This window comes from Cuculus canorus, chromosome 3 (assembly GCF_017976375.1).
Source record: "Cuculus canorus isolate bCucCan1 chromosome 3, bCucCan1.pri, whole genome shotgun sequence".
In the NCBI taxonomy this organism is placed as follows: Eukaryota; Metazoa; Chordata; class Aves; order Cuculiformes; family Cuculidae; genus Cuculus; species Cuculus canorus.
This window is the reverse complement of record NC_071403.1, coordinates 51858577-53012009: the sequence shown is the minus strand read 5'-3', so window position 1 is coordinate 53012009 and position 1153433 is coordinate 51858577. Positions and strand designations below refer to the sequence as shown.

The following is a 1153433-nucleotide window of genomic DNA, read 5'->3' as shown; positions in this document are numbered from 1 at the left end:
GTGTGAGTTTATTTTTGTGGTACTGCAAGCACAACCAAAAGACTTTCAGGCTCCTACTAAAAACTGCCACTCTGCAGAAACAAAAAGCTTCATTGAGGTAGGGTAATGTACAAGACAACTAGCACTGTTGATCTTCTGCATACCTTGCCTGAAGAGATCACATTGCAATCTTTTAACATCCTAATTGCAGTATTGCAGCAGTTTGGGACTTTATCATAGAATGTGAATTAAGAAAAAGGTCAGAAAAAAACATTAGCAATAAGACCAGGAAGTTGCCCGGAGTGATGGAGGGTAGTAGCTTACTTCTGTGAAAGCTGCTTTTGTAAAAAATACCATGATTTCTAAGACTACATTTGTGAATAAATTCTGGTTCCCTATGGGAAGCTTTAATTTTATTTAATAAAAGTAGCCCCTTCCATTCAATTTTTATTCTAACCTGTATCTAGAATAAGAGAGAAAGAAATGGTGTACATTTTTCCATAGGCAGACATCAGAATAACAAGATTTCAGTATTTTCAGTATATGCAAAAAGTCTCAGCCATCATCTTCAAGTAAATTATTCTAATTGCTCTAAAAGCAGTCTGGCAACCTTTGAGGCTTGCAGAAAACAAAACCACTTATTTTAGTATTGAGTTAAAAATCAAGACTTAGAATAGACAGTGAATAATAAGATGCTTGCAAAGTGACCTTTTTGTCAGCAGTTATAAGAGCTTACTCTGCTTGACTGAGCAGACTGGACAGTCAGAATACTCTTTCACTGTAGAAAACTGGAATGAAAAATTTAATGGAAGAGGAAAAAGACTGCATTCCTGTATAGAGTATGTGCATAAGAATAAAACTCCAAAGGAGTGTCATCAGAGCTTCTGTTGAAAGACAATCGAGTAAGTTAGAAATATTTTGTGGGGATGTATGGAAAATGTTTTTTCTATTGTGTGATAAAATGGGTACTTGGCTTATTCTAATCCACAACACCTCAGAAGGCACCCTGCTGATATCAGATCTCTTTTGTGTGCTACAACAAACAGAAGCTCTAGTAGAAATATTGTTATCTCAGCTTTCAAGAGGCATTGAGCATTTTAGTCTGTACTTTGTTTTCAGGACCTAACATGAAAATCTCAAAAACTTGCATCAAAACTCAGCCCTGGCAGCCAATTCTTCTCAGTCATAAATGGTAGCCATTCCTGGAAGCACGTTGCAGGAAACGTGGCCAAGGTTCTTTGAAACTTAGCCCAATCCTTATCATAAAGCTGCAGCTCCTAGTAAATCATAGCTGAATTGTGGAGCTCTGCTGGGATTTTCAGGCAGAGTCTAGGGAGCTTTAGAGGTGTTATGTTTTTTTCTGAGTGTTACTGAGCATGTGCTGCAATGAACTCTAAAAATTAATTGCAAAATTTTCTTTTCCAAATGGGCTAAAGAGTGCTAACTCAAAAGCAACTATGAATAAAGTTAGGAGAGATCTGTGAAAATCTTTGTCCCAAGCAGTCCCATTGGGGATCAGAAGTGGAGTGGGTTTTGCAAGACCTCAGCAAATGCAGATGGCAGTTCAGTCATGAATGAAGAACTGCTGTTTTCACTGAGCCCCTGTTTGAGAATTAGTTGGAAAGGGATGTAAATGTAAGTGCTTCTTATATCGGGCATATAAAGGCAGATTTTCACATCTATGGAGACATAAAATATCTGGCTTAACTTTCACAGTGGAATTAAGACTGGATCTGTTACCTTGACTTTCGGTAGCCCATGTGTGCAAAGTGAGTGAGCATGCACAGAAGCAATATAACACTGTGTGTATAGATGCAGGAGACGTGGCTTCTGGCTATGCAATTCAGTTTATGAGTGCTTGAGGAGGAAGATAATATTTGTTATTCCCTTTTGCACATGTTGCTTATGAGGCTGTGCATTTAAAAAGAGACATGCCATTTTGCTGTGCTGTCTGTGAATTGCTCAGTGTCATGGGCATGTCTATAGACCTTGCATTAAAATGACGTCTCTTCTATCTCCAACTATTTGTATCTGCAAAAAGCACATTGGCCCTAACGTGTTGCTGTTTCCAAAAGCCTGATACAGAGATATTTTCATAAATATTGAGTTTCATAAAATTAAATATTCCTCTTGACAATGTTAGCATTTCAGAAACCCTCTTTTTTCATTCAGTACAAACCAGAAGCATAGCTTTGTTGTTAAAGCCATATAATAATCGACCTATATTTCACATTCCTTTATTTCTAAAAGTTAACAAGGGCAATTTGCTCTTGAAGCTGATGAGAACTTGTACTGGAACCAGGTTTAAACTTTTTGTGGTGGCCTTCTTTGCATAGGTGTTGAAGCTCAAATAACACTGATAAAATCTGCTGTACATTGAAACAGTGTGATGAGCCGCAGTTTTAGAGAGGAAGAACAAATCCTGGTTTTGATTCCTGATGAGTTATGGGATGCTGTCCTAGTTAACCGCCACAAGGAAACAAGACAGAAAGAAAGACTACTGCTCTTGTCTTTCCTCAGCTAAAAAACGGTCTACCTTAAATGACGGGGAACACATAAGATTTCTGAAGTTTTTCTTGGCAGCAAGAGGAGAGACAGAAAAATCAGAAGTTTCCAGTGAATTGAAATAAGCTGAACCCCTCCCCTCCCAAAAAAAAAACAGTTTAACAGTAGTCCAGAAATTAATTTAATTTTCCTTCATGGCTTTAGAGCTCATATTTTAACCTGATGTAAGGCTGCACAAGAAAAATGGTAATTCTAATTCATGTAAGAAGATCAGACAACCAAGTCTCTCTTTATTTATAGAGGGAGTTAAAAATGAGCATAATGAATTTTAAAATTCTTGGATATGTGAACAAATACTTTCAAGCCTATTCCAAACATAAGTTTGGTTTCAGACTTTTCATTCTTACCATGCTCTTCTGCACTTCTGCTTCAGTCTAACTTAGGTTTTTTTTATAAGAATAATTGTTCCCATCCCTTAAAAATATCACATTTCCTTAAAAATGCCATTGGTTTCAGGTGTTCTTGTCGTCTTGAGACTGGTGAACTGCATATATAATTAAAGCATAATGGAGTACGGAAGATGATGTGCATCGTGAACAAAGTCTGTGATCTCCAGATAATGAGTCTGGCTGCAGAGCTGAACCAAGCATATGTGAGAACGGGCACTTGCAAGGTCAGTGTTTCTTGATATCCTGGGGAAAAGAAAAACTGCAGAATCACATGCACTAAGAAACAGCATAGGTGAGGAAACAGGACCCTGATATGCCAGTTGGGAGAAAATGACTTGTTTAAAAGAGTAAATCAGACCTCTGCTGTATTGCTGGTGAGCTGGTGAGTTCCCTCTCTCAAGGTGGCACAGTCTGTACGTGGTGTATGAGCTGCTTATACGTGTAAATTAGATTTGGAAGTGAAGTCTCTGAAAACACATAAATTGAATTAGGGCTTCTACAGCCTTACAAGCACTTATAGGTGGGAACTCGAGAAATGTCAAAAGCAAGGAATAATAGATACAACATGCCTCACTGAGTCACATCCTACACGTTGTTTTTTTTCTATCTAGTGTAATTGTGCTAAGCCATGAATTTGAGCTCGTGCTGTGCAAATGGAAATATCTAGCGGGCTGTTGTTGTCATTATAGAAAATTTGGATTCATTTTTAATAGCTTTGCCTTCAAATGAAAGTTTTATGGAAACTGTAAGTCTTGTGATTTGAAAATTCTTTTCACGTTTCATTAAAACTCTGTATCCAACAAAATCCAATTTTGTTTGGATTTATTGAGATTTTCCAGCCCGATTTAGTAACTAAATAAAAATTAGTTAAAAAAAAATTAAAAATCAGCTTTTTAATTAGTCTGGATTTATTTCCTAAAGCTTTCTTCTCCTATCCCACTTCAACTCCCATGGACTGCCGTAATCATATTACTGCTAGTCACATAAGGGACACTAGCATTTCATAGAAGAAGTAATGACAGTAGAGCCAACCTGATGGTGCTATAGGAAGGGAACAATCAATTCCCTAAAGCAAAATTAATGCTGAAGTTGCATTTTGCAGGTTGTCTGATGCCTCTGACCCCTCTCACTTACATGGAGCCCCAAATTCCTCACACACAAGTGAAGCCTCTTCTAAATGGCCATGTTATTTTCTTTAGCAGTTTTCTGCCAAAATGTTTTGTGGTTTGGAGTTGTTACTGTTGGGCTTTTTCTGTTATTTGTTTTTTGATTAAATTTAAATGAAATGTTCCCAAGCTGGCAGAGAAAATAGGATGCATGAAAGAAAAAGAGAAGGCTGTACTTAATGTGGCACATTTTATCAGAAGATTTTTTTTTTGATTTGTTAAATTAAAAACAAAACTCTTCCTCCCCCTACTAAGTACTGCAGCCTAAGAATAAAATACAGATCCTTTAATTAAATAAAGTAATAAATAAGGAAGAACAAAGATAAAATGCCATTGAGGGATAGAAATTTAATGTAATTTTCAGACACAAGTTTGTATTGAAATAAAGTGTGTAGGTAAAACCTGCTGGCAGCTTGAGGCTGGGATGCAAATTCTCCAAGAGTATGATTTGCAAGCCGCCGTCTCCTCATTAGGTGTGTTCTGCTTAAAAATGGAACAACTCTTATTCATCAAAAGAATACTGTTATATACTTTGCTTAGGAGTATGCATTATTTCTGATACCGTGATGAGGTCTCTTTCTTTGTGAATACTTCAAAACATTATTTATTTATTTATTTATTTATTTATTTATTTATTTATTTATTTATTTTTAAAATGTGACTTATGGACCTTGGTTTATTACCAGGGAAAGTCTTCCAGGTTATTTTCCATTTCAAACAAAAGGGGAAGAATTTTATATTCAGAATTTACTGTAATTGACTGTTCTCTAGCAAACTTTCTGAGTAAATCCACAGACATTCATTAGATTGACATTATACGTAAAGAAAAGAAAAAAAGGAAGTTGGGAATTTAAAGTAGATCCATTTCAGAATGCACATGTAAATATATTTGAACACTTGGAAAATTTTTGTACTTTGGTTGGAACAGGCAAATTGCTAGTTAAATGTGATCAAAGCCTTGGATGGGCATCCAGTACTGAAAGCACGAATAAGACCAATTATTGACATTATTAAACTGTGGCCCAAAGGACCCTTAGTCATAGCTGTAATCTGCTTTGTATTCAGGGATTCAGGGCTAGAGGGATGACAGCTGATGCAGGCACCCATCGCCACACTAGGAGCATTGCCGTGTGCTGCTCCCTGGTGAGGGCTTCTCCTGCTTTGTGTTGAGGTGGCATCACACAGATGAGCTGGAGGAAAGTGGCCTTTTTTCCACTTCAAGTGCCATGTCACAGGCATTACCACTATAAATCAGTAAAAGCAGGACATAACCAGAAGCAGATCACAAACACTACATCTGGTGAAAAGACTGGATTTCCTGTCAAGAATTTTCTCACCCTTGAAAAAAACAAATTCCGTAAGAAAAATTTAAACCTTTTCTCAGGAAAAAAATCTAGTATTGTTTTTGCATTGTCTCCCTAGGTCCAGTAACACCCCAGCTCTATCTCACTTTCAGTTCCATTTTAGTGCTTTTAAGAATAATAGTCTTTGTTCCCTTAGAACACGCTTCCCAAATAACAAGAACATCAGAATAAAACATAGAAAAGAGGCTATCTTCAAGCCATTCTGGGTAACTAGTGTCACCAGTTCCTTTGTAACAGACAACTTATTTTCTGAGGCAGGACAACCAGCTGTGTCTCTGAGGTTTTACCTCTCTACTCTGCAGCTCACATAAATTTAAATGAGAGAGAGAATGTTTCTTAAGGGAATCTAAACTGAACTAATCCTCTCCAATCTCATGATGAGTTGTGTTTTTTGTAAGATTACCTCAGAGGAAAGAAGTTTTTTTCTTCCTCCAGATTCAGTGGGAAAATTCCACTCAGTTTTGGGTTGTCTTAAGTCTTTGAGTGCTCCCTGGAAAGAGAAAGCATGACTGACTTAGATACTAGATTTTCTTCAAACAGGTGCCACATCTTCCTTCTCACTGGCACCTGGGGATTTCTCTGTGTCTCGGCAAGTACAGGTGACCTATCCCTTCATCCTCCTGGGGGTTTAGTGGCCACCACAAAGCTGCTCTGTACAAGCAGGCTGATGATGGGAGTAAATGACACAATGGTTTCTCTGACACTGTGAATTGTGAAAAAATCTTTGCACAGGAAGGGTAGTGGGGATTTCTCCTCTGGTCCCTGAACTCTTATGAGGCCATTTATAGCATGTCTGTGCTCAGGTGCCTGCAGTAATGTGGCAGGTCCCTGCCCACAATGTTGAGCCACCAAGATGTGATCCTCTTCTGGCAAGTTATGCCAACAGCGTTTTTCTGTTTAGAGAGGGATGGTAGTGGTGCAGGTACTGCCACACATGCCAGTGCAGACCTGGAAGTGGACCTACTGAGCCAGAGGTTGAGCTGAGCCCTTCCCTGCAGTGCAGCTTGTGCTGCTCTGCCTGACCTTTGGCTATGGAGCAGTGCAGCCAAGAGCATTCACTGGGAAGAGGTCAGCTAGCTCTGCACCTCATTAAGAGCCACTTTCTTAAATTTAAGTTGCTTGTTTGAAGGAAGTGTTGCTGCACTCTTAGCTATGCTGGCACTTGCAGACAGGAATGGCCTCGTGAGCTCTGGCTTCTCTAATACTCTACTGCTGTCTAACACTGTGCTGGGGGGGGCTCTTGCACTTCCCCTACCTGACATTCGCAAGAGGGCTTGCAGGTGACAAACACCCAGCAAAGGCTCGACAATATTTGTCTCACAACATTAGTGAGGGGAAAGGATTTCTGCTGTCTCATGCTCATGGGTCATGCCCTATCTCCAGAAAACTGCCAAGAGGAAAAACTGTGAAGATTTTGAGGGAGATGGAGAGAAGTAATGAGATTTGAGTCAGGTATAAATCTCTGAAGAGGTACAGGCTTCCTCTAAGTGATCTTCTCTAGGTACTATTGTATTCTGTCTTATTTTTTGCATGATTCATCTTCAAAAGCTTCCAAGGACTTCAGAAATTCTCTTGCAGTAAATGTTTCTACTACTTCTGGACCACTGGCTCCTTGCCCCCTGTTCAGTTGAGTCAACTCTGCAGAAAAAAAGCACTTCTCCGGGCAGTAACTGACAACATGCTACCCCAGCAGCAGTGGAGCCTCAGAGCTGGTTAATGGCAGTTGACAGGGGATGTCACACCTTCCAGGTCCTGCTGTTCCTCCACACGTACAGGTAGCACAGCTGAAGAAGAAACCTGCTCAATGTCTCAATGCACAGGCAGCACAGGAGGCCAAATTAACAGGTCTGGGTGTCAGCATTACTAAAGAAACTGTCAAAGGAATAGCGTTTAAAAATGAGCCACTGATCCCGTAAAGAAAATCTGTCAAAAAGCCTGTTTGTGTAATCCTGTAAAACATGCATACAGTGCATACAGTTCTATTTGACACCTCTTACAGTGAAAGCTTTGTCTCTGTAGCTGGGGTGAAGTTTTGGGGGCTGGATTGCTGTAATATTGCAGATAGCGCCAGCATGTCTAGTGAAGCTACGGCACATTCACATAGATGGCAGGAGAGAAAGGAGTGGTACCGTGGAAAAGCCAGCTGGCTGCTCACTGACACTGTTGTCAGTCACTTGCAGCACCACACAAACGCTTTACTAGGGATTAACATAAGGAACTGTGCTACATAACCCTATCTATGTAGAGCAGGCTGAGGAAACAAATTTGGAGGAAGAATAATTCACCTTCTTGGAGTTTGTATTTGCTCCAGCTGGTAGTTCTTCTGCCAAAATCTGAGTTCACCTGCAATGTCAGAGCTGTGCCTTCAGCACTGACTCCTGCAGCAGGGTGCTGGTATTTGGGATGGTACAATGAAGGCTGGATATAGGCACAACCAAGATCATTATTTCCATTCCTATGTCCTTTTTACAGCCACAGCATTCAGTGTGCGCTCTGGACAGCGTGGGACTATGCAAAGACAGGTCCTGTGCCAGAGACCTTAAAATCATTACAGATCCAGAAAGTGGAGGAGGATAAGAAAAACAGGCTTAGTATCTGATGTTGGCTAAAATGAAAGGGAGATCTGACAAATAACCGCAGGACTGTAATCTTAATGCAAACAAGTTTTAAATTGTCAAAATGTATTTAGGGGGTTTCTGGATGCCTAGCTTCTCAAGACATGCTGACTGTTTATGCTGGGGAAAGCTAAGCTTCCTTAATGTGACAAGTCATGAACGCAGAATTAGAGGCACCCAAAATCATAGCTTTTTTCATGAAGTTTCACTTATGTTACGAAGATCCACATTAAAATACAACATATGTTGTAAAATATATAAGCAGCGTTTAAAAACATCTCTCGCTGGTTTTAGCAACGGGTTGTAGACTTCTTAAATAAAGAGATAGCACACTGACAAGAAGTCATTTCATGAATATCATGAAGGAGAATATTTCAGACTTGACAAACAACAACAAAATGCCTGAAACTTAAATCCACAGGACCTGAACTTTAAACTCGAATCAGACCCAAAACGGTAAATCAAACGAGACGTAGGATGTAAGCCAAGCCAGTAGTCTACTGAGCTGATGCACTGCCTGGAGGGGAGGCCAGTGGTCCTCCATGTCGTGTATAATACAGGACAAACAGGCTACAGACTTCAAAACAGGAAGAATGCGCTAACCTGGAGCAAGTCAGGCCACAGCACTTTACACCAGTCTGAACTGTCAAAGTCTTACTGGAGTCTTCCTATAGAGTACCAGAAGCAGGTTAGCTCCCAGGCCACAAACTCACAGACTTGCATGGTAAAAGGACCTTTGGCTGCACAAGTGATAGGGAAGCAGTAGAGCAAGAACCTATTTCGATAAAAGAGCTCAATAAAAGATTAATTGAAGATGAAAGTTTAAGATATATATGCAAAAAAGGGTGGTGCACTGAAGCCACAATCCAGGTCCATGACTGTTAGAACAGAGCTTTCTCCTCTGTAGTTACACAGGAACAAGTTTGATCCTTGTGCACTGAAGAAGTGTGTGGAAAGGGGCCAGCAACCAGTAAGGAGAAATTACCCTTAATGTTAATTACACCTTAAAGGTGTCAGCCCACATGGGAGCTAGACCTATGCCTTACAGCCATGCCCACTTCTGACTCTGGTATTCTGTTCTTTTAGGTCAGATCAGTGTCAGGGTAGCAGCCACCGCTGTAGGGCAGCCCCTATAGCCTGCGTATCTACAGGATGTCTACGGATGCCCAGCAGCAAGCATGATCCGTGGGCCTCAGTGTGTATGTGCAAAGGGACAGAAGACTTCTCCCAGAAGTAAAACACAGGATTAGTTAGATGCAAACTTGGATACAGTTATATAGGTACACTAATTGCTCCTGAGAGTTATCATCCTGGGCTGTTCTAGATGCTGTGTTACAGACAATATTTACTTTACTTATGCCTCCTGCAGGGATTTTTCTCTTTCAGAATTCCTGTTCTCAGTGCTAATGGGTTTTGAAAGTCTGGATCTTTGCAACAGTTGTAACTGAGCCCAAAATAACCCAGCTAACCAATACTGGGTCTCAAATGAAATGGCTAGAAACATGTTCATGGCAAAAGCCCTGTCTTAAGCCTACCCTTCATTTTGTATATGGTTTTTTTCCTCCAAAATCTGCAGCACCAGTACTGCTGTGTTGTTCAAGGTTACACTAATAACTTCACCTTTATACTATGCTTTTCTTTCTGTGCTCCAGTGGTTACAGATAAGCCAGAGCTCCCTGAAAGCAGAGAAACAGAAGCAGTCTAAAAGAAGAACAAGTTAAGGTTTAAAATTCAGCATTTACCACTTTCAGTAATTGCAGAAATTTGCTATTTAATTTAGACAGAGACATCATGGCACAACTGCAGCTGCAGAGTGCCTCTTAACAGAGTACTTTTAAGGTAACAGCTTCTCTTTTCCCCTTCTTTACAAAGAGAGGCCACACACAAAACATGAAAAAAAATGGTATCCAAGTTTCTTGATATTTTTCTCTAGGTGTTCAATGCTTTCAAAAGGTCGTGGTAGGCCATTACTTGCTAGATGTACAAATCACTGCAAACTTTTAAAACTAGATTACATCCTGTGCAGGCCTTTAAAATTTCTGCTCAAGTGCTTTTGATGTTTTGCAATATTTCATGGACTACAAATACCTGAGAAAATGTTAGAATTCCCATACTTACTGGCTGATACATTCTGCTGCAGCAGGGATGTTTTAAGACAGAATGGTGAAAGGTTTTCATTTGGAAAATACTTGTACAGAAAACAAGTCACAAAGGTGACACTGAACAGACAGTATTAAAGGGCATGCAGGATTGCTCAGAAACACTATTTGAAACACAGTGATAACAGACTAATTAGAAAAGCAGCAAAGCGTTAAAGATTACGTAATCTAAAGCTAAAAATAATAATAATTCTTGAGAAAATAGGGGGAGAAAGAAAAAAAATCCCTACTTCTTGTACAGCAGGAGAAGGCTCTTATAGCAACCAAATAATTATCCTTTCTATTTTGCCATATGGATATGCTTGTTGACCACCAACACTGTGCCCCTTCTCCTCTGCACCATTCCCATCTTTCCGACTTGGGCAAATATGGATCCTGGTTACTCTTCCTGGAAGAATTAATAACCTTATGTAGCCAGGCCACTACTTACTCTCCCTATCCAATTCCCACTCTTTTCCCACCTGCTCTATCTCATGGTGTGTGTATATAGGGTTCCTAATTCTCACTTAAATGCATTAACCTTAAGTTCTGGAAAAATGATAATTCTTACCAAATGTAGAGGAAAATGGGACTTCAGTATTTGTTTTTAAAACGGCTGTGAAGCTGAACATGTACAGCCCTCAGAGTGCCGGCTGGTACTTGAGTTGATGAGATTTTTAACAATCTAATAACAGTTTATTCTTTGTAAAAGAAGAGTCAATGTTCTTTTTAAGGCCAAGCCAAATCATGTCTTCTTAACTGCTGTCTATTCAAAAGAGAAAATGACAGATTATGGATCATTTCACTTTCCCAGGATTTCTATCCTCATCTCCCTTGATGGCACTGGTTTTTCCAGCTCCTTCCTATTCAAAATTGAATTATTTCCTTTGCTTATGGACTGCACTTTCCAACATCCCTACTATTTCTTCGGTACAATTTCCCTCAGGAGTCCAGCTCCAAAATCAAGCTTTGTTAGAAATAAAGGATCTTTACTTGATATTGACTTTTCTTAAGAAACTCACCTATGAAAAATTCCAGCAATAACTTTAGACTTTCAATATTTCTTCTCTTTCTGTCTGGCTCAAAAAAATTTATAAAGAAAAATCATCACTTGAAATGTAAATCCATGAACATTTATCTTGTAAGTTAGAAGAGCTCAAAGAAATGGAGAAAACTTAGCTTATTTCAAAAAAAGAAGAAAAATCAGAAAATTTGTCCTAAAATAAGTACCACTGTGAAAAATATAAAATTAATTTTTAAAACTAAAACCAGAGTCCTTCTGTAAATGCAAATTTAAAAGCAGACTTAATTTGGCACAAAGCTGATACTTTGTATGGTTGAGTAGCTGGCAATGACTAGCTGGCAATGTAACAGAGCCTATTTCTTGGATGCTTCATACCTCGGGGAACTACTTACAAGAAAAGCAGACCCTTGTTTTCTACTTGCAGCAAGTGTCTACAAATGACTGACAGGTGCTCAGCAATAGCAAAAGTGCAGGTCTTCCCTCAGTAGCTCGATTTCAGACAACCTGAGTGCTTGAAAAGAGAAATCAATGACTGTGTATGTATATTTATGTGAAGTGAGAGTACGTTCCTCAGCTGTACGGCCAAAAGACACTTGAACTTACCATATAACATCCCTATGGTGTCCACACCAAACCAGATACTTTCCTTATGAAAACTTTGAGTTTTCTGTGCTCTCTAGCAGAGGATGAATATACCAACCTTCCTATGAACTATGCAGCCTCAGAGTTTCTTTTAGGTCAAATTTATGATTAGTTATAAACTGCAGTCCATACTATACTGGTCTAGGGGGCAAATAAAAAAAATATTTCTTCAAATAGCAAAAAAACCTGCTACATATTCACATAAGTTTATTTAAAGGGTGGAAAAAAATCCTAGCTTCCTCGCTAGCTAGTTATTTCATGGCTCACTTTATCATGTTGCATAGGCAGAGGAAATGACAAGATTCGCATGCTTCATCTGAAGTTATAGCAGAGTACCCCAGGGTGCCCTGGCCAGCTGTTCTACTTGCCGTGTCTCACTGATTTGCACAGCAGGGGCAGAAACAGTGGCACACAGAAGGGAAGGTGGTGTGAGTCCTGTGCAGGAGGGCTGTTTGCTTCCCTTTCTAACTCACAGAGCCAGTTACCTAGATGTAATTAAGACATAGATACTTTATAATAGCCAGGAAAATGAGGACCCTGATCTAGAGCTATCCTGAGTACCTTCCCTGGATGCAGTTGCATGAACAGCATAGGCTTTTTTTTTTTTAGGTCTTCAGGACAGGATAAGACTTTCTGATATGTTCGCTCATGTTGGTATGCCACTGCACAGTTCAGCATCAGCTTTTAGCTTTGCCAAGTTAAGAGGAAGCTTAAATCTGACATTTTGTTTCAGGTGCACGGTGAGAAAGGAAGTCAGAAGATTTTGAATGTAAGAGCACTCCAGCCAGCTACAGTAGTGCTGGCTGCTCAGATATTAGTACTTGTCATTTCCATATGCTCCGAGTTTCAGTCAGATACTGAAAAGTCAAACGAGGCTGTTTCCTGTGTGCCACACAAGTATAGATCTGGGTGCAGGCTGGTTCTCTTTAGACCTAATCCAGTTACCTAAGGCCACTATGCCCAAAGCCTTGTAGCAGAAATGGTAAATAAGAAAAAAAAAAAACCCAAACATTTTCCGCAAGCCTTCATTCCTTTCCTCTTGTTTTCTGTTCACCAGGACTTCACAATAGGACTAAAAGGTTGACATCACTCGACTAGATAAATTAATTTAGATTCTCACCAGAAAGCTGGCAGTCGGTGCCAGGGAAGAGAAAGGACCGCAGGAGGAGTGGGAAAGCCACCATCTGCACAGTGAGGTGGCTGGTGCCAACTGGGCCCAGGGCTAAAGGATGGAGAAAAGAAGAGGATGACCACTATGCTGTGTGCATGGCTGTCTGCATTTGTTGTTTTTCTAGCAACAGATGGGACTTGCCCAGCATTTGGAATATGCTGAGACTGCTAGGAAACAAGAAAGGTGGGGAACCTGGTGCTGGGAGCATGTAGCTGGAATTTGTCTGGGGTACAATTTGTAATAGCTAAACATGCATGGTGCAGTGAATTACATCAGTCTTGTCTTTGTAACCGCGTTTATTTTGGAGAGTTGAAGGGTTTAATGTTGCAAAAAGATCAAAGAAAGTTACTTCCTTGCTTAACTTTCATCAATTTGTTATCTGTCACTTTAATCAAAGCAATATTTTCCTAGTCTGTACATTTCAAGACTGTGGTGATGGGTAGGAAATATCAGGATCTTTTCTTTGCATAACCCCATTCAGTCACTAGGAATCTGGTATCAGCTGGAGACTGCTACCATCGCATCTTCAGTTCAGACACAGGCTGTTGCAGAGGAGATGCAGACTGTGTTCTTCTACAGAGTATTTACTTTCAGCATCTTTTGTTGTTCCCATTTATGCAAAATAAGTACTTTTGAATGCAAATGTAAGATTAGGACTTGTATATGTAAAATGTTATTAGTGAGTGTGTGCCTACCAGCATGCATATTATTTTCATTAATCAATGCTGACAGTCATTTTGTTTTCATGGGTTTTGGCAATCCATTTGCTCTATTGTGAGAGACCGAGTATCTAAGGAGTTTGCTGGAAGAAAGAATTTTGCAAGAAGACACTGGAAAAACACATTCTTTCAACCAGCTAAATGCTGTCATTGACAGTTATCCTCATGTTATATGCAAACCACGTGTGAATGCGTACCCACTCCTCTTATGTCTGGTGAAGGTTCATGGGGGTGTATTGCATGTGCTTTGAGATTAGGGGTTTTAAATACGCTCTTTAGCTCCCTAGAGCAGGTTTCTGACTTTTATCGAAAAAGCATTTGTATGTCATCAAATAAAAAAATAATCAGTGAGATTTCAGCTGCGGGTGCTATTACCTAACCTATCACTGCTTCTAAACTAAGACTATTTTCTTGCTAGGGAGATATCTCTGACTTTATGGCCATGCCATTTGGCTAAATAAGCATATGTATGACTGAAGCATCAATGGCAGATTTCTTGATAAAAACCAGGTGTTTAACAGTATTGCCTTAGCATCTCCTCTTGATAAGGTTACTCCCAAAGAGATGGGATCTGTCTTTTCTAGCTGTAGCCATCAAAATGATATTCTAGGTCGTTCCTCTAGGCTCTTACCGTAAACTATGCAGGCGCTTCTTCAGAATAATTTTTTCAGCCTTAATCTCTTCCAACCAGTTAAGGAGATATGTACATGACAACAGCAGATATCTAACTTTAAAATGTATAACAATAATTTAGATGGTTCTTCCTTAGTGTGAATGATCCAGCTCTGTCTTAAAGTAGACACTTATGTAGCCTCTCATTCAGTTCCCTACTCAGCTGGGACAGTTGAAAATCACATAGGGTTAAAGATGCAAAAGGACTTACATTCTGGGTTTCCATCACCCAGTTCACAACTTGAACACGCGGCCTTGAGTATGGTGTTTAAACAGTAACAGCCTTGTATTCCCTCTTGCACTGAGGAAGCTGGCGCTTTGGTGGAATCTTTCCAATAGCCTGAGCACTGGATTTATAAATAGGAAACGCTTCAGACACAAGTTTCCATTTTTGATCTTACACTTTTTTCTGAATCAGATACAGCATCACCTGATATAGGACTGTGGGAATAAATCTTAATGTGGGAATGGGGCTGCATATGGGGAAAAATGGGACTGGGTGCCCCCCGCTCCCCATGGGCTGAGTACAAAAGCAGTCCATGGAGCTGCAACACCTATCAGAAGGGAATGCATCAAGGGCATCTCACTATCTGAATGTTGGGGATGAGACATGTGGGAGCAGGCATAGTGAGCTTCTGTTAATCAGCAAAGCCCTTGCAAGGACAGAAGCCCAATTATTCTTCCAAGATGTATTTCAGCTGTTGCTCTGAAAATCCAGTCTACCTGTAACATCATTGTAATATCATTATAATACCAAAACACACCCCCACACCTAGGACTACCTGCCTCCTCCCTGTCTCTGAGGAAAACCACTCCTAAAAACATGCATGCTCATTTAAGTTTTGGCTTGTGAAGCAAGAATTCTTTCTCTACCAGTCACCAGGGTCTGATGTAGTAACTTCAGTCATTCAAACTCCACCTAAAACACCACCCCAAAGGTGCAAGTTACTATAAAAAATTCAAACAAAGGGAAAAGTGGGGAGGGGAAAATGCCATCAGAACTTTCAGGATCAGCTGACAGGCTGGACTCTATCTCCTCCAACTCCCCACCCCCGATTCCATTAGGGTAATATCAAGCCAATTATTAGTACCATTCTGCACTTGAATCTTAACTACGTATCTTCGATCTACGTGTTGGTTTTACTCACATCTGGATGTTATTGTTATGCATATATCATTGTTTGTTCTGTTCTTGTATGTGTTTGGGTGTTGGGTCTTCTGTAGAGTTGCTCAATGTATTTTTGCAAAGAGTACCTTTACCTGCAGCCACTGCTGAACCCTATTAAGTCACGAGCCATTATAATAAATTATTTTTAATAAAATCAACTTCTTGGTACAAGTCACAGCAGTCTCTCATAGCTGTTGTGAGAGATTTAAAGGGAGCCTCTGATTCAAACTCAGCAAGCTAGACAAGATTGATTTTCTTTGCGAAATTGTTGATAAGAATCTAAAGGAAACTGTTTAGGCCAAGCTGGATAATGTTGCTTATCCTTGCATCATTGCTCAGTGTACCAGATTCTGGCTCTCCTTTCTGAAGCCTCTCATATATTTCCAAATATACCCCCTCGTGATATCATGCAACAAGGACTCCAGATGTTACTTAAGACTCCTTAGCCTAGTGGCCCAGAGTACCAAATAAATTCCCAGAGCTTGGAGACTAAAAGACTCAGGAGGCATAGATTTTTTTTTTTATTTAAAACATCTAGACCTGAGAGAGTCCTACTAGTATTAACTAACTTCAGCCAGGCATGTATTTGATGACAAATAATTAAGGAATGAAAAGTATTAACAGGTCTTAGGGGACTGGACTAGAGTTTGTGCTTTGAGCTCTGAAAGTTAGTTGTGTTCTTGCTCCCCAGTATTTTCACATCTGTAGAATGGAAGGTCACGTTCAAGAGACAGGATGGGAATACTACACAGCTCAGGCCTAGTGGCTGAGGGGTTTTATGTATCCCAAGGCTAGATACAGCAAATCCAGTGGGCATTAACTGCTACTACTGGAGGGATTAAGTGTGCACGTGTTCATATGATGATGAAGGGATACTCAATGTCATTCTCTTTCTTTTGCTATACCTTTGAATGAATACCTCTTTCAGCACTGTTTTAACTAGGAATCAAATCTACTTAAGAATATGTTTTTCCAAAGAGTGCACTGAGGAAGACTGCTAGCTCTGGTTCACTATGGCCAAGAAGCAATTAAATTGAAGAGTTAGTCCAATTTTGGGAATTAAATAGATTAAATAGATTTGAGCCTATGAGGTGGAGAACTTTCTCTGGAGTTAAACAGAAGCAGAACTTCAAGAAACTTATCAGTGAAATGCAAAATATCAGTTTCTTTTAAATTTTTTCAAAGAACGAAGCAGAAAACTGAAGATGAACCATCAGGACTCTAGTACTCTAGAGTACTTCTCTAGAGAAGTCCACTTCTCATGGACTTGCTCCTTCATGTCTCTAATAACACCTAAGTGTAAATTTTTAAAGTCGTGAGTTTAAGATTCTGTGGCAATGGGAGCCCCATAAACACTCAAGAAACAAACAAAAAAAAGGTACCTGGAGTTCTCAGCTCCCGGAACTGCTTTATAGTTTTAAGTACATAATTTATGACAGTTTTTGAATAACCGTTCTCCTGTAATGGGAGAATATTAATTCTAAATCCAAAATGTATTTTGGCATCACACACACATATTGAGGTCTTCTTGCACTTTAGATGAGGAACAATAAAAGTGGTATGAGACAATATAGCAAAAAGAATAAATAAACCAATCTCTTATTATTTGCCCCTTGTCGTATTATCCTTTCATTCCACCTGTAATACACTTACAAAGTTTGAGAGGGAGGAATACTACTCTATTGCAGTTTATAGGAGTAGTGGTCAATCTATTTTCTTTTCCAACTGTATTTTTACCTCATACTATTCCACCCAGCTACCATGTCACAAGCCCAGTTATTTTATTGCAGTCATATGTTACAGTCTCTCTCTCCCTTTTTATTTTGTGACTTTGTACTAAATGTCAGTGGATACTGCCAAAGTCAGATACAGTTTTCTCAGTGGTCTGGCTTTAAATTTTCCCTATCCAAACCTGCATTTAATTATCATGGTTCAGGGACTGAAGCTGTGACCTTCCTAGTTGCTTTCCAGGTTTTCTTCAGCCTTTTAAGATCACAGGAGAGTCTTATAGAACAACTTTATTTGGAAAATATACAATATATTCATATTCATAAAAGTGAACAAAACCCATTTCATCAGCAGAATGAGCCACAATACCAATCTTGATATCTGCTTGGCTTATTGAGGGTCTAAAGTTAATGCATGAAACATTCTTTGTGCATTGCAGGTTCCCTCATGAAATCGGTTAGGCTCAGTCAGATTGGCTCTTTGTTCTCCTCTGTGCTCATATCCTCTCCAGTCCAACACAACCCAAGTCTCTGGAGTCCACCCAGCCTTGCAACACCCACCTTGCTCTTGTTTAATAAGGCCGACCTTGCCTAATTTCTCTGTCCTTACCAAGGCTACCAGTAGAAGGAAACTGAACAAAAAACCCTTCTCAAACATCTTGTCTTTCAGAGACAGCCCTGTTATTGAGTGGAATTTTTCTGCAACAGGAGTCTAAGTTTGTCTGACCTTTAACATAAAAAGCACTGTTGCTGCAAAGTAATTCAAATGAGCATTTCTCTCAAACGCCAGCTCTGAAATAGTACAGTTTTTTGAATGAGTTCATGCCAAGTGCTCTGGGCATGTAGATAATGGCTGCATCTCTCTGGATTGCTGCCCTTACCCTCTGTCTTTTTAATTCCTCCTGCCATCAATGATTTTCCCTCACGTTCCCAATGCAGATACAAAAAGAACAATTCCAAACCCACTAGTAAGCTAAATGTTCAGATGCAAGTACCATGGAATCTATAGTGATTCTGTCCTTCCTCCTTGTAGGCAGGACCAAATTCACCTTTGGTGTAATTTTATCGTGGACAATGAACTTCCGCAAGACATGACTTGCAGATAATTCCCAGTGAACAGTCCAGCAGGAGATGTTTAATTTGATGCTGATTTGCAGAGGTGACCCTAGAATTTTTAGGAGAGAGGCTGGAAAGAGGAGTTTTGATTTTTCAGTATGATGTTTCCAGTGAGTATTTCCCTTCTAAGCAGAAAATAAAATGAATTTAAAATGTACAAAAAGTGACTTAAAACTATACACAATGTCTTTTATTGGACTAAATATAAATAACAGGCTAGATTCTATTACTATTGGGAAGCTGTAAAAGACTGGGGTTGTGATTTAGTTTATAATGTTATTGAGCTTCTCTGACAAAGGTACACCCATCAATAACTTCTGTTATTATGCTTTTATGGTCTCTAAAACTGGCTGCTTATTGGCTTTACATCTTTTTCTTCTCAGAAACAGTGTGTGGGACCACCCCCTTCAAAGAATAATTAATTTTAGCTTATAAACCTCAAGATTCCTTGACATTTCCCTAAATAAGTTAGAAGACATCATAAGTCATCCTTTCCCCACTTCCTAGTCATATTTTTGTATTATATTGCCTATGGAAAAGGAGAAAACTCCCATGCTAGTGTGGAACTAAGCCACATTAAGGGAATGTGGGGTTGGCCCATGGGCCAGAAGTTAGCAGTGCTGCAGAGCAACAGCCAGTTACCATCTGCAAAGATTTCCAGGCTTTTGATAGAGCATTTAGAGGAGATTTAGGATCCCTATGGCACTCTCCAACAAAGAGAAAGGAATCACCATCAAATTCATAACACAAGTGACAACAAACAGGTAGACATAAATAAAAAAAATACAGCCTCACCTCATTTCAAACAGCAACACCAGCCTCTAACAGGAATGTTCTCTGGGGATTAATATCTGTTAGCAGTTAATGAGCCAAAGTACAAGGTGGGCCATTAACTCCTCCCAGCTGGTTATCGGTTCCCTAGGAAATGTTCTACACCTCAATCATTATTGTTCAATTACAGCTCCACCGCTGGATGCAACATCACATTTCTAACAGCTGTGTTTGGCCAGACGCTAAATATAAGGTTGCATCCCAATCTGAAAATCAGTGGAGGGAGAAGGATGTGAGGGATGGTTGATGAGCAACAGTGGTCAGTTCTGCATCTCCCTGGCTTTCTAGCAGAGCAGGGTGTACTGAGAGTAGATTCAAGGGGAGGGGAAAGAAAGCTGTAGTCATACTGGCAATGATCAAGCCCATAGAAATCAGGGTCCTCCTCCAAGTGTCTGCCCTGCAGAACTCGACACCTTTGGTCAGTGTTTCCCATGCAGAGGTGTTCAGAAACCGGGCTACCTGGCATAGGCAAACCCAATTTCTCATTTTGTTTTGTAAAGCCTCACCTTTCACACTCCCTGTGAATGGCCATTGTGGAAAATGCAACATGAATCTGATATTAAAATGTTTGCTTTTGATACTGTGAAGCCTTTTTCATAAAGTTAAATCACCAGGTCACTTTAATGTCACAATATATCTATCAATTTTACATGTATATGACAGCTTTTTGAGTATTTAAATGCACAGTAAATCAAAGTAGTAAAAGTTGAGATGAGCTGTTTTCATAGGATAGGATTGAAACAAGAAGGCTCATATTTCAAATGGGAAGAGGCCAAATGAATCAATGCTGTCATCTTTCTGTGAAATGTGTCAATTTTAATAAAACTTCCTCTTTAATGGAAACATTATTCTGTCAGAAATTTTCCAACCAGTTGTATACCCAGCAGCAACCAGTAAAAATGCCAGCACTGGCTTTGAAGGCTGTCCTGCTAGCCCAGGGCAGTCTGGTCAGTGAGCCAGCCAGCAACATCCTTTGCCTAAGAGGGGATGATGCTGCTTCCATGTGAGCGTGTGAGCAGATTCACCCTTCCGGCCCTAGTGGTGACACCTGTTCCCACCACATGGCTGCTCGCTAAGTCCTCAGTTTTCCTCTTTTTCTGCCATCTTGCAGCAAAGTATTATCTCCTGTAGTATAACATACCACACTACCTGTACAATTTTTCCAAGCAGAATGGCAAACTATGACATCCAAATGGTTCACGTGCCACCTGTCATGGTTTAGCCCTAGCCAGCAACTAAGTATCAAGTAGCCAGTCCCTCACACATTTCCCCTCCTGGTGGGATGGGGAAGAGAATCAGAACGAAAAAGGTAAAAGTCTTGGGTTGGGATGAAGACAGTTTAATAAAACAGCAAAGAAAGAGGAAAATAATATCAATAATAATAATAAAAGAATATACAAACTGAGTAATGCACCGTACAATCAGACACCACCCAGAATCCAATGCCTAGCCCACCCCCAAGCAGTGATCCCCTCCCACTCAGTCAACTCCTCCAATTTATATGCTGAGCATGGCATCATATGGTAACAAATACCACTTTGGCCAGCTTGGGTCAGCTGTCCTGGTCTTTTCCAGCCCCTTGTGAACTCGTTGCCTTCTTGACAGCAGGCCAGAATGAGAAGCTGAAGATAATTAGCTCTGTCCCAGCTGAATGCAGGACACCGCCCAAATGTTCAGGTCCTGAAAGGCAACTAGGGAGGCACCTTCCAGTCCCTCAGAAAGTATTTTATTTGCATTTTATGTGAAGGTGACGTTTGCAGACCTTGGTGGAGGTGGCAATGGTGATGTAGTTGGCATCTGCACAGCATCTGCCTGGAAGAAGGGCAACTGGGACGGCATTCAGGCAAATTCTTCTTAACATATTTCAGATGCCAAACACCTCTAACTTCCCATCAGAAGATGCTGTTTCTACTGGCTTTTTTTTTATTTTATTTTTTGCTTTCTCTTTCCAGGATTTGCCCTGAACTGACCTTGCAGTTTTCTTTCCCTTCTTTTTTCCCTCAGGACAAGTTTGACTCCCTAGAGGGTAGCAGTGCTCTCAGGATGGAGTGGAGCTCAGAAAAACCCTCACCTCCAAGCATTACCCAGCAGATCTCTGTGTCTGCATTATTTTTGCTATTATTCTGTTAGCAGTTTATTTTTTGTAGGTACCTCAAATGCTGCTTACATGAACTGCAGTTGCATCTTTAACAGGAGTGGCTAAGAAAGCTCCATTGCCTTCTGAATGGCAATGCTTTTCAAATAGAAAAAAAAAATGAACACACCAAACAATGCCTAAATGGTGGTCCATTGGCTCATTCAGCAGTGACAGGATCGGATCAGCTTTCTTCTACAATCCTGTCCATAAGCATTTGCTCCTGTAAAAGACAAGAAGCTTCTGCCATCCTTGCACTTGTAACCTGTGCTTGTAACTGCTACACTAAAAACTGTGCTCCACTGCTACACTTTGCAGGCTCCAGCAGCAAGGCTCCCAGAAGAAGAGCCAAAACAATTCCCCACAAATGCTAATAAGGGTCATGTGGATAATTCTTTATTTGCTGCACATTAAACTTACCCTCAAGGACAACATCCAAGACTTCAAAACTTCAGTGAGATGGGGAGAGAAGAGTGGAATATTAAGATTCTCTTCTAATGCCAGTGCCTGCTGGCCAGTTTCATTGCTTTCATTTTATTCTTTGCCACAGATCCCTAAATAGAATTTATGGCTCTCCATTTTGCACTCACTTTTCTCACAGGGTCACAAATGTATCCATGCAGAATGATTATTATCATGCAGCTAGAGGAAATAAATGCTCCAGGAAAAGAGCTCCAGGGAAGAAAGGAGGATAAAATCTCTTGAACTGTAGAAAAGACTCAAAAGGGACAGAGTAACTGCATCTTTGCATACATAATGGCAGCAGCTTTGAGTTAGTCTCACGACATCTACCATTATCCTTAGTAAGAACACAGATTTACAGGAAGAATCCAAAGTCCATAGAAGAGAAGTTATGCTTGTCAGCATACTGGCAAAAAAATTTCTCCTGTTTACTTGCAAGGATCACATCTTCTCATGCCATAAGAGATACTATGCAGTCCTCGTAAGCACCATGCATAGAGCGAGGCAACAAATATACACACTGTCCTAGTAATGTCTTTGACAAAACTGCCACAATTATAGTTATACTTCACCCTGCTGTTGTTACTCCTTTATGTGCCACTTTCTTGGCAGTGTCCTATCACAGGAGCACGTTGTTATGTCGGATTGGTTTGGTATCTCAGATGGAGTGCAGTACCATCTTTGATGCATCATTTCAGTGACCCCTCCTTACTTGGGTCAGGGGTCTGTTTTCTCTCTTGAGGTTCCCTGCGTGCAATGCTGTTCCAATATGTGCATATGTGAAAGCCAGCACGTCACCATCTAACCTGATGAGCGGAGGAAACATTGCTGACAGGATGAGGTGCTCTGAATGTACTTTCTGTAAAGAGATTATTTAGTGTCTACAGTGCCATCTGCAAAGAAAAACCTACATAAACCAACAAAGAAACACAGAAATGGAGATAATCCTACTGGTTTCACTGGGGTTTTAAGGATTCAGAACAAGGCCATCAATAATTTCATTCAAATTAGCTGCACAAGATTTCAAAAATTTTCAGAACTTCAGCCTTCAAAATGAAAGATAACATAGTAATTACTCAAGAAGAATAACACTGCAAAACTGTCATACTCAACAGAAAAGTAATTCTTGCCCAATCTCTGTTAACTTCTGGCATTGTTTTATTATGAGAGATTGACTGCAGTATGACACTAGCCATGTTACATACTTATAACCACAAAATAGTTTACCATCAAAGGGGAGAAAAGTTTAAAAAGTTTACCATCTACTTTTGAAGAAGTATATAAAAGGATCTTATTAGACTGCTCTTGAATTTTGAGAAATAAAATCTCTTTTTTTTTGTCTTTCCTCCCTTAACCCCTCTGTATCTTCTCACCTGGTAATTCTTGGGACTAGAATTAGAAATGCCAGTAAAACCATCAGAAAGAAGTTAATGACTTGGATCCTGTTTCAGCTGGAGTTGAGCACTGAAGTACAAGGGGACCCTTTGAAAATCGCAGTTTTCGATGTTATTTACTAGCTACAGGGGATCCTAAAACATTGTAAGTAATGAAGAAGACAGGGGATACACTTTAAAAGATGCCCCCTCTACCTTAGGTAAGGTTACTGATGTGAAAAACCCAGCCTCCTCAGAAGAAAGAATTATACAAAATCTCACAAACATTTGTCCTTATGAAAATTTTTACTTTATTTTTTTTTTAAATAACTCAAGAACTCGTAGATCTGAAACACCCATATTTGGTAGTGCTTAAAGCAAGGGTACGAGAACCTTATGGAAGTTTTTAACACTTCTTTCACAGTCATCAGAGGGTTGCAAAGTGAAAGGTTGACATATGGGTCACTTTTGCTGACACACTTGCTAGATCGCAAGCAGCTGCCAGACAATTTGTTTCAAGGCCACAGAAATCATTGAGCTACAGTAAGAGAACTGCACACATCTTAATTGATAGGTCCTTTGCGGAAATGTAAACCTAAGTTTGAAAGTTGCCTCCTTCTCTAACTAGAGAATATACAGAAGAAAAAACATTTAGTAGGTCTTTTAGAAGAATTGATTTGCTAATTGCAAGATATTTTGATTCATTCCCTCTTTCAAAGCATGGCAGTCGGACCAAAACTGAAGTGCATAAAATACTTCTACAGAAACATACTTCCTACAGACAATCAAAAGATATTTTCCTGACTAACAGAATTTCTTCTGAAATAAAATGATACTTCCTTTTCTTCCTGTTCAGGTAGTGGAATTAGTGTGGCATTTGGAGTCCGTTATGGCAGAAGTCTCCATGTAAGGTCCAGACTTTCTCTTTTTTTGTGTGTTTGCACTGATCATGTGTACTGCAAACAGTCTTGTTTATAGTCCCAAAAGCAATTGGTACTATTTCTGTGTGATACTTGCTGAATGAGTTTTCTCCATCAGCATATTTTTTCGGCCTAAAAAGCTCTTACTAACATTCTCATTTGTAAAACCAAGACATGATGGGAAAGTGAGTTGAGCTATGCTGTGATTCATGGATAAGAGTTAAATTTTTACTATCTTCACTGCTGCAGAGTGCACAACTGACCATCTTACTTTGCACTTGAGTTGAAGTTTTCTGGGCTGACAGAACACATTCAAACAGAATTCACTGGGAGACTATAAAGTCAAAACCTTCACTAACGTGAAAAAGTAAACAAAATCTTCCTGAAAAATGTAAAACATACAGCACGTAAAAAAAACTTAATCTGTTGTATGTATTCACTGACTAGAATTTTTTTCCTCTCACAGTCTACACACTCTAAGAGACGAAGTTGTTAATGATTAATTAATCTTTTCCTGCTGCATATTCCTCATATACACCTCAATCTGTAATGCTAAAGTCATTTGCTGTGGAGGTTGTTATAATGACGTAGAGAGTTATGACTGTAGTTGACAAATTAGGCAGGGAACAGGCTAACTGCAGCAGTGTTCTTGTTTATGTCACCTCAAATCACTTGCAGCCTTAAAACCGAGAACATAGCTATTTTTTCCTGCTTATATTGGTTAAACTAATCCTTATTTCATCATGTCTTAATGTTGGTCTGAGTGTGAGTTTATTCATGAATATCCTGCCACCACAGGCACAACGACAGTTCCCAACATTCCATTGACAAGTCTAATTGTTTTTGTTTTGCTGAAACTGCTCCATCTTCCTTGCCAGTTTGTTCTTTACAATAGTTCTCTACTTGACCCTAAAACCATATCAAAGCTAAAGGTTTCCCTTTATTTCCTCCGTATCCTTCAGAAAATCTGCTACTTCTCCTCTTCACCCTCACTATTAAATTTCTCATTCCCTTTCTATGACAGAAGGCTGCTGCAACAATCCTTTTCCTGGCTTGTTAGTAGTGTCTTGAGGAGGGTGGAGAGGTTGCATTCACTGGTAGAATGAACTATTCATCTTAAAAAAAAAATTATCATAACATTACTTGTCACTTCAGCTATGAACTTTTCTCTCTCTTTCTCTGCTGTGAAATACCTCCTTAGACTATGCCCTTGTTTCTGCTTTTGATCTCTCCCTCAGCTTTGTTAATGACACCAATTTTCTTGTGTTTTTCCCACATGTATGAAGAGGCCTCCAAAAGTTTGCCTTCTGCAAAACTGTCTCGTCTTAATGTTGACAAAAAGCACATGCTTGTTAAAATTCAGGCAACAGATAAGCTAGGATTACTTTGTTTCAAGCTAACTAGTATTGAGTCATCGTTATCTCTCTGTTCCCCCTCCTGGTTCAGAAGATATTGTTCATTACTTACATTTTAAATTCCTACATACTCTACCTCGTAGGATGAAGCCCACATGCTGGATTAGTTTCTGACAGCTGCCTCAATACGATAACAGAAATAATATGTTAGTACCTAAGTTGTGGAGAGCGAGATCTATATTTCTAGGCTTGTTAGTTTAATTGACACCATTGACAGTCACTATTATTTGCATTAAAATAGCTGACATCATGGAACCAATTCCTGTTTTATATCAAAACATCTAACAAACATAGACATGAAGGGCAGCCCTGGTGGAGAGAGTCATAGGAAAGCTGTTAATGAAGGAGTACTTCATAATGTTTAGCATGTCTAGTGTTACACAATGTAAGCACTGTGTTTGTTTGGGATGGGGTGGAAGACTGGGAGATGTATAGATACCCTTGAGATAATAGCTGTACATCAAGGAGTGTTTCTAGTTGGAAAGGGAAAGCAAAAAGCAAATGAACAAACACTATCTAGAAGATGGTTGCCTTTAAAAAAAACCTTTCATAAATTAAAAGGCAGTCTTTCTTCCACAGCCTACTGAAGCCTGTAAGACCAGTTGCAAGAGCATTATGGAAGAGTTTTAATCCCTCCCTAACAGGGAGGGTACTGCCCTCTAACATTGCGGGTACTGCCAGAAGAGGTTCCACCTCTCAGCAGCATTGATTGCCATTGAGCACACCCTCAAGTCATGGCTGAGGTCCCTCAGCAGACTCGTTTTCCTTAGGCTCTCATACAAGAAACAATAGATCTGCCTGAGTTGCTGCTTTACACATCGCTATGAAGCATTGATAGCTTTGGAAATATATTTTAAATCTAAGTTTTCCATGATGTTGCATGACCTCAGAGCTAGGTGAAAGCTTGCCATTCAAAAAAACATTTTGGAAAGGGAAAGCATATTCATAAGCATACAAGGAGTGCTTTCTATTTAAAAAGAAGCCCATAAGCGAAAGAGGTGATGCCACAAAAATGAGCTCTATAATGTGGGGCTATAAACTCAATATACTACCAGCACTTGCACATTACTTGGCATTGATGTGTTGGATTTTTTGGTAATGTGAAGAAACCACCTTATTTATGTCCTACTAATCCAGTGTTATCATCTGCCACCATCACCATTACAAGTCAGATCAAACAGCATAACTCATTCTGTCTCCATAGGCTAATCTGCATTGTCCTCATCTTGCACTTCACAGGTGTTTAATGCTCTTCCTACAAATACACAGGTGCAGCTGACACTTGGCATCACCTCACAATTAATATCCCCTTCTCAACCAACTTTACAGTGACCTCACCAGAAATCTTTATTTCAAACACATTCTGGGTCCCTGCTCTTCTGCCCAACAATCATTTTTTTGTGCATCAGTGCAGATTTTCCATTCCTCTGCTTTGGTGTAACTCAGTTATGCTTAATTGAGTTACCTCTGACATCCTACAGTGGCAGAGAAGAGACCTGCCCGATTGTCTTTGTTTTGTCAAATATAATTGTCAGTTGCAGTTTTCTTAAGACTATCATCTCCAATTCACTGCTTATTTCAGAGCAGGGATGGACAGAGCTCAATTTGCATGGCGAGTTGTAACTAAGTGCATTATTAGACCAGTCCCTGGAGTCTCTTGGGTATCATCAGCCCCCATCAAGCTGGAAGCTGCTCAAATGCCCAAGAAAGCCTCTGTACTGAAGAGTTTCCAGTTAAAATAGACAAGAAGGATGGCTGGAGGGAAAGTATTACCATTACAAAGAAGTGGAGCTGAGGAAATGCTGATTTGCTAGGCTTTTATAGAAGAAAACTGAACAGATATCATTAAATTTTGACTCAGTAATTGTAGCACAATTTTCCTCTTCCTAACCACAAGCACATTTAAAAAATATATTCCTTATGCATTCTTTCCATTATTTTTTTTCTGCCTAAGCAGGGATAGAGTTGGCCAGTTCATTACCCAGTCCAAAGCTTATTCTCCCAACCGGACAGCAAGGGCATGTTGCTACACATACCTCACACATGTTGAGGCTGATGACTTCTACTTCCAGGAAATACAGTGCTGCAGAAAGTGTCTGTAAGGATTTTTTCACAGAATTTCTCAAGCTTTTATAGACACTTCAGGTGGCATTTGCTGACTTTGTATTTTCTGAGGACAATATGACTGCCATCAGAGAAAGAGCATAGGAAAGACAAAAGCAGTTAGTGTTTTGCTTCTTAAAGATTTCAAAATGAAATTATTGAATGGATGTATCAAATATGGATTTGTATATGAGCTTGCTCTGAGAAATGAAAATGGGTGGTACCTTTTTTTATGCAGACGATATAGAAAATGAGCCATGTCAGAACAATAATATTTCACTCTCATAGCTCCTGTTTAGAAACATCATTGATTCTTTGTCACATGGCTCAGTATTTCAGAAAATTGTTTTGTGCATACATGCATATTTAAAATTAGTAAGGTTCTTGCTTCTTAATGCAAGCAAATAGAAAAAATACTATGTAGTTTATTACATTATCATTACTCATTGTGTTTTATTCATATGTTCCCTTTATTTTATTAGTACTTCATACTAAAAGCTTTGAGCTTGTTATGCTTTCTGAAAGGAAAGATTAAACTGCTTACTCTTTTTACAATATACAGATGTAAAATAGAGGCAGCAATAAAATCACCTGGACATGATATGAGGATCAGATAGTCAGGCTAAATAATTTTTCTATTTTGAATGACAGCTGAAAAATACTCCTTAAAAAAAGTCAGTTCTAAATCTGTTGAAATGTATATCAAAACATATATCTTAAGAACCATTGTATAATAAAAGAAAACTGCTATACCCAAATTTCTTAAGCCTGCATTTCCCTGATATGTTACGAAAACATTGCTAAAAATGAAGCCGATGAGAAACACCACTGAAAATGGAAAATTCCAGTTTTCTTACATTCCTGCAATTTCATTGTAGGGAATGCTGTGCTCTCTTTCACTCTTATGCTGCCATTGGGTTTGCATATATTTAACTCCACTCCTCTGAGTAGTCTCATCTAATTCTCTAAAACCAATCGTAATTTAACAGTGGAGATGAGAGCTTGCAGGATCTGGAGTGTACATTACCTTTCCAGTCTTAAATTACAGCTAAACATTTTCTAACTTTTACCTTTATCAGATTTCTAGTCCCTACCAACACCCTGGAATGTCTAGAAATGAAAGAATAGTTTGCAGATTTGGAACTATATTTTCTTAATTATCAAATTTCAGAGCCCTTATTAAGTCTAGCATAATGCGTAATTGAAGTTGGAAACTATCTTCCTCCTCTAAATTTGTCTCTGTGGACTTCTAGACCTCGGTATCCCATGCCAAATCATAGAACTGATTGGTATGAAAAGACCTTTGAGATCATCAAGTCCAACTGTACCTGATCAGTACTAAAACATATTCCTGAGTAGATCATCATTTACCCATCTTTTAAATACTTCCAGGGAGAGTGACTCAACCACCTCCCTGGGCAGCCTGTTGCGGTGCCTGAACAGTACACTTCTTTCAGTGAAGAAATTTTTCCTGATATCTAATCTGACCCTCCTGGTGCCACTTGAGGCCATTTCCTCTCATCCTAGTGCCAGTCACTTGGAAGAAGAGACCAACACCCACCTCGCTACTACCTCATTTCAGGTAGCTGTAGATAGTGTTAAGGTCACCACTCAGCCTCCTTTTCTCCAGGCTAATCAACCCCAGTTCCTTCAGCCACCCCTCATAAGGCTTGTGCTCCAACCCCTTCATCAGCTTTGTTGCCCTTCTCTGGAGAAGTTCCAGCTCCTCAGTGTCCTTCTTGTAGCGAGGGACTCAAAACTGAACACAGTATTCGAGGTGTGGCCTCACCAATGCCAAGTACAGGGGCAGAATCACTTTCCTGGTCCTGCTGGTCACTCTGTTTCTGATAAAAGCCAAGACGCCATTTGGCCACTTGGTCACACTCATGTCCAGTTAGCTGTCACCCAATACCCCCAGGTCCTTCTCTGCCAGGCAGCTTTCCAGCCACCCTTCCCCAATCCTGTAACACTGCATGGGGTTGTTGTGTCCCAAGTGCAGGACTTGGCACTTAGCCTTGTTAAACCTCATACTGTTGGTTGCAGTCCATCAATCCAGGCTATTCAGATCCATCTGCAGAGCCTCCCTACCATCAAACAGATCAACACTTCCTCCCAGGTTAATGTCATCCACAAACGTACTAAGAGTACACTCCGCCCCTTCATGCAGATCATTGCTAAAGATATTGAACAGAACTGGACCCAACACTAAGTCCTGGGGAACACCACTCATGACTGGCCTCCAACTGGGTTTAATTCAGTTTCCCACCACTCTTTGGGCCCGGCCATCCAGACAGTTTTTAACCCAGCAGAGGGTAAGTCTGTACAGGCCCCAATGACAGATGGTTTCTCAAGAAACTGTGAGAAACTGTGAGAAACTGTCAAAGCCTTTACTAAAGTCCAGGTACACTATATCAATAGCCTTTCCCTCATCCATTAAGTGGGTAACCTTGTCTTAGAAGGAGATCAGATTAGTTTGGCAGGACCTGTGCTTCATAAACCCATGCTGACTGGGCCTCATCACCTGATTGTCTTGATGACTCAGGATGACTTGGTCCATTACCCTTCCCAGCACTGAGGTCAGACTAACAGGCCTGTAGTTGCCTGGATCCTGCCTCCTACCCATCTTGTAAATAGGCATAACATTTGCCAACCTCCAATCAAGTGGAACCTCCTGAGTCAGCCAGGACTGCTGGTAGATGATGGAAAGGGGTATCGGTGAACACCTCCCTTAATATACTTGGGAGGATCCCATCCAATCCCATAGATTTGTGAATGTCTAACTGGTTAAGCAGGTCTCTAACCCTTTCCTCTTGGATCATTGGAGCTTTGTGCTGCTCACCCTCCCTGTCTTCTGGCTCAGCAGTTGAGTAGAGAACACCTTACCTCGCCATTAAAGACTGAGGCATTGAGAAGGCATTAAGTATATCAACCTTAACCTCATCATTTGTCACTATTGTACCTCCTGCATCCAGTAAAGGATGGAGATTCTCCTTGGCGCTCCTTTTATTGTTAATACATTTGTAGAAGTATTTTTTATTATCTTTCACAGAATTGTCTGATTTAAGTTTTAGTCAGGCTTCAGTACTTCTGATTTTCTCTCTGCGTGATCTCATTTCTTCCTTGTAGTCCATCTGAGATGCCTGCCCCTTCTTCCAAAGTGCATATACTTCTTTTTTTCCAAGATCCTTCCAAAGCTCTCTGCTGAGCCAAGCAGGTTTTCTTCACCACCGACTCATTTTTTTTGGCATGTGGGGACCGTCTTCTCTTGCACTGCCAGGATTCCCTTCTTGAAGAGCGTCCAAGAAGATATTCTTGGGCTCCTTTGCCCTTTAGGACTGCCTCCCAAGGAAATTTATCAACCAGCCTTCTGAACAGTCCAAAGTTTGCCCTCTGAAAGTTTAGTGTGGCCATTCTGCTAACCCCCCCTCCTAAGCTCACCTAGAACTGAGAATTCTACCATCTCATGATCGCTTTGCCCCAGGCATCCTCCAACGGTCACATCTCCCACAAGGCCTTCTTTGTTCACAAATAACATGTCTAGCAGAGTGCCTTCCCTAATCAGTTCAGTCACCATTTGTGTCAGGGAGTTGTCTTCCACATAATTCAGGAAACTCCTAGACTGTTTCATTTCTGCTGGTGTTTTAGTTAATAAAAAATGAGAAAGATTTTTTTTCTTTGAGTATGAAAATAAGTCCTTTCTGTTGCTCCATTTACAAAATACTAAAAAAAAAACCCAACCATTCTCTGAAGTGAAAAATCAAATTCAATGCTGATACATTTAGTTAATCATCAGTCCTGAAAACTGGTACTATTTTATGGTATATTACACCCTTCTATTAAAAAAAAGCATGTCATGCCAGTAAATGCTGCTCATTAAGTCTTTTTTTCCTCTTTTAAGTTTTTTTTATATCTTCTATTATTGCCTAGGAGGAAATACTATATATTTCATTTATAATAACATTTTATGCAGAACACAGTATATGAAGCATTTTGATTTGTTATTTATCCTTTGAGTAGATGTACCTTCAAATATTTACAAAGAAAAACCCCATTTTTTATCTCTTTGTTTGTCTTATATAAAAAATAAGTAAGCAGGGAGAATCAGAAAATCTATTACATCAATAAAGTTGTCTTATTTCACAAGTATGAAAATGGGACCATTTCACAGAAACATCTGCTTTTTTATTAAAAACTTCCCTGATCTTCTTCCTGTATCTGTACAGTCACCAGAGTCTGTCATTCATCGACCGTTGCATTTGCATAAATGGAAATATTTGAGGTAGCATTTTGTTATAAGTCTGTACTCACATACTAATATTGCATCATAACTCTTAAGACCTGATGAGCAAAATGCAGTTTATACACAGCACAGATGTACTCTAGAGTGGGAACCCCTAACATGCATTTGTTCACATACTTTCACTTAGATACTATTAAAAACTTTTATAAATATATATATTCTTGTATCTGTTCTGACAGCATTAGCAGTATGCAGATAAAGTACATACTGGCATGATACATTCTCAATTTAGGCAGTGTTACTGACTAATGCCTATTCATAAGGAGACAGCTATTTAATATAACACTCTAACAACAAAAAGATATGTTATGTTAATACAATTAATGTGGCAGCACTGATGGGAAGATCTATCTAACACTGGCTATAAGGCACCAAAACAATTAAATTTGTGCATAGATAATAATCTCTGGAACACTTCTTCCTATGAAGTGTGCTCCTTAAAGAATAGATTATCAATTCTTTGTCTTTAGCTCACATTATGCTCATATAATTTGCATTATAGAAAATAATAAAATAAGCCAAACCATGCAAGAAAAGTTCATGTTAATATAAAAGGTCATGATATAGAATTGCCTTTTCTTGCTTAAATATTTTAGTATGGCTAAAGCCCCGTTCCAGTCTAAAGGCCTGAGAAGGGTATGTCATCTTCAACTTGTCTCTCTCAATATTTTCACTTCTTTGCATGAAAATTTTAGAAATCCTTCTTACATTGCATTCCTAAGAAAATGCCTTTCTCATCCTCCCCACAATGGCAGCCTCATCTCACATGTCAGTTACTGCAACATCCTTTTCTCTATATTTGTGAAATGCAGTCTCAAACCTTACTCCTACCAACCCTGGCCACTTCAAAGATCTTTTCCCTAATGTGCCACATTGACTGTCAAGATTTGTCAGTGGACCCCATCCCTGGGCTTCCATTCTCTGTTTTATTGACCGAGCTGCTTGATTTTCTTCTGCAAAAGTGGTGGTGCCCATTCTGGGCATATGCACTTATCCTCAGTTCTTAGAAAAATCCTGATATCTGGCCATCTGTAATATCAGCCTCCTCTTCTCTTGCTGACCTTCAAGCACGTTGTCTTCGTGTTTCTCTCAGGCATTCTTCATACTCTAAAAGAAAGGTCCATGACAACTCACAGAGCTACTTCATTATTTTTCTTCCCTAGCTATCTCCCTTATAATATTCCTTTTCTCTGATGTCTATGAACTTTTGACAATAGCATGCTCAGAGCATACGTTAAACAATAAAAACTATTTCTTTACTCATTTATTAGTCTTCTTACTTAGGCTAAGTTCTCCAAGAGTAAGAGGATATGTTGTGGTCCCTGTTTTCACAGTACCAAAGACAATGGGGTTTCATCCATGAATAAGGAAGTACCTAAATGGTACGATATTCTGGATAGTAATTTGCATTCTCTATGAGCAGGTCTTTACCCATGAAACAGATAAATAAACAGAATTTTAGAAGCTTAAGAGGTAAAGTGTTCTAGGGCATTTTCATGCTAAAGCCTTAAGGAAACAGCAGGACTGACTTTTGTTTTGGGATTTCCCATTATAAATTTCTATTCTATACTCCCAATGAAAACCTCCTCCACATCAAACTTCAGTTTGTCTTGTGCTGTAAGAACTGCTGGCTGCTTCAGGGGAAGATTAGAAAAACTCTGCAGAGGAAAATTATGTATGATAGAAAGTTTGTTTAATCCTGTCAGTTCATCACTGGCTTATATCCTGAAGCATGAAAGTCTAAAAGCACTCATTTTCTCAAAGAAAACTCAATACTTTCTATAAATTATTGTATGTCTGTATGTATATACTCTTTTTTTTATACAACTCATCATTTTTCTGCATCTCCTTTCACTAGCAAAAAGCAAAGAACAGAAATAGTCTGTTAATTTGGAAGAGAGACTAGGAAATAAAATGGACATTAATTACCAACAAAGTAGTAGGAGTAATGGCAAAAAGTCAGTGGTATTAACCTGGATAAGCTCAAGAAGTTAAAGATAAAACTGTAATCATGACATGAATAGTCATTTATGAGTAGTCATTTCTAGTTACTGCAGAAAAGGAGAACAGTCCCTAAGGCGATGATGTCTTAGACACTCTTGTAAAAATGAAGATTTTACCTTCTTTTCTGTAGTGAATAGAATGCTACAGGGAGAAGTATGATAGAAAAGCCTGAGAATGTATAGCAATAAAAAGAAATGGCTATATGAATGAACTCTGTGGCACTAGGAAGCAAATAAACTACTAGGTCTGAGGGACGACAAATGCAAAATGTCATTGTGTGTGGGGACATTCTTGAAAGAAAAGGACATAATGAAATGACAAATAAAAGATAAGTTTGCTATGAAAAGAGCATTCTAAGTCAAAGCAGAAAACCTACATTTAAAGACAGTAGTAGTAGTAGAATAAAAGTATGTTCCATCTCTTAATCCACTCATGGTAGTATCAATTAGAAGAAACTACATATATATAAAACATTAGGTGTAACGTTACTCCCTTTTAAAGGGACTCAAGCATGAAAACACATCTTCGCATATAACAATGAAAGCAAAGTAAAAGCAAATAATTGAAAAATAAATAAATCTACAAAGGCTAGTTTCCTTAGCAGTACTTTCAGAAGTGCTGAGGTCTCTTGAACTTTCTCATGTCAATAATCTGCCTTACATTGGTTTTATTTTAGGTTTCCTAACATGAAGTTTTTAACCTGGTTTGACTAATACCTGTGTGTAAACTAGCCGTGCATGATGTCATTGGAAGGGTTACACCATTAAGAGCTTAGGGACTTCCCGGGCTAGAGGTTTTGTCTTCGACTATACCAAATAGTTTATCTGATAACCTGTTGTGAAGAAATGGTAATTTAAACCCTTCCATACTGAAGTAAATTTCTGTGGCCACTGTTATTTATATTCCAGGTAATTGCAATACCAGCACATTTTGCTTTTGGGATTCCTGACACTGTAAGATGGCATTCAGACATACAACACCTAAAGACTCTAGGCTGCGTCTGCTTACCACGGCAAACTCTGGCACTGAACTCAACTCAGGTAAATGCAGTGTCCCTCCTCAGGGAAATACAAGACTTCAGACATGCTGTTTCCTGCATTGTCATACTGCATAATAGCCACTATAAGGAAAAGGCCTCTGAGCTCTCTTTTAAAGAAACCGTATCTGAACAGAGAATATCTGAGTCCCAAAACCATTGTTCATAAAGAGAAGATAAGCTCCCACTTGAAGGAATAGGATTATTCCTGTTAATATTTTGTACCGGGGTAGTATGCGAATCTCTAGTTATAAAATAGGTCCCTGGATCTTCTGAGTATCTTGCAAATACAGAAGGAAAACATGCACCAAGGTTGTGTCAAAGATGAGTGGGGCTACCTGTATGCCAGCAATTTGTTCTAATTCATGCACATTGCTGTACACCTAGACACTCTCATTACCTGTTGGCAAAAATATCAGTTTTTTAATCCCACTAAAGGCTGTCATCACCTTCCACCAGCACCTGGAGGCCTAACTATGTATTTGTGTTGGACACTCAATTGAAGGAAATAATGTTAGCAAGGAAGAAATTGTCATGGGATTAAGTCATTCCTTACAAATAAGTGTCCTAGACAACTCCTGAATAAAAACTTAAAGACACTGAGTTAATAGTTAATATTAATACAATTTATATTTCTAGCCTGCTGGAAGAGAACTTAATCATCACATATCCAAATGCTGTGTTCCAGACAGATAAATGCATGTTTACACTGGGTTTAGCTTGACAAATTTGATTTGATAATTTACATTAATGTTGTAGCTTATTGACAGTTTAGCTAATGCCTCTTGCATCATCTGTGCAATTGTTTGACAACATTGCTTTATGACTTTCCTGAGCTGTCAAACACATTGAATCTACATCTCCACATGAGCATGCATGAATGGTTCAGTAGTTTCTGTGTACATGAAAGCCAGAATGATGAAACACAGAAATACAGTTAAAGGCATAGATAACCAAACCCAATTACTCTACATAGTTTGCACTCTGTTGACTCTGGTAATTTTAATTGTTTAGAATCACAAACGAGACAAAGGTCAACATGAATGTGAATGTTGTGGTTCTTGCAGACTTACAAACAGGTTTATCAGCATTTCTGGCATACAACAGCTGCGTAATGGTACCAAATGTTTTATGTCTAAAGCTCACTAGTTTTTTCTTTTCTTTACAAAACCAGAAATCTGTTCCTACTCTGAAATCGGAAGCTCTGAACTCAAACTGTACATCACATTCAGTTATCTTTTCTTGAAATGACTGCCTCAGGTAAGGCCTTTAACATATTTATACTGATGCATTTTCATTATAGAATGAAGAAGTAGGTTAGTTAAAGAAAATAGATCTTTTCCTCACAGCAAGAATCAGTCTGATGGTTTATTTGTAAATGTGATGAAGCAATAGGGAGGGAAGATACACAAAAGTACACAAGCTAGGAGCAAATCTTTCATGTGCTTCCTATATCATTGCTCCTGCTTTTAAATGCACTTTGCACTTAAATGTACCTATACTAAATATTTTCTTTTCTTAAAGTCAGTCTATAAGAAATGTTCTAAGGAATGAATGAGATAAACAGCAAAAAGAGAGGTCAGATACACTGGATAAAAAGAAATTGCTATTTGAAACAAATTGTAAGGGTAATCTCTGTGCTTCTTTAACTTTCTGTATTTGCTTATTACAGAAATAATTCAGTTGTTGACACATACAAGGCTTTGTCAGGCCTCACCATTTTTAAACCACTAGACCTTTTTTTCCCTGTGACATTAATTGTACACAGTGTAGCTAGAATGACTAAAAGCTAATGTATGCTCTTCTAAAATATTTTGTTTGGGTAACAAATATATCTTAGGCCTAATTTGTTTAAAACCTGCATTCATGAATAGATCAACGACACAGGATCCTAAATGATGAAACACTGGAAATTCAGCCAAAAGGCCAAGGGAGTGTTCACTTTCTGGCTTTCTCATGATAGAACCAGAATGGCCTGGAGGCAGGGCAATGCAATAATTAAATGGGCATTGCCAGCTAGGAATGGACACAGCCAAACTGGCCACAGGATGTCCTTATTCAGAGGTTTATAAGCTGCTGAAATAATATACAAATAAAAAGATTAGCCAACTGTAAGCCAGTGATAACTCACTTTTGGCTAGCAGAAAAGAAAGGGAATTCTTGATGTGACTGTAGCCATGCAGACTTTCATGGCTGGAAAAAGTGGGGGAGGATTTTTTCTCTCCACTCCCCTCACTAAGAAAGCGACAAGCAAACAAACAAAACCAACCCCAAAACCAGAAGAAAATGATAATGTTCATCAGGGCTCAGATTTTACCAAGATACCATCTCTTCAGTGGTCTGGTTTTCAATAGGCAAAACCAAAGGATAAACATTCCTGTGCCTATCTCCTTGGACACCAGGAGGGTATGTATTCATTTGCTTGGGCAGTCTTCTGCAATTGATTGATTTGACACAATTTTGATGCTGCTTGTGTGAAAAATCCCCTCAGGGTACCAGTAGGAGGTGGTGTATGATATCCATGCAATATCCATTACCTCTATCTCAGATCCTCAAGAGCTTTAACACAATTACTCTCTTACTGTGCTGTGACAACATATAAAGCTGTTACTTTTATTTATTAGTGGAGAAAATGAGGTATTGGAGGGCTAAGATCTTCATATTTAGATACTTAATTCCAAGTAACCCCATATGAAATGTATTGAATCAGTAGGATAGCAACAGCTTTATTTCTCCCCATCCAAAAAAAAAGATTTTGTTAAAACATTTTTTACAGGGCAACCACTGGGGCTTACGGGATCAGAGGAACTGGACCCAGTTGTGTTCTCTAACAACAGATCCAGTCTGTCTGCCTGTCTGCCTAGTCAGTTATTTCCAGTATTTCAGTATTCATGTCCTTATAGAGGAGCATATATTTAGTGTCAGGAGCAGAGATGAGTTTATTTACTGACTGTAAACTCAGGACACCATCTAGCCTGGGAGAATTTATAAGAAGCTATTATTAATCTAGGTGTGTAATTATATGCTTATTGTTTGTTCTTGGGTACGTGTGTCCTAGCATGTTCTTGTGCTACTTTACCTCTATTCATTTCAAAGCCTATGAACTGGAATGAAACTAAGGATGTGTTTGAATGACTCTTCAGGGCTGAAGTGTAGCTCAGTAACGTAGAGAAACTTTTTTTGGCAAATGCAAAGCCTGCTGTTAATGTGCTTGGCCTTCGGGCACCAGGAACTCCACAAAGGTTTATTCACATTTGACTGCTGCGTAAAAGGTTCATGCAGATGAATGGGAATGTTTCATCAGAAACTGAAGTAGATTCTGGCTATTAGATTTTTCTTTCAGCTTCTGAGTTGCCTCCAATGTAGCTCATATTCTTTCTTTTGTATTCAGTGTTGCTCACGAGACCGTTCAGGGAGAATTAATCTGTTATTTCTACGGGTTTTCTTCACTTGGACTGCTCATGACCTTATCCAAATGCCTCAAAATCCATCAGTAATATTAAATGAATATTTACTAGCTAGAAACAGGAATGGCATCTTCCCTTTTATTCATTGTATGTTGTCCTGGGCACACCTGAATGGCTTTCTCCTGCTCCGCCAGCAATTTTAATACGTACTTTATTGTAAGAAAAATTTGCTACTCGGACAACATCACCTTTCAGTGCAAGGAAAGGCTAATTATACATTTGAGAGCAACAACGGCTTTCTTTCCACATACACAAATTTTCAGATAAGCTCAGTCTGTAGTGTGCAGCTCTAGACTATGCTGAAGTTTAGCCCCCAGGCCTTCGCCAGATCATCATCAAAATAGAAGCCATCTGTAAAGTCTGGATCTCTGTACAAACTTCCTTAAGACTGGAACCATTCAGATCTCAGGCTTTGATTTGCATGACACACTTCTGAATATTGACATTTCACTGTGCCGAAAAACACAAGTTAAGCCAGCCCAGGGCTTTCCACCTGTTTGTACAAAGCTGCCAAGCAGAAAAATCAAATGCTTATATTGCTCAATGGGAAAGCCTGTAAAAACTCCTGAGCTGTCGTTATCTGCAGCTAGTTTTTCTTTACTTGTTCCTATAAAGGCATGGCTAGCATCTCTTACCAAAGCTGGGTATCTGTAGAACAGAAAATCCCAGCAAGTCTGACTTTTCCTTTGGGATACAGACTCAAAGAATGGCAGAGGCTGGAAGGCACCCCTGGAGATCATCTAGACCTTTTGCTGCAGCTCTGTAGGGGGGTCATGTCTAGCTATCAGAAACTCCTGTCAGTGCAGACAAGGGGTTTCTGTACTGTCATAACAGTGTTGTTGCTTGTATCAAAAGTCTTGTGACATGGCTTGCTTATTTACCACCACTACACAGCCCTGGAAGACTTGTTCAGAGCTGATTCTTCTATGTCAGAACTATGGGGCAGGCTGCACCTCTCTTGTTTGCCTAATTTCAGAACATCTACTTCACAATCCACAAAAAGAATGGCACACAGGAATTTAATGCAGTAGCAATTGGAAATATAAGGCAGGAGAAAGAGGGCAATGACTCTAGCTCTGAACAGAAGAAACCAATTACAGTCAGCAGATGGGGAAACATCTCTGTCCACCTCTTTCTCTTTCTCTGGAACAGTGCAGGGTGACACTGACCTCCCTCTCCCCTATCACTGCCTGAAAACATGTCTAACAGCTGATGTCCAAGCAGACAACCAAAGCGATCAAACACCTCCCAATATGTGCTAAACAGTAGGCATAGCTGTGTGTTTGTCACCAGACTGCTTCCTCTGCACAGAAAATGAGATCACATTTGTTCAGTTCTAACTGGGCTGATATTTCGCATCTTGCTTTTGACTCCTTTTGATCTCCAATGTGTTGACTGCATTTCCCTCCACAATAACGAGGGAGCCTGCTGAGGAGACACAAAACACATGAGAGCCAAGAGACAGAACAGCACAGCCCAAGGTTCATTGTAACGGCAATTTAATGAGACCTCCAGGAACCTGTATTTTAAGTGGTTGGGGCTGTCTTATAGTGTAAATTCTTATTTCCCTTGAAAAAGCCACACTATATAACATTAAGAGAGTTATGGGAACTTACTTTATACTATGCCTGCTCAGTCATTACTTCACAGATGGGTTTTTTTGTATCAAGCACCAAATTATGGTGCAAGTCAAGGCTTTGTCACTAAGAAGCAGAATTTGGCAGTTTGTCATTGGAAAACTCCTTTTTTGAAAGGAAAAAAGCAAATCTTTGTCAATGCTTCCTAAGAGAGGTGGTTCGTTTCAGCTGGCCCAGGTCTTTTTTTTTTAAATAACGCTTCTCTTAAACCGTACCCATTCAAACACCTTCTCTTCCCCCTTAGAAGTTAAGCTGCATACTGCCCATAACACATTACACTTGGTCTCAGAAATGTTAAACTCAGGGTCTCGGTTCTCAAGACTAGGTGGCACAAGGTCAGTGTAAATTCATTCCTGCAGTGGATCTCTCTTTAGCTTAAAGAGTAGCAAGTCCTGCTAAAAAAAATTGTTAAAAGCAATGTAACATTTGGAAGCAGGAGAGCCTGTGAAGAGGACAGCAGCACTGCCCTCCGTATGATATTCGTATATCACAATGGAAATGTGCCATATTCTGAAACTAATTTGCTGTTAGGGATTAGAGAGAAATAAATGGATGGAGAAGTTGGAAGGAATCAGCTGAAGATTATATATTTCTAATGAGAAGGGAATCCTGGAAACAAGAACTTTTTCAATGCTTGTAAGGAAGAACCTGTAGGGGCAAAGGTAAGGCGGAAAGCTCTTGCAAGGAACACATGTCAGTAATCAATGGGAGCATTTTGCAGGTGTCATAACAGCATACTGGGGAGGAAACAGTTTTCTTAACTTGAAGCAAAAAACACAGCCCAGAAAATAAACCAGCTGTTCCTGATGTATCCCCATCCCACTCAACACTGCCACCAGTACCCTGCAAGTTGTCTAGTCCTGCCCTTTTCATCAGACTTATGCAAATCCTGGGTCCAAGCAGAATTTAGCTCTTATTTTCCCACTACAAGGACCTGACAGATATTTCGGCTTTTTCCAACCACTTTGTAGCCTCTAGATTTAATTTCAGAGCTACTTATCCATTCAGGCTTAGTTCTCTGTATTCCATCTATAAATCAACATTGATCTCCACCTTCTGATTCTTGTAATTAATGCTTCTTCACTGAGCAGTGTATTGAGAGAAGTTTTATCAAAGACTGATGCTGCATGTCAAATGAAGCTGGGGGGCAGTGGTGGGAAGGGTTGGAAGCAAACAAGAAGATACTGTCTTCTTTTTTTTATTACATTTCATATCTCATGTTTGCTGTAAAAGACAGTAGTGTTGTGTTGAAGCCAGTCTTAGAGAAAAGGAAACAAGAGCCAGAAATAGAGCAATACTGTCCCTAAGTAGACAAATAGCCACAGCATACATAGAAAATAAACTTATTTGTTCAGGATAGCTTAGCTACAGGCTGTTTCCAGCAGTCCTTTTCCTTCTGGATGCACAGCTTTGATGCTCTCAGCAAGGAGCGCCTGGAGAAAAAACTTGCTTATGTCAGGTTAGAAGAGAAGGGAAATAAGAGAAGAGAAGGGAAATAAGAGAAGAGGAGGCTGGGGAGAGAGCCCAAGCTCACCTCCACTTTGTGATTACCTCTGTCTCTGCTCTTAGCTCGCAGTCACTGGTTCCTGATTTGCCATCCCTTAAAATATTTTCATTCATGATGGTTGCCACCCATCCAGTAACCACCTTTCTTTCCCTAACTGCCACCCAAGGCCTCAGTAGCAGTATCTCACAGGACGCTGTTGCCTGTGGAGCTTACAAATCACCAGACTCCTTTGGGGTGGCTTCTACCTTCCACTCTTCACTGTAAGTCCCAAATACTACCATTGCACTCCAACTCCCATTCCAGAGACTATCAACAGCCACAGCCAGTGTCCCGTTCTTGTCCTGGTGCTGCTGATTGTATCATGTGGATGAGAAAGCCAACTTTTGCACGTGTCCTGTCACCGAAGGTTGAAATAGCAGAGAGAGACTAAGTCTCAGCTCAATAAGTTCCATCATAAGAAGATCCATGCTTGTGAAACATGAACCTTGAAGGGGTCTAACAAGCAGTTAAATATCTTTCACAGTGCCATGTCTCAGAAGGCCTGGCAGGCCAGCTGCAGAAAGTCACATTGAGATAAAAAGAAGATTTCCTGCTGAGGACTAGTAATAAATGCTGATCTATGATGTGAGTTTTGCTCAGGCTGAGATCTGGAGAAGCAGTGCATGGGACAACAGGTTCTTCCCTCTGGCAAAGGAGGAGCATGGCTCTAGGGGCAGAAAAGGGGCTCTAGCTTGAGCCCCAGAAGGTCTTGTCTTCCCAGACGCTGGGGAGGTTGTTTCCTGTTTCTGCACATCAAGAGGAAAAGAAAGCCAGCCCAAACTTACAGAAACTGTGAGTTCATACCAAAATCTGAGGTGTAATAAAGCGCTAGGGGCATAGGTCAGTGGACCATAGCTCTGCTAAGCATGGGCAAACAGCCTGCGTTTTAGTAATGTCACATGCAAAGTTGTTCAATCAGAAATGAAAAATAAAAGCCGTGATTACCGAAGGGATGTCCCAGGATCCATTGATTCTGAAAAGAAGTCAGAGCACCAATGAACTGGACATGAGGACTCAGCATACCTGTATGGCCACTGTAGATCTACGCAGAGTAAATGGGGAATATTGGGATGGCACTGGTAATGTCATGTTTGCGCTGTACTCCTCTTTTGCACAGCCACTACTAGAATACTTAGTCCAGATTTGGTATTACAGGTCGAAAACTACACAGTTAAACTGGAGACAGATCAGAGCAACGAAGATCATGCAGAAATAGCTCCTGGAGAGAAGGAGTGAAGAAACTCAATATATTTAGCTTACAGAGATAAACAGCGACTTGGTCAGAGTCTGTAGCTAGGAGAATAAAGAACAGAAATGTGGTAATAAGGTCTCTGAAGTCTAGCAGACGAATAACAAAATCCTGAGCGAGTGTTGAATCCAGATAAGTTCCTGAACTTTAAAGAACAAAGTCTATATTTAGTAGAAAAGATAATTAACTGTTAAAACAAAATTTTGTATTTTGTAATGGAACCTCTATCACTGGATAATTTCTAGTCATTTTCAGATGCTTTTCTAATAATGGCTTCAGTGCACAAAGGAATTAATTCAGCCCTTAGCTTCTGTTACAGCAGAGGTCATGAAGGGACATTTATCAATTTTAACACCAGGATTAATATACATGTATTCATCCCATAGTCTCAGGAACAGGCTTTTAACATCTGGACTTAAAAGACAAAACCACCCATCCATTCTACCATAAAACTCTCCAACAACTCAGGGAGATGTCCTCTAGGGGAGTTTGTGCCATACTATCAGGTGATTTTAGGAAGGATAAAACATTACTCAGAAAACCAAATTTTCCTCAAAACCTCCAGTGGAGAAAAGACAGAGAGCTATTTAAGGCTGTTCTGCTGCCACATGTCACACGTTGTGACGCACTCTGTCAGCGTGGTTACACAACATTGCCACCTCCTCAGATACAGGCGCCTTTCCAAGCAGGCCCTGCACCCCCCTGCCACCTCCTGGCCCCCCACCATGCTCAACACAAAGTAGTAAGAGTCTGCTGATAGCTAACAAACCCATCAATTCTGAAGCAAGGATGCATTCTTCTCTTCCTAGAGACTTCTTATCTCTCTTCCTAGTACACAAACCCCTTGCTGTGATCAAAATGCTATTGCTATTTATTTTTATTAATTATTTACTGGCATTAAGTTTGTTGTTCTATAGAAGTATTAAAGGATGCTGGCATTGCATATGAGAGAATCAATCTGACAGTCTTTCCACCTCCAGACACCAGAGCATTAGGCTGTACAGTAGAGGTACATAAGCTGCACAGCTATTGTAGTTTCACCTACAACCATTCTGCAGCCTCACACCCATGAGCAGCCCAGGTGAATCATTTGGTCTGGTCATGTGATAGAAACACTGGAGGGCCCTGAAATACTGTTTTGCAGTAGTGTTTTGGTCAATATGAAAAAAACCAACAAAAATTAAATTACAACTACGATAGCCATCAGAAATCAGATAAAAACGTGGAAGTAATTTAACATGAGTATTCTGCCCTTTTTTTGAATGAATTAAGAGCAGTAAGCTGAAATTTCGTACTGCTCCAGTTACTATTTCTTTTAAAAAATGTTTCCAGGCTTTAGAGATAAGCATGTGTTTACGTAATAATCTACTGGCATGATATCTAAATATAACAAATAAGGCTACCAGTAATCTCAATATGAAGGTTGCCCATTACTTTCCAGATCAGGACTGTGCCTTAAAACATTTGCAGACATGCCAATTTTTTTTTCCTTTGAAGTACAGTATTATGGTGTAAGTGTCTTCTTTTGAATTAATGTTTAGTGAGAGGTGAGAGGAAGAAAAAGATCAGGTATTTCTGATCTTGAGACTAAAGGCAAGTATCCTGCTCCACCATTTTAAAACTACAATTTCAAACATTTATTTAAGTAACTCGGACACCGCTGCGTTTCTTTGACAAGGGAGCCAACTTAGGAGCAAAGGAGCTATCCCTTGGGAAAACTTTACTCAAACAGAAATCAGAAGTCTTTCAAAATGTGCATGTTCAATGGAAATATGTTTGAGAGTTCCAGCTAAACACCCCCACCACTCTGTCACAGAGAATAATCCAGCTTGGGACTCCCCAGCAAAGGGAAATTGCCTGCATTTTCTCTTTTTCTGTCATGCATGGCTCTGGCCTGAGCCATGGGAATACAAAGAGCTGAAAGCAGCTGTGTCTGCTTTTGTGTTCTGGCAATACAGAGAAAAACAATGTGACCTGACCCAAGTTCATAGGAAGGGAGAGTAAATGAAGGATAAGAGTAAGTTCATAGGTGACTGGATAAAAGTCATCTTGAGTTGAGAATGACAGTAACTGTGAGGACTAAGTTAATGTTTCACAAGTGACATTAGCGATAAAGCTGGGCTTGCAAATTTACCATTCTCTGGATGAAGAGCAAAGACTGAATTTGAAAGGTTTATGCATAATAGAAGAGTCAAACACTCTTGAAAAACATCCTATCTTTATTTTTTGTATTAAGAATTTTTATTTTTTGCCTGCAGAAACCAAAGGGAGGGGCAAAATCCACTATTATTTTGATAATTCTGACCCATGAATGTCTTCCGAGGCAAGCCAAGTTTTCTTTTTAAAACAGCTTCACATAAATTATTCTCCTTACAAATACAAATACAGCAAGCTTTTCCAGAATCAACAATCAAATGTGGTACTCAGACCTGTACCCTCTGGCATTAATTTTGTTTTCAGAAGCTGCTAACAGCTTTCCACCCTTCTAAGCTGGCAGGAGCCCAAAGCACACAGGAACCTGCAGGAAGTTCCCAGCTGCTTATTGAATAATCACCACCCACCCCCTGGGCCTGGTCATTCAGACAGTTTTCAACCCACTTCACTGTCTGCTCATCCAGCCCATACATTAACAGCTTGTTTATGAGGATCTTATGGGAGACAGGGTCAAAGGTCTGGGTATACAGTATCCACTGCTCTCCCTTCATCTACCAGGTCAGCCACTTGATCACGGAAGCTTATCACATTAGTCAAGCATGACTTCTGCTTGAAAAAGCCACACTGACTACTCCTGATGATTTTCTTTTTCCTTAATTGGCCTGGAAATATTTTCCAGGATTAGCTGTTCCATCATCTTCTCAGGGATTGAAGTGAAGCTTACTGACTTGTAGTTCCCTAGGTCCTCCTCTTCTTTCTTGAAGATGTGCTGACACTTGCCTTCTTCCAACCTTAGGGAACTTCTCCCAGTCCCCAGAAATGATTACAGATCATCAAGAGTTGCCTTGCTATGATTATCTGCCAGGTCCTTCAGCATGTGTGAGTGCATCTCATCAGGGCCCATGGATTTATGTGTATCCAGTTTCCCTGAGTACTTCCTGCCCTGATCCTTTTACATCAAGGGTATATCCTCCTTGCAGCAGCCTTTCCTCCTGATCTCTGGGATCTGGGATTTCTAAAGGCCAGTCTTGCTATTAAAGTCTGAGGCAAAGAAGGATTTCGGTACTTCAGTGTTCCCCATGTCCTGCATAAATAGGTCCCTCATCTCATTGAGTAATATACCCACATTTTCTCTAGTCTTTCTTTTGTCACCTAAGTGCTTATAGAAGCCCTTCTTGTTGTCTTTGACATCCCTGGCCAGATTCAGTTCCATTTGGGCTTTAACTTTCGTGACTTCATCATAAGTGACCTTACAGCATGACAGAAACACTGACTTTCTGGCATTCAGCTGATTCTCACCAGCACCATAGTCTGGCAACAGGTTTTGTGAAAACAGTTCCAAATTATTGATGTCTTATTCTCATGGAAGAGATGTGAGTGTTTAATAGAAAAAGTCACATCCATCCACATGGTTTCACTGCACTATTTGAAAACTGTCTATATGTTAATGAATTTTGTAGCATTCCAAAGAAGTTCAGACCATGGGACTCTCCCTTTTGAGAAATGCAAAGTATCTGATTTTTGAAAAACTTATTTCTCCAACAGTCTTTTCACAGTGAAGCAGAGGTAATCATAAGTGGTCATACAAGCCAACTCAGCAAGTCTGGGGGTTTTTTTAACCTCTTTTTCTTTCAAAAGAAAGCAAAATCATGTTAAAAGGACACTTTTTATTATGCTGTGAGCCATTGTGTCATCCACATAATTTTGGAGATGGTTAGCACACAGATAATAAGTAGATCTGGTCAAATAGCATTTGCTGACAAGTGGATGAATTATATTAGACTTATGACACTAACAATATTTGCAAAGCCATCCAATTGTTTCAAATTTTTTGGTGGCTAAAAACACCCTTTACATATTACTGGCAGACAAATAGCAGACTGGGGTAATAGCTATAATATCTAAATATTTCGTGTTTGCAATTAGTAAGGTAAGTTTAGGTTTGGAAAGCCAAACCCTTTGCTACTTAAAAATTCTATGTCTCTGTCTACTGGAGGGTCTGCATCAATCTACAGACTAAAGTATTGAGAGATGCATTTGTTTAACATAGAAGATACATTCTGACATACTTGGAAAATTTTTCAGTTCAATAACGAGTTGAGGTTCAGTTCAGCTGAACAAGACTTGCATCAAGCAAAATTTCAAAAATATTGCCTGTGTGTTTCTGATCAGCTCTAATATTGCTTGCTTTTCCCAAAACATTTTTTTTCTTTGCTCTTCTCCAAAACAGTGATTTTATTGATTTAAGGATTTGTTCAGCTAGCCCTGTGCATGTTATTAGAGTGAGCAAGCAGACTGGGATCTCTGGGATCTTGGAACCAATGAAAAGAAAGGTCTAGCTGAAAAAGGGAAAGAAACAAATAGTGAGCTTGTGGGAGAGCATGTACCAATGACATACCACTACTAACATTTAGCTTTTCTCCGTCTATTTTCATAAACTTTGAATCCTGAAGTCACTTGAGTAGGGAGTCATTAGAGTAGGGAGAGAAAGAGGTGGGCTGTTTCTGTCTGCAGGTAATTATATGAACCTAGAAGTGTACACCTTCCTGGTCCAGACCTTTGCTCAAGATTTTTACTTGATGGAGATCCAGGATTATGCACTTTGGCTACCATGCCAGCTGTACTTCAGACAGAAAAAGTACTGAGGTGATAAATTAGAGGCCAAGGAGAAGATATCATGGCATTGGCCTTAAGAATATAGCAGCTGGAAGTGCTAGTATCCTGCTGGCAATACAAGGGCATAAATTAAACCAAATTAAATATCCAAAATCTTCATAGTGATGAAATAAAAGAAGGGATAAAAGCTGGTGTCAGTATGAGGGCAGGCAAAAGGGTGGAGAGGGCTGCTAAAACCAGCAACACATTCTGGCTGAACCTCTCAGCAAGGGGAAAAGCAGCCTTCAAATCCCCCCTTCCTGTTACAAAGGTATAAAATTACCAGGAAACACATTCTGTCCCCTTTTGGGAATATGACATATCCTTAGTGTTTAGGCACTGAAATCTACAAGAACACAGTGTGGGTCTCTGCAGATATTACACAAATGTACAAAAATCCATGTTATTCAACCTGGCAGTACTGGCATGCACATACAAAATAAAAAATGCATATAAAAGGAAACACTCTAGTAAAACTCACCAGATTTAAAAACAAAAGCCACACAGCTACACAGGTGTGGGGAATAATGTAAATGACAAGACAAGATGGGAGAAGAATATGTTTTTCATCTGAAGGGACAAAACTTGCTAATCAGTAAATCAGACAGTTTCTTTTTTTCCCATTGTCCCACCAGCTTACAAGCAACACAAGGAATTGGCTGAGTAATATGGTAATGAAAATAATCCATATCAACAATAAAAATCCATGCCAACAGATCTAGCACTCAACTCCATTAAATAGTCATTTATTTGCATGTGTTGTGTAGTATATACATCGGAACACAACTCTTTGACACATTTAACTTGTAAGCACAATCAATTAATCATAATTCGTAAACTCATTGCAAAGCCTCTGTTCAGCAATGACAGATCTGTATTATAAGAAGAAGCAGTGGCTCAAGTCAGCCGTAAGAAGAGAGCAGGAGAAACAAACAGGATTTAGGTGTCGTCTCATCAGAAATTGGAAGGGCTTTTATAAAAGGCTGCTGATGCCTTGGAAAAATCTTTGAAGAATGTCAGTAGTGTTAGACTACATCTAAATCATGTTCCAGACCTTATGGTTGGACATCACCAGATCACACGTGCAGCAGTAACCATGTCACCAGGTAGCTAATGCAGACTAGTTAATCTCAAACTTTGGTGGGATTAGCAGGTTTATGTTAAATCCTGTTTTAATTATGATTTCAACAAATTGTGTGTGGAGCTGGAAGAACGAGAAGGATGGAGAAATGGCTGGCTCACCATACCTGCTTTCAACTCTAGCAGCTGTAGATTCACAAGAGGGAATTCCTCTTGTGTCAGTCAGTATATGAATTCAGAATAACAATGAATTTGGAAACTTCCTGTTATTCTCCATGACTACATCTTGACTTTATTACAAATTTACCTCCTTTTTTTATTGCTTACATCTGTATTTTACACACAGAGTGTCTAATACATTGGCTAATACAGGAGCTAATGCAGTTATTATTATCCAGGACATGTAACTAAATACATAAGTATAAATCAGTTACAGCTCTGGATTCAAAAAAGGAAACAATATGGTAATATTTTTCTCTACAACAATGTAATGCCCTCAATGAGAGCAAAATTCATCCAAGATCAAAGACCTTTTATATGTCTTTTCAAGGGGAAGATCAGTTTCTATGGTTTAGCCTTAAAAGCTGACAAACTTAGCAAAGCCCAGAAACTGTTACGGGCTTTAGGGCACCGCAGTTGCAGGGAATGAGGTAACTGGAAAACTCCTCTTAACTCCTGATCTTGCACAGTAAATTGCAGATCACCATGGCACACAGGTCTTTAAGTTACCTTCATACTTGTACCTACCCAGCAATAATGCTCCAAGTCTTTATTCACGGTGAGAATCTTGCAAAGATGCAGGTGTAAAGGTTCCTATGAAATTCAGTGGCGTACTGCACAGGCAGAAAAATTGATACCTAGTGGTTCATCAGCACATGTAAAGCTGCTTTTTGGGTTGCTTGGGTTTTTTTTTTCAGTAGTTTGGGGAAGTTCATTGTTTCCTTTCCTTTACATCAGTGGAGTAAACATGAGCTTCAGCATGTTAGTAATGATGCAGGTTACTTTGGAGAATGTCCCACTTCCAGAATGGCCAATTAAGATAAGCTGAATATATTGCAGCAATCTGTTCCTGTTTGTATAGTATTTTTCCTAATGTGAGAAAAATAATAAAGCCTGAAGTAAAAAGGAGCAAATTAAACATTCATAAAGCAGCCGTGCATTTCTAAAGGAGGTGAGGGGAATTTCAGAATTCCAATAAATATTCACATCCAGTTGTGATTTTGGACCTGATTTCGTTTCATACCTGTAAATCCAACAGTGTAAATGATCCTTCAGCCATATTTCTTTAAATTATGAGTATGATTTGTACATGATTGGGAGGATTAATCTTCTGGGAGTTTATTTACTCTACAGAGTAATTAGAAGAACAATACTCTTATATAAAGGCTTTTTTTGGCTTTATAGAACTGCTACCTGAATATTAATAGATATTTACTGCATTTGTAATGCAAATGGATTAATCTACAGCCTTTAGATTTTCTTAAAGATGTATGGTGAGGAACCATATGTACAGCTTAAGATTAAGTTGATTGCAATAGACATGAAATGGCCATTGTCAAACATGCCCACTTAAAGTTGAAACATTTATTTGGTGTAATTAGGAACATAAAGAAATTTGAATAAGCAGCCTAAGATACTGAAATAAGAATGTACCACATTACAGATAAACCTGAGATGACTTAATACATAAGTGAAGCCATTGTGTTTTATCTTCACATGGAATATTTAGTTCTTAGAAACATCCATAAATAAACAATTCATGACCCTGCTTTTATTCTCTCTTTTGACCAGCCCTAAATTTCCCTACCAAAGTCCCCTCTATCATTTTGGAAGTTTCTGACCCCCTTCCTTGTCATTCTTCTACTTCCAGAAGTGCTGAGTTTTAAATAAAGGAACAGAACTCTCACACACTGAGCATCTAAGCAATTAAAGGCCCTGTGGATGGAGGGTAACAGCTCACTTTTCTTCTGAGTTAGAAGGTGTTCTTGTGAGAGCTACAGTGCTGAACATTAAGTAGCTGTATCTAAAAATATTGGTGGAAAAAGCAAAGGTCTTTCAGGCAAATAATGAATAGTTTATTTTGATTTTAATGAAGGAAGTAATCTCACCATCTGCCACACAGAAATTCCTTTACTGAAGTATGAGATACCATGACTCAGAGAGGCAAAATAACTCCATTATTATCAGACAGTCATTTATATTAAAAAGTAAATAAGAAATAAATAGCAGTGACACAATATAACATGCTGGGATCTGCAAAGAAGTGAAATAGTTATGTTGCAAGAAGTGAATATATTATTATGGGAAGAAATGTTATGGGATTAACAAAAGAGCAAATTTTAACTGGTCTTTATTATCACAGTAAAGGTTCAGATCTGTAAAAGGACCCAGAAACTTATCAAAGTTCCAATATAAGAACTCATTTGATTCAGCAGATTTTCAACAATGCATTACTAATCAATGGAAATAGTCATCCATTTACAATTAAACAAATGATAAACTTACTCAAAATGGAATGCATAGAAGATCCACTAACATCATCCTATAATCAGGTCCATCACCCCTGCAGATTTTCTTTTTTTTTTTTTTTTGCAGTATATCCAGCAAAAGAAGTTACTCTTGATAGTTTTACAGAGGCCAAAAGCTAAGGAAAAACAAACTCGATAAAACAAAGTTTTAAAGTTTTCCTTTGGGTGCCATGTTAGCTTGAAACTGATGAGAGTCAGTATTTTATTTTTTTTTTTAATTAGTCTCTGAATATTTTTCAAATAATGACAAGCTCTCAGATTTACTTCAGAGAGCTGTTGACAAGTTTAATGTTCTTTTACTGATAGTATCAACAGTTATCTCCCATCAAGCCCTTCATAGCAAAATGTTGGTATTTTGTTATATCCTTCCATGCATAAAACCTTGTTAATGAATTTTATTTGAGTGCAGTCAGACATCAATACACATCATACTACAGAATGCTGACTTCTCCAACTATGATTATTTCTGCTAAATATATTTTTACTGTGTTCTTCTATTTGCTTTTCAGATTTATGTCCTATCTACATCTTAACCATTTTGCATACTGTTAGCAATGCCTAAACCTTATTGGCTTTACAAATAAGTGACTTCAAGTTACAGCAACTGAAGTCAGCACTGAGAGCAACATTATTTATTCATATTATTCATATAACTGTACTTTGCAGATTACTCATTAAAACTCCAGATATCAAAACAATTGCGTTATCCAGTTTGTATATGGTGATCAAAATTTTCATCTTATGCTGTATTCTCCTAATCAACTCTGCCTTCTATAGAATAAAATTAATTTACTTCTGCCAAGCTACATGTTATACCCTATGTGTTTTGTTGCAAGGCAAACATCTCAATAAATTCAGTAGAAGTAGTGGAGATAGATACAAACTTTTAAAAGCACACCTTTGGGCATAACCTGAAGTTACCTGGGTCCACAATAATTTTACTGGGATGCTTCTTACCTGCCCAGTCCAGTGGTGGTTTTCCTACCCTGTCTGAAAGACAGAGGTTTGCGTGAGAAACACCTCAGTACCACCAAGCCCATGTTCCTAAAGAGCAGCCATATAGCTGTGTACACCTTTTGTAATCAGAAAGAATTGATTGTAGGTAACACTACAGCTTCTTGGACTCCTGGAATATTATGAATAGCACAGAATTCCCGTTCGATTTTGAAGGTGTTTTTTCTTCTCTTAGTAGTAGTTTAGAAGTTTGCAAAAAAAAAAAAAAAATCAAAAACCAAACTCCAAAACCAGTGGTTTTTTTTTCAAGATTCAAAACATCTGCAGTTGGATTTGTTTATTTCAATGAATATTTTCAGTGAAGGGCAAATCATTTTTGTTGAAAGCCATTTCCCATTTTGCAGAGGGGTTTTGGTCAGCTTTAGCTGAAAAGGCACAGAAATGCTCTCTCAGCCCCTGGCTCCTTAGCATATTAGCCACAAAAGCATCACAGAATTCAATGTTAGTGAAAAAAAAATTGCTTTGACCAAGTGCAGAATTCTCTTTTCAAAACCCCATATCTCAAGCAAAGCAAAACAATTTTTCACTCAATTTCAGCTTTTAACATTTCTCCATTACAGTTCTACAGATGTTCCAAATAAAACCAACGCCTTTTTTATAATGAGAAATATCTGACTATTTTCCCATGCTCATACTCTGAAATTAATTCCTGATCAAACATTTTAAAAATTCTTTTTGGGTACAAATCAAGCATGGAGTACTCCAGCCAAAAGCTGACTTTTTTTCCTGAGTTTGAGAATAACTGATTAAAAAGGAAAATCATTATGCTGCCTCAACCAAAGCTTACTTGGCAGTATAATCAAATAACAGGCTGATACAGCAAAGCAAGATTATCTGCAGTATATACTCACTGGAAAAAGAGCTAGAATTAAATGTAAACTTTATCAAAGTATAATTGTAACTTAGTGTTAAAAGTTATTTAATTCCTTGTCAAGGAGGGTTACTCATGCTGCAGACACCTGCACAAAACATTCCTGAAGTTGAAGTACTTGCCATTCAACTTTTATCTGCAGACACTGAGCCAAAATGCATAAAAGCATAAAAATTCTCCTTTAGTCTTTGTGAAAAGTTAAACAAGGCAAAATTATTTTGATATGTATCCAGTAGTATTTTATTTTCAAATAAATATTTGGCTTTTGTATGCCCCTTTGGGGTTAAAGATGAGGTAAAAGCTGAGAGGTGACGGCTGAGGAATGTTCTGACTCTTGTGCTAATTAGGATCACTTGTGCTGGCTTTTTCTTCCTGTCACTTTTACAGATCAGCTAAAATAGAGTCTCCATTGAAGTCCAGCACTTTGAAATGAAGTCAAATTAAAAAATTCTGCATGAACTTTGATCCAGAAAGCACAAATATACTTCTCAACAGACCTACACGGCCACGTTGCTCACATAGACATATAACCTTAGTGGACCCACACTTACTCTGAAGTGCTATGAACTTTATGCCAAGGTAAGGTTAATGTTCAAGATTGGAAAAAAAAGAGAGTCAAAAGTTAAAAAAAAAAGCCAAACAAAACCCCAACATCCCCAGTATTAGTAGATAAGGCTTGTGTGCTTCCAGGTGATGATACAGGATTTTGAACACTTCTAGTCCCACTCACACTATACTGCCTGGTAGAAGGACTATATCATGTACAAATGGTGACTAATAGAATATTTCTGCTCCAAATTCAGACTAGATTAAGGTTAGTACGTTGCAAGCTTGCTCGCACCAGTGCTGAATTTAGCTTTTCGTGACGTCAGAACTTATGACTTCGAGTCTTACTTTGAGTCTTTCCTTCTTACTGTGCATACTCCCATAGAGAAGAATTTTAGTTGAATCACTTAAGGCTGAGTAAGTATGACATCCATGTAGAGAAAACTCTTGAAAGCAAGAAAATGTCAGAACACGGAACTCCTCTTAAAGGCACCTCAGTGCCCACACAGCACATTTCCATTGACATGAGTAGACTTCACACCTCCCCACAGAACTTCCTTCTTCCTCCCAAATATAAAAGATCCCACCCAGCTCATTAATTTCACACTGTAGAACCCCCACACTATAAGCCTAGCTCAACATTGATTATTTCATAAAGTTAGTAAGGTCAAGATGATGTGTATGTGTGAGATTTTTAAATAAAGAGGAGATGGGGGTGGTTGAATTTTATTTATGCTTCAAATTTGTAGTTCAGAGCTGTCCAACTGAGAAATTTTTTTAAAATATTTTTTTAAATAGAATAACATGCAGGATCTGTTTCTAATCCTATATTTCAGATCACCAGCTTGGAGAAAATGTACTGCATTCGTGTAACAGGTGAGGTAGCATAGCAGTTGGTCCAAAGATTTTATGACAATAGCTGCAACTGAAAAGAGTTATCAGGCTAAAAATATGAATTGAAACATGCTGGATAAACATATGATCAGTTTCTAAGTTGGATAAAGATACTACTTGGTTTCTATTGAGCTCCTTTTGAAAAAAATCTACTGCCGTACGAGAAAAAAATTAGCATAATTTTCCAAGGCAGTCAGTTCCTGTGTCTTTCATGCACTACCCTATAGTACTACTACCTCTTCTAATTGCTGTTACCTGATGTCTAGATATGGGGCAATCCAGAGTACATGCTTTGTAACAGCCTTTGCTCATGTGTCTTCTGCCTAGAGTAGGTAGCTCATATTAATACTGAATTAAAATGTAAACTTAATGAGATATAAAAATGGTACAAAGATGATCAGAGGGCTGGAGAACCCCCCATATGAGGACAAGCTGAGAGAGTTGGGCTTTTTCAGACTGGAGAAGAGAAGGGTCCAAGGAGATCTTAAAGTGACCTTCCTGTATCTGAAGGGGCTACAAGAAAGCTGGGGAGCGACTGTTCACAAAAACTTGTAGCGATAGAATGAGGGGGAACAGGTATAAACTGGAAAGGGTCAGATTTAGACTAGACATAAGGAAGAATTTCTTCACCATGAGAGTGGTGAGGCACTGGCACAGGTTGGCCAGTAAAGCAGTGGCTGCCCCATCCCTGGAGGTGTTCAAGGCCAGGTTGGATTGGCCTTGGGCAGCCTGATCTAGTGGGAGGTGTCCCTGCCCATGGCAGGGGGGTTGGAACTCCATGATCTTTAAGGTCCCTTCCAACCCAAACTATTCTATGATTCTAAAGTAAGCGGTAATGAAATTTTAATCACACGATCACCTGAATGTTGCTATTGCTTAATAGGCAAACTGGTTCCTTAGATTCATATTAGCAAAGCTATTTACGATTTTATGGATACAGAGAGGCACCAGGGAAATCTGCAAGATTACATACTCAGTCAGACACTTTTGTAAATCCCCCTCATCTGCATGCTTAAATAGCTTTGGAATTCTGGGTTTCTTCCTTTTTGTCTGGATTGGAATGGCATGTTGGGTTGATGAAGGCTGAAGGGACAAAGGAGAAGTTCTAGGTAAAACTCTCTTGAAAATTATTTCTTTGGCAAGCTTGAACTACCAGTAACAGTTCAAAGAGTAGTTTTGACAATACTCTGAAGTGCAGCCAATTTCTACATCAGCTGCCACTTGTTAGAATGCAGGTATGCTGGTCCAATCCCTACCAAATCTTTCATGGGAGAACTACGGAAGTGTGAATCAGAAGGCATCAATAGCACCTTCACATCACTTGACTAAAGTGATGGAAAAGTGAAGGGAAGGTCTGAACTCCTAGTAAAACGAGATATCTTATTTTTCCTTTTGTGATTGGAGTGATGCAAATCAGACTCAAAATGGAGTTGAACCTGAATTCACAACAGTTTTTAAATCCTATTGATTGATTCAGGAACATTTGACTGTAGGTGTATGAGAGAGCGTGGTAGCAGAATTACAGGGGAGTGGCAAAATAAGCATTAGATTTGAGGAAAAAGAATAGAAATTCAGATAGCATAATGAGGGGACAATAAAAATATTCAATGTGCTTTTCCCATTGCTGGAAACAGTCACAATATTTTCCTGTGGGAAAGGATGGGGAAAAAAAAGCCTTTTCATCATTCATTTTTCCTTCTAATGAAATACATTCCTGTGATCCTCTTAAATACCCTTGATCACAAAGCAGCAGTATTTCATTTTCAGAAATCCATCATACTTCAGAGAATGCTAGAACTAGTTCGGGAAAAACAAATGTATAAACCTTTAAACAACTATTTCTATGCTAACACCGCATTTGAATCACTCTCTTTAAAAAAATTGCACCTGAACTCGGGGCATATAGTGTTAGGCAAAGTGGAGCTGAAATGGTATTTTGAAGAGAAATTGCATACAGAGGCTGGTAAGCAGAAATAAGTCATTTGCAAATGGGTTTTTGAAAATAGGGAATGTGTTCCTCCCTCATAAAAAGCATAAGTAAGTAGGTAGCAGAAATTCATCTTTAAAGGAGAGCTTTGGTAGTTCCAGGGCTTGGTTGGCTTTAAATGAATATGGCTTACAGAGTGAGAAATGTATTTGCCACTAGAAACCTCTTTAAAATGCTAGACAAGCTAAAATGTTATGTAAAGGTATCATGTTCTGCTATCGCACAGGCCTTCAAAACTTTTCTGAAATTATTTAAAAGCTTTCTGTATTTCATTTGAATGCTTCTCTATACATATGCTATGATCATACTATGAAGAACTTTTTCCTTGCAGAGATTTATAATTCTCTATTTTTTTTTCCTTTAATTGAGTCAGGTTTTCCCTTGTTCTGACTTGGGTGCATTCATTCTTGTCCTTCCACTTTGTACTTCCAAAAGAGTCAACTTCTGGCTTTGGACAGCAGAAAGTTCTCCCCTGAGGCTTTTATTCTTAAGCTGAACAAGCCCAGCTCTATCAGCTTCTCCTTTGTACAATGTGTGCTCAAGCCCCCTTATCATCTCAGCAGGCATCCCTGGGATCGCTCCAGTGTGTTGATGTACTCCTTAGCCTGGGCAGACTTGTTAGATTGGGCATGGAACTGCACAGATAAACCAGTCTGAGACTGGTACATTCTAATAGCTGAGTGATACTGGAGAAGCGTTCTTATCTGGAACTAGCTCGGGCATCTTTCCACTGGATGTTACTTCTCCTGTGGTCTCAGCAGAGAGGAATTCATAGACTCAGTGGTAATAAAGTAATCTCTTTCCTCTGTTCAGATAGTTTAAATTCCTGGGTTTTTTTTTCAAGAAATCAGACTCTAATAATTTCCATGGATTTAACTGCATGCAATCCAATTAGATTTAGGTCTCACAAGGGAAAATGTGAAGTCTGACACTAAATTAGGACCAAGCTCTGTCTCAGAAACTCATGAGGAAAATAACGCATTGCTGCTATCCTAGTCAGTGCCACAGTGAGTTACTCTGAGATAATGCTCTTAAACATTAGGAAGAAAACAAAACAATCTCAGGCATGGTTTATGAAAATCTGAGGTGGCTATGAATGGGAATAATTAAGGCAAAGCTTCTATTTAAAATTTAATAATATTTTTGTTTCAAAAACTTTCACACCATGATCACAGTAAATTTCTGTTGATTTTACTTAAAAAAACTAATCAGCACAGCAAACCAAATATTGCTTGCAGACCCCTGGAAAAAAAATTGGCTTTGAGGAAGACCTGAGTAAAAGAAGAATGAGGTATGTTCAGCATTTCTCATTTTAATCTGTAATATTTCTACATCAATCCCTATATAAGACATGTAATTGTAAGATTTACCCCTTTATCAACCAAAACTGGTTCCTCCTTATTTTATCTCTATTACCCCCAGACTAAGAATGCATAAGCTTGTAAAAAAAAAAAAAAAGAAAAAAAACACCTTTACTTTTCCCCATAAAGCATCTGTATTAGTTCACAAAACAATGACTTTGTCCCACTTCTGCATCCACAGATATCTAGGTGAAAAAGGCCCTGATCACAATTGGTAAATACAAAGTTAGACCTTCTCATTGTATTTTGTATACCGTAAGAAGAACTGCCTTCTTTTAAAATGTCAAGTGTTGAAAAAAATGCATTTAAAAAACTTTCAGACTTCTAAGAGTATCAGAAGATTTTAATTCTTCTCATCATTAAAAAAAGTATCTGTTGTGACACATGGGATATTTGATGCATAGGTGATTTTCCATTGTTTCCAAATTTTCCTTGATTTTCAGCTGCCTGGTCTCACCTTTGTATTTGAAGGGGCTCTTGCCATTTGGATGCCTTGGTCTTGAAATTTTACATCTTGGTACTTTTGTGACCTAAGATTCCAAATAAGCAGTTCAGTCTTTAGTGTACATTTCATTGCTTGCCAGCCACTGACTCTCTGGTGGTGAGTATAAGGCTGTGCTGAAGATAGCGGCAGCATTGGCAGATCTTAGCTTCACACTTCACTCTGCTCTGAATGTTCTAGACACATCACTGCAACTAATCCATGCATTCTTTCCTTTGGGGATAGCAGCACATCCTCCTTCAGCAGGAGATGCTGTAAGCCATTCCCTGTTGTTCGCAGTATGTTCAGACAATGCGGCACTTTAAACAACCGCTTCCACAGCGACCTAAACATTTATTTGCTTATCACCTCCTGAAATCTTCACTCATCAGTGAAAGTCTGAAATCTTAAAACATATTAAGATTTGAAGATACTCAGCTTTTAAATGAGAGGTCCTAAGTAGTTAAAATTCAGAAGGGAAATTACTCTTGAGAAATCATGCTGAGAATACTGCTTCTTTTGCTCAGAATGGCCACGTAATTAGCCACTAAAAATGATTTGTATACAGTGAGGTTTTCTATTCTGAAAATGCGAGTCTGTTTAGTCATTTATACAGAATCTATAGAGGTCCTTCACTCACAATTAGCACTCAGCAGCATCCAGAGCACAATAGATCTCCTATGCCAGCAGTTTCAGGAGCAGGACTGGAAAACAACATCTACAACTGAAACTGTAGAGGACGATAGACCATGGGCTTGAAAATGGAATTAAATACAGTTACTCAAAAGCAAAGCAGTGAAATGATGCATGCTTGGGCTATTCTTGACCGCTTCCACAAGTGCCCAATCACAGTTGTTGCTACATACATGAGGAGAGGGTTGAAGTTACTCCTGTACTTCCAGTGGAATCTCCTCTGTATGTGGAAGTTAATTACTCTTGAACACACTCTTGAATTTTAGGAATTTATTGTTCATACTCATGAAGAAAAAGAATATGCTTTTATTTTATTGTCTGATATTGTATCTCCCCCCAAGATGGCATTAAAATGCATTTTTAAAGAGTCTTGTGGACTTCTGCATAAGATGACATATCTATCAAGGTTTTCTAAGAAGCATAGATCTCAGAAGTTATATTCTGACCACTGTACGGCTCCACTAATTCTCTTTCTATAGTTTTCTGTGTATTAACATAAATTTCTTCACTAACACATATATTCTACACTACGTTTATAGTAACTTTTAGATATTATATTAACGGAATTTACTGATTTATCTTATTTTTAGTGTTATTAATGTTATGAATAACGTATGAATAATACATTTATGTCTATGTGATTTTATATCTGTATATTTATTATCATTCAATTCATTTATTTGCATACACATATATTAGGGTCCAAAAGAGAGGCTAAATAAGGAGAACCCAATCCTCTAGGGCCTTTTTAAACAGAGGTGACAGCATAGGCCTATTTCAGAAAGGAGGAGAGCTCTAAACCAAAAAAAAAAGAAACCTAAATATAAGTTGCCAGATAAAGAACTGGAAACTCTTCACAACAGTGAAAAAGTACAGAGAACATGTTGCATATATTTTATTCTGAGATCCGCTTTCCTGTAGAGGCAGAGTCCATCTGTGTGTAGCTCTGATGTGGAGGAAGAACAGCACCATCCATGGAGCTTGGGGGAGCAGATTGTTTTTCCAGGCTGGAAAACAGAGGCTTTTCCTCCTCCATGCCTACACAGCTGCCACAGGCATTCAGATGACAGGCTTTTTCACATCTGCCTTAATCCTGCAGTAGGAAAAGCAACAGAGCAGACAGAAACCTCACGTAGGCTAGACTGGATTCAGCAATTGGTCACTACTTAGATCATCCTCTAACAATAACATTTTGAAAAAAAACAGTTATCTTGATTATGTATTTTTCTTACTAGACTTGATCCAATTTTTGTAAGTCTATGTAAATATGTCTGTAGGTAGCAGTGAGTAAGGAAATGAACACTGATGTCTGATATTAGTTCTTCTCCTGAGAAACTCTACTACTATTGACACAATATTTTAAGGTTGGACAAATATGGTAAACCAAGCCTGTTTGTTCATTACAGGTACAATTAGGATTGTTTTTAAGGAGTGCCTGTTTAAATATGGATGCCACACCCTCCTTATCAAGGCAGAGACTTTGCTCAACTATGTTGGCTAATCCCTCTAATGTTTTAACGATAACGTTACTTGTTCCAAAGGACTCAAGGCGTTCTAGTTTGCTCAGAACAATGTATAAGTTTCATAGTACCTACAATATACACTTGACTATTCCATCACCATACATGCATCCATTAACATCAATTCAATCATCTCTGTGATATATTTCATTCTCAATGGTCTCAGATCTGAAATTCCCACCAAAATAAAAACTACTCCTGTAATTTTGGAGACTTTTGCTAAAATAAGTGTACCAAAAATTAACAGACAATCATTCTTACCACAGAATCAGTCTGGAGAATGGCAAGGTTGATTTTTGAGCTTAATAATACAGTATTAGAGTGCTTAAATCTTAATATTCTGCTGGTAGTGTTTACCGGTGGTACTTGCACATTGTCTACAATCTTTATAGCTTCAAATGCTAAGGAGATGAAAATATTAACTGGCATCTGGTCTGTTGTACTTACCCTGGTCGAGCACACAGATATGAGTATTCAAACAACTTCCCTGCCCCTATCTGCAATGCAGAGGCAACTTCCTTCCCCCATCCGGAAATTCATAGTTTTATCATAAGTCTCGTAGTGCCCGGTGTTTCTTTTACATCCAAATCACCTGGTGTTACCAACTAAAATGTGCACCTCTTTTTATTTTAACAAATGAAAATCTAACTAACCCTTGCATTGGGAAAAACCACCCACCTCTCAAGGGCTGACAAAAGCATATTTCAAGGTTCAAAACATAGACTGCAAGTACAAAGAATCAAATTTATCCTCATCTATTCATAAGAAGGTGGGGAAAAATGATACGTTAGAATTCCATTTATGAAAATACTGAAACACATGCATTAAGCTTGTGAGTGTCACATAACCTTGGGTGCTTAAATCTAGGCCCATGATTTTATATTTTGCTAGTCAACATTATCATATTCATTTAATGAGAGGACACTTACTTTCAAATAAAAATTTTTGATTAAGAAAATAATTTCCACAGTATTCCACTTTGCCACTCACTTGAAGGGGAATATACTAGTTCAGGGGGCTTAATATATGGTTTTGAAAAAACATAAGTTACTACCACACTGAACAGCTGTTTCTGACAACAGGGAATCTACTTAAGCCATTTATGTTTGCAGTGTTGTTTACATATGGGAACAATACTCCAGAGCACAGTATGTGATCTACAGAAAGTAAACATACGCCCATTTGTAAAGTTTTACTACATTTGCTTTACTATAAAAATAGACTTGTAATTAGTTCCCAGGAGGTTTGGTACGGTAAGATGAATTCTAATTTCATACAAGATGAACAGAAGATTGTTGCTTCAGCTGAGACTTAGAAAAACATGCCAAGACCGATAAGATGAATGAGAGTCTTCCTACATGTTTAAATGACTTTACATCAGAATAAATAGCATGCAATTGAAACTGCTGATGGACAATGCTAAATAAGGTATAGCATTATGTCACTAGACCAGAGGATTTTTCTTTTCTTGTCTTCAGTATCTGAGGTTGTTGTGTAAACGTAAACACAGTTTATGTTTTGAGCATTTAAACAAGAGCATTAAACAAGACAGATTGACTGTTTTGAGAGGGAGAAGGAGAGAAAGAAATCCTAAAAAGTATCAAAGTTCTAGATTCAAAAGCATTATGGTATAAAATGTTCTTTGATTTCAAACTAAAGAGCCAATACTGTAAAGATTTATTCATGAGAGTAATGAATTACACTCATCCCCACGTGACTGCTAATATAAATAAAATACAAAGAAAGCAGACTTGTAAAATTAGATCCAAATCATAACACAATAAGGCTCTGCACACATAAAATACATGTAACACACAAAAAATACATGTAACACACAAAACATACATTTAAATGTTTAAAGCAATTTTAACAACTCAAAAACCAAGGTAGAACAAGAAACTGCAGCTTTCCCAAGTGTATTTTTTTATAATAAAATCAAATGTGTATGTGCAAAAGCTTGAAGGCTTTTCTAATGAAGTCTTAGTTACAGATTTGGGTGTTATGTTTAATTTAGGTGATGCTAAATTGTCTTTTTCAGCAGTATGATCATGGTCTCATTACATTCTTTTCCATCTCTTTAACAACTTCGGAGACCTAGATGCAGATTTGAGCAACTTGAAGAAAAACTTAAAGGCTTTTATTATTTTGTGGTATTTGTAATGACCTCTTAAAAGATGCTACATGGATAAGGCCACTTCAGTAAACTTCCTTGGGAAAATATCCCAATGTGCCCTTTATATTTATGGATATGGTCAAAAAGTAATTAATAACATGTTCCTATTTCAAAATATATCTGATTTCTGTTCCTGCAGTGTTCAATACAAAATCAGAAGACCCTTTCTGTTCCCACAAAATATCATGCAGACTTTCTGTGTAAATTACTTGCTTTCAGTTTCTCTGTGAAAAGTCATTACATTATTATCAGTACTGTAATATATACCTCTCTTCCTGTTGCTTTCCTTTTAAAGAATTATTTTGGTGTATATTGCTACTCCTTAACCTGTCTTTCAAATTAATAACATGGATATAAGCTCCAGAACTAATAAATCCTGTTTGCTACTTTACCTGATCTGATAACAAACTCTTCCCACCACATCGACGGTCAAGAGTTTCCCAAACATGACCGCAGTATTCTTTACAAGGTTTCTAGCTCTATCATGTCTATCTCATTTGTGGTGTTTTATTTCAGAATGGATGGGTTTTTTCTTGCTTGTTATTTCGTTGGTGAGAAGAGAATATCTTGTACTAGTTTAATCAAGGAAGATTATTATATAACATCTGTCAGATTGACTTGTACCATATGGGCCCTGGGCCATCTTCTGTAAGAGAACTTACAGAGACATCTCAAAATGTCTGTGAAAATAGAACATATTTTTGGAATTGTAGAATATCCTCCTACACTGCCAAATGAACCTGTCAAAAGCGCATCTTGATTTGTTCAGCTCCTACAATTCACACTTGTTTGCAGTAACGATATTTATTGACCAAAGGTGGGCGGTAGAGGATTTTCGTATCTGCTTTTGCAGATGTGAAATTAACAGCATGGAAGGATTTTTATGGTGGGCTTTTTCTGCAAAGTTTTTTAAAAGTTCTGAAGCAATCTGTTTGTTTTTTTTTTTTAATTTTACACGAGAGGATGGAAAATAAAAGAGACCAAATAATGAGAACAAAAGCAGAATACAAAAGGTAATGAAATAAATGAAAAGCAAGTACGTGGTCCGGTATTGTGGTTATGGTCCAAAGGCAACAATGACGTATACCTGACCCTATTCATGATCCAAAACTCTAGCAGTAAGTAGTAAAACTCTAGCAGTAAGAAGTAAAATTTTGAAATAAGGCTCAGTTTGGGAGTGGAAAAATGGTGTCACCTGAGGTGCATGGAGCTATTGGAGTTGGTTTGAGGAGAATGGGGGAAATAGGCAGTAGGAGTACAACTTCCCTGGCTGAAGTAGAAAGGCTTTGAGAGGGCAGAGAAGAACTGGAAGGAGAGAATTCGGGAAATGTTGGAAAGCATCTAGTGGTTCAGTATGTGCCTTTTTTACTCTATGTATTTCATTTACTTGGCTAGTGGTCCTTGAGGAATAACACACTGCCAGGCTACTTACTATGGTAGAAAGAGAATCTGCCATTGTTAGACAGGCAGGTCTTCCAGCTAGTTCCTAAGATGAAAGTCAAAAAGCAGATGGCTGCTAAAGTCGTAGCTGCTAGGGTATGGATTTCTAAGCTGTGGTGTCTAACAATTGAAGAAACCTGACCATAAGATGGAAAGGAAAGGGAAGGGAAGGGAAGGGAAGGGAAGGGAAGGGAAGGGAAGGGAAGGGAAGGGAAGGGAAGGGAAGGGAAGGGAAGGGAAGGGAAGGGAAGGGAAGGGAAGGGAAGGGAAGGGAAGGGAAGGGAAGGGAAGGGAAGGGAAGGGAAGGGAAGGGAAGGGAAGGGAAGGGAAGGGAAGGGAAGGGAAGGGAAGGGAAGGGAAGGGAAGGGAAGGGAAGGGAAGGGAAGGGAAGGGAAGGGAAGGGAAGGGAAGGGAAGGGAAGGGAAGGGAAGGGAAGGGAAGGGAAGGGAAGGGAAGGGAAGGGAAGGGAAGGGAAGGGAAGGGATGTATGCATTCACACCCTTCTATCGACAGCATCTATGTGAGATGGGAAAGTATGATTCATGCCTTGTAAAGGAAGCTATACCAGTGGGCCACAAAATTGTGTCTTGTACCATAGAAAGTGATTATTCCTGCAGTTAGTAGGCTATTACCAGCTATGTATCAACTCTGGAAACCTACATACATCTAGGGCTACATTTTTAAACACGGTAAAGGCAAGATCATCGATGCTTATCAGCATCATGCAAAGATGAGTCTCAAATCCCTCAGCTCACTTATTACTTCCCCTCCCAGGCACCTAGAGTAGAGCTACAGTGCACAAGAAGAGTGCATAGCTGTCTGAACTTCTGTTGAATGAGCTGGTATGACAATATGGTGAAGCACATGTGCCAGCATGCCAGTCTAGCCTCAGGAAACAGCCTGGCTGTTAAAGGAAGCCAATGTGCACGAAATAATAAGCTTTACATCTCAGCAAGCCTAATGAGCTTGCGATGACATGGTGCTGATATGACTATAGGATGGACCTTGCTTCTCTTTGCACTACGAACATATCCTTTTTCTCCATCTGCTGGTATCTGCTAGCAGACTAAATTCTGCTTCCACCTCCCGGTATGCAAGCTGCTCAGAGCCTTAGCTCAAGTCACAGCCCTGAAAATGCTAAAGGATTTTAAGTTAGTAGAGAGAACATCTCGGAACATTTTTCAGGGCATACCTGATACCCATGGCGTGTCCCATATATTCATATTCTGGCACAAAGCCTCATTCTGAGGCCTGACACTTGGCACAAACATGACAGCACTCCAGTGCCATGTAGCTCCAAGCAGGAATATGGGCGTATGCTATTAATAAGCAGATATACCAACACTTAACCCAAAAAATGCATATCTTGACATGTCACTGCTGAAAGAGAGGGATAAGACTGTAAACTGGTGAAGTGCAACCAGGGGTTCTTTAGAATTATGATTCTCACTGCCTCTCTGTTTACCATTCCTCTCCACATTGCTGTCCAAATAATCCTTTCTCTTAAAGGTAAAGTCAGTCTCAGAGACCAGAAATACTTGCATTATTTTTTATCAGTTCTCACTCAGGAACAAGTAACTAACAGTTGAGCAGCTTCTTGAATTGCCTCTTCATGCAACAGGCCATATTTGCTTGAGGGTTGCGCCTTCCAAGGCTGGCCTTGAATCACCAGCCCTTTGCAAAGAAATGCAGTGAGGGAAAAACATTCACAATTCAGGCAGCAGCCCCATCTGGGAGGCCACAGCAAAAAGCTGAAGGGTGGTCCTTGTACCCTCCAGGAAATGTCATTTCCTGCCTGGTGAAGTGCTTGTTGCTTTCTGTTCTAGGGAAAATATAGAGGAGCAACATAATTAAACGCTTGCAGTAAGGAAGAGACTTCAGCTAAGAGTTTAGACAGCTAAGGCTATTGCTTATTTTGAGAATAACCTGGGCAGAAGCAGCTGTGAAAGACCATTGACGCAGTCGAGAACATCTGAGAGTTAAAGATGCTACTGCATCAAAGCTATTATTGCCTGAAAGAACAGGTTAACTTAGCATATGCTAAATACATATTTGGCTGTAAATAACATTGACATGACCTCTACATTGCTGGATAAGCTGATAATATTTTAAGATGCTTTTGGAAAAGGTCTGAGTCCAGCTGCCAGAGGGTGAAAGAGCAGTATGGCTCTCATCAAAACACAGCTGAGAGGCACATTTAGCACAGTGCACCTCTATGAGGCATCACACGTAAAGCAAGAGGAATTAAATTGCTTGTCACAGACTACTAAGGGCTCAGAGACACCATCAAAATTTACCACAACATAACAAATTACCCCACTGTAACGGTTTCTGCATTTGTTCCTCATGCACGTTACTGTCTGGTTAAAATTCATTTCAACTTTATTCTTTGAGGCTCAGGCTGAGGTACTCCACCACTGTTTCTCACTGCTCTGACTGATGCATAACCCACCCCCTCAAAGTCAATGACATTTATGAGTTCTACACGTCCCCTAGCTTTTTTACCTAATGTAGATTTTTAGATTTAAGATCAGTAGGGAATTACCGATTGATTAATATGAAATGCATGTAATGCAACCATGGCTTCCCATTTGGCAAATTAGGCAAGTAACCCATCCTGTGCACTGCATGGGAGTCTAACCAGCATGGTACTTGCTAAAACCCATCAGGAATAAGGCAGCTTAGTGGACAAATGCTGCCCTACTCAAACAAGCAGATTTTCAAAAAATCTCCTAAAAACCTGACCCCACGCTTCTAGCCTCCTAAAGAACATATGTAGTGCAGGCAGCCATTTCTAAGACTTGTTTTTTTAAAGGTACTTGATATATAAAGAACTGGCATAACTGGTTGCCTGTATGCAAGAGCAGAATATGCATGCACTTCCACTGTAGATAGGCTTGGTATTAAGCAGTGCAACAGTACCTAACTGAGACTGTTGAAGTGAAAGTTACTGTCAATATGGAACAGTTAAGAATCAGACCTGATTCCAATATTGCATGTCATTTACCTTCAGAGAAGGAAGAGAGATCAGCAGGAGGTCTACACCGCTCCCAGAAGGCTGAATGTGGATCAGATGCGGATCAGAAGGAGTATCACAATGTTAACATGCAACGTGTGCTCAGGATAATGTATGCTTCTTTTTAGCAGCTTGGGTGCAATGTCACGCTACCATGGCTCTGTGATTTCCAGAGAACTTGGAATACAGGCAAAAGTCATTTAAGTACATCTGTCTATACCTGCCACATAACCACACAGATGAAAATGCATCTAAATTTACTTTTAAAATTTTCATTGCAGTTATATAAAATTACAGTCCATCTGCATTGTTTCATTAAAGAGAAAGACAGCATCTGCTTTGAACAGAGCAGGAAGAAAGCATTGCTGGCTAGACTAACTCTGAACACCTGAAAGTGGCTTTTGAAGCCTGTTCTTGCCTTTGAGGTAGACATATGCATTCCAAAATGCAGGTAATTGTCTGATAGGCAATTACATGGTTTTGATTTTTTCGTTTTCAGAAGGGAAAAGATTTGAATACAAATATAAATATTGCCAGAGCAGATTGCATAAATGGTATTTATCTTATGTAACTCTGGGTATGTGTCACAGGCAAGCATTTACAGAAATTCAGTAAGTTTTCTTCATTAAGTATAGATTAATTCTAGCTGATCTCTAGCTTCAGCTGCTTCAGGTCCAACTGAAAATGAGTCTGCAAAAATGTTTATTTTCTCATGTCAGTTTGAAAGCTTCTGAACCACTGATCAAACAAATTTGGAAGATTCTTGAAACATTCAGCAAAGGGAAAACAATCACGTGTATTTCTTGAGCATAAATTGGCAAGAGGGAAAGGTCATTCTATTGACAGGCTGCAAACAAAGGGCACTTTTTCTGGCAGCTGCAAACAAAAGTCATCAGTCCTTCAGAAGTGTAATATTTGAAATCTTGAAATGTATTTTCACAACAGGCAAAAGTCAAGAAGTGGTTCAGCCTGTCCAGTACATATAAGATGTCCCCTGTGCCTACTGTCCCCACTTTTCTTGCCTCAACATCTCCCACAAGGACACTGCAGCACCTGCTAAGTAAAATTAAGAGACAGAAAACACCAATTCAGGCAGCTGAATTGGCTTCTGCTGTCTAACTGCTATGGTAATCAACCACATAAGGTAAGAATTGGAGTCTACTAACAAAGTTGTCAATATTAGTAGTCTGAAACAATAATATTTACACATAAGACATAGTTTGAATAAATGGAGTTAATAATACATCTTACAGATATTTTGTTTTAGGCTAAAGCACTGACAAATGCAACACTATATCCATTGGTATTTAGACTATTTTCCTGACAGCCACATACATAACAAAAAAAAAATGACATCTTAAATTCTGCTCAAGATGAACAACCTGTTAGTTTGACAATGAGAATGTTTTTGGTGCCTATAATTTGGTGTATAGCAATCATATGATGCTGGCTGGTGTCTTTAGGGTTCTTAGTAGGCTTGGCAGTGGCCTGTGGCAAGGTTGAGCCTACATATACTGAGATCATCTCTGCTTTTACATTGCCTAAGCTGAAACCAAACTTCATATTTTCTACGCAGTAGCATTAGAAAAAAAAAACTATTGGGAAGGATTGGCTTTTGCTATTTTAGAGGTTAATAAAAACACGCTCGTATTCTTTCCTTTAAGTGTAACAGACACTTGAACATTCAGGTTTTGCAACAGCCTTATACTAATATTTATTTGCCAGGTTCAGAGTTTGGTCTTCCATTTAATGTGTAGTTGTCTATTCTGGTATGAAACATGGGGCATCATTTCAACTGTCACATCACATCAATTTTTGTACAATACACATTTTATTGCTATAGTTTTGTCACAGATCCAACAAGACAATGGGGAAGTGAACCAAATTCTATACTGCCAATAATCAATACATTTATTCCGTCTTCCTTATGTACGATGTGATTACAACAGTGTAACTAGAGGCAAGCTATTTCTAATATGCTTAGGGTGGTCCATTTAAATGATAGGTGAGTTAGTAAAATGCCAGTCTTGGCTTTCACTTCTCATGCTTTGCTGCCAATTAAGAAAATATTTTTTGTCTACAAACTTGGCAAATTTTGGAAAAAAAAGCCCATACAGTCAATATACCTGGAATTCTAATTTTCAGAATGGAATCAATAAACTTTTACAAAAGCCCAGCAAATGCATTATTTAAAAAATGTAATTTATCACATGAGAAATATGATATATAGACACCACTTCTGTAAAGTTCATGCTGTATGCTTAAGTTCATCCTCCTAACATTTCGTGTAAGGAAAGCAAGTTTCCTTAGGCAAAGAAGTTTCCTTTTAGTATTATTCTCAATTGAATGTTACATGAACTTCAGTGCAGAGACTGCAACAGCTACTCTGGTCTCGTGTTATATTTGGAAAAGTAAAACATATATACACAAATCTGCAAGACTGTTTACACCTCCAAATGAACTACTTTTCATACCAGTTTCAAAACCAGATGCAAAACTGAGGAAACTCTGAAGACTAAGTTATCTTTTCATATTATGAGAATGTTGGCTGTAAAATTGGTCATGCACATAAGATTCCTCATATTCTTCCACCAGGCAGGATATTAAAGACCCAGTCCAACCTAAAGTTAATACATCATTTGTCACACAGAGAATTTCTATTAAAAATTTCAGGCCTACATCATTATGCACCATCTCACCATCATTAAGCACGTTCTTCATGGCTGACTAAAGTTAGCGGAGTCACACTAATAATCAGAGAGATATTACCGTTGAGAATTGTTAATGCCTCCTTTCGTAAGGACAAGCTGCTGACCATACTCAAGCATGAAATTATTATATCTTTTTTCCAGCTATCTTTTGATACCAACAGCTTCATAAATTATTGTTCTTCCTGGCACCTATTCTCTTTAGCGAGCTTCTCCAGCGGTGCTAGGTGCCTGAGTATAGACATAGAGACTTAATTTTATTTTGTCTTAACCAGACTTCACAGACTACTAGAATATTAAGCTTGATGGAAGGTCTTCTCACAGCAAGAATCAGAAGTAATTGTCCTGATCATTTAAGTCTTCCCATCATTGACCACAGTGTATTTCTGGCCTATATAGATGTGTTTCAGGGATTTCACTTTGATAGGGGATTCCAGACTGCTAAAGGATTGATTTGTTCCTTGAATTCCTTCCAGAAGAACTGACTGTACTCTCTTTTGAACCTTCTCCTGTTTTGGTGAGTTATACAAAAAAAACCTCAAGAGGATTCCTACTTTTACAGTGAGTTTAACATCTCCAATGCTTTTTCATTAAACACAAATTCTGAATTTCTTATTCCTTTGTCATATCTGACAGCATAGGACAACACAGTGAAGGAATGAAGTTTGGTGGTAGAAAGGCATTTGAGGGGGCAAATAGAATTTTTTCTGACCTGTTCTTTGACAGCATATTAGTTTTTACCTCCACACTGAATTTTACTTGCAGGTGAAGAGAGAAGCTGCTTAAGATGTTGACGTCTAAAATAACTGAAGAACAGCTGTAGAACAGCTATAGTGTAGTCAGAGGGCTCCCCACCACAACTCCTGGTGAACTGTTCAGAGCCAGCTGCAGATGTAAGTCAACACATGTACCAAACACCAAGCGTTCTATCTCTTTAATTAGGGATTTTATAAAATTCCTGCCACTCTAGAATCTGAGCAATTACAGAGTTACTCCTACTTCATATCATTGTTGAATTCAGTCATATTCAGTGGCAGGAATTTTTCACTTGAGTGATCCTACCGTTGGGATGTGCTGCCCTTAAAGGCCTGAATTTCACACTCTCCAGGGCGTCATGCCCTGATTTTTCAGATTAGCATTTGATTCATTTTTTTCCTTCTTGTTTTCATTTTTTATCTCCACAATTAAGGCATTCATCAAAACCAATGCTCATAAATTACATTTTAAAAACAGAGAGAGAGAGAAAGAGAGAACAAATAATTCAAGAATTAATTTCATTGCAGTGTTTTGGGGTAAAAAAGCATCGTGATAATATGAAACCTTGTAAGAAAAATAAGTCCAGTATTCACTCTCAAAGTTTGACACAACTGAAGAAAAGACACACAGTATTAAAATTATGTATGTGAATGGCTATGTTAGGTCTATAACACAGTAAAAAATATTTAAAGAGCTATATGTATATGCAGCATTCTTTTAAGAGGCTCTTTTGAGTTAGAAGTGCAAGTCTTCTGTAACTTCCTTCAATACTGAAACAATGTGAATGTTTCACAGAAGTAGTTTCTTTGTACACAGTGAAAATTTCCTGCAGATATCTAGGTATATTTGCTGCCTGAATTTCAAGTGTCTTCCAGGATTCTTGTCCAAATATTATTAGTAAGTTTTTAAATGTCAGTAACTGTGTTTGCCAAACACATATAAAGTTGAGCATGGTTTCTCAAATATATACAAAGAATACAGGGATTTTTTTCTTATTTACATTACATCCAAAGTGATGAATCTTCCCCTTAACATTGTTTAGAGGGTGGGAAATGCTTGTTCCAAGACATTAAGGGAAATTGCAGAATTCAGAGAATAATTTCAGGAACAGAAAGACTCCTCCAGAGAGGTTCAGTCTCTGCTAATAGTAAAGAAGATGAGATGCTTAAAAATATTTTAAGCAGAAAGAAACTCATTCATAGCTAAAAACCTATCACAACAGAAATAAATGGTGCCTCAGTTGGGAGGAGAAGAGCAGTTTAGCAATGCAATTAAATTAGTGGTCCATATAAACCTGTTTCTCACAGTGGACAATGCTTAATACCTCCAGGAAGTTAGAAAAACTCCAAACTGAAGAAATATCACTGACCTTTCTGCAGAGGAAATTCCTTCCTTACTCCAACTAAATTCTGATTAATTTAGCCATGAATATCTACGTGCAGTTTTTTTTCAAAGTTGTTAGATATTTAACACTGGATGTTCTTATCAATCATCCAAATATCTTCTTTTAAAAACTTTCAGACCTCTTGGCTGACTAATACTTTTGCATTGAATTCCAACATTTCACTTTTTGTAGTATAAAAATTCCCTGTTGTCAATTTTTAATTTTTTAACTCTTTGTTAAATATTTGCCTTTTTTTCTTGGATAAATAGGTATTAAGAAGACTCACACCCTTCTCATAACCTTTTTTTTTTCACTATTCTTTGTAAATAACTGATGTCTGTTTAATTCATCGCTTTTCACAATGATGTAGAAGTACTCTCCAACATCTTCTTAAAGTTTTCCTAGACAGGTCAGACTCTCCTTATTTATTTTCATTTTACATTAATGTTTAGAGTGACAAAATTCAGTCTCAATTCAATATGTCATTAGTATCTGTTTAGAAATAAATTTCATTGATTGTAGCAGTAATCATTTATCTGTTTGCTATTATCAAGCACACGTTCTCCCTGAGCATCAGAAATTAATTTACATCTGTAGGGAGGAACAGGGCCTTATACAACTTGAACATGCTGACAAAATTATTGAAGCTGAGGTGATGACAGATGAACAGTAAGCAGGGGTAAAAAGAAAGAATAATATAATGGTAGATGATGGGCAAGGATGATAACTTGTGTTGCTGTATTTTGGGAAAAAAAAATGTGAAAAAATTACTTTAAAGAAACCAGACAGACATTGCATCTCTTGCTATGGGATGAGGATCTGTGAAAGGAAAACACCCCTGGGGAGAGAAATGTTTGTGACACTTGAGAAAGAAGATGAAGTAAAATTGGAGGTAGCATTGTGGTGAGGGAGTGGGAGGAGAATTCAAACACACTACTTCTCGTGCTGGTAATGTGAGCTGTTTTGGATATGTGAATGTTATAGGAGGAAGACCAAGGGGTCTATTTCTCTGTGTGCAACTGTAGACAAACAAGGGGGTACCCAAGGCGTAGTCAAGAGAGGGTCCGGGTCTTTGGTGAAGGTCAAGAGACAGTAGCTATAACTGCAATGAGATAGCTCACATGAAACATTATCTTCAAAATTCTTCAGGATGTGCCAGAATAAACTATGAAGGACAATGGACCACATGGGGATGCAGCCAGGATGGAGAAAATCCAAGAGTACATAACTTCTGACACTGCTCCTGATGATTACCTGACATCTGGTGGTATAGAAAGCAAATCTGTTTTAATCTTTCATTACCCTGTCACTGGAAAGTTCCCAAATTTTATGCAAATCAACACAATAGATTATCTCAGTTAAATCTTTTCTCATTCAAAGATTTTCATAAAATAGAAAGTAATATTTTTAAAACTTTTCCCTTGGATTTCCAAGTATCATATACCTTTACATTAGAGTAATGAAGGATCAGTTGAGGGGTATGAATGTTGAAGGAAAACAATTCTAAAAGAAAAGTACACAAAAATGTGGGGGCAAAGGGAGTTATGTTGTCCTTCGCACAGTTCTCATTCACATAATACTGTGACCAGCTGAAGCACTCATACTCACAATTTTACATTCAATCACAAAGGAGCCAAAGAAAGAGACCTCCACATAAGGATCTGCAGTCTTGGGGTGTGTTTCTCTGTTAATCCACTGGTGCCAGAAGCCATTGACCTTCAGGTCACTCTACTTTTTTACCCAATTGCATACTTTGTATTACATAAAAGAAATGTCCAGCTTATTCTGACTGGGGAGGATGTTGTATCTAAACATTGATTCAAGTTGTAGTTCACAAGCACTAGATAGTCCACATAATTACTTCAGAAATTAGATAGTAGGCAGAGGTAGATTATGATCTTTTTCAAAACATGAAAAGCAAAGCAGATTTTTTCTTTTCCCCAGTTATGCTCTTCCTTTAATTTGTTTAATTTTGGTGTTTTCCAGCAAGTAAATCCACGAGCACATTTTGCCTCTTATAAATTTTATCATGTTTTACCTCTACTATGCATGAGTTTCTCTGGTTGAACTATCCTACAGTTTTTGGGTAGCAAGAGCTTTGTGGGGAATGTTTTTTTAAAAAACATCCCCATTTTTTAAGTGTTTACTTACTCTGTGCTCTTAGAAGAAACAGTTCTCTCTGCTTTCACCTCTATGAAAGCTTTTTCTTTCTTGTTTAAGCAAAGTTCTATTTTTTCACTAAATTTAATTTAGAGTTTTGGATTGTCACAAACATTATCATTTCCTGCTTGATGCGTAAGGCACATTTCTTTGATCATACTTTCTCTCACATAAAAACGCAGCAGTGTGTATGTGCAACCAAATCTGTATCTCAACGAAGACTACCAAGGGGAAACATTATATTGGTCACGTAATTCTCCTTAGAGACTAGAGAAAACAAGCTGCAAACGACAGATGAGAGTTACAATGCTGCATGCAGAACCAGCGTTCATTCAACAGCTACAGTGATGATAGTAGTCATAAAAACTTATGCAGAACAGAATAGGAAGACAATAAACTTATTTCACTTAATCATTTACTTAGCTCAAAGATACCATGCTTTCAAAAGATGTGAAGAAGAAAGCATCATTCTTCCTCGCATTTTATTATGTATTATGTGAACAGTGTCATGTACAAGGTTTTTTGAGGCAATGTTTCTTAATGATTATATGTTGCGTGTGGGGAGAGATGAAGTTTTACCATACAATAACTCCAACATGCTTTTTTTTCTAGGAAGATGCCTTTTCAATACATCTGTGCAGACCTGAAAGGTCCAAAGTCACATGCATTATGAATCTAGCTGTTAGAGATATACTTTATCAAATTTCTGCTTAAATTAGAATAATTCCTTGAAAATACTACTCAATGGCCTAAATTCTTTAATCTAAAAAACTGCAGTTAGTGCAGGATCAGCGAAATAGACAAAGGTATGTCAAAGCACCTAAACAAAGACAGAACAACCTCATGACTCTTGTAAGTATGTGGTGGCTTCTAGTATGTGGCGACCCTAGGGAATTCCTGAAATACAGTGTGTCTATGAGTGCCTCCAAACCGGAATGGAATAGGCAGGAGGAGTCTATAGACATGGACATAGTATCTCATATATGAAGAATTCCCAAATACCTAGTTAGGAGTTGAGAACATGGAAGTGGTGGAAAATAAGTGATCTGATGTCTTATCTAGCCTAGCTATTGGTAATCCCTAATGGATTTTCTCAATTTCAAGGGAACAAACTGTACTAAAAGCTGGTGCTAGGGACTACATACTTTTTCTTGTAAGACTTGGGACGATGGAACATGGAGAGCAAAATGGGTTTAGGAAATCTTTCTTAATCACTGCTTAAAAAGCAGCATTCCTTTAAGATGCACACAGATAGTTCTCCAAATCCACGTTACACCTACAATGCACAATAAGTAGCAACTACAGATAACTCCTTTTCTGCACTTATTTGTGATGACTCATTACAAGTTCCATTTCCTTTCACAACCATTTGTGAAGTCTCTATGTAGTTTTGGAAATAAACAGGAAGCAAAAATTATGCAGTCAATACAATACAGGCAACAAGTGAAACAGACACTGATCAGAGAAGCCTGGGTTTTATTTATTCTTAAATCAGCTCACACAAAAACAACATACTCCATTGATCGGGAGTTAGAAAAGTAAGAGTGAAAAGATCTTTCCGTTTACTTTTGTAATAGGAAGCAAGTGGCTGCACACGATACAAATCTTGAACTCATTTTCACATTTAAAAAATAAAATAAACAGCTTTAATAACATCACTCACTTTGCATGAGTGTAGCCAGATTTCCCAACTTTAAATTTGTGAATGGAGCAACTTAATACAATTTTCCCTAAAAAACCCTTCTAGGACTATGAATCCATGTCTACAGCAAATACAGAGCAAGGGAATAATTCACAGAAATTTGGTATAAAGGTTATTTATAAGACACACTTTTCTCTTTAAAAATTTTTGCTTTTGCTGAACTTCTAGATATAAATATCACAACATAGAAAAGGATTTCCATGAGATATAAATTAAGACTGACCTTCAGATATAAATTGCTATTTCAGATGTCAGCCTGCAAACATCGGGGGCCCTTAATGTTCCTGCCCAGCCACCAGGGCTCCCCACGCCATCCCTGGGGCCATCAGCAACCCCCAGTGACACCACCGCAGGGCCAGTCTCCAGCTGCCCGCAGCCCTGCCCAGCCACAGGCCACCCATAGGTCCAGCACCAAGCCCAGCCTCGCTGGTTCCCATGGAGATTTGTGGCACCTGGGGCTGCCCCAGCACCCCATGGCTTCTGGCTGGACATGGGATAGTCTCAGCAAACCTCCATGGGCAGCCCATGATGAACCAGGGAGTCACAGGCTCTCACAGCACCCTAACAGAATGAAACACAATGAAATCTTCATATCCCAGAGTCAGTGCAGTTTAGTATTTATTAGGTAGGTTGGAGCACTCTTCAAAAGTTTAGCTGCCATTTTTGCCTTAAAAACTTCACAATGTAACTGAGGTTACATTTCTCCAGGAGGAGCATTTCTGCTGCGTGCTGAGGGAAAGGACTGAGGGAATGGGGCTGGCCAGAGATAGGGAAGAGGAAAACAGATCTTCCCAACCTAGCAGGGACTTAGAGCTGCTGGTATCCTGAGGCTACATCTGCAGCTTTGGCCATACCTCTGGACATGCCTCAACGTTGGTACAGGAAAACTATTTGCCTTATGGGTAAGTAGAAAAATGCAAATCTAATGCAAATTAAACAGCTTCCACTACAGATTTGAATTTAAGCGTAGCTCTATGAAACAGTACAAATCATACCAGATATTTGCACAGCTAAACTGGTACAGCTTTACTTTGTGTATGTGTCCCAATTTCCAGTTGTTAAATAAAGATAATGTAATTTTTCCCATTATTCTGTATGTTTTGCCTAAAGAGGTGGGCCTTTGCACCAACAGTCTTTCTCCCACTGTTTCTCACAGTCTTTTTGGCCTGAGCATCTATATGGTAATCCACCATAATGCACTATAAAATATAAGTATCATAAATAGATGTTGGCTACTCTTAATTGGTGGTGTAACCAGCCCTAAGTGGGCAGCTGCTGCAGATGGGATGGTGACTCATGGGGAGATCCAAAACAGCAGATATTAATAACTTGTTACACACCTTTCCTGAAGTAAAGCTCAAAACTGTGATAATACATCAAGTTGTTGAACCTAATCCCAGCAATATGTCTAAATTCTGCCATGCACTATAGTGCTTGCTGAGTTAAACTAATTAACTCTTACAATTTCCTCTAGGCTTCAATTCAATCAATTACTACATGCCAAAATTCAATTGTCTCAGCTAGGGTTTCAAAAAGTCTTAGATTGTCATCATTTGGACCTAACACCTCCTCAAGAAGCTCACTCACTAGTGTCTTGAGATAGAATCTAAAGAAAAAGAAAGAATGGGAGAAATGAGAATTGTCAAACTTCAAACGTTCTGTCCTGCGTATGCTAGGCTTCTCCTACCCGTTTGCTTTGTTACCCATTTGCATTCTCCCAAACAACTATTTGCTTTAATTTCAAATTACGTTCTTCTTAAATTGGAGGGCTCTACTGTTTTCTTTAGATAGTCTCAACAGACCGAGCATTTCACCTTTCACCTGCTGGAAGGCAGGGGGGAAGATGCAAGAAGTACTGCTTAAAGTTACAACCATACTCTTTATGTCTATGGGAAATCTTTTAATTGCCCTGAAATAAGCATTTTCCTGCCAAAACTGAGCTAATCAGAAAATTTAAATATGCATCTGTTATTATTATTTCTGAAACAGTGTTACAAGAAAGGTTTACATTTAAAGAAAAATGGTAACATGAATCAAAATAAATGTACTAAAACAAAAAAAAGCCTAAAATTAAATGAAGCATAGATGCATTTTGGATCTTCTAGCTTCAGCATCATTAAAGGGATTGTCCACTTGCTTGCTTGCATGCTTTGCCTTGCAGTTCATGTAATTCACTGCTTTTAATTTAGAGTAAGAAGAAAAAAAATATCAATTAAATAGTAGTAATTTTTTAAAAAGGCGAATGTTTCTTTCGTCTAAATGAGTACTTCTCTAGATTGTTAAGCTACTGTACAACAGGAATTCCCTTCCAACTAATTCATTGTAATCGCAATGACAGTAACAAAATTTTTTCTACTTGTAGTGGGCAGCCACTTAAAATGACTCATTGATGACAGATCCTATCTGAAACACTACACTTAGTACAAAATACTGCCTACAAACAGATCACTACATTTGAAAGACGTTTTAAAACTGCAGCACCATAATTATGTTTTAAGAATAGATAAATTAGTTTTGTCCATTATATTATAGCTTTAATTAATTTAGTCCAAGAAAACACTTTTCACTTGGCAGACACTCGTATTCCATCTTAATTTGGCTATTTTATAAAGCTAGTGTTGATTTCACTGGTAATATCCTGCTGCCTTTTAATGAAGGCAGATTGTATTTCATATTTATTTCACTCTTTTACACAGGACTTAAAAGTGGTACCGTAGTAAGAAGAACTTGTATTATACTTGACCACATACCATAAAATGTGTATGATAAATAGGTATAAAACAATATTCATTACTCCATAAAGTACTAGACCATATTTTTCTAGATGGTTAAAAGACTTAGCTTGTTTAAAACCTTGTTCTGACTGTACTAGCATTGTATGTCTGAGGTTTTAATCTTTGCTTAGCCCTACTATGAAAGTAAAACTGAAAAAATAGAAAGGCAGCACACAGAATATTAAAGTGTAATTTTATTTTGTAATAATGCAGAAAGAGGAGGTTACAGAATCTCCACCTTTGGAGATATGCATAAATTAGACAACAATTTGAACAACATGATCTGACAGTGAAGACAGATCCAACTTACGACTGAGTGGATCATTGGACCAGATGACTACCAGAGATCCCTTCTCACCTCACTTACTCTGTGCTTAAATGATTCTGCATTTATATGTTCCAAGTACCAACCAGAAGAGATCAAATTGCAGAAACAGTACGATATAAGGAAAGTAATTATATAGGTTTTATACTGCTGACAAGTATTTCGTATTATCAGTTGAGAAAAAGAACATTGATTGCACTGAAGGAAACATAAGGTTAATTACATGCTGAAGCAATTGCATAGATTGGGTTAAAATCAGAAATTCCTTAGTGTCATTAATTGTAAATTTGCTGTGGCATCTAAAGAACAACTGCAACATATTAATTGAGGCAAAAGAGGATAGTAAAGTAGATGCTAGGGTTGAAATACTTCTGTTCTTAACACAGGTCTGGCCCAGGCTCAAGTAAAATGTGGTATAGAAAGCAGAAGAAACCAACAGACTGCATGAACAAAAGACTGAATTTTTAGTACAACATAAGAACAAAATTAATTAAATGCCTGCACTGGCCAAAGAAGATTTGGATAAGCAGGAAAATACATTACTCCTTCAGAGAGTGGTAAAAGGAAAGGATTGGCTAGAGCCAAATCAATCAGACTATTCTGATAGGATGACTTAACCATAGGCAGTGAAGACACAGCTGAAAATGATGAAAGTAAATTTGAAACCAAAAAATGTGGTGTTTAACAACATCCTTAAATATTTCTTTGGTGTGTTTATTTTTTACATGAAGAGCCTCTGTCTCACGAAAAAAGACGGATGGATGCTTAAGTACAATATTTTTTGAAGGGACTATGTATCATCAGTGAAGATAATAATAATACATAAATAGGTCGATAGATAATAAGCAATAAACATTGTGCTTATAGTTTAAGAGCTGACGCTGCTTTTGTCTGGTCCAAGATGACAGTGGTGGGACAAAAGTGCAAATAGGCATGTGAGTTACTAAGGACAGCGCACAACTTCTTTCACAAGTCTCATGTTTCTATATCGCATAGTGCTGCTGTCATGCATTACTTTTGCCTTGTGTACTCTCCGTTGCTAGTGCTATGCAACTATTCACCTCTTGTCACACAGCACTGGTAGGGGCCAGCAGTCTGAGAGGTAACAATACCTCGAATTCTTCCTAAGACAACCATGCTTCTTTGTTTTGCCATGCTCTAGCTCAACACACAACAGATACATGGGCACTTGTGTATTATTACCTATACCAGTTGTGTAGATCAATGCTGCAGAGCCCTTCCAATTCATACTTCACCAACCAATGTATGAGCTTCTCATTATGACTGCTGACCTGAGCTGAACATGCAAGAATCTTGGCGCAGTCTCCGCAGCACTAGGATGTGCCCTGTCTTTGCCATGCACATCCATACAGCCTATTGGCATCCATACATAGGGTGCTAGCCATGCTGTTCTGTAGGCCTTTAGTAAAAGATGCCCATGACCCGTGAGACAGCCAAAGATCACATAGGCTTCCAGATGAAGTAATTAATTGTATCAATACAGGCATGGTCAGTCAGGACACTTCTGAAATGGGTAAATTTACAAAACAGTAGACAGTTCATCTCCATTTACTGTTAAAGAATGTACTAGCATGTGTTTTGTTTTTTTTTTTTCCAGAAGCTGACCAGCTAATTGACAGATGCTCTTCATTTCCTTCTTGTTTACAGCTTATTCAAATTAAGCTGCAGAAATATGAATAAGTTCACCTGAAACTGGAAGTTCGCCTTAGGATTTGTCACCAATGCAGATTATTGGAGGACAAAAATAATTCACAGATGTTTGTTTGGCAACAGCTCTGAGTCTAGAAAGCTTGAGCAGTTTCCCAGCAGCCAGGAAAGATTCCAAAACTTACTTGCAGTTGTGGTTACACTGCCCTGTCCAATACATTGGAGTAGAACAACCTGAATAAGATTAGTTTAGAAATTTTTCCCAGCTTCTTTCTATTTATGGCAAGAAAATGTTTGGCTAGGGCTCAGTTGATCCTGACTCTGCAGTGTGAGTGACTAAGCACCATTTAGAAGTCCTCGGAAAAGCTAAGCACCTTAGTTAATCTTCAAAGCCTGGATTGACAGACTGTCAAAAACTTGATTACAGCTAGAGGCCAAGCAGAGATCTTGAGGTCATTTTTGATGGTCCTTTTCACGACTGTGCTGAGTAGTGCAATAATTACGATGGTGTGCAAATCAGCTGGAGTACAGTGCCTTCTCTAGATATAACCAGTAACACTTTCGGGGCTTGTGTACAGATCAATGACAAACACCTTGAGCAGACATGTCACTCACTGTCTACCCATTGCTCTGGGCTTACTCCATCAAATTTTAGCATACATCATAACTAGGTGGCCTTTTACTCATTCTGGCTCATGTGGGGCTGCCACCATTCCCTTTCTTCTTCAGGCTAACACTGGTTGTACAGTACCCACAAAAAAAAAAAAAAAGGAGAAAAGCCTGTCAGCAAAGTGATGACTGCATTCTGCAACTATCCATAAGGTTATTGTGATTACCTTGAGGCAAAAGACCAAAGTCTGCCCTGCACTAACTAATGGTCTGTGGGATCATAGTGATATGTAGGCCAACACTACATGCTCCATTGCCTCAAATGCCTATTAGTAATAGTGGTTGCTAATGTGGTATCTGTATATACTGATCAAAAAATGAGCAGGTGACCTGCTCATGAGTCTATGAGCATGAGACCTGCTTTCCTTTTCTACGACGCTAAACAACAGGATCAGTAAGAAAAAACAGGCAAAGAAGACCAAAGTCATGAGGATTAATTTGGTGGCAGGAATTTGTGTAGCCAATGAAGGAGCACTGCTAGGGGCTAAGTGACTTTCGAACATTCAACAGTGGTTCTGTCACAGCAGGACTCTGTCACAGTTGAGTACAGAGATGTTGCAAACTAGCTGGGTCTGATTTGCCCAGCTATGCAAGATACTTGGGATTTGGACTGAATTATAAAACACTGGCAAGATCTCAGACATCTGAGGTCAGAAGGTCTGATGGGGCAACACGAAGTAAGGAGATTAAGCAGAATTGGTCTCATTTCTAAACAGGATGTGGTTATTGGTCAAAAACTAGAGGCCCCAAAGAACCTTTAAAATATGGCAGCTAAATCCTGAGAGATAATGGGGATGTTCATCGAACTATTAAAATAAAAGGCCTACCGCTTTTCCCACTGACATCTCAGTGAGACAGAAGCTTTCCACTAATTTTTCACAGGAAGAGTTGAAGTTCGAGAAAACATTTATTTGTTGAATGGCATCCACTGGAAAGTGTGAGGAAGAGAACTACTGCTGCCTTAACTTTGTGTATATTATGCCATTTGCCTTAATGCTGGCAAGCATTGCTACAATGTTACACTAATGAATGAGGTTCTCCTTCTATTAGGTGCTAATGTAAACAGAAAATGAAATCCAATCTCTCCTTTAAAATGTAGTCCAGTTAAAAAATGGATTCGGGTACCAAGTACATAGAGCGCAAGAAAAGGAAAGTGACTATAATATGCAAAAAGAGTTTTGAAAGTCCTTTAATCCTTCATCATGTTTTGAGCTTTTTACATCGTTGTTAGAGATTTTTTTCTGTAATTAATATTACTATAGATAATGATGCTAGCTGTGCTATGTAAGTTATGACTAGGAGTGTTTGCAGGGCCTGGCCTAACATATACTGACAACAGGACACCAATAGACTACAACTTACACTCTTAAATGTATACATGTACACATCTTTAGCTGTAAGAGTTTGTTTCCCATTCAGTCAAACATGGCCAGTTTCTACAAGTTTTGTTCCCAGCTTAATGCGTTCTAAAAAGCACACTAACAAAATGAAAAAATAAATCATTTCTGTTAGCTAAAATATGAAACAGATAATTAAAGACATACTGAAAATATGTATTTTTCTCTAAAAATTAAGCTGATTATTTACCCCAGATATTTACTAAAACTTATTTAAGTCTGCTTATTTCTAGGACTTTTGCCATCTCTGGAAGCATTGTTTCACATTTTACCAAGATGATTTAAGGAAGTGTTCAGCAGTTGTGGTAACACAGGGTAACAGCTCTAAGTTAGTAACTCGGTTACTTTGTAAGAATATGTACACTGTCTTGGTTTCTTTCAAATACTTTCTTTCATCATACCTGCTGGCAATATGTGAATTGACATGGGGTTACAGGTCTAAGAAAAGTTTGTGAGATTTTACTTTTGAGGTCATGATGATGTCTGCATCATAGCTATTTTGCTGAATTCCGATTCCGCTGATCCCTCTCTGCACCATCACATTTACTGCGCTAAAAAAGCATGCGGGCTATCAGGCTGAAAACACCACCTAAAAGGACCATTTTACTGCGGAGCCTTTGGCTGCAAAGGCATTCATCTGAAGCTAGGAGACGCAAGCCAATCTCTTGAATTGCATCTCTAGTATTCCCTCCAAAAGGAATGACTGATCACCCAGTTCATTTTACTTGAAAGTTCAGGGACAAATACTAAGTACCTTCAGCAAGACAACTGAACAATATATGACAGTGGAGAGGCACTGGCACAGGTTGCCCAGGGAAGCTGTGGCTGCCCCACCCCTGGAGGTGTTCAAGGCCAGGTTGGATGGGGCCTTGGGCAGCCTGATCCAGTGGGAGGTGTCGCTGCCCATGGCAGGGGGGTTGGAACTGGATGATCTTTAAGGTCCCTTCCAACTCAAACTATTCTATGATTCTATATAACGTTGACTGACTAATAACTATTACCTGACCATCGAAACGATAACAAAAAACTGTAATCTCCTAAGGAAATAAAAGCATAACACAGGCAATGCCACCCAAGGTCACCTACACCACAGCGCTTAGCAGGAAAGAAACCTTCCACTCTGTGCCAGCTGCACCTTTAAATCCACTAGCTTTGCTCTCCTAGGGATGAATGGAGGCACCTTTCCAATCCGAGCAGCGCCACCGCGGCTCAGGTGAGGGCCCGGGTGTCACCCCCCTCCCTTCGCCTCTGCTTCTGCCTCCCGGGCTGCCCCGACCCCCCCTCCTCCCCCCGCGCCCTCCGCTCCCGCCCCGCAGCCCCACGCGCAGCCCCTCCACCCGCACGCGCGGCGCGGGCAGCGCCACATCCGGGTGCGGCGCTCGAAGCGCGCACGCGCGGCCGCCTCGCCCGCGGCGCCAAGGCTGGGCGCGCCGCGGTGGCCGCCGCTCCGCCCCGGGGCGCTGCGCTTCCGCGTTGTCAGGCGAAGGCGGAGCGGTGGCGGGGGGCAGGAGGGAGGATGGTTGTGAGGGCGGGCGGCGGCGGTGGTTGCAGCCGGGAGAAGCCCCGCTGGTGACTGGCTGGCGGCACACGCAGCTCGGAGGGAGGCGGAGGGTGCTTGAGCGGAGCCGCCAAGGGGGGAAGAGACTGCGGCGGCGGGGCACGCGCACACACTCACGCACGTACAGACCGACGACAGCGGCGGGTGCCACGATGTGAGGGTGGAAGGGGAAGGGGGGAGACGCGGAGAGGGAGACGAGAGGAGGAGCAGCCCGAACGCCCCCGGCGCCGGGAGGGGCGAGCCGCGCTCCCCCGCGGGCAGGGAGCGGAGCCCGGGGCCGGCGGTGGAGGCGCTGCTGGGCTGACCGGCTCCTCTTCGCTTTTTTGGCTCCGCTCTCCCGTCTCCGAGCCCGCGGGCCCCCATGCGGAGCGCCCCCGAGCTGCCGGACTGACCCCCTCCCGCCATCCCCGAGGAGCAGCAGCCGCGCTGTCCCCGCGGGGGCTCCTCTGCCGGGCTGGGGAAGCGCCGCCGCCGAGGATCATGAGGAAATTTAACATCAGGAAGGTGCTGGACGGCCTGACGGCGGTCTCAGCCGTGGCGTCGGCGGCGTCGTCCGCCGCGCAGCAGCAGCAGGCGGGGAACCGGGAGAGCGAAATCCAGGAGACGCTCCAGTCCGAGCACTTCCAGCTCTGCAAGGTGAATGACCGCTGCAGCCCCGAGCCCGGGAAGGGGCGGGGGGGGGGGGGGGGGCTCTGCGGGCTTTGCCAAGCCCGCTCCCCTTGGCTTGTTTGGATTTATGATGTTTGGGAGCTTGGGGGGAGAAAAGAAGGAAGCGGTGGGTGTAGCTGTACGGGTCTCGTTGGATTCCCGTAGTCATCTTTCCTGAAGAGTTTCGGCGCTTGTCGCCTTCGACGCTGTTTGCTGCGCGTGGCTTTGCCTGTGTTGCTGAAGGCTTCGTAGAAAGAGTGGGATGGATGGATGGGTGGATAGATGGATGGATGGGGGAAGGAGGATGCCCAGCTGTAGTGCAGAACTGATTATCGCGGCGTTTGAGTAGAAGCCTCTTCTCATGGGCCCGAAGGACGAGGATCCGTCGCGCTGCGTTATTTGGAAATGCATTTATTCTGTTCCTTTGCGCCTGGGGAGGGAAAAAAAAAAAAGGCTGTAGACGTTTTGTGGTGGTTTGGCTGCAGTGTGTTGTCGAGTTGCTGATGCTGCTGTTGTGAATCTTCTCCAGAGACGGAAGAAAAGTTCCTGTTATTTGCTGGTGCGTGATCCATAACTGCAGTTCATGTTCAGAAAATGGTGCAGCGAATTAATCCACCAGCTGTACCAAGAGGGATAAAAACTGATTTGAATATCAATACCCGTTTTTATCTTTACAGCGCACCCGTGGCCTAGCTTGATATGGATGAGGTTGTTTGTGGATTCTCCTCCTTGTTTTATCTAGTATTGCAGGTGTTTCTGCCGCTTCCACAAGTTGTTCACGAAAGACGTGGGAAAAAGCAGAGCTGTTACCAGTTAGATTTTTCACTGTGAAATATTGAGAGTTGCAGGATATGTCTGCAACTTCAGTGAGGAAAAAGGAGTATATCAGAAGTTTGTTATGCACTTGTGAGGTTCTAAAATAACTCTGCTTTGAAGTAAAGGTTTTGAAATGGAAAAGCTAGCATTTGTGTGGCTTACATTGTGTGTGTTTATAATGGAAATAAGACTAGATGGCACTTTTATTGTGTGCTTGATTCTCATTAATTGCAGCCTGAGATGTTATTGCTTGGTCAATTACCAAATTAGCCTTGGCTAACTAAAAAGTGAAATGTGCCAGTAGCTTCCTATTGGTAGGAAGCCCATGGCTGAGGTACTTCTGCTTCATTTAGGGGGTGTTTTTCAGTTTTGTCTCTTTTGGGTACTGTTTTTTCTCCTTAGGGAAGACAGAGGATGAGAGATTGTGGTTTGTTTTTTTTTTTCTTAACGGGCTGAGAGGTTGCACTGTCATATGGGGACTGTTGGACTGAAATAAAGTGATTCTCAGAAAAGCAGGTCTAGTAATTTGTAATAGTTATAGTGACAAGTCTGGCTTTGTTGCCAAATTTCCTAGAAATAGTTAAGATTTTAATAGTTCAGTGCCTTTGCTGGACCTGAAAATAAAGATTACTCTGAGAATGCTGTAGATAAAAAAAATTAAAAAGCTACATTGATGCAGTGTTTGTACAGAATAAATGTAAGATTTGAAGTAAGTTTCAGTAGGTCTTACTTTCGCTTGATGATAATAAATGAATAATTGTCACAAAAAAATTCTTTTATAATTGATTCATGTAAGATAACTGACTTTCTCAGTCTGCTAAAATGCCTTGTAGTTACTTTCTCTGTTGTGGTTAATGCTGAATACTTCCTGTTCCTAATGTTTGATATTGATTCTGTTTGTTTTCGTTCTGCTGCCTGACCCATCATTACTGCGATGTTCTGACTTGTTAGACTGTACGCCATGGTTTCCCCTATCAACCTTCAGCCTTGGCATTTGATCCTGTTCAGAAAATACTGGCTATCGGGACTCAGACTGGAGCACTGAGGCTGTATCCTTTTATATTCTGAAGCCGATTTAGTGCATCCCACGCAAGTAATGTTTTGATTCAGCTGCTGGATCCACTTGGAAGTCTGGTGGGAACCAGGTCCAGGTATGCAGGAAGGGAGGAAAAAACCCTCTGTATTCTGTTGTGGGGGGCCTGGTTCTTGTGGTTGTTCTTTGTATCAATTCAACTTGTGTTAATGATGTGAGGTATGGCAGCTCAGTCTCTATTGTCTCAAGTTATTAAATACATTTTGTAGAGAGTAACTAGTGTGCTGGCAGTTTACAGCAGCTGACTACAAATCTAAAGAGGCCTGGGCTAAACTCTGTTTTGTTGTTCTGCTGTATCGTTTGGGATCGAAAAATTCCATGCTGCTTGGTGTTAGTATTTTTTTCTTGGTCTTGTGCTTGGGATAAGCTTTGTAACACCGTAGTTACCTACCTGGCTGCTGTGTTGCTAGAAGATGGTTTCAAGTGGGAGTGCTAGGGAGTACTAGAATTCTGTGTCATTAATAGTTTCGAAGTGACTGAGATGAGCAGGATGAGTTTGTAGAATAAAGCACCAGTAACCGTGCTTCTTTTTGTTCACTAAAAAGTGAACTACCCATATGTTCATAGTCATATGGTACTATCCAAGTCATGTAGCAACATATGTGTTTAAAATTTTACATTTGAAGGAAGATGCCCTCTAGATTCTTTAACCCACTCTGCCATTGCCTGAACCTTACTTATCAGCAGAAGGGAAGAAACTGAATTCTCTGTCCTGAAATTGACTGAACTTTCTCCTTTTTGGGAAGGGCCATCTTGCTAGAAAAATTGACTTAATCCTCTGTAGGTAGATCTCATCTTTTCCTTTGCTGCTTATATGAGTCTGCTAGTAGTCCTTTTTTATTGTTTTTGTTTACTTCTGTAACATCAGTAATCTGCCTGTAAGGTTAATTATCTTAAGAGGGTTCTCCTTTACAAGTTGAAAAATTAGAACCTCGGCTAATCTGAGGTTTTAAGGCTGAAGTGAAGTAGCTTGTATGGTATCTCTAATGATATCTATTATGAACTCCTAAGATCTCTTAATTCAAAGTGTAAGTAACAGTAATAACCATGCAGTGCTCTTAATGCCATATTTGAAACTACCCATTACTCCATGCATTTTGGTTTTAAAAAGATGATACAATTGATTTAAATGTTAAAAGAATAGAGTGTGGACAGTGCTGTTAATTACTTTCATATTGGTAGAACAGAAGAGAAAATAGAGACCTAAATGTAAGGATTTGGATTGAAGGAGAAGAGAGAGCTCAAAATCCCCCTATTTAGAGCTTACTCACCTTTAATCTTGGGCAATGTGGTGTTGCAGTTTGGGTAATACCTGTTTACTGGCACTTATCCATGACTACACCTGTGGGTTCTCCAAGTGTGAGTTGCTTTCTAAATAATTAAGAGAGGTATTGCAAGATTGTGGGGGAAGAAACAGTTACTGTGGGAGGAAGCAGTAATATTTGACTGAAAACGTATTTCCTAAGGGAAGGGAGAAAGTTTCATGCAGAGGCTGAAATGCTCCCCTAACTTGATAAAGATGAATATGCTTCTTGGTACCTTGATACAGATCTTGAGTCTTGAAAGAACTGGTTAAAAAATGTCAATCTCAGTTGGTAGGTTGGCCTTGTAACACAACAATTCTGCTGAAGTTTCATTTCCCATGTTTACTTGCTCTGGGATGGAGGAGCTCAGGCAGGAGGAATAGATGTAGACACGTTGCCAGTGTAAAACCAGCCTCTTGCTTTCTGCCTCGTGAAACAGGTTTGAAAAGCCTGGGAAAGGAGCGAATTTTGCAAGAAGTGCTTATTTCACTTTATTGCTCAAAGATTAAAAGCATAACTGAAAAGTGCCTGTTGACCTACAGGATGCTTTACCTCCTAAGGTTTTTATGAACAATATGTTATGTGCAAGGATTCATTAAAGTGAAAGCCATTTGCTCTTTAGAGCTGCAAAAGTTTTTAATTGAAATCAAGTGAGGACTAGAAAGTCTGAGAGTCAGTAAGGAGTTATTCATTGAGAAGTAAATCCTAAAAATGAGAGAAGAGTCGCTCATTTTCTTCTGCATTCAAGTTGTGAGAGAATAGAAGTAAAGGAATGATAATGCTTCTTTCATTGCCTACCAGCAGATGGGAGCTGGATAATAGTGTTTTCCTTGCATCTTGAAGTACGGGTGTATCTTCTCAAGCTTTCTCTTCCTTCCTAATGCAAGTGAGTGATCTGAGGAATCGTGATTCCTAAATTGATGAATGAGCCAACCTGCTTTAGATTACACTAAAATGTGAAGAAATTGATATTACAGTCCTGATTGCCTTTGGGCCATTTATCAGCTAACCCCCTTACAGAACATATTCTCTGCATCTGAGCAGTCTACAGTTCTGATATTTTAACTTCAAAACCAGTACTGATTAGAACATGAGCAGGAATTTTCTTAACCACACTCCTGTCTCATTTTTCTTTATGGAGACTTTGTAACTGCTAATGGAGGAGCAAAGAAAATTCTAGTACACAAATACTAAATGTTGTCTCTAGTGTTGGTACAGTGATGTGTCAAAATAGAACTAAAGCTATTTCTGGAGAATCAAGATCTATGAATACAAATATACTAGGAGTTTACTGGCATGGTATATTTCTCAATTAGAGATAAATAAAGACAAAATAACAGCACCACTGTATTGAATTCTCTGAATCCAAAGTAATTATGAAAACGGAAATACCTAAACTATAGGTGGTGTGTTTCTAATTGGCTTAGAAGGAGAATTACTCTGTTAATATTCTTTGTCCTCAACTAGGTTTGATGGGTTAAAATCAGGGGAGAGCATTGTGAAGTTGCTGACATAGTATGCCAGAGGCAGGACTTTGCCATTTTGTGCCCATAATCAGCAGCTAGTTCTGGATCTTACAATTTTAAGAGTAAGAGAAGTCCATTAAAAAAAAAAAAAACAAATTGAGACTTCTCTTATTGTAAAACAACCCTTAAGAATTATGGAAGTTCCAGTTTGGAATTATTCACTAGCTTAACTTGAGCAGTTTGTGTTCCTTGCATTCTTTTTTTTTTTCTTTTTTTTAAAAAAAACCCTTCATTCTATTTCCTGAGTTACTTAGAAATATTTCTAACTCTGATTTAGCTAGGAGACTTAAAAGCAAGTGTTTCTGAAGCAGATTGATATTGCTCAGGTATTATCCTTAATTGGAGAAGTATTTTGTGCTCTCCATAGAGAGGAACGTTTTTAGCAATTGATAACAAAGGCTGTGTTCTGTTTTCTGCTATGGATAACAACCTGCTTCCTTTACTGCATATTACTTCCTTTACGAAGTGTATAGCTTGGTAGATACAAACCTTGGAGAGGGGTCAGATGCCGAACCCACTACTCTTGACTATAGAACAACCAGTTGATGTGACCCTCTCCCTGACATTAGGATCTATGACAAATAGTTAAGCCGTTTGAGTGTTTTCTGTGTTGCAGGGAAAAGTCACAGTGCTGAATGACAAAATCTTAAATCTGTTTCTTGCATACACTCAGACTCATCTGCTCCCACTGATCCAGTTGTTCCTCTGAGTTTGTGGTGCTGATCTGAGGACACTTGTTCGAGCTGCTTGAGTCTTGGCTGGTGGTGTGGCTCTTCCGTTGGCAGTTCTCCTTCAGGCTCACCGTATTGCACAGTGCTGGTAGCTGGAGTATGTGTTCCACATAAGGAACAGCTATGCTCAGTATTGATTTTAAAATGCAATGGTCAGCGTAAGCTGCCTGTGGGCTCGTTTGTAACTGCAAGCCAATGTCTTTAAATTTCTCCATACTTAAAGGGATTTGGCTATTACTAGGATGGCTTTCACCTTTTGATCTCCTGTCCCAAATGTGTTAGATACCTAAGCAGTTAAAAATTCATCTATGCTTTGCTGTTTTCCTGTGCATACCTGAACCATTACAGTAGGACATGTAGTCCATAGTCTTTGAGAAATTTTGTGCATAATTGGCTATCGTTTGTTTTCCCAGCAGATATCAAAACTTTCTAATGAGTTATTGAGTATATGTACTCAATGTTTAATTTACCTGAGTAGTGTAATTGGGTAGACTTCACCTTCTGACATCCTGGCAGCATTGTGTCATAGGTAACAGTCTTGCTTCTGTGCTCTCTGTTGTTCTCGCTGTGCTGCTTAGAAGCATCTTTAGAAGTCAAAAGTGGTCTGCACTGGGTAGCATTTAAACTGTAAAGAGGTTTGAGAAAGGTGAAATGGACTTTTTCAGGATTTGTCTGTCTTCAGGATGTTATTTTGTCAGGATTTTATATTACTAATTTTGCAGGGCTCTGGACTTAATAGTTGGCTGAACTTTTGTTGTGTACTTTTATAGGAGGTAGAATAAGCTTTCAAGGTAATGCAGAAAAATTGAAGGAGTTCTCCTGCTACCTGCTGTTTAACTGTTCCATCTTGTAAAAGTTTCTTCAGTTTTCTGTGCTTTAATTTATCAATAGCAGAACTAGGACAGTATATGAAATGAGACATACTTTGATTGTCTGCCAACATGAATGCAATATCTTTATTGCTGCTTCATGCCTTAAAAATATTCATTTGCAGCTTGAAGCTCAGTTTCTCTCTCAATAGAGGGATTCTGAAGAGGAAGACCATTTCCACTAGAAGTTCTTGAGAATAAAGGGTATACCTGTGGAAAAGAATAAGTGTTGTGCCTTCCACAGAGACCAAATTGTGCCTAGGACTCTTTATTCCCAACCAGAATAGGTTCTTGAAAGTTTGGGCTTTTTTGATGTTGCAAATCCAGTTCACAGGAACGAGAAAAATTAGATTGTTCGCCATTCTGTCATTAAATATCTGAGGATTCTAATCATTCTGGATGTCAGCATCTGTTCATCCTTCCCCCCCTCCCCCCCTTATTTTCAGCAGTACAAGATAACATTTATGTAAGCAAATGGCTGAATTTTTCATGTATTTGAGGTATATGAAACTTTCTTTCTGTCCATTCTCTGGCGTTTCTGAGAAAAACTTACAACTGTTATTCTTTGATCGAAGTAGCTCAAAGCCTGGATGTGTGGTTCCACACAGTTTCTGATGGAAAGTTTATGTTGCAGCGTCTGGATAGTTTTGGTGTAGATGTATACCAAAAAAATCAAGGCATTTTGAGAATTCTCTGAAACTCTAACAAAACTCTGTTTCAAACTTGTGATGTGATTATATCCATTAAATAATTTTCCTTTGTAGCATTCAGACTATGCAAGAGAGTCTGGCAGTCTGACTGGTTTGTTTTGTTTGGGATTTTTTGTTTGGTTTTTGGGTTGGTTTTTTTTTTTTTTTTGGAGAAAGGGCAGTAGGGCAGTGGCTGGAGTTGTGTTTACAGTATTCACAGCAAAGATTTTGGTTTTTCAAACCAAGCATCTAACCATGAAGTTGGCACAGCTTGAAGTGGGAGACTGGACTAGATGAACTTGGGAGGTCCTTTCCAAACTAAATTATTCTGTGATTGTCTGTTATGCCAATATACCAAAGCCAAATTGACCTGCTATTTTATGGATTGTCAGGGTTTTTTTGGCATTTGTACACAGAAGAGAATGGTCTCAACCCTTTCCAATGTTCTTCTGGAGTTTGAACAAATCTTGTTTTGGGAAAAGTATATCAGCAAAGCTACTAAAAATATCGCCACAGTGTCATGCCAGAGAGGGACTCCATGATTATTTGTTAATAAGATGATGTTTATTGGCTTCCTTGCCACTCAATTCACATAGAGTAGTTTAAACAAGAAAACTACTTTGCTTAAAATGTACATTAATCTTATTACATTCTTCTGTTTCTTCTGATCGTATCTTCCAGCACTTAGTTCACACGAGTATCATTAGATCTTCTATATCTTTTTTCAATGATAAATTCCCATCCCCTAGATGAAGAAAAACACTTCTGGATATTCTGAAATCAAATAAGGCCAAAATGCCATGATGAGACTTGTAACTTTTAAAAAATGTATGGAATTATAAGAAGTTAGTCCTACATAGAGAGAACGATGACTGCATTCGTTATAATATATAGGGTAGTGTACTTTTTGAATCCATGGTTGCACTTGTTGGGAGACGTGGTGTGCTGTTTTTGGCTGGGATAGAGTTAATTTTCTTCATAGTAACTTGTATGGGCATGTTTTGGGATTCTAATGGAAATGGTGTTGATAATACAGGAATATTTTGGTTACTGCTGAGCAGTGCTTGCACAGTGCCAAGGACTTTTCTGCTTCTCACTCTGCACTGCCAGTGTGTAGGCTAGGTGTGCACAAGTTGTGGGTACGCAAAGAAGGTGGGTACACAGCTGACCCTAACTGACCAAAGTGATATTCCATACCATGTGTTTTCATGCTCAGCATTTAAAAACTGTGGGAAGAAGGAGAAAAAGGTGTATGTTTGAAGTGATAGCATTTGTCTTTGCAAGTAACTAAAAGGTGATGGAGCCCTGCTTTTCTGGAGATGACTGAACACTTATCTGGCAGTTGGAAGTACTGAAAGAATTCCTTGTTTAGCTTTGCTTGCATGTGTGACTTTTGTGTTACCTATTAAACTATCTTTATCTCAGCCCATGAGTTCTCTCACTGTTACTCTTCTCATTCTCTCCTCCATCTCACTGGAGAGAGTGAGCGAGCGGACATGCAGGGCTTAGTTGCTGGCTAGGTTTAAACCATTAGAGTAATTTTTGGCACCCAGTGTGGGGCTTGCAGAGTTTGAGATAATGACAGATTTGATTGGAATGTGCTAGGTGGAATTCATAGCTGTTATTGCTGTTTAGCTGTTGATCAGCAGGCTTCTGTACTTGCATGGGATTTGCTTGTTTCACTGTATATTAGAGACTGGTGCTCGTTAGCGGCTGCTTTTTGCTTTTGCTGTTTGCTATACTGCTTATCGTCTTACTCTCCTGTGCCTGGGAACACTTTAATAACAGTGGTGATGTGCCTGGGCTGGCAGATGGCCAGGGCATCAGTGCTGTGTCTGTGCTGCTGTGCTGGATAGGCTAGAACTCTAGTGGGAACTTGAGGTGAAGGGACTGTGACCTGTGAATGAGTCCTTGTGGGAACAGGATGCCCAAAGCACTTGTGGCTGTGGATTAGTCCACACCAGAGCAGGCCTATCTTGAAGCATCTGTGGTTGCGGTTATGTCTGTGCTACAGCAGGTATAGCTCTGAAGAGATCATGGCCCAATGTCCACACTGGAGAAGGGACACATTGAAGCACCCGTGGCTGTGCGTGAGGTCATGCCAGAGCACCTCAAAGCATGTGGGCACAGATAAGCCCATGACAGAGCAGGTACATATCCCTCGAAGGACTGCAGCCATGGATGAGGCCATATTGGAGCAGGTTTACTTTTGTGGCTGTGGGGAAGGCCATGCTGGAGCAGGTGCACCTCAAAGCAACCATGGCTGTAGATAAGTCTATCCCACAGCAGGTGTTTGATTTTGCAGTGTTATTGCATATACTGTAATTCTGCTAAAGGGCTTTGATAGTAATTGCTTTTGTTCAAAAATACCTGTAGTATAACTGTATTAAGTATTGTACTGTAATTTACAAAAACGAACTTTAGGATGATTTTTTCTTTTGCCCTGTAGGTATATTACTGACTGAATAGAGGCCTTATGGATGTAACGTTGCAACTTCAAACTTGCTGGGTCATGGTGAGCTTGGGGAAGGAAACATCTTGGGGAAGCATACAAATTTTGCCAAGCTGTGGGTGTTACTGTGGCTCTAGCATAGGTGGTTTTGTTGTATCTTTTAGCTGTTTGTGAAACACTGAGGTAGTGAGATTGTGTGATCTGATGATGATGTTACAATAGAGTATAACAAGGAATTAAGCAGCTGGGATCTAGCTTAGGCTTTCAGACTTCTGGTGCACTGCTTAATTCACCAGGGTCTTTATGTGACATTTTACTGAATTTTCTTTCTCAGTCACTGTGGAAGGGCATTTAGAACTGAAGCAGATTTATTGCTGCAGGAGAAGAAATGAGCAGTTTCAGTTAAGTCATGTCTGGAAAATTAGAGGAAGCTCACAGTTTGAGATGTGATAAAGAAAGCTTGAAAGAACAAATCAAGATTGCAAATCCTTCCTAATAAAACTTCTTGTTTGGCAGAAATTTTGTAACTGCATTAGGCGTGTAAGTGTCAAGGTCTCTGCTTTGTGAAACCATTGTAAAAATCAAGAGAAGCGTTCTTGCACATTACATTTAAGGTGACTAGAAGTGCCTTCAGTTATTTTTTTGTTTCCCGCTGCTTTACTAGAACTGGTTTTTGTTTTCTCAGTTTAATGAACAGTAAAAGCCTGCATTATTCATCAGGTTTCCCATAGCACATCTGTTTTTTTTCAGGGTTATCTATGTAGAAACTCTGAAAAAAATAGAATAAAACTTGTGAATTATTACAGTCTATGTGAAGTTAAAACTGGAGGACATGGATTTGGGGAATGGTTCACTTTGCCCTTAATCTTAGCTAACTGGTAATGGTTTCACATTTTGAAAAAATAGTGTACTTGGCAGTTTTGAGAGAGTTAATACTGCAGTAGGTCTTATCTTTAATCTCTTGTCTTTTCCTCTTGCTGCTCTTGATGTGGCCCATCCTGGAGTCTGTCATTAAACTGATCTTTATAATTTTTTTTGAAAAATGCAGATTTTTAATCCTGCAAAGTACATCTGGTTAGGAAGACAAGACTACTTTTCCAGAGATCTAAATCTTTGTCAGGAAGTGTATTTATTTGTTTGCTGGCCTGAAGAAGTTTGTGGTACTTCTGAACCACAACAGCATATGAGAGTGTATTGCTTATCCACTGCCAGTATGCTATATTTCAGCAGCTTTTGAAACTACCTTATTTGCTGAACCAGAAGTTTAAATTGTGATATCGTAATTGGTACTTGAATGCCAGTCAAGCATAGCCTCTTGCTATTCAACTGGTGGTAACTTGAGTAATCTGTTTCATGTCAACGCTTCTATCATTGGCACTTTGTAGTAATGCAGCTTACATGTTTATCAAAGAAAGCTTTAAGTTACTATCTTTGCCTTTCCATGCAAATAGAGGTGAAGATCTAATTGCATAATTTAAATCCCTGGCAGTAATATTTGTATCACCGAACTTAAGCACAGATTAAAATAATCAAGGTCTTGGTTATAGCTAAAACTGAAATATTTTACTAGTGAGGACTGTGGTAGAGTGGTATAATTTCTTATTTAATAGATTGCTAAAATATGTAGCAATTCTGCAGCCTCTGGAGACTCATTCTAAATCCTGATTCATCTTGATTTTTACAATGTTTTCATGAAATCATTTTTCCTGTGACTATCATTTAACCTGATCTGACAGGTTAATGCTCAGTTTAAGGCACTCTGCCACAAATGAGAACCATTTTGTTTTACAGTTAAAATCTCTTATTGTTAAGAGATTCCAAAGCTGCTTTTATGTCCAAGATATGTATGAACTGATGACAGCCTTGTTCTAACTTAATCACTTTCTGCAAAGACACAATCTATTTTACATCACAAAGCGTCTCTTAAAAAAATGGTTCTAGTTATTGATAGTGCTTGTATTGAGGCAGCTATGCCAATCATCAGTTGGTGAAGATTGATTTTAATACAGTATTAGTAAAGATTTTTTTCTGAAGTGCATGACTAGGACTTACCTAGTAATTGGTCCACAGTTCTACTCTGTATCAGTGGTTCTGTACTTACTGATTTTTCATTTGCTTTGAATTTTAAGTGTCAAGGTGAAACTTGATATGCGTGTCTGCTAGTGTAGGAAACGTAGTACAAGATTAAATGCTAAGGTGCAGTCTGAAGAGTTGCAGTTTGCAAAATCAGCTATGGAATCACTGTTCTACAGACAGAAGTTTATAGCTTGCTAGAAATATGTAAAGGCTACTTCATTTATTCCTTTTACTGAAGATTGTGATTTCTGCTTCATATGTGCCTTAAAGTTAGGAAGAAAACCTGATTTTTGTTTGGGCAACTTGAAGCTGAATTTCCTTCTAAAATTGAGATAATATAACTGCAGTGAAGACTGTTTCCATGTCCAGAATAAGTCTTAGCCTAGCCCACTCAAACTAGACAGTGTTTGTAAAGGTAATACTAGTGCAGAGGGATGTTTAGGTTCTCCACCTAGAAAGCTGTAGACCAAACTCAACCTTTTATGAAGCATCTCCCATAGATTCCCCAAGGACTAGTTGTCTCCTTCTGCTCCTGTATTGTTGTGAAAAGTTGTAACAGGAGCTGTTTTAACTTTGGAAACCAGGGAACTAAAGAAAGGATGCGGAACCGAAGGAAGTAGGGCCTTTGTACTTCTGCTTAGTGAGCTACTACTATTTTGAGTGATTCATAGCGTTTCAAGCAGGGGGGTTGCATTGCATAGCTTCTTTGAAGCTGCTGCCAGGCTTGTTTTCTGTATGTGTTCGATGAACATTATTAGATCTTTGGTTCACATAAAATGATACATTTAACACTTCAAAATTAGCCAGCTAGAAAGGTAATCTAGCTGGTATCCAATGCTTTTGGTAACCTGTTCTATTAAAGGTCCTGCCTTTTCTACTTCATAACACCAATATGTAGTCAGCAGCAGCAGATGGACAAAAGCAATTCACGTTTTTCTACTTGCTCATTAAGGAAAAATAATAGAATGCTAATTTTTTGTGATCACTTAATGTTAAATTGATAGGATTAGCATGCCTGTATTTTTTCTAGCATATGCTCTATCCAGTCTTACTACCTTGTTAAACAGAGCAGATGTTCATCTTCACAGTTGAAAAACATTCTTGACTGAACTTTGTAGTGTTGATATTAGAAGTACAGTTACTAAGCTTTAGTGATGCTTATTAATATGCAGAATGGGCTGCAGAGCAGTAACTTGCCTAGCATTCCATTTTATATGTGTTCCAAATTTATGCAGTAAAGTGGTGTAGTAAGATTAGCTTAACAGCACCATTAAACATCAGATAAAGTCACAAAAAATCCCAAATCAAACTTGTTTAAGTGACCAAAAAATAATGAGATTTCTTGCTGTCTGTGCTGGTTTTGGCTGGGATAGAGTTAATTTTCCTCATAGTAGCTGACATAGAGCAATGATTTGGATTTATGCTGGAAGCAGGATTGATAGTACAGGGATATTTTGGTCATTGTGGAGCTGTACTTGCTCAGAGTCAAGGCCTTTTCTGCTTCTCACACTGCCCCATGAGTCAGTAGACTGGGAGTGCACAAGAAGCTGAGAGGGGACACAGCTGGGATAGCTGATGTTCCACACCATATGATGTCATGCTCAGCATATAAAGCTGGGGAAAGAAGGAGGAGGTTGGAGAGGTTGTTTGGAGTGATGGCATTTTTCTTTGCAAGTAACTGTAATGTGTGATAGAGCCGTGCTTTTCTGGAGATGGCTGAACACCTGCCTGACAGTGAGAAATAGTGAATGAATTCTTTGTTTTGCTTTGCTTGTGCGCATGGCTTTTGCTTTACCTACTAAACTGTCTTTATCTCAACCCATGAGTTTTAGCACTTTCACTCTTCTAATTCTCTCCCCATCTTGATGGAGAGCGAGCAGCTGTGTGAGGCTTAGTTGCTGGCTGCTGAATATCTCCTCATTATTTAATTAGGTGGAAAACATAACCTGGTGAGTTACTAACCTGGAAAAACAGAGATTGGGTAACTTACCTCTTTGAAGAACACAGCCTTATTAGTGATGTCCTCAGAGCAACGAAGCTGATGAGGGGGCTGGAGAACAAGTCCTGTGAGAAGCAGCTGAGAGAGCGGGGGTTGTTTAGCCGGGAGAAGAGGAGGCTGAGGGGAGACCTTATTGCTCTCTACAACTGCCTGAAAGGAGATTGTGGAGAGGAGAGAGTTGGCCTCTTCTCCCAAGTGATAGTGAACAGGACAAGGGGGAATGGTCTCAAGCTCTGCCAGGGGAGGTTCAGGCTGGACATCATGAAAAAATTTTTCACAGAAAGGGTCATTGGGCACTGGAACAGGGTGCCCAGGGGAGGTGGTCGAGTCACCTTCCCTGGAGGTGTTTAAGGGATGGGTAGATGAGGTGCTGAGGGGCATGGTTTAGTGGTTGTTAGGAATGGTTGGAGTCGATGATCCAGTGGGTCCTTTCCAACCTAGTGATTCTATGATTCTGTGTTTACAGCACTTTGCAAATACAGCTCTGCAGAAATAATAACTTATCTACAGATCTTCAAGTTACATAGACATCACAACTGGGTCATAGCTATAATTGGAGAGGACCAATCTGTTGTATCTGTTTGGTCCTCTACTTTGCAGCAGAACTGAATTGTATTTGCAGCAGACTTGATTTAATCTAGCTGTGTTTTAGTACCAGTGATCGTTTGGTTTAAATGTAAGTAAATGGTAAAACTGTCTTGATTTGTTTTCAAACTGCAAAAAATGAGGCTGTTGCTACTTTCACACCTGAAAGTAAGGTCATCTGCCTTGGCAGAATGAGCACTAGGTGATCACTGTCACCAGCACTTCTGACAAAGGGGAGATGCTTGCATTTCATTTCAGTAGACAGAAGTTGTAAAGATCCTTGCTGTTTTGTTAAGGCCTTCTCCCTTAAGTGCTCAAAAGTGACCTTAACTTGTTTGTGTCTAGTGCATCCTGGCCTGGGCAGAATACTTACAGACTTCAGCTGTTGCCTTGGTGAAACTATTTTAAAGAAGGGTAGTTTCTAAAACCATGAAGAGGGAAATACTTGGTTGTTACCTGCCCACAGGCTTTTATTACTCAAAGTTGGGTTCTCCGTTACAAATGCAGTCTCCCTGTATTTTCAAGATTGACCCAGGGGAAAAAGAAAAATCAATTCCTAGTCAGGCTGCAGCAACTTGGAAGACACTACTTCAATACCAAGAGTACTGCTTAAATGTTTAGTTTGTACATTTTGTGTACAATTTCATAGTAATTAATCTGTTTGAATTCAAGATGCTATTTACTTGAGATATATTCAATATTTAGTCTATTATCATTTTAGACATGTATGTAAGGTACTCCATAACATACACAGTGTACTAAAGAAAAATAGGATTGGCTTAAACTAGGTGTTTGGGATGCAGATCACAGCAAAGTAAAAAGCATCAGATTGGTGGATGAGTGTGTACGGATTTTCTCTGAAAAAGTACTAAAACTTGGCTTTTTGATTTGTTGTTACCAAATCTGCCCAACAAACTCGTGAACAAAAAAAGCATCATTTTGCTGTCACATAGAACAACGGTGTGTCTACATTTTTAGTCCTATGTATTCCTGGTTTCTGCATTTTAAGTGGCATGGATTTAAAGGAGGGAAACTTGAGAACAAAGTGGCTGCCTTACAAGAGGTTTAACAGTGCTTGATCTCCTCAGTTAAGAGGGGAAAGAGGTAAATATGAGGGGTTGTAAAATTTAGAGGATGCTGGTTAAAACACATGCTGAGCCATCATTTAGCAAGTTTGCAGTGCAAAAACTAGGAGGCATTCATTAAAGTACTATAAGACTTTTCAAAAAGAGATAAAAGGCAATTTTTAGTTTGAATATAGTAAGTAGGGAAAGTCTGTAGTTTGTAGGTGTGGGAGATGGTGTTGGCAGATGATAACTGCATTCAGGAGGGGAATGGACAAACTTGCAGATAAGGGCTCTATAAGCAAATGCTAAATTGAACTAGGCTGAGATTTGTCTTGTAACTTACCTGCTAGGTGAGATTGTTTTGGGAGCAGAAAGACGATAGGCTGGAAAAATTGGCCAGGCTTTAGTCCTTTTCTTAAATACCATTGATGGCTGTTGTAGGAGACAGTGCTGGGCTGCATGGACCTCTGGCTTGAGTCACTGTGGTGGCTCCTATGCTCTGACCAACTCATTTCAGAAGAAAGAATTCCTTAACTGTGATGTTGTTCAACAGTGTGGTTGCACAGGCTTCTTTATTTCAACTCGGCACTTCAAATTGTAGTCATTTTTATAAATGCAACTTAAAATTTTATCAGCTTCTATGGCTTGTTAGCAAGGAAATAATCTTTGCTGCTTAAGCAAAATTTAACAGGTGTCTGAGTTGTTGATGAAACAGTTTCTCTGGTGGGATAAAACATAAAACACCAGGAATGTTGGTGTGGTTTAGCAGTGAGTTTTAAGGGATGTAGTAAGCTGGTATGAAAACTTATGTGATCTGATAGCGTTCTCTTTTTGCCCGCAGTGGAGGTCGCTGTTGCAATTAGAACAGAGTGCTGGCCAAGTTCAGAAAACAATGCTCTTGAATAAGTTTTAAAGGTTTGTGCCATTCTTCAAATGTCATAGTGTGCTATTATTGTAGTTGTGTCCAGTTTGACAAGGAAGACTCTACTAATGCTTGCTGTTATAATCTACAGAATAATGGATTGGCATTTTTAGGGCCATAATCTCACATGTTGTAGAAAAGCTCTTCCAAAATATTCCTGAAATTATACTTGGTGTCAAACTTAAAATTAGCAGATTTCAGTTACAAAACAGGTAAAGTACATAAAAGCATAGTTTGGACACTTTGTCCATATACTTTGTTCTACAACCGCTCCCCAAAAGTAGAGAATCCTCTGTTTGATATAGTACATTAGAAGTTTATAATTGTATATTATACAAAAGTACTTAATTTGGAGGGAGTTCACTGCTGATGAAATTAAACTCAGTTGGGGATATCTGTCATTAGTGTTGTCTTACGTATTAATAGAGAATCTTTAGAGATGATCAGTGTAAGTGCATTCTGCGTGAACGATACTGAATCCCTGTAAATATTGCTGTCAGCTTTCAGAACTTTAAACAAAATATTTAGTACTCCAAAGTATCTTAGTAACTTAGTGCTGGTCACAACTATTTGGTTTGCTACTTCTCTAGTTGTTTGTTTGTTTTTTTAAAGGACTACTAATAAATGCCTTTCAGCATATTGGTTTTGTTGGTGTCTGACTGGAATGCATCAGTACATTGTGGTGGTTTTTAATGAAACGGACTTCATCCTGCTTTTGCACAATAGGCCACTAGTTTATGTTCCTTTTTTTCCCCTTGTATTTGAGGAGATTATTCCTTTTATAGTTGCTATTTTAAATTATTGGAAATTATTGGTTAATAGAAATAACCTCAGCTTCTCTGTTGAAACTTAGATAGTCTGTCTTTGTCTAAAACATGCACTTTTTGGTGTCTGTACACAACTGATTTCTTTTTCTTGTTAAATGATTTGTCAAAAAATACTATTTTACAGTTTTCAGGTAAGCGTTAGTACAGTGCTGCTTCTGGTAGAGTTAAGCTCTTGTTCTTGAGTAGTTCCCAAAAATGTGTTCATCTTGGGTGAGGTCATCTTGGGTGGCTGGGGTGAATTTTTCAGTTCTTTCCTCTTTTTTCTCTCTTTCAAGCGAATCAAATTTGTGAGAAGGGATAAGACTTGAATCTGTTGTAACGTTTCTTTCCTGACTGTGCAGTCTTGTTACTGCATGGTAAATTTAAAGCCCACCTGTTCTCTGCCAGCTAACTGAGTTTAGAGAGTTGAGCAAACTCAGAATGTGTGTTTGGACTTGTACACGATTCTTGATTAAACAGCTTCTTTCTGTCTTTTCTGGAGGCTGAAGTTGGGAACATGGGCATTCATAGGGAGAAATGAGTAGTAATCAAACTTATGGTTGCTGTGCTAGCATATCAGTCAAGATTTTTTGTAGTCCATTTTTGCAAAAGAAGTTGGGATACTTTGCAAGACAAACACTCAAACTTGTAGCACTTAAAAGAATTAAAGTGAATCGGCATGCAGTTGGCTGGTAAAGATTCTCTTTTTGTAAGCAAAAATAGATGTAATTTTTTCTCTTAATACAAATGTGACTTGAATTTAGCTCTGGTGGAATTTACTATCAGGAAGTCTAATGCCTTTCTTAATGTTGGGGTTTTTTTTTTTTCAGTTCACACAGAGGAGCTATTGACCACTGTAAATATACAGTGGGATTATTTGTTCCTGTTTAAGATTTTTCATTTGGCTATGCTAATATTTGGAAGAAAAAATAAACTTTGAATGTACCTTGTAAAGATGGTTTTTATTATCTTAACTTTTCTAGCTGAATCTTGGAAACAATAGCTTTCTGCTGTGTTTTTATTTTTTTCTGGTTAGTAAATGTTTAAGGAACGTGGCACATGATTTAGTATAATAGCTATCAATTTAAAGGCTTTCTACTCCAGCTTATATCTGAGCCTCCTGTGGTTTTACTCCCCGCTATGCAGAGCATGTGTAAAACTTCCACGTGTTGTGACTTCTAGTGAGTTGCAGTAGCTGGCTGAGAGTTAACATCGGGGGTTTCCTCTTGTATTTTTTAATGGAAGGCTTACAGAAGTGAACTTCCAAAGCTAATTGATTTCATTTTGTCTGTTGCTGAGTAGAAAAAGCTGACACTCAAAAACCTTAAAACAAATGTTTTAATCAAAACACTCTAAGCAGTGAATTACACTGTATCTATGTAGATTCTCCGGACTCAAAGCAGATCTGAACTGACTAGACTAGGATGCTACATTAATTTTGATGGACTGGATTTGCTGCTTAGAAGCCATCTTGAGGGTGGCTGAAGAGTCCTGTTCTAGACAATACTTTTCTTTTATCTGAGCCCCTGGATATTTTCATGTTATAACATTTCTGAAGTGCTGTTTTCCACAGACAGAAATTTCCCTAGAGAAGGTGGGAAACCCTGTTTGACATCTGTAACTACAGGCTTTGACATTAAAACCTTAGTAAAACTCTGGACTGTGGTGATAGTCTACCTCAAACAATGAGTATATGTTTGGGGTTTCTTTAATGTCTTCTTAAAATTTTATTTGCTGTGGTAGTGCTATGAGTAGTGATGATGATAGTCGTTACTCTCTTGGGAAGATGTGCGATTGTTAGGTTTTTAAATACTTTTAACTGAGCAGCAGCCATTTTACTTTCTTGGAGTGATTCTTGCGTGTAAATAAGTGGTTGAGGATTCCAGTAGAAACAAAACTGCTTTAAAAAAAATAATTCCTAACTTCTTTTGGTTTGTACTTTAACAACTGTCATTTTGAAGGTGGTAATTTTCTGAGAAGTCTAGCTGTATTTCTCTTCAAGCACTTCTTCATTCAGACTTGCTCTTTACTTTGCCTTCTTTTTACCATTTTAAAAAAGGGGGGAGGAACAGTGGAAATGTGAATGTTTCTCTTGGCATTTAGGGAGCAGGGTAATAGTGAAGGAGACAGCAGCATTGTGTGGAAAGGAAAACCTCTTAAGTTTCTGCAGCCTTTCCTTGCCTATGCTGCAAGTGTAGATAAATGCTCAGCTTTCTTTACTCCCTGACCCTTTCCTTAGTCCTAATAAATCAGAGGTCAAGCTATTAAATTTCAGTGTGTGTGGTTTTTTGAGACAATCTCATTCTTGAAGAATTATTGCTGGGTATTTCAGTTAAGCTACAGCACTGTGGAAGAACCTTGGAGATACTGAGCAGCCTAAACAGGTACAGCTCTTTATCTTTGAAGGGCTCAAACCCACAGTTTGCCGTACATAACATTTGCATCACATAAAGAGAATGGGGTTTTCCCTTCCTTTGGAACTGGAACAGTTTCAGTTATAGGAATCGAGTTGTAATATATGGGTATTCATTATTTTGCATACTTCTGTGTAGACGGAAGAAACAGATATTTTATCTTTGAAACTTACTATCCTATGGCTCTATCTTGTAGTAGAATTACCTATACATAGTAACTTTTGAAATGTTCTCTGTTATTGCAGCATTTTGTAAGGAGATGCTATTTTCAGATGTTGAGGTAATGCTGCCACCTTTCTCCTTTTGATGGGATGTGGGCCTTATCTGAATTTCTCCCCTCTTGTCAGTTTCCTGTTTTCATAAAACTTGCAGCAAAATGTTATCTGCAACACTTCTTCCCCTCTATTTAAGTTGATCAAAATAGCTCTTCAGCCTGAGAAATTACTGCCAGATGACAAACGAGTAAAACAAATGTTCTATTAATAGCAGGGCAAATAAGCACTGCCCGAAGTATCAGACATTCCTTGGTTTCTGACTGGAAATGGAAGTGTGTAAGGCTAAAAGATGAGCAGATTCTCAAAAATGTGTGTGTGTATAAATAAATCTCGCTGAAGTTAGATTTGCAAGGTAATACCTTCCCTCCATCTAGTAGGCAAAGTGTCTACTAGAAAAGCTACAGGAAAAATGTACATGAAAACTAACGTGAACTGTGCTTTTCTGTTGATGGTCTGCTTTCCAACCTTTTGCGTTCTTAAACTGGGCTGTTGGTACTTGGAAATCTCGTAATACAGTCTGAATTATCCCCTTCCCAGTGCTAATAAAAGCTATTTGTTTTTTGACATCTACATCCTGTAGAAAACAGTAGCTCTGTTTGTACTCTCATGGGAGCTATTTAGCACTGTGGAGTGTGCACTTCTTGGGGAAAGAAAGGACCCATCTGAAGTCCTCAAGTAGACTGAGAAAGATTAAACTACAGGATCTAAGTAAGGTCGCATCTGTAAGAACTTCAGAAAGAAGAATTGAGATGGCATGGGTAGTGCTGTTTTTAATGCCGTGCTTCGTATTTTCATAATATTGAAGAAATTAATGTTTTTATGCCTTTTTTTTTTTAATCTGACAGTTTAGGGTTTTCTAATAACTGTTTGTCTTTTTTTGTGACATTACTTTAAGCTGAAATTTAGGCTAAATAATGTTTATGGTCTAACATGACATCAGTAGTAAACTTTTAAAAATAGGTGACTAATACATTTGAGAAGATACCAATTATGGTTGCATAAGCAACTTCTAGGCATAATGTCAACCTTCTAATAGTCCATCTTAAGTTGGATTTCTGGTAAACACAAGCCACATAAATATCACTTCCTTCAGCACTGATATGCAACTTTTGTGTGTGTGAAATAGAACTATATGTAATAGCAGAAAAATTTGGAGAAAATACCTGAGTAAAATTACAGATACTTCAACAAAACATAGTAATCTCTCTTAATAATTTGGCATTTAATAAACTGTTTTTCCAAGTCCTATGAAAAGTACAAAAAATTTAAACACTTATGAGTAGAAACTGTTTCACATAGTAAAAATAAGAATTCCAGCTTCAAGGTACCCCCTGTTTAAGTGAGGACATGGCTTCCTCTTGATTTTGGTGGAAGAGTGCCATCTACTGAATTGCTTGAATGGTACCTTTGCTTTTAATTTCTGGTGGTGATTTTGAGCAAACCTTCTATAAGATTGTCACTACTGTTTCAATAGTAGTGAAACAGTAATTTTCTCAGTTCCTTTGGTGATATGCCAAAACTAAAAATTATGCTATAGTGAAACTTGGAGAGGCTTAAAAGAAAATTGAAAACACTGTTCTTGGACTATATTGCAAAATACTTATAGAATCGGTTTTGGTGGCTTATATATGTTTAAGTCTCATTTTTAAAATCTGAAGTGGTATTTTGAATGGAGATTTAAGTCTTGCCTATTTCCGCCTTTGAGCAGACTTCAGGGAAACTGTCTCCTGAGACCTGTGTATTGCATTATGTTTGTTTTAGAATTCAGACATTACTAGCTGAAATATTCAAAAAGCAGTAGCAGCAGGTCTGTTTGTGAACATCACTTTGGGTGTCTGGAAGACCATCCAGCTTGTGACCATTCCCACTATGAGTCTGGGGACAGACTGTCATGGGAAGTTGGTGCAGACAGAGAGGTAAACTTGTATCTACCAGGTTGATTTGGGGGCAGCCTCTACTTTTTGTCCATAGACTGCAAGTGTTGGTACTTCTAATCTGTGATCCTCTTGGTAAGTCACTTCAAAAGGCTGCATAAGCAAAAAATGTGTTATATCTGCATCACTGAATTGATAAAATTCCTAGTGATAAACTAAATTTTCTCTGAAAGGATATTTGGATGAGGCAGTTACTTCCATCACTGGTACAAGGCAAAATGATGTGGGAAGTGGAAGGGTAGATTTAAGCCTCATCTACAAGTTAAGGATTGAAGAATTGTGTTCAAAAGAAAGAGTTAATTTTGGTACTGAGAGATCACAGCAAAATCTGGAGGAGAAATTTATACAAGTGACCAACTTCAGATTTAACTTTAAGGTGTTCTTTAAGATTCTGATAATGTTTTTAGTTCTGTCTGCTTTAGTCACTTGTTTTTTATACCTTCTTTCTCAAAGCAAGTGAGTAGAAGTGGGTATATGAAGTCTGATAAATTTGTTAGCAAAGATGCAGATTGGGGCAAAACCTTGTTTGGGATAAAAGAAGAGTTAAAAAGGGTTAGTAGTAAATTTGAGAAATAAGGCATTGGTGCCAAAAGGAAAAATGATGTGAGAATAACAGTTTCTGTAAAAGGAGAGAAAATATTAACTGAGTGATAGCAGAGATGCAGGAGGAACCCTAAAGTATAGTGTATGTAAGTTGTAATCGTACATGTGGTCTTATTCTGTATAGCCCCAAAGTAATGTAAAGGGTTAATGAGATAGGAATGAAACTGGGACTCAGCAGACTAGACTAGTAGAAACTCAGTTTGTAGGGAGGGGATTGAAGAATAGGGTTGTATTTGAACAAAGCTGGGATGGTATGATTAGTGATTACAGTTACCGTCTTGCATATCCAGTAGTCAGTGACTTAAAAATAACTGAAGAGTGTATTTGGCATGCAAGAGTTAAGGGAAATATTTTAGATTATGCTGTTGATGTGAAGAGAGACTTCTGGACCTAGCAAAGAATTGATTTACAGTTAGAAATTAGTGGTGACAGGCAATAATTGACTGCGCAAGGATTGGCTATATTCTTTGAAAATGTTAAATTGTCCTTATTAGATAATATCTTTGGTTCCTTATGCTTTCCTCAGTTGAACTTATGACTAAATTATGTATAAATTCATTTAACATCTAGTTCAGAACATTACATTTGTTGATGCTGCTGTTGACAATGTCTGTATGAAATACTTGGACACTGGGAAGAGATATCGTTTGTACTCCAAGTGTTCCTCAGTTCTCGGAGCACAGAATGGCTCTGCTTTTAGTCTTGGCTAAGAAACAATGGATGTAAGAGGAAAAGCCTGGTTGATTATTACTATTATGATATGGCATATGCTACTAAAAGGATGGATATGCTAGATTATTTGTAATAACATGTTAAAATTTGACATTAAAATTAAACTGATTAAGTGGATGACAAATGAGCAGAATTTGGAAGCATGCAACAGAATACAGAGATTTTGCCTCTGAATTATAGTGAAGATTTTTCAAAATATGTAATTATTTCCTGGGTTTACTATTTTGTATATAGCCTTCAGAAAAACTTCTTCAGTGAGTTGGCAGTTACCACCCATTTCACTGCATGTTGTGTAGTCAGAGAAACCATTATGCAGATGTATTTGTAGCAATTTCCTACTTTTTCTCCTTGTGATCTACCTTTCTTCTTCCCTTCCTTCCCACCTGAAAAAAATACCAGATTAGTCACCTTTTATTGCATTGTTAGTGCTGAAATACAGCTTTTAGACTAAAACAGTAGAACCTGTCAGTAATAGAACCTGGATCAGAAAACGAAGTGAGTAAAATCAATGAAAGCATGTAGCCTTGTTAATTTTTTTTTGAAAATACTATTTTGTTTAGTCTGAATTGATGTTTTTATCTCTTCATTTAACACCATGCTTTGCTATCTGTGTATTGTGCTCATGGAAACATCATTAAGAACAGTTTCGTATCTCGTTTGATTCCAAATCACAGATTTATGATCTTGTTTCTATTAGTCCTACTTAATTACATCTTGTTTTAATGATTGCCTCTCACTGGCAGTTTATGAGAAAGTTCTACCAAATATAGCCTTTGCAGAAAATTTGCTGGCATTTTTTATAGCTGTTTGGGAAATATTGTACTTGTGCATATTTATATAAGCAGCTCTGAAGTTTAAGATGTATTGAATTCTATCTATTATCAATGTTAGGAAATGGTTCAGATATTAGTAACTGCTCGCTATCTACTCCCTGTCAGTTTCTATGCAAACTAATTCAATAATTGTTTAATTTTTGAAATGTATAACTGATAATTTAAGGGGGAAAAAATGTGGTTTTAAGCTTTAAAATTGCTGCAGATTCCTGGTACAGAAGCTATTTAATGAACTTGTACTGAGGTTTATGTACTTTGGTATTTCTCAAAACAGGGCTTCTTTTTAAACCATATCAATGTAGGGTGGTTTTTTTTAAGTTAACATTGCATGCGTTGGCTTTTGGTATGTAAAGGACCTGAACATTGTTTTGTAAACAAAAATAATAATTAGGGAAATTTATCTCTGTTTATGCTGGAACTGATGGTATTGGTAGCTGATTTCCAAAAGTTCAGCTTCCAGGCAGTTGTGTAGTCACCACTTCACTGGAATTTCTAAATCTGCAGTAGCAAATGGCAACAGTAGTTTGCTGTAATCTGTTAACCTAATAGGATATCTGTAATGAGATCTAACATCAGCTGTTTAAATACCATACCTGTTGTTGCCCTCTTCCCCCAATAGAAGGACAAATAATATGCTTTTCCGCTCCCTAGAAAAGCATCAACTCTTATGAGTGTCAGGAGACGTAAAAACTGCTGAACTCAAATGGTATTTAATTTCATGATAATGCATCTCAAATACCTTTTTAGGCTGACGAACTATATGAATGCAGTTTCTCAGCCTTCATTGTTGTTTAAAATAAAAAATCCCCGCTGAACGGTCAATACCGTTCCATGCTCAAAAAAACTGGGAACTTTGTGTAACGTTAAGATTCCTAGAAAATCATAAAAATAATGTATTTTCCAGTATTTTGGTATGTAAATGGTTTCTTCCAATTTATCTTCCTGTCTCCCTCCCTCCTTCAATAGAAGACTTTTGGGAAAAACCTTTTGGTAACCTTCTAGGACTGAGATCCTAGCCTCTTAATCTGAGGTGCCTTGTGTTATTTTCATCCTTATGACTAGCCAGAATGAAGCTGAATGTAGGTTTTGGGGTTTTTTTTTTTTTGTTGCCTGGAACCTATAGTTCTTTGATCTCTAGAGACACTTGGTCTCCAAGTATAATATGTGACATTGACTTTCCTGTCCAAGAAACCAAGTCAAACTCTTATCTAGATACTGGCTGACTCATGTGTGCTGTATTTGCATGGAATCTGCAGCCAGTGTCTATATCTGACTGACTATATATGACATCTCCCTTATCCTTATCGTTTCCTTACATCATTTTTTTTTTGCCTTCTCAGTCTCCTTAGCTGGCAGAAGAAGAATGCGTTAAAATTGTCTGGCTGGGATTCCCATAGTAAATTGTTACCAATAATTTCATAGTATTTGTACCTGACTGTACTCGGTTTTAAAGCCCTGGTTTGTTTTTGCTTGGTGCTGTTATTTACCTATAGGAAAGTGCATCTAAAATGTTAAAAAATGTTGTTGTTAATATACTTTTGCAGACGTATATACTGAGAAGGAATCACTCAGCGAAGTGGGTCTTTATATGAACACAGCAGGATGTTAGGCAGGCCTGAAGCTTTAGAAAGAAAGTCTGTAGTCCTAAAGTTGAAAAATAGTGATATGATACCATTGCAGGATTGATACGAAGTCTAAAACTCTCCCAGAAGCATTTTTTTGATTTTTATTTTATCTTGTTTGGTCATACCTGGATGTGAAAGGTCAAAGTTAGTTTTGGAGACGGTGTTGGTGGTAGTATTTTCTGACTTTTTTTAATAACTCTCTTGCTAAATAGCTGTGTGTCCTGATAGATTGTGATTTATGAGATTGTTTCCATGAGAGATCTTGCTTTCCTATGTTCGAGTAATAGTAGCAATGAGGTCTAGGTGCAGGTAAGATTGGCCAACAGGAAAGTTGTGTGAAGCTGCTCTTCGACAGCTTTAGTCTTGCTTAGATGTATCACTATGTATCGCTTACATGTAGTACTATGTAACTTGATGTAAATTAACTTTATATCCGTTGCTGGCTTGTGTCCAGCTTTGTTAAGGTTATAGTCTTTATGTGTTTTAAATACTATTTGGACGTCTCACCATTGTTGTGTTTTTTCTATGATACAACAATTCTTGGGGACCACAATTGAAGCACACACAAAAATGTGTGCAGAATAAGTAGTGCTTTGCCTATGGAAATAATTCAAGGTCTGGTTAAGTAAAGTGGAAAACTGCTATGTAGCAGTAACTGTAGTAAAACGTGCAGGTGTAATGTGCAATCCTGGAGAGCTTTATGTTAAAGACTGATGCATAAGAATACTGTGATTAGCCTGCTGTCCTTAATGTTTTGTATGCAATTCAGATTAGTGATGTGTTTTCCTCTAGTTAGAGATCAATTTTTTGTGTAAAATTGTCAAATATTTAAATACTGCAAGCTATTGCACCTGCAGTTTTGAGAAGTATTGAGGAATGAATTTTAAATAGTGCTACAGTTTCAGATTTGTCTGAAAAATCTCAAGCTATCCTAACAGTTGCAAATCCAGTAGAGGAACATGGTCCGTATTTTTTTTTTTTTTCATAGCAGTGTAACGACGTGAAGATGCAAATAACTGCATGGTGACAGTTCGGAAAGTAATTTATATTATTAATGTATACATAACTGACTTATGCTGGAGGTTGAATTGGAAGCTACAGTTTTTGCAACTGTCTCCTATGTCAGATGTATCAGCCACAGGTGAAGAACAGTCCAGTATTCCTGAGGTCTACTTTGAATGACTTAAAAAAAATTTTTAAAATGGACTACTCTTCTGAGGCTTTCATTAATATTCTGGAATTAGATTTCTCTTTTGGAATGAATTCTAAGGACTCTTAGAATAGCAGCACTGAGTTGCTGCTGTGTAGATAAGCTGTAAATAGTAGTAACTTTTAAAAAGAATGTTTTGCAGAGAGAACTTCAATATCAGTTACTGACATGCTTTAATTTTGCTTGGAAGAAAAAAAGTGTAAGCTTCAGTCTGAAGCTTGATTGGAAAAAAAATATCTTTTGGAACAATTTCCTTTTTCTCACAAATCAAAGTAGAATCAATGTCACTATGTGATATTAGTGTAATACTGTGCTTTTCGTGCATGACCTGCACTTTTAGCAGTTAGGAGAATGAACCGTGTTGTTAGAACATAAGTATGTTATGTCTTACGTCTCTCAGCCAAAGCTTTTGTCTCTTACTTTTTCTGTAAACATACAGTGAGAGTGATGAAATGCTTGTGTTTTCTATGAGTAATTTCCTAATAGCAGTCGGGAACACAGGAGTACTATTCAATGGTATTGCTGAGAAGCTATTAATTCATCCAATTTGTTACTATTAGGAATAGAGGGTGAAGTAGGAATAGTAGAAATAATGCATGGAAGTGGAGGAGGAAGGATGGGTTGTTGATTAGAAAAGTGCTCAGAGCAGACTATTTCCTCTAGAGCTACCCCAGGTCTTTGGCAGGGAGTTCTTTCCTGTCTACACAATTAGAATGCTTTGCCTATCTTGTCATTATTCGTTATGATTTTTGCCTGTTTTGGGGACTACTATGTGGTATATGATCACTGCTTATTACAGTGAGCTCTCTTGCCTTAAGCACACATAACGCAAGCGTAGAGGATTCGGATAAACTGCATTCCCTAGGATGCTGCCTGTTTTTTATGGTTGAGAAATGCTTAACATGTACTGAAATAGGCATATATTATTTTCTTTCTGCAGTCAATATTTAAGTGACTTGCTTTTTCAACTCAACATACCCCGCAAAACTTGGGAGGCTTTGCATTGCTTTAGAAAAGATTCATGCTGGTTAGGAGGATGATATTAATTTAAGATGAGAAGATTAATTATAGCTACTAGGTGAAAAAGTGAAGATGACATAATTCTTGGATAAAGGGAGTAAGTGGGACTAGCTGCAAAGACTACTTTTTTTTTTAGTGACTGTAAGCACTATGAAAGAGGCCAGATTCTATTTTTAAACCTGCATATGAGGCTTCCACTACTTTGTCAAAAAAAAGAAACTTGGTCTGAATGCTTAAAGCTTGTGTGAACTTACTCCCGGTACTGCCTACTTACTGATTTCTGGAGACAGAACTGGTTCAGGTGTCTGCAAAAAATGCAAAAATGGATGTTTTGGGTTTTTTTTAAAGAAATGTTAAAGTATTCTTAATATTGAAATTCTTATTGGCTGCTTATAACAATATTTCCAGAAATATTTGCATCAGAAGTGCTTTGAGAAAACATTTGAGGGATAGAATTTGAAGGTTGGAGTACCTTGAGGAATCCATGGGCTTCTCTGCTTTTTTTTTGGGTCCTACTCCTCTTGTTTCGAGGAGGGTAAAGCCTTGATTCCAAATAAAGGGTGGGTGGGTAAACATACATGGGAGTTACTTATCGCCATGAAATATGAAAATTATGTATAAAATGGACCATTTAACTTCTTTGTGTTACTTTGTCTGATATATAAATGAGGTGTTTTGGTGATCACTGAGATCTGCATGGTTAAATGTATTGAATCCACTAGCTAGAAGTTGGATCTTACCTTGTTTACATGTGATGTTAGTGATAGTTACAGTGTTGTTTATGGTGGTGGGGTATTTTTCCTGCATTACATACAATTTCCTTAATAGTACCAATTCCAGCTTTGGTCGGCCAGGAGTTGAATGCTACTGCCAACACGACAGTGGAGCTGCAGTGATCCAGCTTCAGTTCCTGATTAATGAGGTTAGTAAAATGATGTGCATGTTTCATAGTTCAGAGAAGACAGTGTATTTTCTTCAATTTCCCATTAAGCATCAAAGTCAGCTGACATAAGTGACTCTTAACAACAGTAATAACAATTATAAATTACCTTTTTTAATTTTAGGAGATGCTTAACTAACTGCTGAAAATACCTTTGTCTCTAGAGTACCTTTTGCAATAAGCAAGAACTTTTTGCCAAGGAGTACTTATTCATGTAAAATTGAAATGTTGCAACTTATCTCTTGAAGTAGTAAAGTATATTTTTGATAGTACAGACAGTTTCAGTAGGTAGTTAATTTTATTTTGATAGAGTTAGTATTTTGGATGTGAGCTGAGCAATGATCTCTAAACTGATCCCTCAGTAACTTTAGGTATGTTTTTTCTAGGGATGTAGCAGGTGAGATCTGACAGCAGTGCTGTTTTTGAGCTAGCTGGAGCCAGGTTTGTAGAGGGGCCTCTTGCTCAGAGGAATGGTGATGTCCAAACCTCACTTACTTTGTCAGCACGTAGATACTAGCAATTGAGTTCATTGCTTAATTTCTCTAGAGAGGTGGGTATGGGGGAACTGACATGCACACATGGGAAAGAACTCCTTCCCCATCACCCTTCAGCACAGCACTGAAGTTAAAGTGAGTGAGCTGTATGATGTGATCACATCAGTTATCTCATTACTCCTGCTTAGGACTTACCAGTGCTGTGGTGTTGATGCACATGCTTACAAGTATTTTTCATCCTAGTAGCAAATATGTAGTATATTTCCAGGATTATGATGATATACTCTTACTAGGATTATGAAAGCAAGTTGACTAAACTTTTTTTATTTTCATAGGGAGCTCTTGTGAGTGCCTTGGCTGATGATACCTTACACCTGTGGAACTTACGTCAGAAGAGACCTGCTATACTTCATTCACTCAAATTTAACCGAGAACGGTAGGGTTTGGATTATTCTTGCTTTGCCCCTTACCGTTGCAGTATGTGCTATTGCAAAATCAGATTTGTTAATGCAGTCCAATTTGCAGCTTGTTAAATAATATAGATTTACATTGAGTTTGAGTTGCAGGCTGTTAGGGCTGAAAGTACTTGTAAGTAGACACACTAGTGACCTAAACTGTGGTGACTTTTTTACTACTTTACGTATTGCATTGCTGAACATTAGTTTTCCCAACTTTGAAATGTGAAGAGATAGAAGACTTTCAATGTATGTTTCCAAAGGAATTCAGGAACAAAAGAATGTGTGCGCACCAACAAGACAACAGGAAAACTAGTTCAGTTTTTTTAATTGGAAGTTTTTCTCCCTTTGACAAATCAGAATTCTGCAGTGTTAGAGCTCCTATGTGTATCAGAAAAGCTGAAAACGAGCATGCATTTTAACTAACAGTTTTGAGACTCAAGTAACAACATAGTAAGTAAGTTAGGGAGACATTTAAGGTTGCATTTCTAGAGGTCAGTTGATTAAATTTCTGCCAAAGCAATCTGTGGTTTTTTGTTTTTTTTTTTTCCCCACCCCAATAATAATTAATCCTTCCCTTTTGGGTAGCAACCTTTTTCCCTCTGTGGGTGAAGTCTCAACTGGAGTGCTATATCTACATTTGAGCAGTGTACTTCAGAGACTAACTGCTTGGAATGCTGAGAGGATACTAGCAAGAACACAGAATAATCTGATTTGTACCCATGTTGAATAGGGCAGGAAGTAATAAGCTTTAAGTAGTGGGTAGCAATAGAAAGAGCTAAGTTAAATATTTGTGTAAAACCTTCTAATGTAATGTTGTATAAAGTGCTAAACAGACTGTTGGATGGCTTACGGAGTAACCTTGTGGTTTTAAAGAGTGGGTTATAAACAAATCTGTCAGGAATAACATAAATGCGCCTTACTGAGTTTTTGGGGGGTAGAGGACTAAGTGATGCTAATCTCCTTTTGAGGCTGTTTCTATAATCGCTGTGCGTATAATTTTTACAGTGGTATGTTGTGATAAGGCAAGAGGTAATGATTTTAAGCTGAAGGAGGGTAGATTTATATTAGATATGAGGAAGAAGCTCTTTACTGTGAGGGTGGTGATTCACTGGAACAGCGTTGCCCAGCGCAGTTATGTATGCCTGTCCCTGGAAGTGTTCAAGGCCAAGCTGGATGGGGCTTTGAGCAACATGATCTAGTGCAAGATTTCTCTGATAGAGAAATGATGACATGAGTGATGAAGGTATAGTTTGAGACAAGGGCTTATTCTTCTGGTAATTTTAATCTTAAATGTCCATTATAATAGCATATAGGCGTAGCATATAGACACTTAGTCCCAGAACCATACACTGTCGTAGCCCCTTCAGTCGTGCTGGATGACTTAACTGTTTTCAAATATTTTGGGTTTTTTTAACTAGTTTCTGAAATAAAACTTTATAAAATAAATTGTAATCTCATTATTAGAGAATTAGTTTGATTTTGACCTTTAGGAAATTGTATAAATTCACCATTGAATAGTTCTAAATAGATGCCTTTGTAAAACTAAGAGTTCTTGGTAGTTAAATATACTTATGGACTCTGCTTAGGTAGTTTAATGACATATGTTAGCTACCAAATTTGAGAAGAGTGTTCATGAATAAAACTAGGCCTTCTGAATTCGTAAGCACCAAGTTGTTAGGTACCTAATTAACAAAATCTTTTAAATTTATTTTGTGGGATTAAGATTTGCTCAGAAGGATAACTAACTTCTCAAATAGGAATTATTTAAAATATTAAAAACTACAACAGAGCCTTGTGGCAATATGTTCTCTGATGATACTTTAATTTGCCAGCTTGTATAGGGAACTTTAGTACCTTGGAAATTATTTTGGGTAAAATTTAACAAACCAGGGAAAAAGTCTTTGGAGGGATAACTAAGGCCAAGTCTTAGGATGTGACTGGAGCAGCTACTCTAGTTGTATCAGTATTTGCTCTAGGACTCGGTCAATGCTAAGGTTTAAAATTATATACCTAATTGGGAGTACCTGGAAGTGTGTTGACACTACAGAAATGTAGTATTGTGTCCTTTTGAATAGGGGTTGAGCTTAACATGTCACAGGCCAATTTTTTTTCTTACCTTCTTTATAAATCAGAGTTTAGTGTGTAAGGATTAGATGTGAACTAAGTGGTTGTTTCTAGCATAGAAACCTAACTGAGTTAGGTACTCAGATTAAAAGGTATTCTAGTCTTGATAGTTATTCTTGAACTATGATTAAAAAATAAATAGATTTTAAAAAGGATATTGTTAATTAATAGTTGTTAATGAATTTTATATTCTCCTGGTAGAACCTTTTGCCAACTCTGACTAATTCCTGCATTTAGCCATATGGAAGAATTACCACCCAGCATTTAACAACTTAATTTCTAGATCCCATATTTGTTTCTCTTGTTGATAATCTCATTTGGCTAGCTTGCTTTCAGGCCTGTTTTGAACATCTATCAGGTAAGGAATAGAACCCAGATAGAGCTTGTTTGCAAATGCTTGTTTCATGTGTTAAGTATTTTGTATAGTTGCCTGAAAATTGAATTAGACTACTAAAATACCTGTAAATTAATTCAGAATGCAGTTTTTATTATGATGGAAAATGTGAATTTTTGCTCTTCTACTCATGGATTTCAAGAACAAAGTCATGAGAAAGTCTCTTCCTTCTGAGCTGTAAAAAAATGTCTGTTTAGTAGACTCATAGCTGCTGACTGCCTTTTTTTTTACCAGTGATGTTTAGTAATTTGAAGCAAGTTTTCTGAACTGGTGATTGATGAAGTTTTTGCATAGTAACAGATCTGTTAGTTGGAATTACCGGCAGATGTCAAAAGCACAGTATAAAACAAGCTAGTTTTGCAAGTTTTCTAGCCTTTTGTTCCTGTTGCATTTGTGTGGGTTTTGCAGCTGCTTCATGTTCTAGTTATCAAACCAAAGCTAGAAGATATTAAACCAATGTTATCCTAAGCTTAGCCACTGTTCCTTGACTGTGGGAAGAGGTATCTAGAGGCCAGGAAAAAAATGCATAGTGATACTTAAATAGGGGGTTGCTTGCATGAATTGGCATGCAAGTTAAAAGTGTATAATTATTACCTCTTTGCATAATACACGGTTCCTTGTGTGAATGTCAGTAACCTAGGTTTTGTACTTCTCAAAGATTTCTTCAGTGAATCAAAATGTAGTTTCTTTGTAATCTTACATACCTATATATGTGTATTATACACATAAAATTGTTGAGTGTTCTTATACAATGTAAGTCTCATGTCAAATTCGCTTTCACTTAATAGCAAATGTTAATGTTAGGCTATATTACCTCTGAAATAAGCATTGTTAACACTTATTAGACTAAAAATTGAAAGCATGTTGTGAGATAGATATTCAATCTGGCTTTAGTTTTCTTGCTGTGCAGGAACTACTAATCTTTATGCTGATATAAGGTGTGGAAGGTTAAACACACATCACTAGTGAGCCAGGGACTTTCAGAGGACCAGTTTGAGAGGGTGAAGTGGCAGACTAACTATATTAAAAAAAACCAGACAGAACTGGTATGGGATGACAAAATTGAGTCTCATTTGCTATAAAGCAAACCGAAATCCCAAACCAGTCAGCTTTATGTACAAGAATGAAAAATTTATTTAGTTATATAAGACTTGCATCCTTCCTGAGCTGCGATTCCCTGTGGTAATGCCAAAAGAAATAGTTTATTTGCTTTGTGACTTAGCATAAGAACAAGAATAGCATGAAAATAGAACTGAGTGTTCAGTGTGAGAGTGGTTTGCATATTGACCACTGAACATATTGATAGAAGTTTAATATATCAACTTTTGTGCTGTGGCATTTAAATAATTTTCCTCAGCCTGAAGTTGCACAATTCAGAGTTGCAAAATAGTGCTCTAAGTATTGCTGGGTTTGTATCCTGCTGTAAAAGGCAACTTTAGTGTTTAAATCAAAAATTCTGTATACAGTGAGTGAAAAATTCCTTGTTTTTTTACTTTATTAATAAACAAGGCTTTTAACATTTATTATGACACATACCTGACTTCATTGGATGCTGTACCCAGCCCTTACATTAGCAGACATCAGTGTGAGAGAACTTTTCCTTCTACCTCGCTGAATTTATAAACTGACCAATTCTGCCACTTTGTGGCTAGCAGAAAGACATACACTATTTCTTGCCTGTGAGAGCAGGTGATGATAGACATTGTTTGGGGGGATTGGCTGTGGTTTTTTTTCTTCCCCTTTCTGTGTATCAATATCACTGTTTCACTTACAGCCTTTCTTTGAAGGCTGGCTTTTTCTCCTTTGCCAAATGTGTTTTGGGGTATGATTATAGTATAACAGAGGGATTACAGATACATATCCAAACAATGCTCTGAGAAGTTAAGTATTTGGAGTCTTTGCAGAGTCAATGATATGCCAAGTACAAGTTTCATAGATGACACAACTAAGTTTTTCACCTATAACTAAGTTTTTTTACACTTTTAAAACTTGCTTTCTTCTTAAGAATGAAAGGAAACTGTCACCAGGTCTGCTTGCCTTTATGGTGTTATATAAAGTCTTCTTTTACCCAGTGGGCTTAATGTTGCTCAGAGGTGATTCCCTAAATTTAGAAGTAGATTTATTTTTTTTCAAGAGGTTAGTAGGAGAAAATTAAATTTTTGACTGGATTTACTGCAGATGTGAATGTCTCTTTCATACATGATCAGATTTGTTTGAAAAAATGTTTTCTTGAGGCTGCATGTGAACGAAATCCCACGTGTCAGTGTGGTTGATGGAACTGCTTGCCTTCTGCTGCCTTTGGCACTGAGGCAGAACCAAAGTTCTGAGTTTTCACATTTCTAAAAAACAGTTTTTAAAAACTGTCTCCATTTTCCTGTTAGCTGTTTTCCTTGCACGCTGACTTTCACAGTGGTATGAGGTTCATAATTGCCAACTGCCATCTTCCTGGACAGAATTTGTCCTCTAGTCTGTAAGCCTTGCCTGTCTTGACAGACTTCTCCCCATCAACGATGGGCATAATTCCCTGGCATGGGAAAGCTGCATCTCTGGCATAGGCATTTTTTTAAGTAGTAATATGTGACTTCCCAGGTGAGATGTTCAGCCTGAACTGCATGTGTTAGAGCAAACTACCCATGATGTCAAAAGTCTGCTTGCTTTTTGAGACATTTCAGGTATACCAACAGGAACTCATAATTGCATGGTGTAGGAGATTTTATTAGAGGTAAGAGATTCTCAGATCTTTTGGAGATTTGGTGTTAGTTCCTTCAACACTGAAAAAGAATATAGTTCTTGAATCACTTGCCTCAGAGGCCATGTGTGCGTTTGTCTTTTGTCAGTATTGCAAGCAGTGAAGCAGCCCTTTTCTATTTGTGTATAAATAAAAATGTCGAGACCCCTTTTAGTGAAAAACAACTGAAGCTTGAAAAGCCATCTTAAAACAGAGAGGTGAAATGGGACTCCATTATAACATAGAAGCCATGAAATATGAGGAACTTTATATCATAAAGATACAAATACCTGCAGCAACCGAAAAACCACTCTAAAATTGAGACTTTTTGTAGAATATTATATAAATGGCCCTAGTATCGATAACATCAGTGCCGACAATTCAATTTCTGTTCTTGGCTCTTGCTTCCCCTTTACTCCATCTTCACACCACTAGTGTACACGACTCAGATACTTGACGTTGGTACTTCTCAACTGCCTTTAGAGGCAGCCTTTGAGATGAATGTACTTGGAGAAGCATAATTTGGATTACTGTTATCGGGTATAAATGGAATTGAAGTGCCTGGCCCAGTTTCTATGATAATACTACATCCATATGATCCTTCGAGGAGACAGTTTTGGGATGCATTGAAGAGGAATTCTTCCTTTGCATGCATCTTCTACCCCTTCAGGCCTTTTTGTACAGGCAGATATTTTAGGCTTATTGCAATTACCAGATCGGGGAAATAGACCTCTTCTCACAGTCTGTCAGAATCACAGCCACTCCTTGTTTCCATCAGTATGTCATTCTGACACTGGCTCTTGACTTTTTATGCCCATTGAAGACTTGACAAGAGCCCATGGACATTGGCTAATCTAACATAAGAATTAAACTTTTGAACTACCATGTTAAATTCAGAAGCTATCTCGTGCATACAAGGTTGAAGATAGAGGCGTGCAGGATACAACTTAAGTATTTTTAACTTTTCTTGTTAGAAAAATTATATTTTACATGTACAATAGTGATCTGAGTAGCTAGTATAGTTACAGTAACTGCAGATCTATCATAGCCTGAGGTTCTAGAAATAGTTTTAGCGACTTTAAAAGTAAAACCTGTTATCAGTGTTTGTCACTCATCAAGGTATTTGTCACTGCGCTTTGTTAAAGCAGTGGAAAATTCTGGAGAACATATAATGCTTCATAATGCAGTAGACTAAGGAAAGGTGAAGATTAATTTAGAAGGATTTCTTCTGTCATAATAATACATTCAAGATAACAGCTTGTCATTTCTACTTAATATTTCCCTTAAAAACCTAATTCTTCTACTTACCTAGTAATTTCATAATTGTATTCTTTGATATTTCTGTAATTAAATTCCTCTAGTGAATACTGCCACTTTATCATTTGCCATAATAACTGTTTTGATATATCTTGTGAAACAACCACAGTTAAGGCTTTTCTTAAGACATGTGGTCTGCAGTTAAGAAAGGAAATCTTTTCAGTAGGTTTACAAATGGTTTCTTAAAGACTCTACCGTCACTGCTAATACTCTCTCATAAGCAATAGCACAAATTATATGTTAAGTACGGTAAGAACAAGAAATGTTTTCGGAGGGGGGAGGAGGTTCTTTTATCACTGTCTTCCATACTGTGTCACTGGGGTTTCTGTATATAATTTTCTATCTTGAACTATTGGTTCAATTTTTACAAATTCATTTCACAGCAAAGTGAAATTTCTTGTGGTTTTTTTTTTTTTTTTTTGGAGGAGGGGGGACGGGAGAGAGTAGCTTTACAAATATGTATGCAGTGAGAAGGGATATTATTATGCGTGGGAGGAAAAGTACAGCTATAGTAAAGTTTAGAACTACCCCAGCTGTTTTGGGGTTGCATAACAGTACCTAATTTTAGCAGTGATGTTAGCATATATTAAAATCGTACTGTAGATTTCAGATTTAAAAAAAAAAAAAATCTCTTCAAGCATTACCTTTTTCTATAAAGGGATCTTCTTCTTTGTATTGGTATGGGGAAGCAAAATATTTGGAATAAAGTGCTGTGCATGATACTTGCATTATGCTAGAAGTTCAATCTGTTTCACAGAATGTACTAGCTGAAGTAGCTGAAATTTCCTTGGACATAACGTGAGGAATCTGTTGTGCCATGGAAGAGCTGCGTGTGAAAAAAACCTGTTTTCTATGATCACTGGCTCAGACAGTTCCAGGCGGTCTCTTTTTTATTAGGTGCTGGTCTATTTTTTTTATTAGATGCTTCTGCCCTAGTACTTTTGGCCAGAATGGCTTGATGCAGAAGAGTATGATATTTCCTTGCTTTTGACAGATAGATTGTTTTCGTGCAGTTGGGGTTTATGTGCAAGAAAGACTTGCAAAACATTTTTCACTTGGATTGAGTATATCTGTAGTCCTTTCAAAATGTTCCAAACGATCGATTATATTTTCTGCATTTATCTACATATCTATTTGTGTGAAGGGAGAGATGGGGAATAGTGCCTGGGTTGTAGAAATTGCCAGAGCATTATATGGCAACTTCCACTGCTCTTGATCTTAAAATGTTAGGGATGGAATGTATTATTCTAATCTTGTGGTGGCAGGAAGCTAGGTTTCTGAAAGAGAAATCAGCATTTCGCAGAAAAGCATGTATACTGTCCTTGGCCAAGTGTTAAACAAGCAAGTATTGCCTCACCTCTAAGAAGACCCTGACCTTTTGTTTCCATGCTCCAAAACAAGTCTGAATCCCTTTAATCCTTGGTCCAATTTTGAACAGAGCAAGCCAGGCCATCAAATGTAACCTGTATGTTGACATTCTAATATGTGGTCACTGGCTCTTCAGGTGCTCATAGCTTTACTGAATTTTAGTTTTTAGGAAGGCTGTAACATTTCCAATGTTGTTTAAAAACTACATAGTTTAAGGTGAAACCTTAATTACTGCAGAGAGATAAGGTGAATACATAGACTTTGAAGTTGGAAATGTTACTCTGTAAATTGCTAAAATAAATACAGTTCTCAAATGAATCACTTTATATGAAAATATAATTAACTTTATGAAAGTTGGAAGAAGCTTTTTCTATTAAGAAATAAGGAAATAGCAAATAAAAAAACGTATATTTGTGAGTGGAGTAACACTTACCACATTTAAGGTCAAATGGTGATTCTTTTATGATAGAATCAGCATGAGAAATTTCTTTTGGACTTAACTAGTCATCAGTCGTTCTGTGAAACGTAGCATCTCTAAGAACATTCTTAGGTTATATAAATCATACAAGCCGCCTGATTGTGAAAGACCATTAAAAGCACACTTTGAAGGCAAGGTTAAGAACCTTGTTCTATGTGTGCATTTAGTTAAAAATTTTAAGTTTTCAATCTCTTCACCCTTAGAGAGTTTCTAAGCACTTTGTGAAGTTACTTGTTGAACTCTAATTTGTTCTTAATGTAGAATCATTGCATTACTTGCTAACTCTTGCCAAGATTAATCTCACTTGCACAGAGGAGACAGTAAATTGAATATGGCTTTATATTCAAGAGGAGTATCAAGAGTCTTGAGAAGTTGATACTTATTTAAGTGTTGCTCTTTTGCCAGAGCAATCAAAGTTGCAGCCTCAACTTATATTTTTGCCCATCTTTAAATGACATGAAATAGAATGGGTGTGTAGTTAGTGTTGGACAAGGGTAACTGACAATATTAAATCACAGATCAAAACAAATACTCGATGACCCTGCTCCTGAGTACTATTTCTGGCTCCTAGGCCATGTTTTTAGATCCAACTGATCTGGCTGCCAGCTACTTCTGGCACATGGAATTCTGACACAAAAAAGAAGTTGTGGTGTTGCAGAGTGCTGAGAGTTTGTTTTCATGCTGTGTCTCCTCCCCCTTCCTCATGACCTGCTTTTACTGGCAGTGCATGTACAGATGTATGTGATTTAGCTTCCAATAAAATATTTTTTCAAGGATGTTAGGAAAATGCGAGTCTTTAACCTGTGGTGTTTACAGGTTACTGTTGGTAAAAATTTTACAAGCTCTGAGTTCAATGAATTGAAAGAGCATTTTAAATCTTGTGTATAGTTGTTTTTTCTGTGAAACATCAATGAAAAAAGTTAGTACTGTCTTTCGACTTGGCTATTCAAGCAAAAAGAATTGAGGAAGTTAGAAAATAGATAAAGATTTGCTTGAGCAAACTGCATTCCCTAACTAGAAAGAAATTAGGGGTATAAAAAATAAGGTGGTACAGTTTTTGATACAGGTAGTATTACTACAGAAGCCTTAACTTTTGAAACCTGTAATACAAATTAAGTTTTCAGCCATTAACAGTTTTTTTTCATTGTTGCTGTTAGCCTTCACACTTTGTGCTGAAATGTGTATGTAGAGCATCTAATGCAAAGGATCTGAAGCTGTGCTTTGCATAAATTATTTTTAACAGTCTTATGAAGTGATGCATGGTTTTGGCAAGAAGGCAGGCCAACAGGGAGAAAACAAGAGCAAAAAAAAGTCTGTGAAGCTAAGAATTAGGGCTGAACAAATTTCTGTTGAATAATTATTTTACTTTATCACTGAAACATTTCTGAAAGACCAAGGTTGGTATAGTCCAAGTAGTTTGGCAATTTCTTTAATTATTGGAACCTGTCAGATTAAAATGATTTAGAATTTACAGCTTTCCAGAAAGTTTCTAGACTGTAATTTCAAGTTACTTTTTTTATTGTGTAGAAAAATCAGATACTTGAGTTCCTACAGACATGATTTCCTTAGCAATTTTGAAGAAATAGTAAACAATAAGCAGGACCCAAGAATTGGGAAATCGCCACTTTTTCAAATACTAATATTTGAACTGGAGCTAAAAGAGGAGTTCCTCGCCAAAGAGGAGTTCTCTTCTGGTACAAACAGTTGTTTAGGATTTGTTCAGGTACTTCCTTCTGGCAGAAGAGAAAACTATAAAGCATAAAATTAAAACGTGTAAGTAAAATTAAGTAAAATAATAACCCCAAATTCTGACTACTGTTAAAATGACTTTATAATTGTTTAGGATTGGTTTTAGGTTTTTAGGAGATACTTTGGGTTACATGTAAACATATTTCTCATGTTTTATTTTCTGCCTTTGTCTCCTCACTTGAAACCATCTTCATCTGCATAAGGCTGCTTCTAAAAATCCTTTGTTCTTTAGAACTTGAAATTAGGTAGATTTCAAAGGGAGATTCATATATAGGACTATTGTATTCTAAGTTTAAAATGACAGCAATCTTGAGCAAACACATTCAGTATGATGATTTTCAGAGATGGCTGTGTGATTTTTATCTGAATGACTTAGTTTTAGAATACCCTGGTTTCTATTTCTTGTTTACCCTAAGTTTTTACATTGTCTGTGCATCTCCTACATTTGTCATGTACTGGCTTTGATAATTTTCTCTACCTCTAACTTCTCTTATTTCTTCCTGTTTGCTTATTGCCTTTCTTCTATCTTTGTCAATGTAGATCTTGAAGTGTAGGATTTCTAATAGACTTCTCTTTAATTCCTTTTTTGGTGGCTTTTTCTTTCAGGATAACATTTTGTCATCTGCCTTTCCAAAGTAAATGGCTATATGTGGGCACCGAAAGAGGAAACATTCACATTGTCAATGTGGAATCATTTACTCTCTCAGGCTATGTCATCATGTGGAATAAAGCCATTGAACTGTGAGTTTAATGAAGTGTTGTCTGTTGAGGGGAGGAAGCAGAAGTGTCACAGTTGTTACTAGCAGCAGTTGCAGAAATGTCATTGTTACTACCATTGTCATGTAAATAATTTTATTCTCATAAATGTGAAATATTAATATACAGAAATATACAAATTTCTGTGTGTAACCCTATTTCATTATAGTGCTGGAATTGACCTAAAAATAGACAAAATAGACAGTATGCATAGACATAAAAATCACTATCTGTGGTTATGAAGAACTAGAAAAAATAATATATGTTAATATGATGTGGCTGATACTTGGGCAGGCATGTCACTTCTACCGTTTTGGGGTTAAAGCCTGAAGTATAAAGATATACGTTGTAAGAGACTGATGTTTGCCGAGGTTAACAGCTAACATTTGCTGAGGTTACTGTCTAACAACGTAAATTTTAGTAAGCCTATTCCAAGACTCAAGTATATTTTTACAGCTATTGTGTCGCTCCTCCTTTTTTAATAGATTTCTGTATGCAAATGTAGCATTTTGTGAGTGAAAACATACTTAAGTGCTGCTACTATTTGTTTTGTTTTCAGAATGTTATGTTTGTCTTCAAAACATACCTGAAGTCTGTCACTTGCCAAAGGCTATTTAAGCACAGCTCTTCATTAGTCCATCTTCTTCAACAGCAAGAAGACATAATATCTTAACTCTGTATTTTGACAATGCCCAGCTTGGGCAGTTTATGAATAATGGCAAGAACTTTTTTCCAGCATAAAAATAAACATTTTTATCCAACTGTGTCAATTCTGTAACATCAAACAATTAAGACAAAGATTGTAAAGCTAATGGTTTTTTTGTGTGTTGTGAATAAGTCAGTCTTTCCTTCTTATAAAAAGATAAACTAACTGCCTAAAAATAGACAAATTATTTATGGACTTGAAGATAAAAGTGACCCCAGTATTAACTATGTCAATAGCTTGCTTATATGGAGTCTATATTTGCAGAGTCTGTATTACTTGCAATCATTTTGAGATGCAGTATTGGGCAGCCAATTTTTTTTTTTTTTAATTAAATGGAAATATTTCTTGTTTAGGTCATCCAAATCTCACCCAGGACCTATTGTCCACATCAGTGACAATCCAATGGATGAAGGCAAGGTAGGATATGTTTAAATGCTATGCAATACATCATTTTTCAAACAAGCCTTTTTTTTAAAGTATAAATTCCACTGCTTTTAAAGAAAAGATTAATTAAATGAGGACAATGTTGAAAGCATAAAGGAAGGCTAAAATGAGGTTTTAGGCTCTGAAAATAATTTGAAGCAAAATACAGGCATGACTGTAGAACATGTTACTGGACTAATTGAATGCATCTTGTAATTCTTGAAAACAAAATGTAAGGACTTATTTATGATGGTGAGAATTAAGATGTTACAAAAAAACCCCTAATCATAACTTGAGTGCAGAAATAGTGGGATGGAAATTAAATAGCCATTATAGTGTTCTTAAGCATGACTGTTTCCCAACTTTAAACTACTTATTTATATAGTATATTTATATAGAATACAGTGTACTTTGTCTTCATTTTGCCTAATCCAAGGCAGCAGTCTTTGTGGAATTTGAAGTCTGTCTGACATACTCTCATTTAGCAGACAGCCTCTGGTGATTAGAATGAATTGCTTAAAACCTAACTGGCCTTTAGTGCAACTAGATACTTCAGAAAAGTCAACTCAACTAAAATATATGAGAAGGAGCTGTGTTAGACTTACCCTTTCTTTCTTTTGAGATAGTAATAATGTTCATCTTTTATCTTTACATAAGTTTTACATTCTTGAAGCCCTTGCAAGATAACTATTTTTATGTCCTGTGATATGGCAGCCACAAAGAACAAGTTGATCTATGAACTCAATGGTCAAAAATTCTTTATTATTAATGTAAATCTGCAGGCAGTACACTTTGCTTTGGGACATCTGTTATGAGGTGCATGCAAAACCAGCATAGAACTCATAACCTAGGTTCACAGTCAAGAAATCATGAATCACTAGGAAGTAAGTAGTTAAAATGTCAGTATGTCTTCTCTAGGTGACAGCAATCCCCACTTAAGACACAATTGCAAGACTAAGTAAGGTAACAGACCTAAATCTACAACAGATTTGTTCCACATATGCAGGAGAAATGTTATGTTTTGGTTTCCTTGCTTTTGATTTGACATGTTATGGGTGGATAAAACTGAAGAGAGAGGGAATGATACCGTTGTCTTAGCAGTGGTTTGAATGTTTTAATAGCATGCTAGTTATAAGCTTGTATGCTAGACACCTGAGGTTTCAGTCTAACAAGGAGAATCTAATGATAGGGGTTTGGTTTTTTTCCATTGGGATGAAGCTCACTACAATAAGTGCATAACTAATGGGTTTCTCTGTAGAATTATATTTGAGTCCTGTTACAGAATCATGGCCCTAAAATGTGAATGCAATGAAGCTAAGGTAACTTCAGAAAAAATAAACTATTTATTTATTCAGGTGTGTTGCACCCCCACACCACATCTTATTAGTGTAAATTAAAGTTTAGGAATTACTAGTTTTATCAATTAAGCTGTCAGTCAGTGTCTTGGAAACTGACCTTGCACTCTTCTCCTTTCTCATAAGAAAAATATTGCTGAAAAAAAACATGTGGTTGAAGAACCTCCTGTGTACTCACTTTTAAAAATTGTTCATGCTCTTAGCCTTCTGATCACTGATTTTTCTAATGTTTAAAGTTAAAAGAGAAAAATTATAAACCACAGTTTATGATAAACAAGATCACTTAATAGTATATGTGACATTGTAGTGAGGAAAAAATTAATTCAGTTGTACCAGAAGAAATGTGTCTACTATCTTTAGAATATTTAAGTGCTATATAGAACTGAAATAGATTAGGTATTTTATCTGTAAGCTGGTAAGAGATCTTCTGTTCTTTTTCATATTGGAAAGAGCTGTACACTGAAAATCTTAATATGTTGAAAATATCATCCTGGCAAAAACTACAGATACAGCAACAGACTATGCTGATTTTGAATAGTATCCTTGACTACAATGGCATGTGTGTGATTGCAGTGATTTCTATGCTTGTTGTATGAAGCACGCACCTCGGGGCACTTGTTTCCTTAATGGAAATATGCTGTTTCAACAGTGAGTAAATCGAGCAGCCAATTACTCCTTTTTTGTATGTCCATGCTGGGAAAAAGAAGTGGAGATGAAGACATGCTACTTAATGCTGGGAGCTGCTTCCCGTGTAGCAACATTGCTAAAAGGAATAATGTCGCTGTGGATCCAGCAGCTATGAAAAATGAAGCTGTGTTGCCGCCTTCTATATAATAAATGCCAAGACTATTACTACTGCCTTATGTTGGCCTTGGTTTTTTTAATTAAGGGAAGTATCACTTAAGATAGGAGAGCAAAACACTTAATTTGTCAGTGCATTGTTGAGTGTCTATTATGAGCAATTCGAATCTTCACTCCCTGCAGGAATGGCTTAATCTTGCTTATAGAAGAAGGATTATTTGGAAAATTATCTTGTTTAATTTCTACCTTTCCTTTTCTTAATAACTAATGTTTTTTAGCTTTCTTTAGCCTCATGTGTGATGAATATCTGGAGAAAGCTTGTATTGCTTAGTTTCTTTGTTGACAATGAACCATTATCTAGAACTTCAGGAAGGATAGTGTTTTGTTCCAGCAAATCTAAGCAGGACAAATTCCAGTGAGGAAAATGCATAATGGAGAGTTTTCTTTTCCAATTCCCCCATTTTTACTCGGGAAGGATACACTTAAAAAGACTTCTCTGGAACTCCAAGGGATTTCTAAGGGTCCTTCAGTAAAATGCATTTTTTTTTTTTTCTAATTTTGCATGAACGTCAGTTGTATTAGCTGGAATTTTAGGATAATGACAAGTACAAAGTAAACCTCTCTAAGATTGACGTCCTCACCACTTCTCACTAATTTTTGTCTTCATAACTTGTGGTTAATATGTGTCATATTTTGCATCTTTTTGGAGCAAGTAGTACAGGCATTGCAAATGGTATTATTTTTGCTTATGCTTATAAAGACGTAATATATCTGCTTATTATTGCAGCTTCTGATTGGCTTTGAGTCTGGAACAGTGGTATTATGGGATCTGAAGTCAAAGAAGGCAGATTACAGATACACACATGACGAGGTAACATTTTTTTACCTGTACTACTATGAGGAGATCATTCTCCATCTAATAGTGCTTTTTTTTTTTTTTGATGCTTATGTCACCAGTAGATCAATAAATAGGACTCTGAAATTGCAGGTACTTGAAGTTTTCTCTAAAAAAGGCATAGAATTTGAATAATAGAATTCAGACTGAATAAGTGTTCACAGAGTTGAAGTTTGTGAAGTGTTGAATGATGACATGGGTTGGATTTCTTTACCAATTTGGGGAGCTAAGGATGGAAGCTTCCAGATTTTTTTTTGTTCTTGAGTAGTGTAACCTCCACCTGTTAAAAGCTTTAGTCTTAAGTTGAAACAAGGTGGTTTGCCTACTTCTGTAATTTGGAATCTCTTACATATTCTGAAAAGTTGGGGGTGAAAGTGGGAGAAACCACTAAATAGTCTCATTGGGACACTTCTATAAACCTTTTTTTTTTTTTTGATAGGATAAGATCAAGGTTTGAAATAAAATTAGGAGTTTTAAAAAAGATGGCACTGAATGGCATTTATTTCTTTAGAACTCGATTCTCTCAAGAATGTAGGCTTTTTGAAGATAATTAAAAAAAATTCAACATAATATACAAGTTGATGTAGTTTATTTGAAGTAGCAAAATTAGTCTCTATTATGTTTCATTGATTGTAAAATGTCTGTATCATTCAATACCAGCTAGGCCAGTTTCTTGTATCACAGCAGATGTGTTTTCCTTGAACTCTTCATAAGACAGGATTTGGATTTTTTTCCTGTGGTTCTGGCTCAATACCCATGCTTGTGTGTTAGCTCTATCAATTAAATGTTTATTTGAAGGGGACAGTCTCTGAAGTTGTCTTAGATCATCAGAGTATTAGAACATCAGAGCTGAATGAGGTTTCTTTGTGTGTTCAGAAATGTCTGTATATATAAATGTCGCAAAGTATGTTATATGAAGAGTGATTTTTCTAACCTCCAGTTTCATTGCATGCACCTAATTAATTCCCTCTGTTGCTTTGTCTCAGACTTACTCATGTCTTCATCACCTTTTTCTAGTCTTAATCAAATTCTTCCTATACTTCTTATTTCTTTTGCTCTTCTCTAACTTTCTTTAACCTTTATATTTTATCTTTGTTTTATAAAAGAGAAACATAACGTATTCAAAATGTGGACATGCTAGATTTATGATGTGTAATAATTGTTTGCTTTTATTTTTTTTCTCTCAATCTTGATATTGGCTTAGGCTTTTGATGCTGCAAGTATTAAGAAGATACTTCCTTGGAATGACCTGCTATAGAACTAGAGTCTCATTCTTCAGGGTTAATTATCACCTCAAAGTCCATTATACACAAAGTACTTGTGTATAGCTTTGCATTTACATAGTTGGACAATGAAAATTTTAAGTCTTTCTGCAATTTGTCTCCGGAATCCTGATTTGTACCTTGAATATGCTTTGGTACTGACAGCAGACTTATCACCTTAATATGTTTGTTCTAATTTTCCAATTTATGTATGAATAAATTGAGCAGCACACATCCCTGAGGGTCTCTACCAATTACTTTACTTCATGAACTAATCGATTACTGCCAGCCTGTCTTTATTCTAGCTTACTTTACTTCCTGATACCATAGCCAATTATTTGTCTGTTGAAGATTCTCTAGTCTGTTTGGTTTTAGTTTCCTTTCAGAGATGTTGTTAAAGACTTTGAAAATCATGTAGACAGCTTAATTGGTGTTTCCATTAGTCACATGCTTTCATTTCAGAAGTTTGTTGGATCTGATTTCCTTTTACAAAAAGCATATTGACTTCTCGTACCTCTTATATTCTACTCATCTGTATGTTGATTGTGGGGGTGTCCCTGCCTGTGTCAGTGGGGCTGGAACTAGATGATCTTTAAGGTCCTTTCCAACCCAAACTATTCTATGATTAACTCTGTTCTTTAGTAAAATTTTTTTGCAGTTTCTAGAAACTTATCCAGGATATACACTATGGTGCTTATTCTGTTTTTCTTTGAATTTTGTGGCCCGTTTGTTTACAAAATTGATTTCATACGTATCATCTTCTTGAACCAACTTTGATTTGAGAGACTGCAAATTGCAGCGAATAGTTCAGCCATTCAGTCTTTGATTTCCTTTAGGATTTAGAAGTGAATACATCTAGCTGTTCAGTTTGGGTTTCTTGATTGCAGAAGAGTTAATGAAATACTTTAGGCTAGATCCTTTGGTAAAGAAATGTGTACTATCATAACTCGGGAATCAATAGGAAGAGGAGTGAAAACAATGACGATCTATAGAGTGAACTTGATGAGTTTCCCTGCTTTCATTAGTGACTATCAACATACGGGCGAGTTCCTTCAAAAAATATTGACTGTTCAAGTCTTAGAAGTTGAAGTTTGTTTACTCTGTGAGTTCAGATTGCCTTTTAAGGAATATAGATATCTATCTTCATTCTCTTTCAAAAATGAATTAACTATATGCAGTAACTTGTTGGTTCTCATCCATTTAACATTATATGACAGAGAATTTCTTCTTCAATGGGCAAGTTATTTTGATCTAATAGTCTTAAGCGTGAATGCAGAATAGAATAATGTCCATTTTTTAATTTGGCTTTGATACAGTTAGGCAGTTTCAAGTTCTGGATTATGGCCTGAATGGCATAGAAATATCATGATTGATTTTGTCTAACAGAATTGAAAAATGCGTTTCTTGAAAAGTGCTGTTGCAAGAGAGTGCTGTAATTGTTTCTGGACTGATGGCCTTGAGAGAAGATCCTATCAGATACAGAAAAGATAATGAATAGAAGGCTGCAGAAAGTGGATTATTGTTTGTGTGCTATATAAAATGGAGAATGTCCCTCAATTTGTCAGTTGAAGGAATATTCAACTCCAGAATGTTATCTTTCTAATCACATCATGATCAGTGCTGGCTAACTAGTGGCCTATATAAACACACTGTTCTTTCTGGTTTTTAGCTAGCACGGTTTCGAGTAAGTGTATATAGATGTTAAAAGATGCAGAAGAAACAGGTTTTTTATTGCATTTTGCAAGAATAAAATTATATTGCAAATGGTAAAAGCCTTGCTGGTTTTTGAGCAGCTTCCTTAAGAGAAAAGCATTCTCGCTTGCTTAATGCTGGAGGAGGTTACTGTGAAAAGATAGGTAACTTTTTGAGTTTCAGAGAAATAACACCATGACTGATACTGTGAAAAACCCTGACCGACATTGTTGGCATACTGATAAGATGTTCATTCTAGTTGAATAACCTAGTAATTCAAATACTTAGCCAAAAATGAAATGTCTAGATATATATAATACACAAGTAATTCTTTTTAGTGGCAGGCTAATACAGTTGTGTGGGCTTTAAAGTAGAATGGAATATCGGAAACCAGGGAAATGGACTGAATTGAGCAAGACACAGGGTTTTCAGTAAGGCAGTAACTAGGCGACATTTTTAGTCAGAAATAATTTAACGTGTCCACTCTAAATTTGCCTCATGCACTTTTTTTTCCCCACATTTGAGACTGATATTAATTTTTTTCTCTTAGTATGTTGTACTGACTTCAGAGATGAAAAACTTTGGTCAAGGAGGTGCAATACGATTTTATTTTTAAGACGTAGTAGAGGTAACAATTGTTTTTACAGGGATGTTGTGGCCAGGATGTAACATAATTCATAGCTATGTTCCATCCATGAATGTGTTTCACCTCTTTTCCCCACAGAGTTTAAGGCATGTGATGTTCTACCCTGTAGCAGGAGCAAGATTTTAAACCTCAGGATTTATATTCTTGTTTCTCTACTTGTTCTTGGTGACAGCTCTTCTGAGTGTGGAGTTGACAACCAGTAAGAAGAGATCAACTTACTTCAATCTTGTCATACTTGAGATCTGGTGCAGAGCTGCTCATCAGACACAGGCAATGCTCTCTGGTCTCCCTTTTTCCGCCCTGTCTGTGCCATCTCAGACTGCTGACATGTATCAGGGAACCGTTGCAGAGGGTCTTGTTTGGTCTGCTTATTAGCACGGGAAATGTTGCCTGGCTTTAACCCTGTTGAAAACAAATAATTCTTCTGGTGCTGGTTAATTGTGAGGTCCCATCAGTCTCATAAAATCAATCACCAGTCATTGAAAAGGTGATGGCTGATTCTGTGCCTAGTTATAAACTGCAGTGCTCTGCCTGGGGTGTGAGCTTTGTTTTTGCTGGGAGTTACAGGATTGACATCAGCAGAGCTTGGTGCTACAGCATGCTCAGCTGCAGTTCTGCATGGTAGCAAGGCATGAGATGTAGCTGCCAGGACCCTAGATCATTTTGCAGTGGTGCAGTCTTTTTCCTGTAGCAGTGCTGTGAAACACAGATCTCTATTTTGATTGAGTGATGGTGGCTGTTAAATTGGTGACTTGGCTTCCTGAGGTGTCATGAACAGGATGGCCAGGGACATCAATACCATAAAGACTGATTGCTGGAAACTTTGCCATTGAATTAGTCTCTTCCTCTCCTATCACTTTGTAATTGGCATTTGCCTTAAAACATGTAACTTGAGGGACTGTGCAGTCTATCACCATCATTTGATGCAACTGTTTTTGACTCGAAACTTCAGGTGCGTCAAGGGTCCAAATGCCATCCTTTATGATCTTCCTCTGCTGAAGAACAATTAGGGTCAAACTCCCTGTATAATCAGAGTTTTGTGGAAAGGTACTGTGTGATTTCTTCAGGGAGGAAGATGAATCCTATTATATTTTTTGGTCACTTCCTGCTTGGTTTCATTCCAAATTACCTGACCTTTGGGAGGCTTTCCTGAAGAAAAATCCCATGTTAAGGTGGGGCAGTCTTGCTTGATGCCAGAAACCTAGGTCAACAAACACTACCCCTGCTTTCTTCCTGTCTGAACACATATGCCTGCCTAGCACCCTGCTCTGATAGTTACAGCGCAAGAACACTAGGAGCGCTCATTCCAAGGGTAGGAATGCTTATAAGGGAGACAGCATCACCACCGCTGACAACTTTGTAATCATATTTCTGCTTAGCAATAAGTGGGGAGAGACAGCTCTAGGTCATGAGTAGTATTAGTGCTGATTGCGAGAACTTTTTTCCCTCAAAAAAAAAAAATCTAGTTTGTAATGGCAAATTTAGTTAGAGATCTCAACTTGCAGTACTGTATACTACTTAATGTAACAGCAATATGTGGAATCTTTAGGATTAGTTAGAAGAATGCACAAATGTAACGTTCCTTTTGTCAGAGAATTTGGAGGAAATTATCTGTGGCATAATGGAACTGCTGTTATGAATGAACGTTTCTTTAGAAAGTTCCTCTGAAGCTCTTTCCTCAAAACGTCCTTTTTGTCATGGGCAGGGTCAGTGGAAAAATAAGGTTGTAAATTCTTTTTGTGTCATTCTTAAGCATTTTCTGTTCAAGCATTGGGGATTTTAAAAGGAAGTTTTGAATTTCTCATGTAGAATAGAGTTTGTAGTGCAAATGTTTCCCATACTGTGTTTTCAGCCATGAAAGGAATAAAAAAATTCTCAGCTATTAGTTTTGTTTCTAAAAGAATGAAGTGCAGCTTCTGAAAACTAAAACTATTTTTTTTATTGAAGTCTATTCCATTTTGCTTGTTCTGATGTAGAGTAAACTTTGACAGAATTAACTCAGCGCAGGCATTATAGGTTATTATTTTTAGGCTCTGTTCTGTTACATTAAAAACATGTCAAAGTAGCCTGTTGGGAGTAAGAGGAGGAGGGAAAAGCAACCCTGCTATGTGATTTACCAGAAACCAAAGCCTGTAAATGCTGTCATTAGGCATTTTACACATTCCATTGCATCAAAATGATCTGCACGATATATAACCATTTAAGTCTCAAGAATTAGCATACATACTTCCAAGTTACTATTCTTGCTTTGCATATTTTGATAAATCTGTATAAAAGTGTCGTTATTTATACAAGTTTACCAGAAAATACTGTCCATGTCCCCAGAAATGGAGGACTATCGGAATAAGACAGTGAAGTTTGAATAGGCTGTTGTAAACAGTCTTGTTTGCAGAATAACTAATCCCATATCATGGAGCTTAAATCATGCACCATATATTTCAAGGTCAATTAATGGCACGAGAGTAAAGGATTATAGTCAAATCCAAAGATTGATGGAAGGACTTGATGATTCTGGTCTATTCTTGTAGGGAAGTAGACAGAAACATTTTACCAAAGATTGTATTATACTTAAAAGTAAGGAGATGCATATTATGAAAACTTACTTGAGTGTTCTTTTTTATTTTCTGAGTTGCAGAAACTGTATCTGATGTAGTCTAAACTTTGGTATTAGAAAAATTGGTTTTAGAAAGTCTCTCAAAGAGGGGAAGCTATTGAAATTAATAGCATTTTTTTGTATTCACAGCAAATTATCAATAAATTTCTGCATGAATCTTGTCTTGCAGCAAGTTAGGATGCAAACAGCATTCTCAAACTGTTCTAAAATGGTATGCGTATAATCAGCTGTAGGGTTAAAATAAGTCTATAGGAACTGAAAATAAAGGCATTTTTTATATATATTTTATGAATTAGTTGGAAAAGAGAATAAAATCTTGAGTATTATGAACTCTTCTCTTAACCCGAAGGGCTATATTTAGAATTATTAATTTTTGTGCCTCTTAAAAAACATTAAAAAAAAAAAAAAACAGACAAGAAATAATAGTGATTTCTAGGGATATTGACAAGCGTTTACAGCAGTAAAACTGAATGTTCTAAAATATTTTTAAGAATGCATTAATTTCTTTAAAAGCTAGTGATCTGCCTGAGGTATTTCTTTGGAAGTGTTACATACAAATGCCTCATATGTTTTCAGTTTATTTGGGATTGCACTTCACAGCTCTACAGTCTCCCTCAGTTAACTGTTGCAGTCATTGCAAGAATGTTTCCTTCTGTAACCTTCTTTGTAGGTGTATAGCAGCCATTTTTACACTAGATAATCCTTTGGGATAAGTGGTGGAAGTGAGGCTTCCTTTGTGCACAGCCTGCCTCCCCATAATAATCCAGCATGGTTAGTTACTACATTCCTGGTTAAGTTTTGGTGTATGTAGGACAGTGTGGTCAATCATGCTGGGTTTGTTTTTCAAAAAGTAAGATTTATTTTTTTTAGTTTTGAAATGAACTTCCATATACTCCAGATCAGATACCTTAACTTCAAATCAAACGGAGGGAGGTAGTTGGAATACTTTTAGTAAGAAACTTTTAATTTACAAGTACATAAATGTAAAGATTTATTTAAATTTTTTTTACAGAGCATTCTCTCCACAAGTTCCTTAAAGATTTCCTATATTTGGTACATGTTTGTAAATGGGAGGATTCAGAACTTGAGTGAGGTCAGGACTAGGGTTACCTGGGTAAATGACTCCTCTTAAGGATACAAATGTCTTACCCCTTAAATACACCAAGGGTCCTCTGTGGAACTAATGCATGATCTTGTCACAAGGGATTATATATGGGATCCATTTGGCCAGTGGTATATTCCACAAAAATATTTGAGACATAATTGAATCAGCTGCCTTAAGCATACTGCTGCATTATTGTGCCAAAAGGGTACCAGATGAAGTTTTAAATAAATTATGATTAAAACTGAGAATTTTATTCTGGATCAGTAAGTTTTATACAAAAAAAAAAAATATTGGAAAAAGTATAGTACTCCTAGGGGCTTTTTAGAGCCTAGGAAGCTATGTATAGATTTTCAGTCTCAGTGGATTCTGCTTGATCTGCATTAGCCATGGAAAAAATGTCATAGCTTCTACTGTTGAGTATTGGGATAGTTTTTCAGTTCTCAGTTTTGTTTTGGTGATTGAGGATATTGGTATCAACCAACTAGTGCCACTTAGTTACTGTAATATTTTCTTTGTAACTGACTTGTTAATGTAGATATACTATTCTGTTGTATACCTGGAGATTATGCTACAGCTACTTACAGGTCTGGTTTTATTTTTCAGGCTTACAGAAAGTTGTGTACTAGGAAGGCATAGAGCTCTGTAATAAAGCTTATCATACTCAGCCCACAGAATTGTTAGTTGGATTATTTTAAAAATACATAAACCCTACATTGCTGTTATGCTTTAAGTAATATTTAGCTGCATTGCTAAATGTAACCAGATGCTCTACAGAAAGACAATAAATAGCCATAAAGCTAAAGGCCTTATTTTCTTTCAGTGTTTTTTCTATCCCATCAGGTTCCTTGCTGAAATTAAATGATAGCAGTCATCCCTCTTCTTTGTGCTCAGTTTATCAGATGTTCATAGGCATTAATGCCATTTCAACAGTAATGGGTTGTTGTGTTTCCTTCCTCTTGACCTTCTTTATCAAGAAAAGGAAAAAAGTGTTCATTTCTAAGATTTATCCTTTCTTCTATAAATCTTATTTTCTTACTGATTCTTAAGACCTATTTCTACATGACTGTGTATCAAAAGCTGTTCCTTTACTCTATGGGGTTCCTGCTATTGTCAGGGTTAGACTTCATATGGGAGAGTATTTGAAACATACTTATCACGTTGCTATTTATTGGTAGTTATAGCATGGATTATTTCATTTCTTTGAGAAAAGAGCTTTTTGAAATGCAGTCTTTGCTTTACTGAGTCTCCACTTTCAAACTTGCTGATCTGACTGTTTCATACTATATCAGTAAATAAAACCAAATCTTCAGTATTTATACAAAATTTCTTTTATAACACTCACTGTTATTTGCTAAATAAAAATTTATCTTGCAGCCAGTATGCGCAAGACTATTTCACTTTGACTCTAGGAGACCTCGTGCAAGATGTCTAGATTTCTGAGCTACGTATTTGTAGATGTGATATTGGTACACTGAATCTGTCTTCTAACAAAATCTGTAGTGATTCCATGCTACATAGGGAACAAGATTAAATTTCACTAAGAAATACTGAACTTAGTTGATCTGTAGTTTACAAATAGCCAGATTTTCTACTACTTTATGTTGGAGAAGCTATTACTGGAGACTACATTCAGATAATGCAGTCATTTTCCCCTGTCATTTAATCTCTGGATTCTCCTGATGATATTGCTGGAAAGTTACTTTCCTGTACCTGAAAACTGCTATTGCAACACTAGAGTGCTTATTTAAGCCAATATATTTTCTTTATAATCATTCATCGTCTTTTCCAAAAATCCAGTTCTCATTTTACTTGTGTTCTCATCCCAAGCTTGCCTCCACCTAGACATCTCAAAATGGCATTTTAAAGCTTTGACTTAATAATCCTATCAAGTAGATATTTTTTGTATGGGCAGTTTATTTTTCCCAATAACAAAAGACTGTGGTTAGCAAAGCTCAAATAAGTGCTTGCAGTTATTCTCTGCATGCTACTCATTGTTGAAAAATACCTTAGTACTACACTCTGAGGAGGAGCTCATGTCACTACAATGAAGAGAGTATTTTTGATGGATGAAATATGTCTGAAAGAAGTACTTACAAACAGAAAATTTACCATGAGTAAACTAAATGGTACTGTTCTTAGTATGTCCTAATTAGTATTTCCTCTGTTTTTCCTTTGCTGTCTAATGTTGTCGGGGAGGGAATAAGAATGATATTAAGATACTCAACTTGTAGGTTTCTTTTTTCTTTTCTTGCATAGGCAATCCACTCTGTGGCTTGGCATCATGAAGGGAAACAATTTATTTGTAGTCACTCAGATGGTACCTTGACCATATGGAATGTAAAATCTCCTACCAAACCATTCCAGACAATCACTCCACATGGTAAGGTGAAAAAGGATACCCACTGTGTTTGACAGCTCTTAAAACATGACAGTGTGTTTAATAGAAGTGTGTTTTGCAAAACCAAGTATTAAAAATGCACCTGCAGTATGAGTAAAAAACTTTCTCTCTCATACCAACTTCTGATAGATTTCATTAAAAAAAAAAAAAAAAGCCCAGTGTTTACAAAATAAAATCCAAATCAGTCAGGTTTTTTTTCAATCTTTGAACTTTAAGTTGGACTTTAACACAGTGGCATTGATCTCAAAATTAATTAATGCTTATTTGCCAGGCTTGCTTTTTTCTTGACATTCAAATCCCATATGTTGTTTAAAGTACATATAAGCAAGCATCTGTTTCATGTATAAATGTGCAGATTACCATATAAATTCTTGGAAAGATTTGTAACAGAGGAAGACTGGCATCTGCTAAGATGTTCCCACTTCTCGGAAGTCTTTGCATTAATGTTAAACTAGGAAATTAACATTGCATGTTGCTCTTCTGTGAAATATACTGCTCCTTTTTCAACGAAGTTGTATAGAAATGCCGGATTTACATGTTGTTCATGCATCTAAGTTGTGCCTTATCTGAAGTAAATGAGTTGATTCTCAAGTGTGAATTTAACAGTGAAGATAATCTGAGTTTACGGTCATAGCACAAGATGCTATAGCAAAGCAATCCTGGCTTACCTAGATAAGCTTTCAGCAAGTCCATGTTTACTTTGCAGGCTGTGCACTAGAGTGGAAGGAGGAAGCTGTGGATTTTTATATGATTCTGTAGCAGTCAAAAAATAAACTGACAGCTACTGTAATAATAAAACTAGTTAGACAAGACTAACTTCATGTTAGCATGTTTTAGCCTCTTTTAATTTTTATTTTAAACTTGGGCTACAAATTAAATTTTCTACAGAACATTACAGTTGTAACAGACTTTCTCTTCAGATAGAGGAGAGGCATATCTACACCTTACTCTTAATTTATACTGATTCCATGGGACAATTATATCTGTAGAAGCTTTAGTTGCTAGTAGTACTGAAACTAGCACTCTCTACTGTTACAGTAGAGAGGTAACAGGCCTTCATATTGAAATTCAAGTCTTGAGGTTTATTCTGAGTGTTATCCTTATTTTACTTGTAAACTGATCAAAGGTTTACTTGTAAACTGATTGAATATATGTGGTATGAATGTTTACTTTGCAAGTTGTGTATTGAATTTCATAATTTGTCATCATGCTATGGAACTGTAAGATTAATATAAGAAAATTCATTTTAGGAAAGCAGCTGAAAGATGGAAAGAAGCCAGAACCATGCAAACCTATCCTTAAGGTGGAATACAAAACAACTAGAGCTGGGTAAGACTTTTTCTGTATGCAAAATTAACATGTATAATGTAAATTCAGCTCTCTGGGCATGTATATTGCTTCCCAGTTGTTGGGATACATATCGTGATGCCACTGAGCTATGGTGAAACAGCTGCAATAGTTTTGGTAAATCAGATATTGCTGGATATAATACAAAAACGTATGGGGGCAAATTGCAATGTACAAACCTTAACTTAGGTAGATGCTGGTAATGCGTTGTCTGCATGCTTCTTCCATGCCACTAAACTCGTGTATTTTTGCACAATCTATTGAGAATATTCAAGGAACAAAAGACTGATAAAGCACAGAAGACACTGAAGCACAGACCTGAAAAACTGAACTTTGACAAATAGTAGCCTGATGTGAATATTCTAAATTCTAAGCACATGTTCCTTCCACAAAAATGTTACTGACAGAAGCTTTTCTGGTAGAGTGCAGTAATTTATGCACTGAATTGTGCCTAATTATGCATGTTAAGAATGTAGCAAAGCAGTAATTGCAACAAGAAGCTCAGATGGAATTACAGTATCTTGAGTAGCTTGTTTTGTTACCAAGACTGTAATTAGGATTGAAGGATTTCATGAATTGTACAGAATTTCTTTTACTTATGGTTCTAAAGTGCTTTAAAGTATCTGAGTAAGAAGTGCGATCTGAAGATACAATATTCATGGAAACCTGTTCAGCTATTTACAAACAATTTTTTTTTTTTTTCTTTTGAGGAGGTTTATGTATTGTTTTTAATTCCTCTCTGAGCATTCAGATCTATAGAGGATCATTACTTAATCGATGTAATATAGGTTTTTACTAGGTTTTGGTGTACCTATACATATAATGTAGTGGCTTTTTGTATTTTTGTTTGCTAAAAGTGAGATAAATAGAGATTTAAGACTGGATAATTCACAGATGTATAAATAACTGTGACCAGTTGAAAAGCCATTTTTTACTTGCAGTAGTTTACATCTGTGTGCATATTCTTTTCTCAACTGAAATATCAAAAGCTGATCTAAAGAAAGATACAGAAAAGTAGTCTCAGCAAGTTACAATTTCTGCAATCACAGCCTTCTGTTGTGAATAGTCATTCTGAAGAAAAAGATTTGTTTGAAGCTTGTTCTATGGAATTATAATCTTCTGATGTGAAAACTAGTTGACTTTTCACACAGTTTAAAGGGGAGCTTATTCTAGTATAATTTCTAAGAATATTTAGCTCTTTGGGAAGACTGCTTTTTCCTAGTATGGACTTTTTCCTGTTACACGTCTCATTTTCCAGTGTTCATCCAAACTGAATGTTTTAATGCATTCAAAATTAATATTTTCTGTCTTCAGTGTACTTCTAAATCTATAACTGTTGTGGTACTCTTCCAGAACTTTAATTAAAAACAAGCAAACAAAACCCCCCAAAACGTCCCATGCCAAAATAACAAAAAATACCATTTACACTGTGGTGGTGAAGCAGTGCACTGAATCTCCGTTTACTGCTATATGTACTTCAGCTCACACTTGAATTTTTTGTTTCCCCTGTAATCTTATTACAAGAATATTAAGGCAATACTACCTTTCAATGCTTAAAATTTTGAAATAGATTATTGAAAATACAATTCTGGCTTTTAGCTAAAGCACTGTCATTTATTGTTTATCATTTAATGTCTGTAGCACAGAGGAGAATCTTTGTTCGACAGGATCAAAGTTTTTTCAGCTACTGAAATTAAATAAGAAACAAAATAAACTGCTTCTGTAGCAGTCTGCTCTTAGTGTTATTGGGGAAAAAAAACAAACTCACAAAAGAAAACAAAACCAAAAAGCTTACAAGAAGCTCTTTCTGGTTCTTACAGGCTGCCTATTTACTTAAGTTTGTGGGATTTCTGAATTTGTGTGTTTGCGGATTTTTTTAAGTCTGCTGCAGATAGTGCTTGTGAAGTCTCCAAAGCCAGAGTTGTTTACCCTACAACAGTAGTATACCTGGAGCTTTATTTCTGGGACAATATAGGTAGCTTACCATTGACAGTTGTCCTGTACATGCACTAGGGGGTCACAAGGCAAGTTCTTAGTGTACTCTTTGAGCAAACAGGCATAATTTTCCAATCCCAAAGCATCTCTTTATTAGGTGACTAGTTCCAAGGTAATTTACCCTTTGAGCTTGCTGAATTGTTTTCCACATTGCCTTTTATGCATACTTTTCTGTCTTAAGTGAATCTAGAGAAGCTCTTGAGCTCCCTAATGCTACTTGCCATCCCTCCACATTCAGATCCTTACAGTTTTTACTCTCATTATTAGCATTATGTTAAAATTGCTCAAGCTTATTCTTTGCTACCAGAGCCCAGTATAAAAGAAATTATAGCTCAAAAGTCTCCCCATAAAACATAATCAAGAATGGTATTGGTAGGTTAGCTAACGCAGCTGTCCTTGACTACCTGTATAACAGTATCTCTTAGCAAGATGGATGTATATAGTTGGCACCCAAAGTTTATAATAATAATGATGTCTCCAAATAACTAAAAGTTTTTGATATGTTAAAATTTTGTTTGAACAGTACTGTTTTGTTTGAGCTACTTGGTTCAAAAGCACACTTCCCAAAATGAATTTGTAGTTTATCTTCACTGTTACTTTAAGATTTCCAGTCTTAAGCTGAATTAACTCTTGAAGCCTTTTGCACCTTTATTACTAGCGATTGACTTCTTGAAAATTCACCCATGGTTTGAAAAGTAAGCCAACTCGTGCCAATGGCCTGACTTTTTTATATGCTGTTCTCTCTTAGATCTAGACTGCCAGAAACTGCCTGACCTTTGACAGTTCAGTTTTAAAATTGAGAAGAAACATCCTCTGTGTTTGTGAGCTGATTAGCTCTGTTATGATATGTTTTCATACACTGCAGGACCTAATCTTCTGTTTCCTGGAGTTTTTCAATGAAACATTGCCCCCTCATTGTAATGAGTTGTTTATAGTGTTCCCCAAGTAATTTTACAGATTTAACTGATGAGGAAATTAATTTAAAGGGATTGCTTCTGTATCTGCAGAAGCAGAACTGTTTCAAAGAAAAGTCTCTGTATTAACAGCTGCTAAAAACGCTGTACAGTAGTTCTCTAGGAGCTGAGCACTGATTTTTGTTAAAAGTTTTCCATTGCTTCAGGTAGGTAAAATGTAACTCAAAATTATATCAAGCTCATCTATTATGTAAAGTACGATTTTTTTTTTTTCTTTTAGATTATGCATTTCTTTTTAACATTCATGTCCACTAGACTTTTAATATGTGTTGTCATTGAAGAACAACACTATGTATTTTTAACTGTTTTAACTAGAAAACGCACAGCTTGTGTTCGTGGTAAATCCATGATTTCATGAGAATATGAAAAGCCCATACACAAACCTGTACTATTCTTTCTGTCAAACTGAAGTCAACTTTAATATTTGACTCATCTGTGGAAAATCCATGTGTCAGATCCATTTAATCTATTTTTAGCTCTTCTATTCTTTGCTTCATAAGGCTACAGAGTGGCAAGTCTGCCCAAAGTAACCTGATGACCTTGAGATATGAAACCAGCATGCAGTTTTCACTGTGATGTATGAAACTTAGGAACTGAAATGCGTCACTCTTCTATTGTCAGTTGATCTTGCTGAACCTTCAAGTCTAATGGTTACTGCAAGTTGTCCTGGCAGCATTATTGTTTTCAAAAAATACTTATGACTTTGAGAAGAAAACTGCAATTAATCATTCCAGTACAATGAGAAGTAATCACACCAGTGTTTTTTCTCTTCACTGACATCCTGAAAAACGTTAAGTTAAATCAAAATTTGTCCTTTTCCTGAAATAACTTCATGACCCTACCCATAACAGATTGTGTGAAGTTCTAATGTAAAGAATTGAAGTTAAATGAAAAAAAAAAAAAAATCACCTCTTTTCTAGAAATACACTTTGGGCTACTTTTGGAGGCAGAATATTGAATTCTGTGGACCAGTGATCTAGGTTAGCCATTTCCTTGAGGTTTCTTCCTCAGCCAGTGAACTTTTTGATCCTATCAAGTCTTCAGTCGTGGGGCTTTCTGAAGGATCAGGCAGATTGTGACATAATTGTAGAAACTGAAAGCTTATCTCAGTGTACTTTGCCTTCAATGCTACAAACACAGAGCACATTGCAGACAAGCCTTAAAATGATGGGAGGCAGCATGTGCATAAAATAAACCCTTGACACACAGTTTTCAAGAAGATGAATCTAATCTGTCATTTTTGTGTTTTGAATGCTAACTAGTGAAAGCCGTTTAGACAGAAGAGGAAAGACTGTATTATAGGAAAAGACAAAATAAAAGTTCTCTTCAGCCTTGTTTTCAAAATATGTGAGGATTGCATTTTCCCTGCAATTTTTTTTCCAGATACTGATGTATTAGCTGCTTTCAAGGTAAACATAAGGGTAGGATTCCTACCTAAAGTGAGCATAAAAGCAGATCAGGTGAATTCCACACTAAGTGCCTTTTAAATCTAGAAATATAACTATGGCTTTAAATTTCAGGTTAGTAATGGGTGAAATTTCTTGAGCTGTGTACTTATAAATGGGTCTTTAAAAGGTATTATGCTGGTTTTTAAGCATAAACACTATTAAAATGTGTGATGACTTTTGATAATTGAGAAAGAAGAAAATACCTAGTAAAAATATATTTAGTTATCTTGTTTTTCAGTGACTGAAATACTAAAATGTATATCATGTGCATGTTGGAAAAAAACCCATTGTTGTATTTAAAAATGTTTCTGTAAAGACAAAAATTTTTTGAAGGGAAGCCTCTAATCTCTCTTCTTGAGGCTAGAAAAAGTATTTTTGCTTTGCTGTAGTCAGCCATTTAATTATGCAGTAAGAATAGTCTGTGACATAATATTTACTTGAAATTTGTGCATGATGGGGGGGGTGGGAAATGGATAAAAAGTCTAGAGTAGATGTATCAGGAGAGGATGTGTACTTAGATCCTTGTTTCCTAAAAAATGTAAGGGCTTTGAAGCTTATCAAGCACCAGGTTGCCTTTCCAACACAATCAGATTATTGTGACTGCAAAATTATATTGCTTGCAAAATTGTTCATCCTCTACAAATTCAGATAATTCTGTACAGAAAGAAAATGGGACTATTTCTTCCTGATCCTGCTGGAGTATTTTATTTTCAGGATAAGTGGGGCTGTTGGCAAATATGAATCTGCAGTACAGTAGAAAAGAACCAATTCTAAAACTTAACAAAATAAAACATCTCATATGGCAAGCAGTTGTAAAGATCGATTATATAATCAGTAGAGGACAAAAGGTTTGTAAGGGATGTCTCACTTGGGTTGTTGTGTTCTGACTCAAGGGTTTTAAGTTCTGAAACACAAACCCAAGCAACACATGGCACGGCGAGCTGGTTTGCGTTATTCTTAATGTATCTCTGCTTAATGATATCTCATTGAACTTTATGATAAGGTTACAAAAACTGTCCAGTCTCTTTTATTGTATTTTCTTTGCTTTTTACATATTATCTTGACTTGATCCTAAATGCTTCTGCTTTATTTCAGGGAGCCTTTCATCATTCTCTCGGGGGGCTTGTCATATGACACCGTAGGAAGAAGACCTTGTTTAACAGTTATGCATGGGAAAAGTACTGCTGTGCTAGAAATGGATTATTCTATTGTTGATTTTCTAACCCTCTGTGAAACACCATATCCTAACGGTAGGCTCTGTAAAGATTTTTCTCAGTATTTTCACCTCTTCTCTCTGGAGTTTTATCCCATTAGAATATTCTTTACTATTGTCTTTCTGTCTTTTCTTTGGGGATGAGACTATAGCAGCACCATCTGTTATCCCTATTATCTGAATACTGTTTTGTTTCCCAAAGCCTCAGAATAGAATAGTTTATTCTTAAACCTGTTTTGCTTCAAGAAGAATGCTGATTACTGGTTGCATGTTTTTTTCCTTTTATAATCCTGAAAACATGTGCAGACAACAAGTAGCATTACAATTTTAAGCTGTAGTTACTGCAGCAGATGTGTTCATCAATATTTATTTGAGCACATAAGACTCTTCCAATCAATGCTAAATCTTGATTAGGATTTGTGTAGTTCTTCTAACTTTTAGCAAGTTTATTCATTCCAATACTTATGTGAAGTTAGTTAATCACTAACCTGTAATCTCTCTTCTGCAGGAGGGAATATTTTTTTCCTAGTTTATGTAGTTGTACCAGATTAATAGCGCTATATTTCTGATGACTGCAATGTTTTTAGCTGTCAACTTCCATCAGAATATATGAAACTGCTTAGCTCAGAATTTGAGGTGTGCCTGAAAAGAAGCAAGATAAAGTTTGGAATTTCTTTCAGTTTTCTTTTTTTAGAGTCAAGTCGGCTATCTTTCAATCAATTTTTTAAGCAATTGGAATTTACACCTCACTGAATATCAGGAAAAGCAGTATAAGGGTGGGCAGATGCTATTGTTCAGTAATTGGCTCTTTCTCAAAAATCCTTCTTATACAAGTTCCTCTGCATGTTCCTTTTCCTGTTGTTTGAGCTGTTTAAATGATTCTAGCAAATTGGAAGACGGTTGAGAATATTGAATAGAAGGGAGAGGGTGTCTTTTGCAAACATAGCTTGGAGTATTCAGGGGGGTAAGCATACAAAATATCTTCAGAAACTGTGTAGTTGTCTAAGTGGCTTTTCTATTCTCAACTGATAAAGTGCAAGGAGCGATCACGTTCCTGAGGCTGTACATGCAAGAACTGCAGTTACCAGTAAGTAATTCTTTTCTTTCTTGTTTTCAGACTTTCAGGAGCCATATGCCGTAGTTGTTCTCCTAGAAAAGGACTTAGTACTGATTGACCTTGCACAAAATGGGTAAGAATCTTGTGTAGTCTTTTTAATGGTTGGCTGCAGTGATCAGCCTATTGTTTTGCTCTGTAGTCTTTTTTAATCTACCATAATACCTCCCTGTCAAGAACGTAAAATTTTGAATGTTAAATGTAAGGTTTAGTCAGTGTAAATCAGTTTTTCTCAAGTTAATATGTAGTAGAGTAGGATATTACATGACTTCTTCAAGCTTTATTGACTGACAGAAATTACTTATAGATCACTACTGCTTTTTAATTGTCACACTTTATTTTGAAGTTGATTCCTCAGTGCTATGAGGAGAACTCGGGATTTTGAGGGAGGGAGCAGAAGGAACAACTGTTCAAATAAGCCAGGTAGCTTTGGCTCAGACTGAGTGTTGTTGTCATCACAAATATTTTATTTTATTGCCAAATTAATTGCTACTTGTATTGTTTAAAGTAACATAATACCAATGCAATAAATGTCATATACATAAAATCAGAATGGTAACTTCTGTTCCTTGGTTTGCTGCTGTGGTAAGACTGTTTAAAAGTAGTATCCTACTACAGTTTTCACAACTAATACATGCCTAACACAGTGTGAGTTACTTATTACTTTGTCCATGGAACAGTCCATATACCTCTGTTAGGTGGTGATTAAAAATTCTGGATGCTGCAATTTTTTTATGAAGGGTTTAGAAATTAGTGTGAGCTGTAACAACTATTAAGGGATTAGTAACAGAAGAACCTAGTAGATATGATCCTTGTTCCTGATTAAAAGTCACCAATGGTCAATGAAAAAAAACAATCCTTGTGAAGAAGGTCTTTCTAGGGCACAACAAGAACATGTAAGTATGCATCCTCAAAGTTAGTATTAACCTTAGATAATGAAGACTATCAAATTTGGAAGAAGGTCAAGTTTAGTCCTTATCTCTGCAGCTATTTCACTTAGATTTTTCCCAATGTTACATGGCCGTATGCTGTATCCAAAACTTGTTTCTGATATATTAATGGTATTAAGCTTCCAGCATTCACATGGTAATTAAAAAGAAGTTTAAATGAACTTGAAATAAAAAGGTTTGTACAAGGTGCTTTTCTTACGTGAAATAGTTTACAGCACCTGAAATTTGAAGTTATGTTAATATTTGTTCCATTTCATGTGAGAAAAACTTCAGCAGTGATGTTTTTAGAAGACTTGTAATGGTCTTTATTGCAATTGACTTGCAAACTATTAATTGTTTCACATCTGAAAAAAGGCAATGAAGCTAATAGTTTTTTGTTGCAGGAGGTTTACTTTTGCCCTGTATTGTCATGTGGATTTAACATTTTTTTGAAATTAAGCGTCAATTTAATTTAATTTTTAGAACATAGTTTTAGCTTTCCAGATAACTGTATGAAGTTACTGGTACGCAGAATGTTTTCTTCTGTTGTTGCTAGTTTTTTCTTTAGATGGATTGAGAAGCTCACCTGGTTTTGCCTCTCAAAAAAAAAAGGATTTAAAAAGCATATGCATACTATGCATTCTCTGAAAATAAATGCTTTTCAAACACAGATACATTTTTGGTTTTATTATTATTATTGGCTTTTTTCATCATTAAGGCTCTGTTACTTTTCTGTTGGAGGTGGTGTTGGGGGAGGGGGTGACCTAGTCTTGCTATCTACCTTTTAGAAAGTGATCTTGGAGTCGCAAGTTGGTTATGAAAAGTGCTGTACGTCTTTCTGCCTAAGAACAGTGTAATAATACAAGAGGTGAATTGAAGTTTCCCTGTCTTTCTTCCTGTAAGGAAGAATAGGCTGAAGAGTTAGAAATAAATTTGTAGCTCCACATTACTACAGTTAGGACTTCTCAGTTTTTCCACAGGCCATTAAAATAGTAAGCTTTTAAAAATATAAAACTATAGGGAATAGCGGTGTTCCAGAAATACTCTACAAACAGTACAAACTTTAGGCTCAGTTTAGGGTACCAGAGTAAGTTGGTAGTGTACTGGATTAGTGGTAATTTGGTATGCACTTATTTTCCTCTTTATGAAGAGACTGCAAATTTAGTTTTCTGTTTTACTTGTGTTCTGTATTTAAAAAAAATCTATTTTCCTAGATTAACAAGTTTTCTGCTTTGATTCATTAAAGGTACCCTATATTTGAGAATCCATATCCTCTGACTATACATGAATCTCCAGTTACCTGTTGTGAATATTTTGCCGATTGTCCTGTGGACCTTATACCTGCACTCTATTCAGTTGGTGCTCGACAGAAACGTCAAGGTTACAGTAAAAAGGTACAATGCCTAGTACATACATGTGCATTTGAAAATACTGAAAATCAGCAACTCTAAACCTAAAAGTGACCATACTGTGACCAAAGCTCCATCTGACTTGTTATCATGTCTTTGACAGTGGCTAATAGCAAGTGTCTGGACAGGATATAGCGTATGTCAAACCTATAGTCATGCTTTCCTGATGCATTCCCATTGATCACCATGTCACTGGAAGCTAAGGGACTTACTAAAGAAAGGGTGTTATTTATAGCAAGGGTGGTGATTTTTATTTTTCTTTCTTCTGTGTAGTAGATGTGTTTAATTACTTTTTGAAATCATTTGCAGTACTGGAATCTGCAGTATCTGCATTAATTTCAGTGCCTTAATTTTTCCACTGTATATTTTCGTCCTCATTGTATTTGTTAATCTTCCAGGAATGGCCTATCAGTGGAGGCAACTGGGGTTTGATCACTCAGAGCTATCCAGAGATTATTATTACAGGGTAAGTGACACCGAGGAGTAGTAATAACTTTCCTAGCTGATTAAGTAGAAGTGAGGTTTCTCTTATAGAAAAACAATGCTCTAAGAGTGGTTTGAATGATTCAAGATGTGTTCACCAGGCAAGTAGTTTGCATAATCTTCTTGAAGTGTTAACAACGAAGTAAAGTAAAATGTGGAAGTGAAGATAGGAACAAAACGAGAGCAGGTGTTTTACGGGGATTACTATGGTGTGGTATTGTGACTGTCTGCTTGCTGTCAGTATATACCGGATGAAACTTAACTTCTGTTCTTCAGCTTTTTAGGAAATATTTGCATAGTCTTAAAGCATAGGGATCCATTACTTACTGACTTTAGTTCTCAAAAGGAAGACAAGTTTTTTGTTACAAAAAGTACAACCAAATACTTAAATCTGTTTGGTTTAATATCTTTTGAGACTGATCTATCTAATACCACTCTAAGGACTGTAAATAAAATTTAATTTATAGCTGTGGAGTGCAGCGCAGGAAATGAGTTTTATTAAACATGTTTGTAAAATATCAACTTCCAACAAATTGTGAAAATAGTGTCACTAAGAATACTAATAAAAATAGAATGTTAGCCATACATTTTCTAATCAGTAGCAAAGAGGTCTAACACTCCGACTAACCATTTTACTATGTAATTAATTTTTTAATATTTCATAGGCATGCTGATGGGTCAATCAAGTTTTGGGATGCCTCAGCAAGTAAGTGTTTTGAGAAGAGATTTTCTCCTATTGCAGTAAGAGTCTTCTAAACTTACTGATTTCTCTAATGGAATGTAATTGCAGACTAGTCAACCTCATTATTTCCTACCTCATGTAGTGAGTAACTCTGTAGGAAACTTTGATTTAAAATTAAATAAAATTAACATTACTTCTTAGTTAATTGGTTTACTGTTTTTACTGCCTCAGTGAAAATGAACTGGTAGTCCAAGGGCCAGCTAGAATGCAAGAGCTCTAAAATATTTTAGAAGCACATTGTTGAGCATAGAGATGCATGACAGGCAAATGCATTCCTTTTTAGTACAATTGAATTTCATGAAGTTATTTCTGTCTTTTTAGACAGGAGAGAGGCATGTGTTTATAAGGCATCATCTCCCCATAAATTACAGTATCTAAAAATGAGAACTGGAACCAGTAGTAGTTTGTGCTAATAAAATGATATAGGCATTAGTGGAGAAAGGCAGGAAAACAGTAAAATAAAGACACTTTTCTTTGGTGGAACACTGAACAGTCCTGAAGAGTCTGATACCATCTTACATTTCCCTTCACTTAAAGAATCAATTGCATTTTCTGGTCTACACAGCTAGCAGTGAGAATTGCAATAAGAATGCAGATTAGAGTGGACTATGGAAAGTTAGATGTTTTAATTAAACTGTTTCTAATTGACCTTAACTCTTGGTACTTAAAAGATATCTGAAGCAAACTTGGAATCTTTCAGTTGTATTTGAAAATCTGTGGAAGACTGAGATTCCAAAATGCTAAGAGGTGTGTGGGTGTGTGAGAGAACAGATGCAATGTATGTTTAAAAACTGGGAGGAGGAGTATTTGAAGTGTTACAGATTTTTAATTTCAGTGGGGTGGGGGTGGAACTTGGGAGAAAGAGCGGGGCGGGCAACTGATTGATTCTATGTGATTAAAACTTCTATTCAGTCTGTATCTGTCAAATGAAGATACTCTTAAAGATATTTAGTTTCTTTATAAAACAAGTAAGAAAACCTGTTAAGGGAGAAGCTGCAGATATCCGGTATCTTGATTTTAAAACTTTTAAATCTCTGTAATAGCTGAGTCTTACAGATGAACTAGGGAAGTGCAATTCGGGTAAATCCTCTGAAATATGGAATAGGAAAAAGGATGCTAAAAATTCAGTTTTCCTAATGATGTATTTGTAGCAGTGATTTGGGCTGTTGACTAGCAACGCCAAGACAGATGGAAGAAAATGTAAGAGAGGATTAGAATTGCAATTGAGAATTATATTGCTAATTCTTGAATAGCATCCAGGAGCATTTATTTGAAGTGATTTATATTCAAACTTGTTTTGGAGGAAAAAAATTCAGAGGTCTAGTGGATTGCAGTGTTAGCGTTACCCAAAAAAATCATTTGGATAAATAAGCAGGAATAGCTCTAAAACCACAGTGGAGTAATTCTTTCACAATTTTCAGCTGTGGCAAGGTCTCTATAAAACAGTTCTAAGAAATGGGTATTGAGAAAAATGTGGACTGATCAGACAGCAGCACTTCCGATGAGAAAGGACAAAACAAAAATTGGAGGAACTGCAGCTGTTAAGTCTAAGAATATAGGTGGATTTGGAATACTGTAAGGAGAAAGGAAAGGAGCTTCACTTTCTCTACCATAGGTAGGCTTAAGTTATTGATGTGGAATATGAAAGTAGATGTTATAAAGAGATCCCCAAGTATAGTTAAGCCTTGAGATGCTGTGAGGGCTTAGTTAATAACTGAAGCTTAGTATGTATTTCTCGGGGAAAGCGTTGGGTTTGGTGTGGTTTTTTTTTTACACTAACTCATCCTGCATTGGGCAAGTGCTGCACTGTATGGGCAGAGAGAACACAGCCATTCAGTGCTTCTACTCTGCCCGCCTTTGTTAATATAGTGGCTCTATCTATGAAGAGAGGTTCTGAATAAGAAAAATTAACAAGAGAAAAATATCTGCTTAGATCAAACTAATTTTTGTCTCTTTTGGTTTGTTCCTAGTAACGCTGCAAGTACTTTATAAGCTAAAAACAGCCAAAGTATTTGAAAAGTCACGGAATAAAGATGACAGACCAAACACAGATATAGTAGATGAAGATCCATATGCTATTCAGATCATCTCATGGTGTCCAGAAAGTAGAATGTTGTGCATAGCTGGAGTTTCTGCACACGTCATTATTTACAGGTTCAGCAAGCAGGAAGTCACAACAGAAGTCATTCCGGTAATTAGTATAACCATTTCTTAACTTTGTAGGATTTACCTTTAAGGCCGTTGCAGCAATTTAATTCTTCATTGTGTTTAATTTCATCAGTGAAATGGACAAAAACAATTACCTCAAAATGAGGAGATTTGTTTTTGTGGAGGAGTTACAAAATTCAGCAAAAGTGAAAATTGCACGTCTAGATTTTAGTTTTCATTGGCTTTTTCAGGTTTGGCAGTCAATAGTACTTCTTTGTCCTATCTAACAAAATAAATAGAGGGTCAAAACGTGGCTGTATCAAAGGTAAAATAAAAACAGGAGTGAATGAAATGTGGGGTTCATTTTAAATGCTTTTAGGGAGTTGAATCCATTTTTTTGTCCTTGATTCCTGATAAATACTGTCTGTCTTGGCAAAACTTCTGCAGTATGCATAGCTAGAAGAGCAGAAGCGTGTCAGACATGCCCTAAGGTCTGTTCAGGACTTTGCTGTGTTGCTGTTGTCATTGTGTCTTGTACAGAACAAGGGTTCTATTACAAGAGTTTGAGAATTGCTTTGTTAAATAAAACACACGTACAACTTTACTTACCTGAATGTATAAGCTGAAAGCTAACACAAAGCTGTTTATTTATAAAATATTGTATGTTCTGAGTGAAGTATTAATCATAATGTAGTTGGTTCCTCGTGCCATTCTGCCTGAAGGTAAGCCAGTTTAAGGAGATTGGGCATGTTTTTTGCCTTCTGGTGTTTACTTATGTCTAAGTACACTCCCTTCTGAGGGAATAGTTTTTCTAAATGTTTTTTACAAATCGAACCCTAGCAAACTATTCATCACTGCTAGAAATGCTTTAAAAAATACTGTATAACTCTTTGTTTCAGTCTTTGAGTTACTTTCTACTTTGCTTTCTACTTTTATCCTTGATGAGGATAAAACAGTGGAAAACTTTCTCTACATTTCACTACAATTAATACTAATATTGTTATAGACCCAGCAGAAGGAAATCTGAAATCACGATGAAATTAGTGCTTTAAAACATGTTGTCTAGTTCAGTGCAACATAAGCATTGAACTAAGTCCAGTGTGTACAGTGCTGCAACAGAATAGAATGCTGCTGCCTTCATGCCTTCAGCTCTTCTTAGTTTTAGTCTTCCTTAACTGTATAGAACAAGTCGTCTTTATAATGAAGGATTTATTATGTGTATGGAATTAAGTAATTAAATGCGTCTATCCGCTATTTAATTTCTTTCCATTATTAAGCAGCAAACTTTGAAATATTGGGAAATAGGTTAGATTTTCAAGTTTTAATAATCTTCAGATATTCAGGCTCTATTTCTGAAGACGACATGTGTGTTTAGGTTGTACTGTTTATTAAACAATTATTGCCATTTAAAAGATGGAAAAGTCCTGGATGTCACTTTATCGCTACTGTCTTCAGATGTGCTTTGTTTATTTCATACATAATTTTTTGAGAGGCAGGATTTACTGATAATATTTTTACTTTCTTTTACAGATGCTGGAAGTACGTCTATTATATGAAATAAATGATATCGAAACTCCAGATGGGGAGCAGGTGCCACCTTTACCAACTCCAGGCACAGGTTCCAATCCTCAGTCCATTGTTCCCCAGTCTCATCCATCTACTAGTAGCAGTTCATCAGATGGACTTCGTGATAACGTCCCGTGTTTGAAGTAAGTATATTCTGTTATGCTTTTGTTGAGTGTGAAACTTTACAAGAATATGTGATGATGTTATTACTGAAATATCATGGTTGGTGAAAAAGTTTTGTGTATTAGGACAATGTTTTCCAAATATCTGAAAGCTTTGTTTTAAGAAACTAATATTGTAATATTATTTGCTTTAAACTTCATAAATTCTTCAATTGTGACCTGTACCATTCTCATGGGTCTTAATTTCACATGATGCATCAGGTCTTTGACCAGTTTTCAGATGTTTTCAATTGGGATTTTTTCCCTTAAGGCAGTTGTGTGTGAAACTTTACTCATTTGAGAAGTGAAGGTTAGAAGAAGACAATATTTTTTAGTCTTCTACATGCATTATAAGGCCTCTAGACCAGCACCTTTTCTATACAGAATGCACATTGAACTTCATTTTGAAATGTAAAGTTAAGATACGTATGTATTTCCTGTTTTCTGAAGATTTAAGGTCTCAGCTTGGATTTTACTTCTGAGTGCATCCATCCAGAAAGTAACTAATTTTCTCTGGGTCAGCATTTTCATATTTCATTGGTTGTACCGAATTGCAGAAGTGTCTTTCTATAGAAAATTGGACTGAATAGAAAATCTGGAAAATTCTGAATTTTTGTAAAATATTGGCAAAGCAGAATATGAATTAATGAGAATGAAAGGGTAAAATAAAGGGAATTGAGGAACTGGAGGACCTTATGTTCTATGTGAATTTTTACACCTTAAAAGATGAAAGATCTAATCCTCTCTGCAGGATATTCCTAAATTTGTTCATCAGCATGCATGCAAAACCTTTCCTGGAGTTTCAATGCACCCATTCCCAGGGTTAATTCCATACAACTGGTCTACCATTATAATAGTTTTACCTGCTTTTGTTGTTTTCTACCATATCATTGGTTCCTTGTTTACATTTGTGTCAACAGATTGTCCCTCCGGTTCTTTTTTTCAGTACACTTCTTCCCCATGCACCCCGTGCCCCCTTCGTCCTCTAAATAGTTTTGAGCACTCTGAAAAGAATTGCTAACACTTTCCTTCTAGACACTAAATGCCTTTATTCAAGTCAATATAGCTTTGTAACACTGTTATGTCTTGCTCTGAAGAGCGTAGGAATTAAATATTTCATCATTGCTCAATTAATTTGCAGTTACTTAATAAATCAAAAAGCCCCTTAAAGAAGCAAATGACCAGTTCCAATGTGGATGTTTTCTGGTAGCTGTTATGTGTTTGTGTTCTTTGTAATTTTTCAATTTTCTGAAATTCAGTGTGGTGTAGAATTTAATGAATTCTGAGCCCATAAGGAAAAAAAAGGAGACTGTGGAGAACCATAAAAAGATATCATGTTTTGTTTACTTTGCAGAGTTAAAAATTCTCCTCTCAAGCAGTCACCAGGCTACCAAACTGAGCTAGTTATCCAGCTAGTGTGGGTGAGTGGAGAACCTCCTCAACAGATAACCAGCTTAGCAGTCAACTCAGCATACGGACTGTAAGTATATTCTACACAGTGTTCTCATTATTCGGTTAAAGTTGTTTAATGTTATCTATGTCAAATGTCATGATTGCAGAGAAGAATTGCAGTAAAATTGCAGAGAAGCTATCAGTCTCCTGTGCTTAGAGGTTAATTCCTTTTGGGTCATAGCAGATGCTGATTGTGCTAAGATCAGAAATGAATGAGCATCACGCTGGCACTGTACAGCAGAGAATAAATGTCATTTAAGGCTCTGTCAGCTAGGTTGGCAAGTACAGTGATGGTGGTTTGTTCTACTCAGTGTCACATTTATTTACAAGAGGACAATTTAAGCAATGCTGCATTCTAAAATAGTAATTTGTAAATATGCATACTTTAGGGTAATTCATAGAAACTCAGAGGTCTTAAATTTCTTAATAGCAACAAATACAGATATAAAACTTTATGAACAATTAGCACTATCTTTCCTTCCACGTATCTTTTTCCAGAGTAGTTTTTGGAAACTGTAATGGCATTGCCATGGTTGATTACCTCCAGAAGACAGTGCTTTTGAATCTAGGCACTATTGAATTGTATGGTTCCAATGATCCTTATCGCAGGGAGCCACGATCTCCCCGAAAAACTCGTCAACCGTCTGGAGGTGAGTAACACAAAACTTGTTTTAACCAACTGTGCCTTTCTTCTGAGCTTATCTGGGCTATTAGTATATACTCTTTGAATATAAGCATATTTCTCTCTTATCTTTCCTTCTTGATCTGTCTGTCCCTAACATCGCTATTGCATGTTTATTACTTTGTGTTTCTTTCAAAACTGTTGCTTAGTGGAATCTACTGATCCTTGATATAATTCTTTATTTTTCAGTATAATGCGTGTTTTAAGAAAAAACAGGTGGGAAAACCTTATCCGTGTGAATAGGTACAAGTATAAATGCACGATGGGTTTATGCAGTTTACAAGATTTTAACTTAACACAGGATGAAGAAGCGGAAGTATTCTAGTGTTTTTTGATAAACATAGTATTCATTATCACATGCCTGTATAAAGCCATTAATGTCTGCAGATAGCCAGTGTGTCTGCTGGGATCTTTTGGCTTCCTGTTTTAAATTTTTGACTAGAAATGTCCCAGATAAGCCAAAGCATGTTATGTTGTGTATGCTGTTATGTTGTACTTGAGAGAAAGCCTGCGATTTAAATGAAACAATAAACTTCAAAATAGAAACTGTTAATATAAATCTTTGATTTCAAAATATACTGAAGAGAAGGGTGTTCCTGTGCAGCTGAGGAAAAAGAGACTTTTCAGTCAAAGTGCCAAGATTTATGTTTCAAAAGGAGAAAAATTCAGTATTTTTAAATTATTTTCTCTTTTAAGTTAATTTGGAAAACAGCTTAAGACAGAATGATAAACAGTCACTGCTACCCCAAATGCTTATTTTGCAATAGGACATTAATAAACTGTTCAAAAAAATTCTTCAAAACTCTAGTGGTGGTTGCTTTATTTTAAGAGGTCCAGAATAAAGTCCAGGTAAGTTCTTTACCTAATATTTTATTCAAATTGAAATGGATGCTCTAAGATGTGTTTCAGTAAATCATTATTTTGAGGAAGATCCATTTTGCACCAGTCAGCTTACTTCAACTGACAAAACTAGTCTAAAAATCATTAACATAGAACAAAATGTACATGTATCTTGTCAGATAAAATATTTTTGTCTAACAAATAAAAAACTTTAAAATCACCTTTTAAGAGAGAAATAATTTTACCGATTGACTGTGTTCATTCCTCCTAGGAGTAAAGGGCTTAAATTATGCTTCATACATTTAGATTATAAACTACTTTTTGGAGTGTTAAATAATACTTCCTTTTTTCCTTGGCTTTTGTTTTTTTAATGTGTTGGATCTGTGTATCTTAGTCAACTGTCTCTCTGAGATGTTCATGAATGAAGTCCATTTTGCTCATAAATATAACTTACATGAAATCATTTTTTTCTTTTTTTTTTTACATCTTTATAATACTAATGATCTGCATGGCAAGAGCATTTTATAAGCCTGGTTTATACAAGTTACTCTGCTGTCTTTTCTGTCTCAAATGTACTGTTAGTGTCTCCGTCTTTCCTTTTCTCATTGCTTCATAAAGGTATGCTGACTGTGGCTTCTTGCATGTGCGGCCTTTCTAACTTATATTCAGAGTCTGTGAAAAAGCTTCGCACCTCTTATATAAGTAAGTCATCTCATGGCAATAAAATATTTTTGAACATCTGAATTTATTTTTTTTATTTGTTTGCTCATCATAAATATTTGTTATTCACTTTGAAGAAATTGTTTTACTTCTAGAAACTGATTTTTATCCGTGACACATCTATTATATTTCTTGTTCATGGCATCTTTAATGAAACTTAAAGGACAAACAAAAGCAACCATAATAGTATCTGTATTTTGTGCTTTTAAATAACTAAATACCAAAATCAAAAAGAAATCCTGGATTCTGTCTCAAGCAAATGAAATCTGTAGTCCCAAGATCTTACCGAACTTAGTGTTGTTTTGAGGCCTGAGGCTTGAAGCTTCCCGTGCTTCCTTGGTCCCCTTTCTGGTAGAGAAAGTTTCAGAACTCTATTGTTAGATTTTTACTATTGCTATTTTTAATAGTAGTAATAATATTTCACATTGTTATTGATGGTGATTTGTCTACTACAGATTTACTGCTACAAAGATGATGTTCACGTGGATTGGGACTGGAGATGTTTGTGTATTGCACAGCCCTGTGGGGTTTTCAAGTGGTTTCAAAGTTCACCCATGCAAGGGAGTTAGCCCATCAGAATCATGATTTACTTAAAGGCTTCTCTGACTTATTCCATAATTCACAGCATGCAAGAATTTGGAGAGCATATGGCCAACTTTTAAGAGAATAACATTGTTCCTTTCTCTAGGATGCCAATTTTCTCCAGCCCTGGAAGCAGATAGCCTCCAGGCCTAGCCTGATATTTTTTTTTATATTATACCCTCCTAGCCTCGCCTGATATTTTTTTTTTTAATAAGGGAGAGTAGGATATAACTGAGCTAAAGGAAAAAAAGGCTTGATCATAGTCCAATTCTGTTAGTTCTGCTATTTTTTTTTCCCAAAAAGAAAAAAGAACTATATTTCAGAGAAGATAGGTCCAATAACCAAATAACTGCTTTCTGAGTACTCTTCCATCCTGTGCTGCCAAAGGAGAAAGGGAGCAAGGCATAATAAAATGCTTTCACAGTGAGATGATGCATTACTGAAAATCCAGGATCTGCCACTGATTTATTATTGTAAAGGGAAGCAAAAGACAGGCAGAAGTCCCAAAACTGGTTTCTGAAGCCAACTGAATTTACCTGGACTATTTAATTTAGGAATAAGTTATAACAGGTTTTGTACAAAAGAGTTAATTTCTTAATAATGTAGATAATTCTCTTTGTCTCCACCATCCTGCCAATATCTTGGTTAGCTGGTGTTGCAGTCTTGTTAAAAACTGCAAAAAAAAAAGTTCTCTAGAGTTATTAAATATTTCTCATTTGTAGTTCTTTCAATATGTGTTGCCAAGACTTCAATAGCTTAAATAATAAAGCATTATTGCCATGTAATTTTTGACAAATAACTCTATTATGTTAAAGAACTATCCTTTGCTATATTTATAGGATTGGAATTAATGAAAGTTAAATTGAACTCGTCTGGATTTTGCATTCTCCCTCTTTTGGACACTAATACCTCTCTTTAATGTGTTCAAAAACGAAAGCAACCTATGCTTCCTTGGTTTAGTTTTGAAAGATATGCCTTTGTTGAATTCTTTCCTTAAAACATTTGTATTTTAATACTTATAAGTTTATTTTTCTGTAAATAAGACATTTTCAACTACAGTGGTATTAACCTTCAAGGGCGTATTAGTACTTAATGTTTAAACCTGAAAAATTGCTTCTGTATTTAATATGGTTATTTTAAAGAACCTGAGTATATTTCCCGTTCTCCTTTAGATAACATATTTTTTTAAAAAATCATGCATTCGGACAATTTCTTAATTAGTTATATTAAATTCAGGTTCAGACAGCATGCGACAGAGTAGTATGTTATTGTACATTGCATCCCAAGATTGACAAAACCAAAAGTTAAATCACTTCAGTACAGAGGGGAGTAAGAAACCAGCATTATTTGTTATTCAGCCTCTTCCATAGGCTTTGCCAAAAAGACAGCAAGAATTGGCTCATCCTCATTGTCTGTTTTGTAAATCATCAATATCTGCTTACTTATTCCCAAGTCAAGCAATAGAAAGCTTATAAAGCCTTTTTAGAAAAAGTTTGTAGCGTAAGAATTATGTATCTTCTAAAATATGAATGGAAATGCAGGATTTTCCCTTCACTTCTGTTGCAAGAATATGATGTATGTTTCTGTCGTCTTGTTTTTTTTCTACTTAGAAAAAGAAATTCTGATTCCCGTCCTAAAGCAGCATCTATTTAGAGACAAAGCACTCTACACTAGCTAGACTGTAGACTGTCATTTCAGGCTAGCTCAACAGATACAAGCTCCCAGTTGGGACCATGTTTTGGAATATGTCAGTGATTCATACCAGGTATATTACTCACATGTTTCGGGTGGCAATTTATAATTTGTGAAGCATGCAGTATTTGTTTGTGGAGGCCTACTAGACAGCGTCATCAGGTGCTTGTCAAGGATAAAAACAAAGTCAGCCTTTGACTTCAGGTTGTAATAAAGGGGTGAAAGAACCAACTTTAACCGTGTGATGAAAGACATGAAGTGTGTAAATAAAAGCTTTGTAGTGTGATGAAAACTATACACAGTGAAGGTTAGTTGACCTGTTTAGTTGACCTTTGCTTGGCATACAGTTTGCTAAATATGACAGAAGCCTTTAAGGAAGTCAATAGTGGTACCAAATAATCAAACAAATTGTAATGTTATGACTAAACACCAAAACTTGCAGGCAGCTGTTACTTCTCCTTGTTTAGTCACATAATTAAGTTCATACAGGACACTCTTTTGCAACACACTAGTGGTGGGAGTGACAAAATTTTATATTCAACTAGTACAATATATACAATACAACTTTTTGCATTAGAATTTCTTAGTTCTACCAGAAGCATATTCAAATTCTAACAAAATAGAACCAGTTCTTGCATGCATGTGACTTTTTAAATTTTTATTATACAACAGAAAGCCTTTTCTGAACGTGATCTACAAGGGATTCAGAATTGGGGTTGAATCAAAACTGAAGAAAATATATGCCTAGAATTATTCTGGGCTTCCTTATTCTAGTTGTTTTCCCTATCTCCTTCCTCCTTGAACTGGATCTGGATGTGAACTATTTGTTTTTTTAACTTAAATATCAGCTAAACCAGACAAACAGTAACTAAAACCAGATTAACATCAACTGTGGTGAAGTCATGTCCAGAACTGAATCAGAAAGTTTGATTGTTGGGTTTCAGAAATTTTTACTCTCTTTTCAGGTTAATGTTTTTAATTCTAACTTTTATATCTTTGTATCAAGCTAATTCTAGTTGTTTTTCTTAATTAGGCTGGTTTCCAGTGCAGTTGTAGTTTCTTCAAGAATACATTTGCCTAAAGCTTATGTGAAAAACTGAAAAATGCCTCATGGATCTCACTTTATACATCAGTTAATTTCAGGTGTAATTCTAGGGAATTTTTAATGCAGCATGATAATTTTTATTACTTTAATGGCATTATTTTATATTTAATTCATTTTGGAGGTTTTCAAATTTCTTTTCACAAGAGTTGATATATAAGCTAAAAACTCTGAGTCACTTTTCCATATATTTGTGTTCTAGCAGGTTGTAGTCTTTACAGTTCTGAAAAGGAAGCTTCTGGAACAGTTTTGGGTTTGTAACCCATAGCAGTTTGCGCGTGCCTGAAACCTGAGAACTTTTCCAGGAGAGCTTCTTACTGTCAGTGTGCACACTGCTCCTATCAGGAAACCTGGAGTTTTAAGATGAACAGCCATAATGATTGTTACACCAGTTTCTTCTGCTTATTGGTCTTGGACAGACCCTCATAGTTCAGACTTAACTCGGATCATTCTTGTTATTCTCGGCTTAATTTAATTACTAATACAGTCATACGTAAAATTACTTTTTATGTATTCCTGTCTCTCCTTCTCTCTCTTTAATGGTAGTGATGGCTGTTTCCAGGGTTTAGCTGCCCTAAGTGATTGTCATAATGCACACTTACTCTTTAGTGGGATAAATCTTATCTAATTTTAATTAGTGCATAGGTTTATGATGAGAGAATGATTTTGATTTTTCTATTGAATCAGTTGATCAGTGTTATTAAGATGTATATTAATTAAATCATAACCTCAAGACTTCTTACAAAGAAATCAAGTGTGCAAGTGTGTGACTTCATTCTTGGCTGAAGAGTATTTCTCTCAATGCAGTTATTTTCACAGGAAAACTAGCGTGGAAGGTTATTTATCCTCTTCTAGGATATGTTTATCAAATCTTAAAGATTTGAAACATTTATGGGTTGAAGGAAATTAAGTTCCCTAACTGTATGTTTGGATTGGATCAGTTTGGGTCCCAAAGGAGCAGGATTTAGGAACTCAACTTTATTTCTAAAAGCTTAAGTTTGTCTTCCCAGAACTGCAATTATCTCAAGCTTGTGTTGTTTGTTGGGAGAGCAGCATCAGGTTTTTTGAAAATCTTCTTACATAATGCTGTCTGTTTAAGACTCCTATGCATGCTTAAAACTTTGGTGCTTTCAGTGGCAAATCATGCTTTATTAGAGAATACGTACCACAATTACCTTTTAGTTCTCATTGATTTATTGATAGATAAATAAATAGGGTTGGGGGGGTTTTCTGCTGTGTAGTAGAAAGTTACAGCGTCTACCTAAGATTTCACCATACCTTTTTAGAATTTAAATCAGTTCCTGAACTGTTGTTAAGTGTAGGCTTAACTAACCAAGTGTACATCATTTTACTAATTCACGTCAATCCTAGTCATTGAGTTTTGAGGTTCAAGCTGTATGTGCTCTTAATAATCTTAAAGACTACTTTGCATGAATAAAACTGTGCGAATGCAGCATACTTGCAGTGTCTTCCACATTAATACAATATTTTAGGAGAATCCTTTTTTCCTTTAAAAGATTAAGTTCTGGCTTAGTATTTGGAAATTTTGAAGCTTTGATAGAAGAGTAGTGCTGATCTTTTTATTTGTAGTCTGTTAAGGGACATATACAGATGTGCTAGTGAAATGTGTAGCATAGAGGTGTGTAGACAGACTGCATGTGCAAGCCCTTGTTGCCTTAGCCGTTACTAGTACACCTCTGAAGCTTTTTGACTGTGGAAATATTTGTGACATGCAAAAATCTTTCATTTTAATGAATATTTATGAGCTGTTATTCTTAAGTATTTCATACTTGTTTGCATTAGTATCACGTTTCTAAAGGAAAACTTTATTATATAAGCCTAAAGGTGCATTATTAGTTTTAAATATAAATAAAAATCATTTCTCTTAATCATGGGCGTTATCGACAGCAATTTCTTGTCAAAAAGGAAAATAAAAAAATTCTTTGTACATTTCTAGTTAATACTATGAAATAGTATTTAGAACCTTTATAAGGCAACATACATCTTCAGCAGTTGATTGTGGACTCCTGTGCTTTTCCTTCACTGCAATGGAAGGAATGAGCCTTTAGGTAATAACATATTGTAGTTATTCAAACAAGCAGATCTGACAATGTAAGAATTCAGTAAAATTACTCCACTCAAAGTAGAATGCTTTTGTAAGCACCCTAGAACCTGAATTCCTCGAGTGACATCAATAAGGAGTTTTGCTGGAAAATGAACTTGGCAATGCAACAGCATGTACAAAGTGTATCACTGTAACAGTGGGAAAATAATTTGAAAGAAAGGCACTGTAGTTTTACACATCATACTGCACATGTGGTTGTAATCTTAAAGATCATCTTTCATCTCAATTTCTTTTACAGTTACATTTTGAAAACGAGGTTTTTTTTCAAAACAAATTATATTTCCACTTATCACTAGCGTATAAATAATCAACTGTTCTGATAAAGTAGTCTTGTTGAAAATATGGTGTTTTCTTTGAAATTTAATTAAGTGCATTTTATAAGGTAAGCTACAGTAGGAAGAAGTAAATATCTCTCCAGTGATGTGGGTAATGTCCACATATTAAAAAAAAAAAAAAAAAAAAAAAAATTTAACAAGTTCTGTCACAACTGGCTGGTTTGTAGCTAATAAGAACTGAAGTTCCTAACTGCAGTGGAAGAAAGTGCAAAATAGCAGCTGTATTTATTTACACACTGGTTTTGTGTTCCAGCAGGTCTTTGTGATATTAATGAGGGTACAGTGGTGCCAGAAGATCGCTGCAAATCACCCACTTCAGGTAATCATATCTTTCTCTGATCTTCAGCATCTTATTTGCCCAGGAGATAGCATGCTTTAAGTCAACATTTACTAGTTAGGTGATTGTGTAAAGCCTGTTATCATCTCACAAACTGTTTGAGCTGTCATAATTTTTGCTGTGTTACACAACTGCATTTTTAAAATAAGGCTGATTTGAGATGCGGTAAGAATATGTCATAATATGCATGAAGAGAAATATAATCAAGTATTTATGCTTTAGGGAACATAATGTATAATTGAATTTTGAAACATTAAAGAGATGCACAAATTCCTGCGATAGTTTATGTGATTAAAGGGCAAAATTTCAGATTAACTCAGGTACCTAAAGCAGTATGTGCACTTTTTAGAATAAAGCGCAAAATGGTACTCAGTATAGGAATCTGAAGATAGATTCTTTTTCTGTTATGGCCTGTACCTTTCAAAGACATGTTGAAAGCATAACAAAACGAAGTATCCTGTTGGTAGTTCTAGTAGAAGTTTTAACATCAATTTTGATTTCTGATAGCTTCTTTTTTCTGATGTTCATTTTAAATTGTGCAGAAGTCTCAACTAGATCAATCAATGTTATTTTCTTTTTTGCTAATCATTTCTTAGATTAAATTAGATTTATTTATAATTAAACCAAAATTTGGCTGGAAATTGTATTTAAAAAATCTTAACTGACTATGTGATTTCAGGACAACTGTGCGTAATGCTAAGTGTTGGCATGCTGAAGCTGTTAACCTCAGCATTGCTTTGTAATGCAAGTATTTTTTGTGGTCTTTAGAATAAGTGTCTCTTTACTGTTTAATTTTTAAACATCAAGACCTATGTCTGTAAAGAATTTCCTGTACAGTGCTGCAGTTGCAGTAAGTCACGTTCTCTGTCAAGATTGAGAAGAATTATCATTCTTACTGACGTATTTGAATTTGACCTGCTTAGGAAGTCCAGACAAAGTCTGGTTACTGGTAGATTGCTATATAGTGCCTAGAATGAACAGCTAGTGAGTTGTAACCCTTAAGCTGTATTTTTTGCACCTTGCTTCACCATCACTCACATGTCAATCTAAAACTTGTCCAGCTGGTACTGCTAAAACTTAAAGCACTATTTAATTTTTATTAGAAGATTGGTGCAAAAATAATTGATGTTTTTAAGCATCAACTTTAAAGTGGTATATCTCAGGTTAGAATAAAATTTATTAATCAAAATAAGAGACATTAGAATCTATGCAGTTTTGCCAAAAAGAAGCAAGTCTGTCTATACCAGTAGCATACAATCCTGGAGTCCTGAAATTACCTATCAACTGATGAATTTTCCTAAAGTGTTTTGAGCTGCTGTTTGGTTGTGGAATACGTTCTCTTACAGGAAGTTGTGAAAATGCTTGAAAATGAGGTAATAGGTGGGAGAGAGGTCTGGTGAGTAAGTTGGGTTTTGTGGACCAGTTCATGTAGCTTCTGCAGAGAGTCACTTGCAAGGCATGCGATTGGGTGTTGTCATGGAGAAGAACCGGTCCTTTTCAGTTGATCAGTGTTGGATGTAAACGTTGCAGTTCTTGGAGCATTTTCTTGATTTCGTGGCAACACTTTCCTGCTGAGATGGTTTTGACAGGATTTAAGAAGTTGTAGCTGATGAGTCCACTTTCTGATTCTCAGTGACCATCACCTTTGTGTTTTGGTACTTCACCTTGCTCTAGCCACTGTGTGGAATGCTATACATTGTCTTAGAATACATTTTCCATCACATGTGACAATGTGATAAAGAAATGGATTTTGGTTTTGTTACGCTAAAGAAGCACAGAGCAAACCTCATAACACTTTTTTTTTAATATGTTTACCTTGTCTAGCACCCATTTGTTGAGCACTTTTGATTTTCCAGTTTGATGCAAATCTTGAACAACTGTTGAATGGTCAACGTTTAGTAGTTCTGCAACCTCTCGTTCTTTTGTGTGGCTCTGCTTCAATAAAGGCCCTCAACTAGTCGTCATCTATTGCAGAAGGATGCCTTTGACCCTCCTCCTGAAATTTTTTGAACTGATGTTGAGCTGGGCACTTGTTGGGAGTCCCTTGGCCGAATGCTTGATTGATATTGCTAGCAGTGTCTACTGCTTTACATCCCATTTTGAACTTGCATGGCAAAATTGCTTGAATTTGCTTTTTTCCATCTTTAATTTGACCATGTAGTAATGTAAAAAAAAAAATAAAAAATTAAACAGTGAAACCAAAACCATTAGCATAAATAAGTAGAGCAAATTTTACGTGTTAAAATGGTATGCTACATGAACACAGTTAAATAGAAGTTTAATCCAAAATGAGGATCGTAATTTACAATGACAAAACCAGCAATTATTTTGGCACCAACCTAATAATTTGCAGTTAAAGTAGAGTAAAACTCAATTCACCGTTTCCACTAGCAGTGCAATGAAAGCAAACCTACAGATAAAAATAAGGTTTATATGGAAAAATCTTGAATTTAATGATTTGCCTCCCCCTCCCTCACTGTTTACCTTCCTCCCTCCTGTCTGAGTTGTGCTAGCTGAAGTAAGTTAAAAATTTATGCAATTTGTTGACTTCTTTAGGAGGATAATAAAGGAGGCAATTTAGAATAGAGGGATTCAGATGTCCTGAAAGGAAGTAGAATTATGGGGGAATTCTTAATCCTGCAGAGGTAGAAATCAATCTTCAATTCTAGTTGACTATGAGAAGGCTATTTTGAAGCTAGTTTACATTAGACTAAAATGTAGAAGTTTGGAGAACTGAGTGTTCTGTGGAGGGAAAAAAAAAAACAGTATATGATGTCTTAGGGACACACACAATACTGAAGAGAAATAAAGTACTAAAGTACTGAAAATAGTGAACAGCTAAAAGATGGAGGGGGAAAGCTACTGTTGCATTGCCCTGTAGAATAGAATCTTGAAGTAGTAAGGTTGGGCTGTGCCTTTCTTCCTGTGGTTCTGTCCTCTTCTGCCAGCTCTCAGTGATTTGGGCAAGGTTCATGGCAAGTTTCTGCAGTTTTCCTTTGAGAAAGGTAGTCGGGGTGGAACGTCTCTGATATAAAAGTCATTTGAGGGTGTTAGCGAAGAGAGAAGAGCTGCAGTTCCCTAGGTTTTGTTTAAGTTTTGCATCTTTTCTAGGCAAGAGCACTAGAGTGAAAAGAAGCTTCAAAATGGTGTTCTGTTTTCAGACAGATAATGTCATTTTGTTGAAATGGGCTGCACAGTGCTGGTGAGGTTTAGATGTGGGAAAGAGGCCAGATTTAAATGAACTTCTTCCAATCTAGAGGCTCTCTAGTTAAGAGGAAAATACAGTAGCACAAAAAGTTTGCTTATTACTAGCTTTAAGATTGGATGATGGGATTGGCAATTGAGTTTGATATTGCATGTGACAGTAGTATGGTCTCTAAAACAGTTTAGCCAATGCTTAGGCTGGAGTCTGCATTTACTTAAGTAAATCTTCCACCTCTTCTGCCTTTCCGTGCCCAGGTGAAGAGAAGTGGAAGCTAACTTCCAGTAGACTTCCTCCAGTCTTTATACAGTCGAGAGGATTGTGAAAGGGACCACCTACCTATGCAAGTTAGGAGAGTATCCTACAGTTTTAGTAACACGGAACTATGAAAAACTGTGAAAATGCATACAAAATTATAACTTTTATCTCCAGTTTTTCTACAGAAGTTAAATGGTAATAAGCTTAGGCTCCAAGGGTGTTTGACCCTTGTATAGCATTGTAAGCTGTCGAGTTTTTGTGTCCATGAATGTCAGAATGTTTGCATTCCATTATTTTTTTTTACTTCCACAGTATATAATCTAATGAAATTCGACATTTTTTAGTTGAACAGTGTTTTAATTTCATTACAGTGATAAGCTTCAATTTGTGATCTTTAGCCACCACTTTTTTCAGTATTAACACTTTGGAAAAATTGTGGTAGCATTGACTCCAAGTTGTCTGCAGGATAGTTGAGGAACTGTGGCTTACTGCATTGGAAAAAAAACCAACAGATTTTCAAAACTTGAGTTCATTGTTATGACAGTGTTCTGTGAATCATAATTTAGGTTAATCTGTGTGTCTGGAAACATATCATTCCATGTGGGATATATTTCTAGCAAAAAAACTTGCTGCGCTATGCAACATTTTGTACCTTGCGTTATAATTTTTGTGGCTAAACTCAATATGATAGAATTCATGTCACATCAAAATAATAGACTATCTTAATACATCTTTGTATTTTCTTTAAACTCACACCTTGTATTATACATTGGTTTTGTGTCAGTTATGTGTTTGTATATCCATTTCATTCTGTCTTCACTCATAGGTTCTGGTTCACCAAACAATTCTGATGATGATCAGAAAATGAATAATTTTATAGAAAAGGGTACAGTATTTTTCTTTTCTATAGTCTTTTTTTTCAGCTAATACTTTGATACATTTAGATTGATCATTTTTATTAAAATATTATTTACAGTGAAGACCAAAAGCAGAAAGTTTTCCAAGATGGTAGCCAATGACATAGGTAGGAACCAGAAAAATTTTGCTCTATTCTTAATGCAGTGCCTTAATCTATGCAACACTAACCCAGCAGCAAGAAAAAAAAAAAGACAAAATTTAAATTCAAGGCATTAAGTTATTAATTTTTCATTCTCTGCGCTAATTGGTAAATCTGTGGGCTGCTTCTATAATAAATACACTGGGCACAATAACTTTTTTTTTAAGAAAAAATCAAAAATATTGATGGTTTAAATTATCTTGTTTTACAAATGCACTTCTCTGTTTTCTGGATGGGTGAAATTCTAATCCATATTAAGAGTTCAGTCTATGCAAGTCACAACATGATTCCACTACTTTTGCAAAGGTACACTCTCTTTGAGAATGTGTAGCTGATCTAATTCCTTTTTGTGTTGCATTTGTAGCCATATCGCCAGCTTTCCATATGATTGTGGTCAAGCTAGAGGTAGTGTCATGTTTTCATTTAATCATCCGGAAGAGAACGTGGTCATAGATCCCTAGAGCCCATTACTGTTCCAGAATTGTATTTACTTCTCTGCATCCAACAGTGACACAATACCCTACCAGCTCCAGACTTGTGTTTAAACAATCTGGCGAAAAAATTACCTTGGAATATGTTGTATGCAGGTAGATTGAACCCTTTTATGATTGGAATGGAAATAACCTCTGCTTCTGACAACTGTCGTATTAAATAAATTAAGGGAAGAGGCTGTATGATTTAATTTTGGGAAAAAGACTCTTCTGTAACTGAGATATGATTATTTTCTTTTCAGAATCACTGTTAGTGGTTTATTTTGTTTTTGTTTAGTACGTTAGTGTATCATTGTGGAAGGATTTCATTTTATCTCTTCAGTCAGATCAAAAGGTTGAAGCTACATAATAAAACTGTTTGCTGTACTACTATTTCATAGGTTGGGTTGAACCCTATGTTAAGACTAGGAAGAGATGTCTTTTCCTGTAGTCCCCCATTGATTTGCTGTTTGGCAATTTGACTTTTATCCAAAACCATTAATCCCCTTCATTGCAATTCACTAATTGAGAAGAAGAAACATTTAAAATTCAGTTAGATGAATGATGAACTTGTCTTTGGAATCTGAAGACCAGAATTAGAAACAGCAAGAATATGCCCTTTGCTCAGGGCTGTATTGAGCCCTGCTTGACAGTGTTAACACAAATGTTAAGGAAGATGAGCTCTGAGACAGTGGAAGTCTAAATATAATTTAAGCAAGGAAATGACTGCCAATAATACATTATGTCAATTCTGCTGTAATTAAAAAAATTGAGTGTCATGTACATGAGAATTGATTAATGTGTCCTCATAGAGGAAATTCAGCCTAACTAGAAACTTAGGTTCAATTCTTCTAGTGAGAAAAACACTTAATCTTGTGCATGCTATATCAATGCCTCTTGTAATTCACAAGCATCTTCCAGTCAGCCCATTCTGTGATTTGTGTAATTTGCAATTTATTGGGAATTGAAGGAAACAATTATTTTATCTGTGTTCGATTAAGAGATTTGAGTGGTTTGATGCCATGCAGTGAATGTGTACCTTCACTGCCATGTTTTCTATACCTCATCTGGCATGTTTATTCTGCATGACTCTTTTTAAACTTACTTTTTAAACTCTTCTGTGTAAGTAAAACACCTCTTCTTCAGTGTTAATGATTGCATGTTTTTGCGTTTCATTGTTTCAAGCTAACTTGCACAACTAAATGTGAATGGACAATGAGTGTTGTAAAATGTGAGTGTCCCTGACTGTCATTTTCACCATGTTGTATGAGACAAATTGTTTACCATCAATTGTGTTCACATGGATGAATTCGATCTACAGAGAATGGTTGTAGCTCTTTGCATTGACATACACTGCAGTCAGTTCAAGTCATTTCCATTCCTTGTCAATGTGTGAAATATAATCTGTCAAATGGTTTGCGAAACAGAAGAATTATTTAAATTGATAATTTCAATTGTTGTTAATCAATGTTAACCACTCCTGTGGCTTTTGTCACATGGGAAGAGAGAGCAAAGGAATACCGGTTGCAAAGTGAGAAGTAATTTAATTTCAGTTATAGGGCTGCAAGATGGTAACATAGTAAACACGCGTTTGGAGCTACAAAGCCATTGTCAATTTAATCACTTCATTGAAACTTAGATACATCTTCATTTCTACAGATTTCTATCATTAGTGACAGTATCAGACCAGGATTCCTGCTTCATTAAAGGAATCAAAGACCATCTAAGACTGCAATGATAGTATAAGTAAAACAAAATGTAAATGCTTCATGTACCAGCACTTCAGCTTTGCCACATATACAGTGAAGATCAGTTGGTCTTCTGTTCTTTTTCAAAATACTCAGTTGTGAATGCTCTGTGCTAAGAAATGGATAGTAACTCAAGTTAAAAACCTGTTGTGAATATATTGCTTTTAAGTCATATTTCCCTTTTATTTGCATCAGAAGTGAGCTTTGGAATAGTTGCAACTACCTTGGGTATATGGAGATACTTGGTTTAACCATTTCTAGAAGTTATAGGAAATACTGTGGAAATTATTAAATCAGCCATTTCTCTTAGGTACCACAGATATTTGAAAGTAAGTTGGTGTGAAGTAGTACAGAGAAGGGTACCAAATGTAGATGAATTTACAGGAAGAAGAATTGGTAGGAAGTATTTAATTTTCAAGGCCATGTAATTTTTATAGAAAGGTGTTGTGATCTAGCTTAAATGGGAGCAAAGTCTTAAGCTGATTTACTCATACTTCAATCAGTTAATTATTTGGCATGAAGTGATATATGTGATTAAATATGTAGTGATGAATCAGGTCAGAAGTAAGAGGTATTGTAATGCCCGTTTCCGGAAGAAGCTTTGCTATTAGAAAAAGATACGTGAATAACATTGTAGATCTTCATAACCCTTCCAGTAGGCTGTGTGTCAATTAATTTTGAGGAAACAATGGTTTTATTTATTTTCTGCAGTTTATAACTTCAGAAACAATTGCAAACAATATTAGTAAGCAAATCTAAACACAGTAGGTTTAATTCAAACTTCTGTAATCCCCACTGTCACTGTTGACCTAAGGTTTTGCACGTTTGTTACTTTCTAAATGTACACTTGTATTTTTCAAACAGTGCTAAATTCATTGACTATTAATATTGTTTTCACAGAATCAAATCTTAAGATGCTAATAGTTCTCACTTGCCCTAATGCCAGCATAAGACTGTTTCTTCCAATGTGTTTTTAACACTTGGATCTAATTTTGGTGATATCAGCAGCATCTTTTACCTTCTCTTGTAAAATGGTTTTCCTATACTTATCAAGTTTAGACATTTCAGCACAGATAATCTGTCTTCCTATTGTGCTGTCAGCAGTACAATATTTAATTCTTTAATCATCTTGAAATTGGTGATGTAAATCTTTCACTTCTGTCTAGTTGTCAAATATAGAATAATTTTGGAACTTTGCTATGTCTAAGAAATTCTAAGCTGCTTAGTTATTTCTCAATAAATGTTAAATGAAATAGGCTTTATGTAGGATGTTCTCATCTGTCAAAATACAAAGACACTTGTGCCCTTTAAAATATTTAGAATTTTTTTAAAGTTTAGACTGTTCTCTAAATTGGTAATGTATGTGAAATCACTTTATAGCTTACGAACTGATTTGCTGTGCATTGTAAGGTACCAGCTCAGAATGAAGCACTGCAAATAAAATATAACTATTACTTTTAAGGTACAGCTTCCTATTGCTAGTTCAGTCATGTTTCAGCCTTCAGATTTTCTTTGTTGAATTGATTGAACCTGCTATATTGAAATATAACATGATATACCAAAGTAACCTTACCCCCTCAAGCCTGACCTATGAGAAATCTCCAAGAATCCTGGATGTTCTTTTTGGACAGTTCTCTGATGCCGTACATTTATTTTATATGATGCTTTTTTAAATTGTATATATTAGCATCAGCAAGTATGTGCCTGTGCCTGCTTATGACTCAAGGTTTTCTAATTTAGAGGAGTATTAAATGAAGATTAAAACACAGGCAAAGAAAGTCTTTGTTGCCTTGAGCAAGTGTGCCAGGAGGAGCTTCACAGTCTGTCTCCTCTCACACCAGCTGCAGAAGGGTGTTCTTGGCTGTAAGTACTGCAGCAATCACCACCACCAAGAGGTATTAAACGCTGGTGAGAGAGCTACTACTTGGGGTCAGCCATGCCCAGCAGGAGTGGTCACCATCACCTTTGTCCTGTTGTACAGCCGGAGTAAGAAGTCTGACACTGAGCACTCTGTACTTCTCAATCCCATCTTTTCCGTTTCTCTACTGTGTACGTCTTGTGTTATAGAAGTTGTCTAGCATGTTGCTTGTTTTCACCTGAATGTCCCAAGAATATTGTAAACCAAAAGCCATATATGAATATAAGTGTGAGTGTGTGGGGAGAGGGTGGTTATATTAAGTAATGTTTGTTAAAAATGGCTTGACTGGCAAAATAGTCTTATCTTATTGCTTCTTTAGACACTTTTTTCTTTAAACACAAGATGGCGCTACTGCTATTTAAATAGGTTCTTGTTTCCTATTTACATTTGAAGTATTGATGTTTTTGACACATTGTTTTGAAGTGTATTTTTTTCACTTAGCACATTAATTCATTATTTCTAGCGATCCTTTTTCACAGTTAATGTCTTCTTGTCCTATTAATGAGGCATAGTTCACTGTAGAAAATGTCTTGACGAATTTGTTTCACTTTATCAGCCTAGTTCAAACAGCTGGCCTTTCACTAATGAACAAAAAGCTAAACCTATGGATTGACTCTTAGAATCCAACACACTTACCTGTACTTGTTATTACCTACTATATTACCTGTTAGTATCATTTTATTTGTCAGTTTTCTCCAAGCTGATGAAATTGTTAAACATTTCTGTTTGAAAAGCGAAAAGTGACTGCTCTGGCCTTCAAAGTGACTAAGTTGATTAACGGTTGCTAGTATTCACACATGGTAAAAGCTATGAAAATCCAAAAATAACTCAAATTGTCTTCTGCATGCATACTTGAGGTGTTGTTCAGTGTCTCGGCTTTTATGATTTACATGTCTAAGACAGAGAACAAGTCTTACTGTGAGCAACAATTATCTTTAATTCACAGTTCCAGATGAGGTTTCATAATCCCTATTCAAACTAACTTAAATTCAAGCTGACAGCAAAAAGATGGGCTCGCGGTCACTAGTGTTGTTTTGTACCATGGTTTTCTGCTTATATAGTTGAGTCTGATGTGAAAAGGGAGTTGATCTTGTTGCAAACATCCCTTAGCAGAAACTTCATAGAGATAAGTTTTGGCCTCGCCATTAAGCTAGGCAGAAGCTAGTGCCAATGCAATGCCAATGATGGGGGTGGAAAATACATAACTGAACTGCCCTTTTCAGTTTCAGCCTGCGCTAAGATAAGTTAGTGACTAGGATTTCAGTCTGAGAGTAAGTAATTTCATTTTAATTTGAATAGGCATACTTTGTAACATTGACACATGAAGGAAATTAGAATATTATATCTGGAGTCTTATTCTCTAATTTTTATAATGTATGACAGGAATAAAACTGTTCAGCTATTCAGATAACTAGCATTTGCAATATTGATAAGCATAGTTGATGATGCAATGAAGAATTTCACTTTTTGAAGAAGCAGAAGTAACTTTAAATCATATGCTGTTTTTCAGGATACGTAGGAAACAGAATTATTTCTGTTTAAATTATAATTAGGATGAGTTAACTCCACTTTTAGCTCGGAGAAGCAGCTAGATTTATGCTGCTTTATGACTGGTATCCATTACAACATACTCTTAAAATTATGAGGCTATTCTTAACATCTCCTTTAGACAGAGAACTATTACCCTTACAAGATAGTCAAGAGTTAAGTGATATATCAAAATCCAAGCATGTGACTGGGAAATAAATTCAGAGTTGAGCCCTGGCCTAGTAATTAGGCTATATCAAGATTATTCCCTCTCCAGTACTTGTTGAAAGAAAGATGGAAGAGGGATGTGTGGCTACTAATTTACTAGTGACTTCTACTATAGCAGCATTTGCTAGTATTGTATGGCATTATGAATGGACCACAAGATTTCCATTCCTATGAAGAAAGTCTTCCAAATCTGGGATGGGTTCCAGTGTTTTCTTTTTTTACTTCAGCAATACTATCAAAATTATACTGTCTTCTGTTTGACAGTGTTGCAAGGGTTTGTAAGCTGCTGATTTCATAATTCTCAGCAGTGTCTTCATTTTGCGAAGTTTGTAGATTGCAACTCGGATTACTGGCTTTGTACAAATGTGCATTAACATTTTAGCATAATTAAAAGTTTTCTTTATTTTAAATATGTTTTCTTTATTTTAAATATCTCTGGTTTGATCAGGATGTAGGGCAGGCGAGGAGGGAATGGGATGTTAAATTTGTGTAAACTTCAGTGCACATTCTTGCAATAGCCAAGGCTCGATTCTGCCTGAAGCCTGAGGAGAAATGAAGCTTGGCAAAAGTCATAAAATGCTATACTTGGGGATTTTGGTATCTTCCATGTTTTACTTTGCATCCCTTCCTTGTGGAAGTAAGGCTGTGCTTTAGTACAAATCCTGTTAAGTACTGCAGTTAATGTAACAATGATATATTAAATATTGGGAAGAGGCAAATGAAGGCCATCAGAATCATGTTTATTCTTTTTAAAAAAAGGATATACTTCACTTTTCAGCAAAGATGTCCAGGAAGCTAAGTTTGCCAACTGAGTTAAAGCCTGAATTAGGTAAGTTTACATAGTTGGTTTTATTTCTACTAAAACTGTTTTACAGAATGGGAGTACGTTAGAGTCCTAAAATATGTAAACTATTATAACTTTATATTGTCTTTATCTGAAGTGTAGAACTAAAATTTTTATTCCGATATTTTGAGGGGGTTTTAAGGAACAAAATGTCATTGCTGTCATCGTAAGGTAAGCCTGCCAATCTTGTACATGGCTTATCACACTTTCGTCATAATTTTTAGGCATCTGTAACTCACTTTATCAGTAGTGCTGTGATAACAAAAGCATGAATAAGCAGGTAGTGTAAGGAAAATCGCTGACTGTTTGGAACCATCTGATACATTTAAAATTGAAAAATACCTTAATAATAACAGGGTATGTTGACATCTACTCAACAAATTGTTGGACAGTTTTAAAATGTTGTCCTGTGACCACTCTCTCTAAATAAAAATAATATACAGCTTTTTGGACAGATAACCAATCTCAATTTAATTTTTCTTGAAAAAGTGTAGTACCTTTTTATATAGGAATCAGTTAAGTTGGGAAGTCTGTAGTACTACACAAATGTAGTACTTGTAGTACTACAAGTCATTATATTGCCTAACTAAAACAGTGTTCAAATGAGTAGATTTATTAGTTTGGGGTTTTTTTGGTACTCTGCCAGCTTGTCAATTAGATCCAACTCCTATGCCATGTTCTCTAAAGATGATGGGGTCAGCTGTAGGACCCCATCTACAGTAGGTGCAGCCTGAATGTGAAAGCTGCCTTCTGCCTGCAGCAGCTTGCTCTCTCTATCTTGCAGAAAAATTGCTATCACAACCCCAGCAGAAAACAGGCCAGGATCCCACTGGCAGCTGCAGAGCTATGTATTTGTCAGCTGCTGCTGCTGTCAGTAAGAGTCCATGGTACAGGATATCCTGAATCTGAGCTGGATCACTCTGATGTACAACTTGCAGTTATACAGCTTACTCTGCTCAGAGAAATGTAAAGTTAGAAGGAACCCTTGGAGATCCTTTAATCCATTACTATGGCAAACGTCCAGATCTCTGACAACTTAACTTCTTGTCTATTCATGAGTCTCCAATAAATAAGTTGTCAGAAAAATCACAGAAAGTTTTAGTATTTTACAGTCAGTTAGACAAACTTCCTGTTACTTAATCTTCTGTGCTTCCATATTAACTTTTTCTTGTCTTCTCCACAAGAAACAGGGAAAACAAGTGCTTCCTATCTCTTTGCTTGCCCTCTTTAATGCTGTTGAAAGCCATGATTGTAACTTTAATCTTCATTTTTTTTCAGATAATTTTTTTTACAAAGTTCAGTTTCTTTTCCGTTTTTAGGTTATGATCTCTAAGTCTGGAACGGGTTCAGTTAATCTCCTCTGGACTGGAAGTTTTCCTCCTCTTTTTAAAACTCTTGTGCCCAGAGCTAGAGATCTAAGTGTGGCATTGTTGGCAAGAAAGTGCAGAAAAAAATTGATTTCTCTTTTCAATCAGTGTCTGTTCTTCCTTATTATGTTTACTAATGGCTATGAGAGAACTTCATTTTAGGGTGAATTTTATCATACTTTGCAAACTGGACCACATTTTTACTTAAATGGTATCTGATTAATTCTAAATCTACTATTATTTTCCTTCCAAAACTTAGAAAATATTTTTTTTTTATGAGGTCTGGAGAAAGGAGGATGCTGAAATTGTTTCCGTATTTTCCTATATCACTTAACGTTTAGTGTTAGCCTTTGACTGGTTTTGGTTGGCTTTGCACATGTGTGGATGTCTGCACTTCGATGCCTCATTTTGTTCTGTGTAAAATTCTTCTAGGTTTTCAGATTTGTAAAACAACTTCCTTGGGCAATTTTCTTTTTTGTTTTTGTATTTTACTTCTGTCTTTTCTCCTAGCAGGATAGCTTTTGCCTAGTGTTCTTCAGAGACTGTCAGCTTGCTTGTATATTTTTGTCACTTATGTGACCATATCTACTGGCTCTAGGAGACGGCTGAAATGCCTTTCTCATGAGTTCATTATCCTTATCATTTTCTCTGTTCTTCCCATGGCTTCTTGAAACCTACTCTTTCATGAACTCATTCTTTCAGATTACTTTTCTGTCTTTAGATCTTTAACCTATCCCTCTTCCTCCCCTAAATAGCTGTAACAAAGGCTAAAGGATGCGCTTCTGTATTTATCCTCCACTTTCTAAAACAGCGGTTATTTTGAACATATTCTAGTCTGCATTTATACCATTGCTTTTCAGTGTTGTAATCCAGATGGTTAAAGTACTGTTGCCACTAAGTCCTGTCCTTTTGGCATAGTGGCTCAAGAGCCTCATCTTTCTATCCTAATGCAGTGGTGTGTATATGGGTCATCGCACTGTCCCTACATCTGAAACTAATCTACTAACAAGCCGTAGATTCTTCCTTGACTTTAAGATTAATATGTGCTAATGCAGTTAAACTCTTTACCCCCAGTTCTCTTTCCTGAATGAATTGTCCACTGTCTACAATGCCTGTATTGCCTGGCAAGTTATTTTTACATTTGTCTATTCCAGTGCTTCTGGAATTTATGCACATACTCTTCAAATATTCAACTAGATGCAACGCAATAAATGCATATTTAATTTTATGCCTCTTGCAGTTGATGCAGGATTAGATTCAGACTGATTAATCAGTGCTAGAGTTGAAAAAACATAAGTTAGTAAATATTCAGTCTTGAAGAAACAAGCATCTTAAGAGGTTGTGGTCATCAGAAGAATTAGAAAAACAATAGTTTTCATTGTTTTACTCTGAATTTGATTTTTAAAATATGAAAACTTACGGTGTCAATATATGAGTGGGTGATGTAGTTTCTTTTTATAAACCATGTTTTATCTGACTTAGCTAAAACTCATCAAGAACAATAATTTTTCTATCCTTGTTGGGATAAGAAAAGTATCTCTTGAGAAGACTCACTGTGTTGTAGATGTCTATTTTGTCAGTTGAAATCTAGTTGTGGGTGTTTTCACATGCATGTTAGGTGTACTTTGTAGAAAATTTTGCAAGAACTCAATGAAATTAGCGTAGTGATAATTCCAAAAAGTATTTTGTTAAATGTTGCTCTTTAGGTCTTAGTACTGTTTTCAAGATGCCCATTGTATCTATACACTACCCAACAGTCCAATGGAGTAACTTAATTTTTTAAGTCACAATAAAAAATGCATCAGACTTTTACTACTAAGGCTTGTCTTGTGCTAAAATTTTGGATTGATGGGTTAAAGTAAGGCATTGATTTGTGAATGCATGCATAAATTCAGACATGCTGATGTGTTACATATCACCATATGTAGGGAGAGCACTCGTCTAGAATGGAGCAGCACATCTACTGGACTGAGGCTTTTTTTAATATTAGATTTCACTCTCTGTTGAGAACTTTATTTGCTAAGCAATGTACAATTCATCCTGAGTAGTTTTAGTGCCATTTTCTACAGTATTCAAAACAAAAATCTTCAGATTTACATTCCAGTGCCAAGTGGCATATGGTAGCATTTGATGTTTCTCCTAATAGAAGTTCAGTTGTGTAGCTTGTTAGAGCTTCTTCATACGGTTTCCTATAGTCAGATAATATTGCTGTGAATCATTACAGGTTACTTGTTATCACGCTGTCTGGATGTCACTACAGTTCTTAAACTAGAACAATTTCATCCTCGTAAGATTATTAAATCATGTTCCATGGAGGCCAATATTCTTTAATCGATGAACTAATTAGCAGAGAGGTTTATAATTCAAGTTTTTGAACTGTTATGCTCTGTCCAAAGAAGACAGAAATACACATAACTATTATTCTTGTCAATTATCTAATGGCAACCTCTGCAAAAAAAAAATAGGCATTTTGTTCAGGTTATGGTGTTGAAAATTGGGCTGAAAGGAAATATGAAAAAGGAGGAATACAGGAGTAGCAGTCAATAGAATGATAGTATGTACTTCATGCTAAAGAACAAAAAAGAAAATCTAACTTCTTTTAATGCTTACATTTTTCTATTCTTTTTAATTAATACTGATTTATTTTCAGATGTCAAAGACAACTCTTTCAGTCGATCCCGGAGTTCTAGCGTAACTAGCATTGATAAAGAGTCACGTGAAGCAATTTCAGCTCTTCATTTTTGTGAGACTTTCACAAGAAAGGCTGATACATCACCTTCCCCATGCCTGTGGGTCGGGACCACACTGGGTACAGTGCTTGTCATTGTACTGAACTTACCCCCAGGAGGAGAGCAAAGACTTCTTCAGCCAGTAATTGTTTCTCCTAGTGGTATGTACGAAGCAGATGGGTAAAGTACGCTTTGATAAAGTGCTGTTCATATTTTAAAGAAACTAGTTTTCTCTGTTATAGATTAACTGGCAATTAATATATACTTCATTGGTCTAGTTACTAAGGTTAATAATCTAGTTTGGTTACTTCATTACCAGGACTTTAAAGTTGCAGAGTTTAAAATATGATGTCATCAAATATAAAAATGCACTTTAATGTATACTCACTAAGGAAAGTACACTTTCTATCCTTAATGCAATACATGGCAATTGTTAAGGCGGAGACAGCAGAAGAGACAATTATTTCAAATATTCAATTTTATTTTTTTTTGTTATGAGGTAGGAAATTTTCAGTTTTCCTGCATCATAAAGCAGGAATATGAATTAAGAGTTGTATATTGAACAGCTACCTTTAAATATTAGTGATAAAATATTCCTTTTTATTGATGTGAGAGGTCTTGTTTCATGTTTTTCTGATACACAGCAAATGATTTTGTTGTAGTCATCTATTTATAGTTTGAATATGCTGTTAGGTATACACTTAGCTTTCCTGCTACCACCATCTCACTCAGACCATGCTGTTCTGCTCCACTTTGCTCACACAGATGATATCAGGGCATGCAAATTAAAATGCTATTCGATTGAAATTGTGATTAGAAACAGTATGACCCTAAAAAATATTTGATTTGTACTTCTTGAATATGGTATTGGCAGCAGTAAGCAGATTTGGTAATGTGATTGTAAAGGTAAGGCTACAGACTGGCCAGTATGTTTAGTCAGTGGATCTGCAGTATGAACCTTAACAGATACCACAATATCTATGATGTTTTTTTTGTATGTGTGTGTACTTAGCAAATGTTCATGCTTCTACTTGCATGTGAATGAATATAAGAAATGCATTAGCCTAAGATCTGGCATACAGAGACAGTTATGTAAAGAGTATGAAGGGAAAAATTTCCAACTTTGTTTTATATTACAGAGAAGTGGATTCAAGTGTGAACTTCAGTGGGAAAAAAAGCAAACAAAAAAAAAAAACTAGATTGCTTGTTTCTGAACCTGTCTGTATTGAAGAAGGGGGAAGTGGATATTAAGCACACAGTGTATTCCTCAGGATAGAGTGAAATTAGTTTGGTGGCACTGAACTTGAATGCAAATATGGTTTCCAGCTTAGCTCTCTTAAGTGTATAAGCTTCCATTGAAGTTAATGGAAAAGTATGCATACATTTAACCCTTGAAAACTAGTTTCACGTTTTCTTGAATACGTGTGCTCTTCCATGTTCTTCATTGGCTTTCAGATTAATGTATAAGTATTTTTGTAAGTTTATTTTGCTACACAGACATGCCTAAATTCTTGTTTAGTTTTGATTTTACTAGCTTCTTAAAGGAATATTTTGTAGCTTTAAAGACAATTTAGAACTGTTGTAGAAATGTGTTCGACTTCTTTCCTAGGAACCATCCTGAGGCTAAAAGGGGCAATCTTGAGAATGGCTTTTCTGGATACCACAGGATCTTTGGTCCCACCAGCACATGAACCCTGGAGGGAACACAATGTTACTGAAGATAAAGATGAAAAAGATAAATCAAAAAAGCGACGACCTGTCTCAGTGTCCCCATCTTCCTCTCAGGAAATCAGTGAAAACCAATACGCAGTGATATGTTCAGAAAAGCAAGCAAAAGTTATCTCACTGCCATCCCAGAACTGTATTTATAAGCAAAACATAACAGAGACTTCTTTTGTTCTTCGTGGAGACATAGTGTCATTGAGTAACAGTATCTGCCTTGCATGTTTCTGTGCCAATGGACATATTATGACTTTTAGGTAAGACGCGTTTGATAGTAGCTTAAATATAAAAAGAGCAAATAATTTTCTGCAACATAAGTTTAGTTTTTCATGAGAATATAAATTTTTAAAAAATCTACATTCACTTAGTTTTGATGAACTTCTAACACTTAGGCCTGAGTGATTTTGATTATGGTTTCCTATTAGTTGCACTTTTAATACATGAAAAAGTTTGCCAGTTTAGCACAAGCTACCCTGATTCAACAAATAGTAACAAACGTGTGGTGTGTGTAGGTCCTTGAGCTGAAGATTCTCAAATGTGAATTTATTTCCCGATGGAGAAAACTGCCTTCAGTCAAACCTTCAGCTGATACCTGACCACAACTCTGCATATTTTCATGCAGCTGTGCATGACATTCATGCCCCAAGCTTGTATTATTTTGTAACTTGCTTTTAACTCAAAGCTATGAAGAGAAGATTAATTGATAGCAGTTGTAGTATAGAATTAAGTAACCTAAAGTAAGGTTTTTAAGTTATGAATTTAAACGTGTAAAAGTAATGCTTGAATGTGCTTACATGTCACCTATGTAATTTTAGTATGTCCTTTTTCTTGATTATTTCCAAATGCTACTTATTCTGAACAACAGTGTGTACGTATCCATATGCTTGCACCTATATTTTATTTCTGGCTAATGCCAAGATGAATGTGGAACATGGCATTGTAAAATTGTGCAAGTAAAATTCCTAAAGGGTTATTTTTAAGATTGCGAAAACAAACTCTCAGCTTGGTAAATTCTCTAAAAAGATACTTCTTCAGGAAGTGGTTAGGAATAAAACTAAAGCTGATTTGGTGCATACTACAATTAAAAAATAAGTTTTGATTGTTAAGTCTGTTAACTCGATTGATCTATATCCCAACATATATTCTAAACATCTCTAGAAAATGCTGCTTACCTTGTAAGGCAAGCACTCTTTTCCCTAGTTGAAACTGAGCTTATGAGCTTAGTAATGTTCAGATACCACCTATTCAAAGAAATTCCGTTTTCCTCAGGATTCATTCTGTTTTCTAGAGAACTTTACATAGAGGTAGGTGTTAAACTACAAATATTGGGTTGTTACATTCCATAGGAAAGTTGAACTCCCAAGTATCAGCTCCATTTCGTAAGCATGAATTGCTATTGGGAAATGGACTTAACGTGCTGTTTGTGTAAAGAAGTCAGAGCACTGCAGCATACTCAAGGTGCCCAATACATATCTATTTATATAAATTTAAATAGGACTTACGATTCTGTTAAATTTGTTTTAATACTCTGAAAAAAGCTGTTATGGATGTCATGTTTATCCTATCTGGTGTAATGCTTTTATGTTGAAGTTGTAAGGATGTTTTATCCTTCCATTAGTCTGAAGCAAAGAACTTCCCTGTTACTAATTCACTCTTGGGAATATTCTTATTTTAGATATGTGCATGGCAGAAGTGTCATTTTTGGGTGATATACTTACAACAGAATACTGGTTTTTATTTCTTACCTGTAGAACTTGGCACCGAAGTCATATTACCTGTTCTCCTTCCTTTTTTTTGTCATAGATGAAGTTTCTTGCTAAGAGACAATGTTCAATCTGTGAAACACAAGCTTAATATGTAGAAATTTGTGTCATAGGAGAAAAAAAACCGCAACACTTACTGTTGCCATTACTGTATCTTTCTTTTTTGTGGCTTTTGGCTTCACTTTGCCCCTTTGCTGCTTTTTTAGTTCCTGTACATAATAGTCTTACACAGAAGGCATCTGCAGCAGAAGCTGCTTATGGTACTGTTGGTACATTTGCAGCTAACATCTTGTGTTAATTATTTTACAAAAAATTCACAGGGGATGTTTTTGAGACAGCAGTTTATTTTGGGTTCTCTTTATCAAGACATCAGGTGTTCAGTCACTACTTACATTATTATTTTGAGGAAAAGGAATGTTTGGTAGCAAGGACATTGTTGCAGCCTGAGTGTTGCATCTGTTTTTCAGTAGCTTTATGCAGTTAGTACTGCAGTTACATGTGCAGAATCAGAAAATACAAGGTAAGCAAGCTTTTCCTGGGAGAACTTACTCTTAAATATGCAATCAGACAAAAAAAAAGTGGACATAATTAATAAGATTGCTGTTTGAGGCACTGAATTCAGTTTTCCTTTGAAAACACACTCCTGTGTATTTCCAGGTGTTCTTGAAGAGACCTCTTTTAGACTTGTATTTTTAGTCATGGAGAAATTCTTCAACTGAGAGAAGAGTCAAGATGCTTAATTGTAACCTTTCGGTAGATACTTGCCAAAATACTTTGTTAGTAATTACTATATAATGCTCTAAGTGAAGACATGGTTTACATACTCGGAGTATCATTTAAATGATGCTTTTAAATCCATCTCTGATGCAGATATTTAAATTTCACTTTTGAGGTGCGGCCTTGAAAAACCTCATATTTATGTTTTGATATTTTGCAATTGCATTAAATGATACCCTGCTTATGTGATGTTTATGCAGACAGTAGAAGGAAAAATAACATATTGCAGTTTAAAAATGAGACATTTGATCACTAATAGAAAATCCTGCTATATTTAATGGTGGGGTTTCTAAATTCTTTTTTTAAGTTTGCCAAGTTTAAGGCCGTTGTTGGATGTATATTATCTGCCACTCACCAATATGCGGATAGCCAGAACATTCTGCTTCACCAATAATGGGCAAGCACTCTATCTTGTCTCGCCAACTGAAATACAGAGGCTCACCTACAGTCAAGAAACATGTGAAAATCTTCAGGTAATTTATTTTTAAATAATGCTATTTTCTTGTATATACTCTGAGACTTTCAGTTCTAGATTCACAATGTTGACAGTAATTGTCTCATAAAGCCAAGCACTTCGGCTTTCATGCTTTGATTTTTCTCACTGTAGAGTCTGATTCAGGATAAATCACTTTACTCTTAAATTTTACTGTTTCATCCATACTCTTGTGTTTGAAACAGTTTCTTACTTCATTTCCTTTTTGATTGATAGAAAATTTCCTTGTTTAACATGTGCAATTAACAAAACCCCCTTGTTCAACTGATGCTTGTGGAGCTGCCCACTGGCATAAGCGGGGAGTGCTAACTTGGGATACATGAAGGAAGCTGTTCTGCTTCAGGAGTATTAATACCTCGAAAATATTCTCAGCCATGCTTCGCCTTTGAAGTTGTATGGAGTACTGAAATAGCAGAGATGCAGGCTATGTGCTCTGCTTCCATGCCATCCATCCATGGAGTATTTGTAGATATAGGTTCAACAGAATAAGGTCAGGTATGTTGCTCAAGTTGTTGAGGGACAAATACAGCTTTACTCAAAACTAATTCTTTGCTACTAAATTTTAAGATCTATAAGGTTGTAACTGTCAGAATTGATGGTTGGACAAATTTCCTAATATGTTTTAATTTATATTTCTTAAGTTACCTTGCAAAGGCAGATGCCTGTTAAAGCATATTCAGTTTGGAATTCAAATCCATGAAATAAATCCTTAAAGTGAAGAGTATTTCATTAATTTTTTTGTGATATAATGTATGCCTTGTTTTGTCTCTTCTTCATTGCAAAGGAAATGTTGGGTGAGCTCTTCACTCCTGTAGAAACACCAGAAGCACCGAACAGGGGGTTCTTTAAAGGCCTCTTTGGAGGGGGAGCACAGTCACTTGACAGGGAAGAACTCTGTAAGTTTTTAGTATTCATTATTTTTCAGGTATTTCTACTCAAAGAAGCCAGTGATTCTTGAGAAATGTGTTACCTATGTTAATTACGTTTGACTATTACGTTTGGAAAGAGGAAAGGGAAAAAAGGGAAATACTTTTTGATAGCTTTTTTACGCACTTTACCAGCAAGATCAGAAAAGCTTAGTACTGTTTTCTTACAGGCTCCTTTACCTCATGTATTCAGGGCTGGTGTATAAAGCAACAAATGGAACAACTGATCTTTATTTTTATTCATCTTTGAAGTGTATAGTATGGAGCATGATCTTCTTTATGCTTGTAAACTGAAAGGGGCTGGTTCAGGCGAACACTATTCCGGACAGTGAGAAAATTAGAACTCCATTCTATTTCATTTGCTAGATTCTTTTTCCTCACTTGACCTGTGTTGAGATGTCTTGGGAATTAGAGCAGGGACAGAACTATATGATAGGTCAATTCGGTTCTCTGTTCATAAGACAGTGAAATTCAGATTTTACAAAGTTTTTGTTGCGTTATCACTTTCTCTTTGTTTTTTGATTACAGCTTTATTTTTTACTGTGATGGCTGATGGCATGCAGCGTTTTATATATATATCCAAGGAAAATAACTTCGATTTATTCAGATATTTTGCTAGATGGAAACACCACATTGTGCAGTTTATTTATAAGAACTACTGTTTACTTTAGTGTGAAACATAGGTATTAAAATAGGCAAGGCTCCCTGGCAACTCTTTCTTTTTTATTGGTTCTTTTGATCTCTTCAATAAAAATTAAATTGGTATTTACTACTTGTGCTTCTACATTCTGAACAAACACCAAAAATTTAGAGGTCACTTTCTGCATTAAAAATTCCATTTGTATTTGTGTAATACTTAGAATATTTAATCAATCTTTCAGTTAGAGAAATTTGTATGCACAAATTATATGTCTAATTAGTATGACTAGGACAGGGAAAAACTTGTAACTTTAGAGGCTGTCTCTTTACATAATTATATGTTTCTGCCATCAAGTTGTTACTCATCTCTTTAGAAGGAAAATAGTATAGAATGGGAGAAGAAAATCTAATGAATTGGAGCCTGAAAGTAAATTCAATGACAATTATAAAGACATCTGAAAATATCTCTAAAATTCTTATTTAACATGAGGGGTTAAGCAGAATTTGTAGTAAGTAAAATGGTTACTCTTTCTTCATTCTTGGAAATTCAGAGATGTTTATGATGTTAGTTGAAATTTAAATCATTTTTCCCAGAAGCATAAAACCAAATCAGAAAAATGCTACAACAAAAGTTGTTAAATAAATTAATATTACTTTCTCCAGAAGTGAAAAAATGTTTAAACCATAATTTCAGTTTTAAAAAAAATATATTTTTTGGATGTTGAAGTCAAATCAAATGTGTTTTGGCCTTCATTCAAATTTTTGTATACAATTCAGCATGTGATTGATATGTTAGTTAAGCATTTAGACTGAACCAGGCAGCTGATGTCCCATGATTAGCAAAGGAGATGTACTCAGTGCAGTGCGGTCCCCGGAGTTGAGAGCTGTTCACCTGACCATTCATGGGTGCATACTTTAGGATGAGCTGCTTTGTTCTTACAGCTGTAATGCCTTTTCATAATTTACATCACTTTTTTTCTTTTTACGAGATTTTTACAATAAGGAGAGCATAGATACCTAATCTTCAGGTGTCTGCTTCTGAAACTGAACTTCCATCAAAGGAAACTTCTGCTGATGGAATCATACTGGCTGGCTACACCAGCAAAGCACTTCCAGAACTGATCACAGCTTATAATTGCAAAATTCTCCTGCTTTGTCTGCTGAACTCCCAACACCTTCCCTGTGAAGTAAGCTATATTGTTAAAAACCACTTCACCAGCACAAATCTGTTGATGACCATGATGCCAGCACTGTCAATTTCACACTCCAGTTGTGAAAAGGTTATAATTTTATAATGTCCCTGGGAACTCAGAAATATGTTTGAAAAATCTAAATTTTATTAATAGTAACATCTAGTAACATTGATTAGAGAGTATTACTTGTAGTCATGCATCTGATTAGGTATTTGGTGTCCATGCAAAGAAATGACACCTTTATAAACTAGTTAGATTGGTATTTGTGTAACAATGGTAGAAAACCTTACTATTCTGTTTTTGCTGTTTTGCACATGCCTCCAGTTGGAGAATCAGCATCAGGGAAGGCATCAAGAAGTCTGGCCCAGCATATTCCAGGGCCTGGGGGTATTGAAGGTGTCAAAGGAGCAGCATCTGGTGTAGTTGGTGAACTAGCACGAGCCCGGTTGGCACTAGATGAAAGAGGACAGAAACTAGGAGAACTGGAAGAAAAAACTGCAGCTATGCTTTACAGCGCTGATTCTTTCTCTAAACATGCTCATGAGGTGAGTCTGTCACATGTTAAACTGAACATTAAACTGATTCTCTAGCAAATAAATGCAAGTTTTGCAAGTAACTGACCTGCAGAGACATGTTAGAGGTATGTAAAGGGAATGCAATACCATTGATATAGGATGCTTCCCTTTTACTTACCAATCGTTACTCTTAATAAGGAAGTATTAATGTAAACAGCTTTGTCTTGTGGCCTGTTGGTCTGAGGCAGAGGGGTGTGCTCAAGTGGCATTTAGACTTTCAAAAGTTCAGCTCAGTTCCCATTACGTAAAGAATTTGTCACTGAATTAGGTAGAAGTAACGTTCTATGTGGGGCTCCTGTGGTTCTTAAGAAAGATTCAATTGTTGTACGCAAGCCCCATGGGTCCAAGTTAATTTTTTTTTGTCAGTAACTTCCTAAGATGGATATTCTCTTCCATATTCACATTGATCTCTTTCCATCCCCTGTGCAACCTTCCTGTTCTATCAAAAGTGTCTTTTTCTGTCTTAAGTCCAGATCATCAGCAGTGATGCTACCATTAGAAAATACATCATGCTAAACTATCCTCTTTCTCTTGCTGCTTTGCAAGTATATGATTTTCTTGTATCATTATACTTTTTGGTACCTTATAGAAACAGTAATTATAAATTGTGTTTTGTTTTTTTAGATGATGTTGAAGTACAAAGACAAGAAGTGGTACCAATTCTGATGAAGCTCATCAATTACATCTGTTCAATTTTGTCCTGATGAAAAAATCTTGATTTTTTTCATTAATTTTGGCAGGACCATTGAAATTTAAAGGAGTTTTCACCATTGGACACTGTTGTTTCCTAGCACAAATCACACACTGTTTAACCTCAGTTGTGGCTTTTACTGAGGAGCTTTATATTTAAAAGAAACACACACTAAAAACCAAACTTGAGTGTTTCTTTGCTGTTGGTTAGCTGAGAGTTGGAAAAGAGAAGGTAACTAGAACATATGGAAAAAGAGAGTAAAGAGAAAACCTAATGTGAGATGGGCAGGGGCAATGCAGGATCAATCCTGTGTTTAATATTTCATATGCCAAAAGTTTTTGTGCTATTGTAATTGCTGCCAGTGTTATACCCTCCTGTGAGGAGAGGCAATAAATCAGGGGTCCAAGAGCTGGAATAAAGTTCTTTGTCTTGCTGGACAGTAGCTGACTTAAACTCCGCCTCTCTAGGACTTACTATATTTACAATTATTGTTGAAGAAAAGTTGAAGTTTGCTGTCACTTCTTTCATCAGAAAAGCTGGAAGCTTGGAAGATTTCATGTTGAAAATTGTATACATAGTTAACCTGTGCATAGTCTTTTCTTGGACCCCTGATCTAATATTCTTGTATTCACATCATATTCTGTGAAGTGCAAAACAAGAGAATATACATTTTTTGCATTAAAAAAGTCAAGTGAATAATATGACTGGAATGTGTCATGCTGGGATTTTTCATTTGTGTTATGGCTGTGCAATGTGGTAACATCTTCATTGTGGTAAGAATACTTCCACTGCTGTTCAGTTAATTATTTTTTGCCAAAAATAGTTATTAGTTCAGTTTGTATAACACTTAGAATTGGCTGTGGGTTCCACTCATGCTGTGAAATTTTATAAACGTGTAACAGAATGTATCTTTACAGCCATTAAAATAGCTGAGATAGTTTTGCTCAAAACTTAAATTCTAGATGCCCCTTTAGTCTTTTACTATGAAATCAGATAACCTTGGACTCAGGTTTTCAAACAGTTTTACACTCCGTGGAGGTGCTGATGCATGAATAACGGCAAGCATCTAATATTTAATTATTGTCAGTATGTTGTTTAGCAAATTTCTAGATAATGCTAGTAGAGCTATTTGCAAGTACCTCTCACAGCCCCACCCAGCACTAAACCAGTTGGTCTAAAGTTTGGATTTAGTCTGTAAAGCGGTTTATCAATGTGGGCAGTGGCAAGTGTCTGCTGAAACAGGAATTGCTGAAGTAATGTTCAGTTTGGGTAAGGTAAATAATATAGCTGAGCTAACTTGTTAATGGCTGCTGCATTAAAGCTGTAACAGTGGGAATAACCAGAGCTCTTTTAAAAAGAGAGTATTCCTTAAAATAAATGTTTGCATTTCAAAAATTAATTTAGATTTTTCTCCTCAAAGCAGGAATAGTTACTGACTGGATTCATTTTATGAAAGGGAGTACTTAGAAGCTGATAGATCTACATTGTCTGAAGAAATATTTGGGTTTGCTTCTCCAGGCATCACATTCCGTGTGGTTTTTTTGCACACTTTTCAAATGTTTCCAAAGCAAAACCTTGGTTATATTTGTATTGTGAAGTGGTGTTGAAGGTGCATAGATCAGGCAACCTTACAAAGCACTTAAAGGGTGTAAAATATAAAGGTTACTAATGGTTCTTAATTCCTTTTTCAAATGAAAGGTAAATATGTTTGGGTTTTGCAGCACAATTTGATAAATTATCTAGTTTTATTTATAGTAGCATTTTAAATTTAAAAGATAAATTAGTTCTGTTGCTAGTACAAGGGCATGCCATACTATGTCCACTTTTCAAAGAACTTAACAAATGAGAACATGACGGTTTGAACAAGCAGTGTTGTTATTTCTTGGTCGATTTGTTTCATACCTAACCTTTTTTTAGTGTCTAATTAATGCCTACTTAAAACCATACCATTTAAAATCCAGGTAGACAAAAACTAGATAAACTAGTAGCCATACAACTTCCAAAAACAAACCACCCAAGCTGACACTTGTCCCTTTGTCTCACATTTTAAATTGAGATGACTGATTACGATTTGACCTTATGAAGATGAACTATATTTCAGAGCAAAAGAATCCTGGAATTTTAGTCTAGTTGGGTTCTTGGGGAGACAATGACAAAAATACTCTTCTGTCGGTCATGGTAACAGTTTAATGGAAGATGATCTTGGCTTGAAAAGAAAACATCCTTAACTTCCCCATCAAGAAACATCTAACCACTAGCAATCAAAAAAATAAGAGGCGATGAGAGACCATCTATCAGTACAAGAAGAGTAGTGGCTTACTTGGTATTATTGAATTTATCATAACTGAATCTTTATTTTTCTGTTGCATATGTTTTGGAGCATGCTTCTAGATTTGAAAACTAATGAAATGATTGCTCATGAGATGAATACACAAATGGTTCTTGGTGAATAAAAGGGGCTATGTACAATTTTAGTCTAAAATGTTCTTTTTTCCTTCTCTGTGGAAAGAAGTTGATCGTACACGCATTGTTGCATCTTATTCTGCTATTGGTGGTGCACCTTTTGTACAGCAAAGTATATTGAAATCCTTGGGGGGGAAGCACCCCTGGTTTTTTTGCTAGCATTTTAGTTATGTGAAACTTTTTTTAGAGTGTCTGGAAAACTATAAAATATAATTGAACTATTACTTTTTTTTTTTTGACAGAAGTGTAAGAAACTGCTGCTACCTATCTGTTTATATGTAGTGTATCTTATTAGGAACTGTAAACTGAAGATGCTTTTCTTCACCCTAGTCCTGCCAAATTGTAACTTTTGAATGTTGATATGTGTAAATATGTGTGTGTTCCAAATAAGTCTGAAAGTGTTACACCATGGGCATTTCCAGTGATTTGTTCTTCAGCAAAAGTCAGTTATAAAATATAGTAATATATAGCTGTGTTCTTTGTTTGTCTTTATGCAAAGATTTTTGCCTGAGGTAGTACTTGCATGGCAGGTGATGTTGGAAAGCTACATCCAAAGGAGGATTTTTGGAAGCAAGTTTAATTTCCTTTTTTTCCCTTCTGATTTCCTTTTCTCTTCTGTTTGTTGTTTTGTTGGTTTTTTTTTAATTAATGGCACTGATCTTACCTGAACTTTTAAACTTGAATTTTTCCTGCACTTTAATTCAATCATGGTATTTTATTCCTTTATTTTGTTTCTTCATTTGTGCAGTTCAGGTTCATTTATTGTATATAACCACACACATTCAAAAGACTTTAGAACAGATTACTTTGGGGCATATTTTCTAATTATGTGACTATCATTTAGAATGTGTGTTTTCTTAGCAAAATATGTATATACAAGTATATACAATATAGTATCTAATGAAAGGCACTTATCCTGTGTCAGCATTCAGTTTATAAATTACTGCAACACTTTCAGATTTGTTACTAGATAATACAATAAAATCTGTTATATTTATACATACTGCTTAAGAATATACTTTTAGTTTTAAATAATTTTTATATGTACACTTCTACCTTTAATTTTAAGAAGACTTATGTTTAATTTTTAAGTCAAAGTACTTAAAGTATGTATATTATCCATAGAAGAAGTTGTTTTAAGCTTATGAATACATTCATATCTCATATGGAGATGATACAATTACTAAGCAATGAAAAAAGAATAGCCCATTTTGCTTTGCAGAAAATAATCGTTCTTATTTTTACCTCCCCTTTTGAACATTTTTATAACAGTGCCCTAAGTATGGAGAGGGAAGGTAGTGCTTTCAGATTATTAACCTGAGCTATGAATTTTCTTGATAGCTGCAGTCTGTGGCTGACTGCTTTTCTACGATTTTAATTTTTTTATGTATGCACATGAAAGATTTTCCAGCTTTCCACCTTGAACTTTTAAAATTGCCCAAAATTCAAGTGAGATTTGCCCGATAAATATTTTGAATAGTGTATGACTCTTGATTATACATCAGCTCTTTACATGTAAGCTTGGGGGGAGCGTATACCAAATATGTGTTGGAAAACTGGCAGCCTGTGGTTGAAGTACTCTCTTCTTTCTCATCATGGTTTAACATACCCAGATGGGCATAGATAGCACCTGAAGTTCAGTGGGAGTGGGAAGGAGTGCAAAGCCTTGCCTCCCTCTCCGAGTTACAGTATAACTCTTAAGTTGAACCTTTTCTTCATTCTGGCCAATTTCCTGTGTAATTTATGTGAATCTTTTTGGGTGGATATTGATAACTTTGCTACTACTACAAAATCTGCAAATACTTTGTAGACAAAAATTAATGATAGTTGAGGGGAAGAAGTAAGAAAAGCAGAAAAAAGATACGTCAAGTAGTCGAATCAGCTAAACCAATTTTATTTTGCTTTTCATTGAAAAGCTAAGTTAAGCTAGGCTAATTTCTTCTTACACATTACAGAGATGTGCTGTCTGTCGTCTGCTTTATTACTGTTTCAGGCCAGATGAGTGTACTGTGTTTCTGGGTTCTTTGCTACTTTAAAAGAGAAGGGTGGGGGGAAAGGAAAAAGGAACAAAACAGAAATATAGAACAATCAAATGAAAGGTTTCAATCAGTATTCCTTTTAGTTTTCCATGTAAAGTGCCTAGAAATGCTTAAGTCATACAGCTGTAGGTTTCTTTGTCACTTTTGTTTTTGTTAGTACCTAAGTTACATGTTACCAGGCAAATAATAACTAGAAGTTAAACTGTTTCAGTTGAAAACATGTAAGGAGTTGTATGTGGATTACCACTACCATTCAGTAATAGGTGATGCAAAGGGAGAGGGGTGGGAACATGTTTTAAATATTCCCTTTTAAAAAAAGAATTGTAAATAAGCAGTACTGTGTTATTTTAGACCTGAGCTCTGCTATCTGTAGTGGTTAGAACTAGGAAAACATGCTGCTTTCTAGTTATGCTACTGTTTTATTGTACCAGCGCCATGGGGGAAAAATATAAAAAAATGAGTAAATTTTTCTAACACTTCCCACTTGTGGGTAAGCATGCTTGATGTGTAGCAGTTCTTGTTTCTGTATATCTTAGTGTGTACATGTGTGTTTTTCTTTTTGTTCATTGCAAGTTATTCTTCAGTTAGGTCTTGCTGAGCCCCACCAGCTCTTCTGAGGGTGATTACTGGAATATGCATTTTAGGTAGGGTTGCAAATCCATCTGTCTACAAATATAGTTTCATATGAACTGCAAACTGTACTGTTACAAACACAACTATGTTAGATTGCATAGAGTTATTTTACTTACATGTACTTGAACTGAACTATGTCATCATAGCAAAGTTAAAAAAAATTAGGTATGGAATATTTTTGTAAATAAAAATACCTGTGCAGCTGGTATTTTAAATTTAAAATGTATTATACATTAATGTTTAAAAAAATTGTTCATATATGTGTATATGAATGTGTCATTATGCTGAAGGGCTCTGATTGGGCAAAATAAACTATTCAAATCTCTCCTGATATGAGTGGAGCTTACTCCTTTTCTTCTCAAGCAGTTCTTTTCCCACTGGCTGGAGCATGCAGTTACTGCACGCCAAAACCAGCTCATTAATTTTGCTTAAGTTTAAGTTTGGTAGATGCACTCTATAATGAGCGGAGCGGTGTTTGCTTGAAGCCCTAGCAGCCAGACTGACAGTGAGTAGCTCCTAAGGAACACAAAAGGCAAAATGGTTTCTGTGGTGATGTTCCCAACCAGGTCTAAAAACATTCTGAAATGTATGTCTTGATGGTGATGTGAAGTCCTGTTATCCTTTTAAGCTATCGGAAAAGTTAAGGTCATTCATATTACAAAGACACAGTAAAGCGAAGTGTTTCCTGTAGCCGCATTTTCAGTGTTTATTAATTTAAAGAATCCAAGGTGTGGGAGAAGAAAGTTGATTTTGTTTTTTCTTTGCTGTGTTTATGGCTCAGCAGATGTGTTATTTTCTTTGGTTGAGGCCCACCTTTGCGACAGACTGATCTTGCAGTCTAAATTTTCAGTCTTCTGCTGTAGTGGGAATAAAGCAAAAACCAATTTTCTAAACATGCTTTGAATGGTGCAGAAATATTTAATCTGAAGAGAGGCTGGGACAGTAATTCTGGGAAGTGAAATTGCTGCGCCTCTGAAATTTTTTGGAACCTCATGAGGTCAAATAGAAAAATATTTTACTGCTTTTTGTTTTACTATGTGATTGATGTAGTGAGGATGCAGTTTCGTCTGTGGGAATAGTCTGCTGGCTCCAGACCTCTCCTGCCTTCCTGTTTTTTTCTTTAATATCCAATAGTTATGTATTCTGAACTTCAAGATCTGCAGCACATGGAGTTATAAATAGGATGATGCACTGGAATAAAAAGTTGTTTTTACTTCAACTACATCGAAGGCATTCAGACCTGTCACACTGCCTGCAGTCTGTCACTAGCTCTGGTACTTTCTGCCATCACCAGTAAGAGTAGCTCCCTTCCGATGGCGACTGCAGGGCTGCACAGACAGTGTCAGTGGACTGACAAGAGGAAGGGATTGTCAGACTAAGGTGGCAAAGTGAAGCACTTTGATTTATTGAAAGCCAGGATTTGATGACACCTATGTGGAACTTGGTCCCTTTGCACGTCATGTGTTCTGACAGTTCCAGTGCCAAAGTTCAGTAAATTAAATGCATCAAAGACCTACAGAGACACAATGGTATGCCCATTAGCATTAAGCCGTGCCTCCCCCCAAAAGTTTTGTTTACCCAAATTCTCTAATGGGAATGGTCCCTGGCCAGCTCTACCTGGAAGAAGGCTGGGAAGTCTTGTAACCACATGGCAGTGGGCAGCTGAGGTCCAGGGCAGAACAACTGTCAACTGGGCAGTGCTAAGGACTGCATGCAGACATGGAGACCAGGCTTATGTCCCAGCTTTCAGAGGTAGTCTCTTCATCCAGACTGAGTCACCAAACCAGCTCTTTCTTGTTGCCCATGGAATTGCGGTGGTGCTGGCATCCCAGCCCTGATCTCACCTACTCCCTCCTCCTGCCCTGGTGTACTGGGGGTGCTCGCTTGGCTATGGGTCTGCAGAGCAAGAGTACTGCTCATCATGAGGAAAAGAAGCAGCCTTACTGGAGGCATCCCTGTTTGGCTTAAGGAAATAGGATGTTTTTCCCCACAGTCCTGCACTGAGGTAAACCTAGAAGAGCAGAATGTCAGCAGACGAAAGTTTCTTACCTTCTAGTTTGCTGGCTAACTTCTTACAGTATGTAATGAATGCTGCCTTGGTTAGGAGTTGCACATGTAATTCATTATAAAAACAGAGTTCTGCTCAGTTGTTCGTAGCAAACAGTTTTCTGCATTTTTCAGCCACAGGACTGAGGCTTGTGCTGAGTGGCACAAGCCACTGAGCTGCGGCTTGTGCACAGAGTGCTCAGGAGAGCGGGTGAGAGCTGTACCTCCTGGCTGGCTGAGACCTGGGGAGCACTACTTTAGCCTTGAACACTCATTTAGAGCTCTTTGACTCCAAAGCTGATCAGAAGCGGTGATGAAAGACTGCCACAGTCACGAGGAAAATGGGAAGACTGATGTTCTAGTTTGGAGCAGATAACGTTTCTACATCTTGCTGCAGTCACAGTGTGAGCAGGGCTTCACAGGGAGTTGATTGTTTGAAGGGGCTTGCAATCAAAATGTCAGACTGTGCTTATGTTTTGATAAGTTTAACAACTCCTCTGTCTAATTAAGCAGACATAATCAGAAATTTTATATACTGTGATTTCTGTGACACAAGAGACTCCTGGGAAGAAAAGTGTGGAGTGCAGTTTCCTGTGTGGGAGTGAACAGAAAGCAGTTTTGGGCTCGTATTTCCTAATTCTCTTGGGCACCCATGAGCCTCTTAGCACCATCTCAGTAAGTCTTTTTTATCTGCATGTCAGTGTCACCTACCACATACAGTGCTTTTCCTTCGGGGATCTTGAAGCACATGGCACAATGGGCCAGATCTTCATGAGGCTGCTCTTCATTACAGTTAATGTCTTTAGACTGAGTATGCACATGCCTGTCATTCAAGATGTAGATCACAACTTAATACTAATTAATGTAAGGAAGGACTGGCGCCTTAAATTCCATACCCCCTGAAAGGGGTAGATGAACACTTAGTGGTTTTAAAAAGGACTAATCAAGGTCATCATATCATGTTTTCTCTTTAATATGTTTAAATTCACAGTCAAGTCTAGCTGTGAACTTAGTAGATGAATATTGGGATCTCTTTCCTATTTTGTCTTTGAGTACAGCAGTTTCTGGTTGGTTTTTAGACTTTCCAGGATCCGTTGAAAGAAATCTGTGAAGCACCTGAGAAGATAGAAATAATTTCCTTTATTCTGCTGTGCCAGTCAGCTCCCTTTATAAAAAATTCTTTGTTTACATATTTTTAAACATAAATTGTTACCAGGGCAGGATTTATGCAAGCTGCATTGAACTGTTCATTCTTGTTGGAATTCTGCTGGAAGCTGCTGCTTTCTCTTCTTGTGGGTAAAGTGGAACTGGAAATTATCTAAATATTGCTGGTTAGGAAGCTCTGGTACCATTATCACAACTACTTGAATATATTTAGCAGACTATGCCCTAAGAGACAACCAAAAATCTCTCCCTGTGCACTCTGTGGAGCTCATTGCAATGCCTTGGAACTCGTACCATGTCAGAAACAGGGAGCAATCCAACTGAGACTTTTTACTAGCTCTTTGTATTTCAATACTGGGAATATGAGTGTCTGTCAGTCTGAAGTAAGTGCATAGGTTGTTGAGGGCTTTAATACAGAGCTTTAAGCAAAGAATAGATGTGATCTTCCATAATATAAACAGTGGTAGGGATTGGCCACGTACCACATCCTGCAGATTCAATAACAAGCCTGAAAACTCTGCTTCTTGTGATTTAACCTGGGGAAAAAGCAAAGCTGATGTGGACTGTTTGCCATAGTCCTCCGTTGGTCTGATGACAACTGATAACTTAAAATTTCTTCTATAGCTGTTGAAAGGCATTTCTTTACATTTGCATTATAAACTATGAGGTCGTGATATGTTCTCAGTCAGAGCATGAGCTGAGTGTATTGCTCTATCATGGACAGCCCCAGTCATAATCTTCTACTTTATTATTACAGGTATTGTAAAAATGTGGAAAAAATAGTGTTAGTCAAAGGCTGGCCTGTGGGCTTTAACCTGGTAAAGGAACAACTGTTGTAGGTCAGAGAGACAAGGAGGCAGAAGGATGGCAACGAGGTTCGGCCAAGTTGGTTGGCACAACACTAGGTCTTTTCTTGCCGTATTTTTGCAAAGAAAAGCTTTAAGAATGTATTTAAAATGAGAAAAGGTTGCTGGTTTGGTAGTTACAGGGAGCTGCTCCCTGACATGAGTAACAGCACGGGAAAAGTGAGGTTGGACTGTTTGAAAATTCTCACCAGTGTTGATAGTATTTGGCTTAGTTCACCAGTCATGAGAGATCTGGCATCCCATGAAAGAAGCAATGATAGCTCTGGAGGGGACAGAGGCCTAGAAAGAAATAAACACGAAAGGCAAACGGCTTGCGTTTGCTGCTGTCAAGAAGAGGGGAGCAAAGGGAAGGCAGTACAGGAGGAGGCAACAAGCATAATGCAGCAGGCTTTGAAATTACCTTTGCAGCCGTGTTGTGCAGGATGGCATTTGTCAGAACTGGAGGAAAGGATCTAAACGAGTGCTGGTGTGAAGCTTTGTCACGTCGACACATACAAAAGGCTTTGCTTTAGAAGTGATGCACAAAAAAAGGGCCTGTGAGGCAGCAGGCAGCCGGCAGCCCTGTTGTCAGCTCCTGGGAAGGGTAGCTGTAAAGAGTGCGTGAGGAAACACCTGCTCGATGTTACCCCAGGCATCACTTCACATACAGGCAATACCAGATATGGGCTATGTATTTCCAAACACAGTCATACCAGGAGCAGCACTCTGACTTGTGACAGCACAGAGCTGGCAGCCCTCAAATCTGCCTGGCAGACAGGTGGGGAGAGCACTGACCCTCCGTCTACTGGCAGTGGGGAAATTGAGAGCGAGAGTCTGACATTGCTGCCTCCTCCCCAGCATCCAGATCAGGATCTCAGTCCTCCTCAAAGTGATATAAGTGGGATTCTTGCCCTTCACAGTTGGAAGGAGGTGACTGAGGGACTCCTCCTTGTGTGGTCCTGCTGGCTGCTCTGACACCAGGGCTTTGATTTCGGAGGTCACTCTGAATGGAACATAAAATGACAAGTTTTGTTTTAATGTTTCTTTAGCAGGGGAGGTGAAAATTAATAAGCTTTTGTTTTATAGATGTTTTTCTTTAAGAGAAAAACAAAAACATTCCTCTAGGACCAACACACTGGCAATGTTGCTTAATGTAACTAAGGCACAATGTGTGCGGCTTCCTTCAGTGCGCAGATGTGTGGCCACATCTGTCCATAGGGCATTGCAGATGCAAACACCCTCTTGTGTGAAGAAATTGTTAGTTGTAGGGTACCCTTTGAGTAGCTTTTGGCTTTGCAGTTGCTGTTGTGCAGGTCTGCCCCAACTTGGGACTCTTGCTCCCTGAAAGTAATGCACATGACAGGAGCATGTTTTTCTATTTATTCACAAAGTTTACAGTGAAGTGTCATATTCTGGCTGAAGATTCATGAGATGGAACTTTACGGGCCTGACAAATTCCTGAGCTTCCACTGCCAGGTCGCTGTGAGCATGATCTGCAGCAACAACACAGGCTCAGCTGTGAATATGCCCTGTAAGTACTAAGCCCTGTGGCTGTCAGGTATCAGATGGATATTCACGGAAGGAGTACCAGTAATATTGTGAATTAATAAGTAAAGAGCCATCTTCTCATTGTTACCACTCATCCTGCTCTGGAGTGAAATAAAACCCCTTTCTGCTCCATAGTTTTAATTAAAAGCTGTGCTGGTACATCATAAGGCATTAAGGATGACTGAAATTGCAAACTCATCTTTCTCTCCACTGAAAGATTTACTGTGTAGGCAATTGAGTTGTATGTCTTCCTAATAGCGTTATCCTTTAGTCCTTTGCATACCTGAGTAATCCAGTAATTGGTATATATTCTAGTAAAACTTGGCATTAAAAGTTCCTGTATTAATAAAATATGGGCTTTTTCTTTTTTTTCATGGATCTCTTCCTACCTGTGTGTGAACTACAGCAAAAACTCTCCCAAAACCTGTGCTCTATTTTTTTGTGGATCAGCACAGCAGCTTCTTGTGGAGGGCTTTTCCTTGCTCCTCATGCCAGGCAAATAAATGTAGCTGGGCCACAGGAGTGGAGGCATGGCAGACATACCTTGTGGAAAACTGCAGTATTTTCTCTCTTTATAAACAACTGCCCTTTTCCAATTAGGTTGAAGAACACGGTGTTTACACTGGGAGGAGGAAAGATAAGGTGCTGCAAGACAGGATGGGGAAGGTTTTATGCATCTCATGCTGGGCAGGCTCCCTCTATGTCCGCCTCCCGGGTGCAGAAGGGGGCATCTCAAGTGGGGCAGGATGCTGACATGTCCATGAGGTGCTGGGGTGTGCAGGAAGGGAATAGCTGGAAAGACTCGGGCTCGGAAGTGGTGGTGTTTCCAGGTCAGATGGGTCTGAGCAGCATCCTGACTAGATCTGCAAGATTCCAGGCAGGTCACAGCTGGGTTTTGGACAGGTGAGAGACTGGGAGAAGAAAACAAGCCTGCAGACCACCAACACGGGGGCAGGTGGCTGGCAAGTTGGGAGATAGAGGAGATGATGCCAGCCAAGAGGTCTGTGTGGGGAGCATCACTGCTCTGACTGCACAGCAGAACTAAGCTTTGCTTGCTGGTACCCAACATAGTTGTGCAGACATTGGGCATCACTGGAGACCTGTGAGAAGCTGCTCTGGCTCTTCCAACTCATTCTATTAGTTTTCAATTTACGTCATCCTCTAACCAAGGGAGTATAACACAGGGAGCAGCTATGCACACAGCTTTTTTCCTCTCTCAGGCTTTGAGAAAATCCCCCAAGGACATGAACAGAAGTACCAACATGTAGGTCACCCAAAATCTGACTGAATCAAGCACTTAGAAACACTTCACCCTGTATAATCCTACTTACCTTTAACTTGTTTTTGGTGAGAAATGTGTTCCTCAAAAGATACTCTACCCAGGCTGGTGATTACTGCCTATCTGTTGTGTCTGGGGCGGGGCTGAGAATCAGAATAAGGGGAAAGATTTGCCTCAAAATACATAATCAAGGCAACAGTGTAGATTTTTACCTAAGTCTGATTGTAATGAAGTGTGTCCTGGGTCATTTAGCAATTGTAATGGTTGATCGATAATAAGCACTTCATGTATTAATGTACCCAGCTCCTATATAAGATGAACATTGTACAGATAGCGACCTTTGCCATAATGCAAAAACTCTGACACAATCATCCCAGCCCTTTCTAGTACTGAACAAATTAACTTTTCTCAAAAGCACAATGAGACATTAGGCTCCTGGTCTGGGTTCAGATACTCAACTCTGTGGTTTCTCAGGAGTTTTTAAAAATAAAACCAAAATGCCTTTACTTAGCATAGGTTTCTATTATAAAATGTCATTGTGTGTAAATTACAGATTTGCTAGATTATAACAGTCAATCTTTTCCATATAAGCACATGCTTTTGGCTGGGAAAACTATTATCTGAATATAATGGCTCTCTCTTCAAGCCAAAAACTAAGTATGGAAGGCACATCCAACTGAAATGAGAAATGCTGCGTTATTTCAGTTTTTGTAAAACTGCTCTTATTTCTGACAGTGGTTTTGCTGAAGACAGTGGTTTCATAGAAAAGATGCAATCTTTCTTAAATAGACTAAATAATAGCTAAAAACTCAATTGGAAGCATAATAGAGACAATTAATTCAACTGGAAAAGGCTAATTTTCATTCTGATTGCCCACGCCTGTACACAATCATCACTTAATGCAACTAGGAGACTGCAGGATGAGGAACAAATCATAGAATTCAATTGATAAAATAAATAGTACAATGCACAGGCTGTTCGCTTCAATCCATTGGTAATTATTCTGTGCTGTGTTACACAAAAATATTCCCTTCCAGTTTGAACACAGTTTCGAGACTCTCATTAGAAATTTCAAGACATATGAACATATGTAGATGATGTGGGTGATGCTCGGTCATCAGTTCTTCAGTGTCATATGTGCCTTTCTGCCTCCATTTCCAACTACGTACTCAAATACAACCCTTCTCGATTGTCCAGTATGCTCATGCATCCACTTCATTTTCTAAAATATTTCACTGAGGTTCTTCCTCTAATTTCAGACAAACCTTTCTGCTTCCCCTCAGCCAGCTAATTTCTTAAGCGAGCCCACAGTTAATTAATTTTTTGTTGTCCTACTGTGCTGGACATGTTTCATTCGTACCACCAGATGCCAACTGAAGTTCCCTATAAGTGGCAGCTGTCATCCCAAATTGGATCTGGAGAAAAGCCCGTGCTGCTCTCTGCTAGGAGGACCCAAAGGTACGTGCAGTATTTGATGCCTGTTAGTTTATCACTTCAATGCCAATATCCCCTGGAAACGCATTGCAAGAGTGGCTTTTGAACAAAATTCCAAAATTTTATTGGTGCAGTCTTAACTTTCAGTTTAAAAGCATCACTGTCTAAAAGCCTTGATTTACCGTATTGACTTTCCTCACCCTCACTTATTTTTGTATTTTTGCTGATAGGACAGGTCAGACCGTCCACAACCTGTCCACACCTCAGCACTTCTGCCATGGGGTGAGGTGCAGTAGTACTAGCACATCTGCTCTTCTCGTTCTAACCGTTGAGGACCAGAGAACGAACCAAAATTTGGAGGGACTTACATTTAGCATTATGTGAAAATTAAGTAAAATTGTAAATCAAAGTTTACGTTCAAAACCAATTTGCTTGGCATAGGCAGCTAGAATACATAAGCACATAAAACTTGTTTTCCTGAGAAACTAGGCTGAAGATCCAGTTTGAAACCCTCAGTAGGCTGAGATTAAACAATATTGAGAAATCAATTCAAGAAATCATATAAACAACTCTACCTTAAAAATATAATTTTAAACATCAATTTCTAACTGGTGCAGTAATGTACTCCCTAAGAAAAATTCTGCTGTTAGCTGGCTGAAAACTTTTCTAAGCCTATCTTTCAGCTTATCTCTCATCTTTATAGACTCTTGGAAGGCATGTTAGTCTCTAGGCAATAAATATGATTTGTTTACTCAAAGAGCTTCCTGAAATCACAATGCAGCACTACTGTATGTTATTAAAAGATAAAAAATGTATTACTGTCAGGTGAAGGGACAATGTCAAATCCTTGTTATATCCCTTAAATTCAGATTTAAAGCTGAAGCAGCCTTGAAGATGCTCAAGCATCGTATTCAGCAAAAATACCTTATGATACCGCATTGTTTCCTATGTCTGTGTCTATCTAGTGTTGTCAGGAGAGAAATATCACCCCAGCATACAGCTGCCTGTCAGCTTACCTCTCTGGTTACTTCCAATAAATTATAAGTTTTACAACAACAAAAAAAAAAGAGGAAATTGGAGAAAGTCTATCTTTATAGCTGTGTGCTGGGGCAGGGGGAGGGGAGAGCCAGCTGGTTGAAAAGGGCTTGCTGAAAACCTGTCTATTTCCGAATGCAAGGTGTGGTTCTGCACTGAAACGAAACTGTTAAAATGGCATTGGTACATCCTGCATCTCAAGGAGAGCAGGCAAGAAAAGTCACTTGTGTCAAACAACTGGATAATATAAGGATCTATTCAGTCAGAAATCAGAAGTAATTTCTACATAAGTGCACTCCAGAAGAAACACTGTACTTTTGTACTGCAGCAATCAGTTAAGTCTTGTGTACTTCTCTTTTTATTTGGTTTTACGTGGATACCCTCTTCATAAGGGTTACCGTAAAGTGTTTTGTAGAAACCGTGATTATAATCATAGAATCATAGAATTGTTTGGGTTGGAAAGGACCTTAAAGATCATTTAGTTCCAACCTCCCTGCCATGGGCAGGGACACCTCCCACCAGACCAGGCTGCCCAAGGCCCCATCCAACCTGGCCTTGAACGCCTCCCGGGATGGGGCATCCATAAATTCCCTGGGCAAACTGTTCCAGTGCCTCGCCACTCTCATAGTGAAGAAATTCTTCCTAATGTCCAGTATAAATCTGCCCCTCTCCAGTTTATACCCATTCCCCCCTCATCCTATCACCACAAGCCTTTATGAATAGTCCCTTTCCAGCTTTCATATAATCATATAATCTGCATAATTGGGAAATTATTAGAAAATATAGAAAGTTTACTTGAACTGCTTATCATCACCTCGCTGTGATGAAGGTGAAGTAGCACAACTGTTGCTTTTTATTTAGAAACTAAATCAAACTGTTTGTTAGTAGGGTGGGAAGCAGAGCAGTGTGTTAGGACCACAAAGCAATCTGTTCTTCCAGCTAAATTGTAGGAATCCATCATGCTGCAATGAGGTTCTCGGAGGCAATTTGGCTAACTTTGTTTGATATACATCTCAAAACAGTAATGGTAACAATAAACCACAGACAAAACAATTTATCCTGGTTCTGACAGTAATTCTTTCAATATTGTGCTGATCCCATTAACCAGCCATATGCTTTAGCAAAATCCAGCATTTCAGCTAAGAATATGGCAAAGAATAACAGTTTAGCTGCGTTCATTCTAAATCTAATAGCCAGTTGAAAAACCTATAAAATTTTTATCAGGCATATAGAGCCACTATTTAGGGCAACATTCTTACTTATTTTTCCACTACAGAAAAAACCCAAGATCCTTAAATCCGCAACCTTTTCGACAAAGGACTTGAATTTCTGTTGCAAGTCCTAGCTACTGGAAACCGCTTTTGTACTGACATTTTTCTGACAGCAGAAAATTAGATATTTAAAATGCGCAATTTATTATTTCTCACATGCAAACACTTTCTCTCTTTCAGAATGAACAAGTGTAAATAATTACTTATGCATTCCTGATAAAGGAGGCACATGAAATTTTCCCCCCACGTTGCAAGGCCGTCTACGCATCAGGTATGTCTCCTGCGGTTATTCTGAAGAAAAAAAAATTAATGTCTTGCAGTGCCCTGATATGATAGTGTATAACACCAGTGGTTTATGATAAACCGTATTCTCAAATTATTTTGCTGAGACAGGAGTTCTGCTGACTTTCCATACAAACAATACTCATCGACATATTTCTGCCACCATGTATTAATGCTGTGTGTTACCAAATTGCAATTGGGCAATGAGAACCCAATGGAGTTTGCATCATATCTCATCCTGTCTTCAGTCTACTCAGGCATTTCACTTGGGCTGCAGTTCCCATGTGCTAACACATGTGGCTTGTTTTCATCCCTGGTGTGGTATAATCCTCACTATTATAAGCAGACAAAAAATAATTTTTAAAAATGCAATAACTTAATTGAAGGCCATTACTGAAAAGCAAAACTGGGATCAGGAACTTCTTTCAGTAGCAAATTCCAGAAATCGTGGAATCATAGAATCCCTGAGTTGGAAAATCACCTTTGAGATTGTCAAGTCCAACTGTACCTGTCCACTACTTAATGATATCCCTAAGCACTTCCTCTACCTGTCTTTTAATTTCCTCCAGGAATGGGGACTCAATCACTCCCCTGGGCACCCCATGCCAGTACTTGATAACCCTTTCAGCGAAGTTTTTCCTGATGTCCAATCTGAACCTCCTCTGGTGCAGCTTGAGGCCATTTCCTCTCATCCTGTCACTTGGGCAAAGAGACCAACACCCACTTCTCTACAACCTCCTTTCCTCCACTGCTTAGCTTCCCTTTCTTTCTCTGGATTTGAGGCACTACATTAAGTCTTCATGTCAAGCAAAGCCATTATTTGTGACCCTGGGAAAATGACTGTACTGACATTTTATGTTTCATTTGAGCTTACCCTGCAATTCAAAGTAAGACCTCTGTGGCATCACGGCTTAAATGCCGTACTCTGTGCTGCAGCGTGCATCGCTGAACGGACCAACTCTGAAAATAAATCAGTTTTCCCAAGGGTAAGTAAAGTTCATCAACCTGTGGTGGTGTGCAGACTTTCATAGAGTTATTTTGCACTTGGTATTTATGAGCAACAATCTGAGAGTTGAATGTGTTGGTTGTATGAGGAGAGAATTTTTTTCCTTAGGGTTGTCTTCAAAGGATTGTGATCGTGCTGTCTCATAACAGTTTGCATCTGACTAGTTACTTCAGATTCCTTCAAAACAGAGACGGGCAGTCTGGTTCTGATTCCTTCACTCACGACCCTTCTTGTCACATTCATCAGCAAAGTCTCTTCGGCATCAAGCTGAAGGCTTTGCAGTCCTTTTCTGTTTGTGTTGCCATGACCTGGTTGCTGTACCCAAGCTTGCGTACTGTTTATTTTACTTACAATTACTCATTCAGCTGTTAGAAGTGTGCACCTCTAGTTGGGACCTTCACAAAAGGAAATTGTGATAACCAATGTGTAACAGAGTTTGTGCTGAATTAAAAGCCATGGAAGGAAAATCCTATGTTGATAGAGAAACTGCACCCACTGTGCATTTTCCATCAAACTTACCCCCAAAAACTGTTAATCCAAGACAAGAGCTTGGAGATTTCCTACTTGCCATAAAATTTTCTAGGAAATTTAATACATGCTGGCGTAATGGCAGGTAGAAAGTTAATCCACTTCAGGCCACAGAGATCAGTGGGCAGATGGTTCAGCATAGCTTATTCTGAAGGAAATCCTTGGAGAGAAAACAGACTGGCTTAGAACAGAGAGTGATTTTTTTTTTTTCCCCTCCTTTCAAATCTAGAAAAGAAATAGGTAGCTATGATAGAAAATTGAACTATAGATCTTAAATTATGCTAATCCTTTATTTTTTATGCATAAAATATTTACATATTTTTATGCTAATCTGAAACATAGCAAAGAGGTCAGAACAGATTGCATTTCTATTTTGGACAGTGAGAAATTAAGCCCCTCAAGACAAAATAGGTTTGCTTTGTTACATATGCTGTAGGAGCAATTTTGTTTACAAGGTAGACATTTTCTCCTTTTCCCTGATACCACACACCAGGTTTTCTGCCCATCCCCACCACTTCTGTTTGTTGCCTGGGTACTGCTGGGGACCACGGGCACCTGCCAGAGCAGCAGTTTGTCCCCACCATACCCATCCTTTTGCTCCTTCTGCCCTGCAGCTTACCTCAACAGCTACCCCTGCAGCACCTCACCCCTTACAGCTATGCCCTTCTCTCTCCTGCCTTCACTCTAGGAGGAACCTAGAAGGTCCAGATAGAATCCTATTAACCCTGCTTTGATGAATAGCCCAAAAATCTCTGGTTTCTGTATCCTCGCCAGGCCTTACCTCTTCCTCCATGGCAGTCTGCTCCCTCCCTAGCATCCTGCCCTGTCACTCCTGTGTAATTCCTGCCAACCTGACTTTCTTCTGCTGTATTGAGGTTTTGTCTCCAGTTCCATAGTCTGGTGTTGGCTTCCAAGACCCAGCTAACCCTTCTTCAAGCCTTTTAGGGCTGAACTAGTAATTTTCTGCCTGAAAAACCACAAATCTTAATACACCATTTGCTGAATTGAATATACCAAGTTTAGCAAATTATTTCATTTTCACCGAGTCCCTCAGCATACCCCGCCTTTGAACACCAAGAAGAGTGACTGAGGCTTGTTCCAAAGTTCAGGAGACCCTTTTTCACCAGTGAGCCTGCTGCCAGGTGTAAAATGTTCTGTCCCCTCCTCCACTCCACAGCTTTTTGCAGCCCTAGTGATGAGTCGAAGATGCAAAATATGCAAAACCCGTGCAAAAATGTGGGTTTTGTACACTTTAATAATTGCTCTGTACAGCCATGTTCTTCCAGTCACCAAGCTGTAAAATTGCTTTTGTTATTTATGTTATAAAAGCAACCTGAGTGCAGCCTCAGCAGAGCTTCTGTGCTAACTTTGTCTTGCAATTTGCCTTTGCCATAGCCTTGCAATTTATTGATTGGGGTCCTTATAGAAATGATTAACATCCCGGCACATCCAGGACTGCTGAGCATGGAAAAGGTGTGTTTGCCTTTCTCCAGACAGGAAGTTAAAGAAGTTACTCATGTATTTAGTCCTGAAAATGGCATATGTTTTGATCATCTCAGGACCATTTTGTACCAAGTTACAAGCCTCAGACTCCTGAGCCGGCTGATAAGGAAGTGAAAAAATGCACAGGAACTCCCCTGGGTCACTGCTGCAAAGGTGAGCACTTGTTGGTCTGATCTAGTTATAACTCCCAGTTCTGTAGTCCATTGGACAATACAAATTACAATTTGTTAACGAAACAAAGATGAATCAAACCTTTCCTTTGATTTGTTGTTAGATACAGAATTGCTAAAGACAGCAGGGCTGGAGTGATATAATTTTCATAACCTGTGCTGACTACCACACGTGCTTTAGCCGGAAATGTTTTCCTTGATGCAAACAAGCGTTTATCATACAGCAGTCTGAACTCAGCAAGAAAATTGCTGCTACCTTTTCAGCTGTCAGTCAGTTCTGAAGAGCATCACTCCTTTCTAGTAAACTCTCCCATGAGACTCTTTCAAAGCCTGAAGAGTATCATAAGAATTTTGCTGGACAAGTAATGCAGAAATGCCATTTCTTTTCCTGTCACATATTTACCAAATATTGTAGAAACATGTCTTATTTACAATTAAGCATTTAAAATTCCTATCGCAAACAATGAGTCTTTTCAGAAAGAAAAAAAAATTAGAATATTTACTTTCTGCTACTGAATTTCACCCTCCTGAGAGCAGGGTATCCACAAAAATGAAATTTTTTTATTTGTTGCTTAAAAGTCTTTTGACAGTTCAAGTACCTCCAGTGTCTTCTACCAAAGACAAAACACGCCTGGAGGCTTAGATGTTAAGATTTTTAAACTGCCCCTAAGTGAGGAGGTTGGTAGCATTAATTGAAGAGAGTTTTAAGGTATTTAGAACACCAAAATATGTGACTGCAAGTGTGATTATTGGTTTGTACTGCACGGTTAGCATCCATTACTATCTTCTAGATTTGTTTTCCTATGACACACAGAAATTCTCAGCTACCTGTAAACCTCTGTGCTTAACCTTCCCTGAAGGTTTCAGACGTTCCATTTTTTGGGGTTAGGAGGTGTTTTTTTCTTGTGAATGCCATTCTGTTTGCAGAAGTTCTTCTCCTAAACCTCAGTGCTTGCTCTCTCAAAAGCATTTGAAGGGCTTTTTGTACGCTTTTTGAAGTTTGGTGACCTTGTGCCATTCCTAGTCTTCAAAGCAATATGAATTGATGGCCAGTGAAAAAGCCATACTTCGTGCCTGTGATTTAGTTTCAGAGATCTGTTATTACTGCAGTAAGCTAAGCGACACTGAAGTCTCCCTCCACAGCACCAGATATTATTTCAAGTCGGAGGATTTTCATTTAAACTAATTACATGATCAATGTTCCAGGGTACTGTCTACATTTCTGAGCCTCATACATTTAACTTCTTCATTTTCAGCACTAATCATCAGCAGGTGACATGCAGACCTAGCAGAAGGCTTGTTGCTCCAGTTGTTTCTATTTAATCAATCATGGAAACAAGCCTTGGAGTAAAGTCTTCAACATTTCTCATCGCGTCAGCTTGAACTAGCTCTTCATCATTTCCCCTCTAGCATCAACAAAGATTCTACAGAAAAAAAAAAAAAAAAAAAAAAAGGATTGTATTACCTTACCTGAGAAAACAAAGAATAGTTGATGGAGAAGGGCATGCCACCAGTGGCATGACTTTCCTCTGCTCCAAGTGAAATACTGACATTGTTGGTCTCCAGAGACTTCATTGTTGCTGGCACTGAAGGAAAATAAAACCTCTAAGTACTATGAAAATACACCTGGAAATTCAGTAATTATTTCTCACTCTGATTTTTTTTTTTTCTGTGCAAATAATTATGGCTGACAGCATATATTACAATAGAAATGGTCTAACAGGTTGCAAATGATAGAGGGGAAGTTCGCAAGATACAATGACCTTGCTAAGTTGTGGTCACTGTTGTGAAAGCCACTTTTCCATGGCTTCGGGCACCCTGGCCCTTCTTCCTTTTGCTGGCTTTCAAAATGTAGACTTGGTGTTTAAATTGTTGTTGGGATTGATTTGTTTGCTTCTTTGTTTGTTTCTTTGTTTGTTTAATCAACTGCACAGATTAAAGATGATGTCACTGCTGCTGATATTCTAATTCTCTGGACTGGGATCTTTGAAAGAGCTTGTGTACCCAACCACTTAAGGCTGTTTCTATCCACTGCTAGGGCTCGTCTAAAGATCTCCCAGCTGCAACTTCTACTCTTGTTTTGACAGTACAGTCCTGTCAAGTCACTGTACTTAAAAGACTTCACAGAAATTAGTAGATTTTGCTCATGTATATAACAAATCGCTCTTAAAAGAAAAACAGAACATAAGATATAACTCTGCTTCATCACTATCCAAAGACTATAAGAGCTCTTAAGCCTGAAACCAAATCCTCCCTCCTTGTGACCACGTAAGCTTCCCATGAACAATAAATGCTTTATAATGACTACAGTAAATGCAAGATAAAATTTGGTGTACTTATAACTATGATGGATCCCCTAAAATAATTAAAATTACATGAATTTGTACTTTTTAAGGAATTATTGTTTGTTGTTTTGTTACTTAGTTCTGTGACAGTAGCACCAAGGTGCTGTATGACATTCACAAAACTCCAGATGGAAGATATCTTTCTTGTAGCTCATGTTTCATTCATTTAGCCACTCATGAGAGCCTTCACTGCTTTGCTGTTCTTCATTGTATTGAATGCGAGCTTCTAAGCCTGTTTCTCAAATCTTCTGTGGCTGAGCTCTGACCAAGCTACCTCTGGCTCAGATGTTGGGAGAAGTGGGTGTGGCTGACTGCTATTATAGCTTTCTTTTTATGCAAATGTGCAAATGACCTTCAGTTTGTCATCCTTCAAGTGCCTTTAACAAAAGCACTAATTTTCCCTAATATTTAGACTATTAAAATCACCCCTTCTCCAAATCTCTAATTAGTATTTGCTTCTGTGTTGGTGCCTGCTGGAATTAATTGATATTTGTTTGATGCTGAAGGGTAGGAACATATGGTTCCACCTTGTGTGCTGTGCTGATCTGTATAAAACCTTGCTGCCGTAACTGCTGAGTCAGTTCTTCCCTTTCCTCTGTGATGACAGTAACTCGAAGACCGACAATTAGCGAAGGTAAAAACATTTAACCCAGTGTCGGAGCACTGTGGGTACTGTTGCATCAAAGGATAGCATGGCCCGATAGAAAGATATTTGTATAGAAAAAACACTCAGTGTTAAAGACCTGACTTTCAGACTATACCCAAGACTTTGGAGTAGGTTGATTCTGGTCCCCTGGGCTGAACCCCAATATGCAGATGAAGCACATTGCATGTGTTGCTGAAGCATGTTTTTTTTATTTAGTTTTGAACAGAAGGAAACCAGCTCCTGCTCTCCAAGGCTGCTCTGTGATGCCCACCAAGATTTGCTAAGCTCTACCAAGTTTATTAAGTGGTAAGCAGGAAAAGATCCACTCTGCAAAGGGATCTGAACAGGCTGGACCGCTGGGCTGAGGCCAATGGCATGAGGTTCAACAAGGCCAAATGCCGGGTCCTGCACTTGGGGCACAACAACCCTATGCAGTGCTACAGACTGGGGGAAGAGTGGCTGGAAAGCTATACAGAGGAGAAGGACCTGGGGGTGCTGGTTGACAGCCGACTGAACATGAGCCAGCAGTGTGCCCAGGTGGCCAAGAAGGCCAATGGCATCTTGGCTTGTATCAGAAACAGCGTGACCAGCAGGTCCAGGGAGGTTATTCTCCCTTTGTATTTGGCACTGGTGAAACTACACCTTGAGTACTGTGTTCAGTTCAGGGCCCCTCACCACAAGAAGGATGTTGAGGCTCTGGAGCGTGTCCAGAGAAGAGCAACAAAGCTGGTGAGGGGGCTGGAGAACAAGTCTTATGAGGAGCGGCTGAGAGAGCTGGGGTTGTTTAGCCTGGAGAAGAGGAGGCTGAGGGGAGACCTTATTAATCTCTACAACTACCTGAAAGGAGGTTGTGGAGAGGAGGGAGCTGGCCTCTTCTCCCAAGTGACTGAGGACAGGACAAGGGGGAATGGCCTGAAGCTCCGCCAGGGGAGATTCAGGCTGGATATCAGAAAAAAATTCTTCATAGAAAGAGTCATTGGGCACTGGCACAGGCTGCCCAGGGAGGTGGTCGAGTCACCTTCGCTGGAGGTATTTAAGGAACAAGTTGATGAAGTACTTAGGGACATGGTTTAAGGGAGTGTTAGGAATGGTTGGACTTGATAATCCAGCGGGTCCTTTCCAACCTGGTGGTTCTATGATTCTATGATAATAAAAGTAAGCACACACTACATATGCCAAACTTCTCATCTGTAGCAGCAATGTCCTGTATGTCATCTATTTGGTTCATGTCTCTGCAGATGTCCAAACTGTGAATTGTTAATATATGCCCTGGCTTTTAAGTGAGTTTGAACTAACCACTTCCTTTGGCAAGAAAACATGGATGTGATGAGTGGGCTGCTAATGCCAAGCTCCATGCCCGTAGATGCAGTGCAGATGTAAGCAAAACTGTTTGACTTTCTAAGACTGATGTAATCTTCCTAAAACTTCCCAGCAACCTTTGTGGTCTCTTTCACCGGTAAGCGACATACAAGTCTCCATATGACATACATGGACACAGTGCTGTAAAAAGTTGCCTGTGGTGGGCTGTGAAGCCGCCAGTCGTTTCTGTACCAATGGCCAAAGCACACAGGGGTTCAGTAGCTTCAGTGCTGTAGTTTGCTGTTGTTATGACTTGGATGTTGCTTCAAGAAGGCAGCTCAGCAACTGCTCGATGTTGGCTTTCACTTTAACAGTGCAGGATGCCAATCCAAATACAAAAAGGCAGCCTACCTGAAGCCCATGAAGAGAAACACAGCCATAGCACAGAAGAACATATTGCCCTTGTTTTTTCATGGAGACCTTTGGCATGGAGCCCATATCAGAGGATCTGGTCATACATGACTTGCTGGGATTGGGACCTAGGCTCCATGTAAGCTCGTGTAAGGCTGCAATTCCAAACTCCCCTGTGAGTTTCTCAGCAACAGCGGACTATAAGCAAGACCCATCCAGCAAACCTTGGCCATAACTTACTGGGGCCTCCCCCAAAGAGCAGGCCTTCCCGCTGCACAGGCATCCAGCCCTGGAGAATATCTTGTTCTGGTTTCCATGTTTTGAGGAGAAAGAAGGGTCTATATCTAGGAAGCAAACACTTCCTGACACTGTATACGGGCAGTGCGATGTGAGGAGATAGGCCACAGGGCTTTGAAGCAGGGGAGAGGCTTCTAGAACCACTGGACCATTTTTATTCCTGCCCCATGATAGCTAAACATAAAGTCTGAGCTGCTGAAGCTACAGGGACCAGGCACCACTTCCACATTGCATCAACCCATAGCACAGCTACGCTCCCCAGCAGCCAGCTGCAGAGCACTGGGCACACATCCCTCCTCAGGAAGCTCTGCCCTTGTAGGCATCCTTGCCCTACTACACATCAGGAGATAGGAACACTGCACATCATTACACAAATGTTATTTCTTAGAAAGCAAAGGCTGGATTCTACGTTCACTAATATGTTGCTGCTGTAGGATTAAGGCATCTCTGTGTGCTTAAAAACAAGATCAAACAAAAAAAAAAAATCACTCCTATTCAGGGACTAGTGGTGGTAGCGTATACCTACAATGTGTTACCAGCCTCCTAAATTCATTGTTCACCTCCTTTCCTTCAGAATAAATAAATTGAAAACACAGTGAAAGGTGATACAAGAAAAAAAAACAAACCAAGAGCCCCGCCAAACCAAAATTTGAAACCAAAATTAACTCCTCATTGCAAATAAAGGTGGTGCCTGGGAAGCAGAGTTGCTGAAAAACTAATTTGGCCATGGGTTTTAGCTCTCATTTGGTCTCAGGTCTTCAGCAGATGACAGGACCAAGGAGTTAGTGCAGAGCTGGGGGTACAAACCAGATTTTGTTACTCCTAAATTATTCATCTTTTTCTTTTCTTAGAGAGGACACATACATTGAACAAAAGGTTATTGTTTTACAGCTACATTGTAAACCCATCTCTTCGGTTGGGTTTTTTTAAGGTTATGGACTTAACTACATAGTCATAGTACATAAAGTTGCATGTACATTTTTCTTAGCCAAGGAAAACCATAAATTGGCTGCATTTACTGACAGAAGAAGGTGCTGCTAAGGCAAACATTCTATTTCCTGCTGAGAGGCCCTGAATCATAGTGCACAAAGCAACACAAAGAGAGGGGTTTTTCCATTGTAAGAAATACTGGGGTGAATTTGTTGCCTGAAAGAAATGAAATGTACTGAGATAGTGTGAAATACCTTAATCTGTTGCTTACCAACACAATGTGTTTTGGATAGCTTTCCAACAGCTATCCAAACAGCTGGACATTGGAGTTGATCAGATTTTATCAATTTTTCATAATTAGTATAGGTTTTCTGAGGCAATGATATTTCTAGTACAGCAAAAGGTTATTTTATTTTCCTTATTTTACTCTCATTAATCTTCACATCTCTCTCGCTGACTTTTTATTTCAGCACCTTTTGCTTTTCATGGGTCTTTAGTTCCATTAAACATCCAGCGCTAATTAGACTCTGTTGTCTAAACAGCAGCAAACACTTCACTCAAAATCAAAGAGCATTTAATTAGTTAGTCTACAGGTTACACCCTATCTTGCAACATTAACGCAAATGAACAGTTGAAATGCTTGTTACAGCCTAACAAAAACGTAAAAAAAAGCTTCTTTAATGGCAATCAAGATTTCCATTTCACTATTGATGAAGGAAAGCATGACAAGCCCTTGCCACTCAGATGACTGCTGGGCTGTTTGTGGTGGAGGGAAAACAGCGTATCAGTAACGCTTATTTCTATCCTTTCTCAGGAACAACTATGCAGGCAAAACCTATGCCAGTGCAGAGTGCCTGTAGGGTCAGACTCAAGCAATGGATTGGTACACCCTAAGCCACAGGGTACCCTTGGCTTAGCATGGCCAGCCACCACCATGGGCTAGATCAAATTTCCAGAGAGTTCTACTTCTGCAGATTTTTGGGGTCTTCCAGTGTTTATTCTGGCATTCAGATGAGAAGAAAGGGAGTCCAGAAACAATCGCTAATCTCATAATATCTAACCGCTACTAATTAATACAGCAATAGGATGCTGTTTACCTTAGTTATCAGTTTATCTGTGCTTAATATCTGTTTTGATATCTCTGGGTGTGCCACCACCATGCTACCAAGCTCTTCTGATTACCACATATTTTACTCAAGTTAGGAAAGGGAGGGAGTGCATGCCAGGTTTGGGGCACATCGCCTGTAGTGGCAGTTCACTGTCAGTGTATCTCTCCATATCCTCTTACCATTCACAGGCAGAGGAGGAAATATTAAGCTGGAACAGACATGTCAGACCAAACCAAACTAAGCTAAACAAATATTTAAGGTCTTGTCCTTCTTTTCCAGTTTGGATGCGGACATGACGACTTTGATACAATTAGCTACATGTAGGCCATGTAGGAGGTATTCAGCTATCATGTGCTATCAGAGAGATCGTATTTCTTTCCAGATCACAGTACCCATAAGGGTGAACTGGATCTTCACTGGATGCTCGACAAAGCAGCCAGTGCAAAGTTTCAAAGTTTACTGAACCCCAAATCCCCAGACTAAGTGATTATGTGAAAATCACGTCTTTCTTTCTGAAAAAAAGAAGTCAATCCTTATCACACACTCTCAGTTTCCCTCCAAAAAGCAGCTGTCATGAAAAGGAAATTCATAATGTCAAACATCAGGCCTAGTTCATTATTTCTGAATATTCTGAATTGAAAACATACTGCTTGTTACAGAAGCAAAGAATATTAGGCAATTCACTTAAAGAGTTAAATCTATTAAGTAATTACTCTTCAACTTGTCAAGACCATGAATAATAATTAGTTGTGGTGTCTAGTAAATCTGTACATAGGTGCATGAATGTTATGTTGAGAAAACTGAAATAGTGAAACAGAGCCAAAAACTGGATCTGAAAGTGCTTTAAACCTGTATGATTTCTGGAAAAAGATCTACTCAAATAAGTGAAAAAAATTCTTCTCAAAGCAGTTCAGACCAATGAGCAGCAGTAAAGTTTTCCAAGTATGCTTTACTCCATAATCCTTCTCTCCTCAGAAATAATCATCCAGCACCATTTTAAAAGAAAATTCCTTCTTTTCAGAGTTCAGAGTCTGCCTCTATTTTGTGAGACATTTAAGCGTCTGTTAAAGTAATATTCCCCAAATAAGCCTCTTCTTGTAGATAGAGCTTTCTAAGTAATCTTTTCAAACAAAACTTGTGCTGAAATATGCAGAATTGCTCAAGATGTGCTTGAGATAATTTAATGATGTTGGGTTAGGCAGCTCAGTCTGCAAGAATAAGTTCTGCAACTTAACAGAGAAAGTAAAATTAACTAAACTGCTAGATGCCACCTTTTAAAACTGGAAAAATACTTCTGATAGACAAAAGCAAATTATTTGAAGCAAAACAGAATCTGATTTATAATGCTTAAATCAATTAATTTCAGTGATCTTCAGAATGTTACACTTTTCAGTCACTACTTCAGTCCACTACTCTATTAATTTTAATACTGATGAAAGCAGATGTTTTCAGTGTTCCTATTGTTAATTGCAAAACCAATACTGTCACTACCAGTTTCTAAATACTATTATTATTTTTACAGTGCCATTCCTGAGTCCAGCTCCCTCCTACCTGTGGACCCATTCCCTCGTGTTTTCTCCATGGCATTTGTGGTGATGTATAGCCATCGAGGGATGTGATGGGGGTGTGATCTCATATATTTGTATGTTTTATTGCTTTTTAATTATTTTCATTATTGCTGCTGTTGTTATTTCATTAAAGCTGTAGTTTTAGTTTCCAACCCACAAGTCTTTCTCCTCTCATTTCCCTCTCCCCTTTCCCTGCAGGGTCTGTGTGGGGAAGGGATTTTGGAGGCTCAACTGCGCAGTTTTAGCTGCCGAAACTTGGCTGCATGCAGCTAAATTGTGACACACTACTTGATAGGAAGTTAAGCAAATAAAGCAGTATGTCCTCCTTTATATTTTTTTAGTATATAAAACAGTCCTTTAAACAACAATCAGAATTAGCACTTTATAAACCACATATTTGACTGATGCCTGCTGCAATGTTTTAGGGGTGCTACATCTCAAGGGAACTGCAGAAAATGTTGGAGCATGGGTCAGACCAGCCAATATTAAAATAGCAGCATTAAATTTCTTCAGTTAGCTGTGAAAAAAGACACAATTTTCAATTTGTGCTTCAAGCAGAGGTAAAATGAAGATAATATGGCATTCCATCCTTACTCTTCAGAGCTCTGAAATCCCTAACATCCTTGGCCTGCATCTAGAAATAGTGTTCATTGTTGTACATCACAATTAGGTGTCAGATAGTGTTCTAATTCAGGCTATTCTAGAAGTTCAGTGAAGTCTTCTAGCATAGGAAATGTTTATGCACATGCTTTGTACAAAATGCCTTCAAAATTTAGTTTAATATTATTCATAAATTAATTATTCATTAAAAATTACATTCACGTGTGTTAAGGTTAAATTGCTAGACAGACCAGCAGAGACATATCTGCTTCAGTTCTACAGTTTTCTTTCATCTCATTGATAGGAACTTCCATTTTGTATTCCTTACCTAATTCACAAAAAATCTCTAGCATTTCTCTTGCTCTTACTCTGCTTCTACAACATGTCACTTCCAATGATCCTTCCTACAATTACAGTAGACATGTAGTGTGTACCTCAGCATAGCAGTGGATAAGGGAGGAAACCTCTCTGAAATAGGGACTTTAGAAGTTTTGAAGCTTTTATTGAACTCATCCACAGAGGACTATCTTTTACTGAAAGTAAAAGAGCGCGTTTGGGTGAGATGGAATTTTGTCAAAAGCTTGTAACACAAAACCCATGAGCCCTGCACTGCAGTTAGAGCACTTGTATAGGCTGGAGTTCATGAAGATACGTTTGGTTTGATTTTTTGCTGTCATAAGAAAGGTGAGATTTTACTATAAAAAACAGAGCATGTATGTAACAGTAGCTTATACATCTGCTAATGGAAATGTAAACTACAGATTGCCTCATAAGTCTACTGACTGTCATCACTAGGAGTTGGCTTTTTATGTTATCTGTAGAGGGGAAATAATAACTCATTACAGCACATCACTGCAGAATAATTCTAACACTTCAACTGACCATTCTGAACCAAAGCTAGTTTTATGAGGCTAAGACTGGTCAGAGATAAAGTACAATAGTCTTCTGCCTGGGTCTTCAATTTGATTTGAGTGAAACAAGAATTGCCCTCATATTTGACTAATCCAAATTAATTCATCGTTATTTTATTAATATTAGATGTTGATCAAACCTTGGATCTTAATTCCAAATCAGTCTCAAACTTTATGAGGACATGATTTAATCTATCTCAAAACATTAGTAAGACTGAAAACTAGAGGCTGCAATTAGATGGAAAGGTGAATGTGCTTCATGCCACACTTCTGAGTCCTGGTCTCTCAACTATCTTAATCAAGGCTTTGGTTGATATGAGCAATAGCTGTCTTCCAGGCTGTGACTGCTTTTTTTACCATATGTGTTAATGCAAAGATAACTGTCTGGACCCTCAAATTCTACTCTGGTAACAGGTTGTGACATAGCTAAAGAATTCACTTGGACACCTGGGAGCTCAGAAATGTCTTTGGTCCACCAAGATAAGATATAGCCATTCTCCAATGCTCAAAAGGCAGAGCCATAGACTTACAATCTTCTGAATCTTGCAACCTGAAACAGTAACAAGAATCAGGATGTTGACAAATGACAAGGTGTTGTCGATGAGTCTGCTTCTGGACTAGTTTTGACCCATGCCTAGATCAGGATTTGTGTCACAGCTTGGATCATCTCATATGTGCAGCACCGTTTCATCTACACAATAGTCCAGTCCCACATTACATACACAGGTGAAGTGGGTGAGACATGAAAGCTTACAGAAGCCTACAAGGGAAGAAAACATTTCTTCTTCCCCTTACCAAACACTTCCAGGGTTAAGAAGCATCAGCTCTCTGCACAGATGGTCTGTACCCTTCAGCAATCTCCCCAGATTCACTTCAAATACAAGCTGATAATTAAAGATGGATGAGCATTCACCCACATGAAAGTGTTTGTAAATGAATGGCAACTGCATGCATGCTATAGAGAAATGAAGATTCAACAATACAAAGATAAAAAGCTTCTGTTGAGCTACTGGTTGATGAAAAAGGAATTAAAATAGAAATATATCAAAAAAATGAAATCGGATGTGTTCCTTGGACATAAAAACAATCATCCTGATTTTGCATCTACGGAAAAACTCAGGGTTCTTTCAACTGTCATGACTCTTATAACAAGGAAAAAATTTCTCAGAAGGACAGCAAACATGTTAATTCCTCCTTTTTCTTCCTTGTACTTCTAATTATGCTGTTATCAACTTAAGCAAAATATGTGCGGTGTAAATGTATTCATATGATTGTGAGAACTTCTGTTTGTTAATTCCCTGACCTTATTATAATCTGCTAGTCTTGTGTTTATCCATCTAAACAGTTAAAACTCCACAGATGAACCGGCCGTGACTGCCTGTGTCAGGAAAATACTGGGTATCAGCTGCAGGAAGACTGGAATCAACACAGACTTAATGAAGAGTTGGTGCTGCATGACGGTGTGGCAGTCAGTGGAGGCAAGGTGAGCATGATGGGCTGGGCTCCTGTGACGCGTGATTGACTCCTGACATGCCAAGGGATGGTGCAATGGGTCCCAGCTGGAAAAAAAATACCACACAAAAGGCTGGAGCTGGGATGCAGTGCTATCTTTTGGGAGACCTAGTTGAATGACTGACAAAAATCTATTATGGGGAAAGGGACAAGCATGACTAAAAGGTCTCACAGCATTTATTCTGACAGGATGATTAATTTCTCATTACTCATCCAGAATGGGACAGTCTGAGGGGAATTCACGGAAGTATTTGATTTTTTCAAAGATTGATTATTTGGAGAGAAGCTTTTTGCATAAATCCAAATACTTTACCTTGTCTTTGTTTTGAAACAGCACAACGGGAGCTTTCTGATTTCTTGGTGAAGGTTATTCAGAGTCTCAGCACTATCAAGTCTCCTTAGTTTAAAGCTAGGAGCCAAATCCTTAGCTGCTTCAGAGTGTCTAACTTACTTGGGCCATGCTATAACTTTTTGTGACAGCTAGTTCCTTTTCCTCGGAAAACTAGAGGTCCTACTGATGTTTTGGGATCAAGCCCATAAGAAGAAAAACCACGTCTGCTAACCTGCAGTTCAGCTTGGCTCCGGGAATTTTTACCTAATAGCCACCTCAATAACAATTTTTCCTTTTTCTGTGCAAGAATGACTTTCGATGACCCTCAAGACGTATTATAGAATAAGTATTTGCTTTACTCTTGCTGCCTTTTATCTTGCATTGCTCCTGGTTTATGCCTTGAGTCTCAAATGGTATTCAGGGACCTCTGTGTGTTTATACCACTTACAGCAGCTGAGCTCAAGAGAGCAATGGCCATGCTGAATCAGATGAGAAGTTCCTCAGGCTTAGTATCCTGTCTAGGCTGAGCAAAAAATTAAGCATATGAACAGGACAAGGAAGTTTTCCATCTTGACTGGTTTTGTTGGAGGATCGGGAGGAAAGAATCAGATGTGGATATAACAACAGAAAGAGAAAATAACTGAAAGTGATGAGTGTTAACGAAAAGGCCGTTCAGCAGAGAAGTCAAGAAGGAAAAGAGGAAGAATTGTGGGAACAGGAGATTGTGAAAAACACAGACCATGAGGTAAACAGAGATGCAGGAAATTCGTTGGGACAATAGACATGGAGGAAGGATGGATGAATGGAGCAGTTAGAGAAAGAGCCCACGGAATAAGGAAACCGAGTATATGCCAGCAGGTAAGAAGAACAGCCAACCTCTACTGTCAGTTCTGTACATAACAGAAAGGAGTTTAAGAACATGGTTTTAATGCATATGTGCTTAAGAGAGTGCTTTTGAGTAATTTTGAAAATTTCATTACTTCCTATCTGTCTTCCCCTGAATAGCTTATGGATCTGGGCCTTTGGCTATGAGCCTCTGAAAAGAGGCTGAGCAAAAACAAGCATGGGAGAAACTAGAACCTAGTTGTCATAAGGCAGCTCTTCTGATAGCTCTCTAAAACAGATGGGTGACACTGGTCCAGGAGTGCACAGAAGCCTCAGCTGTTTTCAACTGAATAGCAAGGGTTTTACCCTAATTTCCCCTGGGGTGAGGATGCTACCTTGCAGTCCTAGGTCACTGGAGGACCCTTTTGGAAAAGCGACGATAATTTCTGAAGGGCTGAAGGTTTCTTCCCTCCCCTGACATAAAATTTCTGTCCCACAATAATTACAGCTGGTAATTACAGCTAGTGCCACAATTTTTTGGCCAAGATGCACAGGCTAGTTAGAAATGATGGATCTACTATTGCCCATTTTATTAATTCTTTTTTTTTTTCCATCCACAAAATGCTTTGGAGTCCTGGAAACCTGATGTTTGCATATTTTCACAAAGTATTTGTTTAAGACATATGACTTTGCTGGCTGTAAGTGATTTCCATTTTATTAGGCAGTAACTGTACGCTCTAAATTCAATTTCTCACTGGAAAGAAAACCCAAACAACTTGAAAGCTACATAAAGATTATTCTTTAATGGTTTGTGCATGTGTTTGAAGAAGATTTTCTTGATGAATAGGAGCATGTGGAAGTTCATAGGAGACAAAAGCTCACAGTAAATGTCCAAGTGGGCAAATCTTTCAGCCTTTGCTGTTTATTATGATTCAAAGACTGCATCACATGTAAATGCTAGATTGTAAATTGTAAGGGCGTAAATGGACACGGACAGTGAGATTGAGTGTACTTTCAGCAAGTTTACTGATGACACCAAGCTGTGTGGTGCAGACAACACACTTGACAGAAGAGATGCCATCCAGAGGGACCTTCGCAGGCTTGAGAGGGTAGCCTGTGTGGACCTCATGGAGTGCAACAAGGCCAAGTGCAAGATCCTGCACCTGGGTCAGAGCAATCCCAAGCACAAATACAGGCTGGGCAATGAATGGATTGAGAGTAGCCCTGAGGAGAAGGATTTGGGTGGTTTTGATTGATGAGAAGCTCAGCGTGGCCCAGCAGCGTGCACTTGCAGCCTAAAAAGCCAACCATATCCTGGGCTGCACCAAAAGCATGGCCAGCAGATTGACGGAGGTGGTTCTGCCCCTCTACTCTGCTCTTGTGAGAGCCCACCCAGCGTACTGCATCCGGCTTTGGGGCCCTCAACATAAAAAGGGTGTGGACCTGTTGGAGCAAGTCCAGAGGAGGGCCAGAAAGATGATCAGAGGGCTGGAGCACCTCTCCTACAAAGACAGCCTGAGAGAGTTAGGTTTGTCTAGCCGAGAGAAGAGAAGGCTCTGGGAAGACCTTATAGCAGCCTTCCAGTACTTAAGGGGGCCTACAAGTAATTTGGGGTGGGACTCTTTATCGGGGATGGCAGTGACAGGAGAAAAGGTAATGGGTTTAAACTGAAAGACAGTAGATTTAGATTAGATATAAAGAAGAAATTCTTCACCTTGAAAAATTCTTCACCTTCACCTTCCTTGAGGCACTGGAAAAGGTTGCCCAGAGAAGTCGTGAATATCCCACCCCTGGAAGTGTTAAAGGCCAGGTTAGACGGGGCTTTGAGCAACCTGATCTAGTGGAAGGTGTTCTTGCTCAAGGAAAGGCGGCTGGAACTAGATGAGCCTCAAGGTCCCTCCCAACCCAAGCCATTCTATGATTCTATGAAATATTAGTTTCTACCCACTGAGCTGATACTCAGTTGCTATTTCTAGGGACTTCCACAACTTAACAGAAGCAAGAACACTACTGTTAGTAATAATTTAGGATTTCTTCTTATATTTTCCTGAAAAAAAATAGTTCATTTAAAATGCACTAAGTATGAAGCAAAATGTTTCGAGTACAGGTAAAATTCAGCAGCACACAGACTATGTAGGTGTTATTTTCTGGCTCAAAGCCAATGGAAATGTTGGTCAGTATTTTAAGTTTTTAAAGACAAACCTAACCTGAATTATTGTAGGAAACCATTTCTTTATGAAAACAGGTGTCTGCCAGCAGATGGTAAAATGGCAATTACAATATATTTCTAGAGATAAAGTGTATTTTTGTTTCTCTTTAGAATGATCCTGTTTTCTTTCAGGATGGAGTCTTTGTCACAAAAGGCCAAGAAGCTAGTACTTGTGCCAACCCTTTCTGGCTGCTCAGTGACAGTGCCACACAGAAAAAAAATGTTAGAAGTTGACTGGTTAATAGAGAATTGGCTACTCTGTGGAAGAAGCTTAGCTCTTCTGCTTTCTCCTTCTGTTACTGCGGAAAAAGAGGCCAAATTTTTAGACTGAATTCTGGTTACAGAACTTGATCTGAGAAAAACAACAGCCTTGATTTGGATATTTATTCGCATTTCTATTCAGTTTGCTTCTCTATTGCATTCAGAAAGTGACCTTCTAGTTATCACAGAATTGATCTTAATTTAATGCCTGCAAATTTTAATGAGCAAAAAGCACCACAGTAAATCAAGTAGCTACTCTGTTTCAAATGCAGTCTCAAATCTAAAATAATTTTATCTTCATAACAGAAAAAAAGGGATGTTTCATCAGCTAGATCTCTTACATCCGCAGTTCAATGGTCTCAATGAGCATTAAATTATTGCAAACATAAATATAGTGAGTAAATATAGGGCACGAGGTCATGTTTCTGTATATTTTAGTGTTTCCTTTAAAATTAAAACATTGTTTTGTTTATGTAAAGCACTCAGTGATAAATTTGGTTTTGTAAACAATTCTATTTTTACACTTAAATTCCATATAAATTCCTTATTGCAATGTTCTCATTAGTCTCCTTGTCTCATTTTTTCTTTTCTGTTGACAGAGCTTTTGCTTAAATAACCCTTCATACCTCACAGGCAGCATCTTTTCAAATTTTTGTCAGCTGACAAAATATCAGGAAATGTTAGGAGAACTTGGTTTGTTCAGCCCAGAGAATAGAAGTTAAAGGGAACTAAACTGAAGTCTTTATTTATCTAAGGGAAAAGCTGTAGAGAAGATAGAGCAAAATCCTTCTTAGAAGTGCTCAGCAAAAGGACATGAGACAGAGGTCATAACTGCTTTGACCAGCCAGGAAGAAAAATTTCTTACTGTTGAGAGTGGATCACTGCCGGATGAGACTGCCCAGAGAGGCTGTGGAATGCCTATCCCTGCAGATGTTCAGAAGTCAGCTGGGCAAACCTGCAACCTGATCAGAGTTGGTGGTTAGCTCTGCTCTGAGCAGAGTATGGGACTGGGTGATTCCTAAGGGTGCTTTCCAGCCTAAATTTTCCTATTCTTCTATGAAAGAGTACTTAAAATAATGGTAATCTGATATATTTATGAGGAAAGGTTAATCTATAGAATACTTAACAGCGAGTACTATTCATTGGAGTTAGTATAGCTTATGGGAGCTGGCAGAATGTGTACTGATTTTTGATGTTTTAAGCATTATACATAAGCTTATTTCTCTGAAGAGTTTACATTAGTAAATCTTCCTTTGGATACTGAGTTTTGTTGCTATAAATTCTTTAGGATTAACACTTCAGATAAGACAATGTGTATTTTCAAACCTTTTCACACCATTGCCGTTGCTTTCCTGTGGACTCTTTGCCACTGTGCTCTCGGTACAGTCAAATAGTTGCAACATTTTACACAGAAATAGAAATAGCTCTATTTACCTGAACTAATAGCCCGGTTCTGCAAATATTTGCCATTGTGTATGAGCATTTCCATTCAATCTAGTGAATTATTCACCTCATGCCCCTGTGGAAACCCTAGAAAATTATTTGAGAACCTGCTTCTGTTGTTTTAGAAAGGTACAGAAGTATTAGCTTGCGCTCATTTGTTGCACATTATCCAATGTAACATAATTATGTGGTACTGCCTCTCCCTGTGAATCTGTGTCCTTTTCTAGCTGAACAACTTCACAAATACCTTAACAGTACTGTATTCTTTTCAGCGTCTTCCTTTCATTCATCCGCTATATTATTATTCCTCTAGGTATTTGTGTTCTTGCCTACCTTTGTTTCAACCACAAAATTCATTTATGTATGGTTCAAAACACTAAAATGTATTTAAGAATCCAGAGCAAAGGCCCACACTGCTTCCTTAATGTGTCAAAAATCGAGTGAGCATTGATAAACATAGCAAAAAAATAAACAGGACAAAGGAATCCTGAGTCTATTTAGTACTTTTTCCTTTCTTGGTACACCGTAAATATAGGTTGCCTTCTATCTAAAGGATACCTAAATCAATGATTAAGTTAAAATATCCTTTACATTTGCTAAACAAATCTGACGTTGTTGTGCTGTATCTTTTTTGGCAATATGAAACATGTTATGTTGTATTACATGAATATTATAATGTGACATGGTGAAATCTCACAGGATTCTTAGTTTTTCTTCATAATGGGCCTGCAAAGCTTACAAAGCAGAAACAAATCCTCAGGAAAAACATATTTTTTTTCTGCCACACATATCATCTGGACTTGATTCTTCTGAATACAAGTCAGAAATAACTTCTAACCATTTTGCTGGAAGCTATGCTTTAAATGCCAAAATCTGGTCTTTACTTCCCCTACCAAACTGCTTACATGTGAAAACTCTACCAGCAACTTCATAGGAAACATTTCTGTATTTCCTCTCCATATGTGTGTGAATATATGGGTGGCTGTGACATAGCAATCCTTTATCTTTGGTGCAATTTCTAATCATCTTCCCATCATTATTATCTGCTGAATTTGAAAGACAAAGTCAAGACTGAACTTGGAAATATTGGAAACAACCCAGTCATATGGAGCACTTCAGAAATTAAGCCCATCATGTCAAATATTCAAGAACCCACACAATGCAAATAAATTCCAATCAAACCGTAGACTGATTAACTTAAGCTCAGAAAAGCTTGGAAAGATGCAGTCTTTATTTGAATGACAAAGTATGGAAATTGGGAGAAATTTCCTTTCCTCATCTGTTTATAACAGTACAGTTCCTAGTACGGACAGCACAGTTCAGGTTTCCTCTGGGAATTTCATCCTTTCTGAATTAGTCCACTGGCAAGGTCAGAGACAACAAGCCATTACATAGTCTGTACACAGGCCTAAGTAATCCTAGGAGAGAGGGTGATTATTTGCGTGATGAGAGTAGGATATAACACTAAATGAAGGAAGCCAGGATGTGTGGCACTAAAAGTAAAATATTTACTTTTTAACTCATCATAGCTTCTCTCCGCCATTTATCACAGAACTTGAAGGCAGACTTACCTGTACGTACTTCATCTCACTCTTACTAGTTGTCTGCTTGTGCTCCAGCTCTTAGTGGAGTTCAGGCACAACCAATTTCCAGCATATATCAAGAAACTCCAAGGATTCAAGGAAAGATTCTCACATCTTGTAAAACATAAACACCTTAATTAGCATGTGTATATAACACAAGTATAAATACTGTACTGCAGAGATTAAGCTAAGTTTACAGTGAAATATAGTGTCTATATTCCACCACTGAAATTAATCTGCAAATACTGTAAGAAATACTCTTTATAGTGACACTACTGTATTGATTTAATAGTTCTATGTATACAGTATATATGAGAGGTGAAGTCTTACAATAAGCAAGCAGAAATTAACAATTTTTGCATTTAATCATTTTAATAAAAATTTTGCATTTAATAAAAAGCTCAGAAAGGAGGATTTCAAACTGAGTTTGCTGTTATCACTCAAACCATGTCTCCATTTCCTGCTCCACCACTCTGTGACCTTTTTCACTCTCAAATTAATTTTGTCATATATTGACTACCTCTCCCACTGTGGTGTTATCTGGGAACTTGCTGAGGCTGCACTCCACCTTGTCACCGAGGGCATCAGTGTAGATCTTGCACAGTGCTGGCCCCAATATTGACTCCTAAGGCACGCCCATTCTAACTACCCACCAAAACTTAACGTGTGTCTTCATGAAGACTTGCCCCAGAGCTTCCCCAGGGACTGAGGTAAGGTGGGCTGGTCTTTGGTTACCTGGACTTCTGATTCTCTTTTTTGAAGGTAGACATAACATTTGCTTTTTAATTGCTTTTTATTTTTATATTTCAAAGTCATGTAAATCTTTGCTGTATTTGCTACCATGGGAACTAGTTTTGTGAAACCAAAGCTAATGCCAAACACTACCAGGGAGAGTTTCCCAATGTTGTAACCTGCTGCCAAACTCCATGCTTCCATCGGGGCGCATCACTTCTCCTGATGCTGTCCCCTCAGAAGCTAAGATCCCTCCCCTTTACAGGTGGGAGACCTGCAGTTCACCAAGCACACCCGAATCATAACATTTGCAATACCTTAAAAGCCTTTCAAGACCCTTCTAAAATGCACACATAAATCCAACATAACCCTGCATGTACTGTCAATAAGCCAAATGAATATGGGCTGTTCCAGTCAGTTCTTCCTCTCTTTCACACCATCAATTCCAGGTTCGGTTCACAGAACCTCCTTGCTAATTTGTCTGTTGTTGTCAGTCTTTCACCAGCTCTGTGAAGAGAACATAATTGCTGCTTCAATCTGTTTCTCGCCTGAGAAGAGGGTTTGAAATATTATGTGGCCTGGAAGTAAAATAAGATACAGTAAAATAAGAAGGATGGAAGGAGATTTTAAAAGGAATAAAATGCTGTTCCTCCCTTTCTTCCTTTTTAGTACATGAATCTGTGATCTCTAGGCTTTATACCCAGAGGCTGCGCTTTAACCAACCACTTTTAAGTCACCTTTTCAAAACACCTTGTAAGAGAATGGTTTTTGTGAGAACGCTGCTATGCTACATAATCCTGCGGTGAACTGCCATGAAGTCTCGATGTGGGCCTATCTGCTAAAAACGGTCCTTCAGGAAACCTGTTACAAATAAACCTCACAAAATCACAGAAGGGAGGGTGTTCCTCCTCTGGCACCCCTGCTCCTGGCCCCACTGTGCTGCGGGGAGGCATGGTGGGTGCCCCCACCATTGGTCCCCTGCTCCCCCCAGCCCAAGCAGGGATGTCCCTGAGCCTACCCCTACCCCTGCCTTTACCCCTGTCCCTGCCGGTGCCCCTGTCTCTATTCCTGTGCCTGTCTGTGCCCCGTCCCTGCCCATGTCCCTGTCCCTATCCCTGTTCCTGCTCCAGCCCCTGCCTCTGTCTCTGCCCCTACCCCTGCCCCTGTCTCTGTCCCTATCCCTGTCTCTGCCCCTATTCCTGTGCCTACCTGTGCTCCTGTCCCTGCCTCTATCCCTGTCCCTATTCCTGCCCCTCTCCCTGTCCTTGTCCCTGTCTCTATTCCTTTCCCTGGCCCCTATCCCTGTCCCTCTCCCTGTTTCTGTCCCTGTCCCTCTACCTGCCCCTGCTCCTGTCCTTGTCCCTATCTCTGCCTCTATCCCTGTCCCTTCCCCTGCCCCTATCTCTATCCCTACCCCTCGTCCTTGTCCCTATCCCTATCCCTATCCCTATCCCTATCCCTATCCCTTCCCCTGTCCCTGCTCCTGTCCGTGTCCCTATCCCTGTCCCTATCCCCGCCCCAGTCCTTATCCTTGTCCCTATCCCTGCCCCAGTCCCTATCCCTATCCCTGCCCCTGCTCCTGTCCCTGTCCCTTCTCCTTCTGACGGGAGCGGGCAAGCAGGTGCCAGCCCGAAACGCGCCCACTCCCTCCTTACCCCATGCTGGAGGGTCTGCTGAGGTACTGGGAATTTCGGAAGGAAACACATTATACGCCATTCTATGTCACACCGGCACGGGGGACCACGACTCCCCTCACGGGCGCTCGCCCCCCGCTCCGGGTTGGGCAGAGGGACCGCCCTGGGCGGCGCTTCCCGCGGCGGCCTGGCGGTGGCGCTGCGAGCCCGGCGTTGCGGGCGAACGTTGCGGGCAGAGTGCGGCGCCCCCGCCGGCTCCGGGCAGCCCGCGGCGGCGGGGAGAGCGGGGCCAGCGCCTCCTGCCTTTCCTCGCCGCTCCCGGAGACGCCGGGGGACGCTAGCCCGCCGCCCTCTCCCTTCGACCGGGAAAGGCGTCTGTGCCCCTTCTTCCTCCCCGCCGTCGGTCGCGCCATCCCAAGGGCGCCGGGGTCAGCTCCACGTGCCGTGCACCCCTCGGTGCGGTGCCTCTCCCTTGCCGGCGAAAACGGGGACGGGCGAGCCGGCAGGAGAGCCTGCGGAGCGGGGCAGCCCCCTGCCTTTGCCCCCGGGCAGGGGGGCGGCCAGCGGGGAAAGTTGGGAAAGCCTCGGGGAGAGTGCGGCGGAGGAGCGGGGAGAAGCCGCGCCGCGAAGAGCCGGAGGAAATCTGCTCGGCGGCGTGTCGGGGGTAGGGGAGGAAGGGGGAGCGCCGCTCCGAGGGGCCGCTGGCAGGGAGGGGAAACCCGCTCCAGCAGCGCGGGGAGAAGGAGAAGCGGCACTGACCCTGCCGCAGCTCGCCCAGCCCGGGGGATGCGCGGAGCCTCCCGAGCGCGGCTGCGGGCAGGGAGAAGGGAGAGCGGGCAAAGTTGTGCGGGCAGGGAGAGGGGAGAGCGGGCAAAGTGGTGCGGGCAGGGAGACGGGAGAGCGGGCAAAGTTGTGCGGGCAGGGAGAGGGGAGAGCGGGCAAAGTGGTGCGGGCGCAGCGCTGCGTGCTCTGGCGGGGCAGGAGGGCACCGCCGAGGTGAAAGTGGTGTTGGAAAGCAGTTTCTGGGCTCGCTGCCGACGAAGCGCGTTGAAGCATCATCCCAAGGGTGAAGGGGAACTGGGAAAGTAACTCGAGAAAGCGAGTGGGCTTCTTATCTTCTTTTTCTTTCTTTCTTTCCTTCTTTTTTTTTTTTTTTTTTTTTTTTTTCCTTTTTCCTCTTAATCCGAAAGGACCTCTTTAAAAGGAAAGCAGAAGCCGCCGTGTGCAGCCGCTGCCGGCAGAGCTACGGGAAAGGAGGGCACTGCCCGCTGTTATCCCTGCCTGGGCTTGGGCGAGGGATCCCGAGCTCGGTTTTCCCTCAACGTGATCGTGTAGCAAAGCAGCCACACATAGTAAACAGATTCATCATGCATCAGAGCGCAGGAAGGTGAGACAGGAGCAGAAACAGAAACTAATCCTGAAAGGAAGACGGGGAGAAAAAAACACCGCGACTGCGAATTACTTCCAGAGAAAGTGGGTGGATGTTGTGCAGCGGCGACTTGGGATCTTAGGGGATGCACCCTCACATTTTGCTTTTCTTTAGCCCGAGCCTTCCATCTCTGGCGGCAGAAAGCGGCTGTAGGAGAACAGGAGGAGAAATAAACACGAGGTGTGCTTTCGCGCTGGAGATGCCCTACTGATCTGCTTTAAGGATTTCTGTTTGGATTTGGTTTTTTTGGTTTTTCTTTTCCCCCCCCCCCCCCCCGGTGGATGTTGATTTTGAGTCCTTTTAGTTGCATCGCAGTTTTTGTTTCGTGTTTTTTATTTCCTTTCGTCGCGGAGCGGCAAGGGGGAGGCCGGCCCCGGCGCCCAAAGTTGCCATCCTCACTGTTTCGGAGGCAGCATGTGCACCAACATCGTCTACGAGTGGCTGAAGACCCTGCAGCTGCCTCAGTACGCGCAGTCCTTCGTCGACAATGGCTACGACGACCTGGAGGTCTGCAAGCAGATCGGGGACCCGGACCTGGATGCCATCGGCGTGGCCGTACCCCAGCACAGGCGCCGGCTGCACCGAGCCGTGCGGCGGCTGAAGGAGGCGGACGAGGCGGCGGCGGGGCTGTACTTCACCTTGGAGCCGCCAACGCCGCCGCCGCCGCCGCCCGCCGGGCGCTGCCCCCGCCGCCCGCCGGGGCAGGAGGAGGCACGGCGGGGAGCAGCCCCCTCGCGGCGCCCCGGCGGCGGCGGGGGGCTGACCGCCTACCCCAGGCTGAAGCTGAAGATCATGATCCGGGACAAGCTCATCCGCGACGGCATCAACTTGAGCAAACCCCCCTACTCCAACAAGGTAAGAGGGTGCCCGGGTGAGGTGGGGAGGTGGTGGCACCCGGGAGAGTCCTCCCGCAGGCAGCAGGTGGGTGACCTCCAGCTGGAAGTGAGGGGCGGCAGCAGGAGACCGTCCCACCTCAGCTGTGCGCTGGTGCTGAGTCTCGCAGATGTGCCAGCAGTGTTTTGGGAGGGAGGCGTAGAATCGTAGACTGCCCTGAGTTGGTCCCGCGAGGATCATCAAGTCCAACTCCTGTCCCTACATAGGACAACCTCAAAATTGGTCCAAAACGTGGTCAGGACGTTGCATGAGCCAGGTGTGAACAGGAACGGGCCAATGCAGGTCGGATCCACGGATGCTCGTTGGCCTGATGTGGGCTTACAGGCTAAACAACCCCGGTTCGCTCAGCTGCTCCTCATAAGGGGCTGGAGAACAAGTCTTACGAGGAGCGGCTGAGGGAACTGTGGTTGTTTAGCCTGGAGAAGTGGAGGCTGAGGGAGACCTTATTGCTTTCTACAACTACCTTAAAGGAGGTTGTAGAGAGATGGGTGCTGGCCTCTTCTCCCAAGTGACAGGTGACAGGACAAGGGGGAATGGCCTCAAACTGTGCCAGGGGAGGTTCAGGTTGGATATCAGGAAAAATTTTTTCACAGACAGGGTCATTGGGCACCGGCAGAGGCTGCGCAGGGAGGTGGTTGTCACCATCCCTGGAGGTATTCAAAAGACGGGTAGATGAGGTGCTCAGGGACACAGTTTAGTGGTTGTATCAACCAGTAGTTGGACTCAATGGTCAAAAAGGTGTTTTCCAACCTGGTGATTATTATTCTGTGATTCTGTGGTGTAGCATCGGGCTGCGTTTTGGTGTCACCTCTAGTTTTCATTAACTGGTGGTTTTAGTCCAGTTTCGTTTGGGGCAGGAATTGACAGGACCTTCTTAATGGTTTGGGGGTTTGTTTGTTTTTCTTTTCTGTGAAAGTTTTCCATTGTGTTGGAAAGTGATGGCTTCTCTCATTTTCTGTTAAAGGTCATATTTTAGCGTCAGTTTCTGTTGGTGAAATGGCTTGTGAAGGAAGTGGTAATCTGGCTGGAGGAACAACTCTTCTGTTGCCTGGATTTATTTACTGGAGAGTGATAGTAACTGGTGAATGTCAAAACTATTCATCAGCCACTCCAGGTCTATCTCCCGAACACATGATGTGCTGAAAGGCCAGAGAAGTGCATGTCTCGGAAGAGTACATTCCAGTGTGATGAAACCCCAATATTTACCTAATTCTTACCTTTTGAAAAGGTTAAAATATAAGATTAATGTGGTTTGGAAGATAGAAATCATTGAGTCTAAAGCTTTCTGTGTGTTTTCTGTTGAAAATGAGTAATACTGTGGAGGAGAAAATGACATGTGAAAGAAAATAAGGTATTTTAATGCATGGTTGCTTCAGAGTTCAGAATGAGGTGCTTCAAAGTAGTTTGATAACCCAAGTTACCTTTATTTTCTTTAGTGATATGAAATCTGATTTTTTTGAAGACTGCAATTTCAGCTGACTTTCAACTTGTTGGTACTTTTTACCTCTGAAAAGCTTATGAAACAAGGTGATGGGGAGGTGTGCAGAGGTGGGTTTATAGAAATGCGAGGAATTAAAATTGAGAACGAATTCTCTGCTGTGGAGGACCTGGGCGTGAGCATGATGAGTAAAATTCAACTCGGATAGCAATGTGGATATGCAGATAATAAGACTGGTAGGACAGTAAGTTTCAGGACTCCAGTTTTTTATGGCTTGGGGATATAGGACCACTAGTCACTTCTCAAGTACAGCACAGTTGACTGGTGTGAGATATTTATTTGTTTTCTTCTCCTGAAACGTGTGGCTGATGACATTGTCAGAGATAGTGTATCAAATCCGATTGGACAGTAGCCGTATCTGACAAAACATCCACTAACATCTAGACAGCATCTTCTAAAACTTACTGTATCATTTCAGAGAGATTATTTTCCCCTCCCTTTGAAGTGACACATCATTGGACTGACACCCTTCTCAAATTGCCATTGCATGTCTTCTGTAAAAGAACTTCTGTGAAAGTTCTTGCCTATCAGTGTAGCTGCAGCACATTAGCTACCTCCATGGCTATATTTCAGTTCCTCCTTTTGACTTTATGTCTATATGTTCACAGTCACCAATTCCATCTTACTGAGTGGATCCTCTGCCTTCTGTCTTCTATACCTCCTCTTTAGGAACTGTAAAATTTCTAAGATGCCAGCATAGGACAGCAAGGAAATGAAAATCTTTAGTGTCGATTCCTTCTTTAGCTCACCTGATTTTAGTTTGATGAGTGTGATAATAGTATGGATTAAGCGTAAGAGCCAGCTTATTTTACATAGAAAGCATCACTCAGCTTGAATTGGCTTAAATCTAAATGCAATATTTTGAAATAAGAGAGGAGCCAAGTTTACTTTCCTAGTTTCATTTCATTCTGTGGTGTCAATGTGTTTATTTTGGATGATAAATGCATATAACTTCTTTTTTTTTACAGTAATAGAAAAACTTTCTTCATCTCCTCAGTGTGAATCACTTCACATTGTAGCATGTTGTAATAAAGCATAAAGCTGGCAAGATTTGAGCATGTATTGCTCAACACATTATACTGAATGCCACCCACTGCAGCGATCCATCTCCAAAACAGCTTAAAGGGAATAGGAAAAGATCACGTCATTGTACATTATTCATTGGATGTTGTTTAGAGCAAGAAAAATGAAATACTGTATTCTTTCATTTTGTAAAGAGCCACATTATAACTGTATCTTTAAAGAACAAAACAAAACTAAAACTTTAGAAAATCATAGATATAATTTAAGCAGCATGTATTGTACTTTTTATATGGAATATGCAGTGTATAGCATTCCATTGTCAAAAGAAACTGGATGTATTCTCTGCTGTGCACAGGATTAAAGAATCAGCTTGAGGTTTGTGTCAAGCTTTTTGTCTACATTTATGATGAGTCCATCTACAGATGGATGTTCTGGAGCAAGGCACTAGACGCTGACCTTTTTGATATCTGTTTGCATTTCTGGTGCCATTAACTAGTTGCTGACTAGCTTTCTCCTTCCCTCTATAGCTTACATGGAGAATGCCATCATCTTTTCCTCTTAATATCTATGAATGGCAAGTAGTATCTATGAATGGAGGAGCGTGTATGTGTGTACACACATATGTATATGTATTTGACTTGTTTCTTGAAGAATACTTCATGTTTTCAGTTATGTAGTTCCCAGACAATTTTGGAGTTTTATTTGAAAATGTCCTTGACAACTGAAAGTACTGCTCCTCTGCCTTGTTCATAGTCTTTTGCTAGCTGCCTGAGCTGCAGAAGTGTCAGAAGATCAAAAATGATTATCGGCTGTGGATGTGGAGATGATAAAAGCATCCTTTTGCTGTCCTTCCGGTGTTATTGCTGTATTTTCGGATGAAGAGTGAAACAATAGAATGGGAAGTACAGTCAGCAGAAATGACTAACAACTACTTAGCAGAGCTTAATATAAATCTCTTAAAGATGTGCAGACTTTGGACTGAAACCATGTGTGTGGGAGACTTCAGACACAGAGAATTACCACAAGCCATCTTGATTATTTCCATGGAGAATTTGAACAAGGTCTCATCTCGTCAAACTGCATCTTATATATTTTTCAGGTCTAAATCAAGGAATATGCTGTAACGGAGGAGAACTCTGCAAAAGTCAGTTTTTGTTCCATGTTGGTAATGCACCTTAATATGCAGAGCCTTCTGTTTTCTTTTCATGCCTGCTGCTGCTAGCTGATTTTGCATATCTAAGAAACTTCTTGTGGCAGCGATGGGCTTGAATGCCCTTTGAACAAGAACTTGTGGTACCTCTCTGAGTCAAATGAGACATCTGTGTCATCTCAAAATGTCTGTCTGCTTTTAAAAATTATCCTTGGTGGTTGTAATTCTGTCCTTAATTAGGAACTAAATTATGCCTAGCATAGGAATAATATTAATATTCTTCTGCCCTGTCGAAGTTTTGGGAGATGGAGGAAACCAAAATGAACGGCCCTCCTGGGTTCCAGGAAAAATGAATATAAGAAAGCTCAGCACTGACCTGAATCAGCCAGGTCAGAAGAACTAGAGGTTTACCTCTGTATGGAGACGCTTCTTTCCTCAGTGGGTTTGTTGCAAGATGCATTATGTCCATTCTGATTTTGAGCAGGAGTAACGTTAGTAAGTATCACTGTGGTAGGGAAAGCTGAGGATCACCAGTTTTGTCAATACGAAGACAAGCAGGGTACCTTGTTGGGGAATATGTCAAGAGAAATTAAGCATTCTATTTGTCTCAAATATAGATTAGGTGACATTTAATAGTTTACAAGAATTTCATTACTATTTCTAATTGAAATAAATTGCCTGACCTGTTTCCTGGAGGAACTTTATTCCGTTCTTCATCTGCAGAGAACTGCAAATACGTTAAAAATCACTAAAAACTTACATCATTTAGAAGCTCCTACACCAACTAGTGTAGCCTCAGTAAAGTCATATTCATATAGATTTCAATATTTAATATAGAGAATAAAACTGTAGTGTGACATATATACGTACACATCCTCACTGTCACTCATTGTGCTGCTCATGATTATCAGCATGCTTGGAAAGCAAGCACTAAAAATTCAACTGCATTGGAGGTCATAATCTCAGGAGTTCAAGCAGATGTAGAATAGCAAGAAGTTGAATCCCAGTAAGTGTCTGCTTAAACATCGAACGACATTTTTTTTTAAGTTCTGTGCTGATGATATAGCACAGATTTGTGATTCTGATTAAATCCTTGTTTAATCTTTGCCACTACAAAATGGGGAGTATTCACATAAGTTAAATGTTAAGAGGTAAAGATGCCAGCAATACTACTTTGAAATACTTTGGTTCAAGCTGAGTCTGGGCCTGGATAATATAGTCAGCACTTTAGATATCTACAGAAGTGAATTCAGTGAATTAAAAATATTGTGCTTTGAAGAAGTAGCAACAGTCACTCTTACTGAAATTAAACATGAACCTTCTTCTAAAGACCTGGCTGCTTTGGAATAACTATCAACTCTGATTAGCAGAGCGTTCTCAAATATGCCTTTGGGAAAGCTGCCTATTGACAAAAGTACCAGTGCATTAAGTAGTAACAATATTTTCTTGGCAATAAATTAGCAAAGCTACAGACAATGTTCAGGAAGTAAAAAGGTGTTTTATGTAAGAAACCACTGAATTTGCCTTTGACTTCCTAAGTCTGTTTTCTTTTAAAGAAAATGTGGCACCTCATGTATTGGGCAGTTGTTTCAAAGTCCTGGTTTATTAAACTCACAGAAAACAAACTGGAAAAGATCTGCTTCCAATCAGACCATTAAGGCAAAATGTTGCAGAATATGAATAATACAGTACTGTGCCATATTTGCATTTGAATTGTTTCTGAATATTTTAAAGTGTATTCAATCTCATCTGGAAATATTGAATGTAAATCTTCCTGGGTTTCGTTATCTCTCAGTTTTGAGGGGAGGAAGATCCCATTAGGGTGTACTAAAGGTGGAGTCCTGGGAGAGAGTAATATCAACTCCACAGCCTTCTCACTCCCTTTCTACCATTACGTGCAGGGTATTTTCTCAGCCCTGGTCGCAGCAGGGGCTGGCAGAGGAGAAGGGAAAAGGAGACTTCCAGCTCCGCGGAATGGTGTGGGGTTGAGCAGCCTGCCACTGTGAGCAGCAGCAGCTGCCCCGTAAGGGGGACCCTTCCTTCTTTCTCCACACAGCTCTAAGCCTGAAGGAAAAGCTAAACTTACAGGTCCCTGGCAGAAGAGAAATGTCTCTTAGACTCATAGAATCGGTTAGGTTGGAAAAGACCTTTAAGATCATCAAGTCCAACCATGAGCCTAACACCACAAAGTTCACCACTAAACCATATCCCTAAGCAGTACATCTACAACTCATTTAAATACCTCCGGGGATGGTGACTCAACCACCTCCCTGGACGGCCTGTTCCAGAGCCTAACAGCCCTTTGAAGTGAAGTAGTATTTCCTAATATCCAGTCTGAACCTCCCCTGGTGTAACTTGAGGCCATTTCCTTTCGTTCTATCACTTGTCACTTGAGAGAAGAGACCAACAGCCACTTCACTACAGCCTCGTTTCAGGTAGTTGTAGACAGTGATGAGGTCTCTCCTCAGCCTCCTTTTCTCCTGGACTGAACAACCCCAGTTCCCTCAGCCACTCCTCACAAGACTTGTGCTCTTGTAGTTCCTTGAAAGCTTTTTCTTCCCTCAAAGGACATGGTTCAGTCAGACCTCTGTGGTGCAGAGCTGAACTAAGTTTTCTCATGCAGTGTGGGGGTTTGTGTGTATACTGCACCTTGACAGGCACACTACCAGTGGTGTGGCAGAAGTCTAACTACCAGTTTCACTTCTCCACACAGATAAACCTGTCTTGTTTTAAAGAAGTTTGGTGATCATCAGTCTTTCTGAGGAGAAAGTACATTTTAAGAAAAATATTTCTGTTAATATCCCCACCTCTACAGCTTTTGTCTCTGTCGTATGTAGGATAATGAAGCTAATAAACACAACCATGTGTGAGGACTACCAAGAAACCAAGATAGTTTCTCACCAATGAAGTAATTTTGTGAACCATGTCTCTGGTCTTGTTTATGACTGCTATTACTATCTCACATATACCATAGTAAATAGGACAGCCGTGTCCCTGATTTCAGATGTGAAATTGAAGAATTTGCTTAAAGTCACGGAAAATTTTAGACAGACAAAGCTTTGGGACCCACTACTGCAATATCTTTATCCATTGCCTTAAAAGCAAATTTCCTTACATGTAATTAACAGAAAAGCCATCAAGGAGTAACCAGTAACATGGCTATATGGCAATTAGTTATGTGTGTTAAATTTGCCTGTTAGTGCTACCCTGTATGCATATGTCACTATGCAGAGGACCTATAAGGTATATAGATCCATATGTGTAATCTGAAATGTACTCACAGGTACTACAGAATTTTTTCAAAGTACAGCAGAGGGCTTTGAAGTGACGGGAATATTGTTATTGCAGATTAGGTATGAATTTATTATATCACTTACAGGAGCTTACTTACTCGTTTGAGACTTTTCCAAGGCAGGAGAGGATGGAATGAGTTAAGACTAGATTGGTAGGTTCAACTTTTAAATTTCTTGCTTTGTCAGTTTGAATGAGCCTCTTTGCTTGGTGTTTGACAAAGCTATCTGCTTCAATCTCTCTGTCTATGCTAATATGACATCTCATATTGATGTGCTTATCTTGACAAATGTGGTGGCTTGCACACGCTGCAGGAATCGTCATTTATTAGAAGAGCACAGTGGCGCTATGTTTAGCCCTGCTGCATTATTTTGGGACTGGCTGTGCAGCAGGAAGGGGAGAATCGAGTGAACCTTCTCTGACTCTGGCAGACTGTGAGCTGAGCTGGCCCAAAACCATCTCCGATGACCTATCCAGCCTCTTTGGTTTGTTACTTACAGATAGTAAAAAACTTCTCTTATGATTTTGCAAAACAAAGGATAAGCAGTGTGTCACATGAAACACAAGTAGAAGGGTCTTCAAATAGTGTCTTGTCCTGGTTCTCACAAACTCAGCAGGATGTGAATGACAGTGATGCATGGCTCTCACGGGAGCCTTGCTCTTCCAGTTGGTCTCATTCCCCATGAAGTCAGTGGGGATTTTGCCAGTGACTTCAGTTGTTACTGGGTTTGGCATAAAACGTTTAAATTTAAATCAGCTAACAAGCACACTCTCACTGACTGTAATTCTTGTGGTGGGTGAGAACAGGATGACATGAGATGAGAACGATAAATACAACAGTAGCATGCAAAAAAAAAAGTCAGAACTTTTCAGGGCTTTAAATATCACTGATGCCAGCTTGAAAAGCAGCAAGGCAGGCTTCTGAATACAGATCGTACAGGTTTGTGCTAGAATAAATGTTTGGTAAATATTCTCTGGGATCTCCACTAACGTATTTTGCTGGAATTATGTGCACATTGTTGTTTATGGTGTCCTGTCAGTAACTTTAAAATCAGGGAGAAATGGCAATAATGCATAGCAAATAAAACTTACGACTGGGTAAAAGTGTACATCTTCCATAAGTTCTTTTTTCCTTATAAGAATTGTGTTGAGGACCCACACCCTAAAGCAGGGTTGTAGTGTTATCACTGCATATGATGTCAGGCACAACTTTATGGGGAAATTAACTCAGGTGCTGATTTCTGTGCCTCAGAAATCACATGGCATATTTGGCATGGTAAAGGAAAGAGTTAAAAAGCTGGGAAACTGTCCCTTTCATACAGGAACTAAGAAAAACTTGTACTGTTTTTTTTCCCAGAGTTAGTTAAGTGACCACTTGGCCATGCTCTCACATGCACAGAAGGAAGTATTTTTATTAGCAGAAAAAGGCATTGAGAATTTAAGTGGCTCAGAGCTGGAGCTAAGCTATTCATGCTGTGACAAAGGCCAAAAGCCAGGATAAACCAAAACCTTAATAAATCAATATTCTGTAGAGAAAAAAATACCCTCTAAAAACAAAACTGGGAGAGGGTGCCAGTTCTGCATCTGCGCCCTTTGTCTGTGAATATTGATGTTTGCTAGGAGTGACTCTTCTGCAGTAGCAGGCTCTTTTCCCTTGGACTCCACATCTCCTATTCATGCTGTCCCAGAGCCCTAAGCATATCCCAAAGCTACCCATTTCCTGACTTCTCCCAAATGGTCTTCCCTAATTCACTTCATGACACATTGCCTTCTTTCCTAAGAGCAATCTCTTTCCCACCCAAGAATGTACATTCTTTGCCTTAGGTCTCCCTAACCTTTTTCTCCCTAACCTTTTTCTCCCTAAGCTACATTCACTCAACAAAGCTGAGTGTTTATCATGAACTGTTTGGATAAGATAGAATTGATGCATCAATACCATCCTGCACAGCTTGAGACAATGCTCTGTCTGTCTTGCTTGATCCCATCCCACTCCATCCCATCCTGTACGAGTACGTTTCATTGCATCTCTCTCCCCCGCTGGCCCAGAGTCTGAGGCTGTAACATCTCTCTCCTCCCCATGCTCTGATGAGAAAAGAAGCTTTCTCTCCCATTCAGGAGAGTCAGGACGTTACATCTCTCTCTCTGTTGTGCTCGGTGTCCCCAGCTGCCTTCCCATTGACCAGTGCAAGTGGCTGAGCCGAAGTTGTTCTGATAATACCAAAGCTCTGGATTTTAGTCTTAAAAAATTCAGTTTTAAAACTGCCTCAAGCTGCAGTTATCCAAAGTCCTTCCAGCCTCCGTTCTGTGGCAGAAAGGAAGGCTCAGTCTAGGAAAAGGAGGATGAATCATAGCTTTTGAGTACATATATGGGACTGACTTGGTCTTTTTGAAGCACGACAGAATGTATTCTTAAAAAAATAAGTTGTAACTTCATCGAAAGTTATGAGTTCAATGCAAAACTGTTGAAAGATTTTTTTTTAGCATGATTTTTTAGTGCTAATTGTGGTCATGATAATTGCTTCTAATTGCAGCATCTCTGACTTGTCCAGTTGTTTAGTAGTTGCCAAAATGGTTTTTCTTCAAATTTTGTTTAAACCTGTGCTACTAATAACTGCGTGTGCTGTACTTCATTGAGAATGCTTATGCAAATGCATCTCTAATTTTTGTATTCCTCATAGTTAATGTTTCTCCTTAAATATCCATGTGTTGGTTTAGAAGAGGTTTTTCCATAGCTAGGGAATGAGAAGTACAAAAATAAAAATATCAAGAATTAAATTTTCCCTTGAGAAGGTCTGTCACAGATCTTCATGTGGTAGTTCGAAGGGTAAAAGTTTCAACCTAAAGAAAAGGAGTGACTCTTTAAGCCTCTGAGTTTACATTCTCTTTCATATCAGACCAAACATCACCAAGAAATCTCATTTTAAAACACTAACCTGAAGAAAGCAAGGGTTAATAAAGAGAACTGTTGAAATTACTGATCAAGAAGATTTGTTAATCTTAAGGTGTTGTCATTCAAAAAAAGGAGAAAACCAGAAAATAAGGAAATGTGACTGACATTATACCAAGAAATCTGGAAAAAGAATAATTATTATTTCACCTGCTGTTGTTATTTTCATATGAAAAAAATTCATTGGACTTTCCTATGATAACTTCTAAATGAGATTTTGCCAAGGTACTATTTCAGAGAGAGGATTTTCACATACCCTTGGTATTTACACAGAGGTAAAAATAACGTTCTGTAGCTTGTGGAGTAGGATGGAGCAAGAGGAAGTTTGACAGGAATATCACTAGCTGGTTTCTGTCCAGCTCTAAAAATTATATACAGTAAGGATGTACTTCATGCAGCCAGTGACTAGAAGTAATAAAATGTGTGTGTGTGTCATTGCCAATAATGTCAAAACCAAACAAAAAAATCCCCAGTCACTCATTTTGTATCTCTTTAAGAAGTAACATTAGTATTCCTAGCTAAGTTAATGTCGAAATTCTCCTAAAAAGTTGACTTTACTTCCCAGATTTGTGGTCTAAAAACTCAGCGTTTTAAGCAATGTTGAAAAATTCTTCTTTCAGTAGTACCTTGGGTCCTGATGCAATAATTCTACACAGAAAGGATTTTATTATTGATAGGAAGGCATGTGTGTGCTGCAAAGTGAAAGGAAAGGAACTAACGTAATTGCTATCAGGTAGCAATAGAATTCACCTGAGACAGGCTTGCTCCTGGGTACACCCAGGCTAGTGGCCTCAGTGCTCATTTACTTCTACAAGTATGAGCAGCGCTGCATGGGATCGAATCAGTTTGGGATATTTTTCCAATGGAGTTCAGATAGTTTTCCATACCGCTTGTCATAGGTAAGTTTTATGCATATTAATGAAAGCAGAGATTATTGTAATTAGAGAGAGTCTGAATTTCTTGTTAAACTTGACTTGTAATGATACTGTAGCATGTATGTGATAGTGTGATTGTTCTGTATTTTGTAAAATATTACAGCACTTACAGAACTGAGTGGTTTTCATGAGCCTTCAGTAGTGGGTATTAATTCACCTATATAGGAAGTTGTAAAGGACTGAGGTGTCTCCATAAGGAATTATCTTATGTTAGGGATGGAAACGTACTTAAAAGAGAATTTATATTCTAAACTTACATCTATTAAAAAGAACTGCTTATGCAACCACTGGAGTAATTAATTCCTATGGTGTCTGACAGGAAATAAGTCATTCCAGTATATCCTTCCTGTGTGTGTGATGGTTTTGGAAGGAACACAGATTTTTCCAGGATAGCTAATTTTTTTCATAGAACTCATTTTATAGATCTTTCAGTGGCTGAAATTGATGTAATATTTAATAGTATTGATTTAGATTTGGATAATAAGGCAGAAATTCCTTTGTGCTGAGCACACTTCTTCTTACAGGGATAGGGGAATGAGCATGATCTTCTTAGTAAGAAATAGCTTCATACTTACAATGAATATTAATTAAATTCAAGGCAAAGATAGTGAAGGAATTTCAAGAGCTTACTTTTCTTTGCCTCGCTTGTCTTAATTACCAAGGAAAAACATCTTTCTTTAATTTGAATTTGCTATATAACTGGACAAAAGCAATTTTGTCCTTTTGCTTAGCACATTCTAACTTCATTATCTTGCTTTTTTTCTTGTTTTCCCTGGTAGTTTTGCAGTATGACTGTACACTTCATGTACTTGTGAGTTTTTTGATCTAATTTTAAATCTCCAGCATGGGACATTGTAAGTGGAATGGTAGCATTGTTTTTCCTTCAAATTAAACGTAGTATTTAAATTTTATTATGAACTTTCAGAGGTGATGTCTTAAGAATGACTTCAAGAATGATTCAGGTGTTGTCACTGAATCACTAATACTTTGCTTCTTTAGACTTCCCTCTTGGAACTTATCTTTCGTAATATAAGTTTGCTCTTATTTTATTTTCAGCATCTTTCCCCTCTGCCTTACTATTTGATGATATATTGTTTTAATTCTCTGTTGACAAGAGGTAAATAATTCCATTCTAAGTGGCATTGCTTTGACCAGTACAGCTTTGTTTTAGTGTGGGTTTGTCTTGTGAAGTGTTGCATTTACAAAATTGCACACCACACTTTTCTGTGGACTATCAGATAGTTACTTGAATTGAATTATCTATTAGTGATTGTGTGTATCACATAGACAGGAATAATCTGTTAACAAAGCAATATTTATATTATTTATATTACATCGTTTTAGGGGCATGCATGAATATTTAGGTTTTAATTTTAAGGATTTTGTAATGCTTTGTAAAAAAAGTGCAACGCTGAGTTTTTGTCTTTGTGTACTTTCCTGCAGTCCGTTCGCTAGCTGCTATGAGACATGTAGAATATGTAACTGAAACACGTAGGGAAATAGTTCTTGGATATAAGAGGAAACTTCTGCAGTTTATGCAGCAAGTGTTATCAGTTGCCTTTTCTGTAGTAAGATTTTTGAAAGTAGAAGTGTATTTACAAGAGGTTCTGTCAGGTAGTAGGCTCTAACCCTGTTATGCCCTATCGTGAAAGTTGATGGAAATTTTGCTATAGATTTTATTGGTAAGAGACTGAGGTTTTTACTGTTCTGCTTTCCAAATACTAAATAAAAAAAAAATATGGTATCTGGTTGAAACCTTGCTTTGATCTAAATGGTTTATAAATATATTTCTATTAGCTCCTATTTTCATGAGCTGGTCAAAGTCCTTTCTCTTTGGAATGAGCTGCTGAGATTGTGCCCCTTCCCAGTTAATGTTGCTATCCCAATACCACTAAATTGATTTGTACCTCTTTTTTCTCTTAGTTTTTTTTTTTTTTTTTTTTTTTTTATCGCTTTCTTCTTTTTCCCCCTCCTTTTCTTTTTTCAGTTTAGAGACTTGTGAAGTAAGTACTAGTCTGCCCAAGTGTGGTGGAATTCTGGATGTTCTACTATTTTTCAGCTAGAAATAAGGAAATAGAAAACATAATCAGTAAGAATTGGATGCTTTTTGGTACATGAAAAGTATTTAGTAGCCAAGAAATGGAAAAAGTTGATAATTGTGCCGTAATTATTTACTGAGGCTATATGGCCCTTTCAAAAACATTTTTAGACTATTTAAGAAGAGTGTTAATGATTGGTGCTTTACTGGGCTTAAACTGCCTGGGAGAAGCTAAACATGGAAAGGAGGTTTGAGCTGTAGTAAAGAAATTCCAAGAGCAGTGAGGCTGAAAAAGTTTTTAGGCTACAAGTTTGTATCACGTTGCTTTGGAACTATATGCCTGAAGGAGGAGATCACTTTGGTGGGATTTGGTTTACTTATGTGTTCAGTGAGTCCTAAAGGTGGAAATTGGCAAGCATAGTTACTAATTTGGGGGGGGGTTGTTTTATTTTTTTTTTTTAAGTGATGTGCTCAGAGGAGTTGCTGACTGTCTGCCCATATGCTCCCTCACTTCTTCAGAATCTCTGGGTTCTGCTCCCTTTCCTGATAAACATGCATTTTTAGACCAGTTAGCCCATTGCTTGTGCTTACTTAGGCTATTTTTGTCAGCCTGGAACAAAAGAAAAAAAGGCCTAAAAAGGTGTATGAATAACACTCTAAGGATGTTTTCTTTCTGTGTTCCCAAAAGGATACGTAAAGACTAATTAAACCTTGGGTTTCCAAATACAGTCAGTGTCTTTTAAATACAAGAAAAAGTTGGAAAAGTAAAGTTGTTTTTTTTTCCCCATAGGTTCATGTTTAAATGGTAGCCTTGGATATTGTTTAGATAGTTTGCAGCTGAAGAATATGTTTAGAAAAAGACTCTTGCAGTTTTATGCAAGCTTCTTTCCCACTGTGGAAATAAGGGGTAGTGCTGAATGGAGCTGAAGTAACTGCATATCTCTAAAGACCAGAAAAAGCAGTGAAATTGGCACTGTTTTCCATGTGCTCCCTTTCAGTATATCTAAGATTTGACTAAATGGATGTTGCCAAAATTGTAAAAATAATTCTGTTTACGTGACATCAGATCCACACTGGTAGTTCAAAATCCTTCTGCTGTTTGGCTGCTAGGTAGTACCAGCCCTTAGTAATTTTTGAGATTGAAATACTTGTCCAAAACCTCTGAATAGAGGTGACATAGTGGCATTTTCCTCAGATGTGAGCTGGATTTTTAAACTACTGATTGACAGGAGGTTGTCTAACTTTACAGAGGGTGCGTTACTGGTGTTCTTAATCTTGGCTGTCAGTCTTTTAGCAATGCTAAGCTGTCTTTGCCATTAGATTTTTTTTACCTCAGTCTCAACGATTTTAGCTTGTTATTTCTTTCCATGTCTGCCAGGGGTATGGAGAATAGAGGATTTGTTTCTTTTCCTCTGGTGGCAAGCTTTAACTAGCTGGGGTTTCTATTAAGTCCTACCTAAATGTGTCTGCTAGAATAAAGATGGTTTATTAATCCTTCTTTTAGGTTACACTTGCTAGACCAATTCTCTTTCTTTGAAGCTGGTCGCTTCTGTACTCTTTCCCTTATTGCTTTGAAGGGATCTGGCACTGGTATCCTGATGGGGCCTTGCTGTGTTGGACGGATTGAAAGTTTCTCTTTACAGTTGATAATTTGGTTTGCTTACCCTCATATGGCTGTTACCCTTTTTCTAACCTTACAATATTGCTGACTCATGCCTTGGATCCACGGGAAGCCCTGATACCTTTAGGCAGCAGAGCAACCATTTGTTTGCTGTCATTGGTATGTGTAATGTTTCATAATCAGGTAAACTTTCTTGTCATTGTCCCTGATGAATAACATCCCTGTATTTACCAGGCTCTCCCTCCACTTTAAGGCCATTTTGGAGTCTAAGCTTGGCCTCCTGTCCAGTAATGCTCTCATCAGTTGAATGTGGCCTGATGATATTAAAAAAAGTTCTGTTTCTATGCCCGAATCAGTATTAAAACCAATGATTATTGCTGTACTGAGGATAGCCCCATGCAAAACTTCTCTTGACACCTAATCAAATTTTGGCATAGACAGCTTGTAAATATGATTTTCCTCATATTTTCTAATTGTTTGTTATTTTCATTTAGGCTGTGCTTCCCTAGTTTTGTAGTACAGAGTCTTGTGAAATAGTATCAGAAGATGTAATAAAGGCAAGATTTTTGGCGTCTACTTATTTCCTTTTTTCCTGGAGGTTTATTGTGTGATATACAATGAGGTGAGGCTGATTTGCCATAATTAGTTTTTAACAAGTCTATGTTTAATGTTAAACATCTTGTCACTTTTTGATTCATGAAACCAATAGCATTTTTATGTGGGAGGATCAATAAGGTGTTCTTCCTATGCAGCATAATAGTCTTATTCCAGCAATAAGGTCTCTTTCATGCATATGTCCTCTCCATGCTACTAGTCTAGTTGTGATCATAAACCCAATCTAGTAGGTGAACTCTTTTGTAGAGCTGTTTGCCCCTACATATACAATGTCTGTCGGGCTCAGTCACCTGTGTCCTCCGCTCCTGGTAGTTTTCTAGTGGCTAGAGGAAACTGAGGACAACTCTGTGCTGCACTTCAGTACTTTGCGCTCAAGGAGAGTTCGTCCATGGGCAATACAGCAATCTGCATGTGCAAAGTCAGGGCCTACAAAGGCCTTGAGACACATCTCCTAGGGAGTGCTCTGTGCATTTTGGCTGATGGCATTCATTCTGTTGTTCAGGTTGTAGCCAAAGAAAACAATAACAGGTCTTGATTGCACGCGAATCATGATTAAATTTCTCAACCTGCAGACGTATCTTTATTCTTTTAGTCTGACTCAAAAGCATGAAGTGTAGGAAACGCTTTTCCTGCTGGACATGTCATATAAAAAATAAATGTGTCTGTTATGCATCTCCCTGCAGACATATTGTCCCAATTCAGGGTCACTGGGGTAGGACTAATGTGGTTATTAATCACAGACCTTTACTATTTTAGTATGCATTTGTAAGAATATGTCTCTCCCTTCCTCTCTGGATAACCTAGTGAAATGGTCCTTCCCAAGAAGTCTCTGCTATTCTACATTTTCTCTCTTGCATCAAGACCTCAGAAAGTTTCATAGACTTTTTGTAGGTCTGACAATGGGCAGACAGTGTCCTGCAGTTTGTATGTTTTTGTTTGTTTGTTTTGGTTATCTTGTTTGGGAGGATAGACTACAAACCAACCAAACAAACCTAGAAACTGTTGATTAGTTTGCTCCAGTTTACACAACGTGCCAGGGACAAAGGCCTGGGAGTAGCCTACTGTACAAGTGTGAGCAATTGAATGACTGACAGAGGAATGGACTTCGCAGGGCATACCACAACTTTCCTTCGTTCTGTTCAGAGAAAGGTGCCTTCTGCCTTCTGTTCTCGTTGTGCATCTTGCTGTTGTTTTGCCAGGAATTCATGATTCATGCTTCTAATCCCCAGAATCCTCATCCCTTTTGAAACCCACCTATCCTGTCCCTTACACGGGAGAGTCAGAGTGGGATTATTGTAAATCTCTTCTGTCAAAAATGGTCCAGTAATGAAATCTATGATACCATTATTTCTGAAGAAGGGCTCTACCTCTATTAGTTCCACTGCATGATGGCTATACATTATGGAGATCTTCCTGCTGTGATGCTGCAAAAGGCAGAAACAAGAGTAGTTGACTATCATACATTAGGCATTTGGCCTAATGAGAAGAAATCCTTTACTGACTCTAAAACAAGTGCTCAGTCATATGTACAGAAGCCTGAAACATAGCACAGTACTATAACCACGAGGAGGGATGTGCTGCTAAAAGGAGTCAGGGTTATGGAGAAGCCCTGGAGAGTTCGAATGCACAGGCAAGAGAGAACCAGAGCTAAATGACTCTTGTGTTTCCTTAAGCCTTAGCAATGGCCAGTAAAGGAGGAAAAGGAGCACTTTCATCCTAAAATCTGCTTTGCTTTTCTCTTCTCTCCCCTTGTCTTCTGTTCTCTTACTTGTTATTTGTACAATCAGCAGATCTTCCGTTAATGCAGTGGCAACCTATTTAGAGTCTTAAAGTGTTGTTGGCGTTATTGTTCTAATGGATAGAGTATGTTTTGATTCACAACTGCTGATCTTAATGTGAAGTGGCCAAGCTGCAGCCTACTGGAGATTATACTTAATTACTGAACCACACATTGCTGTACGCATACTTACGAGAAGCTGGCATTTACAACAGTTTATTTTTAAGTAGTTGAAAACATCCTTAAATAATTCTGAAGTTACCCACTTTAAGCACCCTGTTCCTGAAAACAAACAGTTCAATATATTGCTTTTAGGGAAAGTATTTTTCATGGTTGCTTCTAGCCTGGAGCTTTGGGAAATTAGGTTATAATTGAGGGGAAATTATAAATAGTTGAAAAGGGGTTTTTAGATTAAAGGATGCTTCTTCAGCCATGACTGAGGCTCATAATAGGGTGTGATAATCTGGTCATGTAGAAATCTCCATGTTAAAGCTGGAAGTGGGGTTGGGGAGGAAAGGAAGAAGCGTACTTTTTAGCTTGCTCTGTTTAAATTCTTTCCCTGGAGGTTCTGCAGGGTGAATCTGCAAATTGTCTCTTACGATTTTTTTTTTTTAAGTGCCTTTAATTTAGGAAACCCCACTAGAATAGAAAACAATCGCTAACTCCACTAAAATAAACTTTGGTGACCAGTGGAAGCAGACAATGACATCAATATGTAAGTATGGAAGAATCTTGTTGATTTAGGAGACTGGTTCATTCATATCATTCATCCTAATACAGGCACTTCAGGATCCTCCAAACTGTGGGTTTGATTCTTGTTTCTGTTCTTTTTAAATAGAATCTGTCTTCTGTTTTCCAATCCACATTTTATTAGCGGTTTGTTATTGCTTTTTTAAAAAAAATAGTAATGAATTTTAGTTTAAGTAGGTTACCATGTCAAAAGAAAAACACCACAGTGCCAGTCCAACTGTGCATAATTTCCAGTATGGTTGTATCTCTTTGCATGTAGAGATTATTTTGCAATAGTTGTTTCTATTCAAGGAATACCACAGATTCATCAGCATGAAAGCAGTCATCTCTCTTAAATGTCTTCATTCTGGTAGATGAAACAAGGAAAGCTCTTCCACTTTCTCTTTGACATTTGGGCTATCCAAATCCATGAACATTACTGTATCCTTTTTCTGCACCCATCGAAGTCTTTATTATCCCTGGGTTTTTTTGAAAGTGGATTTATTCCAGATGAATTTTTATTATAGTATTCAATGAGATGTCCAGCTAGCACACACTTTGATATATCTAGAAACACTAAAGCCTTTTCCTATTATGAGGCATTCAATTTTTCTGATTTCCTTTCCACTCCTCCTAGAAAACATATATTTCCAGAAGCCAGTTTTCTTTATTTTCTTTTTATTACCAAAGAAATGCAGTAGATTGCCCTAGTAGTGTGTAGGATTTTATTTTTTTTAAATAAATTCAAATACAGTGTTTTACTACTCTGTGTATAGTTCGTGGGCAGTGCTGTGGTGGTAAGTCATGTCAAGTGTTATCAGCTGTGTCTTGAAGTTTTTAAGTACAGGTCCAAACTGCCTGTATGTCGCTACTGGCCTTTTCAGTTTTCACTTATAGCACTTCAGGCAGATTTTTTTTTTTTCATTGGCGACTTTGATAGCCACATGTATTACATAAACAAGTGTTACTGCCAAATTTCATCTTTGACATTTTAATTTTTTTTTTTTTTAAAATACCCCAAAGCAACTACTACTGTCCCTTCCACTACCACTCTCTTAGATAAAGTAAATGTTTTTAAAGTCAGTTCTGCAGGGTTGCAATTCTTGGCAGCAAAATAATTCTGAACACTAGAAAGGAAATTTATGGTTTTCAATTATGGCTTGTAGTGTATCATAATTCTAGTTTTATACCCTGTGCAGTTCAGTGTTTTGGATTTTTAATGGGTATAGAGCAGTAATCATAAAAGTGATTCAAAATATGCCCAGTAATTACAGAGACTTGTTGTTGCTTTTGCATTAAAAATGATAATGATTTACAGTCAACAAAATTGCAGCCTCTGGTTTTACTTCAGATACTCATGGTATTACACTACTTATTAGTTACGATCATTGATTTAGAGCTTAGGAGCTACGTGTTACAAAGCTGTAAAATTAGTTATTCTTTACTAGATGATAACAGTAAATTTAAAACAGAAGTGTTAATTATAGTCTTGTACATTAAAGAATACATATGTAGCCCTTTGTATCTTCTTTTGTTGCTGGAAATTAATTACAAGTGAAATGAAGTAGTTGGACTACAACAGTCATTTACACACATATTTTTTTTTTCTGTAGTTTCTCTTACAGTCCAAGAACTTTGTTGGTTACCAAACTCACTTCTGTCTATCAAGTAACGTAAATAACTCCTTTTCTTCATCCTAAACAGGTAGCTAATGTACTGAAATGGTGAGCGTTTTAAGTAGTATAGAAAGAAGGAGGACGTTTTGACTGTGAATTATTTTTAAATATCTTTGGAATAGTGTAAGAATATGGAGGGGATTTGCTTACATTCCTCCTTTCTGTCCATTTTCTTCCTCTCCTGAATATTTTCTCTTTATCCTGGTACCTTTGTGCATCAAAACTCAACGAGAAGAGATTACTGCCTGTAAGAAGTATTGTTTCCAAATTGGACTATGTGGTTGGGAACTGTAAGAGTTAAAGCTTTTTTGACAATACGTGTCTCTTCAGAACATTTGGGAGCATTAGCATAAGCAGCATTTTTCCCTTCTTATTAAACCTGGATTTTAACGAAGATGAGATAGTAATCAGGTGCATTAGCAGTCAAGTCATGTGCAAAACATACTGTGTAGTTACTGATTATATAGCTGTTTGTTAGACATACTGCCTGAAAAACTCAAAACTAGAGAAGTTTCTGAACATTTAGGTAGCAATGGTTTGTTTCTACAAGATCTCATGGAAAGAGTGCCCCTATTAATTTTGACCAAGAGTGTTATTAGATTATAGTACTTTAGCCTAGCTTGTGTTTTACATGGAATCTGTAGCTAGCTAAGTTTTCAAACACTGTCTTGCATTAATAGTTGTATTCATCTTCCTGTTTGTGAAATATCCTAAAATGCTGGCCTTTAGAAATTCTTCACCTGAAAAAGTGTTTTGAAATGCAGCAAAGACTGCCTCAGTACTAGTTGCTTTAGGGTTTTGCACATTCTGGCAGATTCTTTCCATCTTAATACCTTGTTATGATACCGTGAGACAGGGTGCATTGGAAAATTAGAATAACAAGATTTTATCTTCATTTTATCATAGTTAAAGACTTAGGCATTTGTAGATGCAAGCAGGAGAGATGAAACCCAAATACTCACCTGAAAAGTTTGCTGTTTTTTTTTTTTTCACTATGGTGTACTCAGGTCTAGAGATTGTTGAATATTTTTTGATTAAAATTAAGGGTTTTAAATGTTTCATTTTGATTCTTCCAGGTTGAGTAAACTTTTAGTTTCTCATGAAACTAGGTCCAGGCTTCCAGCAGAATCTCTGGTCTATAAAACATCATTGCTCATTTCTCCTTCTCTTCCTCTTGTCGCTGGAAGACCTGAGAATCCCTAGCTGATATTTGGGCCCAATTTCTACAACAGTTTCTTATACGGGGCCTTGAGCAACCTGGTCTGGCAGGAGGTGTCCCTGCCAATACAGGGGGGTTGGAACTATTTCATCTTCAAGGTTCCTTCCAACCCGAACCATTCTATGGTTCTATAATTGTGAAGCCCAGGTGGGTTTCTGTTATGTAGCCAACACTCCAGCAGTTAAAGTCCAAGTATTGATTGTCAAGGTGAGGAAGTTTGCCCGAAGCCATATATCCTGCTTGCCCTCCCAGCTGCTGAGTCAGACTCAGCCTTTTGTCAGGTTAGGTTTTAACTACTGTACTTTCACTGTATTAGCTGAAATAGTCTGTACAAGAATTAGGCCCTGATTCTACAAGCAGTTCAAACTGTTTGAGTTAAAAAACAAAAAAAAAGGGTTTTTAGGCAGTTAATTTTAAATCTGTGCTGCTTTTCTCTTCTACGAGCGTACATACACACAAAACCTCTGCTTTGTATGAGAAGGATTAGTTTTGATTTGGATTTGTCCTGTGATATAAGCAAGTCCACAGTCATTTGAGGATATAAGGAGCTTTAGGAGACAGAGTAGAGGTAGACAGAAGGCTGTGAGGGATGGGGGAAGTTCATGACCGCTTCTTGAGAGCAAGAATTTCCCTCTGCTTCTTTAAAATATGTGGCCTTTTATCCTGTGCACTGTAGATTCATGTTTTGTCAGCAGGATTATTTCATCCAAGTATTAACTGGTAGGGGTAGTGAGTGGTGGATGAGTACCAAACAGATCTAACACAATCCTTTGCTCAAACTAGCTTTTCTTCCCTTTGTCAGAAGAGTTCAAGCATGCATGTTTCAAAATAGTTCTGGGTTTGAAGAAATAAAATTTTTTGGGAGAGCTTTTTTTTGTCAATTTCTGTAGTGGATTGTGCTGGATGGGTTAATACTTGTTGCTAATAATTCAGTGGTTTCTCTGTTTAAGCTGTTTTCCATGTAATACAGGAAGGATAGAAAAAGACAGACCTAAAGTTCCCAATAAATCTGTAAAGCATGAACGTGTGCTGGAGTCATGAACTGCGTATTGACTGTGTTTGGTAGCAGGGCAAAGGCAGCTAATCGTGATTGCCCTTAGTTACTTTGTCAAATGTCACTACAGTTCTGTATAGGGAAAAGAGGTATTTCCTTAATGACAAGGAAATAAGATAAACAGCAAGCAAAAATGGGAGACAGTGCCAGTAGTTTTATTTAATCATAACTGTCATTTGTCATGTTGAATTTTTTCTTACTAAGATCTCAGTACCTTTTTTCTACCAAAATATGTGGTCTCAAGTTCCAGTTTTAAAGGCTTTTGGCCTTTCATTTTTCTAGTAATACAAGTCAGAGTTTCAGTTTGGATGTGCTTTCTGCCACTTTCATTTTCACTGGCTTTATGCTCATCCACCCTAATATTGATACTTTTTTTTGTCTTCTTAATGAATGCTTTTATGCAGCAAGATGAGGAGTAGGTATATTTTGCAAATCTGAATGGCTTACCAGAATGTAAAATGGAAAGACTTCAAATGAATCTATTAATTGAAGCTCAGCCTAACAATAGAAATTACATTTGAGGCCTTTGGACCTTCAAGGGACTGTAGCGATCCATACATAATCTTTGTTAGCACAATCAAAGACGTGTTAATACATTTTTAACACTGAAGCTCTTAGAATATTCTACTTCAAAAGGGATTGAATATGTAAGCCAAAAGTGTATTATATCGTGCTAATTCCATGTTGATCGTTTAGCTTGTGAAGCTTGAATAGAGTATTTGTGGCCTGTAAGGCAAGACAGACCCATGACCCTGTTACAATCATAACCTCTACCTGCGCAAAGGCAAAATCAGGCATTTTCAGATTAAAGCTAGGAGGGTGATGGCAGTAATATTACAGTTCAGACTTCAGTGTCAACTGAAATTCTGCTGGGAATTTTTTGGACAGCAAGGCACGTAGGTAGGTAGCTAGGCAAGTTACGCTTTCAGTGTTGTGGAGCTTAGCTCAGTCTTTTTGATTTGTTAAGTACTGCCGAATCCCCCGAGCATTTCTCTCTGTGGGAGTATGACAGCAACAGTTCCTGGTGCAAAACAACAAGCTACAGCTGTTTGTTAACACTTACTATAAAAGTGACTGTTTGTCTTCAGTCATGCTGAATTGTGTTAGCCTTTTAAGATGAAATATTCTTGAACCAACTGCATTTACATGCATTAGCTGAAGCTGCCTAATTAATTTAATTAATTAGCATAATTAGCTAAAACTTCATTGTTCTGCAGCTAAACCGCTGGGTAAGCCTTTGGGCTCAAAAAGGGTATTTGAAGTACCTGGACTAAACCAGTGTAGACAGGGATGAACTGACTAGTGATGTGTTAATCTCGGAAGTAATAAAAGATGATATGGAATTTACTGAAGGCACTGGTGAGGTTAGTCTTCATAAAGGAGATCTTTAAGTCTGTTAGGATGTGGAGTCTTCTCATATGAAGTCTTACATGAATTTTATTTGAACAGTTTTTCTCGTGGCAAATATATTAAACATGAGTTTGAGCAATGTTACAGTAACTGCATATGAGATCGGAGCGTTACTTGTTTGGATAGTTTAATATAGTTTATCAACAAAAAGTCTAGTCACTTGTATGAACTGTTTACATTATAAATTCCATATACGTTACTTGAGAGCGTTGTTAGGTACCTGTGAATGGCAGTCAGGGCACCGTTTGGGCAGACTCAGTTTGCTGATGGTGGAGCAGCATCTTTTCTCTAATATCTTCTAGCAGCAAACCTGACGCAGTCGGAGTGCTTTGATATCCTACTCCCCGTACCGTGCTGGGCTCTGTGCCCTTTCACAGCAAGTGCATGTGCAAAACAAGCATGCAGTGGGTTACTGTGACCATGTGCAGGTGCGTGGTAACTGTCTCAGAATGTCCAAGGGCTTGGTGCTTTTTTCCTAGGTTGGATTCCTTCTGTGTAGGTGTAGATGTATTCTATCTGTGTGCCTGTGTGGCTGACAGTATATTGGGTTGCTTGACTGCTCACAACACTTCAGGGGCAGGATTTGTCCCTTAAGTACTGTACTAAACTTTTGTGGCGTCGCTGCAGAGTTGAATATGGTATGTTTTGTACTGTTTATCTTTTCAAACTAAAACAGTAGTAGCAGGATGAACAATAGTCATTAAAATAAATGCAGGTTTATATTTTAGGTACTGTAAATTCTAGGGCATGATTTTTGGTATATAATATTGTCACAAGATAGATTTAGAGGGACTTAAAGAAAATAGAAGCATGACTTTATTTACTTTTGGGCTAATCCTGTAATTATTCTGGATATAGTTATACAACTGCACCACAGCAATCCTTTCTGTTTCTTATTTAATCAGAATTTTCATTTCTTTGTCCTATTATGACTTCTGTAAAAGATATTAGTACTTTTCTATTCATTTATGTAATGGTCTGCAGAACCATGAGAAAGAGGATGGGGCACACTGCTTTTTCCCTCTTGATACATTGCAAGTGATCTATTTGTACATTGTATAAGTTTCTATGGTATGTTTCTCCATAAGCATGCAGTACCAAAACATGCAATACAGTACACCAGCAACCCAAGTATTGAGGCTTATGTGGCAGAGATGTGAAAGGGAGGGAAGGGGTTGTGTTATACTTCTGTTTACTTACAAGTTCTAAAAAATTATTAAAATAGGGAAATAGAGCAGTAACAAGTACATGTGTGAAATGGCAGCAGCTGGCATGGGCTTGCATAATTTCGAGTGTGAAATTGAAATTGTCTTGTGCTCATAGTAAGTGTCTAGATTGTTAATGCCTGGTGCATTGGTTCCTACAGCGGTAATGCTGCCACTTGTCTGAATATGTCGTAGACACTTTATTTCAATGATTAGCCTAAAATTAATTTCAAAAGGTGCATTTTTAGAGGTTAAGTTGGAACTAGACACTTGTGACTGCTCAGTCTTAGGACACAGGTATTGAAGCTTAGCATGAATGCTTCTTATTCATTCAAAATTTTGCCTCTTGTAAATAAACAGAAATGTTATTTTACTGTGTGAGCATTGTTTCAGAAAACCTTGTAGATAAATGATGAGTGTATACTAGGGGCCATATGGATGGGAAAGGAGCATTGAAAGCTAGAGTAATTTATTACAATCGGCTTGTTCCTGGAACAGGTGAGGTAAATCATTAGTTGCCAAGGTCATCTTATGAGTGTGTATTGAGGCAATACATTAACTGAAGAAAAAGCAGATTGCAACTTTAATATTGTCTTGTCCCAAATATAAATGAGGAATAGGAGAGGGGTACAGACAGGATACTCTGCCTCACAAGGACTAGGGAAGACATTGTGTTGGGGGGTTTCTTGTTGTGGCAAATGTATATTGCTGTGAGCAGCTATGTTTTATTTGTCCTGCTAGTTGTCAGCAATACACAGATGAGCTATTGGGAGTTTGAATCCCTTGTTTGTTCTTTAAACAGAATTTTCTAATTAAAAAACAAAAACTTCAAAAGCCTGTGTCTTCCCCTGCCCAAATTTTAAAACGAGTTGTTATTATACTTAAATGGATGGTAGGAGCTGGTTTAATTTTTTTTTTCTGACAATATTTTAGTGAAGCAGTATTTTTTTACTTAGTATGTGGGGTTTGATATGACAGCATTTTTTAACGTTTTCATTTTTCACGAGAAACAGTAACATTCATTGTAGTTTTTTAAAAGGATTTTAAATGGTCAATTCAGAATGGAGTTCTTAATTTTCTTTAAATAAATAAATCTGAACATCAATCGACTGTGTTATGTTTTAGGGTTTGTTTTATTTTGATTTACCTCCTATGGAAATGAAGGGATCCTCTTCTGGAAAATGGAAGTGGCAGTTTTTATCCTTGAAATAAAAGTAGTTGGGTGCAAGACTTGCAAGCTAAGGAGTGTGGGAAACAGAATTAAGGGATGTGACAGAGTGGGGCCACCCAGGAGTGTCCTTACAAGTTCATTCTTTCTCTTTTGGAAACAGAGAAGGAAATGCTTGCAGTGTAAAGGTAATGCAAAAAAGACTGAGGTAGAAGTGTAGGTTAGCATAGCTGTCCTGTGCCAAAGTACCAAACTAGAGTGTGCCTTCTTATGGTTGCTTCTTGGGAGAGTTTGTTTCATATTATAGGAATTAAATAAAGCTGTGACCTGCCATGTAAACTGATACCATTATATTTGCTGCATGTTTGAATAGTAATGCCTGAATGCTGTCAGATTTGAAAGTGACTACTTGACTTGCTTTAGGTAACTGAAATCTTCTGAAGCACATCTACATGCTCTGTGTGGTGTTTTTTCTACATTTAAGGTTTGCACATCAGTATTCCAAAATAAGCTTGGGTCTTGGCATTGCATGACTGGTTGTTTCTCTGCTGACAACCTAAACCTCTTTTAATCATGATTTTTTGCAACTGATAGGTTCCAGATCCTCTTACAATTTGCGATGAATGATAGCAAGGGTTTTTTTTCCCCTATTGTCTATCTTCCTTTGTACATGCCAAACTAGGTCTCTGCTGCAGCTAGCACATACAACCATATCACACAGTTTGCACAGAACTGTTCTTGTTACATTCTTACAACTCCGAAATGAAATCAGACCTTGACTTGAGATTTCCATCCTAATCAAATTACTCTAGATATAGCAACATTTCAAGTTACACTGCTAAATTTGGTGTTCTTTATACCGTCAAGCTGACTTCTGTAGGTGATGTGCAGAGACTCTCAACATATTGTTCCTCTTAGTCTCTATTGTTTCAGGAATGAGATTCTACCATTTTATAAATACCAATTTTGATGATTTGTTGCACATTGTTGTTGACAGCTGTGAAGAAGTGCAGCTCAACCTAAGAGTGGTGCCTCTCAAGATTTCAATTTATCCAGAAAAGATAATAGACCTTTTCTTTTTCTGGAGGTAATTTGGCTGAGGGTCTCAGGCCTCATCTTTCAGCCTTTGGCCTTTCTATGTAGGATGGCATACTTGGGAAGGGAGCAGATTGTTCAGTTCTCCTGTACCTCTAAGAAAACCCATGTTGAGATAAGACAGCAGAAGAGTTGTATCATTAGTCTAAGAGCACTGATATGTGAATAACTGTGCCAATCAATGTAGCCTTTATCATAGGAGAAGGCTGTTTTTTCTTTCTAACACAATTTTTATCATATTCTGTCTCCTTTGCATCCTCTCGAGTTGTTTAATAAGGCACTCAGATGATTGAGTTAATCAATTAACTTACATCTTCTTCCAGCTCTGCGTACTAATCCAGTTCTTTGTCACCACTGTGTCCAGCAGGCAGTTGTGATTGGCTCTGCGTTTGTTTTCTAAGTTACTTCGATCTCCTCTGAACTGCTCAGCTGGTGCTTTCGTGCTGCAGTGTAAGGCAGGAAATGTAATCTCTGATTGGTGTCGAGGAGATGCACTGTCCTGCTGAGGGCTCTGTCATTAGTCTCCCTCTGTGTCTTGAAATCAGAAGATTCTTTTCCTAGTGGTAAAATATCAGTGATTGGAATGCATGTACAGTAGCATAGAAAGGTGACATATGAAACATGTCATCTCCTGATGATGGAAACCAAGAAATATAATATGTCACAGATGGCAGAAGATCTGTAACAGAGATAAATGGATGCAGTTAAATTCTATACTAAGACAGATAAAATCTCAATAGCAGACTTGGTTAAACTGCTAATTGCCATATATGTGAAAAACAAGGCATTTGGGCTTGAAGATTGTTCTTGAGTCTTAAAACCTGACACTAGGAATGTTTATGGAACTAGGCATTGCTTTTTTAAAAATTATTACCCTTTGTTTTTTAAGTAAAAGGTTTTATTAGCAAATTAAAAGGCACTGCAGTGTTCTATTTTTAAACAACTGAAAGAGTAATTATAACTGTCTTGGAGTCAGGAAAATAGATCATTACAATTGAATGGCAAGTATTTTTGTGTAAAGTGGGTTTATACGCATTTTGTTAATTTCTTTAGCACTACTTCAGTTCCAGGATTTCACAGAGTTAATCAGTGCACAGATTTTGTGCTATCATCTACACAAGATTGTTCTGCACACCATGTGTTCGTTTTCCAACTAGAAGCAGCTGCTCTTAGAAGATAAGAAACTTTTGAGGATGGTAGAAGAAGGAATTGGAGGTTAAAGTGTAGACCAGCCATTCGTGGGAAACTTTCTGGGGAGCGATCAATATGAGAAGGAGTCAAGTACCATTAACTGCACACCCCTGCCCCCAGCCAATAAAAATCCCCACCAACAAAAAAATCACAAACACACACCTCTCCCTCCCCCACAAAATAAAGCCCTGACAACCCAGTGTTAGTCAAGGCAGCATTCTTGCAGGTGGGTGCTTTTGGCAGTAAATCTTACATAGCTCCTGTATTCTTTATAATTGAAATATACCAAGTTCAGCAAACAATGAATGATCTGGGAGACTACAGGTAAAGAACTTACCTACAAGCTAATGGAGATTTGCTGAATTTATAATTAGGTAGCTGGGTATCTCCGAGAGCCCAGCTTAGCCTACAGAATCTATGACTTGGTGTGGCAGGCTGAAAAATCTCTGGCTTGGCAATGAGTGTTGTGGTATTTGTTAATAAGAATTATATTTGTACCAGGTTGGCACTTGCTGCCATGCTGCTTTATGAATTTGTTGAGGTGATTGTTGCTTGGCCTTCCCATATGAATTGGCAAGATGAACTACAAAATGGAAAAAAATGTGAAGGGTAGACCTGAATAGAAAAACTGGAACTGATTTTTCAGATTATCAGCTTTGCTGGCTCTTGGCAAAGGGAAATGGGGACCATTTTCCTAGCTACCCCAGTCCTTGGTTCAGCAGCCCTGCTGTTTTCCTCTGAAAATCTTTTTTGTTGGATTCTCAATGTATGAAGCCTGATGGATTGTCATGGGATATAGTCTGCATTTGCTGATCTGGTGCTGCCATTGTTCCAGGTGACATAATTTTTTATCTTGCCTGGAGTATACAGAAACAACACGAGACTTTTCCTGGTTCCCCCTTCAGGTAGGTAGCAATGATCACTGCATGAGCTGTCTGGCAGCCTCCCAGTTCCTGTCTGCTTCTCCTTCTCATCCCTCAAACACTGTCATTTTGCTTCATGTTTCTAACTCCCTCAATGACAAAGCTGTTTTTCCTACTTAGCAAATGTAAAGATTTTGAGTGTTATACACAGTATTTTCAGTGATACAATAACATGATCATAAATGCCATAGTGTAGTTGGCAAAAAATGCCTTATGTTTGTTATCAGGTAAGCAAAGACTTAGTAGTATCTATCCAGAGATGGGAAGACAGTGGTTCTATAAAGCAAACTGCTTTCGTCTGTGCTGCTTTTGGCTTTTGTTTCTGATAAACAGTGTTGGTTTGAGGTTTGGGGTTTTTTTTGTTTGTGGGTTTTGGTTTTTTTGTCGCTGTTATTGTTTATAAAAACCACTGTTGCTCAGTATCAATGGTCTCAAGTTAGTGTTTACTGCTCCAGCAGTTTGGGTTTCATGGGAATTGAAAAGGGGCCAGTTCATAGTTAATGAGTTGCTTGGTTTTCAAGCCAGTGCAGTAATATTTCTGAAGTACAAAAATATGTACATTATATACAAATCTAAATTAATATTTAGTTTAGAATAATTGAGAGATTTGTTTTCTTTTCAAGAAAACTAAGTAGTTTTTTGAATAAAATAATCACCTTCCGACAAAATGCTTTTCTTACAAAGTGGGAACAAGTATATTAGTAGGGCTTTGGATTTTTTTTTAATCTGTGTTATCTCAGCAGTGGTACTCTCAAGGCTGTGGGAATACTTAATATTGCAAGTGATAATTTTTCTTGTTCTTTTAATCTCTAGATTCTGTAGTCTCTTTATTTAGATGCCTACTTAGTGAACTGAAAAATAAAAGTACTTGATTATGTAGAGGTCTTCATCAGTAGATTTCAAGTGTTTTACCATGGAAATAATTACCATTTGACAGGTAATGAAACTTCTGAATAGTAGCAAAATAAATCACCTGAATGTGCTCGTTCAAGATCTGGGATTAAATATTTTTTTTCCTGGGCCACTCTGTTTTTCTTCCAGAAAAAAATGCATCCTTATGCAGCCATTTTCTTCCTGAAATTTTTTTTTTTTTTTTTTTTCTTCAAAAGAAGCTGGCAGTTACTGAAAATAGTAACAGGTAGCATATCTGTGCACATATAGTGCTAAATATACTGCTTGCCTGCTCATTACTCTTTGCAAACACTAATTATTCTAATTATCTACAAGGTTAATATACTTATTGGCAAGGTTATTTTTTATTATACATTATAAGTATCATTAATATTCCTAATTATCTACAAAGTTTATATAATTTTTAAATTCAGTCAGACAAAGCTGTCTCTTCTCCAATGACAACATCCATCTTTTTGGTTTGAAAGCATGTAAAAAAAAAAAACCAACAAAAAAAAATGAAAAGAAGAGGGGATTTGGTTTATTACATAAAGTGAGATTTATCTCTTTTTCTATAAAGGTTGTTTGGTTTATGTGGTTGGGGTTTGGCTTGGGTTATTTAAGATTGAGTAGGGGACTCAGTATTGGCTTTTGGAAAAAGCTGATCTTAGCCTCCAGCACAGATCAAAGGAATTCATTCTGGATCGGTATTAAGCTCTTATTTCTATCTTAACAGAAGAGCCCTGTATGCATAAATTGGACCTATAATTGGATCTATTTGAGCTGAAATGGCGTATTTCCATTGTATATACCTTGTTGATCCATCACCAGATTGTATTTGCTTTTCCTGTGGGAGGTGCTGTCCTGCTGACACTCACAGTTAAATTTAATGTATATTGTCAGGTCTTTCCTCCTCTAATGTTTTGATATAAACTGACCTTGCGCTCTGAAATATTATAGCTGTCCCTTTTCCGTACATTAATCCTTGAGATTGTTCAGTCCTGTGTGAGAGTGACCCTCCTGTGTGTTGCTAAACTTCCCCTGTTTTGTGATGTTCAGAAATTTGACTTGCTCCTTTTTACATGCTAAGGAAAACGCTAAATAAGATCAGTCATTGGAGATGATTACATTGTGTAGTTCCCTTTTGATTATAACCTAGCTATACCTCTGACTGATTTCAAGTTCGTGTACTAATCAGCCTGCTGTCCCTGTAGGAAACGAGATGGATTTGATGTAAATATGGAGAAAATGTGAGGCTGAACAGATGAGGTGTTAACAGTTCGCCAGGGCCAGATGATGTTCACCAAAGGGTTCTGAAGGGACTTGACTACAATATGCAAAATTGCTGAGCTGCTGGCCATATTGAGTAATATCCCATTTTGCCTTGCCGCTCTACAGATTGCCAGCGTGGTTCCCATCTACAGAAAGGGCTTAAGTGGCTGTCTTGGAAAGGAGAGATCGCTAAGTCTGACCTGCATCCAAAATACAATGTTAGAGCCTATGGTAAAGAATATGATCATTGAGAAGATGGCTAAATGCTTTTGGGAGAAGGCGAGCACGGCTTCAGTAAAGGGAAATCCTGCAAGAATTTTCAATGTGTGTATGATGTGTGAAGGGGATCCCCATGGACATAAGTTTATTTGATTTTCAGAAAGGCTCTCTGGTTCTACACATACTACTGGAAGCTGAATTGTTGTGGGATTAGAAGAAAGGTACTTTCATGGGTTAAGAGGCAGGAAGAAAAGAGTTGGCGGCAATGAACGTTCAGGTTAGAGAAGAGTCATAGGGATTCCTTCTGGAATTTATGCTGGGAGAAGGTTTGATCGTTATCTTCTTCAGTGACGTGAAGAAGAGGTGACACAGTAAAATCCCTAATTTTATGGATGATTATAAGCTATGGCGATGTTGGGGAGCTGCAGAAGGAGCTTCACAAAACCAAGTAGGCAAAATGGAAGCAGATAGTTATAGTGTAGAGAAACATATCCATAAGTAGTACGTTGAGGGGAAGAGTAGTGCTAACCAGGCCTACATGTTTCTGAACTTGGAAATACCAGTTACAACTGGGAACATTACAGCATGACAGAACGGGTTTATTATTTGCCAAATCTTGTCATGTGAAAACTACAATGGACTCAAAACTTGTAGGTTATGGGTGTAAAATGGATAAAGACAGCATTACTGACAAAGCAAGTAAGGAAGTTCTAAGACTGCCTATCTTCACAACAATCTTCATATCACTGATCAAGTAATCTTTTTCCAATTTCGCGTGTGCCTCTATTCTTGTAAGTCTTTAGCAGAGGATGTGCTTACGCTGTCTCCCCTGGAACAGCAGGTTGAGGCAGAGACTTGATGTTCTATTTAAACTCTACATAAGCCTATTAGTAAGATTTTTATTGGTGCCTGGGAGGCTGTGTGATATGCTACAGCAAGGTGAGTGTAGTTGTTCAGTTAAAGCTTGCAGGGAGCACTGGGGGTCCCCTTCTTCTCCTTGCACTGACTCTCCATGTGCATCTCCTCTGATTCCTCTGGGAGAGATTTGCCATGACACATGTTTCTGAAGGGCTGACTTTCTGCCTAGACAGATGGGTGGTAAATTGTAAATTCTGCTCACATTCAGTTTTGCAGGGGCCGTCATGCCAATGAAGGCAGTTAAAACTGTCAACACCCAACAGTGCTTGAAGATAATGAATGTAATGTAAACCTGAGAAGTCCGTGAACAGTGCTGTCTTCCCACATAGTAGATGAAATCCACTGGGTCTCTGCATTTCAAGAAAGCCTCTTAATCGTATTCACACATTCATAATAATTAAGTGCTTATGTAAAAAAAATCTTTGTTCTCAAAGAAGCATGCTAACAAAAAGAAGTTAAAAGTATTTAAGCATCCTATGTTTAACGTGTTCCAAACCAACTCCAGGATGTTGGCAGCTGGTTAATTGCAGTGCCATGGATGAATATGCCACAATAATACAGCCCATAATTTCATGTAACTTATATACATATTTTCCAGTGCATGCTCAGTATTACCTTCATGGGTTTCAGTGATAAAATATGATATATTGGATTTTTGTGTTCTTCTTTGTGGCTGCTTTTAGTTGAGTGCAATGTATAAGTGAATTTCATTACCAATTAGTAATGTTTGTGATACTTTCTTGTTTTTCTAGAAGAAAATATATTTTCTTTTTTTTTTGGAAGGAAGGTAGGAGGAATGAGGCCTTGGTAAGACTCTTCTTGGTAGGGCATCTGAGTGATGGATGAGGCCTGGCTTTCAAAATCCTTCTTTGAAATGAAATAGAATACTAAGTATTCTAGTATGAAGTAATCCCCAAGGAAAGTAATTAGACAGAGCAATGATCATGAAATGTGTGAAGTAATTGCTGAGAATCATGCATACAGAAATAGTTTTCTGTCTGTGTGTGTGTCTCTGTAACTGGAATATTGTTTGAAGACATTTAGGACTGACACTAGGTATTGTGTATTCTGTGTGATTTCTCGTTTGACTGTTGCAGTTTAAGTGGCTTGAGCTTTTTAATTGCATGACCCTATACAAAAAGGAGGAACTTAGAGTGAGAACATGTGATTTTTGTTGTAGAAATCAAATGCTCTAGAAGTTCTCAGTAAATATTACGAACACTGGTCCATACTCATCTCCCCACACGCAGATGATATTTAAAGAACCAAAAGATGACAGTTTCTACCAAGAATCAATTTTACTGTAATAAATGGCTTCTCTGTTTTATCCTCAAACATCTTCATCTCTTTCAGAAAGTTGTACGTCTTGTTGTCCATCCGCAAGCTGTAGAGTATTTAGAGTGTTATTAGTTAGAACACTAGAGACAAATTTGAAAATGTGATGCAAACCGAAATTAATCGGTAGCCCATGTCCACCCACTTCCTGAGCTTGTAATGCTCTTGGTAAATCACGTTGTTGTGGGAACATATTAAAAGGAACAAATTAAGCTGGGGAGAATTTACACCAGCTATGAGGGCAATAAACCATTTTATGCTTTTCCTTGAAGGTGCAATTCAGAAAATAATTCTGCTTTCAACTTTGACATAGCAAGAGTGTCTAAAATAAATCTAGATGGGTGAGAAGAACTTGGCTCCATTCTCCCCAGATTACTCTGTGGACAGAAAAGGCGATAGTTACTGTGCCCTGAATAGTTATACATCTTACAACAATCTGACTGGTATTTTCCCATAGTCTGTCTGTAGAAGCTCGTCGTTGCTGCTTCTATTTTTCTCTTTAATACTTTTTCTACGGAAAGAAATGACAGCTGGTTTTACACAAACTGCAGGTATTTAATTCAAAATAAGCAAATGACAACTTTGTATGATGAAGCTGTACAGTAGAGCTCTGGCTTAATTTTGAATTAATGCCGAAGTATGTCCTTAGAATTGGAGTTCCTTGTGTTAAATGGTCCCAAGAAGTGCTGCAGAACCTTCATGTAAAACTCTGCAAATCCTAGGTGCATTTCAGCTATTACTTGTATGCAAAATGGCTTTTTCTCCCAGTTTATATTACTTACTTCTTTATAATGTAGAAAGAACAGCTGGTCAGGAGGGATACATTGGCTTTTGGAAATTTGTAAACTGCTTATGATTAAATACACCACTGTGGGAATGAATGTAGTTAGTGAAAGATACAGATAAAGTTGTTGTGTGCTACTAAAATGGATACATGGAGCAATTAACTGGCTTTGTAGGATAAGAGCCTATAAACACTAATGACCTTAACTTAGTTTTATACAAGTGAGCTGTTCCACTCAAATTAAAAAATGCTTCTCACATGTCTAAAGTTAAGGAAATATTCAGATGTTTGAAGTGTTAACCCCATGGAGGTTGTTTTGTGGATTGGGAGTTAGTTTAAGACTTTGTTTATTACACTTTGGCACATCCCACAGGAAAGACGATGCTTTTCTGAAGAGAAGTAACTTTTGACCAAGAGTTTGGGTAGGCTTGGGTCTTTTCTCTTGGTTTTTTTTGGTTTTTTTTTTTTTAAATTTTAATTTTTTTTGGTGTGAGGAGAGGGAGATTGTGAGCAGGTTAGGTTTGGGTTCAGGGTTTTTTTGGCTTCTGCTTTGTTTTTATAATTTTCTTGTAAACATCTCTGTTTAACATGTTGCACATGCATTACTGACATTTCTTTTTCACTCAAGCCTCAAGCATCTTCCCTTTTGTTATTAAGTGTGGTACCTAACTGAAAAATATTAGTTAATCTCATTTTTTCCACTTGGGGCTTGGGCCGATAGCTGCGTGTCATAGTCAGTGATCAGCTTAAATTATGGAATGGAGTATATTTTACATGAGTGTTTGATAAATGCATATATTTAACTCCAACTCCTCTTTCTGCAGTTCTTAAAGCACTACAGGGCTGCAGTGGATAGTGCACATTCATGTGCACCACAGAATCAGACTAGTAGTAATTTTTCCCACTGGAAAGTACTGTTGAGAGTCATAGAAAGAAGCAAGTCAATGAGTTGAAGAAAAAAAAGAAAAGTTAAACTTCTCAGTTAGTTTCTCAGGTAATCTCCCCTTAATAAGGAGAATAAATATTTAAAAGCAAATTAGATAAATAATCCTTTTTTAATTCACTTTATCTAACTTACAGCTTTGGGAAGTTTCCAAAACTTTATAAATATTAGTATTAATTTCAGATCAGAAATAAATGAGTTAAAATCTGCATTTAGATCTGGTTTCTACTTTCCAGCTAGTTCTGCCAAGAAGTCATTCCACTGGAACAATAGGAAGGAAATAAACTTTTAAACATAATTTAAGACCGGAAAAATCCTTTATAGCTGTATTTTGTATGATGACTTTTATAAATATGACAACATTTACTATTTAAAAAATATAACAATCTTTCAAATATGTACAGGATAAAATAGCACATCCCTGTGACCAGGTGTCATGCATCTCACTGTTTTCTGTATTTACTTTAATGGTTTTTAGTGTTTAACATTCTTAGCACCTAGTTCAAATACTAATAGCTTAATTCGGTAAAATCCTTCAAGAATGCTGAGATCTGCCCAGCCCCTGAAAAATGATTTTGGGGCTTGTTCAGCAATGCAAGTGCTTATATAAGAGTGTGTGGGGTCTTCAGTTTTATTTAAATACTATCCTAAAAGTATTTCCCTGTTGTTTTTCCTTTTTGAGTGACCTGTAACTCTGAAGCCATTCGTTTATGCTTTTCAGGCAGCATAAATGCTCTTTTCCCCTCCCTTTCTGTTGTTTAACTTACATGCTTGATGGCGTTATCTCCATTGAATAACATCTTATCCTTGAAGTACTTCCCAATTCCATGTATAAGCTGCTACATGTAAGAATAAGGATCTTGAAACTTGGCCCTTCTAGAGAAACCAAGACAAGTAAGAAGCACAATTTTTCATAGAGTTTGAATAACTGTTTAGATTTATTTTGACTTGCAGAATTCCGGATTTTATTGTTTTTATTTTTTGCAAGATCAACAAATTAGTCCAATGGTGGCAGCAGTTCTCCCCTGCTATTTCTTAGAAAGAACGTGTATGCTTTGGGCGGCTCCTAGACCTTCTGTATATTCAGTGAAGGGGAAGAGGTATATAGAAATTTAGTATCCAAATTTTGGACAATGAGGGCATATTCTGAAAGAAAAAAAATCTTTGGTGATTGTTACTGTTTTGTCTTTGAATATTCTTTGGATTCCCTTTGAAAGCAGATCATGTTTGTGACTAAATGGTGAGCTAAGCAGGTGTAGACTGGTGGGAATGGTCTTGTAACTATATGCCAGCTCCAGCCAGCAGTGGCGTGTGAGGGCTTATGTTTATTAACAAAAAAGGTATGATTTGTGAAATGTTGAAATTAACATTTAAAATGCTGACCAGACAAAATGAACCACAAGCATATATATGGTTGAGTTCTATCCTTCTAGAGTCAAAGATAAGTGATTGAGGCCTTGGTGCATTCTGAAACTAAACAAAAAACAAAAAATTAAACTGTTTTTTTTAAATTAGCTCGTTTTCATGTGCAGGGAGGTGATCACCTGGAATGTATGAAGAGGGTAAAAACACAATTCATAATCTTACAACTGAAACAATTTTCCAAAAATTCTACTGAGTATCATGAATTATATTATAACTTAAGGTAAACTAAAGTGTACTCAGCAAAAATGGTAATTTAAAAAAAAAAAGGAGTTAATAAAACTGTCACTTGAGCTATTAGCACAGTCAGTCTCATGATAACACTTGAATGATAGAACCATCCTTAATTCTTATAATTAGGAAAGAGAAATAGTCTGTCTATCTTGCTTTCACGCACCTGACTTCGTAGTGGTTTCCTCATTGTATTTTATTCAAGATGATGCAGTTTCAGCTACTTTTGTATGTCTCTAAGTGGTTACAGTTTTGTTTTAAAAGCCATCCTGAGGTGATACGTTACCAGGCTTTCATTTCCATGTATATTTTCATGCCACATTTTAGGAAAGCATGTGTATCTGTGGATTTTTCCCTCCCAGTCTGGTGCCAGAAGCGTCACTCAATTGAAAACCAGAAAGTAGCAAAATCTAAACCCCAAACCCATCAAAATTTAAAAATAAAATCTAAGTATTTTCAATAACCTGAAGAATCAGTGCCCCTGGAAACATGGCTGGCAAATGTATTCTGTCAGCTTTCTGAATGGAACAGGTATAGGAGTGGGAAGGGAGGGAGAACGACTTGGAAACTTGCGTTTACCAGCCCCTGAGCTGAAAAGTATTGAAAGCTATAAGCAAAATAACAAGAAATAAAGTAATCTCCATATTGAGTATGTTAAGTAAGGGGAGAAAATAGCTATGCATTCAATACATTTGAACAACTGCTGTACAATATATGAATTTGTTTTGCTATCTAGTCAAATTGTCGTTAATCGGAGTAGAAAATAATAGTAACTTAGAAATAAATTGTCTTGTTCAAATATTTGCTTCACATGATACTTTCCCCATCCCTTTTCAATGTACAAAACAGATGAGAGGAGAAAATCCAGCTGTACAAATAACTTGAAGCGTTCTATTAGAAATTGTAAAGAGTGCATGTTCCTTAGTTTGAGATGAGAACTTATACAAAAAGATCTGAAACTTTGCATAGTGGGTTTTGCATGAGTTTAAATTGCTAATGTTTGCATCTTTACACCCTTCCACTCCCATCCTGAAAGGTCTTCCGCTAGACTGGATGCTCTAATTTTAGATAATCTAGATTTATCTTGCTTGCTCTGTATTAGCCTTATTAAGTATGTCCTTTACTAGGTAGATGAAAGTCAAGTTTTTCAATTAAATATATTAATTCAGTCATATATGAAAACTAATCACTTCCATGGATACCAAATTCTAATGACTGAGTGATACGAGTTGATCAGAATTCGACTATTTTGTGAATTGAAAGCATATAAAACTAGAACAACTTCTAAAATTTCACATCTCTCTGTGGAAGTAGTTATTATCCTGATGATCGCTAATATTTATAAATCACGTTGCTTAATAGATTTTTTAAAAAAATATTTCAGAGAAAACCAACGTTTTGCAGAATGCACTGGTTTACATAATCTTTGTGAGATAATTTAAGGTCTGGCCTCATACAAGTCAAGAAACAGTCAAATATGCTGCTATGTATCTGGTGTATACTCTACTCACTCTAAGACAGTTAATTATAAGGAGAAGCCCTGAACAAATTGTATATGTGACTATCAATAAATTTTTAGGTTGTCCAGGGCAGTGTATATTTCTGTAACTAACGATGTGCATTTAACCAGCACGAATGTGGGGAAAAAAGAATCAATGTCTTAAATACCATGTTTGTGTAGTTGTGTTTCTTCCTTTACTGAACTGTAGACTACACATATGAAGCTTATGGTATCAAAATAAAATAACAAATGATCATTGCTTACATTATTTTCAGTGGCTTTAGTAAAAAAGCTTTTAAGATAATGGAAAAATTATATTTTTACAAAAAAAAGTTTAGTTGTAATGCCTTCTATAAATACCAGGTAGAAGTTTCAGGTGATGTTCAGAAACTAGGTCTTTGCTTTATGGAGGTACAAATGTTACTTTTCTTCAGATGTGAGCACACTGAAAGAAACGTTTAAAAATGGGATGATGACTGTTATTTGCCGTGCTGGCTCAGTCCTTGCATCTCTCTAAAAGTTGTGTTAGATTTGTATGTCTTGACTTGATATGGTCTGATTTTGATCAATCTAGGGTCAACCTAGGGCAGAACCCTCCTAGGCTGGTGCTGAGGACAGTTCTGCAAAGGGCGTTGAAGGTACCTCTTTGCTATTCCATTTATACCTTTCTGTGCTGTGTTTTCTCTCTTACATAAAGTGACTTCATCTGTTGGCTTTTTCCTTCTATGTTATTCATGGTGTGCATAATTCAGTAATGTAAAAAAAAAGAAGGAAAAAGTGAATGACTGTGAATTTGAAACAAGAGTTTGTGAAAAACAAAAAAAAACCCCCAAAAATATTTCGTTTAATGGGGTTTTACCTTCTGAAGATCTTTGTCCTCTTGATTTAGAAAAGAAACTTTTGTGTGTTGGAGGTTCATCATCCTAGCATCCAGTGTTTATCATGAGACACCAGCTCTTCCAAACCAATTGTGTTTGGCTCCTAGTGTATGTTAAGAACAGTTAAATTGGATTGTCTTGTGTTACTGTAGATCATCCATGTGTCTCATTGGTCAATTTATGTGGCATGGATATTACACGCTTTCCTTTTCCATCATTTTATCTTGCCTTTTTAGGTCCTCTAATTATTGTTACATTGTTAATTGCGTGTTTTCTCTCTGTTCATCCAGAAGTTCATCCAGAAGTTGTTTGTTTCTGTACTTCGTGTCTCTGAAGATTTTATTCAGGATCATAAGTTTTAATACCAAGTCACGTCTGCTTCAATGGAAGTAACATGCGACCATTTCACTCAGTGTTTCCACTGAGCTGTGATACTGCAAATATATTCAGGAGCAGTCTACTGTGTAGCTAACATTACATTGCTCAGAATAAGCTCATCATACTTATTTGTTTTCTTTTAGCTTAAAAATAAGAACAAATTTAGTAGAAGATTGAAAACAAAATTGTGTGGTTAAATTTACATCTATCCCAAAAAGCAGGATGCAGTTGAATGTGACAACTGCAGTTGCCTACAGTGTCCTTCTGAATAATATTAAAGGCAGAGGCTGAATATTCTCAACTTAAGCAGATAAAAATAAGCAAGTCTTTCTTCAATTTTTTCCCCCTTGTGTGTACAGACAAAATACATTAAGTGAAGAAAACCTAGTTGAACAATCACTTGGACTCTTTGTGGAGCCTGTATTTCACTGGTTTTTGAACTGTATACTTCATTAAAAATCAAGGCAACAACTTTGATAAAAGGGCCTTTTTATGTAATAATTACAGCAAACAAATGCAATGTCATGTCAAGCTGTGACGTGAAACAAATATAAAATGCATAGATGGATATTTAAAAGGATATGTTTAGAACAGAAGTTAATTTAAAATTCTTGTATGCTATGTACAAATACCTCAGAACAGAGGGACCCTAGAGATCTGTAGAGCAATATTAAGTAAGTTACTGCAAAAATAAAATGCATCAAACTAATAGATCTATTAAATAGATGGTATTTCAAGACGTAGTCTGTGCATTTGACAGCCTTTTACTTTGTAAAGAGTTCTGAAATGCAACTATTTACAAGGCAGTTTACGTCCTCTTTTGTTTCTCACAGTATTTCAAAATGTTCTTCTTCCAGTCTATCACTTGTCAAAATGTATTAGTTGGCATTTGCCTTTGTTAAAGATTTCAGAATCCTGCCAAATCAGTTTAAGGGTTTGTTGCAAATAATTTTTTAGGGAAACTTGCAATATAAATAGTAGTTTACTTCATGCTGCAGTACAGTATGATGCTTTACACATTGTGTTGCTTACTAGTTAAACCTGAAATTTTCTTTAAGAAAAAAATGTTTGTTTCAGTGAAGTTAAAGAAAAATGTTAATATAGGAAATGAAGAGCTGTGTTAAATGGTTTTAATATCGTAGTCCCATTATTTTCTTGAAATCAACAGTTGATTTGGAATGGAACAGCTACTTAACGCCTCCATCAGTTTAGTATAGGTAGATACATTAGAAATCAGGTACTGCTCATCAAGTTTTACTCCAAAATTTTTCTGCCAACAGAACTTGAACACTTCCCTACCCCGCAAGTGTTTGAGACCAGGTTGGATGAGGCCTTAAGTAGTCTGGTCTAGTGGGAGGTGTCCCTGTCCATGGCGGGGGGGTTGGAATTATATTATCTTTAAGGTCCCTACAGCCAAAACCATTCTATGATTCTATGAACTTGAAAAATAACAGAATTACTTCTACTTTTTTTTCCTTGATCCTCACTGTTGAAATCAGTATGCTTTATAGTAGGAAATACTGTTTTAGAGGCAAGATCTAGCACTTGCAAAGAGGTTTCATTGGGAGTTTGGGGATAAAAATGCATATGAATGCATTTACAAGGATGGCATAGTACGTAGTTTTATGCTTATGATTAACTTCCTTATGCTGATCATAGCTTGCTCTTCCTAACAAAAAAATAAAAAAAAAAAAGGCTTGTTTTCAAAATCAGGAGAAGAGGTATAACATTGGCTAAGTTTTAAAATAGAAGCAATTTTTGCTGTTATAAAAAGGCCAAGATTTCCCAGCAGATCTTGTTGCTTGCTTTTCTTGTTATTTAAATTTCCTTTATATGATTATCAGCCTGGAGAAGAAGTCCACCTTACACCCTTTGTGTTGAACCATCTGATCCTTGAAAACAGTGTTACGGGAGGATGAAGGGTTTGAAATGCTGACTAGTCAAGTAATACGAACTAAATGAGATGATGCAAAGGAATAGACTTGCTGGATCTGTGCGAACCCACATCCAAATAGCACCAGGCTATGTCTCATGCTGTAAGCTGTAGCCTGGGAAGCCTGACATGTGGTCTGTACCAGAGTTGTTTTGCTCAGTGCCTAGAAATCCTTAGGCTGTTTCGAATTGCAACTGCTTAGGTAGCTAGAGTATTTGGAGCGTGTCCCGTGGTGTCATGTCTTCAGAAAGGTCTGTGTTCAGGTGATGCAAGTGCAGCACATGTGGGTTTTTAGTGGATTGTATTTCCTTTGGGTACCTGAAAAGCTTCCTGAAACCTGTGTGGTCCAGCTCAAACCTGGTGGTTTGGCAGGTCTAGAAAAGTTAGAGTGGAATTTGAAGAACAGTATAAAAACATGTTTAGCTGCAGGAGGCATTGTTTTCCGAAGCTCCACTGTGCTATACCTCACTTGAACAATGTTGCCTTAAGAGTAATTTTGAAAATCTCTATTCTTAAAGCATTTCTTTGTTTTACTGAGAAGCTGTTTCTTCATCTAACCCTCTTATGTGAGATTACAGTGTTCCTGTTTTCCCTTTATGTTCACGTGTGGATCAAGGTATTGTCAACAATAAGATGGAAAGGTTTTTTTTAAGCTCTAGGTCACAATTTCAACTTTTTCCCATGTTAGTAATGGTAGATAGGGTCACATTTGAGGAACTGTATGACATAGATGTGGGATCACAGTCACATTTTTAGTAGCCTTCATCCTATACAGTAAAAAAAAAAAACCCTAATCTCATTTCTCTTCACAGCCTAGGCATGATCCTAAAACATGCGTAGTTTATCTACATTCTCTTTTTCCCCCTGGTAAACGACTGCAAAACCCACATCTTTTTTAAGATCTAAATTCATTATTATAAAAGATTTTTTTAATAAGAACAAGAACAAACCCTTTACTTTCTCAGTTGTGAAACTTACTTATGACTCTTACATTAAAATATATCGGTAGATCTGATTTCCATCAGTGCATTACTTCAGCAATTTCAGGAATAATTTTTAAAGTGTTTTGTAAATGTATAAGAAGCATAGTGATTGGTTTGATTTTATTTCTTGGGCTAAAGCAGACCACAGAAAGCTACAGACCTTTGCTGAAAAAATCTTGAGTTCTTGTCCTTGTGTGTGCTAAAGAAATAAGGACGAGTGAAGGAAGTAAGTTGGGATATGATGAAAGAAGTAGTGTTTGGTTACCCTTGATTATGTTTAGTTTGGCTGTGTTGCAGATGTAGACTCACGATGAGATATAAGTTTTTCCACATTCTGTTGCATAGTGTGTATGTACATGTTTTTTTTGGAACCGATAGAGAAAAGTAAATGTCATAGGATACACTGGGCATGGGGGTGTTTAAGTACACCACCTTCTCCCTGTAAAACATGTTACTATGTTACTCAAAATGAGAACAAGTTGTTGGAAGTTCTGAAGTTCTGCAAATGCTGTGTGCTTTTGCTATGCTTTGAGTTAAAAAAAATGCAAATACTTTTTTTGTGGGTTGTTTTCTTGATTACTTTTTTAATAGATATTTTGCAGAATAGAAAACTGAGCAGATGTTCCAACAGATGTCATGAGAGACCTCTGAGGGGAATGGCTGTTCCATGCACCAGAAGCATTAGAAAACTACTGAAAGGGGATGGGAAGTGTGGGATGGGGGAATCTAAAGTTGTGTAGCCTGAGATCCAGTGAGCTAAAACTCAAAGGCTTTGAGATTGAAGGGATTAAGAGTGGTTCTGCTTTAGTTCTTGTGTCAGGGCACAAATTCTGAAACCTTCACCACAAACAGTATTTCTTCTCCCTTGGCAGCTATGAAACTGTCTGCAAAGATTTCAGTGGCCCTCCGGAAGCTCATGTGCAAAGTGTTTCATCTCTAAGAGAAGTCTCAGAGGCGATTCTCATGCCTTGTTAGAAAAAAACCTTTACGCCGGCCACCACAGAGATGTGCGCAGTGGAGGAGCTGCCAGAAGGAAATTGGGTCTGCCCATCTGGAAACTTATTTTCTGGGCTAGAGGAAACTACTGAAGTGAGGGAAGGAGGAAGAATAGAAATTAAAAGCAACTATACAAAAGGTAGAGTGGGATATGAACTTTAGACTCTTGCCACACAGCTAAGCGGTACCAGTTGCAGCATTTAATCAGCTCTAAATTGAGACTAATTTAATTTCACAGCAAGGAAGAAGTGCAGTAACCTCCACATCCTGTCTCCCAGTGCCTTACTCAGGAAACAGCTCTCCTATCATCCCTCTTTTTTTTTTTTTTTCTAAATCAAAATGCCTTTCCAAGCTCTAATAGTCTTAATAAGAAAAAGAAAAGTTGGAGTTAAAACTAGATGATAGGCAACTCGGATATTTTTATTCCATAATGTGCTAAGGTGTTTTTTACATACTATGTGAATAGCGGCTCCAGCAGCCTTGAGTGAGCATGATTATTTGTAGGGTGTTCATGCCATCAGTGTGATATACTCCATTCTGTAGACGCAATTTTGTGGGAAAATGTCATCTTGCTAATGGATATAAAAATATATTAGGAAGACCCCGTTTCATTTGGGAATAAAAGCTTTTGTCAGCGAGGCCTTGTAGCTTCCAAACATACCTCAATCTTCTGTCTGAATGACACAAAGCTACAAGGAAGATAAAGTGATAGGTGTTAGGAGTCAAGAAAACCTTTAGAAATGCAAACCAAGCCTTTGTCTTTTTAATTACCCAGAGTGGACTGTTGAAAGGAGTGGCATGATGGTGAGGGCAAAGGTAAGGAAAGCAGCTCGTAATTCCTCATACAGCTGAATTTGCTCAAATCTGCAGAGCCAGGAAATATAGAGTTTTCCAGTTCATTGAAGGCAGCAAGCTGTCAGTCAGATGCTTATGAGCCAGCTCAGTTGAGAGAGGGCACATGCCGTGGTTGTTTACACAGAAATCCTATGACTGCTGTGTGAACGCTTTTGCAGCTACTGTTGGCAGCACTTAACACAGTGGCACATTGCTTTGATTTTAGACACGTTTCCCAGTTTGGACCTACTTTCCCATGCCATCATAAATGAGCTCAGAAGGATACAGAGCGCCCTAGATTTTTAAGTATTTCAGAACTAAAATTTACATGCTGTGTTTTTACCTGGGATTGACTGTGTGTATATACTTATTTAACCTGAGTTTCTGCTTCTGAGGATCAATTATTGCAGTAAGTTATACAATGGGAATCTGTAGCAGGAATAGAATGATTTCTCTGTAAATCTTATCCTTTCCCTTCCTGCATGCTGCAATACGAAGAATGACCATCATTGTATTTCAGTGGGGAAAAGTATTACCAGGGCAGGGGGAAGAGAAAGATTAAAATTTTAAGAGGATTTCAGAATTCCTGACAAAATAGTTTTTGCCTTGTGATTTTCCAAAACATAAGCACAAAATGAAGGGGAGAGAAAATAAACAGAACTAAAGAGTAAAATAAAACTTAGAAACATAGAGCTTTTAAGAATTTATAAGGTTGGGATTTTGGGTTCGTGTTTTTTTTGTCTGGGATTGAACAAGTATCTTTTGACTCTGGGCAGTGAAGAGCTGCATGAGCAGCACTGTGTGTATGGGTGTAGAAAACACTAAAGAGCTCCAAGGAGAGGAGTGAAGCAGAACCTGGAACTGTCTTGGGCTACCATTCCCAGAGAGGTGTGATGTTCCACAGAGACAGGCTGAAATGGGAAACAACTGTTTACTGAGAGGGAGAAAAATATTTTAAGGTGGCAACACTTACCAATCCCTTACCATCCAGCAAATTATCATGGCTTGAGTGTCACAGCATTTGGAGTATAATATTTCAGTGCAAGTATTGTGGAAGGTTTACGTGTATTATCTGCTACCCAAATGGAAAGAAATGTTCTGCCAAATACTTAGTTGTGGAAACGTAAATGGCTGGAATTATACTCAGAAGAATGTCTTCCATTCCTTTTCATTACATCATTTAGTAGCTCCTGGAAAAAAAAAAAAGAGAATAGTTTTTCTGATTCAGGGTCCTTGGAAGTGTTTGTTGCTACTTTCCCATGTACGATAAATCTCATTATTTGTACTTCCAGCCGCAAGCTGATTTGCAGATGTTGAGACTGAAATTTATGGCAAGATGTAGAGGACTCCAGTGGGTTTAATACTGTCCACAGCTGAATTGAAATAAATCCATAGCAACTGCATTTAAATGAAGTAGTTGCTTCAGAACTTTCTTTATTTCAATACCTTTTCTCTCCAATGTGATTTTTTCCCTTTATTTTTATTACCGCTTATTTATCAAGTATCGTGGAAATTGAGACTACAAAAAAGGGAGTTGAGAATCAAATGATAGATATTTGTGACCCTCATTTGAACATCTGCTTTATTTCTAAAAGCCAGCCTGTTGTGGTGGCAGGTTTTTTGGTGGATTTTTTTCCTTTGTTTTGTTGTTTGTTTTGTTGTTTGTTTTAAGTAATGCTCAGTGAAAATATGTAAAGATAGTCTCTTACGTGGTAGATATTAATCCAAAAGGAGTTGTATACAACAGTGTTACTTAGAGATTATTTTCTTTATTTGATTTATAAATTCTAGTATAAGATACTCCATAATACAGCATACTGCAGAGCCATGAAAAATACTGCTCTGTTTCAGGAAAGTGCCAATGCAGGCTGCCCTACCCCTTGAAAATCAGAAATGCATGCATTAAAGAATCATAACTATTGCTTTTTATGATAGTTTTAGATATTTTCATGCGTTTGTGATCTGAAGATGGAGCAGGTGGTGAAAGTGTAGTTATCCTTGATGTGTACATTAAATGAACCCCCTGCCCCGTGGAGATGTAAATGTGTGTGTTTATTGTGCAGTTTTATTTATTTTCTATTGACATACTGTGAGAGAAAGTCTCATGGAAAGACATGGGACTTCTGAGACAAGAATCCATTGTAATGTAGTGATATGATTTCTAATATGTGGATATGTGTAATACTTCCTGTCAGGGCCAAGTTTGTTGCCCAGAACACAGTTAATGAACTCATGCCATGAGGAGGATGAGGATGTGAATGGGGGAGAAAGGTTGTTATACTTGAGACTTATGGTCTGTGTTTAAATTCCGCTCTCCGTGGGATCTTTGGAAACCAAGAGCTATGTAATACCAGTGAGGACAATTACATTCATTTAAAAAAAGAAGAAAAAAATAGTATCACATTTGTATGTGCAGTAGGTTGGTAATAGGTATGAGTCTGCTTCTAAAAGGTTCTGAATAACAGTATTGCTGAATCGTCACATGCTCATGCCAGAAAATCTTAGTTGTTTACTAAGGCATAGGAGTGCTGTTCCAGCAGTGGGCATAATTTAACCGAGCTCTGAGCAGTGGAAGGTATTTGCTGCAGAGACCTACTAAGATATCTGCACAAAACCTTGACTTGGATTGTTACCCTTGTTCTTACCTGCAAAGGACATAAATAATGGATTCTGCAGTAAATGTGTCTTTTGTGCTGGGTGGGGTGAGGAGCTGTGCTTTTATTCCATCTTCTTGGGAGATATGTACTGAAGAGTTTGATGCCATGTTTACCTTGGTGGTACATGTCCTCTTGGTGGTGCCTCTTAATTACTTCAACTCCTTCCTGACTAGGTTTAGGCCACTGTCATCCACAGACGTTACTGAAAGTGCAGCAGCTCTTTGTTTCATCTTCCAGATCATCACAAATATGTTACCACTTAAAAAGGAAATAAATTGATTGAAAATCATGAGATCTATTCAGGTTCTTTCAGTTCTTCTGAGATTTATTTTTGTCTGCTGTTTTCGCTTTTGTGCTTTTTAAGCTTTTCACCCAGGCACAAAGAAAACATTATTAAAGAGCTGATGCTCATTGGATTGTCACTTAACCATATGCCGCAGGGGGGGGGGGGGAAAAAGCACAGATAGCACTTCCAACAGTGTTGTAGAAGTTGGCAACATGCTCAATACTGTATGTTCTTGACAGGGAGGGCAGACTTGAAACTTATATTTTGACACACTAAATTATTTGGCTGACATGCATATTAGAAACAAACCAAGGCAAAAACCAACCCCCTGTCTTTTCCACTACCAATTATCTAAACAAAGAGGTGAGAATCGCATTTAAATGTACTGATGCCATGTTTGCTATGGTCAAGCACAGGTTATAAACACAACAGTGTCTCAGATTTCTTTCTTCCCACACAGTAGAACTCCAGTCCTCACTTCTGTGTTTCTAAATTGTTCAGTCTTCTAAAATTTTTATGTGACCATCGTTCCCCCATATAAACTTCCTTTACTTTCCTGTATATTCTGTCATCATAAAAATTAGCCTCTCAAAACAAATATATATTTGTTGTATTGGTGAGTTGGGTTTTATTGCACTTTCCTATTCTCAATACAGCATAATAAAGCAAGCAATTTAAGGACAGAGTGTTTTAATAATAATTAGCTCAGCTACAACAGGTATTCCAATAACTTCAACTGTAATGATAACAATATTTTCTATATATGTTTAAAAAACCAAGCTTTACCTTAATCTACTGGCTGACATCACCTGTCACCTACTGATGCTGGTCAGTTAGTAAAAACTGAATGCAGTTACATCTCAGCATAGCTAAAAGTTCAAGTTTTCTCTCCCGATACTTCAATTGGAAAGAAAAAAAGTCACATGATTTACTTAATCTTTTCTACCCTAAATCATTTGAATAATCTATTTATAAAATGGCAAAAAAATAGAAGGGAAAAGGGGAAGCTTTTTGTTTCATTCCAGTAGTTTGGTTCAATGTATTCTGCTTTAAATTACTTTTCTGTTCAGTTGGACTCTTCTATGCTCAGAAAACAATCTACCTTCAGCTGATGTTTGCAATTCAAATGTAAGATTTGGTAACTGTTATGTTAGGGTTCTGTGTGTCAGATAAACAGAATCATTAACTGTATGTGATACATTCTTAACTAGGCATCAGGAGGAAACTGTGTCAAATGCAGAAGAAAAAGTAATATGAAAAGTATCAACGTACATTCTAGACAAAGTTTAGTTTTAAAAATGTAATATTGATGATTTATTTTTAACTAGTTGATCCCACTTGATCCATCTTTCTCCAGACACTTCAGTTATTAGTTTAATGCAAACAATAAGTCATTTGATTTCTCTTAGTTCTGTTTATGCTTGTCAAACACATTTCTGTATGAACTATTTTGGAAGCAACAGTGATGAAATACATTTATTGACTGCAGTCACAGCAATCTAAGTAGATATTTGTCTTTCCTTAACACTCTGTAATAGGAATTTGTGGGTTTTATCCCTGACATAAATCTACTTTAATTTTTTTCCTACTATAGGTTTTAATGTTTGGTTTTGTCTAGAGTGTTTTTGTTAACTTTTGGAATACATACAGATCCAGGAAGATGGCTTCCTGTAACAGTGTTCCTTTGAACATATTTTGCTATGTTTTGTACTTGTTTCCTATAAGTCATATAAAATTTTGTTCTTATTCTAGCAGTATAAAAAATCATTTAGTGTTTTCTGTAAATGTGATATAAAATAAACCTGAAATAATGTTTCCCCCCTCCTTCATTCTAGTGCATGACACATTTTATTTTCCTCTATTAATTTTTCTTCTTCCCAGGTTATCCAGAGGACTTTTTCAACTTGTTGTTCTGAGAATTGTGCAATAGAATTAAAGCAATTTGCTAAAACAAGTAGATGATTAATTTTAATGAGGAAGTCCTTGGTGTTATGGTCTCTGTTCTGCTACCCGTATACCTATTTTGTGTGAAATGGCAATTGAATAAAACAAATAATTGTTTTAGGAAAAAGTATTAGTTGATAGAACAGTAGATGGTTGCCCTTGTCACAGACTGTATGTAGAGTGAATTACTTTTTTTTTTCCTCCTCCGTGCTTTTTTTGGAAGCCTAAGGAATTGTGTCATTGTACAGACAAGCATTGCAGAGCTCAACGGGGCACAGAAAGTACTCTTAACTCAGTGTGGCCTATAACTTTATTATTATCACAAACCAAGGTTTTCATCACTAGATAAAAATTGAGGAGTCTTAAGAGACCCAGGATGGGAATAAATTAAGAGAAGATAGACTATGTATTATGCATGAGTGTCAGGCAAGGGTGTAGGTTCTGTGTGTGTGTGTGTGTGTGTGATCTCAGATGTCACAGGTCATCTGTTGCCCACTCTACACTCTAATTTTGCAACGATACCAGTGTATTGACCTTAATTTCTCACCAAACCCACACTTTCCTATCAACCTCAATTTGAAAACAAGTAGCACTACAAGTAATGTGCAAAACCTGAAAAATACCCTTGTGCTCCACCTTCACACAGGTGGTCTGTGAAGGCTTCTTAAAGCACTACAGCCATCATCTACTGATTTTCTGCAGATTGTGTTCTTGGTGAGACACAATGTGTTTTGGACTTACACTGCATGCACAACAGTGTGCAGCTGCTTGATGGGACTGAAGTCAATGGCAGGCGTCAGATGAACTCGATCGACAGGAATCAAAGTTAGGGAACTTTGACTTTATCCTACAACTGCAGATTTTTTTGACATTTGCGAGCAGGACTTTTGGCTTTAATAGTAATACCCAAACATTGCATTGCAGGTAAAATAAACGCCCTAAAAAAATGAACAATTACAAGTATCCTATGTATTTTTTTAAATGATAGTTTCACTTGAGCTATAAATTAGATGTTGGTCCTGTTGTCACATAGTCTATAATAGTGGTATGGCTCATAGTAATGAAAAATTTTCTTTGACTTCCTGGGCCAAGGGGAGTTGGGTATAAAGGGATACAGTAGGATTTAATAAAAAAAATCCTTGGTAGTGCTTAACCATTGAGAGTCTACCAGGCACCTTTGTAAATTTTTACTTCGTTTTTAGATTCTAATGTGGAGTAGTTTCTTTTAGTCTTGGTCTTTGGCAATACAACTAGTTTTCAAAAAAATAATAGTATGCAAAGATTTAATAAGCAAAAGAATTCAGAAATGCAGAATACTACGACTAGAGAAACAAGCACTCAGAATGGAGGAAATACCACATTGTGGCTACCTGTGCAATTTCAACTTTACTCATTCTCCTCTCCTTCCATGTGTATGCTGATTCATAGATCTCGAAGTTCTTTTTAACTGGTCACAAAGTTAATGAATTTGTTTTCATAATATCTCTTGATGTACTACCTCTGTTATACATTTGGATAACTTAGACACAGAAGTGGAAAACCGGTATCGGAATTTTTAGATTAACAGCGTATGGACATACTCTCAGATCCAACAATAGTGACAGTAACATCCTGCAGTGAGATCTTTAGCTCGTTATTAGTCAGCACTCTAAGATGGCTGTCACACAATGTAGATGATTGTGGTTCATATTAAATACCTAATATAATTACAGTATTTCATTTGTGGAAAGGGATATGTTCATCTTCTTAGGTGAGACATGACAATTAATAAGGTTACTCACAAAAACTGTGGCCCTGTAATGGCATTGTATAGGCTTCTCTTTGGTGTTTTGTATCGCTTGCATACCTTGATTTTAAATTAAGTAATATTCATAGGCTGCCTCATGATTTATGTATCCTTCACAGGCTTGGTATTCATAACCGTTTTTCTCTTTCCTACGTTGGTGTCGTACTTCAGAATCAAGAAGTAAGTAAATTATTTTTAATAGCGCTTGTCTACAGTGGTATATATTCTAGTGACCAGAAATATCACTGCTTTTATAGTTGCTTTGGATGTTCCACTGAGTCAGTCAGTAGTTAGCTAACATGCTCTAGAAACATGAAGTTAATCATGCAGATGGGCATTTAGGAACTCGGCGTTTTCTCAACTCTGCGGGTTGATGATGATTTTCCCTAAGACTAATTAGTAGGGTTATTGATCCAAACAATTAAATTCTCTACTAACAGTACAACCACCTAATTAATGAATCTATTAATTAATCAGTAGGTTCTCCAGATGTCTACTAAGATACTGTCCCTTGAGCAGCAGTATTAGTTGTTGAATTTTTGTAAACCAAGAGCTGGAATCTTTCATTTGTTTAGTTGCGTATTAAATAGCAGCTGGATTTGTTAAAGTACAAGAGTTGTATGTTTTCCTCTTTTCCTCTGAGTAGAAGTGTAATTTCAATTTTTGTTGGTTGTTTTTCCTATTCAGCCACCTGACATACTTGTGAATGGATAATGTGTGATTAAAGTCTAAGGAATTGTTATTCAAATTGCTCCTTTCCAGCAACCTAGAAAAAGCCCTTGCAAAATGAATATTACCATATAAACATGCAAATAACTTAATTGTTTTCAGTTCCGAAAACCTGCTTAGCTTCTGTCAGTTAGTAATGTTCTTGCCACAATACCGCTGTTGCTGAACGCTTGTATGTACTTAGATATGTTTGCTATTTTCCTTACTACTGAATGCGAACACTTGCTTGCCCAAGGTCACTACTTTGTTCAACTTTTGGATAATAGGCCATTACTAGAGGTCTGGCAAACCTGCCTGCTGCCCTCCCACATGCTTATCTCTTCCCTTTTTTCAAAGTGTGTATGTAAGGGCAGGAAAAATTATTACACCTGCTTTCACCTAGCGATTACGTGTTGCCCTTCTTGCTCTTTGGTACAGGGAGACCAACCTGTGTGAAGGAGGTGTGCTGTGTAATTCCCAAAGGTGTGTTCTTATCTCTAGTATTCTGCCTGCTACTGCAGCTTGACGACAGGCTGTTGCTGTTCCTTGGGTCAAGTCTGGCAAAGTCATTCTGTCGGGTTTAATTTGACTGATACTATTTATCCCGCAGGAATTGAAAGTAATTTGACCACACACTATGCATATATTTATGTGCATGGGTATGACAAAAGTAAAGTTTCTCTGCCTGCTGAAATAGATAGGGTATGCTCCACAATCTTGTGCTGTTCTGCTCCATTTGTAGTTTGATTTTGAAAAAGTTGGAGTTTCCAAAACTAAACATTACATCTTGGTATTTAGATACTTTTGTTTCAGGACTAAAACAGTTCTCAGTTTATTCAGCAATGAGATCTTAGTCATTTAAAAGAAATGAAACTGGTGATCATGCTTCCCTCTCTGTTCTGTAGAAGCCAAGATAGAAATTACCTTATCAGTTCTACTTATGGTACAGCAGGCTACAATGTAACTGCTAAGCTACCATGGCTGCGTTTTTCATCTCCCTCAGAGACAAGGACAATTTCTCTTCTCACTGCTTTTTCTTGAAATTTTTCCCTTTCATTTATTAGGTAAGACGCTAAGGAGGAGGAATTTAAGCCTTAAGGAAATTTTATCCGTTTTATCTAAAATCCTAGAATGTAGTCCACACCTCTTTTATCACTGTGTCCGTGTGCGTGAGACTCCAAAACTTGCCAGTCCACTGCTGCCAATGTTATTGTATTATTGGAACATATGTGGAGTTGGCTGCTTTTCCTGGTGTCACACGTACTTGATGAGAAAGGTGCCATGGTGAGAAAGGGCAGTGTCAGAGGAGGCGAGGGCACATATTATCAATAGGAGTTTGTCCCTAGTCAGGTTTTGCGGGAGGCTGGTGCTGTTTGGGAAGGCAGTTTTACTGAGGTGACAGGCTGGGTGTAGCAAGCTGGCATTGAACTTATGCAAGCAATTGGCACCAAGAAACAAGTACTTAAAGTAAAACTTTGTAAGAACCCGGATCATAGTGAAACTGTCTTTATTCAGGACACATCTTTTTTAGGTCTCTTCAACTTCTGTCCATCCACTTTAGTGTTAACATGGGTATTTTAGGGAACTCTGAGATTACATTGGCTCTCTTTCCTACTGAGTTCTGGGAACTGGAGACTGTGTAGTGGTACGATTCTGTTTCTAGGTATAGACTAAGCTAGAGATAATTGTTAAGTGTTTATTGTCTGGATTGTGTTGTGTAGACACCTATCGTTGTACTATATCAATAGCTGTCTGCATGTGGCTAACCAAGCAAAGATGACTAAGCAGAAAATAGAAAGAATGCTGAGCAGCTGAGGATATAAATCCTGAATCTATTAAAAGGAGAACATACAAAATCTAGCTCTATAAAACTCTCTTGAACTAGGAAAAGCCTCAATGTGCTTCAAGGCCAAAAGATCTGTTTAGCTAATCTTAAAAAAAAATTCTAGTATTCCTGTTACTCTAAATTCCTTCACTGAGACATAAAACCCAAATCTGATTTATCATTAATTGAAAACCTTTCAGAGGCAGCTGAACAGGTAGCATTTTTGGGGGGTTGTTTTGTTTCATTTTGGTTTTTTTTCTTGTACTTTACATAATATGTTTATATTCCAGTAACTGTGAAAATCATTAATTGTTTATTTTTTAATGAATGTTCTAAAAAAAACCCAAACAAATCAACCCCTTGCTCCCTCCTACCCCCCAAAAAACCAATAGCCCCAACAACAGAACCTTAACTACGTAACCATTTAGGAAAGAGTAACTACATGTAAAACAAATGATAGTGGTGTTGGAGAGGTTTATATAGTCATATCTTAAATATATCCTTTGACTAAAGAATCTTTGGAATCTGTCTAAAAAAAAACCAAACCAGTTTCTGTGTCTCTCACACACAGCCACGCCCCCACATCCTTCCTTGCTGTCATCCTTTTTTTCTTCCTTATCCTAAGCTAAATTAATTACCTAGTTTTAGAATTTTACAGTCCTTTGCTATAATATTAAACCTTGCATATTCTGTAGATTTAAGACAGCAGTGCTAAGAATTGTTTTGAGTAGTAAAGTGAAATGAGCTAAACTCGCTGTTTTCCTACTTTTATCTTGACTTTCCACTGTTTCATAGAGATTTTCACTCTGGTTCACCAGTTATGGGTGCTCTAGGAAGTATATGTCAAGTATTTGATCCTTAGAGAGCTAGCTAATTGTATGGTTTTAAATGTTGTCTTCATTTTCAATTTTAAAATTGCATTAAAAGGCAGACAAAACCACATTGTCCATATTCCTCTCTTATGTAAGCAATTTACTTAGTCATTGAAAAGATAGTCTATGACTTATGAACGAAAAAGTTTTCTGTGCCTTTGAAAGGAAGGATCTCTGTTTAAGAAATGTAAGACTATGTTAAAACATAATCTGCAGTATGAAAGCATTTGTGAAATCCTGGTATCCAACCTCAGCCTCTGTGTTTTCATGGATTCAAATTCAAAGCAATGTGGTCGAAAATAAAGATCTAGAAGTTTTGTAAGGCAGACTTAAGACATGCCCAAGTTCTGCGACTCCAGAAGACCGTTTGGAGCATGTCATTGTATTTTGTGCCTTTGAAATGGTCACCTCGCAGTGAAATCTGAAGGTCTGTATTTCAGTCTTGGTTCTGTTACTGTCGTGATTTCTCCTTTTTGTGACCAAACTAAAGCTATATTTGTAATATTTACTCCAATCTCTTAAGCCTGCTTAGAAAAAAAGCACCACATAACTATTGGTTATGCTGTATTATTCTGCATTTTACACCAGTGCTCATAAAAACTACCTTAAGACAGATTGTCTTCCCTGTCTTGTTTATAGCTATTCTCTGTTATAGATTTCCACATTAAGTGTTAAGAAGTATGGTTTTACGATCTCTACAGCTTAATGGGAAACTTCCTTCTAGGGTGGTTAATGTAGGTAACTCCACTTTCAGCTAGGGTTGAGAACCCCCCAAAGAGCATAAGTTAAAAGCATGCCTGAAAAGTAAGACTATTTCAAGAAATCATAGTCTTTACCTCCCCGCCAAACTTTTCTGTGCGCTTGAGTTTCTTACTACTCTACTTTCATTCCTTTGGCACTAGCTATTTGTAGTGTTCAGAATAACTTTTACTTCCTCAGAATGGTCTCAAGTACAGTAGATTCTTGCTATGCAAATATCAAGATCCTTTTGAAAGCTGGAAGACAGTGACATACTAGCCAGCATTCCACATAGGTATAAATAAATTCCAAAGCAGATTTCACAGAAATAGATTTGTACCTTTGTCCCTGCTTATTCAGAGAGAACAGCAGCATGGAGGCAACACTGTGTTTGGTTTTTAAAGGCACCTTAACTTGAACCTTCTGTCTTTTGATGTAGGTGGTAAGGATCCTTGAAATAGGAACATCTTTTTGTTCTTCCAGCCCACCTAAACACAGCTCCTGGAGTGTCAAATCAGTTTTGAAATGAAGTGGAAGGGCCCTTTACTATCCTGTTCAGGCAGACTCTTTCGGCAGACTCTTTCAGCATACGGTGTGTAATACTTCAGCACTTTAAATAAACATGCTGTGTCAGGCATACTTGATCAAAGGTAGCCTTCTACTTCTGATTAGGGCAGGTGTGCTTAGAGCCTGGCTTTTCAGAAGTGCTGAGCATCTACAAAGCTCTGAGTCACTTGGGTTTGCAAAGACTCAGCATCTTTGGAAGTCAGAGCAGTAGCAATGACAAAGTTGGGGTATCCAATTAGGTGATCTCATTATAAGTCCAGTTAAATTACAGTTGTTTGTATATTTACAGATGCAGGTAATCATGTGAATGCTTACCTAAACTGGAATCAATAAATGTTAAATTACTTAGTGTTTTTGAAAATCCCATTACTCATTGAGTTTCTGGAATAACTTTAGAAATCTGATGTATGGGAACATTATTTTATATGTATCACATCCATTATATTAGGAGATAGCGCAAGAAAGCTGAGCTTTTTAGGGAGAGTAAAAAAAGAATTAAATGCCTAGCCAATGGGGCGTCCAGTTGCTAACTGTCATGAGCTGCTTTAAAGGCCCAGATTGCTGCCTCTACTTCCAGAGGTTTATGGCCCATATGTGGGAAGAGAACAACTTGGCATATGGCGACACTGAATTTCAGCTGAATATTTATAATATTCAACACTCTGTTGCCCTTGGCAAAGAAGTCTAAATATTGACCCACTGCCATACTTTCTAACCACTCTTAGCCAAATTCTGTTCTCAGATACATTCACGCGATGCTGAGTTCAGTAAATGGAATTGAATATAAACATCAACATTGGCAATATGTGGAAAAGCAGGAATTCTTTGAAGTTGATTTTTTTTTTAATATCAAGTTATTTCACTGGATTTTCTTTTTCTCCTAATCTTTGAAATTTAATAAAATAACATTTTCTAGCTTGAAAAGTTTGTGTCTAAGAAAGGGTTATAATCTCTTACAGGAGAAGGGGGGAGTTATGGATGATAATCAGAAAGCTTGAGTGGTAGAATTTCAGTTTTAGTGTTAGTGAGGAAAAGAGTAAATGCTTAGCCAATATGAGTCAGATCAGACAATGTGAAGATATGCAATTTTACTCATCTGACAGATGTTCAAAATCTTATTTCAAAGGCATGCCTAGAAGCCTTCAGTGAATATGAATGTATTAATAAAGTTACTCTTTTTAAAAATGTTTCAAAAAATAAAATACTTTAAAGCTACCACTTGGCTGTCAACTCCCACATGAACATTCCCAAATGCAAGCCACAGATAACAACCAGAAAGTTTGTTTCATTGTTATCAGAAAAGTCAAATTATGTCTTGGTTGAACTTTATTGAAACAAGTAGTATGTAGCAAAGAATGGAAAACTGTATTTGAAATTTCCTTCAAAATGGTCTTTCTTTACCTGGATGTCTTTTTGAAAACAATTTTTTAATATCTTAAAATGTTAAGAGACTTTTATAATGAACACTTTACATTGTGGTCAGATAATCCATTTAGAAATCATTTAAAAGCATGTTTTCATGAAATGCATTTTCTTGGTTAAACTTTTGAATACAGAAAATGCTAAAATTAATGCTTGAATAACAATTTTATGGTCCGAATACATTTATGCTCTCATTTAATGGTAGCAGTGGTAATAAAGCTGTAAATTTTGACCTAAAAAACGTGTGGTGAAATGCAAAACATTAGTGTGTTTTCCTGTAATGCTATTCTATGTTGTTGGGGCAGAGGGGAAGTTAGGAGGGATAGGTTTGGGGGCTTTATGAGGGGTGCTTTTTTGATGGGGAGGGACATTGGGACAAATCTTGAGTGTAGACATTTAGTAGAGCTTTCAGCCTTCACATCATTTAGTTTCCTTTCTGAAGATAAGGACCTGGGTCAAAAAATATGTATGTTTAGTGATGATAATATTTAGTAGTGCTGCAATCTGACCTCCGTGAAGGGATTGTTCTGCACGACTCCTCCCTGTTGCATGATGTTATAATTTACTGATCAATAATCCTCAGTAAATCCTTGCCATTTTCTTCTGAATGTGACATGTATTTGGAGGTGTGGTACGCTAATGTTGTTTGACTTGAGACAATTTTGTACCTCACCAGAACAACATAATATTTTTGATGGGACTGAGCGCTACATTTGTATAAATGTTTTAAATTTTTGATTATAGTAGGAGTTCTATTTTTACTATTTTCTAAAAGTTTTTTTACAAACTGATTGCATAGTTTCTGGAAATGAGATGGGGAGAAAAAAATATTTTACCTTTAAAAGAATTCCAGCAGCTTTTATTATTTACTTTATCTACCAAGTTCCATAACTCAGCCTTGACATTTAGGAGCAGATGTCCCTCTTTGTCAGGGGTATGTCTTAAATTATTCATTTGCTAAATTGTAAACTTGGAAGGTCTTCTTGCATGGGTTCAATAGAGACAACAGAGAAGTATTGGAAAAAAATCTCATCTTCTCTGTAGTTAATGGCAGACAAGTTCTTCCAGGGCTGATTTCAAGGATCAAAGTTAAGTTCCTGCTGAGTTGCTCTCTTCTTTCATTACTTTTGAAAGAAGTGAAGGGAGAGAAAACACAGATGACTGAAGTTAGCCCTAGTGAATACTCCTTTTAATGTTTCCTGAATTCTCTGAAGTTGTGTGTGAGCATTTTTGCTGCACCTTTTAGTTCTGTTAGTGCTGACCAGTCTGTGCACATACCAACCCCCCTGAGATACTTAACACGGTTTAGCCTGGAGCTACATTATTAAAGTTGGATTCATTTTGCTGCAGTTGATGCTCCTGGCTGAAGAACTAGCACTGAAACTGAAATCATAGTCCCTATCTTGCTGTGCTTTTGGTGAACCCTCTGCTGGCCCTGAGGCAACACTGAGAAAGGAGCTGTCAGACAGGAGTATGCGAAGCAGGAGGGCGGGAGTAGGACTGAAGCATTTAGGTGGCAGAGGAACAACAGCAGTGGGAGAAAAAAGAAATAGTAATTCTGACAGTTCATATCTTTTTGTGACACAGGGGAAGACAGAGATTGGAGGAAAACCAAAACAAAACCCCAGCGAACAAAACCAACCCCCCTTGGTGGTTCTTCACATCACTAAACCCCTTGCTTTTATATATTTTCTTTTACTCTTTTCCTGTATTGTTGCCCACTGCTTTTTAATTTCAGATTTCCATAATAAACCCATTTATACTCAAATGTATGAGAGAATGATGCTTTTGTGTGTTGAATGTGCTTTGACATAATTTGTCTAGAACTTGACAGGGATGTCGTCCTTGATGATTAAAAAGGCATTAATGAGATGGGTACTTGTCAAGACTGGATTATGGCCATCTCTGTGTTAGTTAAATGGCAACTGAATGACTACTGGAAACAAATGTGAAGCACACATTTTTGCAATGAATTATTGATTGTCTTGATAGAAGAAATAAGAGATTAGAATGACTGGACACCAATGTATATACACACCTTGATATTTTCTTTGGGCATATTATAACATAGTCTATGTAAGATAAAAAGCTGCAGATACGTCATTTCTCTTCAAATAAATTTAATTCAATTTTGGTAGGAAAAAATGAATGTGTGGTTTTCTTTTTTGATTAAGCTATAAGGCAGTATTGTTTATGCAATATGCAAATAGTTACATTTCTTCAACGTGTACATGGGAATTCTTAATTGCCATTAGATAAACTGATAGTAATTCAGCTAGGTACTAAGCATATGACTGACATTACATCTATAATGATTCTCGGAGCTTAAAAAAAAAATAAGCATATACTAGTGCTGATTTAATTTCTTAGCTATTTAGTTCTCTAGTTTTTATTTGACACACTGAAATAGGTGGCATCTTGAGGAACCAGACAAAAATCTGATGTGTAAAGATGACTTATCTTTACAGAATGCTTTACAGACACCGTTTTGCTGTGAAAGTCTCTTCACAGATTTTTATCTTGTGATGTCAAAACAATTAATGGAAAAATAACCATTTCAGGATGGTTCATCTTACTTGTCTTCAGTTAGTTAACAAGCTCATCTCTCTATATCTGGAAGTTTTGGATATGTAAATGTGAGGAAAGATGTACTGCAGTGCTGCTGCTGCTTTATGGACCAGTTTCAAGAAAATTATAACCGTGAATGACTATTCTTTCATGCCTCCTGGTCAAATCTCAGAAGTATGTGATGTGAGATACAGTAAACGTTTCCAGCTTACCGTAAATTTGTGACTTCCACCAGGGGTAAGAAAAATAGTGTGTTTTTTGTGGTTTTTTTTTTGCAGAATTTTGACTAAATATGTGGAGATATTTTAAGGGTATATTGATCTCTAGAGTTGGCAAAATAATTATTTCTTTTCAAACCTTATTTTTTGGTATTCTCATCATGCAGTTGAAGAAAAATGCGGAACAGATTTAATAAATTTTAATTCTGCAATACAAATTTCACTGTTTCTGTTGTGTACATCAAATTGGTAGTCTTTACCCACTTCCTTGTTTGTTACTGTACGAGTGTACTCTCTTATTCGGAATCCCATAAAAAATAGTAGCTTTAATTTGAAGACCTGATGAATGAGTGTGTCTGGGTTTTTAACACTGACATGTTAACACGATAATTTTAAAAAAGCATTTATTTTCACATCTATTTTCAAACATGATATTAGTAGTAAACTGCAACAAAATAGTAGTTAGGATGTTCCAGCACTGACATCAATATGTCTAGTCTTGTGAAAAGCCAAGTGGTCCTCCATTCTGAGTTAGTTGCTTTGATTTTGGGTGGCAGCACAGGGAATTAAAGGATTACACTGTCCACTAGGTTAGTAAATTGCCTGATTGCAAGGCAAGCATGTTGCATGGCATACCTAAATTTTAGCTTTCCTTTTAACATTTTTGTTTTCTAGGGGTAATAACTTGGAAAACTGCTCCACATCCCTTCAGTTCTTTCTAGCTCTCTGTGTTTTTTCGAGATGTCAGGTAATTTCTCTAACAAATATCTAAGCATAGTTGCCTTGTATCAGATTTATGGATATAAACATGCCAAAATACCCTAATTAGTTCACTAGGAAGTGTGATCATCATGTGTACAAACATTATCAGGCACATGATCACTTGTTGTGACTTTAACTTCCCCCATTTGGCAAGAACATGAGATAATCTGCCTCCTCTTAAGCAGCTTGAAGAGAACTAAATGTTTCCTGCACCCTGGCCAAGCACTAACACTGGCAGAGGGATCTGCTTTGCTTCTCCTGCAATAGGATTACACCAGGAAGAATTTCCAAGCAAAACCAGCTATCACGTGGAAGGGAAAAGTGGTGTGGATGTGGCTATATGTGTGTAGGAGGGGGAATAAGGGCCGTTTCACCAAGCATTAAGTTTGGTCTGCTGACTTTTTCAGTTAAATTTGCACTCAAGCTGATTGGAAGCAACTTAAATACCTGCTTAAGCTATAAAATAACTCTTGGCAGAACAGCAAAGCACAGACGTTTTCCTGGCTGCTTGGGTTGTGCCAAGATGCAAACGGCTACATTTTCAATGTAATGCGTAGAGTAAAACCTATTCAGGTTTGTAGTGCACATTAGCTTTTTCATTGTAAATGGTAATTTTCAGTGTGTTTGGCTTTTAAAGAATTGTTTCTGTGAAGGTAAGGTTTCTGCATTTAGAGAGTGAGAAACTCCTTTTTTTCCCCCCCCAGTTTTATGATGCTTGGGTGGTTTGCCTTTATGAGCTTTTTAAAATAATGTGAGTATTGTGGGATTAACATTCTCCTCTCACTGAAATCAGTAGGAAAAACTCATGAACCTGACTGCGAAGAGTATCAGACCAATAATGGGTAGGAAAAACTGAACTGTGCTCTGACACCAAGCTGGTTCCACTAGTGGCCATGCCTACAGCATGTTCTCATATGATGACTGCATGGGTCAACTGCATGCTGGAAGCCCAGGGCTAGCTGGAACTGCTCCAAACAGACATAAATACACAAGATACCTAGGAGTCTTTCGAGTGTTCCCATTGTTTCCTGACCATAAGAAGCAACTCAGAAGTAGAATGTAGGCAGGTATAAAAGACTGATTATCTTTAGGTTAGGTTGTGATGACAGTTTTACCAGATCTACCACAAACTCATAATTCGGAGACGATGGTATGTCATAGCCAAACCTGTTATAGCTTGGTGTAATTTTGTCGCTGGAATTTAGCAAAGCTAGCGAGTTGTAATGCTTTATGTCAGCATTTTGCAGCTGAATCAACACAAAAAATTAGACTCAAGAATTGTTCTTAGCACAAGTCCAAGCATACATTGAAAATTAAGTTTCTGATAGAAACTCAGAATATGAACTGTGATTCCACCACTTTAAGTTGCTAGATCCCACTAAGTTGAAGAATATAATGGGCATATAAGTAAAAATGTAGAGAGAGCTTTGAGAGAAAACAGGTTCTTTCTCCATCTGGTAGGTTTAAAAGAAAAATTTCATTAAATTAGAGGTTTATGTTATCATTTATTGATGGTATTTTTATGCTTCCATAACATCTAAAATCTGAAAATGTCATTGCCTCGGGAAGCTGTCTCATTTCTATGTAGGTGCTAAAATTTCCAGAAACGTAGGGTGTGATAGATATTATTTTCTCACTGAATTGAGATGTAACAGAGGCTCTATTAACTTGTTATAATCTCTCTGCTAAATTGGGTTCTGCATATTTTCTTACTGTTTAGTTTCATTATGCATTGTACATATTATGAATATGTAACTCTGCAACTGACTGGGGATAGTAGTGAAGAGGTTGTTATGGTCTTTCTTGCGTAAGTAATACATCTTTAGAAAATAGAATTAGGTCATTGGCACACACATTTAACAGTGATTTGACTCAAACAGAAGAACTGGAACTGTTTCTTTGCCCCCCTGAGGAAAAGAGCAGTTCTCTGTGTACTAAAGTCCTTCTGACTTCTCATCATAAGCTATATGTTAGCATCACTGTCCTTCTTTTGAAGGACAATTAGACCTTTTTGTACCAGAGAATACTTCTCCCCTTCCTACCAGACGCACTGTTTGGCCAGGATAATTGCTATGGCAGGGAACACTCAAGGAGCTGAGCTCACGCTCTTAAGTTAAAGCTTGTGACTATTCACTTTGAAACATTTTTACAGTAAAAAATTCTGGAATGAAACTCAAAGTATGCAGTATATTTCTTTTGCAGTGGTCAGAAATGTACAAACTGGAATTTGCAGTTCCACAGAATCTTTCAATAAGACTGACAAGTCATTCTGCAAATGTTAATTAAGCATTTCACTTTGGGGAGTGGTTTACCTTTTCTCCTGGTAACTGAAACACCAGCAAGCTCTAGAGAATTGCTGTAACTGTGCACTAAAAGACTAATACAAAGAGCTAAGACATTCAGAAGTCCAGACTGGCATATGTTACTATTAAACTACTATTTCCTCCAGTACATCTAATTAAATAACATGTAGAGGTTAGCTATACATCCAAAACTAGTAAGCAGTTTTGCCAGCTTGTATGAGAACAAGTGATAGAAGTCTTAGTTTTCAAAGAATCTTGTGTTATGAAATTAGTTGGGAGAATGAGGTGTGTTGCTGACACAGGATGTTGGTTGGCTGGAGTGGCGCTCGTCCACACAAGTTCCTCAGTGAAGGCTTGAGTTGCTCAGTCTCTGCGTGTGGTTGTGCCTCTGCTCTGTGGGACGCACCGCATCAGTGTAGCTGTGGAAAGCCACATGCATAAAACTCAAAGTTCTTTCTCCTCTCCACTCCTTGTATGGCTTGAGTGTAAAATGGCTGTGCAGGATGTTATATTTAAATCTCCTTTCTTTCATCTATGTGAGACCCTGTTAAGGCTGTTTCTTACTCAGGGATGGTTTTATACCACTTTCACAATTTAAAGACAACTTGACACAGCCTCAGGTTACATCCCCCTCCAGTGGGATGTGCCTCACTAGTAAGCTGGAAATACTGTAAGCTGCGATACTGTGAGCTGAAAAACTGTAAGCTGCAATGCAAAATGAGGGCAGATGAGTGTTGCCAGACCTGTACTGGTTTTCTGCATGGTCAGTTTGTTATTTCGGTCCCTAAATCTTGGGGTGGGAATTTTGTAGCCATGAGTTGTGACTATGAAAAGGTTAGGAACAGTTATTCTTTATTGCTCTGCAGTGTGAAAGAATGTACTGGAGAATGTGTTTCCAAGTGTTAAAATCTCTGCTGGTCAAAACAAAGTAGCTTTATTAAAGTTGGTGTATATAATCTGGGCTGATAATCAGTCAGTACAGTAAATTATCACTTTACTGCTTGAAAGTTTTGTTTCATGTTTAATATATTGTCCTTGCCAGAGTAAAAGTGTCTTTGTATAAAAAAACCCCAAATACCCTAGACTGTTGTAGTAGGTTGCATAAGGATCTCTGCGTACTTTAAAAATAAATATATGAAGTAATGCTATATGTAGCAACCATCATATGGTTGAATCATAGTTTAATACAGCCAAGTTCAGCCTGAGTCCAAGAGATAGTTATCGTATTAAAATCCATTGTGATTACAGGGCTGTTTTCAGGAAAGTGGGGGAAAAGAGCTTGTCAGCTTCTGGCAGAGCTGAGGTGTTTGACTTTGATCAGAAACTTTGATTCCTGTGGCTTCTATTACACAGGAAAGGAACTAGTCTTGGCACATCTTCTAACAGGTTGTGAAAAATCTGTTGCTTATGCCCATTGGAAGAACTTTCTTGACTATCAGACATCTTGGTTTCATTAAATACTTTCAGAGAACTCTTGAATTAGAACTTAAGCATTCACAAAAGTGGTTTGAATAATGATTTTCCATGCACCATGTTTATGAAGCATGGGAGAATAGCACTTGTCTGCTTGCCAGATATCTCGAAAGAAAACTTATTGAAGGTTATGAGGTGCTGTACTTAACTGGAGATTGAAATATTGTAAGGGAATAGAGGGTGAAAAGTAACTTGTAAATATTGGTATGAAAACTAGAAGCTACTGTATATGATTTATTTTAATAATCCTATTAAATTATATAAATGATATATTTTATATATTTTTTAGGGTTTACATTTTCTGTTACATTTATGGTTTGTATGATTTCATTCCCCTCTTAAAGTCAATGTTGTGCTGTAAATGGTCAGGATTTTCTGTGTTTACACCTCAAAAGCCACTGAAGGACTTGAAATAGGGACTTACACAACTCCAAACAGCATCAGTAAGAGTGAAAAGATACTCACTGAATCCATCTTACTTCTATCTCTTTGATAAAGCCGAGCAGTGCAAGCACTACCCAGAACTCCACAGATGAGGAAAGACCTCTGCAGAAATCCATGTGCCTGTTTTGGAAAGCCTTTAGGCAGATATGGATTTTTTTTAGAAGTGGACAAGTGTTGCTGCTTCCCCAACCCTGCCTGCTGCAGAACGTCTTGCCCCTGTGAGATGGGAAAGGCTGTGTATGTACTCCACTTGCTGACCAGCCAGCCCACTTCCATGTCTGCAGATGCAGCTGGCTACCTACTGCAGTTTTCAGAGCTGTTGAACTCCTGCTGGCTAATCTCAGTCATATCCTGGTTTGTCAGCCACACGAGGACTCAATACTTACGCAAATTCAACCCAAACTCCCCTTCCAAATGTTTCTTATTATAGCAGGGTGGAAATTTAGAGTGTAATAGCAGTCTAATGAGCTCCATATCCAGAACCTAGCAATAGGGGTGCCTACACATGGAGTTAAGCAGAAACAGTTTAATATACAGATAGCTAAACTGGTTCATCCAAGGTGATGGAGACTGGGAAACAGATTTTGGGTATGTGTAGTATGTATTTCAGCTATAGTATATATTGCTATGGCTGTGTATTCAGTGTAGTGACAGGACAAAGGGTAGTTGTTTTAAGCTGAAAGGTTTAGATTAGATATTAGCAAGAATGTTTCTACTGTAGGGGTGGTGAAGCACTGGCACAGTTTGCCCAGAGAAGTTGTGGCTGCCCCATCCCTGAAGATGTTCAAGGCCAGGTTGGACGGAGCCTTGGGCACCTTGGTTTAGTGGAAGATGTACCTGCCCATGGCAGGGGGTTTGGAACTAGATGATCTTTAAGGTCCCTTCCAACCCAAACCATTCTATGATTCTGTGGCTCTGTGATTCTACTGTAAGTCCAAACTTGAAACCTTAATATTTAGTTTACCTTTTTCTTTAAAGTTAGCTCTTGTACTGGTTGAGGAACAGTGTAGACTGAGTACATATCTGCAAGTATGTCCTATGGACCTGAGGTGCCCTAAGGATGTCCTAAGATGCTCTAAGCCAGATGTGGAAAACTAGCCTTTTTTATGGGGAAACTGGGACAGCAGGAGGGACACTGGAGGATTCTAGATGTTATTTTATTTGTATTCTCTCTGCAAAATGGGCAAGCACTAACTCAATTGTAACTAGATCCTGGGCTCTAAGCCACATGGCCATCTGTGCTAGCTAGTCAGGATTCAAGATATCCAGACTCAAGTTAACCTTTTGTCTCTGTGGTAGTAAGGAGATTTCAGCCAAGGTTCAGGAAAAACATAAAGCTATTAACAATACAAAAAGGATAGGGCTTATTTTATTTTTCATTAATTTTCTGGACTGAAATGGTTTGTTCTTGTATCTGTAGTTGAAGATAATACAAAAACAGATTGCAGTCTTTAAAAGATGCTTGGTAATTCTAAGTTTCCATACAAAATAATAATATTATAAAAAAACACCCAAACTTAAGACATGACAGGAATCAGTGGTTTTGTTTGTGTTCTTACTATTCCAAGGAAGAATTCTACAGTTCAGCTCTGGGCTTCATGTTCACGGATGATACTACTCTTGGTTTAACTGAATAGCTAAGTCTGTCATGATATTGTAATAGTTATTTAAGCCAAAGATGTTATATACGTTTTTTAAAAATCATCCATGGTTCAGAAACAAAAAGGGAGAGTAAATTAAAAACATAAGTTTTTTTCCTCCAAAATATATCCTTCTATGTTCTGTATACCATAATTTCATGTTTAAACTTTCAACCAAAATCCAGCATACTTAGTCAAGTACAGTATGCGGATCAGTGGTTTCTAGTTTTCTGGTGTTGTGAATCCAGTTCCAGCATCACAGCCATTTTTCCAGTTGCTCCTTTGGTCTGTGAACCCTGATTTATTTGAGAATCACTGACTTTGCAGAACCATGGCTATGGGAAACTTCAGAGATGAGGAATGAATCCTTTGTTTGCAGGAATACTAATTCCCAGTGCAGCCTTGGCTGGTGTCCTGGCTGTGTCAGTGCATTTAACAGCATCAGATAACTGAAGTTGTAAACATGGTGCAGTAGGCAGACAATTTCATCTTCACAACTGTATTCACCCTCATTACAGATATTTAAAGACAGGTTTAAAACCATAAAACATGAGACTTTAATAGCCTTTCAAGATTTTATATTGGTTTCACAAAATCCAAGTGTCCTTGACAGCTGTGCAATTTATGTATGGCTGTCAAAACTTTAGCTCTTTTTTTTTTTTTTTTTTCTTCTTCCTTTAAGACAGCACTGGTCACTTTTTTATTTCTGAATTTCTCTGTCTTCAGTTTCATTGCACGACTCCTTGTTCTTGTATTGTGAGATCAGGGATTCTAATTTCTCTACGCACTGTGCTATTTTACTTCTATATCCTACCTACTCCTATGTTAGTGGATGGACCATGGCAGATCATTGCATGTTTCCCTCTGTGTGTGACCTCTCCCTTTTCCCCTTCAAATTATTCACAGCTGCGTATGCCTCTTGTTTGCCTCTGTGATATCCTCTCTGTTTTAAAATATCCCAAACGTTTGGCCTTGTCTGGGCAAGAGGCAAACCATACGTGTGGATGAGCATATGCTGTGACTGGACAGGTTATGGAGATGTCTGGAAACTGCTGGCCAGTTGACCTCTGTCTCTTGCATGTAAAATATCTGTGGCAATTTGTTTCATGGTGTACTCATTTTAATAGCACTGATATGATATGGGGGTGAGGAATTTAAACCGCTGTTTGGTGAGCCTGGATTGCATAAATATGTCTGTTGGTATATTGTTGATATATTTACTATTTGCATATGCAACTTGAGTTTAGTAGTAATGTTTAGCAGTAGTAGAAAAATAAGTAGTAATGAAAATAAGTATCAGAAAGTGAACTTTGTACAGATGTCTGAGAACTGTTATTGGAGAGTGACAGGACAGGGACAGGCAGAAATGCGATGAAGAGCTGAGGGAAGGACCCTCTTTAGGAGAGAATATGACTTTCCTTGGTGAGGGAAAGTGACAATGAAGCTAGGATGGGGTTGGGATTTGTCTGAGGCCTTTCCTAGTTACCTGCAGACAACAGTCAGTCTTTGCTTTATCAACAGTTTGACACAGAAGTGCTTTTTTTATTCTAGAGAATGTGAATGCTACTTGTATTTTAAGAAGGCTTTCTAGTTGGTTTCTTGTCCCAAATGGCTGGAAGCTCAGCCTGATAGACCCAGCTGTACTGTGGCCTGTTGGACATGTGGTGGTGAGGCTGGGAAGTGGTGGGGACAGTGATGTGGAGGGCTTGCCAGGTTCTGCTGTAGGGCCTGCAAAGGCCACTGATCCAACTGGAATATCCCTCCAAGCAAAACCAAATTGTTCTCCCCGAAAGTTGAGGGGAGGTGCTGGAGAGACAAAGAGCTGGGGTAGACCAGCTGGCCAGGAGGGCAGGACTGGTTCTTTCTACCCCTGGCAGGAGTCACTGCCATGCCTTGTGCCCTTTGTTGGCATGACAGTCAACCGTCTGGCTCCTCAGAGATCTGGAACAGGAAAGCTGGCAGCAGAGACAGGACAATTTTGATGCCTCTAGCAATTTGCTGCTGTAGGCAATCTGCTTCAGCTGCATGCATTAGAGGATCTCTTCTGAGAAGTCCAAAGAAGCAGCCTTGTGCTGTGGCAGCAAGTGAGTAGTGGATGTGTGTCGGTATGTATATTTATATATATAACATCATAATTAAGCTAAAGGGAAAAGCTGCACAGAAAGATGCTGTGACTGTCAGTTCACAGACTGAAGCAGATAGAAGGACTGTACCCCTTAGAAGAAGATGCAGAGGTTTTTTTTTTGCAATATTTTCTTCCCTGTGTTGGAATAGATGTCATTTTCTGAAGTTGTTAATTTCATTTGCTGTTCTGGGTGTGGCATTTCTTTAATAACGGGAAGAAAACCAAGAGGAAGACTTTCTGAACTTACTAGTGATAAGGGTGTTTAACACCAATCTTTTGAAGGGATGGGAAGTTATTTTGCAATGTATAAATCCCTTCTGTTCAGCTGGTATTTGTGCCTCGTCCCATAATTTTTGATGAGAGCTGTGTTATGTTCCATCTACACTTGTGATAGACCACAGAAATCATCAAACTAAACTTTCTTGCAGGGTTGCAATGTACATTTCTGTAAGCTTCTTTATAGTAAAGACTGTGATAAAAGATCTGCTTTGATAGAATATACATGGTTTTCCAAGTGCTTTCCTCAGATTAATTTTTTATTCCCAGCGAGTCCAGTAGCAACTTATAACAGGAGTTTTTTCATTAAGTTGTTGGAAATAACTGTACTACAGTGAATGATAAATACGCTGGTTTATTCTGAAAATTCTGCACTGTAAAGCATGAACGTAATTATCTTACTTATAAGATACTTTACATGCTGTGCACAAATCTTTTATTGTGTGTCTTGTGTTGTGGTTGCCCTTATTTTCAGATAAATTTATTGCAGTGCTTTGTCTGAAGAAAATATTTTGATTGGTTAGTAAACATTCCACAGGGGGTAAGTAATTTACATGAACCGGCAATTCCATTGAAATTGCTGTTCAGCAGTTTAAGCTACCTAATATCATCCTTGCTGTAGGTAAATGAGAGGAAACAGCTCACTGAAACACAATCTAGCAAAAAACCCACAAACAAACAAACAGACAAACCAACCCTACCAGTTCTCATAATATGGAAAAGGTGGTTTCTTTGTTTCTTTATTTGTTTTTACTAAGGGAATAACTTTCTGGGAAAACAGTCAGGGCATGATGTGTTAGTCTCTAAATGCACCAGCAATGTGTTTTTATTGCAGTAAATTCCTTTAGCCATCAATGCTGCTCCTATCCTGCTATAAAACTAGTTGGGAATGAAGTTCATTACTAGTAGCTTGAGATAACTAAAGTTAATTTCTCAACTGCCCCAAGTAGCAGAAAGGTGCCTACGAAGTATCTGTTTCATTGGCGAGATGAAGCCAATGAAATCCAATGTCAGAGATCTGTCAAGTATGAAGAATACTGTTTCTTCCAGAATATGAAGTTTCTTAAAAAGTTGTTGTTTACTCTTGTTGTGGTTGTAATAAATCTGCTACATATTTATTAACTAAGGCATTATGAATTCTGTAAAACCACCTAATAACTTAGGCATCACCTGAGGACTGTTAAAGAAGGTATAAGCTGTGAAGGGCCTCCCATTTCTGCTACAGGTGAAAACATTTGTGTTTGGGAACAACTGAAGCATTGCACTTTAAATATGTAAAAGTGAAAAACATGATGTGAGAGAAAATATCCTTCATTACTGTTGGACATCATGGAGCATCTTGCACTCTGTAAATACTTGTGAAGTGTTCACTGACAAACTGCTTCTTCCCACCTGTGTCCTTTTATTTCCATTTTCCTTTATTCCAGTGAAGTACTGAGACCCAAGCCTGAGTAGGCCCAAAACTAGATGGAAATTTAGAAGCCTAAATATGTTCTCAAGATTTATTTAACCACACACATGTCTCAAGTCAATTAGTGCTCAGATTTTCATTATTAAAATTTTCCAGGACCTGGAAGCTCTGTTTCTGCCTAAGCATTAAAGTGTCTGCTGTATCCACATGAGGGTTCCTGTCATTTTGCTACACTGAAAAGTCACAATGGGGCTGCAAAACAGGGTAAAAAAACCCACTCCAAAACATGAAGAAGGGGGCAGCTTTGTCATGTTTGTTTTAGAGAGCTTAGCAAGCATATGAGAGTTTGAAGTTTGTTTCTCTCTTCCATCTGGAAATGTGCTAGTCCAGACTCAGGAAAGTATTCTGCCCTACAGATGATGCTCATCTGGGCTGAGGGAGAGTCCTCAGCTGAAACTGCTTATTGCTAACAAAAAGATGTGAGACTTCTCTGAAGACAATAAACAAGAATTTAGATTTTTTTGAATGTTCATGCATCTAACTCTTGGACTACTTTCAAAGCTATTTAAATGGGCGCATTGCTGCTTGTGCTACAGGGGAAGTTGGTTTGAAGATGCACCATTAGGTTTCCTTCTAGCATTTATGGTTCCCATTGGTTAACTTCATTATGTCCTTAGCCAGGCTGCTGGTTTCTGGGGGCACCCTGTGAGGCATGTTCTTTCCATGTTAATGCAGTGCACTGTGTGTGGTTACTCAGCTGAAGACTGTAAGGACAGTGCGTGGAAATTTAACAATAACATCTAGGCAGGAGGTAGCTCATCTGTGCAGGGGCTGCACCTTTCTCTGTCAAAGAGGAATAACCTGTAAACTTCTTTTGTAAGTCAGGATTTGGAGCCTACTTAAAGACTTCAACTTCATGATAAACATTAGCCCAAGCCATTTCCCCATTTGAAAATAGCAAAAAGTTTGTACCAGGACAAAGGAGGCAGCATATGCTAAGCATGTCCACTGTTACATGGTGGTTGCGCAGCCAAAGATTTTACTAGATAGTCTTCTCTAAAGCTTAGGAACACTTCTAAATCCTATACATCTGAGGAATTAACAGTAAATCTTGAGACCAGCTGTAACACATCTGAAGATTAAATGCGGTGGTCTAGGGACAGAGTAATTCATTTAATGCTCAGCCACAGGTCTGTGTCCCCCTTCCTGTTGTATTTCATGATGCCTGTGGATGGTTCAGTGTGTGAGATTGACTCTGTTGAGAGTATAAAGCAGAAGATCATTAACTTTTCACTCATTTTTCAAATACTTTTTGCACCAATAAATGCAATGAATTAAAAATTGAAGCGTAAGATACTGTAATATTTCTTCTTGTAGCTACCTGCAGACAGCTTCTGTTTTTTTCTTTTATTTCTTGTTTATGCTGTTCTGATTCTGTGACGATTCATTTATATAACTATAATTTGATAAAATGTACCTCACAGTTCATTCCTGTTTTGAGAATGGTTGAGTTCGGAATGCTATCTCTTTACTGCAGCTCTATAGTAGAAATAATTCATGTCATGCACACGAAGCCCAGGCTAAGCAGCAAGCTACACCAGAATTTTCCTGGCTTCAGCCTTAATAGAAAATGGTCAGGAATTTCCTGCTTTAAATGGTTTTGATGGAGTTTTGAAATTGTTGTGACGTTCTAATTTAATGCTACTTAAATGAAATAGTTCTGCTTTGCTCTTTGGTGTTTATTTCAAAAGCTATAGTAATTTACAGTAAAACAAAAAATTGCAGCCACAAAAATAAAATATTCAGATTGATTTAGGATTACTTTTGGCTTGAGACCATGTTTGGATTTAGGATGTTTTATTCATAGCTAGAAAAGAGTATGAAATTTTGTGTGACTACAAAACTGCTTCCATTTCAGTCTAGCATTAGTATTATATTAACCCAGCTTTTCCTGCTGGAAATAGTGAAAGGAAGAAAAAAAGATGGTAAAGCTATTGCTTAGACATAAGAAGAAATTATTATGACTGACATGAAAAATACTGTTAACCTTCAACTGACAAAGTCAGTGTCATAAATGTAAGTTTATGTATGCTGTTGCCTTAAAGTATTTTTAAATATTTTGAACGCAACAGCCACCACTCCACATCAACATCTTCTCATAGCTTAAGTTTGTTGAGTATCTCCTTTTTTTTTTCTTTTGCTCCTTTTGTGGTACCTCACTGATGTGGCTGGGTTTAGTACTTTGGTACAGATACTCTTACTGCCCTGAAGTGTGCAAAATCTCAGTAATTGACAAATATACAGTATCATGATGATAATGAAGAATAATTTATTACTCATTTATTATTTACTACTGGAGTATTGTGTCCAGTTCTGGGATCCCCCACAGAAGAAGCATATAGAACTGTTGGAGCGGGTCCAGAGGAGGGCTATGAAGATGATCAGAGGGCTGGAGCACCTCCTATATGAGGACAGGCTGAGAGAGTTGGAGTTGTTCAGCCTGGAGAAGAGAAGGCTCCAGGGAGACATTATATCGACCTTCCAGATCCTGAAGGGGGCTACAAGAAAGCTGGAGAGGGACTTTTTACAAAGGCTTGTAGTGATAGGATGAGAGGGAATGGCTTTAAATTGGAGAGGGGCAGATTTAGATTAGTCATTAGGAAGAAATGATTCATGATGAGGGTGGTGAGGCACTGAACAGGTTCCCCGGGGAAGTTGTGGATGCTCCATCCCTGGATGTGTTTCGAGGCCAGGTTGTATGGGGCATGGAGCAGCCTGATCTAGTGGGAAGTGTCCCTGGCAGAGGTGTTGGAACTAGATGATCTTTAATATCCTTTCAAACTTTAACCATTCTATGATTCTGTTCTCTGTCCAAAGCCTAATCTGATGCAGTTGTTAATTTCAGATGCCTGGGAAGTTGTTCTTTCCATAGTACCAAGTTAGGGAGCAAATTGAGGGCTTGCAAAAAAAATTATGGGAACATTTTTATTCATAAATTAATTTCAACCTTTGTGAAATACCTGTTGCTATTTGACCTTTTGGGGTTATTTCTGTGAAGTTAGGTTGTCACTGAAGTGCAGAAGGTGAACGACTGTCTACCTCAGAAACTATACTATTGTTTCGAAATCTGGCATAGATTCTGGATGTGTGTATGATTTTATGGGAGTTAGTATGAGTCAGTGTAGCCAACAGAGTGGTAGGAAGTCTATCAACCACTTTCTAGCTATATGCTAATATACTTTGAGGCATCTGTTTTCGGGAACAGCACTTCCCAAACAATAACTTCTTTCTGGCCAGAACCCCTAACGTTTTTTTTCTCCTTGTTTGCCTGTGGAGGAATTCAAAGCCAAGATTGGAAGTAGGCAACAGCAGAACTCTTTAGAAATTGCAGCTTTGCCTAAGTATGATGTGGTTATCACAAAGAACTAATGCTGTTGATTATTTTACAACCAAAAAAATGAGTAATAAGGCAAAATTTGGGGATAGGGATGGAGGGAAAAGGAAGCATACAAAGCCTGTGAGAGAGAAATCAGTTTTTTGTTGAGCCAGCTTAAGATATTCAAGTTAGGCTCCAAGGTCACTTGTGTGTGGGTTATTTGTCCACCTAAGAAGCAGAAATGCTTCTGGTGGGGAAATACCCATGATGGAAACATTGACAATAATACCTCATTCTTAACTGTGATCATTTTAAGTGACTTAGAAATAGTAACATTTAAAAAGTGAAGATATTTCAAGGTGATTTGGAATCAGAATAATTTAGGTTGGAAAGTACTTCTGGAGACCAAAGTCCAACCCTTCACTCCAAGAAGGACCAACTACAGCAGGTTGCCCAGGGCCTCATCCAACCCAGTTTTGAGTAGCTCTAAAGATAAGTATTGACTGGGCCCCTTTCCAGTGCTCAACTATTTTGTTGTGAAAATTCTTTTCTTAAAACCTCACTGGAATTTCCTGTATGACAGCCCATGTCAATGTTGCTCATCCTGTCCATGTCAGCTTCTGAGAAATTTCCCTCCCCCCATTTAGCTACCTTATGCTGCTGTGTAACCATGCTGACAGTCATGGAAAGAAAGAAAGAATAAGCAGCCTTCTTTCCAAGATGAGATGCACATTCCAGCTCAGTTTTGCAGGGACCTAGAACAAGAAATTAGGAATATAAATCCAACATCTGAAGTGCAGTGTTTTGCTTGTGTGACATATTGCTCTGTTGCTACTGATACAATAGTTTTCCATCTGAATTTTTTTTCCAATTTAAAAAATGCGTACCTTAATATTATATTTGAATTATAATGCACATGCAGATAGACTCTAATATTATTACTGATAGGAGTAATTTTTCCTTTCTACAGTTTCCAGTCTAATTGTGTGTGGATACTAGTTAATTAGATTTAATAATGGCATCTTCAATTCAAACATAACTTTGTCTTCACATTGTCTTTGATAGGTAACGTAACAGAAAGAAGTGCCGTTTCTTGATCATCCTTTTGGGCAGTCCTTTTCCTGCCCCACTTCACTGCTGAGAAGCTGCTGTAATTTATAGGGTAGTTTCTGTGCCAGTTATACAAGGTGTGGGGTGGCAAGTACATGATTGACAATGAATATGTACAGGTGATCACAGTAAAAATTGATTATGCTAAATGTGATAAAAATACAGTACAATGTTGGAGCCAGTGGGGTTCTTTGAGCCAAGCAGAATTGCTAGACATGTTTTTCATATACATATAGTTTTGCTTTATTTTTATGCCTAGAGTAAGTTTTGGTTCACCTAACTCTGGCTGTCTGGACAGGCACGAGGCTGGAGCGTCTCCGTGTTGTGATATTTCTTACCTACCTCCAAAGGTGCTCTCTACCCTTTGTTGGAATAAAAGAGTACAGGCTTGTATTTTTTTTTTTTTTTTTAAGCTGGCCAAAACTAGATAGATAAATCCTGCCCCTAAGCAGTATCCATCCCTTGTGTGATCCCCAACTTCATTTTCATAATAGCATAGTTCTTTTCATATATTCTGCTTCTCTTTTGTGGATTTCAAAACACAGTGGAGACCAGTAGCAATATAACAGTTTCTGGGTGGGAGACTGAAGCATCATGAGGTGAGAGTGGAAGCAGATAACAAGAAAGCCGTAATTGGAATTTGTATTTTCTAATTCCTATTATACTGCCCTTACCTCTGGGATAAACTGTAATGTGAGTCCTTTAGGGCAATTTTATCTTTTGTCCAGAAATGCTATAGCTTGCAATTAGATTAGGATGTGATAAATTCCATTTCCTTTTTCAATTTTAATTAAACACCTAGCTTGAACATATAAGACTTAAAACTCTAAACGTGTAAAGAAAATAAAGGGCTTTACCTACTGTCTCTAAAGGAAAGCCTACTTTAAAACATAAACTCCTGAGCTTTGAAGAGGGCCATAGTGATGGTTCACCTCTTCCCAAATGCCTAAGATTTCATTTTTTTCCCCATTTCACTGTCTTTTCTTATGTGTATACATTTAGTCAGCATAATTGCTCTGTTTATGCAGTGATGGTGGTAAATAGTACTTAATATATTGCAGAGTAGCTGGTCTTTGTACAGAGAGCTGTGCTAGTAGTCTAATCTGTCTAGTGCAAAGATGATTCAGTATTGAAAATCTGGGTGGTCTTGAAAAGGAAAGATACAATAGCCTGTTTTAAGTAGCTATATTTCAAGCAGACCACCTCCTTGCTTTTTTTTTGGCGGGGGGTGGGGGTTGGGTGTAGGGAGTAAAAGTGAAATAATTCCAGCCAAGCAAGGCTGGAAGGGCTGCTTTTTGGAATCCATTACATTGTTTTCCATTTGAAAACAAAAAGAAGATAATCCTGTTGAAATTAATATTTTATTGCTTTTCTTTTTTTTATATAAGAGCGCTGCTTAGATACAATGGTGGGAGTGTCTCCTTCCAGATCAATGGCAATTTACAGTAAGGGTCTGGATCTCTTGGTGTTGAGTAATTAACAATGTGGAGCAGTGCAGATGCTTACCCCTGAACTGAAGTCAATGAGACCTTTTGTGATTTTAGAGCTAATTGCAGTAAGTCTGCATAGCAAGGCATTCTCCTGTAAGAAATATCTCTTAAACATTATGGTTTAGTCCAATCTGAAAGAATTTAGCAGCAAGGTTAGGATTAATGAATTTTGTGGGTCAAAATTATTGTATTTCTCTGGGTGATTATCTGAGACTAAAGGTAGTATAATTTTGCTAGTGGTTTTCAGTCGCCTGCAAGTAGATAGATGCTGGCTTTATGCCTAGTATACTACATGATATTTCAGTATAGTGTTAAATAATGCTAATTTTCCTAAACTTATATTTATTAAATACAGTGAATATGAAAAATGCATAAATTTTGGTAACATAAATGGTGTTAAAAGGACATAGAAGGGAGTTCAAAGAGGTAAATTTTTGTTCTGTGTGTGGTGTTCTAGGGGAAAAACATCTAGAGAGGAAAACATAACTACTTCAGTGTGTGGTGATAATATACTAAGATAAGTTGTCATCACTTCAGCATACGTATTATATACATGCTTCATTTCAGTACAGTGAACACAGTACTCGTAATGCTGCAAAAGAAATCACCATTGAGGGTTATTTCAGAGCGTATTTTAATTAAGTTTAAGCCTTTAAACAATGAATTTAATTAATGGGTTGTGTTCCTTACTGTCTTCTAAATAAAAAAGAACTTGTTTTCTGTTGAAGAAGAAATGGTTTCATGCAAAATAAGCTGCTTCAGAACTTTTCCTTTCTAAACCTTTCAAAGCTGATTTGGTCTTTACAGAAGAAAATTCAATTGCAACTTGCACTTGTGTCGCCCTCCTGCCAACATACCTAGGGAATGATTAAGATGGTACTGCATGTTACTGTACAAGTTGAAGAAAACATAATGTATTTTCAATACTACTCACTATTTTACATGTGCACATATGCAAATGTTATATGGCTAAAAACTAAACACTAAGATTTCTAGACTGAGCTGTTTGTAAGTGTTTAATAGCTACCTCCCCCCCCCCAAATATATGGCTATATCATTGTGTATATTTGAAGTCTTTTTAGATACTGTTATTTATTTCCCTCCAGTAAGTGTTGGCTGTCTGCCTTACTTCATTTCTTTACATCTGTGCCTGTGATAAGTTTCTGGATAAATGGTGCTATACTTCAGAATCATGCTGTTGTAGCTCAGACATTGTTTAGCAGAGAATTGAAAGTAGTATATTTACTACTGTTTTAACTAAGCTGTAGCCTTTCCTAATTGACAATATAGTATACTTTACTTTGCAATGTTACATTTATGACATCAATTTTTAAAATGTCTTTTTTTCTACCTTTTTTTTTATTTGGCAGTCTCTGTAAAATACCTGGAACCATAACTATTCCTGTTTATTCCCTGCTTTTATATTTATTTCTTCTGTTTCCTTTCCTCAAGGTTTGCTTGCTCTTTTTTAGCTGCAATCTTTAGATTCACTCCTTTGCTTGAAGTACAATCCCTAAATTTTATGGTATCATAGTAAGCAAACTGAGCTTGTTACACAGCCCTTGTTATGTACTCTGCATGGCTCAGATTTGGTTTTTGAGACAATGTAAACAAGCCGCAGAAGTGGAGAATGGTTTTGTGTCCTTTTATACCCGACTGTCACTTACTTGACTTGCTGGTAGGAAAACAAGAATAGAAACTGCACCTCCTAGAAAGGAGCCCTCCACCTAAGGAATTCAATAATATGGCACATATTTTTACACAATTTTATGCTGTACTCCCCTCAATGCAGTGCAGCAGAGGGGTGTTGGGGGACATATATTGCAACAATACAAGGAGTCAGTCTCCCTCTAGGACTGTTTCTGAGGCTGCACATCTGTCCTATTTGCTTGTGACCTGCATTGACTGCAGATATAAAAAGAAATGCCTTTTTAGGCACTTAACAGATATCAGAGTGGTTTTATTTGCTGAACTCTCCTGCCCAATGCTATATTTTAGTACCAAGTACTAAAGTTTCTGTGGCTCAAAGCGTGTGCCAAACTACTAATTGCAACAACACCCAGCTCGCAGAATTTGTAATGCTTGTCCTGAGGAAATCTGAAAGCTCTTTAGATAGGTTACTGCCATTGGCCTTCATTTTGAACATTGAGAAATTGAGGCACCAAGTGACAAAGTGATATGTGTAGGGCAGTGAGGTGTTGGCAGGTCTTAGTCTCCTGAGTGTCAGCCCAGCACACCGTACAATAAGCCATTAATTTTTGTTTGGCCCATTTGTTGTTAGTGAAATTGTGATTGATAACATAATAGGAACAAACACACAATTCACACAGTGCTCATATATCCAATATATACAACTTGAATCAAAGTATTTTTTCCCCTTTAATGCTGTTAAATATATATCTGTAATCTGAAACCAGTTGTCTTGTACTTTTAGTTTTCCATTTTCATATTGTACTGGATACATCTCTGTTTCTTCCTTATCTGTTAGTTTAACTTGAAAACTTTTTAAATTGACAAAGGTTGATGGATTTCCATAATAATCTTTATGCTTATTCACTCTTAATCTAAAATAAGTTTTCAATAATAAGGATATAAAAGCTTTATTTTAAGAGGTGGAATAGAAGTTTCTATGTATTGTGTGATTTTAAGCTATGGATAGCAATGACAAGCATATTTACTGCAGCTCAGACGAGAGAAGGTGTTTGCCATGCAACACTGCTCATGGAGGGCAATCCAAGGATCTAATATTACCCCCCATTACAACCCACATGAAATAATGGCAGTACTTGAACAAGATTTTGAGAGATACTTCAAATGGGCATTTAGATTCATATGGCGTTGAAGGCAGGTGACATGCAGTTGTTCTGAAACCGAATTGAAGTGCATGATCTATGTGGGGATGGATTTCCCTTAGAAATTATGAGAACAAATGAAGCATAAGAGATTTTGTCCCAAAGGATGACCTTCCTAAGAAAATGTATGCAAATGCCTGACATAAGGACTCTAGGATAAAAATGACTTTTCAGGCATAGTTATGACATCGCCCCTCTAATCCTTAAGTCTATGTATTGGATGTGGATTTTGTTTGGTTGTGGCAATACATTTCTGCCATTACTGCTAATCTTTCATGCAGCTTGTTTGAGCAGTTATTCTGTTGTTCTGCCACAGCATTAATTTAGCTCTCTGGTATGCTTCCTGCATACCTGCAAATTCCCAGTTAGAATGGATGCAGCATATTGTGCTTTTAACACAAAAGTTATCTTCATATTGTCAAGTAATTGGCAAACCTTTACATGCTAGGATTGTCTTCAACATTGCTAAAAATGAAATCGATACTGTGCCAAATTCATTCATGCTGTGATATCATTGACTTCAATGGTATTACACCAGATCTGAGTTTGATCTATTTTACTTTTGTTGTTTGGTTTTTCCAGGCACAGATACAGGAAGGAACAGGGTGGGTATAGAATACTTGATATCTTCTTTTCCTTTCCCATAATTCATTTTCCTTGAAAATTAGTTTCATTGAAGGAAATTATATAACTTAGCAGATCCCTGGCACAGTTCTTTACACAAACAAAACACATTATGGAAAAAAAAAATCATTGTCCATTATAGACTGACAGCATTGTGTTCACTAACTATGTCTGACATCTGAAAACATAATGGGGTCACTCCATCTGAAGCAAGGAAGGAGGAAAAAAAAGCATTTTGAATAGGATCGCAGTGATCAAATAACTTTCCACAATGTGGGTTTTTGTTTGCGTTCTTTTAGATATTTTCTAACATTGTGGTAAACTTTACAAAGCTCAACCAAACCAAAGAGCTTACACAATAGTTTTTTTTGGAGTAATGTCAGTTTAAGTAGAATACAAAGTAGAAAATAGGCAAATTTAGTCTATGCTGCAAATTTGATCTAACCTGATGATTGTTACCGTCGTGCCTTATGGTAAGAAATCTAAGAAGAGGGAAAACAGTCTTGTCCTGGGTTCTACCCTGCGGGCAGACATTGAAGTGAGAATTGTGAATCTGAAAACAACATTTTGGGGAATACCTCTTCATATTTTGCTTATTTGTTTTCCATTCATCATTTCTTCAACAGCTGTTGGAGCTAACAGAAAAAAGGAGGACAGACAGTGTTCCTTCTGTCTTTTCTAGAGGCACTCATCCTTCTTTTTGCCTCTGTAAATGAAACTTCCTTGTCTTGCCTCGTTTCAGGTTGCTGCATGGTCTGTCCTTTTCCTAGCCTGTTGCATTCACTGTGCTACTCTGTCTGGAAACTTGCTCCTCCTTTTTTACTACATAGATGCTTGTCTTTTCTTGGTACTGGTAAACTGTTTCCTTTTTGCAGTAACCTGCTCTTGCACTGGATAGGTCTAACATAAAACTGCTCTTGGGAACATCATCTTCTCCCTTGCATCAATGATCTCCATCTCCATTGCCTACTAAAGAGATTCTCGTATACATATGCAGCTTTCCGTACTTGGTTGGAGCTCGTTATGAGGATTTGCAAAACTACTTCATTGCTTCCCTTCACAACACTCCTTTTAACTGTCCTTCATTATGAGGCCTGTGGTAAACAGACTTTGTAGGTAGCTGTTGGACTTACCTATGCTAGTGCCACTTCTTGTTTTATTGGATTTCCATCTCTCCAAATCTGTCTCCTCCCTCCTTCCCTGTGGATAATATTTTACTAAAAGGAAGGACTGTCCTTTTGTTCTTCATTCTTTTCTGCAACAGTGATACCTTGATCCATGGCTAAGGCACAAAGTAAGTCATCTTATATGTATTTGTTAGCATGTTGCATTAAGGAACGACACAATGAAAGGATAAGGAGAATAGCACTCAAAAATTACTGAATTAGAAAAGGGACCGAAGTATGAGGACCAGTCCTTTTAGAGCCAATGCCACATGGTGCTGTGCCTTGCAATAGGATTTATTTCATGACTGCTATTCTTAATTGCTCTTTCAATTTCAGTGTCAGCACCCTGAAGTATCTATCTCCAGTGCTTGTGAGAAAAAATACTTTTGTGGTTTAGAGCTGGCATGCAAATGTTAAAATTAAAATAGGCTGGTATTTAAGCAGCTCTTGAAGGCAGCACTGCTTTGAAGGAAAAAATCTGTTCTTGCAGCTCCCTTAATTTGCCGCACAAGGACAGGTTTGTGCACAGGAGAGACTAGTTGTGATATATGGCAATACAGAAAGGTTTAGGGGAGGGAGGGTGTCTTAGGGTGGGAGAGATGGGGGAAAAGCGGCAGTGGGAGAAATTTTAATTATCGATTTGATTATGCTCACTCTCTCACTTAACTGATCTGGTTGACAGGAAGCTGGTGGATCTCCCTTGAAAACTGTGTTTTGGGGATGGGGCACCCCATGTCCTTCTGAGGTTTCACAAAATCCTTCACTATTATTTCTCCACTGGTCCCTTGACAAGAACTTCTCATTCCTGCTGATTGCTGTTGTACTCTGAAGTGACCATACATCTTATTTCTTGTGAGATATGTACCCCTGGTTTTGGTTTTCTTTCACTTTTTCCTTGGTGTTGTCTATATATGAATTTACATAATTATAGTGGTAGGTTCTTCCTTTATAGAATGTCATTATGCACTCTGAACCTAATGTTACAATCATATATTAATTTTTAGGTGCAGTATTTAGGTGCATTGCTCTTTAAGTCCACTGGTAAATTTCAGAGCCCAATTAAGTTGTACAAGTGCCTAGGAACAATTTGAACTATTCCAGCAAATGCCGTAAGCTGGATCCTGTTCTGTTTTATACCAATGTAACATGGAAGTTAAAGATTTGCTAGTCTAGTTTGGATTTACACTAGTGTCGTGGGTGCCTTCAGTTCTTTGGACTGTGAAAATTTAGGCATACTAATAAAATGGAGCACAAAGCAGAAATAAAATCTCTCAGTATTATTTTTTACATTCTTTTCTAATAAGTGCAGATAATAACAATGGGCCTGCTTTATGAAAAAAAAAGGAAGAGTCACATGAAAACAATTAATGCATTTTCTTATTTTTTTAATCAAAATGACTTTTCATAAAGCTTCATTGTGCTGACAATGCTTTAAAAGGGAGGGGAAAAGCCCTAAGAAATACAGAATGCATCCTGTAGCTTATTTGTTATTACTGCCTTTGAAAATCAGGGATTAGACTTTTTTTTTTTGTAATGGAGATAGTACTTAGTGGTGCGTGTGAATTTGTGGTTTACAGGAGCATAATTGTCAGAGAGATGATCTGTTGCTCTTTAGTGTTGAGCAATGGGGCATTTGTTTAGTAACAGGAGAGAATCCAGTGTAGCATCAGCTATGTCTTCCCCAACAGGTGAGCAGCTGAGAGGGCTGCTGAGTTTGCTTTTGGACTGTGACAGGTGAAAAGTGCTATTTAATGAGTTTTCTTCCCAGTCAATTAGCAGGAGGAGGGAGCTTTCCCATCTGTGCCTGATACAACCAGGGCATGCCAGTTGCCTCATTTCCTTTGTGAGATTGATGGGCAATTCATAGAATGGGGTAGTGATGAGGACTTAGCTGGCTGTAGTCACTCTCACTAACTGCTCTGATATGTTTAATCTCAGGGTTTTTTAATGAAATGTTTCCTGCTAGTGAAAAAGAGTTACGTGAAAGAATGGTTCTCACTAGGACAGTACACTGCTGTACATGGGCCACAGATGTCTTGCAGTAAAATGAAGAGGAAAAAAAAAAACCCAGCAACTCTCAGGCTATACTTAACATTCTCATCTATATATATAATGTTGCAATTAGAGATGCATGATTGGATTGCTTACTAGCTGCAGAAGCTACTGGCTTTCTTAAAGAAATATATTATACCCACATCAGTAAAATATACATAAATCTTTCAGAAGTCTTTATTAATCCTTTCCCACCCTTTTCAGGGTACGCTACTAAAGAAAATTTCAGCCTGACACCAGAAGGCACAAAAAAACCAGTAGATTACCATTCACATGAATTTAATGTACCTTCCTCTCTGCAAATTATCTTCTTAATTTAAACAGAATTTTCTAATTGTGTATTTTATTCATTCATAGACTCTATTAATCCATCTAATGCACTGGCTTTAAATTTCTTCACACATCAGTTCTGCTGAAGTAATGGAAATTAGAGCACATTAACATATCACATTCTACTGCTGATACATTATATATACTTGCAGTGATACATAGAATTTTCACAGAGGAAAGGGAAGATGGGTAGCTATGCTTTCTGTACATAGAATAAAAATCTCTTTGCAGGTTTTCCTGGAAAGTTAGGTCTTACAAATTCCTAGCTGGATGCTATACACTTATATATTGGATGGCATACAGTTACCTAGTGACAGTATTATTCCTGTTACCTACGCTCTTAGTATTTATTTTTCACTTTCCAAAAACTATTTTTGTCTTAAAATCAACTTGAGCAATTTTATTTCATATGTTTTATTGTGGTTTTATAAACTAGCATAAATACAGTTTCGAGCGGAGGGAGCTGCTTTGTTTTTCTTTTTCTTTTCTTTTAAATCTTCAATTCTGTGAAATATAGTCGCCTTGGGGATTCCTTTGAAAAACCTGATAATGAATGTAAGATGTGAGTGACTGGTGTGTGATTGTGTTGATGTTTTCCCTTCTCTTGAGCCCAGTTTGAAATTCAGCTCTGCACAGCAGGGATTGTCCTCAGTCACATATGACTATTTTGAGGATTGTGTGCTTGAGTAGCTGTGCAGGCTTTGGGCAACTGGCAGCAGTTTGTCATGGCTGCCTTTAGGCTAATAAACCTCGGGGATTTTAATCCCTGTCCCTCTCTGTCAATCAAGTCTGTTTCACTTTTTAATGTAGTAATATATATTTTCAAACAAATGGTGTTCATTCTACAGTAGGTGAAAAAATAAGAAAAGGCAAAATGCATCATATATGATAGGGTTAGCTATTTTCCCCTGGCTATGTCACTGAAAATGATTTGCTCTGTGATATAATTGTTCATATTTAAATCATCAAGCCTGCTTGCCTGTTTTTTCATTTTGATTGAATACTTTGATGCTGAGAATCCTGCATCCTGGCTGCATTTAATTCATTATACTCCTGTGAAACTAAACCCTGAATGGCTTCCAAATGAATATTATTTAATTTTCTTTGGCAATCACACAAGCAGCTTCTTTGCTAGCTAAGCAGTAAGTATAGACACATTTTCCAGTTCTGTGTGACATGGTCAGGTTTTATGGCTGTTCTCTTTTCTATTTCCGAAGTCCTGAATTAAGAGAGTCTTTTCAGTGCTTATAAGATTAAAAATGAGTTTCCATACAATAGCCAAGTGCTGTGCAAAGATGATCGGATAGACTGAACATCCAGGAAGAATAGCTTAATGTTTGTGACATATTTTATAATATTATTATAAACAGTAGTTATATGGACTTATGTGTAGCCTTGCTATTCGATTGCAAAATCTCACGTTGTAATGTTGACAGGACTTCCAACACTCCAAAGTGAATTAGTTTTGATTTTCGGTTCTTTTTATCCTTTCTTCCTTTTCAGGCAAGTCATTGTGATTCACAGTTTCTATAAGCAACTTGTACTAAAATGTTGTAATTTTGATTTTAAAAAGTTAGTCATAGAAAACAAATCAGAAACAAATTATGGTTCAGTAGAAGTGATTTCAGAAAGAGGCTGAGAGCTGAGGTATCATCTTTTGTTGCCTGATGTGGTAAAGGTATCAGTGTGCCTTTCAGAGGCGTATTTGATCGGTGAAATCATATAAATTATTGCATGTCTAAAAGGAGCAGGCAGTCAAAAGTCAAAGTTTGCTCACAGCAAACTGATGGAGCTGCACTGCTGACTCTGGTGTGTTAGAAGCAAACCAACAAAATCCATCCTTTCCTGGCTTCTCCAGTGGAAATAGCCACAGAGTGTAAACTGTGGGCCTTTGCAGTGTTATTTTTTTCTGCAAAGAAAGGGCAATGTAGTCCCTGCTCCGTGGAACTCCCATTGTTTTCATGACCCATGAAGCTCACGGGGTTAGGCACGTTTCCACCCCACATTTTGAGGGTTGTTACCTTGTTGTAAAAAGATGTTTGGTTTTTTTTTTTCTCCAATGAAACGCAGGTCATCAATTAAGGGACTTGCCTCTCCTACAGCAGATTATATGACAAGCAACAGCTTTCATTATATGATGACTGTGTAATGCTAGGTTACCTTCCTCCTGCCTTCCTGTTGAGTCTGAGGATGGGTAAGTCCCTAAGGCCAATGCTTAAAAGAGGGAAATGGTTAAAACCCTTCATAATGGACTCCACATATCCAGAGACTTTATTCAGAACCTAGAGGGTCATCCTGTAATGATGGCCACCATCAGCCCTCTGGTCACCACAGGGCATGTGTTCCTGTGGGAGAATGATTTCTACTCGCATAGTTTGCTTTTTCTTATAGGGTTTGAATAAATGACAGCTGCAGGCTGTGCTGTGTTTGAGTGGTACGAACATCAGCCTAAAACAGGAATCACATGGGAATCCAAAAAGGAACAGGAAAGGCTTAAATCTCTTGAGCTGTTGGAAACAACTCTTGTCACAGTTCAGTATGACAGTACAGATGTATGTTAAATACAACACACCATTCTTGTCCTTTTTTTCTCTGTGAATCTGAACAGACATTTAATTTTTTAGAACTCCTGGTGTTCTAAAAAAAACAGGAGCCCAAGACCTGGTTTTCCTGAGGGACATGCTTAAAAGTGTCTACATTTTCTGTAGTAATATTTGTATAAATGATACTGACAGTGAGATTGAGTGCACCCTCAGCAAGTCTGCGGATAACACCAAGCTGAGTGGTGTAGTTGCCACACCGGAAGGACGGGATGTCATCCAGAGGGACCTGGACAGGCTGGAGAAGTGGGCCTGTGAGAACCTCATGAGGTTCAATAAGGCCAAGTGTAAGGAGGTCCTGCACCTGGGTTGGGGCAATCCCCATTTTCAGTACACGATGGGGGATGACGTGCTTGAGAGCAGCCCTGCAGAGAAGGACTTGGGGGTGCTGGTTGGTGAGAAGCTCAACATGAGCCGGCAACATGCGCTCACAGCCCAGCCCGGAAGGCCAACCATATCCTGGGCTGCATCAAAAGAGTGTGGCCAGCAGGTAGAGGGAAGTTATTCTGCCCCTCTGTTCCTCTCTTGTGACACCTCATCTGGAATACTGTGTCCAGTTCTGGAATCCTCAATGTAACTCTGTCCAGTTCTGGAATCCTCCCCCAGAGGAGGGCTACAAAGATGATTGGAGGGCTGGAGCACCTCCCATAGCAGGACAGGCTGGGAGAGTTGGGCTTGTTCAGCCTGGAGAAGAGAAAGCTCAGAGGAGATCTTATGGTGACCTTCCAGTACCTGAAGGGGGTCTACAGGAAAGCTGGGGAGGGGTTATTCATAAAGGCTTGTGGGGATAGGACCAGGGGGAACAGGTATAAACTGGAGAGGGGCAGATTTAGACTGGACATTAGGAAGAATCTCTTTACCATGAGAGTGGTGAGACACTGGCACAGGTTGCCCAGGGAGGTTGTGGCTGCCCCATCCCTGGAGGTGTTCAAGGCCAGGTTGGATGGGGCTTTGGGCAGCCTCATCTAGTGGGATGTCCTTGCCCATGGCAGGGAGGTTGGAACTGGATGGGCTTTAAGGTCCCTTCCAACCCTAACTATACTATGATATTATGGGGTTTTTTTGAAGCCTTTTTTCCCTTGGAATTTCCGTGCTGTTATTATTCTGTTACCTATTCAGTCACCTAAACACTACGCGTTCTGCAAAACTTTGACCTAGTAGTATTCATCAGGCTGTCAGGCTCCCACAATACAATTACAGAATGCATGAGGGAGGTTTAAAAATTATTTGGTCCCCTAGTTTTTAACAGCTTTACATAAGATTAGCTACTAACAGTCTCAAAATGCTGCTGTAAGCACCATCTTTATATTCCACCAGAGATATGTTTTCCAGGAGAACAATGAGACATTTATGGTGTTTGGGTGGGAGGGAGATTAGAAAGCATAAAATAATTTCATATTCATAAACTCCCAGTAAATTATCTTTTCATTTTGTAGTAAAACACTTAGTTTCAATGAAGATATACATTACTAGATTGCCAGGAAATGGCACTGTATTTCTAGTCCTTACTGAAGGATAACAGTGAAATAATCAGATGGTTTTGGAAACTGTTTCTCACAAATCTTTGCATCTTTATTTGTAGGAATTCTAGTACTGAGCCCTTTAATTTATATTCCCCTCTCTCTTCACCTCGCTTTCATTAATTCAGAAACTCAAGTTACAGGAATGCAAAGGCTGCTTTTGTTTTAATTTAAATTGTAGAATGTTGATATGTTGTACTCAGATGGCAGTGCCATTTTTCTCCTGAAAATAGAAGACATAGAGCCTGAGACCCAGACCTTCCTCTGCCAGAAAAGAATAGACGGTTCCACAGGAAGACAGGGCTCAGCCCTGGCCACCTGCTTCTTTTCTTTGCGTCATTTTTTGTACTACCTGCTCCTTGACATGCTTTTCTAAAGAGCTCTCTATCTGGATTAATTTTAGGTATGGATAAATAAGGAAAGTGATGGATGTTATGGAAGTATTAAAGACCTCTTTCTATCTCTGAAATTTTACCTTTTCATACATAAAGCTACATGGAGATGATATTACTTGGGCATAAGGCTACAGCATCACATTTACACAAATCTTGCCTTATAATTTCTTGGTTTGAAATTCTTCAGGCTGAACCCTAGGAACGGAGAGAGAACTGCCTTTATAAATGACATCAAAGACACAAGGTGGAGTCCAAAGATCATGTCCTTGGTTATGGAGGTAATTCTGACTAAATTCCCATCTGTATACCATGCTTATATTATGGATCTTATTCTTACAACGTCACCTTTGTAAAACAGGCCTGCAGTGCATCTACTAACTATTGGTTAGAGATCTTCAATATCTATAAATCCTGCTTTTGATATAGCTCTGTATGGTTGGATAATGTCTAGTAGATCAACTGAGGTACAGGTAATAGTCTCAATAAAAAAAGAAACTCTTCAATTCATTATAATCCTTTTTTTAAATTGTTCTCTCTGTTTTTAATCCATTTTTATGTCATTTAATTCTGCACTAAAGCACAATGTTAGTAAGTTAGTTTTCTAGATGGCTAGTCTTTGGCTTCAGACTTTTCCTACCTTTCTCGTTGATTCATTTATCTGATGTTTTCACTTACATCTAGGATTCAACAGCCTAAACTAATGGGCCTCTGTGTGTCTCTTCCAACAGCTGACATCAGTACTCAGTCAGCTGCGTGTTGAGGAGCTGGGGATGACAATGCCTAGCATTTTTTGAGGAGTATGTGGTTGCTGATTGATCTGTGGATATCTTTCTAAATTGGGAACATTTTAGGGGCACAGAATAGACTTGGCAAAGTAAATACATACTTTTTCTAACGGAAGTTCAGCTAGCTATTTTTTTTCTCTTGTATTTATGAATTTCTAAGTACATGGCCAGACTTCAAATAACCTATCAAACAAGCTGATAGGAAGAACTTGCATAAAATTATAGTCATGTTTCTGCACTTGCATCTTTCACTGCAATAGAAAATGAGAGAAGCTGTATGTGAATGGCACGCTTAAAGCAATACCTTCAGGAAATGGTCACAACTGAGCAGTGCTGCATTTACCAGCTTTAAAAATAAATCAAGATGTGACATGTTGTGGGCTTACATGAGAATTGTAGCTGCATGGATGAATCCAAAATCCTATCTTCCTTTCTTCTCTGAACAAGCCGGACAGCTTATTCTGCTTCCTTTAACTTGCAGTAGTGCCTCAGTTTGCTAATCACAGAACAAAAACAAGAAAACCAAACCAAACCAAAATAAAAACCCCAAAGCCACAGATGTTACATTCAAATAGAAAGAACTAGAAACTTTTGCTATGCTGTCTTTCAATGCTTACATGAAAAGTAATTCTCTGTGGAATTACGTAATTATTTTTTAAAATTATTTTTAAATATAGGATCGTACCAATTATGAGGTTTTCTATTCAGTTGTTTTCTTCATTTATAATACAGTACATATTTATAAACCAGTAATACATATTTATGCATTGCTTCTATGACAGCGAGTATTCCTCAGTTTGTATGGAAAATGGTTCACGGAGGTCTATGTAATTTTTAGAGCTTGCAGAAAAATTACAGTATCTGTAACCTTTTTTTGAACAGATACAATCTCAGCAGATTTCACTGTTAAATCAAAAAGAAAAAAATAGAGCACGACTGTATAGTTTTCTATAGACTGTATAGACTAAGGCTTTGCTTTTGAAACATGGCAGGAATTAAATTGCCCCAAAATGTATTTATTTGTGTATTTGTTCATTTGTTTGTTTATTTTTCCTTTTTCCACGGCTTCCTCAAAACATGAGAAATGGAGGAGGAGCAAAATGATGTAGATAATTTGTAGCTTTTTCACTAAAAACTCCTAATAGGATCTGCTGTGTTTGGCAGGGAACACGTGAACCGAACAGAAACATTGCTCTGGCTGTTTTAGGGTAAGAAGCTGTCCCCTGGTAGTTGAAGGAAGGAGCTGACATGAGTTATGGAGCATCATCTAAGCAGTTTAATACATCTAGGGGACATAAAGGTGACTTTTGCTTTTTAATTCTCCTGTACTGAACCTACTTTGCTGTACTTCTTAGTTCACCAAGCATAGGATATAGCTTTTGATTTTTGTGGTCCCAATTAAACAGAACTAACCTTGTAAATCAGAACAAATCACTTTTGATACATGTCTCTGTGACTGCTTTCTTAAAATTAGTATATTTTAGAAAGAGTTGCACCAAAACCAACTGGATAACAAATTTGGAAGTCTCTAGGACGTTGTTAGAAGAAGGAGTTGTATCTGCTTTTTAAAAGCAAATAGCCATGAGAAGGAGTCATTTCCTAGACTTAAAATGTTCTGCCTTCATAGCATAATATTAATGATCACTGTAACTTTTGTGTTTCACTTAGATAAGGTGAAAACTGGGGTTGTCTGATTCATGCTTGTAGCGTGATCATCTCTGCCTCAGGGCTCAGTTCAGCAGCCAGCAGCATGTCTCCCACATACACAGGAGTTAATCAAAGATTTGGATTACCATGGGTCTTAGTTGCTCAGGATACACATCTTCTGTCAAATGAATTTAAGTACACACAGCACTTTAAAAACAGCTTTTCCTCTTGCAGGATGAGGAATATATTGCATCCATAATTTGAGGGAACTGGGCACTTGTGTTTGTGCTGAAGCTTACACGGAAGGAATGGAGAAAGTGAGAAAGATGAAAGCTTGTTTCTTTGCCTCTGCTCATCTCTAAATTATGAGTCTTGTAATATCTCAGCTTCATGTTGGGACATGTCTAAACCACACACTAATTCCTCCTACTCATGTTGCCCTCTTTTTATCTTTTCGCTGCACCCACGTACACACAGGTTTGGTGCCCAGCAGTTCAGACACAATTTTTGTGACTAACCGGCCCCAGTACTGATGAGAATCTCCAGCTGCCTTGTTGCTGCAGCTCCAAAGGATTTAACCATAGGGCTACAAAGCAAGTTTTGTTACATATAGAGTGATTTTTGTATTATGAAACCCTGCATATCTGCTACATCTTGAAAATTTTACATTTTAAACTCTATTTTCGTGATTTTTCTATTTTTTTTTCCTTATTACTTTAATGATAAGTGCTTATATTAGCTTTGTGGAGGCTTTGCTGCATCACTGCAAAAATGTTACAAGTCCAAAGAGAAATGCTTTAAGCAAGATCTGAAATTTACAGTTGCTCAGAACCTTTTTAGTAAAATAATTTCTGTCCAGCTTTATCAGGGTCCAAACTAGTGGGTTTGTGAGATCTTCCAGGCTTGAACTTTCTTAGCAGCATTGGACATTTAAAATTTTGGAGGCTGCTGGTATCTTAAACTGTTTCATTAAAAGTCATATGTGGATATCATTTTGCTAATTTAGGAGGATAACTGAAGATACCATTGCAGTTTTGTCTTTGCTTGTTATCTGGAAATGAGCAAGGACCTTCATGCTAAGGGGAAGAAGAAAGGAGCTTTCTAATGAAAATTCCAGAGAAACACTATCATTTTACTTTGTTCAGAGGACATAAGCAGAGATAATATTTCTTCCCAAAATTTACATCCTGTCTTATGTGGCTGATGGCTGTAGAAAAAAGTAGGAAACCACACAACAAACTAAAACTACATAATTTAATATCCTTGACTGCAGCAGTACCAATTTGATGGATCTGAAAATAGAATTTCCTTCCTCAGAGCTTGGCACAGAGTCTGGAAGCGTGATGTCTGATACTTAAACCATGGCTACTAAACTGCATAAGGTAAAGTATGCTATGATTCAAAACAGTGTTTCAGGGATCGGCATCTAAAAAGGCAGAGTGCTGAGGGCTATCTTGAAGTGAGCGTGTATACCTGTGTGGTGGCTTGGCCTTAACCAGCAGCTTAGTATCACACAGCTGCTCACTCACTTCCCAGTGGGATTGGGAAGAGAACTGGGAAGTCAAGTAAAAGTAATGTGCTGAGATAAAGACAGTCTAATAAAACAACAAATGAAGAGAGATTATTAATATTAAAGAACATATAAAACAAGTGATGCAAAATTCAATGCAGTTCTCACTAGATGACAACCTGATGACCGATTGTCCAGCCTGTCCCCAGCAGTGATTGCTGATCAGTGAGCTTTGGCCCCCAGGCAACATCCCGTTTATGTATTGAACATGACATTATATGGTATCAAATAACTATTTGGCCAGCTTGAGTCAGCTGCCTGGCTGTGCTCCTTGCAGCTTCCTGTGCACCTGTACACTAGCAAAATATGGGAAACGGAAAAAGTCCTTGATTTCTTAGCAGCAACTAAAATCATCAGTTATTATAAACATTCTTCTCATACTAAATCTAAAACACAGTGGCTGCTGGAAGGAAAATTTCTGTCATAGCCGAATGTAAACATTACCGGACAACAACTAAAACTATGTGTTACGAACAGTAATCTCGCGCTAACTCCAAAACACAGCAGTTACTGAGAAGAAAACTATCCCAGCTGAAACGAGGACAGCCTGCCAGTCAGGAAGGCAATTCATACCAAGGTCGAGGCATTAAAGAGAAATATAGGTGGCAGATAGATACTTTCTGTTTCCTGTCACTTTCAAGGTGAAAAATACTCTTTTGTGTCTCAAATGGGTCTGTACACAAGCTTAGCAGGTTTTTATATGCTGTAATTTCTTACAAATTGTAATAAGGGATTTCTGCTCTTTGTCTCTCTCTTTCACTTTCTTAACTTAATCTGTTGCATGTAGCAAGAATGAAGAGTTTTCTAGCGCTAGGAAATCCACAATAAGTTTATGGTGCCAGTGCGCTCTAGCTAACCAACCAATACAGTTCTCTGGAGAGTGATACTCTGGTTGCCACTGTGCTTTCTCAAGGCTTTGTGACTCTATCATAGTAGCAGTGCTACATGGAACTCATTTCCATTTTAAATGATTCACCTTACTGTTAGTAATTCAGCAAGGTTAGTTAGTCTTAATAATCATAATATTATATGCTCTCCCTTTCCCCTCCAACCCCCGCGATTTAAATGCGCTAATGCTGTCAAGTATATTTTTGCTTAGTGTGTTCTGTTCATGTTTTTGGGTGGGGATCCTGTGACCTAATCATCTGCGGTGTACACCTCCAGCTGTGAATTCAGCTGCCTTTGCAGTTCATAGAAGTGGCGCTTGGAGAAAATTATTCATGCATTCATCCTGTGACAGATGTCTAGAGCTGGTCAGGTGAATCACAGCCTAGAAATGCCCTTCTCTCATGGTGAGTCTAGGCAGCTAGCCAAAATGTGAATGCCTGTGTTGCAGAATTCTGAAGATGTGTCTTAAAATAAAATACCATTGCTTTCATTTCCTGAGCAATGCAAACTGTGGTGTTCTGGGCTATTAGGCTATTTAGATAATTGCATAAAAAAAAGGTTTACTTTCAGCATCTGAACTTTAAGATAAAGTCATTTAAAATGATGATGGAAGAAGTTAAGTAGAAGAGAATGTGCATTTGTTTAAAATCCTGGTTAAGTAATATTGATATTTCTTTTATTTGATTGTTTTTTGTGAGAAAAGTAGAAGTTCTACCTTATATATAATATGCAAAATAATTTTTGCTTATTATATAGAATATGTTGCTATGTTTGCACATAGCAAATTTTGTTCAGTGACTGTAAAGGCAGATGCTCCCTCTAGTGCCTAAGACTATTTTCTTGTAATAGCAACAGCTTTGTTGGGCTTTCTGCCATGTTTTACTATCCAGTTGGTTGAGTAGTATCAATCTTAAATGGGTGGTATGAAAAGTGGATAAAAACTTCAGTATTGCATCCCTCCTGCGTCTTTCCACTTGTGTATAGCTGAGAGAGTCAGACAATGTATTAGGATAAAACATGGGAAAGTTAATCTTAATATACTCTTTTATTAATGTAAAGTTCTTTATAGCCTATCAAGTCAGTAGACTGATCCTTCAAATTAAATATCACCTGGGAAAACTGTCACTTGTGAGCATTTCTGAACTTAAGGAGAGTTCATTGTGTCCATGAAACGTAAGGGACTCTGAAAGTACCTGGACAGTAATCTCAAATTCAAGTTCCCTATTTGGTATTTTTGTTAACTGATGTTTTTAATATGGCTATCGAAGGTAGCAGACTAAAGTCGTATGAGGTGTTCTAAACCAGTATGTAATATCAATATGTAGAAAGAAGAAATGCCTGAACTATCTAGACAGACATATACGTTGTTTCGTAAGAGAGTGTAAGCTGTAAGCATCTAGGCTAGCATCTGGGAGAAGGAGAGGAGAAAAAAAGAGTGTATTTGTGTGCCATGTGGGGTGCCTGAAGATACGTGTCCTCCGTGTTTGTAGGCTATGTCGCTGCATTCATCCCAGTACAGAGTCCTTTCTGAAGGCAGCTTTTTTATGCTGTGTGCTTTCTAAAGATTTAAATGTTATTTTTAAAAATATGCATTCTGCAGTTTTGTGTGTATCTGTGAACTATGCATAAAAATAAATTCTGTTAGAAATAGTGTGTGTAGGGAAAAAATATGTGAGAATCAAGGTATATTCCTAGCAGCATTCCATGATAAATTGTAAAATCCAAGGTTATGAATAGTACTGCTGTAATGCATTGCCTATGCCATTATCATGCTCTGGTAGGTGTGACAGCAGAGGGTTTTAAGGGTATTTGAGAAAAGAGAATAGGTAGGGGTTTCTAAAGAAATTTCTCCCAAGTGTCATGGTGAGTGAATATGCTTATCTTTTGTATTTATCCTGTCTAAAAATTGTCTGAAATGGTGAAATTTTAGTTTGGGGGGTTTTCTTTTATTTCTGTAGATAGTCTGTGTGTCCCTTCTTCCTCCTTCCCCTTCCCCCACTCTTTCTCCCCATGAGGAAAAAAACTGGAAAATCTATTATAAAGGCTTTGTGGACACCAGCATTCAAACCCAAGAAAAACACATACAAGTAAAATGCATGTTCTACTTAGGTGCACTGGGAATATCAGTAATAATTTTCATTCTCTAGCTTTCATTTATACAGTTGAATGGAAGAGTGATACAGTGCAATTTGAAGTAGCGGTCAGTAGCAACCTCTGTTCTTTCCTAGATCCTTGAATCTTCCTCTTTCCTAGGCGGAAGGAGTGAGCATGTGTCCACGTACTTTAGCAGTCTTTCTTTTCAACGTGTACCAATATGCGGTGTAAAAAAAAGTAACTGGAAGTAATTAACTATGCTTGATTACATTTTAAAGTAGAAAGTAGAGCTGAGTACAGGAAAAAAATTCCAGTAACTTGTTACAATTATAACTGATTGTCTATTAAAAGTTATTTTCTCAGCATTGCCATTGGCTGTAAAGATTCATTTTCTGCTTGTGGTGGCATTTTATCAGCATTAGTGGGCATGGCAGTAAATGGAAAAATCATGTTGCTTAAGAGCTAGACTCCACTACAGATAACCTCTCCAGGAAAAGGATGCTTCTTAGGTTACCTCTCTTAAATTCAGACAAGATATTTTTATATCCTATTTGATGTCTCCATATGCCTTTAAACACTTGGAACTTTAAATGATGTGCATTTACTTTTTCGTTTCCAGCTGTGCATTGTAGATTTTGTGCAGTAAAATGTTTCACTTATCTGCTTCAAAATTACTAGGTTGGCTAAACTCTTAGCCAACCGAGTCTACATTTTATCGTGTTTTTTTGGGTGGTCAGTGGCCTTTTCAAGAAGGCCACATCTTTCCTAGGAGAGGAACTTAGCCCCTAACTTTTTATTGTGGGGTACATGATTACTTTTGCTCAAGTTCTCTCTAAAGAAATGCTGTTTCTTGCCAATTGCAGTATAATGTCAGTAGAGATAAATGTGGTTCAGCAGAGTCATATTCAGGAGTTATAAAGACCAGGTAACCTATCAACATCCTGAAATATAGTATGGAAATGATCATTCGTGAGGATGCTGTTTGCAAGCAAATATCACATTTCTTTTCTAAGAGGAAATGGGAAGGAATTTATCCATCATGAGCATTTGCATTCCTGCTTCAAATAAAGGGCTTTTTCTTCAAGCTGTGTTAAGTCAGCAGGACGTGTCCCATCCCTACAGTTCCCTCCTTTCTGCTTCTTCTGAATAAGACTATAGCCATTACCTGATAACCTGTTGGAATACCAAATGATTACTTCCTCTTTTGTTGGCTCTGCCTATGGAGGGAAAAAAGAAGGCCAAGATTTTGGATATGAAATGGTGAATTATCTTCTTTTTTTTTTTTTTATTTGATGATCAGCCCTTGTGTATTCAAACCAAAGATATAGGTGCTATTTCAGAAATATTTAATGAAGTACTAGTAGTAATCCATCCTTAGCACTGTCTTATAAACATTCCTGTTGCTGAACAAAGATGCTCAGGCCTGTTTCTGCTCCAATGCATGTGATTAACTTTGTACTTCTTAGTTAAACTCGTGGTGATCATTTAGAAATGACTAAGAACAGAAGTGCACAACATGATGCTGCACTGATGCAGTCAGTATAGTATTTTCTGTCTAAAAATCAATGGCTATGGGATTCAAACTTTAACAAGGTTTTTAGATTTATAGTTTTGGTTCTATTAGTAAATGGTAACATCTGTCCCACAACTGAAAAAATGCATTGCCTTTTGGTTTATACTATATAGCAGTTTATTAGGTATGGGTAGGAGATTTTCATGTAGCTGAGTATATAATTTAAAAAATGCCTGTTTCAGTATTTATTCCTCGGAGCTATTTTATTTTTGCTTCCACAGTCCTGGAAATGTCTAAGCAGTAAGGCGCTAACCTGACCTGTAATTCTATCATTAATTCAGGCTCCATCACAGATATTCTGATTTATATTGCTGCTGAAGTTCAGCCAAGACCTTGACCATTTGTATGTCATTTAGTGGTTTTCTTCATGTAGTTTTTCTTATGTTCAAAAAGGTGACTTATGACTTTCTTTGAATTGTATAATTCTTCGTTTTCTACTAGTCCTGTTGGTTCCGAGTTACATTCTTCCTCTGTCCACTGTGTGAAAGCTGATTTTTTTCTATGATACAACATGAGGGAGGAACATAGCTTGATTTCATTTCATTGTAATAGTGACCTATTTGACACAGTCTGCAGTTTGCCTTTTTGTAGATATAAATTCATACCTCACATCTTCTATGTCTGCATTTCATATGGATTTTCTGAGGACAGACCTTGTGGAAAATGCTGTCTTTGACAAAAAAAGCTTTTAAGATGCTAAAGCTTCTGCCTTTATCAGACCTATATTTGCTCCGGAATGAGGCAGCCATAATAATGAAACAAAACCCCATCAAACCTTCAGCTTTAGCTGACATTCCTAACTGAAAACTGTAAAGCTGTTTCTACTTATCTTAATTCTCTTATGTAAGAGTTTATAATATTAATGATCTCGTTTACACCATTCATCTGACCTGTGCTACCAGGGGTCATCTTTTAAGTGTAAATCAAGCTTTTGGAAATAGTCCAGAGTATGTCACAGTGTGATATGTTTTTGTATAAACATGTTGGCCTTGCTTACCTCACTGTAGATTAAATGTATTAGTGTCAAATGAAGTATGAACCACCGTGTTCGTTTATTTCCAGTAGCTATTGTTCCTTTTTGCACTTTTGTGGTAGTTGACCTGCTTATGTTATATTCTTTTCTTCGATTTGTATGGTCTTTCTCATTTTCCATCCGAGTGCTATAGTTCTGTATGCATTTCCTGACAGCCAGTTAATTGGCCAGCTCTTCGTGCAGCCAAGAATAGAGGTAGCGGTTCTACATGGACCCCTCATATCCATTGATGTGTAGAGCAGACATCCTAAGAATGGGGACACATTTCCCTGGTCTTGTGGCTGCATGCTGTTCACATCGATTTCCCATTAAAAGGTAATTTAAAGGTATAGCCCCAGGCAGACTCAGGAGAGAGTTATAAAAAGAGTTTAATTAACAGTTCAGAGTAATATAATCTAAGGTTGAATAGTCTGTAACCAGCTCATTTTTTTTGTTCGCATTTGTCATTTCCTTTACTTGCAGATTAGAGGAGATTTCCTTGTTTGGTAAAGAATGCAGTGAAGTAAGTCTTTGAAGAAGCTTTGTTATATGTGTCTTGGAGCTAGATCACTGCGTTATCACAAGCTTTAAACCTGCCACAGCTTTTTTTTCCTCTGCATTAGCTCACTTCTTCTGGTCAATGCATTTTAAGGGAAGAGATTCAAATTATTGCGGAGTTGGGCCTTCATGCTTATTGAAAGCTTTACTGCCATTTAAAAATGCATTTAACCCAACTTGTTCCAAAATACTCTAAAGAAATAGCTATTTTCATGTGGAAAAAACAGTAGAAGATAGACCTAGAAGATATATAGGGGGCTTTATATTCAAAAGCAAGTACTGTTGTCTGTCTTTCCTCCCTTGGTTGCCTGTCTTTTTGATAAAACTTTCTTTGCAGGGATTTTGTTTCTCAACCCTCCACTCTTTTATTTTGTTTTGTGCGGTTTCCTGCATGCATCCAGCCAGGCTGAATATAGTAGGATGTGTTACTTTTGTGATTCCTAGCAGCCTTCAAATCAGAATTACTTTCTGTCACACTGGCCTGGAAAAATGTATTACCTAAATGAAGAAAAAAAAAAAGATGTATAAGGGTATCTGAAGTACTCTCTTCCTTGAGGGCGAAAGATATACAGTACTTGTTGTCATTTAACCATCCACCCACCTAATTCATTCTAAAATGCCAGCTACAAGTGCAACAATTTGTGGACATGACGTATCTTGCGTGCTTGGTGCATTAGGGCTACAAGCCTGACAATTTTATTCACCCACAGAAATCTGTCTTGCTTTCATAGTTCTGCCTTTTTTTCTCTTCCAGTGGAAAATATGTAGGTTTCTTAAAAACTTCTGATTTTTACATAGATTGCCTCCGAGGAATAGAGTGGAAGCAGTGACTGAACTCTTGTTTTGCCCTGTGGCCTAGTATGTTTAAGTCACTCCACAATTAAATACGGCTATGCTGGGATATATACTGCACAAGTTAAATAAGCCTGACTTGTCACGTATTGAGTTTGTTTTGATTGCAGAGAAAATTAGATGAGGCGTAGTTTGATCTTTATTCTTTTGTGTGCCGAGTTTTTAAGTATGTTATGACAGTTAGGGAAAAAAAAAAAAGAAGCGAAACTGGAATCTTTTCATATGATTGACAGAAAGGCCCCTTAAGATGTGCTTGAAGTGACTACCTCAGTGAAAATTGTTGGGAAGCTAAATCTGCTTTTGCAGTGTTTAATTAACGTTGCCACAACATCCAGATAGTTTGTTAATTACTGTTCTGCTTCTCCCTCCAGTTGCTCTGTCAGGTAGGCACAGAAGTTAACATGTACATCCATGGGATACATCAAAACCATTAATTTTCATCATGCTCTCACAATGGAAAGCTATAGAGGTGATCAACATAAAGTTTAACTATAGCCATTCTGAAGGCTTAGTAAGCTTATGAGGCCAATGTTAATTTACATATGTCTATTCCAAGCATATGGTGGGTTTATAATTATAGGTGTGGAATAGTTGGGGTGGGTCTGTCTTGTAGTGTTCAGACTAAAAGCAACGTTTTTCAAGCAAGTCTGATTAAACTCCCATGGTGCTGACAACAGGGATTTTCCAAAGTGAGCAAAACCCAAGCGGGCTTGATGTTCAGTGCCAGGAAACTTTGACTTCAGGGGTCTCTAGCGTTCATGAGTTCCAGGGAGTGGATGAAGGAAATTAAAAGTAATTTAAAAATAGAGCTGTGTTTCTCAGCTGTGGTGTAGACATGCTGTCTCATGAAAACAGTCAGTATTACACTTCTCCCCTCAATGTCGTAATGCCACATTTCTGATCTGTGTCTCTGTCCTATACAACAGCCCCTGCATATACAAAGCTATGATGTTTCCATGTCGAGGTGATAAGACTACAGTGCAAATGGAGTTTACCGTCCTGGGTGCATACACAGCATTTCATTGCAGGCATGAGCAGTGCTGTGGAAGAGGTCTAGTGCTTGACTTGCACCATTGCTGAAGGATGCCAGAGGTGATGTGGGAGGGAGCAGACACATTAATAGCTGTATTTTATTCTTAGCTTTCTGCTTGACGTAGTTGCTGACCTATACAAACAGCAGATACGCTACTCACTAAGCAAGTCTATCTAGTATGTACAGCTGTCTGGAAACAAAGTTCTGCTTATCTGCAGTAACCATCTACTCTGAGAGGAATGAGGAGAAAGCAGTCCAGGTTTCTCCTGTGATGTGGGCTTGAGGACTCGGTAGCCCAGTTAAAGATTAAAAGGAAGAGATGGGAAGCCTCTCACTGGGTTGTACAGTGGAAATCGCTCTCTAACTGTAACTCACATAGGCTTGAAACTACCAGTTTCAAAGTATTGTAACAGTGAGATACATGTGTCAAACTGCTGCTCCATCTTATATTAGGATCTCCATCTTGTCTTACAGCAAGAACACATCTAGCCTTACCCAAGGCAGTGTGTGGCAGACAGATTATTGCCAAGAGGGGTGCTTGACAGCTTGTCCCTGAGAGCCATCGCAAGGTGATCCTGGACAGCAGTTTGTCTTGTCTCTCAAAACTTGGCCCAGCTAGTAGGGACAGTGAATTTTCTGTGGAAGCATTACTGAATACCTAATAACATCTGACACTTTTTGGCCTTCCTGAGGCTGAGGACAGCACAGTCAAGGGTTTGTTGACCATCCTTGTGTAAAGGTGGCTGGAGAAAAAACAAGAAAACAAGAGACACTCTGTCTGCCCCAGAACATTAGAAATTTTCAGACTTGGGAAACAGTGAGATTAGACAAGAGTGGGCAAGCTCAGTACCTTTAGATAATAATAATTCCAGAATTTGTAGAACTAGGAACAAGGAGAGCCTGCAGTCAGGGTAAGGACTGAGGAAGAGTGAGTCCAAGATGACACCAAAATATTCAGAGGATGTATATGTTAGACTGGAGAAACTTGGATCTGTTAAGACCCAGCGGGTCTGCAGATGCTCTAACTGTTCAGTGGTGCAGTGGGCCAAACTGTCGCATTGAACACCTTGTGATGGGCATCATTAACTGCCACAAATGCAATCAAGAGAAATTGAGCACATTGCAGTTTTAAAATCTATTTGTACTGTTCTTTCATTTCACCAGCTGTTCTGTCCTTACTTTGAAGTAGCTTCCGAAGTTTTAATTATTCTTGCCCATAGTTAAAATTATGCTTGTGTGGGTAAATGCAAGTGTGTTGTATCTAATGTCAGAGATAATTGCTGGCTGCCTCAAGAGACTTGATAGATTCATTACCTCTACATATGGTAGGAAGAAAACTGTCAGATTTTATTTAAGCTTTGAAGAGCCTTTAAAAAGGGTTAGAAATCATCACAGAAAGAGCATCCGTTTGCTAAACAGGGTGCCATATATTCCTACATTAGTGCAGTATATTTAAGGTGATACAGCTTTCCTACTTGTCTTACAAAAAATAGTTTTAAAAAAAAAATAAAACATCATCGCTCTGTTTCTGATGCCCAGAGATCTTCCAAACTGAAAGCACTTCGTGTTGGGCTTGTATAATATTGAATGTCGGTAGGAGGTCTGTCAAATATACTGAAGTTTTTTCCAAGCAAAATCTGTGATGCATCAGATGCTATCACGTACTAAGTATGTGGCCGGTTCAGCAAACATCACAGGTGGGATTTTCATTTTGACATCTTATATTGTCTATTTGATTGTGGTGTTTTGTGCAGTGCGATTGTACTTAATGGTCTCTTTGAGTTTGAAGTTGTATTTCATCAATGCAGATGAGGCAAACTCCAGTCTTGGAGAAGTAACTGAGGTTCTTGTAAGCTGTGAATGGGAATTTCAGTTGATCTCACTGCTGGCTGCATAGTCCCACTCTCCTCCCTTCTTTGCTGCCAGTTATGGTAGTCATCAAACCTGCGTTGCACCACAACAAGCCAGTAAACCACTGGTCTAAGTAGCGAGTAGCTGGTCTGTTCAGCCTGCTGCTGAGCCTCAGCCTGGAGATACAGATGTGTGTTACATCAAGAGGTGTAGAGAATAGTCCTTCCTTGCTTCTCCTGTCTGCTGCTAACCACACGGTCCTACGTATCTCCTTTGCCATAGTTTTGGCTCTCACCAACTTTTAATTTAATTTGTTTAACTTGGTAGTTCAGCAGGAAGATATTCAGTTCCTTTTCTCAGACTTTTTTTCTGGTTAATGATTCTACCCGATGCAAAGTTAGACAACCACTTGATGTAGTGCAAAGGAGGATAAAGGGCAGATCAAATGGCTGCGACCAAGGGAGAAATGGCAGAAGAGCTGGCCACACTGAGAGCTCCTTCTTCAACAGTAGCATACTTCAGATATGCTGGGGGCACCAAGTGTCACTTCTCCCCAGCACCATAACTGAAGGAGCAGTCAAAGGCAAGGCCAGGAAACAGATGTGTAGAGAAGCCAGTAGCAGCAGAGAGCTGGAAATTAGCTTAGGAACCTTGACCCACCAAGCTGTTCTGTCATTGTGAACTTGTCATCTCTGTGAACTTGTGGCAGTGTTTTGAATATTACAGCTGCTGAAGTAAAAAGGTATAATGGATTTTATTATGGGATGTTTTCCAATTTGAATCTCTCTGCCTTCCCTGAAGTATTTACTTGAGCGTAACATATACTGATAAGGTTTATGCATTTGGGTTTTTTTAATGCACTACTAACGTTACAGGCTGATTTCAGTCTGTGAATAAAATATTTAAGTAATAGAAGGAGAGGAATGTGTGGTGGTAAGAACAACAGGTACTTTGACTGACACAGAGGAAATGTGAAGGCTGTAGGGCATGTGGTGGCCTAAGGAGGTTTCCCAGTGGTACTTGCTGGAATTATCAAAAGCTTGAATCATCCCTTTATGCTGAGCTGCCATGGCTATTTAAATCTGTCATGAGCAAGCAGGGAACTCATCAAAATACATTTGACATAATAGCAGCTACCGAAAAGGATGAAACCTGTCACAGGTGTTGATATATTGTAGTTCGATAAAGTGGAAATCTAGCTTGTCTTATTTAGCACACAGGAAGCTGGAATACATACGAAAAGGAAAGTTCTTTGGAGTAGGTATGGGCTTTTCCAGCTTGTTAGCCAGCTTGCTCTCATCTCAAATTCATAATGACTCCATTGGACAGAAGAGTTGGATAATGAAGCATAATTCTCTTATTTTTCAGCATTTAAGGCTAAGAAATCTGGTTATCTATAAAAAGCTTATTTGCAAAGAAGTTGTTGTACCTAACAGATGGAGCAAACTCTTGGGAAACTGTGGAAATCAAAACTGTTGAAGAAACAGCAAGGAGATTCACAACATTTCCAGTGTTGAAGTCTTTCCTTCTGATCAGCCAAGCACCACACAAGTGTGCTACTACCATATATGGATTACTCAGATATAAATTTTGTATTGAAGTAGATGAGAAAGCACATAAGGTAGCTATATTACTCTGTAGAATAGTCTCATAAAGAAGTGAAAGCAGGTGTGAAATTTTCTTCCATGTTTGACATACCTGAGAAACAGCGGGATACTCTACAGAGCGACATATAGGAAAGCAATTAGTTCATAGTGTGATGTAATGTGCATAGAGTCATAAAACCTTTTTGTAGGGGTTTATTTAGAGGTAAAAGAGGATTTGTTTGTTGTTGTGCAAATCTCTTTTAAGAGGAATTTATATTGGTTCTTTTGCCCTCAATTTTGTCAGTGAAAAAATTTCTGTGCATTCTGCATATTTCTCTGTTCCTATCTCGACACTGCAATTTTCTCTATTACTCTGGGGAAGAGAATTTTTGAGGCCAATAATTTAAAATTTTGCACATGTCACCCGGAAAGCGAAATTTATCTCACTATTGTCTGAGCTATAAGAATTAGCTTCTGAGGTTAACAGTGAAATAAAAAATGAGGCTTTCTGCGATCTTTATTGTTCATGATTTATTTGTGGTAATAGCCTCTGTCATACAACTAATCACTTTACAAGTGTTCAAGGAGGATGTTCTTTGCTCTAGGGAACTGGCAGCATAAGGAAAACTGGTCAAAGGAACTGGAGGACAGTGACAGGCAATTTAAAGCTTTGAAGGTGGTGACAAGAAACTTAAATTTGATGTGATAGAAGTGGAAGGCTTCAAAGAGAGAATGACTTGATGTGATCAAATTGACAGATGAAGAAGGTGGCTGTTGCAGCTGTGTTTTGCATGGAATGAGGGGAGTTGTTTGGCAAGCCAAGGAAAATGACCAGTGAACAAGGTGGGAGAAAATGAGGGTCTGAGTAAGAGACTTGTATATTAGAAACACCAGCAGAATCTCGCAGATGTTAAGAATGACGTTGCACTAGCATTGGAATGTGACTAAGCTGCTGCCTAGAGGAAAGATCAAAGTGAAAATTAACTCTGTGATTTTAAGTACAAGCAATGGTGAAATCAGTTGAGTTGTCAACATTCATAAAGAAGTGGAAAAGCTAACCCAAAGCATTTGTAAGGAAAGATGTGCATACTGTTGTGGCAGCATTATATAGTATCAACTTTCTTTCTTAGTGGACATGGGAAAATAAAGCTGGAACTGCAGTGTCTTTCACTTCACTTTTTCAGGCTGTAGGACAAAGACACAAGGCAAAACTTCCACTATGTGCAAGTCATCAACAGTGCAGAGCAGAGCTGTGTATGAAGAACAGGAGCAGTTTAGAGGAAGGAAATGTAATTCACCATGAACTTGTTTAAAAACTTGGTTTTGCTTCTCAGAGCAAAGCCAAATGAATTTTACTGATGGCAAAAAATTAATTTCAAGTCTTAGAAGTCAGAGATAGAGGGACACTGTGTTCAAGTAAAGTCTAGGCTCTCTGGCTGAAGAAAGGTCTATAGCATATGCAAAGTCAAGCAAAACCATTTGAGTACCTCATGTCAAGTTTAAAAATATTTCAGCTGTCCTCCATGTGCAGCCTGAAGCAGCCTAGTCTGAGGAGCAAAGGCCTAACCAAACACAAAAAGGTAGCACAAATCACAGCAGCATAGTAATTATCAGTTATTTTTTCTTGTTGGTTGTATTTTATGTATGTTTTTTAGAGGAATTTTTGTTTTGTGTGTGTATGGATTAAGTCTTAAGGAGATTGTTTTGAAGCATGCTAATGGAATACTGGGATTCAGAGCCACAATTCTCTGTTATCAAGAAAGTTTTCTACCTAAATTACTCCAGAAGGCTGTCTGTGAGTGGTCATCTATTAATGAGGCAGTACCTATACAGAAGATGCCAATTTCATGTCTGTATGTCACCTCTTAGCTTCTGTGAAGTTTGAGGGACTATTTCTTCTTGGCTGTTGTCAGAGGACTATTTGAAAATTATGAAGTATGTGTTTTTTTCTTGATTTGTCCACACACCTTTTTTCTGCTTGCTTAACTTAGAGAATATGCAAAAATTATTCTGTTGCATGATGTTACAGAAAAAAAAAAAGAAAATAATTCTATAACTATCAAATGGAACGATCAGATAGCACTTAAAGCTACTCTAAAATTGTTGACAATATAAGAATATATGGAAAGCCAGACAGATTATTTTAACCAGTCTCACTGCATAACAAAAATTATTATCTGTCAGCTTGTCTTTTTCGTGATTCTTTTCTTAGCCTTGAGTTTTATGAAACACATTTATTTTAATTTTATTTTATATTACCATCCAAATAACATGGTGGCTGAATGTCAGACGGGAGTGAAATATGCTCTATCAGGCTTTTAATTCCCTCTATTATTGCAGAATATATCCTCTCTGAGCTCTCATAGTGGAATGTGCTGCAATTCTCTCTGGCTATCTTGGGCGTTTATGGATTGTTGCTTTAAGAAGTAGAGAAGCTCGCGTTACTTCACAAACACAACCCTTAAGGTAGGGCAATGGAAGAAACAAATATCTACTGTAATGGCACAAGTAGGAAGAGAGAAAACTTATCATCATTGTCATGACAGAAGTCACAGAATGACCTGAGTTGGAAGGGACTCACAAGGATCACTGAATCCAACTCCTATCCCTGCATAGGACCACCCCAAAATTTACATCATGTATCCGAGTGCATTGTCCAAATGCTTCTTTAATATTGTTAAGCTTGGTGCTGTGACTACTTCCTTCAGGAGCCTGTTCCAGTGCTCCACCACCCTCTGAGTGAAGAACCTTTTCCTAATACCCAACCCAAACCTCCCCGGCACGTCTTCCTGCCATTCCCATGGGTCCTATCATTGATCATCAGAGTGAAGAGGTCAGGTCCTCTTCCTTCCTTTGTGAGGAAGCAGTAAACTGCTATGAGGTCTTCCCTCAGTCTCCTCCAGGCTGGACAGACCAAGTGACTTCAGCTGCTCCTCTTTCAGCTTCTGCTCTAGACCCTTCACCAACTTCGCGGCTCACATCTGGACACTCTCCAGTGAATCACAGGCTGCTTGATAGTCAGGGGCATTTACTGCAGATAAAATTAGTGGGCAGGAACTGTACTGACTTATGACCAGTCTGAATTTGAACATTTTCAGTTGCGTTTTTATTTTGATAAGATAGGCTGCCAGCATCCATTGACTATGTTTTAAGGGGAACTTAAAGCATTTACACAGATACCCTGTGTGTTTTCGTTGCAAGAACAATTTAGTTTTGCAGGTGCTTCCTTGTGATGGTGATTTTTTTGCTTTCAAACTTGCACAGTGGGGATTTCTAAGTAATATTAGTTCACTTATTTTTTTTCTTGTCTCTCAGTGTAGCTACCTGATTACATAATCCATCTTTCAGTTTACAAAGACATGCTATTCAGTGACGATGTCTTTGTGGGGTTTATATTCCCTTTCCATGGAGTATCCTGGAAAGAACAACATTGGAAGGGAAACCTCACAAGAAGACTGTATGTTCAGAATAAAATAAGTATCTGTCTGTCATACTCAGTCATATATTTTTTTTAACTTGTATTTTATTTGCATTTTTCTACAAAGTAAATTTAGTATGCAGGGGTTACAACCTTTGAGAAGATGATGTTTAAAATGTAGACAGACCGAAACAGCAGTATATGAAGTAAAGGCTCTTCTGCAACAGTAAAGATCAGATATTATTACAATTCGAGAAAAAAAAAAACCTTGGTATTTTAACTTCTCTGCAAGAGTTACTGCTGTTAAGAGTGTGGGTGACCAACTGCAGATGTTCACCACATACGCGGAAGGCAATTTTTTTGTTATCTATCTCTTTCAGTGGCTGTACAGATATAGACATAAATATGTAAATGTTACTGGATAATAAGATAGCTAAATATTGTATGTATAGGAATTGTAATTTTTCTTTTTTTAAAAAAAGAAGCACAAAGGATAGAAAACATGAGGTCATATATCAGAAAAGACTTCAGAGATTTGGAAAACAGAAACCCAATCTATACAATGACTAGATAATCCATACAAGACCGTTTGTCTCCCCAATTTCCCATGTTAAATTCTAAAATGACCAACTGTTTGTATATTTGGGTAAACACTGGACAATTCCTCCTCTGTGCCCAAACTGGTACTATTTGAGTGAACCTAAGAAAGAGGCTGTAATAAAGAGAGAGATTGAAAGAGAAATGAATTTTACTTGCAATTATTCTGTTCCATCTTTTAATTATTAGTAGTCCACAGATCTACAAAAAAAAAGAAGGAATAGCAGATATGTGACCTGGAAAAAAAGAACACTTGTATATAATAAACTGCAATATAGTAGTAATTGGTAACTTCTTAAGGCCACTGCTTTTAAAGTTTTAACAAAAACATTATGTATAAAAACAGACATTCAAGCAAAATTGTATACCATATTTCATCTGATATATATGTTTTTTTTCCAAATTGTTTATATGTTCTTGGAAGAGGAATTAAGCTGTATGTTTCAGGGAGATACTGTTCAGAAGGCTATGTTTAAGATACATGGTATTGTGCTACACTTCAAGTATTAGAACTGATTGCTGAGTACTGAGAACAGTAGTAAAGGATTAGCCATTTATGGGCTTCTAAAGTTGAAAAGAAAACTGGTTAGATATTTTAAATTATTATTATTATTATTATTATTTCCATTTCATGTTTCCATTTCATGTTTCCATTTCACATGAGATAAATGTTAACAAAGTCTTTGTTAATTAAAAAAAAGAAACCCCCAGATTCTTTATTCAGAGGCAGAAAGAAAAGGCATATGGCTATGTTGGTAAAGCATATGGAGACCCTTATGTAAAGACAAAACAAAAGCAAGATAAAGTTACTGGACGAAACCCTGAGGTGCAACACATAAGTGAGTTTGGTGGAATGTTGCAGTTCTTTTTTCTTCTGAAGAACAAAAGTTCCTTTATATCCTAAACAAGTAAAAATAAATAATACAGTATACATCTGGTAGCAGTGCAGAGTTGCGCAGTACTTGAATCTCTGTTTTTATACTGGTTATTTTCACTCAGTGCTCAGAAAGTAGACACCTTAAAAAATTCATGGCTTTTTTCTCAGGTTGTGTGTCAACAATATAATAAGATTGCTACTGTAGGAACCCCTTCTTTCTGTTAACAGTGATCTTTATCCTGAAGTGATATTTTCCCACTGTAGTAACTTAATTACATTGCAACTAAAACTTCACTGGCTGAGCCCAGAAACATAGCCTAATACACTTACTGTTTCTCTAAATTCTATGCAATTTTTTTTGATAATTTTTACTTTAGTAATAGTTCATGTCTATTCTTTTCATTTATGGCAGCCCTTTAGACACAATATCTGTGCAAAGGCAAACACATACTTTAAAAAGTTAAAAGATTTATCTGTTGCTGAACATAGTATCTATTAATAGCTTGCTATGAACATTATTTGAATCAGCTTCTGGGATCTGCTATAACTGATATACACTGTCATTATTAAACAAATCATGCCAAGAACTGTTATGGCATATCCATACACTCATAATACATTTTCACACTTTTTTCGTGTCCTCCAAAGCAGAAGCAGCATGTCTGTAGGCAGACTTCCTATTAGGAACAGTTTAAAGTATATACTAACCTCTGAACTGTGGCAGGAAATTGGTAGGGAGCACATTGGTCATCACAGCCCAAAAGCATGTTTTAGTGTTTTTAGTGATTTAATAGTAGAGACAATTAAGGTTCGGTAACCAGGAACATTCCTAGACAGAGTACAATTTACTCTTGTAGGTGTAACCAAGGAATGCTTCCAATAAGTCATCTTCTAGGCTGCTGCTGTCTCTCTAATTCTGAGTTATTTTTAGGGAATATTGCTTGGAAAAAGAGACTGAGCTGTACCCCTTTTCACAATACACACAGAGACTAGAACTGATATATCATTGTGCACATTGTTTTAAAAAAAAGTCGTTCTCTTTGAGATTTTTGAGATTATGAGAACTTTACAACATTACTGTCTAGTAGATGGTTAATGAATTTTGTGGATTTTTTTATAAGGACTCAGAGTTGAATACACAGCAGAAAGCAATAAAGATGACTTGACAACTTCAGATTCTTTTGACAATAATGATCTTTATTTTTATGCTATCATTTTATGACGTCCTTAAAATTATTAAGTAAAAATGCCTTAATAATTAATTGCAAATTAATAAAATTTCTTTCTTTTAAAGGACTTGAAACTATACCCCAGCTCCCAATGAGGAGGTATGACTGAGGTTCAGTTGTGAAATGTGAAGAATGTTTTTGGGAAAGATGTATAGTTCCCATATTCCTCTGCACTCAGATATTATGTCCTATAGTATATCTTTAAACTACAGACTGCAGTGGAGTAGGAGCATGCACCAACATGAGGAGATAGAGAGGCTGTTAGACCCCCAAGGGGAACTGCATACCAGAAGCAACATCACTCGGAACTGTAGCCAAGACACGTATGTGTCTGCATGGGCACTGTCACAAGATGTCTGCAGCACCATTTCTGCTGCAGACTGTTTTAAATATAGAGTTTCTTTCTAGTCCTGCCCAACGTAGTACATGTGAGACACGCTTCTGTGTCCAGCTTCTCCCAAACTAGATGATATCCTGCAGGTTTGAAGGATGGCCCTGGCCTTCCTTTCGGTCTGTGACCCCACATACCAGAAAGAGAAGCTCATACATCTGACTTTTGTCTTGGAGTCTGCTGCACTGTACTGCAGCTGTGTGTGCTTCCTCCTGTAGCCTCTTGCTGAAGAAGGTCCTGCTGGGAGGCTTTTTGAGTTCTCTCCCCACATTTGGAGAGGAATGGCACAGCCTGTCTTCTCTTATGTGGCCAGAAATACTGACTGTGTGTACTTCCATTGTGTTGGACCCTTGTAAGAAGAGAAAGTAAGTCTTTGCCTGTAAGGCATCTCAAGTTCACATAGTTGTCTCCATTTGGTTTTGGAGATCTATAAATTATGTTGTTAAATGTAATTCATTAGGAAGGCAGTTTACCATGAATAAATATGTCCAGCTGTTAGTGTGAGACAAATAGACAAGCAATGCTTGGCCCCAAACCGTGACTGAAAAGCAATTGGGCAACGCGTGCTACATGTCACAATTTGTTTTGCCATTTGTTGGATGTAGTTCCTCTGATATGAAGAATTCACCTTCTACTCTATGCAAGCAGGGTATTCGCTATCAATTTTACTGAAGTAGAACATCTTAGTTACAAATTTTTTGTCCTCTTTCACTAACCCGTATTACGATTTTTTTTTGTATTTTTTATTATTGACAGCAATGATAATTACAGCTAAATTAAGGTATGACTGCAACATAGTTCTACAGGTGTACTGAGATAAAGGGGAAATACTATTTTAGATCATATACGCTTTTTTTTTTCTTCTCCCTTCTTTAAATCAAAAAGGTCATAACTTACATTGTTGAATTGCTTTTGTTGTATTAAGTAATTTTAAAGTGTGCTTTAAGAATATCTATAGATCTGGAAAATTTAATTAGTAATTTGAATGATGGTAATAGTAACAGAAATGCACGTTTGGGATAGTAGGCTTACCTTCAAAATCAAAGGCTCGATTTTAACCAGAATTAAAATCAGAAAACTTCCTGAAAGGGAGTGGTGATACATTGTGATTGGTATACATGTGGAGAGCCTGCTGATATCAGTGGTTCATGAACGGTGGATGATCCCATGGGTTCTGATAACTTGGGATCATCATCTCCCAGAGCGGTATCTTTAATTTCTGTTATTGGGTGCCTAAGTGTGTGCAGAGAGACGAGGGACTAAATATTCAGTGAACAATTTCCTCCTCCTTTCAAGGAAATTGGTCTCTTTACCACCAAGTGGTTTCTGAATTTCTCTTTCTGTTAATCAAGATAGCAAATAATTTTTGCCTTTCAGAAAAACTAAGGCTTGTATACCCTTATTTTTTTTTATTTTGTATTTTTTTTACATTGTTTTTGAGGATCGAAGTTGCATTTAGCATCTCGAGTTTTCCTACACAGCACATTAAGAAGAGACTTGTATATGTTTAGCAAAATGTACAATGTCATTCACAAATATTAATCCTAGCCTATCAAAATTATTTTTGACAGCCAGAATTGCAAATGGTTTAACATTCAGAAACACCAAATTTCTAAGAGAGAAAATAAATGTTAAAAAAGAAAAAGAAACATGAGATTAATTTTATTCAAGCTAAGACAAACTAGAACTTAAATCACGCTAAATGCCCTTTAAAAGCTGACGACTAGAGCTATCTCCCTTCCTTCAGCCTCCCCATAGATGCTGTCTGGGTATTATAAAGCATTTACTTATAACTAAAAAGTTGTCACATCCTCCAGCCATGCACTACTCCCATTGATTAGGTTGATGCAAAAGTAGTTGCTGCTTTTGTCACTGTAGACAGTGATGTTTATATATAAAGCTTCAGCAGTATGAAGAAGATTCACTAACTTTGTTAGATTACTAATAAAATTAATTAAGATATTTATAGCTCCTTCTTACCACTAACATGTTTGCATTTTATGCCTCTGATGTTGCAGCTTTAGAACCATCTGATAAACCACATATTCATACACAAGTATTTTTATAAGTATTCGTATTTGCAAAAAAGAAATTAGAGTGCATGATTTAAAATCAAAGCAATTCATTTTACATACAAAAAAGTTATTATCAAAGAGATGAGCATTATAGTTGGTTGTCAGTATGCTGAAAATTTTTAAAGAAATTATAATAATCTAAACCATATGGAAATTTATAACCTTCTGCTATAAAACAGTTGCAGTTTTCATAACTAGTAAAATTATGCGTATTTTATATTTGTCAGATTAACTGCTGTTACAAGATAAGACGTATTAAGTTCATCTTCTTAGAGCTCACTCCATTATTGGTACTGTTGTTCATCTTCCCACCTTTTCCACTCTGTTAACTCACTGTAATCATTCCCATCCCATCTCCAAAGATCTTTTTTTCAAACAAGCTTAAGTCTGTTGTCAAAATTGGTGTGATCACATTATTAAGAATAGAGCACACTATTAAGATAGAGCAATGCTCCTGAGCCTTTGTATGGAGCAAAGTTATGAAAGAGTAAATGATATGGAAGAGTAAGTGGTTTAATTCTCATTTTTCTTAATATTTCCCTGAATCCTTACCTTTCAGAGCTTATGTTGTCTACTCATTTTTGTGTCTGCTGTGTTATAAACTGTGAAATAGGAGTGACGTTACTTATCTGATTGCTTACTGTTCTGTAACCAGTGGTGTTTCCCAAACACAAGAACAAGATTATCATGATTCATGATTGGATGCTGATTTCAGAGAACAATCTTTTGTATAGCTCTTTCAAGGAAACAAAGTTTGCCCCTTAATTATTCAAAGAGCAGAGCAAAAGGGATCTCACCAGGCTAGACTGAATCCCTGTGACCTCAGCCTCCCAGGTCCTCCAGCTAGACTAATGTGCTGAGTGTCTGCACAGAGTATTAACTCTAGATCTTATCCAGGAGCTTTGTGTGTTGTATCATCCTATGAAAAGCATGTAGCTGATGCTGAGTAATAAACACCTCATTCCTGCTTCGCAAGGGAGAGGTGGAAGTTTTCTCTTCCCTTCTCTCTCCACAGCTGCTCCCCTTCTCCTCCATATCACCCTTGAAGATATATCTCTTGAAGTGCTGATATTAGAATACTTGGCCAGAGGTTTCAGGTTGTTTCTATTTGTCTCTATTGATGTAGATGAAATTCATTTTGAATGACGAGTTATTTCAATTGCTCAGCCTTTTTTGCCTGCTTGTCTTTATGAAGAATCCTTAACTGTCTTAACTATACATACTGTAATTACTGTTTTCTACAAGCTTATTATTAATTGACTTAAAATAGAAAATGCATTACTAAGGGAAGAAGAAACACAATATGTCTACTGTTAATCTGGATATTCTTTTCCCATCTGGTTTCCTAATAATGATAGGTTGTGAAAAAAGGATGCTTATATTTACAGCTGTAAAGAACTGTATAATCACATGAAGAAGTGGTAGGGGCCTGCTGGGGATAATTCGGGAAGGAAGAAGTGAGACGTAGAACATAAGTGCCAAATGCAGTGTGTAACGAGAAAATCTGTAGCACATTCTTACGAACTGTGGCCACTCATCTGTGCTGCATATTTGTCCTCAAAAGGACTGATCCTGTGTTGCTTGCAGGTTGTGGTTATATGTCACCTTGCACGAACATACGCTTGGAGAGGTAACATCAGTTATCTCCCACCATGTGAGTGCCAGCTTTGATCCATCACAGTGCAGTTTCCCAGATATGTCCTATGTCAGATCTCTGTGCTCAGCCAGCATTTTTCACCTAGAGGGTGAGTGTCTGATATCACTTCTGTACACCTTCTTGTACCTGGGAGCCTATCTGAGCCAGCACAGCTCAGTTACTGCAGTGACAGCCCCCAGGGTTTTGTGGGTGGATGGATCTCTGTATGTGAGTGGTGGTGGAGTGTTTACTTTTAAAAAAGAAGAAAACTGGTCAGAGGAAGAAAATACAAAGCTTAAATCTCCTTCTGGAGGAACTGGAGGCTGATGGACTGTTTTATTTGAGTCTGTTAAAAGTGCTTAAAGTGTACTTACACCACCTCACGGATTATCATGACAAAAATAAACAGGAGGAATTTTGCTAGAGGCAGAGACAGCACCAGAATGTCTGGCAATTATATCACTGCTTAAAAACATGATCTTAAACACTGCTTTTAATCGCATCTTTAGCAAAGTTATTTGTTGAGGGGGTGGGTGTGTTTGTGTCTGTCTCTTCCTTCCCCTTCACTTTCCACATTGTAATGGAAATGCTGGATGCCTGTGTACAATCTTTCACCTCTGACAGCATGTGCTGCATTCTGTACACAGCTGTCATGGTAATGACAAGTCTGGTGCACCAGGATAATTGGGTAGTTGAAGAAGATTCATAAGGCAATATGCTACACGGTACTGTGTTGTGCCCTGGGGCAAGGGGAAAAAGAGAGAGGGTACCAAGCAGACCAGGGAGTATATTTGTGAGAAATTATAATCAAGTAATATGATTTTGTTTGTTGTTTTCCCTCATGCCTATCTTCCCCACAGAATTACGTTAAGGGTTTGAAAGTTGGTTTGTGCTATGTAGGAAGTTGGGTTTCATTTTATAACAAATGGAATTGAAATATTCCAGTGGAGTGAAGGGGATGAGTGTCTTCACAATGCTGTGGCTTTCCATGAGTAGTTTGGTGTCAAACCACACTATAATCCTGCCATCTGACAGCTCATTATTAAGAAACAACAAGAACTGACTTTATTACTGTAGACTATAGTTGGCTTATCTGCAAATTAGCATCTTTTGTTCCCTTGTGACAGATTCTGTCTGCTTTTCTGGCATCTGTCATGAGGTGTTAAAGGGGAGCATATTTTTAGAGTTTAATGTGATAACAATTAACCTCTGATCTCTCTTTCTGATAACGTCTCCCTTTTCATTATTGTTGAAGTTATTTGTCTTGGAGTGGAGATTAAGTGCTTGAAGATCACATATTTATGCACACTGATACTGATAGTCTGTGTAATGCACTATTAGATGTTTGGCAGATTAGTTATTAAAATTTTTATGATAGCTTCACTCCAACAAAAGGAGGGGAAGTGTTGGTCACCATTAAAAGCAGAAATCTAGGGTTCAAGCCTTCCATCTGAATGTCTGATTAATTTCTGTATCCTTGAACAGGTCATTTAATCTCTTGGAAATAAAACCTATAGTATTTACCAACATGTTGAGAAATCTAATTAATTACAGTTTATCTAGCTCATCTGTACCAGTAAATGACTTGTGGCAGATATACGAAGGTTGAAAATAATAGGTTGGAAAAATTAAAAAGTGTCAGTGTTATTTTGCCTGGAGAATTTTTTGCAGAATTTTCGTCCAAAATCTAAGTCATTAAAAACTGAGATCTATAATGCAATTTATGCTGCGGATAATATAGATAATGATAAAACGCACCACCAGCACTCATAAATAGGAGTCGACTTGCAGTTATGTAGATGAAGGTCATGTGCCTGAAAGCTTTTCCAGGATCACCAGTTTTGACTAGTGTGGAAAATGAAACATGTACGAAGGCATCTTTATTAAGAATAATGAGGTTGATATAGACTGCAGAAGAGTGCTGGAAGAAGCACTGCTTAACTGCCTAAATGGTTAATAAGGCTAAGCTTCCTTTTCATACATCTTTACAAAGAGCTTCTTACAAAGAATATTTATTATTTTGTAGATCTCACACTTTGAGCCCAAGTTTTTGGATACCCTTCAAGGAAATTAATTTTCTGAATTTTTAATTTTGCAGTGACACGTTCAAAAAGTGATCTAGAAGCCAGTGTGCTGTCTTTGTATATCTTCTATTTCTGGCAGACTGAAACTATGTACTTCGACTGTGTCTGGCCTTTGTCTGAACAGGTGCTTCCCTTCATTCCATCTCATGAAAAACGGATCAGCTTTTTCCACTGAGTCCCTATCCAAATGTCTTTGTATTTTAACCATCCAAGGAGGACTGTCTCAGGATGGTACAGTTCCCATTGGCTTTAAATCAAAGTTCTAGGTGTGATACTGCAAGGTGCAGAGCACAACCATCTCACAGTGTCCTCAGTATGTGATGAGAGCTGTTCATGCCCTCAGAACATTTGTTCTCCCTTGCAATGTATTGTTATTATAATAATTATATTAGAAATTGATAAGTTAAAATGTAGCATACAGGTGGACGTCATGAACTGTTTAGCTGTTGAGTCACTGTTTTTGCTTAGCACTTTGGTGACTTCTGATTAGATAATTTTCATTTTTTAAGTATCAGAGTGGATAACCATATACTACTCCATGCTTTATTGGCCTGACTAGCATTGTATGCAACTCCCTCCAGTAATTCATAATGTATATGCAAGCCCTAAACAGGACTTTTGATCAACAATGTACTCCCTTGGCCAAATTTTCTTGAGAATGGAATGTAACTTGTTTTCACTTCTCTGAGAATTGCAGACCTAAATTAAGTCTTTGGATGTTATTTTCAGTCTAGTGATTTTCAGTGTGTATAGAAGCACAAAGGTTTTTTTTTAGTGATGATACTTCTGAAATCTCTAATCTCCAATCTTTATTATTCATTAGCTATACTGTGTAAAAGAATGACTGTCTTCTGATTTTGAAGGGCACATAGTGCAGGGAAATTTCACTGCCCAAAAGATAGTCCCATGTGGATAACTGGAAAGCTCTGAGGATGGGGTATTTTGTTGTTTGCTTGTTTTAATTCAGTGTCCCTTCTTAAAAAACAGCAAGATTCAACCTTAGGTTCACCTAGTAATAAATTATAGTTTTTCAATAGGAAGTTCAGTGCTACCACAAATTAAATATTTTGTAAAGAACTTTATTCTTTTTCTGTTACAGATGAAAGAAAAGGTCAAGTAAGGAATTAAATTCCTACTAAATCAGTCACAAGTTCTTATCACTATTTTGTGTGCTGTGAGCTAAGGAGTTTCAGAAAGCATCGTGGTTTATCCTCTGAGGGCTTGTAAGGTTTTTTGTTCATATCCCATTGGTTTTAATTCCACAAGATTGTATCCATGCAACTAAAAGGTCATTTTAGTCTATTATTGCACAGAATGATAACCTGGGACCATGATTAATTTTGTGAATATGCTGCAGCTTGGTGATAACAGTAGGAAGATAACCAAAGCCACTTCCAAAACTAAGTAAACTGACTGTGGCCTGATTTTCTAGTGGCCAAGAAAAGCTTGGTTGCAATTCCTGATTATGATGAAAGTCTGTGCCGCTGTGTGCCTCGTACAGTGTTTTTTAGAGTCTGTTCTCTATATAAATTTACTACAATACTTAGTAAAACAGAGTTTCGACCATATTATGTTATTTTCTTTAACATATTTGTTATAGTTGGTGATAGAGTGATAACAGTTAGATATGTCAGATGGGATGATCTACCTACAATCTGTCCCTATCGAGCTGCCAAAATGTCAGCTTGTTGCATCTAAGGAGTTAGCCTGGGTTATTTAAAGTAATAAGACTGAGTCCTGTGAAACTATGGGGTTATGAGTGCCTGTACTTGAAAAGGTGGAGACCTGCAGTAGGTGGGGAACTTTTCATGTTTCAACATGCATGGTCCCAAATGAATTTAAACATCTGCCTCTTTAGTTTAATAGAACTGGATTCTTCATCCTCACCTATTTGTGCCATGTTAAGAAGCCTTTTGAATCTCAGGAAAAAAATATTTTATGTAATGATACCTAAGGAGTTATACTTTCTTTGCTTTCCATAATTCTTGTTAATTATAAATGTGAATGTGAAGAACTAAATTGTAGAAGAAGTAAAGAGTAATACTTAAAAATATTTTCACTCATTGAGTTTACTGATGCTCTCAGCAGTCTTTACTCATAAAAAATATGGTTATACTTTATTCACAGAGGTTTATTTCTCATATGAGACTTTTCTGACCCATTAACCATATCAGCTAGAAATGTTAAGGTAGTCCATGTTGTCTAATATTGAATGAAAAAAAGGTAACTTTTAACCCTAAGCATAGTACATAAAACTACAGTAAAAATTATGTTTGCACGACACAACTAATAAATCAGAAAATACCGTTCAGTAACACTCTGGTGTTTGACATCTGAATTATAGAGTTTATACACATACCACATTCTCTAGAAAAAATAATCTGTAATTAGTGGTTTCATTTCAATATCAACTAAAGAGAATCATGAACAGTTAGAATGAGGGAACCTATTTTTAATAAGTGAATACATCTTTTAAGTGATAATTGATTCATTGCTTTTTCCCCTTTCACCATTCATGTCTTTTTTTTCTTACTTTTCTTTTGAAGACCATTGTTACAGAACCTTTTTGCTCAGTGCCTTGAGCTTATATGTAAAACTGTCAGATATGCAGATTGGCCTGCATTTTAAAAATTATAAATATCACATTTATTTGGAGGAAGCTCTTCAGTCTTCCCTTGGTTTTTATTTATTTATTTATGTATTAAAAAAAAACATCATCATGGTCCTTATTTTCCTGCTCCACAGAAAAGCAATTATCAAAAGAATTTAGGCCTGAAAGAAGGCAAGGAATTACCCTTAAGCGACAATTATAGGCCAGTTTCTGAGGAATTCAGAATATAAGACAGTTTCTGAGGAATTCTGTTTCCATTTTTACAGAGCCTATGGGACCCCTAGTAGAGACCTCTTTTGTTGTGACTTTAGGGTCTTTCTGAACTTCTGCAGACTGTTCCCCATAGCTGTCTCTTGGCAGCTTCAGTAGGTGGGAGCATCACAGTCTTTCCTGCTGCAGCTACTATATAAGCCACTTGGGGGGCTCTACAGAAGATCCATGGAATGCATAATCAGCTGGGAGATCCATGGAAATCAGATGGCGTTATTATAGTAACTGCTTCTCAGTTGTATCAGCTCCTGTCCTAGACATGCCCATGATTGGAATGGTAATATCCCAAAGTAATGATAAAAGGTGTCTGAGGAAGAGCTCAGACAGAGTAGCAACTCCTTTACTTTTTGTCACTTTTACCCTACTCACACAGCTTTAGTTGACCTGGTGACTTGCTTTCTCGAGTTATTTTATTGAGACTTTTGGGATTAGCGTCTAGAAAGTAATAGCACTTGTAACTGAGGTATGAAAATCATTTGATCATCAGTGCACATACGATGCTCTGATTCAATCATTTGTATCTTAGAGGCTTTTAGGATATGCAGGAAAAGGTACACAAGTAGCAGTCCTGAGGCATTAGTGTAAATCTTCATGATATTTTTGACATGTGTGGTATGCTGTGTAAGAATAGATCTGCTCCTCAGGGAAACTAGCACATTCTTTTAAGCAGGTTGAGGCTTAATGTGACCAGATTGACAATACTGAAGACACTATTTTAAAATAGACACAACAAAGCACAACATCGTTTAAAAACAATATTATTGGAAATGATGATGAATGTGATGTGCTGGTGGTAAATTGAAATCGCTGATTAAATTACATCTTTGGCTAATAAATTCACTGGAGAAACAGTGCACAGCAAGTGCCAACACAGCACAGCCCTAAGGCATAAATAAAAGTTATCTAATTGATGGCAAAGATAAATCAGAATAGAGGCAAGTGACTTGTTAATGTGCTTACACAGAATCCATTACAGCAGGCTGAAAAAGCCCCACCTCTCTGCATGCTTCAGTGCCCAAGGCAACCCTCGTGTCTGTCATTTTTACCCACCTTAATTTGTTACCTTGAAGTTTGTCATGCATATGAGGTTTCTTTGAGAGGATACAACAGGTATCTGTGAGATATACCAGTCTTACTAGACACCGTTATGGTCAAAATGACACTTGAGTGGTCTTTAATTGCTTTCATAATTTTTCTGTCTTGCTCAGGAAACCCTGAATAATTTACCGGGAGTAAATTGTCTTTGCTTTAGTTAGTGGAGTGAGTCAGGATCCCAGGCTGATTTCAAACCTCTCTCAATGCAATGTATGAAATCCCAAACCAGCTCTGGTGGGGAGATGGTTGTTTCTAGTCAGTATAGGTACCTGTAAAGAAGGAAGGGATGCATTCTGTAAAAATGCTCTCCCCGGAGTAGACATCAGATTGAAGACAAGTTTCAGGCTGATGACTGAGCAGCCATTAAATGTCACTCAAAAAAACATGGTATGGAAATTATTCTTTCTTTGTCAAATACTTTGTAGTATCCTTGATTGCTGCTTTGGGCTACCTGATCAAGTGGTTAGCAAATGAATGCTTAAAAAAATCCATTTATTGCATAAAAAAAGTGAATCTGATTCTGTAGTCTTTGAAATTTATCTCCACGAGAAGTGAGTAGGAAATAGGATATCATATTTCTTCACACTTAGTTCTTCATTTCTGTACTGATACATCTTTTAGATCAGAGTCAACTCCAGCACAAAGAGGTACGCATCACTGCATATTGTGTGCTGTCTATCTGCTGCTATCTATGGTTGAATTCTGCTTTCAGTGTCACTGAGTAAAATTTTTGGATAACTCTGCTGCATCTGAGGGTTTATTATTCCTCTACACATAGCTGAACAGAACTTGTCCTGCCATCTCAAGCTGACAAATAGTAAATATCTAGTCACTTCACAGAGGTTATACTGCGCTGCTTCTTTGAGATGGGAATTTTGTGATTGATATTCACAGTGTTTCTGCAGACTAAAGCTTAAACATAAATATGGATGTTTAAATAACAGCTGCAGACTTAAACTTCTGTAGAAATCCCAGAAGCTTTTTCAGTTGTGTAGTTAATAGCAACCATGTGTTCCACATGGGACAAACTGTAAAAGAATATGTGTTACAAATACAAGTAACTACTGCATTAAAAAAAAAATACAGTTCAGACCTAACAGTTATAAACACTGAAGTCCTCCTCTGCTAGCATCAGCAGTCTGGCTTTTCATTCTTCATTGAAAGTTTGGAGCTGAGCAGCAGTTTAGTGGGGAAACCAAGTCATTTTCTGTCTTTGAGGGAGAAAGGGTAATGGCTCAACTTTTCTTATCTCATTCAGTGAAGAAAAGAAGCAAAAAATGCCGTACTTGAAATGATTGTGTAGTTCTCCAGAGACAGAATGACTCAGCAATCATGATAACCTTATTGAATTATTTTATCTTCCTTCAGTAGTAGGCAGGTATGGTTGGAGTCAATGATCTCTTAAGGTCTTTTTCCAAGCTATTGAGTCTCTGAAACTGACTCTGTGTTTAAAAAACCCCACATTTTAAACATAATAAGATAAGTGATATAGCCTACGTTAGCATCTCCAGATGCAAAATTTTCTTTGCTGTTGCAGTATATTTTTCTCTAACCTAGCTCATAGATATGTGCATCTACAGACTGTAGTAAATAAGATTCAATTCTGAGGAAAAAGAGTAAAATTATATTGGAACACCTAAAGTAGAATCATACAGTAGTAGAATGGCTTGGGTTGGAAGGGACCTTAAAGATCATCCAGTTCCAACCCTCCTGCCATTGGCAGGGATGCCTCCCACTAGATCAAGCTGCTCAAGGCCCCATCCAACCTGGCTTTGAACACGTCCAGGGAAGGGGCATCCACAACTTCCCTGGGCAACCTGTGCCAGTGCCTCACCAACCTCATCATGAAGAATTTCTTCTTTATGTCTAATCTAAATCTTCCCCCTTCCAATTTAAAGTCACTCCCCCTATTTCTGTCACTACACACCCTTGTAAAAAGTACCTCCCCAGCTTTCTCGTGACCCCCTTCAGGTACTGGAAGGTCGCTATAGGGTTTCCTAGGAGCCTTCTCTTCTCCAGGCTGAACAACTCCAATTCTCTCAGCCTGTACTTGCATGGGAGGTGCTCCAGCCCTCTGATCGTCTTCGTCACTCTCCTCTGGACCTGTTCCATCAGCTCCATATCCTTCTTATGTTGAGGGTTCCAGAACTGGACACAGTACTTCAGGTGGGGTCTCAGTAGGGCAAAGTAAAAGGGGAGAATCACCTCCCTCAACCTGCTGGCCAAAATAGGTTCGTCCTGATTGAAGTTTCAGCAGCCTTTGCTGGAGCCATGACTTAACACCTCTAAACAGAGTTTCTTTTGCAGGGGTGACTAATTGAAGGCGCTCAATTCTAAGATAAAAATGGGCACGGTTTTTGTGCATACAGACATTCACTCAGAGTTTAATGCTATATATACTACGTGTATTTATATGCTGAAAGTTATCCGTAACTGGATATGGAAGAGCTTTTTCCTGCTTGGTCCCATAGTGCTCATACACAGTGGCAGAGTAGAGTGGTTGTTCCATGGCAACCTCTGAATGTGGTATAACTGAAAGATGCTCTTGAGCTAAACTGAGTAAGAGGTAGCTATCATTTTGTCCTTAGTCTAGGAGCTGAAGAAAAAGAGGTGATGGGGTGGCAGGGCCTTTGTGGAAGGCTACAGAGCCAGCTCCTACTTTGAAAAATAGGGTCTGTACCTTGAGGGCCCACATAATTCCTTGCTCAAAGCCAGCTGCTGCTCTCATGCATGGGGAGGAGTATATTTCTACTGTAATGAGTATAGCTGTCTCTTTAGCACTAAAATGTATTACTTATTACAAATGGCAGCGATGGAAACCTCCTGAGATTATTGTCATGGCTATGTGCTGTCACATGCCTTGACATCCCCATTTAAGGGATTAGAGGTACAAAGAGAATGCTCACTGAGATGATTAAATCAAATAAACAGATTTTTAATTTTCATTAAAAGACATTAAAAAGCTACTGCTTTTACCAACACGGATTAAAAAAGTCTAATAAGAAATCTTCAGAAAAATTAAGACAGTATTTATATTAGAAGTATTGGATAAATATAAGTGTATCTTGCTGAATGTTGCAAACTTTTGCATTATAAGCAGCAGAAATGCCAAGGTACATTTTGTATTAATCAGTCAAAATGCAGAAAGTAAAATCTAAAACCTTGTTGAGCAGCAGAGTATATTCCCGAGGGACTGTTTTTGTGGAATTGCCTGACTTTTGCCACTGCACAACCCAGATATCCAGCTATTGATTTAAGTCTAATTATATGCTTTTTAGTAATGGTTTACGTGTGTATTAGAACAGGATAAATTCAGAAAAGTCTTTTAATTGTTGTGAAACAATTTTGTGCTTAGGTGTTAGCAGAATGATATAATCAGAAAGCCATTTTATTGTAGGCATAAACACATGTATTGTTTAGCATTTTTGCTATTATAAATGAACAGTTATTTTGGTCACTATTTGGAGCCCTGTGAAAGCAGAATAAATATGTTCATTTATTTTGCTTGTAAATTCGTAAAATGTCCTGAAGAAGGGCATCTGATTTTCAGACTGGAACAGACAGAGGCACAGAAGGTAGGAAACAGGAAAAAATGAACCAGGAAGAATTAGATTAATATCATCTTTGCTTGTCCGTCTGGTTCCTTCTTTCCTTCATCCATCTTCTTTTCATCTTCCTCTCGACCATCTGCTTTGGTAGCAGCTCCCACACATGCTTGGAAGTTAAGCACATATAGCAGATAGTTTCTGTTTACTGGAATTGAGAGTTGCTCTCTCAGTGTAAAAATGCCAACCACTTTTGAGCACCTTCTGAACCAAATACTTCATTAAAAGTTCTGTGGGAATTTAGGAAAAGAAAGTCTCCCAGTTCAAGCATAATGTAGACACCTGGTGGTTGGGAGCTTTTCTGTAGTCAGCTGTGGAATTGAAGTTGCTGCATTTGAGAAGCTCTTTATTAAATAAGAGCAACAAAACAAAGCAAAAAAAAAAATCAAAAGTAAACAAAGCTCTTTTGAGGCTCTAGTATATTACTAAATATGCAAAACCAAAACGAAAGTAGTAGTCAAATGAATAAAAGTTAATGCACCTAGAATATATGTACAGCAAGAATGAAGACATGCTGCATGCTTCATAGAACGCTTATGTTTAGTAAGAACAATTAGAAATTTATTTTGATAATACTTGATAATCGATACTTGAAGATAAGCTTTTACAAGAAGGATAAGTAGGGAACTGCAAGAAATAGATCATACATCAATTCCTATCCTGTGATTACTACAATAACAAAAAGAACACTTTTTCTCTTTTTGATCAGATTCCTAGAGATTTTCCTTAGTGCATTGATTGTTTCTTCATTTTCTTCTCATTCAGAGCATGATTCGTCACAAAAAAAAATATAGAAAATTAATTTTAAAAATCCTTGACTTCAGCAGTAGTCTGAAGTAGAAAGAGGTTGTATTTTTAAGATTTGCTATCAAAGTTAGTAATTCTGAGAAGGTCTGGAGAGGCCTGTCTTGTAGCCCAAAGACCCTGACAGTTCTGATTGTGACTTGTTTTGGAAAACAGTGCAGTTTGAAACTGGAGGCTAAATTGCATACTGTAAACAAGAATTTATTCACTAGGGTGACTATTTTAAGCATATCCCTACTCAGCACAATGAATTGTATCAAAACCTTTGCATACAAACAACTTCTTCATCTTTTCTGAGCTTGTGCAAGACAGGAGCTGAATAGCTGTTGTAGTTAATAAAGCCTTTACGTTGTGTGGACATCTGACCTTTTTCCTAGATAACTTGATTGTACTTTTTCCCCAAGTTATTATGCCCATTGAATTTAGACAGTCCCAAAGTATTCGGAAATGAGTAATGGAATGATGCTATAGACTTCCTTAAGTCACAAATGAGTCATGCCATTCCATTTACAACTGGGGTGATAGCCTTATCAAATTCTTCTTTTCTGAATCATCTGGTTAATTCATTGTGTTTATTGTTCCTTATGGAAGAACACTACAAGGTATTGCTCGGAAAAGCCAGTGTGGACAGAGGTGATATAGGAACTCTTAAATAAATATTAACAGAACTTTCTTTCTGCCGTAATGTTTGTAAAATTTCTCTTTTATCTTTTTTATTTTCCCTTTTCAGTCTTGCTCTAATTCTGCAGTCTGTTTGGGTGGGGGAAAAAAGGATAAGCTACATTTAAATTACTGCATTGAATTAAGATGCAACTAAAAATATGTATGCTTTTCTGACTCTGCTTTTCCTGTTGCCTCCTAAATGATTAACTTCTGTTTATTTCTAGTTCGGAAAGCCACATCAGGCTAAGGCAGAAAGCATGTCAAAGAGTATGCAAATAATGCAGAGTACTTGAAAACCTAGGGCACTTTGCCTTTAAATGCCCTGCATGGTTTATTAAACTGTAATTGCACACTCTGAAATGTCGTATTGCAATTATATGCTGAGTTATTAATTAAAAGAAAAGAAACTATAAATGGTAAAAGATAATTTTGCCTGTGAAAAGCTTTATTGAGATTTTAGAGAAGGGCATTCAGGCAAAAAGTCATTTGTGAGAAAGCCTCCCACTGAAAGAAAATTAGATGTTTTCATCACCTTCTGGGGAAGTGAACCTGCATCCATTCTCAGCAGACTGGGAGCTGTGGTGCTTAGGGTCATGGTTTAGTAGTAGACTTGGCAGTTTTAGGTTTACAGTTGGACATGATGATCTTAAAGGTCTTTTCCAACTTAGACAATTCTGTGAAATACAGTAAACCACAGAGGAAGAACTGTAAGTGATAACAATAGTTACTTATGCAAATTCATTAACACTAACCTATACATGGAAGTTGTCATTTTCTCCAGTCATATCTTTGAGAAATAAAATATTATGGGTTTTTTTTTTTTTAAATGTTTACTTGCTGGAGTTACCATAGCTTAGAATTTGTTAACATTCTTTACAAATAAATGCTGATAATGAAACTTAGGAGAGTATCACCAGAATTGCCACTGCCTCTACTAGAAGTGGAGGTTACATACAAATCTTTACTATTTAGGAACAGCACTTCAAATAGGATTTTACTTTCCATTTTCTATAGAATATTATCAGTTTTTTAAAAAAATGGAATTTAATTTTATGATATATGGAGCAGACCTAAAATGGCTATCTGCTATGGTAGGAAAGAAATCTATAAGCCACGATTCACTCTTGTATGACTTCTCTCTAGGAGTTCATTTATGATGTAATCCTTGCTGATAAAAAAAAAAAAAAAAAAGACATTTCAGTTTGGTCAGAGTTTGTTTTTTTTTTTTAAAAAAGGAGCAGTTTCCTGAGTCCTTTTGTGTGAGAATGTAGTTGTACATCTCAGAAATCATTGTTGGACTGTATGGCTGAGACAGAAAATGTTGAAGCATTTGTTGGTTCTTCTTTTCTATTAAAGTGTTCCTCCTGCATAAGCTGCACACTCACACTTTATTGCTTTGCATCTGACATCAGAAAATTAATCTGGCAAAGTGCAGTATGTGTTTCTGTCTACATGGATATTCTCAGTAAAGCCATAAACAGACCATGGTTTTACCTCTCTGTGCATAAATGTAGGAATATTTTTCAGTTCTTCTGAAGAATCTTACAATTAGCCAGTTTTGGAAAAGCAGAGGAACATCCATCAGATTACTTGGTAGATTTGTTTCCAAAACCATTTATTCTTTGCTTCTATGTAGTAGTTGTAGGTCAGGATGTGTGCACCGCTTCTGAAAAGATGGTACACGACAGTAGCTGTTTTTTCCTCTGCACATTGTTCTGTCAGTGTAAGTCATAAGATTCTTAACAGAGTGTTCGAGTTACATGTTTTTAGCATATGGCTTTCGTTTAATTTCAGAGAGACGGCAAAGGAGGGACCAAGAAAAACTTTTAAAAGTTGGGTTTTGTTAGTCTTGCAGGTGTAAGTAATTCTTACAGTCAAAGGGGCTGCTGGAATAGATGGAAGAGTGTACAAATAATAAACTGCACCTTAGACTACACAGAAAGACAGCTCTTTATGATAAAAAGTCTCTAGCTCCTTTTTGTTTCAGCTGTTGAGAGGAGAATAAGCTCAAATGGTTGGTTATTTTGTGGAATACTAATCAGAGTATGCTTTTTGTTATACTATGTCTTTTAACTAAGAGAACAAGAGGTGAACAGAGGAAAATAATTCTTAGAGGGATTTTTATACATATCAATGAATGAAGAAAAAGCAAATCCTTTCCTTCTGTTAGGAAAGAAAAAACTGAGAGCCCAACCATACAAAGAACTTTTTATGGTCTCTTTCAGATTGTAAGGCACAAATGCATTTAGGATAGTTAGAAAGTTTCACTGAATCTATTGTCACAGTTTGAGAGTTGCTGGAGGAGAGAAGCACTTCTTGGAGACATATCACTGTTAAACCAATTCCACTCATAGGAAACATATCTGATTTTTTTTTTGCACAAAGCAAATAACTGAAAAAAAAATAACCTGTATGAACTGCCAGAAAAATGAGAACATCCTGGAATGAATCAGGAGCTCACCATTTCATTGTAGCCAGTGATCTTTGGCAAGCTTGCAGACACAAAATAGTAAAACATTTCTATAAGTAGATGACCTTATATGCTCTCTCCCATTGACAGAGGCTATATTTCACTTTCAGTTTCTTTAAACGTCAAATTTAGGAGCTTTTTGAAATAGCTGGGGAGAATAGCTCAGATTTGTTTTGAAGTAGAAAGCTTGGTGAAAACAAATACTGTAATCATCTAATTGTTCAAAACCTAAGTGATGGAAAGAAAATACTGTCTTTAAGCAACAGGCTGTAAAGAATTTATAGAACGAAGTTTGATACCACTTTTAAGGGAGAGAACACTTCTAATCAAATAAAGAATTCTTAAACCTAAGTACTTTCTTGCTACTGGATGTTACAGCTGTTTCATTAAAGCCTGCTTAAAATAATATCTATATATATGTAAAGTTAAAGTGGAAGTCAGCTTTTCTTATTATTTTAACAGTACAATTTGGGCTCATTAGCAGCTTACCAGTAGCATCAGGATTTGAAAATCTCAGAAAGTTTCATGTATTAATTGCTGTGAACCTACATTACCACTATTGGGAGGTTCTGAACCAAAGCATACATTTAATAACTATTTAGTTGGAAGAGTGTAAAACAGCACTGAAGAGACCCTACCATGAAGGTGTATTAAAAATGAAGTCATAGTACTGTAAAAGACATATTATGGCACTTTTACGCTACTTTTATATCCTTATAAAACTTTAGAAATAATTTTTTCAGCTCTGTATGCAAAGGCATAATGAAGAATTGGATTTTCTAGAGTGTGAGACTGCATTGAGCTCAAGCACAGGGAGCTGTGGAGTGCATGTGTGACAATGGGAATTACTGTGTCTCAATTTCCAGACATTAATGTGCTCAGTTTTGGAGAACTGCATATTTTATACCCTAGATTCATGAGGAAGTTTGCAAATAAGTTTTTCAGTTTGGAATTAAGAATTTTGAAGGAATCTGCAATCACAGGAACAACATTGAAGCATAGCAAATTATTTTTAGAGAGGAATAACAAAACTTTATGAAACTGAGGAAGATGGGACTTAGTATGTGAAATATTAGGAACTAACAGAGCTGGCTAACAAGACATGATAGTGGATTGTACTGAAAAAGAAAATACTGGCTTGAGGGAGTAAGAAACAGTGGAATTTCCCCCAAATTAAGATGTTAATGGAGTTAGTTGTATTTTCAATATTAATATCGTAGCAAGTTGTAGTGCTCTGCAGTTGCAGTTGACACAAATTTAGGACGGACTGTCAGCAGAGAAGGGGAATTGAGATAGTGGGATGGGAAGAACCAGATGAATTTGAAGATTACAGTAACAGAAATATAATGAAATTCAGTTTCAGAAAATGCAGGATTATTCCTGTAGATGACATGTAGACTGCTAAATAAAATAAAATGGAGATAAGTCATGTGATTTGGCAATGACTACAAATTGTACCGATTGACTTTTAGCATGGTCCCTAATTTTTAGCATGCTCCCTGATGTAGTTTTAGGCCATGCGAACTAGCCCTCTTCAAGTCAGTGGTCAAGTATGGCTTAGAGAATAGTGTGCTCCAAACTCCATTCCTGATGGTCGCTTTGGGCAAGATAACATCAGAGCTGGCACCACTTGCTTCTTACAGGCTTTGCACTTTCAAACATATCTATATGATTTTGTACTGCACACTTGGGCGGCACATTATGCATAACCTCTGTCTTGTAGCATAAAAATACTACTGTAGTGGGCTGCAACGTGGAGTTCTCATTATTTCAGATACTTCTGAAAAAAAACCAAAACCAAACAACAATAGTAATAATACTGAGAATGATAGTCATTATAGTTTACAAATCCAAGAGTTAGAGGGGCAGATTGAGGCTCCCGTGATCCAAGAGGAGGCGGTTAGAGACTTGCTTGCCCAGCTAGACGTCCACAAGTCTATGGGGCCGGATGGGATCCACCCAAGAGTATTGAAGGAACTGGCGGATGTCCTTTCCAAACCCCTATCCATCATCTTCCAGAGGTCCTGGCTGACTGGGGAAGTTCCACTAGACTGGAGGCTGGCTGATGTTGTGCCCATATACAAGAAGGGTTGCAGAGAGGATCCGGGGAACTACAGGCCTGTCAGTCTCACCTCAGTGCCAGGGAAAGTCATGGAACAGGTAATCTTGAGTGCTATCATGAAGCACACGCAAGAGAACCGGGTGATCAGGCCCAGTCAACATGGGTTTACAAAAGGCAGATCTTGCCAAACTAACCTGATCACCTTCTATGACAAAATCACTCAACTGCTGGATGGGGGAAAGGCTGTGGATGTAGTCTTCTTGGACTTCAGTAAAGCCTTTGACACAGTTTCTCACAGCATTCTGCTTCAGAAACTGTCAGCCTCTGGCCTGGACAGGCGCACACTCTCCTGGGTTGAAAACTGGTTGGATGGCCGGGCCCAGAGAGTGGTGGTCAATGGAGTTAACTCCAGCTGGAGGCCAGTCACAAGTGGAGTTCCTCAGGGCTCAGTACTGGGTCCAGCTCTGTTCAATGTCTTTATCAATGACCTGGATGAAGGCATTGAGTGCACCCTCAGCAAGTTTGCAGATGACACTAAGCTGGGAGGAAGTGTCGACCTGCTGGAGGGTAGGGAGGCTCTGCAAAGGGATCTGAACAGGCTGGACTGCTGGGCCGAGACCAATGGGATGAGGTTTAACAAGACCAAATGCCGGGTCCTGCACTTGGGGCACAACAACCCTATGCAGCGCTACAGACTGGGGGAAGAATGGCTGGAGAGCTGCACAGAAGAGAAGGACCTGGGGGTGCTGGTTGACAGCCGACTGAACATGAGCCAGCAGTGTGCCCAGGTGGCCAAGAAGGCCAATGGCATCTTGGCTTGTATCAGAAATGGGGTCACCAGCAGGTCCAGGGAGGTTATTCTCCCTCTGTACTCGGCACTGGTGAGACCGCACCTCGAATACTGTGTTCAGTTCTGGGCCCCTCACCACAAGAAGGATGTTGAGGCTCTGGAGCGTGTCCAGAGAAGAGCAACAAAGCTGGTGAGGGGGCTGGAGAACAAGTCTTATGAGGAGCGGCTGAGAGAGCTGGGGTTGTTTAGCCTTGAGAAGAGGAGGCTGAGGGGAGACCTTATTACTCTCTACAACTACCTGAAAGGAGGTTGTGGAGAGGAGGGAGCTGGCCTCTTCTCCCAAGTGACAGGGGACAGGACTAGAGGGAATGGCCTGAAGCTCCGTCAGGGGAGGTTCAGGTTGGATATCAGAAAAAAATTCTTCACAGTAAGAGTCATTGGGTACTGGAACAGGCTGCCCAGGGAGGTGGTCGAGTCGCCTTCCCTGGAGGTGTTTAAGGAACGGGTGGATGAAGTACTTAGGGACATGGTTTAGGGAGTGTTAGGAACGGTTGGACTCGATGATCCAATGGGTCCTTTCCAACCTTGTGTGTGTGTGTGATTATGATCATCGTCATCATTGTGTCCTTAGGCCAAATAAGTGCCAGATATGCCCAGATGTTAGTATTTAGTGCTTTGTAGTGTGTACCTGGCCTTAGGGATGGAGAATTCCTGGGACTTGTTTTCCTTATCCTTACAGGCTACCAGTTTCTGCAGATGGCCCTTTCAATCACAAATTAACAAGAACAAAAAGAGACCTGCTAGGACTCTGTGTACCAGTGGCGCTTCCATGCTGGGTCCCTAAATCAGGCTATGCTATTAGCCAGTGGGATACAGTGCATTTTGGTAGAGACAGGAGAGCATTCGTGACGTTGTATAGGACAGTGGTGAGACCTCACCTGACAATTTTGTTTAGTCACATTGTTAAAAATGAATTTGAACTGAGACAGCTGGAGTTCAAGCAATTAAGGAAATGGAAAGCTTGCCATGTGGAGGGGACAAAAGGAGCTTGGCTTGTTAAATGTAGTACAATTAAGGCTGTGAAGTGTGATTACTCCTTCAAGAACAGGCACTAGAGAGGGAAGTGAAACAGCGGTTTCAGCTAAAGGGCAGTAGTAGCACAAGAGCCAAATGGATGTAACTGTCCCTGAATATTTTTGACTTGGGTAAAGATTTCTCACCAAGAGATGGACAGGGGTCTGGAGTAACCCGCTGAGTGCAGCAGAGGGAGCAGAAAATCTGATTAGTTTTACAACGGATCAGTGGCAACTTGTGAAAGGAGTAGTGTTCACTGTAAAAGTTTAAAAGATGAAATTGCTGGCACTCCCTGGGCTGTACCATCCACATTTATATTCTTATTTTTGTCTAGCAGAATGAGCAAAACTCTTTGGCTGTTCAAAGAGAAATAAACTTAACCATCAAACACATTAAGGACAATTCTGACAGTAGTCTTTAGTTTTCTTGGGTTAAGTTGTACTCAGAAGCATCTGCAAACACTCAGTGATTCTCCAGCCCTAAAGAATAAAAACTCTGCGTACAGCAGGTTGAACACATTTTGTGAAAACAGTGCAAAGAACCATTTTTTACATTTTACTTATTAATTAAATCTTTGTTCGAGTGACAGAAAGTACCTTCTATAAAATGCCAGTGTTTTCCCGCTTTTATCATCAACCTTTTTCAAAGAAAATATGTAGTTTGGAAAAAAATCTAGGCTTATTTGTTTTCCTGTCATGGGCACCCAGTAGTATCCTCAAGGTCTTATGTCCATACTATATAGCATAAGCTTATGTTCCTGAAGAAAAATACAAATTCTGTGTGTGTTCACAGTGAACTTAATTGCATAAATCCTGTATGCTCTTAATTATAACTATGACTTCATAATATTTCTATAGAATGTATGAGAGCTATGACATATATGGACTGCAATTTTCCAGTTTATTTTTTTAAGTTGGTTAACATTTTACATATTTGTAATTAGACTGTTCTTTTAAGAGAGACTATTTGATACATAATCATATTTAATGCTGTATTTTCCACTTCACCCTTTTATTTAATCTTCCAGTAGTTCTGGGGAAGGTGATTTCTGAAGTTCATCCAGGTATCTAAAGAACATTATTGGAATAGCAAAAGTTTACCAAATAAAAGTGTTTCCCGGCTTTTAGTAACGAAATAATACTTTACACCACAATTAATTTGACAGTCTTATTTGGGGTGCTAATACCTTTTGTAGCTCTTGGAGATATTGTTTGGGAAGGGAGAGTTTAGGAAGAAAGTCAGTAATAGTGTAAAAAATGTATTGCTCCTCAAGAGAAAAAAAAGTTGCTATTATTTTAGTGAGAGACTTAAGAGTTTTCAGGGTAGCACCTGCAGTTTGGGGCTGTACATCCAATGTTACCAGTTGTGGAAATGTTGATTCATTAGGGACCATGTCTGGATATCTACCAACTTGAGCTGTTATTTGTAGGATATGCTGCTATAATCTCAGTTCTTCATGTACCCCTGTTTTTTAACATGACAGCCTAGTCTTGTTGGAATTTCTTTTTGTTCTATTTTAAAAATCTCCTTTCCAAGCATTGTTGGCGGGCGGTGGTGGGGAAAGGCTAGTTTAAATGTATTATACACTTATTTTTATATATTGGCATTCTCAAACAGTGTCTAATAAATTTTCCCCTGAATAAAAAGACCAAATATATGCAAATGTATGAGGAGGCATCCATTGTCTGGCTGTTTTATGCCTGAGGGCACTTTATGAACTGTCAGTGATTACAGGTGCTTTTGTTTCGAACAGCATTTTCCCTAAAATAGCAACAATCACCAGTAAGAGGAAAACAAAGCCTTGCCAATATCAGCAACATAAATGAACTCAAGGGTGCTCAAGGGCCCTTCTGGCAAAGGTAGCTGGTAGGGAGATGGTCTCCTCCTGGTATATTAGATGTGTTTTATTGGGGTTTTTTTTTTTGTGAAAGCGGAGAATTATACCTCTCAGAAACCCAGTGGGAGTGGCACTGCAGTGTAATGAGTCTAACTTTTTATGCCTACATGTTAAGTACCTCATCACAGTATTGAGAGATTCAGGGAATGCGACCTTCTAACTACTGCTTGCGTGCAGACCCCACTGTGTGAAGAAGCTGGAAAAAACGAATATATTGCAAAGAAATGTAAATAACCTAAAAGGCTCCCTTAGGAAAAATATTACTGTATTTTTACAACCGCAGGGGTTTATGCATGCTTAGTCCTTGCTCGCTAAGGACTCTGACTGAGGCTGGTTGTTGGAAGGTGTTTTGTTCTGAATAATGCCTTGAGTTATCTGTTGCTGTATCAGCCACTGCAGCTCTGTGCAAGAGCCCTCCCACCCTGCCTCCTGCTTTTGACTACTGTAATTTGATGTTGGCTATTTTGATAGCTGTTGAGTCCCCCACTAACCATAGCTACAGGTATGGAAGGATGAAAAAAAACATCCTTAATGAAAGGTGAATGTTCTCATAAGATTAAAATGTTAATACTTAGACCATGGTAAATATACTATTAACACCTCTATTTGAATTTGAGCTGGCAAAATACAGGAAAACTCAAGCACATATCTTCCTATTCTTGTGATTAACTCAGAAATATTTTTCTTTCTGTTACATTTTATTTCAAGTTGTCGGGACACTTCCATTACATCACAGCTGGGATACAGTCCTAATACTGACTTTTTTCTAGCTTTTTTACCTAAGTAGAGCCCTGATTTGAACATGCAGGTTTTGTTCTGTGCCCAAACCTGCCTAGAATGCTGAGGGTGCTGTTGCATTCTCTTCCTTCCATTGTTTTTCTGTGGAAGAGGAAGAGAGTAATTCAGAATGCCTTAATGATATCACTCAAGGACTAGTGAATGCAGTGTCTAACTTCTAGAAATGCAGACCTGGATGTGCTATCAAGCTATAATCTTATATCCAGGCAGGGGAAAGAGTTTGTAACCAACTCACAACATTTTAGCAATGCCTTGTATCAGTGTTAGCCTGTTCTGGTGTAAACCCTTCTATCTGATTCACAGGCAGTGGCTCACAGCTCAGGTTTTTCATGCTCTGAGAGCTACATTTTCTGTACAAATGTAGAAAAATTCTTTATGCAAGCCTGCATTTAAATGAGAAAAAATGCATCTGACTCATTACTAGCTCTTGAATGAAACTGGACTTCAGATAGCCATTCTGAGGAGAGAGCATGTTTAGAAGAAATATTTTGAAAGAACATTTTTTTCTATCGTCTGTATGTTGTTGCAGCAGCAGCATTTTGTTGGATACTGCTGCAAGTGTGAAATAGGGAAATGGGAAAGAAATGAGTATGTTCCCCTTGACATGAATCAAAATATTCTAGACTTACTTAAAACAGTCCTGAGTAGATTTTTAGATTCTAATTTTTAATTAAGATTTACCTACCTTTGTAAGAAAAAGGGTTGAGGTGAAAGTAAAGTTAAAAATTATTGATAGATTTCACAGGTGGAAATGATGCAGATTTGCACACTGTGAGATGAATGACTATATAATGCAAAATCTAAATAGCAGAGAGCAAAAGAAATAGCAGCATTTCAATGTGCCAGGCTACTGTGAGCTAAAATGTATGATTGCTCCAAAATCAATAAAAAAATCCATTTTGGGGAAACAAAGGATGAAAAAATTGTGGAAAATATGTTGTATCTCCAATAGACTCTTTAAAAAGCCATTTTCAATTTCTGGTGATGCAGCAAAAAGAAGATAACATCATTTTCTATAGTGCTGCTCTTCTAAGGCAGAGCACATGAAGAGTTTCTACGATGAAATAGATGAAAGATCAGATGCAATTAACTTGCATCTAATTCCTTAATTTTGCATAGCAGTAAATGCCATTAGCAAGTCTGATCTTTTCTTTATGATAGAGTGCATCAGGTTCTTTGTCTCATGTTTGAGTCTGTGTGGAGACCAATTAATTTCAGACTATTTTTTTCAAGATTCTCACTGAACCAATTTCTATTATAATGTGTATGACTTGCCAGAGATAAAAGGTCATATGGTTTTCAGTAGCAGCCAAACTCGATAGACTGTAGTAAGTAATAGAGGTCCCAGTTGTCAAAGACTGATCCAAAAAAAGAAAGTCCAGTTTATGTATACAGTCTCCTTTGAACTGCATAAAAGGTGGTGAGCTGAACGGTAGACATGGAGAGGCCTTGCAGTATAAGTTATGTGCAATACATGGAATAAATTAATTTGGAAAAATATATATATTTTACCAATAACCAAGTACCTGCCAGGTGTTTCTAGAAGGTCTTTTGGCTTATGATTTCATTAAATTTAAGTTGTATAAATGTTCTACAAGCAGTTTCATACTGTATACCATTTTAAAATAAACGAAGAAAAGTACTATAAAGTAATCATTATTAAATAAAGGCAACTAATACTAAAGCATGAAATTCCTCATATAAGCTATGAGTATTTAAGAAGGCTTTGCAATTTTAGGTTATTGAAACAGTTATGGAGCGCACACAGTCTGTTTGCTTTGTAATTGAAATTTCCTGGGCATCTGAGCAGTCATATGACCCTTAAGAAGAGAATTAGTGATTGCAATCATATCCAGCTAATCAAGGCTTCTGCAGTGAGCCATATTTGAAAATTCTCCACGTACACAGGATGTTTCAATCGACTTCTAAATTTTTCTCACACATTTTCATAACAGTCCAGTGTTGCATATTTCCTAACACTCCCTAATCTCTTAAAACAGAACATGGAAGATGAAGAGTTTGTAGGGCAGGAGAATAACATCAGAGAATTCTGTGAGCAGAAGTTCAGCTGCTGTGGCTGCTTTTAGGAACTTCTGTTCTGTTTGTTGTTCTGAGGTGAGAATTGAGAAAAGTCCAAGGTGTAAAACCAACACTGCTTTTCAGCGAAGAACGATGCCTTGATCCCCTAGAGAAATTCCCAGGCTGGTTTTTTCTCAATTGATTTTTCATTTAATGAAAACCATGACAATGTGCTAGATACCTCCAAATAATAATCTCATAAATAATGTTCTTTCTTTATAGGCAGCATTCTTTATGAGACATCATTTTGAGACATCTTAGCTCCAGCCTACAAAATCACATTTTCTTCCATATCTACATTATCACTCATGTTCATGTAGCAAATGAATATTTTCTGCAGGTTATGCCATAAAGTAACAGGGTTAAAAAAATTATTTAAGACAATGGAAGAAAAGCAACCAACCAACCAAACTAACCCTGAATTATTCAAAGTATGACAGAGATCTCTCTCCTGATTGGCTCCAAGCAGTAATTTAATGAGGTAATTTCTGTACGCACTTAATATAAGCTAGCTCTCTTTCCCGTTTAAATTGTCTCACTGGAGGAAGAGAGATTTTGTATGCTGGCTGAGATACAGCTAAGATAGCAGCACAGGGCAAGACTCTTATTTGCAGTAAAACACTGGCTTCAAGGCCAATTTTCTATGCTTAGTTCTATAAATTAATAGGGAATTGAGTTTGAGTTTTGAAAGCTTGGATTCCTGCATCACAACAGTAGTTATCGATTCTCACTGTCCAGCCTTCTAAAGAGATGGTGGGAAATGTAACGTCAGATTAGATGATCATAATGTCCTTTTCTGCTCTTAAAGATCTATGGATAAAGCAGTTCAACCTCCCTGTTCCTGTCTTTCAATTCTTGCACACATAGGTCATGGTATTATTTAGTGTTTGTGCCTACAATGAAAATAAAAAGGCCTATTTTTCTTTTAAATAGAAATACTCAGATTCTGTTAGAGATTTTCTTTGAACGCTTATCAAACATTTTTCATCTGTCAGAGTTAATCTAATATGATTAATAATTATATGATTGTGATAGGCAATGGAGACATTTCAATACATGTTTGCGAGGGATTGCTTCTCATTAATTTGTATGGTAATCCACAGGCATTTATTCCACTTCGTGCCTGCTTGTATGGGATGGTTATAGTCTGTGTTAAGGTGTTTGCAAGCTGGATAGCCAGCTGGATTCATGCTCATTAAGCCTCAAAGCCTTTCACTTTCTCCCCTGCTAGCAGTGTTCAACGTGCTGTGGTTTTGTGATTTGGAAGTACAGCACTGGGGGAACCGAGCTGAAACTACCAGTCCAATTTCACTTTGGTCTTTTTTTCACTTGACTGATCAGAATGATTTTCAGTCACTGCAGTGAGAGCTGGATTCCCAGAGGTGAAAAGTCAGCAAGTAATCCATTTAGCCACCAGGTCCTCCAGGTGGAGCTTAGCAAACTATAACAATTACTGTATTCTCTTCTCTCTTATCATGGCATGGCTATTGCTAATGTTGTGTTGGAGCTTCCATTTTAAACCATGATTTGCAGGAGGTGTAGAATTTACTGTAAAAATTCCTGATGTGATGAATCCAGACACGAAAGGTGGCAATGCAAGAATCATTTTTAGCACCAATGTAAAGATGAGCTTCAGTGACTTTTAATGAAGAATTAACTTCTTAATCCAGAATATTCTCCCCCAAAATCCATACACAGAAGAAACCTTCTGTGAGGGAAAATGATCTATTTAGTAGGATATGTGTCACCATTTCTCTGCAGCTGCTGCATAAGTTGTAGAGGGTCCTTCACTTCAGTATTGTAAGAAACATGGAATACCAAAGGAATTCCTATAGACTGACTCATTAGTTAAACATGGTGGAATATATTTTTTTATTTATTTGACCAGTAAAACCTCATTTTGTTTTACAAAAAGTAGTGTTTAACCATAGTAATTACTTTTCATTATTTATGATTTGGTTAAGTCCTGTCACTCCTTTCAGGTTGGAGAGTATGAATCTGAGAAGTCAGCTGTGTAAAGAGGCAGTTTCAGTTATTAGGTTCCCTGTACTTCAACATCAGGGAAATAAATATAACAAAATTGTTTGGTTTAGTATGAGATTGTAGAATCAGGACTTTTTAAAAAATGGATGTATTTCTTAAATTCCTGTTGTAGAAAAAACACAATTTTATGACAAATTAATATTAAATTAAATCAGTATCCATCCCCTTCAAAATTTTCTTGGCAAATTACATGTGTATACATATATGTCACACATATGTATACTTACATGTGAATTTTAAACTTATAAAGAAAGTAACCTGTCTCGAAAATGTGAGATTTATGGGGAAAATCAAATGGAGGATGGTAAGGTCATTGTTATTTTAAAAGCAACTGCTTTATAATCAGTTTTATGTTTTGCGAAGTCTTACTATTAAGGACTACAGACATTTGAAACTTAGGGAACTCATGGAGAGTTAAAAACACTCAAAGGAGATATTTCTAAACAGTATTCCTTTTACTGTCATTTCTCCAGTTTGGGCTTGGTTTTTGGTCTCATAGCCTTATATTCCTCTCACTCTCAAGAAGAAAATATTTGAAGATTGATGGACTTTCTGATCCCAGACATGGAACAGGATAATGCCCTTAACTCATTACTTTTGTTAGCCATGCAGATACATTTCCAGATATTATTCTTTCAGTTTATCTCAAGTGCTGACATTTCTGAGGATGTGATGGCTCCATGGAATTGCATAAAAGCTTTTGTTACATGCAAAATTTGTAATTTAGCCATATTTTCGAAAAGTCAGCCTCCAAAAAAAAAAAATGGGTAGAGGAGGAACCAACAGAAAAAAACCTTCTGTTTTACATTACTGACCTTTTGTGACTGCTGTACAAGCCTTATCATTTTATTCTCAATTTCCAGTAGATGAAGTAACATTTAGCAGTATCACCAGGTCTAACTTCTTTTAAATCCCTTATACTTGGATCTAGTTTTATACATGGGACCAAGATGGTTAAGTATGAATTTTATGCGCTCATTATATCCGAAGTGGTTTTTTTTTGGCAACTGAAAAATAGGGAAAATTATCAAGTAGGGAGAAATATTTTGAATGCATCTAGCAGTATATAGAACACAAAAGGAAAGCTGACAAAGCACTCCTGAATTGAAGATCTTTTTTTTTCATTACAAATCTTTATCAGTCTCTTGGCTGTTAGAAGTGAGATAGATTCAATTATTTTAAAAGTGACAAACTCTAATCAATATTCAATTATTGGTGTGTTAATTGGTAGATGATGCCTTGTCAGTATTATTAGCATAGGCAATTTGCTGCTGAAGGTTTGACAGCTCAGTCTCCAGGTTAGAGTATCACTAAGAAAGCGTATGCAGCATAATGGTTGCTTTCTTGGAGCTTTAGGTTAACATTTGGCCAATTGACATTCTCAAGAAATTTGAAATTTCTGTGAAGAAATATTTCTGTGGGATTACGTTGTATAGAACATTTTGAAGAACTATTCATTAACGAAGGTAAAACTGCAAGAGATGTTACAATAAGTGTATGTGCTTTATTGTAAAGAGCTAGTGGAGTCAGCTGCAAAATGTTCCTTGATTCAGTGCAAGCTTGCTTGGATTATTTCTGTGCATTACAATTTGGCTGGTCTTTGTACAAAGCTAGTTAGATACATATTGAATTTGCATATATACACTTGCATATATTGAAGGTACATTTCAATTCAGGGATCAGAGTGGGGAAAAACAAGAGTTGGAAATATTTCTCACAGTTTTAAAGGCCTAGAAATTTATATCCTATCAAATGGTTCAGTAGCTACTTACAAAATTAATCTTTAAAAATGCCATTAAATTTAGGATGCTTAATCTGTTGACTGCTTCTGAAAGTTCATTTATTTAGGGCAGTAAAACATTAATGCAAAATGAAATGGTCCAAGTCAAGGATTATTAGTAGAGAGACAAATCTGAATTCAAGCTCATTTTAATTTGTGAGCTGTCAGTAAGTATCAAAGCACTGTGACAACATGCTTTTGGTGAAATTGCTTGTTCCTACACAAGCTGCACTCCTAAAAAATGAAAGGTAACAGTAAAGACTTTCCAAATTAGAATACATTGCTTTTTACTTTAGTGGGCATTTAATACTCCTCTTGGATATTAATTGTGATACCTAAGGAAAACAGTGTACATGTTAGATTTTAGCATCGTGCCAATCCTGATTTAGAACACCCAATAATTCTGCAAAAAAATGTTTTAGTATTATTAGATTCCAACCACAGTGTAACACTGGCAGCTTTTCTCTCTGGTCCCATCTGCATTTATGTTTTTGATTTTTTTCTCCAGGACATTTTTTCTTTTTTGCTGGGCTAATAATGCATATTGCACCATAGCTTTGTATTTTTTTAAGTATTAAATATGAATCAGAACACATGCAGTTCAACCTTACTCATTTTTCCTTGTTTTATGATACTGCTTTTCAGCCTTTGTGTACAAGGGGGGCAAAACTGATGCTGTGTGTTTAAAGGGACTATGCAGAGAGGAGTGAGAATGGGTGATTTTGCTCACTAGAAACTGCCTATGTGTAACCCACTCTTAGCTTCAGCATGTTTTCAGATGCAGCCTTTTGCCTGAGCACTCTGTATTACCACCTCTGTGCAGGAGCTGAAGTTCTCAGTACTCTTCCTACCTCCCTATGCTTTTCTCGGTGTGATTTAGCTGGGCAACACTTAATTAAACTCCATTTCCTCTCTTTACGCTTCAGGTATTATTATGCAGCTCCCTTCAAGAGGTAATTTGTGGGCTGTTTATCAAAGCTGTGAATTTAATAATATCTAAGCCGTGCTATTGGGCTGTCGCTGTAATGAGATGTATTGACATTTCTTACAAACAGAATTTTTTCTCCATATATGTGTGTTCCTCTAGTGACTACTGTGGGCTTTCAAAATAAAAAAAAACCCAAACCCAAAACAATCCACATCACCTATGTTATTTAGTCATATAATTTCACTGCCCTCAACTCCTTTTTAATTAGATATTGCCATCTGCAAAATAGAACTTCAACACCGTGGTACTTTGGCTGCAACAGGAAAACCATCATGTGTTTTATTTAACAGTGTTAGCTGTAGCACTCAACTACTATTTCTGATATGACACGTGAAGGGAACAACAGCAGTGCACTTTCATACTGTTGGAGATACAGGTAGTCTCTGCTGTGCTTCAAGAGCAGCATTGATTACATAATTCTAGAACTGTTCAAAACCACAGATTTTTGTTTTCTGTGGAAATTGTGTGTGATTTGTTAAAAACTTGCGGGTTTTTTTGAGATTGAATTCTTATAAAAAATCATAATTATTGTATAGAAAATAGATGCTTTATTTGATATGATGGAAAATTACGTGGTGAATTTTTTCATGTGTAGTTTCACAGTAACATGTAATATGACTACAATAGTTTTTCTTTCCTTCACTGTTGTGTTTAGCTCTGCATTTTATGTAATTTGCCCTCCTTTCCATGACTTCTTCCTCTGTATTCAGGAGGTCTGCTGAGATTCTAAATATCTAAAATGTCCAAAGTGCAAATACTAAAAAAATGAACATGGAAGGAAGTATGGAAAAAACAAATAGCAAACAAAATTGCTAAGTCTAACTCCCGCTCTCCCTTTTTTTTGTTTTTTCTTTACTTTAAGTTTCAAGAAATTAGTAGTAGGATGGTAAAAGGAGCACCTTGTAGACTTTATACAATCTGCAGTGATTTAGGTTGTCTATATTTAAAGGTCAGAGTATGCACTAATGCTAATATCTGTGACAGTGTTGTGGGAGGCCTGTGGTATTTTTGAATGAAAAATTAGTGTTGAATATTCAATCCAATTTTTTTTTAGCTTTTTATTTTAAATTTCTGGATTTTGTTGTTCCAATTCTATGTTTTGGGGCTATTTTTAATATTTTTTTTCAGAAAGTATGAAATAATTCATTTCTTAGCATGAAGCACCAATTACTGATGTTTCTGATCCTCTATTTATACCCAACTATTGTTTGTTCTTTGAATTAATGTCTACAAAGATTAGATATTGGGTTCACATGTGATTCATGTACATGAGACTAGATTTATTTGGAGTACTACTGTAAATATTGTGGCCAATGGATGCTACTATTGCTGAAAATTCCTGGCAGAAGATTACTTTTGCTTATCTAAAAACTTGCTTCCTGTTGACAAAGTACCTCCTCAGAGCAAATGCAGTTATGTGCTGACTGCAGAATTGTTGATAAGATAGTCCTAGCTATGCATTTTTGATGGAAGGTACAGCATCTTGGAAGTTCCTTAAAAAATGATCTGTACTCATCTGCACTGTCCTGTAATCCCATCTGCTACCACAGTGACTGGGTACTGGCATAATAACATGGTTAAATTCAGCTTTCTCATCAGCAGTCTTCTCTTCCTTTTCCTCTTTCCTTCTTCGTGATGCTTCCTGCAACCTTCTCAGGCTTTGAAAAAGGAATGTATGCTGGTCATTGTGGATGTGGACATGAAGCAAGTATAAATCCAGAGGTGATATTAGTTGTTGGAGATCATGCAATTCCTGCATACTCTACAAAAAAAATGTACAGCATATCTTCAACCACTCATTAGCATTGTCCGATGACTTCAATCTCATGGTCAAAGAAGCTGAAGGGATATTTTAGCCTTCCCCAGGTCAACCTTCCCAACACAAGTTAACAGAAAAAAGATCAAAACGGTCCCCAGCTTTATCTGTGTTGGTTGCACTCTTCTCAGATCAGCAGCAAACAACAGTGCAATCTGTCTTCTCACTTTCAGAGAGAATTTATCTTTTAGTAGAGGAAAAAATACAGATGTGATTTTTCACTTAAGTACAATGATACTGTAATTTTTCATTTATCCCTGAGTCCTGGATTCTGTGCAGTCACCATATTCCACACCTTGAGCAGTTGGAGTAGCACAGTCTTGTGTTGAATTCTGGAGTTTCACTGTCATAACCAACACCTCAAATGCTGAAGGCATGCTGAGGTGTTCTTCGGTACTAGGTGTAATCTAGGGCTTCATTTGCATTGGGCTAAGTACAATACAGAAGAAGGAAGTCTAGGATTCTCAAATGGGACTTTTGCTGCCAGTTACCTAAGCAACAAAAGAGGAGCTGGAGGTATTTGATCAGTCTAGGAGAGGAAGTTATGCAGACACTGCATAATTAAAAGTAGTCCTGCAGGGGAAACTACAAAATATTTTAAGATTCTAAAATGCTCCCTTGAATTAAGGCTGTTAAATTAGTCTTACTACGTAGTAATCAGAGACTTTGAGCTGAGAAAGCAAGTCAGTTATGAAAATAATAGTTAGTGGTGAAGTCTACATTCAGAAGAGGGAAGAACTTCAAAGAAAATTAGTCACCACCTTTCAGTTTTGTTAATTTGCTTAGTTGACTTGTAACTGTGTTTTTCCCTCAAATATCTGTATGTTCTCAAATGAATATTCGCATAGACTCTGAGAGTACACCACAGTAAATAAATGGCTGTTGACCACAACAAAAGACCAGCAATTTAAGCTTAGTGTGAGACCAAATACTGGCCATGTGCTGTGTCTTTTCTATGACAGAATTCACTTATATAAGGAACAGTTGCATTCTCATTTTGTGATTAAGTTTTATTTCTTCTGTTCTTTGACCTTCAATAATTTTTTTCTTTGGAAGGAAAAAAGTAACTGTTCATTTATCTGTACGCCTAGTTTCTCCCTACGGACTACTATTTTAAAGAGGCTACTTTAGTAATTCTGGCAGATCCCTAGGCTGCTGGCTTTTAGACCTGCCTGCCCTGTTCTTCATTGTGCAAATGCTAGTGTGGCTTCATCAGGTCTGGAGACAGTTGAACAATTAAGCTGTTGTTGTTAGAGGCTGCAAACTGTCTCTGAGAACCGAGGAAAAACTTCAAAGTTGGTACTTTTGAGGACTGTTACTGTAGATCGTGCTCATTATTCCAAGACCTGTACCTTTAAGCATGAATGTTTTATTTGTCTCAAAGAACTATAATGCCTCTTGTATTCTCACCTCTACAGCATCTCAGACACAGACATACCTGTGATTTCCACAGGTTTCATGTTATCACCAGTCAACTCTCATCAGGCCACGTAGCTCAGCACTGAGTATCTTATCACTGAAGCTGCTCAGGATGTTGGCCAAGCTTAGGAGTTAGTTCCGTGTTGAAAACTGTACTGCTAAATCACATGAAAGATATGGTATTCAGGTCGTTGTCAGCTCCAATTCTATATAAAACAGCATGAGGTAAAGTTAGCACTCTGTAGATCCAGGCCATCAGTGGATGATTCCTTATCTGTTTCATCTGTCTCTTTGAAAAGAAGCCAGGGCGCTCTCTCTAGTCACTTCCCCATCACAGATCTCATAGAGGAAGACAATATATTGAGCTATTTTCAGAAGATGAAAAAGAGGACATTTTCCTTACATCAACAGATCATTTATTCTCAGTGGCCCGTGTTCTTCAGGAGCCCTGTAGGCCTTGGATGTCTTAAGTCTCGCTGGAATGTGAATTTCATTCAAAGAAAATTCTTTTAAATGATCCTATTGTTCCAAGGTCTCTCTCAGAGGAGTTTGAGTACATGGTTGCCTTTTGTACCTGTATTTTTTCGGTCACTAGAAGGCAAGGATTACTTCAGGAAGATCTCTTTTAATAGTGCTCCCTTTCCAAATTTATGAGGCACTCCTTGTTAGGTGCTTTCCACACTTACTACACCTTCTAAGATATGATTTAAGAACATATCAAAGAATAAGTTGCGAAGATAGGTAATCATGGATAACTTGGGAGAGGTATCACAACACTTACAGTAACAACTTATCTGTTGCCAAAGAGTACTGTAAGCACAATCTCACTTCCCCAGAAAAACGAGTAGAAGTCTTGGATGGTAAAATCTAAGGAATTACTCATACAGTTGGGGCGGGTTAAGGGTGGTATCATTCAGCTGACCCTGTGGCTAGTGGCTAATAAAGTAACAGGCTCCTTGCTTTTCTATCCCAACATCATGTTCCCTCTTCTCTACTTTGTGTTGGATCAAGTGATTTTATCAGTAGAAAATGAATTGATATATCTTGTTGATCTATCAGAAAACTTTCCTTCTATTTTCATGTGTTAGCAGCATTAGTTTTGCAGAGGATAAGCCAGTTGAACTAACTCGCCATGTAGTTGCATGATCTACTAAATCTGACACAAGACAGAGAGACAAGAATCCTTGACACAAGAATGTAGAGAAACTTATTGTTTTGGCTGTAAGATCTATTCAAAGTCTAATATCCAAAGTGAGGTGGTCAGTGCTCAAGGTCTCAAAATTTAAATTCAGCTTTCTCTCCCTTTAAAAAAGTTGAATTTGTAAAATAAATCTTATTAGTATTTTATGCAAATAATGTGATTGATAAAAAAATAAGTATTTAAGTTGACTATGCAACACGTTATATAATGAACATTTTACACTTTGTGTATATGAATGTTATTGCAAGTGCTTACTAGGGTGTAGTTCTTTTCTTATTGTCTTGGATACCCATCTTTTCTTTTTTGCATGCCTGTTTTCTGCCAAGCATGCACACATAGACTGTATCACAGATCAGCTGTGTTTTGAGCAAGAAATAAGGTCCAAAAGCAAATAATCCTGATGCTTTTCTGATGCCACTGTGTATTATATATAGCCTCTTGTGGTGGTGGTAGTTACTCAAAAATGAGAATATAAATTCATGATAAGGAAAGACTTATGAGAGGAACAAAGATGAGTGAAAATGGCCTCAAGTTGCACCAGAGGAGGTTTGGAGTAGATGTCAGGAAAAATTTCTTTACGGAAGGGGTTATTGAGCACTGGAACAGGTTGTCCGGGGAAGTGGTTGAGTCCCTATCCCTGGAGGTATTTAAAAGACAGTTAGATGAGGTGCGCAGGGACATAGGTTAGTAGTGGACAGGTATGGTTGGACTCGATAACCTCTAAGATCTTTTTCAACAATTACATGATTCTATGATTTTTAGACCTCACTTTAGAAGCTGAAGGCCTGTCTTTGAATGTGCTGTGCTGCAGCTGTTCTATGATCTCCTGAATCAAATGCTAGATTGCTGAAAATAAAAAATCTTCTTTGGTGATGTTGTCACCATGTGAATCATGTAAGGAAGAGAGTTAAATTCTAGCACATGGTAAGGACGGGTATAAGTACAAGCAAGACATTCTGGGATTATTTTAAAGTTTGCTAGAAATTATTATTTTAGATTTGGGAGAACCATAAAGTAGGAAAAATACATGATCATCTGAAAGTGTGATCATATTTTCAAAGTTTTAGGAAGAAATATAATGGAAAAAAGGAAAGACTTGCATCATACACATGCTGGGTAAGGGAAGAGGGATGTTCAGGAAAGACAGGGAGATTGAAATGGGTTTAGTGATAGATGCAGCAATTGCAGCGTAAGGAGATGATGGTAGTTGGAAGCAATGTAGGATTGCATAACAAAGGAAAATAATAAGAAAAGGAAACTGTGTGTCTAAAGTGGAGAAAGATTTCTAATGAGATAGACATGAAAAAGAAAAATAAATGGAATATGCAGAAAATTAAATACACCTTTTTTGCCACATTTTGTGTAAAACTAGATTAATGAATAGCTCAACTGTAATGGTTCTTAAGAAAAAAAAAAGATTGCATCAAGTTGAATTGGAATGCGTGGATACACATAAAGACAATAAGAGCAGTGGTGGTATTTGGAGGAGGAGGAGCAGCTGTTCTGCACTGTCCAATTTTAATTTCTATTCTGAACAAATTCTTCTACCTGTCTGGTGATCAAGTTTATCCATTACAAATTGCATTTATGGTCAAATCCTGTGTGGAATAAGTGTGGTTATCTTATCCAAAGCCACATTTTGAATGGTTTGGTAGAATAGCACAAGAGCTTGTGCTATTGACCAGAAAAAGTCAAAGTAGAGAAAGGGCATAACATGGACGAGGAACACAATAATAGTAGGAAGCAGGTATCGCTCTGTGCATATACCAGATATCATGATGTAGTGTCCTTTTCAGGAGCAAGCGAGTGTGTTGCTTACTCTATGTTTGGTTCTTTCCATGTGGTCATAGATTGGATTGTGTCAGTAGCAAAATGATTAGTTGTACCGAGAACTTATCGTTTGGCCAGGATTTTAATTAAGCCTGGACAAGGTTCGTATCTTCCATTGTATTTTTAGTATTGCACTGAGTAAAAAAAAAAAAAAAAAAAGGTGTTGGGATGGAAGTCCATTCTCAAATAAAATCTTACAAGCAAAATAGATACTTCAACATTCATCTGCATATTTTAAAGACTGATCTTTCAGAAAGTTTTCATTAATTTGGAACCTCTCTGTGATATGACATACTTACAGTTTCGCCCATTGTCAACCCAAAGGTTTTGATTGAGAGGAACCATTAAAAAGATATTTATTACCAGTATAAGTAGCCTTGATACTCCCCTAAAAATACCCCTTAGCGTATGATTTTTGTCTTTTGTTATGGTTTTTAGTTTTTAATTTTTACTACTGAGACATATTGAAATGTAATATCATCTATGTCTTTTTCAGGGCTTTTAGCATGTTTCCTTTGTAAAATCTTAAGCTGCAGGCACGATTGGTTAGTTTGCTTATGCCTTTGTAGCTGTTCAAGTTATCAGGTCTTTCAGAATTGGCCTCTAGTGATGCTTTCCCATGAAATCTTAGTTGGATGGTAAAAGCAATAATTACAATACTTTAAAATGACAGTCTTTGAATTTTTAGTGAAAGCATGCATAATTATGGTTCAGAGTTGATTACTTTATAATAGCCTTTAATTAAATTATTGTTTTCAAAAACATGGCAGTGCTTATACTTGCAGCAGTTTGAAAACTACAATTTTCCTACATAATAGCCTTGTTGGACTACAACAAAATTGACCCAAGCAAAGCGTCTAGCTTAGGGTAACTCCAGCATAGCACCTTTGAATAAAGGAGAAGAGGAAGGGGAGGGTGTGTTCAGCTGCAGGCTGAGGCATGCCAAGGTTTGTTTGGAACTTACGAGTTCTCTTTTCAGTGATACTCAGTGTGTACTTAAGGTAGGAGCTTGTTCATCCTGGTCAATTTGAGATTTACTACAATTTTCTTTTACTATGCTGCTCCATACCTGGTAAATTGCTTAAGAGTACAAAAATAGTTTAACACAATGTCTTTGTCACTTCCAGGAAAACTTTCAGTCCCTGAAAAACATGACAGACTGGCACTGAATGAATCCCTCGATATTGCTAAAAGGACAATGCTAAAAAATAGTAACTTGTCTCTCTTTACAGCATCTGTTGAATTCTTGTTCTTGTTAAATTCGACTAACACAATAATGCTTTTAAGAGCTTGTCTGAGAAGCACTTACGTTTTTGAAGGATAATATTTTTGTACACTGGCCTATAGACTAAGAGTCCTCTTCTTTTCACAACCCTTTCTCTGTCATCTTTTCCAGGGCTGTTAATATTCAGCTGCATATTCACGTACAAGGTCTCTACTGTATTGTGTATTGTCCTAGAAGAGCTGTTTGGCAGAAACTTGTTAGTGGGGTTTTTTTGATAAACCACAAAATCTCGTACACACAAAAAATGGTAGATGTTAGCATGAATAGAAGTGATATAAGGTTTCTTGGATAGAAAGACTAGGGAGATTTTAATCACCTGTATAATACAGCTATCCAAGTATGGTATGATGAAGTGACTGTGTCAATGTCCTTGTATCTTCCATAGCTCCTGTTGTGTCTGTGCAGCTAGAAAGGATAGCTGCAGTACAAATAAATTATGATCCTGCCTTCAAGCATTTATAAATACAATGCTTGTGATTATATGCATTACTGAAATATTGAATTCCAGTAAAATACACAACAAAGAACAGCTGTTGAGTTTCTGAAGAACTTTTCTTTAATCCCCTCTGTGGTCTTGTCAAATGCCCAAACAGACGTTGTTCTCAGCAGATAATATTTGACACGATATTTCAAAAGAGTGGATTTCTGTTCAACAAATCTTTCTCTCAGGCCTATGTTCACCATGGGAAATCATCTTGACCTTTATTAACCCCAAAATTTGGACAGTAATTTTCTGTAAGGTACAGTAAAATCAAATATAAGCCTATGGATACTAACATTGGATGAAATATCAGCAAATTTTTACTGCTGCCAAGTAATTGCTGGAGGATATAGTGGTTTACACATGAATGAAATGATGGAACCAGACTGTTAGCTTCTTTCATAAGAAGTCTGATTATACATCTGTATTATGACTCGGGCTCATAACTGCGTAGTAATACTTCCCGTAGCTTCTTCAAAGCTACTTGGGCATGCCTACAGATACCATAGGACCAAATAATTTTCTAAATATTGAGAGGATTTTAATCATGTATGACATTTGGTACTACACAAGAAAATGTCCCAGTATTCTAATGTGGACCTCAACTTTAAAGAAGGAACCCGTGGAAGCAAGGATAATGTTTTCACAAGCTTGCTTTAAGTATGGAGAGTCAGTTTATCAGTAATTTTTGCAATTTCATCCAAATTTGTATATGTTTGATTATATTTTTGCCTAAGGAAGGACCAGAGGTTGAGAAATTCATAGATATGAGGAAAGTTCTGCTCTTACATGTCCTGTTAGCCACTGCACCATTGTACTCCACAGGCAATTTTCCAGTGGTTTGTCTGCTTTTAAAAACCCAAAACAAATTGTGCTTTTGCCATTCCCTATCGGGAATGTATGATCTCATCAGAACTTTATCATGCAGGTAAAACTCAAGCAGGAAAAAAAAAATTATTTACATTTGTTCCAACAACTTCTGGCATTGTGCTGATATGTTCTTTTTCAGAGTATAAATTTTATGCTGCCTATACTGCTGTGTTCTACAGGAGACTTCCAAGGAAGCAGATTTATATAATAGAGTCATAATTTACAGTCATTAATGTGAAGATGTTTTATCAATTACCTAAGCAAAAATACCCTGCAGAATTCATATCTTTTAGTTATTAAAAAAGTGGTGACTACCTTAAATTAGTTATTGGAAATAAAGAATTCAGCAACAGAAATTAATCACTGTCACATCCTTGTGCATGTCTCCTTGTGCCTTATGCTAGGCTGTGTAGAACATTTGTTTGGAAAAGCAAAAAATATTATTATGATACCCTTAATAGAAACAGACAATCAAACAAATCGTAATTTGAAAAGGTTTTTGCAGTCATAAATCATAATGGCACTATGCTCTAACGGAGGAAAAACATCTTCATAACTCTATGACCTTGGTGCAGAGTACCACATTCTGGGAGAGATATGCTCTCATGAGACATTTTTATTTTTCCATTTCAAAGACAGATGACATTTTTTTGCCAAAATACAAAGTTGAAGACATGCATTGTAGGTCCTGGTAAAATTATATTGTATTTATCCTTACATTTTATAGCAATTAAATGTGTATTTCACCAGTGTGCTAATAGATATTTCATGGTCATTTGCAATGCCATTGAATCTAGCACAAATTAAAGGTCAGTATATATATTTAACATGGATATGAAGGCCAGTGTGTTGGTGGTAACTCTTTATTGTAAGGGCTATGAGTGCTTGTACTGAATAGAATGCAGGAAAAAAAAAAATCCAAGCCTCCAAAAGGAAAAATGTAAAATATGGAACTTAGGCTGCACAATCATTAGTCGGGGGATGTAATGTAGCTTAGCTGCCATTTAAGCAATCTGCCCATACCATCAAGAGAGGATTTATTTTTACGTACATATGTATATTAAAGATTGTAATCACATTTTCATTCCAACTGAAGGGTGAAGATAGTAAAATATTGAGCAAATTATCGGCTGAAATTATGGAGATATTTATCTTCAGCCTAAGAAGAGATTAGTATGAATTTAAACGAATGAAGTGCTGGATAACAAATTAATGTAGATAAATTGTAGTTATTTATGTACTTTACTGTCATCTTTATTTACAAAAGCTACTGTCATCTCACCTAATAGAGCAGTTAGAGGTGACTAGCATAGTTAAAAAGATGAGGGAGATGTTTTGTGAATTAATAGAGTTGAGATAACTTGTAGAGCTGACACAATTTATATGATCAAGGCACCTACTGTTGGCCTATAAGGCCTTTTTATCTCCCTGCATATCCCTGAGATGCACTGAGAATTGTGCTTCAATGCTTATATAGAGTACTCATGTTTAGAAAAACATGATCTTCCTCCTAAAGAGCACGGTAAGGGTGTAAAGGGCCTGTGAGGTAAAGACAAGAGAGGGAAAAGTTAGTGAAGTGGACTGTGGAACTGAACCTTTATCTGCCGAGCCCAGCTCTGATGCTTGAACCACATCTAGAGTCATTCAGCATTCTGAGCTGGTTGTATTTTGAGATACGGTGAATGTAGGGAAGAAAATAAAAAGGTATCATCTATGTCTTCTGAAAAGGAAATAAAAATGTGTCACTACTGAAGGAATGCAGGGCATAGCAGAAGATAAGTGATGTTGTTCCCTGGTAAATGTTTGTCATCTATTAGAGTGTGGACTTGTGCTGCGTCTAGCTTACATCATTATTATGCATGTCTGCAGACGCTCTGTACTGGGATGCACTTCCTGCAGGTTTTCTTAAACAAGGATTTTTGGAGTAATATTTTGGAGTAATTTTGGAGTGTGACTGCTGTAAAATGAACAGACCCCATAATAAACAGCTCAGCTGTTTCACGTATTTTTTTTTCAGGTCACCTTTAAAGACAGACATGATGTTCCTATGGTGCTACATGCCCCCAACAGACTGCTTCCTTAGCAGGATATCTGTTGTTTTATTGATAGCACAACTAACTATAGATAAATCCTCTGATTTGGTAATTCCCCTGTTACTCCTCTGAAAGAAGGCATCTCATGCTGTGTTTCCTAACTATCAGATGATCAAAGAACTGAACTGTGAAAACAACAGTAACTGTGAATCTTCCTTTCAGAAACCAGTTTTTGAAATAGAAATCTTAAATTAGTAGATGAATGAAATATATCTCATTAATATACGTTATAACAGTGTGAGAGAGCAGATTTTGTGCTAATTAAAGAACTACAGTAAGCTCGAGAGTTCAGCTTTGCTTTTTCACTAATGAGCTATATGGTGTGGACAGTTAGCCATTTAAAGTACAGTATGGTATGTGATTCAGATGCCACCTACAACTGCAGATCCATAAAGTAGAAAAATAATAGTTGTGTGTAAGATGGTGCGTTATCCAGCTTATCTGTATACATGATCATGCTGTGATCCTGGAGTATTTTACTGTTTTTCTTACTGAAGAAGGAATTTGCAAGGTTTCAAGTACCCCCTCTAGAAGGAGAATCCAGAAAAGTTGCTGACTGGTTTATGTATATGAGCTATATGTCAAAGCTTTACAACTTTGCCTTGGTGAATCTCTCTTTTGGGACGTAGTTCAGTCACATGGTTTCTCATGAAATCTCACTGCCTAAAGCATACTGAATGTGTCTGGTATCCCATCCACATCTTTTGTGTCGGTGTCAAAAACTGTTTAAGACTGTTGTCATAAATTAACAACTTCCTATACTACACATCTAGGAACTGTTAGCTGAGGTGCAGCATTTGCTCAGTAGCCGTAGGAACTAGATTTTTAGACATATCCTATAGAAATCAAGGGGGCTTTGATTCAGTCATGGTAATATTCTTGGAATATATTAAAAAGTCTGGTTAAGTCTCTGGAACAGCTGCTTTATTGTAAGAAAAGTGGTTAGTAGTGGGGGCTGTGGATTTGTATAAAGCTGGTCTTGATGCTCTTCATGGGTTTTATGTGGAGCGGTTAGCTAATAAAAGTAGCGCTTAGTAGAATGCAAGTTTTGCCTTTCCTAGTATTAATTCTGGAAGAATCTCTAACTATTTGACTGTTTCCAGCAATCTAGAGGATTGTTCCGTCACTGAACACATTGGCTTTACAACCCAGTCCAGGACAACTGAAAAGAAACTGCTTCTCTGCTTCTCATCAGTCACAAGGGCTGCATTTTTTCTGATATTCAGATGATCTGGAAATCATAGAAAAAGAAAATCCTGATGGAAAAAAAATAGCAGAGTTTTTCAGAGCTCAAAAAATACTCAGTTTGACTGTGATTTGGATTTTGGATAAAGAGGCAGTGGAAAGAGAACATAGTTTTTACTGTCAAGACTGGTTTTGCTGCTTATCTGATTTCATGTTATTTCTGGATGTTACATGTTATGAAGATCTAAAGAGCAATGGTTTATACTTCTGTGTTTATTTCAACCTCTGTTTTTTTTCTTTACGCTTCTATATTTATTTAAAGAAATACGTTAATATTCCTTGATTGTAGCTGTGATTAGAGAACCAAGATTCTGTTTCAGAAGCAGAAATGTGCCCAGTCTTGAAATATGGGACAAAAACTCATGGGTTAGTGTATTTGGTGTGTTTTCTATACACTGAGAATAAAGATGAAGAGGTACAAGAAAGAAATGCATAGAAAAGTAACGTAAATGAAGAGGCAAACGAAGTTTTAAAAATGCAGCAATAGTGTAATGAGCACCTAAGCACTATCTTGTGGGTACTGAATTCCAGGATTTAGGACAGGGACAGGAGAGCCTGCCCTAGATTTTTCTCTAGTTGGGGAAAATCCTTTCCTGCTTTTTATTAATGAGGAGCTCTGGTGAAGCATGGAAGGATACAAGCGGCACTTCGATTACTTTGTGATAGTAAAGGCCTCAACATAAAAGGGTGGCAAAATGCTAAAGTTTTTAGTATCTCACTTGATAAATGATCTTATGAAAGAGTGCAGTCTCTGGAAATACAGGACCACACTGTCATTAGTTGGATGCTGTCATTGTAATCATTTTACCTTTTCACTACAAAACAGTAACATCGATGGTTTAGGATCCAAACCCATAAAATATCAAAATTAAAATGGATTTTGTGCTCTCAGAAAACTTAAAAGACACTTTCCAACTGTGTGGTATTCAAAACTGAACTTGTCTTGTGCCTCTGAAGAAGAGGGCCACAAAGGTAGCTTTCATTTCATTATGCACTGATCTAAAAGTCTTTTCCCCTGAATTCCACAAGTTTATATTATGATGAAACAAGTTTATTATGTTTTGATTAGAGATAAGAAGCATATGGATAGCATATGATAGACAGGACTGCAAAGCAGAAAATTAGCAAATGTATATCCAGTTCACAGTGTGTCTGAGGTTATTGCATCCTGGAGTTCAATATACGCTGGAAACAGACAACATCCAAAACAGATGCACATCCAGTGAAGACATCCACATTGAACACATATATTTGAAATTTTCAAGAGTTTTGGCTGTAACTATAAAGATGTCTTTGATTCACAATAATACACCAATCTTAGAGACACAATGTATAGGCTGCCTGAAAGTGACTTGTCATTTTATAAATGCAGTGAAGATTGTTAATCGTTTGTACAAGGTATTACTTATAATAATAATAATTTCTGAACCAGGCAATGATCTTATACAGTTTGTGTAACAGTTTGGATAGTATATCATGCTTCAATGCATTTGAACTTATTACCAAGTCATTACAACAAGAGTAAAGTTTCCATAATTTATAGAAGTGATTATGATGTGTGATGTAGAAGCTGACCAAATAAATAATTGAAGATAGCATTTTTTACTCAGATCCCCTGCCACTAGCACTTTTCTCCAATCTATTAGAAAACTTGTGTCCTGAGCTACTATTCAGACAATACAGAACATCTTCATATCCGTCAGTCTGATTGTGATACATGCTTAATTCAGTCATGTAAGTTTTGTATACTGATAGTATTGTATTGATAACTTCTTATGTAGAGAATGGAATTTTATTTTTTTTGCTTTTCAGATGCTTGATGATTTCACTTGTCACTTATTTTTATGGTTTCATGTGTTGTACACATTGTCACAGCTTTAGTTTTGCAACCCACATCTCCTTAGGCCTTTAGCAAACCATAAATTCCAAATTCCTTTGTTTAAAATAGCTTACTTAGAGTGTGTAGCATGAAGAAAATGAGTAATAAATTCCATATCCTGACTGCGTTTAAAAAACCCACTTTGTTCTTATAGAGAGATCTGAACCTGTGTATTCATCTTGAGCTAGTTGAAGAAAGGTCTGAAGCATAATTCTAGACTTGTGAGCAGTCCTACTTGCAAACCAGACCAAAAAAAAATGCTTCAGAGAGCAGTCTGGCTTCTGAAGGAGCAAATTAGGGGTACAAATTGTAAGCTTGTATTTAATTCTCAGCTTTTCACAATCAAAATCTTAAGTGAATGTCATATGGCAATCAGTTGCAAAAGCTTAAGAACAACCTACTAATTGCCTGCTCCTGCTGGACACCTGCATCAACAGGCAGTGTGAAAATTCCTCAGCTGGTGCAAAATTAAGTGTTTTTATTTTTTGTTGTCATGGAAATGAGGCATGGGCTAAGCTGCTGGATTTCACACTAAGTGGCTGAAGAATGCAGGTCAATGCAGTAACATCAAGCACTAACGCAGTAAACCAGAATTCCCTGTTACAACAATAGTTCCCCATTTATTAATCACTCTTTACAGAAAATAAGAGGGAGTGTGTATGTATGGCAAAATAAAAGGGAATGGGGCTGGGTGGGGGTGGGTGTTTGAAGGAGTGGACTATGAAGAAGCAAAGCCCCGAAATTTTCCAATGAGAAGTAATCAGATTTAGCTAGGTCCACGTAGGCAGGCTTAGCTGCACAGCCCAATGAAACTCCTTAGCAAAGGGAACAGTGCCACATAAGGACTATACCTTTTCATGGCTCTTTGTCAGTCTGATAACTCTCCAATATATTTGGTTCGGGGGTGTTATAAAGTTAAGAAACTTCATTGCTACGACAAGCTTCTTTGCCCTCTTGCCATATGTTTCTCCAGGAGGTTTAGCGCATTTGCAGAGTAGATTATGCTGGAGCCTGTTCCCAGCAAAATTATCCACACACTTTGAGGTAATGTACCTAAATAGCTGAAGTCACAAAGTAGAGGATACTCTGGCTGAACTTGAAAAGATGATTGATCCCCCTCATTTCTGGGATGACGGAAATGATAGTGCATTAGAGAGCTTCAAGACTACAAGATGTCATTAGTCATTAGACTCAGCAAGCTTTAGATCACGTGGGAGGCAACAGGTATGGTCATGTGTTAGAGATATTTCCATCCAAGAGAAGACTGAGTAGGTAATTCCTATGTTTTTATGGTAAGTTGCTTAAAAGCGTACTTAAGTACAAAAGTTGCAGATGAAAGCTGAGAAGAAAGCCTTGTTGAAGAAAGAGGTATGCTGAAGCTGCTGCAGTGTCACTTCTTATTCATGTTCACATAATGAAAGCAGCAGGTGTACTCTTGCTTATGTAATGCTCCGAAATGCTCTAAAATTGTGCTGACAGTTCTTTCAGTCAGTCTAGTCTTCAATTGCGAATGACTGTGATGTAAAATAGAACAAACCAACTAGGTCATACAATTACTGTAAGGGTATGTTTGAAAGTTTTCAAAGGATTCAAAGTTGTTATACACCCTCTGAGTAGTCTTTATGATGCAAAATGTAAGATATGTACATGTATGTCTGCATATAGGGTACCTTTGAGTTTCTAATGAATGCTTGATTGTAGGGATTCTAATCTGAGAGCAATTTTCATCTTCACTTCCTTATTTCTGGCACGGAATGCAGTATTAAAAAAAAAAATAGACTGTGTTCCTTTCAAGTATATTCACAATAACTGTAGGGAGATGTATTTTGTGATTTTACAATAGGGCTTCAGACTTCACAAAGCAGCTGTATTGTTTTTTTATGCATCCTTTCAGCATCTAAGTAACTTTATTCAGTAGTAATCACCAGTAAAAAGCATAGCACTCTCTTGAGATGTGAAGACATTGATTGTAAATCATAATTTTGTAGTGGTTCTCTACAGGAACTAGGAATATCAAACTATTATTTTTATTTAAGTGCCTGGAAGTAACCAGTATCTTTCAAGTAAATCACAAATAACCTGATGTAGCAGCAATGACTTTTGTTTAGGTTAGTGCGTCAAGACTTGGTCTAGTGAAAAATCTTTCTCCCCCTTCAAAATCTGTAGGCGATTGCCCGAGACCTGAGGCTGGCTGAGGGGTGGAAGTTAGAAACACTAAGCAGAGAGTGCAGGGAGGAGAGAAACTGCCATCTTCAGAGTCGGCACGGACTTAGATCAGTTTAAGAAAGTGCTGAGACCACAAGTGACATAGAGCAGGATGCTGATTGCAAGCGTGGGCTGTTCTGGTCAGCTGCCTGCATGTTCTTATTCTGATTCTTCTCCTTGCTTCCTGGACTATGTAGGGATTTTACACAAACCAGCCAGTTCTCTTTTATTGATGTTCTTCCTCTAGTTTTTCTAGTCTCTCAAGCTGGGTCATAACTACTGTTACATCTGTTTTCCTTTTTTCTCCAGGAGTTGTAGTACCTTTGCAAAAATTATGTGCTGCCTCAAGGGAGGAAGAGGAAACAGGAATGCAGATGTGTGGGGAAGGCAGGAGCACTTCTTTGGGTGGCAGAGGAGAATTACCCTGGCATGGGTCATGAAGCTAAAACTGAGTACCTGTCTCCTCTTCGTCTTGTCAGAGTTTAGGACAAAGCTTAGTTGAGGTACAGGCTTAATTAAAAGCCTGGCCAAAAAAATGTTTTAATGCTTTTTATTTTTTTTACTGAGTAGAACTGTCCTTTGTGTTCTCTATAGATACATCTATATAGATAATAAAGAGGCCCAGGACACTATCTCAGCTAAGGGCCTCCACACTACTCCTAGGAGCAGCCACAGGGGTAATTTTGGCCTCTCCAGCTAGCTCTGCCCCAGACACAGCTGTGGTGAAGGGTCCTAAGCAAAAGGGACATGAATAGAGCAGATTCTGGCCATCTTTTGTTTCAGTATCATGGAGGGAACCCGTGTTTCCAACTCATCCAACTCCAAAGGATTCTGGCCATCCTTTGTTTCAGTATCATGGAGGGAACCCGTGTTTCCAACTCATCTGGTTCCTGTTCTAAGTCAGGATCCAGAAATGTGGCCATCCTCTCCCTCGATATTCAGAGGGACCTGATCGACTGAGTGCCTCAGAAGATCTCAAAGAGGTGACAGCCAGCGGAGCTCCTCATGGAGCTTGGCTGAGCTACCACATGCTGCTGGGGGAGAATGGGCTGCAGATCTGTCTTCTTCTGCATTTCTACTGATTGCCTTAGCCTTAGGAACCCATCCAGGAGTTGTGGGTCCAGGCTGACTCCCTTCTCAACATTCAGGTAGAGCTGTTCAACAACACCTTCCTTATCAATTCTCATTTTCATAAGCTGTAATTGGTCAAACATCAGTTTAAAACATTCTTGCCTGCTTCTGCCCCACCAGCAGTGGGATTTTCCTGAGCTCTGAGGAACCGTGCTAGGGGTGAGTTTGCCCAGCTGTAGGGGTGAGCAGCTGCTTTTGGTTGCAACAGAGACTTGGGGAGAAGCAGCCAAAGCTAGTACAGAAGAGTGTTCCCCTTCTCACTGTCTTCTCTTCCCACTGGAAATATGTGCCTGTCAGTTGTAATTTGTGGTTAATGCCCAATCAAGTGCCGTTTCTAAACTTCTGATTCAACTGCTATCTGTGGAGACAGAAATCTCTGCCTGAGAGAAGGGGAAGGGAAACAGCAATTAGGATTTTTGTAGGTTTTATTTACTATTGGCCTTTTTTTCTAGTTGTAACTTTTAAACTATTGGCTCTCTGGGTTTTAAACTTACCCTGGGAAGGCCTGGGGGTGAGTATTGTGATCTTTGCAGAGTTCAAGGAGGCTCTGAAGGCTGTCCACAGGAATGCTTGCTGGTGCTTTTGAGCTGAGCTCCAAGCTGTTTCCTTTATTCTGCTTAGAGCCAGCATTGATTTTTATGAATTGCGATGGTGAGTAGACATATTTTTTTTCTGTGATTTTAGGTTTCAACATAACTTAGGTTTTTTCCTCCTTCATTATTTTCTCTACAAGGATTAGGCATGTTAAAAAGATCGTGGATAAATGATTCCAATCCAAATGTGGAGACGGAGTTCTGACCCCTGCTCCCCTCCCCTCACAACCCTCCATACCCAACTGTTTTGAAGGAGACCTCCTGTGGGTTCTGTTTTGTGCCTAGTATTAGCAACTAGTGTTCTGTGAGACTCACCTGTCTTAATTTTGGAGCAGTATTTCTTATCCCATGGGGTAGTTTTGGTTTTATGTAGCTATATAAGACACAAATTACAATATTTGTGAAGGAGAAGGGTACAAAGACTTTATTTTAAAGTGCTGTTTCAGATGTAAATTATTTTAGGCAGTCGAACAAAGCAGCATGTGAAAGCATATGTTATATTCATATTTGTGAGGTACATGACTGCATACTGTTCTTATAATACACACAAATGTGTTTATGCTTAGACTTGCAGTTTGGAGCAAAAGCTTATGTAATAGGAATGATATGTCAAGATTTAACTCCTCTATGGATTGTAATACAACAAAGCAGTAATCTGTCTCCTCTGTGATTGTTCTAATTCTTTGTTCAGCTGTGACATTCCATACCATACTGTTTATCTTGTACTTTCATTCACTCATGCATCTGATAGTTGTGAAATTGGCAGATGGTTTGTGATGTTTTGCTAGGAATGGTTGTATCAATCCCAGTGATTACAAGGCTTGGTGATTTGCTTACCCAACAGGATTAATGGCAGGCAGTGAGGACTTTGTTTGAAAAATCCGTGCTCCATAATTCAACAAGGGGACAAAAAATAGGCTGGAAGTAATCTAGTATTAGAGCTGCTTTGTGGAAAAGCTTTTCAAAAAAAACTTACTGACTCAGAAACTGGACATTTGCTGATGAGATCTGAAGTATCAAGGAAAATGCGGTTTCATACTGTTCTCTCAGTCATTCCATGAGAATAATGTTCAAGTTTATAAACAGGTCAGCAGCACAACTGAATGACATGTAAAACTTCGGAGAGCCACCCTGCATATTTTGCTTCTGTTTAAAATCAGAAATACAAAGTACAGAAATATGACCTCCACCCATTCTCTCCTACCTATGTAATTTAAGCATTCATAAATTGCTGGGGTTTTGTTGATATAGTCAACTATTACAGCGGACCAGACTATAAGCACTTTAATCTGCTGCTTAGGCTTTGTAAGTTATTATGATTGTTTCCTAGGAAATTGTATTGCAAATTGCAAACTGTAGTCTACTGTAATAGTAGGCTACTAAATTTGAAGTTAAATGTCAAGTACACAATGCATACAAACACCTCTGGGAGTTCAGGATGCTGATCCCTGTTCTCAAAACCATTTTTAAGGTACATGCAATGATCCTTGAATGGGAATAGAGCTACTTTATCAGCCTTTCTCACGCTCATTCTATCTTCAGCCTTTTGCCTCTTCCATTCTCGATTTCCCATCTCTGATTGGAGGCAGCTCCCTCTCACGCCTTCCTCTTGATGGATGAGCAGGGCACTCCTGAGTGATGGGATTTAAAAACTCTTAGACTGGGAATGTCTGGGTCCTGCCTCTGTCAGTATCTGCACTAACTATTGAATACCCCACAGAGGTAGGTTTGGCTTACTCCACCCCGTATGAGCTTCCCATTTCAGTCCACATAGGTTGCCTTAGTTGTTTGTGAACCTTTCTCAAGGCTTAATTTATCTTCTGTCCTCAAAATTAAAACATTCATGTTTTAAAAGAAATGTGTAAGTCTTACATGAGGTATGACTCTCTGCAGGTATATGCAATGCACTTACACATTTAGCTCCCTCTGCATCACTGCCAAAAAACATATCAGGAACACAGGAATCTGCTGTTATCAGACTATTTTCTGTTTTTCTTTTCACCAACATCCATTCCTTAAAATACAGAATGAAGTTTAGATCTCTTGCAGTTGCTTTCCATATATGCAGATGTTTCCATCTTTCCTGCTCAGATTATTTTCTGGAATTTAACTTCCTTCCTAGTGCTAGCTTCAGAAACCACTTTGGACCACAGTGCTTGAGAGAGATCTTTATTTAGGGGTGCATTTTCAGTCGCTTCTCCTGAGAAGGGAATATGCTTATTCATGAGACCTTCTTGGGTCTTCCAAAGAAGGAGCAGAATTACATAAAGCTCCAGTTCTTCTATCACATAATATTTGTAATGATATCAACTAGGTTACTTATCTGGAGAATTGTCCTCAGAATCTGAGACCCAGTTGGAAAACTTGTCTTATATATCAAAGATAAAATTGTCAAATGTGCCCAAACAGCCTAAGATCCTACCTGCCAGAGAGAAAAAAAAAAATAATTAGGGCTCTAAACTTAGTTGAAAGTACTCCTTCTACATGCTTTTCCATTCTTTGCTCTGCTAGATTTAAATACAGGGATTCTAAATGTGCATGTTTTCTATATTGTCTCAGCATACTCTGGAGACTCTATATGAAAGCTAATTTTAATTAGATTTGTATTAAAGAGAGACTGCCTTTATCCTTATTGAGCAACTAGACATATGTTGAATATTTTTAACGGCAGTCTCATCCTGCTCTAATTGTATGTGTGATTATTTATTACCTTTTCACAAGTTCTAAAAGGGCAACCAAAATTAGCTTCAAGCAACAGAGGCATGACACTGATGTGATTCTGATCTCACAGGTAGTAGCTGGGAATAAACAACTGCCCCCAGAAACACCTGAAGAGTGAATGAACTTAAGATACCCATTTACATAAAACTCAATAACACAGGCTAGCTTCACCAATCAAATAATTTTCTTTTCAGTTAATTTCTCCGTATGTTAATGGAGCACTTTTTAGAAGACGTTTGGTTTAGGCAAAATTTTTCCATAGCTTTTGTTTTGACTACAAAGAATTAGCATAATGGGCAAACAAAGTCCTGCACATGAGTAGGATGTGTTGCCATGAGAAAGTGTGAGTAACTAAAGACATGTAAGGACAGCAAATTCTTTTATATTTACATTCTCAGTGTATGTAGAAGGTTTTCAAGCAATCCCTTTTAGCTTCTACTCCACAAGTACCTAAAAAATGCCAGCATTTTATTAAACTTCTTCGAAGGTGATTTGTCCAGCCAGAACAGCTTAGGTTATATCACCATTCTCCTGTCTCCAGGAACTGTTGATTAGCCTGAGCACATGTGAACTTCTGTGTATCTCTGATTAAGCACTTGGGCATATCCCAGTTCTATAGAGTGGTTTCAGAAAAAAGAACTTGAACTGTATTGTGGCAGAGACTTGTATTCTTTCTGTACAGATTTCTGGCACACAATCCGGTCATTTTATAAATACAGTATTTGCTGCGGTGAACAGAAATGCAGTGTAAATGTGGTTTTGCATCATTAGTGGTACGTTTTCTATCTAAATCACTGTTACAAGGACTTCACCCCTCACTTTGACCAACTTCTGTCAGTGCTATTTTCTCACTAGTGCCATACAAAGACACATCTCACACTAAAAAAAAAAAATACTAAGTCTCTCTCCTAGGGAAATTCTGTTATACCTCAGGTTAAGGAACAGTAAATTTGCTGACTTTGGAGTTGCATAGATTTTTGTTCAGTCCATTGATTATTTTTTTTTCATTTTTTTGCATAGCAAAAGTAATGTGGCATTTAACCTGTGGAATCCACTGTTTCCTATTTGAAAACTGTACCTAAAATAAGTTGGAACAAGAGTAAGCTCATTCTACTTTGCAAATCCTTATGTGAACATAGGATACAAACATTAATAACATAATTTTCAAGCTTTTTTTTAAAGTAAAATATGTTCCTTTTCCTTCCTTATTTGATTGCTAGGTAGAATCTGTAGAACCTGTAGACTCATAGAATAGAATCATAGAATGGCTTGAGTAGGGAGGGACCTTAAAGATCATTTAATTCCACCACTCATGCCATGGGCAGGGACACGTCCCACTAGAAAACTTTAAAAAATATGTGTGTGCACAAATGCGTATGTATGTGAAGCTGACAATTTTATATTAGTCTATACTCAGGACATTGTATGATTCTATACTCAAATCCGAGACTTCAAAACTCGGTATTAATAATAATTACATACTGTGTTTTCTACCATTTCAAGGTAAGTACTGTTCAGTATAAGTTTACATGTACCTGATAAGACAGAGGTTCACTTAAGATACAGTGAAATTATCTTTGCCCAGTATATTTCTTTCAAAAAATAAGCAAACATCAATATTGAAAAAACATCCTAAAATGAATAAAAAATTGAATATTTAGAAGTACCAGAAGGAAAAAATATCCTAGTTATATTAGTAATAATTATCCTACTGTATCATTCAAAGATTTCAGTGAAGAAAAGATCACAATGAGGAATATAGATAGGCAAAAGAACAGTTCACAGTCTAAAGATTAAAAACAGATTAGGGCTAGAAAAAGAATAAAAAATCATATGAAGAAATTAATTTTGGCAAAAATAACTCAAACATCCTGGCTTCTTAAACTGTGTGTCTACTTATCGTATTTCCTGATGGTAATTAAGTGCTGGACATATTGTTATGTGTTGTGGGGTTTACATTTATTTTACTTGGGTAAAAGAATGGATAGATCTTGCCACCTGCTTTGTTTGAGAGTCATTTGAGCACATAGTTCAAAACAGGTCAGCATACCCTAGCACACAGATGTGGTTTTCCATTTGCGCAGTATCGCTTTCCCAGATGAAAGTTTCGCTGTGCCTTGCTGAGTTGCTTGTGAGTTTGCCAATACTGGCTTTGGACCATGATCTATCTAGTATCTCTCTTTAGATCTGTGTAATGTAATGATGAAAGAGAGAGAGGAATTGTTTCTTAGCATTGACCTAATTCACTCTGTTTGTTTAATGACATGATAGCTTAATATGATGTCCATAATGAATCTAGTCTGTGATGACTTCATTTGGGATGGAACAAGCCTTAGGCTAGAAAAGGAGGCCAGACAGATAATATATTTTTAATACCTTCAGAAAATCTTGTGAGCTATCTTTAGCACCCTCCTGCCTAACCTTTTCTCTGTGCCTGACTATGTAACATGAAAAAAACCCTGAACCCTCAAAAGCCCTAGAGTTAATTCTCTGAATTGCATATTCAGAAATCGGACATCTACCCTAAGGAAAAAAAAAGTATTTTGAGTGTATTTCAAGAGATTATTTTTCAATACCTGGTGGAAATCAAAACCTAGAATACCATACTACTTAACAGTGAGAGAGCAAGTATGTAGGTTTTTTGAGAGATCTTCCAAATAGAGACTGAAGGTTAGTCTAAGAAAACAAGACATAAGAAAAATTCCACTCCCTCCCTTCCCCCATGAGGTTCTGATTACAGATTTGATTAACTCTGCTTTGGGAAAAGCTAGCTGTAAATTTTTGCCACTGTTTGGAATACATTTATACGAGAAAAGTGATTCGTACTGCAGATGAAGACCAAAGACCTGGTGAAGCATGGGAATGACAAGTGCATCAACTTCAGCTGAACACAGTATGAATCTTTGTGTCTTTCGCTATGTTCATGAAAAGGATGTAATTTTGTCCTGTTTCTAGAATTTTAGTGTTGCTCTTCATTGCAGGGATAGGTATATCATTTGCAGTAACTAGTTAGACAAAAATAGACCTGTAGTTTGTGGTTCTTGTTTTTTACTGTTGTTGTGCAACATTTGCAAGTCCAGCAAGTCATATATTTTCAAAATAATAGTTCTGTACACTATTCAAGTAATTTTTTAAAGCAGTTATGGCTTTAGTCTGATTTGGAGTCAGTGATCATAAGACTGAAAGTGAATTTATTTTTTTCTTAAAAACTACCATATAATAGTTGAATTTCAAACAAACCAACAAACCCATTAAACAAAGATGTGGGCACAGATGGTAGCTGTTTTCTGTGAAACATCCACAAAGAAAGGGACATAAGTCATTACAACATAATACGGAATAGGCTGCCCTGTGTGATTCCTTTGTGAAGGAGGCAGGCGAACATCTTTGTAATACCATTGAAGAAGAGCTTACATCTCTTCACTTGAATTGCTGGCTGTCATAAGGTTTTCTAAAAAGTACTACATAAATCTTACTTTTTGATGATTTCTGAGATTGAATTCAGTTGAGCTGAAGCCTTTATTGCATTCAATCACAATGTGAGTCAAGGACCAATGGACATGAATAAGAATTAAAGAGATGCAAGAAAATAGCCCTAATAAAAAAGCACAACACTTGGATGCCACAGTTAGATTGAGTCCTGAATTGTCTTTGATGAGTTTCTCAATCTGGTCAGTAATGATGGTCTCCCATGGTGCCAGCAAACTGCAACCAATTTTCTGCAGTAGCTGCTGTGACTAGCTTGTATTAAGATGAAATGTTGTCATGCGACAAATACACCAAACCTTCTACTTGCTTGTGCCTGATGCAAGGGAGAAGCCCCACTTCCTCTGCTTGGTGAAGCACAGAGAACCCTCCTTGAATCAAGACTGGAAGAATATGCATTGGTGTTTCAGTCATGTGCCATTTATTATGTCTTTATTAGACACAATGTTTGTAACTGCAATAAAATGAGATTGTGTATGTACAGTCTATTTTCAACATATTAAGTACCATTTGGTCATTTATGTGGATATGTTATCTACCTTCATGTTTTTCTCATTTATGGGGTAGAAGAACAAATGTTCTCTGCACTCAGAGTAACCTAAGCTAGTATCAACATTTGTAGATAATATTGCTTTATGACTAATAAATGTTTTCTGTACATAATTTGAATTTGTATTTCTTAGAAGTAATGCAGGGTAGCAGCAGTTGCTGGTGAGACAGAAGAACAAAATTGTTTAAATGTTTTTGTTGAGAAGCACTGACGTAATGACAGGTATCTACATCAGAGATACTTCATTCTGTTTATCTGTTACAGTCTTTCGATTGAGGTCTTTATGGTGAAAAAAGTTCACAACTAAACAGCTCTCTCATGGATATTTAGCTATTTTAAGTTATAATTAAATATTAACTTAATTACGCCAAAGTCTTGAAACAACATGTAGTCATCATATCCAACTATCATAGAATAGTTTGGGTTGGAAGGGACCTTAAAGATCATCTAATTCCAGCACACCTGCCATGGGCAGGGACATCTCCCACTAAACCAGGCTGCTCAAGGCCCCATCCAACTTGGCCTTGAACACCTCCAGGGATGGGGCAGCCACAGCTTCCCTGGGCAACCTGTGCCAGTGCCTCACCACCCTCACCATGATAAATTTCTTCCTAATATCTAGTCCAAATCTTCCCCTCTCCAATTTGTAGCCATTCCCCCTTGTCCTGTCACTACATGCCTTTGTAAAAAGTGCCTCCTCAGTTTTCTTGTAGGCCTCCTTCAGGTACTGGAAGGTCTCTATAAAGTCTGTAAGGTCTCCTTGGAGCCTTCTCTTCTCCAGGCTGAACCACACCAACTCTCTTAGCCTGTCCTCATATGGGAGGTGCTCCAGCCCTCTGATCATCTTTGTAGCCCTCCTCTGGACCCATTCCAACAGCTCTATATCCTTCTTATGATTCTTCAAACTGGAATAGAGTTGACAAATGGGAATGTGACAACAGTCTCATCACTTCTTCATCTACAAGTAAGACGAGGCTGAACTGAAGCTAACATAAGGCAGGTTTGGAACAGTAAAAGGGGGCAATTTTTCACCAGTCGTGGAGCTTCATGACACAGAACAAAACTTTGCTCTGTCCCAAGCTCTTATGTGTTAAAGCCAAAAAGCTAAAATGGCTCTAAAAAGTATTTCAAGGATAGTTCTCTCTCTGGTAGTCCCAAAACATGGCTTATATCGGTACAAGGAAATGATAACAAATAATAACCTTCTTTGGTTGGCAGGCAGATCTTCTGAACTATGCTACTGCCAGCATCTTTCACAATCAGCTATATCATAATGCTGACAAATCTGTGATGTGTTGCTTCATTGGTACTGTTTTCAGTCTTGTGAAGATTCGAAAGAAGAATGCAACAGGTACTGTGCTGTTCTGAATGAGAAAAAAAACCTAAACCACTAAGGTGTTATAGATGATGCACTCATAGGGGATCAGGACAGCTGAACAGGATGCAGCTGAACAGGATGCTTTTGAAGTGATGAAAAGAGAAGAAATTGCATTTCTGAACTCCTAGTCCCAAAAGCTGAGATAGAAAGGATAAAGTGAAATGAAGGAGTTCAAAATATGATAAATACACCAGCAAAGGTGATTGAGGTTGATGGATACCTGCTGACAAAGTGCAATAATAACTCCCTTCTAGAGAATCACAGAAGCTGCCTGACTTATTGGGAGTAACACTATCTCAGTTTCTGATTCTTAGACAAGTGAGACTTGAGTAACTTTTCAGACCTCTGCCAAAATGTGTACTTTCAAATATATTTTCACATGTATTTGATTAAGTAGGTAGAAAAAATTTCTTCTAAAAACTTTGGTTTTTTCCTTCTGATCATGACAAGGTGTGACATTTTTGTAAGTGCACATCCAGAAGGGGAAAAAGAACATAGTGCCTTTTCTTCCTTTTACTTTGTCAAGTTATTTCCTGTTAATGCAGCTGATCTTTTCATAACAATATCACAGTATGTGTCTACATGTCTACTCTGTGTCAGGGCTTAAGACAATAATAAGTGCTTGTTGCGTAATATTTCTTATCATCATCTTCTAAGATTGTTTTGAGTCCTTCAGTCATTTAAGTTGCAGCTTAGATAGGCAGTAAATATATACTCCAGTAATCAATTTGAGATGAGTATTTGGAGAAAGCCATCCTTAAGTGCTGTTAATGTATCTTTTAGTCTGCAGGTGTACAGTATATGAAAAAAAAAAAAAAAGAATATAGCAGGTGGATATACTAAAGACCTCTGGAAGTTGATGAAACTCCTGGTTGTTCATCCTGAACATATGTGGTTTCAACTACTTGTAAATATTATTTCTCCATATGTTACTTTGATTGATTACTGGCTTATTTAGGCTGCTTAGAATGGTTAATGCTCGTTCTACCATTTGCCATGAATATAGGGAGTCTTTGTGTCTCTGGTTGCCAACACTCATTTGCTTCTCTCTGCTTACTGCATCTTTGGTTTAGCTTCTGATATTTCTTGAGTTCCACTCAAATTATCCATCAGTATCTTGTGTACCTTGGGCATCTCTCTTGAGTAGTTGGTCAGCCTTTTGAAGTGGAAAAATCCCATCCCAATTCCCTGAATTTTCTTCCTTAAACTGCTCATATTTTCATAGAATTGTAGAATCATCAAATAGTTTGGGTTGGAAAGGACCTTAAAGATCATTTATTTCCAACCCCCCTGACATGGACGGGGACACCTCCCACTAGATCAGGCTGCCAAACGCCCCATCCAACCTGGCCTTGAACACCTCCACTACCATCTTTCTATCAATGACCCTTTCTCTTTATTAACCATTAAAATGTTTTCTTCAGATTAAAACGAGACTGCTATTTTCTCATTCTCATTTGTGGCTTTTGTATTCTCTATTGCTGGCATAGAATGACATTCCTGATCCTCTCTAGAAGGAGTAAGTGCCTTTTTAGGGCCTCGCTATAACCAGAACTGCACTTCGGAAAACTCAGCACTGCCAGTGCTGCAGTAAGTGCCCAGAAGGTTAATATTGACCATTTCTTGCTCTAGGATGAGTTCTTTGGATGTTGGCTAACCTCATTTATAACTTGAAGCAAAGTAATCTTTGTGAACTTTAATAAATAAGGCCTTTACAACAAAAAATTGCCATAGAAATGTTCAAACCAGCCTGATACTGCTTTACTTCTTCCAACAGTACACAACTGGAATGCTGACTCAGTAGGTCTGGGAGACATAAAAATGATTGGCCAAGTGGTTAAACTTCTCTACCACATGCTCAAATGTTGGGTTCCTAACATCTAAAATATCAGCTGTCAAAACCCTTAAAATCCTGCTTCTTGAGCAGTATGAGCTGGGGCAGGAGGAAAGGTTATCACATACAGGGGTCTGAGGTGAATGTGTATTGTGCCTGTTTCTTTCCGTTCCTCCAACTCTTACTAAGCGTTTTGTGGGTAAAAGGAGAAACAGGTTCAAGTGAAAGACAGACTTTTAAATGGATGTTACCTCAGAATTTAATTCAATTTTTAAACAGAGTTCATTCCTCACCAACCCATCTGCGCTTACCTCCTCTGGAACTTTAACCAAACTGCTCCTGGTCTGGTGAGGTTTGGCGCCTTTGCAAGGCAGCGGTGCCTTTCAGGCATGGGATGGGATAGAGCTGCTGGGGAGTATAAGGGAAAAAAGAAAACAAAACAAAAAGCAGCTTATCTGTTTGTCTTGCACCATTTTTCTTGATATATGATATGTATGGATCTGTTCCGAATATTTTACATAGAGATATCTTAAATCAAATTATTTTTAAAAGTTGTGCCTGAAATTTCTTCAGTTTTTGAAAATCATTTTAGGAATTATGGATGTCCAATACATGTGAAATGCTGTCATGTCAATTTAGCACTGTGGTGAAGTCTGTTTCTGCTTAATTCTCCTTGCTCGTGCCCAAGGATTTCATTAGTACTTCTTGTCATAACATGATCCTGGGAGTTCCCTCTGAATCTTTTTCATCTTCACCATTTTCCGGAGTTCACACCTCCTGTTCTGTAACTGTGTCCTGTTTTCTCAGTTTCTAAACATCTTTACCTTCCCAGTAATTCGTTGCTGTCCACTACTTCCTTCTTCATATCAGAATCTACAAGCAAACTTTGTGTGATCTGAAAAATCAGCCATGTTTTCTGGTATTTACTCCTAGGTCATTTTTAATGTTGAATGGTATTGTCTCTTGTACTGCACATTGCAAAAAGCACACTTTCAGCATTTTGAGAATGATTCCATATTAGATAATTTTAGATTACTTAGTATTCTGAATTTATGTTTTACTAGTATTGTCCACTGTTGCACTATTTTCTAATTAGTAGTTAATGTGGTTCCAACTGAACCAATACAAAATCCTAAGACCATCCCAACTTCCTAGTTAGCAAATTTATAACCTCCTAACAGAGAGGAACTAGGTATGGCTGCCAAGACTTTCATAATTAACCTCCAATGTAGTGTTTATTTGTATTTCCATCCTCTAGAGAACAGGTCTTTAACAATCTTTTCTTTTATCATGCATGGCATTCATACTTCTTTGTTTGCCCTTGTTGTATACTAAAATGTTAGCATGCTTCAGAATTTCTGAAATTTCCTGACTATTACAAAATTTATATGAAAAATGGTAGTGGGGGCTGAAATCTCTCTCCAACCATCTCAGTAGAACTTTGGGAAGTCATTATAAAAGAGAAGCTGATTTAGTAATCCTTATCCCTAGTCCATGTTAGGTATTTATTCATTTATGTTGTTCACATGATGAAAAAGTCTTTCATTGCTCTTATTTGATGAGTACCACATTTTGCTTTTTGCAAATACAAGAATCATTTGAATATTTGAGCCTCATTGACCTGTTGTGAAGTTTTATCATTTCCATCTGTAACTGAAGTTTTTACTATTGTTTAAGTCTTCTCCTGTTACTATGTTTTAAAGCCTTTTTGTAATGGCTTTGTATGTGTTCTGGTTGAGACTCATACCTATGTTTCTAATAACATCCATCACACTGGTAATGATAGCTAAATAATTTTCCCTGTATTTTACCATTCTCCAAGTGAAAATATCTGATAAGGATTTGGCAATAGCTAAAGCCCTTGGGAATATAGGGATAGAAAGGAAGAAATATCAACCAGTTGAATCCTATGATTCATTCCAGTTCAATCCCTGTGTAGTTGTGCTTGGACAAAGATCATCCTTGCTTATTTTTAGGTTTACCAAAGCGGTGACATATTTAATATTTTGTCGTTTGCATAGAATTCTCTAAATAGTTTTAAATGAGCTCCTAAAAACCATGAGGGAAGCAGCTTCAATTAATAATCCTGAAGTCAAGGATTTTTAAATGTCAAAAATAGATATAAATTATATTTAGTAAAGCAAATGTCTTTATCACTTTAGCTGAAGGATTCATGCATTGTTTTTTGCAGATATTTAAGGTCTGACATAGAAATTGCATGTATCTTTTGAAACAAGGTTTTATTACCTGAAACTTCAGTGTAGTTAAATTGCTTCCATGTGCAGATCGTTTTCTGAATACGTCTGTATCTGTAGGCTAGACGCCACATTGTGAATCAAAAATCATATTGCTTTTTGCACCCTCTGGAACTCAGGTGTTGATATTTTCTGAGAAGCTGTTTGCTGTGTAGTTACTGTGCTGGGACAAGTCTGAAGACATATTACCATGCAGTCTGCGGTTTTTCAAACATAAGTGGAATACCCCTGCAGCCTGCTGTGACGAATTTCCTGCACAGTCATGTTGCTGAATCATAAGCCATCAGTGAAGTAGAGTTGCAGGAGATGATTTGGGGAAAGAAACATCCAGGATAACTACCTTTTAGAGGGACAAATGTAAGCAATAACACCATAGCTCTGATACTACAATCAATTCCAGGTTAATTCTTGAAATTGTGTATATTGAACCTGCCTCAGGATCTAGGTCTTGAAAAGGAACAAGTCTGTAGTAATGATTTTAATCTCAAATGATACAAGAATTGTCTTACTGAATTAGAAAGTCTTCTATCTTTAACAGACATTGAATAAGCACTTACCTTTAGGTATTTTAAAAGGTGGTGAATGCCTTCTGAGACAGCTGTTTGTTAATCATGCCAAAAAGCTAAACCTTTTAGATATTATAGTATAGATTTGGGAGTCTATCTTATAAAGAAAATTCTGAATGCTTTTTCAGGGCAAAAATCTTTGTTCCCTCCTACTGAATAAACGGAACTTAAGAAATCCTGATAAAACAGGTAGGGAAAGTAGAGTTAACATCCTAGGTACAAAAATGCTGTTGCATACGTTTTTGTTAAGCTCCTCAAAATAATTTTTTTTATGAATACAGCAACTGATTGGATATTTTCTTGTTCCTGTTTTCTTGAAATACCAGGAAACTTGATTAAGAGGTTTATTTCAGCACTCATTCCCAACAAATGTCCATTTTTATATGGATTCTTTACAGACTCCCATTGGAAAAAGAAAAATGGAAAGTCAGCTTTTAATATATTGGAAATAATGTGGCTTATAAGAAAAAAGCAAATCTCAGAAAGATAGACACTGCAGAAAATAAAATATTAACTATTGAAGTACAAGACTGCCATATCTTTTTTTAGAATAGTTTGTTTGGGATAGAAGGCTCTTGAGGAAAGTAACTTTAATATAGTGCAATCTAACCTGAAGTGCTGATACAATCTTTCTGTAACCCAAGCTGAAGTCTCTCAAATGCTCCTTTATTTTTGTGTTTCTCAAAAAAAATATTTGCCCAGTAGGCCATAAGATCTTTTTAAGTGACTTTGTGGCTTATTACTGTCCTAAATATTGTTAATTATTAAAGCAGCTGTTTTGTCTTCTTTAAAGTCGTTATCTGTCTGAATAATTGATAACATAATTGCTTGTGCTCCTTCCTATTACCTAAGGGCTTGTCTATTTGCTGCTTTAACATAGCTATCTGGAAGGAGGCTACTTGGTAGTATTTAAAACATTTTTAGTGCTTATTCAATAGAATAAAAGGGTATTATGCTGATTTTTGGTGAAGAATTGCTGCATATTTATATAAAATCTGTGCTATATTGGTGTCTTAGGGAGGAAATGTCACTACGGTTCACTTTGGAAGGTTATAACGTACAGTAGGTAGTCAGTACATTTTTGCTTTCCTGTCATTTTCTTTCAGCCAAACAGTTGCTGAACTCTTTCCCTAACACAGTAGCTTTGTTTAATAGCAACTGTAATCTCCTAGCACTCTATGTTTCGCACAGCTCAGATCAGACAGCAGCACACAAAGCAGATTAAAACATGCACTCAGGGGATCAGAGTGGCAAACTGGCACTCCCCACTCTGGAGGGGAGGAAGGGTGAAGAGGAACATGGACTGATCTCGTGATCATATGTGGCACGTGGCAGCCATGCTTCTGTCCTTGAGACTTCACAGATTTTTTTTCAATGTAAGAAAATTATAAGTTGTGAATAGGATTTGTATGGGCATTGTGTAAAGTATTTGTTGGTTGTCCAGGAGGACTGCCTTTTAAACACCGGGGGAGTGAGCTGCTCCACGGTTGCTGGGCCTCCAGTCCATACTGCAAAGTGGACTTTCTGTTAGGACAGAGCTGCACGGAAGAGAAGGACCTGGGGGTGCTGGTTGACAGCCGACTGAACATGAGCCAGCAGTGTGCCCAGGTGGCCAAGAAGGCCAGCGGCATCTTGGCTTGTATCAGAAATGGGGTCACCAGCAGGTCCAGAGAGGTTATTCTCCCTCTCTACTCGGCACTGGTGAGACTGCACCTCAAATACTGTGTTCAGTTCTGGACCCCTCACCACAAGAAGGATGTTGAGGCTCTGGAGCGTGTCCAGAGGAGAGCAATGAAGCTGGTGAAGGGGCTGGAGAACAAGTCGTACGAGGAGCGACTGAGAGAGCTGGGGTTGTTTAGGCTGGAGAAGAGGAGGCTGAGGGGAGACCTTATTACTCTCTACAACTACCTGAAAGGAGGTTGTGGAGAGGAGGGAGCTGGCCTCTTCTCCCAAGTGACAGGGGACAGGACAAGAGGGAATGGCCTCAAGCTCTGCCAGGGGAGGTTCAGGTTGGATATCAGAAAGAAATTCTTCACAGAAAGAGTCATTGGGTACTGGAACAGGCTGCCCAGGGAGGTGGTCGAGTCGCCTTCCCTGGAGGTGTTTAAGGAACGGGTGGATGAAGTGCTGAGGGACATGGTTTAGGGAGTGTTAGGAATGGTTGGACTCGATGATCCAGTGGGTCCTTTCCAACCTGGTGATTCTGTGATTGCATTAGACACCTGCAGAAGGTGAGACCGGTGTTGATTAATATCTTTGTCGCAGACAGGCACAGTGGATTGAGGGCCCTCTCAGCAAGTCTGCTGACATCAAGTTGTGTGGGCGTGGTTGACACACTGGAGGGAGTGGACACTACTCGGAGAGACCTTGATGGGCTTGAGGGATGGCCAGTGCTAACCTCATGAAGTTCAACAAGACCAAGTGCAATGTCCTGTACCTGGGTTGGGGTAATCGGAAGCACAAATACCAGCTGGACAGAGAATGGATTGAGGGTAGCCCTGAAGAGAAGGACTAGGGAGTGTTGGTGGATGAGAAGCTTAATGTGAGCGAGCAATGTGTGCTTGCAGCCCAGAAAGCCAACTGTATCCTGGGCTGCATCAAAAAAAGTGTGACTGGTAGGTTGAGGGAGGTGAATCTCCTCTTCCTCTACTCTGTTCTCATGTGACCTCACCTGGTGTACTGTGTTTAATTCTGGAGTCCTCAGCACAAGAAGGACATACATCTGTTAAGAGTAAGTCCCAAGGAGGGCCACAAAGATGCTCAGAGGTCTGGAGCACCTTCCGTATGAGGATGGGCTGAGAAAGTTGGGCTTGTTTAGCCTGGAGAAGAGAAGGCTCCACAGAGACCTTATAGCTGCTTTACAGTATTTAAAGGGGACCTACAGGAAAGCTGGGGAGGCGCTCTTTATCAGTGAATGCAGGGATAGGATGAGGGGGAATGTTTTACAGCTGAAAGAGGGGAGATTTACGTGAGATCTTAGGAGGAAAGATCCCCTGTGAGGGTGGTGAGGCACTGGCACAGGCTGTCCAGAGAAGTCATGGAAACCCCATCCCTGGAGGTGTTCAAGGCCAGGTTGGATGAGGCTTTGAGCAGCCTGATGCAGTGGAAGATGTCTCTGCCCATGGCAAGGGGCGTGGAACTGAGTGGGCTTTAATGTCCCTTCCAACCCAAACCATTCTATGATTCTATGAGATGTGGGTTTTTTTCACCTGCTACTATGAACAGAAAGAAAAGCAGCCACTCCAGTTATGTTCAGCTCCACTAACAGTTGTAGATGTAGAAAAAGTGATAAATGGTTCATGATTCATTCTTTGGCTTACAGGGTCTTTGACTTGGGAATGTGTGGTATGCAAAGGAAAGAAGCTCTTTGCCCCGTCATAAAAATTAAAAACATGACTGTAAAAAAATACTAAGAATATGATTAAGTGAGCTGTAATTTCTGTGGAAAAAGAGTGGTTTAATTGTGATGCTTTAGTAAGGGAGTAGTTGTACCAACAGTTTGAGGACTTTCACAGTTTCTATAATAGATTACACAAAAGGGATAGAATATTATAGATTCTAGTTATGGGATTAGTTTCATGCTACAAAAGTATAAAGAGCTAAAGACCACAACCTCTGGAGAAATTCTAGGTGGTTATTGCTATGTAAAGCACTAGAGAACCTATTACAAAAATTTTACAAATGTAGATGCTTGCCTTCTTTTACATGTTAACAAAAAGCTGCTACAACTTCTTCTCAGTTAGCGTCACAATAAGAATTGACAAGTTTGCTCGCAAAACTTTGCTTTAAGCAATTGTCATGCTGCATGTATTACAATATGTAATTGTGTGTTGGGCACCTCCCTGCTTTGTGACAGCAAAACAAGAACCTCTTCCATTCTTTGCCACAGCAGTAGAAAATAAACATCTGGCTATGTGTCTCTCCAGAAAATATAAAATGCAGTTTCTGAGAGAGTGCGTATACCAGAGCATTGCTTTTTCAGAAAAATAAGAAATTCTTCTTTATCTAAGAAAAAAAAAACCCTAAAACTTTAAAATCATAGTGTACAGCATTAACATCTGGTTTGAAGTGGATTAAGAGTCAACAACTCAATGTCAATTTGGTTTGACTTTACGGTATTACTTGCTTGATTATTGCTCTCGCTGGGGGAGCTTAGCATTTCGATATCATCCAAGGCCCCTGAGAACAATTCAAACCAGCTGGTATTCTCTATATTACATAATTACGAAGCGCACGGTGCCATTTGGCATACTGAAGAGGCACTGGGGGCCCACTTCTCAAAATATTTACAGCCTTTTATTCTTCTCTAAACAATCATTTGCATAGTAAAAGTGATATACAGCACACTAACAGGCAGGTTTGCTTTATTTTCACTTTCTCAAACTTACCTGGAAGTGGCTGTGTTTAGCAGTGAGTGGGTAGAAGGAAGATGGAGCTGGCAGAGATAAAGGCTGTAGTATTTCTAGAAGAAGCTTTATGTTGACTCTATTAGTGAAAGATGAGGAATTTTTTAAAGAAAATCTGAAAGACACATAAAGTTCTTTAGCTTCTGTGGAAGCATAGCATGAAACACCTACTCTGCAAGTGGAGAAGCTAGAAGCCAGGAGAAGCTGGAAGTGAGCAAGCTGATTATGATAGGGTTGTTGGTGTGTAGATGAGATGCAGTGGCTGCATCTTGATGACAGGGGGTGTGTGTGTAGATGTGTATGTCTTTATTTTGAATAACATTGTGGGATCAGCTTCTTTCTAAGGCAAAATTTGGTTAAAAAAAAAGAAAAAGGTAAAACTGTATTTTATGTAAAATGAACAAAAAGCCATGGAAGTAGCTGAGATGCCAGAAAAAAAAAGAGGATAAGAAAAACCTCTTGGAGTTTCTATCGTCATATTTTAGCCTGAGAGAATTAAATTTATAGACAAAGAGATAGTTGAATGCTTAATGGTCTCTTTTCTGCCTACCATACCAAAGAAATAAATGCATTTCTTGTACACACACAACTCTTGAACTACAAACTTCTCTCTGATCTTAGCTCCCACAAATTACCATCATGCTGTGTGTTGGAGGCATTGTATCTAAAATCCTTCAAACTCTCAGATTCTTCTCAAGTTTTCTCTTAAGTTCATGTTTGTCAAAAGGAATCACATTCAGCATAACTAAATAATAGATTAATGACTTTTTAAAGTCTTTCGTGCTGTGTAGTACAGGTTTTCTCTCTGTTTTGTTCTGTTTTAACTAGAAGATCATTTAAAGTACTTAGTTACGTTGTGTTTATGGCTAAACCCCAAATACTCTGTCTTTTTATCCACAAAGCTTCAAATCTGATTTGAATAAAACCTGTACACCTTATAAAATTCTTTTGGGAGAGAAAATTTAATAGCTGAAAGTAAGCATAGGCAAATTATTAGATACACCATAGGGAGCCTGGTATTTACATATTGTCCAGGATCTGGATGGTTGGTATGAACAGATATGATTACTTGGAAATCTCTGCACCCCTGTGGGGGGTGTTGTTATTCAATTTCCACACAGCAAGGGTTACTGAAACTAATTTTTGGTGCCTGTTTGCTTCCCTCTTTCAAGATATTTTAATGTATTGCATAATTTGGACTGTAAGTGAAGGTATTGTAAGTGCAGAGTCAAAGCTAGAAATGTAATGGCAGTCTGAAAGGACTGTTATAAGTGGTTTGCTGAGCACAATGACACAGTACGGCAGGTGCCACTGTGTAGTTAAACCTTAAGACTACAAAACTTACTGAATTCTTAACTATTTTTTTGCTATCTGGTCCAAGACAGTATTTGAGTGAGTGGCAGTGGGTTTCACAGGCAACTTCCTAAACCTGGGCAGGAGACCGGGCACAGAAGGGATGCTCCTATCATATGGAACAAGGAGATAAATACCTTCACCATGGAATGTCATGTTAAAATATCAGTTCTAAGCAGACTATTGGATCTCCCCTTGCACTATTTCTTAATTTAGGCATATCACCAGAGTACCTGCCATCGGAGATTCTTAAGCCTGCTGGACAGCTGGAGATGACCTTGTCTGTTGCCTTAGTTTCTCAAAAAAAATACTTGACTGCATTTTAATGTATGCTGTTTCTGTAAAAGCTGCATGAATGTTTTAAGTAGGAAACCATACCATCGAGTGTTGCTTTATAATTCATCTTGTCCTCTGGTTCTCATTCTTTATTATTCTGTTAGTTTTGCATTGCAAGCTCTCCTGGGCAGAGACATCATGAAGGAAAAAGGGGTTAATTGAAGGAAAAAAGAGATTAGTTTATGACACAGGTGATCAATGAGTCAGCAAAGGAAAACGTGCTGTTAGACCATATAGTTATAAACAAGGAAGAATTGGTTTGGGATTTAAAGGCCAGAGCAGTCTTCTGCTGCAGTGATCATGAAATGGAGAAGTTCAGGATCCAGCAATGAGGTAACAAGGCTAAACAGCAGGATCACAGGGCTTCAGGAAAACAGACTGTTGCCTGTTGATGGACCTGCTTGGAAGGATCCCATGGGATATGGCTCTCAAGCAAAGAGGGGTCAGGAGATCTGGTTGATTTTCAAAGATCTCCTCTTCCAAGCTCACCAACAGTCCAACAGCACTAGCAGGAAGACTGCATGGATAAACAAGAACGTCACAGCAGTACCGAAGAATAAAAAAGGTAGCAGATGAGGTGTCTCAGGAGGTATATAGAGACACTGTCCAAGTGCATAGGAATGGTTTTAGGAAATCCAAAGTCATGAGCAAAAGGCCATGTGCAAAATAGTGCAAGTATAAGCTGGGAAGAGCACGGCCAGGACAGCTGACCCAGTCTGGCCAACAGAAGTATTCCATACCATAAACATCATGATCCCTAAGTAAGTGAGAACCTTTCTTGGGATGGCCCTCTTCCCCAATGGCTGTTGTACTTAAAGGGTGCTGCTTGTTCTTCTGCTCCTGGTGCCTCATTTCCCACTTGTTGTGACTGTGCTGTTTCTCTGGAACTGCTGTGCTCGCTGCATCCACTGCCTGGTAGTCATTGCTGGGAGCGTGGAGTCTGCAACCACTATATGAGCTGAGTATAGCTTTGTTTGTAGTATCATTATTATTAGTGGTAGTAGTAGTTCTTATTGTTTTATTAAAACTGTTTCTGTTTCAACCCACAAGTCTAGTGGGATATCTAGTTACTCAATATAGTGGTAAAACCTCGTTCTATCTTGTGTGACTGCTATACGTTTTAGATGTGACAGGAAAGGAGACTGCAATGCAGGGCAGTAAATACTCCTGCACTTTTCATAATTTATTCAGAAATAGCAGAAACCTCCTCACTGAACTCACGATGATACCATTCTCCCTTCTAATCCAGACACAGTGCTCGTAGTCTGTAATATACACTTGAGAAGCACAGCAGAAAGGTGGATGATTGTGTCCATCTGGCCTCACTACAGAAAGAGGACAATCAAGATAGTAACGTATCTGGTGAAGTTTATGTTCTTTCAGCACCACCAGTTTTAACACTATGCAAACTTTTTCAAAAGCCACGCAGGGAAGCATCCAATTAACGTGTGATTTTTTTAACATAAAAATGCCCTTTAAGTTTGTATTTTGAGGTTGAATTTGGTAGTCTGCAGAGACAGAAGCTTGGAGATTGCAGCTATATACTCCTTTCCATATACACTTTGCTCGTTCTGTCCATGAAATCAAAGGAGAGGAAGAAGGGGCAAGAGAGATTATGTTAATTAACATAATCAAATCTGGTAAAACAGGTGATGAATTTATTGGAATTCGCCTGGAGCCTCAAGGAGAAATCCATAAATCAGCTATGTATAAATCACCAAAAGTTTACCTACATGGGTTTCGGATTTGTTGCCGTAGCACACAACCTAATGCTGTGACTGGATGGATATTGTGAATTGAACACTCACTTCCCGAATGGTGTCTCATCTGCACACCAAAGAGATAGAGGATCTGTCTTCCAGCCTGACACTTCAAACACACGGGCATATAGATGAAAAGAAGATGTTCGACAGGAGTCAAATTTAAAATAGATTTTTGTCTCCTTGCTTGTAGGTTTTGCTTAACAGTTAATGCAGTTTTCAAACAGACTTTTTCTCTGTCACATCTCCAAAATAGTATTCTTTTGCATTCCAGCATCTTTTAGCACCCATCTTAGATCTTCAGCTGCTTTAATGTGGTGGTGGTACCTGATTCCATCCTGTGTGATTTTTGTTGGTTTTTATAGATACTGGAAATAGCAGTTGTGGCTGGAAGCTGGTCTGCCTAAACCTTACTAGTAGTTACTGAAGGCTGACTGAAAAGTTAATTAATTACATGTGAGTATTCTTCTCTTCACAAACCTAAGATATTTTACAGTCTGTTCTGTGTTCTAATCTGATTCTAAAGCAGAAACCTCAATGTAAAGTAGCCATAATCCTCTTAATTGATATAGGCAGAGCAGATAGTGAATTGCATCTAGAATAGACAACATACTTCTCCAAACCTGTGTAAAGTAGTGTAGCTACTTAGTTCTGTGCTAAGTTTAGATCCATTGTTAGCTAGCAGATTCAACAGTCTGTGTGGTGCTACAACACAATTTAATGATACTTAATGATTGCATTCAATACTATTATTAATAAAGTACAATTGAAAGAACAATGTTGTGGAAAATCAATTATATCCCTTATGACAGTTCAGATAAGGAAAAAAACTATTATTCTGTTGAATATGTGCCATATCCTGATGAGATTAACTTTAATTCATGTTGAAAAGACTTTTCACCTGTTACAAAAGAATAGGCTTTTCACAGATGGTTCAATCTTTTTTACCGGCTTAAATAATTACATTTATCTGGTACTGTTTTTTTCTTCTTTGCAAAAATGTGCTTGGTAATTTTTTTATGGATCTATATTAACTTGAATCACCTAATTTCTTAACTCTGTAAAGCTGCGCTTTAAAAGTTCGTACATCTTGCAACAGGAAAAGGACCTCTATTGTGCACAATTAGTGTCAAGATATTCAAGGTGGATAATGCAGTCTGTGTTCTTATGAATAATATTTGTGCATCTTTTAAAATATTGATCTTTATGACGTCATTATAAAATGTAATCAAATCCTTTTTTTTGCAGAAAGGTTCTAAGAATTGTTCCTTAAAATGTTCGGTTGAAAGTGATAGCTTTTTAAAATTCATGGCAGCTAGCATTTTGCTACTTGAAAACATAAAAACCCTGAAGGTTAATGAAGCAAATGCATGAATTAGGTAATTATCTTAAAAAGCAAAAGGGAATTTCATGTCACTTTTACTTACTAAACCTTAGGATGTTGTACTCATTTACACGTTAGGTTTTTCTCATAAAGTGGTCAGTAGATTGTGTGCTTATAATTTCATTTACATAGGTGGTAATATTAGCAGACCTAGAAAAGGAAATTTGTAAAACTTTAAGAATGATGCCTACTATGGAAGAGTAGTTTGCTCTAAAATAAGTCTCAGCCTATGAAATTAAAATGCTGAGTAATAAAATCATGCTTTGATTTCTTTAATTCAGTTGCAGGAAGAACTTAAATAAGAACAGTGTGCAGCGAGAATATTATGATTTGAACACTAAGTGGTGTACTGGTCATTACCCTTACACCAGAACATTTTAGTTTCCCTCTGTTAGAAGGTGATTATGTCTCCTGGGGAGGCAGAGTTTCCAAACTTTCTTTCTCTGCTGCTAATTTATGGGATCCAAATGTAAATTTCCTGTGACAATTTATCTTTGCTTATTTGAACACCTACAGGTGTATATCCTCCACATTGTGTTGCAAATGCCAGATTAGGCAAGTGAGAAGAAAAGATTCTTGAAACTGTGTCCTAATTTGTAAGGTGGTATGACATCCTTTAAAACAGCCAATATTCCATATCCATTTCAAAAAAGCACCTAATATCTCTCCCCTCCTATGAATTATGTCTGCTGATTTTTTGATGGGTGAGGGCTGTTCTTTTTATACACGTACTATTTTTCAGCTGAAGTATTCTGAGAACCTCATGCAAGGCTTCAGTGCAAATGCAACAGATAACGTTTTCTCTTCTGTCTGCTTCATAGTACTGATATGTAACTGATGAAGGCCCAAAGAAAGGGACATCAGTATAATAGCTTTTAAAATAATTAAATTACTGAGACATACTTCATATCTTTATAACACATTCTTGCGGGTTTTTTATATAACCCTTAATTACCATCTATTCTTAAATATAAAGTTCCCTGCATGAGGATTTTATACTCAAGTGTCATATGAGTGCCAATTCAGTTCTTGATGCTGTCATCAGAAACTTCTTTCAAATCACACTTCAGTCATTTATAGATTTGTTATTGCTTTCTTACATCAATTAATATCCAAGGAAAATAGCTAATGAAAGAGAGTCTATCTACTTATAACCCTGACCTCGAATTCTGACATCTTATCTTTGCATGCAATATCTGCTCTTGGAGACTAGTTGACAACTGACTTTCCTTGAACCCATACCGATTTTTCTAAGGAAGGGATTTGCAGAGGCTCACCTAATTCTTCAAGGTTCCATGAAAATCCTAGATTAATTCTTGATTCATTTGGCTATTGACTGCACAGCTCTTTTTTTCCATTATACTATTAGGCTCTATCTTCAAATAAATAGTATTTAACTGGATTTTATGGGTATCTTTCTTAGAGACACTTGTAAAGGCTTTTAAAACTTAATTTATAACTATTCTATAAAGCATAACTCTAACTCAAAATTGCTAATTCCTCAGACTGACCCAAAAAACTTAGTCACACCTACAGAGGAAAAGCTTACCATCAGGCTGTTCTGTAAATTAGCTTTCTGTACGTAAGCTGCCATCCTGGCTGTGTTCGTAATATATCTGTATGGCCACTATACACCAGCTGAGTGTTTTTGTACTTCAGCAGAGAAACAATAGAAATGCAAGAATTTCTTTGCTTGTATCAAGTTTCTGTGTGAACTCCTGTAACCTAGTTGCAACCGAAACACAATTTTCATCAATAAATTGTTATAAAATAGAGCAATGTGCTTCAAAAGTCAATTTGTATTTCCCTGTATCATGAGACAGTGAGCTTGGATCAAGGTCACTCAGATGCGATCCGTTTATCTCAGTTCTCCTTTGGTTTCTCCTCTTCTCCTTCCTTAATTTTCTACCTCATGGTTTGACTGCAGTCCAGAAAGCTCTAGCATGGTTTTTGAGCCTGCACGGCTGCTATTTGGCTTCTCTTCTGCTTAGGCACCGTCTCGTCTCCATACCTGCTTTTATTGCCATTGCCTATACTGCCAGTCTGCATAGGCCAACAGGTGCAAAAGTAACTGGAATATGCTTGAAGAGGTACAAATAAGCTTTTTGCCTTCCTTCCTTGTTCCTTCCTTCCTTGCTTCCTTTCTTTCTTCCTTCCCATTTTCTCTTTATTTCTGCCAGATTGGCTTAGCCTGCAATCTTACTACACTTAGCAATGGCTTTTTATCTAAGCACCATTGTCTAATTTCTCACAGCATTGGCCTGCCAGCTCCAGTGGACTGGCTAAATGGTTGTGAACCTATCAGCACTAAAAGACAAGAGGGCAATATTTTGTTCCACAGCTATAAAACCACTTCAGCAAAGCCATAAGGATTGCATAACGTTATTGTACTAGAATGCATAATACCATCTGAACCTTTCACAATATTGATATGAAAAAGTAAGAATCATGATACTGCAAAATATGTGGTGCTATGGAACTGTTTCATTTATGTTTTAAGAGTCTGGAGGTCTCTTTCTTTCCTCACTAACACTGTCTTCCAGCAGGTCTTGGTTTTATGGATGTTTTGTGGATGTGAGGACATTTCTGTGGGAGACTTTGCCTCATCAGCTCTTGTGCTGCAGCTTGTGAGGTGTCTCCCTCATTAGTGGCCTCCTTCTTCCCTGCAGGTCTCTCCATCAGCCCCTGACTGCATACATGGCATTTTGCTGGCCAAAGTCCCTTTTGTCATTTTGCTTATGTGCACGAACCATGCCTGCAGTGCTGTCTCCATGCTTGGGCCAGGCAGCGATGAGGCATAACAAAATGTAGCGGCTTAGCAAAGGGTCAGACCATGTGTGGAACTGCAGAATGAGGCACAGGTCTGGTACCACCAACACCACAGTAACATTAATATGTAATACCTTTGATAATACTAACAGATTTCAGTTTATTATTGTTCTAGGAAGAGGCTCCAAGAAATTTTCATTCCTGATCCTTTGTCTATTACATGTATGCTCCTTATCTATCCGGGATGATCGGTTATCTTGAAAGTGGAAGTATTTCAGGGAAAAAGGATATTAGAGGAGCTCATCAAGTGAACAATCTTATTTAATATTCTTCTTAATGACCTTGACTCACGAATGAAATTTGCCAATAAAGCAGAGATGGGGTCAATCTCCGCGCAGAGGAGGAGTTGAATAACAAGTAGGATGAAGTAAGTAATATTGAGAGCTGAAATGAATAAAAAAAAAGATGGATTTTGATAGTAGGAAAGACAAAGCCACGCATCAGAAGCAAGTAATAATTTCTGCTATATTCTGAGTTCTCATCAGTTAGAATAAAAAAGAAAGTCTTAGGTGTATTAGGCAGTCGTAGGATGTTTATGAAATACTGATGAGATCTGACTGTACAAAACACATGATAGCAAGAGGCATATGATATTTCTAACCCTTATACTAAATAGTATGAACTATTTAATTGTTGATGGGTCTCCTTCTGAAATGTCATGGGCATGTTTGTCTTCAAGAAGGATGAATATGATGTTGAAATCACTGCAAATAAGGCCTCCTAACATTGCAGGTTATCAGGAAAAGGACATGTTTGTTTAAGAAAAAATAAATGTCAGCCTGTTGTGTGTGCCTCTTACCTAGAAAATTTCTGCACGTACTGAAACAATCACTACACTAGCTTTCCAGTAGGAATAAGAAATCTAACCAGATTTAAGATGACACTTGATAAGGTTATAAACAGCATTATGTGACACAACAGCTTGTCTAGTATAGCAGGGAACTAGATTTGGTTGCGTGCAATTGCTTCAAGTATACATTTTCTCTTTGAGGAGAGCTCTTACGTTTTCAAGCATTGAAAATAAAATTTAATAATCCACATCAGAGAGATGCATTCCCATGACTATTTAACCTCTGCAAAAGAGGCAGTGAGGGATAGAGCTGTGAATTGCTTTTGCCAGAATTATTTACCTTTTTTTTTTTCTATAAGAGATACTGGAGGGCTGTGTTCAAGTTTCTTTGTAACAGAAGGAGAGTTTTGCACAGTATTGACTCTTTTGATGGTGTTGATGGGAAGAATATTTTCTTCACAGAATCTGGGCTTCCCTGTTTTGGAAATAATAATATTTATGTCCTGGAGTTTCATGATTTTTCATCATTCTAAAAGCTTGCCCTTCTGTGTTAGTTTCTCTGAGTCACCATCCTTCTTGAATGTTGTGATAGTGCAAACGGATTCCAAGCAATGCCTTTTGTCCTGTTGGAGTTTTTTTCTGTCTGCAGCGTGTGTTTGGATTGTGACAAGAAGTGCACAAGCAATTGCTGATAATGAAAACGTCTTTCAGCTGAAGACGCTTTGTGGCTTTTTCATTGTATTTCCGGAAGAGACACTTTATTCTTAGCCCAGGTTTGGCTATTCTAAAAAATATTCCTAGTTTTAGCTCAGGTACTAAAGAAAAAATTCCCATTGCTTTTTTTTTCCTAAGAATTTCTAAGTATTTGTTCTCAAGGAACTCCAATTACATTGACAGTGACCAGATATAATGCTGGTTACTTTCCAAGTTCTCATTAAAGATCATTTCAGAGACCTCAGAAAACACGCATCTAATTATTACAAGTGCTTACATCTGAACAAAAGAGGTCAGCAGTTTTGCCAGATCCAATACAATTCATGAGAATGACAATAACAAAGTCCTTAGACAGTTCACAGAAAGGTAATAATTCAGTTACTATCAGAGGTTTAACAGATATCAATTCAGGATCCACAAGTAGTTTTCTCTCAGAATCCTAGACATTTGTATCTTAGCCTTCAGGGCAAGAAACTGAGAGATTTGCCTTCCAGACAATAAACATCATTGCATTCTCAGTCAGCCTTAGAAAATTTACATAGTTTTTGGCTTAGACGTTCATTAAAGTACTTGACATTTATTGTGCTCCAGAAAGGACAAGATTTCAAAATTCAGCTGAGGAGTGCGTTAATGTTTCTATGCCATTAATTATACTGATATCCTAGTTTTCTGAAGTTTTCGATTTTAGTGGAAGAATTCTTTAATTTTCCTTCCATTTCTGAATCTTTTTCCCAGCGCATTCTGATTTCCCAAATTTTTAAACTAAGTCTGCAAGGATAAGTATAGAGAATGCCAGCAGGAAAATTTTGGACTTAATAATTTCACTCTAATTATTGCCCAAACACTTGATAATTTTACAGATTGGCATTTCTTTTATAAAACAGAAATTTCTATTAAAACATTTCCTATTAACAGTTATACTAGGCCCATGGAGTTAGTACGTATTCACAGCTTATGCATCTGGAATGTTTGTGTGTGTATTTTTCCTTTTTATGCTGTGGCTTTCAGGCCAAAAGCAGCATTTTCTATCTTCCAAAAAAGTTTGGTTGGAATTCAAAAAAGACTGTCTCACTGTCACTGTTCTAGGATTTTCACAACTGAACTAGTTGACTGCAACTTCAATCAAATTTAATGCAACAGTTATAACAGAAAAGAAAAATTATGACTAGTAGGTACTACTAACAACTGTCCACTACTTTCAGTCTATATACATAAAACATTTCTGAGCGTGTGTAACGCTTCATAAAATGTTGCCCTTGCTCAGTGCTGCTTCTTGGGCAAAGAAGGGCAATATTTCAGTTGTATCAGTTTGCTGCTTGACTTGGGATTTTTCAGTGCATTTCCACATTTAGCACTTATAATAAAAGGAAATAGAATAGGGAAAATACAAGTTGTTCAAAGAATGGCATGATTGGGGAATTTTGAGACCCTCTTCTAACTTTAAAAACGTAAAGCCCTCATAAAGCCACTCACTGAGAGTGTTTCAAATTATTCACTGCTATTTTAATCAATACTACTTTTCTTCTTTATTTTTCCATTGCTTTCTTTTCCCACTCACACTTGGTTTTTAACTCAAAATACCATCTGTAGCTATTCCTCTTTCTGGTAGGTGCCTTGATTATCAACTATGATTACCAGTTCTAGTGGAAAAAATATTGGATGGCTTGTTTTTTCTTTTTCTTCTTTCTCCTGTATTCCACTCCAGAAGACACTGACACATGGTACTTCAGCCTTTGGACACAACAGTTGCCATGGGAATCTGAATGCTTACCCCTAGTCTTTTGCAAAAGTACACCTTCCATGTGGCAAAGGCGTTTCTATGGTAACATTTTACTGGAGGCCATAGAACTTACACGGGATGTGCCATAAGGCTTCTTTTGCACATTATCTGTCTTAAATATGTCAATATAGGCTTAGCTATATTAAGGCAGGTAATAGTGAGAAGAAATGCTTCCCTTGGTGACTAGACTCTCTAGGAGTTATTGAACACAATTCATCAGAATTTTACTTTATTCCAGGTTTCTATTCTGTGCTCTTTTATTATTTCTGATGGGGTGCCCTATTTTTCACTGGTAGTCATTCTCTGAATAATATTGGCTGATGGTATTATCTTCAAAGAAAGGATTGTATCAGCATCACTTCTGGTCTTTCTTTAATAAGTGCAATACGACTTTTGATGTCCAAGAAGGTGTTATTAGTGTTTTTCAACTTCCTAAGATGTCATTTTGGTGTTTGTAAAGAAGTTGCTATCTGTAGAAAATGTAGTGGACTGAGGGCTTAAATATGGGATTTTGGTTTTTCTTTTGATTCACTATAGATCATTGTCACCTCTGATAATGGCTTTCACCTTAAAAAATGAGATGACACTTCCCAAATTAAAATGGGCCGTGTTTTCTCACTGAGAGTCATCCATTGATGTCAGATTCCATTTACAGCAGAGCCTGAGAAGGCAGCAGTGTTCTTGCCTTGTAATAAATAATTTTGGGTTATCATCATTGTTTTATTACTGTGCTATCAGCCTTTATATTTATTCCCATCCATCAGTGAAGGTATTCTTTGCTGCCAGGTATGCGGGCCCATTTTTTTTTTCCCCTGCCTGTTTCAAAATGCTGGTCCTGGCTTTGCAACAGTCATTGCTTTGCTTTCACTATTGTGACTAGCTACAATATAGGTTATTATTAATATCAAACACTGCTGGCAAGGGTACAAAAGAAGACTTCAGCCAACACTGTGCTACTTTTAACAGGAGTCTTAATCAGATCATCTTCCTTGGGCAGGGAAACATGTAGAAGAGAAAATGAGATAAGCTAAAAGAATTAGGACAAATGAAGGCGTTTTGTGAATGTATTTGTGACATATTAGCTCAGACTGCAAATAGAGATTGATTTGTTTGACTGAAATGAGTTGTTTCTCAGGAATGCAAGGATCAGACTCTTCAAATTAAGGTGAGGGAAGGTGTATTTAGAACCAACATTAGCTTTTCTTCTCGCATTAACCCTAAACTGAAAATAGTCTGAAGTTAACACTGTGGAAGCATCTTGTACGTACAGTCTTCTTGGGTGAGGAGCTGCTGTTCTCACACACAAGGTGAATAAAATGCAAATTCAGAAAGTGAGAAACAAACTTGAACCACACTTGATAGAATTAATACTGCATGTCAACTTACACATACTATCCCTGTAGAGGTGGGTGCCAGCATCCCTTGTGCTCACTTGCCGGTAAGGTTGCAGAGACTGCTGGTCCACTTAGATTCAAACCCACTTGAGATAAGTCCCATAAGTCTGCTCAAACTAAGTACTCGGGCCACTTGCCAGTGTATGATTGATGCTAATTTTTATCTTTGCCATGTAAAAGCACGAAGATGAAAGAGGAAATTATTTCCTTCCAACCTGTTGGCATTTGGAGCATTTCATTCAAGACAGCACCTCTTTATTCTGTTTTGTAACACAGATGCCCTGATATTAAAAGCTTTACATGTGAAAAATTCACTAACACATGACTTTAATCTGGCATTAAATCTTCTACTTGGAAAAATAAGCAATTCAATAAAATAGGGAAGTCATATTTTCAGAAGGGTCTCAGTGAGGCATCTGAAATTATTCGAGTACATTTTAACAAGCATTCATTGCCACGCATAAGTTAAGTGGCTCTGCATGCAATTGTTTGTTCCTTGTGTGTACCATTTGGTTTACAATGTCAGACTCTCAAAATTGGAACATTTGTTTATTTAGCTGGATTGTTTAGAAATTTGTTTTGCCAAGAATTTAAGCATGCCAAATATTTATAGATGCTGTTTGCTAAGGATTCTTCCTAGGGGCAAATCTCTCAGATTCTTAAGAGTTTAAGCATTAAGGTGGTTTACCAGAAAGGGGGTGAGAAATGCTCTGTGATGCTACCTGTTCCCCCTTCAGCATTTCTTAGATTAACTTTTATCCATATATCCTTACTTCTCTGAAATAAATAATATCTGTGTTCAAAATAATCAGTTTAACCCTTCTGCAATTGAATTGTGCCCGGCCAAATGAAGTCAGTTAATTCTAGTACCTTAGCCAAATCAAATTAATTAATGCTCCTCCCCTCCTTCCTCAGGTCTTCTCTGCTGTTACAGTGTGAAACTGTACCCTGGATAAGTAGCAGGCCTTCAGGGCACTGCACCATTTATTTTTCTTCACTTAAGCCTGCTGCCTCCACTTCTTAGCTGTTCAGAAACTATTTGATACTGCCTTTCCATGCCCAGGAAGAAGAACGAGGCGCAAAGATTGCTATAAACCTTGTTCTCTGTGAGAATATAGCTTCTTCTTCATTTTGACCTTCTTATCTTCCTTTAACTTCTGTCTCTAGCAGCATATGAATTGCTTTTTTTTGTACCTTGATTCTCTCTTCCTACCCATACCTGTTGCTCTTGGAGTGCAGCCCATCAATGGAAGATAGAGATTATGTGAAAGGATAGCAAAGCATTTTACATTTTTCACCCATCACAGGAAAAAGAAGATTCTGAGTTCTAGTGCTTAGTACTGTAATACTGATGTCTTTATGTAAAGACATATGGGGTGGGTTGACTGTAACCTACTAAGGAATAAGCAGTTCTTTTAGAATTGCAGAGCTTGGAAATGTTCTCTTGGCTTTCTAATTTTTCAGGAGCAGAGGCTGAATAAATTAGAAAGGAATCATATTACCAAACTTCAGATTGCAATTCAGTGTCTTCGGTCTTTATGTGCTGGGGTCACTCCAGTGCTATTAACTTTGATTTTGCATGAATTCCATGTGCCTCAGGAGCCTGCTAGCTTGGACAGAGATTAGCTAGTAACTGCTAACATTGGCTGTGTTACTATTGATTCTGTCTTTCAGGCACAGTTAAAAAGACAACTTACTAAATAAAAATGGTGTCACAGTCCATTGCAAAGTGTTTACCAAAGCAAAAGTAAAAACTATCTAAAATATACCCTTCTGTCTCCTCCTTAAATGGTGGGATTATTTTTAAGTAAATGCAAATGCTTTACATGTGCCCTATGATTAATAACCTAAATGGATATAGGGTTCTCTGATAAGCAGTAGAACTTTCTGAAGGTTTGCTCATATTTATTGCTTAAATATTGAATTTTAAATCATTGAGGAAAGACAGGAGGGAGGGATGATGGATCTCCCTTTGACCCGATTCCTTGGGTTTAGCTTTCTAGAGAGGATGCTGGAGAAGGATTCACTTTCCAAAGAGCCATCGTGCTTCCACTTTTGTCACTCACAGCAGAGCAGAGCAGGTCAGCTAGCGGGAGCCTTCACCTGCAACACAACCAGGGAGACTTGTGGCAAGCTGGAAGCTTGATGTGCACTGAGAAGCTCAGTCTCTGAGCTGACGAAAAGAAATGGAGCTTTCCCATGCCCTCTGATTCATTGGCAAAGAGTTTAAACCTAGACAGTGAGAGTCGCTGAGCTGAAGACAACACAATAGTTTGTCTTCAAGCCGTTTTGTTTATTTTTGTCACTCATCAGCTCTGAATTTCTTTAGCTGCAATTATCTTTTTCTAGTAATTCTTACAGCTTAAAAAAACCCCTAACTCTTAGAAATTCAAATTTCTTTAAATTTTCTTGAAAGAAAGAGGGAGTATCCCAGGGCTCCAGCTGACTTGAAATTATGTCTGGCTTTTCTTCTGCTGCTTTCTGGTTTGCACCATTAACCTGAAATTCAAAGCATCCTGATAGAAAAGGGTAGGGGAGTCAGGCAGGGAGACAGTAATGATCTAATGTGTCCCTTACCCATCCAGTTTAGAGTTGCTCTTTAAATCATGCATGCTGTAGTGTATTGTGTCACTGTCAAGTCTACTGTTACGAATCCCAAATGAAAATTTCCTTCCTATGATCTCTTGTCCTTAATGTCATCGTATTTTCACTTTTGTATTTTCTTTAAAACATTTTAAGTAGTCTAGTCAGTCTGCAAGATGCTTTTATACCTTTTCAAATAATTTTAATAGAGTTTGTTTTGCTGAAGGAGTTGGGTCTATTGTAAATAATAAAAATTTCATCCCAGTCTTGAAGTGTTTATTGGTGATACTGTAAAATCATAGCACCATTAAATGAATGTATCAAGATAGAACTTGGCCAGCTGTAACCATTTGTGTGACATTCCCCACAAGTCATAAAGTGGTAAATGAAATCCTGTGGCCCAGTGTCCACCAGCACTTAACCACCTGACTACTTGCATTTTATTTACATAGTCAAGTGGTTTACTGTGAGAAGCCCTTCTTTTTACCCATTTCTGGAGAGAGTAGTAGGAGGAAAGAGGTTATGCTCTGAGTGAGTCCCAAGATCTTTGGCAGTGAGCTTTGCCTCACAAACGAACTAGTTGCAGCACTCAAAATAAGCATTCTGAATGTTCTGTAATAGCAAGTAGTGAAGTTAAAGTGTTTCTATAAGTTACTTCATAATAATTTAATCACACATTATAGTTTCTGTTCTGCATCTTTCTCAGCTGTGTAGTAAGAACAATATGCGTCGAGAGGCTTGGGCAACAGCATTATGGGAGAAATGGGATGGAGAAAGCTCAAGTGAATCAGTACATCATCTTTCTATATGAAAATGTTGTCGCAGTAGTAGTGATATCATTCTTACTGAAAGCCATTCTAAATAAATGAAATATTCCACTAGAGGAAATAGAAAGCAAATTTGTTTTGACTCATAACATACCAATAAATATTGTGTTTCTAGTGCCGTGAAAGGAAGCTTTTGCTGCAGCCAAAGAAACAACATATTTCTATTGTAAGGAGCAGCCTTAAAAGGCAGAATGAACGATGCAATACTTTTCTTTTTCTTTAAACAAACAAAATGTCTTTAATGAGGAAATGGAGGAAGAAAGTAATTATTTCTACTCGACAACTAATCATTATACCCATGCATTGGTAAACATCTATTTCTCTCAGTTTAGCTGCATTACATAATAAAATATTCTGGTTTCAGCAAGTGAGTTTTCTGCTGAGTGTTGTGAAATTTAATAGAGAAGTAATGTCTTATTGATGCTTAGTTTTTGTGACCTTTTCCATCTTGTATTAGTGACATATTGGTCCTCTGTCTCCAGTACTACGGGATTCTAATGGATAGTGTAGAATGGGTCAGATAATGAAAGTCTCTGGTACATTAACTTTCAATTTCATGAATGTCTGAATACTGCCTGGAAGATGAATAACAGGCATTTCCTTCCTTTTGCATTTTAACATTTATGACCTGGTTATGATTTTTTTGGACTGTGTTACCTCACAACAGGCCCTATATTATTATATTAAACTGTGTACTTCTGCTTTTGGCAAAGATCAAATATTTTAATTTGCAGAGGAAGGCAGATAATGCCCAAATTTTGCCTAATGAGATAGTCTAATGCCCATTTTTTGTTAGCAAATGCGATTTTTTTGCCCAAAGTCATGTTCTTTTTTTAATAAGGTCTCACTCATCTGTTGTAGTAAAGCAGCTATACTTTGTTAGTGGTTGATTGGTGACTGAAAAAAAAATCGTAATTACTCTTATAAGCAGTATTTGAGCCTCATGAGGCTTTAACAGTAGGCATGACAAATGGAAAATAGTCAAGGATAGGGATTCAGCAGTATTTATAGGATGTATGTAAGGGTACATAGGATACAATGTTACATATATAATATACGTATTACATTGTGTATACAGTCTAATGGGAAGCTGAAAGTAGATTTGATATTGCCAAGAATGAAGTGTTAATGATATGACTGAGGGTACAGCGAGGTGGAAAGTATTCCACCTCTTCATAATATATTACTATATAGAGCAGTTAGTCTTTTTGCAAAGTTCATAAGAACTGACCTACAGCTTTCTAGGCAGGACTTTTAGATGACAATTCGGAAGATGTTACCGTGCAGGTCAGAACAGCCTCTTCTGCCTGACTTCAGGAACCCTGTGCAGTGTCAATTCGTATAAAAATGGATATCAGAAAATTTCTGAGAACACAGGTGATAATAATGCTGAATGTTAAATAACATCAGTGCGGCATATTCAGAAACTTCTGTCAAAAACAGTGAGATATTTTCAGGGGGGAAGAACAGGATAAAGCCCACATTCTGTAGAAGAGTTCAGCTTCATTTACTGTCTTTGCATTCAGCAGCACTGAGAAACTGGAAGTAAAGTTAGTAGTGTGAGTACATATTTCATCCCTTGAGATTGATGGATATAGAGGAATATGGTGGTTAACAAGATTGGAACATAGCCAGTGCACTATGTCTAAATAGGAATTGGACTAGATTTCCTCATTAAAGTGAGGTCTGTGGCTGCTGTTCCAAATTTTAAACTGATTTGAGGTTGGGACTAGTGGGAAAAAGGATGTTTCACTCACGTCAGAAAGGAAGAAAATCTACAAACATCTTAGATCTAAGTGGTATTTTCTAGAGGGAGGTATGAAACATGATGCCAAAAGCAGAGTAGGTTACATCAGAATGTTTTATTGTTTTGTAGCTGCAACAGCTGAGTCAGTTAACAATGCATCTTGGAGACAAATTATATGTCAACGATTTTTCAATTCCCACCATCAACTTTATTTATGATCCCAAAAGAAGAATTAAAAACATTCTGAAGCTGGATTGAATCTGCTGCCTAGGACCCCATTCTTTCTCTGAAACCATTTTATGTTGGAGTATTTCAGAAAAAAACAATGTCTGACACTGCATTTTACAGAGGTTCTGTGGAACCAGTCATAACACTCTTGTGGTTGTGTAGGTACTTTATAACTAAATAATAGTTTGACATTCTTATTTTACATTCAAAATTGTAAAAGAACAACAACAAGAAAGTAGTAGCTTTTTATGAAACAGCCCGTGTTGATATTTTTGCTTTCTTCAAAGATGCAATTTAAAAGCCAACTGTAATTTAATAATGGAGTATGGATACGGAAAGTTTTATATCTTTTACTAAAAGAGGAAAAATAAAAGTTTTCTTGGGCAAGCTTTAGTGGCAAAGTAAGAATCACAAAGTAACTTCTATTTCAATTTGAAAAGTCTAAAGGATGCCTTTTTTAAATATGTAAATTTTTGGAGAAGCGATTCCTCACCTTGGGTCATGCTCAATGTCATTAGCAGTCCCATCTGCTGGAAGAGCACAGACTTCTTTGTGAACAGCCGCTGATTATGCAGATGCTGCCTCTTTTACAGAGGTTCCTTCATGAGTTAAAATATGAGTGTATAGGCACATGGGGCATCTTTCACCTGGATTTAGAGAATTGTTTCATCTTTGGTGAAAAACATAGTTAGAAAGACTGTGCCTGAAGCCTTGTTTAGCATTTGAGAGACGCTACCTGACAGGCCATAAAAGCTTGTTCAAGTACTTGGCATGTGTAAAAATAGTCTGCCTTGTACAATAGCCTATTATAAATACCCAGCTAACTGTTTTTCAATTCTGCTCTGGTTCCAGCATCAAATGGTAACACTGGTGTTTGGAGAGATGGTGCATGTGCCGGTGTACAAAATAATTCATGTCTCAAGTTGCCCTCCTTGCATCTAGGTCTAATTGCCTTCTGAAGATCACAGCTGGGGTTGTGGAGTTGCTGCCATCCCTTTCTGGACAGACCTTTGACTGTCAATGTAGTTGATGACATTGCCAAAAGCAGGTGTGATGGTATTTGGCCAGAGGTAAATTCCACAAAGATGTCATTTTCTTCCCTATTTAAAAAGGATAGCCTACTATATTCAGTGTGAAGCAGGGCAAAACTGTGATACAAAGGAGAGACAAAGGAGAGTGAACCAGGCTGCCATTTGGAATTAACTTGATTTACTTGCATTTTAAAATGAACTGTATTGCATCAATCGGTTTTGGTCTTCTGTTAAAATTTCATTTATTTTAATGCATAGACAAAAAGGTGTTGGAAGTCATCATGAAAGACATGCAGACATAAAACATTACACAACAGGGTTTTCCCAGATTTAAGAATGAATCAATAGAATAAAAAAGAGATAATCTGCAGTCTAATTTTATTACTTGTAGAGCACATACAATACAGCCAAATAAGTGGTACTCATTGTAGCAGAGATTAGTGTGCAGTTCTTTAAAATGAACAAAATTAACCTGGTAAAATTAATTTAATATGCAGTCTGAAAATGTATTTTAAACTGAGGCATGTGACTTTGTATGCATTACATAGGACATTCATGATTCAGATTAAGACAAATATTAGAGGTCCCATTTTCAGTGTAAAGGCTCTTGTCTGCCTGGTCATTGCATGAGTTAAAGAGAAAGTGTAAATTGTTTGTGGTACACATGGATCTGAGTGATTTTAAGATGACTGAGACTGCATTACTCTCCAGCATCCTACGAAGGCAGAGGTCATTATAGCTTTCTTGCAACAATGAAGAGAATGACCTCTCTCTTTTTGGGGTGAACACTGGTTAACAGCCTCAGAGGAAAAATTAGTGAGGAAGGACAAGGGGCTATCCCTCTACCAGCACATCCTTAAGTATAAGACCTCTGTCCTTGAGGAAGGGGGAGTTTGCAAATAATTTTTTGTAAATAAGCATGTTGTAGTAAGAAAATGGCCCAGGATCAGGATCTCTTTACGTGAGAAGTGGCTCTGGAAGGCCCCTGGGTCTGACCCTACTAAACAAAGCATGTAAAATAGTGAAATTTCAGTTATCAGCAGTTTGATTCTCTATTAGGTCTACTCAAAAGTACATCCTGCTGCGGGGGTCCTGCTGCACCCTTGCAAAGAAGTACTGCTGTGAAACTAGTGTTGTGTAGAAATGGATGGTGTTGTGCAGAAATGTGTGTGCCTGACCTAGGGCCGAGGCTGGAACAGTGATAGCATGAATACAGCTGGTGTTTCTTAGAAAAGGCTAAGAAATCCTCTAAGACCAGAGAATTCTCATTAGGAAAAGAGAGTTGGTGGTATTTGCAGACACAAAATGTAAATACATGTTTTCAAGGTGAGAATCCAGGGGACCAGTGTGCTTGGGGAAAGCAAGCTCAGGGGATGTGCTCTAACAGGGAAAAACTGATTTCACTTTCCAGTGATTACAGCTACAGCTTGATGGATTATTGGTAATAAATTCATCAACTTCCATTTGAAAACTAATTAGAACAGTTGCCTCCCCTGCTTATACAGGCTAGTAGTTTCTTCTAATTCCCAGGCCAAATTAATTTCTACTTAGCTTATATTCAGGTTTCTTTTTGACATCATGACCAGTTCACTTTGATGTCTTTTGCTCTTCCCTAGTGGCAGTGCGCCCAAGTGTCCCTCTGATGTCTTATATTATTTGTATGTCCACTCTAGCTTCTACCTTCCTCATCTAGCAGAATTTTCCTTGACTTAAACATATGTCCATAATTCACAAAAAAAAACCAATTAGAATTAATTACTGCACTCTTATCAAGTCCTCCTTTTTTCCATTTAACCACATTTAAGCTTTCTGAAATTATACTGCCCAATGGTAGCAGCTCAGGCTAAAAACCTCTCCTGTCATGAAGCAATATGAAATGCTGATCTTTGAACATATTCCTCCTACCCAACTCTATCAAAGCAGAAGACATTAAAGGTGGAGATGACATTTAATTCCATTCACTAGAACTGGGAAAAGTGCAACCAGAAAACCCTTTAACAGTCATCAGATTTCTTTCATTTTGTTGGAAAGTTCACTTTAACTTTAAAGTATTATCATCTTAAACTAGTTGAGAAAGAGGTAATAAATTTCTGCATGAATCGTTCAAAGTCTGAAGATGCAGTGATATACAGAGGTTTTCATTGAAGAGTCATTAGCCAATTATTTAATCTTTGCCAGAGCCTGAAATTCTGTATTTATTTCTAGGCTTTTTTGGAAGAATTCAGTGAAAGATGTGATGGTCATATACAAGAGATATGGTGCCAGCAAATTAACAGTGAATGTATATTCAATATTTCCAGCATCTATTGATTTATGTCAGTAATTACTCATGAAGCCATAATGCTGATTTGTGTTGAAATAGCCTGCCCGTTGTGGTGTAAAATACTAGTTGTGCCAAGGGATTCCTTATTTATCTCAATAAATTAAGTATAATAGTGATAACTCTAAGCAAGTAGTTATGTTATACGGCACCTTTGACATGGGCCAGAGAGTAATTCACTCAGAAGGTTTCTAGCCATGAGTTAGCAAAGAAAATAGTCATTCCAGTCAGTGTCACACAGCAAAATTCTTGATTTGGGTTAGCCTGGGCAATGCTGGTGTAAAATATAGTTGAAATGCAACAAGCCAGCTTTCCTGAAATCTCACACAGATTCTGTTTTGACACTTGCATTTGATGTTTTTGAAACTAAGAAGCCACAGTCTAAATTGTATTGCTGGGAAACTCTCATTGGACAATAAATTACAGCTTATGGAAACTGAAATATAATGCTGGATTTCTCTAGGTTCATAACTAGTTCTGAAAAAGGAGGCCTGCAAGTTTACCAGTTATTTGCAGTTCTGTCACTGATGCTTTGTAATAAGTACTTCTGAAAACGGGAGCTTTAACGTGCCAACTACATAATGCTTTTTCAAGGTGTAAGGTGTTCCCAGGTTCATCATAATTCACTGCAGGGAGCTGCAGAGAACTGTATTGTCAGTAGTTTATGTGTATACTCAGCTCCTTTTAAAAACAAACGCAGAGAAACTGGGGCTGTGTGTTCTGGTAATTGAGGGGCAATATTGCGGAGCAGTAGTTGGTACAATCACAATTCAGTTCAGTCCATCTTAGAAGATGTTCAGAGTGGCCTCAGCTTTATACCTCGCTTGGTTGCAATGATGTCAATTACCACAGTAGTAATTCATGTCTTGAACCTCTTAATTATTTGAGTGTTCACCTGTTGCCTAAGTATGTTTTGTTCGTGATAACCCTCCTTTCCTGGCTTCTTATTTTTGTGTTAAAATCACCAAGATTTCAAAGGAAAAGATACCATGAACCTTCTTCATTTAAAGCTGAAAAAACACTAAGAACATGGGCTCTGATTAATTTAGACATGATGGCAAAAGCTGTATGTTAGTGATAACATACTGCAGTATCCTAGAGCTTAAAATGCTTAATGGAAGTTGTTAAACTTCTTTTTCTACCATTATTTAATAGTGACAGAAGATTTTTGCTGATCCATACTGCTTTAAGATCAATTGTTCAAATTAGAAGGGTAGTATGCTTAGTGTCAGCTGTGCACAAGTGTATAAAAGGTCTTTTACCACAAAAGTCACCAAAGATATAAAAAAAAATATAGAGAAGAAATCCTCTGGATGAAAAATGCTTGTCCCTTACATATTTCCCCCATTTTTCTGAGTTAACAAATGCTATAAAAAGGTTTGGGTTTCTATTATCTATGTTTAATATTCCATTATATCTTACTGATCATTACATGACTTGGTTGAGTAACAATTATACAGTGACACACACTAAATCTGTTAAATTAAAAGTTCAAGTGTAAAGCTATGGTGAATTAGAACAGTAGAAGACTTGCAGACCGGTTTGTATTACAGCTTCTCTTTAATAATTTCGTTTAAGACTAAAACATCTGAAATGAGAATCTAAAATATCTAGAAAGAAACTGTTGATAAGACTATGAGTAGTCTACGTTACTGAAAATCAAAAGAAATAGAACAGAGATTAAAAGTTCTCATAATGAGTAGGGCAACTAAAGGCAAAGAAAATATAAGAGGACATCTGAGAAAATTAACAAGATGGATAAAAAGTATGTGCTGAATGTTTTACAGGCATGCTGGATACTCAAATTTAAGAGAAATTATAGGTTTTTAAAAAAATTATTACCTATAAACATCTGATTTTTTTATTAAACTGTTTTACAAATTAAATGGCAAGAGTATATGTTGTATAGAGCAATACAATTGATAAACTTTCAAACTCATGAGGAGATCATGAAGAAGGTGAAATCTGGAAATAGAGGAGAAACAAAACAAATTTCTGCTGTTCCCATGTGAAATCTTCAACCTGCCACCTTGACTTGACTGGAGCAGAAATCAATCCTCCTTTATGCTGCCAAAGTCTACGTGCCAAAGTGAGCCTTGGGGTGTGGGAACATGCCTGCTTGTGCAACCCCCAGAGCTGAGAGCTGCAGACATCAGTCCTCCACTCTGGAGTTACCCTGTTTATTCCCTATGGGACATAGCTAAAGCCATGTTCTGCCGATATCCAGCTATCATGCTGATCTTAAAGGAGAGGTAATTAAACTTAAGCATAGTAGAATAGCAATTTATAGTCTATTGGAAACCACAGTGGAGGACTCACCTATAATGTAGCTATATCAAGAACACTAAAAAGTAACAGCTCTTGGCAGCAGGACTACACATCTCTTGGTTTTGCTGGGTTTATGCTTAAGTAAATATTCAAACTCTTGTGAGTTTACAAAGATAGCATGAATGAAAATTGTTGTTTGCCTAATCTGGAATACACAGATATATCAGAAATTAAATTGTCCTAGACAAGTTATCACTGTAATTAAGTTTATCTGTAATTCAACACTACTTACCCACTCGGAGGAGTAGGGGTACAGTTCCTCCAAGCTGGAGAGGCAGGGCAATGTTGGGGAATTCCCTGCTTCACTCAGCTCTAGTCCCCTCTCCAGAGACCAATGGAGCCTGGAGTGTTTCATCCTTTATCTAGATATGGTGTATGGGTCTTGTTGTGATGCTTCTGTGTTTTGTCTTGAAGAGGTTAACTTCTTTTCCACACATAACAGTTTGTGGCTGAGTATTATCTCTGACACACTCAAGATTTCAACAGGACAGATAATTCACAGGCGAGATCTCCAGTGGATTTAACAGGAGGTTTCAGTCTTCCTCATCTTTGAGCACAGGGATGCTCAGCCTTGCTTTACAACATTTCAGATTTCCTCTGTTCAAATCAAGTAAAGAATGACACATTGCTTCCTAATTTTGAGTTCACTAGATTTGTGGAAACAAAAAAAAAAAAAAAAAGAAAAAAGATAAATACATAAAGAAAGCAAGAAATCTACCCTGATAAAACTATAGTCTTTGAAGAACAGATTTGGATGTTTCCTTGAGAATGAGGAAACCTGAAGCAATATCCCTTGATGGGTATTGGCTGAATTTAATAAGAGGAAATGTATGTTAAGAAGTGAGTTATTGTTATGCAGCATTTCATTTGCGATTGGTAATGGCAATTCTACAGTCAAGGACTTAATTTATAGCTTTTACATTAACTTATATTATTAATATTTCAAAAAGTCAACTAGCAAAATTAAAAAGTGATGATAAAAGGGTTTTTTCTGAGTTACATTATAAAAGCATTGAACCTTCCTTTTTTGTCAGATGTGGGTGTTAAGATTTTACTTACTACGAACCTGTGGCTTCACCTGAGAGGAGCAGGACTGTGAAGTTAGCAAATAAAGAAGAGAGATAACATTGCAACCTAATTTTAGATTTTTTTTCATTCTATTTTTATAGATATTAACTATTCATTATAGAAAAAAAATCCAGCAAGTCCCGCAAAACCAAAACAGCTCTAAGAAAGGTTCAACCTATCAGCCTCACTGCCCCTTTTCTATGGTGCTTCAGTTTGTGACAGACATAGCTTTTAACAACCTTTCCATCACTGTCAGAAGCATTGCTGTGAAGGCTACAGCTAGATGAATATTGCAGCTACAGCTGTGATCAACAGATTCTGCTGCCACAGCTATTATGTAAGTAAGACTCTTTTTCAAAGAGAAGAGCATATTTTTTGATGACGCTCTCTGTAGACACATGAAGTCCCAGTTGCCTATGGAAAGATTGAGTTGGTAACTCCCAAGAAGAGCCTGAATTCCCATCTGGTCCAGACAAAAAAGAAGCAAGAAATTTAACATTCATGTGTCTGCCTTTACACCAAAGTTTCCATTCAGGCTAGAGATGTATTTATATTTTGGAGGGATACAATGTCCTTTACTGTCAGGTTTTTCCCTCTCGGTGGCTATATAATATATCCCTGTTTCTAAAACTGTGGGCTACACAATAATGTTTGTTTCGGTCTGGAGGAAAAGCCGTGGTGACGGCTGTTCCTCTGTGTTTTCTTCTGTTGTAATTCTTAGAAGTTAGCACTTCCAGTATTAGCAACTACATTGAAGTGTTTCTTTCAACATAACTGATTTCTGAGTGTAGAATATATCTAAATTATATATATAACTTCAAGTTTTACACCTATTTTTTATCACCTTGGGTATGGCAAGTCCAGGGGCATTCTCTTTAGTTAGTGTAAGAGTTTTTAGTGCCTACGAAATCTTCTGGGTTATGAGAACCAGAAGCAGAAAATACAAAATTAGAAGGTTTTGTTGACAATCCAGACAGGATTACGGAAGGATTACATCTTGTAGGGAAGGAAATTTGATTTTAAGACAATGTGCTAATAGCTGAAATTGTTATGGTGAGTGTAGAGTGAAGTATGTAGCTAGCTGAACAGCTCATAAAAATAAGCTGCTGTTACTAAGACTGAATGACAGGCCAAATTTAACCTTTGCCAACGCAGTAAAGATGTCTAGCTATTGCCTTGTACTCCATCAAAGGAGTCCTAGCAAATGAGCGCAAGGCAGCATACACATACTGTTTTTCTCAACTGAAACTGCAAAGCTCTAACTAGCATTGCTGCTGACTTTATCGAAGGTGTTAGCTAACTTGACAGCTTGACCTTTCTCTTCTGATGACAAACACTTGGGAATATATACTAGAAGTTAGCTTGACTTGACTTTTTGTGCTTTGTTTGGTACTACTGCTGCTACCTTTTGGCTTTTGTGAGGGAAATTGCCCTTTTTTTTCAAGTCTCAGGTCTAGCTGTAAAGACTGCAATGAACAAACTTCTACCCTGGAAGCCTTGTATATCAGATCTGCTTCCCATCATTTTGCTGGCTGCTATTAAGCACAAAATCAGTGTCTTGGGGTATGATCAGGTTTTTGCCTTAGCTTTATAAATATTCATTGTCTTACATTTTCACTAATTGCTCTAGAGCAAGAGAAAATGTTAATTTTTAATCAATAATACAGCATCCTTGAGAACATTTTACAAATTAGGAGTTCATTTAAGTCTCAGCGTATGTTGTTAATGTTGGTTGTTACATGCTAATTAGTTTGGATGTTTTTAATCAGGAGTAGCACTGGAAATGCAAGCTGTGGAACTGGCATTGAGCAGAATTTTTCCAAGCAGAGGTCAAGCAAGAGCTCCTGTGTAGAAGGAGGATGTAGTTTCTTGCTGTTAGACTTTCCTCCATGAAATCAGTTGATAAGGAAATTAACTCCTTTTCCCAGTATAGGTTAACCAACTGTATGTGTAAGGTTCAGGAATTTCTTCTGATTAGTGATTTCACCATTTTAAGGTGCCATGATTATAAATTGATGGTTTTTTTGAAGGTTAAGTATTTTAAAGCACACGTTTATTCATGCAGGCTATCAATTACTTTGATACCCTTTGAATTAGCATTGAAGTTAAGGATCTTTGAACTGAAAGGATTTCTTTAATTGCAGGCAAAAGATAGGGAGTCCATAATTCCTTTGGATGTAACTGTCATGAATCTTGAAATGTGGCAGGAAGAGTCATTAGCAGAATGCCATTCACATTGGCTTATCAGAAAGGGAGTTTGATGTGTTTGCCTCAAGCAGAGTATAGAAGGTCAGCGCGGGCCAATACCCTCAGCTAACAGAAATGTAGAAAGTTCACAGAGCTTCATGACAGCTAGCTCCAGTAATCCTGACTCCTCTGTATAGATGATTTGTGGCTCTGGGAGAAAGCTATTGTCAGCTGCTCAAGGCTCTTGCCATTTAAATTCTTAAAGAGATTTTCTTTTTGTTAAGTGATATTTCTATAATATTCTACATGACTTAACATTATTTTTAAGGGTACTAGTAAGGTTCAATTAGAGAGTAAGGATCAGGATGATGACCCGCTCCCTATTTCTATGTGTTTTACTTTGAATTTTTCTCTCTGTCCGATGTTCCCCTACTGTCTCTCTTGTGAAATTTCACATACTATTAAATACAAAAAGAAGATCTTGAATCCTTGCAGACTGAAAAGATATGTGACAGGTTGGGAAGGGCCATTTATCTGCTTCATTTGGCTGATCTCGGGCACAAAAAAAAAATGTGTGAGAGAGAAAGCACAACAGTCCTCAGTTCTTTCTTGCTTTAGCTTATCCTGATGGCATAGAACCAGGAGACGAGGCACACTTGAATGACTTGAGGCATTTACCCTTCTCCCCTTTGCACCAGAATACAGGCAGAATTCTGAGAGTGAATGAGGAGGTGCAGGCTGGCAGAGCCACTAGAGGCAATGAAACATCAGAGGTGTCCAGAGAGTCTTTATGCAACATAATGCATTTAAAATTATGCTTGTAGGAAGGAGAATATTCCTCTAAACTTCTGCTATTCATCTTATGCAGCATCAAAAATAGGAGATCTGGAGCAGTTTGCCATTCCTTCAGTTGATTTCAGTTACAAAAATATAAATTTTAACCAGTTCTGTAGTGCACAATGACTACTTTTCTCTTAATGCTGAAATGCTGTTGAAATTATATGTATGGTTTCATGACTCCTAGTTGACTCTCAGAAGTCATTGGAAGGCATATCTGCCTCAGTCTGTCTTGCTTCTTAATCTCACCCCAATGTTTCATATCAATGTTAAAGCATGAGATGCTGAGGTAAGAAATCGACCCTGCTGGCCTGGCTTTCTGGCTGACACACACTGTGCATGACTTCATGCCTACAGAGAAGTAAAGGGAGGAGATTAATTTTTGTGAAACTCAGTGTTCTTTTGCTTCTGCAGAACAGATAAAATTTCTTAACTTGACAGGTACTGGTCTCAGCCTCTGCAAGAAGGTTATTTCAGACTGGGAGTGACTGAACAAACTACTTGATTCATAAACTTTTCAAATTACTAACCTGATAAATCTAGAAGGACAGAAGAAAGGAGGAGAAAGGCTTGGATCTGACTGATTGGTAGCAAAAATTAGTCTCATGTGAAGATTATAGTGCAGAATAAGGTTCATTTTTTTGCTTGGGGAGCGAGAGGTTTTCTGTGGTCGTTTTTACTGTGGTCGTTACTTATCTTTTTATACAACTGCCTTGTGGAAGTGTGTGAGATGCACTCACTTCTGGTTGCATGAAAGTTCACACTTAGCCTCTGGGGCTGTTAAAAGGTTCAACTGATAGTTAAAATAAAAGGTAGGTCACTTACTGCTAGTCATATTTTAAATCTGGTGATACTATTAGGGAACTCCTTTCAAGGTCATTATGAGTAAAGGCACTTTTCCCCCTTTTAATTGGCATTTCAGATTGTAGCTATTTTCTGTCATATTCAGGTCTTGAGCTTTTATGTCTTCTGTTGAAGTCTCACACCATTATACTGTTTATCTGTCTTATTTAGTAATACCTTTCATCTCTAATAGTCAATGGCTCTTAAACTTTGACCAGTTTAGGAGTGTTCTTCTTTAATATTAAATTAAATATATTATGCCTGTGCCCCGTCACAGCACCTGCTTTGCTTCAGTCAGATTCATAAGTTTTGGTGCCATGTGTACTCTCAGACTCAAGTCTGCCATGCAAATTCCAGCCCTGCTAGTCACATCTAAGTGAACAGTAGTCAGAAATGTTGGACTCTGGAAAAATCATGAAGTCACAAATATTTGTATTTAAAGTAACAGTTTCCCAGATCTTCCATGTTCTTCCTGTTATATATTTTCTCCCCTTGCATGTGAGCTACATAATTTTGACTCAGCTATAAGTACATGCAGTTATCCTGGTAGTAAATGCCATGGCTTAAAAATGTGCTAATTTGTGGCACTTCTGCCAAACAATGGAGCTCAATTATTTATTGGTCTTTTGCATCCAGATTCAAATGCATGCAGTATGTGGAAACAGAACGGTGCTGTATGAGTTCTCTACCGCTTCTTATATGCTTTTTCTGGCAAAATACATTGCTTTTGTAAAAAAGCCATGTACATTTTGTAACTGGTGATAGTGACCTGGCCAGTGATAATACAGCTTTCCCATATGACTTCATTGCAGTCCAACAAGGAAGATGCAATAGCCACTGTGGGACCCAGAGATGATAGCACCACCATGAGAGAAGAAAGAGTGAATGATGAGTTGGAGGGTTTATATAACCATGTCTCCACATGTATGTATATGTTTAAAGGGTAGACAAATCTGCTAAGACCAACGAGTGGTTTAATGTGGTCTGATTTTCTGGTTATCCCAGAAATCCATTCAGCAACATTTCTTCAGATATGGATTAAACCTAAACATAAATCCAAAGCAAAGTGCATATCCATCTGTTCCACACAAGAGAAGAAAATGCACAAATAAGCATAGAAGCAGCTTATAATTTTTTAATGTTCACTTCATTACACATATCCCCTGATAGTTATTTAATTTCAAATGGTTTGTGGTTTGAGTCATAGATTTTGAGCATGTACCTATTCAAAGAGATTATCAGTGCTTTGGCATTCCAAAGTAAACTATGATATAAATAAAACAAAGGAAAAATGCTTCCGTAGCAAAATTTAAATATACTTAATGCTGTAGCTCACAAATCTCAGCTAATTTTAAACATCATTCCTTTATTTTCTAAGTGTTTTCTTCACTTTTTCATTTTTAAAAATGTAATAAATAAGTAGGATACAAATTATAAATGTAAGTATGCACAGTGCATTTAATAAAAATGTAATAAAATATTGCCTACACTATATACATATTTTCATTTACTGTAAGCTGATTGAAAAAACTGCAAGTCAAATTCAAATAAAATTCCCAATATTCAGACCACATTACCTACTAATATGGAGTGTGCTTTGATCCAGACCTGTATAATTTGGTCTCAAATGGGTTAAGAAGAAACAGCTTTCGTGTTAGTATATGATTATATGAAGAAAAACATCCAACAGAGGTGATGCTATAGATGGAAATATTTCAATACTGTAACTATAATAGGGTAACATTTGCTTGTGTTTTATTTTGTTTTGTTTTGTTTTTAACTTAGTCTTCGAAGGATGAAAATCGGTCAGGACTTTCTTTAAAATACATATTGCAGAACGAAAAAAAAAGAGAAAAAGACACACACACACGGAGACATACAGGAAAACAGAGACACTAAACATATTAGAGCTTTAAACATTTCTCTTGCACAACCTGGGGTGGCCCTCCACCTTTCCCTCATAATTCTTCAAGTACCCTTATTAGGACTTGGAGATCACACAGCATTCCTAGGAAGAGCCTTATTGGTGAAAAAAGAAACTAGCATGGAAGCACTCAGAGTAGTTAGAAATGTCACTGCCTGACATTAATTTTAAAGTAAAGATCTCAGCAACATTGATTTTTTTCAAATATTTCAACATTTTCAAAGCCACAAAATGATCTCTCTCAGGCTATCAGAGGCTGCTTTAAGATTATGTGAGCTCTTTGTAAGAAGATTCCTCAAGGATTCCCTGCCATTTTTGATCCAAATACATAGCTTTCATGTTGATTGAATTGAAATTTCTATGAGAAGACATCTCCTTGTAGCATCTTTCTTTTATACCTCTTAGTAAAGCCATGCTCCCCAGATCTCAATTAAATCAGCATTGACCTTGCAGCTCCCAGGGGAAAACACAAGACTTTGTCTTGTTGCTTTTTTCCCCTGCTGTTTTCAATAAGTTTTCGTGCCTTCCAGAATTGTTGAAACAAACCTTCAAAAATACATTGAAAACATACCATGGAAGCATTTAAAATGCAATCTCTATATTAAAGATAACCTGTTAACAACCCGATGTGCTCCTTCTGGGAATGGTTAAAGTAATGCAGAAGTCCATCAAAATAACTTCTTCAGTCCTCGTTTGCACCATTTGCTAACCTCAGGTCTCCCTAAATCTCTGTGTAGGAAAGTACTGTGCCATGTGCCAAGCTTGGTAGTGGGGATTACTAGGATAGGCCAGAAGCAGTATAGATAGAGCAGGGTATATCACAAGTAGGTTTTAACTGCCAGCTGAGGAAGCAGTTAAGCATTTTACCAGTGGGCTCAGCCAAACTGAACAGCACCCAGGTCAGCCACTAGGTCTTATAACAGCTGGCTGCTATAGAGAGTAGCTGTGTAAGAGATATGTAAAGACTGGGACCCTGAGAAAAGTGAATCCTGCAAAACTGATTTTTTTTTTCTTCAACTCAGCAGAAGCACTTGTGTGCATATGTAACTTAAGTAAAACACAGAATATAGACCTACAGTGAAGCTATTACTTCCTGAATTCTAAAGATGGAATGATATTCCTATAGAAGCATTGACATTCCTAAATAGGGAATGGATAATACAAAGATAGTTGTAATTGATTTGAAGGCACTGTATTTTCTGTTTTATTCTCTACATATTACTGAACATTATTTCAAAGAGAAATTTGAGCATATTTTGCATTGTAATAATTCTGACTTTTAAAAATAGACTTCTCCAGTAGTTTAACAGCCTGTAATACTTTCTCATATGTCTAGGATATAGTACAGGCATTTGATTTTTCTTCTCTTCCTTTTTTCATACAGGAATTTTGAAAAATCTTAGTGTGTTGGAAGTTATGCCATTCTCTATTCCAAGAGTACGACAAACCAAACCCTAAAGACCATTCTGTAAGGTTTGCTAACATTTATGCATTTTAAGTATTGCCCAATTTTCAGAGACATCTGTTCTATAGCCCGAAGGTTTTTTTCCTCCCAAGAATCAATTTTTGTAAGGTTAGGTAATTCAGAGACTTGTTAAACCTTTGGTCAGGAAGGACTGTTTGTTCACTCTGGTTTGGATTTTTTCTCTATTTTACTTGTGGGTTTGGATGAGTACTAAAGTCATGTTTGTTATGGATTTGAGGAATTTGCTAGCTTTCCCTGCTATGGGTTCTTCAGTAAAACGTGTTTCTTTGTGTGCTCTTCCCAAAGCTATGGAAGTCAGCTCCTGACTAATTTGTCCCTTTCTATTTACAAACCAAGTAAGAAGTTCTGACTGGCTATTTTTCATCTTTATTGTGGGCATCTGGTGCATATATGAGTGCAGCCTTTTTGTGCTCAGCATTGTCTGTTACAATTACGTGTATTATAGTAAAGTTTGCGGGATCAAAGACAGAGAGACCTAAAAATTCTCTTCTCTATGTACTCTAAGCACTTATCTGTCTCCAGTCAGGCTGCAATACGTATGTTGATTGTAATTTCTTCTTCAGATGCTAAATGTAGACAAGAGTTGACATTTGGTTTTCATTTTATGAAAAATTTTGAGGGAGAGCTGTGGCCTGGTAAAAGCAGGATGGAAAGAAACCAAAAGTAAGGTGTAATTTGGCTTAGGGTCTGAAAATCTGGGACTAAGAAGTTGTCCAGGCATAACCTGATCTGCTGTGTTGAACAGAAGTAGGTCATGTTTTCAAGGAAGTAATATAAGTCGCAGGCATTTTTGCCAGTTTGGATCAGTTTGTTCAGGTGTCATTAGCCAGTACAAAAAGATGTAGGATACAGGGTATAGTCAGCATAAAGAATAAAGCAATTTTTGTCTAACTAACACTCAGAAGATAGGAAGGATGAAATGAGCTATTAGGCTATGCATCAGTCCATAAGTATTAGCACTAGCTATTAGCCTAAGCATGCAGCACCTCCGGCCAGCATGAGCCCCATGGGGAAGGGTCAGCCTCTGCAGCCCCCAGCACTGGCTCCATAGCACTGCTGAGTTGCCGTCTGCCACCAGCTCTGTCACCACTGCTGTCACCAGCAGTTCAGACCTGTGACCTGATAATTCCCAACTCGCTTGATCAGCACTAGTGGCTTTTCCCTGTAGGCTTTTTTACCTTTCCATTTTCACTCACCTTTCCCTCTTGAAAGTTGGCTTATCCTTCCCTCTTGAATCCTCAGGCTACTAACAAGCCCCTACTCCAGAACCGTACCCCATTTGTAATTTTTTTTTTCTCACCTTTCTGCTGTTTTACAGACCTCTTTTCTCCCAACTTACTAATTCTCTCTGAAACCAGAGGTATAGTTATACAGTGGGGCTGGATCAGAGCTGGATCTCCAGTCCTGGAACTACAGGCAGCCAGGGCCTTAGGAGATGGAGGGGTGCTTATAAAGCAGCACTGTCTGGTTTTACTAGAGCCTTTTTTTTTATTTTACTATTAATATTTTCCTTTATCAATTTTTTGCAACTAAACAGTCCTGAACGTTTTGTTTGTGGAAGCAAGTTTGTGGTAGCATTGCATCCTGCTTTCCTCCTTACATCAAATAGACAGTTGTTCTATATCGACCCAATATTTAATTTTTCTGCATTGACCTATGTTTATGTACTGACCTATTTAATCTTTCACTACCTTTTAAAATCATTTATATCATTTTCATTTCACAACCACTTTCAGGTGTGTAGTATATGCTGCAAGTTTATGATACATATTCTATAGCCAGGAAATGTATGTGTTGTGTGTATTACAGAGGAATATAGGTCATATTTCCATGAGGGCACCTGTGCTTTCACTTCACAGCATGACTATATTATCTTGCTGTATACATAGAAGCAGTCCTTATAAACTGGTATTTATGTAAATGATGAAAAAACAGGCATTCAGTGAAATTTTTTTTCCAGTATAGATTTATATTTGGTCCAAATTCCTTTCTTGAGTGCAGATGGAAAATCTATGTTTTGAATGTCAAGGGAGAATATTCTCTATTTCAATGGATTTTGTATACTTATGCAAATAACTACTCAAGTTATATAAATTTAGTTTGAGGTCATTATATGGGTGATTTGTTACTTAGTAAGTTTGTCAGGTTATGAGACATTAATCCTCCGATAGGTCTTTAATTAGGAGAGATGAACTAAATAATTCATAGCAAGACTTGGCCTGAAAACATTTGTACTACTCGATTATACTGTTTTACATGCAATGACAAATTGTTTTGGTGTAGTCTAGAAATAGCAGGACTTAATTAATTTCTTCCAAGGTTTAAGACATCTGTGATAGGTTTTTTAAATGTGTTAGATAGGAAATTCATACAAAGGCTAAAATTAGAGTTCAAATCCTTGAGGTTAAAAAGCTGAGATGAAAAGAAAGCATTCTGCTTGCAGAAAAGAGCAGGAAGCAGCTGAAACTGGAAAGGAATAGCAGCTAAATAGTGTGTCCAATTCCTCAAATATTATTTATGGAAAAACTGAGCTGGAAATCATTAGATACTAAAAGTGACATGGCTTTAAATTTGAATAAAAGGAATGCATTAATTACTTAAGCTCCTTTTACTCATCTGGCCAATTAGATGTAAGAGGTGGATGAGAAAAGAGCCCTGAATAACGTAAAGAGCATACAAACAAATGAAAAAAGAGTGAAATGTTTTTCTATTCTGAAATCACCTTGCAGATAAAATCAGCTAAATTAGTATAATTTACTAGACTGGAAGAAGAGATTCTTTCTTCAATAAACCAAGCTGGATGTTGTAGTAACCGTGGGTTAGTGTATGTCATTAGGTGGTACCTTCAAATGATGCAGTGGTGAATCATGCTGCTATTGCACTTAGAGCTAGTTCGAAGAGAAAATAGCAGAGGTTTATAGTCATATGATCATATGAATCTGAGAAAAAAATCATTTTCAGGAGAATATTTACCAATTTATGCTATGGAGTAGGGTGTATTTTACAAATTAGATTCCACCTTGAACACTTGAGTTAGGAATTCTACAAGATCAAAATTCATAGCTGCAAATCTGGAATTAATCCCTGAAAAATGGTCCTTTCGAGTATGGGCGAATACCTGATTTTTCTTTTACACAGTCAAGTTCCTGATCTTTATGTGTATCCTCACAGCTGGAGCACTCATCCAGTGATCTCAGTGTCAGGCTTCAGTTTCGTCTGTGTCTTGGGAAGAATCAAATGCATATTATTGCCTTGCAAGAGGCCATCTAGGTTTGGTAGAAGGAGCTGCACCATTGTGTTGAATGCAGCTGTGGGAGAGCAGAGGATGAGCAATCAAAGGTGAGAGTGATGGAAAAGATAAGTTATTTGCAGACTACGTGATGAGAAACGGCAGGCTGAAAAGGGCAGTTCATCTATGACTATTTTCTGACTTTTTGGTATCAATAACTACTACATAACTACCAACAAACTTCATGTTATGCCTGCTTAATTTATTGGTATGGTTATGGCTTGTGGGGACTGCTGGAAGTGAAATATCCTCCGTGTATCCCGAGCCACTATATCCACTTAATCTGGGTGTTACAGGCCTCACTGTTTGTGCTGGTTTAGACCATTGTCACTTGAGTTTCAGATTATCTGTTTGTGAAAGTACTGAATTGAAAACCTCCTCTGACCAAAGCACTAGTATTAGAAACAGTGGCACTGAGGACAGCAACAGGTCTAAATAGAAATAAGGGAAATAGCAGTAGCCACCCGGTAGCCGCTACTGCTAGAGTGCACATACCTAGGTTCATGCATAATAGATTTTACTACTAGTTCTTTCTAGTGATCCTAGAAAGCCTGAGAATATTTGCCACCTTTGTGATGATTCTAGACATCGTAGAAAAGTTCAGACAGGTCCATATTTAATGAAGAAAGAGTCTGATATCCACCTCAGAAGCAAAATCCCGCGACATTTTATAAAGAGGTACTGATAAGAGAGATGGAATGAGCAGAAGGAGGATGTGTAGAGTCTCAGCAAACCAATGTAGTTATATAAAGAAGGGTAAATAGCTAAAGAGTAGACTTACTGATTGTGTTTGTGGGTTATGTGGGTTAGGTTGATGCTGAATTTTATGGGTTACATGTGAGTAAAGAAACCACATTTCACAGCTTCAAAGCAGTTGCTGTATTTCGTAACCACCCAAAATCAGATGAATTTTTCTTATTCCATTTTCAGACAGAAATACATTTTTATAGAACTCACTTTTTTTTTTTAGCAGGTCAGGGCACTTAGCAGGAGCTGCAGCAAACTCTTTCAATTCATTTATCAAAGCATTTGCAGCACTCATTATAAAACAACAATAGATGTTAACAAAAGGAAGTTAATCTATATTCTATAAATAAAAAGCTAGAGAACATCAAAGCTACTTGCAAAATCTTACATTTCTTTTAAGTTCCATTCAATTTCCCCTTTTTGCATCCATGTGATGAAAGTGTATTTAAGGAGCCCAGGTAAAATATTCAACATTGTAGAAAAAAAAACAAAATAGCTTACATAAAGAGAAGTAAGGAAAGTGCAGCTGAATGAGAAAAGTGTCAGAAAATATCTTAGCTGTCAGTAGCTGTCATATACTGCTGAAGCAAAGCCCTGCGGACAGGCTTTAGTTGGCTGCTGCCCTCCTCAGCATGACAGGTCAGTGCCTTGAACAGCTCCAACAGCATCACTGGAATGAATCACAGGACCACACTCTCTCTCTCCAGCATCCGTAGGAGCCTGAGTTTTGAATTAGCTGATGCTGCCGTCGTGGTTCCTCAGACTCCAACAAAACATAAGCTGTTGACCTTGCAGGGGCTGTTCTGCTTACTGTATGAAGCTTTGCAACCCTGCTACAGCCCACTCTGCTGTTTTGACTTTGTCCTGAAGGAATTGATTGATAGAAGTGATGGTTGCTCCTATGCCTCTGGCAGTGGGAGTAGCAGTAGTGACTGTGGCATTAAAGCACACATGCCAAGACAACAATGAAATAGTTTCTGCCAAAAGTCTTAAAATCAACAAGAAAAAAACTAGTAAAGAAAGTCTCTCAAAACAAATTGAAAGGTCAGTGGAGGAGTTTGAATATGGAGTCTAGCAGAACAACATTCTCTGCCAAGATGACCCATTATATGTGATGGATCCAGGACAGAGGCAGCGGTCCTAGTAGAAGTCAGCTTGATCTATCTCACTGGAGCCTGGCTGCTGACAGCCAACATCAGGCAGTGACAGATGCAGTGCAAGTTCCCTTCCCTACTATAGTCCATAAAACCTGAGACAGGTGCCCTTCCAGGGCTAGATTGCCTCTGTCATTTTCTGAAAAGCTTTTCATTATAAAGATTGTTGTACGTTAGCCTGATGTTAATGCATCTCAGTTTGCCTCAGATTTTGGGGGTTAAAAAAGGTGTTTGGTTTGCCTGGCTTGGAGAAGCTTCCAAGGCAACTCATTGTAAAATCCTGTACTGATGCCACTCAAAGAGGTTAATCTCTGCTTATATGGTAGGTGACTTCAACCTGTGAAATTCTTTGCAAGTAAGTTAAGCTGACTTGCATGATTTATGGTTTTTCAGAGCAATTCTTACAACTGGGTAAAATAGAAAGCATTCAGTTCCTTTATTATGTGTTTGGGAAAATAAAAAAGCAGTACCCAAACCAAAACCACAAGAGCCATCTTCAAAACATTACTCTTTGTTGTCATATACTTCTTAGTCATTTTCACTATGAATGTTACTAAAATGAAGAATGATGACCTTTTCTCAAGCTACTTAAATAATATTATGCATTTCTCTTCTTTTTCAAATCATTACTCACATGCATACAACTGTCCTAAGTGTAAGCTGCAGTTGTGAAATGGATCTTAAGGAGATTTTATATAACTCCAAGCAGGGTTTGTATGTTTGACTGTTTGGAAAAACAGCTATTGAGTGCTGGGAGGTGCAAGAAATGTAGCATCTGGCAATGAGAGGAAAAAAAGAAAAAGAGAGAGGCCGTGACATGCAGGAGCAGTCACGTTGAAGTGTGCACACTGTGCCAGCTCTCAGGTGTGGCATTTCAAATATGGGGGGATGTTTGTGCAGTTTATGACTTTGTTGGTGTTTGGTAACAGTAAAATCTTTCTTTCCCACAACAAGACAGATTGGAGGCTTCCATTTACTGCTGGTTGTCTAGGGCAAGAGATACTATTTAAAATACCTGCATAATAAAGTAATCTGGAAAACTAATGGTCATATTCAGGAGACACACTCAGATTACTCTTCTTTTCACATCATTAGGTGGCATATTATAGCTCCTTGACTCTGGATATGTACTGAATTTGCTCACCAATATTCGGTCTTATAAAAGCTTCATTAGAGTGGAAAACAGCTAATTTTTAAGCTGCCTTCTGGTGCACTTGCAGAAATGTTTCAAAAGTGAAGTAGAGCTTTCGAAGCCTGCTTGTACTCAGCCCCTCGAGGTGATGTTTCTTAATGGCTCCTGACAGACTTCTGCACAGCCAGATCATCTGGTGGATTAAACCTGGTCTGTAATTGGGCACAGTTACGTGCCTGGTCTCTGCTACATGATGGCAGTCATCCAGTAGTGAATTTAACCTTTGCAAAGCTTCCTGAACTTTGTTTAAAAAATGCAGGTGTAAACAAACAAATAATGATGTCTCTCCCCTTTAACCAAATGTTAGTATCTTTGATCACCTTATCTGTACTGAGAGGAGTTCTTCAGTGCTGTTAGTGTGTTCAAACTGCAAATCTATGAGATGGTGTCATCCATACAGACCTTCGTGAGAATTCCCAAGACAATGAGTAAGGAATATTGGAAAAATATACAAGAAAATCTTAATGGGAAGTCTTCTGTGCAATCTATGCCCCCTGTCCACCAAAAAAACAGTTACCTTATTCATGACCTTACCTGGATGTGCTGTCACTATAATTCTTCAGCCAGTAATGTTTCTTTCCACAATATTTGTTTATAACTTCGCGCAGGGATCTTTTCTCCTTCTTTGGCCTTTCTCCTTCTTTCTCCTCCATTAAATACACTGGGAAGCACTACAGGAAGAAGCTCCATGAAAATATTAATTGGAAATGAGGGGAGAGGGAGATGAAATTTGCTTCAGTCTACAGAAAACCTCCCTGACTGTCTTATAAAACTAAATTTTATTCAAAATGCAATTAACAAAAAATTACTTTGAAATTTCTGTGAACAGGAATATATGAAACATTCAGTGGTCTCTGGTTTGAATTACATCTGCAACTCTCTTCAGACCTGTATTGTTTGAGCTTCGTCTGTGAAAGTGGTGTGTCCCCGCTCCTAGTTTTGGTGCAGAAAGCTTTCCCTGTCCCTTGGTGTAAGCATAACTCTGTGAAATATAGATTGAATTTGTCCCATGATAACAGTAATCATGGGACGTTACAGATCATTTTGTAACTTCTTTAATAGCATATTCTCCTGTAGTAGTCAAGTAATCAATCCCTCTAAAATAACTTGTTATTACTTAGGCTGCAAGTCTACTTATATAAATGTTTCTTATACTGATGTATTTATTTTTATGCCTCACTGTTAGTTCAATGGTATTGGATGTTGGTGTGGTCTGAACCAAAAGGCAGAGGTCCAGTATGGCCTAGGATCCCTCACACGTGAGTAGGGCAGGGACTTCTGCACAAAAGTCTCAAAGAGAACCACACATGAAACCTGTATGGGAGAAAAAAAAGGAGTATGGGCAAGGAGCTGGGTTTGTAAAAGACAGTCTTTAGTAGGTGACTTGGAAAACTGGCTGTGGTGTTGGCTGGAACCAAAAGTTTTTAGGTCAAAACCTAAAGAATATGCTGAATTTGGTTTGGTAGCATTTTAATGGGTTTTTTTATGTATTACAGGCTTTTCTTTTTACAGGGTGAATGGAAATAGTTGTATTATATACTACACTGTGCTATTTTAAATATGCTTAAAAGGTGATATATTTGTGGGAAAGGGAAGAGAACTGGTGAGATATGTTATATAATATATCACTTCCAAGTATTTCAGACAGTAAACCCAGCTAAAATTTAGAATGTTTCCTTAGGTTTAATTCCTTGTCAGTCAAAGCTCTGCCATATCCTTCATGGAGGCAGGAAAAAAAACATGCTGGATTGCTTCCTTTAATATAATTAATAATGGAATACTTTAATAATGGATACTTCAGTTCCATAAATGGTCCTTTGCTTATGACATCTTAGTAATAAAAAGAAGCATATTCACAAGTTGATTAGATAATTCTTACTATCAAAATGCTGTTTTCAATCAAAAATGACCTTTTCTTACATTTATTGGGAAGCCAGCTTTACAGCACATTATGCTAGATCTTTTGTGCTGGCTCTGAAAAGCTTTCTGTTCCACAAAGATGTTCTTCAGTTTGTTCTCAACATTACTTATTACAGACAGCTGGTTGCTTGATAAGATTTAGGGGGTGGGAAGGTTGTTCTTACATGTTTGCCTCGGTCTTTCAGTTTGTGCTGCGTGTTATTAAGTCAGCTTTATAAAGCCTTTGCTCTGCTTAAATATTGGGCATTAAGAAGGATGTATGAGAGGGCTTTTTAGGTAAAAGACTGCCCCCTGAAGATTATGCAGCAGCTTTATTACATGGGGTACTGCGTCAATATTATCTTCAGATGATTATTATTTTGTTCTAATTCAGTTATTTTAAAGAATGTACACTTGCTAATTTGAAGCTTCATTCTTATATCCTGTTTTCTAGTAACAGAATTTTAATATGAAATAAACTTGTGGCTCCTTCCTGAGCCTTTCTCACCCTGCTAAACAACATGGGGAGTACAAATAAGGATCTGATTTATGCTGGCTTTTGAAAGAGGGAGAAAGAAGTTGTAGGAGTTAGGTGCTACTTGAGAGAACAACGTTTTCACCTGGCATCTTTCATGTTTCTTCTGTCTGCTTAGCAATTTGTTTTTCAGAGCAGAATGATTATGCTTATCTAACATTACTTTTTGTTGAGTTTTTGTGAGTGATCGTAGTGAGGAGTTACTATCTCAGAATATTGGATTTTACTACAAACCATTTAATATTTGATATTTTCCTCTGGCATTCAAAAGTACTTAAGCATCTGTTTTTTTCTGTAGATCAGTTTATGCTTTATGTGTGAAAGTGGAAATAACACTCTCATTGAAGATATTGGCTTTGTTTTTTTCAAGCTGTATTTTTTTGATAATCAGTCATTGCAAGACTTCCTTCCAGACACACTGAGTGAGATGTTTTGTATGTCACAGCCAAGGTATGTGAATGATATTCCTCTGTGTGTTGCCACACAAAGCTCTTATTCTTAATTTTTCTATACATTCTTCTCTGTTGTGTAACCTAGAGCAATGTTAAGCAGGACAGGGCTGCGTCATTGTTTTACACTGAGGGTATGGCACACCTTGCTTAACTTGAAACATTCCCAACATAGGCATCTTCATGTGAACTGGTGGTTTCTGCCTCCCTATATAGTCAGTGTAGAGCAAAAAGCCTTTCTAGGGGGTGGTCAATACCATCCTAAGATTAGGGCCAAAAGTACAACAGAAATGTCTGTTTCTCTCCACTGACAATATTAACCTCATCTAGAAGTTTTCGTTCTTTAGAGAAGTAAAGCAACATTTCTTTCAACCACTCCCTCAGCTGTGGAAAGTGCACAGGAAGATGAAAGTTTGAGAGCATTGCTTACTGGGAGTCAGTAACACTTCCATGTGTTCAAGTTATTCACTGGGTGGTTTTTAAGTTCTTTCAGAAGAAAAATGCTGAGTTTTGAGAAAACAATGTTTTCCTTTTAGATGAGCGATAATCTTAAAATAACAGCTGTGCCTTACAGTTTAATACCTAGGGATGTCAGAAATACTAGACTGAGAGAATGATGGATTTGTGGGCAGAGGGCAGGTGAAGATGGTCAGAGATTCACAGCGAAAGCAATTTATCAAGTAGTTTTACTGCACAAAAAATTCAATTTATTCCGTAGGTAGTTACCACATAACATTTTTTGCTGTGATTCATCATGAGCTGTGCCTCTCTCATGCCACTACAGGGAGCAAAAAGTAAATGATGACTTTTGTCCTGTTCCTATGCAGGACACTAGCAGAGGCTCATGATTTTCCACACTGCTTCTCATGAAGCTTTTTGGAGGCTCTGATTTGTGTCACACATTACCTAAGTTTTTGTTGTATATCTCTGTCTGCAGTTTCAAGGAATTAGAATATAGTTGGATAAAGCTTGTCTTTTATGCCCTAACTGCTTACTGAACTGACAAAAGAATGCAACCTTTATGCTTCTTGGGATTATAAAAGACAAGCTTCTGTGTTTGTTTAACAGGACAAAGTATCAAAGGAAAGAAACTCCTTTTTTCTTTTCTTTAAAAAGCTTTTTTAAATTGGGGTTTGTGCTGATAAAAATCTCCAAGGCACAGAAAATCTTTTTAATAAAGAAAGAATTCTGGTATGCATGTATCGGACAAACAGGCGTAACACCTCCGCAGGTGAAAGTTTATATCATTTGAGGGGTAAATATAGTACAAACTTTGAACTACCTATACTTTTCTGCCATATAACGATACCCATTTAATATATAAATGTAAAAGAAGACTGACATTCAGGCAGTACCTCTCATTTTTTCTACATGAGGAAATTTTTTCTGTGCTGTATAATGAGCCACAGCATCCTAAAATTAAAAGAGATCTTTTTGTCTGAGAGGCTGATGTGTTCTATGGTGTTTGTGATACGGCTTTTACGAGATTACCTCTCACATAAAACACTGAATTTTAGCCCATGTTACCACTACAGATACTACTGAAGTCCCAAATACCTCATTTAGGAAAGCTTTGACAGAAACATGACAGAATCTAAAGCATTTATTTACTTCAAGTAATTAATGTTGTGCAAGCTCTAGAGTAAAAACTACTGCAGTTTTTACTTATGCCTTAAAAAAATAAACAAAACAAACAAAACCAAAACCAAAAAAAAAAAACCCAGACAACAAAGAAAAATTTTCATCAAAGTAATTCTGCTGAACAAGAGTGAGCTATTAATGTTTGTGTGCAGTGTTGTGTTATAAACTATGTGAGAGCTAATGAGACCAGGATTTACTACTGGTGTTTGTAACCTCCTAGGGCATCATTTGAAGATTCCAGGTGGCTCTCAACTTGAACATCACTGTGTGCACATAGAATTAATATAGTTCAAATTATAATATCAGTGAATGGTGTGAAGGAAGAGCAGTTACTGTAACGTAAATCTGGGAAAACAAGTACAAAAGTCAGAAGACAGCTGTTTTTCTCCTTCAAATGCAAAGACGAAAGCAAAAACTTCAATTTGTTCTTAACATATTCTGATATGTGATTCTGTGAATGAATGGGATAATTTGGTTATTTAGGTGAATTTCTGACTTTATGCAGATGAAAATTAAATGAGGCAGAAAATTGAAACTCTATGCTAAATAGAGTCTGTTCTCTGCTCACAGTTAACTGATTGGAACAAGTGGAAATTAAAAGCAAGCCTGGAATTTAGTGACCCACTGATAAGATGCCTCATTTCAAGTAACACAAGGGTGGGAGAAAAATTCATTAGGTTCAGGAAATAACATGGAAGAGTACTGTTACCAGACAAAGAAGAACGGTCAATTTGCAAACTGTATAAACTTCATCAAGAGTTTCTCTCAGATTTGCAACTATATTGTGTATATATATATAATTTACATATGTAATATAAATATTACAATGTATATTTTATATGTAACTTTTGTCTTTTAAGGGAAGTTAGTTTTCAAATGGTTTATTAATCTACAATCCTTCTTTTAATCCCTCAGTAGTTCTTAATAAAAAAGGTTATTAATATTACATTATTGGCTCCTTTAAGGTTTATGTGGACAAGTTGTAATCTCCAAAATTGCATTCTTTGGGCATTACAAGACATGTGAAGGAGCACATCTTTCTTACACAGTCGTTGCAGCAGAAGCACTGAAGTCATGGTTAAATACTTCCAGTATCTCTGGTGTGCAAAAGCTTTTTAAAACTCAGTTCTGATCTGCTGAACGTTTTTTTTAATTTATATATTTTATGATTCTGTAAATGCATCTCTAGAGAGGAGCTTTAAAGTGAACAATTATTTGAGCTTTTTGCTCACTTTTTGGTATACTTCTTTTTTCTCAGTTCTCTTTATAATATTATTTCCCTTAAGTAATTATATAGCTGAGCAGGCTAACCTTCGTTTAGTCTCTGCTGATCTTTCGCAACCTAGAAACAGCTATAGAGGGATGGTGAAATTTCTGTCTGACAGCAAAGGTCTCAGCTGAAGTCCTAAAATCTGCACTACAGCCTAGATTTTGAGATTTTTTTTCTGTGTCTCATTTCTTAGTAGTGAAGCTACCAAACCGCTAAGGAGAGAACAGATTTTTAAAAGTGGCAATCATGACACTTCCACACTTCCCCCTTCTCTTAGAATTAGCACTTTGTAAAGTGACAAAGAAATTTAAAGGCTCTGTGATTTGAAGCAGGCTTGTTGGTTTGTTTCAAGTTTGGTTTATACCTAATGCTGAAATACTGGATCCATGTTTAAAAAGAGAGAGCATGCATTTGAAAATAGTTATGGACAGAGTTTGTAGTAACTTCAGGTCTACAGTTGTAACTGGAAGAACTGAAAAAAAAAAATAATTATTTTTAGATACATTATAGATACATTTTAAGATACATTTAGGTCTATTTTAGATACATTTAGATACATTTTAGCTACATTATACATACATTTAAGCTACATTTTAGGTACGTTTTCGACCCACAGCTTTCAAAAACTTCCTCCCTGTCTTTGGAGTTGAGTGGCCAGGAGAGATCTGTGTTCTCCTTGTTGGCTACATAATGGCCACAGTCCTTAACTTGGGCAATTACTGGAAACTTAATTCACTTTCAAGATATTGATAATGCTAAAATGGCACTGATATCACTTATAATTGAGTTATATGAACCCTTACCTGCTAATTATCTATTAAAAAAAAATAATTCAAATTTAGGTTTTTCTCCTCTATGCTTCTGTCTCTAACTTTCATTTAGTTTAGAAGGGAAATTTAAAAGACAAGTGTCACTTGCTTATAATGTGTGCAATCCATGAGATGATAATATCCATGACCCAGAGGGCTGGGAGGGATATTTTTGTTTTTATTCATATTTTCATTTCTCATATTTTCTCATAGAATGCTTCCGCCAACTGTGAAATCTTCTATAGCTTTTCTAAGGTGGTAGGCAGAGAAGAGATGCTCTGCAATTAAAGAAAGTATTCGTGGAGTCTAGTTGATGAAAATCAGCATGATACTTTTCCTTTCTTCACACAAATCTCCTGAGAGGTCTTGTCCTTCCAGTGTTCTGTCTTTGAGCTTTCTCTTTGACACGCAGGCACGAGGCCCTGGTAAAGGTTTGATGGTTGCACTTTGCTTTCTGTTGTATTCAGTACAACTTTTCAAGGAAATAGAATCAAATCCCTGTGAGTTTTCAGGGAAATATAATTTTGATGTTGAAGTATAGAAATCTTCTCTGACCTAAATTTTCAGAAGTGATTGATGCTTTGGGGAATTGCGTTTTCTAATGCTTGAGCTATGGTTATGTAAGGAGACCTTTTGTGGAGAATAAGTGCTAACAATTGGGGAGTTGACAATTCTTAAGTGATCTAAACCAGTTATCTGAATATCCATGCTTTTAAAATGTACGGAATATGTTTCCTTCCCTCTAAATGTATAACATAAATTTTTTTTTCAGTATTGCAAAACCTACTCAATTATTAACTGGTGCACAAATATGTGTTAACATGAATCAAAACAGGATTTTATCTTCTGTTCTGATAGAAATATTCCTCATATCTTTTCCTCTCTCTTTCTGATTCATTTTATGACAGCTACGTTAAAGGGAGCTGCTGGAAAAAAAACTATATTGTCTTCTGATTTTTATGAATTTTTTGTGGGTTTTTTAACAGGAGTTTTTCAAACTTTGTTTGTTTATTTTTCTCATTAATTGCATTAAATTCCATTTGACCTTGGCAAATAATGTGAATAGAAAGATACTTCATTTGCAATATGGATAGAGAGAGATAGATTTAAGGTTTCTGTTTGATGGAATAAAATTTTCAGGCTTGCCCTCACACTGACTGAGTGGCTTTGAGTGGTGGTCCAGCAGATGCAAATTGGGCTTGTTGTTGGCAGTTTTTTATGGTGATCTTTAGAACTTCAAAGAAATATATTCCAAGAAAAACTGTGTTCTCTTACATAGATAAACCAGTATGAAATTGCACGTCTTTAAGGGTGGTCCAATGTCTTCATAATGTTCCTGCATTAATTTGTATATGCTGTATGAAGTGTATAAATTGTGCTTAGGAAAATGTATATAAATTTTGAAATGCAAATATCTATTTGTTCTCTAAGTGGACAGTCCATATGAACCTTCAGAATGGGTGGGAATCTTTATCAATGCAGTATAAAAAAAAATAGATAGCACTTCCATGAAGAGAAGCAAAGTCGTCTTCAGTTACTTGCATCTTCCTATCTGTTTGAGAATAGGCTGAAGTTTAGAGAAAAATGGAAATATAAGCCATGAGAATTAAGGCTTGGTGATTTAGAGAGCTAGAAATATGTCATTGATCTCCAAATCCTTTAACTTTCAGTGGTTTTCATATTCGGTATCTTTAGAAGTGGTGCTGTAATATATCTGCAGTTAATATGTTGTATATGAGAACCCACCACGTATTTTTAAGAGCATTGTAGAAGAATCTGTTTTGCTGCTGAATTATAGGCAACTTCTGAAAACAGGATGTTGACTACATTGGATGAAATTGAAGTTAATTTTACTTGATTAAACTTTGCATCCACAAGGACTGTATATTTTAAGGGTTATCTTTGATACTTAAAATTTCCATGTCTCTTCCTAAAATCCAGCTTAAGCAATTAGAACAAGATTTCTAAGCATGTGGAGTGCTTAAAGATGCATTGAACGCTTGGCAGGGTTTTGGAGTCACGTGCATCTGAATGTTATTGATTTGTCGGGTACCTCCTTGAGACAGCGTGGAGGAACGAGTCTATGTGAAGATGCAGCTAATTAGAAGTTTGGCCATACCATGACCTTAGGCACTCTGAAAGTGATGGGAACTTGCAGCTTTTAAGTCATTTCTGGAACTTGAAAAAACTTTCTAATTGTCTTATACACTGAAAATTGCTTTGCACCTTTATGTAAGATTTAATGGCAGATGATGGCAGAGAGGAAAACCTGGATAAAAAGAGAGGCACAAATACCCTAGGAACCAAACTCTCTCTTCTGGGGAAAAGAGTAGGGATACAACAGTAGATACTACTATTGCAAATATAGGTTTAAAAAATGAACCTTTTAAATCTGAAAGATGAGTGCAGAATTCAGCTGCAAAATAGGTAGCCACAAAAACAGCTGTTAGGATTTAGCCCATTAGGCGATTTCTTGCTGTCGAATGCTACATTCAGTACAATAGCTGGGTACATCCTCACTGCACAGTGTTCTCTCATTACTTTTTCTCTAAGTTAATTTTTGTGAAGAGCTCAAGAAGAATTTTCCTTCTTTTGAATCTTTGCTCTTTCAACATGCTGAGTTCCACATCAATGCTTTTGAAGACAAGATTCTTCTCTAAACATCCTTGTGAAGGAGGGAAAGGGAGTTGTTTGTTCAACAAATCAGCCTCACTCATCTCATAGGATTTAGTAGTCTTCTGCATTAGAAGTTCACTTTTATAATCCCTAAAATAATTATTTCTTGTTCCTTAAGTTGGCATGAGAAAGTTTCTTCTTACTCTGTGGATACTCTTGAGTGTCCAGGCAGATAATTTTGGGGATTAAAGCCACAAACGTCAATGTATATTGTATGTGCTCTTTTAGTTTTTCCGTGTTATTGTGTGAAAACAGCTGTTCATACTTTGAAAAATCTCTCTTGGCTGCTGAGTACTAAGTAAGGGCTATAAGCGAGTTTGAACAGGAAAAGGCATAGAGCAGAAACTTAACACATCTACTAGAAGGAGATTCTGATGGCCTGACTGAATCTTTGCTCAGGGATATCAGAGAATGCATTCTACAGGAATTAATTCAGTTCACTGTGCTTAGAAAAACTGTACACAGGTGCCATGTGCTAGTGGAAATGTTGTGAAGTAATGCTTATTAGTTACCTTCTGTAATGAAATAGTGGTAATTTGTTGCAAGTAGTACAGTGAAGTATCTATAGAAGCCCTGGCTGAAAAATACCTTTTCAGTTATATTCTTGTTTTGAAGTGATGTTGAAATGTTCATAACTTCTGTGAAACCTCACTATGTTCATAGAACCAACAGGAAAGAAGAAAATATGAGGGAAGCTAGACAGTTACATCAAAAATCCATTTGTGGAGGAAAATACCCAAATAAGTTTGAGCTCATAATAAAATTCTTCTTTTCTTGCAGTTGTTGAGATGTATGGCTTATGACTTCTATGTGAAGTGTTAATACAATTACATTATTCCTAGTTAGTAAAACATTTTCAGATGTTTTTCAGTATATGAGAAAATGCGTAAAGTTTGTCTACATTTTCAAAAACGAAATCCACACAGCGGATTTATTGTAGAATAACTATTAATACTTGGCACACACTTAATTTGAAAATATTAGAGATTCTTCTTTCTTTCATTCATTCACTTCTTTCCTCATTCATTCATAAATGTATGTGTTTTATACAGCTATGTTATTGACTACACATGCATAAAGCTATAGATAGTTTTAAATTTCCTTTTGAAAACTTTATGGTTATACTTGAGTTTGTAGTTTCCTCCTGTACAATGCGAGTCATGGGAAGGACAGTCTAAGCTGCAGCAGCCTGCTTTATTATAACACAGCCACTGATCCTCTGAAAGGGCTGTGTCATGCTGCATTGTGTATGTGTATTAATTCTCAAAGAGAATCACCATTCGGAATAATTAATCATAGTTAGCAGCAAAGTGGGAATAAGGTCAAAATACTAACTGATTTTTTTTCATTCACATCAATCTCAACTATTTATGGTGCAGTCAGAAAACAAGTTATTTTTTAGAATGGCATTGAAAAGGCATTAAAATGCAACTGTTACAGCTGAGTTTATGCAGGTTTTTTTCACCTGAAAGAAGGAGTTGCCATTTAAGCATTCATGTTAGACAGTATTACTTTTGTCATCCCTTAGGAATTCTGAATAGGATCTATTCATCCTGTTCAGGGCTGTAGGTTATTGGGGTCCTTTTTAGTTCCTTTTAGGCATATTCCCATCAGCGATGGTGACATATGTCTGTACCACAGACTGAAATACAGAAATGAAAATAGAATTTGAGGCCAGCACATTTGCTAAAAGCACTAAAAGAGATGTCCTCAGCAATAAATAAAAGAATAAGATGGTAAACCACGACAGGATTTTGTGCATGTCCTCCAAATGTGCACTGATGCTATAAAGCTGTACACATGGAAATAATACAGGGAATTATTTTACCTGTAGGCTTGACTCAAATAACTGATAAAAAGTAAGAGGAGGGAAGAATCTGATGACCTGTGCACCAAGGATTGCAGAACTGGAGAAAAGGTTATGATTGATCTGACCCTGGATATATTAAGAAATCAAGATAAATGCAAAACAGTTAAAATACCATGCTCTATGCTGGTTATCCTTGTAGATAAGAACGAACCAATCGAAGGCATAGTTGAAAGTAAGACCTAGATGTTTTGTATTTGATGTATCAAAGCATTCTGAGAATGTTAAATCAAATTAGTATGAGTTCAGTTGCAATGCTTCTACTTGAAAGACAAAGGGTTTGACAAATGTAAGTAAACCAAAAAAAATTTCTATTTATGAGAAGTTAATGAAAACAGATCTTAATCTTTGCCCCTTCCCTCTTTACATTTCCTTTTTTTTTTTTTTTTTTTTTTTTTTTGTAAACAGAAATCACTCCTGACATAAAAGAATTACTCCTGACTTTAGAAACAATGTTTTAAGCATCATTTGCACTCTCTACGTCAGATGTTGTAACGACAACTTTTGATGATTTGGAAGTATAGTTTTCTGAATGCAAATATTTCAGTGTGCTGGCTGCTAAAACTCAGGAGGGAGTACTGCTGGGATGTATCACATCAGTTGAATCAAACCAGAGAACACGATGAATTGTTCCTAATTAACTGCAAATCATATAGAGAAATATTGTTGAAAGACCACAATTTGCAACAGGCATGATAGAAATTGCATGTAAACAATATTTTCTACAATTGATGGAAAAGTTAGTGGCACAGCATTTCAATGCCAATGAACCCAAACAATTTAAGCTCTAAGTTATAGCTTCTGGAAGAGGTGTAATTACAGTGGACCTAAAGTGTGTGTTTCAGTGTACATGAATGCCATGTTAAAGATTTGGCAGTGAGATTTTTCGTAAGAAATATTGATCTTTGAAGTTGGTAGATGTGACAAGTAGCTCCCTATTTTTCTCCCTAATTCCTAGTACCTCTTTCAACTAGGTTATTTTTGTGACGATATTTTTACTTTGTTTTTTCCTCATGGGTGACCTGACATGAGATTTCTGAAATATACCCCAATTCTGTACCCATTACATCAATATCAATGTGAAATGATAGAGCACGATAGAGCACATATTTTTTTGTATTTTATATATATCATGAATGTATATCATGCAATATTTAAAAAATAAGTAGCAAACTATTAAGAGTTTATCTGATTTCTTTCTCTGAAGGAGTACAAAGAGCTGAAGATTTGGCTCTACTTAGATCAAGCCAAGCTATCAGAAAACTGGGTAAGGCTGGAGGAAGTCATGTACTTTTCTGTCCTTGTATAGTCATTTGACTAAGTTACTGGAAAACTTATGAACTGCTGAGGACAAGATTTCAAACAGGAAAATGTGGAAATGACCATAGGAATAACTGATTATAAGCACTCTTGACTTGAGAAGAGACGTGGACTGGAATGTCATTGTTTAAAGTGCTTGCAAACTCCTTATAAATTACTTCAGTGATTTTTTCATAACTGTAGAAAATGAACTGTTTATTAATGTTCCAAAGTGCTGCGTCCTTCTAGAGTGCTTTTCTGAAGGGGTGATTCCCCTGCATCCTAAACATTGTGTTTTAATGAAAAGATATGTAAAGTGTACTATTATTTTTTCCTGATACTTGCTGGCACATTAATGTTTTTGATGTGGTAGAAGCTGATTAAAACAGATTGTTCAAAAGCATCAAATCTGAGCCGCCGGGGCAGGACTGACTAACAAAATTTAGATGAAAAGCATGAAACCAGCTTTACGGTTGCTTTATTTTGACTTAGCAGCCAATATGCCCTTGACTAGATAGGGTCTAACCATCTAGTACAAATTCTGATACTTGCTGCTCCAGTGAGTTTTGTTGAAGATACTGGCTTCTACTATATGAGTCAGCAGCGTTCATCAATTTTAATATCATGCCTCAGGAATATTGCCACTTACACTTTAATATGACTTGGCTCGTCAATTCAAATCTTGGTTTTTTTTGCAATTTTAAACTCTGATAATGTTATACTGTTATAAGACTCCACTATAATTCATAAAACTGTGGCTGCTGGTTCTTAGAGAAACAGTTTAGCACGATGTGGCTTTTTGTTCTTGCAATGAGCTGTTTAATTTGGCAGGGTTTATTTATTCTATTTAAAGGTGTAAAAGTGAGAAAATTCTAAATGCATGTTTAGGAGTTCTTGTTTGAATCACAGTGGGCACCTCAATTGGAAAATGCTCCTATAAAGTCCATTCTGTAATTCTTTTTAATTTAATTCTTTTTGCTGATACGACCTATGAAATTCTTTGTAAAATCATGTTTTAAAATCACAGCATTTCTAAGCCTACTCATGTGGGAAATAATCATGTTCTGATATAATCTTATACCTTAGATCATTGTGCAGGGACCTCCTCATACACATGAGAAAAGCTCTGTCTCCCAGCATGTGCGCAGCCCTGAAATCATGACTTGATACAGCCTCTGGTGTAGAATTTTGCAGGTATTGCAACATGAGAATTTGGGGGATTTGCAGTGCTGTTCTCAGCTTTTTATGGCCGTTAGCAACTTACCAGCCCCCTCTTTGCTTTAGAATCATAGAATAGTTTGAGTTGGGAGGGACCTTAAAGATCACCTAATTCCAACCCCCCTGCTATGGGCAGGGACACCTCCCACCGTACCAGGTTGCCCATGGCCCAATCCAACCTGGCGTTGAACACCTCCAGGGATGGGGCAGCCACAGCTTCCCTGGGCAACCTGTGCCAGTGCCTCACCAACCTCATGGTGAAGAATTTTTTCCTTATATCTAGTCTAAATCTGCTCCTCTCCAGTTTATACCCATTACCACTAATCCTATCACTACATGCCTTTTTACAAAGTCCCTCCTCAGCTTTCTTGTAGGCCCCCTTCAGGTACTGGAAAGTCATTAATGAGTTCTCCTCGAAACCTTTTCTTCTCCAGGCTGAACAACCCCACCTCTCTCAGCCTGCCCAAGTACTGGGATACCTATTTTTGTGGGCACTGAGACTTTTCCTTTGATATTTGGAGAGTCTTCCATGTGAAATATGTTTTCAACACTACACGGTTCTTCTTAAGTTTCCTTAGGCAAACCTTACTGTCATTAATAAAATTGCAGAGCAAACACAGCTTTTTCTTTTATAGAGTTTTTTGTTTCACAAATGGAATGGTGCAAAACAAAATCACACTGAACAAACCCTAAATGTCAAAAGCGGTCTGATAATTGAGTAAAATACTGAATAATAAATTTCAACATGTTTGAACCTTAATTATGAGGAGTGCTGTGGCTGGGCTAAGGGTTATGGGGTTTTGGGGTTTTTTTTTGTTTGTTTTTCTCTTACCCAGCATTTAATCAGCCCCGTTTTTTGTTTCCTTATTTTCTTGTTTGTAGCCCTCACTATTTCTACATCTGCAGATTCCTTGGTACACTTTTTTCTTATCTCTTTTTTCTTATTTCTGTCGCCAGTATTTTTGTATGGTTTCCACAGTGATATTCCAGGCACATAGATGATAAGTAGGGAGTAAAGAATAATTTAGGGAGGCTGTTTATTCTGAAGTTTTAACCAGCAAAGGTAGGCTCAAACATCTGCTTTTGGATAATAGTATTTCCAAAACATGTTGCTATTCTACTGACTGATAGAAAATTTTTATACCTCCATTCCTGTCTGCATGCATATGCTAACAGAATAAAGGTAAACAGAAGGAGCTCCGAGCATTTAATTTATAGTGTATGCTACTATATAGTGTTGTAAAATTGTATTCTTGTTTTATGTATTTAGTTTTCTCTAAACTGAAGTTTAAGGGAAAAAATATAATGAATCCATATATATTGTTTTCCTTTATTCCAAATTTATGGCTTTAGCAATCTTCAGTGAGAAGCTGTTTCTCTCCGCTTTGTGCGTTTTGATGTACAGGACTCGTGTGGCTTCATATATTTAATCTAGCATACTTTTGAAAGAAATAGCAATTGCAGCTTTGAATATTCAGAATCATAGTGTGACTCTACAAAAGAGGGATGTTTTCTTTACTGTATGCTCAATTTACCTTTCAGTATTTGTACTCTTCTAGGAATAAAGCAATCATTTGGGTACAATTTGCGGCCTCTAGAATAATTTAAAAAAAAAAAAAAAAAACAAAAAAACCAAAGTGAGTAAATGAAATAACATTTTGTGGGTTTGTGTATGTGTGTATATTAACTATACAAGTGCACAATAACTTATTCAATACTGAGCTTGATCATGCTCTTACGTTTACAGATAGCTTCAGTGGGGGCCCTGACAGTAAAACCTTAGAGCTGGGCATGTTTTCTTCTGTAGACATCTGCCCTTTGCCATTCCACAAGCTGTGTTTTGGGTTCTACAGTGTTTGGAGCATATTAACAGTACACAGAACTTAGACAAAAGAAGGAAAACTGGAATACCTCTAAGGATTTCAGTAATTTATAATTTCTCACATGTGCTTTCTACTTACATACAGATTTATTGTTCTGAGAGCAGAGCTGAGGCAATGAGCTGGTCTATAATTTTAGATTTGGCAGATGACAGGTTTGAGCTGTGTGCAAAGGAACTTTGTGATAGCTTCTTGGAGGTGGCTTTGGGGTTTTTTATTTATTTGTTTGTTTGTCTACAATGCTCAGAAACATGATGACCTTAAATTTTCTTATTGTCAGAGTCAGCTTTTCCTCCTTTTTTGTGATCTTCATTCCAGTCACATTGCAAAAAGCTGTATAAGTAATCTTTGTGATATTTACAGTGAAGCTCAATATTGCCCTCCTTAGATACACATTAAGCATTGGTTCTATAAATTGTTCTGTTCCCTCTGGGGAAAGCTGTTACATCTGAGCCCATGCAGAGCGGAACAGGCATTTGTATTAATAGAGCGCTGTGTGGTCACTGCTGCCATGGCTATCTACCGTTTCACAGATAACATCACGGTCTGATGTGATATGTGTAAATAGCTCTCTGCACTGAAAACAATATTCCATTGAGCCAGACTTGTAGCTTTTTCCTTATCCTAACTACTGTGTCATGTGTTTTTTCTTCTAAAGGTTGAACTTTCTTCATTATATAACTGCCTACATTCTTGAATTTTCTGTCCTTATTTATATGCAAGGAACAGTTACTATTGCATTCATTCCTTCCTTCCTAAAGCTCTATGTTTTGTGCCTTCCTTGTGGAAATACATTATATTTCTGAGAGATACAGACTTCTCATCCACCTTCTCATCTGTTTGCGCAACACTCTGGATCACTTCTAGACACCTTTCTGACCTCAGCGTAGTAGCTGTAGTTTCCCTTAACAGCCCCGTGACTGAGTTTGAAATTAGGATAGTGTTGTGGTTGAACATAGGATAGCAGCTAAGACCTACACAGCTGCTCACTCACTCTTTCTGGCATCAGAAGGTGGGAGAGAATCAGAAGAGAACATGTGGGCTGAGATAAAGACACATTGATAAGTAAAGCAAAAGCTGTGTGCACAAGCAAAGCAAAACAAGTTTGTTCACTACTTCCCATTGCCAGGCAAGTGTTCAGGCACACATAGGAGAGCAGAGCTCCATCACACATAATGGTTACTTGGGAAGACTGATGCTGTAACTCTGAACGTCCCCCTCTTCCTCCTTCTTCCCCTGACTTTTATTGCTGAACACAAAATCATATGGTGTGGAATGTACCTTTGGTCATTTTGAATCAGCTATCGGAGCTGTGCCCCCTCTGGTGCACCCTCAGCCTCCTAACTGAGACGACAGAGTGACAAACAGAAAAGGCCATGATGCTGTGTAAGCACTGCTCAGCACTAGCAAAAATACCCTTGTGTTATCAACACTGTTTTGATCATAAATCAAAAATATAGGAACATACGAGCTACGATGAAGAAAATTCACTCTATCCCAGCAAAAAAACAGTGCAGATAGTTAAGTAAACCCTATGACCTATATCACAAAAAAAGTAAGAGGATGTGTCCTTTAACAGCAGTGGATGAAATTACTTAGGATGGCCACAATTTTATGTAGCTCCTAGCAGAGTGGTCAGGAGGAACTACAACAACAGGAAATATGTCTCTGAGCTCCCCTGCCAAGAAAACATCTTCTGCCTTGGCTCTTAGATAGATTACTCCTGTTAGGTCACTTCTAGCTCCCTGTACATACAGAACACCTTGACTATGAGTTTGTCTGTCCTGATCTAGTGAGTCTTTAGGAGACTCAATCTGAAGTGTGATGGCTTTGACATATGGCAGTGTTTTACCACATAGTAAACCCAGTGTTTTGTGATATTGCTTGTCCACTGTATTTGTGATTTACCTAGAGAGGTTTACACTGCCCGTTTTAATGGTCTAAGTATGTGTAAGTGGCTCCCAACCTTCGCTTCATGACTGTCTGTGCATCTATCACAATGAGGCATAAATGAACTGTGACTGTCAGTAGCACCATGGAATTTATTTAGTAACAATGTATAGCCCAGCTGATCACTAATGAGACCCACAGCCTGTTTTACTCCCATGAACTGCAGCAGTTAGCTGTAGCTATGAATTTTGATAAGAGTAAACACCGAGAGCTCATTTGTTATTGAGATAGGTGAGGGGATGGCAACAGGCAATGATGGAGGAAAGCAGGGCTGCATGCTGCTAAAAAACGAGACAGTCAAATAATGTTACACTTCACAAGTTTTCAGACATGAAATACGGAATGGGGGTTTACAAGGCTGGTAAACAGCAAGTGCCTGGCATTCTCTGGTAGCACTTGGAATGTGTTAGTACAGGGTAACTGAATGTCTATGCATATACTATTCAAATAAATCTTTTAGGCAATGCTTCTAATAAAAATTAGAGAAAATTGATAATGCTTTCTATAAAAGGTATTTTAAAGGTCCCTATAAGTGCACTCTATCTACAGCTGTTAGTGTGTGTCAAAAGAGTATCTGTGTTAAAATTGGTGGCTTCATCAAATGGAAATGCTACTTGATGTCCAGTTAAGACATTGTTTTGCTTTGTAGCATTTCCTTTGATTTCTCTTCCCACTCTTTCTGGCATCATCTTGGGATTGTACAAATTCCAATGTTCTATCTAGCACATTGACATGGTCTATCATAAGCACGTGACCTCTTCTCTCCACATTTCTATCACGTTTGTTTTATTAGTTTGCTCACCTGCTTATGGTTAAGATATGCTAAAAGAAGGCACATGGGGACAGGTAGGACTGCATTTGAAATACAAGTGGTAGTCAAGATCTGGGTTACATTAGTAATTGATAAGCTCCTAAATATTGCAGAAAAAATTATTTTGTAACTCTAGAACCTTCATTTTCACATTTTTGGGCAGCTGTTTTATAGCAAAGGGCTTCTTGTGATATTTTGATTTAAGGAATATTGGGATAATTGGAAAAGGTACTGTTTAGATAACTACCCGTGTGCAATTTAACAATTCTGCCAGGATTTTGGTGGGGTCCTGTAAATACAAATTGATCTAAAAAATAGTTTCACAAGGATAAAATGTGACAAGAATGAAGTCTGACTGTCCACTGAGCAGGTGCTGCACAGATATAAAAGTTTTGGCAGCAATATTGCACAACCAATACTTTTACAATTTTGAAATATGTTTATGTATATAAGTTCTAGCCACTTGGGTTTTTTTGTTTGTTTGTTTTATTTTGGTATGCAATTTAAGTAGTAAGCCGTTTAGATGCCAAAATACCAGTTGCAGAGAGTTTACAAGGTTACCTTACTGAAGGCCTGTCAGTGAAATGGAGAATTTTTATTTTAAAGGAGATATAGACAGAACCAAAAGATTTTTTGAAGATCAGCAATGTTTGGCAGTGTCACAGGTTAGTCCCATCCTGGCTAAATTTCAGCAGCTAAAACCATGCAGTTGGAACCTCAAATCCCGTGCCCTCAACCCCCAAGGAAAGGGGAGAGGGAAATTAGAGGAAAAAAGACTTGTGGGTTGGTAACTAAAACTACAGCTTTAATGAAATAATAATAATATAACAACAACAACAATATAGTAGTAGTAGTAGTAGTAGTAGTAGTAAAACATATGAGATCGCATCCCCACCCCTTGATGAGTATTTGTCACCGCAAATACTGTAGATCAGACACAACGGAATTGGTTCACAGCTAGGAGGGAGCTGACCTCAGGACCACACAGATCAGGTAATATCAGACAGATGAGGTCCTCACTGGACGTTGGCCATCGCAGAAGAGAGTGAGACCCTTATGATCTTTCAGTTTTGTACTGAGTATGACGTATATGGGAAGGAATAATCTGTTAGTCAGTTTAGGGTCACCTGCCCTATTTGCCGCTCCTCACAGGTGCGGCCCTTTTCCATCAGCTCAAGGATGGCCTTGTTTGCTATAGGAATAAATATAAGCAATGGCCTTTTTGCATACCAATGCCCTGTGTTATCACTTTTAGAGAAGAACAGTGTCTCAAAAACATGCAGTTAGCTTTCAGAGAATGAATTTACTTAGAAAAACTGAGTTAGTCACAAAACTGACTCTAATTTTAATGTCAAACCACAACACAGAGATTTTTGTGACTAGAATTGATAGTGTTTCTGTAGCTTGATTTTCTGAATTAGACATTAATTTTATGTAGTGACCAACTAAATGTTGGAAGGGATTCACCCAACATTGAAATTAATTCTGTTCACACTATCACTGAGTGAAGTACTGAGCAGAGCAGAAAATACTTGATATTTGATATTTGATTTTTATCTGAACTAATTTCTATGTATTTGTATGGACGAATTGCAAAAATTTACCAGAACTAAATGCAGAAGCCTCTTTTAGAAAATGCCTTACTATTTATATATTAAATACTTTTATTAAAATAATACTGAATATATTAAAATATATTAAAAAATGCAGACACACATACAATTTACAGAATATTTTATAAAATAATAAGCAGCAGAAATTATTCTGGGAAACATATTCCCATGTTTTATACAGTATATATAGAAGTAGTTCATTCTCGAACACTGTGCCTCTGTTAATTTTCTCAGTGTCACAGTAGACGTAGCTCTCAAAATATGATAAAATTGTATTTTATGCAGCCATTCTTTACAGTTGGGTTTTTGGTTTTTTTTTCACTTATACTTGTTGAGTTTTTGGGAAACACAGTGCCCTTGCCAGTGAGATCATATGTGCAATAACTACATTATGTTAAATGTCTCTTACTAAACAAGGCATATGGGACTGAACTGACATTATCTCCAGCGGCTGATCACATTTCCTGCTGGTGGATTACTGTCAGGAGTGAGGTAAGAAACTCTTGATGGGACAGATAGGATCTACCAATCAGTTCTGCTATAATTAATATAGAATTTACAGCTGAAAATCCACACTGCCAGTGATGTGTTTAGTAACTCGTGCCAAGGCTTCTTTATCAATAATGCTTGTCTTTGGAAGGGGCATAGTTAATTCCTTCAGTAGTCCGTAAATTATTGCAGAACTTAAAATCTGTTTTAAAATCAATACAGCTAATTGTAAATTAATAGATTTCTAAGTGTGAAGGAGCTTATAATAATGTAGATGAGTCCTTGAATGAGCATGCCAGTTCTGGTGTCAAAGGTGGGAGCTTCCCACTGTTTTATGTGACATCTTCAAGTGTAAACACATTTCTTTTCCTTGCCCCAACTGATTTAGTCTGCTACTGTAGCAAGTAACATTTCCATTAGCCTCCTACCGTTAAATCGTGGAGTAACTATAATCACAAAAACATCCACCATGCAAGCAAACTAATAGAGCAGCAACTGTGGTCATAGCTTATCTCCGTCTTACAGGCATTTTTTTTCTGAGTTCACCACAGTTGGTGCAGAAACAAATCTCTTTAAACTGAATTTAATGAAGGAGAATAAAAATGGGTGGTTACAATACCGACTAAAGGACTACAGATATTCTTGAGTATGCTTGAGAGAAAGAAAAATATTGTTGGTTGTGTGGTTTTCCTTATGTGCTATATACAGCAGCAAGGCAGTGTCCTACGTGCTGATGCCTAGACTGCTCAGGATTGAAGTGGTAGGAGGCAAATAGTCTGACATTAGGATACTTCAGATTTATTTTAAAATAAAATAGATGTAGAAGCTAACAGGTTTAGTGACGTTATAGGCAGTAGAACAGAAACAATTTTAAGGCAAAAAAAGCTTTCCTGTTTATTGCTTGCACTATGTTGGTTCTGCTAATGTGTATAGACTGGAATAAACTGTGTTTGCATATGTTCAAGAGCAATAACTTTCTGTGATTTAGCTTTTCTTAAACTATAATTAAATAAAAGATAGCTTTCATTGGACAGCATAGCAAGCTTTTGTTTTCTAAAATCTCAGTTTGGTAAAGCATTTAGATTTGAAGCTCAAGTGACTCAGAAGCAAAGTTAACTTTTACATACAGGTTTTTCTAATCTGGGTTTTCAAGGTGTCCTCTGAGACTGAAGTCTGGAAACTTGGCAGAAAGCCATTCATACCAAAGGCTTATCTTGAGGCACAGCTTCTCTTTTCTGGATGCAGCTATACCTGTTAGTATTAATTAATTTAATGGTAGCACCTTCAGTATCTATGCTCTGTGGGGTCGGTTTGTGTTTCCTTTATTTTTTAATATTATAATCATGAATAGGATGATGATACAAGGTCTCTAACTGTCCTGTAGTGGTAAGATAGTGGTAGAAATATGAAGTATCTTAGAAATAGTATTTGACCTATGCTTGGTGTCCCTGGCTCTGGTTTGTAAAACGTATTTTTATAAAAATATGAATTTTCTTGTCTAAATATGAGCCATTTGTTTAGGGCCCATTCTGAGTCCTTCCCTGCAGAGTGTCTGTTTGGGTGAAAGGACACAGAAAAGCAGTATCTTAGCTATGAGTGATCTGCAAACATTAAGTGAAAGGCTGAAGGGAAATGCATTTAAAAAGGTCTTAGTTTAGTTATAGATGATACAAGTTTTAGACAAAAGATGAGTTAATAGATTGACAGAGGGTTTTATTGGTATTGTGTCATCTCTGTTTTGTCGTATCCCTGCCCCCGACCCCTGTCCTTCCCTGTCTCCCCGGGGTAAAGAAGAGGGGTAAAAAGTGAAATCTGCTGAATGCTGCCTATGGGTAAAAATCATCTACGGTGTCCCAGCATCAGTCTGTACTCTCAGGCCCAGGCAGGAGGTCTCAGGGGAAAAGCAGTCCGCTATGGAGCTGCTGAGTGAGTACCCCCATCTGCCAAGGATCAACCGAGGAGAAGCTCAGTCCCTCTGCACCAGGGAATGGCACATCATCCATTTTTCTCTGTAGCTTTATGATGAAAAGGGCTCTGCAACTATTCTCTATGACACAACCTTGTGCTGATTAGCTGGCGTCTCTATGTCCAAAATAATAGGAACATTCTCGCTGTGTTTAAAAAAAAATAAAAGGATATGTTGGATGGACACAACTGCATACGAACTATTTAAAATCTTCTGAGATTTAGAGGTTTATTATGAAGTCAACAGTAGTCTGTAGGAAAACTCTTGTTTTTCCTTAAAGCAGTCTTTCAAAGTTCCCTATTTAAATGCACGTCGTGTTTTAAATGATTAAAATACTTCCTCTGATGGCAAAAAAGAGCAGTGCAGTTCAAAGGTAGTATCAATTTTAAATGAGGACCTTTGTTCTTTTCCTTTTTCTCTCCAAACTGCTTCCTTTAAGTGTCCTGACACATTAAGTATTTCATGTGGTTGAACAGTGGTGTATTCTCAAACTACCCCTTCTTTGATAACGTATGCTAGTAATTAAAAGGATTTTGAATGCCTGCATACGCACTTCCAGTGGAAACAATATATTGTATTTTTTTAACATACCACGTTCCAGTAACTTTTAGACACTACTTAATTTTAGGTTTCACTAAATTCTTATTTATTATCGCAATTTTTGCTTACAAAGCTAACAAATAATAGTGAACTTCTGAACTGACATCACTCCATTTATTAAGAACTATTTTATAAGTCCTGGATCAAGCACTATGCCAGTTGTATTCGGTTTGGTTTTATAATAATGTATTAATTCAGTTTTCAGTGCTCTTGAGTAAAACCACTTATATCAATCAACCCCTTAAGAAGGGATGGAGCTGTCTCAGGCATGCCTTGATCTAGTGACCCTTTGGCTGCTGCTGTGGGCAGAAGGATCAGTCCTGGTCAGGAAATTGCCCAGAGCAGCCATTCTGTCCATCCCTGCCAGGTGGGTGTTGTCTCCCCACCTCATTTCTCCTCATCACTCTAGATTGTATATTCCTTTCACAGTATTGTTAAGTCCTGCACTGTTTTGGATAACAGTCATATCAATGATGATGTGTACTGATTAAATGTATGTGCTGGTTGTAGTACACATGCAGAGTACTGTAGTTTAACTCCTGCAGAACATCTCCTAGCTTTTTTTCCTGGGAAGAAAGTGGGAAGAAGGGAGAGTCAAAACTGAATGAAATAAAACTTTTCCTCCTTCCTACCACCCTGAATGTCAGATCTGTAACGTACGTTTCCTGAAATATTATTTTCACCTTTCTTTTTTGTTTTCTTTTAGGTAAGTAGAAGCTTTCTTTTCATGACTTGCGGATGCCTTTAACTGCTGTGGTAAGTGTTCTCCATTACATGAATATAGGGATCAGCTGTGTGTCAATTAGCACCATAAATTGGCCATGCGTGTAAGCATGCCTCTATGTGCTGCTTCTCCTGTAGAACTTGCTGAAGATGATCTGTCCTCTGTGGATTTGCTCAATTGTACACCTTGCAGGTTTTTGTACTCATTTTTATTAATGTTATAGTGCTATAGCATTCGCTTGTTATGTTGTGTTTGATCAGAAGCTTGTTAGCTGAAGCGGTTGACCCATGTTTCTGTTTTTGCTGCTTGTTCTCCAAATTTCCTGTGTTCAGTGATAGTAACAAATGTTGGTGTTGTTGTGTCCTTAGCATTATCTCATACTGCTTTGCACTAGCCTGGTTTTTATTGCTAGTGGCTTAGACTTATTACTGTATGCGTTTTTTAATTGCAGATTACTTTATAAATTTTATGTGTGTATGAAAGGGGGAAAAAATTGAATGACCTGCCATGAGTTCTTTGGCATGAAAATGAATGCTTGAATTTCCTTTTGTGTGCTCCCTGTTCCTAATATAGCATATCTGTGTGAAAGAGTAGGAAAGGCTATTTTTTAGGAACTCCTTTTTTAGAAGGTGAGAGGGGAGTTTTCTATTTAGGGCATGCAAATCTCAGAGGTTTTTATGGGCTAAGCAGGTGTATCGTGAATGAAGCAGTAGACTGCAGGAGAGAGAAATGTGCTTTTGTGTTTCTGGCATTGTCCTGGGAATGGCAATATGTGTGTAATCCTCCTGTTTAAAGGGTTGTGATCTCACATTCCAGAATCATCTATTCAGTCATAGCTTTGACGTGAAATTCTATGACCTTGCTTGAGTTTTGGTTTCTTTTGGGGGGCTTGGGAATTTTGTGACTGTAAACGTTTGTCCGATGTGTTTTTTATTTATATATTGGATTAAAGAATGCATTACTACTTAAGGTAGTATTTTAAGTGTATTCAGTATGCTTAACCTTTGCCAATATAATTACTTATCTTGATGGTATTTTTGGATGCCCTTAAAGAAGGTTATGAGAATGTAGAACAGCTCTTTACTTCATTAAAATGGCCTCTTTCTAGGACATGCAGTCTTTACACTGTAACAGAAAAGTGAAGCTCACTTTTTTTTAACCAAATGAGGTTGATTTATTTGTACTGTGATTTATTTTTTGTTGCTTTATCAAAGAAAAAAGATAACAGTGGTGACATTTATCTTAAATTTTAAATTATCTGCTATTAGATAGGAAAGTGGTGGATCTGTAATACGTCCTGCTTCAGAATGATCATATGAAGGCTTGGTACAGTTCATCTATGCTGGCATGGCTGTTTTACGTGAGAAAAGATCGTTGTATAGTTAAGCCAATACTTGTAAAATTCAGGTTTTTCTCAAAGCATTTGTGAATTAGCTGGAGGATACTTCTTTGTGCTTTTTTCTTCTTGGGTTTTTTTTTTTTTTTTGCTTGCCTTAAGGGAAACATTTACTCAATGCTGTACCTAGATCAAAATTTGGATGTACTTTTTTTTAAAGGCTACATATTATTGCAACTGCAGAACTAATACGAGGGTGAAGGAGGAGCTAGTACAGCAGACGAAATTACAACACATATAAGTGATTATGTACATATACAAATATACAAACTTTTGAATCACTGAATGACATCTTTAATTAAAACTTATCGTAGCGATTACAGTAACTTTAAAAACAAAAACTAAACAAAAAATGATGACAGAATATCCCACCACCTTTCGATAACATATAAGTCTTAAGTTGGTTATATTCAAATGATTTTTTTTTAGCATTCGCTAAAAATTTATACATATTGTGGATTTTTTGAGCTCCTTCAAAAAAGAAGATTAGATTTGCTGTCAAAGAGACGGGTAGAAAAATTCAAAGTAACGAAAACAAGTGCAATCGGCCCTTACTGACACAAATAATATTTTAGTGCCTGGTAATATAGAGTAGAAAACTGATATCTCTAAAAGCAGAATATGTGCAAATTGAACATTTCATGCCAAAGTTGAACAAACAAACTCATGGAAACTGTCATCCCTTTTGCTTTAGTTGAATGTTGGCTGTGTGGTTGCAAAGATCAGAAACTACTGTGATACCTATCATAATTGGGGTAGGAAGCCTGTGCGTGTGAGTTGCCAATGGTCTATGTGTGAAGAAAACTTTGTGCTTGAGAATGTGGTTATATCAGTGTCAAGCCTAGTTATGTATTTTTCAGCTTTTAAATTTCATCTTCTTGTTCGTTAGAAACACTTAAAAATTAATTCCTGGCAGACAAATAATTCTGCCTTGAAAAGTATTGAAGACTACATGGAGGTTCATGCCCAGTAGCATTTGCACCCCTTTTATCGTTTTCTCTTCTATTGAAGAAGCAGGACTAAAATGATCAGAAAGCAGAAAAATAGGAAGGTTAAGAAAGTCAGGTTTTGTGCTTGTGTTGGCTTTTTCATACTTGGGCTTTGAGCCCTTTTGAAAATAATAGAGGCGCAAAAAAAATAGATACTGTTTGAAGAGCTACCTCAAAGGAGATTGGTCAGAGGAAATGACACCAGTGTCAGGGCAAACTTGTGCTGTGGCTTTTCATGACCATTTGCAGTCCAACAGCTTGACAGCTGCACCCAATTTCAGGTGTTAATGCTGTACCAATCTATCTGTCTTTTGCATTTGATTTCAGAGGTGCTGGTTCCTGACACCTGACGTTGTTCACTGTAAAAGCCATGGTTACCAATTTGTCATGGTTTCTTTTTTATTAATACTGCTTACCTCAGTGATCTTCATTTGTACTCGGTATTGTTGTGTATTGCTAAACTTTGTTTAGTAACAAAATTGACTTTTAAAATATTTGGTTCTAGAAAGTATGTTTTTTTTATCTTTCATCTTAAAGGAAAAATCAATGCATTTCAAGATGTTTCATGAACAAGAATGAAGCAAATAAGATCTCAGAACAAGGTGTTAAAAAAAATTAAAAAATAGAACCAAACAACAACTCAGACCCTATCTTGTCTTTGGAACAGATGTGAAATTTGTAATGACAGATATCTTCCAATATATTTATTTCCACTGGATTAAGCTGTTAAGTAATCTAACTTTGCTTTTCATGATTATACTATAGAGATTTTCCTAAGCAACCTTATTTCTGCAGTGGGCTGGCTGAGTTTATCTGTCAAATAAACTTTAGCCTTCTCTGAGAAAGACCCAATGACTTCTGTTGAACTAAAGCACTAGAATAATAATATAAAAATCTTTAAACTGTGTACGTATGAATATATATGTACACATGTATGCGTAAACATATATATAACCAAGCAGTTTAATAATACCAATCTACCAAGATTGCATTTGTTGTTTTGATGCTCAGAACTACATTACTTTTCTGGTTTTGTACACTGGTATTTTGTATTGTATTGTGATCTCTTATAGTCCACGGCCTCACCTTTACCACAGTTTTGGTGGGGTTAGTCTGAATCCTGTTCCATAAACAACAGAAAAAGGATTAGTTTCATTAATCCAGAAATTCAATCCAAAGAGGTGGTGGTTAGAAGTTTTTTGTTTTATTTTTTAGTTTATTATGCTTAATTCAGAAGGGTTAATAATAACCTCGTGGCTGCAGCCTTTTTGTTTCTTAATTTTGCAGGTGAGGGGTGAATTTGCATCGAAATAATCAGTGTAGTCCCAGAAGATCTTCCGTCTCAGGATTTGTTTCTTTATGCTAGAGGGAGTAGAACTATGGACAGTAATAATAGTGAGATTCTGTGCGATAGGGTTTCAGATCACTTGTTTTACTTGGCTTGTTCAGTGTCCCTTGTACAAACCCACTGTGCAGTAAGTTAGAGGTGACACACTGTCTTGTTGAATTGGAGCTCTCAGATCTCACTGAGATCCTATTGAGAGTGCTTAGTTCAATGCTTATCTGCCTGTATTTACGCCACTCAAAGCATGAGGTTGAAACTAAGCATCTGCTGGTTTACATGTTAATGGAGTTGTCAGCTAGCTTTAAACATTCTATAAAGCCTTGAAAATATTGATATTTTTGTGCTTTTCTATCAGCTAGTGAGGGAGGATAAGCTGAAAGTGAAATTCTCTGATGTTGTGTATTAAAATCGAATGTTAAAAAAAAATATTTTTTATGGATCAGAATGACTCCAGAATATTTAATTGCTGTGAAAATGCAAAAATTAACAATCGTGTCATGGATTGCCACAGAAGTATTAATCCATGCAGTTACTACCATGAACTTTTCTTGAAACTAACTGGAATTTATGAACTGCAACTGAAAACAGGTTTTAAAATTTATGAAATATTTAAGTAAATGAAACATTTGTTATTTTGTTACTATTATTATTTGTATGAGCACTTTCCTAATTATAAGAAATATCTGTTTTCCTCAGGGTTTGCCTGACAGGAAATGGTGAAGTGCTATTTTATAGCTTATTAGTAATGGCTTGTTTTGGGTTTGTGGTTTTTTTTTTTTTATGTTTTGCCAGCTGTAAGGATTTCTCTCTCATTTTTCTATATTCAGAACTTAATTTTTCCTTTATGGAAGAGAGATGGGAAGCGATGCTTGTAAATGTCTATAACAATATCAGAATGGAGTGACAGCAGAGGTGTTGACAACAATTTTTTTTAACCTTTATTTACAAATGTAATTAAGAACTGAAAAGAAAACCTTTAAAATAAAATCACGAGGGAGAGCCTTATGCATAGTAAAATCTATTCTTTCATTACTGCACACTTTCAGCACTCATTTACATTGTTATTTCCTGAAGTCCCTGCAACTGTTAAATTATGCAAATCAAATTGCCATAATATTCAGTGCCAAAATGTTTTATTTAATAGCAGTCATTAATTTATTTCTCTAATCGAATCCACTAGGAAATCATTTTAAATGTATCATTTTGTTTTAAATAGGTCCCAGTCCAGCAGAACGAAAGCCTGTTGGGCCTTACAATCATGGGGTTTTTTCAACACATACATGACAGTTCAGCAGTGATGCCTGCCTTTCCCTTTCATTTATCCAGTAATTTTGAATAATATGAAAATCAAACAACATATTTAAAAGTGACATAACCATGTATTTTATAATGCAATGAAAAACTACTATTGTTAATGCTTCCACTCAGAGCAGATCATTGTGAGAAAGAGTGAAGGAGACTAGAGAGAACTAGGGTAGCACCTCCGAGAGATGATGAAGGGAATGCTAATGAGATTAAAAAAAGAAAAAGAGAAATTCTTGCATATCTCTGGGTCTGTGATTCACGTGCTCTTTAGAATATAATACAAGGACATCTTGAAAGATGCAATGAGGTAAGTTTGAGCAGTTTCTGAATCTCCCCAGTGAACCTCCCCATTTTTTCTTTTTTCCTAAATCTTAGCAAAAGGGAGGCAGGGGACTTTCCTGTTGATTCATCCTTCTGTTGTGTGAATTTCATATGTGTTATTCAGAAGAAGGAAATTTTGAGGTGCAATTTGGTTTACTGCGAGCGCAAGAAGAAACAGTATTATGGAATTAGAGCTGCTCTAGGCTTGGGGAGGGCTAAGCATAATTTGAAGGTTTTGTGATTTAAAATACTACTTGAGTAACACGTAGAATTTCTTTTTGACAGAGGAAGATGCTGCATTTGAAATCCTGAATTTTGGGTATAAAATACAAAGACTTATATCTACATAAAAGCAAGACCTGGATACTGGCTAGAGTTTCTTTCCACTGAATTCTAAACCTTCGCACTGCTGCCCCCACCCCAATACTCCTATGCAGCTACAGCAGGAAATTAAATTCAGTGCAGGGCTGGAGATTGCAATCGTCTCTCCTTCTGTGTCTGACACGTTTTTACCTTGTTCCATTGCAGGGAATTTCTGGCAACTTGTTTGAAAATGCAAGTGAAATATTTTTGCAGGGACAAATAAGGTTAACTTTGTACCATTTAAAAGCCACAGGGAGTGGAGTATCCTGTTGTCTTTGATAAAGCACAAATTGGATCCTTTTCAAATTGAAAAATAGGATATTTCTGGTTTAATTGCTGGAAGTGACCAATTATCCAAATAACTTCAATAAAAAATACCCCCCTCCCCCAATATCTGTCTTCAAAGAGCTTATTATCATCCGTAAGATGTAGCACATTCACCAGAAGACTACATGATTCTTGTTATTCACAAAGCTGAATATTTGGTAAGATTGTTACTCAGCTGCCTTATTTGCCTTTTGAAATTAGATCAAGAAACAGGTCTGATGACAGTGCATTGCCTCAGACCTGTCAGTGTCCATCTTAGTGACAAGATACAGGTCCTTGAGCACATGAAGTGATGTGAAAAAGTAGGTAAGTAGCAGTCACCTCTAATTTTCTTTTCTTCCTTCTATGCAATTTAATCCAGCCATAAGCACGTTAATTCCTTCCACATGCATTCTTCCTTATCTGTTTAACTGGAAGTGTTGCTGTAGGAAATGAAGGAATTAAAGGAGTGGAGAACCTGACTATTTTTCATATGGGGAGCAGGGCAAAACATAGCTGCTGTGGTCTCATCATGCTTTCTTTCTCCTCCTCCTCCCCAGCTTCTCTTCTGTAGGTAGGCTTCAGGAAGGTCTGGCAAAGAGGAATAATATTCCTGACTTTAATCATTAAAGAAATCTATAAGTGTTTATAAGTTTCTTTATGTATTTATAAAGTATGTTTTTCATGCAACCTCAACAAAAAATAAAGAATGTGATGGCGTGTATGTGTCTTTCTGTTTAGTTAATGCTGCTTACCTCAGGTCACTTGACACTTTATAGGTAAAATATCAGGACTTAAAAGACATCAGAAGAATAAGTAGGTCTTTTGGAGAATTCTGCTTATAATCCTGTTTTCAAATGAAAGACAGTTCTTAATGCTGAATAAACACTTATTTTTGTGTTCAGGATGCGTTCTGAATCAATTGCAAATTCAAAGCAAGACCTGTACATAGGAGAAAAGATATTAACATTAGCCAAAATAGTGTAAATTGCCTTTGACTAATAACTCTGTATTAGATGTTATCTTGTGACAGAATTAAATATTCCATTTATTTTTTACTAAAATAAAACAACGAACAAAAGCAGCAAGCAAAATTGGTGACTATCTCCTCTTTTTCTCTTCCTCTTGGCTTTGTTCTTGGCAGATTTCTCATCCGTGATTATATATTCCTGCATTCTCAAGATATGAAGCTCTCTACTGAATCTCAGTGACAAGGAAGATTCTCAGCAGATTTATTCTTTAGCAATCTGACCTTTTCTCTGTCAACTTGTTTACTTACAAACAGTTCTGCATCTTTGATTCAACCTGCAGTTTACTGAAAAGCAAGCAAAACTTCTGACTCTGCCTTTCTACTTTGTGGTCTGTAATTTCTGGTGCAGAATAATAGTTTGGAAGATCAAAGGGAGTAATTCTTTTCTTTTTTTTTTTTTAGGACCTCAGAGTCTCAGACTTGGAATTTTGTAAGCACTTTTTCTATCTTGAAATGCTGTTTGCTGCTCTGCAGTGTCAGATATTAATCGGATGAAATGAGGGCAACCAGCTGCTAACACTTCATCTCCTGTTGTTTCTACATAGAGATAAATGCAGTAGGTAAAATGCATCAGTCCTAGGGTTTTTTTCCAGTTTTCTGGTTGTATTTCTTGAAGGTGACCTACAAATACTTTTACAAACTCACCAGTGTAAGAAAAGCTAGTTGTGAGGGAAGTGTAGCTGAGGGGTTGAGGAGTGAGGGAAGCCTCTGTCAAACCTCTTGACTCACCTGTCAGCCTGAGCCTTGCTTTCAGAAATACCGGTTTTCATCTAGGTCCCCCTTCTCTCTCACTGTTTTTATCTGTCCCTGCTGACTGGTCTTGTCTTAGTTAAACTGAATCTACGTAAGCTACCTTCCTCTACCACTTTGCATGAGCATACATGATTTTCTATCAATGTTGCTGGCCGTGGAAAATGTGCAGGGATTGTGGGTTTTTTAATCATAACAGCATTGTAGAGACTGACTTGGTACATACAACTTCCTGAGCTGAAGACTCCAAAGCCCAGAGTGTACATCTCTTTTTATCAGCATGTGTATTATTGCCATGTATCGTAGTGTGTCCTGTGAAACGTTCCTGACTTTTCTTCCCCTCCTTCTTGCAGTATTTGTTTGTTTTGATGAGTATTTTTGAAGGTGATGGGACACTGACTTAGAAACTCTTTTGAAAGAGAAATGTTTGCATAAACTACCTACTACTTTGGTTGTATTTTGTAGCTGCCCCTAGACTTCTCCTTCACAAGAATTGCCTCTAGAAGACCCTCTCTCTGCTTATGGCTTGAGAGGATGCTTGGGGACCTTGTCATTGTCTAGGAAGTGCTCGACTCTCTGAGGTTGCCCAGGGTAGCAAGGTGGGCTTCTCTACCAGCATTAAGTGAACAGAGCTGTTAGTGAGGTTTATTTTTCAGGAGTTCAGCAATAACTTCCTTGATAATTTGCTGCACCAGTTACCAATTAGCATTATCTACAAATAGTGTGTTATTTACTCATCAAAGCCCAGATTCTTGAAGTTATTTATATGACCAATTTCTAAGGGCTTCAGTGTGGAAAAACTTGAATAAATTTTGTGGAAGATACAAGTGACTTGTCAAACTTCAGATATGTATAACCAATTTATGCTTAGGTTCATATCCTTAATAGCTATTTGCTATGTTACTGCACGCTTTCACATGTGGGAAGTGAATAAGGGATCTTAAAGTGTACTTCTAAGTTATTTCCATCAAGAAGAGACTGGCGAAGTTTTCTTTTCTCTCCCCCCTGCCTCCCAGCATGTGGCATGAAGCAGCTGGATGTGTGCAAATGAAAGCTGATACTTACTTTTTTTACTGTGCGTTTTTTGCTGGTGACTTTTAGTTTATTGTATCCATCTTTATTGATCTTCATCATCAGAGATGTCCATGTATCTACTTCTTCTGAGTTTGTTTTGGTAAATCATACAATCGTAGAATGGTTTAGGTTGGAATGGACCTTAAAAGTCATCTAGTTCCTGCCTGTTTGCTATGGGCAGGGATACATTTGTCTAGGTTATGTTGCTCAGAGCCTCATCCTGCCTGGCCTGTTTACTAAGGTATGATTAATTTGTATGGAAGAAGTAGTAAATTACTTAAATATTCTTCCTTATCTGCAAAGATGTTTTTTCAAACTGAAAGAAGGAATAGCATGAAACATTAGCAATGTTTCATGCCCTTTACTGGCATCTGTTTCAAAGTGCTGACTTTGGAGCTGTTGGCACCTGATAATAGTCCTTGGAGCTATCTACCCGAAACTGCAAAGTGGTTCAGTACTTTTACATCTCAAGTATGTAATAATATTGCTATTATTTGAAGAGACCTATGTACTCTATACTTCCTCTTCAAGACAGAAGTAAAATTGCAAAATTGACAGGATGTTTGGAGGGTTTTTTTGAGTAGACGGAAATCTTGTGTAATTTGGCAAGACAATCTATGTGAGAAGACTGACTAAAAGGCACTAAGATATCTAACTAACCTTATTCTGAGTGACTCACTGATAGTGCTGGTATAGCCTATACACTCTTTACAGAGATTTCTTCTTTTAGGTATCTGTTTGTCTTGGTCATATGACTTAGAATAAATATTCTTGAAACTATTCTGCCCCTTCTGATTTCAGTGACATAAAGATTCAGTCCTAAAAAACGCTTCTTGTGAACGGATTTGCTGGATGATGCTGAAACCTAACTATTCAACTAGTTTATACCTGCTACAGGAGCGTACTGAAGAAGAGATAGGAAAACTTGTAGGATTCAAGTGTACAAGATTGTCAGCTCTCTTTTATTACAAATTAAATGTTTTTTTCCTTCAATTTTCATTATTAGTAGAAATAATGCCTCTATTTTAATAACATGAAACTATGTAGAGTTAGAGAAGTGATTTGAAATTAAATGTTTTCGAAAGCTAATGAACGATGTGTTCTTAACATAGTTGAACACCATTAAGAATATGTTGTGTAAGTAAAATGTATGTGTATTATACAGACAACTTGATTGGAGAAGGGATCAAATTCCTATTGCTGGTCTTAGCAGCCTGCGTAGTATTCTTGACTGTGGAAGATAGCACAGCTCTTTCTACACCAAACACGAACAAATGAATGATACCGATAAACAGTAATACAATAAACTGAAGAAGCTAGAAAGCACATGATGCTAATGCTTTGAATTACTTCTTTTCACTTCATATGAGTTCTGGAATTGCTTAGCAGGTTTATAAACTTGACTCCTGAGGAAAATGCTGTTACCAACAGAAATGCAATAATAGCTAGAATCAGTATGTATCTGTCTACATTTTGAGTTGTGTAGGAGTTGTGTAAAAGCTGTGTATACTTTCAGTCTGTCTTATACCTAGCTACTCAAGGAAAGATGTCTGTTCACTGAAATTCCTCCTATTCTCTGTTTTAAGAATATAAACCCCTCAAAATTTTATTTTATTCCTTTCTAGTTAACTTTTTTCCCAAAAGAAGGCTGAATGTAGAAACAGCATAGCATTTTGGCAGTAACATCTATATTGCATAATATACTCAAACCATCATTTCTTTTTTGAGTCAAAGATGTTGTCATTTAGTCAACTGCCTCATTGCTGTTAATGGACACCACCAAGGAAATGGATAACGAAACTCGCCTCCATCCAATGTATTTGCTCAGCAGATGTGTATCACTGAAAACGAAGTTATATTTATACTTCCCTCGGAAATCTAGCAAAATCATCTTTGGTGAGCTTTACTCCTGTGAATTGAAGTTATAGCTGACTTAATCTTCTCTATCAGACATTTATTTATATTTCTCACAAGGAATTGTATTACACATTTAGAAAGCTACTGAAATGTGATGCAAAAAATATAGAAAATTATTGACTAGAAAAAGATTCATCTATCACAGACATGGATGACAACTCATTTAAGTGTGATGAATGCATATTTGCATAAGAAATGGAGCATCCAGATGCTGTTGTACGTACATCTTTGCAATTACTATTATACTCTCTTCTGAGAAGCAAGTTTGTTGCAGATAAATACCTTACTTTTGCCCAACTGCTTTAGAACATCATGGATACTTGATGCCCTAGTAATCCTCAAGACAACCTGAGAATCTTTAACACAGTTAAGAATTGCTAGAAACAGTAGTAGATCCTAAAAAACACATGGATGACTTCTTAGGGTGACCATGATAGCAGGATCTCAGTTTCCATATGCTTAGCGATGTCAGTGCTGCCAGTGCTTCATTGGACACTGTATGTTGAGGAAGTAGAATGCTTTTGGCATTACTTTGCCTACTCTATGGCCATGATGGTAGCTTGGATATTAAATATCTGCTAATATATATGTCCCATGGATGTGTTTGTCCATGTGCAACATGAACTTTTCTATCGGCAATTCTTCATCTCTAAAGAAAAGTAGTAGGTCACAGCAGCAGTCGAGGTTGTTCTCACTCTGACTTCTTTTTGAGGTAAGGAAATTTAAGAGGAGTAGAGCTTGAAACTTAAAATTTGTGATACTAAACAGAAATTAAGTGAAAATATTAGATTGTTTTCCACTTCAAAGTCTGGTTGAAGTTTCTTTTATTAGTGTCTCTTAGTTGCCTTGCTCAAAAAAGAAGGAAAACATAATAATGAAGTTATTCTCAGATTTTTTTTTTAATACCTTGGGCTGGGATCTTAAAATATTATGTTTTCTTGTGCATGTACTTATAAGCTACTGATATGCTAAATTAAGCTTAATGTATTAGTTTGCTTATTAAAAATAATAATACATTGAATGTCTCTAAAGTACATGCATCCACTTTGGAGGCCCTCTCTCTGGTAAATCTATTTGTGTTCATGTTTATAATAATCACGTCATGTAATTCTACCTAAAGTGAAGCTGTAAGGAAAGTTGTAATATTCCAGAACAGAATAATCTGGTTTGGAGCTGATAATATATCAAACTGTAACATGTTGTAAAATTAATTTGTTATTTGAGAGCAGCAACATGTTTTCAGTACTCTCAGATGTGTTGTTTGATCATGGAAAGAAAGGATTTTTTGTGGAAGATCAAACAAGATTATATGCAGGCTAGATTTTACAGTTTGCTTAGAGTATGAACCTTTTCTTCTAAAATTCATCTGACACCTGTAGCTTCGTCTGTGGGGGTCGGTGATTTTGCAGTATAACAGAATTTTGTTTAGTGATGTGACTCTGCACAGTCAGTTATTATAGTTTCATTGATATGATATCTGTTTTCTGTGATACTACAATTGAAATCCTTTATATGATGGTCAAATCTATAATTTTAAAAACAAATACATTGAAAATTGGTTAGAAATAATCAAGTTTATTGACTATATTAGAATTTGGTCTTATGTATTATTTCACCTTTCCCTTCAATACCGTTTGGAATTCCAAATTTGAACAGTGTTAAGGTCAATTCCACCTGTTGCCAGGTAACTATCTCGTCTCTGCATACAGCAGATCAATGGTACAGTACTTACAGATGCTTCAGGATTTCTATAACTGTGTGTGCATGTATATAAATGTTTGGTAGCTTAATGTGTACCAGGTGAAATTTAACAACAAAACAAACAAACAAACAAAAACAGAGAAAAACCCAACAAAACGAACAAATCTTCTTGTGGTTTGTCAGTTGCTTAGCATGCCAAGTAAAATAGAAACTGCCTCGCTTAACCATCAGTGAATAACACGATAATCTTTCAGCATTCCAGTGTATCTTCTCCTGAAGAAAGAAACATATGTTTGTGTTAAGTAAAAACATATAATAGTTAAGTCAGTGGTGTATTTTTGTTTTGGTTGGCATTTTGAGTAGCAGACTCCTGACTTGTGGTGTTCTACTCAACTAAGGGGAAATTTCTATAGAAGGACAAGGGAATTGGGTCCTCATGTGCTGCAAAAGCAGCAGAGCTGCCCTTCAGTGACCCTGCCACTTCTTTTGGCCTTTGCATATGCCTCCTTCAAAGCATGGGCATCATGACAGATCCTCAGCTCTTCCAGTTCCCTGCTCTGTCATAAACCCTGAAAATGTTTGCACACCTATCTCATGGGAGAAGCTTTGTGCTAAATATTTAGTGTGAGCGTAGTGTGTGTTTCTTCAGTTTCTGCTGCCCAGCCTTCCTCTGAACTGCTGATAAAGATAATAGGGATGTAGAGTTTGCTGCTACCCACTTGTTTATTTTTCCTCTGCTGTGTTCTTCAGCTGTCAGTCAGTGTAGTCTGTTGTTAAAAGGAGTTGCCTTTTCAGCTACATTGCCACCATATCTGTCTATACCATTCTGTTTGAACTCTGGCCTCTTCTAATTTTACTACAGTTCAGATTGTTATCATTACACATGGCAACCTGTTTCCTTATTGATGGGAATAAAATGGCAGAAAGCAACTCTGTGTTTTTTTCCAATGAGTTGTCACTGACTCAAGTGCAAGACTGAAGCTTCTAGCAAGCTGAACCATCAACATCTGCATTTCAAACCATTTTTACTTTGTTTTGCATTACACAGGCCTGCTCCTTCAAAATTACTGTTATCCTGTGTTTCAAATAATGCTATTCCTCCAGAGTCATGGCTGGTTCTGTAATGAATACAGCCTGTGTACTTCCCAGAGAGCCATTCTTCCAAACCATTTGAGATGGCCAACATGGCTTCACCAAGGGCAAGTTGTGTCTGACCAACCCTAGTGGCTTTCTATGATGAGGTGACAACATCAGTGGACATGGGATAAGCAATGTATGTAATCTATCTAGAATTCTGTAAAGCCTTTGCCACAGTCCCCCACAACATCCTTTTCTCTAAATTGGAGAGAGACGGATTTGATGCCTGGACTGTTTGGTAGATAAGGAACTGGTTGGAAGATTGCATTCAGAGAGTAGTCATCAGTGGTTCAATGTCCAGATGGAGATCTGTCAGAAGTAGTGTCCCCTCAGACGTCTGTACTGGGACCAGAGCTGTTTAATATCTTCATCAATGAACAGAAAGATTGGGTGCACCCTCAGCAAGTTTGCAGATGAAGCTAAGCTGAGTGGTGCGGTTGTAACACCAGATGGACAGGATGTCATCAAGAGAGACATGGACAAGCTGGGGAAGTGGGCCTGTGTGAACCTCATGAGGCTTAACAAGGCCAAGTGTGATGTCCTACACCTGGGTCAGGGCAGTCCTCAGTTTCAATACAGGATGAGGGATGATGTGATTGAGAGCAGCCCTGTGGAGGACTTGAGGGTGCTGATTGATGAGCTTGACATGAGCTGGCAATGCAGCCCAGAAGGCCAACCTGGGCTGCATCAGAAGAAGCATGGTCAGCAGGGCAGGAGAGGGGATTCTGCCCCTCTATTCCTCTCTTGAGAGACACCACCTGGAGTACTGTGTCCAGTTCTGGAATCCTCTATGTAAGAAGGATATGGAACTGTTGGAACAGGTGCAGAGCAGGGTTACAGAGATGTTCAGAGGGCTGGAGCACCTCCCATACAAGGACAGGCTGAGAGAGCTGGGCTCCTTCAGCCTGAAGAAGAGAAGGCTTTGAGGAGATCTTAGAGGAACGTTCCAGTATCTGAAAGGGGCTACAAGAAAGCTGGAGAGGGACTGTTCATGGAGGCTTGTAGCGATAGGACTAGGGCAAATGGGTACAAACTGGAGAGGAGCAGATTTAGACTAGACGCAAGGAAGAATTTCTTCACGTTGAGAGTGGTGAGGCACTGGAACAGGTTGCCTGGAGAAGTTGTAAATGCCCTCTCCCTGGAAGTGTTCAAGGCCGGGTTGGGTGGGGCCTTGGGCAGCCTGGTCTGGTGGGAAGTGTCCCTGCCCATGGCAGGGGGGTTGAAACTGGGTGATCTTTAAGGTCCATTACAACCCAAGTCATTCTATTATTTTAAATTATCAGAGAGGCTGACAAAGGTCTGGAGAAAAGTGTGGCAGAACCAGAATCATAAGTCAGAGAAAGTAACATATTCTAGTACCTGTTCCAAAATAAATGTATTCTCTTAAATTCCATGCTTACGGGGAACTTGATTCCTGGCTATATGTCTCATATCAGTTTATGCCACTGCATGTAGCTGCTTTTTTCCTCTTAAACTTGTGTGGCATGTCTTAAGCTGTATATAAAATATGATAGTGGAGATTATATCAATGTTATTTGTAAACATAGGATTTCTGGTTTCCTTTCCCTACTTTGATATCAAGGTTTTGACAGCTGCCCTTTACATATGTGCCTACGTGCTGCACTTGGGGGCCGAGTTTATATGCCATATTGTGTCTTTAAGGAGATATTGGGTTTTGGTTTACTTTTTTTTCCTCTTTTTTTTTTTTTTTTAACTCTCAAAGAACTTTGTGTTTTCATGCTGTTTTTCTTTTAGTCTGTTTTTTGTCCTAAGGGAAATGAGCCCATGTGTAGTTCTGCAGCTACTTTGTTTCTGTCATTTTTCCAGCTTCCCTGTTATTCACAAGATTTGCATAGACATGCTACGCTTCAGACATGACACTGTAGTCTGGCATTATGCTGTATAATCCTCTGTAATCAAAATGCAACTGTGAAGTATAGGAAGTATGGAAATAGAGCCTGTTTTAGAACCTGCTGTTAGGTCTTAAGGCATAAAACTAATAGTGCTAAGATAGTAATGTGGAGACAACTATATGTTATCTGAGGCTGGCATGATAGAAGCCTAAATTACTATCACTGTACTGTAGCTTTCACATGTAAGAGCAGAGCACAGAAAGAAATAAAATCGTCTGTGTCTGTCAAAAGTGAACTCACAGATGCACCTGAAGATGACGGGCAGCATACTTGTATAGTTCTGTTCCTGATGGTTTCCTTCCTCTGCACTGGTGTGACTGCACCTCGAGTACTGTGTTCAGGGTCCCTCACCACAAGAAGGATGTTGAGGCTCTGGAGCGTGTCCAGAGAAGAGCAACAAAGCTGGTGAGGGGACTGGAGAACAAGTCTTACGAGGAGTGGCTGAGAGAGCTGGGGTTGTTTAGCCTGGAGAAGAGGAGGCTGAGGGGAGACCTTATTGCTCTCTACACCTACCTGAAAGGAGGTTGTAGAGAGGAGGGTTCTAGCCTCTTCTCCCAAGCAACAGGTGATAGGACAAGGGGGAATGACCTCAAGCTGCGCCAGGGGAGGTTCAGACTGGACATGAGGCAAAAACTTTTCACAGAAAGTGTCATTGGGCACTGACAGAGGCTGCCCAGGGAGGTAGTGGAGTCACCATCCCTGGAGGTATTTAAAAGACAGGTGGAGGAAGTGCTCAGGGACATGGTTTAGAGACAGATAGGAATGGTTGGACTCGATGATCTAAGAGGTCTTTTCCAAGCTCATGATTCTATGGTTCTATGAAACAGTGCAGTTCTGCTAAGGATTTTAAGATCAAAAGGGTTGTTTTGCTTCACATTAAATTGAGTGAGAGGACTGAGATTTTATTTCCATAGCAATAGGATGCCAATACTAGGTAAGTCTTTGAAAGCATAATAAAATGCTGCTGTGACTAATATGCTGCTCAGAGGATGCAGGTGTAATTTATTTCCTCTTGTGTATCAACTGGAAAAAGATTGTTTTAAAATTGTAATGGAAATATATTTTTGAACCTCAGTTTGAAAGATCTGCATGCAGATACTAAGATGTAAAAAGAAAACTGGTTCCAGTTTTAGAGCATTTAGAGCATAAGTATGATTGTATGATTTGTGATACAGAATGATGAAGTGAAATATGCTTGCAGTATGTGGTTGAAGAGGTTAGATATGATACTTTTTTTTTCTGGAGGAGGCTATAAGCCTTATTCATTAGTCTTCTCTTACGCCATCTCTGTATTTAATTTACAGAATTCTAAATTTAGCACTGACTTCAATGGTGCTAACATTGATTTGCAACAGTTTCAGACAAATAGAGTTTAAATGGGTTTCTAATACAGGCTAACATGTTGTTCTATTGATGTGTTAATTAAGCTCTTAATTATGTGGTGGTAGACTGATGATATTGTGTCATGTGTCAGTATCCCCAAACTGTTCGTGATAAGTTTTACCTTTAAAGAAAAGGGGGGAGGGGACACATGACTATTGCAGGGGGGGATGCTCATTTCCACTAAAATCGTAATAATGCACTTTTTTTTAATCAAACATTTTTTTTTCTTTCCACTGAGAAGATATGGCTTCAGGTTGTCTTTTACTGTGCTTAATGTTTGGATTTAGTAATCTAATTCTGGAATGTTTTCTCTTAATATGTTTTTGTTTTAATTTTGTTTGTTGAGCTTTTAATTCCCTTGCAGTGTGTTTGCAACTTTATTTTTTAATTTTTTTTTCAAGTCTTTAGAAACTGGAGGCTAGCACTGATTCATATGGAAATGTCCAGGTATCAAATTCAGCACTCTTCTGGTCGACAGCATGGATGACAGAACTCTTCCTCTGGAGCTTTTCCTTTGCCTATGAAGACAGTGTCTTTTCGACTGAAGGAAACTTATTATTATTAAAAAATCAAAAGGCATTTAGCCTGTTGGTGATAAATTGTATTGTTGCAGTCAGACAACACTTCTTCCAAAGACACAGGTGTTGATAAATTTATACTGAAAGGTGTACCAGGCAGAGGGATCGTGAGGTTCTAATTGTGAGATTGCCAAGACGATCGTTTCTTTTCAACTTGAGTGATCTGAAGTTGAAGAATAAGAATCTTACAGAATTCATTAGTGAATTCATTAGAATCCACTGATGCTGTTGTTTCATTTCTGGTGGCAACCACAGACGTTTCAGCGTAGAGTTTTTTTATAGCTGAGTGATCTAACTGTGTTTGGGCAACAGTACGGTAAACTGGTGAGTAAAGTTATAAAGGTTGAGGTGATAACAGAGAATTGCACTTTAAATACTCTCGATCGTTACCCTGGTCCTTAGCTATGCTTGGATTTTTTTATGGATTTTTTTTTTTTTTTAATATTTTCTATGTTATTTTTATCTGCACAGTGCAGTGGTGGCAGCGTTACTAATGTAAAGATACAGCTGCCCTCTGAAGTTATTTACAAACACTGCCATCTCATTAGCTGCTGCTCTGTGCACGTCTACCACTGATACTTTCTAACAGGTGGTACAGATAGTGGCTGTCCCAAGAGACAAATCAAAAGTCTGCTATTGTAAATAAGATAATAGTATATCTGTATAGGCTTGTTTTTAATGCTGTAATTACCTACTAACGCTGTGAACTGTAATTATTTAATTTGCCCGCCTAGCTTACAGTTTGACAACACTGCCATGTAAGCCTAGAGTTATAACAGCGGGTAATTTCAGGCTTCAAAGCTCCCAGTGTTGATGTGTCCAGAAGTCCATTCTGCACCCTGAACTCTCTGTAGTTTTCAATTACTACACACAAAGGTCATGATTTCCAACTCTATTGTTCTGCTTTCCACTAGCTTCTCCAACCTCTTATATAGTAGAGTGCAATAAGAGCCAGTAAGTTAAAGTGTGTATGTTCTGTTGGGGGCTGGGAGGAAAGGCTACAAATCCTTTTAGTAAATCAGAATGCTCTCTTGGTGGCTGTTTTGCTGAGGTTTATTAGTTCATCTGCCTTCAAATGAGTCCTGCAGGTGCTTTGACAAATGGATTGAGAGATTGCCTAGTAAGTTCCTCTGCTGCTTGTTCAGTATTTCTGTGTCCTACGTAGATGATTTGTAACTTCCTATGGCAAGATACCTTTGTAAATCACACCAGAGACCCCTATGCCTTACGAAGGCACGGTGTAGCTTGGAAGGGGAAGCTAATGAAAGCTGAAGAAAGGTGCTGACAGGAAAAGTATTAATAGAATTTCAAAGTATGAATAGAATTTTCTGGATTTGTATTGAGGAAAGAGATGGAGTTATAAGACCAATTCTCTCTTCTGCCATGTACCAGGGTGCTGATTTGGATCTCCTTCTCCTAAGTCTCATATCTGTTGTGGCTTCTCCCTGCACTACTTTTGTTCCTCAAGTGATGCTTCAGATTCGAGTTTGACTCATCCCAACACCACCTGTGCCTTGAAAGACAAGTTTAGACTTAGAAGACATAGGGACTTGACTTATTCACAAGTCCTGTTGACATGGTATCATACTTGAACTTTACTTGATTATAGGTGTTTCTGATGTGTGAGGAAAGCAGGGAGATCATGTTTAAAAAGAAAAAACAAACAGCATAAAAACCCACAATTACATGTGAAATAATCAATTTCATTTCACCCTTAATATACTTGGAAGGCATTTAGTTAATGTTGTATGTATCTCTGAGATAGATAAGTGTGATATTTATGTAGAGGAAAGAAGAGGGGAACAGAATATAAAATTGAATGTCATTTACAAGGCTCAGTCTCAGGAGCAGGAAATCCAGAGTCCCTGTGTTCTAATCCACACTTGGTTTATAGAGAGTTTTTTTTTGTCTTCTGCAAGATTTTGCATGCTGAAATTCAGAGCAGCACCTACATGTGAAGGACATTGGTGGTACATAAGCTAAAATGACTTTTTTAGGGTTTTTTTCATATTTCCAGAGCATGCTTTAAGTCAAATGCAAGGTACCTGGTTCCATAGAGGGATAACTGGGTAGAACTTAATTGCTTTGATCTAGTAACACCTTACTGATGATTCTTCTTCGTGAGAACAACTTTTTAGGGTCCTGATGAGCGACATTTGTTTGGGCTGTGTAAAAATCTGTTATTATATCCAAAATGAATAGGATTAGAATATCAAAGATATTGACGTTCTTTTCTAGTCAAAAGAAAAAAAAATTAGAAGGTGTGAGTTTTGGGTTTTAAAATTCTCTTGGAGATTCTTTGGGTACTTTGAGTTGTGACTTCATGTAATGTGTTCTGTGCTCCTTTATAGCCATGCTTGATTCTGAAGTCAAACTGGAGAGAGAGATCATTTCTGAGAGAAAGAGCATGTAAGAAAGTTCACTAAGATGTTAGCTTGTTTTGTAGTTGAGCAGATTTTGGTGTCCTTATTCACATAAATGGATGAGGTGGTTGGGGAGAGGCTTTTTGTTTCTGCTGCCTTTCTAGAGGGTTAGCCTGTACTCTGGCTGGTTCTTAGTAATTTCTGTTTCAATTTTGGATCTGTATCTTTTTATCACCTAACTTCAGAAAAATTATGGGCTTAGAGCAATTTTTTACCCGCATTATTCTTCCTTCTTGGTACCGGAGGATAATTTTTGATCCTGCTTGGAAAGTATAAGTGTCTCTTAATCAGCTGCATTTTCAGTCTTGCAGCTAGCGAAAAGAGTTTTCTTGGAGATCTGACACGTCTTCTATTTGTTTTGTACCTTAAGTCTTAAGCTGTGGCTAAATGTGCTAGTGTGCTAAGGTTGTCAAAAATGGTGTTGCCTCTTAAAATCCCTAATGCCGGGAAATTGAGAGATCAGTAGGCTTTCAGAAACACCGCTTCGCTGGGAAAGTTAGTGCTTCAGATCATGAGTGATAAATACAATCCCAGACAACCTACAAGTTAACAATGACCTTTGATTGCCCACGGAAGCACATAAAGTCTTAATAACTAATTCTGTACAGAGACAACTCAAAGCCAACTGTAGTTAGCGGTAGCTGAGGGTCACTGTAGTCTGGATATTTGGAAACTTGTATAAAATGAGCTGCTTCTTTCAGGCAAAACTTGGGTTGACAGATGCCTGTACCTCTGTAGATTCTTTTATTGGGAAAGGCACAACTCAGCCAGAATTGATTTAAATTGTCTTCATGTTGAGATCATAAATCAGAGCGTACTCTTTGTTGAACCCAAGTATCTAATTGATTTTTTTGTTTCACATCAGGAATACAAGAGGAGATACAGCTATGAGTTCCAGACAAATATTTTAAAAAATAGATATAGACATCTGAGTTGATCAGCATTCATTAATGGAATACAGAAGGGCCTTTCAGATGGGAATTTCAAATTATTGACTAGATTTTGTATTTAATTTGCCGAGTGTCAGGAAAATCTCTAATATATTTTAATTTTATTAGGAAATGTCAAATGTCCAAATATATAATATAGAACTAGTACTAATAAAACACCTCTACTTCTTTCTTTATACACATATACATACTTCCAATCTTCTTTCTTTTTTCTCTTACACAGTGTTTGGTAAGTTCTGTTTTCTCATTATTTTTACCACGCAGTGGGATACCTTGGCTCTGAGAGCTTCCTTAGATAACCTTTTTTTTTCTTTTTCTTGTCCTGTGCGAAGCGAATTTAATAAGATTTTTTCTTCTCTTGTGCAAAGAATAACAATGTTTACTATTTCAATTTATCAATGTTTTCATTTCTACATGCTTGAGAGGGAATAGAATCTAACAATAAGAGCAGTCTTTTTCTGAAGCATTTGTGAAGGGAATAAAAAGACAAGAAAAATACTGAATCGTAATTGTGAGAAGTCATATGGTGGAGCACTGCTTACCTTTCTTGATGATCCTTCTTCAGCACTCCAACAGTGAAAATCTGCAAGCACAAAACCAGTCATCTTGCTGTGTAAATCAACATATAATTTTATGGAGAAACTTCTAGATAGTCAGAACAGTCTAAGCCTTTGTTACAAATACTAGCTAAAACTATTTCCCCTTAAGGAAATTGTTTTTTTCAGTCTGTACGTATATCCATTTCAGTTCAGTTTTTATTATCTTTTTGTTAGCCTCTGCTGTAGGCACTATATCTTCGTACAAAGAAGAGAAAGTGTTCTGTTAAATCATTTAGGTTAGTGAGGTTGGTTAGGAAAAACAGAATAAAATGCTTTTGAATTCATTTAAAAAAAAAAAAAAAACCCAACAGTCAAACTGAAACAAACTCAACCCAACATTTGCCTTAAATTTGTGCACATTAGGGGTAGTAATTTCAGTTATTACTTAACTAATGAGTTATTTTTTCACTTCCACTCTGCATTTTTAGTCTCTAGTTTTGTACTGCGTGTGTATTTTAGTGAGCCAGGCAGTTTTATAGTAAGATGGGTATTGATAAGGTGATAAATTTGGAATTTGACACGGTTTAGTACTTGATGAAAACAGTTCTCAAGCTCATAAATGGTGAAAAATCTAGTCCAGCTCCAATTTGTTTAAAAGGTCTGAAAAAATAGCTTTGTCCAAAGAAGATTCACATTATATTGGTCATTTTCTGCTTGCTTACACTATTTGCTCTTCAGGCAAACTTTATGCTGGAATGGTGTCTGTCTTGCTAAAGCATAAATGCCTGCATGCACTCTGATTAGATGGAAGGACGCACAAAGCGTATCTTCACACTTGACCCATTTCAAACTGGTACTATGTGTCTGGTGTTAATAAGTATGGCATCATGGTGTGAGAAGCCAAACTGAACACCAGCTCGGAAAACTTTGCTGAAACCCTTAATATAAAACAGAGCTAAGCCACCTTGGTCAGTACAGGTAAAAATAACGGTATAGATGTCAGCACCACAGTAGGAGCTGCCTATTGAAAAGAACTGAAGGCTGTGTTTGTACTGGATGTTTTCTGGATTCTGCCTCAACCTTTACAAACAGATCACAGCTGGAGTATTTGCAGAACTTAACATCATTAGGGCATGCCCAACAATGACTTTTAGTATAGATCCGTTTTTCCTTTTGTCCCAGAAAGAATTGCATAACAGGTCAAAAAGAAGGTCTAACTGAAAATAGCCAAGTCAAGATAGCAGGACAATTAAAATAGGAAGAAAGGGGGGAGTACGATAGCAGGACTTAAGCAATCACCAAAGCATGGTAACCTTCATGGTTGAGCACGACCTCTTTGCCTTTCAACTCCCCATGTTGTGGTTTTATTTTGGGAACATGTTAACTGACAAAAAGAAGAAAAAGCAAACACTAGTTTAAGAACACTAAAATAGCTCAGCAAAATGGGGTATTGGTATTGCAATCTGAATGCTATTCAAACATTGTTTTAAATGCTAATTTGCCAATTTTTTACTTTTTTTTTTTTTTTTTGTAACTGAGCACAGATACACCGTGAAAAATGACACTTGGCATGTGGTGATTTAAAAATCGCTGTCTGCCCCTTGATGTCTTCATCTGACAACATCTATATGTTGCCAGGTTACCATGACAACTAAGTACAGTTGTAATTGCAGCCCTGGAAAGGTAATTCTTTCACTCAAAATGTGGCATACATTTAGCCTGTCTGAAGTTTCAACAAACCATCTTTTAATGACAAGTATTTTGAAAGGCCTGAATGAGGTAGTTTCTTTGATGTCAATTTTTTTTATTATCTCATGTAGCTTAATGAGATAGATATGTTGGCTTTTATTCAGTGGAGTCTGTATTTTTAAACCTTTTTATGCTTTAAGTTCCAAATATATGGTATCAACTGTGAATCAGAAATTAACATATGAAAGCAAAATAACCACAGAAGTATTCATTTACTTGTATTGGCAGTTCTGAAAGCAGATGATCTTGATCTATTCCTCATGCTTACCATCCTTTGGGTTTAATCAAATAAGTTTTATTGTATGGCTGCCTGTATTTTTTTTAACTTAAAAACCAAAACCACAACACATCACCAGAAAAACACACCCGGATAAAAACAAAAAAAGTAACTACAAGTGTTTCTACTCAGCAGGCCTCGTATACAACAAAGGCAATCTTAAGAATCAGCAAAACTGCAGTAATCCTAAGAAATTTCCATCTGAGTTTTGTGCTGGGGTGTGAGGGGGAGGGAATAGGGGATTATGTGTGCATAGCTGAGGCTAATTAGTCATCTACAATCCTTGGTACTAGGAATTGACATCAAGTAGCTGTATTTTGTGCTGCTGACAGCCTCACCTGTCTTCTCTATGATGATGTGCAGTCTCTCACTGTCTATTTCCATTGGGCAGAGGTAGTATTATGTTGGTTAACTGCACCACTTAGTAGTAATGGGAAAGGCCACCATCCTTGGACGTTTTGGTTGTCATTTAGGGCTAGAACATCGGGCTTTATACTCTCTTTGGGATAAGAGTGAATGTAGTCCTAAGCTTTCAACATTATTTTCCTCAAACTGCAGTACCTCGATGAGGATGTGGTAGTAGCATTTCTGTAGGTTGCTGAATTCTTGCTTAGTACATTATAGTAGTGTTGCTTGGAATTTTTGGGATAAGTTGGGCAACTTTTGTCTTCAAATCTGTTTGAGCTTCAGTGACAACTAAACATAAATAGCGTGGGTTTAACTTCATAAGGGATAAATGCCCGCATTTAGCTGCTTATTTGTCTCAGCAATCCACAGCACTAAAATCACCTTCCAGAAGACACACACGATGATGTCTCTGAATTTTTATTTCGTCCCTGAAGATCGAGAGCGGAGTGGGGCTTTGAATGTGTTTTGAAAATCAGGTTGGTTTTGCTGAACAGCTTGCCGTTTTCAGCATAAACCAACTGTCAGTTAAAAAATACTTTAAATGGATTACGGCCATTCACACTCTTGATATGTTTTATTTTTATAACAGAAGGTCTTACAGGTCTAGACATCTGTGATCATTTCATAAGGACAGGTCCTCTGAAACAATTGTGGCATTATGCCATCTGATTTTTTTTTTTAATCTCTTCCTTTGTGCTTAAAATGATTCAAAACATTTTTCTCTGGCTTTTTTTTCTCATTGCCTACTAATGAATCAGAGGACAAAACCATGGTGTCACTCAGCAAAGTAAATCTTGTATATTTTGAAAGAAGTCACAGATGTTTCCCTAGAGATGTCATAAAGCTCATTACGACAAAAGTACTGAGATAGGCTTTGAATATTCTAACACACAACACAGTGGTATAAACTGCAGAGAAAGAATCATGATTGTTTAATTTGAAATAATCCTTTTATCTCTGAGTCCTGTGCTTCGCATAGATGTGGTGTATCATTTGAGCATTTTGTGTGATCTAGTAAACAATGTTCTAATTGGTTTTGCAGATCACTAGTTTAAAAAGCTGGGCACACCTCCTACGCAGGGTAGAATACAGCATTCTGTGATTAAAAAACATTGAGCAATGAGCATGTTACCACACCAACTGGTAAGGCAAGTGGAGTAGGAAAGGGATCACAACAATCCACAGTATCTCTCTATGTATCTTGCTCTGAATATTAATGTAGACAGATATTCTAGTGCCTCTGGATAAACATACTAGGGTGTGCTAGCATAATTCAACTCGGAATCTCCTGCTTAGTATATATGAAATACGTAAACTCTTCTATTTCAAAAGTTAATGTTTGCAGTGTAAATGTAGATAAGCCCTCATTTACTTTTGCTATAAACTGTAATTATTCCCTTTAGCACATGGGAAGATAGAGTAGGGCCTTCCATTTAGGTTTTTGGTTTATGCTATATTTATTGCTTTTCCTTTTCTGAAAGCACTGAGATCTAAAAGTTAGTCTGGTATACTTGCAGGAAAGTAGGTTGTATGTGTTTTGAAAGCTAATTATGACCATGACTTTGAGTTCTTATCCCTGTTGCCACTATTGCCTGGCAGATGCACTATATAGTGCCATCAAAGTTTAGGAATTGTCACAATCCTGTAGAAGCTCTGAACTCTTGGAGTTTCCATGCTGCGCTGTTGTACACTGAATCTTCTCTTGACATACAAAGTGAATAGATTCTTTGTTCACTTGCCTTTTTTATTTCCACTTGCTTTTTTGTGTGTCTGTATGTGTTATGAGTAAAAGTTCTTGTCCTACTTATGTGAGAACTATACTTTCAGGGTGACCTGGAAATCACGTAATCTGCCCCCTGAAAGATACATATTTAAAATGTATCTTCTCAATGATGCCTGGTAGGCTATAAGGTACATGTTGCATAGGATTAGAATGCAATTTTTTCTTAACTTGCACAAGAAATACAAAAAATAGGAATCACTTCAGTGTATTCTCTGTTGTATCAAGGTCCTTTAAAACCCTTCTCCTTCTGTTTTAACCCCACTTGCTTTCACCCTTTGTCTTATCCTGTAGTTGGAAAGGGCTCCACAATAAGAAAGCAGGGTTTTCACTTTCTGTATTGTGCCAGTGCTCTTTAGAGGCTCGATTCCTTTATTGTATGTTGGCAACTTTTTCATTGACCACTTCAGCACCTCTGTTCATAGAACCCTTGACAAACTAGTTGCCCATCTAGATAGCTTGTTACTCTGCCCATCCTCGGGTCAAGGCAGCGATGTTGGAGTTAACTGCTTCACCATATCCTGCTTTCCACAGAGGCATGTTAGTCACCTTTCCCACCGACACACACTCCTCCTTAAAGCAATTACATGTCAACATTATAATGGTGCCAAGAATTCATAAATTATATATAGCCTGCCTATGTCATCACATTTCTCCTTTGTCAAGGAAACATCATTAGGATAGAGGTGAGTTAGTCCCCTGGGAGCCTTTCTGATGTTCTGGCATCTCAGTCACAACACATCTGCTTATAATCCTTATTATTGGCTCTGTGTATGCGACGCATCATGAAATTGTTTTAGGTCAGTTTTCGTCTCCCTATGTAAATCCCCTTTCTTATTACATGTGGGAAAGCTGTATAGACAGAAGCGTCTATAGCTTCCATTTCTCCTTAAGTTCATTCATCCATGAAATCTGTTTTTCACACATGAATATTAAAGAAAAGGATTTACATGAGGTAGATGTGGATTAACTTGTAATGCTTTTGTGAATCTATACATCGGTGTGATCATTGAAACAAATGGGTGATTGTGAAAAGTTTCTAGAAATGAGAAGACACTTAGGTGCAGCTTTGCCATTGCTGTAGAGCCTTCGTGGAGAAATGTGAAGTCCAGAGAGTATTTGCCTGCTTGTCAGGTGGGACTTGCAGTTAAATGAGAGTAAAGACTCTATTTTCTATTGCCATTCAGTATATATGAAGAAGTTAGTTGTTTCTCACATAGAAATGTGATATAGTGTCTTGCGTGTTCTGTAACAGTTCTGATCTTGAATATGCATTCTGTGATTAATACAGTCCTCTCAGCCTTTGGTTATAAATGTAGAAACATGGGTTAATCTGTAAAAATCAAACTTTCAAAATGTATGATCCATGCTTATAAATCTAAGAACCCATTTTGGCAGTGAAAAACATGTTTGAAGGGAACAGTATTTAAATAAGAGGTTCACGCAACATTTTCTATAAATCATAATTCAGTAAATAAATTGATGCTAATTAGTGTTTAAATCCCTCATCTTTCTAGCTCTATGTGTGGTGCTTTGTTTGAAGTGAATTATTTTTTGACAAAGCCTTCCTAATGCCAAATTTGTTTTCCTCACTTCTTTGATGTTGTTGTTAAAGGGAAAGACATTAAAACAAGCTTCTCTTAAGCAATAGTAGTAAAGGAGGGGAATTTATTTGACATGTTACATTCTCTGGGGTTTTGCATATAAAGCATCAACAGCTCTGACTTTATCAAGAATAGAGAAAAAATGATTTATTTTTTGTATTATAGTAGCACCTAGAGGCTCCTTTCAAAATGAGCTCTATCATATTTGACGTTATATGTGTTAATGAGCATCTGTCTTCCAAAATATCACCAACAGACCAGGCAAAGTCAATAAGTAAAACCAGTGTTGTGGTAAGCTGAAAGGAGACACACAAGGTCATTCATAGATACAATGCGGAGCTGGGAGAAAATGCAAGATTACATAGTGTAAGACCCAACACAGCACCCTCATCCTCACTGGTGTGCTAGTGCCAGCACAGCAGCATTTAGGGGGTTGGGAGTACCAGATCTTGTAAACTCTGCCCTGTCTGGATAGCTTTGTGAAAATGAATGGGGCAATGGCAGCAGCTTAAGGTGAGATGAAGGAGGAGAAAATGGTGTCAGTAAAGGCTTCCTACAAGAGCATTGATGTTGTAGTGAATAGTGCTATTTCAGCACTATATACTCAATGCAGTGTAGTATAAAAACACATGAGCGTGCTTTAAATGCTGTGATAGTAGAGTGTGTTGCAATCTGCTGTTTGTCTTGCACCGGGCAAGTGCGCAAGACAAAATATTCCAGGTGTAAGTGAAACAGGAATAATAAAATATGCACTGTGAAATAATAATGTGAGGGTTTGTTTGTTGGGGAATGTAGGTGTGCACGTTGACATTGTATAAGTCATAAATTAGCCAAGATTATATAATATCATATGCAAAACCAATGTTAAAGTAGCCTTATTTTGGTCATAAAATTTAACTTGCAGGAGCTAGGAGATGTCGTTGAAGGTTCTAATGGTATCCACTTAATCTTCTTATACATCTACATTGGAGTTATATTGCATACACTGTTTTTTCACCTCTAAATTCTTAATTCATTCAAGGAGGATTGTTCCTTTTTTCTTATACTCTTGTTTGTTCTTTGTGTACAGTCCCTATACCTGCCTTACTATATGTTTATTCAAATCCTGTTCAAACAGAACTACTGATGTTCTTGTGTGTTTTCTAAGGTGTTTTATCATTGCACAGTCAAAAAATTTAAATATTAATACACCTATCAACAGTACTATTGTGAAATGGTATTGGTATTATTATCCTCATTTAGAGATTAGTCTTTCCGGAGTTTTATCACCAAAAGCATCAAAACTGCTGGTTTATATGTAGCAGGAAGTCAGAATTGAGGCAAATGGATTACAGTAAAAAATAGCAATTGAGTTTGTTTACCTGGTCTGAGATGGCTGGCATCATGCTTCTCAAGAGTACTGTTTGGTTAAAAATATAGCTCCTACTTGGGTCCGGCTGAGAAGTAGGGCCCTACATCACTTCTGCAAATAAGAATCAGACTCCTCAGCTGAGAAACTAGAGGAAATGAAATGCAGATATTTAACCACCTATGAAAGTTAAGGTTCTGATTTTTCCAGTATTACAACTTCTGACACAGTGAATATGTAAACGCAGAATTCAATTCACCATGGCAACCTGCTTAAGACATCCCTTTTCTCCCCCCTGCCACATATCTATCCAGCTTTCAGGGGAGGAACCTCAAGCCTGAAGCATGATACAAGAGTTTTGTGGGTTTTAGTAATCTTTATGTATCCCCAAGGGTAGGTACATGATATCCAACCCCATTTCACATACAGAATGAAGAAAAAGATTATCCGGTCAGTTTTAGAGAGTTATAATGCAGTTAGCAACCAATGTAACACATCTTGTTTATTATCTGCCTTATGTCATTGTCAGGACTGGAAAATGTAGGACTACCCACAAATGATGACTGAGTTAACAGAACACCCAACAGTAATGGAAAGTTATTTTTCTTTAGGTCTAAGGGAAGATACTGAAGGATTGGTGCAGTGAGCTTGCCTTTGGGTTGGGATTTTTTTTTGTTTTGGATTTTTTTGTGGTGTTTTTTTTTCTTTTTTTCTTCTTGAACCACAGAACAGAAGATTGCTCAGTCTTACAAGAGGTCTTATTTGAATAGCCTGTATCCTAATTTAATCTGTCTATATGAGGGTATTGTCTGCTATTTTAAGAAGAGATAAAATTTTGGAAGCACATAATGAAATTTTTCAAGATTTGTCTCTGAAACTAAATATAACAAAGCCACTGTGGAGTTGTGTAAACTCTGGGTGTATATATTTTTTTAATATCATAATTTTTTTCAAATCACCTTGACTCTTGACTAGGTGCAAGACATCATACATTAAGGTAAACTACACCTGATTGTCAAATCTGAAAAATACAAATTAACACTAAAATAAATTCTTTCCCTCTATATATAGAACAGAATTGGGTACAATGTAGGATACCTCAGAAGACTACTTCAAATTCTGTGCTTGTATTAAAGGATATTTCATTTCCAGTGTTTTTGAATAATAATCAATTGCATGAAACTTTACGTTTCTAGATTAACAGTTTTATTCTGTCTGTATTACTAATGATGAATTGAAGTTGCAACATTTGTTGATGTTAATGATGCATCTTCAGTCAATAAACAGCTTCCAGCAAATATTTGAAACCAGCAATCAAATCTGTTGGTATTTTCCATGGATTAATTTGTATTGTATAACATCTAATCTTCTGCTCAGAAATCTCCTCTCAAAACAGCAGTTATTATAATGTGAGTTTTGTATAGAGTATCTTTTATTAAGAAACCTAATAATTTATGGTTTACTTATGATATTGAATATATTAATTTTTTCAGCACTATTATTTGTTAACTAGACAATTTGGAAATTTATAGTCCTCCTGCACATTCTAAGGCAGCCCTAAATGTAGTATGATAGTGCTGGAGAGCAGCAAGTATACAGAAACCATCTCACAGGGCTGTCTGAAAATAGATTATATTCATTAAAAATAAATTCTACTATATATATTAGTCCCAGATATTTTCTGTCCTTGGATTAGGTTGTGTTCCATTTGGATATATTTGTCTTCTTTGCTTCCTCTGTGCTGTGAAAACGTTTAAACTTTCAGGCTATTTTAATAATCTTTTGAAGTACTCCTAATAACTGTTGGTTAGCTGATCTGCAGTGAAGCATTATTAGTCAAATGAGCCGTTTGCCATGTTCTAGCAGTAAGTGTAATATTTAAAGATACAAATTGCACCTTTCATTTTGAGTAGGTGTTACACTGTTATTTAAGTATAAAAGTAACTTGGAAAGGTCATAAGTCTCCCTTCCACAGAAAAAAGGATCTCCAGGGCTCGCCTTTGTCAGCTTTGTGCCTGAGGGGGAGGTGGTGGTGTGGTGTGTGCTCTTCTGTTGTTGTTGGCTGTTTTTTCCTCTCGTGTCATGTATTTGTATCTCTCAGCCTATGACTTCCACTAAGGTCAAGGGCAACCTTTGACAAGGACGTGTCTTTCTGTGACTGGAGCTAAAGGCTGTTTGAGCCTAAAGGAACTCACTTTGTTGTTAATACAGTACATCAAAACATGTGTATGGTCCATGTTCACAGATTCGTTCATATAGCACTTGCTTCTAAAGTTTCCCCGAAGTAAGAAAGAACAGAGGATCATTGGTTGTAATTGCAATTGCCACCAGCCCCAGCTGCCTGTGGAGCCAGGTGAACACCTGCTGACCTCAGGAAAAAGTACACTCCTTCAGCTTTTGCTCTGCCTCATTCAGAAAGGTCATTTCGTTTGAACTGAACACATTGCTGTTAGTGTGGCCATTTAGATGGCAAAGAAACGTCCTCTTGTCATAGAGTAATATAAAAATAGGAAATGATAGTAATGTCAACCTTAAAAGGTTTTCTGTGTATTTTTTTTTCTATTATTTAGCAAAAGATTTGCCCCTTTAATGGTCTGGTACTCCTTGGTTGCATTTTGATAAACAGACTTTTTGGTTACTGCAAGATTAGTTTATCCTAGTATCACCAAAAATATCGTCAACTATCCATTTCAGACCTTTCCCTGCCTCTGTTACATTGCCTCCAAGTGTTGCCTGTTTCTGAACTAGCAAGAAAACGATTGATCTGCCAAAGCAGTTTAAAGATTTGGAAAGAGTATGGAGGCAGAAGGAGTATTCTAACTGCAGTGGGGCTGGAGGAGAGAAAAGCTTCTTCTGAGATTTATCTTTTGCAACATCTAGTTATGCTGAAGGTCTGTGTGCATTGGCTTGCTGTACCTATCTGACTTCTATATGTAAGTTTATTGTGTCCACAAATAATTCTGTACTCTTTCATTTGCTTACAGGCATAAAAACTTTAAGAACACCTTAATTTTCACTTTAATAGTGTTGGAAACATGGGTTTAGACAGGGCTTTTTATCTCTGATAGTCAGGAACCTAAGAAATTTTTTGCAGGAATGCCATGTGAATTTAGTTAATTGCATGTGGAGGTGTTGAGGTTTAACCTGGCAGGCAGGTAAGAATCACGCAGCCATTCTCTCCCTCCCTACTGTTGGAATGGGGGAGAGAATCAGAAGAAAAAAAAAAAGTGAAATTAATGGATTGAGATAAAGACAGTTTAATAGGACAGAAAAAGAAGCTCAAAACAAGTGATGCACAGTCCAATTGCTCTCCACCTGCTGACTGAGACCCATCCAGTCCCCAAACAGAGGTCATCGCTCCTCAGAGAACTCACTCTGGTTTTATATTCAGTATGATGTCATATAGTGTGGAATATCCACACAGTGTGGTAAATGGAGTTAACTCCAGCTGGAGGCCAGTTACAAGTGGGGTTCCCCAGGGCTCAATACTGGGTCCAGTCCTGTTCAATGTCTTTATCAATGGCCTGGATGAAGGCATTGAGTGAACCCTCAGCAAGTTTGCAGATGACACTAAGCTGGGTGGAAGTGTGGATCTGCTGGAGCATAGGGAGGCTCTGCAAAGGGATCTGAACAGGCTGGACCAATGGGCCAAGGCCAATGGCATGAGGTTTAACAAGGCCAAATGCAGAGTCCTGCCCTTGAGGCACAACAACCCTGTGCAGTGCTACAGACTAGGGGAAGAGTGGCTGGTGAGCTGCACGGAAGAGAAGGACCTGGGGGTGCTGGTTGACAGCCAACTGAACATGAGCCAGCAGTGTGCCCAGGTGGCCAAGAAGGCCAACGGCATCTTGGCTTGTATCAGAAATGGGGTCACCAGCAGGTCCAGGGAGGTTATTCTCCCTCTGTACTCGGCACTGGTGAGACCACGCCTCGAGTACTGTGTTCAGTTCTGGGCCCCTCACCACAAGAAGGATGTTGAGGCTCTGGAGCGTGTCCAGAGAAGAGCAACAAAGCTGGTGAGGGGTCTGGAGAACAAGTGTTATGAGGAGCGGCTGAGAGAGCTGGGGTTGTTTAGCCTGGAGAAGAGGAGGCTGAGGGGAGACCTTATTACTCTCTACAACTACCTGAAAGGAGGTTGTGGAGAGGAGGGAGCTGGCCTCTTCTCCCAAGTGACAGGGGACAGGAAACAAGGGGGAATGGCCTGAAGCTCTACCAGGGGAAATTCAGGCTGGATATCAGAAAAAAATTCTTCACGGAAAGAGTCATCGGGCACTGGAACAGGCTGCCCAGGGAGGTGGTCAAGTTGCCTTGCTTGGAGGTGTTTAAGGAACAGGTTGATGAAGTGCTTAGGGACATGGTTTAAGGAGTGTTAGGGATGGTTAGAGTCGCTGATCCAGTGGGTCCTTTCCAACCTGGTAATTCTATGATTCTTTGAACAGTTTGGGTCAGCTGCCCAGCTGCATCCTGTCACAGCTTCTTGTGCACTCCCAGCCTACTCCCAGTCAGGGTGGTGTGAAATGCTGAAAAATCCATGACTCAGTATACATACTGCTCAGCAACAGCTAAAATATCAGTATGTTATCAACATTATTCTCATCCTAAATCTAAAACACAACGCTATACCAGCAACTAGGAAGAAAACTAAGCTGAAAACAGAACAGCAGGATAAATCTGTATTCTAAACTCAGCCCTCAAAGGCCCCAAATTTAAAGGTACCCATGCTGTTCCTAGATCATTCAGACCTGTATCCTGTGTGGAGTAAGTATATTACCTTGTAATCTGAAAACTCATGTATGCTTTTAGCAAATATTAGTAGTGGCTTTGCAGGTAAGAAATAACTTGGTCTTTATATTACATCAGTATGCTTTTTTGTGAATAAATGAAATAACTTTATTTTTTCTGTTCACGAGCAAAACTAGTAAATTGTATGTCTTTTTAAATCAGTTCATTCTGGACTTAGTTTCCATAAAAAAAAAAAAATTAGGAGGCTCTTTTTTCATGCTGTCCATATGATTGTAATACTGAGAATGTGATCTCTGGTTCACTTCTTTGAAAAATAAGGGTAACAATATATGTCTAGATAGATAGATATTGCAAATATATATTATTACATAATCAATACATTTAAATGTAGAGATAATTTTTTAATACTATGAATATGACCGGTTATATCTGTAGAAGTTATGTCATGGTTCAGTATTTCTGAACTTAACTGGGGGAAATATTTCATATTCTGAAACTTAACGCTTGTTCATATAACTTAATACTTCTTGCTATTGAATTACATGAAGGAAAAAATAAAACTGAATGTATCTGAAGCAAGTGTACAGAATTAAGCAGTAATCACAAGATAATGCTGTAGTGCTTTATTGTTTTGTGGGTTATTGACTACTTAACAGTCATCAGCTTGAACCACTCCAGCCCAAGACAGCAAACAATTTTATACTTGCTAAGCTGTTCAATAGTGAACTGGAGCATTGGCCAACTCGCTTCAGGTTCCAACATTTCACTAACAGCCTTAATACATTAAAACTTGAATTACATTTTAATAGCCATAGAGTTATTTATCTGAATTGGAATATGTTACCCTTGTACTGTGTTTCATATTGACTCTGTGTCCTTTGGACAAAATGGTAAGGTGTGGACTCATGGAAGCTTAGTGATGAGCTTATGGGCAACTGATACTATGCGCAGTTATTAGCATATTAGTTATTAGTCAGTATAATCTTTTTTTTTCCCATTTGAAAATGGTCCTTTGGTCTTGCTACCACTTTATGGCTAATTAGACTTTTAGTTAGTAAACCTGTTATCTGGTAAATCAGAAGTTAGTTCAATTGCTTTTCAACTTAAAAATTGAATAAACTCATGGAAATGTTGTATATGAGTATTCAGTTAATAGAAAGCTATCTCAATACAGGGTTTAAATGTCAGGCTTTCTGAAACTTTTCAAAGTTTTCAAAAAAAAAAATAGGTGTTTATTTTTTCTGCGGATGGGTTTTTAATGTTTTTGGGTCTTTTCAGCCATTTTTTGTGGGGACTTGCCTTTTTGTGTCTCTGGAGACTTCAAGATAATTTCTTTCTTTAGTACTCTCAGATGAAGGGACTTGAAAGTATGCATGGAATAGATGCTCTGGTACCCCAGAGAAGGAGAAAAGCTGTACCTCTTTCTTTAGTCAAGGAAATGCTCCTCTGTGGGCTGCAGGGAAGGAAGCTTAAGTGCAGAGTGAACGTTTGGCAGGAGGCAAGCAAATATAGGCTTCTGCAGTTTTCTCCTTTCTGCCCACTGATAACAAGTCTTTGATTAGGAAGAGTACATCTGGAGGTCCCTTTACCTGTGCAGTTACGGGTTACAAATCAGAAGAAGGAGGAGCAGCACAGATTTATATTCTTTGGGTAGATTGAACAAGGGAGATCCAGAGGCCCTTAAGCTTTGGTTAAAATTCCTGGAAGGCAGAAGAGCATCTGGATTTCATGTCTCTGAAAGCAGTTAGGGTAGCTCATGAATAATTTTGCATCAAATGATTCTTGAGAAAGCACAGTCCTCAGGCCCAAAGACTTTAAATCTTGATTAGATTGAATCCTCATGGGTTGGGCTCAAAATAAATTTATGTATTCAGTGCTAGAAATTAAAAGAAATTGCTGTCTCTTGAAAAATGAAAGTCAGCATTTGTCGAAGGATCGCTTTAATTATATTCCTGGTCTACATATTATTTTTTTTTTTTGTAATTCATTCAGCATAATCTTCACTGCTGTCTCAAAAAAAGCAAACCAGCTTTGGTTTAGTTAATTGGCTGCTGAAAGTAAGCAAGCTCTTACGTAGTTGCAGCATGGCCGTTTTGGTAATATGATGGGGAGCAGAGTGTAACCTCTGTGCAGAGCTATCAGGACATGCATGTTGTTGATGACAAGACTTGCTGCACTTCCCATTGTAATGTATCTTTTCCTTGTCTAGATTCCAGGCAAGCACTGAATATTTTTGTGTTTTCATGCACAGCTCTTATTTTGTCACTGTTTAGCCCCCCTCACTCCCTTTATTTCTTTGCAATAGATGCTAAGCTTGGATGATAGTGATTTGTCTGAAACCACCAGATCAGTTTTCAACTTGGACCAGAAACGCTTATTTTAAACTAGTTCATGGTGATAGGCTGGCAGAATGAGTTGTGCAGAAGAGGTGGTGTTAAAGCAATAAATTGGTAATGCTGTTCTTGTCATTCCAATAGTTCCAATGGAAACTATGATTAAAATTGTTTAAGAAATCTTTCTTTAAACAGAATTAAAAGGCTGAGAAGTCCTGATCAAACTTAGTTGCGCAGTTTTAAATACCTTATTAGAACTCACAATAACTTTTTTCGGAAAAGATGTAGTTCTTTTGTGAAAAATATTATTAGTGGAGTCCTTGAAGCAAGTGCTGGAAAATGGCTTTTCCATCGCTTCAGAAGTAACATTAAAACACCATGGAACTCAGAGCTTCTGGTTTTATCACAGACATTTTTATACCAGTATTTAAGCTTTTCCCTTGTAGGCCTTATATCTAACAACCAACATTTTAAGACAACATATAGACTTGGAGATGAATTGCCAAGTAATCATTAAACAGCAAGTTATAAATCCATCAGATTTTCTAAGCGTTGTAGACAGCAATGTATCATTAACTGGTATTACAAAACAAACTTGGGTTTAATTGAAATTCTAGTATGTGGGGAACTTGCTTTTGTAAAAGAAAGTTGTAAATTTAGCTGATTTGAAACAAGCTCTGGGATTTTTTATTTTTTTTCCCAGTTAAGTGGGCCTTCACAAGTTAAATGAAATTATTTGTTTATTTTTATAAATTAGTAAACTTCCAGAAATAGTTCAAATTCTTGTACTGAGTTATAATGGGAAATTTTCTTTCCTGTTGCTGTGTCACCTGCAATCTACAGAACAAAAGACTTGCATTTTATTCCTCCCTGGAGAAGGATTATAAGGAAGAAGAATTAGTAGGTAAAATGGAGCAAGTCTGCAATAGAGCACTTGTGCTGACTGTCCACACTACTATCAGTCTGCCTTTGCCAGCAAATTAATTGAAGCAATATTTTTTCAGGCCTGCAGATTATTTAAGGTAGCTGTGGCTGATGACTCCAAGAACACAGCTGCTAACACCTGGGTTATTAATAGGGGTAATAGCAGAGGAATAGCAGATACATACCTCTCTTCAAGCCAAAACATTTTACTGAAAGAGCAATTTCAGAAAGAAACAGACTACGATAGTGGGAACAGTTTCAATGAAATATGCTTAAATAGCACTCTACTAGGACAGGGCAAGAGGGTTTGCAAATTAAGAGCGAGCGCTGCTCTGTGTCCAGAGCTATGGCTTAAAGGAATCCAGAATGAGAGAGTAGAGGGGCAGCTCAAGGGGTTAGAGGGAATTGGCACACATTTTGCTGTGGCACTGTTTCTGTCTTAAGTAAAGGTGGAGGAACGTGGTATTGCAAGCCTCTTCCTATTACAAGATATTTGAGTGCCTGCCTTTTTCTTTTTTCGGTTAATGGTCAGAGGACTGCTCTTTGAATATAACTGGTCAGTGTTAGCATTGCAAAAAAATATAGTATATTATATAGCTGTGGTGATTTGTCATCCGCTCTCGGTGATAAAGAACAAAGCACAGTGGAAGCTGGTTACTACTTGGCTGGGAAATCTGTCAGGAGCGTGAGACAATTTATAGGAGTGGTTGGTGAAGGCAAAGGAGGATAAATGATGGTGTTAAGAGAACATTACATAAAGATTTTTTTCTTGGAAAAGATTTAAATCTGAGGTTTGATCACTTGAGGTTCTATTTCACCTCTCATAAATTGCTCTCAGAAGTGACAACTAGTGATGTCCAGACCAAATTTGACTTTACATAATTGTCCTCTGACTACATTGTGATTCTGGTAAAATAGTGTAATCGTATCTTCTCCTGAAATATGGTCTGGTATGATTGCATTTTATAAAACAATTGCTTTAGGAAAGAAGGAACATACATATTGAAGGGGAAATAGGCAAATTGCTTCTGACAGAATACTTACAGGCAAACTAGCAAGGAAATAAGGTTGCCTAATACTTTCCATTATTAAAGCCTGCTTCCTGTAGCTTATAGTCTTACCAGACTTAAATGTCTAGTTTGTAGTTTCCTATGCTTGACGTCTGCCTTAGAACATTTTTTACACCACATTAAAAATGAAACTTGAGACTGCAGGTATAAACTCTTCACACTAAACAAGGTTTACAATTATTACATACGTCTGTAATCAAGACTAGATCATGGGAAATAAATTTGGGTGACCTTACTGTTACAGTTTTGTGAACCCTTGTATGCTTTTAACAAAGTATTTCAATAAAATTAATGTGGCAGACTTGTTTGGCTAATGTAAGAAGTAAATGAGAACAGAGAAGTCACAAGTTAGCAAGTATTACATTATCTATAGTGTTATTTTCAGAAATTTAATGTTAGTTCTTAGCATGATGAATTCATAAGCCTAGAAGGAATTAATCTCTTCAGTCACCTACAAAGTGACTGTAAAAAATTCCATGACTCTGATTGTTATTTTTGTTCCTGTGCACTTGATGACTGCACTTGATGACTGTTAACCTGAGAAGTATTAGGTATGGAAACAATGACCTGTAACAATGAAATTGTAACTTTAGATGGCAGAAAGCTTTGAGTTCTAATACTGGATATTAATAAGAAGATTTGTATTAGAAATACTATAATTGACAGAATCAAGTTACTAGTAAGATTTCACATCTAGATCTATTAATTTCAAACATATAGGGTTTGTTCTAGAATCTAAAATAGAGATAGTAAATCGAGATGGATATTCCTAAGGGGAAGTATCAGTACATGTTGTCAAATTTTAGCAAAGTAAAACATGAACTTTTTTACAAGACCAAGAGAGCTTTTTGGAGGGTTGGTTTTGTTTTGCTTTGTTTTATTTTTTTTTTTTAACTTTCACTGTATTTCCCATTTTTCTTTGTGCCATGTGAAAAACATATTGTAAAAGTTGCCTGTGAATATACTCATGTCAGTCACTCTGTGTGAAAACAGAAATTCCATCTGAGCAATGACCTGTAGAGAAGAGGGCAAAAGAATGAGAAGTAGGATCTATGCCAGTAGTATGTCTTATATCTTGATGAGAATGACTTTCTAAGATTAATTCATTTTAAGCAAGAAGAATCACCTTGTTTTATGACCAAGTAGTAATCTCAAGGTCTGTACATTAAGTTTTGTCATTATGAAAGCAGGGTTCTGAAGAGATATAAAAAAACATGACCTGTTAGAACAATCCAATGCACAAAGTCTATTTGTGAAGATTGTGTTATAAATCATGATTCATTGTGTGATAGTGATCAGCATGTAGAAGGAAAAAAATCATCTTTTTCTGTAGTGTATTCTTTTTATGGCTGCCTTTTTATACAGTTAAATTGCTTTACGGCTTTGTTCTTGTCTGAGTTTAAATAGTTTTTAGGTCTTTGCTTGCATATTTTCACAGTATCCATTTTACAGTAGTGAAACCTTTAAAAGAAAAGGGAAAGATTTTTTCTTCTGTTGTTCTTTAGAGAATCTTACGTTTGCATTCATGCATTAATGTTTCAAACGCAAGACTAGGCAAGTAATAGTGAAGTATCACCTTGCTCATTTTTGACCCAGATTGTGGCTGATGCCTATTGCAAGAGGAAGAATCATATAAAGTTTCCCCAAGTCTTCTCACCACTGGTGTGGGCTATAAGTAAGAGCCCAGCGGGTACCAAACCGCTGGTACTAAGCATGGATAGGAAAGGCAGATACCCTTCCTCACTGCTCCTTTTCTCCTAGCTAGTGAGTCTCAGATGACACAGACAGATGTGAATTATCTGGACCACAGTAAGGCCATCACTGATTATGTCCCTTGCCTTTGAGTTACTTCCTGATCCAACTGCAACTACTTCCCGTGGGTTTTGTATCAAAGGTAGAATTTAGTCCTATATAACCAAAGAATGTAGGTTCTTGCAGTCTTTCTGAAGACTTCATTTTTGCTGACACTATTTAAAAGTATGTTTCTGGTCTAAAATATGATGGCATTACAGACATAATTTTCCTTTATATGAGATGAGCTCAATTCACACCCCAAGTATTTTCAATCTTCTGTGTTTGAGACACTTGAAAATATTTATCTTTGCCAGCAAGTGCAGATAGCTTACATATCATGTGTATTTAAATACCCCATGTCTTTAAGAAGATTGCCAGTTACCAAAATTCAGCAGTGTAAGAAACAACAGATGGAGAGTATAACAAACTTACTACAGCAGTAGAAAGCCAAAAAAACATCAAACTGTCTGACTCATGGGCCCAAACGCACATACAGTGGTACAGATCTCTTTCACTAAAGAACTTGGAATCTTAGATATCATTTGACCCACAAAATGTGAAACGTACAGTTGGACATGTATGGGTTTCAATATAAAAATGCATTTGCAGTAGCTCTCCCATTTGCATTGAGCTGATCAGTCAAGGAACTGTAACCATAATTTTAAAATAATTATAATACTTCACTCTGTGGGTGTCTGATGTAGTGTTCTGTATTACTGAATTGAATAAAACTGTTACAAATCTTTCACTTGTCTTGTTTGCGTGCAGAATCTTGAACTCTTCTTCTGGCGGCTATCGAACTGAATGTCATTGCTTCTGCGTACTATGATTAACGATGTGTAGGTCTTTGAAACTCTGAGCTAACCTTTCCTAAACATGTCATTTTATGATTTTTCTTTCTTTTTATTCCAATGACAGGACCCCTGAACCAAATCAGGCAAGTCCCTTGCTTTGAGAGCAAGCCAACAAGGGATGTGTAAATTATGCAGAGAGCAAATCCCAACTGTGTGCCATTTACTTGCACAACAAGCTCAACTTTAATTAAAATAGCGCCTAAGATCCTTTGCCAAGTTGTTTCAATACTGATTTTACAGTTCATAGAGCAACATCCTCACCTATATGAAAGCCTTTTTAACCCTTCAAAAACCTGCTTGTGGTGGAATGTACCTGATAAGGGACCTTCATAAATCAGTGGCTGATAGAAACACTCTATGATAAATAGAGTCATTTTTGCAGACTTTTAAATTGCAGAATTTAAAAATTAGGATTTTTATACTACTTTGGTGCAACAGGCACAATGATTGACATGACCTACCAATATAGTATAGGTATTAAATCTATGAGATTATCACCCACTAACATCAAGCTGAAAGGATTAGAAAGAGGTGACCTAAAGGGCACATCAAGGATTTGGAAGTGAAATAAATTCTTATGACTCGAGAATGCTGAAACTCCCATGTGAACTGTGAAGATATTTCCCAGTGAGTGGAATCCATTCTAGGGGTGCTTATTACTGTGTGAATTCTTTCCTCCACGAAGAACTAAAATGTTAATCAATTTTGTGTATATTCTACAGAGCTATGTATTTCAGTTCTATTACAGTTGCCTGTAACAGAATAGCAACTCTGACTGTTTCACTTCAGAGGGATTGTGGTTGCTGTAATTTATATTCTAGGGTTAAACATTATTTCTAAAAATTGTAAGGCATGATTTCCAGTACTAAAATTCAAGTTTGCACCTAACTGTGAAGTCCATCTAAAAATCATATTTTAACAAGCAAGAAGTTGATAAAAAAAATTGATCACCTGACAAAAACTGGTGATAATTAGGTGTGTATGGTTAAACTTGTCATGTGCTGTTAGTGGTTTGGACTTAATTCTAAATATTAAAAGAGACCAGTTTCACCAGATTCTCTTTAAAATAAATTATCAAGAAAATCAAAGGCAATTTGATGAGTAACTATAAATAAAGATTGGAAGGATTTTCTGATTTTTTTTTTTTTGTCATGCTTTTTAAAACCACTGTGCTAGCTTTGATAAAGGACTTTAAAGCATGTGCAGAAGCAAAACTTAGAAGAAATAAGGTGTATAAAAACTAGTGGTTAGTTGGGGGAGTGGATCAGAAGGGAATGTGTTGTGTTTTAAATTTTTTTGGTGTTTCAGGAGTGTTATGTTTTTGAAAATTAAACACCTCGATAATGTGCAAGAGGTCCTTCTGTGAGACTCAACAGGCTCTCTTTGCTTACTCGGTTCATTTCTGTTTCCGATAGACCTCTGGTGAGGATGTGAATTTGGACTATAAATTAAGATTAAAGTGAAATGTTGGCTGTTAACTGTTTGTTCAAAAAATGCTACTGTATGTCAAATACAGCTAAATATGGGTGCATCATTGAATTCAAATCCTTTTATTTGCTAACAATTTCAAAAATAGTTTTAAGCTCTATTATGCCTCTGACCATTTCAATGAATTTGTCTGGGACTTGATGGTGCAGGTTAAAATTGCAGATTGCTGTGAGTCCTGGTTGTTGAGCTGAAAGACATTATCAGGTTCTACTGTTTCTAATGCACTGATCTGGTATATACAGATCTACAGTGTCTGGAAATACATGTAATAATTTAATAGTAAAATGTAACCTCTGTGTGTAAATATTGTCTGCTTCAGATGATATCTTCAACATTATCTTATGTGCCAGCAGTATTTCTTCTCTGAGGTTTTTAATTTCCTGTAAGACACTCAATGGATTGTTTAAGGAATTTGTTTCTGTTGGTATTTTAAAAACTCTATATAATAAATATACTAGTTCCTTTTCATTTTGAACTCATGGTCATACAGTAATTCAGTAAATGTTAGTTCCCTGCTAGGTACCCTCAGTTTTACTGAACTTTTCCTTATGGAGTTCTTTTTTTTCCACAGGTTGGCTATTGGTGATCATGTAAATGTTAGGCCTGGAAATACTGTAAATATTCAATGTTTAGTTCAGATATACAGATACAGTCTCTAAATAGACATCATGCATTTTTGTTTCTTTCTGAATGACTGCACACATCTCCATATCTTGTCCCAAATCTAGACTCTCCAGGCTTTTCAGTAGCTTTTTAATATCTTTGTTTTTAGTCATCTGATTCTGTCATGAAATCTTCTGCATTATCATTGTGTCTAACTCAATAGCTTAAGCTTAACCAAAAACATTGTCATGTTTTCTTTTTCCAGCCTTCTATAGCTCTAGTGCCTCCTGTCCAAAATTTATGCAGTATTTTTCAGCGTACTCGCTATAACCTATGGCCCGACTCATCTTGTTTAGTGCATAGTAATTCCACAGCTCTCAGTCCTGTGATGTCTTAGAAAATTACTGAGTTTTCATTCATTCCAAGCCCAGTTGCTTTATTTCTGGATCTTGAAGCTTTGTACAAATATTTTTTCTGTGGATATTAGACTATTCCTAGATCTTTTCAGCTTCCGAGTACTTTGTTTTTTTGATGTTGTTGTTTCACTCCCAACAGTCCCTTTGTTTTGTGGGGTGGAGGGGGATGCATATGGATCTTCTATTCTGATATCCTTCTTCTGATCTCCCTTTGAGTAAGGACTTGCAGTAGTTTATAGAAGTTCTGTTAGAGGTCAAACCTACTGTCTAGAGATATGTCACACGTTGGAGAGCCTACAGCTGCCTGACTGTCACTAGCGGATAATCCCCATAGCCTAGTATGCCTAGATCCCTAGAAGGGCAAGCTGGTTAAAAGGAACAGACAGAAGTGTAGGTTAATAGTAGCAATTATAAATAAAACCAACATGCATTATGGAAAAAAGAAGCTCTATCTAGCGCAAGCCCAAAAAACTCCCTAGCATCGCTAGCACTTAAAACCATCCCTTGCAGTTCTTAAAACACCAAAGGGCATGTTGGGTGATACATAGTCTACAGTAACATCAGCCCCCCAAAACAATATAGATAGGGAATGTGTGTAATACTATCTTCGCTGTTATTTAAGATTTCTACGGGAGATTAGCTAGGTGTGGAGAGTAAACAGCTCTGCCCTTCAAGGCTTGTGTTCTGGGACACTGAATTTCAAAGTGAAACTTCAGGGCATATTTCTGAGCAGGAATCAGCCATGGCCGTGTTAATCACATGCCACTTTAAAGATGAAACAGGAATAATACTGAAAGCTCAAAAAAAAAAGAAAAGGATGATTAAAATGATTAGTAGACTAGTGAATAGAATATAGGAAGAGAGGCTGAGAGAGGTGGGTTTCATAGCCTGAAAAAGAGAAAGATAGGGATATAATTGCAATTTTCTGTTAGTGTGTAAGAAGGGAGGGTTTTAGAGAAAGCAATTAGATTCATCTTGGAGGTGCACAGAAAAATATCAAGTGGCAGTAAACTCTTGGTTGGGCACAAGGGGGAAGAATGTCCTGTAGAGTTCAACACTGGAACAGAAGCCCAGGGATGTTGTCATCTCTCCAAACTTAAAGACTTCCCAGACTTGGCTGGATGTGGCCCTTTGCAACTTGATCCAGCTTTGGAATTGCATCTGAACTTGAAGGTCACCCCTGCTTTGGCCAGATGGCTGAACCGGGTTGCCTTCAGAAGTTGCTCCCAGGCTAAATTATTTGGTGACTTTATGATTATGATTAAATCTTCTACATGGCATTTGATTTGAAATCACATGGTTGAAAGTTCAAAATTAATATGGTATACACAAAATAGTTTTAAAACTGCTAACCAGTGTATGTAAATGGAGGATGATTTCCAAGGGAGTGTTTTTTACTTGAGTCTTGTAGAAATTTATTCTTGTTCAATTGCTAATTAATATTTTTAATTTTTACCCCACTCTCTCCCACAACATAGAAAATAATCAATGACTGGGGAGGAAAAATAAAGCTTTTTCTTAGTAAATAAATGCATATAATTGTAACAGTATTACAGTGTTCCTACTGTCAAAAATACGTTCTTACCAGGAAGAAAACTGACTGTGGGTCTTAGAAGAAAATTTTGATTCCCACAGCGTGAAGTGAAACTCATACCTTCTTTCTTATTAAACACCTTATAAAGTGGGAATACAATATAGAGAGTAGGAGTGAAAAGATATACAAAATCTTCTGCGTGTATTTGAATTGCTGCAAGAGAACTGTAGTTTACTTTAAACTTACTTGTCTTTCAAAAATCCTCATTCTTCTTTTATTCTTGCTTCATTTCACAGTCCTCATCACTGTTTGAGTTTTCCATGAGATTGTTGGCCCAGTCTTGCATCCAAAATTGTAACTTGTTTCTCTTCCCACCTCCCATGTCTGTTGTGAGCCCCATACTAGGGAAGGCTGGGACTTGAAGTGAGATTTGGGTCTGAATTTTTTTCCTTCCCTGCTGTCATTGAGAATAAACATGTTAATCTCATGGCAAAGTATTCTCATTCTTTGTTAGTTGTAACTTACTTTGTTGTTATTTGCAATCACTATGTTGACATTAAAGTGAAGTTATGTTGAGAGGAGTTGTTTTAATCCATTTGTAACTTCATTATCAAACAAAATAGTACAAATAGCGGGCTTAACTTAAAAGGGGGGAAAAAAAAAAAAAAGAAGAAAATACGTCCTGAGTAATTTGCGAGCAAAGAGGGGGAATACCAGAGATCAAGGAAGTAGGGCAACTGAAGTGGGCCTGTCTCCAATATTTTGCTTAGGGAGAAGAGGAGGGAAGGGAGTCTTCTAACTCCTGACAATGTCCTTTGTTTTTCCTTGCACCTCTGAAGTATTTTATTTGTTTAAAATTTAAATGGTAAGAGCCTCATTTTAAGCTATCAAACATATATTTAAAAATTGGAATCAATCTGTTAGTTTTAATACTATTTTTTCATTTATTCATTATAAAAAGGCAAAAGGGGGAAAACAGACAGGAAAAAAATGCCATACCATTTGTAATGACTGGCAGAAAGGGCCTTAATATTCTTAAGTAAGCATTTTTATACTTTGCCATTGCAATCAGTAAAAGGAGAATGAATTGATTCAGGACTTTTCATTGAAGTGCAAGTTCTTGGATGAGCCAAGAGGATGGACATGGGGCAGACAAAATGCTGTTGTAGTTCTTGCTTCCTTTACTGAACTTGTGTGATGATGAGCAGGTAGAGAGTTATCCCATACTTGGGTAACAGTAGCCATTTCTTACCTCACATGCATATTTGGAATGGATTTGAATATTAAGTTGGATTAAGTCCAACTTAGGTCTCACAGGTATTAGCAAGAGCAGAGGGATGTCTCCATAGTAGGATTCTGCTTATATTAGCAAAAGAAATGTCCATGCAACTGAGTTGCACTCAAGAAAGAATGCCAAATCTGTGCTCTACGGGGGGAAAGATAATTAATTAAAGTGGCATCATGTATCAGGAATTTGTATTTATTTTGTTTTTATTTGGTTTCCTTTTTCATTCATGCATCACCCCTAACCTTTAGGGTAAAAGGTATTTCACATTAGCATAAATATTAAGCAGATGCCATTTCTGCTACATAAAGAACTTTCAGCTAATCATTTTTCCATGCATTTAAATAGGAATATTAGGATGAGGGTAATTACTTCAGTTTTCCATGAGTGATCCATCAAGACATTGACTTCCACAGTATATTGTAACACAGATTAGTAAGTGTAGAATTAAATTAGAAACCAGTGTTGAAATATTTGAAGTGTTTTGACAAGTTCAATATTTTTTGGTTTTTAACAAAGTTTGGATTTTGTTTTGAAAATGCATTCCCTTCTTATGAAGTGGTTATTTTGTCAGGAAAAGATATGTCAGATTGGATGATAAGGGAGAATTTTAGTTTTAAGATGTGAGCAGTTATATGAAGGAATAGCCTACCAGGAATGAAATAGACTGTGTGAACAAATAATTTATAAATTGCTCGAAAATTAAAGATTCCAAATTATTATTGTTGTTGCTATTATTTTATTTCACATCAAAGATGTCATTGTTAGCATTGTACATCATTGTTGAAGCAAATATAATTATACCAACAAAAATTACTCACCACCTTGCTTAAGTGTAAGAATGTACCATTCATCACCTATCCAGGTACAGAAGCAATGCTTTTTTTTTTTTTGGATCTCTCTCTACTTGACTCTGTGCTTATCATCAGCATAAGCAAGTGATGGAACTTGGAAAGAAATTTACTTTTCGGGTAAAATAGATTGCATTGCCAGAATGAAGTATCAGAGGCAGTGTTTATTGCATGATTGCAGATCTGATATTAACAGGAGGCTTTGTCAATGGTTGGGAAATTCCTAAGTAGGCATTGACTTCTCTTGCCAATATGAAGATTTATTGGCACAAGAGATATTGACTTTAGCAAATCCATGACATTATTATATCTCAAAGATTAATGAATCTTGCTACCAGCCAAAACCATAAGTCAATATAATTATGCTTGATGATGCATGTTTTCCCTAAAGATCTCAACTTCATATTATACTTCCAATAAATCTCAAAATATAGAGAAAAAACAGCTAGGGGAGAAGTCAGTATAAATAGCCATATTCACATTATCGTGTGTCTTATAGTCTTTGAGTCTTTGTGAAGGGCAATTGTGTGTTTCTGAGCTATTTCAAATCCTTTTTCAAATGGGGTGCTTTCTCCTGAAAAGTTGGACTCCTTTTCAAGCAATAAGGTTAAGTTTTTATTATTGAAAAATAACTGGATGACATATACAGGCGTCCATGAGAATTTCTGAACTCAAATGTAGTCTTGTTTCCAAATTATGTTGTAGAATATGTAGGCCTAATGGGATGCATAGTGTTGTGGTCTGTTGTAGAGATCAATGTTTATAATGCTTGCAGGAAAACAATACTCCAGTGTGCATTTTAGGTAAAACATCAAAAATATGGCCCTTAGTAACCTGGTTTAGTTTGAGACTATTTATTATTCTGTGAGAAAAGTAAATTTTGTTTTTAAAATACCCTCTGCCATTGGTTATACCCAGGGTTTATTTTCCTTGTGTTTTTGTCTTGGATTGTGTTCTTCAAAGCAGAAAGAAGGTGAAGGTGGCCCAGGAAGGCTCCTGCAGGCAAGCGCAGGCTCCCTTGCTTGCTGTGTCCTTCTGCCTGTTGCAGGAGGGATTCCTCCTTGCTGTCCCTCCTGCCACAGCACGGAAAACAGCTGAGATATGATACCTAGACGCTCCCTGTGCCATGACACAGACAGCAGAACTACTTAAGATTCACAGTTCCTGCAGTGAATAGTTCAATGTAGAAACAGCATTGCTTTAGGGCTGTGTATGCAGTTGTACAGTAACTCCTGGTTCTCTGTGAAGTGCACAGCGTGTAACTAATGATGCAGAAGTAGGGAGCGTTTTGCACTGGATTACTTTTGTCTTCTATGGGGATTAATAACTGAATTTACACATCTGAAGAAATGTCTTCCCAAAAATCTGTAAATAAATTATTTTCCCAAAAAGTGTGACATGACTTTGAATAGTTCTTTTAAATGATCCTCTTGCTGAACTCCTTTTACTCTCTCAACCAAGACATTTTCTTTACCTGCTGATGTTATCAGTCTTAATAGCTTTTCTTTCACGTTCGCAAAGTAAGCAGAAATCATCTTATAGTGGAAGTTTTGGGTTAATCTCTTGACTTGAAAAATATGTAACATCAAATGTCTAAGCTAGTAAGTTTCTGAAGAAAAATAGGAAGGTTCACAAAATGTAGCCATACATTAAATTACATATTTGTATTTTTTTGAAGAGGATATTAAAAAAAAAAATGATGTGAAGACCTACAATCACACAGCAGTGGAGGTAATAGCTCTGTATAGGAGTTCAATTCAATTTTGTGACAAACCAGTTACTGAAAATACAAAATGGAGATGCTGATGGGGTTGAAGAAGATAAGTTTTAAGTTTGCCTTTTTTTTCTCAACTACTTTAATTTCAAATCTGTCACTAGTTTAAGGTGAGAGGGCTTTTAGTAAAATATCAGAAAGTCACTTTTTTCCTAAGAAGCCTAAGGTGTTTATCAAAGGAGGAATGCAGCATTAAAAATAGGTGCTTTGTCACATCTGATAGAGTTGGGTTTGTAAATCAGTTTCCATAAAATGTGAGGGAACGGAAAGTATTAATGGGGAGATTTATCATCCCTCCCTGGGAGTGTTCAAGGCCGGGATGGATGGAGCCTTGAGCAGACTGACCTAGTGGGAGGTGTCTAGATGATCTTCAAGGTCCCTTACAAACCAAACCGTTTTATGATTCTCTGATCATGGTACAGGATCACATCAGTAGATTGTGGTTTTTCCCACTATTATGTGCTTTATGTGTTAGAAGTTGAGATAGTTGGTCATCCATGATTTGAAGTGATTTATAGATTTTGGTTGCCGCATAGAACAATAACAAGAAGCTAAAAGTAAAAAAAGTTGTATACAAATGCCTATAGACTTACAACAGCTTTTGAAACCCTGTCTGTTCTGTGCTACTTTTGAGACTTCAAAGTGACACCCCTCCTAGAACTGATGTCTTCTGCTAGTAGTGACAGTACTAGCACTGCAGGAAGAAAGTAGTTGCCACTTCACCTGTAGGCTCAAACAACATCATTTTCATGTGAATTATAATAGTATATGTTCTCCAAACCAAATTTTGTTACATATACCCTTTTAAAGTATTCCAGATGTTGTACTTGATATTTTAAAGACAGTTTTATGAACATAGTTTCTCCCTTAACTTGGTATGTTCATCACAGCACAGAGCATAGCACAGGTGGTCTTATCAAAAAGAGGTAACACAACCTACTGTAAATGAGTGTATGGTAAAGTCTAACTTAATCCCTTTCTGGTTTGATAATCGTCCTCCCTTTCCCTTCTTTCTTGATCCACTCTTATCTTTTCTTAGCTGTTGATTCCCTGTGGCCTCTACAGTCCTACGGTAGTGTCACATCTACAAGTCTGCAGACTAATTTGGGAGGAATTTGTGGCGATATTGCACAATCACATTGTGATTGAGTGGATCATCACATTTTGAGGCAATGTGAACAGATGTTTAGATTGTTATCTTCTCAGAAAGTCCTAGGAGTGCAGGGGAATGTGAAACTGTAGGAGTAGAGGAAGAAGCAACATCCAATGGGAAAGACATTGAAGAGGCCTGTGCCAGAAAAAGGGAAAAAGCGCTATGATGAGCACAGATATAGTGAAGTCATTCTTTTTTTTTTTTTTTTTTTTGTGAAGACAGTAGGGATTACAGAGAACCCCAGAACTATACAACAAGAGGGTTCCATGAAAATTAAAGACAAATGTCTATCCTTCTGAGGTGATAATGGGAATTGTTTTCTCTGCTTTGGCTTCTCTGCACTGCTCTGGAGTCTAAGACACGTAAGAATTTCACCCTTCTACAAGGTAGGTAGGTTAACCCTCTGTCCTGGTACAACTTTAATGCAGTCACTAAACTGCTGAAATCTGTAGCTAGGCAGCATGTCTACAAGGAAATATTTTTTTGTATTTCTAGTGGTTATTCATAGCAAACATTGCTAAGTCTTTTTGATTTTCCATTTTGAGTTTGTTACAATAATGGGTGATGGCTGAGACACTTATAATATTGCATTATCTTAATTTTGCTGACATATACTGCCTTTTCCAAGGTGAACAACTATTTCTTAGTAAGTTATGCAAAACCAAAAGCAAATACTAGACCTGCTGTTTTTTAAAGGCTTTAGAGTAGCATGGCTGGAGCTGGTTTATACTGCAAATACCAAATCCTGTGCTATGAGCTTCCTGATGAATTAATGACATGTCATCTTGCTTGTGCTGTATGGAGAGACCCAAAATAAAAAAATCATTACAATTTCTCTAATCTGATGATGAAAATTTTTTTTATTATGAGCATATAGTATAAGATAATAATGTTGTACTGTGTGAATAACTGAGCTATAAACCTTGCTGTCTGCTTTAGTAGAGGTTCAATTTGTAATCTTTGATTCAAGCTATTGCTCATTCTTTCTTTTTCTATTCTTCGCTCGTGGTTGGCTGAGTCTCAGCACAGTTTGTTCTTTAAGTAAGCGCTGGGAACAATAACCATTAACCTTTTTAAAGTAGCTTTCTAGCATGTCACAAGTTTAGATGTCTTGTTTCTTTCTGCCATTAACCTTTCTGATGGGACAGTGCACTGTTTTGCTTATTTCAGCATGTCATGCGCATTTTTACCCCTTGCCCATTTGCAGGTGCTATATTTCATTACAAGAAAGATGAGGGAATGTAGTAGGGAAAGGACAAAAGCAGTGCATGTCATACCTTTTTCCTAAGCAGGCGAGCAGTTAGTGAGAGCCTAGCTAAGAAAAATAGCTCATTAAAGAAGTATCCTTGTTAAGGTGTGCTGCAGTTCCTCTTAACGCTTTCGTTGGCACTTGCTACAAGGCCTTCATTGTCAACCATGATAAGGCAGTGCAACCAAAGCCCTCAAAACAAAAGCTGTTCATCTAAGGCCAACATCAGTGAAAGGTTCTGTTATTCTTGCTTTACTGAGCATGAAATGAAATTGAAAGGCTGTATTAAATGGGTTATTAAACTTAAGAAATAGTGTCTTGTGATCTTCTCTTGTAGTTGCCCTTACCATATGCAATGCATGTGGAATATTCTCTGTAGGGCTAGACATTTTTAGGGCCCTTAAATTTTAAGAAAAGTTGCAATTATTCAATCATCATTTTATGATAAACTAAAAATATTGTTAATTTGGAAACTAAATGTCTGTTCTCTGGTTATTTGCATCCTCTATACACAGGCAGCTATCTACCATGAAGAATGATTAAGAAGTAGAAAGAATATACTAAATTCTAGCACAATTTCCCTCGCTCTCAAAAATTCTTCAAGTGAGAAAGATATTTCTCTTCAACATAAAAACTAGTCTCTCAAGTTTTTGGTTTATTTTACATAGCATTATGACTTCCCTCATGGGGGGAAGAAATGCTTCCAGGACAACTGACATATGTTTCCTGAAAACAAATTAGCCATTTAAAAAAGAATGCCATTGTCTAGAAGCACTTTGATCAGAACCTTTTTTTTAGGTGAGCACTGAACAGTTGTTTCCATGGTCTTCAGCTAGCTTGAGAGCAGGCCCAAGGGCTTGAAATGCCTGATAGCACATTTCTAGTGCTGGATTCAGTGCTTGTTCAGCTTGCATGGAAACCAGAAAGGACTGGAACATTAAACAAAAGAAAGTGATCTAAAGGGCATTTGCCAGTTAAACCTGACAGCTAGTAAAGATGCCTGATAACATTTCCACTGTCTGCTCAAAAACTACAACCAAACTGGACTAGGACCTACTGTGTGATTCTTCGTCATTTGCCCGGCAACAGAAGTATTTTTTAGATATTAACTATCTGTGTAACTAGTTGAAATCCTCATCTAGAATGGTCAATTGTCATCAGACAGGACCATTCAGTATCACTTCATAACATGAAGCAGAAGTTGGAGGAACTGATGCTGTGCCTAACTGACAATTAAGCAGAAGATAGTGTCAGTTAATTTTATTAAATGAAGCTTAGCTGATATCCAGTTTGTGTTTAACCATATACCTGAGGGTTCTTGGTAAAGAATTGCAAAAATCAGGAAATAAAAGAAAAAATTCTCTTGTGAAATGAAAATAACAGTAGAAGATAATTCACAAAAGATATTGGTACAAACATAATCACTTCCACTAGGATTTTTCTGTCATATTTTGAGAGTTTGTACTGAAATTGGCAATTTGACTTGGGAGTGGCTGAGAATCATAGTAGAAATGGGTAATCTGTGATAGAATTTCTAGTGCCTATAGCTGACAAGTATGAATCTATTTCTAAAACACTAGTAAAGCATTTCACTCTTTTTCGTTAATGATTCTGAAAATATTTTTAATTATTATCTCTTTAATAATTCACCTACCTCTGGAAGATCTGTCAAACAGCAAAAGAAAAAGAAGTGGTGATACAGTCCAAACACTCACAAATAGCCTTAAAGCAAGAAAAATATTGAATGGAATTAAATACCACTGCGGAGGACTTGGTTTAATCTAATGACTTAGTTTGGTTTATGTCTGCTGACAGACAAGTCAACTGCCACAGTCTCATTTTAACACTTTAAAAAATCACCTTCCAAATTTTTAGAGCACAAGGAATATTTAAAGGCAAACTTCACTTGAAAATAAATCTCTGCATCAGAAGAGTAGTGCTAAAATTAAAAGCTTAGCAGATCAGATTTTAGTTGCTTGGAGCAATGTAGATAGTGTAGTGTTACTGTAAAGATGGTGTCAGATTAGGTTTCCATCTTCTTAAGAACTAAAACTATTGAATTTCAGATATTCAAGGTCCTACCAAATTTTGGTGTGTTTTGTGCCTGGGATTTTGGCTTATCCTAGTGGTCTTTCACAGAGTCTATGTAATGTGACTTTGTGGGGCCATCTCAGCCTGCATCCAAATCCTGGGTGCAGTATTCGTAAATCACTTTTTGGTCATAGTATTTTATGACTATACAGAGGAAAAAAATCAAGGATTTGTGCCAATGATTTTGTGTGTTTTATTTATTCACAGTAATGAAATTCCAAGTTGTATTTTTTTTCACACCAGGCTATTTCCTCCCCCTGCCATTGAATCTTCGTTGTTCTTCAGCCTGAACTCTGGAGTCTAGAGAAGCGTACAGAAGTGGGGTTTTTTTTTTAATTTCAAACCTTAACACAACTAATCCTATTTTCTGTGTTAAGGGAATAAATAAATCCATCCTTCCATGGCTCAGTTTCCTTTTGAAAGGGAAAACTTTTGCTTCTTTTACCTTCAGACAATATGCCAGTATTTCAACTGTGATATTCAGGCAATGGATTTAGAGTGATTTTTCTCCCCATAAACCAACTAGACTGTTTGCTCTTCAGGTCATGTGTGAGGTATGCATACTTCAATTAATTCTTCAAGGACTGGCTTTAGCATTGCAGTTTGTGCTTCTGCCTACATGACATTGGTTGCCCTTGCTACTTCTGCTCTCTTATTTTATAGTAAAGCAAGGACCTACCATATAGATACTCGGTGATTGTACAGTGTTCTACGCAACCAGTGATAAAACCCTAGTAAATAGGCTATAAAGTTTTTATTATTATTATTTTATTTTTAAAAGTAATGTGTGCTTCCCTGAAAAATCTTCTGGCCAGCTCTGCTTGATGTGAATTGTAGCTCTCTCGCACTGGCAAGGGCAGGGCCACTCAGAGGTGAAAGTAGTGTCTTCATCACACACAGAAACTTTATGGTGACGTCCAAGAATTGAACACAGGCTTTTATTTTATTTTTGAGTCCTACATCTTACGCTTTATGTAGTTTTCCTTTTATATTTGCCAAAGTATATCTACCAGTCACACCGATAAAAGATAAATAATCTGTACTTAATCTAAATGCACACTGTTTTAAGAGAAGCTCAGTATGGCATTTGAAAACTTCCACCAAGGACAGAAGTAAAGCTACAAATTTATGTTGGTTTTCAGGTCTAGGATAGTATTCTAAAGAATATGGAAGAGGATGGAAGAGAATCTACAGCATACCTGTAGATCCATCCTAGTGGCTTCCCTTGGTAGAATGGTGGCTTTTGTAACCTATTAACATATTCAGAGGTACTTTGAGCTCAACAGTGTTAAAAATACTGGAAATCCTTTTCTTTTTTTTTGTTTTTCATTTTACTTCTAAATCTCACTGCTGTCTGTTCTTATATGCAACAGGGATTCTTTTTAACTCTGAGGCCCAAGGCTCTAATCCATGTCTCTAGGTGACCTGCACTTAAGGATTGTCAGAGTAATTACATTTTTCTGTGGATGTGCATAAGCATTCTTAGTCTTTTTTAAGGTTCTTCCCTGTAAACCGCCTGACCTGAGATGACTGCCTTTCACAGTGAGGGAGAGGAGCGTAAAGTAAAATTAGCTATGTGTGTCCTGTTGTCAGCCTGAGATCTCCATCATTAACTTCTGTCAACCTCCTTGGCAGGCAAACAACCGACCTATTCAGCCCTATGAAAACAATACATGCTCATTAAAAAGAGGAAAGGAAGAAGAAAGAAAAACAAACCACAAAACAAATCAACCATCACATATTTGTTTAAATCAAATTGTGTCTGAAACCAAAACCCACATGTTTAGTAAGATATGTGTCCCTGTTGCCGTGACCGCCTAGCATTGCTTTGAACTGCAAAGAACAGACAAGGAGTGATTGAGTGTAGATTTTTTCTCTTTATGTATTATACTTGAGTTTAGTCTCGGTCTGGCTCCTAAATAGAATAATCAATGCCATTATCTCTTCCTCCCTTATCTAAATCACATCAGGAGATCAATAGCTACAACAAAGACGGGCAGTGCTTTCTTTCCACTGGGACTCATTACTTTGCTGCCCAAGATGAGGGTATAGATATTCTCGAGAAGGTTATCTGGTGTTCCCTGGTAGTTAACAACAACTGTCAGTTATTAATGGTGCTCTGCAGCCTCACCTTTACAGTGCTGTGACTGATAACAGGACATGTTTATAACAAAATGGATCTCTGCCTTCTTTTCTCCTCACCCTCTCGATTCTTGTTCATTCTTCAGTTTCCTTTTCTCTCTCCTGTCTGCTGTTGCAATCCGAGGCATCATGTCTGAGAATATAAAATGTTAGGGGCCTTCTCATTGAGATTCCTCACAAGTGCAGGTTTGCTTTCAGACCAGCAAACATCTGCTGCAGTATTACAAAGACTAATTAAAATAAATTCGGATCCTAAATCAGTCTTTTAAGTAACGTTTATTACAACAGATGCTGGGTGATAAAGTGTATAATACAGTTAAGCTGAAGCGAAAGTCCTATTTTCATTGGGTTTGTTGCCCAGTCAGGAGCAATCTCCGCAAAGAAGTTTAAATTTGCAATACAGTGCTTTCCACTAGACGAATAATGAAGTCTGCCACAGTTTTTTTCCTCATGTTTATTTATACATATCAAGTAAATATAAATAATTTTGCTTAAACAAAAAAAAAAGAAAAATACACTTCTGTCAGTTTGGACTATGCTCCCAGTTTTTCTTGTCAAAAAGACAGACAGTTAGCTAATCCTAGTTGAATGGTATGACAGACGATTCACACATCAAGCCATCAAATCCTCAAAAGAGTAGTTAGCCACCAATTTAATGGCTTGACTTTTTGCATTGGCACAGCCTCAGTGTAAGTGCAGATCCCACCCTACAGCATTATCATGCCTTGAGAGGTCAGGCATGGAGCTTGGGTAACCCTGAATGTGTATTTCTGTGGAGGAGTGAGCAAGGAGAAAAGCTGTGCGTTGTGTATCAAAGGTGTTTATGGCAGCTAGAAATGTCTGGATCCTTATGGAGGATCCAATTTATTCTTTATGATGTGCTTGAGAGAAGCAGAACAGGTGCTAGCACAATAACAGTGTCACTTTTCTGGACTTTAAGGCTGTAAATGAATGAAAATTAAGGGAGAACAGTTGTGAAGCAGTGCTCCAGACACTGATGTGTTACCCTAAGTGAAGGAGTCACACTGTATAGCAACTGCAGTGCGTATCCTTTCTAATATAACATAAGGATTTTGTGTTGAATCTTATAAGCCTGAACTGATACCAAATGAAAATAATGGGACTTGAGCAGGTAGATTCAAATAGGAACAAAAGTCACCATTCTCTGCAGAAATACCAAAGGTTTTCTGATGTACAGAGTAGAAAAGAACATTCGATTTAGGCCTTCAGATGGTGAATGAACACCAGCACAATGCGAAATGCATAGCTGTTAAAAGGCTCATCTTAATAAGGAACTGAATTACTCATATTTCCAGGCATTATGCCACTTATTAGGAGAGGTTATTATGGTGGGGATAGGTTGTGGCTCTATTAATACTTCTCCCTGGACTTTTTGTTGGACTTTAGTCTGCACTCTTTCCTCATTTTCACTTTTGTTTGTATTGTATTTTAACGTACCTAAGAAAAAATATTCAGGAACATGGAGTGTGGGAGTTCCTTTGCCTGCATGGCATTTCAAGTGTAAGATGTTTTGGCCTAGACCATTGTCACTTTTATTTCTTTATACATTCTAGGTGCCTTTTTCTGTCATCTTTTTCTTTAAAGATTTAGAGGCATTGTGTAGCTAATACCTTGTCATCTGTCCTACTACCCAAAGACTTTGTGTGCCTTCCAGTGGTTAGGAAGTAAGTTAGTTGGAAAGAACCTGCATTTCTTTGTTTATCAGAGAGATAGTGCACCCTTTCCTGTGCTGTTTACTTTGATAGTATTTATTCAGGACTAAAGTGTAACTTGAAGAAATATTTTCCACTAGCTTTCCCTTGGCTACTTCATTTTTCTGAAGTGAATCAGGATAGTGCAGAAGTTGATAAAGAACAGCGTGTAAAAAGGGCATAATATATTACAGACAACTCAGCATTGATATTTATGTTTTCTTTTACTCTGTCAATCCCCAGATTACAGTATACAGATTGAGTATTTCCAAGGACACCACAGGGAAACCTGTGGGAAAATCAAAATGGGCTGTGGTAGGCTGTAATCATAACAAATAAAAAGTCTCTCAAAAATACCCTTGAAGCTAACCACTGACCAAGCTTCAGAGTAAGTCAGAAAAAAAACCAAACCAAAAACGACAAAAAAAACCCAAAAACTTAAGCATATGAATGAAAAAGATGAGCAGCAGAAGTGACTGTATGAAATTAGAAGCTGTCTTAAATTAGAAAAATACAAAGGAAATTGAGTCATCTGTGTCTGGATCCCTTAGGAAATCCGTGTAAAGTTCCTTTTTCTCTGATAATTTCTTTTTGTGGTGTAAGTAAAATCCTTTGCATTAGTTTTGCTGCCTAAAATCTGTCTAGGAGAAAACGTGAACTGGTAGCTAAATTATACCAACTTTTTATATCTTTGCTACCTAGGTAGCTTTGAATCTCCATCATCTGGCAATGTTTTTGAGCTTTTCTGTAGTGGTTTGGGGTTTCCTTTGTGCTAGTAGCCAACCACCCATCATTATCTCTGCATTACTATTGCTGTCACTACTCTTCAAGAGAAGAGATCAAAGCAAACTGCTTGTGCCTTTCAGTCAAAGCATGATCATTAACTGACACGAACCCCTACCTCTGCCATGTAAAACTGGGAAGCTATGTTAATGCACGCCTTCACCTTTGCCATGCTGAAAGGGGAACGATGCTGGAATTTGAATTCAGTATCACAGGAGCTCCTGAAGTAGTGAAAGTTTAGTCATATTGTTCACAGCATAATGTTTGTCTACAATTCAGCAAAAAAGATGAGAAGGGAAGAGTGAGGCAGCAAGGCAGGCACACCACGCGGGAGCGCTGATGCTGATGAGACGTTTCAGTAAGATGATTAATGCCCATTTACAAAATTGGGCTATTTACAAAATTGAGCATGTTACTTAAAGACTGCCTCAGTTAAAAGGAATTGTCCCTGCCTGCTGACACTGCTTTTATGCCATACTGTTCCCTCTGTCCCGTTGTGCAATAATTATGGCTGAGCCTTGTGCAATGGCCTCCCTCAGGTGGCGTTAGTCCAGGTCCTGCTCGCTGCAACTCCTGTCTCTCCTGGTGTGTAGTTCTTGGCTGCAGGAGTGAGGGGACAAGGGAGCACTTAATGTAAGGCGAGACGTTTCCATTTATGGCTGTTATTCCATTCTGATTCTGGTGTAAAAGCCATTATAAGGGTGTTTCAGAGCACAACAAGAAAAAACTACCATTACTAGGAGTAATGGGATAAGATTGAGAAAAGGCAAATGGAGGCCATTTCCTGACAGTGAGAACTGTTAGACTGTGGAATAAATTATTCTCCCAAGGGAAAGTGGTAGAAGTCCAGGCATTTGAGTCATTTAAAACTAGTGGACAACAAGCTCGGGAATAATAGGAGTAATAGGGAATGATTTACTAGTGGCTACAGAACGAAAGATTGCCATAATACATCCTTCTATCTCTGATTTCTGGGGTACGTACAGACAGTTTGAAGCTTTCCAGTTTCTAGGGGAAGAGCAGTAGGTGTAGATGTCTCTTAAAGGAACTACTGCTTGTTCCATAATGTAGTTTTAACAGTTTTATAACCCGTTCTGTAGACCTCTCTTTTGCAGGTGACAAGTTTCAGGCTTTTGTAGCTGAGTGAAGTCCAGCTTGTGGGACAGCTTCCCTTTCAGAAACACCATTTTCCTTCCACCATTTTTCCTTTCCTTGTTGTTTCTCACACCCTGTACCCAAATACACATACCATTATTAATATTAGTTCCAGGCTCTTGGATGCTTTGTACCTTGTTCCACCGTTTATATAAGTAACCTGAAATGTAGAAATAAGATTTTATTTCAGTGCTAGCCATCTCCATCTTGCAGCCGTATATTGGCATGATGGAGTTGGGCCTTCCAGGAAGAGTAGTTCATGGTACTACAGTTCAAGTCAGGAAAAGCACCTCACTCATGAGGGACAATAAGAATGTGAAGCGCAAAGAAAGTATGTGCACAGCAAAGTCTAGAATTACTAAAAGAAGAAGAGATGGGGAATGATATGTTACATGAGGAGAGCAGTCAAGGTAGGAGCAGCAGAATTCTTGAGTTTACTTAAGCATGAATATGATGCAGAGGTATAATGATGTGAGCAATGTAGTGCCCTAGAGCAATAGACCTGAGACACCAAGTTTTTGATAACTTGAAGACAAAATTAAAGGTACTGAACAGGAGTCCAAGAGGCAGAGAAAAGTGTTAAATACTTCTTGGTTTGGAAATTGCACTGCCTCTGGCAGACAATATTGATATTGTAATACTTTCAGTTAGAAGCTGCGTCTAACCTGTAACTTTGCCTTTCTTTCAGTGTTGCGTTCATAATATAACCCTAGATTAAACCACAGATTGCAGAAGTGGCATACCTGTGACTCAGTCTTCTTAAGATATACCCCTTAGTGGGTAGCAGGACAATAGTACTAGCATAAGAATTGAGTTGATCTAATCTGCAATGTTGTTTGCACTAGGAAATAGAGAAGACAATAGTTATTGAAATGGATTATGTTCAAAAAGCCCTAAGGATGGACTAATATACTAAGAAATCTTTAGCACCCTGTAATGATTTGCTGTCTTCAAGAGGCTGGTTTCTTTTTTTCTGTGACTTTTTGTGTTCTTTTAATGTCTCAAGACTCATTTTTAACAGTTCTGATCTGTGCATTTTATGGTTTGTTCCATGTTTTTCATCTCCTTTCCTTGTTTGTTTTTTTTTTTCTTTACCATTTATATGTATAGTGTTTGCCACTTGCATCTAAGCACACATGCTTTGCTATCTCAAGATTCTATAGTTAAAAGCCTTAGCTGAGAACTGAAAAAACACATTAACCCACTTTGAACTATGTACATATCATATTAAGGCTTTTTTGTGCGGTGGGCTGTGTAAATGCATGGATCTTTGCCTTGTTCCTGGATGGTGATTGATAATTTTTATGAAAAATTTAATCTAACTCACTACAATGTCTAATTCCAAAATTTTTACCACTCACTGAGATGTTCGTTTGATCAGCACCTACATATTTCCATTTCACTGACACGGGTGGTCAAGATATTGAAGACGATGGATTGTGGTGCACTTCGGCACATTAAAGGAAATGACAAAATTGTTTATTTGTCTTTTTCTAATTCAAAATTTGTTTTGCTTGATGTGTCATCTCCAATTAACAATAGCAACTTAAGACAATTTTATTTGTTTACTGTTGCCTGTACTAAGCAGACAGATCTTCTGTGTCTTGCTGTGCTGTTTTTTTGCACACCATGACCTTTATATGTATCAGATAATAATAATACTTAAGTACCTAAGTTGAACTAGAATAGCTGTTACTTTATATATTATATGTTTTATATTTACAATGCTCTTCCATATGTGAAATAATAAAGAAACACTAAAGGAGGAGCAAAATTCTGGGGACTATACCAGTATTTATCCACTAAATTAACACCTTTGTTGTATCATTTAGGTGGAAGACAGGTATATTAAAAAAGTGTTATGGTAGGATACAGTTTGTCTGCATACAATCCAGTAGAAAGCTATGCTGAAATCCATGTAAATGGATGAACACAGTATATGTAATCATAGTCTATCAATATATATATATTTCCACATTATTTCTTGTAAAGCATCTTCCAAGAGGGGAAAAATAAGAGCCTATGAATGGAATACTGAGTCCACTGGTTATCATGGTGTCCGATCTACAGAGATGGCTAGTAGATTCACATCATTGTCAGCTCCTTCCATCTAGGCAGCAATCTTTCAATGCAGTACTTAAAATCAGAAAAACAGCTGGCAACTAGCAACTTGTTACATAGAAGACCTTTAAATGTCTTCTGGTATCTAGCTGTGATGTAGTGAGATTTACCTAAAAATGTGGCTATTGAATGCACAAATTTATTCAGAACTCCAATTAGCTGGAAAAATCCAGTTACGGTTTTAATTATTTTAAGGTTTCGAGGGGGTGGAGTTCGTGAACAGCTGAAAGGAGGCAGGGGGCAGGGATGGGCTGTGTTCTGGAAAGTGAGTTTCCTAACTGTGGTAGGAAAAGTTTCACTGCACACTTTTTCACTGTTATTAGTGAGCAGGAAGCCACATGCCAAATACAAAAGAAGGATAAGATACATCAACCTGCAGAAAAATATAGTTGAAAGAAAAAAATAATTCTGGGGCTGAAGGATATGTTGGACATTTAAAGGAGGTGAACGACTGAGAAAGTGATTTTCACTATCATTGAATTAGAGCACTAGTGCAGGTGTATAGTGCATACAAACCCATGTGCACTCTACACCGCTGGTGGGAATGCTGTATCTGAACCGCAGTCCCTCAGTCCGAAGAATTGGATTGAGACGAATTTGATGGTGGATTTTCAAGGCACCTTCTTTCCAAAGCAGAAAGCTATGTGAAAATGTAGTTGCCGTCAGCAGAATTTTTATTTATATTTCTTTTGTAACGTGCAAACCTGTTCTTCACTCACCCATACTCATCCTTTCCCCCACCCCCGACTCCAGGAGCTCTCTCTGTATTACCAAGTATCTAATTCAGCTTTCGTATCTGTTATAGCTATCTATCTCTCTGTAGCTGCTATAGCTATATTTCACAACAATCTGTCTTGCTAAAATCCTGAAAACTCAGACTGACAGCTTAGAGAGTGAGTTTGGATGTATGGATAGATAAATGGTTATCCAGAATAGCTCTTAGAGCTGTCTATTTTAGCAAACTATTAAAGATGTCAGGCTCTGTGTATTTATTGCCTACTTATCACACTGGTATCTGAAGACCTATCAATTTAGCATTAGATATCCAGTCCAAGTCTCAATCCAATTGTGGAGAATCTCAGGCTGTTCCCTATTTGCCTTAGATGAGTTGAATAAAAGGTGTGATATCCAGAGCTGCTTTGCTATTTCCTTTCTAGTTTGTTATCTGAAAGCTTGATCTAGGGCTTTCTAAACTGTCAAGACAGGCTCATTTTAGCGATTCCTTATAAAATGTAGTTGTTCAGAGCTCTTCTCTGAAAAATGTTTACCTCTAGTTTATCTTGCAAGATTTCCAAACTAAAATTTTAATTTCCATTTTTCTAAACTGTTCTTTTTTGAATATTTTATCCTTTTACATGTCTTTTCTTTCATCTGTGAAGTTGCTTTTCTTTTTCACACTACTAATTGGGCAATATGCCAAAGAGAGAAAGTGAAGATTACTTTATCCATAGTTTTAACTGGGAATAACGCTGTTGAATGTATCACCAAGTGGTAGAGATTTTAACTTGGCAGTTCAGAAATGCTAAGCTTTGAAAAATAAGCAGTTCTCTGGTGTACTGAGCAGAGAGCCATCTAGAGACAGGAAAAAGGAAATGCAAAACAAAACCGAAAGTTTCACATTTGTTTCTTTGTTTTAAGAAAAAGAGAATATTTAAGAAAATGAAACTAATGGCTTTCAGTGCTATGTTCCCAAGCATGTAGAAGGGCATCATGGTGAACTGCTCTCGGGTCTTATGCTGATCACATAAACCGCATCCCATACATATCATAGCAAGCATCTACATCTTGCCTTCAGAAATGATCAGCATTACAGACTGTGTAAAAGAAAAAATGGGTTTCATTACTCCCTAGATTAAAAGGCACAATAGAGTAAAGGTGCAACAAAATACAGTGCAGTAACTCAGTGTAGCTATTTGTGCAATCTGTGATTGTTAATGCAATCTTATGTCATTAGTATAGAGCTCAGTCTATTTGTACCCATGGTAGGATCTTCGAAGGCTCTTGTGCAGCACTGGGAGGTTCTTATGTTACCCCAGATGCCCTGAGGAAGAACCAATAAAAGGAACAAGTCAGCGTGATCACAAGTTACCCACAAGATTACAGATGTTAAATTCGCACCTCCACTATTGCTCAGATCAGACAATTTTCTGGTCATACCTCTTATTCATAAGCAAAGAAGATGACCAGCTGTGTGCAGCAAGAGGCATGCCTGCTTTTGTTCAGGAAAGAGTGCTTGTTTCTCTTCAGGCGACAAACTTCCTCATGTGGTGATCTCGAGGAACAGAGGACTTCATATCTTTTTTTTTTGTCCTTGTTCAGCCGTAACTCTGAGGCATTTGAGACAGTGTTCAGTCTGTAATATCTGAGAATCCATCCTTTGGCTAAAGGGTAGAGGCCAAGTTCAGAGTTTGCAGTTTCTTTTCCTTTGTTACCAAGTCAGACATGGCCCATTTCTTCCCTGTCAATGTTTCTATTCTGTTTCTACTAGGGCAGGTCAAAAAGGAAAACACTTGGATTACGCTATTTCCCTTTCAATGAATTTGAAGTTCTGATGCTGACAGGTGATTAATTCCCTTATTAATTCAGTGTGGATCTGAACTGGAAGAGCATTAATGTATTTGGCTCTTCAGTTAAATGTTTCTGTAGACTCACTCAGCAGGCTGCTTTTTGATGCAGTCAGGAACATGCATATTTTTTCTTGTTAATTTTTTTAGATTTCTTTCCTATTTATTAAAATTACATGTGTTCGAAATACTAAAGCATGCTGGTTTTCAGAAAAAAAAAAAACTTTTAACTGGTTGGAGAAATCCAAGTTAAAATTGGAAAGACATAGCAAAGAGTTGTCTTGATACCTCTTTTCCTGAAAGAGCTGAGGGAGAGAGCCACCAGAAGATGAGGATGCTGTAGCATGTGTCTTTGTATTCGTTCTGGTTGAGATGGAATTAATTTTCTTCAGAGCATCCTGTTTGGTGCTGTGCTTTAGATTTGTGGCCAAAACATACCGATGTTCAGCTATTGCTAAGCAAAGCTCACACAGCTTCACCTTCTTCTCTGTTTATCTGCCCCAGCAAGTAGTGGTGGGCAAGAGGTTGAGAGGGCAGGCAGCAAGGACAGCTGACCTGAACTGAGTAAAGAGATATTCCAGCCCATATAACATTATGCACAGCAATAATATCAGGGTGGGTAGTTTTTCCAAAGCAGATGTTGTTCAAAGGCTGGCTGGGCATCATTCTACTGGTCAGAGGAGGTTGAGTGATTGCATCACTTGGTTGTTTGGTTTTTTCTTCAACAATTAGTCTGTCTTCATCTCAATCTGCAGGAGTGAGGAAGTTCTTCTTGCCTTTGTCCTTAGGATCGTCTCCCCCATTCCACTGCACAGGGGGGAGTGATTGAACTGGGTTGTAGGGGCTTAGCTGCCAGACAGCATCAACGCACCATAGTCTGTGATGACCTATCTCTGGAAACAGTGAAATAGGTCAAGTCTTTCCTTTTAGGGATAAGAACTTGGTATCAGCTCCTCCTGCTATGGAGCTGTGTTTACTAGAATCACAGAATCCCTAGGTTGGAAAAGACCTTTGAGATCATCAAGTCCAACCATACCTGTCCACTACTAAATCATCCACTACTAAATCATATCCCTAAGCACTTCATCTACCTGTCTTTTAAATACCTCCAGGGATGGTGACTCAAATTGTCTCCCTGGGCAGCCTGTTCCAGTACTTGATAACCTTTTCAGTGAAGATGTTTTTCCTAATGTCCAATCTGAACCTTCCCTAGTGCAGCTTGTGGCTGTCCCCTCTTATCCTACCACCTATCACTTGAGTGAAGAGGCCAGCACCCACCTTTCTACTACCTCCTTTCAGTTAGTAGATATATCTGTTGACAGTGATATGATCTTCCCTCAGTCTCCTCTTCTCAAGGCTAAACAACCTCAGTTCCCTCAGCCGCTTCTCATAAGGCTTGTTCTCCAGCCCCTTCACCAGCTTTGTTGCTCTTCTCTGGACATGATGCTCCAGGACCTCAATGTCTTTCATAAAGTGAAGGGCCCAGAACTGAACACGGTATTCAAGGTGCAGCCTCACCAGTGCCAAGTACAGGGGCAGAATCACTTCCCTGGTCCTGCTGGCCACACTGTTTCTGATACAAGCCAAGATGCCATTGGCCACCTGGGCACACTGCTGGCTCATGTTCAGTCAGCTGTCAACCAACACTCCCCGGGTCCTTCCTTGCCAGGCAGCTCTCCAGCCACTCTTCCCCAAGCCTGTAGCACTGCACAGGGTTGTTGTGTCCCAAGTGTAGGTCTCTGCTCTTGGCTTTGTTAAACCTCATCCCATTGGCCTTAGCCCATCAATTCAGCCTGTTCAGATCCCTTTGCAGAGCCTCCCTATGCTCCAGCAGATCCACATTTCCACCCAGCTTAGTGTCATCTGCGAACTTACTACTAATATACTTGCTGTATTCATAGGTTGTTTGCAATAAAAATATAATGGGGAGAAAAGGACATGCATATAAATATAAATCTCTAGAGGTATTAGTGACAAGTTGGTCTCAAAGGAAACAGCTGATTGACGTATAGAAAAGATGAAGAGGTATGATCATGATCGGACAACAAGGTTAGCGATATCAGCCAGGTGTCCTAAAAGAGATGGAAGAGTTGCAATTTCATGTTTTCAGCTACAACCTGGGCTTGTTTGCTGGTTTCAAATATAAAATACCAATAAAACATCCATCTACTTGACATCCTTTTATGTTTGCTTTCAATCACGGGCTGCAAAGTGTTTCTTTTCAGGTTTACTCTGGTTTGGCAGCCCTGTTATTGCCTATCACTTTAAGGAGTTGAAAGGCTGAAGATTCATTTCATTTTCTTTTAGCTTGTGAGCTTTTTATGTGGAATCTGTTTTTCACTTGGTTTGCATTTCATCGAGGATAATGCTGGCTATCAGCACTTGAATAATAATTGAACTGAAGCAAGCTGTTCAGCCTAACGTCTCAAGCTGGGAAAGCTGTGTATATCGAGTGTGGGTATTTCAAAAGAATTTAACATTCCAAAATTAAGTTGCAAGTAAACACGAAGGTAGAGAAAATCTGTGCAGCTCTGGCTATGCAGCTACACCACTACTATGTAGCAGTAGCTCCTCACTGTACCCTTCTTGTCCTTTAACCATTTTCATCGATGGTATGTAGTAAAGCGTTACACCGCTAACAGGTGGGAAATACCACACTGGTAATTTTGAGATATAGATGAGCCATGTGGAATTGTTTCTCCCACCCCTTCATATGTTTAGCTTCTGTTGAATGGGCCTTTAATAGTTACCCTACTTGAAATTGCACTTTTATTTAGATACAATTAGTGGTGCTAAAACATAGAGGCTGGTTGTAGCTTTTGTAATTATGTTGCTACACCTTTAGCTTACAGTAATGCTATCCCATTATTGCTCTGCTCTCTGTAATCTCTGCTAATAAGAATTTGAAATTGTGACTCAGCTGGCAGGAAAAGCAAGCTTATTTTAGATTTCTTATATTGAATGTGGCTTTGACACATCATGCTTGAATTTGGCAGATGTTGGTAGTTGAAGATAAATGCTTTGGAGTTGCAGTCTGGGCTCACCTGCAGTGAGTAATGGTACAGAGCCAAATACTCAGGAAGGCTCCTTCTGTCTACAACGGGCTTGGGCTGTGACTTGGGGGCAAGGTTTTAGTTGGAGGTAGAGGAGCAGAAAATCGTTCACTTCGTGAAACATAACAGACATCCACAAAACTATGGGATGTTTTATCTTTTTTTCATTAGATTGCGGTTTGAATCATTCTAATCCTCTTTATAGTCTCCTGTATAAACCATTTTTAGTTTAAGCTGGGGGAAAAATTCCATTAATGGTCCAAGTAGTAATTGCATCTTGTAAGTCACAATCTGATGGCTTGAAAACATGAGTTAATTAAAACTTCACAGACTGGTTTAATCTTTGAAAAGTTTTAACCTTCTCCTACCCTATTTAATCCAGACATGGCACTGAAACTTCACGAATGTGTAAGCACTTTTACATGTTTTAGTAGCTATTCTCATGCACAGTTATGTGCTACAAGCTAGAAAATATTATTTCTCGGTGCTCTGAAGATGAGAGACAAGGAAGGATGTGTTAAATATTAAGGAAAGATCTTTCTGTAAGATATTCTGCCATTTGCATAAAAGATGCTGCAAGACACAAAAGTGTGAGGTAATCACAGTGGTAAAATTATAAAAGAAAAAGTAATGGAGGGAGAGAGGCATTCCTGTTGTAGCTATCTATGAATTCATGGTACTGCTGATGAATATCTTTTAAATCTCAGAATTAATGAGCACCCTGAGGGCAATGAATGACAGTTGGTTAAAAAGGAATAGAGGCATGAAGGGACAGTATTGAACATAGTTTTTTTGCTCTGCAGAGGTAGGCTATACTAAATAATTTTGCTGATATGTATAAAATAATAATACATGTTGGAAAAAAATCACGCTTCAAGCAAATAAGAAATTGCAGTATTGCCACTGCAGCTCAGGTTCCCTTACAATGTAAAACAAGAGACAGCATAACTTAAAAGGAAAACACAGCTTTTTCTTTACCTTTGAAAATTCAAGGAGAAATGCCAAGCTTTCGAATGCCTGCTCATATCCAAATTTTAGTGACACCCATTTTTTTTAAACGCAAAAAAGGAATTGGGCTGCTTTGGGAATGTATTTTGCTATGTACATAAATTAGGGGAGGAGTGTACACATTTGAGACATCCTTTCCAGAGCAGGTGCCTGCGGAGTTCCATAGGGTGTACATTTGCAGTCTTTCTGAACTATTATCAAGTTGCATTTCAGTGTGAAGTACTCACTTAGTATTTTCTTACTTAGGTTTAAAGTGCTTCTCATCAGTTCTGAGCACTTAAAATCAGGGATGAGATTTGCTACTTCCAGCAACTGCCCAGGCTGATCACCATGATCTTGATGGGTTGATTGAGCAAGATGAGCCTCAGACTGGCATTTCTTTTTTTTTTTTTTTTAGAGTCCTGGTGCAAAGTAAAATTAGTCACACTTAGAGTGAACTTCAAGAGGTATTCAGCTTTTCTAAAGGCTGCAAGCATTAGCCTGGGCGTGTCCTAGCAGTGAATGGTCAGTGTTACAGTGGGGATATGGATTCAGCTTACCTCTCCCGTGGGTACACGCTTTCTTACCACCCTTGTGCAGGTCTTTGGGTTGCACCAGGTCTCTCGCCTGGCTGTGCCAAACTAATGGCCATAAATTTGTTACCAGCAGTAAGTAATTGTTTAGGTTGTGAATCAGCCACTCACATTATGGAGAGAAGGCAGCAGTGTATTTTACAGGTTTGTCTTAGTCTCATGAAATTGTGTATTTTTTCTTCTCACCATATGCCTTCATCTTTGCTCCATTTGTAAAATATTTGGGCAATTGTCTGCAATTTCCAAGTTATATGGTATTATGACATTTACTGAATTTTTCCTTGCTACTAGAAAAACTTTTCCTTTATCTTTTAAACATCAATTCAGGCATTTGTTGAAAAGCTCTGCATGACTGGAAAACTTTTAATCCAAATCATCCCTTCATTCCTTTGTCTTAGCAGTGCTTTTCATGAAGAGCCCTCTTTCATATCAGTGTTTTGTCCCTATCAAGGCAGAGCAAGTTTCTTGCTGCTTAAGATAAAGTTGTGAGACTTCCCTGTATGACCAGGTTAGACAAGTAATTTCACCTATCCTCGTACTTTCTGTGGCTGAAGCGGATCAAGGTTTCTCTACCAAAACAAACTTTTTGACGGGTGAGCAAACTGAGGAATATGTGACTGCTGTAAGTAGGACAAAATCTTCCATCCACTAGCAGCGGTGGACTTCAAATGTTGAAGAAGAAATGTAAGCAGGCCTTCTCTGGTTGGGAGATGTTATCCAGTGAAACAGCAGTTCTGTATCTGTTAATCACAGTAGATTCAGTTGAACACTATTTCCCAGGGCAACAGTGACTTCAATGCAATCTATGATCTGGATACTTAGCAACTTTAGATTTTGAACTTGATATGACTGCCTCTGGAGTAGTGTGTCTGGTTCTGATGTCCCCAGTACAAGAAGGAAACTGGCAAGTTGGAAAGGTCTTGGGTGAGAGCCTTGCAGTGACTGACTAAAGGATCTTAACTGTTTTAGTTGGACAAGAAAATGATTAAGAACTAAATTATTAGTTTAGTAGTACTTATACAGAGAACAGAAGCATGGTCTTAGAGAGCTTTGCAATCCAGCTGACAAATATATCTAACAATTAGGGGCTAAACAAAATTGAGAGAAATATAATGCTTGCTTTTAATAGTGATAAATACTGACAAAATGTACCGCAGTCAAAGATGGATTTTCTAAACGTTGTCAGTGGTGGAACATGACTCAGTGTTTTCAAGAGATGTTCTAACTCAAATAGACAGTAGTGCCAGGAATAGCAGAAGCATATCCAAGAATATTCTAATCTCACATAAAAATATTCTAACAACCATATTTATAACAACTCCCTGCAAGGACAGACTGAGGGAGCTGGGGTTATTCAGACTGGAGAAGAGAAGGCTCTGAGGAGACCTTATTGCAGCCTTCCAATACTTAAAGGGGGCTTATAAGGAAGATGGGGACAGATTTCTGAGTATGGCCTGTTGTGATAGGACAAGTGGTAATGATTTCAAACTAAAAGAGCATAGATGTAGACTAGATAAAAGCAAGAACTTATGATAAGGGTGGTGAAACACTGGAACAGATTACTCAGAGAAGCTGTGGATGCCCCATCCCTAGAAACATTCAAGGTCAGGTTGGACAGGGCTCTGAGCAACCTAATCTAATTGAAGTCGTCCCTACTCACTACAGGGGAGTTAGACTAGATGGCTTTCAAAGGTCTCTTCCAACTCAAACCATTCTAGGATTGTATACAGTGTTTTGTTAAACTTACTACCTTAATGAAAAATGGGCATTGTAGTAATCATTCCTGAAGCCTAGTCCTTCACTCAGATTCCTTTCATGGATCTCCTGAAATTGAGCCCTAGTTGTACAGTCCCCTGAGCCTTCACCAGGACTGTGGATGGCAGCTATGTTGGTGATTTTTTTATTTTTTTTTTCAAGAACAGAGGTTCAGCGCCTGCAGTACTTCATGCTCAGAATTGAGAAAATGGCAATGTGCTCCCAGCAAGCACCAGCATATTGCACCTCCTCACCCTCGGGATTAAATATTTATATCTGCATTTATTTCTCAAGTGGATATAATGTCTTGGGTTCCTTTTACAAAATAGGAATGCTTTTGGGTTTGTGGGTTTTTTTGGTTTTTTATGACAAGAAGAATACAGACGAAACAATAGTAACTTCCATTTTCATTAGCTACATCTCTGCCCATCCTGACATTTTCTAATTGATACTTCCTAGAATTTCAGCAGCAGCAACAGGAAAAAAAACTGACTGCACCTGAGGTTTATTAGCAGGTTGAGAGACAGGGAAGAGAAAAGAATATTCCAGAAGTATATTGGCTGTGGCAGAATCTGAGTCTGCTTCTAAGAGATTAGTATAACCAAAAATGCACTTGAGAAATAAATAAGAAATTATTTATATTCTCAGAGATACTCCCTGTTGAGCATATACTGTTTGTATTTCCTCTCTCACTGATTTTAAAAGTTTTTTTTTAATAGTTGGTGTGTTCTCGCCATGAAGCATGACACTTCTGAGAATGTGAAGCACTGTATTTTTAAAGCTTTATTTGCTTCATGTGTAAATGGATAGACCGACTACAAGTGGTACCGTTTGTTTTAAAAAACCTATGGAATGGAACCGTTTTATGGAGAGTTGGCTGACAAGTGGCTTCAAATAAAGGGAGTGACCAAAAGGGCAGCAAAGCCTACAACTTTCTCAGCAGTGCTGTCACTGTTGATCTGTGTCTTCAAAATAAATATGAGTAATATCTGAAAAAAAAAAAAAAAATAGTGCATAGACAAGCCTTTACCATTCTGAAAAAAGGTATTTCCAAATCTTATCCACACAATTATATATCTGTCCCAGTGGTTCTGTCTCCAGCAGTGGAGAGTATTAGATCTTGGAGAAAAGTGCTGAAACTCCCACAGTGGACAATTATGGAATAAGCTGCTCTAAAGGAGAGTTCCTTCCTAACCACAGGATACCTTGAGCTATTTCTTTTCTCTCTAATGTAATTGTACATCTTCATATTAGTCCTATAAATGCCAAATCCCTGTATTAATCCTCCTGCAAGATTACGTTTTTTAAAAGTCAATTCTGTGCAGTGGCTGTTCAAAAGTAATAGAAATTAATGTTAAAATAAAAAGAGATTATTTTGCTTTTCACAGCAGGACAAGATCTAACTGATAGTTTATAAACATACTACTCTTCATGACTAACCTGATATGTTGCAATTGAAAGACAAGAATGATTGTTCACCCTGGTTGTAGGTAACTGAATAAATGATGTTGCTGCTAGAATATTCTTGAGATTTCTTTTGTTATTATGTTGTTATTTTTTATTTACCTGTTCCATTTATCCCTAAAATTTGTATAACAGTCATTCCACAATCTTTGGAATCATACTTTAGATGGTCTTCCGAGAATGCTGCACTTTTTTTTTTTTTTTTTTTATGTAGGTTCATGATCTGAGTTTTAAACATGTAATTCACTACTAATCTTTGTAAGAAATAGGATCATAAATTCAGGTATTAAAGATAAATATTAGGTAAATTATAAGGCTAACGTGTTCCCAACTAAGTCATTTTCTGATAAGCATTGACATTTCTGGAAGACATTTAATTATTGATGTACAATGTATCAGGAATGATTAATCAAAAGAGTATCATAAGTTTGAATGGATATAAATTATATGTTTTATGATGCTGACATTATTTAATTTACTAGGATTTTAGTTTAGTAGGCATCTTGGATTAGACAATGTAGGGGCACACTGTGGGAATATTAATTTTTGTCTGACTTCCCACAGATTATAAACCAGCAGGAAGCGGGCACAGTTTCCAAGGCTAAACCCTGTATAGAATTTCAATATGAATGCATGCCTGGCAGACTGTTTAATTTGTATAATGGTGTCAAACACAAGCAATCTTTTAAAATAAAATTACATTGGCTTCACTTTTTCAGGACTGGGGGGGGGAGGTGTTTAACCTTTTAATGATCTTACCAGCGAGACTTATGTTGTACCGTAAGGTAGTGAAAAATACAATCATCCATTTCTATCGAAGGTGTAATATTCTAAAGTTACACTGAATAGTTTAGATGCTGTAGATTTGATTTTTATTTCTAACATGAATTTTTACTCTGATATGGTAGTGCAGATATTGCTTCTTCATGAATATGTAGCAGTATAAGGAAAGAACCAGACAGCATGCATTCTATATTAAGAAATCTGTTTTCTCTTCCTTATAAAACACAAATATGTTTCTAACAGAACTATCCATACTGTAAGTATGTTTAAATCAGCTGTTACATACTGATCTTACGCAAAAATGCAGTTCTTTTATATTCAGGCTGTGAACATGCTACTTATTGTGCAGGCTGTGTGCTCTCTGACAGATTCATTGCTTAGTAGGATTGAATCTGTGGGGATGTTCTCTCAGCCCTCATGAAGGTCATATAAAGTTTCTGGCCTTTCAACTCTGAAATGATTTTGCTTTTCAAGGTCAAACTCCTCTCTAAAATGCCTTTTCCAGCTGAATAATCAGCTTATCAAAAAATCTATGGTAACACAGTACCAAATTAATTATGATTTTTTTTTTTAATCAAATGAAAACAAACAAACATTTTGACCTTCAGGCAAAATTATATTTTCAATGAAAATCTGGATGCAGTTTTTACTAGAGAATCTGTATTGGGAAATGCCAGCAGATAAGAATGTTTGGGCAGTTTAGTACTGTACTGGGGTAATATCATTCTCCCCACAGCTTCCATGGCAACAGGGGAATATTTAGAGGTTCAGTTAAGCACCATGCATCAGTGAAAGTAAGAAAAAGACAATAGCTGTCTGACAGTAACCTCTCCACTCTCAGTTAACCTGTAGAGCAAGCTAATGGAAGAAGAAAAAGGAATACCCTGTTTCTGTAACAGGTGAGAGCAGTCCTGGGTTTGCTTGCATCTTGTGCATAGAAGTATAATTGACTTCTTAGGCCTTTTGCTTTCCTATCATACCATCCACCCATTCCTGGAAGACTGGCAGCCACATTTTAATCTCTTACTTTTTTGCTTTCTTTGAGAGAGGTGACAATATCAACTGTATAGCAAACAATTTATTAAAAAAGGAGGAAAAAAAGAAAACCAGCTTATTGGTTTGGCAGGCTGCAGCCCTTATAATGATACCATTGCTTAAAGTTCATGCAACTTCTTTTTTATTACTACAGTATCTTCACCATGAGTGTGATAGTGTCTTTTTACAGTTTGGAAGAATTAAAGATCAAAATACCTTAGGCACAATTTGCTTAAAGGCTTTTGATGGATTTTGCCTGTACACTGATCGTTTTCAGGAAATTGTTTAGTTTTATAATGAAAGGGGGAACACTGTGATAAGTCAACTGTTAATTACTGAAGTAAAGTTGTCTTACTAGTTCTTTTTCTTATATATCACCATTGAAAGGAGGAATATGTTTCAGGGATGATTATCAGCACAATTTTATACAGATGCACTAAATCACATTTTTGGAAGAGATTTATGTTTGAAAGGAGAAATTATCCAACAACCTGAGTATTGAATCAGGCTGTAAGTTATTTAATCAGCTGTAAGGTCATGACTGTTTAATAAACCTTTCTGTTCTATAGCTGTTAGCATGGTTTTAGAAAAATACTTTAGGCTTCCACTACTTTTCTTCAGGCTCATTGTGTCTTTGAAAACACCATGGTATGATTGTGTCATTTTGCATCAGGAAGCTGCATACAAGTGTGTGTATTTGACATATCTGAGGAAGATCACTTTTTTGGTGCAGAGTGTTCTTACAGACTTTCCCCATTGCCTGCTCTGAGTCTTCTGCACTCAGCCGGTCTGTTCCTAGTGTCTGAAGTTGAGTGATTACCTATGTGAGTGGCCTGTTCATATATATATATAAAATTTTTTTCTGGGATGTGCACCATCCAAATTGTGTGCTTGAGTTAGGTGCAGGTCAGCATGACTGTGATTTTATTCAGGTCATGTGATATAGCTTAGCTGGATTTGGATAAACAATGATTTTGTTAATAGCAAAGCAATAATGTGATTAAATACAATGCAGCTTTGAGTAAAGGAACAAAGAATAGAAAAACATGATTCACTTGTGTTCATAATTTTTTCGCCTGACTGTGGAAAGGCCTAATCCCAAGGGATCACTGAACATGGAAGGTGAAGTGGTGCATGTTGGAGGCATTTTGTGGTTAATGTTACTCCAAAACAAGTTCTGGTCCCTAGGGTAAAAGGATTCAACTGTCATGATTACCTTACGGTAAGGAAAGACTGGAAACAGCAAACACTACTCTGTGGAATAAATCTTGAGGGATGCATATATGATTGTATAGAGTCATTTTAAAATTGCATATTCTAATGCATGAGATACTAAGATTGGTTTGTAAATTCAGAAGACACTGCAGAAATAGTTGTAAGAGTTTCTGTAGTTTATAGAGTATATATTTTCTTCTTTCCTCTTTATTATAACAAATTAGAAACTTAAATTGAACATGCTTTCTTGGCTAATGAAATCGATCTTCTGCGGAGGTTGAACCTTGGATTCCTAGAGCAAATACCACAAGCTACGCGTTGCATTTGGTCAAAGTTGAAGTTAACTTTGGGGGGTTTTGTTTAAGCTTCCTTTTGTAAGGGCCAGACAGCCATGGTATTCTGCTGTGGGCTGCATTTATCAAGTGGTTTTTTGCTCTCTTCTTGTAAAAAAGGCTTATGAGCAATGAATCTGCAGTATTAATTTGGAATAGGGAGAAATATGGAAAAGGAGAAGAATAAGCAGTTTGCATTTGAAAGATATCGGTGTATTCAAGGAAGGTCTTATTTACCACTGGAGATTTTCTCCTTTCTTTCGTCTCACACACTATGAAATGTAGCTTAATACTGTTGATCTATTGCATTGGCTTTATGGTGGTGAGCTGCATGGTTAGGTGTAGAGGGCAGTGTGCCTATCTGAAGGCGATCTAGTAAGGACTTATTCTGTTTCTGCTGAGTTAAAATTAATCTCTTTAGGGAGAGAATTAATCTTAACAGTGTTTTTCAAATACATGAGAAAAGGCCTCTTCTGCCAGGGTTAGAGACTTGTCAATAGGTAGAATTGTCAGCCGAGTGAGTGCTCTCCTCTGTGGGAGCCTGTGTGCAAAGTGGAAATTCAAGGTTGAAATGGGATCTCTACAATCATTTATGTGAAAGCTGTACAATGATGCCCCTAGATGAAAGAATACATAAAAATTCATAAGATAGATGAGGAGCAAATTTCATTAATATTTATCAGCCTTCTCCTTTGTGGAATATACAGATGTAAGCTCATTGTTGCGTTTAAATGCAGTATACTCAGGACAGGAAAGAAGTAACGGGCAGTAAATTTCAGCAGCCTGATAATTCTGAGTATATTGGTACATGGTCATGCAGCCAGAATGACCTGCTTTTAAAACAGATTTTCAGCTACTTTCTTCCTCATGTGAGTTTTTGAAAATTAATCAACTTTATTGACATCCCAAATTAAGAACTGCATTAAAGCAACTTAGCTTTAAAGGCTGGACTTTACACTGTCGCAACTGCCTAACACCACAACCACAGTAATACTGGAAAATTAAATTATGAGAGTAAAACACCATTTCTGTTAACACAGAGAGATGCTTCTCCATCTCTTGCACTCTTTCCAAGAAAGAACAAAAGTTCGACCTGTAGCTTATTGTTCAATGCTGCTCCAGAAGTGTAGAAGAAGAAAAGTTATTTGGAGTTAGAAATGTGCTAAAGCCTATCAAATTCTGCTGTAGCTACTCTTGGTCTCATGATAGGAGATAATTACTTGGAACCAAGGTGCTTGGCAGTTGTACTTAGTGCCATACCAGAAAATCAGGCTGAGCAGTGCAATGTAATAAGCAGTATTGGATAACATGTTCCAATTACCTCATGCCAGGACCTATTAACAGCACTTTCTCCCATTTTTATTTCTAAGCCAAACACAACAATAATACCACTGAAAAACACAAGAAAACAATTACAATCAAGCCATTGGTTCTAACTAAATGGCAATATGTAATTATTTACTGAAGGGTCCTGCACTGTTTTGTGTTGACTGACGGGGCTACCCTGAAGTAAAACCGGATGTGAGCAGTCTTAATTCAGGTAATTGTGCTTGTGCCTCATTCTCAGTGGTTTCCTCTGCTGTGGTTCTCATCTGAGACTTTCTTGAGCAAAACAACATCCCATTCTTCTGGGATGTGGGAAAGATAACACCACCTACTTCTGTATCAAAAGAACCTATCATGGTTGGCAGCTTCATGCAATGCCATCTACTTCTTGTGATTTTCTGCTATGTACAGTCATAGTTATCCATCACAGACACTTGTTTTCATGGCATCCTCCAGGACCCACATAGTATTGACTTTTGCTCTCTTTCTCTCTCCTTGGCTACTGCAGGTCCTAGCTGGGTCTGGTGCAGTGCATGCCTTCTCCTTGAAGTTTTCTGTTGAGCAAAATGCAGTAGCTATGGTGCAGATCCAAGATACACAAAGTGGCAGAGAGGTCTGTGTGAACTTCTGCTAAGCAGGCCCTACAGTTCCTAACTGCATTACTGTGAGATTGAACTCTTGTCTATAAGATAGCAGCTAGACCCATGCACGTTCTCCAGGGTATTCAACAGACTTCAGAGGAGTGTGTGTGGGGGGGGAAATGTAAGTAAACCAATCAAAACTGATGCGGTTTTCTTGGTGGTGGAGGCCAGCTTTAACAGACTATCAGAGGCACACTCTGGTGTGGAACTGCATCAGACATGGGTGATGCTCACCACACAATGGGCTATTACACAAATGCTACCAGAGGAGCAGTTTCAAATGGCCCTTAAAAAAAAATCAAAAAAAAAAAAATCAATGATCTAGAAAGATAGAGTTGAAGAAATGATGATAGGACTGTAAGAGTCCTGAAGGAATTGAGGGCTTTGACCCTAAGAGGATTTTAACTAAATGGCTACTTAGTTGATTGGATTTTCTAAGGGAGGAGGCACAGACGGGAAAAAGCTTAAATGAAGCAGGATGGAGAAAAAAATCTCTTATAGATCAGACTGAACAATAGTAAGAGCTTTATTACTGTCTTGTTAAAATTTCCCCAGCTGAACAGTTACTCAGTTATTGTGTTAAGATCCCACTATAACATGTTCCTAAGGGACTTTTTCAGTCTCAGAGGTTGTATCCATGCCATAGTAAAAACAAGTCAGTAGTTCTCCAGCATTTGTGCCAAGGGAGACTATGAACGCCTTCTCTGTGAGACATCAGCAGAGCTGCACAGAGCTCATCAGCCCAACATGAGCCAGGTACAGACCATTAAGATCAGACTTCTGCACCTGTCTTTTCATCCAGCCCATAGTGTGTATTTATTTTTTTGCTCTTGCATATGTACAGCCAATTGGCTTCTTTTTTTCTACTACTGAAATGTCACTCCTTGATTTCCCTTCACAGAATGGCATATGTCTGTAAATCCTGCCACCAGCTCTTGGATCTTGTTTTTAAAATCTGCTATTAAGAGCTACTGCTGTATTATTCTGAATATATTCCACTGCTTCAAACATCAGAGTCTGCCTGCTCCCTCCTCATCTTCTAAACACTGTGTTTTGGCTGCAGCTCCAGATTATTCTGATCTTACAGTAGGGCATTTCAGCTCAAGTGATGGCTCTCCAGTTTCAATCACCTTTTGCTTTCTCCAGCCAGGAAAATGTGTGGTAGAATCCTGAGTATGTGATTGACCTCACATGCCAAGGCGTTGCTAAAGGAATAATTAGTGCTGTACTTTATACATTGCATACAGGTAGATCTGTGAAGCTGTCATGCTAGGTCTAGTAGGAGAATGGTTAAGAGTTTCTATACTAATACAAAGATAAAATGTAGTGCAAAGGATAGTGTTAGATGAGACTATCAGCAGATGACAAGATGCTGCTAGTAGTACTACTAGTTTAGTTGTTTAATCTTGGTTTTAGTCTTTAGAGTTTTTCAACAGCTGGATTCGTGATTTCCATACAGAGTTTGACTGACAGGTGGAACCTAAGCGTGCCCGCTTAAGAGCAGCATTTGCACCTTACCTCGGTACTCCTGCTTGTTACTAACTCACTGCATCTTATATCATTTAAAAGCCTCGATTTTACAGACATTTATGTATAATTTTAATTTACTCACATAAGTAGTTTGTCCTTCAGAAAGGTGGTGTCTTAAGCTTTAAAAAAGCTTTTAAAGGCTAGTCTTAGATGTAGGAGCATGCCATGCATTTAGTAAAAGCTGCTGAATGTTCCACATGTTTGAAAGTAAGGCTTTTATTTTTATTAGTGTAAAAAGGCTGTCTTGTATGGCTTGATAGTTTTCTTCAAAGTTTTGGACGCATTTTCTAGATGAGGACATAACATTAGAAGTTCGGGGGGCACAGGGCTGTTTTAAATGAGATAGAGCAAATAAACCTGCAAGGGCATGGGGGAATGAAAATTCTGGGTTTAGAAAGAGACCATATGGCAAAAAAAATCAAAAATATTTCTGCATTAAGGATGCGTTGAAACAGGCTGATATTAACCCATGGTGAATTACAGCAGTATTAAATGTTGCAGCCAACTGAGTACAGTTGGTTGCAAAAGAGAGCATGAGCATAAACGTTACATGAGCAAATACTAGGAAACATAAATCAGTTGCCAATTGTTATGACAGGTGTTAGCTCTGTTTCAGTAACACAACTACATTTTATTTATTAATCACGAGGAATACAGAAATTTTGCAAAGAGAAGGATGGAAGTTTAGTATTTTGTACAAACTTCCGTTGTGTTGCATTTAGATTTCTCTCTCACCTGCAGCTTTTGTGGGACTTGGGTGAACAGTATGAACCAGTGCTCCACATATTATGTGCATGGGAGGGGGTTCAGGCTCCATAGAAGCACTGCCTGTATCTCACCCAGGTCTGTGGCACCTTCAGTCAGTTCATCAGCAGGTTCTGATGTGATTTTTGCTGTGTTTCTTGGTTGCATTCTGCAGGATACATTGGACTCCCATTTCTCACAAAGGCAGGGTAGGCTTAATGTTAGCTTGGGGAAGAGAGAGGCATCCAGCTTCAACTTAGTTCCTGCTGATGCTACAAATGCTTAAAATTTTGGGAAGAGTATAAATTCATCTTCAAAATAAAAGGAGAGCAACACTCTCCTGGTTTCATCTATGACAGAATAAATTTTCTTCTTAATAGCTGGCATAGTGCTGTGTTTTGAATTTAAAATGAGAATAAAATTGATAACAAACATGCTTTACTTGTTGCTAAGCAGTGCTTACACTAAGTCAAGGACTCCTCAGCTTCTCATGCCCTGCCTGGGAGAAGGAAGGTGCACAAGAAGCTGGGAGGGGGCACAGCTGTGACAGCTAACCCAAAGTGGTCAAAGGGGTATTCCATACCATATGATGTCTGCTCAGCATATAAACTGTGGGAGTAGTCCAAAGGGTGGTGATCACTGGGCATCAGTTAGCAGGTAGTGAGCAATTGTTTTTCATGTGCATTACTTGAGTTTTATTTCTCTCTCTTTTGTTATTTGCCTTTTATTTACAATTTATTATTATTGAACTTTATTATATTATATTGTTCTACATTCTATTATTCTATATTATATTGTTTTATATTATGTTAGATTTCAATCATTAAACTGTTCTTATCTCAGCCCACAAGTCTTCTAATTTTTACCCTTCCAATTCTCTCCTTCATCCCCCAGGGAAAGGAGGGGGAGGTGAACAAGAGGCTGCGTGGCACTTAGTTGCCCACTGTACTTAAACCACAACAGACATAAAAAGACAGGAGAATGAAAACCTCATCATTATGAACAGCTATGATAGTGATAGAGGTCAAGGAATAATTTTCACTTGTCATAGATGTAAACATTTAAAGAAAAAATTATGTGGTTTTAATAAGAAAATCATTTTAGAGGAACCACTGGAGCTATAGCCAAGTATGCTTAGTGACTTGGAACTTTTTTCACTTACGTATTTACCTACTATAGATTAGTTATTTCAATAATTACATATCAAGTAATGTTTGTGAGTTCAAAGAGTCAGCAGAAATAGTGCCTGCAAGTAAATTGCCTTCATGTATTTGGAAAGTAAAGGATTGAAAGATGAGCCTTTTCTCAGTGAAAATACAAGTGGAATTTCTGACCGTACTGCTGCTTAACTTGATTAAGAGTGGATCTGTATATTGTCGGTGGAATGTAAAATCCCTAGAAGATGTTCTGGGTTTAGACAGCTTGCTTTGAATATTCATTCACTGAATTCATATAAATTCAGATGATGATTGTCACACTGTTTAGAAAACAGACTAGAAAATTATTGCCCTAGTTCTAGTAATGGTTAACCTTCTGCAGAATAACAGAGGGACCAATGGGTTTATCGTGCATTTTTTAGATTTTTCATATTTTTACTGTGCTTTGTAATTTATTAAATATAGGTACTTCTTACCTATATAGAGAGTGTTATACTTAATAGTTAATCTTTTAACAGATTGGAAGTCACTGAGCAATTTTTAGAGCACATTCTCAATAAATGGCACCAGTACAAATGATATCCTCTTCTTCATAACTTCTGCAAAAATAAAATCGGCATGACTAAAGTTCTGGTTGTAAACTGAAACACAGAATTTTGAGAAGAATCCAGTTGTCTGGAGTTGTTGGTATGAAAAGAAACATCAGTCTTCCTTGCTAGGGGCAAAGAAGAAGTTCCTTTCTATTGACTACTTTTCTGAGTTTAAGATATCTGTGAGGATTGTGTATTATTTAAATATTGTGGAAAAGCCTGGAAGAATGTTTCACTTATCCTGTTATCACAGGCAAGTCGCATTTTTGCACATTTAATTTGATCCTGGCTACAGTCACTTTGACTAAGGGCTCTTTATGGAAGCTTTCTTGCAATATTAGCTGTTCGAAGTCATTTCAGGTTATTTTTTCTTTTAACATAAATTCAACGAAATGCATCTTGACAGTTATCAGTGACATTTATACAAATACTTTCCTTGCATAATCTTAGAAGCAGTGCTATGAAATTGTTAATTTGTTTCTAAAATAGATCACATTTATAATATTCTTATTCTTAAAATTACTAGTAGAAACTTTTCTGTGTTCATTTTAGTGTTTTGTGGAATGCAGATGGACTATTTTATTGAGAATTAGTTTACAAGACTTGTAAGTATAAAAGTGAAGTCTGTGAATTTAGATACTGATATACGAATTAAGCTTTCCTTCAACAAAGACAATTAATGATAGTTCTTCTGGAAATACTGTAGTCTGTTAAAGCTGAAATTACATTAAAATCAACATATTAAATATTTATTAGCTGAGTCTTAAGCCTGATATATGCAAATATTGGAGCCTATAATTACTTTTTTGTTTTTCCTAATGCGTCTATTGATTTTGTCATGACACAAAATTTTCCACTGCTAATCTTTTAACACTTAAAAAACAATTCAGGCATACCATAGTCACTTGCATTATCATTGAATCCACAGTGGATTGCTCTTTTGAACTAGTGACTCACCTCACCTTCATATTTATAAAGTACCTATCTTGGATATTAACGTAAGTAAATAGCTATGTAAAACAAATTTCCAGTCAAATGCCATATGAGAATTTGAAGTAAATATTGCATTATTGTATGCACTCTCATTTGTTATTTAAATGAAATAAAAATTAGACTTTGACCTTCAGTGATACAGAGTTGTTTTCTAGGATACAATGAAGGTTTTGCTAAACGTAATTTAATGTTCTGGAACATGGGTAAAAAGACATGCAGATACAGACTGTAAGGAAAATGTTAATTATCTTACATTTAATTACAGAATAAGATCACAATGAGAATACAAAAAACTTCTTGAAATACAGCCTAAACATCTTCCGAAGAACATTAAAAATGATTGCTGTTTACTAATCACAGGTGATGTAGACACAAAGCTGCAGTGAGAAAGATGTTTAAATTTCACCTGTGTTGGTAGCAGTAAAGGATCAGGGCCAGGCATAAAGTAAACTGGAACCTTAGTCTTAAAAAACACTCATTTGTCTAAGGCTGAAACCAGGCTTTCCCCATTACCTCTGAACTGTGCCAGCTGGGTAAGACAGCAGCCTCCATAAATGACATATGTCTATATAAAGACTTCCTCGTCCTTAAGTACCAACACACAAATTGCATGATCTTTGTGAGGAGTCCGGCAACTTTCAATGGTCTCATTTTTGTTTTTGGTGTACAGTCTGAAGATTACAGGTAGGAAGGAAATGTTGGTATTTAACAGTACCATTACCAACAATAACTGCAGATGTTTAAGATCACTGTCTCTTATGCGCAGCTGGGAGCCTCCTTCATTATGGCAAAGATGGAAAGTTTCATAGTCCTGCACTTTTAGATAAGAAATGTGTGTTAGGCAGGGATGAAGCAGAACAGTCTGTTTATTGGAAGAAATGCTCGTGACTTGATTTTCATCTGACCACTGTGACTTTCAATTCCTTTGAAAGTACTGCTGATTTCTAACAAGCCTTGGCTTTGTGTTGTTTTATTGTTGAGCTGAATGTTGCCTGTTCAGCTAAACCGAATCCCAGAAAGCTAACTTTTGTTCTTATTAAATGTAATATTTGTGATTTAGATATTAATAATAGATAATCTCCAGAGATCCGTTCCAACCCTCCCCTAGATGAATTAATTACTCCAGTGCCAATTAGTCTTTTAAGTCAGAAGAGGAAAGAAGCCTGAGATAGTGCAGTAGAGAAGGGAAGGACTGAGAAGGAAACAAAAGAGGCCAGGAATGGGGCAGAGCACAGGGTGAATGGGAATGCAGAGCGGTGTGTGAGTCTTGGCCCAGAGTCCTGCACATGCTTTCTGCTAACAGCACAACCCAGCCTGTCACTAACCTGCCCCCTGACAGCTGCTGAAAAACTGAACTGGAGAGTAATAAGGAGTCTGAAACGTCATGCTCTGTCCCACAGACCACAATTAGAAACCTCATGCAGCCTTGGCTGTGGATTTGGCACACGTTTGCAAGCTGTTTTCAGGGAGTTTTTTGTTCTGACCTCTCAGGCAGCTGATGCTGTGAGCTGGCATCAGGCTGGCCTCTGTGACCCCCAGGGAACAAAGGGAGCTAGGGGGGCAAAACAAGCACCCGGCAGAGCTCTGGAAAGGCTGCTGGGCCTGGCATGCCTAGGGAGAAAGGATTCATTATATTTTAGGTAAATCAAAAAACACCGTGGCTCATAGACCTTACAGGCTGTGCAACAGATGGTAGTGTTTTGGCTGGCGTGGGAGGCAGGTGTTAAAGCAGCTTCCAGAGATAATGGAGCTGCAACCAGCAGAGCTGAAAAGAGTACAGAGGGTTACAAGGCATAACACACATGGAGAATAGGAGAAGAGAAGATTTGAAGCTGAACTCAGACTTTGGACACAGCCCCCATGACACATTCACTGCTCCTAGAAGGAAAGGAGATAAGATGGCATGAGCTGCTTTGGGCTCCCACAGGAATGGTGTGAATTGTTGAAAATAGGTAATCTTGTCAGGGCTGAGGCATTGTGGTTATCATATTTTATTGCTGATGTTTTCCATCCCCACATATCACTGAAACGAGATTTGCTGTCTGGGAGAAGTAAAAGTTGTGAATAATGGGTGTAGATGGTCCCTGAGCGTGGTAGTATTTATCCATCAGGGCAGTCTGAGAAGGTAAAAAGCATTCAGCCAGGGAATAGATCTTCAAGCTGCAGAGGGTCTTGTCTTCAGCGATGAATCCCAACTCAACAATTTCTGGGGTTTGCTTCTGCAGCTGAATTCCAGATCGGATTATGAGCCCTGTGTCGGCGCATCTCTGCCAAGCCTTAAGTCCTGCTCTGGCAGTGGGCCTGGGCTGAGCTCTATGGGGTGTGCGCTGCAGCTTCACCCCTCCGCCGGGGTGTGAGCCCTGGGGTCAGGTGCCTGCACAGGGCCAGGCACTGCCTGGGAAGCCTGCTCTGGGACACACGCCATTTAGACCACGCTCACCCATTTGCTGCTGTGGCCAGGTAGTTTGTTCAATAAGTAAAAATTTTTTGAGGCAGACTCTCTTTCAGGCTTTTAAAAATGTGTATCTGTAGTGGAAATGATTAATATTAATTATAATGAAAACATATAATACAGTCTAGTGGAAAGCTTTCTTTTCATAGCAGTGTCTTTCAAAAAGGTCACCCATCAGCCTCAGAAACTGCCTTCCAGCAGACTCTGTTTACGCTGTTTTTTAAATGTGTTCTTAAAGATATCCTGTCCAGGTAAGTCCTATTAGAATACAAAAGTTCATTTCAAAGTAGTTGCAGTAACAGTCACAATTGAATGTAATCTTTGAAGGTAAGAAACAGCACTGTGTCTGTATGTGCATGCACAAAAACCTTGCATCTTTGAGACCAAAATCATGAAAAAACTTTAATTCCATTTTCTGATATGGTAGGTACTGCAGGGTGTGTTTCTAAAGCCACCTACGTATCAAAGGTTTTGTGCTAGTAGTGGGATTATTAAAAGCATCTGGGTAGCTGTCTTCATCATACTTTACCTGTCTCAACTTCAGCTATCTTAAGGATATTCAAATAGAGTATCCTAGATTCCCGCCACTATCGGTAGAGAGAGACAGATCCACCACACAGTGAATTCTTCAATGCAATCCAGATACCTCCTGGACTGCCTGTGCCCTTTACAAATATAGATTGTGCAGTGCTGCCGTGATTAAGTAGATATTTATATCTGGGACTAAATAACATGATTGTCTATAATTAATGATTTAATAGCTCAAGCCTGAAAAATCAAACTCTTGAAAGCATTTACAAAATGGTGTGTAAGAACTTTTCAGACCTGATTTTATTGTCCATATTTATTGCAGAGCCCCTAAGGCTGGCCTTTAAGTCTGAAAGACTTTGCAGACTACTTTGTGCACGTAAAAGCAAAATGGCAAAATGAAAAGCATTAATTTTTATACAAAAACATATTTCTGTGTTGGGAGGGGTTTTGTTCTTCTTTCTGTAGTATTTGTACAGCAATTTTTGTGAAGGTAGCTATGGAGTTGTCCTCTGTTATGTACAGAAGGAAATGTGACCTTGGGCACATTACACTTCAGTGGTGCCAACAAAATCAGAATATATGCACAAACTGCAGACTGCCCTGACCAGAGCCCACTCTGTCTCATCAGTTCAATTACATTTCTCTTCATGCATTCAGATAACAATAAAAAGAAAAAGTATTCTAATTACTTCAACCTGTAATGGAAAAAGAAATATGTATGAAGGAATGACTAAGACTTTATTAATATTAAACAAAAAAATGGGGTTTAGACAGGTCATAGGTAGTAGTAAATGGGAAATACTCAGAAGAAATATTTCACATTATATGGAAATCTTTATGCATATAGTAAAAGACTGCATAAACAGTCTCCTTTTTATTCCAGGTGGTGAGTGGTGGTGAATTTCTTGTAGAAAGGCATCTACCAGAAGCTATAGGACAGGATAAATTAGAGAAAGATCCTTGTTTGGGATTTGAACTCATCAAAATAACCAGATTGTGGGCTTTCAGTCTGCAGCCATTTTTTAAGGCCCAGCACCTAAGACTGGAAGATAAATAGGAATTGCCTGTGTCAGCATGCTGTGCAGTGAGGTAGGCAGGTACCTGGGTACCCCTGCTGTGAGCCCTGGCCAGAAGGGTAAGAGAGGAGCAAGGTGGGCACACACTAGTGGGTACCTGGAAGCACCCGGCAATCAGGATGAGCAGGCAGTTCTCAGGCTCCTCCACTCTGCCACCTTTCAGCTTGAAAAAAACTCAGGGAAAGAGATAAGTCAGTCAGTTAAACACAATAATTATATTCCTCCAAAAGCGACTGAGAAGTGGCACATGTTCAACACGGATCTCCTCCCCCTATTCTTGATCATAACAGAAGATTTGGGCAGATTTCCTATTCAGAGGCAATCAGTGAGTGTGAAGAGCAAGGGATGCAGGATGCCCTGGCTGACCTTCAGAAGAATTATTGTTTCTTTCACTCATGGTTTCTCTCCCCATCTCCCTAGTACAAGGCTGGGGAGCTACAGAAGCTTTCTATTTAAAAGCAGGTGCATAAGTGGAGCTGTCTGCTGTGGGGATGTAATTGATTCAGGACAACAGTGCCCCTAATCAGACAGCTGCTTTTGTCGTCTTGCCTTTTTGTATGAGGGAATAGGAAAATAGCTATCACTGTGCGTTTTAGTCAGGAAATATTCAGCAAATATTTGTCAAGTAATGTGTGTTTAGAATATTGCTTGAAATTATACATCTAGTTAACGCTTTCCCTTCTTTACTGCTCAAGATTGTCAGGCTTTAAAGAATACAGTTTAATTAGCAATGGCATTTTAATACATTTACTGGCACTGGCTGTGCTCTATGCAAATTTCAGGGAAATTGTATTGGGACTGAAAATGTTTTTTCTTTCCCAAGAAGAATGATAATTCCTAATTGACTGAAGCTTTGCTGATTTAGAAATGCATTCAAAGAAACCAAGATGTAAGTCAAGGGTATAGGGGGATTTAAGTTACTGTCACTCATGCAAATGTCTGTCACCCCACACAAGGCTTGCAAATTAAAACTGAAGTGCCAGTTTGCTGCTGCAGTCATGCTTTCAGAATAATCAGTGATGAATTCAACTGACATGCCACAACTATTTCCTGAAACCAGAGCATCATTCTTGTTTAACACAGCACACTTATGTTGTTAGAGAAGATTTATATCAATTTCATTCTGTGTTCAGAATTTTGAAACTTGCTAGATATGAACCAAGTGCACACGCTTGCCCTGAAGATGAGTTTTCCATGTGCTGTGCCACGCTTGTCATTGCAGATTAGCGCGTCATTTAGAGGGGAAAGGGATAGATAGAATACATAAAATATTTTGCATATGCATAATCAACACAATTGCAAATGAAGGCAAAAGTCTTGGTAGGCAAAACACAGCTGTAATGCTAATGCTGAATGAATAATTTTCTTGGAAAATTTAGCCTCTATGTCTGCTCGCCAAGTGTCCTCAAACATATTGTAATTTCTAAAAATTTGGTTCTTTAGAACTGGTGGACTGTTTGGAGTTTTATGTTTGTTTGTTTTATTTTATACTCTTCGGCTTATCATGCAATTTGTGATTATGAAATTTGTGATATTCAGCCTACAGGCTTGATTAACTAGTAGTCATTGATTTTACCTCGTTTCTGTCTACTGGTTGGATTGATGTGATTCCTTTAGAAATACCATTTGAAAACAGTTGGCCCATAGCAAAGTGTTAGAACTTTATTTGTGGTGCATTGTATTATGTCCTAGAATTAGTTGCTTTCTGAATGTAAGGGAAAATTTAAAAATGCACGTAGTTCCAGTCTTTGAGGGAAGGGCAAAAGATAAAATGGTGGTATTTTTCCTGTGAGATAAATATTCTTTTAATCTAATTGGTGTGACTGGACTTTTTCTTGCTCTTTTTCTGTGGAAGGGAATGTTGATTTGCTGTTTTGTCTAATGTTTATAATTTCATTTATAAGCAAAATCACAATGACCTCAAGCATTTTGAGAGAGTATCTGTAATAATTCTCTATCTGAAAAGAATTAGACCCTCTTTCTGGTACAATATAAACAACTTATTAGCAAGGAATAAGAGAACAAGCATTGTTTCATAATATTTATTGCCCTTCCTCAAGTGATTAGATGATTCCTTTACATTTCATGGAAGGAAATATCTACTTTAGTGGTAATAGGTTTTATCTCACTTTGTTATTCTGGCTGTTGGAAACTGCTGCAGTGAATCCAGTTAGGCAGATCAGTATTGTCTTAACATAAACACAGGCCACCCAGTGTTTTGGGAGTATTCTCTGTGATCATGTTGTAGTGGGTAGCAGAGAGGTTATATCAAGAGCCATTACAGAAAATATAAAGCTATAATTCTTTGTAAGTATTTTCATACAGAAATAAAATCTTGTGTTTTGAAAATCAGTAAATCAAGAATACAGCTGGGAAGGGAGAAGTTAAATGGACTTACTTTAGTTCATACAATTTAAAACTATTTAGATGCACAAGCACCAAACCACAGGCTGCTGCTTCCAGTATTCTTGCATTTGCTTTTCCATAAATCCATTAGTCAGGCATCACTCTTCAATACTCTTTGTACTGGATTTTACAAAGCATTACATTCAGTTACTCAAAAATCAGCAAGTTATATATACCAGAAAAATAAATCACAAATACTGCATTTGTTAGTGTTTCTGTAACAGCGGTAGGGTTGCAATCAAGCTCCAATATTGTTAATGGTTCTGGTTGCATAATCGTCACTCTCATAATACAGGAGAATAAATGATGGCCCAAAGCATAACAGTGTTTGCAAAGAGCTTATCGTATGCTGTTTTCTTTCATGACACGTTCGATGACCAAGTGCAAAACCTTACTAACTCCACAACTATTATTCAGGGACGTGATTTATTTCAAGGCAGAGAAGGCAGGTCAAATTAATTGAACAACACTGCATTTCCTGCACCTATGTTTTTACTGTGTTTAGTGTCTAAATGTTGACTATTGAATTAAGTTTCCCAGGGTGTTCTTTGAGAAAATGATCTGGATTCAGTTTTTATGTCCATGCATTTTCAGAAATTATAACAAGTAGATCAACCAGATGGATCCCTTTAGTATCTGTAATTTTTATTCTCCATTTTACAGCTTGCTGTCACCCCTATCCAGCGTTAATCCCCAGTGAGGCACACAGTATTGCTGTTGGTCCATTGGCTGGCTGGGGTCTGAGGGCTTTGCTCAGGGTTAAACCTGCCCCCTTATAGGTCCTAATTTTGCAATTTATTTAAGCAGTACACCTCAGTGAGGCATATTAGCTGTTGCTATCCTTCCACATTCCGAAGCAACCATTTACAAACTGGAACTGTATTTTCCTTATTCCCTCCAAAAGTAACTCAAAGCTGTAATAAATCAAAGCACTTAAAGATGGCCCAAGGGAGCTTTTATGTTTGTAAAGCCTTATCAGTCAGAGTTTGGTTTTGCAAAAAATCTGAGGAAAGTTCCTTGTTTTTATTTGAACTTTCACAGCAATGAAGTGGAGAAGATTTGGATTATAGGTTCTCGTTGGGCTTTTCTTTTTTGTCTTAACTACCATTATCAATGCTAATTCAGATATTAGATACAGTAAATCAGTTCTCTTTATTGCTAGACTGCAAATAATTTAAGCTGGCATGAAGAAAATATATGTATTTTTATATCTTTCACAGATCTACCTGTCTAGTGGGACCAGTTAATTAATTACATTACTTTGTATCTGAGGGTGGTTTTCTTTGAGCAGTGAGATAGCTTGCAGAAAATGACGCGCCATGCTCTCAGCAGTGCTGGAGAGCTACTGCCAGGCTAAGCCAGAGCATTGGCACTGGTGGTGCTAGAATGGTGCACTTACTGTACTGAGAGGTGCAAACAGAGTGCTCACAGAGGTTACTTGTAGATGCAGGCACCTCGAGTCCTTGCTCTACAGTGACAACTTCATTTCACTTACTGCAGGTGTATTTTGCATTGTGCACCATGTTATTGAAAGTGCCTTGAGGTACTTCTGATACAGGATACAAAATATCTCGTAAGATGGAGGGCTGGACTATATGATCTTTGAGGATCACTTCCAACCCAAACCATTCTATGATGCCACGACAATAGGATGTGCATGAAGAAATCTCTTGAAAGAGAAGTTAACTCCAGTATCATCAAAGACAGTGCTATTATAGTGATTTGGTCAAAGAAATATGGCAACTCTACTCCTGAAAACACTGAAAAATTAAAATGATTTCTAAAACTGTTCTAAGTACCAAACCTTTAGTTTTATCTCAATCGAATGGATTTATTTTCTTAATAGAAAGTCATTCCTTTTTTACAGTGAATTAAGTCAGAGTTTCCAAAGTTGATATATATGCTCTTTTAACAAACTGAATGGAAGTAACTTAATGGCAGTTTTTAGTAGGGCAGACAAGGTTAAAAGCATTAGTGGAGAGAGCAGAGACATAGGCTGTCTAGAGAATATCTGTTGGAATAGTTGAGTGTGCAGGAGAGTGCAGTTACAAACCATTTTCTGTTTGCTGTCTTTTTTCCAGGCAGTAGATTTATTAACCAGTTAGTACTTGTAATGCAAAGAAGCTTGTGAGTAGGGGGCAGGGGCTAGGGAAGTGGTCAGGAAGAAGTGCCACAAAGCTGTATTGGGAATATCAGAGGTGTAAAGATGAATTGACGCAACTGTGGACAAAAAACTACAGCCCTACAGTGTGGTTCAGGTGGGCATGGGCTGGGGTCTGTTGATTTCTCTTATTTTAAGTCTTCCCTGTCTGTTGACCCTCTGCTCCGCTGCAGCAAAGGTAAAGAGGTCGCAGAAAGAAAAAAATATCTTCCAATGGTGTATATTGTAAGCAGCTTTTTGTAGATTCCCCAATCTACAAATGAATTTGTCACTAGAATTCTTACTGTATTTGTGAAGTAGCTGCAGGCCTGATTGAAATATAACCAGCCTCTGCCTCCCAGACACCCCAAAAGTGTCTGTAGTGGGTAAGGACTGTTAAATTGCTGGATGGGTGGCTAAATGTATTTGAGAAATACAAGTATTAATTTAGCTAACAGTCTAGACCAGGGCATAGTGAAATGCATTGATATGCAGGACCAGCTATCTAAAAACACTTTACCCCATTAAGATTTTTATTATTTTAGTGTTACAGGTTTTTATTACTATTAAAAAGTGTGAAATGCAATGTTAGAGAAAAAAATGAAAAAGTACAATTAAAGAACTGCAAATAATTCTTCTATTTCAAATGTTCCCCAATTAAATGTCTGTGTAATCTCTAGTAGTCATTAACTGAGACTAACTAATGAAGAATGCACAAAAAAGTTGGGCTGTAGCTCTGCCGAACAATCTGTCCTCCTGTGAATAAAATTGTTACCCAGTAGTAACAAAGTTTTATTGAAGATATTGGTAGTAAAACTCCAGTTGACTTTGGGGAAAGAAAGGAGCCAGGATGTCATCTCCATGTGTAGTAATAGATCTTTAACATCACGGAAAAGAGAAAGAAGTTCTGCTTCAACTTTTCACTGAAACACCTCCAATAGGATGGTATATTTGTATGCTCTTCTGATTTAAAATAAACTCAGCAGACTAACAAGTGCCAGGTCAAACTGAGTGGTCTGACTGCAGAGGGCAAACAGTAATGAAGGCAGTGTATATAAAGCAAGTCATTCCCTCTTTAATTTCTCTATCCATATACTAGCAGAATTAGTGAAAAAAAACCTTGTTTTTAGCTGCCAATGGTAAACTCATAAAAATATCACATATCACACAAACAATTGCACATACAATTAATGTTCCTAAAATGACAGGAATCTTCTTCACTTCTAACATGTTAAAATCTCTACACGAAACCAGGCTGTAGGTGAAAAGAAACAAACAAATGTCACACTGGATGAAAAGGTGAAATGCTGAAGAACTAAATCAAGATGTTATGTTGGTCTTACGAGTCTCTATGATCAGTGACAAACATGAGGTCCTTTTTGATGCTCCACAAAACTTCAGTACCTCCCCACCCCAAGCTTCGAGCTCCCTTGGAGATGTCACTCCTTCCTCCCTAATAAAGATTTGCGAGTCATGCACGTATTAACTCCAGGCTCAAAAATCCTAATTTATAGACTTTGTAGCTGCATGTGAAAATGCAGTAGAGCTCCCAGCTGGCAGGCTATCCGGCTGCCCTCTGGGATAGTCCCTTGGACTGTGCTCACACTGTGCTCCTTCCAGCAGCTTTAGTCACCCCTTGCTAAACCTGCTAACAAGGATCTGTTGCCCATTTTTCTGTAGAGAGTGTAGTGGCAGCAGCAACAGCTTGTTAATTTTAAGCTTGTTTACTCTTTTTTGAGTAAAAATAACCTCCTTCCCCAATTCAAATGGCCATCTGAGAGGTCTTATTTGCAGCCCTTCTGCTGCAGGCACGTGCATTCTCTGTTCAACTTGCTACAACAAGGTGCCTCTTTTAATCTTCCAGTTCAAAGCCAAAACCAGTGGAATGGTGTTCAAAAGTGATAAGTTCTCTATAATATTTTCATCTTGAAAACTGTATTCATCAGTGAACTTCTCTGAGAAAGTCAACTACATCTGGTCCTGGAAAGGCAAATATTAGGTGAACGTCTAATTTGACCATTGTTCACCATAAAAAATGACTTTCCATCATATAAAGATGAATGTTTACTTGGCATTGTCTCATATCCATAAATCTCATCTCCTTTTACTCTTGCCAAAATAGTTTTTATGCTGAAAATAAAATGTTAGAGAATCGAGAACTTATTAATAAGACCTTTTTCTACAGTTGTTGCTGCTATATGAAAGATGCGTGAAAGTTATAATGAGGGAAGAATTGTAAAAACCTTAAAATAAACTTCTTGGAACTGGAATGATCCAATGAAATGAGTAGAATTACTGTAGTATAAATCATGTTTTGGCCCAAAGTCTGAGTACTCTGGCAGGTTTTGGTAACTCCTTGTAAGGCCCTTGTAATTTTGTCAGCATACAGCATGTGCAGTCAGTGTTGCCATTTCCTTCAGGTCTGCTCTAGTCACGCTTGTTTCCATTATTTTCTAAGTATGTCTTTAGGGCTGAGTAGGGGCAGGTTTTTTCTTCACCTGTGAAGAAACACAGAAATAGGGAAAAGGATCCCATAATGCTTCCTTCCAGAGAGTGTAAATATTCACTTACGTTTTCATATCTCAGAAACCATCACCTCAAACCAGGAATAATGCCAGCAAACTCTCATTCCAGAATAAGCAGCTCACTCACTCAAACTCTTAGGCTGTGCAGGAATTGGCACTTTTCTTGCCCACAAATACCTATTATTGGCAATTAGTGGTCCAAGTGTTGCACATATTCATTCAAGGGTCCATACTTTTAATTTCACTTGAAAGAGTTATTGCATGTAAAACCTGATAGCTGCCCTTCACTCAGCCTCTGGTAGCTATTATAAGTTAGGTAGCTATTATAACACAGTGCAACTATATGATTAAGTGATTTTTTCACATTTGTATGGGGATGGGATCTAATCTAATGGGAGTGGATCAAATTTGTTCTTCGATACATTCAGTGTGCCTAAATTGGGAAGTTCAGGGTTTTGGGTAGGCCCAGTACTGCTTGAAAGCTGCTGACTGGGGAGCTGTCAAAAACTAGATCGTAACATGAATGTTAGTGTTAAGTTTCTTCAGGTCTATCTTGGGCTGCTTTTAAAATGGTGAAGAAAGATGCTGAACAGTCTCAGACACAAGGTCTTGGGGTATGTGTTTGGTCTGCTGCCTCCAAAGCAGCAGGAACAAGTGGAAGTGTCAGGAGGTCACCTGGCTGAGACCTCGTAATGAGCTTGTGGCACAGCTTGGCACATGCTGTTTTGGTTGAGTCTGCTTTGGGCCAGTGCCAGGCTGGAAGATGGGGGTGCATTTCATCAAGTCTGCTGTTAATAAGCTGTGTGCACACACCTCATTGGTATGGTTTCTTTTTTTTTCCTTTTTTTTTGTTCAATATGCTTAGTTTCTTTATTGGCTTCTATAAATTCTCCAGAGAGAACTGAAAAGCTTTAATTGGTAATAAAATGAAGCCTTTTACAGCAACAATAGTGGAAAAAAGGACATTAATTTCTCAAACTATGTGGTCTTGGGGGTTTTGGGAGGGGAAAGCTGTCTTCTTATTTATTTTAATATTTTTTTTTTTTTTTTAAGCAATATCAGCATTCTGAAAGATACAGAATACTTAATGCAGAAGTGGGAACACAGGAAACTCGGGTATTCTGAACTAATACGATAGGAACTGGAAAGTCCAGGGTTGCAGGTTATTCATGCTGTGGGTGAAGGAACTGTAAGCACTCAGAGATTTTGCAAAGATGCAGAGAAATCTGAGATTATTTTCTTCTGGAAGAGAATCTGAACAAGCTGTCTTAGTGCTTGTCTGCAGGGAAAATTTGCCAGTGTAATTAAACTGGTCTAGTTACACAGGTATTACTCCTTGTTCAGTCACTCTTGTTTCAGGAAGAGTGCTCAGACAGGGGGTTTATACCAGAGTAACCACAGCAATGTGCTGCCATACAAGTATAGTGAGGCCGTTTGCCAGCTGGTGCGTGCCAGGTGGCTGCCATCTGAGATGCTTGGGACATGGTGAAAAAAAAACGCTGAGCTGTGCCAGGGCCTTAGGCAGGACACACATTCCCATCAACGCCCTGAAAATAAACATTTTAAGTCATAAGTCTAATAATTTCCCTATGTGCATAAGCTCCAGCTGCCTTTGAAAATCTCGTATCACAGCTTTCCTTCACAGTTAAGTGTGACAAAAAGATGAGTTTAACTGTTAATATTTAACAGGCTTCTGATTGTTGTATCCTTAACCCAGTTTCTCACCACCCTACTTTCCTACCACCTCTTTTTTTTCTCCACCCTGCCCATGGCTAGAGAGTGATTCCTGACTCAGGGAAAGGCTAGGAAACACATAAAGTGACCATCAGGAAGTGTGGGTGACCTGGCTCCAAATCCTTGCTTTGCTGCAGATTTTTCTGTATGGTCTTGGGTAAGAGAATCACACTGCAATTTGATTTGTGCCGTGCAAAAGTGAGGAGCAGCATGTCTGTGACTCTGGGAAGTGTTGCAAGTTGTGATAACCATGTCACAGAAGATGAGTTGCACAGGTTGGGCAGGCTAAAAGGTCTGGTCAGTATCTCAGCGGTGTTGCATTTCCTGTGAAATAGAGATGGAAAAGTTGTTCATTCTGCAGACAGGCTACTTTTCTGGAGCAATCCCACTTTGCCCTCCGTCCTCTTCCCTTACTGAGCAGTTCTCCAGATCCTTAAAGCCCAATGCAGGTTTCTGTTTGTCTCAGTGTACTAAAAAGTAAAAGAGATAAATTCCTTTGAAACTTTTGTGACCTCTGATTATTAAAACCTGAAGAAATAATTTATTTTAAAGTAGGTAGGTTCATGGTACTTCTCAGATCATTTGTCTTACAAAGATTTGGCTTCAAATATAGACCTCATCCAGAGAGATGTTCTAAAGTTTACTTTTCAATGTGCAAGATATCACAGTTCATTATGGGACAGGCTCCATTACTGTTGATGTTTGCTAACAAAAGGTTCAGAAAAACTGGCAGCACTGGATGTTAGTGTTGGATACTGAAAAGAAAAAGGCAGGGAAACCACTAAATCTGAGCTGAAGCTAGGTTGCTTTTCATCATACACATGTAGCCTCCCATATCTGGCCTTGCCTGGACTGGAGTCAATTATTTAGTTAGTGTTTATTGCAGGGTGTTCCTGAAGTGCCGAATATTTTGTGTGTGTTCATCAGCTTGCATAATTTGCTCTTACTTGTCTTACACCAGTCTCTGTCTGAGGAGGGGAAAAAAAAGCGCATATCTTATGTGGGAACTCTATTATACAGTTGTTAAAAGCAGCTGTTTGAATCCTACTATTCAATCTTTCCTTCATTTCAAATGGGACAATTCAGATTGTGAGTTTAGCTCAAGGATATACAATGAGGGTAATCAAACGTCTTTATATAGCCTCAAATTTGTGTCATAAAGAACTGCAAAAAAGGCATGCAAACCTAACATTGAAAGTTAGATGGCAATTTATTTCTACAGTGTAATCTGTCAGTTATTTCTCTGGCCTACAGCAGGCTTGGAAGTACTCTGCTGTGCTTTGTACAGTCTAGAAAGAAAGAGACCCTCATGAACGTAAATACTGATGTTACATGTACTTTCTCTATTTCAGAATTTGTGTTTACGTGTTTAACTGCAGGCATACAATATCCCTGACATAAAAAAGAAGGGATACGCTAATATTTTAGCTATATTCATCTCTATTCCCTCTTCCAGTCATACCTCTCTTTCATTATTAGTTGCCTGGCACTGGGAGAGCCATAACTTTTTAGAAATAAATGGCCTACGCTAGCTCTCCAGTCTGGTCCTTGGTCAGAATACTGGATGAGATGATGGAGATGTGCTTAGTGGGTGGAACCTTCTGCATCTGATCCTTTTGCTATCCAAGCTTTCACTGCTTTTCCTCCCTCCCCACGTTAGTGAGCAGCCTGGGGGGCAACAGTGACAGACGGGCCAGAAAAAGCTGTTACTGGTTGAATATCCAATATCCCTTTTCTTTTTTTTTCAGTCTTACTCTGCAGAGGATTATTTTTCAGCAGGCATAGTTTATTCTTGTTTCTTTCAACATGGGAAGCAAAACTGCGCTGTGTAATTTCAGATCACTTGACTGGTCTGTGCTGCTGGCTTGTGAGGAGGCAACCCAGCATGGCAAAGTCAAACTGGGCCTCCAATCCGATAGACACTATTCAACTTCGCATAAAATCCGAGATGCTTCTGCAATCGTAGCTATTGAAAGGAAAGCACACAATACATACAATGCTTTGTAGACTGCGCAGTTTCCTCATCTAGTGGGGTGTGTCGCTGCCTATGGCAGGGGGACTGGAACTGGATGATCTTTAAGGTCCCTTCCAACCCAAACTATTCTATGATTCTATGATTCATCAGTGATGGAGCTTGCTTGCTTACTTAGTCTCTGTGTTGGGCTGAATAGCAATAGTGGGGAACTTTGGGTAAAAGATAAATTAAAACAATTAAATTAAATGAAAAAATAAAAAAATTAAATTGCTAAATTGAAAAAAAAATGCTAAATTAAAAAAAATGCAACAACCCAAACATCTTGGCTTGTATCAGAAACGGTGTGGCCAGCAGGTCCAGGGAGGGTTGTTCTGCCCCTGTACTGGTGAGGCTGCACCTCAAATACTCTGTTGAGTTCTGGGCCCCTCACTACAAGGAGGATGTTGAGGCTCTGGAACGTGTCCAGAGAAGAGCAATGAAGGTGGTGGAGTGGCCAGAGAACAAGTCTTACAAGGAGCAGCTGAGGGAACTGGGGTTGTTTAACCTTGAGAAGAGGAAGCTGAGGGGAGATCTAATTGCTCTCTACAGCTGCCTGAAAGGAGGTTGTAGTGAAGAGGGTGCTGGCCTCTTCTCCCAGGTAACAAGATATGATAGGATAAGGGGAAATGGCCTCAAGCTGCGCCAGGGGAGGTTCAGACTGGACATCAGGAAAAAAAATTTCACAGCAAGGGTCATTGGGCACTGGCAGAGGCTGCCTAGGGAGGTGGTTGATTCCCCATCCCTTGAGGTATTTAAAAGACAGGTAGACGAGGTGCTCAGGGTCATGGTTTAGTGGCAGATAGGAATGGTTGGACCTGATGGTCTAAGAGGTCTTTTCCAACCTGGTGATTCTATGAAACACATTATTTCTGCAGCTGTATTGGGTAGAAATAATTCCGTTGAAGACCACAGCTAAATTTTGCAGTGAGTTTTATCGAAACGCGCCTTATGCAGCGATGTCTCCATCTCCCTTGGCTGTGGATTAGAGGAAGCATTTACCCAGGGAAGGTCTCCCCGGGAGCGCCCTGGACACCGCCGCGGCGTGACGAGTGCGGGCTGCCACCTAGCGGCCAGCGGCGGCGCTGCCCGGGCGAACCCGGCGCTGACCGAGGTGCCCGGGCACCCTCCGGGTGTTGCTGTGCTGGTGCTGGAGCTGGAGCTGGAGCATCCGTGTCTGGAGGCTGTACAGCCCCTCCTCACTGTAAAAGAGGGGGAAAAAACGACGAAACAACAGCAACAAAAAAACCCCCAGGCTTACTCCCCTCCCCGAAGAAAAAAAAAGGAAAAAATAATGAAAACCTACAAAATGGGAGGGCTTTGGGGTTGTGATTGGGTTGGGGGTCTTTGTCATTAAGTAGGAAGGGAAAGCCTGCCAAGTGGTGAATATTCCACTCGCCCAGCAGTTCCTTGTGTGAGGTGCTGGCTTGGGGTCAACCCAGCCCGCGTTGGAGCTCTCAGGGGCAGTGGGTGCAGTGCGGAGGCACGAGGAGGCACTCTCTGGGCTGACTGCAGTGTCTGGGTCCCCACTGTGGCAGGGATCAGGGGCTTTTGGGGGGGTCACACAATAGTGTAACAGGGGAGGGTTCAGCATCATCATCTGCTTTTGTATTTCCAAAGAAATACCCCATGTCTTCGAAAAAGTCTGCATGAAATAGCCCATCTGCCCCTCCCCCCCGAAAAAAAAAAAATTAAAATTAAGGAACATGTGGGAAAACCATAGGACAACTTAAACAGGCCAAAGAATAAAGGAAAGCATGATTTTCTTATGTACAAAAGCACGATTTGCTTGTGTACAAGATCACAGCTTGTACATAATACAGAGGAAAGAGCTGACATTTTGTCCTGACTTAATAATCATAATTTTATTTGCAAGGGTTTTTTTCCTAAAAATTAAATAATTCTGATAACGATGATGTGACTTAAATCATTTAGACATTCAAGCTGTTCTTTTGATTTATCTGGCATCTATTCATTGAGATGAAACTTTGTTTTCGACTTTTTTCAAGGCCTGGATTTGAACCTAGAGATTCAGTTGCCACTTACAGCCACTTCGTATACGAAATCCCTACTGTAAAGTTGCTAATATTTGCATTGTATTTTGGTATTAACCATTGCACAATCAGTAGTCTATCTATAGCACAGAAAAGAAGTTTCATTGGGTGCTTTCCTGCTGTGCCATGCCACCTTTCAGAAGTCAGTGGAACCTAGTCCATCAGAAGAGACAGGAAATCTAGGGGTTTTTTTTTTCTGCTATTCTGGACACCGAATAGTTGAGGCAACAAAGTCCATTGTGTTTTATGATAAAGAACTGTGGATTTAAACAACAGACTGAAAGATCCATTGGTGCTAAAAGATTTTCATTTCCCCATTGCTAATGTGAAACCTTTTAAAAAACAGATTTATTTATCTTATTATGTTTATGACTTTTAGGCATCAGACTTTGTTCCTTCTCAGTGATCCTGAGTACTTAAAACATGATTATATTCTTATGAAAACTGAGCTTCTTATAAATTCCAGGAGCTAAAGCTTTAAAAAGAAAGCTATGGTTGTATACACCTTTGAGAAAGCTCCAAGTTGTGAAAATTATGTTCATTAATTTATAGTAAATGGGGTTGGGGGGGGATTATGTGCCATTTTTAGTTATCAAAGCATCTGTGGATATTACGTATAAGTAATTAGGAATGAGACTGATCAACAATGTTGCTAAGTATTATTCTATTAAAGCTATATGCCAGAGAGGGATGGGGAGGCAACCACCCCTTTTGCATAGAGATAGGTTTGGACTGTACTGACTTCTGGACTTGGACATTTTTTTCCCATCAACTATCAAAGCCTGACTGATCCTCCATATAGTACTGTCAAGGAGTTCGATAAATATCTTGTTGATTATTTATATACTTTATATAATTCTGCTTATTTTTGACAGGTAATCATATCACTCTTTGCTGTAATCTAGCTTGTGCTATAAATGTTTTTCTCATGCTGTCACATTGCTATGTTAAGTTGAACACAGGGACTGCCTGCCCTGAGTGGAAAATGGTGCTGCATGAGAAAATGATGTTTAAAAATCTCTGTTTGCAAGTCTTAACAGGAAAGGGGAAGAGTTTTGATTATAGTTGTTTACTGAGGGGATTAATAAAATTCAACTTCTTTTTGTTTCCAGTCAAGATCTGTTGACTGAAAATCAGTTTAGCTTCTAGGATTTAGGATAGTAGCTCTAATAATTGGTAGCAGCCTCCTATTAGTGGGTAAGAAAGTTGTGTAGGATGTTGAAAACATGAATAACAATTTACAGAGCTGCTCGGAAGTTCAGAATAAGATGACTTTTTTCTCTCTCTTTCTTTCTTTTTATGGTAAATGAGATGGTAACTTCTTTTCTAAAATCAGGGTCAACCTTCACTGTGTTGCTTCAAAAAAAGCACGTAATGTTCATGTCTAGGTAGGCCTGACTGAACAAGGAAGAGCACCAGTGACTTAGTGTCCTACCTTCCAGCACAGGCAAATTGTAGGATAACGTGCTGTATAAGAAATTCATGTAAGCATAAACCCACTTTTCACAGAGTTTGCTGTAATCACTCCTCTTGAGGTACTAGACCTGCATAATGGTTTTCTCTTCCCTCTCCAGAGTGGCAGCACTCTCTATACGCTGTCTGCAATGTACAACACAGTGTGCATGGTCAACAGCTTGAGTACACAAAACCTAGGTCAGATGAAAATAAGACAGACATCGCATATTTTTAAAAGGAAATGGTTTTTTGTTTGTTTTGATTTAGTTTGTTCTCTAAGTAAGCTTAAAATTGCCATTGTCAATCTGTCCGATCCAGTGAGCTCTGCTGAGGACCAAATACTGAGTCACTTCCTTGGAAAGTAGCTTAAAGTGCATTTTTAACACAGTGAATGTTTTATAGTGCATTCCTGCATTCCATGCAAATCATTGCTTTGCTTGCGTTAGCGTCCAAGCATCGTGATCGGTGCACGGGATGTGTGTGCACAGATAAATGTCTTGAGTAAGACTAGCTCCAGATGGAGAGAGCAACACCGTCTGCTACATCTAACTCACAACCCCAAAGATCATAGATCTCATCCAGGGGAATGCTTTTGTGCTCCCCTGCTTGCAATACTTAAATGTTTCTCACACCTCCCACAGGAGTTGATCTTGATGTCCAACTTCATTTCAGCAGTGAGAGGATACCTCCTACTGCAAATTTTTATTCATACCACGTTTTTCTGCCTCAGGATCTATAATGAGGAAAAGAGCAGTGGGAACTCTTCCTCTCAGCGCCTTGATTTCAAAAGATAGTGTTCCTGCAAAGAGGAGGAAAGAGGGGGGTAGGGGGGGAAAGCATAACTAGTTAGAAAATCAGTATTCCCTTGCTTCTCCATTTTGGCAGAAGTGTCTGGGAATGTGACAAAGTTTTGGTACTCATTGATGCTGAAGACCTGTGTGGGGGTTCCCAGAGGGTGAAGATGCTGACTTCTGCTTTGAATTCTCAAATCTGTCATGAACTTTACTGTCCTCACTTAGTGCCCCAGCCCTTCTGAAGTCTCCATGCTCTTCAAGTGTTTTCAATGAATGAAAATGAGGACTGAAGAAAAATGCAGTTAAGGGGTGATAAAGCTTTTCCTAGCCAAATTTAGTCCTGATCCTTAGAAATCTCTGTAGTATAACAAGCAAAAACAAATGGTAAATTTAAGATTTCCTTAGCACAGCTATGTGCGGATATACTGATTTACTATATAGTTTGCATTTGGAGTTAGAAGTATTAGAGACCTTTCTGCCCCATTTCCTCTTTATTTTATCCATTACCCACAGTCCTTTCTATTGCATCCTCAAGGACTGCTCTGTAATAAAATGGGAAAAATAATTCCTCTCACCCCTCAGATTTTTCAGTTAGAAATTAATTTCACATAATTAGAATCTCAACTGTAAAATTTAGTATGGAGAGTTTACTTGAAGTTCAGAACTGTAGGATTTTTTGATCAAAACTCTCTTGGTATTTCATAACTCAAAGGGTATTTTGGAGTGTCAAAAGGAGATCATGTGCATAGATAGCAGTGGGTATTTATAGCAGGGTTATGTTTGACCACTTACCTTTGCCTCAAACAATCCAAACAAACTGTTTCAAGGATCTTCTATCATGGTACATAGTAAGCATACAATAATTTCTAATATCTAATGTCTAGAACCACCCTTGCTGCTTATGCCTGTATCACACTTCTAGCTCCTTTCTTATATTTTAACTTGATGAATTTGATCAAAATTCTATTGGCATTAATGAAGAACACTCATTGGCTTCAATAGTTTTTGAATTGCATCTAGTATCAACTACATTAGCATAATCAAGTGAGAGGCAATTGTTATGGATGCATTATTTAGCAGTGATTAGGGAGGTACTGTCAGCTCCCACAGTCAGCTGGTTTTGAATATTATTTTATAAGGGCTTGATTATTAAATTACTATTGCAGACTGTGAATCTTTCATTTGTGCTTTCACTTTTTACTGTGCAATATTCTGTATTTAAGTTAAAGTTCCCCAAAAGCCTATGTTGGAAGGGTTCAGCCACTTTATATAATTTCTGTAATCTCTTCTCCCATGAAATGGCATTTCTTACAAAGCTGGGTTGAAGTGACAGTCACAATGTAGCTCGTGTTCTTCTCTGCATCACGTGGTGAGGTGCATCTTGTATTGCAGCAGATAAGACTTTGACCTGACAGCATTCCTTTGTGCATAAAGTAGGAAAAGGAGTGTGCCAGTTTTCTGATGCTGCAAATTCGAGTCAGGCTCCTGGTGTACACAGTGTGCCTTAGTGTTAAAGTTGCTGAAGGCTATTAAGACAAAGAATGTCAAATTACTGGTGCCACATCCTGGAATAACTTCATCAAACCCTGTTTGGGAGGTATGATCAGAAGCCATAAAATAGGGAGTTGCGAGTAGAGAGCAAGATGCTGGTGGGTCACAGCCGTATGGCAAAGCTCTTGTCCATCTGTTTTTAATGACAGTGTTAGACATTGCCCCGTTCACTGGAGGATTTGCTTCTGCCAAGGATGTGAGTGCAGTTGGGCTGGTACATGCAATAACGTCTGGTTTTAAGTTTTTTGAATTGATATTCAGCTTGACTGAATCTAGAAATATTCATGGTGCCAACTGCCTCCAGTTTAAAAGCCTTATTTGGTCACAACTCCAGTGTGCAAATTCAGAGGCCACGGTGGTGTAAGAATAGGAGGCTGGATATTTTCTTCAGTAATAATCTCAATTTTATTAATACTTGCAGAGCATGTAAAAATTGTTTTGTTTATGATAGAGATCTTTTCCCAAAGATCTGCAGGGTACATAGGCTTCTGATGCAAGTTAGCTGCTTCCCTTCCCAAGAGCACGTAATTTGCTTTTAGTGAAGTCTAAAATGATTAACTGTCATATTAGCCCATGTGTATACTTGTGTCAGCAGTTAGAATAATTTCACTTTATATCCTGACATTGAAGCTGACAGACTTCAGTGCCAGTGTAAGACTTAATCAGTCAATAAAAGTTGATCTGCAGCCTTATTTCATGCTGCAAAAGCCAGACCTCACCCAGTAAAACAGAAGTGAAATCTTCCTCTGCTTTGGTAGATTGGAGTGAAGATGCTGGAGAATACTGTGGATTGAATTTTGGAACAAAGACACTGGTGCATATCATATTTGGCATGGTAGTGTCACAGTGGGCTGTCCTAATCACCCACAGGATAAGGGAAATCTACATTCTTACACCATTATGTAAAGACGACCTCTTGCTGAGAGACGAGATGGCCCATCAGTGACTGTCGTACCGAGATCTGCGAAATCAGTTGTTAAAACCAGACTCCACTTGTGATTACTGCAGAAACCAAACCTTGGAAATCTTTCTCACGAAAAGCAGGTAAAGTGTGCTGAAGTGCTAAGGAATAATATTTAAAAGACATTAGTACACCTGCATGATTTTAACATGGAGCTATTTACATAGGTATTGAAACTAAAACACAATGTTGCATGGAGATCATCCTGGTGCAGGCAGAAGCATAGAGCTAGATGATGGACATGTGAAGAACATGTTTCCTAAGGGGATCAGTATAAAAGAACTTCAGGAAAGGTGCATGAAGGTGATTTACTTATCACCTTTTTCTGGCTTACTGCAGAAAAATATAATTGAACTTCAACTGGTCTCTGAATTATTTGGCCTTCTGTTAAGGTAGCAGAGAAAGATCTTTGATAGATGTTTATTATGATCCTGATGGTAGATTTTATGCTGTATTGCATGAGAATCAAGGGAGAAAAAAGAAAAAATAGGCTTTTAAAGTTGTTTTCTACCATGTGCCATTTCATCTCTGTGGTTTTCCTTGCCATCTCTATCCCACCCGATTCATTCTCATAGGGTCCAGTAATGCACAAACTGCCACCACTGACCCTTTGGTCTTCTTTTTCACCCTCCCCCCCCAAATATTAGATAAAAACCAGGAACTTAGTCACTTAGGGTTTTCACCACAGTTTTTCACTGCAGCGTTTATAACTGTGGAAATTGTTTTCTAATTTTTGAAATAAGTAATCTAAGATGAGGTAATTTTCCATGTAAATTACATTTTGTAAGACAAATTCAAATGCTACTTGAAATGAAATGTCCAAAATGAAGTAATATTATCATCGTTTACAAATTCCTTGGAGCTTACAGTGGAGCTCAGCAACAGAACATATTTCCAACCCACTGGGTTGCATGTTCATGTGGGTCAAAACAACAGATAAAGTGTTGGAGACATCCTGATTGTTACTGGAAGGCCCAGAGGGTTAAGGATCTTTAACAATAGGACAAAAATGTCTATATTCCACAAATGTCTGTGTTCCACAAAATTCCAGAAGAGCTGCATTCATTTGCCAAGTTGCACAATCCACAGAATAAAGCAGGAAAAACATGCATACCAATAATGAAGAGTCTGCAAGTTTTGCAAATCAAAGAGCTTGAAAAGTACTAGTAATAGATACGTTGCTGAGCAACATCCTTTGTAATTATTTAGTTCTGGACAGATACAGGATGATCGGCATCCTGTTTAATTTTGTTTGTATAAGTAGAACGCTGGAGTGATTAACTGAGAATAAGTGCTGATGAAAGGTGCATCTAAATTTATTCCACATTGTCTGAGGATGGCATAGACTCGAGAAATCTGAAATCAAATCATTGGATTGTAAATGTTGATCAGTGTGTATAGTAGTGCAAATATATCCCAGACCAAAGTGTGCAGTCAGAGCCAGTATGGATGTTTTACTAGCCTGGGCGACTCAATGGTGTGTAAAAAGGGCAGTTTCATTCTCCTTTTCTTTTTGTCTCACTGATCTAATTAAACACTGTCTGAAAGTGCATAACTAGTTCAGGCTGTAAAAGTGTTACCTTATTCAGCACTGGTGAGGCCGCACCTTAAATACCATGTTCTGCATTGGGCCTCTTGGTACAGGAAGGACATGGAGCTGCTTGAGCGTGTCCAGAGGAGAGCAACTAAGCTGGTGAAGGGTCTAGAGAACAAGTCTTATGAGGAGTGGCTGAGGGAACCGGGGTTGTTTAGTCTGGAGAAGAGGAGACCGATGGTAGACATTATTGCTCTCTACACCTACCTGAAAGGAGGTTGTAGTGAGGCAGGTGTTGGTCTTTCCTCCCAACTACCAGGTGATAGGATGAGAGGGAATGTCCTCAAGTTGCAACAGGGGAGGTTTAGATTGGTTATTAGAAAAAAATTCTTTACCAGAAGAGTGATGAAGCATTGGAACAGGCTGCCCAGGGCAGTGGTGGAATCACCATCCCTGGAGGCGTCCAAAAAATGTGTAGATATGTCACTTCGGACATGGTTTAATAGGCATGTTAGTGTTCGGCTGATCGCTGGACGGATGGCCTTATTGGTCATTTCCAAGGTTAATGATTCTATAGTTCTATATTATTAGCTATTTTGTATATAGGTAGAATTTCCTAAGTTGTAAGAAGTTCTCCCGCGTCTTTAATGATGTCTCTTGGCAACAGCATTGCTGTGTTTTCCCCGGGTCGCTTGCTGCAGGTTGGACCGGGCAGGAGGGAGGGTGGACCGTTCCCAGCAGGGGGCGCTCGGGCTCCGGGCTCGCCTGCGGGGAGGAGATGAAGGCGGCAGGAGGGTGCCAAAGGCAGGAGCTTGGCAGAAAGTGTAAGAAAGATTTTTAGTACTGAAACTTGGAGGTGCGGACGACATTCATCTACACTGTCTCTGCAATTTCCAAGCCGCAGCACCCGCAGTGGTCCCAAGGAATTAGGAAACTTCAAGAGGTGTAGAGTGCCAGAAAAAGCAAAAGCTTGCAAAGTGAAAAAAAGGTTATCTGATGGCATCTGGTGAGGGCTTGATGGTCATGTAAAAGTCTGTAATGGTATCTGTTTGCTTGGAGTGATACTTTTAGCCCTGGACTTGAAAGATTTTGACCCTTCACAAAGTTTACCTGTGACAGCAGCCAACCAAAAGCTTTAAAGATCAGCAGATGAAATAAATGACAAATCTTGCACTGGAGGCTCCCAACTAACAGGCGGTTATGAGGTTCTTATGTATTACCCCACGTTTTCAATTTACCACAGAGAGTTGTGACTAAACTCCATAGCCTCTCTTCCTGTGGCACAAACAGGTCTGCGTGTCTATGGAAAAGAAGATGCAGAACTTACATTGTCTGTGGAGCTTGTTACCCCATTTCTCAGAAAATGCACTGCAAATTCTTCTGTGCTTTTCTTGGATTTGGAGAAGGTTTTACTTGTTAAAAATATCAAATATACACACATTTAAGTATGTTTTTGTAACTTCTTCCTATCCTCAGTAGTTTCATGCATTAAATGTATATTTAGTATATTGTGGCAGACTAGATGTTTTTAACTTGTGGCTTATGATAAACGTTATGATATTAATAAACATAGCAAGCAGGAATGCACAGTTACGTTCCATACACAGAATGTAACTGCATACACCTTAGGGACTTACACTTCAGAGACTTTAAAATATAAGCCTCTGGCTCGAAGCTATCTTTCTCTTGGCTGCACATAGCACCCAGTAAAAGTTTGTATCTAGCACGTCATTTTTGAGGTGTGGCAGAGTTATAGATGGTAATACGAGTTGAAGTTTTACAAATGGTTATATTAGAGACCTGTATGAATCCATGAGCCTCCTTTTATTATACATTGTGCAAGCATTCAGTTAGCTGAGGCATACTTCGCTTTTGAATCATAAGGAAAATGCCACTACCCAGCTTGCTCGCAAACTCGTTTGCTTAGAAGCCTCATTGCATCAGCAAAAACAGCAGTGCATGTTTAGAGTGCTCTTTGGAGCACAATGTTTCCTTTTCTTCGTTCAGTAATTTAAATGATTGGAGCAATACTTTTGACAAAGAAGAAATAATTTCATTGTTATGGATCATTTTTTAAGTGAAACTGAGTTTTGGAGTAAAGTAATGGTGAGTAAACCAAGTGAGTGGGGAAAGAGGGATTAAATTTGTTCTGAGTTTTATTCAGCAGTTTCTGAAAACTAAGATGGAAGTGATTTTGTTATTATGACTGCAGGGTTATATGTTTTTTATTGCGAGGAAAACATAACATATTGATTAAAGAAGGGGTGAGATGGTAACAGGATACTGTTGTGTTCCATAGGAAAGTGGAATGTGATTTCTCTTTTAATATTGAGAAACAAATCTAACGCACAGTTAGTTCATCTGCCTGCTTCTGAAAGGGAAACATCAGCTCATTAAATAGATGCATTTTTTCTAAGCAGCTGCTTTTAACATCACAATAACCTGGATTTTCAAAATCACTTGTGGCATTGCATTTTAAAGGGGGGTGGGGTTGCTTACTTTAAAAAAGGAAAAGAAAAATAAAAATCTGATTTTATTTCAGATAGGGGAAAACTTTAAATTACTCATTATGATTGTTCTCTTCCTGGAAACTGCATTCGCTGTATTAACTGTATCTGCATGTTTTATAAATCAACATTTTCTTTTGTTTCCTTTTTTCTTTGAGTTTGTTGTTTCAATTTTTTTTCTATCAGAATACAAATAATACTTCAGTCTTTAAGTTATCAGGTTTATCCAAATGGAGATGGTGTTTTTATAAGGCCAAGTTTTGCCCTTAAGAGTAAGAAGCCCAGACGAAATAGTGTTGCTCAAGTGTAGGGAGGTAACCGTATGAATAGCTGCAGGTTAGGGCAAGTAAATTTTATTGTGCTTTCTCTTGTTGCTGATGGTAATCAGGACATTCATATTAGCCTTTAGAAAAAATCAACTGGAATTTTTCTGAAGTAACTTAAGGAACACTTTGGTTTTTTTTGAGGGAGAGAGGCGGTGTGATCTAGCTGGTAAAACATGTAATCAGTGTGTCTGGCTTTCTATCTCAGGCGCTGCCACAGGCAGCCTTAGATGAGTTTGAGGAAGCCACTGTACAACCAATTTTACTACCCTAGCTTACAAAGTGAATTGTACTTTATTCATGTAGTAAGATAACACACTCCTCCGCCGATCTTTCAGTTTCCATATTTTTAGAATACCAGTAATTTTTGTCTCTTTTACAGGGCTGCTATGATTCTTTGTCATTGGTTGTGCTTAGTCTTTGGTGACACTGTTTCACCCATCTCTGTGTCCTTCCTCCATAGGCAACACCGCAGTTGGAAGAGAGTAATTAATGTAAAACTTAGTCAAATTTGTGAGGACCTATTTGTATTTCCTTGTTTTAAAAAAGGCAATGAAAGTAACTGTTTGGCTGTCCAGCTGCTGAAAATACAGGAGTACCTGAACAACCTGCATTTTAGAGATGTATCAGTTAAGCTAATCTTTTCCCATATAATTTAGTTCAAGCTTGCAGGCTATGAAGTTCTTCATTTTGCTGTCTTGTATATATGATTTGTGCAAACATCATTAGCTCATGACAGCAGGAAAGTAGACATTATTGACTTTTCGATACTTTAGGTCATGATCCTGCAATCTTGGTTGTAAACAAAGAGTGTTGTGTGTAAAGGCAACCTCTGTGGTTGTCTAAACATGATTGGATCCCCATGTGTGGAGTTACCTTCACAGTTTTAGTTACTTCACGTGAGCTTCTGTCCAGTGGTGACTTTGGAAATCTTTCTTCTTTGTGATTTGCTAACTAGTTTAGATATTTCTTAAAAAATAAAACTGAGAGTGTGACTCAGTTTGTTCTTCTTTTTGTAGTGGCTGCTTTTTTTTTTTAACTCTCTTTCTCCCAGAATAGTAGCACTTACACTTCACCTTATGTAGTTTCCTCTTGGATGAGCTCTTTCTGCCAACAGCGGAGCCCTGTGCTCAGAGCTGAGCTTTATAATCACTCCGTGAATGAGATGCAGTGAAGACTTCTGTCTATGGGATTTCTCATCTCTTGAAATAAAATTTTCGAATAAGTATTGTTGTTAAACCTCCACCAGCAACGAAGCATCACAGCGCTGTCTGCTCGCTTCCCCTCAGTGGGATAGGGGAGAGAATTGGAAGAGTAAAAGTGAGCAGACTCATAGGTTGAGATAAAGACTGTTTAATAGGTAAAGCAAAACCTGCGCACAGGTATTAGTTCACTGATTCCCATCAGAAGGCAGGTATTCAGCCATCTCCAGAAACGCAGGACCCCATGATGTGTAATAGTTACTTGGGAAGACAAAATCTGTTACTCTAATGTCCTCTTTTCCTTCCTCTTCCCACAGCTTTATATGCTGAGCACAACATCACATGGTATGGAACATCCCTTTAGTCTAACTAAAACATCAGTATATTCTCAACACTGTTTTCAGCACAAATACGAAACACAGCACCATACCAGCCACTATGAAGAAAATATCCCAGCACAATAAGCATCCATATTTCTTAATGTTTCCAGTCACTATTTTCCTTGAGTTTTGCACTTGAAGACAGTTTAGTAATCTAAAATGTCCAAAGGAGCAAAACTTATTTGGAAAAATAGAGATATCGATGTTTTTTATTAGAACACTGTAATTTGCAGAAAGAGTTTTAAAAGAAAGGTGCCTGGGTAATATTGGCTTAAATTTTGAAATAAAAAAGGAAATGCTCCTTCATATGGCAGAAGCCAGCTGATTGTCATGAAGAAGATATGCTGGTGTCCACATTGTTGAGGCTTGCAGTAGCACTGATGTGATGAGCTGATGTTTGGAGGAGATTCTCAAGTCTCTCTGCAGAGTATCTCAATGATGGAAGCTGTTTCCTCTTATGTCCTGAAGATGAGGTTACCTAGCCAGCTTGGTGAGAGTGAATCAGGATAGTTCATCCATATTGGATTGTTGGAATGAACCATGTCTCCTGTCAAAGATAAAAAGAAGAAAACATGTGGAGGTATGTTAGTGCTTCAAAGACAGTAGTAGACCTGTTCTCCTGATCACAGGCATTTTTCTTACCTCAGTTTCAGTATTTAATTTTACAAAATAAATACACAATGACCAGAATGTGGTTGATGATGTCAGGATAAAAAAATGTAACAGTAGTAAGAAAGTATTTAATGCCGTGGTCATCTTACCTTGAACGCTGGGGGGTGGGAGGGAGATCATTAGACCAAAATGGCTATTTGATGCAGGACAATCAAATCCTGTGGCAAGATACTAACCTGACTCCTAATTCCTGTAAGATGCTGATTTGCCACCTCTTTTTGTATCTGAGTCCAGTTTGAACTCTCTACATGTGCTGATGACTGTGGAAAGTCTCTGGACTTCCCTTCATGACATTGTCCTGAGCCTACGTGTCCCTCTCGTGGACTCAGGAGTGTCCTGCCAGGCAGTGTCTGTTGAAGCATTTTGTTTGTGAAGGGGGTTTTCTTCATGCAAATTCAGAACTGCCATAGCTTGCCAGTTGGTGTCAATGCAGTGTTTGAAAAGGGCTGAGAGAAACAAAGTATATAGCAGAACTGTTAATTGCCAGCTCATGGGTTCATCAGGCCTCATTCTGTCTGTCTAACCAGAGGAACAGGACGTGCAAGGGTTTGTTATTGGCAAGGCTGGTGTCACTTTTGGGATGTGGTTCAGAAACTTGGCTCTGTAAAACTGTAAGTTAATTGCGTGTATTACTGGTTTCACCATACAACAGAAAGGCATCACTCTCCTTTAATTAAGAGTGGAAAAGTGAAAAGATAAGCTAAAAAGTGCTTTAGCTATACCATAAATAAAAGCAACAGTAGGTTTTAAACATGATGTTGAAGAACCCTGAAGAAATAATAGTTTAAAGAGAAGGCAAACCTTCTGTTGTTCTCAACAGGTCTTCTGCAGTCTCTGATGTAGGGGTGTGAAAGCCTGATTTCTAAGCTTGGGCACAGCAAGGGAGTGGGCTGCATTTCTTGCCAAGCAAAGTTTCCACCATTTTTGAGAGGCCTGTTCTTGTCTGTCAAGACATCCAAATTCTGAAAATCCAACCCCAATATTTACAGGTGATCTGTTCATCTGGAAGCCAGTTACTTTTTTAGAATCAGTTTGAAGGCTGTATGTTCCCCAGAGAAAAGACACATATATTGATGTGTTTATCCTTTGCAATAATAATATTTGTCCATGTGAGAAAGTGTGAAGTTTTTTCTTCTGCCAGCCATATGGCTTATGACTATTTACAATCCAAACAATAACAGCTGCTGCTGCGTAAGAGAATACATTCCTCTGAGCTGGAGATGCACTGAGTAGCAAATGACAAAGTACGTGTCCACAGCTGTATTCCAAATATCCTCATTCACCACTCTACATCCTCTCTGTTATTCTCCTCTTGGAAACTTTTGGAATTTTTTGTTATATGCTTAGCTAATGGGGCAACTTTGACAGCTTGGTTTGGGAGCAGATAGAAAGGCTGTGTCCAATGACAGCTGTCCAAATGTGAGAAGGGAAGGACATTCTGGTTGGGTGCTCAGCAAAATGAAAATGTGAATTGTGCTCTTAATCTCTTAAAAAAAAAAAAAAAAGTTAGTTGACTTATAATCAATAAATGAGAAGCTTCTAGTTGGAAAAACAAACCAGGTAGTCTTTAGACCTTTAAAATGTAGGTCACTTCATGCCATTCATTGACAGCATGTTTGAAGTTTGGCATTTCATAATACAAAGGTAAATGCAGATTTTGCATTTCTCAGCTAGTATTAAGCATTTTGGGCTCCAATCAGATGCCTGTTGGAGCCTCCTTTTTTCTGCAGTCATCTGCTGGCCATTTTGATGAATTCCTGAATTTTTGTATCAAGCATTGTAAGAGATGAGTTACCATTGTCAGTCATTCCTGTCAACAGCAAGAGAACAATTTCCACATGCTATTTTATTGGGCTATATGCCTGGCCTTTAGCTGCAGTGCTCCAATTGGAAATGGCGTTTAAACCATGTCCATGCCTGTCAGCAGGTTCTGTCATATTTGCATCGAGTTGTTCATGTACCTACTCTTTCCCAACAGGTTAGACAATTGGCACATTGCATTTATTATGACTTATCTCACAAAATCATATTCTAGGGAGGATGAAACATTTAAGGGGGCTGTTCCCCAGGTATATTCTTCCTGTCACACAACAATCTAGCAATGCTCATTAGCAAAAAAAGAAATGCAGTTTTCTTACATTATTACACTTTATCTGCCATGAAGCTTTGTTGGTAAATAAAATGCATTGGATTTCATTCGACTTCAGAGTGCATTGAAAGGTGGCTATGAATAGAAGCAGTCACACTTTCTAACAGCATTTACTGTTACGGTGGAACCTTCTCATTGAAAATGTTAAAATTAAGATAGATTAATTCCCTGACAGTATATAATGATTTCTATCATTTACATTTAATACTTTTAAATGGATCTGTGCCACTGGGAATTTTTCATGTCAGGGCTTCAGCTGCCATAGAAACAAAAGAACTGAGAGGAACCTTCTGAGACTTAATGGTAGTTCATCTGGCAGCCCCAAACCTCACTGCTTCAACAACCCTTTAATTTGGACGTCTTTGTGGTCGGCTTACAGGGAGATGTTTTTAACTTAGTTTTCTCCCCTCTGCTTGGTGTGAGCAGGTCTCCATCTCAGACTCCGCTTTACTAAGGTCAACAGCTTCTGCTCCTCTCCTTAGATGCTCTGTTGCCATGATTACACTGGCTGCTTCTAATTTCTCTTTCATGACTGCGCAGTGACCAGGGACATTTTAAAGGAGGGACGTCACAGAAATGAACAGGAACTTGTGACCACTGCGAACGACCTGTAGGGCACAGGTCATATTTCAGCAAATAAATAAATAGGTTCCAGGTAGATGCAAGTCAAATCTCTCTAGTATACAGCCTAAGTGATGATGTTTATAGTTAATGAAAAATCTCCTTTATGAATCTAAGGGCTATGATATGGCATCATGTAGTTGTGATTCCATAATTCATATGCTGAGTTAGCTTATTCCCACGAAGGAAGGAGTTACTTCAGAACATGCTCCTCGGTGTGAGTTTCATCTCAGTTGCTACAGATAAAATGGAATTACCAAAAAATATTTGTATGAAAAGCCATAAATAAAGGCTTAATCTCCATCACTGCTCCAGGAAAGAGTTTCTAACATATTCCTACCAGAAAAATGGTGATAGGTACAGTCTCCTTCCCCATTTCTGCCTCACTAGAAGAGACAAATTGCTTCAGCTTCCTTGGATCAATGAAGCTGTGCCTGGGTTATACTTGGAACTGCATGAAGAGAAATCAGTATAAAACAACTGACAACAAAAATGGCAGCTAAAGGAAAAATTGCACTGTGTAAACTAAGGGTAGGTTTTGTCATGACCTTTGCCTGCCAAAGCTGTTCTGTAAGCAGTAACAATAGGTTGCATAAACAAATTTAAGGGATTGATGGAATTTGATTTCATGCTTTGTTCTTTCTCGCTGTCTGCTATGTTAAGTAAACAATCCATTTCAATATGTGCTATGCAAAATTCTAGAAACAGCTGTGAGTATTTACTTCTAGGATGCTGCTAGGGATAGCTGGGCCTGTTGGCAACTTTGTATGAGAGCAATCAGTGTCAAGAAATCACCTAGTGAATAAAATTGCTTTGCTGATCTGTGGGTATGATTTGATGCCATTAATACCAGATGTTGAAGCCTCTGCTCCTTCGCCAATTCTGCCCTTATTTCACGGAACACAGAGATGAGGATTTGCTATTGAATGCTATCTCTACTTCCTAAGCAGGGAACTCACAAGCTTTCTCTATGGAGGAAGGCCACTGTATTGGCTTAACTAATGGAACATCCATACAGACTGTTTGCTTCATAAAAACAAAAAGCATATTGTTACGTTGTCCAAATGCGGAGACTGAATTTACACACGTCCCTTGGTGCAGCCCCGTGGCTTTGGGAACACTGCAGAAATAAATTCCAGAGGGTCTGTGCTTTGCTATCAACTTTGCAAGCCAGTGAAATTGAGCCTGTCCTGCACAGAGGCAGCCTTGCATACTAAAATTGCTTAGCTTTGTGACTTCATAGGTATTGTCTGCATTTTGCATTCAGACCAATGAGCTAGGATCTAAGAAAGATATCTCTCAAATTCCACACACTTACTTTAGCATAGCAAGTTAGAGCAAGCAGCTGTGTTTGGACAGCATCCCAGTGAGACAGCATGGAATGTATGGAACAAATTAATATCAGAAAACTATACCTTGATGTGAATCCTAGTGTCCCATAGTTGCTGAAGCACACCTCTCAAAAGTCTCCTCCTGGAATTTAAACTTGTTGATTTGTCCAGAGACCTTTGCCAGAACCCAGCTGAGTGATCTGAATGCACTTAACTCAATAACCTTGTAAAAGTGCATCCATTAGTAACAGGCAAGCACCGCCAAAAGTGATTGTTCATGTTTTTTACCTGGTATGCCAGGAAAGGTTGAGCAAGGAATGAAGTAAGAGGGAATCCGGGCAATTCTTCTCTCTATCCTACTCAAAAGAAGAGAAGAAAGTTCTGCTTTTCCATCTCCTGTCTGTATGGAATCTTCTTTCCCGTGTTGCCACAGGTTGATAATATAAGGGTTCATTTTGTTGGAAAATACAAGGTAGAGATAATAAGACAATGCAGTAGCAGAATCTTATAAGAGAAGAATTAAAATGCAAATCCTGTTTATTCCTCCTTTCCCTTCCAGAAATGCCCCCTTTCTGAGCTCTGCCAAAGAGCAAGCAGCAGAGAAAGCTCAGCGACACTGAGACTCTGAGCTCCTCAAGGGAACTTCAGGCTCCAGAGTACCATAGGAAAAGAATTTTGGGCTGTTTCCTCTAGCGTGGCTGTCACACCATATCTTAAGAACACAGAACAGTCAATCAGAGCTCCCAGCAAGCCTCTGACAGGCTGGGAGCTGTGCATGGGCAGAAGGGTTCACAGAGCTTCGAACATCTGTGTGACCTGCTTTAATAGGGGCTATTTTAGATTTAAAATGTTCCTAAACTATCATCCTAGACTAATTTCTGCAACATTAATTGCACTTTATATTGCAAATAATCTCATTATTCTTGCAATTTCATTCCTTTTAGTGTGGGTTTTATCTGGGAAAAATAAAACCCACCCAAACAATTTACTCTTCACCGCTTTCTCCTGTCACAGGATAAACTTACTTTCCCCAATACATTTACTAAACCAGTGGGGCAGATCCCTCGTGAGAAACCTGCAGCTCTTACCAGAATTTCTAATGTATATCTTCAAAATCCATCTTTTTCCTCTTGATTTAATAGTTTTCTAAGCTATTACTTCAAAAGGCAATGTGGCCTATTTTTTATTTCTTGGGTTCAGTAGTTAGTGATAAATGAATCTCAAGAGAGAAAATAACTGAAGCTGATGAATAGAGCAAAAATGTTCATTATTAGCTCAGGCAGAAAATGATTCCCTTTGCAGGAATTCAGGAAGATGATAATAGTGGATTTTTTTTTATAGATGATTACCCTATGACAAATCTATCACTTTGCCTTCTCAAACAAGTATGATATGTTTTGTCTTTTTTTCCCCTCTTGACAAGGGAATTCATGACATAATTTCACCCTGTTGGAAAATGTGTATGTTTCTGGTAATTACTGGAAAATTATGCTATTCTTAATTTCTGTATTATACAGGGTGGTTGTGATTAAAAAGTTAGACATTGACATGCAAGGAAGTGCTGGGTAAGTTAGTTAATTTATCCTAGCTGCAGCAGACGTTTCTCTATGAGAAGACATACTACCACTACCACTTGGATGTGCTTTTTTTAACTGTTTAACATCAATCCCCTACAAAGCAGAGCTGTAATACCCCACAGATGCTGAATTTCTGTGCTATCTGCAGTGAAGGTACCCATCCCTCGTGTAAATTTTTACCTTACTGGGAATTTTGCGATACCTTTTGTTATTGCCACACAAAGCAAAAAAAAGAAAGAACTGTCATCTTATCAGTTTCTAGTTCTATGCATATTATTTGCAGAGATGCAGAGCTGAAACTTCACCTCAGAGCCCATCCCCCTGCAGTGATGTGCTGCATTTGAAACTTAAGCAGAGAAGAAGCTGTCATGCCATCCTTATCTGTAAATCAAAATAGTATCTCTGTCTTCTTAGACATACCCTGCCTTTGGACTTCATTTAGTATTTGTCTCCAAATTGTTCTGCTATGAAGTCAAAGCCAAGGGTGACAGAACCACTTTGTCACCACACTTACTGGGCACTCCTTGCTTTCAGCTTAATGAGTGAAGTCACAGCTTGTATTAAATCTTGTCCAGCCCTTTATAACTCCTCAGCTGCATTTCACATGTCACATCTGGCCACCTTTAGGTGTGGTTGGCATCTTTATTCGAAAGATGTGATTGCATGCTTACCAAAAAACTTTTGCCAAAGCAAAGGACCTAAGCAAAGTGAAGGCTTAGGGTTTCCTTTACAAGTAGAAAGAGAAGCCATCAGTGTGGTTCCTAGAGAGGTTCTTCCAAAAAACACTGGGAGATAAGTACTCAGTAAATCAGTAAATGGGAGGAATTGGAAGAAGGACTGATTCTTTTACCAGTATCACAAAATAAGACAAGGTTTGCATTAATGGGTTGCTGCAACACAGTCAAACCCTTTGAGCTTTCTGAACTTGGAAAAGGTTTTTTTCAGACTGGTCATGGTAGAGGGGTAACCTTCTCATGCAGTAAAAATTTATAGTATTTCAACATGTTTTTCATTATCGAGGTAGGATCGAAAGCCTAAATTCTGGGAAGCATCATAAATTCACAAAATAAAAATAATTAAGTGAAAAATTAATCACATGTCTTTTTGTTTTCTGTCCCTTTCCTTCCCTGCTTGCCAGGCTTTTTGGTCTACAACTACTAATGCTTTAAAACAACAACAGAAAATACTGCCACAGAATATGCAAGCTTTTGCAATCAATTTTGTTGTTAGCAATTTACAATCTTTAATAAAGATAAGATGTATTTATTGAAAAAAATTGCAGTTGGCTCAGCCCTTCTCTTGAAAGTAGTCCCTTCAAGCCCATACAAAATGTGGAAAAAATCCCCATTAGTAGTTCCTACCCTGGGCTATGGTTAAGGACTCTGGGTCCCATGGGCTCAGGAAGCAAGGTGAAAACATGTTTCCTTGGCTAGACTACAGTATAATCTGGTTTAAGCAATCACATTGGTTTGTATAGCATATGGCCCTCTCTCTTCCAATTTCCCTGTCCTGAAGGGAAAGGAAGAGGGAAAAAAAAAAAAGCCTGGTATTAAATATCTAGATTAAATTCAAACAATCTCACTGTGTTAGAATTGAATGATTGATGAAGGAATAGCATAGTGTCAAATGACATGAAAAAGAGGAATAGCATTCAACAAGACTGATATGCTAATAAAGGACTTTTTTTTTGCTCTGAACTAATGATAAAATCCACCTCCTGGAAACAGCTGAGTAGGCTTGAGTTGCTGCTTCCTAGAATTTCTTTGCAACGTAATGAGATAAGGAAAAGTAAGAGAAGAAATTGCCATCAGTTCAAGAGAGTTTGGGATTGTTTCATCTTTACAGGTTTTCTGGCATTTTCATTTAGGTTTCAAACACCCAGAAAGCTGTATTTAAGTTTTAGACCTTGGATGCGACATACAAAGAGCAGATGTTTTTAGCCAGAGCACAGGTCAAGCAGAGTGAGGTCTCTGGAAGATGGCATGTAGTGTTCCCTGCCTATGCCTCAGCAAGATGTGCACCGGCTGGCTTTGCCTTATTGGAAAGGTTTTGTTATGTGTGACTGACAAAAAAAGGGTGTTTCTGCTGTGGTTCCTGTGAAGCTGTGGAGCACAGGGAGCTGTCAGGTTGGAGATCGTGGAAACACAGGATAGTTAAGCCAGAGGAAGGCAAAGACCCTCTATCTACTCCTTTGCTATCAGTAGTAGAAGGTGGTAGTAGGAAGCAGGTCGTTCTACATGAACAGGACAGATATATGGGCAACTCTCTCAAAAGATTTCTCTTTCTCCTACAAGGCCTTCATTTTCAAATTCGCCTTGCTTTCGCACCACTTTTGTCTGATCTCACCTTTCTCATCTAGCATCAGACGCCTTTTGGTCCTACCTCAGGCTGCCTAAAACTTGTGCTGCCTGAAAGGAACTCTCCTTTATCTTTCTAAAGCATCTGTTAACCATCTAATTTCAAAGCACAGCTAAAAATATATTTCATTGAGGTTTTTTTCTCTTTTCCCCCATGCCAGTTCTTTTCAATTTTTTTTTATCACTTTGTTGTTGTTGTTTAATTTGTAAATTTTTAGATGTGGTCCATTGGGGTTTTTTTGAGAGCTAAATATTGCTTCAGGTTGCTGTATCAAAACACATATCAGAAATACAAAAAACTATCAGTAATACTTTTTTTAAAAAAAAATAGCAACCACAACATCCTCGTTCTGTTTTAATTATAATGATTTGGGCTTGTTTTATTTCACCAAACAAAAACACATAAAGAAGATATCAGCTCTTTGACTGAGAAGATGAAAGAGTTAACCTTGGTGGATTTTCACACTTCAGTTTTCATGAAGTTTATACATTTTTTTCCCCTAATACTATAAGTCTGACGGCTGGGATGCTTGCCATGACAGTATAATTCCTGATTTACAGAGATTGTATGTGCTTCTCATTGCATGCAAGAATAGCTTTAGTTTTCCTCTCCCGTGTCTTACTCCCTCATGTATCTGCTAGATTAGTTTTCAGCTTATGTGCATTTTTTTATTCTTTCAGTTTATAAACTGAAGTCAGGAAATGCCTTCCTCTTGCAGCGAGCCACAATTTGAGGCTCATAGAAAAGAAAGAGGAGGGACCCTGAGAACTTTCTCTTTCCCTTCCCTCTCCTCAACCTCTTCCCCCTTGAAATCACTGGTCCAGACAGTCTCATCTCAGTCAGGCACATCTTTTAAACTGCATGGATACATTCCTCTGATATCTCAAGGAAAAGGAGTGGAAAATTCGCAATCCTTAATGTGGGGGGGAAAAAACTTGGGAAAAGACATATCCTAACACACCATGCTGAGCTTACAACAGTCTCCTTCTCATAAGTACCTTCTGAACTGCATTACTGGAATCTGCTCAATGGGAAAGCATCGCGCTGGGCATTTTCACAAGTGCAGCTTTGGTTTGTGGTTGGCCTGCATGTTGTACCACTATATCTGTTTGAAATCAGAGACTTAGACAACGCTTTTTTTTCACCAGAAAACTGAAAGTTGCATTTTATTGCTCCTTAAATAATACTTTGATACCAAATATTTCCCTTCTCAGGTATTTGGGGATAAAATGATAGAAATCACGAAAATAATATATATTTTTTCATAGTTCTCTAAAATGTTTGAACTTTGGAAAATTCATCCTCCACGAACAAGAAATACAGATGATGTGAGTCTAGAAAATAATAGCAATTGTAGCTGTGAAGGTATGAAAATCAAGAGGATCCACCAAAGGTATTCATGCAACCTGAGAGTTGCTATTCTTGTCTCTGTAATGGATGCTTATGGCTGTATACACAGGTTTGGATATATACACTCAGTTACTGTAAAACTGGTCCTACTGAATCCAGAAATCCTGAGAACTCAGTTGAGAAGTTTGAGAAAAAAACTGTGAATGTTGTATTATAGCTGTAGCAAATAAGAATTCTGCATCTATCGTCAGTGCAATAGTTTAGCAGAGGGGAAATCTCACCTAAAAGCAGGTACAACTAGTATGATTTGCCTGATTTGCTTCTTTGAACGTAAAGAAAAATGTTCTCCACCTAGGTGAGCAAGAGACAGCTGTTGTCTTGCTTATTCACATACATGTCTGGTCCTGTAGAGTGGGCAGAAACTGAGCTAATACACTAAGCAAGTGTAATTTAAATAACAGGTTTAATTACAGCCCTAGAACTGGAGTCTCAAGTTTCTGACAAACGCATAGTAATTTCCACTGCACTTCACAGAGTCAGCAAATGTTGATCAACAGGTACTGCTTACTCAGTCTTTCTAAGGTTTTGATTTAAAATAATCAAGATCAAACCAGTTCTAAGAACAAGATATGCGTGCATTGGATTCTTAAGGGTTATTCATTTTACCAATTCATTTTATTTCATAGTACATATTCTCAGTAGCAACAGACGTTGAAAAACAACTGCTATGACAAGATAACATGGTTTTAAAAGCCAATACTGTTTACTGCAGGAAAAAAATGCAAGAAATTAATAGCTCTTTTCCAGACTTTGAATTTGTGTGCAGTGGCATTTTTTTTCCTGGGTGTCAGTGGTATATCAGTAATCGCATCCTATTCGGGAGATATGTCATCAAACCATTCTAAAGAACTATACATTTTTCATTAAATCAGACAGACCTGTATGCCTAAACAGCATTTGGAAGATCTTCCCTTAAATCTTCCATTTAGTTTAAGGGTATGAATGAAACCACTTTTATTACAATTGTTTTGCCTCTGGTTAACAGAAAATAGTGTTGTTAATGCAAGAAAACAAAATGGTGCACAAGCACGTTATTTTTAGAAGCTATTTTCTAAACATTTAATTTGTTTTATGTCCATTACCTGCACTGAAAATGAATGCCGAAGTGGGGATTATATTGTAGAAAGCAACTTTTTTCCTATTTAAAACATATTTTGTGCCTTTTTATGAGGCTCTCTAGAGAATGAAAGCAAATAGTTGATTCTCAGGAAGACTTTAATTTGCTTAAAAGTGAGGTTTTTCATTTTTATATTTTTGCAGCAGGTGTTAGTTTAAAATAAGTTATTCAAACTAAATGGGTCTGCAGTTTCCTGTTTCTTTGTTTTTCTCAGTACCTTTTGCTTTTCCAGAAGACTTCAAATAACCAACTTCATATGTTTAATTGTTTATCTGTTACTATTAAATCAGTGTTAGAAATAAATAAATTACTCCAGAAGATATTTTTAAATTAAAAATCTATCCATTTTTTATTTGTCCCTTTTAATTCAGGCACACTTATCCTCGTCCTGTCAGGAATCTGGACTCCTTCGATTTTTGTCCCCTCTCTTCCTCCCCTAAACCTTTGCAGCATTTTAGTGAAATGTATTGATGACTGACTGCAGGATTGGTGTCTTGTTTTATGCTGCAATATTTGAGTATTTGAAATAGGTTGTATCCAATCTGTTCAGTTTTGATGTTTCTGATGTCAAAACCCGAGTGGGATACACTGAACACCTCCTTGGTCACCCCATGATGAGAAGCCAATTTTATGTTGTCTTATATCTGTCCCTGTGTTTTCCATAATGCACTTTTAATAGAAAACAGAAGAGCTAGTCCCCTGTAATTTTCATTTGATTGTTTCTGTTTTCAAAAGACATTTGCTGAACAAAAATTTTTACCACATGTTATCTCTCTGCTTTTTTCCTTTGGTAAGTTTTAGACCACCTGGTCAATATCAGCCATGCTTGGGAAAAATAGTGTTTTGGTTTTATTTTCCCAGTTATAATATCTTAGAATCATTTAGGTTGGAAGAGGCCTTTAAGGTCATTGAATCCTACTGTTAATTTAACACTTCCAGGTCTACCACCAAAGAATGTCTGATGCGCCACATTTATATATCTTCTAAAACCCTCCAGAGAGGCATTGTCAAGACCATGAAATAACTGAATAGAAAACATACATTCCATTTATATGTGAGCAGATTTTTACTTTTGTATTTACAACATGAGGATAAGCATTTCTATTATTCAGGTGTTGAATACAGGGCCAGATAGCAAGACAGATAATGGCAGCTTCATGAACCCTACTGGGTGTGAGCCATTCTAGGTGATGAAAAAGCTGTGGATCCCCAGCCTGGTCCCCTTGTCCTTATACCCTTCCATCTTAAAATTCCCATCCTCAGAAAGGGTACTGGCATCCATAAGTGACAATTATAATTATACACTGTCTTGCAGCGCATTGCTTCCAGTTATTCCCTACTGTAGCCTCAGTCACGCCTTGCGTGCGCCTTACGTTAAGTTCTGCCCTAGAGCATCTTATGTGAAAATGATGCTTGAATTTTCACACGCACACACACAAAATGTTATGAACTCATCCAGGACTTGACTTGACCATTGCTGTTCCTTAGTGTGATATGACACCTTGACTCTTATGGAGTACTCAAGTACTCCTCAAGATGCCTCTAGAAAGAGAAGTTGCAGTTCATGTCACTCCACCACAGGGAGAAGGTAACCGTGCACATTACCTCCAGGCTTTGTGCTTCTCCTTCAGGTCTAAATTGAAGAGCTTGGAACCATAAGACTTGGGGGATGACACTGTAGGGGTGCTCATGACTCTGCATTGCAAAGTGAAGGAAAGATCTTCAAGGAGTCACACCAGAACTATTTGTGCTGGTTTTGCACTCTAATCATGTTCCTCCTCAAGTGCTGATGAAAACAATAACTCCATTAGATACCAGTGGTCTGTTTCTGTTATTTATATCATTCCTATTAGGTGCTATTTTTCATCCAGAAGCAATCCAAAGAAAGGCAGGCTGCTTAAGTTGTCTGGTGTTATAAATAGTGTCCCATAGCTTTGCCCTTAGTGACCTAAGAGGTAGCATAGGTTGAATTTTTATTAGCAGTACTTCCCCAATAAAGCAATTTTCCCTCAAACATCACATATTAAATTGATTGTGCACCATGTCATTTTAAAAGTATGCAGTTGCTGTTTGATTTATATGGTCAGACTGCCTGCCAACTCAGCTATTTCCATCCTAAAATAACAGATCCAAAAAAACCCCAAGCCCCACAGTCGCCTGCTTTATGTTGTAATGAGTCAGCTGCAGATCTGCGCAACCACTAATTTCGGCCCATTTGTCCAAAGGGACAAGCAAAAACATGCAATTTTCTAGCAATTACAATCAGTGAAGAACTTTATGTGCACATGGTCAGCAGAAATATCAAGAAAGAATTTTGACCATTTTGTACTGTTTCTGCACTCATTCTTTTTTCTATACCTGTATGTTTCCAATAAACAATTAAATGACAGTCACAGACCTTGTTGGCTAGTTCTAGGAATGGCAAAAGAAGGGGGAAAAAAAACAAACTGAAACCAAACAAAAAGCCCTGAACTTGGTCAAGTCAGTGTAGTTGCTAGAGGTTTGCAACTAAGTGCGTACTTAAAGTGAATGGATGCTGGCAAGACAGTGCAAGCTTTTAATAATATCTCCTGATGCCATAAGGAAATGAATGAAAAATCTTATTGGCAGTTCTTCTATGTGTTGTTATTTCAAATGTAAACCAGACAGGCCCGTGTGTGTCATGTATGTGCTACTCTGTCATTGCACAGCACACAGATTAACAGAGAACAGTATTGGGTAAGGTGAATACAAATGTAGGGTCATATTTATAAGTAAGAAAAATTAGGGAGGCAGCCTGCACAGCCAAATAACACTGATGCACTCTTCATGTATATAATACGCATTTAGTATTAATTAGGAAGGAGCAAGAGAACAAATAAGTCTACACTTGCTTCTAGTAGTTGAAGATACAGAGTTTGCTGATTTCGTTAGGATGTTGTGGTAGAGATATCTTGTGTTGACCACTTAAAACCCACTGCACCAGAGTGCTACAGTTCTATGTGACTGGAAAATGAAAAGCTACGTGGTCCATTCAGAGTAAGATGGTATTCTCAGAGTTCTCTAGTGGTAATAGGAAACAAAAAAAGTTCAACCTCTGCGGTATGGCATCTGAGAAACAGGGAGCCCATCTCCATTATCTTCCCTTTTGACACTACAAAGGTCACTGGGAATTCAAATATCCTTTCTGATGTGAAAGAGCCAAGGAGCATTCAACAATAACTGTGGATGGCACCTTTCATCAGCCCAATCACTTATGACCATAATCATGTGTGACTTTGTTGTTTTAAGGTGATCTATAGAGCCTTGTACTTAACTCGTATATTGTTTCTGTTAATGATGCATAGTTAAGCCCAGAGCAATAACGTAATGAGATGAATCCAATAGAGTTCATTTGTGGGGCCTGTGAAAGGAACATCTTTAACAGACCTTGCATTTAATGGGAATATGGTATTGATTAAATTAGATCCACAAAGGCATAAACACACTGAATTTTCAAAGCGTGGTCTGATTGAGCTACTATTTCAGATTTAGGCTCTAGGGTTAGAAGTGGGGTGAATGCATATCCATAAATAGTCTTTGCATGGCATCAGTACTAATTAGTGTAATTATATCCCAATGTCATTTGCTTAATTTATGATTTGGCGGCATGGCTGAAAGTAGGGGCTGTTTCTTGCCTTTTCTGTTTAGAATTTCATTATTAGGATGAGGTCGTTAGTTTACAATTAAGTAACTTTGTTTCTTCTAGCACTAATATTAATGGAATACTTCATCACTGGAGCCAGTATCTTGCCTTTCTGGTAAACAGAGGGAGGAACTCCTATGGGGTTTAGCTTCCCACTCCATCATTAAAGCTACAGGAGGAATTTCTTACATGTGTTATTTGAGACAATGAGGCAATTTCTTATGAACTCATTTTTGTACACACATTCCCATCCTCATGCCTTTAGTGGGCTTCTTTGGATCTTTCCTCCATCCCTCTGCCAGCACAGTCCATCAGTTCAGATGTGGAAGAAGGCTTTGCTTTGCATGGGGGGGAAAAATGTGAAACCTAGCTTTAATGTTACCATCTCAGATCAGCCCTAAACATTCAGTTCCCTGGATACGTGTCTGGTGGCAGTTGCCATCAAATTCCTCTGATGGAGGCATTTTCTCCTTGATGTGAAAGAGGGATAAGGGAGGAGATCTCTTCTTTGGACCACTCTAGACTATTAGTGTGTCACATAAATAAAACCCTACTGTTATTGCCATGTGATAAAAAAAAGAACATCAAAAGAACATCAAAAGAACAAAAAGGTAAGAGAGATTCCTTTTTCTTACCTGTATTAAGAAAAAAAGGAATAGGCTCAGGGGGGTTTATTATTTGTCACCACATGATCTGTTTTAGCAATTCATGTCTCTCTATTTATACCATTCCCCTCTAGCGGTGGATCAGAGGAGCAGTGCTGCTGCATACTCACAGAAGCCACTGCAGTGCAGAGCGAGCTTCTTGCTTGTGGAACTGGGCAGCAAATGTTTGAATAGTGTTTTAGGATGCAAACTTATACGCAGTTTTTCCTGTTGTTTTAAATACTGCATTTTCTAGTCAAGTAGTTATATCCATTCGCGGGATTTCTTTTTTTTCTCCAGAAACTAACTGACCTACAGTGATACAGGAAGTATCACTGAAATACTTCCTTTTTATGGCCCTCTTTGCCAGTAGGATCTGCACTGAGCGCAAAGCACACTGTTACAATAAAACACCCTATTTTAATCCCGATTCTCTACTTATGTCTTTTATCCTTCTAACTCCTTCTAGAAGTGTTTTAAAGAATCCTAAATCTAAATGCACCTGAGAATGTGTGCTATGCTTTTTTAACAGTGTAGCTGTGTATCCTGTGCACATAGGGATGCGTGTTCCTGCATATTAACTCTGTGCCTGAACCTTCTGAACTGGCTATCTTGAGTTCATTGACAAAATCCCCTCTGTGTAGTTCCTAATGGAAGCCTTGGGTGGTTACTTTGCAGTGGGTGACCATGTGAGGATGTGTCACCGTGGGGCTCTTGCCAAGGCTGGCCTCCTTCCACCCTCTGTACTTGCCTGTAAGCCTCCAAGGGAAGGCGCACACTTCACAAGAGGATTAGCTGTATTCCCAATTTGCTGTGGTGAGGCGGGGTGCAGAAGGGCTGAGGCTGAGCAGCTGACAGGACTGTGAAAGCTGTTAAATGGAGAGCCGGGGCAGTGTCTGAGCGTGGAAGTCTTGTCCTGGTGTTCCTTCATCCATCCCACATTCCAGCCTCCTGCATTCATCTCAGATGTCTTCCAGAAACCTTCCCAGGAGAAACAGCTGCTTCATGGTTAAGAGAGGAAATACTGAAAGCTCCAGAGGCTTTAAATCTGGGGGATTGATGCAGTTTCTCCCCTTTGACAACACAAACAGTGTTTAACTCATTTCTTGCCATAGTCAGGGGCTGAAGAACTACCCTAGATTATTTTTTTTCTGTTTGCTTAGGTAAAAAGTGGTAACTGCAGGCTTTCAGTGGTCGTAAGAGTGGACATCTCTTTGGTATTAAGTCATATATCTTAACTGGATTTGAAAAGCTATATTGAGAAAAGGATGGAAATGCTGTGATGTTGACTCATGGGCTCAGATTTTCAAATCTAAGGTACCTCAAGCTTGTTGACCTAAAGATGGATCTTTAAGGGTTTTTTTGGAACTGTCCACCAATAGTTAGGGGACTAGACAGGTCACCTAGCAAATCTCATTTGTTTGCACTTTTGAGACACTAAATAGCTACAAAATCAGAAAATATGGGGCTTTCTCTGCTAAAATGGCTGGAGTTCTCACTATAACACCTTTGGAAGGAACAGTCAAAAATTAGGCTTCTATAGGGCTGAGTCCTAGTTATTACTCACAGAAAGATGCAGCAGCCTTACAGGAGACTGGCAGAGAGGCTGAAGTCTGAATGTCCACACGCATGGATATGTTCATGCATGTATTCATGAAAACAGGTAGCTTCTGAGTGGGACTTGCAGTAGATTAATGTTAATTGCTAAATAAAGTGTTGGGTAGGTATTTTGAGTCATAGACATATTCTCCCATTCCCGTAAGAGTATGGTTCAGCTTATATTAACCCTTGCAGTGCCGTAAATCCAGAGTAATTCCCTTGAGACAGTGGCTTTAGCATAGATTTTACTAGAGTGTAAAGGGGAACAACTACCTCAAGAAGGGCAGTTAAGACATGGAAGAGAAATTAATTGCTGTAGTATATGCAGTAATTTTGCTAGACAAACAGAGGAGGTAGAGGTGGCATTCATACTCTTTAGAAAAAGAAGCAGCAACTCTCCATAAAAATAGAAGCAAAAGTTCATGTAACTACATGCGTATGAAATACTTCTTTTCTTCTATTAATTTCTTCCGACTTGCTTGCTTCATACGTTTGACAGCATTTTGAGGATAGCTGTGTTTGCTGTATTCCCTAGCATGTAATTGAATCAGTTTTCAGTGTTGTGCCTCTGTTTCTGCTTTTGAGTGTTTGCAGGAGTGCCTGCCGTGTGCTTGTCACTGAGCACTGGAGGATGGCAGTTTGGACAGCTGGTAAGGCAAAAAGAACTAATATTACTCTGTGCAGCTTAACAATCTGTTTTTATAAGCAGCATGTCACAAGTGAATCTGCCAAATTCAGGTAAAGCAGGGCTTTGGGGGAAATTTGAACAGAATAGGTGATATTGGGCAAAAGATAAGGAAAATCTGAAAACCTGGCAGGAAGGAGGGGAGGGCTGGGAGGAAAGAGGTGGTGGGTAAGAAGTTAAGATAAAGCTTAACAAGGGGAAGCAAAATTAAAAGGACCCAGAATTACACTGAGCTTTGATTTGGACAGAAGCCAAGAGTGAAGCTAAGAAAGGGATGGGGAGAGAGGAAGGAAAAGAAATGGTCAACCTTTCAGGCACAAAACACGTTTATTTGGTGGCACTTTGATTTGTATGCCTTTGTGTACATGGGAAGTGAGAAAGGAGGAATGGAGGCTGCGGTAATCAACATGGGATATGTGAAAGATGGAGCAAAAAATTGCACTTTGATGATGAAGATGAAAGGGTGTGTTTTGAAGATGCTGAAGGGGTAGAATGACTGGGAGATGGTTTGGGTGTAGCTAAAGGGGAAGGAACCAAACACAGTACTTAAATGTGGGCCAGAGTGAGAGAGAAATGGTATTGTTATAGAATCATAGAATAGTTAGGATTGGAAGGGATCTTAAAAGATCATCTAGTTCCAACCCCCCTGCTATGGGCAGCGACACCCCACTAGATCAGGCTGCCCAAGGCCCCATCCAACCTGGATGAAAAGTTTTGTGAGCAAAGGTAAATTTGTTTTGGCCATAACCCATCAAAAATTACAAAGAATTACAGATTTTCTTGGATAGCTAATTCATACTTAAACGATGATTTTGTTTTTTTCATGGAAGTAATACAGTATTAACTCCTAGCAACTAAAATAGTTGCCAACTGATTTAAACAACTCCTACATAGATCTGTAAAAGGCCTCACATTTAATTACATAGCTCTGTTGAAATGGCTGTTAGTTCTTGGATTATATAGGTCTTTTAGGTAAGGGTAAGGTAGGAGAAATACATATATTTTTAAAGAAAAATGTAATTGGAAGATCCCAGAAGTTGTCAAGGAAATGGAAAGCAAAATGTTAGTACCTTAAGTAGGTAGTTTGTGTGTGTATATGCATGTGCTCCTTTTTTGGGTGGCTAGATTTTATGATAACTATATCTCTTGAATTTCTGCAGGTGTCTATCTCCCTGTCTTGCTCTTTTTGTTTATTTTTCATTAGCACAAACATATGTAATATCAACTTATAGTTAATCAAATATGATGGCTAGTATTAATCTCGATTCCTTCCTGGACCACAGTTCAGGAAAACACTGATTTTCAGCCACTATTGATAGAGCTACATACAGATGTTTATTCCAGGAATCCTTGCAGTAATGTGCCAGTTACGGTTTTAGTATACACAGCTGAAAGTCATGGCTGTTTCTTTTAGGTCTAATAGCAAAGTTTGTTTCTCTGGCAGCTGTCAGGTCCAGGACACCATGAAAAGAATTCTTCTAATGGACTATTATGGGCTACCCAAGTGGGACAGTGTTACAGTTGTTTGACAGACACGCATCAGTATTATGGCGGTATTGTGACTCAGTTGGTAGACAGCATCGAAACTAGGAGTTGCAAATACTATCGTGGCATTCACAAAACTAGAAAATCGGTGAATTACACATTCCCCACCCTCTCTGTGCCTCTTCTTTTATCCCCCTCTGCTCCCAAAGTGGGATGGCACTACCAATGCCAACGTGGCTGTTACTTCTGGGGAGGTGAGGGCAACCCCTCCTCCTGGGGGAGACTTCAGGGCAGCCACACTTCCCACACTGCCTTCTGTCCAGGGGCACCCCTTTGTGTTCCCAGTAAAATGCCAGAACACACACACATCAGTGAGGTTAGAGGCACAGGAGCTGCAGGGGGATGAAAGAAGGGGCTCCAGCATCATTCTGCATTTCAGGCCCTGTGCAGAGTTAAGTCCCCTAGGGACATACCTGGGGTCCTAGCAAAAGCACATTGTTTAAGAAGCAGAGGGGTTAGTATGAGAAAGAGATTCACAATGCCAGTTGGATACTCATAGAAACTGGTCTACTGTGTGATAGTACAGATATAAATTCTTGAGCAATGTGGTGTCTTTTATCTTATTTCAACATACAGACAAACGTACTGCTTCTTTTCAGTGTCCTGGTGCCAAAGAGAGACTGTAGTGCGGTTCAGTTTAAAATGCTAAAATTTATTTATAAATCTAATGCTTCCTCCAGCTGGGCGTTGGAGCAAATCCTGTAGTTTCTTGTTAGCTACCCAAGGACAGTGTGGCTGGTCTGTGATAAGAGAAAATTATTCATGCGATCTGTCTGGAATACAGATTGCATCCTTTATTTCTATACTATTAGAGGAAGGATGTGCATAGGAAAGGTGGAAGGAAATAGAAATGTTAAAGTTTTAGGAAAGTCAGCCCACCTCCTTCCTCTCCCCTCAGCAAATGTTTTCTTGTGCAATATCAGGAGTTTCTCTTTCCTTGACATTACCAGGCACTATCATCATCTTACAGCATTCCTTATTATTGCTGAATAAAAATGATCCAGAAGCTCCCCATTTTTCAACCGAGAATTGTTTGCTAATCAGGCTATTATATTTCATTAAGGAAATCACAGTCTAATTTCCAGCTAAGCAATCTATTATATGGGGTGGAGAGGGAGGTGTTACTGCTGCTGCTGCTGCTGCGGCTGTTTTGAAGTGCTTGTCTGCATTCGTAGTACATAAAGTTGGGGGCTGCCTGTTTCATATGAATGTAATGATTAGGGAAAAGGAGCTTCAGCAAGCTTTGACAGCTTTCCTCCTGAACCAGACTGTGCTGTCACACCTCTTGCTGGCCACCTCCTGGGACACTGTGTGGGATTTGTTGCAGTCAGAAGACCAGAGAGTAAAGAAAAATGTGGAGAAGCACCAGTAGCAAAGGTCTACCCTTACCACTTCAGCCCCAGGTTGAAAGTTGCTCAGACTGTGAGACCTGAACATTTCCTTTGTAACAATTTCTTTTAACATATTTCCTGTAGGACATAATTGCATCATTTGCAGTGGGTTTTGCTATCTGTCTGTTAGCAGCTCTTGCTTGAAATGTATAAACAAGTCAAGAACATCAAAGTCTTGTGAGGATTGGTTTTCAGGGCTAGATCAGGATTTGTGTGTATATACTCAGAGAGACAGGGCTTAAGGCAGGTAGCTCTGCATACATAGACTGCCTGCTGGCAGAGGGGAGGTCTATGCAAACTAAGACAGATTGACTTCTTTCACCTTGGATGGTAACAAGAACAGAGAAGCATGCTAGGGTAGCTGGGATAAATGACAAACTTGATTACTTTATACTTGCAGCTGAGAAATGCAGAACATGAGCATTGAGTGAAATTTCTCCACTTAGGCATTCAACAATGGAGGAATGAGGGAGTTCATCTTTACTCTTGCTAGAAATAAAACAGCCCTAGCTCCTGATTTGAAAACAGTGCTCTGTGACTGTACTACAGCTTGGCTGGAGCAATAGCTCCCATCTCGTTTCCTTCCAGTTTTAGTATTGCTTACTTAATTATAGCTTTGCTTATCACAGTCATCTAATCCTTTACAAGGACAAAGCTGCTATTTTTAAAGGAGAATCATTACCTAAAGCAGTTCTATTTCAATGCTCAAACAATCAAACTCATTGATTTCTTCTTTTGTTGTTTCCAGGCTGACTTGTCAGATCCCTTCCAAACATTGTGTTGGGGGATATTTGGGAAGCAGAGTTTACTTTGCACACGCAGTGTCCACAACCAGAGCTGAATGATCCAGTCATGTATTAACCACTACCTGTCTCCAGGGTACCTATTTCTACCTTTGGTTGTTACGATGCAGACTCCACTCTGCTCTGATTGTCTGCACTATTTAGCTCCATGTTGTTCTAACTGAGATGTTTCAGTTTCTAGCATGGTTCTAGAGCACAGATTTTAATGCCAGGCAATCACTGGTATCACCTGCACAATGCCATGCAAGGGTTTTCAGCACGGAGCTCATTCAACCTATCAGTTATGTTGGAACAACACTAGGGATCCCAGATGTAATCTGGTGGAAAAGTTTCATCTTTGTGTGTCCCTTAAGTTATGGAGGGGCAGTTGTGAAACCATCAATAGCAACATTTTGATTGTATTGGTTAGTAAACTCTGAAGTAGGGAAAGATGAAGGGGAAGGCAACACATTCATCACCTTCCAGGCAGAATCTATCACAAATTACATTTAAGATGCCTCACCTATAGTGGCTTTCTTGGCCAGCTCTGTCTCTTTCCTGTGTGCATGCACACATATGTATGTGTGTGCACATACACACCCACACACTCAGTCTTTGATACAATAGAATTTGTTGCATTTGCTTGGCTCCTTTACCAATATGTCAGCCTTTCCAGGTATAACATATGCTTCCGGGGAGCACAGTAAACATCACTGTGCCAGCTGAGATCTGTGAGCAGTTGTCTTCCTCCACTGAAGCAAACATGTTCTTTGTTCTGATGAGATGCCATTTCTCATTTACATCAGCCCTTTTGTAGTTCTGTATCCCTCAGTCTGGGTTCCTCAGAGGGGAAAGGAAGAATAGCTTCAGTGGAGGTTATGGCACATTTCAAATTGGCTTCTGAATGCCCAGGTGTTATTTCAGTAGAAATGTAACCCATTGTAGTATCCACAGCTGGCAATATAGATCCCATTACTCAGGATGTGCCTTAAAATTCTTTGTATATTTACTATAAAAGCAAGAGATGCTTTAAAATAATAGAAAGTTGACTTGTTTGTGTGATTTGTACAGCAAATTAAGTGAACATAAGCGCTAATTAGCAAAGTGTGAAGCATGTCTTGGAAAGCACGCAAATCCAATGAAAAGTATGTAAGATTTCAGATGAGACAAAGAGGAAACCCAGATGTGAGAGACCTTTTTTCCCTCAAGCCAATATTGTTACTATGCTTCGTAAAAAGGAGGAACTGCTCTGAAATGCTGAAGCAGACCAGACCCAAATGCATTAATTCAAAGCTCAAAGACTGTCACAAACCAATTCAGGGTTGGTGTTGTTTGGTGGGGCTTTTTTGCATGTCAGGGGTAAAATCCTTCTTGTATTCTTGAAAGTTGCTCCTTCTCTCACTGGCAATGCCATGGAGAAGCAGAAGGCTGTGCTTGGGTTCACTGAGCTGGAACAGCATATTGATATAAACAGACCTGGGACCTGCTGAAAGAGATGCCTGCTTGGCAGGAGCACTACCTCGAGTTCAGATGGGATGTACATCTGTGCCTCATTGATAATGTAATAACCTTCATTACATTTTTGGCTGAGAGCACCTGTGCACAGCCCAAGACATCAGCCCAGGGCAACCATTTTGATTGAGGTGATATTAACAGCTCTCATTAAAACTGATGACTATAGCAGTGCCCAATAGCATTGCTGTACTAAAGCATCTGTCAGCGTTTCTATTACAGAGCTCTATGTTCAGGAGTTAATAACTCAGCCGTCAAATTATGCCTACTGCTGAGCTGAAACTTGAATACGAAATACCAGACTCTGATGTTTCTTCAAAGCGACATAACTATTACAGGTCTAGCTTTCACTTTTTTTCTGAGGCTATATTGTCCTTTCTTAACAGTGCAATGAAATTTATCTGGCAATCATGAGATACCAAAAAAATTCAAGTCTTCTTACACCAGAACGGGACAGCTGGAAATGCCTGAAAAGTCTTGGGAGTCCATTGGACGAGGCATCCTCCAGCAGCCCTGAGAGGAACTAGATCAGGCTTTTAAGCTTTAGAATTGGGCATTGTTCTAAAATATAGTAATATCATTATCTTATTTGTAATTGAACTTTGGCTTTTTTTTGCTTGAATTGCATGTACAGGCTGTACAGTAGTTTTATCTGGATAATAATTGTGTCTGTAATAATTAAGGAATAATTATTTCAGATCAAATATTCCTGGTTAACTTTCTGCAGGTAGACATGTTTATCTCAAAGTAAGAATATAATCTTCGCACTAAGTTTTCATATTTTGGAGAGTGCCTTTAAATATTTTACAAAACTTAGGTATTCTGATGTTGCAATATAATTTTTTCTGCTGAGTTGTTCCTGAATCATGTTCCATTTAAATATACTTGCCAGTGGGGACAGGCCCTAAAAGACGGTTAGATTCATTTAAACATGTAAAACTGGTACATGAATACAAACCCTAAAAATATCATCTTTCCCATGCTTAACTTTGCTGATAACTAACATTAATGTGTTTGAAGGGTTTAAATCACAATATTTAATTATACAATTCCTTACAGACACAAAGTGACCAGCCAAGTCAGTGGGACCGCAAGGCTGCAAATACATGTCATCAGAGAAGAATGTGGACAAACAGCAATTATGACACAGATGTGACAAGCAAAAAATCCAGCTCAGCTCTAGGAGTTTATATTTTGGCATCTGGCTCTTTGCCAACACCAATGTATCATATTTGACACCTTATGTGGACAGTGTGTACTTTTGAGTATATTCTTGCACAATTATGTGCATCTTGGCGAGCCAATGTCCCCCTTTGGGAAAAGAGGGGGTGGGAGAGAGAGAGGAGGGAGCAAACAATGAGAACATTAATGATGCCTCTTATTAGTCATAAGTTATAGAATCACATAATAATTTAAGTTGAAAGGGGTTTATGGAGACCATCTAGTCCAAACCGCCTACTTAAAGCAGGATTAACTTCAAAGGCAGATCCGGCCCAGTCAACTTTTGGCTGTCTTCAGGGATGCTGATTCTGCTGACAATCCGGGTGCCCCTTCCCGTGGTGAACCACTCTTGCTGTGAAGAATTTTGTCCTTGTGTCTAATCTGGTTTTCTCTTGTTGTAATTTGTGACTGTTGGCTCTTCTGTAGTTACGTATCTCAGAAAAGTTTAGCTCCATCTTCTCTGTGACTCTACTTTTGGTAGGTGAAAACTGGTTAGGTTGCCCTTCTGTATTCTTTTCTCCAGAGTAAGCGAAGGTGGCAATGTTTGGGTTCAGTCCAGCCTCACAACTCTGAGGTCTGCTACATTTCTCTCTAATTTATCACTATTTCCTTTGTGCTGGGTGGCCAGATTTTCCACAGTGCTTTGGATGTGGTTTCAGGTGCTGGAGAAAAGAGAAAACACTTTTCCCTAGACCTGCTAGTTATCTTTTTTATGCAACCTGGTTTACAGCTAGCAACCTGGTATACATCACTGCAAGGGTGCATCACCAGCTCACATTCAACTTGATGTCTGCCGGGAGCCCCCATCAAGCCGCTAGCTAGGCAGGCAGGTCAGGCTGTATCAGTGCTGCCTTCGGTCTCTCAGTATATTGATGGGTGACTTTTTACATTGTGTTGTGGGGATTTGAGGGTTTGTTGTTGTTTTGGTTTTTTTTTTAATTTTTGAAAGGGAAACATTCTGGTATTTCCATATACTTTTATTAAAGAAGTGATGAAGACATGAGGATAGACACAAAAATTAGGATAGGAAAACTGAGACACAATGGTTGAGCTTCATCCAGAGGTCCATGCAGAAAGTCGTTAAGTGAACCTGAAGAAAAAGTCTTCAATCCATCTCCCCAGGAATGTAGCCAACTCAGTCACCTAAAATATGCTATATGTGGTTTTTAAATCTCATATCTTTACATTTTTAATAAAAAAGACTTGAAGACGGCTTAAGGAACGCATGAGCGTTTTGCATCTTTAAGTTATGAGCTAGCCAAATGGTTCCTATTTCTGCTGAAAAAAAAAACATTTAGGACAGGATATACCTATAAATTGCCAGAAAATCAGGAAATGTTTTCAACTTCCACAAATGAAAGTAGGATTTGGCTCTCAGTGTTAGAAAGACTACAATTTACAGGAACAAAAATCCCCTCAAAAGTATATTAAAAGAAACAGATAGCAGTAAAATGAGCAGTAAAAGAGAAAGTATCTGTGGAGTGTGGTCCTCAGAATGCAAAGGCAGGTCCTTAAATCTTCGCTTTCTGGAGAAATCGATCTAAACAATGCAGGTAGGCTATGCTCAGTTTATTAAGTGTTCTAGATTAATACATATGGGATCTACCACCCAAACCAGAGAGGTGGGAAGGCAGATTCGTTGCTTGGCACTCCTCTGCAGCTGAACTTGGCCAACAAGCTGTTCATGATGGCAGCAGATGTTCCTGCCTTTGCCTTATGCCAAAGTTTGCCATATGGACTTAGTTCATGGGCCGTTCCACTCAGCTGCAAATTCCAGTGCAGACAAAATGCCTTTCAAAGTAGAAAAATAGGATGCTGGGGCATCAAGACCTGGCACTAGTAAGTGTTTTCAAAAAACCTGAACTATAGAATAACAGTAATCTGCAATGTAACAATGTGGATATTGCAATTGCTTTCTTTCCCAGGCTTTGGCCCAGTGCTGTTCTCTTTTGTTCCAGTGCATAAACACTGAGGGTTTTGTGGCTGGACCATAGTAAAATTTGCGCTTTGCAAAGTCTACCTTTCCTTTGATGTAGGCCATGAATATTTGAGGCCAAGGTTCCTCAAGGCCAAGGCCACGATCCAGCCCTGTGGATCATGTGCTAGCATTGATTTGCACAAGCAAACAATAATATAAGAAGATTTTTTTTTTTTTAATAATACTTCTCTTATACAACAAAATCCTCATTTCGCTAATAAAGGGCTTCACAAAGAGCAAATTTAAGACTAAGGCCAGTTCTGGTGAGGAGCAGACTATCTCAAGAAGGAAACAAACATTGGCGTATGCATCAGTGAGATACAAGATACAAGGGCAAACTTTCCTTTTGGAAGCTCTGCTGCGGCAGGGGTCCACCCATAGAGATGTGACTCAGGCTGCAGGACTGAAGCCTGCACTGCAGAGGGAACAGGGCTTCAAAAATAACGATCCTAAGAGATCAGAATTTATTTTCAACTTGTGGTTGTTTTAGGGGTGAGGATGTTTGCTTTTTTGAGAAAAAGAACTGGGTGGCACATCGCTGATAATTTCAGAGCAAATAGTCATTTTTTCAATTATAGATGTAATCTTGCTCAAATAAACACATTCATTTTTCATTTTTAAGCATGGAAAATCAATTAAATGACTAGTTTTATAATGCTGACTTCTTACATATTAGAGAAAGATAAATGGACTCATCTTCAATTTTATATTCCTCTTTGTGTGGCTTTTATCAGTGTATACCAGTTATTAGTAATTTGCCTATTTTGCTCTTAAAAAATCAGAAGGAATTATGCAACATTTCAGAAATTCTGAAGGTTTTCACAGAGCTTTTCTTTAACACAGGTGCTCTTCTAGACGTATGATGTCAGAATTTATATATTTATTACTGCAAGAGCATTTAATGCTTTTCAGTTTTCATAAATGGGAATTTCAGAGTCCTTGGTTTTTATTCAAGATAAAGAGAAACCTTAGAGTGGTTACAGTGCTGAGCAGAGTTTCAGTGACTTTGGAGCTCTGTTCCTGATTTTCAAAACTCCAGCAGTTAAGCTTTAAATCGATTTTGAAAATGAGACTTGGATTGCAAGACCTTATAACTGCATCTGAAATGGCTTGCCATTAAACTATGCTACAACTGAATCACAGCATCTGTTTAGAACATATTTAAAATGTACAGCATGGCTGGCACCTAACGGCAGAGCTTAACGTTTTGATTATTTCTTAAGAGAATACATTGCAAACCCCATCTTTTTTCTTTAAAATTGGTTACTTTTGTAAGCCTTACTTTTTCTGCATGCTTATTGACAGTTTGATGAAATCCTAAGTAAGCCTCGGGAATCAATTCCTCTGGTTTTTACACCATGCTAAGAGTGGTTTGATTACCCCCATGGCTACAAAAAAAATAGCCTTCATGTGCCCTGAATTGAAACAGATCTGCATTAAAGAGCATTACATCAGTATTGCTGATACACTAGAAATGAGTCAGATGGGAAGTACATTTTCAAATAAAATATGATGGAATTAAAAGCAATTAACTTTTTCCTTGGAGCAGCAAGAAACACTTAAGATGCATGTTCTGTTCCTTAAAACTACCTCGCAATGTTAGTTGGAGAATAAGATAGGAATAATGTGCTTAAAGAGTGGACTACACACGTAGCAAGGAAATACGTGCTGCACAGCATCAGGGACTGCTCGTTCACTTCAGCCTCACTCAAATAGTAGATGTTTAGTCAGTTAAATGGTCTTCACTGCCTCCTCCTTTAGCTGAAAATATGGTCTAACATTTCGAATCATGATGGTGCCTCGTTAGCCTCACATCAGGCTCTAATACGTGTTTTAAATTTGCTCTTCCTGTTCAAGAGACTACAACTTCAACACGTGTAATTTATGCATTACAGTTCTTAGATCGATCTGTCTCTGGTACAAAATGAAAAATTACTTATATCATGAGCATTTTTACCTCTCTTAGGTAACAAGGACACAGTAGTCAGAGCTGCTTCTTAGTAACTGTTAAAATGTATTTTAACAATCCAGAGATTTATCTATTTTTTTTTTATGAACGGAAACCTCATTTCAGTGATATCAGTTTGAAAATTTTAGAACTATATAAAACATACTATCATTATTATTGAAGTAGTTTGTTTTTTCTACTTATTAATTTATTTTGTGTCTTAGCAGTTTGGTATATTTAAGGACCAGCTTATGTGAGAGGTGACTGAGCAAAGCATGGAGCATTTTGCTGTAGCTAATCATTTACTTTGAAGCTGCCCTTGACTGTTTCACCTCCTTTAAAAAGTTAATGAATAGAGTTACACTGCTTTGCTATTTCATTGTTTTGGCATTTGCATGTAAAATGAGTTCTCTTCTTGGCAACTAGGACACAGTGACAAAAATTAAAATTGAATTATCTAGATATATGTTGAGTTCAAGTAGCGGTTAGCACAAAGAGGTGGGACAACTACTTTGTTGATTGCTTTTGGACTGTCTGCTTGAGACAGAGCAAGGCCAAGGGAGGCAGCAGGCCCAATTTTTAAGGAAATGAGGCTGTGAATCAAAGATTAACTCCCTGCAGGAGGTATGAATTGCATCCAGTGACTAAATCCATATGAAGGATAGGGAGCCAAATAGCTGACAAAAGTGGAAAGAAGGATTTTTGTTGATTCATTAGAAGAGAAATAATGAAAGCTAAAAAGGTTTTTGAAAGTTGGCATAAGAGTCACTGGGAAACTTTCTTCATTTCTTTCTTTCAGAGCTGTTGGAAAAGTGGGACCAAAATCTGATCTAGTCAGCTATGACTTTCTTTTTTCTAAGTCCATTGATCATAAATATTGTGATAGTGCTAAGAGAATTTATGTTACATGAGATTCCCAGAACTAGAATAGCAATATATTGGCCAGGTGGTGATGTTTTCATTAGAGGATCCAAAATTGTTGCGTTTTGAGAACCTGCCAGCATCCCTTAAATGGTATCAGATTTTCACGTATGCCAAAAGTGACTGCAGATTGACATGAGAATATCTTTGCCTTATGATCAGCCAGATTTTTTATTTGTCGGTTTGGGGTTTTTTTTTGGTGGCTTACTTGCCTTGACGTAACATTGACAGACCGAAAAAGTTTATTGGTAGAAGTAACAGGTTACCAGTAGATCAAACCATTTGAGTAATGAATTGTTGAGAGTCAGTTAAGGAAGTAGATTAGTGGATAACTTCCATCTCTGAAAATCCAGATCCCTCCAGATCAATAGAAGTGGAAAGTTGTCTTTTGATGGTCGCATTTATCTTGTCCTTTAATACATTTTTGATCAAAGTTAAGTACGCATTCCTAGGTTTTGACTCGCTGGCACTGCCTCCGATAGGCTCATTGTGGCAGCGGAGCACAAAGAATAGAGACATAGCGCTGTACAGGGGTGAGATAGGGACGTGCAGTTTGTGCTCACGTGTCTCTGCATTAATTATGTAAAAGGAAGAGAACTGTTATTTTAATGTTTTGAGGCTGGAAAGGCTGGGGTTTTTTTTCGGAAAATGTCCTGCACTTTTATTATTAATTTAGGCTTATGTGTGTGCTGTTACTGAAGAAAAATAACATTTGTTAGAAAAATGTTTATGTCTCTGCAGTTAATTCATTTGTTTCTACAGTCGTGTAGTGTCTGTTTGTGTGTGTGTGTCTGTAAGATTATATGGAATTCACAGAATTTTACTTAAAATATTTGCAAAATCTGCAAAATTTCACGAGTTACTCCTGGTCTTGTATGCTTTACAGATTGTCATCTCTATGCTGTAGTCTGAGAGCAGGAGAAATAGTCAGCAGGCAAATAGCCAAAAGTGTAAGTGTTATTTTAGTAAATTATTCAGGTACAAATTATTAACATGAAATATGTTCTCATTAACAGGCCAGATGAATGTACCGTGTAGATTAGTGGAGGAAGAAAGAACAATGCAACAATGTGGGTGCTGTGCCTTCATGTGAACCAATGTTACTGGCTGGCTGTAACATCAGAGACAGTTACTGTTGTCTTAGCTTCTCCCTGAGAAATCTACATTTGTCATCTATTAGATTAGATAATTAGGCTTTTGTGTAGAAAAAATACATCAACTTTTACAGAATTTTGTAGCAGTAGTTAGCTGGCTCTGCTGTGAGCGCCCAGGGGCTGGTGGTGAATGGCCTGTTGCAAGCCTTGATAAATCTGCTGTGGATGCTGATTTGCTCATATACTCAAGTGACTCTTATTTCCTGTTCTAACATAACTAGAGCACAGTGTTGCAAGATATGCAACATTTATGTATGTGTTTAATTGTAATCACAGAAGTAGTTGGCTTGAGATGACTCACATTTTTATTCTTAAATATGTGTGTAATTGTCCTGTCGGACTGACACCACAGCACTTTCCAGAATTTTGTCAGATCAAGACATTGTTTTATTATTTGGCAGAATGAAGCAATATAAACCACATCCAGGTTTGTCTACACCACACTTGTGACTATAGCAGTACATTTAGCCGTAAGACTACTGGTTTTGCCCATCATGTTGGGTTTTTTTCCTTATCTGGTTGGTTTGCTGGTTGACAGAATTTTTGTTTCATGCACGTTTGTTTCATGCTGAGGAATAACTCTGTTTGTAACCATCCTCAAGGACAGGGTACAGGGTTCTTTCCACAGCCCAGAGTAGCTGCCTGCACCAGCAATGTACATTATCTCAGCTTTTCAAAAGGTTGATACTCTACAAGGAGCAGCTTTCCACTTCTGACTGGGGAATATTAGCATAGAAGAATAAGAATAATAAACTAGATCATGACTTCTTGTTAACCATATCATCAAAACTTTCTGTATATGGTACTTCAATGCATATGCATAGTTTGAATATGGATCTATTTTTCCTGAAAAAATAAAATCCCTAATTGCAGTGAGAAATATTTATTTTATATTAAGACATGTGATCTATGGGCTTATATTTTCATGCATTAACTTCAGGAAAACAAGTTTATTTTATTAGTAATTTTAAAGGATTTTTACCATGTCGACATTTCTAAAGGGAAACAAGGTGATGTGTATTAATACTTTACATGTTTTTATTAGTAAGCAACCAAGCCAAATGATTGGCAAGCAGGTTAATATCTTAGAAGCAGGTGGCTGCAGCTATCAAAAATATTTGCCTTCATTTATTCAGTTATAGACCATATGACATAAAGGATAAAAAAGAGTGTCAAGAACGCAGGTGTAAATTATACACTCTTTTGTATTCTACAGTGCTTTAAGAGTCTTTTAACCTCTGCTTGCTTAATGATACACCAGTATTTTAAAGTTCAGAATATATGTCAATTCGGGCATGCACATAGGAGATAACAAGTTTATTCTTTCTCTTACCATTATTGTGAGGATTGTTGCAATTACTGCATTATCAAAACCAAAAATTCTCTGGTCTGCAAAACATGAAATCTTTCTCAGACTGCCAAACCCCAGGGGAATTTAAATTTGAGAGCTTTTGAAGGTATTACATTTTATTTATTTTATTATTTATTATATTTATTTTATTATTACATTTTAAGGTTTATGATAGAAAGACAGATAATAAAGTGCTGTCTAAAGGGAAGGCACCAAAATGAGGTATTGCATTTGCCTTTTCACAGCCTCTGAAACACCAGTCTCTGCATAGGAGGATCCAGAGGCATCGCTAACAAAGTCAAGATTGCTTCAGCTAATTCTCTGGTTTTCTTAGGGTAAATTTCAACCTGAATTAGCCTGTCTGAAAACATGCAACTTATCTAAGTAGTCTGTAACCTCTTTTTTTCCTAATCTGACCTGAATTCTCACCCCTTTGTCACTCATCTTAATAGTGTTAGACACCTGATAACAGTTAACATAGTTAGTCAAACAGAAGCAACAAAATCTTTAAATGCATTAGCCATCTCTGTAGTGGCCGTTTGCTTTAGGTTCCTCTTGAACTGTGGATCAAAGCATTTCCTGGTCCCTACAGTTAATCTACTGTGCTTTCTTGTTAAGCCTCCAAACACAGGAAGTTTACAGCTCCAGTTGCACTTTGATTCAAGCATAAGATATGTAAATACAGGGGATGTGTTTGCCTGGTTTTAATCCAGTAATGATTCCACAGAGTAGTTTACATTTTGATTGAGGTGTCTCTGAATCTTGCTTTAAAAATATACAGCTTTTCACTTTCATTCAGTATACGTAATTATTTACCATTGTTCTTCATACGTCAAATTTCATCTAGCGAGATGATTGAATAAAGGTATTCTGTAAGGAATCCAGGAAAAAACACAGTTTCTTTTTGAAATGGTTGATAGTCCCCTTTATTCATAGGGTACTGGAAATGACATCCCTGATTATAAAAACAAAAAAACCCAAACAAAAGCCTTTTGAACATTTGTTCTTACCTGTTGTGCAAAAATGCAGGAGACTAACTTGGCTACTGCAGTAGTTTTCTAAGCCAGCTGATCTTCTGTCAGTCACGCAAGGTTGTGTAACCTCACTGGAGAAGCACTGCCCCGCACTGTCAGGGAACTAACTATTGCTTAATTCCATTACATGAAAAGTTAAGTGTTCTTCATGCATGAAGACCTCTTCGCGAATGTTTTCCATTATCTAAACTGTTGGCCTAGATCCACTGGCAAGAGCAATAGTGGGAGTGTAGAACAAGTGGTGAATATTATTTTCTCTTTTTGTTTTATTAGATTTCTCATATGATATTTTTGCTAATCCCTAGTTACTGAATATAGTGATTGCATGAGAAAGACATCTTTCATTAAAATAAAATAAATGAGTAGCTGCATCAGTGATAAAATTCAGCCCTTGCAAAAACCTTGAAAACATATACTGTGGAGGGGCAAAACTCTCAATGGAATAAAAGCCATGAAATCTGTTTCTTACACCTGAATTTAAGGCACTGTAGGGTGCTGGGCAATGCAAGCTACAGTATTTTAGAGTGGGATGTCCACAATCTAGAGTATGTATGCATTACATACCAGTTGTTTCTTGCTAGCTTCTGAGAGCAGCACATAAAACAATAGTAGCCAACTCATCGTCTTTATGCAAAACCTCTTTTGCCTAGTGAGGTGGGAAGGAATGAAGTCACTGGGTGATCAGGCACTTCCAGATAACACCAGATGCCAGTTGAAAGTGATATGCAGCATCCTCCTGCTATTTTAAAATAGCTTTGAAATTCAGAAGTTGGCAACATTTTTAGAAATGAAAGGATTCAAACTTTAATTTGTTAAGCTGGTAAAATTTAGTTGCGAAGATAGTATAGTTGAGGTCATAACTGTTTGGATTGCAGGACCAAAGCAAGACCAAACTAAAAAATTTAAAATGCAGGCTTAATATGGTGAGTGGTGTGGGTGGGATAGCCAGTTTGTGAGCAGGGCAATTTCAAAAATCCAGCTGAATTCTTCAAGAAATGGTGTTTGTCTGAATGGGGATAGGAATTACCAGCCCGCAGCAGGGAGCAGGAAAATACTTGAGCAGTGATATTTCTGTCCCAGTTCTGAACCCGTGCTCCAGGGGGCCCTGCACGGCCAAAAGTGATGCTCCCTCATGCATACCATCTGCAAGCCGGGGCTTGTGCTGTGCACTGTGAAATCATGCTCTGCTACCCTCAATTAAAGTATTGCAGGGGTAGCTGCCTCATGCCCAAGTCCTGCATGCTTCTATGTGACATTGCTTGCTTTTACCTCCTCACTGATCAGGGCCAGCATGATGGTGCTCCAGCTGGTGCGTTCTGCTCCAGTTAGGTTTCAGTGCTGAATGCAGCAGTCTCACTTTATCATACATAGATCTCAGTTTACATGTCATCTTTAAACTCATTCAGGAGTCCTTAAATGCTACAACACATCTAAGGTTATTGTAGGAATGGTGGTTTATTTAGAGAGAAAAGCATTTTATTTCTAAATAAGAAGAGAGACAACACATGAAAAGCAATGAATGTTGTATGTTGTGTTTGCATGCTTATGATTGTTTCTAGACTGGGAAAAAAAAAAAAAAAAGTTAAAAATGACCTAGCAGAAGCTTGCAGTTCTTGTGAATTGTTTTCTGTTTGTGAATTGTGGTAGGAGGAGGAAAGCGAGTATTTAGTTCTTCGGTTTTATATGGTGTTGTTGCTAGTGTGCCTCTTAGAGGACTTCTGCTTTCTGTTACATTATAGTGTATATCTCTGCTGCTCTCTTCTCTCTTCCCCTAGTCTTACAAGTCCTATCTGCAAAACTGATACGCATTGCAAAGGCTGAGAGCATTGAGAGCAGCCGATTCAGTTGTAAAACGTTTGGACTGTCCAACGCCTCTTGCTTCCTTTAAACAAAGCGAGTTTCCATATCACAAGTGAACGGAAATTCAGACTTCCACCTTTTCATTTTGTTGCTTAGGTTTCATCGGTGCTTGATCATGTGGCCTGTGACATTGTGCAAGAAAAGCACCTCATCCCTTTAACAGTTCCTGTCATTGAGACAGCCCTTCTTTGAGAAGACACCAGGAAGTTTTAGCTTGCAGTATTCCCCATGGCAGAAGAGGCATGAAACCAAGCTTCACGGAGATTGAGTATCTTGAGGGTCACAGGCAGCCTTATTCCTGATAAGCATTAGTTTTAAAAAAACAGTGGTTTGAAAGTTGGGGTTTTAGAGTTGAGGGTAAACATTTTTACTTTCTTTAGCAATCTCTAGTTTTTGTGTATGTAACAGTAGACACAAGTTTATTGGAGTAAAGGATGGGAATGCAATGAGTCAAGATCAGCTGTTACGTATAGTTGGTTTTGTGTGTTAAGATCAATAGTGACTGTGACAGGTCACAAAGCAAGCCTCAACTTCTTCAGATTCCCTCAGATTTTATGAAACGTTCACCTGGTTTTGTCTCATGGATGGCCAGAGTTTAAAAGATGCAAAACTGCCTAGTCTTAACAACAGCGATGATTCTTGCTTCAAAGCACGTTAGGAGTATGAATGTGACAGACTTGGGATGCTGCTTAAAGATGCAGTTTGAAACTCCCATGGTTGTAATCGTGGCCAGTTTCCACAGGGCACTATTACCAAGCTTATAAAAATGGTGCCTTGCTTTATTTAGCTTTACAAGGCATTAACTTTATTCTAGCGGAACCACATGAGCCTGTTTCCTCCCACACCCCCATGAGAAGGATGAAAGTTTTAAAAAGGAGGCCCAGCCATTACTGATGAATGCTTGAACTGTGCACACAAATCCCAGTTCTCAGGGACATAGGAGAATGCTTTGGCTGTGGCTCCACATCTAGTAGCAATGCTGTGTGACTAACACCTCCCATAAAGCAGCTTCCCTTCTTTCCCTTCTCCCACCCCAGGCTATGCCAACAAGAGCATTCATGTAGCTTCCTGATGTACCTGATCGTGATGTGGCTGGAAAAATAGCCTAGAATTTTATTTCATGTTTCTTTTCTCCCTGCCCAGATCAGCTCCTTGATACATTTCACCACACAGCTGAGCAAATAGTTGGCTTTGGCAGAGCATAGGGAGAGGAGTGGGCAGGGCACCGGCGTCCAAAGGAGAGCCAGGACTGTTTAAACTATCCTTGCCATTAGAGAAATGCTCCAAGAACCACAGTCCCAGCTGCAAGAAGTACAAAAGGGCAGGTCTAGATTGCCAGCTGCTTTTAGTGTGCATTAAGACCTTCTACAAAATTGGGAAGCCATTGTATACAAATATGAGACTCACCCTGATCTGTTTTTATTCTGAAGGCTGTTCTCAGTGTGCCATTGCTATGAATCACAGTGGTTATGGTTGTTGTGGGATACAATCCAGAAGTAGCTTCATGCCTCTAAAAAAGCAACCTCCAAACATAAATAAAAGCGACCATCGGAATGGGTGGTGCTACATCTGTGGTCCCACAGGCATCCATCCTGCTTTCTTGCCATTCAGATCAGGCCTGTGAAACACCAGACCCAGATCAACTGGCAACACAGATGTGTCCCAAATCAGGCTTGGTCACATGGTTACTCTATTAGCCCAAGCCTGCAAAACAACATGAATTTCAGACTTCTGTTTATGCTGGATTCAGAGGACAGACAGTTCCTAGTTGAGAGTAATAACTGCTAGAATAAAAATCATCCTTCAGAAATACTTCAAAACAAATTAGAACCAGAAATGTAGGTTTGGGCAGGTTCAGGGGCTTACGTCAAATAGTTAGATTTTATTTTATTTGGTATTATTTGCCCCAGAACCAGAGTTGCCACATTGAGTGACTACAAAATGATATTCTGAACAAGAGCTACAAAGGGAGTGAAAAAAAATATGTAATAGAATCTCCCCAGCTAAATCCAGTTGGTTAAAATCCAGCTAACAAACTTTAAACTACCAGTAGCTCATAAAGTCTAGCATGGGTTTTTCTCTCCTTTTCTTAATGCCTCAGACTTGCAAAACTGTCCTGAGGCAGCTGAAGATAATAAGTTTCTTGTTTTGCTCTTATGACAGTCCTCTTTTACTGGGGGAGATGCAGCTATGAGCAGCATCCCTATATCTTAATGAGTCAGTGTGGGTGTGTACTTTTTAGGTACCCAAGAAAAAGCTTTTTACACAATGAGTTAAGCTGTTTGCCTTTTGAAGTTTTTGAAACAGTCTGTGGAGGTGGTTATATTGAAGTCTGTGTGGATGTATTTCTGCACTGAATACCTGCCAGGTGGCTGCATCCGACTCAACCGGGCAAAATCCTTCTGGAAGGAAAGCTTGCTGCAGAAGTTTGTTTGAACGCTTGGAATGACAGCAGAAAGGAACAGACCAAATTGTTATGGAGTACAGTCCTACAGATCACAAAAAACAATCTGCAAACGTTGGAGAAGTGTCACTGAAGGAGAGGCAACAAGGTCTATCCAGCTCCAAAAGCCTCTGTGAAAAATCGCATAACTCAAATGGCTGAAATGGTTTTCGCATTCATTGCACATGTAGTCTGGTTTTAGCTATCTCCAGTGCAGTCATTCTGCTGATCTATGGTAGCTATTCCCCACTCAGTGCATGAGCATGTTTCCCATTCACATAAATAAGAGTTATGTCTTTTTATCCAGAGAAAGGAGATTTTATTTGGCTAGTGCCAAAGGAGTTTCTCACAGGACTGTTTTCCTCCCACACTCTCAGTTTTGTTCAGCTCTCCTGACCTGTGTTTTCTTTGTTTTGAACTGTTAGACTTTTATATTTTAGGTCATAAACGTTAGTAAACTATTGGAGAAGGTGGCATGGTTAGAAATGGAGTCCTTAGTGTGTTCAGCCATCTATGTAATGCAACCTAAGATATAAGAAAGAGGTAGCTTGAAAGAGAGAAAAAAATCTTGGAAGTTTTGCAGTGTTTAGGTAATTTTATTTTATGTGATTATATGTCCACATTTTTCCCTCTCCTTTCCCCAAGTACCTATCAGTGAGTCTTGCTTTACTGTATGTGGGAAGGCTTGCGCTTATTTACAGGGCCTCTGTGTTATTTAGCTATTTTTTTTGTCAATTGCTTTGAAAATCTCTGTGTTAAGGCACTATTCAAGGAATGCCAGTGGTAACTATGGCTATCCCTGCTAAAAAGCTTCTAAGCCTCGGAACGTGTTTCGGTTCTGTGACCTTAGGTTGTTTAATTAATAGAGTGCAATACTGATAACCAGGGTACCTCAAGCCGTACAGATACTGATGCTGTGATAGCAACCACGGGGGCTCCTTTGAAATCTCACATTTATTGTCCAAGGCTGTTGCTGGGAAGGTGGCACCAGTAATGTTCATTCAATATTAGGCTTGATGTACCAGCATTCTCTGGAACAAAGGTTTATCAAGCTCGCATAGTTATTTTTGCCTTTTGTTCTCCCCACTGCGCAATTCATTTGTTTAGAGACATGCAAGGAGGTTAGGTGTGCTCTCTACCCTATGAGCTTCTGGACGTGTGGCTGATATGTCTGCTTTTCTCCCCCTTGTTTTTTTTTTTTTTTTGAGGCAGAGAGGAGAGGGATGGGAGAAGAAAGGCAGCAACAATTTTTTTTTAAATTATTATTATTATTATTATTATTATTATTATTATTATTATTATTATTATTATTTCCATTCTTCTGACACTGTTATGGACCAGGCCCTCTGCCCACTCCAGCCTTTGTCTCCTTTTGTATGACAAAAGCTGTCATGCAACTTCTTGATGATGCCATCTCTATTTTTTAGTCTCTTCTCCTTTCAATTCATGATTTTCCTACACTGCTCACTGCCTTGTTAATCAAACAAATTGGCACCCAGCCACCTTGGGAGACAATTGTATTAACTGAAGATGCCAAGGAGAACGCAGGGAAGGTTTCAGCAGTAAGGTTAGTAGTGATGTGGAAGGAATGAGCTCCTGGATAGCATTGCACACCCACTAGCGTCCCCTTGGCTAGCTTCTTGGGTTATCAGGGACTGCAGGAGAAGCAGATTAGGGCTATTCACACCAGCAGTTTCCTTAGTGCCTTTGAGAGACTGATAACTTCTGGTGGAGAAGCAGTGACGCCAGCGGGCAATAATCTTTTCCCCTGGGAGAGCTGCCTGCCCTGTGTGTGTGTTTATCCCCAAAGGTGTGGCTTCCAGCTCCTGGAAACCCTGTCTCTCCTTCTGGCTTTTGGCGCCTGCGATAGTATTCTAGGCTGGTCACCACAGCTTGTCCAGCTCCAGCAGTACTCCCTGGAGAGCTGCTTCTGGACAAGATCTTGGGGAAGAATTGCTCAACATCAGCCTTGTCCTATGTCGATGCTGTTATGGCCCTGCCAAGGGGGTATGTGCTGAGCCAGCCTAGCTATGACCCATCACAGCCTTTACACCTATTTCCTCCCTGCTGCCTGTCAGCACGTGGGGAATGGTGAGGAAACATGAAGAAGCATGAGAAAAGCTTAATTTAATTCCAAGCCTTCGCATTTCAGTGCTGCCAGTCAAAAGGCAGGGCGTAGCCTGAAGAGCCTGGGATGGATGGCAGGGGAGCATGCTCACCCCGGTTGTGCAGCCAGCATGCAACGTGCTGCCGCAAGAATGTGCTGTGAGCTCAACCACAGTCGTGCAAGGAAAAGCCTTCTGAGCAGCAGCATGGTACAGGCAGGCTGCTGGCCCAACTCGCTGCGCCTCACTGAGTCCTTTTACACAAAGGCGGTGCGAAGTACAGGCATGCCCTTAATCTCTATTTCCTATCCTCACCTTCAGGGGAGTTATAAAAGCAAAGGCCTACTGTGTTTGAGGATTTTTAAACACGGCTCTGAATGTGTATTAGCTTGTTTGGCCCACGATATAGTGAGCTACTGAGGAGTGTTTGCTGAAGTGTACCCTGGCATCCTTATCCTTCCTTTGCAGCTGCTATTTACCAGACAGCATTTGTGGTGAATGTAGCTGGCAGGAAACATCACTGAGGAATGAACTGGATGAGTTAAAGAAATTTTCACACGAACATCGTCACAGGAATGTGAAAATCCTTCACATGAAGGCGTATTTTTGTAATACTGAATTAAAATAACATTCCATGAAGCTGGCTCAACTGAATCAAATTTACCATCAAAATGTTTGGTGTTTCTGTTTGAGGTCCCTGCTTTGTTTACAGCTCCACTGTGTTATGCTCTGTGTTGCAGAGAGAGCATCTCCATCCGCTCTATTGATGTGCTGTTTCACAGACGTGGCAGCAGCCCAGCTAATTCATCAGCACTGAGCAGGGAGTGGGGGAGATTTAGACTTTTTCTTGGCAATTAAAGGAACTGATTATGAAAAAGCACTTATTCCTGTTTTAGTCAAAAAGGCCTGATATGACGCTATTTCCTTAAGAAACTCAGATTGCTTAACTAGAATGAGAATGTCTTCTTTAAAAATTATCAGAATAAAGTAGCAGGATGGTTTCTTCTGAAGTTTGGCCATTCTGAGGTTTAATTTGCAAGTCAGATGTAGTTATTCTTCTCGTAGTTTTATAGCCCATGACTGGAACTTTTTTTAAATTCATCATTCCAGAAAGCGAAAAAACTACTCAAAAATAGAACTGTAGAAGAGATCAGAACCCACAAAACCAAAAACACACAGCTATTAATATGCATCTCAGTCAGCTGTACTGATTCTTTCTTTGTAGGTTGTGCAATCTACCCCTTCCTTTAACCATTGTCTTTGTTTTCTTATTTAGATCTTTGTTTATATTTCTTGAAGGACTGTAACTCTTTATTTTGTTTAGAAAATTCCCAACAGATTGTCATTGCTATAACTATATGGGAATGGACTATTTTTGTTGAGTTATTTATTTGAATTGGGACTCTCTAAAACCATCTCCTTGTCATCCATCTCATAGAGACGTTCTGACAATGTATTAGTCATCACTAGAGTGACATGAAGCAGAGTGTAGTGTTTGGAGATGCCCTGCTGGTGAAAGACACTATGGTTTAAGCCTCCTCACAGATGTGCAAAGCTGAACTAGCATGCTTAATAGGTTTTTCCCTATAAATCCCCACGTGCCATTGAGAGATTGGATCTTCGTAGAAGGGCTGGATTTAATGGGAATCCTGGATGTCTGCGGTTTATCTCACAGCTCCCATCTTCAGCATTGCTTGTAGGGGTGGGTGAAGTGTGCTGCTCCAACATCAGCTTCTGTTGCCACCCGGATAAAAGCAACAGAGGCAGAAGATCTCCCTGCCCAGCACCCAGGCGCAGGCTCAGAGCTGGGGCTTTGTCTCCAGAGCTCTGACAGCAGCATGGCCATGAAACAGCTGAAGTAAACAAACCAACAATACAGGCATTTTTGTACAGAATAGATCCATTATTCTTCCTGACAACATGACTTGGATTTTGAGTTCTCATTCTTTGTATTGTTCCTTATTTAAAAAGAAAGAGAAAGCAGGACAAGGAATAATACAAATGAGACAGCCTAGGGCTTGTGCTTGCCTAAAGGATGCTATTAAGGTCCTGTCGGTGCTACAAATTGGAACCATTTTGTAATCAGGTCCCTTAACCCAGCTGTATTTTTAAAGCAGTTGGGCCCTAAAGTGCTACGTGCTTGTGTGATCGATTTGCCTAAGACCTTCTACACAGACTAATAACTAAGAGGCAGTAAGCAATCACTTACAAGACCAGTCTATTGATCATTTAACGCACATACTTTTTCTTAGCTGGGCAATGGGGCTCATGCAGTCATACAGAGGAGTGTGTGTGTGTGTGTGTGTGTGTGTGTATTTACTGCCCTTCCCATCTTAGCCCTGGGTGAGATTTCAGCCAGAGGATGTTCAGTGGGCTGCAGCGAGGATGCACACTGCTCTGCCTGGGTGCACTGAGTGGTGAACACTGTCTGCAGAGGCTGCTAGGCTGGATTCTGCCCTGGCCACCCCTGCTGGGCAGGGGTCTTGGAGGGAGCCCACAGCCAGAGGGCTGCTGGGAAGGCACACAAAGCTGTTAGGGGTTCCAGACAGTGTTTTGTTGCAAGGTTCACACTCAATATAGCTTCAAAAAGTTTGTGTTACATAAATTTTGAGCCCTTTCTAGTCATTTGGACGGGAATGGTTGGACTCGATGATCCTGTGGGTCCTTTCCAACCTGGTGATTCTATGATTCTATGAAATCCATACTGTCTGCTGGACACAGAAAAGCCGGCATGGATCCTGGGAATTTTTTTCTCCTTACTAGGGAAGTCTAGTTACGCCTGAGAAGCAGCCCTTGAGCTTGCTGAAGCATCAAAGGTGGATGCATTTCCCAGCTACATCAAGAGGATATGCATTTACGTGCTCCTAAAAGCACACAGACTCCCTATGAAGGGGTAATGAATTTGTCTGGTCTGCATGGTAACCTCCTCACTTGGGCCGTTCCTCTGGCCGGGCAAGGTGTGGCTATAAGGAAGCCCTGCTGTGGGAGAGGTGAAGAAGGGTCTATTTGAACCCTCATAAAAGTCTCCTCATGCTGACTTTTTCAGATCTGGGCAGCCATAGCAAGAGACAAGCAATAAAGTCATCATCTCTGAAATGAAATGCACTATTGCCATAATCAAATCAGCTGTCGTGAGCCCACTCCTGGAAAAAACACATCAGGAGCATTAAGCAGAAAACCGCTGTATGTTTAAAAATTGTTTCTTACTGATTGAGTGTGTTAGAGATAACTTCTTGGGTCGATCCATGCCATTTTTTGTTTTAATCTCTGCACTTGTGATTTTCCAGGGGAACACATAAAGCAAATCCTTATTGCACTTTCAAGACTGATTGTAAACCCCATTTTAAGTGACCAGTCTGGAAGATATTTCATTCAACTAAGCGCTGTTTCTGTTTACACATCTGTAGCATTTAAACATTGCAGGATTGTTTGAATGCAATGTTTAAATGTATTTAACATTTAATTCATTTATGTTTATGTTTAAATGCGTAAACAATGCATAAATCTACATTTTAATGCATAAACATTGTGTGACCACCTCAGTTCATGGTCTTAAACATAAATAATTGGAGGTTTTGGCCCAAAAAAATGACAGTGGAGGAATTAAAGAGAACAACAGAACATCTCTTCATTATTGACAAGTAATACATAACAGAATAACTTTATTGACAGTATATAAGTGGCTGGGAGTCATACCCATTAATGGCAACCAGCAAACTAGCTTTTGCACTTACTCTTCTGATACAGTTGATACATGCCCATAAAGCCTGGGATGCTGTTTCTTTGTAGTGGGAGGTGGGAAAATGGAGAGGACAAGTGGCAAGGAAAACAGGGTGCATGAGGGAAGGAGGAAGCATGAGGAACTCTGATAGATGAGTTAGATGCACTAAGAAGTTTTTGACTGGGAGGCATGGAAAAATGCAGAAGCAAGAGCTGAAGAGCTGACAGAAGCATCCAGCAAGAGAGGTGAATGGCAACAGACAGAGGTCTGGAAGGTCAGACATGGTACAGGAAGGCATTAAAGCATCCCGTTCGGGAGATGTGGAGGCAGAAGATGAGGGCATACGCAAATGTATTCAGAACAAGCTGTGGGATCCAATGATGGTCAGGGGATGAAGGCACAGCAGAGGGAAAAGGGTCATAAGTGGGTTAATGTCTCATGCTTATGGACCCAGGTACCTGGGATGCAGTGACACAGATGCCATGGAGGGATTAGAGAAACCCACAGTGGGAAGACATGGGGTACACGCAGAATTGCTGGCATGGTGACATGATGGTCAGCTGCAGGAACCTCTTGTGTAGCCTGGGATAAGATCACACTCTTTCTTGCCACATCTGCTTTGTTCAATGCATAGCAAAGGGAGTATACACAGTGAGGACAGTGAGACCATCCTCAGCAGTGCCCTTCACAAGATTAAATAAAATTTCCTCAGGAAATATATTGTGCACCTGCTATTTTCAGTGGGTATAAGGTAGAAGAAACAGCTAAAGGTAACTTGCTGGCTTACTCCCTGCTCATACTTTAAATTTGGAAGCTTTTTTCTGGTATTGCGACTGTTCAGCAGGGGTTATAAAGCACCACTTTCAGTGGGGAAATCAATCAACGTGAAAACCAAAAATTCTCGTTGTCTAGCTCTATCTTATGAGTTCTGCAGTATATATAGTCTTTTTGTCCCTTTTCTGTTTGATTTCCTAGTGTATTTGTATTTGTGCCATGTTTTTGATTACATGCATATGTCTAATTGGACATTTGTCATTAAACATATATAAAATTCACACACACATATTAACCATATGGAAGTCTTGTTAAAAAAGATTTATTCCCTCTGTGGCCATATACAAACATTTGAAATACTTGAATTGGACTGAATCACGATGTTAAAAACGATCAATAAAGTCTTCATATTTACTTTCTGAGTTTTAAACCCTGTGGAGACGTAAGGAAGCATTTAAAGTTTTCTCACTTGGATCTTTTTCTCTGGTACCAGAAAAAGTAAACAGGGGGATTTCTTTCCTTTTCTTTCAACGAAAACAGGAGATTCTCAAGACTTAAAATGAAATCCCAAGAATAGACAACAGCATGTTTCCTGCTCCCTTCCCCTGTTGTTCCTGCCAGGGATCCTCAGCTGCTGTACACAACCCCTGACCTTCCTGCACCCCCTTCAGCCCACCTGCTGTCCTTTCCCTTGGAGCTTCTGCCTCTCACTCCCTTTGAACATTTGGTGGTATGCTACAATGAGCTAATGCTGCTTCTGCTCACTTTGGACTTAGGACCATTGTCACTGCGTGTAAATGTGGTGTAAATCCCTGTCCTGGAGCCTGGGCATGGTAGCTGTTTGTTATATGTATCTCACTTAATCTTAGCCCTTCTTCCTCTTTCCACAGCAGCAGGGACGCTCGGTGGGGTCAGGATGTTGTGCAGCTCTAGCCCGCACCGTTTGTCCCTGTAATATTGAGGACAGGCCCTCTTTCTCCTCCTGGGAGCGTAGAATTCCTCTAGGAATTTCCCAATTTAGTAACTGCTGGTGGAAATGCCGCCTATAGTGACTGCAAAGAGATGCTGCTGCTATCAGAGTGCAGCTTTGCTTTGTGAACACAGAAATTGCTGAGCTGCAAAGGTGAGATAATGATAGTTTAGCCTGGAGAAGAGGAGGCTGAGGGGAGACCTTATCGCTCTCTACAGCTACCCAAAAGGAGGCTGTGGAAAGGAGGGAGCTGGCCTCTTCTCCCAAGTGACAGGGGACAGGACAAGGGGGAATGGCCTCAAACTGTGCCAGGGGAGGTTCAGGCTGGACATCAGGAAAAAAAATTTCACAGAAAGGGTCATTGGGCACTGGCAGAGGCTGCCCAGGGAGGTGGTGGAGTCACCTTCTCTGGAGGTGTTTAAGGGACAGCTGGTCAAGGTGCTGAGGGGCATTGTTTAGGGAGTGTTAGGAATGGTGGGACTCGATGACCCAGTGGGTCCCTTCCAATCTAGTGATTCTATGATAGTAATGGAGTGTTGGGAAGTTAGTAAAATCACCACAATCACCATCGTCTGTAGAAAATGTTTTTCTGCCCTTCCAGTACTTCAAAACAGCAATGCTAGTTTCCTGCACTTGGGGCACAACAACCCTATGCAGCGCTACAGACTGGGGGAAGAATGGCTGGAGAGCTGCACGGAAGAGAAGGACCTGGGGGTGCTGGTTGACAGCCGACTGAACATGAGCCAGCAGTGTGCCCAGGTGGCCAAGAAGGCCAACGGCATCTTGGCTTGTATCAGAAATGGGGTCACCAGCAGGTCCAGGGAGGTTATTCTCCCTCTGTACTCAGCACTGGTGAGACCGCATCTCGAGTACTGTGTTCAGTTCTGGGCCCCTCACCACAAGAAGGATGTTGAGGCTCTGGAGCGTGTCCAGAGAAGAGCAACAAAGCTGGTGAGGGGGCTGGAGAACAAGTCTTACGAGGAGCGGCTGAGAGAGCTGGGGTTGTTTAGCCTGGAGAAGAGGAGGCTGAGGGGAGACCTTATTACTCTCTACAACTACCTGAAAGGAGGTTGTGGAGAGGAGGGAGCTGGCCTCTTCTCCCAAGTGACAGGGGACAGGACTAGAGGGAATGGCCTGAAGCTCCGTCAGGGGAGGTTCAGGTTGGATATCAGAAAAAAATTCTTCACAGTAAGAGTCATTGGGTACTGGAACAGGCTGCCCAGGGAGGTGGTCGAGTCGCCTTCCCTGGAGGTGTTTAAGGATCGGGTGGATGAAGTACTTAGGGACATGGTTTAGGGAGTGTTAGGAATGGTTGGACTCGATGATCCAATGGGTCCTTTCCAACCTTGTGATTCTGTGATTCTGTGATAGTTTTGCTCTTATAAGAAAGAAATCAAAATATTTTTAACCTGAAAAGGGAAAGTCCAAGAACATCAGTGATGAACAGTAATGTGGGAGGACTTAATATATGGCACTCCATTTCAGCGTGAACTCGTAGTGATATGTCTTTGATAGAGTAGAGATCTTTTAATTTGCTTTCAGCAAGGTATTTTAGAATATTATATGCAGGGACTTTTCTAGAGGCCTAGCATTTAAAATCTTCCATGAGTGTGTCTGGATTTGTCTAAGAGAAATTTGTTTGCGTATGTATATATAGGAATGCATCACAATTTTCAACATTTGCTTGCTTTTTGCACTCAAGGTTCGCTGCCATATGTGCAGTTACAAAGGTTTTGCTGTATTTTGTTTAGATAAGATTTAGAGGGCCATGACAAATTTGTGGTGCAATTCTTATCAGCAGTTTTCATAACCAACAGGAGTTGGCAGCGGAAGCTGCCAAGAGGCCAGCCTGGGCTGGGCACAAGGGCTGGGACTTCCATGTGAGGGGCACCCTCGAGGTGACGCTGAAGTGATGCTGAGGTGATGCTGGGGAACAGGATTGGCCATTCCCCTTGCAACCTGGAGAGTCCTTGCACTCCAGGCACAGCCTTGCCACATCAGTGTTTTGGCAGTTGGCGTTGACGGGTAGCCAGCGCACAGCAGTGGAAATGACACGTGTCTAGCAGAAAGGGAAAAAGGTGTTTGTCAGAGGAAGGCTAGCAGCTGGACGACTGCAGCGGGGCAGCTCTGCCTTTGTTTGAAACATAGTGCTGAGGAGTCAGCAAGGTCTTTGGCTCTGCTTCTCTGAGCCTTTGCGTGTGCCTGTCAATACACTTTTTAAAATTTTAGGAAATAGCCAGTGTTTTTAGGAGGCATAGCTCTTCTTCAGGAATGGGACTGTGGCTTGCTGATGCTTTTCATCTGGAGTACGAAGTGCTGTTCTGATGGCTGGTGGGGTTTTTCCTCTTGATGAGTCTGGAAGTTGGTGCAGAAGTGAGTGTCACAGAGGCTTTGGAGAATAGTCTAAGCTGTAAAGAAGAATTAACTTAATAATCCCTATTGAGAAAGTTGCTATTCATTGATGTCAGATGGTAAGTCATTTAAATCACTCCATCCTCATATATTTCTCTAGCTATTTACCTGTATTTCAAAACTATATTCAGAGTACATTGATTCTTTTTACAAAGCTATCACACAGATAATTATAGCCAAATTTAACGGTTACTGGCATTGCATATTTGATTGAAAATACATAGTTACTTTCAAACCGGTTTCACCGTGAGAAATAGGAGCATTACTTCTGATGTTACTGCTTGTGAACTGTTCTGATGCTTGCAGACAGGTAAGATATGAAATCAAACAGTTAGTTGCAACAGCAGGGAAAATTTTAGTGTTGGTTTATAATTTCTCTCTTTAAATAAAATTTGTGGCTAACTACGAAGATAAGGAATATCTAAACTGAAAGGAAAGACACCAATAAATATAGATGTGGAGCAGCAGGATGTGGATAAAGGTTAGTTTGTGATGGTTTTGTTCTCTCTGCTTTAAATACTAGTCATAACTTGTTTCCTGAATTTAGCTTGAATTCAGATTGTTTCTCACTTGCTATACCCTGTGATTGCTTGCCTATTCTCATTGTTTTAGAGCCAACAGAAACTAAATGTTGCTCCTATGTATTGACTTGGTCTAGATATAATTTTCTGTTCACGGCACCAGTATAAAAGAACATAAAACTTCAGTGATTCATTGGGTGACTGAAGCTGTTAGTACTTCCCAGAGAGGGCACATGAAATGAAATCTCAATTAAGAGTGGCTTTCCTTTACAAAGTAAAACCTTTGAATCAGAGCATACCTCTAAGCCTTTTGTCTGCCAAATGGGTGGGGGGAATTCAGTTGAGAAAATGCAGTCAAGATGTGAAAAAAACGTGCCTGGGGGCATGTGAGGCCTGTTTCCAGTGATGCACGGGTGTTAGCTACATGCTGAGCTTTAAGATCCCAGAGCAAAATAAGGCTGAATATTCCCTTCTCACTCTCTGGGAATTAAATTAAGTGTCAAACCAAAGGGCTTTAGGAAAATAAAATCAGAAAATGTTTGAGTTTCAGTTGGAACTTCTAGATAACTTACACATTTCCTAAGTGTGAAAGCTTGAAAAAATATGGTTCTTTGTTGCCACCGAAATGAGGAGCTGTCACTTTTTTAATGTTAGTGCCTTTTATGTAAGAGAATTGTAGCTTTAATTCAGAAGCTGTTCAATTATATGCCTAGTTTCAAAAAAAATTGCAGACTGCACTTCGGTCAAATGAATTCTAAAAATTTTATAAGTATAAAGTATGCTTTATAGTATATATTACTTTACAGTACACTTTAAAATAGATGGTATAAAATGAAGTTTAGGATTCTTAATTCCTAGAATTATGTATAGAATTGAACCAAGTTATTTTAAAAGTTCTAGTAGAGACTCTTGTTCCAACTAAATAAGTAGGTTTCCACATGGGTAATCGTCTCACATATTGTGGTATTGTATTATACTAGTACATTAGAATTTTAAAATGAAAGAAAAAAATCTAGACTGTTCAGTTTCACTGATCCTTCAGTCATGATAAATACAGAACACATCCCCACTGAGAAGTACTGAAAGTATATTTTCAAAGTCCTTACACTTTCAGAAGATTCAATAGGGAAAACAATGTTGACAAAAGTCAGACTTCAGTCATTCTGGTTGGTGAAAACTTGGCTGTTTGCATCCCTTGCTGTATCAGTGGGAACCACTGCACTCTAAAGGGACTGAACCTAAACATGTATTTCTCTGAATAGAGAAAGTAGACAAAGTAAATAAAAAGGAAATACAATGTAGTGGTGATACACAGGGGGTTTAAACGATTTTGAAAGATACTACTTGAACATTGTATGAAAATATCACTATGGAGGGAGGATGATATATCTCTAAGTGCAGACTGTCTATTTTAAGAGAAAATAATGAAAATTTAAAGAAACTAGGCTTTATTCTCTTTTCTTCATAAAATATGAAGGATATCATTTTTAATATTTTCAATTTCCTTCCTCTTATATTCTGTTCTAAATAGGCTTTATTCTTGATCTCAGCTGCTCAGGCTCATGTTAGGCTTCCTGAATAATGAGAATTTTTTAAACAATTCTCCCCAAATACATTTTTAGTATCTTTTTTTTGCCAGGTGGGGTTTTTTTCAGTGTTTGAAATATGCTGAATTTGTATTTTGTGCACTGTAAAATCAAGAGGGTTAAAATTCTTACTTTCTTCTCCTAATCTCCATTACCATTAAAAAATATTTTGTGGCCATATAACTTCATGTGTTTGTAAAGGGGCAAGGAAATGCCAGCTGTAATAAATTCTTAGGTTGAAAATCTTCCAACTGAGTAGTACTAACTACCAGCGAGTTGGGTGTTTTTTTAAAGGACATGGTTTGTAGAACTAATAACTAGGCCTATATGTTATTTAAGGTGTTATCTTCTGGTCCCTTTTTAATTGATTCAGATCTTTTTCGAAGTGAGGTGTCAGCAATGAGTCTCTTAGCCCAGTCGATGGAGGTCTTGCAATGCTGAGGAGAGCAAAAGATTTATTTTACATGCCATCTGTCAGTAAATCTTTATAGAACCGTTGCTTTTCTATGACAGCAAGAAGAAAGTTGACTCGTGTTCAGCCTGCAGCCTGCAGATCCTTTTGTGACAACAGTTTCGGGACCAGCTGTCTCCCATCTCCCTTCACACTCCTAACTTGTTTCTTCCCAAGGAAGTATTTTGCAACAATATGTCCTTTTTGCACATTGCCTTCTATTTGTCTTAGCCCATTTCTCCAACTTCCATATCCATCTGTGCATCTAATCATGCTGTCCAGTATGCCTGCAGCTCCTTCTAGCTTTGTGTAATCTGCAAACTTGGAAATCAAGTTGCATCATCCACATCAGAGGCTAGCCTGGAACGAGGTCCTCTCTTACTCACTCATGGTTTTCAGCACGTTCTGTCGGTCTCTGCAGGTTCAGGCACTTCTTGCAGGTTGCTGCCAAGCATCGTGATCTGGAGAGGACAGTTACTCGCCCTGGAAGAGCCTCAAAACGCACACCTGGGTAACAACTCTTAAAATGCGAACAGCAGATACATGAGTATGCTGTAAAAATATTGAATAGTGTCAAATTGCCTTGATGCCTCTTTCCAGTTTAATAAGGAACCATTGATAAATAGTCTTTGATATGGTTTCCTTGTCACGCACTGACAATTTCACGTAGATTGTTCTCTTCATGAATATGCCATGTGAAGCAGCATTGGGAATCGTAGGAGAATGGAAATATATGTCATCTGCTTCCTTCTTATTTGTAAGGTATATAATTGTACTATTAAATAAAAACTAGCTGTATTTGACAATAATTTGCATTGTTTCTCACAAAGGCATGTGAACTTGAAATTTTTACGTGCTTACAAATAACGTGTGTGATTGTTCCTCACCATTTTTTCCTGTAAATTTAGGTCAGACTGAAATGTCAATGGGGCCCCTGTGAAACCTACTTTTGATCCATAAAGATGAGAGTTGACTTGCCTTTTTTCTGTCTCTTGCAATATTAACCACCCATATCGTAGTGCCTGAAGCTATGCTATTGAGCTCACCAGACCTGTTGCAGGAATATTTTGGTGTTTCTGGCTGAAGCAACCAGAGAGAAGAGGCAGCATAGGGTAGGGGCACAGCATGGGAGAGGTGGACAATGTTGGGCAGCCCTAGGAGAGGCCAACAAGCTTACAGGGACCCAGACCCCTTAGATGTCCTCTCTGGGGGAGAATAGGGCTCAGTTTCTCTCCTTGTTTCATGCTCCTGCACCTTCCATGACCACCTCTAGCTGTGTGCTCTCACCTACATACTAAAGATACTCTTAGTGGCCTGTGGGTTTTGTCTCAGCAGCATTTGGGTAGTCTTTCTGCAGGTTTCTTTACCAGCAGATTGTGCTTTGTGTGATACAATTGTGAAATAATCCGTATTCATCCTGCTTTATACCTGGATTAGTCATCTATAGTAGGTGTTCAACAGTAACAGACCTCTTGTTACTTTTATCTCTTATTAATGCCCCAAAACTGTCTGCAAGGATTTCTGCTCTGTCTTTCCAGAGGTTGGAACAATTGTAGGTTACCTTTGAAATAAAAATACAAGCCTCTCCCTTGCCTAGCATTCCTAAACAAGCTGTCCATTTTCTATATTAATATTTCAGTTGTGTGAATTCTTAGCAAGTTTCTGTTATGCCACTTAAATCTCATACTTTATTATGCCTTAAGACTTCCAGCTCCTCCTGTTTTGTTCTTCATAGCTCTTCTATTAGCACACAGTCTTTTCATACCTTTGCAAGACAGAGTTGCTGTTTGCTGCTGTCCCTCTTGTGACCTTACAGTGAACCTCAGTATCTCTTCTCCCCTCTTCAGAGTTTGTGGGCTTTTTTTTTTTTGGTTTTTTTAACTCCTTTTCATCACTTCCCTGAGTTTTGTTTGAGAGGGTAGAGGTTAGTTCACTTTGTTATTTTCTGTCTTTCTCCACTAGATGGATAACAACAGAATAGCAGGGCATCTGCTGTGGAGCCATTATCCCGTGATCAAAGAAGTCAAAGTACTCTTGGCACTATCCTCAGAACAGCCTCTGCATCCAGCGCCAATGTGTGCATGTGCATGTATGCACACACAACTGCATGTGTCCCTCTCCTCTCTCCTCTGCTTGGTCTTTTACACTAGTTTGGTAGGGTCCAAGGGGATGCTTAGGGAGCCCCTGTGCCTTCTCCCTTACTCCAGTTATTGAATAAATTTGTCCTGCTTTCCCTAGGAATCCATGGGTTTGTTTCTCTGCATTTCCTGTATGGTTTTTTTTAAGTAACAGAAGCTTTTTGCCTTTCATGAAAAGGCCAGAACTATGGATGGAGGGACATCACTAAGGTGCCTAAACACCTGGAGAGAAGCAGGAGTGTTTCCCACTCAGGCTGGGAGTGCCTGGGCTTCTGATAAATTGAAAGGCAAACAACAGGCAAGGGAAGAGGCTCAAGACTCTAACAAAGGCGAAGAAACTTCCAAATAGAAGGGAGAAAAATCCTGCTTCCCTAGGGCTTAGATGTCTTAAAAGAGAGTTTGTCTCTTCCTTGAATATGTTGCAGCTATTTCCTCTTCCATGCTTCTTCCTTCTTCCTTTAAAGACCATGCAGTCTAGTACAGTGTACATGTTATTTGAGGGCCTCTATGCTATTTAGTCACTTAACTGCTAGGACTTCACCATGTTAAACTGCACAGCATTTTCCCATGTATTTTTTGCTTGCAACAGTTCCTGCACATTAGCTGTGGCTTCTGTTAGCACATACCATAATTTAATGGCATATTCTGCATGTTTAACCATTGATCTGGTACTAGAACTTGTCTGCCTAGTTTCTGACTCTGGTTGAAATTCAGCAAAAGTGATTTGCAACTTCTTTTGCAACTTTTCTGTATTCCTAAAGATGTCTAGGTGCAAATCAGTGTGGTGAATGTAAGGCTATTAAAAACTAAGACATTTTCTTAATTACTTTATAAGGACTTCATTAAGATACTGAATAAGACCTCAGAAGACCATGAACCACAAGCTGAAAAACACAGCTTCAGAAACAACATATTAGGAATTAATGATTAATTCACAGTGTTTGTTACCTGCATTGCTGGTAGTAAATAAGAGGAAGGCATTTGATATCGATTTAAGTAGTGAAAATTATGTAGAGGTTTTAAAAGCAATTGGTTCACTCCACTGATATCAATATGGAAAGGACTTAAGGAGATAGATTATTCTAAATTTTCATTTTTCTTTCTCCCCTATCACCATATTGGCATATGACTTTCAATATGAGGAGGTAACGTGAAATCCAGAAAGGCGTGAGAACCTGAAATGAAGATAAAACTCTATTGCTATGATTCTTATAAACCTAGATTAGCGTGGTTGTAGTTGAATACTCCATGATTCTTTAACTTTAGTACTGTGTGAGCAAATTATGACCATGGATGACTATGTTACAGTGTCCATTACTTTTATAGTTATCATTAATATAGCTTTACATGGAAAATACAACTGAAATATGACTACCTGTCACTGTGCTACCTTGCAAAAAAAATCACAGTGCTGATTAAGTTCTCCAGATGATTATAATGTTTTAGTTCAAAGATATCAAGCTTCCTTGCAAAAAGACTTTACTTTAAAAATATTTGATATTTCAGTTAAGTTTCTTATTAAACTCTGTATTTTGCATGCACTTTGTAGTACAGAAGTATTACTTTCCAGCAAACACTCTCATGTCTTCACATGGTTTGGGACTTTATTACAGAGCATTTCCACCTCTCAATTACAAGAGTGTCTGTTTACAGCTGTGTATTTTCTGTGGGTTTTGCTGTAATGTTTTTAACAGGTTTATTTCTGTTAAGCTGCATTGTATAAAAGGTGTCCAGCAAAACAGATCATTTCCTAAGATATCTTTGCTTTTTTAAACTCATGGAGCATGTGATGTGCAGCCTGGACTGATGCATGATTATTCACAGCATCAGGAGTATGGCGTGGTCCAGTTGGCAGTGCCCTGGACTGTAGCACAGGAAGACCCTGATTTCCTTTTTGGCTCTATTACAAGAGCCAGTGCAAATAACTTCATATTTGTGCTTCTTCCTCCTCTATTTCTGATGCAGATGTAGAATGAAAATACCTTTAATGTATATGCAGTGTTTAGCACAGTAAGAAAGATCTTGTTCTTCAAGTGAGGTGTCTAGATGCCTAGATGCTTCTGTAATGAACACTAAATGCATGCTAAATCCTAAATAAAATTGGAGGAAGTTAAAAAACATGTTCAGAAACTGTAAAAACATAGAAGATCTATTTTGGGCAAACACTTGTCAGGAAAATTTTCATCATGGTCCCACTACCTTTCTTTTCCTGGTCCTGAATTTATTCCTGCATTATTTATTTCTACCCTTTCCAAAACCCTATTCTAGACAAAAGCTCCCATTTTACTGCATATGTTCCTTTGACTTTGTTAACTCTAACTTTGGTAGCATTGTCACTAATTATTACTGCAAGATTTACAATATCTTGCATTGTGGATGGCTGGCATCATAGCTGTTCAGGCAGTAAAAGCAAGTTGCTTAGGAAAGAGCCCTTTCACAGTTGCCAGGGTAATTGTCAGCTACGATAAAGTCCAAGCACTGACGACTTTAGATTGAGTCTGGTTTTTAACGCAGAAGATAGTCATATTGAGGAAAAAAAAAAAAAAGCTCTTTTCAGAAGCTTTGTTTATTGCTTTCTATCCATATCAACATTCATTTTCTGGGTTTTGTGCAGATTGGATTTGTTTTCAGACTTTTTAAAGAAAGCACAAGCAGAGAGGCTGCCAAAAGAGAACACTGAGATTTTTGTCTGTCTTCAGTGGAGAATGGACTGGCTCATCTCAGTCCCACCTGGATTATGAAGGAGAAAGGAAACGTTTTGCTGCTCCATTCCAGAAACTGCCAGGGGAAGTGAGTAGGAAGATTATGATTGGCATTGTACCTTTTGCAAGAGGCAAAACTAAACGTTACTAGGAACAGGTTTAGGCCCTCTAGCAGGGAAATGAGATACTTAAAGTGTAAGTTGCCAACTTCATTCCTCTTTCAACATTTGTATTTGAGAGGAGGGAATGTTTTGCTACCAGTGGAGTCTTTAGGTACAGTTATTGCACCTTCAAAGTAACAAGAAAACTCACTCTGACCTTTATGGTAAGGCATTTGGTATAGAAAGAGTAAGTATGTATTTTATCTTTTTTCACCCTCTGTTACAAAATATTACTGCAAAAAATATTCCAAAATTTTCCAGAGGACTTTTGCTATCACAAGCACTAGTACAAAGAGTCCTTTGTTTCACAGGACTATCTAAACCTGTGGTAAACTCTTGCTCATTTTTATTCCCCCAGACAGGTGCCGTGAAGCTCTTTGGCATTTGTAGAGCAGATGGGATGCCGTTTTCCTGTTGTATCTAATTGACAGCACCTTACTATCTCTGTCCATGCATCCGGCCTCAGAAATATGGGTTGTGGAGTCTCAGAAAGCACTTTTTCCTCATCAACAACTTGCTTAACTCACTCACTACTGGGTGGCGAGTGAGAGTGATAACTTGCTAAGTGGCCTGCGAAGCCTCTTGGGAATTCATAACCCGGGGAAATTGTTTCTTGCTGCTGAATTTGCCATTTTGGCTGGTTGGTCACTTGATGTTGACTTGGCCGCCATACATTGTATTATGTACATCTGCAGCCGCAGAAGTTATTCTGCACATATATTTCAATGTAAATAGCAGTGTTGTCTGTCTAAGCAATCACATAATGACATATGTAATTGAATGTGTGTGGAACATATGAAGATGTCTGTGAAGTGCTGTCTCTGGGTATGTGTGAATGCACACATCTCTCCACACCTTCTTCCTCTCTCAGGCTCCCAAAGGAGGGATTTTGTGAATGTCCAGTTTGGGGATTCAAAAAAAAAGGGTGAGGGTCTGATTTCCAGAAGGTTGATGCCCGTGAAGGTCTAGGAGAAGACCGTATCTGTCCCAATCATTGCGGCTAATCTTAGCATGCCACTGTCATGCTCAGTTCTTCCACGTACATATGTCTCATATGAAAAACACAGAATAACTGTTTTGAGCATAACTTCTCCTAAAGGCTGTAGACTCCTTAGCAGGTCTGGTTTACACAGGAAAACTACATCTGCAATATGCTCCCAGCATTTAAATCTCGATAGATACAAGCTTCCCCAGAAATTGCTTCTTAGAAGAAAGCAGGCAATTATTTCAGTTTTGGAACTGTAACTAGATTGTATTTTATGTCATTGGATATGACCAAGAGGGGTAGGAATACCTAAACAATTATTTAATGCATTTCAGTTGGAGTATGAATGAACTAACAAACCCCTTGCCCTTGAGCAGCTGTAATTTTTAGGATTATTCTTATGAAGCGTATTGAGTTTGAGATTCTTGGCTTCCTCGTGCAGCAGCCTGTCCCTCTGGCAACTGTCATACTCAGTCATATCAGTTACATGCTGCCGCAGCCGCTTAAACCTCTTGTGCAAATGTTAATATTAAAAGCAGGCCAGGTAGCAGCAAACTCTGCAATAGATCTTCAGGTCACTAATGAAATTACAGCATTTACAAATAACCTGCATACAAATTCTCCAGTTCTCCAGGTGTGAATAGTTGTTTTTGTGTCACTGCAGCACTGGCATGCAAAGCGTTTCAATACCCTTTGTGATACCTGTAAGCTCTAACTTGCAGCATTGTATGTAGGCCTTTTGGCATGAATGCCATTTAGATATCCTTTTGAATAATGCTCACTACTGCACATAGGACTTTCACAGTCTGGTTTTAAAGAATTAAAACACAAAAAAGTATTTAAAAGAAAAAGACTGGAAAGAATCTTAAGGTGTTATTTGGCTTGCCCCAGGCCCCAGAGCAGAACCAGTTGTACCAAAATAATGGGTTATTGGGAGTTTCTCAAGAACATGTTAGACAGTTATGAAGGCACTGTACTGACCCCAGATGACAAATTCCAATATTTTTATGAACTTCACAGTTAGAAAGCTTTCTTTAGTGTTTAACCCAACATCACCCCTGCTGCAATTAAGCCTTTTTATTTTTGCCTTTTCCCCAGTAGACAGAGATTTTTATTTTTTAAAGCTTTTACATATTTGAAAGTTATTATCCTATTCTCTGGCAGTCTTATTTTGTCTTTGATAAAGCATCCCCGTCCTTTCAATCTCTGCTCATAAATATCTCATTCTTGTAGCTGTCTTCTATATTTTCTCCCATTACTCCATGACTTTTTTAAGGTCTAGGGCATGCTGGAACAGGCTGCCCAGGGGGGTGGTTGAGTCGCCTTCCCTGGAGGCGTTTAAGGAACGGGTGGATGAAGTGCTTAGGGACAAGTTTTAAGGGAGTGTTAGGAATGGTTGGACTCGATGATCCAGTGGGTCCTTTCCAACCTGGTGATTCTATGAATTACTATGCTGGGTCAAAACACAACACAGTACTCCAGCTTGTGCTTGGAGAGCAGTATTTAGATTGCTACACATCTTGCATAAGGTTGTGTATCCTACTGGCTGTATTGGCTATGTCCTACTATGAAACTTGCTGCTCTGCAACAAGATGACTTTTTTGATTCATGTTCAGTGGTTATTTTCAAGCTGTCTGAGCTTTCTGTCATCTGTAAATTTAGTGAGCGTATTCTCTATTCTACCAGCTAAGCTGTTAATTAAAGTATTGAAGAACAGATCGCTGCAAAACCCCACTCAATATATTCTTTCACTTTGGTACCAACCACTGAAAATTAATCTGTGAAAGTGTTTATTTCAACCAGTTGCGTACCACTTTATAATGGTATCAACTGTCTGTGTTGAATAAGTTAGAAACCTTATTAAATTCAATATGTATTCCCCTGCTCCTACTTCTTATCCGGTACCAATTAGCCTCTAAGGAAGGAAATTAGATTGATTTTACACAATTAATTCTTGACAAATCCATTTGACTGTTTTAAGCTCTTACAGGATAATATGGTGGAAAAGGAAACATATAACTTGTCCATGTCTCTTTCCAGCCCCATGCTTGCCCTTCCTTGCCCTTCTTGAACTCTCCTCTTCATGAGTCCTCATTTGTAATTACTGTAGTGCAGGAGTGAGAACAAGAGAAGGAGGCAGCAGTCGTTATTACTGCCAAGGTCCTTCTATCTTAAAGCCAAGCCTGGGCATTCTTGGACAAATATGAACAGGTTAAGCTTATTTGAAACCACCAGGCACACTAAGTAGCCTCTAATATTGTTTAGCCCTTTGACACTGGCATGAATAATCTCTGATATGTGGAGCTTGTTACAGTCATTTCTCATGCATCCATATAAAAACAATTTATAGGTTATTTAACCTTTGTTGCCCATATATGTATAGACTTCTTTGGGAAATAGTAGGTGCTAAAATATTTTAAAACTTTCTCCCTTGCCAAAATCTTTGGATGCATTTGAACTTGTTTGAGATTAGGATAATACTGTGCATGTTTGGGGGTGCTGTGAATAACTAGGTCTTTTGAATTCCTTTCTGGTTGCAAACAAACAAAAACAATAGCTGAGCAAGTGCAGGCAATAGAAGGCATAAGTTTAAATTGCATTTGATACATTGAAAGCTGCTTTAAGTAAGTACGCAAGAGAACAGTTGTATTTCCTTTCTTACATGTGAAGTCTATGCCTGTTAATATACTGTTACCTGGAAAATGCTATGAGATAAAAAGGTAAAGGTATCACATCATTTGGAGAATGCTTTTAGGAGGTAAGGAATTTGTCTTTTTGACAAGTGAAAATGCAGCCTTTTCTTAGCTTGGTCTGCTTATGCAGTTTGCCTATACAAATATAATAAATAAATAATAATAAATGGTAAATACAGTAATTATTTTTATCACTAGAATTTTTAAATTTCTACATAAAAAAATGAAAGATGGTGAGTAGTGAAAATCATCTAAATGACGCCCAATACCTTGCTGGCATCTCATCACATGCGTAAGTGCCACATGCATTAAGAGCCACATAGGCTTTTCAGACTTCCTTGGCAATTGCCTCAATAGCATACCCCTTGGAATTATCCATTAAAAACAACAAAAAATAATTTAGGTAGCTGCAAGCTATATGAAATTAAGTCATGGATCGTATCTAGCCCAGAGCCTTGTGGGCTCACCAACATCTGCCACTGCTTCCTCAGTGGTGGAGATGGCAGATAATATAAAGTGACTACAGAAGGTCACCTGGCTTGCCTTTGAGATACAGAGTTACTGCTTCTATTTTCTTATATTCCCCTCAGTAATATGGCAAATTTCTTTCATTCCTTTCAGTCCACTTTCACATATTTTGTCCTCAATGACAAATTGTGATGACTTCTGAAATGACCAGAGCTTCTTTTGCATAGACAAAATATGTCATTGTTTTAGGAGCCAGTATTTCATGGCTTAAAAACACATATTTATCTCATTGCCCCGAGTTACACCCTCTTGAGCTTTCTTCAGCCATCTGACTTTCCCCTTGGTGTTAACACACCCTTCATGCTTTGAGATAATTACTGCATCCTTCCCAGTCCCTCTAACCTTCATCTAGCCAAGCAACAGTTGTTTGTTACAATTTATTCTCATAAATCACATCTTCCTACAGAATTAAAAATGAATGTGTGATGCACTTCTGGGATCAAGTGTATCGGTAACTTTAAGAAACCCAAATCTCAATTACTTTTTGTTAGGCATATGTTGCTACAGGATACACATAGTACTGAAGACACATATTTAGCCATCTTCAAACAGAGTTACCTAATTATTAAGTCCTTGCAAATGAAGATTCATTTTTCTGAGAACCAGAGATACCAGCCTACTCTACATATACTTCAACAAAATGACTTCCTTGTAACACTTCATCCACATGGAGCCAATGCAGTTAGCTCATTGCCCTCGAGGGCTGTTGTATAATCATCGATGCAGTTGGTTGAGTTGTGGAGGGTAAATTCCTCCCACTCACACCACCACAGTCACAATAATCCTTCTGTTCACAAACTTCCCAAAATATTTATTGAGAGAATAGCTTGGAGGTATGTTTTCAGTGATGCTTAAGCCTGTTTTCACTTGTCTTTCTTGCTTGACTTTTTTTTTTTTTTTTTTTTTTTTTTTTTAATTACATTTTGGGAGTGGGTTGGACGGTGCTTAAATGCTGGCATTTCTTATAGATGGCTTTTCCTGACTTTAATTAGTTTGACAGACACCTCTGCTTTCCAGCTGAGTTTCCATAACTGGAAGCAGCTGCTCTTTGGAATTACTTCTCCTCACAGTGTTAAAAAGTAATAAGTGTCTTGTGATCCTTGTGCCTCTACAATGAATTTATGGACATAAAAGTGCACAGTTCCAGAGCTTCAGGTGTACTTGGATGCAGAGAGATGTTTCTCTCCTTTCTTTATTACTTAATGAAGTTTTATGAAGTGAAACATGTCATTAACAATTTAGGGAAAATGGAATGTATAGATGGGATATGATTCTCCACTTTCTTATTAACTCTTGTTAGTGAGCGTAGAGCAGGTTTTAATATATTTTTCCATGGCGATTTGAAACTCTTATTTGAGAGAATCTTGAAGGATTGTACAGCTTGCAAGTGAGTGAAGAGTAAGGCTTCTCCAGAAGAGCACAGGCTCTGTGAATCAAGCCTATGCCTGTGTTTACAGCCACAGCTGAAATGAATTCTTATCATCTTGACTACATTGTCACAGTCTTGTGAATAGTCCTGATTTCATCATTAGCTTGATGATTTATTTAACACTCTGCCACCTGGAGCCAAGTGATGTAAAAATCTCAATTTGCAACTGTTTTTTTTATAATGAAAATGTAAATTCTGGCTTTTATTTTCCAACAGAAGTATGAAAATGTGACTTAAGTGCACCCTGATGACTCAGACAACCAAAACTGAAGCAATCCAAAAGTCTTACTTTAGAAAGTCCATTAGATTTAAATGTAATTTTCAGGTGCCTGACATCTGTGAGTTTTGAACACTTATCATTAGAGCAGAAATTGCAACACCACATGTAACACAACTGCTGGCCTACTGTTTGCTAGTCAATTGCTGTTTGTTTTTCCATAAATTATCTCTTAATGTACATGTCTGGGCTTGCTGGGTGGTGCACAGGTCAGCTAACCCAGGGGCAGAACTCTGTGAGATGGGGAAGGCACCTGGCACCCTGCGGAATGGGGAGGAAACACTTAAAAGGAAAAAGTAGGGTATCTGTGAAGGGAGAGAAGTCTGGGTGCCCTGTATTCATTGGAACTGGCCGCTGAGAGCTGTTTCCAGGCATGGAGGCAAGAGGAGAAACTCGAGCAATGGAGCAGGAATTATTGCAGCAGAAACTGATCTGAAAGAAGAGGTTGGAGACAGTACTTTCTTCTCAAGCGGCTGCGCTAGGGAGGATTGACCCTAGGCTGATGTGATATGCAAGCAAACATCAAATGATCACATCTGGTCTATTATCTTCATCTGTGCCTAGCTGAGATCATCAGACAGGTTTCTTTGTCTGGTTGGCTTCTGCATTAAGTAGGCCCAACTACCTCTTCACTAATAACACATCTGTGGTACTTGGGGGACAGACTAAAAAAGTGCGAAGTCTGAGCTCAGTACTGAATCCTTGTGGGAGGGCAAGTCAGGCTTTGGTAGGGTCTGTTTGCTGCTTGCTCAGCAGGGTGGTGCATTAACATTTAAAGAAACAGTTGAGGAAATAATTTGTGTTCTGTTATGTTTTGGGACAATATTTAATTGGTAAATTGGGGAGTGGGTGTTAGGTGGAGTGTGGAGGAGGTGATTTTTGTGTGGGAGTGGTCTGTTCTAGAAAAGAATCTAAGCAACTCTTGTTTTCTTGCTAGTCCCTACCATTGGCATGTTTGTGTCATGTGTACTTTGCTGTATTATTTTGCTAAAGGGAGCTCTGTAAATTTTTATCTCTCCATTGATTGCAAGCAGGTGATTTTTATTATTTTTTTTTAAGATTTCGTTTGCATTTCATAATTGGTCCTTTTGCAAATGTTTCTTTTTCCAGAAAGTAATACTTTTAGGAAATATATTTTCCTTTTCAAAAGGAGATGCAATAAGCACCATCCCTGAGGTGTTTCCATTCTTATTTTAAAAATTTGAGCTAGTCACAGTGTGAGTAGTAATAAAACAGTGTGCTCACTGTGAGCCTGTCTTTCTCTCTTGGTGCTCCTCCCATCTTCCTCCAGCCAGCTTGGTGTGATACTTACACCAGTGCTGAGCATCTGAAATACACAGCTATCACACACTACTAAGTTGTACCTTGTTCTCAGCCGGTTTTATGATGCGCTTTGGGATGAGATCATCAGACTCCTTCTCAATTAGTAATTTACTAGGAGTTTCAACGAAGAAATGAAAGGAAAAAGGAGAGGGTAAAGTCCAATTCCCAGTTCTGAGGCTTGCTTTTCTCCTTTTTCATTTCCCCAGATCTAAAATTATTTTGGATAAGAGCAGCCAAAGGATACTGAGCTAAATAGTTCTGTCTCTGTCCCTTACAGAAAAGATTTGTGTGCATCCTTTCTATCAGACACTTACAAAAATAATATAAGAAATTGAGTAAGCTCCTGTGAACAACAGTGTAGATACTACTCCTAGACAGCCTAAAGGGTGCTGAACTCCTATCTGAAAAATTAATTAAGTTTTATTAAACATTTTATTAAAAGTGCTGCAGAAAACCACTGGAAAAAGAGTATTAACTAAATGTTGACAGGAAATAATAGAGCATCAAAGGTGGCTTTACCATGTAGCTAGAGAAGAAGGGGTGCTGAGTTTGGATGGAGAAGGCAGGCAGAACTAAGTAGCATGAAGAAGCAAGAATCTTAGTAAATTTTGGAAACTGTCCAGACAGTGTCTGACGTTGTAGGAAGCAGACGGAGTACTGATTTGGTGGGTGGTTTTGGAGTGGTGCACTGCGCACCTAAGCAGGATCACAGCTGTGGTGTCCCCAGTGATGTGTACTCCTTGCAGGTCAGGCTCTGGCTCCTGGATCCCCTCCACTGGCTGATCTAGTGCTGCTGCCTCCCAGTTAAGTAACACAAGTGCTGTGCAGCTGAAAGAGGAACTGGACAGGATATGAGAGGCCTTTGTGGAGCATATGTGTGGGCAGGAAGGGAGGATACAAATCCTTCCTTTCTCCTTATGAGTCAAAAGGTATCTTTCCAGAAGGACTGTGATACTCTCTGTGTTTAGATTTCTTTTCCATGTATGATTTGTCACACAAAGTCACAGCCACTGTATTTTACCTGAAGCCTGCCAAGCCTGGCAGCATTTGTATGTCTACCAAGCGTGGTGTTAGCTAGCGTGAAGCATTAAGACTACTGGAATGACTTTCCTAGGCATGCGTGTCTCCTTCCTTCTTATTTTTCAGTCTAGTAGGGTACTGATATCTAGGGAGAGGATGGATCAAGTGTAATGTGGAGAGTTCAGACTTTTATCATAATAAAGCAATTTGTTGTTCCTAACTGCTTACTACTGATAGAATTAAACAGACTTAACTCCATCTGGGATAAGTATTGTTTGTACTGCTTTTAAAATCAGGAATATTTTCTGTAGTTATCTAACTGGCAGAGGATGCTGGAACTTGATCGTTTCAGGAATAGATAGGAGTTTAATGTGCAAATGAACATGATGGATCTAGCACTCTTTTGTAGTTTATGCCTGTATAAGAGTCTAAGATAGAGCGACAGCCTGTTTGGCAGAATGGCTGATGGTTTGGGCGGGTGGGTCCCCATCCTGCCCCATGGTAGAGGGTTTCTGGAGCGGCTGCTGGCATGTCTGCTTTCTGCTGAAGAGCAATGAAGAGCAATGCCAGCTTCTTTGGCTGATAAAGACGATGCAGAGACTCAAGGAATCCACTCCAAAGGATCCTGCTACCAGAAATAATAACCATACTTACACATTTCTTAAGGAAAATATTTTAAAAATGAAGTAACACGTGAGAATTAAAAGAAAGGATGTTATAGAAGGACCATCAAAAAAATGTAGCAAGAACAATGAGATAAAATTGTCCAAGATGGATTGTGATAAGTTGATGGGATGGAGCCTGCAACTGGTAAGGGTTGTAGTTCCATTCAAAAGCTGTGGCGTGAAACTCTGCATGTTTCAATTTGATGACCTCTACCAAGGGGAAAGAGGGAGAGAGCTGAAAGGAGATAAAATCACTGCTAGTAGTGTGTTGCATTGTAATTTGCTTGTGTTAAGAGTTTTAGGGCTTCTGCAAGTCACCTGTAGGGGCTAGCTGGAATTTTTATTTCTCCTTTCCTCTGCACCCTCTGTGCATACAATGGCTTGCTAGTTTATTTCTCTGAAGCTTTGAAGTTTTGATTTAGACTTGATATACTGGGCAGGGTGTTGTTAGTGATGTTGAGAAACCTCATGTGTTTTGTTCACGCACGCAGAGTTAACTGCCAGGCCTCTGAACTGGAAGCCATTCCCCTTGAGGGTCATCTATCAGGAACCCATGAAGTCTGCTGACCATTACACTGTGGGGTACGATCCACTTTCCAAGGCAACCTGATCTCTCCTGGTCTCTTCCACGTAGTTTAAATTTGATATCAAAGTGCTTACAGTTGTTTGTGGTATAGTTTTCTTGGATTAAATGCCTCTTATGTGTTTGCCAGCAGTTGTTATAGTCTGCTTCTGATGGCGCATGTCAGCTTTTCCAGTTTAATTTGATGCATATTTAAATTTTTCACGATTAAACGCGTTAAAAGCATTGTGTCACTCTTGTGTGACACTGTGGTGAGATGATCCACACTACCTTGGGACAGAAAGATTGTCATCTTTTGTCTTACTGACTCAGAGGTTTGTGCTTTCCGTGGAGAAAGACTTTGGCCTGATGAAGGCAATCTCCCTAAACCCTCAGTAAAGAAAGGAGAAAGAGGAGCTTTTCTATGGCCACCTTAACCTGGAGTCAGGATCTTGCTCAGAGTATCCCTCTGCAAGAAAGTCTGTCTCTCTTGAATACAGAAGAGTGCTCTCCAAGTTGGTTAATCCTGCCTGGTGTGTAGATGTGGGAAACTCTTATTAACTGCACACCCACATATAGCTGATGGTCTGATACGAAGATACACTCATGTGCACAGTGCATCTGCCATAACTGGGTGAAACGAGATTCACCGCGTACATGTTGATCATTTCCATCTCCCATGTAGAGATTGGCAGGAAAACAACCCTGTGGAGCATCATAGCTGCTCTGTGGAGGGACTTTCCATCCAGAGTGCACTGGAATTTCTCTGAAAGCAACCTCAAGCCTGTGCACTGTGGGTGTGACACACTGAGGAACTGTATCAGAATCACTGCCCCGCTGCCTTGTTCTGCCCTGTAGGTGCACAGTGACCCTTTTCGAAGATTTCCAAACGTTTAAGCACCTGGTCAAACCTCCTGTGAGGTGTCCTAATAATATCTCAGAAATTTGATTAAATTTATTTCTTCCCAGTAGCATACAGAGATCCAGTACAACATGCTTCTAGAATGTGATATTTTTTGGATGCCTCAGTTATTGTTTAGACAACTACAGATAAAAATGCAAACAAAAACTATATTCTAATTTAAATTCATTTGTAATTGTGTAGTAGCAGTTATAACACAACCCAAATACTACAGTCGTAGCTAGGTTTCAAAACCCTTATAAGACCTGAGTTTCTGCTTGTTCTAAAACTTCCATATTCTTGTTACAGCTGTTATTTTGCAAAATGCCCCTGGGATTTATTATTGCAGGACATTGGCATCATTAAAATAGAGGAACCCTGTGATATCTAGAAGGAGGGGGTTTCAGGGAAGGAGAACAGGGAATATTTTTGCATGTCATAGTCATTGAATGTCTTGAGAAAAGAGCGTTTTGGGAATGTCTGAAGATGAATAGACACTGTAATTGCAAGACTATAGAAGGCGGTAGCTATCATAAACTGCCATGGATTTGTCGTGATTTCCTCACGTCAGTTTGTTTCTTAAAGCAACTGCTCCTTGATTCAAGTAATTTTGCAAGATCTTTTTTCCTTATCTCCCTTCATTAAAATCAAAGGCTCTGTATCTCACATAAATTAAAGTCAGATGGTTGAGGGGAGGACTGCTGCAGCCATGCGTCATGTTCCTCTGATGAAAGTTGCTGCCTCCACAAAAGAGGTGATGTAATGGCTCAGGAAGCAGCCCTTGGACCACCACAGTTTACAGTCTAGTTTATGTTACCTGGACTGCAAGGCTAAAAAGTGTGAATATTCAGGATCTGCTTCTGTAAGTAGTGTAGTCATCCTTGCACAGGAGCTATGACCTCCATCAGCAGCGAGAGGCAAGGCAGGTAGGAGTGCTGTCCCTTGCACCAATTTAATCTTAATCTATTGCTGCCTGCTGTCAGAATAATGAGGAGTTTTAGACTTCGTGCTCCAGAGTTATTAGGATTTTTTAAAAAGTATGCTTCCAAACTGAAAAAGACAACATACAGAAGGCAGCATGCACAAGAGCAGCCCAGGGTATTTAACTCCTGAAAGCAACAGTGTGCCTTGTTCAGCTGTTTTCAAAGGTGGTTGACTTTGCTACTGTAAGTGGTTCAACATGGATTTCAGAGGGTCACTAAACAAATTATCCGTGACTAATTAAACCAGTTTTGAGTTACGCAAGCCATGTCAGAGTACCGAGAGACTTCAGTTGGCACACCTTTAGCCTCATACTTCATAGGCTTATAGTTGCATACAATTTGAAGGTCGATTAGAGATTTTATACCTGGTTTGGGCCTTTCATTATTTCTCATTACTAGTCAATAATATGATTAATTACATAGTGTTTATCCTACATGTGCATCCTAAAAAAGGGTCAATAAAAATGTGCCTATTTCTACATCATCAGTGGTTTCACTGCCTTTTTCAGCATAATTCTCTTTTAGTTTCTCTACCTATGTCCCCATCCTCCTTTTCTCTGTTCTGTATGTGCTATTCCAGCAAAAGCTGTAGTAACACAGCTTACAAAAGTCTCATCCCTTCTTTTGCATACCAGTTGCTGAGAAAGTAATCATTTCTACCAGCTTTTCTCTCTAGTGCTAGCCTACAAAGCAAAATAAGCCATCGTAGCTTTCAGGACAGAAAAAGAGCATCACTGAGAATGCGGAATGCAGACGAGAAGTGCAGTCACCCCACTTTTGCTTTATGCCTTCTCCAGAAACTATTTTTAGCCCTGTTAGCAAATGGTATCATTTGTTGCTCCAGGCCACTGGTGCTACACAATCAATGTGAGCCTTGTCAGCTGAGGGGCTGGCAGCAGGGCTGGGGGGCGACTGGTACTGGGAGATCCCAGGACTGGACAGGGAGCCCAAGAGGGTGTGCAGGTGCCAGACCAGGCCCTGGGTTGCATTTGGGTCATGCGGGGCACATAACATCTAACCTAGCAGCAGGCAGGGCTTGTAGGATGCTGGAGAAGCCACTAACAGCTCAAAGATATGAGCTCTTCAAACGTTTGGCCAGTGCATGACAGCTGAATATCCATTAAATACATCCCTTCCCACCCTCCCCCATGCAGACAGGTGCTTCCAATAAAGAACAGCTTGAAACAGTAGCTTCTCAAGACACTTCTAACCATTTCAAAGCTTAGGGATGAGCCCTAAGACTTAAAGGACTTCCTTGCTGCTGGTCCCAGCAGAAGCTGGGAGAGAGGTATGGGGTGTCTGGCTAGTCTTCGAGTTGTCCTCCTGCCCAGCTCCCACTGACCTGTCCCGCTCTGTCCATCCGTGAGTTTGGCCATGGTTATCTAACGCACCTTCCCCAACAAGCAGGCTTGTGTGCGTGCACCCAGGCACTCACTGTCTCCTAAGAAGGATGCAGGAGCATCCCTACTGCTGTCTGTAATCAGTGAATATTTAATTTCATTGGGGTGTTAATACTAGGAAGCAGGAGGCATGTTTCCACAGTCTCTCCCCAAGGAAGAGCTTTGCCTATTACGAGGGGCTGGGTGATCTCTCCTTTTCTCAAGAGAATGGTGCAAACTCAGCACTTAAAATCTGAGTTACCTGGGCGCGTCTTCCCTTGCCTGGCGCCGTTTCCCACTAGGAAAACGCTGTTGAATTGGCTGCCGGAACTCCCGACTATCGGAAGCGCAGCCAGCCCTGCCCTGAGGAGCTCCCGTCCCGCGCGGTGGTGGCTTTCGGGGCGGGAGAAGGAGCCGGTACCCGCTGGGTTGCCGCCCCGCGGAAGGAGGAGGGGCTTTGCCGGCGGGTGGGCACCCCCGCCCGGTTCCAAAGTTTGCAGCGGCGGCGGGTCGGTCCCGCGGTGCCGGGGCGGGGCGGGGCGGTGTCGGCGCGGAGCCGGCGCGGATCCGGCGGCCGGGCCGGGGGCATGGACGGGGAGCGGGCGGGATGCCCCGCCGCCCTGGCGGAGAGCGGCACCTCGGAGGCGTTTGCCCAGCTTTGGGACGACGTGATGGGCATCCTGGTGAGTGGCGGCGCCGGGGGGAGCCGGACGGGGGACGGGGGGGACGCGCTGCCCCCTCGCCCGGCACCTGCTGCGGGGTTTGCCCAGCTTGCGGGCTCCGGCATCCCAGGAAAACTTCTTCCATGGGCGACAAAAACAAGACGACTGTTCTAATGATGATTTTGGAGTAAGCTGCGCCGGGACGGAGCGCGGCCGGGCTGGGGTTCGGCTCCGCTTGCCGGGGCAGAGCGGCCCCTGCCTCTGTTTACACACGCAGGAGCGCTTGTTTGGGTCGATCAATGGGCGCATTGTTTCTCGTTGCTCCGGCACGCTGGCGCGTTCGGTTAAACTCGGGGGAAGGAAAGGTGGTGTTTGTTGCCGCCTTTCCATTCCCCGCACGTGTTGGGGGGTCCCCGCGGCTGCCCTGCTGCGCTCCCGCGCGCCCCTTCTTGGAGCATTTCGTTCCCCGTAGTTTGTTTTTTTGGCACCGAGTTGCTCAGTTACGGCCCCGCGGAGTTTCTGCCGAGGAGGCGCTGATCCTCGTTAATTCACCGGTGACAAACAAAAGGGATGGCTCCAATAACAAGGGCTCCAGGAATTGCGTTTGGTGGGCACGTAGCTGGATGGCCAGCAGTGAAAATACAGGAGGAGTTGAGTCTTTATTTCTACTTGCAGCGAAGAGAAAAATATTTACTTTAGGTGCAAGACGGTAATTACTGCAGAGGACTTGCCACTCAGCAGAAAAACAAACACTAATGTTATATATGTACTGGAGCTGGCAGTTTTCCAGTGATACAGGAATGTGGTAATCAACAGTGGAGTGCCTGTTTATTCATTTTAAAAGCAAATGAATAGGCTTGATGTGTATTAATTTTTGCTGTTAACATTTAACCAACAGGCATTAAAGATTATTACAAGAAATACTTTATGGAAAACTGCTGTGGAATGTAATGAATGGCGAACCAGTAAGATCTAATTCAGGAGTGTTGTAGAATTGAACGGAGAATTTAATTAGCATTTTATGCAGCTATTTTTTTTTCCAGGTGGACTTTATTGTTAATATTCAAAGTAAGATTTAAAAGAACTGCCTCATTCCTTTTCCTCATAGAAATTCTCCATTGACATGGCATTCAATTTAATAGAACCCGGCTGCGGACACTCTTTCACTGTTAATGATTTTAATCTAAGAATGCAAGCAGAGTCAGTTCTGCCAGTTTGTAGGGAGCACACAGTTAGTACTTTATGAACGGTCTCTTTCTGTCTTCTTTTCTGGCAGGTTTCAGTACTGCATTTAGTAAAAGCAAAGTGCTATTGGATGCTTTGGAAGGAGTGTTGGGGGAGGCCAAACAAACAGCCTAGCATGCTGGAGCTCAGTGCAGAAAAAGATCTGATTCTCACACAACTGATAATTTGAATAGGTTTCTCCTGGCTGAACAAGTTAGTTTCCTTCCTAGAAAAGCAGAGCTATTTAGTTATTATTTGCTTTTTAATAAAACTAAGCTAAAGACATTTGTCTTGGACTTGGTCTGCTTTACAAGAAAGATTCATCTTGTGACTGTGAATTTTCTGGTTTGTATAGGTTGCAAACATCACCCACCACTATTATCTTTTCTTACTGCAGTGTTTTGTGTTGCAACATGGTTACAAATAAAGAACCTGAGACCTGTTAGGTCTCAAATAACACATCTGAGGGGAGACAGAAGCTCTTCTCCCTGTAGGCAGTCAGCTTTCTTCAGATTTAAGGTTTTTAAAGAGTTTCTAGTCTTTGCGGATGCAAAATATGTCTTAATATGAACAGAACATACACTTATTTGGTGCTCTGCCCTTGTCTGAAGGCAAGACACACACTGGAGTGTTTCACTGGCAGTGGCTCTATGAACCGAGAAGTTGGTGCAGGGATAGGCCAGCTAGGTTTTCCCTGCAGCAGCCTTCATGAAAGCTATGGAAAGGAATGCCCTAGCATAGGGAAGGAGGCAGAAGAGCCAGGATCTTGGGAGGGGAAAACTAGAATGAAAGGAGGAAAGAAGGTGGCCATCAAAAGTTTTTTGATTGAATGGCAGAGAAAAAATAGCATTCTTAAGCAATGATTGTCAGATGATGCAGGTTAGAAAGGACCTCAGGCCAACATCTAGCTCTGCTGAGGGCTGAAGCAGGGAGAGCTCCGAGGCCAGGTGGGGTTGCTTGGGGCTTTATCCAGCTGGGTCTTGAAAACCTTGAGGGACAGAAACTACATAGTCTCTCTGTGCAGCCTGTTCCACCACTTCAGTGTCCTTACGGTAAAAAAGCTGTTCTTTGTAAAAATGGTGAAATGCCCTGTTCCATCCTATTCGTATGGAAGAGTTACTACGGTGGGAGGAGGAGGGAAAGGTGTCACCTTCCTACCACTAGTCCTGCTGGAAACCTTGTGGGGCACAGTGGTGGCTCTGGTGGTGTCTCCCATAGGTGCAGGTTTAGGAGGAGAGGACAGGGAATTCAGCACAGGCAGTAGATCAGTACTACAGTTACTGAAAATACAAATTGAGACACTCTCGCTCAGTGGATAAATATATTTCATTATGTGTGTGCATTTAGCTAGGTCCCTTAAAATAGGGCCTCATTAGCAGGAGCCTCTGATAGCAGATTCAAGGTCCAGAGGGGAAGCAAATACTTTTCAAGTGCTGCTTGTAAGCGGCATATTTTATGGACTTTGAAGTCACATAATAACTCTCTATACTTGACAAATATTGAGGGTACTTGCAGCTGTACTGAGATTTTGCTGAAGTAAATGTGACTTTTCCCTTTTGCACTTATTCTAATGAAATACTCCACAGTTGCAGCTGCATTATAAGCACCTCAGAGCTATTTGTGCTGTTAATGGAGCTCACTAGATAACATAATTATACTTAAAAGCTTTTGCTTAGTCTGTAGCAGGCACATGTTGGAATGTATTGGTTAGTTAGAATTTGAAATATCTCAAAGCAATAGTTGATGGTGGAAATGTATTAAGGTTTTAGAGAGAGAGGGCAGTAGGTGGATCATGAGTACTAATATTCTTTGCATCCCCAATACTCAACACAATAAAAAGGGATTTTTTTGGCATAGAATCATGTACTAATGTGGTGATAGCAAACTTTGTTGCCAAGAATGTGAAGGTTTGTATGCGATCAGATTGCAGAAGTGAATATCATGAGCTCTATTCTTTTAAAGGTGGCCTTTAAAAGCACGGGCTATTGACTTTAGTATGGGGAACATGTTCCGGTGTCATCTTTGTTAATGGCATGTTCTTCCTTCTACCATACCATAGCTGGAACAGATATTTGGGTCAGATCCTGATATGAATGAAATCACTGCAAAACTGATCAGTTTTGATAGAGCAGGGATTTTGCTGAAGAAAACATCTGTTTGTATTGAGGAGCTTTTGTCTTCAAGGGCTAAATTTTAAAAGATACAGAGGAGCTTACAGGAGATACAATTAGAAAACTTTCCTGCTTCTTATATCAAAGTGATAGCTAGATTTTTGTTTCAAATTATCAAATGAATTGTAAGAGCTGGGCAAAAAGAAAATTATTTATTCTTTTATAGTTTTTTGCAGTTATGTTAAGGGAAAACCTGTGCTTTCCCACCATCTGCTGTTTGCTAAAGAGAACAGAGTATTTTGAGGACAATGAGCTCATTTGGGTTTGTACTGGAAGCCCTAATATTTACATATATAATCTATCTTGTTCTCCATGTTTCGGTGGCTATTTGAATTTCTTATCAAAGTAATAAAGAAACAAACCAAAAGAGAAAGATGCCAGCTGATAATACGACTGTGATAACATGTGATTACATACTGGCTAGCATACTTTGGGAAGAGGAATTTGATATTAAGCCAGGGAGCCTGGATATCTGGAGAGATCAGGGAAGTAGATCCCCAGCTGATAAAAGCAGTTGGAGGACTGCTGGGAGGAGTTATGACAGTTCACACCAGCTGCAGATTTCTCCCAGGAGACTGCTCTTCCTTAAACCGTGGTTAGTTTGCTGTGACCTCCTGTGGAAATCTCTATGCTCCGTTGCTCTCCCAGTGTCTCACTGGGTTACTCCATTTCTCTGACATTTGCTTGGCACCAAGAGGTTAGTCCAGCTGAAGACATTGGCACTCAGCACAGCTCTACAGAACACCACTGGCAGCTGAGCAGACCCTCAAGGCAGAATATGCTTTTGAAAATGCAATGTTCTTGGTTTTATCTGATTTTTATTGACATGTCAGCAAAATGGCTGTGACACCATATAATTAGCTCAAAAAGTTCTTTGGGACATTCTGATTCAAAACATTTTTGTTCTGACTTATACTTTGGAGAGCATTGTTAAAGCATATCCCAGCTGCAACAGTAAGGATAAACCCAGAATGCCTGGCCTCTGCTTTTCAAACTAGCAGGTATTGGGTTTTGTGTTTTACAGAAACATAGGGTGTATTTTGCTTTTGGATAAAGAAATCAAAATGGAGACTGCCTGACTATAAGTTTAGATGCTGGATTCAACTTCATTTTAAACTTAACCTGTTGCATTTCCTTTCCCTCTTGTCTCCACGCAATGTTACGCCTAGCAACACTAATCCCTTTATGAAGAAAGACAGCTCAGAGAGATAACCTTTGGTCCAGGCCTTTTCTTGCACGTCAGGTCACATTGAACAGATGTCTTTATCAGAGAGCCTAGTCCCCACAAGACCCTATGCAGACAGGAATAAGGGGGTTTGGTTCTTCTAGGGAAGATTTTTGTATACCTATCCTCTGTCTGCTGTGAGCTGCTGTTTACTAGAGAAGAACTATTTTAAGACAAGCTTGAATCTTGGTGATAAAAAATTATTTTTGTGTCTTGCTGATTTGCTCTGATTACCTGTTCCATTGTCAGTTTGGAAATACTCTTTATTTCTCATCTTTTTTTCCACGTTTTGCAAGTCAATCAACCAAGCTCTCTGTCTTGTAAGAGCAGCGGGATACTAAATTGCCAGAATTTGCCTGTAATGATGCCTCCTTCCTTTTGTGTCTGTGAAAAAACAACAGTCTCTAAACAGAAAGAAACTGCAAAAAATGGCATGGAAGATAGTGTTGCACATATGGGACAAAGAAAAGTCAAACGAATTTATTTTTTTTTTAACATGTAATGTGATGTATTATGCTGCACATGCTGGTTATGATTTTCTGTAGTCAGATGAAAAGCTGCTTTTTAGTGTATCTTGGAGTAAATGACATTTTACAGAACTAAATAAAGATCAGTCTGACTTATTTGGATGCTGTCTAGAAGTTGATGTAAATTAGTCCTGATTGCACAAGATGCTGTGCAAGCAGAGGAAAAGAGGAGTTAAACTGCATGTACTGAGCAGGGGAATTGGAGCATGGCAGAGTTGGGTCACTGCTGGACGTAGTGCAGGGCCAAGGAATGGACAAAACGGGCAGTGCCTGGAGCAAAGGAGTTTCTGAGAGGGGAGAAGGGACTTCCTTCCCTCTCCTTCCAGACACTGGTTGAACTGGTCCAGCTTCAGCACTGGGCTTGGCTCCTTCAGGACTTTTTTTTCCCTCCAGAGGTGACTTGGTGGAGTACAGGATGCCAGTGCATCCACTGGCACTCCTGCCTGTGCCATCGCAGATCTCCCTTATCATTTGGAATCTCTGGTTGTTGCTTTTCCTTCTTACAGCAGCACAGAATTTCTCTTTTTCCACTTACCCTGGTGTTTATAGAATTAATGGTTGTAGAGCACACATTGTGCTTGGGCTTCAGGAGGTTCAGTAGAACAGGATGAATAAGAATTACCTTGTAATGACCTAGTGAAGTGATTTGTCACAGTACCTGTTTTAATATAAAGTGCTGCTGATAATTTTCCTCTTTGTGGTTGCAGTCAGTGACTAATGAACCTGACTAACGAACCTGCTGCTTCATCTGTTACCATTATTGGAGGTGGAAGGAAGAGGAGGGGGAAGATGGTTGTGACTGCAGGAACACTGGGGTGACTCTGCAGGAATTTGGATTCCCAAGTGTTTTGTGAGGAAATGAACAAAAAGCAGGAACTAAGTTTAATATGTGCAAGTCTGTAAAAATGAAGTTTCTACTATAAAGGCATATTCTCCATCAAAGAAGTACATAGATATATGTTGTGTGATCAGTAAAGAGATACGAGGGGCTTTCGTTTCTCCCTGTCATTAAAAGATTTAACTGTCCCATTGGCAGACAAAAATTACAATACAGTTCACTGAAATGCATTCAAACCCAAGAGTTCACAACACAGATTTCCACTATGGGAAATAACTACTCTCAAAATAAAAGGACCTGCCCCCACCGTAGTGCAGTAGCTGTGGTGTGGGTCAGGTGTGGGCATGCCGGCTCTGCTTTGATCTTCTTGGGGCCAGGGAACGTTTTTCCTGGTGTACAGTAAGAGCAGACCTTTTCTGTCTGTTGCTGTGTTTGGAAGGGCAAAATTATGATTACTATTTTTATTAGAACTAATACTAGTATAATAAAATACTTAAACCATTAAGTTTTTATGACACCTGGGTAATCATTTTGAGCTACGTACTGATTCTAGAGGCACATTTTCCTAGGAGGAGTTTGAAATTGAGTGTGGGGATTTTATAACCTGTCTTGAAAACATTTTTAAACAGAGTATAAACCAGCTTAAGAATAAAATACAACGATGATTTATAAATCACACTTTCAAGCTTTTTTTTTGTGGGAGTTCATATGATAAATCAGAGATCTGGTTCCTAACATTTGTATCGCAATCTGCTTGGAGCGCAGTTGCAGGGCTGCTCTCCTACAGGCCCATTAGATTTTGCAGGACCACAGAGAAATCAAATCAGCATGAGCACAGAGGTGAGCTGTTGAGATTGGTTTACATGGTCAGGCCTCCAGTTGGCAAAAATATAGTTTTTCTTATGTGCATGGGTAAGCACAGACATTGAAGCTTACAAGCATGGTAATATTATTATCAGGAATATAAATATGTCCTTTTCTGTGTCATTGTTTTCACTATAGTTCTGATAATATACGGTGCTTTTTGTTCTTTAGTAACAGCATACTAAAATTTTATGTCGCAGTGTTCTCCACCTTCGTTAGATTCTCTCTGTGTGGGAGTGTGTGTGTAAAGGAGATTAGGTAACTAATACAATAATAACAACAATGCTTTGACAGCTTGGCACTGGGCACAATGAGAGTTCATAGATATAGTAAAAGCAGTACCATGCTTGTTGCAATATTAAATTGTGAGTACATGAGCAGTCTCTTGATTGCTGGCCGTTCCTAACCTTCTCGCTTGGAACTGAAGATGGCTTGTGTAGTGCTGATGGGTGTGATGGAACCAAAAGACGAAGAAAAGAACAAAAGGTAAAGGATCTAATTTGTGCCCTATTTACATAAAAGCTTTATGAGCCTAAGGCACAAAATTTTTATTAATACTGGAGTAGTATGTGGCCTGTAGGTTTTAAATAAGAAAGGAAGAAGCAACTTTCGTCATTCCTTCAAAAGTTTGGGTGAGTTAAGCCTTCTGGTTCTTTCAGTGCCAGTATCAAGTCAGCCCTGCTGTGCAGAGCTTGCTCTCTGCTGAACTGTAACCCCAGTCTAACTTGATGAAGGAGAAAATGGATTTGAGAGCACTTATCATGAGAGCTTATTGCACCATGGTGGCACTGTTAAAAGTTCTTTCGGTGTATGTCCACAGCTGGAGTTTGTGTGAAAACACACGCTAACACTGATTGCATAGCATTGCATTGCCTTTCAGGAGAAAGGCATTTTAGGCTTTTAAGGTATTTTGCTTGCCAGAATAATATCTTACTGGTCATAACATATAACTTTAGAAGTGATATACCATAGAATGTTTGGGTTTTATGCATTTACAACCAGAGAGATGTTTGAATGTTTCTGGTTTGTCTGTGTTTACTGTCTCTGTATATATATAATCGGCTACAGTTCTGAAACACATTCATCCTCTTTGGATTTTGTGCTTATAGTCTTCCAGCAGGAGCTTCCTGCATATTCTAACTCAGCTGGAAGATTTTTCCACACCAGAAGTTTCTAGTGCAATCCTGGGGATGGAGTACAAATTGGACATACTTATTTTCTACTGCTAAATTGAGGCTCATCTCTTTTCACCATACCTGCTAGATGTATTTCATGTTGTTACCAGTATCACTACATAGTCTTAATGTAGCCTTCAGTTGTACAGAATAATTTTTTATACTTCTGAGTTTTGGAGCTTTTCAGTGGTTGGCCAGCTTAGTACAGTAGCTCTGAAAGCTGACAATAAATGCTTTGCATTTAGACTGAAATGTATACCCTGTGAGGACGAAAATAAGAACAATCCCATTTTATACATAATTTTATATGTATTCATACATAATATGCACCACAATTTGCAGGTTGTGATTTCCTCTCCATTATTAGACTTCTTTCCCACCTTAGAATTCATAAATAACCATTGTAAAACAGGAAAAAGCAGGAGCAGACTCCACATTGTATGTCAGTCGTGGTTTCTGTCCTCAAGTTTCCATCTTCAAGATGACTGTTTACACTTCAAAAACTCAGTGCTTCAGAGCGTGTTGTGGTAATATATCATGTTTTATACAAAAGTTGGGGAGAAGAATTTTCCATGTGCAACTTTTTATCAGAAGACTAGTAAAGATACCAAAACCAAAAGCAATTGTAAGATGAGGAAATTTCTAGCTGAGCAATCAATCAAAACCTGTCGCATTGGGGATACTAAGAAATACATCAGTTGATGGGCATTGAGGCATGGATGCTGATGCCTGTGGCACTAAGCCATGTTGGCTGTTTTCTGACCTGTTCTTTGTTGGATTTATGTGATGCTTTGTGTCAGGCTTAGGAGTAATTAGGCTCAGAACAGGTATTTGCTTTTCGCTATATCTGGCATATGTATGGGTTTTTTTTCTTATGCAGCAAATACAGTGGGAGATCTCCAGCACAGAAACCTTTTGCTTTCCTGCTTTCGCTTGTGATTTGCCACTGATTTTCGTGGAAGTAAGAGCAGGCTGCTTATATCCTTTGAAAAATGGTGATGGCAGAGGTAGCTCCAGGTACCTCAGTGAAGTTATGCAGGCACTGGTGTGGCTGTAATAGCAGGCATCTCTCTCTTCTCCTGCTGTACGTGTTTCCTTAGGTCTGTCGTTTTCAACTCACTGGAGAAAAAGGGCTGAATAAAGGCCGTTTTCCTGCTGGCAGGGCATGTTGTGAATCTGCGTACATGGCAAATTCTTTGGACGCTTTTCTCTGTGTTTTTGTCTACCATACTTCTCTAAAGTTTCTCTGAGATTTTACTTAGAAAAAAGTGGCAATTGCTAGTGTCTCTTTGTAATTATCCAAATTTCTCTGTCAATGTTTCAGCTTGTATAGGGAAGTTTCCACCTTACTTGCTGTGCAGTGTACAAATAAAAATAGAAAGATGCATAGGGTTTGGGGTTTTTTTTTTGTTTTATATTATTTTATGTTGTGTTCTGCTCATTGTTAGGAGAGGTCTAGGAGAAAGTTCTGGTTTATTTCTTGTTTTATCAGTGGAGACTACTCAGTTAAAATTAGTGCAAAATTGTGATTGGTCCTTAAACATTGTTTTCCTCTGTAGTTACTGCTAACTTTATTCTGAGCATTTTGCAGTGAGGCATGAAGTGGAGTCTAATCTCGTGTCATCCTTCTCCGCTGTGATCCTGATATGCTGTTGCGTACCAAATTGAAGGGATACTGGGATGAATTGGCTCAGTGAGGTATATTATTTCTTGCTCAGCCCAGGTCCAGCAATGGATTGTTTAGATTTTATGTCTGGGAGTCAGTATATACATGCAGATGGATAAACTGTGTAAAACCTAAGCTTTGCATGATAGCTATCTAAACTCAGGAAGTTAACGGAGAACATAAGGTCAAGGACTTAATCAAAATTTTGGCATGACAATGAAGAGTAGCTTCATACCACATATGGTGTGTGTGTGTGTGTTCATGAATAAATGAGAAGGGAAGGGGATGTGCTTCCGCATATCCTCATTACAGACCTAGTCATGATGAGTCTCACTGTGTCAGCATGTAGATTTGAGTTTATCAAAACTGGGAAGAAAGAGATAGATGTACTCAAAGTTGCCTTTTCTCTCTGATGGAACAGTACTTTCTTCAAGTAGTCTTTGCCAGGTTACTTGTGGTTTTTAATTCTCATCTCAAAAGTAGTTAGGATACAAAAGATTGTACAAATTTTCATTTTTCATCTGCCAAACCTAATTGCAACTACTGCATAATGCTTACAGATAGTTATTTTGTAAACTGCTATGAAAAAGAGGAGGGAGAGGGGTAAAAACGGGTGTTAGTTCTTTTGTGTTCCTTCTGCCTTTCTTAGGTAGTGACACTGTGTGGATTTGAGCAGTTTACAACCACTTTTTTAAAAAAAGAGCTGTAGGGTTTTTTTTTTCCCCTCCAGAATCACACTTCTAATAGGAAAATACCTCTCATATAAAGAGGAAACAGAGGATGACAAAGGATGTAGGTGCAGTGACTCAGTACCCAGAATTATTTTTCTGTGGCTAGAAAAGTGAAAAGTCCCAGCTGAGAAAAGTAACTTACAACTGTTGGGAAGAGAGATTTAGGAGGATCACAAGAAAGGAAGAATTGCTGCCTTCACAGCAGGAAGTGCCTGGCACACGGGCGAGAACCTTAGCAGGGGAAAATCAGCAGGTAGACTGGCTTCTGGGAGGCCCAGAGGTGGCTGAATGGTGTGGATAGGCAGGGAGCATGTGGGAAGTTAAGCAATGGAGATTTAAGCCTGGTCAGAAATGACAGGGCTCACTTGAGGCCCTGAGTAGGGATTATCAGAGGGCAAAGTAAGGCTTTGTGTCTCGTTGACTGCACCTTATTTTGGTTTTGGTTACAGACTATAGGTGGGTAACTGTTGATGTGCGTGAGTCATGTAAAATTATGCCATTCACGTATTGCCAGTGGATGCTTTGAATGGGTAATTTGTAGCAGAGGGCTGGTTAGCTAAAGCAGGCTAAGAATGAGAGCACAACTTACTGTTTTGCTAGAGACAGTCTGATGCCCTGACTCTCTCTTCACACATAACTTCTTCTCAACCAGCCTTTGCATTTCGGGTTCTATCTCACAAGCTTTGGAGAGATCTCCACATCTGAAAACATGTGATTCTCCTTTGTCCTCGGGAGAGTCATGCAGCAACGTCTTTGTCTCCTTTCATCTCCTGATTCTTAAGCATGAGGCAGCTTATTTTGTGTAGAACATTTGATTTGAAACTGATAGTGATGCATGCTGTGAAAAGTGGTGTAACCATCCTCCTTTTGCTCAGGGAGCCCCTGCTGGTTTTGTGGCATTCAGATGCATCCTGGTACGTAGGTTGTCCTGCCATTCTTGCTAGGTTCATGGTTTGGTGCTCTCCAAGACTGATCTCTTATCTCTGATGAAGTCTGTGAAAAAGCTCCTTCCATCTGAGACTTTCTTCTCATGTTGTAGTTGCTTTTACAACTAGGTGAGGTGTTTTTCTTTGACATGACAACTCTCCTGACAAATGGTTGGTTAGTGGGATGCTCTCCTTTTGATGTTCAAATTGCTGTGTGTATAAAGGTTGCTCAAGTGAGAACTTTAGCTCACCCTTCAAGTCCAAGTGTCTTTACCTGTGGTTGTTGTCTTCCAGCTTGTGATTCAGAGCCTTGAGTTGATCAGAACCAGCTACTGTGTTTTGTAGAGACACAAATTTTTTTGCGAGTTTTATTGACACTTGCGGTTCTGCCAGCTTCTGCTTTTTATGATTTCTTTGGCCCTGTGGGGCTCTTCAGATTGTTTCATGCTTCAGTTCAAGGTACATCTGTCGTGTGCAACACTTGTGTAATGCATTAAGTCACTAGTAAAAGCAACATCTACTATCAGTGGGCAGAGCCACTGGACTGACAGTACCCACAGGCTTAAGCATTTTCTTGAAATAGGCACATAGCATCCTACTTACTGGGATCTGCTCTAGGTGGTAAATTGTGAGTTGCCCCTTCAGAGAAATGTTTGAAACACCTGGGTGCTGTGGCAAACACACAGTTATTCGAACTCAGACTGTGTAGGATTTGTTCTGTAGGCAAGAAGAAATATTTCTCTCTTATTTGGGTAAGAGGCCTCTTCGGCCTAATTAGGAAACACTTTGCGATGATGAAGCAATATGAGCACACAGAAATGCAAAAAGCCCATCTTCACTGTACACAGATAAAGGGAAATGAGCAAATAAAATATGGGATCCCAGAGCAGAAAGGATTATAAGCTGGCAAGAGATAGAGTTCTTATTGCTAGGTTGATATACCTAATTGATATAAATATGAAGCCCTGTGCAGTCTGTGGTAGTTAAAAGATACGCATCTAAATAATATTTAAATAGACTCCTGCATTTTTAAGACCCACTAGAGTGTAATTGTATTCAACTTAATTAAATGAACGGAACCCCCCTGATAACTGTACATTACTGCTCCTAAATAAAATGCTCTCCAAAGGCACTTCAAGATGCTTAGTTAAGATGATAAAAATCTGGAGCGCAGTGCCATGAAGTTTTGCATGAGCAGCTTTCGTTTTAGTTCATGTATATGCTACCTGCAGTGGCTGAGGCTGTGTCTTAACAGTGCCATACCTCTACTACAGTCAAAGGCTGAGGCTTCACTGAAGTGCTTCAGGACAAATTCAGTCCTTCTGGTTTTGCATTATTTGTATGAATGCATGATGTCTATTTAAGCTAGCTTATCAGTGCCATCAAAGAGTGGGACCCCCTGTGCGCCTGTGCCAGCAATGGGCGCGCGGTCCCCGAAGAATCACAGAAGCAAAAGTTTGTGAGGAGATCATGGGTAGGTGGGCTGGGTGGCCTTAGTGAGGAGGGGGATGGACGCAGCTTGCTTAGAGGAAGTACAGGAAACCATTTCTTCTACTGCTAATATTACAAGGGGAAACATGGATTACTGCCATGCTCAATTACGGGTGTTTCCTTTCCCAGTAGAAGATTGCCTATCAGGAAGCAGTAGATGTGAAGGCAAGGTTAGTCCCTGGGTACGCAAATGTTGGGTGTATCCTCCAGACTGCAAGCTGCCGAATTTCAGAAGAATAGCAGAGTTTGAGAAAGCAGTTTAAACACCGATTGCCTGGTTTTCCACAGTTGAAAGCTTAGGTGTGCTCACAGCCGAAAGTTGAGGGCTGTGACTCTGGGGTGCATCATACTCTGTGCCGCTGTCACAGCAACCAAGTCACTACTTTTCATATCTACTTCCAAAAGAGAGGAGAGACCCTATTGTGCCTTGGTGTGCAGAACAGTATGTTTTCATGCTTTGTAAAACTGGATTTTGGGCTGAAGGCACATTTGTCAAGATTCCCTTTCCTCTCTTCTGAAACTTTCACATGCATAGCAGGACAGTGCCTGTCCCTTGGAATTAAACTTCTTAAATGGCACATGGAGGAACAAGTAATTGTGCTCACAACCTACTTTGTAATAGCATAGTAGCATTTCTGAATGCTGGGATGCTCGTCGCTGGGCTGTGTGCCGCATCAATAAAGGCGCAGTGCTGCTGTGTAAGTTTAGATGAGGAGATAGGCTTATGCAGACAGAAGAAACATTTAGCGACTGCATCCCTGCCAGCCTCTCCTGGGCACTGGCTTCCTTGTGGAGCTGTGCTCTCTCTCTTCCCTCAGCTCTCTGGTAATTGTAGCTGGGGGAGGGAGGGAAGGTGCTGATGCATGATTTGACTGCTGAGGTAGTGGGAAATTAGGGAACGCATGGAGGGCTCTTCTCCTTTATTGGTGCATCCCTGAAGCCAGTACCACCAGGTTTCAGTGGGCCTGGGGAAGCTCTAGTCCTTAGAGAGGACCAGACAGGAGACCTGTTCAGGATCTCGGCCCTGGCTTTCAGAAAGGTTTGGGCAAAAACCACAAACCCAGAGAAGCAGAAGTAAAGGGTTGAAGAGTGCACGATGGTACACCGCAGAAGCAAGGGAAAGGGGCAGGAAGAACGGAGAAACTTTTGAGTCAACTTTCTTTTTTTCTGGGTGAGGTATGTTCTGCTTGTGCCAAATTGTCATGCTGAAAAGCATAGCAAAGTTTAAGATAGTGATGATTTTCATACTACCGTGATGCTTGGAAGAATGTCAGTGGAGAGGAACGAAGGTACATGTTGCTGTTATTGGGGAATTTATGCGGCACATGGCAGAACGGAATGCCATTCCTTCCACAAAGAATTTATAGATTGTAAGCACCTCCTAATTGGGGGAAAAAAGGAAAAAAGTACACTTCATAGGCCAAAAGAAGTTTGGTGCATTTTATTTGGAGAAACTATTTAAGGACCATGTAATTGGATAAAGAAATTTTTTACTGTACAAGCAATTATTTTCCCTTGGATAGCATGGTGACAGTTATGTATATGCCTCTTATACACTTAACTGCTAGGAACCTATGAATATTGTGTCTCAGGCAAGGATTAATATGCACAATAAATATCTAGGGTATACGGCTGTATAAAGATTTTACTGCCATGCGTTGATGCAATAGAGATTCACAAATACAAAGTTTAGTAAGTGTTTTCCTTACTATTTTATGATGTTGATAAGTACTTCATTTAAAGGATAAAAGGATTAGGTCAGAATAAATTCCCATATAAGACCACCATATTAGTGTTACCAGTAGACGGTATTTTGGATATTTCATGTTCATGTATGGAGGTTGACTTCGGACAAATAGAGTTGTGGAAAAGGTAGAGAAATGATTGCCTGTTCACAAAACAAAATCACCCTTTGAATAGTTCTTAGCATGCTTCTAAGAGTATGTTCATAGAGAAACCCTTATTTTATAGTAGTTTCTAACTTTGTTTTCCTCTGTTGAAAATGAAACCAGGATTTCATACAGTGGGTTTATTGTTAAATGGGCTTTCAGTGCCTTTTGGTTCGTTGACTTAAGTTAGTGCATTTTATTGTTTTACTGTGTTTCATCAATACATTCATCTATGAAGGAATGCCCCTTAATTGGGCATTAACTGGTATAAAGTAGAAATCAATTTTACTGTGCTTTTTGTAGTAAAACTTGGACACTGCTCAGTGTTTTTGCTTTCTCCAAATCTACCATCCAATTTAATACCTTGGGAAGTACTGTAAACTACACTCGCTGAGTTTATGCGTTTGTCCTGAGATACTGTTGTCTTTGCAGTTTTTGTCTTTAAACATCCAAATTGTTGGGTTTTTCTGTTTACGTGTTTTCTGTATTTTTTTTCCAGGTTGTTTGCACCTCAGTTATTGTAGACCCAAACTGTCACAAAATTTGTGTTTTGTTCTATAGTGCTACTACTCTGTATAAAGAAAAGGTGAATTTTAATGAGATCTCCTGCACTGTTAAAATTGATGTGGACAGCTCAGTGATACAAATTTATTTCATTATCTATTTAAGACGTTTGGCTCTTGCATGTCTGTTTCATTAGACTCTAACTTAACTCAAACATGAAGCCACCCTGTAAGTTTCCAGATTTTGAAACAAGGAATTAATCTACATCTCCTTAATAGTGCATCTTTAATAGCATACATGTTAATTTCTTAATTATTGCCATTCTTCTGTTTACCATTTGTTTCTGCTCAGAGCGTCAGGATAGATGCTGGCTGCAGCTGGTGTGCATGAAGAGACAGATTTCCACTCAATTTGAGGAAGAAGTCTCAGTAAATGCTGAGTGCAAAAGGAGAAGGCAGTGAGAGCCAGAGAAACAAACCTCATGAGAGATAATGTCAGGTGCAGCTATTACATGGCTTAAAGAGTTGTTAACTTACTCTGCTTTATGAGCAGTGATAACCTGTACCTGATAGCTGGGTGGGTAGTGGTGGCCTGGCAGGTGTCAGAGCAAGAGTTTTGAGTTACAGTTTGAACCAAGTGCAGATCACTTAAGGGAAAGGAGGATAGAAGGTAATATACTATTATTAGGGATGCTAGACATTAAGGGTGCTTTGAACTAACTTTTCGTGAATAAAATTTGCATGTAATCCTGTCAAAATAATGGTCATGTGAAAGAGCTGGCTCCACTTGTGATAAATACCTACTTTTTATGTATGTTGGAATGTACAATTGCACAGATACAAGTTATTCATTAGCATACACATATATATATATACGCACACACATATTTTTATTTTTTACATAGAGGAGTTCCTTGGTTGCGTGCCAGAGAGATGGATCCCAGTAGTATACTTTCAAATCAATTTTTATTTACAAAGGGAAAAACTTAAATCACGTTTGGAATGTTTTTTCAGAGAGTCTTTGTTATAACTTCTTGACGAAGACTTCAAGGCTTTACAGTGAAAAGTGAGGGGGCAAAAAGATTATGTGCTGATGGTGAAAGAAACACTTTCTTTACAGAGTTTTGAAAAGGTGAAGAGTTTGGTTTGATGTAAAGGTAGGGCAAGGCTTCATATACATTAGAAAAAACTTACATAGTTATGAAGTTTAATATAAAGTTTCTGGGTCTAGAGTGACTGTGCTCTGAACTCAGTGGGCTGTATCAGTTATTTCAGATAACTGCTGCAAAAGCTTTTATGTCAAACTATACCATTGTGCATTCTGCTTATTGTACTGAATTTAGAACTGTTTTAACCATGCTGCAGAGAGCTTGACACAGTTTTATTAGATCTATTTTTGTAATTCTGCAAAGCCTCATAGCTTAATGACTCAACCTTTAGATGTCATAAAAATTAATGGAAAGTCTTCTGTTGAATCGGTCTGATCTGTATGTTCTCTTTGTTCTCACAGTGTCCAGCTATAGAGAGGTCAAGAGAACCATGACAACCCTTCAGCATCCTCTAAAATAGCTGTTCTCAATATAAAAATGTCATGACTTCTAGTCTGAGTATTTTATGCCTTCCCCTGAATATCAAGGCAAGCGCTGGGCTGCATGGCCTCACGCTTCTGTCTCATTCACATTTTTGCCCCCGCTGACTGTTAAGACAGACTTTGAACGTGTCACTTCATGGATGGTGGAATTGTTACTTCTGCTGAATGGAAGATTGTCCCTTCTGAGCTCTAGGAAAAGAAGGGGACATTTCTCTAACAGCTTGTTGGGTTTATTTTAATGGCAGTCATTTTGAAGCTAAGTCAGAAGGCAAGACATCAGTCTTATTCCTAGCAGAAAAACGTTGCTGGCAAGGGACGTGTAAGAGGGTCAGAAATGTGTGAGAGATGCAATTATAGTGAAGGAGCATGGGTTTTCCTATGGATGCCTGTCCTTACCATAAAAGTCCTTATTAGCAAATTGAGATGGAAGCCCTAGCCAGAAAGTTGCATACAGATTTAACTCTTCTGTTTTGAAAAGGTTTGGATCCAATTTAAATCTGCCTCCTTCGAAAGAGCTGGGGACAAGGTGAAATACAGCATCTCTCTGATTATCACTTTTACCCTGAATTAATGTATTAGTATATTTTGCAGTGCAGGGAGTTACACTGCCAGTCCGAGGTTGCCTAGGGAAGGATACACAAGTTTCTTGAGCTTTCATGAGCCCACATTGGGAAAAATATCTAAAAAGGACTGGTATCTTATTCAGAGTTGCCCCACAAAAATCTCAGTGCGCCGTGCTTTCTAGCTAAGCTAGTTCTGCTTAGCTTTAAACGTCTCATAGAATGTGGGCTATGTAGATGAAGTGCTGTTGAAAACAGTGTGTTTATTAGGCACAAACGTGTTTTTCCTTCAGCAAATGTTCTCGATTCACTGCTTTTTTGGTCCTTACTCCCTCTTACCCCTCTTCCCTCCCTAGACAAACCTGTTTGCTCTGGCCCACATTTCTGATTTCATTTATGTACTCCTTTCAGCTATCCAAACCAAAGGTATTATAGAAATGCAGGGTTGTGTTCCACAAATTTTTGGTAGCTGTCCCTGTTGAGATCCAGCTGCCAGAAATAAGCTGGTAATCTTTACAGTGACTCTCTACGCAGTAGTCCTGTGTTTCAGGCACGGAAGTGGATTTTTCTCCTCTTGGGCTGTGAAGGTCAAAAACATGCCTTTGCCCGGGCATAACTGCAGAGTGTTGTGAAAGAGCATCTTCCCCTTTTTTGTGCCCTTTCCACTATTTGAAAATTTTAATATTTAATATTTTAGTTGGAAAAAAGTCAGATTTATTTTTCCTCTAGTTTCTGACCTTGTCCTACCCTGTTAGTTTATGCATGTGCTGTGGCCATAGCTAGAGTGATTTTTGAGTAAGGAACTTGTTATAGCTTCGTAGTGTGCTATAATCTGCACTGCCATGTGCAGATGGAGACCCATCTGTCTGGCTGACCAAACAGGCTTGTAGCATGCACGTCTTTTTCACATTTTGGGGATTCATGCAGTTACATGAATTTCACCCAGTGGCTTGGAGGGTGAGCACATATGTCTGATAATTATGACGTCTTTCCTGACATTGCTAATGTCTACTGGAGTGGGACGAGGATATGCTGGAATATGCAGCTTTGTAATACATTTTGCAGAATCTGAGATGGGAAAGTACAAACTCAGTTGTGGTTTTGGTAACTCTAAGACTCTTATACTGTATGGAAGTTTATATATGTATGCTGTGCCATTGCCTAGTATTTAGGGTTGTATGCAGGTTCATTAAATAGATACGTTACTTAGAAAAGTCCATTATTCCTCCTTGGGTAATAGTGATTTTATTTTATTATTGTTATCATTATTTATACATATATATATATATATATGTATTTTTACTTAATTTATTGCCAGCAGAGTTCTCTGTCAAAACATTTTTCTCCTCTACACCTTCAGATGTCAAATACAAATGATTCTGCCAGTGCATTTAACTGTTGTGCCGTGACCAATAAATCCTAACTTTATAATAAGTGTCAAATTATTCCAACTTCTCTTAGTAGGCCCTTCATTAACAGGAACCTCGACAGATTCCTTTGGTATTCACAAGCACTTCAGAAATAATTCTCTGGGAATTTCCCAGCAATTCATCATTTACTCTGTGCTTTATGATGCCAAAATTAAAAGGTGGAAATTAGGAACACATTTGGTAACCAAAAATAGAGATCTGAGATAATTTCTGTTTTCATTAGAAAAATTTTATTAGATCTTCATTTTAGGTTTAACCCTTTAAAACTCGTGGGTTATTTACTTTCCTAGCTGTCAGACTATTTGGTGGAAACATCTTGGGCAGTAGTTAATTTTAGGATAAACATGCAGTAACATTTTATGGATAAATTGAAGCATTTCAGGAATGGTATTTCTGCTCAATATTTGTGTGCTTACTAATTTTTTTCCACCAGAGAAGATCTGTGTGGGGGATTATATAGCTGGAACATTGCACTTTGTGTGGCAATAAATACAACTGGTGCAAAACAGCCTTCATGGTAAGGCTTTGCTTAACTGTAAAATTTGTAACAAAATGAGAGAGAGTTTATTTTGAGGTCTTGGTTTGAAAAATATTACTGACCTGAAGCAGTTAGGAGCACATCAGTGGCTACTGAATTACAAATATATCAGTAAGAATAAACTTGCAAGCTATGTCTTTTTCATTATGTACAGAACGTGTTGCAGATATGGGACCCATCTACATCAAAGTGGGACATAACTACAGGCTTATTATAAATTGCATTGGCTTGTTATTTTTTATATCAAATAGCTTGATGAAAGCTTGAAAGCTTTTTTCCTACCTGTGAACTAAAATGACAGTTCGTGTTTGTTTATACCCTGTTGTATTAGTATTGGAATCGAGCCCATGGTGTAGGGCTATTTATAAGGAAGAATAGGAATGAATGAACTGATGGGTTTAGACTTCATTTCTGTTATCTTAAAAGTTCTCTAGGTTTTGGCTTGCATATGAAAGCAAGAAGATAAAACTAATTTATGAAAATTAACATTGGCTCTTATTCTTGATGGTTCAAAGTGAACTCTTTTAAAAATATTATTAGTTACAAATTATGTTAATGTCCTATATTATTAGTAATGGTAAGGATTATTTTTTTTAACAATACAGACAATTCCTGTGATCCTGTGTTTTGTAAGGAAATGAGGGACTTGTCAACCCAGAGCTAAAGTTTTACACATGAATATTTTTTAAATACTCAGTTAACTCAAGACTAAAACAGGAATACAAAGTACACTGTTGGTAATTTTGTGTGAGACAATTTAGAACTGTTTGGAGAAGTTTGGTTCAATTTAATGAAAAGACAAACAAAACTCCTGATTAATTGTACTTGTTTGAGATCTAAAGTAGGTCCTCTTGGCCAATATGAGTGCAGCAGAAAAATGAAGCATCTTCTCTCTTTTTAGCTTTCACGTGTTTTTAATAGTACTTGAAGAATAAAGGAGGACGATAGAACTGTATGTAGGGGTAAGATATGAGGTAGTATAAATCAGATATGCAGTTTTTTCTTAAGTTATGAAGTTATTTCCTTGTGTGTAATATGGGGGTGAAATACTCACTGTCTTTGGCTTGAATTGATTTGTGTATTTGTATTTATATTTTGAGAAAAGCAATGCTTTCTGAATACGTGCATGCATAAAATCATAAAAGAGCCTCTTTGCAACAAAGACCAATGTTTCAATCAGCATCTTCCACTACAAGCTGAGATGTAAATGCAAATGTTCATAGTTTCGTTCGCATTTTTTGAGGCTGGAAACTTCAAATGCCAAAGCTGTCTGCATCTAGTTAGGAGTTTGCATACTTCTTTTGTGGAGTGGCAAACTTGTAAAGGTAGCTACCTGCAGTGTGGTGACCCAGCAGAAGTGTATGACAGGGTTGCAATGAGTACGTATATTTCAGTCATCAGATCTCACTTCTAAGATCTTGTAATTTTTTCTGTTCCTTCATCGTTTTTTGGATGTTAAGCTTGCTTTCACACAGGACTGCTGGTCTTCCCTGGAGAGCTGGAATGCGATGTATTTGGGACATAGCCCCTAATTTGAGCCTCAAGCGTTGACAACAATCCCTTCTGTCAGTCTGGCAGACTGATGCCTGCAGCTCAGCTTCTCTGGATGCTGCAGCAGCGGCAGACTGAGTAGCTTGTGAATAGGCCTTTCTTTGCAGCCACGTGCTTGCTGGCAGCGGGGCCACCTGCATTCTGCGGGTTTTAACTGGGGTACTGCAATCGAGCTAATTTTGCTTTAGGGAGAGTCACAAGCCTTCAGCCTTGTAGAGACCACCTTTTCAGAAAGCACAGTGGACTGCACGCCAGCGTCAGTGAAAAATGAGCACTTGTTCAGCTGTGTTCGATCCTTTGTGTAGCGCTGTTGCTATCCCATGAATGGCCTGTGACCACAGACCTGAGGAAGTGTGAGAAGATGTGCAGAGGAGCACTAGAGTGTGCTTGCTGCGAGCCTTACCTCAGCTCCACCTGGCTCTCAGTTAAGCTGGAGTTCACATGGTATGTTTGTATTTGGAGTATATCACTCAGTTTGAGTCATAAGGTTACCTTCCCAAGTTATGCCTGTTTCTGAGCAAGTGTAGTACATGAAATTTAACTGTTTCCAGATTTGAGAGATGACAGACTGATAAAGTAAATAGGCAGATTGCATGTTGTTCTAATAAAATGATGGTTTCCTGTCTTGCCTTTCAATCATTACTGTTTCCAGCTCCTATACTCTTAACTGGCAAAGCTTATCAAGAAATAAACAGACTGCCTGGAGAAGATAGTGCAAAGTAGGAATTTGTGGTAATCTTTAGAGAGGGGATTCAAATGGTGTCTTGTCTCTTTGGAAGACATACAGATTTTCTTATTGCTTGCAACAGCAAGCAAATGAGGTCTAAGTTTTGGGAATGCTTTCTTCTGCTTGTTGTTTGTTTTCCTCCCCAACACTGCAGCCAACAGTCATCCCTACCAGTTGTGCAAGCTTTCTGAAAGCAGCTTGTTGTACTCCTGGGATCAGCAAGCACACTCTTAGCCACTGGAAGAGTATCCAGTTGCTCAGGCAGATGTGTGGAGCTTACATGGCAGTTTCTTCCTCAGCTTGTTGGAATGTGATGAATGGTGAGAAGGTGGCGGACGGAAGATGTGTGCTCACTGTTTGAGTGGGTAGTGCTGCCGCTTTGGTAGAAAGGCAGGGTAGCACGGTCACACTCTCAAAGATGCTGTTGTCTTGTCATTGTAAACCGCTTGCTAAGTGGTATGGAAAATTGTTTGTGCAAAGCTCTGGGAGGTCTGATGTTCCAAGAAGTGTATTTGCACTAAGCAACCCAATCTTCTAACGTTTGAAACCTCTCCCGTTTGAGATTTCTGGCAGATCGAGAGATAGGAAATACAGAAAAAAATCCATAGTTATGTGTATAGGTACATATTTAGGGTAGTTATTTTTCTTCTGCTGTTCCAGCTAGTGACATGCAGGCTGGTTTGCACCTGTACTGTACACAGTATTTTTAAGAAGCAACAAGCTGTTCTGAATTTTGAGAACATGAGCTCTACAAAATTTTCCTGAGATTTTGAGTTAACTATTGTGCATGTGGAATTTCACTTCCAAGAAGGGTGGAGAGTATGTTTCACAGAGCCTGAGGTTTAACAGGCTTTCGCTTTGGTTTAGACTGGAATGTTCTTTCCAATTCTCTGGAACTGATAATTAAAATGGATCTGCCCCTTCAGCATTGTCCAGATCCCCCAGAGCAGGACCACATACTTATTCCTAAATGGCTACAGTTTCAGTAAGATGTGGTTCCCAATTAACTTCTCCTCGTTGTTCATATGCTGAAACTCTGCATTTCAACTTATGTATATTTTTAGCATAATTATTTTTTAAATTATTCCTTGATTGCTTCATTTTTTTGTTAATATTCAAGGCATAATTTTATTTGTGTTGCATCTGTTAACAGCAACAATGAAATAACACACTGCAGTATATTCTTCTTTTCTCAGAATATGCATCAATTATAGATTATTACCTTTTAAAATATGTATGCAGTAGTATCTGTGGTCCTTCATAAATCAGACCAATAGAGAAACAGAATTACTCATTCCCATCGTTTGGACTGACTTTAAACGTGTGCATAATGTATCAAAAATCCAGATAATTCGCCCTGCCCACCCCCTCGCCTGGCCCTCTGGCATACATATCTGAAGTTTAGAAGAATTTCTCATGCCACTTCATCTAGCCTGGATTTTGTATTGTTTTCCTTATTTTTCTGTTATTTTTTAAAAAGTGTTAATTTTGACTGTAATTAACAGATGATTACAGTTAAGTTCCTCACTATAGCTATTCTATTAACAGGGTAGCAATCCTGCCCAGCAAAGCAGGCATTTGAGACTAGGCAAACCATGTTTCTGCCTCCAGTGTATCTTAAAAGACTGACTGGCAGTGTCTTTGTGGGTGGCATAAATGTGCCTGTTGAAGTTATTTGGCTGGAATTTTTTGCAGTCCAGCTGATTGTGCTTATAAGCAAGAATGTTAATGTTTTAAATTGCTGTTAGTCATTGTCAAGAAAAGCAGGGCTACTCCCTAGTAAATAGGGTCAGTGAAGCATACGTAATGACTGGTTATTGGATGAGTGGCCAGCTCTTTGGGAGAATCAAATGGAATATGAATATATGTGGGTAGGAGGGAATTGAGGCAGATAGTGCTTGGGGATATGTTGTTCCAGTACTATGCATTGCTGTCTCTGCCTTCTCTCTGTGTGTCAGAACTAGCAAGGACCCACTTGTTTCTGAGAGGCCACTGTAGTACTGTAGTTTCGAACTGGTCTTGCAAGTTAGCATCCTCGGGGCTAGCAATAGAGACGATAATCCAAGAGCTTTGTGCTGGATGCGCTGCAGGGTGGGCGTCTTCCTCAGACTTATGGTGGTACCTTTAAATTAGAATTTTAAAATTGATTTTAAAATTGATTGACCTTTTTTTCTTTTTTCTTCAATATAGGATGGGTCACTGGGAAATATTGATGACCTGGCACAACAGTATGCAGACTACTATAATACTTGCTTCTCGGATGTGTGTGAGAGGATGGAAGAGCTGCGCAAACGGAGGATTTCCCAAGACCTTGATATGGTATGTAGAGAAGTTATGACTTTATTAACGAGAGACTGCCATTCACGCCTTAGATGAAGAGACAGTAATTCAGCTTGAAGAGTTCTACCCAGGGAAATAACTATATTTGATTGTGTTCACACACACAAACATTTCAGCCAATTAAATTAAACATTTGGAAATAAGCGGGATTTTCTTTTCCTAGATAAATTTGCTACTATTCATTAAGCATTGGAGTCTGCGTTTCTTAGTTCGTCTTTAATTAGAATACTTTTTGCTTGTGCACAGTCACTTGCAAACCTCAGCTCTTGGAGGCAAAATAATGTCTCTTGAAAGCTTAGTTTCCTTGCTTCAAGATGCTCCCAGTGTGAGCGCAAGAAAATTGTGTGCTGTCTTTCAGTTGCACTGTACAAAGTACTGCTTTTCAGAACTCGGAGGTGCAAATACTGGTTTCGGGCTCCCAAATGTAAGCAAGCTTCAATTTTTTGAACCCTTTCCCATTATTATGCATTACAGAGCCTGTAGTGGGCAACATTGAGTCACCGAGTCCTTCAGGTTGGAAGGGACCTCTGGAGGTCTCTAATCCAATCTCCCGCTCAAATCAGAGTCAATGTTGAATTCAAAGCTTGGGGCTTTAGCTGATTGGGTTTGAAGACCTGCAAGGGTATGGAGGCTTTGCAGCCTGTCTGAGCAACCTGTTACACTGCTTCACTCTCTTCATAGTGTGAACTTTTCTTTTTTCCTGATATTTTATGTGGTATTCCTCATGGAAGTTTATACATATTGTTTCTCCTTCTAGTGCTATGCACGACTGAAGACCCTAGCTCTATCATTTTAATAACTTCCCATAGGAACCAGTAGGTTGTCAACAGGTCTCCTCAAAGCTGTCTTTTCTCCAAGCTGGGTCTCCCAGTTGTTTTTGCAGGGCAAAGTCTCGAGTCCTTGACCACTTTGGTGGCCTTCCCCAGACTTATTCATCAATGCATGCCTTGCACACAGAGCTGCAGAGCCAAAGGTGATGGTCCAGGTGTGGCCTGACAGTTGCCAGGGAAAGGGGAAGAATTGCTTCCCTCTCTTTCCTGGCTACACTGTTGTTGGCACGGTGGGGAATGCTGCTGGCTGTCATTGCTGCCCATGCGTGCTGCTGGCTTGTGCTAAGTCTGCTGTCCCCCAGGCCTCTTCTGCAGACCAGGCTGGCCCAGCCAGTCCGTCGCCAGGCTGTGCCGGTGCATGGGCTTGCTCCTTCTCATAAGCAAGCTGAATTTCATGAGGTTCCTACTAGGTCAGTCTGAATGACAGACTTGCCTTCAAGCTTACTGACTGCAGCCCAAGGTGGACATCATCTACTACCTTGACAAGGGTGCCCTCTGTTTCCTTCTCAAGTATCTAACAGGGTAGGCCCCTATACTGTTCTGCTTATATGAATAAGTGGCTTCCAAGTACAGCATATTAAACTGCTTTTGAAACCAAACTAGCCAATTTTTCAGCCATTCAATTGTGTAGATTCCCTGGGGAGTCCCGCTTCAAGCAAAGCTAATCTTAAATGCAGATCACCTCCGTATCTCATTTTTGTTAGGTTTAAGAAGGAATCCTTTAGGAGGCCTATCACAAAAACATCACGTTTTCACATGTTGGACAAATTCCTTACTGTCCTGCAACATTAGTAGATGTTTGTTACTGCTTAGGGTATGTATTATTATTGATTGCTATGCATTTTTCTATTGTAAACTTTTGATAATTTTCATAAAATTCATGAAGATTATCTATGACAGATAAAAAAGCTTTCAGGTCAGCTTTGTTAGGTCTTCAGTGCTAAGTTTGTGTTTCCCAACACTATCATATGGTTTTACATAGAGGCTTACTTATTTTGTTCAAGTCTTGTCTTGCAGAAAATGGATTACTGAAGGAATTATTTTTTTTGTCACTTACAATTTTGCTGTGGTAGTAATTGTTATATAATACATACAGAAACCCATAAACAAAGTATCGTTAATACCTCTCCTGAGGCATAGCGCCTGGGGCAGGGGCAGCGTGAGATCTGATCACATTTCTGCAGTTTCTCTATAAGAACAAATCCTTCACACCACTTCAGCTCCCGATTTTGTCTTTATTGTGTTTTCTACCCTTGCTTCCCAAAATCCTAGCACTGACTAGCAGCAGGGAGTGGCTTGCGTCCTTTCTCTAGCAGCTGTACCTGATGACATGAATTACTCAAGGCTACTTTCTTTCATCTTGGGATTCCAATTTGGCGACTGAGAGGCTTCCAGAGCTTGTACAAACTACAGACCTCAGTTACACAATGAATGGCTGCAGGATCAAGGCAGAGTGAATCATCTTCACTGCCTTGCTGAAGTTTGCTAATCCTTCTTTATACTTAAATTAATAAAAAAAGTTCACATTTACTTTGCAAATCTATTGCTGCCAAGAAGTTCCAAGTGTTAAACAAAAGGTTATTGCAGGAAATAACTTTGTAGACAGATCCTTGAGGCTTCTGTGCAAAGAAACTCATGGCACAGAATCATGGTTCTTGTGGAAACCCCCACATTCAGCACACCTGGTATTCTGGGTAGCTGTTGGCAGCAATGAAATGCTCTTTCCTGGTGCTCTTGGAAGGCATCTCCTCTGCTGGATAATGAAGCATGCCTTATGGCAGGAGAGGACTCCCTTCCATTTAGACAGATGGGCCTAATTTGGCTCCTTTCACTTCCAAAGCTGCAGAAGCGAGGCTGGGGAAAGCCATGTGAGCTTAATTATCTCACATCAAAGGTGCAGAGCTTCATGCTGGTTTAAATAGATGTGAGCTAACCCAAGACATATCAGTGAGTAATTCAGTAGTTTATTCTGCTCAAGAGAAGCTGTGGTTGGAGAAAATAGTTTTGTGAAGACATCCTGGAGGTTACTCTTCAGTGGCTTTCATTTTGAGTTTGCTCACTGTAGTAGTCCAGTGGTGGCTTCTTGAACTGTCAGGTCAGAGAGAAGATATTGCAATTGAAAATGAAGTTAGTGCTCAATTTTTGCCACGTCCATCACCACTATAATACAGTTTCTAAACATCAGATAGCTATTCTGCTGATAACGTGAGAGACCACAGATATTAGCTCACATCTACAACAGCAGTATCTGAATGGCACTGACTGCAGCTGAAACTTGCTGTCATCAATAGGTAAGACTTGACTTAGGTATGGAGGGAGAGGCAAGTGGCTGTGTTGACTAGAGTGTGTTTTCAGTGTGACAGAGAGTAATATGCCTGTTCATAATCTGCTGTAGAAATAGGATTTGGCTTAAACAGCAGAGCTTCCAAAGTGACCACAAACATACCAACGTGAAAGGCGGAACAGGAAAGCAACTCATGTGTTGTGAAGATTTTCCTCTTTACAGATTAAGGAGAGGTAGTATATTTGCAGAGGTTTTGGAATAGTGAATGGGGAGTAATGCTTAGGGAAAATGTCAGCATCACAGCATGTTCCAGATGTGCTACGATCATAAAGTATATGCACCAGAGAGTAAATATATGTAGCCTGAAAATTATTGTGCACCAATAAAATATAAGGAAAGCTGGGGAGGAGCTCTTTATTAGGTCATACAGGGATAGGATGAGGGGTAATGATTTTAAGCTGGAAGAGGGGAGATTTAGACTAGACACTAGGAAGACTTTTTTTTTTACTGTGAAGCTGCTGAGGCGCTGGCACAGGTTGCCCAGAGAAGTTGTGGAAGACCCATCCCTGGAGGTGTTCCAGGCCAGGCTGGATGAGGCTTTGAGCAACTCAATCTAGCAGAAGGTGTTAGAACTAGATGATCTTTAAGGTCCCTTCCAACCCAAAGCATTCTATGATTCATTCTGTGATTATTGGGTTGTTAGTCTAGCCTGGCTTTTCTCTGCCGTACTTGTACTTCTTTTCTTCCTTTGTCCCCTAACCCCCTACCTCAGTGGTCTTCTCTTTAGCAAAATTATAGAACAGAGCAGGGCTGATATACATGAAGTGTTAGTGCAAGTTTCCAGGAGTTTAATGGAGTGAAGGTGACTGAATCATGAGAACAGGGTACCATAGGATAAACACAACCTCTGCAATGAAGACAAGCCTAAATGGGTAGTAAGGTGGATGGAGGGGAGAGCTTCTATTGAAGACTATCTCAGATCTACAGTCCTGTGTGTAAAAAAGTTCACAAAGCAAAAGGTACTGGGATACATCTTCACGTTTTATAATCATGAAAGATCAGGCAATCAGCAGCTGTGGTATAGCTGGGAGACTGCAGCTTGGGTTTTGGATAGCAATCCTGATGTCTTCTTCTGAAATGTAGTAGGAGCGATAAGTAATATGTAGTGAAAATGTGAAAGGCCAAAGTTAGGTTTGGAGCTGCTTTTACTGGATGCTCTGAAGAAAGAGAGAGTGGGTCATCCCAGAGGTTTAAATGTCCTCCAAAAGTTGCGCAGAGGCTGCATCAGGAGGAGCAGTGCATTAACAAAGAAGTGCCTGAGCTGGCAGAGCTTTGCCTGGAGCATGTATTTATTTAGCGCCAGCTCACCCAGAATGCCCTTTGTAGTGTGTCCTCTGGAAGGACAGAAATATGAACTGTTTATTGCTGCTTCTGTACACTTTGAAATAATTTCAAGTTGTTTAGGGGCAAATGTTGATATCTTTATTTTATATTGTACTTTCTAATCAGCTCTCCAACTTTTCCTATCAGACCATGGCCATTTCAGTCTGAATATCCTCCTCTGGAGTGGAATTTTTTTAAAAATCACATGGTAAAATTGTTTGGGAAAGCAGCGTATCTTGTAACAAAACAGTAGCTGCAAATGGAGCTGGACACGGAGTATTTTTCCAAATGGAAGTGCTGTCAAGGATTGTTAGCTGTCTCTAAACTCAATAACTGTTTTTTGCATTTGGAATTTTGCCTCTGTTTTTGTAATAGAGAATGTGCTTGAGTTTGAACATTAATGTTTGTGAACAGCATGGGAGTTGCCCACATTTCCTAGCATTTGGCCTATTCCTGTGTACTGTGTGTGTTTTTGGCTGAGGAAAAACTGCAGTAGGAGTAGATGTAGTGAATTTGCAGGCCCATAATGGATGCATCGCTGGTAATACTGAGCTGGACGTCTGCTAAAATGCAGTTACGGCCAGAAAAGTGGCTCTGTGGTGATGGTGTCTTGTTACGGCTCAGATCTGCTTCCTTGATGTCTTCAGGATCATATCTGCCTGGTTTTTCACTGACAAAACCAGGTTTGCCTTACCTGTCAGCGGGGCAGGACAGCATTGATGTAGCTGTGAAAGAGCAGGCTGCATTCTGTTGAGTCATCCATCACTGACAGCAGCCAGCTAACTGCTGCTGCCACCAAAGTTGGAATAGTAGCTGATGATCTTGAAGTCAGAGGACAGCTTAAGGTTTTCTGATGGACTCTGACAGTGGTTGTGGCACTAAGAAGTTGCACGAATCTTTTAACTTGTAAATTACGTGATTTTAAAATGCATGCCACTGGAAAGCTGACACACAAATATTCTTTTCATTTTTCCTCTTCATCCATGTAATTAATTTCAATGTCTAAAAGGGCATGTGTTCAGAATCAATCTATATATGTGGTGGTTAAGTACACTGCATGTTTTTGACAAATTGACTGGCCTGATGTGTATTTTTACAGTACTTGAACACATGCAATGTCAGAAAATAGAAATTAACATAAAACCAACATGAACTTTCTTGCCTTGTTGCCCAACATGCATGTAGTCCTCATAAGTCTTGGCTCTGCATGATTTTGAAAGGTGCTCAACAATCAGTTGTTTGATTACAAATGGAGTTGGCCATCTAGATAACGTCATCACATATAAATGGCACGTGTCCAGCAAGGTAGAGTAGAGGAAAGGTAGCAAAAGGAGAGTAATTAGCAATTTGAGTGATAGAATGATTAGACTATAGAGACTATTTGGCTGAGACAGTACAGCTGGTTGGTGGTGTCATAAGACTAGTGGAGAACGTAGCCAGCCTTCACTGAAGAAGACTAAAATTCCCAGAATTGTTGCAGTGGTTGATGTGTATATAAGAAATCTCCATGGGAGTTAACCACTGAAGCCAGAGTTGCAATGCTGAACATCTTTGTGGAGTTTGTGTGTGCCTGCTCTATAGCTGGCTCTAGCCATGTCTGCTATTTGTTCCATCTTGCATACATTAAAAGCTCAAGACCCTAAAATAGACTGCTTATTCCTAGCCATGAAACAATCGACTCTGCTTTGCAAGTGCAATACTGACTGCTTTTACTTTTGTCCTGAAGGGACACCTCTGTATCTTGCTGGAACTGGATCCCACTGTTTTGTTTTGTCTTGCTGACTCCAAGAGGCCCTTCATAGTATAAACAACATCTGAGTTGGATTAAAAAGTTATCTACAGCACAAAAAAAAGAGCTGGAGAACACACAGATAAGACTTTCTACATTTTGAAGAGTTTCCAGACCTTATCAGGCAGACACACAAAAGAAAATTAGCAGTAAAAGACATGGACTTGCATGTGTTGATTTTTTTCCTCCAGTATAGCTTGAAATAGAGAGGAGTTTGTCTGAATATGAGTAGCCTAGATTTACACGGAAAATGTATAATAGAATTTTACTGTGGCTGCAGTCTCAGCCTCTCAAGATTTCAGGGTATATCTTCAGAAGTTAAATTCACAGTATTTTTTTCATCATTAATGGAGCTTTTCAAAGGTAGACACAATGGAAATTCTGGAACAGATGGACTATTTTTAGAGTCTCCATCTATCACACTACGAGACAGCAAAGGCATTTAAATACAGAGCTAGCATTAAGCATGAAAATAAAGCAAGGCTTGTTCCATACACAGCGAAGTGAATACCATTCTTAAACAGTTCTTAGTCCACTTAGTACTAGCAAACTGAGTAAAAAATCTCTCAACTTTCTCCAAGCTAATGATTTTCTGCATTTTTACTATTGTTTTTGTTGGAAGCTTATTTATGAATAATCTCTTAATCAAAATCTGTCTCTTTATAGGCTAGAGACTCTGCAGACTGCACAGCTGTGGTGGTTTGGGTGACCTTATCCTCCTTTCATATGTTTGGAGGGTCCTTGCTTTTTGGTCCTTTGCTTCAGTTTAACACTTTTGGTCTTCTGGAAATGTTTCTATTTTTGGCAATGCTAGTGTTATGGGAAGAACTGATTTTTAAAGGTAATGGTTATTTTTTCTGAACTGGTGATATTGTTATGAATAAGATAGTAGTTGTTATAAATAGAAAAGAGAACTCGCTTCTGGTAGTCTGACTGGTGACCGTGGGGGGAGAAATTCTCAATGTTACAAATGTTTTTCTAGCTATTCTTAATCTTTTAGCATCATCTGTAGTGATTTTCTTATCCCTTTACATTCAGCAGAACTTTTACTTTGAACCTGAGATCAGTTGAATATATTCTTACTCTGCTGTTCTTTTATCCTAGAAGCAGTGCGTCTCTGCTGGAACTGACAGACTAGATTTGTATTAACTTTGTGATTTAATCTTACTGGAGCCTGAGGACTTTGGAGGGAGATGGGAATTGGTTGACTAACTTCAGCTCCACTTGTGTAAATTTTTTTTTACCTTTCTGCCCCCTGAATTTAAAAATTACTGCAAAAAAAAAAAGTACAATGTCATGCTATCTGGGCCGTTAGGTAAATTTCATTGAAAATTATATGATTGTTAACAAAGAAAGCAGATTAAGTTGACATTTAAGAAGGTAAATCTCTGGGGGAAACAAACAAACAGAAATACAAACCCAACAAATAAACAAAAAGTCCAAAACAACCAAACTCTATGGTGAACATTTTCTGTGGTGTGCAGCCCATCTTATCATTCACATCTTACTGTAAAAATTCAAAAATACCCAGCTGAGTGGCGTTACTCTGGGAAGGATAGCAATATATATTGACTGAGTCAAAAAATGTTAGACTCCTGTAATGTGGTAGCAGCTAATCCAAGAGAAAATGAACTTAGAAGGCATAATATCTTGTGTTTAGATTACTCCTCTTTGTTCTTCAGCCTAAAGAACAAAGCCTCTTCTCCATACAGCCTCTATGGACCTTCTTTCTGTCCTCCAGACACTGCTCTCCAATTGATCTGCGTGTGCCAAGGTGGCTGACATCAACTTCAGATGTCAAGTAGTAGCTTGCACTTCGAAGTCCTTGGGTAGAGGAACACCACCCCAGGTCCTCAAGGAATAGTAGGGATATTGCTCAAGACAAAAGTCCTGAAGTTAGTGAGGTGTTCAAAAAGCACGCTTTTAAGAACCATAGCGGCCTTGGAGGTCATCAGGGAAAACAAACAGGTCTTAATCAAGAATAAATCAAGAGCATCTTGTGATGAGAATGAGAAACACATCACAAATATTTGTGCCCATCTGGATGTACTTTGGAACATCTGTTTCTTCACAGCAGAAGGATGATTCTCCAACAAAGATGCCCAGAGTAAGAGAAGCCTCCATCTGTAAATTTGCCGTCCTGGCCCTGCTCTTCATGATGTAGTTTCTGATGCTGCACAGCTACTCTCCTTTGATCTCTCCATACTTTATCTTTTCTCAGTGTTGTGTAGGTTTCTTCTTTCAGCACTGTCGCCTGAAGCACACAGAGAAGTGCTCAGTTTCAAATGAGATGGTCTGTGAATTTGGTGTTTGAAGGAGAACTTGAGCAGTTTGAAGAGAAGCTATTTATTTGGTGATTGATCAGTCTGTTTTTATAAAAAATAATAAAAAGAAATGGCTATCAGCTGGAACCCCTTCTTCCCGACTCCCATATGTGATATCCCTCTTGATTTATATTTGTGAGTTTTCCCCAACAGTTTAGATTGCAGCTGTGTCTTACATACGGGAACAAAGTAATTTGGGATTACTACATACAGATTTTCCCTAACCCTTAAGGCTTTTTTGGCTGTTGAAGTGAATTGAGTCAGAGAAGGCAATAATCCTGTAAAAATATATGTATGAATATGAATGGGTAGTATTTTCCAGAGGATTTGATTTCGGTACCGTATCAGATGGATGAACTTCTTGTGTTATTGGGCATGATGAACAAAATTAGTCATGGTTTAGAAACTAATTAAAGAAGAAAGTTTTGAAATGATTAGCAAAATTTGGAATTCATAAATCTATTATGAAACACATACTGGTAATTTCTGGTTTTATCTATGTCTTGCCTGTTGCTGTTGAAGTTCCTGATAAGACCACAGTTATCATCATTAGGTTTAGGCTCCATATGAAAGTAGTAGCAGTATAGTTGTGTATCCAGGCTCATTTAAGGATGTAAAGAAGGCAATGTTTGAAGGAATAATGCCTTATTAAATCAGTGGATATAGCTGTGGAAAAATAGACAAGCTTTTCGTCATGTAAGGCTTTATTCACAAGCCATCCAGATGATAAATTAAGAAGATAAAGAAGCTAGCAAAAGAAAAACTAGTATTTGGAAGTTTCCTTGTAAGGCTTATAAATGAAACAGTATTTTAAGAAAGTCCATCTCCCCTTCACCTCCAAGAGGCACATGCTTCAGGCTCCAGTCAGCTTTCTGTCTTGGTGCATCCACAGACCTATTGAAGTTTCTTCTGTTCTGAGGAAAAACTCAGCAAAGGTTAAGTCATAGTTCAAGTCCATTTTGACAGAGGAGATAGCTTTTAAAGTTTTGCAGCATGTGGGAAGTGCTGAAATTCATGCAAATGAGAAGAAGGAAGTCAGTCACCAGAGTTGCTTTATTATGTTCGGTGGTTAACTATTGAAAGCCACATAAATGGAGCCTTCAGTTGCTAGCCTACAAAGAAGCTCACAAAATAGTTTTATTTCTCCTTTGTGTAGGGATTTCCACCCTCAAAACCCTTTAGAAACATTAATTAGTCTTTGTTGCATCCTTTGAGGTTGGTAATTGGAGTACCATTATCCCTATTTAGGCCTGGGCTCCATGAGATTTAGCTGCTGTTGAAGATTAACATATGTAATTCCCTAATTCGTCCTGTGTAACTAAGTTTGCAACAGAATAGCACAGAATGTATGGTAAGTTCAGCACAGCTTAGTAACAGACAATGGCATTAGTCTGGGTCTCCTCCTGTGTAGCCATAAACAAATACAGGCTGCAAGAGCTAATCCAGAAGTCAGTGCATGGCCAGTGAGTGGCAACAACATGGGTGACCTGCGGCTCAAGCCTAAAGTCCAGTCCACTATCCCACACTGGAGTACGGAAGTCTGGTGAAGAGTCTAGCTCTGCTGGTCAATAGCTCACTTCCAGTCATCTGTTGTTCCACCATCCTGCCTCTTCTTTAAATGACTGGCTAATATACGGCAGGGATAGTCACAAATACAGAGGCAGAGAGCTGTGCTGCTTCACTGTGGAGCAAGCTTACATTTCTTCAACGCTGCATTAGTTTCACTGGAATAATGTTAGCTGGTGATGACAGAACAAAATGGTATTTCATTAACCCCTAAACTGCATACCTCATTTTGAACACCTGTGGGAAAGTAAGAGAAATGAAGGCTGTAGTGTGCAAAGTAGTAGGAGATGGTAGCTTGATTCAGCCCAGTAGAAAACCAAAATTTTGTTCTCTCGTCTGCCTGAGGAAGCTTGAAGTCTTATCTTGAAGCAGCGTGCTCTGCAGTTTAATGTTCTGTAGACATCTTAACCATATCTGTTGATCAACCCTGTTCACATTATATAAACAGTTCCTGGTTTGGCAGTGGGAATACCAGTGTGTCATCTTCTAGGTAGGTGTCTTCTCTGCAAAACTAGTGAATCTTCTCTTCTTCGCTTGCAGGTTAAATAATTTAAATATTTTAAAGAGAGTTCAACAGCTTTATTAGAAATGGAGTAGTAATATGAATCTTGGTTTCGGGCCCCGTTTTTATTATTTTATGTGTTTTGTTTACTTCACGTCAGAATGATGCTCTGAAAAGGAGCCAAGCTGCTGACCCTCTAGCAAAATTCAAGTTTATTTTTCTTGATTGGTATTTTTTACTCCATCTCTAGTTTGGATAATTTCTTGTTTGTAGGATATACAATAGCAGGGAAATTATCTCCCTTGATGTCATTTATGAGTATCCTTCCAAGTTAACATCAAGAGTAGAACTTAGCTTAATGCTAAGACTGGTGAGCACTTCAGGGGAATTGGTAACTTTATTTGGTTTTCCTCCTTTGAACTGATTTGTGTTTAGCCTTAGTGGATTAGTTTTGTTGTGGCTATTGAATTGCAGGTGTTACCTGTAGACTTACACCTTTGCTCTTGAAATATATAGGTGTCTTGTAGCGGTCACTCTAATTTGCTAAGAAATGTTAATGTTCCTCCATTTCCCCTGTTTAAAGAAGTCTTGAAAACACTAGGATTTGCATCTACTTTTAGTCTTGTCTTTGGTAATGTGGAAATATGAAATATCTCGGAAAGCCTTCCATGACTGAATGACAAGAGCTGGAAAAGACATGGAACAGATATTGTTAAAAATGTGTAGAAAAACAAATTTAATATATACTTCTCTGTGTGTTACGCTTTGGTTATTACAGAAGCTAAATAGCCATGAATTTTTCTCACTGAATTTTTGGTTCAAAGGGGCTAAAAGAGTTTAGGAGGACAGAAAGATAAACATAAATTCTGGCAGTAGGATATACTCTTTGAGGCTTCCTGTTCAATTTTTCCACTCCTGTACATTTTGTTGGGATACTTAGACTTTTCTGGTACGGGAGGTGGTGAGTGTTTAAGAAAGGAGCCTCAGCTTTGGGCAGATGAGAACTGAGTAAGGAATCCAAGAGACTCTGGAGCAAGTGCTTCAGGAGCTGAAACCTGTCAGTGTCAAGTGGAAGAAGAGGAAAGAAGGGAATATGGTCATTGTTTGCTCTTAATGGTGAGGAGTGAAATACCAGAAGGTTCAGCAAATAGGTAGCTAGAGAACTACACTGAGGTGAAGAAAAACAGATGGTGCGCTTTGGCTACAAGAGAAAAAGCTGCCACAAAGCACTGAGCTGTTTTTTGCTTACCTGAGCCCCAAACTGGCTGCATCGATTAAGATACTTTAATGGTATAACTTTTTTATAGTATGATAATAAGTAATAACAGAAAACCCCTAGTAACACAACACAACTTCGGTTATTTTAGGGCGGATTTAAAAAGTGTTTTGATTCTGAGTTAGAGCAAGAACGAATGTCATGGCTTGCCAGAAACATGATCGCTCAGCGGCACACTCTTTTCTGTGAATCTGTCATGGTCACTGGCCATAATGTGGGCTCAGTTTTATGAGGTCAAAGGAGGAGATTTTTGAACAGCAGTTTTGACCTTTCCATTACAGGTGCTGCAGGAGAAGCAGTGAGCCACAGTCGAGGCGCCGATTCCCGCTATGATAGGTTGCCCTGAAACTTTGCAGGCTCCAGGATGTAATGAATGAGAAAAGAGAAATGAAAGGATTGAAAAAGAGTTTTGTGGAAAGGTTGAACAGTTTCTTCATAGAATGTTGCATGCACTTGAAAGCAGCAAGGGGAAAAAAAAATAAAATTCAATTCAGCCATATCTTAGACCCACTTCTCAAAATGACGGGAGGACTTAAGAGACTTAACTTCTAAGAATAAATGGCATGAGTTCAGTGAAAACCTAAGATGATCCTGGGGTACAAAAGGTATTTATTTTGTTATAACCTCACTTGGAGCAACGACAGGATGAATATCCTAGGGTTTGCATTTTTATTGCATTTCTTCTGCTCTTAAAAATTATAAAAACACAAATGTCTTTCCGATCATAGTTCAGACAGTGAATGCAGAAGAAAGTGAGAAAACATTTTAGCTGAGTGAGTGATATTGAAAATCTGAGGTCTGTAATGAAGTTTAAGGACATGGGCGTTTTGCCAAAAATTATTTTCGCAGGAAGCATAGCAAAGTATAGTAGGAAACACGCTTTGTGTTTTCTTCTATGTCTTTGCTACATAGAACAGGAAATACTTATTGTTTTCTCTAAATAGTGCAAGCACAATTGATCTTCTCTTCCTAGTAGTGATGCATTGAGATTCCTCTGACTGAAATTATTCAGATTTCTAAAAGAAGAATTATTCAGTAATAGCCTGTGTTGACATTAAATGGAGTATAGTTAGGGCAAGATGTCACAATTTGCTCTCAAGAAAATTTGCCGTATAGCAAATTACCTGTTGCGTTTCCTTCCAGCTTTTATCATAAATGGCTTCTTTAGTTTTTCTCTGAATCTTGAGGTCCTCCTAGCACTAAGAATGTTTTATCATTATGTCCGATATAGTTTGTGATGATTCCTTTGACAGGGTATTTCTGGGTGCACGGTAGCAGCGCTTGAACTATGCTTCAAATGTGAAAGCTTTTATTAGAGATGATTACAGCATTTTTAAAATCTCTATCTCTAAGGTTATGGACTCTCTTAAAAAGCTAGCATTCTTGAATTTTTTTTCCGTGATCTTTGGGAATGTGGGTTGTTATTTTTCCTTTCATACCCATTTCCCTTTATCATTTTGTGACCACAGACCTTTTTCACCCTGTAGCAGACTTGAAAACAGGAATATAGTATTTTCTGTATGAGATCGCAGCAGTTCGCCAGCACCTGAGGCCTAACAATTTCCTTCTTAAAAAAAACCCTGAATTTAATCTTATACATGAGACAGGGCTATTCTGTTTCTTGCTGCTAATGTAATTCCCTGTGGTTGATCTCCGTTACCTGAGGGACACCTCAAAAGTTATCAGCTTAATTTACTTGTAGGGAGAGACATCTTGTCGATGAGTAAAACCTAAAAATGTTGACCCCGTCGCAGGTAGAATCTTGAATTATTCATAACACAAAAACACTCAAAATGGAATGTTACAAGGTGATCCACATCTTGTCTTGCATCTTTAACCAGAGGGAAATAGCACTTTTTACTTCACAGCTAATAATTTTAGAAAGCTAGAAGAGTATTTTGCATAAATTGGTCTTTCAGCTCTCTGAAAAGTAGAATGAAAATTAAATTGAGGCTTCTTGTGAACAAGTGTGACTCATATGTATTTAATGTAATTTTAATAGCTATCTTCATTAGAAGTGACCTGCTAGAAGATTTTTAAGGAACCTATCAGCTGTCCATGTCTCCAGCTTTGGTGGAGTTCGGTATCTACAATAAGGATGTGCAAAAATTAATCTTATGTATCACACTAAGAAACTTTACTTGGCATGAATCATGCTGCTTATCATGGTGTCAGTAGCTGCTGTTGCTTGTCTGAGGACTGGATAGGTGAGCAAGGCTTGCAGAAATTGGACCTGTTTCTTAACCTGATTCATTACCTGTAGAACATTGTAAATCCTTTTGAGTAAGAATTTATAAGTCTGTAGAAAGACATTTCACAAAATAAAAGGTTTCTTGAAACACAAGCATGTCAATCTTTGTACCCCTTCTGTTTCCAACAGCTTGAGAGCAACTTCAGTGCTGTTATTTTGAGCAGCGATGTATGTTTAAAGGAGGATGTCATGGGCTATTACCATGTGTTAGGCATTTATACCATTGTAATATACTAGGTTTTATCTCTTGGTTTGAGCATAAAAATCATTTCCAACGTTGTTACAGAGCTGCTGAGTGGCAGATTACAAACACTGGATTTGTCAGCCTCTTTCCCAGAGTGAATTTATGAAAAAATACCTGAGGCAGTTGCCTTGTTCCAGAATTAACACGTACTTGTTTCTCGGTGATAGTTCAGATAGTGCCTCTATATTGCCTTATTACAGGAGACTCAAAGCTATGGGAGGAGCCTCCATCTCTTATCTGTATTAACTCTCCTTCCATGACACTGTCTTTATTCTCAAGGCTGTTCTTCTTTTACTAGTCTCTACTAGTCATAATCTTCCATTCCTTTCCTTAGCAGCTCAGCTTATGCCCTCCTGCCTTCCTTATTTCACTCTAAGCATGCATCTTTCCAAAGCTTCACAACCTTTTCTTCATTACTTGGAGTAGAACAGTCCTTGCAGTATCCTTTCTCGGTTCACTGTGTCCCGCATGCTTTGTTTTCTCTTTGTGTACTGTACATTTCTTCCACGCTTCCATATTCTTTATTCTTTTGCATACTTACCTCTCAGAGTTAGATGTTGTCATGGAGAGTAGGAGCTTTGTGAAAGTGGCTATGTTACTTCTGCAGAATAGCAGTAGAAGGAATGTGAAAGCTGAGAAATGTATGCAAAAATGTACCATTAAAGACTGATGAGTTGAGGATGGTGCAAATGTAAAATGTCTCCTGATACACAAAATAAATGAAAAGTTAAGTGGGTGCATTTGGCTTCTTTTCTTCCAGTTTTGGATTAGACATCACAGTAAGCAGTCTGCATTTTGAACACACCACATTAAGGTTTCAACATCTGCTCTGGCGTAGAGTTGACTGTTACTGCAAATGGAGGAGTGGAAATGCTCTATGTGTGAAATGTATAAACCAGAAGTGAAACACAATTGTAGCAAGATCTGAGGGTTGTTTTGTTATTGTGGTGGTGGAAGGTGGATTACCGAGCATATTCTTTAAAGTTTTCTGCTGCCTCAGTCTCTGCTTTTTAATACTATTGTACTTTATAGAATTTACCTTGGCTTCATTTTATAATTCTGAGAAATCACCTGGTGCATCCTTTGCCCCAAGACATTCATATTCAGCTCTGCTTGTCATTCTTGACAGATGTTGATCTGACCTGTCTTTAAAACTGTCCCGGTACCCAACATGTTAATTCCACCATCTCCCTAGAAAAGCTATTCTAGTGTTGCATAGTCCTTGCCACTGAGTATTTTTATTGGTATCTTACAGACATCTCTCTCTAACTTTGGCTGTCTTCCATGGGTGCAAAAAATGGTGTTCTTTACAGAAACTCTTTAAATATTTATTAAGGGCATTATGTTTCCCCCTCCCCCTTTTTTTTCCTTGCAGGTTAAACAGTGCCAATTTCCAGCATAAGGTTTTTTTAGACCATTCACAAATATTGTTATTTCTTCTTCTGGACTCGGATCAATTTGCTGCCTCTTTTTTTTAACAGTACTAAGGAACTGAGCATGCGATTGTACCTGAGGTCTTAGCAGCCCTGAGTGGAGCAGAAGGGCTGATAGCACACCATTATCTTTTTTGCGTTTGTAATACAGTGGTGGTTCTTCACACAACAGCATAACACTAAGGCTCATGCTTAGTTTATGATTTGCGGTAACCCTTGCATTGGTTGGACTCGATGATCCAGTGGGTCCTTTCCAACCTGGTGATTCTGTGATCCTTTTCTGCCACTCTATTAGCTATCCAAATGTTTCCCACCCTGAATCTCTTTGTCTGGGTAATTCTGTTTAAATGCAGCTATCTTTCAGTTCTGATTTCCAAACATTAGGCCAGAATAACCTGCTTTTTCATCAGTTATTTTCCCTACCAGTTGTGGTGTATTGACATGTTTATTTATATAGAATGAAGGCTTTATATGAAAACAACCTTCGGTTGTGTAATGGATAATGACAGTACCTTCCAGCCTTTTGCTCCTTGATAACAGAAGCAGAAAACAGTCTCTCTTTGCACCTTTCTCCTTTGATCTATCAGCTAAGATCACGCATATATTTATTGATCTGATAGGTATGTGTATGTGTATATATACATATGTATTTATTTATATAGATCACACTAGCTTTGTGAAAAATCAGGTAAGGTTCTAGGGTAGCAGTTTTTACCTGAGCAGTCCCATTATGTGCTTTCTTAGTTGTCTTAAGTCATGTAGGTATTTTTTCGGCCACTTCTGAAAAGCACGTGCCACTGTGGATGTTTGTAGGAAAGGGTCAGTCTGTAAGTAAGAGTGAGAGTGTAAGAAAGGGTCCAGAGAACTCCCTGTATTTACATGTAACCTTGCAAAAGGATGGGAGAGAACGTAACCTGTCTAAATGCTGAGGTTGCGTGCAAAGTGCTGCAGTTTATTCAGTGCAAATTATATTCCATGGATTGATTTGGTATATACTTACTACGTAGAAATTTTGTGCCATCCTTTCAAGTGGAGTTACCAGTATTATGAAGTTGTTTTATTCATAATGCCTTCTTTAGTCAGTATTTATTGATTTTTGTAGTGGAGCCTTCCCTAAACTTAGTAATGAATGACTCGATCTTGAACTCTGCAGGTTTTATTTATTGCTTGCTACAGTGAAGAAAAAGCAAGAGGTCAACTTGGGCTGTAATACAACTGCTATCCAACCTTCCTTTCAGTAGAACTGAGCTGTAAAAATGTGTATTTTTTTATCAATTGTATGTAATATTAATACTTCCTTTTTTGTATGTTTCTAAATTTTCCAGAGACTTTGCAAGCAAAACACCGTTGCATTCCTCCTGTGCCTGATCGCTTTGAGATCAACTGACAAACTATATTGCATAGACTTACAATTATATAATTGCTTTATGAAAGAAAATTATTGGTGTAACTTGTTTCCTGTTGTCTGACACTGTTTTTCTATGGAATTGTATTTTAAAATCCTAATTTAGCTTTTATTGTTTCAAAAACAGTATCCTCAACATGTCTTACGATGAGGAATACTCTGTTGTTTTAATATAGGTGTTTCTCTGCCACTTTCTTAGTTCAGACTATTTTATGATCTGGTTTTCATTAATATAAAATAGTACCCTACTCACAAATTTCTGCTGAAATTGCTTTCGTGTTTCCTCCCTTTCTATGGAAAATAACATTCTTCATCCAGAAGAGTTTGAAATTGTGAAGGAAAGGAGACCTGCAGTGTGCCATGGTATTACTGTGTATGCGGGCAGATTATTGTTACATGTGAGTTGCATTGCACAAAAGTGGATGATAAAATATCCAATTTATACATGGTTAAACAGAGGTTTACAGAAGTTAAATAATTTGTTGGAAGTATTTGGTTTTGATTCAGCACATATTGACCAAAGTCCATTCTCTTGTGACTGGGTGTTGATCAAGCCTGTGATGGGACAGTGACTGGATTTAACTAATGAGAAATGATGCCTCTTCAGTGACACTCGGGAATAACAAAGCCCAGTGGTGTTCCTGGTTGGCATACAGGATGTTCTACTGCTTTTGGTTTCCATGTTTTCTTGACAGTGGGCCATTTCTGGATTTTCATTTGCCAAGATAAATATTCATATTTATATGTATATGAATATTCATAATGCTGTCTCTTTAAATAATCCAGAAAAGGTAATATTCTTGTGCAATCAGGAGAGGTTTTTCTGGAGGAGAAGGCTCTTCATAGATGGTTCCCATTTCTCATTAATAAATAACTGATAGAGCTTAAGTCTCTTTGCATTCCTAAATGAGGACCTTATCGTAAGCAGTCAGTGAGGCAGTGCTGATATGAAGAACATTTTTGTGTACTGTGAAAATGGCATATAGAAACAATTACGTTATGGCTACAGAGGGAATTTACGGACACCATAAGTATGTTGGTTTAATCAGGGGCATAGTGCTAACTGCTGACACGTTCTCCTCATTCTTCTTTCAGAACACAATTACTAAATGTTTTTTTTTTCAAAGCAGGGGAAGTTTGAGGATGAAAATTAAGTTGGGTGTTTCAGTTTTATTAATATGAATGGTGGAAGTATAGTCACAGTCCATGAAGTCTGCAGGGCTACTGTATGTGTGTGTGTGGACAAAGAACAAATCATGGGTTGCTGTGTAGATCAAAATTATAACAGTAAGAATTGTAATCTCAGCCTGGCATCCATGCTTACAAGAAAGTGGGGCAAATTGAGGAGAGCAAGTTTTCAGGGAATTGGATTGTCATAATAAAGCAGTTATACTCTTTTGTGTGTTACCCTCCTCTCCCTTTATTTTTTTGAAAGGCTTATTTACTCTAAAAATCGAAGACCTGACAATAGCCATGCAGTTAGATAAGGCAGGGTGAAGTATTTAACCTACTCAACAAGACTTCATTTATTTGCTGGGACCTTTGCCAACTTTGCTTTCACAAAGGTTATTTGTAAAATAGCTCCTCTCTGTGTCATCTCTTTCTGGTTTCTTGGACCCCTAGAGATAGATGCTCCTGTCTTTAGTCTAATTAAAATCTAGTCTGTTTAATAAAAATACACAGGTAGAAGCACCATATACAGGTTACTGTAAGAGTATGGAGAGAGAGAGAGGTTTGTCTGGGGCTGTGTGGAAGACAGAGTGTTCTGTGGTCATTTTCTCTTACCATCATCTCACAGCTGCAGTAGCAAAGTCCTCTTTGGGCAGCCAGCTGTGTGCTATGGCCCAAGTTGAGACTGTGTGTTGATAGCCATTGGCTGCAAATGCAGGGCACTGAGGAAAAGAGGTGCGTGCTGTAATTCTGGTTAAGTATACCACTACACGTCTTTTCTGAGGCGCTCAGGCAGCTTCCCAAAAGCTTTGATAAAGCCACGAAGAAGAGTAGGTAATAATTCTTGTTTCCAGACAGAACTATTGAGACGCAAAGGGATTAAGAAACTCCTTTGAGATAATATAGAAAGCCAGTAGAAAAACTGGAAGAGGGACTGGCTTTTTGTCTACATTTGTGTTCTGCTCTTTTGGGAATGCCTCCAATGACCTGTTACTTATCTTTGTAACAAACGATTTTTCATGTTGTCTTTGGGTGTTGTAGGAGGTCTGTTATGAATCTTTTTGGCAATTTGGGGCAGAACAGCCACCAGAAGTAGCTACCTCTTACTTTTTTTGTGATAGATCAGTTGCGCCGGTTCACGCTCTTAAATCTTAGAGAGGCTTGTTCAGAGTATTTGCAGCAAGAGCACATAAAAATAATGAAGGGGGATTTTTTTGTTCTTGGTACGTTTGCTGGTGTCACCCAGTGCTGCATGGAGCTAGTTTATTGCAGGAGGAGCAGTAGATATGAGGAGCGTTGTCATCCATTTGAAGGCTATAGCTGTCTAAGTATAATCAAGTGTAATCTCCAGATACATTACCACTGCACTGCTGTTTTTGTCTTAAGCTGTTATTCCCCAAAGAGCAACATCTTCTGAAACAGTATCCTGTCTGCTTAGGTTTTGTTGTCTGCTCTTCTGACCCTCACACCTATGTTCTTCCCAGTTTTGCTTGCAGAGCTGCTGATCTGCTCTTCAGCAGTATGAATGAGTTCAAAGCAGCGTGACAGATATGAACCCAGTGGCTCTGCTGGTGGGAGGTATAGTCTCAAGGTTGGGTAGGTTTTGATTTAGCTGTTCTCTTCTTGGGAATAGCAGGCCATTGTGTATTTTGTGGTCACTACATAAATCACTTCTGTAACTGTGTGGAAAAGTCCCTTGGGAGCAGGTCCCACGATGAGTAGGACAGTATATTAAAAATAAGTCGAAGAAGCAACTGTTTCTCTTGAGGAAGTACAAAATGCCAAATATGCAGAAGAAAAATCTGGAGGAGATTTTTTTCCGCTTTGAAGACTTCCACCTCCCGTTTTGTTGGTGTGGAGGACATGAAAATTTGTCTTGCAGTATGCTTGGAATTGGAGAGATGGGAGATGCAGTTGAAAAGAAGATCAGGCTCAAATTAGCCTTGCATGCCAGGTCTAAAACTACAGTTGCCTTCTTTTTCTCTTATTTCACATGGACTTCTAAACAAAACTGTTTAATTATTTTCAAGTTTTTTGGAAAATAATGATTACAAGCACATTTATAGATACTGAGGAACTGATTCTTCAAGATATTAAAGTAAACAGATCATTCATTTTTCATCCTGATCAGCTAATATTTTTCAGTAAACTGCAAAATGTCTTGTCCTCTAACACAGAGACTTGAAGTGCTAGAAAGAGATGATATAAAAGACAGCATTTGCCAGTGCTTGAGAAGCCAAGGACGTGCGAAGAAAACAGATTGATTTAGTAGGAAATAGACAAAGGCCCAGAAGAACACTTATTGCAGCAGATATCTTGCATAGCCAGGGAAAGGGATTGGAGTGGGCGTGATCTACTGAGATAACCTCACATTTTAATACCTAAACAACAGTAGCAGCATTTTGAATCTTTGCAGGTACTTCAAGGTCTTCTCAAGGATGGTAGCTGCAGAAGCGTTGTGGGAATCCATTCAGTCCATACCTTCTGAAATGTGCAATGTTGTGTTGTTAAAAGTTGTTTTTTTAATAGATCTGAAGGGCACCGAAGGCCTTCTAAAGGGCCAACAAAACTGTTAAACTCAATTTTTAGCCTTTTATGTTATGTAATTAATAGTATCTAATTCAAGTTGGCAGCTGGGAGGCAATTTAATCATTTTTTAAAAAGTCTAAAGATAAGGATCATGTCAAATCAAGGCTCTTACTTTTTTAAAACTTAAATTTTGGCATTTAAAAGTTCTAGCAAGCTACCTGTGATTTGAAAAAAGGCCTCTGTGTGTATATTTGCCATGCATATTTTTGCAGGCAGATAGAATTGGGTACTTGTCAAGAACAGGGAAACACAAGGAGGGGGTGAAATCAGTTATAAAGACAAGTATAACTGACCTGGATCTGGTCTAGGGTCATCATGTACTTTTGAAAAAAATAACAGCAAATGGTTAATTGATTTTCAGGTCTTTTTTTCTCATCTTTTTGAGGCATTTCTCAAATTGGAAATTAATCTGGTTGTGGCATTGCAATTTCATCAAGATTTGGATGTTGTTTTCGTAAGTGTAGAACACCATTAGGTCTCTGATATCTAGGCATAACAACCCTATGAAGTGGTACATACTAGGAGAAGTCTTACTAGAAAGCTGCCTGGAGGAGAAGGACCTGGGGGTGTTGGTTGAAAGCCGACTGAATATGAGCCAGCAGTGTGCCCAGGTGGCCAAGAAGGCCAGTGGCATCTTGGGTTGTATAAGAAACGGTGTGACCAGCAGGTCCAGGGAGGTTATTCTCCCTCTGTACTCAGCACTGGTGAGACTACACCTTGAATACTGTGTTCAGTTCTGGGCCCCTCACCACAAGAAGGATGTTGAGGCTCTGGAGCGTGTCCAGAAAAGAGTAATGAAGCTGGTGAGGGGGCTGGAGAACAAGTCTTACGAGGAGCGGCTGAGAAAGCTGGGATTGTTTAGCCTTGAGAAGAGGAGGCTGAGGGGAGACCTGATTGTTCTCTACAACTACCTGAAAGGAGGTTGTGGAGAGGAAGGAGCTGGCCTCTTCTCCCAAGTGACAGAGGACAGGACAAGGGGGAATGGCCTGAAGTTCCGCCAGGGGAGGTTCAGGCTGGACATCAGGAAAAATTTTTCACAGAAAGGGTCATCGGGCACTGGCAGAGGCTGCCCATGGAGATGAGTCACCTTCCCTGGAGGTGTTTAAGGGACAGGTGGACGAGGTGCTGAGGGGCATGGTTTAGGGATTGATAGGAATGGTTGGAGTCGATGATCCAGTGGGTCCTTTCCAACCTAGTGATTCTATGATTCTATGACCTACCTTTAATATTGAGCAGTTGTAGGAGTCTTCACAGAATTTCAGTGTCTGAGGAGCTGGGTGTGAGGATTTGCGTGCATTTATGAGGAATAATGAAACTGGCTTCAGGGGATCTCATTGTCATTGCTGCAGCCCTCACTCCTACCTAGTGCTGACCAGTTTCCACCCTCTTGTCTTCTTTCGTTGTGTGATCCAAATAATTGTCAAAGAGCAGCCTCTGGATATGCTTAGACAGTGACTGATTTAATCTGCTTCCAAATTTAAAAAGATCTGTCTGTCCTCTAAGGGCTTCTTTAGTTGTGTGGAAACTGCAGCTTATGTATGGTGAAATGTGAAAGATGCTGTTTATGTGGGAACTGCAATTCCTTTCTTTGACAAATGAAGGTATCCTGTATTATTAACTAACTCCTCCTCTTACTGCTTGTACCCTGTCCTGTGGGATCAGGACTCTATCTAGTAAAGCAGGTGAAAACTTGCCAAAGTATAAACACAAGTACTGTTGCCAGGCATGTGCTTAAATACTTTGTTGTTCTAACCTATCAATTCCTCTGAAGATGATGTTAAATATAAATAAATAAGAATGATCACAGATTAAGCTAAGTGAAGAGTAGACTAAAAAGACAGGGAAGATACTCAGTGCTAATAAGCTGCACCATGTGTTTCTGGTTTGAAAGCCAGTAGAAGTGTGTAAACCCATAGTTTCTTTATAGGACTAAGTTGCACCTTGGGTGCATTGTAATACACCTGATCTAATTTATATAGCAGGACCTGTTGGTATGTGTGAATCTCTAGTGTTGCCTGTAGGAGATTGTTCTGTAGTTCTAGCTACGCTGACTGATGTACTGTTTTTGTTTCACTTGTTTTTAATTAAATCTTGTGTAATCAAAAACCCACTCTGTATCCATTGGCATGAAATTATTCAGAGTGCACATAACCTTGAATAAAATACGAAAATATTGAGGAGCAGTTTGTGTTAGAACTGGATATGAAACAAGAAAAACTTGTAAAGAAATGGTGTATGTACTGATGAGAGTCTCAAGCTTGGGAAGAAATCGGAAGATACTAAGGAGATTCTGAGGGGAAAAGAATGAAGCTTTCAGTCAAGACATTTTGTTGCTGTCGTGATTAGAGCAGACTTGTTTCTAAGAAGTCAGGGCAGCTTTCCCTTCTGAAGAGGGTTGAACAGAGGAATTTGCACTATGGACACTCCTACAACAGTGGCAGCACCTGCCCAAACAAGCAAGTCTTGGCTGTAGAAATGCAGGCATTTAGAAACTCTTGCAGGTGTTTGTACAGCTTGGATATTACTTTGCTCAGATTTTCCTTACCACAGTAAATTAATTTAGTTCGAGGGCCTACCAGTAAACTGAGTCAGAATGCTTACACAAAGACATTTGCAAAGATGGGTTGTTTGGTCATTTGTTCACCAGGTTTTGCATGCATAAATTATATTGGCTGGAGGGAAGATGAGACAAGACAGAACACGCTCTCTTCCCACAGCTAACCCTTTGCAGGCAGGCAGCTTACAGCGCGCTTGCTCTGTGGGCTTGCCAGTGATGACAAAGCAGCACTGAAAGCACTTGGCAGCAAATTATTGACTGAAATGATTTGACTTCAGTAGTTTTCTACCAGTCTAAGACTGTTCACTGTCATTTGGTTTAGATTGTAATTGACATTCCTTATCATTCATAGCAGTACTATAATGTCCTTAAGAGGCACCAGAGTCTCTGAACTTTTAGGTCTGATTTACTGGTTGTTTGCAAGTTTTATGTTTATTTTGTACCACTGCTACTGCCTTTCTCTTTGAGGTGTTTGTTCAATTGGTTGGGGTTTTTTAATGGTTTTGCTGATGGTTCTTTATTCTAGATATTTTGTCTCTCTGCAGGACGAGGTTTGGCCCAACACTTCTTACCTTGATGATTGCAATATACAATATGCTTTGCTCTTTCTTTTAGCACACACACATTGCAGCTGTCAACACTTTCTTTGTCACTTCTAGGCTTGTGCTTTGTTATTTCATTGCCCATAACACTTTTATTTATCCGTTGGGTTTTTGTTTGGTTTTGCTCTATTTCCATTCTGTGTACACACTTGTTTAGAGGATGATTGGGAAAGCTTAGTTATATGAAGTAGGAGTCATGATGAAGCCCCAAGCTGCTGCAGCAAGGTGGTAAAAGGTGGCCTTTATATTGTACTTAAATCGGCTGGGCTTGATGTGGAGCTTTCATTTACAGTTAAGTGACCTCCTTCCTCCTTTGGTTTTATAATTCTGCTGAGGCATGTGGAGGGCTGAATCTCCTCAGCAGTAGTACAGATGCTCAATTCACTAGTTTTACCGAGTTTGTCAGGACATCCCTGTAATTTGCAGCCAATTCATGTGAAACTAGATAGGCTGCATAAGCACACTGTTTAGTGCTGTTATGAAAGGGGCCAGGTTTTGAATGGACCCCCAAACAGAAATAGTTACTGGTTACTGAAGGCTCTGTTTCACTTTATATACATTTGGAAGACAAGTTACGAAAATTCAAAGCAATGCATGGCAGCATTTTTGATACCATAATTTGATTAATTGTGACTGTGATACTCCTTTAATAGGAAAATTCATCACTGAGTGGATGGGGTGAATAAGAAGGTCCATGAGGGACTGCAAAGCTGTACAGGCTTGCTGGAATAAAGCGTGTGTGTTACCTATACACACTGCGCTACTGAAAAACTGCAGGTGGCTGGTGGAGTGGAAATCTGCTCTGGGCTGGTGTTACATTTATTTCTGTATTGCCAATTCTGTGCGTCCTTACTGTCAAGTGTGACCCACAGATTGGTGGAGAGAAACGCTGAAGTTGCGTGTGGAAATGGGTAAGAAGCTATTGTAGTTGCCACTTCAGGAATAAAATGGTCTAAGCAGCTGAATTGTGAGTATGTACTCTTAACTGTGCAGGGAGAAAATAATGAAATATGTGAGAGAATCATTTGTAAGGCTTTACTGGACACTCTTATTTCTCCTGTGAATAATTGTAGGTGATGATTGCAGATGATTTACTTGTAGCGGCTATGGTAGCTTTCTTTGCAGCTTCCACAGGTCCAAGTTTTCTGTGATTACTGAAGGATGGCTGTTCGCTGAGGTTTAAACACTTTCTCTGTAAACACCATATAACAGTGTTGTAATTATTTTTTTCTCCATGAGTATTTTTGGTACTAGGTTTATTCATTGTTCAGCAATTGGCGTTTTGTTCAGAAAAGACCCTGACTTGTCCTGCGATGGGATAACTGCCATGCTGTGTAAAAACACCACAAGGCAAAACAAAATTGTGCATCACTGTCCCACACTAGGTGTGATGCTCCTGTGCTACAAGGAGTGGGAGTCAGCCCTGAGAATTGCATAAGCCTTGTGTCACCAGGAGGCTGTTGTAGCTCTGGGGAGATGGTTCTGGTCCCCACTGTCATCTGTAGAGGAAAATCTCTCAGCCTCCTGCCTTGAACAAAGAAAAGGATTAGGATTATACAGCTGTTTGATGGATCCTCAGAATTCACATGTGCTTTAAATTTGAAAATCACTGAAATCTGTATTGATCGCTTTTCTGCTGTCTGGCTGGTACACAGGGTGAAACCAGGTTCTATCCCACATGCTGGTTATGTGACAGGAGCTTACTTGTACCTTTTCAGCAGAACAGCTGAGCTTTGCAAGAACTAGCTCGAGGTTTGCAGCTAGGCTGGAGGGCCCAACAGTGCGAGCTGTTACGGGGTGATTGGAGCCCTTACTAGCAATTGGGCTGATTAGTTTCGGAGCTGTCAGATGTCACTGTTGCACCATTACCCTTAAAGCAAAGCTTGCTGCAGCTGTAATCCCATAGAGCACAGCGTCCATTTGCTGCACTACCATTTAGGGCCTTTACTGTTAACTACTCCAACTGTGGCATAAGGGCTCCAAGTCCAGTCTCACTTAAGATGTAAATAGTTGTGTAGATACAGATTTCTATCATCAATGTGTAGATTGTAAAAATTACTTCTTAATATGATCAAACAAGGATGCTATGCGTCTTCTTTGTAAATACCCAGAGTTGGTTGAAGTAGTATAGTAGCCATCAATAATATTTTTTCCCTCTGATGGGAGCAACCTTGTATGTCATCATTGTGCCTAAAAAATAAGATACAGTGCATCAGAGTTGATTTGAAATTTAGTTGTATGATAATCATGTGATGGGTAATGATGAAGACTTGAATAACTAAGGATCTGGCCCAAAGCATCCATCAAATATAGGCTTCAATTTAAAAGGTAAAGATAGAATGGCTAATTTAAAAGCCTCTTCAACAAAAGCAAATTTATAGCAAGGAGAATGTATAAATACAGACTAGCAATTCGTGGGCTAGTCCTTTTTTGCATTAATATGGTTAATTTGTTTTCAGTTCCCTTGTTCAAGAAATTAATTTCTCCTTCACTTGCTAGGAGACTTTGAAGTTAGCATCAAACTATTCACCTTTGTCTCTTCCCTAACCACCTTGCATTCCTGGAGTGTGTTTATGCACGTTGAGAGTGAACAGTTCAGTGTCTAGCTTTAGGGAATGAATTCATATTTTCCATCTTAATTTTCAGGTGTTCAGTTTCGCATACCTACATAGTAAACAAAACCAGTTTGATTTCAAGTAATACATTGATTCTGCTTTTTAAATAGTTACAAAAGTCAGATTTTACAATAAAGTACATAAAATTTTCTCCCAATATGACCAGTTTATTTCCTTCTTCAAATGTGTGTACTTAAAAAGAAATGGTTTCTTCAGAATGAGTTTATTGTAATAAAAAATGTTAGCAAAAAGTCACTTCTCCGTATACTGATGTGTTCGTCTGATAAAGTTTTTTTCAAAACCTCTTCTCATCTGTATTCCTGCTGTTTCCACTGTCAGTGCGGCTGAACTGCTGTTCATAGCTCACCAGCCCTCTATGTTTATAAATGATGAAATACATAATGTGTCCCGTGTCATTACAGCTTTCTGACTGGGGTCTTCTCATGAAGTACTGAATGTAGGAGTCCCTAAGGGGGAACTACACTAGATTAAAAATATTAAACTGAAAGTGCAAATCAGCAGAAAAGGCCTGCTGAATCTAAACCACTGCGAGTGGATGGATTGAAAACCAGAACTGCAAGGCTTTCTAGCAATGAAGACCTGAGTTCAGGTTGTCTACATCTTTGATCTTGTCACTGTTGATGTTTTTGACCTCTGAAAGAGGAAAAAAGCAATAGTTTTGCCGTCAGCTGGAAAGGAAGAATCCATTTTGCCCAAATGTTTAAAGCTTTTGACATAATACTTTTTGCATGAAAAGATGTAATAGAAGGCTGTTTGAATTTCTTCATGAAAAGGTGAGAAAACCAGCAAATATGCAATTAGGTATAGCCGCAGCATAAGACTATTCATTGAGCATGTGGGATAATGTGGCTCACGTCCTGGGTTAGCTTAACTCTGTTACAAGGTTCTGTTGCTTCTTTTTCCTGTTTTCTACTGGATTCTTTCACCTCTTTTAAAAAGAAAAATCAATTTCCTGAGCAGTAGCACTAAAGCTGCCAGAAATTCTGCACTGGGTGTGGGAAAATCTTAAATTTGGTAGATTTTCTTTAATTAAACAAATATTTTAGTCCTGTTCTGAAGGATTCAATTTCACATTTAAAAGAAAACATATAGAAGGTGTATATATGCACCACTATACGTACATTTCCATTTAAAAATTGGAAACTTGGATATAGGTGCAGATTTTACTGGAAGTGTCTGAAGCCAAGATGAGATCATGAGCTCTGAAGAGCATGGCCTGATAGCAGCAGAAGGCAGCCCAAAGGGTAGCAGTTGCAAAAGCAAAGTTGGGGCCAGGTTTCTCATTAATTGGTGCATTTCTTCCACTACCCATAATGCTGTTGAGCTCTGAATTTTGATTTTGCTCACCACAGCTAAAGGATCCAACAGAAAGAGATATATTTTGGGATTTTGTTTTGAGTCTCTGTAAAACAAGGTCTCAGGTAAGTGAGATGAGGAGAACGATCTGATTTTGCTGCCATAGCCAATCTGTGCATTACACTGACTGTAATGATGAAAGCTGCTGACACAAAATGCATTGCGGCTTATTGGCTTGTCAAAGTTTTAAACTCAATATTCGTTTTCCAATAGATAACTTCTGTAGCTTTTTTTTTCTGTCTATCTCCTTTTTAACAAAGTAAAACAAATCACTGATTTCTCAGAATGAAATTAATAGAAAATTTTAGTATTCTCCCCTCCCCACAGCTGGTACCTCATGCATCTGTGATAATATTAAAAACTGTTCTTTGTTGATTTGTAGTGAGTAGTGCTTTCTTCTGATTTACCTTCTTTATCTTCTGATTCACCAGGGTTTTTAAGGCCTTAGTAACTCAAAGTCAACTGTAGTTTGTGTTTTCTGCATAGAGCTTATGAATAATTCATTTGTCGCTTATTGTTTGTCACAACATAAAATAAAAACAACATAGATTTTTTTAAAATGTTAGCTAGCACTATAAATGATGATGTGAAATGGAGTATACTTGTAAAAATTCATCAGTATTGCTGTAACAACCCATTTCACAAGAATCCCTGAGCCTTAAGTGTATTGATTGATTCAGCACAAAAGCTTCTATTCGTTTGCAGTATAGATCATCTTAAATTTTGTGTACTGGAGGCACAATATTGGCCTGTAGATGCCTAAATACAGTGTCAATACAAATAACATACAGTGGACCTTTATTGTTAGCCTATAACCACGGTGTGTCTGTTTAAAAGGATTTATAGCATATTGGTAGAATTCCTGCAGCCATTGATTGGTCTTAGTTTGGTCTTCCCTCTCTCATTCCTTGCCAGTTTTCAAAAAGAAAATATATATTTTTCTGATCTTGAAAGAGAAATTGAGAAGATGGCAAATAAGCTTAAAACAAATGTAGTATAGCTTTGTATACATGAAAATGAAAAATTCATTAGTGCAAAGTGTTTCACAGAGGGATATGGAAAGCATCACTGACCCTGAGGAATGGGCATCCTGAATTTGCAGAGTACATAAAAACTGATTAGGACCGCCAATATTCAGAAAGGAGTTTGGCATATTCTGCCATGAACTTCCAGGCAAGGAGCTCCTTGTGATTATTTTCATCTTAATCATTGATACCATGAGTACTTCACTTCAAAACCACTCTAAATTTCTGACCCTGCAGTTACAGGAAAGCAAGGCGCATGGTGGTGGTGAGTTCTGTGGTTCACAGAGGTGCTGACATCCTAGTTATTTGAGGTTGTTGGGCCAAGGTACCCATGTGATGCCATATCCATCTTCGCCTCAAGGCCAGCAGTTGGACAAGGAGTCTGTACTTGGCTGGTCAAACTGTTCCTACTCTGGACTGTGCAGTAACAAACTCTTGTTTGTTTCTTTATTTATTTATTTGTTTTGTCCCTTCCTTGTGTTGTTTTCACACACACCAAAGCCTCGTGAGCTCCTGTACATGAAGGCCCTCTTGCTTTGAGCGATGTCCAGTTGGGCGTTGCCTCATGCCTCCCTTACTGCATCACCTCCTGAACCCTCCTGGGTTTTTTTTTCCCATCCCTCTGAAACATCACAGCTGTTCCCAATAGCACGAACACCACACCATGAAAAATTGAAGTTCTTACCAGTTCTGTTTAATAGCAGCAAGAGCTCTAGTATAGATGCACTTATGCCAACAGAAGAGCACTTTACTATTTTACCACTTTGGTAATGAGTGTAAAATACATCAGTCAAAGAACCACTGTGTCCCAATTGCTTACATACACCTTTATATTAATGTTTTTAGGACAGAAATAATAATTTTATATTAATATGTTTTTACCATCGTTCCTGGCCTGCTTAATCTTGTTTGGAAAATTCATCAGAAGGTATTTCATTTCCCCACTGCAGAATGCTGTGTTCTCATATAGACTTTCCTTTCTCTAAAGCTCATTGCTGTTGGGTTTTTGTCTTTGTGCCATAATCTCACTGGATTTGGCCTCTCTTTGTTAGAGTGGATTTATGCCTCCCTTTTTATCATTACAGGGCTGTACAAAAACCTCAGTTTCTTTGTAATTGCTAATGAATTATGTTTTTCAAAATAATCCTGGAATGTTTTCCAGCCCTCGTGACTTCCAGCCTTAGTGTTGAATGCAGTGTGTTTGAGATGGAAAGAAAAAAAAAAAAAAAACCCTTCTGTTTTTATTGTTGTCAGAGGGGAGAGTGTCAAATGCTTCCCCCCATGATGTGTTACGTTCGATAGATTTCAGCATTTGTGTCAAGCTGAGAGGCATGATTTTTCTTCCCTACTTAATACTAAAAGCAGGCATGTGAATGCTGTAGCAGCATGCTCACTCTGAAGCTACATTTCATCAGTGGTTAAGCTAAGTGTTTACCTGTAACTGCACTGCTGTACAAGGCACTGAGACACTTGGATTGTTTTTTTATGTGTAGAAGTATTTATTGTTTGAAATAGCTTTTTTTTTTTTTTTTAATGATTCCTTCAGCACAGCTCGTTCCTTGGTGCAGAGTTTTGCTGCTGCTGTGGGATGTTATCATTTAGCATGTGTCAGCTCTGGCTCCAATGTGCGAAAGTAATGGAGCAGAAAGCCTTCACTCTTCACTGAAACAGCTAAGGGGATGGTCCAAAGCTTGTGGTTTGACTCAAAATGAGACTTTCACTAATCTGTACCACTGGAATCTCACTGAGCTGGTTAATTCTCAGACGCTTGCTAAGAGGGCTGCCACAGGGATAGATAGGTCTTTTATATTTCTCTGTTCTGACCTGTGACCTGTAGCTAGTGTCCTGTAGGCAATTTCCATTACACACCTGCATACCTGAGCTGTCTTTGCACAGGGGCTTCCCTTCACCTTCTCTAGAACCTCTGCAGAGGCTGAAATACAGTGTGTGGTGGAGGACATGAGGCAGAATGGTTGCTTTCAAAGTAAAACAAACTCTTAGAGACCTTTGGTGATTTGGCAGTCTTTTAGATGTAGTTTTGTTTAAGGTGATTTGGCAGTCTTTTAGATGTAGTTTTGTTTAATCATTTCAGAAGCTAGACTAGAACACGCAGTGCAAGTTCATAGCAAACGGGGAAAATGTTTGAGGGAAGAGACTGGTGAAATTTTCTTACAGATGTTTTCTGCACTAGGTGCCTTATGTACACCTGCTGAAATGGTTTCATATAACTATTTATAAATTTATGAGCATTATAGCTATCTCTTTTTTCCACTGATTATGTCACTGAATTTTTCCAGCACTTTCTTGATACTCATTTTGCACAGTTGCTGTCTGGACAGTGAGATTAATCCAGCCTTGGGATCTGCAGAGGACTGTTTAAATTTATAATTCAGAGGGATACAGCTCCCATGGCAGAAACCGTGAAGAGGTTCATGAATTTCTAATTACAAAGAGATTCATTCGATGAATATAATTTCCTAAAATTACTAAGTTGTGGTGTGGAGCATAGATGAAGCTTAATGTTTAGGTAATTAATAAATGTGCATTCCCCCTAGAAAATTCTTCTCCACTATGCTTGTCTGTTTCAGGAGCAGAACAGCAACGCCTTCAGATAGGCAGAGATGTCCCTTATCTGTTATGTTAGGCGCAAAACAACTGAACTGAAGTTATCACAGGAGGCAAAATCCCTCATGAATTCAGAACTTGCCATTCCAGTCAGGAAATGTGTTTCCAGCTTCTTCCCAGTATATTTTGTGCTTTGTACTTTCTTCCCATATGCATTTTTTAGGGTTAGCTCATAAACGGTTGTAAAACTATTTTCAAGATTTTTACAGGGAAGGTAGCATATAAAACCAAAATCTGCAATAATTTGAAAAGAAAATGTATCCAAATAATGACATGAATCACACAGTATACAAAGCAAGGAGAAAAGCTACCTGTGACGGAAGCTTCTTTCTTGAGCCTGGAGGCGAACAACTTAAGGATTGAAGTGTAAGCCACAGATCCTGCTTGTTAAGCTTACAGCTCGCATTTTCTTTCAAAAAGAGAGATTTGTAAAAAGCACTTTGCTGATTCAGACTTCTGTATCAGAGCTCCCAAGCCTTATAAATTCTGCTCCACAGACACTTTCTATAGCGCCCACAGCACAGAAGGGTTGATGCTACCAGGCAGTACCTGGGCAACATGACACCTGTGGACCTTCCCTTCCTTAAGCTACTGTATCACTGCTTCAGCCAGAACCTTGGGCCTTGTCCTGCAGCTGTCCTCTTGATGGAGCTTTGAGTGAAGAAGGAGAAAGGAAGGAAACAGACTGTTAAGAATATGGCTTTAAAGTTGGGAGAATAAAATGTTTCTGCAAGTTCAGAGTATTGTGAATTGCCTGTAGGTGACTTGATGGGGGAATCCCTAGTTTGAATTCAGTGGGCTTCGCTCTGCAGGACATTAGCATTACTAATTTTTAACATCTCCCTCTGGCTTTATTATCAGTATTTGAAATTCTGTGTTGTGCTAACCTTGGACCAGCTGGACAAGCTAATGCTAAGCCACTGTTTGCCCTCCCTCTTATGTGTTCCCTGGGGGCTGGACACAATTTATGAATACCTTAGTTTCTACAGAATCTTGAGATCTTGGTGTGATTTTACAGCATGCAGTATGCACCAGCAGTGTCTGGGTACACGATGGGTGCCTCGGGCTGGGCCTCTTAAATCTGGAAACCATGCCAGTAAATCAGACACTTTTGGGAAACACTCCGTTTAATCGTGTCTGCACTTGATCATGTCTTTTCTGAGATCATTGCTTCTGACGCTGCATTGTGTGTAGGTGATGTGAATGTCTGGTACAACTCATAGAAGTTTTATTGGCACATGTGGAGGGCAGTTATCTGGGACGGCAGACTGCTAGGACAGAAAATACCTATTGCTCTGATGCCTGCTTTGTCTAGACCTGAGTCCTAGAGATGCAGGATGGGGATGTCTGTTACTGCCTTGGCTGTTTCTATAAACTCAAGCTCTCCTCTATTTAGTTTTAAAGGTTTGGTTCAGACAGGTGAAAGATGTACTTTCATGAAACTAATCTTTGAAAATATTTTTTGAAAAGATGTTATAGCATGCTTGAGAGCATGCCAGTGGTACAACATTTGCTCAACCTTCTAGAATTAGCCCTTGGAATAAAAAAGGTTCTTATCCTTCTGGATTAAAGTCAACACAACCTGTGGATTTTAATACGAGGTTTAATGGATTTTAACCTAAGTAAATAAAATTGCTTGAGGCTAATGAAAGTTCTATGATCTGCATTATAGATCTATGCCAGAAGTTCAGTCAAGAGTAGTATTTTCCTTTGGTTTCTTATCTAACAGCAATAGGAAAAATACCATTCTGCTTTTCCAGCAGAATGGTATATTAATCAAAACAGTGACTATCGGGTGGTTTGCGTTCCAGCATTGCAAAATATAGCTTTTGAGGAAGGAGAGGACAGTTGTCCTTTTTCCTGTCCAGTCACAGTCATCTTGATCCTATAAAACTGCTCCTGTTCTAACAGGGTGGGCTTGACAGTAAATGAGAGAAAAAGAAAGCAAATACAGTCAGCTTATTTTAGGACTTGGCTACACGGGATGCAGCTGACTATACAGCTGAGTAGTTTTAGGCTGGATTAGTAACTTTCCACCCAGTTGCAATCTCAGGCTACGACTTCAAGAGCAACTGCTTCTGTAAAGCTTTGGGAACTCAGATAACATCCTATAAATGGTATATTACAAAACATAGTGTATTAAAAAAAAACACACTTGCAGAAAGCAGCTTTTGCAGGCAAAAGATAAGGCATCAGAAAGTCAGTGTCTAAAGGCATGTTGGGGACACAGTGGGTTCTGCTCACTGGCTAAACGAAACTTTAAGATAGGAAAGCTGATGGAATGTTTCTTTTTTCATCTGTGCAGTGTTGTGTGGACAAATGAGGCGCTCATGAATGGGAAATGTTTTGAGCATGAGGCTTGCCTTTCCTCCCCCCTTATGAACTGCTAGGCGGGGGTGGGAGAGTGCCCGAGGAGGATTCACAGCAATGTGCCTACAGTCTTTTCCGGATGCAAAACTTTCTCAGATTCCATTTTGACAGAGCTAATGGAGAAAGAGAGGGATGGCTGGTGCCAAATAGCTCATTTCACTTTCCTGAACTGTGAAATTCCCTGGGCTTCGTTCAGCTTCTGCTTGACTAGAGTCCTGTTGGATCTGTTAGTACATGAATGTGGTCACCTCTTCACGTGGACTTGAACTCAAAGACTTCAGTTCCCTTTTCATACCGCAAAATCAGCAAAAGCAGATATGCAGACCATGCATGGTCAGGCAAAATGCCCCAGTTGGGCAATAACCCTATGTCAACACTGTTTACTAGGAAGCACATAGCTGTGAACCATCCTGTGGCCTCCTGGCTGCTGTGGCCAGCGGTGCAAGCTGACTCAGTTGTGTGATGGCAGAATAGACTCCTCTCTACTCTAGATCTTGCAGACTTTCTGGGCGGGTTAATCCAACATCGCTTTGTGGCAGTCAGTGGTAATTTCCTGGTCAGTAGTAAAAGGCTGTATTTCCAGTAAATTGTGTCTTTTTCTTATTGGTGTTAAATCTTGAGAATGTTTTGTCACTCTTTCTGTAAACAATAGGCATAGAAAGTACAATTTCACAGAGATAAGAGATTTACATGTGGACTGAGGAATGCGAGAACAAGACCTCCAGTACTGAGAAATAATTCCATATCCTTTTTTTTTTTTTGAGCATGTATGCTAGTGTGGTTGCTTACTCATCTATGATGGCCTTTTGGTTACGGTGCTCACTTTGCAATAACTTCACTGGGGGTATTCTTCTCTGAGAATAAAACAGCCATAAGTAGGTTTCCCCATGGTTTCACACGCAGATCAACCAACAAAGTATAGTTATCGGTACTGACAACTGTAATTTCTTCCTCCATTCTAATTGCAGTTCTCCCAGTGACTCGTTGCTTGCAATCTTGGATTAGATACCACTAGTGGGACTCACTTCATCTAACTTGAGGCAGCTGAAACCTGTCAGATGAGTTTGTTCTGAGTTCCTGTCTCTCTCCATCAGCTGCAAAGAGAGCTTGGATAGCTGGGTCCTGGAGTAGGTGGTTATAGCCTAGATTTTTGAGGGAAGATTATTTGAATTCCATTTTGTTGACAAATTTCTATGCGAGAACCAGGTCTTGATGAAATTTGTCAGAATCCTTTCAGTATTTTTAGCTTAAAGAATGCTCTTTTAATGATAGATTTTCCCCTGTATAGTCTTCCTACAGGTAAATTTTGGGAAATTTCACTTGAAATTGCCTAACAAATTGTGCGATGACATAGTAAAAATGACACATTCCTCTTTCTATTATGTTTTGAATCACCTCTGTCTGGCAATTTAACCTTATTCTATATTCTGCAATGGATTTAGCTGTTTGACGGGTGTACTTCAGAATTTATCCTTGAAAGTGGTTCCTTCTGGAGAGGTTAATGCTTCCTGTTTGAAAAGTTTTGTGGTAGTCCTGGGTTCTGTTACCCTGTTTCTTCTTTCCTTTTTTTGCCCTTCAGATGTCTTCTTTCTAGTGTTTGGATATTTAACTAACCTTACATGTGTTCTGTTTTAGGAGAAACCTGATGCCAGCACCACATCTCTACAGCTGCGATCACAGATTGAGGTAAGCACTTTGATTTCCATCACTCGTTTTTGTTTGTTTGTTCTTTGATTTGATATTCTGCATAAATTGGGCAGGGGCTGCTCTGATGTCTGCTCTCACTGCTCTGTGTCTTCATTTGCAGGAGTCACTTGGTCTGAGCAGCACCGCCTCAACACCTGACACTGAAAGAAAGTAAGTGAAGGTACAGGAGGTAAGAAGGGAGGAGGAATTGTATGTGTTTTTATTTTCCTTGGAGTAAATTAATTTTATATTGTATTGGTGTCAAGATTTCAGATCCAGCTGCTATTAATGAAACCCATTTTGGAATCTGCTCCTTCTTTTATTCTCTTTTTACGTTTTATTATTTGGGATTTTTTTTAGATCAAGGGAGAGTTATGTTTTCTTCCCTCTGTATTCACTTGGGGTGTGCATACACCAGTAGAACTGTGTTTCTTTTTGGAGGAATGTCACTGATTTTGCATTCTCTGCAAATTAAGCCTTAGAGAATTTTCTGTAACTGCATATAAAAGCAGCCCAAAAGATATAGTTGAGGGAATGGGAGAGTTGCAGACTTGAATCACTTTCCTTTTCCTGAGCGCTCCTGGGTTTGTAGCTGTGGTTTTGAAGAAGGTGCCAAGGGAATAAAGTATTTAAAAACAAGTTAAAAGGAGCTTTAATTTTAGCAGTCTTTAATAAAAACCTCTCTGTGAGGACTTAGAGGGTTTCTGTTTACTGTCACCTCCTGCTGCAGTGTGTGTGCTTGTTTTCTGCATATCCTTCCTTTGATTCCAAGATCTGGGATCCCTACTGCTAAGGGTAACATGCCGCACTGCATGAAGACAACTGACACTGTATTTCCAATTGCCTGCACTTCCTGGGCTAGTGCCATCTGGACTGGTTCAGAGGGACTACAGAAATCCAGTTGTGATGTTACGTGCTTTCGTAAGGTTTTACAGTCCTGCATTTGAATATCTGATAGTGATTCAACACTGGACGGTAATAGGAAAGTTGTAAGAAATTGCTGCCCTTGCTTTTGCTGATTTAGTGAAAGGAGTGTCAGTCCCAAAGGGAGCTGTAGTGGATGGGGCTTGCCTGAGCGCTGTCACATAGAAGTCAGTTATACACTAGGGAACAGCTGCTTAGGGTCTTCCTGTGGGATTGCCTGGAAGCTGGTTCATTGCTAAAGATTTTGGAAAGTGATAAATCATCTTTTAGAGGTGCCTTTTCTCTCTTCGTCATTCAGAGAGAAAGCAGTAAAGTTTTGTTTGAGGTAGATGCTCATTTTCAAAACAACTTTAGATAGATAAGGTGGATTTTACCTTGGGTTCCGTCATTGCCCACATGTTACATGCTATTGACAGAGAAAGCCTAGAAGGCTTGGCATTTAAAAGTGGTGCTTCTTCAGATACTGAAACATGGAAAAGTTTTCTTCAAGGATACCTCCCCATCTAACATTATAATGAAATCAGACATGCCAAGAGGATGGAAATATTGAGAACTGTAATCTGGGAAGTAAGCCTTTGAGGCTATCCTGTAATCATAATACTTTTCTCTCAGTCTCAAAGCACTTCCCTTGTGGGTAAACATCATCATCCCACCTGTCCTGCTTTCGGCTGGGGTAGAGTTAATTTTCTTCCAAGTAGCTGCTGTGTGTTGGATTTAATATGAGAATAATGTTGATAATGTATTGTTTTAGTTGTTGCCGGAGTGTGTTTTAGAGTTAATGTAAGAAGAAAGTTGATAATACATAGTTGGTTTTAGTTGTTGCTAAGAAATCAAGGACTTTTTCAGTTTTTCCATGTTCTGCTAGTGAGCAGATGTACAAGAAGCTGGGAGGGAGCAGCTGACCCAGGCTGGCAAAAGAGATATCCCATACCATATAATGTCGTACTTGGTATATAAACAGGAAGTTGGCTGGGAATGAGGGTTCACTGCTCAGGGACGGGCTGGATGTTGGTTGTTGGGTGGTGAACAATTCATTGCACATCGCTTGTTTTGTATAATTTATTATTATTGTTGTTGTTATTATTATTGTTATCATTATTCTTTCTTCCTTTGTAGTCATGTTGTCCTGTCTTTATCTCACCCTATGAGTTTTCCTTTTTTCCAATTCTCGTCCACATCCCACCAGAGGGTGGGGAGAATGAGAGTAGCTGCATCATGCCCATTGTTGGACAGGGTTAAAACCGTGGCACCTCCTCAGGTAACAATGAGATAAAGATCTTGCAGAAGGATAGCACACAACTAGCAGTGAACTCCTCTAACAAGTTCTAGTCAGCTTCCTAAAACGTGTCTCTGTGTAGGCGTTGTGCTGACAATAACTGAGTGAGAAGACAGTATCTTCCGAGAGAGCCCATTTCCGTCACTGAAATTTAATTAACCAATTAAATTAAACAATTATCTTGTTATCTTAGTTCAGGTGGAAGGACCTGTGATTTTTGTGAACCTTTCAAGGATAAAGGGGTCCGGTTTGAGGATTTTTCTGTCGCTTAAAGGGTGTACATGATTAACCTCATCAGATACATGAAATTGGCACAGGGCAGGTTGTGTCAGTTATTTGCGCAATGAGAACCAGGGCAACATGATGCATGATAATTAGGCAAAGTGTTGAAAATAATGAATGATATCTGCTCAATATAATACAAATTATACAAAACTGAAGTTATACAGGCCTGTGCCTGTTAGTGGCAGCCTGCCACATTGGTGCTGGTTTTATCCTATAGCATGGAGGGATGAATTGTCACAGGAAATCCTCTTCCAGAGAGTCAGTCTATAAAATTGATCTGCTGGAAAATGACCATTTTAAGTCCATCCAGTACATCTGTACTTCCCACTAACTTGTTGAACATGTTTTCTAAGAGAGGATGACATGTTGGCCTTAGAGGTTTTGGGGGGAATTCAGTGTTCTGGTTATGGCTTTCAACTGATTTTGCTGCGTGGCATGCTACAAGACAGGAAAGCTCGTCCCTTTGGGGACACTGCTTTTGTGGCCATTTCCTGCCACTTGAAAGATATGCAGTAAACCTTTTACAGAACTTCTTTTGTAGTGATAAGATTCCAGTTTGCCAAACTTGAAACTCAGTGCAGATGTGCATTAGTTTCTTGTACTCACAAAGATATGGGGGACAAAAGTAAAGATTTATCCCATATTAACCATCCAGACCTTCAGGAGCTCAAAAATCTGTTGTTATGAGTACTCTTCCAAATCCCAACTAGAAGCTTGCGCCAGAAAAAGTTGTATTTATACATACAGAAAATAGAAACAATTTCCAAGGGTGAGCTGATGTGAGTTGTTTCTGGTCTGGTGTTCTGAGTGGGTTGCTTCAGAAAGTAAAAGTAAAGACCCATGCTGGGATGGGGAGGAGAAAGTGAGCATCCAGGTGGAACATGGCTGCCCTCCGTAGTTCTCTTGCCCAGCACTGCTGCCTGCACACCTCACAGCTTAACACTGTCAAGGTCTAAAGTTTTAAAATAACACATCTGGGTGGTTGTTTAATTTGTCAAAGTTGAGCGATTCCAGACAGAAAGAGGCTTTGAGGGAGTCTGGAAGAAGCTATGTTTTTTTTTAACCTACTTTGGTTTTCCTTTTTTATGGTGCCCAACTGAAGAGAGAGCCTGATGGGCTCCACTGTGCACCGCAATGAAAACAGATATGCCTTGGTGCTCTGTGGTAGGAAAAAAATCCCATTTGTGTGGATAAGCAGTGTATGTTCGGTCTTGCCTTGAGTCTTACTAACGCTACTCATTACTCCCTGTTCAAAGCCAGTGTGAAATTAGTCAGTGCCCTCAGTCCAGTAAGTTTTTCAACAATTACCTGTCTAGTAGATGAAGTGCTGTAGCAGAAGAGCAGCCGTATTACCTGGAAAGAGGTAAAAGGGGTTAAACAAGCCTGAAGGCAGAGTTGCTTGTCACTTCAAGTTATTGTCCCTCCAAAAGGCATTTTGGGGCACTGCTACCTTCTCCTGTTGCTGATAACACTGTTCCTCCTAATTAGATGAAGTTACAAAAAAAATTGCACCTATGAACCTGCTCTGTGCTTTATAAGTGCCCTACCAAAGATGGATTTAATTTGATTGATTCTGACAAAAAGAGCAGAATCTTTGCTCTAGCAAAGGCCTCTGAGATGTATGTGAATAACAGCAAGGGAACTGATGCAGCCTGAAAAGCTATCCATAAACAACAGAAAACAGAGTCATGTTTGTTCAAACTTTGCCTCACAATTGTTCTGATTTTTTGGCCATACTGGAGTTCCTTCTGTAAATCGAAACAGTCGGGCAGGCTTCCAAGTCATGTAATATTCAGCAAATTACACAAAGCATGGAATGAGATGTTTGTAGCTTTCTTCTCTTAATGATAAATTTCATTTCCCTCTGCCTCTTCCAAGATTCCTGTCTTTCAAAGTGCAGTCTTTCTGTCAGCTGTGGTGCTAGCGTAACTTTGCAGGTTCTCAGTGTGCCGTCAGCCAAGTAGCAAAAGCATCTTTAACAGTGATATTATTCATTTTAAACAAACTGCGCTCATTTTAAACCCAGAACTGCAGGTGCTCCTGTATGGATCCACTGACTTCTGCATTTTATAGAAAAATGATCAGTGTAACAAATATGTAGTAAAATGTGTTCTTAGCGGTTACTATTGCTTCTTTGTTTCCATACCATGTTGATTTGGGGACTATTGTATATACAATCCCTATTATTTCCAAGAGATGGCAACACCCCAAGGATGTTTACTTAGGCAGGGGGCTAAGCAAGGTTTTCTCATAATTATAAACAAGCATTTAAAACAATGTAGTCCAACTTTTAGCCTGTTTCCACTTTAGAGCTTCAAGCCTCCACGACTGATGTCTACAGACTGATGAGCTCTGCATGTTTGCCAGGAAATCCAGGTTAAACCCAGTCCCCTGAACTCAGGCTTCTGCATCCTGACTCTCATCCTGTTTTTAGAAGAACTGGGGATGTTTCAGAGGGGAAGTTGTGTGTTTTTCCTCTTGGGAAATAGATCTGTTTGCTGTCACTTTTGGCTCCAATGGCCTCTGGGCAATTTTCAAATGTGGTGTATCAGAGAGCTGCCAGGAAAGAGACCAAAGTGAATGAGAGACCTAAGAGCACTGCATGCAGATAGGATGAGGTATAGTCACTCCTATATACTCATTTTTTTTCTTTGCAGCTGCTAGAGAAAGGAAAGACAAAAACCAATGTTTAGAATAGCAGTTGTGGCTATATCTAGGGTTCTCCAGGCATTCCCACCACCTTTACGTGGCAGTGGGTGTTGTGAATTGTCACTGCCTGCGTAGATCACCTACTATTTCTTAAACTGTTTAACCCAAGCACACTTCTGATCAAGTAAATGGTTATTCTTCATATTAAGCACCACAATTTGTCCTGCTGTACTTCTCAGTCTGCGGGACAGGACAGTACAGTTTATGCTTTCCTCAACTCTGATCCTCAGGACCTAAATTCCACACTCTGCCAGTGCAAGGAGCTGAGCAGAAACAGACTTGTCAACAGAAGGTGCTGGAGAAAAACAGGCATGTGTTGGATGCAGGCAGCATTGCTTGGGAGTTTTGCATTCCCCCAGTTTGGGCAAACTGCCCTGCCTCCAGCAGCTGTGTCCTCAACTCCCTGCCTCAGCTGCTCCCAAGAGTGAATGTCTTTGTCATCCTCTCTGTCTGTGCAGGATATATATCTTAAACTGAGCCCCTTACACATTGAATTCATACAGTTTGGCCGGATCCCCAATGACTTGTTGGGAATGTCAGAGGAGGAATAGTAGGCTGCTTGGGCATTATGGCTTTCCCTGAGGTTTTTAAGCAGGCAGCCAGTGAGGCCACACGTGAGTAACTACTATCTACATGCTGTTGTCTCTGCAGGAAAAAACATTGGCTGAATCGATTTAAAAAAAATTCTGCAATAAATGTGCCATAGTAAAGCCAGTCACCATCCTGTGGTATGAGTTTGAACTCCAAATTAGCCTCAGGCTGGGGGTGTGCCTTCAGTTCAGTGTTCCCATCTTCCACAGTGATTTTTAGTGAAAGCAGCAGTCTTTTTAAAAAGGGCTTTCATTTTGCGAAGAGATTCGTGCAAGCCTCAGTTCTCCCCTCTTTGGTACACTGATCTTTGCCAGTAGTTTTTAAGACTGGATTTTCTAATCGTTTTCCCCTGCAGCATCCAAACTGCAGGTCAAGCTTTGAGTGCGGAGGGTTATTAAATCGTTCCTCCAGGTCATGGATGGAGGGGTCTTAAATTTCATCACATTCGATTCTCGCAGGTTCTCAAGGTACCCAAATTAACTTTGGCAGATATTTGTAAGCTCATCTGCAAAGAAACAGTGGCATGGATGTGACGGAGGATGTGAGGCAGAGAGAGAGCAGAAACTGAGAAGAACAAGGCAGAAAACGAACAAGTCTCCCAAACCGAGGATGTTAAAGGCTGCACTTAATTACTAACAGAATGAACTCTTCCTTTTGCATAATTTAAAAATGGAAAGGATCATTAGAAGAAAGAAGAAGTAAGAGCTTGCTGTACTTGGATGTCTGCATTTAAGATACTTTTTTTTATACCCTGTGCTTGCAGGAATTGAGAAGAATTAGTGAATGTGTATGGCCCTGTTTTCACTTGTTTGAGGCTTGATTTAGTCAAAGCCAAATTATTCATGCTGCCTTTAAACAGCCTTCTCAAGAGAAGTAGGGCAGGAAACTCCCACAATAACCCACACAATGGGAGCGAGAGGCCAGCCAAAGCCACCCGGTACACGTGAGGAGGGGAACCAGTGTGGCTTGGAGCAGCTGGAAGAAGATTTCAAGCCTGGTAATTTTGGATGAGGAAGCATGAAGGGCGTCTTTCACAAGGAAACCCAAATTGTCACAGCTAGTCGACACAGCACGGAGTGAGCGAAGCACACAGTGCATTAGGCCCTGCTCTTTGCTATCTGCGAGTTCTTAGCTGACAATTATCTGCCTTCTGGCTAGGATCCACCAGTCTCTTATTAAATACATGATGTAGCCCCTGCTGACAGTCACCAGACCAAACCTGTGGGACCAGCGTAGTGGCTTCTGCGCTGGTGGTGGCAGAAAATACACATACGCACACAGGGCCCACAAGCAGCTTAGTGTTTATTTCCACTGAGAAAGTTTTGACCTGCTTAAAGAGCCATTGCTATGGAAACCTAATGAGAAGATAATTGAATGAAATGTCTTTGCTTTCCATCCCTTTCTCACAGTGGTGCCGGCAAGGTCAGAACCTTGCAGGCCTGCTTTCTCTTCAGATTCATGCAAATTTGATAAAAATACCAAAGGCCCATATTCTTCCCTGTGCCAGCTTCAGTTAGATAAATTATCTTATATTCAGTCAGGAGCAGTTAGAAGCCTGTCAGTTTTTTCAGACTAATTATGTTACTGGACCATTTTTAACGTAGGTGGATAACCAAATAGCTTTTCAGCAGAGCCAGAATGTGCTCTTACATTGGTTTATTCACGACTATGAATGTGCATAATATTTGTAAACTGAAAATCCCATCCAAAGCATTTTCTTCAATGGGCTATAAATAGTTATTGGGAGGAAATAAGAGGGCTACAATCAGTTTATTGAAGATCATAAAAGTAGTGGTTTCATTATCAGATGATGCTATGCACCTGTGGATTTTATGGTCTGTAAATGAGATGTAGCCATGGGTTAAGGCACATCTGCATTTAAAATACTTAGTGTTGAAACAAAAACGGTTCAGGAATCCTGTCGTTCTCAGTTCCTATGTTCATTCTGTTTCAAGAATGGTGAGCTTTCAAAAATGAACAGTTGCGTTCATGAAAGCAGTACATGGTGTCATTTGTTTCCTTTCCTGGTTCTGTGGTGTCCTAGCACATTCGCATCTCTGGGCACGTATTACTGTGTCTCTTGCAAAATCAACTGCTCTGTGTGCAAGGTAAGCCCCAGCATTCTTCTCTCTGAGGTCAGAATCAGTACAGAGTTAACAGGGAAATCTGCAGCCTAGTAGCTTGATACAGCCTAGTTAAAACCCAGCTTATTAATTGGCTGTAGTCTCAGCTGGCTTGTGACAGGAATGTCATTCTTCCTTGCGCTCTAAATTTTGGAGCCCACTTCCAGGATTCAAGGGTTAATTTTGAAAAGGGAGGGGTTGCTTGGGTATAACAAGGTCACTCCTGCTGCATTGCTTGTATGGAAAGATAGGTTCAAAGACCATTTTCGATTCTGCCTTTGCCATTGTTCATACAAAACCCACAGGCTGGAAAAGAAGAACTAGAAGTGCCCTCCAGAGGCAGTCCTTATGTCCAAATCTTTGTTGTCAAAGATGTGTGGTCTGGTCTCTGTCTTTCAAGCACTCACTTAAAAGCAGTTAGTCAGTTAGTTTTTAAAGCTACCCTTCCTTCCTCTACCTACTGTTTGAAGTTTGTCCAGATAGTTAGGAAATGTTAACTCCTGTTTTCTAATTTCTTTCCAGCTTATGTCTACTTGTCCCTGTGCCTGATTTATTAACAGGCAGTACATTAATCTTCTTGCCGCTTTCAATTTTAACAGGCTGAACAGGCAAACCTTTACTAACTTTCTTTCATAAGATAAGCTGTCTGGTTTCCTGACTATTGCAACAGCTTTTCTCTTTACTGCTTTTGGTTTGAATTCATCTTTCGTGACTGTGAGTGATGATGGTTTTACAGCTATTCCCATATATATTCATTCTTTGTATTGCTGTTAGAATTGCCCATCTTTATGCCTTTTAGGATTAACACATTGGGTTTTTGTCAGTCATTCTTATTCAGCTGGTATTCCCAGGTACTCCATCATTTGCAAACCTCCAGCATTTGGAAGACTTACTTTTGTGGCTGTCCTGTTTGCGTACTTGCACTTTCTAGCGTTGAATTTAAACTCGTTCCTGCGAAGCCAGTCTTTTTAAACAGCTAATTCCTGGTCCAGGTTCTCCACTTCAGCTGTTGCTATTAAATTTTGTGTCACTGATCACTGAGTGGTGATCAAACTCTGCTGAAACCTGTCATCTAAGGCTGTAATATTTGGTTACTTCCCAAAGTAGCTCCACTTTTAGATTATTTGTTGTGCTGTTCCCCCCACCCTCCCATTTGTTTATTTCAGCAGTTTGGCTCCAAGAGGCCCAAAGTACAGCCTAGAGATGGTTTTTAATTTGTGAGATTAATGGATTAAGGCCTTGACCCCTTCTGCAGCTCACTTCTAGAGATTATGGGTTGATGTGAAAGTACTTCTTCCCTTTGGCCATAAATCTTTTTTTCTTGCTTCTTGTCTGAACGTATATCCATGCATTTCTCCTGCTATATGCTGTGACAGAGTACATTTCATGTGAAAGCTTACTAATGAATTTGTATATCGGACCACAACAGAAATGAAGGCCTCTGTGGTAGAGTAATGACATTTGGCTCCCTTTCAGATGCACAGTTCTGAAACTTCTGCCAAGTGTCACTGCATCATTAACTTTCAGTACAAGATATCAGTCAATGAATGGAAGAACACCAATCACTTTCAGTGCACGTTCACAAAGGAGCTGCACATTTAACAGAGTAAGGGAGTGTAATTGGCAAATCAAACACACAGTGACTTTGGTACTCTGGAATTTTTCACCAGACATCTAGGAAGTAAAATGCTTGATTGATTTCACTGAGGATTTTTTTAGCGTCAGAGTTGTCTCGCGGAACTAAAAAGCAAATGCCTTTTCAGGCTCTCTGTGGTAGATTTTGTCTGCATTTCAGTCTCTTTGGACCAGCTGTTGGCATTTTCAAGGTCAGTCCAGGCATGGAAGATTTCCTGTTTAGGGAATGAATGAATTGATAATAGGAATTTGCATCCTCTGATGAAACTCAGCATAGTTTTTAAATCAGTTATAAATGAGAAGGTGGCCTGCTTGCTGTGGATTCCTTGTCCTCACTCTCTCTGTCTCAGGCATGTCAGAAGTCTGCTCGTACTGCTCTTCCCCTTCTTTGGAGGCCAGTGTGCCACGAGGTGGTGGCCTCAGACTAATTCGCAGTGAACAGATGTCCACATCACAAACATTGCCACTACACCTGCTACTTACTTGCATTGTTGCTGGCAACTGTGCAAGAGAAGAAAAGGATTAAAATGAATTCAGAGGCTGAAAAGTGTGAGAGACTGCCTCTACTTAGAGGTTGGTTTCACTAGTGAGGCAAAGTTCTGTCCATTAACGGATTTCATTTTCTAAGAGTTGTGATTCGGTGCATTTCATGGAAACTAAATTAATGTAAGATAAATAGAATAACTGCTTGATGTGTGAGGTATGTGTTTGGATGCAAATCATGTAGTGAATCAATTCTATCAGTTCCAACAGAACTTGGCTTTTTGTTATTTTATTTTCATGTGCAAGTCCACATAATTTTTATCTAATTTACCGTTATGCAGAAGAATACTTGCTGACAGCTTTTAAGTGTCCAGATGAAATTCTTGCCTTGTTGAAAGTTTTTAAATTTTGACACTGTCTCTTCTGAGTTTTTACCCAGGAAGTATGGGGGTTTATTTTTCTCCTGCATTTGCTACTTAGACTTCTTAAAAAAATAAGCATTTGGTCGTATATCACCTAAGTTATTATCTTCTCCCCTTCAACATTGAACTTTATTAGCAAGGAAAACACTAACTTTCTTCCTCTGCCTGGTGCACTACAAATCTGAAATTTGTTTGCAACAATTGGTTTGCAGTTTGTGCTGGATTAAATTTCTAACCAGACAGGATGAAGGTTACGTTTCAGAGCTTCGCTGTGCCAAACACTCTGTGTCTGGATGAGTTACCAAGTCAAACTGAAACTTCATACTATCTCATTTCCCCTTTAATGATGTCTTTGCAAATTGGTGAGCATGTTTTCCATGCTTAAAAACCGTTGGCCAGCAATTGCTTACATCTACTGAACTTTGAACTAAAATTTTTCTTCAAGTGGTTTATTGAATTGATCAAAAACTCTTTATTGCCCTCTTCTGGGGATCTGAGAAAACGCAAGAAGCCTGTGCGAACAGTGTGAACAGCAAGCAAAGTATGGCCTCATTCAAAGAATTATTTGGTTTGAATTTGCCTTGGTGTGCTGGGGTGTGCATGTTTCCATTCTGCATGGCTGCAGTACAGCCAGCACACAATGGGACATTGTCATGTCACGGGACTGAGCTCTCAGCAAAGACACTGCAGCAATGCTTTGCACTTGGAGCCTCCAGCAAAGCCATTGAAGCTGGCAGAAGTCATTTTTACTGGCTTGGCACAGCTTGGTTAAATAGTGATTCCCATAGGAAGGCTTCAAAGAGTTGCACAAGATTTGGTAGTTTCCATTAGCTCCATTTATACAGACAGAAAAAAAGGCAGTGAAGGGGGGGTGATGTCTCATCAGAGATCCCACAATGAACTGTTGGCACTGAGTTGGAATCCATTATGGAAAGCTAGTTCAATGAACATAAAGACTGAGAACAAAAGATTTACTTACTGTTTTAGTAGGTTGTTTGTAAAGTCCATGTTCTGTTACAATACGTCTCTCCAACTAGCTCCTGAGGAATGGAGTATACATTGGTGGGAAAGCACACAGAAGGATCTCAGGAAAGAGAAGCAGTAGTCTTCAGTCATCTATGGTTGCACTTCATAGGGTCTGGACAAGCTTTCTTAAAAAAGAAGGAATTTGTCTTTAAAAGTTCTCCGCTCCACTATTCCACAGAGTAGCTGCTGAAAGTTTCATGAATGCATATTTATAAAGTATTTTCAGATAACAAAGAAATAGTTTGAAAACCGTTATACAGCTAAACAAATACAGCATCCTAGTGCTACAGTTCGGAGGCAGCCAAAATATTGTTTTACCAATGGGAAGGGTGAAAGTATGTGAAAAAGTGTTTTTCTGAGGGATCCTGGGACTCCTTTACCTTAAGAGTAGTTTTCTATCTGTATGTATTTTTCTGTGCTGTTCACAAATGTCGTGCTTAAGAGGGGAACTCAGTTACTGTGGTCAGACCAGTGGATTCTGTTTCTCTTTCCAACTTGCTGTGTTGGAAAAAAAAGGGAAGAGAAAACAGCTCAGGATGTATTGTTTGGAAACTATAATTTACTGTAATCAGACAGCTCCCATGAAATGTGAGAGGCTTACGTGAATAAGTCCATTTCTCTTTTTTGTTCTAGGCTTTCCATTCATAAATCAAGTTCCGAAGAAGGCTCTGTAGGTCAGTGTATTTCATTTTATTTGGTACTCCTATGGAATTCTTAATCAGGTTTTGAGTTTTGCTTGCGCTGGAATGTGAAGGGCTGAGTAAACACAATGCTAGCAGAAGTCAGCAGCGTTTGGGGGGGGGGAGGTGAGTCTTAGCAGCTTTAAAAGTTAGATACTGGATGTCTCAGTGATCACTGAGAATGCCCAGCTGGCATTGTCATGTGATAAATATGTGTCTTTTGACTTGTTCTATTGAATTTCAAACGTCTGCATGTTAGATCACTTTTAGCCTACCCCTTTGTACTCTGAAAATTACCACCACCAGTGAATAACTGAGGTTTCTGCTATTTTTGTTGAATGTCATGCCAGAGTCTCTTCCTGTGTTTCTGAAATATTTTGCATTCTTTAATATGTATTTTTCTGTTGTCTTTCACTTTTTGGTTTGAAAAACTTACTATAATTAATTCATGTTGCTATCTTAATATTAGCTGAGTTGATACAATTTTGGACAAATTTTATTTTGCTCATTGGAGTGGAAAAGAAAAACTGAGAGGGTTTTTTGTTTGTTTCTTTTTAATTTTTTAGTAGGGACACTTCCACACAGTCTAAACCTAAGCTGTGTTTCAGAGCATCAGTATACCCAGCTCTAGGGCTCCTAGGGCAAGATCCAAAATACTGTAGTTGCACACTGAAGCTCAGTGGCACGATGTAAGCTGTGTTCATTTGAATTTTTTAAAAAGAGGGATGAAGTAGCTCTGTATGAGTAGCATTTCTGCCAGATCAGGCTCAGCATGTTCTTTTGCAGATGGCATAAACTTTATAGCATGTGCCATGATTAATTCAGTGGAACAGTTATATGCCCTACCTTGAGCCAGATTCTGCTCTTTTTTACAACAAATTATTTACTTCTGAATCATCAAGCCATACACAGATCTGATATTAATGGACATGGAGACCCAGCCTTGGACAGTCCACTCATACAGACAGTAAGAGTCAGGTGTAGCTGGTGGTTTTACAAAATTTCTCTCAGAACGTGCTTGTGTTTTTGAGCATGTGCGTGTATATTTATATATATGTAAAGTCTTTCTTCTCTGTATAGATATGCACACATGTATTAGAAAATTGTTTATCTGAGTTATGGCATAGGCTGCATAAGCATGGTTCAGTTAAAGAGAATAAACCAACAGAGTACTTCAAAAACACATCCAGACTTGACATTAACTACTGAACAGGTATCAAAATGAATGTAAAATATTTTCTGTTTATAGTTCAAAATACGTAAGTTACTGACTTATCTCAGTCCTCTGTAGCATTGACAATTATAAAAGAATGTGCATTTCCCTGAAATAGCTACATCATCATAGTTCTAGTACAGAATAAATCAAGAAAAACAGAAAAATTGAGGGTTTTTTAATCTTGTTTTTGACTTAGAAAATATAACATAAGACTCGAAAGCATTTCTCATTTACTAACTAATGTTTCTTTCTGAAATTCTTTTACCCTTTCCCCACATTCTCCCTTCCCACTTTCATTTTAGGGAAAGCAGACTGGAAAAAGAAAAATAAGTTTTTTTGGCAGAATTTCCGAAAGAACCAGAAAGGACTAATGAGGCAGACTTCAAAAGGTAAATCTTTTTTAAGGACACATAACCTAGCTATATGAGAAAGGAGCCAACATCACAAAGGACTAAAATTCATTTGCAGCCGTGTGGCAGTTGGGGGTCTGTAGATCTGGTTGTATTACAGATTTGATTCATTGTGAGAGCTCAGAAAGGTGAGTCATATTCTGTGAGACTGCATCTGCATGAGACTGGCCCACCTTTGGTCCTGACTGCCAGTGAATGCACATGCATAAGGTGATGATATTGGTATCTTTTTATAATTAATATCTGTAAATTAACAGGATGCACTTTTTTCTGATCCTGACTTGATGAGAGAGATGCTGATCTGTTTTAATTAGAAAGATATTTCTCCTTTCTTTGGCGTTTGGTTATGTTGACCTGTTTTCTTTAGGCTTGAATCTAGCTTCTTATTGTAGGAGAAGACGCTAAAAGAAGTAGTAAAATAGTGCATCTGGTGAATAATGTAAATGTAGGATCAATTCCACTTAAACTGTCAGGCGTACTTTCTGTAATTCTCCAAAAGATGCAGCTGTGCATTGCTTTAAGTATTTCTCATCATGCAGAAAATTTCTGTTTCCCTATATGTTTCTGTTAGATCCTCCCGATAGATCCAAACAGATGCTTCCCCACGTCAGTGTGTCTGTGTTCTCATGCATTGTGAAACATAACAGGACCCCAGTTTTAAGGTCCAAAAGGGACACGTTTACATTCTCAGTTAAGCGTGGATCCTTGCTGGCTCACAACTGTCCATGCTGACACACCTGGCTCATACCAAAAAGGGATGGAGTTGACAGCCCAAGTACACCCAGCACCATGTACCAGCTCAGTGGCCAATTGTATAGTCTGGCAAGACTGGGGGACGTGGCCAGTCAGCAGCAGAGAAGTGCGAGGGTCAGCGTGCTGTTCCTGGAAGGGATTCCCATCCGCTCTGGCAATTGACTACAGTATTCCTCAGGGCTGAGTGCAGGACTATTCTGGCACTAGCATTTTTTCTTTCGATTCTTGTTTTTCAGGATTAATAACTGCATGATGACAATAACATTTTATTTCTACTTGTCACGCTCTCCTGCTTTCAGTGTCAGAGTAAACAGTTTTAGTTTATTTAGGCCTAATTTACTGATTTACCTTTGCTTGGTAATTGTTCCGTCCTTTGAAATCATCCTGTGAGACCGATCTGGTGAAGGTCTGCTTCTCACCAGCCAGATCCATGTTGTGACCAGATTTCAGAGTACTGGATAAAATCCAGTTTCAGTGCATGACCTCTCATGCTCTCTACTTTTTCCTGCAGGAGAGGATGTAGGGTATGTGGCGAGTGAGATCACAATGAGTGATGAAGAACGCATCCAGCTCATGATGATGGTCAAAGAGAAGATGATCACCATTGAGGAAGCACTTGCTAGGGTATGATACGCACACACTTCATTTTCCTGGACAAACGTGTTTTAGGACATGGGATATACCAATTTGGAGTTTTCATTTGCTCAGAGAAGGGAGAAAGATTGCCTGCTTGTCTCATCTCACTAGGTAGCATAAATTAGATAGCAGTTCCTTTGTTTATGAGAAAAACTGAGACATAACTCAACCAAAAATAGACGTCTGAAGTATGACAAATTAATTGAGTCCTAAAAGCATTTGCCTCTTGCCATTGGCAATAAGTGTGCCAGTCAGAGAAAAGCTTTAGTCTAGACATTTTCATTGCAGGCAAGAAGGATGAATCCCACCTGTACTCCTTATTTATCATGCTTGTTTATAGGATTGTTGAAGTACTAAAAGGAATGCTTCAAGTTTTGCTGGACTTGTCTCACTTGATTCAGAACATTTACATTTCTTATTATTTTCCTGCTGCTAATGGCTGAAGGACAGTTTGATTGAAGGCTTCCATTTACAGCAATTAAGACTTTGAAAAATACTAACGTTTAAGCTGAAATTTCTTCTACTTGTTTCTTAGGAAAAAGGGTGGTGTTCTGTTTTTATAGCTTTCAAGAAAACATATTCAGCCTTTTTGGCATTTGACATTAAATCAACACAGGTGTATTTTTTTGATAAAATACAGTGGCTGTCATAAGTGTTTCTTTACAAAATCTAAATGTTAATAAAACAAAAGAAAATCAACTGTAAGGAATTGTATTTGTGCAGCAATAGGGCTGAGTTTTTAATTGTTCTGGAGCGGAAAGGACGGTGTTAAAGTTTTCACACCACTTTTGATTTTGTACTCTACTGTAAAATACTATGATGGAACACAGGGAATTCTGTACAGGCTTCATGAGAGGTGCAGAAAACATTCGTGAATTGGAACTCAAATTTCTGTACTGTCATACTACATCTTGAAATATAAAGATGTATGTTGTTGTCTTAAGAAAATATGTCTTTTTCTGGGAATCATATAATGAAGGAAAAAAAAAAAGCTAAATTTTAGAATTACCAAGTGGTAATTTGGGGAATTCTTTCACTTCTTTGTTGCTAAAAATTTGTGGGGTTTGTACTTAATCTGTATGGCTAATATATGTGCTTATACTGTTTCCCTCTAGTGGTCTTGAACTACTAGCAGCAACTTTTTTTTTTTTTTTTTTTCCCCTCAAATATCATCGGTTCTTGATGATCCTCTCAACAATTTGACTCCAGTAGGATTGGTTTTACATTTTAAGCCTTTTATTGGGAAAGGGGAAGGATAGTCTTTAGTTTTAAAATGATGAAAGATGGTTTTCAGTCTTTAGTGTGGATTGTTTATGAAGGCAATTGGTGTGCTATTGTGCTTTAGTCTGTATGTATCTGTATGTATGGGAATATGTATCTTGTATTTTACCAATGACAATCAAAATTCTGTGTTTACAGATCACTTCCTTTAAAAAAACCCTCATCATTAAAACTTCTGATTCTAAAGCAAATTAACTTATTTTGAACAAGTGACATATACAGCACAAATGTCTTGATTTTACCAGTTCCACAATGGTATGGGGGAACCTGCGAGGACATTAACATTTGCTGTTTTAATGAAGATTGATAGCTTCTTCTCACTGGAAAATATTCTCTCTGTCTTTTCAAATTTCAGCTGAAAGAGTATGAAGCCCAGCACAGGCAATCGAGCACTGTAGATGCAACAGAATGGCCTGATAGTTCTTACTCAGCATTTGATGGATCTTCTAATTGTAATGTAAGTACTTCTCATTTTGACATAGCTCACCAGTATCATATAATATTTAAATTCTTTTATTGCAGTACAGAAATATACTGATTTACCTGGTGATTTCCTTAATAGCAAATGTATCGTTTGACCATGTGATGCTGTGTTCCATCTGCAGAAGGTCTTTAACATGGATTTTAAATCTTAAGTGATTCGGTCTTTATAGACTTAATAGTCTTATTGTACAATCTCTTTTTTTTTTAATCTGTCCCTTTGCCACTGAGTTTTTGAAGCATGAATGATACCAGGCAAAAATGCCCTTGTTCCAAAATGCACAGAAAAGGGGTTTTAGGTTGTTTCACTTTAGTTTTCAGTTACTGTGAATCAGCAAAGTTTCTCAGGCCTTCCTAGTCCTTGTTGATCTGTTGTAGCTGAGGGTCTGGCTAAATCCTAGCTGCTTGCTGCTTTCAAACAGTTCTGTCTCTGTATTTGCTAACTCTCAGCCAACAGAGTTTGCAGCTTTTGCCAGGTACATAAGCAGTAAGGCAGCTTTCCTCTCTCATTTTTACTTCTGAGCTGTGTAGCTTCTGTTGTAATTATGGGCACCAGACAGTCTTTCTGTCGTGCCATAGTGAATTCATTAATTTTTCCTTCCAAAATCTTCATTTGCACTGATGATTTTATTCCACTTCATTTCTTTAATTGAAAGCTTGCAGATAAATCTTAGAGAAGAACACATTCAGCTGTCAAATCCAAGTTCTTTGTAACCCATATAATTGAATCATAGGCTTTTGAGACTATTGATTGATTTATTTGTTTTATTGTCAATGGAATTTCCTGCAGCAGACAGTTAGCTTCTCCTCCCTAAATTAAAAGGGGAATGCTATGTCATTTTATGAGATGTTTAAAATATTTTGTGGTGAAGAAAGATTTTCTTGTTTGTATTAAAAAAAAAAAATAATGCCCATCCTTAGTTAGATGAGAGCAGAGGGGGACTGATGTTGCCTTATACTCTGTTCTGATATATCAGAAATATGTGAAAGCTAGAGAAGGAATGATCCCGACTCTTGTGCACTGGTTGTTTAGCTATTTGGAAGATGTCTTGATGTTTTCCTCATTACTGTTTATAGCTTGAACTTTCCCCTCTTAAGGTTTTTGGCTAAGGTATCTAGAGAATAAATGCTTCGAAACGCTAATTTACCATGGTCAAATCTCAGAAGGATACTGAGTTCCTCTCTTAAATCTTCTGATAGTGGCTCATGCTTGTGTTGAAGTTGAAGGCTGCATATCCTTCTGTGACCTGAACATGACTCAGCATTTGCTCCCTGATAGAATGACTTGGCCTCCGTTCTCCTAATTTATTGTCCTAGGCCATCTTTGCACATCAAGAACTCTGTTGCCTCTCTATGCTGTTCTGGTAGGATTTGAACCATATTTCTGTTAACTTCGATGGGAGATCTCTATTCCATTGTTGTAGATGCCTCTCAAGATTTTTGCCCTTGATCCTGATTTTTATCCTGGTTACATTTAACAGAAACTGTGGAACTGCTTGCCTTCAAGGGCGAAACATATTATCTGCAGAAATGAAACTTCCTGACAGAACAAAAGTCAGCTTGACTTCTTTTTTTTGTGGACAGGAAAGAAACTAGGGTTAACTGGGGCAAAATTGGTCTGTTATTGACACGCAAGAGGGCAAAACAAACAGTGCAAAGTATCAGGTATGGCTGTAGAGGTAGGCCGTGTCGTTCACCTAGGCTGTTGTGGCAAAGGATATCTCTGTTAATCTGAAATGAGCAGCTTTTGAGAGGTGCAAAGATTATTCTGTTTTCAAGCCCTTTCTCTGCTAAATGGTTTGACTTTCAGGTTTGTGATTTGTACTCTCTGAATTTGGAATCCCAACTTGAAACTACCCTACACGCTCTGTAGAGGCTATAAAGCAAAGATATTTCTCCATATATTAAAAATATTCTGTTAGATAGCCTACTGCCTTCTAACCTCAGAAAGTAGTTGAAAATGAGTCACTGAAATTGAAGTTTCTGGATTGAATTAAAGCTCCTTGGGCAATGGCTCCTCTTGTTCTGTTGGCATTTTTTCTGTTTTTCTTTTTTTGTCACTCTCATGGCCAAATTGTTACTAGGCAGTTTTTAATGGAACATTGTGATCATACTTGATGATTTTGTAAACATCTTGTACACACAAATGATTAAAAAAAAACCAAATTGAACTGTAACTATAGATTGAGGGAATTTAGGAAAAAAATATTTTTTGGTTCACTTGCTGTATGTTTGGTAACCTTGGGCATTTAAGAGGTATCAAGACACTGGTATGATGGTTTGGTGGGTTTTTGTTTTTCGCATTTTATATTTGCAGGCAGAGAGACCTGCTGGTAGTTAGGAGGGCTTGGAAGGGTGGATCACTAGGTTTTTGTGGAGAATCTTAGCCTAACTTTGCCCAATGACTACATTTCGGAGGGGAAGCGGGGGGCGTGGGGGGGTGGGGGAGGAGGTGGAATCTAAGCAATCCGAGAATCTAAAAATGAGTAAAAATGAGGCAGATGTCTGGAGTGTTCTAAGGGTTTGAGTGCTCTACTACTTTCAAGTTGGCTATGCCTGTAGCATAAGAACAGCCACCCACAAAATAACATCTAAAGGGCAAGTATCATTAGTTGTTTTTTTTTCTTTTTAGGAAAAGACTACTTTAAAAAAAACCAAAAAACTTGTATAACTATCACGTGTTGATGACTAATATCGCTGGTGTTGATCCTTAATTCATTTTAAAAATTGATTTAAGGATTCTTTTTCCCAGCTTCTACTTTTCTAAATTACTGTAGCAGGAAATGGAAACTTGCCTTTCCTACCCTTACAAAACTAAACCCTAAAGATGAACCACAAAGGGCTGAAAGGTTGTCATCTCAGCATCATAAGGGAGGCAGCCTGATGTCACCACTATGCTGTCGGTTCTTAAGAAACAAACAAACAAACAAAGCCCTAGCAAGTCAATAGGTGACTTGGTTCTCTACCACTTGAGAGCAGTTCGTAGCTTCCAGTCTCACTATCGTAGTCCCTTTGTTTCACAACAAAGTGTGTGTGCTATTTATTTGCTAATGTGAGAACACAATTAAAACTTATTTTCTTTTTAGTCAGATGTCTCAAAAGTCTAAAATGCCTGATCATTTTTTTTACAAAATTATTTATTTATGAATATTTATGTTTCATCTCCACTGGGGAGAAGGCTACTCACAGTAACACTAGACAAGCTTTCATTGCCTTCTGCCAAGTGTTGGGATGTAAAGCAGGTGCAGGCTACAAATGGACCCCTTTCTGGATTTTAGATAAGGGCCTGTTTGTCCTCAGGAGTCAGAAAGTCCAGGGAAAGAGAGGCCTTCAAAATTGTATCACATTCTTTCTTTACACTGAGGTGCCTTTTATGCTCCTTAAAGATAGAAGCTCATTTGATAACTTTTGGGGCTGAAATTCTCAGTTCAACTAAAACGGAGCTGCTTCATTCCCACTGGTACGGCTCCAGCCCAGCTTGGAGACCCAGCATTAGGAGATACCAGTATAAATCCTTTCCTGTGCCCTGTGCTGAAAGGCTGCTAATTGGTACCATTGTCGTGTTTGATGCGGGAGTGGGGAAAATGAGAGAAGCATGAAGGGGGAGGTTGTGACAAAAGTGTGCATCATACATGTGCTGCCACTGAAACAAACCACTAATTAACTTTGCTGCCAGTTTCTGTAGATGGAAGTCAAATGAAGGTGTAATTATCCCTGGACTGAACTGTTCTGTTGGTCTTGTCAGGCTTCTGTGTTTCGCTTTTGATCAATGGATAACAGTCAGCCATCCAGGCATCATTAATGCGAGCTTCCAGGTAGTGTAGCTAGCCTTCATTTGAAGGTTGTCACAGTGAGCTGTGCCGAGACCTCCCCACCAGCCGTGTGTGGCCTTGGTAGCCTCAGCAGAGAGGCCGTAAAATTTATGTGCAGGGAGTACAAAAACAACATCCCCCTCCAACGGAGTTGCATGGAGGTGGGTGGCAGGAAGCCTGCAGTGCTCTTTTTACTTCCCTATCCTCCTGACACTGCTTTACCTAGGGCTGTCAGCATGGCACTTATACCAGTAGGAAACTGGCACCTTGTTTGTTTTCGTGGGCAGAGTGGCAGGAATTGTGCAGACCTGGAAGCGTGCCATGCACATCTGCATCTGCCATGAAGCTGATGCTGCAGAAAACTCTCCATTGTATTCCCACTCTTTTCCATCTTCTATTGATCTGCTTTGTAATGAGTGGCAGCAAGTTGAGTCCACAAAGCAACAACTCTAACTGGACTGAGATAGTTTTTTGTTGCTCCTGTTCTTCATATTATTTCCTGAAGACATTTTCATTTACCTAGTCTTTAAATGGGGCCAAAAGTTGAAAGTGTGTTCAGTAGCCGGTTTTTGTCTACCACCATTGTCAAAGGCAGATGAACACATGAGAATGGACTTGGAGTCGTTATTTGTTTGAGTCCGAGAGATGCTGTAGCTGTTGAATCAGAATTGTATTACCTACGATACAAAGCTGATTCTAACAAAAGATGAAGTCTGGTAGAATTATCTCTAATTCACGAGAGTTATTACTGTATTATTTTTAAATGTAAAGAGTAGGAAGAAAAAATAATTCCAGTGTGACCTCTGTTGCACCAATTACCTCCAGAGTAAATCTAACTGTAACTACACCAAATCTGCATTATTCAGAGTTATACTGTATTGCAGTGCTTGAGATTGTGGGTGCTTTCTAAATACAGCAGTCTTAAAATTTATTTTTATTGATGTTATTGATGGAGTCTTAAAATTTTTAACCATTTAACTTTATTATCACTCATATTATATGACTGTTACAGTAAGCAGGTAAATGCCCTTATTTTGATACAGTCAGTTTAACTTCTTAGAACTAATCTCAAAGTCAATGCATATTGGGAACCAGCATGGGATATCAGTGGAGGCTACAGTATGATAACTGTTTTTTAAAATGTAAATATTATTTAAACTGAAGCAACATAGATACTTTTTTGAAAGCTTTGCTACATTAGCCTCGTTTGTGCTGTTATCACAGGACTTATCAGTTTTTGTAAGGATTTTTTTAATATGAAAAGCTAAGAGTGAAAGAAGATGTTGCTGTTTCGGTTCTTCTTGGAGATTCTTGCCTCCTCCAGACCTTGCGTGCTCTTTGAAGTGATGGAGGGGAGCTGATGCTGAGCATGGCTGTGCATGAACGCAGAGATTTCATCTTCGATCCAAAGACTCTAATGACCCAATTTCTGTTAAGATGTCCTGAAAGGCACTGATATGCCTCATTCTATTGGATGGTATGTTTATTATTACTATCCAGGCTCTTACAGTGCTTAGTAACAGTTATCAAGGAAGAGACAATAATAAGACGTGACTTCAAAATGTTACTGCTAAATTCCCATGCTATATGCCTTCCACGGTGACCTATCCTGGGGGATGCTGGCTGCCCTCCTTTCCTCCTTATCTAAGGGATGGTGTCCAGTATCTCTCAGTGAAAGCTAGTAGCAAAAGAATTACAGCATGTAAAGGTCTTCCCCCCCACTCTCTATCCATGCATAAGACCAGGGTTTCTCATGGGTATAGTAGCACAAAAGCCTTCATGAGAGAACCAGAAATCGTTGTTACATTTCCCAGGACACAACACAAAGGTTTAAGTAAGGTCAGTGCTGTGGAGTGAGGATAGTGGAGCAAGAGACCGTTGATGTGTTTATATTTGGTTTTGTAGAACACTGTAAGAAGTGTTTTACACATTTGATCTGAAATTTTCCAGAATGCTGAAAAATGTGCAAGAGAAGTGCATTTGTTTAGGAATAGAAGTATATGACTTCTTTAAGTGTTACAAGATCTGTCTATGTTGTCATCAGATTTACCGTGGCTAGGTGTGTCCCCATACTAAACACTATCACCACAGGATTGTACTGGGCAATCAGCAGTTAATGTGGCCCGAGTAAACCTCCTGCACGCTGCCAGGAGGAGTTGCTGCTGCAGATGTGAAGGCTGGATGTAATTAGCTTGTCATAAGGTTTCTGACAAAAATCTTCCTGTTATCATGACTCAGAGGAGAGGGCATACAGTAACGTGTAGGCAGTGACTGTGATTAAGCATGTTCATAACCACTTCTGTTTTGACTGCATTCAGACAAGCCCAATTGACTGACTTTACCACAAAATGTTTGGTCCTGTATTGGAAGAGGGTAAAGCAAATTAATTTAATATTCCTTCTAACACATTACTTGGCCTTTTAATACCTTTTCACCCTTGGGCAGCTGCCTAATATCTCTGCTTATTACCTAGAGGGTAGAAGAGAGTGGTAACAGGTTTTGCTAGGACTTCTCCCTGCATGTATCAGCCAGCAGGAGATGCTGTAATCCATAATGTGGTTTCCTTCCCCCATCTTTTCTAAGACCAAGCCTATTAAACTGGAACAAAGCCTTGCTCAGTTCAAGAATTAGGAATTTCAAAAGCCATGTGTTTCACTGCCCTATTTGGCAGACCCAGGCTGAATAATCTTTACTCATGGTACAATAGAAAATTTTAATTGTGCTGTTGGCTACCCCCTTCCCCCCTCCTTGCCACTGCTGTTTCCTTCCTTGCACTTAGGATGGTGAATTTAATAGTTTGAGTATTTGAAAATACTCTCGGAATGTAACTTAAATTACTATATCCTTCACTAAAGGGCTGTCATTAGTTGCTTTTCTTTTCTTCTTTTCTTATCCTTTATCTTCTCTGATATTAATTTCACTGTATTTTCTGTATTGCTATTCCACCCTTGGTTTTCTGAAATGCAGGGATGTTGATTTCCAGCACCATTAGTGTACTGTGTTCTTTAATAGTACAGCCTACAGCAAAGGATAGAGATTCTCCCCAGGCCCTCTTAGCCTTGCCAAAACACAAGGTGCAGTTGAGAGAGCCTTCTTAGAGACTCCCTTTCGCATGTGTAGAGGAGTCTGCAGGAAAATTGGAAAGGAGTGCTGTGTTTTAACAAATACAGAAAAATGTAGTGCAGAGATTCATTCTGCCACATACACCTATAACAAGTGGTACGTGCATACAGTTGTAGTGTCATTAAAATTAATTGTGCTAATCAGTGAGCGAAACACTCTGCCGTGAGGAAACGTCTGGCTTGCAGATGCAAATGTCAGCAATGTGCTTCTCAAAATTATTTAAATAAAACCTGGAAGTAGTTAACATCTAGGAATTTGCCTAAGCAGCTATTCTAGTATCAAAACAGACCTCCTGGGAGAATTAAGTTTTTGTGTTCTCGTTACTTATGACAAATACTTCCCACTAATTTCAGCAAGCAGTGTAGTCACCAGCTAATGTGTAATATCAATCTTATGCTAAAGTAGCCGTTAGATGCTCCTTTGATTTCCTTGTAAGTAATCACAGACCAAATCCAGACATGGGATTGCTGTTTCCTTCAGCTTACCTGGAGGAACTGATACTATCACTGCACTTTTTAAACTTACACAGCCATTGTTATTCATACTCTTGCAGTTAATTATGTGAAGTGGCAAACCCATGTATGACCTCTGTTAATCTTCTTGAAAATTTTAGAAACCTTTATTTGTAACCTCAGGATATGATGCAGATTATCATATTTGAGCTTCAGAGAGTTTTCTTATAAACACCCTCTGCGAGGATTAGAGGTTTGTGAAAATTTCTTAATGAAACTTAAAACCTCGAAAACTCAACTTGCAAAGCCCCCAAGCTTAGATCAGTTTCACTCGTGGCCATGAACTTTTAAGGGAATCCAGGAAGCATTTCAAGGAAGTTGCTGTCATGTTTCACTTGATGTGGGCACCAGCCCACGTGTTGTTGAAATTGGAGAATGTTAGCTGGTTTTGTCTGATGCTTAGAATTTTCCATAGGGTTTTACATCAGAGTTTTGGGGCTGAAGTAATTCAAGGGTAAGAGCCCAGATACAAAATACCAGTAAAACTAGGTTACACGTCTGCTAGGGAATAGAAAATTGGGAATTGAAAAAGGAAATTTGGCTAGGTAGCTCATTAAAATAAGCCACTTATCAAAGGAAGATTATGTTTATTCCCACTGTGATTTCACTGTATGATTGACTTGTAGTAAATCCGGATTAGTTGGACATTGATGGTACGGTCCTGAGTAAGAGGAATCATTTCTTGACTTACTGATGGTGCTGTTGTGGTATGCTTTTGCTGCTGCTTTCCACCACTGGATTGTAGTGTTCCTAATCAGTAGCGGTTTTAGTCTGGTCCATGTGTTCTTGTGCTCTGAGAAGAAATGTCCAGATTCTCTATTTGTCCCAAGATTCGGGATCAGGTGTGATTGACTGTAAGAGGAGTGCAAATTTACTTGAGCATCTCAGAGTCTATTTCTTAGGAGGGCAGGTTTGAGCCTGGTCTCCTCCTAGGAGGAGAAGTTGGAAGTCATGCTAGAGTGCTTCATAAAATCATGCCGTGGCTAATTCTAGACCGGTCTGAGATGTCTGAATTAAACATTATCTGCCTTTCCACTTCTTAGTGATGTTCTTTCTCTGAAACCAAGGGGAAAGAAAAATAAGTATCTAAGTTCACTAATTTAAAAAACATTTGGGTGAGGTTAATTTTTCTGTCAAATTAGCCCTTTATTAAGGAAAATCCTCAGGGGTGCTTTTTGTCAAAAGAATTAAAAAGTAGGAATAAAAACAGGCTGGTAAAGGGCTTAAGTTATATTTCCTATAGACACAGCCTCCACTCTAGTGGTCGTGTTTGAGGGTCAGTCTTCGTCCTGGCTTTGCAGAGATTCTCTGTATTATTTTCTTTCACTGAAATTCCATAGACAGTAATTAAGGAACTGGAGGCCAGCAAGAGGTCAGCAAGCCTTCGTCAGTGAAAACAGGGATTGTTTGCCATGTACAACACTCCCTTTTTTCCTAGTGGTGAATAGAAGATTTGCTTAGAGCTGATGACTTATGCCTTTCTTGCAAGTTATGCAGCTAGCAAGTAGCTGGGGGAATCAATCAGTGAGCAGAAAACAGCTAATTGAGTCCAGCATCACGTTTTTTTCTTCTTTACATATTCAGCGCTGGAATCGGAGCCAGTTTGGTGTCTGATAATGTAACTCTAGAGAAGAGGCATTTTGCTTGCAGAATTCGGAGTGAATACGGTACTTGAGAAGAAGGGTCTGCTCCTAAATTTTAGGTTACGAAGCTGACAGCAGTTGAGGACTCAGGGGGAATTACTCGAAACTGAGCTTTAGGCCTATAAATGCCGAAGCTGGTAAGTCACTGAGCATGTAGCGTGATGGGGAGAGGATGTGCCTCCTGTTTCAGGGAGGGAGAAAGAGAGAAGGCTTTTGTGGTTATTCTTAGGCATAGCACAGCATGCACAGCTTTTCTCAGTTCTCCTCCTCCTTTCCTTGGGCTTTTAAGTTCTTTTATGTTCTATTTTTCTGTCTCTGACTTTATGCAGGCATCTTTAATAAAAAAGTTTTAAAAATTAGAACGGGTGGGTTTGGTTTTTTTTGGCGAATGTAAAGCCTGTTAGAGAGAAAGAAAAAAAGGACACGTGTAGCCACGTCTCCTGAAGGGAACAGCAAAATCTCTCTGCGTTTACTACGGTGCTCGTAGTTCTGACATGAGCTTGCCAGGGCTGGGGGATGTGATGTGATATGCCCACAAGTCTGAATGTGTATTTTTGCCCCACTTTGCTGAACAAGAATTGTCTGGTATCCAAAAATAATTGCAGCTTGGGCTTAATCAGATATTAAGAGATTTCCTAGTTTCTTAGATGTGAGGTGTCCTAGAGATTTCAGTTTGAGGCTGACCTATTATTGGGTGTAAAGTGAATTGTAAAATTTTAATATGTCTCTAATTAGCTTCACACAGCTCATGTAGAAGTCACTTACGTTTTTGTTTATGGACATGAAATAGATTAATCAGTTATGATAGCTTTAACTGGATCTTGTCCTAGTGCTTCTAAAATGTTTTTATTAGGACCTGGCTAGCAGCCTTTGCCTATCTTGTGTTTTTTAAGGGCTGCTGCCATAACCTTGAAATGGTTCCAAACAATAGTCCTGCCGAAAGCTAGCTACTTACTTCTGGTTTACATTTTGCCAATTAATTCCAAGTACCCTAATAAATGTTAGTTTTCCCTGCGTGTGTGTGAAGCAGTAATTCAAAGAGAGAGGTTAAGATTGTTATTTCTGTGGCGTGTGAGATGGGCTGGATGTAAGAGTGGCAGAGCAAGGGTGTGTGCCTTGCCTCCAAAGCAGGCAGCAGCAAAAAGCCTGTGTGAGAAGAGTAGGAGAGAAAGTAAAGAGGGCGCGAGGAGCAGAAAAAGAGAGCTCCTTGAATATGAAAGTACATGTGCTAATTTCCTATTTTTTCCTGAACATAAGGCTTTTACTTTTATCTTACGTTTGAGATCATACGACCTTTAAAGATGCACAAGTAGGAGAAGTGTTCCAAGCAATAGATATTTTAGAGGTAACAGTGGGAATTGATCTGTCCCGTATTTGATAGCATCTTCATAGGTTTGTGGCCACGTTTCTTAGCGGCGAAGAGCTGGGTGGTGGGGATGGGCCTTGGCCTCCCCATAGTTTTCCAGCCATGTGGTACGTGGTGGCTGCAGTCCTCTGCATGCACTCCTTGGTATTTCCAGATGCTGTTAATTTAGTCCCTGTTTCCCTGTAGTCCTTCACGTGCTTGTGCAGCCAAGCTCTCCAAGCTGGCAGGTTTCCGTACCGTGAGAGCATTGCAGATGTGTTGGGGATGCACTTGCTCCAAGCAACGTGGGGAAAGGTGACTCCGCCCGGCCAGCCCTGCCAAGGGGGCCTCGCAGGCTTTGCCAGCAGCCCGGCTGAGCCCTGCACACGCTTTTGAAAGCAAGCGCGATTTTTGTGCATCAGATTGGCCAATTTGTTATGGTTTAAGGCTGTGGAGCCAGCTGTCTGCAGTCTGATGTAATGTTGCCCTGGAAACCAGAAATGAAACACTTAAGCATTCAACACAGTATTACTACATACAGCATTAGCCAAAATAATTAAAAGTTGAGCCATGTGGGCTTTTGGATGGAAAAATTTGGAGTGGAGGAGATGGAAGTTAAGTTGTTCCTATTTACAGTACTGCAAATCCGTTTGTTTTCCCCTTGGAGCATGGGCAGAGGACTGCTCCAGCATGCAGGGGCATGGGGAGATGGAGGGACCTCGGCTGTTTTACTGGTACTTGAACAACACTGAAGCTTGGTCTAATGGGACAACTAGGAGTTGGGGGCCGGGAGGCGTTGGCAAAGAGGGGTACAGCGTGCCTTCCACCTGTGCCGGGGAGCCTCCAGCCTAGCCTCTTGAAGATACATCGTTCCGTCTTTAACAGACTGTCTCCCCTTTTATAGTGCTACAGCACGTTTAAACGCTTGTAGGGAGGGAAAGGGTGAGAGGGGGCTGGCAGCCAGCTGCATCCAAGCCCTGTGCCAAGGCCTGGCTGCTAGACATGGGAGAGATTGGGGTGATTTTCCCATCTGAAGTCAGGGACGGCCACCAAAAAAAGCAATTCTGTCATAGTAGATACAGGGAGGGTAGAGTGGTCGGGGAAGTCAAAAGCATCAAAGTTCAATGATTTACAGATATGTTACAGCCTGAATGTTTTACATTTCTGTTTTATGTTTAGTATAAGCTGTAAAAGAAAGCATTGCTTGAGCTGGAAAATTAAGCTTTGTTTCCCATGTGCCAAAATGGAAACTTTTGATAATTTCAAGGACTTTTTTAAAAAAATTGTTCCAAAACCAGGAAGCAAATCAAAAGTAACTCTTTTTCAAAGCAGTTTCTTTCTAAAGGAATCAGCATTATTTGACAAGAAAGTTTCCTGAGAGGCAGCACTGGCGTAGTTGCAGACATTTTCAGGCCTTTTTGCTTAAATTATTAGCCATCCTTTTCCTTTGCGGAAGATTTTCCATGTCACATGTTACCCAATATGATAGGAAATAGGCTGCTGGAGAGGAACTGACTTGGTTTTAGTCGACCCATTACCCGATGGCTCCTGTTACTAGCACGAGCTGTTCTTGCCTGTCTTGGCTGAGCACAAGTGCTAGGAAGCGTCTGGTTTGCTGCCTGTGGAGGACCCCAGCTCAAAGGGTGCCAAGAGTCCACGGTGAAACGCATTGAAAACCAGCTGGCACTTGAGTACGATGGGGCTTCATTTATTTTGAAGTGTGGTGGAGACCCCCGTACCACCCACTCGGGATTTGATGTCAATACCTGGTGCTGCGGCTATTTTAGTACTTACTTTCATGATAGTAGTTGTGAATGTAAATGTCAGACGTTTTAAAGGCTTTTGTTGTCGTTGTTGGATCTTTCTAATCCTGAGGGAGTCAGTTCTTTATCAGATACCTGTGGTAAAAAAGTAAGACTAGTTGTTTATTCTTTGATGAAATCCTGGGCAGCAGGACCAGTATAAGCCATTCTCCAAGTCTCACAGAGCTCGCAGTTTTATAAATAGTAGTCTTGCAAACCAAGGGTGGATGAAAAGCAATGAAGGAAAGCAAAAACTTAGTGTAATTGTATATAAAATATACATATCTCAAGTGCAGAGTATGCATGATGGTGGTTTGCCAGGGTGCCCTTAATGACCTAAGAAGTTTTGACTGCGCTTCTTGATTACAGTCAATAATCCATTCATCATCTTATCTAAATATGTCTGTCTTGTTGTTTGGCGTCTTACAGGGTCATCCCAGGCATAGTCTCCAAAATAATGCTCATCTTGCTGCTTAATTTATCTTGATATAAACAAATCTCGTTTGTCCTCTTTACAGACCTATTTTTCCCTGAAGGAAGATTACTAATTACCTATCCAGCCTGTACTCATAATAAATGCATTCCTACAGCTCTCAGATGGCAGAATGGCAATTCCTGCTGCCATATGTGGTCCAGTTGGTATTCCTTCTTGTTTTGGAGTAACATGCAGCTTGTGGGGAAAATGGTAATTGGCTGTGCCCTTGCCAAAAATGGCTGAAGTTTGCTCTGGTGTGGTTCCGGTGGCCTTGTGAGGTGCATGCCTGCAAGGTAGGCTTTCAGAGCTGCTCCAGCTCCTTTGGGCACTGTTTATGCCTTTGAAAAGGTACCTGTGCAACTGCTAATTGGTGTGCTGCCCCATGTCATCTACTGTTGTTGCCACATCCTGATATTTAAGTGTATTAGGAAAGCAGAAAGCATTTTTTTCTGTCTGGCCTGACTTCTGTTCAGCCTCTGGATAAGCAGACAGTGTTTTTTAAGAAGTTTAATTAAGGAGAAGGAGAAAAATAGATGAGTGTGCTGTGGAAGCTCAGATTGCTGCACCGACAGGAAGTTGCATGAGAGTTTTTTAGGGTCGACCGTTAGGAATGTGGCAAATTGGCTGGGACTCCACGTGGAAACAGAGTAAGGTATACGATCCATACTGTGCTCCAGCTGGAGTCTGCCCCGTGCACAGTAATGTGCAGCGGCACACGATGCCAGGGGGTGTCCCAGCTGAGCTGGATAGCCCTGCCAGCCTCCTCTCCTCTTCCCTTCCCCCTGCTGCCTTCCACATTCTGAACTGATTAAAACAGAGGAAGTAGCATATTGAACGTTGGATCTGGCTCGAAAATTGAAGTCGTCTTCTTGTTCACAAGGAATGGATTGTTTCAGCTTGTTGTGTCACTGCTGCTGGAGAGAGGGGAATTTTTTTTTGTCTCTGTAATGTTTGATACTTGAGGGAAAACAGCTGGAACTGAGCATACTGGATCAGATGCAAAATGAAACGGGATGCTGGGGAATATGGACTGCACTGTATGTCTGAAAAGGTCAGAGTTTTCCCTTGGTCAGTGCTGGAGGAATGCTGTGTCCATCTTAATTCCAGCCTCAAGAGTCTTTAGGAGGAGTGTAGGGAGCAGGGAGGAGAAAAGGAATATTTTGTAGCTGTGGCAGTTTGTGAGCGAGGCAGATGAGGTCTCCTCCTTCCTTTTTCCTTCCCGTCCCTTTCTTCTACTGTTTTTGATTTTCTGGGAATACTAGGGAGCGGGGGTGGGGAAGAGAAGTCGTCAATGACAGAACTTCAGTTTGGAGAAGCTGTTTATAACCAGGTTTAAAGAGCAAGTACTGAGATGCCAGACAGACCAGTGACTGACCCAAACCACAGGAGCATAACTGGTATGGTAAGAAGAGCCCTGGGAAAGAGCCCTGCCTGAAACATACTGAGAGAGGACGTCGAAGTAGTTATTACACAATGCATGGGAAGAAAGACAAGGGCAGGAATGCATTTCAGTGCCTAGGATCTTATGGTGCACAGATTTAGAAATCAAAATGGTATGTCATGCTTTCAGAAAAAGAAAAAGGGGAAAAAAAAAAAAAACAGAAAAAAGAAAATCCTCAGTGATTTAAATGTTTCTACCTCTCCTGGGCTGAAAATATAACACCAGTTAACAAAGCTGCATTGACACAGCACAGCAGATGAGCTGTGTTAACTGGACTTGAAGGAGCAAGCCGAGGAACTACTGCTTTATTAATATTCCCTTTGTTTCTTTGCCAGTCAAGAGAACAATCGGATGATGAAACAGAGGAGTCGGTGAAGTTTAAGAGGTTGCACAAGCTGGTGAATTCTACTCGCAGAGTCCGGAAGAAACTCATAAGAGTGGAAGAAATGAAAAAACCCGGCACAGAAGGTAAAAAGCAATGTTCAGATGGTTAAAACTGTGTGTGTGAATACATGTTTCTGTTAAGAGGGGACAGAGTCCAGACCGGTAGAGTGGTTTTGAGGGATGGTAGGAAAGACTGCCTTGTCTATGGTGCATGCCTTACCCAACTAATCGCATTTTGAGACTGTGGAAGGAGGAAAGTGACAGTCTAGGATGTGATTACTACTATCTCCTGGTATTCCCAGAGCAGCACTGGAGAGCCCCTCATTAGGAGATTAGAACTTGGTTTATGTTTTGTGCCCCATGCTGGGCAGGGAGTGAGACTAGGAGCAGTCATGGTCGGCTGCCTCACAGGCTCAGCAAGGAGGTAAGCTGCTCCCTCCTGTGAGGCCTGAGACAGCATACAGGTGATGCTCTCCCTTCTGTTGTGGGTGAAGGGGCTGGTTGGTGGTATGGTTCCGCCGCAGGGAATTATCCTGTGGCAAAAGTACAGAAATTCAATCAGACATTCCTGTGGGATAGTGACTGCCTTGTGTGATATTAACTCCTACTTCTGGGGGAGCCTGCTTGCAGCTTGGCTCCTGAATGAGCGCTGCTGCCAAGAGAGAGGGGGAGAGAAGGGAGGAGGAGGAGGGTGGGGAAATGGGAAGCAGAGTTCAGCCCCTGGGAACAGCATGCCGCAGAGTTAACTCTGGATGACCCGTATCCACGTGTGAGCACTCAGATTAACAGACCCTGAGCCTCACAAGCCTCTCTGTACAGCCCTGCTTGAGTCCTCACTGGAGTTATGAGCACCTCTCTATGCTAGTGACCCTCCTGGAATCATGTGCCGATTCCCCTCGGCTTTGCAGTGAGCTGAGCTGTATTACAATTCCTTCCTAGTGCATTTAAGGAGAACGTGTGCATGTTCTTGGGTATGTGGCAGGAAGCTGTTGGCAGATTTATGATGTAACTTGCTTCTCTCCTGCATGATGGTGGTGTTACTGGCTGGAATGAAAGACATGGCCAGTCTAGAGCTCTGAATGGGGCAGCTCTGCCTTGATTTGGAAAGGTTTTGTCGCCTCATAGGGTGAGCATAAAGCTGGGTTATCTTGGAAGTAAAAGCATGGTTTATGAGACGGCAAACAAAACAGGGCTAGATTTCCCCTGCTCTGGGAAAAGAAGGACCCCAGAGAGGCCTGTCCTACCCCCTCTTTCTCTGGGGGCCTGGGAAAAGCTTCAAGAAGGAATCAGCCAGAGGCTTCAGGAGTGGAAGCAGCTGCAGGAGGAGGCAGCCAAGGGCTGTTGGGTGTGCAGATGCCTTCCTGTAGTTTGACCAGAGTTTCTCTTCAGCATGTTAAATTGTCTGATTTGCTATTCCCTCTCTTACAGCACTTCATCTCATTATTTCCTTTCTTCTTTCAGCCTTTCACTCCAGTGTCCCCGTTTCTTCCAGCCTTTTTTTTTTTTCCTACAGTTTTCCACCCCTGACCCCCACAGAAAATTCACTGCATTAACAATAGCCTCAAAAAAAGATTTGCTCTATTTCCTTTGTTCTTCATCTCCAGACTATCTTTTCTGCTTTAACTCCAGGCTTTTCTGAACAAATTATCTGTAACTCTGAGTTTTTAACTTTATCTAGCATTGTGGAGTTCCTTTGTAGATTGGCCTCTTGGGAAACTGTAGCAAAAACAATTATTTCTAAATAACAACATGGATTACTGCTGCATGAATTCTATGTAAATAGAAGGCCCGTTAAGTAGCCAAGACTACATTAGGAGTAGATATCTATGACTTCCAGTAAATTCTTCCCACACCCAAGTTTTCACATGGCAAATTTAAAGTGCTTCATAAATGCTGTCCATCCCCATATCTGATAATGTAGGTCTATATTCCCATTTGGATGTGTCAGAGTCCTCTATAAGATCACAATAAATATTGTAGTTGGAGTTGAGGATTGCTGTCTGGCTTTCGAAATTACCTGCAGGTGACTGGATCAGTTCTTGAGCTCTTTGCTGCTGTTATTTGAATCTGTGTTATGAATGTGAAGTAATGTGAGATCCTAGATGGCTAGAGTTTGGGAAGTTGGTGATGAAAATCAATAGAGTAACATCAGTAAAATTTCAATTAATTCATCAGTGTTGAACAGCCTTTAACAAAGCGTGAGAGTGGTTTGAAAACCTAATGTGCAGTTCCCCATAAGAAAGATTCCTCCTAATCCTCCTCAAGAATTTCTTCACAAAGAAGAACTTTGATGAATTTCCCTTATATGTTCCTGTAGTTTTTAAAGAAAAATATCCTGGTCCCAGATCATTCTTTCACGTTTCTACTATTGACTCTGTTATCACAGTCAATAGACATCTGTATGATCTGATACTCACTAGAATGTGCCAATATCTGAATCCATGTGTATTTTGTGTTAGTGTGCTCCTATATAACTGAATAACTGAAGCTAAATAACTGAAGCTTCCTAATTCCTGCACACCATTCTTACATAGCATTTGAAAACAAACCTCATCTACTTCTGTGTCATTATGGCTTTGTGTCATGGACTCACTCCAAATAACATCTGTTACAGTGTTGATACACAATGCATATTTTACAAGCTGTTTAAAAACATATTTACTCAGTGGACTAAAATTGTTTATCAGCACATATTCAGTCCCAGGAAAATGTCTATTTTCCGTTCAGATTGAGAAGCAGAGAGGAAGGAGAGCAAGTTGGACAGTGAAAGTGGTGTCAAAATCAGACTTTAGTCTACAGACCTACCCCAGTGAAGTTCTAAGAGTGAAAATTGTGATGCGCTATCCCGTCGCTGTCACAGCGAGTTTTACCTTGGTGAAATAGCATCTTAAGATTCAGCAAATACATGTCAAATATGTTTTGCCAACAGAGTGAACTGAAGGTGAGACAGGAAGCCTGTACGTGACCACTAATCTCCTTTTATCTTGAAATGCATCCCCTATTATTGCTTTTAGTAAATCATAGATGTTTTGGTAATGGTTCAAATTTAGCTGTGCTGTAAGACTGTGGAAGCAATCAAAGATGAAGGCAAAGTTGGGTCACACCAAAAAATTATTTTAGCAAGAAATAAATGCAGTCACATTTCTGTGTGTGTTTCTGATATGTACCTACGAAAGCTGTGAAATTTGTCAGGCAGGACTGAGGAGAATGCGTACTCTTGTTTGACTCTTCCCCTGTTACCGTGTCTGATACCCAAGCCTGTACTTTGCTCAGAAGAAAACACCAGAGAAAAGCTTCCTAGATGATAAATGTAAAAAGGAATTGCAATTTCATGTCCTTTATTCCCTTTTCTCCTCTCCAAAAAGTAGAGCTAGCTGCTTACCCATCTCTAGTACTTGCATGGCAAAAAGTCTTCTCCCCTTTCTGTGAAATGCGTGTTTGGTGAAAGCTAAGTGTTTCTGTCATTAGCAGGACACTGTTAAAACTGGCAAGCCCTCAATTTAACCTACCTTTTCTTTTTCTTTGCATCTGTTTACGTAAGTTCTGTGTGATTGAAATGGGTGCTTCTTCCCCCATCGAAAACCCAAAACTTTTAATTTCATCCTAGGGCTCAGCTCCATAACTTTCTGTGAGAAAGACTGCTTTCTGCAGCAGCAGCAGCACTGGGTATGGAAAAATGGACCTGAGAGATACTGGTTTGGATTTTAATACCTCGATATGTTTCTGACCTATTGTTATCTCACTAGAGCTGAGCGTCACGTGCAAGTATCAGAAGAAAAACATGAGAAATAGATCCCAGTTGCAGCTTTCAAGGAGTTCTTAGTGAGAGCATCTGTGGTCTTACTTAGCTGCCGATGAAATAGGGAAACTTAAAACAATGATGAGTTTACCTACAGGTTGCTGTCATCTGTCTACTGTTATCTCAGAACTCTCACTTCACAAATGGGAGTAACTGCTTCAGATTTATCCACTCACAAATACCTTCTGGGCTGCTTATATCAGGAAGAGTTTTATTCTATTTTAAGTGGATGATATCCTAAATAAATACAATAAGGCATTACAGGGAAGCATCTTGGAGAATTATGAATGATGATATGTGTTGTGTTTCTTTTGTGACCCATAGGTGTGGAAGAGCACTCACTTGACAACTCTCCTATACTGGATGACAGATCGGCACTTTACACTGGAGTTCACAAGAAGCAATTTTACTTTGATGGCTCCTGCGAAAAACAGCCAGAGGACGACTCGGACTCACTTACTACTTCTCCCTCATCCAGCAGTCTTGATACATGGGGACCTAACCGGAAGCTGGTGAAGACCTACAGCAAAACTGATAGCCGTGGCCTTATCAAGCCTCCCAAGAAACTCGGGACATTTTTCTCTTACCCAGAAGAGGAGAAGACCCAGAAAGTTTGCCGCTCCTTGACAGATGGGGAAATGAAGAAGAGCCTCGGCTCACTGAGCCACGGGGTAAGTACAGAAAGCATTTGCTTTTATGACAGCAACAGGCACAAGCACCATCTTCTGGTGTCCCTGGAGGAGATTCAGAGTGTAAGGAAGCAGATCCGATTGAAGAAAATGGATACTAACTATTCCTGTTCCAGAGCTTTTCTTTGCCAGCGCCTTGCTAGGAAAGGAGCATCTCCCACAACTTGCGACCTACAATTACTGCGGCACAAAACGAAAGGGGGTGGAGGTTGTGGCTTCCCAAACAGAAGGCTACGAGGGCGCACTTCTGTCAGCGAGTTCAATATTACCTATGTGGTGGAGAGAAGCCTGTACAGTCACCTCAACCTCTCACAGCTGGTACATCCCGTTACTGACAGGACCCTGAGCAAGGCCGACAAGCAGGACCTGAGGAGATGCCTGCTGGAGGAGGATGAGGAGGCCAAGAGGAAGTGGGCTGCCACAGTGGATCGCTGTACTAAAAGGGTTCTCTTGAGAATCCACCAAAAGTCTGTGAGTCAAAGAGTTGCCATGAAGATGGTCTTCCAGTTTCTGTGAGGTTGCAGTCAACAGTTTTTGCTTTATACTTTTAGCTAAAATTCAGTGCTTCTGCTTCCCTTGCTGTTAGAAACTCTTAAGCACTGTAATTCAGCTGTAAGGGAATAGTTCGATATAATCCCATCAGAGAAGAGTTTGTTGAGTCTGCAGTTTCTATGTGTACAGAATAACTCAATGTGAGAGAGCAAATATTACAAAATGCTGCTTTTCAAATTCACCTAGTGCAGAAATTGAGATCACTGGTGAACGGAGGAGCTGTGAGGTGCTATAGATATGTTTTCTGTGATGCTTTGGGAGTCGGTGTTCTCTTAAAGGGATACCAAGAAGTGAACGAAATTTTCAGAGGATTAGAGCATCCTTAGTCAACTGTGCTCTAACTCCTGCTGTCATTGCCTCATATTGGCCCTCTCCCTCTCGATTTGCATTCCATCAATTCATGTACCCAGCTCTGTATTCTCTGTTAAATACACAGCTGCAGAAAGATGAGAAGTTTCACATTATGTGTACACTGCCCTCCTACTTACTGCGCGCCACCACCAGAAGTGTCCCTTCTGCTCTGTCCTTGGCCACTGCTCCTTCTTTCTAGCATGGGGTGAAGGTGGCACCTTCCCCTAGAATGTTGTGGAAAGGGAACAAGGGATGGCCAGAAAAGGAAATTGTGCTGTACAATGGGAAATTAAGTGATTTGACCACTTCAGAGAGTTCGAAAGCTGCTTCCTGATTATATAATCCGATTTTGACAGTTCACTTAGCCATGATGCTGAGTTTCCTAGGAACTTGTCTTTGGGGCCAGCCAGATCTCCAAGGCTGACCCAGTTAGTCTGTTGTCTAGTTGACAATATAGATGTGTTCACTGCTTCAGTGGGTGGAAACAGCAGTGCACCCGTAATGTTAAGCAGGATATTCCACTGAAAAATAAAGCAGAAACAGCTTTTCCTGTAAACCACAGATTTCATTTTGAGAGGTTTGCTTAGTTTATTCAGGTGTGATGTATTCTTCATATAAGAGTCACAGCCTTGGTGTCCTTGAATAACCTGTGGGAGTTGACCAAACCTTCATGGTTAAATTTTTCCTTTTCATCCACAAAGTAGATAGGGTTTTTCTACCCAATACCATGAACACTCTCTCTTGGCAGCTTCACTATTTCTTCTGCATTGACTGCTTGCCCTGCCACTCACAGGGTACTGTTTATTTTCACAGACAATGTATTCAGAAGACATTGTTTTCCCATAAGGATATTACAATGCTAGGAGAAACCTTACTTGTCCTTCTGTGGGTTGAACAATAGGGGTATCTCAGGCAAAAGAGCATACTCATGGATGCTAGAGATGCCCCATAATTAAAACTACTCTCTAAAACTGTCTTTGTAAATAGAGATGATGGAAACAAGCTTTTCAGGTCTTGTAGGTAGTCTTGCTATAGTAATTCTGTTATGAAAACCATCTGGACTGACTATTGCTAATTCACAGAGATACAAATGGAGAATAGATGGATAGTGTTTTGTTGTTATTGAGGAACTCTCTGGTCAACTGCTCCGCCAGCCTCATTTGAATGGCATAAACGGTGGAGACATGCTTTTCTTACTAACTTTTTCAACACTGAAACTGCAAAAACATGGCAAACTTCAACTAATGCCACTCCTTCCTAGAAGCACTTCATGGGTTTTTTTGCTGCAACCTCAGGGAAATTGCAATGCCTCTGTATTCAGTGGAATTGGTCACTCTGTCTTGCCTTGCCATTCATTTTTATCATTTATATTTGTTTCAGTGACCTGGACATGCATGAAATTTTCAAATTGCATCAGTTTTTCTTTTCTCCCAAAACGATAATACTTTTGATTGCATGGCCATTCCATTGAATAGCCCTCTCCTCATCCACAGACCTTTTGTTTGGTACAGTATTGCTAGGGTTGCTACTGGAATCTGAAGGTGAAAGTTAAATGTTAAATGTATGGGGAGGTCCATAGTGAAACAATAAACATCCTTACTATGGTGCATTTATTCAGAAACTTTTAACCAACAGACAATTTGCTCTCTGAGAAGGCTGCTTTAGGAGGAGCTCTGGTTGGTTTGACAGACAGATTTGCTCAGAGCAGTTCCAGATGTCCTCTCTTTGTTGCTGGAGTCACTGTACACTGTAGGATTAGTTAGAATGGACTTTTCACAGGACGACATTACTCATAGCTAAATGTGCTGTGCTTCAAAAACTGATCTTATTACTTGTGGTTGGTCTCAAACACTTTCCAAAAACAATTTTTAAAAGCTGTGCCATAGTCACATTGCCTTCTGGAATAAAAACACTTAAAAAACTCTACATCACAGCACTCGTTTTAATGTGTGAGGAGCCTAGACAAAGTTGACTTTGTGTTATGGTGGGGTTTTGGTGGGTACGAAAACTGTCATCCAAGCGCACTGTAGGTACACAGCAGCCAACATAAAAGCTAGGAAAGAAAACTTTTTAAAAGCTCTAGATATACATGCTGATTAGCAGTGAACAAGGCAGGAAGAATGTTTAATATAACTAATTGATATAACTGTTTATTAAGTGGCATAGTTTATAGAACTTGCTTCTTCCTAGTAGAATCTCAAAGCAAACTGGTAGTTCTGAGTTGGTGGATCTTCACTGACTCATAAGTACAGAGTCACAATACTGATTGTGATTGGGCAATAGGTCTTATTTCATCTTTGCTTCCTATTAAGGCATCTTTGAAGTTGCTCTGTTGGGTAGTTAAGGCCTTAAAAACTTCGCAAGTGGTTGATCTTCTGCTTCCTGTTTGTCTCCACTCCAGCTCTGAAGCGAATACTTAGATATCTGCCTGTCTTGCAACCCATGCTTAGAGCCCAGAGTTGAAGTTTTGCAAGTAAATTGTAACTGTGGTACCTTCTGTATTTGAGTGCTGTGCGGCTAGTTGTTCAGTGGCCACATAAAGGTCAAAGGTTTTACCTTTCGGATTGCAAAGCAAAAGCTGGCTTCTCTCTGAGCCTCCTAAGTGTCTAATCTTTTTTCAAGTGATACCAAAGCTTTAGCAGAGATTTGTCTGCCACAGTTAAGCAATGGTTGACTGTGGAAATGGAACTGTACTGAGTTTGGTTGCCCTCTACTCTTGGGAGGTAAAGCAGTGTTATAGTGCTGATTTTAGATTGTTTATTCAGGTCGATTATGATGAACTGCATCTGTGCATTCAGCCAAAACTGAGTCACTCCAATAGGTGATTGTGTCACTGTAAACATACCATACTTTCTCCCAGAAGTAGTGTAGCTGTCACATATCATCACATGTGTGAGTGTAAATATTTAATCTGGAGTCAGGGCTTGCTGAGTCTCTGGGGATGCAACGCTTATGGATAGCTGGGCTGGTTTTTCCCTCCTCTTACCAAAAGCTTGCCCTAGAAGGCCTCTGGCATTTCCCTGTACTTCAGTGGAAATGGAGTCTGTGCAGCTATTCAATAGGTTATTCAATACTTTATAAGATGGGTGGTTCTCTGTTTCAGTGCTACTGTGGACTTCTATGAAGGCAGATGTGAGTGCTGAGGTGGAGTTACCAGCACCTTGGAAAACCTGATGCGTAAGATCAACAGTTTAGTCAGACCCAAAAATATTTTTTCTTTTTAAAAAGAAGAGTAGACAACAGATGACAGTACAGCAAGCAGACTCTAGGCCAAGGAGTTGTCTCTGGAAAAGAAAAATTGCTCAAATTGCTTTATAACAAATTACCTGATTTATAACCTACCATCCTTTTGTTTGTTTGTTTGTTTCCATTTTTGCAGACATTTCTGTTTTCACAGATGTTCTCTGAATCACAGATGTTTTGAGTGAGCTAATCATTGTGATAGAACTGTATCCATCCTTTTTTTATTATTATTTTTGCAGAGAACCTGTAGTTTTGGAGGATTTGACTTGACGAATCGTTCCCTTCACATTGGAAACAGTTCTGACCAAATGGTAAGTTTTAGACAAGGCGGCACAGACTTGAAATAGCATAAAATTAAATGTGTAATGGAGTTATAATAGACTGAAGTGTAATTTGGATCTGTAATAACAGTTTGGGGATCCAAGAAAGCGGAGTATCTTTGTTAACCTCAAACTTCCTTAGCTTTGAGAATAACATACCCACCCATATCCATGTGTGTATAAGTATTTATATATGATATATGTGAAGAGGCAGCAGCAAGGGATCGAAGTGCGTATCTGGGGGCACATCTAGGGGGGCTATTCTTATGTCTGACTTCCTCAGAGCCATAAGTGCGTATCTGGGGGCACATCTCGGGGGGCTATTCTTATGTCTGACTTCCTCAGAGCCATCACATCAGATAAAACATAGGATTGCTATACTTTCTGAGTAAAACTGTTTACTATTTGGAATGATGAGGCAAACTTTCATTTGCTGGAGATCTGCAAGTTATTTGGGTGAAGTCATCATGGAAGAGATTTATTATTTGTTTTCTCACTGTATCCAAGAGCTCTGGAGTAGACCAGGATTCCATTGTGCTGGGTGCTGTGCAGTTGATTTCAGAGCTCTCTGTGTTTATAAAAAAAAAAAAAAAACACCTCCCCTGAGAATTAATACCATTTTGTGTTACTCATGTTGATCCCAGTGTTACTGTTGGTCAGCTTGTGGCCAATAATAACAGAGCAGAAAAGAGCCAGAACATTATACCAAATGAAATTGCAAAAAGTATTCTTTCCTTTTATCCATCTGCGTTTTTCTTTTCTGTTTCAACATTGGCTCTGATAACTTCTCTGTTCATTTAAATCAGGTCTAAATTGTGAAACATTTTATATGCCAGCATTATATTATTTTTTGTATCAGCTGGTTTTTTTTGATTTTTTTTTTGTTTTTCTGATTTATTTTTTTGTACATCATAAATTACCCATAAATTGCCCAAAACTGAGGATGGTTACTTTACTCATCAGTTTTCAACACAGTAGAAAAGTTAACTTCCAAACTTAAAGTGTTTATCTTTAAACATAGATACTTTGGCATATTTTGTTCAGATTGGGTTTGATATAGGAAGGTGTGAAATCTAGATGTTATTTTTTTTCCCTACTAGGCATCAATAGTGGGAGAGGTGCAGTATGCCAAACTGCAAATCAAGGTTTATTTCTTGAAAACATTTAAGTCTATTAAATGGAAAGGTTTTTGTTTGTTGGTTTTAGAGATTGGGGTTTTTTTCCCAGAAAAATAAGGCAAAGAGCTGTCCTTAATTTCTGCTGAAAGACTAGAAGTTACCAAAGAAGTTGTAATCACAAAGAACTTGTAAAGGAAAAAATAGAGTTGTCAGAAATGAAGTACTGGCTTAATTTCAGAGAAACTTTTTGGGAGAACGTTAGTGAAGTACCAAATATTTAGGAAAAAAAGAAAGAGATAAATCTTTTATGAATAATATAGTGTATATTTATTTTAGAATTTGATATCTTTTGTACCTAAATGGTCCTCAGAAGGATTACTGAACCAAGTCAGAGGCCAAATTTAGTAGTTACTCTATTTGTCCAAACAGATTTTGGTCATTTTTGCATTGTGATTTTTGGTGCACCCAATGGGAAGGATGCTGATAGTGGCTCTAATAGAGCTGCCATCCTGACATACTGTATAACTAAAGACTGTCTTTATCATACTGCCTGGACAGTTTGAGTAAGGGCTGCGTCATACGAGTAAGTTTGGCAAGGTGTCAACTGCTCCCTGTTCATGCTTTTTGTGTGCTTGTGGCATAAGTAAGTGCTAGGTATCTTAAGCTGATTTAGAAAAGGTTAAATGTGTTCAAAGGAGCCTTTGTCATCCAGTATATATAGACCAGCTAATTTAGTTCAGCAGTAGCCTGTTTTATGTAAGAACAGCTGTGCAACTGTAGCCTTCTACCATGATTGGTGGAGTTAGTAGCTTTTTTTGCCATTTTTTTTTTTGCCACTGTAGTTCTCAGTAAAAGTACAGAGGTGGTCATCAAGAGAGGTTAACAGAATGCCTGTCTGAAAATAAAAAGTGAATTTTCGTTGCCAAATGTAGCTATCCACATGTGTGTATACACACACACACACACACACACACACACACGTTTGGCTAGGATCTCACCTCACCTCCTGTTACACTGTGTGTAGTATTGACCAATATGAGCCACAACTACTCTTGTATATCTTGCAGAAGGGCTTAGTCTGAAACTGGGGTTCTCTATCAGGTCTGAAAGCCAAAGGGTGTCCTAGCAGACCCCAACACATATACACACAGTACCTGCAGAAAACGTTACAAATCATGCCTTACCAGTCCACTGTACCTTATTCCCACAGTATTTGCAAAAGGTCTCGACAGTGAATTTAGAGCACTAAACAGGATACCATGCAGCTGTTTTGTGTCTCCCTGGATGCCTCCATGACGACTACTGACTAAGGAATAAAACGGCTGTTAAGTATTTTATATGCTTAAACCCTGTTCTATTTTGCAGGGCAAAGAAGGAGACTTTGTTTATAAAGAAGTGATCAAATCACCTTCTGCATCCCGTATATCTCTGGGCAAAAAGGTGAAGTCTGTAAAAGAAACCATGAAGAAAAGGATGTCTAAAAAGTATAGCAGCTCTCTGTCTGAGCAGGTATGCAAGGTCTGCAATGGAATCCACCTAATAATGTAGAAGTGATAATCAGTATTGATCCCCATGCTTCAAGGCACCTCTGAAGAAATTTCTAACAAGACTATATGGTGTGGCTTATTCCTGTGTTCTTATAAAATCCTTCACTGTGAAATGGCTTCCTGTAGAAGCCGAACCATGAAAATGCACTTTCAGATTTTCATTCAGGCAGCTCATCAGCAGAAGCCTGTGGTTGATGGAGTTACACGTCTGGCTTTATATTTCCATTTCTTTATCTATCATCATTATTTATTAAGAGAACCAGTCTGTGACACAGGGTCACAGGAATGTATTTGATCTGCAATTTACACCTTAGTTTAAATTCCCAGCGTAACTTCACATACATGGTTCCTCTCTGCTACTGCAAATCTTTGTTCCATCATAATTTGCCCTCTGCTGCAGCCCATTAAAACAAAGGCACAATTTAGTCAGGAAGAGGCATCCCACAGAAGATTTTCCTATTATTCTTTCATTACAGATTTTTATAGCTTATTCTTAAAGGCAAACCTGAAGTACATTAGTTCTAAATTAGGCTTTGAATTTCGGTGGCCTAGGAACAATTGCTCTTTTTTTCCTTTTGGTATACTTTGGGTTCCTTGCTTTGGTAGAGTGTCAAAAATTCTTCAGCATTTGTTTAAAACCAATCTTGGCACTTGAAATGTGTAATAGCTGGGAGGGCAGAGCTCTCTCTGGCTAACATCGCCCTCAAGTGGCCTCGCACCGGCCGGGGATGCTTGCAGCCAAAGAGAAAGGGGGAGGAAAAGGGAGTCATGTCCCACCAGATCTGTCTTTTTGTATTAATGCAAAATATTAATGCCTGTAAAAGCAGCAGTTTAACATTCAAGATAACAGCCCCAGACTGTAGAATCTGGAGAAAGCACAGCGTCAGAAACATGACCAGTTTTATATGATGCTTTGCAACATTAGAGTCCGTTTCCTGTAGGAATATTAGCCATACTTACTTATAACCAGGGACAATGCTACAGTTTCAGTTATTTAAATTTACAATTAAAACTTTTTAAGGTCTAACACAGTTTGATGTTGATAAAAAGATGCTTTCATGTCTGACTGGCCTTACAGTGCCCTTCTACAAAGTCTGCCTACTTTGAGAAATTGGTTTAGAGTGGGTTAACAGTACTTCTGCTCTCAATCTCTCTCCAATATTAACTTGACATTGGAAGTCATATGCTGGGATGACTTTTTTTTCTGATGATTCTGCAGCTTGCAAATAATAGCTTTCATCTAAAAGCTTTATGACCGCACATCCCAACACAAACTCTTTTTTTATGCAAGCTACAGTTCTTTTTTTTTTTTTTTCAGACTTTTGGCAGAGTCATTCCGGAATACTTGTACCTTTCTGGCATAATGATTCAAACTATATGCCAGTATCTCTTTCTGCCTTCAAAAAAATTAAGCAAAAGCTATTCTAACCACAAGTATCTGCTGCTTTACTTTAACTGTGCTTCATGGAGGCTGACAGAATTTCGATTTAGGAAAGACTCTTTCTGATTTCCTGTACTGCTTGACTGAATGAAAAGAGGAATTACCTCATCTATTGCACATGTATCAAAATCATTTTATGTTTATATGTGTTTATAAACATAGCCTGTACACAGGCTGCATTTTCTGGTTAATTCTTTTTTTTTCTTTTTTTGCCGCAAGATAAATGAGCAAGGATATCAACAAATGTCTGAAAAAAACATAATTTTTGTGTCTCACTTGCATTGCCTGATTTGTTTGTATTTACCTTTGTACAAAATCCTGATTCAGAGAGCTGAATTTGGCACTAGCTGGTTTGCAAGTACTGCTGGCAAAAATATTGTGTATCATAAAAACCATTGAATTGGAAGTTTTGTGTAATGTTTCTTCCGACTTACAGTACTAGCCTTTTCAGACTGACTGTTTGCTCTGGTCCCTGCTATCATGCCTAATAAAGTGGGGATCTGCCACTGCTGAGTGCCACTAAATAGATAAGTGTAGAAGTTTTCGTCCTGTTTGGTAAAGAGCAGGAAAACTGAATTCCTTGGAAATGAAGAAGCAGCTTCTCTGAGTGTCTACGTTCAGTTAGCAGACTGAAATGGTTCAATCCTTTTCAGGAGTCCAGCCCTGGAGTCATGCCGGGTTCTCCCCAGTCGCCACCACCGGACACTGACTCCCTGGACAAACCGAAGCTGAAAGCCGGTGGCTCAGTAGAGAGCCTGAGGAGTTCCTTAAGCGGTCAGAGCTCAATGAGTAAGTTTGATTTTAATTATATTGCTCCATTTCTGTGGCTTTGGGGAGCAGAGGTCTTCACAGTAAGCAGAATCAGAGAAAGTCAAAACAGAAGCAGTCGTTAGAAAGCAGAAAGGCTGATGGGTTAATCATTAAGCATTACAAAGAACCATAAGCTCTTTGGTGCAGAGATGGTATTTTTTTCCTTTGTGTTTATTTAGAGCCATGAAAAAGTGAAATCCTGCTTTCTGGCTCGGTCTACTCATGATTGGATTGAGAATAGCAGTCCTTGGCCACTAGTAAACAGGCTCATCTTTACACTAAATTTCTCTTGAAATCTCTATCCTGGTGGGCTTTGCACCCTTGCCTCCAGAGACACCTTGAGGTTCTCTCCTTAACTAGTTAGAGGAGTATTATTTAAAACCTCTCTAAGGCTGTCTCTACACAAATCAGAGCTTAAGTGAGACGCTGATGGTGTGAAGTTGCTTCACTATGAATCAGTGACCAATAGAAACCAAGGATGCGTTGGGGGAAAAAAACTGAAGAGAAAGTTCCATTTCTAAATAACTGAAAGTGTGTTATGTTGCCGTAAAAACAAATGATGAGGATTTGGAACCCTCATGCAGGATTCAGAGCTTATTTTCCACATACAACTATGCTTTCTTCTTGGGCAAAATTTCCCAGAAAGATGACATCTCCTGTGCTGTACTATAGGTGAGATGCTAGTTTATATTACAGTTAAATACACAGTCAAATATTGAGGAGCTGAGTTTGGGAAAACAGGAGTACCAGGTAGATTAACTAACTCTCATATCACGTGTGCATATAAGAAATGATAACATTTAAGGGCTTTTAACTTATATTACCGTGTTTTGTAGAAAGATGACCCATTTTCAGTCTTGCCTCTGTTTGTTTCTGAATCTTTTTCACAAAAAGATGCTTTTTTGTGAACTAATGCTATGTCTGTCACACAGGTGGTCAGACAGTGAGCACAACAGATTCCTCAACTAGCAACAGGGAGAGTGTGAAATCGGAAGATGGTGATGATGAAGAGCCTCCTTACAGAGGACCTTTTTGTGGAAGAGCCAGGGTTCACACTGATTTTACTCCAAGTCCTTATGATACAGACTCTCTGAAGCTCAAGGTACAAGCTATATGCGGTTTTAAGGGGTCAAACATTTATGTTGTCGGAATTCTTAATTAAGAGCTCTTTGCAAGAACTATACAATTCTTAGTCTTTTAATGAGTTTACATAGGTCTTTGAAGCCCTTTAATTGGCCCTATTTTTATAAATTTAACATTTGCTTGAATTATATCAAATTGTTATAGAACATATATATAGAATATATTAGTATTTCTCCATGTCCAGGGAAAGACACTTACATCCTTAGTTTCCAGAAAAATAAAAATATGCCACAAAGATCATTTCTGTGTTGCAAGGAATTTGTTTGAAAGGTTGGAAAAATACTTTGTCTGCCACGATGGATTAATCCATCAATGGAAAAATTTTCAAAATGCTTGGAAGAAATGTGGTTGCGCCTGCACATAGTGTCTCTTAAAGGCATTTCAGTTAATATGTTTTGGTTTGAATTAATATTGAATTACTTTGCTGGCTGTGAGTTGTCACTGCCCTTTAATGTTTCTGGATATCAGCTTTTATTTTTTTTTTGATTGTGCTGTGTGTAATTCAAACTATCTGACTCCTAACATTCATTACTTAGAATTCCAAGGGCAGCTATTGCCTTACATACATCTGCTTTAATAAATATAAACATCTGCTTTAATCTCTTTAATGATACAGAAGCAGTTTTGCATCTATTTCTTTGTTGTGATCAGGAGCACATTAGGAAAAGGAGGAGTGTTGCATGGTTCCTTCTGCACAGGCCTCCTTTCCTCAGGAGTTCTTATATGAGGTTGTGCCCATATGCACTGTGTGTATTCTTCTTTGCCCAAGTTTCAGGTAGTTGCACAGCTTAGAGACCCTTGTACAAAACATCAGTGACGCACCACTGAGGTGTAAGGTTTGTGAATCTGGACAGCTGGGGTCCATTCCATGTTCTTTGGTTGATTCTGTGATCTTAGGCATGTCACTTAATACCCTTTCCTTCCATTTGTAGAGCAAGTATAATCGGACATCTTTGCAAGAGCTGTGGTTAACCTTTTGAAAACTAAAGAGTGTTGTCCATTCTGCATACATGAAAATCTAGGAGAAAGTACCCATTGGATAGTAGTACCTAAAGTATCCATTAGAAAGCATGCCTAATGGTTTTCTTGCTTCTTTGATCTGCAGAAAGGTGACATTATTGATATAATCAGCAAACCCCCCATGGGCACTTGGATGGGCCTGTTGAACAACAAAGTGGGCACTTTCAAATTTATCTATGTGGATGTGTTAAATGAAGAAGAAGAGAAGCCAAAGCGCCCCACCAGGAGACGCCGGAAAAGCAGACCGCCCCAGCCCAAGTCAGTTGAGGATCTCTTGGATCGCATCAACTTAAAGGTCTGAATTCTGTATTTCTGTTTACTCTTCAATTTTGTTTGTGGGAAGAGGGCCACACCTTTGGAGTTGTTAGTTTTTGAAAGCTGCACACCGAATTCATAATCCTAAGGATCGTGGCATCACTTAGCAGTAATGGGTCTCAGCTGCAGAGGGAAAGTAGCTGAGGCAAGGCAGAACTACCTGTGAGGCTTGATGAAGTGCTGCAGGCTGCAAGTTGTATGCACTTGGAGACTGTAAATCGTTACATAGTATGGCTACTAGCTAACACGCTTAAAAAGCAAGCAAAAAGTGCAAAACAATTAGTAGTTGTTACCCTGTCTTTAAAGAGGGAGTATTTTTCCACATTTCTGTTCAAAAGAGCTAGAGATAAACTGGCATGGCTCTTGTTCTCCTTTTGTACTTGTCCCTTCATACAGAGCTGTGCCACGTTGTGCATCCAAGTAGCATGCTACCCAGGCCATTTAATACAGTGCATTCCAAATACAAAAATATGTGCATCATTCTAGTTCTGGCACAGCTACCTCCCTGAACTCTAAGCAATGTTTATAGAGGCTATAATTTTGCTGTTATGCAGTGGTTTGCATTTGCTGATCTACTGCTTTTTTTACTGATTGTGAAAATCTCTTCTAGTATCCTCATTGACTAAATAAGTTGAATAAATATGTTGTCTTACAGCTGCTCTTCTGTTTTTCTTTCTTTTTTTTCCTTCCCTTTTATGCAGGAGCACATGCCCACTTTTCTGTTCAATGGCTATGAAGATCTGGACACATTTAAGCTCTTAGAAGAAGAAGATTTGGATGAACTTAACATCCGAGATCCTGAACACAGAGCTGTTCTCCTCACAGCAGTGGAACTTCTACAGGAATATGACAGTACGTGGGATATTTGAGGTTTTCAGTTTTACTAGAGCTCTGCCAAGAACCTTGTCAACCACTTAATGCAGAAAACCGATTCCAGGATTTTGATCTTTTTCTCCCCTAATATAATTTCCAGGGTAATCCTGCGTAACAACGCGTAGTTTTTTGAGGAGTGACTTAAGACTTGCATTTATTTTGCTAGAATTCTTTTGTTCCTGTGAGCTCTGCTAGCCAGCTTATTCAAGTGATGTCAAGTGTACAACACACACCCTTTAGAATACTGATATTCAGAAATAAATCCTGAGATAACCTATGCAAATATGAAGCTGAGACATGGAGAATAGGAAAGAAGAAACTTCTAGACTAGAGGGAAGACACTGAGGTTATCAAGGGTAAGAAAAATATCAAAGCCCAGAGGGTGGTGGAGAAGGGTAGTACGAATTAAACTTTCTCTTATTTTACCTGCACATGCATGTGATTCTTGAATTGTGAATTGCAGGATTGTACAGGTAGCTTCAGTTTGTGCGCGTGACAACACAGCAATTTTCAAAGGGAGAAAATAAATCAGTCAAGTGCAAAGAGCCAAAGACAGTGACCCAACTATCTTAAGATGCAGCAGTGCAATTCTGCTCATTGTACAGATGGTCTCAGGCAAGTGGTTGCAAAGGTGAGGGAAAGCAAAGTAAACTATGGCAGTCAAACTTGATGGTGTCTTTGCTGCACAGGAGGAAGCAGGACTGTACCATCCCCGCAGTAGTCATGGTAGAGTCGTGGTAGAGTAGAATTCTTTGAAACCCTGTAGCTTGAGACAGGAATTAAGACTCAGTACCTTGTCGCAGGAACCGAAGACAGTGCTGAATTTCTCCTTCTTCCCTAAGTGTCAGCAAAAGTTTAGTATCCCACCAATCAGAATCAATGGAATGGGTTGTATGAGGGCTTTCTCAGCAGCTTCTGTGCAAAATCCTGTTTTAGCTTTAGCTGCCATAAAAGCAATTTAAATAGCTGATTATTAAGTGGGCAGTGTTTTATTCTGTTATAGAGAGATTTGTGGTTAGTATCTCTAGACAGGCTGTGTGGCCTGGGTTTTCACTGACATGTAGCTTTCTTGATCGTTTTGTTTCCCAAAGAGGCATCCACCTTTTTTCTGCTCTCCTTTACCTACACCCCCCCCATCCCCCATAAAACTGCAGTTGCAAAATTAGCTTATTTCCACTTGTATCAGAGGAGCTTTTTATCACCTAATATGAGCTGTTCTTCGTTATTTGCAAACCAGTTCAAAATGCTCCCTTCCCTGGAGTAGTAATTTTTTTGGGGCCTTCAGTTTTGGTTTGAAAACTTGAAGAGCTATGTGATCTAGTGGTTGGAAAATAGAAATTCTATCCCCAAGTCAGGGTGATGAGTAGAAAGAGAAGTGGAGGCCAGGCAGCTGGAACCTGGGAGGTGCAACAGCACTTAGTTCCACCCCGTAATTACTTTTCGTGCACTGAGAATAAGAATTGCAATAGCCAAGAGAGGGGGGGGAAAAAAAAAAAAAACAAAACAAAAAAACACAACACAGGCTAAACTGTATCTTTGCATCATCAAGTCGGTTTTCTATATCTGCAACTACAGATTTAGTTTCTTTACAAGATATGATTTCTGACCATCTGGGTAAGTTCCTGGAATACAGTCAGTGCAGCCTGAATGGACCACACTTGACTGCTGGCTGTTTGCACAGACCAAAGAACGATTTTTGGCCACTAGTCTCTCACTTGTCACTTCCCCCGTCACTAGGAGACAATATCTAATTTCGCCAGACCCACTCCTGATCCTTCCTCTTGATCCCTTCTGGAAAGTAGGTCAGAGTGAGGATTTTATTCTTTTTTCCTTGATTTCATTCTTTTCAGTGCTTTTTTTTTGGGGGGGGGGGGAGTTGAGTTTTTGTTTTGTTTTGTTTTAGGTGTTGGATTTTTCAAATATTAAAAATAATTTTGATGCTGTAATTTATAAATAATTTCCCATGATTGTGAGTTGCAGGACTTGGCCGCAAGGCAGCCAAGGAGCATGGGCAGTCCATGCTGTTTTCATTATGCACTGCTCCCTCAGTCATGTTGAGGCTGCTTATTACTCCTTTACTAAACAGAATGAACATTTCAGGCATTTATGATGGCAGTTCCTAATGCTCATTCTTTTCTGAAATGGTGATCTGATACAATTAATACAACAGGAAAGATCTCAGAATCACAGAATTGTTTAGGTTGGAAAAGACCTTTAAGATCATCATGTCCAACCGTAAACCTAACACTGCCAAATCCACCATGTCACTGGGTGCCACATCTGCACATCTTTTAAATACCTCCAGGGATGGTGTCTCAGCCTCCTCTCTGGGCAGCCTGTTTCCATGCTTGACAACACTTTTCAGTGAAGTAATATTTCTTAATATCCACCTCCCCTGGTGCAACCTTAGGCCATTTCCTCTTGTCCTATCACTTGTTTCTTGGAAAGAGAAACCAGCATCCACTGGGCTACAGCTTCCTTCCAGGTAATTGTGAAGAGTGATAAGGTCTCCCCTCAGCCTCCTTTTCTCCAGGCTAAACAACCCTAGTTCCCTTGGCTGCTCGTCATAAGACTTATGCTCTAGACCCTTCACTGGCTTCATTGCCTTTCTTTGAAAGCACAAGATAACGGTGTTGGAAATGGAAGGTTGAGAAGTTCAGCCAGATCTTCTGTTTGCCTGTTTTTCACTGTATTCTCACATCCTCTAGGTAACAGCGACCAGTCAGGATCTCAGGAGAAACTTCTCATTGAAGGCCAAGGCCTAACCGGATGCTCTCCTCGGGATTCTGGCTGCTACGAAAGCAGCGAAAACCTGGAGAATGGTAAGGATGACAGCGATGAGCCTATAATCCCTGCAGCCTTTTTTAGTAGATAACTTCATATGCTTTCTGCTCCTGTTCCTAGCTACACAAACTGTTTCCTACTTGCATTTCTCCTTTGCTCTGACTGCCTCTTTTTCCCTCTTGGCTTGAGCCACTGGTTTTCATTGATACTGTTTCTAGTTTATTGATTTGCATAGGTAGGAAACAGATCAGATTTCACAAATAATCATTCTTTTGTGATCCTGAAGCAACAGGCACTCTCACTGCCATTTCCCACCTTCTCCACTCTGTGTCATATTCTAATGCAGCCATGTCTCGTGAGGCTTGCACTACAAGCCTGTCTGACGGACCACTGGCAATGGAGAAGTCACCAAACTCCACTGAGATTAGCAGGGTTTCTTCTAAACCAACACAAAAACTGTTTAGAAAAAAATTTGTCTGTATTAGGTCATATTTTTATGTTTGCTTAAGGCTGCGTGTTTCATTCTTCTCTGCTCAGAAGTCAGCTGCAGAGATTTAGGATCTTTCAGTGTATGAACACTGACAAGTTACATTATTGGAGAAGTTGGCAATTAAATAAATGATGAAAAAAAATGCGTGTGAAATCAACTTCCATTACCTTATCTTGCATCAGTGAAAGGTGGTGCACTGAAAAATTGCCAAGACAGATGATAATAGGGATTACCCTCTCTGTTCTGAAGAAATCAGGTTGTTGTGCTGACTGAGCATGCTTCACTTGAAGGGTGGTGTAAAGTTGTCAGTAGAGATGAAATATTAAAATAGATTAAGTAGTTTTGGGTTTGGCATTATCATTCCAAACATTTGAAGCATGGCTTGGCCTTAGACTGCCTGATTTTGTTGCTAACATCCGACATCAACAGGAAACCAGGAGCAGAATAAATAGAGGTACCCTATGCCCCTTGTCATGGCTGGTTTTCCAATTTAAAATACGAGCTAAAGATTTTTCCATTAGTATGTGCATTTTCTGTCAGTCTGCAACTCAGAAATAACTATTTATTGAAGAAAATGGCAATTTGCTTTGGAGCTGAATGCCTGAAATTGACAATATACTAAATTCCTGAAAGCATAGAGAAATTTTTTTTTCTTGAACATGAGTCCCCATACAGTAGGCATGCTGGAATATAATCATAGATAAATATATGGCATATGTGACAGCCTTCTTTCATTTTTATCTCTAAGTGCCATCATAATGATAGCTGTTGCACTGAAGTTAAATTGCTGCCTGTACATTTTCCTTATTTTAACAATATAATAAAAGCTGTAGAAGGCAATTGTCATTGCCTGTCTGCTTAGATACTTACTATTACACTGAAACTAATGTTTCTATCTGAGTTTTGCAGAATGTGAAATACCACTGGTGATTTTTTATATTGCTTCTCATGTATAGATTACTGCATTTCTGCATCATTTTTACTCACAAATGCATTTAGTGCTTGTTTTGAAACCCATTATGAAAAGAACATTTGGTATGGGATTCATTCAGAGATTTTGTCAAGGCCAGTTAACCTGAAATGTGCTCCAGTGGTTTTTCAAAATTCATAGGCCATGGTTGTTGATATGCATATTGTTTTTGAAATACGTTGCTTTCTCAACTGTTACAATAAGGATAATCATTTATCTAGTATAAGCATCATAATGTGTAGATCAGCAGTAATAAACCGTACATCATAAAGGGAAGATGCATTCTGAGAGGAAATTCGTCTTCAGATTTTCTGGGGAATGGTTATGTATAATATTTTGATGACTAGTATGGTTTGCTGGTTTTAGGCTGACACTGGACTGTTTGGCATCAGCTCAAGATTTCTGAGATGCTCTTACATTTTGGCTAGAAAATGCTATGTACTGTGACAGTGGTACAGATGTATGTTTTATAGGTACTTCTTGGGGTCCCACTGCAGAAATATTTGGGTATTCTCATAGGTATCCACAATGTACTTTACAGCAGCATTGTTATTTTATTTCATTTTACGGAGGGCAAGGAATATACAGTTTGTGATCTAGTCAGTGTTAGACAAGAAGAACCTAAGAGCAGAAAGCAACCATCCATGATCAGACCATTAGTCCACATAGTCTAGTCCTCAGTTTGAGACAAAGCAGAGAGACCAAGCTCTCCCTTAGACTTCTGGTAACAGTGCAGTCTTTGGACTTGTTTTGCTTGTGAGTGTTGTCTGTCTGAGTTACATTTGGAAACTGTATCAGAAATGTAGTTATCAGCAGAATAGGAATGGAGCAAGCCTATTTGATGTTTCCCAGGCTGCTATTGGGGAATGAATCATTGGAGGACATAAGAACTTAAAAAATTGTGTACTGTTTCCTGACATTCATCTGTTGTCCTGAAATCATTTCTCCTTATGAACATCCCTGATCTTCCTTAGAACCTCCATACCTAACGGTGTCTGTATATAGACCTCTCTCATACTCTTTCCCAAGTCATCTCTTTCCTAGTCTGAGAAGGCCTGTTAATTATTCCTTATAGGCCATTCGTGTCCGTGATCATGCCTGTCTTCTTTGAACCTTTTCTTGTTGTGCTGTATAGCATTTTTAAGGAGAGAGGGGATGTGAAGAGATCAGAATTTCACATGTAGTGCGTAGGGCTGAAGAAGCAGACAAACCATGGCTTATCAAGTGAGATAAGGGTGTTTTATGATTAGTTCAGAAACTGAAGCCCAGGTTTCCATGGTGCCAAGTAGGCATCCTAAGCACAGAAGAGGAAGCAAGAAAACAGGTGGCCACAGTGCCTAATGTAATGTGCATTTCTACTAGTTTTTAATCAGAAGAAAAAAAAAAAAATCAGTGAGGCTAGGATTGTCTACCATGTCATCCTCTTTGTTGTGTCAACAGAGCTGTTTGAAATGCACCCACAATACAGCCACAGAAAGCAATGCCAGAATGAAGTTGTTAAGCTGGGATCTGGACAGGCCACTGAATGTGTTCTGTGTCTGGTTTTGAGCATTTAAATTTCTGAGAATGATCTTCCATACAGAAAAAATACTAAGAGAAACACTGAAAAATTGTTGTTGTAGCTCTGGTGTCTCTGGAAATATACCCTAAGATAATCTTCTTTCTTCTGAGGCAGGTGATGACAGGGAACTGAAAAGTTCCGTCTCAGTATTCTAGTAACAATAAGTATCATGAGAGGTAGACAGTGCCTTTCTAACAAAAACTACACCATAAAAAGAGTTGCAGTATGCCTGTATCTTGAACTGAATGTGGAAAGAGTATACATTTTCCATTCCTTTTGTGAAGGGACCACCATTATATTCTTATGCAAAACGAGGCTGCAATGAACTAAAGGTCCGATTTTACTTTTCCAAAATTTTTCTTTCCTCATTTTCATTATTTTTTTCTTCTTCCTTTCCTCATTTCTTCTTCTTTCTCCCATTCCCAGGCCACTGGCTTTAGACAGACATAGTCCATTTCCAAAGAAATAATGTGTTGTTTACTAGATATCCTTATGACCTCAGCAGAGGCTTATATTCCACAGTAGTAGTATTTCTCACAACTTTTCTTTCAGTGTTGACATTTCTGTGTGCTTTCCTAAAACCAGTATAACCCCAATCAGTATTTCAGACTGAAAAGAAGGTACATGGATTTTGTTACATAAGTTGTGACAACAAGCTCCAGTGAATTACTGCACAAGTTAGACATGTACTAGCAAATATGAATAATGTGAAGAGAATGCTCCTTTCTACACTCATTACATATTGACATTAGTACCTGAAGGCACTAAAAAAAAATAATCTTAACATTTCTTATACATGACTTTTTAATGGAGTTGTAAGTCGTTTTCAGAGGGCAGTAGCCTTGCTCCATGGAGAGGTACGGGCAGTCTTTCTGCTACTTCTTTGAGCTACCTGAACACAAGATAATAGCAAGGGAACCAAATTAATCTGTGATGTGTCTTTAGTAGCATTTTGGAGAAAGGATAATATTTAGCTTGGGTTGAACTCTGAACTGTACAGCTTCTGAGAAAGGAGTTCCTGTATGCTTGCATTCGTCCTTATAGGCACACCTTGATTTTAGGTAGGATAACCTTGCTGGCACACCAGGAAATGCAAGCAACTTTTATTTTTAGGGGAACCTTTTCCTTATTTCTCTTTAAATGTAAACTTAATTTTCTTTGCTAGTTTTCTAGATACTTTGCCTTTTAAACTCTTTGAGCAGAGAAAGAGAGAAAGCAAGCTATCTCTCTTTTAGGTTCAACAGCTTCTTTCATTCATATTCAAAGCAAGAAGTGTATATTATTCAGAAGCCAAGCACTCAGTCACTTTCAGGATAAAGCCCTGAAGGCAAGCTGTATGAGAAGAAAGCGCCGGTTACTTAAAAGTGCACCAGATTAATTTAGTTGCATTGCAGTTAAGAAAACTTCTCAGATCTCTGAAAGTAACTGATCCTTTAATTGACAGCTATTGGTTGCCTATTATTACAGACTTTTGATACCATCTAGCCAAATCTGTTGGTTTGAGGTTGGGTTGGTTTCCACACCCTGCCTTGGAAAAAGAAATATCAAGCTTTATCTATCTATCCTGATTTTATTAAGTTTACTGTACATGGGGAAAGTATCCCTGTCACCCTGAAAACAGTAAGTGTTCAGGATGTGCCGTTATTCTGACAGGTCATCTACTTTAAGACATATAAATCTGTCATGTTAAAAAGAAAATGTAAACAATCTGTGCAGTATTTGAGACATGAACTTGTATTTCATTGTAATAAGTACTCTTAATGAGCTCAGTCCCTTTTATCAGAATTTTTCTGTCAAGCAGATTTGATGGACTTCACTGTTTGACAAAAATATAAAATAAAGCTTACAAAGAACATATGTTTCATATTGATTCATGACATTTCAAGTGGTTATAGTAAAACACCACATTTCTGAGACCTTCCATTTTGATAAAACACTGTGATGCAGTACTTTTTTTTTGCTCCCTGGTTTGACATTGCAAATAGTTTGCTGCTCATTTAGAAAACAAAATAACATTATTGGCACACTTTGTTATTGAAATGAATAAACAAGGGGTTTTTTTAGGGAAAAAAAAAAAACGTTCCTGAGCGATCTATTAAACTTAATTAGAAGGTGAGCATAATTATCAGTATCCTAAAACAATTAGAAAACTGGAGAAAAATGGTAGGCCTTTGAGTTATTTCTGTGTGGGGTCAAACAGGTTCAGGTAGTAGGTACAGGTTATCAGTTTTAACTGTAGGATATTTTTATACTGCAAAAGATTCACATGAGCTAAACCTCAAATCTTTGCAAATTGGGCACTAGGAAGGTTATTAAGCATTTTAAATATATTTTCTTCAGTGGTTACGTTTATCAGTTCTTAATTAATAAAGCTGGACCTCACAAATTCATGTGCATAAAATGGCAGTGAGTTTGTGTACTTTTAGAGTTAAATAAAAGAGTAAGTTGTTTAGTTTCAAAGGCGTTTAGAAGTGATCCAGTATTTACACTGCAGCTTTTTCTTTTTTTATAGTGATGGATTGTGATTTCTTTGCTTCTAGGTAAAACTCGAAGGACCTGTCTTCTGCCTGCAAAATCAGCAAGTGAGCATAGCTTTAAGGACTTCAGCAGAAACCAGCTATCAAATTATCCTATGCTTCCAATGACCAAGTCAATAGAAATGCTCCAGCAAGGGGAAAAAGAAAGCCGGTTGGGTTGTGCGCATCATGCTCTAAAGAGCTCTGCCAAACTGCCAGCTGTTACAGGTCTGAAGAAGAACCGCAGAAGTTTACCGGTTGCTGTCTGTCGGAGCTATGAAACTCTGGATGGCCCCCAGGATGTAGATACATGGCCAAGATCTCACTCGCTGGATGATCTCCAGGGAGAATCCAATACTAACCTACAGGACACGAGCAAGGCAGTAGGTTCTTTTCCTCAGGATTCACTGGATACAGCAAAAAAGTCACCTGGCTCTGCCCTGCCACCTCAGTCTCGTGGAGGCAGCTGTATGGTAGATGACTTAATGGCTAAGCAGGGTAAAGGAGCTGCTAGTTCTCAGAAGGGAAGAGCTAAGGAACTGGACTGCTCTGTAATGGAAACTGCAGGTGGAAAGCCTGCTCCACTCCCCTTGAAAAACTGTGAAGCTCAGCCTCCCTTAGTGGCACATCCTGCAACAAGGACACCTCTGGAAATACAAAGTAAAGGCTTTCATGACCTTGCTAGAGCTGATTATGCTCCAGTCCTCAAGGGAGGTCTAGAAGCTGAGCACAAAAGCACAAATGAGGCAAGAATGCAACCAAAAAATCCTTCTCAGCCACCACCTGTCCCTGCCAAAAAATGCCGAGAACGCCTTTCTAATGGATTATATCATCCTCCCACGACTGCAAGTGGGAACCACTCAAGTCTAGAAGCACCTTGTTTGCCAGTAAAAAAGAGCAGCTCATCCACTCCCATTGATTGCCACGGGGTACCTGTCCATAGGACATCTTCTGAACAAGAGCCCGGTACCCCTCCCAGCCCACTGCCACCCTGGCTGTCAGAGCTTCCAGAGACTGCTAGTGTTCAGCAGCATGTGATAAAGCTAGGTCCTGCTTCAGCAAGGAAAGTCTCTTGTAGCAGGGGAATGGATCTGGAAATGGTAATAGAAAACAAGTTGCAATCTGAAGACATTGATCTTACCGAAGAACCATACTCTGACAAGGTAAGTGGAAGACATTGCTTCATTGTTTTATCCTACTAGCCTTCAAAGGGATAGTCTTTCATTCATTCTATCTATTGTATTTTTTAAGTAACCACCCTAAATAAAATATAAGTCATTGGGACGTTAACATTCTGTAACTATGTCTTCACTGCCAGGCCTGATGTCTAACTCTTGTGTTGTGGGGGGACTGAGAAATCCCAGGCTTATTCTGAACCTTCATATTCAGAGCTGAAAAAGGAAGTCATGATTAGATTTTATGCTTCTAAGAAAATCTGAATTGATAAAATAGTGATTAGGACATATTTTGGGGAAGTAAGGACTCCGGAGATCCAGTCCTTCCTTTAGAGATTGCTTTTGCAGTTTTCATGGAATCTCAAGCCCTTTCTTGCTACCATCCTGCACCTTTATGTTTGCATAGATTGGGCTGTATTGATACACTTTTATCTGTCCTCTCTCCTTTGTGTCTGGCTGGGAACATTCAGCATGGGCGCTGTGGTATTCCTGAGGCTTTGGTACAGAGATACTCTGAAGACTTAGACCAGCCTGAAAAGGACATTGCCACAAACATGGACCAAATCCGGGTAAAGCAGCTGAGGAAGCAGCATCGCATGGCAGTGAGTATTTCCATAAACCTATTTTTCTTACTTATGAGCAGACTTTTAAAAAGGACTGACTACTCGTAAAGGGAGATACCTGTGAAATCCTAGTACAGAAGCGTTCCTCGTGTTCACCCAGCAGGTACACTGTAGGTAAGGGTACTACAGGAGCAGGAATTACCTCCTCCTCTCCCAAAGGAGGACAGTTAGTAGTTGAAAGGAGAGCACACAGCTTTCTGTCTTGACTGAATAGTCATTCTAAAGTCTAAGCAGACTCTAAGCACTGGTAGGAGAGACTTCTTCGCTGAGGGTTCAGGTATTAAATGCTTCTGTATTGTAATCTGAAACATTTTACGCTCGTTTTTCATTTCTTAAACTACAGTTGTCCACTCCTCCTTAGCAAAAACAGGAGGGGAAATGATCAAAAGCCTTTGTGGCTTTCTATAAGAGAACTTGAACTCTCCGAGGAGGTAATAGGCAAAATTGATGTTCTTTTGTCTTACTGAGAAATTAAATGGATCACTCTGGAAAGTCTTGTCAGTGGATAGTTTTTACAGATCTCAAACTAATTCAGAATGGCACGTGATGGTAGCTCAAGCAGCTGGATACTGCCCACTGCATCTGCATCACCAAAATTGTTGCTGTTGCTCCTGTGCCAAGTGATCTTAGCCTTCCAACCCACACCGTGCTCATACTGATGAATGTGAAATGAGAGAAGTTGAAACATCTGCTATGGAATTCTACCAGTTTGGAAGGAAAAAAAAAAAAACCAGAAGACTTGCTGTAAAACAAGCAGTTATGTTTAACATTAAGGGTTGTTTTCTTTTTTTTTTTTTTCCTTTGCTGTCCAGATTCCAAGTGGAGGGCTCACTGAAATTTGCCGAAAACCTGTATCCCCAGGACTAATCACCTCTGTATCTGACTGGCTGATTTCCATTGGTCTACCTATGTATTCCAGCCTGCTCACAGAAGCAGGATTCAACACACTGAGCAAAGTGCCTTCTCTGTCACAAACTTGCCTTCAAGAAGCTGGCATCACAGAGGAAAGGCACATAAGCAAGCTCCTGAGAGCAGCAAGACTCTTCAAACCTCTTGATCCAGAGGCAATTTAATGTGCTCCGTAGTGTGGCATTGCCTGATTAAGAATCCACTGCTTCTTCCTGCACCAGTATTGCTCTAATTACTTCACTTAGCTAAAGTGATCAAGGAAGTGGCTCACAAGGACAGGCAGGTATCTTCTTCAAAGAATATGAAATGTTGCTGTTGCTGGTTTTGGCAACTGGAGGAGAAGAGAAGCAACCACCAGGTAACATAGATGTGGTGTACTTCCCTCACCCTTCACTCCCCTGTAAAGTATTCTTCATAAAATGCAGAGGATTGGCCTGAGAATCGGACAGCTTCACAAAATTAAGGGACCCTTGCACATTTTCTTCATGTTTGTGGAGGTAATAGTAGTAATAAGCCCTATTTCTCTGGAGAGCTACTCAGACTCAGGAGGTCTTCTAGGTTTAAGGTACCTGGCATCAGTCCTAAAGACCAGGTACAAGCCAGTACAGATTTCAGTAGAAGCTGTTTGGCAAATGCCTTTTGTTTATTTTAGTAGTCTAGAACAAAACATAAACCTCCCCCAGTCATCTTTGCTGTTGCTTGGTATAGGTCCCACTACGCCGCAAAGCCTTTAGCTAGGCCAAAGTTAATGGACAGGAATTAGTTTTTAGTACGGTCCATCTCTGTCACTCCAGTGCAACTAACCTGCAGAGAGTCAGAAAGCTTCTTTTTATTTGTACAGAGCTGAGGTCATTTTTTTATAACTGCTTTCTAGCAATAAGCTTTTTATTTGCCTTAAAATAAGCTTTTAAGCAGTTACCTAGTGTTCACTTATCTGTATTCATGGTTCTGAAGCCTTGTTTCAACCTGTCACTTCTAAGCTGCACTTAGGGTGATATCCAGCTGAAGTAGCTTCTATAAAATGCCTCATCGTAACACCTTCTGTTTTGTAGAGATGCTTTTACAAATGCAGGGTTATGCTAAGTTTCTGTTGTCAGGCTAACTTCTTGTTCACTATAATCTGCATTTACTGTTGTTACTAAACTGTTGAAGATATACTGCCTTGTATATATGTAACTGCTTTTCATTTTAATCATATTCTGTGTACTGTGTTATACTGTCAATCATTATGCTGCAGCTTTGACTTGGTATCCTGACCATATCAATTCCAAACAGTGGGTTTCTGCAAATGAAAATTCACTTGTGGAAGATAAAATGCATCAAAAAAGCAAATTGTGTCCTATAGAAATCATCAGGTCCAATAATTCCGTTTCATGGATGAAAAAAATCTTATACAGTCTTAGGAATTCCACTGTGATTTTACAACAGTTGAGATCTCTCATGACTGTGTGTTAATGTTACCTCTCACTGGAAGAGAGCATTGTTCCAGCATATGTAATGAACCATTTTTCCATCATGTAGTGATATTTTTCTGCCTAAATCCCTGTAAAACATTCCATTGGCATATGTGGCTAATGAGAGATTTTATTTTTCTATATGGGTACACATTTTATATACCAAATACAGATTATCATGAATAGCACAAAACTAGCTTTTTCTTTGGGATCTGTGTATGCTGTGTCCTTCAGCTTCTTGTAGCACAAACCCTCCATGGGAGACAGAGTGAACTTACTCTGGCAGATTAAGGGAGATCCTATAGAAACCTGGGCACAGGCCAGGATATGTAATTGTTTCCAGTATCAGTTCTGACATCAACTTACTGTATAAAACCAGACTAAGCGCATCACGATTTGGTTCCTTAGCTATCCCAGCTTTGTATTGAGCTAATGACACTTCCTGATAAAATATGCTCTCAGATTGATGAACCAAAAATTGCGGTTACTCCATGATTCCTTACTGTATATGGTCCTTTCATGGTCATGTTTTAAGTCAAATAAACTATGCGTTTTACTACAGATGGTAATTAATTTGGCTTTTGGTAGAATTGTTAGGTGTTAGATTTACTGTCCTTGTTTCATACTTCACTACTATTTGCTGCACTGCATCATGTGATGTTACATGAAATTGTTCTCAAGCAAAGTTCCTTGGGATCTGTTTCTGTAATGTTCTCCTTGGTGAGTGGATAATCAGCATGTTCTAGTATGACAGCATCAGGAAACATACAGCATGGGTGCCTTGCACAGCTGGTGAAAATCTAAAAAGAAAAAAAGGTAAACAAAACCCCCAAAACTAGATGTCTTTTTAATAGTGGTTTATTTGTTGTTCCTCTCAGAGGCTTATGTGGTGACTATCAGTAAGCAGGAGATGGAAAGAGTATTGAGATTTCCTGGGATTACTGGCAGAGGCCAGAACTGAGTAGACAGCAGCTGTGTTGGAGCAAAGAAGTCCAGGCTGGCTGTATGCAATAAAAAAGGAAACAAATTTCCTCGTGTTGCAGGGAAGGCAATTCACATAATAAAGCTCTCCCCTATTAGTTACTTTCCCCTCTCTTAGTAGTGGAGAATTATGAGAATAAGATGAATCTGTGTGCCAAACACTCTTCATAAATCCATAATTTTTAAATTATAATGTAGCCCAGGGAAACCAAATCACAGCCACCAGGAGTAGAGTGAGCAGTTTGAGGTATGTAAGTTTTAATAGTTGCTTTGTTTTTCTTTTTTAAGACTCTACTCTGTGGTCTTACTTGAATTGCAGTTTTAGTTTATGTTTTAATCTAACAAAGCCTTAAGCTTCTCAGTGTTTGAGCTTCCCTGCTGTGGTTTCAGGGACCTGTGTCATTCCCCGCGCAGGTGAGGCGGAGCGGTATGAGAGCCCTAACCTAACCTCTTATGTTTTCTTGCAATCATTCAGTGCTCTAAGCAAAGGTAACTCTTGAGAAACACTAAAGCTACCTGCTGCTGGAATCCTAATCTCTGCCCTGCTCAGGCTAACAATGTAAAGTATCTGTCCATTGTACCATTGTAACTCAAACAGCTATTTAACAATAGAAGCAGCACACCCAAAATATTACCAAATGCCATCATAACTGTAAGCTTCGATCGATAACCCTCTGTTAGTACCCAGGTGGCAATGACGCCTGTAGTTCCCTGTGCTCTCGCACGAGCCTGGCTCTGAATGCAAACTGGGAACATGATCAGAAGCATTAAACATTGCATTATTCAAATGGGTCATCATCTCTAAGAGCAGCAATAGTGGTCGATTCACCAAGTCACAGCTGTGCAGTTGTACTGTATTATTTTTAGAATAAATAATACTTTTGGTCCAAGATACTTCTATCTTTAATTGACACTCTCTGGGGAATCAAAACTGTCAAGCAAGTTATGTAACAACTAACAAAGTTGCACTTTCTGTATATGAAATCAATATTTAAATAACTTATTTTTCTCCATTTGCTGTTCTTAAATGATGTAAGTAGCTGTAATATACCAGTACTCAATATGTCCTGCAGTTTGCTTCAACCCGAGAAAGCTGTGTATTGTAAAGAAAAAAAAAAGAAAAAACAAAATATGAATGTGTAAAGATTATTGTGCTCTTTCATTTAGCAAAAAAAATGGTTGACAAAAGGGTTTTCCTGTGTATCAAAACTTGTCTATAATTATATGTCATACTGTTCATAGCTAAAAAGTAAATAAATTTCCTTGGTCTCTCTCTTTTTTTGGTTGTTTTTTATTTAGCTGACCGATGGTCTGTTTACTGGTCTGGTAGGAGTGTCCAGCTAATTTCTGCTTGATTCCTGAGCCCTCTCCCTCCAGCTTACTAAGTTACTCCCCTTGTTAGCACTCTCAGTAAATACCTACAGCAGGAGAAGGAGGTTAAAAACACCCAAAAAGATTAAAAGCACTGACCATCCAGGACTAGAAGCAACGCTCAAAATGTGATTGTGTGGGGTGTGAATCATCACTGTCCAGACTTTGTCTCTAATATGCCCTGAATGTCCAGCTGCTGGGCTCAGGACGTCTTCCCTGGTCTCTGCTTGGGAGCTTTGCACCTTTGCACTGGAATAATTAAAAATTGATGAAACCAGAGAAAGATTATATGAGTGTAATGCTCTGGAGTAGTAATTATAGCTGTTGCCTGCAAGAAGGGATTTCAAACCAGGTTTTCACATGCAGCTCCACTTTGTTGGGCTGGTGACGTGCCTCCTTCTGGGGAGGGCAGCTGTGACTCCTGAGCAGTCAGGTAATCTTGGCAGTCTGTAATAAGATGCCAGTGTCCTCTGGGTTTTAGGTTAAAGGAGCCTTAGGACGTGACTCGGCACTTCCTTCTAGCTCACTGTAGTGACTGACTTACTGCTGAGCATGTTGCATTTGTTTGTCTAGTTAAATTTGTTGTGTAATGAATGGATGTGCTTACCTACCTAACAGAGAGCACTGGCAAGTTCACAGGGCAACAGTGCACCAGAGCGAGAAGTTGATCCTTTGTGGATTTAGCCCTGTGTAACATAGGATGGACTGTGCCTGCCTTAGTTATTGTTAACCAGAAGCTTCATTCTGGAAATGGTGTAAAGGGAAAGCAAAAAATCTGTTGCTTGGGTTGCATCCAGACAGCTGAATCTTCATTCCCCCCTCAGGCAATGCTCCCATCAGAACTGTACAACGTGGCAAACAGTTCGTGGGAATGAAGTAGCGTATCAGATGTGAACTTTTAATTTTTCTCCTCTATTTATATCTCTCGGTTCAGCTGAGGACCAGCCCGCTGCTGTGCTTGTGCACTAGAGGGCACTGCTCTGTTGGCAGGAGGAGAGCACTCCGGCAGCCTCTGGGGACTGCAGCTGGCTCACACACAGACCCTTTCCAAGAGTCTCTCAAGTAACAAAATAGAAATAAAAACAAAACAAACACTGCACAACATGAAAAGTCAGCGTGCTTGCCATTTCTGCAGCTGGAAGGAGTATTGCTTCCCTTCAAAGACTGCTATGGTCGGGGTTTGCTTTGGGAGCAGCTGAAACACAAAGCCCCTATCTATTGCTCTCAGTATTTTGCTCGTGTGTTCGATCCAAACGTGTGCTAACCACCGCAGCCACTGCCAAAATCAAACACCACCACCCTCAGCATATGCATACCTATCCTTATTCCAAAAGTTCTCTTTCCACAGTGAAGTGTTTGCATGAGAAGAAAGAGACATGGAAGAAAAGTGTTAAGATTCTTGCTACTAATAATTATAAAAAGAAATTCTATGCATGAGTGGAAGGTTCACGTTTAAGCCCATGGGGACTTAAAAGCTATGAATGTAATGTTAAATATACCACCAGAGCTACCTCATGAGACTACTAAAGGTTAATAATGTAACATCCAGGAAGTAATATAAAGCAAAAGTCTTATTAGCTCGTAAGCTTGCCCTTTTGCAGGTACTGCAGTCTTTCATTGCATGAATGGACAGAATTATTTTTTTCTTCAATTCCACAACACAATTAGCTTATGCTGAATTTAGGCTTGTATAATTGTGCTTACAGATGCCAGTGTAGTGGTGACGTTCAACCTTGCCAGTAAAGGTGTGTTATTACTGAGATTCTGTCATCTCCAGTAGATTTGGGCCTAGCTCCATGCAGAAGAATTTTTACATAGATGAATGAACTTATAATATTTTACATTAATGAAAAAAAGCCCCACCTTTAGAGACTTTTCGGAATATTTATGGAATTAGTATTTAAAAAAAAAAAAAAAAAAAGAGTCAGACCAGAACAAAGCCATAGGTCTTATTTCAAGGGAACCTTATTGTTTAGGCTGTGGTTGGAGTTAATAAAATCTCTAAGTGCCTAAGGTCAAACAGAAAGATGATTGGTGGGATTAATTGCTTCCAAGACTAGATAGGTTTGAGTAGGAGAGAAGGGTGAATATCCAGGCCAGATGCACTCTTTAGTTCTGAGTAATGTTGCTTTTACCAGGAGCGTTAGGTCCAGAGGCACAAGCAGTGAGAGGCCCAGGAGAGCAGGAAGGTACAGTGCTGACAGTGAGATCCCACAGACACCATCTTCTTGTTATAAGTGAAGTAAATCTAGATAAATCCTTTTTAGAGCAAACTGCAAAGGTCTGTCAGGTTGCACCCTGAGACTTGTGCAAGGTTTGCACAGTGTGACTAGGAAACATTTGATTTTGTTTTTTTTTTTTCCTGTTATTTCCATTATCAACCCCATTAGTGTTCTTTATCGTTTAGTTCTCCATGTGCTGCAGGAATAACATTTGTAGACTGTGGTTCTCTTCTTCCTTCGTGCCTGTAAAGGGATTGCCTGAGCCACCAGAGCACGGCTGATATTCTGAGCCAGACAGGCGAAAATCCGTCTTGGGAGTATGCCTGGGTCCAGAGGAGGGCTACAAAGATGATCGAAGGGCTGGAGCACCTTCCCTATGAAGACAGGCTGAGAGAGTTGGGCTTGTCCAGCCTGGAAAAGAGAAGGCTCAGAGGAAACCTTATAGCAACCTTCCAGTACCTGAAGGGGCTACAGGAAAGCTTGAGAGGGGCTATTCATAAAGGCTTGTGGAGATAGGATCAGGGGGAACAGGTATAAACTGGAGGGGGGCAGATTTAGGCTAGACATTAGGAAGAATTTCTTCACCATGAGTGGTGAGGCACTGGCACAGGCTGCCCAGGGAAGCAGTGGGTGCCCCATCCCTGGAGGTGTTCAAGGCCAGGTTGGATGGGGCCTTGGGCAGCCTGATCTAGTGGGAGGTGTCCCTGCCCATGGCAAGGGGGCTGGAACGAAATGATCTTTAAGGTCCCTTCCAACCCAAACTATTCTATGATTCTATGTGTTTGCTCTGTCTGTGTTAGGGGTGCAGGAGGATGAAAAATGGATCAACCTGCTCATGAGGTAGTAGTCAGGATTACTGGGAGAGTGAGGAAGGAAAGAAGGAAATACTGGATGAAGAAAGTAGTGGAAAGCTAATGAATGTCGTAAAAAGAAAAGCAGTATTTCTACCTGCTGGGAAAATGGAGATCTTGCATTCTCAGCTGTATATTTGTTGTGTATTAAACAAGTATGTGCCATGCATTTAATGAGTTAGTTTAAGATCATATTTTTCAAAGATGAACTACCTAAAATATATATATACAGCATTGAAGGAAAAGAAGAAAGTGCTCCTTTATTTCTAAACACTCATGGGAACTACGTATTGTTATTCCCCAAACGTGGCATCTCATGGCTCAGGACAATTACGACTGGATGAGACATAAGGCTCTCAGCATGGAGCACCATTCTCCATTTCCTTGTTGTTCTGAGCAGGCTGTCACTAACTCAGGATCACAACGGTATCTGATTCATGCTTTCTCACACATAGCAGTGGGAACATAAAATAGATTGTTAATTTTCCCAGACATATAGTTTCTCCTCACTAGCTTGACTTATGAATAAAGTAGCAGCTACAAGGTTTGTCATCACCATTGTGTTAACTACCTCTAATACCTAAAGGCCTTTTGAAAAAACAACCAAATAAAAAACAAATGATGAGAGCACAAGAAATCAGCAGCCTCACACTTGTCACTGATGAGCCAGTTAGCCAAACCCAGTGTGAGCATCTCTGTACCACATTCACATAGAAATTCTGCCACTTGGTGCCCATTATCTGCACTGTGTGCAAACCTGCAGTTTGCTTCCTGTTCCTCTTTGATCCAAAGTGGAATACAAACAATAATCAATGCTGGTACAAGGCTCTGAAAATGAAAACTGTTGTGCAAATGCGGCTTTAGTCTCTGTTACAGAAGGGTCAAATATTTATCAAAAGGCCATTTTTTACCTCGATCAATCCATAGTTTTAGAAATCACAAAGCTTCAAAAAGAATGTATAAATGAAATCATGAAGAAAACTTATTAGGACTTAGAAATGTGAAAGGTTATTTAGTATTAACAAAATGCACTTGAATCTCTGTTGTTCCTCTGCCTTCCCTTCACTTTGTTGCTTACAAAGCACCACTCTTTTTCACGGAGAACATGTCCTACCTGTCTTTAGAGAGGACTGTGTCTCTCTCTGCCTGTGCAGCCCTTAGCTGGGACACAGCTGTGGGATGATAAGGAGCACTTCAGCTATCACCGTGTCACACAATGCACAGCTGGTGCCAAACCCCCTGACCTCCCTTCTGGTGCTCCTAAATCCACACATCCCACAGCTCCCTGCTCTGGAGGGAAATACCACCATTCTCATCCATCCCAAACTCTACTGAGGGCTCTGGTGACCTGTACAGATGGAATAGGTGGATAACTAGGTTACCAGCTGAAAAAAGATCCATGCCAAACCTGATGTACTCAGGGAGTTTTGTCTTATAGCGACAATCTCAGAAATGGCCCTGGAGCAATGTGCCTGGAGCACAGGCAGTGGCATGGCACACAGCCATGATCTGGACAGAAGGTCAAACAGAAAGGAGAGTGTTCAGGGGGTTCTGTGCAGTTTTTTTCTTAAAAACAAGAAATGGATTTACAGCACTCCAAGAGCGAGTAAAATTCCAAACAAGTAGATGCCAACACTTTTATTCTTACCTCCTATGGCTTCTAAAAACGGTGATGTAAGAGTCTGTCATCACCAAAACAACCAGCAGCTTTAAAGACATAAAAATCTTCCCCTTTGCGGAGAGGCACTGCCGTTTCCACACACGCTTCTCTTAAGTCTTATTTGTTTTGGTGTTGTCTCATGCTGGCCAGCAATATAATAAAACACGAGTCAAATGATTCACTGGGATAACATTCGTGGTCCAAAGTTGCACTTTGAATATATAACTAAGGCCTGCGTGGACTTGGATACAGAGAAGTCTCTTCACATGATTATCTTATTGGCCAAGTACTGGATTGCCATCTACTGGAGAGTAAAGAAATAAAATCCAATAAATAGATATTGCATAGAAAGGGAACTGTTGCCTGTGCATTTTTTTGTTTTAACTTTCCTTGCTTTTATACTATTAATCCAAGTCTTTGATGGCCTATAAAATTGCTTCTGTTACAGAAAACCTCCTCTGGTCTTCACTAGCTTCAAAATTAGACCACAGAAATAGTACTTCTAGAGTGAGACACTTGAAAACTCCTTAAAAAAATGTTTCTTCAAAATTAGCATTTATGGTCCATTTAGAGCTGGAATTACTAGATAAGCAGCCAGGGGATTAAAAAAAAAAAAAAGTGGCTAAGGATTAAAACTTTCTTAGCTCTGGACTTTCTGAATTTGTGTGACCATTGTGGTCTAACAGTTTTAAGAATGGCTATTGCATATCTAGATAATATTACTATTTATTGATAAAATTACTACTAGCGGAATTTATGCCAAACACAAATTAAAATGAAATGGCTAAAGCTTTCTCCCTTTCCCCGCTGCCTTTGCCTGTGTAAAGCATCTGTGTATTTAAGCCTATTGGTGTACAGTAATCTCTTGATATCTTCCAAATATTTTTTTTAAAATACCATAAAAAACATTCTTAGAAAAGAGGAAGAAGAATAATTAAAATTGGTGGTACAGCCTCAGCTCACTGTACTAAGTGGTCTACAAATGCTTTTGATGAGCTGAACATGTTTTCTACAGAATGCTCCTCTCAATTGCAACAGAACCTGACTCTGCATTAAGAGACTTGGGAGTTTCCTTTTCAGGAGAAAGTACATTTCTGCTAATCTCCTTTCCTTGAAAACAGATCACATTGGTTTTATTCTCTGCCTCTCACACAGAGCACACTGTATCTCTCTGAAGAAAATCTACCACACCATCTGACTTTGATTGTATTCCACTTTGTAGCAACCCATAAAACAGAGGCAAATCTCAGTGTTACGCAGTGTACGACTGGGAGGAAGAAGTTGAAAAAATCACTTTGCTATTTGTATAGTTACCCTCCAGACTCCAAGTCAGGAGATCAGTCTATTGTTTCCATTTTCTGTGCAGCAGTTTGGATAGTTTTCAATTTTGATGAGACTGTATTTCTTGAAATCAAAGAGCCAAACAGGATGGGGAACAGGGGAAGTTTCCAAGCAGAGCTCTGGGAGATGGTGTGCAAGAGATGGAAACTTCAGAAAAAATAGTATATTCCTTTTGTCCAAAAGATTTTCTGAGTGGCATCGAAAGAAAAAAGCTCTGTGATTTGCTGTCATTCAAGGGGCTACTGTATATTTGTCTGAAAATGAATGTTCACGTTCCCATTGCCTCATCCTGAGTCAGCTCATAGCCCCCATCTGTGGTTGGGCAGCAAAGCAATTAGCCTGGATAGCCAGCTAAGCCTTGTAGAAGCTGAAGCCTTTTGCAAAGTGAACGGGAAGAAGGAAGTCTGTGAACTATTTTTTGCAAAAACCTTTTAACAATCTTATTCAGAGACTACAGCCAAGCTTACATGTTATTTATTTAAGTTTTGTTACTTTCTCTTTACAACGACAAAACATAGTGAAATGCTGCAACATGGGCTGCCCTGAGCTAAGGCGCTTACTTCTGCCCATCTTGATTCATTAAAATGATAAACCAACATATTGCTGGCCCTGGTGCCATATTGAAATCTAGCAGATAGCTTGATTTCATCATGGAAGCATGCTTTGAGGCACTCCATTTATTTATTCTGTGCACCCTTTGCCTTCAGTGCTGTGCCTTGAGGACAAAAAGAGAGACTTTTCCTGCTCAAAATATGCACATTTAGCCTTCTTTATCCACAAACACAGTACTTCCCTATATGCTGTCCTTGTCTTATTCTTGCAGAGACTCCAATGACCCTAGCCACTGTCTTTCTGCTATCACTACCCTCTCCCTCAGTGCCTTCCCTTCAAGATATTAACGTTATTTTAGCCTTCACTGTCTTCAAAATTAACCAAAGTTCCTACATCTGTTAACTGCCCATCTTTTTCCCTCTGCATAGTGTTAGTCCTACCAAGCAGGCTGCCTCTGCCTGGTTCATGCCATTATTGAGGCACGTCTTCAGGGTGGCAGATGTTTTGGGCAAACCTCGCTCTGTGCTAGGGCGATTCTAGAAGTGCCTTGGCATAACTAGAAGACTCCCAAGAGGACACTTTCTGGATTTGCTGTAAGGCAAACGAGGGTCTCCACATTAGTGCAGTCATCTAAGTTACTAAAATTTAACTGAATAACTTCATAACTTGGTAGCTGTGGAGTTTGTTTATCTGTGTCTTATCTACTGGATGTTATTAAGGTCACTGCTAGCTCAGAAAATATTATGTATAGAATTCTATGCAGTACAGGGATCCTCAGTGCAGCACAGCTTTCGTATGAAGAGAGATTACATAGCTCTGAGGTCTGAAGGGAGAGTAGTATGAAGGCCAATGAAACGATGACGGCAAGGGAAAAGGTGAATGGAGAACTGTTTACTCAGGGTCTTCACTACACAGTGAACAACTGATATTAAATCGTCAAGAGAAAATAATTGTTCATGACTGTAAAGTTAAATTGAGGCATTCCTTACAGCAAGCTGCTTCAGAGACCACTAAAATTATGGTCTTGGAGAAGTTGTGAAATATAGCTTCATTTATGGCTGCTGAAAAGATTATAGTGTGAATGTAAGCTTTACATCAGGACACACTTGATGTAAAGTGTCTGTGGTTTAAACAGCCAGCTGGGAGAGTATACAGTGGAAAAGGTCTCACAGTCTTTCCACAAACATAGTTTAAGATGCATCGGAAGGAAAGACATCAAGATGAATAAACCCTCAGTCTGACCTAACACAACTCTTCCTATGTTAATACATTTGAGAGATTTACTGGTAGACTGGAGGGTGCAGCTTGTGCTTTCCTCCTTGTACCTGAGTTTTTCCATAGTCCAGACTAACAGTAACAGCATGGATTTAGCCACAGTTCTCAAATATGATATCACAATATCACTTTTCTTTTTACTAAGACAATCTGCAGTACCTCAACCCCCAGTCTAACTGGCCAGAAACCTGTGAGAATTCAAATGAAATAAGAAAGGGCTTTCCTGTTAAAAACTGAGTAGCTCTCTTCTGTGTTACTCCACAGGGCTTCTCAAACTTCAATTGATGCCAACAGCAGCAGCAAAGAAATGATACCTCATGGACAACACTCAATTTTTTTATACGATTTATGGAGCTTAGTGTTAACATATGGCCTTTAAGAGCTGCTGCTTTTCTCCTTCCGTGTGATAACGAAGCTTGTGACAATGCCAGGAGTACCTGAGGAGAAGGAAAGAAATCAGAAATGTTTTCACTGCAAGGGTCACTTTGGGGAGATTTTGGTGAATTAAGCGGCTGTGCAGTGAGCGACATAAACATGTCTTGGACACTACCTTTGCATTCCTGTCCTTTCCTTCCAGCTTCCCACTAACATCCCACAGCTGAGGGCTGCCATGGCTGGATGGTTCTGCTTTACTGCTATTCTCAATAGATAAGTGGCTCTTTGCGAGGCACAAATTGGGTGTTCACCACACACAGCCTGTGCATTGAAGCCTGCTCCTTGTCATTGTTTTCTACAGGAAAGTGGCTAAAAATCCCTCCATCAGTGTCATGTTTTTCCACGAATAGAGCCTGTCGTGATTAAGTATGTGTGCATAAGGGAGCTTTCCAAGCTTAAGCAATCCATCTGGCAGCAGTGTGCAGTGCTATAAGATTTGTTTCTGCCGTACAGGACCAAAAGCTGATTTAATTGCATTAGTCACCAAACAGCAGTACCGCTGATCTTGGACTCGGAGTACTGGCTAGCCAGCAAGTCTCATGGTTATTTTGTTTGTTTGACCTTTTCTGTTATCCAGATCCCTCAAGGAGCTGAAGAATGCTTCGTGCCCCCGCTGTCACATCTGAAACGCAGAGTGGATAGGGCCAAGCATTAGGCTGAATATCACTATGCACAGGCTGAGTAATGGTTCATCGTCACAGGGGAAAAGTTTGCCTCTACTGATTGACTTTAAAGAAACATAGGTTTTAATAGTGACTGAATTTGATGGGAAAGGAGGAAGTGGGGCTGGCTGCTGTTTATTGCCCTGAGGATCACTTAATATTTCATTCTTTTATTTATTATCTGTGAGATTTCTTTATAGGCAAACAAATTCACATATCTGTAGAATACAACCAAAATACAATGTTTAGACCCAGATTCAAGTTTTCCTAAAGTTTGTGGGTGTTCAACTCCTGTTATCCACTGATTGAAGCATGATAAAAAGAAAGAAACTGAAAAATGTCCTAATAGAAAAAGTTTGGCAGGGTGCTCTCTTTGAAGCAGATAATTTAAAAATACGTATTGTGTATCTAATACTGTTACTTGCTGCAATTCCTATTACTGTAGGCAAAGTATTGCATAAGTTTAAGTAAGTCTCCAAATAATATTTCTAAAAAGCTGTTTACTGCCAGACCATTATTTTTTTAACTTCTTGAGCCAAACTCTCTCAAACTGTACAGCATCTGGGGTGGAAATTATTGCTCAATTTGCCAGTTTCAGGACAGATGCTAGACAATCTTTGTTCCGTAGCAGTGATATCTTGCTCATTGCCGTGTGACCTACACACTGCGGCCTTGGAGTTCTGCGCTCTTCAGCTTTCAGGAAAGCACTTGTCAAAGCTGAGTCGAGGCAGGAGTTCTTACATGAGCAACCATAACCACAAGTGCCTTCAACTCCTATCATCAGCTGGATTAGCCCTACACGGCAGGTTCAGAAAGGAGAGAAAAGCCAGAAGGAATTTTGCACCAAATAATCTGTAAAACTGTGATACAAACAGACATGTCATATAGAAATAGGGATGAAATATATAAAATTTATCATACGATACGTAATAGCATGTCATGTGCTGTGGAGCTCAAAGGATCTCCAGATAAACTTTAAACCTCATAGCCCAAAGATGTTGGATAGTAACAACCTACACAGGAACCAGATCTCTGTTTTCATAATTTTTGTCTCACAAGATCTTGATGCAATTCCACAATGTATTCTATTTAATAGATCCTACACTACTGAGTTTTGAGAATTACAAAGATCATCTAAATGTGCTGACCGGATATTTGTGCTCACTCCAACACTGAGCTCATGGGTTGGTGTTCCCGAAGACAGAATAGTTACCGCTCAGGGCAAAGCTGCTTTTAGCTGGAAATACTTTGAAGCTTCCTGATTAACACTTCTTGGCATTCTGTAAATAACTGGGGAGGAAGACATCTGTGTCCAGATAAAAGACATTGGTGGATTTGCTGTCAAAGACTGGCAGTTCCCAGAGCAGCATTACTAGTGATCGCTGTAAGCCAAAAGAGATGATTGTGAAAACAATGCCTCCAGTTACACGGAGAGAGAGAGGGACGAGTGGATGGCCAAGTGAAGATGCCAGCTCTGGAGGTTAGTTAGGGCTGTAGTAGATGATCCAGTGAAACTTTCAATAGGAAGAAAGATAACATTTTAAATCTTCCAGATTTATTTTTCTCAGTTTTAGTTTGACCAGGGAGTCAGGGCAAGCAGCTGTGTTTTCAAAATCCACTTTTACAGTGTGAAAGTGCTTTAAGGGGAAGGGAGGGAGTTGACGTTTGGTTTTAGCAGAAAGTTAACGTTTCAGACTAAACTTCTTTTAGCTAACCAAAACATGATAACCTTTATTTTTGTACTGCCACATAAACATATATGGTATAGCTCTGTACCAACTTCTGAGTTTAAGAGCTCTAACTCCAGCTCTACTTTGAAAAGATATTCTGTAAAACAAACACATCTGTATTTATTGGTTCTCACTCACTCAAACCTCAGATATGCCCATGTAAAAATAAAAAAGATGTTTTTTCTAGCTGCCAGTACTTAAACTGCACCTGGCTCACAAATCATCTCTCATAGACTTCAGCTGCACCTTAACAGTGCCTTCAAGGCATCTTGCTGGGCTGGGATTATGGACAAGGTGGTCAGTGCCAGGAAGAACACAGGTTGTCTTTCAGAGCCCTGAGAGGGTGTGTGGGGCTGGTAGCCTTAAAAAGCATCTTTTTTTACTTATAAGCTGAATGTATTCAATCTGCTGGCTGTTGAAGCATTCCAGAAATCACCTGAGGTGGAGCTAAGCGCCGCAAAAGCAGAGGTGAGAGGTGGTGCATATTCATCATGTAGTTAATGGAAAAAGTCACTGCTCTTCCTTTAGTGAGGTGGGCCAGCTTCCTCACAACATTCTGGCTTTCTCTCCAATATGTTTCTCAGGAGGAAGAGTTCAGTTATGTCACATGAAAAGCAAAATCCTAACACAGGGAAGAAATGGTCTGGATAGGTAATTTAAGTAATTTGGGGGTTTTGTTTTTGTTTTTCTTCTTCGTGTGTTTTTATAGACTTATAATTGAAAGTCATCTCAGAAGACAAATACCTCATAGCTTTCTAGAGCACCAGGAAAACGTGAGGACCCTGCAGGGCAGAGGGGCTCCCAGGGGATGTCCTCAGCCTGTGGCCATAGGGACGATGTCCTATCGAGGGAGCCACTGGCCCCGCCTGAACACCGCCAAATGCCAAGCCTATCTGCAGGAAATGCCCAGGCTCTGCTCCCATAGAGTTAGGGACTGGGGAGACACTAAAACCTCCTTGGGAACTGAGCCTATGCTGGATGGCAAAGGCAGAAACAGAGTAGTGAGGATGAAGACTGAAGCAAGACCCAGAAACCAAGCAGAGAAGGACAAGTGGAGCTGCACCTTCAGCTGGGCTGGGCTCAGTTAAAAAAAAAAAAAAAAAAAAAAAGAGGGAGAGAGAGAAGGAAGGAAGGAAAAAGGGAGGGGAGGGTTAATCTGATAATTGCTAATTAGCTCCTGCTTGCAGGGATCTTGGAGTCTCTGTCGGAAGTAGAGAAGGAGTCCTGAGCTGGTTTTGCTAAGGTAAGTTCTGCAACACTACTCAGACCTGCAGTCTAACGTAGTGCAGATGCTGTGCAACGGGGGTCTCCACTTTGAGGCAGAGCGAGTGGCATCAGCGAGGCACGTGTGTGATTTGACTCAAAAGCAGGAAGGTCTGAGTCATCCTAAATCTTCTTTTGCAAACCAAATTTTTCTGAGGTGCTCACCAGCTGTTGTGGCTGCAGAACTGATGGTTCTCCATGCTCAGTTGTATTTCTTGGGGAAACCTTTTGTATTTTACCCTTTAAAAAAATGAAATTGTGCTTTGTCAGGAAGCAAAAGGTAAGGTGAGGGAGTGTGGGGGCCTTTGTTGTCTTAGTGCGCTTGACGTGAAATGTACAAAGGGTAACTGACTGCTGGCCCTACTCGCTGTGGGTGAGTCCTTAACTTGTGTCTCCAGAAGGATCACTCCTTCCCTTTTTCTCCGTCTTTAAATTTTTATAGGTTTCCCTGCTGTGCTATGCTTTGACTCCTTAAGATAATGGATTTAAAAGCTTTGAAGTTTTTTAGCTTCAGCTAAAACTTTCATTGCAATTTAACTCCTTCTTGTTGTCCAAGAAGTGGTGGAGAGCTGTTAACATATTTTCCTCTTGCTTTGCAACTTGTTTATGTTTTGCTTGTGTAATTCTTTGAATGACCTCTTCCTTTTGTCTAAGCTCTCCTTTGCTAAGTTTCTACCAGATATGCTGTTCCCCTTCAGTGGCAGTTTTTCTCTCTCACCTATGTATGTGTGACTCTGTATACATTGATAACAGAGTTCACTGCCTCACAACACAGGGTCATTTTCCTTGCATTACAAGCAGGCGTAAACTTTCCTATTCTGAACCAGTCTGATCTGTGCTCTCACTTAGCAGAATGAGAAGAAACTATTTTCATGAGTAACTACCCATCTATTTTCAAGCAGTTTACTTTAAAGAGGAAAAAAATTGGCAGCTGTTTCATTAATTAAATCAGTGTCAGTGCAGTTATGCTTTTAAATGGGTGAGGTCTTTTATTTGAGGGGTGATATCTGGCAATGGTATAGGCAGTCAAGAGTGTTGTTACAAATTGGTTTTAAGTGGCAAAGATGATGTAAAGAATTGCTGTGTGATTAATAAACATATTATCATCTTTAAGCTATAAAATCTAAACCATTCCTTCCTCCCCTAGAAAGGAAAGTATCATTTATCAACCGCTACAGCTTCAGGGTGTAAGAGTTCAAGATGGTCTGTGGTGATGCAAGCACAGTTTTCACACAATGCTGAATCTGCAGGGAGTTATTCCATCTTTATTTTGAGGCTAAAAGACAATTGAACCTTTATCATGGGTCTACGGGATACATATATATACATACTGTTTCCAGTTCACTTATATCTCAGTAAACAGACTTATGCTTACAATGATTAAAATAGTTTTGGCAGTTATGACAGAAGGCAAGAGAGACAAGGGTCGTTCACAACACTAAGGAGAAGATAATACCTTCTAATTAGGATAAAGCATGTGGCTGTGAGGTGGGGGGGACCAGCCTCTTGTTTACCCTCATCAATGGCACAGGGGGAGAAGAGGTTCAGTTCTCACCAGCCACCAGCAGTTAATTCTCTCTGTGCTGTGGAAATTGGAGGGTTTTTTTCAAAGGAGAGAAAAGAACACCACAAAACAGATTAAGACTACACTACTCATTGATTTTGTTTTATGACTGCTGTAGCTCCAGGGAGCACCAGACCATTGAGCTCAGTCTAATCTGATCTATTGGTGGCTGTAATTTCTACAATGCCTTACCTTAGGGAGATTTACCAGAGCATCATTTGTCTAAGTCTCTGCACAGAAGTGATGGCACTTGTAAGCAGATGATGATAAACTGCTTGTAGGAAGTATTCCTCCTACATATAGTGCTGTTGGAGGGTAATATCTACTTCGTAGCAGGTGGCTGTGGGAATCCAGCAAGAGCAGAGGGACTAGAGAGACTAACCTTCATCCTGCTCTTCCAGCCCTGCAACAGCTTGACTTTTGAGGGGACAGCTCTGCAGCTAGTGCTGTTGGCGCTGCCAACAGTGATATGCTTAAACACCCCTTTTCTTGAAACAAGAGGCTGGGACATAATAAAGGAATGAAAAAGGCCTAATTAAAACTAGAGTATGCTGCTTGACAAGGTCTTGTCTAGGATATCAAAGGATCAGTCTAGTAGAACCAGAATGCTTTCTGGAGATGGGTACAGTCCTCTGGAGATGGAGCTGCATCCAGCTTCAACTTCCGCCAGCACTCACAGATGCTATCCCTGCCAACAGTCAAGCTTCACATGTACTGCCAACTACCTGAATAGACATCCCTTCAGCTGCTCCAATGATCCTCTCCTCTCACACAGTAACACACCTCCCATTCTGCCTGCCTCTTCAGGATGTGCTCAACAGCCTCAATGCTGGGAACCTATTTAAAGTGTTTTAAGATGGTTCTTTGAAAATAGAAATGAAAGCAGATTTCCTTTTTTCTGGGTGGGTGGGTTGGTTGGTTTTTTTTTTTTTTAAAAAAAGCCATTTGTCCCATATGCGCATATTGAATGAAGAATCATGTAAAAATGATGTGCACTTCTTCCCTTGATTTCAACTCTAACAGACTTATTCAGAATTTGGTCTGGTCAAAAGAAGCTGAAAGTATCAAAGGTTTCATTCGCACCTCAGTAAAGTGCAATCTTCCACTGGCAACCAACAAGATCATTCATCTGCCACTTACCATCATGTTTCATGAGCTTTATGACATTTCCAGCACTTCTTTTTGTGGAATGTGAAACAGACCTAATGAATTTTCTATATCACTCACTGAAGATTACAGACACACACACAATAAGCCAACACGTAACAGCTTTGTTTTAGTTATTTCTGTGAAATACTGTTATATTGATTTTCTGTACTGTGAAAAAATTATTTCATAAGAATACAGAAGACAACATTCTTCTAGTATTAAGATATGAGATATGTGTGTCTTGGCTTGGACTTTATTGAACCTTACCATAGGACTCATGCTTGGTGGGATTTTGAGGCTGGGATTTATTTTGTTTTTTAAGTGCACATGTTAGTAACAAAGGGCGTAACACCAAGGAGGACTGACTCCTGCAGTATCTAGGAGCCAGTCAGTATCCATTTGAATAATTAGATGTTTTCTAGTGTGCTCCATGGTCCTCTCCTTCCACTAGGGCCCTACACAATAATGCAGGATGCTGTGTTTGTATACCGTTAAATCATATGTATGACATCTAAATGATTTGATTTCCAAACTCAGCAACCTCTACCCCACCCAGAATAAGACAAACTGGCACAATGGAAAACTGTGGATAATAACAAAAGCGTTTTGCACAGTCAGGGCTCCAGGAGGGTTTGTTAGGAGGATAGCTGGCACTGAACTGTATGTGACGAGCTCTACAAGCGGCTACCCTGCTGCTTAGTCTGGCTCTTCAGCTAGGTGAGGGTTGCTCTGTGCTGTGATGCTGCCCGTGTTCCCAGAGGGCTGTCCTGCTTGGGTGCTCAGCATCTTGCCCTGACACTCCCAAAGTGTCTCTGCACCACAGTGGGAGCCTCGTCAGATCTGGATAGCTGAGCAAAGCATAGTGACGTTGTTCACTGCCGGAGCACTGGGCAATCTCTTGGCTTTGCTCTGCCTCCGCACTGGGCATAACAGCTCCTGGCTGAGTCCTGACCTGAACTACTGGGTTGTCTCTGTGTCACTTTCCCAAACCTTCATGTTGTGCTGGTATATTTGCCCAGGGCCTTTCTGAAGCAGAGAAGTGGTGTGTTGGCAAGGCAGTTGGAGGGAATGATACTACCCATAACTTGGATACGGAAAACCACAGGAATTAGTCTTTAGGGTGTTAACTGCTACTCTTCTAGAAGTACTGAACTGTCTGTCATAATCACACTGATTTTTTGTCTTGATATGAGACTCAAGCCCTCTGGGAATTCATGAATTTTTGAATATATAGATCAACACTTATATACACTAAATGGTGTTATGACCTGTTGCCCAGATTTCACAGGGTAGAACTCAAGCAATGAAATGTCTGCATGTTACTTAATGTGCACATCTAATGCATAGTTTCTGTAATGCTTATAGTCATGTGCTGGATATAGTAGAGTTTGATGAACTATATTCACAAGCTAATGACATATGCAAGATTCTGTACAGTATAGCAAACTGAATAAGAGATTCAATTCATGATCTTTATCATACGGTGTACCTGAGCACCTGAGTCTAAATGTAGGGACTGAAATGCTAATCATAATATTTTCAGGCTGATTGTAATTGTCCACCTTTACCTTGCTTGACCACCAGTCCTACATTGCCAATGCTGCAAGAATTCCCTTTAGGTTCCCAGATGATCTAACATTTGCTGGAGGCCAGTCCTCTCTTCCCCTTACCTGAATAAACACTTTATACACTCTGTGAAGGAATAGGTGCAAAAACAGGCTCCCAGCTCAGGGACACCCACATATTTGGATCGCTTGAGAAGAGGTCCTTCATCCCCAGTAGTGCTATATATAGATAAAGAGATTATGGAGCAATATTGCAATGCAAATCCAGATCACAATGTCTAATGTTGGAAAATTAACCTACTCAGATATACTATTGATTAAACATGCCCTGATAAAAAGGCAAATCACCTGCAGAGTACATTTAATTAGAATCAAATTAAGGTGAATATCATCAAGCTTGCCTAATTTTGTACGTTGTACACAAGTAAAGCCAGATTCAAAGTCAGGTTTAGGAAATCTTCAGTAAAATCAACGCAAACTTTTATTGCTGGATTTGTTTTTTTCCCAGTGGAAAAGCAGATAAGGGTTCATGATATCTAGCAGCATGCTGGCTTTAAGGAAAATAATGCAGGAAAATCTATGGAGTAGAATGACAAAGAGAGTTGCTGTTGGTCTGATTTATGTTTAGGTGCTTTTCTGAAAAGGATCTTTCTGTTTTCCTGTGGCTGAGTGTTTCTATTGTCTCTATTCAAAACTCAGACAGAACCTAAAATGTATGTAAAAATCAATGACATATGCAAATAAAAAGCTGACATAGGGGTTGAGCACACTTTAGTAACTAGCCATATCTTTCATTAAAAAGGAAACTTCATAGTCCAATATACAATACATATCTGCAACACGCATACTATGGGTATATATTCCTATGTACAGTTTGACACTTCAAGTTGCAATAGTTTTCTATTAGTGACCTCAGCAACTTATCTAAGCTTCACCTCCCCTTTATGTCTTACCGTTTCTTGGTATGTCTTTAGATTTTCTTCATCACTGAAGAAGTATATACTAAAACATCCATTGTCAAGAGAAATAACTTTCCTCAGGGTGTTTTTAGTGAGGAAAATGTTTTTTTAAGGCTCAAGTGGTAATGCCGAAGTAATTTACAATTACTTTTGGCATTATAAGCAATAGGGGGGTGCATGCTGTTCAGAAAGGATGTGACAACTTAGGTTAAGTAAACAAAAAACACTTTTACATTATTTTTTATCAAACCTGTGCAGGAAGGAGGTAGCCTGCAGAGAAGGTGTTGGAAACTTATTTCAGAGGCAGGTTATAGTTTATTGAGGAGAAACCCAGTAAAATCTGGGATGAATGACCTGTACCAAAGCCAAAAGAATTTGAAGGAAAAAGCTTAACAAGTTGGAAGGCAATGACAGATGATTTTGACAGCTTGAATCAGGCATAAAACTGAAACCCAATTTTGCGGGAATTCATGAAAAGAGGTATTTCAAAAAAAGAAATAAAGTAGGGATGCTGTATCCAGATGGTCAAAATCACACAGTCAAATACTGTCTGCAGCAACTGGAGATTGCCAGCTTTTTTAAATGGTGTCAAGTCTCATCAGCTAAGGCACTGCAGATGAGAGCAGTAGCTGGGCAGGAGGCATCAGAGAGACATATAAGCACTGTGTTTCTCCTGTGACTCAATAGATGTCATTTCCTACTCAGACAGAGCACATTCTCTGTCTCAGTGCTGAAAGGTGCCCTTTTCAGAAGGGAACAGTAACCTATGCTGCTGACCTCCACAGCAATTCAAGAGAGGTTACTGGCATTTTTGCGTAACTAATAGTGGTGATTTCTACTCCAGCCCTTTTTTTTTCCTTTTCTTCTCCTTTCTCTCTTTCTGTCTTTCTTTCTAAGACATTCTCTTGTCTTAGAAGTTTTGTAAACAATTATATACATGTAAATGTTGGCACTGAACTCTCTGAGCTGGAGAGAAGAACAAGGCTAGCTCAGGCGTCCTGGCTCCAACACTTTCACGTTCTGGATGCCCTCTAGAGAAAAACTGCATGTGGAGCTGCCAGTCTACTGTGGGATGAAGCACTAGGAGCCTGGCAATCAAGTAAGAGGCCACAAAAGTTCCAGCTATCTAAAGCTTTCCCATCCTAAAAAGTAAAGGTCTAAGTACAGCTCTTATGACTGCATTACTGGGTCTTCAAATACTGGTCTTGGCCACTCACACTGTTGCTGGTGGTTTAAATTACAGGTAGAAACTTTTCACTTCTGCACTCTCTCCTAAATCTCCCATCTGGTCCTCTGTTGTATCAATTTTTTATCACATAAAAACTAAACATTTACCTAGCACTCTACTTTTGTAATTTCGTGTTAGTGCCAACAAGGGTGTTTGGCTTGCACTCATCTGCCTATACTGTTAACGTGAAGACTGAAGAGCTGTGGGTGTGGGTTTTGATTTGGTGGGGGTTTTCTGCTGTTTTCATGGGCAAAGTCTGCTCCTTGTCTTCTGTGCATACCACCGCAATTTGGGAAGGAGAGGCCCACAGCAGCCATGAGGTTAGGGACTATTTTGACTGATATTGACTGTATTGAAATCCATGGACCAGCTAATTCACACAGGAGTACGGGAGATAATAATAAACGTTAAGAAAACCCACACACCTTTCATTTTTGAATAGGTGAATCTTTTTATGGCTCCTGACATTAGATTTTTCTTCCTAGATGGCCTTGAAAAATTATTGAGCTCATCACAAACATCAGAAAAGAGTATTTTATGAACACATTTTTGTGATATTTACTTCTGTTCAGACATACTAAGTACCATCAGTTTGGTTGTACATACAATCAGGCTGATTCAGTGCTCTAGGAGGAACATAAACATATACTTGTCTTAAGTATATTTCCTGTCTTCCTTTCTACTAGAACAATCAGCAGTAAAAGAGTTAAAAATGTCAACATTTAGTCTGTCATCTTCAGATTTCAGAGTCAGTATTGTATAGCGATGAACAGCTCAGACCAATTGAAAATTCCTCTTTTGATTGCCTTTGGTCTCTTGAAGATAAGACTGTGTTAGTTCTGTTTGATTCATGTCTTCAAAGATTTCTTCACAGCAATGATTCTCCGAAACATAATTTTATTTTAAATGGATGTGAGACTACAGAGCACCAGTTTCATAACAAATTTAATAATGAGATAAAGTCTTGTGTGAATACGGCACAAGAAATTTCAGAAGGACAAGAACTAAATTGAACATGCCCTTTTCCTTCCACCTCCTTGCTTTCTCCTTGTCATACTTAAGTTCAGATTAGTATTTGTTTACATAGCACACAGTATACTCATGCCAGCTATCATCTTTCAACTCCTTCTGCCTGTTCATTTCCATGTCTGTGAAATATTTATTGCTGTTTCTTATATTCTTATATCCTGAGGGGTATGGCTTTTGTTTACATCTTAGTGGAATTAAGTAGCAGAATGTGTTTTCACATGCCTTATAGGCATGCTCCTGCTTGGCCTGTTCAGGTATGAATTAAAGCTGCTTGTGAGGAACTTGAAAACTGAAGTTTGGTAAGTAAAGGTGTACATTTCTGGTATAAAAAGAAAGTGTTTTACATCATATAACAGGAGATAATATGTAATTTTGGGACTGTTCACTCAGCTGAGCGGTTTATTTCCCTGCAGTAGTAAATGTATTTTGTATCTTTCCACTCTTGATGTTATTCACAATTCTGTATGTTTATCCATAACGAGGCATGGATGCAACATAATAATATGGCAGAAGGTTTGCCAGTTTAAAACCTGTTTGCCCATCCCTAATTCTACTGCCAGTTTCTCATTTCTAGTCAAATTTACAAAAGAACGTAGTGGTCTTAACATTGCAAGACTTGATTTCCAGGCAAGCATAGCCCTCCCATGCAAGGTGTAAGAGATGAGCATCAACTCTTCCTCTTGTCTCAAAAAAATCAGATCTGCCACTTTTCTGCAAAGCTCCCTCCTTCAGAGGCTGCTGGCCTCTGCTCCTGGGCCCAGGGATCATGAAGATTTTATGCAAAGTGGAGGATCTAAAGAATTCCAGCATGAGACTGTCTGCCCCTGCCCAGCAGGTCCCTGGGTAGGATGTTCACTGATGGCTGAGAGGGAGCTGAACCTTGTGTACAATTTTTTCTGCGCACTGAAGAGTCTGATAGAAATTATTAGTGGAAATGAAACCTCTTTGTGTGCCTCTCTGGCACATGAGAGCTCTGAGGAAGTTATCATCTCTATGTTTCAGTCGACTTCTGTGGCAATAATTATTACAATTCTATTTAAACTACACCCACAATCTGTGCGCATTGTGATGTACTTTTGTCTTCGAAGCACTGAGAGGATTATGTGTGATTGTATTTACAATTAAACAACTCTTCTTAGCTGCTTCTGAGCAAGTCTCATGGGGTATGCCTGTACTGCTAAATAAACCATGGCAGGAAGCAATACATGGCTGAATGGTGTAGGACGCACCCTGTCAGTCCTCCTCATGCCTGGCTGCCCTATGAGCAGAAGCTGCCCTTAAGTGCCACATGCCATGGGGTCAAGTAGGAAACGTTTTGTAGTACAAAGCCTGCTGCAATAATGTCAGAAAACTGAGCGAGGTGGAGGGAGACGTATCCATATTGCTCTTCAGGAACAATCCATGGAGTGGAATAGTTCCAGAAATGCACACTTAGTCTTTCTCCTCGAGAAGTTTATCAGTTGTAGACCACAATAGGGACCTCGCTAGCAACTGAGCAATACACCTTACTCAAGCTAAGGCTTGATGCATGGTAATTTTCCTAAATTTAGCAGTAGGAGTGTGCTCGGTGAATCTCAGGAGAGGCCATGAGCTACAATACCCATCCTTGCAGAGGTAGACTGTAACAAGGGAAAACAGACTACAGGAGGAACTTTGCTTCCCAGCTTATGTAAGAGCAGTTTGTTTGAGCCATAGGATGCTAGTAGCTTGGGAAAAGAGAAACAGAGATGAGTCTCGCAACTTTTTAAAAATATATACATTTAATATGGCTTTAATGGTCAAGAGGACTAAAACGCATCTGGCAAATATCTCTCTCTACAAAAAAGTAATCAGTCAATAAAAACAAAACAAATTGAGACTCGAGCAGGACACAAAAAGAAGTATTAGAAGGTAAACATACATTAAAATATGTAAACATACAGTAGTCATAACGTAAGCATGCATTAAAAATAAACATTTTATTTCTGCTTTTATATTGTCATTTAGGTCTGGGCCACATTTTCAAAAGCAGATTTCAAAAACCTAATATCTTCATGGATAATTAACCTCCTATATCACTCATGTTGCAGAAAGCAATCCCCTCCTCCCATTTTCTAAGTAACTAATTAACTTTCTTAGAAAAGAACAGCTTAGTTATAGAACAGCTTAAGTTAGAGGTTTGTGTAGTTTATCATTTGTGTAGGGCATAAGAAAGGTTCCCTAAGAAGTCAGAACGATGATTAATACTCCTGTATCTGTAAGAGAAAAGAATTTGGACTTCTTTTGTTACCTTTCAGAGAAAATTCTAGTTGAAGGATTATTGGTTAGTGTCCAACTTTCAGAGATACTTTTCTTAATTTGGACTCTCACTTCATCACTTTGCCATTCTCATTGTCTGTGAAAATGAGAAGTTTGAATCCCAGAGAGCAGACTTAAATGCCAAAAGTTAGAACAGCCTGCCTTGGTGAGATTATCAAACTGTAGCATTGGCCCTACTTTTCAGCACTATGTGTAAATAGCGTACATATTAAAAGGGTATTGAACAACTGAAGAGTCATGGACAGCAACAGCAGTGAGCAGAGCATGAGGATATATGTGACCAGTGACAAAAGCCACAGGAATTTGGTTTGATTTGCATGGAGAAATGATGTCTTAGAAAAATGGTAATAACAATCCTCAGAAATGCTTGAAGCCACCAGGAAAAAAAAAAAAAGGGAATAAAACAGTTCTCTGTGACCTCTGTGAACAAGATGAAAAACAATGACTTTAAACTGCGTGAAGTGAGATGTAGCTGAGACATCATCAGTCAAAATAGTGAAGGACTGTAATCCAGTCAGGTGGTAGACTCTCTATTGTTGGAGGTTTTAAGAACATCTCTTTAGAGTTGGGCTTATTTAGCCTAGAGAACAGAAGACTCCAGGGAGACCTTATAGCAGCCTTCCAGTACTTAATGGCAGCCTACAGGAAAGATGGGGAGGGGCTCAGGGAATGTAGTGATAGAATGAAGGATAATGGTTTTAAGCTGAAAGAGGGGAGATTTAGATTTAGATTAGATATTAGGAAGACATTTTTTACTGTGAGGGTGGAGAGACACTGGCACAGGTTGCCCATAGAATTTGTGGAAGGCCTATCCCTGGAGATGTTCAAGGCCAGGTTGATGGGGCTTTGAGCAACCTGATCGAGTGGGAGGTGCCCCTGACTGTCGCAGAGGGTTCGGAACTGGATGATATTTAAGGTCCCTTCCAAGCCAAACCATTCTATGATTCTGTGCTTAAGTACTGACATCTGTAAGGGTAGTCTGGGCACAGCCAGTTCTACCTTGGGAAAGGTGAATGGCCTAAACAACCTACCAAGGTCCTTTGTGGACTGATTTCCATCATTCTATTACTCTTAAGACAAAACATAGCACTCTTCAGCTACAGTATATGTAAAAATATCCTGCTTTTGTTTACTAATGCTATTCTCCCCAAGGTCACAAGTGATATAGGGAATTTTGTGATGGAGGACTTTTGAGCAATGGTTCAGCCATTGTCTGAATGTATCATTTCTGTCCCTTCCCACCCTCTACATGGTCCTAGAAAATCCTTTACAGCTCAGAGGGAAAAATAATCTTTTGATGCTCCATCTTCACCACAGTAACTTGGAAAGAGGTGCATTACATGAGCAGAAACTTGCCTTCCTTTTTGGAAAGTGTTTTTCATGTTTACGATCTCGGCTATAGAAGCAAAAAGTGAATGATCTATAGCTGTAATCATTTTTTTCACTGAAGGTAATGGCAGAAACCACAACTACAACACAGCCTTTTTCTGTTATGTCCTTCAGATTCCATAATTGTCTGGGATTGTTCCTGGAGTCAGCACACACAAATTTTAATCTTACTCAAAGGTTTGAAAACTCTTCCTGTCTCTGTAATTAAAGCCTCTTGGCCTTGTTGAAGTATACCTGAGAGAAGTTTTTAAAATAATGACATGGGTATCCATTCAGCAAAATGTGTACACATGTTTTTTGGAATCCATTTAGTTCTTGATGCATGAACTCGCTCAGTCACAGGCCTTGTTATTTCGCAACTGCAATACTGTTAGAATTCGCTGGTTCATAACCTTGGAGCTGAGGAGCACAGTGCTCCCTGATGAAACTCAAGTACCTCCTAAATGTAGAAAAAAGATGTGAAAATGCACAACACAAAGAACAGCAGCTCTATTTTCTTCCAATCTACTCATATGCCTCTAATCTACACTCTTTTCTCTTTCTAGACCCACTATGTTTATTGAAGGCTGCCCAATCTAGCTGACTCGGTCATTTACTTTTGAAGATCTTCTGTTGACCACTGGTGACTTTCAACTTATCATTCAGCACATCATCTCCTCTGCCATACTGTCCCCTTCTTAACTTTGGCATCCTTGATTGTCGTCTTTGATTCTATAATTCCTTCTCATTTCAGATCATTTTAGATTAAGATCAAAGCTTTTAAATGTCCTTTCTGTCTGTCTTAGTCCGTGTAGTATCCACTGCTTGCTTCTGTCCCTCAAAATGTCTGTTCCTTAGTAAAGGAGCAGATAAGCATCCTTTTTACTTTTGTAATTGTTCCTGGTTTTCATTTATGCCTTTTGCTGTTCAAGTTGTTCATTGATATATATCAGAATCGGTCACCTCCTCACAATGCTATACTCCCCAGGGTTTTAATTCTGAGGCTTCAGCAGGATCAGAAAGCCCCACATTAAGTGCAAAAGGACATATAAAAATGTTCTAACTCAGATCCTGGCTAAAAAAAAGGCATGTATCTCCCAAATGCTTTGCTTGGAAAGTGAGATCAGGAAAGATCAGCATTATGCTTGAGAGCTCTGACCAGGGTTAAAACCAGTAACCGAGACATGAAGCTTGTGAGATGAGCAAACTGTGCTTCACCTGAGCATTTCATTAGGACTGTTGAGTACTGATGGGACCCTGGGTCTTCACATGTAGCTCTGGCCCACCCAAAGGGAAGTCTCTTGGAGCAGAGTCCTGCTTGCCCTATGACTAAAAGTAAAGGTCCAAGAATGAGTATTTTATTTTAAAAGACTAAATTTCTGGTCTTCTTTCTAAAAGTTCTTTCTTTCCTTGTCTCCCATTAGCTTTTATTTCCAAAGGGACAAAACCTTACTTAACTCTGTAGTTAATGCCTCCTCCTGTGTTCTGCTTAATGTGTGATCAGAGGAGGACAGAGAAGTAGATATTACTGAAGTGCAAAACAAGTGCCTGGAGCAGTTTAAACTGAACAAATGGGTAGGCAAAGTAGGTCACAATAAACTGGTAATGTTTAGGTATAGCCTGGTTTGTTGGACTCAGAGGTAATACCCAGATATCAGGGCTGATAGACTGGCAGAATGGCCAAATGCACGAAGAAGAAAATAGAAAAGGAAGATGCAGAGGACGATTGAGAGTTCTTTTACTACTGTATTAACAGCTAAGGATCCATGAAGTACAAGAGCTGCAACATTAACTTGGACAGGAGGCAGACCTGAAGTGAATCTGAAGGACAACAAACCAATGCTAACTACTTCTGTGTTCATCACTCATATTTCCCAGAAATAAGATGTAGAGGAAGGAAAGAATGACAGTGCCCACAGAAAGCTGGGGAAGACAGCAAGGCTGCTCCAAGAGAATGGGCAGGAGAGAGAGGAAGGGACCAATAATGGCTGGGGAAGCCTAGGAGAAAATAGCTTCAGGCAGAGTCAGCACCTTTTTTACACACCTAATGGGTGTAAAAAAGTTCTGCACCCAGCTTTGGATTAAGGAAATAGGCATCTGAAACCTCTACTAGAGCAGCCTGCCTCTTCCTTAATCAAGAACCTAGGTTTTCTACACTTTTAAAGGAACAGTTAGTGTTTCTAAATGACTTGTAAACCCCACAGGAAAGTTTCCATGTCAAAGTTATGTACTACAGTTTAATCTATATCCCTGAATATTGAACAGGACAAGTTTTGCTTATCACTTACTAATTTATATATTCTCCCTGTGTTCGGTAACCAAATCAGTTCTGTGATAGGTGCATCTGTGATATCAAAACACCAAAGAAATTGTTCTCCCATAAGCAAATACATTTTTACTCAGCTAAATTATTTTCAACTATCTATGCACCACCTGAAAGGGGGATTTAATTAACTAGAAGGGGATAAAATAAGCAGAAATAAGCTACCTTTTTGTACTGTAGAGGGAATAGGAATTAAGATGCAATGCATAATGTTTCTATGTCCACCACATATAAAACTGTTCTGCTTCCAAAACACTAACTCTGCAACTTGAGTTAGAAAAATCCATTCAGTCATTCAGCTACATTAATATTATACTAAGAAAAGATGACTTAAAACACTATTGTCTTTTTATCCTCCCTTTTTGCTTCTATTTTTAACAGTAGTGAGAAGCAAGAAAAGCTTGCTATGCTAGGTAGGTTATTCTGTAAGCTAGTTACAAGTCATATGGAAAGCAAATATTGATTTTTATGGAAAGGCTGAAATGGGATGAAAAGATATAAAGCATCCTTTTGTCAAATAGGTTTTTAGGGTTAACTACTTCAACCACATTCAGAAACAAAAACTCACTTCTAAGAGAAGTAATAATCCTGATAACCAGGCTGCAAGACCATGACACATTTTTCTAACTAATAAAATTTCTCTCATGGAAATGATAATGGATTAAAAAAAAAAAAAGGAACATTTATAGCTTGCAGGGTGATCCATTGGAAAAAAATAATAGATGCAAGTTTCAGTCTAACTTCTTTTTTTTTCCATGGAAAATCAATGACCTACGGTGTGTAGTAAATTAGTTAATTATGTAAGATGTCAAACTCTGTAAATTATGTAAGATTTGATTTTACAAATCAGTTCTGCCTGTGAGAAGTCTTGCAATAGTAAGTACCAGTGATTAAAATGTCAGCGTGAAAGAATAATGCAGATACCACCACTGTAATAACAAAACGTAGTAACTATATGCTTGGAAAGTCCACATAATGACTAATACAAATTTCAAATTATTTTAGAGTGGTTCCAACTGAAAACTAAAAAGCAGCACTAGGATGCAGCAAGGTGGTCTCCATATGTGGCCCTTTTTTAATCAGAACATACTCCACAGCTTCCTTTGCAGTACATTTACCACCCCGCCAGCCAGAGGACCTATGTTTGTGGACAATGTCAGCTGTCTGTGTCTGGCTTTTGCAAAAATTGCACATATTCTGAACGTGATGCATTTGGAATTTCTTAAAACACTCTCCTATTCTAAGTTATTTGCATTCTTTATTTCTCAGCCAAATCCCAACAGGACTTGACAGTTTCAATGACAGCAGTTTCTTTTCACTTTCTAGGGTATAACGTAAAAAGAAACAGAACAGGATTCCTATAGGCTTTACTTTACTTCTTAATGAGCCACTTGCTTTCAATGTAAGATCCAGTTCTTCATTCCTAACAAGTCTAGTACTAGTATTTTCAAGTGCAAAAGGAACATGTTGCATCAGTGGTCACAGCTCAAAACTGAACTCCCCAGTGGCAGTTTAGGTTTATTTGATAAGCAATGCTTTCTCTAAAAGACAAAATGACATTATGTGCATTTCACATTTACCAGAATGTCGACTGCTGGAAAATAGCGGCAACAGAAAATATTTCGGGGCTCTGAATTTGGAAATTTCCCTGCTGTAATGTTTTGATTGTTGTTGGTTTGGTGGTTTGTCTTTTTTTCATTCTTTTCCTGTTTAGTATCTCCTTTCTATAGTTTGCTTTCATTCATCTAGAAACAGATCTGCTTGCAAAAATACAGCTTGTCCCATTTTGTGGTTGTTACAGATGTGTTCTGCACACTTCAAGACTTCTGGTATTTTTCGCATCTTAACTTTCTCAAAACTTTTTCTTTCAAGCATTACTGTCTCTGATGCAGCTTTTTAACAACTCCATCTAGTTGGACACACTGCCAGAGCAGGTATGCGATCATTCTTTTCAGAATGGTGTTACAAACTATGATGTTTAGAACTACATTACAAACCATGTTCAAAGTGCAAACATCTGGCAGCCTCTCTGAAGCAGAGAAGTGAGTATGTTCAGCAACCCCAAAGCATTAACGTGTTTCCATATTCACTCAGTAAGGGACAATTAGAGTTTAAATTAGGAGACACTGGGCAAACTTGGCGAATTCTCACCTTGCTATTATCAGGTAATCCTTGCTTCTCTGCAAGTTAGCATGCAGTGCTTCAGGAGAGAGTAGATTTCTACTCACAGTAGAAATCACACTATGACTAATTTCCCTTGCAAAACATAAGACAATGATGTAAATGCCATAAAATGTTTCACAGTCTCTCTGCCAAACTTTTTTGGGATCTTCCAGCCCTGCTCTAATTTGCAAAAGTCTTAAGCTATGCAGAAAAACAGCATGTGGGGTACTCATGTGCCTTCACCGTTCCACATATAATAAGTACCACCATCAAGCAATGTTATTCAAACTCTTCTGACTATATTGATTTGTTTGCATGTCTGAATTTTCCCAGCCATAAAACTCCTGTAAAATGACTACCATCACCTTCTCTTAGTTTTGGTTCTTTAGTTGGTTTGCTGTAGCAAACTTATTGCATCGATTGGATAGAAAAGACTTCTAAAGCAGAGAAAAGGGATGAGAAGCAGAGGCATCCTGAGGGTTGCAGGTAGCGCAGGGGAATGATTTGAATTTTCATTTTGCCACTTTTCACTTACCAAACAAAACAAAGTGGAAGGATCATCCATCTGATTGAGATATAGGAAGTATGTGGGATTGTCTTCAGGTGAGCTGTGGCTCTGCCCCAGCAGCAAACAGAAAAGGAAAGGGAAAAAAAAGCTTGGGAAAGCAGCCTATAATGCTTACAAGCCAGGATTTGCTTTTCTCTAGAGTTGTAGCTAGGCTGAGGTCCAGAAGAGCGGAGATGCAGCTGGTGCAAAGTGCATCTTTTGGAGCAACAACCTTGTTCTACCACCCTTCTCTTGTTATCTGTTCTACAGGAAGGAGGGATTTACACACCACATGACCTCCATATGTATTTGGGAGTTTCTGTTATGCAAGTCAGAGTGAGATTTCCTACACAGAAGCACATGTTATCTCCCATCCTTCAGCTAACTTAAGGCTCTACGAATGTAAGAAGTCTGTAACTCATCTGAGGGCTGAAGGGATTGTCACATTCAACTTGCAACAGTCTTCTGTCCATGGATAAATGCGGTTGTGAATAAAAAGGCAAGACTGGGAAGAAGGCAGTATGACCTTTCTTTTACCCTAAGTTAACAAATATTTTTCATAAAGTTACAAATACACAGCTTTTTCCTTCGTGCTGTTTGAATACGAAAGGCAACAACACCTTAAGCAGATCCTCAAAAGACAGGGCATACTGTTTTCTTAAATGCAAACGACATATGTTTGAGCCTGCTTGTGTTAATTTGAGGTAAAAAGAACGGGAAGAAAGGTGACATCTTTTGAAAGAACCTCCCATAAGGGCAATAGGAGCTGCCTTTATAAGGTGTGATGTTAATGTCTGGCTTAGCTCAATCAGCAGCGCACAAACAGTGGCATTGAAACAGCTAAGGTTGCTGCAGCAAGAGGCAGGGAAGTAAAAAGTAGGAGAGAGAAAATAATGTTAGCAGCAACAACAGAGTCAATTTTTATTTCATCAGGCAAGGTAAATCAGACCAGTTGATCATAATTGTTGTTCTGGTTTTCAAATTCAAGTCCCACAATCACAAGACTACTCAGTTGAAGGCCCAGTGTAATGAGAATATATACTTTCTTTTTCCACAAGAATTGGAAATAGTGTGATCTAAGACTGACAACCCCAGCATCTGGGAATGCTTAAAGCAATTCATAGTTTTGCTCCAGTCACGTGGATCTGGACAAAGACTGCAGAAAAATCAAACTAGTCCAGAGGAAGCCTTGATGTTGGGTAAAACTCAAATTGAGCAAGGAACTTTTGATTCATTCGCCTTAATTCATTATAAATGAATGACATTCTTTCTCCTCTTGCAAATGCTTGGCTGTTACTTTAGTGTAAACATTCATGATTATGTTAATTGCAGTGTATCTTTTTCTATATTCATTTTAAGATTTTATTTCTCTACTTTAGAGGTCCTAAATACTTGATTTATATAGTCTACTTTTTAAACAGGCATTTTCGTAGATGTTATCTTCTAGATATATCTTGTATAAGTTTAAAAAAATTACTGCATTCTAGAAAGAATGTTGCCAAAGAATCTAATTTAACACTGGGGGGGAAACAGTTTATGATATGCAGATCTACTTGGTGCTCTGCATAGTTCATATTTTAACAGCAACTTGAAACTGCAAGAGGAACAAGAATAAATTCTGTAAATGAGAGTTGTTCTTACTGAATTAAAAAAAAATTAAAAGGTTTCATATTTCCCACAGTTGTTCTCTAAGCTGACACTGAACAAAACTCCTAATCTGACCATATAGGATCAAAATGAAATTTTACATACAACATAAAAACTTTCAGGTTTACATACGTATATGTCAAGGAAATGATAGGAAGCCAAGGTTATATGTGTAACTGTCTGGGAAATGAGTCAAAACTAAGTTAAAAAAGGAATTCTCTGAGCTGTTAAAATAAACTGCCTGAGTTTGTCTAAGTCAGCATTTTACACCTACACCTACCTCATTGATGTCTGTGTGTTTACTCGTATACAGGACAGTGTCTTCACCCTTGCTGCATTACTTACCCTGGCTGCATCACTCTTTTCCAGGCTCTTATGTGAGGGGAGAATTATTGGATAGTGTTCTATCAATTTGCATATTACTCTGTTGGCTTAAAGTTTTTAAATTTTGACCTTCTGTTTCCATTCTCAGCAAAGTATTGCCACTCTATCGTTAAGCGTTTGCTAATAAAACTGAGTGCCTAAGAGACCAATTTACCTATAAGGCAAAGGCAAACAGTTCTGAAGGACATTGCCCCCCTGTAACTCACAAGTAAGGTTTTTATCATCTGAAATATGGTGTAGTTTTGTTATGGGGTTGTAAACAACAATGCATTTGTAGCTGAAGGAAGAGCAAAGGCAGTTTCATGCAGCGCGGGCACTGTGGGGCCACCACTCGTGTGGGAAGTTAGAAGATGAAGTCACTTGATTTACAGACTTTACAGTAAGCTTTATTTTGTAGATCAGTTCCTGTTTTGTATATTGCTTTTTCCAAATTCGACCTAACGTTTGTAATGACAGTCCTGTGGCAGATTACACAAAAGCAGCCAATGCATAATTCCATTTCTGGTGAATATCACTTCACCAAGTGAGGGATCTATGCTAGAGGGCTTGATGTGCGCTGGCTTTTTTATATGCAAACAAACAGTTTTTCTGAAATACTTCAATTACATGCAGTCTGTCTATGAATAATTCAGTATAGTAACTTCGAGCTTGTAAGTTGTTTAGTATATAAGGTCTGAGATCAGCTTAAAAAACACAGGGGCAAATTTACTGAAGGACTCAGAGCCCAGTTGTTCAGACAGCTGCTTTTGAAAATCCTTACAGGAATCTGAAACTGATAACCATTAAATGCACCACATCAGGTGCTGTTTTCCCCTACCTGCTAGGAAGGAATTTCTTTCTTCTCCCCCATAAGTACAAATCAGCTCTTCACTTTTCACTCCACACTATGTGTAGCATCTTCTCCGTTTCACATTTAGTGTACCACTCTTCCGGTCCCTCATTGCTTCTTTTTCCAATTTCTTTCCACTTCGGCTTTTTCAATTTCCTACTCTCTCAGTTCCCCCACCCCCCCAAAAAAAAAATTTAAAAATCCCACAAACCCTAAAACCAAAACCTAAACAAGATAGATAGTCCATCCCACTGGTTGAAGCCCTCATCTGTGGGAGAGACGTTGTTTGTAGGTTTGCCTTATTTTATAAGACAGCAGTGATGGTGTTACTATTAATAGAGTATTAGGAGTTCAAACACTAATTTTAGGAGTACTTTCAGAGATGTGGATTGAGGTTTCTTATAGACTAGACAGCTGTTTCATCCTCTCAATACTGTTCCCAGCTGCAACACCAATGCATCTCTTGGTGTATTAACTTCTTTCTCCCTGAAGCTTCTCCCTGTGCTGCGGAAGGTAATGCACTACAGGAAGCTATAAAATGTCTCTCGAACTGGCCAAGGTAAACCAGCGCTAGGATGACTGTCTGTTGACCCTGGCTAATCCTGCCGAGAGCCCTGTGCTAACCTGGCTCTGCTGCTCCCGGTATAACAATGGCATAGCTCTGCACGCATGCACCATCTGTTTTGGAGGTAGCTGTGTGTTGCAAACATATTTTTGCATTTCCTGGACTTAGACATAAGTGCCTAACTTTCTGCTTTAATTAGTGCCTAATTAGCACCAGTACTGTATTTTCCTCATGTAACTGTCTCCATATTTACATGTCTAAATCTGTCCAGTATGTCATATGGTGTTACTCTGTTAACTGTCTAAATAAATGTAGCTTTTAATGGGTGTCTACTGTGTGAAAATTCATGTTTATACATTGAAAGTTCTGCCTTTCTATTAGTAGTTTCTGCAGATAAATGCAGGAATTAAACTGCTATTGGAAAATCAATACAAACTGGATGCAAAGTCAAAGGGAACTCATTTGGGGTGTTCTGGGTAGATATTTATGAGAGAAAAGGATCGATCATCAAGACTATACATTATACAACATCCTCTTGTAGCTCTAGCTTCAATTGCCTCTTCTGAATGATACGCATGCTGATTAAAAGGGAAAGCATTGTGGTTGAATTCTCGTTACTCGTTTTCTGAGGAAATTAAGCAAGCAAATGAAAAGAGTAGTATTAGAAGTTAGGACAGCACTATGAGTAGCACTTTTCCGGAGACAACCATCATTTCCAAGAGATTAATATAAAGTCCTTTTGATAAACCCATCACACTCCAAGTGACGTTGATAGAACATGCTTATGTAATTCCAAGTACCATTTCAATTACAAATTAGAAATACCTCTTCTGAAGTGAACCTGCTCCATCCGAGCATCACTAGGTTGTATCCATCTGGCACACAAGCTCATTTCCCTGTCTTCAGTTATTTCCTGCCATATTTTTCCAAGGGATATATTCTTGAACCTTCCACAATGGACAGAAATGAATACAATCAGCCAGCACAGGGTTGCAATTCCAATTCAGTCAAGGCGGATTAAACTTTTAAGCATTCTATATGCATGAAATGAAAGGGTACAGTGCACCCTTATTTGATCTCCATCAAGTTATCAACTGCTGCTACATAGAGCAAACTAAAGCCTGCACGGTTGCCATCAATTACTCTGTTACGTTCACAACCCTTTCTGAATTGCAGAGAGTGGTGGTGGAATCTAAAGCTGTGATCTTTCACGAGTGCTTCCCAGATGGCATTACATTATGTTGTTCTGTTACACCAGTGAACCTTTACTCAGTGAAGCCTTGCATCTAATTTTTTTCTGCCCTTACTGTTGGATGAAAATTAGGGCCCAGGCTATATCTTATTGCTTTCTAGTTATTCATACCATTGCAAACTGCCCATTCTGAAATATCCCAGCTGGGGAATTTTGCTTAATGAGAATTTATTTAGCGAATGTATTTAGAAATTTTAAACAAAAAAACATTCTGCTATTTCTAAGAATAGGGGAAAGATTTTTTTTAATTTTTTTTGCCTACGTTAGAAGCAAAATCCTACCACTGCAAAAATGCAGCGCATCTGTCACTTGGTCTATGTTTTTTAAGCCTGTGGGTTTTTCTATTCCTATGAAAGACTAGAAGTCTCTCTGGAACATCAGATTATGTGTGATAGTAACAGAGAGCTGCAGCACCCCAGCAGCCTGGCAAAGACATTCCCAGACAAGATACTAGTGACATAGGCTCAGAATCATGTGCACACAGCCCTGTTGGCAAGATGTTACATCCAGGTTGACTGAGCAACAGGTCTGACTAGCTGGTGAGTAACCCACGCTTATGTGGCCAAATCAGTTTCTACTGAGTACTGCCAGACATACAACCTTTATGCATTTTTTATCTCACTCATTGAACTTGTTTCTGAATCCATGCATTTTGAGTTACAAATCAGCTCAGGAAACTCTAGTACACCACCAGTGTGGACCCATTGGAAATTTCTGGCAGCTATGATTTCCACTCCTTTTACTGTAAGGAGCATCCTCTTCCAGCCTTGGGGGAGTGCCTCTGTGCTTGCTATGCCCTTCTTGCTGGAACCCCTGCAGCCAGGAGGGGTATTCAGTCTGAGCAAAATCTGCACCTGGACTGGATGAGGTCATAGAAGGAAACAGATTTGGACCTGGAGCTGAGACTAGATCTATGAGAGAAGGAAAAAGAGGAGTGGGACAAGGTCAAGGCAGGCAGATGATGGGGACTGCTGCAGCGAACATCACTCTGAAAATGATTGATTCTGTGTCTGCCAGCACTGGAGCACTCCTGTATGATGTCAGGCAGATTACTTGAACTACAAGTGGCCACTGAGTCCTCTTTTTATGCTTGGTGTTCAGTTTGAGAGCCTGGGGTCTGATTTGTAGAGGTAGTTAGCATTCACAGCTGCATCTGAAGTCAAAGGGAGCTATGCTTCAAACATACAAAGTGCTGCATAATGCTAACTATTTCACCAAGGCGAACCCCAGACATCTCAAGGCTGGCAACCAAAATTAATAGATGCATTTAACCTTAATCTCTCTGTGTCTCATTTCCCAATCAGTAAAATGGTGATATTAGCCACATCTCATTAAATCAATTCAGAAGCATTCATCATATACTCAAGGTATTGTAACAATGAATGCAGTAGAAAAGCCTGCTATGGTGTTAATAATTCCAGATTACAAGCAGGATTTAAATAGCTTTAAACAAAGCCCGAGGACATACGTTGAACAAAGAGATTAAAAATAAACTGAAAAGCTGCACATACAGTGAATAGTGTCTGTCCCATGCACTGTACAAGCAAAAAAAAATCATTGCATGATTAAAGGCTAAATTGTAAGTCATACCCCCTGAAAGTCAAAACAAGTTTGCCTGAAAAATCGTACCTTTGGATTATCCTAAAGGGCTGACGCTTGCTTTTTCAACTGTAATATTTTTTCAGTGTGGGGCTTGTGTTTTGGAATCATTGAGGGTCTTTGTGTGAATGGGAATTTAATAAGTTAAGGATATTTATATGTTTTAATTGCTTTATGCTGTGCACTCAAAATCCTACTGTTTTTGTTAAAGTAGTTGAATAACAGGGAAATTAAAAATAGGAAAACAGTTGCACTGTATCAAGCTATAGCACATAGCAAATAGCATTTACTTTCCTGATCATTACCCTGGTTGCATTTAGGCATTCCAACTCATAGTATATCGTATGTATGATAGTTCATATATGTGAAAGTAACACATTTGGCAGCTAATTTATATATTTAAGTCCATGTTTCAGCAACAAAGAATTCCATTTCTTCTTCCTCCCAAGAGATTTTTTTACCTGTCAATGCTTAGAAATATAGCAAGGACTCTCTCAACAGTACAGTCAGTCCTTCTACATAAATTTTACTCTATTGATTGGACCGTTTTTCGATATTTTCTTTTTTCCTTTTTTTTCCCCTTTTTTATTTTTAAAAAGAGTATCTGCTCCTAGACATCAAAGACATTCCTTGCAATGAGAATGAGAAAAATAAAAATGTATTGATTCACCTTACAGGTTTTGTCTCTCCTCTCACCAAAGCCTCCATTTTTCTCAAACATTCAGCATAAGTGAATACCTGTTTCTCATCTGCTACAGCAAGTAGCACTATGAAAGCAATCTGCAGTGTGGTCATTCAAACAAGCCAGTAGATATAGAAGTATTTAAAAGAATGTAAAACAATGTAAAATATCCATGGCAGCAGTGCATGTTAAGTAAGCCCCCAATAAGCGTTTCAAAGCAATATCCATGAGAACTATGAAGCAGTCATTTAACCGTGCAATTAGAGTTATAACCTTCCACAACTTTTCTGGTGAAAGGTGTTGGGTATTTCCGTTTAAAGTGAACTGCAGTTTTGAAGACTTACCTTTTGCTGTCTCTTTTTTTTTTCTTTTTTTTTCTGCTTAAAAAAAAGCCCAAAGTGGAATTAATTTTTTGTATCATATTACTGTTCTTTATTTCAAAAATCAGGTGTCATGCCTCACTTTGTCTTTGTTCCAGGTTTTGTGTAAGATTGTGAAGGATCAGTGCAGTGATGCTGTAGAACAGTTTAACTAAACCCAGGAGATTAATCTCCAAACCATCTAAGATTATCTGCTCTTTTCAGTCCCTATATGGAGGGTTTTTTAATCAAGGAATGCAATGAATTGGTTAGTTATTGTCAAGTTCTGGCTTTGTCCTCTTGTTCACACCAGCAAGATTAATTTCCATATTTCGGCAGATTTCCTTTGCTGCTGGATGCCAGCAACAAAATGAAGCCAGTAGTGTAGGTAAGATTTAGACATTTACCTGAACCTTTAAGTAGCAAAACCATCTGAATCCAGTCTCATGAGCAAAATTTCCAGCTGCGAGTGCACAAGGATTACCAGTCAGGCCTCCTAAATCAGGACACATTTTTTAAGCCTAAAAATGGTGATTGCTTTTTAATTTTTGACCTGGCAAGTTGCACTTGGGTCATTATTTCCTACTTTTCTCTGAAACCACAGTGGACAGAAGTTGCTGTTGCTTAGAAGTGAAGAGTCTTGTGTGATTCCACCAGAAGGATCCAGGGAAGACCCTCCCTTCCACCCACGTCCATAAAATGAAACGCTGAAATGGCAGTAGCACCCCAAACTTTCCTCCTTCCAATGCTGTGCTGGGAAGGCAGCAGCATGAGGGAATTAAATCTATTTCTACTTCAGGCAGTGCTCATGGACAAGACTAGCTCCAAGCAAGCCATCAGGACATATTTGGGACATATGTTGTATAAAGAGGATGAAGCTATTAAACAGCTCAGTGCTGAGTGAACACCATTCACCCTACACACAGTGGAAGATGGTTCTCTAGGGAAAATAACTTGGTCAAGTAATTAGAGGCTGTATCATAAGCCATATGCACAAAAGGGTCAAATTAAGGTCACATGAGCAATCTGAGTTTTGTCATTTCCTTGCTTGTCTAAAACCTTGTCCCCAGTAGACAACAGCCCAGCTTTAATCATCCCAGCAAAGCCACAATGAGAAGTGGCTTCATGATGAGGGTGATGAGGCACTGGAACAGGATGCCCAGGGAAATTGTGGGTGCCCTATCCCTAGAGGTGTTCAAGGCCAGGTTGGATGGGGCTTTGAACAACCTGGTCTAGTGGAACGTGTCCCTGCCCATCGCAAGGAAGTTGGAACTGGAGGATCCTTAATGTCCCTTCTAACCTAAACTGTTCTATGAAGCACGACCACTCTCTTCCCTCACAAATGATGTTCCGTGTCTATAAAGATGATGGATTTTAATGCTGCATTAGACTCAATGAGACAACCGTAATATTAAACCTTTTTATTGCTATCATCACTGTAAGGAAAGACATGGGGCCTTGGCATGATGAGACCCCCGGCTCCCCACAAGGACCCCCACAGCATAGGGCAATGATAAGCCCCATCCAACCCCTGCCTCGCGGGTCATGGAGGAGGGCAGTGAGAATCATAGAATCACCACGTTGGAAAAGACCTCTTGGATCATCAAGTCCAACCATTCCTACCTGCCACTAAACTATGTCCCTGAACACCTCATCTACCTGTCTTTTAAATACCTCCAGGGATGGGGACTCTACCACCTCCCTGCACAGCCTCTGCCAGTGCCCAATGACCCTTTCTGTGAAGAATTTTTCCTGATATCCAGTCCGAACCTCCCCTGGCACAGCTTGAGGCCATTCCCCCTTGTCCTGTCCCCTGTCACTTGGGAGAAGAGGCCAGCTCCCTCCTCTCCACAACCTCCCTTCAGGTAGTTGTAGAAAGCAATAAGGTCTGCCCTCAGCCTCCTCTTCTCAAGGCTAAACAACCCCAGTGCCCTCAGCCGCTCCCCCTAAGACTTGTTCTCCAGCCCCTTCACCAGCTTCATTGCTCTCTTCTGGACACACTCCAGAGCCTCAACATCCTTCTTGGAGCAAGGGGCCAAAAATTGAACACAATATTCGAGGTGTGGTCTCACCAGTGCCGAGTACAGAGGGAGAATAACCTCCCTGGTCCTGCTGGCCACGCCGTTTCTGATACAAGCCAAGATGCCATTGGCCTTCTTGGCCACCTGGGCACACTGCTGGCTCCCTGAGAGCCCGGTGCAGCCGCCGCCGCGGGTGCCGACAGGCGGGTCGGTGCTCGGCGGCGCCCGCAGGGGTCGCTCTGGCGGAGGCGCCGGTCGCGCCGCGGGGTCCGGGCCGTGCGGGGGGCGTCGCGCACAAGCCGGGCGCGAGTTGCAGGCGGGCGGCGGCGCTCGCTGTAACTCGACACCGAGCGGAGAGACGGCAGCGAGAGCGGCGGCGGAGGAGGAGGAGAGGAGCCGCGGGGAGCGGGATGGTGACCACCTCCTTCCCCTCCCCTTAGCGGCGCTCCGCCGCAGCGCCGGGGACTCTCGCCCTTCGCGGGGCCGGGCGCAGCCGGCGATGGGGACGGGACGAGTCCCCTGAGCTCCCGGGAACTTTTCCCCGCCGCGGGCAGCCGAGCAGGCGGATGGAGGATGCGCTTTCCCCGGCGGGCTGCGTGACCCGGCGGCTGCAGAGGGGAGGATGAAGAAGAAGCAGCAGCGCGGCGGGGACTGCCCGGAGCCCCGCTCCCCGGCCGGAGGGGTCCCGGCCCCGGCTCCGAGCCAGAGCGGGGGCTGGAAGAGGCGGCGGCCCCTCTCGCTGCTGCCTTTCCTCTCGCTGCGCGACTACGGCTTCTGCATGGCCGCCCTGCTGCTCTTCTGCACGGGCTCCCTCTTCTACCAGCTCAACGGGGGGCCTCCGCACTTTCTGCTGGACCTGCGGCACTATCTGGGTAAGGGCAGGCGGCGGCGGAGACTTGTTGCGGCTTCTCCTCCCTCCCTCGCCACCCGTGGCGGCTGGGCTGCAGCCTCGCTGCCCCGGCGTCCCCACCCCCTGGCTGCCCCCAGAGGCTGGCGGGCAGCCCTAGGATGTTGGGGGGCAGCCCGGAGAGCCCCGGGGCGGGTGGCAGCCCGAGCCCGAGGAGGATGTTGAGGGGCAGCCCGAGGAAGCTGGGGGGGGGGGGGCAGCTCGGAGGAGGGTGTTGGGGGGCAGCCCGAAGATGTTGAGGGGCAGCCCGGAGAGCCTGTGGGGGCTGGTGGGTGCTGCCCGGAGGAGGATGTTGGGGGGCAGCCCAAAGAGGCTGGGGGGCTGCCCGAAGCTGGGGGCATCCCGGAGAGCCCGGGCAGCTGGGAGGAGTGGGGGAGTGGGCTGCCGGAGGAGGCTGGTGGGGGCAGCCCGGAGAGGTTGGGGGCGATGGGACAGCCCGAGCCCGAGGAAGATGTTGGGGGGCTGCCTGAGGAGGCTGGGGGGGCTTCCCGAGGCTGGGGGCTGCCATTGGGAGGCAGCCCGGGGGGCCTATGGGGGTCTGCCCGAGGATGTTAGGGGGTAGCCTGAGGATGTTGGGGGGCTGCCCGGTGCTGTGGTACCCGGGAGGGTTGTGCAGGTGGGACGGTGAGTTCTAATAGCGAGGTGGGAAGGGCAGGCGTCGCCCTAGGGAGCGGGATGCGCCCCGTCGGAAGTTAATTTTAGCGAAAGGTGGAGTCCCCCGTGAGAGCCGAGGAGGGCTCTTTGTCTGCCCGGTGGCCGCCGCAGGGCGCAGTCCTCCGGCTCCCCCCGCCTGCCCTCGGGGCCGGGAGGGCAGTGCCGTCCCCTGCCGGAGGGGGTGGGGTGCGGCAGGAGTGGGGGGACGGAGTTACAGATGGCAGAAGATGCTCTAGCGAAAGAAAACCCGACAGCACAGAAAACAAAATCCTCCCTCAAGCAAGCAAACTCCCCCCCTCACCAAGCAAGCAAACAAACCATCCCAACACATACACTTGGTGAAACCAGCATCCATCCCTGTGCAGCTGGTTTGCTACTGGAGAGAAAGGTGAGCTAGCAGGGTCGGAACAGCAGCGCCGAGGTAGTGGAGCTCAGGGACATAGTTTAGTGGCAGATAGGAATAGTTGGACTCGATGATCCAAGAGGTCTTTTCCAACCTGGTGATTCTGTGATTCACACCGGCACTGCCTGTGTGACCCGGACAGGGATGCAGGTACAAGCCCCATGCTGGGGGATGCAGTTTTCATCCTCTCGATGTCCACAAGTTTGCACGTGTTTTTTCTCTTGGTGCCCGGTTTCCCCATCGATAAATGTTGCTTCCCTGCTTGATGGTGAAGTTGTTAAAAACAGTGTCTCCCGAGGTCATGCAAGTACCTCAGACTCACAGGGCTTTTCAAATAAGGGATGAAAATTAAGGGTTTCTCCATATGGAAGCACTGCTGCAGAAGAATTTGTGGTGTGAGGTTTTACCACATTAGGCAGGCTGTGTTACTTGTCCGTGAAGGTAAGTCTCTGGTGGTAAATGCCGGAGAAGGGCAATCCATGGGAGTTGGAACTATATGATCTTTAAGGTCCCTTCCAACCCTGGCTATTCTATGATTCTGCTATTCTATGATAAAAGGTAGTGTTAGACTGTGAACAGAAATACAGTACTTATATTTCAGAAAAATAAGATGAAAATTAATATCTGTGTGTACATATTTTGTGAATATGTTGTGAATAGAACTCTGCATGTGTGTTGCTTTTCTTTAAGGGAAAACTGTCCCAGATAACTGACTTAGATATCTGATGAGAGGGTATGGAGAGGACACAGGGCAGTGGGACAAGAGGCAACAAACACAAGTTGCAACAAGGGAAATTCCAGTGAGATATTAGGTAAAAAAATTTTCAATGTGAGGGTAGTGAAACATTGGAGCAGGCTATCCAGGGAGGTTGGGATTCCCTTGCAGATATTCAGAACTCAGTTGAATGTGCCCCTGAGCAACACAATTTTTCCCCTGCTTTGGGTCAGAGTGGAGTAGGGATAGGGCCAGGTGAACAGAAGCCTTTTCCAGTTCACATTATTCTGTGATTCTGCTGTAACTGGAGAACAACTTAAATGAAAGTTCAAATAAGAACAGGAGAACATACTGCCTTTTAGGCTTGGATTTTAATGATTTTTTTTCTTTCTTCCTTTAATGTTACAATTAGGAAGCAGTTTCTCCTTTGAAGAAGAAAAGGACAGATTTTCCACCAAGCTGGAAGCAGATTTTGTTACAATTGATTGACTCTTTAATTGGAACAAGCAAAGATCTCTGTTTTTTTCAAAGCAAAGTTGATGTCAACTTTTTTTTTTTTTTTTATTTTAGTCTTTATCAGGGATGAATGTAAGGTTGGCTTGTGTGGGAATAGACGGTGAGAAACACTGAGTTACGCATCTTCTCACTTTGGTCTCTTGTCTACTTTTAAGGGATCTGAAAAATAAAAGCTAGGATCTGCTACCCTAACTCCTCTAGCCAGTAGTTGTGTCTCTGCTGGAAAATCTTCTGAGGCCTGTAGATGAAAGGCTTGGAAACCACTGCGTCTTGGTGAATGGGTCATGATAATTTTTGTGCAAGTGCAGAAAAGCCTTTATTGTGTGTGCCTGAACGTGGTAAGCCTCTGGGGAGGGAGATCAGTCTTCTTTGAAACTGGTTTGGGTTTTTTTTTTTTGCTTTGAAGTGTTGCCTCCTCTTGGGAGAAAGTAGACAAACCTATTAATATCCACGCATTAATAAATTCCTGCACTTGTTATATCAATTAATGTAGGAGTTTCCTCCCTGTGCCTGGGTCACCTGGGATGCTGAGAAGATGGGGACTTATCTTGCATCCTGCAGCAGGCCAGTGGCTGAGAGGAAAGCAGAGCCCTTGTGGCTGGAGTCCTAGGACTGCTAAGCAAGCTGTGCTGCTGTCTCTGCAGAGAAGCAGAGCGTATTTTGCCTGGATGCTGAGATGCATGCTTGCATGCTATCTTCTGAAGTTATTTTACACTTCATTGGTGTGCAGTTTCACTTGAGATATCAAAGGAGATCCATATGGATGACATTGCCAAAGATTATTATTTTTATTACTGAGTGTAGGTTTTGCAAAAATGATGCATACTCCTTAGAATAGCCATTGCCAAGTTTTGCAAATTATGAACAGGTTTTTTGTAAGTAGATATTGTTTGTTTTCTAGGGCACTAACAGAAATGTTTGAAGGAATAGGTATTGGCCATCCAGTCCAGCTAATTACCGAAGCCCTATATATTTGCATGTGTTTTAAACAACAGTTGGACTCGTGAAGTCTCATGATGTTAACAAAAAAAATAACTTTTTTTTTTTTTTCCCCCTGAAGCCACAGATCCGGTGTACAAGCAGCTCTTTCCTTCCATTCCTCCCAACCCACAATTTACGGTGTTAAAATTTAAATCCCCAGGCAGAAAGGAATAGTTCATTTGCAAACCATGTTTGCAGCATGTGAATTTTGCAACCGCCATTATTGTATTTAAATTTTCAAGAATCAAGAAGGCTTAGACCAAAAGGAAAATTGTTTTCTCTGTTTTACTACTTGTGGCCTCCACAGGGTGGGAAGAGGTCGTCTTGCCTGGCTTTGGGGTTTTTATTTACGTTGCAAGTTTCAGTGTGCTGGTCGTGGTTAGTGATGTTACTCTGGAGGGAATGGTTGGATGTTTTTTTACCTTAGAACTTGAAAGGATGTTCCTAAGTCAGAACACAAAATTTCAATAGTGATCAGGATAGAAATCATACTTATATCTGACAGGTGTGTGCATCAGAGAAAATCTGGACAGTGTGAAACCACTGGGGCTGAGAAACTTCCGTTTTGTTCTTAGGCCTGCATCATACTCAGTGGAGGAGCAGGAATAAGTTTCTTTTCAAAGGAATTAAGTATGAAGATTTGCAGGTTCTATGAACTTTCCTTTGATGGTGGTGGGGATGAGTGCGTTTTCACAATATTCAGGCTAGTAGTAATTTTTTTCCTCCTGGACTAACTTCTCTGTCCTTATGGATCTCCCTTCTTGTTTGATTGCCATGCTGACTAGGGGAAACTGTTGAAAAAGCATTGTGTCAGCTTATGTAGGGGAGAAGGTAGCTATATTCATAATTTCCACTTTGCCGTGCCTTCTCTTTTCTTGTAAAATTCTAGCAGCGTTACATGGAGGAAGTGACAGCAGATTAGTAGATATGAGGCTGTGTTTCGTTATTTATGCTGTTCTGACTTCAGGCTCATAAGGTGATAGTTCAGAGGACAGAAACGTCTGTGGAAAGCTTACAGTTTCTGCTATCTATTCTGGCTGTGGGTCACGAGAATGTGGCTCAAGTTTCACACGGTAGTCATGCTATCAGGGTGGATCTATACTCCTGGTTTTCTGCATGTAATTGGTGGGGGCATGGACGTTAGTGGGTTATTTCTAAAGAATCTGTAGAAGATACTTAGAAGTATGTCTGTTGCCAGTAGGCTTAAACTTGCTGTATGGGGGTGCATAGCAGTTCATTCAAGAGCTCCAAAAAAATGGAAAGCTTAAAATCCGCCAGGCTTTCCAGTAATAAACTGGAGTACTGGGACTTGCACAACGTCTATGAGGTCTTGCTTGTTGATTCTGCCAAGGTAACCCTGGCTCGGTAATCAAAACCCGGCTCCAGCAGTGGGAGGAAGTGAGAAGAGTCTTCCCTTACATGTGTAAGACAGAAATCGTAAATCTTGGACAGCCCTGTGGCTTTTAGGGAACGCGCTGGGGACGGGAATGTGCTGGGGACTCCATTCCCCTGAAACTGCAGTGGTTCTGCATTGCTTTATTCTTCCCTGCTTTGGCTTGTGATATATACTTACTTCACAATACAAAAAAAGGAGTTTTTCTGGGGGCTGGTAGCAGCTGTCTAATGGCCAGTAAAAAAAAAAATATATCTTTTGATCTTCAGTGTTTGCAGTGCAAACTTGTTTATGTCAGTTTAAGCATTTCCACTGTTGGACTCCCCCGGAGCCTGCCAAAAAGTACGCCGGTTTGATTGCACATGGAAGTTGCCTGTGCTGTGCGCTTCCTATGCAAGATGAAAGACTTAGAGGCCAGATTGTTCTTCAAACAATCTCTATATTGCTCTCTGCTGTCACTCTTTATGCCACTGAATGCTCTCAGGTATTTTGGCCAAATGTGCTCAGTAGGCTTAAAGTTGTCACAACAACAGTTATTTATTTTAGACATGTGGGGAAATAGAACCATAATTTTCTCAAACAGAACTAGCAGAAAGAAATCTGAGTGTTTGAGGAGGTTGTAACAAAAGTCTTCAAAATATTTAAAACTAAAGACAAAATGAAACTTTTTTTCAGTTGAAACAGTATGGATTTGCTTTATTCTGGTAAGGTGTTTTGAGGTAGGTTCCACCCCTCCCCTTCTGAGGTGTCTGGCTTTTTAACATGTTAACATGTTAAGAGAGGGACAGAAAAGAAGACTTGACTATCCAAAGCAGGCAGTAAAAGTGGCTGTCAGTGAAGCTGTGGGGAGGAGGGGAAGCAACAGCTGGGGGACTTCTTAGAGGGATGGTTTGAATTTTTTATTCTGGTAATAGTGATTTCATATCTAAAATGATGGAAAGCACAGAATTCTTCAGGGCAAGCTTTTCTAAACAATAAAAGCACCTAGCATGATCTGTTGTAGGTAAGCAGTATGCTGCTGTCTTATGGCCAAAAAGGGTTTTCTCATCCACTTTTGTTTTGCACTTGCATTATGGATTCATTACAGTTTTGAAGGCCCTTCAAAAGTGTGATTAGGAGAAACATACTCGGGAAAGACAGCCAGATTTATGGATGAGGTTTACTGTATGGGGATACAATACCTGTGTTTTAAATTAATATGCTCTTAACATGGCCTTGGTTATGTTCTTATTGACAGATTTTTTCTTGTTTTCAAGAACATGTAGTGTTCTCAAAAGAGCTCTTCTGTACTTTGAAGCGTTTTGATTTTTATCTGTCTTTTCAATGGATTGTTTAGTTCCATTGCACTTGGAATTTATTGCATTTTAAAATTGATAAACATTGTGAGGAACTGAAGAGTCAGTTTAGAATCTGCTTCCTCACGCCTTGAGAAGAGATGATTTGAACCAAAATGACAAGTATGTACCTATATCTTTCTTAATTAACTTTTCTGTCCTCGTTGGACTTCCTCATTTTTCTACTGTAAATGCCATACGTATTATCTTTTAGATGAAATAGATTTGGACTTCCACTTATCTAAGCTTTTTGGTTACAAGTGAGCTTTTTCTGGGGACAAAAGATGTGCCTCCTCTCCAAGAGGCCTTTGTTAAAAGGCTGCATGACTGGCTCATCACACACAGCTCATCTAATTGTAACGTTAACAAAGCTCTATTTAATGCATGAGACTGTTAAGGAATGGAGAACCATCGTGAATCTCGTTTTATGACTGTCTTGAGTCTTTTCCTTTCAAAAAGATGAAGTGGTCACTCAACTGCATTATCCTGACTAGCCATAAAATACTGTGTACAGGGAAGTCATAGCAGAAAATGTTTAGGACTGTGAATGTGCAGGGATGTTACTTTAAATATATATGGAAAATTGGACAGCATTTATTCATAGGTGTATTTTCTGCTTTCAAAATCAGACTTCAGTTTGGGAATCGGGTATTGCATATATGCAGGTGTGTGCATTTTTTCTGTTTCATATTGTCAATTTCGTTGGCAAGGAATTTGAGGGATTAATTCAGTTTCTGATGAGAGGGAATATTACTACAGCTTTTTCAAAAATGTATTTAGTTTTAGTTTACTTTTAGGTTGTATGACAGTGGGGTGTATACACCTGTGAGAGGACAAGTCTACTGGTTAAATGGGATGCTCCACTTGGGCTTGAGGAGATGAGGGAGGCTTCAGTTCCCTGCCCTGACAGACTTCATGTGACATTGAACAAGTTGTGTATTATTTCTGTCTGCATTTAATCCCCTTCTGTCCAAAGGACATTTTGAAGATAAATGCGTAACAGAATATAATATTCTCAGATTACAGTGATTGTAGCCGTAGAAATACTTAAAGGAAAAGATTCTTGTGATAAATCCTATTGTTATGGAGAGATTTTGGCCGTATCAAAGCGATAAGGCAGAAAAAGAATGTTTGAAGGCAGCTTCTGTGTAGGCTGAGACAAAGTCAGTGGTTGAGCTACTTTTCTTTCAAGAGTATTGTCATTGTTCATTAACAGTCTCTGTGTAGTTTTACTTCAGGAGTTATTGCTATAATTGTTTTCCAGATTCTCATCAGTTTTTATATGTGTCCTCATATAAAAGATTCAATGTCCAGGAGAAAGTGAGTCACTTATTTCTCGTTTCCAGTGGTGCTGCTTGGAATTGATTTGCAAAAATAAAAATAAAAATGCAGTTTCTTGAAGCTTTGTTCACCCAAAGTGAGTGGCAACACTCACTTTGAGCTCTATTAGGGAGTATTCAGCCAAAATGAATCATGGCTGTCATGGAAGGAAAAAAGTGGTTGATGCAGTGCTTCTCATATTTTCATATGAAATAAGTGGGGAGGAAGATTGCTTCAGCTTAGGGTTTGACAAAGAATGATAAGCATTAAAGGCTGCCAGAAAAGAAGACCCTCTAGCAAAAATAACTCATAAAAAAAAGCTTCAAGACTTAATGCTCTGTGGGGGAAATAAAGACTGTCTAATTTTTTTTCCTTAACTCTAGTAAAGGATCTGAGATTAACATCAGTGCTAGCTCTGCTGCACTGATTCTTGATAAAACTGTTTTGAAATCAATAGTGCATGTTAAAATCAGCAGTGACATTAAGTGTAAAGTTTTCATTTGTTATTTTTAGTATAGGTCTATATTGTCAAAATTTGTTGAACATATGGTGAAGGTATAATGAAGGGACTTAAGTTTGATGTGACTTTTGGTGGAATTACTCTGTAAAGTGGTTGAACAGGTCAAATAAGATCCTAGGACTGTTCTGACACAGAAGCTTGAAACTGTAACACAGTGGGAGAAAAAGAGCAACGCTTTTTTTTTTTTTGTATCTGATATTTTTCAGGTATCCTTTTCTACTCCCTATTTCCAGTTGTTAATTGTTTCTTTTTCCCCCCTGTCCTCCTCTTCTGATCCCGTCATTTGAATTCATATATTTATAACCAGACAGTTTCTAATATCTCTTGTGTCTAGCAAGAAACTGGAATTACCGAAATTGCTTGAGTGTGTTTTGTATGATACTCACTCCAATTTTTTTGAATGTAGATTTTGGGCACTTAAGAGAGCCCTTCTTTCTGGATTGTTGTCTTAGCCTTGTGAAAGGCTTGCACTTGTTAACTTTTGGCTCTTGTTACCCATTCAAGAAGAGCACTGCTGGTTATTGTGGTCTTGTAGCTGTCTCTCTTTGCAAAGCCATATTCACAGGTGAGATCTAAGAGTTTGTTTTCATCTTAGACGGGAGAAAATAGTCTGTTTATAGGTGTGGGGTTTTTTTTTTTTTGGAAGTTGTGACTTTGCACCTGCTGCTGACCCCCTGTGAGCGCTGTTTTAAATTGCAGCACTGTGAAAGGAAGCCCTGTGTGCTTCCGCTGTCAGAGCCGAGGGGTGAATAGCCACTCTGTGTGCTCATGGGAGTGTGTATGAGCACGCTTACCAAAATAAATTGCTACATTATTATTCAGGGCAGATAGTTTTCAAGGATGTGTTTGCACCTCTTTCTAATTAGATTGTCTTTCCTGAAGAATCGGGTGGATGGGGCATGTCCCTCTGCCTCCCTTCTGTGTATAGTTAACTTTTGGAGCCAGGTATTGCAGGGGTCCAGGGGGTGTGCATTCTTACCACAGGGGCAAGACAGGGACAAGAATCCTTTTGAAATTGATGAGAATTAGGTTCCTCTTTGGATCTCACTGTAAGATTTTATCATTCTCACCTATTTATCTGTATTTCCTGTCATATCAGTGAGGGGAGAGAGGCACTTCCAGGTTGTTATGATTTGTGGCACACATAGGATGCAAGTAGGATCATTCCTTTTCAGAGATGTCAGTAGCCTGTAGCTGTTAGCTTGGAAGAGAATTCTGGGCTTGAGTATGCTCACACTGCTGCCTTTCCCTGGGCAGCAGAGGTGCTTGCCTGTAAAACCTAGTCTGACCGGTGCAGCAGTGGCTCAGAAGCATAAGCTAAAAGCATATGGATTGGGTTTTTTTATTATTATTTTTTTAACTTTCAAGTGAAAGCTGTGGAAAATGATGACACATGACTTTTCACCAAGTAAAGTTTACCCATCATTACTGGTGAGCCGGCAAGTAGATTTTCAAACATAGCTTATGTTTATATAATGAGGCATTTGTTTTTCTTTGTTTTAGAATCTGGGTTAGAGGATGTTTGGAGACTGGAGGGATGGATAGGAAGCGTAGAGCAATTATTAGAGTGAAATTTATTTTATTCTCTGATTCTGCATAGCTGCATGGAGGGAAGCAGCCCCTCTTGTGAGGAAAATAGTTGTATGGCTTTGTTTGTCAGCATGGAAGCACAATGATTAGGTTTGTACTAAGGTTTATGAATACTAATGCTTTAGAAACAGACATTTGGATGCCTGCCAAAGCTTTCTTCTTATCACACTTCATGGTTCAGGGTAGAAGTCATCAGGAGAGTGGGATGGAGATCATGGAGCCGGTGGTGGTTTGAGTAAAGAAGCAGTGCATCTCTGCCATATGTAAACAATGTTTTAGCACCCCCAAGAATGTTTATTTTAAAAGCCTCTTCTGGTTAAGTGGTTAGTTCAGTTTAATGTATCTGCCCAAGAGAGAGGATGCGAGCATAACATTGTACTGGTGCAAAGTCACCAAACTGCTAGAAAGTAACAAATCTGTGAGATGAATAGCCAGTGGCTGGATAAAAGCTACTAGCCAAGGGGATCTGACTTAATATTTCCATTATTGTTTTTTTCAATGTGGAAAGTGCTGGAGATTTGAGGGGAGACGTTCCTCCCTACAGCTGTCCTTGTAGCTTATTGTTAAGTGTTTCTAAAATACATACAGCAAATTTGAAACAAATACGTGAATATTTCATACCTTTTGCCTCACTACTGCTAGGGACTATTGTGAAGCCTCCATTGGTGCTCAGCATTTGCTCGGGATGGCTGGTTACTTTGGAGGAAACTGATAGTCTCAAAGATTTTTACAGAATGTTTCAGCCCAAAGTGAAAGCATGCTCATGAAATCTAAATTCTGTGTGTCTTTTTACCTTGTCAGATCTCCTAAACTGTGTTTGGAAACTCTTGTGCAGATTAGAACTTGCATTGTTTTTCTGAATAGATTGGGTTTGGATTTTTTTAGTTGTTTATTTGTAATATGAAGTTGTACACTTTTGCTCCATGGCAGAGACTTGTATTGAAACAGAGAGATGTGAAGGGACTAGGAAACATGGGGAGATGTGAGAAGAAACCAAGAAATGTTGTTTCAGAAAGCATTTGAGAATTTATCTCACGATAAACCAGTTTCAGTTTCAGATGACAGTAATTTTGTGAATGCCTACAGTAATTGATTAGAGTTATTACGACTTTAGTTTTCTCATAGCATTTAGCAGGAGATAGCGTTAAGTATGGTCACATATTTTTCTTTTTCTTAAATACAACACCGATGTAGTCTGTTTCTTTGGTCTCATTTTCTCTCACCTATTTCCGTACCGTCTTCCAACATGTGAGCACATCCTTTTCCTTCCAGTCTCGCATATACAGGTGGTTGCCCAGTCCTGTTGTTAATTTGTTCCTGTACAGCATCAGACAATGTTTAGCAGCTATTGGTTTCCAAATCCTGTCTTGCTGGTGCTCCTACTTCCATCAGCCACGTTCTCTTTTCCTTGGTGGCTTGCATTATAAAGCAAATACCCTTCCTTTTTTTGTGCTTAACCTACCTCTAGAGAAGAGCATTCTGAAGCTGTGTTGAAAATCAGAAGTGGGATCTTAGAGGAAATGTCCGATGAGTAGCCTGTGCATTTGTGTTCTTAAAAGGTAAGAAAAAATCCTAATGAGGTACTTCGAAATACACAGATATTGGAGCTGGGATATTGGTAGACCTCTTCTGTACAAGTTTGGTGAGATTACAGGTAGAAATTGCATTCAGGTTGGGTGGTGCCAAGAAGAGATTTTTAAATGGGAGAGAACTAGAAGGGGGGGAGGGGATGAACAGGTATCGTGGTGATCAGAAAAAGTTATGCAAGATTTAGACTCTGTATGGCTTTTCTGTAAGGCCTCTCTGAAAGAAGGATTTCAGATTCCCGCTGAAGTCAGCTGGGAGGGGCAGAAGTATCTTCAAAGAGCAACTCAGGCTACCTGTGTCTTTGACAGCTGAGCCCCTGCCTTGTGCACAGAGAAATGCTCAAAGTTTGATGGGAAGAATCTATGTCGTCGTGGTATTTATTCTTAGAAACATTGATTGGTGCCCAGTGGAAGGCTTCCAAAGAGAAGGAGAGGGAAGAGGAGCCTGGAAGTTACACTAGCAAGATTTTTAGATTAATAGATCAGTTCATGTCAGTGGGTCATTGAAACCTAAGTGTTAAGGATGCCTAAAGATATAAAGTGCTGGAAAAATAGTACTGTAGGGGATATCTGTCCTTATTTGATGGGTGGATTTGATGCCATATTTTTTTCTCCATAAGTCTTGCAGTTGCATGAAACGTGTGTGTGACAACAGCTTTGATGTAATCCGAAGTGTTGAGGCAGATATTTTAAGGCAAAGGCTGTAAAATTGCTGACTTCTCAGTTCCTTTCATATTTGCAACTGATTGTTCTTTCCTAGCACAACTCTCCACACAGATGTACAGATTTCTGTTTTTGTTGCCCTTTGGGAAGTATCACAGTAAGTAAATTAGGACAAAACAGCAAGGCCTAAACCCTACCACCTGTGGTTGTTTGAAGGGTGAGGGTGGTGGGTTTTTGTATGTTTTTTCCCCAGTTTTATCATTTTGGATGGTTTTTGTGTTTTTTCCCCCAGTTGTATAATTTTGGTTGGTTATTGCTGCATCTGTGCATCAGGCAAATAGAGGTAGCTGTGTATACAAATGAATGTATTGGCTATCATTAGGAACAGGCATGGAGGCGGGAGAGATGGAGAGTTAGCTTCAATCTAAGGATGCATTGCCATTTACTGACTGAGGAAACGTTGAAACCAGAGGCAATTTGGGAGGAAAGACAAATTTGATGTTTTGGGAAAATTGAAGAGTAGCTGCTGTAGATGCACATCCCCTGATTGTTATTTCCCAACCAATTAATTTTCTGATGGAACTAGATGATTTTCAGCCACCCTCACAGTACACAGTACTATAGAGTGAGCTCGAAAGATGCCTCTGGAGGTCATCTGGTCCAACCTCCCTGCTCGAGCAGGGCCACCTAGGGATGGTTGCCCAGGACAACATCCAGGTGTCTCTCTAATATTTCCAAGGATGGAGACTCAACAGCCTCCTTGGGCAACCTATCCCAGTGCTCGCTCACCCTCCCAGTAAGGAAGTGTTTCCTGATGGAGTCTTTTCTGTTTAAGTTTGTGCCTGTTGCCTCTGTCCCTGTCAGTGAGCAGCACAGAAAAGAGTCAGGCTCTGCTGCCTTCTCCCTTCAGGTATTTATATACATTGATAAGATCCCCCTGAATCTTCTCATCTATAGGCTGTGAACAGTCCAGCTTTCTCAGTATTTCCTCATATGTAAGGTTCTCCAGTCCATTAATCATCTTTGTGACCCCGTTGCTGGACCCTTTGCAATACATCCATGTCTCTTGTACTGAGAAGCCCTGGACACAGAGTAGTCCAGGTGTGGACTCACCTTCTGGATGAGGGAACATGATTTAAGAATGTATGAGGAAAGTCCTTTGCAAATTAGGGCATCTAAGGAGGTCTTTTTCGGCAGGCATGAAAGAGGAATGTGAGTAAATACCACATACTTGTATATTGCCTTTTTGTTGCAAAATTGTTTCTTAAATCACTTTTGAGCTGATAGAAGTTCATGTTATGAACTGGGTAGTATCACCAGTCCTTTGCTTGTGAAGTAGCTGGTTTTAGAAATGTGATTAAATGAAAGCTGAAGTAGTAACTGCTTCTTTCTTAACTATATCCTCTCTACATTGCCTCACTAGTAATGAGCAAGGCCAATCCCTTAATTTCATCTGTTCAAGAATATTTTTCTGGTGAGTCAGTTGAATTCAGGGTGAGCTAGTTAATCATCTGATAAACAGTCTTACACTTATTAAGCCTGTTGCATTTTCCTTTCTCTAGTTTTAAATTTAATGCTTGTTTCATCTAATCAATGAGGCAAATTTTGGCAAAGTTCTGGGGTTCTTTATAGCTCAGCAGTTGTCTGTTTTTTGCACTGTGCTACATGGAAACAGCTGACAGCTTATTTTTTTTTTTTTTCCCCTTGGAACGACTTGCTTATGGATGTTAGAAGCTGAAAGATTTTTAAATAGCATGTAGTGCCTTTCACCTTCTGACCCCAGCTCAAATACAGCTGAGGTTGACAGTAGCTGGATCTTATTACAGTGCTGAGGTGCTCAGTGACTCACATGCAATAAATTCATTGTGTGAGCTGTTGTGATACCATTGCTGGCACTGCCATTCCCCTTACTTTGCTGGCTCATGGATATGGCATGTCAGGTCATCACGGGATTGTATAGCAGCAGTGGATTATCTGATGGGTTTTATCACATGGGATCTCAATGAGCTAGTGTGTTTTCCTCTCTCTTTGTGTGTGCTATGGGCTGGGCTTGTTATTGGTCCATGCCTAGTGCAAGACGGGGGGACTTTCTTGCTTGAGGGAAGACCTTATTGCTCTCTTCAGCTACCTGAAAGGAAGTCGTAGAGAGGTGGGTGCTTGCCTCTTCTCCCAAGTGACAGAGGACAGGACAAGGGGGAATGGTCTCAAGCTGTACCAGGGAAGGTTCAGACTGGACATCAGGAAAAAAATTTTCACAGAAAGCGTCGTCAGGTACTGGCAGAGGCTGCCCAGGGAGGTGGTTGAGTCTCCATCCCTGGAGGTATTTAAAAGATGTGTAGACGAGGTGCTCAGGGACGTGGTTTAGTGCCATGTAGGAATGGTTGGACTTGATCATCCAAGAAGTGTTTTCCAACCTGGTGATTCTATGATTCTAAGAAGGTAATGATTCAGAAAGATGTTACTGAGGGTTACCAAGTTTGTGGGGGCATGGACCAACACATAAGACCTGTGCTTGTGCAGTGGATTTTTTGTGCTACCCCACTTCATAGCTAGAGATGTTCCTTTGGAACTATTGTATTAATTAAAATTTATTCCTTACCACAAAAAAAAAAAAAAAAAAAAAAGCAAGCTTGGGTGTTAAAGACCAAGAAATCTTCCAATCTTCCACGAAAGAAGCTGCTAAGTCTTCTCCTCACTTTCTCTTCTCTCTCGGACCAGGGAGTACAACTTTGTGGTTTTCACCCTTATACAGCAATTTTCATCTACCAGGTCAAAGAGGAAGATAATAATTAACACTTTAACTTTTTAGGGCACAGAGAGGCCACTTGCCTTTCTTGGTGTCATTTGACTGATCAATAGCTGTGTAAAGAATAGGGCCATGATTCCCTGCGTTCTCAGAAGGGCAGGGTTTTGCCTGGAAATGTGTGCAATGTGCCTGACAAAATGGTGATGCTCAGCAACACAGAAGAAACTCTGCTGCTTGCCCTTATCTCGGCACTTACCTGCCTGTCCTGTTTGGGTCGATTTGTTTGTACAATCTGTGGAGCTCATATTTGTAAAATGTTCGTGAAAATTAGTGAAGTTATATTTCTGATGGGGCTTCTGAAGCACAAGATGGTTCAAGGAAGTCTGAAAACAGGTCTACCAAACAGTGGAGCAGCTTTTACCCAGTACAGCCTCCATCCAGCATAGAAACTTGTGTTTTGATCTCTATGAGTGGCAACTTTTCAGAGTCTTTCCTGACCCTGTTCCTCTTGGCAGGGAAGCCAGCTACTACAGAGCCATATGTTGGGTCAGAGTTCTCAAAGTGACAGGGGAGCGTGTGGGAGGGAGTGATAGCTGGGAGAGGAAAAAGTGAGGTGAGGGAAGGACAGGTTGCTGGGTAAAACTTGCCCAACTTAAGCTAGAACAGCATAGCTTTTAATGTATTCTGCTGAAATGAGCCTGCAAGAGACAGGAATAGTACCGAGGGAGCAGATAAGTGATAAATGGCATGCTAAGGAACTTGTTTCCACTGAAAAGTATTTCTTGCTGCTTTCTGCAGCTGTTTTCAACACCTTTCTGGAATTAGCTCACCAAAGCCTCTGCTGTGAGTGGAAAATTGTATTTAGGGCACAGGTAGATGTTAAAACAGCTGCTTTATGTAGCCAACACAGCTTAAGAGCTGTATACTCAGCTTCAGAAATATTTTCTCAACTTATTTATTCTGAGGACAGAAATATTTTTTAACACAAAGGAGCTCATAATGTGAGGTAATCAATGAGAGGCTCTTGCAAATTTTATTCATCTTTTTTAGGCCCTCTGGCTACTTTTGGCTAAAATTTTACACCCACAGATCTCATTAATTCTGAGCTAACAGTTGCATTGTATGAGAAAAAATTACCAGAGAACTTGTTTCCTCATTCTAACAGTATCGCTACCATATCACAAGCACAAAATAGTTTTAAAACTTCAAGGCAGATCAGTTGAATGGTTTGTTGCTCTAGCTCTTTTCTCTTGCATAATGATTATATTTTGGGTGAAGAAAGTACGAAAAATTTTCTATTTTCAGGCAGAGTACTCTGGATCCTACTTCAAGCTTGAAAAATTCATTTTTGTAAGAAATAAATGTGATCGTCTCAGACTATTCTTTTGTGAATATCAAAGAAAATAAGAAGCCCCCAGTGATTGAATATGTAGTTAAGTCCAAGTTAAAAATGACAGATTTAGCTATTCTGTTGTAATATGACCCTGGTTAAAAATATTTACTTACTCATACTCTAGAAATAACATCATAAGTATGTTTTATACTCTTATTTCTCCAAACATCCGTGCTTCACTTCTGTTCTAGACTGTTTGCACTCCTAATCTCTGACTGCACCGTGTTCTGCTCACTGGCCAGGCATCTGTTACTTTCAATGAATCATTTATGTTTGCTTTAGTGGCATGCTGGTGCAAGGAAAGGTTTGTGGACTGCAGAACCAAGGGCTTTTATTTCCTGATGCCACATGACTAGGTAGATTTCTTAGTACAAACCTGTCTATTGCATTTGGTCATATCACGCAGAGTCTTGTAATATTGTGCTGTCTCACATCATAGTTTGGAAAAAGCTCATGCTCAGCTGCGAAAGAAGGTTGGAGGAAAGAAAGAGAAAGAAAGGAAAGCTACAAGCATTCTTTCTTTCCTTCATTCAGTGTTTTTGGACACTTATAACGGAGTAATGTTAACAGTAACGTGAGGCTTAATATGTTCTGACTCCTGCAGCTGTACTTCTTTGTGAACCACAAAGAACAGTTTATATGAAGTATAAACTTGTGAAATGCTCTTTTGTGTGCTTTTGAATGCATTGCTATTGCTTTAACCAAAAAAAAAAAATTGCTTTACCAGAGTAAAAATCCTGGAAAGAAAAGGTATTTTGAATTGGGAAAGTTTCTGTTTGACAACTGAAAAGGCAGAGTTTGCAATAATGGCTCTTATGTGAGTTTTACCAGCTTCAGTCTCTCTGTGACACAAAACTTAGGTTCCTGCTGAGAATTACAGTTCAGTAGGGCCTGATGTTTATTTTCTTTACCTAGAAATAACACAGAGTGTGTGACCAAAGTAGGTTTATTATACTGGCATGTATTGAAAATTCTTAGAATTTACATTTCATTATTTAATATTATTTTATTTATGCAACTCTATCTTCAGTTTGTTTTATTTGGAGTTCAGTCTGTAGTGCCATATTTCCTTTTTTAGGAGGAAAATCTGCTAGATTTGTTTCTTCAATAGTAATTCTTTTCCTGCATGTTTTTGAGTGTGGAGGTAGTGCAAAGCTTAAAATGCTGGTTTATAGAGCTTTTCCATAATAGAAATAAGACCTAATCTGCTTCAGGAAAAAACAAGATCAATAATACATATATGTGAATATATGCATGCAAACAGAAATAATATTCTAGATTACGTAAAGTTTATCAGCATGAAAAGGATGCTGCTGTTCATGCACAACATAAAGTTGAAGCGTGTGTTACATTTTATAAATTCATGCTTTCTTCTTTGCCTTACTACTTGTCAGTATTGCTGTCCTTCCTCTAAGTTAAAAATGAATAAGAACTGGATATGAAGAATTAAAACATTTACACTGGATTTCAGGTGAGAAATGTTTGTTGATGATTGTTCTGCATCTGTTGTAATAGCTGGTTGTGCCTCACCCCTGTAACAAGTTGCTTTATGCTTCAGACTTCTTAAATATTTTTACAAGTTACTGCATGTGAACTCTCTGATGACTTTCTGATAAGATCTGTATTGAATCCTTCCGAGGTGGAGTTCGGAGAAACTGAGAGTGCAGCGATGGGGTTAAGAAAGCCAAAGCCCACTTGCAGTTGAATCTAGTGAAGGACACGAAGGGGAACAAGGGCTCCTACAGGTGTATCAGTAGCAAAAGGAAGAGCAGAGGAAATGAGAGCCTGCTTCTGAATTGGAACTGAAGCTGCTGAAGTACTCAATACTATCTTCAGCTTCAACGTAGATATAGATTAGACATTTGGAAGAAATTTTTTACTGTGAGAGTGCTGAGGCACTGGAACAAGTTCCCCAGAGAAGTCATGAATACCGCATCCCAGGAGGCATTCAAGGCTTTGAGCCACCTGATATAGTGGAAGGTGTCCCCATGCATGGCAGTGGGGTTGAAACTGGATGATCTTTAAGGTTCCTTTCAACCAAAAATGTTCTATGATTCACCTCAGACTTTACTGGTGAGATTTGCTTTCAGAACTCCCAGGCAAGGAAGACTTGACCCTGGATATGTCGTGTGAGGCGGGGCTGTGGGACTGTTCAGCCTGGAAAAAATGATCTTGCCAATGTGTACAAATACCACTTGGGGGGAATAAAGAAGATGGAGCCAAACTCTTCCCACTAATACCCAGTGACAAGACAAGAGGGCAGTGCACACAGACTGAAATGCAGGAAATAACATTTAAACATCAACCCTCCGCTATTTTATGCAAGAGGCGCTGCCAAGGTGCCTTCCCACCCTACCATGCCGTGGGGCTGTGGTGCTGGAATCTGACAGTGTCTGCTGTCCTTTCAGAAATTTGGCTAGGAGTAGGAGTGAAAAGTTAGCTCTAGCATGAAATGTGGAGAAAAATCATCCTCTCTGTGCTAGGAAGTGAAAAGGCATAGAAAAAGGATTCATCATACTACTTTTTATAGCTCGCTGTAGATGAGATTTTGTAAAATTAAAACTTCAATTACTGTGAGAAGAGAATCCTGTGCATGTAGCCGGTTTTCACTATTTTTGGTAGTGTACTTTTTGTGGAGCTTCTTAGGATCTATTGTATGCATGTGTTAAGGAAGATGGACATCATGGACATGTTGCTGATTAGTGGCAGGTCTAGGAACATAGCTTGAGTCTTAGTACCGGTCTCAGACTAAAGGAGATTGATAACATCAAAATTGCATGCTGCATTCATGAACCACTTCTAAGACTTGAATTTTTTTCAAGACTTTGGAAAATTATTTTCTAAGAACTGATTAATTGAACATGGAAGAATGTAATTTTTGTGTTGCAAAGGGAAGGACAGACTACTTGACTGCTAACTACTTAACTTCAGGTATTTTGAATATTACCCATTCTTTTAAACTGGAAGGAAGAATATGCTGCAGCAAACTTCTTGATCATGGTATTCTTTCTTTTAGTAGTGGTGTGACATCTGCCTATTGTCTTGCATCATGTCCTTCTCAAAGAAGGATCATAGCGAGTGATTGAAGAGGAAAAGAAGTAGTGACTTTGATAGTAAATTTAGATTTATGTTTTATACATGGTTAACTATTCAGTTGGACTTGAGCTTAGGAAACAAAATCATTTAGACCTACAATTTACTGTAGCTGAAAACATTTTAAAAGTGCTGTTTGACTATATTCTGTATATATTTTACAAAATAAAGTTTTCCAAAAAAGAGTTATAGATAGTGTGTTGTTTTGTGTGTTGTGTGTTTGAGGGAGAGAGAACGGATAGGAAATCCAACAGAGGATTTATATGATCAAGTTGAGAAGGGAATGCTCTTTAGCAATTCCAGTTATCTTTTACCACTTTTAACGTCAGCATTTTTTCCCCTATTTCTTCTTACTTTGTGTGCTTTTCCTCTTGGGTCAGTAGGAGAGCAATTTCTTAGAACAGGGAAGTAGTACAGTAAATCCATTGTGCCTCTAGGATGTATTAACTTCAAGAGAAATGATGCTTCAGTCTCCTAGCTAAAGTTGGACAGAATCTAGCCTGCTTGTTTTGTTTCTCTGACTCCAGTGTGATTCTGTCTTACAAAGGCATGGTCTAATTTCTTTCAAGTGAAAAATATTGAAGCAGATTTGTTTCGATGAAATTGATACCTCTGGCAAGTTGGATCTTATTCAGATGGCTGTGCCAAGGATGGGAGTCTTGAAGGAGACAAAAGTAAACAAAGAATTTTTTCAATTATAGTTTAACTTTAAAAAAATTATAGCAGGCTTAGCTTGAAATACATGTGGATTGGGAGTGGAATTGCTGTTGTGTTAATTTATTTACTCAGATGAGCAGTAATATTCTGAAATTTTCCTTCACACATGACATTCATATTTGGCACTGGTAAGCATTCCTATCTGAAGGAATTTTTCTTGTTTTTTTTTCAGCACTCTATCTGTTTCAGGGAGTGGAGGAAGAGCAACTTGAGTACTTTTGCATCCCTTTTCCTACAGCCCCCCTGTAAATTGCATGCATTAACTAGATCTAGTTAACTGGCTAAGAGATTCTGAAGAAGTTTTAAAGAAAACCTTTGAAGGCTTAAGACTGAAAGGATCAGTGCTGTTTCATCAGGGCAGGCGCTGATATCTTTGCAGAGATTCAGTGAACACGATGACATTGCAAGTTGACAAATAATTCATGTGAGTAGTTCAAATGATAGAATTGAGGTGCAGAATTGTATTTCACTGATTTTTTTTCTTCTTCCCGCCCCCCCCCTTCTTTTCCTCGAGAATCTTAATAGATCATAGAAGTCTTTCTTGTGATGTTCTCCATTTAAACAGATTCCAAGTACTTTCCCCTTTTAAAAGGCTTTGCTTTCTCTCGTTCTTCTCCATAGCTCTCCCCGCTGGGTTGCCTACTAAACATCTCTGAACATCTGAGTTAGAGCAGCAGGAAAAGGACAAAACAGCTAACAGTGACTTCTCAGCCTTACTGAATAACCGTTGGGTGAGAGGTGAAAGATGCCAAAAAAACCCCAACACTCCAAAACTAGGAAACAAAAGAAAATAAGAAGGATTAAATACTTTAACAATGAATTGTGACCTTTGTGGAAGGGTAATTGTCTGTTAAAATTTTAATTACTCAAGTAGGTAAAACAAGGGTAGCAATTCTCAGATAACAGGCCTGTGTAATTGTCCCTTAAAACTGGCAAACGCTTTTGTTGCTCTGGGAGCGGAGATGTGCCCTATTAATTGCAAGCCATGCAAAAGATTAGTGTACTTCAGTGTGGTGGGTTGTCTTGTTTAAGAAAGAAACGAAAAGCTTTTCTGCTGTTTCAGTGTCACTTCAGCTGGCTCTGATGTAAACTAGACCCAGTGATGTTGGAGGATGCTAGCGCCCAGACTGCAAGCACAAGCAAGGCGAAAGGGTCTTCTTAGGAGGGAAGGGAGACTACACTACTGCACTACTGCCCAGTGGTCATTTAAAGCAGATGATTCTCTGCTTTGAGAAATAAACAGTGGCAACAGACTTAGAAACACAGATAAGCATTGGTCCTCTACCGTGAATATTCAGTCCTGCTTTCATATGGTAGACTCATATGCCATTTTCACAAAGCTACACTTCCTTGCTCTGTGGAACTATACATTCTGTTGCAAGGAATAGGAAATTTTCATTAAGCAACCTTTTGGTAACATTTGGTAACCTTTTGGTAAGTGGTGAGATGGCAATTTTATGATATGCTAGCAGCTGGCATTCCCTCATGCACTGAGTTTGCTCTTCCAGCCTACCTTTTCTTGGAAAGGCAGGAGTGTAAGCATAGCCCAAAGAACTTCTTCTCAAGTTGCAGTAGAAATTAAAGTTTATCTTCTTAAAATATGTGCAGAACCTTACATTGTGACCGAGTTTACTATTTGGAAAATGATGATGTGTTTTCTTGTTCTTACCTGTAGGAGATTCATATTTTTAATAAGATTTTTTTATGTTGTGCCCCAGTTGGATTGTCATTTTCTTACTAACTAAGGGAAGAATTTTTGAAGTTAAAAACCTAGATAATCAAAACAGGGTTGTGGAAACAGAAATAGAAACTAACACTAAAATCCCAGTATAGATATCTTAAAAAGAATGTTTGAGATCAGAAAGAGGAAACAGTCTAGGAGACATTGTTCATTATTATTAAATACAAAGTAAACTTCATGAAATGCGGACTTTGATTTAGATAGACAGGAATTTACAAAGAAGGAACCTTTTATAGCTATGGAGAGGGGAAATGAGAAATTACTTGACTTTAAGCTTATTTCTGTCAGTGTGCCATTCTCTGCAACACATGAGCAAGTATCTAGAAACAACCAGGAATCAGATGGTATTCCAGAAAGGTAGCATTGTTTTAAGCTTTAAGGAGAAATGTTTCACATTGCAGGAATTTCTGGATATCTCTTGCTTTTCTCTTAAAGAAAGAATTTGGATGTGCATTTGAATCTGGCTTACTGAAAGTGAATATCAATATGGTCTATAAATTTTGAAATGCATTTTAATTGTCATCACATAGCTGACATTTACTGCTAAAAGTAAAGAAAACCCCACAATCTAAAGAGAACAAATAACCACTGCTTACTGTTGGACTTGCATCAAAATCCTCTCTCTCTCAAAAAATGCAGCCGGCTGTAGCTGCCAGCTAATGTACAAACAGAACCGAGAGAGGGAACAGCTGCACTCTGAAAAATAGCATAGCTCAAAGGCAGCAGCACCCGCCTCGGCTCCTTTGCTCTTTGGTTTCGGGCGAGAATTATATATTTTTGGTTATTTTATGTATGGAAGTAAGCTTTTCTAAGTGATCTATAAGGTTAAAGATTTCTCAACTCAAAACCAACGTATTGTTACTTTTTCTTTTAGGGTAACTTCACCTGTTATTTTTTTTTTACCTTTACACTTGTAGCATTTTTTACACATTGCTGTTGCAGTCAGTGTTTGTTCAATAGGGATTGTTGGTCCGGTATTCTGCAGTCAGCATCCCTGATGCTACTTGGTGAGTGTGTGTTGACCAAAGAGACCTTATAGGATGGCTCACCTGGATTTTGAGGAAAACAGTGTAAAAATAAGTGGCAGTGGCCTAATAAAATATTTCTACTTAGTGGGTGTCTGCATTGCGGGAAGCATGACCCCTTCATTAAGGAGCAAATAGTATGTGTCACATTTCAGATAAGACTGAATCTGCATGTCACAGATTTAAAATAAAAGAGTAAGTTGTGACTAAAATTAGAGAAACCACACTATAAGAAAAAAATAAAGCATTGAGTATAAAGAGTGATAGGTATGAAACCGTTCATTCATGCATCTTTTTATGTGCATCACGGCATGCCAAATATAACCCTATGTCTCACTGGAAGGTACGTTGAACTTGTTGTTCAAAAGTTTTGACAAACTAGAAACTCTTGACTAACCATCTTCTGGTGAAGATAAACTCAATACTGCTGTAAAATCTGACTTCCAATGACTGTTTTAAGTCACTCCAAGTTTTTATGTAGCATTAAGTCCATCAGTTATTACTGAGAACTTACAGGGTTTTGTTCCAGATGCCACAGGATACAGTATCTTGTTTTTTAACTCCACAAAAATAACCTTAACACTTTATTTCCTCCAAGCCAAAAGGGCATTTATTTCCTGTTCGTTATATTTTAGTCATTGCACTGTATTTTAGAAAGGGTGTAACAGTGGCATTTTCTAGGTAGTATGAATATAGTTTGTCAGTCAGGAAAAAAAATGTGTAGCTTGCCTTAATTTCCAAAGAGGTAACTTGTTTCTGGGTTCATGTTACAAAGTTCTGGTTTACTGAGGGAGTAGAGTTTACTCCTCCCAGGTGCATGTGGTGTTTTGTTTTCTGCATAAAACCTGGTGATTTTCAAGAGCAGTTGCAACTTGTTTGCTGCTTTCAGAAACTTGGGTGCTGCTCTTGCCAGGCATACAAAGTAATGTTTTACATTGTTTTTTGACAGGGTCACTAACATGCAGCTGTGATCTGTCTGTCTGCTCCTTCACTGACACCTTGCTCCTGGAAATTCTTTCCTTGCCAGGAAGATGGCAGGGAGAATCTGTCCCTGGACTCAGTATCCTGGAGTCCATCACCTCACCTGGCTGTGGGGCAGCCCCGGTCAGAACAGTGGTCCTCGTCACTGGGTATAGTTCTGAGTATAACTTGTCCAAGGCACCAACATAAAATGTTCAGCAATAGACGGAGAAATAGTGCTAACATGGCATTTGGCAACAAATCTTATAAAGGACGTGGCAAAATAGTTATCTGAGTTTAGTAACATCTTCTGTGAATGTTATGAGATGTGAATACATTTAATGGAAAATGTATTTCAGTTGGTTGTGTCCGAAGTGGTTCTTGTGTGGCCATATTAGGTAGTTTGAAACAAAATGAATACTCAAAAGAAAACTTATGTTTAATTAACACCGTCGTTAGTCGTTGCAATAACATTTTTGCAATGTCTCACAGTTTAGGAAGAGAGGGAAAAAGCGATTATAGAAGGCACAAAACTATTAATTTGGGTTTAGTTTTATAATTCATGAGACTTATTTAAAAGACACAGAAGATGCTTTCTTTTTGTTCTAGTTGCAAGGAGGTAAAAGAGCCTGACACTTCCTGGCCACTTCTAGTTTTCTGGGGAAAGCATTTAAAAATTCTATTGTGACAAGTATGGTGGTGGCAGTGGCACACAAGCAAAGCTGAAGAGAGAGAGAGAACATTAGCAGTAGCAAAATAAAACTTTGAAGGTTTTTCAGAAATGGTAGCCTTTTAGATGTGTTCCTATTTTAGTTGACAGCTTTTTTTTCTGTTACTTTAGACTTCTGGCACCATAGTAATTCATGCATTTTGTCTGTGCTTCAGTGTTAGCATCCACTCAGTTGTTTTCTTCTGACATTCTGGAAATCTGATGGCTCCTCGGACAGGCACATCTTTGACCAATTAGAAGGTTCTTTATTTTTGTGAAATAAATCAAGATTCTAATACAGATTTTTGTATTAAAGCTTCTAGTAATATTGAACAGCTGGAAAAATTTATGAATGTTTAAAAAGCAGAATAAAAAGAGCAGATGCAAGATAATATTGTTTTGGACATGCTGTAGCCATGTCTTCTGGTAATTACAGGCCGTGTCCTGGTCATGTTGGCTGGCAGACATCTAGAGTTGGAAGCAGAGTAAAGGATGCGAAGAAAAGCCAGCTTCCCTTGGGTATGCCAATAGTGTGTGTTGGGCTGAGGATGTCATCCTGCCGGAGCTGAGATTTTCTACTAGTGCCAACGACTTACTTAGGAATAGTGTAGTCAGTATTATCTGTTAAAGTAATGAATTGTATTAGCTGAGTAATACTAGTTGAGTGAATGCTGAATTGGCTACACTGACCGTTGCAGAATGACAGGCTTGTGTGTAGCTCTTACACTAGTGAATGCTACCATCAACATTTAAAATGGCTTGAAGGTTGTGGGAGTAAACACATAAATGCTTGTGACTTGTTGACCAGAAGGTGTTCATTCAGCCTTACCAACAGGGGACCTACACTATGTACAAAATCCTTGCCTTTCTCCAAACTGCACGAACCCTGCTCTGGTCTAGATGGCCAACCACTCTTGCAGTGACACTGACTGCATTTGGACCAGCACGCTGTAGCTCTAAGTTAGCTTTCGGGGGGCGCATGTGTTAGAATAAGTTGTGTATTGCAGAGAATCTACAAGCTGTGGACAAGGGTATTGGGGTGCAGAGGCTGAAGATGGTGCTGTTTGTGCAACACCTGTGTGGCTGCACCAGTCCTGAAACACACTCACAGGCTGTGTCCTCTCCCATCCTAAATCATGGAGTTACTAGTAGTGAAATCATAAACAAACGGAACAAATTTTACTTCATGAGATATGGAAATAAATCATGTATTGGCTAAATTAAGAATATGTAAACTGCATTTACTAATGCTTATCCTTAACTTTGTCTTTGGATTTAGATGTAAATGTACAGAGACGGTGCTTGTGAATTTTCTAAACAATCTCCTGCCTATCAAAAGGGGCACTCTGGCCTTGATTATGATACCAGATCCCATCTGTCCTAGCTGTTTTCATCATGGTGCTTCTAGTTGTGTTAACACTTGAATGGGAAAGTAAATGTTTGTTAGTTTGTTTTGTATGATGATAATAAAACTGGGAACTTGAAATTCAAGAAGTACTTTTTGTTCAATGTGCTCTTTCTGCAGATCTTGGAGAATGGCATTTACAAAAGCTGGAAATCATAATCTGGATTAGAGTTTCGACATGCTTTTTAGGTCTGAAAACTGATTGCAGCAAACTTCTCAATTTAAGCATTGCTGAGTTCCCCAGGAGTGCTGTCTTTGTCTTTTGAACTTCACAGATGTCAGTTGTTTTTATAGTGCATTCTATGGGAGCATTGAAAATATGTGCATCAAGTAGGTAACTTTATGGAAGCATTTGTAGCATAAAGCTGAGAGTGAAAACACTGTTCTGCCATGTGCATCTTCCACAGATGCTGAGAACCTTTTCAATACAGTGGTTAAGATGTTTTGTTTCATTTTTTTCCTGTATGTTAGACCTGTTGACATTTCAGGAATTTTTGTGGCAACAATTCAGTAGAGGGAAACATAATTAGAACCTGGAGGTGGGGGAGACAACCCACATTCTATATATGTCTCTACTACTGAATATATTTGGTATGTTGTTTAAAATAGCTTACCTTTATTTTCCCTTTCGATAAGCACATTGGCTAAGCTGTTTGTTTTTGAATAGTAAGCCACACTGTGGTGATTCTGGATGTGTAATTACAGCAAAGACTCTGAATGTAATCAAACCTACTCTTTTGGCGTTGTCTGAATTGGACCAAAATAAGCAGCTTTTACTAGCGCACATCAGCAAACTTGCTTCTTTACAAGTTGTTGACTTTATCACTTACACTTGAATTTTAAAATTCAACTGAAACTTCAAGATGATGTGGCATAATTTGCTGAAAACATGAGGATTTTTTTTTTTCTGTTTGTTAGCTCTTGTTGTGTTGTCAGGAGCTGAAAGTTGAAAAAAAAAATAATCTGATGCTGACTTCCAAATGCTGACTTCAACTTCCAAATTGTATTTGTATGTTCAGGGCAGAAATAAAGTGCCATCTTTGAAGAGACATCCCACACATCTTGTGCAGATGTTGGCCTTCAGTAACAGAGTATGAAACCTGCCCTTTGCCAGAAGTCCGCAGTGATGAAGTGCAGTTCACCTGTTGAGTATTTGTGGCTTAAAGCCAATGAGGTGGTCTAGCTTGTAGTGTTTTCTTATTACAAGTGATTGTTTCTTTTAATGTAGCTCACCATACATAATTTGCTGCAGATTGAAAAGAATAAAGAGGACATACGAATTTAAGAGAGAAAAAATTAGTGGTAGACGTTTTGGAAGTATCTGAAGTAGGTTTTATTGAAATGAAGACTATTGTCATGTGGCTGTGGCTCCACAGTGCGTTTTGTACCAGTTGATGCCGCTGTGTGTTTTTTGAGCTGTAACGTGAAGGACTGGATTTGTGTGGGGAATGATCTTGTGCTGAAACCCTACTCTATCTATTTAGATGTGTTGCTGCAGCTGTAAGCCCGGAACACAAATGGGAAGAGTAATAGTATTGAAACTTTTGGGTGCAGTCTTTCAACTCTGATTGGTAGCTGAGGTGAGAACTCTCACCTTCTTCTTAGCAATTTATTTTTTTTTTCTATTCATGGATCATTGGGGTTTTTTTAGATGGTGGAGCTTGCAAATAGGTTTGAAACTGCAGAGGGATGTTTTTAAGATAATATACTTAAAGACATTCCACTCAAGGAACATGAGCTAAGGGCTGAGCACTGTTCTTGGGTGTCCTGCTTCAGTGCACTTTCTCCTTCAGGTTGTCACTTTGAAAGCTTACTGCCTTTTGGAGAGTTCCTTATCCCAATTTGCATACTCTGGCAGCGACATGAGATTGTGGAGGGGGTGAGTGTTGCCCAGCAACTGAAATCCCTGCCCTTGTTTTTTCTTCTAAGAATATGTATGAATCAATAAGCACATAATGATTACAGGTTTGTTCACAAATACTGTGCTCTAGGATGCTTTTACAGACACCAGCGATACTGGGGAAAAGAATAACCGGTGGTATCAACTAGGTTGTCAGGCTGCCGAACTGAGAAAATTGAGAATGCTACCTGAAAAAGTCTCAAGTGTTCTTTTTTTTCTCTTGAACAGAGCTAGAGAGTTGAACACTATGTAATACAGAAATCAAAGCTAGAAATACAGGAGGAAAAGACCCTGTAGTCCAGCCCCTGCTACTGTAAGCATCTACCTCCTATAATCCATTTTAAAGTAGTTTTAAAGCTAGTTAGGTTTGTTTACTTTTGCATTCCTTCTGAAAGTTGCTTACCAAACAATACTGCTTCGACGTTCAGAAAATTCCTCTCATTTCCAGCTGGAACTTTTTACTCTAGCATCTTTATTAATCTTTGTTCTTGTGCCACAGTCTTTTTGTAGTTCAAATAGCTCTTCGTCCTCTAAGCTTGTAGATGTTAACATAACCCTTTCAAGTGAAGAAAAACAGCAGTTGTAGTTTCCTGCAGGACTCCCTCCTTTCCATCTCCTCTGCTAGTAGTGCTAGTAACACTTCATGCACCTGTTACAGGGTGTATTACTCTTTCTGCAATAAAATGGACAAGGATGGTACATGGTATTTTCTATTCAGTCTCATGCAAGACTTTGTTCGGTCGTGTTTCTACTTCCTTTGCTCCATTGGGCATAACTTTGCTGATGTGTAACATGGTCATGTTTGCCTTTCTTAACATTCGTTATCATCTTTTTGTAGATATGGACATGTTAATTTTGATATCCATTGTTTCCAGGTGAAAAGCTCCTGTCCTATTAGGGAGGGTCCCTCAATATGTGGTTTTATAGTTTTACCTAATTTCTTTTTATCCTAGTCCTTAGCATCACCACAGTTCTCCATTGAGTACATTGTAATCCTCCACTGCTGACAGTTCCTTCCAGATTCATGTCACCAGGAAACTTCATTATAGCTGTCCTAACTTTTGGACAAAGTAATTACCAAAATTATGCCATTCTGCTTATAGACTACAGCATCTCCAAAGTAAAGTTTGTGCAACTTTTCATTCTTATTGTACAGTTACAAACTTCTTTTCTGCCTTTCTTGGGCAGAAACTATTAAGTTCAGAGTAGAGGGACAAATTCTGTTGTGTTTTTTGTTTGGTGTTGATCTACAGTCACTGTGAAACTTAACAATTCTGCATTTTTTCAAGTATCAGACTAAGATCAAACAAGCCCTTCCCTCTGAGTTTGCAATTTCAATTCCTTATAACTTCAAGAGCATTTGTAAAATATGAACACGCAATTGGAAATTATCTAAGTCTGAGATGTATGGTAGCAGGGAACACTCTAAGATTACTAATTAGAACTGGGTGACTGGGCTACTGTTACTATTCCCCTGTATTTCATATATGTTCTGCGTCATATGTGAAGATGCTCTATGGCAGCTTATGTGTAAGGTCCAGTGTGGTCTTGCCACAATCCTGGCAGAGCTCGCAGGAGACCAAATTCAAGGTAAAAGGATGAAATTCATGCATGGGTGATTGCTCTGGCTGGATCTTAAAAAGACTTGTCAAGTCATTAGTTATTTATTTCTTGAGTAATAGCATCAAGTACTTGGGAATTCCTGACACTGGTTGGGTTTTTTATTAGGAAAGTCTAATAAATCACTAAACTCAGAAATTAAAGTGAGGTAATTATTTCTCCAGAAGAGGTGATATGGAAGTGTTGCTCAGAATGTGTGGTAAGGTTAATGGGAAATGATAACTGTAAACAGGTTTAGTCCAGAGACTTTTCCATCAGCTAATTTAGTAAAAATAGAAAGATCTTTGTATTTTCCCTGGTGTTTAAATTTTGCTTAGAGAGTTTAATATGGAGCAGTATGAACTGATTGTTTTACACACCAAAACTACAGGAGTACAAGACAAAGGTGATGGCTCAACAACTTCACCCGTAAGAACCATGGAGAGCCGCTGCTCTACTAATTGACTGGTAGGACAAACGTGAAAATAACATTTTGTATTGCATATAATTTCTTATCCCAATGCAGAGTGAGAAGATCAAACTGGAAGAAGTTGGAGAGCAAGCGACCCCATCCTGTGTGCAACTTTCAGGGTATATCAGAATCAAAACCTGCTGATACTGTTAAAGCTTAAGGTTAACAAAAATGGCTGAAGCAGTAGGAAACTCAGAGTGGGATCTGCTGTTTTTTAGATCTCAGGTTGTCATGTGTATAGCATATGACTAAGGTGATTAGATACATCTAACTCCAACATGTATGGAAGGGTTTTGAGGAATTGCCAAGACAACCTTCCTTATGCAATGGTGACCGACTGCGTGCAGTTTTAGCTCATGGGAAGTGGATTGTTTTGTTTTGATTGATGAAGCTGGATGGAAGACTTTGTTCTATTACCTACAGGCACTGTGGGTGTCTGAACTTGCAAGTTCAGACAGAAATACTGTAAAGCTGTGTAGTTCATACCACATGGCAAGGAAGACTTAGGCATGCAGTGAAAATGAGAGAAAATAGCAAGAATCTGGATTTTTAGAGTCACCAAGGAGATCCAGTGTCGTTCAAGAAAGAGAAAAAATATTGCTGTACTGCTCTGAATATGAACAAATATGTTTCTCATGTAAAAAGCTTACTGGAGTGACAGAATGATACAAATCTACTGAAGATGAGAAGAATTAGAGAATAATCTGTAGTCACCTTAAGCCTTCTTTAGTTAATTCAGTAATTCATATACTAATCAAGATAATGAACTTAAGCGGAGAACTGTGATAGTGTAGTGAGACTGATGCAGTAGCAGAGTGCCTTGTTTTCAGGACTAGCTAGATGTCTCCCACAGGTCTTCACTGGGTGGTGCACATGTACCCTGAGAACTTTCTGTTTCTTAGTTTGTTCTTAGTCTGCCTTTTTTGGCTGCACGTTTGATTTTGCTGAAATAGGGAGCATCTTTATCATGGCCACAGTCGGCAGTTCCAGCCATGATGGTTCAGGTCTCTCTGTGTTAACTCATTCAGTTAAAAGGAATGATGGAAAGCAGTTGAGTTTCAGTATTTATCCACTGCATGTCCTTGGAAAAAGCCCATGATCCTGAGTCCTTCACTATCACATCAAATAGTTCTCCCCCACATCAGATAGCACATCTCATGTGAAAAAACTTGAAAGGCATCCATATCTGTATTCATGACACAGACAAATTAACATTTAAAAATTATTATATGTGGAGTTACTTGTATTTGCAGAAGTTGGTACTCCAGTAGGTAGAGAGCACAGTGAAGATGATGATCTCTAAAGTGTTCGAGCATGTGCAACTTTTGCTTTTTCATTCTGGCTTCCGTGTATGCAGGGACAAGGCTTTAAAGAGGGGTGAATCAGCATCAGAAGAGATGCTTTTTTCAAAGAGGTGAAGGCTACCTCTTCTGAAACAGGATTTGGTTTGAGGAATTGCTATTTCTTTGTAACTAGTTTTACTTGTTTCAAGTGGCATGTCTATTTGAGAGAATTTAGGGACTTGGAATGCAATTACCTTTACTGCTTTTTCTCTGGAAATGATTACTGTTGGCTGTACTGTGTGAAGCGGGCAGAAAGCTTTTCTGTTATTAGTCTGCTGGTTGCAGTTGTTTGTAAAATAGGTCAAAGGGATTTGAAGATGTACAACAAGATGAGAGGCATATGTTGGGGCTTTCATAGCTGGGTGATTAAGTAAGAAAGTTACAGTAACAACAAAGAGGAAATAAACTGCGGCATGCTGGAGTCCTCAGACTGTGGGATTTCACGTGTGTGCTTGGTGGTCTCAATAGTACATTCAAATATTTACCTAAAACATAGGGATTATATAATAATGAGAGATGTTACTTCAGTTAACATTTCCTAAGAGGGAAAAAAAGTTTTGAATTCTTTACTTAAGAAATACCTATTTCAATATTAATGCTGCCCAACTCTTGTATTCAGGAGATGGGGGAAAGAGGGAGTTGAATTGGCTGTTGCAGGACAGAGCTCACACAGATACAGAAGGAGATTCCAGGAAACTGAGCAGCACAGAACGTGATACTTGTAGATGTGGCAGGTCTTCTTGGGAGGTGTAATACCTTCTTTCCCTTCCCACACCTTCTGCTGACACTATTTACACAAGTAATTTTACTCGCAGTGACAGTGTTACTTTGAGGGCTGCAGCGGTGGTTATCTCATGGCCACTGCTCTTTTAGAGCTACAGGCTCTGGGGAAGCATGTGGGAATTTTTAGCCATTGGAAATGGTTAGAAATAGTTATAAAACAGACACTTTCTGTTTGGAGGGATGGAAAAAGAGATGGTAGATAAGACCTGTGAAACAGAGGAAAGATAAGCCTCTGCAGTTGTCCCATCCTTTTTTGTGTCAGCCAAAAGACAAAAGAGGAGAAATGATCGGTTGAAGTAAAGAAAGAAATAACCTTTTGAACTTAATCATTTTGCCTTCTTCACACACACACACACACAAGAAGTAGTCTTAGAAAAATGATTGTTAGGTTTGCAAGTGAAGACAAGTTTAGCCTTTTGATATGTTCACCATAGATATCTTCATTCCTTTGTATGGGCGTGCTGAGTGCTTTCTGTGTATGCTCCAGTCATCTCAGAAGGCCATGAGAAACCCTTGATGCAGCCTGGAAAATGCCATGGCAGGAATGAGCTGGGTGAGTTTATAGCATTGGCTTCTGGTTACTGCCTTGGAGTCACTTGTTATAGATAAGTCTTTGGAGTTTCTTTAAAAAGTGCCGCGGTTGGTAACTGTTAGGAATGGGGCACTCTGGATCATACCACAGATTTAGATACTGTTTGTTTTTAAGTTTCGCTTTCTCTGCTAGGTGCCTCATGTATATGCATGTTCTTGTTAGGCTACAGAGAGGAGTGCTTATATTAAAAAATAATAATGCAAATGCATAAGTATTTAAGTGATTTTTGTTTGCAAATCTGCAAGTTATTGTGTCTCATATCTTGTACTCTCCTAACTGTGGATACTGTATCGGAGAGTTGCTCTGAAAATGAAAGCGGTGAGATCCAGAGTGCTCTACTGAATATTGTCAGGGAGAAACCATACATTTGTTTATCAATGACACTTCTGCCATGTTCAGGAAGACGTACTGGAACTGTTCTGCCTTCAAGAGGTGAAAAAATATTCCATTTCTGCCACAGGATTGATGAAGATGAGCGTTATGGAAAGAGGGCTTGTTTTTATTAGATAATGGTTATGAGCAGGGGTGGGAAATGAACTCTGTAAAAGATGTCCGTTGTCTGAGGTGGCTGGTTTGTAAGAGCAGGATTTCATAGTAACGCTGCAGATGTACTCAATGTTTCTGTTCTCCAGTAACTCAGATCCTGTTTCATTTGCAGCTTGTACGTAACCCCCTTATTTAATCCATAGGGTCAGTAGGGGACTGCACCAAACAGTATTTCCTGGCTTGCTCTCGTGAAGCTCGTGCACACCTCAGTAAGATTTATGCCATTTACCATTGTCAGCTCTTCATAATGAGGTAAACATGTACTTTCTCTCTCAGGTAGTAATTATTGGCTACTGTTTGCATGTTTTATAAGAGAAGGCTTCCGTTTTCCATAAGACAGGTTTCACTTCCTGAAAGACTACAGCACCAAAGGTTTGATGTGGAAAATACTGACCACAGTTCTTTTAGTTTCTAAGCAAGTGGAAATGGGACGTTAGGTGCTGCCCTTGGCAGTAGGAGCGGTTAACAGTTTGTCCCCAGCTGCCATTGCTGCAAGGCTTAGGGAGGCCAGCTCAAGGCCATGGGGTGGCCTCCCCTGGTCAAACCTGAGCAGTGGTACAAGACCACAGCCCGCAATGCTCAGACACAGCTAAGCGTGTGGAGATGTCCATGCCTGGTAAGGGCAAGGGCTCCTCACGTACGAGAGCCGGGCAGCAGGTGTGCATCACCAGACAAAGGCATCACACTGGCAGTGCATTATGCCCTGGTGCGTTCTGGCTCTATAGCATTTTAGCCCGCGTGCTGGCCCACCGTCAAGATGATATGCTCTTTCTGTTTCCAAATGTGCCTTTGCAATATGCACCACCGACTGTGGGGTACAGAGGTGTCCACAGTTTCAGGCTTTCGTGTTTTCATCAGTGCGTATTTTGGCAAAACCTAGAAGTGAATGTGTTTAAGTGTTTTCTTGCTTTCCACCAGCTTTATAGCCAGCTCTAGTGATGCTCATCATTTATTACAAGAGGAACTTGTCAACACAGGAATGGTTCAACAGATGCAGGAAAGAAATGCTGTTTTGAAGAAAGAACTTCTAATGGAAATGGAATGTGAAAAAGAACTACTAGAGACCTCTGGAAAAAATGTTTTGTTGTTTCTGGTACTAGCAGATCCGCCAGCAGATCAGTCAGGAATTGGTGCTTGCAGAGGCATATGTAAAATTTGAGAGATTTAGATGTGAAATTGTTAGTTCAGATTCACTATATTTAAGAATAATCTAAAATATAAAATCTGTTGTACTTAAAAGGAGAAACTGAAAGACTGAAGAACCTTCTAAAAAATTTCTGGGCATCATCTTTGTTGTTTAAATGTTAGAAAGGGCAGATGCTAAGTATTTCTATTTCTTGTCTTGTTTTAAAAGCTAAGCCCAGGCAAAGGCAGGAAGTACCTGTGCACTTCTGTGTACCTCTATCTAAATCGCCATGATAGCGTAGGAAATTGCCTCTACTTATGGAGAAAAAAGAGGGGAAAAACCCTACAGAGTGCTCAAAAAAAATTAAATAAAACAAATAAATTTCTTTCATGTTTAAGACATTGTAGCCTTTTTGGCTACGTCCAGTCAAATATTTCCTCCATAAGAAAGAAAGATTCTTCAAAAATCATGAAGATAAATTCTGCAGAAATATAAACAGATGTGGGGGGGAAGACCTATCTGGTCCTTCTGTAAAGCAGTGTTTTCATACAAAATTTGACACGTATGGTGTCTACAGATGATAACAGATTTTGTTAGAAGTCACACTTTGACTTCTGCTTCTGTAGACTTAAGCTTTTTGATATAGATGTGTTATTTTGTTTCAGAAATATTTAATGTCAGTGACTGATGTGATGTTTAGTTCAGTGGCTATTGAAAAAATAGCAGTTTTAAATTATAGCTATTAGTAGCTTGCTACAGAGGTATGTTGTTGTTTAGAATCAGTCACTACCTCCTGTCTTTTTGACTCAAATATTTGATGTTAAGTATTGTGCGTCTAACCAAAAGGAAATTAGTCCAAATACATAGGCCAAAGGTAGATTTTTTAAAAGATTAATCCTGAAAGCGAGTTGGACAAATAATATTTGTAAACTCTGTTAAATAAACGGCATTGTCCTGATAAGCTTTTCTTGGCTTAGTGTTGCTGGTATCAAGTCACTTAAGGAGTAAAACTTGTTTTGCTTGTTAAAATCTGAAAAATCCTTTCAGTCTTGTAGACATAGACCATTATTTTATATATTTTAATATCTCTTAATTTTGGCCTAAGTGGCAGTTGCTACATCACATCTATAATGTTTGTGCCATTCAGATTTAGAAACCATGCAAATACTTAAATGCATAAAATTACTCAATTGTATAGGTCAATATTCAAGTTTAAGCTTGTATTATGTAGAATTTTCTCTTTCCTGTGTGTCACCATGCCCTTCAGACTGATGCTGTAAAAAAGGAATTATTTGCTCCTGATAAATGCGGACAGAACAACAGCGAGATGACTTTTATCTCTCTGCATTGTGTAGTTTTGAACAGCCACATTTTTTTAGAAGGAAAAAATAAATTGGAGAGAGTGCTGGGGAAAAAAAAAAAAAAAAAGGAAAAATTAATTTGAAGGCTGGAAGGGATACCTTGCAATGTGAAACTTGGTTTAGCATAAAGATGACTGGGATGGAACATAACTTAATCATAATGGTCAAGTACCTTTGCAGAGAGAAAATACCAAGGAAATTGCGGTACGTGAGAAAGTCATAACGGGAAGCAATAGCTAGAACCTCTAGTCAGATAAATTTGAATTGGAAATAGCAACCATAATGTGATTATGTGAAGCACTGGGGACAACCATAACATAGTGAAGAGAAAAATCTGTTGTGGAGAATTTGACTGTAACAAGGTCAGTATCAGTAGCAAGTTCTTCATTGAAAGTTGTATTATAAGAAACATTTTGGATTTCCTTTGCTGTTTGTGTGGAAGCTATGGAAAAAACCCACTTTTTAATTAAGGGAGGAGAAAAATGTTCTGGGATGTTATCAAAAATGTAGGACAAAAACATTTCTTGTGGCAAGGACTCAAAGATGTGTCTTTTCTGAAAAAAAATGAAATGATGTGTTGATTTCTTTGGCAAATGCTAGAGTTGTAATACACAGCACTCCAAAAACAAGTCAGTTTTTTACAACCTCATTGTGGCACTTTGGTTTTGAGATAAAACTGGCTGTAACAGTCGTTGTCAAAATGGATTTGAGCCATTTTGAGCAGTATCAGCGGCTTTGTTTCTGCCTAAAGATATGGCAGCTGTCACAGAAAGCAGGTGGTCTCTGTAAATACTCTGTGGGCGGGAGAGCTGGGCAGTAATTGAGGGGTAAAATTTCCTAACCTGTTGTACAGGACCGTGCTATGAGAATAACTTCTTCTGGTCTGTGAGAGGGGAGAGAAGGGAGGTACTTTCTGGTTTCAGGAAAGAATCTGAACTTTCTGTGACATTTTCAGCTGTGTTTGTTCACTCTACATAGTTTGCCCAAGGGTTAAGCTCTGTGGCTTGAGATGGATACTTATGTCTTCGCAAAACAGGGGTGCTGCAAGGCTTGCTATTATGAACAACTGACGATAATAGCTTACTCGTGACATGGCCTTGAACGAATAGCTTCTGTGGGAGCCAGAGAGAGGAGAGCTCCTGGGTTCTAGCAGACTTTGTCGCTGCCAGACCTGCAAAGTCATTGTGGAAAGGAGTTGCCTGAGAGCTCTCCGAACAAGTTGTGTAAGTTTTCGCTGAGCAAGTTTTTTAACAAGAATGGTTACCTATCTGTTTTTTCTTCTACATTATCACCCTTCAAGACATGCAAGGAAGGTAGAAAGGTTGTGGACACAACATGATTCGGGAGACATGGGGCAAGAAAGGATGCTTCACTGAGCCCAAACCTGATGGAGCTGGGTTGCGTTTTGCTGACAAAGAATGGAAGCGAACTGGGGAGGAGGTGACAAGGGTTATGGAGTCTGGCAGAGGTACTGCAGAGCATGACCAGCAAGCAAAGGCTGCCTTCAGCCGCATCAGCCAGCCACGTCTTGCAGCTGACAGTGGCAGTGTAGTGGGACTGTCCCCAAGGCAGAGCCAAACAACCAGCAAAACAATCATTACTCCTCTGTGAAATTTTCATACGTACCATTGTGCTTTTCTTGGATCTCTGTCTTGAGTTTTTCCTAGAAAACAGCAAGAGGGTCAGCATCAGATTGAATTTGGAGTTTGACCTCCTGAAAAAATGAAGGTCGAAATCAAAAAGCAAAGCACGTGAAGTCTTGTGGTGTAAGAGCAGATGTCCAGTTAATATTATATACCTCCACAAAACACTGTGCATTTCCAAACAATTCTAAACCAGTGCCCTGCTTCTGCAGTGGGCTTGCAGAATACCCAGTACTTGGGCTGTTTTCAGATGGATAGCTTTTCTCCTAACAGTAGCTGAACCTTTTAAACTTCTGTTCTTAATGTTTTGATCAACAGGACTAAAAATGCTGAGTGACAATCCTTTCCTCCTGTATTCCGTAGTGTAAAATAGCAGGAAAAATAGGAGACCAGCCCTCTGTAATAACTGGGTAGTCCCAGCTGCACTTCCTCAGTATTGCAGTTAGTCGTAGGATTTCACACATCAGGAGTAACATGTATGTGCCCAGCAGTGTTAGCTGTGAGCTGGTAATCTGCTCAAAGATAGACTGAAAGAGTACTTTTGCTTGGGTCTGCCACCCAAATGTCACTAAAAAAAGCTAACTTTATATATAGAATGGTTTTAAGTAAACAAACATATGTATTCTTGTGAATGTGCTGTAAGTAAAATGTCATAGGTAACCATTTGGGAAGAAATGTTTCTGTCATTTGAAACCATGTGACCTAGGGCCAGAAGTGATTTTTGTGAACTTAAGAGATGACTTGCTTCTCGCATAAACACCCTAAAAAAAGTGGTATAGTGTCTCGTCCCAGCTGTGGAAGTCAGTGATGTTCTGTAGTGCTTGATCTCCTGATTCGAGTATGCGTGCTTTGATTACAGAGAGCTAGTTTCTCAAATTTGGAATCTACTTACTTTGAAAGCAACATTTGATGCTTTGAAGGAAAATTAATGGCTTAAATGAGGCTTAGGTTTACTATGGTTGATAGGTATTGCAATATTGTTGTGTGGTTTGAGTATTTTGTTGTGGACTCTGTGCTGTATTTACAATTTCACAGAGAACTTGAAAATCACAAGATGCACATCTCCACCCTTTTAATAACTCAGCCTTTTATTCCCATAAAGCTGGAAATCTAATAGGTTTACTAGTTTATTAATGTGAAAATAGTTGCCATATTAAAACTGGAGGAAAGAGAGGCATAAAAGTCTGCATTTAAGAAATGGGATACTACAAAGGAGGCTGGATTTAGTTACTTTTATTGGACAGCGTAGAGACAACAAAAGAAGCTAATGGGCTCAAGCTGTGCAAAGGAAAGTATTCACGTGGACAGTGCTGGAAGGCTTCTTGCTCTCACCCGCTGCTTGCTGAGATCTGTACTTCTGTTTTAGCTCTTGGTTTTGAACAAATATCCTGGAAAAGAAGGAGTATTTTTGTCAGACACTAGCAAGGAGAACGGTAAATGTTTTTTTCTTTTTATTCGAAAGAACTGAGACATCTCTGTGTGTACATCCTCTGGAAGAGGAAGGATTTCATAATGAAGACTATTACGTAGCACATCTCAGCCAAGGAAGCACCCCTAAAGTGACTGGAAGAAGAATCTGTTGTGATATGTTAACAAACTGATCAGTGTCTTAAAATGTCTGAAATGGATATTTATCTGTATCGAATGGCTTGACTGTATCAGCATCTAAAATCCTTCCCCAAAATACTTCTTTCTCTCATTGGCAGTAGCGGCCTGTCTCCATTTTAATATATTTTAGCGAGACTCTTCCATCTTCCTCCCATGTGCTGTGTCTAATGCTGCTGTTGATTTTTGTGGGTGTTCAGGATTTTGTAGCTTTCAGTGCATATTCTTCCATACCTAATAGACCACTGCTCCGTGGTGTTTTTTAAAACCAGCACTCTGTTCCAGGTGTAATCAGGATTGTTATCCAACAGGATTATGGCAGGTTTTGGAGGGGAAGTCGTGTGAGTTTGGATGGTCGCTCACACCTCTTAAACGAGGGCAAAGGAAGTCTCCTGTAGATCAAATCCAGCCTACAATTTGCCTATGAGACATACTTCAAATAAAAATAGGAAAATTGACATCAGGACTGTGCTTCCAAAGAAACCCAAATTTCTGTGAATGACAGAAGAAAGAAGCTACTGACTACTTCTGTGTTGTTGCATCAGAATTGTCTGTGTATTGATCTCTGCATATCAGGTGCAAAACAAGATCTGGAAGTGTTAGGCAAGAAACTAGTCTTAATTACATGCATTTTTCATGTTTATTGATTTTTCTTGAGTGGTCTGTATATTACCAGGAACAAAATGAACCTTAATCTATCTTTCTCTGAAGAAAAGTCGTTAAAATGAGACAGTAGAGAACAAACTAGCACATCATCTGTACGCTTAAAACTTAGAAGATAAATAACAAAACTCAGAATATATGAATTAGAAAAGGCATGACTGTTGCACATCTCACTGCAGTATTTCAGTGTGATTAGACCATGTTTGTTTTGCACACAGTTTTTCCTAAGGAGCCATTCCAAACTCAAATTATGCTTTTACCATCCCATGATCCTGACATTCAGCAATAACAAGTTCACATAGTTAAAGTTTCAGTACTTAAAATAACAAAACAAAAGCACTACTAAAAAAAAAACCAGCCCCCAAAATAAAACTTCTGTTAATTGAATTCAGATGTCTTGTCTGGAGAACATTCAATTAAACAAAAAAAGGTTACTTTTTGGTTCAGAGAAAAGGGTTTTCATAGTTTTAATTTCTATAATTATGTTTCATATATGTACCGAAAACTGTCTGGATAGTGCATTACCAAGCTTTCCTCTGTATGTGTTGTCTTGCTTTCCTTTTTTTTTTTTCCCTACTCAGTAACAAAATGGGTGGTGTTTACAGCTGTAATTTCCATGTCTAGCTTGAGAGTCTGTTTCAAAATAAATGTTCCCTATTTTTATAAGTCTTTGTAGATTACAAAAATGCTCAAAGTTGTTCGCATACTCTGCAATCTAAAGATTGCTTACCGTAATGCGATTTGTAAAAATGCACTTTAAACTTATTCGTAAAATGACTTGATGCTAGAAATCACAGAATCACAGAATCACAGAATCACAAGGTTGGAAAGGACCCATTGGATCATCGAGTCCAACCGTTCCTAACACTCCCTAAACCATGTCCCTAAGTACTTCATCCACCCGTTCCTTAAACACCTCCAGGGAAGGCGACTCGACCACCTCCCTGGGCAGCCTGTTCCAGTAGCCAATGACTCTTACTGTGAAGAATTTTTTTCTGATATCCAACCTGAACCTCCCCTGACGGAGCTTCAGGCCATTCCCTCTAGTCCTGTCCCCTGTCACTTGGGAGAAGAGGCCAGCTCCCTCCTCTCCACAACCTCCTTTCAGGTAGTTGTAGAGAGTAATAAGGTCTCCCCTCAGCCTCCTCTTCTCAAGGCTAAACAACCCCAGCTCTCTCAGCCGCTCCTCATAAGACTTGTTCTCCAGCCCCCTCACCAGCTTTGTTGCTCTTCTCTGGACACGCTCCAGAGCCTCAACATCCTTCTTGTGGTGAGGGGCCCAGAACTGAACACAGTATTCGAGGTGCGGTCTCACCAGTGCTGAGTACAGAGGGAGAATAACCTCCCTGGACCTGCTGGTGACCCCATTTCTGATACAAACCAAGATGCCATTGGCCTTCTTGGCCACCTGGGCACACTGCTGGCTCATGTTCAGTCGGCTGTCAACCAGCACCCCCAGGTCCTTCTCTTCTGTGCAGCTCTCCAGCCATTCTTCCCCCAGTCTGTAGCGCTGCATAGGGTTGTTGTGCCCCAAGTGCAGGACCCGGCATTTGGTCTTGTTAAACCTCATCCCATTGGTCTCGGCCCAGCAGTCCAGCCTGTTCAGATCCCTTTGCAGAGCCTCCCTACCCTCCAGCAGGTCGACACTTCCTCCCAGCTTAGTGTCATCTGCAAACTTGCTGAGGGTGCACTCAATGCCTTCATCCAGGTCATTGATAAAGACATTGAACAGAGCTGGACCCAGTACTGAGCCCTGAGGAACTCCACTTGTGACTGGCCTCCAGCTGGAGTTAACTCCATTGACCACCACTCTCTGGGCCCGGCCATCCAACCAGTTTTCAACCCAGGAGAGTGTGCGCCTGTCCAGGCCAGAGGCTGACAGTTTCTGAAGCAGAAAAATGATATCGCATTGTGAAAACAATGGTTTACCTGGGAGAAGAATTTGAGCAAAAGTGCAGAGTTGTAGTAGTTTTCCATAGTGGTCTTGCACAAGGATCCCTCATGGCCATGCTTGCAAAACACTGCTGTGGGGCTGCCAGCTAGGGCTCCGCAGAGTTTGGCTCTCACAGGAGCTGGTAGGGAAGCTGTAATGAGCCCTTTGGAGGAGAGCGTGCTGCCTCAGCTCAGCCAGGGAATTCAGTTTTGTTGGGTAGGGTGGCAGCTGAAGTGCTCATGGGACTGTAAAGCAGAATTGCTGCCCACCTGACTTGCATTGTATGCTTGCCATGACTTGTGGCATGAGACTATCAGGAGGTTAAGTGTGATTTGCTTCACAAGTGAAATGTATGTGTAGAACTTGAACAAAACCCATCGCTGTAAAATATTGAATGCCTGCTGTTGTGGCTCACAGCTTTTCTTTGTTGTTATTGCATTAAAACAGCATTCCTAAGAGTTGATAAAGGTGCAGAATTGTCATGGTTAAAGTATTTACAGGAAATAGAAACCTGTGATGAAGTATACTAGAAAAGCAATTTAGCTAGCCTTCTGTTTAATTTGGCAAAATCTTGAGTATCATTGAGTGGTAGTGGGCTATTCAGCTGTAACTTTGAATCTCTCTGTGCTGTTTTCTCCTGTTGTTGCTGATTGCTGAATGACCCAGTCAGGAGGAGGTTAGGAAGAAACAACTCAGGAGCAGTAGCACAGTTCTTACACTGTTCAGTACACGATGCTCTCATCACACCAGAAGTATTATTATTTTTTTGAGTATTTTTCAGGATAGAGATTTCTGCTAAAGTAAAAACAAGAGATTAAGTGAAAATGTGAATGTACTTGAGTTTTTCTAAAAGCAGCAGTAGGAAGAGAAAGCAAACAGGTTTCAGTTTCCATAGAAACAAAGAAAGAAAAAAAGAATATTTCAAAACAGCTTGTAATTCCTGTGTCTCCTTTCTCTCTTAACACTTAACCAGAAGTCTCAGAACGAACTAGTTTTTCATGGGCCCTACTTCCAAAATGCATGGTTTCAGTTCAGAGCTATTAGAATTAAAAATACAGTAAAGAATTATACCTCAATGAATAATTTCATACTTACCATATCATAGTTTTGGAGCTCTCAAAGCTGCATTTGCTGATTCAATCATAAACTAATTCAAGTTTAAAAACACCATCGTGTGTAGTATCACAATTTGCTATCAGCTGTAAAAACGTTATTGTTTAAGTGCTTTATACAATGCGTGGAAAAGCCAGAGGGCGACTATGGTGTGCTGGGAACAGTGGTCTTGATGCAGCGGTTCAGCACTCAGAGGTCCTGTTGAAGGCCTGTCATGGAGCAGGTGTTGTCACACTTCCCAGTCCTGGGAAGGGAAAGCAGCGCTGCCGTGGTGTGGCTCAGGTCTGGCCACTGCAGCTGGGCTAGACTGAGGGAGACTGCTGCCAGGGCATCAGTCTGGCGCTGCAGAGTGGCACTGGGGGCTCATTAGTGCAGGTGCCACATTTGTGCCTGGGTACAGCTTGGGGCTGCTTTGCAGAAGGCGGAGGGCTGACCATGTGCTGATCATGATGGTCTTTTGTGGTGCTGAGGATGCTGCTAGTTTGGAGTAGGGTCTGATTGCTGAACATGGTTATGTGTCATTTAGGATGTGCTGGAGTGGAACACCATAACTGTTATCAGAAACCTGATAATGTTTTGTAGAAGCAATTTTTCTTTACATTGTTTAACCTGCACTCTCCATTAGCACATACTCTTTCTTGATGAGATAATAGTAATGAGTATAATAGTGCTAAGCTATAATGGCATGTGTATACATTAAGACAAGTGTCTATTAAGGATCACTGCTCTGGGTTTGTGCATCTGCTTTAATGCTTAGAAAGTGGAGAGTTTTGATTCTATTTGCAGATGATTCTGAAGTAAAGATACTGTAAAGCCAGTAAGGGCAGAAATACATTTCAGAACAATCTAGAAAAATTAGGTTGACAGTAAATAACAGGTTAGTGGTTGAAAAATATGGTACTGGCATAATTGCAGAAAAGTACTTAAAATGCCAAAATTGCACAGTGTTCTGTGTACTAAATAGCACACTAATGGAAATCAAGTCAAAAACAGGTTGTGTGCCAGATTGCAAATAAATAAAAAAGACTATAATTTCAACTGTGTGAAAACAGTTTTATGTTAGACGTGAAGATATTCTTCCATTTGTAATGGCAGAAATTTTCTATATACTGAAGACATCGTAACAGGGTTTCTGACATTTCTGTGCTGCCTTTATGAGTTTCCTGAAAAGTGTGAATAGCCTTCACTTATTTCTGTACTGAAAACAAATTTTGAAACTGTAAATTCCTGTTTCTCTGTGATCGTTTTAACAGAAACTGTAGCTCCTCCAGGATATTGGTCAGCGTCTGGGAGGAGTAAAACTGCTTTTCCCTTTGTGATCTTCGAGTGACTAAATTATTCCTAGATCTTAGTTATACTATGAAATCACATTTCCCAATCTAACTGCTTCTGACACACATTACTATCCTGTTCTGTCTGGGCAAAGCCGCTGCTGACTAGCAATGGTACATAGGGCAGTATTAAAGTTCTTGAAACTTTAAAGTTCTTGAAACATTAAAGTTCTTGAAGCTTCAGAATTGTTTTTTATTTGTGTGTTGCACACTTACGGATGGATGCACGCATGCTTTGGAAAGGGTGCCTTAACTAAATGGTATTTTTGTGTTAATATTGTAAGAATATTGCATGGAAAGTGAAGTCTCAGAAATGTCCACCTTATAACAGCTTACGTCTGTGCAGGAAATCCCTCTTTCATTCAGAGTTACTATTCAGTGCAACCAGACCTTAAGCAGTTGGAAAATTTCCCTCTGATTTCAGCACTGGCTTCCAGCAGAAATAATTTTTAAAGTTCATTTGGGATCTGATAACCAAAGTATCTGTTCTACAGAATGGTTGAGAAATGAACAACAGGTGTCCCTGGGTAAATGGTTGTTTTGTTTTGTCTTTTTGGGCTTTTCCCACTGTGGTTTGTGGCTAGAGCACCGTTACCTAATGTGACGGTATAACCTGTTTGCTTCTTGTGTGTAGTCTGCTTTAGCTGAAGCAGTGGTACTGATGTCAGTCAATGTATTGTTTCGGCTCTGTTGAATCTACAAGTTGGAGAAACAACTACAGAAGCCTAAAAACTCCTTAAGAACTGTTCAGCTTACTAATATTTGGTTTCCAGTTCATTTTTGGTAAAAGAGGAGAGTGATCTGCCTGATGCTTTCTTGTGACTCAATCTGCACTGCCCTTTTTCTGCATTAGCTCCCACAGTAACTTTGAATGTGTTCGCATTCAAACATGACCAGATCGCCTCTTCAAAGAAGGGTAACAAAGCCGGTGAAAGGTCTAGAGCACAAGCCTAGAGGAGCAGCTGAGGGAGCTGAGGTTGTTTAGCCTGCAGAAGAAACTGAGAGGAGACGTATGAGTCTCTACAACTACCTGAAAGGAGGCTGTCATCTTCACCCAAGTAACAAGTGACAGGACAAGAAGAAATAGTCTTAAGTTGCACCAGGGGAGGTTTAAAATAGATATTAGGAAAAAAATCTTCACCAAAAGGGTTGTAAAGCACTGGAACAAGCTGCCCAAGAAAGTGGTTGAGTCACCATCCCTGGAAAGATGTGTAGACGTGGTGTTTAGGGACATGATTTAGTGGTGAACTTGGCAGTGTTAGGTTAAGGGTTGGACCTGATGATCTTAAAGGTCTTTTCCAACCTAAATGATTCTGTGATTCTGCAGTCTGAACCAAGGCTTGCAGTGCCCAGGAGCTGTGGATAGTGACATTTGTGAACACTGTCTCTCGGATTCTGTAGACATTGAACACCAAATAAGTGGTCCTGCTATTGCTGATAGCACTCCCAAATTCAGTGATGGTGGAAGAGGTTGAGGATGTGGCCCAAGGCTGGCATTTTGCATGGACTTTTCCTTGGGTCTGTGCTCCTGCAACAGCCCAACTGCCAGAGTAGCCCAGGAGGCTGCAGCATAGGGTTGAGACTTTGCAATGTCACTGAGAAGGAGCTGATATCCATGTTTCTGTTTGTTTGTTTTTTCTTCTCCCAGGGAATTCATAAGGGATAACTACTGTTAGTTAATAGCTTTCAGTCATGGTGCTTAAAATTTGACTAAACATTCATTGAGTGCCAAGAGAATACATTTTGAAAATATATCCTGTCATTCAGCTTCATTATAAAAAGGGAGAGTATTATCAGAGCTATGGTTTGAGTGCTAGAAGGATGCAGAAGGCCCTGAAATCTTTTCCTTGAGTGAAGGTGGTGGAAGAGGGTACATTGAGCCTGCTGGCATCCTTCCCAGCCCAAGCAGAAATATGGAAGCTTAATGTGACATGATAAATCAAGTGCAAAGTAACTTCTCTTCCCATGGAGATTATATGTAGAGTAATCTATGATTCCATTACAATAAAGACACATTTCTAAAATAGCAGGTGAGGGGGAAGGACAGAAGCAATGAATAAATCAAAACCAAATAGGATATATGACGTCAAAGCTGGCTTTCCTCGTTCTTTTTGGCTGTATTTTGGGGGGTGTCAGGGATGTCCAGTGGTTTCCTGCTGTGATTCATGTGCCAGGCCATTTAAAAAAAAAAAACCCAGAAAACAAAAGCAACCCAACCACCCTGGTTTCCACTCAGAACATGTGAGTTTGCATCTTGCTGTAAAATTGTGCAGTTTAATATAAGCCACATATAGCAGTCTGTGCAAAATCCTATTTGTGCTTATATGCCTCTTGCTTCAGCTGATGGCACCGTGTTTATGCCTCTTCCTTTAAGTTTCCATGAACTAAAATGACAGTATATTCCTGAGTTTCTTACGAGCCAAGTGCAATGAGTGTTTACATCGCAAAGGAAGAGTTAAAAAAAGTAAGAGTATGTAAAATCCTAGACTTAAATAGATGAATAATAGACTCTTAGTGACATTGGTAGGCTCACTCCTGCAAGTGTTGCTGGTGTAAAACTTGTTTTCTGTTTCTGTCATGACTTTGCAGTAACTAGTGTACTAAAGTAACCTTCACGGGGCTTTTAGATCAGTTTACTTCTATAATGACTCTTATAAAATATGTCAGACAATTATTTGGATTTTAAGATGACTCTGAAGAAAAAATTGCTATTAGAGTTGTTTGAGGTAGCACAGTTTTCCCTTACTTTAAGGAAGGATTGCAAAGAAGGGAGGAAAACTGCCTGATATGGGAGTGTGAGCTCTGGTCCCAATTGAGTCATTTGAAGCACTTTACTGCTTGTGCCTGGGCTGCTACCTCTTATTTCAGCCCACATAAATACACTGGTGTCTTCTGAGGTATGAATATTGGTAATCCCAGTGCCACAGCATTTTGTTAAGATTTCTACCTGTGCTTTACCTCCATAAGGTTCCATTTTCAGCTTCTAATTTTCAGCAGTTTGGACTGGTATATTTTCAATGCTACAAGTCTGTCTCAGGCTCTTAATTATTTGTTTTAATTTGAGTAAAAAAAAATAATGTATTGTTTTTGAGAAGCTGGCTAGGGGAATTACATTGTTTCTAAGTGTTTGACAAAAATAAGTTCTGGAAGGCTCTTGATTGGTAAATAATGTCATACAGTGGAAAATGGTGTGGGAAACAAGAAAACAGAGGAGACCACTAAAAAGGCTGTGTGTAGTTGCAGCGGCAGTGAAGAAGGGAGTATTTTCACAGCTGTATTTTGTTTGGAGTTAAGAAAGCTGAAGACCTGACACTCTGGCTGACCATAGCATAAGAGCTGCTGATAGTGGATCCATAAGGATGTAAAGACCTGGAACAAAATTACTTGCCTCAGTCTTTAGTAGTAAGGAAAGTTGTTCCCTGTGTGTATATCCCCAGGAGTTGGAGGAGCAGAACAAAATTCCCATGTTCCAAGAGGAGGTGGTTAGAGACTTACTTGCCCAATTAGACACTCACAAGTCCATCGGGCTGGATGGGATCCACCCAAGAGTATTGAGGGAGCTGGCAGACGTGCTTGCCAGACCCCTTTCCATCATCTTCCAGCAGTCCTGGCTGACTGGGGAAGTTCCACGTGACTGGAGGCTGGGTGATGTTATACCCATCTACAAGAAGGGTCAGAGGGAGGACCCAGGAAACTACAGGCCTGACAGTCTGACCTCAGTGCCAGGGAAGGTCATGGAACAGGTGATCTTGAGTGCTATCATGAAGCACATGCAAGAGAACCGAGTGATTAGGCCCAGTCAACACAGGTTCATGAGAGGCAGATCCTGCCAGACTGACCTGATCGCCTTCTATGACGATGTGACCCGCCTACTGGATGAGGGAAAGGCTGTGGATGTAGTCTTCTTGAATTTCAGTAAAGCCTTTGACACAGTTTCTCACAGCATTCTGCTTACAGAACTGTCAGCCTCTGGCCTGGACAGGTGCACTGGCCAGGGTGAAAAACTGGATGGATGGCCGGGCCCAGAGAGTGGTGGTAAATGGAGTTAACTCTAGCTGGAGGCCAGTCACAAGTGGGGTTCCCCAGGGCTCGGTACTGGGTCCTGTTCTTTTCAGTGTCTTTATCAATGACCTGGATGAGGGGATCAAATGCACCCTAAGTAAGTTTGCAGACGACACAAAGCTGGGAGGAAGCGTCGACCTGCTGGACAGCAGGGAGGCTCTTCAAAGGGATCGGAACAGGCTGGACCGCTGGGCTGAGACCAATGGCATGAGGTTTAACAAGGCCAAATGCCGGGTCCTGCACTTAGGGCACAACAAGGGAAGAGTGACTAGAAAGCTGCTTGGAGGAGAAGGACCTGGGAGCGTTGTTTGACAGCCGACTGAACATGAGCCAGCAATGTGCCCAGGTGGCCAAGAAGGCCAATGGCATCTTGGCTTGTGTCAGAAATGGCGTGACCAGCAGGTCCAGGGAGATTATTCTGCCCCTGTACTTGGCACTGGTGAGACCGCACCTGGAATACTGTGTTCAGTTCTGGGCCCCTCACCACAAGAAGGATGTTGAGGCTCTGGAGAGTGTCCAGAGAAGAGCAACAAGGCTGGTGAAGGGGCTGAAGAACAAGTCTTATGAGGAGCGTCTGAGAGAGCTGGGGTTGTTTAGCCTGGAGAAGAGGAGGCTGAGGGGAGACCTTATTGTTCTCTACAACTACCTGAAAGGAGGTTGTGGAGAGGAGGGAGCTGGCCTCTTCTCCCAGGTGACAGGTGATAGGACAAGGGGGAATGGCCTCAGGCTCTGCCAGGGGAGGTTCAGGCTGGATATCAGAAAAAAAATTTTCACAGAAGGGATCATTTGGCACTGGAACAGGCTGCCCAGGGAGGTGATGGAGTCCCCATCCCTGAAGGTATTTAAAAGACAGGTGGATGAGATGCTCAAGGGCATGGTTTAGTGGTTGGACTCGATGATCCTGGAGGTCTTTTCCAACCTAGTGGTTCTGTGACTTGGGGTAGGAATTCTGAGATGAATTTTTGAGAGCTAGGGCCCAAAATAATGCCTTAAAAGTCCTGACATATGTCCCAAAGCCTAGAATGTTGTCAGGCCAGAGACACCCAAGCCCTGAGCAATCTGCTACAACTGTTGCTGAGAGGTTATGTCACCTTCCTTGCAAGGAAGCAAATTGAGTGTGCCTGCTGCTGTGGCAGTGCTGTTCAGTGAAATGTACTCCTTTGAAATGTGAAGGCTGCATTCAAATTGAAAGAAATTGAGTGTTGGCATTATTCGGATTTTTGGGTGTTGTTTGAAATAGAATCCCTTTCCCACAAGAATCCATTAGAAAGAGTGTTCAGTATTCATTGGAAAGTACCTACTCTCATTGGATCAGAGGTCAGGACAATCCATGGAAGTGTCGAATTCTGTATGAGTAACTGATACTGGTACTGCAGGCACCATCCACACAGTTGTTTGTCTGTCCTGAAGATTTTTATGGTGCAGAATGTTGTTTCAATGTCTGGAGATGCTAGGTTCTTTAATTTTTAGGTGCCTGGCTTCAGAAAAATCTGACCATTTACCATCTGAAAACGGCCTCTTTCAAGATGTAAGTTAACCAGTCTGTTAGATGGCTTTGAAACGTAAGCATTTTTAAAAAACCCACAAAACAAACAAAACCCCAAAACCTAAACCCAAAACAGACCTCCTGAGTAGTCAATGTTTCAAAATGTGGAATGAGATTTGATGTTGTTTCTGTGGTACTTGTATGAACACATCTCCATTATACACCTCCTGAGTAAAGACAGCCAGTCACACTAAATGGGGCTCCCTTAAGAGAAGTGAGTTTTGCAGTAGGTTGCTGACTGGGAAATTCAATCATTTAACTTAAGAATTACTGTACTTGGAGAGCCTCTGCTGTAAAAGGACAAAAATCCCATGTGTAGAAAGACAAAGCTATAAGAAAACTAACGAGTGAAATCTGGATGATCTTGACCTGTTAGTATGTTTTTACTTGAGGAAGCCTAGAATAGTGGCTAAGAATAAACTGAGCTACAATTGTATGTAAGTTAGTACTTAAGCTTCAAATACACAGAAAACAATAAGTCTATAAACTTCATAATAGGGAAGAAGATACTTCTTATGTATTACATTTATATAAGGTGATTTTTTTTCTATTCTTACTTTCTCAGGCCTAAGAAAATTAGAAGAACTCATGTTTAGTAGTTAATAATGAACTTTTCGTAAAATCATGTTAAAAAGTGCTGCTCTTGGCAGTTAGATAACATTAAACGGTAGTCTGGCTTAGCTCTAGAGGGTCTTCAAGCTTTCTTTTATGTAAAATAATTCTCAGATTAGATTTCTCTAGGTAGATTTCTCTGTCATTATTGGTGACCAAATATCTTCTTTCTGAGAAACATAGAATCTAATACAAAATAAAGGACAAAGAATAGCATTTTTCATGTATCTGAGTGTTAATTTTAGTATGCTGCAATTTCTTTACTCTGTATCCCAGCCAAGCTCAATGGAAATTTGTAGAAATGAAATACTGTCACTGAAATGACCCTGTGAAATGTTGTAGAATTACACCACTCTGCCTGCTATGCAATTAGAACAAAAAGCTTATTCTCACCTTTCAGCAAAAGTTTAAAGTTATTGCCATAAAGCTCTGGCATTAAAAAAAAAAGTATTATTTCTCTTGCAAAAAAGGCTGACAGGCATGTCCTAAAAATAATACACCACCTAAATATATTATTGCATTATATTATTAAGTTATACTGTCCTGTAAGATATGCCAATATGAACACCTTTGTTTTAACTTCTTTAAACAACACTTTTCCTATTGGTTAGGAGTCTCCCAACCATTCAAGAAAAACAGAGATTGCTGTTGATATATATATATTTATAGTTACTTGTAGATATTGTAAAAAAAAATTCTTTTAGCACGTGTGTACATTGAGAAGCTGGATTTAGATAATGGCTATTATATTGTGATAGTCTACACGGCACAGATGTTTTTCATATATTTTAAGATGTCTCTTGTAAGAAGCATAGTCTGCAGGAGGGCTGGTGAGTGGCAGTTAGAGATCTGTTAAACTACCACATCCTAGTGGTGACATCCTGATGTGGTTCTCCAAGCTAAATAAAACACAGGAAAATGATATAAAAAGAAAGAGCATGGCTAGATAATTGTTACCAGTAGTGAATGTTTGCATTTCAGAGTTCTTAAGTGCGGTTAGAGCACCCAAGAGCCGTCCCAAATAAACAGTTTTCCAAGTGAGTCAAAATGCATTTTAGACTTTCTTCGTACCTTCATCTAGTTGAACTCCTCACCAGTTAGGTTAGTAGTATGTACAGAAAGTGCAAATCTTTATGAACAGGTAAGAGAGCACAAAAGAAATAATGCCAATGTGAAGACTTCTGCTGAAGTTGATAAAACTTGGACTGCGTCTGTAATGCTACATCCAGCATACTTACCTTTTTAACATAAAGATGTTAATGCTGAACCTGTCATTGCTAACGTTTTTGAGATGCTCTTTCAGTTAGAGAGCTTAAGGCTGCATGAATTAATTAATACATCTGAAAACTCTTCATATGTTGGTTGTATTCCAAATGTTTTCACTCAGACTTGAAGATTGAAAGCATTCTAAATGCTGGATAGTTGAAAACTTTGCTATTTGTCTCATGTGCAAGGATATCCCACTAAAGATGGGGCCTTGGGCAGCATGCTTGAGTGGGATGTCCCTGCCCATGGCAGGGGTGTTGGAACTAGATGATCTTTAAGGTCGTTTCCAACTCTAACTATTCTATTATTCTATTTAGAAGCTGGGAAAAAACTTCAGCACATATTTTTATTTACTGCTGGGTACGTTTATGGGTTGGTGAAAGTCATGAGGAGGATGTTGTCTCTTTTATACAGGTAAGCCTTGTTTATGTGTTGTTGGCCTTAGGCTTCAGTAATAAGGACAGCATTAGATTTTGAAGTGCAGAAGTTTTTGTAGCAATAAATTAAATTGTTTTTTTCATAGGTCATCCTACATTGTGTTTACAAATCAATCTAACAAATCATGCACTGGTATAAAAATGTATATGAATCTTGGTTAAGGTCGTGAGAAATGAAGCAGAAGACAGGATAAGTCACCTTAAAGAAAGGAAAAGAAAGAGGACCTGAACTGTGAAGAAAGTGGAAAACTGTGTAGTCATTCTGGAGAGCGGGAGGGTGTCCATTATCCTAAATGCAGCTGCCTCTGTAAAGAAGTGTCACATAATCATAGCAACCACATAACTCAAGAGATGTTGTGAAAAGCACATGCAAGGAAAACTTATTTGGCTTTAGCATGATAAAAATATGAGTGATTCTTTAGAGCTTTATGTGACCAATTGCCTGTGAAGCATGTTCATTTCTTCTTTGCTAGGAAGGTGCTGCTGGGGTCAGACCACAGACCTAGGCAGCTTCTCGGAAATGTGCCTCCAGGGACAGGAACTTCAAACCAAACACCCAACAAACAATCCATTCTGGAACAGCATTTGCAACAAAGTACTTAATAATACTAGTAATAAAAGTCTTCCTTGAGTAATTGGTGGCTTGCCAGCTGGGTGTTTTCCAAAATTCATTGACTTGCTGTTTTCCAAGATTGGTTGTGCAAGGTGAAAAGAGAGATGTGTATCTGAAAACATCTGCATAAATGCCATGGCTAGGAATAAAGCTTATAAGTTGGGTTAAGTTTCAATAGTAAAATCCTTGTTTCTGGGAAAACGTCATGCAAAAGAGCAGAGCTGATGTCTGGTATTGATGTAATGGGAAACTCTTGAGACTGGTGTCATCTGAGAAGGTGTCTGGTCAGATACACATTCCCTGGAGTTTGTAGCCTGAATGGCACAGTGAAGTGAGACCAAGAGGCCTCACACGTGACAGGGTTTTCGTTGAAGCCTCATCATTGCGTCCTTTGTCCAGCCCTCAACACCACCTTTAAATTGTCGTCACTTTGGTAAGGAAAGCCTTGTAAAGAGAAGGTTTATCTGTGGAGTAGCGGTTTTGTACTTCAGATGTGCAGAGACAAGACTGCTGTGCTTGATGTGCTGTTCTCCATGCAGGGGAGAGTCTGCACATTGAAAGGGAAGTGTTGTGGCCCTGCCACTGTCTTTTGTCCCACAGTTTCTTCCTATGCATTGTGAGTTCTGCAGGGCAGAGGTAGAAGTTTTCTCTGGTGAAGGTAAATGGCCTACAAATAATCTCATCTCTGTCTGTCGCTGTGGAGGCAAAGACGGGGAATGGAGTAACCCTTAAACTTAAGAAGTTTCTTCATATGGAAGTCAATAAAAACTGAGTTCTTGCCAAGCTAGTGAAATTATGCTGTACATTCAACTGGAGTAGAAAAATCACCCTGAAACATTTTACAGAGTGCTCAAAAGACCTAAAGGAAGGGAATTACTATTCACCTCCTATCATCTCTCCCCACTGTCCTTTTTTTGATTTTTATTGAATTACATCTTGTGTTTTCAGAGCATTTCTTTAGCTTCTGTGTTTGCTCCAGAATTTCAGCAATTGCCAAGTCCCTTCACTTGGTGTTGTTATCAATATTAATACTAGTGCTCTTCAATGCATTTTTTTCAAGTCATGAATGAGAATGTTGAGTGGAACCCAGAACAGCAGCCAGGGGAAGTGTGCTTGATTTAAAAAAGAAGACATTAAAAAAAGTCATTAAAAAGACGTAGAACTGCAACAGGAGTTGGTTTAATTTGCTTGTGAGTTCTAACACAGCATGGCAACACCTGGGTCATTCTTAGCAGACACCTGCTTGGCTAATCTGATCTTGAAGATTTCCAGTGATGTCCAGTCCATATCCCCCTGACTTACTGCAAAATTTTTCCTGTTTCCAGTTCAAGAGTGTTGGGTTTTGATAACGACTTTCACAATACTGTCTTTCAACCAGATCTTCACTCATTCATACTCAGTTCATTCTCAAAGATGGTTGTTAATGCATCCTGCCATGGGTAGTTTCCAAAGTAAGCTACCTAAATGTCATTAAGACTAGTTCATCTTCACACGTCAAGTGTTTCTAACGACTCTCTTACTCACTAGTTTCTATGCTATGCTAATCCTTTCTGTTTTCAGCCATAGTAATTTGTCAGTTTCCACTATTATTTTCAAGTTAGCCAGTTAGGAAATGAAGTATGGGACCAGTCATTTTCTCTCTGTGATTTCAGTGGGTGGTGGTTTAGCTATCAAATGGTGAGCTTTTCTCTGCTTGTCCTTTAAATTTTTGACAACATTTTATGCAGTTGCTTAGCTTTAAGTATCACTTGACCACTCATTTGGGGAGGAGACTTTTTCCCAGGAACATCCCAGAAGGCACTAGGAAGCATAGTATTGTGTGTACTTACAAAATTAACTCTGCATTTTTATTAAGGTAATTAAGAAAAGAATGCAAGTCGTTATAAAATACCTGGTATGTTTTGTGACAGAAAAATCTGTTTAATAATAAAAATCTTTTTTTGGGAAAAAACCCAACCAAACAAATCAAAACCTCCTCTTATTTACTCAATATCCACTTTCTATGCGATACCAGAAAGCAGAATTTGAGAACCAGGCAAAAAGTAAAGTGAAGATGAAGAACAGATTAATGGGACTTTGAAGTGCCTTTAGCAAAGAGCTGCCTGGCCAGAGAGATGGATCACAGTCGTTGTCTCATAATGAAACACATTCAGGTAAAATAGAAATAGTTTGGCTTAATAGCACCTCATTTTTTTGGTTATTAGTTTTTTGTCTGCACTGTCTGTCAAGAGAGCTGCATATCTGCTTTTGCTTTGAGTGCAGGAAAATACCTGTTAGGGCTGGTTTTATTACTTGATTTGATTTGGGTTTTTTCCCTTTCCTTGCCCTGGGTCATAAGAAAAGCAGTTTATTGACAAAATAAACTGTAAAATGAAACACCTGTCTGAACATTTTGAAACATTTGTTATGTTTCTGTATAAAGTGTGTTGAAACAAGGCTTAAATGCACAATTCAGAGAAGATGTGTGATTTCAGAGCAGTTTTGCCCTCTGGAGTCTCCTCTCTAGTGTGCATCTGGCCCTGTCCTGCCTGCATCTCTGCAGCACGTGCTGGAACTGGGAGGATGGCAGTCAGGCTCTCACCAAGGGTAACTGGGCAAGCAGTGTGCCACCATTGGGTGCAGAAAAGATAACGAAACCTGCAAAGATCTCAGCAAAGGGCAAGGAGGATCTCAGAGGAGAAAAAAGATTCTTAGAACTAGCAATGCAGAGGGTAAGACTGCTGCTTTTATGTACGTTGGGCTGGGGCCAGTACATACTGAGCTACGAAGACTTCTGGATACTAAAGACCAGTACAAGAAAAAGTTGACGTGTCATGAAACACTTCCAGCATGAAGATTAGATGCAAGTGTCTAACAATTGGAGGTTAGAAAAAGTCTCCCACTAGGAGTCTCAGAGCAGAGTATTCAATTGCTCAGTACCTATATAGGACAAATACCCAGTGTGGGTGCTTGTAGTAGGAATATTTTTAACTTTCTGCCTTCAGCCCACCTAGGTCTATCTTCATGAGTTTATAAGACGGAATGGTTTTTCTTCTTATTTCAGGACAGCTTTAGCCAAGAGTTTTTATTATCAAGTATTCAGATTCTGTTTCATCTAACAAGTGTTTCTAAATGTTAATTAAAATAGGTCTTTCATTTTGTAGAATTGTAGGCTGGAAAGTCTGTCATTAGAGTGTTGAAGCAAAGGCAAAAATCACTAGCAATATCACCAATAAACCCAATGTCTGTTCAGCTGGTGAGAATCCCTGGAAGGGACAGTAAGTTCTGCAGCTGGGCACTGGACTGAGGCAAAAAGGTGGCTCCCAGAGTGAGGGAAGCCCAGGAGGGAGCAAGGGGCAGGCGGCTCCTGACTCTCGGAAGCGGCAGCTGCCAAGGAGGGACGGTCCCGGAAACAGCTGTGGGAGATTACTCTGGGTTCTCAGCCTCATAAGCTAGAAGACAGGGAGGAAGAGCAGATCAAAGCTCCCATGATGCACGAGGAAATGCTCAGAGACCTGCTTGGCCAATTAGACATTCACAAGTTTATGGGGCTAGGTGGGATCTGCCCAAGGGAATTGAGGGAGTTGGCAGAAGTGCTTGCCAAACTCCTTTCCACCTTTCCATCATCTACCAGCAGTCCTGGCTGACTGGGGAACTTCCACTTGACTGGACACTGGCAAATGTTATGCCTATTTACAAGAAGGGCCAGAGAGAGAATCTGGGAAACTACAGGCCTGTCAGTCTGACCTCAGTGACGGCGAATGTCATGGAGCAGGTCGTGTAAAATACGGGTAGGCAAGGTGCTCAGGGACGTGGTTTAGTGGCAGATAGAAATGGTTAGACTCAATGACCTAAGAGGTCTTTTCCAACCTAGTGATTCTGTGATTCTATGCTCTTGAGTGCTATCTCACAGCACATGCAAGACAACTGGATGATCAGGCCCAGTCAGCATGGATTTATGAAAGGCAGGTCCTGCCAGACTAACCTGATCACCTTCTGTGGCAAGGTGACCCATTTAATGGATAAGGGGAAGGCTGTGGATATAGTGTACTTGGACTTCAATAAAGCCTTTGACACCATTTCTCACAGCAATCTGCTTGAGAAACTGACTGCCATCGGCCTGGACAGACATATCCTCTGATGGGTAAAAAAACTGGCTGGATGGCTGGGCCCAATGAGTTGTAGTAAACAGAGTTAAAACCAGTTGGAGACAGGTGATCCCCAAGGCTTGGTGCTGAGTCCAGTTCTGTTCAATCTCTTTATCTATGATCTGGATGAAGGCATTGAATGTACCTTTAGTAAGTTCACAGATGACACTAAGCTGGGAGGAGGTGTCCATCTGATTGAGCGTATGGAGACTCTGCAGAGGGATTTGAACAGGCTAGACTGATGGACTGAGACCAATGGCATGAGGTTCAACAAGGGCCAAGTCTTGCACTTGAGACACAACAACCCCATGCAATGCTACAGACTAGGGGGAGAGTGGCTGGGAAGCTGTCTGGTGTAGAAGGGCCTGAGGTTGTTGGTTGACAGCTGACTGAACATGAGCCAGCAGTGTGCCCAGGGGGCCAAGAAGGCCAATGGCATCTTGGCTTGTATCAGAAATAGTGTGGCCAGCAGGTCCAGGGAAATGATTCTGCCCCTGTACTCAGCATTGGTGAGGCTGCGCCTCAAATACTGTGTTCAATTTTGGGCCCCTCACTACAAGAAAGACATTGACGTCCTGGGGTGTGTCCAGAGAAGATAAAACAAAGCTGGTGAAGGGGATGGAGAACAAGTCTTATGAGAAGTGGCTGAGGGAACTGGGGTTGTTTAGCCTAGAGAAAAGGAGGCTGAGCGGAGACCTTATCACTGTCTACAACTACCTGAAAGGAGGTTGTAGTGAGGTGGGGTGTTGGTCCCTTGTCCCAAGTCAGAGGTGATAGGATGAGAGGAAATGACCTCAAACTACACCAGGGGAGGTTCAGGTTGGACATTAGGAAAAATTTCTTCACCAAAAGGGTTATTGGGCACTGGCAGAGGCTGCCCAAGGAGGTGGTTAAGTCATTATCCCTGAAGGTATTTAAAAGATGGGTAGATGAAGTGCTTAGGGATATGATTTAGTAGAGGACGGGTACAGTTGGGCTTGATGATCTCAGAGGTCTTTTCCAACCTAGTGATTCTATGATTCTGTATTTCTGTCATAGTGAGCTGTACATCACATAGTTTAGACTGAAGGGGTCATATGAAAACTTGGATTTTTGTTTGAACTAAACCACTGAAAGTTTTGAATGTCTTAATTATACATTTCAGTACGTTTAACTGAGAAGTACAGTTAATGTGGACACTTAATTCTTAAGAAATTGATCTATGGAATAAGTTAATACTCTGAGTAAGTTAAAGGGTAGAAAATAAAACTCATAAATTAGATAAAGTGGTAAGTATACAGAAAGTCAGTATTCTTTTTTTATAAAGGTATTTTGCTTCATCTAGAATCTTACTCTGATGTGTATTCTTCGTTGTTTTAGGACCTACCATGATCCATTGCCATTATCTTCTGCATCTGTATTCTAGTTTTACTTTCTTATGTATCTATTACACATGCAGAATTACTGGTTTTTTTTTCAAAAACTGTGCTTAGCTGTGCCAGTTTCTTTCCTAATTGTGTTAGAAATATAAAAATGGTAGGTGAACAAATCTGAATTATATCTTAATGAAGTTCCCAGAGTTCAATTGACTGAGTAGTAAAGCCAAATAGGTGGTTTTATGTTCCAGCTTCTCTGCTTCATTACTCATGGTGAGGTGGAATGAATTAAGTGTTTAGGTTTGGGGTGAGGATTTTTTGTATTTATGATTTAAAAAATGAGGAGTAACCAAGATGTTTTGAAAGGCAAGAAAGGAAGCAGAAAAATCCACTTCAAAATGTTTAAAAAAATGCTTACTCTACATTTTTTCATCGTCAAAATGAAAATTTTGACAGGATGACAGATGAAACCGATTGTATATACAGAGTCTCTTACATACAGTGGAAGAAATTGGAATGAGTCACTTTGTATTCCAGCGGAGACTGTTCAGTGGGTTTTTGCTATGTTAATCTCTGCACACCTCTGAAAAAGTTCCCTCTGTTAAGGCTGGTATGAATTTGCTGACCTCAGCAATAGTAACGTTTTCATTCTAGGTTGGATTTAGGCTGGGCAAGGTCATTCTGCTGAGCTGCTAGGTTTAAAATTGTAGTCCTTAGCCCCCTTCCTGTCTTTGGACCACAAACTGTTCCATGATGTGATGGCTCAATATTTCTTATTGTTTCAGATGTGTAAAAATCTATAAAGTTTCTAAGGATGTCCACTGCTCGCTGGGAAGGAAAAAAATTAAGGGGAGTGAGGGGTGAGAAAAGAGAGAGACACCTACAAAATGCAGGAGGCAGAATAAACTGTGTAAACAATCCACAATCTATTGGTTTTGACAGTCCTGTCTGGCCTGGTTACCTGCTGCCAGCCACAGGCGTCCTCTTCAGCTAACAATGGGGCCTCCCCAGTGTTTGCTGTAGTGGGAAATTTTTTTGTGGTGGAAAGAATCGCATAGAATAAAATGATAACTAGCACGGGGAAGCCATGAACTGATTTTGCTTGGGAGTGGTTTTCCAGTTTCTTGCTTAAATAATTTTTTGTCTGGAAGCAGAGCAGAAGTGATGCTCTTCTGATTACTTACTGGCACTTTTTTATTTTGAAGGTGCAGTTCTTAATAATTAAGGGTGCTTGATGGGGGAGTCATTCTTCGAAGCTTTGATTTCCAGACCAGAAGACTCATCGGACATCTACTAAGCTGTTCCTTTCCTTTAAATGTCAGATGATCTGAGAGATGATATGCCAGTAAAGGTTGTATTGGCAGCTGGAAGTTTGAGACAGTGACCAAGCGAAGAGAAGAAAAGCAGGAGTTTCACAAGACGCATTACATTTGGCAGTAGCTGGATCTCGGCTCCCTTAGACTGTTGCTTGTGATTCTCACCAAGGGAGAACCCTGCTCCAGGAAAATAGTCAGAACTCCACATTTTGCATGTTGGCTTTCTCCCTTCATCTTCATCATTCTTCCTGCATGATATCGGAATTATCCAAATGGAGTGATCCTGTTTAAGTTGCTATCAAAGGGTCTTCAGTTCATACATATAAGCCTGTCACCTCTTCCTGTATTCCCCAGTCATTTTTTGAAAATGTTGAGGTTCTTTTCCAGGTTTGCAGTTTTTCTTGGTTTCTGCGGTTCTGAGCTGGACACAATAATATTTGTCCTTAATCGTGGTGACTGACCATGTTTCTCTGTATAAACTTGGCTTGCTTCAAGCAAAACCCCCACACTTCAGTGATTCCAAGAAAAAAGGAACATAACCACAAGGTTTCCCCAAAGATTTTGCATACAGCTGATTCACTTAACCTCAAAGATAATAAATTATGGAGAAATTTGGACTGCTTCCACATATTCAGTATGTTCTGTAATAAAGCTGAATTCTTTTATTTTTCTTTTTTCTTTTCTTTTTTTTTTCTTCCCCCCCCTTCCCCAACAGGCTAAAGGAGTTGTCTCCATTCAGTCAGCTCAAATGTACTGTTGAACATGTTTATGGAACTCATAATACAACTGTTTTGAGACTTAGTTATTCTGTCTGACTTGTATCTAATGCCTTAGACTTTCACAGTCTTACAGAAAGGCAAAATAAGGCAGAAAGCATTATCTTCAAAGAATAAATACCCCTCTCCAGGAAAAAAAAATTAAATCTAGAATTGTCTTGTTGGGCAACAGACAAAAAGCAATGATGTCTTTAGTAATGTTTTATTAGAGGACTTCAGAGAAGTCATTGTATTAATTTGACATAAGTTCCTTTAAGGTAATGGACTAGATTCTTAATGAGGAAAGATGACCTGATTTTCTCTTGCTTTAACGTTTCTACCACAGAAAGCCTCATCTCTTCTTGTGACCCTTGGTGATGTCCCATGTGACATTCCACGTGTGATGAAGCACAGACGCATATGCTCTCTGTGCCTTCCCATGTAACGGCTTCATAATAATGTTCTTCATCTTAGATAACCTTGTCATGTTGATGTAGTTAAACGCTTGAACTTATGTACAGTTGTTTCAGTGTTTATGGTAATCATACCTAAGTCTGCTTTTTAACTAGGCAACTCTCCTTTTTGTACTACTTTGTCATCTCTTAATAGCCAGGAGTTCATAGTTTGGCTTTACCTTGGTATTTCTCTGTTGTTGCAGTATTTATAATGCTGAATTTTTCTTTTGTTTTTAAAGTAACCTTGTCTGATATGTATTCTCTGAAAAGTGACTCTATGTATGAAAGCAGCATCCTGTCTTAAGTTCATATCGCTTATCAATATCCAACTCGGGGAGTCATGCTTAATATGCTTTTCATGACCTCTTCTTGTGTTAGAAAGCTATCAATGTTCCTGCAGGTTTTCTGCAGAAATATTCTGACCTAGGTGCATATTTTGCAGGATATTTCTGCATGTATTAAGACTCCTGTAGTGTGGCTCCTGTTTTGCATACAGAATGGAAGCAAACCCAGTTCTGTAATACAATGATTGGTGAGAGCACATACAGAGCTTCACAGGGTTAAGGAAGTGGCTCATATTCCCCAGAGCCTGCCTGTCCTCCTCCATCTCAGTTGGAGCCATTTAATTATTTTGATGTTTTTTACCTAGGGTATGATATGAATTGTAAAGCAAAAGATTTTGCTTTTATTACTGAAAACAAATACTCATTTTAAACTGGGACTCAAAAGAATTCAGACTATTGAACTGATGTGACATTCTGTGGATGCTGAGATCTGCTCTGGCTTATATGCCTGAGGAGTATATGTTGGAGATCAGGCAGGGAATGGAACTGGCTCAGCATATTGTGTTTCAGTCAGTGTAAGGGAGTGGGAAATGTCTGCAGCTTTCTTTCCTCTGCTCTTCATTTGCAAGCTATTCTGACTAGGTTTCAAATCAATACTCTTAATTTCCTTCATCACTTGTGTCTGTCTGGTAATTAATTTCTATCATCATTAGCTGTTTCTGGATTTGAGTGAGCAACTACCATGAAAAAGACCTTTATAAAATGGGCCAAAATTATACTGTTGTGTTTTAAGTGGATACAGTAGTAACTACACTGTGCTGGAGGAAAGAAATGTATATTTTGGGAGCAGAAATCAAACTTACCTTCAAAGCCAGGGATATTTTGATGTAATTTAAGTCACTAAAAAATGGCAAAGGAAGGAATATGCAGTGTGCATACTAAGAACATTGATTACTGATACAGAAATGTGAAAATGGTTGTTACTGGCTCCTTAATTTTAAAGAATATATCAAAAAGTTTTTCACAGTATAGCTCAGACACTCTTGATGTTGCTCTAGAAGATACTGTATATGACTGTAATGAGCTGTTTTCTCAGGAGAAGGTGGTAATTAAATCCTTCTCTACAGCGAAATGGGCCGTGATAGGCAATTGCTAAAGATTTATTAACCACATATATATTAACAATTCCTTTTTATTTGGGTAAGAATAAACTGGCTATGTTTTAGAGTGGCAAGAAAAATATACGATTATTAATATATCCATTTTAATAGCATTTGGAAAACTCAGTTACTCTAACAAATTAGTAGTTTTCATATTTTTGTGGCATTTCTGATGAGTTAACCTGTTTAGAACACAAAATATTTTTTTAGCAAACATGATTTGTTTTAGCATGGATCAAAATAAAACAATTTTCCTGACACATAAGAATTATTTTTCTCAAGAACAGAGACAGTCTTTCAGCTTAATTAATTGCAAAGAGGAGAAAGTTGCTATGAACTATGTAGTAACAGTCTGATCCTACAGTAAAGTTAAATCCTGAGTGAGTGTGGAAAGAGAGGCACTAACAGAGCTTTACTTGCTCCCCCCCTCAGGTGTAACTGGATTTTCCTGAAATGCTTCTTTTCAAGCACATCTCACTGTATATGGAGTAGCTACTGCACTGCAAAGCAATGTACAGCTCTGTTTACGCTTGGAACTGAATTACTTTCCAGACAATTTAAATCGTATCAGAGGAATGGATAATAGAAATTATCCTGAATGTAGGGAATCGATCATATTATGTATGACATTAAAATAATCAACTGAGTTGTTTGAAGGATGGGTATTTGTGTTAAACATATAGAAAGATGAATTTCTGGTGAGCATCAGAAGACGATTTGTGATTTCAGATGACCATCAAGAAGCTGCTCTTCAGGCTTTTGTAGCTGTGTGAGCTCTTGTAACTTCAAGATACATACATCTGTAAAAGAACAAGCTTGAGGTATTGGGACATACCTGTAGATGAGTTGGAAGGCTTTTGGTTCAAGTTTTCATACTTCATAACCTATGCTAGAATGGTATAGAAAAAAACTGAAGGCAGATATTTCTGCAAACTAATCCTGACTCTTTATTCTAAATGGAAATTCATCACACTCTCTCACACACAAACTTTTCCTTGTCTACTGGATCCAGAAGTCTCTTTGTTTTTTTCTGGCACTCTGAAAAGCAACATGACATGGTGTTCTTTTGGCCAGACTGACAAGAGAAGAGCTCTTTGGTGCCACATTATGTTTTACTTCCACTAGTCTGCATTGCCCAAGAGGCAGTATCTACTGCCCATTCAACACTCCAGTAGAGTCCTCTTCCATGTGATGTTTGGGTATCTAGCAGGCTCTTGTAAAAATCTGCTCCTACTCTGTACTGATGTCAAGTTAGAGCAGAAGCATTTTCGCTGTCTTTAGTATGAGGATGACTGAGAGGAGAGGCACGTGTGGCCCAAGGGGAACTTGGTTTCAACTTCTGCTGTAAGGTTTCAACTTCTGCTGGGACATGTTGGGAAAGCTCCTGATTAATCCTCTGGAAGAAGGATTCAGGGAGGACAGTTGCAGGGAGAACAGCCCATGGAGGGGCGTGGGAGGGTGTATTTCATACATCACTTTGTAAGTAATGGTTAAAATGTCTGAAATTGTTGCCTTTTTATTGTACCTAGCTAAGAAGGGAGCACTAAAAAATTCTAGAGGCTTTTTTTTTAATGAAGCTTATTGACAGAATTTAAAAAGCATCTTGAAGAGGCAGGTGTAATTTCATCAGAATACAATTCCCATTCAATCCAGGAACAAAAAAGTACGTTGGAGGCTGGGGGACATCCATATTAGAAGAGACGTAAGTGAATGGTTTTCAACTCGAGATCAAGATCTGATGAAGGCCTTTGATGCTTCATTATTTAAGAATTTTTTTAAACTGTGTTCCTTTGCTTAAAATGTACAAAGATGCAGCTGACAGGTTTTGTCATGCAAATAATTGAATGCTGTCACTATTTAATTAAAGCTGCCTTGGCCCATTTATTTTTTGCTAAAATGACAATGTGCATCTAATATTTTATCACAAATGAAGCCAAAACAAATTAGTTTTGGGTTTTTCTTGTTAACAAAAAGTTAAAGGAGAGGGTATTTATTTTTCTTGAACTATTTGACACCACTGAACCAGTGGGATACAGGTACACTGGTTCCGTGAATTGACAAGTTTTGAAGTTGCATTGGATGATTTTTGTTTATCTCCATCCTTCTTCTTTTTGTAGGAAATTCCACTTATTTGGATGACCACGGACCACCCCCTCAAAAGGTGAGCTGTTGTCGTTTTGCATTTACTTTCTTCCTACTTTTTTTTCGGTTTAGGTTTTAACTAATTGTATGTGTATCGTGTGCAAAGCAACTCTGCTGAGTTTATGTCAACAGCACTTGGCCTTTCAGACTTCCCCCCTCGAATTCTTTTCAAACATTTGTAAGTAATTTGGGTTAAAACTCTGTGTGATTAAACTAATGGAATTTTTTTCATTGAGTCAAGGGGAGGCAGGATTTTAGTGATCTTTTGTCTGTCTACACATTCATGCAAAAACAAAACTTGTCTCCCTTTGACAAGCCTCCTTTAATGGATTTGGACATTTCACCAATTGTTGCAATCATTGTTTTTCTTATGAAGTATTTGCTTGCAAATGGAAACAGTCAGCTCCTGGTGAACTACTTTCTTTAGCTCTCACAGGAAAAAACTATCCATACTAGGGGCAGGTTGAACCTCTATAACTGGTTTATTTTCTAAATCAATACAGTTATGGCATTGCAAGTATTGAGAGGGCAGCCTGACACTGCAGTTGGAGATAATAAGGGAAGTAAATTATAGAATCACAGAATGGTTTGGGTTGGGGGGAACCTTATAAAGATCATCTGGTTCCAACCCCGCTGCCATGGGCAGAGATACCTCCCACCAGACCATGCTGCTCAAGGCCCCATCCAGCTTAGCCTTGAACACTTCCAGGGAGTGGGCACCCAAAACTTCTCTGGGCAGCCTGTTCCAGTGCCTCACGACCCTCATCATGAAGAATTTCTTCCTTATGTCTAATCTAAATCTTCCCCCTTCCAATTTAAAGCCATTCCCTCTCGTCCTCTTACTTCATGCCCTTGTAAAAGTCCCTCCCCAGCTTTCTTGTAGGCCCTCTTCAGGTACTGGAAGGTTGCTGTAAGGTGTCCCGAGAGCCTTCTCTTCTCCAGGCTGAACAACCCCAACTCTCTCAGCTTGTCCTCATAGCAGAGGTGCTCCAGCCCTCTGATCTTCTTTGTGGCCCTCCTCTGGACCTGTTTCAACAGTTCCATATCCTTCTTATGTTGAGGATTCCAGAACTAGACATAGTACTCCAGGTGGGGTCTCATCGGTAGAGGGGCAGAATCCTTGAACTGCTGGCCACACTTCTTTTGATACAGTCCAGGATATGGCTGACCTTCTGGGCTGTGAGCGAGCACAATTGTCCGCTCAGGTCGAGCTTCTCATCAATGAGCCCGCCCAACTCCTTTTCTGCAGGGCTGCTCTCAATCACACCATCCCCCATCCTGTATTGAAACTGCAGATTGCCCCAACCCAGGTGTAGGACCTTGCACTTGGTGTTGAACTTCATGAGGTTCACACAAGCACACTTTAGCTTGTCCAGGTCCCTCTGGATAACATCCCGTCGTTCTGGTGTGACAACTGCACCACTCATCTTAGAGTGGCTTGAAGATGGCCTTTTTGCTGGCAGCAGTTCCTAGAGCATGGGCTCTGCTGTAGATGCAATGCTTTCAAGCAGAGCAGTATGATACATTTAATCAGTGTGTATAATGAACCGTTTTATAGGGGTGGGATACACTGTTCTCATCAAGTATGACTGTGCAGCATTGACTTTTCCCTCACCGTCATCATGGTACCTCATAACATTTCAGGCAAGGACCAACATCATAATGTCTTTTTCAAGAGGAGAAAGTGGAAGCAAGCATTTAGATTCTCTTTTTTTATTTTCTTTTGTTTTCCCCTGTGTTGGTTTATTCTCTAAAACATGATTTGGTATTATTTTGTGTTTGTCTTCCCAGACAAGAAAGCTGTTGTAACTCCGTTATTATAGTATCTATTAGTAAAGAAAACAAACAACAAAACCAGAAAAATGCAACAGTTCTCTTACCACATTCTGGTTTATCCAGACTCACTTTATTTCTGTAGGTACAGTGTAGTATCTTATTTAGGTATCTGGATAGAATAAATCTGCTTGGTTTTGAAATCTTTATGCTGTGCAGTTGCAGCACTTGAAGGTGCAGCTTTTCTGGAAGTTTCCTTTCCAAATTATGCACAGTTCTTGCTATTACTTGCAAAACATTGAAGCAGAAGCAGGTTGGGAGAGTCTGTGATTATGTATATATTAATAATTGGTGATAGGCTAATTTCCGTAATATAGCCTATAGCTTACTTTAATTAAACTTAGATCCTGAATCCGTGGACAGCCCTGTTGGTCTTTTGAGTAGAAATTTTACCTGTTGTAAGAACTCGCCAGGGAATAGTAAGATTCCATGGTCGATCCAAGCGAAAAAGTGGAGCCTGCTGATGAAAGAGTCATTTTATCTTCCAGCGCTGCAGGATTCCTGCCGGGCTGGTATGAGTATTTGCATGAGAGAGATAAAGCAGTTACCTTAAAATGCATCTGTCTTCTAGTTTAATTTTCAGGTAGGTTATTTTGTTGCTGCAACCTCTTGTAAGTGCTAGTGCATCAGATGGGAGTAAGTAGTTAGAGATGAGATGGAGGTGAAGAGCCACTGTCTCTGATGGCAGTCCTCACTCATCTCTGTTCAAACTGACCATGAAATCACATTGTGAGCCACCAGGCCTTGAGTTAAAATGCTAAACTGTATGTAGGCATCAGTGTGGTGAAACAGTTGGATTTGGGTCAGCAGGATGTTAATGTGGAAAGTGATTTGACAGTTTTCAGCAAGAGCAAGCTATAATAATTTGGGTCTCTTTATTTTTTTGCTGCAAACTCTGTGCACAAGATCTGTAATTTTTGTCTGATAATATGGAAATGTTAAGTTAGTAGAGTTCAGGGAGCTCAAATAAAGAAGGAAGATGTTTCTGGTCTTCTTCCTTTAACGCCAATTACTCACTTTTTCTGCATGCACAATTATTGACACAAGCGGGTGTAGACAGAATTTGCAAAATCAACCTGTTAAGTTTATTATTATTAACTGATATACAGGGAATCTAAGGCTAAAGAAATGTTTCACACTTAAAATTTACTCAGTACACTTTAGTGCTCTTGAAAGATATCTTTGTTATTTGGGTGCTTTGTGTTCCTCTTACCCAGAAGTACAGCATCTTGAAGGAGTAAGCCATTATGTTTGTTGGGTCTCTGCATTGAACTTTTAGCTTGAAAGAGTAAAGGAATGCTTACTCCAGACTTGTATTTTTCATGCTTGCGTTAGCATTCAGAAATGTATGTCTGTGCCAGTATGGAAAAGACTGTAATCTAGATAAGAGGTTTTAACCTTGAAAATTTCGTCAAGATTTTGGACCTTCAGGAATTTTGTTTTACTGATTAATGGTGCCATGAATGGGATCTAGGCTCTGGTGAACAGTAGCAGTTGGACAGATTTATCCAACTCTGACACTTTCTTATTTACATTATGAAAATTTATTTTGCCCTTCTAAACATGTGCTTTTGGGCTGTGTTCACATAGCTTCATTCAGCTACAGCTCAGCTGCCTGTAGAAAGGCCAGCTGATTAGGTACCTACATGATTGATTGGTTGGTGATTGTAGGTACTCTTCGATTAGCTACTCACTCTCAGTAAAATTCTTGGGTTTCCTGTAATCATCCTCACTCCACCTTACTTCAGAAAGCTTGGTAAATAGTTCAGTGGAATAACAGGCTATAGCCTGTAAAAGTTACAGTTAGTTTGCTTTTTTAAGTACTTGCTTGTGTTTAGAAACATTGATAAAAGATGGATGCACATAGTTTGATCGTCTTGTGGACAACATGGGTACAAGCCTGCTTGTTCATGGGTGGGCTTTTTTGTTTTGGTTTTCATTTTTCTAATCAAAACATGGGTGGGAATTGATAAAAAAGGGCAGATGATTCCTGGCATTTGCTTAGGGTCGTGTTTTGCATGGAGTTGCTCTTGCTTAGTCAATCTCACACATTGCATTATTGGCGAAATGCAATTATTTGCCTTTTTTACAGCTTCAGTTTTTATCTGTGAACTCTGCCTGTATGAGTGAAACAAAATTCACTGTAATCATCGTTAAGTTTCAGGTTGCCTCTAATCATATGATTAGATAACCTTCTACATTTAAATTAATAGAAAGTTAAGGACAATTAATGGCTAATTTGTCATATATAAAGATGTTGGAAGAAATTCATCCTGAATCAAACATTTAAAATATTTCGTTATAAATGCTATTTTCAGTTGTGATACCCACAAAGCACAGATAACATGGTGTACCTTTCTTCAGTAGTAAATGTGATGCACAGATTGAAAGGTCCTTGATTTATTTCTTTCAATCCTAGCAGTTTACTTACCCTGGAAAGCATCCCTTTGCCCTGCTGCATTCAACCATGGTCAGTCCTACTTGGCACTATTATGTGAATATCTCTCTAGTTTTTTCCTGATATTCACTATATTCATCAGAGGTAATTATAGCATGCCCTGGATTAAATAAAAACATGAGAGGGGGATTTAGTAGGTTTAGGAAGTTAAGTTTTAGAGTAAAAGAGATTCTAATTTTATGCGTCTGCTAAAAATTAGAAACTGAGATGCTAAACAACAATCCATTGCCCAGTATTGAAATAACTGATGGCTAGTGTCCGCAGTATGTAGTTAGCTGTAGTGGAAGGCAACCAACAGTTGATGCAAAACTACCGGACTGTTTTGCAGAGTACATTCCAGTGTTTTGTTGGAAATCGTGTTAGTTTTGGCTTTGCATCATGGCTAGGTGCCAAGACTGTTTTTTTAAAAATACTATGGGTTTTTTTCCCCAGTGGGAGAACTGAAAATAGCACTTGTTTTCTGAATAAGGAAGAGCATCATTATGTTTTAGGAGATAGGGAACTGGGCTGTTTTTTCAAATAAAAGTGGCAGCAGTAATTTTCTCACTGTGAGCAGAGAAGGAAGGCTTTGCTCACTGCTGTACATGAACATTGCTGACATGGTTCTAGTTCTCCCTATAAGGCCAGTCGAGCCAGCATTTCACATCTTCCCCTGGTAAAGGTTTACTTGACTGTTAAAGATGAGCAGTGATAACTGTTGCCAGTGGTGTATGTCTTGCATAGACCAGTCTTCTTTGGTCCTTTGACACCAAAGACTTGACAAGAGATTGACTAATCCTAGAATTTCACAAGTTCTGAGACAGATCAGTGTGGTCTTCTCTGCGTGTAGATGCAACCTCCAGTAACTCTTGCTAGTGTTGGCACGTGGCAAATAAAAAGGAAATATAGTTAAACCCAATGTAACCTACTCGGCCAGTAAAAATACACTCTTCAAGTTAAAGCACTTGAACTTCCTAGATCAAATCTCTATCTCATTACCTCCTAGATTTTTTATTAAAAAATATCTGTAATATCTGAAATATCTGAAATATCTGTAAATATCAATGTTAAGGTTTTTGCAAAGTCATCATTTGCTTGTCCTTTCTCTGTAGATTGGAGTCTAAGTGATGTCTGCAAATGATGCTAGCCTTGTTTCAAAAACACCTGTGAAATCTGTGTTCATTAGTGACTGATGATGTTCAGTTGATATATTTCATGTCTGAACATTTAAGTAAGCAAAATGGGTATATTTTGTTCCAATATTTCCTTAGCTATTTCCTTAGCAAAACTTCCGGAGTTTTTTTTCCTCCATCCAAGACGATGAAGCTGACTTTTGAGGACAAATGATGTGATCTTTATCAAATCTACTGTTGTTATTGGTTGGAAGCTTTTCCCCTGAGAACTTGATAAGGGCATTAGGATATGTCCCTCTTTGAGTACGGCTGATACATATGTGTAAAGGAGCTGTACACATAGGTGGCAGGAAAAATACATTCAAGTGTTCCGTTCTCCAAAAGAGAGAGAGTTTTGCCATGGGATGCCTGTCATGGACGTAGTCTTTTTGGCAGCTGTTCAGCAAGGCCTTGTGCTTAGCATGTGTGTGACAGTGGTTCAAAGCTTTAAGTGAATACAAAAATAGATGTGGGTCAGGATGAGGTCAAAATGAAAAGAAATAAAATGCATGCGCATAATAAATCTGATCTGATTTTATTGGTTTGAAGCTGGAAAGTGGATAAATACTCTTTTCAATGTTCGTTCAGCTCTTACCTAGCCCTTATGTATTGTTCCTGTTTTCCTTTTGAATCAAGACTATGGTAAAAGACAGCAGAACCCTCGAGTGGCTTTTGGTATTTATGTGCTGTACCTAGTCCTTGTCACCCTCCATTGTCAAGTAGATTTTTTTTTTTTATTTTATTTGACTTTAAATCTCACCTAAAATTGATGTCAACATTGTCCCCATTACATTGAGTGTTTATGTTTATAAGGTTTCTGTCAATTTTATTTTTTCCAGTCCTCTTGAGAACAGTAGTAAAATAATAGCCAAGAGCTGTGCATTTTTCTTCTATTGATGTTTGTGGGGTTTTTTAGGGGATAGATCCTGTTTCATTTGAACTTGTGTTTTAATTCTAGCCATCTTTTTTGAGAACATGGTTTTACCCCCACAGCCTTAAAGTGATTGATTTGTTAGGGATCAAGCACTTGATTTAAACCAAACCGAACCACCACCGCCCTCCAAAAAAAAAAACAAACAAAAAACCACCAAGCAAGATTTGTTTCCTATTAGGTATACGCTTTTTAAGAGCTCAAATAGTAGCATGGTTTTGATAGAGATGAAATTCTCTGTTTAGCTGTTCTAAAACAAGTGTTAGATAATTTTTGAAGCAATCCATCCAGGGCAGGGTGGAAGGAGATTTCAGTGATTAAAAAAAGCCCTTTCTGTCTTTTAAAATGAAGAGTTGTTTCAGACATGATCAGGCAACGTGAAAGTTCAGCTAGCAAAATTTGTCAGAATTCAGAAACGCTAAAATAGAGTAATGTCCTGGGATTACCGGATTTAATACCTGGATGAAATAGTCAAAATATTAAAAGGCAATTCAATAATTACTTTAACCACAAGGATCCCCTTTATGGTTTGAAGTACTGTTTTACTGTATAACTGAGCTTTTGGGCCTATTACAGTCAATAAAATACTGCAATTTCAAAAAGTATAAAATATTTCTCTACTTCCCGCAGTTTGTTAAAGGTAGTGTAAAATAATTGCAGAAATATTTGGAATAGTAATTTTCTGTTCTTTTTAAATTGTATTCTCCTTCCTTATAAATGACTGTGTCTCAAGGGGAGAGAGGGGGAAAGATCTGATTTTTCAGAAGATTTCCTCATTTGTAATTGTTTGGAATCCTGCTGAAGCTACAGATGGTGGATGTTTTAGCACGCTACTATTATGGCGATATTGCCAAAAGCTAGAATTGAATTTGTACTATTAAGTGTGGATTGGATCATAAAAATATTTCAGTGGTACTGGAGTACTAATTTCTGTTTATGTTTTGTTTAATTCAGTGATTCAGTTTTCAGAACAAATTATTTTATTGTGTTGTTTACCAAGATAGAGAAGGTTATTACTTATTTTTTAGTACTTCTTCAGTTTATAGTATATCAGAAATGTATTGAAATGGGGAGGCTGACTGATGGACAGAACAGAGACTTGGGAAATTAAAGCCAAATCACCCATCACAAGAAGGTAAATCTGTGACGGTTATGTGCCTGCTGACATGATGTGAAAGTTTTAACAGTAGTGAACTGGCTTTTTACTAAGCTTGACATTTTCAGCTTCTCAATTTTGAAAGACTTTGAGAGACAACTGGGATGCAGGTTTTGTGAATAATAGGAGTCTGTATTGTTCCTCCATCTAATTTCAAAGGTGCTTGGAAGGTATTTCATCTTTTTTTTTTTGTACTTTAATTGCCAGTGTGTGCATTGTTAAAGGTGAATTATGCTTGCCTCTGGCGTTGACACAGCAGCCTACCCTCTGTTACACAAAATAAAAAAAATCTGATATCACCAATTTTGCAAACTGTAGGTTTTGTCCTACTTCTCCACTGCTAAAAACCAACCCAAGATATTAGCATCCTCACTTCTGAAGCTAGCTACCTGTCAGTCATATCCAATCAATAACGGCCACCTTCAATAGCTTTTTATTAGGGAGTGCTGGACTATACTAACAAAGTCCAATTACGGCTGGGTCTGGATGACCTGAATATCAAAAATCTGCCATTCAGGATATGGGTAGAATGACAGGGTATCTTTGGTAAGTTACAAACTGATTTGGTTGATGTTGCTAAGCCTTGTGACTCAGTAAAGTAGCACTTATGATTTTGCCAGGAGTCTTGTATTTGTTGATCGTGTTCTTAAATCATAAACTGTTACCATTAACCAATTCTGAAAGAATCTCAGATGACTTGGAAGAAAAGGGATTTTTCTAGCTGTGATGTTTGAAGGAGTGAAATCTGTTTTGCCTGAGCAAGCCAGATTGATCATTTAATATTGCAGAAGGGTGAAATGGGAGCACTTGATGCTGGGCCTTATATGTTACTGCCTCTGACATGGCATTTCCAACTCCACAGGATCCATTCATGATTCAGATGTGGACCATGGTCAGTTGGGGAAGGTATTCTGGGCCTTTGAGCAATTTTAGATTACACCAGGATTTCTGCTGTGTTCCGATTGTACTGGAAGAGTTGCCCAGCAGCACATTGTCCTTGTAGGTACATCTCAGTGTTATTCCTTCCAGGTGTTTACATGTTGTAATGAACTACATTTGAATCCTGCAGAAGCTGTGATGGAAATTCAGTCCCTCTGAGTTCCTCTGTGCATATGGAGCAAGAGTGGTTGGGAGCCAGCTCCTCAGCAACGAGCATGTGGGTTACGGTCCTGCAGAACTGGCCTGTCTTACAAATTAAAATCCAGTTACAGCTATAAACAACCTCTATTTCTGCAACTGACTTATAAAATGCCTGCATGAAGTGCAGTGGAGAAGATAAGCCTGCTGGAGACATTAAAATAAAATGTGAAACTGGTGAAGGAGAAGGGGTTAAGTAAAGGGTAGGAGGGCAAACCAAAACACAGTATGACAGATCCTTAGTAGTTGTGAAGCCATGAGTTGTTACACTAGATAGCCAACCACCATAGTTACAAAAGAGTTAAACCATAATGTAAAGGAAGAGAAATGCATACAGAGGAATAAATTATTAAGTCTACCATTCACCACATTCAAATCCAAATTATTGATTCAAATTCAAATTATTGGTTCCAGGGGTGAATTCATGAATATTGCATTGGAAGGACAGAAATTACTGTAAGGTAGTTAGGTTACTTAAGGGAACAGCAGTGCCATGATATATTATAAAAAGTTTTAAAACCAGGCTTAGCTACTTAATGTCTCTCATTTTGTAAGTATCCAATATAAACATGTGGGTTGGATGTGATAGGATTTACTACTTAAAAAGAGACTAACTGCTCCAGTGTGTTCTGAACACATCACAGAGTGTACAAAAACCTGGGCTCAGGAGAAAAAACAGCAGCTTTAATCTTTACAGTTCCAAGATATATACACATATAACGTGAAGCTGCTCTGGAGTTAAAATCTGGCTTGCACAAGTTCTACAGCTTAAGGATTTTTTGATATTACATGGAGAACATTCCAGTGGGAAAATGGGTAACTAAATTTGCACTAATATTCTTAACCTACCTGTATTTGTGCTAGTTCCCTCAATGGATACCAGGGCCAGCAAACCATGTTATTTTATTGTTTATCTCCTTTATCTTGTTACAAGAGAGTAACACAACTTCCACAATGTGGTGAACTTTCTAAGTAAGAGATAAAAATACTCATTTTCATAAGAAAGCTAATAAAGGTCTTCCTGTTCTTTTTCTGTTGTAATCTGCATGCACTCATGTAGGGTAAAGAAGAAAAATAGTGGTGCCTTTATGTTCTGCATGCTTTTCTATGCCAGCAACAGTCCCATCTGCTTTGAGTCTCCTAAATGTCATCCTGAGAAATATTTAAAAGGGGTGTCTGCAAGATACGAAGGAGGACTGTGTGGTTCTCTTTGACAGCAGGATGAAAAGATAGAGCAATTGTATCTAATATTCGTCCAAGAAGAGGTGGACAGGTTGCAAACTGCAGAGGAAAGCAAGAAGAATGAAGAGGATGTTGAAAAGCACGCTATGTTAAGAAACAGAAAAAAGGAAAACTTGGACATCTAGCAGGTGTTGCTTGTACCCCCTCCCCAAGCAATTATCTGTTTGGTGGGGTGATCCCTTCTCACCTGCTTCATCCTTGAGAGCAGCGGAGCTGGCAACACTTGTGTACAGCAAGTGCTGCCAAGTGATGAGAGCCAAGAGTGCTGCTCAGATTTCCAGAGGCTACCTAACATCGGTGACAGCCTGAAAACTGCTGAGTAAACAGAGTATCTGCTCTTTACCAACCTGTTTGACTCTTCATATGCATGTGCTGAATTTGAACATTGCTTTGACTTCACAGTAAATCTGGTTCTGTGCTCTCTTTGGTGGGGAATCTTGTGCAGGAGATTGCAGAAGTTTTGTTCACCCAAGAGCCGCTGTAGGAAGGTAAATCATGTGTAAAGTGTAAAAGGTGCAAAACTAAGTTTGTTGACAGAATGCACCCAAAACTTTGAAAACTTGATCTTTAACCTTTCCTTTGGAATTTTTCCTGGTTACTGTTGATATTATTATAGTTTCAATTCCTGTATGTATAACCATAGTATGTTGTAATAGGACATGATTTGAGGACAAGCTGAGAGAGTTGGGGTTTTCAGCCTGGAGAAGAGAAAGCTCAGAGGAGACCTTATAGCGACCTTCCGATACCTGAAGAGGGCCTGCAAGAAGGCTGGGGAGGGACTGTTTACAAAAGCTTGTAGTGATGTTGTAGTGATGATGGGGCAATGGGTATAGACTGGAGAGGGGCAGATTTAGACTAGACGTAAGAAAGAACGTCTTCACTATGAGAGTGATGAAGCACTGAAACAGGTTGCCCAGGGAGGTTGTGGCTGCCCCATCCCTGGAGACATTCAAGGCCAGGTTGGATGGGGCCCTTGGGCAGCCTGATCTAGTGGGACGTGTCCCTGCCCATGGCAGGGGGGTTGGAACTGGATGATCTTTAAGGGCCCTTCCAACCCAAACTGTTCTATGATTCTGTGATTCTATGTTTCTATGATCTGAGTCTTAACCGGTGAACTTCACTGTGCTTTGGATCTGAGCTTTTTTAGATTTGTAAGTGTGTAGTACTTCTTCACAGAAAAAATCTTGCTAGTTTTGATATTGGCTATACAGAGGAGTTTTGTGGGACATTTCATGAACCATTAGCTTCGGGAAACACTTCATAATAATGCTCTCCTTTAGTGTTAAAGAGTTTGAAGACTATGTCTACAACCAGTCTCCTTTTGCTGCTTATGCTCCATGATCATGTTTTCAGTTTATTTTGGTACTTGGGGATGTTGAATGGTTAGAGAACACGTTTTAATTTACTCTTCCAAATATGTCATCTGCTGAACAGATGAAATGCATTGTTTTGGGAAGGAGAGGAAGTCATCCTTTTTTTAATTAAATTAGTTGCTTAATGTAAATGCAATGGGAGAATCTTCTGTTTCTTCTTCTAGTGCCTCATTTTAAGTGCTCCATAGCAGCTATGTGGCTTTCAAACTTTGAAGACAAGCAAACTTCACCCTTACCTTTCTTGTGATTTTTGGTATATTTTCAGTGACCCATATTGAAGATCATATTGTCTGGTCTGCTTTAGAGTTAGTTACTTCCAAAAGCTTGTCTCTGTCCAATGGCACTTCACTCTACAGGTGGATCTTGACATAAACCACATCTGTGTGGTTTAGCTGGGGAAGAGGGAGGCTAACTAGTATTTAATTTTGTTTTCTCTCTTTTTCTTCTTTCAGTCATGTTTTCTGCTGACATGTCTTTGTGTTAGCAATTCTTTGTTGTAATTGCTCTAAACCTGAGTAAGTATAAGTTGATATTTGTCTGGAATGAGATTTTGTGCTGCGGTTCCTTTAGAAATTACTTCTGAAACTGGCAAGCCTACCCAGAGCTGCTTGAAAGTTGTTGTCCTTAATGCTAATTCATTTTAGGATAAACTTGCTTTTTTCTTCTTCTCAATTCCATTTGCAATGGTACTTGTAATCTTTAACTGTGGAACAAAAGAAAAAAAAAGGCCTCAGTTTGAACTGACAAGTAAATTGTTATATAAATGTCAAAACCCTTGGTGAGAGCTGTTGTAATTATACTGTGAGTTTTACCTTTTTATAGTTGTAAGTACTAATTCATACAACTCCAAAGTGAATTGCATGTTTGAATTGATATATTACCTCTGGGCTTTGATGCAGTGCTCAATAACGTCACTCTGTAATTATATTCAAGTTGTGGATATTGTTACATGAATATTCACGTTTCCAGAGCATCACCTCAGCAGTTAGTCAGTCTACATAATACATATTCTTATTGTCAAATAAAATTTAATCTAATTAGCATTTTGTAAGCCTCCAACTGCTGTTTTCTGTCTTGTTTCTACTAATATAATAGGACCCTTCTTTTCATGTGCCTCCTTGGCCACCATCTCTTACGTGTTTATTGTGACATGGGAAAGGAAAGTTTCTCTGTGAAAAACTTTTCAATTTCTTGATCTGCCTGATACAAACTCAGATTTCCGGGAGAAGCAGTTTTTTTCCTAAGGAATTACTTAGCCACATTCTAAAATGCAGAAAGCAGATTTGCAGCACCCTAAGAGAATTGGTCACATTAAACAAATACCTGCTTGCGTACCAAAAGCCTTTGTACTGCATGGGTTTGTGTAGTGGGCACAGCCTCTAGTGCATTTGGGTGTGTAAGGGGAATGGTGATGTAAACAGACAAAATGTGAGCAGACCTTCAGCAGTGCTGCAAGTGAAGATTTGATTATCATTAATGAATGCTCTTCTGAAGTGAGATTTGAGCTGTAGGATTTATCTTGAATCTTGTCCGATTTTACCTAAGTGCATTCAGATATTTACATTTAGATGTTGATATATTGGCCTCCTTTAAGCTAAACAGTTGTCTGACAATAATAGCCTTCTATTTCAGTTTTCTCTATCTCCAATGAGCATTTGCTTATGGTTTCATTTTGGGGCTTGCCGTGGTTATTGTCTATGTGCAGACACGAATGGTGCTATGTAGGAAGGTGAGTTTCAGAAACAAAGGTTGAAACTGAACAAAATTGTTAGCAACTGTCATTTTCTTAGCTGGTAAAGTTGTTTGAACTTAGAGACTTTACAAAGCCCTGCTTTAATTTCATTTGATTTTTAAAGAATGGTATTGATAAGATTCATCCAAAGTTACTGGCTTCTAAGTTAGGGATTTAATCAGAATTTGAATATAATCTGGGTGCAGCAAAATTTCACTTGGAATGAGTGAAGTATCAATGAAGAAAAAACATTACTTGCTACACTACAAAGTACAACTCTGCTATGAAAATCAAAGCAGTTAATAACTATGAAGCATTTTAAAACCTTTCCATAGCCCTACAAACTCTCATCATTTATCACTTTTCCAGGATGTTAGGCAAACACATGCTGTGTGTGCTCTTGCTCCTTCGCTGGCACTTGTCGGCATCTACTTCACATTTCTCTTGAAGACTTTCACATACTTGGACAGCAAAAGTATGCCAAAAGTGTACGTCTGAGCAGAGGAGAAACTCACATTCCACCAGTTGCAGTGTTATTGAGTGGATAGTGCTGCTTGGCTATGGCAAATACTGATGTTGTTTTCTGTCATGCAAAGAAATGAATCAAATACAGAACAATCCAGAATATGGCTCATGTGTATGCTTGCATAAGAAAATCTTTGATGATGTTGTTATATCGTAAAATGTATTCATGTGTTAACCTTTCAGGCATCATTAGCAGTTATTTTGAAAAAGGTTAGCTGCAGCTAACATAGATTATTTATATAAGTATATAATATAGAGTATTTATATAAGTATATAATATAGAGTATTTATATAATAACATAGAGTTATTTATCACATTTGAAGTTCTCTAGTAGGAAGCAAGGCTTCTGAATGAAAGATTGATAAGGAATAAGGAGACTAGGTTTCACGCAGAAAACTTTTATGTAAAGGTTATGAAATAAGACTTCATATGTTATGTGGGTTATATATGAGCCTTGGGAGGCCCATGTTTACTTGCTGAAGCAGCAGCTGTGATGTCCTGGGACCTGGAAAACTTAACTGAGGCCATGATCACCAAATACTTGCCCCTCCCCCAGATAATTTAGAGAATGACAGTTTCCATGTTTATGTTGCAGTGAAGGATATACTAAACATTGGAACCAATAACAATAGTAATGTTCTCTTGGTCAGGAACTATAATGCTGATAGCAAAATGCCAATATGTTCCCAATATATATATAAGGGAATCCAGGTTTTTCCTTTTATTTCTTTTTCTTTAGTTCTAGTTTGCAGTCCTCTTTGAGAGTAACACGAAGGATTGCCTGAGGAATTGTTTTGTGTCCCTAATGAAGAATCTATTAGCTGCTCAAATACCATGAGACGTGCCAGAAGCCCATATGCCTCTTCTAACTGCTGTTATGTTAGATAATCTTTCTGCTGGGAGAATGTGATTGCATCAACAGTAAAAGGTTGAGACACACCATCACTTTGGCACATCATCCTTGCACTGAGCACATGTTGCCTGGAACCAGGGTGCAGGCCTATGTCTGTGTCCATTGTCGTAATAGAAAAATGTGTTTTCCGTAACTGAGTGTCACATACGCACCCCTGTGGATGCAACCACAAGCTCCTGACTGTGTTAAAAGGCTTGAAAACAGGTGCTTCTTGGCCTGTATTATCAGATGTATGTATCAGCAATATGCTATACCCCAAATACTCGTCTGGTGCAATAGTGTGACTCCAGAACGCCATTTACTGAAAGAATAGTCCGTGGACGTCATCCAGGAACAAAACAAGACTGCATCCAGTGTACTTCAAGACAGTGATTTACTGCTCAATTGTTCTCGTTTCCTGGGGAGGAGAGCATGGTGCAAGAGTTAGTGTGGGCTGGAGACTGTTCCTGGTGGTCAGGCTGGATGTGGCTGCTCTGTTTGGAGGTTTAGTGAACATTACCTGTACAGATGTGATCAGACTGTGCCAGTTGGCCTCCAGGTCACCTGTGGCCCCTGTTGTTGATTATTCCACAAGTACATGTAGCCAGGGGCATGATTTGTTCTCCAAGTCTCTTTGGAAGAATCATATTTATATTTGAAATTCAAACAGTTGATTAATTTTAGTTCTATGCAGCTGGTGGTCGTTTGGGTTTTTTTTTTGGTTTTTTTTTAAGCTGAAATTTTGCAATTTGAGCATTCTTCTTGTGTTATGTCAACTTCATTTTGAGTTGCCAAACCAGTGCAAATCCACTACTCTTCAGTCTTTGTATAGGAAACAGTCAACTAAAGCTGACTATCTGCATTGAGGTTACAAGCAGCAAGCTTAAGCCCATCATTGTCTTCACTGGAAGATATCAGTGGTGGCTTAGTGTTTCTGCAGTAGCTACTGATCTGCACTGTTACGTTAAACTGGATCATGAGGAGGAAATCTCAGCTTGCCACCTCCTGAGCCATGTGTTTCTATTCTAAAGAGCTTCTAGCTTGCTGGTAGAAGTGAGTGCTTCTGACCTGTGTGAGGTCCTAGAAGTTCTGTATATATTTGTTGGTTTATGGTGAAAACATACTGTAACACACAGGTACACAGAAACAAAAACGCTAAGATACTGACTCCGTGTTTTTCACTTCATTTAGGTACTTCCTTTCCCCAGCCAAGTGGTCTACAACAGAGTTGGAAAATGTGGGAGTCGAACTGTGGTTTTGCTTTTGAGAATTTTATCAGAGAAACATGGATTCAACCTGGTTACATCTGACATCCATAACAAAACAAGGCTGACCAAAAATGAACAGGTAAGTTACTCCTGCTCATCTTAGACCCTGTTTTTTTATTATTGTGAAATCAAGAGACAAAGACATATGCTAGCAGAAATCATATTGAAAAGGTGTACCACTACTTTGACCTGAGTAATCAGCCAGAATTTGGCACCCTCTGAGTGGCTTCAGTAGTAGGAGAAACTGATGGTAGAGCCAAGAGCAACACAGTATAGAAACTAACCAGAAGACCTAACTCTCAATGAACCAGCTCTTGAATTTAGCTGGCATAGAATTTAGTGCAGCAGAGAGGCAAGAATGGTTGGTACTAGACAAGTTAAGTGCTAACAGCTTCTGGGACATGTATTAATGTATCTGCAGGGGCACAGCTATTTGTCGCAGGAGGAGGTCAGCTTATTCAGACCTAGCTTGGGTCCCTTTAAGCAGAACAGGAGTAAATAGTAGCCAACAGGGTTGGGGTTTTTTCTCATTTTCTTGCTTCACTTCTAGTAATCACTTGCTTTCAAAAGTTGTTTCCCAGGGCTATGCTATCCCATTTTGCTATAATCTGACCTGCCCTTGATCCTATCTCAGCCTCTTGCTCATCTGCCTTTTTCATGTTACCACACAACCATCACTAAGTAAGCAGAAATACCACATGAAAGCACTTTACCCAGACACCCCTTTTCACACTCTCTTGAAGTTGCAGAGGGCATTATTTTTGCAGCTTTGATTTCACAAAGGATCCAGCTATTAAAATCCCTTGTATTTAAGGTAGCCGTGTGCCCTTTGTGAGTATCACTGCCATCAGCAGCAATTGATGGAAGTCATACAACAACCCTCAGACTCCACAGTGTACAGATGTAGTCAGATGCCATACACAGAACTGTTGCAGACATTGCCCACAGCTGCTGTTTTGATCTGCTGATCAGGTAAAAACTGCCTACATCACTCCTAGGAATAGCAGCCTGCAAACCACAAAAGGATGTATGCAATGACGAAAATACTGAAGTGGGCCTGCCAGTGACATTGTGCTGTGATTAGGGATGATGTATTTGTAGCCTGTTTATGAGCATAAGTTTGTTATTTTAGATACAGTGGTTCATTCCAAGTGGAAATTTGGGAGCAGGTATTGCTCCTGCAGGTCCCACTTTCCTCCCTTCCAAGGTGGCCATTGCAATCGTGCTGGAGCCAGCTCACCTAACCCCACACAGACCTTGAATTCAGCCCAAGGCAAGGACCAGCTGATCAGAGCTGCTGTGCCAGCTGAAAGGTTTCCTCGTGTGGCTGGGTGCAACACTCTAGCAAAGAGCTGTAGAGGTGGCCAGTGTGATCCCAGTGCCCCTGGCTGTGGCCAAGTGAAGGGGCAGAACTCAGTGTCCCTCTGCGTATCCCACTGGCAGCATCACAGAGCCTGGGGACTTTGCAGAGTCATCCCATTAGGTGAGAGTCAAACTAGCCTGTGCTACAGACCCTGCCTGGTTAGTTTTTCAGCTTAACTGTCTGATATGGGTTAGAAAATTTCTGTGGGTGTGACTGCTTTTGTGTTTCAGGTTGTCTGCGTTTCATTTTGAGTTCATAGAGTTTCATTGCTGATTAGGAGGCTCATCATAAAACCTAAAAACCTTTCAGATATTAATAATTACCAACTTTCACCCTCATCAACTACTTCATTTCAATTCTGTTCTGCCCTTTCTGGTAGATGGATTGTCCTTAATTAAATATTATATAAGATCACATCTCAACAGTCTTTGTGCTTTAGTCCAGTATGTGGAGATTCCAGGGAGGCACAGACTTATTTTTGATGCAACCAGTACGCTGACAGAGGATAAATATCTGCATTACTTTTTGCTCTACAGAAGATGTTTAGGTTAGTAGACAGTGAATGTGCTGGAACACAGATGGTGCTGCATGTATTACTACAGAGCTAATTATTTACCCTGTAAATTGCCCTACTATAACTTGAATCTCTTCACTTTAATTTATGGCTTATTTACATAGTTACAATAGGTTCATAATTTAAAGAGTAATTTTGCTGAAAAGTGCCTTTGATCACCAGGGGAACATGCCTGGAGAGTGTTCTGTTGCTCAGGGTATTTTCAGTTGTCTTCTCATTTTTTTATGAGCAGAATATGAAAAAATAAATTATTTCTCTCACCTTTAATGGGGTGTAAAGAAGAGGAAGTTAAGAGAATGGATGGTCTCAACCTCCAGGCATTGGAACAAGAGAAAAGAGAGCTGGGCTGGGCTGTAGGCTCCTGGCATGAGCATGGTCTTCTCACTCAAGATAATACATCTCTCTTCATTCTGTCATGTGTCGGTCCTGTGTTTGGTTAAAGCCCTGATCCAGCCAAGACTTTTCTGTAAATATTTAGCTTATGCAGTCTGCTGTTGTTAAATAAAGTTAAGCACGTAGGTGTTCTTATGACTGTAGAGATGACACGTAAGTGGAATACATATTCTCCTTGCCTTTTGCAGTCTCCTTCCTACTAAGAAATTTTCCCAAATTATGTGTCTACAAGCAATTAGAAGTGCAGCCTTTGAATATCTATGGGCATAAGGGAGTGAGTTCTGGAAACAGATGAGTTAATCTGTGCCTTAACGTTTGCTATAATATTTCTAAGTAAATTAAATACAGAAAATAATATGTAGTATTAAGGTATACAAAGTCAATCTAATTGATTTGACTTTAAAATGACACAAACTGTTGCAAAATTAATTCTTCCTCTTCCTGACTTCCTCCCCCACTCTCTTTCATTGGTTTTTTTTTTTCTTTTTTTTTTTGCATTTGGAGAAGTAAGAATGAGTATGCTTCTAGATATGCAAATACCAATCACATACAGGAGTAATTGATAGTTTATCCTCCTATCATTTCCTTTTGCCACCCTTCATTGTGACTGTGCAGCCAGCTTTAGATATAATTCCAGTTTAACAGTCTAAAATCCATCACTAACTTCTCTTAAATGCTTTTAAAGACAGAAAATTGGTTGTAGCAGCTTGGGGAGCTGAAGAAATTCTTGAAACCATTCCAAATATTTGAGAGCTGAAAATGAAGATCTAGTCTCATTCCTGTGAGTTCTTTATGGAAATGAATACCGAGATGAAAGTGATATACCAAATACCTGTAGATACTTGTGCTTCCTGGACCCTGTATGCCTTCAGTAGAGACTAAAAGCAATAGAAGAAGGTGAAGAACTTGCAAGACCAATGGATACACAGATATTTTTTTGTCCTGTTTGTATCAATGCTAGTGGAGACTGTAGTGTCATCCAGGTGACCTCACTTTGAATATCCCAGTTGCCTCACCAGTTTTGTATGTTGTGACCTCAGATTCTCCCAGTGAAATACAGCAGCTTAAAAAAAAAAAAAAAAAAAAAAAAGTAGTAACATATTAGCTGTTGTCCTGTTGTCTGCGTAGGATTGTTATCTGATTAATTATTTTTATTCCCAGTAGAATTTAACTATTGCAAATCTCGAACTAAATCTGACTACTCTGAGCAGTCAGTGCTGGAGGTTGGCCATTTCCAGAAGAGGGAAAGAAGGTGTCCTCTCTCGAAAGTCTGAGCTGAGTTTTTGTGCAGGAACAATGCTGTGGCTGGAGCAAAGCCATCCTCCACGTTTCTCCCCTTTCTGGGACGGCCCCATCCAGTCTCTCCAAGTCTCTTCGTTGTGCCATCTGCTGGATTGTTATTTACAATGCAGCAACAGCTGAGTGCAAACACACAGATGATGCTGAGCCATTATGATTTGATTTCTTGACTGTGGCCAACTGAGCTTCTACAGTGGTAGTATAGAACAGTGGACAGGAAAAAGCCTTTCCCCTTGGAGTGCTGCCTTTTGGTGGTGTTGCTCAGGCAGACTTTCTGATTAAAAATATCCCGTGATTTACAGGATTGCCTCTGTTTGCAGATCTTGCTATGTTTAAAGGTTCCTTTTAAAGCTCAATGCAGAAAATTAATTTTGGAGAAAAACAGAATAAAAGCTTAAGCAAGGAGTCACAGTGGTGTAGAAAGATGTTATGCTAGGAAGCAAATCAGCATTAAGGCTAAAGACTTACTTACAATTAATTGCTATTGGGTAGAAAGTGGAATTGGTGTGGAGTTTTTATGGCTATGTAGTTTACCTTTAAATCCCAGATATTTCGGGTAGGGCAGGGCAATGCCATGGGCTCCACTGGTGGATGCAAGCACATGGGCACAGAGTGCCACCACTTGCCTCTCCCCCAACCTGCTTTTGTTTCCTGGCATTTCCCTTTCCTTGGATCTTTGTTTAGCAGCATTAGCTCTCTGGTGCAATTTAGCTCATTTCACAATCAAATTGCTGTCTTCTATGCACTGTCTCAGTGAAACAGCTAAAAGTTAACTCCCATAGGAAAGCTTAGTGCAGCAGCAAGAAAGAGGAATACTCTTTACAGGCCATTGTCATAGTGGGCACATGCTCCTTTCAGTCTTTCCCCAGGAGTTTTTATAGCTTCTCCCTTCAAATACGGATGTGTTCTGGTTGATCTCTCCCCATGATGGTGTTTGCCAGGGTAGTTTAGCTTCTACTGATTATGCCTTTTCATCTCTTTTCAAACTTAGGTTGGCTTAAGTCCATCTCCTAGGTGATCTGTGCTTGTATCTCTATCTCTCTCCTTCATCACCTATTCCATCCAAAAGTACTTGCTTTTTTCAGCTCTTGTCCTCTATTCACTTTTCCTCTCTAATAATGTTGGAAAAAAAACCACTGCAACGCAAAACTCAAGCAAACAAAAAACCCCATTAAGGACCTTACTTTTCTGGGAGATGTTGGAAGATATTATTATTAATAATGATTATTATAATTTATTATTATTATTTTTATTGATATAATCTTAAAAGGAAGGCTGATCATTAGGTATTCGTGAGTAATGTGTTTGGCATGTTAGGCTGAAATTAGTTCAGTGGGATCAGAGGCAAAGAGAGGCCCATGAGAAATATGGCCACAACTTGCATGTGGCCGTGAGCCATTACAGTTATTTATTTTTCCCTCCTGACATCTGTGTGTTGTTTCTGTTGCGCCTTACTTACCCTTTTGGCAAGATTTTTAAAAGGATGGGGTTTGTGTGTTTGTTCATGTGCACATTGTAGATCTATCCACATGTGCTTACCAGTCCAGTTGGTCATTAAGTGTCTAAATATGAAGGTACTTTAAGTCAAAACAAAATTCTGTGTGTGCTTTGGAGTAAGCTATTATCATAGCTCAAGGGATTGAGTTTGGTAGCAAGAGATTAAAACAAAGCCTGGAGCCAGATGCTGTCCTGCTCTCTGTGCATCTGTCTAGACTCCCTTTGCCCTCGAGGCAGAAGTGCCCCAGCTGACAGAACCTGACACTAAGTCCAGATAAAGTGCAGTGGGAAACCTGATGGTGTAATGTGAATGTGCCTGGCACTAGCAAATTGGTACCAGCCCCAGGGTGAGCTGGAGGCAAGGGACGCTGATGGTACTCTAGCACTATTATATTACAGCTATCTGTCTTTTGAAACTCAGTGGGATTCCTTTGTATGGGTATACAATCTATACACTTTCATATTTATACTCTAATGAGAGGCTTTTGTTTGTTCCAAGATGGAATTACAATGGTGACTGCTGTGACTGCTGTGGCATGAACAGGGTTTTTATGCCATAGCAGTAACTTCCTTCTGCCATATTCCTTCATTCATTCATGCAGATAGATTAACACAGGGAAAAATGCCATTATAACATAAAGTGTCATACACTTCTGAGAATTTCAGTTCTCCTCTAACTAGTCTGGGTAAAAACAAAAAAAGAATCCAGCTGAGAAATCTGATGCCCATTCTCTGGAGTCCCATCCGCAAGGTGAATGAATATCTTTTTTTGGCAGAGTTACCAGTCCTAAACAAACGTTGGCTTATTTAGTTTGTTAGGAAAGCCTTTGTCTCTTCAGAACATTAACAAAAAATACTCTATTACTTTGTGCCTATTATTGCAGTTTCCTGGGCTTTGTAACTCTGTTCAGGGCAAGCTCTGCTCTTTCAGGCTTATGGATTTCTTTCTCATAGTATCATCTGAAGAAGATGTATAAAGATTTGTTTGTACTTGAATCGAACAGTCCAGATCTAACTGGCTAGAGCAGGGGGGCTATTTCCTTCCTTTTTTTTTTTTTAATCTTTTTTTCTGTTTTTTTTTTTTAATCAAACTTCTCTCTGTTTTTTTCTTGTTTCTCTTTTCCTTTCATATTGTCTTTCTTTCAGTGATCTCCTTTTCTTTGCATTCCATCCTCTAAGGTTTAGAGCTTTTCTCAGACAACTGTTTGCTTCTGTGCTCATTGTACATGCGTGTATACAAAATTGTTGACACCAGAGCAAAAGTAGGGAAAAGCATATTTGTGTGTGCACCTTTTTATTTGGTCCTAGAAGTTAAATGGCTATAGCTTGTGTTGTCTGAAAGAAGGTGGCAGGTTGTGTGTCCTAGGAAAAAATAGAGAATGAAAGATGGATGAGAAGCACTAAAATGTGACATGCAGTGTGAAAACCATGGCAAAACATCAGTATGTCAAAACTGGGAGATAGAAGGAAGAAAACTGACAACTGTTGTCCGTTAAATATAGTTTAGTGTTTGTATGTCATGGACATAATTTTCTACCACGCTCTTTGCACTTTTAGTGCAGTAACTCATCACACGCTGACCAGTTTATCTTGACCACATAATAGATTGGACCCCATGTTTGTTATGTTGTCCGTGTCAGCTATAGCATTTAAGTCTTAAGGATTTTTTTTTAATTAATATCTCCTTAACAGTGTTCAAGTTTAAAATATTAATTGATATGACTCAAACCAGATTGTTTTGATTGACCTTCTGTTATCTCTTTCCTTCTATTATCTATTTCCAGTTTATGAATTTCTGTTACTTTCTGTATTACTTTCTACTGCCCAGTTTGTAAAATTGATAAACCTACCATTTCAAATGTGTGAGTGTCCATAACAGCCTTCATTTAAGCACAGAACAGAAAATCTGAAAATAACTATTAGGAAATTAATAGTAAGGAAGCAAAATTAACCAGGAGGTCTTGACTCTCTAGCATGATGCTCCACTACACACTTTCAGTTTCCTCCAAATCATAGCTAGAGCTCAACTTACACAGTGATTCATATCCATGGTGCACAGTCTTCAATATATGCTGTTTACATTATTCTATTTTAATAAGTTGAAAATTTAAATAATTTATTTGCTCTAAAATATTAAAATTGCATAAATGAGCCTGAACTAGAATACAGCATACTCTTTCTAAAAATGCGTATTTAATTTGTACACTTGATTTACTGTAATAGTAAAAAAAAAATGGCAAATGCCAATTACTATATTTAAACAGATGAATCAATCAGTGTTTTGGCAATGCTGGCAGTTTTTATTGTTGTATGAAAATAGTCATTAGCTCAGCTCCTAGTTTCTGGCATTTTCACATTCTGATCAATAGAGCCAGTGTCTTCAGAGGGCAGCTGCCACTTGCAAAGCTCTGGTGCAGATTTAGTCAGAGTTTAGATCTTTCCTTTCATTTATGCCTTTCCTTAAACGGTTACACGTGTTTGGAAGTACATAATCTCTATGATAACAGGATGGTGTCTGCAGCTTTACCTGTCTTGCTTAGATATGAGATATTAGTCGTGCTATCTTCATGACAGTGTTTGGGAGGTGTAGCGGGGAACAAGTGTTTCTGAGTAATTCAAACTTGAAAATTTCATCATCATATGTTGTCTGAGAGTTGTGTTTATCTCAAAATGTGCACTGACGTAACACAGAAAATTTGATTTGTTAATTCTTTTTAGATGGAATTGATTAAAAACATAAGCACTGCTGAGCAGCCCTATTTATTCACTAGGCATGTTCATTTCCTCAACTTCTCAAGGTAAGGCTTTTTTTTTTAGTTAAAAAACTTTTTCACGGATTTCTGTTAATTGTAATACATAAGCATTTTCCCTACTTTACATATAAACAATATAATGTCCTTTTTTTGTCCTCCTTTCTGGTACTGGAAATCACATTCAGAAGTTGGAGGGGTTTTTTTCTGTGCTGTCTTTGCTACAGAATAATTATGTACAGTATGTTTGTGAAAGCCAAGATGCTATTGCATGCCTTTGCCTCTGAGATGACTTGGTTTATAACATTTCTGGCCAACATGCTTGAGGTGGTAACTTGGGTCTTTAAACTGTGCATTCATGATTAAAAAGTGGTAGCTCGCTGTTGTGAATATTTCATCTCTGTATAGTCAGATACAAATACAAGAATGAAAACATTGCTGAGTTCAATAATTTTGTACCTGGAATAACTCTTCACCATTTTAACCAATTTAGTTTTGTTCTGACGAAATAGTCCCCATTCCACAGGATATGGAAGCATTTATAAACCATGCAAATGGATTATGCTCTGTATCATGGGAGTGCAGTCCCTTCTGGCAGCTATTGAAAAGTATGCAGCAAGACTCTAGTGACATTTATAGCACGGAATGTGAAGAAAATTGAATTTGGATGAAACTTCTGAAGAATTTTTGGAAGTATGTGAATAAGTGATGCCAGTTAGCATTTAGCCAAGACACAGAGGTTAAAGCTGACTGCAGATAGTTATTGCCCAGGCTGTAAATTTAATTTGGAAATTGTATTCAGGAACCATGCCATCTGTGCCACTAGGTTAGACTCCTCACATTTGGATTAAAAAAAAATCTGTAGAAGTGTGATTTTTCTGCAGATTCTGTGCAAGAGCTTGCCTAACTTCCCAGCATATTCTTTATCTGATAAAGAAAATGTCCTTTGAATGTATCGCTTCAGGCACGAATAGGCAGTGAGGAAGATATGATAAAATTGGGAAGGGAGGATGTTGTTTTGTTTTGTTGTTTAGTAAAATATTTTGAGCAACTGGAAATTCATTTGATATGAAATGTAACTATAAGCATGATTTCATTACGCGAAAAAAGCAAGTTAAACAAAATTCTAGTCTTCTGTGTTTGCTGTTCTGATTCCATGAGAGATCCATTTCTAATGTATTGTCTTTAAAGAATAAAACTCATTAGACTAGGATTTCACATCTTTGGTAAGTGATCTATTTTCTCCACCAAAATATATAATCAAACAAGTAACCATACCTGAGGGCCAAAGGGATGTTTCTTAATAAAACTGATTTTTCAGAGATGGTAGACGACATTGGGTACATGAGAAAAAAATGACCGTCATTACCTCTTTCTCCTCCCCAGATCCCATTGTCTATATAAATGGTATATCCTTGCCACATAGGTAACACATTTCTGCTGTAACTGTACCCAGGAGGTAAAATCACTCCATGTTTTCTTCCAATACAAATTTGTGAAAATATAAAAAAATTATATAAGAAGTTTGAAAGTATTTGCAGCATCTGTTTTGGCTGTTCCTTGCAAGCCTGAAAAACATACTATTTGCTTTATTGAATGGACACTTGGTTTAACTAGTAGCTGTAGTGAAAGGCTTATGAGTCTTTTAGTGAGACATCATTGAAGTGCATCAATATTGCTTACTTTTGGTTTAGCATTTCCTAGTGTTTTATGGTAAATTAAACATTTTTGATGTTTTAGTCTTTAGTTTCAAAATGCATTGGCTGTGTTACACCTACTGGTGGAGTAGCATGTTGATCTTTTTTTCTGTTCCTTAATTCTAGGGTGATTCTCTTTAGACTGAATTTCTTTAGAACCTGTAGTCTCAAGTAATGATTTTGCAGAAGTTTCAAGAATGTTATTTAAATACACATTCTAAATACTACAGTATTGTGAAAGCATTTTACTTTTGCTTGATTTTGAAACTATTCCTTTATAGACTGTCTCAAATATAGAACTCAAATTGTCTGTGGAATATGATTTTTCCTATTTGTCCCAGCTTTTCTGCCAGCTCGACGTGAAAGCCACATGACACCCCAGAAGCTAAAAGAATGAGGGCCAAAGTATCAATGTGGTGTTTTCTGGCTATCAGTTGAAGACCATAGGCAGCAGCTCCCTGTGAGCAGCCAGTGCAGTGAGGAGTGAGATTACTCATAGAAGACAACCGACTCCTGGCTGCAGGCTTAGGGCAGCGTCAGATCTGTGAAAGGCTGAAAGATCAGCCTGAAGATTGAAGAACCCTACTTTGGTGAAAACCTTTGCTCCTTCCCAAGGAAAGGGTTGAGGCTTTCTGCATGACATTGTAGCAGAGCCATTACTGGAAATTACCAGTCTTTTCTGGGGCAGCCATCCTGGGCATTAGTCCAATGACCAAAGTAAGGTCTTGTTTGGCACTTTGTATCTTTGAAACCAAAGTTTTGTTTGCAAAAAGGGATAAGGAACACTTTATTCTCCTTTCTCCTTCATGTATCAAGCTGGCAGACAGGGAGGAGGTAGGAGAAATGTTATCTTTGCTATTCTTTTTGTAAACTTGATGATCGCTGTTGAGACAAAAGGAGTCTCCTCGACTCACCTTGCAGTTCTCTGCTTGAGTGCTTTCAGGGTCTCTAAGGATTGTATTAAGAGAAAGTAAGCATGGTTGTGTGAAATGTGAGTCTGTTTTGCTTTTGCTTGTCAGTGCTTCTCAGCTTCCGAAACAGTAGTAAGAAAAATAAACTTGATTTTTGTTTAACATCACTGATGTGAATAGCAGCAATGACAAATAACTTGGATTTCCCCTGTCTGCACTCTGCACCTGCTTATAAACTTGTCAGCACTTAGAGCACTCTGATTATTCAGAAAAGCATCACAGCATTTACTTATGATTGTTACCAGTTCAAAAATAAAGGGACTGTATTTTCTTTCCAGAAAAAATCTCTAGTGGAAGTGAGCTAAGCCTTCAGTGGGAATTTGGGCACATACATGTTTCTGAGGCATCATTAGTTTTGCTGAACAAAGTTCTAAAGACTTGAAAATCTCATCCTGACCTGAATGCTTGCCAGGGGTGTTTTCCCCTCATTTCTGAACAGTGAAAGAGTGCCTGCTGGTTCAGCTGAGTAAATGAATCCTCATTTATTCTCTTACATCTTCACCTTTTAGTTCAATACTATCTTTTCTCAATCCAGAGCAGTGCAAAGACGCAGAAAAAGGCAAATCTTAAAAAGATGCACTATAGCAAATCTTATGTGAATTTTTACAGACATAAATCTGATTAATTGCACTTCGAAACAGAAGATAAAAAACTAAGCTTCTTGCTCTTCTTTGATGTGAGTAAATTTCTACAGAACACTTGTCACAGGAAAAGCTTTCATTCCCAGTGTTTTCAGCTTCTCTTCGCGGTCTCTCCTGTGCAGCTAGGGCTAGCTTTATGAAACAATCCAGTACCTCAGCAGGGTAGCTATTCCATCCAGGACATTTTGTGTTGCTGTTTATTGAATCCCCCTTTACTTGTCATTCATGGGTGAGGCTTTTCACCATGGCTTTATTTCCTGCTCCTCGTTTCATCTTAAGTGCTGGACTGACCCCTCCATACTTGGCTTTCTTCTAATAGCCCTATTTGGAGATGTTCTTATATGCAGAGGTAAATGTATATGTGCTTTTAGGTTTCATACTGGCTGTTGCTACTGGGGCTAGCCCAGCACGAGATTTCTTGCTTTTGATTGGAAAAGGAGTGAAAGCATCAGGCTGTGTTTGAAGGCACCAAATTAAATTGCCTCTGCTGCTTCCTTGGGCACTTGGTTCCAGTTGTCTGTCAGCATTACTGTCAAATTATTGTGGCTAATTTCTAACATGGATTTTTCTGGCTTTTGCTCCATATTGACTGAAATGCATTTTTTTTTATTCTCTGGTGTTTCTTCCCATCCATCTGCAACCACCATCTCCAAATACCTTTCACTCTTTCATTTGATCTCAGGTACTCTCAAGCCTCTTGCTGGCAGGTGTTTTCCTAAGCCATTTAATAACTCTTCTCTGAAATTTCTGCAGTAGTTCTGTAGTCTTTATTAAGTGTAATTATCAAAACTGTACTGTGGACCTGTATCAGCTTCACTAATGCTGTACATGGCAGGAAAAAAACCCACCTCTTTGCAGTCACAATGCTTACACACTTCTAAAGCTACAGTTGCACTAGAGCAATCTGGGCTTTCAGGGTGAGTTGTTTTTCCAGTGTGTTTCCTAGATGCTTTCTTAATCACTGTTTACCAGGGTGCCATTTCCCATTCTGTAGCAGTGGCCTTCATTCTTTGTTTTTAAATGGGTTAACCAAGGGGAAAAAAATGAGCAAAATGAGCACACAAATTACTGACTGCTGCCCTATTACAGTGGATGTTGTGAAGAGAAGATTCTTTGAATAAAAGAAAAGAGTAGAATCTCCCTTGATAGATATTTATGTATATGCTATGCTCTGCAGTGCACAGGGTAGAGGCACCCACCTCCACTTGTGTGAAACTCAGATATTCAGATGGTTTGCCTCCACGTAAGAATGTGTGCCTGAAAAGGGTACATTGCAGGACCAGGATGACAGCTATCATTTATCTGTCACATTCCAGTTCCTTTTATAAAAGAATTGTTGGAGTCATTACATTAGTAAAAAATTTGATAACTTTTTCATCTCTTTCTGAATTGAAGTTTCTAAACTAATGATGCTGGGAAAAGCATCCAAACTGTTAGTCAGAAACAAACATTAAAATGTCTGCACTCTAGGCAGGTAAGTATTTGTATGCTAATGCGTTTGTAGGTGTTATTTGTAGATCCAGGCAGTACAGTGAATAACCTGTAGAAAGACAAAATCTGTTTCAGGATAGCTGCAGGTTGCACGCTGTTCTTTATCATAAATTCTGCTTGTTATCCATTTATTTAGCCTGAGAAAAAAATGAAGCAAGAAGAAACTTCAAGTTTGTGAAAAAGCCCCACTTGACCTCTTACTAATCTTCTGCTGAATTAGTAACTGTAACAGTCTTTGGGCAGCTACTCAAGATGCTTGGCATGTGCTCCAAGTGTCACAGATTTCAGAGAAGCAGAAAGAATGTTTGCAGGAATGCACAGGGAGTGGTGAGGCTGCGACTTTGGGACAGAATGAGTCAGGGATGGGAATAATTGTGCAACTCCCATTTTGGACATGGGAAGACACCTTTCCTCCCTCTGACAGAAAACTGTTACCTTTGGAGCATATAGTTATGGACCCTGGTTAAGGGCAGAGCAAGAAATTCAACTGCTACCACCTATCTCAGGGTAAATTAATGTTACAGGACAGTGTGTGAAAACCTAAAGTCATGCCTCTGTCAGTGACTGGTAGGTGACTTTTGCTTGTTTAAAGGCTGGCTAATTAGGTCAGGATAAAGTCATAGGAGGGACAAGCATTAAAAAGACCACCCAGAAAGAGAAGCAGGCATTTTCATATCTCACTGGAGCCATGATTTCTTTACTTTCTGCAGCAGTTATAGACTGCTGGGGAATTATCTTTAAAATTTCCTATGATGTGATAAGGAGATGCAGAGATAAAGCATGGACTCAATTTAGTCTTGCGTTTTAATTAGCCCTTATAATTCAGTTCAGTCTATCTTATTTGTTCAAAGCCAGGATGAATTCCTGGAGCATTACTATGTGAGGAGTCATCGTTTTTGCACTGTCAGACTGCCGCCTACTTGCTTTCAGCTCCAGTTTTAGTACCTGTGGTGTGTATTTAGCATTTATGTGTGTGTACTTGAGGGGAAAGGACAACAATACGCTAAACTTAATTTTCTAAGGAAATAAGATTCACACAGCAGTTCCAGCTGTTCTGCATGCCTTTCCAGTTTCCCTCCAAACCTAATTTGTAAGTAATTTCTGAATCTGTTGGCCAGTTTCAAACCAGATCTGGAAGGCTAGTAAAAGACTTGAAGACAGTCAGGTACATCTGCTGGAGGGAAAGCCAAGCAAAACAGAGCTGCTGGACCTTCTGCTGGGCCACAGTCAGCACCCACCTCCCTGTTCCCTGTTTGGATGCCAGTGCCAGCTCTGCTCTGTCCCTCTTGGTGCATGAGAGATGTAGGGGGACAAGCTTGGAAATGTAATTGTCTTTAGACGCTGGAATCAACATAAGGAATATTTCTGTTTATCTATTATTCATCAGCAGAGTTAATGTGTAAAGTTCTTGGTTTTCTTGCAAAAATCTTTTCTGGTAGACAGTCTGTATCAACATTACTGATTTATTTTATTGTTTTAATATATTGTTTTAATATATTGTTTTAATACTTTTTTAAACAGACACAGTGGCCAACAATAAGTAATAAAAATGAGTAAAGTATGCTGCTGTAGTGACAGACAGTGTCACATGCAGCATTGCTGATCAGTTTGAACACTTCCTTTCAACTCTGACCTCAATTCTGAATTATGGATAATAGTAAATCGCTTGCTGTATGAAGGCAGAGGTACACAGAGAGAGGTTCAGTCTGGATAAGCCCATAATTAAACTTCATTTCTGAATATTGTTCAGGGGTTTTTTTGTTACTCATCAGTTATGTTTTTTCTCAAGTAGAAGCAGCTCTTAAAATTTACAGTTTAACGTAGCACTTTGGCATTACAACATTTCCTGTTCTTGGGCTCTGTATAGTGTGTCCATAACCAACAAACGAAAAGGAGGTGAGTCTTGAAGAATTAACTTGACTACACACTGTGTGAATAAGCTGTGTTTGAAAGCAGTAGCACACTCTGTGCTGACAGCATGGTGTTTGAAAACCTTGCATGTTAGCTTGTTGATTGTTTGTAAGGGTTGGAAGATATATTTACAATTTTTTATAGCAATTAAATATCTTGTTTTGCCATGACTTATGTATGTGTCTTTGGTCTATTTCTTTGGAAATAGAATTTAAATTTTAGGGGTTTTTATAGACTGGTAAGAGGTTGGTAAAACCAGAGTGATTCTGTTATACTGTTTTCTTTGATTTGAAAGAGTCATGAGATATTTTCACAACACTGAGGTTTATTAATAACTTGAGGGTTCTTGTTTCTCCCTTTCTCTGGAACAAGAAATAATACAATACAGAGCATAGATGTTTTGTAGAACATGCCTATTCTGTGTTTTAACTGTACTCCACTAGCTTTTGGATAGAGTGTGCTAGGCAAATGCATGGAGCTTGCCTAACAAGATGCTGAATGTCCCTGACCCTTTGAATGCAGACTCAGGTGTATTTTGCATGAATGGCAATACTTCTGTCAACTTGCACTGATTCTGAACAGCTCAGCTGTGGGAGGAATTCAGCTCTTTGAGTACCTTCTTGAGTCAACATCTTGAAACAATGATTGCAGCCTAAGATTATCTACTGTGGTAATTTAATGTTATGGATTTTCTCTCCTTTAGAAAAAAAAAGCACACATAGGAAGTGTCATTAAAAATATGGTAACAAAAAAATTATTACCCTCTGGGTAAGCTCTTAAAAGCAGGGAAATGTCAACTAAGCTTACATGCACGACCTTAACACTGTGTCTTTATGGGTGTTCATTATAATCTATACTTTTTGCTAACACATCATGAAACACTTTCTACCACCATGTGAGGTCTGCCTTGTAAAGTACACATTTCATGAATGGCTACATGGTGCTGTAATCCCTCCTACATCTTTTTTCATTTTTATACTACATTTTTAAAATTATGTGAGTGTGTAATGATGTTTTTTAAAGGTGGCTTGATGGAAGGCTAAACATGAATCTAACATGCAGTTTGACCTTTGTATGGTCTAAGGGTTTTATGGGGGTTTATTTAAAAAACAAATTGCTCTATGGTGATTTTCTTCCCCAGTATTTTAAGATTATCTGTTTTTAAATTTATTTCCCTAGATTTCCCATGTTTTTTGCATAATAGACTCTTTAGCTTTCATTCAGCTGGTAATACGATATTCTCAGAATAGATGTGGTTGTTTAAAACCTAGTTACTGAAGGTGGGATCAGGCATGACACCTAAATTACACCTTTTTTACTGTTGTTTTGTTTCCATGCTCACATTCACACTCTAGATTTTATTGCCAATTCAGGAATAACTTAATTTAAGATGTTGTTTATTCAAAAAAGTCCAAAAGAGAATAAAGAGAATGATCAGAGATATAAAAATTAACCTGTGAGGAAAGATTGAAAGGGCAGAGAAATTAAAAAAAATAAAAGGCGCTGGGAAAGAGGGGACTGTGATAACAGTTTTGAATTTTATATCAAAAAGGTTCTGCAGAGGTAAAGTGACTGTATGGTTCTTCATGAGTGATGATAGCAGAAGTATTGTTCTTGAATCGTGTTGACAGAGTTCTAGATCAGACATTTATGAAAGGTCTTGAATAGAGACAGCAAAACAACAGAATAGATTGTATTTGAGGATTCTGGAGTTGATAGTGCCAATTACGTAGCTGATCCTGCCTTCAGGAAAAAATACGGATTGTGGCAGTCCCAAGTAATTTCTAGTCTTTCTCACCCTTGTGTAATGCATAATACAGTCTATTTAGGTTTGAACCTAAAACCTTCATCTTTCAGGAAGGAATTTAAGTCTTGATTCAAAATCACCAGTAATGGAGAATCTTCTGCCCTTAGTAAATTCTTCCAATACTAAATTGTTCTCTCAAGCTGTAAACTGTGAGTTATTTTCCTGGGAAATCCAGTTGACTCCTTTTCCTTGAATCCTAATATACATTTGCCCACTATGTAAAAATCCTTTCATCAATTTTCCCCCCATGTAAGCTGTCATATGTAACTTCTTACAAGCCATGGTACAATGACCCCTCAGCCTTCTCTGTACTTTTTTCCCTTCTCATTTTCTTTTCAGGCTGAAGTTTTTCAGTTTGTTGGCATTTCTCATTGCAAGGCATTTTTTTTTAATCCTTCTTGTGACTCTGTAGTGAACTTTGTGCATGCTTTGCTTGAAATGGTCTCTGTTAGTGGTTGCATCAGGTCTTTGCTCCACTCCGCTCCTACTTCTTAGAAAAGGGGAAACTAGGATTATTCTGGCCTGTAAAGTCTCACATGTTGCTCATAATCTGTGGAGGCATGCAAGTCTTTGCCAGAATTGCTCCTTCTCTGTGAGTATGCTCTGCTGATGGTTCTAGATGCTTTGGGTTTTATTATGCAGGTTACAATGATTTTTTTTTGTTATACCAAATTTGCTATATTTCTATTTCCATATGGTTCCTCCTAGCATTGTCTTGAGTAGCTCTCTGTGACAGCCATTTCCACAGAACAGTTGGAATCGCCCGAGACACTCTTACATGTATACATATGAGAAATTGAATATGTAGTGCATTGCAACATCCTTTTCATTACAACCTTCCTACAAAGTCAACCTCAAGATTTTATGTGAACGGAACTATCTCAGCCAAATCTATGGTCTCATCCAATTTTGAACATGTATCTTTTCTACACATCGTGTTTGTTGATTTAATGCTTTCCAAGGAGCTGTATCAGTGGTTCTACTACTTGCTGGGAATTTATTGTAATAATTTATACTTAGTTTTCCTGTTCCTGGATAAAATTGTGCAACATTTATATCTCTGAATTATAATGAAATGTTAATCAGTGTTCCAGAGAGATCCTGAGTCAGACCTTTGGACAGTCTTGAATACGAAGTATCTGGAAGTAAATGATTTTAAATAATGCAGAGTGTGACTATAGCAGCTGTTAGTGTTTTGTGGAGAATTAGTGGTTTTTTTCTTACTTGTTTCCAGCTGTAACTTTGCATTACATAAATGAAAGCCCAACTAGTGTTTCTCTCTCAAGTGTTACTTTTACTTGAGTTGGGGATGCTATACAAACCCAGGCAGGATTTGTATCAGTGTTAGTGCTGTTCCTTATGAATTTATGTATTAAACTATACTTTGATATCCTTGGCATATGAAGAAAAAAAGCCTCACTGTTTAGCATGCATGAATGTAAAAGATTGACAGAAATACAACCTAAAATATTCTGGGATGTTTACAGATTGTTGAAACAGATAAATAGGAGAATTTATAGTGTAATCTTTTAGCCATTCGCTGCTCTGAGGCAATTGACTAAGCAATTCCCTGAGGACTCAGTTGTGATTTTTACAATTATATTACTTAAACTCATCACTTCAGAAACTGAAGCTTCTACTACTGAAATCACAGCTCCGGAAATGGTAATTAATGAGTTGAGTGTTGCCAGTTTGCAACCTTGAACCACTGGGCAGTTTGGATCCCCACACGCACCTCCCTTTCAAGGCCAGCCCAGCCAGGGATGCACTTCTGAAACAGAAAGATTTACCTCAACTCACTTCCCTTTTCTCCCTCGTAATTACAAAGAAAACTTTGAAAAACATGCAGAGTGAATACACAAAAGCTAGAAGAGAGGCATTACAAACAAAAGCAAGCAGATAAACAACTTTATTTGGGAGGCTGGCAATACCATGTAGTCCCAGGCAGTCAGAAGCTCCTCTGGGAATCTTTGCAGCTCATCCTTGAGGAGGGTCCTTGGAGCATCCCATAGGTGCCTGCGGTCTTGTGTGCTGAATAGGGTTGCTTTGCCACAAGTGCATTCTGATAAAAGATGTTATAATAAATTTTCAAGATATCTTTTTTAGAAGGTGGATTTTGATGTAACTGCATCTTAAGTCCTAAAAAGGTGAAAGTTGTACATTAGTGCTTTTACCTGATCTCTCTGTGAACTGTGCTGCACAGCAGGTAATGGAGCTGTAACGTAACTGATGTGTAAAGGTTACTGGGCAATTGTGCTCTCAGCACATGATTCTTAGTTTTATGAGGCTGTAAAAGGAAATTTGGCTTCCTTTCTAAGAAGGACACAGTATGTCTACCCCTATTAACATTAGCTGACTGTCAGTTCTTGTTTGCATCCATTATGTTGAGCTTCTAGCAACCAACTCATTTGTTTAAGAGGAGGCATTTTACATTAAAAGAGTAAGAGGCAGCCAGAGTTCTTCTAAAGAATGGGTTGTAGGTTGGGAGTTGTCTTTTCCTCAAGGAATGTGGTTTGCCTGCAGGGATGAAGAAGCCTGCTTCTGCTTGTGCAAAGAGTTTTGTGTGTGAAAATGCAATAGCCTTCTAGAGTGACATGACAGGACTACCTCTATGAGCTTTTTTTTAAGCTTTCTTAAAAATAATTGAAATTGAAATAAAAGATAATAGGAGCTGAGAGATCCTCCATCTGACAGCCAAGCAAATCACTTTGGTTGAATTTATTTATTTATTTTTTAACTCCTCTTACAAGGGAGGAGTTTGTTTTCAACAAAGATTGTGATCATGTAATTAATAAAATTGGAATTCATTAGAGACATTTTTCTAAGAGGTAGACTTGTAACATCTAGCATACTTCTCAGGCTTTTTTTCACTTTTATTAAAAAAGGTATGGAGGAATATATTATTAATGAGCCTAAGTGCCATTGATTGAAGCCTGCAAATATGCTAGTTATTTTGATGGGGACTCAAAAAATATACCTGTCACAACAGGACAGTTAAAACTAACGGAATTTAATAAGATATACTAAATACATCAGAGGGGTTAAGTGCAGGGAGACCACTGCAGAGGATCAGTGCATATGTTTTCGGTGCTCTGCTGGAGTGATGGTGTTGTGGCCCACTTTACCCAGCAGCAATGTGCTGCAGGGCATGAGAATGATCAGGTACCTTTATCATGCAGGGTCCAATCTTGATTGCACTTGGAGAAGGTAAACCTGCTGCTCAAGATTAGAAAACTATGATTGTGCCCCTTTTTGAGTCCTTCATAGTAGGTATTTGAATAAAAATAAGGTGAGATGATGTATAATGAGAATACAATATATTACTGTTTGCAAGAGCATTTTCATGTGCGTGTTTTTAATTTGGAATGTTTTGATCTGAAAAGCCAAGTAATATTTAATATGTTCTGACTGATGGGTACCTAAAAATATGCAGGACATACTTGAACAGATGGAGCATTGATTTCCCTTTCTTTTCCTCTTCTAAGTAGCTTAAGGTTATTGATTTTTCCAGCAGGATTTTTTTTATGCCATGTGAGTGCTGCTTAGCTTCCATAAAGGAGTCTCAATACAGTACATAGAAACAAATGGTTGGAATTTGAAGTATTATAAACTATGTTTAAACAAACTCAGATTTGAATAAGAGCCAAAACAGACTTCAGTTTTCTAAAAAATCCCTGCTTGTTGCCTGGTGAAGCAACGGCAGCTGGGTGTAGACTAGACTAGTTACAGTGAAATCAGAATTTTGAGTTGTCCTGTGTTTTTGGGGGGCACAGACTCTGTTTCAGAAAGAGAAATTCCTCTGTAGCTCTTTGGGAGAGAGTGACCTCCCATCTCAGCTGTCGTCTTGGGATGGAGGAGCTTGCTGTTCTCTCAGAGCTGTTGGTGCTTACAGTCCACATGTTCAGGGATATGACTGTACCAGCAAAAAGACAGGCTCTGACACTTTGGTGGGTTGGTTATGTAATCCAGCATCTCCTTTCACTTCAGAAAAAGACAGTATGCATTGAATGTTTCCATGTAGAAAACTAATAGCTGCCTGCTTCTGATTTTTCTCTCTTCTGAAGAGCATTTAGTCTTAGTGTCCTCTACAAAACCCAGACAGAGTATCCCTACTCTCCTGCTTGTCTGAAACTTGTAATCTTTCTTTCTCTGTCTTAAGACAACTTGCTGCTTCTGTCTTCACTTCATGCTGTATTTGTTGCTTTCCCTTTTCTTTGCTCTACTCCTCTCTCTTCTGTGTTTAGGTTATTGCTGATCTGCATCAAGCAGCAGAAAGATAATATGTTTGGTATTTTAGGTGCAATCTATTCTAACCAGCAGTTTCACTTGAAAAATTTAGTTTTCATGACTACCAGCCATGGTATTCACCAAAAGCTTTCTATTTGAATAAATATTGTCAAAGCTTATTGCCTTTATTGTCCTACGGTATTTGCAGGAAAGCCTCTTTTTTAATGTAGGTTTTATTTCTGTGTAAAGACAAAAAGCAGCAAAGACATGCTCAGAGAAGAATTCTAAATATTGAATTCATGATAATTCCTTTGCACACCCATGTCCAAACTGGGCTATGCACTAATCAGGAAGCAAGGAACATCTGCCTTCTTAATTGGATTGTTTTAAAGTTTTATGCTGTCTGTGCAATTTCAAATTATGGCACCGATCCTGCAACATTGAGGTCAATGAGATTGCTGATATGCATAGTTTTTTGTGAGACAAGCCTTTGCAGACTGCATTTAGTGGACTGGGGAATCGTGCAGAATAAAAATCAAGTTGAAACCCTATGGGATTTTTCTCATCCCTTACTAGAATTAGTATATTTAAACAATTTTGCCAGCTGTTTAATATTTATGAGGAGCCTTGGCTTTTTATTATACATAGTCAATTATTCATCTGCCTCAAAAGATGAAGAGAAGCCAAGAGGATTTTTTTAATCTAAAGTGAGTCTTTGATTTTCTCTCTTCTAATCTAATATTTTACCTTTTTAAAGAGAATATATAAAGTACGGCTCAGAAAATAATCAGACCAGCATTTAAATACTTAAATATGGCTGTCCCCCCAAGCTCCCAAAAACAAAGCATAAGCTAGTCCTTGATCAAGAATTGTTCTCCTAAATTGGAGAAACAGAAGTGAGAAGTTCATTTCACGTCTTAGATAAGAGAAAGTCCAAGTTGAATTTAACCTATGAACTTCTCGATCCAAAAGATTTATTTTGTTCTTTATCTCACAGCATTTGTAGACTGTAAGTCTGTTCCATAACTTAAGTGTCCACTATCTAATGGCTTTAAATTGGAGGGGGGAAGATTTAGACTAGATCTTAAGAAGAAATTCTTCATGATAAGATGGTGAAGCACTGGAACAAGTTGCCCAGGGAAGTTGTGGATGCTCCCTCCCTGGAAGTGTTCAGTGCCAGTTTGGATGGGCCCTTGGGCAGCCTGATCTAGTGGGAGGTGTGCCTGCCCACGGCAGTGGGGTTGGAACTGGATGATCTTTAAGGTCCCTTCCAACCAAACTATTCTATGATTCTTCAGGTTTGACCACAGAATCATGTAAGCAACTTTCCCTTCTTTCTTCCAGTTAGACCTATCCTCCTGATGTTGTTTATTGATGTAAAATACGCGTCAATATTTTAATACCGTGGAAATACAGTATAATCGCAGCTCCCGTTTCTTCCTTTCCTCTTTATGTGTCCCCTCAATTAGTTTGTTGTTGACTACCAGGATGATGTGTACAACAGGGTAGAGTAGAGCTGATGGGGTTACTCTGGTTTGTCTTCTCACCTCTAAATTTAGGGTACCTATACTGCATTTTACTTTTATACGGAGCCTGGTTGCAGGTTATTTTACCCTTTCTTTTTCCTTGAATTTGAAATTGATAGCTAATCTCTTTTCTGAAGCAGGAATTTTTGTATTGACTTTTGTAAAATAATCTTCACCAAGTACAGTACAAGGATAAGGCATTGCTTAACCACAAAATAACCTCAAATCCAGTCAGTGTTGCGGGCTAGGGATAAGGGGAGGAAGATCTGCACAAGTTCCAGCAAACATAAAGATGGAAATACCATGCATACCTGTCAGTTCATCCAAAGGAAGCCTTTTGAAATAAGCTTGAATGTTGCAAAATCCTTTGCACATTACTATACTTAACTGTACAGGTGAAGGTGATCCAAGCCTGCCTTCTGGCAGTCCGTGTTAGGCAGTGCTTGCTCTGACATGACTTCGTAGATGGGAAACACATGTGGAAAAGACAAAATAGTCATCCTAGGCTTCAGCTGCAGAAGGTTCTTCAAAACAGCAAGGAGAAAAGAACTGTTGACACAGTGGAAAATGTAGTCTTAAACTAAAATGTTTGTGGGACACATGTAATTTACTGTGATATCACGATTCATCCTAAAGACACCTTACATGCTTTTACAAATTTTTGATAACGAATTGTAAGCTTCTAAGTTTCACTCCTAGCATTGTAAAAGCTCTAAACTTCTGTAGAGAGTAATTTGAAAACATTCAGATGAAAGACGGATACATGTGCCTGTGTAGAACCTTCTGATGAGATTCACCCATTTATCTTCCAACAGGTTTGGAGGAGACCAGCCGGTGTACATCAATATTATTAGAGATCCTGTCAATCGATTTTTATCCAATTATTTTTTTCGACGTTTTGGAGACTGGAGGGGAGAGCAGAATCACATGATCCGTACCCCCAGCATGAGGCAGGAGGAAAGATATCTGGTATGTTTAAGCAAAACACTCTGATTTCTGATTTCCCAGCATCATTACATAAGGCCAGTGTTCAAACTGAATGCCTGAATAGTGGGAGACTGAGGCATCCTCCATCTTGTAATTTTTCCTCTGTCATTGTCTTTCTTGGTCCTTAGTTTGGTCAACTTTAGCATGTAAACTGTTATTGATGAATTCAGTGATCCAGTTTGATTATATATAAGTGGACAGCAAGTCCCAGATTGCTACCATTGAATTACAGTCCTTTCACTGAGTTGGATTTGCACTGTATAGTGGTTAGCCATAATTATTCAGCTTATATTTATCATGGTGAATATTCAGACAGATTTTTAGGTTGAAACTATGTCTGTAACTGTCCAGCCTCAGAAGAAAACCGGGAAACAGAGCAATTTGGTGAGCCCAAGGTTCTAATGTTCTTGCTGGTAAGTGGTGCGTAGTGTTCTTTATACCAGGGCTCTGGTCTCAGTTCTTGGTTTGGTTTTGATTAAGAAGGTGTCAATAATGCTGGATACACTGTTCATAGTAAGTTTTAAATTTTGCACAGCATCTGAACTGTCATAATGCCTTTATCATAGACCAACGTCCTGTGGCAGTAGCTTTTCTACAAATGCTGAATGAGAAACACCAAAGCTAGAGAGGTGATCAGTTTGTTTAATACTTATCTCTTTGAATGCATAATAAAACTTCTGTTTCCTCATCTGTGAATGGGACATAGAGTTTGCAGAAATGAATGCAAAGTGGGTTTTTTACTGTGTTATTATTTTGTTAGCGCTGTCCTGTTTTGTTTTTTGAAAATGTTAAAAATGAGCAGTACCATCTGTACTTCATCCTGAATACCTCTGCTTCTCACTTGAAGTGAAACATGCAGTGATTGGCACCTCTCAAGACTGACTGACTCTGTAAAAGCTGGTATTAATTCAGTACTGCCTGTGCAGTCTAAGATGTGATAGGTACAGCTCATGAAATTTTACTTCAAGCAGAACTGAAGTTTTACTTCAAGCAGAACAGAACTGGATAGATGTAATTCCTGTTGTCTGTGTTGGTTTAAAAGCTAATAGAAAGAAATCACCTTGTATTTTCATTTGCATTGGGTTGTTCTTTAAGAAATTAAGTGTTTATACGTGCACATACGCATAGGTGCACATAAATTGATCAGTACAGAAGCAGTAATGAAAAGGAAATAAAAATTGGCCATCTGAGGTCTTTAGTAATTTTGTTTGAAAGGCAGTTTGTTGGTCTGAGGCACCATCAGCATCCTTTATAAAAACTGTTTGCTTTTTCATTTTGATCTTCTCTGTTGGTAATTCAGTGTTAGAAGCCTGGAAATGTTTTGGGGATCTGTCCTCCATCCCTCCTTGGCAGACTTCGGCTGTCATTTGCACCGCTCAAAGTGGGCGGTTGCCCCTGTCACAGTAACGTATAGGCCACCCGCCAGTGAAATTCATTTTAACAAAAGCCACTTATTCTGAAAGTTAAGCATTTTAAGCCATGTGCTATCCAACCACGTAATATATTGCATGACTGCATTTTAATCTTTTCCTCGGTGATGTAAGGAAGACTGCTGGCATATATTTTAAAACTCAAGTGTAATGGATTTTGTGGAATAGTAGCTTTAGAGGTCTGCTAGATCAATTGCCTGATCTGGCTTTGAAGAAATTAAGCAGATGATTTTACCTCTGTACACGAGCCAGTGCAGCCCTTTAGGACAGAACTGACAGCTGGCCTGATTGCTGGCCTCATATCTTTTGCAATTCTTCCCTAGTACTTTTTTCTTTTCTTTTTTTCCTTGCTGAAAACTCACCATAAAATATTGCTTTTTTACAGGGGCGTATTTGAAGGGTAAGCTTAGATTTAGGTGATCCCTATGTTTCAAATGAACAATGATACCTTTAGCATACAAGATAGTTTCTATATTGATCAGAGCATGAAACCCAAGTCATTTGGGATGAGGTGTGCCTGACTGTGAGCAGATTCATGAAAGCAGGGTGACGATGTGAAAAGGTTTTACTTTTCTTCTTCCATCATGCCTCAGCTCAACAGCTAGGAAAAATCAAAACTGCTGATTGCTCCACAACATTGAGCTTATTGCTGAAGAGCTTGAAAAGCATTGCATTGACAGCAGTTGCAGACTTAGAAAACAGACTGGAAAAGCTGTAAATGTAATTCCTCTGCTTTACCGGGAGAGACAGGTTTGCCTGTAGAAAGAGGTACATCTTTTGAGACTGGGATATTAGGGGCTAATTGTGCTTTTCTCAACCATGATGTTCCTGGCCTCCCATCTCTTAGAAGGTGTTGTGGTCAACTGGGAACCTTTCCAGGCCGTTCTGGCATCTTGGCAGAACTAGCTGCCGGCACTAGTCTTCTCCCTTGAAGCACCAAGGGCAGTGTACATTTTCTTTGAGAAACTACACTAGGAAAGTGCAGAAGCTCAGCACTTCTACAGAGTGGCTGCTTAAAGGAGGAAAAGCGTTTTAAGATCAGGCTTGTGTTTGATAAACTGCTTGGCTGTCAGGTTGTGATATCCTTAATGGAGTAATTCCCTCCCCTAAGTTCTGATCCTTAAGAAAAAAAGAGAGTTGGGATGAAAAAAAAAAAAAAACAAAAAACTTTGAAGTCTTGTTTTACCTTGGGTGCTTTGAAAATCTGAATTGCTGACATTGCAAAGATCAGAAACAGAGACAGAATTTTCCACTACTCACTGATCATTCGAAATTTTCTCTGAATAGAGCTTCAGGCTTTGACTCTATTTCAGAGAAAACAACCATTCATTCAGGAGTCAGATTAATTGTTTTAAATATTTCAGTAAATGTCTGTGTTTACCAAAATTTAATTGAAAGTCAGGATCGAAAACAAGCCCTTTATTCACAAGTCAAATACAGCAGAGGCAGCTGCTGCAATGTGAGACTTTCCACGTAGATCAGCCAGCTCCTTGCCCTGACCCAGCACTTTCTCTGCTGGAGTGAGTTTCTGTCAGTCACCTGAAGAGATCGCTTCGAATCTCCCCCAAAATAAATAGTGGCAACATGTTTGTGTGGAATATGGCAGAGAGATAATGATCTGAACCAGTAGTGAGCACCTCAGGCCAAGTCTCAAGCACACTCAAGCAAGAGTCACTGTATCATATGATCCTGTAAGATGTAAATTCATTCCTGTAAAATCATGGAAAATAATTTAAATCCATTGTAATGAATTTTGTTTTGGGTTGAACTAGAGTTCTTAGAGTAAATACGCTTCAATAAAGCAAGTAACTCCTTATCAGTGCGGCTGTGAGTGCTGCTGGTACCAAACAAGAGAAAAATATGCACCAGATGATTTTGTTTAAGGCTTGAATGTGTGGAGGGTCTGAAGCACTCCTGAGAAAGAAAGGAACTAACATAAATATTGAAAAGCCTTGTATTAAAATTGTGCTTTTCAGAGGGTTTATTAGTAATTACATAGTATTTATTACAGCTGCAGCGTGACATTAAATATAGACGGTATGTATGGTGTTTTCATCTTTTCTAATATTTGCTAAAACTTAGATCTAAGACAGCTAAGGCTGAATGAGGGTGTAAAGCAGTGTGGGCTGTGTATTGTTGCCTGAGTTGCAGGAAATCTGGTTATATGCGATTCTGATCCCTGTTAGGCTCACAAATACCATGGCTCCTAACTTGTAGAAGTACAAGATCTGAACATCTTTGAAAATTTGTCAGAAGAGAGGTTTTGTATAAAAAGGTCATTCAGTAAACTAAGAACTTGTCTCCTTCCTATAGGACGCTTCAGATTTTCTTTATAATTAGTGGTTAGGTTTGCACAGCATCTCTGTCAGACTCAGCATAGTCTTTCAACTTCATCTCTGAAAACAAATATGCTTTTCTTGGCTAAAAATAAGAAGATTCTAACAAAATCCAGCCTCCATTATGCTAAAGATTATTCATGCAAGTAATTCCATGAAGGAGCATCTGTCTTTTTGTCTTTTAAATTAAATGTTAAAATATTTGTTGAAAGTGTGTTAGCATTAATATAAAGGAGTAAAATTCAGTGGACGTCAGGGAACTCTCTAGTCAAATATGTTACAATAGGGACATCTCCTGTGGCAGACTGGCTTTTCTTGCCAAATATTTAAACGAATCTTGTTTAGATTATTTCATTAAGTTCAAAAAAAATCCTAGGAAAAACTGAACAGGCAGACTCCATAGAACAATTTTTTTTATTCCTGAATTTTGATAATTTCCTTTTATACTGACATTGTGTTTCACTAACATAAGGGTATCTGCTAAATATGTTTAACCAGTTTTATTATTTATATCCTCAAATATCTATCTACAATGAAAAATATTCTTTTACCGATTGCATTGATTTTCTAACAGCAGATAACTGTCCTAGTTCCTGTATTTATCTTGATAATAGAAATATTTAACCATGGGTAATTGTATTGTGAATGGTCATCAGTAGTATCACACTGAGCTTTCTCCTTCATGACTTCAGATATGTTTCTTGAAGCTTTGCAGTCTGCTAGGGACATGGCTTCCAGGAGACACCACGCTATGGAGCCCATGCTGCCAGCTCTTGACTGTCACTCTCATGTTTCTGTATAAAAAAAGGCAGTGAGAGAGTTGCCTGCCTACAGGTTTGGTGAAGGGAGAAGTAGGGGGTGCATTTTTGCATGGGATTTTTCTGCAGAGCACTTCACGAGGGGCTACACGTGTTCATTGACTGAATCTTGGAACTTCTAAGGAGGGCCTGGTGAACTTGGTTGGTTAACATTGTTTAGATAGGAAATCTGAGGCATGCAGAAGTTAAAATGGTTTGCCCATGCTTATACAGTGCATACCAGATATTAGGGAGTTAAATACATAAATAAAAAGTACATTTTTTCAGTTACTGGATTATTAGTTAAGAGACTAAACGTTTTGTGCACCTTCAGTGTTTTCTCTAACTTATCCCCATACATACAGTAGTCATTTTGCTCCCTGTATTATATATTGGTGCTGAGATGGTCTGAATTGGTCACTGGACATCCCACGATTCGTCCTAAGCTGCAGCGCAGCTTTACAGCTATCAATTTGGTTTGAGGATCACACAGTAGCATCAATCTCTACCGCTGGGACTGGGCTGCTGGGAGGGCACTGCAGAAGCGCAGCCACCTGTCAGCTGACCCAATTAGAACAGTTTGCTGCTTCTTCTGTCTAATGACTGCTTTTAATAGTCTCCAGCTGTTCCCTTTTACTGCATTAACTCTTCACAGCAAGATTTCTGGCCCGTTGTTGTAACTCTTCATCTGCTGTGTATGCTGTAAAGCACTGTGTTTCCCCTATATTCTCCTGTTTTGTATTAATAATTTATTGAACTACAAAGTTAATGGTAATTCAGACCTCAGCTGGAGGAGGGACTGATTAAGCAACTTATAAAATGTAATAGTAAAGGAAATGTTTTCATGGCTGACATTTACTTTTCAGTGACTTTAACTTACAAACCAATATTTTTTAATGTTTCCCTGTGGAGTTTGCATTCCAAATGTTGCAGCGTTCTGCAATTATATGAGAGAAAGAAAATATGCCTTCCTAATTTGCTTTAATTTATTAGTCTGAGTCAATGGCACATAGTAAATGAGCAATATGCCATTGTTTAAGATTGTAGCATTAAAACTTTTCATTAAACTCATAATACATACTTATATTAATAAGAAAGATTAAAAGATAGTAATTTTCTTAACGCCGTGCTTTTATTTTAATGATACAATTCTGTATTGCATTCCTTTTTCTCAGGTAGGGTACAGGATAACCACAATATTTTATTTCAGAATGTAAAAATGGGAGGTATTTTTTTCATGCGGTGTTGTACTGATCAGAAAATTGCTGACTGTTGCAAAAGTTAAGAAACTACACGAGAAAACAGAAGCCAGGTAGCAGCATAGTCCCAATAGGTAAGTAGCCACAATCTTATTTACGTTATCTCAGGATTTTATCCCCACCAATAAGCATTATGTGATATTTCAGACATTTGTATATATTGTAATTTATGGGGTTTATTTAAGGACTTGTGTATATTAAGAATGATAATTCTTCATTTTTATGGTGCTTTTGCCATGTTTCTTACTCGTGCCTTTCTGAGAACGAATACGGGATAGCTCTTACATTCTCTTTTGTGTTCTTTTTTGGGTTTTATGTGTCAGGGTAGCCTGGGGAGCTAGTTTTCTTCAGCTTCTCTGTAGGAAGCTATTGTTTGTAGAGTTGAAAATCCCAAGTGAAGAGCAAAGAATCTAATATATTGATGCTGGCCTTCCAAGGACGTAAAAACTGTATAAAAGAAGGCAGAATGTTCATGTCGTATTTTCAGGAGATATATTGCTGGAGATTGAAGTGAGAACAGAAAGGAGCATTCTCATGTAGCCCAGGGATAAAAGCCAGCCTTGCCTTCAGCAAAGGCAGGAAAGTAGATGGGAGAGGGGGATAATCCTTATTTCATGTAGAAAATGATGGGTTCTTAGCAAACTGCTACCAGTCAGGAAGGAGATCTTGTTTGTGTGGTGGATGGTTCTAGCGTAACAGCAACTCAGTTCTCAGTAGCAGTCAAAAAAGAGGAAAATCAAAAGCAATGGAAGACGAAACAGAGAACCTTGGTGTGTATAAATCCATAGTGTGGCTGCATTTGACTTCCTTCATTTGGCACTTGTGACCTCCCATTCCCAAAATGGGTTTGGAAGAACTGGAAAATAGAAACTGGGTAGGAGCAAAAATGAAAGGATGGAATTATTTCCACGCAAGGAATGGTGAAGATTAGGACTCTGCAGATGAGGAAGAAGTAAACAAGGGAAAGGATACGAGCAGAAGAATTTGCAGGAGGCATGGAAAAGTTCCATCAAGGATGGTTGCCTGTGGGCTGTTTCAGTGCAAGACCTAGAAGATCCCAGCTGGAATGGGCAGTTGCCAAATCCAGGAGTGAGCATAAAGATGCAATGGTTCAGACGACATTCAATTAAGCTGTTGAAGTCCTTGCTGAACGTTGTTGTGGATAACAGTTTATATGAATTAAAAAAGGAAACATTCTAAAAAGCATTTCTTTACCAAGAAGGTGGTCAAACGCTGGAACAGGCTTCCTAGAGAGATGCTCAATGCCGCATGCCTGTCACTGTTTAAGAGGCACTTGGACAATGCCCTTACCAACATGCTTTAACTTTTGTTCAGCTTGAAACTGGTCAGGCAGTTGGAGTAGGTGATTATTGTAGGTACCTTCTGACTGAGGTAGTCTAGTCTACTCTACTTTATTCTACTCTGTTCTATTTGAAAACAGTAAATATGTAGCCTTCAAGGGCTATTAATTACTAAGGCAAGATAACTTTGTCAGAAAATCTATTAAGTGTGTAGCCAGAACCTCAAAAGTACCCAGAAAGAATCCTGTGTATATGGTAGATGTTCCTCATAGCCCATACTCATTTTCTGAAGTTAGTGACTACTCTGGGTAACTGAAAAGCAAACTTTGTAATTACATGCCTGCAAATGAATTTTATTACCAGGTGATTTATATAAGATAGTTACCATTATAGATGTCTCCATTTTAACATATTGTATCTTGACTAAAGCAATTGGGTTTTCTTGGCCAACCTAGTGGCTTTTTATGATGGGGTAACCAGAGTAGCGGACATGGGAAAATCAATGGATGTGATCTATCTAGACTTCTGTAAAGCTTTTGACACAGTCCCCCACAACATCCTTCTTTCTAAATTGGAGAGAGATGGATTTGGTGAGTGGACTGTTTGGTGGATAAGAAATTGGTTGGATAGTCATATTCAGAGAGCAGTGGGTGTCTGTGTTGGGACCAATGCTGTTTAATATTTTCACTGATGATATAGACAGCGAGATTGAGTGATCGAGACAGTGAGATTGAGGATGAGATGTCATCTAGAGGGACCTGGACAAGCTGGAGAAGTGAGCCTGTGTGAATCTCATGAGGTTCAACAAGGCCAGGTGCAAGGTCCTACACCTGGGTCGGGGCAGCCCACAATTTCAATACAGGATGGGGGATGATGTGATTGAGAGCCGCCCTGAGGAGAAGGACTTGGAGGTACTGATTGATGATAAGCAGTTGATGAGCCAGCAATGCGCACTCACAGCCCAGAAGGCCAGCTGTATCCTGGATTGCATCAAAAGCAGCATGACCAGCAGGTTGAGGGAGGTCATTCTACCCCTCTATTCCATTCTTGTGAGACCCCGCCTGGAGTATTGTGTCCAGTTCTGGAATCCCCAACATAAGAAGGATATGGAACTGTTGGAACGGTTCTAGAGGAGGACCACAAAGATGATCAGAGGCTGGAGCACCTCCAGTATGAAGCTGAGAGAGTTGGGGTTGATCAGCCTGGAGAAGGCTCCGAGGAGACCTTATAGCGACGTTCTAAGACCTGAAGGGGGCCTACGAGACAGCTGGGGCAGGACTTTTACAAAGGCATATAGTGATAGGATGAGGAGGAATGGCTGTAAGTTGGAGAGGGGAGGATTTAGACTAGACATAAGGAGGAAATGCTTCACAATGAGGGTGGTGAGGCACTGAAACAGGTTGCCGAGGGAAGTTGTGGTTGCCCTGTCCCTGGAAGTGTTCAAGGCCAGGTTGGATGGGGCCTTGAGCAGCCTGATCTAGTGGAAGGTGTCTTTACCCATGGAATTAGGTGATCTTCAAGGTCCCTCCCAGCTCAAACCATTCTGTGATTCTTGTATTTATGCCATAGTGGTTAAGGTTTTGTTGTCTTACAGCTCTGCTGATCAAATGAATTTTGTGATTTCCAAACTGACACTGAAGCTCTTAATTGTTAACATCTTCATGACTATTTTCAAGTTTATCTTAAAAGGCTACGATATAAAGACATTTAAAAATACGAAACACATTCACAAGCTCACATTATGTCCTGTAAAGGTACCAGAACAGAAGATATTAAAATCCTGAAGATAGTGGGTTTAAACATTTTTTTCAGTGCATGCTTTCCAGAAAGTAGAAGTCTCTTTGTTTTGATGTACAGTAGTTTCAATGTGGATGAGTTTCGAGTGGTTTAATATTTTTTTTTTAAGTCTCAGTTTGAGTATTTGTATTTTCAGCTTTCATTTATTTTGCTCATGTGAAAGCAACAGGAAGACATACCTAAGAAGGCACGTAAATGGTTGCCAGTAAATAATTACTTAACGGTGAATACCTGGAAAATAACAATAGCAGGTGAACGAAACCAAGAGAGTCTGTGTGTGATAATGTTTTCTTCAGTGCATCATTCAGCATTCTGTGTATTGTAAAGCTGGAGAGTAGTCTTTAGTGCTTATCATGTAAAACTAATCACTGATTGATATTTTGTCTAAAGCTGAAATAGAATGATTTCTTAGAACTGCAATGTTTTACCATGCAAAAAAAATAATCTCTCCAATTTCCATTTTTGTTAATGTAAATTGTAAAATTAATAGTTTTAAAGTTATATTTTATGCATGGCCTAAATAACAGATGGGATTTTGACCAGCAATATGCTTTTTTAAAAATATTATGTACTCGGGTATGTGTGTGTGTGTGTGTGTGTGTGTGTGTATTTAGAACTCAGAAGTCAGGCTTGTTGAAATATTTGGTATTATATTCATGTTTAATGTTTAATTAAAGAGTGTTTTGAAGTCTTGTCTAATGAAATCGTGGTAGGCTATGGATAAACCCTACTAATATCTTCCTAAGTACACTCCTTGCTAGGAGTAGACCTGTTTCTTTTCCGTGGTTGCTTTGTCCTCTAGCCACCTTAAATGAAAGTTGTTTTATTGGCAGTGTGATGAGAAAGCAAACTGTAGAACCTTTTAGTCTTGTTGATAAAGGAAGGGCAGAGAGAGGCATCCCTTCCCTTACTGCCAATATATTGAATGTTTTCAGGCTGTGGCATGATAATGTAATTTCAACCAGTCAGATATTCACTTCACTCTGGAGGTGTCAAAACCTGCAGGAATTGACAGCCTGAAAGAGTAAAACTGAATTTATTGCCCCATCTTATTCCTTGTCTGTCATTCTCCTTTTTTCCTTTTTTGTGGTTTGTATGTAAGTTTTCTGGCTGGCAGCACTGCCAGTGAAGTGAAATAACTGAAATCCTGATCTCTAAAATATGTTAGATAAAAAAAAAAAGCTCAAGCTCCGAGGTGATGGACAACAGAGGGAATTCAGGGCGGTGGGGTTAGGAGAATTGCCTGTCCATGATGCACAGCTGGTGTGGTGAGGGATAGCCAGGTTTTCATAAAAGCATCCAAGGCTGTCCTGGGCTTTTTAGATGTTTGTTGTCAATAAAATATTTTTCTGTCACATAATTTTTTGGTGGTGGTGTGGACTCTTCTGTTGACTGCAGAATGACTGGGTCGTTGTGAATTTTGTATTTTTAAGATTGAAATAATTTATGTTGATACCATGTGGAAGCAGATATTTAATGTTGCAGAAAAAAAAAGGGACATTAAGTGCCCAGGCATACTCAAGGTTTCGTTTCCTAGTTTTTCTGAAGTCTCTAGGGTTTATTCTAGGCTACAGAGTAAAATACTGTGCCTGGTCTTGGTCTCAGTTCACATGGCCCCAGGGTCTGTTGGAACACAGGGTGTCCTTTTCTGGTCAGCAACCAGACTCACATTCCTGGAGCTTAAGTGCACACAGAGGGCCTGAATGTCTCATGGGACACAGCTGGTGTGCATGTCCAAGCTGGGGAAATGGGAGGTGCTTCCCAGCCAGCCTAGTGGGCAGAGTCTGCCAAGCCTCCAGAGCTTCTTGACTTTGCTGCCTTTCTTAGCAAGTGAACTGTGTCTCAGCTGCCTTTGCACGCACCTTCCCAGCCAGTACTGGGTCACTGAAGGGTCACTGCCAAGGTTTCTTTCAGATGCAAAAGCTGATATATTGTTATCTGTCCAAGCTATAAATAAAACTACTACTGCTTGTGACTAATAGGTCGTCTTCTGGGGCAACCTCTATCCAGTACTGTCTATTTGGATGATGTCAGACTGTGGCTTTCAATTTTGGCTTTTCAGTCAAGGACAGCCTGGAGCACCACAGAGAACATGCTGGCACTGCTTAGTTTGACAATGTAATCTTTCTGTTTAGAATATCATGTGAACTTAAGACCAAAAAGAACAAGAAGGAGCTGGAGGATTGGGTGGAGAAGACAAGGGAGAAGGCTGCTGGTGGGAGTGGGAGGAGAGTTCTCAAATCCACATCCTCAGTACAGAGATCACAATATTTTCCAGAAGGGTGTTGCTAATTGTTCAGGTCTTTCTTATTAAATGGAGTAAGGGATAAAAAAAGATAGGATACTTGAATTAAAAGGTATAATGTCAAGAATCACAGCAGCAATGTCTGATTCAACAATAGAAATCTTATCATGTGAGATTTGAGGTCTTCTGCAGCCAGTGTTCAAATTCAATTGTCCTCTCAGAGAAACACTTAATGTTTTAGAGCACAGTCTTTACCTTGAGTATCACGCTAGAAACCACCAGGACAGGGAGTGCTTCGCTGTGCAAGACACCTCCCTGTGCACTACTGTGATCAGCCTTCTCATTCTCTCTCATGAGTAGAGAAGGACAGGCATGGGTTTCTCTGCAGTGTCAAGTATTAGCATCCTCCTTTGTTGAATGAAGACTATGTAGTGTTAGCAGTAAGCAAATGTAATGAAAAATATTTAAATTGTGAGGGTCTTGAACTCACATTGTTGTGAACACAACACATTGTATTCTGCATAGTATCTCTTTTTTCTTTTAATTTAAAAATAAAATTGAGTATAATTTTAGACTGAACATGCACAAAGGAAAGAAACTTTTGTACAACAGTGAAAAATGAAGCACAGAGTTTTTGATTTTGTCTCATTACAGAATGAACAGGTGTGAACTGGGGAATAGTTTTGCCAAATAAACAAGTACTGGCTGTCTAATCTTGCTCTTTTTGCTTCAGTATGCTTCTGTAATGTAGAAATGTGCATTTGTGTTTCTACAAAACAACAACCAAATGCCCTAGGTTTGTGTTGGCAACTGGATTGGGGTGTGCTCTCTGGTTGCTTGGCACTGCCTGGCAAGTGGTTTGTGTGCTTTCCCACATGCGTGCTCTTCAGGTGTTGGATATTCCACAAATCAGACTTTCCATCTTGGCATAAAGGGTATTGCTACAGATGTTTTTCTTTTTCTGTTTTTTTTACAAGAGCATAGTTTGAATTTGTGTTATGAAGTTGTCAGCATATTAATAGTTTCAGTTAAATGAACATTTTTTAGTATGGAGGCTCCAGATTTTTGTTAGGCATCCTCTCTTCTCATTTTTTTCCTGAAGGAATTTAAAAGAATGAGGAACTTCAGACAATGAGACAATAGAGTGGCTTCTTTTCCAGACTGATAAGTAATTGCAATCAAAAGAGCAGTTAGCAAGTTTTGCTACTTCATGTAGTAGCTTTGGGAAAACTAATGGCTTCTGTGCCCTGAGATGAGGGTGTATTGAAACCATGTGGTCTGAGATGTTTTGGCACCTTAATGTGATGGAAACCCAATGGAAATAAATGCAGATATCTGATGGATACTGATGGTCACAGGGAGTTCTTCAGAAAGCTATGCACAGCCTGATTCCTTCAGCCTTTTGGTGGTGGATTTTACTTCAGTTCCGAAGAAAAACTAAACACAGTTTTTCATAACTTGGTGAGATGATACTGCCAGAAGAAAATGTGAAAGAACAAAATGTGACAAGGTACAAACCCGTATTTGTTGACGTTGAGCTGGTTTTGGGGCATTAGGCCATTGTTTCCTTATACTGGTCAAGTAAGAAAGGTTATTGATGCCAGGAAGTAATTTTTCTATCTTTCTTGTAGCTCCACCATATCTAAAGAAAGAAATGAGAGAAAACAAGAAAAAGTCATCAGCTGTTTCTAGTGCATGCTTTTTGTTTTTCCTTAAGATGGCTATTTAAAGTCTAATAACCTTATTCAGAAAGACATACATCCCTCACCAGTTGGCTGACGATGTTGCATGGTTGTGAGACGTCATGGGGGTGGTGGGAGCCTGTCTTGAAATAAAAGGTAATTCCATCTTTCAGAATAAGCTGTAGACCTTCTGTGTTAGTTGAGAAAATGTATTGCCCATGAACAAGGTAAAGAAATTCTCCTTTGAAGTAAAAGCAGTGTTCACTTTTTTTGTTTTTATTCTAAGCATTCTTTTCTTTTTATTTCTTCTTGACTAGTATTTTCAATGTTCTTCTATCCTTTGTAGTTGTTGCTTTACATAAAATGAAAAGCAGAATACCAAGAAAAAACCAACAAAGTGTGGTTGGCTGATTTGTTTTTCCGGACTCTGGAAAATGGACTGCCATTGTTTCAGCAGAGCTGCCTACTGCACTATCTAGTCAGGGTACCTTGGACACAACCTTTTCCTATGAACTCTGATCCAAGCAAAGGCAGTCGTTATTCATAACTAAGCTTGTCAAGAGTAATTTCCTTTTTCTTGGGGAAAAATCCACTAACTGGTGGCAAATGGGAAACTTTCCGTGGTGAATATGGATTGCTAAATGAGATTTTTTTTTTTTAAATTATTTTTCTGTTCACTTCAAAAGGAAAAAATACAAACCTAAAGTGTTCATCAGTGGTTGAAAGACAAAATAAAACAAAATTTCTTCAGAATGTAATCCAAAGAGATAATGTCTTTGATAAACAGGGAGAAAAAAAAATTATACTTTTCCCCTCCATCTAGCAGGGTTATTAACCTCCATCATTTCATAATTGATCTTGTTGTTGAGAGATTCTGGATTTCCATATGGAGAGGGAGGTGTCACTTTGGTTTTCATAGCTGTGGAAAGGAACTTCAGCAGATGACTCACAGTTCAAAATAATTTTAAAAAAGAGGCAAATAGGAACATAAATTAAGCCTCTGAACCTTCTAATTTTAGGAGTTTCTAAATACTTGGAGTTGTCAATATAGTCTTGTCAAACTGAAAAGCAGAATCAATATGTTTGTTCTGTTTTGTAGCTGCTATTTGTAATGGCAGTGCTATGAATGATGCAAAGTATTAGTAATTTTCTAGAAGAGCATTAGACCTATTCATGTGGAGGGAGATTGTAACTAGGGAAATTAGATAGGGGCAGCAGAGCAGAAACCATCCCCAGCTGTAGCAGCAAGGAAGCCACATGCAGCAGCAGTGTGGTTTTCTTGTCTGCTCTGCAGCTCCATTTGCACTTCAGCCCTGAGAGGTTAAGGGGGAGATCCAAAGTCTGTTGGTGCTGGGCAGAAGGCTGATAAGAAAGCAGAATTAGCACGACTTGCACTTCTAGCTCTTTTCTCACCGTTCAAGAAACTTGTGGTAGAGTACCACTACAAATATGGTACTTCAGAGGGACATCAAAGAACTGGCTGCTGTGAGGAAGCCAGTTATTTTTTCTCAGAAGTCAGTACTGTGCTTTTAAGATTTATCATCTAACTTAAAAAAATGGGGAAACCCGAAGACGTTTATAACCTGTGCTGTACAATGATCATTATATGTTTTCTCTTCTGTATGGAGAGGTCAGCAGCAAGTTTCTTTTTCATTTTTGCTAGGTGGTGTGCTTGATGTGAGTGGATTATTTCAGATGCACATCACAAGCTGTTGGACACAGACCCTCTCCTTTAGCATCAGTGAAAGAGAGTTATATTATATATATAGTACTGCTTTCCTGAAGCCTGCAATAATTTTTTTACATTTATTATGTCTCACTTCCCTTTTCCATGTATATACTCTCTTACTTTATTTGAAGGCTTATGTTGAAGCAAGGCAACCTTTTCCTTCCTAATTCTGTCACGTGAAGTTCTGTAAGTATATATGCAAATGGAATAATCTCTCTAGTTTGTTTTGCTTCTGTCTTGGTGGGATGTATGAGAGCAGTAATATTTAATGCTCATTGCCAATGAAATTAATTTCCTTTTGGCTCCTGGATTGCTCCTCTCTGATGACATCTTTAACATTCAGAACTCTGACATTTGTTTTCATAAGCCTCTTTTAAACTTGTACTGCTAAAACTATTTTTTGTGGACTTCTACTAAAACCGGTGTAGAACTATCTTCAATATATTGTGGCATTCATAGAATTTAAATGTTTCTGTTAGTATATGTGGTTTTGAGGTTTGGGCTAAAATCTGCTGAGCGTAATATCTGTGCATGCAGTCAGACGTTAAAGGAATGAGAACATTTGACCTGTGAAAGGAAATGTGAGAAAAATGTGAACAACGGAAATGTCTCGTTGTTAAAAGAGGCTTTCCTGTATTGTAGCAACGAAGCAATATTTCAAAACATTTAAATCCCGTGGTGTCTGTGCAAATGACATTGTGTCATATGTGAAGGCGTGAATTTCCTGCATTAAGTCCTTCTTGAGCCATAAGCGCTGTCCAGGCCAGCTGGGGCAGGCAGTGCAAGCTGGAGTCCTTACAGCTTCTAATGTTCTTAAGCTTACCACTTTCCTTAGCCAGATGTTGCTTCTATATCTGTGTTTAAGAGCTCTCGATTGACCTCTCTTTGATCAATATGTATAATTTTTATTTTCTTTTTTCTTATTATTCTTTTGTTGTTGTTTTTAACGCAGTTAAGTCTTTGCTGTCCAGAGTATCCTGTTGCAAGGACCTATGCATTTACCAGCACTGAATTTCCTCCAGCATCTTGTTGCCTAATAAGCATTATATGCTCCTTCTGTAACCCCTTGAGGTCAGATTTCTCATCTCTTCTCATTAATATTTACTGAAAAATGTGCTAATTCACTATTAACCTTTCTTTGTTATGCACAAGAGATGTCTCAGCACAGATGCTGAGTGTTGACTACTCAGTGCTCATTTCACAAAGAAAACTATCCATTTTATTCCCATCCTTAGTTTCCTATCCCTATCAGCCTCTCCTTTATTCTTTTTCCCCTTAGAATTTAGAAACGCAGGACTGCATTTGTCAGATCTTTAGTGACCAAATCAAAGACCTGTTAGAAGTTGCACAGCTTTTTCTGCTGACATTGATTATTCTCCTTGCTAGTTGTGCTCTTCATTATAGTGTCATCTAATACTAGGTGGTTCTAGCAGTCTTCTGTTCATTTCATCATTTTTTTTCTATTGCATCTTTGACTGTCACGTCAGTTGGAGAATGTTTTTTTCCTTACTTGTGTCCTCTCTAGAGGACCCTTTTCTGTATGTGGATGCATACTGGATCTCCTACGGTATTTCTCGTGATGTGATTCTTTATTCTGAGCAACCTGTAATGCCTGTCACTGCTCAGTTGTGAGCAGGACTTGCTCTCAGTCAGGACACACTGAGTCTTAGTATTACAATGTGCTTGGCTGGACAGCAAGTCTTTCAAGATTAACACAGTGGTATATTAGGTGATGATCTGCATTGTTATATTATTAATTCTTCTGTCTCTTCACCAATTTTGTTTTTTTAAAAAATGTGTGACACAAATGGTTTCTGAGATACAGCATTTCAAATTAAACAGAAGATGCGGGTTCCGGGAGCCAGAGATATGAAATTATTCCTTAATTCCCTCTAAGGCACTTTCTTGTTCAGATGAGAACTTGCAAAAAGCACTGTCAAGGTCTCTTCTGCTTTACTTGGAGCTGAAAAAGCCCAAGTTAAAAAAGTGATCTGTTTTAGGACTTCTAAGAACTTGAAGAGAGTCCGGAAGATGATCTTAAAAGGTAAATACAGTAGGGAAATGTAAATCTTCCAATGAATAAAAATGTGCTATGAATTGTATGTCCTACAGTTTTTCCTTGTGTTCATTGGGATTAAGAAAAAAGTAGTTTCTTACTTAAATTACATTAAGGTGATTTTGTATCAGATACTAGTAAAGGTTTTCTGACAGTAGGCACAGTAAAGCGCTGATACAAATTAGAGTGGATGTGAACATTTTTTTGAATGGATTGGACAAATGGCAACCCTAGTTTACATAAACTTGATTCTCCCTTAGCAAAGGGTGGACTAAAATGCTTCTTGATGCCTTGGGTCTTCTGTAGCAGCCTTTCTTGCTGACACAGGCAGCAGCCAGGGCTGCACTACATCACTAGGCATGGTGAGACTGCCTTGCCAGGAAGACCTTCACCCACCAGCTACATCTCTGTCCACTTCCAGCACACTGACTCCAACCTCGTAATCAGCACCAGGTGGAGGCTGTCATCTGTCAGAAGATAACTTTATCTGTGCTCCAGAAATAAGTTTTGTGAGCACAAATTGCTGAATGTATCTGTTGACTTGCTTCTTTTCTCATAGGCATCTGTTGGCGAGGGTCCAGCAGCACTACATCAGGAAGGACTGAGAAATCTTTGATATGGGATGTATTTCCTGCTCAGCATCTGCAGAATTGAATGTGTGCCATCTCTAATTGACTTTATTAAGGGTCATCGTCCGAGCAGAATCATTTTCCAAGCTCTTTTATGAAGAGGTGTTAGTAAACAGAATTAACAGATCTACTGTCTCCCTCCTGTTAGTTGCTACTGGGATTCATTCCTGATTGCAGTATAATGGTCTGTATTTTTGGTCTTCCTTGGATCTGTGCCCTCTGTAACAGGATGGTTATTTAATGCTTATGCACTTCTTCCAGCTGGCAGGCACTCGCCCTTCTTCTGGCAAAATTTCTTTCTATTTTTTCATATATTTCTCATACTAAAACAGTTTGAGGTGAAAAATACGAAAACAATGGAAAAAAAGCTATGAGAAGGTGCCTACTTACAACCATGAAGTGATTCCACTCTTAATCGGTAAAACTGGTATTTGACAAATTACTAATGTGATTTCTGATACAGAATAGAGAAATATATCTATCTACATATTTTCTTGATGTTGTACATCATGATAAGGTATAAAAGTGGGATGTTTAATGTTTGTCACATCTAAATAGTAGCATTGTGGGCATAGTTCATCACCTCTGCTATGTTAATGCCAGCAAAAGTTTGCATATGAATGTATGATTTATGCCAGCACTAAATGTTAGCAGAAGATGCTGGTTTGTTAGCTGCTACTTCACTTGCTATGATGCCAGGAAGAAGAGCTGAATACAGTATTGGCAGAAATGTCAGTCGAATTAGCCCAGCCAAAAGAGTCAGTCAAAAAACAAAAAAAAAGAAACCTGGGAATTAAACTTGGCAACCCATTTGCTTATGTGGTCTGGGAGAAAAAATGAAAAACACATATTTTGCCAGAAAAAAGTGGAAAGTCAATTCAAAGAAAACCCAGAATTATCCTCTACAAAAAAAAAAGAAAAAAAAAAATCAGGGAAATTTATGATGGTGTAAAGACAGTACAAATTTAATCTAAGCAGGCCATAGGCTACCCTAGGCTAGCTTTAAAAAGTCGAGTTTTCTCATTAGAGCATAATTAAAAGAAGACTTAACTGAACCAGCCTTTGTATCCTAACATTTTAAAGTACTTTTGTCTTTTTCTCCAGACTTTCATAATAGAATTTTCTCTTGAATAATTGTACTTTTATAGTACAGGCTTTTTTAATTAAAGAAAAAATATATCATACCATGAAACAAAATGAAGTTTCATTAACTTGCAGGTATAAATGTCTAGCCTACCAATGCAGTTACTCAGGAAAAGTATGAAGCTTTGAGGAGGGGAATAACAAATATATTTTACTGTCTCTGTCCTGAGAACAACAGTCATGTCTACTCACACCTTTAAGTTTGGATGCTCTTTTGGATACAAAGGAAAGTTCAGTTTCAATCTAAATATGTTAAGTGGTGAAAATGCATTCACTGGAGATGAAAATGAGAAAAGAAAAAGAAAAACTATATCCAGGCTTTCCAAGGTTTTACCACAAGTACCAGAAATTCTTATAAATGATGTTTTCTTAAGTTAACTAAGCATTTGCAGGCAGCTCCCTCCACCCTTTCTCAAGACAGCTAGTGGACTTTCCCCTGCCTGGAGGGAAGGAGAGCTGTCTGGCCTGTCTTCTCCAACCACTGGGTCTCTGAGCTGGAGGTCTGGAAGAGGAAAGTGTAGCAGTCCTACTCATGAGAGAGTGCTGTGTTACAGAGTGAACAAAAGTGCTTATTTTCCTTCATTAACATCAGAGAACTAGGTTTTTTTCACATTTCTAAAGTGCATTTTTCTTTAAATAAAGATTCTTCAAAGCAGACACCTTTATGTTCCCCACTTTTTAGGGGTTTTGTTCTTGTATACATGGCTTCAAGCCAAAACATTGATGTGACTGGCTACCCAGGCTAATAATGCCAGACAGGGAGCTTGCTCTCAGACAGGGAACAAAATGTCTTTGGAGCCTTTAGCCTGAAGTGTGGGCACTTGGACATTGCCCCATCCACAGCTATCTGTTCTTGCTGCAGACCATCTATGTATTTAGTAACTTTTCATAAGACTATTTTCAAAATTAGCCCAGTGAATAATCAGTAAAATATAGCAGGGGCCAGTCATCCTAGTTGTCCTCATTTTTTCCCGGGGGCTTTCTGCAAGACACCAAGTTGGCCTTCATAGCCTCTGGCTCCTGACAGCATGCTGACACTGGCCCTCAGTCCCCTAGGCTTCCATTCACCTATGGGAAAGCCAGTGGTCTGCAAGAGAGACTTTTTTGTCGTTCATAGATAAGCACTCTCACACGTTAAAGTGACTGATTGACTAATGATTTGCTGACAAAAATATTGGTTGTAGGAAGCATCTGAAGAACTGGAAAAGAGGAGAAGGGAAGAGGGTCTGTTTCCAGATAGTAACCAGGGAAAATCTATATAGTGTGGAGAAGGCAGGAAATAAAAGCACATTGCTTTGTTTTACAGGATAGTTTCTGGTTTGAACTGACCTTTAATTAAGAAATCTGGAGGTCAGCAGCTTGAACCAAGTGAGGTGGCTCAATGGGGTCTTTTGCTTACCCGACATGCTGCTGCTGGGAGTCTCTGAAACTTTCTAAAGGATGTTCTGATCTCCTGCACAGGCTGTTACGCTGTCTCCTTCTCTGGCAGTGCACTGGGCCTTACAGAAGTACAGGTGGTAAGAGGCTACTCTCCCTCATTTCTCTCCCCTCTCCACTCAATTCGCCTCCATTCGCCTCCATTCGCCTCCATTCTCCATTTGCTTTTGCTGCTGTATTTTATGAAGTACATGATTCAGCTGAAGGCAAAGAACAGTTTGTTGAGGAAATGATAATGAAGATTTTCTGGGAATTAAAGAGATCAAGGATTTTTTTAAAAAAAAAAACCATTTCAACTCATGACAAATATGTGGAAGAAAGGAACTTGAATTACCTGCAAAGGTGTAAATATCTGTGCAGCCTTTCAAGAGCTGTACAAAAGTGTTTAGAAGTGTATCTCTTCAAAAATAGACATGCTGAGCAAGGAACAGTTGAAAGGAATGTAATCTGTGACTGAAAACTTGTTTTAAAATGCAGACCTTAGCTCAGCTTTAAAATGTAATATTTGTCAAAGGTAAAGCAATATATTTCTTGACTTTTAAGCAGGAAAGGAATGGTTAAACTAGAAGAGGTCATCTTTGGGGAGCACAGCCCGAGCTTCTCCCCACCTGGCAACCCTCCTTGGAGATGCTCAGTACCAGAATAGCATGGGCTGGAAAACACTTGGCTTCAGCTGTGTTTGTGGTGCTGTTGTGGGAAGTGATGCCCAGCACCTGCCCACCCCACAGCAATCTGTTGCCTGTGCTGTTAGCATAGATGCACAAACAAGTACCAACTGCCTCTGGAATTTGAAAGGTCATCTTGCTGCTGTGTGGCTCTAGTTATCCAAATACTTGATTAAGATTTAAGAGAAACACTAAATATCACCTGATGAAGTAAAAGCCTCTCTAATTAGGGTTAAAAATGTGTTACATTATAGTTTATTTTCTGTGAAAAATGTAAAAGATTTGGGCTCCTAAATAAGGTTTAGTCTTGTTACATTTCTGTTTGAAAACCTTCATGCCAATATACTTTTGACTTTTCAATGTCTTTCTGCAGCTGTACAAAGTAGGAAGTTGTGCTTTTCCTTCTTTCATTTCGTATTTATACTCACAAGCCTTTTTCTGAGCTGTCATGTTTACATTTTCTTCCTCATCATTCTGTGGCCACCTGGAGCTCCCTAGCTGGGAGCAGAGATAGCAGCGGGGTTTTTTTCGGTGTGGTTGTATTCAGTTCATATGATGCAACGTTGTCCTCAGGATGTAATGGTCAGTTTGACCTCTTTACAAACAGCGAGCAAGTATGTGAGAAAACATTTTACAAGCCACAAGAGGATTCTTGTGGGCCCTTAGCAGAGCTAATTTTCCTTTGCTGGCCACAGTGAGGACTAGACTGCACCATGACTGTAGTGGCATATGAAGAACAGCCTTGTACACAGGAGAGGTGACCATAGACTGGGCTCGCTTACTGGTTTTCCACATCATTCTATTTCATTTCCTTTTACAGAAACTTGAAAGGTATTTATTTAGGTCATTGCTTCCTCTATAGCCTTCAAAACACACCTCAATTTCACATCTGCAACCTTCAGACTTAAAATAAGGAACGTCCACCATAGCTGGGCTGTAAGTGGGGGACAGGGAAAGACTGTCATGTTTTTCACTTTGATTTTGAGAGTAGGAAAGGCTATTTCTTTGGCTTCCTATGTATGAATGAGTGATTAATGGGAAAATATTTGCAAGACATGTACCTATCCGAGTTACAATTCCTCATTTAAAATTGTTAGGGATCCTAGGAATTGCCATACATCCATGGCAGAATCTGGTGTTCCTGCAATTTTTACTTGAGACACTGAGGATCAAGAAATAGGGAATGCCTGGAAGCTCAAGAAAAATAATTTTTTGAAATAAAACAGTTAGGTGTTCCTTCTAATGGACAAAAAAAAATGTTGTTTCCCCCAGCACTCTTAGGATTTTGTATCAGGAGGGGAAAAAAAATCAAACTCTCAAATCTACAGTCACATCTTTTTGTATTTGGTACCGTATTAGCAATAAGCTAAAGACATTAACTTAAGAAAATTGTTTATTGTTCTACAAAAAGTACTTCAAAGTTTGCTTTTTTTGTGATAGCATTAAGATTTTCAAAGGAGTTTTGCATCCTTCCTCTTATGATGTGCATGAACTCACTATGGCAAATAAAACAGTTTGTTTGTTATTAATTTTCAAAAAGTTCATAACACACCTTTGATATATTTCTGATAAATCAGTAGTCTGGCACGTTGACTGATTAATAGATTACGGCACCTTGTGTTTTTTGTGTGAAAGATAGTTTTACAGAGGAAGTAGACATTACCAATTTACCAATAGAAAAATATAGTACTAGTAAAAAGAAAGTTTGTTTCTGTTGTTACTTGCAGCTCCAGCGCTGGTTTCTGGGTGTCCCTTTGCCCTGCTGGAAACAGAATCTCAGTGGGATGCAAGCAGTATGGATTATAGCCGGGAGCTGAGGAATAAAATCAAATTCTTCTTTCTTTATTGTAGAGGTGTATGATCAAAGTAGCTCTGTTTCCTTCTTTCTGTATCTTTCTTGGCTGTGTTTGAGTAATTTTTGCACAAGCCTCCTCCAGTGATTTAATTGATCAAGGCTGTCATCTATCACCTTGCAGTTTTTTATCTCACATAAAAGCGTTTCTGCCCTGAAAGATCTGTGTCCTGCTGGGAAAGCATGCTCTCACTGGGAAATGTAGCATTAGTGTTGCTTGGGCTGAGAAAGTAATGCTACCTGGAATAATATAATCTCACCTTAGCTTTCTGTGCTCAGAAAAAACATAAATTCCTTTAAGTCCCACTAGCATAGGGGGACTTACTTTTGGTAAGTCCCAAAGAGAAGCTCCCTTCAGCTGTGTTTAAATTTTGTAATGACTAGAACACCTCAGAGCCTTCTTTCACCCCATCTCTCGGTTAATAAACTGTGATTTCACATCTCATGGAACTGCATAATTATCATCAAGTGAAATATCTTCTGAGGGCATGGCTGGTGGCTGGTGATTTATTTCACATGTTAGGAATACTTTGAAATAGGAAAGGCAAGTGCAGGTGCTACATATGCCTCAGGACCCTCCAGCACTGTAATGCAGATCACAGTGGTGGTGGTAAATGGGGATGGGAAAGAGGCAGTCTTTTCACCCCAGAGTAAATCTGGTGCGTCCAAGGTCAGGGGCATGAAAGGTGTGCTGTTGCATGGCGAAAAATTGTGGGTTCCTATGAAAGCGTACCTGGCTTTTGTTTTAAACTTCAAGCATTTCAACAGGAAGGGGGGCTGATTTTTCTTTCTGATCCTTTTGGATTTCTTTCACTAATCAAGTATTAAGGGGCTTTCCCCTTGCTAATTTAGTTTAGTGCAGTCATGTTTTTTTCTTTGATTCTACAGCAGTTTGCCATAAAAAGGGATACAAAAAATATCTTTTTGAGTAACTATAAGCAAGAAGTCCCTGATAAACTTTTGGACTGGGTATTGATACTTATTTATCCCCAGACATATTTTCTGACTCACTGCAGTCATCATTCTTGCTAAGAAACAATAAGTTTCTTTGTTGTGAGTTTATGTCCATTTACCTTCATGTAGAAGCAAGAAAGGAGGAACAGCTCTTGGCTAGGTCTTACTAATGATTTTGAAATCTTACGTAAGATTTTCTGCCTTCTCATTAATTAATATTAATCCAGTAGAAGCTGTCTTGGACATAATTCTAAGTATTGTTGGAGTAGTATTTCTTTTTTTATTAAATCTAAGCATTTTATGAATTCATTGCAGGTCTCTGCATGTTGTTATGAGAACTGAAAATACATATCCCTAAAACATCTCCAGTGGTGTCTATAGTAAGAGCACAATAAAACTTTTAAGAATTGCAGTTTTTAATTCCTGTTAAAAAAATACCCAACTATTGGGATGGTAAGGACACATTGCCTGTGCCAGCAGTAGATTTCTTAGTAATGTTCATAGCATCAAGAACAGGGGGCTCGTTACCTTCAGCTCAGAGCCTTGAATATCAAAATTCAGGCCTTGGCCATAAATCTTCTGGTCCATATTAAAAGCAAGCTCTCCTCAGTATGCTTGAATACAATAGGGGGCAGGGGCGAGCAGGGAAAATGGATTGTTTGTATCCCAGTTGGCGATTTTTATGTTGTTTTATTTGATGGTTCCTCACCATGTGATTTACTGCCCAGACTGGGGGGATCTGATGTGCTTATAAAATCTGATTTTCATAAGTGTAAGGCAGAGGAGGAAACAGGGATGTTAAAAAGGCTTACTGACACAAATGTGACACTAATGAAGTTAAGCATGAGGGCTGAAGTTCTGGGAAGAGTGTTTCTGCGCTGAGATCTCAGAAGTGTATGCTGTGGCTGGAGGCCTGTACCCCACACTGCCCCAGCAAAACAGAGGATGCTCTTCATGTCTCCCACACTGCCAAGCACTTCTGTCTTGCAGAGGGCATATTGCCCACTGAAGTGTTGTTCCCTGTTGTATTTTATTTACTTGATGAATTATGGATTTAATTAGTCATTGGTTTCATATTGATGTGTATTGAGCCCATTGCATTATAAAAGCACGTCTTTAAATAAGAATGAAGACTGGTTTTGCAAAGATGAGATCCTTTCGTTTTAACTTGTTTTGTGCTGCACCTTTTGCTCTGTACATCTCTTTGGAGTCAGTGGGTCTGCTGGTAGAGTGAGGTTCTGTTAGACTAGATAGGGATAGTGGAGTTCAGTCCCAGCTGCAGGTACGTTTGTTATTGCACTGGAGAAAAGCTAGATATGGAATACAGTTCCTCAAGGTTCAGTAGCTGTGCCTAGTCTTTGAAAAATGATAAATAGCTCCTAATTACTTGAATGATAAATCAGGAAAATTATAAATACATTCTAATAAGCCCTTTTTTCAGTGAGGGTTTACAAAATAGACTCAATTCTGAACATCTGAGGGATACACAGAATTGTAATCTAAAGTGATGTATGTTTCCATATCAAGAGTAAGCTGTGTGAATTATGGCTTACATTGGTTCATTCCAGTCATTGAATGAAGCAGAATAAAAAAAAGTAAAGAAAATAATTGTCTTGATTTTTCTGGCTATTTCAGGTTTCTCTCAAGGTGTATTTGGAAGAAACAGTCTGAAAATAAATCTCCTGAATATTATAACTATAGCTCAATATTAAAGTTGATCAATGTGTCCTGCTTTGAATCATGCAGTAATCTCTATATAGTAATAGTGTTATTTGCAGCAAGAAACAAAAATGTTATTTGCAATATAGGACAAAATAACTTTTTTTGGTTTTTTCCCTCCTGCAAATTTCTAATGATATTTAGCAGTAGTGTAATGACCGGTAGATGACTTTTAAGGTATTTTGCATAGCCTCGGGACAATTCTTTGATTCTGAGATGACTGCATAAAGTATGAGAAAAAGAAAACACTTATTAATCGAGAAAGGCAAATGAAGTATTCAACCTCTTTTTTTTTTTATTTTTCTTTTCTCCCCCTCAGGACATTAATGTATGTATCCTTGAAAACTACCCTGAATGTTCCAATCCCAGGTTATTTTACATCATACCGTATTTCTGTGGACAGCATCCAAGATGCAGGTAAATATATGCAAGGTATCCAATTTGTTCAGCAACAGCTGTTGCCAATATTTTGTCAGAAACTGGTGATAAGGAGGCAGCAGTTATTATATTACGTACAAGAGAGAAGTGTAAGTGCAAGGTAGTGCTGTATGTGGTAACTGCATGCATATGTTTTGGAGTAACGAAGGTAATTCAAATGTAGTACTCTTCTTTTTTCTTCATTTAATATTTGAATATTTCATCAAATCTGGATGTGTTTATGTGGGTAATTCCTTTAAGGACTGGCAAGGTGGGAATGACAGTGACTGTATGTGCTCATTACTTATTTTACCTGCACTGTAATTTTGTAATACATGTTTTAACTCTGCTCAGATGCTTATATCAGGTCTATATCTGAGGAATTCCAGTTTTCTGTGTCCGTGTCAGAAACAGTAGTCATGCTTAACCCCATGTAAAGCGGAACCTTCTACTGCTGTAATTGAGCTAGTTAATTTTGAATGTATCTATTTATGCATTCTCATATTGCTGTATACGTGAATAATTTTAAATACCATCTTGTTTTCAAATATTTTTGTATTATTGGTCACAGCATGTTCTTTATTAGGTTTATTCAACCTCAAGTTATTCTATGTGTTTATTATTACTACTTCTCCATAGTGGAACAACTGCACATTTTAAAAAATTTCTTTCAAAAGCCATACTTTTTTGTAGCAGTGATAACAAATGTTCATTCTTATGTCTGAGTTTGTAAGTATCTTTGCTGTAAAATACTGCTTTAGTTTTTTGGCATAGTGAAGGTATGATTAAGAAACAAAACAGATTCATGACATCTTTTTAATTATACTTTTTTTTTAATGTGTTTTGGCCTCGTTTGCAAATGCTTATGCTTGCATATTTAACTTATACACGAGTAATTCCATTAACAGCAGTGACATAACTGAATACTTTCACAGCATATCTCAGTGAGATTTCCAAGCAGTATATTGAAATACTGCTTTGTAGTTTATTATAGATGTCTCTGGTCATGCCCTTGCATTTCCTTCATCTACTCCTAATCTCACAAGGAGCTGCAAGAAGTAGGACCGCAGTGTTTGTTAGGACACTGTACTCTTCCAGAAAGTAGACTGATGCAAAGAAGGTGGTAGGGAATGAAAAACCTGTTCCAAGTCTGGTCTAGTGGGAATGTAAAGCAATAAAATTTTTAACATGTCATCAGAAGAGCTTCTGACAGATGTTGGAAGTTCAGCATCGCATAGAATTTGCAATAGCGTAATGGAAGTCAGGGTAGAGGTGTGAGCTCCAGCCCCTCTCAAGTAGCCTGCGTGATTCAGATGTGTCGCTGTTGAGTCACGACACGGTGATGTGGAAGCAAGTTTCTTTATTGAAGTTACAGGGCTGGCCGGCCCGTGCTTGATCTTACGCGCGCTTCTTATACCCTTGATTAACACACGCGTCTCCGCATGATTGGATTAGCTTATACACAAACAATCTGTGAATGGATAGTGCTACTTTCATGCATGGTCCTATATTGTCTGCCCACTTCCCGTCCCATGATCTCCTTCCGGGTGCATTAATCACGGGTCCTCAGCCTGCTGTGGACCCCACACAGATGTTCATCATACCCAACCAGACCCTGGGAAAAAGCTAATTTCCTTTAGTTTGGGACACTGGCTTTACATCCCTTATCAATATGAATTCTGACTGCTGCTCCCAGGACATTAATTAATTCAAGTTCATCTAAGGGACTTAGGTTTCATATGCTTGTTGAACCTAGTCATGCTTCCATGAAACTATGAGAGAACTATAAAATTGTGTTGGTATCCTGCCAGCTTTTTGCAGTGAGGAAAAAGATAGAATAATCCTAAACTGATTTTCAAAACCAGTATCAGTCAGAGAAAGATATGCGAATATGCCACAGGGCAGTCAGGAGTAACGACAGGGAAAGGGAAGCTCCTCAAGACTTTGGCAAAAATTAAATGAAGGACGGTGTGTGAAACAGGCTGGTAGCCTCCTGTGTGGTATTCGCTGGGTAACAGAAGGCAGTGGTTGCTCACACCAGTTCTGATGTGGTTCAGGGATAACCCTTCATCACCAAGGGAAATCATTCCTTCTGTGAGATGGGTTCTGCTTCCAAGTCAAAATAAAGTATTTCATGAGTTTAAGCATGTAAACAACTCAACCAAAGATGTCTTCAGAGCAGAGTATTTCCACACAGTGATTAACCTGGTTTTAATGTGATCATGTTTTCAGATGGCAAGCCAATTCTAGATGTTGTGCTGAAAGGCTCAGTAAGGCACTCAGGTTTGCAGGGGGGTGGGAGGTCATGTTCTGTTAGAAGTATAGTGCTGAGTATTTTTTTATTCAGATGTGTTCTTACTTGAATTTCTGAAGTAAATGCATATTTAAACTTGGGATTTTTTTTCTCCCTCTTTTTCCCCTCCATTGATTTCCAACAGGGAGCCTGGTGAATGGGCCCTTGAAAGAGCAAAGCTGAATGTTAATGAAAATTTTCTTCTTGTGGGCATTCTGGAGGAGTTGGAGGATGTGCTGCTTTTATTAGAAAGATTCTTACCTCATTATTTCAAGGATGTGCTTAGCATCTACAAAAACCCAGGTAACTTTTTCCATTAAAATCTATTCTTATAGAAACCTTGGCAAAATCTGCATGGCTGCTGAAAGGTACGTGTTTATGTCTTGTTTACTCAATTAAGGGAGCAGATTTGATTGATGGGGAAGGGTACATGTTCTCCTTTTATTCTTAATGTTACTGTGTGATTTTCATTCCTGGGCAAACAATTGGTGCTCCAGTGATCTTGCTGCATGCCAGAAGGCTTCTGATTTACCACTGGAGTAGCTTTTTCTTCTTTTCATTCTGTCAAACTCAGCTCTCAAATAATACTGTCAAAATATTCTCAAAATGATGTCAGCAATATCTGCCTAAGTAAAACATAAAAGAAACAGTATGGGGAGTTGGACGCTTTGGAGATTCTCCAGTACCACAATACTTATTTTCCCTCAAACTTGACTAAGACTTGAAATGAAATATACCTTCAGTTAAACTGAGTTTAGGTAAACTACAAATAAGAACACCTATATAGAGCATTTTAAGTACAAAGCACGCTGAGAAGTACAAAGCATGCTGAGACAAAAGACGTAGGAGAGTTGAGTAGAGAAATTAAAACAGAGAGCACTTAACCTACCCCTTAATTTGTACCCCACAGTCAGTCTGAAAGGGTTCTCCCTGCTCTGCGTCAGTCCATCCCTCCCAAAGCTTATTTATTGCTAACTTCTTTAGAAGACAGTCTTGTGTCCTGTGCCTAACCCAAGAAATATGATGCTTCTGTGCGGCTGTGCGTGTCATTCTGGCAGAACTGATTTCCTGCTTACATTTGGCTGGGTCATCAACATCATAGAACCAGGGAGAGGTAAAACTTCCCTTCTTGCTTGGTGACTTGGTTGCATTCATGTCAGAGTGAAATGCCTACAGCCACTGAAATGTGTGTTTTGTACCAAGTTGTATATTAAAAACACATGGATCAAAGTTTGAATTTTATTTGTTAACACAGGTGGCTGATGGCTTTTGACTGAGAACAGCTATCATGGTAATCAGTCACTTTGAAGGAATTTGGGGTTTCTGTCCACAACCAGGAATTACGGGTGACCATCCACCAATTCCTGTTTCCTGGATGCATATTTGAAAATTTTGTGTTTAGGAATGATACAGATAATGCAGGCATTCCTCCTCTGAATGTGATTTTAGAGGGTCACTATCTGTTTGCAATAGGGCAGTTAATGCAGCTATTTAGAAGGTGTGACCGTTACTTTGTTGTGGTGCTGTATCCAGCCGTAGAGCTGTTTTGCTGACTAATAGTCTTAACGTATGGTATCGACATGAGAGCAGTGCCTGGGTTTGGATCAATTATAACTCTTTTCTTTGTAAATTAAAAAAAAATAAAAAGGCCTATGTTTATACTATGTGTAAGTCTTTATAAAGGTTTGCACAACTCAGGCTCCAAGGTTTCCCCATGAAGACGTTAGACGAGAGGGAGGTGGGGGATAGATAGAAGGATGATCTCTCTGCAATGAGCAGACCTCTCTCTGGAAATCTTTAGGACTCCCTCAGCTGTTCTGTGTACCACAGATTTTTCTCTTACAGTGGGGGAAGGTAACAAACAGCACATAGGATCTTGATTTTCATCAGGGTGCCCTAGAAATTGTCAATCGTGAAATAAGCAATCTCCTAGAATCATTAGGTGCTGGATAATCTTTCTCTTCTCTGTGTATATTCCAGTATCTGGATGAGATTTCATTCCCTATTTCAGAACAGCAATTTCCTCTGGGATTTCATATGTAAGATTGGTCTTGTGTCATGTCTGAAGATTCATCTCTTTCCTTCAGTATGGATTAAACTTTTGGTTTATTTTCCCCCCCATTCATTTACTGACAAGGAAGAATAGAAAGGAAACAGATACCTTGTGTTAACTCTCTCCGCCTGTTTTCATACATGCATGCATTTAGGAATTTTTTTCCTAATCAAAACTATTTTCAGGTTATTTCTGAGCTGGTGCTAATGCTTACAAAAAAACAGAGTCAGCCAGAAAGAAGATAAAAAAAAATACAATGCTATGTAAAAAATGCTACATTATTCTCCTCAGGGCACCTTAGACCTGATCTGCAACACCCTCTGCTGTTGCATCATGAAGTGCTGGGAAGAAAAGATATCACTCTGCCCAGCTGTGTGGTGATGTGGTAACCCCACAAAGCAGCAGATACTTTTGGGTCAAAAGTTACCTTTTGTTGCAACTAATGCCTGCAGATTAAGTCTTGTATATTTACAGTTTTCTCTACTGACCTGCTGCTCCACCTGAGATACTCTTATGGCAGTCTTTCCTCTTTTCATATAAAGAAAGTACACCTTTTCCATAACTTATCTCTTGTCAGTTGGATATGTTGAGAAGAGAAAAACACAATGAAGGACTGTCTACAGAAAACTGATTGACCTCCAGGTTGGTGAAATCCGCACCAGAGTCCACTGCAATAAGCAGTTCTGGATTAGGCACAATTCGAAAACAGGATTTATAGAGCTGCTTTGAAGCAGAAAGAAACTGGAGGAAGGCAATTTCCACCCAGTGTTGCTTTAGCGGATTACACAGATTAGAAAGCAGAGCAGGAAGCTGATGATTGCTGTCCTACCAACATCATAAACTAAACTGAATTAAAAGCACCTAGCTCTTGCTGTAGGAAGCAAACTGCTGGATGTTATCAAACCTGTAAAATCACATGTGCATTTAAGATACGTTTGCAGGAGTTCTGGGCTAAACCCCGCTTCTCAAAGCTGGGACCCTCTTCCCTCGTTACAGGTGCCAGATCACTAGAGCTCCCATCCGAGCAAAATTGTTATTTATTAGGAGCCTTCAATATGCCTTCAGTATGGGTTGATGCTAATAGACATCAGGAAATCTGGAAACTTTTTCTCCTCTTTCTTTGTTAGGGTTAGGGTTAGGAATATGTAAGCCACTTTAAAGCTTCTTTGTTTCTTCTGTGTCTTAAGTAAAATTTCTTGTTTGGGACAGTATGTAACAACATTTTTTAAGGAACTCTTGCTCAGTCTCCCACCCCTAGCTAGAAAGCAAAGCCTGTAGCATTTCTACCTTCAAAAATACGTTATTGCTATTATTCTGAAGCAGATCAGTAAAACTGTGTCTCTACTGATCAGATAGGTAGGATATTGACATCAGAAAGACAGAAATGTGAGTTAAGATGTCTATGTATGTATGTATGTAATGGTGCAGAATACTGTTTCATGTAATGTGACTTGAGTGATTTTGTCAGTGATGCTAATGATTTGTTTTACATAAGTTGGCAGAAGGAAACTGTAAAGAAAGGTAAAGTATAAAAAGAATTAAAAGAGTGAACTGTAGTTGACTTGTTCAGACATAGTAACTAACAGCTGGTTATTGAGATTTCTAATATATTTTGCTTGCCAGCCTCTGTGTATTTGTTCTGTGCAGTTTTTTTTCTTTTCTTTTCTTTTCTTTTCTTTTCTTTTCTTTTCTTTTCTTTTCTTTTCTTTTCTTTTCTTTTCTTTTCTTTTCTTTTCTTTTCTTTTCTTTTCTTTTCTTTTTGATGGAGTCACGTTTTTAAGTGCACGCCAATTTTCCTCAAATTTTGTGAGCTTAAAAAGTTGGCAGTTCTTCATGACAGGAACTTTGAGTCATTTTTCATTGCCTTAATATAAATGTTGCCTTCGGTTAATCAATATGGGACATATTTTGACTCATTTGTTTTGTAACAATGTGCAACAGAATGTGAAAGCTCTTAGTGGTGCTGAAGTTTTCTTTGGAACCAATCTGGTTTTATCTTGTAGAACACTTTAGACCTACAGGCTTCCTGTTTTTCTCTTTTTCCACTCTCAACTTGAAATTAAGTATTTTCTTAATGTTGATACTAAGTCAAGAATTGCGAAAGGACTTTCCCCCAGCATTGGAGCAGGTAGGGTCCAATTACACAGCCCTGGATTATATTTACTTCAAAATTTGAAAGTATTGCTTAACTCCCTGAAAGGCCTGAAATAGAGCATTACTTTTCATGTAAAACCTCTCCTTACTCTTAGGAGCACAACTGAAAGAAAAACAATTGATCGGTCCTGTTCATTTTTGCTGGCGATAGCTCACTTCCATCGCCTGGCTGGTAGCCAGAATGTGGAGAATACTTACATTTGCTTCTGAAATGGGTACATCTGGCTTTCATACCTTTGGTGTTTTTAAGAGACGGAAAATACACACTACATGCAGCAAAGCACAGAATTTTCTTCTGCCTTGTCAGCTTCTCTGGTGTGGGGTATAAGTTAACAACATCTAATGCAAAAGAATAGGCAATATTTTTTTTTTTTAATCACCACAGAAATAGCACATATCCTTTCACCTTTCTGCAGCAGTTCATAAATTTGATTTGGTACAAGAAGCCCTATAAAAACACTTCTTCCCAATACCAGAAAAAAAAACTGTTTCTTGAAAGTTGCATTTTGTGTGGAGAATGTGTAGATATTACTCTAAAGCGAGAAGACTGACTTAAGCTTCTCAAGCAGTGAATTAATTATTGAGTGCAATGAAATTACTCATACTGTCAGCTGGAAGGAAATATATTGTTCAGGTAAGCTATAAAAGGTGTATTTTAAAAATGCAACAAAAATGTGATTCTCCTTAAAAGTCATGTTTACAGGGAATGCTTTAAACTGTAGTAGTAATATTATCCAGGGTAATGTAAACCATCTATTCTGTTCATGAGTGCTGGTGACACAGTACTAAGAAGGGAGAGGCTGCCTTTTGTCTTTATTTCAAGGCTGAAGGACCATGAGGCATATGATGGAGACTTTTTTGATGGAGTTAGGAAAAGGGTGGGATCAACCCCAGAAGCCTTTGCACAATGCTGAAGATTGCTCCAGTGCCCGGGCAGCACTGAAGGGGGGATATGCCTTCAGATGGTTCCTGTGCTGGTTCTCACTCCTTATCAAGCTAAAACTCTTTGCAAGTGGAGAAAACCGAGAGAGACTTTTCTTTCTTTCCTTTTCTTCTCTTCCATGCTACCACTTTATTAGCAGTGCCCCCCATAGTCTGACTGATACTTATAGTATTCTTGTGGCAGCTTTTCTCCCAACCCTGTTCTTGGGCTGCTCTGGCATGATGTGGATGTTATGGATTTGGAAATGTTCAGGAACTGAGGACCATTGCTGGCAAAGTTGCTGTGATATGAAGTTGCTGTGAAACAAAGGAAGGGCGGGAAGATTCCACTGTTCTTTTTTCCTCTCTGAGAAGCTGGATTTCTTTGCAGGCACAAAACTCTGGGTAAGAAATGTTGAAAGAAATCTGATGGAATGATGGAAGGGAGCAGTGCTTTTCATGTAGTGTCCTTAAATAGTGACTGTCCTATATTCTGACTTTGTTTAGCACAAAATAAAAGGAAAGAAAATATTGGGACAAGTGATCTGCAGCTTCTGCTAGTCTGCTTGCTTCTCGTGACCTGTACTCCCTGGAGAGGATTGTGGCTGGTATGTGCAAAGAGAATGTATTGTCTAATCTCTTGTGCACAAATACACAACCTTTCCCTCTTCTACAGACATCTGTAGTCTTGATAAAGAATAAAACTAGCATGGATTAGATTCAATTTAAATGCTGAGATTTTTTTTTTATATCCCTTCTTTGCATCTGCTACTTTCTTAAAAATAGAATTTGTGAAAACTTTGAACACACTCAGATGTTCAGAAACTTTGGAGACTCCAAACATGCTATATTCTCTTTTGCCTCACCCTCTAAACCAGCTTTGTGCTTTCCCTAAACAATACTCTCAAGAGGAATCACTCTGTCTGAAAGTTTTCTACAGAAGAAGAAAATTCTAAATTTCATGTGAAGGCAAAACATAAGGTTGGACTTGGGAAGTAATTAACACTTCCATGGCATGTACCCATCCATTATGTGAAGCAAACTGTACATGTGACTTAAAATGTTTTGTCCAGAAGGTGGTGTAATCTGCCTGCTTTTTCTGGACTTTCTGAGGACTTGAACATCTTGCACATGTGAATTTACATTCTGCCTGGGTGGTGTTTTCTTCTTTATCACCCAACATCCTGTTCTGAAAATAGAAAATAGAAAATAGAAAAATAGGAAACATGAACAAACCATTTCTTTCTTCTCCCTCTGAAGTCTGAACATTCAGAATTATATAGAAGAATGCTTTAAAACAATGTCAGTGCTAAAACAGGCAGTTTAAGCTCCTGGAAGAGTTTTCAATTGTATTTTTGTTTCTTGTAAAACAAATTCCCAGTTTTCTGTGTGCAAGAAAGTCAGGGGCAGAGGAAGAGTCACTGTGCATATCCCCAAGGATGTTTGTTCCCAATTAGGTCGATGGCATCTAGGATGTTCTACACAACCAATCTGCTCCTTGCTTTGTTTTATAAAGCTGAAAGTAGTCTCAAAAGCTGTGGATAGGTTATTCAGCTCTTCAGCCACAAAAATACAAGGTTTGGAGAGCAGGCACAAAACTGGCCTGCCTCATATGGGATACCTTGAAGGTAATGGATGCAGCAATCAGTGATAAGCACAATCCATGGAAATTTCTTTTTCTATTTCCATAAAAGGAAAATATGTTGTTTTCTGGTTTGCAGAGGTTTCAAATCCCATTGTGAATAAACTTAAGAATGGGATCTCTTGGAAGGATTTGAGCACTTCTGATCTTTCTCATGACTCTGCTTTTCAAAAGATCTGCTAGGTCTTTGGAAGATTTGTCTCAAGCTGAACTTCTCTGTGGCAAGTTCTGCAGGAAAGATTGGCAGCTCATAACAGCTGCAGTTCTTGTTCTGCTGAGGAAGGTGAAGCCACTCCAGACTATGTGTGTCTTGCATGAGAGACATAGCTGTGGCACCAAGAGGTTTATCCAAGATAGTATCATTGTCATTGCTAAAAGATGAGAAGCAGTAAAGGTGTGGCAGGAGAGTTTGATGTGGCTTTCCAACCCCACATGGAGCTTATTGTCCACCTTCTGGATCTCACCACTGAATATGGTGAAGAAGGATATACTTTCTCTGCTTGCCAGTAGCAATGCAGATTTTTAAATTTTTATTTTAGGCTTGGATTTTCATGGGACTTCAGTTTGTAAAGGTTCTGCTCAGAATGAGTTTTGGTAGAAGGTGAAGTCCATGTTCCCTTAAATCATCCTTTGAAAAACCTAGATCAAATGTTTCGCTTCTACAAATGTTTCTCAACACATGAGCTCATAGACTGGCTCTGACAATATGGCGTGTATTGTAGACACAGGCTAAGTATTTTTTCATAGAATAATCAAATTTTTCCTTTTGTTCTGCCATAGTGTGTTTTATATACAGAGCTTGTGCTGTGTAGTCTGCTAATTTTTTTCTGTTCCTCTCCACTACTTCTTCTTTTTGTATGCTCTTGTCTGGACTTCTCTGTCGTAAGTAGAGTTTCCCCTCTCTAAACTTCTGTTCAATGCATTTATACTCATAGAGTTATGAAGGCTGAAAGCACCTATGGCATCACCTTCATATTTTAGTGCAGCTCCAGAAGACTTCAGCCTCCAGATTTCGCATTACATCATGCATCTTCATGATGCTTGCATTGTTTCTATCTCCTTTCATCAGATCTATTGATGGGCTGTCTGTTTATGGACTAAACCCACACGGATGTAATTTCATACTTTGTTACATTAAAAACAAAACTTATTTGTGGTCCTTATCTCAAGGGGGCAGTCAGCCAAACCATTGCATCCCATGTATCAAGAATTCATCTGTAGGTGTTTTTGTGTCAGGAGATCATTTTGAAGGGTTCGTGCTGTATCTTTCAAGCAACCATCTTGTTTATGTGATGAACTTATCATAGTATCGTAGTATAGTTAGGACTGGAAGGGATGGGACTGGAATGACTTGGGGTTTCACATAAACATTGCAATTTAAAATCAACTTTTTACAGTGATACAAATGAGCTGCTGTAATAACTAAAAAAAAAAAGCGAACATAAAAGAGCATAAATTCTGATGAGTTCGATGTGAAATTATAGAAAAGCACTTTCTGGCATGCAGCTTGCTAAAGGCATTAAAACTAATAACGTAACATTTTTTCCAACCACATCAGTAGTAGGTGGCCCACCAGAGACCTGGGATAAAGAAGGCAGTGGGTGGCTAGGAGAGATGGCAGGGAGGTACTCCGAGGGAAGAGACATCCCCAGAGTACATCTGTAAATAGACCAGTTACTCCCAGAAGAAACAGTGCAGTGTGCTCTAACTCATTATAAGATCTCTTTTATTACTATTAGAAAAGAAAGGAGAGAATTGGTAGAATAAATTTCAGCAAACTGCAAGGGTTGACCCTTAATTACAAAGTTGTAAGAATTAAAATGAAGTAAATGTATTCACAGTGTAGCTCATGTACTTCACAGGAGTCCCTTTGGTATCTCTCCCAGCCATCACTCCTGAGGGAATAATCTGCTCACTTGTGCATAGCTTCAAACCGTTTCTGTGCTCCTTCCTCAAAGCCCCTTTGCTTGACCTGCCCTGGAGGCAGTTTGTGTTGTTGGAGAGCTGACCCTTTACTATTACAAGAGTGAGTCTTTCTTAGAGTTTATACTCCCTGCTTCCTTTCTGAAAACTCCCTTTTGAAAACTTGCTCGCCAAGAAGCTGTAGCAAGAGAAGAGGGTTTTACTAAATATGGCTAGAAAGACTCCTTTTTAGTTCTTTTTCTTCTTGGAGTGGAATCACTAATGTACAAATGTAGTACAAAAGAATGTCCTTCCTTCCACTGCTGTCTAGGCTCATCTTCCCTGTCTCCTCCCTTTCTTCCAAATTGCGTTCCCATTCTTTAATTAGTATCTTCTTTACAGTTGGACTGCCTTTTTAATCTCTAACATTTGCACATAGTTAATGCACTTTATATGTCTCATCTTTCGAGTTGAACTGTTTGGACTCAATTTGAATGACTGTTCAGTTACTTGGAAATGCCGTCTATACAGGTAACAGACTTGGTGTTGGGGTATGGCATTTTTTTCTTCTTGGCTATCTTTACTCCTTGGCAGTATCAGGAGTGCTGCTGTCAGAGCTAGTATTCACCAAGGATATCTTTGAAACTGAGACTGCCAACTCTGCAGTGTCCTGTCATTCAGTCAGCAGCTGTTTTGGAAGAATAGAAGGTAGTTAACGTGACTGCAAGATTTTAAAGGGCTGCAGTGTTCACCTGTACAGCAACAGATGAAAGAATCTAATTTATGTACTGGTAGGAACTGTAATAAAGGATGAGATTAATAGACAGTTGGGAAAAGTCAATATGGTGTTTGTGAAGCCTCACAAATCAACTAATTCCTTGAAGGAGTCGGCAAGTACAGGGATATGAGATGGTAGAGGTGTGATTTTCAGCAGAATCTCTGTCTGAAAGCACTTAAAGAAAATAAACTGTCAAGATATGAGACAGAATGTTCTCCTGTAGGATAAAGGTTTAAGAAATAGGCACTCATTGTTTGGTAGTCTCTCCTTACTTTAAACAAGCAGGGGAGTCCCACAGGGATTGTGCTACAGCCAGGGATAAATGTTCTCTTAAAAAGATGAGACTGAGGTCAGAGAGGTCACTGCTAATATGAAATTACTAGGGAGCAACAAGAACAACACTGCAGTGTTTTGCTAATTCTGACAAAACAACACAGTAACATTCAGTTTATGAGCACTTGAGAAGGTCTGTCGTTGGTGTTCAGGACTGCATTCTGCTCTGGGTCCTGGTCTCTGTCCAGGTTGGTGGGAAAGTGCACAGAATATCAGGCAATTGGGTATTTTTTTCTGGACAGGGAAGCAGGCCCCTACAAAAGAAATTTTGAGGCAAAGCTAGATCAAGCCATGGCTCAGTTTTTCCAGATGGTGGAAAATGATGATGTAGGACAGAAAGTCTAAATCCTGGCTAAATCTCAAGCAGTTGAAGGAAAGAGTCACATTTGAGGTGATGTCCTAGCTCCAAAGCAGAGAGTTTGCACAGCTGTAGTTCTGATCTTTGTTTAATTGTAGGTGATTCAGCAGCATCAGTACATACCTGCTTTTGCTCCAACTTATCAATTTTCTTTCATGTTGTGTTCTGGGTAGGCAAAAATTGACGAGGATGACAGGGAAGCCAAACAAAGGTAATTTTCTGTAGAAACACCAGGCCTCATTTGCTAGCTAGGCTTACCAGAAGAAGAAAGAAACTGTTGAGTTGGTCTCTGGTTTTCTAGCAGCAAGCAGCAGCTGCTTTGGTAGCAGTAGCAGCAGCTCATATAACAAATGTTTCATGATGAATGCAAACAAAAGCCAGCTCTGAAATTCCAGCTCCACTATGTACGCATAAAATATAAAACCAGTTCAAAATAACATAACTACTCAACTTAAGGGATTTGCTCCCCCCCCAAATAAATTCCATATGACCATTAGTGTTCAGTCTGCTCCGTTCTCTAGGGCTCGCCCAGAAAACATTTTTATTGTACAGGCTGAAGGCAAAAAGTGAGCATAAAAACAGACCAAGAAAAAAATATTTTTAAAAGAAGTGCACGTGTAAAGAGGTGTGTGGTTTGGGGAAAGGTTTTGAGAATACCAACCATGCTTACTGGATTGAAATTATTGCTGATGTTTGTGAGTTCGCTGAATTCACTCGCTTCCAAAATAGGTCTTGGAGGAATTCTTCATGCATCTCCGTGCAGTTCGGTTTCTGAAGATGACTTGTGGTTTTAAAGGCATCTACATGTTAGGAGAGTGTTATGCCCTCTAGAATGAACATGTTTCCAGATAGCTAGTGCGAAGATTTCTGAGGAATGCAAGTTGCTGATGAGAGCCTACTCAGGAGAAATGAGGGTATTGGAGAGAAAGAAAAATACAATAATTGGAAACTCAGGAGAAATGGAAGAACTATCCAAAGGACAGAGCCCTAAATTGTCATGTTCCTCCAGTTGCTCAACTTAAAACAAGTAAACCCCAGTAAACCCCCATCCTTCCCTGCTTTGCTGCTTGCTGAACCAAATGACCATGAAACTGCTCCTACTCTGTTCTCAGGCCCTGAAATACTTTCTTTTCACAATCATTTTGTTTTCACCACAGCTTTGTTTGATTCCTCTGGTCTGATTTCCCTGTAACTGTGGAATTAATCATCTCTGTGCATCCACTATAGGAAGATACCTTATTTCTTGTGTTCTGCCAGATCAGTCATAAAACACTATATCCTGTTCCTGTGCCTTTTATAGTATGATTCCGTCTAATACTTTTTTGTGTAGTGAAAAATCTTAGACAGGGTAATTTTAGTAGTCTTTCTTCTGTATGGATTTGATAGGTAGACTATTCAGTGGATAAGGAATTAGTGGGATGGTTGCATCCAGAGAGTAGTGCATTAAGACCAATGCTGTTCGATATTTTCATTGATATCGATGGCAAAATTGAGTGCATCCTCAGCAAGTTTGCAGATGACTCCAAGCTGAGCGATGCAGTTGTCACACCAGAATGATGGGATGTCACCCAGAGGGACCTGGACAAGCTGGAGAGGTGGGCCTCTGTGAGAGGCGTCATGAGGTTCAACAAGGCCAGGTGCAAGGTCCTTCACTCGAGTTGGGGCAGTCTGCAGTTTCAATACAGGATGGGAGACGATGTGATTGAGAGTGGCCCTGCAGAGAAGGACTTGGGGGTGCTGATTGATGAGAAGCTCGACATGAACCGGCAATGTGTGCTTGCATCCCGGAAGTCCAACCATGTCCTGGGCTGCATCAAAAGAAGCATAGACAGCAGGTCGAGGGAGGTGATTCTACCCCTCCGTTCCTCTCTCATGAGACCTCATGTGGAGTACTGTGTCCAGTTCTGGAATCCCCAACATAAGAAGGATATGGAACTGTTGGAGTGGGTCCAGAGGAGGGCTACGAAGATGATCAGAGGGCTGAAGCACATCTGCTTTGATGACAGGCTGAGAGAGTTGAGCTTGTTCAGCCTGGAGAATAGAAGGCTCCAGGGAGACTTTACAGTGGCCTTCCGGTACCTGAAGGGGGCTGGAGAGGGACTTTTTACAAAGGTGTGTAATGACAGGATGAGGGAGAATGGCTGTAAATTGGAAAGGGGAAGATTTAGATTAGATATTAGTAAGAAATTCTTCACAATGAGGGTAGGGAGACACTGGCACAGGTTGCCCAGGGAAGTTGTGGCTACTCCATCCCTGGAGGTGTTCAAGGCCAGGTTGGATAGGGCCTTGAGCAGCTTGGTCTCGTGGGACATGTCCCTGCCCTTGGCAGGGGGGGTTGGAACTAGGTGACCTTTAAGGTCTGTTCTAACCCAAACCATTCTATGATTCTGTGAAGATGTGTTACTGTGTGGTGGATGGATTGGTGTTCTTAGGGTACACGCATAGGTGTAAGGCTTGTAATGGTATCTGTATGCTGATCTCGTACTTTGCTCCTCTTGCTGCTTGACTGCTCTGATTAATTTCCAAGCAATTAGTTACATTACTTGATTTCTTGCTTTTTGTGAATGGAAGGTGAAAAAGAAAAATGAATAAAGATTACTGTTGGACCAAAGGAAAAAAGAAGAAAAAAAGTGAGTTGTCTTCTTGTTGCTTGTTTCTAGCTAGAAAGAAGTGCAACACGAGTTTCTGGGAAAGCCAAGTGGCTGGTTTTGTTGCGCCTGTGTTGAAGCAGGACGTGGTGCACATTGATCTTGCTGCAGCAGAGTATTTGGCATATGCCTGCCTGGCAAGGAGCATGTGTATGCACAGTCTGAGCAGAGCCCCCAGTGCTCTGCAGAGCTGCACTCTTGGGGCTTTTGGGAAGTTAGCAATTTTGGAAGTTTACTGCTTGGGCAAGAACACGTACTTTTTCTGTTACATAAAATGGGAGTATGGAATTAATGTGTGGCTGATATATAATATACATCTCCTAAAAGCTGGTGGAAATTGGACATGACAGGAATGACAGCATAGCCAAAGCAAATTTATTTAAAATGTTGAATGAAAATATTCACAGAAAACTCTGTTTTAACCTAAATACCACTAAATATTTTCCTGGGCATTGAGGTCTTATTTTTATTTTTAAAGTTTTCTTCTGCTCTCCACTGTCCCTGTGAGCACTCTGCCAATTTCACAGTAGCTGTGACTGGTCTTTGAAGGGTCTTCAGGCAGCTGACAAATCTGCTTTACTTTACTGGTTATTGACATTACTTAATGTCAGGTGCTTAAATTGTGTACCAGGGAATCTGAACTCTCTACATGATCCGTGAAGAGAATTAAATGGTTGTTTATCTCTCTGGGGGTTTCTTTGATGCCCTGAGTGGCTGCCTGGAGTTCAGCAGCAGGAATATTTCTCTGTTGTGCTGGATACTGGTATACAGTTGGGGAGAGACAGATGTTGTCAAGGAGTTGGCATGCAATGGTGTTTGTAGAAGCAAGGATGCAGTATGCATACAAACCCAAAGTTTATATCATGCCTTCTTAGTGCTCTTCTTATGTATCCGATAGATAGACATTTAAGCTAAGCTTTTGGTGTCATTGTTTCAGGGGGTTGTAGGGTTTGGGAGTTCTTTAGCACCTTTGGTAAAATCTTTTCCTGTAACGTTTCCAGGAGCAAAGTCTACGGCCTAGTTCCCTACAGGACAAAGAAACATAGCAGAAGCTCAGGACATCCTTGCCAAGAGCAATGGACATGGATAATCTATTCTAGTAAATTCCTGAGAACCCCCTGCATGGTGACCAAAGGAACTGCTGAAAGAGTGCTTAGAGTGAATGAGCTATAGAACACGGGAAACCTGGGGAAGGAGTTTGGATAGTAAAACTGTGAAGGGATCTTCAAGAGGATGATGCATTGTAGGACCAGCTGGGGTAGGGAACAATGGTCAAATTAAACTGCTCGGGTATTTGGCAGCATAATATTCTCCATATTCTCTCCAACATTTTTTGGATACAACACGTGTGAGACGTGTCTCTGATCTTGCACTGTCCACAGCTTCAGTATTTGAGAAGTCTTCAGTCTGGTTTTCTGCAATGAATCTTGGTTCATAGAGACTCACGTTTGTCCAGTTTTATCCATTCCCATTCTTAATTTAGTTCAGAAAGTGGTACATTCAGTGGTAGATTTTGAGTGCCTGTGATAGCAATTAAAAGCCATTAAATACAGTGCATAATCTGAGAATCCTGGATGCCAAATAGCACTTCGAAATGGTCATGGTCTTTCCTAGTCTCGGATACTTAGTTTAGCTCATTATTTTGTGTATTAAACCTTTTTATTTTCTTTAATGATCAGGTGAGACGCTTACCATGGAGGATATACACTCTTTTTAAGCACAATAAAACACCTTTCTGTCATTAAGATTATTTTGTTTTGTTTGCAAATGGCAAATTATTCTTTCCGGTAAGCATGATGGAAAAGGGTGAGGTGAGTGCTGTTAGCATCCAGGCACTTGAAAGTAAAACATTATTCTAATAGGCATATATATACACACACATCCTGCTGTGCGTGTATATACATCCTGATATGCCCAAAACAGTTCCCATGGGACCCTTTTCACGGTCAACCATTTTCAGCACTTATTAGCTGAAAAAAACAGGAACAAATTGCAGTTTCTACAACTTGGCCTGTTAGGTGCAGCAATGCCCATGCAGGTGGCTGATAGCAAGAAAACTCTGTCTGTCGTCTTATGCTTCAGCCAACAGCTCAGCAAAAATGTCAGCCCAGTTCATCTAGAAGTTTTAGGAGCTAACAGAAGAGCAGTGAAATTGCAAAGCGTATTTGTCTGTGTATTGAATTTCAGCATTTACTTGGCACTGCCTTCTGCTGCTGGTGAAATATGGCATGGGGTCCTTGGCAGGCTCCAGTACTTTGTGCAGTTGCAGAACACATTAATTTAGCCTATTTTAAGGGCAGACTCACCACTTAGCCAAAGATTCTGCTTTGAATTGCTGAAAATTATTTTCCTTGGTGCATGTTTTTCCAAGCTACTTGTAGGAATCAATGGTTTGAGTTCCTGCTTAATTCAGCTATTCAATTTAAAGGCTGCTTCTGTTATCCTTCCAGACCACATCTTGGTATGCATCCCACTTGTTCAACGGGTTTTGTTTTAAGAGAAATAAAAAATTAATGCATATACACTTTGTATCTCATGTGCAGAAAGAGAAAACTCCAAGTCCTACGCATCTTTTCATATTGTATATACATGTGTGAGTAATTTAGTGAAGAAATGGCACATGATGCATTGGTATGTTTTGTTAGCAATTGGCAATGCCAGACCAATATGTTGATTTCAGAGTAGTGGCAGAACTTACACAGATTGCCGCTAAAATCGAGACGCGAATCTAGCATTGCATCCCTGTTTCTAAGGCTTAGCAGACAGACTGAAAAATCAAAGGCTAAAGAGATACAGCAAAAGTATTTAGATAAACAGATGTTACCCACTTGAAAGTGTTGAATCTCAGTTTAATTTTTCCCATGCTACATAAATAGTCCTTTCGCTTCCTTCAGCCTTGTGGTTTCTCATTTCCCACTGTTATTCAGACCAAAGGGAGAAAAAAAAAATAGTTACGTTTATGAGACCGTTATAGTCACCCAGTTTAGGGGGTTTTGTTTCTTCAGTAAATGTACTTAACAAAATTAAATGCTCTGGGAATGTGCCAGAAATGCTGTCAACTACTATGGCAAGCAGATGGATGAAGTTTCAGCTGAACGTGATGTGCCCCGGTTACTGTGTTTGTTTAGAAACTGATGAGCATAGTCAGTGGCCACACCAGAGTAGCCTGTGAGGAAAGTATTTTTAAAGAGCTCAGAGTCACAATTTGATATTCCCAGCACCCATGGGCTTACAGACGAACTTGGCCTTCATCTAGACAAAGAACTAGTTTCTGGGACCTGTCTGCTCGGTGCTAAGATAAAACCTGATTACATGTATTAGTTTCCCAGTGAGTGCTGAGCCTGATCAAAGCGTGCACCTTAGGGCCCTATTGCTATGTGTAAGTGCAAGTACACATCCAACGCAGTAGGTGTCCCTTCTACATAAGAAGGCCCTGAGAGATTAATTTATTTTTTTTTGACAAGCCATTCAAAGCTCCCTTGCCTTTTTTCTTTTTTTCATTTTTTTTTTTGTTACTGTAAAAATCCTAAATGTACCATTCTCTCAACTAAGTTTTTTCATCATGTTTTCCACAGAACTTCATTGAAATATTCTTTTAAAGAAAAGGAAAAAAAAAAAAAAGGATATATTTAATGGTGCATTCTGTCTGCGCATTTTTAAAAGCTGATCATTTATGGTTTCAGAATTTCTTTGATCTGTTGTGCAAGAGTGATATTTAGGCATTTGTTCTCCTGGTAAGGTTAGCCAATTGAGTAGAGTTTCATAGATTCAGAATCAGATTTGTTGTTTTGTGGAATAACTGTTGAAATTGGGCACTGAAATGTTAACTTGGTTCTTAATGATATTTGCTACGTTACGTTACCAGATAAGTTAGATTTACTGATAGAATTTCCTCTTGCTTTTAGAATTAGCCTATGAAGTTGAAGAAATCTGTTGTCCTGAATTGCCTTTTTTCTTAAAGTAAAAGAAGTATTCTCAGTCTGGGCTTTGGGACAAGCAAAAATTCGAGTCTGTGGTAAAGGCACATAAGTTATCATTTACTTCCAATTCTTAAATAGGACAGAAGTTAAAATTAGTTACATTGTATGGCTGTTTAACCACATATTGTGATGTTTTTGTTAGTTATTCGTAGCTCTAATCGCACTATCCCTAAAAGGATCCAACAGAATTACAAAAGGTACAAAGCAGGGAGATGGTCAGGGACATTGAGCAGCTTTCATAGGAAGAGAAATTTAATGAATAGACCTCTGAATTTGGAAAGGAGACAACTAAAGTGGGATATATCAGAAACAAAAAATGAACTATTCAAAGAAATTGAATGCAGAATGATTAGCCTTGATTTCTCTGGAAGAATCCATTGTTTAAAGTTTAAAATAGCCATAAAGTGTTCAGTTGTTTTGGTTGTGGGTTTGGATTTTTAAACCAACAAATAACTTCAGTGTGGAACTCCCTGCAACACTCCATCCCGATGATTTGGTAGAATTGCAAAACCGCTACACTTAAGGAGAAGTCCATTGTGTCACTACATTTAGTAGCCCTCCATGCAGCTTCTGGCTTGAGGGGTACACAGCTGCTGAACACCAGAAGCTATGAGAGAGCAGTGGGGGAAGGAACGGTCTGTGCCTCTGCCACTCCTCTTCCAAGCATCCACTGCTGGCCACCATTCAAATATTCAATACAGTGAATAAGTGGGTACTTCATCAAATCCATTGTGCTTGATGTATGCATTATGTATGTATTTTGTGTGTATTTTAAATGTCCTAGAGACAGGTATGACAGGTTTGCCCACACCTGACAACAGCCTTTTTAACTCTGCTGGCTCTGGGTGGGTTTGAGCTAACTTTCTTCATATCAGCCTATATAGTGTTGCAATTTAGATTGGTGGCTAAAACAAAGCTGACAACTAAACTGTATTTTGTCTGTTGCTGAGACAGAGCTTATACAGTGTCAAGGCCTTCTCTGCTTCTCACTCTGCCTCCTCAGTCAGCATGCTGGAGATGGGCAAGAGGGAAACAGCCAGGATGCCAGCTGACCTAAGTAGGCCAGAAGGGTAGTCCATACCATATAACATCATGCTTAGCAATAAAAGCAGGAGTGGAGGAGGAAGAATATGGGTTTTGGCTTCCAAGGTGGTGATTGCTCAGAGACTGGATGAGCATCGGTGTGTCTGTGGGAGGTACAGAGTGTTTTCCTTTGTATTGCTTTTTTCTCCCACCTATTAAACTGCTGTTATCTCTATTCATGAGTTTTCTTGCTTTTATTCTTCCTGTTCTCTCCCCCTTCCCGTTGTGGGGGCAAGGGTACTGAGCAGGTGGACACATGGGTGCTTGGCTTCTAGCTGGAGTCAAACCACCACAAGAGGGTTTCTCTCTTTGTCTTGATGCAACTCATAATGTTGCATGTCTTGTGAGTAATGTTTGGGGCCTTTCTTTCACCACTCTTGAAGAGTGTCATGTAGAAAATTGCAATGTTCTTCATCAAAAGCCTGGCTTGTCAGAGGTTTACTGTTCTTTTTAGTAACGTTGCTCCCTCACAAAATTGATTTTTCTTGAAGAGCTCTTCCTAACTGCTGTCACATCCCTCCTGGTTTCTGTCCCATTTTGTCCTCTTTCAGAGGTGTTAATGCACACATTTACCCATAAATACTGAAATGGAAAAAGACAGCAGGTCATTTTATCGTATAATCTTGAAGGATAGTAGTCGTTATGTCAAGGCTAGTATTGTCACTAAAACAAAACAGTGCTGGAAACTTTGATACTAGCCAGTGTCTTTAACAGTGGAATGTAACTAGTGATTGAAACACTGCAGATATAAGACAATTTGCAGGACTAAGTGCAGGAGCAGTGGCTTTTCATACCCTGTAAATCTCCCATTCTAATTCCTGGGTGTTTCCACAGTACTCAGCTAGTTCCTTTAATCTTTTTTAGAGTTAAGGCTACTGAGAACATACTTCCTGTAGACAAGGTGATAGATGGCAGAGTGATGCACCCATGTGTCTCTTCCCTGCCAGCACAATAATGCTAAATGCAAGTTGAATTTAAAAGGGTCATTGAGCAAACTTCTTTTCCTCAATGAATTGCTCTTGATGCTAAACACCTAACTAAAGACAGATGAGTGGTACTATGGGGGAGGCTGTCTGCTGCTGGCTTGTGCAGATGGGAGGGCTTCATCTGAAAAGATCTTGGTTTCATAAGCAAGTGTCAGGAATGCTGTTTCCCACCTCCTTCAGGAGAACAATCTATTGCTTAGAATACAGAGCAAGTACACGTGTGTGTAAATCTCAGTGATGTTTGAACAGCATGTAAGCTCCTAAAAATGTCTTGTATTCATTTATATTAACCCAAGCAAGTTAAAGTCATACTTCCTGAATTGGGGCCTGCTTCCAAAAACTCTTAGATGTATAAATAATCACTAGGGGAAGTCTCCTGCCACAGCTCACTGAGACACTGCATCCTGTGATACAGCCTCACCTTACCTAGTGCTCAGAATCAAACTAGTGCTGAGGTTGGCATGAAGAGCCATTGTGTCTCTGTGTAACCTCTACAACAATATCTGCGTCAGGTTTCAAGGAGAGGCACGACCTCTCAACTTACAGCAAATCCCAAGTGCCCCAAGTTCCCCATCGCAGACCAGGCTTGCAGGCTCTGTTACGAGATGACAAAATCCCAAGTAGAGTCCACCTTGACTTGGCCTTTGTGACTGTGGAAATCCAGCAGGAGCCTTAGTCACTCTGAAGTCCTGAGATAGCTAAATGTTTGGCTTATCTATCTGTCAGACTCTTGAAGGTCTGCTAGGTGCATAGAAATTTATTTTTATGAGTAAGGGTGCTCACCCCTCGCATAAGCGTATTAGTACAGGCATGGAGGGGGGCAGTGGGTTGCCTGAGGCTTACTTCGAGGAGGAAAGATGCATTCTTGTTTCTGGTTCCTAATAACCTCAGGGGACACGAAGATGCTGGCAGCCTTAGGGCTTAGCCCTGTTGAGACTTTATACTTTGCCTTCTGGCCTGAACAGCAGAGAATCAAGATGTTCCCTTTCCAGGAAAAGCATGGGGTGAGAATTGCATTAGCCACACTAGGCGATTTCTCTCCTCTCCCAGGACTTCCAGTTAATATAATTCCCCTTCTTCTTAGTTTTTTTTCTCTTGCTGAAACAAGTCTGCCTGTGTTAAACAACGGACCCCTTTCCTCGGTTTTGGCCAGAGGAGGAAGCCTTTGTCCCGATACACTGGCAGCTGGCCAAAGCAGTCAGGCTATGGGCCAGGAGGGGGTGAACTTGAAAGAAACAGTGTGCTGTTTCTGCTCTGGTAGCATTATTCCTTCTTCACCAGTGCTTCAGCCCCTGACTGCCTTCAGTCACTCGTTATACACAAAAGAACTTAAGACAAGAGAGAGAATTTTCTCTTGACCGCCTGTAACTTGCAGTAATAAGAAATAAAGCAATTTCAGGGCTTTCCACTGTTGGTGTGCACACAGAGTTGGGAGAAAATCTTAGAACTGCCAACTTTCTCCCAGGGGAAAACAGAACTGATAGCCTTTTTTCCCCTCTCCATTTTAATAGCAATTTTCATAGAGTAACATAGATCTTCCAGTCTTGTATACCCTATCAGTAAGTGGTTTTACCTCGGCAGTGCATAGATTTTATTGTTGGCTCATTTCAGTAGTTATTCTTACATAAAGCAATAAGCAGTCATATGCATGCTCTAAGAAGACAGAAAGTGGCAGCACTTAGAATTTATAATTTTCAAGGCAATGTTCTCAACCTTTTTTTTAAAAAGCAGTGTTACTCCACATTTCTGCAAGGCCTGATACTACAGGGTGGTGACCACTAGGTTTGAACAGACGACTGGAAAAGGTAGGTAATTAGGTGTTCAGATGTCTTCTAAAAATTACATTCACACTGAGGTATCTCACAGGCACTGACAAAAAGGCTTTTGCAAGTGGTGCTCCAGACTTGGAAGCTGACACATGCAAGACTTTTGGAACTTGCATCTATGAAAGACTTAAATGGACCATTGGGTTGTTCGTTCAGTTTGGCTTCTTGCGTGCTACAGTTTCTCTTGCTTCGGCAGAGATCAGTAACTGGAGTTGGTTGTTATCCACCGTTCATGTGAAAATATGAAGTGATAGCGAATCATCTCTTTTTGGTTTGTTCTGGTGATTAATCACCTTCACTGCTTTAAAAAGCTGTTCCTTACTTCCAGTCCGCACTTCTTTAGTTTCTGCTTCTAACCCTTCAATATCCATAGTTTTCTCACCATGAAAATATGCAGATGCTGTAATCAAGTCACCTCTCAATCTTCTTTTTTTGGTAAGCTGACCAGAATGAATTTATCTTCCTTCTCTAAAGTATCCCTTCCAACCCTGGTATTCATTCTGAGGCTGTCATCATATCCTGTCTGATTTAGGATGTGGTTGCGAAACTGGATGCTATATGCCAGTGTTGCACTCGTCAATACGATATATGGAAATAAAGACACCTCCACCTTGCTCCGTCCCTCTTACATATCATAAGCTTGAACAGCACACCTCTTCCATCCCTTCCTTTTTGTGGACAAAAATCACAGATGGCAGCCTACTGTGACTTGAAGCACAAAGGCAAGATGTCTGCTCTAGGTTCTCAAGTCCCAGACTTTATGCATAACATGCCTGTGGTGAAGCTTTTCCTGCTTGTGAAAAAATGTAATAATGTTAGTATCTGCATAACCTGCTATGCAACACTGTTCACAAGCAATCTGTAAGAACATATTTTTAAATCGTGATTTTGTCAGATCCAGATTTGATTGGATCCTTTCAATAATACTTATACAGCTATGAAAAATACATTAGAAATCATGTATGAACTGCAACCATAGCAATTCTTTCAGCAACTTGAACTAGAGAATCCTGGCATTTCCTCTGCAAATTACTTTGGGTTTGGCACCTCCAAATTGTCTAGTTCAACTTAGAAGTTGTTTAACAGCAATAAAAGTGCCTGACTATTTTCTCATAAGAATCCACTTTTTTGCTCTACCATTGTGTGTTCAGCTTTTCTTTTCCTTCTGTGTTAACTTACCGTAGCTGGGAATGTAGCATTAAAGTGCACTAAATAAAGGAGTCTCTTAGAAGATCCTGCTGAGATTTGTTATCTGATCGTGTGTGAGATAGAGCTTGTTTCCAGGCTAGGGCAGCAGCAGAGGCAGTTCGTGATACAGGAGGTTCAGCTGATGCATCCCATGCAGCTGGAAATCCACAGCTCTGAACTTGTAGGAGGAAGGGCATAACACTGTGAAGTTTCCAAGAGCAGAGTTGGAGATTTCATGGTAAATACTTCCTGGCTAGAGAAAAGAACTGAGAGAGTGGTAGCTGTTTACAAAGTATGGAGAAAGTTGCATATTTGCTTTACTTAGTGCCTTCTAAGGCAAGCGTTTCATAGTGGTGATATAACGCCTTTAATTTAAGTAGTATTTCAGACCACTGCTGAATGCGTATCACTGTTACATTGTCCACTTGACAGCCAGACCAGTGCAGTGTTGACCCTTGCAATATATTCCCAAAATATGTTACTTGCATACTGTAGAAAGGTTTCTTTTGTTATTTTCAGCCGTAATGGCCCAAAGTACTACTTACATTTATCACTAGCATTATTCTTTCTTTTTTCTTCATGTTTTGTCTGTGTTCTGATTTGGTACCATGCCTTCTCGGTGTTTACACCCATGAGCATTAGTAGTTGTTTGATTATGTGTCTTTCAGATTATCTCTGTGAGCTCTTTCTGACTAATGTCTGGTTTGGCATCCTTCCAGTTTTCTCTGCCAGGTCTGTCTGTGCTCCCTGCATTTTGTCTATGTTAATGTTAATAATTCAATTATACTAAGTTAACAGTGACATTATTCTTCCCTCTGGTTTCCTTATTCATTTTAGTGGTAAGAAAGAAGAGTATTGCTGTAACTGTCTCACCTAATTCAGTCTCTGTCATTGGCAGCCAGCGTTCTGCAGTGTCCATGCTAATTAAAGTCTGATGTATTTGCTCTCAAGATCCCTGTTTTAAAATAGGACATCCAATTTGCCTAGGATTGCAGGTAACTGGAGTTCTGGGTGTTTCCATGACCCCTGAAGAGCTGTCCTTTCAGAGAGTCCTGTATCTGACCTCTAGGAGACTGAACATTGCTGTGTGCCAGGGGGCCAGAGTTTTCCTAATCCCCTGGAATTAGGAGTCATTCCATGTTATCAAATGCACAACAAATCAGGACAGAAATGCTAAAACAAAGCAGGCATTGCTAGTGAGCCTAGCATAACTGTCTTCAGTATGGATGTGGGTGTCTAATCTTTATCTACGTATTGTTAAAACTTACACCTTATTTTGTTGACGTGAATAGCTGAGAAGAGAGTAAACTAGCAGTAAGAAGGTTAATAATTGGAATTCATAGTATTTCGGGCAGACAGAGCCAATGGATGCTATGGGACAAATTACCACTAACTTTTTCATCAGCTTTGGTTTTGAATACCTTTCTTCCCAGTCAGTGACTGTGTTAGGTTTTCTCCGCTGTCCTTGCTTTCCTTTAGCGAACATGAGCCTATGTGAGTCACTTGGTTGTGCAGTACAGCCACAGTGCACCATCCTTCCTGCTACTTGGAACCTACATCAGGTCTAGCGCTTTCCTGGGCAGTGGCAGTCCCAGGGCAAAACACATCAGCACCTCATCTGTTCTCCTCAAACCATCTTGTCAAGCTCCAGCTAAAAAATTCAGGTTTGAAAAGTGGATCATTTGTGCTAGAAAATTTTCTGCTGAGCTGTGATTAGATGTTCGGGGGGAAATCATTTCTAGCATAGCCATCGGAGCTCTGTTTTAGCACCACAGCGATCATTTGAATGGCATAATAAGAAGAGCCCCTCACTGATTCATACGTCACATCTGACCACAGTGACTTATTTCCATTTAAAACTGTGGAGAAGTAGGTATGTGCTGTAGCCCAGCTGCATATGATGGAAACGCGGGGCCTCCCCATGTAGTTCCAGGAAATGAGTTTACTGTATCTGTGACAGCCATCATATTCACACAGCCTTAAAGCAGCAGAGCTCGGCGTGGGGTTTTTCCATTGCAAGCATTAGTCAGGCAAGCCCAAGGTTATGCTCGCCTGCAGCCTTCCTGTGCTGGTTCCAGCCTGGTTCATCTTTCCCCAACAGATCCCCAGAGTTGCTGGGCTCCCTGTGGCTTTGTCCAGGAGCAGCAGAGCAGTGCTGTGGAGCAGGTCTCTGTGTCGCACCCACTGAAACGGCAGCGCACTGGAGGGAGCGTCACTCTGAAATTATCTTTTGAGGTGGAGAATGCCTTTAGGATCGTTTTGTCTAAATATGGCAATCCAAGGTTTTTTGAGCCACAAATTATAAAAACCACTTTTCCCTATGGTTTCAATTGCTGCAATGACTAATGCCAGTTTCTTCATTTAAAACAAGAGAATGAAAAAGTGACAGAGTAATGGTAAATATTCATCACCTGGTAACCCAAAAGAATTCAATTTTCTCCATCCATATCTGCATACTCATTTAGTCTTCACTTAAGGCATGAGCAGCCTGCACTGGAAGGCTGAGTTACTGTATAGTGCATTCTTTTTAGTAATTTAAAAGAATGCCAAAGCAAACACAGTTAAAAAAAAAAACTTTAAAAAGTAAATGGTGTAGTTTGTTGCCCTCCATATGGTTAAGCTGTCTCAAAGGTCATAAAACAGGGGTCCTTTGGTGGGACAGCTGGGTTTATTGTAGCATATGCAGATTGTTATTTTGGCTTTAAGCCAGATCTGCCTAATTTTTCCATTTTGCTTCTATGATGAGGAGAGGTGGTTGAGGTGACTACAAGAGGCAGTTCTGTGATTTAATTCATATTGGTATTAATGAGCCTTTTTAGAGTATTTAAGATTAGAAACCAGTCTAAATAAAATTCAAGTGCAAAAAATGCAAAGTTCACTTGTTTTATCAAAAGGCTGAGTCTGCAGCCAGGTTCAGCCCCAGCTCGCACCATCTGACAACCAACACCTCACAGGTATTTAAGGACTGTAGTCATTGATGATTATACTGTGAGGCAAACCAACAGAAGCCAGAGAAATCTGTTGCTCCTGTAGCCTCTTAAAGTGTGGGAGTTTCTATCTGTGCATATATATACATCTGTAGACGTAGGTGTGCATATAGAGCAAAGAAGAATTGCACACATGGAGGAATCCTCTATGTTATGATTACTGCAATTTCAGACAATGAGTATATTTTCCTGCTTTCTTACTGCCCACCACGAGGGTGGCATGCAGCACCTGGCTGCTTTGGCACAGGGGGTGCCAGCGGGCTGCTCCCTGCCTGGCACAGCACCAGTGAATTCCCCTTTGGCTGGTCCTGCCCCATACTGACCACCCTTCCAAGGAAGCAGTCTAGCGCTTTTCACCTTGTCGTCATTGGCAGCATTCCTGGGCTGAACACAAGTGTCCCTCTCTGCTGGGAGGAACAGCCACCAAAGGGAGCTGGAGCCATCAGAAGTGGCTTTTCCCAGTTAGAGTCCTGGAGGGACCGTATAAGTAAAGAGCTTTTTCCAGCGAGGTAAATGGTGTTTTCTGCAACAGAAATAGCCTATATAAAATAAAAATGAAGTTGGCAAGCAGTATAAAGCTTAATAAATGCAATATTTCGTAGTGTATATTTGCTGCTGAGTTTGTAAAGAAAACCAGACTGCAAAGTTGGCGGGAGCTACCAGCTAAGCACCAGAAAAAGGAATGTCTTGAAGTGCTCAATAATCATAAGGACATTGCCTTCTCACCCAAGGACAGACTGAATGCAGTATCCTTCCTGGAGTCTTTTACTAATACCATCAATGGCAATGTGAACAACCAACTGAGAATTTAGAAAGATGAGACATTAGTTAGCCCATGCTGGTTTCTGGGTAAAGATGGTGTAAAAGAGAACAAGCTTTTGGGCAACCCAAGTATTTTCACCAAAAACATTTCACCCCATTCATTAGCTACGGGTGGTGCATTCTATGTTAACATCTATTTTAAATGCAAGCATTTCGTGATCCTTCCTTTACACTTTTTCTTAGCAAAACAGCACATTAAAGATTATTTCTTTATTTTTTAATTCAGCTTTGTATATTTTATTCATTTTGTTTCTATCTAAATAAAACCATACAAATTAATGAACTGTGAACAGTCAGTAAGTATAGAGCATATATCACCATATATCACTGCAAAGTGTAATAACTTGTTTAATTACTCTAGATGTATGAGTAGAGACAGAGATTTAAGTGTGAAGAACTACAAAGTTTGGCATAAAATCTCCATTTAATTAGAGAGCATCATGTTTTAATTTTTTACCAACTGATGAAAACCATTCTTTCTCTAGAGAAGGAATTAAAAGTGAAATGCAGAATAAAATTAATAATTTAAATATTTTCTGTGTGTGATTTAAAACAACATTACCTTTCATAGCTAGCTAACCTATTCTCTCTTTGTATCATAACCTTCCTATGTTTCCAATTACTTTGGTGGTAACTGGTAGGCAAAACTGAGAGGCAAAACTAATGAACATTAACCATTTAAAATGTAAACAAAAGTTCATATTCACATAGGTGTGCTCTGTGGTACTTTTGAAGATTTAAAATCTAGCATGCCAATTTTTTGTCTAAAGATCATTGCTGTTCCATTTGTTAGCTGGACTTGCTCATCTTTTGTTACCTCTTGAAATAAATAGGTTTTCCTTTGGTTAAAATTCCTCTCTTCCCTAAAACTTTCTTCTTTATTATTTCTCTTGGATGAACATACTGCTTGTGGAATCTCAAGAACAACTCACTTTTCCTACTAGGAACCATCAGTTCATCCCTTAGCCTTGCATGCAAGTGACTGTGTGTTTCTCTGTAGAGCTGCTAAGGATGTGATTAGCTCTGCTGGCAGGTCCTTTGGAAGACTTCAGTCTAGACTGCTCGTGTGAGCAGACCACTGATAAATCCCATTTTTATTTAGGGACTCCTTCTGGAAGTGAGGGTGGTTGTTGGTGCTGGGACCTGGTTGGAAACTTGGAGGTTCTTTGTTGTCTGCTTCCTCCTTGATTTTTCTTTGCCGTGCTTCGTGACCTGACCCTTTTGAATTTCTCCAGCTTGCAGAACTGGTGCTAAAATAAGAATTAGGTTTCCATGTCAAAATCCAACTCTTCTTCACTGCAACAGTTTATGTAGTCATGTAAAATATGGGGATTTCTGCTTGGCATTTGAGGCAGTACAATTAGAGGATGCAAATATTAAGGAAAGAATGAGCAGCAGAAGCTAAAATGTGTGACAAATATGTGACAAAAGAAAAACAGTTCCCATGCAGACCTTGCTTCTGTAGCAAAGAGCAAGGAAGTGAATTAAGGACTGACAAGATTAAAATTAATTGATTGGTTTTAGAGTCATGGAAAATGACCTTGAGATGTCCTTTAGTCATTTGGTTTCCCTCAGGAGAGAATTGATTAATCTTCTCTTAAAATCCTCCAGAGACAGAGTTTTTGTAACTTGTATGTTCTACTGCACTGCATAACTATCCTTGTCGTGAGAAGGGCTTTTTACTAATATCTAACTGCCATCTTCTTCCTTCCATACAAGCCCATTCATCTTGCCTTGGCCAAACCCAGGTATATTCTGAGGCTATTAGTTATCTCCATGGGCATCACGTTCTCTCAGAGTAACACATGAGTTTTACTGGATTGAGTTTTCAGAGAACTTTGTTATAGAAGCTCATCTCCGCTTCTCCTAAAGGAAGTGCCATTTGTTAGGGGGAATACAGTGATGCTACAAGTCAATACTTTCAGTTTTTTCTCTTCTCTTCTCGTCTCATCTCGTCTCGTCTCGTCTCGTCTCTTTTCTTCTTCACAGTTGACTTTCAGTTACTTTTCTGTCCTGGAGAAGAAGAAAATACATAGGATGGTCTGGCAGCCTGTTGCCATCTGGTAGAAAACATCAAAATGATAGCTGCGAGAGTTCGCTTGACATCTTGTTCAAATACATTAATACCAAATAGTAGAATGATCTATTCAGAGAGGAGGGAAAGAGGCAATTCAATATTTTTGTTAGTAACCCTAATTCTTTATCAGCAATAAAGGTGTTTTATTTCAGTTTGCTAAAGCAAAAGTTGTCAGATGAAGAAGAACATAGTTAAATCTTCCAGTGCCAGGACACAACAAGAAGATAAGCCTAATTCAATTAACAGGTATAACAGGATGGGAAAGTCAACAGGAACATTCAGTCTTGAGGTGTCATGTGGTGTGATGCTAGGGTGCTAGCCTGAGATGGATTCAGTTGATATATATCTGTTTGGATTTGAACAATAAGATTATGGGTTTCTCTACATGTAGTTTATGCTCATAATTGGTCTGGCCTGATTTGTATTTTCAGGTAACCATTGCCAATTAAGCTCCTCTGTGACTGCACACAGTGCCAAATGCCATGTATGAACAAGCTGTATTTAAACATGCAAGTCTAGCTTCAAACATCTGTATGTTTTCATCTCTTGTTAAAAGTAATTCCGTTATTAGGGGGAAAGTTTGAGCTTATTTTTATTAGTAATGCAGTAGGGCTATGCCTTATATTTTTAAAATAAAACATTTTCAAGTTTAGGTCTAGTCTCATTAAACAGCATCCACCATGTTGCTGGTTTTTTTTTCTTGCAGAACATAGGAAACTTGGCAATCTGACTGTGACAGTGAAAAAGACCGTTCCCTCTCCAGAAGCAATACAGATCCTCTACCAACGCATGAGATATGAATATGAGTTTTATTACTATGTCAAAGAACAGTTCCACCTGCTAAAACGCAAGTTTGGACTGAAGTCTCATATCAGGAAACCACGTCCCAGACCTGAGTTCTTCATTCCTTCTCCTCTGGAAACAGAGGAACCGATAGACGATGAGGAAGAAGATGATGAAAAGTGGCTAGAGGATATCTATAAAAGGTGATGGATGGAAGAGCTATGCTTTCTCTTCTGGTGACTTCTCCAGCTTTGTTAAGATTTTTTTTAATTATTATTAAAAGCAATTCCTTAAGGAACTGAATTAATGGGGCAGCAGCATTTCAAATGGAACAGAAAAGACCATTCCCACATGCTTGGAGCCATCAGCAGATACTTGATTTTGCAGGCATAAATCATTATACAGTGTTGGCTCTATAACACTCTTGCTATAGTATAGTTCAAGAGAGAATTATCTACTATCCATCACAAAATAACTTCTGGTGTACACAACATAAAAGAATAGATTAGGTTGTCTCAAAAAGTAGATTTTACACTCTCATCTTCCTCCAGAAACAAGTCTTCATTGCATAACACTGCTGGCAATGCAGACTACTACAGGCAGCGAGCCATTTCAGAAGAGTGATTCTTTCTGCCCAGAGCACGCTGGTATCCAGTGGTACAGTCAGAGCCATTGCCATGCCTGTGCACATCAAGGATGACAGGCTCAGAAAAGGGCTACGTAATGGCTTCTGCATAACCCTGTGCGGGAGGGCAAAGCTGCTATTCTGGCAAATTAATACTAGTGGGCATAAGGCAAGGTACGGGAACTAGATGGTTTTGGTAAACACTTCTAGTTCATGGAGTGGAAGAACTTACCTGGTCAGTGAGTGGCAACAACAGATGGAAAGTGTAAGGGAGGATTACCTTAACTGTAGAGTTTTGTTTCTGCAATTGAGTACAGTGCTATTAGACTCTGAAGGAAAAGGTGCTGTGTACAGTTTTTATGTTCAGGAAGGATATTTGTAGATTTTTATTCTTATAGGTCACAAACCCAAGGACATACAGTAAAAGTCACTCATTAAAAAATGTAGGTGATCTGGAACTCATATTAAGCATGACTGGTATTTCTGCGTTTGCAGAGTTTAGTTGTTCACATCTGAAGCTGAACGCAGCTGCCCCACCAGCACAAATGCCAGACATCTGCTTTTAGCATGGCTAGAAATAAAATTAACAATATGGACATACTTCTCTAGTGGAAATATTTCAGAATAATAAAACAAAGAAAGAAAAAGGCGTACTCTGTGCAACCAAAGCTGATTCAGTGATGGGTTGGTAAGAGAGTCACTGTGAAAGCTGCCCTTTTTAATCACTACAAGTATTATCAGTAAACACTAGAAAGGGAGTGAGTGGAGGCTGAGAGAGGAAAGGTGATAGCTCCAATATATGACATGCTTTTGTCTTTATGGTGAGGGTTCCTGTGTTCCCTGTGACATGCAGGTTTGCCAGCTGTTCAACAGCCTGCCAGGTGCAGAAGTGACAGACCTGCATGGAGCTATTTGTCTGTTCCATAGCAGAATGGAGGTGAGGGGAACACTTAGGGTCCTGATGAGGCCTTGGCTTCTTGTGCATCTCTGTTGATCGGAGGAAGCTGAACCAGTCGAGAAAAATAGCAATAAATTCCTGTCCTAGAGCACAGGAAAGAAGCAGAGCTGAGGAATTGCAGCTCCTTGCCAGGATGCGTCCCAGTAACACTTTAGGGGCAATGCCCCTCTGTCTAACTCGTCCTGTCTCATCTACTGGGCAATTTTTACTTCCCATTATGCAGCTGCCTCAGCACGATGTCTGCCATCTCCAAGGTAATCCTTCAGTTTGAAATAATAAGCAAAAGTTATTTTGTGATGGACAAGGCATATAAACTCCAGCTAATCTCAAATGTGCTTTCCAAGGGTTTCCTCTTCCATGAGCCTGCTGAGAGCCAATAAACATTATGGCCCATCTTCATCACCAGTGAGTTTTTACTGTACCTACATGCAGAGAACAAAAATAAAGAAGTGTAATCATGTTAAAACAAGATGCTAACTTACAGAAAGTATTATGTATAAGATTCTGTTCTCATCATTAACATCCAGGTCGATGGTAGCAACACACTACCATGGCGGAGCACATTAAAGAAAGCTCAAAATGGCACAGATAACAACTAACATATTAGCTACAATATGCATCTGCTGCATTGTATATTTTAAGTGGTTTCTATGAAATTACATTGAAAGAGTAATGATTAGTTTACACACTGTGGAGTTGTTACATTTTGGAAAGAAAACTAATATTCTCACCTTTCAGAAATCTTGTTTGAATTCTTCTTGCCAGCATCGTAACAGAATAATCAGTCATTTAACACATTCACCCTTCCTGCAAGTTCACTGACGCTTACTGTACAGTCTATTTTTTTCTGTTTATTTAATGGTATCTTCAGCATCACTACTTGTAACCTAAATACAAAACCTGTTTAATGATTTATTCACTAGATTTTAACATTTTTGTATTTTTCATAACAATCAGCCTGGCCTCTCCTGCTTGAATGGTACTTCATAAATTTATCTGGCACATAGCATCTTAAGATTCCTGGTTCTACAGCCTATTTGTCTGTCATGAAATATATTTCCTTACTTTTTAAAAGGTATGCATTAAGCTGGTTAATCTTTGATTTATTTATTGAAACTTTTCAACACATTCCAAATTCTAAGTTGCTCAGGAAGAAGTTGATTTAAATGATTATATTTTGGTCTGATGAATATTTCTTATTCCAAACAAAATCATTGCTTGTAAGCCTTTAGCCCACGACAGCTTTGTAGGAACTGCCATGCATGTACTTGTAAATCTTTGTGGGGGGAGAAAGGTGGGTGCTTGACATTTATGAAAATAAGAAAACGTATGTGTACATTAGCTTAGCTATAAGTGAAAGCAACATATGTTTTGGGATGAAATATTCTTTAACTTATTCACTACCATCTCCTGAAATATAAATAAGCCATACGACTATTTTTCAGTCCAGTGATGTTTAAAAATAAAACTTGTACATTTCTTCCTAGCACCATAGTCCACTTGCTTATGCTAATTTTCTTGCCTGGGCACAGCAGTGGTGGGCAAGATGCTGGAGTTGCACCTAGCAGAACAGGATTGGATACAGCACAGTTTAGCATCTGAAAGTCAAGATTGGGGCAGGTTGTTCCTGGATTATTCTGTGTCCCAGACTGTCTGGAGGTGTGAGTGACCATGGAATTCTTTTACTTACTTCAGATGTGCAGTAAGTACCCCAAAATACATTGTCTTATGTGCTTTATGGCTGCTAAATAGAAGTTTTATGTAGGAGAGAAACAGCTTGGTCCCCATACACTGCATTTTACTAGACATGGTATTTCATGGCCAGGCATAAAAGCTCCGAGAGTCCAAAACAATGTTATAATGTAAGTGAAACATCAGTGCTTTCACACTAAAGAGAGAATCAACAATTGTTAAAATGCAGCATTCTGGAAAAAATAAATTTTAGTTTGAAGTTTTAAGTGGCAGTGATAAATGGTGCAATTTTTTCTTCCTGTTTATTTCTCTTCCACATAAATTGTTCTGATGATGCAAGGCTAAGTCAGAGTGTCTAAAATGTTCTCTGTTTATGTGTAGAAAAGTAGCTCAGCAGAACTGAAGGTATGTGAAACTGATGGTGTATTTGAAGCATTTAAATTTCTTTGTCATTCTTTATCACTGGACCTTTGATGAATTGGTTGAATGTTAAAATATAAAATGGTAAATAGTATCCTAAAGACAGAAAATTACAAATTTTAAACGCTGGAGAAGAGATCCATGGATTCCAGCCATTGAATTCTTCCTCCTTTCAATAATGTGAAGGTAGAATTTTTTGACTAACAAAGGAAACCAAGCTGCATGCTAACTTGGATCCTCTTATCAAATGAAAAAAACATTGTCTGCCAAAGGATAAAATTCTACATCCTCTTACAAAACAAAAATAATTCCCAGTTAAGGGTAATGGTGCTTTGATCCTTCCCTCCATTTTAAGAAAAGGAACATCTGTGGCATTAAACCGTGGCCTAAAAGAAGACAGCAACATTTTTGAGAGCTACCATACTGTAATACAACACCTCAGCATTCCTTTTGTTTTATTTATAAGGAATCAGCCTTTATTGCAAAATCAGCAAACATATATAACACTTGATCAATCTGCTTGCACGAGCCAAGACCAGAGGAAAGAACTAATCATTGTTACATACAGATCTCCGTACACAAGACTCCATGGGAAAAACAAGAAAGCCTTGGAAGTGCCTGTTTAGTGGATTTGGAACTACTGGGACCACTTTTGCATGGTTTGCCCCATGGGAGCGTTCCCAAAGTTGGGCTCTGCCTAGGTGCTCACAGGCATGATGGGAAGAATGCTGGAAGGCAGCTCCATGAGAAACAGTCATTGAGGCATGAAAAAAATTCCTTGCAAACGTGTTAGGTGTGGATGGAACGGTTCTTATTTTGGAGGTCAAAAGTAAAATTTCAACCAGCATAAATCAACTGCTGGTGTCTCACTTACAACTGAAAAACTGTCATACATTTTCTTCAGTTTGTCCAGAAATGTCATTGCACACCAAGCTGCAGCATGAAGTGAACTTCTAAGTTCCATTGAAAGTTTTTGAAAATAGGTGTGTGTAATGGAAGCACGAGCACACCACAAGGGTTGTGTCTCAGCACTGATGTTGGATGCTGTTATATTGGAAAAGCCTGCATGTTTGTTGAAAGGTTGTTCTGGGGACAAGAACAGATTAGAAAGGGGGCAAGTTTTCTGCATATACGTATTTGGACTTCCAGACACCGTAAGATGCTAAGATGTGGTCAGTGGTATATTTGAAGGTGGTTTTGAATATAAACATTAATATAAACAATTACCTTCTCTGAGTACATAAAAGAAGAATGCAGGTCTGGTTTTGTATTTAGCTGATTGTCACTGAAAGGGTACCTAATAATACTGCTGTCAGGCAGGCATGGTAAGAGTGTGTTTTGTGCAACCTTTTGCCATACTGCTGTTCCTTTCTTTGGATCTGATGGGCAAAAAGGCTGATGGCAAACAAATCTGCTACACTGCAGAAAAACTGATGATGTGAAAAGCAGAGATTAGCAGGAATACATGTATGCAATGCTGTTCAGGGTTAAGAATAATGTTCTACACACTAGGATGATATAAAGCATCCAGCAGAAGTGTTACCCAAACTGTTCATTCTTTATGATGTTGGCTCAATTGGAAAACTTAAGACCATGCTTCAAAATCAAATACTGCTTCAGAATTGTGATTGGTATTAAGTTAGCGATTTTTTGGCTTTTTCCACACACTTCCGAATTGCTACACTTGCTCAGAAACTTGGCAAAGTATAAACATAATGCCTGTACCTGTATCTAATGTGCAGAAGCTGATCTAGACATATATTTGATCCTTCGGCAAACATCCTCCTGGGTTGAGCGCAAGCAGTGAGCTGAGTGAAACAAATACTTCTCAATGCAGTGGCACTTATAATGAGCAGAGTAATATTTAGTTAGTGCGCCACAAGGTAAAGTATTCCTGCAGTTTTCCAGTTTACCAGGTCAGGAGAATAAGGGAGACTTTTGGTAACCTCAGGGCTCACAGGAGCCTTGTCAGGTAGCAAAGGCCAATTGTATCTCCCAGTTTTGAACTCGTGATTGTCTCCAGTTCAGGTGCATGAGAAAAACAGGGACGGTTATGGTCTGTGGCAGACACAAGAGCGGCACTCCAAGGTGTGGCTTCCCATGGCACGTGATAATTTCTCTTTTAGGAGCCTCTGATCTACTTTGTGTTTTGGTAAGCTCAGGGAGCAAATAAGGAGTGAAAATCATCTCTAGTCATTAGTCTTTGATTCCGCAAAGAAGATAAGTTCCCCAAGGTTGTGCTGGAGAGATGTGCTAAAAGAAGCAGCAATGAAGCGCCTATGCCTCACTGAAGAGTGAGCCTTTTCTATTTTCACTTTCTCTATTAGTTTTGTATTTGAACAAACCATAGGCGATAGTTGGTGTATTTCCCAAGGTTGATCTGTGCAGGGTATTTCTGCACTGACCATATTGTCTGACCATCTAGGAAAATGATGCCTATCTTTATACTTTTGACCCACAATGGAGGTAAAGAAGTGCTGTTCTCCCCGTTTCATACATTGGGAATGGATAGAGGAAGTAGGCAAGTAATATTCCTAGCATCACACAGGAAGGCTATGAGAAAGCACTGATCTGGTACTTTCCCCTCATCTCCTCACAGTCCCTCCTTTACCTGGACAGTACATGTCATTAAAGCTTTTGCCTACATCTTCCAAGGAGCATCTTAAGGAAGTGTGAGCAAGGGACATAAACCACACTCTTGTGTCCACATGCTCATGCTTTGTAGAGGAGCATGAGTTGCTTAGCCTTGCTCTGAGGTTTGATACTCTTGCACCCACCTTGTAGGTGTCAGCTTCATTCCTGCTCCAGATCTAGTTTCTGCTCTGAGAATTAAAGCGAGTCCCAGCCTGTCTCTATGGAAATAACTGAGGCTTAGCAATGCCAAATCCGTCCCCTTTGGCTTCGGGCCGAAAGGGTGAAATGCACTGGCAGGTGAGCGCATCAGGGTGCAGAGAAGTCTCCGCAGTGTCAGTACTCTGATGTGAGCAGAGACACTGTGTCAGCAGCAGCCCTGGATGCTGGTGTCTGAGCAGGGCGTGAGGAATGGAGCCAGTTTCTCAGTTGTAGCTAGCTGGTGGGCATTTCTGCCAAATCTCCTTTGGACAAGTTCGTGCTAGTCCTGTCAGCACTTGCCGGGGGAAAAAAACTTTCTTCCTGCACTTCTTGGGACAGAAAGGTGGCAAAGAGAGCCCAGCAATGCCTCTCTTCCAGGGAGGCGGGAGGGATCCAGGGAATATGTGAGAAGCAGGGGAGGGAGGGTGGCAGCCTTCTGCCTGCCTGTCCCATGGGGGGCTGAGCTCCAGGCTGTTTCTCACCAGACCCAGGCGGGACAGTGCTGATAGAGGACAGTGCTGCTCCTTGAAGCATGAAAACGCAGCTCCTCATGATGGGGTTTCTTGTCAGAAACTCTGCTGTGAAAACTCCCTGGAGGCTATATGTAATTGTAGCTTTCCAGCAGGTTTTTGGCCCAAAGAACGTGATTTGGCCCATCAGTGTTGGCTGGAAACTGAGCTTTCTAGTGGCTCCACAATCCCGCTCTTGTCAGTCACGCCACTTGGGTCCGTGCATGGGGGTCTTTGTGATAAACCTCGCTGGAATTTGGAAACCATTCAGCAAATTTGACCCCTACTTTGTCTTATAAATATCACAGTGTCAAGCAGCATCGCGCATGTCTTGTCACTCTAAAACTAGGAGAAGGAGACGGAATTATTGTGTGGTCAGCTTTGATTTTTCTAAAACAATATCTTTTGACTCAAAGGAAAAAGCTTTTTGCTTCTCAGAAAGAAGTGAATGTCCTCTTTTTGACTGGGGGGGAGGAACTCTTCTGAAATCTTACTCTGATCACGCATGGGCATGCACCGGTCACCCCAAAGGAGCCTAAAGCATTTTTGTCTTTTGTATGTAGAACACCACAGCAGTCAGCTCCTATGAGGGAGGAAAGATGAGACCCGATTCTGTCTTCTCACCACAGGAAAGGGAACAGAATATCGACAAAGCCTTGGCCAAGAACAGCTCTGACCAAAGCTAAGAGCTTCTTACTTTCTCTGCAAAGTCAATAGAAAAGTGCAAAATAGATAGCAAAGCTTGCACTGGACCAGTCCGGGGCAAACAGGGAAAATCCATTTAGCTGCAGGTCAGCATCTTTTAAGCAAGCCGCTGCTCCTTGCTAACATGAGAAAGGTCAGGCCCTTTCTTTCCTTAAAAAACAGATGTGGTCCCACGGTGCACTCCCCAGCCCCCTTTGCGGCTTCTTTCCAGGCTGCCACAGCCGTGTGGGTGCTGTCACAGGCAGCAGAAGAGGATGCAGCAGCACCTCTGCTTTCGGAGCCCCTCACAGCTGTCAGGATAGCTTGCTGCCGAATAGCTGCATGGCCCAGCCTAATTGCTTAAAGCTTTCCTTTTCCCCTTGCTGCAAAGGCTGGAGTGTAGTATTTATCTACTCTGCAAAACTTTGATGAGAATTGGTACAGTTTTGTAGAATTCCTGAATAACAGGGATCACAATAGCTGCAGTGGAGCCAGACCTTGCAAACACAAATGCCTGCACTCGTTGCCTTATTTACACAGTCTCTGCAAGCAGGAATCTTGCTCCTCTGTTTGCCACCAATTTCAGTGGCAAGTGTCCCGCACCACTCAAAATCCAGCTGAGGTGCTACTGTCTGGTGTGCCCCAGGCACTTTGGCTTCTACCTCCCTCTTTTCATGTCTCTGATGTGCGCACCAGAAAGAGGCCTGGGTGCCACTGGAAGGCAGCTGCGCATAGTTCTTAAAACACTCGGGGACTTTGCACTAGTTCATATTCTGCCGGCAATAAAAGTGACACACTGAGAATTTCCCTGGGGAAATTTTCTATGGGGAAAACCTCCTCATTTTCCTGCCACACAGTGAGATGGGAAAAGTAATCTGAAACAGGACAGGTAATCCCCACCTTCTCCAAAATATCCTTTCAGGTTTTGGCCAGTCCTGATGTACTGTGAAGCCAGTCATGCCATGTCGTATCCTTGAAGACTCCCCTTATAGGCAACACGAAGATGACCAGAGGGCTGGAGCCCTCTGCTATGAGGACAGGCTGAGAGAGTTCTCCAGGACAGCCTGGAGAAGAGAAGTCTCCAGGGAAACCTTGTAACAGCCTCCCAGTATCTGAAGGAGGCCTTCAAGAAAGCTGGGGAAGGACTTTTTACAAAGGCAGGTAGTGATAGGATGAGAAGGAATGGCTTTAAATTGGAAGGGGGAGGATTTACATCAGACATTAGAAATTAATTCGTCACAATGAGAGTGGTGAGACAACCAGAAAAGGTTGCCCAGGGAATTTGGAGATGACCTCTCTCTGAAAATGTTTAAGGCTAGGTTGTATAGGGCCTTGAGCAGCCTGGTTCAGTGGGATGTCGCTGCCCATGGCAGGAGAGTCGGAAATGGATGATCTTTAAGGTCCCTTCCAACCCTAACTATTCTATAATTCTATGATTTAAGATCAAGTAGTAATAGCAATGACTACTAGTAATAATATTGTGTTTCCCTTACATTATTAATGTTCAGCTGAGTAGTAGATGTTGCCAAAACAACCAAAACAGTGCTTCATATGCAGAGGAAACCATATGCAAGAGGTGGATGAGCACAGGTTAAACTGTGGGAGCCTCTTGCTGAGGAGGCCTAAACTGCAGTGCTCAATGTCTTGGGCGTAGCTAGCCTTTACTTCTTTTCTCCCCTCCAGTGCATGCCAGTCATTTCAGTTTAAATGAGACAAGCTTTTAAGAAAAAACAGCAAGCCAAGCCAAACTGAAGTATCCGTTGTTTTCTTGAGCTTATCCCTCCAAAAGTGGTTAGCTTTAGTCCAGTAAGTCAAAAGGTGTTGGTTCCTTACTCATCATTCCCATTTGCATTGCTCAAGAGGAAACCTATTAAAGAAATGGTGTGGACAAGCCCTGAAGCTTGCATTGGGACTCAGTGGCTCTTTCTCAGAGAAGCACTACGTTAGCTGTTGGGACTTCAGGCTTGAAGACTTTGTAAATAGTTACTGTTATTTGGTTGGGTCAAATGGAGCCTGCATGAAGGTGCTAACCCAAAAGAAACTGCAGTCTGAAACAACCAAGCAGAGCAAAACCAAGCTGGCACACACAGCAACAGCAGGGTGCCACAGTTAGACAGCTTGTATTAGGTTTCTGCACTCTGCACAGTACAAGAACATATAGGTATATGCGTGTAGCTTCAAAACATTTAACTATGGCCCTCTGGAGCACCACAGTATTATTAGAAATAAAAGACAGAAGGGTTTTTCTTCTAAAAAGTTTGAAAGAAGTTTGGAGACCAGAGCGGAGAAACCAGGAAATAGGTGAGATGCTTGGTGAGGTTAAGGAACCTGTACAAGGGAAGGTGGGGAAAGCTACGTCCACTGCAGGTATGAAGCAGGTGGTTATCCATAAGGGAGCTGGCAGTGAGGCCAGTTACAGCCTCTATGGCTCTGCTGTCCCTGCCCCTACCGCTTGTAGGCACACTTTGTGAAAAGCCCACACCTGTTAAAAGACAGACGCACACAGCAAGAGGGAAAGGATTCAGCCTGAGTCCGGACATAGTGATGGGTCCAGGTGAGACAGTTTAATAACCTTGGAAGTCACTGGCTTGCAGGTGTGGGAGCCAGGCTGAGGGGAGCTGAGCAGAGACAACATCCTTTCTTCCTTCTGGTTCCCATCAGTGAAGGCCACTGCTGGTACCAATTAACCAATACTGCACATTTATAAAAGGAAGCAAGGCTGTCTGTAATACTGTTTCAGGCTTTCTTCTAGCAACTGGTCAGCATCTGCTTTGACTAAGGGCTTTCTTCACCTCAATCTCCACTCTGTGCCCTCTGCTTCTCCAAAAAATAAAGTGCTAAAGTCAAGGGAGTCTCTGGGCTGACTCTCTTTCTTCAGAGGCAGAGCTTTTCCTCCCGCTGCTGCAGTCCCTTGTTCCCACACCTCACGGGTCTCTGCGTTTCAGTGAGGAGCCCGCGCCCCACAGGAATGCACCGCGAGCTTTCAGAGAGCGCCTCTGTTTACACTACCTCTCGCTGGCCCAACATCCTGTTTGGGGAAAACCAGCTCCAATAATGAGAAGCAGGGAAAACCAAACAAAACGATTCTTTTCTAATCCTTAAGGTCCCTTCCTACCCTAACTATTCTACGATTCTTCGTGCCAGAGGTGAAAGCCTTCCTTTCCCCCTTCGCCTCTTTTCTACTTTGGGGGTGGACTCTCCCACCCCACCGCGGCGATAAACAGCGGCCAACCCCAGGGGTGCTCTCGGAGCGGGGACTATCGGTGCCTGATGCCTCCTGAGCTGCTGGGGGAGCAGTCCCGGCTCCGGGAAGGCTTTTCCCCTCTCCCAGCGCCGGGCAGGCACTAGAGGGAGCGCGGCCGCAGCGCCCGGGGTGGCTCCTGCCTGCGGAACAGCCCCAGGCCCCGCTCTCGGGGATGGCTCTGCGGTTTCGCCTCCCGTCAGCGCTTTTCCTCGGCTGTAGCTGGGTGGCGGCAGCATTCCCGGCTCGCTTCGCTCCCTCCCGCCTGAACCCGCCGGGCCCCGGGTACCTGCAGGTCCCCGGCGAGCCGAGGAGGAGGAGGGGCTGGGTGGTGGGAGAAAGGAGCTGCCTGGGAGAGGCTGGAGGGAGCCGAGACTGCCGAAGGGTTCGGGGAGGCAGCGAGCATCCAAGCACCGGGAAAGGCAAGGGATTGCTGGCGGGAGATGATGTGAAATGTGGCAGGATGTTAGAAGAGGAAAACCAGGGAGTGGCCACGTCTCTGGAGATCACAGCGAGGACAGGCTCGGAGGGGAGAGAGAGGAAGCCTCTTGCTGCGTACTGAAATGATAATATACAGCTTACTTTTCCACAGCCAGCAGAAGAAACCAAGTATGTGGAAAGTCCTTTCCAGGCTCATCTTTGATGAACAAGTGTAAAACCTGCAAAACTATATTCCCATTGACTTCTAGCAGTGGGAAGAACAAATTAAACTCCTGCACAGATGGTACAAACTCCTGCACAGATGATACCTTTCTTCCAGTGATGTGAAAGCTCAGAAAAGATGAATAGCCTAAACCTTATCTCTCGCTCTCAAGATCATTCACTGTTATGATCCCAGCTTTGCAGGACACACATGTAGAAGCACGTGACTGACCCAGTCTCACAGTTCATGAACGAGAGCCTTGGTCTCTTCCTGGCACCTCACTTTAAACAGGAGCCTTCCTCTTCCATTCCTTCTCCCCCTTCCATTACCTTCTCCCTTTCCCGTTACGTCTCCTCCAGCAGCACCACAGAGGAATGGGCAATTATCTTTCAGTGAACTCACCTATGGTTTCTTGTCCACTATTTTGACCCGGACAGAACACAGATCCTGGGACATGGGCACAGAGAGAGATTAGGTGGTTTAGATCTTATGCCTCGGGCTCCTCTCCAAGGAAAAGCTGTTGCTAACTTACAGCTGTCTCGTGCTCTCTGTGGAATGAGAGGGAAGTCCATTCAGTCTGGTGAAAATAAACCCACCATCATAGCTGGCATTCTCGTTGGTAGTCTCAGTGCAGAGGCCAAGGATTTGAGGGCTATGACACATGAGGCAGCTCACTCCTAAAGAGCTCGATCTGGGTTGAAACGTGTCATCAGAAAAGCATGAGGAGCCTTGTGCTCCTGCTGTCAATACAGTACTTGCCCTCTTCACACGGACCGGCTTTCCTTTTCTGTCCTGCCAGTCTGGCACATGGCATGGGGACCTTTTACTGTACTTTCACTTTAAAGGAGAAGGACACCCACTTTCCTCTCAGTAAGCTCAAGGACTCAAACATCAGTCCTGAAGCTACAATTTTGCCATGACCATTTACCATTAGCCTTTCTCTCCTCCTGAATAAAAGGTTGTGTCCTATCCTGCCTGCTACCTGGCCAGCACCCTATCATCTCCTCTGCCTCTTCACCCTGCTGTCTTGTTCCCCAGCTCTTCTGGGCACGAAGCTGAGTGCCCAGGCGTTACCTGGGTGCAGCGGCACACAGCCAGGCAGTCCGTCAAGTGGATGAGCAGTGAGAAATGGGCTGTTGCAAAGACATCATCCTGCTAATGGTCTGATGAGGAGGAATTAGGAGTCCCTATAGACATGACTGCACCATGCTGCACCCCAGGGAAAGCCCAGGGTCCTGGGCAGCAGCTATGATTTTTGATCTCCTGGTGACGACTGCCAAGGAACTTGAGAAACTCCCCTTGCATTTGCTAGCCCTGGAACATCAGCTATTTGGGCATCCTCTAGCGTTTGAACTTCCATGAAGAAAAGTGTTTCTGGTTTGTGAAGCACTGTTGGCTGGAAGGCCACAAAATCAATGTTCATGCGTTTTATTTGTCTCTTCACATCACTTAAAATGAAGCTACTATGAGATGTTGCAAAGGCAGATGTTAAACAGAGGAATTAAATTTTGTCAAAGAATTGTTTGGCTCACTGAGTCGCCACAGGTGCAGCTCTAAGAATAAAGCAGTTGTCAGGAGCTCTTCCAAGAGCACAGCAGCAATGTAGCTGTGTACACGCTCTGTTGTTGTCAGCCTTCCCCTCCCGTTTAGGATCAAAAGCAAGTCTAGGGCTGTGCAAGAGGCTATCTCAGGCAAGAAGTGTTGAATCTAGTGAGGCTATTTATCATATGATAGGAGAAAACAGAAGCTTTCATCGCAGAGGCCTGGAGGTTTTTCTCTTTCCTGTTTTATCAACAGGTCTGAGAGTTTATACAGGCTCCTCCTAAGGCTTGAAATCTCTGTTGGAGTAGGTTTCATAATTTTCCTGGATGAATTCATTTAATATGGTGAACATAAGCACAGCATGCAGCAAATAGGCCAGAACAATTCTGTGAGACATGAAAGTACAGCGAGTGAGACAGATGTGGTGGTGGGATACACCACCAGCAGAAACCAAAATGCAAAGCAAAGTATTCTAGAAGAGTTGTCATCCATCAAAACTGATCTGTCATGTTACATCACCACTCTAACCATCTCACATTTTGCAAGCTTTTCCTCATGGAGCCTAATCCAACAGCCACTGCCTCCGTGAGTGAAATTAAGGAGGTGAATCACCCAGGGGATGACCTGCAGGCTTTTCAAGTGAAAGAGTAATAAAATTTAAAAAAAAAATTAAAAAAAGGAAAAGTTTCTTTTAAAAAAATAAATAAAAACCTGTCTTAAGTCTCCAAGCTTTCTCAGGCAATTCTGGGTGGCCTGGTTTGATCTGTTCCTCCTCTGCATTCACAGACATAGGTGTTTTCTGGAAACAACTTACACACACACAATGAGTTCTCCACCGAGCTGAATGGGCTATGCACTCATTCTCCAACTTAAAACCAAAAAGGCTGGAAAAAGCTAAGTGAGGGGTGCTCCAGCAAGGCCATGTGGACAGTTCTGCAGCCTCTGCACACCTTCTTCTTCAGGTCATGGAAGAGGTTTTAAATTATATGGTGCCAAGAGAAGGGGAGGACTGCAGCTGTTTTGAGTCCTGGGGTGAGGAAATTAAAAGAATAAAAGAATTAGAGGCAGCTTTTTCACATAGGTGATTAGTGCAAAGGAATGTCAGATTTGGGAAAGAAAATTTGCTTATCAAGCTGCAGATTTATTAAATGCGTTCCAGATTTGCATTGCTTCATTCAAGTTTAACAGAACTGTAATATTTAATATGCCCTTAAGCAATTTAATACTCTCTTGTACAAATCACTGGAAAATTTAAAATAGAAAAATATGTCCAGGCTTAACTGTAAGAAGAAGGGGAACTCTGTACAAAAACAGAGGAGAAAGAATGCATGGGGAAAGCTGAATACTACTGAATATCTTACCACATGTATTATTCTGCTGAGTTATTAGTACGTGCACTCTCATCTGCAGGCTAAAGGAGGAACTAGCTGTAATAAGTTACAGAACAACAATTTTCAGCATCAGGGCTCAGCATCAGGACACAGCATGCCTAGAAATTATTCCTCAGGAAACAGGTTTTATACTTTTTTTTTTTTTTTTTCCCTTCAGAGAGTACAAATTTGGACTTCTTCAAGGAAATGAAAAGCAATTGTTGGTGCTGCTTGTAACAGACAGGAAATGTTGCTGTCAAACATCATATAATTGCTTTCAGAATAAAAAGGGATGTAAACATTGGATTGGTACATCACTGAGGCATTAAAGACAATCTTTGTTGGAGACAGAGAGATTACAAGCCTGTAAAATGCCTTGCTGCTACATAATTACATGTGAATATAAACAGATCCATATAAACATATTTCTGCATAAATATTTTGGATCTCATACCCTGCACAAGAAAATTTCTTCAAGGTTCTGTGTGCCCAAGGTGCACAGGTATCTGTCCCAGTTTGGACAAGAGGATGCTATTTAATATTGGGCAGGCATGTGGGAAAGAAGGGAAGGGCTTTATTTTACGGTAAGCAATTAGACTGCTTGACTTTTGTTTTTTTAAAGAAGTAAATGCTCTTAAAGCAGCCTTCCCAACCAGTTAGCCACATTATAAATGCATACTCCTGAATCCGTAATTGCCCTGCAGTTTTGGGTGAGAAGATGCAATGATGCCTGTTGCATCTTACAAGGAAACATTCTCAGGATGGAATCAGAGTGCAGGAAGGGGATGGTTAGATATGTGATGAGTACATCCATCTCGATCTAGGTGCAACTGATACAAAACACAGTAGAACACTGTCTACCGGCCATGTCCGATGACACTGTATCATTCTGTCAGTCAGTGCATTACTGCTGAGCCAGACAGACTGCCAGGAGCCAGCATGAGTCAATGATACATACAGGGATCACAGGGCCTTACAGAGGCTGGGAAGAACCATCACTCGCAGGGAACAAACTTACTCAGAACATAAGGGACAGCAAGATTTGCCAGAACTTGTGAATTGAGTTAGGCAACAGCTGGGACCAGAATCTCCCCTCTCCTGCCCTAGTCACACACTACCAGGCCCTAAGCCATTTTTAACAATTATCGTTGCCTTCTATTGGACACCTCAGACTAACTCTTTCCATACTATTTACAGGCTGGAGGACTGGAAGTGACCTCCTGAATCACTGATCCCAGTCCCTTCTAATTGGAGGCAACCACATCTTATGAGCCTAGTCAGAAATGCCTTAAAGTGAGCAGGGTGGTGGGACATGTGATGATTTCATCCTTCCAAATTCCAGAGGCAACACCCAAGCGGCTGTAGCAGTGATTGTCTCCTGCTCAGACATTACAGGAAGACTGTGGTTGCCTGTTAACAAAAGGGATTTGTGCTGAAAGGTGGTTTGTTTTATATATAATTTTCCTGACTTGGCTATGGAAATGCAAGTGAGGTGGGATCTGGGTAGAGCAGCAGCTCATCTCTCCCACCATGCTAAGCAGCAATGGCACTAAGTAATAAAAGCAACTTGCCAGCATCTGAGACCTCAGAGAGCCCTATTGAAGCAGGAGCTGGTGCAATTTCAGAAAGATCTTGTGTATGGTAATGGGGCCTAATTACATATGAATGTGTCAGCGATGTCTGCCCTTGAAAAGCACATATTTCATGGCCTCTGGGATATATAGACTTTATTTCCTGAGAAGGGGGAGAGGGCTTTGACTGTCCTTCTCCATTAGCCTCTGTCTCCCACTTCTCCACGTGGAAGCCCATCTCCACATCTGCAGAAAGGACAGGAGGGAGGACCTGGGTAATCAGTGGAGTGCAGGTCTTAAAGACAATTAATTTTTTTCCGTCTTTCTTGACACCTCATCCATTTGGTGGAAGGGATGCCCTGTGGAATCAGCTCTCTTGTTTGCTAGGTAACGTGTAATGTAATACGCTTCTACCAGCCCTTTCAGAAGCCATGAGCAGTGTGAAAGCAGCACGATGTGCCTGAGGTGGGGATAGATGAACACAAGAGAGGAGTGAGCAGGGTTGCTTAAGTTTTGGAGGTGCGGGGAAAAACTAAAACAAGAAGTAGAGGGCTGTCACATCAAACAGGCCTTAGAGGCAACTGGGGTCTGCATCACGTGGGTGCTGCTTAAAAAGTGCTCTTGGACATAGGTGGTATATTAGGGAGTTTGAACACGGGCCAGGAGCACAAGGAGGAAGAGGGACGGAAAGGACTTTGGAAAGAAGGACATGGATGATTGCAGCAGCTAGAAAGCCAGAGCTCCTAGCAAGTGTCAGATTCACCCGGGCATAGCAAGGCTTAACAGCATCTTCAGGAATTCAGGACTTCAGGTCTTCCGCAGAAACAACTGTGCTGTTGACCAAAGAAACTGCCAAAGTACAACAGCAGACAGCTATGTGTTAAAGAACAAAGGCCTCTTAAATATCAAATAGTGTTTTAGCTTGCTCCAAAATGCAGGAATGAAAATGAGTTTCATGTCAACACTGAATTGTGACAAGCTACCAACAAAACCTACTTTGGAGAAGCTGGCATATTTTCCATAATTGATATCCAAAAGCTACATAGAATTATCTGCAGCAACAAAGTGAAGGTAACAAGCAAAAGATATTCTGTTGTCAGGAGCAGGAAAGGGAGGGGAATCACATAGCTCAAATGTACTCAGGCAGATGATCCAAGTAGCTCAGGGCTTTTTTAAGTTTCAACTTCAACAAATACCTAACAGAAGAACATATTAAAGCTGCTTTCTCAAGAAGAAAGAGGCAGATTACTTGCATGCATTGCATGGATCTCATTCACATAGCCTTAATAAGCTGCAAGTATCACAACAGCTCAATTACAGCTTATTTCACGTACGTTTTTATTACTATTTTAAAGTAATACTCTTGTGACTCCTGCAACTTACATTACTATGAATTAGTGTAAGCTAGGAGTCAAAATTTGGTATTTGGGTTGGGAAAAAGTAGTGTTGACCCTTGCAGAAAAATAGTCCAGTCCTATATGTAATGACTCAAGAGGTCAGTAATTCACAGCAAGTGGGACATAATTGACCAGTACAGAGTAAGTCAGCACATTCCCGAGGGAAAGCTGTCATTTGCTGCAAGGAGCTTCAGTGGTCAGAGGCTTGGGCATGCTGCATCATCAGAATATGGCCCTGGACAGCCAACATGTTCTAAGCTTTCCTCTCTTTTCATGAGATGTTGGCATGCCTGTGGGCATTATGGTCAGAGAGAACCTTTCAAACCACCAAAAAGCACACAGAAGGCTTCGTTCATTTCTGCTGGAGGTTTATCTGGTTATTTCTACATGTGGTTGTATGAAATTTCTTAGTGAAGTTCAGCTTCTAGGAAGGACGTTATGGAACAGAGATTATGCTATATCAACATTGTATGAAGAGATATTAAAAATACACGTAAATAGGAATGGTGGGTGTTGGTAGCATCGGTCATTAGGTCAATAGCATGTGGTTTCCATGAAGTCCTTTCCTTATGGAAATTAATGCTAATAAAATACAACGACTTCTGCACCTACTCTGGAAACAGAGATCATTGTGCAGGACCTGAGGAAGAGATCTCAGCTGAAAACAATTCAGTGTGCTGGTAGTTCCCATTGCTCCCCCCTGTGCCCTCAGCCTGCTCCTGTCCCTGGCACAGGAGTAGTAGAGTAGCATTGCCTCTCACCTGAACACTTCTCCACATGCAGCTACTCTTACAGTGTACTTCCAGAAACAGAAGGGTAAAATTCTGGCCTTGCTGAAGTGATCACACAAAAAAGGGAGGATTTTTCTCTAGTTAGAAGGAAGACACAAGGTCCTTCCTTGCACCAAGCTGCATGCTACAGGTAGTCCAGGTAATTTTCCACTACTCTTCCTTACCTTGTCATGTTTTCTGCCAAAGCTGATGACAAAAGACATAGTGTGACCACAGGCTTAGATGAGAATGATAAGGAGGAATTAAAAACGAAAAAAATTTCACTTCAAAAGCAATTTGATATGGGTCCAGCTGTGGTGGTGGTGGCTGGCAGTGGAGTGACAAAGCTTTTTAATGCCTGTAGCAGGTCAGTTCTTAAAGTCCATAAGGTACTGTGGTGAATGGCCATTTTTTTCCTGGTAGTTTTTATTGCTATATAGACAAGTTGAAGCTACGTCTGCATCTCAAAGCATCAATTCTCATTGCAGGTAGACAGACCCAGATGTCTCTCTCAGGCTTCAGATTCACAAGCACCTCTCTCTAGCAAAAGCAGCAGGCCTCTCCCTCCTCCCTATGTCTTTCCAGGGCAAACACTCTGCTAACACCAGAACAAACAAGCTTTCACTCATGCCTGGAAAACTCTGGTCCGATGGTGGCACTTCACCAGACTATGGTAAACCCAGCCAAGATAAAGGTGGGTTACAGGAGTCCAGCCTCCAAGATGTTAGAGAGACAAGACTTCCAGAATCTTTGACAAGGAATTCTTCACTACTGTGAGGAAAATATTGAACCCACATCTCCAAGAAAATACTGACAGTCCGGGCAGATCTTCACTGTCACTGTGAGTCAATTATAGCTGTGGGAAAATATTCGCCCATCCAAATCAGAGATTCAGTATGCCTGCCTACTCTGAGAATCCTGCTAGAGATAACAGAAGGTGATCATGAACTGCCAGTTTCCTAATGAATGATTCCATTTATTGCAGTATTTGAAATGTGAGATCCGAAGATAACGACTCAAGGACTGCTCAAGAGGACAGGATGTAACCTTGCTGAAAAGCCTCTTTCTGCTCTTTCACTGGTAAAATAGCCTAATGAACATCTTCTGGAACGGCATTCTGATGCACATCACCAAAATTCAATTTGTGCATTTGTTCTTCTGAGGCAAAGACGTTGAGTGATGAAAACCAAATTGCCAGTGCCAGCTGGGTGAAAACAGTTAATATTCTGTAGCCTGGAATAAATTTCCCATACCTTCATATCTCTTTGGTGCAGTTCACTTAAGTATTTCAAATATCCACTGGGTGCATACTTTGGGGTTTGGAGGTCAGCATGGGTTAAAAGAGAAGTGCTCAGAGGCTAGGTTGCAGAACAAGCTCTTTGACTGGAGAAAATGAGATATAAACCAGCACTTTTTCCTGGGGCACAAAAGAGAGGAGATAGATAGATAACTTAAGAGCTTGAACAGTCAGCCTTCTGTTAAAATGCATGCAATTCTGTTGAGTGGTTTAGCGGACAGGGCTCAGTGCCGTGCCCTAGCAAGGGAGCTCCCAAGCACAGAACGTCTACAATTTAAAGCAGCATAGAAGAGGTCTTTAGCTATTGCACTGTGCACCTTGCAGTGGCAACAGTGGTGCCACCACTACAACACAGCAATAGACAATGACAGGATAAATGCTTCTGAACAGTACGTTATTCACAGTTAAGTCTTTCAGACAGTTTTTTAACATTCTAAGACTAAGCATAATGAAAGGATGCTACTTTAATGTTTCATATGAGAACTAATGTTGTTTGTGCAGTGTGTAGATTCATGGACATGTGAGTGCATGAATGTGTCCACTGAACACAAAAGTTTGACCTGCACAGTCCGTATTTCAAAGCTGCTTTGGGTTAGACTGCATATCCTGTCTGGATAAGAGACACCGTACCCAGTAGCCATGGCTATGTCTCTAGGACCATGAAGCCTTTCCATTCAGGTGCTGCATGTCAGTACTTCCCCACTATAGCTCAACAAAACATTCCATCTGACACTGACAGAGTTATCAATAGGTGCAAATGCAAAAGAAATGAAGGCTCTATTGGCATCCCGATCCACTAATCTCCACCCTTGGATTTTGCTGATATGAGCAAGACCTTGCCCCTTAGACCAGAATGCTCCCCAGCCTCGTGAACAGATTGCAGGCAAATCCACTTGGATTGTTGGACTGTGCCATGCATTGTTCAAGAGCCTTTCACATCTGCTTGCAACAAAATGCTGTTATACTTGAGACAGGTGGCAAATAAATTGGAGAAGAGTGAAGAATTGCATTTGCAAGGTCTGCTGTTGTAGTTTGGAGGTAATAGTGGTACTAATAGGACTTGAGAACTTCTTCTCTATGCACAGTTGATTTCTGTGTCTTTTGATGGGACATTCAGACCCATCGCAAACCATCAAGACAGGTATGTTTGCTACTAGAACATCTTTGAGGAATATGGGAAGAAGGGTGAAAAGGATAAAGATGGCAGATTGCTGACCTCTTCTTGCTTTGATTCAGTGTATTTTTCTCTGCTGAAAATGAAAGCATCTCTCTTCTGAATACCAGAACACTACAGCCAGTGAAATGGTAACTACTGAAATGAGGAACAGCACTAGAAATGTACATAGAAAATATGACCAGAGGAAGTGGCTAATGCTGCCCAGAGACCTGCCTGTTTGGGACCATCACTTTCAGTAAGCAGCGTCTGGCCTGGCAGCTAAGGAAGTTGGAGACTCATATCAGGGCCTGATGGACATCCATATAGCTCCATGCAACCCCTGGGGTTAGACACCATTGACATCTTTGTAGGCAGAAGCAGTCAGTCCCATGCTTCCCCGTACTAATATCTTAAGGACATCCACAACACACAGGATAAGGGGAATCAGCTTAAGTCAGGTAGATCAGAGGCTTTTCTGTGGGTCCTCCCCAAAAACCATAAGAAAGCTGAAGCAGCTGAATGAAATGGGTATCTTCGTCAGAGAGCAAATGACAACTTTTAGCCTAGAAACTGGAAAACCCAAGCTGATGTGAGGTACTACAGAAGGTATACATCAGCTTTAATTAGTTCAGGATTACAACTTGAAACCTTGCCTATCATCTGCCTATTTCCACTCCAAGTTCCCTTGCACAGCACAGCAGTAAGAAGAGGGACATATTTCTAATGAAGTGGAGCGAAAACAACAGAGCATTTGACCTGCAGTGCAGAGATGCCGGTTCCAGTCGGCTCCATCCCTGCTCTGTAATTCAGTTTTGAACCCATAAGAGGTGACAGAGAAGTGACATGGAGTCTTGAACCATGGTTCAAGAACAGAGGGAAATTTACACAACAAGTATCCCTCCCTGCAGTGCTTGTCTGACTTTTATTTTTACCCCATTGCTACTAGAGCTACTCCTAATGCAGAATCTCACTTCTTTCGAATTATTAAACCCTGTCCAGGCTTGGGGAAAGAGAGGGTCTTTCAAACCATAAATAAAGATGTGAGACTAAAGGTCAGGCAAGCCAAACTCCCAGTTTATACTGGGCTGGACACTTATTTGGATTCTGCATCCACTGGATGTTTATAAAATTTGGCCTCAGTCTTAGCCTTGTGTTCAGACACACACACACGTACACAGATATATGCACACCCCAGTGAGACAGATTAGTCTAGTTAGCCGTATTTTTCAGCTGGGTTTCAGAGTCAAGGTGGGGTGCCAGGCTCAGCAAAGAGGCCAGTGAGATGATCAGGTAAGTATTAACACCCCAACCCATGGCAAGCATTCTCCAGTTTATCAGAGGTTACCGGGACCATTGTGGACAGTGGCAGCAAGGTTCTAATGGGCAAATAGGCAATCAGATGAAAGATTTTTGTTTCTTTGATTCATGGTCAGCCCTCCGATGGTCACTGGAAAGAGGAGGGGATAAATGTCAATGCGGAAATCGAAATATTTGCAATTTTGTGCTCAAGTAAGCTTGCAGCTTCATGTTTTATTTTCAAGGGTAGGCATTACACTCACTGTGTTGAGCACAAGGGATCTCTAAGTTTGAATCTGTCCTGTGGGATTAGACTTGCTGGATTTGGAGCCATCCAGCCTGATATTTTTTTTTGGGGGGGGGGGAGTGAAGAGGTGGCCATGTCTGAACTGTCCATCCAATCTTGCCAGCTGTTTAGTGACCTTTGCCTAGAAGTGGAGAGCCAGAGTCCAGTTGGAACACAGCCATAGGTTTAGAAAGGAAAGAAGTGGAGGCAGGTTCTGATTTTAGAAGCATAAACCCACCTTGTTCAGGGACGCAGCAGCCTCAGTCATCATACCAGTGAGCCCGAGCCTGGAATGTGGTTTCCTCTTCTCACTGAAACAAAATTTGCGCCATATCAATAAATATCTCAGGGGATGCATATATACGCATGTCTTTAATTACTGGAGAACTATGCCCTAGAACACCAACGTGCTCAAGCACCCTGCTCCCTTAATCATTTAAAGAGCTGTTCATGCTGCTTGGATACCTCCTGACACTGTTTGCTAGATCAGATGTCAACTAGGAATGTTAAACTTTGAAAGGGGCAGCAGGATGCCTTGGTAATTGCCCTTCTCTCTGAATAATGCAAACCCGATGGATAGGACAATGATTTATTAACATTACCTCTCCTGCCTTCCCCCTTCTCTGTGTGCCATCCCAAGCAATTGAGTCAGTAATTTTTTATCACTATATCATATTGTGTCATACTTATCCTAGAGGGCTAACAAATTTATGCCCCTGGAAAACCGATATCTCATAGTTGGTTTTGGAATCCAAAATATCTTTTCACCATTGTTGTGTGAACATTTTTCTAATTCTCAGAGCCACAATGTTTTGTATTGCTGCTCTGGCTCCTATCCCCCTTACTTCCATCAATAACAAGAAACTGCTGGAAGTTAGAAGTAGTCCTAGAGCTGGGGTCTGGCTTGTGAGCTCTTCACTTCTGAGGTGGTTAGGACAGATCAGATGTGCCAGTAAATCCAGGGGTGACAGAACAGGGTTTGGACTGGAGTCTCCCCCCCAGACACTATACAGATTGCAGGAGCTGATACAACAGAGAACTGCTTCCTACCCCACAGACATCACTGCTTGCATTTCATTTCTAGATAGTCTAGGAAATTCATCATATGTCATCTGCTCATTGGCTTTGCATTTGCTGAGTTGTTAAATTAGTACCAGGAAAAAAATCTCAGTGTGCAGAATGGTCACAAGTTAACTTCCACCATCCAGTGAAGGTTTTCCCCACACTACTCTAAGGGCTCTGTTTGCCCACGAGCACATTTGGCTCAGTAAAAAAAAAATGATTAGCAGAAGAGACAGACTGATACCAGTCCATGGTGATCTGCGGCTGATCTCTCTGCTGAGCTGATGGAGGTGTGTCCCCCTCCCAGCACAGGTGGTGCACCCTTTCTTGCTCATGCTCCAGAGCCTACACGCTCTCACCTCTGGAGTCTGTGGCTGCACATGATCTGCTCTACCTGCCCAACCTACACTGCTCCTACTGTACACCGCTGATTGATGCTCCAGACCAGCAGGCAGTTGTCACCCCCTCAAAGCTGTTATCTCAGAATCTCGAAATAATAGCCCAGCAGGACTTCTTAGACTTGCCTGCAAGACTGAGTGACAGATCTGCTTGTAAGAATAATGAAAATTGCCACACTTTATAATAGGGCAAATTTATCCCCTTCTGCACTGCAAATGGGACTTAAAAGGCCTCATTCACACTTTTGCCACTCTTCTCAAGAGAGTGTAATAAAACTTCCTAAAATGGAATGGAAGCAATTTGCCAAGTTCACGTGTAGATGATTGGGTTTTGTAATGAGCTAAATAAGCCACCGGAGCAAGATATCCAAAGAATTTTTACAGACATAGCTGACTCCTGATGGAGCAGGTTAAAACTACTGTCTCTCTGAACTTCAAAACCTGTGAAGATATAGTGAAACACAGCAAAGCACTCAACCCTTCTTTCAATGCAAACAAAATATGACAGATACACAAGATACACAGCTATAGTCAGTCTTACTGTTAGTACATGCCAATTCAATCTTCCACCTCCTTAAAGCTTTCTCCTTGTCGCTGCCCTGATGGACATCAAGACTGCACTAATCTTGAAAAGGGATTTTTAATTTTTTTTTTCTTCCAAGTGGTGGCTGACTTGTGGGAAGCAAGCTTGTGTCCGAACCAGCCTCTATGCTGAAAAGATATATTTTTAATAACACTGAAAATGTGATAGATGTGCCTCAAATGTTCCTATGAAAATTGTTTCCAAGAGAAACTCAGTTCATGTTTTGCAAAGCAGGCGTCAATACATAATATTTTTATGTATTCTTTACTAATAAGAGTCAGTATTTTACCTTTAAGGGGAAGACAAACATGTTTCTCATTCCTTCACAGTGCAAGCGTCTTTCCCTCTCTGTGGATGGTAGCTTGCAGGTGGACTATGTTGCCATAGGAATGGCTGAATTTCATCCGTGGGCTAGAGGATTGGTAGGTGCTTTGGGATCAGTGACAGCAGACATAGGAGGAAGCTCATGTGCCTACAGCACACTCTCCACAAAGAGCAAAGTGTGGGTTCCATCTGTGTGCCTAGGATGGGACTGCTTCTGCAAGCACTGCTGAGGCTCACCAGCTCACTCAGACAAGGTGGAAGCAAACAAATCTGATAGTGAAAGCTGCCACGTCGCCTGCCTTCACAGGAAGGCTAGATAGAACTGCATGCCCGTCAGCATGTTTTCTTCTTTTTGTGCTTACCTTGGCCAGCAATTGTTTACACCCACCTGAGGGACTGGCCAGATTAAAACACCAAGAAAAATGTATGCATGCATGGCTGCCCTTTTTTCTCCCTATTTGATGGGCCAAAGTGCAGCATGGAAAGATCTTCTCACCGGTGTCTTGCTGGGACCAAACTGTGCCTGGGATCTAGCTCAGAAAGCAGCTTCACATGAAATGAGGAGAGAAAGTGGTTGTTGCCACATCAGCTTTGCTTCAGAATACGATGAGAAAAGTGTATCAACACAGGTTAGAATCATTTGTGGCATCAGCCTTTCCAGTGTCAGTCATTCTTACTATGCTTTCATAAATAGTCTTCAAAAGCAGGCTGTGTCAATGGAAAGCAGCTTTTTTGTATGAGGAGGTCTGTTTTCATGGCATTCATTCAGTCTGGCCACTTAGAATCATAGAATCACCAGACTGGAAAGGACCCACGGGATCATTGAGTCCCACCATTCCTAACACTCCCTAAACCATGCCCCTAAGCACTTCATCCACCCGCTCCTTAAACAGCTCCAGGGAAGGTGACTCCACCACCTCCCTGGGCAGCCTATTCCAGGTGACTCTTTCCATGAAAAATTCTTTTCTGATATCCAGCCTGAACATCCCCTGGCGGAGCTTCAAGCCATTCCTCCTCGTCCTGTCCTCTGTCACTTGGGAGAAGAGGCCAGCTCCCTCCTCTCCACAACCTCCTTTCAGGTAGTTGTAGAGAGTAATAAGCCTCAGCCTCCTCTTCTCCAGGCTAAACAACCCCAGCTCTTTCAGTCGCTCCTCGTAAGACTTGTTCTCCAGCCCCCTCACCAGCTTCGTTGCTCTTCTAAACGAAGAACAGAACAAAGCAGTAGAAAACATGGTATCACATTGAGAAGTCATTTCCTGGTGACCTGGCATCTTCCTTGCTAACAGCTTCTTAATACAAATGAAAAAAAAATCACAATAGATAAATTTCTAGATTCCAGTCTTGTTTTAGACCATATCTGCCAGACTGTAAATGCTGTTGTTAACACAGCAAGTGGCTTTCCCTTCCTGCCTCGTTCCAGCTCCAAGGTCTAGCACACTCTATGTGTGTTTACGGATACAGCTCTGTGATTACTTTGGAAGTGCAAAATACTTGGCGTGAGGGGTTGTGACAGAGTTGCCTTGGCTCCAACAAGTCTCCTCAGTGCCTTCAGTTTTGGCTAGGCCAAAACAAAAATTTTGCTTCAAAGTACCATTCAGTTCTTCAGCAGTAAAACAACCTCCTCAGACAGTGCTTTCCAGTGTTGCCTGACCAGCCGACCTGCTGCCTTCAGGGTTTAGGAAGGAGGCTGGAGGAAGAATGCAAATGGACATCTGAAATTGGCACCTGGGAGGGATTCCTGGCTTTAATTGCTCCTTTGTGGAGTCTTGTCAACCAGACAGTTGTCTGGGTGTCAGTGTCTGTGTGGTCTTGCCTGGCCATTTCAGTGTCAACTGTTAATCAGCAAGTACATGAGATACAGTCTGCTTCTTTGGAGACAACTATATGCTGGGATTTGAAGTTTTTTTGTTGCTTTGGGTTTGCGACAGGCTCTTTACTTTTGGCTACCTTGAACCTGAAATGCATATTTTGTACTGTCTCCCTTCCCTTTTCTACTGCCTACATGCTCCTGCTTCTTCCAGCAACAGCTAAACCCACATTAAACAACTTAATGTTATGCTTGTTACTGAGCTCAGGACTGCTCAGAACTTTTGCAAGAGCTCTACACAACATATACATGGTGCTGGTGAATGAAGAGGTTTTGTATTGGTGTATTAATTACAGAGGAGCCTGGTAGAGAACAGGAAATACAATCCTTTTCTTACACAAACATTTACAGTTTGGGTTGGCTGAATACCTGGATACCAGTTCTCAGTAGGTTGGGATCCCTCAGGCTTATTTATCCAGTTAGGTTCCTGTTTTCAAATTTAACAAATCCCTAATTATCATCACCGTGGTAGAAGAAATATCGATGTGCAAGCTGCAGGGGACAATCCTCTGTTCAATTTCAATGGAAACTAAGACAACTATTCAGCCAGAGATGTCACTGAACAGCTCTGTCTGTTCACGCACAAAAATGGATGAACTGCACTTGTCATTTCTTGCCATCAAACAGCATTTTCTATTTCTTCTGCTTTCCAGGAAGGACTTAAAGCTCAGACACAAGTAAATGGCAACTTTTTTTTTTTAAACTCTCCCCATTCTGATAAGAATATTTCGTTACAGGGAAAACAAAACCACAAATCCTACACATAGGGAAATTGAAAGAGTTATAATCAGAATACTGCAACCCACACGGTATGCAGTTGCACCAGTATCAGAGATTTGTACAGTGGAAGAAATACAGTCAACACAGAAAATAGTCTAAGCAACACTGCTTTACGTTTTTAATAACTTGGACTGTCAAATATGCAGGGTTTAAGCTAAGTACAAGTATTGGTTAATTAAACTTCATTAAGTAGAGAAGAGGTGGAGGTGCTCCAGAGATCAAACTAAAGTATACTGCTTAATACAGTGAAAATAACTTAGATTTGAGATGAGCGTTCATAAAGTAAGTTAACTGATTTGTCTGTTTCTCAGTGAGCCATACTCTGTCTGTCTGTCTCTACCCCTTCTCCAATTTTGCTCTTGTTTCCAGTACAAAACCTCAGATGGAGAATTTGGGAGGGCAGAAGCACATATGACTAATCACTTTATTTTCTAAAAAAAATTCTGAAGAGGTAAGATTCCCTTACCAGATAATCATGTCTGAAAAGAATTTCTAACAAAAGGTTATTATGTCCTCAGAGGTAAATCTTTTGGGTTTCTTTATATTAGATAAAAATAATCAGTTACTGGACTGAAACTTGATAGTAACCTGCTTGTAGCAGCATGACAGTCAGCAGGGGCAAATGGAAGACACTGCTGATGAGTTGTAGACATATTCTCAAAAAAAACCCCACGTTTCTTGGAACTGAGAGCAGCTGGGAGAAAAAATGAAGGTAGAAGAAGAATGATTATTAACTTGGAGACAAATGTATTCAACGGTCATATAGAACTAATTTAGTAATTTTGTGAAACTGAAAATAAAAAGAAAGCTTGAGATAAAAGGAAGTAAGCTAGGACCAAAAGCTGATGTAAAGGGATCCACACAGCTGCAACACTCACCCTCATTTAAGGTTTCAAAATTTAGTAAAATTCAGAGCACGTCATGCAAGAGCCTGAATTCCCTGCTGAAGGAGACAGATTTCTCTAGAGAATGACCCAGATGCCAAAACCTCAGACTGTATGAATATTCTGGTGTCTCTCAGAAAATTGTCTCCAGCCACCAGGAGCAATATTCAAGCGAAATGAACTATATGTTAAATAGAGAGAAAGGTTTGGAGCTTTAGTAACATGGAAGATGTAGAAAGCAGCTGAGGACACGTAAGAGTGGGGTAGCTGTTTTTATGACAACAATATGGCTTTGACGCAAGGAATATTGCAAGAGGGAAAATGGCCCCTTGATAGATAAAAATGATAAAATGGTCTATGGTTATGTTGAAAAAATAGACTTATTCTGTACTTAACTGTATTTGGAAGCCAGAATGCTAATGTGTGTAAATGCCTTCTTTCTACTCATAAAAGAGGACTATATTAAACTATAGACTCAGAAAGAATATTTTGAAAATCATTAGACCTAGAAAACCTTCAATCAAGAGACCTACAGAGATGGTGGAGATAATTCTGGCCTAGAAACCCTCGTTTTTAGTATATCTTGAAACACAAGAAGGACAGTACGAAGGACAATGCAGAGTGTTCAGCCAACATCACAGCAGGTCACCAGTACACTTGACAGCACTGCAGCTTAGTTTGCCTGACAAGGGATCTTAGGCAACAGAAAAATGAATTGCTAATGAAATTAGATGGGAACACAGTCACTAGAAGTCTACATTGGTTTACAACATAGCATTCCTGTAAGAAACTAATGATATACAATATCTGTGTGGTTTCTTGCAAAGGGATTAACATAGGGCTTGAAGCCATGCCAAAGAGTTCATTAGCTGGTTCCCTTCAGATGGCCATCCACGTGCAGCAGGTTATTCAATGCTGCTTAGATATGACTGGACTGAACCAATAAGCAGTTGGATTGTGGTTTAACTACAGTGTCTGAGTCATCAGCTGTGGGTCACAGGTGAGATCGAGGCAGAATCAATCTTGCCACATCGGCAAGGAACTGTTCAGATAAGACATGCGTGACTGATCTCCATCGTAAAAAGAAGCGAAAACCTCACAAAGGCCCTTGATTTGACCTTTGAGCGTATGAGCAACAGACACCAGCAGAGGACTTAAGAGAGTTGAATCTCATTAGTGACTGGAATCTGGATCAGTTTCTGATAGTGACTGAAAAAAACCACCTCAGAATAAGAAAGAGAAAATTGTACTACCCCAATCCAGTTTGAGCAGGGACGTGCTTTTACCACTTTATACAGTATTTGGGGGGTTGTTTCAGTGCTCACAGTTTTAGAAGGTTGTTGAAATATTGAAATGGGTGCAGAAAACAGCCACAAACATTATGCAAGGTCTAGAGTAAAAAGCCATAGCAAAGATTTGGAAAACTCAGTCTGCTGAGTTTAATAAGGACTTGTAAAAAAAGAGAAATGTCTCGATTACAGAGGATCTTTCCCTCACGGGGCAGGGGGTAATGTCAGAAGAGAAATGCACAATGAAAGCCAATTGCTGAAAGTGGAAGCCTGGCAAATGAGAAAATAATCACAAATGTTTAACAGTGAGAGTAAATATTAAAACAAATTGCCAAAGAAAGCGACCAGTCCTTCATGTCAAGCTATCATCACATCAAAGCTCCAGGCCTTTCTAAATTATGAGCTTCTGTTAAACAAACCATTGGGCTCCTTATGAGTACGACCTAGTGGCCCATCCCAAGGACTGAAACTTAACTGGCTTAGGAAGGCTCAGACCAGATGACATATTGACTTCTCTAGTCCTCATTCTCTGGGTCTTAGAGACTGGTACAGGTGAGTTTAAATTTTAAAATTCTTATTTACTAGACTAATTTGTCATCTGTCTTGCAAACAAAGACTTCCTGCATCTTTCATCTGTTTGGACTCTATGGTTGGGCCAAGAACTGTCTCTGCATCATCTGGAGATGCAACCCTCTGCTGAGTGACTCTCTTCTTGTACCTAATTATTCTGCAATAGCAGGGGCTTTTCTCAGACTTTTCCGTTTTTCCTGGAAAAGGTGCAGTTTCTATCTGTCTCTCTCTTTCTCTCTTTCTCCATCTCAAGCCACAATTGCCGAGCCTCCTGGAAAATATTTTCTAGCTTCTGGAACAGATTATTATCCCTGCCTGGTACAGATCTTCTGTACTGTATTTCTCTGGATGGTTTTCAGAGCCTCTCGGGGCCCAGTACTTCCCATGGTCTGGCAAAATCCCTGACAGCCATTTGGGACCTTCGTTTGTTTATTTTAACATTTATAGTGAAAAAAATCCCTGAAACCAATTGATGCCAACCATTGGTACAGAACAATAATTAATATAGACCAAACACATTTCTATCCACTAAAGAAAGACGGAGAATAAAGGCCTCACCCAGTGTTAAATTAAATAAAGGCCAGAGTTAAAAGTTTTGTCTTGCAACACATTCTACAACTGTCCAAACTGCATGGCAAGAAGCAATAAATACTGGAGGCAAAGGCTTGCGGGGACAAGCCCTCCTGCCCAGTCTCAGCAGCTCAGGCCCAGAGATAGACAGCAGGAGCATTCTGGTTCATTTCAACTATTGTAAAAATTTAACAGCCCAAGGCATTACCAGCTCCTATTGGACGGGACAGGGCTGACAAGATGTTCGGCTCTAGGAAAGCTGGTGTCTTAAATAAGCACACATGGCAGAGGCCTCAAAGGAGCACTTGCCTCTCACCTAGAGCCCTACTGTTCTGCCACTCTGGTTTTTTTTACTTCTTTTGTGCTCTATATGAGAGGTGGGCTCTGGGACTTGCTGGGACAGTCTTTGCTTTGATCTTTGCACTGATCTCCACCGCCTTCCCAATCTGAGAGATTTCTCCGTTCTGTTAAAAAACAGGAGGTGAAGGAATTAAATGTACTGAGACATCTGGGAAGAGCTGTCCTACACTTCATTGAGGCATACACGCCCAGGTTGAAAATGGCAATCTGCCTCGACTCCCATTCCTAGGTCCCTAGTGTTGCTGCTCACCCCAGTAGGGCTCCTGGGTTTCCAGCCCTTAGTTGTATGGCTCAAACAGTGCCAAAGCCATTGTTTTTTGTGCTAGAGCTATGTGGTTTCTGTGCCAGAATTATAAGTAAACCATGAAAAAATATTAACTTTTTTTTTTTTTGTAAACTTATTCAATTTTTTCCATGAAGAACCTGAAAAATTGGTGAAAGTCTTCCCTTGTCATTAACTGTAGGGAAGTCTTCCCTTGTCATTAACTGTATGGTACATGTACGTCTTCTTGAAGGATCGGAAGTTCATCCAGAAAGAGCATTCTTGCAGACTAGAGATGTTCTGAAGGACATCACATATACAACTCCCACCAAAAGACCTCTGCAAAGGCCTAGTGAACAGGTGGATATGAAATCCTCTTTCCAGACAAACCTCAGTCTACAAGCACAGCTGCTACTGCTTTTCAGCAGTCATGAAGCATGGCTACAATGTCAATTATGTTGGGGACAAAGTCCTACAAAAAGACCAGGCATTTCCCAAGTCCCAGTGTTGCACCACCTTTTACTGGGAGTGGCCATCCTTTCCGTCCTGGGGCAAGAACGGTGGTCATCACCAGCCAAACGTGCATACTCTGGAGCCCACTGGTTTCACTGCTGTCTCTCACCTTGGGCCCCAGAAATGCTCCCTGTGCTCTTCTACCAAGAAACGCTTTTGTACATAAGATCCCAAACACTTTATAAAGTGCTTTCAGCCTTAACATGTGTATCAGCACTTTGTAAAACACACGGGGATGGAAGTACACATGCCAAATTCTTTGAGCAGTGAGACTGATTAGTGGTTCAAGGTTTGTCCTGAGGAAATGCTTGCTTTTATAAAACAGTGAGCTGCTGTCACTCATGTTTGAGCAGCCTTCATTGCTCTGGAGCTCAGATATATCCTGTGAAATCCGTGTAGACCACCGCATGTTTTTGAGGTTGGTGGGTGGACATATGCCAATAACAGACTAGCTATACAGATGCTTAACAATTAAGCCATTAGTGGACTCCTACACACTTTTAAGGTACACAGGGCTCATGGAGTGCTTGCCAAGTTCCTCAAGTAGTAACAGTTCATGACACTCTTGAGATATCTGCCAGATGCCGACACAGTGTTCTGAAGTTCCTATTTCAGGACATAATTTTAAAAATACTTCTAGCTCAGGATTTAGATGCCAAAAAGCATTTGTGTACGAATTGTAGTGTAAACCATGAACCCAACAGGAAACATCAGAGCCTTCTCCTTTTGTAGATATGATTTGAGTGAAGAGCATTAAGAAAATATTCCTTTATTGGCAAAAAAAAAATACATTTTACTGTCTCATACATGCAAAATGAAGCAACCAATTAACATATACCTGGCAAAGAAAGAATACTTTTACCTTCCAACATTGCCCACACATCTCAAATTGTGTATTGATTGCAACATTTAGAAGCCTTGCACAGGAGGCAGATGGTGAACATTTTGCTAAACTCCAAGTTCAGTTGACAACAAGGCACTGCAGTTTTAATAACTGAATCAGCAATTCAGCTCAGGCTGAATTTGTTCATGCTTCTGGAGCTCACACTAGGAATGCTCAGTGGCCTAACAAAAGCTTTAACATAGTCAACTGTCGTATCTTCAGCTGGCTGGCATGATAACTCTCATAGCACTAATACAATTCTTACCTTTCCAGTAGATGCCAAAATTAATTGCAGTAGGAAAGCAGTTCTAAGAAGACACATTTGTCTGCTTCACATAATATAAGATTTACATCTGTAGATCTAAGTTTGATAAAGAGAGAGTGAGTGCAAGCATATGTGTTTTCAGCACATTGGCCCTTTGATCCTGACCTTTGTTTTGTTTTTCTCAATTAAGATTCAGGTGGGTGTGAGGAAGTTTTAAAGCTACCGGGGTGCTAGCCCTGTTTTTCTCAGTATGTTTTTACAGGGGAAATGCAAAGACAACAATAACAGTGTGAACAACAGAATGCAACTCCTACCCCTGCAGTGAGCCATCCTCAGTGCACGTTTTTAGCCTAGCCACACCAGCTTCTGGGCCAGAATGTATTTGTTGTTTGTGGGATGTTGTCACTGGCTCCTTATAACTGCTGAGTAGATTCAAATATTTCACACCATCTTTGCAAGCTATTCCCCATAAGTCTTTAAGAAGCTTGTGTATGTCAGCCCCCTCAGTGCATTAATAAGCATTAATAGCCTTGATTAGCCTCAGCTGGGGCTTCCATGCACACTTGTGGGCCCAGAAGCCTCGTTTCAGTTCAGCCCAGGGCTACCAGTCCCTGGCTGAGCTGTGTTGGAGGTATGCGGCTTCTCAGCTTGTCTGTGTCTATGTTTGTGCCTTTGGTTTGCTATAGGCATTATTAATCCAGACCTCATCCTGCACATAGACAACCTGGCTAGACCTCAGAGCAGCTTTGTTGTTGTGGACCTGCCCAGCCGAAGGCTTGATCTTAACTCTGACCTGCAGACTGGATTTCTAGTTTGACCTCAAACCTGTCTCGTTGCCGTATAATTCTATTATGATCTTGACTCTTGGCTGGTTCTGATCATCATCTCCAGGTTTGTCCTCCTCACCTCATTCAGATACTGCGGATAGGCCCTGGCTGGGGAAGCCTGGTTGGGGAGATCTCTGACCTGCTGGCCCCTGGGTTCCCATCACCTCCTGTCTCACCTTGCTTTAGGGAGCACCTAGCCTGTGTGGCTCTGTGACAGTGGGACCTGCTTTTGGGTTTATAGGAGCATAAAAATGGCCAAGAGGTTCTGAACAAGAGTTCCCCAGTGCAGTAGCCTTGTCACACGATGGCTGGTAGGCAATGCCTATGGAAGAGTGTAAGTGTATAGTGACATGCCCCTGTCCTGTTCTGCCAAATTTTATCAGCTGGTATCTGAGATGGTATCTTTATGTTAATGTTCAAAGTCTGCACACAATAAACCATGCCACTGTTGACCCTTATGGTCAGTCTGTGGGCTGGTGACCAGCTCTGCAAGGAGTCCTTGGGCTTGTGATCGGTAATAACCTGGATCACCTTGTAAGCTCCCCAGTTTCCTCACATTGTCACTCAGAGTTCCCAGTGTGTGCCCACTGATGACATGGTTTTGGACAGAAGTTATCAGCAACAGTCTCAAAATTTCCTTTGTATTGCCCTCTCATTCCTCTTCACTGTGCTACTTCTTTCAAAAGTAGCCTACTGCTAAACAAAACTCATCTGGAGGGGGAATAGCCCTCAGAAACATTTCTAGAGACATTCTAGTTTGCAAACGGGGCCTACAACGTGGATAGTTTGGATTGGGCAGTGCAGCATGATGGGGTGCAGAACTGGAGCTCAGCCCATTTGGAGTGGTTAAAGTAGTATTAAGGCCAAGCTTCTGTATCAGTGTAGCTATACTTTTAGGTCTAGCTTTAGAAATCAGTCCCGTTTCTAAGGCATTGAAATGTCATAAGAGTTATAGGTTTGGGTACTTCCTACTGAATGCTTTAGACCTCGTAAAAGTATTCTGCAGACCCATGTAGCATGTTAGTACACTCCACTCGCGCTCCATAAGAGCTATAAATAATAAATTCCTGTTTCCCATGTATCTGCATCATCTATCGCCTGTAGTCTTTGCCAAAATAACTCCATCTTCTTCTTGGTCTCTTAAGGCTTTGTTATAACAATAGCCACAGGCTCTTCCCACGTACCCAAAATGACCCCTTCTCTGGTTCCCTTAAGCCTCTGTTTCATTCCATGTCCTCAATGTTTTCCCTTAGAGTGATATCTCCACTTCAGCTTACTCCTCAACTTAAATATTTCCTTGTGTTTTCATTATCTGCTATTTTTGCCTTGTGGATGAGCAAGAGACTGCGTGTACAAGGACAAGGTAGAGCTGTGTTCTCCCCAAAGCCCCAGGTAATTAATAATTTTGCTTGCCTTTCCCCTGGGAAGGGCACTGGTTTGGGCATCTCTGTTTCCTCCCTTCTTCTTCCCTCATGGATTTCTGTGAAATGTGAAATTGGCTTTAAGGGGCTGATGTTCTCTAAAACATGATTGAAACTGGTTATCAGGTTCAAGAATACCTGGGGAAGGGGTTGGTAGACAGATGGGCTTTGTGTAAGCCCTTCTTCCTCTGAACTCCTGCACTATTACAGGGGATTAAAGTGTTTAGGGAGGGGAGTTCTTTTATTCCCCTCCTTGTTTAGCTCAAATTTATCCAACAAAAACTGTAATAGTGTGTTAGGTGTGTTTAAAAATACTTTAAAAACAACAGTTTTCTATCTTCTGTGTTCAGAATTGCTGTGCAAGATCAGCGTTTTACACTGAGTTATGATAATAAAGAGCTTTCAAATAGCCATTACACTGCATAAGTATGTGAGGAATTGCTGATCGTTAGTGTGCAATAGAGGGAATTTTGCAGTTCTGGAAGAAAGACTAGTAAGTGTAGTTAAAATGTGCCTCTCTCCTTTTCTTTTTTCATTATTTCCATGCCAGGCTGATGTGTAACCAGATAGTTTTCTGAGACCTCTGTCAGCAAGCAGAGTTTAGTGTGCAGGCACCAACTCTAATACAATGGGAGCTGAGAGGCCTTTGAGTGTGGAACAAATTTGTTTTGAAAGCAATAGCAATTGCTAAAAGGATTGTATTACATTAATAGATTTGAAAGCTTGCACTGTGAGCAATGCAGCAGATGAGAGCCAATGATACTGATTAAGTACTTTCTGAGCTGCTGGGAGCAAAGCAGGTCCTGATTATTGCATTGACAGAGGTAGGTTGCCGGGGCAGCTGACACCTCTTTAAAGTCAGGGCTTTCAATCCATCTATGACTACCACAGGATTCAGAAAGGGTGCAGGAGCAGCACTATCAGTCACAGTCTGGATGAGGGAAGGAGAGCCTGTGTTTGTGTATTCAATAACCCTCTGCACTAACTTAAATACTGCTGTTTTAAATACAATAGTAACTAACTCAAAAAGGAAATGAAAGGAAAAAAAGGATCCCTGAGTAGAGGGAACCTAAAGAGATCTGCATAACCTTGACAGAAGACAGCAAGGCCCAGACCCCCAAAGCTGTTCAAATGAGATTCAGGTGGCTGAGCAACTTTTAGAATCTCTGCCATAGCCTGGAGAGACAAGAGGAGCTGGTAGTTTGCTAAACTACTTCTTGACAGGCAGCATTTCATCTATTTTGAGAGGAAGCCCAAAAGACTGAGTTGCCAGTATTTTTCAGAATGTTCATACTATTGGGAATTTCTCATGCTTTTATTTACTGTATCATAATATTTGCACGTTAGTATACATGTGGTATATGCACCTGAAGTAACTTGAAGTGCTACAATTTTCTTTGCCTGACTGCCTAAATACAGCAACACCTTGTTTGGCAGACAAGAAAAGATAAAAACCTTTTGGCTGCAGCTCTCTGCCATGGTCAGATTTAAACCTTGATTTTCTTAAACACAAACTCCTCGTTAGGACTATGCTTTAGCAGCAATAGTTTATGTCTCTAAAATAGAATAGTTATTATTAGCTAAAGCCAAAACAGATTCAATCAATCATCTTCTGGTTTGGGGATGTTACGGATGTCAGGTAAAGGGAAGTACTAATGACTGACAAAATTGCATGGCATTGAAATTCTATTCATAAATTCATGCTCACTAGTTTCTAGACTACTGTTAATGGCAACTTCTTTCTGGATGTCAACAAGGCAGCAATAGAAAGGCAGAAAAACAAGATTCGCTAAGCTAAGTTTTAATGTGTGTACATATAAACATGCACATATGTATACGTACATGTGTCTTCTTACAAGTGAGATAATGCCGTGTCCATTCTAAGTGTTGCTTTTCTGCTATTCCATCTCTACAAAGGGTTCTTACAGCAATTATAAAACAACACAGAAGATGAAGGGAGAAGCAAGGTAGCATATGACCCAAGAGAAAAAAATGTGCAAATCATGTGGATACGTACTATGTGGGCAATTTGAGCTGGCTCACAGGCAGCACAAGATGAGTCTGTCTTGCAGAGTATGCCACTTTGTGCTCTATCCCCTGGCTTTAATATTTTACAAACATCCTGCTGGCCTTCAAACGACTGTAAGGATGGTTTTGAAAATCTAAGCCAAAGATAAGCAATAGAAAGGTATCCACAGGCTGGCGGAGCAAGATCTTCAAAGAGCTGAACTTTTGCCATTCATCTTCATGGCATATTATTGCATAAATCATGCAGCAATTTACAGTTTAGTATTGTTAACTATTTAATTGCTGGACAAAACTTGCAAGGAAAAACTAGAATGATGAGTAAGAGAAAAATATATACTAGTCACTCTCACTGGCATCTCATTTTAGTTTCACATCACAGTAACATTTTTATCTGATCTTCATATTTGCATTATAAAGGATTGTCTTGAAACTATTTGCTATCAAGTAGCTAATATTCTGAGTGTCCTGTTGTTTACCTAACAACCTGCCTTTACGTCACAATTTGACACTATTGTGACCATGATAAAATTTAAGCTTCTAAGGAAAGAAAGGGAGGCAAATAGCAGGGTGATAATCCTGGACTTTAGGAGAGCAGATTCAGTCATCTTCAGGATACCATGGGAGGCTGTCATTGTTTGATCTTGAAGAAGAGCTTCCTCAGAGCACCAGAAAGGTCCATTCCAGTGGTCAAGGAAATGAGTCGTCCTGGCAGAGGACTGGCTTGGGAACAGGGAATTCCTGACTGAAATAAAATGCATCCTTTGAAGTCTACCAAACTTTACAGGACGAGGCTTTAAACAACCTGAAAGTTATCCCGACTTTGCACAGCAGAGGTTGGGTGGTCCAGAGATCCTTTCCAACCTAAATTATTCTGATTTTTATGTTTATGTTGAGTATTTATGTGTATGTATTTAAAAGGTTTATTCTTTTCAGTTAACAAACTGAAGATTCCCAGCCATTGTTTGAACTGGATATGCTGCTGGAAATTAAAAGAGAAGTCTATCTGATAATTAAATGTGATGGCGATGAGCCCAGTACAAATGACTCCACATTTGCAAACCAAGGAATTGTGTAATGTATTAAGTAACAGTAATCATCGTTTTGCCTTTCTGTGCAAAAGTGGTATTGCAAGACCAAGTCCCTTCCATTTTCTTTAACTGTCTGAATAAGCCATTTGGTTCACCTGTTCATTCTTCCTTTGACCTTTTTTCCTGTGCAGCTTATTGTGATCCCCCATGGTAATACAATCAAAATATATATATCTTATGACAGCAAAGATCAGAGTCATGCGAGTAAGTGCAGACAAAAAGGTTGGTGTTTACTTTTTACAGTGTTCTATCTCCATAATTCTGAAAGCTTTGAGACAGATTCTGTGGTCTGTTTCAGTAGAGGAAGCAAATGTCTCTTCTTCAAGTGAAAATAGCATGCAGATCTTTGAAGTCAGGGCATAGGTAACTGTCACAATATTGCAAGGCATTTTGTCAAAGCGTGGCATTTTGAAATTCTTATTTCTTGTTACTCCCTACTGAAACAGGTGTGTTCTTCACATAAGGTGGTGTGAGAGGACTCCAAGTTGACTAGAAAATTAAGGCAGATCTGTCAAACTCCTTTTTCTTAACTTGGGCACTCCCAAGACTGCAAAACAATTTTTAAATTCAGACTCAAGTTTTATTTTAGCAGAAACTAGATCATAGCTTTTAAAACAGATAAAACTTAGAGTGAGATAAAATAGAAATGAAAGCATTTGGAAACTGAATTCCTTCTTGCCCACTATGTCCAGGCAGGAAGGCTCCCTTTTTTTTCAGGCTTCCTCTCAGGAACTTTCTGTATTTCCATAAAATCTCCTCTGAGATCTTCTTTGAAATTCTATGAAATATCTTTCGCCCCATCACTGAGGGCTGGCTGCATGTCTGCTCTTCTGAGCAGTTTGCCAGTTTCTGCTCTGTGCTTTCTGAGTTGTCCTCACCCGCAGCAGGAGTCCTCACCCATTTTACTCAGTGATATAGTATTTTAATTTTTTTATTTGATTGCTCTTCAATTGGATGTTTATGTTTTACAGTATCTAATATACTCACCTGAAAAAGACTGATAAGAGGGGAACTATTGAGGTAGGGGAAGGGAGGGGGAGGAGTAAGGGGAGGAGAGTTTGGAGGCTATAAACTGTCCAAAGAAATTTCTTTTAAGACTATCTTGGCACTGAACGTATGTGGTGAAAGAACACCACATAAGAGAAGTCTCTGGCCAAGACTTTAGGGTTGGTTTTTTTGTTGTTTTTTTTTCTGTAGCTTTAGTGCTTAATACCACATAAACTGCGCATGGCATGATGGAAAAACTGGCCCATAGAGGAGATCACTGTGGCTTCAGAAAAAGACAGAATAATGAAGATCTTGAAGTGCTATATGATATAAAGTGAGAAAAAATGTAAGAGGTAGAGAAGCACGAAGCACTGGCAGAAAGAGAAACTGAAATGGAGAGTTGATTTTACCATATGATGAGATGTTGTTTTGTAGTATATTGTAAATACTGTAAGAAATTTCAATCTATATTGTACATAGACTCTTCTAGAAAGTTGCTTGTAGGAAAGATTATCTGGTAAATATGTGTTAACACAAGAAAGTAGCTTTGCTCATAGGCACTTTTTCTATTTAATGGAAAACTGCAAGGCATACGAATGTTTTTCAAAGACTTAGTTCATTCAGTTTAATGCCATGAAATACTAATAGTCATCACAAGGCAATCCTGGTCCCCAGTTTTGGCTCTTACCTATTTTTAATCTGGAAGTGTCAAACTAAACTATCAAAGAACCTAATAATACCTATTTAAAGCAATGGTTTCCAGATGGACAGAGAGAAAACTATACAAATACCTTATTTTCTTTTGCTTTTAAAAGGACTGTGTGCACAAAGCATGATGCAGATATGTTGGTCATTTCATTCCAAGCCACAAACAGCATGCAAAGGAGAACCCAGGCCCATCCCTGGGTGCACCAGACATAACAGATCTGCAGCTGCACAGCTTGCCAGCATAGATGTCACACCACCAGCGGCTGTGGTGGCAAGACAAAGACCCGGTCAAGCCCAGGAAGATGGTTTTCTGGCAATTTATACCAGGAGGAAGGGCTAAGTGTAAGAAGAGAGCACGGTACCCAGGTGTTAGTCCCAGGAGCAGGCTGGAGTCCCAGAAAGAGCAGTATCACACAGCAGGTATGACGTGGGAAGCTTAGAGAGCTATTCCTTAATGAGTCTGCAGTGTCCAGTCTTTAGATTGGCATGAGTCATCAGTTTGGTTTTTAATCTCTTCCTCTGCATGCATAGCGACTATTCATGAGAGGATTACTATGAAGTGCCCTGGAACTAAAATGTCACGTTTAGGATCTCATGGCTACATTAATAAAAGTCAGAGGCACACTTGGATAGCACAAGCAAGATGCAGCCTTGCTCATATTTGCTGAAAGGAAACTTAAAATATCAAATACTCAGTGACACGGTCTTATTCATATTTTTTTCAAACTCATAATGCAACATTAGCTCTAAAAGTTCAATTGCTCTTGCCAGTATATAAGTGAAATACTTCACATGGGTGTCACCTCTTCAGCATCACCTTGTTCTTAACTGCTCAAGAATTCAAGCAATGGGAGCAGGTGATCAGCAGCACATCTGCTGAAAAAGTAGGCAAGCCAGTATCTTCTGCAGATCTAATTTTTTGAAGAAGAATGTTCCCGCCTGAGTTTAACTTGTAAGACATATAGTACCCAGCTGTGTAACTACAGGGTTACTGCTTGCCAAAAAAAGGCTCTTGTAAAGCTGGAGTTTCATGTAGATCCAGGTACTTCAGGCTTAGCCTCATCTCCAGAGCACATTTTGCAGTGCTTCACAGTTAAAGTCACACATACATGCTCAACAAAACAAGATCTGTTCCACTGGGGATGAGGGGAATGGGGGCATGGCACCTAACTACCAGCCTAAAGAAAGAGGAAAATGAGTTACAGTCATTAAATAGGTCACTTCCACTTCATGTAAAAGCACTTTTCTAGCAGTCAGGTTGGAAACTGAAATAAGGATCTGTCTTAAGATCCTTAAGAGCTCGAGTTTCCTTCTATGCTTGCTGTTTCTGCTCCAGATAAGCGGGGGAAAGTAAGGGAAAAGATCCCTGCATAAAAATTGGTGTTTTCAACTGATGAATAGGTGACGATTGTGGACTCTAGTGAAATTATTCTAACTCCCACTGACTGAACATGTGGTTCAGTTTTGTTTCATGCATCTATGTAGCTTCTTAAAAAAAAAAAAACAACAAACCCCGTCGCAGCTGTGTTGGCTTCTGCTAATATTTGCTTCCCCTACAGAAAAACCTAAGCAGTTCAGCAAAAGATGAAAAGCCTTTCTTTATTTTTATTTCAAATCATGTCTTTGAAATGTGAGTTTCTGTTGGAAGACAGAACACGAGCTTATCTGCAGTAAGTGGAAGACAGTAGTATTAGATCTTCTTTCAGGAAGCCTCTTGACCCCAAACAGAGGGTCAAAGCATTTTGGCAATCAAACCCCTCAAACAAGGGGCTCTATAGCATCTGAACTCTTAGAGAAACATTTTTTTTCCCAGGAAATTTCTCAAAGAAGAGAGAGAGGCATTATTATTATTATTGTTTTTGTTGTTTTCTCATAGCAAACAGACTGCTGTCTGGAGATACTGTCCTTGCTGGAAAGTTGATTACGTTTCTGTTTTGAAAAGCGGATGTTTCCTCTGCTTTTAGGTTCTCTTAAGAAAAAGACCCAAAACTCATTTCTAGTGCTCCTGTTCCTTCCTTGAGATCTCTGTGTCACAACGAATTACTGAATGTGAAGCAAGCTGCTGCTTCTTTTTTTTTCCCCTTCCCTTGTAGGAAATAGTTGCTTTAGGACTGATTCTGGTAACCCGATACCACTTGATGTATTTTTGCTGGAATATGGAGCCTACATAAATTGCACCATAAGCAAATTTCTTTATTACGGAAGGATCGGGAAGCTGCAGCTTGGCAGGCCATTTCATTGGTGTGTTTTTTTTAAGGTGGATTTTCCAAACACTTTTCAACAGATTATATTGGAGACTTTTGAAAAAAGGTATTGAGAATATGCAGTTGTCACTGTTTGCACAGAGCATCCCACCTGCAGACAAAGTGCTCTACGTTCAGAAAAGATCCTACCTACCCAACAGATACCCCTGTATAACCAGAAAGTAAAAGTGCTGTTCTCAATGTGCCTGATTATTTATTATCAGCTTCACACGAGCCCAGAGGCCCCTGCTGAAATCAAGTCCAACCTTCACACAGTCTCAAATACTGATGAAAACTTACTCCCCTCTCCTGCAGAGATGAACTAACAAAGAATCTACAAAAAGTAGTAAAAAGCTTGTGTGTTTCATTAAACCAAAACTTTCGTTTTTGTTTGGGGTACAGTAGTTGATTAAGGGATATTTAGATAGAGGATGGGCCTATGTGGGCAACTGCTGTGTGGCATGATGTGGGCAGGGGCTTATCCAGTGCTGGTCCTGAAAAGGAACTGGAATGGAGCTTCAAGCAGGAAAGTCTCCTCCCAGCTGAACAAAAGCTTTTGTAGATTATGGCTAGAGTGAGATCAAGCAAGCGATCTGGATCTGCTGTACACGTAGTGCACCCTAGGACTCCCCTTCCATTTGACTATGTTGTTCCTTTCCAGTAAGCTGAGCCTGAGCTCCAAAATTTTTGCTTTTAATTTTTTTGTGTTGGAAGTAACATTTACTAAAGGAGCCAGAGGGAGACTGGAATCCTTTGGGTATCCCCAGGACCTATGCAACAAGCATAGCTGTGAGAGAAGTTTACCCAGGCTGCCCTGCCAGTGGATATTTCGATCTTGCAGATCATCACCTCTGAGGAAAAGAAGTAAAGCTTCAAGGCACCTTTATTTCCTTATTCCCTCTCGAGACACTATCTACAAGGGTGCGATATGAACCGGACTGGTGCCTGTAATGGTGCTATAGCTGCTAACCAAACTCACACAGCTGACAAGGCAGTGCGTGGCTGCGGCAGTACTAGCCACAGGTCCCTACGGTCACAGGCTGCTTCAGCTGGTGAGAACCTTCCTGTCCTCTTGCTGATGTCCTAAGAAGCTCAGCCCCAGCAAGTCCTGCACTGCGAGGGGCTGGCACTCTATGTCTGAGCACGTTACCAGTAGTGTCCCCTTGGCCTCAGACCTTTCTAGGGTGCCATACTGCTCGTGCCTTGCTAGGATTTCCAGACAACTCAGAGAAAAATAATTCCTCATAAGGACAAGATTTATTCTTGTTATCATTTGGAGCTGCCACCCCTTTCTGCATTCAAACAACAGAGCAGAAAGTCCTGGCTGGTGACTTTGACATGGGATGCACTTTCCAGAGAGTTTAAAACTTGTTTTGTTTGCCTGGCATGGGCTGAGGTACCGGGGAATGCTCTGAGCTATGTAGACCGTGCAACCTCTGTCACCACATTGTCCAAATGGGACAGCTCCATTATAACCCATTAAAGGTCCCAGACAATTCAGACTTGATTGTGCTGTTATTACAGTATTATCTGTCTCCAAGATATTGTAGAGCAGTGCACCTTTTGCCAGCCTTTGCTCTCGCTACAGGGCATGAATGCACATTGCATGTGGCTGAGCTGTTTGTCAGACTGTGCCACACGGGAATTTCTCCTGATAAGGTAAGCCCTAATGCTCTGCCCAGAAATGGAGCCTAGCCCTCCAGAAGGAAGGAAAGGAGGAGATTCCCACTTTATTCCTTCCACTGGAAAGAATGCTGCCCAGTGATCAGGCTGAAGTAAACACAAGATAGGAGGCTGGAATGCAACTCTTGCCTTATCAGCTCCTGGCCTCTGCCTTGAGAACCCTTTGTCATCTCAGAGCATTTATTATGGGCTTACCAAGCATAAGAAAGGCTTCTGGGGTTTGGGCTTCTGCTGCTAAACAACTTGTGTGGTGATGAATGAGTACTTTAAACTTACAGCACATTGCTTCATTTATCTCCGAAAGTCTTAACAGGAATTTCACTGGGCTCCCTGGATGTTCAATGTCCACAAAGTTCTTTGAGTGCCTTTCCTGAAAGGCTTTAAAGACAGAAAATATATCTTCTTATGTGCAAACAATTTAAAAACCATAACACCAGGTTATAATTCCACAGCTAAGTAGCAAAGACCAGCTCAAATTCACACTGCTTTGTGTTTATCTCTCCTCGAGCAGGGTGACTGCATCCACCCTGTGCTGCTGTCTCTGGCCTGGGTTTCCTCTGAGTCTTGTCTAGCATAATTGTGGCTGTGAAATTTAGCTTTTCTTTTATGTACAATTTTTTGGAGTTCAAAGTCTCTGACAAATTACCCAATGAGAAAGTCCTTCAAAAACAGTCTCAGATGCTCCTCTTCAAAGAATAGGTTACAGGAAACTAAACCATGCATCAGTACAAAATAATTGTGATAATTAGGTCCTATCCCTTAGTCTCATGCTTTAAGTTTTCAAAAAAGATACTACAGCCTTAAAAATCCCTTTTAAAAATGTATATTTAGAATATGTAGGAGACTGATTTCCCTAGGCCAAAGACCATCTAGGCTGCTTGCAGCTAAGGAGGAGCTGGTCTGTTCCTGCAGGAGGCATTTCCCCAAAACTCAGCACCTGGGGATCCCAGCCCTCAGATGCTGACACTTTGCATACACCTCCAACTCTGGGGCTCACCCAGGTCATCTCAGCATGCAGGTACCCACAGTCATTAGTTCTGGGATAGCTTGGGGTTTTTTTTAATATTTAATTTGTATTTTCATAACGTGTAACAAAAAGGGGGGTGATTTTTGAAAGCAGTTTTCCAGATTGTGTACATTTGTCTCCCATATTCTTCAGTAGTGGCAGCTGAAATCACACTTCTTTCCTCACAGATGCCAAAAAAAAAAACTAGATGTGATGCAAAAGGTGTAATAGAGGGCTGAAATGAGTCATTTCACTGTAACTGTGCAGAAAACAGTCAGGTGCTCCGGATGGCTATTAGGGAAGCAGCATAGGTCTGAAGGTGCATGTGGTGAAGGAGCATGGAGGTAATACACTTAGTGCAGAGATACAAGCTTATGCCAGGAAAGTCCATCAGCTGCAGGAATTCCCAAAGATCCATCGGCTTTGAAGAGCTAGTGTGTTTGTCCTCTAATAAAAGCAGGAAATTAATTAAGATGAAGTTCACTTAGTTATAGCTACAAAATAAAGAAGGCAGAGGAGAAGATACACGGGAAGCACTTTATTTTCACATCTTATATCAAGAAAACTAGGTGTCATCTGAATGATCAGGTATCACGTTTAAGTCAATACACACAGAGAGCAGTTATACGGTGGAACTCATTTCACAGGATGCCACAGCAGCCAAAAGAATAAATTCATTCATAAGAAAATATTAGGTAATTTATAGGGAATAGCTCAATCAAGACCTGCTAATGCAGAAGTCCAGTTGCTGTCTCCTGCTCCAGAAATCCCCTGTCTGCTGATTGCTGGAAACTGGAAAGGTGTATCAGAGAAATGTTCACTCTGTCTGTACTAGTTCTGCTCTGTCTCTGAGCATCTGCTGTGGTCCGTGATGAGAAACAGAATGCTGGATCAGACCGACTGGTACAGATAACCACACTGCCCAAGCTTGCATTGATTATGTCAGCTAAATAATACTCCACAATGCAACCAGAAAGAGAACACCACTTACAAAACCCAATTTTTCCAAAGAATCAGCACGCTTTAACACTGCATTAAGTTGACTAGAAGTGTCAGGAATAATGAAACTAAACTCAGGAGCACCGGTCATGTCTTTTAAACATTCTTTAGAAAGAATGGTAACCTGATTCAGTCAACAGAACAGAGATTCATTAGATATCTGTTTTCCTTACTAGGCTTACAAATACTAGAAACTAATCATCAGAGTCCTTAATTTACCCACAAATTACAATGACATTATCTATAACAAGGAAAAGTTATTAATCCACTCAAAGTGAGAATGTGAAACTTTTTAAAGCTGGTGACCTGTTGCACTTCAGGAGTAAAAGCACCACTCTAAGTGAGCAGAGGCTGGCTGCTAGGTGGCCCTCACAGGAGTTTGCAACAAGAAAAGCTCCTCAGCAAAGGCGGCTGAGGCCCTTTCAGAAAAAGAGTGAAAAACTGGTAGCTTTTGTTTCAATGCCTCAAAGCATTTCCTGTTCCCATTTCAAGACAAGCAAACTTTAGACAAATAACAACCCATTTGGGTTCCCTCTACCCCCTGTTAGCCACAGTGCAGGTGCCTAGCAGGTACTGTCTTTCTAGATAGTCTGAGTCAGAGCAAGAGCAGTGAATATAAGCACCTGAGAGGGTAATTAAGGATTTTTAAAGAGTCCTCTTTGAATTCCTCTCAAATGCTCTCATTTGCCTAAATGGCTTGTGGACTGAGTACATTTGACTATAGTGTTGTAGAAACTTTTGTATTTCTGTTGGTGAGTTTTCACTTTGGGAGAAAAAAAAGACATTTTCTGCTGGGACAGACTGCTCATATACAAATCTTTCTCTAACTGTAATAAAAAGTCAAAGAAAAGAAAACATTCAAGTCTCTTGGCTCTTACCAGCTCCTCCTGCTGCTACTTGGTTTTAGTTTATTCCTCTATTTTTATTGTTACCAACAATTTACTAGTACTACAGTGGTGTCTGGAGCCTCCCCACAATGATCATAGCCATGCTTTGCAGCATGATTTACAAATAGGTGAGTTGATACCGTTTCTCCCACCAAGACCTTTCAATCCCAGCACACAGTCAACTGACCTGGAGCCAGGAAGAGTGATACAATAAAATTACAACCAGGTTTTGGGGTACGGTTGTGAGCAAACGCAGCCAGGGAGGGTTTTGAACAACTGCAAGCAAAGACAGTTTGGGGAACTCATATCTGCATGTTGTGGACACTGGTATATCCATCCTTCTTTGAAGAGGAAGAAGCATTCTCAGACAGAATAGAGGTTTTTGTTCACCCTCCAGAAATGGCCAGTAACTGGATTCTGGAGGAGGCTTGTCCTGTACCTTCAGACTGTGTGTCTGGGGCGTGTGGGCACAGTTCTCCAGCTGGGCACACAGTCTGGGGCCTGGTAGCTGCAGGTGCTGATTTTGATGGCCACCCCACAGCATGTCACCCCGACTCCAGGGACAGGGCCCTAGGGTGTCAGGAGAAGGTACAGCCGCTGTGCTGGGAACCCGAGTGCATCCCTTCCCTACTGAAGCTTCAGCAGAATTCACCAAAGAGGGAGCACAGGTCCATTAATAAGGGAAAGGATTTGTGAAGGCAAGAACTGATTTGGATTTGAAAGCTAAACAAAACAATAAAAAAATAAAAGTGAGTTAGGTAACCAGTTACGGCAGTGGATAAAGTTTGGAAGGGTTTGAGAGAGCTTTGGGAAGGAGAGTTCTTTTACTATTTTGAGAAATTTAGTGAAAGGAGGGAAGACACCATGTCCACTGAGGCTGGGAGGAGGGATTTTCTTGCCTGCTTGTTCCTTCTGTGTAAGAAGGTCTAGACACTTGGAGGGAAAATAATCTCAGACAGTACACCAGAAATGAAATCCATGTTTTTTTATAAATAAACAGAGGTTGGGAGGAAGGTATTAAGAGACTGCAAACACCCTCTATTAGAAAACAGTGGCTAAAAATACTATAAAGTTGTTGAGAGGAAGGAATGCAGGTGGAAATGTTCAGGAGTGAGTAGCACAGGTGGGATCAGTGGCTTTGCAATAAAAGAAGCAATGGGCAAGACTGAGAGGGCTTGGCTTGTACCACTCAAACCACCAACAAGGGAAGGAAGCCAGAAGTACATCTGAAAAAAGAGGAAAATGAAAGAGTAAAGAAAATAAGGCTTCTAGGAGCAGAGTGAGATTTGCTCTTCAGGATGCAGCAGAAGGGTAGAGCTCACTAAGCCAAGCCATCTCCTGCTATAAATAAAAGTAATTCCCTTGAAGCTAATGGGCTTGGTTTGACATTCATTAGGTCAGGAGAGTGAGGGGATGGAAGAAGAAGATGACGATGATGCAAAAGAGGGCTCTGGAACATAATTAATCTCTACACCTGCTTATAATGTCTAGCTTGGGCAGGGCTGTGCAGTCAGGGATACCAGTAGTAGGAGAATACCTCTGTGCTGGCCGTGGTTGTGAGGATAAAGGGAATGCAGTGAATTACCAACATTAGTTTTATGTCAAAAGATGGCATAGCATTAATGCTCTTGTGAGCTAAACTGAGAATAACTAATAAGAACTGTTTATGGCTTATTCAATGTAAATTAAGATAACAAAGAGTAAAATTTAATCAGATATGCAATAAATGTTTATTAACAAATAGAGATGGTGAGGCAATCATTGGCAAGCTTGATTAGAGATGCTTAAATACTGTAGCAGTTGCAGAGCAGATGTAAATTAAGTTAAATGGACAGTCTTGGTGACAGAAAAGATATATTTAATGGGTAGTAAAATCAGGAAGCAAAAACATATTCTGCTATGGACTCAGGATAATACAGGGACTAACAGAGCAGTATTGCATTGCCATATATCGAATGTTTTGTTTATAACATAGCCATGACTTGTGCCTCTTTATGAGAATAATGAAAAAATAAAGCATCCATGTTTCGCCTGTGAAAGAAACCATATCTGCAAAATTCACCAAAGCAAGTCCGGAAGAGCATGAAAAGTTACCGTTCTTTTTGACTCAACAGTCTAGAGATACCTGCCTTGGGAAGCTAAAAAGTACATTAATTGCAACAACTATTAAGACCATAAGAAGGAAGAAATCCAAGGAAGATCAGCAACTTATTGCGAGTAAGGGTAAACTGGTATGTCAAACCTGTAGCTTGCTTACAGCATTTATGTTAGCAGCCTCATACTGTAAAAAACTCAATTTGTTGGAATACATTTTGCTGTGGTATGTTTCTTTTGGCTGTTGGGGATTGTCCTGTAGCTCAGATCATGCTGATATAGAAAAAAGACTCTACCTGAAGTATTGTTGTTGTCACATGGTATTTGCGTTGCTGATAAAAAGGAAAACGTTTGCTCAGTTTCTTGTTGTAAGGCCATCATTAAGCAACAAGTGGTTTCTGAAAGGGAACTAAGTTGTTGCAACCTGTGTTTTAAGGCTAAAATCTGAAAAAATTATGTGTGAGATAGGAATCTTTCTGTTCACTCTCTTATTCTCTCTTGGCAGAACCAAGCCTCTGTGTGGGAACTACAATGCTGAAATCTGGAGCTTTGTGCTTATCCCTCTCTTCTAGCCGGTGAGAGCTGTACTCTCTCAGCATCCGAGTCAGGTTTTCACACAGGCGCTGCCAATCTGTTGTCTTTCTTCTTTCTCTCATATCCAAATATTTAATTCCTAGATTGGAACCTTAAGGGTCTTTTTAAAAAACTCCAGTGAGAAAGGAGAAAGAATTACCTTCCTTCCACACAACATGGCATATTCAGTTTCCAGAATAAGCTCTTTCTGTGTATAATTTGGTTAAAAAGAAAAAAATATCTTCTGAAGACAAAATGAGTGAAGATTCCTGGTTTGAAAAATGCTTTTTGTATTCTGTATTTTTGGAAGGGATTTTATTGCACTTTTTTTTTTTTTCTGTTCGATTGTTTTGTTTTTGTTAGTGGAGAAGAGTTCCAGGGAATGAAATTAAGGCTATGAACTACTACCAGTAATCACATTAAACATGAGAGAATTGAACGAGCAATTTCCCCCAGCTGTAGGCAGTTTGTGGACTGCCAGGCAGTAAATCCACTGCCATCTACCACAGAGAGAACTGTTGCTTGGTTTCCTTTCCCTCTGCTTTGAGATTTGCTTTGCATTCGGTAGATTGTTTCAAATCCTTGACTGCATTCAGTATGAAGGCCAGGAGCAGCCAAGAGTTTTCTGCTTCTCGGTCACCGAGCAGGGACAGACGTTCGAGTATTAAACATGCTTCGGAGAACAAGCACAAAGAAGTGATCAGGTGCTGGGAAGCCGCCTCTGTTGCAGAACTTAGAAAATAGGTCAGCTGTCCTTCAGCTGCCTTGCAAAAAAAAGATTGGGGGAAGGAATAAACTTGGGTTTCTTTCCTTCCTATCAACATCATTCCAAATCCAGAGGAGGTGAAAAATGTCCACTTCTACAAGCTGTGTGAATGATTATGTTCATATTATTGCTTGTTTATTCTGCTGTCAGTTCTCCACTCCTTGGGCTGCTAAGGGATGTGGGTGCCTGAGCAGCGCTGGGGCAAGCAGGAACACTCCGAACACTCCTGAGGCAGAACTCCTCCTGCTAATCCCTCAAAGCCCGATGGTGGTGGGGCACTGCAGTGCTCTCTCCTACCACCCTTCTGAGTAGAATCGCAGCTCTGTAGAAAGACCTCCTTTCTCTAGCCTGGCTTTAATTTCCTTACTAATCCTGTAAACAGGTTCTTATTTTTACTTTTCTTTATTTCCCTTCTCTGTACAAAGAGAAACCTCTCTATGAAAAAGAGGGCTTGTGCTTGGCATGTAGCATAGTAACATGAGCATAATAAACAAGAGTGGCTGTCCCCATAAATAATAAAAGGAATGTTTCTCCTCACATGGCAGCTTTTCAGAGGAGAAAAGGCAGGGAATAGGTAGTTCTGCTCTAACGTGCATGTCTAATCCCCACTTCTGCTGTTTTCTTTGGCAAGCTACCAGCCAGTGAAGCTGGGGGTACCTCTCTGCTCCGCATTCCCTTGTAACTTTTATTTTGTTTCTTATCTCCTGTGCCTTATGCCTGCTGAAAACTAGAAGGCTCGTTTAAAACACCGTTGTATTTCTTCCTTCTGTCTATGCGGCATTTCACATGCTTACAACGATGGAGCCACGCTCTGCTGGCGATGAACTTGGACTCATAATACCACCTCAGAGGTGAAAACAGACCATTCTCGGCTTAACATCCTCCTGATTTATGTTACTGCAGCAAAGGTGATGAGCTTTTGATACAAGTGAATAACTGTATCACTGGAAAATGTTTCTGATGTTGTTTCAGCTGCTTATATAAAAATGTTAAGCTTTCTCACCATTAGGGACATGATTTACTGGCACAACAAAATTTCCCTTTTCTGGCCACTCAGTTCAAATTTTGAATATATTGTAGTTGGCTTCAGTCTTCGGAGCCATGTGTGAGCTACTGCAGTAGCTGAAAATGCATGCAAATTATCCTTTTATTGTGGCTGAGATTACAACATTAAAACAACAACAACAACAGAGAGAGGCCTGTGCAGAGAGTATCATAAATAATTTAGCTTAAGTGAATGCTGAAATTAGTCAAGGCACCGCATTGCTTGGCTCCAAGCAGTCTATTTGCAGCCAGATATGTAAAGTACCCTCTGGCCAAAGCCTAGCCTTTCAAAAATGGAAAGCAGGAAAAACAATATGATCTTCTTTTAAAGAAGCATGTTGGAATGATCCGCGAGGTTAAATATACCTCGACAGTCCTCCGTGCCACAGCTCCAGTGATCTCGGGAGAAAACAGACTGTTTATAAAGAGCCATGATCTGGGAAGGGGATAATGAAATGTACTCGTGTATTATTGACAAGTGCTCTGAATGGTACAGGCGAGCTAAGTGCATACAGTATTATCTTGCATAATTATTGGGTCACTGTACTGTAAACTAAGTGGTTACTATACTTAGCTGTACTACTGCACTTGCTGCCTGATTAAGGACTAGATCCAGCTCTCACTCAAATGAAGTTGTATTTACACTGAGTTGAAAGCACTGAATCAGGGCCTTGCAGTTCTTTTGGGGTGAAATAGACAAGGTGAACGAGGTGATAAAATAGTGATGGGCATTTCTGACCATAGCCGTAGGGATGCTCCCACTGTGGGCGTGTTTTGGGAGCCCCTGGGTGGGAGCTGGTTGTGGCCAGGCACTGCACAGCCTTTCCCAGGAAGTCCAGGGCTTGAAAACACAGCAAGGCAGCAGATGTACAAACCCATATAGATGACTTGGGGGATTTTAGAGAGCAAGAGAACTGATGTGAACTATGGACTAGACTGTTTTGGAGCCACTGTTTAGTCCACGTGGATCAGAAATCCCAGATAATCTCAGCTGGGGAGCGAGTGTAAGTTTCTCACTCATTACTTTGAATGTGAATAGCATGTGCAGGTAGAGTTTGAGGAGAAGCTTCTACCAGCAAAGTACAGGAGATCAGGGAATAGGCCATCTGGGCACTCACAGATTCAAAGGTGGCTCCGATGGGCAAAACCTGCATTCTGTGGAAAGGGTAAAGCTGAAGGAGTTTTTTATTATAGGCACTTTCTGAACCAGCTTCCTTAGCATATTTAAGAGTCCAAAAGTGACTCTACGGTTGAATTACAGACTCCCAAGTTAGCCCAAGGCAATTAGTTAAGCAGCAAAGAGAGAAGAAAAGAAGACAATGTTATGGACGGAGATAAGACTGAAACAAAGGCCAGGAACTGAGCCACAGAAATGGGAAGCAAGAAATGAAATTATGAACAGAATACAAATAGGGAATGGAAAATGAAAACAGAATTAATATTTCTGTTGGTTAAAGGAAGAATAAAAAGCTTGAGCCTTCTGAAATATATGAGGTGAAAGCATGAGTGAATGAAACAGAAAACTTATGTAAAGAAAGTAGTGGGAGAAATCACTGAACAACACTAATGTGGCAAAGGAGATGTGAAATCTGTCCCAAGCTGCTAGTGGCAGTATTTTTTCTTTGCTGACAGATGAAAAATGGGTTAGATTTTATGTCCTTATAGCCCTTAACAAATGCTACTACTTTTTCTCAGTCATTGTACTGCACTATGACAAGCCCCTACCAGTTCTTACTCCCAAAAATTTGCAGTATAAGAGTGAACACAGAGATAAGTAAGAGTGTAGGCTTGATTTAGATACCCGTATTACCTGAGGGATTACTAATGCTTTTCAAGTCCAAGAGAAACACTCTGAATTATTAGATCATAAGGTCAACTTTAAAAGGGTCCTGATAACTGGGGCTGCTTTCAATTCTGGTTTGATGGGAAAAGGTTAACAATAACCCTAAAGGACTTCCTGCGTATACAGCCATCCTCCCCAGGACAATCACTGGGTGTATTACATGGTAATACATGTAGTACAGAACTTCCTTTGCCATTCATGCTTGCCCTGTCGGTGATGTCCATCATCCAAATTAATGGACATGCACTGTCCTCCTTGGAGAAAGAGGAGGTGATGAATGTGCTGTAGGTAGTAGATAAAGTATCTTTAACACCTCGTCACACCTAATGCATCCCTAATACCACTTTCACAGAGGGAAGAGTCTGCTTTTATCAGTTCCATGTGAAACATCAAATTCTGGCTTAGATTCTTCTAATCATGTGTGTTTTAAGATGTATAAAAATGTCTTTTCCAAATATTTAATTCTGTTTGTAAACAATGCTTTTCTAAAGGATGTAGATCCAAATGACTATTGAAAAAAAGAAGCCAACATTTGACATAAAACCTTAGAAAAACTATATTAAGATGTTCAGCCTTCATAGGACTTGCAGAGTAGCAGTGGAAGTAGAGGCTTAACCCATTCACCTCCCTTCCTTTGCAAGCTGAGACGGGGCTTACTGCAGCAGAAGCAGCTGGCCCGGCTGTGGGCACTCACACAGGGAAGTAGCCTTAGCTGCATGACAATGTAGAGCACACTATAGCTCACCACTGGACTTGAACTGGCTATGAACCCTGTGTAAGGATATGGTGTTGTGAAATATTATAGTAAGGGTGCTTCTATTTCTTTCCTTCTCTTTTTTTTTTTCAAACTGAAGACTACCGGTGTGGTCCTTGGGAGGCCCAGGAGCCCCTTGTGAATGTTAAGGTGAGGTTTAAAGAAATGTTTCGACAAGTAAAAATTATATTTGGAGGGTTTGGTCTTCACTAAGGTCACACGTGAAATAAATTGCTGTGACTCAATAAGTTTTTTTCTGAATCCTTACAAGGTTTGTTTGTTTCACTTTATTTTGTTTTGCTTTGTTTTGAGGGAATTAAATTATGCTTGCAATTTAAACTGGCAGTGTGTGCATGTAAGGTAGAAGGAGATTCCTTGGAGGGAAAGGGTTATACATTCAGTAACCTTTGTATATTTATTTGTTCAGCATGCTAGCTCTTGTGCTATTTGCTGGGAAGGAATGCCTGCACAAAAAGCTACAAGGTGCCTCAAATGAAAAAGCCTAGAATGTTCTGAAAGCTTCCCCCTTGACTTCTGATTGAAGGGATTTGTAGAGTTTTTGGCACATTATAAATATGTGTTTACTGAAATGAAAAAAAACGCAACACAACAGCCCAATTCCAGTTCTGGGTTTAAGTTTATGACAGGCTAAGCCAACCCCAGTTCATAGAATGTCAAGTGCTAGTAATTCACCATAGATTCAAGACAAAAGAAGACTTTAACTACATTTTGGGGCAAAACATATACAGTGTTAAAGTCTAAAAATACTGTGCAATTCAATCTTAAGAGAATGAGAAGATCCAAGCTTATTCCACATTGTTCCAACTCTTCTCTTAGAAACTTGAATGTAAACTTTGTGTTTAAATATAAACCCACCTCTGGATTTGGCCTATTCTCTCTATTTATTTTATTTGCCATGCTGATGAAAAGGTCATGTGCACAAAAAGAATGCCCCACTCCTGATCTTTTTAAACTATTGATGGGGTGGCTCATGCAAAGCACTTAGTTTCATTGTGCCTCTGGTAGTGGAAAACAAACTCTCTAATTCCTCTGTGCCTTTTTTCACACTGTTGCATTTATTCTTTTTCTGTCTTGAATGTTTATTCTGGCCTTTGGTTACAGACATGAAAATACAGTACGGGATATAGATACACTTCACAGTTTAGAAGTAACTTTGGCACAAAATTCTTGTGATAAAATCTTTCTTTGTGAAGTCCTTGCTAACACTAACAGAGTAAGTTGGCATTTCATTACACATAATTGTTTTAATCCTATCTGCCAGTTGCTCATACACTTTTGAGAACTGGCACAAAAGAACTTTGGGAACAGAAGATTGTGTGGTTACCTGGATTGTCACCAACCTCATAACCTAAATCGGAGCTCTGAAGATGAAATCCATCACTTGGGCACGTGAGTTTGTTTCATTTTCTGCATGATACCTTCTGAATTTTCCTGGTCTTGCACCTCCCAAGTTTTCTTGGACATTTTCACACCTCACCTTGCATATACATCCCTCACATCCTGGAAGAAGTAGAGCTGATTGCTTACAATGGCAATGTTTGGCTTCACTGTGGTGGACACCTTTTGTGAGGAACTGGATGAACCAAGAAGTTCAACCCATTGCTTTTAGCCCTGCTCCCAAAATTTTAAGAATTCTTGTTTGATTACACAAATTAAGAGTGAAAATATAACGAGAAGCTGCTTTATGTTATTATATAAGCATAAGGGCTGAATAAAGCCTTTCAAGGTAGTTTCTCTAACAATTCATAGAAGACTTTTCATCCAAAGGGGAAGGTTTTCCACCCAAATGTTACAATCAGAATACACCTATTGTGATGGATTTCAGAGGCAGAAGAAACCTCTGAGAATGAGAAGTTGATCGGTGTTAGAAATTATTACTATCTCTTTCACTGACACACAGAACCTTGTAAGGACTCAGAAATAATCAGAGGTGCTGCATCTGAGATGTCCAACCTCCCTGAGGCATTTTGATGTGTTCTGCTCACATGGATGCCTTTATGGCAATTGTTACACCAAAGTCCCAAGAACAGGCTTAAAACCATTTACAAGGTTTCTGCATTTGTTCTGGTTATTAATTTAGTTGTGGGTCAGAACTGAAGTATTCAGTTGGTTTTTTGAAGAGCTGAGTTGAGCAGATCCACTGGAGACTGGACTGCTGGGTTTGTGGCACCAGCACACCAGCTGTGGCTAAAATCCCCCGAGTGCACAGCAGTAAATGATCTTTGAGGCAAAAGAAGCCAGAGTGATGCTACTACCTTCTACCGCACCTCTCTTCTGCAGTTTCTAGACCAGGTAGAAACTACTGCTCCTTTGAAACAATGCCACATATAGAAAGAAAAATTTTAAAGATTACTGAAGTAGAAATTAATGAGCTGTCCACAAAACATGCCTTGGTTTAGTACCTGAGGAGCTCTAGGAATTTCTCGTTTTCTGTACATGCCTCAGGTTCTGCTGCCACATGCCCAGAACAGCTGCCCTTGATGCAGATGAGCATCTCCACCACTGCTTCCACCTAACCCCAAACTGAATTCACCAGCTAGGTGTCCCTGGTCATCTGAGGGCCTTGTTTCAGCACACCAGTCAACTTCCTTTGTGAATCTTCTGGTCTGTAGCCAGGAATGTGTCTGGTACGGAGGTCATTTAAAAATGACTTCTACCAAGAATGAAAGAATGTGAAAAGCCTCCTTCATCAACACAATAGCCCTGGAAATTTTTCTCCTGCATGTTAGACCATCTCTGTCCTGCTGACACTGCATTTAAATCCGTTGGACTGTCACCCCCTGTTCTAATGTGACCAGGCAGCTGGGAAAAGAAGGAGACCATAAAGCTTATAGTGTTTCAGAGAATGGAGCAGATGGAACTATTTAGAGGTGGTAAGCTGAGTTGTGTTGAATGTTGTGAGGAAATATTCAGAAAGCTGATTGTGCATACAGCAGCAGGAACAGGGCGTGCATTAAGGCTGGGGAAGAGGGCAGGAACTGGAGATTGGAGATTGTAAATGGGCATAAAGGTAGTAACATAATTTGCCAGATTTACAAGTTCAGAAGCTTCACTGATAACCAGAGCTTTACAAAGTTGCTTAAACAGAAAGTCTATGAGCTGCCTCACTCTGCTCTGTAGGGATAAAGAGGCTTATTTTGTACTTGCTGGGCTTTTTTGGTACTTATTTTGTATGGATGAGGCAAAGGAAATGTTCAAACAAAGAGCAGGATTTAATCTTTAAAGCATGCTGCAATGTTTTGTTTATTCCTGCACTTTATCACTTTATTACTGCAAACTCGATCATCTTTGCTGGCATTCTAGACTCCACATTTGCTCTGCTCTCAGCACTACCTGATAACAGGAGATTTGTTAAAACATGCAGAAGAGAAGGGAGTGAACAGAACAATCTTTTAACAGTGCCTCAGAATATTTTTTTACAGCAACACTTTGCTTTCTATCATTAGTTCTAGAACTTCCGTTATACAGAAAAACAAATAACAAGGCTGCCAACCACAGAAATTAAAGAGGAAACCCATGGAGAGAAACAGATTTTTACAAATAGTACAGCAATGACAAAATACCAAGACTCATTGACAGCACTGTCAAAGCATAAAATTAAAGTGAATGATACAGTAGTGGCTCTCTGACATTTTAAAACATCATAGCACATGGATTTCTCACTGTATGGGCAGTTTCCTTCTTCTCTACAGAGCAACAAACTTAAAAAGATTCTGCTGCTAAGTGATAACAGCCCGTGTAAAACAATTATCATCTCAGGTTATAGCATAAATTGGATCAGGCTCTCCTCCATACACTTCTGTTATCAGCTTGCTAGGAGCAAATATAGCACTGTAGTATCAAGAGTCATTAGTTCAAGTCAGGACTTGGGTAACTGAGCAGGTGGAAGTTTTACATGTCAGATGGAGGAAGCTTAATGCAATATTGAGTAGCAGTTACATAAACTCTGCTAGGGTGTTACTGCTCCTTTACAGAGAGGCAAACTGCAGAGGTTAGGGAGTCTGATGTGGTTAGAAATGTCAGGTAGTCCACAGCCATAAAGCTTCTCTTTAATTCCTGTTGGACTCAAGTTTTATCAGCAAATTGCTGATAAAGAAGTAACTTCGTAAGCACTGAAGTGCTTACATTTGGGTTAAAGTGGAATTTAGAAGTGTAACTGCATCCACGCAACCTGAAAAACACCCACCTCACTACAACCTCCTTTCAGGTAGCTGCAGAGAGTGATAAGGTCTCCTCTCAGCATCCTCTTCTCCAGACTAAACAGCCCTGTTCCCTCAGCTGCTCCTCACAAGATTGTGCTCTAGGTCCTATGATTAGAATGATGTAAGACTACAACTTAAGCAGTTGGATCCATTGATGATATCTCAACCCTGTGCAAGGCTTGTAAATATTTTATGAAATATAACTGAAGATATCAAGAAAAATTAAAAATATGATAAAGTGGAAAATATAGTCTAGGAGTATATTACACCATACTGATGAGGTGCATGTCTTTACCAAATGATCTTCTTGCTGTCAAGGAAAACATTGGATCCAGTCCACCTGGATGTCAAAGAAACACATCAGGGATAGCGAGAGTTAATGTAGCAAAGATGAAAATCAGTAGGAGAAAAGGCACCTGGCTAAGGGACTAGCTAAAGAAGAGACCAAAAAAAATTAACCTAAAACCCAAGAGGAGGTAGGATTGCTGTCACTGGGGAACAGAAAGGAGATATTTAAGGTAATAATCAGTGCTGGCACAAGAACAAAGTGGTATAAACTCCCCTAACTAAATTTGCATTGAAAACTTAAAATGTTTTGAAAGATCAGAGGAAAGAGGCCTGGAAACAGCTACCCAGTCAGTATAATGGAAACAGCATTTTAAGGCAGAACTTTGCAAACAAATTTAAACTTGATAAACTATAGACTGCATGGCTGACTCTGATAAGAGGGATGCGGGCTTTATGACCCAGGAGATCCTTCCAAATCTTTTGTATATTAATTGGAATATAGGAGCTGGAGTACTCATAGAATCATTAGGTTGGAAAGGACCTACTGGATCATCGAGTCCAACCATAATGGACCAGTCTTCTTAGAGACAACGCATGAAATTATATTTTCTAATACAGAATAGCATTAAAGAATAAAGTGGCTTGTTCCTTTATCATCTGTTAGTGCAAGGGAAGAGGTAACGAAGGGAAGTACAGACTTTAGTGAACCATAAGACTTCGTAAAAATGCAAATCTTTTTTCTGTTTACACTAAATAATTTTTTGCATGGATCTGATGTGGTAGTGTCTTACATGCATATAGGAGCTGATCACAACAGTAAAAAAATTGGGATAAGCTAACAAAAATGTTTTCATCTTATTTGCAAATTTGTATTGCATAACCAGAATCACGTATAATAGAAATAGGCCTCAAAAAGACTTAAAGAAGTAATTTAATCCAGCCCCCAAGGGATGAACTATACCCAACAGCATTTCTGACAGATGTTTATACATTAACCTGTTTGTAGAAATCTTTAAAGATGGAACTGTGTGAACTCCCCTGGCTATTGCAATGCTTTTGTTGCACTCACTGTTAAGAAAGGTCCACTTAAAGTCTAGCCACAAACCCTGAAGCAGATGAAACAGTTCCACATATGATGATTGTTATTTTATCTGCCATCAGTCTTTTCTTGTCTTGATCAAGCAGCACCAGTTCTTTCAATCTTTTCCTCATAGGCTGAATTTTTCTGACTTCTAATCCTTCCTTGTTGCTCTTCCCCAGTTTCACTAAAATTGATCTTTGAACCCTGAAAGCCAATGCGTAGGGCAACATTACTTTCTGTATCTTACTGCCTTTATTATTGTTTATAAAGCCTAATATGACAGTGTTTACTCGGAAGTTCTTCGTGTTTTAAAAAAAGATCATTTCATGAAAGCGAGAACACATGTCAGCCAGGCACTTTTGAAAAAAGAACTGAAACAAAATAATGTGAATGATGACCAAAAACCATCTCTTAGTAGAAATATTCTTAAAAAGCTATGAATAAGAAAAACTCCTGACACAATTAAAAGGCATAGGTTTTGAGTTTTAAAAGGAAACACAGAAGCACAAATAACAAGGAGAGTTGCTTGTTTGTAAGTTTAAATCTAAGAATTGTAGAAGTTTGCGAAGGAACAGTACACTGGTAGAAATGAACCAGAAAACATTAGTAAAAAATTTTAATATCTTTTGTTCTAATCATGTTGGAAACTAAAGGAATTCTAGTAATAGTTAGAATTTTACCTAATATGAGGCAGAAATATTACATTGAGACCATCATGGAAAAGATGTTCTTATAATGGAACTCTTCTGTATTTTGATATAATTCAGTGATGCAGTTGATCTATTTCTCAGCTTTTGCTGTTGCCATGGTGAAGGTTTTCTGTGTTTTCAGGTTGTTTTGTGTTGTATGCATACCAAATGCCGGTGGCTCCATGCTCCCAGTGTATGACTGTTCAGTCTTGGTTTCTGTCCTGCATGAGAAGGAAGGACCCATCCTTTGCCCAGGTAATTCTGCTGCTCTTTGGTTTTTGGAGCTAGTTTTTTTCTACGTGTAGATTTGCATGTTACAAATCTGTTTGTTGCTGTGTTGCCCTACATATTTTTACTCTTAAGTAAGACATCCGCAATGCCTCCAGAGTTAGGTGGCTGGCACATTATTTTTTTCTTACCACAAAAGGAAATACATATTTTACAGGTAAGCAGGTTCCTACAGAATTAAAATGTCACAAATTAAAGCACTCAACAAATGTTTTTATTAACAGGAATCCCTTGCTCACTTCTTATTTTCTGTTTTCCCTTAAAAATAAGATCACAGCATTATCAGTAGCAATATAAACAGTTCTTCCTTTTTGAGCATGGGCAAACAACTGCCCTGCATTTTGATTAAAAGACATATTGTACTGCTTTCAGCATCTGTTCATTACACACTCTTAAGCAGGGTGTCACTAAGGCATGTGTTGCCTGGTCCAGGTATTCTATGCTGAGTAGTGACATGAAAGAACTCTGCTCATAAAATAAACTTGATTAATATGAAGTCTATTTAAAGATGTGCTGCAGAGCCAGGTAGGGCTGTAGCTGTGCACCACAGACCGCTGACTGGTAGTTCCTGCAGCCTTGTATCCCTCCCTCTGCTCCTGCATAGGTTGTTATAAACCAGAGGGGAGTTTCTGCTTGCATAGGGTGATTTGACACAGCACACATTGCTGTTGGTATGACACTCCAAACAACTTTGCCTCATACTACCTGCAGTTACACCATGAGCATAGGACCTCATTACATTCTACACTAGTCAGCTTCACGAGGTTGATGACCAAAATCCTTCACATTTACATTTTAAATGCTCTCCTAGCTAGTATTAAAACAGGAATTCATGTTCACTCACCAAAGACTTTGCAGATTTTAAGATGTTTTAATAGTACCTAAAACACAGTAATGAGGCCTCTTAAAACACATCACTGATTTGTTAAACAGTTCTCTTTAACTACTGATCTTTTCTTTAAGTACAAAGACTAAAAGCTGTATTAACTTAATCCTTGGCCAGCTAACCAGAACACAAAACATCTCTACCAGCCACATTAGAGCCACGCTGGAACCATGCTCAGCAAGACACTTTAAGGGTACATTTGATTATGCTCTGATTATCCGACCTGCATATTTAAAGGCAGGGAACTGTGTTATCTCAAGAAGATGTAAACTGATATTGGATACTGCAACTTTACTGTATTTCAATAGCTATTTTCAGCCTAATTTCAGTGCCTAGAAGTGGTACTACCACAATACTGCTAAAAGTACTATTCAAATTATTATACACATTTTTTCGTAAGAGCAAATTATTGCTGTTTCAAAATCATCCACTTTATGTTGTTTCTTTATAATAAGATGGTTAAAGCAATTTCTAGGAAGTGTTACAAATCAATATGAATAAAAGGCAATGTTTGCCGCAAGATATCCATGAAAGGGTTCTTCATTTTAGTGAAACAACTGCAATATGAAACACCTTACAAGAAAAGCAGGTGTACTATCTGCAAACTAACTCCTTTATTGAAATGCATTGTTTTAATGTTGTACAGTGTTCTTCTCTTGCATCGTCTATGACAGCACATTTTTCCGTTTCAGTAGAAAATTACACACTGTACTACAAGTTTTTCCCCCACCCTTTCACAACATTTCTATTTGATTCCATTCTGGAATGACACTATGTACTGTTTTTTCACCACTACATTGCTCCAAATTGACTACATCTTTACGATTTTTCTGTATGTACATTCCTATTCATACAAAAAAAAAACCCACAAAAAGCCCTTGTAGTTATACTGCTCAGTTACATGGCCACATGGTCTATATCATTCTTTTTTTGAAGCTGCATTGTGTAAGCTGCAAACTACAAATTTACTTATATTACAGGTATGAGAAATAAAGGCTGTAGATTTAAGTCCAATGAATTGTGAGTCAAAATGAATGGCTTATACATACTTTAACTAAAAGTTGGGTAGATTAAATTAATGATTTATCACCAATGAACCACCAGGAGGAAACCTACTATGCAAGACATCTTGACTTAGACACTATAAAAATCATCTCTGGCCTCCTCTTGTGCAACATACTCTGTTACTTGTTCTTTATTTAGGTACCTTATAAGTCTCAGCTGCAGTACCTTAGCTCTGTATCTGAATTGTTTTTTACATCTGTTTGATTTCACTGTGATCTTCCTTTTCTTGTTTTCAGTGTTAGGATAATTATAACCGAGATAATAATTGGAACCTATTTTTCTCTTCTGTATCCTTTGTTGTATGCTATTTTGGGTTGGGTATTTTTTTCTCCTATATAAGCTGATGAGTAGAAGCTAGTTTAGATTTAAAAGTACTGATTTGTAACCCTAAAGTTCCTAAGAGCAGTAATCACACTTGAAACACACTTACTTCTTGAAAATTTATTGCTTTAGGAATACACAGGTGCTTTTGTAATTTAATATTTGCAGCATCTTTGCAAACCTTCATTATCTGGAATAAAAATTTGTGTAGGAAGACTTCTGGATAGAAATATTACTCCTAAAAATAAAACCGAAGTCTCCAAATTAAAAACAAAGTCTGTTTATGCTGTTGGACATCAGGTATTTACAAGTGAGCTGATAAGTGACTTACTATAAAAGAACAGTTACTAGCAGTGGTTTAAGTCTTCTCTTTTTCTGAGGGTGGTGGTCTCACTGAAATAAACACTCAGTGACAATTATTTTAATCAGGAACAGTTCAATGCATATACAAAATTCAGATGAACACCAGGTGTTGGATTTTAGTAGCTACGAAATTGAACTGGATGAGACCCCTATGGTTCATTGAACATAGTTCCATGAAGCTGCAATAATACGTTTTCATTCCATTTTGAAACTGTTTTTCACTCGTCATTACTGTTGGAAGACTATTTCAGAACTTCATTTCTGTGATTAGAGACAGTTTGGGGTTTTTTTTAATTTTTACTCTAACTGCAGCCTGTTACTCAGTACCAGGCTGATTCTGACAAAGATTAACTGAAATGGGTAGGAGTTTTGCTTGGAGAAGGGCTGATGATTAAGCTTTAAAATATGTAGTACACTAGGAAAAAGCTCCCAGGCTGGAGACCTCAACGTGGTAGGAGTTTTTATGGTTCCATTACTACAGCTATTTAAAAACACAGCACTGAGTTAACTGTTGGTGAGTCTGAACTATCATTCTGGCCATCTCATATCTTAGCCTGGTGTATGGGACTGGTTTTTGTAAACAGGTTAGCACATCTTGGCTTCATTGGCCAGCTTGACTTAGCCCCAAACTTGATGCTACTGCCAATGAATCAACGTTCCATTTCTTCCATAATTTTGGTCAATGCGCAGGTGAATACTAAGGCTTCTTTGCAGCACTGTCTCGACACAAAGGCTGCACGTGCAGCACAACACAATTTCAATTTGTGCTCAGGTCTGCTGCCCATCAGTAGAAGATGATGGGAATACAATGGAATTGAGACATGACTGGCATGTGCTATAAGTTCCAAGGTGCTTATTTCCTGCTGAACAGGCAGCACAGTGGTTTACTAGAAGTGTGCAGTTTTAAAAGCAACTAAAAACTTTAACTCAATTAATGGTGTCTGTACACATCACTGCCATCGTGGCAGAAATTGAAATGGGACCTCAGAAGTCTTGATAAAGGGGTGAATTTTGAAGAAAAGGCAACTTCTGACATAAAAGGTAGGAAGAAGTATGGATTGCTTTTGATGAACCCTGGTAATTAGTGTCCCATAACTGTCCATAAGGATTACCAGAGAAAACACTCTCATAAAGCCATTTTTCTTTCTTTCTGCCATTTTGTAAGTTTTATGCAGTCAATACATTTCCTAGTTCATGTTTGTTTGTACTAAAGGGCATTGGAACATTGAATATGTCTTCATTAAGCAGTAAACTGTGGAAATAAAATATGAAAGGAGGATTGAAGATCCAGAGATTTGAACCCCGGTGAAATCAGGGGTTTGAAGATAATGGATTCATGAAAACTTACTTTCTATGTCTCAGAGCTGGGGTTTCTAGTAGATTCTCTCGTGTGTCGTAAGGGTGAGGGAAGACCCATCTTTATTCTTCCGTTTTGCGGGGACACTACTGTCTCTCTTTGCACCCTACACACTACTTTTTTGAAAAACTTGAGAATAACAAATCGGTCTGTCCGGAGGCTTGGCTGGGAATGAGACAAGAACACAAACACCAGCAGACTGTGGACTAAGCAACATTGCCCCCTTTGGAAAATTTTCTATAAGGGGGAGAGGGGGGCTACTAAAGATGGGAGAAAAAGCTAACTTAAATACAAATTATGATATCTGGTATTTGAATGAAGGATTTTCTTTTTGAAAACATAGAAAATAAAATACACATGCACTGCCAGGTAATTCAGGTGTGAAATAACGGTAAAGGAATAAATGATGCTGTTATTGTGAAGGAGTTTAACACATTTTCAGCATAAGGACATCAGTGAGAGGATTGCCCATTGGTACAGTTCCACTGCTACTGGAAGAGCCAAAGCGCTAATACAAAGTAACCTGCTGTGACCACTGGTGTCTCCATATACAAGACAGAGCTGTTCTGAACAGGGCCAGATAGCACCGCACTTAAAATGCCAAAGGAGCTATATCTAAACTAGAATTCATACTTTGCTGCACTGTTGTTAGCAACAGAAAGTTTTTGCTGGAAAAAATAAAATTAACATAGACACAGTCTAGTAGAATTGTATCCATTCTGTTTCTGCAAATGATGTAAGCTCTCTTTAAGGGCTAGACGTACAATACCAAATATTTAGAGAGGTTCTTAGCATTAAAAATAAATACACATCGGTGCACAATGCATACAAGTGAATTAGTTAGCTGACATTTATTGTATATGTGCAATTATATACAATTATATACACTTGAATGTGAAAATTCAGGTGCATATGTGTAATGAGACGCAGCATTTAAAAAGCTTGACCTCCTGTCTGTCCCCTTGTCCAGGGAATGCAATGGTACCGGTGGAACAGCCAGGCTGTTACTAAACAGTGGGGAAATTGCTTTTGATGCTTGTGCTTGCAAAACATTTTTTATTTTGTCGTGTGATTACTTTGCTTTTGGGGATGCAAGGATGCAAAAAATGCTTTTCATTAAATCAAGAAAAATGAAGGTGCTTCTGTAGCAGACTAATTAGATAGCTATCTAAAATAAATGTTTTGTTTAACGCCTGATTTCTTCTTTAAATATATAAATACCAGCTAGTGTTTTAAAGCTCCTTTAGCTGTGAATGGCTCTGCTGTCCCTCACTGCGAGCTACGTTTTTATTGCTTCTTCCGAAGAAATTTATTTTGCTGACATGGGCTCTAATCCAGTAAAGTGTTAAAACATATGCTTAATTTTAAGCACGTGAGTAAAGCCAACAGAACTTTCCTATGCCTATATTTAAGCACAAATTTGTATTTGGCTTAGCTTCGGTTATAGTTTCTGTGTTATGTTCTTGAAGATTGTGTGTATTTCACAGAACGGGTGCTCTCCTGATGGAAGAACAGACTTCTGCAGGGTTTTTCAGGTATGTTGTTATTTAACAGAGGATCTTGGGAAGAAAAAAGTGCTAACAAATGAACACTAAAATTTTTGGACATTAATGCATTCCTTTAAACACACACATCACGCAACTCCTAACAAACTTCCCACAATTTCTTCTACCTCTACATGATCTTGTAGTAGCTGAACCCAGCTGAGATACTAGCTGATTGTTTTCATGAATGACCACTTTATTTTCTGTGTGGGTTTTCCTAGTCATATTGAGCATTTTAGCTTGGAGACAACTGACCTTTCTTAATTCTAGTGAGCCAGACAATTAGAAGTTCAGTATTTCTTAATATTTTGCTCTGTGATATTGAACATTTCTAGCTGTGGGTATATACAAGAGATATTTTCCCTCAGAAAAGGTAAAACCTTGAGATGAGATGACTGAAACACAGCTCAACCCAAAATTTCAAAGTCCCACAAGTAGAACAGGAACTTGGTGATTTTGATGGGGTAGCTAGAGGATAGTGAGATGACATAGTGAAATTAGTTCCTGCAATTTTCACTTCTGCTGGCAATCTCAGACAGACTTAGGACAGAATGGACCACTAATTTGACCTGCCTTCTCCTTACAAGGGCTTGCATGAGATCCAGGAGGAAACAAACTGGTGCAGTGCATATATAAGCTTACATGACTGATTCTGTTTGTTAAATCAGTGAGCTTTCTATAGAAATGGAGAATCCAGTACTGGTCTTCATCAAAATTTACTGTTTGTAATACATATCAGCATTAGAGAGCTCCAAGTTACTTTTTTTTTTTTTTTTTAAGAATACAGGATGGCTTAAAGGCTTTGTGTGTTTCATATGTACCATGCAAGCTGTCAAGCACCACAGCTGAAGAGAAGAAAGAATGCAGAGAATCTGTACTAAGCTTTAATTTTACTTAATAGCAGGCAAAGGATTTGTTGAGAGAGTAGTATTATTGGGTGAAGAGTTAAGGTAATTACTGCAGTGGGGCGGGAGGCCAGAAGATGATGTAGAAATTTACGATGAACCATTTAGGTTTAGAGAGTACTCTGGGTTATTTTTAAAATATACTAGCCATCTACCAATAACCTAGTTGCATTTGGGGGAATTTAAACACAATGTTATTATTGCCCCTGGTGTGTTAATATATGTAATGACATTAAGCATACTGCAGTTTACACTCACACTCTCACATTTACAAAGTGTGTAAAGGAAAGGGATTTGGCTGAAGTCAATGAGACAAAGAGGTTAAAATCAGTAGCAGGAAAATTGAAGAGCTCTAAAATGTCCTGCAAGGCTTTTTATTATGAAAACATCCATACCTGATTTGAATCTGGAACAGCAAAGTCATTTGTTTAGATTCAAGGTAGGTTTTCTGCCTCAAATCAGCAAGTTATACTAGGCCAGAAAGTCACTTAAGCCCACTCTCTGCTTTGCGTTTCAAGACAAGTTTAAGCAAGTGGTTGAAAGGGATCCTGAATAAAGATGGACTTTAGCGAGAGACTAGGTGTTTTGCTGAATCAAGACCCTAAAGACATGCAGTGACTGTATACTAATATCGTATACATCTCAAGAAAAGCAGAAATTTATTTTTATAATTATTTTCCACTGAATTTCCCATAAAGCATAGGAAACAGAGGATTTGAGAAGAAACACGACCAGTATTTCTTCTGAAGTATCTTGGAGCCTAAAATGGTCTTGGCTTCCTATATTTTATGTCATTGAGTTTTCAAAAAATAATTTCACAAAAGAAGCATATGGTAACATTAAATAATACAAGATTTGTGTCCCTAGTAGGTATTGACTCAACTGTATGTCAAGTGAACATATATGGGCTTCTATTAATACATTTCTAAGTCTTTTATTCCGAGCACTGACAGATCTCTAAATTGTTGAAGCTACCAATGATGAACTCTTTCCAAATTAGTCAAAAGATTGATTTAACGTGGTGGTCTATCCCAGGTTAAAAACAATTATTTAAAATGCTTCAGAATTGCTTTGGCTAGGCTAGGATATCTTCCTTCAAGCTTAAACATTCTTCTAAGACACTCATGACCAATATAAATGAATGGTGTTTCAAGATATTTTTTAAAAAAGGTCTTATCAAGTGTCAAACAAAATATTACTTCGGTATGTTGGATTAATACATAGCCTACAACACTGCTCTACTGTAACACAGATCACTATGCTTTCAAGATTGAAATGCCAGGGTAGGCTGTCTCTTTCAATGGGTTTCCTGTATGCAAAGGCCCTATCCTAATCTTGTGAGGCTGCTAGAACTCATGAACTACTAAGGCACCTCTTAATCACATCCTTATCTCAAATGTCATGTTTGCTCTCTACTCCTAAACAGATGAACTGTTAGGAGTAAAAAAGTTGGTGCTATCTTGAAGAAAGGAATGGAGCAACCTGGAAAATTAGGGGAGTCTCAGCAGTGATAGTGGAGCTGTTTGTGTACTGCGGATTAAAAAGAAAAACATCAGGGTGCAACAGCTTTTCTAACTGCACAACTGTGCAATCTAAGCAACCTGACTTCACTATAGTCTTTGAATAATTTGACCTGAAACTCATTTCTTTACCAAAACATTTTCTTCTATTTGAATGATTGTAATTGTTATTTTAAGATTGTCCATAAATTCTGAGCTCCTAGAGCTGATGTTTCTGATTAAAGAAGAATGTTTTGAGTTTGGTTTGTTTTTTAAGCCAGACTTAGAATTACAGTGACATTTAAAACAGAAAAAAATGAGAGTAAACTAGGATATTGACACTACAGATTACAACACTCTCCTCCAACTAAACATCAATAGCTGGACTGCTGTTCCACAGGAAACAAGAGCGGTAATTTTAAACTCCATTTCAGAAATAATTATGCCAGTTGTGGATTGGTTTTAATGGGAGTTGTTCTCTTACTTTTTCTAAAAAGCATTCACAGGAAATGTCAGCATCAGGAATGTCAGTACAAAGCTGACAAGTTTGACTGTACTTTACAGAAATGGCTTTCTTACACAATATATTTAGAATAATTCCCCAATACTATTTAAACTTTCTCTTTGTAGCAGTAAAGAATACAAACAGTCTGATGAAGGTTTTAAAAACACGAACTCATACCTTGTATGGCAAAAAAAAATGGGTAAGATCTAAAATCTACAGGGGAAGAAGCAAGGCTCTGAATCAACCCTACTGCTGGGTGTGCAGCTCCCTGTGCTCACTGGTGATTGAAACCTTCATCTGCACCACAATAAGAGCTACACCCAGATTTTAAGATTAGATAATTCCTCCTACTTCTTATTCCAGATACATAGGAAAAGAATTCTTTTCTGAATCTCAGTATACAGAACTATTTTCTCAAGGTTTCACAGAAAGTTGTTCTTTGACTTTCAGAAAGTGTTAAAAATTTCTTCAATATTAACTGCTATAGAAGAGAGGAGAGCAACTGTAGCAACGAGACACATGCAGTGTGGAGAGGAAAAGGACAGTGCAGTTCACTCACATGATCCCAGTGCTTAAGCACTGCAGTAAATACCATCGATGGAGCAGTGAGAGATGGTCTTTCACTCTCCTGTAACAAATCCCTATTTTAGCAACTGTAGGCAAAAGGGTCAAATATTTAACTTGGTGTTAAACTTAGCAAAATAAACTCAGTTTCTAGTGAACAAAATGTATTCATATAAGTATACTATCCCATCTGTCTGAAAGGTCAGACAGCAAAATTTGAAATGATTGTGCTGGAAGAGTTCAAGAACAGTGCACTTGAATGGATGATGGAGCAGATCATGAATTGTCTACAGTATGGGTCGCAAAAGAAGTAGGTTTGGTTAATGCGCCTGCACAGTGGATCAACCCTAGTACAGCTCTCTGTGATCTGATGTTTCCATTGTGTCTTCTTTCTAGATGCCCCACTACCCATTTTTGTAAGGCACTATATTAATTTCTGTCTGGATCGGGGAAATAAGTATTTTCTTCACCATTAACAAACAAATTGCCCTGTATAACCCTGACTCTAGATAGGCTGAGCAATGAAATTGGGACACAGGCATTTCATGTGCCATGCTACTGATATACAAATGATCTGCAGACTTCTCTGTTGTAGGTCATGAAAATTACTGATTCTTGCTGGAATGTATATACACACTTATATTTCCACATTTGAGAGGGAAAAAAACTGTCTGCCTTCTTCCTTTTTTTCTTTTTTTTTTTTTCCTCCATGCATAACAGGTCACTATTAGACTCATTGGTGTCATGTTCCCTCTCTCCCTTCTTACTCCAAGCAAAGCCAGTCTCTGCAGTTGCTTACTCTGGATTCTCTCTTTGACAGTTTCAACTAAACACAGTTGAGAGGGTTGGGGCTTTTTTCCACTTGTTAATACTTACATTTGGAAAATATGGAAAATATATTTTCAATCATTTCTGAAAAATATCCATTGTTGCAATGGTAAACTCAACTTTATTTCTTGTAACCAAACATACAGCCTAAGTTGCCACAAATAATTTAGTTCCTTCCTAGTCCACATTAGTTTTTTATTACTTCATGTAACTCTATCTCACGATTGTCAATGGGCCAGTCTGACAGTCTAATGAAGAAAGTATGGCATTCGCTCATCACACCATTGCAATGGATAATGCAGCTTTCAAGGGTTTGAGGCGTTTATGGCCTGGCAGATTTGTAATTCCTTTCATACACGCTGGAAATCACTGGTGCCTCCAGGAGTACCTTTATCTCTACTGATTTCTGCCGAGTACCACTTCTGTATGGGGAAAGCCCCATCACATCCCTTTCCTCTGCCAGGCCCTGTTCTATGTTGCAGTGTTTCAGACAGTTTCCTTCTGTTACAGGTGACAAAGATCACTTTTAAACGATTTCTGACTGTATTTTGTGGAGTAGGATTATGCAAGGATGAATGGATGGACTGCCCATTTTTGACAGCATGGGTAGCACCTGATCGCTGCAAGAAGGAAGGAGGATCTGAGAGAGCCAGGAACAAAGGAAACACAGGAAGAGTGAGAAAAAGTTAAATAGTGTGAGGTATCACGCTCCTCAAAACCAATTGATTTAGTGGATGATTTTACACATTCATCTAAAAGTTGTTTTTTGCATTTAAGATGAAACTTCCTGACTGTGGAAATACAAAGAACTGCTTGAACATCCCACTAAAATCAAGGATTCTTGTCTTTCTCATGTAGGAGGAGTTGGATCTCTATTCTCAAGTCTGCACGCTAGGACCCACGCTAGGACCCATTGGGGCCTCTGTCCCCGAGGATGGCAATGCTCCCCTCCTGTGGATCGCGGCCTCTCAGGCCCTGCAGACAGGGACAGGGATCCCTTCTGCAGGTGTTGGTGGCTGCTGAGCAGAGCGGAGCAGAGGGTTTCGCCAGCCAGCATACAGGTTCCCGCTGGCCAGTAGGCATTTTGAAAAGAGAATTAGCCTGAGCTACACCTCAAGGGGATGACAGAAACCACATACTCCGTGTGAAGCATGAATAAACTTAAGAGAGCACCAGTATTCCTGACTGAAAGTGTCTGGCAATTCCCTCTCAGAACAACTGTTTGGGATATAGGGATATTAACCCTGCTTTTCCTAGTTTCTTTCCCCCCTTGCAGACCCTACCCTCTGCAATGGCTGGCCTTCCTCCCCCCGGCTCTCTTAAACCCTGCTTCGCTTCCCACTGGCCTCCCCTTTCGCCGGTGGGCAGCACAGCTACCCAACCCCTGCTTCCCCAGGTGCCAGGACGAGAGGGGACAAGAGCTGGGGAGGGCAGAAATTCTGGGTGTCCCCAGGGCTCAGTGCTGGGTCCAGCTCTGCTCAATCTCTTTATCAATGTCCTGGATGAAAGGATTTGATGTACCCTTAGTAAGTCTGCAGATGACACTAAGCTGGGCAGAAGTGTTGATCTGCCTGAGGGTAGGAAGGCTCTACAGAGGGATCTGAACAGGATGGATGGGTTGACACCAATGGGATGAGGTTTAACAAGTCCCAGTGCCAAGTCCTGCCCTCGGGACCCAACAACCCCGTGCACTGCTACAGACTAGGGGAAGAGTGGCTTGAAAGCTGCCTGGAGGAGAAGGACCCTGGGGGTGTTGGTTGACAGCCGACTGAACATGAGCCAGCAGTGTGCCCAGGTGGCCAAGAAGGCCAAAGGCGTCTTGGCTTGTATCAGAAACAGTGTGGCCAGCAGGACCAGGGAATTGATTCTGTGCCTGTACTCAACACTGATGAGGCTGCACCTCGAATATTGTGTTCAGTTTTGGGCTACAAGAAAGACATTGAGGTCCTGGAGCATGTCCAGAGAAGGGCAACAAAGCTGGTGAAGGATCTGGAGAACAAGTTTTGTGAGCGGCTGAGGGAACTGTGGTTGTTTAGCCTGGAGAGGAGGAGGCTGAGGGGAGATCATATCACTGTATACAACTACCTGAAATGTTGTAGTGAGGTGGGTGTTCATATTATAGAATAGTTTGAGTTGGAAGAGACCTTAAAGATCATCTAGTTCCAACCATCCTGCCATGGGCAGGGACACACAGTCTTTTCTCCCAAGTCAAAGGTGATAGGATGAGAGGGTATGGCCTCAAGCTGCACCAGGGGAGGTTTAAGTTGGGCAGCCCAGAAGACCAACTATATCCTGGGCTGCCTCAAAAGAAGCGTAGCCAGCAGGCGGAGGGAGGTGCTTCTGCCCCTCTATTCTTCTCTTGTGAGACCTCATCTGGAGTACTGTGTCCAGTTCTGGAATCCTCAACATAAGAAGGATATGGAGCTATTGGAACGGGTCTAGAGGAGGGCTACAAAGATGATGAGAGGGCTGGAGCACCTTCCATATGAGGACGGGCTGAGAGAGTTGAGATTGCTCAGCCTGGAGAAGAGAAGGATCCGAGGAGATCTTACAGCAACCTTCCAGTACCTGAAAGGGCTACAGGAAAGCTGGAGAGGGACTACTCATAAAGGCTTGTGGTGATAGGATGAGGGGGAATGGGTATAAACTGAAGAAGGGCAGATTTAAGCTTGATATAAGGAAGAATTTCTTCACCATAAGATTGGTAGGGCACTGGCACAGGCTGACCAGGTAAGCTGTGGATGCCCCATCCCTGGAGGTGTTCAAGGTCAGGTTGGATGGGGCCTTGGGCAGCCTGGTCTAGTGGGATGTGTCCCTGCCCATGGCAGGGACGTTGGAACTGGATGATCTTTAAGGTCCCTTCCAACTCAAATCATTCTATGATTCTATGACATTAGGAAAAATGTCTTCACTTAAAATGTTATCAAGCACTGGCAGAGGCTGCCCAGAGAGCTGTTTGAGTCCCCATCCCTGGAGGTGTTTAAGAGACAGGTAGATGAAGTGCTTAGGCATATGATTTAGTAGAGGACAGGTACGGTTGGGCGTGACAGTCTCAAAGGTCTTTCCCAGCCTACGGTCTATAACCCTCCCCGGAGCGTGAGGTCGCAACGGGCGCGGGGGCGTGGCCTCCGGCGCGCGGCGCGGGACTCCCGCGTTCCCCCCACCCCGCGCCCCTCCCCGCGCAGCTGTGGGCGGTGGCGGCCGAGACCCCGCCCGGGGCCGATTGGCGCGCACCGCCCCCCCCGCTCTCGGCACGCGGGGCCAGGTCTCGCGATGCTGAGCCGCCGCCGCCATATTGTGACACTATTTTGATTTGGAAGAGCAGCGAGTGGGGGGAGGAGGAGGAGGAAGAAGGAGGAGGAGAAGGAGAAGAAGAAGAAGGGGGTGGGGAGGCCGGGAGCGACGCGCAGCCGGGAGCGGTTCCAGCTGAGAGACCGGAGCGGCACCGACACCCACCGAGCCCCCCAGCCCGGCCTCTCCCGCCCGCGACGGCAGCACGGACCCCCCCCCTTCCCTTCCGCCTCCTCCTCCTCCTCGCTGCCCTCCTCCTCCCCCCCCGGCGCGGGACGGCGGCGGCGGGAGGCTGCGGAGCGGGCCGGGTCGGCGGGGTCCCCCCTGCCGGGCGGAGGCGGCGGCGGCGCTGGTGGCGGCGGTAGCGGCGGCTGCCGTGGTGGGGGCGGCGGAGGAGGAGGAGGCGGAGGAGGAGGAGGAGAAGAAGAAGAAGCAGCAGGAGCAGCAGCAGCGGGGTAAGGCTGACCCCGCCGAGGCGGGCCTGCTGGCACCTCCGCTCCCTGTGCGCCGCGGGATGCGGGGAGAGGCGCGGGGCTCGCCCGGCCCGCAGGCCTCGGAGGGGCAGGGGAGGCCTCGGCGTGGGAGGGAGCAGCCCCCCCATCCAAATCCATCCTGACGTGGTGGGGAAGGAGCAGCCCCCCGCCGATCCCATTCCATCCCGGTGCTTGGGGAGGGAGCACCCTCCAACCCCCCCTTGGCCCATCCCAATGCAGGGGGGAGGGAGCAGCCCCCAGTTCCCCCATTCCATCCCGGTGCTTGGGAAGGGAGCAGCCCCCAGTCGCCCCGGCTCATCCCAGTGCGGTGGGGAGGGAGCAGCCCCCCCATCCCATTCCATTCCATCTCGGTGCTTGATGAGGCAGCAGCCCCCAATCCCCTCGGCTCATCCCGATGCGGTGGGGAGAGAGCAGCCCTCCCCCGGCCCATCCCATCCCGGCGCGGTGGGGAGCAGGCCCCCCATCCCATCCCGGCGCGGTGGGGAGGGAGCCAACCCCACCCCCAATCCCATCCCATCACTGTGCTTGGGCAGGGAGCCCCCCCTCCTCCAATCCCATCCCGGTGCGGTGGGGAGGGAGCAGTCCCCCAACCCCCCATCCCATGGTGTGGAGACGAAGGAGCCCCTCCGCTCATCCCCGTGCGTGGAGAGGGAGCAGCCCCCATCCCCCCAGCTCAGCCCGGCGCGGTGAGGCGGGCAGGGGCCCAGGCGGAGATGGAAACTTCTTCGCGAGTGGCTGAAGCGTCCACCGGGCGAGGAGGGATCCGTCGGACCCGCGTTTCGGGGGCCGCGGGCGAGAGGGCCGCCAGCGGGCTCGCCGTGCTTTGCGGGAGGAGAGAGAGAAAGGGGCTGGCCTGGCGCCTGGCAGGTGACAGGTGTGAGTGCCCTGGGCGAGCCGCCGCCATTTGAGGATGAGTAGCAGTGTCAGAAGTGCGGTTTTTTGGTGCCCGGTGTCTTTTCGGTGGCTGGCTGGGCTGGATTCCATATATAGGGTATTTGGGATGTTAGTTTCCATCATTCAAGTCAGTTTAATTGTTGAGTAGAAATTCTTTAAATTATTCTGATAAGAAAGACTTTGAAGTGAGGAGATGCATACGGTTTCTTTTTTTCTTTTCCCGATTTGTTCCTCTGAGAGAGACCTGGGAACACTCTGCGGAGGTGTGTAGTATTTGGTGTCATTCATTGAAAGGCTTGCATTGAATGTTTGAATGCTTAGTCCTGTTAGATGTAGCAAGGCCTTCAGGGCAGGGACCTTGTGCTCTTTGTACTTTACTTGGTAGCTCAGCAGAGCCTGTTTGGTGCCCAAGACCTGTAGGTGTTTCTGTATTAATGATAGTAAGTACATACTTTAAAAAGGAATTCTGGAGGAATGCTTGGCCAGGAGTGGGTTTCAGGTGTGGTTTTCTAGTCATCGTAGGTTTAGGGGGTTTGATAGAAACTGAATAAAGCTGTTTCTGAAGTTGAGATGTGGAACACCGAAAATGATGTTGCATATACTTTCCACTAATCTGACTTATGTAGATGTTAAGAAAGAGTAACTTAAATACAGGGTCATTCTCTTAGACTGTTCATATGGGTTTGTATCATATCTTCAGCCACCAAAATGGTACTGCACATGCACTGCAGTAAGGAGAGCTAGAGAATCTATAGCAATAGCACTGTATTCATGGTTAGCTGTAACTTGTTGGAATTTGGAATAATTTTCAGGTTAGTTGATGATTTACCCGGTAACCAGGCATTTGCATTTCATATACAGATTTCAGTTATTTGTTCTTTATTATTATAATTGGGTTTTGTCAAACCTCAGAATTCTAATATCTGCTTTTGGCACGGGGGAGGTTCTGCTGACAAACTAGGAGACGCGTCATCAGCTTCAGCAAGTTCTGCCCTTCAATTTAAATTAGTTTTAGTCACTTGTGGCTTTTGTCCATACATTAAATTTACAGGTGCTCATCTATAGGTTTGTACCTTGGCTTGTGCTGCAGCAGCATGAACACAGAGCTGACTCTCAATTTCTTTTAAAATCTGAGAAGACAGATGTGTTTTTTCTCGTATTGCTTCACGGGAGAGGCTTTAAAGTGGAAGAGAGGAGGAAGGCTGTTGGTGCAGATACTCGGTTTGGGTCATACCAATTCTGGCTTTGAGATGTTTGAAAAAGCATCATCCCTATCACTACATGTGGGGGCAGTGCAGTCTTGCTATGCTGTGCTACCCTTGTTTATACCAGCTTTCAAAGAGTTTTTTGAAATGTATCCGTTTTCCTCCTCAGCATCAAGAGAAGTCAATGGGTTCTTCTCTCCTCTCCTCCTTTAAATCTGCTAATATAAAAATAGAGTTCTTGAAAACGGGTGTTCTTCCTGTGACAGTGACCTGGTAGAAACTTCTCCTTTCCAGCAGTGGCAGAATGGAAGAAGATAGTGGTTTTTCTCACCATGGCGTTGCTTTGAAGGTTCAGATCGTGTGTTGTTTTGTAATGATCTTTGGTTTTATAGATAACTGGTATGCCTTTCAAGCCTTGTAGAATTAAACTGGTCATCTGTTGAAGAGATTATTCTCAGCAAACTTTTTTTTTTTTTTTTTTGCTAGGGAGCCTAAAGAGCTGTTGGCAAACTATTTCTTTGTGAGAGTGTACTTTGAAACAAAAAACTGGATTGCTTTTCATCTTCTTGCAAGTGCCACCTCCTTATCATGATCTCCATGGTTGGGAACACTGGAAGAAATAAGTTGATCAGTTGTGACCTCAAGTTTATGAAATGACTGTAAATTTAGAACTGAGGGATCAGGCTGATCTTTTCTGAACTGCTGCAAGCGGAATGCTGAACTATGTTGCTGTTGGTGCTTTTACAGGAAATAGAACAAAAATTCCAGTGATTCAGAACTGGATTTTTTTTTAAAGCTATACTCAAAACTCAAATATTTAAATGATTGAAATGAAAGTTAACTTTTTCCCACTAATATATACAGTGGTTCAATTGGGGTTTTTTTTTTTCCTCCTTAATTGCGTAGTAGGTTATCTCAACTGAAGAAGTATATACTTCCTATTTCAAACAGGAGAAATGCTGGTGGATGTTCTAAAACTTATTGAACCATGCTAAATAAACTGATCTGCATTGGGTTCTACATATTTAAATGCAACTTTGAGAGCAAGGGAACTGTCAGATTTACAATTGCATATATTCTTTATAAACTCTTAAATATAGTTGGAAGGTTTCTGTGTAGTAGTTGTTTCAGTTTCACCCTTTTTTGAGAATGCTTACCAAAAAAATCACTGACACATTGTTTTCTCCGACAAAAGTTTTGTAAACCTTTATCTTAATATTAGTAGGATTATGAGCTTATTTTTATTGAACTGGTTGGCAAGCTCTATTCTCATGCAAGAAAGTATTCTAGACAGTATACAGCTTCTTACTGAATTCCTTCTGTCTTTATGTTATGCTGACACTGAATATTGCTGTTCCTTGCAGTGGTAATTGAGTTCTAGTGAAACCAAGTGAAATAGGTTGACATTATTAAAGTTGAAAGATCTGTTGTTTGCATATGGTATCCTGATATTGTTGTAATGTGTCTGTTGCTGAATGAATGGCATCACTGAGGAAGTTCTTGTTGCTATAGGTGTAGTTAAGGTATAGTTAAATAAGATTTTTAGAATGTGTTAAGGGGGCTTTTTGGTGGCAAGAATTTAAGTATGACTTATGGTAATATGCTAGTTAAACTTTGCTTAAGTTAGTATCTTGCTACAGAATTTTACGAAAAAGATTAGTTTGTTTAAAATATGCATTGTGTTCTTAGAAAAATGCTATGTGATCAATTTTTGTAGCAATATGGAAAATGTGTAGGTCTTTCCTATTATTCTGAGCACAGATGAAGATCAAATTTCACTGTCTTTCATGAGTGTTTTAAAACTCATTCAGATCCTGGTTATACTACAAAAAGAATTTAATATTTCCATTATTTAAAAATTGATGTTTGGAATGGATGTAAAACTTGTGCTTCCCTTAGTATTTAGAAAAACATTAACTTGGGAACATGCAGTGGTAGAAAAAAAACTATACATTTCTATAGACTGCATATATGAGTTTTGAAAAAACATTTTAACAAAGCCAAACAACAAAAACTGTGCGCGTATTAATCATGATATTCTTAGGCTTTCTAGAATTTACCACAAACGGGACAAAGCCATTATATATGCTTACTCTTTGATGATTTGCTTAAGTTAGATAAACACTCATATGCTAAGTATCTAAAGCTTGTTCCAGAATTAGTCAAATCTGGTGCTATGTGCATGCTGGCTGGTTGGTCTGCTGGGGCTGCCAGTGGAGAAGGCAGAGTTCCACCTGCTTTTTTCCCCTCGCTAAAGGCATGAATTTATGGATTTTTTTCCTATAAAGCTGCTGGTTTTCACAAAATTTGTAGAAGCCATTTTTTATCTTTGAGGCTTTTACATCTACTTTGAAATGCAGTTGAAGATGGTCAGAGGATGCAAATACTTATTAAAAGGACAAATAGAATATATAAATGCAATTTCTTTAAGAAACAGTTAATTAAGCATGCTAGGGAGGACATTTTGTCAGTTTGGGAGTTTAGAATCAACTGTTCTCACATGGATAGATGCACCTATTCTCTGTGGTTTGTTTTTTTTTTAAGAAATAGAGTTGCTCTTGTTTTTTATATACTTGTGTGGTGTAAAAGCTGTCTTTTTGTTGTCTTTCTAAAGAAACAAATTTTGAGCAATTATGTTTTCTTTAATCCTGTATCTTGATAGACATGGAGCTTATCAGCTAATTTAAGCAAAGAAATTAGCCAAGGGAGGAGGCCTCAAAGATTTTACACTTTAATAACATTTAACAAGCTTTGTTAAAATTGATGCCTTCATTGAGCAAGATGATCTCTTTAGGGGAAAATTTTGAATTAACTTAGTGGTTGCCTGTATGTAGCCTGCCAGCTGGCCAGTATGCAGTATTCTGTGGGGTTGGAGCTAGGTATAAAGTGCAGTGCTTTCTTCTTCAGTTAGTAGTTAGAGGATATGAGAGGTTAAGCATATTGTGGCTAGTGCTTGGAAGAGAAGGGTAAGATAATAGGCATCTGGGATAGAGGTGAAATGTGACTACTTGGAACACGGACATGGCTGAGACAGAATGCAAATCTACGGAAAATGGGACTTCGTTAGTTCTGCTGTTTATGGGACAGTGCCTTTAAGAGGAAGGTTAGCAGCAGCTGCCAGTTTTGGTTTACCAAACAAAAATTATGTCACAATAGGTTTGTAAGAAGATGAAGACTTGGGGGATAGAAAAAAGGAAGTAAAAAAAAAAAGGGTGAGAGATTCAAGGTAGTTGAGCAGGCTGCTGGGCTGCTAAGATTGTGTTGTAACAGTGGACGCATTTGACGACTCTGATAGCCACCTCACCCCAAGAGTTTCCGTTAGATATTTGTTGATATCATTGCTTGGTATGTGTACAGAGCCCCTTCTGCTATGCGTGCATATGTGTTTGTATGGGTCTGATTCCACATAGTTACCCCAACACCTAGTTTGACATAGTGCATGTAGCAGCACGGGGCAAGAACGTGTATGAGTAAGGGAGAAGATACTAAATCTGCATAAGAAATACACATTATTCTCAAAATACGTTCTCAAAAGCATTATTTTAGTATTGTCTATAGTTTCTTTAGATTAAGTGACTTAGATGTTTGTCTCATGGTAGTAGCATAATTGAGTTTTGCCTCTGTGGGCTGTCACATGCAGTGGTGTATTTAATGTGCTTCCAGTTCTAATGCGTTTGTCTGTGGAGATGAGCCATGGTAGTATTAAATTGTTTTAAGAAGCCTGAAGTTATTTGCTATTTATTACATTTATTTATTTATCTGGTATACCCCTATTTTATAGATAGTGCTCGTAGAAATGGACAAGAAATCGCTGGCAGACATGTGAAATACTCTTAACAGCAAACTTTTAATTTTATTTGCTGCAGCATGTCGTTATTGTTCAAGAAGATGATTTGCTGTTAACAGGTATTTTCCTAGATGATTTGTAGAAAGATCTAGCATAAATATGTTTAGGGACTAATTCTTAGGACAGTTCATAGAGGCAGTCAAGAATAGGGCTGTAGGATACAATTTTCAAAGGAAATTGTACTGTGTCCGTGTACAAGTATCACTTGTTGATCCATCTGTTTATCAGTATGTTCTCAGAATGTCATTTTCAGTAGGGTAAAACTAGCTGGGAAAAAACCTACAGTAAGTTTCAGAATCTAACTATGAGGCATTTAGTACTTGTTACTTATCTGATGCCTCTGAAGCTATGACTAACATGTACATCCAGTTAAATAATCTGTTTTCCTGAAGCTGTTTTGGGGGGGGTGAGAGGTTGCATGTTGATTTCTACTTTATACTGAAGGTTAGAAATGCAGAAAAGTCTTTTCCTGTGCAAGTCCTAAGCCTGATTAGCCTAGGTGGAAAAAATTATGAACTGTTTCACCTACCTAGGGGGGAAAGAAAGCACACACTTCAGAAAAATGCTGTACAGTGTGGCATGTAATTGTATCATTTGTCAATTCATGTTGTGTTTAAACCCTTAAGAAAAGTCTCCACCTCCTGTTTCCATGCTGTGGTACATATCTCTTTTTACAGCACTCATGTTTTTTTTTCTGTTTATTTTTTCTTGACTCTTTAAAAATGTCCCATGTGGAATTTATCTCCTCCAATCATGTTCTAACTGATATTGTAGCATATTTGTAGGTGAGCTAGAAGAGATCCGTCCATTCGCATCCTGTCTTCACTCTTCCTTTCCTTGCCTAGGCTACATATGATCTGTACTTTATAACAGAAACTCTGGTGTCCTCTTTGGCATTCTTTTTGTTCTAATCTTTCCTCTTGGAAAGTTTGCCTCCTTCTTAAAGAGACCAGTTCGGCACTTGTCACTTCTTTCTCATTTTCTTTCCTCAGAGAGGAGAATGAGAGAAAAAAGAGTCACGAGTTCTGTTCTTGGATTTCTTTCAGTTCATTCAGCTGGTTCAAACTGCTACTTTTCATTTGTTGGACAAACTTTTTTGAAAGGGAATGGTAGGTTATCTTTCCTGGAGACCCTTCTTTAATCTAACAGGTTTAAGCTTGTGAACAGGGAATCTCCAAAGGCTTAGCTAAACTATGCTTTAAAAGGCATTTTAGGCTGATAAGTATGAAGTAGTATGTTTCAGGTTGGCTTATAAAGCTGCTTCAGTTAAAAGCTTTGGTGTATTGTTCCCTTTTGTTGAAACAGTGGTCTTGTCTTTGGTAAATGGTGATAAGATTATTTTTTTTTCTGTGTCCCAAACCATGTATTTTAAACTGTTTTGCTGGAATAATTGCTAATACCAGATTGTAATGTTTCTTTTATTCTTTGGCATTAGCTAGAAAGCTTGGCTTGGGTTAGGCCCTTCTGTGCAAGGCACTGTATAAATATTTATTAAATAAGTCAGTCTCAGAAGAGTTTTTTAATAATAAAATTTGCTTACCAGGATGCACATACTGGATTAGACAAAGACTAATTTGTGTTTGTGTTATCTTTCACCTATTATGTCTGTTAGTTCTTTAGTCATTTTAAACTGTGTCAATCTTAAAATTAACTAAAACTGTCTTTAAAGAGTTGCAATTCATTTAGTTGTTTTGAAATGAAACTTTAAAGATCTGTCTAAATGATTCATGCAAGAATTACAAAATTACTTGAGTTGGACCTTCCCTAGCTTGTGTTCATTGGTAACTGCTTAGGGTAGAGGTAGATATATAAAAGCTGGGAATTCTGTGGAAGGTTGTGACAATGGATCACATCTGTGATGTTTACACTTGGGACTTCAGACAGAATGGAAAAATTTTTTTGTAAAATGAGTTGAATACAAGGAGAAATTTGACCTCTAGCAAATTTCTAATCAATATAACTTTGTTGCGTGTCCGAGTTAGGACTCAGCATGAGTGTATGTGTCAAAGGCGTTGCCAAAGAATTAGTTCCTTGCTCCTCTACAAGAAGGACATTTTGATCTTCTTTTCCCAGGCCTCAAGTGCAGCGCTTTTTGGATTCCTCTTCCACAGTATGTAGTGAAGGAGAATAAATTGTAAGCAGCAGGAGAGAGCTGTCATTCAGTTGTGGAAATTTCTGTTCTCGTCAGTCTCTCGTATCTAGCAACCAAAGTCTTAAGCAGTAAGGTTCAGAGAAAATACCCATTATTTGTTTCTTTTTTTCCCCTGCATGAGGCTGAAAACCTTTGTGGTTTCCAGACTGAAAGGAAAATACCAGTTCTCCCAGTAGTGCTTTCATCCACGTACTGTGGAGGGTAAAAAAACCAATATAATCAATACCGTTACTGTCACTGTTGTGGTGATGTATGTCTTGTCAAAGCTGTAAATGGTACCAACGAGGCTGCATCATTTTGAATGAATGCATGAACATGTGTCATGCTTCTGTAATGTAGTTGTATGCGTGCAGGGGTTGCTAGAGTAGCTGCAGTTGCACATGCACAATGGTGTTATTTTTCTGGAAGAGCTTCAGTCTTGACTTGGGTGAGTAGTTTTTGGTTTATTGATACAAAATATGCCCTTGCTGCTTTGAAAGGAATGCTTTAACTTTTGTCAGTATTTCTATGTAAATGGAAATACTCTTGGAGTGATATAACAAAATGGGTTTGAGATAGCAGGTTTAAAGCAAAAAAATAGAAGAATGGAAGCATTTGTGAGCATCGGGGCCAGTCTGATAGTTTACTGTGACTGAATAAGGAAGATTTCTTTCACTGACACAAGCAGCTGGTCTCTGGGACTTTTCTCATCTGTCTGTGAGCCAGGTCAGAGTTTGTGCTGAGCGTTAGAAAACTAACCAGGAAAAGTTGATTGCTTTTTCAGTGTCTTAGGTGTTCTCACGGGGTGGGACTAAGTCCTTGGTGTTGAGGAGCTGCTAGATCAGTTCAGTAGTTTGCTGTAACTTCACAGTGAGGGGGATATTTTGCACTACAGCTGTGGTTCTTTGTGCATTTGCTGTCCTTTCCCCTTAGTTAACTAATGTGGTTTATAGTATGATCCCACAAATAGTTTTTTCTGTATAACTAAGGTATGGCAAAGAAGTAGAAGAACAGATAAGAGTTTATTAAGCTGGTATCGTTCATGAAAAAAAGCCTCTTGTGAAACTCTGGACCCAAGAGTGACACTGCAATGGACAAGCAAGAAGAAAGACTGATTGAAGGATTCATCTCTGCCCACTGCGGCACTGTAGCTGTTTACCAGGTCACCTACTGAATCGCCAAAATAATGCAAATTAAAATTTAGCCCTTCAAAAGGTAGGATGGGAGATAGTTGAACTGACTTCACCACAGAACCTACGTATGTGATAGCTTCACCAGTGGCTTACCTAGGTGAAAGATTGTAACTGTAGTCTTTCTTCTGTTATCTGGAGATAATAAAGGAGTCTTAAATGCTTTCAGCAGGCATGTTTTAATTAATGAGCTATAAGTGATGATGCCTGTAAGAATCCCAGCAGTCTTCTCTTTGTCATTGAGAGTGGCTAGGTTTTCTGAGGTGTTTAGTCTTTAAATCTTGTGATCCAGTTTTGCAATGGAATAGGAAATTCAGGTCCCAGTGAAACTGGTCAAAGGGTGGCTAATAGCTAGGTGTAACTGCAATGAGGTATACAAACTATAGAAAGAGAAGGATGGAGACGACAATCTAAGAAAAATTATACAGCACTTGTCAACACTAGAAGAAAGATGCAGTTAAAATGGGATAGAAAAAAACAACGTTTTGTAAAGATATTCCCATTTCAACTGTGTACTACAGGGGAGTGTTTTTTGAGCTGGCCTAGAGTTAGAGTCCTCTGGAACCTTTAATGGTTATGAGGGGAAACTGGTGAACTTATTAAATTATAATCTGCTACTCAGCCATATTGGTGAATATAAAGCTTCATTTAAAAATTAGTGAATTAAAATTGGTGTGTAGGTGCTCTCTTTAAATTGCAGATTTTAGGTGGGCTTTGGAACACAAGAGTACTTGCTAATCTAGCATGCATGTTCTGGTTTTAGGCTGGCAGATACAACTTTTTCAAGCTAAAGCTTAATGTGAATGTCCGTCTGTGTACAAAATGCTGTACAAAACAGAAGCATTTATGACTTATCTAGGTGCCAAAGTTTGACATAACTTGTTTCTTGGTTGTGTTTATTATATTGGGTTTGCTTAGTTTTTTTTGGTGGATTTTAGCTTCAAGTAAATTTGCTGTGACAGAGTATCTTAAAGTACCACCTAATGGTGTTAGCAGAGTAGATGGAGCTACAGGCTTCCTTCCTGTTGAAACTGGCCAAAAGAACAGGCCAAAATGTAGCTTGTGTTTCTTCAGTGTAGAGCCAATGGCAACTCTCCGGAATATTTTTTTTCCACTCCCCATCAATGACTGGGAATATTCTTGCCAACACAAGTGAGATATTGAAGCCTGCAAGTTGAGTCAAGATAATACAGTTCACACTAGATATTTTTTTAGCTAAAGTATTTTTACCAGAGTTATACTGGTGGGGGATCTCGTTAATTAATAATCATTGTCGTCTTGTTTGAAGCTTTTAGGAGTCAGAGAAAAACAGTATTTCAGCTTTGCCCATGTGACTTCAAGCTGCTGCCTGTTTGTGATAGTGGCAAGTAATCACCTTATGCTGTCATGTCAATGAGTGTTGCAGAATCCCTGCAGTGACTGCTCGGACCGTCAGAATTCACCAATTTCAAAAGCGCTTTCTCATTTCACCTGTACTATTGCAGTACAGCTTCTCTGGCTCTTGTAGCTTCTTTTCCAATGTACGTGTATTGACTAGGATTTTAAATTGACTTAGGAGAAGCCTAGCAGTGTAGTTTCGTTTGCCTTCTTAACCTAAGGATCTGTTGTCACTGCTTTATCATCCTTTCATGTATTGTGAGGAAAAAAACTGTATGTAATTGGAATGAATAATACTTTGTTATTCGTTTATGGGGGGGAAATGTACCTTTATCACAAAATTAAGGCACAAGTTTTTTTTCATACATTTGTTCTTGCCAGCTCCTGTGAGAAGTCCACATCTGCATTTTTTAATTATGCCTGCTTGTAACCCATGGCCTAGTATTTTAGCAGTTGACCATTAGAAAATTGTAATGGGTGAAAAATTGAATCCTTCTGAGATATGAAGCTAAGTATAATAGTTATAAATTCTTTGCTACTTTATCTGCATGACGTTGTTCATCTTATCTTTCAAAAGTTGGTCTACTTCTATTAACAGGCCTCTTATCTTTGTTGCGAATGCAAGAAATGTGTGTCTAAGTTGTGAAGAGCTATTCTGACTAGCAGAGTTACTTTTCATCTATGGAGTTAATACTTGTTTTTGTAAAATGGAATCTCTCTAGTTTCCTGAAAAAGACCTGATATCTAGCAGTATCCGTGATTAAAAGATACTTAAACACTGAGACTTAACGATTCTTCTTACTTAGATGTACTTCTTATATGTTTAGTGTTTAAGTCCAGTTGTAAACAGAAACAATAAAACATGGGTAATTTCTTAGTTAAAGGCTACAAGGTGATATAATATCCAGAAAGCACGGGGGAAGGTCAAAATCTGAGTAGGAAGATTGTTTAATAAAGGGAGTGGAAAACAGTAAATTTTTTAGAATGATTGGCAAGTTGTCATTTTAGTAATTAGTTAAACTTTTTTTTTTACATTTGACATGTTACTATGACCTGAATATTGATGGTTTTTTAATTAAAAAGTTTTGTTAGATTTCATAGTTTTTTTTACTCACTTTGTGTTATGGAGGCCTCTTTTTATTATTCTTTCTCACTTCCCTGTATTACTTTCCTCATCTGCCTTTTTTGGAGCAGATTATTTTTAATTCTTTTGAGTATCTAGTTGTCTTGTTGGTCTGTGTGTTGTGTCAGGACCTTTGTAAGGAGATATTGTTTAAGGCAGAAAAGGCAGAAGATAGGTTAATTTATGAAATTATTAGTGACCACCTTTTAAATGTTTTAAAAGCTGGAGAGAATACGAATTGAGAAGCCTCGAGTACTGGAGGCTTTGCTGCTCTTCCCTGGCTTCCTCTCCACTTCCCTTGTTAATCTCTTCCTATGTCCTATGTGGAGTAAAGTACAGTAAAAAGGGGTCAGTAGTGTTAGTCCCTGACATAGCAAAAAGCATGGTGATGGCTTCTTTCTTTGCAGAAGGTTGGAGAACAAGTAGCGTTCTTTTTCTTCTTTGGAGTGCAATATGGGAAACTCAGGGGGGGAAATAGCAAATTTTGAAGTGATGCAATATAATTTCCTAGCTAGGAGACTCGTATTTTATTCCAGAAGATAAGTATGGAAAAATAATTGGGATCTAGAGGGACAGCTGTTCAGACATGTCTGCTGCTTTTTCCTCCTTCTGTATAAAATATGCTCCTTGAAGGAAAGCAACAGGAAAAATAAGTTGTGTTGGCACCACCATGAATGTTTCTATTTGACTCTTGCCTGTTAAGTGTCTGTTACATCATCTTGGTGTAGGTATTCTTCCAGGGTAATGAGTTTTTGTTTGTTTATCCTTACTGCTATGAAGTTGGCAGAAGATAAGTAGAAACTAGAGGCTTCCTCCCAAATGTTGCAATGGTGGTCATGGTTTTTCCTTACATATGTTAGCTTGGGAACTAAGAAGGAGAAAACAACTCCTGGTTTCCATGACCATGCTTATCTCTCTGTTTTCCCCCTTTTCCCTGGTGGCCGTTGTGTCAAAGAAGTCCTTCATTACCCTAGGACTGGTGCAGTTTGATAGGTGAAGATAACTGCACTAAGAGAGCTTGACTTTGTATCTAAAACTGTGGCATCCCAGCTGTAGGCCCCTTCCTGTATAGGCATCCTCCACATCTAAGGGCATCAGTTCTCCTTCTAGAGCAGGGAGTAGGCAGAGAAGGGGACTTAAGTAGCTGAACGTCTTTCTTCCCTACCTCTCGGTGGTAGCTTCCTTCTTGGTGGTGTCCCATGAATCCTTCTGAAAGTTCTCCACCTGCTCTCACTTCAGGTGCTGTCATAGTCATATCGAGTTAGGTGCTAACAAGTCAAGGAAGTGGTTTGCTGTTATTAACCCTTTTTGTGTTGCTTCTGTAGAACTTTTTTGTCTCTTCCTTCCTCTTACCCTACAGGCCCACATTGTTGGTGCTTGTAATAGCTGCCAGAGACAGCTTTGTGTGGTTAGGCTAGATGTTTAATTTCCTAAATGTTTATTCTGGGGCTAAGATAATGTAAAAAAGGACAAGTCTGTTTTAGTGTTGAGTGCAGCTTTGTTTCCCACCCTCCTCCAAGATTGGCCTCAGGAAAACTTTAAGGGTGTGATTTGTAAATCAGTGTAAGTTGGCTCAGCTCCTTTTGCTGTGTTCGCACTGGCATTCATCTGACTCAAAGCTAAGGTAGAAGAAAATTAACACAGCCTTTTCGCCCTCTTGACGGTTTTGTTCCATGAACTGGCTCGCTGCAGAATCAGATGAGTGCCAGCATTGGCTTAGATCACTGGAGGGGAGGCAGAATGTGTGCCTGGAAACAGGAGGAATGACAGTGGCAGTATTGAATTGTTTGGATCTGCATTTTGAGGAGTGGCTGAAATACCCAGCCTTACTGTCATTGAAACATTATGAGTAAATGATACATTAGTAAATAAGTCAAGTCCCTGACTAAGATGAAAAAGGAATTTATTTTCTGCCAGTCTGTCTTTCACTAGTTATTTACCCTAAGGATGGATTTACCAGGTAAAGAAATTATCAGTTAAATAAACTGTGTGAGTGTTTTTAAAGAGGGGAAGAATAGAAAATATTCAACCAACCCAGAAGTAAGAGAGAGAGAGAGAGGAGAGAATAGCATGAATGTTGCTGGGAAATCAAATCTCAAAAGTTCACAAAATAAACTGAGATGATTCTTGAGGTGAATCACATGGAGTAGAAGTTGTCCTGTAGTTGTTTATTTTATGATTAGGGAGCAGGCGAGAAGTTGGCGCTCATGGTATTTAGCTGCTTAGTTATGTGACCACATGCCTGCTGGTCCAGTTGCTTCAGACCTTTCATTCTACTTGCATCTAATTCTGTGTGAAATAGGGCATGGGACTTTCTCATCAATATTTAAGTGCCTGATAAAGGTCACAGGTTTTACTTTTTTGGCTAATCAGTAGTGATAGCCGATACTGTCATATTTATTGCAAAAGGTCGAAGTGTCTTGAAAAATAGTTGGTGTACTTTCAATGAGTGGGTGGGTTTTACTTTGCTCATTACCCTCCTTCCACCTACCCACCTCTCAGCTGTTCAAATTGCTATGGAATGGGAGTTAAGCATAAGACACTTGACCATTTTGGAGGCTGCAGGACAGGGCATCACCGGTCATGCCTGAGGACACTGAGAGAGTTGGGTTTCATACTGCCTTGAGGCTTGTCCTGCTATGCTAGTTTAAAGTGTATTTAAAAAAACCTTTGAAGTATGGTAAAATGAAAAAATAGTTTATTATAAGCCTAGCAAGGAAAGTTCAAGCATTTTTCTTCAACAATTGTAGTCATTTTCTCAGGAAAGTGTGGGTAAAATGAAGTGCAGCAATGCACAAAAACAGAAGATGTGTTCTCTTTGATCTTCAGACATATCTTTTAATCATATGATTGAGTGTTACGCTGTATCTTTAAGCCTGCTGTTCTCAAAAGATGACCTCTTTGAATAAACTCTTGGATGGATATTTTCCCCAAATCCTTAAAATAATCAAAAATGTTTGCCCTCATTAGAACAAACCTGCTTTTACTTCATTGAAATAAGAGAAACATATTACCGATTGCTTTAGCTAGTCATTTTCTACCTAAAAAACCACCCACCTTTATATTTTGAAAAATATTTCTTTTTCTTAGTTCTGCTTTTCAGTTTAGTACAGATTTAGGCTGTGACATGTATGTTAATTTTGTGTGGTATACTTCATTGAAGTGTGAAACTGTTTAATATACTGACACTATTTTCTGGATTGAAATAGTATGAATGTTTCAAAGTGGTATTGTCTGTAATGAAACATTTTAATTGAAGCTGCTCTTGAGCAGACAAATATGCTGTATGTGAAAGGGGTAAAGAGGAAGATGGAACCTAATTTTGTGCCCAGATATTCTGAACAAAGGAATTTTTGATCAGGCTTAAATGATTCATATAATCGCTTTATGGTTAGGCTCATATGACAGTTCTTATTCAAGGTTCCCTCATAACTTTTTCAGTAAGGAAAAGGACTTGGAAAGTTTTTGTTACAGGTTTGTTGTTTTTAAAGAAGAGTGGTGATTAGAGATGTTTGTAAGGGAGAGCCCCTGCTCCTGAAGTCAGAATTTGAATATCCTTAAAATGCAAGCATCTGTCCTTCAGGGCTGCAGAATATAGCCTGCATGTATAAAAACTCCAGGTAAAAGTTTTTGAGGGAGAATGTTTGTTTTGTTAAAAAAACAAACAAACAAAACCACCAACCCTAAACTACACCCAACCCAAAACCCAGAAGAACCAGAGTTTTCTAGATTAATCTGTTTGTGTTTGTTTTGGTAACATAATTGAAGTATTTGGTTATTCAATATGCATTATTTATTTCTGCCTTTAACATCCTGCATGGAGAACAGACATTTGCTTTTATTAGTATTTGAGCAAATAGGGAGAAAGGGACATCAGACTGTACAACTGTGTGTGTAGGTCTTGTCTGATAATCTGTTCTGAGACTTTTACTTTCCTTCTCAGTTATGATCATGTTTATTTATATTTATTTTTTCTTGAGGAAAAAGGGACTTCTTTTGTTGGTGTCCCTACATTTTATATCTACCTTGTGCAGGTGGCTGCTGACACAGTTTTCTTTTTGCGTCCGTCACCTCTTTCTTGGACTGAGGATAAAATTTAATAAGCTGAAGACTGCTGGAATTAGAGTGAGAGAGACTGAGCTTTGAGTCTTAAAATCTTGCTGGTGTCTTACATTTTGAAGTAGATGAGTTTTATCGGAGGATCCAGTAAAATTATCTTTCCCAGAGCAGAGGCAGTTTCCAAGAACCGTATCAGCAGGTCTTAGGCACATGGACTTCTATATCGGTGATCTTGTAGTTGTAAATAGTATTTGGTAGGGTTTATATCACCAATGAATAAGCTAAAGGAATACTGTAGAGGGTAATCAAAGATGGTTTCTAATAGGTGTTATTATTATTACTACTACTACCACCACCACCTGTCCCCCTCCAAGCGTCTGCAGTTTAAATTGAGTGTCTGCTATATGAGGGGTTTTTTTCTCACCAATGGTTGTTTCTCCGGACCTTTCTCCTGCATTCTTTGTTTTCCTAAGTATCCTATAAGGGAAATGGTACTGTGCTCTTTCTGGACGTGGTTTTAACCTTTTCCTCTGGCCTGTAGTGACAAATCAGTTTCAAACTACATCTGTAGCTGGTTTTGTCTTGCTGATTGCAGCAAGTGGAATTTCTATTATGACTGGAAACTGAAATTGCTTATTGTGGTTGCTCTTTAATGGATGAGAGAGTGGAGAAAAAAAGGGATATAGGGTAATTGAAGTGTTGGCTTCTGAATGTATTTATTCTGTCATTTCTGAATATGTTTTTTGCCTACTGGTAGGATGCCCATGAAAAGATGACAGAAACAACTGGCAGGCAAACGCTCTGCTAACTCCAGTGTTTTTTCAATGATCTGCATGATACTTAGTGTTTCTTGAGCCCCAGATCCTGAGGTCAGAATTTGAATGTTCTTAAAACACAAGCTTCTGTCCTTCAAGGCTGCAGAATAATACCTGCATGTATATAAAATACAAGGTAAAAATTTTTGAGGGAGGGAAAAAAAAAAACAAAACAACCCCAAACTTCTTCAACCCAAAACCAAGAAGAACCCTGGCTTTCTGGATTAATTTTGATTGCTTCTATTATTTTTCAATTTTTTGAATGGATGAACTTTGGGTGGTGGGGATATGAAAGGGGGAAAACAGGAGAGAAATGAGGATGAGGCTGCAAGGGTAAGAGAAGCTCCTCCCTTCCAACTCCTTCAGTCAGATAAAATTATCAGAATGTGTAGAAAAGCAGTACTGCCGAATGTGAAACAATATTGCCGAGTTTGTACTGCTCAGAGTGCCAGCCTGTTAGACTGGTTTTACTCTTTTGCCTCCCATACTTCCAGGCAGAGACTCTTTGGAGCCTAGTGTCTTCCCATATTCCTTAGCCTTTTCCAAAATTTAGCCTGTAGAACTTAATCTGCTCCACTAAAGGGTATAACTGCTGCCTGTTTTGAATGAGACAAAATGAAAGAAAGAAAAAAATACTGATAGGAATTCCTTTCTTCTTTCTTGTCTGAAGCCTTTCAAAAGAGCAAAGCTCATTTTTGTGGTTGTGGCAGTCTCTTTTTTGATGACTGCTTTTTAATTTAAGGCTGCAATTGCAAGCACTTCTAATCACCTTTATGCTGATGACAACTATAACTGATGTAAAATTACATTTGTTGTAAAGTTACAATTATAAAACTATTTGGAAACTTGATATTCTGCAGGGTATTTGCAGCAAAGTGGTGAAACGCCTAGCTGAGCAGAAGTGTCACCATTGCATATCTGTTGCCAGGCTTGAAACAGTTACTTTTGTCAATTACCAGCTACCTGTACAGCTCAGTTACAGTGGTGCTCTGCTGCTGCTTCAGAATGTGGACATTTATTTTTTGCATGTCGGCATAGAAGTGTTCAGTGGTTGTGTCCGTGATATATGTTCATGTTTTAGGACATTAGTGGAAACATTAATTGACGTTTGGAGATTACTTTATGTTCTCTCGTTGGACTGATGGGTAGCAGCCCAATTGCTAACAAAGGAGTAGTTTTTCCTAACTCTCTGGAGATTGATTGAAACCTTGGAATCAAATACATATGATCTTTATTTCTTATTAATTCACTACTTTACACTATATTTTAATCACAAAATTATTCAAGATCACTCAAGTATCTTTAAATGTGTATGTTAAAGTGGTAGGCTTGAGAAACCAACTTTTTATGGTTTTGGTGTGGAGTATTGGTGTGGCTAGGTATTTGTTGATGATGGCAGTAGCATTGATCACTTTATTTGTATCTGACTGCTAGCTCTAGAGTTCAGGAGTTATTCTGCTTGTTCTATAACTGGAAATAATAGAGATCCAATCTAACGGTCCTCTCCTGTTAACAAGGGAAGCATACCCCATGCCTGTACTCTTCCCCTGTGTGTGGGCTTGAATTGGCACTTCTTGGATCCCTCTTCTAGGCAGCTCAAAACTAATTCAGGCAGCTAGAAACTAATTCGGACTCGTCATCACGCACCAAAAAAACCGCTTTCTGCTGTACTAGCAAGTGAAATTGCCTCTCTGAAGTGTTGTTCAGTGAGTGGAAGAGCCAGGGATAAGGTACGATAGAGCAGAAAGGCGAGCAAGACCTCTTCCGGTAGGTGGCAGCAGCAACCTGTTCAACGGGATTGAATTGGCGGTGTGAGGGGACAGAAAAAGCGGGACAGGTGTATGATAAACAGTTGAAGAAAGTTCACTTGAGATAACTTGGTAACTTTTAAAGAACAATGCCATGTTAAAGGATTTATGTTGAAACTGTGTGCAAAAGTTTTTGTGATGCAGAACACTTACTTTGAGGACACTTGCAAAAGAGCTGTGTATTTAGAAAAGAACCCCTCCAAGTGACAGCAAGTTGTCATTTGTTTAGGTACCTAAACAAATTTGTTGTGCAATCTTCTGAGAAGGTAGATTAATTTAGGTGCATCTCTGTTGCTGTAATGATATGGTAAGAAAACGTACATTGCCTCTTACGTAAGTAAAGTAATGCATTTTACTTTTTGTGTATAAACTTGTGTTGGGTGAAGTGTTTAGGCACATCAAAATTCATGACTCTTATCTAGACTTCCACAACTGTTATAAGGTGCTAGGAAAAGTACGTAAATAAAGTTGTGTGTTCATGGTCTCCCACAAGCTAGTTTAGTTTAACCGTGAGTTTAACAGAATATGCACCATAACAGAGTAGTGTGTGCAGTGAAACCTGACCTCTGAAGAGGTGTGTTCAGACCAGCTGAGAAACCAGCCTGCTGTCTTAGGGCTTCAGCATAGTGTTTTCTTTGTAATATTGACTATTGCGGAGTTCCGCTACAGGATGATTGGTAGTTTGAGATCATTAGGTTCAAGTCTGCCAAAAACATTGCCTTCATTATTTTGTGCCTCTTAATTGCTGAAGAATTGCATGCTTAGGAGTAGTATCTCTAGTAGTGCATTCCCACTTGAGGTTTTTTTTTAAAAAAAGAAGTCCCATGTCAACAGATTTTTATGTATTATTGTAACTGGTTTGTTATATTGTAATACCTGTTGGAAGTTGAATTAAAGATCAAAATACTAAACAAGTTCTGTTGCTCATGTGTCTTCTGCCCAGTGACAGAGCTGGAAAGAGTACAGTGTATTCTTGGCATTGATATTGATTCAGAATAATTTTTGTAACTCTCATTCTTTAATTACAGTATTTCTCCCTTGAAATTCTAAACTAAACTAAAAATTATTTCTGGTGATAAACAGCTGAAGCTAACGGGTGAAAAAATTCCATTTATTCGTATTGTCTAAGTTGATAGCATTAATATCCCTAATGAATGCTTTGAAGCAAATTCATAGAAAGCAGCTTAGAAAAGCTGGACTGAGCTGTTTGATATCTTTTCAGTTTAAACATTTGAAAAGATAAGTTTAATTTATTATTTTTTCTGAGGTGTGTAGGGAAATATGCTTATGTGTGAATAAGATGAACTTTAATAATACTGTTCCTAAAATTAGGTTCATTGTTCTTTGGTTTGTTGGGTTTTTTTAAGTAAAAGTATGTGCTAGCTTGTAGATATTAAATGCAATCCATTCTTACTGTGCAGTAACCAGAAGGAAGAATAAGATTGTGTTGGGGTACTGCTTTTGAACATGGTTGAGACACAGATATGTGCTCCCTGTGTCTTTCATGCCGTGCTACCAGCTTGTCTGGAAGCCTTATTCACTTAGTGAAAAACTTGAGCAGTTTGTATGCCAAACTCCTGTTTGCTGCTCCTTTGGACTGAAAAACTTGAGGTGTAAGGCAGACCACTGACAGAAAGACTTGTCCTGTTGCTGCTGAAGACTAAAATCTTATCAAAGAGATGGGGTATAGCTGTTAGACAAAGAGTAGTATTGAGATGAGTTGTATATTTTTCAGTCTTGTTACTTTATCATAGCACAGAAAATGTGCTTACATAAAAAGATGCTGTAAACAGATATTACTGTCCTAGCTTAGTTTATTTTCCACTCCTTTTCAGTTGTCCAGGATTTATTAAGAGAGCAAATGCAGTAGGATCTTGCCCATTTGCCTGAGGGCAGAGATCTGATACTAGGTTTTCTGTGTGAAACAGTAAGTGACAAAATACATGTGTTCCACGCAAACATGGAATGACGATGGGATGAGGTAGGTAGGGCAGTTTGCAACTTCTGTTTTAAAAAGTAATAGTTTCTAACAGAATTTTTTATAGCCTTTGCATAGCATTTCCTGAGAAGTTGGTGGAGGCCTCCTGTGCTCTTTTTTTACACATTTGAGGCAGTATTCTTCTCTTTTATCCTGCACTATTTGGACAATGTACTTAATTAGGGAATGCCAAAACGTTTAAAGACCTAATGTGTAGTTTCATGAGCATTTCTTTCCACGTCAGCACTGGGGTGAGCTGCCCTGACCTTAGCTGCTTATTCCTGCCTTGCCCCTCAGTTGCACTGGTATAACTAGTTAATGTTCCAGGTGGCTATGCAGCAAAGCAGATTGTGGAATTTACCATCAGAAAAATATTATTTTTAACCTGGATCAATTCCCTGACTGGCCTCACTGCTCAGCTGCATAAACAGTTGTGCCAGCACAGCTGAGGGATGAGGACTGCTTAAGCTGGTACTGCAGTGGAAAAAATGTTGTGAAACTATAGCCTGTGGCTTAATCTGTGTGTTCTAGGTGTTTTGCTGGTGCAGTTATACTATGTTGGCAAAATATTCCTCACAGAAATGCAGATTTCATCAGTACAGTTTATTTTGATTTGGAATGGAGGAAAGGATAATTTGTGGGGTTTGTTCTAATATTCTGTGTTGTCAAAATATGTAATATATACAACATATGTCTGTCAATTCCATATAAAAAATTATTATTCTTTACATAAAAAAATGGATTTGAACCACTATGGATCACTAGAAAATGGAAGAATGTAAAATCAAGGCATCCTCTGGGTTTTTGTGCTGTCTACTTGGAATATGTGTAATGTTGAGATAGTTGCTTCCATCTTTAACCACATCAGTGTTTCTGCAGGAGATTAAGGATTAATAGTATAACAACATATAATCTATATATTTGAAGGTGAGGGCAACAGGGAGTCTTACAAGAAATGAAATTTGCAATTCTTGCATAGATACAATAAGAATCTAGAAGCTCTGAGGAAGAAATTAAGGATTTCAGGAGATGGTATTGGATTTTTTTTTTTTTTTTCAAGAATTACTTTTTTAGTCACTGCATGCTTAGAAAGATGATTATGTAGTTATGGGTCCACTTTGGAAAGAAAGCATCAAAATGTTTTGGTTCTTTGTCCAGAAACCTGGACTCTCCTATTTGTACTATTTCCTGCACAGAGGTAGTTAGATTCTTCTGGGTTTTGTTTTTTTTTTTTTTCTGACCTGGCGATTCTGTCATTTTACTTGTCAGTTTACATCAATTCTCAATCTCATGCTATAAATGAAGGAAAACAGACAAGTATTCTCCCTTACTTAGAATAGTTAAAGAATTTGAGGTTTCCTTACGCTTTGCTTTTAAAATTGGTAATTCTGCATATTGCTACATAAGATATGCAGTGAACCAGAATTTAAAACTTGTTACATTTCTTTGTATCCAGGTAGCATTCTGCCAAGTTGTGTTTCCTTCAGTCATATTTGGCTAATAGTTTATTTCTAGGATTTTAAAAAATTCTGCAGTATTTCATATTTCTTACTTTAGGTTGATAAAAATCTAAGCTCACGTGGATATAAAACAGTTTCACTTTTTTGTTTTGTTGATTAGTGTTTGGAATGCCTTCTGCCCAGTTCAGCTTCCAAATGTCAGTCTGGAATTGGCTTCGTAACACAGGGATGATGTGAAGTGTGAAACTTTAGGTTTTGAAGCAAGCTAGTATTCTAAATGCTTTTATGGAATATTACTCACAGTCATGTAGTGTTAATGCCAAAATTACAAATCGATTGAGAAATGTAAGGTAGTGTTACAGTAGAAATTTGTGCTTTGCATATTCCTTTTGGAGTTCACCATCCCTATGGCAACAACTGGGAAGAGCTTTTTCTAATTATGCACAGTTTAAGGTTTCATTAAAATGGATGGGGGAGGAAAAGCTGCTCCTAAAACTTCTACATTTTGTGGCTTGGAACGGAAACACAAATCTGTTCTTTGTAGAAAGGTTTGGGTTTTTTTCTCTCTATAGCTTTCATAGGCACTGAAGAGAAATTTTAATATGTGGGTAAGCTTACTGATCTGTGCAAGAGTGAAATTGCTAAAATCACTGATATTTGAGAAAACTATGCAATAGTTCAGAAGCTATAAAGAAAACTCATGCAGGATTTCTTCTAAAGCTTTAAAAAAGCATGTGGACAGCCTATCTCACCATAACAGTAGTTTTTCTTGCTCTCAAATCTATAAGAAATATATTTCTAGCTTTCCAGTGTTGTTTGCAAGGGAGTTTTCTTAATAGAATTCAAAGTTATGAGAAGAGTAGTCTTTTCTCTTTCATGATATAAATTGAGATACAAGGCATACTTTTTTAAAAAAGGCAAATTCAGTGGGTTCTGTGAAAGACATGCTTTGCATTCTACTTGCTTCTTTGCATGCTCTCAGTGGCCAGCATCCCTAACATCTCTTAAAGGGACGAAAATCAGTCATGTATTTTAAACCTGTGTAGCTCTCACTGACCTTAAAGGGCACAGTATGGTCAAAATTCATGCTGCAGTGTCTTGAGAACTTGTTCAGATGTGATTTAGTTACGTAGTATTACACAGCAATTAACCAGGCTACTGTATCTATCCCCTGTGGCACCCAATGAAATGGTTAAGGTGTCTTGGTCAGTGTCATTGATACTATAATAGAGGGTGAGGTTTCAGGGATGCCTGGAATTTTATGCTGTTTGGTTCCCTCAGTGGCCCAATCATTAGAACTGATGCTTTTTAAAACATGTATAACAGTGCCCTGACTGTCAGAATAATGAGGATGTGACATTTCCAGGGGCAAACTACAGACTTATTTACAACTTGAACATAATTTTAATGGTAAGGTAGCATGACATTTAAGCTCAAAGGAGTGGTATTTTTTCAATATTATTTCATTTGCCATTGTCTTTGCTTTTGTTTTGAGTACTTCCTATGTGATGACCAGAAGTGATTGCATGTCTGTCTGTCTCAAGACTAGTCAATAGCCTTTGTGGAAGATCCGTAGCATTTCAGTATATTTTTAATCTGGGTTTTTTCCCCACATGAGGAATTAACTATGCCACCTCATTTAAAATAAGTAAGCCTGAAATAACTAACCATTCATTTGCAACATGGTGGTAATTTTTATTTCATGGAAAGTGTAGCAGTTTCCATTCCTTATTGGAAAGAAGGTGCTTTTCAAGGCAGTGGTGGGAACATAGAAGTCGGTCTGAAACAGTTTGCTTTTGGGGTTGGTGGGTTGTTTTATACTTAGTTTCATAATGACTGGTGCTAGTAAGAACTCATAGTAGTCCTTTTTGATACCTATAAGCACTTTCACCTACGGGGTTTTGCTCTTCTCTTAGATGACCATCCTGCATTTATCCACAAATGCAGGGCAAAATCTGACAGCTACTGTATGTGAGAAGATGTGGGGCTTGACTATTTTTTTTCTGAGCTTAAGTACACAATATTGAAAAAGGTTTTCCACTGTCTATGCTGGCATCTAAAACTTTCCTACTATGAAAATATTGTTAGGAGTGGCTTTGATTTTTGGCATCAAGAAGTTTGACATTTTAAAATTTGAATTTCAAATATTTAAATGGGTTCTCTGTGATGTCTAGGGAGGATATTTGTCTGGGCTAGAAAGAAAAGCGTTACTGAAATGGAATTAAATTCCACTGAAACGTGTAAACATCTAGTTAGTGGAGAGGGATCTAAAGGTTTCTGGAATAAAGAGTTGGGGCTCACATAAGCTACTGATTAAGGAACTGTATGGAGCCCAAAAGTAGCAGATAAATACTTGGCAGAGAGTTTTGAATTTAATTTGGGTTCAGTGTCATGAAATACATTGAGGCTTGTAATTTTTCCTATAGCTCTCCCTCATAGCATATTCAGCCTCGTAACTTTCATTTTCTCTGCATGTTTTTTCCCCATTTCAGTTTCTTACTTAGGCAGCTGTCAAACTGAATGCTTTTGTCCAGGTTCTGCAGGTTGTGTGCGTCTTCACAAAATAATGAGAAGTGCATTCAGATGTTTAAAGTATTACATGTGTAAAAATCGAAGAAATTTATTTCTGTACTACTTATTATATTTATTTAGATATCTATTTTTATTTCATTTAGAATACAATTGCTGATGCAAAAGCACTGTAAATATTCAAGTCAATTACCCTTGCTTTTTAAAAAGCATATTTCTGATGGCACCTGTTAATCTGAATGTGCTTCAATACTTAACAGTGTGTCAGTCTCCTCAAAACCACGGGCAAAAGAACTTTTCAGACTGAACATATGAAAGAGTGTAGACAACATATTGTAGGATGTGATTATTCCTTCTATTCAGCACACTCGAGCGTGCGTGTGACAGACTGTCTTGAGCCTGCCGTTGCAAGAGATGCTGAGAAACTAGAGCAAGTTCAGCTGCGGGCAACTGAGATAGTTAGTGATATATGTGGAGAGACTGAGGAAACCCCTGGGAAGAGAGGGCCATAGGTGAACTTAGTATAGGCTTAAATTGTTCCAATGGGAGTTACAGGTAGGATGGGTGAGGTGTGCTTTTCTCAGGTGGTGAGCAGAATGGCTGGAAACAGCTTAAATAGTCTGATTTGTTAAAACTTCAGATTACTATTTTACATTAGTACTTTCGAATAAATGTTGTTTAATTCTTCGTTTAATAAACGAAGAACAAGAAAGTTACGGATCTTCAGGAAGAGTGTGATGAATGTAACCTGTGGAGTCTGAATGAGAACAATTCTCTTTTTAACAAATACATTTTTTTTTCTTTTTTCCTTGCATAGCATTTTTGCCATAAATCATTCTTGTAGTTTGGCAGTCTGAATTATAAGAAAAGTCCTGCTTTAAACATGTTATGATCAGAATCGTTGCCATCCTGGACCAATGATTTAAGTTTGATTTGGTTTAGGTCATTGAAATTATTTGTTCTTGAAATATTAATGTATAAAACAAGTTACTTTTGAGGCACTCTTTCAGAAAGGAATATGTGGAAAGTAAAGAGAATACTTGGAGTTACTCTTAAAAGTTTTGGATTCCTTGTGGCTTTTTGTGACACATGCATTCACTGCTTGGTGAATGCCAGAGAAAGTGTAATTTGATCGTTGAGCCACGTTTGGTAAATACTAGTTTTGCAGGGACAGCCTGTTCTGTCCATAGGGGAAAAACTCACTGCCAAAATCTAAAAGCTTTCTCTTTTATTTGCTTCTTTATTCTTTTGCTCTAAACTACTGAAGTACAGACATGTTACTTTTGACACTAACAGCATCTGTATTTACTTTAGTTGTTGTAGTGTTTGGTCAATAAGTTTTCAAACTATGCTTTCCTTGAAATCTGGCTAAACAGTTACTTTGAGAAAATATTTTGATAAATGATTTTGCAAAGCTTTCTCTAACATATGATCAGCACATTAAAATCTGATGTGATGGCCATAGCCTGCTGCTGCTTAGCAACTGTTTGAATAGTTTCTTAAATCTGACATAGATGAACTAAAACTATTTGTGTTCTGTTGCTTGATGCTTTCTTTAATAGTCAAAATCTACTTCCAGTTTCTCTGAAAATGGTGTATTTTAAAAACAATTAGCTAGTCTTTCCGTTATAATTTATACTGAGGTAAGGTTGAAAACCCTAGGTGAAAGCTCTGTAAGTGTAAATTTGTGTTCCTTCGATTTGGATTGTAAGAGAATAAAGTACCTGTCTTGCTAGACATGCTTTTAAAAACCATTCCAAAAGCTTGTTTCTTTGGCACTGAATAGTTTCTACCTCTAGGGAAGAACATTGGGGAAGAAGATGAGCGTTAGCATTCTGTGAAATAATTTTTCATCTTTAGATCATGTTTCCGAGAATGACTTTATCTGGCATAACTTCTACCATAACCTCTTGTTCCAGTTGGCACAAGCATTTGATTCACTTAGTGATGAACAAGGCTGGGAAATTGATTTAGGTTCAAATTAAGGTAGCCCCAAAAAATGGGATTACTAAGTAGACTAAGATGTGTTCAGAATAAGTTTTTCAGACAAATGCTTGCTCAAGGGAGAAAGGAGAAGTATCAGCCTAGGTAGTTGTGGAGAGAAAAGCAGGATCTTAGCCTTGAGAGAATCCAAACCTCAGACTGTCATAAACGCCTGCCTGTTGTCCTAACCATTGTACCATGCCTGGTATAAATATACTTCAGTTACGTATATGAATGATTTTGATAGTAGTGTTTCATAATGAAACTTTGATGTAGGAGGAGTGATAGTTCCACAGTGTAATCCTGATCGGTTAATTTATGATACTGAGTTACAAATACAGGTCAATCAACTTAAATTTCATTTACCTCTTTATTGAAACATGAGAAGGGATTTGGTTTGTATTAATGAAGCCTTAAACTGTGAATGTGAATTCAGTGGCTTGAAAAGGAAAAACTTGTGAGGTGAGGGCTATAGATGACAAACAGGAGTAAGTAAAACAGCTTGTTCCTTCCTCTTCTTATTGCAGCACACTAAGTCCAAGCACACAGCTACGAGTTGGTGATGATCCATTTTAATGCTTTGAGCAATGACTGTAATGTAAATGGGATCACAAATTCCACTGCCAGAGCTTCAAACTACACTTACATGTGGCGTATAATGTAATGTACATTTTTGTATAACAGGTAACTCTTAGTACTATATAGGTAAGAATACTCAAAGTGATACATGATGAATTTATTTTGCTCTTGAGCAAGTCTGTAAACTGTAGAGTTTAAAATACTGTTGCTTAAGCTATCTTTGTTGTGGGGTTTTTTTTTCCTTTCTCTAAGAAGGTAACACCTCTAAAGCCAGTAGAACTGCTTAGGAATTTTTCACTTCCAGCACTTTTCTTTTGAGTGGTATTTTTATATAAACCAGACATTCTCAAAGTAGTCTTTGACTCACTGTGAAATGCTACATGAATGTAGCAAGCTAGAGGGGGGAGGGGGGGGTTGCACACTGTGTACCAGTGCTGAGAGTTTCTGATTACATGAGTTATGAAAGCCCTTGATATAAAATTTTGCAAAATGTTAGTATTCTTTAAGTGCCTGCTTAGCATACGAGGAATCAGAGATTTTGATCTATGACCTGGAAAAATTCTTGTTTCACAAGTTAGAATTGCTGCTGTGTCTTAAAATCAAGTCAACAAAGAGACTGTGATGATAAGACTGTTTGGAAGACACCATAGTTCAGAAATGTATTGTTTTGCCAGTGAAATACAAAAGAATGATGATGAATGAGGTGCAGTACGATAAGAAGTGGGAAATTGTCTCTCTGGTTGTGTTCCAGCATGTTAAAATCAGAGTATGCAATTCTATTCCTGGCATTACTGTGCAGTTATTGCATGATTTAGGCAGGGCTTGAGTGGTGTGTGCGTGAATACATGTCATATTGCTTAATTGTGATGTTACTATTTTTTTCACTGTTCCTGATTTCACAGTGCTTGACTATTGTTTTTTTCTCAGAAGTAGTGTTATTTTATGTGGATGCGTGTTTAAAGCCTTTACTGAGTTAAGTCACCATTAGTGTAGCCTGCTCTGCAGTAGATGTATCAACTATTGAACGCTACACACCAGTTTAAGATATAAATGAAGAATTAATTGAAAGCAAAATAGTTAAAATTGATGCTACTTCTGGAGTTTGAATATCATGGTATGACTGAACCACTCTTAAAATTTATTAGTAGTGCAGAGTATCACAACTAGATTTACTTTGCCTTTGGTACATTCATGCTTTTTTTTAAGGCCTTTTGTTCAGTTATTGCATTTTTTCTGACTTTGTGTTGTAGAATATGATAAATAGTACAACTAACATGGTTGTAAGGGCACAGACTCAGCAGAACTATGCTTCATGGCAGTTTTGTTGTTCATAGTAGCCTTCTTGTAGCAGGAAATGAAGACTTTATGGTTATTATTCTAACATACCTGCTGTCTGAAGCTCATTTTAAAAATTTGGGAATGAGAATTCCTCAAGCTAAAGATCTCTCTTACTTGCTCTGCGAAATGTGGTTGCATCTCAGCTTCCTAATTGTATTGCTTGAGGAGATTTGGGGACTGTGACCTGACAACTACATTTAAAGGCGTTAGCATTAGTGTTGGCCTTGCTGCAGTGGCAACAACTCTTAGAGCAGTAGAATAAGTGAAGGATGGAGAGATCTCTGACCGTTTAACTTTATTCTGGGAACATTACAAGGAAAACAAGATTCTTGTAAGTCTTGGAGCTGAGGTGATAGTTCCCTCCAAATCAGTTTTCCAGACCTAGCATTTGTTTCTTCAGCTTCCGCTTATGCCAAGAGTTAGCCTCCTGTCCTTTATATTCTCTTGTACCCCTGTATCTCCCCTTTCATTTCATATTCTGTATGTCAACCTTTAAACAACCACTTTCTACTCTTATTGCTAACTAATATGGAGCTAACGCCTGTCTAAACCTACTTACTTGGTTTAATCAGATTCAGGAGACGTAAGAAAAATGGAGAGGAAGCAATAAGCCTTATAGGCTACACTTGCTGAAGGTGAACATCTTCTCAATAAGAACACGTAAGATTTTTTTATTTTATTTTAATTTTAAAGAACTGGAGAAAGTGTCAAAGGTGCTGCAACTAGTCCTCAATTTGAAACACATGCTAGCCTTTGTTTCTTTTTATAGTCAACTAAACATTTGAGGTTTAACAAAAACAAAACTAAAACAACAGTGAGACGTGGAAGTAGAGGATAAATCATAGCCTGTATTTTGGAGGTCAGTGAAAATACATTTTATATATTGCGGCTTGGCTTTTCTCCTTTCTTCCCTTCCTCTCAGCCTCATGCTGGCTAGGTCAGTTTCTTAAAGCCAAGGCCAGGTTTTGTTGGAGCAGGACTTTCAGATCTTTGCTTCCAGTCTCTTTGTTTCATCACAGTGGACACTTTGCTGGGCCATTGCAGAGGCCAGCCTGTGGCAAAGCCAGTCACTGACTAGACTGACATTATGCAACTAAGGAAATTAGAAATTCAAGTTAAAAGGCGAAAAATGGACACTGACTTAATGAAATCAGACAAATAACTAGAAAATCTTCCTCGTAAAGCCAGGAAATAGCCTGTTCATTATGTGTACCTAAGAAAGATGAAAATGACTTATGAAATTAATGTTTTCATTTAAAGCAGCAAGAGTTGTTCATCTTAATTTTTAAAAATATTTAGTGAGCTGTTTTATTTCAGAAAACTCATTGTTGATACACCAGGTGTACAACACTTTACTCCAGTATTATAAGCAAGAGATTTCTTTTCTCGAAGGAAAAGTATAATGCATAGATTAGAAAGAAAAGACACCGCTTATAATGTGAATAAGAAAAACAATTTACATATGTTGTTACTAACAGGAATTTGGTGAATATGTTTTTCTAATATCATTGTATGCATATAGCTTGCTATGCAGCCTGATCAAAGGCACACTGAACTGTTTAACATCATCCAATTGTAAGAAAAGAAATTGTGACAGTCATTAATTAATGTGTTGGAGTCAAAAGAATTGCCATTATCTTTTGTTTTGGACAGCGCTGATATAGATTCATAGAATGGCTTAGGTCCGAAGGAGCCTTTAAAGACTATGTAGTCTGAGCCACCTACTGAGGGCAGGGACATCTTATCACAGGATCAGGTTGCTCAAAGCTGCATCCAACCCATAAGCTTCCAATGAGAGGCAGCATCAACAACTTCTCTGGGAAACCTGTTCCAATGTCTCACCGCAAAGGATTTCTTCCTTATGTCCAACTTAAATGTACACTCTTCTAGTTTAAAACCATTACTGCTTCTTCAGAGTTGTCTGTCTGAAGATATGGGCAATTAATGAGATACTTGAAATTAGGAATGTTGCCTCTAAAATGCTTTCATGTCCCTTGATCTGTCTGATAAGCTTCATTTCTGTTTTAGGGTTGTAGAGTAATGGAACCTCTTAGCATTTTTGGAGGTACCTACTTTAGTATCAGTATGAAACACAAGTTTTTTGAATACCGATGTCATAAACAAAACCACTCTAAGATTGGCTTATATAATGGAAGCTTTGAGATCTGTGGTGCTGTTGCTGACTTCTGTATTGATGTGCTATTGATGTGCTGAAGTTCAAATATTTGCCTGGCTACAGAGACTTTTCAGAGCTTCCTACTGTAACTGAACAACCCAAAATATGTACTAGAAATGAAACTACTTGGCAGTCAATTAAAACATGGCACAACAGGGCATGCCATGTTTGTTCTTATATGAATTTTGAAGGTATTACATGGTAATACTGTCTGCAGGAATATATTAAAAGGGCATAAAATTCACTCTCAGACTTTTCACTACTGTGGAAATTTTCCAATGAGATAGTTTTACATTCAACTGTTGTAGGTCACTATAGACGGGAAGAAAAGCGTTAAATATCATGCATGTAGCTTAACACTTCAGCTTATTGCTTTCTTTTGTCTTTGAACTGTCAATAGAGGAAGAACAGCAATATATTTTCAGTTATGAAATTGAAGTTTTTTGCAAAACTTTTTTCATGGATAAATCTGACACTTATTTCACTTTCAAACTAGTTAGATTGGAAGTGTCTCTGTTTTCCTACTGAGAATTGTGTAGTGACAGTTCTTTCATTTAGTTCTGAAGTGATTTTTCTTGCTGTTCTGTTTAGAGTGAGAGCTGTGTTATGCAAAGTAACAGCAAGCTGTGCAGTAGTTTTGATTTGAGTAACTTTGTAGCAAGCTTGTTGATCTCTACAATGATTATATGTTAAGGCATAAATACACTGTTTCACAGAATTTGCTGGGTTTCATACTGAAGAGTCGATAGTTGTTCTTTACCCAAGTATTTCAGAGTGGATTTGCTTCTCTTTGTGCTTTTTTAAATTCAATTTCAAACTGTTTCTATCTATATTTATTTCTCTATGTCATATTTGTCTTCTAAAAATAAACTGTTTATGTGCAATGTTGAAGAGAGCTTTAAATTGAGGAAGCCCGAGATATTCCTGTTTGTGTGATCTTTTAGGAGCAAAAAGCATCTTCCTCATCCTTTATGCAACCCCCTATATGGTGACATGGTAGCTCTTCAGATAGTAATCATGTGCATCAGTCTATTCTGAAAGGTTTGACACCAAGTAAGCGGATGTAAGCTGAATCATACCTGGATTCAGTGAAACTACCAACAGACTAGTGACTAGAGTTCAGATTGACGGCTCTGAAGCATCTATTTGTGCTTGGCCTATGGTTTCCAGAAGTCTGAAAGCTCTGCAGCCCAAGGTCTAATTGGAGTGTAGTTTCATACTATTGAGAGGGTGTTTGGAGCCAAGATGTTCTGAGATGGGTTTCTGTATACTTTGTCTATAGGGCAGTCCCCTTTGGCCCAGTGTCAACTATTGTAGAGACTCCTGAGGCTATTGAATGAACTTGTCATTCATGTCCATTTTATTGCTGCTGTTGGCAGTAGGTTACTGGCAAGTTCCCTGAACATCTACAGCTTTTTCAGGGGCAACTTGTTCAAGAAAGACTTTGATCTGATTTGGACTGAAGTCAAATATAAAAACTGAAACTTTACCCACTGCTTTGAACCGGTCTTTTTAAATTTGTTCTGTATGTAGACTAGTGATTAAAATTCAGGAAAGTGAAGGGATATAAACTAGTGCTTTTGGGTGTTTGTTGCCCTACTTGTTGACTGTGGTCATAACCAGAATATACAGCAGGCTTTGTATCACAAGCTTAATGCTTTTCTGACTTTGAAGTGCTAAGGACTTTGTTGACTATGACTCTGAATCTTCTTTCATTGTCAGCAGGTCTGTGAAGAGGAGATGGGGACCCGCTTTTTAGTTTCCTTAATCACACTGTCTTATGTACTGATCGAATGAGAGGCATGTGCTACTAAAGGCTCAAGTTCATGCATTCTTCCAGAATATTGCTTTTTGTTGCACCTGTTGCAGACAATACTGAGCTAAAATGACTATTCCTCTGACTCAGTGCGATATTTCTTATGTTCTTACATTAGTGCATGTTGTTATCAGAGAATCAAAGAGATTTTAACATCTAGGTAGACTTAAACTGGTTGTTTAAAATCATAACTTCATTTCAGAAAGGATTTGAATTTTTTTCTATTTGTCAACATAAAAAAACCAGATTTTAAAGTAAAACTAGTCAAGTGAGTTTAAAAGAGGAGAAATAAACTCAACTAAGCAAGTATTGCTTCTGTGTAGATTGTCATTGTTTTCAAGCAGTTTCTTAATAAAGGCTGATCATATAAGTATGTTTTCTACCACCTCTTTCTCTAGCTGGCATTTGTTTGCCTAAGTTTTTCTCTCTTCCTCCAAATCTCAGAATGGTTGCACTAGAAATAACACATACTCTTCAAATTAGCAACACCTACATTTGACAGCAGACTCCAGGGAGTTCATAGAGGATTGTCATTATGAAATTTTATGTTGTTGGCGCAGTTGAAACTTCAGGGTGCAGCAGGGGAAAAAAAAAATAATGAAATATGCTTCACAGCTTTCTTATATTGTCAATCTGCAGAAGAAACGTGATACAGTCGGGCTTGTGAAGGTTCATACTTGCTACTTGACCTTCCCGGAATTACTAATGGAATTGTCATTCATTGGGAAGCTGACAAATAGAAGCAAATATGTAGATGCATAGAAAAGGGAATAAGTCTATTTAAAGGTGGAGAGAATTGGTTACTTGAGTAAAACTGACCTGAAGGTTGCTAAAGACAGGAAGAATTTAGAGTTACTATGAAGTTCATTAATATGATTAACAAAAATATCCTGCAGTTTTTACTTTGTCTACTTCATTTCCATCTGACATCGTGCAGTTGCCATGAAACAGGTGCTGCACAATGCTTGCAAAATGTGTGGTTGTTTCTCAGGTGTAGAAAAGGCTTCATTGAGATAAATTTATAAAATTCTGAGCTTTAGGAGTTTGAGTTTCATCAAGTACTGTATTTTAGATACACATGGCCTTCAGTCATCTTGATTTTTATCTTATGTTTCCAGTGTAACTAAAATAGATAGGCCCATATTTTCAGATTCATGCGAATACCTAATAAACTGTTGGTTGGTTATTTGATAGCAATTAATTGTATTTTAACTGTATTTACCAGGGAATAAAAATTATGAAAAATAGCGTGCCTAGATTTTTTTTCCTTGTGACCTTTTCATTTCAACTTCCTAAGATTAATTTTATTCAGGGAGGGAACTGGTATGTTCCCTTCTTAACCAGAAGGCAACTGACTTGTGCTCCATGGCTCTTAGTGCTTTTGGGAGAACTGTGTGGACAGGAGAGCATATGAGTAGTATTGCTGTTAAACAGTTCAGTGTGCCTTTGAGAATAAATTTAGAAAGAATTCAAAACGCATTCTCAGTTGTCTTAGAGGTGCCTTTCTTTCTTCACCTCTACTTCATCTCCAGTAAAAATTAATTGAAACACTTTTCACAAATTTCAATGCCTTCAGATCTAGGTTTCTGTTGTTAACTATGCTGTGCATACATTATTGGCAAAATTTCAAACTGTCAGTTGTAACTGTCTTGAAACAAGCTTGGTAACAGTTGTGATGGATTTTTCTCTAATGAAACGATACTCCTGAGGAATTACTTATAGTGATCTGTGAAACCTAATTTTTAAGGTGCTCGTGTAGGAGGGTGGCCCTTGTTTTTCATTAATTCTGTGAGGGAAAAGGCAGAAAAAAAAACCCCAACACAACAACAAACTCAACTTATGTAGACTCTGTTCAGAGCATCTGTTAATGTACATGTTGGCATTGCTGACCTAGCGAGAATTAAAATAAATCACAGTTTAAAAAAAAATATAAAAAATGACACCAAAGCTAATATCTTATTTGCACAACATGAAGAAAGTAAAACCTCAACTAACTAATTTTCCTTGAAAAAGGAGTTTTATAATTGTTCATGGATTTCAAGGAAATACCTGGCAGATTAAACCTCTTTAAATGTGTTATGTGTGCACACTTTTGCTGTGAGGCCCATTATGGCATATTGTTATTCAAGCAAGGAGTTAAAAAGACACTATGAAATGTGTTAAATTAAAGTTTATTTCTGGAAATGAGTATTTTACTTTGGTGGAGGAAAAAAATACCAACTTGTTCTTCAAGGTACGAATCACTTCCAGGTGTGGTCACTTAAGATAGATTTTTTTTTTTTTTTCCAGGGAAACTGATTGTTTCTTTAAAGTGTTGCAGAGTTTACAGTCATCTTCCGATTTTGTTCATAAATAATTATTTGATAGAAGCCTTTTTTGTTTAATCCAATCTTTTAGTGTGTTTGGAAGATAACTTAGTCATGTTTATTTGTAGTTGGGTTGTTTTGTTTTTTTTTTTTTAGTTTTATGTTCATGTGCTGAAATCTGATTTATATTCTCTCGTATTCTTGTTTGGATTCAGAACAATGCAGAGTAAAGATCTGGCAAATAATTAAACAGGTATCACTGTTTAATACATGGAGGATGAGATGAGAAATTAATTTTGATGAGCTGTGTTTATTTTTTTTATTTAGGAGATGGATGGTAGTGGAAGAACTTGTGGTGTGGATGAGAAGATTATTCAGTTTTAATTAGAGGTACTGTTGAAAGACTGTTGAAGTGGTTCAAATTAGCCATGGAAAGCTCAGTAATGTATTAGAAAAAATCTGTTAGAAATATTTAATATATTTAATAATCTTGTTTCCATTATCTAATTCTATCACTTTTTCTTTAAAAATATGTATTTAAAGCATTACTGATGTTACTGTGAGCTTCTATAGTCCGTCATTTCACTTCTTCATTTCTTTTGCAGAGAGAACATAGGACTGTGGTAGAATGTGCTTGTTTCTATATTTTCTTCTTTACAAAATTACTCTGAAGTTTAATTTTAAGTAAAAGTGTGTTCAGGCTGCCTGATATTTGACTCCATGTAGGCACTTGAAAAAATGTACTGCGGTTAGGTGAAGGGTGGGAAAGTGTAGACTGTTTCATTATTTCTTGCCATTTAACCTCTAAATGTATTTTGTATCGTAGCTTCTCAGAGAATCATACAGTCTATTTTATTTCTCTTGGGGGTTTATTTTTTTCCCTGCCTGCAAGTTATCAGTTTTATAGTTAAAACGGTGTAGTCCTCCCTGGAGCTAGGAACCTGTTTCTTTAAGGAAAGTTGGCCTTGCATGCAGTGGTATTTCTTAGGGTTTTTTTCTCCACACCACCCCTTCCCCACTGTTTTCTAGGCTTCAGTAGTGGGAGTTTCACATTTAGCAAGGACTTGCAGATGTGTGTGAGGAAGGAAAGGAAGGACTAATAGATGTGGAAATCAATGTATGTAAGAGGTTGGAGATGCAGGTTCCAAGAGGAGTATATGGCACTTAGAGTCTGATCTTTCTCTCTCCACCTCCCCACAAGCAGTAGGGATATAAAAATGTACCCCAAAGCTAATTCTAAGAGTGTTGACACTTAACAACTAAGTATAAACTGGTAATAAACTTGCAGTGCTTGTTGCTGACAGTGAATGAGAGATCCCTCTTAGGAGGAATGTCTTCTGGATAGAGATTCATGAACTTATAATTTAATTGCAAGTCTCAGGTATATTCCTGAAACAAAGCTGAAAAAAATGCTAGTAATATCTGTATCAACCGTGTGTTATAGTTCGAGCTGTTTGGTGTAAGGAAATCCTCAATGGAAAGTGACCTAAGGTTGGCCTGCAGTTGAATTAGCTGCTTGGAGTGACATGTCAGAATTGAAGTCCTGCTAAAATGCAGGGTCCATAGAAGTATTTTAGTATTTGTTGATCTGATGGTTGGGGAAAAAAGTAGCTGAATATATGGGAGGGGGGATGTACTACTCAAAGCACAGAATAGGGAGAGTAGACAGTTTTCACCAGAGGATAGGTAAATAGTTTGAGAGATTTGGGGATCAATTTAGACCTGCTGAAGGAACCTGAGATAAGTGTAGAGGGGTTGGGTGGTTGTGGCTTGAGTTTTTGGTTTTGTGTTTGTTTTCAGTTGTCTTTACAATTGCTCAACTGTTTTCTGCTGTCTTTCTGCACCTCTTGGATCTGTCAAAAGAAATGCTAGAAATCCCTTGGTTGCTATGTCAACAGGCACTTTAGCAACCTCTACTGGTCTTGCATTGCAACTTGTTGCATTTAAGTTGCTGTCGTTGCAGCACCGTTTTTATGCACATCTATGATCTGCACCATTAATGCTACAAGGAAATGTCCTCTTGTTTCTGCTTTTATAGCATCCTTTTAATGAATACCTACAGCCCAGTTTCTAAAATAAGTTTCTAGATGGATTACATTTATGGTATTTTTTTAACCATGCAAGTAACATGGATCAATGTGATCAGATTAAAATTATTTATTAGATGTAGTAGAAGTATAAATACTTCAATCATTTGATTTTATGGAAGGTGAAGGGCGTGCTGTTTCCCGTTGCAATGTTCTGCATATTTCCGAAAGCTATTCTCTTGAACTCAAAGACGGTCTCCAGAGTGGTAGCTGACCATAAATGGGACTTCAGTGCATCCTAAATTCAACTGGAATTGTTCAGTACAGCAGTTATGCTAATATTTGCACAATTACTTTTAATATTTCTTATGGCATGGAGTGATGTGAATTTACAGTAAGAAAAGATTAGTAATGAACGGAAAGCCGAGGTAACATCCTAGACTGTCAGCTTGTTTAGATTTTATTAGGTATAAATACTGCTTAAAATCAGCTTTGGCAGAATTTACTATGAGTACTTGCATGTTAAGTGTTTAGTGAAAAGTCAATGTGATATTAAGATTGACATTTGTATTGAAGAACCGACTCTAGTATGTTAAGCATGTGCCCTTGTAAGAAGAAAGGAGATTTTAAAGAGTTATTTCTTAACTAGCTATTGGTACAGCATTATAATGGCCTAGTGCTTGGCCTCTGAATCATATTTCACAGTAAGTCCTTTTTATTTTTTTTAATAAAAAAGATAAGCAATTCATTTTGTCTCAAAGTTCTGAGTAGCGTTTGGGAGGTGATGCTCCATAGTGTTGCAATTGCCAGACCTTTAACATTATCTGGGGATCTTGGGAGTGGTCTTTAAAAGAACACTGCTAATTATTTTTCCAGTTACTTAGTATTTCTGGCATAAGTGAGCACTGGGATGGATCTTTGTTGTGCATGTCTCTCTTCAACAGGATAAAGTCACACTGAAGGGGTTTTTGGAACAGCTAAAAGCAGAATATAAAAGAATTAGTAAATGGACATTACTACAAAAATAACCTTATACTGTAGTCCACCCCAGTATTTAAATGTTTTCCTTTGTAAATAAATTCTGCTTTTATTGGTTTTAGGAACAGTTCTTTCTCCTAGACACCACTGCTGGATTTTATTTCTACTAATAATTCGTTTCTTGAATAGATTTTTCAGTTTACTTCTGTAATGTTATTTCATGCCTGAGTCTCTGAATGAAGTCAAAATGTTGCTGCCAGCAGTTTCCCATGCCTCCTGTTGATACCCTTTTCTTCTGTAGCCTATTTACTGACAGTCTTTACTATTCATTCTTGCATTTGTGCCTTTTATTTCCCACTGATATATATAAGTTTCTAACAACATTCTGGATGTTCTGCTGCTGGATTGAGTTCCATGGCTGACAACAGCACTGTGTTCCTTAGGCATGCGTCTGTCAAAGTAGCTTTCAGTTCCTTTAAGTTTTCCTCTAGCAAGATGGATGCTGAGTCCTTTTTATAGTTGCTTTGCAATGTCAAGAATAGGGAGAAAACTTCATCTATCTGTACTAGAGTGGCCTCATGAGTTGCCACTTCCTTAATGTTAATTTGAATTTATTGATAATCTTGAAATAGCTTTGACCTTTTTCTTGAAGTAATGATTAGAGGGGCACTTTAATATTCATATGATATAAGTGCATTTCTCATATGCTATATTGTCAGTGAAACCGTATTAGTAACCTGTTGTAATTGAAACTGAAGGAAAACCACAACTTTTTGAAAGTGGTGGATATACTTTTACAGGATATTGAGTATATTTCTTTGTGAATGAAGAGAGTGGGAGTAGAGCCTGTTGTGTTGTTTCCTCATACTGCAGTAAATATGGCCATGTTCTACCATATTGACAGATTTTATGGCATCTGTACAAAAATTTCTTAGTAACTAGTAAAATCGTACAGTAAAATGTTAATTCTAGCTCTTGCTGTACTGACTGCATGCATCATCTTGGTGCTAAGCCACCAAAACACAAAAGTACAGAAGTAAAATAAAATAAGCAGTCTCCAGGGTATTGCGTGCTACCAACAAATAATTGGATTTTGCAAACGTTGGATGATGCCCCATAAGTCACTTTGAATTTTAAGGTAATTATTCTAATACTGTGCTGTTTTGGAGTAACTAATGGAAATTGTGGTGATTGTGTGTTTTATCAAGATTACAGATGCTGAAAAATGAACTAAAATACAAAGTAGTTTATTGAAATGAAACACTGATGACAATGTGCAATGTTCTCCTGGTTTTAAATATTTAAAATATTTTTAAATGTTCTTGGTGTTTTTCATTAAGAGTGTATGCATGAATCTTTTTCCAGGCAGTTTTTGCTGTAGGAGCTCTGAAAGTGCCGTTATGCCAATCTGATGCATCAGACAAAAGATTTATATGAGTACTAAATACAAACATTTTACTACTCTACAAGGAATTTGAGACAGAGAGTATGAAATTTCCTGTTCTGGTAACGATATAGTGTGTTGTGGTATGGGCTACTTTAATGTAGGTTAGAGAAATTGGGGAAAAAAATGAAGAGGTCGTGGAAGGATTGAGGAGAGGGTTAACTGTTCAGCAGTAAATATAATGGGCTACTCAGTACAGAAGGAGTGGAAAAACAGCGTTTTATACTGAACTAAAGTAAACCAGATTCCTTATTAAGAGTCCTTTATTTCTCTGCATTTACTGTGGTCTTGCCAGCTTTGTATTTGAGTTAGAGAAGTACTGCAGTATAGATATCACTGATAAACAACTGAATTTTTTAATTGTGTGATTTGTTGGGTTTTTTTTCTCTGCTAAACAGTGTTTTTATTAATAGCTGCTTTGAAGAAATTGTAAGATCAGTCGTGTTTTGTCATCACTCAGGTTTTTTTCTAGCATTCTAGACCATTGAAGAAGTAATAGAGGTGTGTTTTTAGTGAGGCATGGATTCATTCATTCTTAAAATCGTGCTACTGCTGCCACAGAGTTGGTTTTTTTCACAATTTAAGTATGTAAGAGTTCAGAGCAGTGTCAGCCCAGCTCACATTTTCTGGCTGAGGGCATGTATTTTAAACGATTGTGAGTGGGATCTCCAGTCCCGGTTAATCCAAGACAAGGACAGACCTGCTAAGGGTGCATCCAGCTGTGTCTGCAGCCTTGGGCTCAAGAGCCTGCACTCTGCCTGGGTCCTTAGCTCTTCCTTCAGCTTTTCCTTCGGGTCTGCCGAAGGAAATAGCAAACAGCCATTTGCCTCAAGGCTTCAGGTACTCTTATGATATTGTTCCCAAATCTTTGTGAATTGCTAGCTTTAAACCTGAGTAAGCATAAACAGACTTTAGCATGGGTTTAACAGTGTGTGTACATACTGAATATTGTGCTAGTCAGTGCATGTGAAGTGGGAGGGGAAAGGAACTCTCCAGTACTTGAATTTTTGTTTCAAGGCTGTCTTATGACTTCATTTTAACTTTTAATTTCTTATCCCTTATTTTAGTCATATCAATGTCATGTTTAATGTTGTAGTTTTTCTCCCTAACAGTAAAAGCCTGTCACTTTTTCTGGTAGAACAAGAAAAATTACCACTTTTGTTTCAGATGAGGTGCTTATTTGTGTTTCTCTCTGGCAAGGGTGATTTTTCTCAATTTGTGTAAGCCACAATTTGCTGCTTCAGTTGGCTTTTGAACATGGTGGTTTTCCACATCTATAGCTTGAGTTTTTAAAATATTTGATCCTCTGCTTGTCCATTATTGCAGTTTCTGAGCCCTCTTGGGTGTGTTTAAACTATGACCTTGTTTAGGGGTATTCGTGCTGCCTTTAAATTGGTGATCTTGGGAACTGATAGCAGCAGCCTTAGGGTGTCTTGTGTAGCAGTTGTGTTCAATAATTCTCTACCCCTTTGAGATAGCATTGTTGGTATATGCAGAGTAAATTTGTGCATGATAACTGCAGGTGTGTATCTAATTACTGTAATCATACTGTAACTGTTAGTCTGAAATGTGTGCTTACTGCTTTTAATTGAGTAGGACTCTCACAAGATCCTGTCTTGCCTGCTATTTTCACAGGTCCTCATACTGGTCGCTTCTTTGCAGTAATTTTTGGGTTGGGGGTGGGCGAGGGAGTTGGTTGGGGTTTTTTTTCTTCTTTGTTTTGTTTGGTGGTGTTGTTTCTGTTTTTATAATCATCAGGTCCCCATACTTCCTTAGCTCTTCAGTGGAGCAGGAGCAGCCCAACTCTTAATAAAGTGCAGGAAGAAAAAGGAAGCTGAACTTGCATAGTCAGATAAACAGCATGTATTCTGGGAAGGAATACCATAACCTGAGTTTCCAGTTCTGACAGTCTTGGCTGGTACTTGTCACACATTGAGGTGTTTTGAAATATGGTACTGTGGAATGTTGTGTCGTTATGTATGCTAAAAAGTGTGGGTAGGATTGTGATCTATTATGTTATCAATACATCTCTGAATATTCTTACAAAAAATTTATGTTCTTGCTTGTGTTTTTAATTAAGCATGTATTGTGATTATATCAGAGAAGATGGGATTTGTGGGTCTAAAATAATGAACAAGCGTTTACTGGAATGTAAACTTTCAGTCTTCACTATTTTATCAGTTAACAGCTTGGTTTTTTTCCCATGTGTAGTGGGTATAGATGGAGTCTCCAGAGTAACATGCATTTTGGCTTGTTTTGATTCCTTCCTCCCTCCCATTAATGTGTTGCTTTTCAGATCATCTCCAGATATTATTGGTGGTGTTCTGGTTCAGGCCAGTTGTGGGCTGACTGGTAATTGTATCAGTTCAGACCAGAGAAGACAGGAGTTGAAAAAGTCTTGCAATAGAGTGGTTCAGAACTAGTATGTAAGGTAGTGGCTTAGTGGTCCTGGAGTACTATTTATGCCTGTCTTGTCATCCCTGCTGAAAATGATGTACTTTTTGCTTTCCCATCAATTCTTTGCAGTTTTTTCACCATCTTTTGAATCTCAAGAGAAGTTATAGCATTGCACTGCATTACAATTGAATCACAAGTGATGTTAATGCACTAAAAAATTATGCTGAATGCTCCCCAGTTAATTTGCCACATATCCGATTTAGTGCATAGAAGTACGAAAACAGAAACACAAGTACATAGGCTCGCTTCCAAAGTGAGTGTGCCAGTGGGATTATTGGGAAAGAACTCAAGCTAACAGGATTCAGGGACCAGCACATACAGGTGCTTCATGGCACTGGAGGTAGTTCTCTGCTGCAGGTTGCCATGAGTCAGCACATGGTGTAATAGTGTGTGTTGAATATGAGACGAAGAAAAAAAGAAAAGAAAAGCAGATAGAGAAGGGGAGGAAAAAGTGAATAAATTGATAGAGATGTTTGAATAAGATTTGCTAACTGAAGAGGTAAATGAATATCGGAGTTGACTGTTTGGGTTTCTTTTTAATTCAGAAATGGCAAGGTTCATACTATACTTACTACAAGGTGAAGCCAAATCTCACACACAGATATGTACATGCGCATGCAAAGGTGTATGGATCCATATATCGTAGAGGTCAGCCTGACCAAAACTTCCCTCCTGAGATGAGTGAAATACCCACAGTGTGTTGGCATTCTCAATGGGTGGTGGTTGAGTTGTGAGGAGCCTGGTCATCCTCACAGCAGATGACCCTGAAAGGCATCGTAGTTTAGGGGGCAATGCCAGGTGCAGCATGCTGTGGTCCTGGAGAGCTCAAAAGTTCACTTTTTGTAGCACCAGATATGATTGACTTCGGTCAGTATTTGTTGCCATTACTCATGTTAGGTAACTGTGGTACTTTCTATCAACTGTACAATTCTAGTATTTTCCGTATCGAACAGTTTTGGTATCATTGCTGTTATCCAGGTAGTGGGTGTACCAGGCTATTAGGAGGTAACTGATAAGCCGTCCATTCTGCAGGGGTCCTTTCCCAAACACAGCAGTTTCGGATACTTTAGGAGAGTGCCTTAAGGTTCTGACTCACTGCATTTTTGCAGTGGGAATTCTTTCCCCCTCAAACGTGCTTGACTTACCCTGGATCTGCAGTGGGAGATTACAGGAGATTACAACACCACACCAGGACAGATAATTTGTGCAAATGTGTTGATTGGGTGATTTTGATATAATCTTATTAATAACTCTTCATTAATTTCCTTCAAAGAAGAAACGGAAACCTGAGTTGTTTTAGGATTACTTCCATCTACACATAATCTCATGATACTTTTTAAGTACGTTGAGTGAAAAACAAGTAGGCTACTGCTAGTAAATCCTGAAACTTAAAAGCACCAAACTTCTAGCCATGGTATCCCGATAGTAAACAATAGCAGTAATGGTAACAGTGTAGGTATACTCAAAAGCTGGATGAACGCTGTATTCCTATTTTTAATGTGAACTTGTCTGTGTTTACTTGCGTTTTAAATATGAAAAAAATGCTATTCTTAGAAACATGAGTTTTAATACTTTAATAAATGAAGTCTTTTTTTATTCTTTATTTTATAATGTCAATATAAAACCAAAGTAGAAGGAAACTGCTCAGGAGATGTATCTGTAAGTGGGCAATTTTCAAGGTTATCAAAGTATTAAGAAAATGAGTTAGCTGGAGGTGTCACATGGGGAAATGTTAGCATAAAACAGACTTTATATCTTGTAATTGGAAAGGGGAGTTGTGTGGGAGTGGGGTTGGGGGTAGGGGGAGTAATGTTTTTTGTTGTTTTTTGTGAAATCGAAAGTGCATGCTTTCAGTGTCTTAAGGCTTTCCTTCCTCTTCCAGAAAATGCTGGGACAGAAGAGATGAGTACTCCCTTTACTAAGGCCTGAAACTGCCTGTTGAAAAACAATCCTGACCAGGCAATATACGAATGGCCCAAGGAAGCCAGCAAATTGATATTCAGGTTTTACATGACCTGCGACAGAAGTTTCCTGAGGTACCTGAAGGTGTTGTATCCAGATGCATGTTACAGGTCAGTGTTCTTTTAATGACTGTACAAGTAAGCAGTGTAGCGTATTTTAAGGTGTTATATATAGGTATCTCCTTCTGAAAGCACTTTTTTCTTTCCATTTTCCTTTTTGAGTGAGGCAAACGTTCACGGCCAATTTCTTTGTGTTGCGCACCAAGTTAAATGTTAAATTGATGTCTCTCTTTCCATGTCTCAAAGGGGGAGGTCCAAGGTAAACCAGCCTGTAAAACCAGTGTGTGCATGGGGACTACTTTGGCCGTCTCAGGAGCCAAAACTAACTGTGGCAAAAGGAGGGATGCAAAGCCACCTTGAGACCATTAGGGACAATTTAAGGCAGTGCTACAGAAGTACAGCTTGTTGTTCTGGGGTTTCTCTTTTCTTTTTTTTTTCTTTTTTTTTTTTTGCTACGTGGTTTCTGTCAGGCTTCAAGGTAATTAGCGCAGCTCTTGCCTGCATGCAGGATGGCCCTGCAGCTCCCTTGGCCTGCTGGTGGCCTTGCGTATTTTCTGCAGCAGGGAGCCTAGGAGTGAAAAATTCTCTGAGTCTGTCTGAATCAGACAGGGCTAGGTGGTTGTAGCCTAGCATCCACCGTATTAGACCCGAGTAGGTGTGATGCAGTGGTGTGCTTCTGCCCAGTGCTTCCCAGGACCTTGGTTGCCAGATGGGCTTTGTTTGTTTTGTGGTAGCTTTGGAGTCTGTGCTGCTAATCGGTGGATTTCTATTGGGCTTGGAAGTAACAAAGCATTTTTTGGCTGGTAGTACAGTTCAGTAAGGCTATGGACTGCCATATCAGTTTCTACTTCCAGCTATCTGTTTTCCTACTGCCACTATCAGAATACTTATATATGATATATTTTCTATCAACTTCTGCTCTATAACATATTGTTAGTTAATTCAGCAGATATGCTCATCCAAAGCCCGACAGAGGGACACCTGAATGCCTGGTGTTAACAAATGCTGATAAACTTACTTGACTATGTTGCTTAAACATATTTGCTTTGCATTTTCCAGTGATCCCAAAGTATCCATACTGATTGGAATTTTTTTTCATTATCTAAGGTATTCAACCTTTGAGTACTCTGAATAAGAGGATTGTCTGAATGTTCATACTTATCATCAGTATATACAACTTGATTGGAAAAAAGATGGGTCATGAGCTCCCAGAAGCTAGCTGTCTCTGGATTATGGTTAGGACATCTGTGGTTATAATTCAGCATTCTTGGTATCATAATGTTTGTCTTGCTTTTTATATGTATTTTTATTTATAAAATACATATATGTGTATACTCACATATGTATATGTAGTCACACACACATGCATCCAAATACAGTGTTTGTACTATTGAGAGTAAATCGTGACCGTGCCAATTTAATGTTCATTTTTTCAAGACTTTGTCATTACATTCCTTTCATACTAGAGTAAGAAGCTGCAAAAAGTGCAATTCTTTGAGAGAATTGTTTTAATTCAAAAATTCTGTAGGGTAACTAGTGTTCCATATATGCAATATTACATTAATTTATAACACTAGCAAACTACTATTGTTGCTAGCCAAGAGCTTCTAAGTCTCTAACAAAATCTTGTCACATTGGTGGCTCTTTGGAATTTCAGGAGTTTCTCTGGTTTCTCTGAATCTATTAGCTTCTAGCTATGCTACTTCTCTGAGATAGTGGGGTTTGGGGTTGGGTTGGGTTTTTTTCCTAAAGAAAGAAGTCTAATATGACCTTTAAACCAACAAATTTTATACTTGAACTGGTGGTAAAGATTGGAAAGCAGAGTTTGAGTGTACTTTTCCATGTGCTTGCAATACTGCTGGAACAGTGTCTGAATTCTGAGTTCTGCCTTCCTGTAGCTGAGCATAATGGAAAGAATGTCCAGTAAATGCAGTCACTATGGTTTAGGTCAGAGATAAGTACTTAAGGGCATTATCAGGTATAAGAGGTGGTGTGTTTGCCTTGACCCACAATACCTGATGTAGAAGCATCATGTGTCAGGATGAAGTTGATTTTAAACCAGGAACTGTATCTCAGGAGAGAACCTGAAAGAGTTTAAGCAGTTATTCAGTTTATAGTGGTATTGATAAGAAGCTTTTATAACAGATCACTGTGAATTGTGCAGGAAGACTATACAGATACCTCAGTCCTCCTCTTTAAATTTTTTAAGCCGAACACTTTCAGCTTGCTTTGAAAGGAAGCTTTGTAGCATTATATGCCTGTAATGAAAAACTTAATGATAAACACAGTATGCAAGTATCTTGAGGTGAATAGCTCACTGTTGAAATATCTAAATGATATCTAATATACTGAAGACAGAAGACCACCAAAAATTTAATAGGATGAAATTTAAACCTGTGTTGTCTAGGGAGTGAAAGATTTTGTTGCTTTCTTGGGCTGACGACACTGAATGTTCATGAAAAGTTTTGCATCCCTCCATTCTTCCCAACAAGCCGCCTGCATTCAGCTCTCCCCTTCTCATTTAAAGGAGTCGCTGCAGCATTCCCAGTCTGTGGACATTGTCCCCTTTTGGGGTTTTCTGTGTCTGGAGCACTCTAAAACTAACTGCTCCTCAAGTCTACCTCCTCTCCTTGCTTCCTCGTTTCCCTCCAGCATTCTTATTCTTTCTTTTTTTTTCTTTCTCTTTCAGGGTGCCAACATTTTAGACTCAATTGGGACATGGGCAGAGCTAAGATGAGGGGTATTGTTTTGCTGGAATATGCTCAGTTCTGCCATCAACCGGTTCTCTGATCTATAAAGAGCTAGAAGCGGTTGAAACTGCCTCTGCCAGCCAGAAGATGCCAGGGGTTCCATGTGCCCCCGTTTCCCTTTGAGTTCTCCAATTTACTCATTGACGTCACTGAAATTTTGGAATTGATTGGATGCAGTCTTAAAAAAGAAAAAAAAAAATTATCCAAAGAAATGCATTCAAGCTGAATGTAAGGGCCTTGCGAGCTTGGCCTGTTCCTTTTTGGTTTGGTATTTTTGGCCTTTCTGTTAATAATTTTAATTCACTTAAGTTCATGCAAAATCTGCCTTTGAGATCTTTCTAGCTTGTTTTTCTGTGGCATCCTATCTTTTACCCTTTTCTGGCTCTCTTTTCTCCTTTGCAACAAATACAAGGCTATTGTTCTTATCTTTTCTTACCCACTATTCTGTCCATGTGTGATTCCTTTCTTCACTACTAACTTCACTTGATTATTTTATCCCCTGGTGCTTATTCCAAACCATCAGTTTGACCCATTTCCATATCTCAAGATTTTTCTGCAACAATCTTTATGTACAGCTGGCTAGTTAGCCTTTAGGGAATCCTGTTATTTTAAAAGGTTCTTGTGGCTGGGTTTTTTTATGGGATTTTTTTTGTTTAAGAATTCAGAACTGTATCTGGCCTGTGTGAAGACATAGTTTTGGTTTTGTGGGTAGAGTTTAGCTTTGTCATCCCTCTCCCACTTCTGTTCTGTCTGCCCTTTTTGCGCTCTCTTTCCCCCCTGCCCTTTTTTTTTTTAAATCTGAAAGGTAGAGAGAGTCTTGTGGTGTCTGCACAACACTTTAAGATTGTTTAAGATGAGAACTACTGTCTGCTAGTTTAACAAAAATAACTTGGTACAAAGCATGCAGCATGGTTCACTTTATCTTGCTTGTGTTATTCTTTAACTAACTGATAATGTTACTACTTGGTATATGTGGTTTTTTTCCTTGATCATATGCATTCCTTCTAGTAACTGTTTATGTGTGCTGGATGAATTTGACACCTATTTAGTTTTAGTAACATCTGGGCCTCAACAGGTGCTCCTCTGGCTGAAAGTATTAATGCTTATTTCTTGGGGGTGAGGGGGAGACTTCCGTAAGAAAAATGATACGGACATTATACCACTGATGCATGTTCACTGTTTTCTAAAAATACTTATGTAGAAAACTAAATTGGGAAGATCTGAGTGCAATATTACTAAACATGTCCAAAAAAGAAAAGAGGTATTAGCAGCTTGCTTCTGAAATGTTCTTTAAAAGTAAATTAGCTAGGTTGTGGCTTTTGTTCTAAGTCATCCTGTTACAGCTTTTATAAAGTAACTGTACAAATGTAGATATTTAAAAGCTTTGTAAGCAGTGGTTTAAAATGAAAATACGTATATCCCCTGGGTTTTCCATTAGTAGGCTCATCTTGCAAAAGAGTAATCCTGCTGGATTTGTATAAACTGAATTTTAATATTTCTTTTGAAGTCATGTGCAACTCCTTGGGTCGGCATGTTTCTTCTCTGCGTAAGATTCACTTTCATTTTCAGCAGGAGGTAATGCGTAACTGGTATTGAAGTGTTTTGGAAAACATTTAAAACAAACATGCTTTTTGATTTTTGCTTTTAAGTTATTAACCAGTGCAGGTGCCATGAATCCATTCTTTGTCTTTTTCCCACTCAAGTCAGAGAATTGGTCATTGCTGAAGATTGTTCTAACACTGAGAAAGAATAGCAAAAGTATTCATCCAAGGTGTATTATTCTGTATGATGTTAGCTTGTCAAGGTCCAAGATCTCCCTGTCATTGCTTCAGCAGCAATGCAGTGCAGACTTCCACCCTTGGTGCGAGTGACTGTCACTGTTCTCAAAATAGCAAGCTTCACATGCAAGCCCCTTGTGCATGTGCAGCAGCTGTGCTAGCCAACCACCTAAAGCTTTGTTTGATGTCACACTGTTAATTTTTCAGTGAGGATTTGATGCATATGTATCTAACTGTGATGAAATGTTATCAGTAATGTCAAACTTTCATCTGTCTTTTATAGAATAACAATAATTTGGATGCCTGTTGTGCAGTTCTCTCTCAGGAGAGCACAAAGTATCTCTACGGTGAAGGAGACCTAGGTTTTTCGGATGACTCTGGGATTCCTGGACTACGAAATCACATGACATCTCTTAATTTGGATTTGCAGTCACAGAATGTGTATCATCATGGAAGAGAAGGAAGTAGAATGAATGGAAGTAGGACTCTATCTCACAGCGTCAGTGATGGACACCTTCAAACCAGTCAATCCAACAATGAACTGTTCCAGCAGGAACCACAGACAGCACCTGCACAGGTTCCACAAGGATTTAATGTCTTTGGGATGGCTAATACAGTTAGTACTTCTAATCCAGGGCAGCATCTTGGCTTTCACATAGGCAGCAAAGGAGTGTCTAACTTGTCTCAACAAACGCCCAGATTCAACCCTATTATGGTAACTTTAGCCCCAAATATTCAGCCTGGTCGCAATACGCCTACGTCTTTGCACATACATGGTGTACCTCCTCCTGTACTTAACAGTCCACAGGGAAATTCTATCTATATTAGGCCTTACATTACAGCTCCTAGTGGAACCGCTCGACAGACACAGCAGCAGCCAGGCTGGGCATCTCAGTTTAATCCCGTGCACCCTCAGCAAGTCTACCAGCCTTCGCAGCCAAGTCCCTGGACTACTCTTCCAACATCCAGTAATACGCCACATACCTCATCGCAACACTCAACTCAGCCAAATCAGCAAGGCCACCAGACTTCTCATGTCTATATGCCTATCAGTTCTCCTACTACTCCACAAGCACCTACAATTCATTCATCTGGTAGCTCACAATCCTCCGCTCATAGCCAATATAACATTCAGAATATATCCACAGGACCTCGCAAAAACCAAATTGAAATCAAACTTGAACCACCACAAAGAAACAGTTCTTCTAAGTTGCGTTCAACTGGCCCTCGCTCCTCCACTAATCCCTCTTCCCTCAACAGTCAGACATTAAGTAGAAGTCAACCCACTGTTTACATATCGGCCAGTCCTCCAAATAATGATGAGGTGGTCACACGCGGTCAACCCAAGGTCTACATTTCAGCAAATGCCACAACAGGAGATGATCAAGTTGTGCGGAACCAGCCCACGCTTTTCATATCGACAAATCCTGGAGTATCTGCTACTTCTAGGAATATGTCTGGTCAAGTAAGCATGGGTCCTGCATTTATTCATCACCATCCACCCAAGAGTCGAGCAGTGGGCAACAGCACCACTGCAACCTCTCCTCGAGTGGTTGTTACGCAGCCTAACACAAAATATACTTTTAAAATTACAGTTTCTCCAAATAAGCCCCCTGCAGTTTCCCCGGGGGTAGTATCCCCAACCTTTGAACCTACAAACCTTCTAAACCTTCCTGATCACTATGTTGAACCAGAGGGTATCCAGCATCTTACTGACCCTGTTTTAGCACATGTGGATAGGATCAGTGATGCACGGAAATTGAGTATGGGATCTGATGATGCTGCCTACACGCAAGGTAATATTCTTAATATAAATAGTAGAGATTTCAACCAAGTTGTCAATTCAGAATGTAGATTACTGAACAAGAAACAGTTGATAAACCTTTGTGATGTTAATACAGTATCTGCAACTTTAGCATTCATGAGCATTTCCTAAATAAATAACAAAAGCTTTAAGAGCAAATCATAGATTTCTTTTTTTTGGTGAAGACATATAACTGAATATTTGGAGATAGTGTATCTACTTAAGATAAACAGAATAATTATCTGTTTAATGGAGTCATAGTGTCATTTTTAGGTTGTTCTCAAAGAAACATCTATGCTTGTTCAGATTTGTCCTAACAATTTAAAGTTACAAGTCTGCTGGCAGATTTTTTAATCAGTTGAAATACTGTTCCCATTGGATAAAGTTCCTTTTTTTATTTTCCTTTCTGTGAGCATTAAGAAGCAAGAAAAGTGAACTTAAAGAACAAGTAGCAGGACAAAGTGTTGTCCTCCATGTTTCGTAATGGGTGCTGACAATGTGCTTAAAGTCTTGATAATTATTGCTGTTATGTTATAGAATGTGCAAAGTAACATTACGTCAAAGTGAGCCATTTTAAAAGACCAATGATGTAATGGGGAGGGAAAACTTAGAATTTGATACAGCAACTCAACCTGTTAGTATTTTTCTTCTGTTATCATGTTTTTGCATGTTTTTATTATGAACTTGATAGTTTATTAACTCTTCTGAGGACTTCTTGTATAAAGATGTTGAATGAGTCTTGCGATATTTAAGCAGTATTCAGGATAGATTGTAAAAATAATTTCTCTTTGACCCCATAGATTCTCTTTGGACTTGGCACAAAATTAATCCTTAAAAAAATGGTACTTTACAGAACTACTCTAAATGTTCTTCAGATTAATTTAGCCATTTTGTTGTGTGAGTACAGTGATCGGGATGCTGTAAGCCTGGTCTGCATCCTGAACTACTGTAGTAATGAAGTAAATCAAAAACTAATTATAGCTTGTGCACTGCTTCTGGATGTAATTATATCTTTGAGAGAATAATCCCTCCTAACTCGAGTGTCTAAAGGTTAAGTGTCAGTACCAAAAAACTAACACCCTAGACTGTCTTTTACAATCAATCAAGAGCTAAACTTCAGAAAATAATTCATTTGTAGATAAGCAAAACAAATTGCCTTCCAGAAGTGGTATTCCATTTCCTTACCCTGAAGTCCTTACTTGACTGGCTGTTTTAGTCCTAGAAGTCTTTGGATACCCAAAACTAAGCAATCAAATCTTGTCCTTAGGCTCTTCAAGATCATGAACTTGCTTCCCAAGCATTCTCCATTTTAGGAACTTGGTGAGGAAGAGTGTCTCTTTCTCTTGTTCTGCCTTTCTGATGGAACGGACTTCTACGAGGTCTAGCTCTTCATCTCTCATTTCCTCAGTAGTGATGGCTACTGTAACCTGACTTCCTGCACAATCTTGACAGGCTGCAGGTATCAGCATTCAGTTCATCAAGCTGAGGCAAGCTTGTGGTTCCTACTTGTGCTATGCAGCACAGTTCAACAGTATTGCCTGGCTCATACCTGCTGTAGACCCCAGTTGTTCCTGAAGCCAAGACATAAATGAAGCTTTTGGTTGAAGTATAGGTGCATGATGCAGGCTGCTTTTTAGATGAAATATAGACGTGTGATGTAGGCTGGTTAGTGCAGCCTTTGACTTTCAGATGACCGTAGGGAAGTGGCATCTTTCTATGTCCTTCACTAGTTTGTATAAAATGTACTTATGATTCTGAAGTTTTTTTACATTCAGGTGTGTTTAGGGTTTCTGGCATGTGTTCTTCTATTTCTGCTGCAACAAGTGAAGTGTTTTTAAATTTTAGTTATTTAATCTTTGGAAATTGGAGAATTTTGTGGTAGACTGATTTGTATGATCCTGATATTTGTAGTTCTAATTATTGCTTTTAAACGCGAGTCTTTTACTTGAGGTGATTTTTTTTTTTTCCTGTTACATACTAAAAGTGGTTGGAATTACTTCATAGTTTGTATTGTGAGGCCATGTTCTAGCTGCTTATAATTTAGCCTGACTGTGCAAAAAAACTTCCATGCTAGGTGCTTGTCTCATTTTAATTTTAGCCAGAACAGATGAGCAGTTTCTCTGGCCATGATTAGAGAAAAATCTGCTTTCATCAGCCTTTCCATTTCTGCCCAGAATGGTCCTTATCTTGGCAGGGAGAACTAAAATTGGCTTGGGGTAGAAGGAATGTGGAAGGTGGAATTGCTTTGGTGTCAAAAGAGATTTCCTTCACTGTGTTTCAGTGAAATACATTCATATGCATGACCCAGCTCAGGAGAATAGAAGGTGCGTTGAACCTATCTGCAAGTGCTACTGCACCTGAAAAGCTTTTCCTTCACTTACCTTGTCTGCAAGCACCCCAGTCTCTATTATTGGATTTCTGGTTTTCCTCCCCTGATTTCCTCTGTTGTTCTCTGCAGTAAATCACAACAGGTAGTAGAAGGTTACCATGGGTCTCTGTCTTGTTTGCTGCTGGAACTGGTGATTATACGATGTGAAAAGGATTAGCTCAGATAACTACATTGATTTTAAGATATTGACTGTTTAGCACATGTGGAATACCAGGTGATATCTCTGCAACTGACTTGGTGATGCTGAGAAACTCGATTTCACCAGACTTTTCAGAAGTGGTTGCTAACTGGTGTTTCTCATTTTCTGGGATTCCAGTTTCAAATACTGTGGATTTGTTTGTGGAAATGTTGAGAGCACTCATCTATTACTGAAGTCAATAAGAATTAACAATGCTGTGAAAAAAGTAATGCTAGGTGCCTGCTCACTAGGACAACCAAAAGAGGATGCACTTTTATGCTAATCTTTTCAGTATCAGTTCTGTCTGTGGAGAGGTGTATCAGTTTCCATACCTTAGCAGAGACTTCAATTTATAACATGATTTGTTTTATTAATACAAAGTAATTACTTGAGCCTTCAGTTTATAATTTCCTTTAGTTTAAAATATTTTATGGATGAAAAACAGTGAAATCCTCTTAGAAACTGAAAATTCTGTAGTCTGAAATGTTTCTAGTGATGTGCACTTATTATGCATGGAAGACTAAACAATTATTTAATAGATGCTCCTTCTGTGTATAGCTTTTCATCTGTATAATGGGCAGGCATCCTGCCAAGAAAATACATAATTGTGTAATAGAATCTGTAGGTTGACTTTTTCAGACTGAGGATCTTAAGTTCAATACTACTTGACCTTTAACTTTCTGACTTCTTCATAGTTGTTTCTTTAACTTGGGGAGGGGATGGCATGCATAGTTAATTAACTCATTAGTACCAACTTTGGATATGTATGTGGATGTAGATTTACTTAGTAATTCTTGCCACCGTGTTTTTAATGTAAGTCAATTGATAAACTAGTTTGACTTGACATTTTGTACAGTTCTTGCTTTTGTTTATTGGAGCTTTTTAAAATGTTCAGAATGAAAAAAAGCTACAGGAAAGAAATTTCTTAAAATCCTAACCAGTTTAAAAAAAGACCTGAGTGATATACTGCTGTGCACCATGCTGCAAGGGGCCTTAAGCCCCTTACATCATGTGATTTAAGAAAAAAATACAGCCTTATGTTTCGCTTTTGATATCAGGCCCCACTCTTGAGCAAGCCTCTTGGAAAAATAGGGTATTAGAAAGGGAGAACCAAAAATAAAACCACTTTGAACTGTTGAAACTGCGTATTAAATTACTGAATTCTGTGCAGCTTCAAATACAGATTTTGAAAAACTCTACAAACATAAATGTGTCCTGAGAACTTCATGAACCGACTGCCACAGAGTAATTGCGTTGCCAGAATTCCCTTTTCCTCCATGTTTGGCAAACTAAAGTTTCAGAAGTTCATAGAATAGGATGAAATCATTGTGTTCCTAGATAAGCTGTTTTTTTAGAAACAATTGTAATAACAAAAGACACTCTAAAGCAGCAGTTGTTTAAAATCCACTTGGAGAAAACAATTATGCGTATGTTTTCAGACTTCTAAGTATATTCAGTACCTGCTTGAGTAGGTCTCTAGGAAAGGCAAAGTGAACTTTTGTCCTCCAGACTTTCATGCTCCTTATAATTGTGATGATTTACAGCCTTTTTTTGTGGAAAATGCATGCTCTGAATGTCAAAGGAAACAGTGGCATCTGCCAAAGCGTTGAAGTGTACTGTTGTCAACAATCTGCTGAATGTAATCTTGCAGAAGCTGAAAAAATTGAATGTACATAGTACCCTGTTTGCACATAATTAAAAAGATGAACATGAAATTGGTTCTGGTTGTAGTACAACAATGACAAGTCAAGCAGGCAATCTTTGTACTTCTTTTGCTAGGGTGATGATAGTAAATAGCTCCTTTTTAAGCATGTCTGAACAAACAAGTGAAAGCTTGAGGCATTCTGGCTTATGCCTATGCTGGCTGTATAGGTAGTATCCCCTTCCTATAAGAAGCACAGGATTACCAAAAACACCATTGAGGGTCTCCTCAGGGACAGTGTGAAGTGGATCAGATAGACAAATTACATTAGATTGAGATGTGCTGCAGTATTTTCTTAATGTTTTTACTTGCTCTGATTAACACTAAAGGGAGCTGAATACTTAAATTGCTGTTTTCCATTAATAAATACTGATGTGGCATAAGGGAAGATTCTATCTTCCCCACCTCATTTTCTTTTTTTTCCTACAGCTGACAAATTGCTCTTTAAGAAAAATTACTAAATTTTAAGCGTACCAATATCAAGTAATTAATCATCTTTAATCATACTGGTAATTTTTCCATGAGTGTGTTTAAAATCTGTTGGGATTTGAAATTGTAAAGTGGTGGAGTAATCACAAAGCTGGTAGGAGAATAAATTGGATCATGTCTGGAAAGTGATGTGAAAATAAAGAGCATCTAATAGTGCTGTGGGCATCCATCAGTGCCTTCATTTCCATAATGACAGCTTAGTTTCTAAACAGGAGAAGTGGGAGAACGCTAAAGTTGGAAGGGGGAAGTGGGGATGGGGCAAGCAACAAGAGCAGCTGAAAAAAAAAAAAGGAGGGGGGTGCAGGGAATGGCAGGGAAAAGTTCTCCATAGATGCAGTCTTATCTTTCTCGCAAGTCCATGCCATGCTGTGTCCTGGAGATAACTCTGGTTGCAATCTTCCTCGCTTACCCTGTCCAGTGTACTCGCTGCTCGGCTGCATTCATAGTTTGACAGTTTGAAGAGTTCAGACTCTGGTCAGCAGAGAACAGCTGAGTTGGCTGCAGGTCAAGTACCAATAACCTGGGCTTCAAGGAGTTGACTCAGCAGCAATACCAAGGCAATGAAAATAGAAGGGACTATCTAAAAGTGGAAGTAAAGTGTAGAAGGGTAAAAGGGCTTGTACTCTCCCTGAAAAAGCTGGGAGAGTCAATGTTCTGTTCTTCTTTTTTGTTGTTTGTTTGTGGGGGGTTTTTTTGTACCTTCAGCTATATTTATAACTCCTAGAGATCATAAATGGGGAAAACGTTCCCTCAGCTGTTTCTAAAACTTTTCAAGAGGAAAGGCTGTCTTGTGAGACTACTTGCCTGATGATTTCAAGTCTTCAACAAAAATTTTTATCTTGGGATTTCAGTTACTACGATTTTTGTTACATGTGATCATATCTGCAACTTTAATTGTTGTATGACTAATGGCTACCTCAAATAAGGGTGTTTATTTATGCAAATATCTCTTAAATTGAACGAAACCAAGCAGGAGCTCAAGCAGTATTGTCATTTCAGTATCTTTTGAACCCGTGTGACTCAAAAGCCTAGACTGAATCTCAGCAAGGCCTTGGTGTTCTGTAACACTGTATGAAAACAGTTTGACGTGGTTCCTTGTTGAAGAACCTCTGGAAGACAAAATGTGATGAATGAATGAACAGGCAGGAGTTGCAGTAGAGAGCAGTACTGCTTGCTGAATATATGGTATGGTGCATCTTTCTGGTATACTGTTTTTTTCCTTTGCTACTGCTCAGGAAACCTAACCAACCAAATTTGAGTGCTTCTAATTTGGTACCTGAATAAATCGTTGTGAATTAATTATCACATTCCAGCCAGAGTTTTGCTTTAACACTTCATGAAACAAATTCAATCTTTTTAAAATAACTTGTTACTGTTACTTTTTCTTAATTTCCACAGTACTCTGAAGGTAACCATAATCTGTGAAACTGGTCTGACTTTATATGAGTTGGGATTTAATGGCTGAATTAATGGCTCTGCAGAAGTTGAAATTATTGTTGTGTTTACTTAATGAAATACTTTTTTATTTTTCTAGAACATGATTATTGCTTTGAGTAGTATTATCTGCTCATATGGTAATATTTAGTAGTATACCTTCCTTTAGTGAAATAAGCTCCTTAAGTTGTATTAACTTGATTGCATCTTCTGTTCTTTATAGCTTTAAAAAGCTGTGGTTTAAATGCTAACTTCATCATTTCTAAATTAGGGCGTCTCATGTAATTTTCTTTACAAATAGTAGGCAGTGTTAAAAATTAGAAGCTGAGCTAATGGTTGTGCGCTGTAGTTTAGGGATAAATGGCGTACAATCCAGCCTCTGTGATAAATATAACTGATGTTTGCCAATGGTATTGCTTGGAGCACTTTCTAGTTTAGTTTCATTTGGTGTCTCCTGCTATGACAAGAACACTGGATTATGTTCCAAGCCAAATAGCAATAAAACCCAAAATACTAATGCTTATCTAGCATATATACTACTCTTCTATTCCAGCTGTCTCCCTGAAATCCTCTTCGTACTACCTGGTTTCCAATGATTGGGCTGAATACAGCAGAAGAAAAAGTGTGTGGGGTTTTTTGTTTCTGGTACTCGTTCTTGTAGATTGGTTGGGTTCTTGAAAAAGATATTTACAGATTACAGTTACATTTTGTGTGATCATCTGTTACCTTGTATGACTTTCTCATTGTATTTGCTTGTTTGTAATGTTTTTGTGCTGTTGTCAAAAATATGATACTGTCTTATGGCAGATATTTTTCTTGTGAGGAGAATGGAAAAGTGATCTGTAGTAATGTTTTAGACTGTATTTTCCCAGAAGAACGCTAACTTTCATCTTTATCTGATGTTGCTATGTGAAGGATAATAAAGTAGATAAAATGGGACTTTATGTATTGCAGCTTTACTGGTACACCAGAAGGCCAGGATGGAGCGACTTCAACGAGAACTTGAGATTCAAAAGAAAAAGTTGGATAAACTAAAATCAGAGGTCAATGAAATGGAGAATAATCTAACACGAAGGCGCCTGAAAAGATCGAATTCTGTTTCCCAAATTCCATCAGTAAGTTGAAACGTCTCTAGGGTATAAACCTAAACCACAAGTGTGGTCTGTCAACGATAAATTAAAGGAACAGTTGTTCGTATTTTGATAGTATACTACTGACAAGCAGTATAGCTAGAATTAAACTGGTAAACAGCGTAGTTTAGAATAAAGACTAAATATCCATTATATAATCCAACTTTCAGTTCATTAATTGCTTTGAAGTTTTGCTTTCTAGAGGCACAGAAGGTTTGACATGGTAGTCCTTCCAGGTTTTCTTAAAGGCCTGAGCACCTAATGTTTTGGACTACAACTTAATACTTGTACTGCTTTCCACACAAAATATTTTTTTGGTCTTCATGAATATATAAGTCTCAGAGAAACTGATTAATGCACCAGTTTTCAGTGCTAGAAGATCAGCCATTCTGGTGAACCATTGGCTATGTCCTGACCACACTATGGAGGAGTTCAGTCAACTCTGAAGTCTGGTGAGAGAAAATAATTCAGTGAGCTTTTTGCAAGATAATGATTGGATTAAAAGTAAGGTCATTATAAGGGAAGGTTCTTATCTCCACTTCTGAAATAACTAAATGCTGTCTACCTGTGTGTGAATGATAACTAAAATGGGAGAATTTAGTCTAACAGGCAGATTTATTTTTTCAGCTGGAAGAAATGCAACAGTTAAGAAGTTCTAACAGACAGCTGCAGATAGACATAGATTGCCTAACCAAAGAGATTGATCTTTTTCAAGCAAGAGGTACAGTATGTCTTAGTACATCAGCAACTGTAAATGCTGATTTTTTTTTTTTTCTTTTAGTCTTTCACTCTGCATGTGTCAAAAGCGTCTGTTTATAAATGATGGGTGTGCACACTGTTTTCAGAATCATTACATTTGTTTGAGTGCAACCATGGAAGTAATTGTCTTCTAAGCCTGTTGTTTTTGTTGGCTTTATGATTTCCTTAATCCCATGGTCATTCCTATCTCATGCTTGGCTCAGAAGAGAGCAACTTGTGATGCCATTTATTTAATAAATGCTGTGGGGAAAATCTGATTGAGTATCAAGGAAGAGGGATAAGAGGTTTTCTAAATAATACAGCCATACAATATGCGTCCATCTTTCTCATCTTCCACTTCTGTCTTGTATGCAGCTTCTCATGTTAGCAAATGTGCAGTACAGTTGTAACTTCCGATGCACTCTCCTCCTTCCACTTTTCTTGTCTGCAGGGACACAGCATTTGGTAATGAGGGTGAAATTATGAGACAACTGAACCAATTCAACAGCTGCCAACAAGAGGTGTCTCTCTCCTTTCCTGTCTTGCCATTTACTGTGCTCTGTCTCTGTGTTAGCTTTATAGACCCTTTGCAGAGCTGATTGAGCTCACTAGCCAAGCAAAAGATGTTGCACTGCTGGAAAAGCTTGCTACAGCTGATGTGGGGGAGAGACACAGGAAGGGAGAACTGAGATGGTGAGAGGGAAGGGACTAAAGCTTTCCACTTGTAGCAGCAGCAAGCTGTTAGATCAGTTCGGTCATGAGATGTGAAAGTTCTTCAGACAATGTACCTGCAGATAAGGAAACAGGTGTACTGAAAGTAATGCTGCACTAAAAACTTGACCTTAACTAGAGAAGTCAAATTGAGTATGATTTCTATCTCTTTTTTTACAGTAAATTAGAGTCAGGAGTTCCTCTTAAGTATTAAATCTAAGCATATGTAGTATACTGTATATTAGATAACACTTTGCTTTAAGCACAGTTACAACTTAGAAAAAAAAATAGGTAAACTGTACTACTAAAATATTAGATAATATCAAATATTTAAGAGTGGCAGGAAAAATATATTTAAGGAGTTTTTTCTGCTGGATTATGTTTCTGACTTTATTGCATATTTTGGGCATTAAGTTTCTTTGTATGTAGTTGACATCGCTAATACCTCACTTGGGTCTATATTAACACCTTGATATAAAAGGTGATAAGTGAATAGTAGCACTGTTTCAGAATTATTGACAAAAAAACATAATATGCTTTCCTTCCCAAGTTTTTTAAAACTGCTGCACTTTTTATTTATAGGACCACATTTTAATCCCAGCGCTATTCATAATTTTTATGATAATATTGGATTTCTTGGTCCGGTGCCACCAAAGCCCAAAGGTACTGTACTGGTAAAATTTGGATTTAATGCTAATATGTGGTTTGCATCTAATATAAAGTTCTAGCCTGTGAATCTGGTTTAAATGTTAATTATGAAATGATTACTTCAAAAGCATAAAAACTTTAAATTTTATTTCTGTTGGGAGTAAATGTTTCTCTTTGCTCTTGTTTGTTCTCCATTTGTGTATTCGGGAAAGAGAAATATATTAAATGGGGTGTGTTTAAAGATGGATAATATGATGGGAGGTAGTTTAAGTAAATGGAAGTATCTATCTTTTTTAAAAATGAGTGTGATATGTTACTTAGGGATGAGTGAAACTCACTTAGATGGCTTCATCGTTGTCCTCCATGAAGAGAGGATTTATTATGTGTTACAATAACTCAGTTTGGTTACCCCGACTGGATTTCCTGGCTAGTGTACAATTTGTAGTAACAATTTACATAAAAGGTCCTTCAGACTATTGTGAAATATAGTTGTGGGTGATTGAAGATGATAGGAATGCTGCTCAGTAGGGCCACCTTGAACATTCTGCTTGTTGTTAAGTTTTCCACAGTACTTGCTTTTTGCCTTAATGGAATGTCAAAACAGAATTATTTCTTGTGCATTACAGAAAGCAGAGAATGAAATTAACTTGTTTGCAATAGCATCATGCTGTGACCTATAGGCAGGCCACCAAATGAAATAGATAATCCACTGATGTTTCTGTGCAGTTGTATCTGTCTGGGAAGTTCTCTAAATAATATATATGTGTGTGATTGGTCCTTGCAGTGTTCAGTAAGTGGTGTTACTGAACCTCATCTTGCGGATTTCTGATCATTCCGTATTTCAAAGTGGTCTGTATAAATTGGAATTTTTTTGTTCTGCAGACATAGTAAACCTTCCAAACCAGCACTGTTGTTTGTGCTTTGTAAGATTTTCTTCTGCTTCGTTATCCAAGCTGTTAATGAAAATACCGAGTGAAGTTACATCCATACACAATCCTATTAGACGCGTTTTACAGCAGAACCATGAAGAATTTATCAGAAGTTCTGTGAATTATGTAGTTCCCTTTACAGTGAATAAAAACCTAACCTATCAAAGAACAAAATTTAATTCTCTGTGACTGGCTGTTAACATTTGCATTGACTTATCTTCTAGGAACTCACAAATTCAAGCATGTAATAATTTGGTACAAGCTATCTTGATAATGCAAACTTAACCCTGACTGGTTTATAAACCTCTGAATTACCTCTTATCCTTTCTGGCTTGCTTTCTTTTTTTAAAATGTATCACTACTATATCTTAGTTCTTCATTAACTTTACAGTTCACTTTAAATAACAAATAATGTAGGCTGTGACTTAAACAAGAATTATTACTCTTAACAAAAGAATGAAAAATAATTCTTTTTGCAGTTGTGATTGGTAACATTGTTCTTCCTGAAGCTGTTGCTGTCATTTTGCAGCAGTTGCAATTGGCTACTTGCTCATGGGATGTTCTCCTGCTGAAACAATTGGCTATATGACATGGTAGTTGTCTAAACAAGGAACCCTTAACTTCAGAAGTCACTCTTCTCTCTTTTCATCTTTTTCATCTCTTTGGGTTTTTTTATCTCTTCTGTCTTAAAATAGTGAAGGTTGTTGTCTAACATGTCATAGAATGATTTGGGTTGGAAGGGACCTTAAAGATCATCCAGTTCCACCCCCCTGCCATGGATCAGGTTGCTCAAAGCTTTTTCCTCCAACACCCTTAGGAACACAAAGAAGTCCAGGCTGGGCTTCAGAACTGATTTTAGAAGAGATACTTTCTGCAGGTTTGGCAGCATGTGTTTTAGGGTCACTTATCTTCTGATAAGTCTGTTTGCCATGAACTCTTCAGCAAAACCAAAAAAATGCACTAGTATGCTTGGGAGGATTATTATGTAGCATGACTGAGTTAGGCACTGATTTTTCTTTAATGTATCTGACTGCTTATCTGGTTTGAGGAAGAGTTTCTGGTACTTATTCTAGGGTCAAAATGTTAAATGTATCAAAAGGTTACAGAGCAGTTATTTCTTGTCATAATGAATTTTAGAGTGCTGCATAGACCTTAGACTTCTAAATCTTGTGCGTGTTTCCTGTGCTGATTAATTTCTGAATTTTATCTCCTTTTCGTGCAACAGCCTTAAACTTAGACTGAAAGGGAAGAGAGCAGAGTGAAGGGATGGGAAACTTGCTTTTTATAGTTTCACCTTGTGCCATTTGGCCGACTTACAATCAAGCTGTGTAGTCAAGGGGGTGGTAAAAAGCTGCCTCTGTCAGTTGTAATAACTGTGCTGTTCTCAGAGGAACAAGATAGTTCTCAGTTACTGAAAAAAAAAAAAAAAATCAAAATTCTTTCCATGCTGTTCTTGGTTAATAACTGCTTATCTTATCTCTTTCATGTCACAGATCAGAGGTCCATTATGAAAACGCCAAAGACTGTTCCAGACACAGATGAAGATGAGGGAGCTCAGTGGAGTTGTACTGCCTGTACTTTTTTAAACCATCCAGCCTTAAATCGATGTGAACAGTGTGAAATGCCCAGGCATTTCTGAGCCAACAGGCCCATTACCTTTTGTAAAACCATAGCAGATGTACAAGGAACTATCCAGTCATGGGGGTACAAAAAAAGCACTTGTGCGTAAGATTTTGTAAAATTGAAGGTGTGATAAAATGGTATTTTGCTAATGTTAAATGTCTGCCCACAGAGCTAGTAATACCTCAGTGTTGTGTCACAGGCAGTTGAAATTCATTGGCTGGAAGGTAATCTGCTGAAAGACTCAGTTGCCGGCTGTCTAAACCATGTACAGTATTACCAGTATCCCAGTAACATACACCATGTTCAGTGCTTGGGTGTTGCCCATCCTCTTCTCTGCCCCAATGTCACTACTGAAGTTTGACAGGGGAAAGGAATAGAGTGCTAACATGTTTGTTTTCAGAGCTTTCAGTGAAACACTACATGCACAGAGGAGATCTAAAAGGAACAAGGTTTAACCATTTAAATTGTTTGCTGCCACGTAGTGCCTTCAATAAAGGGAAGAACTTCACAAATCAATGGTACTCTTTGCCTTGTCTTCCCTGTCATCTCTGTGAAGCCAGAAATGAGTACAATCATGTCTAAAGATAAAAAGGAAAAACTGCATGCGTTGTCTGTACAGTACACACAGTGAAATACCCCAAAGCTTTTCCTACTGTACATAGCTCTAGAGCCTGCTTTAAGTGATTTCTTTTCTTCACCTTTATTATTTTCTTGTACTTCTGTATGTATAGTGTAATAGTCTTTTTTGTTAACTTTCTTTTTTCCCTTTAAGTGATTAAGCACGATCATGTCCCTTTTTTTAAGCTTTTATCTGAGAGAAGTGATGCCTTAAAATAAGAGCATTAATGAGAAACTATGCACAAAATAGTTTTCCTCTGCTCATTCTGTACGTTGCTTTTGTAAATGCTGATGATCTGTGAAGACCTGCAGATGCAGCGTGGTAAAAATGTGGAAAAGTTGGAAGAGTTATGCATATAGTTCACTCTGTACACTGAGTTTTACGGTGGGTGACACGAGGTAGCATTTTGTCTGGCATGAGGAATCTTTATACTAAGAAACTCTCAACCCACCAACAGATCAGCATCCGATTTAAGCTTGCTTCATCTGCTGGGTATCTTGCAGACTCCTGAATAAGAGATTCATTGGGGAAGTACCTACAGTGCCAAAATCAACAGCAGCAGCATCGTACAGCTTTGTTCAAGGACTTTAAATGCTTTCCTGTTTGGGCAGCCAGTTTCTAAACCTGACTTTGTGGTGAAGTCTCGTATTTATAGAAAACAAGGATAGCAATATTTAGGACAACTGAAATAAAGGCTGGAAAAGAGAAGTCAAACAGACTTGAACACTGAAGCAACCTCAAGCATCTCTTTATTTTGATGATCTATTTTTTTAATGAAAATATTCACATGATCGGGGATCTATGTAACAGATCAAGAAAATGGAATTCCAGTACGGTATGCATGAAAGACGGCACGCAAAGAATTATGTAGCAGCACTTAGGGTGAGGCTGGAGGGAGTGGTAACAATGTAGCAAGAGACAAAGTAGACTGTCACCCACTGTAAACATTTGCCAGTGGACACTTTTATTAGGAGTTTTACAAGTGATCTATGTGAATGCACAGAGGCCTTTGTTTTGAAGGCTTTGCATTTTTTTTATGTGGGAAGAAAACGCCAGTCCCAGGTAATTAGGTGGTAGACCCAAAGCACTTGCATTCAATACATTTTGTTTATAAAATGAGGCCTTGTTTTTCAGCTTCATCTGCAGTTCTATGTGAAGATTGACAAATCAGTTTTTACCTGTTTATTAATAAAACCTAATTTGGATATCTTGAGTTGATGGTTTTGTGATTTAGCTGGGTAAACTGTCTTTGTAACAGATAAGTTATTTATAAAAATTAAAAAAAAATATATTCTAATGTTTGGATTTGTGATTTGTTTGCTTTTTACATGCTGTGGAGCAACAGAATACTCAACAAAACAATAAGCATTAACAGTATTAAAAGTTGTCTGATTTCTTATGACCAGGGATTTTATGTAACCCTTTGTTTTGTTGAATCTCATGTCTCTCCTGCCACGCAGTATTCGATTCAGTATGAATTCAGTGAGCGTAAGGAATGTGTTTCATAAAGTTGCATTGATAAGATTGTGTCCTGACCAAAAAACCATTCACTTATTCCTGGAGCAATGAGCTAGTCACAGTCCCTTTTTACTGCATGCTTTATGGGTTTATGAGTTTAAAATTATGTTTCTAATTCAAAATAGGCAGCCACTTTGTTCAAGGTAATAGATGACACACTTTGTACTGTTACTATAAGCACCACCTAAGGATTAATATGGTTAAGCTGTATTTCGGTGCTATGTATATTATAGTGATATGCAAGATGTGGAGTGTGCCTGGGCGTGTCTTTCGTACTTGGACCCTGTCTGGATAGTCACTTGGTATGTGGAGCTGGGCTTCCTTCCCTGGGGCACGGTGGTGCCATTGTTGGGAGGCATCTATAAACAGATCTAGCAAAGAACTTTCCTCAATACAGATTGATCAGCTGGAGTGCCCTACTCTGCCTTATGAAAATAGTGTTTGGAGTGAGGAGGACATCATTTAAATATATTTAAAATTAAAAAGCAAATGTATTTTAAAGGTAAATTACAAATTCCAATCAACTATGGAGTGGAAAAAGTTTAGGGAAACATGTAATATGTAATTCTGCTCATCTTGTCAAATGTGTAATTGATCTTTTCCATGCATTTATTTGAGTGTTTATTTTCTGAAGGGAAAAAAGAGTACTAAAATCTAGCTCCAGCTAGCTATGGAGAGCCATCAAAACAGGTAGGAGAGTGTATTGGGCAGTATTATCAACAACTATGCTGGAATAGTGGAACAAGAGAAACGACGTCTCCAGTGTCATCTGTTCCACAGCCTTTTACCTTCACCTTTAGAGATTTTGCATCCTTCCTGTATTTCAGGTCGCATCTCTGATTAGCGCTTCCTTCAAGTTGATACTAGGGTATCGGCATATTGCTGTCATATGTTTTAAAGGATAGAGTTTTAAGGGTTTAAAATCTGAAGGATGAAATAGAATTAGGTTTCATTGCCTATTTTTTGTTTTCCTAGTGGAAGTTAAATACAAAAAATGAAACATTTGCAGTAAAGTTGACTTTGATATTGTGAACATCAGTAGTTTGTTGCTGATTTATGACTCTGTCTCTGTACATTCTTTGTCAAGGATATCTCCAATTGTAACATAAATCTAAACTGATTATTTCAGACTTTTTAGGAGGGAGAAGTACACTTCTTGGCTTGTAGAGGTGCTCCTGATCATTTTTCGTGAAATAGTCATCACTTGGCCAAGCTTTAGGATTGGGATACCTTTAGAGATATAGGCAGCAAAACAGAGAAAGCTGGGCTGCTGTGTCACATCAGCTCTGTGGAGCTGACTTCAATTCACATTGCTAGCTCTCTAGATAATTTGGTGGAAATTTGTCTTCTGCAGTCTTTGCCAATCAGTTGAAGTATTCTGTTCCCCAGGAACGTGGTTATATGTGGCACCCTTGAAATTCAGATTAATTGTGAGATTTGGTAACTTCAGTCTCGAGCTAATGACAGATTGATTTTAAAATGCTGTGGTCAGTATTGGTACCTGTTTGTTTTATTTGTGTGAGTTTAGTCAGTTTTATGATTGGAATGTCTACCTTCAGCATGTTTTAAAGTGTCCTTACCCTTTCTTTCTTCAGTCAAATTCCTGAATTTTGAATGTACAATAGAGCCTGGACACAAATAAAAGGAAGACTTGATTAAAGATGTTAAAAAAAAAAAAAGTGCCAAGTACTGGAAACTGATGAGTATTTGCCCTTTTCAATACTAACTTAGGTATTCTAAAATGGGATTATTGCTATAAAATAGTGGCAGAACCTTTTCAATACAGTTAATTAACAGCATCTAAAGCATGTCTTGTGAATCCGTGGTAACTCTCACTAATATTTGCTTCAAGTTTGACTTTAAATAGAAAGGAAATGCTTTGACGTATTTTATTTAGCTCTTTGTTAAAAAAAAAAAATCCTTATTTGAACAGAAAATACAAATTAGGTTTTAACTTTTGATTCCTTTCCTTGGTACAGAGTACCAATGCATTCCTTTTTCAAGCCTGACCACTTGAATAGCTCTTTTATTGCTAACTTTGAGGAACAATCTTTGATTTTTATGTAGTCCAGAATGCCTCATGAAGCTCATCTTTTATATAAACTGCCTAAAAATTACTAGGGAGTGAGAGAAAAGGAAGAGTTAGTGTGAAATATTTGAGGGCTTCAGGCTCCACAACGAACTTCAGTGCTGTAGCAGCACTTGGGAATGATGATTAGCAATGAGAATGATAATATCAGACTACATTTTTTCTTTTTGATACAATTATTGATGGTTTTCACTTGTTTTTCGTTGAGCAGTTCTGTATCAGTAATATGCTTCTACAGTAGAGCTTTTCAAATAGTGCCACCTTTAGAGGCAGCCCTGGTAGAACTCTCAGAAGTGCTTGCGTTGGTCAGACTTTAGATGTGTTAATTCTCAACATTCAAAGTGTATATAATGATGTTTTCATCATATATGCAGCTATTTTTTGTTTTTAATCTAAATATAACAGTTTCCAGCCAGTGTAATGCTGCTAAAGGCATGAATTTACCTATTTTTTACAGCATCCCATTCTCTTCATTGATTTAAGTTGCAGATATTTATCTGTAGTTATAGGGAAGTTTGAGGCAAAATGGTTGCTTATCCGCAGGGGTTCAAACTGTGTATTATTTATAAGTTTATTTAAAATAATAGAACACTATCATATTGCACCTGAGTGCAGATTTTAAAGGAGAAAAGTAGCGTATTAATTTGAGTACTACTCAAATGAGAAATTCAGGATGTATGTGTAAACATAATTACTTTTTTTATGGATGTGCATTGTGTTATAGCTTTAAATTCTGTGACTGCATGAGTTTTCCACACTATTTATGGGAAAGCAGTGCCAATACAATTTTGATGTAGTTGACTTGGTATCGTATGAATGGAGGAAATTTATATTAATCATTTTAATGTGGTTTTGTCTTAGTAGGTATCAGTGGACCACTTGCAGCCTGTGACTGATAAGCTCTGCCTACATTAAAGTTCCTGATGCAAGTGGTTGAGATCCAGGGCTCAGAAATGGAGGCAGAGGAAATGGAGTAAGGAACGCTGTGGCCTTTGTTCTGTATATGCACAAGCAAGTGGTATTGGTTTTTCTTGCACCTCACTGTAACATGCAAATACAGGGCCTCAAAGCTGAAAAGGCTGTAAATGTTATGAGTCTGGAATTCAGAGAATAGCTTCCATAGCATGTGTGGTCATCTGGTCATATGTTTGCTCCATGGTACCTAGTCTATCGGTACTAGTAAATGCATTTATCATATCATGCAGGCAGTCATCAGGGGGGATTCCTTGTGGGTTTAGTAGTGGTTGATTGAGTTGGTTGATGTTATGTTCCTGAGCGGGATGACCAACTGTTCTTAACCCACAATTTCTTTGCAGACTTGTACAATATAGTGCTAAGGTCAGCAGAAGAACGATAAGGTTGGGGAGCAGCAATGTCAATGTATTCAATTTGCATGCATTTTGGTAGAAAAGAATGGCTGTTTTGGCAGGCCTGCTTTGGAGGCAGCGGGAGGTGCAGCCTGTGAAGGAGGTACCCAAAACCCGTTCGACACAACTCATTTCCTGTTAGATGAGAGAAATGCGGGTGTTGCCGCTGTGTATCTGCTCACGTGACAGCCATGTCTCCATCACCTGCCAGAGTCTCATGCTTGGCATGTTTGGTTATGTGCCATGAAAAGGTTCCCAAGGTCCTCCTAAGAAAGGGTCAGTGGGAAGCGAGTCCCCGGAGTGCCTCATCTGGATGGTATGCAGCTGCTTAACCAGAGCAGAGCAGAGGTGCCTGTGGGTAAAGTAGGTTATTCTGCCTCTGCACTTTTGGAGGTTGGGCACATATTCCTTGGACACTTCATAGTCTCTAAATAAAGGCAAATGCATCGGTAATTCTAGATTAGCTTTTTACCATCATATTACAATAATAAACTCTTGAGAGTGATGTTTTCTAATTAAGGCAGTAAATCTAGAAGTGAGTTCAAAACAAGTTGGTGAATATTGATAGCCCTTCTGATGTAAGAGGAAATTTGTTTCAGAAGAGAGGGTGGATGTTTGTTTGCAGTGAGTTATGAAACTCACTAGCCCAAAATCCTCAAAGAATTAATCTTATAGTGGCTTTATATTTACATTGATCTAAGAATATAACAAAGCAATGTTTGTATGTACAAAATGTCTTTTAACAGCTCAGATTAAAAAAAATGCCTCATGTACAAACACTACTCATGGTAGCAAATCTGTACTTCATAGTTAGTTGCAAATTGTAAGTTGGGGAGCTCTCTTTTTGTTGTTGGTCGTGGTGGTTGTTTTTAATAATAATATTTGGCTTTTCATATGTTGCATCCAGAGTAGAACATAATTAGATGGATGGATTTTTTCTTTTCCGAAATCTTTTCTCACTTCTATTTTTGTTGTTTGGGTTTGTTTCCTGTTAGTCCATTTTCCAGAATGACTTGTTTAATGTCTTGTAATGTTGTAATGGAGGCTTACTGTCACCCAGCCTGGGGAGCCACTGTGTGGAAGGAAGGTGCAGAAGATAACCTGGATGCACTGCACCCCTTCCTATTCCTCTGGTTACTTTGGGGCTGGGGCTGCCTGGGAGCCTGTGGACAGTGATGGAAAAGTATGAAATGCCATTCACGAGACACTTGGCCAAAACTAATTTTGTCTAAAGATGCATGTTAGAACAGCAAAGGCAAGTTGGGAAATTTGTAAGAACCACCTTCTTGTACAGCAATTGAAGCAACAGCAGGTCCAGCGCTTCTTTCTGCTGGAACGTTTAGGTTTTTAGGCTTCCTCTCATATATAACCTGTAAAGACATCCTAAAGATTATAAATGTTTTCTGACAGTCTTTATGTTGCAATAGCAGTTTTTCCTGGTGATGGGGGTGGAGCGGGGCAGGGAAATAGTCAAAGGATCACTGAAGATACTAAATAAAAACTGTAAAGCTACCACAGGTGCCAGTACCACCACAGCGATCATTTATCTCGGCAGTATTACTGTGTCACTGGCTCAATCTCTAAAAGATGCTCTGCTCCCATGACACGACAGCTCCGCTCCAAGCAGTGTGCAGAATGTGAATATAAGATTTTGCTGTTCCGTCTGCCTTCATTCATCTCTGTTCCTATCTCTACTTCTGTCTTTGTCTTTTCAGCTTTCCTTTACCTCTCTTTAATTAGAGACTTGAGAAACCATTCCAGCAAGATTTCCTACATTGTTACATCTATCCACTAGCTAAAGTAAAAGTTCAGATTAAAACTGGGATGAGTCTTGATTTTTCTCATCAGGTTTTTCCTTCCCTCTGTGTTTTGGGGCCAAAAATCAAATTTAAATTTGGCCTGAGGAACGAAAATAGTGCCTTCTGAGAGATACCTGACATAATTAAGAAGAGATTGTCATGAGGCATCTTCTTCTGTATGCAAGAATCACTTTTTTGATAGCCAAAGGCTACAGATTAAAATTGCTGTCATAGGATGTTCGATGCTATCATTGGACATCCAGCTTGAAGCCTGAATGTGGTTTGATGCTGTGTCACAAAGTTCTTTGGTGATTTGGAGAAAGTTGCCCAAGTCCTTGTCTGACATCTGTTCCACACTGGCAGTATGACCTTTCTCTTTTGCAGTGTTTCTTCTGCAGTTCTTTTGCCATTAAAAGCATTTGTAGGTACATACCTCTCTTCACGTCTTATACCCACGTTCCTGAGTGTTAAGGTTTTCAAGAAGTGCAGCTGTATACTAGAGGTTCATGCTATGACAGTGGAACTAAGCCGCTGCTGTACTTAAGCGTGAAGAAGAATTGACAAGGCAGAGTAATGCTTGGCTTTAGAAACCTTTCATAATCCTTGGCACAACTGCCCTCTACATGGGAAAGAAAATAATGTCATGTTAGTATTTTTTGAGCTGAAGGACATGACAAAAGCTTTCCTTCTTGAATAATGATTAGTAAAGTGTTTTCCTGCTGAGCTTGGTATTTTTAAATTGCTTAGGCTTTTGGAATCCCAAAGGAAACCAAGTGCTGTGCTGCCTGGCCAGAGTTCTGCCCCTGTGAGCTTCGCTTTTGGCCCTAGGACTACGGACTGCATGGAACAGAACAGCCAGCTAGCAAGGGATGAAATTAATTTTCCTTTTGTCAATGTACCCTAGAGCTGCTGCACTGGATACCTTACTACTCACATGGTTTGTAATTGCACCCAAAACAGCTGTCAGGCATAGCTGTGCCACATTTGCCATGCTTGGAAACTTCCTTCCCACTTTGAGAGCCCAGCTGTGTTCAAAGTTGTTATAAGGTAAGTAAGATGCAAAGGTATGTCTTGTGTAGTTTTGTTGAAAAGTGTATCACCCATTCCCTGATCGTATCATAGAATGGTTTGAGTCAGAAGGGACCTTAAAGATCATGTAGGTCCAACACCGTTCCATGGATAGGGACACCTTCCACTAGATCAGGTTGCTCAAAACCTCATCCAACTTGGCCCTGAACACCTCCCAGGATGGGGCAGCCACAGTTTCTCTGGACAACCTGCTTCAGTGCCTCGCCTCACCTGATCTATTGCTTCATTTTGGTTTTCATTTTATTTCATTTATTTGATAGTCTTTTCATCCTGTTCTTTTCCTGAACCAATGCATGTGTCCTGACATCAGCACTGATCCAGTTGATTTTTGAGTGCGCGTGGTGATTTGGTTCAAGACTTGAATCAGCATCAAGATCTCACTTGAATATCAGCCAATCACCCTGTAATAATCATGCTTTTGTTTTGATGTTTAAAACACTTGGGTTAGTTCTAATACTTCCCCAGAAGGTGGTATGCTGCTGTGTGGCAATTTCAACTCACTATATTTTAATTTCACGTGTGAAATTAATCTCATGAGACTTCAAGACAAAATCGTTAGTAATGCTTTAGAGCAGGGATTGCATCACCCCCCCAGCTGGAAGTGCCCTCGTTATTAGTTTACAGGGTTGTATTCTGTGATGCTCCCATTCTTTGTGGAGTTATTAATGAGCTATGAATCCTGTGTTCTGGTATCAGAATGGCACACCCTCCATAGGGGTGACGGGGAATGGCTGATCTCAGTGTTGGCCATCATTTGGTCACAGCTAACACTTTCTGACCAGTGTGGAAGGGCTTCTGCTTCTGAGGCTAAAAGGAAGATGTTATCAATTGTTGATTAAATTATTTTTTTTTCTCTGAATTATGATTGTATGACTCTAGCCAAGTCTCAGAAAGATGACACGGCTCATTTCACAGCACAGTTGGACTCTGCTGTTACTGCCATAGCCTAATTGGTTTTCTTTTCACTTTTTTTAAGAGTAAAAGCATTTAACTCCAAACTTATAAAAAGACAATGAGTAAAACACACCAGTGAAGAAGTTGTGGATAGGGACATGAGGCAGGGGATATAAACTGGGTTGGTTGCTCAGAGGCGTGTTTTGTCTGTTGATAGTTGTCTGTTGATAGTAGTCTGTTAGTAACTGCTGTGTGATCCTCTAAAGCAACAGCCATCACTCATGTTTGAAAGAGCTTGCCCTCCGTGGTCTTCTCAACCCAGAAACCCTACGGTATTGTATTTAGCTGCAAAGTCATCTCCGTACCTGTCATTTTGTTTGGCTGCTTCTGGATGTGTTTTGTTTGGTGGTTTGAGGGGATGCCTGCCAGCTGTCAGAACACAGGAACAGTTAGTTCTCTGCGTGTCCTCAAGCAGTAACGCAAGTCAGCACACTCGCTGACCTTTTCCAGATGTTTTTTCATCAGTCTCCAATATCTAGGTTGATGGAGTTTGCTTTCCTGCCTTTTTTAGCCTTTTCTAGTCTAGAGCAGGTAAGCCTGTTGCGGTGTTGTGAGGGGTTTTGGACACAGGGAGCTCCCAAACCATGCATTTTCTCATTCTCTCTTGAATTCCCTTCTAGCGTGTTTGATTGTTCAGGGCTTGATATAATGCACACGAGCTGCTGCATCAGCCCTGTGCTGGCAAAGCTTTATTGTACTCTTAACTTTGTATAGAGCCGTTTGGTCCCTGGGCAAGCGGGAGAGGAGACGATGTGTCCTGCTTCCTTCGGAATCATGTCAAGGCCATCCTGTGGCAACCTTTGCTTTCGGCATTTATGCTTCTGTCGTAGGTTACCCTTTACTTCAGGTGCCGTGTACTGAAGATCAGCATTTCCAGGCAGACCCACAGTAGCACCTCTGAGTATGTTGCAGCAAAATCCTGTGCACAGCCCGGATTGTGGGTTCTTTCAGGTCGCAGCTCTATATTGCTGCAGTGTGACTTAAATACATCATAACGTTGTCCGTCATGCACAAGTTTTGCTTTGGAAGTTGTGCAAGAAGGATGAGGATGTCTTCTGTTTTTACAGAAGATTTTTTTACATATGATGGAGTCTAGAAAGCATGTGTAACTCTTAGGCTATTATTACTAATGGCTATGGTTCAATTCTGCCTTGAAATGGGAAAACTGCATTCTCCAGAACATAAAAAAGACTACATTTTGAGCCTTTAAGAGCCCTAGAGCTGTGCACCACAGATGTTGTATTTAAAATAGGCCCAAGTAAATGAAAGCGAGGATGGCACAGCATTGGGAATCATCTGCTGGTCTGTGAGCAAATATGGGCTCCAACAGGAGGCTCAGGAAATCCTGCCTTCAAGCCAATGTTGCTTCTTTGACAGTGGTGTGATAGCTGGAACAGAGGGTTTTATTTGTGCCACTGGCAATGAGCTTAGAAACAAGGCTGCAGGCAGGTTTCAGATGGCTGTGAGCTCAAGCCTGTATGTGCGGTGTTGCACACCCAGGCTCCGCTTGGCTAGTGGAGAACTTTATTTGTGGGTGCACAACCCAGCTACCTCACCTTGGGCAACTGAACAGCTGTGGTGACCCTGCTCCCCAAAAATGCAAGGAAGGTAGGTGTAACAGGAATGCAATAGGAAATTATGGCACTTTGAATTCCTTTGGAAGAAGCTTTCCCCACCACCACTTAATGCTGCCATACAGATACATGCCTGGAATACTTGTGTATCTGCCTAACAATTGATTGACACATTCAAGATAATATTTAGTTAAAATCCTGTGTGTTCAGATTAACCAATAATGTCCAAAATACACCTGGAACAACTTTAGAGATAACATTTGTAAGGCACTGGTCTCTGGATTTGAAGAGAAAGTGTTTGTCCAATTAATTTCTATCTAGGGGATGGCTGAGATACTTATCCAATTGGCAAACCTAGTTTCAGATTTCAGCTTTAAAATATAATTGGCAGCTCAGCAAATTTATAAAATTGATCCTCATTCACACTTATTTTTGGCTTGTGTTAAGAACGTGCCAACCTGGAACTCTAAACTTAACCCCGAGTGACTTTCCCAGGGCCGCTGCCCTGAAAGGGAAGCCTGGCAGCAGTGCCTGGGTCCCGGCCAAGGTAAATGCTGAGCCATGGATGTCAGGGCAGCCTAACTCGAACCACAGGTGAACTGAGACTAAAAAGACAGAATAAATGGTGGATATTGTAAAATGTGCCCTTTCTGAAACCCATTATTCAAGTGACCCCATGTTAGGCTCTCGCTGCTCTGTGGTCTGATGCAATGCATCAGCTTCGAAGACCAGTCTGATCTGCCATACGCTTTAGGGTGGCTTAAACGTAAAGCACACACTAAAGTTAAGATGCAGTGTATTTCAGCTCTGTCTACGAAGCAGGAGGCGGCAGAATCAGTTCAGCCAGTGTGATCAAGCCTCACCAGCAGGTACAGGAATTTCTTTCAGCCTGGGGGAGCCTCTCTGTCCAGGAGGCCCCGGCAAATCTGTCTGCATGTTGAGCAAAGCCGGAGCTCTGCCATGCAGCCCTCCAACACGTGCTGCCATGTCGTGTTGGTTCTGTTCAACATATGGAGGAAGCGCACACAACCCCTGCTGATGGGATTTATGCGAATAGATGGGACTCGTTTGCGAAAGTCAGTCCTGGAGCAGGAAATCCTATTTGTAGCGCTACCACATTGACACCTTGTGGTGGACTTCATGTTTAAAAAATATGTATTCTTGGTGTATGTCTTACAGATGTCAATTGCTGGGCTTTCCTAGAGGCATTCCACTTGGCTGTTTATACTTTTACTTTCAATGGCTCTACTTAAGCTCTCTTGGACAAATACAAACACAAGAACGTCAAAGAGCAAAGTGCAGAAGCTGAGCTAAGCCAGCATCTCCCAGATACCATCCCCAGTTACATATCAATATCATGAAAGATGAATGGAAATAACTACTGGAGAGTATTTTTTCTACTTTTCTATTTATCTAGAACTTAGATTCTCTGCCCATTCTTTTCCATAATATTGTTATTTTTACTTCAGCTTGAGCTGATTCTCACTTTTTCTTCTGCCAGGTTTAAATATGGCCTATGTGACCTAAGAAAGATGCTGTAAAGGTTTAAAGAGCTTCCATCTGCTTCTTTAAGTGAAGCCAGGGCTCCAAATCCACCACATGTCAAATATTACGTTATGAGCAAAAGGATATTCAGATGCTGAAGTTCTTCTCTGAGAATGTTTCCCTGCTGGAAATAACGTTTTTACAAGCTTCTGTATTCCCTTCATTTTCTTCCTAACAGGGCCTCCTGGGGGGAGAACTTGGTGTTTCTCATTCTGATGATAGTTTTGAGTAACGTTTATAATTGTCTGCCAATGGGTCTGTGTTTTTTTTGGCAATAACAAATCATAGTCAAGTTTGCTTCCCTGTTTAAAAATTTCTTGAGCACCACTTTTGAAGTAGTGATCATATGGACCGCAGCCTTTGCCAGGCTGTTGTGGCATTTCTGCTTTCAGTTTCTCTGAAGCTGCAGAACGTGGATTTTATTTTGTCTATGAAGTGCGTTTTGCCTTGAACTCTTTCAAGTGCTAAAAGCCATCCCATTCCCTCGTGCTTCTGCTGCTACCCTCCTTAGTAAGTGTTGGTTGGTCTTTAGTCCTATTAGGCAGTTCTCATGTCTCTGCAGCTCTTTTGCTGACAAAGCAGGGAGAAGGTTATTTCAGTAGTAAAACCAGGTCTATTCTGGAAAGCAAATTAAGAGATGGTGGTGGTGCCTTTGTCTTATCTTTGCGTTCAATGTTGTAGTTCATTCAATTACGATAGTTGATACTGCTTCTTATTTAACAGTTTTCTCTGTTGTTTGAATTCTTTGCAGATATTGAATTAAGGATATTAAATTTGGCGAGCTGGCAGCAACAGGAGAGCTGGACCCTGCTTTGCTCAGTGTTGCAAGTGTACTTTAATTTTATTTAATACCTTTTTGGTCTTCTATAAGAGAATTTCTGTTTGTCCAGTTTGGTTTTTATGTCATCCATGCTTTGCTACCTGCTTCTAGTTTAGGTTTCTGTTCTGCCATTCAGTGTCCTAATGCCCTTTTGTCTTCTGCATGAAATAAGTAGTGTCAGTAACTGCCTCAAACGTAGGATTTAAGGTAGTTAAGAGTGTATGGTGGCTGAGTTTCTGCTAGCATCCTCTTTGATGCTTTGAGAAGAGAAAGCTGTATGAAGCCAGCCCAAGCACCTGTGAATGTAACTTTGCCTCCGTTTCCTTTCCCAAACAGCTTTCCCCTGGAACACTGCTTTAAGGCATAATGGGAAAACAGCTGAGCATAGCAAATCTCTGCCAGGCTAAAGATAACTGTCGTGGTTCTAACAACAACAGCAAAAACCTAAAACTAAAGAATATTTGAAAACAATAAAATTGAAAATGGAACAAAAAGGAAAATAGTAAGAAAAATATAGAAAATATTAAAAAAAAAACCCCAAAAAACAACTAAAAGTTCTTCAGCTGGAGGGCAGGGGTGAAGAGAGAGATACGATGCTATTTGCGGTTGAGCAGGAGTATCCGGCACAGCAAGGGAGGAGGTGAGGACCTGGGAAGGGAGCATGACAGATGAGTTTGGAGTGGTAGTAGGCGGAGGGGGGTTGGTTTTGTGGAGGTGGAAGAAGTAGTTTTGGGACAGGCAAGTGTTCAGTAGCTTGTGACCTGCTCCATAAAGAGCGTGATAGAAATCCTGAGCCCAGAGACAATGGGAGAAAAAAAAAAGGTGTACAAATTAGGGAAGCCGGAGAAATTGTATGGCATGGGAAAGCAGAAGTGCAGTTGGCTGTGCAGTTACGGTGACCGATTCCGATGCCACAGTTCATCAGCAGAAGCTTCCTTACTGTGTTAGAAGACCTGCATGCATTGTCCTAACCTTCTGCCTTGCATGTGCTGTCCCCACAAACTGCTGTGTTCACAGCTTTGCTCTGTTCATATGACTAATTTGATTTGATTTGGCAAGTCAGCACATCAGTATGACTTACTAAAGATTTCCTGTGAGCCTGCTGCAAGACTTCAAAGCAGTGAGCTCAGCTCAGGGTGGAGAAGGGACATGGCTAAAATACTATAAATATCCCTTCACTATCGATTGTGAGTCAGAGCACTCTCTTAATAATCACAGAATCACAGAATCACAGAATCACACAAGGTTGGAAAGGACCCATTGGATCATCGAGTCCAACCGTTCCTAACACTCCCTAAACCATGTCCCTAAGTACTTCATCCACCCGTTCCTTAAACACCTCCAGGGAAGGCGACTCGACCACCTCCCTGGGCAGCCTGTTCCAGTACCCAATGACTCTTACTGTGAAGAATTTTTTTCTGATATCCAACCTGAACCTCCCCTGACGGAGCTTCAGGCCATTCCCTCTTGTCCTGTCCCCTGTCACTTGGGAGAAGAGGCCAGCTCCCTCCTCTCCACAACCTCCTTTCAGGTAGTTGTAGAGAGTAATAAGGTCTCCCCTCAGCCTCCTCTTCTCAAGGCTAAACAACCCCAGCTCTCTCAGCCGCTCCTCATAAGACTTGTTCTCCAGCCCCCTCACCAGCTTTGTTGCTCTTCTCTGGACACGCTCCAGAGCCTCAACATCCTTCTTGTGGTGAGGGGCCCAGAACTGAACACAGTATTCGAGGTGCGGTCTCACCAGTGCCGAGTACAGAGGGAGAATAACCTCCCTGGACCTGCTGGTGACCCCATTTCTGATACAAGCCAAGATGCCATTGGCCTTCTTGGCCACCTGGGCACACTGCTGGCTCATGTTCAGTCGGCTGTCAACCAGCACCCCCAGGTCCTTCTCTTCTGTGCAGCTCTCCAGCCATTCTTCCCCCAGTCTGTAGCGCTGCATAGGGTTGTTGTGCCCCAAGTGCAGGACCCGGCATTTGGTCTTGTTAAACCTCATCCCGTTGGTCTCGGCCCAGCAGTCCAGCCTGTTCAGATCCCTTTGCAGAGCCTCCCTACCCTCCAGCAGGTCGACACTTCCTCCCAGCTTAGTGTCATCTGCAAACTTGCTGAGGGTGCACTCAATGCCTTCATCCAGGTCATTGATAAAGACATTGAACAGAGCTGGACCCAGTACTGAGCCCTGAGGAACTCCACTTGTGACTGGCCTCCAGCTGGAGTTAACTCCATTGACCACCACTCTCTGGGCCCGGCCATCCAACCAGTTTTCAACCCAGGAGAGTGTGCGCCTGTCCAGGCCAGAGGCTGACAGTTTCTGAAGCAGAATGCTGTGAGAAACTGTGTCAAAGGCTTTACTGAAGTCCAAGAAGACTACATCCACAGCCTTTCCCCCATCCAGTAGTTGAGTGATTTTGTCATAGAAGGTGATCAGGTTAGTTTGGCAAGATCTGCCTTTTGTAAACCCATGTTGACTGGGCCTGATCACCCGGTTCTCTTGCGTGTGCTTCATGATAGCACTCAAGATTACCTGTTCCATGACTTTCCCTGGCACTGAGGTGAGACTGACAGGCCTGTAGTTCCCCGGATCCTCTCTGCAACCCTTCTTGTATATGGGCACAACATCAGCCAGCCTCCAGTCTAGTGGAACTTCCCCAGTCAGCCAGGACCTCTGGAAGATGATGGATAGGGGTTTGGAAAGGACATCCGCCAGTTCCTTCAATACTCTTGGGTGGATCCCATCCGGCCCCATAGACTTGTGGACGTCTAGCTGGGCAAGCAAGTCTCTAACCGCCTCCTCTTGGATCACGGGAGCCTCAATCTGCCCCTCTAACTCTTGGATTTGTAAACAGAAGGAACAACTTTCTTTGCTATTAAAGACTGAGGCGAAGAAGGCATTAAGTACCTCAGCCTTGTCCTTATCCCCTGTCACTGTTATTCCTTCTGCATCCACTAGAGACTGGATATTCTCCCTCGTCCTCCTTTTCCTGTTAATGTACTTGTAGAAAGACTTTTTGTTGTCTTTCACAGACTTAGCGAGTTTTAATTCTAGTTGGGCCTTGGCCCTCCTGATTTTTTCCCTGCACGATCTCACTTCGTCCCTGTAGTCCACCCAAGACGCCTGTCCTTTCCTCCAGAGCACATAGAGCTTCTTTTTCTTATTGACGCATCTTGAGATCACCCTGCTCCACCAAGCTGGCTTTTCCCCCCGCCGGCTCCTTTTCCGGAACACAGGGATGGCCTGCTCTTGAGCTGATAGGATTTCATTTTTCAAGAGCGCCCAACCCTCATGGGCTCCCTTGCCCTGAAGGACTGTTTCCCACGGGACTTTGCTAATCAACCTTCTGAACAGGCCAAAGTCTGCCCTCTGGAAGTTTAATGTGACTGCTTTGCTAACCCCCTTCTTAATCCCACCTAGAACTGAAAACCCTATCATCTCATGATCACTTAATCCCAGGCGTCCTCCAACCGTCAAATCCCCAACAAGACCTTCCCTATTCACAAACAGCAGGTCTAGGAAGGCACCCTCCCTTGTTGGTTCGCTAACCAGTTGTGCAAGGAAGTTGTCTTCGATGCACTCCAGGAACCTCCTAGACTGTTTCCTTTCTGCTGTATTGTACTCCCAGCAGACATCCGGAAAGTTAAAGTCTCCCACAAGGACAAGAGGCAGAGATTTAGAGACTGTCCCCAGCTGTTTATAGAAGAGTTCATCAGCAGCTTCTTCTTGGCTGGGTGGTCTGTAACAGACTCCTATCACAAAGTCCCCTTTCTTGTGGGCTCCTCTGATTTTAACCCATAGGCACTCGATCCCGTCCTCACCGTAATCCAGTTCGAGAGTTTCAAAGCACTCTTTGACATAGAGGGCTACCCCGCCTCCTTTCCTACCCTTCCTGTCCCGCCTGAAGAATAATGGTAATGACAAGTGGTACTGCAATATTAAACTGTTCTTGTCAACAGTTCAAAGCGTCACAGTCCCACCAGCACGTAGCAGGTAAATACTATGGTGGTTTTGTATGTATGACAGTGAATGCAGAGCAGATGTACCCTGGGGCAGAGAAGCAAAAGGCTTCTGGTGGCAGAGACTGTGAGTTATGCCCCTCGGAGTAAAACACAGATGTTCATACTCCTGGCTTGGGGAAAGTCCATACAAAAGGTGAAAGGTAATGTCTGAATTGTTATCTTAAGAGATATGTTGTTAAAATGCTTGTGTCAGATGTAGGAGTCTGTCTGTTAAAGGCTTTCACCAGATGCTTCGGGGGTTTTTTTGGCTTGCAGAAGTGTTCTGTTGCACTTGAAGTACAGGGCTGGCTTGCTCTTCCCTAGCAATCCAACATTTTTAAAGAGGAGAGAAGCAGTGAAACCTCTTTTGTTCTCTTTAGTTTTTTGTGATTAGTTCAATTGTTTGCTTATAAATTGGGCCAGCTCTTATGGGGAGTGAGTTAAAATATTAGCGAAACTTCTCAGAATAGTTGGCAAATAGGACCATGGCATCGTAGAATTGTTAGGGTTGGAAAAGACCTAAGATCTTAGGCTCATCTGATTCAATACCACCATGCCTACTGAAACATATCCCAAAGTGCCACATCTATATGTTTAATTCCTCCAGGGGATCGACGCTTCATTTCCATGGGCAGCCTGTCTCAATGCTTGACAACTCTTTCAGTAAATATTTTTTTCCTAATATCTAATCTAAACCTCCCCTAATGCAGATTGAGGCCATTTCCTCTCATCCTCTTGCTGATTACTTGGGAGAAGAGACCAACACCCACCTCACTACAGCCTCTTTTCAGGTATTGTAGAGGGAGATAAGGTCTCCCCTCAGCCTCCTTGTCTGCAGGCTAAACAACCCCAGTTCCCTCAGCTGCTCCTCATAAGACTTGTTCTCTAGACCCTTTACCAGTTTTATTGCCTTTCTCTGAACACGCTCCAGCAGCTCAATGTTTTTCTTGTAATGAGGGGCCCAATATTTGAAATGCGGCCTCACCAGTGCTGCACATAGAGGGACAATCGCTTACCTACTCCTGCTGGCCACACCATTTCTGAGATAAGCCAGGATGCTGTTGACCTTCTTGGCCACCTGCTCAAATCAAATACAAGTGTTTGATGCAGAGCAATGCAATTATCTACTTCATAGACTATCTTACAGCATTAATTTTTATGGTATCTAAGCTCACCAAACTAAGTAGAATTGTCACCAGTGTTCTGTGAGGGAGAAATTTCTGTGTTGAAGTGAGAGGGAAGGTACTGTGAGCTGCCCAGAACTGCATCGGGTGCAGGGGATCACCCTCTTTACTCCTTTTCATGCCAAGGAGTTGTTGCAGGGGTGAATTCCACTCAAGACTTTGCAGTGAAATGTTTGTATGTAGTTTTCCTAGTTTCTCCTCACAAAGGAGAGTGTCTGTGGCTTCCTAACTCTTTGGGAAAGGTTGAGAGCAGAGAAAAGGATTGTCTTCTGGAACTTTTTTTTTTTATGAATCTCAAAATTAACTTGGCAACTCTGTAAATCTCCCTTAGGAAACAGTCTGTCTCCTGCAGGATTGCTCCCACTGCTTCCAGCTTCTTCTAAAAGAGTCTTGACAACCAAAAAGCGAAGAGCATAAAGGGCTTTCTGAGCCTGCTGGGATTTATGGATTCATTTTCAACTTGGCAGTGAGAGTTGGACTCAAAGGCATCTCAGCAGAGACACCAAATAGCAACAGCCTTCTACTCTGCCACCGGTGCAAAAGCTGCTTCCTCCTTTCTGTTAGCAGCCCCTGCCCTTACCTCAGCAGCTGACAAAGCCAAAACCAAATACTCCTCTCTTGGAAAGTGTAAAAGGCTCTGCAGCAGAAAATTCTCAGTCCCAGATACTTCTGCTGTGGTGAAATAACAAAGGAGTCTGTGCTTTCCATGGGCTCTCAGCCAGTGGCAGATTTTCTCTCAAGCAGACAGTGACACAGCACTGCTGCTGAGCTGCCCTTCGAACAAAAGCTCCATGAGAAAAAAACCCTCTGGTGAGCAGAAGAGCCAAGAGAAATCAAGTTCTGTTTAGTGCCAAAGTCTGTTTTATTTTCTCAGCCACTTTCTCAGCAGAATGCACATTATATGTATTTTACTGAAAGATTCCTCAGTAAATAAGGCAGAAATGAAAGAAAAACAAGTTATTAAACTTCAAGAGAGGATTTTAAACAACTGCTAACTTCCTGAGCATCCTCAAAGGAAAAGGAGAGAAGCTTATGCTCATCTCTTCAGCAAGCCACCGGTACGGTGTAAAGAGAGCATGCCAATTTTTCTGTAGATCTTAAATACTTTCTGGAACATACATTCCAGACATAAAAATAAATGTTGACATGTACGGCTCTACCCTGATCCACTACTCTGTGTATGTTTTTTGACAGCTGTCATTTCGCACTTGCTCTCTTTGAGTGTGTGGAAGGTATTTTTCCACTCTGCATCGCACATTCTCTGCAGCTGTATTGGTGTGCAGCAGTGGTTGGGAAAGCTCAGATACAGGTTGTTAGGCAAACCTATCAGCCTGGCTTTGCATGGGGACATGTAGGCAATTAATCCATGAAATGTCTTGGGTCAGATCAGTTTTAAGTGTGGTGATGCATGGTATATTTCACTGTGACTAACAACAGCTGTAGAACTCAAGTACTCCTCAAAGCATTGCACAGGGCATTTATTCCACAGTTTTGTTTCAATGTCATTTCTAATCTTTATGTAATATGCAGTGGGTAAATATATAAGCCATTCTGGTGATCCAGTTTTATATATTGTGACTATAATTAGTGGAAAATTCATGACATATGGAAATATTTTCATATTCTGTGAAGATAGATCGTACCTCCGAACTAGAATTTCTTGGAGCCAACCACCACATGCCCATGGGAGGTTGAACTGATACAGTATACGTGTTTCTTGAAGATTCTTGAAACACCACCACCAAAACAAAGAATGTAGGGAACACGTCAGACTATCCCCACTTTCAAAAAATGCATCATGTGATAATGTCACAAAACATGAATCACTACTCCTTAGTCACCTTTCTGAAAGCAATCCAGAGTTGTCAGTGAGGGCTGTGTTTAATTCCTGCCTGGGACCAACGTCACCAATTGTACCTCAGAAGAACCTAACAGAGACCCTGCAGAGTCAGAGAATTTGTCAATCCCACCCAACTGTTTGACTTGATGAAGCATCAGTGCTAAAAGGAATGGAAAATAAATAAATAAATAAAATATTTTTTTGAAAAAAAGAAAAAGGATTATATTATTCAGAATAAAGTGTTCTTGATGACCATTATATAATGTGTTAAACCATTTCTAAAACCTGTCATACAGACATACTTGGACTTTGGTATAATGCCAAAAACCTTCAGAATCAATTTTAATATCTGGATTATAACCTGAAGAATTCAGTGGAAGAGTGCAGAGATCAGCAGCTTTACAGCTTACTGACAATCAAATGTGTCCCAGTAGAATGCAGTTTAAATGTTTGTAGTTATAATCAGCTGTAGAACTGCATTATGAGATATTTCTTTTTTTTGGCCTTGGCGTCATCTGTGTTTCTTCTTTTTTGGAAATAAAACTCCGAGACTTCAACCTACATCAGGACTTACTTACACTGAAGATGACTTCCTTGATTTGGCTTACGTTGTGTGTGAAAAATACACCTGCAGCTATCTTCAAGTGCTGGTACCTCCACCACCTCTGCTAGTGACTCTGTGTGTTCATAGCATTGATTTACAAACATGAAACGTGTCTTTGAAAGCTCATAGCTACAGGACTGGGCCGTTATCAGGCAATAATGTGGAGCCAAAGATGCCTCCTAGCAGAGGGCACAGCCCTGTGTTAGCAAAAATAGGCCAAATTACGTTTTATGCTAATTGAGCAAGTAGTCATGGGGGTGGGTCTATGGAGAGCCCTTTACTGAAGGCCATGGAATTTGGCTCTTTTATGGTGCTTGTGCAATAGGTCAGGACTTTTAAAAGCACGTCTAGTGTTTCGAGGCATTAATGAAGATCGATGGCACCCTGAACCCAGTCACTAGCAATGATCAAATGCTGACAGCCCAGTTACCCTGAGCCCTCCCATTCACTTCCACGGGAGGTGAATGAGATCCCGCTGCAGTGAACAGCAGACTTTGCCTTCTCTTGTTGCCCTGTGTGGCATAGCTGGTTGATGCTTAAACTTGTGCTCCCGGAACACCTGTAACCCTAGTTAAGCCTCAGAATAGCACCATTTTGCCTCAGGACTTGTGCTTGCTGGGAAAGGTTTGATCTGGAGGCTTCACAAGTTTCTGTGTCTTTGAATCAGTAAAGTCAAGCTAGCAAAATCCTTGATATCGGGGTACAAAGCCATTATGTGATTCACCTCACTGTACGGGAAAAGAGAGCACAGCTCCATGTGGATGTTTGCTTGCTGGGCAGAGAGTGGCCTTGCAGCTGGGGTGGGCCAGTAGTCACTGTAAGAAGTGTTGGGATTAGCATGAGCTTTCTGGAGGAAGCCCAGCCCCTTGCTGGAGTCTAACAGAAAGTGCTGCCGTGGGGGCCTGTGGGGGAAATAGTGCTGCTGCAGCTGATGCTCGCTGTACGAGTGAAGTGAGTCAGGGGCAAGAGCTGCGGACTGCAGCAAAACACGTTGCAAAGTCTCCAGGTCCTGTTTGTGCTGAATACCGTCAGGGATGTAGTGGCTCCTCTGCCCCATCCCATGCATGCTGCAGCACTCCTGAGGCCAGCTGTGGTCTGGGCACGTTCCACCCTGGGTAGACAGGAGCACACTTTGCTGGAAAGAACATCCTGGTAAGCAGGTGTGGTCCAATCTGTGGGGGTAATGAAGCGAGTACAGGTTGTGCCTGAGGTCACCACAGCGATGAAGGCTGTCCATCATCTTTCTGTCTTGAGAGGTGCGTATGGACTGATTGTAGTCACAGGTGTCATCACCAACGGATAGCACTGACATCTTCTCCAGGAGTGGCTGATCTTGCAGCAGCTCCGGCTGTAGCAACCGCTGGTCCAGTCCCCGGTCAGAGCTGAGGCCGCTGGCCCAGGCACCAGATGGCTGCTCACAACAGCTACCTTGGGACCTCCCCAGGTAGCAGGGAGACCTTGCGCAGCTGCTGGCTTCTCGCAGCATTGCTGTGCAGGCGTCAGGCAGTGCAGGCTCTTCTCCAGTCCTCTGCAGAGAGCAATTATGCTTCTCCTCTTTAACCAGGTTTAATGGGACTTTTATTTTGGCCCTGAGCTCATCAGCAACTGAAAGCTGAGCTTGATGTGGTCTCTCTGGGTGGTAAAATTTGCATTTATTGCCATAGGTGCATTTTTTACCTGAAAAAAATTAAACAACAAAAAAAATCAATCAGAAGGTTGCTGCTAGCACTCATGTTGATTCACTCATGACTTCTCAGCACTGTACATTCGCAGGGGCACGGTCAGCACAAAGAGCAAAGAGGGGAAGTGCTGTTTCTCCAGCGCAGTATATTTGACCCCAGATTTAAATATTGCTGACCTAAATAGCAGGTGAAGCAGCAGTGAGAGGAAGTCTCTGCTATTTTGGAAGCGTCTGAACTCAACACACTTAAGCAGGGAGATGCAAAAAGCATCACACATTTGAGCAGCCCGGACCCAAGCCTCTACCACACGAAGCAGGACAGCATGCGGTAACAACACTTGTTCTTAGCTGAAGGAAAGCATCGCTGGGAAACAAGGCACGGGAGGAAGAGGAGCAAGTTCACAGCACAGGGAGGAAACCCACCATAGGGGCAAGGCTGCCACTTTGGTTCAGGAAGCACTGGCTTTTTGCTGAGGAAGTTATTAAGACTGGGTCCATGCCGGCCTAATGGATCATCAGGAGGCATAAACCTAAAAAAAGGGAAAAAAATCAGAGGGGTGACAAAAATACCGTGAGCTTTTGGAGCTAACGGGCCATCACAGCCTGTGGCACAAGGTTAGAGCAGAAAATCCTTACGATCCATCTTTTGCCTGGCCTTCAGGAGTCAGGCTGCATTCAGACACAGCCCTCCTGCCTGCTGAAACAACAATGCTTCAGCTTCATGTAGTTGTCGCTTTTTCCTGATAAGTTAAAACAACTGGAAAAGCACCACATCCTGGCATAACTTCGGCCAGGCAGGACCATCACAGCATCGCATCCTCTTTCTCTGAAGCAGCAGCAATAGCAACAAACCCTCCTGTGGTCCTGGCGCTGAAATCCTCACCCTCAGCTCCCTTCCACGGCAAACTCACTTTTCTCTTACTAACCACTTGTAGGAGAATGAGGATTAAAAAGCCAGCAGTTAATCAGAGGTACAGCTGATCACACATGTGGTAGGATAAACAAGCCCAGCCTTTTTCCAGGATTCAGTAAAGGCTGCCTTCTACGAGGCCTCCAAAATAAATACTCAGACACAACTGTTTATTCTCCTGTGCCAGTACCTAAATGTGGTGCTTCAGGAAGAAAACTAATTAGCATCCCTGGGCTTGTTTGCAAATGAATCTGTATTGCACCCACCCATGGAACAACTCTCTGCTGGATAAAGGGAATTTGGTTATCCACGGTATAGGACTGAAATCTCCAACACTAGGCTGTGGTTTTAGAGAGGTTCCTGAAGCTGTGCAAGAAGGTCCTGCTGAAACTATTCAAACAGGCTTCATGGTAACAGCTAGACTTTCTGAGGGAAGTGTTCTGGAAGGTCTGGCAATCCCTATGAAATGGCAAGGAAAATGTATAAATATTTGTAACCCATTAGTAACCAAAGAAGAAGCCTGGTAGCCTGGTGATGGTTGGAGATGACACTGCAGCTATGAGAAATACAGTATTCTGATGTTCAGCAACTGCATTTCTGTGAACAACATTACAGGGAAACTGAAACCCAGTATCAAGTACCCCCATCCAGTTTTGGTGGCAGGAGATCCAAGTCTCCATCTTGACCCATGGAGAGTGACACTGTGCAAGACAGTTTCCCTGTTCGCACTTGTCCATACGCACTGAATGTCTCCAAGTGCCTTCCCCCAGCCAAACTAGTGGCTAACAACCACCTCTACTTCTGGGAAACTCAGACAAGGTTAGAATATGCAAACTGAGGAGCTCAGCCTTGCAGCCATGGTGTAAGTGACTCAATGAAAACCTTCCCCAGTGGAGACGGTTCAGGGCCAGAGAGACCAGCTTCTCATCTCTCTTCTTCTAGTAAGTTATGATTACAAAAGCATGGGGGAAAAAAGGTTGTTCTGACATGTAGGGGTATTAAAAAGACTGCCAGATAACCAGCCTTCTATCACAGATTTAGTTGTTTCTTATAGGAAATAGAAATTAAAATATACCAACATATATTGGTAAAACATCCAAGTTCGGTGTAACATCCAAGCTTGGTTTAACATCCCAATTTAGATTGGAAACAAGCAAAGTTGGTTACTAATGCTGCAATTCAAATAGAGAACTTCACTGAAGAGTGACATAGGGGGTTTAATATCAAAGCTGAGGGAGTAGGAACTACTCTGCTTCTTGTGGAAGGTACATTGATGTTGGAGCTGATGACCCATTGTATTTCAATTCAAGATTGTTTAGCAACAACTGCCTCTTACCTGTTACTGACAAAAGAGTACATGAGCAGTCGCTGCTCAATAAACCATTTCCATTCGGGGTTTTCATTCTGGAGATCCCGGTAGTGGTCATTGGAAACAATGACTCCGTCTTTCTCATAAGCAACTTTCACTATATAGCGATCATCGTAGCAAACTACCCTCTTGCCTTTCACCTTCCGGGATGGGGTGTACACAAGGATTGATTGCTTTTCAAGCTCTTCAAGAATGTGCTGATCTGGTGGGGTGGTTGGCAGAAATAGAAGGGGAAAACAATTAAAAAGATAAACTAACTTATTAATAATGACCAGATCTCTATTGTCTACAGGACTCTAAATATATTTCAGCACTTTAAGCAACACAGAGTGGTCTGATTTTTCAGATGCACTGATATCTGGTGGTTATTTGGCAACTTAGAAATTAGGCCTTTTACAAAAGCATCTACTTGTAAAATTTGAGTCATTCTTTTTTGATTTTTAAATCTTATCCATAAAAAAATAGTTTGAATTTTACACCAGAGGCACACTGAACCCCTGCAGTTCCCTTTTTACCACAATAGATGCTAGAAGGCCGAAACCAGCCCTAACGTGAACTTTACTCAGAGATAAAATGCTCCTGATTAAATAAAGAAATTAACTTCTTTTGCTGCTATTGAGGACACACTGACTTCTTGTCATTCCTTCTATGCAGAAAGGCAGAATCCCAGCAGCCTCATCTGCCAACACCAAGCTTCTGGCACAAATCTGGCACATCTATTTCCATACAAACTGAATCTCACCACCCTTCACAGGCTTCTGTGGCGATGCATTTCCTCCTCCTGGAAGAGGAAATCATGTAGCTCCTGTGTCAGGGTATTAAGCTAACAGATAATAGCCACACAGCAGTAGTGAACATTACAGATATCACTGCCTTTGGATAATGAGTGCAACAGTGTCGTTGTCTCCTGGCTGGCCTTAAAAGCTCTCATTGCAAGCTGGCAAACTCCTTCTTTAACTCAGCTGGCAGCAACTTATGCTTGTAAAGCAGAAGGCTCAAAGCGGTGTAACAAAGCCTTGTAAGCAGTTTTAGCTGCTAGCCAGGCGCATGTGGCAATAAACTAATGGCTAATTTAAGTGATCAAAACCTGATACACACAACTTTCACTGTGCTTGTCTTTACAGGGCAAAACTGTACTGGACTATTCACACCTCCTGTCTCCAAACTACACCTAATGGTTGCCAAATTATGCCCAGAGTGGTGACCTACCTGCAATGGGACTGTCTTGTCGGGGGGGCTCCTTTCTCCAGAGTGGGACAAAAACCTTGATGTACGTGTGTCCCCTCTCTCGAAACCAATCCACGGCCAGCTGGATCCCCCAGCAGGAGAATACCTCTTTGTTTCCATGACTATGAAAAAAAAAGAAGGAAGATGAGCCAAAGCTTTCAGGAATCTTAAGAGTTCTCTTCAACTGAGTCAGTAATGAAAAGGCAAAATAAACCGCTTTTGGGTAACCTTGTCGTAGAAGGAAATTAAGTTTATCAGGCAGGACCTTCCTTCTATAAACCTGTGCTGGCTGGGAACCAATGACTGTGTTGCCTTTTGTGTTTTTCAGTAGCTCCCAGAATAATCTTCTCCATAGCCGTACCAGGCACTGAAGTGAGACTTACGGGCCTGTAGTTACTGGGGTCATCCCTGCTGCCCTTCTTGAAGACTGGGACAACATTTCCTAACTTACAGTCTACTGGTACCTCTCCAGATTCCCAAGAGCATGGAAAAATCATTGAGAGAGGTTTCATTATGACATTAGCCAGCTCTTTAAGTACCCTTCGATGAATCCTGTCAGGCCCCATTGACTTAAAGAGATCCAGCTGAAGCAGCAAATTCTGCACGAATTTGGGGTTGATTGGGAATTTATCATTTGCACAGTCTTGGTCTTCTAGCCCAGGGCTCTGGGAGGGCGTGAGCCCATCATCTGTGTTGAAGACAGAGGTGAAAAAACATTAAATGTCTCTGCTTTGTCTATATCCCTCTTCATGAGGCATCCAAGCTCATCAATTAATGGGCCAATGTTATTTCTGGCCTGCCTTTTGTTATTAATGTATTTTTAAAAGCCCTTTTTATTATCCTTCAAAGTGCTGGCCAGCTTCAACTCTAATTGAGCTTTGGCCACATGAATTTCAGCCCTACAGCAGCAAACAGCATCCCTGTAGTCCTCCCATGTCACCTGCCCTTGTTTCCACTGGCCATACAACATCCTTTTATGCCTCATTTTGAGTAGAAGATCCCTGCTCTGCCAGGCTGGCCTTCTGCCTTGCCTGCTTGACTTCCAGCATTTCGGAATTGCCTGGGCCTGTGCTTTTAGGAGTTGGTAATTAAAAAGTGGCTAGCATTGATGGACCCCAGCACCTTCAAAAGCTTTTTCCCAGGGGACCTTATTAAGCAGTTCCCTAGGCTACCTGAATTCTACCTGAATACCTGCTTTCTTCATATCCAGAGCTGAAGTCTTGCTGTCAGTTTTCCTCCTGTTACCATAGATGTTAAACCTGACTGCTTTGTGGTCGCTGTGACCAAGGCAACCTCTGATCACCACTTTACCTACAAGACCCTCTCTGTTAGCTAGCAATAAATCAAGGAAGGCCCCTTTCCTGGTCAGTTCCCTCAGCACCTGTGCCATGAAATTATCATCCAGAGAGTTTAGGAATCTTCTGAACCTGTCTGTACAAGCTGTGTGGTTCTCCCAGTTCATAACTAGCAAACTGAAATCCCCCTACGGGGCAGGGGGGAAACTATGTGGGGGAGGAAAACTATACAAGGCAGGATGGGAAATAAGGAGAACATAACTAAGAACACCAAAAAAAAAGGATAAGACCTCACTGGAAATGGCCACAGGCACCTCAGGCCCATCTTTATATTGCCCTAGTTGGTGCATTTTGCCTTCACTGCACAGACAGGAAGGAAAGCCTTAGGACAGATATTGTAGAAGATGCAGGCAAGGCAGGTTCTGAAGAATTATCACAGAAAACAACCTGAAGAAAAACAATTTGGGGTAATCCCTTCCTCAGTTTCTCCCCCCGCCACTGAAAGTTGATATCGTTTTCCACTCTTTTATCTAAAATCTGACTACACTGCAGTGCACAGGTAAAGGAAGGTCATTTGTTAAGTACTTCTGCACAAGGAAACAAAAATAGTCCTCAAAAAGATAAACGCCCTCATGGTATCTACAGAAACCTCATGCTTGTACTTTGATCTTCCTGGATAATATCACCACAGTCTCACTCGGGCTTTCACCTCTGCAAAACTCACTTGTAATTTATTCTATCTGTTACTACACCCATCTGTGGTGATGGTCCAGTCAAGGATGATGCCACAATCTTAATACCTCTCCACTCGCCAGCTCACCCGGGAGTTCATATCTAGGTTCTGCCTACATCAACCTCATAACTGAAGCTCCTTTTCACACCTAATAAAACTTCCAGTGCTGAACTGCAGACCACAGATGAAAAATAATACGATTTAGAGGAAGAAACTTGGTTGTTTATTGACAGATACCCAGGCAATGGGAAATCTTAAAAAACCCTCACCAGTATTAAATGGTCTGAAGTGCTCAACACTTCTAATCTCCATTCCAGATTAGTTGTTTCGCTTGGTTTTAAAGGGTAGGATCTACCCAGGACAGGTATAAAGTCACTTGGACAGCAAATTGGAAGTTCAGGTGACTTTTTCAGACAACTGCCTTTAAAAGAAAATGTAGGTACACCTTTAATGCCATGACTCAAACAAAGTTCAGCCACAGCTTGCTTTAACATTGACTACTCGTATATATAACTCATTAACTTTAGAAAAGCCATTCTAGGTGTACACCAGGGCAGAAGATAAAACACACAATCACAAGTGATTTGACCAAAAGGCCAAACAGAACAAGTGAAAAGAATTATGCAGTGATTCCTTTTTAAATCATGCAATTCTAATCCCTTTGAGAAGAAATTTAGTCGAAACAACTCCTTTTGAAAACTGCAAATGGCCCTATCTCCACCTGCTCTCAACAGCATCACCCACAGCTTTGACAGCAGGCAGAGAACACAGGACTCTGCTGACCCGGGAAAAGGTCTGTGTACCTATCAGAGCTTAAAAACTAGATGTAAGTGGGAGCACTCGACTACATAGCCTCTTCAGTGTGCAGTGAACATGGTTATGACAGTTTCCTTTTCATATTAACACAACTCCATTTATTTTTATAGGCTGACAGGTCATTGGAGACTGCCAGTTGACTCGCTTCTTTGTTAACCTGGAGCATAAACATCCTCTTCAAAACCGTGCATCATGCCCTCAACACCAATTCTGAAATGCTCCAGAAATGCCAAACCTAAGACAGAAATACAAATGCTCAAGATATTGTCCTCCACACAACAAACTGCCTCTCTGAGGTTCAACTTTTTTGGCAGCTTCATCCCTGAACTGCCACTTCTCCTGCATTTTTATGGTTGTTGATGATGATGAAATTTTCCCACTGAGAAAATCTGCCATCCCTTTTCCTTGACTTCCGCTAACAGGCCTTCTCCGTCTGACAGCAGCAAAGCACAAAAGTTAAAATGAGAATGCTGAAAGCGCTCACCAAGCCTGTGCCATTAGTCAAAGTAAATGCCATTCAGCACCACTTTGAAAGGCATTCAGGAGAGGTAAGCAGCCCCTTCCAGGTTCTAGACTCTCCACCATCCAAGTAGTCTTAGCTCAGCTGCTCTGCCTGAACGGGTGCTCATTTCTCTTGCAGAGATGCAAAAAGAACTCCCTAACAAGGGTCTAGGGTGAAAATGCAAATGGAGGGAGGATATCCCAGCACCTGACTACCAAGCTCATGGTCAAGCCAAGGTTAAGCAGTTTCGCTCTGTTGTGTTTCTCTCACTCCCAACAGAGGAACCCCTTGGGTTTAAGACGAGTTTTCTCCCTTCATCCAGAAGATGGCATTATTCACTTAGTCTCTAGTTGCTCTGGATGTGCTTGTCCACTTTGCCCTCTAACCAGAGGGATGTAGTCTCATCTTACCTTACACCAAAGCTACCAGAAGGAGGAAGCCCTTCTCTGCCCTCTCCCAACCTGCAGGGAAGGGCTTGGTCCTGTTGGGTGGACAGGGAAGTTAACAGGGAAAAACAATGGGTAGCCAGCGCTTCTTGGACTCATGACAATCAAGGCCTTTGGCTGTTCATATCACTCAGGTAAACATAGGCCAACCCACTTCTGTCTTTGGACTTCCCATCCACACAGATGTAGCAGGCTCCACATCAGTAAGAGCGCTTTCACAGAGTCAGGAGGAAATCTGATTGGCCAGGATGGGTTGCTACAACATTTCCTAGTAACAGAATTAATTAAGGAGGAAATGGGACTATTCAATACAATTCAACTATCAATTCTCTGATTTTTTTCATAAAAATGAAGCTAAACCAAAAATGAACGAGCCAGGAACATTGCCGGGGTTGACTTGCAAGTCAAAACATACAACTGTGATGCTTTTAGCAAGCACAGTTATCTGCTTTTATTTTTTCTCTCCTTCTTATGTTAGTTGAGATGTTCTGTCTACCTGTTCATCAGTTTATAGAGGTTCATCAGCATGTACATTTAAAAATCCTAAGTATCCATTTCAAAAGGCAGGGAAACATTAATGGTAAACTAAAAGCGAGAGAGCTGCTGAATCATACTGCCATAAACAGTAGTTGTTAGCTAGCCACTGGCTTATAAAAGGTCAAAATGCAGAGCAGGCCAGTGATTTCACTTGGCATATTTATGGGCATAGAGACAGCAGGTCCCTAGACCTCAGCCAAAGAACAGGAAAAAGAGGTGGTTCATACATTAAACACCAAATACCTCAATGCACCTTGCATCTGAATAAAAAAAAATATACTTCAAGACATTAGCCTTAAAATTTGAAAGCTTCAGAGGAAGGGGGATCCATTTCAGGAAACAGAGCTTACCTCATCGCCACATTGCTGCCATCAATCACAATGGGTCTCAAGTAACTGGAAGAATCACTTTCATCTTCAGCAAGCCATTTCGATGCTGGTGTAGTGCTACATGATCCACGGGCAACAAGTTTTAGTGAAGAAGGCTGAGCCTGGCTTTCCAGAGCTTGAGGTTTGCTCCCCATCCGAATTAGCTCTTTCAGCACATCATCCTCCAGGGCCTCTTGGCCCAGGTTCTCCAGCACTTTGCAGATGTCCTGCTTACCATAGCCCAGCTTGCAGAAAAAATCCAGCTTGCTCTGGTGCACTTCTACTCCTGCTGTAGAAACTTCTCTGGAGCATGGTGGCATTGGCTTGCTAGAAAGTGAACTAGTCAGTGCCATCTTAGCAGGTATTTAAGTTCCTTTAAACCCAGTGCTCCTGTCTTCACAGGCTTGTCCAACAGGCAACAGCTTTACGGAGGGAAAGATTAGAAACAACAAAACACAAGCTTTAAGGAAGAAAGCACAATCTTAGTTATTTGCATAGTGCAGAGCAAAGAAACTATCTGATCAGCTGTCTTCCCTCTGAAGAGTGTCCAGTCCTCTCTCAGCTTTAAGGCATTTTTCTGGTCCACTCTTATTTATAAAAGCGCCGGTGTCCCATGCAATTTTGTCACCCTCCTGGCATTATGTCATACAGGTATCACCCTGCTTCATGAGCTATGCAAGCCTGTCCGTACACAGACACATTGTATGCGTAAGTTTGTTCTCCAGACTTATCTCACAGGAAATGATACAAAGGACGCTGTAAATGGGGATTTTCAGTTTGCTCAGTGCGGTTTGTGGGCCACAGATAAAAATCTGTTGAATGTTGTTGGATGAGCTCAGATACCATAGCAACTTAAGAAGTGTAGCAAATTTCATCAAGCGATTTTAAGGAAACCGTTTGTTTGCAAAGCAGCTGAGAGCTATGAACCTTTTTTTTTTATATAGTTTTGTCTTTCCTAATATGTGTCTATCTGTGTATGCACAGACAAACCTTATGAAATTGTCACTCATCCGTTCCAATAATGCCTGACTTACTCTTTTCCTGTTATTTGCTATTTCAGTGGGGACTTCTAAATTCAGAGAAGCAGCTTGTTTTTTGAAAGCTGTTGGGGCAGTGGTTGGAGGCAGGCAATCTGAAAAGCGGTTTCAATTTCACTTATGTTTATTGTCAAGAGAAACTGCTAATTCAGAAATGAGTGTGCAGAAGTAGCAGAAATGTACTTCAAGCTTCTCCAGAACTGCACTATTTACGTTTCTGGCCTAGCCAGTAAATGAAGATGATGAGCAGTGTACGCAGGCATACCCAGAGCTGCTTCAGCCCAACATGCATGACAATGGAAGGACATACGCAACGACCACTCATCTATCACAACAAACATTTTCAGTCACTGTTGACACACTTGCAGTGAACCTTCTCTTGCCACATATCTGCAATAATTTGTGCTACCTGGACCAAAGCTGTGGCCAGCTTTTATCTACCCACATGTAGGACAAAAGGCTGGCGCTCTTCTCTTCGCTAATTGTAGTCAGCAAATGATGCAGAATTAACTGACCAAACAACTACCTCCATGATGAGCCCAGAAGCCATAACCACATTGTGCCCACTGGCTTCCCTCCCCAGCCTGCCCTGTACACCGACCGCCAGCCCAGGACCACTCACTGCCCAGCAGTGGGACACCCCAGAAGCTCAGAAGCCAAAACCATCTGGAGGAAGGCAAGAGAGGTACTGGAGACAGACGGATAGAAACCCGAGTACAGCTCCTCCCTGAGGCATTAAGAGCCCCTCCAAGCTGTGGGGAAGAAATCCACATTGAGTTCAGTTGATATAAAATCGATTAGTTCAGCAGGAAAACTTGATAATTAGTTGTAACAGCATCTCATCTCGTACATCTTTGACCTTTACTTTTCCATTTAGCCTTATAACTTTCAGGTGTTCTTCTGTGGAAGAAATCTGGCACTCTGACAAATAGCATCAGTAAAGTAAAAAATATCTTAAGTATGTCATATACATTAAGGCAAAGCCGTTAACCATGTGTGTTTTTCCAACTAAACCAAAGCATTGCTTATTTTAGCCAGTGAGCTTGACTGTTTTTCCTCACAGTGCAGTCCACAGGTGTGACCATTTTTACATCTATTCCTCCTTTTTCATCCATGGAGTGAAAATGAAAAGGTATTTGCCTGCTTTTTCGTTACTGAAATGGTTTCTCAGCTTTGAAATAGCTGCTCTCTGAACTGAAATACATCAATATATACTTCTGTACCTCAATATAGCTGAAGCTGTCACAGCTGGGCTAGTGCTGTAGCAAACTCTGCTTCCAGGTGTGTGGTCAGTGGCTCCAAACACTTATGTACTACTTGATTGGTTTTTTTTTAATGTCCAGATTATTTTAGTAAATTACTGTAAATGAAAAACTGCAGTTTCTATCCATCCTCACGTTAAAAAGAAAATACTTAATACGTATTTTATTAGCCATCACTATTATTTTTTAAACCTGTATGCCTATCTATTCTAATGCTTTTTCTTTTCTTTCTTTTTTTGTTTTAGTAACAGAACAACTTCCCATGTGAGCATCACATTGTGTTGTGTGCATGTCTGTCATGTATTTCATCAGAAAGCAAGTTCAATTCAGTCCTTCAGAACTTTAGCAGATGGTTTTCCAACTGCAGAGGCCACATCTGTCTCACAGCATGTACCTCGCAGCCCCCAGCAGCAGCACACACAAGTGCATACTGGATGAAGGCTCACTACATCACTTTTCCAGCTCCACCCCAGGAAGCCCCAAGCCCACATTGGCACCCTTTGCTTCCTGATGGCATTTTACAAGGCCTGGCAGTGGACCACTTCAGTTCGGTGAGCTGGAGCAATGCATAGGAAACGCTGAACTCTGGAGGGCTGCCTGGGATTGATACAACGCAATATCAAACCATCGCTAGCAACGTGCTAGTTCTGCAAAGTTAACCACTGGATTTCTGCTGCAGTTTGGCCAAATATTAAAAATGAGTAAATATTGTGACTGCAGGGAGTTTGCCACAGAGAGAACAAGTTTGAAACCCTGAAATAAAAGCCTTAGTCACAGACAACACCAAGGTGACCCACCTAAATAGAGAATTAAAGAATAATAAAATCATTAACTTACGCATTAGTAAACAGCCAGTAGTGTGCCCAAAGTCAGCTCGTTGCTTATAAGCAGCACAAAAACATAAGACAAGAGAAGAAATTGTGCATCTCGAAGTCCGGCTTATGCCCTCACAGAAAAACAGGTTGTAAAATCCCATTTATAAACTTTATGACCTTCTTTTTCAAACTACTAGACTTCCTCCTGACACTTTCCCCTCCTCACCTCAGCAGACCATGCTGGGAGACTGCTCTTGGTTTCCCTCCATCAAGAGTCAAAGTCTTCTCACTTTCTGGCAAAATTCATCTAAAGATAATTGTGTGCCCTATGTCCTAGCTGAAAAGGCACCTCTTCTCTATCTGTGGTGTTGTGCTCCCTCTTGCATACACACACACACACACACACACACACACACAAACCAGTACAGAGGAAATTGCTTGATTCATGTTTCCAAAACACTATTCTTATCTTAACAATTTAACTATTAAAAAAAAAAAATAATCTTGACCCAAAAGTTAAAACCTGTCAAGATCTTCTGATTTTTTTTTTTTTTTTTTGTATTTCAACAGCTATGGAAGATTAGAAAGTAATAATCTGAATTTTTTGTAAACACTTCCCAAAAGCAGTAGCCGTTATATTCTAATTCCTCATCTTGAATGACTTTAAGGAATATTTTTTGCCTAGTCCTTCTACCAAGTGCTCCACTTGCAAACAGTCAGAGCAGGACCAGGTGCCCCCAGGTGTGTGTTTAAGCAGCACCTCCTACAGCCTCAGGCCACAGAACCACAATAAGGACCAGCTTGACTCAGAGGGAGCTGGGGCTCCTCAAAGTCCCCTCCAAAGCCCTGTCCTGCCTGAGCAGAGGCAGAGTGGATATGGCCTGAGCCAGACCTGCCATTGGTCAAGCCAGGGCAGGTTTGAGTCTTCTCTAAACTGAACAATCATGCCGAATAACACCAGAAGCGCAGCAACAGCTCCTTGCCGCAATAGTGTTCGCCCTCACACCTTAGGTCTGAGCCACTTTGTCTTTCTCCTCCGTCCCTGAGATTCAGACTCCAAACCACCTGAGCCTCCCTGCCCATTCAAGCCCTTCCATGAGCTGTTTCTCTGAAAGATGGGGTGCACTGCTTTCAGAAAAACAATTTTTTACTTTCACAAATAAGACATTTTACATAATCTCTTAATAACCTTAAGACAAATTTATTGTCCTGGTGACTAAGAAGAAATTTGTCTTTTTCTTCCCCACCTTCCATGCTGCATTTGCCAAAAATAGTAAAACCAGATATCCCAGCAAGTAAGCTGCACTCGCAGGTCTCCCCTGCTTGCTCTGCACCTTACCTGACAGCTGCTCTTTCTGTGTCTCAGCAATATCGTCCCACCATTCGTGAGCCAGAAGTTGGATTCAGAGCAGTACTGGGCTCACAAGGAAGTCATCAGCTCATATTTAGAGGCTTTATGGCAAGGCTGATGTCAACTGAAAGCAAATAAGCGCAGTGAGCAGGTTAGAGCTCGTTTTATAGGAAGGTTTTACTTCCCCATTTGACTGGCCAAGCTCTCATTTAACTGTACAGGTTGATAAAATTTCGCTTCATGTTTCAAAAGGAAAAAAAAAAACAAAACTGACTTCCAAATACATCTCAGTTCTGAGTCACAAAGACTAGCCAAACCCACTCTGGCAGGGATCCGTAGTAAGAAAAAGGTATATGAATGCTGGGACAAGCGAAAAGGTTTCCAGCCTCATTCTCCCTTCATATGGCAATTTTCCAACTTTCAGGGACACGTGAAACAAAATATTTAAAAATATCAACATTTTGCTTAGTATCTGATATTGCAAAGCCTCATTCAAACATCTCCACATCTGAGGAAACCTGAAGGAGATGACAGTAAAATATCAAAACCCAAACAAAACCCCCCTAACACATTGGTGCCTCAGTAGAAGGGATTCAGACTTCAGAGACACAGTCTTTCCACAGCAGAGACTAACAGGCACTTCCCTATAGAAACCTGAGGTTTTCCTCTGCTTGTTCCTTACCTTGCTGCAAAAAATATTCCCCAAATCCGCTTTTAGACAGCAGGAAGGGTTGGAGACTCAAGGAGAGATTAACTCTGGGAGACTTTGGATAATGCAGACAGCACTGCAGGCACGGTGCCCTCTGCCCACAGGACCAGAGACGGTGAGTGTACCTCACTGCGGAAGGAGAGCACCTCTCCCTCTGTCACAAGGTGACACACCAAAGCAGGGCTGCCCTTTCCCAGCCAGAAATTCCCGCCTACTTGCGTAATTTGTGGAAGGAAGCAGGGTGGCCAAACCCTTTGTAGTGGCTTTCTATTTAATCAAAAGACCGGTTGCTGGTAAGCGAGCCTCGCCACTTCTTCCCAGCTGACTTCAGTCAATGGTTATGGTTTTACATTGCACTCAGGCTCCCAGGAACTCTTTGGGACTGAGGCTGCCTTCCTGCCATGCAAAGCAGTGCCTGGGCAGTCACAGCAATAAAGGGCAGCACAACACCTCACCTATCCTGCCTCTGGCACAAAACCTCCTCTGATCCACAAAGGTCTGGTTGGGCGGGTTAGTAGCTACAGAAATAAGAAACTGTTCTTAAGGTGACAACTGAAGAAACACATTCATTCTCTGCTGCCAGAAATGGCTATAAGAGCAGAACATCCAGAGCTTTCGACTCCACATTCCTGGAGAAGAAAGATCTTCTTTACTCCATTTAACTTGCAGAATGCCACATACCTCATCACAAGACCACCACAAAGCGGTTACTATTAAAAAGGAAACAGAAAGTTGCTGCGTTATTTATAACTCAGGAAGGCAACAGAGCAAAGCATATGACATTGTGTAGCATCATTTTAACTCCTACTTCTTAGTAAAACTTATTTTACTACATAAATATGAACAAACCAGAGCTTATAAAACGAAATTAGAAGAAAATCAATTAAGACAAGTTTGTACCCATCTTTCATGTGTAATGAAATAACTGAACCATGTACTGTAAAAAGCCACGACCAAAAGACTTCAGCATCATCCAAATTGTAGTCAGCCAGGAAGACCCTTACTCAATTCCCGAAATCTGTTAAGGGCCTTTGGTAAGGCGATCACAAGCTGAGAGACAGAAGACTCTGTGAAATAAAGGATCATATTTAATTTCTCGGATGGTCTCAAACCCTTCCGCTCAGCAACGCAGATAAGCATTATAATGCCCAAGGCTGCGATTTTATAGATGTTTCCTTTCTCTGTTGTGCTCCCCTGCACTGACAAGCCCGCTGATTTTTCCCACTGTAAAGATTTATTGCTGCCTAATGGTAGTGTATTGTTCGAGAGGGAAAGAGCTGCAGTAGGAAAGTTTTCTAAGGTGAAGTTTTCCCCACTAGTGGATTGTTCCTATGCTGAGCTGAAGAATGAGGATTTAATGTTTTTCTGAGCAACTAGACATTCACCAGAAAGAATCACTCCCAACCTCAAAGCACGACAGCCTTCTTGTGGCACTTCCTGGAGGTTACAGAGAGGACCAAGCGGGACTGTCAAGGAGACTTCCTGTGAAAACCATTTTCCTGATGGTGTCAGACTTTCATATGGAAAAAACATTATCTTGTAGGTGGTAGTGTGGAACACCGCAGGTGTTTTGGTCTACACACCCCAGTGAGCTATTTGCTTTACTAAAGGAAACAGTCATTTATTGCATCAGCATAGGAGAAAGGCGTTATTACTGTCTTTCTCATGTGAAAAAGTTCACCTGCTGAGAAAATCAATCAAGCGTAGGTGGCCATAGTATCGCAGTGAAAATTATTTAGCCCCTAACCAGCAGAAGACTGTCAGGAAAAAGTGCTTATTAAATGCAGGTCTATTACCAGGAATATTTTAAACACTTCCTGGAACCAATACCTTCCCCAACCTGCATTGAGAGAGAATAACTCACTACTGCCTTCCACCAGGCTTGGGTCAGAACTTCAAGCCTTGCTCCCTCAATTTATCCTCCTGGTTCACCAAGAGCAGTGTCACAGTTACACAATACAAGATACACTGCCAATTTTAAATACACTTCTTTACACACTACTCAGCAAAGTCTAGGTATTTTCTGCCAATGAAATTCTCTCCCTGTTAGAGACATTGGAAATTTTTGACTCGGAGACAGATGTTCACCCCAAAAACTTATGTCACTTACTTCACAGGTCCTGCTAGCGTGCCAGAACAGTTATTAATGGGCAATCCTGTATGTATTCGGGCTGCTAAAAAAGCCAGTATCTTTTGAAGATGTATTTTTATGTGCTTGCCAAAGTGACCACCTTCCTTCCTGCAGACCACTCTGACCACAGAACAGGGAGAACAGAGAAGAACTTATCTCAATAATAGTCAGTGGTAACTTTCACTTCTTTACAATCCTATCTTAAGATCTGATGTAGCAGGAACTCAATTTGTTTTTGCCTAAAATATCTACTTTTCCTCTGCTTTTTATATAAAAACATACTGCTATTACTCAAGTGTTTTCCACTGGGCTTACAATAAAAAGTACCTTTTACAGTCAGGAAGTCCCAAATAAGTTTCAAGTTCAAAAGTTCAGCTTAAGATTTCAGAAAGCTCTTGGAACCATCTTTGAGCTTAAATGATTTATCGTATGCTTGGAACACCTGAACCTTAATACAGTTTACTGCTGCCTTTTAACACAGCTACCACATTTAACCAAGATGCTACTGAGAAAAAAGCACATTCTATCAGTAACCAGACCAAGAATTTTACACAAAAATACCACCCTGTAGCAAGTATTTATATATTTCTTAGTGCAATTTAACATTTTCCAAACTTCTTATACTATCCTTATGCTTGCAACAGGCGATTGATAGAACAGGGTTGACATTATCTGTGCTCTTACAAGCAAAACCCATCATCCTGTTACTAATAATATACAAGATTTATATGAAAAAAACAGGCTATAAGCGGACGAGAAGAACAAAGGTAAGAACAGCAACAGATTCTTGAAAATGTTGAATATAACTTCTTAGAGGCGTAATTAAAAATGCTCATCCAAATAACCAATGAGGGTGTACTCTGGGGAATTTTTTGTTTGTGTGTGGTTTGGGGTTTTTTTTGACAAGTGGAAGGACGCAGGAACAGTCCTACCTACAGAGATGAAAGATTGTCAGCCCAGAACCAGGGAGACATGACACGCTCTTCTATCCATGCATGGAACTACCCAGAACTTTTTCAGCACATCTCCCAAAGGTAGAGCAAACACACCAAAGCATTATGCCAAAATGGGATTTTGAACAGGAATGCTGATCTGTTGTCAGCTCCCTAACCTACTCAGAGCACAACCCAGGTTCGTGCTCAGAGCATTTCATAAACACACTAATGGTTTTGGAGAAAAGAAAAACAGGAAGCCATCAGCAAGAAGAACGTCAGCCATCAGGCAGAGCACACACCAAGATGAACGCAGAGTTATCATGAGTGGTTTTGGGTAAACACTTACCACGTCACCCCGGCTGGAACACCAACCACTTGTGCACAATCATTATGCTACTTCTACTGATCTGTGTGATGCCCATGGGACTGCAGAGAGAGAGCTCTCTTGCAAAATCCTATCCTCTCACATTTGCCTTTACTGTTTTAAGACTACACCCCATTCCTAACATGGCTTTGGTCAAGCCCACATCAAGCCTACAGAGAACTAAAGGAACTGCAATGCATGATGACAAAATGAGTTTCTAACCATCTCTTGTTAGTGATCTACAACAGTAGGAGCTGATTTTTAAGCCTTTAATCTCTGAACAGAGAACCTAAAGCACCTCCCCTTGAAACAGGCCTTGGCCAAGTCAAAGTGAAGATGCTGATATTTCTACTGTGACATCTTCAATGTTATTCTCAACATTACAGAGGAAGGTAGGTGGGTTTTTTGGTTCCGTTTTGGTTTTTAATTACCATAAGCGTCAAAGGTCAATATTGAAACTGAAGTTGGAGATAGCATTGACGAAAAGGAAACTTGGACAGGGAAGTGTGAACTCTCACTAGAATAAAACAAGCCAACTCTTCAACTCCCAGATAATAAAAAATCCAACCCAGTCCACGACACCTCTGGCAGGACAGGAACAGCTGGAAATATTTGTGGTTTCAGCTGACCATACAGCTCGTCTGTGTCATTTCCAGAAGAACCACATGTACACAACCATAACTTCTGATAATCACAGCAGTAAATCCCATCTAACTCAAGAGTGCTCAGCTCTTCATGTGCATATCACGTGAACTGCAATCCCTCTGCAGATTAGCCCAGAAATTCAGCCTTATCTAGCAGTACCTGAAATCAAGTATTTACCTCCAAAGAGGGAGGGAGCTTTTATGCTGTCACATCATTTTTTAGCATCCATGTTTGAAAGATTAGCTAAAAATATAAACAGGTAATTTCACCCATATGAAGATACCAGACATATTTTTTTTAAAAGTATATTGAAAGTCAGCCTGTTGAAAAACAGAAGCTCGAAACCTTCTGGATGTGTTAATTTTTCAACCCTTTATTCTGAACTCTTCAGCCACCTATGCAAATTGACTATTTACTTCCATATACTACTCATATAAACATACAGCTCTTCAGCATTTACCTGTTGTGGGGAAAGAAAGCCATTTCTGCTACTGAGAAGTAGGCACATTCACCAGAAATAGGGTGTTCGGTTTTAAATATCAAGTCCTGTAGGTCCCACAGGTGGCTGGGGACTAGCAGAAGCCTGGGAATGCTTGCTGAAACTTTTCAGGCTGGTGAGTCACTTTTCTCATCTCCTCCATAAGAGGACCTCTGGTGCTCAGCAGGAATCCAGCTTTTTCTCAGACTGGAAGCTTTTTTTCCTCTTTCTGTGACTGCCATTTCCTAAACGCAGTAAGAACTTAAGTGCTTTATCATCTCCACATCCTTCTCAAATTTGGGGTTTTTTTTGCATGTTAAAAATGTGACATGGAAAAGAAGAACTGAGGACAGTACCACAGTGTAAATCTTGTTTTTTAACAAAGTAGGCTACAAGCAGGAAGAGCTAGAGAATACCTACTGCCTCAGCAGCACTACTTCAAATGCATCATACCCTGATCTAATACAGCTTTTTGGAAGTCATCTTACACTCAGACTAAAGACAGAAACTTTCTTGATGGGAACACTGAGCAATCCTCAGCCCCAGGCCCCCAGACAGACTCCCAAGAGCAGGCTTCCTGTTTATTTCTCCTCTGGACAGCAGGCCCTGCACTCTTGCTCAGACACTGCAAGAACCACACAAGCCTTTGTGAGCCCCCAGTGGCTTAGAAACATTTTTGTCAGGTGAGTTATTGAAATGCTGAATTTCTAATTCCATGCTTTGAAGCACAAAAACTAGAAAGGAGAGATTCAGCAGCTTCCTAGCCAAATACACTTTTAACAAACAGAAGACATGGTAGATGCCACCAGAAAGTGTATTCCTGTATCCAATACTCTCACTATCCTCACTCAGCTTGGGTTGGGATACTCTAGGCACCTGGCCTGGCCCACTTAGTCAAATTTTCTGCCATGGGGTAAACAGCTGCTTTTGTTAGTACCAGCCTTTCCACAGAAGCATCTTAATTAGAAGTTCCCTTTCTGCACACAGCCCACTCAAACGCACTAGCCACGCATAGCTACTGGCCCTCCAGGGCACAATGATACGCAGCAACCCATCTTGGCTGCCTTCAATTTTAGTCTTTGTCCTGCAGAACACATTCCAATGAGAAGGATCAAGTTATAAAACCTTACTGCAGGTTACAGTCAGACACTACAGCAAATATTACAGGAAAAACTACAATCACAAAATAATAAAAAAAAAATTACATTTATTCATCAAAGTAGATCGCCTGCAAGCCATCAAACATTCCAAGGAAGCAAAGGGAAGACAAGAAAAATACCATTCCCCATGTTTTCCCTCCCTTCATAACAATGACAGATCTCTCCTCTGGAGATAAAGAGGACATAGTTGTTCTTAATATGTATGCATACTGGCTAGCACTGTTTATGTGGCAAGGACTTGTTTATCAGAGGAAGCCAGACATTTAAGAGCCTGCCAACTTTCACCGAGATCCAGGCTCTGACAACATCACCTGCATTCCTCTGTAGACAAAATTATTAACTGACCTACTTCTGCCACGAAACCTGAAAATTAATCCCATTTAGGTTTTGGCAAACACAACACAAATTACTAATTCTAGTTTTCTGCTTATTCTGCTAATTACTATTCTCTTCTTTTTAACCCACCTGAAATAAGCTGCCTGACACTACAGCAGCTGCATCTCCCTGACACTGCAAAGGTGAAACAGACCAAGCATCAAGTGAATCGCGCTTTTGAGAGGCATCCTCCAGCAATACCACATCACCAGGTTACGTGTGTCAGTGAGCAATGAAGTGCTATTGATGTAGTACGGCGCAGCACTTTCATCGCCCTTGCAATCAGCACAGACTTACTCCAGTGCCTTTAAACACTGCTGCACAGTGGTGCCAGCAAACAGCTGACAGAACTAAACCAACCAGAAGCACTTAATTTTAAAGGAAGGAAAGAGAGTTTTGAGTATTTGTACCCAAATGGTATCTGGCCACTGCCTGGAAGGAGCTTGCACAATACATTTCTGTCTCCCCAGGTCTCCAATCACACTCATTACCATAGCACGTGAAAATGCTGAAAGATAAATATAAGCTCTTCGTAGAAAGGAGGTACACCCTGCAAATCTCTTCACAGTGAAGAAGGGCAATTCACTTGTTAGTGATGCATGCTTATGTTCCCAAAAAGCTTTAGACAACAATCCTTATTGGAGACTCAAACCGATAAAGAAATACAATAAAGAAATACTTTACTGAAACAACCCTTCTGGAATCAAAGTTTATTCTGAGTGTCATACGCTGGTCATTCATAGAATTGTAAAGCCATGCTGTCAACAGAAGGCAACAGCTTTTATCCAGTAACTGCATGTCCAGTTCAGAGAATGTTGGAAACGCTGGAAGAAAACACATCCTAATACTCCTCCCGTTTTTTCTTGTCCTTCATCTGTACTTGGATCTCTCTTTGTCTTTTGATTTCTTAGGACTTCTGCTTCTATCTGCTTTTTTATCCCAGTCTCTCATTCGGTAGTCGTCTTTGTATTTGTCTCTTTGTTTGCTGGAAGTGTAGTCTCTCTCTTGAGATCGGCTGCGACTCCGATGTCTGTCTTTCTTCTCACTCTTTATCTTCTCTCTGCAGCGTTCTCCTTCATGTCTTCGATCAGAATCCTGTTAAAGGAATTGGATACATCTACAGTTAGAGACAAAGGGGGGAAATACACAAACATGAAGAGAACTAGAAAAGAAGCAAGCTTGGTTGGTTCCTTAGCTAAGGCTGGTATGACTTGAAATAGGTAAAAATCCATGATGATTTGAAAAAGATAAACACATTGAAAACCCCCACAGTAACCAAATGAAAAAGGTAAGTCTATAGCTTTTGTCAGCATTTATGGAAAAAAGCATGGCTGCCAGGTATGCTGCTGCTTGTATTTCCCAAGAAGCTTTAGCAAAAACTGGTTATATCAGGGATTCAAGTTGGATGGATATTGTCAAACTCTCCATAAGTATCCCACAAGCTTCTAAGCTAGATTTGAATTTTGACTTCCTATCTAAGCAAGATTTGAATTTTGACTTCCTATCTAAGCAATGGAAGTATTTCACTCATAGACTTTGGTTCAGGCCCCACAGGGGACCTGCTATGAAGATACATAAGATAAATGCTGCTATGAAGAAGCAGAATACTTAAGACCTGCCTGTAATCATCCTTAATGGACTAAATTCTAGGCTTTGGACAAATGAAAGGCACTGTTACAATGACCAAAATTACACACACACACATGTGCGCGTGCACACAAACTACTTCACTTCCTTGAAGCCAGAAGTCCACAAGAAAAGGCAATGTGGAGAATCTGATCCTTTTAAATCTACAAACAACAATGAGGTAATAAAACCCAGTTGTATTTCACAGGCTGGTGGTGGTATGACCCATACAGAAAACACAGGAGGACACTCTCATACATAGACATAGTAAACTCTCAGGGGTATAAAATCTAATTTAAAATGGCCTAAAAAGCAGACACCAACAGTATGTACTGCAAGTGGTAACGGTGTTTCAGCACACTCACAAAAACACCTTAAAAAAAAAAAACTACTGCAAGTTCAGCTAGCCAAAAATGGGCAAATTTTTAAATTTCCCTGCCTTTCTGCATTTCTTCACCAAGAATGCTGAGTGTCTCAGCACACAGAACTAATTTTCTCTGGAGAGAAATGAGGTTTATGTAACAAAGGGGGAGCTGCTGTCAGTAGCTCTTGTTGCCCCAGACAGACAGCATGAAAGCACTGAGACAGCATATTCATAAATGAAGGAAAGATAGTTTAATTCAGATTGTAAAATGTTGCAATAACAAAATTATGGCACAGTATATGCAAGGATGACTGTCTGTAGACACCAACACCCATACAGGCCACAACGTCATTGCAATTTTAAAAGGGAAAAGAAAAAGATCACTTAGAAAGCTGCCATTTCATTTCAAGGAACTCTAAAGATTTTCTTAATGCATAACACTGAGTTTTGACATGCGAACTCCTAACATTTTCTGCTAGAATCTATTTTCATCTTATTATTCAGGTAAGACACAGAGTGAAACAAAATACAAGAGCAACTTCAGAAACCTGCAGAAAGATACATACAAGCTTGCTATTAAGAAAGTGGTTAGCACTTCTGTTTTGAAGGTATGATCACTTGAAAGTTTAGTATCACTATATGCTCCGGTACAGAGATAGCATTTTATGGAATTTTAGTAACACAGATCATTATGAACTATGAAAAGCGTCTGCATTAAATTACACAGTATTTCTTTCTTAATTTCCAATTTTCATTTTTCTAAATATGTTCTCATGACAGCAGCATTCACAGGCTAAAACCTATACTGCATGTACTGCATACTTCATTTATTTAAAAGAACAGTGAAAAAAACACTTTACTTGAAGCAGAGCTTTTACTCAGAAAGGCAGTGATCAGGATGGTTCCCAGAACAAATTCCCAGAGAAAAAAACACCTTCAGAATTACAGAGAATAATGCCAAAATACTACAGTTAAAGTAAGCAACATACCCCCCCCCCCGAACCAACGCACACATCAATAACCACAGATTTGATTTTTATCTAGATAACAAAATTTCTGCTACTTATGAGTACACTAATCTCACTGGTGGCCAAATGCTTATTCCACATCTTTACTGTCAGATTCAGTACAGATTTTAAAAACTGAACCCATCAAAAAGAAGTGGTGATTCCAGCTACTTATTTTGCCCCTTCATCTTTAGAATGATGCATGGCCATATCAGTTTTGTACCCAGAAGCCTCAGCCTCCCTCCATTTGTTTGAACAAGACAACGGATTTCAAGCCCATCTGTGGCAAGGGCCTGAGCAAACATCAGAAGATGGACAGACCAGTGCTGGAGTAGAGAGGAACAAGACAAAAATATTGGCCAAAAAACAGATAGTGGACTTTGTGCACTACTGTCTTGTAGCTGGTTTGCTGCTGAAGTTTCCTCCCAGCACAAGCAGGGAACAGGAGAAAAGCAGAACAAACAGTTGAAAAATTGACCAAGCCAACAGTGGAGATAGGAGGCCAAGTCAGGGCAGGGAACAAGTTAGCAATGACTTGGAAATGAAGAAAAATAGCCTGCACTGAATGCCATAAAAAAGGGCAAACTTGCTGAAAGGATTAAAGAAAAACAGTCATACGAGCACGGAGCCACCTAAGCACAATGACCTTCATCACAGAAGCATTTAGGGAATAGATGCACAGGGCAAGTCAAAGTGCCACAAAAAGGTTGTCACAGTAGCTAATGTGATCACACTGTAAAGAAAAAAAGTAGCAATTTGAACTAACAGAATGAATTACATCTCAGTTCCCTCCAAAACTGGTTACATATCCCCTTAAATATGTTTTTATCTTTTTAAAGTCTCTGGCGCAAAAAAAAAACTAAAGCAAATTTTTTAAAATACTCTGACTAAAACCAGAGTATTTTGAAATTAAATCTGTTATGCCCTATCCAAGTCAGAAACATGCTGTTTTCCCATTGGAAGAGGAAGAAAGATTCCTACTTAAAAACAGGCTCCATCTTACAGCTGAAGTCCCGATTTCTCAATCCAGGATCACAGCCTCTTATCAGCAAATGAGTAAGTGATGATCAGCCCAGTTCTTACCCCAGCACTGTGTTGGCAAACACACATAAGGAAGAAAATATAAAAGGAGGGAAAGACACTTCTCTGAAGGTCATGGCTGGCTTTGCCAAAAGCAGTAACGTGTCAAACTGCACCTGCAGGTAAATCAGCTTCAAATACTATGACCACAAAAGCAGAACAAAATATGCCACCTTTACAGATATAAAACACGCTAAAGGTTAAAAGGAGCAAACAGAGTCTATTCTCTATTCATGCTTCAAAAACACTCTACCAAATCCTACTCACAAACCCACATGTTAGTGCAGCCTCCTGCTACACACCCACATCCTGTTACCTACTCAAAGCAAGCCACAACACCCTTCCTCTTCTGCCCTCTGGAATCAAGTCAAACAGCACAAGATTCAAAAATACATTCTTCGAATATCAACACGGAGGCTGAAGATTCAGGAAATGGGCGTCAGGCTAAGAAAAGGATTAGTCAAAATATAATAAAAAAAAAAAAACAGTGAAAGAAATTAAAAACAGCTCCACACAATGGAAACTATTTGGAAAAGAAAATCCCATCAGTCATAGCTGGAGCTGGTAGCACAAACTGCAGTTTCACTTGCCAGAATTTCCCATTATAATACCCTGTTCTGTTGAATCAAAATCTCTGCTACACTAAAGGTGTTCAGGGTAGAAGTTTCTGTATGAAGCGTGGCTGCTGTGGTCTTTGGTCAATTACTTGTAGAAGGTCTACTGTTGTTTTGTTTTAAAGCAATTACCTCAACTATATTCTAATATTTCCAAAATAAGGTTGAGGGAAAAAGCTTCCCTAGATTAGAAATGCTGCCATTCATCAAAAGTTTCCATTCTGCTACGCTTTGTACTGGTCTTGGTATACTCTGCCTCAAGAACATGCCTCCTTCCCCTGTTCTTGTATGAGTTCCCCAAATCATGCCTAAACAATAAATCTAATAAAAGTAAATATACATATACAAAAAGTAATAATTATTTAGAATCATAGAATAGTTTGGTCTGGAAGGGACCTTAAATAGCATCCAGTTCCAACCCTCCTGCCATGGGCAGGGACATGTCCCACTAGATCAGGCTGCCCATGGCCCCATCCAACCTGGCCTAGAACACCTCCCGGGATGGGGCAGCCACAGCTTCCCTGGGCAACCTGTGCCTGTGTCGCACCAACCCCATTGTGAAGAAATTCCTCCTTATGTCTAGTTTAAATCTGCCCCTCTGCAGTTTATAACCATCGCCCCTAGTCCTATCACTACAAACTTCTGTAAACAGAGCCAACTTTCTTGTAGCCCCTTCAGGTACTGGAAGGTTAAGGTCTCCTCAGAGCCTTCTCTTCTCCAGGCTGAATAACCCCAACTCTCTCAGCCTGTCCTCGTAGGAAAGGTGCTCCAGGCCTTTGATCATCTTTGTAGTCCTCCTCTGGACTTGTTCCAACAGCTCCATACCCTTCCTATGTTGAGGATTCCAAAACCGGACACAATACTCCAGATGAGGTCCCACAAGAGAGGAATAGAGGGGCAGAATCACCTCCCTTGACCTGCTGGCCATGCACTTTTGAGGTGGCCCAGGATACGTTGGCCTTCTGGGCTGTGAGCACACATTGTTGGCTCAGGTCGAGCAACGGAACAACCAAATCATGACCTCAAAGCAGCACTCAAAACTCATGCCAGGACAATGGCTTTATTTACTGTGGGTGGAACCTTATCACTTTTTGCAGAATTGCTAGAAGACAGCTTTGTTCTCTCTCATAAAGCTTGCACTGTTAAAATACTGGGGTCTGGGTTGTTTTTTTTTTTTTTTTTCAGCTTAGCTCAACTCTCCCCAGTGCTCACACTTCAATGGTGGTTAACCCTCCACTTCAGTGTTGCAGGTGTCGTTTTCATGAAACATCAACATCTTGACTATTCCAAGTTCACAAAAACATGAGAGTGCCAACCTGACAGGCTACAGTGAAACTAATGAAAGACATAACTACTGTCTTCTGATGATTGGCCTGAGCCTTACAGCACCATGTGCTTGCACAATACACAAGCATACCAACATACAGATTTTACAAAACCACTTCCAAAACAGTTAAGGAAAAATAAAAAAAAAAAGATATTACAAAGAGACTGTTTCTGACTCCATATGGGAAAAAGCCAACACATGCTGGTCTGGCCAGAAAATGAGAAAATAGTTTGCATTCATGAAATATGATTAACTACTAGTTTATGACAGGGAATATGTGAACAACAGGTTCAAAGTGCTGAAGATTTCCTACTTTATGAGAGGCTACATTGCCTCTTCAGGATGTTTTGGCAAAAAGCCATTCAGACATACAAAGCTTCAAAAGTCCAGGAAGATTTGGAATGCCTCTTCCATAATCAAATGCTAACATCAGCCTTTTGTACATTTACAGCTGCTGTATTTTACGGGACTTTGCGCACCAGGTCCTCAGTTCTATATCAAACTTTTTTTTCCTAGCTTCTGTTATTAGAAGAGCAATAAATGGGTATAAGTTTAATGCACAAAGAAGTTAGTACCTTAGATTTTTTGGTCTTCTTGTCATCCTCTTCGTCTTCAGAGTGGTGATGCTTTTTCTTTTTTGTTTTTTTAGCCAAGTGTGACTGACTTGTTTGAGACTCTTCTATATCATCATCCAGCACAAGGTCATACTTGGCACTGATGGTTGTGGTTAAGCACAGATCTGTTACTTTATGCCAATAAATAGCAGAACATAAAACTTCACAAAGCAAACAAATCTCTGTTTATCAGAGCAGGGTTTCACACGTATTTCAGTCAGAACAGGACCATACATGCTGGAAAAATCAGCTGTGCTAATATAACTGAATTGTGTCCTGTCAAAGAGTACAGCCAAGTCCCAATTCTCCTTTCTTCCGTACCCATGGATATCTGAACAGGCTATGACCTTCTTTTCTTTCATGCTCACCACAAGTGAAGAATCGCAGAGCATGATTTTGTTACTACTACAGTCTCATTTTGGATGCAGCAGGTCCCTTGTGAAATGACTTAAAACTCTGTTATTCCAGAGCTCTGGGCAGGCAATATCATTCACCTGCACAAAACATGGAAGTGAAACAGCACATTCTGATTTGTCTAAATTCATCAAAGACATGAAATGAAAAATGCTTCGTTCCATCTCAAACACCAAATGTTTGTATGAAGCAGCAGCGAAATACCCACTTGGCAACCTTTAAGAATAAGAAGACTTTTTCTAGTCTGTTTTCATGAACCATACTTAGTGCAAGAAATACCTTTCACCAGAAAAGGATACTCCTGCTTTGGTTTTACCTTCTCTTTCAGAGCAAATTTTGAAGGTTTGTCCCGTTCCTTTTCATACTCTTTGAAATCATCCTTGGTATACCGCCCACCTGTCCACAGAAAAAATATATATTCAATTCACTCCAACTACCCCCCAAAAAAAAAAAATCAAAAAAATCAAGATCCACATCTATCACAAAGTTTCACTTATGAATTTAAGGGCTCTTTGTAACCATACAGATTCATAGCAGGATAAAGTTCCAGAAACAACATTGACATCTGAGTAACAGAGCCTAATAGAATAGGACAAGTGATTTTCTGTCCTTCTCTTGCTTACAGATCTCATTAAACAACATATGGTTATTTCCCCTCACTTGTGTCTAATAGGGACCAGACAGGAACAGATCACAAAGCAGGATTTAGCAACTAGTCTCACTTTGATTACAGGTCCTACATTACACTACTTAAAATCCTGTTACTGTGAAAGCCTGCAGACTATTCTTCTCATTATTAAATTATTTTCACTCTGGGATGCACAAAGGGAAACCTCTGAGACAGCTACGGCTTAAGAATTCAAATAGAAAACTATAAAAAAAAATAAATGCATATCTTTAACTAGAGGCACAACATTTCATTTTCCATCCATTCAGTTGAAAGTACCTGCTCACAGATCAATGAACTATTGTACAGCAACGTGCTGCCATCTCACGGTCATACTTAAAGCTGCAATATAAACTGGATAGATCAGAAACAGCTACTGAAAGTAGAAGCTTAATACTTTCCCTTAGGTCATTTTTTTGGGTACCATATAAGCGCAAGATGACAAAATAATTAGCTTCCCAATATCTAAGATGATTTAGACCTAATTTACCCAGACAAAACAAAGCTTTCCATGCTGTCAGTTAGTAGAGGATGCACTGCAGAGCATAGTACACATTACAGTCATCTCAGCTCTGTGCAGGACAAGTTCTAGTACCTCAGTGTCCATGACTAGTCCCCAGCCTAGAGAAATCATATGCAAACAGTTGAAGGTTGACTGCATTTTTAGGCAAAGGCACACAAGAACATCACCAGTGCAATGCACAGTCACCTCTCCAAGTCCAGTGTTTTCCTCATGTCTCCAACAATCAACCACTGTATCCACCTCTCCCACCATATTTTTCCTTCCCAAAATATCCTCAAACAACTGAAATTAGGTTGTTTGACATAAAGCCTGCTATGCAATATGCTTGACCTACAGGAGGTGAATAGGGGAAATCCCTTGTCTGATTTCTGACTACTTCTGTCATACAGTGAATAAAGAAAAGAAACGAGAAAGTAACAATGTACTGTCATATTATTTTGTTAATGAGTACTATCAAAACCTATCACTTTTAAGGCTTGAGAAGAACAAATTGTTTACTGGCAAAACGACATCTGATAAAAAGGCAATCTATGGCAATGTAACGTTACTATAACAGTAGTAAACCCCTCTACTCTTTCACAGGGAACAAGCGAAGAGAAGAGCTAGAAATTGTGCTGCTCTATTTACTACAGTAGGGAAAAATTATATCCCTAAAGATGAGATGATTTAAGTTCATAACAATTCCTTCTCTTTATATAATACTAACAGTTTAGAAGCCATGGCTTATTAAGTTACGAGGGTCAAAGAATCGCAAGTGTACCTACCTTTTCCCTTCCACTTGATCTTTGCAACAGACTGGCTAAAATCCACATGTATCCGTCTATCATCTATCAGCACATTGTCCATTTTGAAGTAGGCTTTCTCACAATCTTCCTCCTGAAATTAATGTTTCCAGAAAATTTTGAGTCACGATTACCTCACAGGAATATTCACTGAAGAGCTCAAACAGAAATGGCACAATTTTTTTTCTAAAACTGTGTAAAGCACAGCTGTTCTTGCATTGTGCCATTTCAAAAGGAATAGTTATGCTTTGTCCAAATGTAAACATGTCAAAATGCATTCCTTTGGTTCATTTCACTATTTTA

The 1153433-nt window shown here is 39.1% G+C and overlaps 7 protein-coding genes across 25 annotated transcripts in view; 5 read left to right on the top strand and 2 right to left on the bottom strand.

Moving 5' to 3' along the window:
- The first annotated feature begins 84546 nt into the window (after positions 1-84546).
- Positions 84547-194361, top strand: STXBP5 (syntaxin binding protein 5). Of its 7 annotated transcripts, XM_054062008.1 has the most exons (29): positions 84547-85082; positions 86862-86959; positions 113516-113597; positions 114445-114545; positions 125332-125466; positions 126541-126604; positions 129554-129637; positions 139237-139360; positions 140629-140707; positions 146238-146392; positions 147473-147545; positions 149645-149792; positions 150206-150273; positions 150956-150996; positions 153003-153223; positions 154711-154889; positions 156262-156387; positions 156858-157009; positions 158500-158583; positions 164691-164756; positions 169061-169120; positions 169211-169258; positions 175961-176011; positions 180044-180283; positions 181732-182101; positions 184692-184857; positions 185662-185773; positions 187960-188180; positions 188835-194361. In XM_054062008.1, exons 1-29 carry the CDS (start codon positions 84927-84929, stop codon positions 188874-188876), a joined length of 3546 nt encoding a protein of 1181 aa, XP_053917983.1. In that variant the 5' UTR covers positions 84547-84926; the 3' UTR covers positions 188877-194361. The 7 variants fall into 7 exon arrangements, with proteins under 7 accessions (XP_053917983.1, XP_053917977.1, XP_053917976.1 ...); XM_054062002.1 differs by lacking the exon at positions 158500-158583 and having other exon boundaries at positions 164694-164756; XM_054062001.1 differs by lacking the exon at positions 158500-158583.
- A 34382-nt stretch (positions 194362-228743) lies between these two features.
- LOC128851777 (translation initiation factor IF-2-like) lies at positions 228744-230462 on the top strand. Its single transcript, XM_054063175.1, has 2 exons — positions 228744-229457; positions 229984-230462. Exons 1-2 carry the CDS (start codon positions 228818-228820, stop codon positions 229992-229994), a joined length of 651 nt encoding a protein of 216 aa, XP_053919150.1. The 5' UTR covers positions 228744-228817; the 3' UTR covers positions 229995-230462.
- A 45-nt stretch (positions 230463-230507) lies between these two features.
- SASH1 (SAM and SH3 domain containing 1) lies at positions 230508-766688 on the top strand. Of its 9 annotated transcripts, none has more exons than XM_054062721.1 (20): positions 230508-231077; positions 669387-669515; positions 705389-705439; positions 705561-705610; positions 717547-717587; positions 719121-719198; positions 720484-720596; positions 722245-722346; positions 736858-736990; positions 741030-741865; positions 745780-745851; positions 748344-748487; positions 750620-750755; positions 751709-751878; positions 753025-753234; positions 753956-754106; positions 756836-756949; positions 762473-763611; positions 764094-764225; positions 765059-766688. In XM_054062721.1, the coding sequence occupies exons 1-20, from the start codon at positions 230637-230639 to the stop codon at positions 765317-765319; spliced, it is 4503 nt and encodes a 1500-aa protein (XP_053918696.1). In that variant the 5' UTR covers positions 230508-230636; the 3' UTR covers positions 765320-766688. The 9 variants fall into 9 exon arrangements, with proteins under 9 accessions (XP_053918696.1, XP_053918695.1, XP_053918700.1 ...); XM_054062720.1 differs by having other exon boundaries at positions 719112-719198; XM_054062725.1 differs by having other exon boundaries at positions 230511-231077; positions 719112-719198; positions 741030-741376.
- Positions 766689-806777: 40089 nt separating this feature from the next.
- On the top strand, positions 806778-966576 carry UST (uronyl 2-sulfotransferase). The gene is made up of 8 exons (XM_054063135.1): positions 806778-807355; positions 870970-871013; positions 886617-886772; positions 894538-894617; positions 909656-909809; positions 935178-935275; positions 937714-937871; positions 966013-966576. The coding sequence occupies exons 1-8, from the start codon at positions 807106-807108 to the stop codon at positions 966294-966296; spliced, it is 1224 nt and encodes a 407-aa protein (XP_053919110.1). The 5' UTR covers positions 806778-807105; the 3' UTR covers positions 966297-966576.
- A 73074-nt stretch (positions 966577-1039650) lies between these two features.
- On the top strand, positions 1039651-1103856 carry TAB2 (TGF-beta activated kinase 1 (MAP3K7) binding protein 2). Of its 4 annotated transcripts, XR_008449104.1 has the most exons (8): positions 1039651-1040091; positions 1083533-1083722; positions 1088483-1089995; positions 1097150-1097310; positions 1097953-1098046; positions 1098515-1098584; positions 1099357-1099437; positions 1101845-1101887. XR_008449104.1 is itself a non-coding variant. In XM_054062273.1 (7 exons), the coding sequence occupies exons 2-7, from the start codon at positions 1083621-1083623 to the stop codon at positions 1101988-1101990; spliced, it is 2097 nt and encodes a 698-aa protein (XP_053918248.1). In that variant the 5' UTR covers positions 1039654-1040091; positions 1083533-1083620; the 3' UTR covers positions 1101991-1103856. The 4 variants fall into 4 exon arrangements, 3 of the variants coding, with proteins under 3 accessions (XP_053918248.1, XP_053918249.1, XP_053918250.1); XM_054062273.1 differs by lacking the exon at positions 1098515-1098584 and having other exon boundaries at positions 1039654-1040091; positions 1101845-1103856; XM_054062274.1 differs by lacking the exons at positions 1039651-1040091; positions 1098515-1098584 and adding an exon at positions 1075089-1075134 and having other exon boundaries at positions 1101845-1103856.
- Positions 1103857-1119347: 15491 nt separating this feature from the next.
- Positions 1119348-1138146, bottom strand: ZC3H12D (zinc finger CCCH-type containing 12D). Of its 2 annotated transcripts, XM_054063812.1 has the most exons (7): positions 1137998-1138138; positions 1137304-1137439; positions 1132833-1133272; positions 1128136-1128275; positions 1126894-1127128; positions 1125071-1125177; positions 1119348-1124643 (listed from the first exon to the last, which is right to left on the bottom strand). In XM_054063812.1, exons 3-7 carry the CDS (start codon positions 1133201-1133203, stop codon positions 1123607-1123609), a joined length of 1890 nt encoding a protein of 629 aa, XP_053919787.1. In that variant the 5' UTR covers positions 1133204-1133272; positions 1137304-1137439; positions 1137998-1138138; the 3' UTR covers positions 1119348-1123606. The 2 variants fall into 2 exon arrangements, with proteins under 2 accessions (XP_053919787.1, XP_009556404.2); XM_009558109.2 differs by lacking the exon at positions 1137304-1137439 and having other exon boundaries at positions 1137998-1138146.
- A 5632-nt stretch (positions 1138147-1143778) lies between these two features.
- Positions 1143779-1153433, bottom strand: part of PPIL4 (peptidylprolyl isomerase like 4) — a 22063-nt gene continuing 12408 nt past the window's right edge. Inside the window, exons 10-13 of the mRNA XM_054063330.1 lie at positions 1153113-1153224; positions 1151458-1151554; positions 1150706-1150844; positions 1143779-1145207 (exon numbers count right to left, since the gene is read on the bottom strand). Coding sequence (XP_053919305.1) covers positions 1144983-1145207; positions 1150706-1150844; positions 1151458-1151554; positions 1153113-1153224 — 573 coding nt within the window. The 3' untranslated portion in view covers positions 1143779-1144982. The remainder of the gene's footprint in view (positions 1145208-1150705; positions 1150845-1151457; positions 1151555-1153112; positions 1153225-1153433) is intronic.

Excerpts from the sequence above, each read along its gene's own strand:
- STXBP5 (XM_054062008.1), top strand. The coding sequence starts at position 84,927 with ATGAGGAAATTTAACATCAGGAAGGTGCTGGACGGCCTGACGGCGGTC. Across the intron at positions 149,793-150,205 it reads GTCAAGGTTACAGTAAAAAG|GAATGGCCTATCAGTGGAGG; the intron begins GTACAATGCCTA and ends TTAATCTTCCAG. Across the intron at positions 164,757-169,060 it reads CTGCAAATCACCCACTTCAG|GTTCTGGTTCACCAAACAAT; the intron begins GTAATCATATCT and ends CTTCACTCATAG.
- LOC128851777 (XM_054063175.1), top strand. The coding sequence starts at position 228,818 with ATGCTGGAGGGTCTGCTGAGGTACTGGGAATTTCGGAAGGAAACACAT.
- SASH1 (XM_054062720.1), top strand. The coding sequence starts at position 230,637 with ATGTGCACCAACATCGTCTACGAGTGGCTGAAGACCCTGCAGCTGCCT. Across the intron at positions 669,516-705,388 it reads TTTCCCAAGACCTTGATATG|GAGAAACCTGATGCCAGCAC; the intron begins GTATGTAGAGAA and ends GTTCTGTTTTAG. Across the intron at positions 763,612-764,093 it reads AAGAACCATACTCTGACAAG|CATGGGCGCTGTGGTATTCC; the intron begins GTAAGTGGAAGA and ends GGGAACATTCAG.
- UST (XM_054063135.1), top strand. The coding sequence starts at position 807,106 with ATGAAGAAGAAGCAGCAGCGCGGCGGGGACTGCCCGGAGCCCCGCTCC. Across the intron at positions 871,014-886,616 it reads ACGGACCACCCCCTCAAAAG|GTACTTCCTTTCCCCAGCCA; the intron begins GTGAGCTGTTGT and ends CACTTCATTTAG. Across the intron at positions 886,773-894,537 it reads GGCTGACCAAAAATGAACAG|ATGGAATTGATTAAAAACAT; the intron begins GTAAGTTACTCC and ends AATTCTTTTTAG.
- TAB2 (XM_054062273.1), top strand. The coding sequence starts at position 1,083,621 with ATGGCCCAAGGAAGCCAGCAAATTGATATTCAGGTTTTACATGACCTG. Across the intron at positions 1,089,996-1,097,149 it reads TGATGCTGCCTACACGCAAG|CTTTACTGGTACACCAGAAG; the intron begins GTAATATTCTTA and ends TATGTATTGCAG. Across the intron at positions 1,098,047-1,099,356 it reads TGATCTTTTTCAAGCAAGAG|GACCACATTTTAATCCCAGC; the intron begins GTACAGTATGTC and ends TTTTATTTATAG.
- ZC3H12D (XM_009558109.2), bottom strand. The coding sequence starts at position 1,133,203 with ATGGCACTGACTAGTTCACTTTCTAGCAAGCCAATGCCACCATGCTCC. Across the intron at positions 1,128,276-1,132,832 it reads GGCAGCAATGTGGCGATGAG|TCATGGAAACAAAGAGGTAT; the intron begins GTAAGCTCTGTT and ends TTTTTTTCATAG. Across the intron at positions 1,127,129-1,128,135 it reads ACAAGACAGTCCCATTGCAG|ATCAGCACATTCTTGAAGAG; the intron begins GTAGGTCACCAC and ends CCACCCCACCAG.